The following is a 990,254-nucleotide window of genomic DNA, read 5'->3' on the forward strand; positions in this document are numbered from 1 at the left end:
ATAGGGGATAGTTTTTTTGCATTTTTATTTTTTTAATTTTTTTTACTAGTAATGGCGGCGATCAGCGATTTTTTTCGTGACTGCGACATTATGGCGGACACTTCGGACAATTTTGACACATTTTTGGGACCATTGTCATTTTCACAGCAAAAAATGCATTCTTTATTGTGAAAATGACAGTTGCAGTTTGGGAGTTAAACACAGGGGGCGCTGTAACATTTAGGGATCACCTAGTGTGTGTTTACTAGTGTAGGGGGGTGTGGCTGTAGGACTGACACCATCGATCGAGTCTTCCCTATATAAGGGATCACTCGATCGATGCGCCGCCACAGTGAAGCACGGGGAAGCCGTGTTTACACACGGCTCTCCCCGTTCTTCAGCTCCGGGGAGTGATCGCGACAGAGCGGCTAAAAACAAATAGCCGCGCCGTCGTCCCGGATCGCCCGGGGGGGTCCCGATCGGACCCCCCACCCACGTCTAGCAGAGGACGTACAGGTACGTGGATGTGCCTGTCCGTGCCATTCTGCTGACGTAAATGTACATGAGGAGGTCGGGAACTGGTTAAACTTAAATGGCTTAGCAGCAGCAAAAACAAAAGAAATAACAGTCTCACCGACTTGTACAGCTCAGATCTGCTATTGCAGTTAAACAGTCCTTCCAGGTAAGTCCTTCAGTAGCAGGTTTTAAGGCAGGACACTGCCAAGTCCTTTCACAGCTTTTCATAGCTTCCACAGCTTTCCTTTTCCACCAATGACCATGCATTGGACTCTCCTACACTCCTCCACTCTCACCTGCACTTCCTGTCTGCTTTAAACTACTTCCTTAGACAGGTGCATTAACCCTTTCCATTCCCTTAAAAGCACCACAGTCCAAACAGAGGGGAAATATAACGTCCTTCCAGGACCCAGCCATGGCGTCCTGTACATATCCCCCCCCCTGTGCCCCAACGCCAAGGAGGTGGAGGCAACAGTGGAGCTCAAACAATGGACTCGGGAGAGGGCATCTGCATTTTGATGCAATCTCCCGGGCCTATGCTCCACTATAAACTTAAACTCTTGGAGCGCCAGGAACCACCTGGTAATCCTGGCATTAGTCCCTTTACCTTGCCTCAGCCACGTTAAAGGGGCATGATCAGAAATTAACCTAAATTTCCTCCCCAAGAGGTAATATCTGAGGGACTCCAGAGCCCACTTAATGGCCAGACACTCTCTTTCAATAATAGCGTAGTTTTTCTCCGCTGGTGTCAACTTCCTACTGAGGAAGACTACTGGGTGCTCCTCACCATGAACAACCTGTGATAATACAGCTCCCAATCCTACATCGGAAGCATCAGTTTGGACAATGAACTCTTCAGAAAAATTGGGCGCTATCAAGACAGGGTGTTGGCACAGTGCTGACTTAAGCTCCAAAAAAGCCTTCTCAGCGTCTGCATTCCACTCCACCATGACCGATTTCCGTCCCTTAGTCAGATCGGTCAATGGAGCCGCCAATGTGGCAAAGTTGGGTACGAACCTCCTGTAGTATCCCACCATGCCCAGGAATGCACATACCTGCTTTTTTGTGAGGGGGCGGGGCCAACACTTTATAGCGTCTACCTTGCTGACTTGAGGTTTCACCACCCCTCTACCCACGATATAGCCCAGGTATTTCACCTCCTCCATTCCCAAAGAACATTTTTCAGGTTTTTTTGTAAACCCCTCCTTCCAGAGAGAGTCCAGTACTGCCTGGACTTTGGGCAAGTGTGACTCCCAGTCTCTGCTAAAAATGACTATGTCGTCCAAGTACACTGAGGCATACTCCTGATGAGGTCGTAAAATCCTATCCATTGCTCGCTGGAACGTGGCTGGAGCAGTTTGCAGTCCAAAAGGCATTCGTCTGTACTGAAAAACTCCCCTCTGGGGTAGAAAAAGCAGTTTTCTCTTTAGCAGCCTTAGTTAATGGGATTTGCCAATACCCCTTGGTAAGGTCTAACGTTGTGATATACCTGGCTGGACCTAGTCTCTCGATAAGTTCATCTACCCGGGGCATGGGGTAGGCATCAAACCGTGAAACCTCATTAAGTTTCCGGAAATCATTGCAGAATCGCAGAGTCCCGTTGGGCTTTGGTACCAACACAATCGGGCTCGACCACTCACTCTGCGACTCCTCAATGATCTCCAGGTCTAGCATCTTCTTTACTTCCTCTGAAACGGCCTTCCTTTGAGCCTCTGGGATGCGGTAGGGCCTGACAAAAACTTTGACTCCAGGTTCCGTGATAATATCATGCTTTATGATACTAGTTAGCCCCGGCAAGTCTGAAAACTTCTCTTTATTTCTCTGCAAGAACTCCGTTGCCTGCTGACTTTGGTATTTAGATAGGGTATTTGCTACTTGGACACTCTCCACCCCAACCTGAGGCTCAAGTCTTGCACTAGCCAGGGAGGTTACCGGTTCCCTGTCTGTCCAGGGCTTTAACAAGTTGACATGATATATCTGATACGATTTCCTCTTGCCTGGCTGGTGGACTCTATAATTGACCTCTCCCACTTTTTCCACAACTTCAAAGGGTCCTTGCCACCTGGCTAAGAACTTACTTTCCACAGTGGGAATTAGCACCGCTACTCGATCCCCAACTTGGAAGTGCCTTATTTTAGCAGCCCTGTTATAGACCCGTCGTTGAGCCTCCTGGGCCTTTTGCAAATGCTCTTTGACTAGCGGCATCACGGTTTGGATCCTTTTCTGCATTTGGGAGACATATTCCAGGACACAGTTATGCTGAACAGGTTCACTTTCCCACTCCTCTTTAACCACGTCAAGAAGTCCACGAGGTCTCCGCCCATATACCAACTCAAAGGGCGAAAACCCCGTGGAGGCCTGGGGCACTTCCCGGATAGCAAACAGGAGAGCTGGTAACAGGCAGTCCCAATCTTTCCCATCCCTTTGTACCACTTTCTTGAGCATAGACTTAAGGGTCTTATTAAAGCGTTCCACCAACCTGCCCGTTTGGGGATGGTAGACCGATGTGCATAGCTGTTTAATCCGGAACAGCTTGCACACATTGGCCATAACCCTTGACATAAACGGGGTACCCTGGTCTGTGAGTATTTCCTTGGGGAAACCAGTTCGTGTAAACATCTGGAATAATTCCCGGACAATGGCCTTTGAGGAGGTATTCCGCAGGGGTAGCGCCTCAGGATACCGGGTGGCATAGTCAAGAATCACCAATATGTAGGAGTGACCTTGAGCTGACTTTACCAAGGGACCCACTATATCCATGGCTATCCTCTCGAATGGGACCTCAATTATGGGCAGAGGGACCAAAGGGCTCCAAAAATGAGTCACCGGCACGGTCAACTGACAGGTGGGACAAGAGGTACAGTATCTCTTTACCTCTGCTTTCAGACCTGGCCAGTAAAACCGGTCGGTGATCCGTGACTCCGTTTTTTCAACTCCCAGGTGTCCCCCTAACACATCGTCATGGGCCAGGTCCAGAACCTTTTGTCTATATTGTTGGGGTACCAACAATTGCTCTACCACATTTTCTCTCTCCTTGGTAACCCGATACAGCAATTCATTATATATTGCAAAGTGTGGCCACCTCTCATTCGCACCTGGCTCTTGGGGAACCCCATTTACTACTACAACTTGTTCCCGTGCATGGGCCAAAGTGGGGTCCTGCATCTGAGCAGTCCCAAATGCCCTCTGGGGAACACCCAAATCCGGCAGCGCAGGGGTAGAGGCCACTTCCTCATCCTCTTCCCCCAGCATTACCTGAAGTGGGAAAGGCTCCTCCCCCTTAGTGTTTTGGTAGGTCTGTGGACCACATATCTTGACATCCTCAATAGTATCAACACTACTTTCATCACCATTAACCCAATCATTAGCATTTTCCTCATCTGGGTCCACATTAACGTTTGGCAGTTCAGGGTTATCCCTCTCAGCAGCAGGAACAGGGGGGCTAGTTTCTCCCCAGTCTCTGAACTGTTCTCCTTGTTCCCACAGTTTTGTAAACAATGGACAGTCTCGTCCTATTATAACATCATGCACCAAGTTCTTTACCACCCCCACCTCTTGAGTAACAGTGCCACATGCTGAGGAGATAGACAACGTGATGAGCGGGTACTCTCTAGTGTCCCCGTGAATGCATACCACCCGTAAAGTTTTTCTTACCGGACCGATCTTCCCAACCACTCTAGGATGAACCAGGGTTACCATGCTTCCAGAGTCCAACAAAGCCCGGGAAGGGAGGTGGTTCACTTGGACTTCACACTCAAACTTTTCCAGGTCGAGGTGTGTGGTGCACACTTTATGGGCACAAAAAGACCCCCTCCGAAGAACCCTGCATTCCATGGGCTCCTCTTGCAGTGGGCAGTGTGTCCGGGTATGACCCCAGGAATGACATTGTACATCCCCTCCTCTCCGAACAGAAACAGAACGCTGAGGAGGTACCGGGAGTGACTCTTGGCCTTCCAGGGTGTTTGTCCCAGGGCTCCTTGGAACATCCTTTCGAAGGGCAGCAGTTGGTCGAACAGGCCGTGGCAGACTAGGCCCTATGCGCTTGGTAGGTCCGAGCAGGTCCTCCACCACGGTATATCGTTCCACCATCTCAACAAGGAGGTTTGCGGTTTTGGGGTCTCCATGGCTGACCCACCGTTGAAGGTCATCTGGAAGGGACCTCAGGTATCGGTCCAGCATGACCCGCTCCACAATTTGGGGGCTGGACAACACCTCAGGCTGCAGCCATTTTTTTACTAGTTGCACCAGGTCATGCATTTGAGACCGGGGTGGCCGATCTGGACGATATTTCCATTGGTGTCCACGTTGGGCCCGAACGGCCGTAGTCACCCCCAGACGAGCCAGAATTTCTGCCTTTAGCTTTTGATAGTCTTTAGCATCATCTGGTGGCAGGTCAAAGTAGGCTTTTTGAGGATCTCCAGTGAGAAAAGGAGCAATGAGGCCAGCCCACTGGTCCTGAGACCATCCTTCTCTCTCCGCTGTCCTCTCAAACGTAGCAAGAAATGCCCCGACCTCATCGCTTAGGGACAATTTCTGTAAAAAATGGCTTGCCCTCACAGTCAGCTGGTTGCCAGGGGAAACAGCCGCTGGCTCCTGAACCTGAGGCAGCTGCTGCACCGCTTCATTTAAGGCAGTAACCTGAGCCTGCATAACCCCTTGCTGGGCTGCTTGTTGGGCTGCTAACAGGCGAGTATTTTCTTGCTGCAGAGCCAGCGCCTCTTTGTGGTGTTGATTAGCTTCCTCATGACGAGTCTGCACTTGCATGTTAGCCAAGGTCAGCTGTTTAATTAGCTCCTCCATTGCTTCAGCTTTCAACGTTTGTGCAGCTTTAACCCAGGACATAAATCCAATGTACTGTCCCTTTAAATGTCAGTTCAACATAAAGTCCAATGCAAAAAGAAAAAAACGTTTTTTTTTTGTTTTCTCTTCTTATGCCTGTTATTCAGTCCTGCCCGCATTCGAGCACCAGTGTAATGTTTGGGGGACAAGCTTGATCGCAGGACACAGGCTTCTTAAATCAAAACTGAGGTTTATTAAACTTAAATGGCTTAGCAGCAGCAAAAACAAAAGAAATAACAGTCTCACCGACTTGTACAGCTCAGAACTGCTATCGCAGTTAAACAGTCCTTCCAGGTAAGTCCTTCAGTAGCAGGTTTTTAGGCAGGACACTGCCAAGTCCTTTCACAGCTTTTCATAGCTTCCACAGCTTTCCTTGTCCACCATTCACCATGCATTGGACTCTCCTACACTCCTCCACTCTCACCTGCACTTCCTGTCTGCTTTAAACTACTTCCTTAGACAGGTGCATTAACCCTTTCCATTCCCTTAAAGGCACCACAGTCCAAACAGAGGGGAAATATAACGTCCTTCCAGGACCCAGCCATGGCGTCCTGTACAATATATATATATATATATATATATATATATATATATATATATGACAATTATCATGTATCAGTTACACAAAGTGGGTGATCCTCAGCATCCCTGCATACATAGATCAGAGAGTGATGTGGTCATGCTGTGTTCATGATCATAATAAGTGTCCCAGCTGCCCGGCACTCATGTGTAAACATCAGGTCAAAATCCACCTCACAACCACATCTCTCTTATCATATATTTATCTCAATACCTTATTGGAGGTATCTATGTCACATACTACGCATTGCTAATGAAGCAGTTTACGTCCAGTTTTATATTAAGACCCAATTATTAAATCTTTTGGTAAACACCACTACATACAAAACGTTATCATCAGACCCCACTGAACCATACAAATCATAACTTGACGCCTTGGTAGAATGGGGACATCGAACTGGAGCCTTGAATCTTAAGGAGAAAAAATATCTGGCACCTTCCGCTTGCAGGATACCGGTGATTTATACTTTGCCTAAAATTCATAAAAATGAAAGTGCTCCACCTGCTCGCCCGATTGTTAATGGGATCGGATCCATCTCTGCTAGACTAGGAGAATATCTTGACAAATTTCTCCAACCTAGTGTGCGTGCTACTAAGGCGTATCTGAAAGATACGGCCGACCTACTACAGTCTCTAGAAAAAGTGTGTATAAAACCAGAAACAGAAATCTTTTTGATAACGGCGGATGTGGCATCGTTGTACACCATCATACAACATGATGATGCCGCATTCGCATTGAACTGGGCACTTAGTAGGAGAGAAGATATTCCGCACATTCAGAAGAAATTTTTGGGGCAAGCACTAGAGTTCTGCATGTCACATAATTATTTCTGGTTCGATTGTTCTTTTTTCTCCCAGCAGGTTGGCGTGGCTATGGGGTCTACATTTGCCCCCAGTCTCGCCAACCTGTTCATGGCGGAGTGGGAGGACAGGCATGTTTTTTTGAACCGGAGACCACAATTATTATTTTACCGGAGGTTCATCGATGACATTTTGTTTATATGGGAAGGATCGAAAAATGGAGCACCAATAATATTAGGCTAGAGCACACTATCAGTAAGGCCTCGTACACACGACCGGATCTATCCGCTGGGATTGATCCGTGGATCAGTTCCAGCGGACAAATCCGGTCGTCTGTACGGCCTAGCGGATATTTATCCGCGGAGATTCGTCCGGCCGATCGATTTCAAGCGGATAGAAATGTCTTAGCATGCTAAGAAATCTATCCGCTTGAATCGTGTCCAGCAGATTGATCCGGTCGTCTGTACAGACTCACCGGATCAATCCGTCCGCTCCCCTCCCTCGCATGCGTCGTAATGATTCGACGCATGCGTGGAAGTACTTACCTTCCAGCGTCGCGCACGTCGGCGCAACACGTCACCGCGGATGTATTCCGCGTGGATTTTGATCTGATGGTGTGTACAAGCCATCGGATCAAAATCCGGAGGAGGAATCTCCGCTGGAAACGGTCCGGCGGACCGTTTCCAGCGGAGATCCCCTCGTCTGTACGAGGCCTAATTGTCTGGTGAACTTTTTGGATGTAACCATACAAAGAGAAACAGAGAGCTTGAAGACTAAAGTATTCTTCAAGCCTACTGATCGTAATAGCTACCTTTCTATCAATAGTGGGCACCACCCAGCTTGGATTAGAAATATCCCCAAGGGACAATTCCTGAGGGTTTGTCGGAACTGCACAGAAGACACTGAGTTTTTTTACACAGGCAGAGATGCTGAAAGCGAAATTTGTTCAAAAGGGATATGATGAGCCAGTAATGAATGCAACGATTCAAGAAGTTGCTGTTATTCCTAGAGAACAGTGCTTCAAGAAAAAGGATGAACAACCCAATAGTAATCAGCACCAATGGGGGTTCCTGACAGGATTTCATGCCCAATACAGGGAAATAGAGTCTTTTTTTAAAAATCATTGGCACATCTTGGGCAAAGATAGACATTTTGCTGATATACTACCCAGCCAACCACGTTTCATTTACAGGAGGGCACCTAATTTTGGTGACAAGGTGGTACGCAAGATTCTAGATCCTCCGGACCAGCAGGCCCTTAAAATAGACTTCAATGGATTCTACTTGTGCAGGAAATGCATTTGTTGTAGAACGGTACAGATAAACAATAGAGGGAAACAACAGGTTACGGCAAGTGATGGCAAGTGATGGGAACACGTTTGCTATAAAAGAATTCATCACCTGTAATTCCTCTTATGTGGTTTATTTGATTTGGTGCCCTTGCGGGTTACTGTATGTAGGGAGGACTAAAAGACTTTTGCGAATACGGGTGGCTGAACACTTGGCAAATATAAAGAAAGGCTTTGATTATCATAGTGTTTCAGTCCATTTTAAAGAAAAACACAACAAAGATCCCTTTCTTGCCCAATTTTGTGGCATAGATTGTGTTCACCATTCATGGAGGGGATCGAAACAGGGTGAGAGATTTGTCACAGCGTGAAACGCAGTGGATCTTCCTTTTAAAAAGCCAATTTCCTAGGGGTCTTAATATAGAACTGGACGTAAACTGCTTCATTAGCAATGCATAGTATGTGACATAGATACGTCCAATAAGGTATTGAGATAAATATATGATAAGAGAGATGTGGTTGTGAGGTGGATTTTGACATATGTTTACACATGAGTGCCGGGCAGCTGGGACACTTATCATGATCATGAACACAGCATGACCACATCACTCTCTGATCTATGTATGCAGGGATGCTGAGGATCACCCACTTTGTGTAACTGATACATGATAATTGTCATATATATATATATGTTATATACATAGTTCTTTCTCTCTTTTTTTTCAGTAGATTTTTACATTATTTTAATATCGGTCTAATTTTAAATAATTTTATATATAAGATTTATCTGATTTTATGGAGTATTATTTTTAGATATCAGAATGATATTATTCATTTTTAACCATTCATGTGCTCTTGAGATGAAAATAAGGGCATTCTGTTCTTTGTTTCCTAATCTGACGCTGTTATTAATTGTATTTATGTGCTAGAGGTGACTCGTGGTCATGGGGACACCCGATAAGCCGTCATACAGCTTCAGACCTGGTGTTTTCCTTCACTATGTAATATAAGCAGCCGGAATAGGTGTAGTTCACCAGCGTAACCACTGGGGACTTACGTCGCGGATACACGCACGGGGACGTTGCCAGCTGACGGACACGTGAGTCGGCGCGGCTCTGATTGGCCATTGCCAACTACACGCACGCCAGGATGGCTGAGGGAGACATCAGTCTACCCAGCTGTCGTGAGTAAACAACGGACGGCGCGCTTGAGCGTGTAAGGGATCGTAATCAATTGGCAACGTATTTAAGGTAGGACCTGGCACCTAGTGACCAACCCCATGACTAAGTCCACGTGACGAAACATGTCGGGGCGTGGTCACTAGGTCACTTCCGTAATCCAATCTGAACTGGCTGGACGTGGGACGGTTTGAGCTGACACAGGCATCTATCTCAGCAGCTGCTCCAGCATACCATCAAGGGCTGTGAGTACGTTTGGGCTGTTCGCTGATCCGCCGTGACCACTGGTTCACCTGTAGAAGTTTTATTGTTCTTGTGCAACACTTTGGTTTATTTGGAGTTATTCACTGCTTGATACAAAGAGAGTGTTTTGTGAGTGCATCTTTTGGAGGAATTTTATAGTGTTTTATTAAAGTTGCTTTGCAATATCACACTATTGTGCTTTTTCTCTTCATTACTCATGTGGCACCCCTCTTGGAGTTTATTACTTTGATACGGATTTCCATCTGTTGAGCTGAGTGATCCAGTTTAAGCTTATTTGCCTAAACACGAGAGTGTCGGGCCATTTGTTGCGGTGAGTGTGCATTTCTGAAGGGTGGTGGAATCACGCAAACACTGTGGTGTGGTGGAAGTACATCTGAAGACCCTGGAAGAAATTTTCACTTATGAACTTTATTTTCATGTCCACACATTTAGTTCACGGATTATAGATACTATTGCCATTTATTTTCTTTTGCTGTGTGATTACGGTTGCACTGGTTATTTTTAATCACGTATAGGGTGTTTATTCACGTATTCATTCATTTATTCTTTTAATTATATGTTGATTTATTTATTTATTTATTTATGTGAGCGCTGCTTTATACAACTACTGACACATTATCCTTAATTAGGTGACATTACACGTATATTTTTTCACTTCTATTTTACTAATAGCGGCAGCTACAGATCACTTTAGTAATATATATATATTTATATTATTTATTAAATCTCCAGTTGACCAACTTGCTCATGTATAGTATGATTGACTGAGTTTATGGGCAAAAACACAGCAAACTTATAGTAAGATCGACTGAGTTTATGGGCAAAAACACAGCAAACTTATAGTAAGATCGACTGAGTTTATGGGCAAAAAACACAGCAAACGTGCAGTATGATCCACTGAGTTTATGGGCAAAAAACACAGCAAACGTATAGTATGATCGACTGAGTTTATGGGCAAAAACACAGCAAACTTATAGTAAGATCGACTGAGTTTATGGGCAAAAAACACAGCAAACGTGCAGTATGATCAACTGAGTTTATGGGCAAAAACACAGCAAACGTATAGTATGATCGACTGAGTTTATGGGCAAAAACACAGCAAACTTATAGTAAGATCGACTGAGTTTATGGGCAAAAAACACAGCAAACGTGCAGTATAATCGACTGAGTTTATGGGAAAAAACACAGCAAACTTATAGTAAGATCGAATGAGTTTATGGGCAAAAAACACAGCAAACGTGTAGTATGATCGACTGAGTTTATGTGCAAAAACACAGCAAACTTATAGTAAGATCGACTGAGTTTATGGGCAAAATCACAGCACACGTGCAGTATGATCGACTGAGTTTATAGGCAAAAACACAGCAAACTTATAGTAAGATCGACTGAGTTTATGGGCAAAAAACACAGCAAACATGCAGTATGATCGACTGAGTTTATGTGCAAAAACACAGCAAACTTATAGTAAGATCGACTGAGTTTATGGGCAAAATCACAGCACACGTGCTGTATGATCGACTGAGTTTATGGGCAAAAACACAGCAAACTTATAGTAAGATAGACTGAGTTTTTGGGCAAAAAACACAGCAAACGTGCAGTATGATTGACTTAGTTTATGGGCAAAAACACAGCAAACGTATAGTATGATCGACTGAGTTTATGGGCAAAAAACACAGCAAACGCGCAGTGTGATCGACTGAGTTTATGGGCAAAAACACAGCAAACTTATAGTAAGATCGACTGAGTTTATGGGCAAAAACACAGCAAACTTATAGTAAGATCGACTGAGTTTATGGGCAAAATCACAGCACACGTGCAGTATGATCGACTGAGTTTATGGGCAAAAACACAGCAAACTTATAGTAAGATCGACTGAGTTTGTGGGCAAAAACACAGCAAACGTATAGTAAGATCGACTGAGTTTATGGCCAAAAACACAGCACACGTGCTTTAACAGCGACTGCGTTTATGTGCAAATAAATAACACACGTGCAGTAACAGCTAATGCGTATATATGCAATTATATAGCACACATGTCATGCAGTAACAGCAACTGCGTGTATGTGTGCAATTAAATAGCACACGTCCACTAACACTGAGTACTATGTTTCAGTTAAAACTAAACTGCTTGCAGGCAATTCAACACGTTAGAGCACTGCAGCTAGCACAAAGAAATTGCCTAACAATAGGAATAGATGATCTAGCTAAGCTATACAGTGTATAAATATATGTACAACGCTAGTAAGGATGTATATATATCCTCTACACACTGCAAATTGAACTATACTGACTAACCTTCCTGCTCTATCTATCTATCTATCTATCTATCTATCTATCTATCTATCTATCTATCTGGTAGAAAAGACACTGTGGGCCAGATTCACTTACCTCGGCGCATCTTTATGCCAGCGTAGCGCATCGAAGATGCACTACGCCGACGAAACTTCGAGAGGCAAGCAGCATATTCTGAAAGCAAATGCGCGCTGCGTTGCGCCGGCGTAACTTAAATTAGATGGCGTAAGCCGACGTAATTCAAAGTGGGAAGGAAGTGGGCGTGATCCATTTAAATGAAGCGTGACCCCATGCAAATGAAGGGCCAATCGAACGACGCATGCGCCGTCACGTGATAGCATGTCCCGCGTCCCTCTGCGCATGCGCACAAATACGCCTATCGTATCCCCCGAGATAATCCGGCCCACCGTTTACGCCCCAGGGTATAAATGCGCCCAGACATGCGCCCGTCGAGCGCAAAAGTACACCAGCAGCTTTTGGTTGGTTTGGTGTGGTTACTTTTTTCTTCTTATTTGAGAAACATGTCTGAAGCAGTGCCTAAACCTAAGGAAAGGAGGCTTAAAAATTTTACTAAAGAGGAGAAGGCGATAATTATTGATGCCATGGAGAGGCACAACAAGTACCTCCATGGTTCGGAAAGTGGCACGACCAGCAAGTTCCGGAAGGATCAGATCCTTGCTGAGATAGTAACGCAGGTCAGTGCCCTTGGCCATGAAAAACGGACCCCAGAAAAGATTGCTAAGAAAATCAACGACCTGCGGCATCTCGTGAAGGAGAAGATGGCCAAGATGAAGAGGCACAGAAGGGGCACCGGAGGTGGACCAGCCCTGAATATAACGCTGACACCTGATGAGCAGGTCATAGCCAGGTGCTTGGAGAGGGAGCAGGTGGAGGGCCTGGAGGGATTTGAGTCTGTTGATCAGCCCTTGAGGACAGGTGAGTGTGTTTTATCTCTTATCTGGTGTGTAGCATGTGTGGGGGGGAAGGGAACATGTGACAAGTGTGTGGGTCCTCCAACATGTGAATGTTTTGTGTCATCCACAGATGTGCAGGATGAAGCGGACCCATCCTCGGCTGCTGGGCAAACAACCCCATCCCATGAGGACAGTGTCCACACATCTCCTTTAGAGGAAGTAGAGGAGGAGCACAGGGACCTTGAGGAAGGAATTTACCTTGGGGACGAGACCACCATCCCAGGACCCTCCCATAACTCCACTTCCATAGGGGATAGCCCCCCAAGGGCCTCCAACATTTTGGGAAGCCCCCCAAGGGCCTCCAACATTTTGGGAAGCCCCCCAAGAGCCTCCACCATTTTGGGAAGCCCCCCAAGGGCCTCCACCATTTTGGGAAGCCCCTCCTCCTCCTCCATAAGGGAAGTACCCTCAAGGGCATCCCCAACCCAGGAAGGCTACTAGGAAGACGGGGGGTGATCCAGAGACCTTAGAAGCCACTTTGTCGAGGGACCAGGCCAGGCAGACCCACCATGTTGGTTCTGTTGTGTCTGACATGCGCCGGGTGGCAGACAGCCTGGCCTCCTTGGAGCAGACCCAGGCTGCCAGCACACTGGCAGTCCAGCAGGCCCTCAACCAGCAGGCTGCTTACACTACCACCATCACAGAAAGTGTGCAGGAGGTCAGTGTAAACAGCACTGCATTAGTGACCTGCCTGAGGGACCTGGATGCCACAAATGCAGGCCTTGTGCCAGAGGTGAGGAGCCTGGCAGTGGCCATACAGGCCATTGAGGCAGTGGGGACTCAAACAAATGCGGTCCTCACACGCATAGCCGTGGCTTTGGAGGGAAGCCAGGCAGCCAGGGAGAGACCGGGGGATGTTCCTCCTCCCAATGACCCAACCCCCCCCCCCACCCGCGGCTGCCCCCAGGCAACAGAGGGTCAGGAGCCTTGGCACTAGGCGTAGTCCATGTCAGGGCAGATGAGTGCCAGTTATATTATTTACTTATTATAATCGTTATGAGTCTTATTATTTTATTATTATACTCATGATATGAGTCTTATTATTTTATTATTATACTCATGATATGAGTCTTATTATTTTATTATTATACTCATGATATGAGTCTTATTATTTTATTATTATACTCATGATATGAGTCTTATTTTTTTTTTGTAGAATTAATATACAGCAACATAATTGGAGCCTTGATGTGGCATTGCTGCTCCCAAGTACCGTGCTGTATACTTTGGTCTAATCCAATTTAATGGGGATGTGGGGTGTGTGCTAGGGACAAAAGTGGTGTGCATGCGTGCATTCTCATTTTGCCATGATGAATGTGTGTTTAATGTGAAAAGATGCCTACTGTGTGGCATCTCCTGACTGCTGTTCCCTCAGCAGACCGGGTTCCCTCGGTTTAGGGGGGATTGTCTGGTTCAGGGGTCAGGTCCTCATGTAGGTCAATCTGCAGGCCCCTTCTCATGGCGAAGTTGTGTAGAATGCAACATGCACCGATGATCTGGCACACAAAGTTTGGGGAATACAACAGGGTACCCCCAGACTTATCCAGGCATCGGAAACGTGACTTCAGGAGGCCAAATGTGCGTTCCACCACGCCACGGGTACGTGCGTGTGCTTCATTGTATCTTCTCTCTCCTCTGGTTTCAGGATTCCGGAATGGAGTCATGAGATGGGGTCCAAGGGCATATGCAGAGTCACCTGGAAGGGAAAAGACAGGAGGATGTTAGTCGTGCATGTGCCCCTCGTGATGTCTGCATCATGGGGGGGGACAGTCATGCCTGACTCCCATGTCACTCACCAATCAGCCAGCTGTCCCCATACACGTTCTGTTCAAATTCTGTTGGGATGGTGCTTTGACGGTATATGAAGCTGTCATGGCTGAACCCTGGGTGTTTGGCACGGACGTGCCATATGAGGCATTGGGCATCGGCTATCACCTGTACGTTAATGGAATGCCAGTGCTTCCGATTGCGGTATATGTGCTCTGTCTCACGGGGGGGCTGTAGTGCCACATGTGTGCAATTAATGGCCCCGATGGTGCGTGGGAATCTGGCAATTCTGTAGAAATCTGTCATTGCCTTATTCCGCTGATGCTCCCGGGTGGGTCTGATGATGTGGTGGGACATGCGTCTGAGGATTGCGGAGACAACCTGGTGCACACATCTGCTCATGGTGGATTGTGACAAACCAGCCACAGCTCCACTTGTTCTTTGAAAAGATCCACTGGCCAGGAAATGCAGTGTTGCCAGTACCTTGACCAGTGGCTGCACTGCATGTGAGCGGTGTGTCTTGCTGGTGATGTCATCCTGCGGGGTTCTGGCTATTTCCAGGAAGGCATCAGTGTCGAATCTGAAGATGCGATACACCTCCGAATCCCCGATGCCAAAGATGTCCATGCGCGTTCGGTATATCCTCTCCTGTGCCCTCCTACTTGCCCTCCTACTTGCCCGTAGACGCAGTAGTGCTATGACCACGGCTGCCCCTGGCATGTTGGCACACAGATGTGTTGTCCTGCAAGTGTTGTTGCTCAGGTCATCTGTAACGCTGCTGCAGTTTGCTGCTCTCCAGCTGACCTGTGCAAGTCTGTTGCAAAGTTACCCCTGCTTTTATGAGGGGTAACTTTAGGCCGGGCGTACAGCTTACGCGCACCGCGCGTAGCCTGCGCCGGCCAAACGTACTCATGAGAATCGGCATATCTCCCTCATTTGCATAATTGAATAGGAAATCAATGGGAACGAAAGATGTGCCCAGCCTAAATATGCGCCTAAGTTCCGACGGCGGAGGACAGTTACGTAGGACGGGTGAAGCCTATGAAGGCGTATCTGCTTCTATGGGTACGGTGCATAGATACGATGGCGCACATTTACACTTACGCCGTGCATCTCGACATAAACCGTCGTATCTCTATGTGAATCTGGCCCTGTGTCTCTATCTATCTCTCTCTCTCTCTAACTGACTATCTGTCTGACTTGTCTTTATCAAAGCCTGAACACACTACACGAGGCCGCCTTGCAGACAGCCTTATATAGTGTGGGGCGTGTACTAAATCCCCTGAGCCATAATTGGACAAAGCCACCCTGTAGAATCCAGCTGTGCTATTGTAAGCATGAACCACTGCAGCAATAAGGTCTCCCCAATGTTGTTTCTTCTCCTAACATGTTCAACAAAGTGCGGTTGAATGGCTCAGGTTGTGGGTCTCCTTGTGGGTGGTAAGCAGTGGTCCTGCCCTTTTTGATACTCAAGAGTTCACACAATCTTCGGATTAGCTTACTCTCAAAATCCTGACCTTGATCTTAATGTAGATGCTAAGGCAGTCCATAATGAATGAAAAACTTCTCCACTAGGGTCTTCTCTACAGTACTGGCTTGTTGATCCCTAGTGGGGAAAGCCTTAGCATAATGAGTAAAGTGATTAGTCACAACCAGGACATTACTCTGCCCACTCAGGTCAGGTTCCAAGCACAAGAAATCAATGCACACCAACTCCATTGGTCCCTGACTCTGTAGATGACCCATTGGGGCTGCCCTGCCTGGTAAAGTATTTCTCTGAATACATGTGATGCAAGAGTGACAGTAGCTTTCCACTTCAGCCCTAATGGATGGCCAATAAAATCGGTCCCTGAATAACTTAAAAGGTCCTATCTGGACCTAGGTGGCTATGGTCATCATGGAGAGCGGTCAACACTGTCAATTAGTGTTTCTCAGGAAGGAACAGTTGACGAACACCTTCTAGTTCCTCAGATGGGCCTTTCCGTTATACAACTCCGTCTTCTAACTGCATACGCTCCCATTCTTTTAGACTACTTTAGCTCCCTCAATAGAACTGCTTAACAGCATTTGAGGATCCCGAGCTGACAAGAATTTCTTTATAAGACTACCCAATGGGTCTTCACGTTGGTCCCTCTGCATGTCCTCTCTAGGGATGAGCCGAACATACCCGCGTTCGGTTCGCACCAGAACGTTCGAACAGACTGACCGTTCGCACGAACATTTAGAACCCCATTGAAGTCTATGGGACTCGAACGTTCGAATTCAAAAGTGCTCATTTTATAGCCCAATATTCAAGTTATTGTTGGAAAACGTCTTTGAGAACCCGGGTCTTGCCCCAGGGAACCTGTATCAATGGAAAAAAAAGTTTTACAAACTGTATTTTTTTTCTGGAGCAGCGATTTTAATGATGCTTAAAGTGAAAAAAAAAATTCCTTTAAATATCGTACCTGCTGGGTGTCTATAGTAGTGGCACGTGTTTAGAAATGTCCCTGCACAACATGAGATTACTCTCTGAAAAAAGTAATTTAATACTGCTTGCGGCTTTAATGTAATGTTTGGTCCCTGCAATATGGATAAAAATCATTGAAAAAAATAGCATGAGTTTCCCCGCCACCACTCCCCCCAGGTCATTACAAGACCCAGTGCCGATCCTGGTCTTCCTGGGGCCCTAAGCAAAATGACATGGCACATTAAAAATGAGAATCTGGGGGGGCGCTGACGACAGTGACATGTCACATTAAAGAAAGTTGAGAAGCGGGGAGAGGGGGTGTTCTGCTGTCGTAAATGACTCAGGCCAGCCAGCGAGTTTAGAAGCGGGGTGAGGGTGCAAAAATGACTTCTCATCAGGCGGGGCCTCTAGTAATTTGGGGGGCCCTTTGCAGCTTTGCATGGCCCTAAGCGGCTTGCATAGTTCGCCTATAGGGAGGATCGGCCCTGACAAGACACTTTGGCCCTATATACTTTGAACAGCAGAATACAGGCGGTGCAAACAAGACAAGCACTGTAGGTTTGTTAAGTAGAATCTGAACCATGTCATACTTTGCTGCTGCATATTGCACAATTTCCTAAAGAGACCCTCAACAAACTACATGACACTTGTGCCTGGTGATGAGGCCATTGATGTTCCAGTGGTGGCCCGTGAGCCTGTGGCGATACAGGCTTGGCCCCCCAAAGCGCACGTGCTGAGTGGCAACAATATGTCGATTATTTTAGGGGTGGTGGGGGGCCATTACAATGCCAGATCTTGGCTCAATAAATAAATAATTCTGTGAAGAACTCCTGTTCTCTGAAGGCCTCCATTATTTCTGCAAGTCAAAATTTAACAAAAAAAAATAATGTCAGTCAAGCCTTAGCTTTCTCCCCATATCTAACCCACAAACTCATCCACTGATCATAAAGTCCAAAAATCAAGTTTCATATTGTCGTATTGCACAATCGTTTTTCAGACGTTTTCTACCGACTGTGAACGACGTTCTCATTCACGCAATATCCCTTTATACACTGCGCATGTGAGAAGCTCCGCATGTTTCCCCGCCCATGACGATCATTCTAGTGATTGCCACGCCCCTTTTTAGTCGGTCAATGCAAGACGGTGAAGAGTCTGAAGACATGATAGAGGAGAGACAGCAAGCTGCAACCAGGCAGGAGAGAGGCCAGGCACACACCAGGAGGAGCAGGAGGTACAAAGCCACCAACATGAGCTTCGACGAGATGGTGGCTATTCTTAAAAAGGAGGACTACAACGGCAAAAAAGGGCCTTACAAGAACCCCAATAAACTCAAGGCCCAGATCATGGTTAAGGTACGGAGGACTATCCATGCAAAATTCGGGGTGCAGAGGTCCAGGGAGCAGTTGCGCAAGAGATGGTCTGATTTGAAAATCCGAGAGCCAGAGCAGCTGGAGCGAATTCGAAGAGTCCTCAGAAGACATAAGTAATTTTCATGTGTACTCTGAATATTTGTTTTTATTTTTTTGTGGCATGTGCTTTTTATTTCAGGTTGTGTATATATACAGTTCAAGAATAAATGTATCAAGGTTCATGTTTGTGGGCATAATAATTGGTTGGTCATTCTATTTAAGATCTTTTTATGTGAGACCAATTTTTTATTTAATGTAGATGTTATGTACTGGAACGTACCTTGTAGCCAGAGCCTGGTGTGCAGGAGGAGGCCTCTCTTACAGCCCCGGCTCTGGAGCTGCTGGAGTTGGGACAGCAAGCTCGGGAGCGCGGCGAGGTAGGAGTGCCTGGTGATGATAGCAGCCCGGCACCGTTGGTGGACCTTCGGGACGGTGGTTGTAGGAGACAGCGTCTCTGAAGCTGGCACAGGCACTGGATAGCAGGAGCTGGTGAAGCAAACCGGGTTAGCAGATAATCAGGTGGGTTAAGCAAGCGTAGTCAGATTCAGGCACAGGGTCTGGTAACGATGGGCAGGAGAGCAGAGCGGAGTCAGAGCAAGCCAGGGGTCGGAGTGGAGAGGGTCGGATGGTCAGACGGAGCCGGGTCGGTTTGAGGTAACAAATTACAACAGGTCACAGGTTTCACTGATACAATGCTGCAGATCAGACAGCAAAGTGTCACTGCAGCTGCTTGCTTTTTAAAGGCTGAGTGGCGCCAATCGCGCATTAACGAGCACGCGCCAATCGCACATTTGGCGCACAGATGCGCGCATTTGGCACATATCCGTGTGCATGTGGGACGCGCCTGCGCACATGAATAGGTGATTGGTGCTGATTCTGACCATCAGTAAGTGTGCGCATGCGTGCACGCCGGAGCCTATTGGCAGGTCCCTGACAGTAGATGTGTTATTAACTAGATTTAAATAATCCAACTATATATAGTCAATATACAGTAAAAGGAGAGTATGCTCAGCACAGCAGTTGATTAGGCTCACTATGCAAGCCGCTTAGGGCCCCGCAAAGCTGCGAAGGGCCCCCCAAATAACTAGAGGCCCCGCCTGGTAAGAAGTAATTTCCGCCCCCTCACCCCGCTTCTCAACTCGCTGGCTGCATGGGAGAAGAGGCAAGAAGTCAGCACCCCTTGCTTCTCAATTTAATGTAAGATGTCATTTCCGACAGCAGAACACCGCCTCCCCCAACTTCTCAACTTTCTTTAATGTGACATGTCACTGTCCTCAGCGCCCCCCGCTTCTCATTTTTAATGTGCCATGTCATTTTGCTTTGGGCCCCACGGAGGTCAGGATCGGCACTGAGTGTTGGTCACAAGAACAACCTAGTTAGGGTGTCACACAGAGGTGATCCAGTGTATACTTGTTGTTGTTTTTCCATGTAGGAAACTTGGCCAAAGATAGAGAAATGCAGCAGCTTTGGTAATTGATAAAATCCTGTGTTAAGCTTAGAAGGATTGTAAAAACAGACAATTGTACCGCACTTTTTAAAAAGAATTTCCGAAAATCCGAAAAATGTAAATACGAAAAATCGGAAATTAAAAAAAAAACGGAAATTCGAAAATTCTGAAATACGAATTTTCGGAAATAAGAAAAATTGTAAATTCGAATTTTCGGAAATACGAAAATTCGTAAATTCGTAAATTCAAGATTTTCGGAAGTCCGAAAATTCGTAAATAAAAAATTGAAAAATTAGAAAATTGAAAAATTAGAAAATTGAAAAATTGAAAAATTTCAGAAAAATTCGAAATTGGAATTTTTCAATTTTCGAAATTTCGATTTTCGAATTTTTAAATTTTCAAATGTCGAATTTTTCAAATGTCGAATTTTTCAAATGTCGAATTTTTCAAATGTCGAATTTTCGTATTTCCGAATTTCGAAAATTGAAAAATCGAAAAATTTACAATTTTCGAATTTTTATTTTAAATAAAAAAAATCGTAAATACGATAATTCGAAATTCGGAAATTGAAAAATTCGAAATTTGAAACATTTTTCAATTTTCGAAATTTCGAATTTGAAAAAATCGAAATTTGAAAAATTCGAAATTAGAAAAATTCGACATTTTCAAAAAATTCCAAATCTGAAAAATTCGAAATTTGAAAAAATCTAAATTTGAAAAAATCGAAATTGGAAAAGTGAAGAATTCGAAAATTCGAAATATTAAAAAATTCGAAATTTGAAAAATTCGAAAATTCGAAAGTTGAAAAATTCGAAAATTCGAAAATTGAAAAATTCGAAAATGGAAAAATTCGAAAACGGAAAAATTCGAAAGTTTGGAATTTCGAAAATTCTAAAATCCGAAAATTTTTCGTATTTCCGAAAATCCGAAAATTGTAAATACGAAAATTCGGAAATTAAAAAAAACGGAAATTCGAAAATTCTGAAATACGAATTTTCGGAAATACGAAAATTTGTAAATTCGAATTTTCGGAAATACGAAAATTCGTAAATTCAGGATTTTCGGAAGTCCGAAAATTCGTAAATAAAAAATTTGTAAATACGAAAATTCGTAATTAACTAATTAACGAATTTTCGTAATAAAACGAATTAGAAACAAAACGAATTGCACATGTCTAATGCAAAGTATTGCATCAAAAATTGTTATTAGACGCCCCTGTTAAACAGGGGCATAAAAATTGGGCCTTAGGCACAACACAACACTGCAACTCTTCAGATAAAGGAAAATTTATTATCATACTTACCGTAATTTTCCTTTCCTGATGGACTCCATGGCAGCCTACGTGTGGGTTAATCCCGCCTCCTCTCCAATGTGATAGGACCCCATACCCATAAAAGTTAACTCACCAATAAACTCAGTGTTCCGTAACTATCCCGACTCCATAATTTCAGGGTGGGAACTCCGTCTGCCATGGAGTCCATCAGGAAAGGAAAATTACGGTAAGTATGATAATAAATTTTCCTTTTTTCTGACTGACTCCATGGCAGCCTACGTGTGGGAAATAACTAGCCAACACACGGGTGGGTATGCTGAACAGAAATATATTTAATTTGTCCCGTCAGCCGACAAGACTGATAAACCAAAATTTACAGAAGACAGTGCTGCAGGTTCAACACAGTAATGGGACATAAAGGTGTTTATAGAAGACCAAGAGGCCGCTCTACAAATAACGTCTGGCGCCACATGACGGGCTGCTGCCCAGGAAGCTGCCATCCCTCTCGTGGAGTGAGCTGTTACCGCCTGCGGAGGAGCCAAGCCCTTTGCACAATAAGCCTGTTGTATCGTTTGGACGATCCAGGATGCGATTGTTCTTGAAGATGCCTTCTTCCCTTTGTTCTTGCCTGAATGCAGGATGAACAGGTGATCAGAACGTCTGAATGTAGATGTAACTTGAAGATATTCAGTGAGTATCTTGCCCAAATCCAGAGGGTGAGTCTCATCAGAATCCGGGTTTTTAAAGGTAGGGAGAACTACTTCCTGATTCTCATGGAAAACCGACGAGACCTTCGGTTTGGAGCCCAGCATAGGTATCAGAACCACTCTGTCTGGAAAAAAGGTGAGAAATGGCTCCTTGTGACCCAAAAAAACGATCTCGGACACTCTCTTGGCCGAGGTGATAGCTACCAAAAAGGCTACTTTGGCTGAAAAGTTCTTCAACGAGGACGGGGAAGGTCCCGACATACTAAGTCCATTCAAAAAGTCAAGTACTAACGGGAGATCCCATTTGGGAAATCTTGGCTTCCTCAGAGGTCTCAATCTTGAGGCTCCACGAAAAAATTGTTTGATTAGTGGATGAGTTGCCCAAGGGATTCCAGAAAAGGCTGAAAGTGCTGAGATTTGAACTCTTAGAGAGCTTACAGACAGGGGTAGGTCTAGCCCTGATTGAAGAAAGCTCAGGATGTTTTGGATTTCAGGGTTCTTGAAGGAACTGCCCGCGGTTAAAGAAAATTCCACAAACTTAGACCATATTCTACCGTACACTTTATTTGTGCTTCCTTTCCTTGAGCTCATAAGGGTAGAGATCACCCGAGAGGCGCAGCCAAGGGATTCTAGCCTTTCCCTTTCAAGAACCAGACCGCTAGTTTCATTTGAGCCGGACAGGGATGGAGGAGTGTCCCCTGGGAGAGAAGGTCTGGTCTGCATGGTATTGGAATTGGGTCCTGAAGACTCAGCTGGACCAAAAGAGGGAACCAAGGCCTGTTCGGCCAGTATGGAGCCACCATTGTGATTTCCACTTCTTCCGCTAGAAGTCTCTTCAGGAATTTTAGGATTATTGGGATCGGGGGAAAGGCGTACGCCCTCTGAAACCACCACCGATCCGTTAGGGCATCTGTCCCGATTGCCTGGCTGTAGTAACCCCTCGTGTAGAAATTCTTCAATTTGGCATTGTTCGGGGAGGCAAAGAGATCCACTTGGGGATTGACTCCCAGGGATAATATCCAACGGAAAGACTGGTCGTGGAGAGACCATTCGTTGACGTCCACCTGAGTTCGTGACAGGAAATCCGCTTGGGAGTTCTGAATGCCTGGAATGAAAACAGCCGTCAGGTTGACCAGGTTCACTTGGGCCCATTTCATAATGGGCTCTACTTCCTGGAGAAGGGATGAGCTCCGAGTCCCGCCTTGTCTCTTGACATATGATACTGCTGTGGTGTTGTCCATCCTTAGAATTACTGACTTTCCCTTCAGCAGTTGTGAAAAGGACTGTAGGGCACACCAGGCCGCTCGAAGTTCCAGGGTGTTCGAGCCTGGATTGTGGAGGCGAGCGTCCCACCTGCCTTGCGCCATGCTTGTGCCGCATAAGGCCCCCCAACCGGAGCCACTGGCATCTGTCGTCACTGTGACCCAGGAAACTGGAGCGATGGAGTGACAATTCAGCAGATTCTTCGGTTGAAGCCACCAGAAGAGGCTGCCTCTCATTGACGTTGAAATGTGGATCCGCTGACTCATGCTCCCTGATTTCCACTGCCTGAGAAAGCCGGATTGGAAGGGACGTAGCCTCCAAAGCGCCCATTTCACCATTGGTGTTGTGGATACCATTGTCCCAATGATCTTCAAGCATTGATGAGCTCTTAGGTGGCGAGTACTCAAGGCCCGGGAAATCCTCTCCTGAATTACCGGAATCTTCTCTGCTGGTAGAGAGATGGTCTTCCTTACTGTGTCGAATTGAGCACCTAGATAGGTTAGACACTGAGTTGGCTCTAGATGGCTTTTTGCCAGGTTCAGGAGCCACCCGAATTCGGATAAGGTCGAGATGACCTGATCCCTCTGTGCCAAGAGAAGGGTCTTGTCTTGGGACAGGACCAGGAGGTCGTCCAGATAATGATACAGACGAATCTTCTTCAGCCTGATGAGAGCTACCAGTGCCAAAAGAACTTTGGTGAAGACCCGTGGGGATGTTGTTAGGCCGAAGGGTAGGCACACGAACTGGAGGTGTTCCTGGTTGACATAGAACCTGAGGTACTTGTGCAGCTCTGCTGCTACTGGGACGTGGAAATAGGCATCCTTTAGGTCCACGGAAATCATCCAGTCGCCTGGCTGTATTGCTTGTTGGATGGTTGATAGAGTTTCCATTTTGAACTTTTTGTGTGTTATAAATTTGTTCAAATATGTCAAGTCTATGACTGGGCGCCAGGTACCGTTCTTCTTTTGCACTAAGAAGAGAGGGGAGTACACCCCAAGAAACTGTTCGTCTTTTGGGACGTGTACCACTGCTCCTTGAATCTTCAGGAGGTGAATGTAGTCTAGAAGGACCTGTTTCTGCTCCAGTGACCCTGGAAGAAGGGTGGAGATGAACTTTGGACAGGGAGGACTGGAAAAGGACCATGCGTGTCCTGAGGTCACGGTCTTGATGACCCAAAAGTCCTTGATTGAGGCCGCCCAGACGTGCCGATAAAGGAGTAGACGAGCTCCCACACGATCCGCTTGGGCGGGCGTTGTCTCAAAAAGATTTCCCCTTGTCGCGTCCAGTTGACGCCTGAGTAGTTGGAGTAGGTCTCCGGTAGGAGCCTCTATCTCTGCTCCAATTTCTTCTGTAATTTCCACCAGGCCTGTAAGCGCGAGCTTCCCTAGCGCGGTCCGGGCTGTATCGCCGAAATTGAGGCATTTTCCTTCCCGTTTGGCGCTTGTCCTGAGGAAGGAAACCAGACTTGCCGCCCGTGACTTTGGAGATGGCATCATCTAGCTTGTTGCCAAACAGGGTTGATCCTTCAAAGGGAATCTTGCACCAGTTCTGCTTCGATGATGGGTCAGCAACCCAGGGGCGAAGCCAGAGGGCCCGTTTCGCGGTCACAGAAGAAAGCATAATCCTAGCTAACAGGCGGATTAAGTCAACGGAGGCTTCGCCCAGGAATGCGACCGCTAGTTTTAGCTCTGCCGTGGCTGAGTTCTTGGCTAGTTCTTCAGAGACGCCTTTGAGGAAAGAATCAACATTTTCCGTCCAGGCTTCCATGGCCTTTGATAATGCCGCTAAAGCTAGAGCCGGTTTGCACGCTGTGCCCGCAAGGCCATAAATTCTTCTGAGGTCCTGGTCCATTCTTCTGTCCAGGCCATCTTTGAACGAGACGGAGTCAGCAATAGGTAAAGTGACATGTTTAGCCAGTCTCGTTACTGCCGCATCTACCAGAGGAACATTTTCCAAATGTTTGACCTCCTCCTGCTTGAAGGGATAGAGCCTTGAGGCTTTGTTAGCCATGGAAGATTTCTTGTCCACCTTGCTCCATTCCTCTTCAAAGATACCCTTCAGTTCAGACAGGAACGGGAACGTAGGGCGTTCTTTTCCCAAGCGCTTAAAATATTTTTTCTGCTTGGCTGGAGAAGCAGGTTGTTCCTCCCATAAGAGAGCCTCCTTAATCGCTTTGACGAGTGGCGTCACCTGCGCGAAGTCAAATTCTAAGCCTTCTTCATCACTCTCTAGGTCACCCTCAGGAAAAGCCGGAGTGGAGGCTTGAGGCCGGGAAGGACCTGGATCCTCTAGGATCTCCAAGTTTGGAGAAGCAGACCCGTCAGTGTTGGTCTGAATCTGCGTGTGGGGCATGTTCTCTCTCAGAGTTCGTTGAACCACACGTTCCACCAGAGACTCGATGCGATGACCTTCAGTCTCTTTTTCCCTAACCGCATGGGCGTAGCATCGGTCGCACAATGATTTGCCCTCAGGGACACGAGTGTCACATCCCCAGCAGGCTCTGCGATCAGAGCGACTATCATGGCGGTGGGAGCGGTGTCTTGAGGAGGAGTGTGATCTTCTCCTCCGGTGGGAAGAAGTAGATGGAGATCTACGCTTGGACCTCGACTTTGAGGAAGAAGAAGTGCGTTGCGGACTGGCAAGGTCTTCCGGTTCTGGATTGGAAGGGCTAAATAAAAAACATTTAGGGAGGAAACTGTCAACACACGTGAAAATGTGACTAGCAGCCCCAAACCCGAACCCTTTCCCGCACATACCTTGTGCGTGAGGGCTGGCCGCCTGTGGACGGTGACTGGTCCATAATTACTCTGGACCTGCGTACAGTGGATGGCAATTTCAGGATCAACAAGAAACCTATGGTGCCGAATAAAAATATATTAAAGTGTGCTGTCCCCTTAAGAAGAAATTCTCTGCTCATTACTGCTGCTTTTTTTTTTTTTTTTTTTTAAATAAATAAATAAATATATAATCAACTAATATAAAACGAAAATTCATTAAGACAAATCAATTAAGTTTACATAGTGATTTAAATAATTAAATAATTAAATACATGCAGATAAACATAAGCAAAAAATAGGAGCATGGTAAAATCAATAAAAGCCAGAAGCAACACTCACTGACCTGGCAACCAGAAGGGAAACACCCAGACACTCAGCTGCTCGCCTGAAGGGAGACCCAATGAACATAGGCGAGCAGCTGATTTTAAATCACCCGCCGGTGACGTCATGCGTCCTCCACGAACGCGCCTGCGCAGTGGAACGCGATCCCACGGCGCCTGCGCGGCCGCCGCGGGAATCGACGGACTGCGCATGCGCGACCAAGCCTCGCTCTGAGGATGGATACGGCGCATGCGCGGGGCACTAGCGATGGGGAATCAGGAAGTCACAGGCGTGCTGGAACGCAGAGGCGCTCCAGCCGCCATACACACACAAAACAAACAACACAGAGGCACGAATAAGCGACTGCCATGGAGGAAATATATAGAAAGGGACCTTGCCAGCCGTCCTAGAAGTCTTCAGCACATGCCACAGCCACAACCAAGTGTGCTGGGAAGCTCACCACCCGCCCATGGCTGGGATCCGAGCTGCACCGCTTAAAGTGTGCTCTTTTCCATTCCTTGAAGAAAACGATTTTGATCCATGGAGGAGGAAAAAAAAGGAACACTGAGTTTATTGGTGAGTTAACTTTTATGGGTATGGGGTCCTATCACATTGGAGAGGAGGCGGGATTAACCCACACGTAGGCTGCCATGGAGTCAGTCAGGAAACTGTAATTGGAGCGCAGCAAAGAGCCACATGCAAAGTATTGCATCAAAAATTGTTATTAGACGCCCCTGTTTAACAGGGGCAGAAAATTGGGCCTTACACACTGGTGAAAAATTGGAAAATTAGAAAATTGAAAATTGAAAAATTCGAAAATTGAAAAATTAGAAAATTGAAAAATTAGAAAATTGAAAAATTAGAAAATTGAAAAATTAGAAAATTGAAAAAAATTCGAAATTTGAAAATTCGAAATTTGAAAAATTCGAAATTTGAAAAATTCGAAATTTTCAAAAAATTCCAAATCTGAAAAATTCGAAATTTGAAAAAATCTAAATTTGAAAAATTCGAAATTGGAAAAATTCGAAAATTTGAAAATTGAAAAATTCTAAAATGGAAAAATTCGAAAACGGAAAAATTAGAAAATTTGGAATTTCGAAAATTCTAAAATCCGAACATTTTTCGTATTTCCGAATTTCCGAAAATCCGAAAATTGTAAATACGAAAATTCGGAAATTTAAAAAAAAACGGAAATTCGAAAATTCTGAAATACGAATTTTCGGAAATACGAAAATTTGTAAATTCGAATTTTCGGAAATACGAAAATTCGTAAATTCAAGATTTTCGGAAGTCCGAAAATTCGTAAATAAAAAATTTGTAAATACGAAAATTCGTAATTAACGAATTTTCGTAATAAAACGAATTAGAAACAAAACGAATTGCACATGTCTAATGCAAAGTATTGCATCAAAAATTGTTATTAGACGCCCCTGTTAAACAGGGGCATAAAAATTGGGCCTTAGGCACAACACAACACTGCAACTCTTCAGATACTGTAATTGGAGCGCAGCAAAGAGCCACATGCAAAGTATTGCATCAAAAATTGTTATTAGACGCCCCTGTTTAACAGGGGCAGAAAATTGGGCCTTACGCACTGGTGAAAAATTAGAAAATTGAAAAATTAGAAAATTGAAAAATTAGAAAATTGAAAAATTAGAAAATTGAAAAATTAGAAAATTGAAAAAAATTCGAAATTTGAAAATTCGAAATTTGAAAAATTCGAAATTTGAAAAATTCGAAATTTTCAAAAAATTCCAAATCTGAAAAATTCGAAATTTGAAAAAATCTAAATTTGAAAAATTCGAAATTGGAAAAATTCGAAAATTCGAAAATTGAAAAATTCGAAAATGGAAAAATTCGAAAACGGAAAAATTCGAAAATTTGGAATTTCGAAAATTCTAAAATCCGAACATTTTTCGTATTTCCGAATTTCCGAAAATCCGAAAATTGTAAATACGAAAATTCGGAAATTTAAAAAAAAACGGAAATTCGAAAATTCTGAAATACGAATTTTCGGAAATACGAAAATTTGTAAATTCGAATTTTCGGAAATACGAAAATTCGTAAATTCAAGATTTTCGGAAGTCCGAAAATTCGTAAATAAAAAATTTGTAAATACGAAAATTCGTAATTAACGAATTTTCGTAATAAAACGAATTAGAAACAAAACGAATTGCACATGTCTAATGCAAAGTATTGCATCAAAAATTGTTATTAGACGCCCCTGTTAAACAGGGGCATAAAAATTGGGCCTTAGGCACAACACAACACTGCAACTCTTCAGATACTGTAATTGGAGCGCAGCAAAGAGCCACATGCAAAGTATTGCATCAAAAATTGTTATTAGACGCCCCTGTTTAACAGGGGCAGAAAATTGGGCCTTACGCACTGGTGAAAAATTAGAAAATTGAAAAATTAGAAAATTGAAAAAAAATCGAAATTTTAAAAATTCTAAATTTGAAAAATTCGAAATTTTCAAAAAATTCCAAATCTGAAAAATTCGAAATTTGAAAAAATCTAAATTTGAAAAATTCGAAATTGGAAAAGTGAAAAATTCGAAAATTCAAAATATTAAAAAATTCGAAATTTGAAAAATTCGAAAATTCGAAACTTGAAAACTTCGAAAATTCGAAAATTGAAAAATTCGAAAATGGAAAAATTCAAAAATGGAAAAATTCGAAATTTTGGAATTTCGAAAATCCGAAAAATTTTCATATTTTCGAATTTCCGAAAATCCGAAAATTGTAAATACGAAAATTCGGAAATTTAAAAAAAAAAACGGAAATTCGAAAATTCTGAAATACGAATTTTCGGAAATACGAAAATTTGTAAATTCGAATTTTCGGAAATACGAAAATTCGTAAATTCGTAAATTCAAGATTTTCGGAAGTCCGAAAATTCGTAAATAAAAAATTTGTAAATACAAAAATTTGTAATTAACGAATTTTCATAATAAAACGAATTAGAAACAAAACGAATTGCACATGTCTAATGCAAAGTATTGCATCAAAAATTGTTATTAGACACCCCTGTTAAACAGGGGCATAAAAATTGGGCCTTAGACACAACACAACACTGCAACTCCTCAGATACTGTAATTGGAGCGCAGCAAAGAGCCACATGCAAAGTATTGCATCAAAAATTCGAGATTTTCCTAGCTTGTGACGGAAAATATTGATTATATGAAGACAGGAGGCGAGTATCTTATGCATTATCTTTCTTTAATAATGCCCATAGCAGAAATACAGTAAACATTTATTGTAACTTAAAAGAAAAAATTCAAAGAACTACCCTTCCCAGCAGTCCCTGGGCCAGCGTAGCCCCTCCCAGACCGTAATCTATATAAGGGACTGTCTGAGGTAACCTATTCCTCTTTCTTCATGCGAATTAGTGTAAACAGGAACCGAAAGTCCAATTAGACATCTCTGCGGCTGCCGGGAACCTTCCGACCGGAACACAACATCTGAATCTGGAGGAAACGAAAGGACAAGGCCAACACGGACCAACTTCATCCGGACAAACTTCATCCCAACGGGGACTATAGGAAAACCAAAACCATTCGGAGCCGACCGGTCAGTCGTCTTCAGGAACATGGACCAACGCATTCAGTCAACGGCATCCCGACTCCGGATCTGGAACATCTGCGGTGAACTAAACCCATGGATCAAAACGGAACAGCAATCCCGACGGGGTTAGTGAAAACGAACTCCCGGGGCGTACCAGCCTCCGACTTGCAGGGTGTGTGGTTCAACAGTCTAGAACGAGAGAGAGACAACCTCGTGACAGGGTTGGGTCGGGAGGGAAGATACTCGCCTCCTGTCTTCATATAATCAATAGTTTCCGTCACAAGCTAGGAAAATCTCGAATTATACCTCAGACAGGAGGCTCATATCTTATGCAAGTTCAAAGCTATAACAATGCATATATAGATGATAACAAATGAAACAACTACAAAATTGATATAGATATGTGTTCCTCCGATCCAAGCAGAATTGGCGGAAAGCAATCGTGGTTACCAGTCCGCCGCTAGCCGTAAATCCTATAGGGAGCCGCCCGGGGTGATGACCTAGGAGCCACCGCTCCTCTGGAGGGGTGGGCGCCCAACGGGGTTACGTAAGACCCTGCCATTTCCATGATTGATCGTACCCCTCTGGCTAGCGTAGCTGAGGAAACCGGAAACTGAGGTTTAGCGTAGGAATGAGGAGTAGGAAGAGATGCGAAGATCGCAGTGGGATCGTGAAGGACTAAGAAATCCGTAGACAACAGAGTACGATGTGCGGGGAAGAACGGGTAGAAAAAAACGATGAAGTCCCGCCGCTGTCCTACGCACGACGGAAAAACCCAGACTCTCCGAGGCGGGATCCGACGCCTGGAATGGCCAACGTCGTGACACCCGATATGCGTCTGACGGAATCAGACACGAGGGGGCAGTAGCTCAAACGACAATAACCTCCGACAGAGTGAGATTGTCCCCCCAGTCCTGGCGCGTGGTCAGAACCACTGATCACCTCCCAAGAGCGTTGATACCCTGGGTGTGATGGGCGTTGAAACTTAACGCTTACTAAGTCGGTACACCATGGGTGTTATCCCACCGGTAGTTAGTCTACAAGGGAGCGGTAGTCCGAGTTCGCAGCGCGGAAGGCGCAGGGGAGCTATAGGACCTCCCGGACTCAAACGAGTCCACCAGGTAGTTGGTCATCTCAGACGAACGCCTTCATGAGGTTAACTTGTCGTTGATCACCAACTAACCCAGAGTCCTCCGGATGATCGAAATGTATATCTAGTCCCAAGGCCTAGATCAAGGCAAGTGGAACCCCCGTTATAAAAGAAAAGGTCGCTGTCCGTGACCGACACCCTGAAAACCCAACCATGCGAAGAGAAGTAGGACGTGCGTCGTGAATAGAGGGTGCAGATCCCCGTACAGACTGGGGAGAGAAAGGATCCCATAAGGGAGCAAGGGCCAGGAACACTGACCGGTGCAGTCGTCAGTCGATGGAATTGGGCGGGTAACGAGAATTCCAATCTAACACCATAGCGGAAGTGCCTGGGGTACATTTCGCAGCTGGAACGATGTCGCGTTCCAGGCAGAAATATCAGAGATCTTGCTAGATCCGTTAGGATTTTGGGTCAAGGACCCCCCAAGCGAAGGTCGTACTGGACCGCGGATACGGTGTCCATACGCAAGAACACACCGTAGGTGGACGTGTGTGGCATTAGAGTCCTGATGGCAAGACGGTCGTCAGGATTTCCACGTGTGAACGTGCAGCAGAGACTCCGCTGTGGGCCACGCCCCTCCTGTGGACGAGGGACCGCATCGAGTACCCCAACCGAGGTGGTTGGCAACCTATTCCAAGATGAATCCGTCGTGGAGTTGCAGGTGGACCTGCCGTGCCGTCTGTCGACCTGACGTAGCCACCACCGTAGTTCAATTATGTCTTCTGTGTCCAGAGTGACGATGTCTGCACAGTGAAGCCCCTGGCAAAGACGTAGGGACTAAGACTCTGAAGGTCTCGATAGTGAAAAGAAGCTGGACAAATGGCCTGGATTAACGCCGGAAACAGGCCGACCAGGCGAGCCAGTCCGCGTAAGGATACCCGTCGTTAGCCCAGCACAATACTGACCTCGTGCAGATGGCGGCCAAGTGGTCATGGGTAGCCGAAGGATCACTAGGTTGGTGTCCACCAAGAACCCTAAAACTCTACCTCCTGAGATGGGGAGAGGATAGATTCCCCGTGATCTATGGGGAACTGTCCCGGAGGCGTGTTCGTTCGCCAGGCGAGGGGTACGAGCCATTAAGAGTAGGTCGTCCAAGTAGATAATCAACCTCACCCTTTGTGTCGCAGAATGTCGTCACTGTATACAGTAATTACGAGAGATTTCTCAAGTTACTACCGGGCGATGACCGCCCTCCTTTCCTGACCAGGAAGACGTTATTGGGGAAACCCGGGGAGAGCGGGTCCGTCTCCACTATCGTTTGGGTGAACCAGAGGCCCTGCAATTCGTTGTCTATTAGGGCGGTGTTCAGGTCTGAAGACCGAGGAAAGAGGGACTAGGTCCATCTCCGGTCCTATAATCCTGATAGACCGGCACTGTACCGTGTTAGACTTTGATGACGTTTGGGCTCATCCGGGATGGAATAGAGCCCTACCGTCTTGGAATATCTTAATCAGCGTGATCCCGACTAGCCCGCCCTCAGTGGTCGGACCGGGGTCTGATTCGGCTAGGTGAGACAGCTGGGGAACAAGCCACGTTAAGATTCGAGCGGCGGTTTCCAGTCGGACCCGTAGTGTCCACGCATCCCAGGAGGCGACCGCCCGTTGGGCCCAGCCCCGATTTGGGACAGGTCAGTCGGCTGTTCAGCGGCGTGGCCTGCTCACTAAGGTGTGGGATGATGGTGATAGGTCCCAAAGATCCAAGGCCCTGGTCTGTATGATCCGAAGGACCTCTCTATTCCCAGCTTGGGGGATTTGCCGTGTATGGTGGGATACCCCCAGGGTATGGGGTTCACCTCGGGAGTGTGCACAGCCATAAATGGTAAAGGAAGGGGGTTACGCCCTGAAAATGATTCGGTGAGTTTTTCGACCGATCTCCGGGTCCATTATGTGATATATTGGATCACCTCAGGCGGAGGTGCCCAGTCATCGGAGTGTGGATGGCATATCGCCCCCGGATCTATAATGGCTCTCTACGAGAATCCATAGAGTGTCACCCTGGGAACAGGGTTGGCGTCGTCATAGAGCGACATGTGCCCACTGCCCTAACACTCATCATCATTCTCATCATCTACAACCTCAGACTCAAGGTGTTAGCCGCCTCAGACTCCGCGGACAACTCTGGAAGAGTCCACGAATGGGTCTGGCTTAGTCCGTCTAACGGATCGCTGCATCTGCATGTGCATCTCCCCGAGGCTCGGGGGTCGGTCGGAGTCTGGGAGGGCAGTGGGTCGGCAGTCCGGGTAGGGTACTGCCTGGGACATATTATTTACTTCCCCTGTCGGGGAGTCAAGGGCCACAGAAACGTGGCAGCGTTTTGGAACGCCCAGCCCTTCTCAGGGGCGGTAGACCGTTGCCGGATGGTCCAGGCATATGGTGTGCAGGCGGGGGTAACCGACGCCATGGTCGTAAAGATTGGTCTACCGATCAGTTTTGGCAACTGTGTAACACTGTTGAGATTTGGCCTCCTAGGACTGTGTCCACCCTATCCGGGGTACCGGCATGAACAATGCCATGATATTCATTAAATTGTAGAATCTTTGTACAATTCAATACCATTTTTTATACATATTTGTATAATTTATTCATATAATGAATATATAATTTGTATAATCCATCTATAATTTATTATTTGTAAAATTGAATAATGGATTTAGTTATATATTATAAGTAATAATATATATTAATAATAATATCATTAATAATAAATTTATTTATTCATTCAATCCTTAGATAGTTATTTAATACATTATTTATTAGGAGTATGTTGTAGGGAATAAATTCCCTGGAGATAAACATGCTATAATTTCTTTATTTAATTTATTGATTTATTGATCTATCTACATATTGATTATTTATTTATTAGGATAAATAAGGTATATGTTCTAGGGAATAAATTCCCCAGAAATATAATTTGAGTATATATTGAATTATTTATTGTAGATTCGGTTATTTAAATTATTTAATTTAATTTATTTATTTATTTATCTATTAGATATTGATTCATTGGAATGAAATATATATATTTATATATATATATCTGAAAAGATGTACTGCCATCTAGTGGTTGAAAGCATGGTGAAACAGCAGCAGGTTCCTGGCTACGACACCGCTGGGAAGGACATCCTGCGGTGTGAGGGGAGCCTGATGAGATTCTAACTCCAGAGGCGAAGTCTCGCGAGACTACGGCCTCTGGAGTTCTTATTGGCCCGAGGTTGTGAGGGACGGAATGGTCGATGAGAACCGTTCTCCCCCGTCTCGCTCTCGATACCGAGAGAGGCACCGAAAGAGAGGAGAGGAGGAGAGGAGCGGCCGCGGAGGAGACCCCGCCCCCCACCTGAGCGCGCGAAGGGGAGCGTGGGGAGGGAGGGGGGGGGACAGTTGCCCAGGCATGGCGCCCGCCGAGGGAGCGAATGAAAAACAGCGCGGATCCCGCACGGACGCCGCAGTGCTCCGGCGTCAAAGAAAGGGAAAAAACCCGAGCAAAGAATCAAAGAATTGGAAACAAACAAACGTGGCCTCTCAAACATATCTGCCTGACACCGCTCCGGTGTCAGGCAGACAGAAATAAAGCGCAGAAACGGGGGATAGCAGGGAGAACCCCCAGTATTCCACATCTTCCAAAAACTACAGAACAATCAATTTCGACAAAATACCTGACACCGGGGCATTCGGTATCAGGGAGGAATTCCAGGGAAACTCCCCCATGTTCCACAATACCTCAAACATATCAGTCAAGACTGAACAAAATCACCCGACACCGGGGCACTCGGTATCAGAGACCATATATACAATCAAACAATAAAGGTACATGAAACACCTATCTTGTAAATAATAAAGATACAAGAAGTACCTATCCTGTAAATAATAAAGGTACATGAAATACCTATCTTGTAAATAATAAAGGTACATGAAATACTTATCTTGTGTGCTCTGCCATGAGCAGAAAGAAAGAGGAATAGGTTACCTCAGACAGTCCCTTATATAGATTACGGTCTGGGAGGGGCTACGCTGGCCCAGGGACTGGGAAGGGTAGTTCTTTGAATTTTTTCTTTTAAGTTACAATAAATGTTTACTGTATTTCTGCTATGGGCATTATTAAAGAAAGATAATGCATAATATATGAGCCTCCTGTCTGAGGTATAATTGTTATTAGACGCCCCTGTTAAACAGGGGCAGAAAAATTGGGCCTTAGGCACTGGTGGCGGAGCCCAGAAACAAAAATGTTCTTATTAGCTATCAGCAAGATCAGTAAGGAGGAAAAGGATATTCCGTCAGCAGCATAACAGGACAGTCACTCAGCATCAGCATAGGCAGTCTCCAAGGGATCTGTCATTTCAAAAAAATTATTCAGTTACATCAGCATCAGGTGCTTGGTAGCTGGTGTTGATCCAAGCCTGATTCATTTTTATGAAGGTCAGTCGATCGACGGAGTCGGCGGAGAGGCGCACCCTGTGATCGGTCACAAAGCCTCCAGCAGCACTGAATGTGCGTTCTGAAAGAACGCTGGATGCAGGGCAAGCCAGTAGCTCAATTGAGTACTGTGCAAGCTGTGGCCAGTGATCCATCCTCAAGACCCAGTAAGCCAGAGGATTTTCGGTGGGGAAGGTGTCCAAGTCTGATCTTGCCCCTAGGTATTCAAGCACCATGTAAACCAAACGCTGGCGATGGTTGCTGGAACCGGTCATACCTTGTGGCTGTGGACTAAAAAATTGTCTGAATGCATCGGTCAGACGGCCACCTTCTCCACCGCTCCTTCTGTGACTCAGCGAAGCCTCAGCAACACGTTGTCCAGGAACAGGATTTGGTAATCCCCCAGGTTCTGGGAACGCGTTGCAAAGACCATTATGCAAGGCCTCCTGAAGATGTTTCATCTTCTGCTCCCTCTGCGATGGCAAGATAAGCTCCGCAACCTTACTCTTGTAATGTGGATAAAGGAGAGTTGCCAGCCAGTAATGATCCCTCTCCTTGATACCACGAACACGAGGATCCTTACACAGGCTTTCCAGGATCAGGGAGGCCATGCAGCGTAGGTTTGCCGAGGCATTCGGGGCACAGTCCTCTGGGTCACTGAGGGCAACAGGATCCGCAGCCACCTCATCCCAGCCACGTAAAAGTCCACGGGTTCCTTGGGATTCTAAGTGATCCCTTGAAGACTGCTGCTGCTGCTGCTGAGTGCTAGGCTCCACCTCCATGCTGCTGATACAATCATCCTCCTCCTCCTCCTCCATCTCGTCCTCTTCCTGTGTGCTAGGCCGGCATGCAGGACCACTGTCTGGATAAAGGGGGCCTTGAGAGGTAAGGAAGTCCTCCTCTTCCTCCCTCTGTTCTGCCTCAAGGGCCCTGTTCATTATTCCACATAGCGTGTGCTCCAACAGGTGAATAAGAGAGACAGTCTCACTGATGCATGCACTGTCACTGCTCACCATCCTCGTGGCCTCCTCAAATGGTGACAGGACAGTGATCCCTGATCAAGGCCCACTGGCGTGGGGAAAAAAAACAATCTCCCCTGACCCAGTTCTGCTGCCATATTGGCACAGGTACTGATTGATGGCCCTCTGCTGTGTGTGCAGCTGCTGCAGCATGGCCAATGTAGAGTTCCATCTGTTGGGCATGTTACAGATTAGGCGGTTCTTGGGCAGGTTGTATTCCCTTTGGAGGTCTGTCAGCCGAGCAGTGGCATTGTATGACCTTCGGAAATGCACACAGACTTTCCTGGCCTGCTTCAGGACATCCTGTAAGCTCGGGTACCTGCCCAAGAACCGCTGCACCACCAAATTGAGAACATGAGCAAAACAGGGCACATGGGTCAGTTTTCCCTGTCACAGGGCAGAGAGGAGGTTGGTGCCATTGTCGCTAACCACCATTCCTGGCTTAAGCTGGCTTAAGCTGGCGTGGCGTCAACCACCTCTGAGCCTGCCCCTGTAGAGCTGACAGAACCTCTGCCCCAGTGTGGCTCCTGTCTCCCAAGCTCACCAGCTCTAGCACCGCATGGCATCTCTTGGCCTGCATTCCTGCGTAGCCCCTCGTACCTCGGACTATTTTTTGAAACCAATCGTCTCTGGAACTAAGTCTTTTCTCAGGGATACTAAACAATGTATCCAAACTTTGGAGAAAATAACATGCACCCCTGAAAGTCTGCTTATTACAGCGGACGTAAGTTCGCTATATACTATTATTGACCACACTGATGCTGTTGCAGCAGTTAAGTGGGGCTTGGCACAGTCTGATCTGTCTTCTAAACATAGAAAGTTCCTCCTGCAGTGCCTTGAATTTTGCTTAACAAAGAATTATTTTTGGTACGACAGAAGTTTCTATTTACAAGCGAAAGGCGTCGCTATGGGCGCGAAGTTCGCCCCTAGCGTCGCCAATCTCTTCATGGCACTATGGGAGGATGAAATTATTTTCAAAGACCCCCCCATGCAACTCAAATGCTACAAACGCTATATCGATGATTTAGTCATGATATGGGAGGGAGATCTGTCCAGTTTGGAGACGTTTATGTCAAAACTAAACAGCAATACTCAAAATATTTCACTCACATGGAATATCAGCAGTGAAAAGATTGTGTTCCTGGACTTGGAAATTTTTAAAGGAGAAAAGTTTTTTAACACTCGTAATCATTTTAAACCCTCTGACAGAAACGGGTATATCCCTTTAGACAGCTGTCACCATAAAAACTGGCTTTGCAACATTCCCAGAGGCCAGTTCATACGCCTCAGAAGGAACTGCACCTCTGACACTGACTTTTTTACACAATCCAAAGTCTTGGTCAACAGGTTTCAACAAAAGGGTTATAACAAAGATGTCATTACAAATGAACTATCACGAGTGGGTTCCCTCAACAGGGCTGATTTAGTACAGGACTCCAACAAACAGGTGACGAAAGAGGGAAATTTTGAATTCAAAATTGTCCTGGATTATAACATCCAGTATCGGCAGTTTGAAAAGATTGTAAATAAACACTGGGAAGTCCTTAAGAAGGACAAGGTTTTGGGGACTGTCCTACCAGCCCACCCACGTTTTATTTATCGAAAAGCCCCCTCTTTAAGAGACGTTGTCGCCCCTGGAGTCATAGATCCTCCTCCCCCTTTTAAAGAGAATAGGATTTTTAATTTTTTATCAGGCTTTTATGCCTGTGGAAGATGCCAATCATGCAAACAATGTAAATTCAATATAAAAAAACGCAAAGAATTTACTTCTTTTTCCACTAAGAAGTCCTATACTATAAAAAATTTGATCACATGCAACACTGAGGGTGTCGTTTATATGTTAGAATGCGACTGCGGCCTACAATACATAGGCCGCACCTCAAGGTCATTGGCGGTGAGAGTAGGCGAGCATGTGAACAATATAAAAAATGGCTTTCGTTATCACAGTGTCTCAAGACATTTTAAGCAATACCATAACAAGAATCCCAAATGTCTAAAATTTTGGGGTCTGGAGAAGGTAAATAGACACTGGAGGGGAGGTAATTACACACGCCACATCAGCCAGAGAGAATCCTTTTGGATATTTGAGGCAAAGGTTCTCACCCCTGAAGGGTTAAATGTGGACTTCGATTTGAATTGTTTCATATCAAATAAATAGCAACTTTGTTTTTAAATATTAATATTAATTTTAACTGGGGATTTTATATTGATAATGTAATAATAAAATGGTTTATATGTTTTTAATTGAAAAGTTTTTAGATTATTATGCAGTATCATGTAAAGATTTATTATGTTACTATAGAAAAATATAGATTTTACAGCAATGTTTGTACATGGACAGCTTTGAGCGATTTGATTAATTTTATTATTATTTTAAAATTAACATTCGGATGCAATTTTCTAAATTGTCCACAAGATGGCGATATTCTAGTTCTATACCATGTGTGTGTGAACAATAAAGTTGCACACATTTGAACAGTATGCTGGATGGTCTGACGTTGTTTGCATCATTTCCTGAACAATCAGCTGTTCAGGATTCGTCGTCAGGCCCCACACACCATTCTGATGCTTGTCCCTATGACAATGAGCAGCTATTTAAAGACAGGAAAGCGACGCAACAGGCCCCGCCCCGCTGAGGAAGTTGATATAACGTAACGCGTCCGGTGGTTTAGGAGCCTGAAACATCACGTCGCTCATCTGCTGTTCATTCCTAAAGATTGTTACTTCATGCCGTTTTTTGTCTGGCCAAATGTGAGTAGCCTGACTTTTGCTTCTTTTAAAGAATAAATCCACACATTGCAACAGTGAGCACTTAGTATGTGATTATCTCTTTACATGCACCTGTCCTTTGCGGTTTGGTTGTCTTATGAGGATCTAATACATCAGCCTGGTTCCTGTTCATGACCTGCCTATTTGATTTGCTTTATTGACCATCTGTTAACTCAGTGGTCCATATATGAAGGTGAGAGTAGCCATCTACAACGGTGGAGGGATCACTTCAAAATTTTGGTGGATTGTCACGTGGTGGAGATTTATTTTCGTTTAATTCACTCATCTTCTGACACTTATGGACTTTTGGACTGTTTGTTTGAATTGTATTTAATTTTTTATATATATATATATATATATATATATATATATATATATATATATATATATTTTTTTTTTTTTTTTTTTTTTTTTTTTTTTTTTCTGCATATTTATATTCAAACTTATGGTATTGGTGTTTGAGTATACCAGTATCATTTATATATTTGAGTTTTGCGCTGCACTTTTTCTATTTTATTTTGTAGCCCCTCGTACGCCTACGGAGCACGGCTGGTTCAGAGGAAACATCAGCACATGAAGAGGCCACAGAGGAAGAAGAAGAGGAGGGGGTGGAGGAGAGAGGTGTGTCACAACCAGTAGTAGTGTTTTGGAGGCGTGGTGGCGGAAAAACAACCTCCAACACTACTGTACCTTGCCCTGCGTCCTTCCCAGCTGCCAGCAGAGTCACCCAATGTGCCGTGAAAGAGAGGTAACGTCCCTGTCCATGCCTGCTGGACCAAGAGTCAGCGGTAAGATGCACCTTACCACTGACCGCCCTGTCCAGCGAGGCATGGACATTGCCTTCCACATGCCGGTAGAGAGCGGGAATCACCTTCCGTGAGAAAAAGTGGCGTTTGGGTACTTGCTACTGAGGTACCGCACATTCCACAAACTCACGGAAGGGGCAGAATCTACCAACTGAAAAGGTAGCAGTTGAAGTGCTAGCAATTTCGCTAAGCTAGCATTCAACCGCTGGGCATGTGGATGGCTGGGAGAGTACTGCTTTTGGCGCTGCAGCAGCTGGGGCAGGGAAATTTGTCTGCTACCATCAGTAGATTTCCTGCATGTACTACTAGGTGGTGACACACCTATTTCTACACCTTCAGTCCTATCAGTGCAGGCTTCAGAGAGGTTTGAGGGTCTAGTGGGGTTGGAGCTCCCAGCTGATGAGGGGCAAGGGGAGGTCTGCTTTGTTCTTTGGTGTGGGTCTTTCAGGTATGCTTGCCAATGAACTGCGTGGCAGATCGACATATGTCTGGTCAAGCATGTGGTTCCCAAGCGGGTGATGTTTTGGCCACGCGAGATACGCTTGAGACATGTTGCAAATAGCAATGGTGCGATCTGATGCACATGTCTCAAAAAAGGCCCACACCAAAGAACTTTTGCAGTACCGTTGAGACACAGCAGCGCCCTGCACAGGTGTAGCTCTGCGATGTAATGCAGTTGGTGTGCTGCCCCTAAGCTGTCCCCTGGATGGCATCCTGCCTCTTTGGAGATGTGCCTGTGCCTCTTCCTCCTCATCCTCCTCTTCCTCCTCCTCTCTCCTATGAGGCACCCACGTAGAGTCCTCATCATCCCCTCCCTCCTCATCACTGTCGAAAACCTGGCAGTATGCTGCAGCTGGGGGAACATGACTGCCAGATTGCTGTCCCTCTCGGGCACCTGCTCTCTCTGGGCTCACATCAATGCCTTCCTCTATCTGTGTTCCGTCATCGGAGCCTTCAAAACGCTGCGCATCTTCATGCAGCATGTACCCAACACTGCGTTGAAACAGTTCAGGGGACTCCTCAGGAGGACATGTTGGGACTAGGGAAGGATTGTGTGATGCCATTGTACAGAGGGAAGAGGACTCCTTGGCAGCTGCTTTGCTAGACAAACTAAGCTCAGCCTGGGTGAGAGAGGATGAGGAGGATGAGGACGGCTTGGTCATCCACTCTACTAATTTCTCTGCATGTTGAGGCTCAACACGGCCAGCACCCGAAAAGAAGGACGAGCATGTCAGGCGGCCACATCCTGAAGAGGATGCACCGTGTCCACCACCAGCGTTGCCTCTAGATGCAGAGCCTGCTTGCCCTCATGACTCTCTGCCTCTCTTTGTTGTCCTTCCAGACATTTTAATAGCCTGCACAATACAAAATCAGAAATAAACAGCACACGTGCAGTAAGAGCGACTGCGTTTATGTGCAATTAAATAGCCCACGTGCAGTAACAGCAACTGCATTTATGTGCAAATAAATAGCACAGGTGCAGTAACAGCTAATGCGTTTATGTGCAAAAACACAGCAAACGTGCAGTAAGAGCGACAGCGTTTATGGGCAAAAACACAGCAAATGTGCAGTAAGAGCGACTGCGTTTATGGGAAAAACACAGCAAACTTGCAGTAAGAGCGACTGTGTTTATGGGCAAAAACACAGCAAACGTGCAGGAGGAGCGACTGCATTTATGGGCAAAAACACAGCAAACGTGCAGTAAGAGCGACTGCGTTTATGGGCAAAACCACAGAAAACGTGCAGTAAGAGCGACTGCGTTTATGGCCAAAAACACAACAAACGTGCAGTAAGAGCGACTGCGATTATGGGCAAAAGCACAGCAAACGTGCAGTAAGAGCGACTGAGTTTATGGGCAAAAACACAGCAAACGTGCAGTAAGAGCGACTGCGTTTATGGGCAAAAACACAGCAAACGTGCAGTAAGAGCGACTGAGTTTATGGGCAAAAACACAGCAAACTTGCAGTAAGAGCGACTGCGTTTATGGGCAAAAACAGAGCAAACGTGCAGTAAGAATGACTGCGTTTATGGGCAAAAACACAGCAACACAGGTTTTTTTTTTCTCTCTTAGCTCTTAATGTGAATTCCAGTGCGGCACTGCCCCTAACCCCCACCTGTATAGGTTTAAGAGAGGGGGGCACTGAGGGTGGGGATTTATTATGGGGGGAGGGGAGAAGGGAAGAGAAAGGGAAAGAAAGGGGAAAAGAAATTAAATATATATATATATTTTTTGGGGGGGTTTTATGAGGGTGGAATGGGGATCGGAGGAAGGGGGGGATATAAAAAGGGGGGTAAGTTATTAGTGGTTCTACGGCCTTTTAGAGGCCTCGGGATTTGAACACTTGGTAAAAGTGTTTGAAGGGGAAGGTGATGGGTCTATAAGGAATAATGAGTGATGAGTTGAGTTTTAGAGGGGTTAATGGCTTTTTAGAAGCCTCATATCTAAGGGGTCACCAAATAATTTTGTTTTGTTTATTATAGGGGGGGAGAGAGCAGCGGGAAATAAGTGAGGGTGGAGGGGGACGATTTTTCTCCTTTTTTTTTTTCTTTCTCTTTTCTCTTTTTCTCTTTCCTGTTTTCTTTCCTTTCCCCGGTGGGAGGGGAATGGGATACAGATATAAATGTTTATGGTATAATGGTGTGATACATTTTAATATATTGTAAAACGGAAAGTTTGGAAAATTAATAAAACATGTTGATAATAAAAACATGCAGTAAGAGCGACTGAGTTTATGGGCAAAAACACAGCAAACTTGCAGTAAGAGCGACTGCATTTATGGGCAAAAACACAGCAAACGTGCAGTAAGAGCAACTGCGTTCATGGGCAAAAACACAGCAAACGTGCAGTAAGAGTGATTGCGTTTATGGGCAAAAACACAGCAAACGTGCAATAAGAGCGACTGAGTTTATGGGCAAAAACACAGCAAACTTGCAGTAAGAGCGACTGCGTTTATGTGCAAAAACACAGCAAACGTGCAGTAAGAGCGACTGCGTTTATGGGCAAAAACACAGCAAACTTGCAGTAAGAGCGACTGCGTTTCTGGGCAAAAACACAGCAAACGTGCAGTAAGAGCGACTGCGTTTATGGGCAAAAACACAGCAAACGTGCAGTAAGAGCGACTGCGTTTATGGGCAAAAACACAGCAAACGTGCAGTAAGAGCGACTGAGTTTATGGGCAAAAACACAGCAAACTTGCAGTAAGAGCGACTGCATTTATGGGCAAAAACACAGCAAACGTGCAGTAAGAGCGACTGCGTTCATGGGCAAAAACACAGCAAACGTGCAGTAAGAGCGACTGCGTTTATGGGCAAAAACACAGCAAACGTGCAGTAAGAGCGACTGCGTTTATGGGCAAAAACACAGCAAATGTGCAGTAAGAGCGACTGAGTTTATGGGCAAAAACGCAGCAAACTTGCAGTAAGAGCGACTGAGTTTATGGGCAAAAACACAGCAAACTTGCAGTAAGAGCGACTGAGTTCATGGGCAAAAACACAGCAAACTTGCAGTAAGAGCGACTGCATTTATGGGCAAAAACACAGCAAACCTGCAGTAAGAGCGACTGCGTTTATGGGCAAAAACACAGCAAACGTGCAGTAAGAGCGACTGCGTTTATGGGCAAAAACACAGAAAACGTGCAGTAAGAGCGACTGCGTTTATGGGCAAAAACACAGCAAACGTGCAGTAAGAGCGACTGAGTTTATGGGCAAAAACACAGCAAACTTGCAGTAAGAGCGACTGCGTTTCTGGGCAAAAACACAGCAAACGTGCAGTAAGAGCGACTGCGTTTATGGGCAAAAACACAGCAAACGTGCAGTAAGAGCGACTGAGTTTATGGGCAAAAACACAGCAAACTTGCAGTAAGAGCGACTGCGTTTATGGGCAAAAACACAGCAAACATGCAGTAAGAGCGACTGCGTTTATGGGCAAAAACACAGCAAACATGCAGTAAGAGCGACTGAGTTTATGGGCAAAAACACAGAAAACGTGCAGTGAGAGAGACTGCGTTTCTGGGCAAAAACACAGCAAACGTGCAGTAAGAGCGACTGTGTTTTTTGGGCAAAAACACAGCAAACTTGCAGTAAGAGCGACTGTGTTTATGGGCAAAAACACAGCAAACGTGCAGTAAGAGCGACTGCGTTTTTGGCCAAAAACACAGCAAACGTGCAGTAAGAGCGACTGCGTTCATGTGCCAAAAACACAGCAAACGTGCAGTAAGAGCGACTGCGTTTTTGGCCAAAAACACAGCAAACGTGCAGTAAGAGCGACTGCGTTCATGTGCCAAAAACACAGCAAACGTGCAGTAAGAGCAACTGCGTTTATGGCCAAAAACACAGCAAACTTGCAGCAAGAGCGACTGCGTTTATGGGCAAAAACACAGCAAACGTGCAGTAAGAGCGACTGCGTTTATGGGCAAAAACACAGCAAACGTGCAGTAACAGCGACTGCGTTTATGGGCAAAAAACACAGCAAACGTGCAGTAAGAGCGACTGCGTTTATGGCCAAAAACACAGCAAACGTGAAGTAAGAGCGACTGCGTTTATGGGCAAAAACACAGAAAACGTGCAGTAAGAGCGACTGCGTTTATGGGCTAAAAAACAGCACACGTGCAGTAAGAGCGACTGCGTTTATGTGCAATTAAATAGACCATGTGCAGTGACAGCGACTGCGTTTATGTGCAAATAAATAGCACACGTGCAGTAACAGCAACTGCGTGTATGTGCAATTAAATAGCAAACGTCCACTAACACTGAGTACTATGTTTAGGTGTAAACTAAACACTATGCAGGCAATACAACACGTTAGAGCACTGCAGCTAGCACAATCTACTGCCTAACAATAGGAATAGCTGATCTAGCTAAGCTATACAGGGCCAGATCCACAAAAACCTGGCGTAACTTAAAAAATCCCATTTAAGTTACACTGCCTTAAAATTTCTACCTAAGTGCCTGATCTACAAAGCACTTATCTAGAAATTTCAGGCCGTGTAACTAAAATTCCGCCGGCGCAAGGCGTTCCTATTCAAATGGGGCGAGTCCCATTTAAATGAGGCGCGCTCCCGCGCCGGCCGTACTGCGCATGCGTGAAGTTACGTTACGCCGAGTTTTGAGGATCGCGACGGCTTAAAAAAGTTGCGTCGGGAAAAAAAAAAAATGACAGCGTCGCTCGGCATGCATTCCTGAGGGAGAACTCCATGCCAATTTTCAAAGAAAAAAACGGCATGGGTTCACCTCCCAGGAGCATACCAGGCCCTTAGGTCTGGTATGGGTTGTAAGGAGACCCCCCTACGCCGAAAAATCGACGTAGGGGGTCCCCCTACAATCCATACCAGACCCGTATCCAAAGCACGCTACCCGGCCGGTCAGGAAGGGAGTGGGGACGAGCGAGCGCCCCCCCCCCCCCCTCCTGAGCCGTGCCAGGCCGCATGCCCTCAACATGGGGGGGTTGGGTGCTCTGGGGCAGGGGGGCGCACTGCGGGCCCCCCCACCTCAGAGCACCCTGTCCCCATGTTGATGAGGACAGGACCTCTTCCCGACAACCCTTGCCGTTGGTTGTCGGGGTCTGCGGGCGGGGGCTTATAGGAATCTGGGAGTCCCTTCAAATAAGGAGGCCCCCAGATACCGGCCCCCCACCCTAAGTGAATGGATATGGGGTACATCGTACCCCTATCCATTCACCTGTAGGCAAAAAGTTAAAGTTAGTAAACACACAACACAAGGGTTTTTAAAATAATTTATTATTCTGCTCCGGATGCCCCCCCTGTCTTCTTTATTAGCTCTATTAGCAGGGGAGGCTTCTTCTTCCACTCTCCGGGGGTCTTCTCCGCTCTCCGGGGGGGGTTTCTTCTTCCGCTCTCCGGGGGGGGGCTTCTCCGGACTCCGGGGGTCTTCTTCCATCTTCTCCCCTCTTCCGCTGTTGACTCGGCGAACCCCGGTTCTTCTGCAGATGTCCGGTGCCTTCTTCTTCAGCGCTGGCTGCCTGCTATCTTTGTGTGTTAGCTCAATTTCTAACAGGCAGCCGGCGCGGTCTTCTGTGACGTCAGGGTCTTCTCTTCTGTTCTTCTCCCCTCTTCCGATGTTGACTCGTCGCATCTTGTCGCTGTAATGATGGAAGCGCGCCTTGCATCCCATTTATATAGGCATCACCGTCCCATCATGCTCCGGCAGGTACCCACGTGGTGGGTGCCTACCCACGTGCACCCACCACGTGGGTACCTACCGGAGCATGATGGGACGTCGATTTTTCGGCGTAGGGGGGTCTCCTTACAACCCATACCAGACCTAAGGGCCTGGTATGCTCCTGGGGGGGAACCCATGCCGGTTTTGTTTTCACAAATTGCCGTGGAGTTCTCCCTCGGGAATGCATACCAAATGCCGTCGCTGGAATGGGCTTTTACATGGTGTGACTAGTTTACACTTTGTAACATCAGCCCTAGTTTTACACTTGCAAACTAAAACTTACGGCGACAAAACGAAGCTGGAAAGCTTTGTGGATAGCCTTAAGTGCTAATTTGCATACTAGAAACGGCATTTCGACTCGAAATGCCCCCAGCGGCGGATGCGGTACTGCATCCTAAGATTCGGCAGTGTAATTCAATTACACATGCCGGATCTTCTGCCTAACTTTGGAAAACTGCTTCTGTGGATCAGTTCCAAAGTTAGGACAAGGGATACGATGGAGTAACAGCAGTTACTCCGCCGTATCTCTTTTGAGGATCTGGCCCACAGTGTATAAATATATATACAACGCTAGGATGTATATATATCCTCTACACACTGTAAATTTAACTAAACTGACTAGCCTGCCTGTTCTATCTATCTATCTATCTATCTGGTAGAAAATACACTGTGTCTCTATCTATCTCTCTCTCCCTAAGTGTCTGACTGACTTCTCTTTAACAAAGCCGGAACACACTACACGCGGCCACCTTGCAGGCGGCCTTATATAGTGTGGGGCGTGTGCTAAACCCCCTGAGCCATAATTGGCCAAAGCCACCCTGGCTTTGGCCAATTATGGTTCTTCATTTTTTGCGCGCTGTGATTGGCCAAGCATGCAGGGTCATGGTGCATGCTTGACCAATCATCAGCGCACAATACCGCAGTGAATTATGGGCCGACGCGCGTAACTTGAATTTGGCGCAACGACCCGTTTTGTTCGAAATTCGTCGAACGTATGAACAGACGATGTTCGAGTCGAACATACGTTCGAGTTGAACACCAAGCTCATCCCTAGTCCTCTCTGGTTAATTAAGGTAATTATTGTGTCAATGTGAGAAATGTACTACAGCGCTAACTATTAATTAAATTTAAAAGGAAAAAAACAAAAAAAATTCCCAAATGATATCGCTGCATACACACAGGTGTACAAAACCAGAATGATAAAAAAAAAAAGAAAAATAGTGATGCGCTGAAATCAACTTTTTCTGATAATATGTGTACAATATGTGCAGAATTGATACCAAATATACACACTCAGGAGGGTATCAATAAAAAAAACACAATAAAAAACAAATAAATTGTGAGATGATCCATAAGTGCAAAAAAAACAACAACCTCAAGTGTAGCAAATGTCCAGTTCAGAGTAGTAGTACTAATAATACAAAAGGGTTCCACACCCACTTGCTATCACAGGCTGACGTGTTGTTGAGCTTTCAAACAAAACACAGGCAGACACCTTGAAACTTCAGATTAATAAGTATGGACTGGTCCTTAAAGCAGAGTTCCGGCCACAATTTCACTTTTTATATATAAATACCCCTGTAATACACAAGCTTAATGTATTCTAGTAAAGTTAGTCTGTAAAATAAGGTCCGCTTTGTTAGGTTGTTACAGCATTTAGACACTTTATAAAATAGAAATTGACTGGGTCCATCTTAAGTGTGGGCATCATGAAGCCAGACTGTATGACTTCCTGGATTTCAGCCTTACAGATCTCGCACATGCTCAGTGCTGCACAAGCAGTGTAATAGGTTTCAGATCAGGTTTCAGCACCTGTACTGTCCAAGTCACATGATTCTTCGAGACTGGGGAGTGCACAGACTCCTGGAAAGTTACACCCACTACATTCCCAGGAGTCTGTGCGGTGTAGGTTAGGAAGCTTAAGCACCTAGGTGCAGGAAGTGGGAAGATTCTAACTATTCTGCCTAGCAACAACACTTTGAAGGCATCTAAAAAAAAAAAAATTTCTTAAAGGACTAATGAATTTTTTTAAAAAACTACTGATGTAATGTTATATTTATGGGTGGAACTCCACTTTAATTGCTTTCAAATGGCACAGCATATGAGGACGCCTTGCTGCTTCAGGGCGATATAACTCAAAAGGAAAGAAATATGGTGCATTACTGTGGATCACAGATTAAGCATGGACAACAGCAAAAACGCAGATGCACTCACGAATCCCCTCTTCAGATACAGCCTTTGAACATAGCCTTACAAGCCACTCAGTATAGTGATCTCCTCACTAGGGATGAGCCGAACACCCCCCCGTTCGGTTCGCACCAGAACCTTTGAAAGGACCGAACGTTCGCGCAAACATATCGAACCCCATTGACGTCTATGGGACTCGAACGTTCTAATTCAAAAGTGCTAATTTTAAAGCCTAATATGCAAGTTATTGTCGTAAAACGTCTTTGAGAACCCGGGTCTTGCCACAGGGAACATGTATCAATGGAAAAAATTGTTGGAAAAAACAGTCTTTTTTTTCTGGAGCAGCGATTTTAATGATCCTAGTAAAAAAAAATGAAAAATTACTTTAAATAACGTACCTGCTGGGTGTCTATAGTATGCCTGTGAGGTGGCACGTGTTTAGAACTGTCCCTGCACAAAATGAGATTACTATAAGAAAAAAGTAATTTAGAATTGCTTACGGCTTTAATGTAATGTTTGGTCCCTGCAATATGGATGGAAATCACTGAGAAAAATAGCATGGGTTTCCCTGCCCCCCTCCCCCCAGGTCATTACAAGCCACTTTGGCCATATATACTTTGAACAGCAGTATACAGGCGGTGCAAACAAGACAGGTTAAGTAGAATCTGTTTGTAATTTTCAACTGGTACTTCTTTAAAGTGTAGCTTCAGCCATAAAATCTTTTTTAAGCTTTTCTGAAAACATAGAGAAGGGTTATCACCCCTGTAACATTTGTTTTGCTGTCTGCATGCATCTGTTCAGAAGATTGCACCTCACTTTCTGTCCCAATGACAAATGTTTTTTTTTTTGTGAAACAAGGATTGGTGATAAAGCATCAGTGGACAGGAGACACCTTTTACAGAAGAGAATTTCCCTTCCTAGGGGTAGATTCCTCTCACTTCCTGTTGTCTCCTTCCGTTTGCAAGTAGGAGTCGTTTGTAGGTTGGATGTTTGAAAGTAGGGGCCTGCCGTATAAACTCTGCATAAATTTGGGACCTAGGTGTTGGTGTTGCCACAACACTGTAAGCCCTCACAGCTAGTCTTGGTGGGCGCTGGAACGGCCTGCTGTGAAATATTAGATCAAGAATTGTAATTACATGCCCCTGTTGAACAGGGGCAGAAAAATTGGGCCTTAGGCACTGGTGCTGGTGCCACAACACTGATGCTTTATCACCCTCACAGATACTCTAGTTGGAGTGCAGGAATGAGCCCGCTGAACACTGCAACCCCTCACAGATACTGTAATTGGAGCGCAGCAAAGAGCCACATGCAAAGTATTGCATCAAAAATGTTTATTACACGCCCCTGTTAAACAGGGGCAGAAAAATTGGGCCTTAGGCACTGCTGGCGGTGCCACAACACTGCAACCCCTCACAGATACTGTAATTGGACCGCAGCAAAGAGCCACATGCAAAGTATTGCATCAAAAAAAAATATTATAGGCCCCTGATAAATAGGGGCAGAAAAAATGGGCATTAGGCACTGGTGGCGTTGCCCAGAACCAACAATGTTCTTACAAGCTATCAGCAAGATCATTGAGGAGGAAAAGGATATTCAGTCAGCATAACAGGACAGTCACTCAGCATTAACATAGGCAGTCTCCAAGGGATCTGACATTTAAAAAAAATTATTCAGTTACATCAGCATCAGGTGCTTGGTAGCTGGTTGTGATCCAAGCCTGATTCATTTTTATGAAGGTCAGTCGATCGACCACCTGTGATCGGTCACAAAGCCTCCAGCAGCACTGAATGTGCGTTTTGAAAGAATGCTGGATGCAGGACAAGCCAGAAGCTCAATTGCGTACTGTGCAAGCTCTGGCCAGTGATCCATCCTCAAGACCCAGTAAGCCAGAGGATTTTCGGTGGGGGAAGGTGTCCAAGTCTGATCTTGCCCCTAGTTATTCCCGCACCATGTAAAACAGACGCTGGCGATGGTTGCTGGAACCGGTCATACTTTGGGGCTGCGGACTAAAAAATTGTCTGAATGCATCGGTCAGATGGCCACCTTCTCCACCGCTCCTTCTGTGACTCACCGAAGCCTCAGCAACACGTTGTCCAGGATTTGGTAACCCCACAGTCTCTGGGAACGCGTTGCACAGACCTTTCTGCAAAGCCTCCCGAAGATGTTTTAACTTCTGCTCCCTCTGCGATGACAAGATAAGGTCCGCAACCTTACCCTTGTAACGTTGATCAAGGAGAGTTGCCAGCCAGTAATGATCCCTCTCCTTGATACCACGAATACAAGGATCCTTACGCAGGCTTTGCAGGATCAGGGAGGCCATGCAGCGTAGGTTTGCTGAGGCATTCAGGGCAGTCCTCTGCTGCTGCTGATGCTGAGTGCTAGGCTCCACCTCCATGCTGCTTATACAATCCTCCTCATCCTCATCCTCTTCCTGTGTGCTAGGCGGGCAAACAGGACCACTGTCTGGATAAAGGGGGCCTTGAGAGGTAAGGAATTCCTCCTCTTCCTCCCTCTGTTCTGCCTCAAGGGCCCTGTCCATTATTCCACGTAGCATGTGCTCCAACATGTGAATAAGAGGGACAGTCTCACTGATGCATGCACTGTCACTGCTCACCATCCTCGTGGCCTCCTCAAATGGTGACAGGACAGTGCATGCATCCCTGATCAAGGCCCACTGGCGTGGGGAAAAAACCCAAGCTCTCATGACCCAGCTCTGCTGCCATATTGGCACAGATACTCATTGATGGCCCTCTGCTGCGTGTGCAGCCGCTGCAGCATGGCCAACGTAGAGTTCCACCTGGTGGGCATGTCACAGATTAGGCGGTTCTTGGGCAGGTTGTATTCCCTTTGGAGGTCTGTCAGCCGAGCACTGGAATTATATGACCTTTCGGAAATGCACACAGACTTTCCTGGCCTGCTTCAGGACATCCTGTAAGCCCGGGTACCTGCCCAAGAACCATTGCACCACCAAATTCAAAACATGAGCAAAACAAGGCACATGGGTCAGTTTTCCCTGTCGCAGGGCAGAGAGGAGGTTGGTGCCATTGTCGCTAACCACCATTCCTGCCTTAAGCTGGCATGGCGTCAACCACCTCTGAGCCTGCCCCTGCAGAGCTGACAGAACCTCTGCCCCAGTGTGGCTCCTGTCTCCCAAGCACACTAGCTCTAGCACCGCATGGCATCTCCTTGCCTGAATTCCTGCGTAGCCCCTCATACGCCTACGGAGCACCGCTGGTTCCAAAGACACATCAGCACAGGAAGAGGCCACAGAGGAAGAAGAAGAGGAGGGGGTGGAGGAGAGAGGTGTGTCACAACCAGTAGTAGTAGTTTGGAGGCGTGGTGGTGAAACAACCTCCAACACTACTGTACCTTGCCCTGCGTCCTTCCCAGCTGCCAGCAGAGTCACCCAATGCGCCGTGAAAGAGAGGTAATGTCCCTGTCCATGCCTGCTGGACCATGAGTCAGCGGTAATATGCACCTTACCACTGACCGCCCTGTCCAGCGAGGCATGGACATTGCCTTCCACATGGCGGTAGAGAGCCGGAATCGCCTTCCGTGAGAAAAAGTGGCGTTTGGGAACTTGCCACTGAGGTACCGCACATTCCACAAACTCACGGAAGGAGGCAGAATCTACCAACTGAAAAGGCAGCCGTTGAAGTGCTAGCAATTTCGCTAAGCTAGCATTCAACCGCTGGGCATGTGGATGGCTGGGAGAGTACTGCTTTCGGCGCTGCAGCAGCTGGGGCAGGGAAATTTGTCTGCAACCATCAGTAGATTTCCTGCATGTACTACTAGGTGGTGACACACCTAATTCTACACCTTCAGTCCTATCAGTGCAGGCTTCAGAGACACACCTAATTCTACACCTTCAGTCCTATCAGTGCAGGCTTCAGAGAGGACTGAGGGTATAGTGGGGTTGGAGATCCCAGCTGATGAGGGGCAAGGGGAGGTCCGCTTTGTTCTTTGGTGTGGGTCTTTCAGGTATGCTTGCCATGAACTGCATGGCAGGTCGGCATATGTCTGGTCAAGCCTGTGATGCCCAAGCGGGTGATGTTTTGGCCACGCAAGATACGCTTGAGACATATGTTGCAAATAGCAACGGTGCGATCTGATGCACATGTCTCAAAAAAGGCCCACACCAAATAACTTTTCCAGTAATGCTGAGACACAGCAGCACCCTGCACAGGCGTAGCTCTGCGATGTAATGCAGTTGGTGTGCTGCCCTTAAGCTGGCCCCTGGAGGGCATCCTGCCTCTTTGGAGATGTGCCTGTCGAAAACCTGGCAGTATGCTGAAGCTGGTGGAACATGACTGCCAGATTGCTGTCCTTCTTGGGCACCCCCTCTCTCTGGGCTCACATTACTGCCTTCCTCTATCTGTGTTCCATTGATAATGATTGATTTCCTGATACAATCTCAGGGCTAACCCCATTTCTGCCGTTTGACTCATATCATGGGAGCATGCAAAACCAGAGAGACTAAGAATTTCACATTCTCACCTTTCAGCATTCAGCCAGCAAAGAGGCCCAACCCTTTTTTTCCTATAGCTTTATAAACATCATGACATCATTCACATGAACACACTGAATGGGTAATTATATACAGTACAGTCCCATTTACACGCCCCCCTATGACTTCTGTTCTTTGTACACTGCACACATTCCACAGCACATGCAGTCCATGTGTACAGGGGTCCTCAAACCCAAGGTTTCAAGGACAAAGCCATATTTGGTATAAACAGTTCTCTTGTCACGAGACACAAAGTTCCTTCAGTAACACAAAGACAAGAGGGGGGAGAAGGAGGAGGAGGGGGTTTTAGAGCCATCTGTTTCCTATTATTAGTCCTTCGGTATCTCCATCCAAGTTGAAATGTACTTGTAACTTTAAAACATCATATCTGACAAATCTTTTCAAGGAAAATTAACACTATTGTGATATATACTTTTCACACATGCAAATATAGATAATGAATATAAAAACAATATAAGTATATAAAATAATATAAAAACAACATTTCCGAGGTTCTAATAAAATAATTAGCGTAACACAAAATAGCATAGAATAAAATATTCATTTTATTTCACTTCCATCACAGTGCCCCCATAAAATTACTATTTTATCAGTACTGTTCCCAGGTAACATTTTACATACACCTCCCTTTGTTAACTAAAATCATGTCTACAAAGTCATTTGTGAAGTGGCCTCTAGGTGTTCAGCTATACCCTGGAGTGCATCCCTGGTTACAGTTAACGAACCTCTGTTGATCATAGCAAATATAATTAATCCAATATACATTCCCATTGGAACCCTCTTTAATAGGGTTGAGCGAACCCCAACTGTAAAGTTCAGGTTCGGTACTGACTTTGTTTTTTTTTTGGACCCGAACCCGAATAATTGAAAAAAGTTCGGGTTCGGAGTTCGGGTATGTTTTGGCGCGCTGCACGGCAGCCAATCGCCATTTGTTTTACTACTGTGACTGGGAACTGATCACAGCCATGCCTACTTATGGCATGGCTTTGATTGGCCAGTGCAGCATGTGACCCAGCATGTGACCAGCCTCTATATCACATAGAGGCACACAGCGCAGATCGTCACTCTGCTTTAGTTATGATAGGGAGAGGCTGTGCTGCTGCTGCTTAGGGACAGTGTCAGATAGTTTTTTCCTGCTTCAAGTGTGCTCTAGCTATGTAATAGGGACAGTCTGCTGCTGCTTTAGGGACAGTGTCAGATAGTTTTTTCCTGCTTCAAGTGTGCTCTAGCTATGTAATAGGGACAGTCTGCTGCTGAATCAGGGACAGTGTCAGATAGTTTTTTCCTGCTTCACTAATCGAAAACAGCACTGTGTATTTCTGTGAGATCTGCATCTTATAGTTTAGGGACAGGTTCCAGCTTGTTTCTATAGGGACAGTAATATATAGGTGACTCTGCCTATTTCACCAGCACTGCAACTCTCTCCTGTGATCCACTGTGTGTGTCCAGTACATAGTTCAGGGACAGGTTCCAGCTTGTTTCTATAGGGACAGTAATATATAGGTGACTCTGCCTATTTCACCAGCACTGCAACTCTCTCCTGTGATCCACTGTGTGTGTCCAGTACATAGTTTAGGGACAGGTTCCAGATTGTTTCTATAGGGACAGTAATATATAGGTGACTGGAGGAATGGAGGAGCTCAGCTATGAGGAAAGATTAGAAGAACTAAATTTATTCACTCTTGAGAAGAGGAGAATAAGGGGGGATATGATCAACATGTACAAATATATAAGGGGTCCATATAGTGAACTTGGTGTTGAGTTATTCACTTTACGGTCAACCCTGAGGACAAGGGGGCACTCTCTACGTCTAGAGGAAAAGAGATTTCATCTCCAAATACGGAAAGGTTTCTTCACAGTAAGAGCTGTGAAAATGTGGAACAGACTCCCTCCAGACATGGTTCTGGCCTGCTCAGTAGACTGCTTTAAGAAAGGCCTGGATTCTTTCCTAAATGTACAGAATATAACTGAGTACTAACATTTATAAGTATAGTTGATCCAGGGTAAATCCGGTTGCCTCTCGGGGGATCAGGAAGGAATTTTTTCCCCTGCTGCAGCAAATTGGATCATGCTCTGCTAGGGTTTTTTGCCTTCCTCTGGATCAACTGTGGGTATGGAGTTGGGTGTATGGGATTGCATTGTGTTTTTTATTTTGTTTGTTTATTTATTTTGTTTTTTAATTTTTTTTGTGGTTGAACTGGATGGACTTGTGTCTTTTTTCAACCTGACTAACTATGTAACTATGACTCTGCCTATTTCACCAGCACTTCAACTATCTCCTGTGATCTACTGTGTGTGTCCAGTACATAGTTCAGGGACAGGTTCCAGCTTGTTTCTATAGGGACAGTAATATATAGGTGACTCTGCCTATTTCACCATCACTGCAACTCTCTCCTGTGATCTACTGTGTGTGTCCAGTACATAGTTCAGGGGCAGGTTCTAGCTTGTTTCTATAGGGACAGTAATATATAGGTGACTCTGCCTATTTCACCAGCACTGCAACTCTCTCCTGTGATCCACTGTGTGTGTCCAGTACATAGTTCAGGACCGGTTCCAGCTTGTTTCTATAGGGACAGTAATATATAGGTGACTCTGCCTATTTCACCAGCACTGCAACTCTCTCCTGTGATCCACTGTGTGTGTCCAGTACATAGTTCAGGGACAGGTTCCAGCTTGTTTCTATAGGGACAGTAATATATAGGTGACTCTGCCTATTTCACCAGCACTGCAACTCTCTCCTGTGATCTACTGTGTGTGTCCAGTTCATAGTTCAGGGACAGGTTCCAGCTTGTTTCTATAGGGACAGTAATATATAGGTGACTCTGCCTATTTCACCAGCACTTCAACTCTCTCCTGTGATCTACTGTGTGTGTCCAGTACATAGTTCAGGGACAGGTTCCAGCTTGTTTCTATAGGAACAGTAATATATAGGTGACTCTGCCTATTTCACCAGCACTTCAACTCTCTCCTGTGATCCACTGTGTGTGTCCAGTACATAGTTCAGGGACAGGTTCCAGCTTATTTCTATAGGGACAGTAATATATAGGTGACTCTGCCTATTTCACCAGCACTGCAACTCTCTCCTGTGATCCACTGTGTGTGTCCAGTACATAGTTCAGGGACAGGTTCCAGCTTGTTTCCATAGGGACAGTAATATATAGGTGACTCTGCCTATTTCACCAGCACTGCAACTCTCTCCTGTGATCCACTGTGTGTGTCCAGTACATAGTTCAGGGACAGGTTCCAGCTTGCTTCTATAGGGACAGTAATATATAGGTGACTCTGCCTATTTCACCAGCACTTCACCTCTTTCCTGTGATCTACTGTGTGTGTCCAGTACATGGTTCAGGGACAGGTTCCAGCTTGTTTCTATAGGGACAGTAATATATAGGTGACTCTGCCTATTTCACCAGCACTGCAACTCTCTCCTGTGATCTACTGTGTGTGTCCAGTACATAGTTCAGGGACAGGTTCCAGCTTGTTTCTATAGGGACAGTAATATATAGGTGACTCTGCCTACTTCACCAGCACTGCAACTGTCACCTGTGATCTAGTGTGTGTGTCCAGTACATTGTTCAGTTGTGAGATACTGTCTGTGCAGTACATTGTTTAGGGCTAGGTTCCTGCTTCTTGCTATAGAGAAAGAATTATATAGGTGAATCTCTGCATATTACACCACATTACACTATTGTTGTATTTAAAAAACACCCGTTTAGGGCAAGATCCTACATTTGAGAAATATGAGGAAAACGTCAAATAAGGGACGTGGCCGCGGTCGTGGTGCTGCTGATGGAGCTCCTGTTACAGGGAGAGGACGTGGTAGATCTGCGCCAGCTACAGGCACAAGTGAAACACCTTTCTCAGGTGTGAGTAGGCGACAGAGCCCGCAGCGGTATTTGGTCGGGCCTAATCCAGCTTTACAAATGTTGAGGCCAGGAGCAGAACAGGCTGTAGTAGATTGGGTTGCTGGCAGTGCCTCCAGTTCCTTCACATTGTCTCCCAACCAGTCTTGTGCTGAAAATTCAGAGTTGGCGCCTGCAGCCGATGTCCACCATCAGTCTTTCATCTCACCCCCTTGCAAATCAGCCAAGCAGTCTGAGCCCCAAATCATGCAGCAGCCTCTTCTTCTTTTTGATGAGTCTGTTAGCATGTGTTCCCAGGGCCATCCACCTAGCCCAGCCACAGAAGTGGAAGAGATTGAGTGCACCGATGCCCAACCACTTATATTTCAAGATGAGTACATGGGGGTACCATCACAGCACGTCTTGGATGATGATGAAACACAGTTGCCAACTGCTGGTGCTTTTGCAATTGTGCAGACCGACAAGGAGGGCAGTGGTGAAGACTGGGTGGAAGATGATGTGGAGGACGATGAGGTCCTCGACCCGACATGGAATCAACCTCATGCAGGTGACCCATGTAGTTCGGAGGAAGAGGCGGTGGTCGCACAGAGCCACCAGCACAGCAGAAGAGGGAGCAGGGTGCCAAAGCAGAGCGTCCGTCCCCTAGACAGTATGCCTGCTACTGCCCAACGCAGCATGGACCAAGCACACCAAAGCTAGGTCCAAGGAGTTCCCTAGCGTGGCAGTTCTACACACAATGTGCTGATGACAAGACACGAGTGGTTTGCACGTTGTGCAATCAGAGCCTGAAGCGAGCCATAAACGTTCTCAACCTGAGCACAACCTGCATGACCAGGCATCTAAGTGCAAAGCACGAGCTGCAGTGGAGTAGACACCTCAAAAACCAAGAAAGGTCTCTGGCTCCTCCTGCTTCCTCTTCTGCATCAGTCTCGGGCTCTCTGCCTCTTCATCCACCTCTGCAGTGACAGTGCCACCTGCCACCCCTCAATTAGAGGGCCGGCAAGCAACACTACCACCTGGGTCACCAAACATCTCCACAATGTCCCATGGAAGCATTCAGCTCTCTATCTCCCAAACACTGGAGCGGAAAAGGAAGTACCCCCCTACCCACCCGCGATCCCTGGCCCTGAATGCCAGCATTTCAAGATGACTGGCCTTTGAAATGCTGTCATTCCGTCTGGTGGAGACGCAGAGTTTTAAAAGCCTGATGGCATTGGCTGTCCCACAGTACGTCGTGCCAAGCCGCCACTACTTTTCCAGGCGAGCCATCCCTTTCCTGCACAACCAAGTGGGGGACAAAATCAGGTGTGCACTGCGCAATGCCATCTGTGCCAAGGTACACCTAACTATGGATACGTGGACCAGTAAGCATGGTCAGGGACGTTATATCTCCCTAACAGCGCACTGGTTAAATGCAGTGGCGGCTGGGCCTGAGGCGGATAGCAGTTTGGCGCATGTCCTTCCACCACCGAGGATTGCAGGGCGCTTCAGTTTGCCTCCTGTTCCTAACTCCTCCTACTCCGCTTCCTCATCCTCTACCGCCTCCTCATCCAGTCAGCGTAACAAATTCACCACCAACTTCAACACAGCCTTGGGTAAACGCCAGCACGCAGTTTTAAAACTTTCCTGTTTGGGGGAAAAACCACACACCGTGCAGGAGTTGTGGAGGGACATGGAACAACAGAACGATGAGTGTTTGGCGTCAGTGAGCCTCAAGCTGGGCCTGGTGGTGTGCGATAACGGGCGAAATCTCGTAGCAGCTCTGGGCCTAGCCGGTTTGACGCACATCCCTTGCCTGGCGCATGTGCTGAATTTGGTGGTGCAGAGTTTCCTGAAAACTTACCCCGATATGCCACAGCTGGTGCAGAAAGTGCGGGCCGTCTCTGCGCACTTTCATGGTTCTCACCCTGCTGCTGCTCGCCTGTCAGTGCTGCAGCGTAACTTCGGCCTTCCTGCTCACCGCCTCATATGTGATAGTTTAGAAGGGTTTCCTTGAAGCAGGAAGAGGTTGTGTGACTTTAATTGAAGCTTGATGGATGAATATTAAATATATCAGTATATACAGTATATAGGCCTGGTCAAACCTCAGTCATTAAAGTCATGTAGGACTTACGGTCTTGAATTCCCCCCTTATCCAGATGTACCATATTTCCTCTCCTCTAGATTTCCCTTCTCCTCTTAATTCTCTTCAAGCATTCTCTTCCCTTCGTCAGAGCCAATAAATAGGTTCCATCCTGACCAGGTTTCGTGGTACTGTATCCTCCTATTATGAGCGGAAACGACCAGATCTTCCATTGCTCCTACCTCCTGAATCCTATTAAACCAACCTGGGATAGAGGGAGGCTTCGGGTCTCTCCACCTCAGGGTGTTACTCCTCTCCTTGCCGCATTAATCAGATGACACACTACAGACTTCCTGTACCTCTGCACCGGGATCTGTGAGCAATGCAGCAAAAAGAAGGCGGGGTCGTCTGGGATCAAATATTCAGGAAATTTTTGGGATATTCTCCGTACCTCCTCCCAATAGTGTCTCATTTTTTCACAGGACCAAAAAAATGTGTAAAAGTGTTCCATGCTCTCTGCCGCATCTCCAACAGCTTTCCACGACTTCTTTATCAAATTTATGTAGCCTTTCTGGAGTGTAATACCATTGTGTAAGAAGTTTATAGTTGGCTTCTTGAGTCTTTGAACACACCGAGGAGTTAAGTGCCAAGAAGATTATTTGTTTATGTTGGATTGGGGTGAAAATTCTCCCCATATCCTTCTCCCATTTACTAATGCTTGGCATTACAAATTCTTCCGGAGGTGTGTTCAAAAACCCGTACATCTTGGATAGCACTCGTGAGAGTGGTTCCACCTCGCTACAACATCTCTCTAATACTGTCAGTTGCCTTTGGAATTCCATTGCCGGCCCTAGTGATCTTAAGTTCAAATGTGCCCCCAACTTCTGTTAGGTCCCCAATGGAAGGCCAAGCGCTTGACTTCAAAAAATCTGATACCTGACAGAGGCCCTTCTCTCTAAGCTTTTCAAATGTACCCATTTCCATACCTGGTGTAAAATTAGGGTTTCCTATTATGGGTAGCAATGGTGATTTACCTGGTGAGAATTTCTTGTTTCCACATATTTTTGCTGAAATTTGTAATGTAGGACCTATTATAGGGTGTCTCTTGAGATGGCTAGGGAGTGCCGCATAGCACCAGGGTGCTCTAGTTAATGGCATCGGGCTTCTCAGTAGGTCTCTTTTAATTCTAGGTCGTTTCCCTGCCCATATAAACTTCATAAACAAGGCATTCACTTGACGAAGAAAGACTGCTGGGATGGAGATTGGCAGAGCCTGGAACAAATACAGCACTTTTGGTAGAATGCACATTTTCACTATATTGCCTCTCCCAAACCATGAGTGCAGCCCATGGTGCCATTTATCTAAGAGTATTCGTATTGCATTCTACAGTGGGGGGAAATTCAACGCATAGATATTCTTTATATTGGATGAAATATTTGTACCCAGATATTTTAGGGCCTTCTCCCATTTAAACCTGAAATTCTGTCTTATTGTATCTCCCATAGGGCCAGGGACCGCCACATTCATTGCTTCAGATTTAGTGTTATTGATTTTCAAGTTAGATAATCTTCCGTAGGTCTCAATTTCTCTTACCAGGTTGGGAAGTGAGACATGGGGATTGGTCACGGAAAAGAGCAGGTACGCTGCCACCTTGTGTATCCGCTCTCCCATCTGTATTCCCTGAATATTCAGGTTTTGGCGGATTCTATTTAATAGTGGCTCTAATGAGAGAGCAAACAACAGGGGCGAGAGGGGACATCCCTGTCTCGTACCATTTGTGATCTTAAAAGGGCATGATAGTACTCCATTAACTCTTACTGAGGCACGTGGGTTCGTGTAGACCAGGGGTCTCAAACTCAAATTACCTGAGGGCCACAACACAAGTTTTCATATCCCATGGGGGGCCGCATGCAAACTTTCAAACTTCAAAAACAGTACTAGTGTCAGCAGATGCATTATTAACCCCTAGTATTGGTGTCAGCAAACACATTATTAACTCTGACCACTGCACTGCACACGGACCACTGCACATGGACCACTACACTGCACATGTACCACTACATATGGAACCACTATACACTGACCTCTACACTGCATACTGACCACTACACTGCCGACAGACCACTACACTGCCGACAGACCACTCACCATCAGGGCACAGCACATCAAGGCACAGAGCCCAGCAAATCAGGGCACAGCACATCAGGGCACAGCACATCAGGGCACAAGGCACAGCACATCAGGGCACAGCACATCAGTGCACAGGGCACAGCACATCAGGGTACAGGGCACAGCACATCAGGGTACAGGGCACAGCACATCAGGGTACAGGGCCCAGGACCTCAGAGCACAGCACATAGGGGTACAGCACAACAGGCCACATCAGGGTACAGGGCACGACACATCAGGACAGGGCATATCAGGACAAGGCACATCAGGGTACAGGACATGGCACATCAGGGCACAGCACATCAGGACAGGGCACATGGCACATCATGGTACAGGGCACATGAAACAGCACATCAGGGTACGTGGGGCACATGGCACATCAGGGTACATGGGTCACATCAGGGCACATGGGGCACAATCAGGGCACATGGGGCATATCAGGGCACATGGAGGGTACATGGGGCACATGAGGGTACATGGGGTACATGGGGCACATGAGGGTACATGGGGCACATGGCACATCAGGGCACATGGCACATCAGGGCACATGAGGGTACATGGGGCACATCAGGGTACATGGGGCACATGAGGGTACATGGGGCACATCAGGGTACATGGGGCACATGAAGGTACATGGGGCACATGAGGGTACATGGGGCACATGAGGGTACATCGGGGTACATGGGGCACATGGCACATCAGGGCACATGAGGGTACATGGGGCACATGGCACATCAGGGCACATGGCACATCAGGGCACATGGCACATCAGGGCACATGAGGGTACATGGGGCACATGGCACATCAGGGCACATGAGGGTACATGGGGCACATCAGGATACATATGGCACATCAGGGTACATAGGGCACATCAGGATACATGGGGCACATGGCACATCAGGGCACATCAGGGTACATGGGGCACATCTGGGTACATGGGGCACAATCAGAGTACATAAAAGCACATCAGGGCACATGAGAGCACAGGTCAGCGTTTACTTGTATTCTTCAAATGCAGAGAATCGCGGCAATGGCACATCAGGGTACAGGGCACATGAAACAGCACATCAGGGTACATGGGGCACATGGCACATCAGGGTACATGGGCCACATCAGGGCACATGGGGCACAATCAGGGCACATGGGGCATATCAGGGCACATGGAGGGTACATGGGGCACATGAGGGTACATGGGGCACATCAGGGTACATGGGGCACATCAGGGTACATGGCGCACATCAGGGTACATGGGGCACATGGCACATCAGGGCACATGGCACATCAGGGCACATGAGGGTACATGGGGCACATCAGGGTACATGGGGCACATCAGGGTACATGGGGCACATCAGGGTACATGGGGCACATGAAGGTACATGGGGCACATGAGGGTACATGGGGCACATGAGGGTACATGGGGCACATCAGGGTATATGGGGCACATTGCACATCAGGGCACATGAGGGTACATGGGGCACATGGCACATCAGGGCACATGGCACATCAGGGCACATCAGGGTACATGGGGCACATGGAACATCAGGGCACATGAGGGTACATGGGGCACATCAGGATACATATGGCACATCAGGGTACATGGGGCACATCAGGATACATGGGGCACATGGCACATCAGGGCACATCAGGGTACATGGGGCACATCAGGGTACATGGGGCACAATCAGAGCACATAAAAGCACATCAGGGCACATGAGAGCACAGGTCAGCGTTTACTTGTATTCTTCAAATGCAGAGAATCGCGGGAAGCGTCTGTCATAAGTTCACTTCTCTGTCATGTCACGCTGCTACTCCCCGGCGGCCACCCCTCTCTTCTCGTCCATCCCAGATGATGTCACAAATGGGGATGGACGAGAAGAGAGGGAACCTATGACAGACACTTCCCGCGATTCTCTGCATGCATCTCGATCTACACTTCCGCGGCCCCCCCTGCCCTGCCTGCGGGCCATTTATACCTGGTCCGCGGGCCGCAAATGACCCGCGGGCCGGTACTTTGAGACCGCTGGTGTAGACACTCATGATCCCACCTGTCTCATTAATTTCTCCAAGAAACGCCAATTCACCCTATCAAACGCCTTTTCTGCATCGGTATTCAGGAATACGCAGGGGATTTTTTTTTCTCCGGCAAAGTAAACCAGGTTAAGGATTTTAATCATATTATCCCTGGCCTCCCTGCCAGGGATAAATCCAACCTGATTTAGGTCTACTAACTATGCTAGCCATAGTTGAAGCCTGGACGCTATTATTTTTGAAAAAAGTTTTAAATCTGCGTTTAGTAGAGAAATTGGCCTATAACTGCCGCACTCCGCCGGATACTTCCCTTCTTTGGGAATCACTGTGATATGAGCAAGAAGTGCATCCGGAGGGAGTGCCGCAGTACTGCCTAGTGCATTGAAGAGTTTTGACATCTGTCCATTTAACAGCGTGGGAAATTCTTTATAATACCTTATAGAGAATCCATCTGGGCCAGGAGCTTTCCCGGACTTTACCTTTTTTACGGTTTCACCTACCTCCTCAGTGGAGATAGGACTCTCTAGACAATTTTGGGCTGGGGATGGCAACCTAGGTAATCCTGCAACAGATAAATAATCCTAACTGTGTATCCCCTACTGATGTTAAATTGTATAAGGAGGAATAATATTCCCCAAATGTCCGGGCTACCTCTCTTGGTTTTCTTAGCAGTTGTCCCTCTTTCCCCTTAATTTGCGGAACATATATTGACCGGTCCTTTTTTCTTGAGTTTCCCTGCAAGTAATTTTCTACATTTATCACCCAGCTCATAATTAACCTTCTTGCTGTAGTGATCTAATTTGTCCAATAAATGTAGTGATAAGGTATAGTGTCCAGTACTCCGGTCAGATAATTAATATCTTAGATGTTAGTACGATGACTATAAATTTGTTGTTCCGCAGCAACTCACACCAGGTTCTCCAGAGAACGCATTTAATGGATCTTCCAATAACATACAAAGTCCAAATTCCACAGATGATACAAGAATCCAACAAAGTAATGTAGTGTCAAAGTCTCATCTTAGAGAATACATGTTCTGATCCCTTCTAGATCTGTGCCTTCACATGTTCATGCAGAGAATACGTGGGGGTATATTCTCTAACTGATAACCAGAAATTCCCAACATTATATATTGTTTCCTTTGAATAGCTGAGAAATTTGATTGGTTGTCTCTTAATTGAAAGACAGCAGGACATATTTACCTGCCACTCTAAAAGACAGGATGTGACTTCAGCCGAAGTCACTAATTAGTATGCATCCTTGCATACTAATAAGCCCCCCTCTAATAAGAAATTAGATTGGTCATCTTTTATTTGAAAGGCAGGAAATCCTGCAGCAGGTAAATGATTCAGCCGAAGTCACTAATTAGTATGCATCCTTGCATACTAATAAGCCCCCCTCTAATAAGTAATTAGATTGCATGTGATCTGAAAGAGACTCTTCCTGTCTCTTTGAATCACAGGTTTGAAATCTGGCCTGCATATGTTAGACTCATACAATATAGATATATATATATATATATATATATACATATATATATATATATATATATACACACACATACATATCCATATATTACAACATATACTACTACATATTCCCCCACTTGGATCGGTTCTAACTACTAGAACTGATCCATAAATCAAGCATTATGGTTTGAGGTACTGGATGCTTTACAATGGCTCATATGAAATATTAAGTTGAGGAGTCAGGAGGCGGGGTCTAGCTGCACAGTCATGCTGCACTAGAGCTCCGCTCTGTGGGGACAGAAAACCGCAAATAATTGATTTTAATAGAGCTGCAAACGAACAGAAAACGACGGGTCGAGTTCCCAGGAGGTGAGGAGAACCATTTTATTGAAATATGGTGCTGGGGGGTGCCAGAAATAAGGGTAAATCCAACCCTAATAGCACGGCCCAGCAGATGAAGGGCTCTGTAAAAAAGGCGGCATTCTCCTCAGCCACCTCAGCTACCTCAGAGTCTAATACTGAGGGGAAAGGCAAGCAACGCTTGTTAAAGGGAATGAAATCCGCAGCTTCTCTGAGGAACATGGACACGGACAGTGAGGAGGAGGACTTGTCTAATACCCCACAAATAGCTACATTAAGTAAGACAGTCCCCTCAGAGCTCTTAAGTCAATTCGAGAAAATGCTGAATAAAGCGCTAAAGCGCACCTCAGAGCAAATCACCACTAGTCTAACTAAGGAAATAAGAGACTTGGGCTGCCGCACAGAGACTTTAGAGGCAAAAATGGACGAAATTGAAATTTATACTCAAGATTGCCAATCAGAACTAGATGCGCTTAAAGAGGAGAACTTGGTACTTCATAGCAAACTAGAAGATTTTGAGAACCGCGCCAGGAGATCGAATTTGAGATTCAGGGGAATTCCTGAGACGGTCCTGGACCTTTCAGGTACCATTCTAGCACTGTGTCAGGAGCTAGTGCCGGGACTGCCTGTAGAACGCCTGGAATTTGATAGAATACATAGGGCATTAGCCCCAAAAAAATCTGAGGGACCCCCCAGGGATATCATTGCAAAATTCCACTACTACAGAACAAAAGAGCAGGTTCTGGAAGCAGCCAGAGAGAAGAGCAGTTTAACATTCCAGGGAAACAATTTCCAGATATTCGCCGATCTATCGCAACTGACAATTACCAAACGGCGTGCAATGAAACCCCTTTTAGTGGAATTACAACAGCGAAACATAAAGTACCAATGGGGATTTCCCTTCTCCCTCAGATTTACATTCCAGGGCTCAAAGATAGTGTGCAGATCACCTGATCAATTACACCAAGCTTTAATTGATCTGAAGCTCATTGATCACAGTATCACACACAACTCCTCCCGCAGAAGATCAGCATCAACATCTTCCCGCAATGGCATCATTCAACCTGAAAAGAACAATGGAACTCATCACACAAACAAACGAGGAAGATTTGTGTCTCAACCCCAAGACCAAGAGGATACCATGGACTGACCACCTTCCAGAGGACCTCATGAATTTCTTCTTCCCCTGGTCACAAGAACACTTCACAAGAAAAGATGTACAGATTGCATGGATTGAGAACTTGATGTTTTTTATTTTTATTTTTATTTTATTTTTTTTATTTTTTTTACTCTTATTTTTAATTTCTACTTTTAAATTTTTCTCTTTTGACCCAATTTTATTCTCATTTTCACCGCTTATTGCAATTCTTATTTTTCATTTTTTACCTTGCACTCCTACCTTTATCACATTCTTACTTTTTATTTCCACTTTCCCCCCCACTTTTTATTTCCTCACCTCCTCCTCACCTCAGGGTGGGGAGGAGGGGGGGGGGGGAAACGACAAGGCCTGCCTCTTCATTCGCAGGGTCCCTCAGACTTATGACATCCCACACCATTTAATTACACCCCGGGTACCTAAGAGACACCTCTAAAACCCATTCTCTTATCCTCCTCTAGTTATAATATCCAAAGTTGCTTTACCACATTACACCACCTCGTGCACTAGTAGCCCAGTCAGCGTCCAGGCGCAAGGCAAGTTTTGGTGTGTAGAATCTGCATTGTTTTAATGGTCAATAGGTAGATACCCAATCTGACATATATCTGATCAATAGAAGCCTAATCTTACCCAAACTATTGGACCTACTTGAGGAATTTTTTCCTAAAATTCCAATGGAACACATGATCCAATTAAAACATCTTTGGTATAGGCTAATGAATTCTACAATCTCTTTATTTAATTAATTAAGGATAGTTAACCCCCTCTCATATCTCTCGCCTAAACAACAGAAGACGAGTAGTTAGTGTTATCCTGTTCGAAATGTTATTAACAGCTTAGTTGAGAAAAAACACCTCAGACGGTGTTTACTTGAACATATATACAGCGGTTTTCCACCGCACGGAACCAACCTGTGCTCCACCATGATCTCCTCAGTTCCCCGCAAGATTAAGCGGGGGATTGATGGGATCCCCTTTTCCCCTGGCGGGGGTAGTCCATCCCCGCCACGGGTAAACCTAACAAACTTTATTGGTTTATTGTTGACTGTTTATTTACAAATTTTTTCTGTGTTTCCCTTCCTTTTCAAGGTTGAATACCCCAGAGACCCCTTTTCCTTTTCTTTCCCCAAGTCTGCAGGGATTGGGCTGGCCAGATGTCCTCCGGTTTATCACGGTAAGATGGACAGAGAAGTAAAGCTACCATGGCACCATTGAATATATTGTCGTTAAATGTACAGGGATTGAATGTGCCACAGAAAAGAACCAAGGCCTTCAGAACATTTCAGGCCAAAAAAGCCCATATTGTTTGCCTACAGGAAACTCACTTTACTACGAACACGACTCCTAGATTTTTTAACCCCTCCTATCCACAAGTCTATTCAGCCTCTGCTTCAGTCAAAAAAAGGGGAACCCTTATCGCTTTTCATCGCACCACACCATTCACTCTAAAAACGGAAATCAAAGATCCAGAGGGCAGATACATACTATTAACAGGCCAAGTGTTAGATACGGAGATCACGATAGTATCTTATTATGCTCCTAATCTAAACCCGTTACCCTTCTTATCGCATCTTTTCCAAATAATTAATTCAAATAAAATAGGGACTCTCCTCATCTGCGGAGACTCCAACCAAGTCCTTCTTCCATTCTTAGATAAAACCCCCTATGTCACACCTAAACACCAAGCTAAATGGACCCTTCCCAACTTATTAGCCAAATACAATTTAGTAGACACGTGGAGAGAACACAATCCCACAAAACGGAACTACACATACTTCTCAAACCCACACCAATCCTTCAGCCGAATTGATCATATTTTTGTGACAATCGGTATGGTCCCTGAAATACTATATTCAAATATAATACCCATCCCTTGGTCAGATCACAATGCGGTGTAAACCACAATGGCATCAACCATTCCGAAAAACCATGATCCCACTTGGTATCTTCCTGAAATTATACTCAAACACCCTGCCCATTGCCAATTGATTGAACAAGCTCTAAAAGACTATCTAGAACTCAATGCAAGCCCTGAAATATCCCCACTTACATTATGGGAAGCACATAAGCCAGTCCTCAGAGGAGCATTCCAGCAGCAAATAGGGATCTTAAAAAAGGAGCGAGCACTGATGGCAAGAAAATTGGAAACAGAATTCAACTTAGCATTTCTGGCCCTACAAAACTGCCAAACTCAAACTAATAGAACTCGGCTGGACAAAGCACGTCTGGAATACGACTTGTTCTTAACCGATTTGGCGAATAGAACACTTAATAGGTCTAGACATGCTTTCTACAAGCAAGCTAATAAACCAGGGACATATTTAGCTAGAGCGCTAAACACACTCAATAAGACTTTTAAACCCATAAAGTTAAAAATTGCCAACAGGGTTCTCTCCAGCAACCCACTTAAAATAGTTCAAAAGTTTAGCTCACATCTAAAACAACTCTACTCAGAAACTACTGTATTTGACGAATCTAAAGCTGACTCCTTTTTTGCACAAATTAATCTTCCACAAATAAGTCAATCACAGAAAGAACAGTTGGAAGAACCAATTACGCAAGAGGATGTAGCTTTAGCTATTCGGGAACTCAAAATTAACAAAAGACCGGGACCTGACGGGTTCTCGGCAAACTACCTTAAAACTTTTACTGAGTTACTTTCACCCAGACTGGCAGAGGCATTTAACAACTTACTAGATTAAAAAAACCTTCAGACCTGAAACGTTGCTAGCAACGGTTTGTATGATTCCCAAACCACATTCAGATGACACACTTTGTAGCAATTATCGTCCCATATCTATGCTTAACATAGATATAAAACTATTAGGTAAAATACTAGCTACCCGCCTTAACAATTTTATCGGTACTCTAATCAATCGAGATCAAGTAGGTTTCATGCCATCCAGACAAGCGGGCGATAATATACGCAGGGCATGCCTCTTGGCCAACATAGCAAAGAAAAGGGGTATACCGGCGTGTTTTCTCTCTCTGGACATCAAACAAGCTTTTGATTCTGTTTCATGGGCGTATTTAAAATATACTCTACAGAAATGGGGCTTTGGCCCTAATTTCACTAATTGGATTATGGAACTTTATAATAACCCTAAAGCTTATGTTAAATACGCAGGATATAAGTCTGACACATTTGATATCAGAAGAGGAACACGTCAGGGCTGCCCGTTATCCCCGTTATTATTTGCCCTCCTTATCGAACCGCTTGCTCAGAAAATCAGATCAGACCCCACTATCCTAGGTATAGAATTAGGAGGTCATAAACATAAATTATGCCTATTTGCGGATGACATTCTTTTATTTCTTTCTTCCCCGCAAGTAACTGGCCCTAATCTCATCCCAATACTTGATAGATTCGCGACGTTCTCAGGTCTAGCCATTAATCCCAAGAAATGTGTAGCACTAAACATATCCCTCTCAAGACTAGAATTAAGTGCAGCCACAGTAGGTCTTCCATTTACATGGTCGGATAAGAGCATCCCGTACTTAGGAACACACGTAACGGCTGATACATCTGATTTATTCTCTTATAATTATCCCCCTCTTCTTAAACAGATAACAAACTTACTCAAATCCTGGTCCCAGCTCCCATTATCCTGGTTAGGTAGGATCAACGCAGTTAAGATGACAATATTACCAAAATTGTTGTATCTTTTTAGAGTGCTCCCGAGTCCAATACCGGCTTACTTTCTGAGGATAATACAAAACAGAATGACAACCTTTATATGGGGCACATCTAGGCCCAGAATAAAGGCGAAAATCTTGCATCTCCCCAAAACTCAAGGAGGGTTAGGATATCCGAATTTTACAAACTACTATAGGGCAGCGCAAATTTCAACCTTGGCCAAATATCATGCAAAAAAGGAAACACCTCTCTGGGTAGCGATTGAGGCAACCGAGTGTGATCCCATCCCTCCAGATAACTTACTATGGATTCTTCCCAAGCTACGCGGGAAAATCTGCAATCCAATTATTAAACATTCTCTCTCTCACTATGGGATAGCTATAAATCCAAGTATTCACTGGTGTCCCCTCTCAACCCACTGCTTTCATTTTATAAAAACCCAACATTTTATCCGGCATGGATCTTCCCTAACACATTCAAGGAATGGGTAAGGAAAGACTGTATATATGTCTATAAATTTTTGGATTCATCGGGTATCATGCCCTTCCCGACAGTATGTAAAAAATACGGTATACCTCAATCAGAATTGTTTCGATACCTCCAAATAAAAAATTTAGTGGAAACACATCTGACCTCTTCGGCTCTGAAAAACCAGATGTCACCTTTTGAAAGTATATGTAAAGATAATCCACATGTAAGAGGTACAATTTCGGTTCTGTACTTGCAGTCACTATCCCACAATAACACAACAAAGCTTCCTTATGTTCAGAAATGGGAGAGTGACCTGGGTATAGAACTTAATACCTCGGATTGGAATCAAATATGGCGAAACACTAAATCGGCTTCCTCGAATATAATAGCATTGGAAGCGGGCTATAAGGTATTAATGAGATGGTACCTGGTGCCAAGCAGAATAGCTAAATATGCACCAAACTGCACCGGACATTGCTATAGGGGTTGCATCACCGAAGGTACATATTTTCATACTTGGTGGACGTGTCCAATAGTACAGAAATTCTGGGATAAGATTTTCAAGATGGTAAATGCGGTGACTAAATTGAGAATACTTCCAGACCCTAAATTGGCACTACTGAATTTAAAGCCCATCAATCTAACACACACGCACTTCAAGCTACTAACACAACTCTTTACGGCAGCCAAACAAACCATAGCAAAAGCTTGGAAAACTCCAATTTTATCAACGACGGAAACAAAAAATAGAATGAATATTGCTATGACGCACGCCAAAATGGAAGCGTTAGAAACGGACACGATCGCCAACTTTGAAAAAATATGGAACCCTTGCATACAATATGCTATACCAGAAAATGTTAATAAAGGTGTAATGATGCCATGGTAGCTTTCCTATACAAAAATAACCGTTGTACATTTCATGCTTTGACGACGGATCCTAGCCCATCCCTGCAGACTTCCTTACCTGACCCCCCCCCCATTTTCCTTCCTTTTCTTCCCTTCTTCCTTTTCCTGATCTGATACTGCATAAGGTAGTACCCTCGTGTATCTACCGTTAACTTTGAAAAGGTAGCACATTTTAGACATTTAAAGTTGATAGGTAGTTAGGTTACATTAAATAAGGACGTATTATCTTTGATATATTATCCACTAGCCACTAGGACAAGTTGTAAGGATTACATATTTGGCTATGTTAACTACTTAAACTCTTCCTGCGATAGTACACAGAACATGGCTAAAATATTCCCGTTTATTGTTGTTTAAGAAAGATGATACTGTTAGTCAATCTTATGTTATAATAACCACCTGATTACTGTAACGAATGTATGCTTCATGTACAATTTATTCTTGAATTTAATAAAGATATTCTTGACAAGGAAATATTAAGTTGAGACTGGTTACATCTCTCTTCACCAACCTCTAAAATATCCCCATGAAACAGTTATTAGATAATATAACTTTAGACCATGACTGGAAAAGGATTCAGTAAGCATTCGTGGCCAGTATAGCTGTTAGGCCTTATTTCAAAGATTGCTCCTTGTTTTGTAAATCACATCACGATCTAGAATATTGTGCAAAAACGAGCTGATGTCACCGTCCATTCAGACTTCATCACATCTCTCACCATCTTACTGAAAGTAAAGCTTGGTATGTTTTGTGGAGGTCCAATCCACATAAGTCCAGGATTCTCTCATCTCCAGGCTCAAAGTTTTCATTTTTAAAGATGCTTTTACACAAACACCAGCAATTCCTGAAATTCTTCCATCTTCCATCTTTGTAGTAAGAAGAACCATTAATGTATCAGCAGTCCCTTTCAAGGTCAAAAAGGTTTGGACCCGGACCGGCAGTAACAATTCTGTGCTGCAAACTATTTTCTTGCACTTGACACCTTCAATCATTCAAACCTTCAATATTCTGAATTTGTTGATTGCCAGCAACAATTTGCTTTCGTATCGTGCTGTAGGCCGAACCCTTGTTGCCTTTAATAGAGCTGTTTTGTATCATTCAGTCCATAATTCTACCAAAATGGTATACCAACATATATATATATATTCCCTCATGCGACGGTATAGATATTATCAGCTTGACATTAGTGTTTATCAGATCTTCTGTGCAGACAAATCAGCAGTGGAAATTCTTGCCAGTATTTTTTTATGAAAGGTAGAAAGGTCTCTTTCATCCATATGTGTCACAGCCTTCAGCATATTATAAATAACTGATTCAACAATGTTTCAAATCATGATTAGAGTGACGAATTTCACTCATCCCTCTTATAAATTTAGGAAAACCACCCAACCTACTATAATGTATGCCCAGCCAATTGTGCAACATCACCTCAGATGTAAATATATTGATATCAATATGCATTATTTCATATGTACAGATGTTATAAAATTATTCTAGATTTAAATGCTTTGCTCTGGTTTTAAGATTAAGTTCAATGAATAAAACATGAATAAAAAAACAACATATATCGAGGAAAGGGAGAAAATGAAAAAAATAGGGCGTTGGGTAAGTCCATTGAAAATAAAATAAAAAAATGAAGAGAAAAATTTTTTTTTGAATGTTCAAAAAAATAAATCCATTGCTTGATGAAAATTGAGAGAGTGTCCATGAATTCTTTATAATTTTTTGTATAGTGATATTGTCCATTCAGTGTCTCTCCCCCACTAGTCAACAATTACTCCAGCTATTCACATGCAAATGCATATCTCCAGCAACGTACCTGAAAGACAAAAAACTCTCAGACAAAATCTCATTAGCAAGGACCTTAAACAAAGAACTATTTACATGTTTACACTTTAAAGCTAATTCACCCCCACTGCTATAGAAGTGTCATTTTCATTCAAAAACAGACCTGTACCATTCAACTGTTCTAATAATGTGTAATATTCTATTTTCATCTTATCATACTCTATCTTTAGGTGGTCATATTTCTGTTTTAACTGAGGAAATGGTATCCAGGTCCTTTTCTTATTATTATTTTGGTCAGCTCTGTTTTTCATGTTAATGTCACCCATGTTTGACCCAGAGTTTCCCCTTTTGATGTGATCATTAGATATTATCTTCTGATCTTTCTGTTCAGTGTTTGTCCTACACAATGTGGCTACATCAATTCTGACAGCTTGCTCATTTGACTTTCTCCATAAATGATCTGCTCTCAATAATACGTCTTTTAAATCATGAGGATTCGGGGTAACTAATAAAATATTTTGTTTGATATCTTCATGCAAAGCATCTAGAAACATACTGATATGTATCGAGCCTCCCCGCTCAAATGCAAGATTATTACCGACCAACAATTCCATAACCGTATATATCCTGTGCGACAATTCATAGGGAGATTCACCTTGCATCTGCTCAATCTTCCCATGAATCGTAACATCAGAACGCACACCATACAAAACACATAATAACTCCAGTAATATGTCCCTTGTCCTCAGAGGCTGAAGACAGATCTGTTTGATTCTCATCCAAAGACCATTCTCTATAGAATGTTGCAAAACTCTTTCTAAGTCAGATGGGTTGAGATTGTACAAATCTATGACATTCTGCAAGTCACAAAACCATTTTAAAAATCTGTTTAAATCATGGCAGGGAACCATTCCTATTTCTTTAAGAATTGCATCCAGTTCTTTTGGTTTCAAATGCTTCATTACAAGCTGAACTTCACCTGTATTGTTGTTATTATTGCTATAAACTGTGGTGGTCACAGTGGGTGCGGCTGGCAATGAATTATCAGATTTAATATGAGATTCTGTTTCATTTGATAGAAAGTTTGTATTTTGCTGCAGATTGCTTAATCCAAGATTTGATGCACATCTGCATTCCTGAGATCTCTTCTCTAATTCCATAATTCTTAATTTTAATCTCTCATTTTCCTCTGATAATTCATCACAACGTTTAGATTTCTCAAGCAAAGCTCCACCAATGGTAACTGCATGCAATTTTAAATTTACTGTTTCGGTTTCTGATTGGTTTTGTAACCTCTGGCCAACCTTATGGCCATTATCAACTGCACTCTGTAACTGCGCAATTTCCTCAACTTTATCATTCAAAGAACTTTCCATTTTTAAACAGCAAGACAACAAGCCCTGCACAATACAACCTTTTCTTTTACTCTCTGAAATTTTGCTATCAAAAGCACTTTCTTCTAAAAATTCCTTCATCATAGTCCACGTCTGCTTACATTTTTCTGGAATTTCATAAGGACCGCCATGACGCCTAATACATTTTAATACCCATCTATTAACTTTATCAGAACTGACACTAGCTTTACACTGAGTAAGCATTTCGACTAAAGTACTAATAATTTAAGATAAAGGAAATATTTTACTCATCGCATTTGAAGCTCCACCTTGCCAGTTCCGGTCTTCTAGTACACAGCAGTCTTTTCTTTCTTCAGTTTCCAGTCTCCAGAGAAAAATTCTGTGGTTCCAAACTTGTTTAGTCTTGTATATGAGACCCTCTTATGTCACAACCAGACATTAGAGTCACTTCACAGCTCTTGGGTCTCCATCAGACTTCTGTCCAACTCACAGGATTTTCCGTCATCACCGACTTCTGTTACTAAGTCCTGAAAATGCGCTTCTGGTCACTAGAACGGCACCAATGTAGTGATCAAATTTATAATGTCCAACACAGAATCATAAATTTGGTTGACTTCTAATAACATACAAAGTCCAAATTCCACAGATGATACAAGAATCCAACAAAGTAATGTAGTGTCAAAGTCTCATCTTAGAGAATACATGTTCTGATCCCTTCTAGATCTGTGCCTTCACATGTTCATGCAGAGAATACGTGGGGGTATATTCTCTAACTGATAACCAGAAATTCCCAACATTATATATTGTTTCCTTTGAATAGCTGAGCAATTTGATTGGCTGTCTCTTAATTGAAAGACAGCAGGACATATTTACCTGCCACTCTAAAAGACAGGATGTGACTTCAGCCGAAGTCACTAATTAGTATGCATCCTTGCATACTAATAAGCCCCCCTCTAATAAGTAATTAGATTGGTCATCTTTTATTTGAAAGGCAGGAAATCCTGCAGCAGGTAAATGATTCAGCCAAAGTCACTAATTAGTATGCATCCTTGCATACTAATAAGCCCCCCCTCTAATAAGTAATTAGATTGCATGTGATCTGAAAGAGACTCTTCCTGTCTCTTTGAATCACAGGTTTGAAATCCGGCCTGTATATGTTAGACTCATATATACATATATATTTATATTTATATATATATATATAAATATACACATACATATCCATATATTACAACATATACTACTACACTTGCCTCTCTGTATTGTTGCTTTAGCTTTGAAATGCATGATCTCTGAAATCTGCCTCCTTAATTGTCCTAACTCCCTCCCAATGGCGGGTAGTTGTATTTTTTTAGGCTGGAGTTACAATTTCTGAATATCCTCTAATATTTCCCTGATCTGTTTTTCACATTTTTTTTCAGGTATGATCCATGTTTTATCAGGATCCCCCTGATCACAGTCTTTTATGCCTCCCACACCATTCCTGGATCACTCCCCAGGCGTGTCATTGACCTGGAAGTATGCTGCAATCTCCTTAGCGACATCCTCTTTAACTTCTGAATTTTTCAGCAGACTCTCATTTAATGGCCAGCATCTATCTTGGGCAAATACCGCACTGGAGAGGGGCATGGTCCGACCACGTTACATTCCCGATTGTTACATAGTTACATAGTTAGTCAGGTTGAAAAAAGACACAAGTCCATCCAGTTCAACCACAAAAAATAAAAAAAACAAAATAAAAAACACAGTACAATCCTATACACCCAACTCCATACCCACAGTTGATCCAGAGGAAGGCAAAAAAAAAACAGCAGAGCATGATCCAATTTGCTACAGCAGGGGAAAAAATTCCTTCCTGATCCCCAGAGAGGCAATCGGATTTACCCTGGATCAACTTTACCTACAAATCTTAGTACTCAGTTATATTCTGTACATTTAGGAAAGAATCCAGGCCTTTCTTAAAGCAATCTACTAAGCTGGCCAGAACCACCTCTGGAGGGAGTCTGTTCCACATTTTCACAGCTCTTACTGTGAAAAAACCTTTCCGTATTTGGAGGTGAAATCTCTTTTCCTCCAGACGTAAAGAGTGCCCCCTTGTCCTCAGTGTTGACCGTAAAGTGAATAACTCAACACCAAGTTCACTGTATGGACCTCTTATATATTTGTACATGTTGATCATATCCCCCCTTATTCTCCTCTTCTCAAGAGTGAATAAATTTAGTTCTTCTAATCTTTCCTTATAGCTGAGCTCCTCCATTCCTCTTATCAGTTTGGTTGCCCTTCTCTGCACTTTCTCCAGTTCTCCGATATCCTTTTTGAGAACTGGTGCCCAAAACTGAACTGCATATTCCAGATGAGGTCTTACTAATGATTTGTACAGGGGCAAAATTATATCTCTGTCTCTGGAGTCCATACCTCTCTTAATACAAGAAAGGACTTTGCTCGCTTTGGAAACCGCAGCTTGGCATTGCATGCCATTATTGAGCTTATGATCAACTAAAACCCCCAGATCCTTCTCCACTACAGATCCCCCCAGTTGTACTCCCCCTAGTATGTATGATGCATGCATATTCTTAGCCCCCAAGTGCATAACTTTACATTTATCTACATTAAACCTCATCTGCCACTTAGTCGCCAAATTAGACAGAGCATTGAGGTCGGCTTGTAAATTGGAGACATCCTGCAAGGACGTTATTTCACTGCATAGCTTGGTGTCATCTGCAAAGACAGAAATGTTACTTTTGATCTCAGACCCAATATCATTTATAAATATATTGAAAAGTAAGGGTCCCAGCACTGAACCTTGGGGTACACCACTGATAACCTTGGACCATTCAGAGTAAGAATCATTAACCACGACTCTCTGAATCCTGTCTTTCAGCCAGTTTTCTATCCATTTACAAACTGATATATCCAATCCTGTAGACCTTACCTTACACATGAGCCGTGTGTGCGGAACTGTATCGAACGCTTTTGCAAAATCCAAATATATCACGTCCACAGCCACGCCTCTGTCCAGGGTTTTACTTACCTCTTCATAAAAGGAAATCAGGTTTGTCTGACAACTTCTGTCTTTCATGAATCCATGCTGTCTGCTGCTTAAACAGTTTTTTTCTAGCAAGAACTCATCCATGTGGTCTTTTATTAAACGTTCCAGTATCTTCCCAACTATAGAAGTTAAACTAACAGGTCTATAGTTACTTGGTAAAGACTTTGTTCCCTTTTTAAATATGGGCACCACATTGGCCCTGCGCCAATCCAGTGGTACTATTCCTGTCTTTAATGAGTCCCTAAATATTAGATACAGTGGCTTTGAAATGACAGAGCTCAACTCACCTAGGATCCGTGGATGGATGCCATCAGGTCCAGGTGCTTTATCCACCTTTATTCTGTCTAAATATTTTCTGGACCATATCACTTTTGAGCCATTGTGATTTGGGGCTGTGTCACTCCCACCCCCATTTTGGACATGAGCTCCCCCATGCTCCATTGTATACACAGAGCTGAAGAAAGCATTTAATACATTTGCCTTCTCTTTGTCCCCAGTCACCCACTCTAGATTATTTTGTAAGGGGCCTACATGCTCAGACTTCACCTTTTTACTATTAATATATTTAAAGAATTTTTGGGGGTTTGTCCTACTATCTTTTGCAATCTGTCGTTCGTTTTGATTTTTTGCATCCTTGATTTCCTATTTACATATCCTGTTATATTCTTTGTAACATTTAAACAACACTAGTGTTCCTTCATTTTTATATTTTTTAAAAGCTACTTTCTTATTGTTTATAGCTTTTATAACTTTGACCGTGAGCCACATAGGTTTTATTTTTAGCCTTGTAAACTTATTGCCCATGGGAACATACTTTGCAGTGAGGTTCCACACATTTTGAAGAATTCCCATTTCTGTTCTGTGTTCATCTGTGCCAATAGTCCCTCCCAGTCCAAGTCCTGGAGAGCAGCCCTCATCCTTGGAAAATGTGCTCTCTTAAAATTTAGTGTTTTAATATTTCCTGTATGTATTTCTTGCTTATAGTTAACATTAAATGAAATCATGTTATGATCACTGCTACCCAGGTGTTCCTTTATCTGAACATTAGTAATAAGCTCTTCATGGTTTGAGATTATCAGGTCCAACAGAGCATCATTCCTAGTTGGGGCCTCAATAAACTGCACCATAAAATTGTCCTGCAATAGGTTTTTAAATTTTGTCCTTTAACTGTCCCAGAAGTGCCATTAATCCAGTCAATTTCTGGGTAGTTAAAATCCCCCATTATTATCACCGTCCCAGCCCTTGCAGCCCTTTCCATCTGTGCAAGGAGCTGAGTCTCCACCTCCTCATTAACATTGGGTGGTTTATAACAAACTCCAATGATTAATTTTGAACTACGCACATCTGTATGCAGTTCCACCCATAATGCTTCAGCCTCATCACACTCTCCATCAACCAGGTTCTCTTTCACGCTTGCTTTGAGGTCACTTCTCACATAGAGACAGACCCCTCCACCTTTCCTTTTTACCCTGTCTTTCCGAAAGAGAGCATAGCCAGGAATATTAATAGCCCAGTCATGTGAGGATTGAAGCCAAGTTTCAGCAATACCGATTACATCATAGCTCTCCTCATGCACCAGAGCTTCCAGCTCACCTGTTTTGCTTGGCAGACTTCTGGCATTGGTGAACAAACACTTAAATGTATTGTTACATTTTTCTCTGGTGTTTTTTCATATAATTTATAGTAGTACAAATGGCACTATTATTTCCAATGGCTGTTTGCAACATGGGAACTTTCTTGTCACCTGCCATAACCCTCCCCCCATCTATCCCCATTCCACTCTCCATTAATGTCTGATCACTAACTGACCTGTCTGCTCGATGTAATTCTAATTCACCCTCCCCCTCAATCCTAGTTTAAATACTCCTCCAGCATTCCCATAAACCTCTCCCCCAGCACAGCAGACCCCCTTCCATTCAAGTGCAAACCGTCTTTAGCATATAGGCTGCACCCCAATGAAAAGTCAGCCCAGTGCTCTAGAAACCCAAATCCCTCCTTCCTACACCAGGTCTTTAGCCATGCATTCAGCTCTCTAATCTCCCCCTGCCTTTCATGTGTTGCGCATGGCACAGGCAATATTTCAGAGAATATCACCTTGGAGGTCCTTCCCTTCATCTTGCAGCCTAGTTCTTTAAATTGATTCTTAAGGAGCCTCCACCTTCCATGTATACTGTCATTGGTTCCAACGTGGACCAAGACAGCTGGGTCATGCCCAGCCCCTCCCAGTAATTTATCCACCCGGTCCACCACATGCCGAACCCTGGCAGCAGGGAGACAGCAAACCATTCGGTTGAAGCGATCCTGGCGACAAATTATTCTATCAGTCCTTCTGATTATAGAATCCCCTATTACCACCAACTGTCTAGGCCTACCTGCACTCCCCTCCCCACCTCTACTAGATGGGTTGCTCTCCCGGCTGTTAGGGGTAGCAGTAACATCTAGGGCTGCCACCTCTGTGTTTGCCACCTCCACATCATCACCCAACTTGGCAAATTTGTTTTGATGCACAAATACAGGACTGGCCTTCCCTTTCTTCACGCCCCTTCCACTCCCTCTAACTGCATTAACCCATCTCCCTATCTGATAATCCTGACTTTCCCCTCCACCCTCCACATCAACCTTACTGACCACTTGCTCAGCGAGCAGAGGACCCCTTTCAAGGTTGTCATTTCTACCCAGTGTCGCAACTTGCTCCTCCAGATCTCTAATACGAGCTTCCAGAAGGGCAACCTGCTCACATCTGTCACAGCGGTATCCATCTTGGAGCTGTTGCACCAATTTTGCATACATGTGACACACTGTGCACTGAGCAAAACCTTCAACCCTGCTAGCACTCATTTCCCAGTTACAATATAATTACTTGTATGAAGATTAAGATAATACTTACAGTTTTAGAAGACTCCTGGCTTAACTCTTGTTTTAAACTCCTGGTTTTTAACTCTTCCACTTGTAATCAAAAATTCCACTTCTGATCAGAAATTCCACACCAGATCTTAGCAAGGAGCCAGCTCTTATGGAGTTTTTACAGACACTTATATACTCACCTGTTAACAATTAGACACTCCCCTGTTAACAATTAAACACTCCCCTTAATTAGCAGAAAGGGAAAAAAAAGCTGTTTAAAACGTGTCAGAGAAAAAAAGACAAACAATTGAACACTTGCAGCAGAAACAGTTAAAAGCAGCTAAAAGCAAATCCTGGTTATTAACTCTTCCTCTTGTAATCAAAAATTCCACTTCTGATCAGAAATTCCACACCAGATCTTAGCAAGGAGCCAGCTCTTATGGAGTTTTTACAGACACTTATATACTCACCTGTTAACAATTAGACACTCCCCTGTTAACAATTAAACACTCCCCTTAATTAGCAGAAAGGGAAAAAAAAAGCTGTTTAAAACGTGTCAGAGAAAAAAAGACAAACAATTGAACACTTGCAGCAGAAACAGTTAAAAGCAGCTAAAAGCAAATCCTGGTTATTAACTCTTCCTCTTGTAATCAAAAATTCCACTTCTGATCAGAAATTCCACACCAGATCTTAGCAAGGAGCCAGCCAGGGTTAGAACGTATCCTACTAAGCAGAGGCTCCAGAGTGAGAGCAAAAATAAGAGGTGACAGCGGGCAGCCCTGTCTTGTCCCATTCCCAATAGGGAAAGAATCAGAGAGAGTACCATTGACCTTAACACGGGCCTCTGGACTACTATACAATGAGAAGACCCAAGAAAGCATTTTCGGGCCAGGTCCCAGTCTAGACAATACTGCCCAAAGATACATCCAATCCACCCTGTCAAATGCCTTTTCGGCATCAGTGGATAGGAGGAGACCGGGTGGATGGTCAGCCTGCATCTGTACCCACTGAATCAGCTGAATGGCCCGGTTCGAGTTATCGCCTTTCGTCCAGCAATGAACCCCGTTTGGTCAGAGTGAACGAGAAAGGGAAAAAGGGGTTGCAATCGATTCGCAAGTATTTTCGCTAGGATTTTAATATCGGTGTTTAAAAGCGAGATTGGTCTATAATTACCCGGAACCACACAATCCTTCCCCTCCTTGGGCAGCACCAATATATGGGCCAGCAGGCCTTCTTTAGGCATAGGGGTACCCGACGCCAGCGTGTTAAAATAGGTGCACATATGGCCCGAGATCAAGGGAAGGAAGGCACGGTAATAGGCATTCATGTAGCCATCAGGGTCAGGGCTCTTCCCTGTCGGCAGGCCTTTTACAACAATTTCCAGCTCCTCCGAAGTGATCGGAGTCTCAAGGGTTTTGCTAGTTTTGAGGGAAAGTTGGGGGGTTCGGGCGTCAGCTAGGTATTCTCAGATGCGGTCTTGCTTCTGAGCCTCTGTCAGACCCAGGAGTGTGGCAGGTAAGTGGCAGGTAAGTGGTATAGTTGGGCATAATAGTCTCTAAAAACGGCCGCAATTTTAGAGGGGTGAACCACCGGTGGACCTGTCCCTACCTGAAGCTTATGTACATGGCCCGAGACGTGCTGCCTCCTCAGAGCCCTGGCAAGGAGACGTCCACACTTGTTACCGTACTCATAAAATTTATATGGCACACAGCGCAAGCGGTCACGTATACGGGTGTCTAGCAAAGTAGCAAGCTCCAGGCGGAGGGCCTCAAGGCTGGCCGTCAACTCCGGCGTTAGGCGTCTCTTATGTTCGACTTCCGCGAGTTGTATTTTCCGCAACAGGGATTGAAGGTCTCCCTCCCACGCCTTTTTCAACCGCGCTCCCTGTGATATAAGCTCCCCCTCACTACCGCCTTATGCCCCTCCCAAATCGACGCATTTTCAGAGAAATAATGAGTGATAGTGTCGGAAACGCTTTTGAGGGCTACGTCATCGTCTAAGATATTCTCATTCAGGCGCCAAGTCCAAGACTTAGCACCAGAAATCAGTGGGTGTATAGAGAGGGACACCGGGGCATGATCTGACATGGTAATGGAACCAATCGACGCACCGGACAATGAGTCCAGGGTAAACTGGTCCATCAGCAGTAGATCTATCCGGGTGTAAACAGCGTGGGTTGCTGAATAGTAGCTAAAATCTTTCACCCTCAGGTGGAGCACTCTCCAGCAATCCACAAGGCGGTGAGCTTGTAAGGTCTTCCGAAAGTGGGCAGATCGTCCCGAAGGACGTATCCACTGCAGGATCAGGGCTAACATTAAAATCTCCCCCTAGAATCAGCTGACCCTCCCGGAAGTGGGAAAGGGAGTCCAGGAGGGAGTCCAGGAAGGTGAGCTGACCAGAATTCGGTGCGTACACGGTTGCAAAAGTGAACCTACGACCCATGATGTTCCCCTTAATAAAAAAACAAATCTACCATTTGGATCAGTTAACTTGTCGGACAAAATAAAAGGGCAGTTTTTGTGCAAGGCTATAGCGACCCCACTAGACTTAGAACGAGGTGAGTTGCTAAAGAACCATTGAGAATAGAGGTGCGTGGGCAGGTGGGGGACATGTGCCCCCAGGCGTTTAGTCTCGAGCCACAACTTACTGCGCTTGTTGGGGGATCGCAGCCCTCGAACGTTATAGAAAACCACCTTCAGGGAAGCCATAGGGTAGATGTTCGGAGAGCCCCCCCCCCCCAGCCAGGAGGGAAGAGAGACCTGCAGCAATCAGAACCGGAATGTAATGAGTACTAAAAAAAAACATTGATGACAAAAAAAAGGGAAAACATGAGAACAAGAACAAAACATAACACATAACAGCCTCCATAAGGGAGACATTTCAGAGCCCTCACCGAGGAATCCAAATCCGAGGGCCAGCGAGCAACCCGGAATCCCAAGCATGAGACATGACTCCGCGGAGTCGGCCTATGTGGGGGAAGAAGCGCAGCATGAGGTGCGAGCCCGCCTGTCATGAATATGCATCAAGTCTGTCTGCTTACCTGATCTTCATGTGTTCATTAGAGGCTGACCCTGTTCTGGTTTCCATTTTTATCACTTCCTCTTCCTGTATGGCTCCACCCTAGTCCATCCCAGGAAGCCTATATTAACCGTTGCTCTACAGGTCTGCAGTGCTGTTCTACAGTGTTCCTATGCTTAGTTCCTGTCTGCAGTGTAGTTTGCTAGTTCCTGTTTGCAGAGTGCTACGATCATCTTTCCGTGTACCGTTTTGGCTTGTCCCCGACTTCCTTGTCTGCCTGTGCCCCTGACTATTTGCATGTCCCACGGTTATCCTTGTCTGCCTGTTGCCCTGACCTCGGCCTGTCCATCACCACTGTTTGTCCTGCTGGCTGCTTCCCCTTTCTCCCTGCGGAGTGTGACTTAAGGAATCCCAGGAACGCGACCTGGACCCAGTTGCGGCCAAGACCATCCTTACCATCAAAGGCTCTGGTGAATACAAAACTGGGTCTTAGACTCCGCGCCCTGGGTGATCTTGGGTTACGCTTCCTCCCTGCCAGCAGTAGTCGGCTATAGGGTTCACTTCCCTGTGGTGCATCCCTGACCCCTACGGGGTGCATTTGTCACCTGGCCACAGGTGACCTGACAGTTTGAACAGCCATGAACCCGGCCGACGTGCTGCTTCCTGCAGATGATCCATTACAGAGCGTTGTTCACAGACTCGAGACGCATGAAGCTAATCAGGCTCAGGTGATGCGTTTCCTTCAGGATCTGGCTTCCCGCTTTGACCAGCTTCAGACCCCGTTGGGAACCCCGAATCTACAACCCCAAGTACAACCAGCGGCTGCGCCCGTTGCACCAGTCGCAGAGTCGCATTCGCTGAAGCTACCACCTCCAGTCCGTTTTTCTGGAGACTCCAAGGCCTGCAGGGGGTTTCTTAGCCATTGCACCTCGTCTATTGAAGAATTTTCATCTGAAGTTTCCCTCTAAACCCGGACCCAGGCGGGGAAGGGGGAGGCCTCGTAAGAGGGAGGGTACTGTCATGAATATGCATCAAGTCTGTCTGCTTACCTGATCTCCATGTGTTCATTAGAGGCTGACCCTGTTCTGGTTTCCCTTTTTATCACTTCCTCTTCCTGTATGGCTCCACCCTAGTCCATCCCAGGAAGCCTATATTAACCGTTGCTTTACAGGTCTGCAGTGCTGTTCAACAGTGTTCCTATGCTTAGTTCCTGTCTGCAGTGTAGTTTGCTAGTTCTGCCCTGACCTCGGCCTGTCCATCACCACTGTTTGTCCTGCTTCCCCTTTCTCCCTGCGGAGTGTGACTTAAGGAATCCCGGGAACGCGACCTGGACCCAGTTGCGGCCAAGACCATCCTTACCATCAAAGGCTCTGGTGAATACAAAACTGGGTCTTAGACTCCGCGCCCTGGGTGATCTTGGGTTACGCTTCCTCCCTGCCAGCAGTAGTCGGCTATAGGGTTCACTTCCCTGTGGTGCATCCCTGACCCCTACGGGGTGCATTTGTCACCTGGCCACAGGTGACCTGACACCGCCCATAAAGAGGGAGCCCGCCGCACATCATCAGAGGGGCATATCGACCACAAGGGCGCCTCTGCCCAGTACAGAAATACACCACAGCAGTATCAAAGTGCAAAAACCGAACATAATAAAATATTAATAACAGTGGCCCGGATTCAGGTACGACTTGCGCGTGCGCAATCGCGATATGCGCCGCGCAAGTACGGATTTGCGCCCAGGCAAATATGCAGATGACCCAGAAAAAAAGCTAAGCCTGAAATTAGGCTTTTTTCTATGGACGCAGTTTCTCTGCCCCGGCGCATTTAATGTGCATTTTTGCGCTGGGTGCAACTTGCGCTCTCATTGTTTTCCCTCAGTAAATATGCAAATGAGGAACTAACGCTGATTCCAAAACCTGCACGTGTGAGGCGCAGTTTGCGCACAAAGCACGCAAGCTGTTCGGCCCGGGCAAAATTGCTCCTCATAAAAGCAGGGGCAACTTGGCAACAGACGTCCACAGGTCAGCTGGAGAGCAACTACAGCAGCACCGTTACGGACGAGCTGAACAAGCAGAGCACCCACACTTTCTGGACCTCACATCTGTGTGCCAACATGCCAGGGACAGCTATGGTTCTAGCAATACTACTGAGTGAACCGACTCGTAGGAGGGCACGGGAGAGGGTATACCGAGTGCGCAGGAACATCTTTGACATGGGGGATTCGGAGGTGTATCGCATGTTTAGATTCAGCCCTGAAGTCATCCTGGAATTAGCCACAACCCTGCATGATGACATCACCAGCAAGACACATTGTGGACATGCAGTGGAGCCACTGGTCAAGGTAGTGGCAACCCTGCATTTCCTGGCCACTGGCTATTTTCAGCGTACAGGTGGAATTGTGGCTGGGATGTCACAATCCTCCATGAGCAGATGTGTGCACCAGGTTATTCCTGCAATCCTGAGACGCATGTCCAATCAATTCATCAAACCCACCCAGGAGGTCCAGCGGCAGAGGGCAGTGACAGATTTCTATCAAATTGCGAGATTTCCATGCACTGTGGGGGCCATTGATTGCACCCATGTGGCACTACAGCCCCCCCGTGAGACCGAGCACATATACTGCAATAGGAAGCATTGGCATTCCATCAATGTCCAGGTGATAGTGGATGCCCAAGGCCTCATATGGCACGTCCGTGCCAAACACCCAGGATCCTGTCATGACAGCTTTATATTCCGTCAGAGCAGCATTCCCACCGAATTTGAACAGAACATGTATGGGGACAGCTGGCTGGTTGGTGAGTGACATGGGTGTCAGGTATGACTGTCCCCCCCCATGATGCAGACATCACGAGGGGCACATGCATGACTAACATTCTCCTGTCTTTTCCCTTCCAGGTGATGCGGCATATGCACTGGGACCCCATCTTATGACTCCATTCCGGAACCCCCAAACCCCAGGAGAGGAAAGATATAATGAAGCTCACGCACGTACCCGTGCAGTGGTGGAACGTACATTTGGCATCCTGAAGTCCCGTTTCCGATGCCTGGATAAGTCTGGGGGTACCCTGTTGTATTCCCCAAACTTTGTGTGCCAGATCATCGGTGCATGTTGCATTCTGCACAACTTTGCCGAGAGAAAGGGCCTGCATACGTGATGACCTGACCCCCCAACCACACAATCCACCCCCAAGAAACTCTACCCGGTCTACTGAGGGAAGAGCAGTCAGGAGTGGTCTCGTGGAACGTCTCTTTGCACGTTAAACACACATTAATCATGTCACAAGTAGAATGCACGCCTGCACACCACTGTGGTCCCTAGCACACACACCCCACATGCACCCAAAATTGGATTAGACCCAAAATTGGATTAGACCCAAGGATACCCCATGGTATTAGGGAGCAGCAACGCGGCGCCAAGGCTCCAATTATGTTGCTGTCCATTCATACACCTTTCACATGGCAGAGGGTGACACCCCTTTTCCAGCAGGAGTGACACCCCCCCCCCCATTCACACACCAGTCACACTGTAGTATACACTCCTCACCGAGTGTAGGGACTACAAAATAAAATAAAAGCTCAAACTTTGAGCATAAAATAAAAATATAAAAGCTCATAATCTGAGCATAAAATAAAAATATAAAAGCTCATAATCTGAGCATAAAATAAATATCAAAAACAAATCATCATATGAGCATAATCCAACTAAATAGAAAAAGCTCATTATCTGAGCAACAAGCGATATGTTTAAACAAAAAAAGGCACAGGAAAATTATTTTTTTCTTTGGACATCCTGGTGCCAAGGGTGCCCCGGCTCTGGCTCCTCAGTCGGCGTGGTGGAGCCTGGGCTGAGGATGGAGCCTGGGGTGGGGATGGAGCATGGGGTGGGGATGGAGGGGGGGGAGGAGCATCATCCCCTACTTTCTCACTCCTGACAGGTGGTGCCTGCCTGCCCTCCATGGCGTTGGCCAGGCGGGTGAGCACACTGTTGGTTTGTGCCAACATCCGCAGCTGCCGGGTGGTAGTGGTCATCTGTTGCCGCCGGGTTCGTCTCCCCTCCTCCCGCACAGCAGCAGTGTTGGCCTCCACCGCCCCTGCCAACCTGCTCACCTCCGCTGTCAGCAAAGCGGTGGCGCCCTGCTGCTCTACCATGCAGGTGACCATGGCTAGACAGTTCGCGCTGACTTCCTCCAGGCTCTCGGTGTCTCTTTTCCCCAGGTCAGCATGCAGGGTGAGGGCCTGCTGCACTGAGGAGGAGGAGGCCAGGCTGTCCGCCACCCGCCTCAAATCACCCACCATGGCCCCTATATGGCGGGTCTGCCTGCCCTGTTCCTCCTGCAGCCCTTCTCAGAGGCCGGAGGGTACACCCCTCGTTTTGGAGAGAGCCTTAGTGGGAGGAGAGGCTGGGGCACGGACTGAGGGAGAAGAAGGGGAGGGGGCCACACTGGAGGGGGGGTCACTGGTGGTAGGGACACTGGAGGGGGCGACAATGGTGGGAGGGACACTGGAGGGGGATGACGTTATGGTCGGATCCGCCTGGAGGTATATAGAGTCCTCCTGGTGGAGGTCAATCGACTCCTCCACCACTTCCTCCTCCATAGATGGCCTATGGTCGCTCTCCTCCTCCACCAACATGCCCAGTACTTGCATGGGGGTTGACTGGACCCCATGATGATGTGGGGATGGCGTGGGTCGCCCTGCAGCCGACGACGGCCCAGCTTCATCCTCAACATCTGTGGATGACACAAAAAAACACATGTTGCTGGAGCCACACACTTCTCACATGTTCCCTTCTACACCCTCCCATGATACACAGCAAATATGAGATAAAACACACTTGTTACATGTTCCCTTCTACCCCCTCACATGTTCCCTTCTACCCCCTCCCATGATACACAGCAAATATGAGATAAAACACACTTGTTACATGTTCCCTTCTACCCCCTCACATGTTCCCTTCTACCCCCTCCTATGATACACAGCAAATATGAGCAAATATGAGATAAAACACACTTACCTGTCCCCAAGTCCCCAACAGTGGAATCATATCCTGGGACTCCCTCTACCTGCTCCAGCGAGAAACTTTGGGCGATCACCTCCTCCTCCGCATTCAAACGTAATGGGCAAGCTGGTCCTCCTCCTGTGCCCCTGGTATGTTTCCGGATTATCACCAGTTTATCCCGGACCCTACGCCGCATATCATTTAACTTTTTTTGGATCTCGTCCCAGGTTCTCTCCTCATTGCCCTCCTTTGGGCGATGGTGGTGTTTTTGCGCTGGGCACCATACAGGGCAGCAGTATGTCGAGTGAGTGCCGCCAGCATAATCTCCATCTCAGAGGAGTTAAAATAATTTTTCCTCTTTTTACCCTCTGAGGAGGTGCCATCGCAAATAAAGGGCAAAATTACCTTGCTCAGGGGGGGGGGGGGTGGAAAAAGCAGGATGTAATTTTGCACAGGACTTGCGCAGGTCTGCCCCTATTTATTTGCTCAGTGCAAGCAGGTGGGCCGGCGTAGCCCAGGAAGTAGGACAGGCGCAGTTGCACGCATGCGCACACGGGGGCGCTCGATCTGCGCATGCTCCGTCGAAAATGCGCCGGGCGCAAGCCACTGCTGTACGGACAGACCTTCATTTGCATAGGGGCACACCCACTTTCACTTACGCAGGCTTGCGCCATCAATTTTAGCTTACGCAGGCGCAAATTTACACACAAAAGGCATCCTGAATCAGGTGGCAATCTCGGCCAATTGCACCGGCGCAGAGCAATTGAGCTGCGCTGTGCATGTGTAATAAATGGGCAAATCTACCTGAATCTACCCCAGTGCTCTCAACTTGGGTGCAAAAAAGAAAAACCTGGCAAACAGTTCACAGCCAACCATGGCTCGAGGGGTTCTTCAGGTCCCCCTCTGGGAGGGAGATGGGGGCCGAGGAGCTGTAGCGTCTTGGGCAGAGTCCACCCGGGAGCGACGCCTGTTGCGACCCTTATGACGGGCAGTACGCCAAGGTTGCTATTGCATGGGCAGGGGAATCTCAGGAGCGGACTTCCAGTCCGGAACATCGATGGCTGGAAGGCCCAGTTTCTGTAGAAATTGTGCCAGTTCATCCACGGTGCGTAATATAACTTGGCTGCCATCTTTGGTCACTGAGAGCTGGAAAGGGAAGCCCCATCTGTAAGTTAGCTGAGCATCTTGTAGGGCAGCAAGTAACGGCTTCAGGGCACGGCGTTGCATCAGGGTACGTCTAGAGAGGTCCGGAAAAAAGGACAACTGCGCCCTATCAAAGTCCACATGGCGCACACCTCTGACATGAGCCATTATGCTCTCCTTCAGGGAGTATTTATGCAGTTTGCAGATAATGTCCCGTGGCTTATCAGGGTCATCAGACGGTGGGCGCAGCGCCCTATGTGCCCGATCAATCTCAATGCGATCAGGAGCGTCTCGGCTGAGAACCTGTTTAAAGAGGCCCTGTAGGGAGGGCACTATATCCCTGGGGCCTGTGGCTTCAGGCAAGCCCCTGATGCGGATATTGACCCTACGGCTTTTGTTCTCAAAGTCATCCATTTGGTCAATCAGGGCATCAATCCTGCGGTCCTGTCTCTTGCAGTGTTCATGGAGAGATTGTAGAGCCGGAGCAACCACATCCCACTGTGCTTCTAGGTCTTCTACTCTACCCCCAATATGAGCAGTGTCCGCCTGCAAGGCCTCAATGTCCTGTCTGAAGGCCTTCTCGACCCTGCCAGCAAACAGTTCTAGGTCAGCTTTTGTGGGGAGAGCCAGAAAATGGGCTCTAAGATCTGCATCTCCTACCATCTCACTCAGCGGTGCTGCTGGAGGCATGGAGCTGGCCGGGCTGGCAGGGGAGGTGGGGGGATGAAGCGAGGGAGAAGGAGAGGGTGGCTGCGGTGAAGGAATAGGGAAGACCGCGTGTGAAACCTTGTACCTGCTGGCCGGCGCCATCTTGGGAGTCCCGGGAGCGTGTCCCCGCTCCGTGAAATATAAGTCCAGCGAGCCGGATCGGTGCCGGGAGGATCGCTGTGGCTGTGGCGAAGGCTTCCGCTGCTTAGATGGCATGATTGCGGGCCGAAAAAACCCCGGAGAGAGCTGCTGTGGGTGCTGTAGATGCGGCGAGCAGACAGAGCTCCTCACAAACACGTCATCACACGTCCATGCCGCGGCCACGCCCCTTCCGCTCTATTTTTGTTTATAGCGCAAAGGGGCAAGTGGCACAAACCACTTACGCGCGGGAAAGTGCCTGATTTAAATAGTACACTCCCCCTAGCCGCGGAATTTGAATTCCACCGAGGGGTTTACGATACGCCGCCGCAAGTTTTGAGGTAAGTGTTTTGTGAATTACCTACTTGCCTCAAAAACTTGCGGCGGCGCATCTTAAATCACATAGGTTACTCGGATCTAAAGATCCGCTAACCTATGTGAATCTGGCCCCTAGTGTCACAATTTTAGTCATGGGGCCAGGGCTTAAACTTGAATGGGGGTGACTTTGCCACTGCTCCTCCTCTTCCAGACCTTCCCCTTATGCTGCCTATCCCACACTCACACACACACAAACAAACAAAAAAAGGAGGGGGAGGGGGGAAGGGCATATACCCTTAGTTCTTTTCACTTATAGTATTCTACTTATGAATATTTGTTTTCCTTTATTCAGGTGCTTTTCTTTTTTTCCCTTTTTGTAGTCCTTTTATAGTCTTGCGACCCACAATATATTCTAACTGAGTCTCCCAAGCGCAGTATTTCTGTAGCAGTGACTGTTGATCATGATGCATTTCATGAGAACTGGTAAGGCTGTATTTCATGCGTGCTAATCATGATGCATTTCTTGAGAACTGGTAAGGATGTATTTCATGGGCACTGATCAGGATGCATTTCATGGGCACTGATTTGGATGCATTTCATGGCCGCTGATTGCGATGCATTTCATGGTCGCTGATCGGGATGCATTTAATGGTCGCTGATCGGGATGCATTTCATGGGCACTGATCAGGATGCATTTCATGGGCACTGATCAGGATGCATTTCATGGGCACTGATTTGGATGAATTTCATGGGCACTCTGGTAAGGCTGCATTTCATGGGTACTGACTAGGATGTATTTCATGGGCGCTGATTTGGATGCATTTCATGGGCGCTGATCGGGATGCATTTCATGGGCACTCTGGTAAGGCTGCATTTCATGGGCGCTGATCATGATGCATTTCATGGGCGCTGATCGGGATGCATTTCATGGGCACTCTGGTAAGGCTGCATTTCATGGGCGCTGATCATGATGCATTTCATGAGAACTGGTAAGGATGCATTTCATGGGCACTGATCAGGATGCATTTCATGGGCACTGATTTGGATGCATTTCATGGGTGCTGATTTGGATGGATTTCATGGGCACTGTGGTAAGGCTGCATTGCATGGGTACTGATCAGGATGTATTTCATGGGCGCTGATTTGGATGCATTTCATTGGCACTCTGGTAAGGCTGCATTTCATGGGCGCTGATCATGATGCATTTCATGAGAACTGGTAAGGATGCATTTCATGGGCACTGATCAGGATAAATTTCATGGGCACTGATCAGGATGCATTTCATGGGCACTGATCAGGATGCATTTCATGGGCACTGATTTAGATGCATTTCATGGGCGCTGATCTAAAGATCCGCTAACCTATGTGAATCTGGCCCCTAGTGTCACAATTTTAGTCATGGGGCCAGGGCTTAAACTTGAATGGGGGTGACTTTGCCACTGCTCTTCCTCTTCCAGACCTTCCCCTTATGCTGCCTATCCCACACTCACACACACACAAACAAACAAAAAAAAGGAGGGGGAGGGGGGAAGGGCATATACCCTTAGTTCTTTTCACTTATAGTATTCTACTTATGAATATTTGTTTTCCTTTATTCAGGTGCTTTTCTTTTTTTCCCTTTTTGTAGTCCTTTTATAGTCTTGCGACCCACAATATATTCTAACTGAGTCTCCCAAGCGCAGTATTTCTGTAGCAGTGACTGTTGATCATGATGCATTTCATGAGAACTGGTAAGGCTGTATTTCATGCGTGCTAATCATGATGCATTTCTTGAGAACTGGTAAGGATGTATTTCATGGGCACTGATCAGGATGCATTTCATGGGCACTGATTTGGATGCATTTCATGGGCGCTGATTGCGATGCATTTCATGGTCGCTGATCGGGATGCATTTAATGGTCGCTGATCGGGATGCATTTCATGGGCACTGATCAGGATGCATTTCATGGGCACTGATCAGGATGCATTTCATGGGCACTGATTTGGATGAATTTCATGGGCACTCTGGTAAGGCTGCATTTCATGGGTACTGACTAGGATGTATTTCATGGGCGCTGATTTGGATGCATTTCATGGGCGCTGATCGGGATGCATTTCATGGGCACTCTGGTAAGGCTGCATTTCATGGGCGCTGATCATGATGCATTTCATGAGAACTGGTAATGATGCATTTCATGGGCACTGATCAGGATGCATTTCATGGGCACTGATTTGGATGCATTTCATGGGTGCTGATTTGGATGAATTTCATGGGCACTCTGGTAAGGCTGCATTTCATGGGTACTGACTAGGATGTATTTCATGGGCGCTGATCATGATGCATTTCATGGGCGCTGATCGGGATGCATTTCATGGGCACTCTGGTAAGGCTGCATTTCATGGGCGCTGATCATGATGCATTTCATGAGAACTGGTAATGATGCATTTCATGGGCACTGATCAGGATGCATTTCATGGGCACTGATTTGGATGCATTTCATGGGTGCTGATTTGGATGAATTTCATGGGCACTGTGGTAAGGCTGCATTGCATGGGTACTGATCAGGATGTATTTCATGGGCGCTGATTTGGATGCATTTCATTGGCACTCTGGTAAGGCTGCATTTCATGGGCGCTGATCATGATGCATTTCATGAGAACTGGTAAGGATGCATTTCATGGGCACTGATCAGGATAAATTTCATGGGCACTGATCAGGATGCATTTCATGGGCACTGATCAGGATGCATTTCATGGGCACTGATTTAGATGCATTTCATGGGCGCTGATTTGGATGAATTTCATGGGCACTCTGGTAAGGCTGCATTGCATGGGTACTGATCAGGATGTATTTCATGGGCGCTGATCGGGAGGCATTTCATGGGCACTCTGGTAAGGCTGCATTTAATGGGCGCTGATCATGATGCATTTCATGAGAACTGGTAAGGATGCATTTCATGGGCACTGATCAGGATGCATTTCATGGGTGCTGATCAGGATGCATTTCATGGGCGCTGATTTGGATGAATTTCATGGGCACTCTGGAAAGGCTGCATTGCATGGGTACTGATCAGGATGTATTTCATGGGCGCTGATTTGGATGCATTTCATGGGTGCTGATCGGAATTTGCATTTCATGGGCGCTGATGGGGATGGATTTTGTGGGCGCTGATCAGGATGCATTTCATGGGCACTCTAGTAAGGCTGCATTTCATGGGCGCTGATCATGATTCATTTCATGAGAACTGGCAAGGATGCATTTCATGGGCACTGATCAGGATGCATTTCATGGGCACTGATTTGAATGCATTTCATGGGCGCTGATCAGGATGCATTTCATGTGCGCTAATCAGGATCCATTTCATGGGCACTGACTTGGATGAATTTCATGGGCACTTTGGTAAGGCTGCATTTCATGGGGACTGACCAGGATGCATTTCATGGGCGCTGATCGGGATGTATTTCATGGGCGCTGATCGGGATGCATTTCATGTGCGCTAATCAGGATCCATTTCATGGGCACTGACTTGGATGAATTTCATGGGCACTTTGGTAAGGCTGCATTTCATGGGGACTGACCAGGATGCATTTCATGGGCGCTGATCGGGATGTATTTCATGGGCGCTGATCGGGATGCATTTCATGGGCGCTGATCGGGATGCATTTTATGGGCACTGATCATGATGCATTTCATGAGAACTTGTAAGGATGCATTTTATAGGCACTAAACAGGATACATTTAATGGGCGCTGATCAGGATGCATTTCATGGGCGCTGATTTGGATGAATTTCATGAGCACTCTGGTAAGGCTGCATTTCATGGGTACTGATCAGGATGTATTTCATGGGCGCTGAGTTGGATTCATTTCATGGGCGCTGATCGGGATGGATTTTGTGGGCGCTGATCAGGATGAATTTTATGGGCACTGATCATGATGCATTTCAGGAGAACTGGTAAGGATGCATTTCATGGGCACTGATCAGGATGCATTTCATGGGCGCTAATCATGATGCATTTCATGAGAACTGGTAAGGATGCATTTCATGGGCGCTGATCAGGATGCATTTCATGGGCGCTGATTTGGATGAATTTCATGGGCACTCTGGTAAAGGCTGTATTTCACGGGTACTAATCAGATTGCATTTAATGGGTGCTGATTTGAATGCATTTTATGGTCGCTGATCGGGATGCATTTCATGGGCACTCTGGTAGGGCTGTATTTCATGCGTGCTAATCATGATGCATTTCATGAGAACTGGTAAGGATGCATTTCATGGGCACTGATCAGGATGCATTTCATGGGCGCTGATCAGGATTCATTTCATGGGCGCTGATTTGGATGAATTTCATGGGCACTCTGGTAAGGCTGCATTTCATGGGTACTGATCAGGATGTATTTCATGGGCGCTGATTTGGATGCATTTCATGGGCACTCTGGTAAGGCTGTATTTCATGGGCGCTAATCATGATGCATTTCATGAGAACTGGTAAGGATGAATTTCATGGGCACTGATCAGGATACATTTCATGGGCACTGATCAGGATGCATTTCATGGGCACTAATCAGGATGCATGTCATGGGCGCTGATCAAGATGCATTTCATGGGCGCTGATTTGGATGAATTTCATGGGCACTCTGGTAAGGCTGCATTTAATGGGTACTGATCAGGATGCATTTCATGGGCGTTGATTTGGATGCATTTCATGGGCGCTGATCGGGATGTATTTCATGGGCATTGATCGGGATGCATTTCATGGTCGCTGATCAGGATGCATTTCATGGGCACTCTGGTAAGGCTGCATTTCATGGGCGATGATCATGATGCATTTTATGGGTACTGATCAGGATGTATTTAATGGGTGCTGATTTGGAAGCATTTAATGGGTGCTGATCAGGATGCATTTCATGGGCAATAATCAGGATACATTTCATGGGCGCTGAGCAGGATGCATTTTATGGGCGCTGATTTGGATGAATTTCATGGGCACACTGGTAAGGCTGCATTTCATGGGTACTGATCAGGATGTATTTAATGGCCGCTGATTTGGATGCATTTCATGGGCGCTGATCGGGATGCATTTTATGGGCACTGATCAGGATTAATTTCATGGGCACTCTGGTAAGGCTGTATTTCATAAGCGCTGATCATGATGCATTTCATGAGAACTGGTAAGGATGCATTTCATGGGCACTGATCAGGATGCATTTCATGAGTGCTGATCAGGATGCATTTCATGGGCGCTGATCAGGATGCATTTCATGGGCGCTGACTCTCATGAGAACCATGAGAACTGGTAAGGATGCATTTCATGGGCACTGATCAGGATGCATTTCATGGGCGCTGATCAGGATGCATTTCATGGGCGCTGATTTGGAAGAAATTTCATGGGCACTCTGGTAAGGCTGCATTTCATGGGCGCTGATTTGGAAGAAATTTCATGGGCACTCTGGTAAGGCTGCATTTCATGGGTACTGATCAGGATGTATTTCATGGGCGTTGATTTGGATGCATTTTATGGTCACTGATCAGGATGCATTTCATGGGCACTGATCAGGATACATTTCATGGGCACTAATCAGGATGCATGTCATGGGCGCTGATCAAGATGCATTTCATGGGCGCTGATTTGGATGAATTTCATGGGCACTCTGGTAAGGCTGCATTTAATGGGTACTGATCAGGATGCATTTCATGGGCGTTGATTTGGATGCATTTCATGGGCGCTGATCGGGATGTATTTCATGGGCATTGATCGGGATGCATTTCATGGTCGCTGATCAGGATGCATTTCATGGGCACTCTGGTAAGGCTGCATTTCATGGGCGATGATCATGATGCATTTTATGGGTACTGATCAGGATGTATTTAATGGGTGCTGATTTGGAAGCATTTAATGGGCGCTGATCAGGATGCATTTCATGGGCAATGATCAGGATACATTTCATGGGCGCTGAGCAGGATGCATTTTATGGGCGCTGATTTGGATGAATTTCATGGGCACACTGGTAAGGCTGCATTTCATGGGTACTGATCAGGATGTATTTAATGGCCGCTGATTTGGATGCATTTCATGGGCGCTGATCGGGATGCATTTTATGGGCACTGATCAGGATTAATTTCATGGGCACTCTGGTAAGGCTGTATTTCATAAGCGCTGATCATGATGCATTTCATGAGAACTGGTAAGGATGCATTTCATGGGCACTGATCAGGATGCATTTCATGAGTGCTGATCAGGATGCATTTCATGGGCGCTGATCAGGATGCATTTCATGGGCGCTGACTCTCATGAGAACCATGAGAACTGGTAAGGATGCATTTCATGGGCACTGATCAGGATGCATTTCATGGGCGCTGATCAGGATGCATTTCATGGGCGCTGATTTGGAAGAAATTTCATGGGCACTCTGGTAAGGCTGCATTTCATGGGCGCTGATTTGGAAGAAATTTCATGGGCACTCTGGTAAGGCTGCATTTCATGGGTACTGATCAGGATGTATTTCATGGGCGTTGATTTGGATGCATTTTATGGTCACTGATCAGGATGCATTTCATGGGCACTCTGGTAAGGCTGTATTTCATGGCCGCAGGTCATGATGCATTTCATGAGAACTAGTAAGGATGCATTTTATGGGCACTGATCAGGATACATTTCATGGGCGCTGATCAGGCTGCATTTCATGGGAACTGATCAGGATGCATGTCATGGGCGCTGATCAGGATGCATTTCATGGGCACTGATCAGGGTGTATTTCATGGGCGCTGATTTGGATGCATTTCATGGGCGCTGATTTGGATGCATTTCATGGGCGCTGATTGGGATGTATTTCATGGGCGCTGATTAGGATGCATTTCATGGGCGATGATCATGATTCATTTCATGGGTACTGATCTGGATGTATTTAATGGGTGCTGATTTGGATGCATTTAATGGGTGCTGATCAGGATGCATTTCATGGGCACTGATCAGGATACATTTCATGGGCGCTGAGCAGGATGCATTTTATGGGCGCTGATTTGGATGAATTTCATGGGCACTCTGGTAAGGCTGCATTTCATGGGTACTAATCAGGATGTATTTAATGGGCGCTGATTTGGATGCATTTCATGGGTGCTGATCGGGATGCATTTTATGGTCGCTGATCAGGATGCATTTCATGGGAACTCTGGTAATGCTGTATTTCATAAGCGCTGATCATGATGCATTTCATGAGAACTGGTAAGGATGCATTTCATGGGCACTGATCAGGATACATTTCATGGGCGCTGAGCAGGATGCATTTTATGGGCGCTGATTTGGATGAATTTTACAGACACTCTAGGAAGGTTGCATTTCATGGGTACTGATCAGGATGTATTTCATGGGCGCTGATTTGGATGCATTTCATGGGCACTGATCGGGATGCATTTCATGGGCGCTGATCGGGATGCATTTCATGGGCGCTGATCATGATGCATTTCATGAGAACTGGTAAGGATGCATTTCATGGGCACTGATCAGGATGCATTTCATGGGCACTGATTTGGATGCATTTCATGGGCGCTGATCGGGATGCATTTCATGGGCGCTGATCGGGATGCATTTCATGGGCGCTGATCGGGATGCTTTATGGTCGCTGATCGTGATGCATTTCATGGGCACTGATCAGGATGCATTTTATGGGCGCTGATCAGGATGCATTTCATGGGTGCTGATTTGGATGCATTTCATGGGCACTCTGGTAAGGCTGCATTTCATGGGTACTGAACAGGATGTATTTCATGGGCGCTGATTGGGATGCATTTCATGGGCACTCTGGTAAGGCTGCATTTCATGGGCGCTGATCATGATGTACTTCATGAGAACTGGTAAGGATGCATTTCATGGGCACTGACCAGGATGCATTTCATGGGCACTGATTTGGATGCATTTTATGGGCGCTGATCAGGATGCATTTCATGAGCGCTGATCAGGATGCATTTCATGGGCACTGATTTGAATGAATTTCATGGGCACGCTGGTAAGGCTGCATTTCATGGGTACTGATCAGGGTGTAATTCATGGGCGCTGATTTGGATGCATTTCATGGGCGCTGATCAGGATGTATTTCATGGACGCTAATCAGGATGCATTTCATGGGCACTCTAGTAAGGCTGCATTTCATGGGTGATGATCATGATGCATTTCATGGGCGCTGATCGGGATGTATTTCATGGACGCTAATCAGGATGCATTTCATGGGCACTCTAGTAAGGCTGCATTTCATGGGCGATGATCATGATGCATTTCATGGGTACTGATCAGGATACATTTCATGGGCGCTGAGCAGGATGCATTTTATGGGCGCTGATTTGGACGAATTTCATGGGCACTCTGGTAACGCTGCATTTCATGGGTACTGATCAGGATGTATTTATTGGTCGCTGATTTGGATGCATTTCATGGGCCCTGATCGGGATGCATTTCATGGGCGCTGATCGGGATGTATTTCATGGGCACTGATTAGGATGCATTTCATGGGCACTCTGGTAAGGCTGCATTTCATGGGCGATAATCATGATGCATTTCATGGGTACTGATCTGGATGTATTTAATGGGTGCTGATTTGGATGCATTTAATGGGCGCTGATCAGGATGCATTTCATGGGCACTGATCAGGATACATTTCATGGGCGCTGAGCAGGATGCATTTTATGGGCGCTGATTTGGATGAATTTCATGGGCACTCTGGTAAGGCTGCATTTCATGGGTACTGATCAGGATGTATTTAATGGGCGCTGATTTGGATGCATTTCATGGGTGCTGATCGGGATGCATTTTATGGTCGCAGATCAGGATGCATTTCATGGGAACTCTGGTAATGCTGTATTTCATAAGCGCTGATCATGATGCATTTCATGAGAACTGGTAAGGATGCATTTCATGGGCACTGATCAGGATACATTTCATGGGCGCTGATTTGGATGAATTTTACGGACACTCTAGGAAGGTTGCATTTCATGGGTACTGATCAGGATGTATTTCACGGGTGCTGATTTGGATGCATTTCATGGGCGCTGATCGGGATGCATTTCATGGGCGCTGATTGGGATGCATTTCATGGGCGCTGATCGGGATGCATTTCATGGGCACTCTGGTAGGGCTGCTTTTTTATGGGCGCTGATCATGATGCATTTCATGAGAACTGGTAAGGATGCATTTCATGGGCACTGATCAGGATGCATTTCATGGGCACTGATTTGGATGCATTTCATGGGCGCTGATCGGGACGCATTTCATGGGCGCTGATCGGGATGCTTTATGGTCGCTGATCGTGATGCATTTCATGGGCACTGATCAGGATGCATTTTATGGGCGCTGATCAGGATGCATTTCATGGGTGCTGATTTGGATGCATTTCATGGGCACTCTGGTAAGGCTGCATTTCATGGGCGCTGATTTGGATGCATTTCATGGGCGCTGATCGGGATGCATTTCATGGGTGCTCTGGTAAGGTTGCATTTCATGAGAACTGGTAAGGATGCATTTCGTGAGAACTGGTAAGGATGCATTTCATGGGCACTGATCAGGATGCATTTCATGGGCGCTGATCGGGATGCATTTCATGGGCACTCTGGTAAGGCTGCATTTCATGGGCGCTGATCGGATGCATTTCATGGTCGCTGATCAGGATGCATTTCATGGGCACTCTGGTAAGGCTGCATTTCATGGGCGCTCATCGGATGCATTTCATGGTCGCTGATCAGGATGCATTTCATGGGTACTGATCAGGATGTATTTCATGGGCGCTGATTTGGATGCATTTCATGGGCACTGATCGGGATGCATTTCATGGGCGCTGATTGGGATGCATTTCATGGGCACTCTGGTAGGGCTGCATTTCATGGGCGCTGATCATGATGCATTTCATGAGAACTGGTAAGGATGCATTTCATGGGCACTGATCAGGATGCATTTCATGGGCACTGATTTGGATGCATTTCATGGGCGCTGATCTGGATGCATTTCATGGGCGCTGATCGGGATTCATTTCATGGGCGCTGATAAGGATGCATTTCATGGGTGCTGATTTGGATGAATTTCATGGGCACTCTGGTAAGGCTGCATTTCATGGGTACTGAACAGGATGTATTTCATGGGCGCTGATCGGGATGCATTTCATGAGCACTCTGGTAAGGCTGCATTTCATGGGCACTGACCAGGATGCATTTCATGGGCACTGATTTGGATGCATTTCATGGGCGCTGATCAGGATGCATTTCATGAGCGCTGATCAGGATGCATTTCATGGGCACTGATTTGGATGAATTTCATGGGCACTCTGGTAAGGCTGCATTTCATGGGTACTGATCAAGGTGTAATTCATGGGCGCTGATTTGGATGCATTTCATGGGCGCTGATCGGGATGTATTTCATGGACGCTAATCAGGATGCATTTCATGGGCACTCTATTAAGGCTGCATTTCATCGGCGATGATCATGATGCATTTCATGGGTACTGATCAGGATGTATTTAATGAGTGCTGATCTGGATGCATTTAATGGGCGCTGATCAGGATGCATTTCATGGGCACTGATCAGGATACATTTCATGGGCGCTAAGCAGGATGCATTTTATGGGCGCTGATTTGGACGAATTTCATGGGCACTCTGGTAACGCTGCATTTCATGGGTACTGATCAGGATGTATTTATTGGCCGCTGATTTGGATGCATTTCATGGGCCCTGATCGGGATGCATTTCATGGGCGCTGATCGGGATGCATTTCATGGGCGCTGATCGGGATGCATTTTATGGTTGCTGATCAGGATGCATTTCATGGGCGCTGATTTGGATGCATTTCATGGGCGCTGATTTAGATGCATTTCATGGGCACTCTAGAAAGGTTGCATTTCATGGGTACTGATCAGGATGCATATCATGGGCGCTGATTTGGATGCATTTCATGGGCGCTGATTTAGATGCATTTCATGGGCACTCTGGTAAGGCTGCATTTCATGGGCACTCTGGTAAGGCTGCATTTCATGGGCGCTGATCATGATGCATTTCATGAGAACTGGTAAGGATGGGCACTGATCAGGATGCATTTCATGGGCGCTGATCGGGTTGCATTTCATGGGCACTCATCGGATGCATTTCATGGTCGCTGATCAGGATGCATTTCATGGGCACTCTGGTAAGGCTGCATTTCATGGGCGCTGATCATGATGCATTTCATGGGCACTCTGGTAAGGCTGCATTTCATGGGCGCTGATCGGGATGCATTGGGTGGGCACTGGTAAGGCTGCATTTGGTGGGTACTGATCAGCTGCATTTGGTGGACACTGGTAAGGCTGGATTTATGGGGCACTGGTGAGGCTGCGCTGATGGGCACAGGTATAATACACCCTTTGAATGTGCTTTAAAATGTATGGTTTCCCTTTTTTGAACAAGAAAATTATGACGTTGGAATAATAATGCTATGGGGTTGGTATGAAATTATTTCCAGGGCTGGTTTTTACTCTCAGTCTGGCCCTGATCATATGTAGCTTCAATAAAAGGATTTTTGGAAGTGCAGCCATCCGAAATCATTTCTTTGTTACACAACATAAGAGCTGGGCTAGCACCTGACTAGTGTGTGTGTGTGGGGATTAACCAGAGACTCACTCACCTGGAGCAGCATCAATCCGAGGAGTGCTAGGTTCCCAGGAGTTTTCTGTCTATTGATGGGTCTCCCCACTTCATGGTGTGCAGGCAGTGAGGAGATGATATACTGTGACCTTTAGCAACCAATCATAGAGAAGTAAGGATATACAGTAACCTCTAGCAACCAGTGAGCAGTAATAATGTACAGTAACCTTTAGCAAGTGGTAAGGATGTCTAGTAACCTCTAGCATCCAATCAGTGAGCAGTATTGATGTGCAATAATCTCTAGCGACGAATCAACAAGTAGAAATCATGTGCTGTAACCTCTAGCAAATAATCAGTGAGCAATAATGTGCGCTGTAGCCTCCTAGCAGCCATTCAGTGAGCGGTAATCATATGCTTAACCTCTGGCAACCGTTCGCAATCGCTGCTTGATCTGATTAGATAAACTGCCGTTTTGTGTATGAACGGCGCAGGTGTTGAACAAATTGCATGGGGGGGGGGGGGGATAAAATGTTAGCCCAGGGTCCAATCAATATTAAAGATGGCCCTGCACCACGATCACCGTGGGCAGCTCCTTGCAGGTACAATGTGAGGGCCAGATTCACGTAGATCAGTGGATCTATAGATCCGCTCGATCTACGTGATTTAAGATCCGCTCCCGCAAGTTTGAGAGGAAAGTGGCTAATTCACAAACCACTTACCTCCAAACTTGCGGCGGCGGATCCTAAATCCCCCGGCGGAATTCAAATTCCGCGGCTAGGGGGAGTGTACTATTTAAATCAGGCGCGTTCCCGCGCCGATTTAAATGCGCATGCGCTGTCCTCAAAATTTCCCGGCGTGCATTGCTCCCACTGACGTCGCTAGGACGTCAGTGGTTTCGACGCTTACGTAAACGACGTCCGTCCGTATTCGAGAACGACTTACGCAAACGACGTTAAAAAATTCAAATTCGACGCGGGAACGCCGGCTATACTTAACATTGGCTGCGCCTGATAAAAGAAGGGGTAAGTATACGCCGGGAAAGCCGCTATGGAAACGTCGTAAGAAGACTGCGTCGGGTCCGCGTACGTTCGTGAATTCGCGTATCTCGCTGATTTACATATTATTTATCGTAAATCAGCGGGAACGCCCCCGGCGCCATTTTTAAATGGAAAAAAAGATCCGACAGTGTAACACTGTCAGATCTTAGCCCTATCTATGCGTATCTGATTCTATGAATCAGGCGCATAGATAGGACCAGTGTAAGTCAGAGATACGATGGTGTATCTGTAGATACACCGTCGTATCTCTTTGTGAATCTGGCCCCTCATGTATAAAATGATGGGCCAGATTCACGTAGCGCAGCGGATCTAATAGATCCGCTCGTTCTACGTGAATTAAGATCCGCTCCCGCAAGTTTAGGAGGCAAGTGGCTAATTCACAAACCACTTACCTCCAAACTTGCGACGGCGGATCCTAAATCCCCCAGCGGAATTCAAATTCCGCGGCTAGGGGAGTGTCATATTTAAATCAGGCGCGCTCCCGCGCCGATTTAAATACGCATGCGTCGTCCGGGGAATTTCCCGGCGTGCATTGCTCCCACTGACGTCAATAGGACGTCAGTGGTTGCGACGGGAGCTAGACTTGCGACGCGCGTGTTCGTGAATCGGCGTACGCAAACGACGTAGGAAATTTCAAACTCGACGCGGGAACGACGGCTATACTTAACAATACTTACCCCTGCTTTTAGCAGGGGTAAGTATACGACGGGTACCGCGCTACGGAAACGACGTAAGAACACTGCGTCGGGTCCGCGTACGGTCGTGAATTTCGCGTATCTCGCTGATTTACATATTATTCAGTGTAAATCAGCGGGAACGCCCCCGGCGCCATTTTTAATTCAAAAAAAAAGATCCGACAGTGTAACACAGTGTAACACTGTCGGATCTCAGCCCTATCTATGCGTAACTGGTTCTATGAATCAGGCGCATAGATAGGACCTGAAAAAAGCTGAGATACGATGGTGTATCTGAGATACACCGTCGTATCTGCTTCGTGAATCTGGCCCGATGAGTCCAGTCCTGGGCAGGTGAATGGTCACCCAGCTCTTACACTCTATTATCACATAGAACACACATGAGCTCCCTATATGCAGAACTAAACACCACCATACAAAGCATAGTCGATGTTTTTCCTAGCAGGACTGTCCTAACAAGCTGCACTCGCACTGCCACCTGCGCCAACACCCTGTTGACATCCCCCACCCATCGATACACCTTCCCTTTAAACAACCTCACCACGCTCGGAATGACATCATCCCTTAAATTTCATCCCGCCTCACCCAGTTTCTGATTGGCAGATCTTCCTTTTTCCACATGTCCCTCGCTATAGGCTGCCGCTCACGCCACTCAATCCTCACAGCCACGCCTTCGTAGGTGTAGGGGAAGGCTCAGGTTTCTCTTTGTGCAGTGATAGGCTGAAGAGGGCGTATGTCTGTCGGAAAGAGGGTGGGTACAATGTGCCAGGGAGGTGCTGCCTCTGCTGAGCTGGGAATAGGGGTGATTTTGAGCACCCCGTTGTCCGAGCGGTGGGAGGAGCGGGGTATCAGGCAGGCATAGGAAGGGATGATGGAAGTGAGGAGGACCGGCTTTGGTATCCCGATCACCGGCTGCCACAGCTGCTTCGGTAGTATAGTTGCATCTTCGGGGTTTAAGCTACAGCTCTGACCGACACAGGACACATCAGAGAAGACAACAGTAGACCTTTCCAGGTGGCACAGGGACCATTGAAGAGGTGGGGGGTGATGCTCACCATTCCAGAGGTACAGTGTGGGGACCAGGGACAGGATGGCACTTATCATCCTCAGGTGATATAGACCAACTCTGGGGGATAAAAAATGAAATCCATTTGAACATATTATGCATTTCTTTATAATACAATCTTCAACAGGAGTTAAAGAGATCATTCCAATTACAGATGCCAATAGACCGCCAATCAAGGGGTAGTAAACGAAGTGCGTGGACTATCCAATTTTATATATAATAAGCGCAAGCAATCCGCCACTCTGTACATTAGAAGAGGGAAGCGTTAGAAAGCCCACCTAAAATCAGCCAACGGGAGGAGAAGAGGGCCCTGCCCAAGCAAGCTTCCATTCTAAGAGACATCAGGATTCCAGGAGAGACCGCACGCTCAGCTGGAGACGGCCTGTGAGAGGAAGAGATGGCCAGAGAGGCCCAGCTTGCTGAGATCAAGTAAGTTGGGGGAGGGGATGGATGATTGACAGCACCTCCTTGCACCTGTTCATGGATGGAGATGGGATTTGCAATCAGTATCCCTCTTATGCTGGGTACCACATCCTCGTCTGATCGATGGTAGCAGCACTGGAACAGTAGATTTACTGGGGGGCTGAGTATGTAATATCTGCCTCCTCTCAATCATGTCATTGTTAACCAACTCCTTACCAGTGGCATCCTCAAGGAGTTTGGTCCTACCCAGCCTACGTTGGCATCTATGGATCTATGCATCCTTTTCTGTTCTCTTATAAAATCTTCTGATCAACCCCCCCCCCCCCCATTCTTCACCTCATTCTGCACCTGCTGTTTTATCAGCCCACCCATTTGCAGTTTGCCTCTCCACATCCCCTGAGTGGTTTTCAGGCCCTTCCAGCAGTGAAGGGATTAATGGAGCATTATCAACTGCCCTCTTCCATGTCTGCATATCTTGCCTTGCTACTGCCTCATCACATCCTTCTCTGCTTTCCCTGACAACCAGTGTTGCAACCCTCCCCCATTTATGCCATTGTATCCCATCCTATTTATGTCCGCATCATTCTCATCTTCCTTTTTTTTTCTCTTTGCAACCATCGTTTGAATTTCTACAGTTTCCCTTTGATGTCTGGATGCTTAAACACTGGACAGGTCATAATACCTATCTGTCTGCATGCAGGCTTTGAGTATATATGGACATATATACTGCTTTATATGGACATATGTATTTTGCTATAAATATCTGCAAAAACATGTGCCCATGTATTATATATCTATCTATCGCTTGAACATATGATCCTGTAGTTTAACATTGTGTGTATGTGTGTGTGTGTGTGTGTGTGTGTGTGTGTGTATATATATATATATATATATATATATATATATATATATATATATATATATATATATATATATATATATGTGTGTGTGTGTGTAAAATAATGTATTTGCTATGTTTGTCTTGGCACACATGCCTTTTCCTCCCTATTTCCAGCAAATGGTAGTTTTGGTATTTTTGTATTATTGCTCTTCCTGGTTTATTATATGTGCCATGGGAATATTGTCGTCTTGGTCATTTTTCTTTATGTATCTTAATACGTCCCTCTAGCCTATATTCCATCTTTGCTGTCACTCTCATCCTCAGACCCCTCCCTTATCAGCTGGCAGCTCACTGCATTCATGGAACCTCTTATTCATATAGGTGTGCCTGGCTAGAGGGTTGTGTTGTCCTGATGGCTGAAATGCAGTTTGCTACCCCAATAGCTGCTATTATTCAGGATCACACCTGGTTTGTATCACAGTAACGCCCATTAATAAAAAAAAAGGACAAGGTTATGAAAAGATACAGCCCTATACTACTTTAGGTACTTTGTAAAGGAATATAAGCTAATATACAGTTCGGTATGCGACACCCTGGCAAATGTGTCAGTGCCAACATTAATCAGTCAATCTTAATAATTGGGAGCACAGTTACATTTCCCAAAATAGGGAAAGGCCAGGTAACCTCATAAGAGTGTATTTTTTTTCCCCTTGTTCAGACATTCTTGGATATGGCATTCTGAGGAGGGTTAGCCACACAGAGGGGCTTGTATTTTTTAGAGAAAGATGTTGCTTTTCTGAAATGTTGCTTTATGCAAATGGTTGGTTAGTTCAAGCTAAGGTCAAACAAACTTTTAGTTTAAATATATTTCTCAGTAGCCACAAATTATATAAATCCACTTTGTGTGTACTAAATGCCTTTGCAAGCCCAGTTGACAGTAGTAGTGAGTGTGACATCACTGTGCATAGAGCAGAGCTGTGGGAGGGACCCAGCAGGCCCTACCTGCTACAGGCTGTCTGTAGAAAACAGGAGGGGGCTGAGACAAGACTAGTCACCCTGCACAAGGAGAGAGGACAGCAGTGACCGGTCTTTATTTCAGGAAGGTCCTGCTCATAATATTTCACACTGGATTACTACACACATCTGAATAAAATACACCAAGAATCAAGTAAGAATACTGGGCCAGATTCACAGAAGAAATACGCCGGAGTATCTACTGATACTTCGGCATATTTTCAAATTTGCTGCGTCGTATCTTTAGTTTGAATCCTCAAACCAAGATACGGCGGCTTTTGGCTTCGATCTGACAGGCGTACGGCTTCGTACGCCTTCGGATCGTAGGTGTAATACTTCGGCGCCTGCCGGGTGGAGTTTGCGTCGTTTTCCGTGTCGGGTATGCTAATTAGCTGTTTATGGCAATTCACGAAGGTACGCGCGGCCGTCGCATTCTCTTACGTCGTCGCTAGTCGGCTTTTCCCGGCGTATAGTTAAAGCTGGTATTTCATGGCCTATCTTTAGACTTGCCATGTTAAAGTATGGCCGTCGTTCCCGCGTCGAATTTCAAATTTTTGTTTTTTTGCGTAAGTCGTCCGTGAATAGGAAAGGACGTAACTCACGTCGATGTTCAAAAAATGACATCGGTGCGACATCATTTCGCGCAAAGCACGGCGGGACATTTCAAAACGGAGCATGCGCAGTACGTTCGGCGCGGGAACGCGCCTAATTTAAATGATACACGCCCCATTTGAATTAGGCGGGCTTGCGCCAGACAGATTTACGCTACGCCGCCGCAAGTTTACAGGCAAGTGCTTTGTGAATCAAACACTTGCCCATAAAACTTGTGGCGGTGTAACGTAAATGCAATACGTTACGCCGCCGGAATTCTACGTGAATCTGGCCCATATATGCCTCTTGCATTTAAACAATATTTACTTATCCCAGAATTTAGCTTTATTTTATTGTAGGAGCTCACATCAATCAGTCCGAAGCCATCTTTCCTTGGAATTATTGCTTTAAAAAAACGAATAATGACATTTTGTTTCTGCACTGGGATCATTATTCTCACCATTCCTGCTGCTTTTTTAAATCCTGTATATCCTGTGTGCATAACATAAAAGAATCTGCTGCTGCTAGAAGTATTTAGCAGGCATCCACCTTCCAAAATCACAACCTTCTGCATGCAGTTACTTTAAGGAGAGTTCCATTCATATTATAATGTTTACATCAATCAGCAGCTTTCTGCATGAACAACATTTGCGCCATTTTTTTTCATGTTGTTTACTTACTCTGTCTGCATTGTTGTCATTGGGTCCCTTTTACTCTGCCATTTGCGGGCCGCTGCGATTTAAATGATATCCCATGGCGCCTGTGCTCCTGGGAGATGTGTGTCATAGTTTCCCAGGAGTCAGTGGGCAGCACCGAAGGATAGCATTGCATTCTTTCAGAACAGGAAAGGACGCAATCAAAGGCAGATCTACACACTGTCAGCGCTACGCCTGGCTTACAATGTGTGTGTATGAGATCCAGTGGTGCATGCTGGGTAGCCAGCATGCACCTAATCCCGGAAGAGAGTCCTAGTGGGCTTCATATGCTCACAATCAAAATGGAATTGATCAGGAAGACGAAAATAAGGTAAGTAAATTATAAAAAAAAAAATGTACTGGTAATGGGATTGAAATATATTTTTAAAAAGGTATTTTTTTTTTTTTTTTTTTTACGATATAAGATACAAAGAAAAAAAGATTAGATTACTGGCACATATGGCACTCGAGGGCATACAAAATCAGATATTAACTGATATTCATCAAATGGAAACCCTGTGCCAAAAACAAAGAAACCCCCAACCAAAATTCAAATTCATACCAGCACCACATATCAGCGTCACATTCACAGGGACCCCTTATTTGGCGGAAAGTTGGTGGCAAAACAATACCTGGCTAATTTTTTGCCGTCCGTTGGACCAGTGCTCCTAAGCTACTGTAGTGGAAAGAAACGTATTGAGTAAGCTGCGATGATGGGACATCCCCCTCCCAGTAAACCTCAGAGACATCCAACCATGGCTGACATATTTTGGTGAATTTCTTGGGGGATGCCCTGCTTTTATATATCAACTTGCATTTAGATAGAGCCCCATGAACAATACAAAAGAAAGCATGGGCCAAAAGGGGGCCCGAAACCCTCCAATGCAATAAGGGATTGAAATGTATACATGCGTTAATGTATATTATTGCATACCAGCAGAGGGAATGCCGAATATAAAAAAAAAATATATATTTTTTTTTTAAAGTACTCACCGATACACATTACCAATACCTATTGCCTAGGAAGACTGGGTAATAATACTTAAGTAAAAATAAAAGTATAAACAAATTCATTATTTATTGAATTAATAAATGCAAAAATCATACCTAACAACCAGTCCTTGAAGTGCAAAGTCCTTAAATTACAGACGTCTTTAATTGAGGCTGTAACGGAACGTCCCACACTCCGCTTGAGTGCTTCCGTCATATACTGCTCCCTATCAGTCTGGATATAGATATCGGATATTCCAGCTGCTCTCAACACACAACGAGACGAGACTTGTTTGTGTGCTAAACATGGAGTGTTAAATAGAACCAAGAATACAATCTTATATACAGTTTAAAGAGGAGGTAACCAGAACATAAATTAACATGAGCTAATTAACTTATTTACCCAGACGAGGTGACTCCGAGATATGACCTTTCAAGGTAGGCGTCCCGTCTCCTCTCACCTGCTATACAATACACATTATCATAAGTGTAAACACAGGACATATTCACACAATAGCAGGGTCAATTAGCACAGAGAATAGAGAGATGGCCGGAGGCGAGGACATTAGCATCTAACAGTATGAAGGAGTCACTCTTACAATTAACCCGTTGAGTTCAGAATCAAAATAGTTCTTTACAGATATCCTGGCTCAGGTAGTCCAATATATAATTTCTCAGTCATCCTATGCCCCTAGTGGACATAGGATGATTTTAGGCATACGAGGGTCCAGTGATGTCCCTGGTGAGTCTGTCACAGAGGCAATATAGTCTCTGCATAAAATACTGCCAAGCTTGTGTGTATCATACAAACATGGGACACACTGGGCAAAGGGAAAAAAAACAAAGTTCCAGCTCATAAAAATAGTTCACCTTATTGTGAAGTGGAATTAAGAGTGTCCACTTACATGCTGCTATGTGTGGATAGGATCCCAGATGCATGGCTCAACAACAAGCTCCTGGCCAGGGAGAAAGGGAGCAGATGTAACAGCTGGGTAAAACCAAGGGAGCAGCTAGATGAGGAGATCCGTCCGCAGCCGCTGTTGACAACCAGGAAGCTGTCGAACCAGACAGGATGACAGAGCCGCTAGCAGCTAGGAGAACACTGCAGCTGGCGGGAGAGAAAGGAGGAGGTGGTGGGGAAGCTACCCGTCAGAACTGGTGGGAGGGAAAGGAGAGGAGGCAAATGCTTAGTATCAGCACCGATGCCAGCATCGGTATCGGTCCATCCCTGCTTTTTGCACAGTTACGCTGGTCCAGTTTGGACCAATGTCAGCATACCTATGTCATACCTAGCCTATCTTTGTGGTAGAGGAGAATCACTGGGGAAGTCGCTGCTACTCCAGTGATCCTCGCTGTTCTCTGGGTCCTAAAGAAGCTGCAGGGACCAATAGAGCAGCCCAGAGGAAACGAGGGTGAGGAAGTTCAGGTGAGTAAAGCTGTTTTTTTTTTTTATGCCCCCCCCCCCCCCCCTAGACCAGGGCTAGGCAACCTGTGGCCTTCCCAGCTGTTGCAGAACTACAAGTCCCATCATGCCTCTGGGAGTAATTGTAACTGTCACTTTTGCAATGCCTCGGGACATGTAGAGTCATGCTTGTAACTGCCAGCCTTGCAATGCCTCATGAGAAATGTAGTTCCACAACAGCTGTAGGGTCACAGGTTGCCCACCTCTGCCCTAGACCCAAACAAGTGTTTTACCCTTACAGTAGTGGTGCAGCCCCACTGCAAGGGGACATTTTTATTTTTCCTGTAGTTCACCTAGATTTTTTGTAAATAGAAGTTCATGCATCCAACCAAAAAAGAGAGATTGCTGAGGTGGAAGGATGAACACAGGGATTGGGATCCAAATGAGAGAATGTCCCTCCCAATGAGGTACAGTTTTGGAGCTACAGTATATCAGCACTTCTAAAGGCATTAGGAAATGTCATCGAAGCATTTGAGACTGATCTAAAATGTGACAGAATGCAAATGCTAACCTACACAATCCCTAATGGAAACCTGGCTACAGGTAAGCCTTAATATAGGCTTAATTGTAGCATAAGGTTGTAAAATAGGGTTTACAACCACTTTAAACTCCTGATTAGCCTATTCATTCTGAGTCAGTGACCTAGAAAGTACTGAAGTAATTGGCTCAGCATGACAGCCATGAATATACTGTTTTCAGATGTCAGCAATGGCAGGCTTTGTACTCCGTTCCTATAGGTTTCCTTTAAATGTGACATCACTGCCCCTCCTCCCCACCTTGTATTCACTGAAAAAATGCAAGTCCTTCTGTGAATGGCTGCGGTGCCAAGCGAGTGACCCCGTGTCATTTGTTGGGCAGCTGTTTGGCACAGGACCTGTGAAGTAGCATCAACTACTACAGTGATTGTTGGCTTCCAAAGGAGCCCTTCAGGCATGAGATTTGCATACTTACATAGGTCCAAACAATGTAAAAATGCAATTAAGATCATATCTAGAGTTCAGCTTTAAAATGACCCTGGGTCTGTTGCTAGTTACCTTACAAAATTAGACTAGAAGGATGCCACATCCCCACATGCATGCTGTAGTTCCACTTGCTAGCCTCTATATTACCACTGTGCCCTGTAGTGACATAGAGGCCAGTGGATGGAACCACAGCATGCACTCAGAAATGTCAGATACTAATGGTGGCCATAGGTTTGCAAGAGAAAAGAGTTGGTGCCCCCGGAAGAATTGGCTGCCCAATGACCGAGCCATTTTTTGCATTTCGGCATTGCGTCGCTTTAACCACTTGCCGAACCGACGCACACAGATGTACGTTGACACAATGGCACGGGCAGGCAAATGGGCGTACCTGTACGTCCCTTTAAATTTGCCGTGCGCGTCCGCTGCGTAAGTGTGCTTGATGTTCCCGGGCGGCCCGCGATTGCGGTCGGCAAAGGCAGAACAGGGGGATGCCTTTGTAAACAAGGCATTCCCCTATTCTGCCTAGTGACATGTCACTGATGGCTGTTCCCCCGTGATCCGGAACAGTCATCAGTGACATGTCACTCGTAGCCACGCCCCCTAACAGTAAGAATCACTCCCTAGTACTGACTTAACCCCTTCAGCTCCACCTAGTGGTTAACCCCTTCACTGCCAGTGTCATTTTTACAGTAATCCGTGCATTTTTATAGCACTGATCACTGTAAAAATGACAATGGTCCCAAAAATGTGTCAAAAGAGTCCGATGTGTCTGCCATAAAGTCGCAATCACAATAATAAAATAAAAAAAATCGCAGATCGCCGCTATTACTAGTAAAAAAAAAAATATATATATATATATATATATATATATATATATATATATATATATATATATATATATATATATATATATATATATATATATATATATATATATTAATAAAAATACCCTATTTAGTAACTTTTGCGCAAACCAATCAATAAACGCTTATTGCGATTTTTTTTTTTTTTTTTTTTTACCAAAAATATGTAGAAGAATATGTATCGGCCTAAACTGAGGAAAAAAACGATTTTTATATATTTTTTTGGGGATATTTATTATAGCAAAATGTAAAAAATATTGCATTTCTTTCAAAATTGTCGCTCTATTTTTGTTTATAGTGCAAAAAATAAAAACCGCAAGGTGATCAAATACCACCAAATGAAAGCTCTATTTGTGGGGAAAAAGGACGTCAATTTTGTTTGGGAGCCACGTCGAAATACCACGCAATTGTCAGTTAAAGCGACGCAGTGCCGAATCGCAAAAAGTGGCCTGGTCTTTGGCCAGCGAAATGGTCCGGGGCTGAAGCGGTTAACTGAAAATTGCGCGGTCGTGCGACGTTGCACCCAAACAAAACTTACATCCTTTTTTCCCACAAATAGAGCTTTATTTTGGTGACCAAGAGACCCATCTAAGGACAATAGGTCTAGTTTCTGAGCGTCCTGGGGTCATTTGTCAGGTATCCAATCCATGGATCCCATACTTTATAAAACAACTTCATCTTGTCTTGTACTAGTGCTGTTAACCTTTCATTTAATATAAGCCACGACATTTTGTGTTTAACCACTTCCATATCAGGCACTTACGCACCTTCCTGCCCAAGCCAATTTTCAGCTTTCAGCACTGTCGCAATTCGAATGACAATTGCGTGGTCATGCTAGACTTTACCCAAATGAAATTTTTATCATGTTGTTCCCACAAATAGAGCTTTCTTTTGGTGGTATTTAATTACCTCTGCGATTTTTATTTTTTGCGCAACAACAAAAAAAAGACTGAAATCTTTGAAAAAAATTATGGCCCAGATTCACAAAGGAGATACGACAGAGTATCTCAGATACTCCGTCGTATCTCTGAGTATCTATGCGACTGATTCATAGAACCAGTTACGCATAGATATCCCTAAGATCCGACAGGTGTAATTGTTTTACACTGTCGGATCTTAGGATGCAGTACCGCGACCGCCGCTGGGGGGAGTTTGCGTCGTAAACCAGCGTCGGGTATGCAAATTAGGAGTTACCGCGATCCACAACGGTTTTTCACGTTCGCTACGTCGCCGCTAGTCTAGTTTCCTGTCGCAAAGTTAGTCGTCGTTTTGGGTGCCTTAACCTTAGACAGCAAACGTATTGCTGTCTAAAGTATGGCCGTCGTTCCTGCGTCGAAATTTTAAATTTCACGTCGTTTGCGTAACACGTCCGGGAATACGGAAGTACGCTACGCACGTCGTCGATCGCAAAAATGACGTCAGTTCGCGCAAAGCACGGCGGGAATTTCGAAACGAAGCATGCGCGCCTAATTTTTAATGGTACCCGCCCATTCGATTTGGACTGCCTTGCGCCGGACATATTTACGATACACCGCCGCAAGTTTCCAGGTAAGTGCTTTGTGGATCGGGCACTAAAACTGAAAACTTGCGGCGGTGTAACGTAAACTGCTTACATTACACGGGCGCAATTGTACCTGAATCTGGCCCTAAGTTTTTATTTTTTTCTGTTTAATTTTTTTTGTAAATAAGTAAGTTTTCTTCTTCAGTTATGGGCACCGATGAAGTGGCACCGATGAGGTGGCACTGATGGGTTGGACACGGCTGATCATGTGGTAAAGAGCCTCCGGCGTCAATAGACATCCAGTCAGGATTTCACAATCACTTCCCGGACGTCAATTGACTATTGACCGGGCGGGAAGTGGTTAAAGGAGTTGTAAATGAAAAAAAAAAATTCACCTTAATGCAATCTATGCATTAAGGTGAAAAAACATCTGATGTTGCCGCCCCCCCCCCCCCCCAAACCCCCGTTTTACTTACCTGACCCGTCGAAAGTCCCGCGTGGTCCCGAGTTCCTCTTTGCCGCTCAGCCTGGCCGCTGATTGGTTAGAGCGGATGGATTGAGAGCAGCGCAGCCATTGGAGAAGTAGATTGGGGGCCACTCTGTGCAAAACGAACTGCACAGTGGAGGTAAGTATAACATGTTTGTTATTTTAAAGGAAAAATCATTTTTCCTTTACATCCGCTTTAACCACTTAAGGACTGGACCAATATGCTGCTACATGACCCAAGGGGTTTTTACACTTCGGCACTGCGTCGCTTTAACAGACAATTGCGCGGTCGTGCGACGTGGCTCCCAAACAAAATTGGCGTCCTTTTTTTCCCACAAATAGAGCTTTCTTTTGGTGGTATTTGATCACCTCCTGCGGTTTTTATTTTTTGCGCTATAAACAAAAATAGAGCGACAATTTTGAAAAAAATTCAATATTTTTTACTTTTTGCTATCATAAATATCCCCCAAAAACATATAACATTTTTTTTCCTCAGTTTAGGCCGATACGTAGTCTTCTACCTATTTTTGGTAAAAAAAAATCGCAATAAGCGTTTATCGATTGGTTTGCGCAAAATTTATAGCGTTTACATAATAGGGGATAGTTTTATTGCATTTTTATAAAAAAAATTTTTTTTACTACTAATGGCGGCGAACGGCGATTTTTTTCGTGACTGCGACATTATGGCGGACACTTCTGACAATTTTTACACATTTTTGGGACCATTGTCATTTTCACAGCAAAAAATGCATTTAAATTGCATTGTTTATTGTGAAAATGACAGTTGCAGTTTGGGAGTTAAACACAGGGGGCGCTGTAGGATTTAGTGTTCACCTAGTGTGTGTTTACAACTGTAGGGGGGTGTGGCTGTAGGACTGACGTCATCGATCGAGTCTCCCTATAAAAGGGATGACTCGATCGATGCAGCGCCACAGTGAAGCACGGGGAAGCCGTGTTTACATACGGCTCTCCCCGTTCTTCAGCTCCGGGGAGCGATTGCGACGGAGCGACTATAAACGAATAGCCGCCCGTCGTCCCGGATCTCTCCCCGAGGGAATCCGACCGCCGCATGTAGCGGGGGGGGGGTCCCGATCGGACCCCCGACCCACGGAATGGCAGGGACGTACAGGTACGCCAATGTACCTGTACGTGCCATTCTGCCGACGTATATCTACATGCGGCGGTCGGGAAGCGGTTAAGGGTTTCCTGGAAATCTCGCTCCCATTGAATCATGTAGTTCAGTTTTGTTAAAATATACATCAAAATTGTATATATAGCAGATATGTGACTTCTGATTTTATCATATTGACTACATAAATGTTCCATGGGAGTCAACGTCACTAAATCACCCTTACGGGCTACAGTTTGTACATAATGGTGTATTTGAGTATATCTATAGCGTTCAGTGGGTGGTATTTGATATTTGTCTATCAGAGATCATTCGAATAGCATACCTTTGTGGTCGCAAAGATTGGCTATTTGTATTGGGCCCTTGTTGGTCCACCATTCGAACGTGAGGTGAGTGAGGCCCGGGGTGAACGCTCTATTTTTCAATAGAGGTGCTAGTGGATTGTGGGGTAACTTCAATTTATGAGTCCTTGAGAGTCTGTCCCAATTTTTCTAGCAAGAAGGAAAGGGTAGGACATAATATAAATCGGTCTCTCTTTCATTGGGAGCCCCATAATGTGAGAGATTGGTTCAGGACGACAGGAATAAAATTCCATAGTCATCCATATTGCTTGGGGTTTTTGGGAGTGAAACCTAGAGAGTTGGGCCAACTGGGTCGCGTAGAAATATTTCTGTAGATCAGGCAGGCCAAGTCCCCCTTTCCGTTTGGGAGTGCTCATTGTACCTTTGTTCACCCTAGGTCTCTTATCTCCCCAGGTAAACTGGAAAGTTATATTTTGAAATGTTTGGAGGTCATTTCGAGCCAATGTCACAGGTATGGTGTGAAATAAGTATAGTATTCTCTGTAACACGTTCATTTTTTTATTGAGTGTAATCTGCCAAACCACGATGGGGGGGGGGGGGTGAATCTGCCATCTAGCTAGATCCTCAGTCAACCGCTTGAACAGGGCAGGGAAATTCCGTTTATATAGCGTTTTGAATTGATGAGGTTAAATGTATTCCAAGATATGGAAGAGCCTCCGGTTCCCATAGAAATTGGTAGGACTGTTCTAGCGTTTTCTGGGTGGAACTCTGCAATGACAGATTCAATGCCCTAGATTTGCTATTGTTAATTTTTTAGCCCGGATATATCGGAAAATGGTTGTAAGATTGCATATAAATTAGGGAGGGAAGTGATCGGCAATGACAGAGTCAGTAGTAGGTTGTCAGCAAAGAGTAGCCATTTATGCTCATAGTCCCCGTAGGCGATCCCCTGGATATCAGCAAATTCTGATAGCCAGGGGCTCTATCGCTAGAGCAAATAACAGCGGGGACAATGGGCATCCCTGCCTAGTACCACTCCTAATAGCAAGGGGTTGGGAGGAGTACCCTCTAAGCATTAATGAAGCAGACAGCGTGTCATATAGTGTCTGAAGGAGGGCTAGAAAGCATTCGCCAAATCCAAAGCGACATAATACTTTAAACAAATAATCCCAGGAGAGAGAATCTTAACGCTTTCTGTATGTCGGAGAGCAGCATTCCCCCTCTAGGTCCCTTGCAGTCCCAGTCTGACTGGACCGCTGAAATTAGGTCTATTAACCTGCAGGTTTGATCTGATGCCCGTCGGTTCGGAACAAAACAGGCCTGGTCTGGGTGAATATAGTGTGGGAGGAAAGTGTTTAGTCTAAGGGCCAGTACTTTAGTTAACATTTTTAAGTCCATGTTGATTAAGGAAATTGGGTTGTAATTGGCACAGTCCCCATGATCTTTCCCTGGTTTCAGTATTACATTTAGGTAAGCCTCATTCTCATGACTGGTGATTTTATTACCCCGTCTCAGGTCATTAAAATAAGAACATAAGTGGGAGCAAGAATTTCTTGGTACTTTCTATAGTAATGGCTGGAGAAGCCATCTGGCCCTTGGGCCTTAGAGGGGTGGATAGTTTTGATAGCCATCTTAATCTCCGATTCTGTAAAATCTTTGTCCATCAGTTCCATGTGGGCTTGTGTCAGTTTGGGCAGTTGGATATCGCAAAAGAACATTTCTGCCTTAGGTGGCTCATATTTAATCGGTGGGCTATACAGTCTGGCATAAAATTTGTGAAATTCCTTGAGGATTAATTTGGGGTTTTGAGTGGGGTGCCCGGTGGCCAATCTTAATTTGGCTAAAGTCGGCGTTCATGGTCGGGGTACGGGCTTCCTGGCTAACGTTGTGGTTGGTTTGTCTCCCATGGTGTAAAACTTGTGCTTGGACCAGCTAATATGTTTCTCTGCTTGTGTAGTCAGACTCAGGTTGAGTGCCAGTCTCGCTTCGTCTATTTTATGCCTAATATCATTCTGAGGGATCCTATGCCTATGTACAAATATATAAGGGGTCCATATAGTGAACTTGGTGTTGAGTTATTCACTTTACGGTCAACACTGAGGACAAGCGGGCACTCTTTACATCTAGAGGAAAAGAGATTTCACCTTTCAGCTCAGTAAGAGCTGTGAAAATGTGGTTTAGACTCTGTGCAGAGGTGGTTCTGGCCAGCTCAGTAACGTGCTTTAAGAAAGGCCTGGATACTGTCCTAAATGTACATAATATAACTGGGTACTAACATTTATAGGTAAAGTTGATCCGGGGAATATCCGATTGCCTCCTGGGGGATCAGGGAGGATTTTTTCCCCTGCTGTTGCAAATTGGATTATGCTTTGCTGTTTTTTTTTCCCCTTCCTCCTGGATCAACTGTAGGTATAGAATTGGGTATATGTGATTGTACGATATTATTATAATTATTTTATTTCTTATGGTTGAACTTGATGGACTTGTCTTTTTTTCAACCTGACTAACTATGTAACTATGCTGTTCCTCCATTAACGAGTCTAGATTTGCCTCCAATTGTTTGTTCTCGGGTCCGTTTCGCTCTGGCTTTATGTGCCACCCAATTGATCGCGGTGGGGAATGATCAGACCAGGAAGTGGACATTTTAACCGACGTTCAATACGGAAGCAAGGGATGATCTATCCTGGAATAGGTGTGATGTAGAGCTGCAAGATTAATCGCGAAATGATCGCGATCTCGATTCACCCCCCGATCTCCAGGCTGGATGACCCGCGATTTTCGGGTGCGGCCATAGGAAAGTCCCCGGCTTCTGCCTAGCTCTGGAGCGGTGGTCGTCTTGGTACACCCGGCGGCGGCTGTCTCATCAGGAAGTGACGTTTCGTCGCCGCCATCTTGCTCCACCCCACACTTCTGCACAGTAATGTTAGTGAGAAGGGGGCAAGCGGACATCTTGTTACACCCAACAGAGTTTTACATTTCACAGTTATTTTCAACACAAAACGGAGCTCATGTGCTTAAATACAGTATATGTAAATCTGACAGACTGTTTACATGTTAAATTTTAAACGCAGCAGCAAACCTTACATGCTTGCTAATGTGACAGAACACCTCTGATTTTCACATTTAGTTAAATGTGAAAATCGTAGCTGTTCTTTCACATTAGCAAGCATGTAAGGTCAGCAGGTTTGCTGCGGCTTTTAAAATTTAACATGTAAACAGTTCGTCAGATTTGCATATACTGTATTTAAGCACATAAGCTCCGTTTTGTGTTGAAAATAACTTTAAATAATTTTTTTTTTGAGAATCGTGATCTTCATTTTATGCAAAAGAATCACGATTCTCATATTTCCCAGAATCGTGCAGCTCTAGTGTGATGTACCTGTGAAAAGTGCGTGTAGTACCTAGCTGTGGAGTTACTCTCCCACCAGGCATCAATCAGATCGTAGAAGTGAAATAGGCATGCTACCTTACTGGTCCCGGTTGGTGGTCGTTTAAGAATCGGTTTTGTAGGGTCTGATTTGTCCATAATCCTATCGAACAGGATGTTGCTGTCTCCCACCATGATCACCTGTCCCTGCACCTTGGGCATCCATATCCTGAGCATTTTACTAAAGAACTCTGTCTGTCCTGTGTTTGAGGAATAGTATGATATGAATGAGACCACCTGATCATGGAGACGTCCTACTGCCAAAAGATATCTGCCTCATTTGTCCTTCACTATCGTGATAGGCGTAAAGGGGGTCTGCTTGGAGAAGCAAACCGCCACTCTGCCCTTTTTGTCAGGACCACATGCAAAGTAAAATTGTGGATATTTAACATTCAGGTATCAGGGGGCCAGAGTTTTAGAGAAGTGGGTTTCCTGCAGCAGGAGGACTTCAGCTTTTTGTTTGTGATAAAATTGAAAGGCCTTGGTCCTCTTAGTTGGGGAATTTAAACCGTGGACATTATGGGTAATAACCGAGTAGTCAGTGGAGTATGACTTGGCCATCGTGGTAGAGAAGAGCACTCTTACCTTGTGTCACCGAAGAAGTGGGTGGGACTATTGGGGCGGATGTCGTCCGCTTCTGTACCTTCCAGGACCAGATAGTATGGGTGGGGCACGGAACCGGAACTCGTGAGGAAAGGAGGGAAGGGGGGAGAAAGAAGAGAGTAAGAAACAGACAATTAAAAAAAGAAAAATCGTTGGCCGCAGGCCTAAGTGTTCACTCTGAGTAAGTTAGCAACATTGTGGAGCATAACCCAGGGTTTGACAAATTTGCTTGGAATCTAGGAGCCAGCTAAAAAAGTTAGGAGCCAGAAAACGTGCCCCGTCCCGACGAGCTCGCACGCAGTAGCGCCCGCATATGTAAACGGTATTCAAACCACGCATGCAAGGTATCGCCGCGATCGTTAGAGCGAGAGCAATAATTCTAGCTCTAGACCTCCTCTGTAACTCAAAACATGCAACCTGTAGAATTTTTTAAACATCGCCTATGGAGATTTTAAAGGGTAAAAGTTTGTCGGCATTCCACGAGCGGACGCAATTTTGAAGCGTGACATGTTGGGTATCAATTTACTCGGCGTAACATTATCTTTCACAATATAAAAAAAAAATTGGGATAACTTTACTGTTGTCTTATTTTTTAATTAAAAAAAGTGTATTTTTCCCTCAAAAAAGTGCGCTTGTAAGGCAAATACGGCGTGACAGAAAGTATTGCAACGATCGTCATTTTATTCTCTAGGGTGTTAGAATAAAAAATATATATAATGTTTTGGGGTTCTAATTAGAGGGAAGGAGATGGCAGTGAAAACAGTGAGAAATTACACATTAGAACTGGTTTTACCTGTAATGCCTGCGGCCTCAATTACCGGCGGGCGCCAGGTCACAATTTCTTGTCGCAATTGCGACCTGGCGCCTGGATTTTGTCGAGCCCTGGCATAACCCCTACCTGATGCAATGTCCGGAACTGTGTGTGCAAGGGTACCGTCCTTCTCAGAGGAAAAGTAGTCTCGCAGGTGGGTGGCATGTATTGCCGCCTGACCCAAGGAACTATAACCCTAAGGCAGGTCAACCCGGGGTTGAACTTAGACTAATATAATCATATAACACTGTGTAGGCGATCCGCGCCAACCCCCACCCCCCTTCAAAGGCCGCAACACCAGGGCAGGCGGGTTCCCCATCGGTTACACCTGCCCCGGGATCGCCGCCCCAGGGGGACTGAATTATCCCCCATACTGAGGGGGCCGATGCAGAGCAGCACTATTAGTCTTTTTTTTTTTTTTTTCTTCTTCTATCAGCTAGAAACAAACTATAACACATACTAAACGATCAGATGATGTTAGATAAACAGGGAACTGTACTGTACTTGTGAAACCAGAGTGACTGGGTGAAAACCACAGTCATTTATGGACTCGAACTGGTCCTTCGTGATAGAACTTCAGCAATCCCTGTGCGGGGAAAGTAGCAACTTCCATGTTCAGGTCATCCAATGAGAACTTCTAGCCTGTGAGTGCTTTCGATCTTGCCACAGCGGGGAGAGGGGACAATCAGCTAGAATAAGAGAGGGAGGGGGCTGTAGAGTCCCGTGTGATGATTCCCAGGTCCAGCAGCAGGTCTTTACCATCTTGAAACATTGAAAAGGAGTGGGATCTTCCTTTGTATGTGAAAGATAACTTGAAGGGAAATGCCCATCTATATTTTATCTGTCTGTTCACAAGCTGTGGTAGCAGTGGCCTCAGGTATATATGTTTTTGCTCCATGGAAGGGGCTAGATCAGCAAAGAGTTGAATTGGTGCTCCAAATAATGACAAGTCCTGTCTGTTGCGGGCTGCAAACATCAACTTCTCCTTTATGTGATAATAGTGCGGCTTGACTATAATATAATGCGGCAGGCCATCCAACCTCTGGGCTGTTAGGGCCCGATGGATGCAGTCAATCTCCATTTGGTGTGTGTGTGTGTTAATGTCAGGAATCAGTTCTTTCATCAGCTCTCTCATGGCACCTTCCATGTCAGTGTGTGTTTCAGGGAGGCCACATATGCACACGTTATACCTGTGAGAGTGGTTCTCTAAATCTTCAATTTTAGTATAGGCCTCCTCCAGCCTATCCTGGAGGTCAGTAATCATACTAGAATTCTGATTGACCTTTTTAACAGTGCTGTCCCCCTTAGTTTCTATTAGCTCAAATCTCTCTCCTATGCTTTGAATGTCTGTCTTGACATCAGTGGTGATCATAGTGCATGCTTTGGAGAGCTCTTGCTGTAGCATGGTGGAAAAGCAAGCAAGCAATACCCCATCTCCTGAATAGTGTGCTGGCTGAGGCACAGTAATGGCTGGGCTGACTGAATATGGCCTCTGTCATTTCAGCCATATTCCTGTCCATGAAGGACATAGGGGAATCAACAGGCATGTCTCTATATGTGTGGGGTGGGGGCTGCGATAGGGACTCACCCTGCTGGTCAGCTTCCATGTCCCCAGATGATTGTGAGGAGCCAGGATCTCTAATTTGAGTCTTGTCTGCCCTGGATGCTGTGCTGCCTCATGTATCTGGTCGTCCTGGCGCCATCTTGGATTTTGACCTGTGTCCGGGGGAGGGCCCTCCTCCTCCGTTTGATTTGGGCTGCTTGTACTGTCCCCTTTTAGGCTGGCCTTGCGCCCTCCAGTTCATTACCGTCCCGGTGTGATCAATGTACTGTTCCCGATGTGTTGTCCCCGCTGTTTATTGTTTAGTTGGGTCGGAGCGTGCAGAGCCCATTCAGTGCACGTCTGCCTCCGGGATCCCACACATGCACACTTTACAGGGTCGTTTTTTAACCATTTTAATTTCCAAGGAGGAATTTAAAATATCAAGACTGACCCTCTCTTAGCTAACATCTAAAGGCAGCATTTTTAAGAATACTTGTCCTTAAAGTGTCACTAAAGGAAAAAAAAAATTCTGCTGAAATGACTGTTTACAGGGTATAGAGACATAATAGTTAACTGATTCCTATTAAAAATAGATAAAAAACAATCATATAATGTACCTACAGTTTAGTTTTGTTTTTGCTGTTGTTTCCTGGTTCTCTGATGTACAGAGACAAAGAGCCAATAGAGGGCAGTGAAGGTTTTGCAAAACAAAACTGGATTGGTGCTGAGGGGTTTTAGACACACCTCCTTGATTAGTCAGCACAGTGAGAAATCTCCCAGTACTGTGGTGATCATGAAACAGACAACCAGGAAGTGTCCAGAACAGAGAGGAATTACAGCAACATCAAAGCAAAAACTAACAATGAGGACATGAAACCAGGACTGCAGTAAGGTAAAGGAAGCTTTTTAACTAAAAAAAAAAAATTCCTTTAGTGACACTTACTATCGTTTTAAATAAGCCTATTACAGTATATATTGTAGAGGTATACAAAAATGTATTTGCTCCCCTGCTGATTTTGTATGTTTTGCCCACTAACAAATAAATAATCAGTCTATATTTTAATGGTATGTTTATTTTAACAGTGAGAGACAGAATAACAGCAAAAAAATCCAGAAAACAATTTTGAGTCAAATAAGTATTTGATCCCCCTTTCAATCAGTAAGACTTTTTTGGGCCCCCAGGTGTCTTCTATACAGGCAACAAGCTGAGATTAGGAGCACTCCCTTAATGAGAATGCTCCTAATCTCAGCTTGTTGCCTGTATAAAAGACACTTGTCCACAGAAGCAAACAATCTGATTCCAATCTCAATTCCAATTCCAATTCCAATCTCAATCTCAATGTGTCATTGCTGCCGTTTACCTGCTACCGTTTAATTTATAACATGGCTATTAAATGCTGATTTTCATAGAGCATTGTTGTTGAAAGTATATCAGGATGACCTACAACGACCCTGAATCACCTACAGTCACTAGCAGACTTGTTTTATTTAAAGGGTTGATTAACCCATCTATATATTAGAGGCTGGCATAGCACACTGTGTCACTATTATTACTTCTGTGGGAGGGGCCAAGATCTCCCTCTGGCGTCAAACTGGAAGATCACGTGGATGAGCGGCCACGTGATCTCCCCGTCTGACGTCAGAGGGAGATCACGGCCCCTCCCACAGAAGCAATACTAGTGACACAGTGTGCTTCACAGATGCCGTGTATTGTAGCTGTAAAGCGGTCGTGAGACACGTGACCAGCCTGAAGTGACAGCCGACATGACCGGACTAGTGACAGCCTCGAATAGAGGGGCTGTCGGTGAACATATTTTTTATTTACAGGAATAGCGGCAGGGGGGCAGGGGGGCAGGCCGGCTGGAGACACACAAAGGGGGGTGACAGGCCGGAAAGAGGGGGGGAGAGAGGAGAGCAGGCAATCACAGAGGAAAGCACTTTGTCCATGGTGATCATACAGGAAGTGCCAGGTTCAGTTGTGTTTTTTTTTTTTTTTTTTTTTACAGTTTAGAGGGGAGCAGATTACATAACACAAGTGCTGTGGTGTGTAATCTGCTTTAAGGGACCAGAATCTGCATATTATAATTTTTTGGGGTTAACAAACACTTTAATGTTCTAATTCAATTTCCCCCTGCAGTTTAGTGATTCAGAAACTTGACTTTTGCTATGAAGCTCCTATTCACCTGCATATTTCTGTGAATGTGTTAGATAAGTGTTTGGCACATTCTTTAGAATCCTCATTGATTTGGTGGCTAAATAACTATTTGACTCACAAGGGATGACCTACTCCTTATTTTAGGTACTTTGATGTGTTGCACACTGATTGCAAGGTACTTAAAGGGGTTGTAAAGGTTTGTTTTTTATTTTCTAAATAGGTTCTTTTAAGCTAGTGCATTGTTGGTTCACTTACCTTTTCCTTTGATTTCCCTTCTAAATGTTTTTTTTCTTTGTCTGAATTTCTCACTTCCTGTTTCTCCTCAGTAAGCTTGCCCCCATTATCCGAGGCGTTCTGGCTGGGGGTCAGTCAGCGTGCTCGCCCCTTCCCTTGGGACTACATCCCTGCGGAAAGAAGCTGTGTTCAGGGATGTAGTCCCAAATGAGGGGGCGAGCACACTGACTGACCCCCAACCAGAGCGGCTCGGTTGATAGGGGTAAGCTTACTGAGGAGGAACAGGAAGTGAGAAATTCAGACAAAGAAAAAAAACATTTTGAATGGGAATCGAAAGAAAAAGGTAAGTGAACCAACAATGCACTAGCTTAACCCCTTAACGCCCGCCGCACGACTATTTACGTCTGCAAAATGGCACGGACAGGCAGAAGGGCGTATATATACGTCCTTGCCTTCTAGCGGGTGGGGGGTCCGATCGGGACCCCTCCCCGCTGCGTGCGGCGGGCGGATTCCCGCGGGGAGCGATCCGGGACGACGGCGCGGCTATTCGTTTATAGCCGCTCCGTCGCGATCGCTCCCCGGAGCTGAAGAACGGGGAGAGCCGTGTGTAAACACGGCTTCCCCGTGCTTCACTGTGGCGGCGTATCGATCGAGTGATCCCTTTTATAGGGAGACTCTATCGATGACATCAGTCCTACAGCCACACCCCCCTACAGTTGTAAACACACACTAGGTGAACCCTAACTCCTACAGCGCCCCCTGTGGTTAACTCCCAAACTGCAACTGTCATTTTCACAATAAACAATGCAATTTAAATGCATTTTTTGCTGTGAAAATTACAATGGTCAAAATTGTCTGAAGTGTCCGCCATAATGTCGCAGTCACGAAAAAAATCGCTGATCGCCGCCATTAGTAGTAAAAAGAAAATAATTAATAAAAATGCAAAAAAACTATTTTATAAACGCTATAAATTTTGCCCAAACCAATCGATAAACACTTATTGCGATTTTTTTTTTTTTTTTTTTACCAAAAATAGGTAGAAGAATACGTATCGGCCTAAACTGAGGAAAAAAAATGTTTTTATATATGTTTTTGGGGGATATTTATTATAGCAAAAAGTAAAAAATATTGTTTTTTTTTCAAAATTGTCGCTCTATTTTTGTTTATAGCGCAAAAAATAAAAACCGCAGAGGTGATCAAATACCACCAAAAGAAAGCTCTATTTGTGGGGAAAAAAAGACGCCAATTTTGTTTGGGAGCCACGTCGCACGACCGCGCAATTGGCTGTTAAAGCGACGCAGTGCCGAATTGTAAAAATGCCTTTGGGCATTTAGCAGCATATTGGTCCGGGGCTTAAGTGGTTAAAGGAACCTATTTAGAAAATTAAAAAATGAACCTTTACAACCCTCCAAGCAAATATTTAAAGCAGAACCACACTTATTTTTGTTTTTGCAAGTTAAAAATAGTGCATATATGCCTACTAGCAAGATTATGTACCTTGTGGCAATTTGCAACAGCAGGACATTGGAACCTCCCAACCCCCCAACTTCTTGGCTTCATCTCTGCAAGCTGCAAAAACTCAGAGGTTATAGGCTTGCCACACCTTCCTTCCAAGCATGTCATTGTCCGTTTATCAATCAAAAGCAAGGTGAACCTGATCGGGATCTTTGGTCCATATTCACCCTCCCAACAGGCGTTGTAGCCATGGGGACTTGTTTTCCAACTAGTCTGCCTCCCTTGTGACTCAAGTCATTTCCCAAATATGGGCATTGCCATATTTTTGGTAATGACATCACCAGTATATCTGGACCCTTTTTTTACATTTAGCTTTTGGCCAGGTAATCTCCTGGCTGACAGTTGAATGGGGTTTAGTAAAGAACCTTGAGAGGGAAGCTGTCAGATTTCATGACAACTTCACAGCATAGACATGCCCCACTGGAGCTGGTATTAATTACCTCCTAGTTTAATAATCTGCCAACTGGTGGTAATATTATAGGAATCTGCCACTGCCATTGACACAGGTTCTTAATTGGCAGTAGTAAGAGCTACTTAAATTTGTTGCACGGTAATGTTACTAAAACTGGTGCAAACGATTGCCTAAAATAGGTCCTGATAGTTCTAAAGGTACCTGGCATTAGATAAGTCATTAATGCTTTATTAAATTCCCCAATGTGTATCTTGTGACATTGTTCCAGCAGCAGCAGGATCCTTAAAGTGTTACTTCACCCACAACAGTAAAATCAATCTGTATATGCAGTAAAGCATGCTTGTTATACTCACTCTGGAACCTAAGGAGTTAATCATGCGCATTGTGTAAAAAGACTGTTTGATCCTGTCTTCTCTGATCCGCCCCTTCTTCCACTGTCCCCAATCTATCTGCTGATAGAACAGAGCTTTGGGGGCAAGCTGCACATGCTGATTTTGGTGTGTATTGCTAGAGGTTTTTTTTTTTTTTCTTACGAGAGTGCATGAGATTAGCACAGAGCCAACCAGCATTGTCCAGACAGAAGGTTAGGGGTTATGCAGCCTCCTAGCACAATCAGGGGAGAATGAAAACTCCTCCTACAAGCTTTAACCAGACACTGATAGAAGTCTGCTATATACTGCGGATGAGAAAGGGTATTTAGCAGTTTATACAACATTTACTAGGGTTGCACTGATATCGATACCTCCCCGGCAGGAGGCCAGTACACCCGGCATCCTTAGTGTAGCAGGGGGGCCAGGCAGCCTCACAGATGATCAGTGTGGCGGTGGGGACAGTTACAAGCCCCAATCTCCTTGTATAGCTTTTCTGACAGCCACTTTTCCTCCTCTCCCTCCTGTGGCTGTCAGCTGCTTATTTAAAGCTATCCAGGGAGCTTGGAGTTTGTAACTGCCCCCACAGCCCCACCGATCAGCCCGACTGCCCCCTATGTCCTTCTCCAGTCCCCCCTCATCCTGGGTCTGTCAGGATGGAGAGCAGATGAAGGAACCGGCTCCTTCCCTTTTCTCTTTTTCTGAATGCACAGACTCGTGATCACTGACTGTCCATAACTGAGCATCCTAACCTGTGTTTACGATGCTTACGTTTATGAATGAACAGGAGCCTCTGTCTGTGAAAAGAACGCCCCACAGAGTCCATAGCAAAACCTTCAAAGCAAGCCTATATGGGAATATGCCCTTGAGGAAAGTTCCTCTGTACCGGAATCCTAATGCATAGGCTGTATGCGTAAATTGCAAATATATGGAGCATACAGGTGGATCGGCCAGGCAATATGTTACCACTCCTAGGGACTAAAAGTTCAAGTTGGCATATGGTCTTCCTTAACGGATGCAGCTGGAGGTAATCCAATTGTCCTTGCATATATCGATATCACATAGTGGGTAAACGCTAAGTTGCTTTGCGGCTCATGTCCTTTCAGATGCAGTAACTAGTACATATTCGTACAGGTCCGTTAAGGTCTGTGGGTCCCAAGCCTGGGAACTACCCACTAGATCTGTCACATAGACAAAACTCCCCGTTTCCTCTTCCTGGTATTCGCCAACACTATGGGGGATAGAGCCTTGGTGTGGCATCCGGGCGGAAGTGACGTCAATGTGTTTCACAATGCTATTGCGTAGCTTCGTCTAAGTGCAGTTCTTCCCTTCTTTAGTACTGGTGACCGACTGAGAAGTCGGCCCAGTCCTCCAGGAACCCAAACCCCTCCTTACTACACCAGCTCTTTAGCCACTTGTTTACTTCCCTAATCTCCTGCCTTTCTGGTGTGGCTCGAGCTACCAGTAGTATTCCTGAGAGTACTACCTTGGAGGTCCTTTTCCATAGTTTAGCTCCCAAGTCCCTAAAATCGTTCTTTAGGACACTCCGTCTGCCTTTGATGTCGTCATTGGTGCCAACGTGCACCATGACAGCCAGGTCTTCCCCAGCCCCTCCCAGAAAATTTATTTTGACCAAGAAGTTTTTTTTTCTGCTCCCATCACTTTGGTCGAAAACGAATGTGGATTTGACCCTACTAATGATTAGAAAATCAAACAAACTTATTAACCACTTCTATACAGGGCACTTATACACCTTCCCGCCCAGACCAATTTTTAGCTTTCAGTGCTGTTGCACTTTGAATGACAATTGCGCGGTCATGCTACACTGTACCCAAACTAAATTTTTATCATTTTGTACCCACAAATAGAGCTTTCTTTTGGTGGTATTTGATCACCTCTGGGATTTTTATTTTCTGCAAATTTTTTTTTGAAAAAATGACCGAAAATTTTGAAAAAAAAAACATTTTTTTTTGTTTCTGTTATAAAACATTGTAAATAAGTACGTTTTCTCCTTCACTGATGGGCACTGATGGTACTGCACTGACGGGCACTGATAAGGTGGCACTGATGGGCACCGATGAGGTGGCACTGATGTGGTGGCATTGATGGGCACTAAAATGCGGCACTGATGGGCGGGCACGGATAGGCGGCATGGATGGGCACGGATAGGCGGCATGGATGGGCACTGATAGGTGGCACGGATGGGCATAGATGGGCACTGATAGGTGGCACTATCGTATGTGTTGTACTAATGGATGCCAATCAGTGCCAAACAATGCCTGTCAATCAGTGATGCCCATTGTGGGCACTGATTGGCATCCATTGCGGGCACTGATTGGCATCCATTCTTTGTGTCATTGTCATCCCTGGTGGTCTAGGGTGGCATACCTTTGTTTTGGTTTTGCATCCCTGGTGGTCCAGAGGGCATCCCTGGTGGTCCAGTGGGCATCCTCGGGGGGGGGGGGCTATGCTGATAATCGATCAGCACAAACCCCCCCTTTAGAGGAGCAGCCGATCGACTCTCCTCTACTCGCGTCTGGCAGACGTGAGTGAGGAAAAGCCAATTACCGGCTTTTCCTGTTTACATCGTGATCAGCCGTGTCCAATTACATCCTGTTTACATCGTGATCAGCCGTGTCCAATTGGACACGGCTGATCACGTGGTAAAGAGTCTCCGTGAGAAACTCTTTACCTATATTGGTGTTGCGGGGTGTCAGACTGACACCCTGCAACAACGATCGCTGCGATGCGCGCCCCCGGGGGCGCGCATCGGCTCAATATCCTGAGGACGTCATATGACATCCACTCAGGATATTGAAACCACTTTGCCGACGTCAATCTGTCATTGGCGGGGGGCAAGTGGTTAAGAATGGATTTCATGGGAGAATACCACAGAGGAAGCCACTGCTGTCCAAAAAAAAACATTGCTGCACGTTTACAGTTTGCACAAGAGCACCTGGATGTTCACCAGCAGTACTGGCAAAATGTTCTGTGGATAGATGAAACCAAAGTTGAGTTGTTTGGAAGAAACACACAACACTATGTGTGGAGAAAAAGAGGCACAGCACACCAACATCAAAACCTCATCCGAACTGTGAAGTATGGTGGTGGGGGCATCATGGTTTGGGGCTGCTTTTCTGCGTCAGGGCCTGGACGGATTGCTATCATCAAAGGAAAAATCAATTCCCAAGTTTATCAAGACATTTTGCAGGAGAACTTAAAGGGTCACTAAAGGAAATGTTTTTTTTAGCTAAATAGCTTCCTTTACCTTATTGCAGTCCTGGTCCTCATTGTTAGTTTTTGCGCTGATGTTGCTGTAATTGTTCTCTGTTCTGGACACTTCCTGGTTGTCTGTTTCCTGAGGACCACAGTACTAGGAGATTCTAGTTTCATTTTCCAAACCATCACTGCTGTATATGGCTCTGTACATGCACACAGGCAGGATAACAGTAGATGCAAAAACTAAACTACAGGTACATTATATGATTGATTTTTATCATTTTTTAATCAATTTTAAAAGGAATCAGTTAACTATTATGTCTCTATACCCTGTAAACAGTCATTTCAGCAAAAACATTTTTTTCCTTTACAACTCCTTTAAGGCCATCTGTCCACCAGCTGAAGCACAACAGAAGATGGGTGTTGCAACAGGACAACGACCCAAAGCATAGAAGTAAATCAACAGAATGGCTTAAACAGAAGAACATACGCCTTCTGGAGTGGCCCAGCCAGAGTCCTGACCTCACCCCGATTGAGATGCTGTGGCATGACCTCAAGAAAGGGATTCACACCAGACATCCCAAGACTATTGCTGAACTGAAACAGGGGATGTTGTGGGCGTGTTTTATTCAAATTTAAGATGACCCCTCGTATTTTACGTTTTTTGTGATCGGCGCATGCGCCGTCCGTGAAATATCCCAGTGTGCATTGCTCCAAAGTACGCCGCAAGGACGTATTGGATTCGACGTGAACGTAAATGACGTCCAGCCCTATTCGTGAACGATGCTCAATAGGGTTTAGGTCTGGAGGACATGCTTGACCAGTCCATTACTTTTACCCTCAGCTTCTTTAGCAAGGCTGTGGTCCTCTTGGAGGTGTGTTTGGGGTTGTTATCATGTTGGAATACTGCCCTGCGGCCCAGTCTCTGAAGGGAGGAGGATCATGCTCTGCTTCAGTATATCACAGTACATGTTGGAATTCATGGTTCCCTCAATGAACTGTAGCTCCCCAGTGCTGGCAGCACTCATGCAGCCCCAGACCATGACACTCCCACCACCATGCTTGACTGTAGGCAAGACACGCTTATCTTTGTGGTTTCCGCCACACACGCTTGACACCATCTGAACCAAATAAGTTTATCTTGGTCTCATTAGACCACAGGACATGGTTCCAGTAATCCATGTCCGTAGCCTGCTTGTCTTCAGCAATCTGTTTGTGGTTTTCTTGTGCATCCTCTTTGGGAGAGGCTTCCTTCTGGGCCGACAGCCATGCAGACCAATTTGATGCAGTGTGTGGCGTATGGTCTGAGCACTAACAGGCTGACCCCCCAGCCCTTCAACCTCTGCACAAATACTGGCAGCGCTCATATGTCTATTTCCCAAAGACAACTTCTGGATATGATGCTGAGCACGTGCACTCAACTTCTTTGGTCGACCATGGTGAGGCCTGTTCTGAGTGGAACCTGTCCTGTTAAACTGCTGTATGGTCTTGCCTCCATGCTGCAGCTCAGTTTCAGGGTCGTGGCAATCTTCTTATAGCCTAGGCCAGGGGTCTCAAACTGGCGGCCCTCCAGCTGTTGCAAAACTACAAGTCCCATGAGGCATTGCAAGGCTGACAGTTACAAGCATTACTTCTACAGGCAGAGGCATGATGGGACTCGTAGTTTCACAGCAGCTGGAGGGTCACCAGCTTAAGACCCCTGGCCTATGCCATCTTTATGTAGAGCAACAATTTTTTTTTTTTCAGATCCTCAGAGTTCTTTGCCATGAGGTGCCATGTTGAACTCCCAAAGACCAGTATGAGAGAGTGAGAGCGATAACACCAAATTTAACACGCCTGCTCCCGCTTCACACCTGAGACCTTGTAACACTAGCGAGTCACAGTACATAGGGGAGGGAAAATGGCTAATTGGGCCCAATTTTAACATTTTCACTTAGGGGTGCATTCACTTTTGTTGCCAGTGGTTTAGATATTCGTGGCTGTGTGTTGAGTTATTTTGAGGGGACAGCACATTTTACACTGTTCTACAAGCTGTACTATCACTACTTTTACATTGTAGCAAAGTGTAATTTCTTCAGTGTTGTCACATGAGAATATATAATAAAATATTTTACAATTTGTTTTTGTGAGATACTTTGTTTGACCACTGGGCACTTAAACGCCCTTAATAACCAGACCAATTTTCAGCTTTCGGTGCTCTCACATTTTGAATGACAATAACCCAGTCATACAACACTGTAAGCAAATATTTGATCACCTCTGCGTTTTTGTTTTTTTTTTGCTATAAATGAAAAAAGAATGAAAATTTGGTAAAAAAAAGAAATTTTTCTTAATTTCTATCATAACATTTAGCAAAAAAGTAATTTTTCTTCATAAATTTGGGCTAACATGCATACTGCTACATATCTTTGGTAAAAAAAAAAAAGAATTTTGGATATTATTTAGTCTGGGTGAAAGTTATAGGGTCTACAAGCTATGGTACCAATTACTGAAAATTGATCAATTTGATCATACCTGATGTACTGACAGCCTCTCTCATTTCTCGAGACCCTAACAAGCCAGTAAAGTGCAAATACCCCTCAAATGATCCCTTTTTGGAAAGTAGACATTCCAAGGTAGTTAGTAAGAGGCATAGTTAGTTTTTTGAAGTTGTCATTTTTTCCCACAATTCTTTGCAAAATTAAGATTTTTTTTGTTCACACCATATTGTCAATATAACAGGTTATTTCTCTGACATGGCATGTATATTCCACAAATGATACCCCAAAATATATTCTGCTGCTCCTCCTGAGTATGGCGATACCACATGTGTGAGGCTTTTTACACAGCCTGGCCACATACAGAGGCCCAACACTGAAGTAGCAACTAGGAGCATAAATTACACATCTAATCTCTCAACCACCTATTACACTTTTGAAGGCCCTGGAGCACCAGGACAATGGAAACGCCCACAAAGTGACCCCATTTTGGAAAGCTAACACCCCAACGTATAATCTATGAGGCATAATGAGTCTTTTGAACAGTTCATTTTTTTGCAGATGTTTTTGGAAAATGTGGAAAAGAATGAAAACGCATTTCTTTTACACAAAATTGTCCATTTATAGGATATTTCCAACACATAGCATGTACATAGCAAAAATTACACCCCAAAATATATTCTGCTGCTCCTCTTAAGTATGGTGATACCACATGTGTGAGCTTTTTTAACAGCCTGGCCACATAGAGACCCAACATCCAAGAAGCACCGTCAATTCCAGAGCAGGCAGAAGTAGGTACAGTTGAGCGTTAGGCAGAAGCGTGGTCGTATAACAAGCCAGGGTCCGTTCCGGAGAAGGCAGAGGTATTTTTAGTGTTTGGCAAAAGCGTGGACGTATAACAGTCCAGGGTCGGTTCCGGAGAAGGCAGAGGTATGTACAGTGCAGTGGCATAAGGGGTGTGGAGGAAAATGACAGGAAAATTTGAATTTTGTTTACCATACTTCCCTAATAATTTTGAGTAGTATGGTAACGGTGGAAACATACACCTAAACAGAGGCCTGGTTGGGAAGGACAATCGGGACAATAAACTGTGGTGTCTCTTCTGACTCCTCCTCTGGCGCACACCCGGCATCTCTTCTGATGTTTGCGCCCATTTTGCGATTTTGTCAGGAAAGTGGCGTTCGTGGAGTCTGCTCACGCAATCAGAGAGAATATTTTCTGGTGGGCTTTCAGGGTACAAAAGGGCGGTGATGACTTCTTCTTGGTAGTGTAGATAGGGTACGGGATTCTGTGTTGATTTTTTGTAAATAATATGTGTTATAGAAGGCCAAACTGAAAAAATAAATGGACACTTTCTTATACCAGTGACAGGATTTTCTTGAGGGAATGTAGGGTTCAATCACCTGATCGTTGAAGTCCACTCCTCCCATAAACAAATTGTAATCATAAACATAAGATGGTTTTTGGATTGGGCCGTTTCTTTTGGGGATTTCCACGTAGGTGTCGTTGTGAATGGTGGTAAGCATGTGGACGTCTCGTCTGTCCCTCCACTTGACAGCCAATAGCTCCTGGTTCCGTAAAGATGTCGTCTCCCCTCGTCTTAGCTTTTGATTGTCCAATTTTTGTGGGAAGCCCTTTCTGTTGATTCTTACTGTGCCACATGCTGGGGTGTCCCTCCGGTGAAGATTGCAAAACAGGGGCAGGCTAGTATAAAAATTGTCCACATAAAGGTGGTATCCCTTTCCAAGGAGTAGATAGATAAGCTCCCAGACCACTTTTCCACTGGTTCCAATGTATTCTGGGAATTCAAGGGGATGCAGATGGGAGTCCTTCCCTTCGTACACCAGGAAGGAGTAGATGTACCCCGTGTCGCGGTCACACAGTTTGTACATTTTAACCCCATATCGGGCCCTTTTGCTGGGGATGAACTGTTTGATGCCCAGCCTGCCTGAGAACTTTACAAGGGACTCATCCACGGATATATTCTGTTGAGGGGTATATAACTGGGGGAATTTTTCAGAGAAAAAATTTTAGGAGTGGCCGAATTTTAAATAATTTGTCAAAAGCAGGGTCATTTCGGGGAGGGCACTGGGTGTTATCATTATAGTGGAGGAACCGCAGAATCATAAAGTATCAGGACCTGGGCATACGGGATGAGAAGACTGGCATGTGGTGGATGGCTTTGGTAGACCAATAGGAGTACGATTGTTTTTTTTTTTTTTTTTGAGAGACCCATATTGAAGGTTAGGCCTAAGAATATTTTGAACTCCTCTACGGTGAGTTCTCTCCACTCAAAGGGGCGGGCATAACTGGAACCAGGGTTGCTTACTACGAACTTCTGAGCGTAGAGGTTGCACTGGGCCACAATGGATAAGAGTAATTCTTCGGTAAAAATCAAATAAAAAAAATCAAGCATGGCAAAATTATCGGTGTTCAGCTGGACATCTGGCTGGGCGGTGAAAGGGGGGGATATTTGTTGCTCCGGAATTAGAAGGCAGCCACAGGGGGTTTTGAAGGCCATAGGGCCCCTATCCTTTTGGGGTGGAGAGGACACCCTACTGGTGCCTGGCCTCTGTGGCACTGCTCGCGAGGTGCTGCTCCACCCCAGAACGCCTTCTTTTAACGGGCACACGCTCCTCCTCTGATTCCGTATCAGACCCTGAAAGCCCACCCCAAATTGTAAGGTATAAAGTACTGACCCCTTGGTATGATGTCCTTTCCGGTACCGGGAGAATGAATTTAACCCTTGCAGTAATGAGACTGACACGGTAGTAGGTTAAAAATCATTCTGCTCTTTATGACGCGGGCTGTCCCTTTTTATAGGGCATTCACAACAAAAGGAAATGCATATACATGTCTTATTATAATTGGTCAGTAAACTGTTACTGGGCGGGCCCCCCCTTTCGGGTGATGCTGCCAGAATATCATTGGTCAATACAAAGTTACCGTTACTTGTTGTTTTAACTTAAAACTCGTCTCGTGATTAAGACTGGTGATATGTGTCAACCGCCACAAACTGGTTATAGAAACCACAAGACTTGGGTCACAAGACATTCAAACTGACTATTACTATATATGGATATCACAAGAATTACTCATGTCATTCTGATATACAGGCACCATTTATGCAATCTATGGAGAACTGTGTTAACCCTTAACATCCCCACAGACCCGCTGCTTGAAACGGGCTCATAGGCCGAATCTGATTTGGACAGAGACTCAGAGAGCTCCCCGCTGCTCTCATCAGTCATGGATAGACGCTGGTAGGCCTCCTCGGTGGTAAAATAATAATAAAAATGCCATAAATCTATCCCCTATTTTGTAGACGCTATAACTTTTGTGCAAACCAATCAATATACGCTAATTGCGATTATGGGGATATTTATTATAGCAAAAAGTACAAATTACTGTGTTTTTTTTTTTTTTCTAAATGTCGCACTTTTTTGTTTATAGTGCAAAAAATAAAAACTACAGAGATGATCAAATACCACCAAAAGAAAGCTCTATGTGTAGGAAACAAAAGGACGTCAATTTTGTTTGGGTGCAGCTTTGCATGACCGCGCAATTGTCAGTTAAATCGACACAGTGCCAAATCGCAAAAAATGGCCTGGCTATTCAGCAGCCAAATCTTCCATGGCTTAAGTGGTTAAACCCCAGCACTGGTGTCAGCAGACGCACTATTAAACCCCAGCACTGGTGTCAGCATACGCATTATTAACCCCCAGCAATGGTGACAGCGGACGCACTATTAACCCCCAGCACTGGTGTCAGTGTAGGCATTCTTTACCCCCAGTACAGTTGTCAGCGGATGCATTAATAACCCCCAGCACTCCTGTCAGCGGGCACATAATTAATCCCCAGCACTCGTGTCAGCGGATGCATTATTAACCCCCCAGCATGACCCCTCACACTCCATAAATAACTCCCCCCCCCCTCACACTCCACAAATACCCCCCTACACTCCACAAATACCCCCTCTTCACAAATTTTAACCCCAGTCACCCCACTAAGGACTTTGCTCAGTCTCAGTGTGATGGCTCACTTGCCTCTCCTCATGTCGTCTTCTGCTTCCCGAGTCCTCTCCTCCTGTTAGGTCCTGTTTTCAACACAGGCCTAGTGGCAGGGCATACTGAGAAAGCCATGATCTCCCGCCCTGAGATGGTAGCAGGACTCTGGATTCTGGGCTGGGCACAGCCTTTGAGGGAGCACACAATCCATGACTAGGTGGGCCGGGCGATGGGCGGATCCTCCCTCCACTCTGTTTTGTCTCTGCTGTCCTGCGCTGTGTCTGAGTTTCCTTAAATTTTTACATTGGGTGTGGTCTGGCTGCAGTAGATGATGTCTGTCTAGAGACCGAGGCACAACAGCGACTTACAAGGCCAGTATCAGCCGCCTATACCTCCGGGTCAGGGGCCACTGCTTCTGGGACATGCGCCCCCCCCAAAAAAAATAACAACCAGAGATCGCCCTGCCTGCAATAGTTTTTCATGAAGCCGGCTCGCTCCTCTCCACAAGATGGCGCCGAGCTTCACCGCTACCCGCACCGTCTTACACGGAGCCGGACAACCAGTGGGACATGGCGGAAACCGAGCAGACACTGCCCCTTCACTACCCCTTCTCAACCCCCGGACAGAGGTAAGAGCCACAAAATCCCCTGCAGGCTCACCGGCCAAATCTCCTGCTCTCAAGAAATAGCACTGGGCTGACACTGCGCACACAAAGAGGACAGCGCCACTAACTCCCTAGCAGCCTTCCCAGCCTCAGACAATCCAGTCTCAGAGAGCACCCTGAAGTCCATACTTCTCTCATTACAGGCTGACCTTTTAAAGAGATTTAAAGATCTGCCTTGACCATATCCAGTAGACCTCGAAGACTGCTCCAGACGGAAGAACTTAAAGTTCAGGGGAATACCAGAGTCGGTTAAACCAGGGGAACTAGTATCATATCTCTAACAACTGTTCCGCACGCTAGTAACCAACCTGTCTGCACACGACACGATCATTGACCGGGCACATAGAATACAGAAACCTAAACATCTTTCCGGATACTGTCCCTAGGGACACCTTGGCTCAGATTCAGTTCTTTTACACCAAAGAAAGACTGTTGCGGGCAACAAAATCCATGCGCACACTCCCAACCCCTTATGCTGCGATCTCCATATTCAGCGACATCTCAGCCACCACGGCCCAAGCACGTAAGCGGTTCACTCCAGTCATCTCAGTCCTGCAGGAAAAACATGTAACATATCATTGGGGCTTCCCTACAAAGTTCCCAGTTACCTTCCAAAACCAACTGGTTGCAATCTTGAAGCGCAAATATGGCCTAAACCAACTGGGGTCCCACATCTCCAAATTCCTACTGGCACTCCTCGACCCAAACAATCTACCAAGGTCCCTGATCCCTTGTCACAGGTAGACAGCACCTGATGGGAAATCTCAGGACCCTCCGCTCCGAGAACTCCAATATCTTTTGTGGCTCATACCAGAGTTACTCGTGCCTTCTGAAGGAGAAAAGGGGCTCTCTAGAGTTGATCTGATCACACCCGATACCTCTAGTGTGCTAAGCACATATATATCCCACCTGTTAGCTTCTTTTACTTGTTCACTAAGATTTACTGTCACATATTTCCTAGAAGCAGTCCTAGTAATCTGTAACCTAATGTTTTAAGCCATTCATTCAATTGTGTTACCTAGTTCATCTGTTTGTTGTTAATACTGCATTGTTAGCATTTTCTTTTGCTCCTATCAGTCCCTCAGCCAGAGACCACTCCCTGGTTTGATAAAGTAAGAGGTGTTGATCCCCTTCCATACCAACTTGTGCACTACATCCTTCCCCCATACAAAATGTTGTCAATCACTACCATTAAAGCTAAAGGTCTTAACCACCCTTTTAAACGCTCACTTCTCTGGAAGGAAGCCATGTCCCAACAGGCTGATATTCTTTGTGTGCAAGAGACACACTTTACCAAAAACAAAGCTCTGGCCTGTACTCATAAACAGTACCTACACTGCCTTTTTGCCAACTCAGATAAAAAAAACAGGAGGTGTAATGATAGCAGTACGCTCCTCCAACTTCAGGTTGAACAGGATCCTCTATGAAGATTCCTCATCCTTTCTGTGTCCTTTAATAATTGCCCACTTGTCATAGTCAACCTATACTCGCCTAACGTAGGAAAAAATCCTTTTACCAGAGTATACTAAACAAGCTATCTACCTATCCCAAACAACGTATCATTATCTGTGGGGACTTCAATGAGATAGTGGACCACTCCCTAGACTCCTCCAATTCTCGCAGGAAACGCTCATACGCATCGTCCTCACTTCTCAGGGAGGGCCTTTATGACATATGGAGGTGTTCTCATGGTACGGAATGGGATTATACTTATTTCTCATATACTCAAGGATCATATTCCAGACCTGATTTATTCCTCCCTTCTAAACTCCTACTACAACAAGTTACCTAAGCCCAAATTGGGCTCATCACATGGTCTGACCATGCCCAGTAACCATCTCTAAATACTGCACATGCCTCCAAAACTAACACAACATGGAAAATGAATGCCTCCCTACTGACTCATATGGTCTACAAATCACAGATCGGGGCTGGAATAGAGTCATACTTTTCTGTTAATACTGGGTTGGTAACCAATCCCACAACGGTATGGAATGCACATAAAACAGTAATTAGAGGGTTGTTTCTCGTATTTGGTGCCCATGAGAAAAGACAGTCAGAAATTACTACCCAGTACTTCAACCGTATCAGGGATCTCGAACGTAGTAACAAAACCTCTCATGCTGCACAACACTCCAATAAGCTCCCCCAACTTCGACTAGATTTAAGCTTTCACTTCCACAAAAACGTTAACTTCTTCATAAAATGTAATGTGTTCAAATCAATGTATTAAAACAATAAATAAATAAACAACATAAGTGCAAGTATCAATTCTTCATGAAGTCCAATATAAAGTGCAAGTGCTAATCGTGAATTACAGTGAGCTCATATTAAAGTTGAAATAAAGTCCATGCTCCAAACATGATGTAAATCAACCACCTTCAGGTATACGAATAATTGGATGGCAGCACACTCAATACTTGCAGGAAAACTGCTTTATTGTAGAACAAAGTAAAACAAACACAACTGATCAGGCAAGGGAGGGAAAAGGTAGGTAAACGTGTTTCACACAGAAGTTCGTGGTTCCTCAGTACCCAATGAGATACATCCGTGAGATTTTCAAAGCTTGGGATTTTTTTTATAACCAAACCCTGCTTTAAACCTCTCAACAACTTTATCCCTGCCCTGTCTGGTGTGTTACTTGGCCTTTTGTGATGCTGTTTGTTCACTAAGGTTCTCTAACAAACCTCTGAGGCCTTCACAAAACAGCTGTATTTATACTAAGAGTAAATTACCCACAGGTGGACTCTATTTACTAATTAGGTGACTTCTGAAGGCAATTGGTCCCACTAGATTTTTATTTAGGGGTATCAGAGTAAAGGAGGCTGAAGACAAATGCACGCCACACTTTTCAGATACCAGTATTTATTTGTAAAAAAAAATGAAAACCATTTTATCATTTTTTTTTTCCACTTCACAATTATGTGCCACTTTGTGTTGGTCTATCACATAAAATACAAATAAAATACATTTAAGTTTTTGGTTGTAACATGACAAAATTTGGAAAATGTCAAGGGGTATGAATACTTTTTCAAGGCACTGTAACTATATGCAGCCCAGTCTTGTTATAGACTGTGCCACATCCCAGAAATTGAGTAAATAAGAGAATAGCAAATATTAGAGATTTTAAGGGCACCAAGGAATATCAGACAAAATTAGAAAATAAAACATTTATTATTGTTCAAAATTAGAAAATAAAACATTTATTATTGTTAAAAAAAAAACCCACAACACTTTGCATATAAAAGTATGACAGAGACTGGTTGATATATAAAAACGAAATATTTGGTGGCTACCAAAATACAAAAATGAACAGGCAAAACATGTCCCCAGCTAAAAGGGAAAAACATTCTGTATGAGCACACTGAATGTGATATGACCAACCCACGGGATTCGATGTGCTCATATGTTTTTTCCTTGCGTTTGTGGAGAGGGGTGGGTGGGGATGCGTTGTGGAGAGGGATATATGGTGCTGGGTGGGGATGCGTTGTGGGGAGGGGTGGATGGATGGTGCTGGATGTGGGTGAGCTTGTCAGCCTCAGCCAGATTTCCCATTTAAAAGGAGATTAAATAAAGTCTGCAGGGGGCACAGCAGCACACAATAAATTTTTGACTTACCCTCCATCCATGCTGCTTTCTATCTGCATGCACCTGATAGGGCTAGATACATGCAGATAGACCAGCCAATAACATAACAAAATTGAATCAGTCAGCAGGCCTCGCCTCAGCAGGGAAGGAAGAGGAGCTAGCTAGTGCTGGCCACGATTACCTGCTGGGGGGAGTTACGAGTCAGGCGGGGGAGGCTCAGGCTTGTGATATGCTAATGATGTACTGTATTGTTCCTCTGCTACAGCTCGCCGGGGGAGGGGGCGGGGCAATGCGGTGCCAGTGAAACTTTCTTCTTTCCTTCTCTGCTATAGTGGCCGGCCGCCACACAGGCTATCGGCCGCGTCGGTGAAGGATTAATTGTACATGCTGCTGTAGCGGGGCCCTGGTCAGTACTGCTGGCGACCCTGCGTGCCAGGTATAATGTAGCAGCCGTGAATCGGCCTGGTTTCCACAATAATCGGCTGATGCCGATTACTTAAAAACGGGCAAATATCGGCCGATATATCGGTCGACCTCTACTCGGAAGCATTGAACTTTTTTTCCGGCTCGTCGTAGTGTTGTACGTCACCGCGTTTTGGCATGGTCGGATTTTTGACTGATGGTGTGTAGGCAAGACTGATGAAATTCAGCTTCATCGGATATCCGACGAGAAAATCCATCGGATTCGATTCCATCAGATATCCGATCGTGTGTACAGGGCTTTAGCCATTAAAAATCACCTACTGAAGCCAAGTGCTTCCATGAACAAAAGATAAATGGATGAAAAGTTGAATGGGTGAAATTGCATTGTACTGTGGCTAGATGCCATGGATAAGCTCAAAATACTTTACCCACCCCCCCTTCCCCCAAAACAAGGGTTCATTTATTAAATCCCCCGTTCCATTTTCTCTGTTGTGAGAGGGAGAGCTCTTCAATGTACACAGTAATACACTGTTTACATTGGTTATTGGTGTGATTGGCTCTGTGCTATGTGATCATTATAACAAACAATCTAATCCGCTCTCTCTCCTTAACTGGTGCTCTCAGAAGTCTAAAAAAAAAAGGGGCAGCAGCTATATGTGTGCTCACCAAGGTTAACAACAATTAGATACATGTGTACACTTACTCATCTTGGTAAAGGTGCTGTCCAGACTCTGTAGCTAAAAAAGGTGAAGGTATTTAAAGGTATTCTAAAATCAAACTTTTTACTTAAAAAAAAAAAAAAAAAAACTATTGCACAGAGCAGCCTGACCCTCCTCTTCTTGATTCCCCCACTAGTGCTCCTGGCTTCTTCCCTCTTCTGAGTGCCCCTATAGCAAGCCGCTTGCTATGGGGGCATTCATGCTTGCTAGCTCCCAAGCTGTCTATGTGTGTGTGTTCATAAGACACACACACAGCATGGCTCGGCCCTGCCGCAGCTCCCTACTGACTGCTTGTGGCTCCCATTGCTGTGTCTGAGACAATAAGGAGAGATAGAGGCCCGGATTCATGTAGAGCGGCGTATATTTGTGCGGGCGTAGCGCATCTCATATGCGCTACGCCGACGTAACATTGAGAGGCAAGAACAGTATTCACAAAGCACTCGCTCCCAACGTTGCGCCAGCGTAACGTAAATTGTCCGGCATAAGCCCGCCTAATTGAAAGTAGGAATGAAGTGGGCGTGATCCATTAAAATGAAGCTTGACCCCATGCAAATGATGGGCCGAACGAATGGCGCATGCGCGCGCATGCTCAGAATCACGTTGAATTTACTCCCGAAGATATGACGGCTTAATGCCTACGACGTGAACGTAACCTACACCCAGCCCCATTCACGTACGACTTACGTAAACAACATAAAATACGACGGCTGTTCCGTCGTCCATGGTATGCGCCTCCTATAGGTGGAATAACTTTACGCCTTACGTAAACGGCGTATACTACTGCGACGGGGGCAAGTACGTTCGTGAATTGGCGTATCTCGTCATTTGCATATTCAACGCGTAAATCAATGGAAGCGCCCCTTGCGGCCAGCGTAAATATGCGCCCAGGCTCCGACAGTGTAGGAAACTTACGTCGGTCGGATAAAGACACTTTTCAGGCGTATCTAGCATTAAGAATCAGGCGCATAGATACAACGGCGCATCAGTGCACTTATGCGGCGTATATAAAGATACGTCAACGTAAGTGCTTTAAGAATCCCGGCCAGAGAGCCCAGAGGACCTCTGCTCTTGTGCACATTGCTGGATCAAGATGGGGTTTAGGTAAGTATTTAGAGGGGGCTGGGGAGATGCTTGCAAAAGTTTTTTTCTTCAAGTATTTTATTGAGAATAATGCAGTACAAAATATCAGCAAGAACATTTTGTAAAAATACAATGTATGCATATATGGATAATAAAGCTTTTCAGTAGGTAAAGAAATGGCCTATGTTATTTTCTATTTAGTTATGTAATACAGAGTGCATCTTATGGGATACGTCTCCGACTTATAGCAAACATATGTTACAAACAAAAAATAATCAATACGTGAATTATGTAAAATACATTCAAAACTTTGGTCTAGAGGACACAAGGTATCCTATAGGTTGATAGGATGGTTATCTGGATAGTTGGGGGGAAGTATGAACCCCTTCCAGGGCCAGGATCCAACAATGTGGTCTAGCTATTCCTGGGAAGAATGGATGAACTTTCCCAACTGTCTCCATTGTATGTTTATCATTAAATTAAGTATAGATAACCTTTGATGTCTTAGGTTCCTAAGTACAGAGGGACCAATAGGTCACAAGTAGTATGAATTTAAAGAACAAAAGGGTATATCAGGTGGGTGAGAGAAAAAACAAAGGAAGGGGGGTTTAAAGGAAAGATAGAGGAAGAGGGGTGTCTCCAGAGGAGGTCGGCGGTAGGCGAACCTAGTATAGAAATATAAAGAATCAGCACAATCAAAATAACCCCTTCTAAAACTGCTGAACACTAAGGGTCAATCATTCAAATCCCAAACAGTAATTATAAAAGAGGATAGTGCAGTGCTAAAAATAAATCCATATGTCACAAATCCACCAATGTGTGATGTCTTCAATGGTGTTACAATATAGTAAATATGTAGGTGACTTTGTGGGAAAAACCTCCACCAATGGAAGAAATGGCTTCTCCCCTCACAGAATGGACCCTTTAAACCCTTCCCGACCGCCGCATGTACATATACGTCGGCAGAATGGCACGTACAGGCACATTGGCGTACCTGTACGTCCCTGCCTAGACGTGGGTCAGGGGTCCGATCGGGACCCCCCCCCGCGACTTGCGGCGGTCGGGTCCCCTCGGGGAGCGATCCGGGACGACGGCGCGGCTATTTGTTTATAGCCGCTCCGTCGCGATCGCTCCCCGGAGCTGAAGAACGGGGAGAGCCGTGTGTAAACACGGCTTCCCCGTGCTTCACTATGGCGCTGCATCGATCGAGTGATCCCTTATATAGGGAGACTCGATCGATGACGTCATTCCTACAGTTGTAAACACACACACAGTGTACACCAAATCCTACAGCGCCACCTGTGGTTAACTCCCAAACTGCAACTGTCATTTTCACAATAAAGAATGCAATTTAAATGCATTTTTTGCTGTGAAAATGACAAAAATCACAAAAATGTGTCAAAATTGTTCGAAGTGTCCGCCATAATGTCGCAGTCACGAAAAAAATCGATGATCGCCGCCATTAGTAGTAAAAAATTTTTTTTTATAAAAATGCAATAAAACTATCCCCTATTTTGTAAACGCTATAAATTTTGCGCAAACCAATCGATAAACGCTTATTGCGATTTTTTTTTTTACCAAAAATAGGTACAAGAATACGTATCGCCCTAAACTGAGGAAAAAAAAAATGTTATATATGTTTTTGGGGGATATTTATTATAGCAAAAAGTAAAAAATATTGCATTTTTTTCAAAATTGTCGCTCTATTTTTGTTTATAGCGCAAAAAATAAAAACCGCCAAGGTGATCAAATACCACCAAAAGAAAGCTCTATTTGTGAGGAAAAAAGGACGCCAATTTTGTTTGGGAGCCACGTCACACGACCGCGCAATTGTCTGTTAAAGCGACGCAGTCCCAAACTGTAAAAACATCTTGGGTCTTTAGGCAGCAATATGGTCCGGGGCTTAAGTGGTTAATTACAGAGGGTCGTATACACTTTTTCCCTCATAGGGTATAATGACGTGTCAATGGTAATCCGAATCTGACAATAAAGTCCTGAATCGTCCTTTCTTGGATAAACCAATTCCAATATACCAGGTGCAGGGAACCACAGCTCCAAAGCCACATTAATCATGTGAATAAAAAGAACATATATAGTGCTCTCCGCAAGACTAAAACTTTAATTGTCTTAAAAACAGAATAAAACTTACAAAACAAGCACTGTGACTCAGTTCCTGGTATTGCAATGTGCGTTTACAAAAAGTCAGCGATGGCCGCGGGTGACGTCGCGTGACTTCCGTTCGTATGCGTTACGTCCCAGTGGGCGGGACTTCATCAGCGGATGCGGAAGTGACGTGAACACTCAGTTTAAATAGCGTGAAAAGATTGCCATGATGCCCGAGAACCACATCACCTGATGCAGTGAAAGGCGGGACAACACCTTTCTGGACGAGATCCCGGAAGTGTCCCCATACATCTCATTACAGCTAAAAGGAACCTGCCACCATAACGGCAGGAGAAAAAAACTTTGCTTTGGCAAACTAATTTTAACATTTTAAATAGTGATAACCAGATTTCCTTACTTTCACAGAACAGGAAAGCAGGTTAATAAACAATTGATAAGGGGCGTGGCTACGGCATGCACGGGTGAAGACGTGCTCTTTCTGAGCTCCGTGAGACCCGCTCTGTTCACAGCCTAAATGGCAGCTTCCCAGGGGGGAAAATACCATAGAAAGCATGCCGCCGAAACGCAAACCATCCCCACAGCCACAGCGGACACCCCGGGGCCGGTCCGGATCACTGGGCAACTTTTTTGGGACTCGTGGCGGAACGGCAAGTACTTCCAAGGTGGCGCCTGGCACCCACGCTGCCAGGGCTGCCTCCCCCATCAGCTCCCCACACATACCTGTGCTAATTCTGCCTCCCCCTCCTCTCCCGGCTCTGAAAGCATTGATGGGCCTGCAAATGGAGGTGATCCCTGGGGGGACAAAGACATTCGTGCCCATATCTTATCCTTCCCCACTAAGGCTGACCTAGAGAGGTTCGCTGACAGGGTGGAGAAGGCCCTGAGGCATTGCAGGCTGACACTGCACATTTGGGGGATAGAGTTGAAACCCTGGAGGCAAGGTGGGATGAGACTAATCCTACCCTGCAGGCTCTCTCCGACCATTGCAAGTAAGAGGACCGCAAGCTTGAGGCCTTGCTGGATCAAATGGACGATTTTGAGAACAGGAGCCGCAGGGTTAATATCCGCATCAGAGGCCTACCCGAAGCCACTGGCCCCAGGGATATCATTCCTACTCTGCAAGGGGTCTTTAAGCAAATACTGGGCAGCAGGCACCTGAACATTTTGAAATAGACCGGGCCCACAGAGCTCCCCATCGGATGATCCTGACAAGCCCAGAGACATCATCTGCAAACTGTACAAATATTCACTTAAGGAACGCATCATGAATCGGGTCAGAGGAGTAAGATATGTGGACTTTGATGGAGCCAGGTTGACATTCTTCCCGGATCTCTCCAGGCGCACGTTGATGCAACGTCGGGCTCTCAAGCCATTGTTGGCGCCTTTGCAGTATGCTCAGCTGCCCTACCGGTGGGGTTTTCCGTTTTGGCCTGTCTGCTACCAAAGATGGCAGGCAGGTTACCTTACGAAGCAAGGATGACCTACCCCGATTCCTGGAGTCCCTGGAACTGCCTCAGGTGGACATTCCAGATTGGAGGGCATCCCCGGACATTCCTCTCCCTACACGCCCGGAAACCGTGGCAATCAGTCAGCCGCAGACGCCTCCGTGGATCCAGACGGGGGCCTCCTTTATGCTTCTCGCTCCCCTCAGGGGGAAGCCTAAGCAGCTGATTTGTTCTGCTTTTGGTTTCAGGAATGTTTGTGGACACTTTTTGATAAACCCCTCCTAGCTGCCGTATCACCTCTCTACCCCAGGTTCAGGGGTAGATTGCGCACCTACAACTGTCTGCAGGTCCCCATACGGTCTCGCTCTTGGTGCCTTACTACTTCCCTACAATAGGTCAACTACTTGGAGTTCTGATCCCCTTTTTAGGAATACCTCTGCTCGCTGGCCTCCGCTGTCTCCTTGTCTTGGGGGGGGGGGGAGCGGAGGCTTCCGACCAGTGGAGAAGATGCACTTTGTTGTGCCCTTTGGACCTTATGTTCATATTTTGTGTTTTTGTTTACTGAGTTTCCCCCCCCCTTTTTTTTCTTCTTCTTTTCTGCCTTTTTTTATTGCACCTGGCATAACCTTGGTTTGTTTTTTAGGCTCCTTCTGGTGCTCACCGTGCTCTGTGTGCCCTTGCTGCGGGCTGTCCTATCTCCTGCCGCCGACCTGGTGGTCCTTTGATCTCCCAACATGGCTGCCATGAAAGTCGTATCCTATAAAGTCCGTGGCCTGGGATTCCCGTTGAAACGCACTAAGTTGTGACTTACAGGAGACGCACTTCCGCACTGACTCGTCCCCCGCCTTCCCACTCACTTGTACAACTCCTGGTTTCTTAGCAATTCTCCTCGCTCTAAATCAGGGGAGGTCGCTATAGCGGTCCACAAGAACTGTAATTGTAATGACGGGTCTATTGCTCGACCCAGAGGGGCGGTTTGTGTTTGTAAAAGGCACCATTTATGCTCATAGGTTCACATTTGCAGCTGTGTACGTACCGAATAACAAACGGCTTACCTTCCTGGACTCTGTCCTGGAGTTCCTGTCCGCTTTTCGAGAAGGTCAACTCATCCTGGGAGGGGACTTTAATGTCAGCCCTGACCTGCAAATTGACATGTCCTTGGGTCGCTCGACTCACTCTTTTGCCTTAGAAGAAGGAAAATCACCGCTCAAGGTGGGTCTGCTATAGGGTCATACACAGGTGTAGGATTCCAAGGGTGCTGGCAGTGCACTAGGCAAGCATGGGCGTAAAATGAAGGATGGATGGCCGCACTCCAAACCAAACAGGTTGTCTTTATTTAAACGAACAGCAAAACATACCAGATCACAGCAACAGAAACAGGAGGATAACCGACGTTTCGCACTGACTTAGTGCTTATTCATGGCTTCATCCTTCATTTTACGCCCACTCTTTTGCCTTCCTGAAACACTTTAGGAAGTCCCTGCAGGCACACCATTTAGTTGACTGCTGGAGACTTCTCCACCCAACAGATGGGGACTATAGCTACTTTTCAGCCACGCATAGTCTCTATACCCGTATTGACCTTCTAGTGATGGATCAGTACTCCCTGGACTCCCTGGCTGGCGCTTCCATTGGCTCCATTACTATTTCAGACCATGTGCCGGTCTCCGTCTCCCTGCGTCCCCTGTCAATGGAGGCACGGACATGGAGCTGGCGTCTGAATGATGGCATCTTGGATGATGAGATTGCTCAAAAAACAAGTGTCAACAACCATCTCCCTGTATTTCGCTGAGAACAAGTCCAGCTAGGTTAGCATGGACTCTGTATGGGAGGGGCATAAAGCAGTGGTTAGAGAGGCGCTGATCTCCCAGGGGCAGAGACTGAAGAAAACCAGGGAAGGGGAACTGCAAGCCCTCCTGGCCAAAATAAGTGCGATGGAACTGCTACATAAGAAAAAAGTCACCCCTGAACTGACCTCGGAAATACATTCTCTTCAGCAGGAGTTAGCTACATTGTTAGACACCAATATTAAGGCTCGTATCCGTCACTTGGCACACAAATTCTAAGATTTTGGCAATAAATGCTGAAGGTTGCTGGCTAGAGCCCTTAAAAGCCAACGTACCTCGGGACACGTGCACAAACTCACCTCCGCGTCGGGGGCCTCGGTTATTCACTCATCGAAAATAGCTAGTTCCTTTGGGGATTATTATGCTCAATTGTATCATCTCCCTGATGCCTTGCCTGGCACGACGGAATCCTAACGGGTTGACAGAATTCTCCAGTACCTCACAGAAGCCAAGTCCCTGCAGTTGGAGGCCTTGGTAAGCGAACAGCTGGACTCTTCCATCTCCCATCTCCATAGCAGAAATTCAGGAAATAGTGAAGGACCTTCCCAATGGGAAAAGCCCTGGTCCGGACGGCTACACAAATGCCTACTACAAAAAAGTATTCTGAAGTGCTCCCTGGCCTCGTGTGCTTATTTCAAGGCCTTGGCTTCCGGCACAGGGATGCCCTCTGAAGCGCTGATGGCGCACATCACAGTCCTCCCGAAGGAGGGCAAAGACCATACTTTGCCGGGCAGATACAGGCCTATATCACTTCTCAATACCGACGTCAAGATTTTAGCCCAAATCTTGGCCAAAAGACTTAAGCCGATACTTCCAACAGTCATTCACCCTGACCAGACAGGGTTCATAATGGGCAGGGAGGCTAGGGATAATTCTAATAAAGCACTCCAGCTGATCCACTGGGTTGAGTCGCGAACGGAGTCTGGCCCCTGTCTCTTGCTTTCCAAGGATGCTAAGAAGGCATTTGACAGGGTTACTGGACCTACATGAAAACGGTACTGACCAGGCTTGGCTTGGGTCCAAATATGCTGGCATGGATTTCCTCCCTATAAAGCTCTCAGACTTCCAAGGTGAAGGTGAATGAACTGCTATCAGCGGCCTTCCCGATTAGTTATGGGACGCGTCAGGGATGCCCACTATCCCCTCTCATTTTCACCTTGACCCTCGAACCACTACTTGACCGGATCCGCCTTAATAATGATGTCAAGGGTTCTATTCTATGTTTCTGACCCCCTGATATCGCTGCCTAACATTATAGCAGAGCTAAAAGAATTTCACCTATTGTCCAACTTTAAGATAAACTATGACAAGTCAGAAATCCTGTCCCTGAACATCCCCACGGGTTTGCGTACACAGCTGCAATCGTCATTTTAATTTACATGGTGTCCAACTTCCCTGAAATACCTGGGGGTATACCTGCTCACGAGTTGTTCGCTGCTTTATGAATGCAACTGCATTCCACTGCTCTCCACAGTGAGGGTGGACTTGAAGCGATGGGACAGGGCCGCGTTTTCATGGATGGGCTGAGCCAGTGTGCTTAAGATGAACGTGCTACCTCGTATCCTGTTTTTACTGCAGATGGTGCAGATTGCATTGCCTAGGGCTTTCTTCTCAACCCTCAATAGCCTGTTTATACGGTATATATGGTGTGGGAGATGCCCCCAGTTAGCCCTTCGCACGAATCAGCACCCCAAGAGGAAGGGAGGTATGGGGGTTCCAGTGATCCGCAGGTATTACGAGGCTGTAGCTCTGCAACATATTCTGGATTGGTACCATAATATCCCATATAAACTATGGGTACCCCTAGACAAATATTTAGCGGGCCGTAGCCTATCACATGCCCCATGGGTTCCTCGGGAGGATAGGGGTTTTTCGGTGCTGGTCTCTCCATTTGCTGTCAATGCGCTAGAGACCTGGGACAGATTGAATAAACAGGGGATGCTCGCACCCCCGACCTCCCCTTTGGCACCCCTAGGGGGCTTCCCCTGGTTCGCTCCAGGGGAACACCCTTCCTTCTTTCGGACCTGGGTGGCGGGTGGAGAGTCCAGATGTGGCAGATTTATTCAGGACCAGGGCCTATTGCCCCTGACCACTCTTCGGAACCAATACGGCCCCTTTCCGATGGATGAGTGGCATTGGCCAGCTCCAGCATTTTATCATTAGTTTGCCACGGGGGGCTCGGTCTCCCACCTTGGCCTCTCCCTTTGAGCGTTTATGCATAGTCTACTTCCGCTATCCCCCATGCCATTTCAGTGATATATGATTTGTTGCAATCCTTACATACTGAGGAGAAGCCGGGATTCATTGGTGAGTGGGAAGGTGAGTGGGAAAGAGACCTTCAGCACGTGAGCCTCAATTGGATCATCTGTATAGCCTCACGTACTTGAGCACAGTTGATACAAAAATGCAGAAGAATAGTTATAAGGTTCTGACCAGGTGGCATAGAGTGCCCACCCAGCTTGCCAAGATATATCCTTCCCTTCCAGACGCTTGTTGGAGAGAATGTGCCCCAAGCTGAGGACCTTCTGGATGAATATCCACGCACAGATAAAACTAATTTTAGATCTGGAGCTCCCAGATTTACCGCTGGAATCCTTGTTGCATTTCCCCACCATTCCTCTTATCCAATATCGCAAATCCATCCTGCCCCATCTGCTTAACACAGCTTGGCTGTTGATACCAATGTATTGGAAGAAGCCTCAGGTTCTTTCCCGCATGGAGTGGATAGCTCTAGTTAATGATATCATGGTTGCTGAGGAGTGGATGGCAAGGTGTAAAGATAGCTATGAGAAGTTCTACTTCACATGGGCTCTTTGAAAAAACGATGCAACCCCAATTGGGTTATGTGCCCCTGATCACTCACCGGCTGCGGCTCCACTCATGTGATGGGGGGGGGGTGACGGGAGGCTGCAAGTCTCACAATAAAGAGACAGACGAGCTTCAACAAATCGAAAAAAACAAATGCAGCTGAAATGGGTGTATTACGCTGACTGGTGCTCCCTTACCTTCACCCCCTTTTATTTTTCTATTTTTTATTTTATTTTTTCTATTTATCTTTGTCTTTTTCGTTTTCTTCAATTTAATGTACGTTCGTTGGTACTCAAGTGTTTTTGGGCCCAGTAACCGTAGACCCTGTCTGATCTTTCTCTCTGCGTGAGGGATGGCACTCTCATCAGTGGTGTACCAGAAGGGGACAATCGGGGTGATCCATACATGTCTGAACTCATATCATGGTTGTAATATGTTGATATTTATTCTCCCAGATGCCGTCACCGAACTGTGTGCATTCCGATCTAACTTTTTTTGCTGACTGTGTGTACCCGGCTAAAGGCTCTCTTTGTCTTTATCGTCTTAAGCTTTTACGTTCTGTTCACTGTGTATTTGTTTGTTTTCTGAAAATCTCTTTTAAAAATAAAGATTACATAAAAAAAAAAAAAAAAAAAAACAATTGATAAAATATTTTTTAATATCCGAATAAGAAAAATTTCATAAACAAAATTAAAAAATAATAAGAACGTCCATATTTATGTTTATAAATATAAAAATCACACGTGACGTAATCCGCAGCCATCCTTTACAAATAAAATATTTCAAAAACATCAGTGATCAGAAATAAAACAATTGATATCAAAGTTCAATCCATTTGGAAATAAAACTTTTGGTGTCATGTGTCCAGTATGATTCCCTGCGACTCAGCTGGCGAATAAAATTCCCCCCTCCAATGCTTAGTGACCCTCTCAATCCTTCAAAATCTGAGGCCCTTGGGGTTCTTGTTGTGAAATAATTTAAAATGTCGAGATACATTATGGGCTTTTAGACCTTTTTTAATATTGACATGTTCCCCTATGTGGACATGTAAAGGCTTTGAAGTTCTTCCAATGTACATGTAAACGGAGAGGAGGGAGGACATGAGGTGGCTTCAGACACAGATCAGTGCAGGTGTGTGCGGACCGTGCGATGCCACTGCCCACAGGTGTCGTCCCTCTGGCGGGTGACACCCAGGTGCGGTCCGCAACCCCAGCCTCCACCCAGCAACGCCTATGCTTTGGCAATATGTAGTCGAATCGGTTTGGGGGTATAGTCTACCTTACATAGGGTCAGAGCCTAAAAATGTGTTTGGTTTGTTTGCTTTCATATAGAAAGTGTGTATGGATTTGCAGAGAACCTTTTTAGCCGAATCTGTCAGAAAGAGATTAAGTTCTAATCGTGCTTTATCATAGTTTTGTTTATTTAACTGAGTGGGCAAATTTGGGAAACTCTCCGATGCATTATAGAAGGCTTTGTTTAGTTGTTTTATGAAGTTTTCTTTTTTATTTTACGTTGGTAGGATGCTTGACTGATGCAAACCCCTCTGATGGAAGGTTTGAGGGCTTCCCATAGCGTAAGGGGGTTTGTATTAATGGGTGCATTGTTTGTAAGATAGTCCTTCTTTTTTTATAGCGTTTTCTATGTCTAGGAGAGGGTCGTCGTGACAGAATTATGATCTGACCAGGCACAAAGTATGATTAACGAGTCAAGTATAAGGGGTGAGGTACTAACGTTTACAAGAAGGTGATCTATACGAGAGAACTGCTTGTGAGGATGAGAGTAATGTGTGTATTGTCACCTGGTAGGGTTATGTTTACACCAAGAATCTAGGAGGGATTGTTGATTGAGGAGTTGTTGGTAGAAGAGTTGCTGGACATTTATGGGAGTTGGAGATTTATCTAAAATTTGATATATTACTTGATTTGAGTCGCCACATATCACGAGGGTACCATGTTTATGAGATTCCACTACAGAAAACAGGTGGGAGAGGAAAGATAGTGGTTTTTTATTAGGGGCATGATATGAAACAATCATAATTTCACTGTCCAGTAAAAGACCAGTGAGTAGAAAATATCTTCTTTCAGGATCTTTGATCTCATTATAGAGAGTGAATGGTGTGGTAAAAAGCAATTTAAAAACCACAATGTGTTTGGTGGAGGCCGAAGATGTATAAACCTGGGGGTATTGGCTAAAAACTTTAGGTGAGGATTGTGGTGTGTTACCTGTAGGCAAACCACATGTGCTGAGAATGTGGAGAAGGTGTGCAAAGCCTTAGTTCGTTTTGGGGGGGGAGTTAAGCTCCTGTACATTGAGTGTCAATATATTGAAAGATGTCATTATGTAATGTATATGGGCTTAGGGGGTCCTGTGGTTGGTCGTTTTGGGATTATTCTCTGAAGAAGTAGGTGAGGTAGGATTAAGGGAGTAAAGGGGATTGGGGATGGTATCAGGAAGGAGCTGGGGAGTGTATGTAGTACCTGTTAATATAAAGAGTGTGAAAAGCTCTTTAGTAGAAAAGAGAGAGGGTGGCTCCTATGTGGAGCGAGTATCCAGGGGGTGGTGAAAAATCACCAGCCAATGGATATCGTAGGTCCAAAGAGTCTCCAATCAACAATGCTCGGGCACTCGAGGATCAATTGGGAGGTGCAGTGTGCTGTTTCCAGGATTATGACAGCCTTTATTAATCTGTAACTTTAACAAACTAGTTAAAGGATCACTAAAGGAATTTTTTTTTTTAGCTAAATAGCTTCCTTTACCTTACTGCAGTCCTGGTTTCATGTCCTCAGTGCCCGTTTTTGCTCTGATGTTACTGTAATACTGCCCTGTTCTGGACACTTCCTGGTTGTCTGGCTTCTTATGAAAAAAGTCATGGGAGAATTTCGTTTCATTTTCCTAGCAATGACTCTCTATGGCACTGTCCAGCACAGAGGCATGAAATAACATGCAAAGACTAAACTAGTTTCAGTTTCGTTTTTGCATCTAGGAGGTACATTATATGATTGATTTTTATCTATTTTTAATCGTTTTTAAAAGGAATCAGTTAACTATTATGTCTCTATACCCTGTAAACAGTCATTTCAGCAAAAAAAATGTTTTCCTTTAGTGATCCTTTAACAAAACGAGTCACTAGCACAACAATAGACAGTAAAAAGAATCTGGCAAGTTTCTACGTCAATTAAATAACAAGGTATCACCAAGCTAGGGTGGTGGAACGGGTGTCCTGCAGATGAGTTGATGGCATGAGTCAGGTGATAAGTGGTCGTCAGAAGAGAGCACTGATCACCTAGATTGTAATGTGAAGAGGAGGTGCAATCAAACTCACTGCAGTATTGTCCATGTTGGAGAGATAAGGAGTAGAGCTGGTCTGTCTGCAGGAAACACACCTAACAAAACATACAATCCAACAACTAAAGAACAGGAAATATCAACTTCAGTACCATTCGGTATATTCCTCTTATTCTACAGGGGTAAGTGTTCTGGTGAGAGCAGGGGTGATTTTCTCCTGCAGACAGACCAGCATAGATGAAAATGTATATATTTTTCTGTACTGCTCAATTGAGAACAGAATGTATGTCGTGGCAAATATCTATATCCCCCCCACCCACCGTTCAAAATGGATGTTATGTTTAGACTAAATGAATTTATGCTGGATAAGGAAGATGTACCGGTTTATAGTAGTAGGAGACTTCAATGAGCTCTTAAATAAAAAGGTGGCTAGGTTTCCCGTTTTGATACACTCGGAGCTTACAGAGAAGAGCTGTTTGAGCCAATTCCTGGATGAAACAGGGCTAATAGAGTAATGTGGAGAGCGCGGCAACCGATCGTCCAGCAATATTCTTGCTACTCAAGCTCGTATTCCACGTTCTCCAGGATAGACATGGCTATGGGAAATGGCAGAGAATTTAATAAAGGCACGGTGGCTGCTGGGATGCTTTGGGATAACTTGAAGGCATATCTCAGAGGTATTTTGATTCAGCAGGTTGCTAAATTTAATAAAATATTTATGTAACAGATCCATCCCAGGGGAGGAAAAAAATATGGCTAGATGGCTAGATAAACAACAAAAATATAATATAGCAATTATACGGAAAGTTGAGGGTGGACAACTCTTCCTGGAGAGGGTGAAAACATAGGAAGAATGTTGGCGGGAACTAGTGAAGTCTAAGATGGTGGATACATTTAGTGTCTATTATTATAAAAAACTTTATACATCACAGAAGGCGGGGGAGGAGGGAGCAATGGAGAAATTCTTGGCTAAATTGGAGATACCGACCATTACGCAAGGGGAAATAGATGAATTGGAAACCCCAATAACTCTTGTAGAACACCAGCAGGCAGTAGCTGGTATGGCAAACCAAAAGTCTCCTGGCCCAGAGGGAGACGTATAAATACTATGAAGAAATATTACTCCCGGAGCTCCTAAAAGCACTGAGAGGAGCGGCTATGGAGGGAAGACTGCCTGCCTCGATGCTAGAAGCAACCAACATAGTGATACATAAAGAGGGGAAGGATCCGCTGGATACAGCCTCATATAGACTCATTTCCCTCCTATGCTCAGATGCCAAAATATTAGCAAAGGGCCAGATTCACGTAGAATCGCGGCTGACTAAAGTTAGGGCACCCAAAACGATGACTAACTTTGCGACGGGAAACTAGACTAGCGGCGACGTAGCGAACGCGAAAATCCATCGTGGATCACTGTAACTCCTAATTTGCATACCCGACACTGGTTTACGACGCAAACTCCCCCCAGCGGCGGCCGCGGTACTGCATCCTAAGATCCGACAGTGTAAAACAATTACACCTGTCAGATCTTATGGATATCTATTGCGTAACTGATTCTATGAATCAGTTGCATAGATAGAAACAGAGATACGCCGGCGTATCAGGAGATACGCCGTCGTATCCCTTTTGTGAATCTGGCCCTAAGGTCTTAGCAGCTAGGCTGAATAGGATTGTCTCAAAATTGATTCACTCAGATCAGACGGGATTTATCGCTAATAGATACACCAGTATGAATATTAGAAGGACATTCCTGAACCTACAGACCACAATGGAGAATGAGGGATCAAGAGCCGTGCTGTCACTGGATGTGACCACAGCTTTTAACAGTCTGGAGGGGGGATATATCTGGAGGGTTCTGGGGAGATTTGGGTTTGGCCCTTCTTTTATTGGTTGGATTAAAACTCTTTAAGATAACCCTAGTGCCAAGCTTAAAATTAATAATGAACTCTCGGATAAGATCCAGTTGGAAAGGGGGACGAGGCTCTTCGCCCTCGCGATTGAACCATTGGCCATTTCTATAAGATCTTGCCCTGAGATAACAGGATTTCAGAGAAAGACAGGAGAAGAAAGAATCACTTTATATGCGGACGACATCCTGCTCTTCCTGGGGGATACAGGGCAGTCGTTGGTAAAAGCAATGAGCATAGTGGAGGAATTCGGAAAATTTACAGGATTAGTAATAAATTGGGAGAAATCTGAGCTTTTACCGGTGGACCCTATCAGAGACTTAAGAATACAAGGAATGCCACAAGTGGCGGTAGCGGATACACTGACATATTTGGGGTTATTCCTGACGAAAGACCCTAATTAATATATAAGTAAACACTTATTACCATTACTGACCAAATTTAAACAAAATGTAATATCTGGAAGCGGTTTACTTTGTCGGTAGCAGGTAGATGCAGTTTGATTAAAATGATCTGAATACCAAAACTATTGTACCTACTACATAACTCTTCAGTCTGCAAATGCAAGAAATGGTTTAAAAAAAAATGTAAACCCTTTTCAGAGAGTTCTGAGGCTCTGACTCCAAACAATGCAGCTCCCGACAGGGAAAGGGGGCCTGGCAGTACCTCATCCCAAGAGTTATTACCTATCGGCACAGCTGCAACATCTAATGGGATGTGACATCCCGGGAGGTGGTACCCGTATTGGGAGAATAATGTTAACTGGAGCTTTGCACATTACAATTATTGATGCGTTGGAGGCGGATTTTTTCTGTTATGGGAATCCAACAACAAAAATAACAAAAATATGGAAAACAGTTAAAAAACAGATGGACTACACTGGATTAATTGAATATACCCCCCTTTGGAACAATAGGAATTTGCAGGAAGTCCTGTTGATAGAAAAGGTTAGAGAATGGGAAGTACAGGGCATTAATAGGTTGAGACAGTTGTGTGATGGTAATAGTTAGAATTTTTTTTGGGCTTGAGACGGGAATTTAATATACCACAATACTCATTTTACACTTACCGGTATTTACAGGTTGGGCATGCCCTTGAAGCTCAATTTAGGACACCAGCCTTAGATTGGAATAAAACTCCTCTCTTCCAAAACATCCTTTAGGCAGGTACAACTAATGCCTTGTACACACAATTGGATTTTCCATCGGGATAAACTCCAACCGGATTTTTCCGACTGAATTCCGTACAAGCTGTCTTGCATACACACTGTCACACCAAATGCCGACCGCCAAGAACGCGGTGACATACAACACTACGAAGAGACGAGAAAAATGTTTAATGCTTCCTAGCATGCGTCAACTTGATTCTGAGCATGCATGTTTTTTTCTCCGTCTGAGTTCCATACAGACGAACGGAATGCTGGATAAGGAATTTCTAAGTCCGTCAGAATTTCCAAAGGAAAAACTCAGATGGGGCACACGCACGGTCGGAATATCCTATGAAAAAATTCCGTCTGTCTTTTTTCATCGGAAATTCCAGTTGTGTGTACAAGGCATAAGAGACTTTTATCAGAATTATACGGACAAATACGTAAGAGTTAATACTGGATTGAACCTCCATAAGGATAAAGAGAGATGGCAAGAGGATATAGGAGAAATCTCACGGGAGCAGCAGAGGAGAATCCTGGAGATGGGACCGATGGTATCGGTCTCGCCCCCGCAGAAGGTATCTCATCTGATGCTGATATATAGAGCCTACTACACTCCTAAGAGACTGTTGAAGTATAGTAGAAGATCAGATGACAAATGCCACAGATTCAAAGAGACTGGAGATCTCATACATGGAGATGCCCAAATTTGTTTCGATATTGGGAGGGAGTGCTCAAAACTGTGGGTGAGGCATTTGGGATAACCTTGGAGATGGAGTTTGGACTATGTATACTGGGATACAGGAAGGAATTGGAGGAGAGGAAGAGTACCACAGTTGCAATTTAAAGATGCTTATTCTAAGCCAGAAAAATTAAAGCAGTGAGATGGCAGTCGACGACACCCCCGGTAGTGAGGGACTGGATTAGTGTAGTAAATAAGACCATCTGTAAAGAAAGATTCGTTTACATAAAAAGAGGAGATCTCAAAGAATTTGAGAGATTGTGGAGGCCCTGGCTGGAAAAAATGGGATCCCCTCTTTAGAGTGGAGAGTATATAGTAGGACTGGAGAACTACTAAAAGCAGTGTTGAGTGCGGAATCTGCATACTGGACAATTTAGTATAGGTAGGTTGCAACTTTTTAAGTTTAAGTGAAGTTATGTGAATTGAAAGAAATGGTTGAGTGAAACGATCTATGAATTTTCAATATATTGAGATTAACTGATTACTAAAAGGAGGGGGGAGGGAAAGAAGAGGGGGAAGGGGATAATGAGTATCGCCATTTTATAAAATATTGGAGCAAGGGAAAATATATGTGATAAATGTGTTTCTCTTTTTTTCCCCCCTTTTGCTGTTTTTTTTTGTCTTTATGGTGATGGTAATAATTATTTTGCTACTAAACTTTTTGTATCGGAAAAAATTGAATAAAGAATAAACGTAAAAAAAAATCTCACTGCAGGAAGTTTTAATTTAGGTTTTGAGTAGGGTCAGTGGATCTCTGTTTCCCTGTGCATATCAAGCAGGGAACTAACAACCTGGTCCATTAGCCCAGGGGAAGGTGGTGAGACACAATAACCCCCCTGGGTAAGACAGAATATCACTTTTTAGAATCGTGTGAGTGTTTTGACCCTATACTAGAGAACCACACAGCAGACAGAGTGTAAGATCCATCTGAGGGGTTCTCGAACACTAGGTCACAAAGTGTGGAGTGTCAAAAAATATGAGCCCCTAGGGCCTAATATCACCCATTAGAGATACATTGTTCCATTTGGTCTTCTGGTGCTGGTGGTGGTGAAGCAAAGCCACTCCTCTTGTGAGTACTGGAATGACCTGGATGGTCAGGAGTGTCCTGCGGATTCTTGGAGCTGGCTGTCGCTTGACATTTGGATCCCTCGGCAGTGTTTTCTGGTGTTGTCAGGTGAAGATCATGAATTACGGCAAGAAGGTCATCTGCAGATGTGCAAGTAGAGGAGGAACCTTTGTAGGAAAAGCAGATGGCAAAAGGGAAACTCCAATGATGGGAAATGTGGTAATGTTGAAGAATCTGCAGGTGTGGTTTCATCGCATTTCCTCTTAAGAGGGTCTGCTGTGAGAGGTCTTGAAAAATTTGGTAGCGATATCCCTGGAAGGTCAGTGAGTCCTTGTTGCGGACTGCTTCCATTAATTGCTCCTTGCTGTGGAAATAGTGTCATTTTTTAAACAATGTCCCTGGGGGGGGGGGGGGGGGCATTATCTTTTCTGGGGGCCAGAGTGCTGTGGATCCTGTCCATCTCTAGGCGTTCTATAGGGATCGATGGGGAAAGTTCCTGACAGAGCACTGTGATGGTAGATTTGAGATCCTCTATATCCTCAGGTATACCACGAACACGTAAAATGGACCTCCTGGCTCTATTCTCAATGTCCTCAAGGTAAGTATAGAGGGAAGAATTTCCCTCTCTAAGGGCTTCCAGTTAGTCATTGTGGTTAGTGGTGGTGATCTCTATTTCATCCATCCTCTTCTCCAGGACACATGTACGGCTACCCACCTCACGAATCTCCCGTGTAAGTTTTTCAGTGATGGTGTATGTAACAGGAGGGCCCGTGGGACCCGGAGGCTCTTAGAAAGTATGAGATACCCCTGTTTCAGCTTCACCGATGACTCTTGTGTCTAAAGTCATCCTATGTCCACTAGGGGCATAGGATGACTGAGAAACGATATCTTGGACTACATGAGATGAGGCACAGGGTGAATGAGAACCCCACTATGGTCTGTGCTAGTCACATTTAATGAGGTATAGATAGTGTGTGTGTGTGTGTGTGTATGTATGTATGTATGTATGTATGTATGTATATGTGTGTGTGTGTGTGTGTGTGTGTGTGTGTATATATATATATATATATATATATATATATATATATATATATATATATATATATATATATATATATATATATATATATATATATATATATATATATATATATATATATATATATCTTGTGTGTTGGCTGATGTGTACTATTGAGCTTGCTGTGGTAATTAAGTCTGCTACTGTGATGTAAATTAACCTTAGTATGGCTCCTAAAGACCTTTCATTGTGTTATGCTAATTGACACTGTATTGTGTGAATTTCTATTGATGATAGATGCGTGTTGTGAGTTGGCACAGTCTAAAGGTCAGATGTCTGACTTATGTCTACTAAAGGAATGTGTATTGTATAGCAGGTGAGAGAAGCCAGAGTCATGATGTCTGACTTGTCAGCTGTAGCTAATTAGCTCATGTAGATTATGTCAGAGCTGGTGCCAGAAAGTCTGACTAAAAGATGTGTATTGGAGGCTCGTTAGTAACCATTGTATGATGTTGTGGGTGGAGTGTGTCATTGTCCATTTGATTACTGCAAGTATTCTTTTTGGTGTATATAAGAGCCTGCCTTCTCAATAAAGATTGTCTATCCGTTTTGAACCAGAGAACAGAGCTGTGTGTCTCGTTTCTGGGGAATCCATATGGGCCGTGTTCGTCTGCTGGATTGTGGAGTGTTGATAAGCTGTTGTGGGTTGGTGGAATGGAATATCGTAAATGGCGTTAACCCCTGACCGTTACAATTGTTGGCAAGCAGTGGGATAATTCCATTGCCAGAAGAACAGCTACAAGAGGACACGGGACAATGTAGAAACAGTATAAACGGCTGAAGCCCTCTAGGACTTACTGGAGAGTCGGGGCAGACCGGCCAGCAACCGTAAGAAAGGGGACATTATCGCAGAACTTGTCGAAATGGATAGAGCTGAAAGACCCAACATAACGGAAGGCTCAGCGTAACAGACAGGACACAGGAGGCAAGTTTTGATCGGGCTGTTAAACTAAGACTGGCACAGTATGGTCCTAACCCTCCACTGGAGATCATATACCTAGTTATAGCTGCTGTGGATGCAACTTGGCTACATAAAAGAGGTGCTGCAGCAGCAGAAGTCACAGCGGCACCAACTGAAGAGAGAGGAGAGGTACAGATACCAGTCACCACGGAAGAGGAATTCAGAAGAAGGTTAAAAGAGATGCAGATACAGCACAGAGGACCAGTATCAGAGGAGGCCCTGCTAGGATGGTCTGATTTGATCCGTTGCCAACTCTGGAAGGAAGCGCTAGCTCTCGAGCAGCAACACCAGGGAAAGGTCCTCCCCTCCATCCATGTAAGGTACTGGCCACAGTATGACGTACGAATGCCGTTGTTGGGGGAACAACCGAAACAGGAGTGGACAGCCGAGTTAAGCAGGCTGATCCGGGCAGAGATGCGTTTGGACGAGAGCTACAGAGCCCTCCGGTGGTATGTAGCTCAAGACTTTGGGAGTGATTGGGAGTGGCGCTTGGAGGAAATAATGAAGCACAGAGAGAAAAAATTGAATGTCTCGGAAGGGCACTGGGCACAGGAAGATTTGGAGTTTCTGGCCGTTCAGGAATGGGAGCTGGAGATCGCCTACAGACAGCTGCTAGACTCTGCTCAACAGCAGGGTGGGGCTCCCGTTGCCTGGGACTATGAGGAAATATCTGCTGACAACTCTGAAATCCGGGCTGATGAATCGGCAGTGGAAAATCTGGAGATTGCCATCCCTAAAGCCGAAGCGGATGATGTGGAGTTCCAGGCAGCCGGGGCGGTTGGCCCCTCTCTCCAGCAACAAGCTGAGGTGGTAAAGCTTTTACTCCCAGCTGAATCACTGGCAGCAGGGCCGGATGCTACTGACCGATGCACATAACTGCAGCTTGAGCTGATATCGGGGGATGGGACTGTGGTCTCCACTCACAGCAACCCCGCAGAAGAGCTGGCAACAGAGCAGAGTGCCACGGGCCTCTGCTCTCAACTAACAGGAGAGGGAGTTCCTGTGGTAGTGGATGGGACTTCAATCTTCACTGACACAACCCCAGAAAATGGTGCAGCACTGCGACTGGAGGATGTCAGCCTTTCGTTGCAAGCACCGGGGGATTTTCACCTACCACAAGTGGATGGGACTTCAGTCTCCCCTTTATACCCCAGGGATGGGGGGGGTTGGACCAGATCCCCAACAGCATGATGAACTGAGCCCAGTCACCCTGTCTTCTCTCCAGCGGCTGAAAGGACTCCAGGGAGAATGGCCAGTCCAGGCCTCTCCCCAGCGGCAGGCATATTCTCTGAGAGAGGCAGAGGTTGGCTGGGTGAGTAATGCTCTGTTTGAAGCAATTTATTTGGGGTATTGTGGGGATACCAGCATTAAAGGAATGGAACTATGAACTAACTTCGGAGTCAACCCGTCTGGGGTCTCCTCCTGTGTTAGTCTCCTGCTGAAAGGGGAGACATGTAACGGGAGGGCCCGTGGGACCCGGAGCCTTTTAGAAAGTATGAGATACTCCTGTTTCAGCTTCACCGATGACTCTTGTGTCTAAAGTCATCCTATGTCCACTAGGGGCATAGGATGACTGAGAAACGATATCTTGGACTACATGAGGTGGGGAACAGGGTGAATAAGAACCCCACTTTGGTTTACACACACCTCTCCCTGTTCTTCAGCTCCTGTGACCCAATAGCGGGACACCGGCGGCAATCGGGTCCCGCGGTCACGGAGCTTCGGACCTACGGCTGCGCTCTTAAAGGCGACGTATCTGTACGTGCCTGTGTCATTCTGCGGACGTATATCGGCGTTAGGCGGTCCTTAAGTGGTTAAGGTAAAAACCTTCTGCTTTTAGAAACCACTTAATAATGGCAGTCTGCTTACAGGGCCAATCACTTGCATGTGATTGCTGCATGAGTGAGTGGGCTCGATTATCAGCAAGAATCAGCAGCCTCCCATTGTCATTGGGGCTGCCTACTCAAAGCTAATTGTGGGAACCCCCGCTGAGGTTCTCGCATCTAAACACAAGGCAGGGGGAATTTGCAGGTGTGAATGCACACTAAATGTCCAAACTCAAAAGGTTCTTGTATCCTGTTGTACAGAGGCCTTGTGAGGAATAGAAAAGTGCTCCCTACATTCAGTGATTATGACTGCTTTGAATATTTATTTGCCCATGGAAAATTAGAACACCAATGAAGTGTAGCACATTAACTCATAAAGCTAGGATCTGGCATCATCATCTGAGGGCGTATGATATCCTGCCCTCATTCCCTCCATGTGTGGTAAGAAAGAACTTTCAGCATCTCTAATTAACAATTACAGTAATTAGAATGGCTGCATTGGTGAGAACTTAATTATATTGGCGGAGGCTGCACCATTCCCCTTGTAAATAAACGGCTGCAAAAGCCGTTCTGTTAATTTATTTGTCTTCTGATATCACTAATCTAATCAGATTTTTTTTTTTAGGCAGAAGGGGCAAGTTTTTCAAATAATTGAGTTCTGAGCCTGATTTGTAGAGCATGCCCTGTGAGAAGGCAGTGGGATCATGTCGCATGCATACTATATGGCCTCATGCACACTGGACAATATAAAAACACCAGTAGCATTAGCTGTAGATGGAGTTTTTTGCAGCAGTGTTTTTCGTTTTTTAGCATTTTTTTTTATCAAAACTACCGTATTTTCCGGCGTATAAGACGACTTTTTGCATCTAAAATCATGCCCCCAAAGTCGGGGGTCGTCTTATAAGCTGGGTACCTGTCTGTCAGACGGCGGCCATCCATTATTCAAAAGCGGCGCCTCCTCCTCAGACTGTTCCGTAATAGGCGGAATACTAATTTTCCCAGCAGAGCCTCTGTTCAGTGTTCCGCCTATCACGGATGCCTTTTCATCCTCGGCCTCGGACGAGAGGACATCCGTGATAGGTGGAACACTGAACAGAGGCTCTGCTGGGAAAATAAGTGTTCCGCCTATCATGGAACAGCCTGAGGAGGAGGCACGGCTTTTGAATAATGGATGCCCGCAGCCTGAGAAACTCTGCAAACAGGAGAAGGTAGGAAGATCGTCGAGGCAGGCATACGGGCACAGTGAGGCAGGCATACGGGCACAGTGAGGCAGGTATAATGGCACAGTGAGGCAGGTATAATGGCACAGTGAGGCATGTATAATGGCACAGTGAGGCATGTATAATGGCACAGTGAGGCATGTATAATGGTACATTAAAGCATGTATAACGGCACAGTGAGTATATCCCAAAACCAGCATTTTAGCTGGAAAATTAGGGGGTCGTCTTATACGCCCAGTCATCTTATACGCTGGCAAATATGGTATACTCCCACAAAAGCTTATGGCTCCTTTCACACATGCGGACCATACGTTGATGGATGAAAAACTGACATTAATGTATCTCTATAGAAATATTGATAAACCTTCAGTTTACACCCGCTTCCGTCAACATCCATTTTTTGGAACGGATCAAGGCCCTATTTTTCTTTAACCACTTGCCGACCTCCTCATGTACATATACGTCAGCAGAATGGCACGGACAGGCACATGTACGTACCTGTACATGCTCTGCTTGACGTGGGTCGGGGGTCCGATCGGGACCCCCCCCCCCCCCGGTACATGCGGCAGTCGGGTTCCCTGTGGCGGCGCATCGATTGAGTGATCCCTTTTATTAGGGAGACTCGATCGATGATGTCAGTCCTACAGCCACACCCCCCTACAGTTGTAAACACACACTAGGTGAACCCTAAATGTTACAGCGCCCCCTGTGTTTAACTCCCAAACTGCAACTGTCATTTTCACAATAAAGAATGCAATTTAAATGCATTTTTTGCTGTGAAAATGACAATGGTCCCAAAAATGTGTCAAAATTGTCCGAAGTGTCCGCCATAATGTCGCAGTCACGAAAAAAATCGCTGATCGCCGCCATTAGTAGTAAAAAAAATAAAAAAAATAAAAATGCAATAAAACTATCCCCTATTTTGTAAACGCTATAAATTTTGCGCAAACCAACCGATAAACGATTATTGCGATTTTTTTTTTTTTTTTTTTTTTTTTTTTACCAAAAATAGGTAGAAGAATACGTATCGGCCTAAACTGAGGGAAAAAAAATGTATATATGTTTTTGGGTGGTATTTATATTAGCAAAAAGTAAAAAATATTGAATTTTTTTCAAAATTGTCGCTCTATTTTTGTTTATAGCGCAAAAACTTAAAACCGCAGATGTGATCAAATACCACCAAAAGAAAGCTCTATTTGTGGGGAAAAAAGGACGCCAATTTTGTTTGGGAGCCACGTCGCACGACTGCGCAATTGTCTGTTAAAGCGACGCAGTCCCGAACTGTAAAAACACCTTGGGTCTTTAGGCAGCATATTGGTCCGGGGCTTAAGTGGTTAAAAAAAACAGGTCGGACGAAAAAACAGATGTAAACGGACAAACAATCAGTTTTTGCATGAAAAAATGGCTCCAGGACTTAAGGGGTTAAGAACTCTAGCCGGCAGATGTAAAAACCGATGAAAAACTGATGTAAACTTCATCCATTTTTTTCTTTGAAAAAACATGACTGTACTGATCAAATGCATGTGTGAAACAGGCCTATGGCTCAAAAGCACTCAAATGCTGGAAAGCTGCCTTTTTCAGAGTTGGAGCATTTTTTACCCACTAATTCTGGGGTTATTTTCCAGCCGGAAAACACCCCTGCCAAAAAATGCTGATCACAGCCTATGTGTGCATGAACACATTTGAATGCATACTGGAGAGTTTACTGGCTGCAGTAAAAACACCCAAAGCCAAAAACAGCAGCTGTAAAAATGTCCAGTGTGCATGAGGCCTAAAACTCATGAGACTGTAGGCCACACACACACCAGCACCCATCAGCACCCAAAAATGGAACTTCCTCTTAACCCACTCCTCTCCCCCTTACAAGCCACATTTGGCATGTAATTTTTTTGGGGGGGGGGAGTGGGGGCTTCAGGAGAAGGGGACTTCCTGTCCCACTTCCTCCTTCCGCCGATGGGCTGCAAAGGCGATTAAGCTTAATCGCCTTTTGGCAGCCCCTCCCTGTAGGCGATCGCCTAGGACACGTCAGGTCCTAGGCGATCGCCTGTCCAATCAAACAGCGCATGCGCAGTGCCGCTCGCGCATGCGCAGTGGGTGCCCGGCCGTGAACCCGAAAGCTGTCACGGCCGGGTGCCCACAGTGACAATGAAGACGCCGGCCGGGGAGGGGGGGAGAGGAGCGGACCCCCGGCCGGCGCGTCGCTGGGACGCTGGAGCAGGTAAGTGTCAGTTTATTAAAAGCCAGCAGCTACACTTTTTGTAGCTGCTGACTTTTAATAAACTTAAAAAATGGGTGGAAAACCCCTTTAATAACCTATTATAACTGGTAAAAATAACAGAAACATACACCAATTAAATCTTTTGGCAAATATAATGGCCGCGGTACCTTTATTGGTTTTAAACATCATAACAAAAAACAACTTTATTTATTAAACTCCTCTTTCAATTTCAAAAACACCAGCATCCTACCCAGTTATCCAAAACTCGGGCAGACAGTAAACATCATTTTATTAACACAACAAATAGTCCCCCCCGGATACCGGGGTGACCCATACCATATAAGAGGTACACGTGACTGGGGAGGGGGGGAGGGAGCACTTCGCCTGTTGATCTGGTCCAGGGGGAAGAGGATGAGCCCCACAGCAGCTTGTTCTTTTATAGGCCTACCTGAGGGCTTCCAGTACCTTCCCTGGGTTCTTATTGGGTCAGAAACACCTGTAAGGTAAACTGTACATAATTAAGCAGCCTAACTATCGCTTAATAACTACAGGTGTGTGCTGGCCACACTCTCAAGCAGGAGGGCCCCAATTAGTGCCCTCCTTTTACATGAGACTGTAGGCCACACACACACCAGCACCCATCTTAATAACCTATTATAACTGGTAAAAATAACAGAAACATACACCAATTAAATCTTTTGGCAAATATAATGGCCGCGGTACCTTTATGAAACAAAAAACAACTTTATTTATTAAACTCATCTTTCAATTTCAAAAACACCAGCATCCTACCCAGTTATCCAAAACTCGGGCAGACAGTAAACATCATTTTATTAACACAACAAATAGTCCCCACCAGGCGGGCTTGCTTCAAGCCTGGCCCACCCCCACCACCGCAGCCATTTCAATACTGGATTGCAAACCAAGATTAAACAGGTCCAAACCTATTTCCGAAAAGTGAACCCCATCAGATCTGTAGAAACCGGGAACGCCACCTTCCAGGTCAATATGCCGGTAAGATAGCCCACCAATGGTGGGCATGTATTTCTCCATGGCCCTATTCACCCTTTTCCTCATCCGTTCCATTACCCTCCTCATATTAGAGGAGAGCCATGCCAGGCGAGGAACTATTTCCGAAAATATGATGACCGTATTTGGGGAAACAGCATGAAATCTACCAAGATCCCGTTTGATAAAACCTACAAGATCCACAGTTCTGAGATTCCCTAAATTGTTACCTCCTAAGTGCAGCACCAAGATAGAGGGAGGTGGCCAAACCTGCAATAAACGTGACAAATGAAAATATGATGCCATTGGAGGCCACGCACTCCTTTCCAAAGCAACCTGTAGGATTCTGGCTGAAGTGATAAATTTACCGTATATGGACGATGAGCCGCTCTCTTATGAGCCCAGTGTATGAACGAATGTCCCAGAATCCAAACAGTGCGATGTAAATCTGAAATTTAAACAAACAATTTAGGTCTTATGTACAATTTAAAAGAATCCGACCTCCACCTCCCCATTTCCCTAATAGCAGACTCTTCCATACCCCTCCTAGCCGCTTCCGAAGCTGCACCTATTCGGAAGGAATGTGAAGAAAATTTTAAACCTTGTAAACCCAACAAACCTAGGCATTTGTTGAAAACAAAATTTAAATTGATATCTGGATAAAGGCGCTGAATTATTGTGTATAAGCAATTGGCCATTACCTTGCGGTCTTACCTTTAGAAATTGATGAACCAAGGATACTGGACATACCACCTCATTGATCTGAGCCTGCAAGGTAATCCAAGCGCCTCTACCACATTGATCCGTCTTTGATCGTTGCAGCCAAATGCGCACCACAGAACCTTCCACCACCACATGCTCCGAGCGGATGCCCGAGCCACCAAATTTGGAATCCGGTACTAATTCTGAAATCGGGAACGCACCAAAAAATGCTAAAACAAAAGCGGTTTTGAAAAGCAATGCTTCATAATCTGAAAAACACACCATGTTAGTCCCGGCACACAAACCGGACAGTATTTCAAGTGAGATAGGCCTTCTGTCATCTGCTACAAAGGTTCTCCTTCTATACCCTTTAATTGTCTGCTTAATTGAAAAAAATGACATGCAAGATGGCAGACCTTTCAGCCGACAGAAGAATGAAATACCTGCTAATGATTTTACTAAATGACTGTAAGAAAAACCATCCTCCATGAGATAAGCTACAAAAGCCAGTAGCCCGCCTTCCGACGGCGTACTGCCATTGAAACCAGAATTATTAGCAAAAACCGTCCAATCCCTCCAGGAGGCCGAATAGCCTGCCCATGTCTTGGGCGCCACGGAACTCCTGATCGCCTCGGCCGCCAAGCTCATACTATCGACCATAAGTGGTCTGGGCACCTGGTGCCCACCTCGTGTGCCTCTGGCAGCAAACTCCGAAAGCGGTCCATCTGAAAATGCGACAGAGAGTCAGCGATTGTGTTAAGTACACCAGGGGTGTATTTGGCTTTTAGCCAAATGTTATACTTTAGACAAAGAAAAACTATTTGGCGTAAGGCTTTTACCACCCATAACGAACTAGATGACAGACAGTTTACAGCAAATAACACTCCTTTGTTGTCCGTTTCTACCAAAATACGCTGGTTTGCAAATGACTCGCCCCATAATTCTACTGCCACTAAAACCGGAAAAAGCTCAAGCAGAACTATATTTTTAGTAGCACCCAGTTGAATCCAGGAATCTGGCCAAGCTGCACAACACCAATGGGATCCCCAAATGGCTCCGAAACCCTTGGAACCTGCTGCATCTATAAATAACTTAAAATCAGGGGCAAAAACAAAATCCTTCTGAAAAACCGATCTCCCATTGTAAGATTCCAGAAATCTCAACCACACACGCAGGTCCTCCTGCAAAGAAACCGTTAATCGAATGTGAGCGAACGGGGATTTCAAACCTGACGTGGCCAATGAAAGCCTACGAGAAAAGATGCGCCCCATAGGCATTATCCTGCACGCAAAAGCCAACATGCCTAATAAGGACTGCAGTTCCTTTAACCACTTGAATACCGGCCGCATGTAAAATGACGGCTTCACAGTGCTCTGGAAACTCAACAGGACGTCAATTGACGTCCTGGATTCCTCCGGCCACTCGGCGCGTCCCCGAGATGCCGATGCGCGTGCCTGGCGGTCGCGATGTCCGCCAGGCACCCACGATCAGCAGTGACAGAGCAGGGACGTGGAGCTCTGTGTGTAAACACAGAGCTCCACGTCCTGTCAAGGGACAGAGGAGACCGATCTGTGTCTCTTGTACATAGGGACACAGATCGGTTACCTCCCCCAGTCACCCCCTCCCCCCACAGTTAGAACACACCCAGGCTACACATTTAACCCCTTCCTCACCCCCTAGTGTTAACCCCTTCAATGCCAGTCAAAATGTGTCAAAAGTATCCGATGTGTCCGCCATAATGTTGCAGTCCCAATAAAAAAATCGCAGATCGCCGCCATTACTAGTAAAAAAAAAAAAAAAAAAAAAATTATAATAATAATAATTCTGTCCCATATTTTGTAAGCGCTTATTGCGATTTTTTTTTTTTTTTTTTTTTACCAAAAATATGTAGAAGAATACGTATCGACCTAAACTGAGAAAATTTTTTTGGGAAAAAAAAAATTTGGCTATTTATTTATAGCAAGTAAGAAATATTGAATTTTTTTTCAAAGTTGTTGCTTTTTTTGTTTTATAGCGCAAAAAATAAAAACCGCAGAGGTGATCAAATACCACCAAAAGAAAGCACTATTTGTGGGGAAAAAAGGACGCCAATTTTGTTTGGGAGCCACGTCGCACGACCGCGCAATTGTCAGTTAAAGCGACGCAGTGCCGGAAGCTGAAATTTTACCTGGTCAGGAGGGGGGTATATGTGCCCGGTATGGAAGTGGTTAATAATACCTTTTTTCTTCTGCATAAAACGTGTCAACAAAAACCTCAATTTTTTTAATCTTCGCCTCAGGCAGGCTGAACTTCATCTTCACTGTGTCAATATGTATCCCTAAGAATTCTAAAGAAGAAACTGGTGCGCATGTTTTCTCCTCCGCCAGTGGGATGCCAAAAGTCTGCGCCAATGACTGAAAAGTACACAACAAATTCGCACAACGTGAATACTCCGCTGGCCCAATAAACAGGAAGTCATCCAAATAGTGCACCACACTGTGCGCCTCTGCTTTGGAACAAACTACCCACTGCAAAAATGTGGAAAAAACTTCAAAATAAGCACATGACAGTGAACAGCCCATTGGAAGACATTTATCAAAAAAGAAACAGTCATCAAACTGAAAACCTAAAGAGTTAAATGCCCCAGGGGAAATGGGCAACAGACGGAATGCTGACTTCATATCTGCCTTAGCTAGCAGAGCCCCTGGACCACAAGACCTGATTTTCTCAATTGCCTCCTCAAATGTAGCATAAGAAACTGAACATAAAGATGCGTCTATATCATCATTCAAAGACTGCCCTTTCGGGAAGGATAAGTGATGGATTGGGCGAAAAGAATTAGGTTCTCTTTTAGGGACTACCCCCAGCGGTGACAATCGGAAATTCTTGAAAGGGGGGGCCCAAAAGGACCTTCCACCCGCCCCTCACTAATTTCTTTCCAAATCTTAACCCTTGCCACCTGGGGATAGGTTGAAACTGATTTCAGGTTTCCCACCATCTCGCACCCCACTCCCTTAAAGGTAGGTATCTGAAAACCTTGGGAAAAACCTTCAATGAGAACATGGGCCTTCTCCCTGTCTGGATACTGTTCCAGCCATGGGCGCATTTTTTCCAGCCTCACTGGAGTGCAGGCCTTTGGGAAAAATATCTCTCTGTCCAGGTGTGGATACGGCAGCATTCTTTTTAAAACATTTTGCCACCGGATGCGCACCAGCACAAAAAACACTCGTGCCTATATTTGCAGGAGGCATTCCAACGACATTGCTGTTCGTTAAAAGCAAAACAGCAACCCTTCCTATAATTGGCTGCTGTTTGGGGAACGGCCATACCCTGCCTAGGGGTATGCTGTTTTTGGGACACCATTAAATTGAGCCATAGGCCTACGTACTTCATGCCCCACCTGAGAGAATGGTGGATAGCTAGTTTTTGACGAAATGCTTCGTCATAAAAGAACCATCCTAAACCCCCAAAATTTTTATAGGCTTCCAGTATGTGGTCTAAATGCTGGAACAACCCACCGCAAACACCTGGGTTTTTTTCAGCCATCACACCTGCATAAATGAAAAATGCCTGGAGCCAATTGTGAAAAGATCTGGGAGCCTGCCTGCGTCTATATTCCTCCTGCTTCTCCTCCCTCCTGTCAGTTTTAGAAAACGGCTCCTTTTGCATGGGGAGCAGGGACAGAATTTCTATGAAATCACCTTTCCAGATTTTCTCTTTTACCTGCCTACTCAGGTGGTAGCCTAAGGGAGAAAATTCACATGGCATAACATCTTTCATAAGAGTCTCCGGAAGCCTTTGCTCCATTACAACCATTGCATTGTTAATATTAGAAACAGTCTCGGGCTGATGTGACAGAGGATTAGAAAAGCCAGAGACATTTGCAAGAGAAGCAGATACTGCAGTGGTAGAGGGAGCAGCAGTGACAGGGTTAACAGGAGGAGAGAGAGATTTTACCAAGGAAGAAAGGGAATCCATAATAACCTGCAGTGCCTGTGCTTGATTACACTCACCAGCCACTGGGGGTCCTCCTGCTCCCTGCTGCGACGCTCTATCCAGCAACACGCTCTGCACTGTGTCCATGGAGTTCTGCAGCTTGTTAGCCTGGCCGACTGCCGGCTGCTGGTCCCCTTCAGCGCTGAGAGGCCTGGAGACTTTGAAAGGGGATGGTCCCCCTTTTCCTGACGAATTTGCGGGTTTCTTCGGTCCGCCCCGCCGTCCGCCGCTTGCTGGTGACCGCAAGCTGGTCCCCCTCTTTTCGCCTGCCCGGCCGCCCGACTGGCCGCCGCCGACCTCCGCTGCCATGTTCTCCTCCACCGCCGCGTCCTCCGTCCCTGCAGCAGCTGGGCTGGATCTCCTGGTCGCCATTCCGCACCTCGGATGGCGCTCCTCCGCCGGCTCGTCCACCCACTGACCGGCGCTTCTCCTCTGCGACGTGGAGCAGCTTGCTTCTTCTTCATCCTCGTTTGCGGTGGCAGGTTCAAGGAATCGACGCAGCCAGGCTTCACCTCCCTCTTCACTGGCCCTGTTCAGGAGCAGCTTCACCAGGGACTCCATTATTAAGGTAGGATGTTGAAAAATCCGGCAGCACTTCGCCTGTTGATCTGGTCCAGGGGGAAGAGGATGAGCCCCACAGCAGCTTGTTCTTTTATAGGCCTATCTTAGGGCTTCCAGTACCTTCCCTGGGTTCTTATTGGGTCAGAAACACCTGTAAGGTAAACTGTACATAATTAAGCAGCCTAGCTATCGCTTAATAACTACAGGTGTGTGCTGGCCACACTCTCAAGCAGTAGGGCCCCAATTAGTGCCCTCCTTTTACAAGGGCAGACATGTTGCACAAAAGCCCCTTTACACCTGTCCTGTTATTTTATAAGGCACAAATCACTGATGCCCAACCACATTTTATTTTGATCAGTAACCACTTTCTCTACCGGGGCAATTTTTTTATCTTTTGCACACATGTTAAAATCTGCAATTTTTAGTAGAAATTAATGTTAACCCATCCAAAAAAGTATATATATTCTGAAAGCAGAGACGCTGGAGAATAAAATGGTGGAGGATACAGTTTTTATGTTGCACGATATTTGCGCAGTTATTTATCAAATGCATACCTTTAGGGAAAAAATACACAAATTTTAGTCCAAACACACACATTATTATACCCAAATTTTTGGTAAAATATAAAAGATGGGGTTGTGTCGAGCAAATATATACCAAACATGTCAAGTCCTAAGATTGCGCATGCCCGTGAAATTGCAAAAAACTATGATACCCCAAATTCTTTAAAGAAGATGATTTTAAAGCCTTTTACACATCATCAGTGTAGAGTTAACCGTGAACTATGGCCCTAGAATTATTGCTCTCTCTCTGACGTTCACGAGGATGCCTGACGTGTGGCGCAATTGATGTTTACACAGGCTCGGCCTAAGCTGCACTTTTTATATAGGGTGTGTTCGGAGGTGACAGGGGTCTTTTGATTTTTTTTAATACAATTATTTCATTTTTTTTTACTCTATTGCTATCACAAGGGGGCTAACAAGCCGCCTATGTAATAGCATGGGCAGGTAACGGGTTCCTATTCTGCCCTCCTCCCCTGCAGGGGGGGGGGGGTCTGAGTGATACAATGGATCACATGGCATTGCTGAAATTGGAAGGCAGTAGCAGAATGAGGAAAATCAGGAGGGCAGCGGAGATAGAAATTGTACGAGATGGGAAAATACAGGTACACATGATATATACTGATGATGTTTGCAGATTAAATTTTTTTAAATGTTTAATGCCATTTTAAGCTTCTAGCAAAATATTAACACAAAATGGCTCTGTAACAGAATGACCTGTGACACCCAGAAACTTTTGAAGGATGGGGGGTACTCCTGTGCCAGCGTCACTAATGACTCTTGGGTCTAGGGTCATCCTGTGCCCCTTTTGGGCATAGGGTGACTGAGAAATATTAATTATAAATTACATGAGATGGGACATTACTGATAATTCATGTTTTGCAGGATATCTTGGAATATTACAAGTTGTTAAAGTCTGACTCCAAATGGAGTGTTTTCATTCAATGGGGGGACACATGCTTTTGAGGTGTTAATTGCATCTGCTCCTAGACATTCCATTGTGTGATGCTAATACTGTTTGTGCCCATTGTACTAATTAAGTCTGAAAGGTCAGATGTCTCCTTTAAGGGGTAGGGAATTAGCATGTCAATTATGTTTATTAAAGGAATGTGTTTTGTGTAACAGGTGAGGGGAACTTGTCGGAGACAGGACGTCTGGGGGATAATTAACTCACCTGAATGTCATTATCTAAAAGAATGTGATTGAAGCCCCATTGTGTGATGTGTGGGCGGAGTGTGTCTTTGTTCCTTTGATTACTGTAACATATTTGTACTGTATATAAGAAAGCTAAGGAACCATTAAAAGTGTTCATTCATACATTTTGAAACCGGAGAACAGAGCATATGTCTCGTTTATTCTGGGAATAGGAATGGATCGTGTCTGCTGGCTTGTCGGATAAGCTGGTTGATGGAATGGGAATATCGTAAACGGTGGTGACCGTTACAGGCTCAAACATAGCAGCCATAGAATTAGCTACTAACCAATGCACATGAAACAATATCTATACTAGACCCCATATTAACCTCCCTTATCTATTTTAAACACTGGATGGATTTGCCTACATCTTTTCAAATATGGTTCACAACAAATCTGTAGCAGTGAAACACTTTAAAAAAAAAATACTATTTTAACTTAAAAATAGACTAAAACTTATTAGAATACTTGTGTAGCGCCTGTGTACTTCCAAGTACCGGTGCTATTAAAAGTTAAGGGATAATCAGAGTGTAGTTGACTCTGATTCTGATTGCAATTTTACAAAGGGTCTCTGTTTCAGCTGGGCTGTGCTGTGGGTCCATTCTGTTGTTCCTGGGGTGTTATACCACCCCAGGGAGACAGGTGGCGCCAGTGGAGTCCAGGCTGGGGTGCCTCTTGCCAGCAGCCAATCAGGAGGCAGTTTCTCTTGCGGGGCATGCTGGGGCAGGGTACTTATGGAGCAGACGCCATTAAGGCGGGGTTCTTCTTTCCTGAGGTGGCACCCACCTTTAGGGTGACCACACATCACGGCCCGTGCCACGTGGTGTTCCTGGTTCCGGGACCATGTTGGCCCGGAACATTTAAAGCTGTGGCGGGGCCCCAGTATTCGACTGGGTCCCAAATTCTAAGAAGATCCCAAGCGAGATAGCTGTTCGGTGGGGAGTCCGCCTGAGGAGAGCCAAGAGAGGCTGGCGATCCAACAGGTCCCAGACAATCCATCGGGGATCAAGGTAACTGAACACTGGAAGGTTGGATGTCAGCAACCTGTCAGTCGGTAACCTGATTGAATATACTACCTGAAGGTGATTCTAATACAAATTCTACCAAGGAGGTTTGTCTCCATGATCTAAGTTCTAGGGAGGGTCTGGACAGAGATCTTTTCCCTCAAAGTTCTGAGTGATACTCTGGCTACCAGGTTGGTGTGAGAGGCCTGTCCAGGTACACTATACCCACTCCGGTTGGAGTGGCGACAATAGTAAAGTATCGTTGGAAGCAGGACTGTTTCCGTATCGTTAAGCCTGAATCTGCTATTTCTTCTCCTCATCCATCTTTGCTATCTACCTCAAGTTTTACTGTTTACCATGTTGGTTAAAATAAAAGCACAATAAAAGACACCTGCTGTGTGGACATTCCATTGCTTGGGCTCTCATCAACTACCCTAGACTGCGGAGTCACAGAGCTAACATGCCACCCAATCTATAACCAGCAGCTCCTTCGGGGGTGAGCGCTACATTACAAATGAAACTCGCACCCCAAAGCTCCTCCCTTTTCCCTGAAAACTATTACCCTATTCTTTTTGTTTACAAAAGTTTTATTTGGAAGATTAGAACAAGACAGAATAACAGTACATACAGAATAAACTATATAGGTTGAACGGGCAATGAGCAAGAGTTATACAGTTGAAAGAAAACAGACATGAGTTGAACAATATGGGGCAATGTTGGTAAGAGATATAAAATGCAATATCTAGGGATAATATATAAATCATACAAATGGAAGGAATAGCATAAGGCTACCGAGTTACATCTTCCAATACCAGCTTGAGATAGAATGTGGGAGAAACAAAAACTTCTGTTATCACATGTGTGGGAGTTACTGTTGGGGTAGAGTCCAGTAAATCCATTTATTATTAAAGGATTGCATACTGTCTGAAAGTGTGTGATGGATCCTCTCAGACAATCTGAGTGCGTCCATTCTGGACAAGACTTGGGACCAAGGTAGATTATGAGTTCTCCAGTTAAAAGCTATCATCCATTGGATAGAACCAATTAGTGAGTGGAGTAGTCTGTTACATGGTTGAGGTATGTTTGGTGCTTCAGCAAATAAAATACAGATCTGTGGTGATAGAATGATCCTGCAGTTAGATGAGTTTTCTAGCTTGTCTGTAGCAGCCTGCCATATGGGTTTTAGGAGTTCACAACTCCAGAAAATATGGAGGTACAGTTGTATTAAAAATTATTCAACCCCCACTGAAATTGATTGTTTTGCCAAGTTTGACATTGATTTTGATCATCCTGTCATCCTGCTTACAATTAAATCAAAGAGGCACGTGTAGGTCAGACAAATATAACATAACATTTATAATGAAATAACCACAAATGTCTTTTCTGTGCTCACATCATTATCAGTTTTATTCAACCCCCAATTGACATTCTACGGGTATCTTCGCCCATTCGTCATGGGCAAAAGCCTCCAGTTCAGTCACATTCTTAGGCTTGCGCACTGCAACTGCTTTCTTTAAGTCCCACCAGATGTTCTCAATCGGATTTAAGTCTGGTGACTGCGATGGCCACTCCAAAATGTATCAGCCTTTAATCTGCAACCATGCTCTAGTGGACTTGGAGGTATGCTTGGGATCATTGTCCTGTTGAAAGGTCCAACGTCTCCCAAGCCTCAGGTTTGTGACAGACTGCATCACATTGTTATCCACTATCTCCTGGTACTGAAGAGAATTCATGGTACCTTGCACACGCTGAAGCTTCCCTGTACCTGCAGAAGCAAAACAGCCCCAAAGCATGATTGACCCCCCCGCCATGCTTCACAGTAGGCAAGGTGTTCTTTTCATCATAGGCCTTGTTCTTCCTACTTCAAACATAGCGTTGATCCATGGGCCCAAACACTTCTAATTTTGTTTCATCAGTCCACAGAACACAATCCCAAAACTTCTGTGGTTTGTCCACATGATTTTTGCATACTGCAGTCGACTCTTCTTATTCTTTGGAGACAGCAATGGGGTGCGCCTGGGAGTTCTGGCATGGAGGCCTTCATTACACCGTGTGCGCCATATTGTCTGAGCAGAAACTTCAGTACCCACATCTGACAAATCTTTTGTCAGTTCCTCAGCAGTCACAAGGGGACTTTTCTCCACTCTACGCTTCAGGTAGCGCTCAGCAGTCAAAGTCAGCATCTTCTTTCTGCCACAACCAGGTAGCGTTTCAACAGTGCCCTTTGGCTTGAATTTGCGAATGATGCTTCCTATGGTGTCTCTTGGTATGTTTAACATCTTTGCAATCTTCTTATAGCCATTGCCCTTCCTGTGAAGAGTAATCACCTCTTCTCTTGTCTTCCCGGACCATTCTCTTGACTTCACCATGTTTGTAACCACACCAGTAAATGTCTAGAAGGAGCTGAGTATCACAGTCATTTTAAAGCTGCCTGATTGGTGCTTATTAGGCTTTATTGCTGCTCCCTGACATCCACAGGTGTTTTCAATACCTGATTGAAAACACTTCAATGAACCTCCTGTTCTTCAGAGTGGTAGTCTTTAAGGGGTTGAATAATTGTGTAAATGAAGAATTCACAAAATAAACATTTACTACTGTATTACAAAACCAATTGATGTCATTTTAGTTGCATATGGTTCTTTAAGAAGTCCTTGTAGGATTTCATTCTGAATACAATTACAAATGTACACTAAATTCCCTAAAACCCTTTACAGCATTGGGGGGTTGAATAATTTTGAACACAACTGTAAGTCCTTCATCAGGACATCCCCTAAAGCAGGCTGGGGAGGCAGAGGGGTAGAATGTATGAATTCTAGAGGGTGTCATATACCATCTGGTAAACGGTTTCAATGGGGATTCTCTAAAATTAGTGGCTATATTACTTTTACGTAAGTTATCTATCATTTTGTACCAGGATTCTATAGGAAAAGTGCAGTCTAAATCCGTTTCCCAACAGAGCACGGGGGCAGTTTTCACTGGTTGATGAAGATTATTCAAAAATGTATATATTCGTGAAATAAGTCCCTTGTTTCTTGGGGAGGAGATGCAGATGTGCTCAAAAAGAGTTCTAGGAGACGTGATATGGAGGGAGTAGTGTTTAGCGTAGAAGTAACAAATTAAATGATATTGAGTGAGTTCTGAAGAGGGGAGTTCAAATCTAGCCTGCAGCGAAGAGAAAGAGAGGATTTTTTTTTTTTTTATCTATCATCAAGGATCTGAGGGTTATCAATTTTTTTTAGTGTCCAATTATGAAATGGAGAGCCGTCAGAGTAGGCAGGAGGGAATCTAGGATCTCCTAGATATGAGGCCAATGGGGGGATTACTGATGAGAGGTTACAGGGCATATTCATTTTATTCCATAATTGTATGGAGTGGGCTACAATCACATTCTTTTTAAAAACAGTGTGGTGAGGTTTCGTATTGGACCACATCATGCTCTCCAGAAACATTGGAGAAATGGATGAGGATTCAAACTTGAGCCAGGGGATATTGGTTTTTGGAGGAATGCCATTGAGCCATGTGTGCGAGTCTAGCTGCCAGGAAATATTACCAGAGATGCGGGAGTCCCAGACCACCATTAATTTGTGTTTCATGCATAAGGGTATAGCTACATCTAGGTTTTTTATTACTCCAAATAAATTTGTTTATTTCCCTCTGGAGGGCATCAATACGAGTCTTAGGAACGTTAATAGGGAGAGCTCTAAAGTAAAAGAAAAGTTTGGGGAGGATAGTCATTTTGAAGGCACAAATCCTGCCTAAAAAGGAGATATGGTAAGGACCATGTTTTGAGTAATGATTTAATATGAGAGAAGAGGGGGAGATAGTTAGTTAGTATTGTATAATAGTTTATGGGAAGATGTAATATGAACACCCAGGTATTTGAATGAGGTAGAGGGCCATATAAAATTAAAGCTATTTTGTAGAGAGGATAATAAGTTTGGCGGACAGTTTATAGGTAAAGCCGAACATTTACTGGTATTTATAAATAGGCCGGAGAGTTTGTGGAAGGAAGTTAGCTCAGAGAGGAGATTTGGAAGTGAGATTAAAGGGTCAGTTAAAACAACAGGGCATCGTCTGCATAGAGACTTATTTTGAATTGGTCAGGGCCTTTTTGGTATCCTTTTATGTTAATATTTTGTCTAATAGCTTGTGCAAGAGGTTCAATAGCTAATGCAAATAAAAGAGGGGAGAGGGGGCAGCCCTGTCTAGTGCCTCTGCTAAGGGGGAAAAAATCTGAGTTATTGCCAGGAATTCTAATTCTAGTTTGAGGGGCGTGATACAGAGCATTAAAGCCATGGATACATTTATTAGATATACCAAATTTGGGGAGAAGGTGATTCAGGTATGTCCAGTTGACACTATCAAATGCCTTGTGTATGTCAAGGCTTAAAAGACAAACCGGGCAAAAATACAGATTTGCGTCTTGTACAATATTAGTAACCAGTCTAATATTATCTGTCAGTTGCCTACCAGGGATAAAACCCGATTGGTCAGCTTTTATAAGAGATGCGATTTATGGAGGCGAGCCTATTGGTCAAGAGTTTCCCAAACAATTTAAGATCGTTGTCAAGGACAGAGATAGGGCGAAAATTCTGAGGTAGGGAATGATCCTTTTGAGGTTTTGGTATCAGGGAGAGATTAGCCAGTAGCATCTCATCCGGAAAGTGGCCTCGCAGCAAAACGTGGTTGAATAATTTGGTGAGGCTGGGGATCAGGAGGGGGGCAAATTTTTTATAATAGGTCGAAGAGAATCCATCAGGGCCTGGGGCTGTTGAGGACTTAAGTGTTTTAATAATATCTGCGATTTCTAAGTCGGTGCATGGCTCGTTTAGGGAAGAAATTTGTTGTTCTGTAAGGGTGGGAAGATGAAGTTTGTTAAGCCAATCCAAAGACGAGGGGTGGGGGTGTGTTTGAGGACCCGAGAGGAGATCCTTGTGAAAAATTTTAGGACGTCATGGGGATGGGATACTAAGTTCCCATTTTGATTACGTCGTTTATAAACATGAGGGGGTTAAGAGTCTGAGTTCAATTTTCTAGCAAACATTGTTGAGGCTGAGTTCCCATGTAATAGAAATTTAGCTTTAGAAAATCTCAATGTTTTCTCTGTATCTTCTCGGTATCATCTGATAATATTGTGTCAAGAGCTTGGCGTTTTTTCTGAATGAGCTTAGTCAAATCAGGGAAGGTTGAGTGGCTTAGTTTGTTATACAGGTCGTGTAATTCCCTAGTGAGACATTTAATGTCGGCTAATTTAGTCCTTTTCTTAGCAGCAGCAGCAGCAATGTTAATGAAATGGCCTCTCAGAACAGCCTTATGGGCAACCCAAATTGAGGTGGGGGGCGATTCATCTGGCCTAATGTCTGTGAAGTACTCTTCAAGGTGTGTATGTATTTTTTTTTAAATGGACGGGTCAGACAGGAGGGAGTCATTCAGTCTCCAACTAAAGGTAGTTGGGGATAAACCTATATGGGAAGTTTCAAAAACAACCATGGTCAGACCATGGACATGGGTGGATTGAGGCTGAGGAGGAGTTTGCTAGTAGTATAGGAGTGCAAAATATATAATCAAGTCTAGCATAACAGTCATGGGGATGGGAATAGTGGGTGTAATCTTTAATACCTATATTGTGTGCCCTCCAAGAGTCAATTAGCTGAAATCTGCTGAGAGAATGGTAAATGGATTTGGTGAATGCTTTGGAGGAGGGAACAACCCTACTTCTGTCTAATGCAGGATGGGCCGCTAAATTAAAGTCCCCCCCCCCCGATTATTATATGAGGTGAGTTAAATTGGTCCAGGATGTCAAAAAATGTGTTGAAAAACGAGGATTGTGAGTCATTCGGAGCATACACTGAGGCCAAAGTAAGGGAACGTCTGTTTATATTGTCGGCATCTTTTTATGAATGTTTGATAGTTCAAAAACAATTGACAAGTATGGCAACTCCCCTGGATTTGTTAGCAAAGGTTGTGTAGTGAATTTGACTAAAGGTTTTATCAAAATATTGTGGGTGGTTTGCTGAAGAGAAATGAGTCTCTTGTAATAGAATAATGTCTGCACCTAATCTTTTATAGTGTTTGAATGCTTTTTTGCGTTTGTTAGGGGAATTGAAACCCTGCACGTTGTGAGAGAATATTTTAAGACCCATTGATGAAAAAGAAAAGTGAGCTGGGTGAGATATATAGGCTGGGAAGTAACCTTCTGGAGTTTATCAAATAGCAAGCAAGCTTAGTGTATAAAGTGGGATGTCTGTAAGTCTCAACCGCAAAGGAGCAAAGGGTGTGCAAAGCATCTGTTGCAAAGCAGTGCTGGGGAGAATTCAATTTGCAATAAAATGTCATCGCAACTGTCATAAGTGATCCAAAATGAAAAAAATTGAGGAAGTCTTCCATTTAGTGTTTCAACTAGAGCCAAAAGGGCTAGAATTAAAGTGAATACAAATTATAACAAAAGGGGGCTAGGGGACAAGGGGTCCCATAGCCACAAAAATTTTACCTGAGGACAATACAGTCCTGATTCCACCAACGGAACCCACCGCAACATCCCAAAGGGGGAAGGCGGTAGCTCACAAGGGTAGAATGGGGAACAAACCAACGCCGGCGGATATGCCTGGCAACTTATTAACATATGCATATAATGAAAAAATAACGTGCATGGTTATGAATATTAGCCTTGTAAAATAACAAGTTCTGATAGTATGATAGAGCGTACAAATATTAGGAACATCATATGAGTGACTTCAAACTAAACTTATGCTTAAGAACAATTGGGGAGAGAGAGAGAGGGGGGAAAAAAAGGGGGTGGGGGGAGGGTTGAGTGTTACACATGTAAATAAATGCAAGATGACCTCTAAGGGTGTAATCAGGGGAAGACTACAGACAACTGGATTCAGTCAGAGGAATAAACAATATGCTGAGATAAAGGTAGTCATCCTGAGGTGGTTGAAAAAAAATAAAAAAAACCCGGATTAATTCGAACAGTCAGATTGAGGGGTTGTAATCCGGTGACAGACTGGTTCAGTGTTATAGTATGGCAACCCAAGTATTGGATAAACATAGCCTGAGCAGAGAAAGGATTATTAGTAAAAACATAACATAAAAAATGGAGCAAACAGTGGTAAGGCTAAGAGCTGTTTGCGCAACAAATGTAATGAAAAAAGGGATCAAAAGCAAAATTAGTATGTTCCTTTAAGGATGATCAGGCAGCCTGATCTTGGAAAGGTTGGTTCCATCTCCTTTGTTCACGCTGAGAGCATCTGGATGAAGGGGTGGACCACACCGGCGATGATCTGGGAGTAGATGGGAAGCGTCGAGGTGGGGATTGTTCCAGCAGGCCCAGTATGGCAAGCAAATCTTTGCCCTTGATGTTGTTATACACTGTATAGATGGTACCATTGTGCATAATAGACAACTTAAATGGGAAGCCCCAGCGGTACTTGATTGATTCTTGCAGCTTGGAGCATATTAGTAACTTGCTTCATCCTGCGTCTCCTATCTAGGGTCGCAGGAGAGATATCAGGATAGATTTGTAGCCTGATCCCATCCAGCTCAATATTGGGCGTATTTCTGGAAGCTCTCATTATATCTTCTATAGTTAAAAGACCTTCATACACATTATTATGTCACGTGGGGGTTTGTCTGGAGCAGGTTTAGGCCACAGACCTCTATGCAGTCTGTCGCAGGCAAAGGCTGACAGAGGTTTATCAGGGACCAGGTTATGGAACAGTTTGGTAATAGCCCGATTTTAAATCTGTGATGGATTCAGTGACCCCCCGTACCCTAATATTGTTCTGTTCCTGTTGTCTAAATCTTCTATATGAGCCTGCATAAAGGAGAAACTGTCAGCTAGAGTCTCATAATCTTTCCCGAGGTCATTATGAGCTAAAGATAATTCTTCATGTTTAGTCTCCAGGATGTCAGTGCAGCCTCCTATGCTGGCAATCTCCTGTGATAAGACACTGGTTGATTTGTGCAGCTCTGATTCTAGTTTACCCACCAGTTTTTTATAAATGGCTGTCAGGCTGGCATCCAGATCCGTTTTAGTGAGGGGGAGAGCGTACTCACAGTTGTTTGTAGGCAGAACTGGAGCCTGCAAGGAGCCGTTAGAGGCCGCGTGTGTGCCGGTGCCATCTTGGGACATCTTCCCTGTATTGGTGGAGCGCTCCAGGCCCAGAAGAAAGTTCGTCAGCGTGTGTTGAGAGCGGCTATTACGCCCTTTTTTTTCCCCTGGCATGCACCGGAATGTTCCACGGGGGTGCTGATGTATTTTGGGTAAGGTTGAAGGCTGATTAGCCCCCGGATTTCTGCCTGGCAGATCCGGTCAGACGGAGCTCAGCTCAGAAGCGTCTGTCCAGTATCGTGCCCCCTACCCTATTCTTAAAGGGTTTGTAAAGGTTTGTTTTTTATTTTCTAAATAGGTTCCTTAGCTAGTGCATTGTTGGTTCACTTACCTTTTTTCTTTTGATTTCCCTTCTAAATGTTTTTTTTCTTTGTCTGAATTTCTAACTTCCTGTTCCTCCTCAGTAAGGTGTTCTGGCTGACTAACCACTGCTCGGATGATGGTGGCAAGTTTAGAGAAACAGGAAGTGAAAAATTCAGACAAAGGGAAAAATACAAATTTAGAAGGGAAACCGAAGGAAAAGGTAAGTGAACCAACAATGCACTAGCTTAAAGGAACCTAATTGGAAAATAAAAAACAAACCTTTACAACCCCTTTAAGCCACTATCAAATCTGCCCAATCTTACGGACACTCAGCAAGGGGGTGGAGCCAGGAGTGCTGACTGGGGACCATAGAAGAAGAGAACTGGGCTACTCTGTGCAATTCCATTGCACACAGCAGGTAAGTATAAGGCCCCTTTCACACTTGTACGACTTCAAAGTCGTGCGACTTTGCTGTGATTTTGCGGCCACGATTTTGGATCAGTACTACTTTGCCACAAGTTTGGCATTAACCAATGAAAATATACATGGTGTGAGGTAATTCCTTTTCCTGCCATAGTTGTTTCCAGTTCCTGTTTGCTTCCTGCTTGTTGTGGTGTGTTGTGACCAGTGGCGGCTGGTGCTCAAAATTTTTGGGGGGGCGCAAACGAAAAAAAACAAAAACAATTGCAGCCTCACTGTACCTATCAATTGTCACCACTGTGCCATGCCATCAAATGCAGTCACTGTGCCATCAAAACGCAACCACTGTGCCATGCCATCAAAATGCAGCCACCGTGCCATCAAAACGCAGCCACTGTGCCATGCCATCAAAACGCAGCCACTGTGCCATGCCATCAAAACGCAGCCACTGTGCCATGCCATCAAAACGCAGCCACTGTGCCATGCCATCAAAACGCAGCCACTGTGCCATGCCATCAAAACGCAGCCACTGTGCCATGCCATCAAAACGCAGCCACCGTGCCATGCCATTAAAACGCAGCCACTGTGCCATACCATCAAACGCAGCTACTGTGCCATCAATTGTCACTACACAGCCCCCAATTGTCGCCACTGTGCCCCCAATTGTCGCCACTGTGCCCCCAATTGTCGCCACTGTGCCCCAATTGTCGCCACTGTGCCCCCAATTGTCGCCACTGTGCCCCCAATTGTCACCACTGTGCCCCCAATTGTAGCCACTGTGCCCAGTACCCCCCGGCACTTACCTTTATGGCTTCTACGTCCCTCGATGTCCCTCGTCCCACCCTCGATGACGCTTCAGCCAATCAGGTTACCTGATTGGCTGAGACGCCTGTCAGTCTTATCCTCGGACGTACGGCCGGTACGCCCTGAGGATGAGCTTCAGGAAGCCGACTACAGCCTCAGGGCTGTACTCGGACAGCCTATCAGGGCCGCTGGCCCTGATAGGCACTTCCACACAGCCAGTCAGCTGCCGCTATTCAGCTGACCGGCGCTCAACTTCCGGCCAGCTGAATAGTGGACGGCAGCGGCGAAAATATACAGATTCATACAGTGTATGAATCTGTATATTTTACTGGCTGTGAGCGAGCCAGAGGGGGCGGCGCTCCTGCGTCCCTATGGACGCACCGCCACTGGTTGTGACAGAAAATGTTTGCTACTCAATATATTGCCACAGCAGTTGTCATTGCTGCTGCAGCAGTAGCAGTGCATGAGGAAGAAGAGGAGGAAAAGCGGAGGACAAGGACAAGGACATCTCTTTTTTTGAGCTGTTGTAAGCACATTGTTTGAGGGAATAGCCAGGAAGTGAATGCATGCTAAAAAAAATGTGTTTGGAAGGGGCTTCTATGTTGAAAGGATTGGGTGGGACAAGGGTCAAAAAGCTGCTTGTGCTTACAAAGTTGTAATGAAATCGTGTCTATATTATTCAGGTACGATTTGCATGCTACTTGAGGGTTTAACATTGAGGTCTATGGACATCAACTCGCATGGAAGTTGGACCAAAGTAGTGCAGGAACTACTTTGAAGTCGGCAGGGGACTTATCTGTTTGGTATTTAAAAAAAATACGTTTTACAATCACTTTATTATTCACTATCTGGAATTATTCATTTTTTTACTGTGTAATTCTGCTAAATCTAGCACTTTACCATTTTTCTGTGAAACCTCTCTCTGATAACCGGAAGAGGCGATCTCCCCACCCCTGTCCAAAAGGACAGTTTCTGGAAAGAGGAAACAACTTATTGACCTGGCCCCATCTGCAGTCTCTGCAGAGTCTTTTTTTAACTCTGTTGGTTAAGAATGAAGAGTTTCAAATATTTGTACTGATGGCAGGAAGTCTAGCTCCAAGAGCTTGACACAATTGTTATGGCTTTGTGGGAGGATGGAAATGCAAACTTTTGCTCAGTGATTGTCCTGAATGCTTTATCCACCCTATTTAACTGTTTCTTTACTTATAAAAAAAAGAAAGTTATAAAAATCCATACATAAATACAACTCCGTACAACTATGTGCATAAAAAGATAAACAATGTCCCAAAATGAGATCCTCTAAATATATGTGTAATAATCAATTCAAATTAATCCCAAAATCCAGTTATCTGCTGTGACTTTTAAGTTGGCCATACACCAGTAGAATTTTATTTAAAAATAGTTTTTGGAACGTTTATTTGATTTTCTATTGGAAATTATCTCATGCGATATCCAGTGGGATGGATGCAGTGGCGAAGAATTAGACCCCCTGTCAGTTTTTAATGCTAATAAAGAGGTGTAATGGTTTAACCCCTTCCAGCCGAGCATACGCAGATATGCGTCCTGGGCTTTCGGGGGCTATACCAGGATGATGCCTGCAGCTGCAGGCATCATCCCGGTATCATTTTGTAGAGCCGACGATTGGCTATCCAGGGATAACAACCGATGCGGCTTTTCAGAATCGCCATTTTCAGCGATATGAATACTTTGAAGTGCAAAGGAGGAATTGGGGGTCTTTTAGACCCCCGATCCCTCCATAAAGAGTACCTGTCACCACTTATTACTGTCACAAGGGATATTTACATTCCTTGTGACAGCAATAAAATAGAACAAAACATTTTTTTTTTGAAAAAACACAATTTTATAGTATAAAAAAAAATAAGAAAACATATTTTTTTTAAAGTGCCCCTGTTCCCACGAGCTCTCGCAGCACAGAATACGCATATGTAAACGGTGTTTAAATCACACATGTGAGGTATCGCCGCGATCGTCAGAGCGAGACCAATAATTCTAGCCAAAGACCTCCTCTGTAACTCTAACCTGTTAAAAAAAAATTTTAAAACGTTGCCTATTGAGATTTTTAGGTACCGTTTGTTGCCATTCCACGAAGGCGTGCAATTATAAAGCATGACATGTTTGGTATTTATTTACTCGGCATAGCATCATCTTTCACATTATGCAAAAAAATTGGGCTAACTTTACTTTTGAATTTTTTTAAAATTCATGAAAGTTAATTTTTCCAAACAAGTTGTGTTTAAAACACCGCTGCACAAATACCTTGTGACATAAAATATTGCAACAATCGCCATTTTATTCTCTAGATTCTCTGCTAAAAAAATATATATAATGTTTGGAGGTTCTAAGTATTTTTCTAGCAAAAAATATGTATTTTAACTTGTAAACACTAAATGTCAGAAATGGGCTTAGTCATGAAAGGGTTAAACTGTAGAAATATGCCAACTCATTAAGTCAGTGCGGTCCCTTCATATGTATTAATACAAAAGAAAAAAGGTGACTAAGAATACCAATCAAAGTGAAGCTGCTTTCACAGGACACACGTTATATAGCAAAAACAACTGTTCAATTGGGTAAATACGAAAAAGACATTAAAACATTTCAAATATTGAATGAAAATAGTATTAAAAATTACACACGTATGTAAATGCCCTTCTTCTACCAATTCAAATGCCAACGTCCTGCAAACGCACTGACCCAGTTTGAAAGTTCTCACACTGGGGCTGCAGGGGAGGCTTTTTTCAGGCGCTTTACAGGTGCTATTTTTATCCCAAAAGTGCCTGAAAAATGCCCCAGTGTGAAAGGGGTCTTAACTACTTCCTGCCCGGCGTATTGTAATATGACGTCTGCAGGAACATCTCGTCCCTCCGGGCGGACGTCATATGACTTCTGGGGATTCCGGCCGTCTAGGGGGGCGCGCGCATGCCCACCGCATTGCTCGGGACCCGGTGCACGTGCCCAGCGGCCGCGATGCCTGCCAGGCACCCGCGATTGCCCGCAATCACGGCAGGACCATGGATCTGTGTGTGTAAACACACAGATCCGTGTCCTGTCAGAGGTAAGGAGACTGATGTGTGTTCCCAGTACAGTCTCCTCCCCTTGTGAGTCCCCTCCCCCTACAGTTAGAATCACTCACTAGGAAACATATTTAACCCCTTCCTCGCCCCCTAGTGTTAACCCCTTCCCTGCCAGACACATTTACACAGTAATCAGTGCAATTTTATAATTGTATAAATGTGAATGATCCCAAAAACGTGTCAAAGGTGTCCTATATGTCCGTCGCAATGTCAGTCACAATAAAAATCGCAAATCGCTGCCATTACTAGTAAAAAAAAAAAATGCCATAATTCTATCCCCTATTTTTGTAGATGCTATAACTTTTGCGCATAGGATGCATCAAGGTGAAAAAACTTGAAGGTTTACAACACCTTTAAAGTAGAACTATATACATAACTTTTATTTTTATTTTGGACAGAGTAAGGCAAGCCATACACGATTCTAATCTCGTCCAGTTCCGAACCGTGTATGGGCAGGCTGAATGTACCAAGTTGATCGATTAACTAGGGTACCACCAGCATGCTTGCTATAGCCGCTAGCAATAATTACTGTTTTCTCCCAGCGGGGACAGCTTCCCCTGCCTCTCCGCCAGGAGAAGACAATGGCCTGGCAGGAGGGATTCCCACATCAACACTGTCTGTGTTGATGAAGGAGTCATGCAAATCTCTTTCCTGCAACTTGTGGTTATATATGGTGGGCCTAAGGTAGGGTTAGAACACCAGCACTGTGACCTGTTTACATCCCAGTACTGTGAACCCTCTACACCTCAGATATTCCCGCAGCACTTTTACCCCTCTACACCCCAACACTGTGACCCTTCTACACCCCAGATATCTCCCAGCACTGTGACCCCTCTACACCTCTGCACTGTTACTCCTCATAAGCCCCAGATACCCCCATCACTGTAACTCCAGTACACCCCAAGATGTCCAAGATGTCCCCCTAGCACTCCGATCCCTCTCTGCACCCTAGATATCCCCATATGCACTCCAGAAGATACCCATGGTACTGTGACCCCACTACATCTCCAATACCCCCTACAATGTGACCTTTCTACATCCCTGATGCCTCCTACACTGTGACCTCTCTACATCCCTGATACCCCTTTGCACTGTGACCTCTCTACGCCCCTGATACCTCCTGCACTGTGACCTCTCTATGCCCCTGATACCTCCTATACTGTGACCTCTCTACATCCCTGATACCCCCTACATTGTGACCTCTTTACATCCCTGATACCCCCTACACTATGACTATTGTACATCCCTGATACCCCCTACACTATGACTATTGTACATCCTCGATACCCCCAACACTCTGACTTCTCTACATCGCTGATACCCCTTGCACTGTGACCTCTCTCTATATCCCTGATACCTCCTACACTGTGACCTTTCTACATTCCTGATACCCCTTGCACTGTGACCTCTCTACATTCCTGATACCTCCTACACTGTGACCTTTCTACATTCCTGATACCCCTTGCACTGTGACCTCTCTACATCCCTGATACCTCCTACACGGTGCCCTTTCTACATTCCTGATACCCCTTGCACTGTGACCTCTCTACATTCCTGATACCTCCTACACTGTGACCTTTCTACATTCCTGATACCCCTTGCACTGTGACCTCTACATCCCTGATACCTCCTACACTGTGCCCTTTCTACATTCCTGATACCCCTTGCACTGTGACCTCTATACATCCCTGATGCCTCCTGCACTGTGACCTCTCTACATCCATGATACCTCCTGCACTATGACATCTCTAAATCCCTGATACCCCCTGCTCTGTGACCTCTCTACATCCCTGATACCCCTTGCACTGTGACCTCTCTATGCCCCTGATACCTCTTGCACTGTGACTTCTCTGCGCCCCTGATACCTCCTGCACTGTGACCTCTCTACGCCCCTGATACCTCCTGCACTGTGACCTCTCTGCGCCCCTGATACCTCCTGCACTGTGACCTCTCTACGCCCCTGATACCTCCTGCACTGTGACCTCTCTGCACCCCTGATACCTCCTGCACTGTGACCTCTCTATGCCCCTGATACCTCCTGCACTGTGACCTCTCTATGCTCCCCATTTACCTCCTATACTGTGACCTCTCTACTATTGTGATACCCCCTACACTGTAACCTCTCTACATCCCTGAAACCCCCTCTGTGACATCCCTGATACCCCCTACATTGTGACCTCTTTACATCCCTGATACCCCCCTACACTGTGACCTTTGTACATTCGTGAGACCTCCCTGCACTGTGACCTCTACATCCCTGATACCCCCAACACTCTGCCTTCTCTACATCGCTGATACCCCCTGCACTGTGACCTCTCTACATCCCTGATACCCCCTACATTGTGACCTCTTTACATCCCTGATAGCCCCTACACTATGACCTTTGTACATCCCTGATAACTTCCTGCACTGTGACCTCTACATCCCTGATACCCCCAACACTCTGACTTCTCTACATCCCCGATACCCCCAATACTCTAACTTCTCTACATCCCCGAAACCCCCAACACTCTGACTTCTCTACATCGCTGATACCCCCTGCACTGTGACCTCTCTACATCCCTGATACCCCCTACATGGGAGGGTCGGTAACCTCTCAACCGCTATCTACCTGCCGACCGCTGGCAGGTGACGGGTACATCATGAATATGTCCCTGTTTTGCAGACCCCAGCTTGCATGCTGCTCCTTCCCCTGCTGCTCTCATCCCCATGGCAGAGAGGAGAGCGGGAAGCAGCACAACTCAAAATGGTGGGCAGGAGGTGGCCAAGTTAACTTTTTAGGATAACGGGCAGGTCATTGGTTGCTAGGAGACAGGGTGGTCCTAGCAACCAATCACCCGCTTGTTAATATGGTGGGGCGTGTCCAAGATAGTGCTGGAGCCGGCCCTGTAGTTGACGAGCTTCGCTTCTGCCTGCATCTTCTCAGCATATTCTGCTCTCTAGTTACCCTTCCACAGGCTCCTGCAATCTCCTCTGACACTCCGGGTGCCTTAGGATGTTCCTCTGGTGTTGTCTCTGAGTAAGCAGAGGGGAGGGGCATGCACGTTTCTCCAGAGCACAACACAGAGCTGACACGACTGCTCTTTCCAATATATATCTGTTGCTCTACAGGTGCCCTGAGCTCTTCCTACTGCTGTTCCCCACCTAGCAATGTCCAAGAGCAGGCTTTCAGCACCACAAAAATGGGCTGAGGACGCTGCTGGGAGGGGGGGGGGAGAGGACACTGCTATTGGGGGGAAATAATATTGTAAAATAAAATGTTTTAAAGTAAAACAAAAAAAAAATACTGGCACTGTGCTTTGCCCTGCTGACACCGTCCACTGCCCTACCGATACCGTCCACTGCTCTCCTGACACCGTCCACTGCTCTGCGGACACCATCCACACACTATCCACTGCCCTATTGACTGACACAGATTTTTACAGTGACATTTTTATTTTATTTTATGGTTTTTATTATATTTTTCTAAGTTTTCCTTACTATTTAGTTATGCCGTGCTAGTTAAAGCGGGGTTCCACCCGCAATTTTTTTTTTTTAAAGTCAGCAGCTACAAACACGGTAGCTGCTGACTTTTAATGAGAACACTTACCCGTCCCAGTCGCCCATGATGTCGGCCCCCCGAGGCCGATCCCTCGATCGTTGCAGGTTCCGGCGCCACCATCCTCACTAAGGGAAACAGGCAGTGGAGCCTTGCATCTTTTTTTTTTCTATACATTTTTTTTCTATTATTTATCTACAATTTTGGTGTAATTTTTTTTAGGGTGGACCTCCATTCTAATGTCTAACAAAAAAACAACAAAGTGCACCAAAGCCTGTGATCTTTGATCTCTTTCATGCTGTTCAGGTAGCTCTCCACCTCTCAAATGTTGTCTACCCCTGCCCTGTGACTTCACTACTTACCTGCTACCACCCCCCCCCCCCCCACACTGTGACCCCTCTATGCCCCTGACACCTCTCTACATCCCTGATACCCCCTACACTGTGACCTCTCTATGTGCCTGATACCCCCTACACTGTAACCTCTCTACATTCCGGTTACCCCCTACACTGTGCCTCTCTACATCCCTTATACCGCCTACACTGTGACCTGTCTACATCCCTTATACCTCCTACACTGAGACCTCTCTACATCCAACATGCCCCCCTGCACTGTGACCTCTACATCCCTAATACCCTCTACACTGTGATCCCTCTATGCCCCTGGTACCCCCTACAATGTTACCCCTCTATGCCCCTGATACCTCCTACACCATGACCTTTCTACATCCTCACTCAGGGCCATCATGAGGCGCCCAATTTGTGGGCAGCATGGGCTCAAGGGGCAGCTGCTTTGGGCCCCACAATGACAGTGTCCGAAGCAGCTTCGCCTTTTGCCCCATGTTAAAGACAACCCTGCCCCAATGATTTCCATATTTAGTTTTATATGCATTACTGTTAAGAGACCTGATCCAAAAAGGCAGAGACTACCTAAAATTGCCTATTTTATATTTACATTTCTTAAATATCGCCTACCTGGATCTCTACTTAATTACCAAATGCAGTTCATTATTTATTTCCTTCTGTGAATTGACTTTTCATGCAGTATTTACCGTCAGTTTTGAGCGAGTTGCGGTAAATACCGCAAAACGGTATAGTGAATTGACAATTTCAGGATTGCGTGCAATATTTAGGGAAAATTTTTCCGGACACATAAATACAGCATGCAAGATGCTTTTGTGAATGGAGCCCATTGTGTGCATTTAGGAAAAAATCCAGGCCTTTTTAAAACAATCTACTGAGCTAGCCAGAACCAGCTATTGAGGGAGTCTATTCCGCATTTTCACAGACCCTACTGTGAAGAAGGTTTTCCGTATTTGGAGATCAAATCTCTTTTTTCTCCAGACGTAAAGAGTGCCGTTTTGTCCTCTGTGATGACCTTAAGGTGAATGACTCTGTCAAACTCACTATATGGGCCACTTATGTATTTAAACATGTTGATCATATCCCCCCTTTAATCTCCTCTTCCCGTGAGAGAATAAATTCAGTTTAGCCAATCTTTCCCCTCTTATTTGTCCTCCGCCACCCCTCTGTCCAAGGTTTTGTTCACCTCCTCATAAAAAGAAATCAGATTTGTCTTACAACTTCTGTGTTTAACGACTTCAGCCCCAGAAGATTTTTCTGCAGTATATCTGCCATTGTGCCGCAGTATATCTGAGACAGTCAGGAACCGGTTAATGAATCCATGCTGATTTTTGCTTAACATTTTTTTTTTTTTAGCAAAAACTCATCAATGTGGTTTTATTAAATGCTCAAATATCTTTTCTCAACTACAGAAGGTAAACTAACAGGCCTATAGTTGCTTGGTAAAAACTTTGTACACAAAAGGTGTACAGAACGCCAACAAGAAATGTTGTTTCCTGCCTGTGTGATTGGCTTACTGATTTTGCCAGACGTCTGCACTAAGATACCAATCAGATTTTTGGCATTCCCTGCAACAAAAATGTCATTTTTGGTGAGATACAAAGGGAAATCACATCTACAGGGATGCAGACCCTGCAACTTTCCCCATTAGAGCCCTGCAGGTGCAGCAGCTGGTTAATAACTATAAAACCACTCCCATTCACTCTACACATCGACACAGACAAATAACAGCTATTCCTTTTTGGGGCCCATTCACACCACATGCAGTGCATGCTTTTTTTCACACCAGTGCAGTTAATTTCTGTGTATTTCAGTTCCAGAAAAAAAGTACTGCTGCCTTTTTCCTGCACAGAACTGTACTGGAACGTGGAGAAAAGCATCAAAATGCATCAGAACGCACCCGACCTTAATACAGGAAAAAAACAGGGGGAAAAAGTAGAAAAAAAGCATCCAGAAACACATAAAAAATGCACCGGAATGTATCAAAAATGTGTTTAAAAATGTGCATGCAGAAACGCATCCAGAACAGATTTGGAGGATGTTTTTGTGGTGTGAATGAGCACTCAGAATAACAAAAGGTAGGAATCTGCAACAACGTTTGTTAAAATCCCTGCAATGTACATAAATTACCCAAAGGGAATCTTTTTTTTCTCAACAAAAGTGGAATTACTCTTTAAAATTGTATGTGCCTGTGAAACAGCAAAAAATATGGTACTCTATATTTTCTTAGGCAATGTTCATACTAAATGGACAACTGCTGGAGACCTCAGTGCTCTGTCCGACATTTGTTCATTCCCACTACCAGTAGGGGGAGGTGTGCTGCGCAATTCAGCACATCACACGGCTCTTTTTTTTTTTATTTACTGAACTTTACTTGACATGTACAAAAGTACACTTCATTCTTGCACTGATGTACAGTGACATGCACTTGATTACAGCGCATAATTGTATCACAGCTCATTGCAGCACAGCTGTTTTCTGTGTGTCCTTGTGATGATCGACATTTTACAATGTGGTAAAATGCCGGTCGCCACACATCATCGGACTAAAAGCCGCCACAGGTCATCCATTTCAAGTTAACCATGACTAAGGGCTTAGAATTGTTCCTCTCACTCTAGCATGTGCATACCTCCCAACTATCCCTGATTTGGAGGGACTGTCCCTGTTTTGGAGCAATGTCCCTCTGTCCTCCTCATTTGTCCCTCATTTTGGTCTGATCTATATAGTTGTATATAAAATGCACTTTTTATCTATCGAATGAATGACTTGTATAGCGCTACACATGCGAACTGAATCGCCTCTAGGCGATTTTTACAGCCAGTGTCTTCCTGGCTGGTGCGGTCATTTACCCCGTAGGATCTCGACACTCTTGGGACACAGTCGTACACACATATATACTGCGCCAATTTGGACAGGATCCAATTAACCTACCAGCATGTCTTTGGAGCGTGGGAGGAAACCAGAGTACCTGGAGGAAACCTACGCAGACACAGGGAGAACATGCAAACTCCAGGCAGATGGTGCCGTGGTCAGGATTTGAACCAGCGACCCCTTTGCTGCTACGTGAAAGTGCTAACCACTACACCACTGTGCTGCCCAATCAAAAAGTGTTTCCCAGTGCTAAACCTTTCATCTGACTTCTAAATTGTTGCATTTATAAATTCCAAAAGACAATATAAAGGAATATTGGTGGCAAAAACAGCACTTGTGGTTTTAATCAATCTTATTTGTTTTGTACAATTCTCGTTTAAGGGGGCATGGCAAGGGGTGTGTCCTATGCCTGCATACTTTTGGTGATAGGTGTCCCTCATTCCCATCTCAGAAAGTTGGGAGGTATGCATGTGTGGCTATATGTTACTTGTGTAGTGCAGTCGGCACATGCATTTATATTCCCATGTGTGTGGGTGGGGCTCTCAACTAAACATTTTTTTCTCTTATCGTCCATGGACGGACACAGCTCCTTAAATCTTGACAAGTGGGTTATGTTCCCTGTTTACAGGAGAGGACTAGGCAGAAACATGTTAAATAGTTAAATACATGTTACATTAACAGAGTCGAACAGCCCCGCCCAGGGGGCGGTCCCTCCAGACATAACCCTCCTCACTGCAGCTTGCAGCCTCAGTTTCGTTCTGCCTAGCAAAGGAGAAGGACGTATGGCTCCCTTTGGGCCCAGCGCCCTGAGGAGAAATTTTATTTTATTTTACTTTACTTTTTCTTGAAGAATCTTCTTTCAACTGTTGGCTGAGAGACAGGCTGGATAATATAGATCCTTGTAGTCTACTCAGTCCGACCAGCAAGCGTGGGCACACCTTTGCAAAGAGGCTTGGTCTGCCACGCCATACCTCATGACTCCTGAGGTGGCCGGTGAGCTTTGCTCCGGGGTCCACATATGACTGGGTAGTGGTGTTGTCTCACTCACAGTGGACCGGGCCGACAGCTATCTCCATTTCGGTTGTAGTTCTGTCAGGAATGCGTCAGCGAGTCCTCGCTTGGACGGGTAAGTACAGTCCCTCCTGCTTCGGTGGGTTGGTACGGCTGGGCATTCCTGGGGTTCGGGGGTCCCTTCCCCTTACTTCACTGCTCCTTTCCCTAGCTGCATTGCTAACAATGCCGCTGTCAGGGGGGAGGGGGCCTTCCTGAGGGGACTGTGTTATCTGGCCTGTGCTTTTTCTTTTTTGTATTGGGCTTTCCTGTGAGGTAAAAAGCCCTGTGATGAGCACAGATGTTTATGATTATACTTCAGCAGACGCTGACTGATTGGTGACACCTGTAATGGTTTTGCTTTTTATGCTGTATCTGTGTCTTATCCTTAAATAAAACAGCCCTAGGAGGCTTTTCCTGTTTAAACACAGGTCCCTGCAAAAGTTACCTCACGGTTCTTTTCCTCACAGGCAGCGCTGGGCAGTCTCCTCCTGAGGGAGTCCCCTGGTTACCCCTGGTCAGCGCAGCAAGTGGGTGAGAGGCCCTTAATAGGGCTCTAGGAGCTTTTGTCTATTTGTATGGACAGGTGTGCATATTATAATACACACTATGTAAATATTGGAGTCACCTACTGTCAGTTCTCCTAGGCGACACATGGATACCATGGGATGTATCTAACATGCCCCCAACAATTGCCACGTCTTTGCAGGCTTGGAGATTCCTCCTAACTAGCGACCTACCTGACAGCAGGGACATAGTACACGAATACCCCCTTAGTTGGATAGAAGCCCATATACCAATGCTTTCCCTGAAAGCTTTTATTGCCCATGGGATACATTCAGTGCAAGACCTGTTAGACAAGAAGGGACCTAAATCGGTTGACCGCATAATGCGGGAATTTAACCTACCAACCCACCAGTTCTTTACCTGTATAAGAGTAGTACATTTTCTAGGGAAACACCCCCTCCAGACAACTCGCCTACCAACAGCAATATGGCGACATTTGATAGGAGGACAAACACACACTAAAAGCATAGCCACCTATTACAATTTACTACAACTCAAAAAGGTTTTTCACAAATCACCAAAGCACGTTCGTTGGGAAACGGAATTAGGCTCAACACTCACGGAAGCCCAGTGGAAGTTTGCATTCCGCTCTGTCCAAACCGCATCTCATTGCACTGGTCATTGGGAATTAATGATCAGACTTATTAACCGTTGGCAGTACACCCCATGCAGACTTGCCCTTATGTACCCTTCTGTCTCACCTCTCTGCTGGAGGAACTGTGGGCATAAAGGCCACCTTCTCCACATGCTGTGGGACTGCCCTAGCGTAACAAGTTTTTGGAATCAAACCTTTAAACTTATATCATCAATCACAGGTCTACTCATTTCCCCCAATCCAACCCTAGCTATTCTCCATGTGGGGATGGAAAACATCCCGCAAACCATGAGACAGGTAGTATCACACATCCTATTAGCGGCTAGATCCCTAATACTCCACAACTGGAAATACGCCACAACACTTAATATCGCTGACCTGACTAGGAAAGTTCAACAAAACTATACATTTGAACGGCTTCTAACGTCCAATGCATTAAACTGCAGCTCGTTTGATAAGAGATGGGAAATTTGGACCAGTAGGTATAATATTGGATAATTACCTGTATGCTCTGGACAATGCTTCTTCTCCCTCCATTGTTTCAATGTGTTAACTGATCTCTCTTCATGTTACTATTTGTGGCATCGTTATTGTTCTTTTCTTTATGATTTTTGTATATGATAAAAATTAATAAAAATCTTATAATGAAAAAAAAAAAAAAAAATATTGGAGTCAGTATCTGGGTCCTTCCCCACATGCTGGTGGTGGCAGCAGGTGTTAGCACCTGGGATTCCCACAGAGTTTTTATTGTTAGTCCTGGACACAGTTTGTGCCAGGGTGGGGGTGGACTGCGGGCGGGCGGTAAAAGAGTGCCCCCTTCCCCCGTTATCCCCTGGGGAATGCTCTGTTATGGAGCCATGGACTAGGTACCTAGTTAAAAAAAAAAAAAAAGGCAGAATAAGGCATTTATGGGTGCGCTTTTTACTGCTGCAAGGGACTCTCCTAAGCTGCATAGTGCAGCTGGGTTTCCGCCGAGGGCTCGGTCTTTTTTGGATCACACAAATCAGACCGCTGTGTAGGTTTTTTCCTTCTGTGCCCTTCTTTGATAATTTCTGAGATGCGGAATGAGAAAAGCCACTGAGGGCTTTTGTAGTCCCTCACCGCCGGGCGGGAACCCCCGCTTGTATGGATCTGACTGATAGAAGATCCGAAGTACTGACCCGGTCCATGTTTACCATGCTGGGGTCTGGCTTGCGGCCTATTGTGGCCACTACACTGGGGTCTCAGTGGTCGCTGGCGCTATTTTTTGGGAGGTTTTTCAATTACATTGAAAACTCCCATTGGCGCCCATTTTGTCGTAGCCACGCTATGGCGCAGCTTACATTGTGCTGGCCATTTTCCTGTGGCCGCGTTCTGAATGCTCGGCGGCCATCTTGGAGTAGTCCTGACCCCTAGTGCTGTATACAACTCACAGAGTGAGCATTTTGCACCAGACAGTGGAGGAGCACCGACTCTCTCCTGAGGTTATTAGCCTAGCGGACCAGCTGGTCCAGGGCCTCATATAGGTCTGTGATGCTTCATTGAATGCTGCGTCCTTGTTATCCAGGGCGTCTGTTTCAGAATGGTTTTATGCACACGGTGGTGTAGTGCTTAACTCCATTACTTGGCAGCAAAAGAGTCATTGGTTCGAATCTGCACACTGACGCCAATCTGCACACTGACGCCAATCTGCCTGGAGCTTGCATTGTCGCTCCCTGTGTCTGCATGGGTTTCCTCCGGGTACTCCGGTTTCCTCCAAAGACATGTGTGCATACACCTACATAATATACATACACACTATGTGTGTGTATTATTTAGGGGCAACCCTCCCAGGCCGTCAAAGGCCCAGCTGGGGGACTAATCTGTCCCTGGGTGCATAAGCCGATCACGCCAGCACCCAAATCCTGCCAATGTATATAGCCTTCCCTCCCTGTCTCTAGGTGGGAGGGGCGGCTTGCAGGTTCACAATTCAGTGAAACCTCCCTGCTCTCCGACTAGTGGGTCTGCGAGGTGGTCTCTTCGGAGTACTAGATAGGGTTTCCTCCTATCCACAGAACAAAGTTCTGTCCTTGTGTCTTCCCCTCCCGGCCCGTCGGTCTGCCTTGGGCAGTGTGGGATTTGCTAAGCTGCAAGGTAATTTTACCTTTCCTGCAGGACGAGAGTTTTGGGGTTTTCTATGGGCCTCAGGCCCTAAATACCTTTTGTGAACGTCGGGTAGTTCCGCATGGAATCCATTTGTTCGGTGGTAGCTGCGCTTCATCCGGGGGATGTCCTGACGTCCTCGGACATCAGGGACGCATACATGCATGTCCCGTTTTGCACATGTCACAGTGTTTTTTTTCTGTGCTTCGTGATGAGAGAAGGGTCTCTGTCAGCCTGTGGCCCTCCCTTTTGATCTGGCGTCAGCACCATGGGTTTTCAGCTAGGAGCTCGCACTTATTTGAATTTTGTTGGGACAGCGAGGCTTTGCCTCATTGGCTACTTTGACAACTTTCTTCTGAGAGCAGCTTCTGTCTCCGACCTAGTGGATGGGTTATTCCCATTCAGACCCTCCGAAGATTCGGGTGGATGTTAAACGTTTAGGCCAGAAAGTGTAGCTCAGTGGCAGCAAGCCTGCCCTCCATGTGTGCGACCCAGGGTTCAAATTATGGGCATGCTAGGTTCCGACTCAGCGTTGGAGTATCTAGTGTTGATCCAGACTCCTCAGTGGCAAAGGTCCTTCTTCCCCTGGAGAAATTGCAGACTCTTCAGTCTGCGGAGAAGGTATTGGCATCACGCAATCGGTCTTCTCTCCGGGCGCCTGCTGGTTCGGGGTCTGTGGGTAGCCTCCTTCAAGGTGGTACTGTATGCCCAGTTCCACACCCTGGTTTTCCAGTGGAACTACTGTCCAGGTGGTAAAAATCTCTTGTCTCTGAAATCATTAGATTCCTGTGCGCCACCTAGTCAGAGTCTCTCTGAGTTGGTGACAGAGATTCCCGACTCTTCGGTCCGGGAAGTTGTTCGTTCCTTCCTTCCAGTGGTCGGTGTTTACGACGGATGCCAGCTCACGGGTTGTGAACCTGGAGGTTGACAAAACTGGGGGGTCCAGTCGGCCCTGAGTCGCTGGACTTGCGTGGACCTATGACCACACCTCCTTGAATGTGTCTGGTCTCGGTAGCTACCCAGGGTCGGGCCTGGCTAGTGCCTGGTGGGAGACCGCCTGGGAATACCAGGTGCTGTCTACTGTTCATTGTCCTACTATTTTAGGCGATCAGGCTATGCTTCTCCTTGTGGTCGACCGATCTGGTTTCAGCCGGACAACGCCACGGCCGTGGCTTCAGTCTACCATCAGGTATGCCGGCAGGCGGACTACTGGAGTCGCCAGATGCTGGACCAGGGCGACTGGTCTTTGTGCTTGGGGTGTAGCGGCTCCCTTGCAGGAGGTGAGCCTCACATGGCATGGATCTCCTGGCAGCTTGTCTCCACCGCAAGGGTGTCAGTTAGTGGCCAGGTCTAGTGATCTTGTACAGACGCGTCAGTCGCGCTGGTGGCCCTGTGTTGTCTGTATCGGTGATTTTTTGCCATTCCTCCATGGTAGTTGCTTCCTCGGCCGCTCCACAGAGTGGATGCTGAGGAGATCCCGATGATTCTAATCGCTCCAGATTAATCTCGGCGTCCTTGGTACGCTGATATCGGGCGCCTGGTAGCGGAGGCACCCTGGCGATTGCCAGGGCAGGAGGTTTCTGTCTCAAGGTCCCATACTTCCTCCTGTTGTACAGTCACTGACTTGCTTAACATGGTTATTGGAAGCCAGACTTTAGGTGACCAGGGTCTGTCTGACTCGGTCATCTCAACAGGGCACCGTAGTCTTCTTCCGGAGGATCTACCGTCGCACCTCTCTTGGTGCGAAGGGATGGAGTGACGTCCACGGGCGTACTCTCGGTGTCCAGGGTCCTGCTGTTTTTAAAGCTTGGATAGGATCTAAAAATTGCTTAAAGCACCGTTTGGGGGCAGATTTCAGCCTTGGCTGTGTTCTTTTAGTTGCCTTTTTGCGGCCCGTTTCCCTGGTGGGTCCCCTTTTTTTTTTTTTGTGTGCAAGGGGTTTGTCATACACTTTCCCCTCTTGGCCCATCTCTTCCCCCATGAGTTTTGACTCTGGTGCTCTCGGTTCTTCAGGAACCTTCCTTTTGGAAACATCAGAGAGATTTTCTCTTGACACTATCTCAGAAGGTGGCCCCTTTAGTGGCCTTTACCTCTGTTAGAGGGGTTTCTGAGTTGGCGGTCTTGTCTTGCAAGCCGCCATGCTTGATCCCCCATAAGGATTAGGTGATGGTGCGCCCGCGACCTTCCCTTCTTCCGAAGGAGGTTTCGGCCTTTCATACTTTAGGCGTGGTACGCGCTTTGCGGGTATACCAGCCTACTACGGCTACATTTTGGAGCTTCTGACTCTCTTTTGTGTCGGTGTCTGGTCCACAAAAGGGCCTGTCGGTCTCGTCGACCACCATTTCTCGGTGGAACGGGCAGGCCGTCATACAGGCCTATGCTCCTAAGGGCGGGCCCCCCTTTCCGGTCACGGCACTTTCGACCAGGGCAATTGGTGCTTCCTGGGTTTTTTTTTTTTTTTTTTTTCGACATCATGCGTCGGTCTCACAGGTGTGCGAGGCGGCGATTTGCTCGTCCGTTCACGCTTTTTCCAGAATTTACATGGTTGCTGTGAGTGCATCTTATGATGTTTTTTTCAGCCGCTAGTTTTTGCCGGCGGCTGTTTAAAGTTGCACCTCCTCCGTTGAGGAGCTCTGCTTGTTTTGGGGTGAAGTTAAAATTGTTTTTACTGATATATTTCCCACCCCTCGTTTTTTGACACTGCTTGGGGACGTCCCACTTGTCAAGATTTAAGGAGCTGTGTCCGTCCATGGACGATAAGAGAAAATAGGATTTTTTGTACTCACCGTAAAATCCTTTTCTCTGAAGTCCATGGACGGACACAGCTCCCACCCCTCCTTTTTAGGTTTGTACTGCTTGTTACGAACTGAGGCTGCAAGCTGCAGTGAGGAGGGTTATGTCTGGAGGGACCGCCCCCATGGACGGGGCTGTTCAACTCTGTTAATGTAACATGTATTTAACTATTTAACATGTTTCTGCCTAGTCCTCTCCTGTAAACAGGGAACATAACCCACTTGTCAAGATTTAAGGAGCTGTGTCCGTCCATGGACTTCAGAGAAAAGGATTTTACGGTGAGTACAAAAAATCCTATTTTTCCCATCATATATGTGATGCGTTTTTTGGTGACAGGTTCTCTTTAATGAGACATCAAGAGTCTCACCTGAGTTCAGATCGCACTTCTTCATTAGCTTCATCTCCAGTCATACTGACTGGAGAAAGTGACACCAGGACCTGGAATTGACGTTTCACAAGTAGTGACGTTTTACATCTCTGGCTGATGAAGAAGGCGAGGCTCTGCCTCTGAAACACGTTCCGATTGGCCAGTTCGACTCCAGACTAGACAGTGCTCTGACAGCTTCTGTCACCGAGAGGTTCTCCGGCGTCTTCATGACTCCCTATATTTCTCCCCATGGAGGAGGCTGTTTACAGCAGCCGCTGCTCAGACCTGGTTCCCTTGTGCTGACATTCAGCACTTTTTAAATGCTTGTCTTTCTGGACAATATGAGTGTATTACTTATGTTTTTACTATTGTTCTCATCCAATAAACACATTACAGCACCATAGCATGCTAGCACAATATGAAAGACTTACCTTATAATGAAGCTCTCCAACAGCACGCTGTCACCACTGACAGGGCTTTCATCTTCACCTGGTCTTCTGGGTTCACAGGCTCCAGCCATCTAAATGGCTAAGCCGTGATGATGTCCCTTCCATGCAGGCGCACGGGGGTTACAACTGCAGCACAGAGCGCTAAAGGGACGGCATGAGTATGCTGTCCCTTCAGAGCGCATGCGATGGTGATGTCCCGAGCTACAGAAAAAGTGAATATCTACTAAATGATGTACCTATAGGTAACTTTATTGTACGCTTTCAGAAATTGTGATTCCCATCTAGCTATAGGGCTGAAGCCCTCATTTTATAGGGTTTACCATCGCATATGGACAGCTTACTTTGCTTAGTGGGAACAGGGCCAATCCGCCCTATAGGCTCACTATGCAAGGCGCTTAGGGCACCCCAAATTACTAGAGGCCCCGCCTGGTGAGAAGTAATTTTCGCCCCCTCACCCCGCTTCTCAACTGGCTGGCTGCATGGGAGAAGAGGTAATAAGAAGTCAGCACCCCCTGCTTCTGAATTTAATGTAAGATGTCATTTCCGACAGCAGAACACTCCCTCCCCCCCGCTTCTCAACTTTCTTTAATGTGATATGTCACTGTCATCAGCGCCCCTGCTTCTTATTTTTAATGTGCCATGTCATTTTGCTTAGGGCCCCAGGGAGGTCAGGATCGGCACTGAGTGGGAAAAAGGGAAGCTTAATCCCTGGAAAGACAAAGACTCCATGTTCAAGATCTTGGCCCTATGAAGTATTAAGGGTCAATTTTCTGTCTTGGTGCTTTTTCAAAGATTGCTAACTTCCCATTCCTTGGTCAGAACCTTTGTACAAGGAGTGGCTCACATTTTCACATTGGTGGGTCTGTTATTTGTAATTTGCTGTTGCCCACCCCTTGTGATATTGCTTTTGAATGTTCCAGTGGTCTAAGGCTGGGTTCACACGGGGTGGATCCGTAGGACAGACTCTGCTAATCCCCGCTGAGCAGGCGGATGACAGGTCCGTCTCTGCTCACCTGTCAGAGCCCTGCTGTTCTCTATGGGAAGATCCACTGGACGGATGGTGAACGTGTCGCCATCCGTCTGTTTTGAGCGGATCTTGTCAGATCGGATGGCAGGCGGGTGTCCGTTGGTGGGGTTATGCAGGCCTGAGTCAAGCTTTGCTATTTACCAGTGTTCAATTACCTGGGGTTGATAAGAATATAACTTTCCCCTATCTTGTGATGTACACTTATGTTTTTAAAAACGTCGTTTAAAATGATTGTGTGTGGGCTTCACATCGTTTTTCGGCTTTTGAAAAATTCGAACATGCTGCTTTTTTTAACGTCGTTTTTTTTAAATGTCGTTTTTCGGATTGTAAAAAATTATCGTGTGTGGGCTAAAATGACGTTTTAAACCCGCTCATCAGTATTGCATGCAATTAAAGTCAATGTGGAACAAATTATTTTCGTTTCCATTGACTTCTATGGGTAAACTCACCTTTATATGCGAGTGCTTTGGATTACGAGAATTCTCCTGGAAAAGATTATGCTCGTAATCCAAAGTTCCACTGTATATGGGAAAGTATATCCAAAACTATTTTGGTTGTGGATAGAGTAGGGAGGGGTTTATACTCCTGCCAAGTTATTACTACTGTGAGGCCCCGTACACACGACCGAACATGTCCGATGAAACTGGTCCGTGGACCAGTTTCATCGGACATGTTCGGTCGTGTGTACGGCCTAGAGGACAGGTTTCCTGGCCTAGCGGACAGGTTTCCAGCGGACAAAAGTTTCTTAGCATGCTTAGAAACTTGTCCGCTGGAAACCTGTCCGTCGGACATGTCCGCTGGTTAGTACGTCTAACCAGCGGACCGAAATCCCACGCATGCTTCGAATTGATTCGACGCATGCGTGGAAGCATTGCACTTCCGTGTTTGAGAACGTCGGTGTCTTCTACGTCACCGCGTTCTCTGTCCGCGGGGATTTTGGTCTGATGGTGTGTACACACATCGGACCAAAAGCTCCCAGGAGACATGTCCAATGAAAACGGTCCGCGGACCGTTTTCATCGGACATGTCTCCTCGTGTGTACAGGGCCTGAGTGTAACACCAACGGACATTTCTCTTCACTTCCTGTCCCAGTGATGCAACAGGAAGAGTTGAAAGAAATCTTCCAAAGTGAGGTGAATTACCATCTTAGACAGTTGTTCTCAGAGAATAACAATCACCTCTTGTTCTAGGGAGATATCCAATACATGGTATTTTCCCTCACTTTCATCAGTTGTCATGGGATGTAGAATGCATTTGGAGGTAGGTTTCCTTGGTTGTTATAGATCAACTGATTTTAGTTTCAGTCTTCATTGCTTTTGCTCTATCAATAATGGGTATTGAAAGAGGGGAGCTGCTTAGGCCCCCCCTTTCCTCATGGGATCAGGGCATCAGCAGTAGTACAGGTATTAGAAAGAGGTGTGCGAGGGTTGGTTGAAAAAGGTCAGGTGGTGTAGGGATTATTAGTTTAGGAGGTTAGCTAAGGACAAAGAAAAGATGAGTTTCAGGTGAGCTTACAGCATTGGTCTTTCAAGTCAGGTGTGTTAGAGGGTTCTGGAAAGGTGTTCAAAGATTGCAGGGATTGATTAAAAGTGTCAGGTGACAGGGGTAGAAAATTCTGGAAGCCGGTACCGGCCTATTTAAAGGACAGAGAAAGTGTGGGTCAGCACCAGTTCCAGGACTGAAGGTTACAAGGCGACTGCCCGCGCCCCCCCCTATTTGTTTGCAGCCGATTTCGGTGGTGGCTCCCTCCGGTATTAACTGGAGGGGAGGTGTAAGTAAAGGTTAATTAGAATACTGAATCGGCCCAAGTCTCAGTGACTGGGCTGAATATGGTGGTTTGTGTGAATATTTGATTAGAGTTGGTGAATTATATGCAGAACTTGGAAGTATCAGTTATGGATTAAAAGAAAACCAATAAATCAGGTCGTGGCCAATACCATTCCAAACAATATAAAGTTAATAAAGTTTGTGATTGATGGGAACATGTGAAATTCTAATAAAATGTTTATGGTTAAAATTCAATGGTGAGGTGATTATTTCTCTATGCATGTTGGGTGTTTGAATGGTGCCTGTGATCCCATATGTGCCTTTAGGGTGCTCAATGTCCTGCAAAAATACACTCTTGCAAAGAGCTGGGACACATTCTTATGCCGCGTACACACGACCATTTTAAAACCTTTCATGCCTAAGCCTATTTATGACATTTGGTGTATACAAGTTGAAATTCGTATTTTTGGCTAGAAAATTACTTAGAACCCCCAAACATTATATATATATATATATATATATATATATATATATATATATATATATATATATATATATATATATATATATATATATATATAAATATTTTTTTTTTTAGCAAAGAATCTAGAGAATAAAATGGCGATTGTTGCAATATTTTATGTCACACGGTATTTGTGTGGCGGTGTTTTAAATGCAACTTTTTGGGAAAAATGAATTTTCATGAATTAAAAAAAAATGAAAAAGTAAAATTAGCCCAACTTTTTTGCATAATGTGAAAGATGATGTTACAACGAGTAAATAGATACCAAGCATGTCACGCTTTATAATTGCACACACTCGTGGAATGGCGACAAACTACGGTACCTAAAAATCTCCATAGGCGACGCTTTAAACTTTTTTTACAGTTAGAGTTACAGAGGAGGTCTAGTGGTAGAATTATTGCTCTCGCTCTGACGATCGCGGCGATACCTCACATGTGTGATTTGAACACCGTTTTCATATGCGGGCGCGACTTCCGTATGCGTTTTCTTTGTTGCGCAAGCTCGCGGGGAGGGGGCGCTTTAAAAAAAAATTCTTATTTATTTTTATAATATTAAATTGTGTTATTTTTTTTTTTTTACATTTTGATCACTTTTATTGCTGTCACAAGGAATGTAAACATCCCTTGTGACAGTAATAGGTGGTGACAGGTACTCTTTATGGAGGGAAAAAAGACCCCCGACCCCTCCTCCTTTGCACGTGCTTTTCAGTCTGTTACAGCGTGACGAATGTGCCATCTCCATTACGAACGCTAGTTTTACCAGAACGAGTGCTCCCGTCTCATAACTTGCTTCTGAGCATGCACGGTTTTTTCACGTTGTTAAAGCCCACACACGACCGTTTTTTTTACTATGTGAAAAATGACAATGTGAAAAACAACACGAAAAAATAGATCATGTACAAAATTTTTAATGCCCATTTTTCACGTCATGAAAAATGCTCTGGAGCCTACGCACAGTCGTTTTTAATGACATTTAAAAAAAATAATTTTTTCACGTCACGAAAAACGGTCGTGTGTACGCGGGATTAGTGTCCAGCTATCCCAGGAGGCAGCAATGTGGTGCTGAAACCACCTGTGCCTCCCGAAGAACATCCAAAGCTGGGCAGAGGTGAATTTGGACTTGCATGTAAAATAAAATTCTTATGCCGCGTACACACGGTCGTTTTTCGGCATGAAAACAAATGTCGTTTTTCAGCATGTCTAAAAAACAACATTTTTCCAACTTGCCCATACACCATCGTTTTTGAAAAATGATGAACAAAGCGCGGTGACGTACAACACATATACGACGGCACCATGAAGGGGAAGTTCTATTCGCCTTTGGGCTGCTTATACCGTAGTGGATTCCTTGTTATTAAAAGACGATTCACGCTTTTTTGTCTGTTACAGCGTGATGAATGTGCTTACTCCATTATGAATGGTAGTTTTACCAGAACGAGTGCTCCCGTCTCATAACTCGCTTCTGGCATGTGGCCAGAAGTGGGGGGCGCCGGGGGGGGGCTCGGGAATGATCGGGGACTGCTCGTCTGACCTCGAAAAGGCTCAGAAACACCTGGGAACTTTGTATTTCCAAACAACTCCGATCGGCTCTGCTCGGCTGCGGCGCCCCCGCACCTCAGGCCAAATGTGGTACTGCTCACCCCATTAGCTTGAATTCTGCTTGTATTGCGAGACAACACGTGCAAACCGAGTCAGAATTTAAAAAAAAAGTTGCTTGTCTTTCAAAATGCTAGTTAACCGCGTTACTCGTAAACCAAGGTTCTATTGTACAACCCCAATCTCACATTCTCTGAACCAGAATTTCTAGTCCAGGTGAAAAATAAAAAAGCCAGTGTCATAGTCTGTGCTGCAGCATCCTGCATTCTTCTGCTTCTCTCCTTTCCTGTGGTTGGCAAAAGTGCAAGCCACCAAACAACATATGCATATGCAAGAGCTGGTGTTAGGACAGAACAGCAATATATAGTATGTCACAAACCAGTCTAGTGGCTGCCTTTCCCAAAGAAGGATGGAGACTTGTATTAGTGATCTGTCAGATATGTTTATACTTGCAAAAGTTTGCACATTTCAGAACAGGTAAAAAAAAATTGGTATGTACTATGAACTTGCAACAAAGTATAATCCCTTTTTTTTCTTATTACATTATACTTACATGATCAATATCTTTCAGGATAAATAATATATGACAGATATAAATGTAAAAATCTGTATTTTGTTACCCATTTAGAAAAAAATCTCTATCTCTTCTAACAATATAGTATACCAAAAAAAAATGACATAAACATCTTAAACAATGTTTATAGGGGCTGTAAAGGTTCGTCTTTTATTTTCTAAATAGGTTCCTTTATGCTAGTGCATTGTTGGTTCACTTACCTTTTCCTTCCATTTCCCTTCTAAATGTTTTTTTTCTTTGTTTGAATTTCTCACTTCCTGTTTCTCCTCAGTAGGCTTTCCACCATCATCCGAGCGGTGGAAAGTCATTTAGAACAGCTTACTGAACACCTTACTGAGGAGGAACAGGAAGTGAGAAATTCAGACAAAGAAAACAAAGAAAAAACATTTAGAAGGGAAATTGAAGGAAAGGGTAAGTGAACCAACAATGTACTAGCTTAAAGTGGTTGTAAACCCTTTTTTTGTACTTTTACCTACAGGTAAGCCTATAATAAGGCTTACCTGTAGGTAAGGAGAATATCTCCTAAACCTGCACGGTTTAGGAGATATTCCCCTCGCAATGCGGCGCATGCGCAGGGGAGATCTACGGCGAAAGGACCGGCAGCCGCCGGACCTTGCCGAATTTAAATCTCCCGCGCGGGAGTGAAGTCATCGCCGCTCCAGCCAATCGCATCGCTGGAGCGGCGATAACCGGAAGACACGCCAGGCAAGAGGACATCTCGCTCGGCGTGGACCAGGTAAGTGCTACAAACCTCGTTCCGAGGTAAGTATTTCATAATGAGCTAATATGCTCATTATGACTTTTGCCTTGCAGCAGAAAAAAATAAAAAATTTTAGGCGGGTTTACAACCACTTTAAAGGAACCTATTTAGAAAATAAAAAACGAACCTTTACAACCCCTTTAAGAGTAGGTTTGTGTTTGCAACAAATATATTTAATATTACCAAGTCTGAAAGCAAGCACATTGTTGATTCACCATTGTTCCTATTTCATCTTCTCTCATTCATACGTATGGAGTTGATTACCTTCAAGCTGATTTAAAATGTATGAATAGGTTTGAAGATAAACTAAAGCTGTTCCTATTAATCAGAGCAAGTCAAATAAGGACACTAGTGATCCACCAGTGTACATACTTGACAGCAGTGTTAGGGCCCTTTCACACGGGCGGATCAGTAATGATCCGCTCCGTGTGTCCTCAAAAGCTCAGCGGGGATCCTCCGTAAAATCCCCGCTGAGCTGGCAGCTGACAGGGCGGTCCTCGCACACTGTGCAGGGACCGCCCTGTCTTTCCTCCGCTCTCCCCTATGGGGGATCGGATGAACACGGACCGTATGTCCGTGTTCATCCGATCTGGCAGACGGAAGAAAAATAGGGTTTTCTTCCGTCCGAAAATGCGGATCTTTGCGGAGGCGGACAATTACGGGTGTCAGCGGATGGTCATCCGCTGACACCCGTAATCACATAGGGACCCATGTATGTCCCGTTTTCATCCGCAAACGGATGAATGGATTTGTATACAAACACAAATCCATTCTTAGGTTTGGAAGGGAAACTGTTACAGCAATGGGGAGCGACATGGCTCCATTCGTTTTTAAAGCTATCCACTTGTCACTTTGGGACTTTCAAGCAGCAATGGGAGGGAGAGACTTTGGCACAGCCATAGGACGGGCGATGACTTTGCAGTGGTGATAGGAGAGGGCTTTGGGGTGGATATGGGGCAGCACGGTAAGGGCGACCTTGACCAGGGAACTTGAGGGGGAGGATGAGTGACAGACATGGAAGTAGGAATATAGGTGAATAGGCATGTTGGGTGCAGTGGTAAGGGGAGGCAAATAGAATCGAAGTGAAAAAAAAAAAGAAGCAAAGTGGGTTGGCAGGTGTAGTACTGAGGGGATGGGGGAAAGTACTGGCTGAGGTGATGATACACTGAAGTGTCAGAACTGGTGATGAAAGGGAAGGCGTGGTGGCACAAAGCAGGCTTTTTGGAAGAAGGTGGTGAGAGCAGTGATGGAGGTGAGAGCAATGTGTGGCAGGGAGGGGCTGCAAGGCAGATTAGGTGGCGAGAAAGTGGGTCTTCAGGCATAGTGAGGAGAATGTGGGAGGATTTCTGGCATGGTTGTGAAATTGGCAGGACAGTTGGTCCGGTGATTTAAAATGCCCCTGCCAGACTGGCACCTTAGACACATGGCTACTGTGAATAATAATAAATTGGGCCCTGTGCATTCTGAGGTTCTTTTTTTTTTTTTTGCCAGATTCAGGCCTGCCTGCAAATTTTAATCTGACTGCAGGAAACTGACCAGTCCACTCTGCATGTGAGGAGCTTGGTAGAAACTCTGACTGCAGGAAGCTGACCAGTCCACCCTGTATGTGAGGAGCTTGGTAGAGACTCTGACTGCAGGAAGCTGACCAGTCCACCCTGCATGTGAGGAGCTTGGTAGAAACTCTGACTGCAGGAAGCTGACCAGTCCACCCTGTATGTGAGGAGCTTGGTAGAGACTCTGACTGCAGGAAGCTGACCAGTCCACCCTGTATGTGAGGAGCTTGGTAGAGACTCTGACTGCAGGAAGCTGACCAGTCCACCCTGTATGTGAGGAGCTTGGTAGAGACTCTGACTGCAGGAAGCAGACCAGTCCACCCTGCATGTGAGGAGCTTGGTAGAGACTCTGACCGCAGGAAACAGACCAGTTCACCCTGCATGTGAGGAGCTTGGTGGAGACTCTGACCGCAGGAAGCAGACCAGTCCACCCTGCATGTGAGGAGCTTAGAGACTCTGACCGCAGGAAGCTGACCAGTCCACTCTGCATGTGAGGAGCTTGGTGGAGACTCTGACCGCAGGAAGCAGACCAGTCCACCCTGCATGTGAGGAGCTTAGAGACTCTGACCGCAGGAAGCAGACCAGTCCACCCTGCATGTGAGGAGCTTGGTGGAGACTCTGACCGCAGGAAGCAGACCAGTCCACCCTGCATGTGAGGAGCTTAGAGACTCTGACCGCAGGAAGCTGACCAGTCCACCCTGCATGTGAGGAGCTTGGTAGAAACTCTGACCGCAGGAAGCTGACCAGTCCACCCTGCATGTGAGGAGCTTGGTAGAAACTCTGACCGCAGGAAGCAGACCAGTCCATCCTGCATGTGAGGAGCTTGGTAGAAACTCTGACCGCAGGAAGCTGACCAGTCCACCCTGCATGTGAGGAGCTTGGTAGAAACTCTGACCGCAGGAAGCTGACCAGTCCACCCTGCATGTGAGGAGCTTGGTAGAAACTCTGACCGCAGGAAGCAGACCAGTCCACCCTGCATGTGAGGAGCTTGGTAGAAACTCTGACCGCAGGAAGCAGACCAGTCCACCCTGCATGTGAGGAGCTTGGTAGAAACTCTGACCGCAGGAAGCTGACCAGTCCACCCTGCATGTGAGGAGCTTGGTAGAAACTCTGACCGCAGGAAGCAGACCAGTCCACCCTGCATGTGAGGAGCTTGGTAGAAACTCTGACCGCAGGAAGCAGACCAGTCCACCCTGCATGTGAGGAGCTTGGTAGAAACTCTGACCGCAGGAAGCAGACCAGTCCACCCTGCATGTGAGGAGCTTGGTAGAAACTCTGACCGCAGGAAGCAGACCAGTCCACCCTGCATGTGAGGAGCTTGGTAGAAACTCTGACCGCAGGAAGCAGACCAGTCCACCCTGCATGTGAGGAGCTTGGTAGAGACTCTGACTGCAGTTGATTACAGAAAACTGGGAGATGGAAATCATTATTTCAACTTTTTACATTAAGCAGCATACAATAAAATATAAACTTTTGCCCCGCATCAACTGCTCACTCCTTTGAAAATATCAAAATACAGAGTTCATGTATAATTTAAAGTTTACTGAATGATAAATGCACTCAAATGAAACAGTAAATTAACAAAAAAATATATTTTCTAGACAAAGTTAATTTTGAAAATAATTTGTGTTCTGTACATCTTATCCTGTTTCTCCACTTTTCCTGCCAAGTAGAAATAAATACATACATTGTTGTTACAATATTACCTGCTCGATAGTATAAGGGGAGTATTGTGAAAGTTTGGCATTTTCACATGTAAAATGGGAGGAACTCTTGGTGAGGCAAGGAGTCGCTCCCTCATTTGCCTCTGCGTGAAATCAGGGTGAGGTTGTAATTGTTTTAATTCCCAGGACTGTCATTCTGGTGTGGAAATACAAGAAGCAAAATACATGTCTTAAAAAAAAAAAAGGTTTTCTCAAGGTAAAGGTACTTGGCTGTCATGCAGTAATCTCTAAACACAAGAACCAACAGGGCTTGGATTAAAATGTTCTAATTTCCACTGAAATTGGTGACTAGGAACACTGGCTTTTGTTCAGCAGCAAGCACTCTACAAAACGGGGCCGCACTCAAAAGGGTAAGGACCCAGAGTTGAGAATTCACACGCATACAATCCAATGGAAGCACCAAGCAAACTTCCAAGATAATTTAACACCTTCCTGCCCGGTCCATAGTAAAATTACACCTGGGTGGGATAGTCACCCTTCTGCGTAGATGTCAAATGACAGAATTCAGAAAAAATGGTTGCTTATAACAGGGAAATCATGGTGTGTAAAAAAATAAATAAAATCCTGATAACTCTCCAGAGTAGAACAGCGATGTTATGGTAACACTGTATTGTCCTGGTCACAGTATGTAAAAAAAACAATTGAAAACAAATATTATATTGTTTTTTTTGTTGTTTTTTTTACATACTGTCACGAGTCAGAGTCTCTGATCACTGACACACCAATTATATGATAATGCTGTACTGCACAACACATACTGTAACAGTATGTAAAAAGACATTTTTTTTATTTATTAATTTTCCACAAAACTGTGACAAAAAAAATTGCCATGCCTCTTACTAAATACCTTGGACTGTCTACTTTCTAAAAATGGGTCATTTGGGAGATATTTGTACTAGGGTTGTCCCAATACCGATGCTAATATCGGTACCGATGCTAATATCGGTACCGAAACCAAGCATTTCCCTGAGTAATGCTCCGATGCTTCACCTGATACCTGGACAGTCAGGGATGATCAGTGCGGGAGGGGGAGTTATAACACCAATCTCCCTGTATAGATTTCAATAAAGCCTGACAGCTTCTCCCCGGACCCCCCCCCCCTCTCTTTCAGCTGCTTTAGTGAAATCTATACAGCGGTTATCGGTGCTTGTAACTCCCCCCCAAAGCCGCACCGATCACCGCTGACTGTCCCTGTATCCTCCTCCAGTCCCCCCTCCATGCTGCTGCTCTCCCCCTCTGCGCTCCGTGTCCCCCCTCCATGCTGTTGCTCTCCCCCTCTGCGCTCCGTGTCCCCCCTCCATGCTGTTGCTCTCCCCCTCTGCACTCCGTGTCCCCCCTCCATGCTGTTGCTCTCCCCCTCTGCACTCCGTGTCCCCCCTCCGTGCTGCTGCTCTCCCCCTCTGCGCTCCGGGTCCCCCCTCAATGCTGCTGCTCTCCCCCTCCGCATCCCCCTCCGTTTTGCTGCTCTCCCCCTCCGCGCCCCCCTCCGTTCTGCTGCTCTCCTCCTCCGCACTCCGTGTCTCCCTCCCATATCCTCCCCCCCCTTGATTGATTGATTTTTGAGTTTAGTTAGGCGCCAAATGCCCACTGTGAAGTGAGCGTCTAAGCACCGCTGGTGGGTTTTAATTTGAATCAATCCTTTGTCCTCAATCTGTCAGGATGAAGAGCGGAGGTAGGAGCTGTTAAACCCGGCTCCTTCCTTTTCCAAATGAACAGAGTCAGTGATCACGGACTCTGCCCATTCATATAACTGAAACATCGTAACCTGTGTTTACGATGCTTCAGTTTATGAATGGATAGGGGCCTCTGTCTCCTCTCCATTCATTTTCAGTGCAGCTGAGGCTGCTGAGAAAGGGACTGGGGAATCTCTATATCCTCAGTCTCTTTCTCTGTCTCAAGGGGGAGATATCATTGTAAAAAAACATAACAAAAAATAGTAAAAAATAAAATACTGACACATGACATAAAAAAAAGTATCGGTACTTGTACTCGGTCTTAAAAAAGTGGTATCGGGTCAACCCTAATTTGTACTGTCCTGGCATTTTCTGGCCTCAAGATATTAGACCGTCAGTACATCAGGATTGATCACTCTTTAAGATATATATATGCAGGGCTCAAAATTTCAAGTCCTGAGATACGGGTTGCTTGCCACCAGTTTCCCCATCCAACCCCTACCCTGCCCTGCCCCGCCCCTAACTCCGACCCTAAACACGCCCTCATAAATTATGTCATGAAATGACACTTAAAGCGCTGTTTTTTCTAAGGGAAAAGGCATAATGAGCTAGTATGCACAGCATACTAGCTCATTATGAAATACTTACCTTAGAATGAGGCGTCGGTGTCCCTCCCGGTCCACGCAGACCGGGAGACATCTTTCCGGCAAGGTCCAGCAGCCTTAATCCGAGAATCCCCTGTGCGCATGCGCCGCTGCATTCAGTGGCTCATTGAGAGGGGAATATCTCCTAAACCGTAAAGGTTTAGGAGATATTTTTTTTACCTACAGGTAAGCCTTATTATAGGCTTACCTGTAGGTAAAAGTAAAATAAATAACTTTACTACCGCTTTAAATGATTTATGCAGAATTAAGTTATAAAATAAATAGTAACAACAACTTTATCCGTGCTCATTAGTGCAGCTCACCTGTATCCATCAATGCAGCCTCACCTGTGTCCACCATGCAGCCTACTTGTGTCCACCATGCTGCCCTCATTAAATAGTTTTTTCTGCCTCCTGCTGACGCGTCCCCCTGCAGTCTCTACCCTCAGCTCTCCAGCTCCCTTAGAACCTTTTCACATGTGCGGACCGTATGTCTGCTTTTTCATCCATCCGTTTGCGGATCAAATAGGGACATACATTGGTCCCTATGTGATTGCAGGTGTCAGCGGATGAACATGCGCTGACACCCGTTATCACCCGCCTCCGCAAAGATCCGATTTTGTGGACGGAAGAAAACCCAATTTTTTTTCTTCCGTCTGCGGATCGGATCGGATGAACACAGACACACGGTCCGTGTTCATCCGATCCCCCATTGGGGAGAGCGGAGAAAAGACAGGGCGGTCCCTGCACAGTGTGCGGGGACCGCCCTTTCAGCCGCCAGCTCAGCGGGGATATACGGAGCGATCCCCGCTGAGCTTACGGACACACAGAGGCAGAACATTACTAATCCACCCTGTGTGAAAGGGCCCTTATGCAGCTGAGAACAGAAGTTTTGCCTTTCATTTCTCTTTTAAATTAAATTGGTTGTCTTTTATAAGGTAAGGGTTTACATATACTGTACTTTAAAGAGGATCTGCAGTCTGCTCACATAATTTGTAATAAAATCATCTTTGCCATTCTGAAGCTTCCCTTCAACCACTGTGTATATATTTTTATAGATACTGTGATTCTGTACTCGCCAAATGTGCTGCAGAAATTTCCCTCCACTAAGTCTGGCTACAGCCACTTTAACTGTGGGCAGCAGAAGCTGCTGCCTGTTCACTTCCTGGATTTACACAGACACACAGAGGCACACCTCCAGCTCTGCAGCTTTCATTAGCCCTCTTATGACTCACCCCCTCCCTTCCTGGCAAGCTCTCACATGAGTGAGAGAGAGAGATGTGCATGATGTCAAAAGCCTAGGTTTTTGACCAGACAAGATATAGAAAGTGGGCTGTATTTTACTGGCAGAAAAAGTTTTACTATCCAAAGTTAAAACAACAAGGGCGGAGGATTTAATAGATGGAAAAATTAAAAAATTACGGAAGGTCCATGTGATACATTTGCCTATATGTCTCAGTTTACTGCTCCCTGCTAGCCAGGTTATTGATGTGCTAATGTCCCCTCACTATTTCTAAAGGTTAATTGATCTATTGTGTTGTGTGAAGGAGAGCTGGGTTTAAGTGGCTTGTGTTAATTATTCTGATTGCTTCATTGTGGTAATTATCTCTCTATATGCGGGGTCGAGCGGTCTGGTTGATGTATTCAGTACAGCTAGTGCTCAGCGTCATTGATGTCATTGTCTAAAGAAAATGTGTTTCAGCATCGGCCCCGTCGTGTCTACCTACTCATCTGTATGGAAGCCCCAGTGTGAGGGGGGCGGAGATTTGTCATTGTAACAGTTTTGGAAATGACATATAAGCTGTGTGTTATAACATTAAAGTCTGTGTTGTTCTAGCAGTAAGCCTGGACTAATGTGTGGCTTTCTGGGCGATTCCAGGGATATCCCTCCTCGTGGAATATTGGGGTGATTTTCGTTATGGGAAGAAGGGAACGTTGACGGGGATATCATACCGATACCGTCACAATTGGTTGGCAGCAGCGGGATCTTCCCTTCTATTCCCCTTCACACCCGGATTCCAAGCAGACACTGGAAGAACTACTGGAAGTTCGTGGAAGGATTGCTAGCAACAAAACCAAGCGGGTCATCATAGCAGAATCAATGGAGCTAGACCAGGAGGACGGGATTGCAGCAACGCCAGCAGTACAAGAGATGGAGACACCAGTGATTCAGGAGGAGGAATCGCCAGCCAACAAGCTAATGAGAGAGAAGCTAGCGTGGTTCGGCCCAAACCCAACGCCAGATGTGGTACTGAAAGTGATGGACCTGTTAGCGAAGGAGGCTAAAGAAATAAGGGACGCAGAACTACAGTTAAAACTGGCAGCAGTCCAACAAGCAGCCGCACATTCTCCAAACAGTGAGTACAGCACAGCAGACGCAAGGAAGATTCCGTTTAGCGCTTTTAAAGCTTTTGATGAAAAGGACTGTGAGATTGATAACTTCCTGGCGGATTTTGAGCGACAATGTAACCTGCACCGAATAGCTAGAGGAGAGTGGGTTGCAATATTGTCAGGCAAACTGTCAGGCAAAGCTTCTGATGCTTTCCGGACCGTGCCAGATCAGGATATTCATAGCTACGCCCGGGTTAAAGAAGTGCTCCTGGCTCGTTATGCAGTAACCCCAGAGTCCCACCGACAGAAGTTCAGGGACTCACGCAAAACCACGAAAGACTCTTATGCGGAATGGGCATGGCAATTGTCCCGGTCGGCCTCTAACTGGGCTAACAGCAGCCAGGCCACCACCGCAGAGGACATTTTGCAACTAATGCTCCTGGAGCAATTTTACAATCACATCCAGACGGACGTCAAAGATTGGGTGAGAGATCGCAGGCCCATGACTCTACCAGAGGCCGCGAAGTTGGCGGATGAATATGCAGATACTCGCAAGACGAACCAGGTCACACCACAGGAACAACCTCCACCACAAACGGTGCCCTCACACCCACCAACCGCTAGATACCAACCTCCTAACAGACCGGTGACATCTAGCCCTCGCTATCATCGCCAGGAGGGCAACGAACAACGCTGCTTCCGGTGCAAACAGCTGGGTCACTTCAAGCAGAATTGCCCCATGAATGACAACACCAGGTCAAATTGGTCTCAACCTGGGTACCGCCCACCAGCAGCAGCCCATTGTGTAGACTCGGCTTGGGATCCAAAGGAGCTGGGTCAGGAAGAACCATTGGGCACCCCTTACGAAGCCCTCATGGTAATATCTGTTATTACGGACAACAGGGAACACCATTGTCAGCTGGTCATGGGCGACAGCCCTGAGCCGGAGGGGCCCTGGAGGGAGCTGGGCAGAAAGAGGCACCGCCGGCCACCCTTCAAGAAGAAGAGGTCCTGGAAGCCGTATAACAAGCTGACCTGGGAGGAGAAGAAGCGACTGGAGGAGAGGGAGTCGCAGCGGGCGTCCCAGATGCGTGCCGAGATGTTCGCCAAGGGCCCACCGGTGGCCCCTTACACCACCACCCAGTTCCTGATGATGAAGGACCACGTGGAGAGCCTGCAGGACATGAGCAAGCAGGAGCTGATCCGTGAGTACATAGAGCTGGAGGAGTGCATAAGCCGCATGGAGGAGGAGGAGAACAACCACCTGAGGTCACAGCAGCATGAACTGGAGATGGAGCTGGAGAAGCTCCAAGAGGAGAACCGGCGGCTGCGGAGGGAGCAGGGGGTGGCTGACCTTATGGGGCTCTGATTCCCCTCCCCCCCCCCGGACTCTGAGCACCAGTGCTACAGCATTTCAACAAATATAACTTTTTCTTTTTATGAATCTCCTGGGATTGTCACTTCAGAGCCATAACCTGCCCCCTCCCATAGCGGGACACCTAGACGGCGGCGCACAGACCCATTCGCTGTCTTCACACTGACTTCTGGTGACTTTGCAGATCGCACAAAGACTTGGGGACTGACCGGCGTGTGATCTGACGACCCGGTGACATACCTGAGTCTGAAGCAGTTGCCAAGGGAGGTCAGTCATGCCAAACGGAGTTAACCTCTGACTAATAGCTCTGAACCCGTCAACCCTACTGGACCAGGGAAGGTCCAACCGGGTTTGCCGGAGCAGGGAGCAAAAGGGGGGCCATTGTGATACATTTGCCTATATGTCTCAGTTTACTGCTCCCTGCTAGCCAGGTTATTGATGTGCTAATGTCCCCTCACTATTTCTAAAGGTTAATTGATCTATTGTGTTGTGTGAAGGAGAGCTGGGTTTAAGTGGCTTGTGTTAATTATTCTGATTGCTTCATTGTGGTAATTATCTCTCTATATGCGGGGTCGAGCGGTCTGGTTGATGTATTCAGTACAGCTAGTGCTCAGCGTCATTGATGTCATTGTCTAAAGAAAATGTGTTTCAGCATCGGCCCCGTCGTGTCTACCTACTCATCTGTATGGAAGCCCCAGTGTGAGGGGGGCGGAGATTTGTCATTGTAACAGTTTTGGAAATGACATATAAGCTGTGTGTTATAACATTAAAGTCTGTGTTGTTCTAGCAGTAAGCCTGGACTAATGTGTGGCTTTCTGGGCGATTCCAGGGATATCCCTCCTCGTGGAATATTGGGGTGATTTTCGTTATGGGAAGAAGGGAACGTTGACGGGGATATCATACCGATACCGTCACAGTCCACTTTAAGGAGGTCACTGTGAGGAAGAGACGCTGTGAGGGATAGTACTCTTTTGCCCCAGAAAAAGAAGACAAAATCTCCTTCTGGGGGAAACACTACACATGAGGCTAATGCCACGTACACGACCGTTTTTCGCGATGTGAATAATATATATTTTTTAATGTCATTAAAGACGATCATGTGGGGGCTCCAGAGCATTTTTCGCAACGTTAAAAATGGGAAAAATTTAGAACATGCTCTAAATTTTCGCGTTGTTTTTAACGTCGTAAAAAATGGTCATGTGTAGGCTTTAACGACGTGAAACTAATGGAACTTCCCCTTTATAGTGCCGTTGTACGTGTTGTACGTCACTGCGCTTTGCTACAGCATTTTTTTTTAACGATCATGTGTAGGCAAGGCAGGCTTAACAATCGGGTTGAAAAAAAACTTGTTTTGTCTAGACCATTAAAAATGGTCGTGTGTACGCGGCATAAGAGTTGCTTTCATTTCTCCTAGGCCTTCAAGTCAAGAAAAGCCTGGAACTCAGTTCGTAAGTTCAAATCCAAGAGCAAGTTCTCACATTTGGGTCCAAAACATTGTGTCCAGAAGTTACAAGCTATAATGTCAGATAACCACTTGAGGACCGCCTAACGCCGATATACATCGGCAGAATGGCGCAGCTGGGCACAGGCACGTACCTGTACGTCGCCTTTAAGGGCCGAGCCATGGGTCGCGCGCAAGACAAGGTCCGAATCTTCGTGACCGCGGGACCCGTGGATCCGATTGCCGCCGGTGTCCCGCGATCGGGACACAGGAGCTGAAGAACGGGGAGAGGTGTGTGTAAAAAAACCTTCCCCGTTCTTCTGTGTGGCAGTGACACTGATCGTCTGTTCCCTGATATAGGGAACGACGATCAGTGATGCCACGCCCCCCTACAGTAAGCATTACTCCCTTAGGGCACACTTAACCCCTTAGCGCCACCTAGTGGTTAACCCCTTCACTGCCATTGTCATTTTTACAGTAATCAGTGCATTTTTATAGCACTTTTTCGCTGTGAAAAAGACAATGGTCCCAAAAATGTGTCAAAAGTGTCCGATGTGTCCACCATAATGTCGCAGTCATGAAAAAAATCGCTGATCGCCGCCATTACTAGTAAAAAAAAAAAAAATATATTAATAAAAATGCCATAAAACTATCCCATATTTTGCGCAAACCAATCAATAAACACTTATTGCGATTTTTTTTTTTAACAAAAATAAGTAGAAGAATACCTATCGGCCTAAACTGAGGAAAAAAAAATTTTTTTTTTATATATTTTTGGAGGATATTTATTATAGCAAAAAATAAAAAAATATTTTTTTCAAAATTGTCGCTCTATTTTCGTTTATAGCGCAAAAAATAAAATCTGCAGAGGTGATCAAATACCACCAAAAGAAAGCTCTATTTGTGGGAAATTTTGTTTGGGAGCCATGTCGCATGACCGCACAATTGTCAGTTAAAGCGACGCAGTGCGGAATTGCAAAAACGGGCAAGGTCCTTAACCTGCATAATGGTCCGGGTCTTAAGTGGATAAAGAATGAGCACTTCATACTGGGGGTCATTTACTAAGGGCAAATCGCACTGAAAGTGCACTTGGAAGTGCAGTCGCTGTAGATCCGAGGGGGACATACAAAACAGCATTTTAGCTTGCACATGATTGGATGATAAAATCAGCAGATCTACCCCTCAGATTTACAGTGACGGTACTTCCAAGTACACTTTCGGTGCAATTTCAAGTGCACTTTGCACTTGTAGTGCAAAGTGGATTTGCATTTCTTAATAACCCCCACTGTGTCCTTTTTTTTTTTTTTTTTTTTTTTTTTTTTTTTTAAGTGTATTTTTGTGCGTGTACTCGAGAGAGGAGCCGGACTGCAGGAGTTGGGAGTAGGCAGGCCTCCCCCAGAGGCAATCTGCCACCTTTCTCCATGCCCCGGGTGGCAATGGCGGGTGTGTGAGGGGGTCCTCCCACACAGCCCGCCCTACCTGCTCCGCTTTGAAGCCCAACGGGGCAGAGGGACTCCCTATAAGGGAGTGAGAGGATTAGCCCGCTCAACCAGCCCCATTAGTCCTTCGCCTCTCTTTTAGAGACCGCGTGGTCAATGTGAGTGTGTTAACCCAATTTAGAGTGCCTGTGTAGGTGTGGTGGTTTTTGTGGGAGGGGGGTGGGCGTACTAAGCACAGGCTTACCTTGCATAGCACACCCACCGGGAGCCGGGCTGAGACCACCAAACTCAATTCACATGAAGCCGAGACCGGGATCCGAACCTCTAGCTGCAGAGGTGAATGGCTTGTCAGCGCAGTGCCAATCGCGTTGAGCCACCACAGCTCCCACAGCTCACTGTGTCCTTTTTATTGTACGTGGAAAAAAAGATTTTAATATAAGTCAAAATCACAACTTTTTTTTTGCCTAAAGATCTGCTTAACCACCTCAATAACAGTCACTTTCGCCCCTTCCTGCCCAGGAGAATTTTCAGCTTTCAGCGCTGTCACATTTTGAATGACAATTGCGCAGTCATGTAACACTGTATCCAAACAACATTTTTATAATTTTCTTCCCACAAATATATTTTCCCTACTGCCTTTACAACCCCTTTAAAGCAGGCTTTATAAGGAGTCCTATGCCTCGTACACACACAGGTTTCCCGGCTGACTTTTTACCTCAGGGAAAGCCGAGAACCAGTTCGGCAGCTTTTTCCCCCTACACACAGCCAGTTTTCCTGGCAGGAAAGCTTTGGCCGGGGAACCCGGCTGTGTGTATGCTCCACCGCAGTGTTTCCCAAACGCCGGGAATCGCGACAGGAAAAAAGAGAACATGTTCTAATTCCCCCCCCCCCCCCCGGGTTTCCCGGCGGTTTTCCTGACGGGAAAATTGCCATGGAGCATACACACGGGGCCAGTTTTCCCGGCCAGAGGCTGTCATGGCAGTTTTCCCGACTGGAAAACTGGTCGTGCATCAGTTTATTAAGGCATCAGTTTAATAAAGTTTTACTATAGAATTGAATTCTGGAGTGTGGTTATCATTTCCTTATGTGGTGTATCACTTGAGACAAAGGGGAGAGCTGGAACCTGGGACTGGGAGAACTGCATATTCTGCAAAGCTTTGTGTTTGTAATGTGTTGAATTCAGCTAATTGATTGGTTGCCCTGGGCTCTGCTTTCTGCCTTATTGAATAAGCCCATTTGTCTTTAATAAATATTTTTGGGTCATGTGTTTAACATGTATCTGAACTATTTCTTTTTTTGTTTTTTTAGGTGCTGTTAATCTACACATGTTCTAGTTTAAATGAACTGTGACTGTTACAAGTGGAATCCTGATTTCTTGTCCTACGTCACCACCTATCACAGTGTGGCCTGCTTCAAAGGATCTTTCTGCCTGTAAAAGATGCCCAGACCTAGGCACTTCACTTAGCCTTCAGGTGAATGATGACCTCTACAACATCATCACTGAGATAAAATACGTGGATCTGCTCCTGCCACGTGTCCACGTCCCACCTGTCTGACTTGATTGGTTTTGTGCGTGTTATTACTGGCATTTCCCCCCCTTCCCTGGTGCCTTTTTATATATTTTTTTTTTCTGGTGTGTGTTTTTGTAACCTCAAACTTTCAAGATGATGTGTGAAGTTATGCCCACCATAAATGAGGACAACCGTCGGGGGTCCACTTACGGATCTGACGATGCTAACTTTGAACAACTTATGGTCAACATGTTAAATGAGAGGGAACGACTTCTGGAGACTCTCCGGGAGACACAGGAGAGCTTGGCCACAGCACAGCTGCGCTTACGGGAATTGGGTCATGAAAAAGAGTCACTTCAGAGACAACTTAACATCGCCCTTCCACAGGTAAGATACTTTTTAAAGAGACTCAGACACATGCCAATGTGGTTCAGGGTCCTAAGTGAGCAAAATGAATGTTTCTCCTTAATGCTAAACTCTAGACAAGGAACTAAATGCAAAGTTGAAATGCACATAGGATGACAGTTCTCTGCAAAATTAATTTTGTTCAGCCAATTATGTGTTCTATATATCCTGCTAGACAGATTAACCACTTGCTGACTAGACTTTTTCTGGCACTTTAAATCAGTATTTTGTGCTAGAAAATTACTTATAACTCCCAAACTTTTTTTTTTTTTAGCAGAAACCCTAGGGAATAAAATGGCGATCATTGCAATTTTTATGTCACATGGTATTTGTGCAGCGGTTTTGCAATTTTTTGGAAAAAACACACTTTAACCACTTAAGGACCGGACCAATATGCTGCTTAATGACCCAAGGGGGTTTTACAATTCGGCACTGCTTCGCTTTAACAGACAATTGCGCGGTCGTGCGATGTGTCTCCCAAACAAAGTTGGCGTTCTTTTTTCCCTACAAATAGAGTTTTCTTTTGGTGGTATTTGATCACCTCTGCAGTTTTTATTTTTTGCGCTATAAACAAAAATAGAGTGACAATTTTGAAAAAAATGCAATATTTTTTACTTTTTGCTATAATAAATATCCCCCAAAAACATATATAAAAAATGTTTTTTTCCTCAGTTTTGGCCGATACGTATTCTTCTACCTATTTTTGGTAAAAAAAATCGCAATAAGCGTTTATCGATTGGTTTGCGCAAAATTTATAGTGTTTACATAATAGGAGATAGTTTTATTATTTTATTTTTTTTACTACTAATGGCGGCGATCAGCGATTTTTTTTTCGTGACTATGGCGGACACTTCGGACAATTTTGACACATTTTTGGGACCATTGTCATTTTCACAGCAACAAATGCATTTAAATGGCATTGTTTATTGTGAAAATGACAGTTGCAGTTTGGGAGTTAACCACAGGGGGCGATGTAGGAGTTAGGGTTCACCTAGTGTGTGTTTACAACTGTAGGGGGGTGTGGCTGTAGGTCTGATGTCATCAATCGAGTCTCCCTATAAAAGGGATCACTCAATCGATGCAGCCGCCACAGTGAAGCACGGGGAAGCCGTGTTTACATACGGCTCTCCCCGTTCTTCAGCTCCGGGGAGCGATCGCGAGGGGGTGGCTAGAAACTAATAGCCGCGCCCTCATCCCTGATCGCTCCTGAAGCCACGGGAACCAGCCGCATGTACCGGGGGGGGGTCCCGATCGGACCCCCGACCCACATCAAGCAGAGCATGTACAGGTACGTACATGTGCCTGTCCGTGCCATTCTGCCGACGTATATGTACATGCGGCGGTCCGGAAGTGGTTAATAAATAATAAAAAAACACAATAGTTACCTACATTTTTTGGTATAATGTGAAAGATGATGTTACAGCGAGTAAATAGATACCTAACATGTCACACTTTAAAATTGCGCACGCTCCTGGAATAGCATCAAACTACGCTACTTAATCTCCATAGGCAGCGCTTTAAACACCTTATCAGGTTACCTGTTTAGAGTTACAGAGGAGGGCTAGCACTAGAATTATTGCTCTCACTCTAACATTTGCGCCGATACCTTATATGTGTGGTTCGAGTATGGTTTATATAAGCGTGCGCGACTTAGATATGCGTTCGCTTCTGCATGCGAGCACTGAGGAAAAAATGTTTTATTATTTATTTTACTTTTTATTTTTTATTTTTACACTGTCCTTTTAAAAAAAAATTTGGATCACTTTTACTGTAATGTAAACATCCCTTGTAATATAAATAAGAATGACGGGTTCTCCTTCTGGAGAGATCATGGGTCAAAAAGACATATATATATATATATATATATATATATATATATATATATATATATATATATATATATATATATATATATATATATATATATATATATATATATATATATATATTTTCTTCAAGCCTGAACCAGAAGTGATGTCATGACGTCCCCTCCAGGGCCATAGAGTCGATCAAAGAGTATTACCTGTTTGATCACCTATGGTAGCAGCCAGCAGCATCGTTGGACCATTTCTCGAAAGGAACCGGGCGGAAACGGTAAGCCAGAGAAACATCAGTGAGTGGCGGGAGGCGGGACGTCCTCTCCCCTCCCACTGCTTCAGAAACCGTTTCAGTGGCTCAACGGTATCGGGGTTATGGCTAATATCCTCAGCCATAATCCTGGTAAACCATTTGCAAATCGCATCGCATTATTATTATTCTTATACACGTATTGCGGTCTGCAAGTGGTTAAGATCACAGTGCTAACTGTTCTATCAGCATGTTCTCTACCTAGGTATTACATACCTTACAACTATTCCTTGGTTTGAGGCACATTGTCCCCAAATCAGTTTTCTAGCATTTTCTTTTAGGTTTAGAAAAGTAAAGAAAACAGGAAGTTATATTGGATTTAAAGGTTGGGTTCTATTCATTCTTTACTTTTATTTATTTTTAAGTGTTTATTACTTTTGTATTATCTATTTTTAACCCAAAATTTGGTTTTACAATATTTATCTTGTGGTTGGGTAAATTTGAAATAATGCTTGTAAATATTTAAATATTTTTTATCCAGCCAGCAGGTGGAGCCCAAGGAATTGTTTGATTGTTTTCAAAATGATTTGCAATGAATGGGCAGCGCTTTCGAAGCGCTTGAAAATCGCTTTGAAAGCGCTGCAACACAGGCGGTTTTAACCCCTTCTTCCATCCTAAAAGCGCTGTATAAACGGCACTAACGCGGCCATGGTCCCAGTGTGAAGGGGGTCTTACAGACCAAAGTTCATTCCTTTGATCTAAAAGAAGCAAAAGATACTTTGTTTATAGTTATCTCAGCGCTGAGGAATGTTGTGATAAACTTGGCAGGCTGTCTGTTTTTGGGAAAAATGGGTATGCTTTAGAAGGATATTAAATGAGGGTATTAACCAGTGCATCACAATGGGAAATACATTTTAAAGAGCTAATAAAAGTCCTGGGTGGCTTAAAGGGGTGGTTCACCCTAAAAACGACTTTTTTTATTACACTGCCCCCCTACATTACATTACGATTAAGGCTATTAATTTTTTTTTTATGCTGTACATACCTTTTGTACAGCATATTCACCCGTGGCATCCGGCTTGCGAGTCCCGCGGGAGTGGGCGTTCCTAACATGTCTGTGATTGACGTTTGACCAAAAACGAGCTCCCCCCGTCGCGTAAGCTGCGTCACGATTGGCGAAAGGAGCCGAACGGCGATGCGCATGCACAGTATAGCGCCGACTCGCCGTTCGGCTCCTTTCGCCAACCGTGACGCGGCTTACGCGACGGGGGGAGCTCGTAATTTTTAAATTTCCGAATTTTCGTATTTCCGAAATTCGGATTTTCGAAAAGTCGCAAATACGAATGTTTTTTTTTTTTTAATTTTAAAAATCCTGAATTTTCGAATTTTTTCATTTTTTATTTTCGAATTTTTCAATTTTAGAAATTTCGATTTTTTTTTCTTCGAAATATCAAATTTTCGTTTTTTTTTTTTTTCAAATTTTTCCATTTCTAATTTTCCAATTTCCGAATTTTCGTATTTCGGAAATTTCGTATTTTCGAATTTTCTAATGTTTTATTTTTCGAATCCACTAATTTTTAATTTTCGAATTCATGAATTTTCGAAATTTCTAATTTTCAAAATTCCAAATTTTTATAATTTTCTAATTTTTCATTTTCGAATTTTGGAATTTTTCATTTTCGAAATTTCGAAAATTAAAAATTTGAAAAATAAAAAATGTTAAAATTTGAAAAATAAAAAAATCAGAATTTTCGAATTTTCAAAATTTTGGAATTTTCTATTTTTATAATTTTAGAAATTCCGAAATCCTGAATTTTCGAATTAAAAACATTTTTTTCCCATTTTCGTTTCATTTTTTTTCCCGGAAATTTCTTTTTTTTTCGTTTTTATTCGTTTTTTGCTTTTTCGGAAATCCGAAAATTCGGAATTCCGAATTTTCAAATTTCCGAATTCCGAACTTTCGAATTTCCTGAATTTATGAATTTACGAAAAAAGCAAAAAAAACGAATAAAACGGAAAAAAAATGTGTTATTCCGATTTTCCCGAATTTACGAATTTCCGATTTAAAAAAACAACAACGAAAATAACATAAACGAAAAAAATGAATTTTTTTCGGCAGTGCACATGTCTATTTGCAGGTAAGTGTCACATAATGCAATGCATACTAGCACATTATGCTTTTACTTTGCAAGGGCAAAGGAAGGAAGAAAAAAACCCATCAGAGTTTACCTAATCTTTAAAACATAAAAGGCTAAAAGACCGAATTCAGAGAGTAGTGGTTAATGATTCTTACTCTGAATGGTCTAATGCCGCGTACACACGACCATTTTTAATGGTCTAGAAAAATATGTTTTTTTCAACCCGATTCTTGTCAAGCCTGCCTTGCCTACACACGATCGTGAAAAAAAATGCTCGAGCAAAGCGTGGTGACGTACAACAACACGTACGACGGCACTACCATTCGGATGGCGCCCCACCCTTGGGGCTGCTTTTACTAATTGTGTGTTAGTAAAAGTTTGCTGAGAGACGATTCGTGCTTTTCAGTCTGTTACAGCGTGATGAATGTGCTATCTCCATTACGAACGCTAGTTTTCCCGTCTCATAACTTGCTTCTGAGCAAGTTTCACGTTGTTAACGCCTACACACGATCATTTTGTACGACGTTAAAAACGACAACGTGAAAAATGACGCGAAAATTTAGAGCATGTTCTAAATTTTTAATGCCTATTTTTGCTCTGGAGCCTACACACGGTCGTTTTTAATGACAAAAAAAACAAAAACATTTTTCACATCGTGAAAAATGGTCGTGTGTGCGCGGCATAAGGTTATCAGTGGTGTACCCCAAGGTTCAGTGCTGGGACCCTTACTTTTTAATATCTATATAAATGATATTGGGTCTGAGATCAAAAGTAAAATTTCTGTCTTTACAGATGACACCAAGCTATGCAGTGGAATAACGTCCTTACAGAATGTCTCCAATTTACAAGCCGACCTCAATGCTCTGTCTAATTGGGCGACTAAGTGGCAGATGAGGTTTAGGCTTAATTTCCATGGACGTTTTTACAGCCACTTTTCTGAGCGTTTTTTGCAGCTTAAAAACAGCTCTCCATGTTAGTCTATGGCCTCATGCCCACCATGATGTTTTTGAGCTGTAGATGGCTGAGCCGTTTTTAAGCAGCAAAAAAAAAAACAGGACCAGTGCGTTCTGAAGCTCCAGAGTAGAGCTGACGTTAAACGCTCAAAAAGGCTACCGCTGCGTTTTTGAGCTCCAGCTCAAAATAAATAAATAAATAATAAATAAATAACATGGACAGGCGTTTTTAAGCTGTAAAAAAGGTTAAAGAAAGTGGCTGTAAAAACGTCCATGGAAATTAAGCCTTAATGTTGATAAATGTAAAGTTATGCATGCATCATACATACTAGGGGGGAGTACAACTGGGGGGATCTGTAGTGGAGAAGGATCTGGGGGTTTTAGATCATAAGCTCAATAATGGCATGCAATGCCAAGCTGCGGTTTCCAAAGCGAGCAAAGTCCTTTTTTGTATTAAGAGAGGTATGGACTTCAGAGAGAGAAATATAATGTTTCCCCTGTACAAATCATTAGTAAGACCTCATCTGGAATATGCAGTTCAGTTTTGGGCTCCAGTTCTCAAGAAGGATATCGGGGAACTGGAGAAAGTGCAGAGAAGGGCAACCAAACTGATAAGAGGCATGGAGGAGCTCAGCTATGAGGAAAGATTAGAGAAACTGAATTTATTCTCTCTTGAGAAGAGGAGAATTATGCCCTGTACACACGATCGGTTCGTCTGATGAAAACGGACCGATGGATTTTTTCGTCAGATATATGACTTTCATCAGTCTTGCCTACACACCATCGGTTAAAAATCCGGACGTAAAACACAACGTGCTGAGAAAAATGAAGTTCAATGCTTCTGAACATGCGTCGACTTGATTCTGAGCATGCGTCGACTTGATTCTGAGCATGCGTGGATTTTTGACCGATGGATTCCGCCACAGACGATCGTTTTTTTCTATCGGCTTTTTAACCACTTAGGCCCCGGACCTTTAGGCAGCTAAATGTCCAGGCCTGGTTTTGCCATTCGGCACTGCGTCGCTTTAACAGACAATTGCGCGGTCGTGCAACGTGGCTCCCAAACAAAATTGGCGTCCTTTTTTTCCCCACAAATAGAGCTTTCTTTTGGTGGTATTTGATCACCTCTGCGTTTTTATTTTTTGCGCTATAACCAAAAATAGAGCGACAATTTTGAAAAAAATGCAATATTTTTTACTTTTTGCTATAATAAATATCCCCCAAAAACACAAATAACATTTTTTTTCCCTCAGTTAAGACCGATACGTATTCTTCTACCTATTTTTGGTAAAAAAAATCGCAATAAGCGTTTATCCATTGGTTTGAGCAAAATTTATAGCGTTTACAAAATAGGGGATATTTTTATTGCATTTTTATAAAAAAAATTTTTTTACTACTAATGGCGGCGATCAGCGATTTTTTTCGTGACTGCGACATTATAGTAGACACTTCGGACAATTTTGACACATTTTTGGGATCATTGTCATTTTCACAGCAAAAAATGCATTTAAATTGCATTGTTTATTGTGAAAATGACAGTTGCAGTTTGGGAGTTAACCACAGGGGGCGCTGAAGGAGTTAGGCTTCACCTAGTGTGTGTTTACAACTGTAGGGGGGTGTGGCTGTAGGTCTGACGTCATCGATCGTGTCTCCCTATAAAAGGCATGACACGATCGATGCAGCCGCCACAGTGAAGCACGGGGAAGCCGTGTTTACATAGGGCTCTCCCCGTTCTTCAGCTCCGGGGAGCGATCGCGAGGGGGCGGCTAGAAACGAATAGCCGCGCCCTCATCCCGGATCGCTCCCCGCGGGTTTCCGACTGCCGCATGTACCAGGGGGGGGGGGGGGTCCCGATCAGACCCCCGACCCGCGGAAAGGCAGGGACGTACATGTACGCCCATATGCCTGTACGTGCCATTCTGTGGACGTACATATACATGCGGCGGGCGTTAACCGGTTAACCATAAGAAATTTTTAAAACAGGTTCTGTTTTTTTTCACCGATGGGGGAAAAAAAACGATGGGGCCCACACACGATCGGTTTGTCCGATGAAAACGGTATGGTACGGTACATCGGGACCGATCGTGTCTACAGGGCATAAGGGGGATATGTACAAATATATAAGGGGTCCATATAGTGAACTTGGTGTTGAGTTATTCACTTTACGGTCAACACTGAGGACAAGGGGAACTCTTTACGTCTAGAGGAAAAGAGATTTCATCTCCAAATACGGAAAGGTTTCTTCACAGTGAGGCCCCGTACACACGAGGAGACATGTCCGATGAAAACGGTCCACGGACCGTTTTCATCGGACATGTCTCCTGGGAGCTTTTGGTCTGATGTGTGTACACACCTTCAGACCAAAATCCCCGCGGACAGAGAACGCAGTGACGTAGAAGACACCGACGTTCTCAAACACGGAAGTGCAATGCTTCCACGCATGCGTCAAATCAATTCGACGCATGCGCGGGATTTTGGGACGCTGGTTACACGTCATAACCAGCGGACATGTCCGATTAGGTGTACTAACCATCGGACATGTCAGACGGACATGTCCGCTAGAAACCTGTCTGCTAGGCCGTACACACGGTCGGACATGTCCGCGGAAACTGGTCCGCGGACCAGTTTCAGCTAACATGTTCGACCGTGTGTACGCGGCCTAAGAGCTGTGAAAATGTGGAATAGACTCCCTGCAGAGGTGGTTCTGGCCAGCTCAGTAGATTGCTTTAAGAAATGCCTGGATACTTTCCTAAATGTACAGAATATAACTGAGTACTAACATCTATAGGTAAAGTTGATTCAGGGAAAATCCGATTGCCTCTCGGGGGATCAGGAAGGATTTTTTTCCCCTGATGTAGCAAATTGGATCATGTTTTGCTGGGGGTTTTTGCCTTCCTCTGGATCAACTGTGGGTAAAGAATTGGGTATATGGGATTGTACGATATTTTTATTTTATTTTTATGGTTGAACTGGATGGACTTGTTTCTTTTTTCAACAGACAGTCCTTAATAATCATCCAGGAACAAAGCAGAGACTTCCTCCAGGTTGTGTACACCAGTGTTTCTCAACCCGTGGTACGCGTACCCCTGGGGGTATGCGCACCAAGGGCATGAGGTATGCCTCCCCTCACTCCTTCTGCGGCTGCCTCCTTTCGCATGGCACAAGCCCATCCCTGTGATCCAGGCACTGGTTGCTGCATTAGGTGGGCACTACACTGATGAGACTGCATTTGGTGGGCACTGCACTGATGAAGCTGCATTTGGTGGGAACTGCATTGGTAGACTGCATTTGGTGGGCACTGCATTGGTAGACTGCATTTGGTGGGCACTGTACTGATAAGGCTGCACTTGGTTGGCACTGCATTGATGAGGCTGCACTTGGTTGGTTGGCACTGCTCGGATGAGGCTGCACTTGGTTGGCACTGCTCGGATGAGGCTGCACTTGGTTGGCACTGCTCGGATGAGGCTGCATTTGGTTGGCACTGCTCGGATGAGGCTGCATTTGGTGGGCACTGCACTGATGAGGCTACATTTGGTGGGCACTGCACTGATGAGGCTACATTTGGTGGGCACTGCACTGATGAGGCTGCATTTGGTGGGCACCGCACTGATGAAGCTGCATTTGGTGGGCACTGCACTGATAATTCTGCATTTGGGCACTGCACTGGTAGGCTTCATGTGCATGCATGTGTCTACCTGTGTGTTAATTTTAGATTATGTGTGTGTGTCTGCAAGTGTGTTAAATTGGAATTGTGTGTCTGCCAGTGTGTTAATTTGGAAATGTGTGTGTCTGACAGTCTGTTAATTTGGGATCTGGTGGGTATTTGTGTGTTTGCAAGTGAGTTTGGTATTGTGTGTGTGTGTCATTGTGTTCATTTGTGATTGTGTGTGTTTGTTTATCTATCTGTATGTGTGTCTATATCTGTCATTGCACACATACAATGATATTGTTCACAAACAAAAACCATCACAAACACACACACAGAAATCATTACAAACACATACTGACATTACATAGTAACATAGTAGGTGAGTTGAAAAAAGACACAAGTCCATCAAGTCCAACCTATGTGTGTGATTATATGTCAGTATTACCTTGTATATCCCTGAATGTTGTGGTGCTTATCTAATAGTTTTTTTAAATTATCGATGCCCCTGCTGAAACCACTGCCTGTGGTTAAACCTCTTTTCTTCTAATTTTAATGAGTGGCCACGTGTCTTATTAACCACTTAAGCCCCGGACCATATTGCTGGTCAAAGACCAGAGCACTTTTTGCGATTCGGCACAGCGTCGCTTTAATTGACAATTGCGCGGTCATGCGACGTGGTGTCCAAACAAAATTGGCGTCCTTTTTTTCCCCACAAACAGAGCTTTCTTTTGGTGGTATTTGATCACCTCTGCGGTTTTTAGTTTTTGCGCTATAAACAAAAATAGAGCGACAATTTTGAAAAAAAATTATATTTTTTACTCTTTACCATAATAAATATCCCCCAAAAATATATAGAATTTTTTTTTTTCTCAGTTTAGGCCGATAAAAAAAAAAAAAAAAAAAAAAGATGAGAGAAAATGTTGTCATTTCGTGACACATAGGTAGAGGGATGTATATGCGGGGATGTTTTGGAGGGATGGAGCTGGAGGGGGTGAACATGGGTGGGCAGGGTGCTCGATTTCTGTAATCCCTCAGAGCTCAACCTCGAGGCGGATGAGCTGGGGGCCGGGAAAAAGAAAGGAGGGCCACAGCCAAGGGCCTCAGAGAGGCCAGTATTTCCTCCAAGGGACAGGTGGGTGGGGAGGGAGGGCGGGGGGTAGGGGGGGTGGGAAGGAGGTAGAGGGGGGCAGGGAAGACAGGGAGGGGGAGGGACTAGTAGAAGGGAAGGGGGGACTCCAGAATGCCGCCAAAATATCTAGAAGAATATTTCCAAAAAAATGTCGGAGATAAACATAATATCTTATAATGTTAGGGGCCTAAATGCACCCATAAAGCGCGCAAATGTAATGAAGGAGCTCAGTTTATTGAAGGGTGATGTGATCATGTTACAGGAGACTCATCTCACCTTAGAAACAAATCGCAAAAATATGACACAATTTCACCCGGTATGGTATTTTGGAGATTCTCCAATTAGCCGAGCGAAAGGGGTCGCTATAGGTTTTGCCAAAGAGATCAGGTTCATAGTAGATGAGAGAAAGGCAGATCCAGAGGGCAGACACTTGTTCCTTAGAGGAAAACTGAATGGAACAGAAATTTCATTGGCAAATATATACTGCCCAAACAAAAATCCTATCTGCTATGTAATAAAAACGATAACAGAGTTCATGGAGTTTAAACGGGGAATAGCTATAATAGCAGGGGATTTTAATTTTCATATGGATCCAGATTTAGATAGTACGTCTCGTGCACAGGGGACTGGAATGGCCTGGAGAAACAAATTGAAAAAAAAAACTCCATCAGTCTCCATTAGTAGATGTATGGAGGATACAACATAACAAACAGCAGGATTATACATTCCGCTCCCCTGTACACGAGACCTACTCGAGGATTGATTTTTTTTTTGGTGGAGCATAGGAATTATAAGAATTATAAGTAATTCTAGCATAGGAATAGCAACCTTCTCTGACCACGCGCCAGTATCACTGCGACTAAAAATAGGGGAGAGACGGGAAAATAATAGGAAGTGGAGGCTTAATGAAGAACTCCTACAGGATAAAGATGTAGAAACCAGAATAAAAATAGAACTGGAGGAGTTTTTTGAAATAAATTCAACAGAGGATGTCTCGGAGGCTATAGTCTGGGAGACTCACAAGGCGTTTGTGCGCGGGGTACTAATTAAGATGGGGGCGAAAAAAAAAAGGAAGGATAAGGATATTAGAACAACACTCATAAAAGAAATTCATAAGCTAGAACAACAACATAAACAAGACAGAAATAAAGAAATGTTATTAAATTTAAATATCAAGAGAGAGGAGCTAAGAGAGCAAATAGAACAAGAAACCAGAAGTACGTTTAATCAAGTAAAGAAAGAGAGGTATTTATGGGATAATAAACCAGGGAAACATTTAGCAAATTTATTAAAAAAAAGCGTGAATTATATTGAGAAAATACAAACAGGTCGGGGTGAAGTAGTTCATAAAACTAGCGAAATAATGGAGAGTTTTAAATAATATTATGAAAAACTATACTCAATCAAGAAACAGGAGACAATGGAAGAACTAGGATTAAGGGGAAAAAAAATATATGAATTTCTAAAGAAAATAGAGTGGGAGGTAATATCCGAGGATAATCTCAATAAGCTTGAAGCCCCGATCTCAGAAGAGGAAATTAGAGAAATAGTCAAAAACGCACCAAACGGTAAAAGTCCAGGACCGGATGGCTTAACGGTTCTTTATTATAAAAAGTTTATTGATATTTTGGCCCCGAAAATGTGTTCGTATATGAATGGCTTAGGCGAAAAGTGGGACATGGGTAAAGAAGCTATTGAAGCTACTATTACTTTAATTTTGAAAGAGGGGAAGGATAGCACACTTTGCTCGAATTATAGACCGATCTCTCTATTGAATTGTGACACCAAGATTTTCTCCAAAATAATAGCAGAGAGGATGAAGGGAATAATGAAGGACCTGATCCACCCTGACCAGGTTGGCTTTGTACCAGGACGGGAGGGGAGAGATAATGGGATCAGAACACTGCTAGCCATTCAGAAAATTAGTGATAATGGAACCCCAGGTCTACTCTTATCAGTAGATGCGGAAAAAGCGTTTGATAGAGTAGACTGGGGCTTCATATATAAGACTTTAGAGAGAATTGGAATAGGTCAAAACATGTTAAACTGGATTAAGGTATTGTATAACAAACCTGGTGCAAGAGTAAAAATTAATGGGACCCTTTCAGGGGCCTTTGAACTTCACAACGGCACAAGACAGAGATGTCCCCTTTCTCCCCTATTGTTTGTCCTAGCCTTAGAACCATTATTAAGGAAAATAAGGAAGAATCCTGATATAAAGGGCATAGAAGTCGGACGGGAGGAACACAAACTCGCGGCTTACGCGGATGACATCCTGTTCTACTTAACATGTCCGATAACAACGTTACCAAACTTATTAAAACTTATGAAACAATATGGAGAGCTCTCTAACTTTAAAATGAATCCATCTAAATCCGAAACCCTAAGTATTAATATAGCTAAGAAAGACCAAAATACTTACCAAAAAGGAGTTCCCATTTGTGTGGGGGAAAAAGGAAATAAAATATTTAGGGGTAAAAATAGCAATCTCAAAAGAGAGGATCTATAAAGTAAATTTCGTTCCTATGTTGGAAGATATCAAAACAGAACTTAGTAGACTCACTGCAGGGCAGATATCCTGGGGGGGGGGAGAATGAATATTTTTAAGATGGTAATCTTGCCCAAAATCATGTATAAGATACAGATGCTACCGATTGCTCTACCCCAGAAGTACTTAAGACTCTACAAACAATTTTACTAAACTTTGTCTGGCAGGGTAAAAAAGCTTGTATCAGTTGGGCAACTTTAAAAAAAAATAAGACACAAGGGGGATGGGGAGCACCAGATATAAGAGGTTATTATGAAGCAGTAATTCTCACAAGAGTGATAGACTGGATTAGGGACACTAAGCAAAAAAGGTGGGTAAGTATGGAATACCAGATGAGCAACGTCCTATTAGGGAGCATTATCTGGACCCCAGACAAATATAGGGAGTTAGGTAAGCAATCACATAGCATTACTCGTCACGCTATCAAAATTTGGGACAAAGTTCACAAGAGGGAAAAATGTGATTTTAATTCACCACTCATGCCAATAAAAGACTCAAACTATTTTACACCGGGGGTAGAGAAGATATCTGGTAAATGGATAAAAAAAAAAATGCTCAGCTGAAGGATGTCATGACGCAAGATAAATTAAATACCTATGAGGAATTAAAGCACAAAGGGGAGGTAATAGAGATAAACGAATGGCGGTACGCCCAGTTAAAAAAAATTTTTGAGGCTCTTCCACAGCCGTGTAGATCAGCAGAAAACCTACGCCCACTTGAGAGAATTAGTCAAGGACAAACAGGGAGAGGAGTTATCTCTAAGATTTATAAAAATCTGATAGAATTTGATCAATTGGACATTCCATCATATATTAAAAAGTGGGAGGAGGAATTGGGATCCTCTCTGAGTATTTTAGAATTAAAACAAATATGGAGAAGAGTGCATACCTCATCAGCAAATGGTAAAATAATCGAGTTAAATTATAAATGTTTAATGCGGTGGTATATTACCCCAGACAAGGCTCATAAATATAAGAAAGAAGCCTCAGAGTTGTGCTGGCGCGGATGCGGGCAGATCGGAGATATGGCTCATATATGGTGGCAGTGTCCAAAAATGTTATTGTATTGGAGAAGGATTAGACAATTAATTACTGAAATAACGAACACAGAGATTCCAGATGATCCCTGGGGATGTTTGCATCAGAGGATAAGATTACCTATGAAACAATATCAGAAAAGTCTATTACCCCACCTGTTAACTGCTGCTAAAAGCCTGATAGCCAGTCACTGGCAAGAAAGGGAAAGCCCCTCCATTAAAGAATGGTGTAATAAAATGAATTCCATTCAAAATTTAGAATTCCTAAGGTTAATTGACTCAGACGGTTTAGAGGAATTTGAAAAGACCTGGTCTAAGTGGACAGAGTTTAAAAATTCCATGACATTTGCGGAGCTAATGGGTGCATGGGGCATAGTACTTGGTAAGACTTTTTCAGATTTTTAAGGAGGGATCCAATATAAGAAAGTATTAAAATTAAGATAGAAAAAAAGAATGATCAGAAGACACAGAAAGGCAACTGGAGTTCCACGGGGAGGGGCGGGGGGGGGAGGGAAGTGGTGGGGTAGAAGGGTTATAAGAATTAAAGTAGAAATGTTTAAAAATATGTAAAAGTAGATAAAATATATATTTGCTCTTTTTGGATACGAGAGGGGAAAAAAAACCCCCACACATAAAAACTTCCACATATGATGCGAAACCAGGAAGGACATATGGCGGGCAAATGAAAGGCGGGCAAGTCTCGCGACCTTCCTCTGCAAATGGTTAAGTCTGAGGTGGAAACAAAAAAAAAAAAATAGATAGACTTGTGTCTTTTCAACTTGATTAACTATGCACCTGTACTTGTTGCTTTTCAAGTACATTTATGGTTTCTTAACCACTTGAGCTCCAGAAGGTTTTACCCCCTTTATGACCAGGCCATTTTTTTCTATTTAGCACTGCGCTAATTTACCGCTTAAGGTTAAATTGGCGACAATATTAAGGCCAAAGAAAATTGTGAAGGATGTCTGGCGAGGCAATCCCTGTGGTAAAATAGTGTTAAAAAAAATGTGCATATACTGTGGCAGGGCGGCCCTTTAGCGCATAATCACGAACCTGTACGTCATTTATTGTTCCTGCTCTGGGGTGCGTGCGCGCCACCAGAACCCCGGTCCTACTGTAATTGGATATAGCGGTAGCCAATCCTGATTGTTCAGAAGAGAGGCAGAACGACGATCTGCCTATGTAAACATGGCAGATCGCCATTCTGCCAGAGAAGATCTCTAAGCAGAAACACAGATCTCTGTTTTCCTCCAGTGTCAGCATCCCCCCCAGTTAGAAATCATTCCCTAGGAGCACACTTAAACCTTTTACTGCCCTTGGTGTTAACCCCTTCCCTATTTTTTTTTTTTTCACACAAATTTAGCTTTCTTTCTTTTGGTGGCATTTGATTACCATTGGGTTTTTTATTTTTTATTGTACAAATGGAAAAAAAGACAGAAAATTGCGAGAGAAATTTTTTTTTTTACTTTCTGCTATAAAACATATCCACAAAAAAATAAATAAATGTAATTTCTTCATAAATTTAGGCCAAAATGTATTCTGCTACATGTCTTTGGTCCAAAAAATTCCCAATAAGTGTATATTGGTTGGTTTGTGTAAACGTTATAGCGTCTACAAACTATGATATACAGTGGGGCAAAAAAAGTTTTCTATGGGGTTAAGATCTGCAGACTGGCTAGGCCACTCCAGGACCTTGAAATGCTTCTTACAAAGCCACTCCTTTGTTGCCCCGGATGGTGTGTTTGGGATCATTGTCATGCTGAAAGACCCATTTCATCTTCAGTGCCCTTGCTGATGGGCGGAGGTTTGCACTCAAAATCTCACGATACATGGCCCCATTCATTCTTTCATGTACACAGATCAGTTGTCCTGTTCCCATTGCAGAGAAACAGCCCCAAACCATGCTTCACAGTAGGTATGGTTTTCTTTGGTTGCAACTCGGCATTCTCTCTCCTCCAAACACGACGAATTGTGTTTCTTCCAAACGGTTCTACTTTGGTTTCATCTGACCATATGACCATATGACATTCTCCCAATCCTCTTCTGGATCATCCAAATGCTCTCTAGCAAACCTCAGACGGGCCCGGACATGTACTGGCTTAAACAAGGGGACACGCCTGGCACTGCAGGATCTGAGTCTTTGTCGGCGTAGTGTGTTACTGATGGTAGCCTTTGTTGCGTCGGTCCCAGCTCTCCCAGGTCATTCACTAGGTCCCCCCGTGTGGTTCTGGGATTTTTGCTCACCATTCTTGTGATCGTTTTGACCCCATGGGGTGAGATCTTGCGTGGAGCCCCAGATCGAGGGAGATTATCAATGGTCTTGTATGTCTTCCATTTTCTAATTATTGCTCCCACAGTTGATTTCTTCACACCAAGCTGCTTGCCTATTGCAGATTCAGTCTTCCCAGCCTGGTGCAGGTCTACAATTTTGTTTCTGGTGTCCTTCGACAGCTCTTTGGTCTTCACCATAGTGGAGTTTGGAGTGTGACTGTTTGAGGTTATGGACAAGTGTCTTTTATACTGATAACAAGTTCAAACAGGTTCCATTAATACAAGTAATGAGTGGAGGACAGAGGAGCCTCTTAGGCCCCTTTCAGACTGGGGCGGGAGCCGCTGTGGCGGTATAACGCCGTTAAAAATAGTGGCGCTATACCGCCGCGATTGCTGCGGGAATCAGCCGCTAGCGGTGCTGTATTAACCCCTGCTAGCGGCCGATAAAGGTTTAATATCGCCCCCAATGTGCCTCTATAGAGGCGCATTGCGGGCGGTATTGCCGCGGTTTCCCATTGTTTTCAATGGGAAGGAGCGGTGAAGGAGCGGTATACATGTCGCTCCTCTCACCGCTCCAAAGATGCTGCTGACAGGAGATTTTTTGGTCTCCCACCAGCGCATCACCTCAGTGTGAAAGCCCTCGGGCTTTCACATTGAGTCTGCAGTGAAGGAGTTTTTCAGGCGGGATAGCAGCGCTATTTTTAGCGATGTACCGCGTGAAAAACTCCTCAATGTGAAAGGGGTCTTAAAGTAGAAGATACAGGTCTGTGAGAGACAGAAATCTTGCTTGTTTGTAGGTGACCAAATACTATTTTCCACCATAATTTGCAAATAAATTCTTTCCAAATCAGACGATATGATTGTCTGGATTTGTTTCCACATTTTGTCTCTCATAGTTGAGGTATACCTATGATGACAATTACACACGGTCGGACAAAACCGATGAGAATGGACCGAGGTTCAGTTTCATCGGACCAAACCGACCGTGTGTATAGCCCATCGGTCTGTTTTCCTTCGGTCCAAAATTTTAAAACATGCTTTAAAACCGAACCGATGGACCGCTGCCCGATTGGTCCAAACCGATGGTTAGTACAGAAAAGCATCGGTTCAAAACCCGCGCATGCTCAGAATCAAGTCGACACATGCTTGAAAGCATTGAACTTCGTTTTATTCAGCACGTCGTGTGTTTGACGTCACCGCGTTCTGACCTGATCGGTTTTTGGAACGATGGTGTGTACACACATCAGGCCACTTCAGCGGTGCACCGATGAAAACGGTCCGTCTGACCATTCTCATCGGTTTGGAACGACCGTGTGTACGGGGCCTTACAGGTCTCTCTCATCTTTTTAACTGGGAGAACTTGCACAATTGGTGGCTGACTAAATACTTTTTTGCCCCACTGTATATATAGCAATTAACAAAGGAATAGCCCTTGGAACTTCATGTGAAGTGTGCACAGTTGGCCAATGAGAATGACAAAGATAAATGCAATAAGAACATTTATTATGAAATTGTAATGCATACATGGCATAAACAATTGCTGAGCCGATACAATTTAGCGCATGGTTATACAGTGCCTTGCAAAAGTATTCACCCCCCTTGGCATTTTCGTGTTTTGTTGCCTCACAACTTGGAATTAACATTAATTGTTTGAGGATTTGCATCATTTAATTTACAGAACATGCCCACAATTTTGAAGATTTTTTTATTAAATTTTTTTATTGTGAAGCAAACAACAAATAGGACAAAATAATAGAAAAGTCAATTGGGTGGATTCAGGTAGGGGCGCGCAAAACTGCGGCGGCGTAACGTATGACATTTACGTTACACCGCCGCAAGTTTTACAGGCAAGTGCTTGATTCACAAAGCACTTGCCTGTAAAGTTGCGGCGGCGTAGCGTAAAAGGGGCCGGCGTAAGAGCGCGTAATTCAAATGATCCCGTAGGGGGCATGGATCATTTAAATTAGGCACGTTCCCGAGCCGAACATACTGCTCATGCGCCGTCCCTAAAAATTTCCCGACGTGCATTGCGGTAAATGACGTCGCAAGGACGTCATTGGTTTCGACGTGAACGTAAATGGCGTCCAGCGGCATTCACGGACGACTTACGCAAATAACGTTAAATTTTCAAATCATGACGCGGGAACGACAGCCATACTTAACATTGGCTGCGCCTCCTAATAGCAGGAGCAACGTTCCGACTAAACCGACTTACACAAACGACGTAAAAAACTACCACCGGGCGCACGTATGTTCGTGAATCGGCGTAAGTATGTAATTTGCATACTCTACGCTGACAACTACGGGAGCGCCACCTAGCGGCCAGCGTCAGAATGCACCTTAAGATACGACGGCGTAAGAGACTTATGCCAGTCGTATCTTAGGCTAAAGTCGGCGTATCTAGCTTTCTGAATACAGAAAGTGGATACGCCGGCGCAACTTAGCAATTATGCGGCGTATCTATGGATACGCCGGCGTAATTGCTCTCTGAATCTACCCCAATGTGCATAACTTTTCACCCCCCTAAAGTCAATACTTTGTAGCGCCACCTTTTGCGCCTATCACAGCTCCAAGTCACTTTGGATAAGTCTCTATGAGCTTGCCACATCTTACCACTGGGATTTTGCCCATTCTTCCTTGCAAAACTGCTCCATCTCCTTTAAGTTGGATGGTTTGTGCTTGTGAACAGCAATCTTTATGTCTGACCACAGATTTTCAATTGGATTGAGGTCTGGGCTTTGACTAGGCCATTCCAACACAATTGCATGTTTCCCCTTAAACCACTCAAGTGTTGCTTTAGCAGTGTGTTTGAGGTCACTGTCCTGCTGGAAGGTGAACCTCCGTTCTAGACTCAAATCACACAGAGTGGTACAGGTTTGGCTCAAGAATATCCCTGTATTTAGCACCATCCATCTTTCCCTCAACTTTGACCAGTGCTGCCACCACAATGTTTCACTGTGGGGATGGTGTTCTTTGGGTGATGTGATGTGTTGGGTTTGCGCCAGACATAAAGTTTTCTTTGATGGCCAAAAAGTTAAATTTTAGTCTAATCAGACCAGAGCACCTTCCTCCATTTATTTTGGGAGTCTCCCACATGCCTTTTCGCATTACTTTTGCTGAAAGTAATGGCTTTCTTCTGGCCACTCTGCCATAAAGCCAAACTCTATGGAGTATATGGCTTATTGTGGTCCTATGTACAGATACTCCAGTCTCTGCTTTGGAACTTTGCAACTCCTCCAGGGTTACCTTGCGTCTCTGTGCTGCCTCTCTGATTAATTCCCCACCTTGCTCTGTCCGTGAGTTTTGGTGTTCAGCCATCTCTTGTCAGCTTTTCTGTTGTGCCATGCTCTTTTTATTTGGTTATGATAGATTTGATGATCATCAAAGATTTGCCTCTTGCTTAGGTGTTGCAGCCTCTGGAGCCTTTCAAAAAGGTGTGTATATGTAATGACAGATCATGTGACACTTATGCCGCATACACACGATAACTGTGGATTTTTTTCCGACAGAATTTTGGCTCAAACTTGTGTTGCATACACACAGTCACACTATTCCAACCGTCAAGAACGCGGTGACGTACAACGCTACAACGAGCCAAGAAAAATGAAGTTCAATGATTCCGAGCATGCGTCTAATTGATTCCGAGCATGAGTGTTTTTTTGCTCGTCAGAATTGCATACAGACGATCGGAATTTCCGAAAATAACTTTTCCCGTTGGAAAATTTGAGGACCAGCTCTCAAATTTTTGCTGTCGGAAATCCCAACAGTAAAAGTCCGATGGGGCCCACACACGGTCAACATTTCTGACCAAAAGCTCACATCAAACTTTGCTTGTCGGAAATTCCGACCGTCATTAGATTGCACACAGGTGGACATCATTTCACGAATTATGTGACTTCTGAAGGTAATTGGTTGCACCAGAGCTTTTAATGGGGTTCATAACAAAGGGGGTGAATACATGCGCACATGCCAATTATTTTGTTTATTTCTGAAAAATAGATTTATGTATATATTTTTCTAATTTTACTTCACCAACTTAGACTATTGTGTTCTGATCCATCACATATAATTCAGATTAATGTAACAAAATAGGTAAAAAGCCAAGGGGGGTGAATACTTTTGCAAGGCACTGTAGGTTGCAATGGTACATAAAATAACATGGATATGCACAACATCTTGAATAACTGACATGTTTTGCGAGACATAGCTCACTCTTCAGGGGTGGACATACCTGAAAAGTAAACCATAAAAAATATTGGAATACATATAAAGAGTCGGAAAAAGTGGTGGGAGAGGCCTTAAAAAAAAAAGACTACATACTCACCAATTGGAAAATCCAGAATGCCTGAGGCTAAATTCACTGAAGGTGGTAGCGGCACATGCATGGCAGGGGAGCTGAGGGGAATGAACCAACCACAACCCCAACCAGGGAACAATCGGAGGGCGGACATGGCATGTATGATGATGTGTGACCTTAGAAGTGCTGTTTAGTCCATCCAGGTATAGGCTATGACATACTGTAAATGTATGTATTTAGACAAATACTCAGGTAGCAATAGGGTATATGCAATGATAAATGTAAATGAGTACATGAATGCATGAGAAAACCAACCTGTTAAAATGGTAGGACAATATTAAGGCCAAAGAAAATTGTGAGGAACTGCACAAATAAAAGAGGGGATGTCTGGCGAGGCAATCCCTGTGGTAAAATAGAGAGGGAAATAGTATTAAAAAAATTGATAAAATAAAAAGCATGTGTCAAGCACAATTGAGGGCTCAATGTGAACAATAGTTGCCTTGCAGCAGCAGAGTGTGTTGTCGTAAGTGCAGTGAGAGTGGTGAAGAGGAAGACAAGCATGTAAAACCTCCAACTTGTATTCCTGGAGGGGTCCAGCAGGCTCCGCCCCCAACATCATGTGAGGATGGCGTGGTACGCTGGCACAATTTTCTTTTGGCCTTAATATTGTCCTACCATTTTAACATGTTGGCTTTCTCATGCATTCATGCACTCAATTACGTTTATCATTGCATATGCTCTATTGCTAGCTGAGTATTTGTCTAAATACATACATTTATGTCATAGCCTATACCTGGATGGACTATACAGGACTTCTAAGGTCACACATCACCCATTCCATGTCTCCCCTCTGATTGTTCCCTGGTTGGTGTTGTGGTTGGTTTCATCCCCTCAGCTCCCCTGCCATGCATGTGCCGCTGCCGCCTTCTGTGAATTCAGCCTCAGGCACTCTGGCTTTGCCGATTGGTGAGTATGGGGTATTTTTTTAAAGGCCTCTCCCACCACTTGTTCCGACTCTTTATATGTGTTCCAATATTTTTTATGGTTTCTTTTTTAGATATGTTTTACATGCATCCACCCAAGAAGAGTGAGCTATGTATTTCAAAACGCGTCAGGTATTCATATCCATGTACCATTGTAACCATTAACCATGTGCTATATTGTATCGGCTCAGCAATTGTTTATGCCATGTGTCACTGGTGACGCCAGTCCTTTCTTTTAATTTCTTTTAATTGTACGATATATATATATATATTATATCTATTTAAACTTGGAAAAGTATTCATACCCCCTTGAAATGTTCCACATTTTGTCATGTTACAAACAAAAATGTAAATGTATTTTATTTTATGTGATAGACCAACACAAAGTGGCACATATTTGTGAAGTGGAAGGAAAATTATATATTTTTTTACAAATAAATGTGTGAAAAGTGTGGTGTGCATTTGTATTTAGCCCCCTTTACTCCGATACCCTTAAATAAAATCTAGTGGAACCAATTGCCTTCAGAAGTCACCTAATTGATAAATAGCGTCCCCCTGTGTGTAATTTAATCTTAGTTTAAATGCAGCTGTTCACACTGGTGCGACAAACCCTCCGACATTGGGAGCACATGTCGCATGACGTGTGAAAAATCAATGTTTCCCTATGGGAGCCGTCTTAACTGGTCCGACACAAGTCGTTCCGACTTTGAAAATACTCCCTGCACTACTTTGGACTGACTTTGATCCTACTTCAGCCCATTGAATATCACTGAAGTTGGATCGCTGTCTTGAATGGCATGCAACTTGTGCTCTGAGGATCTTGAGGGGGAATTCCACACCAAAATTTTTAATAAAAAATCGGCATGGGTCCCCCCTCTAAGAGCATACCAGGCCCCCAAAAAGTTGATGAGGACAAGGGCCTCTTCCCGACAACTGTGGCTGTTGGTCTTCGGGGTCCCCCAGATCCCGGCCCCCCACCCTATGTGAATGAGAATGGGGTACATCATACCCCTATCCATTCACCTGGAATAAAAAGTGTCAAAGATAAAACATACTATACAGGTTTTTAAAGTAATTTATTAGGCAGCTCCGGGGGTCTCTTCCGACTTTGGGGTTCTCTCTGGCCTCTTCTCTGCACTCTCCGGTTCTTCTCCCGGGTTCTTCTGCTCTTATGCCCGCTGTTTTGCTAGCTCTTGCCCAGTCTTCTTCGTTGTCTTCTTCCCTCTTCTCTTCTTTCGATGTTGACGCAACGTTCCCTCCCGCTGTAATGCCATGTGTGCGGTGCGCAATGACTTGTATAGTCATGGGGCGGGGTCACCGGGTGATGTCTTCCAGTGACCCCACCCCCTTATGATGCCACAGTCCCATCATGCCCCTGGCGTGAAGTATTTAGTTATACAAATAAAAAAAGACAGAAAACTTAATACTGATAGGTGGCACTGATAAGTGTCACTGGTGGGCACTCATAAGCGGCACTGGGCACTGATAGGTGGCACTGGTAGGCATTAATGGGCACTGATAGGTGGCACTGATCAGGAGGCACTGGTAGCCATCACTGATGGACACTGAGTGCCATCCCTAGTGAGCATCCCAGTGGTCCTGGGTGGGCATCCCTGGTGGCCCTGGGTGTGCATCCTTGGGGGGGCTGCACTGATAATCAATGAGTCAGGCCCCCCCCTGTCAGGAGAGCAGCCGATCGGCTCTCCTTTATTCACGTCCGTCAGTGCAATAAACGTCTCTTCCTATTTACACTGTGATCAGCTTTGATTAAACACAGCTGATCACGTGGTAAAGAGCCTACGTCAGAGGCTCTTTACCAGGATCAAAGATGCGGGATAACTGAACCACTTCCTGTCCGTCATTCTGCTATAGGCCGGGCGGGAAGTTGTTAATGTACAAACAGCATCATGAACGCCAAGGAACACACCAGACGTGTTAGGGATACAGTTGTGGAGAAGTTTAAAGCAGGTTTAGGTTATAAAAACGTATCCCAAACTTTGAATATCTCGCAGAGACTGTTCAATCCATTATCCAAAAATTGAAAAAGTATGGCACAACGGCAAACCCACCAAGACATTACCGTCCACCTAAACTGACAGGCCAGGCAAGGAGAGCGTTAAATAGAAAAGCATCCAAGAGGCCCATGGTAACTCTAGAGGAGATTCAAAGATCCACAGCTCAGGTGGGAGAATCTGTCCACAACACAACTATAATAAGCCCGAGGGCTTTCACACTGGAGCGGTGTGCTGGCAGGACGTTAAAAACTATCCTGCTATCAGCATCTTTAGAGCGGTCAAGAGCGGTGTGTATTAATTGAAATATACTATACCGCCGGCAAACCCTTTTTCGGCCGCTAGTGGGGGTTAAATGTGCCCCGCTAGCGGCCGAATGGCGCAGCGAAATTGACGGTAAAGCACCGCTAAAAAGGGCTTTACCGCCAACGCACCCACATCCCCAGTGTGAAAGGGGCCTAAGGTTAGTGGTTTATGTGCTCCCCATGGCAATGATGCTGCTTCACTTAGGAGAAATGTGATTTTTTTTTTTTTATCTGTAACAGTACTTTAATCTTGAATGAAAGAAGGCAGAAATAGGAGACAAGCTGAAGTTTTCACAGCTTTTATATCAGCTACTTAGAAAGATATTAAAATATCTTTCACAGTCTTATTCATGCGTCATTCCTAGCGTGCCGATAGAAGCAGGGGTTTATTAGAATGATTTGAAACTTCCTGGTCTACAGTGTTTTTTTTTTTTTTTTCCACTTATTTTTTATATCAGCAATAAAGATAACTAAAATTGACACGTTTTATAGGAAAATATTAGTGTACAGTGAGGAAAAAATGTACGATTGTCCCCTGATGAATGATCAGTCTATAATTTTAATTGTAGGTTTATTTTAGCAGTGAGAGACAGAATAAAAATAATAATATCCAGAAAAACGCATTTCAAAAAAGTTATAAATTGATTTGCATTTTGATAAGTGAAATAAGTATTTGACCCCTTCGCAAAATATGACTTGGTGGAAAAACCCTTGTTGGCAATTACAGAGGTCAGACGTTTCTTGTACTTGGCCACCAGGTTTGAACTCATCTCAGGGGGGATCCTATTTGCAGATCCTCTCCAAGTCATTAGGGTTTCGAAGCTGACGTTTGGTAACTCGAATCTTCAGCTCCCTCCACATATTTTCTATGGGATTAAGGTCTGGAGACTGGCTAGGCCACTTCAGGACCTTGGTGTACTTCTTCTTGAGCCACTCCTTTGTTGTCTTGGCCATGTGTTTTAGGTCATAGTCATGCTGGAATACCCATCCATGACCCCTTTTCAATGCCCCGGGTGAGGGAAGGAGGTTCTCACCCAAGATTTGACGGTACATGGCCCCAAATTTGGTCTCATCTGACCACAACACTTTCACCCAGTTCTCATTTGAATCATTCAGATGTGAATTTGCAAACTTTAGACAGACCTATACATGTTTTTTCTTGATCAGCGGGACCTTGGGGGTGCTGCAGGATTTCAGTCCTCCACAGCGTAGTGTGTTACCAATTGTTTTCTTGGTGACTATGATCCCAGCTGCCTTGAGATCACTGACAAGATTCTCAGATGTAGTTCTGGGCTGATTCCTCACTGTTCTCATGATCATTGAAACTCCACCTTTTTTGTGAAAAAATTGCACTTTTTTTAATAAAAAAATAAGACAACAATAAAGTTATCCCCATTTTTTTTTTATATTATGAAAGATAATGTTACGCCGAGTAAATTCACACCCAACATGTCACGCTTCAAAATTGCGTCCGCTCGTGGAATGCCGACAAACTTTTACCCTTTAAAATCTTCATAGGCGACGTTTAAAAAAATCTACAGGTTGCATGTTTTGAGTTACAGAGGAGGTCTAGGGCTAGAATTATTGCTCTCGCTCTACCAATCCCGGCGATACCTCACATGTGTGGTTTGAACACCGTTTACATATGCGGGCGCTGCTCACGTATGTGTTCTGCGTGCAAGCTCGTCGGGACGGGGCGCGTTTTCTGGCTCCTAACTTTTTTAGCTGGCTCCTTGGAATCTTCCAAGCAAATTTGTCAACCCCTGGCACCAATTATTATCTCTCACTAAGCTGCTTAGAAATGGTCTTGTAGCCCATTACAGCCTTGTGTAGGTCTACAAACTTGTCCCCGACATCCTTGGACAGCTCTTTGGTCTTGGCCATAGTGGAGATTAGAACCTGATTGCTTCTGTGGACAGGTGTCTTCTTTATACAGGTAACAAGCTGAGATTAGGAGCACTCCCTTTAAGAGAATGCTCCTAATCTCAATTTGTTACCTGTATAGATGACACCTGGGAGCCAGAAATCTGGATATTTTTGTTGTTGTTTTGTCTCTCATTGTTAAAATAAACCTACTATTAAAATTGTAGACTGATCATTTCTTTGTCAGTGGGCAAACAATCAAAATCAGTAGGGGATGAAATACTTTTTTCCCTCACTGTATTTTGAGGGAGCATACATTTTGAGCTATTGTAACATTTTCCTGAAATAACATTTTGCTGTGGGTTTTACATTTTAACTTGTTTGCTGGTTACTTGCTTTGATTAATGCAATTTGCATACAGATTTGTAAATGCGTTTTTCAGAATATTAAGAATGCATGGTTAGCACCACTGATGTGTTCAAGAGTTTTCATTTCGATCAGACCTAGCCCACACACTCTGAAAGACTGAATGAATATCATTGTGCAGTGCTACCAAGTTAAAGCGGAGTTCCATCCAAAAATGGAACTTCCGCTTTAAGTTAAGGTGACCATCTGACATGCCCCATTTGGCATGTCATTTTTTTTTGGGGGGGGGAGCAGATACCCTGTGTTTAGAGCAGTGGTTCTCAACCTGGGGTTGGGACCTCCCTGGGGGTCGAATTACAATTTGCCAGGGGTCACTGAATCCTGGGCTGTTTTTGAAGCCCGCACCGCTCTCCCAGCCTTTTCGCGGCCACCCAGCAGGGCTGTCCCTGGAGCCGGTGGCCACCCAGCTGGGCTATTCCTGGAGCCTGTGGCCACCCACTCTGCCTCTTCGCAGCCACCCAATAAGTTCATGGCATGGGTGGGGGGAGAGACTAGAGGTCAGCTGACTGGTGAGGAATGTGAAGTGTGAGGAGCCGGAGGAGACCCTATCTCCTGATTTTGGCATAGGTGTCACTGCTGCGAGACACCACATAGCTGGAGACACAGTGGGGCTGATTTACTATGCTCTGTGCGCTGCGCTGGTTCATGCCTTAATTAGTGCGCCGGGTGGAGGCTTAATTGGGCGCATGAACCAGCGTAGCAGCCGGCGCATTGAAAGTAATATGTAAAGCCGCGCCAAACTCCCTATAGAAGTCTATGGGAGAAATCAAAAGTGTTCATTTTAAAGGCTAATCTGCAAGTTTTGTCCTAAAAAGTGTTTGGGGACCTCAGTCCTGTCCCAGGGAACATGTATCAATGCTTTTTTTATTTTTTAAAACGGCCGTTTTTTCGGGAGCAGTGAAATTAATAATTCTTAAAGTGAAACAATAAAAGTGAAATATTCCTTTAAATTTCGTACCTAGGGGGGGTGTAATGTCAGCATGTGAAATAGCGCATTTTTCCCGCACTTAGAACTGCCCCTGCACAAAGTGACATTCAGAAGGAAAAAAGTCATTTAAAAATTCACACGCGGCTATAATGAATTGTCGGCTCTGACAATTCTAAAGGGATTCATTCATAAAACAAAAACAAAAAATGTGTAGGGGTTCCCCCAAATTAAATTACCAGGCCCTTCAGGTCTGGAATGGATATTAAGGGGAACCCCGCCGTAAAAAACAAAAAAAAAAAGACGTGCGGTTCCCGGCAAATATCCATTCCAGGCCCTTCAGGTCTGGTGTGGATTTTAAGGGGAACTCCACCCCAAATTAAAAAAAAAATGGCGTGGAGTCCCCCTAAAAATCCACACCAGACCCTTATCCGAGCACGTTGACCTGGCCGGCCGCAGAAAAGAGGGGGGGACAGAGTGCGGCCCCCCCCCCTCTCCTGAACTGCACCAGGCCACATGCCCTCAACATGGGGAGGATGTCCCCATGTTGATGGGGACAAGGGCCTCATCCCCACAACCCTTGTCCGGTGGTTGTGGGGGTCTGCGGGCGGGGGGCTTATAAGAATCTGGAAGACCCCTTTAACAAAGGGGACCCCCAGATCCTGGCCCCCCCCCATGTGAAATGGTAATGGGGTACATTGTACCTCTACCATTTCACCCCAAAAAAAATGTCAAAAGTGTTAAAAATGACAGTAGCCGGTTTTTGACAAATCTTTTAATAAAATCTTCTTTTCTTCTTTCCTTCGGGTTTCTTCCGCTGCTTCTTTCTTGGGTCTTCTCGTCCACATCTTGCCCGACGTGTTTTTCTATCTTCTCCGTCCGTCCTTCAGCCTCCTGGTCCCGCATCTTGCCCGTTGTCTTCTCCTGTCTTCTTCTCCGTCCGTCCGCCAGCCTTCTCGTCCACATCTTTTTCTTCCCCGGACCCAGCGTTTGAATTTGATTTGGCCGCCGTGTTCCCGCCCCTGGGACCCGCCCCCCTCTGACGCCACAAGTAAACTCCTTAGAAGGTCATGTGCGTCAGAGGGGGGCGGGGTCACAGAGCGTCACACAGCGGGGGCATTCAATTTCAATCACGCCGCCCGGAGAAGAAGATGCCGCCGCTTCCAATTGAAGTTCCCGCCGTGTCACACTCATGTGACCCCGCCCCCCTGTGACGCACATGACCTTCTAAATAGGCCAGGATACAGCGTGGCTAATATGTATGAATGTGTGTGTTAGAGCACCCCACCCAATGTTAACTAAAAAATTATTAATTTTCAAATAAGTATTATCTGCTCATTTTTTGGGGATGTCTGCACCCCTGATAGTGAGAACATTTGTGAGGTGTCTTCACCCTTTCTAATTCAAATTCATTCACTTCCTGTCACATAGCCAAACAGGAAGTAACGGTAAAACCTTACTAATATCTTTTCTTGGGGACACAGAGATCAATCTAAATAGTTTCCCATTATGTAAATTGCACTCTAGTATTTTGCTGTGTACACCCCAAATTATTAGGGATCTTGGACTTTGGGGTCCATTTACTAAAGGCAAATCCACTCCTACAAGTGCAAAACAAGGAAGAAAGAAAACAAAACAACTTTGCTTCTACAGGATTGGATGTTAAAACCATCAGTGCTTCCTCTCTGATTTTCAGCAACTATGCTTGTACTGCAGAGTGGCTTTGCCTTTACTAAACCCCAAACTAAATAATCATTTGGGGCAGGGATCCTCAAACTACGGCCCTCCAGCTGTTGTAGAACTACACATCCCATGAGGCCTTGTAATGCACTGACATTCACAGACATGACTAGGCATGATGGGAATTGTAGTTCCTGAACAACTGGAGGGCCGTAGTTTGAAGACCCATGATTTGGGGTGTACACAGCAGTGCTGGAGTGCAATTTGCTTAATGGGGACACTAGTTAGATTGACCTGTGTCCCCAAGAAAAGACACTGGTAGGGTTTTAACCTCACTTCCTGTTCAGCTGTGTGACAGGAAGTGAAGCCAATTTTAAGAAAAGGGACACAAAGCTCAACACAAAAAAAAAAAAAAAACACAAGCAGGGGTTCCAACACTCACTTGGCTTCCCTCAAACACCCACAATTAGAATAGGATTGCCTTGCCCTAGATTTAAGCACAGTGCTGTAAATCAGCACTTCAAGCCTGTCCACCAATAGCAACCCCCCCCCCAGGCCATGTTTGCAGGTTTTCCTTCATCTTGCACATGTGCTTTAAAAGACAGTCTGGACAGCAATTCTTGATGAGAGAAATCCACAAAACATGTCCTGTCGGGGGTACTTGAGGGCTGAGGACCACTACAGTTAAAAGAAAATACTTACCAGTTTTTGTCTTTAAAGTCATGGGGAATAAACATGGCAAACATTTCATGATTACACACCAGGAAAGAAGCTTAGACAAAAATCACACCTAATTTGTTAGGCCCTAACCTAGTTCAGCTGCAGCTGTCAAAATATGTTGCATGAAAAAGTAACAAAAAACAAACTTCAAAATATTAAAGTAATTTTTATTGGTCAACAAAACAAGGAAAGAAAAAAAACAAACAAACACACACAAACAAAAATACATTTCAAAACTCAAAATAAACAGATTTAAAGTCGCAACATCTTCACAATTTTTTCATAAAATAAGGCAGCAGAGACAAATACATCAAAGTGAACATCATTTAAAAATAAACAAAAACCATTGGCAAAATAAAAACCCATGCAACAAACCACATTTGTGTTCCACAACAGCATTTCTGCCTGCTCCTATGAGGGCAGCTGAGGACTGATCGATGCACGGTTTTTATAACATGTGCTAGTAATGAAGCAATTGAAATCACATGAACAAATTGCAGTCTCTAGTGTGGGTGAGCTTACACCTGGTTAATTAACCCAACCCACGCTCTATGACCATCCAAGAGATTTTCACCTTTTAAAAAGAAAGGATTTTTTCTAAGTGTTTGAGCAGACTCAGTTCATCACACATGTAGGAACCAAGCTGCAATGGCATGAGAGTTTTTTTTTTTTCCCCCTGATCTCATGCTTTCCAGCCTGGCCCGGTCATTGACCAGCAATATGGTCCAGGGCTCAAGTGGTTAAAAATTAACAAAACACAAAAGTTAGCCCAATTTTTGGGGATAATGTGAAAGATGATGTTACACCGAGTAAATAGATACCTTACATGTCACGCTTTACTATTGGAAACACTCCTGCAATGGGGCCAAAATTAATTCCGTGAATATCCCCATAGGCGACCTTTTTCTTTTTTGTCCAGGTTACCAGTTTATAGTTACAAAGAAGGTCTAGTGGTAAAAGTATTGCTCCCGCTCTAACGCACGCGTCAATACCTCACATGTGTGGTTTGAACAATGTTTATATATGTGGGCGGGACTTGCGTAAGTCCCGCCCACATATGTAAAAATTATTTTTACTTTTTGCTATAATAAATATCCCCAAAAATATATATTCTAAAAAATAAAAAACCCCTCAGTTTAGGCCGATACGTATTCTACATCTTTTTGGTTCCAAAAAATCGCAAATAGCGTTTAGTGTTTGGTTTTGGCAAAAGTTATAGCGTCTACAAAATATGGCTTTTTTTTGTTTTAACTAGTTATTGCGGCGATCAGCGATTTTTATCGGTACTGCGACATTATGGCGGACACATCGAACACTTTTTTGGAACCATTGGCATTTTTCTAGCGATCAGTGCTGTAAAAATGCATTGCTTACTATAAAAATGCCACTGGCAGGGAAGGGGTTAACACTAGGTGCGAGGGAGGGGTTAAATATGTTCCCTGGGTGTGTTCTAACTGTAGGGGGGGGTGGGACTGACATGTGTAAATGACAGATCGCTATTCATGAAGGGGAACTCCAGACCCCAAAAAAAATAAATAAGGTGGGTTCCCTCCAGGTGCATACCAGGCTCTTAGGCTTGGTCTGGAACATAAGGGGTTAAACCCGCGCAAAAAAAAAACAGCGTGGGGTCCCCCCCAAGATCCAAACCAAGCCCTTATCCCAGGCACGCAGTCTGGTCAGACAGGAATGGGGGTGGGGACGAGCGAGCGCCCCCCCCCCTCCTGAGCCGTACCAGACCACATGCCCTCAACATGGGGGAGTGTGTGCTGTGGGGGAGGGGGGCACTGCCCCCCCACCCCAAAGCACTCTTGTCCCCATGTCGATAGGGACAAGAGCCTCTTCCCGACAGCCCTGGCCGTTGGTTGTCGGGGTATGCGGGCGGAGGGCTTATCAGAATCTGAGAGGCCCCTTTAATAAAGGGGCCCCCAGATTCCGGCCCCCCACCCTATGTGAATGAGTATGGGGTACATTGTACCCCTACCCATTCACCTGGGGAAAAAAATGGAAAAAAATAATACACCACACACATTTAAAAATTAATTTATTAGTCAGCCGGGGGTCTTCTGCCGGGGCCCCCCACCACCACCCCATTAGGCCCCGGGCTTCGCCATCTTCTGCCGGAACCCCCTTCACCAGTGAGGCTCCTGCCTTTGGGGGAGGGTCCCGGGCTTCTACGACGGTTTCTGCGGGGGGGGGTGCACTGGCACCCCGCCCCCGTCTTCAGCGCCGTAATTCACGGGGGTCCCGGTGAATTACGCGGGCTTCTGCGATGCCTTCCGCTTCTGCCTGTCTCCTCCGCGGAGCACAGGGCTTGTCTCCGCTGTCTTCTCCCTTCTCTTCCATTCGATGTTGACACGACGAGGTCCGGCGCTGGAATGCCGTCTGAGCAGCGGGCATGGACTTATATAGGGCAATGCCACCATGTGACCTCAAACCATGTGACATCACATTCCCATCATGCCCAGGGAATGTGATGTCACATGGGTTGAGGTCACATGGTGGCACCAGTGAGGCTCCTGCCTTTGGGGGAGGGTCCCGGGCTTCTACGACAGTTTCTGCGGGGGGGTGCACTGGCACCCCGCCCCCGTCTTCAGCGCCGTAATTCACCGGGACCCCCTTCACCAGTGAGGCTCCTGCCTTTGGGGGAGGGTCCCGGGCTTCTACGACGGTTTCTGCGGGGGGGGGGGGTGCACTGGCACCCCACCCCCGTCTTCAGCGCCGTAATTCACCGGGACCCCCTTCACCAGTGAGGCGCCTGCCTTTGGGGGAGGGTCCCGGGCTTCTACGACGGTTTCTGCGGGGGGGTGCACTGGCACCCCACCCCCGTCTTCAGCGCCGTAATTCACCGGGACCCCCTTCACCAGTGAGGCTCCTGCCTTTGGGGGAGGGTCCCGGGCTTGTACGGTGTCTTCCGCCGGGGGGCGACACCCACGGGCTTCTGCGATGCCTTCCGCTTCTGCCTGTCTCCTCCGCGGAGCACAGGGCTTGTCTCCGCTGTCTTCTCCCTTCTCTTCCATTCGATGTTGACACGACGAGGTCCGGCGCTGGAATGCCGTCTGAGCAGCGGGCATGGACTTATATAGGGCAATGCCACCATGTGACCTCAACCCATGTGACATCACATTCCCATCATGCCCAGGGAATGTGATGTCACATGGGTTGAGGTCACATGGTGGCATTACCCTATATAAGTCCATGCCCGCCGCTGACACGGCATGTCAGCGCGGAACCTCGTCGTGCCAACATCCAATGGAAGAGAAGGAAGAAGACAGCGGAGACAAGCCCTGTGCTCCCGGAGGAGACAGGCAGAAGAAGGAAGAGAGAAGAAAGAAGACGGAAGAAAGCCCTGGCTCCGCGGGGGAGCCAGGCAGAAGAGGGAGCAGAGAAGACAGAAGAGAAAAGACCTGGGAGTTGGCGCACCCCCGGCAGAAGACCAGAACCCTGGCGGAAGGCACCGGAAAGACCGGGGGATAGGCGCCATCCCCCGGCAGAAGACCCCGAAGTCCGGATGCCCCTCCCTAATGTAAAAGAGCTTAAATGGGGTGGGGGCATCCGGCGGAAGGCTCCGGAGAGGACCGAGGGATGGCGCCCTCCCCCGGCAGAAATCACCGAAGCCCAGGGTCCCGGCAAGTTCGGGAGAGAAGAAACCCCCCCTTGTAAGAGAGCAAAAGAAGAAAGGGGGGGCTCCGGAGCTGATTAATAAAATAGTTTATTGTGTGGTGTTTTATTTTACTTTACACTTTCCCCCATGTGAATGGGTAGAGGTACGATGTACCCCATACTCATTCACATAGGGTGGGGGGCCGGCCTCTGGGGGCCCCCTTATTAAAGGGAGCTCGCAGATTCCGATTAGCCCCGCCCGCATACCCCGACAACCAATGGCAAGGGTTGTCGGGAAGAGGCTCTTGTCCCTATCGACATGGGGGCAAGAGTGCTGTGGGGTGGGGGGGCAGTGCCCCCCTCCCCCACAGCACACACTCCCCCATGTTGAGGGCATGCGGTCTGGTACGGCTCAGGAGGGGGGGGGGGCGCTCGCTCGTCCCCACCCCCATTCCTGTCCGTGCCAGACTGCGTGCTTGGGATGAGGGCTTGGTTTGGATCTGGGGGGGGGACCCCCGCGCCGAATCGGCGCGGGTTTAACCCCTCACGTTCCGGACCAAGCCTAAGAGCCTAATGTAGCCCTGAAGGGGGACCCGCGCCGATTTCAAGTTTGAAATTTGGCGCGGAGTTCCCCTTCATGGCTGAAAACAGCTCGGAGATTCCCGTGTGCCGCGTCACGCAGCGCATTCACGGGTACGCCACTTGGTATTTACCAAGATTTTCACGGCGTACTGACAAGGCGAACGAAATTTCTCTCTGCGCATGCCCAGTATGCAAATGAACCTCCCGAGGTTCAGGCGCACTGTGCAAGCGTACGGGGATCCGTTTTCAAAAAACACTTTCCCTTTCAATTCGGCCCGCCAAACACTTTCAAACACATGTCACTTCACTTCCCCTGCATCCCCCCACCTCCCCCCCTAATAAACTCCCGCCCAAACCCCCGCAATTTACATTTCAATGTGCCGTGCGCCAGGTCTGTACTGGTGCACAATGCACCCTCTCCTGGGCGCACGGAGCACATTAGTAACTAGGGAAATACACTGCACTAGCAGCGTATTTCTTTAGTAAATGGCAAAACGGCTGCTACTCCTGCTTTTACTCCATGAGTCATGGAGTAAAGGCTTGGTAAATCAGCCCCAGTGAGTAACACTACCAGGCTGTGATTAGAGTTGCTATTAAAAGTCCCCACTACAGTTCTCAGATAAGTAGATGACCTTGATCAAGAGCACCTAAGTTGACTGATCAGAACTCCCCCTGCCACTGGTCCCACCCCCCGCCAGCACTGCCACTCATCCCAACTCCCTGCCAGCACTGCCATTCATCCCAACTCCCTGCCAGCACTGCCATTCATCCCAACTCCCTGCCAGCACTGCCACTTATCCCAACTCCCCACCAGCACTTATGCTGAAAAAAGGGTTGAGTTTTTTCAGCATAACTGCTATACAGGGATGGAAAAATCGGACCTACAAGTCCCTTGCCTCATATAAAGTCCCAAATTCCTCTATTTTTTCCCCCCTTTTCCCTTTATTCTCCCTGCCAGCACTGACACTCATCCCAACTCCCCGCCAGCACTGACACTCATCCCAACTCCCCGCCAGCACTAACACTGATCCCATTACCCCCCCCCCCCCCACCAAGGAGTAAGAGAAGGAATACGAATAGAGAATACATGGAAGGTAGAAGAAAAGAGGGGGAGGAACAAAGAAAGATGGAGAGAAAGTATAAGAGAAAGAACAAGAAAGATGGCTAGAGAGAGGGATGGGGGGGAACAGCAATTAGGATAGATAAAAGGGAAAGAGAGGAGAACAAAGTGAGAGTGGTACATCCTAAAATGTACCATAAGGGGTTTTAATACTGTACGAGTGGAAGGGACTCAGGGAGCGCTAAATGTCCGTGGGTTAGGGGTGCAAATTACTTGCCTTGGGTACTGACAACCCACGCTACGAAAATAATTTTACTGTTAGGGGTCCCCACAACTTGGGAAATTTTATCAAGGGGTCACGGCAGTAAAAAGGTTGAGAATCAATGGTTTAGAGTGATCCAGCTGTCACTTCCTCCCAGGACACTGTGGCGCCAGAAGGAAGTTCACCTCTCCCTCTCTGCAATTATCTGGGACACGTCACAGGTCCCAGATGATTGCCCGGCCAGTCACAGTGCGCAGCATGGCTTGCGCATGCGCAGTGCGTGCCCAGCTATGAAGCCACAGCCGGACGCCCACAGTGACCATGCTGGCGCCGCAGAGAGGAGGGGGAGAGGAGCAGGGCTTTGTACACCCGCATTGCTGGACCGCGGGACAGGTTAGTGTCCGATTAATAAAAGTCAGCAGATACACTTTTTGTAGCTGCTGAATCTTATGTGGGTGGAACTCCGCTTTAAAAACAAAGTTACATAGTTAGTCATGTTAAAAAAAGACACAAGTCCATCCAGTTCAACCATAAAAAAAATACAATCCCATATACCCAATTCTATACCTACAGTTGATCCAGAGGAAGGCGAAAAACCCCAGCAGAGCATGATCCAATTTGTTACAACAGGGGGAAAAATTCCTTCCTGATTCCCCGAGAGGCAATCGGATTTTCTCCGGATCAACAGGCAAAAAATTACAATTACAAATACCAAAAAAAATAAAAACCACAACCCCACATACTACATTGGTCTTACAGGGTATCTATGCAATTCTTACAAAAGAAAAAAAGAAAGATTCCATTGAGGTCTAACGTAATGTTTTCAAGTTTGGAAGCTATGCAGTCCTAAAATATACACCAATATAAGATATTCAAGCAATCAAGGATATTTACCCAATAACAGGCGGGGAATGGGCGAAGAGTTACATTCGTCCAAGAGGCTTCAGAGGCTGTGGAAGGGTCCACCAGCCATTTCGACCAAACCTTCTCATATTTGAGGAGACAACCTCTATTAATATAGGTCTCCCTATATAATGGTAGGCTAGGTAGGTAAGTTGTTTCCACATAGACAGTGATGGGGGGTAGTTTTTTTTCCAACTAAGAGGAGCGGGGGTGCTCGCTTGTCCCCTCCCTTTCCTGACCTGCTGGGCTGCATGCTCTATAAGGGCCTGGTATAGATTGGGGGGGGGGGGGGGCATGCCTTTTTTTCCCCCAGATTTTTTTTATTGCCAATTTTTTTTTATTTTTACATTCAGCTGTCAGTTGACGACTTATCGGTTGTTAACCACTGGGCACTTAAACCCCCTTCCTAACCAGACCAATGTTCAGCTTTCGGTGCTCTCACAATTTGAATGACAATTGCTCAGTCATGTAACACTGTACCCATATGACATTTTTGTCCTTTTTTCCCCTCCACAAATAGAGCTTTCTTTTGGTGGTATTTCTTCACCAATGTTTTTTTTTTTTTTTTTTGCGCTGTAAAAGAAAAAAAAAAACTGAAAATTCTGTAAAAAAAAAAAAAAACATTTTCTTTGATTCTGTTATAAAATTTAGCAAATTAGTAATTTTTCTTCGTACATTTTGGCCAAAATTTATACGGCTACATATCTTTGGTAAAAATAACCCAAGTCGGTGTATATTATTTGGTCTTTGTTAAAGTTAGAGTCCACAAGCTATGGTGCCAATCTCTTAAAATTGATCACACCTGAAGTACAAATACCCCCCAAATGGCCCTTTTTTTGGAAAGTAGACATTCCAATGTATTTAGTAAGAGAGGCAAGGTGAGTTTTTCAAAGTTGTAATTTTTTCCCACAATTCTTTGCAAAATCAAGGTTGTTTTTTTTTTTTTTTCACAAAATTGTCATATTGGCAGGTTATTTCTCACACACAGCATATGTAGTGATACCACATGTGTGAGACTTTTACACAGCGTGGCCACATAGGATGCATTAAGGTGAAAAAACATCTTGCACTCTCGGGCCCCAGAGCCCCCCATTTCTCTTACCTGTGCCACGAAACTCTGTGGGCGCAATGCTTTCCCCCAACTTGAGGCGGCTCTTAATTGGAGATTGATAGCAGCGCAGACATTGGCTCCCACTGCTGTCAATCAAATCAATGATCGACCATCGGTCCGTTCTCATCGGATGGACTGATCGTGTGTACGCGGCATGGGAGGCTGACCCAAAAGTGACTTCATAGACATCACTTTCCGGGTCACAAAAAGAAGGGGAGGAGAGCAGATCTTCAGGCATATTCTTGAGCAATGATTGTGGAATGCCTAAATTCTAAAAAAATAAAGAGTGACAAGCCTATGATCCTTTCAGACTTTATTTGGAAAGTTGCCAAACTGATCTTTGTGAACCACCAAACACAAATGGCTGTAAATAGAGCTGGCCTTCGTGCTGCTGGCGTTGTTAACCCAGGACGCCCAGGACCATGAAGTGACGTCGTCACTTCATGGACTACATCCCAACAACTGAGAAAAAGTCAGCACCTACAAGGATGTGTGTTTGTTGCTCAAAGCGATGTGACAGTGGAAAGAAAATCTGAAAGGAAATCAGGTTCCATTGTCCCGATTGTGACATCGGACTTTGTGCAGTCCCACGTTTCAAAATGTTTCATACCAGGGATGTTTACTGAACCAATATGACTATTTTTTTTTTTTGTTTAATCACATTTTATTGGATATTTATTTTGTTTTTACACATAGGTTCCACTCAAAACATATAGAAATAACCTAAACAAGCATAGCCATTCTAAGTGCGGATTATTGCACGAGCATGACTCAGGGTCTTACTGTCTAATACATAACCGCTGGATATATATAGAGACAAGAATACTAAGCAACGAGAGACAACCGTTAGGAATAGCAAAATCCTAACTACTATGGATTTTTATCGCATAATTCCAAATTAATTGTTTGCTATTATCGAGTGTTCCTGATATACTTCTGCTCAAGCACAGCAGACACAGAGAAAGTAAGGCAAGAAAAATAAATAGAAAAAGAGCGACTACGAAAAACAAAGAACAAGAAAAAGAACAACTACACAAACCTAACCAGATCAACATATTCCTCTGGGACGCCCCCTCCCCACCCACACCATGCCATACCCCTCAGGCCCAGTCAATTCCATCTCAGTCTTATTTCACAAATAACATCCCAAGATCGATCCAGGGTAGTCATACTTCAGATAATATCCCTGGTTACTTGCCGTTATTTCCTCCATTCTTTTTATTTGGTTAATTTTGGCTACCCACTCTTGTATAGTGGGAGCCTCTGTTGTATTCCAATGCCTAGGTATAGTTAGATGCGGTACCAGTCCTTTTGTGACCTCTCGCAGTGACCCTGGGTATATGGAAATTAAGGCTATTTCTGGAGATTTATGATAGGATACACCCGTAACGCAGGAACAGATTTGGAATACAGAATCCCCAAATTCTTTTATCTGAGGACAAGTCCACCAGATGTGGATCATTGTACCACTATCTCCTCCACATCGCCAGCATTCCCCGGGATAGATCTGCGAAATTCTATGTAAACCTACCGGGCATCTATACCATCTAATATTTTATAATTATTTTCTTGTATGAAAGTCACAGAACTCGATTTAAAGGTTAACAAAAAAACGTTCTTTCACTCTTCTACAGAGATTGAATACCCCAGTCCTCTCTTCCAGTCTCTAATATAATACAGGTTAGATGGGGAAGCACAAGATAAGAGTATATCCAGGGCCGCCATCAGGAATTATGGGGCCCCTTACACAGCTTTAGGCATGGGCCCCCTGGAGCAGAGAACTGGGGGGGGGGGTGCTGCTGCCTCCTGAAATTGAGAAGCGGGTAGGCTGCCGCGAATTGAGAAACGGGGGGGGGGGGCTTTACAAAAAAAGAAGAAATAAAAAATATATATATAATAAAATAAAATAAAAAGTATATTTTTTTTTTAAAGGGGGGTTTGCCATGTGGGCCCTTTAATAATAAATATATATATATATATATATATATATATATATATATATATATATATATATATATATATATATATTAGGGCTGTTACTGATCAAAAATGTTCTGTTCGATTAATCATTTTTTTTTTTATCGATTAATCGACTAATTTCGATTAATTATAACGCACATACAGATCCAACTACTTTTAGCTGATCTCCTTGCAGGCTGATTCCCAGTGCAGCTACCAACCACTGGAAAATGGATAGCAGGATACAAAAAACACACAAAGGCAGCGCTCGATGGGAATAGCATTAAAACTTTTATAGTCTTCAAGTAGGTAACCAAATAAATATTGCACTGGAGATAAAATCGATGTAGCTACATAAACTGTAAAAATGGTGCGAGTAATACCAAACGGTACCAAAAGCAGTCATAAAAACATGTAGCTAAGTATGATACTGGTATATAAATGTGTACAACGATACCACTGCTGAATCCAGATGAGGAGAGGTTAACATCAGTCCGTCGGCATGTAGATGTCCCATGAAGGGAACTATCACAACTCCCAGTGGATGGTTGTAGAATCCCAGGTTGATAGAGGGAAGTGATAGAGGGAAGTGTAACAGCCCTTGCGTGTGGCAAATAGTAAGGTCCCGCCGGCATGCAGATATGAAGGCACAGCAATGGAGCCCTTCAGATGGACATGGCAACCCCGCCGTTGTCCGTGACGTTACTGGATCTCTGACGGAACTCCCTGAAGGCCCAGAAGCCGACGGAGAGGTGAGTACCAATCAAAAGAATTTTAATCGATCAAAAAGATTTTGATCGATCAAAAAAATTAAAGATTAATCGATTAATTAAAAGTTAATTTGCACAGCCCTAATATATATATTAGGGCTGTGCAAATTAACTTTTAATTAATCGATTAATCTTTAATTTTTTTGATCGATCAAAATCTTTTTGATCGATTAAAATTCTTTTGATTGGTACTCACCTCTCCGTCGGCTTCTGGGCCTTCATGGAGTTCCGTCGGAGATCCAGTAACGTCACGGACACTGGTGGGGCTTGCCGTGTGCATCTGAAGGGCTCTTTTGCTGTGCCTTTTTATCTGCCTGCTGGCGGGACCTTACTATCTGCCACACGCAAGGGCTGTTACACTTCCTTCTATCACTTCCCTCTATCAACCTGGGATTCTACAATCATCCACTGGGAGTTGTGATAGTTCCCTTCATGGGACATCTACATGCCGACGGACTGATGTTATCCTCTCCTCATCTGGATTCAGCAGTGGTATCGTTGTACACATTTTTATACCAGTATCATACTTAGCTACATGTTTTTATGACTGCTTTTGGTACCGTTTGATATTACTCGCACCATTTTTACAGTTTATGTAGCTACGTCGATTTTATCTCCAGTGCAATATTTATTTGGTTACCTACTTGAAAAATATAAAAGTTTTAATGCTATTCCCAAAGAGCGCTGCCTTTGTGTGTTTTTTGTATCCTGCTATCCATTTTCCAGTGGTTGGTAGCTACACTGGGAATCAGCCTGCAAGGAGATCAGCTAAAAGTAGTTGGATCTGTATGTGCGTTATGATTAATCGAAATTAGTCGACTAATCGATTAAAAAAAAAAAGATTAATTGATCAGAAAAATTTTGATCAGTAACAGCCCATTTTTATTAGAATTTTTATTAAAGGGCTAATTTTTTTTTTTTATAAATGTTTATTTAATTTTTTTATATATATTTTTTTTATTTATTTTTTATTAAAGGGCCCAGAGGTCCCGGATGGCAACCCCCCTTTTTTGTAATTTCTTTAAAAAAATTATTTGTGTGTGTATATATATTATATACACACACAAATAATTTTTTTAAAGAAATTACAAAAAAGGGGAGTTGCCATCCGGGACCTCTGGGCCCTTTAATAAAAAATAAATAAAAAATATATATATAAAAAAATAAAATAAACATTTATAAAAAAAAAAATTAGCCCTTTAATAAAAATTCTAATAAAAATATATTAAATATATATTTTTTATAAAAAATAAATAAAAAAAAGAGGGGGTTGCCATCCGGAGACCTTGGGGGCCTCCGGGCCCCTGGGGACCTCCGGATCTCTTAAAAAAAATAAAAATAAAAAATTGGCCCTTTAATAAAAAATAAAAATATACTTAAAAAAAATTATATATATTTTTTATAAAATAAAATAAAAGGGGGTTGCCATCTGGGGCCCTGTGGGCCTCCGGCCCCCTGGGGACCTCCGGACCACTTACAGGTGTACTGCCTGTACCCCCACTAATGGCAGCCCTGAGTATATCATCTATTGTAGAAATAGTACTAGAACATCCTGTAGCCCCACTGCACTGTCATGGAAGCATGAATCAGACGTACAAAACAGATAAATGAATAAGAGGATCTTTATTGGAAACCAAACAGCAAGGTCAAAGTCCACACTGATGATTGAAACAGCCAGAAGAGTCGTCCAACGGTGCCAGGGTCGATAGCCAGGAATGAGAGTCAGCCGAGCCGGGGTCTGTAGCCAGAGACGAGGAGAACAAGCCGGAATCAGGAACCAGAGGGAACGTCCGTAGCCGGGTCGATAACCAGGAGCAGACAGCACGATCACAGAAGGGTGTCAGACGAAAGGCCCAAGCAAGGTAATGCTGCAGCTGCCGTCATATATATATATATATATATGCAGAGCAGCCAGCTCCTCCCAGTGGGAAGGAGGAGCCGCAGAGTGAGGCAGGTTACAAGAACCCCATGAAGCAAGATGGCCGCCAGCACATATCAGTGATGAGAAGCCTGCAAAGAGGTAAGACCATGACAGTACCTCCCCCTCAAGGGCCCCTCCTCCGCGGCGCAAAATACGGTTTCTGGGGAAATCGCGCGTGGAAGGCTCGGAGGAGGGCAGGAGCATGGACATCTGCGGAAGGAACCCAGGAACGCTCCTCTGGACCATACCCACGCCAGTGTACCCAGAACTGCAACCGGCCACGGACCAAGCGTGAGTCCAGAATATTGCTCACCTCGTACTCTTCATCATCGCCCACCTGGACTGGACGAAGCCGAGGAACCGAGGTGGTGAAACGATTGCATATTGGTGGTTTCAACAGGGAAACGTGAAACACATTGGAAACCCGCATACCAGGTGGAAGCGCAAGAGCATAGGCAACTGGGTTCACCCTGCGGAGCACACAGAAGGGACCAACAAAGCGAGGAGCGAGCTTAGGAGTGGGCACTCGGAGTTTAAGATTGCGAGTGGACAACCATACACGATCTCTGACCTGGTAGGAAGGAGCATGCAACCGTCTGCGATCAGCCTGGAGCTTCTGGCGCTGCGCAGAGACCCAGAGGGACCTCTGGATCTGTACCCATGAAGCACGTAGGGCAGAAAGGTGGTTCTCCACAGCCGGAACATCTTGGGGAGAGAATGACTCCGGTAATACAGCAGGTTGGAACTCATAATTGGCCATGAAGGGAGACAACCCAGAGGAGGAGTTAACCGCCGTGTTCCTGGCAAACTCAGCCCATGGCAGAAGGTCAACCCAATTGTCCTGATGATCGGAGACATAGCAACGAAGAAATTGCTTCAGGGCTTGATTGGATCGCTCTGCGGCCCCATTGGACTGAGGGTGGTAAGCCGAAGTGAAGGAGAGTCGAATACCCAACTGGGAGCAAAAAGCACGCCAGAACCTGGACACAAAATGACTCCCTCGATCCGAGACTATCTCTTTAGGCAAACCGTGCAACCGGGAAAACAACTCCTGTGCAGTGGGTAACTTCTTGAATGAAACACAGTGGCACATTTTGGAGAACCGATCCACAATCATCTGAATGACCGTATGGCCTCGGGACACAGGAAGGTCCACAATGAAGTCCATCCCCAGGTGTGACCATGGGCGCTCCCCATTGGCAATGGGCTGTAGAAGTCCCAACGGAAGATGCCAGGGGGAATTATTCTGGGCACAAACAGAGCATGCCGCTACATATGCGGCAATGTCAGACCTTAGAGAAGGCCACCAGAACAAACGTGAGACAGCCCAGGACAGCTGATTCTTTCCAAGATGCCCCGCGGTCTTGGAGTTATGGTAGGTACGCAACAGCCAGGTATGCAACTCCTCAGGCACGAAGCACCTACCATTGGGTCTCCCAGAGGGAGCACTGGATTGGGCAACCAGAATCTGCTGTCCAAGGGGAGAGGTCAAGCTGGTGCGGATGGCGGCCAGGATCTTATTTGGAGGTATGACCGAAGTCGGAATCGAATCCTCCCTGGACAGCTCGAAAAATTGACGTGATAAGGCATCCGCCCTGACGTTCTTGGCCCCGGGTAAGTAGGAGACCACGTAATTAAAGCGTGACAGGAACAGAGCCCTTCTGGCCTGACGGGATGTCAATCTCTTGGCCTCCGAAAGGTACGTCAGATTCTTGTGGTCCGTCAGGATGAGAACCGAAACCACAGAACCCTCGAGCAAGTGCCTCCATTCTTTGAGAGCCTGCACGATAGCTAACAGCTCTCTGTCACCAATCTGGTAGTTGCATTCCGCGGAAGACAGTCTCCTGGAGTAGAACCCACAGGGAAGCAGGGGTCCCTCCCTCTGGTGTCCGACGCTGAGACAGAAGGGCGCCTACTCCCGTCTCAGACGCATCCACCTCAAGGACGAAGGGCAACCCAGGATTGGGATGAGACAGTATTGGAGCCGAAGCAAAGGCTGATTTTAGAGCCTCAAAAGCCAGGATGGCCTCGGCCGGCCAATCATGGGAATTACTGCCCTTCCTGGTCAGATCCGTGAGTGTAACGCCACTGGCGTTATTCAGTATAAAACGAGCGCAGCCTTACCTACTCCATCGGCTGCGCTCCTCTCTCTGCACTGGCCGCGTCACTTCCGCCGCGCCAGTGTTTGCGTTCCACGCTGGAACGCGGAAGCGCGCCCCAGCGTGCTCTGCTGATTCCCGCGCCCTGGCGGGTATTTAAATCGCCAGAGATGTCGGCAGGGTGTTCCACTATTCTGTCAGACCCCTGCCGTCCCCCGGGAACCGCTCTACAGACCCCAGAGAACCTGCTACAGTGAGGCTCAGTCCTCCCAGCCAGAAGACGCATCCGCACCTCTTCCAGTCTTCAGCTCACCCTTTACAGGCTCAACCCTCCAGGCATAGCAGCCCAGCATAGGAACTCACTACAGGGAGGATTCCTTTCAGCCTTGCACTCAGGAGACCTGGTTATACCTACCTGAACTGACAAACCAGCAGTACTGCAAGTATCTTTATAAGACATATTAATATTATCTAGCTATGCTGTAATCTCATGGAACTTTGCTTATCATATAGACATAGCTACTCGGTTTGAACTCTGCCTGAACATATACCTGTATAATCTGGGATTGCCTAATTACTGATTCACTATCACTGTTTGCTTCAGAGACTTTGTTTAGAACCATTACAACGCTCATCTTAAATATTAACCACTTCCATACAGGGCACTTACGTACCTTCCTGCCCAAGCCAATTTTCAGCTTTCAGCACTGTCGCACTTTGAATGACAATTGCGCGGTCATGCTACATTGTACCCAAACAAAATTGGCGTCCTTTTTTACCCACAAATAGAGCTTTCTTTTGGTGGTATTTGATCACATCTGCGATTTTTTTTTTTTTTTGCGCAACAACTAAAAAAAGACTGAAAATTTTGAAAAAAAATCAGTTTTTATTTTTTTCTGTAATTTTTTTGTAAATAAGTAAGTTTTCTCTTTCAATTATGGGCACTGATATGGTGGCACTGATGGGCACAGATGAGATGGCACTGATGGACATCGACGAGGTAGTACTGACGGGCACAGATGAGGTGGCACTGATTGGCGGCGCTGGTATGCGGCACTGATGGGCACACATAGGCGGCACACATAGTTGGCACTGATGGGCACTCATGGGCGGCACTGATGGGCATCACTGGGCACTCATGGGCGGCACTGATGGGCACCACTGGGCACTCATGGGCGGCACAGATGGGCACTGTGGGGTGGCACTGATGGGCACTGTGGGGTGGCACTGATGGGCACTGTGGGGTGGCACTGATGGGCACTGTGGGGTGGCACTGATGGGCACTGATGGACACTGTGGGGCGGCACTGATGGACACTGTGGGGCGGCACTGATTTACTTGTTGCCAATCAGTGCCCATTTGTGGGCACTGATTGGCATCTTTTTTTTTGCATCCTTTTTTTTTTTCCCCATACTTTTTTTTTTTCAACCTTTTTTTTTTTTTTTTCAAACTTTTTTTTTTTTCAAACTTTTTTTTTTCACTATTTTTTTTGTTTTGCCCTTCCCTGGTGGGCATCCCTGGTGGTCCATGTGGCGATCCGAGGGGGGGCTGCGCTGATAAACAATCAGCGCAGCCCCCCCTGTCAGGAGAGCCGCCGATCTGCTCTCCTCTACTCGCGTCTGTCAGACGCGAGTTGAGGAAGAGCCGTCGGCGGCTCTTCCTGTTTACACCGTGATCAGCCGTGGTTGGACACGGCTGATCACGTGGTAAAGAGTCTCCGTGAGAGACTCTTTACCGAGATCGGTGTTGCGGGGTGTCAGACTGACACCCCGCAACAACGATCGCCGCGATGCGCGCCCCCGGGGGCGCGCAGCGGCTAAGAATCCTGAGGACGTCATATGACGTCCGGTCAGGATTCTACAACCACTTTGCCGCCGTCAATCTGTCATTGGCGGGCGGCAAGTGGTTAAGGACTCATTCACATATGCTACTATATTCTTATGCTGCAGAATACATGCTTATGAAATAATAAGCTCATTGATTGTGTTGGTGCTCTGTTTGAGGTTGTGATGATATAAACCATTAACTCTTATCAAATATTAGAGTGACTAATTGGTTTACACCTGAGAAACCTCCGCAGCTGAGATCCAATTAATCAAATCACATATTTCCAGGCAGGATCGTCACAGTGAGAGGCTTGGCCAGCATGGAGAAGTCCTTGATGAACTTCCGATAATAATTGGCGAAGCCCAAAAAGCGCTGCAGGGAACGAAGACCAGTGGGCTGTGGCCACTGTAGGACTGTCGAAACCTTCTCAGGGTCCATGGAGAACCCCTCCGCGGAAATGATGTAACCTAAGAAGGTTACCTGGGACCGGTGAAATTCGCATTTCTCAAGCTTACAGAAAAGCTTGTTCTCTCGTAATCGTTGCAACACTCGCTTGACGTCCAGAATGTGGACCGCCATGGATTCAGAGTATACCAAGATATCATCCAAGTATACCACTACACAGTGCTGCAACAGGTCACGAAAAACATCATTGATAAATTCCTGAAAGACTGCGGGCGCATTGCACAACCCAAAGGGCATGGCCAGGGATTCGTAATGACCGGTCCTGGTGTTGAACGCGGTCTTCCACTCATCACCCTCCCTGATCCTTACAAGGTTATACGCAGCCCTCAGGTCGAGTTTGGTAAAGACCGTTGCCCCCTTGAGACGGTTGAACAACTCAGAAATCAATGGAATGGGGTATGCATTCTTAATCGTGATGCGATTTAGGCCCCTATAGTCGATGCAAGGCCTCAACTCTCCGCCCTTCTTTTTTACAAAGAAAAATCCAGCCCCCGCTGGGGAAGAGGATTTGCGAATGTGCCCCCGGGAAAGCGCCTCCCTCACGTACTCCTCCATGGCTTCATTCTCGGCAACCGAAAGTGGATATACCCTGCCACGAGGAGGAATGGCACCAGGTTGTAAATTTATGGCACAATCATATGGGCGGTGCGGAGGCAGGGCACCAGCGCGCACCTTATCGAATACATCTAGGTACTCCCTGTATTCGGAGGGCAACACGGAGTCCGAGGAGGCACACAACACCTTGACAGGCCCATGGATGCAACTAGCCCCACACTGTGGGGACCACGAGAGGATTTCGGACGATCTCCAATCGAAAGTCGGATTATGCCTCTGGAGCCAGGGGTACCCCAAGACCACCGAGTAGTGAGGAGACGAAATTACTTGAAGGCAGACCGATTCTCTGTGAACGGATCCAATGGCTATCTCCACCGGAAGGGTCTCATGAGTCACCTGTGGCGGCTGAAGGGGTCTGCCGTCAATCGCCTCAAGAACCAGCGGAGAAGCTCGAGCCTGCAGAGGAATGTAGTTTGCGGCAGCAAATCTACTGTCAATGAAAAGACCACCAGCACCAGAATCCACCAACGCCTGGGCCGCCACCAAGCCCCCGGCCCAGGAGAGGACAACGGTGAGCAGTGGTTTATCAGCACGGGAAACCGGGGACGAAGAAACTCCACCCAAGATCTGTCCCCGACAGGATCTCAGGTGCGAGCGTTTCCCGGACGGTTCGGACATGCCCACTGAGGCCGCAGTACATGCAACGACCCTCACGTCTCCGAAGTCCCCTCTCCCCCTCAGACAGGCGAGCAAACCCCAGCTGCATGGGCTCACCCCCAGACACGTCAACCCCAGGAGGCGTGAGAGGAGAGGGAGGCACGGGTGGGACAGCAAACGTAGGCGCCAATCTGTTGGGAGGCCTCCGCAGGCTCTCCTTAAAGGAAGGTCTCTTCCTGAGTCTGGTGTCAATTAATATCAGGAAAGAAATAAGAGCCTCGAGCTCTACGGGTAGGTCTTTAGCCGCAATCTCATCTTTCCAGGTGTCAGAGAGACTATGGGAGAGGGCAGCCACCAGAGCCTCATTATTCCAGCCCACCTCTGCTGCCAGGGTACGAAACTCAATGGCGTATTCGGCTACCAATCGTGAACCCTGTCTGATGGACAAGAGGAGCTTCGCAGCAGAGGCAGAGCAAGCCGGCACATCGAAAGCCCTCCGAAGGGAAGCAACAAAACCGGAAAACTCGGCAACCACCGGATTGTTGTTCTCCCATAAAGGACTTGCCCAGGCCAAGGCCTTGTCCGAGAGCAGCGAGATCAGGAAGCCCACCTTCGATCTCTCAGTGGGGAAAGCATGTGGCAGCAACTCAAAATAAATGCCCACTTGGTTAAGGAAGCCTCGGCACTGAGTTGGCTCGCCCCCAAAGCGCTGTGGGAAGGGGGCAGAACCGGTCATACCCAGAGACACCGCAGGCGCAACAACGGGTGCCGGGGTAGACTCTGGCGCAACAACCGGAGCAGCAGTAGGAGCGACAACCGACCTATCAGCAGCAGGAGCGAGGTGAGCAGTGCGTGCAAGCAGGGTTTACAACGCCTGAGCGAACTGACCCAGCAGGTGATCCTGCTGATCAAGTCTGGCAACCAGCATGGGTAATGAGGATGGCCCTGTACCGTCAGAATTCATGGCTTGGGCCTAATGTCATGGAAGCATGAATCAGACGTACAAAACAGATAAATGAATAAGAGGATCTTTATTGGAAACTAAACAGCAAGGTCAAAGTCCACACTGATGATTAAAACAGCCAGAAGAGTCGTCCAACGGTGCCAGGGTCGATAGCCAGGGATGAGAGTCAGCCGTGCCGGGGTCTGTAGCCAGAGACGGGGAGAACAAGCCGGAATCAGGAACCAGAGGGACCGTCCGTAGCCGGGTCGGTAACCAGGAGCAGACAGCACAATCACAGAAGGGTGTCAGACGAAAGGCCCAAGCAAGGAAATGCTGCAGCTGCCGTCATATATATATATATGCAGAGCAGCCAGCTCCTCCCAGTGGGAAGGAGGAGCCGCAGAGTGAGGCAGGTTACAAGAACCCCATGAAGCAAGATGGCCGCCAGCACATGTCAGTGATGAGAAGCCTGCAAAGAGGTAAGACCATGACATGCACAAGGACTCAAACGGTGTTAGGTCCCTATTTAATAGAGTCCTTTTAGAAAGATGTCTGTGATAGTGTTGGAGCTGAAGATAATGGAACCACTGACCAGCATATTTGCATTCATTGTTCATTATCATATTGAGTGGCAGGAGTCCTTTTTATGAAAGGGTTTGTATAAACAGAGGGAGTCTGCCTTATTCCTCTTAGAAACTTATCTGGTAACATACCCGGTGGAAATTCTGTGTTTCCCATTATTGGGGTGACTGGGCCTGGTATTGAGGGAACACTGCATCCTCTTACCGTCCTATCCCAAACTTTTAATAAGGCCTGGGTCAAAGGTGGGAGTGTTTGTCTCGATAAACGTAGTTTAGGTATGGTTCATGGAAGAGAGACCAGCAGATACTATTATTTGCTGTTCTATGGTTACCCATAGTTTTGTGCTCCCAGAGTGTATCCAGTCCAGTATTCTAGCCAATAGTGAAGCTATATAATATAGTTCCATCTGCGGTAATCCAGCTCCTTCTCAGTCTTCCGCTTTACCAAAATATCATATCGCAATCTTGCCGATGAATTCCGCTAAAGATAGCGAAGTAAACTTGATCTTAGTGTTCGAAAAAAGTAATAGGCAATGTTTGATATAGAAAACGTGGTAAAATATCTATCTTGTATATTGCCATTGTCCCTAACCATGAGTGCTTTCCTTTAGCCAACAACTGCAATCTGTTAATTGTGGAATTGAGTAAGGGGAGATAATTCAACTCATACAGTTTTTGCCCTTGTGAAGTAATATTCACTCCCAGATATTTAAGAGCTTGTGATTCCCATTGAAAGGGAAAGTATTTTCTAACATTTCTTTATCCGTTACTGATAATGTGATATTTAGGCAGCAAGATTTTGCGGCATTTACCTTTAAAGTTGCTATAAAGACCAAATTGTTCTAATTCATAGAGGATATTGCCCACCTCAACCCCCTGGATTGAGGAATTTGACCGGAGGGCAACCGCCAGATGTTCCATGGCCAGCATATATAAATATGGTGACAACGGGCAACCCTGGCGTGTCCCATTCGAGATTTTCACAGGTAAAGATAATGTCCCATTAACTTTTATTTTTGCTGACAGAGCTGAGTAAAGGGCCATTATTTTTTGTATAAACTCTCCTGGGAGTCCTATTTGATCCAATGATGCCTCCATAAACTTCCAATCTAAACCATCAAACACCGTCTCAGTGTCTAAGGCCGCGTACACACGATCGGTTATACCGATGAGAACGGTCTGATGGACCGTTTTCATCGGTCCAAACCGATAGTGTGTGGGCACCATCGGTTATTTATCCATCGGTTAAAAAAAAGCCAACTTGTTTTAAATTTAACCGATGGATGGAGGGCGTGGCCAGGCAGTGGATGTAGCCGGACGCAACTGAAGTGAGCTCCGCTGATAATCCGCTCTATTATCCTGAGGAAGAAGACTCCAATCCCCCTAACTTACTTTGAAGGGTGCCGGACAGTCCCAGGAACATTTACCTACCTTCCCCAGAGCATTTGTCCCGCAATGTCATCCACCAAGCGCCAGCTTGTGAACAAGCCTGCAGAACTCATGTCTCAAAATGGCGCCTAGGCAGGCCGCACGGCCAAGGAGAAACACAGAGAAGCTGCTGAAAAGCTGTTTTCCAAGCCGCTTACGAAGGAACCGGTGGCATCCTCCAGCACTCCAGAGGATTCGTCTGGTGGGGTGTCTGAAGCGGATGACACAGTGCCCCTGGAAGATACAGTACGTGCCGGCATACTGTGGGACGCAGTAAGTACTCCTACCCCCGTGTCTGATACGCCTCAAGCCCCAGTGAGTCCTAATGTAGAGGGGAAACCCACGCTGCGTGATATATTTGCAGCAGTGACATCCTGCAATATGTCAATTGCCGTCCTCACTACGGAAATAAAGGGGATGAAGTCTGAAATTTAATTTCTGAGGCAAGATGCCCAAAAGATGCGGGAAAGGACTTCTGCGCTGGAGGAAAGGGTGAGCACCATTGAAGATGATATAGAGCCTATGCAGAGGGATCTCACCTATAATAACCACTTAATTGATCAACCTGCATCTCGCTTGGAAGAGTTGGAAAATAGGATGAGAAGAAATAATGTGAGGGCGATAGGATTGTCGGAGAAAATGGAGGGAAAGAACCCTGTGGAGTTCATTGAGAAATGGCTAGTTGCTGCGTTTGGGCAGGAGGTGTTCTCCCCCATGTTTTCTGTTGAACGCGCACACAGGGTCCCAGCTAGGCCTCCGCAGCCAGGAGCACCTCCACGACCATTTTTGTTTAAACTTTTACATTATCGGGACAGAGATGCTATTTTGCATAATGCTAGAATCAAACCGGCTTCCCTAAAGATAGATAACGCTAAAGTATCCATGTTCCCAGATTTTTCTGCTGAATTACAGAAGAAAAGAGGCAAGTTCATGGATGTTAAACGTCGATTGCAAGATCTTGAACTGAAATATGCCATGCTGTATCCTGCCCGCCTTCGAGTAGAGGTGTTTGGCTCTGTGCATTTTTTTTTTATTCCCCTGCTGCTGCTGCACAATGGCTTGATCGAGAAGAACAGTCGATTCGAGAGGCCCGTGTCAGGCGTCCGGCTTACTGAAGATGTGCATAGCAACACTGTTGTGCGCTTCCACTGTTGCCCCCGGAAAGGTCTGTAACAGGCCCTGAAGTACCCTTTTGTTTAAGTTTATCTGGCCATGTTGGCCGGTCTACATTTGTTTTTGCTGAATGAAGATTTCACCGTGACCTGGAACTTTGTTGTTGCTTTTTGCTTTTTGCTGACTTTCTTGTTTTCTCTGTGCTGTATTGTGTTTGTATCTTTTGCCTGACGAAGAGGTCCTGCGCGACCTCGAAACGTTGCTTTTCTAGATCGCTAATATGCATTAAATTTTTGGACATTTTTGATCCTTGGTGTGCTGGCGAATTTGTGTATATGATTTGCTTTCCGGTTCCCAGCCGGTGATCGTTTCAGCACCCTTTTATTCATTGGCCATTTTTCCTGGAAGGTGTGCAGTTGTAATATTTTTGAAACTAAGTTAATCAGATGTCTTTCATGGAATGTCCGGGGCCTAAATAATCAGGTTAAACATCTGGCAGTGCTACGCACGATAAAGAGGTTGGGTGCTGATCTCCCCCCAGGGACTATTCCAAAAATTGCGGCCAAACAATTTTGCCACCAATATCATGCTACCCATTCGGTGTACTCGAGGGGGGTAAGTGTCCTGATTCGTCAGGGTACTCAATACTCTTTTATAGATGCTAAGATTGATCCTGAAGGTAGATACGTTTTCCTCTTTTGCTCCCTTTTTGGGACGAAGTGTGTATTGGCGGGAGCAGGGCTTTTTTTCTCAGACAATAGGTGCAGGAACTCCCCCTTTTCCAGTCACCCCTTTTCTCCGCCCCCTACCCACCTCCCAGTACCGCCCCTTTTAGACAATATAGAACCAAGTAACCAGGTGCTAAGTAATTTATATGGAATTTGGTAATGATATCAAGAAAAGCAGTAAAATAGATCCCCTGCAGCCAGCAACAATAGATCCCCCTAACAACAATGGACCACCCACAGCAAAATTTCCCCGCCAGCAACAATAGACTCACGGCAGCATCAACAGATCTCCGTACAGCCAGCATTAATAGACTCTCTGGCTGCCATCAACAATAGACTCCTCCCCCAACAGTAGATCTCTTTCAGCAACTGACCCCCCAGCAACATAAGACCCCCCTAGAAACAATAGGTCCCCCATCAGCAACAATAGACCCCCCTGCAAAAATAGTTCCACAGCAGTGAGCATCAATACCCTGCAGCACACCCCAGCAACATACAGTCAGTTCAGAAGGTGCCGGAACTGCGTTCCCCCGCGTTCCCGCTGAAAAAAAGCCCTGGGCGGGAGTCTATATCCCCCCCCCGTTCTCATCTAGTGTACTTAAAACGTTAGCTGAATTTATGTCACGTCTTCCTGGTATCCCTGTATTGGTCCTGGGGGACTTTAATAATTTTCTGGAATACGAGAAAGACAAATTTAAACCTACTGTGGGTGAGGATACACACGGGAGGAAGGGTTCCACACCTTTTGCTCGCCTCGTGGGGGAGTTGGGCCTAACAGATGTATGGAGAATGCATAACCCTGATGCCAAAGTATTTTCGTGCCAATCGGCCTCTGTAGGGGGTTTATCGAGGATTGATATGGGTTTGGGAAATGATCTCTTGTTAACCTTGGTGAAAATATCCCAATATCACCCGAGGCACACTTCAGACCATTCCCCGTTAACGGTAGACTTGAGGATGGGGGCGAAGGTAGGTTCTAGTCTCTGGAGGCTTAACCCGTTCTGGCTGTCTTTCATACCGGCCCCTGACCCGATCCCATTACTCCTTACTGAGTTCTTTAGAGACAATATAGGATCGACAGATTTACAGACGGTGTGGGATACAGCTAAGGCTTATATGCAAGGTCAATTTGTTAGAGTTATAACCCGTATTAAATCTAATACCAAGGAATGGGAATTGCAGGTCTTAGATGAGGCCCACCACTCAGAGGCAGATTATGTGGCAGACCCCACAGATGTCAATAAAAGGAGGTGGTTGGCATCTCAAACCATGCTCAAAGATCTATCCCTTCAACTAGCTGAAAACAAAAGGTTCTTTCTACAACAAAAGCACTTTGAGGAGGGAGAGAACACGGGCCATATGCTGGCACTCCTGGCTAGGTCACAGCAGCCCCCTTCCCATATTGTGGCTATGACAGATGCTGAGGGAGAGGTGTGTTACTCCACACAATCCATTATGGGCTGCTTCACCAAGTTTTTTTCAGGATGTCTACACGTCCAAACTTAGTCCCTCCTGAGGAGCTACACTCCTTCCTGGACAGGTATCCTATGCCGAGTCTACCCACCTCAGATGTGGCATTGCTTAACGCCCCCTTGACCAAGGAGGAACTCCTGGAAGCACTGGCGCAGGCTCAGAATGGGCGGGCGCCAGGGGCCGATGGTCTTCCATCCGAGGTCTGTAGTCGCTACTCTGAACAGCTTATCCCTATTCTTTTGAATGTCTACAATACGGCTTTTAAGACTAGTACGCTTCCCCCCTCTATGAATGAGGCCCTTATAGTGGTGCTGTTGAAGCCTGGGAAGGATCCTCTTTCCCCGGATTCGTACAGACCTATTTCCCTGTTGACGTTTGATGTGAAGCTCTTGGCCAGGGTTCTGGCCACTAGATTGTCTAGGTGCATCCATCATGTGGTGTACAGGGATAAATCCGGCTTTATACCAACCAGGTCCACCCCGCAAAACTTACGTAGATTGTTTCTTAATATGCAAGTACCAGTTGATAATCCAGGCAATAGGGCCATCTTCTCCTTAGATACGGCCAAGGTGTTTGATAGCGTTGAATGGCCATATCTGTGGGAGGTTTTGAGTAGATGTGGGGTGCGTCCATCTTTTTTGAAGTGGGTCCAGCTGCTCTATAGTTCACCACTAGCAAGAATGAGAATTAATGGGGAGGTTTCGAACTCCTTCCGGCTTTTCAGGGGTACACGGCAGGGGTGCTCGCTTTCACCCCTGTTGTTTGCTCTAGCTCTGGAACCTCTGGTGATTCTTATGAGAGCCTCGCCGGGTATTACTGATTTTACCAGGGGTGCCAGGCAAGACGTAATATCTTTATTTGCAGACGACACTTTAATCTATTTAGGGGACACCGATGCTTCTTTGAGGAATGCGATGACTTTAATCGCTGACTTTGGAGAATTATCAGGCTTCAGCATTAATTGGAACAAGTCGGTGCTCATGCCCTTGGATCCCCTGACGAACCCCTTAATTGACTGTGCCAAGGACATAGGACATATTAGTGGTAAACAAATTTAGATATTTGGGAATTCAGGTGACTCCAGATCCGACCCTATATCTCTCTTTGAATCTAGCTCCACTACTTCATAGATTCAGAGCAAAGTGTTTAAACTCCCTCTCTCGGTTACAGGGAGAGCTAATCTTATTAAGATGGTGTGGGCCCCACAGCTCCTCTATGTTTTTCACGACACTCCAATCTGGATACCACATAAATGGTTTGCGCAGATTGATGCGCAGTTCAGAGACCTGATTTGGGGCGGCCAGGTGGCGCAGATAAGCCTCTCTATGTTACAGTTAGCTAAGGATCAGGAGGGTATGGCAGTTCCACATGCCCGTTTACTATTTTGTGGCCTCACAAATCCAACATCTGGGTAATTGGGGGGTTGTAGATGAGGGTGATCCAATTAGGGCACTGCTGATCCCATCGGGGTCTGGGCTTCTGCTCATATCATATTTAGAGGCAGGGCTTACGCATTTATCACAGGCACTCCCGACTATTGTCTTATTAAACACCTTGTGGAAATACATTCGGTCTATCCTAAACATTAAAGGGGTGTGCTTCTTCACTCCTATTTGGAAGAATTCTTACTATAAAGAGCTTTCTAAACTTCGGGGCTTCCGTTCCTGTGAAGCGATGGGGATCCACTATATACCTCAGCTGTTTGTGGGGCCAGTCCTTAAGTCGTTCACTGACCTGGGTGATGAGTTTGCTCTTGACAGGAATCAATTCTACAAATACTTACAGTTGAGACATGCCATACAAAGTGAGAGTAGACTGTCCCCTATTTCGATGATAAGACACCCCTTCTACAATGGTGTTTTGATAGCTAAAGAAAAGAAGGGTATGGTCTCACGAATCTACGCCAGGCTGCTCAATGCCACCCATGATGTGTCCACCCTGGCATGTAGGAAAGGTTGGGAAAAAGATCTGGGCCCCATCGATGATGAAACTTGGGAACTATGCTTATCCTCTGCTCCATTGGTATCGGTCTCTGCGCAACATAGACTCACATTTATTCCTACTTCATAAGGTTTATAGGACCCCTGCCCGATTACATAAATGGGGATTGAGGGATTCTCCGTTATGCCCAAAATGCAGTGCACATGATGGTGATCTATTACATATGATGTGGAAATGTCCAAAGCTTTTTAGGTACTGGCAATTTGTTATTACCACTATATCCCAGGCTTATGGCTTTCCGGTGCCGCATGAACCTGTAGTATGCTTACTGGCTGCCCTCGAGGTGCCATCACTTTCGCCAAATGGCCACACTGCTGTTTTGTGGCTGTTGTATGTTGCCCATAAGGCTATAGCGAGATTATGGATTACGCCTAGAATACCAAAAGCGGGTCAATGGGTGGAGATGGTGAATAGCTTGTTAATACGGGAGAAACTCACATACCAACATAGAAATGCCCTCAAAAAGTTTCATTCCTTATGGCAGCCCTGGCTTGATACTCCTGGGCTGGGACCAGATCAATTGGTTATGGATAGGCTACTGCAATTGTAATGTCTCAATGTCTGGGGTGAGATGGAGAACGTAATATTACTCTGGGGTTTATATTTGTACAAGGTCAGCGAGAGTGGGGTCATGGTGGAATATTTTATCAAAATGAGTGAATTGTTTGCGTTTTTACGCTACATACAACCAACGAGTTTGAATATGCTGTATGCATTTTGGTAATAGTGTCTCTCTTATGTTTTGGTTGTTGATTCAGATTTTATAGTCATGATTGTAGCACTTGATTACCATTGCTTCACGTACGTTGCAATTTAGTACTGATCTCAGGGACTATACTGTTGCCATACAAGTGGGAGATGTCTAGTTTTTTGCACTAAGCTTGTTTGTGTATTGTTATAAGCATTATCTTTATATTCCTTGCTACATGTAAAATCGTGTTAAATATGTATCGTATATTTTTTCAATAAAACTTTTTTCTTGATTAAAAAAAAAAAATTAACCGATGGATTCCTAACCGATAGAAAAAAAACGATTGTTTGTAGGCACGTCCATCGGTTAAAAATCAACGCATGCTCGGAATCAAGTCAACGCATACTTGGAAGCATTGAACTTAGATTTTTTTCAGCACGTTGTTATGTTTTACGTCACCTCGTTCTGACACGATCGTTTTTTTAACCGATGGTGTGTAGGCACGACTGACCATCAGTCAGCTTCATCAGTTAACCCGATGAAAACGGTCCATCAGACCGTTTTCCTCGGATGGACCAACATGTGTACAGGGCTTTAGGCCAGAGCGAGCTCCTAGATCTCCGGGCATGGTGTATCAGAAGGCTGGTCTTCAGGATATTATCTTTGGTACAAATCCCATCTGATCCAGTCCTATTAAGGAGGGTATCACTGATTGTAAACGTAGAGTCAACATTTTAGCAAACATTTTTAGATCAACATTTATCAAGGAGATGGGCCTATAGCTAGAACACTGGGTAGGATCTTTTTCGGGGTTCGCTATAAGAGTAATATGTGCCTCCTGGGTCTGTTTAGTGAATGGGCACTCTGCTTTGATGTCATTAAACAAGTTACACAGGGCTGGGTTAAGAAGCTCTCCAAACTGTTTATAGAATATTCCTGGGAATCCATCAGGTCCCGGACTCTTACCTGGTTTCGATGATTTACTAGCCTGAGTGACTTCTGCCAGTGTAAATGGAATCAGAAGGCACTCTAAAACTCTGCTTCGACATCCTTGGCAGGCCAGTGCTCTGTATGTAGTCACAGAATTGCACTTGACTAAATCTATCTGGTATTGATAGACTTGAATCCTTTAAATTCTATAATGAGGAATAATACTCATTTATGACATGCGATTTGTTCTGTGGCGCATACCAAACCGCACTGATGGCACTGCACCTTTGGGATATAGGTTCTGGATTGTTTCTTGGAGATTGAACGAGCAAGTGCTTTACTACACTTGTTTCCATGTTTGTATGCCATATGTTGCATGGATTCTTTATGCTTCACATAGGTAGGTCTGATCGAGTAGTGTGTATAATTTGAGTCTCTTTTGTTGCAGGGACTGAAAGATACCAGTCTCTAGATGTTTTTTATGTTCCAATTCTGATTCATGGATCTCTTCCAACAGAGAGGCAAAAGGGGAAGCCCTTTCTTTCTTCAGTCTCGTGCCATGCGATATTAATATTCCCCTCAGCACACATTTTAAGGCCTCCCACTTTATAGGGGACGCTGTTGTATCATTTTTATGGTCATTAAGGAAAGCCGAAATTGTCTCCTCTATGGCCCCAACTGTCAGCGTATCATTTTAACAGGTTCTCATTCAATCTCCAAGTAAATTTAGGTTTTAAAGTGTTGGGGATGTTCACCTTAAAATACAAGGGAAAATGATCCGACCACTTTTGTACACCTATCTCGGACCACGGGTCCCAGTCCAGCAAGCAATGCAAAACCAGAAAATAATCTATTCTACTGTACGTGTTGTGGGTCGCCAAATAGCACGTGTAGTCTATATCCCGAGGGTGAAGAACACGCCAAGCATCTGCTTCTATTTAAGCGAACATTTGAGATATGTAAATTGCCAGTTGAGGTATCTATAACAGGATCTAAGGTTAAATTTAAGTCTCCTCCCATCACAAGGACTCCCTCCTCGAAATCTCTAAGTTTCCCCAGAACTGCAGACATCATAGTAGCTTGTCCCTGATTTGGTGCATAAATATTCACCAGTGTAAATAGTTGATCAAAAATGTTACATTTAATAAACAAATATCTGCCCTCCAGGTCAGTCCGCTCCTGTACATCAGAGACTGGGACAGAGGATATACCATTCGCCACCCCTCTTGATTTCCCTGATTGATTATGACTCATCTAGAATAGTACCTAGTGGGCATTATGGGAACCAATGGTTCTTTAAAATGAGTTTCCTGCAAGAAAATAATATTTACCTTTTTGTTTATGGATGTCGTATATTATTTGTGATCTTTTCTGTGGAATATTCAGACCCCTGACATTCAGGGATCCAAATTTAAGGCTCCTTATGGAGGATAGAGATAGGGCTCAGATATGCACGGCACATGATATGAGTCTATAGAGAGGGCCTCCCAGAGGAACACAACACTAACAAAATACATAAAAACAACATTAACAGACAAGACACAGCAGAAAAAGAAAAAATGAAAAAACATAGACTAAAAATAGACAACAACCCTCCCATCAGTAGCAGAGATACAGTGGATATCACCGCAGACTTATGAGCCGCGGTGAATCCAGGAAGGTTTATAACTCTGGTTTAGTACCAAATCTATTGGGTAAAAAATAATACAAAAAATGTATATATCCCACACCATACAACCACTTTGTTGTTGGTGCTCCCAATAGTAGGAAAACAAACAAGAAAAACAGAACAAAAAAAAAGAAAAGAAAAAGAGGGCAGTCCAGCAACCTGTCTGGGCTCCCATTGTCCCCAGTCCCATTCAATCACCCATATACACACACATTATATCTAAACCTCCATTATTTTTAATCTAATCCTCACGTGGACAGTTTATAAAAAATAAATAAATTCTTCTTCCACCCCTTCCTTTTCCTTCCTTTCCACGGCTCCCACACTGGGAATTCTGCGGCATGGGTGGATCAGGCCTAGTTCCACTTGTTGGATGCCCAGATTTTTAGAGAAGGTGGGAAGATCTTTTGGTGTTCGAAGATTATGAGCACGACCATTTTTCGCACGAATAGATGAAACGGGTGTCTCCAACTATAAGTGATGTCGGCATCAACCAACGATTTTGTCAATGGCCGTAGAGATTTCCGTTTAGCTAGAGAGTTTGTTGAGAAAGATCTGAGTAGAGCGTGATTTGTGCACTATTTAAGTCTATTTAAGTCTATTGGGGCCACACTCGTTCTTTGTTTAATAGCTCCTCCTTACATTTGAAGAAATGCCCTCTACAAATGCCCAAAGGCGTATTAAATACCTCTTTAACCAAGGGTAGAAGAGCTTCTTGGCCTATTGCCTCTGGCGAATGTTTCATCTCTGATAATCTTACATATCGTCCATATGTGACCAAATGTCCTGAAATTGAATATGGTGATTATTAATAGTTGTTTGCATCTCTGAGTATCCATTAATTAAAGATGGGATAACCTGTTCCACTGCGTCCACTCGTTCATGAAAGCTTCTGAGATTCTTATTTAATTCAGCTGTGTCCCTTTTGCGATTTTCTTCCGTCTTAAGAAGCATGGTCTCCATATCGCTCTTAGTGGGAAATTAACTTAAATATTTCTCCAAGCAAATGTCCATAGCGGGGAGTTCGTCTTCACTTCCTGATTCTGTACTGTCTCTGTCTTGTACCTGAAGTGGGTTGCTGGAGCTATGAGAGGAGTGTTCTGATTGTGATGTTGCAAGACCACTACTACTGCTCCTCCCTCCCACAATATTAGGGGACCTATTATTGGAACTATGCTTGTGCTTATGTGAGTGAGTGCTCCGAAAATAAGCCCCAATATCTGACCTCTCATCTGGCAAGTCAGAAGCTTCAGGTTTTCGGGGTTTCCTTTTAGTTGCTTTACTCATTTTAATATCAATGTATAGATGCACAAATTTATAGGCTCACGCAAACAAGAAACAGACCAAAAAAAAAAGTATGTAGACACCCGCCACCCTGTGCTAGAGACTCCAAAGCACATTACTCAAAAAAAGTGGGGAAAGATGAACCCTACATCCCCAACAACTGCAATATTTTGCAGCAATATGATGCTCACAGATATATTAGACGTTTATTTTTATTTTTTTGAAAAATTGGAAAACAATTACATTTTTATGAAGTTGTAGAGAGATAACGATGAGAATGGCGGTGTAGCAATTGACAAAGCATCAATATAGCAATATAGCTTAACTCAGTGTAGCAATGTAGCAATCTTGCCTCAGTATAACACTGTAGCAATATAGAGATATAGCATAGTAGCAAGTAACAAGCTTAGTTAATAGCTCAGATAATAATTCAGTTAATAGCTCAGTTTGGAGCTTGGCTAATAGCTTGGTTAATAGCTTGGTTACCAGCTCAGTAGTAAGTTAGTTAAATCCTGTCATATTTAGTAGTATTTAATAATATTCACTTTTCAATATTCAATAGAGCAGTTGGATATAGCAATGTAGCCATATAGCAGTGTGTGTGACAAATAGGTTTGTCATTACTTATCATTTTTGGAAGTTTGTTAGTTCCAATAGCGAATGAGAGTAGTAGTGTAGCAAGATGGCAATGTATCAATGTAGCTATCAGTGTAGCTGTGTAACAGTATAGCAATATAGCAAGTGACAAGTAGTATCACAGTTGGCTCAATTGAATGTTCTCCAGGGAGAGCTCCTGAAAACCTAATAACACTAAGGAAAGCCGAATCACCATCAAGCACTGTTCACTCTGGAATCCACTGGACCATAGGGATAGCAAACACCCTGCAGCTTACAAAAATCACCTGCAGCTTACAGCTTACTGAAGTCTCTGGGTACTCATGGATCCATGTAGCTTTCTAAGGTCACTTGCGACTCCAAGTTGCTCCAAGTGGCTCCGAGTTGACTACACACCCAGATTGACCCGATTGCTCCAATTGAGACTTAACAGTGATATACCCCACCGGGTGAATCCGTGGCAGTCGGCCAGCACCAAAGGGCTCCAGCAGCTCCCACTGCTACAATTACTGGGATGACTCTGGGAACCTGACCCGATCCTTAGGAGATTGCAGTACTACACAGCACACAGATGGCGCCAAACCGAGACGACCACATGTGCTGCAAACTGTCCCGGCCACTGCACCACTCCGGACGACTTCACGGAGAGCATCCACGCCGACAGTAAGAGATCCCGGTCCCAGACAGTCTCTCCTGATACGCAGCGGGGAGTGTGTGGCCTCAGCTCACTCTGGCTTCAGATCTACTTCAGCATTCAGCTAACAGCTGACCGGATTACTAATTACCGAGGATAGTGTTAGCGGCGCTCCATTAGCAATCCATCAGCAATCTCAGCTTATTCTCAGCATAGGAAACTGGAGACTGGGGGCAGCATGAGAGCCCAGACAGAAGACGTGCTCACACGTCCACACTCACACCCATAAAAAAATTACCAATATGACTAGTAATATTGTACCCTTGTTTGGACAAATTTCAGTGTTTTTGATTTATATTAAGTATAATTTATTATTATAAACTAATTATTTGTTATTTATTATATTTTATGATTTTGTTTCAAATTTTATCATACCCGGGATGACAGATTTAAGTGAGTTATTCCTAAGAATTACAATATAAAATAAATATAATATAAAACATAATATAAAACACCAAATTTCAAAAATCAGATTTGATCATGCCGCCAGAGAGGTTTCAGATGTGACTTGGGTTTCACAGATTCGCATGGCAACGGAAATCACATTGGGGGTTATTTACGAAAGGCAAATCCACTTTGCACTACAAGTGCAAAGTGCATTTGAAATTGCACTTGGAAGTGCAGTCGCTGTACATCTGAGGGGTAGATCTGAAATGAGGGGAAGCTCTGCTGATTATCATACAATCATGTACAAGCTAAAATGCTGTTTTTTATTTTCCTTGCATGTCCCCCTCGGATCTACAGTAACTGCACTTCCAAGTGCAATTTCAAGTGCAGTTTGCACTTGTAGTGCAAAGTGGATTTTCCTTTCATAAATAACCCCCATGGTGTAAGCCGGCCGTTAGAAAGAATACTCAGGCCTCGTACACACGACCGAGTTTCTCGGCAAAAACCAGCAAGAAACTTGCTGGGAGATATTCTTTTGCTGAGGAAACCGGTCGTGTGTATATTTTCGTCGAGGAAACTGTCGAGAAACTCGACGAGCCAAAAAGAGCGAAAGTTCTCTATTTCCTCGACGGGAATGGAGAAACTTGCCTTGTCGAGTTCCTCGACAGCCTAACAAGGGACTCGACGAGGAAAACTATGTGTTTCGCCCGTCGAGTTCCTCGGTCGTGTGTACGAGGCCATAGACATGCTAAGGCTGGCCATACAATAATCTTCTTTTTTTTTTTTTTTCAACCAGCGAGTTCACTTGATTCACCCATCCACGCACTCGATGTATGTGGATGGGGGAATCTTTCCTGCTGGGCTTCTGTGTTCTGACAGCAGGAAGGATCAGTATCTTTCCCCGGGATACTGATCAGTACTGTAGGCTGGCAGCACTAAGACTCCGTTCACAACTGAGCGATGCGGATCGTGGACAGAATTGTCCCGATTCTGCCTGCGATTTCTAATTGGGGCAAATTTGTGGGACGCTTGTGGGACCTATTATTTCTTAATCGTACCCCAATCACGTCGTGATTTTCTGCGATTGCCGCTTAATAAATTGCACTGCAATCACGGCAAATCAAAATGCTTGTCACTCAAAAGAAGCAGGAGCTTCTTTTGAGCGACAGCATTAATCATTGTGGTGATTTGCCACAAATACAGCATGATTTCGTGCGCGACAAATCGCAGCAAAATGGCTTCGTAATTGGGGTACCATTAGGAAGTAATGGCATTGCACAAGCGTTGCATGATTTGGAATCACAGGCAGAATCGCGGTGATTCCGCCTGTGATCCGGATTGCTCAGGTATGAACAGAGCCTAATTGATCAGGAGAAACCAGATAGGTTGGTTGTACAGAAGTCAACCTACCACTCGACTTCTGCACAACCAGCCTGTCCATACATGGATTGAAAATTCAGTCAGCCCCTGCTGAACCAGCCAAATTTCAATCCATGTATGACTGGCATTAGAAAGCAGTCTGCTGCAGTAGCAAATATGCATCTTTCTGTCATTGAGGTCTACTGCTCTCCTGTTTCTCAATATAGATGTCCACTCTGCTCTGCCATTATATATGCATGATTTATGAGTGCTGCAGACCTAGGGTTCTAGAGGAACACAGGGAAAGAAGGGGATGAGTCCCGCTCCCTGGATGTCTCCTTACATTGACGCCCGGCATTGGACCAGCGTTATGTCCATCATATGATCCGGGCCAAGGGACGGGACTGGGTGTGACGCCGAGCCGTGTAAACTTGAGATCCGGCTCTGTCTATTCCGGAAATGGCAAGGCTGCAGATGGACACTGATCAGGCTGCAGTGAGGAGCAAGGCTGCAGATGGGCAATGATCAGGCTGCAATGATGGGCAAGGCTGCAGATGTGCAATGATGGGCAAGGCTGCAGATGGGCACTGTTTAGGCTGCAATGGTGGACAAGAGTACAGATGTGCAATGATGGCCAAAGTTGCAGATGGGCACTGATCAGGCTGCAATGATGGGCAAGGCTGCAGATGGGCACTGATTAGGCTGCAATGATGAGCAATGGCAAGGCTGCAGATGGGCATTGATTAGACTGCAGTGATGGGCAATGGCGAAGCTGTAGATGGGCACCGATCAGGTGTCATTAATGGGCAATGGCGAGTCTGCAGATGGGCACTTATAAGGCTGCATTGATAGGCATTGACCCTTATTTTGCTTCAAATTCCTGAAACGTCACTCTTAAAAATTAAGGTACGTGTTATACGCCGATAAATACGTTATATCGTGTTAGGGGGTTTTATGTAATCTTCAGGCCTAAAATGATTTTTTAAATGTGTGCAAAAAAACTGCAAAACCGGCTCTGGCAGTGAAAGGGTTAAAGGATAAGTTCACCTTTAGGAACATGTTGCATCTTCTACCCATGAGATTTGGCTCCTACATCTAAAGCAAATTTGTAATCCCTGTCCTATGCAACGAGAGAAAACAAAAGTTAAGCATATAAAAAAACAATTACACCCAAACACAATAAATTACCTCCCCCTGCCCTTTCACACTGGAGAAACAGCAGCAGCTGTTTAGGGTCGGTTTGCAGGCGCTATTTTTAGCGCAATATCGCCTGCAACCCGCTCCAGTGTGAAAGGGGTCTTAGTGATACTTTTTGGGGACCAGTGACACCAATACAGTGATCAATGCTAAAAACATGCACTGTCACGGTTCTAATGACACTGGCAGGGAAGGGGTTAACATCAGGGGCGATCAAAGGGTTAAATGTGTTCCTTGGGAGTGCTTGCTAACTGTGTGGGGGATGCTTTGACTGGGGGAAGACTGCTTAACAGAAATACAGGATCTTCAGCTTCCCCTCTGACAGAACGGCGATCTGCCTTGCTTACATAGGCAGACCACTGTTCTTTCCCTTTTTTGGGAATGCCCCAGACCCGGAAAGCAAAATTATATACAAGTACGTGATTTTGCGCTGAAGGTCCGCCCTGCCGCAGTACATGTACGTGCGACAGTGCGGAAGCGGAGTAGGAGTATGGAGGTATCAGACTCAGCTAGGGTCAACATTATACCATGTTGGATTAATGTAGGAACTGTACCTTTATAGGCACCTTAATCATGGTGGCTTCCATACAGTATATGCTTGTAGACATATCTAAACTTTTTGTTTTGTGAATGTTCCAAATATCCACTTCTGTCTCTCTGCTATTCAGAAAGTATTACACATGAACACAAAGGGGTTGATTTACTAAAGGCAAAGAGCAGTTGCTCCAGAGCTTAGTAAATGAGCAAAAGCTCTGCCGACTTCCATCACGCAATTATGTGCAAGCAAAAAAAAAGCTGTTTTTCAATTTTCCTTGCATGCGATTCCTTATTCTTTGCAAAGTGAAGCTTTACCTCATTTAATAAGCTCTGGCGCAAGTGCACTTTTCGAAAAGCCTTTACCTTTAAACACTATGGCCCGGATTCATAAAGGACTTACGACGACGTATCTCCAGATAAGCCGTCGTAAGTCCAAATGTGCGCCGTCGTATCTATACGCTTATTCAGGAAAGCAGAATCTTGGGTGCATATTTACGCTGGCCGCTAGAGGCGCTTCCGTTAATTTACACGTTGAATATGTAAATGAGCTAGATACGCCGATTCACGAACGTACTTGCGCCCGTCGCAGTAAGCTACGGCGTTTACGTAAGGCGTACATCCGGCGTAAGTTTACCCCTCATAAAGCAGGCGTAAGTCATGTTAAGGTATGGGCGCGGGAACAGCGTTGTATTTTACGTTGTTTACGTAAGTCGTACATGAATGGAGCTGGGCGTAGGTTACGTTCACGTCGCATGAATGGACCCGGCGTATCTTAGGGAGTAAATTTGACGTGATTCTGAGCATGTGCGCGCATGCGCCGTTCATTCGGCCATGCATTTACATGGGGTCACGCTTCATTGTAATACAACACGCCCACTGCCTTGCTACTTTGAATTACACGGGCTTACGCTGGCCCATTTACGTTACGCCAGCGTACATATGGGAGCAAGTGGTTTGTGAATACTCCGTTTGCCTCTCAATGTTATGTCGGCGTAGCGCATATGAGATGCGATACGCCTATCTAAAGATGCGCCGATCTCTCTGAATCCGGGCCTATATATTTTTCCTCCTCTCTCCAGTAACACAATTAGAATTTCTTTTTTGAAAATAAATTGAACTGGATGTCTTTTTTTCTCCCGCCCCCCCCCCCCCCCCACCCCACCAGTCTTAAAACAGCATTTCCTGAACAAGTGCAGTGTTCTCTGCTCAATTCTGACAGCTGACAAAAAAATCCAGGCAGCCTGCCAAGTTTATCTCAACATCAGAGATAACTATAAACAAAGTAACATTTGTTCTTAGTTCAAAGTTACCCATCATAGATGACTTTGGGGCAATGTCTGCCACACTGTGCATGCAGGTCCAAGAACTTGGAAGGGGCAAATCTTGTGTACACAGTGCACGTGGGTCCAAGAACTTGGAAGGGGCGAATCTTGTGTATACAGTGCACGTGGATCCAAGAACTTGGAAGGGGGAAATCTTGTGTACACAGTGCACGTGGTCCAAGAACTTGGAAGGGGGAAATCTTGTGTACACAGTGCACGTGGATCCAAGAACTTGGAAGGGGCGAATCTTGTGTATACAGTGCACGTGGATCCAAGAACTTGGAAGGGGGAAATCTTGTGTACACAGTGCACGTGGTCCAAGAACTTGGAAGGGGGAAATCTTGTGTATACAGTGCATGTGGATCCAAGAACTTGGAAGGGGCGAATCTTGTGTATACAGTGCACGTGGATCCAAGAACTTGGAAGGGGGAAATCTTGTGTACACAGTGCACGTGGATCCAAGAACTTGGAAGGGGGAAATCTTGTGTACACAGTGCACGTGGTCCAAGAACTTGGAAGGGGGAAATCTTGCGTATACAGTGCACGTGGATCCAAGAACTTGGAAGGGGGAAATCTTGTGTATACAGTGCAGGTGGTCCAAGAACTTGGAAGGGGGAAATCTTGTGTACACAGTGCACGTGGATCCAATATCTTGGAAGGGACAAATCTTGTGTACACAGTGCACGTGGATCCAAGATCTTGGAAGGGACACATTTTGTGTACACAGTGCACGTGGTCCAAGAACTTGGAAGGGGCAAATCTTGTGTATACAGTGCATGTAGGTCCAAGAACTTGGGTGGGGAAAATCTTGTGTACATTGTGCACGTGGTCCAAGAACTTGGAAGGGACAGCCAGCTCTGCTGATGATATCAGTATAGAAGATGATAGCGTGGATTCTGGTGTTCAGCAGAAAGTTTCACCGGACAACACTGGATTTTCTAGGCAGGCGAGTATGGTTCTGAGAAGCAAGTTAAGGTAAAAGAGGAATAAAAAAATAGGGGAGGAGTGGAGGGGGTAGGAGAAGTTTCTCTTTAACAACTTCCATACCAGGCACTTACGCACCTTCCCGCCCAAGCCAATTTTCAGCTTTCAGCACAGTCGCAATTTGAATGACAATTACGCAGTCATGCTACACTGTACCCAAATTAAATTTTTATAATTGTGTTCCCACAAATAGAGCTTTCTTTTGGTGGTATTTGATCACCTCTGTGATTTTTTATTTTTTGCGCAACAACTAAAAAAAGACCGAAAATTTTGAAAAAAATTTATTTTTTATTTTTTTTCCTGTTAATTCTTTTTGTAAATAAGTAAGTTTTTTCTTCTTCAATTATAGGCACCGATGAGGTGGCACTGATGGGCACCGATGAGGTGGCACTGATGGGCACCGATGAGGTGGCACTGATGGGCACCGATAGGAGGCACTGATGGGCACTGATGTGCACTCATAGGCGGCACTGATGGGCAATCATAGGCAGCACTGATGGGCACTCAGGCGCACTGGGCACTCTTTGGCGGCACTGATGGGCACTCATGGGCGGCACTGATGGGTGGAACTGATGGGCACTTATGGGTGGCACAGATGGGCACTGATAGGTGGGCACTGGGCATAGATGGGCACTAAGAGGTGGCACTGATGGACACTGGGTGACAATGAGGGGTGGCACTAATGGCATTGCTGGGCATCATTAGTCAGTGCCCATGTTGCCAGTCAGTGCCCAATCTCAGAGGTGATCAAGTACCACCAAAATAAAGCTCTATTTCTAGATTGTAAGCTCTAATGAGCAGGGCCCTCTGATCCCTCCTGTATTGAATTGTATTGTAACTGTACTGTCTTCCCTGATGTTGTAAAGCGCTGTGCAAACTGTTGGCGCTATATAAATCCTGTATAATAATAATTTGTGGGGAAAAAAGGACGTCAATTTTGTTTGGGAGCCATGTCGTACGACTGCGCAATTGTCAGTTAAAGCAACGCAATGCTGAATCGCAAAAAGTGGCCCGGTCATTTGGCTGCATAATGGTCCGGGGCTTAAGTGGTTAAAGTTTATATGCATTGTTTATTGCTACCCTACCTGCTGAGTGTGTTCCATTCGGTTTAACTGTTACTTACACTATAATTTTAACGGCATGGGTTCCCCCTCCAAGAGCATACCAGGCCCTTCGGGCTAGTATGGATTTTAAGGAGAAACCCATACGCCGAAAAAACGGCGTGGTGATTCCTCCAAAGTTCATACCAGACCCTTATCCGAGCACGTAGCCCGGCTGGTCAGGAAAAGGGGTGTGGACGAGTGAGTGCCCCCCTCCCTGAACCATAGCAGGCTGCATGCCCTCAACATGGGGGGTTGGTGCTTTGGGGCAGGGGGGCCCCAACCCAAAGCACCTTGTCCCCATGTTGAGGACAAGAGCCTCTTCCTGAAAACCCTGGTCGTTGGTTGTCGGGGTCTGCGGGGGGGCTTATCGGAATCTGGGAGCCCCCCTTTAATAAGGAGTCCCCCAGATCCCGGCCCCCAACCTATGTGAATGAGTATGGGGTACATCATATCCCTACCCATTCACCTGGAATAAAAAGTGTCAAAAATAAGACCCACTACACAGGTTTTTAAAGTAATTTTATTAGGCAGCTCCGGTGGTCTCTTCCCACTTCACATTGGGTGGGGGGTCGGGATCTGGGGGCCCCCTTATTAAAGGGGCTCCCAGATTCTGATAAGTCCCCGCCCGCAGACCCCGACAACCAACGGCCAGGGTTGTTGGGAAGAGGCTGTTGTCCTCATCAACATGGGGACCTGGTGCTTTGGGGTGGGGCCCCCCCGCTCCAAAGCTCCCACCCCCCATGGTGAGGGGACTGCGGCCTGGTACGTTTCAGGAGGGGGACGCTCTCTCGTCCCCACCCCCTTTCCTAACCGGCTTGGCTACATGCTTGGATAAGGGTCTGGTATGGATTTTGGGAGGGACCCCCACAGCGTTTTTCCGGCGTTGGGGTTTCCCCTTAAAATCCATACCAGACCGAAGGGCCTGGTATGCTCTTGGAGGGGGAACCCATGCCGTATTTTTTTTTTTTATTTGGCATGGAGTTCCCCCTCAAGATCTTTAGAGCACAAGTCGCATGCCATCTTGCATGATCCAATTTTGATCCGACTTCAGTGACATTGAATGGGCTGAAGGAAAGGGTATTGGTAAGCTATGCCTCCAGAAGCATAAAAAAGATCAATTGTTGCTTAGAGCAAGGTAGGTTCTCAACTGGTTCATTCAACAGAGCAATAAGGGGTTGCTGGGAGACCGAGATCGCTGAAATTTTCCATAATAAGGCAAAAATCTTGTTCCAGAAACCCCGTAAATTCTGGGACTTCCACCATATGATATATAGTGCCAAGTGAGTGGCATCCTTGGAAGCACAGGGGGGAGAAAGCCTCGACAAGCAAAGAAGGACCATATACCATCAAGTCATTAACTTGACATTAGATTTCACTAGGGAAATATTCAAGATGCCTTTTGTAAGCTTGATGGAAAGACAAAATGCCAATGTTCAACATCACCCTCAGAGGCCAGATCAGAGCCCTTATAGGCCAGATCAGAGTCCCAATTCCTGCACTAGAGTGCAGGAAATGGTGAATTTATTTAGCGACCAACGAAAGGCCCTTGACCTTGTTTTCTCCCACCTGTGCAACCTCTCGAACAAAACTTGCTGTCCCTCTGATCACTACCTAGTGAGTTAGTTTCTTAGTTTCATTCTCTCACTCTCTTCGACTTCCTCTCCTTCCAACTGCCCAACAATTACCCGTAGAAACCCTTGTCATCTAAACCCTTCACTTCTCTACTCCGCTACTGACCACCTTGATTACAAAATTTCGCTCTTGCCCCAATCTAGCCACTTCTGTCTAAAACACTTCACTGCCATCCTCCCTGGATCCACTGGCCTCTCTCACTACACTTATAATCAGGCCCCAACTCTACAACCTTGGCAAATAGATGACACCAGAAGTCTCAAAAAATGTAGGCAAGGGGACGACCTTTTACATCTGTGACATAAGACTAAGTCTCAGAAAGATTTCAACCAATATGAATATGCCCTCCAAAAATACAACTCCTCACTGTCAAGCAGACCTATTTTTATTACTCTCATTAACAACTTATCATTCTGTCCCCATCAACTCCTCTCTACCGTTAACTCTCTACTTCATCCTCCACCCACTAACTCACTCACTGTCGACGTCCCCAGTGGAATAATCTAGCAGCCATGCGATAAGCTCTATGAATGATGAATTCATTGGGATAGCTTATGTGAGGCTGATATGGATACAACAGGGAGCGACTCCAGAGCCATATACCTCTGATCACCATCTTCAAAATCAGTAACCCAATGGGCTCTACATTTTAATGAGGCAGAATCCTGAATAAAAGATAATATAGAATAGATGTGTGATATCAGGCCCCTGTGAGTGGTAGCTTGCAGAACCTCTTGCAGCTAGATACAATTAAAGAAAATATATATATATACACATATGTATAGAGAAAGATACACATGTGCATAGGGTAGATAATGGACAATTAAATACAATTAAAGTAAGTGTTTATTTTTGAGTCTTCAGCACATGCTTGAGTTGGAGATATTGATAACATTGTCCATGGGATAATGAAAACTCTGCAAACAGATGTTCATAGGTCTTCAGGGTATTACCAGTGTATAATTGATGAAAGAAATCAATTTCTGCTTCCATGAGGAAAATCCCTGCAATTTGCATAACTCAGGATAATTAGGATTTTTCCGCAAGTGGGTAAACTCCAGAGGGCCAGTAAAATACAACTCTCCCAAGAAGACCCACCGTTGGAGAAGAAGGGTGAATACTCAGTAGATCCATCTCCAAATGGGATGCAATAATGTAGGGTTAGATAAAGACACCAACTGAGTTATAGGATCCATATTGTCCCCTTGCCCACATTCCGCAAATTGCTGCAATTAAGATGCCAAAAGACAAATTTTGGAGTGTGAAAGTTACCCTCATACTTAAAGGACCTGCCGCTCTAACTTATGGTGGCGTAGTGTATCTGAGATACGCTACGCCCGCCTATATATAGGCACATTTCTCTGAATCTAGCTAAAAATTTATTATTTCTTAATAAATCCACAACAAGCCCCCCTTGTGAATTGTTCAAATGATGGAAGTCGTTTGAAAGACTTCACCAATGCAAAATGTTGAGGAAATATGGCTTTATTCGATCCTTGTAAGTCTAGTTGTAAAGCTAGATCCGGATTGTGGATATATTTAGCTAGATTCAGAGAAATGTGCCTATCTATAGGCGGGCGTAGCGTATATCTCAGATACACTACGCCGCCGTAAGTTAGAGCGGCAGGTCCTGTATTCACAAAGAAGTTGCGCTCTAACTTACGGCGGCGTAGTGTAACTGGGCCGGCGTAAGGCCACCTAATTCCAAATAGGCTGGTTGGGGGCGTGTTCTATGCTAAATACTCGTGACCCCACGTATTTGACGTTTCTAACGAACGGCGCATGTGCCGTCCGTGGACGTATCCCAGTGCGCATGCTCCAAATTACGCCGCAAAGTCTCATTGGTTTCGACGTGAACGTAAATTACGCCCAGCCCCATTCACGGACGAATTACGCAAACGACGTAAAACGTGAAAAATTAGAAGCGGTTCCGACGTCCATACTTAACGTTTATCTTTACTCCTGAAAACGCTTTACGTAAACGGCGTATCTTTACTGCGGCGGCCGTGCGTGAATAGGCGTATCTCGCTGATTTACATATTCTAGGCGTAAATCGGCATACACGCCCCTAGCGGCCAGCATAAATAGGCAGCTAAGATACGACGGCGTAGGAGGTCGTATCTTGGCAACATTTAAGCGTATCTCAGTTTGAGCATACGATTAATGTTACGACCGTGCGGATTCGGAGTTACGACGGCGTATCTAATGAAACGCCGTCGTAACTGTACCTGAATCCGGCTGATAGTGTTAAAAAGGTGTACACACCTGCAAATGGGTGTAATTCCTTGAGAAAAAGATAGGTTTGTGATCGATGGGTTTGTGAGCAAAACGTGGCATTTTAATTTATGGGAAGGAGAAGTTTAATGATGGGTCTACTAGATATGTTGATATGACCGACATATACTTAAAAGTCATGATTGCAATAAATAAATGTCAGTGAAGTAAACAAAAAATTTAAAAAGACATAGAAATCTAAATATTAAATAGAGTGCACTGCAAAATCCCTGGCCACACAAAGCAAGCAGTGTATACATGGGAGTTTGAGCAAAGCTGAAACTCATTCCTCTGTGGGACTTGCAGAGACCTGGGTTACACAAAGTAATCAGTGTACTCTGTACTCTTGCTGCCAATCTAGCATCCCTTTCTCACCTTTCTGCCATTAGCAGAAAATAAACTTTTTGTTCCCCTTCATTGGTTTCTCCTTATGCATGCCGTTTTAATGTTTTTTTTTTTTTTTTTTTTTTACTGAACGTGGGCATTTCAACTTCAGCTTGGGGACTAACAGCATAGCAATTATTGTCCGCAAAGAGAGTGGAGCAAGGAACATTGTCTTTCGTTTAAGGAATGAGATGGGTGTCCCTGAGAGTGATACCTATGTAAGCCCTGGTATAAGAATTAATCGCTTTGCTTTGTTTTATGCTTTGTTGGGTTATTATATTTAGGCTGTGTGTTTTATTTTGCAGGAGTTTGCGGCACTCACTAAAGAGTTGAATCTATGTCGCGAGCAGCTTCTTGAGCGGGAGGAAGAGATTGCTGAACTTAAGGCAGAGAGGAACAACACTCGGGTAAGTGAGGAAATACAGAGTGGAGGTAGGGGTGTTGGTGGTGTCAGTCTCCCAAGAGGTCACATTTTGTCCTCTCTCCCATGCAATTACCTATTACCATCTGTAGTATGTAACTCCAAGCTTTAAAGCAGGGATCCTCAACCTACAGCCCTCCAGCTGTTGCGGAACTACACATCCCATGAGGCTTTGTAAAACTGACATTTACAGACATGACTAGGCATGATGGGAATTGTAGTTTCTGAACAACTGGAGTGCCATAGTTTGAAGACCCCTGCTTTAAAGCTTTAGCTACATGCTTTAAATCTCATTATTAGAAGTAAATTCACTTTAAGATGTATTTACAGAAACAGTAAAATTTTAATTTTTTTCCAAAATCATTGTGCTGTAAGGTTCTGCTGTTGAAGCAAAGGCTGGTGTAGAGGTGCTATGCACTTAATTTCTCATGAGTGAAAGTCTTATAACACATCCTCTGTGAATTCCTGAAGCTCTCCTTTTCTCTTTCACTTACATTTGTTTGGAGCAAGCAGTACACATTAGTTGGGGTCATGTGCACTGCTCTATACACACTTCAAATCCCATACTCTATAGTCCCTTGTCCATCTCGGGAGCGAGCAAGAGGGGGTGACTTTGTTTCTGCATACAATGGGACCATGCAAAAAAAACATAGTCAACCTATAAAACAGAAAGACAGATCACATCAGCAAAAAATAAAAACACAAAACAGGAATTTGTGGCTGGTAGCAATGCACGTGGAGCTTGTGAGTGTCATTCTGGTTCCTATATACCCCCCCCCCCCTTATCAGGATGTATGCCAATCAAGAGATGGAGCCTCAGACAGGAGCCAATCAGGAAGCACACATTTGCAGTCTACGTGTAGTATGGCTGGGCAAGCCTGGACAAGTTCTAACTAGCTAACTTTTGCCATGTTCCCTTTAAAGGTGGTCGCAGTAGGTGTAGCCTCACGTTGGGCACCAAAATGTAGAATAGATGGGGTGTGATTGGTCATCACGTCCTCCATGTTTCCCTCCTCGTTTGGCACAAAGCAAGGGTCACATAATAAATAATAAACTAAACTTATTTAATGTTGCTGCACATCACCACGGTCACTTGTGCATTTAGGAGGGACACACAGAGCTCTTTCCCTCTCCACCTGTCCAGCGTATTACTGCTACCTCTTTCCCAGTAACTGTATGGGTCTCCGCTGTGCACCTAGCACGGACTCCATGCGTGCACGTTTCTAAACTCTTCTTCTTCTGTATCTGTGAACAGGATGAAGGCCCAGGAGTGCAGATCGGCTTCCATTGTTATGGGAGACAGAACACTGCTGAAGGAGTGCTGTCAACATCTCCCTTGCTGCAAGAGGCTCTCTCACCTGTCACATGTACACGCTTATGACAGGCATCTAGAGAGACCTTTGTTACCCTTGATAACCATTATATCTTTACACTATATGTAGGGCTGCAATTAACCATTATTTTCATAATTGATTAGTTGGCCAATTATTGTTTCGATTAATCGGTTAATAACCTTAAATAAAGCGTGGTGTATAATTTAGTTAATATGTAAAGTTTAAAAACAAATGTTTTCTTAAATATTCCTATGCAGTGGTAAATATAAATAATAGAGTCACTGTTGGGGGAATATAGCATAAGATATTGGCTTATGCCGATGATTTGATGTTTACACTTACAAATTCCTCCAGCTCACTGCAAGCCCTCATGAAAGAGTTTGAGGTTTATGGCCAAATCTCAAATTTAAAGTTAAATTTTACTAAATCAGAGGCTTTGGGAGTGGGGATTTCCAGGGTCAAATTGGAGAGTCTTATGCCGCGTACACACCATCGTTTTCTGCGATGGAAAAATGCGACGCTTTATGTGCTTTAAAAAAACGTCATTTTTCAAACTTCAATTTGAACAACGACGTAGCATACACACCATCGCTTTTTCACAACGCTCTAGCACAGCGCAGTTCCGTCAATCACGCACGACGTCACTATAAAGGGTCGTTTCCAAGCGGAAGACGGCCTCTTTTGCTGATATCGTGTTGCTGCGTGTTAGTAAAAGTTTGGTGAGATACGATTCGTGATTTTCAGTGACTGTGCTTTAAATTTCGTTTTCTTGTCCATAAGCTGAAAAACACCTTAACGAATGTGCTGATTCCATTCTGAACAGTCGTTTTACATGAATGAGCGCTGCCGTCTCCTAACTTGCTTCTGAGCATGCGCGGGCTTAAATCGACGTTTTTACGTACACACGGTCAATGTTTAGAACACAGAAAACGACGTCGGCCAAAAACGACACATAAAATTGAAGCATGCTTCAATTTTTTTCTGTCGTTTTTTAGAAGACATAAAACGACGTTTTTGCCCACACACGGTCAATTAAATTGACGTTTTTGAAAATGACGTTTTTTTCCATCGCAGAAAACGATGGTGTGTACGCGGCATTAAGGCTAGCTTTAACCTGAAGTGGACTGATACGGCCTTAAAATATCTAGGCACGTTGATCCCGTTGTCCCTATCTCGACATTTTCAAAGAATTTTCCTCCGCTTTTGAAGGAGGTGCAGAAACTCCTGGATCGTTGGAATAGTGGCCTACATTCTTGGCTATGCCGAGGCAACATCCTGAAAATGTCAATCCTGCCAAAGTTTTTATATCTCATGCAGGCCCTTCCAATATGTATCCCCGGATCTTTTTTTAAACAGATAAACTCAGCCTTCACTCGTTTTCTTTGGGCAGGGAAACACCCACTTCTCAGTCGAAATATGCTTTCCAAACCAAAAACACACAGCGGTATAGCTTTACCGGAAATTCGTACCTATAAGGCCCCGTACACACGACTAAACATGTATGCTGAAACTGGTCCGCGGGCCAGTTTCAGCATACATGTTCGGTCGTGTGTAGGCGCGAGCGGGCCGAATTCCAGCAAAATTTGCCCGCCGGGCCTTTTCCCAGCAGACAAATATTCCTGGACGTGTTTTAAAACCGTCCGCTGGAATCCTGCCCGCTCGGACATGTACGGTCGTCAGTACAGACCTACCGTACATTTCCGAGCGCCCGCCGTCCCTCGCATGCGTCGAATGACTTTGACGCATGCGTGGAAGCCTTTAAATGGCAGGCCCGCCCACGTCGCCGCGTCATCGTCGCGGCGACGACGCGGACACGCCCCGCGTAGTGTTTACGCGCGGACTTCTGTACGATGGTTAGTACAACCATCATACAGAAGCCCTCTGGCAGGCATGTACGGTGAAAACGGTCCGACGGACCGCTTTCATCGTACATGTTTGCTCGTTAGTACCCGGCCTTATCGGGCCATTCATCTTAACAGATTTTGGATTGGTGTCGCCATGTAGACATTAAATTATGGACTCAGATAGAACTGGCCCAGAGTATGGTTCCTCTACGGAGGGCTCCCTGGTGTCTGGCGGACCTGCCCTCTGAAACGAGACGTCACCCCCTGATAGGCACGACCTTGAATATCTGCGCACAGTCACTGAGGGAGGCACAACTTTCGACCCAATGCTCACTTCTTAGACCAGTGATAGGACATCCTCGCTTCCCACCGGGTCTCAGTGATAAGACATTTTTAGAACTACGAGAGGCTGGGATATACCAGGCATTACATTTCTGTAGTGGGGGCAAATGGAAAGGACCCAAGGAATTTATGGACCCATCAGGCCCTTATGGCCTAGACCAGTGTTTCTCAACTCCAGTCCTCGGGGCGCACCAACAGGTCATGTTTTCAGGATTTCCCTCAGATCAAACTGCTGTGGTAATTACTAAGGCAGTGAAACTGATAAAATCACCTGTGCACAATAATGGAAAGCCTGAAAACAAGACCTGTTGGTGCGCCCCGAGGACTGGAGTTGAGAAACACTGGCCTAGACCATGGGTGCTCAACCTGTGGCTCTCCAGCTGTTGCAAAACTACAATTCCCATAATGCCTCAGCCTTTGGGAGACATGCTTGTACCTGTCAGCGGCTTGCAATGCCTCATGGGAATTGTAGTTCCGCAACAGCTGGAGAGCCACAGGTTGAGCACCCATGGCCTAGACTATCTGAGAGCGCTGCAACTCAGTCATTTTTTGAGTAGCCTGCAACCACCCGGCGAGCCACCTCCACCCCTAACGACGTTTGAGACGCTAAGTAGTGAATCAGGGATCCTCCCTCACGCTCTATCACTGACCTATAACATCTTGAACAATCCCCTGGCGAACGGACAGACCCCTTTTCTCAGTAAATGGGAGAGAGATTTCAACTGCTGTTTTACCAGCAGTATGAGACAACATATACTTTTTTTTACTCATAAATCGTCCGTGAGTATGCGCACGCAGGAGACTAATTATAAAATACTGACCCGGTGGTACAGGACGCCAGCACTTTTACACAAACTTTTCCGCACATCATCGGAATTATGCTGGCGGTGTGAAGTTGAGAGAGGAACTCTCATACATGTGTTCTGGTCCTGCGACAAACTACGGAGTTATTGGCAATAAGTCAGACGTATAACCCAGATGTTTTCGGACTACCCATTAGAGGATGACCCAGCGTTTTTCTTGCTCCATGCAACAGGTGCCTCAGTACGGGCCTATATGAAATCAGTGGTACGCCATTTATTGGACGCAGCTAAGGCCTGTATACCATTGTGTTGGAAATTCCAACATTAACCAACCATTGCCTAGTGGCTTAGGAAGGTAGACGACATTTGTCGTATGGAAGATTTGACTTCCACTAGCCAGCAAAAACATGAGATATATACAGAGACGTGGAGAAAATGGAATATCTTTAAATACTCGGATGAAGGAATGGTCCTAAGGGGTGTGTCACTAAATACTGCCCGGGATGACCCTTAAGAGATTAATTGGCCATTAGGCGAATAAGATATAAAAATATATACCGTAGTGAGGCATCATTGCAGTGCCTTATTTGGTCCATGCTCGCACCGCTTTCCACTTTCCCTTTTTTTTTTTTTTCTCTCCTCTTCTCTCTGTCTCTCCCCGGTATGTATTGTTCATTCCTTTTTCTACCTTGAATTGGGGAGGCATTAAAAATGCACTCCTTCTCCTTTTGGCTGCTTTTTCCCCAATTTGTCTTTTTCTTCTTTGCCTCTTTTTCTAAACTCTTTCTTTGAAAAACTGTGGGGTGAACTGGCCTTATTGGCCCTGGACATAAAGGGAAACCGAACAGAGATGCCTATGAAGCTATACTGAGAAAAGGGATAGTGAACCCCCAGCAACACCCCGTCAGGGCCGGTTGGGGACCATAGGCAACTTTACATATTTTTTTTTGTTTGTCTCTTTCCTTTTCACTTGAGATATTTAATGGAAATTGATATAAGTTCATGTATGCTTTATCCCTTATTGTATTATGCTGTCAGGGTCCATGTGGACCAGTTTTACCTGCCTTGAATAAAAAAAAAAAAAATATAAATAACCAACTATATGATTAGGGAGCAAAATCTCTAATCCACTCTGAGAATAACTGACAGATTAGATATACTGTATATACTATTATGCCTCGTACACACACAGCCGGATTTTCAGAGAAAAAAAGTCAGACGGGCTTTTTTTCTAAGAAAGTCCGGCAGTGTGTAGCCTCCATCTGACTTTTTTTCGGAAGTCCGACGGACCTTCGAAAGAGAATCTGTTCTCTTTCTTTCCGTCGGACTTCCGACGGACTCACGGCCGACTTTTGCACGGTCAAAAGTTTGACCGTGTGTACAAGGCATAAGAGGGTTAATCTGGTAAATATCATCAGACTTGGATAAAAAAAAATATTTTAAAGAAAAAAAATTGCATATTATATGCTGGCCATACAGCAACATCTTCCTAAAAAAAAAAAAAAATGATAATTTTAAGAATGTTCGTTCGATTTTCTAATTGTCAGTGGGGTCAAATCGATGTTCGTTTTCAACCACAGTGACGGTAAAGTTTAGAATCGGAAAACTTCTTGATTAAAAGGAATTTTCAGACCATTTATGTGGTTTTTCGTTCAGAAATTACATTCATTTTAAAACTGAATGTTAAAAGCAAGTGAAAATTTCAAACAACATTCTTTCATTGAGCGAATGTACAATGATTTTTCGTATTAATATAATATTAACAGTAGTGATTATTTGCCCTTTTTGTACTATAAAGGGCTAATTTTCGTTTTTTTTTTTTTTAAAACCCATTATAATACTGGCTGATTAATTGATTATGAAAATTGTAATCGATTAATTTCATGATCGATTAGTTGTTGATTAATCGATTAGTATTTCGGCCGTAACTGTATGAACACCTGTACTATGATGTTCATACCCCAATGTGTTTAGTGATTCGAGCTGTATACTTGCATTACACCCCTTGTGTAACTTCAGACCAGGAAAAGGCAAACTTTCAATTACTTTAATTGACTAAATTAACATGATGAAATATACAGACAATAGTCTGAAATAAAGTGCAGTCATTTCGCTAACATCCCAAGTCCCTAGCCCAGGCTTGTGGCTGCTCCAGCATATCAATCTTCCTAGGCAGAGGGAACTCTGATCTAGGCATTGCAGTGGGAATCCAGGCTCCAGCAACAGCAGTGAATGGGTCCAACCAGAAAGGACGGGTCAGAACTGAACAGGCAGAGCTGCAACAGGAGAGAACTCCCTGGTCAGACCCAGGAAAACCTACCAAGAAAAACATGGGAGACACAATTAACTCCAACCTTTCTGGCTGGAGCACCATTGACCACTACCTGCCTACACACCACCCCCCCAAAGGGCACTATCCCGGCTGCATAACACACCCCAACATTTTACATTGACAGGGCATCAAAACATTCGGCAGAACAGGGTAACAATAACTTTGGCAGTTGAACAGGACAATAGTGCAACAGTAAACTTGGCAGTAGCAACATCATAACCTTGCAGCTCCTAAACATAAAAGCCAGGATCCAGCAAAGACACAGGTTATCCATCAGGCTTGACAATCTAATAGGTCCATGTAAATGTGCCTTGCCATTTTGTAAAACTTGTACAAGTGGTGGAACTTTGTCTCAATATATTAATTGTGTTGCCTAAAAGTCCTCTGGTGCTCGGGAATATTAAGCTTCTTCCAAACAGCTTTGCTATATAACTTGGGCCTCTCATCCTGTAGGAACAACTGCTCAGTAACAAACGGAAACACGTGCCCATATATTTGCTAGACAAATTTTTGGTTGGAAAAAGTATACTCCCAACAGTCTGGTGTGTGCATTGCCACCATCCCCGGTATATTGAAGAAAGAAATCCCTCCAGAAATTAGGATTTTGTGGGCAATGAAAAAAGTAAAAAAATATATAAAAATATCAATTTAATGGAATAATTATACAAAGAAAAATCAAATGAACAGGATATGCATACAGATATACACCACATGGTGTATATCTGTATGCATATACTGTTCATTTGATTTTTCTTTGTATAATTATTCCATTAAATTTATATTTTTATATATTTTTTGACTTTTTTCATTGCCCACAAAATCCCAATTTCTGGAGGTATTTCTTTCCACAAATTTTTGGTTATTCTGAGATTTGGATACATCCGTTCCATGCATTTAAATTGGTTTAGTTTTGTTTATTTGTTTTTTTTAAAGAATTGCACATTTTGGGAACAATTCGAATTTGGATTGGATCGAAAAATTATTGCTCAATTTGAATTCTATGCGAAAAATAGCTGGTTGTTAAGGAGCAGGCAGGGAAGCTGCCCGCTGTGTCCTTAACAACCGATGACTCATTAGCTGTCAGCGGGTTTCGTCAGGCATCACACGCCTGACGAAGGGGCCTTGCGCGTCTCTGAAACTTTGCACTTATCTCTGTGATGTGATCTCTCTCAATAAAAGAAACCTCTGGACGGAAGTTGTTGATCCATGGTGTGCTGGCGAATATGTACACTTGTTTGATGTTTTTAGGACCCAACTGGTAATCGCAACAGCACCCATCATTTTAAGAGCCATACTTGCTAGGAACGTGTGCGATAGGAATATTAACAAGACAGTACAATATTGTCTTTCTGGTAGAGCCTGACGAGCAGAGGAAGGCCTCTCGTACAGCCCCAGTTCAGGGACCACTGAGTTTGCAACAGCAGCTGAGAGAGCGCGGTAAGGTAGGAATGCCTGTGGTGTTTTCCATAGCAGGGGGACACCAGTAGCAGCGGTAGTGGAGCTGTGGTTGGTGGCTGTGGATGCAGGTGTGCTGCAGGTAGGTTGCTGGTGCGGATGCAGGTACATGGAGGCTGTAGCAAAGGAAGGAGACTGGTGCAGAGTCAGACAAGCCAGGTCAGATATGGAGGAATCAGGTACATCAGAGATATCAAGAAGAATGGTCAAGTTCATGCAGAGGTTTGGCAGCAGAGAATCCAGAGAGTAAGACTGAAGAGAGGTCAAGCAAGCCAAGGTCAGGAATGGAGAGAATCAGAGGAGTCGGGAAAACTGGGTACAATCAGATTAAGGGCAGGTACTGGAAACAAGATACAGGGAGTCCCCGAGTTACGATCATCCGACTTGCGAACGGGAGGCTGTGTGGCCATTTTTGACAGCGGCACATTCGACTGAACCTTTTCGATGGCGGGCAGATTTGATGGGATCTATTCGACGAAACATTGGAAAACGACATATCTGCCGTTCTGCGCATGCCCTGGCACATTTTACAGAACTTCGGAAAACTACGTATCTGCCGCTCTGCGCATGCTGTTCCGACTTACGAACATATTTAACTTAAGAACAAACCTACAGTCCCTAACCCGTTCGTAACTTAAGGACTGCCTGTACAGCGGGAAGACTGCAGATCAGACAGCAACCCGGACTGGGTCTGGTACAAAAATCTGACTCTCCTGTCATCGTAACCCACCTCTGGCTGCCAAGGTCACCCCGGGAGACTACTGATATCAGTGGAGGCCTGTTAAATCTGTGACAGCAGATCAGATTGTAAAAGCAGAAAGTTACCTGCGGGTAAGATGGTATCTGGTACAACCAGTTCCATTGGGTTGTCCTACATCCTTGATAGTGCATCTGGCCTAATGTTCTTGGATCCGGGTCTGTATTTGATATGGAAGGTAAATCTTGGCCTCAGCCGTCGGGCAGATCGTAAATATTCTACGTTTTTGTGATCTGTGTAGATCAGTAAGGGGTGTGCTGCACCTTCGAGTAGGTATCTCCATTCTTCTAACACTGCTTCAATGGCGAGTCATTTTTTGGTCACCTGCATTGTAATCTCTCTCCACTGCGGAGAGTCAGCAGGAGAACAGAGAACAAATCTCTCTCTATATATAATGTATGTATGTGTGTGTGTGTGTATGTATATGTATGTATGTGTATATATATATATATATATATATATATATATATATATATATATATATATATATATATATATATATATATATATATATATATATATATATATATATATATATATATACACACACTATCTCACGAAAGTGAGTACACCCCTCACATTTTTGTAAACATTTTATTATATCTTTTCATGTGACAACACTGAAGAAAATTACACTTTGCTACAATGTAGTGAGTGTACAGCTTTTAGAACAGTGTAAATTTGCTGTCTCCTCAAAATAACACAACACACAAGCCATTAATGTCAACACCACTGGCAACAAAAGTGAGTACACCCCTAAGTGAAAATGTCTAAATTGGGACAAAGGTATCAATATGTTGTGTGGCAACCATTATTTTCCAGCACTGCCTTATCCCTCTTTTTTTTTTTTTTTTTTTTAAAGTGTATTTTGTGCGTGTACTCGAGAGAGGAGCTGGACTGCAGGAGTTGGGAGTAGGCAGGCCTCCCCCAGAGGCAATCTGCCACCTTTCTCCATGCCCCGGGTGGCAATGGCGGGTGTGTGAGGGGGTCCTCCCACATAGCCCGTCCTACCTGCTCCGCTTTGAAGCCCAACGGGGCAGAGGGACTCCCTATAAGGGAGTGAGAGGATTAGCCCGCTCAACCAGCCCCATTAGTCCTTCGCCTCTCTTTAGGGACCGCGTGGTCAATGTGCGTGTGTTAACCCAATTTAGAGTGCGTGTGTAGGTGTGGTGGTTTTTGTGGGAGGGGGGTGGGCGTACTAAGCACAGGCTTACCCCGCATAGCACACCCACCGGGAGCCGGGCTGAGACCACCAAACTCAATTCACATGAAGCCGAGACCGGGATCCGAACCTCTAGCTGCAGAGGTGAATGGCTTGTCAGCGCAGTGCCAATCGCGTTGAGCCACCGCAGCTCCCTGCCTTATCCCTCTTAAGCATGGAGTTCACCATAGCTTCCACTGGAGTCCTCTTCCACTCCTCTATGAGGACATCACAGAGCTGGTGGATGTTAATGATCTTGTGCTCCTCCACCTACCGTTTGAGGATGACCCACAGAAGCTCAATAGGGTTTAGGTCTGGAGACATGCTTTTCCAGTCCATCACCTTTACCCTCAGCTTCTTCAGCAAGGCAGTGGTCATCTTGGAGGTGTGTTTGGGGTCGTCATGTTGGAATACTGCCCTGTGGCCCAGTCTCCGAAGGGAGGGGATCATTTAAATTTTTGGCGATTGTAAATCCCCCTTAAATTGGTGGCCAGTTTAGAAATCCCCCTTTATTGCCTGTTGATGTAAAACCCTACATTACATTGGTTGTCAGTGTACATCACCCTTTACATTGGAGGTAAGTGCAGAATTTCCCTTACACTGGTGGTAAAAGTGTCACCTTACATTGGTGGCCAGTACATATCTCCTCGACAATGGTTATCAGTGTAAATTCCCCTTTACATGGAGGTCATTGTACACTGCTCAAAAAAATTAAAGGAACACTTTGAAAACATATCAGATCTCAACAGGCAAAAATCTCATGTTGGATATCTATACTGATATGGACTGGGTAATGTGTTAGGAATAAAAGGATGGCACATAATTTGATAGAAATGAAAATTATCCACCTACAGGGGGTTGAATTCAAAGACACCCTGAAAATCAAAGTGAAAAAATTATGCAGCAAGCTAGTCCATTTTGCTGAAATTTCATTGCAACAACTCAAAATGGTCCTCAGTAGATTGTATGGTCCCCAAGGGCTTGTATGCATGCCTGACGACATGAGGGCATGCTCCTAATGAGACGATGGATGATGTCCTGGGGTATTTCCTCCCAGATCTGGACCAGAGCATCACTGAGCTCCTGAACAGACTGAGGTGCAACCAGGCGGCACCGGATGGACCCAAACATCATTATGTTTGGGTCAGGTGTCAAACATCCCAGAGGTGTTCTTTTGGATTTAGGTCAGGTGAGCGTGAAGGCCATTCAATGGAATACATTTCTTCATCCTCCAGGAACTGGCTGCATGCTCTCGCCACATGAGGCCGGGCATTGTCGTGCACCAGGAGGAACCCAGGACCCACTGCATCAGCGTAGGGTCTGACAATGGGTCCAAGGATTTCATCCCGATACCTAATGGCAGTCAGGGTGCCATTGTGTAGCCTGTAGAGGTCTGTGCGCCCCTCCATGAATATTCCTTCCCAGACCGTCACTGACCCACCACCAAACTGGTCATGCTGAACGATGTTACAGGCAGCATAAAGTCTCCGTGGCTTCTCCAGACCCTTTTAGGTCTGTCACATATGCTCAGAGTGAACCTGCTCTCATCTGTGAAAAGCATTGGGCACCAGTGGCGGACTTGCCAATTCTGGTGTTCAATGGAAAATGCCAATTAAGCTCCACAGTGTCCGGCAGTGAGCACAGAGCACACTGGAGGACGTTGGGCCCTCAGGCCACCCCCATGAAGTCTGTTTCTGATTGGTCAGAGACATTCACACCAGTGGCCTGCTGGAGGTCATTTTGTAGGGCTCTGGCAGTGCTCATCCTGTTCCTCCTTGTACAAAGGAGCAGATACCAGTCCTGCTGATGGGTTAAGGACCCTCTACAGCTCTGTCCAGCTCTCCTAGAGTAACTGCCTGTCTCCTGGAATCTCCTCCATGCTCTTTCTAGCAATGAAATGTCTTGATGTGCCATCCTGGAGGAGTTGGACCCTTTATAGGGTCCAAGTATTACCTCGTGCTACCAGTAGTGACACTGACCCTAGCCAAATTCAAAACTAGTGAAAAACAGTCAGAAAAGATGAGTAGGGAAAAAATGTCAGACACCTAGACCTGAAAAAACATTCCTGTTTTGGAGGTTGTCTCATTGTTGCCCATCTACATCACACCTGTTGTTAATCAGTTTCAGCTGCTTTGCTGTTAATTGAAATTAACAACCCCCTCTGTATACAGCCCTCCCCCTCTGCTACTTAAATGACCAGATCAATATCCCAGGAGTTCTGATTCAAAAGTGTTCCTTAAATTTTTTTGAGCAGTGTATATTCCCCCTTAAACTGGTGGTTGGTGTAAATGCTCTTATTACATTGGTGTCAGTGTAGAAATCCATCTTTTCTATTGGTGGGTGGCATAAATCCCCCATTACATGGCGGTCAGTAAAAATTCCCCCTCACATTGGTTGTCAGCGTAAATTCCCCATTACATTGGTAGAATCCCCCACTATATACTTGCCAAAGATTTCCAGCTTTGCTCTATGTGATTCAGAATTTTCCACAGTGTACTGCCTCCTAACTAATCCCATCCCCCCACCACTGCCGCTGATCCCATAAACCCCCCAGCATTGCTACTAATCACACCCTCCCTCCCCCCAACATTGCCATTGATCCTAGGATTCCTAGGAGTATTCTGTCTATTGATGGGTCCCCCTCACCTCCCCAGTCCATGGTGTGCAGGACCTGAGGAGATGATGTGCTGTAACACGTAGCAACCAATCAATGAGCAGTGGACATGTGCAATTTGTTTCGTTTCTAATTTGTTTTTTAACGAAAATTCGGAAATTCGTTGTAACAGGAGTCACTTTTGGGCACAGATTGAGCCAGGAGATGGGGTACACATGTTGGATTGTTTTGGCGCGGACAGTGATTTACAGTATATTCCTTAATGCCTTGCATAGAATATTCTATGACTCATTGCCATGCTTAGCCCTGACTAGTGACATGCTAATTGAGTCAGGGCTTGGAAGACATTCCATTGTCCTTGTGTAAAGGTGTTAACCCAGGTCTGCTCCCAGAACTCTAACTCTAATTATGCATGCTAAATACTGTTTATGTGTGATAACACTGTCTACAGCCTGTTGATGCTCAGAGGTGTGAATAGGTGTCAAGCTGTATGCGGAGACGAAACGTCTGCTAGGGAACTCAGTGTGTGAAGGTGTTTTGTTGTTATGCTGTTAATTAAAGAATGTTTAGTAATTAGCCTTAGTGTGTGATTAGGGGGGTGGAGATCTCATTGTTGCTTTAATGCCTGGTACTGTATAAAAAGCTGAGAAGAAACCATTAAAGTATCATTACATTTGAAACCAGAAGCACAGAGCTGTGTGTCTCGTGTCTGGGGGGAATTCTTATGGATCGGGTCCTGTTGGTTGGAGTGTCGATAAGCTGTCGTGACTGGGATGGAAGGTCGTAAACGGTGGTGACCGTTACATTCGTTATTTTCGTATTAACAAATTTTTTTTTCCGAATTTTCGGACTTCCGAATTTTTACTTTCCGAATTTTCGCATTTCTGTTTTTTTCATTTCCGAATTTTCGTATTTCCAAATTTCGGAAATTCGGATTTTCGGAAATACGAACATTTTTCGTGTTTTTAATTCTAGAAATTCCGAATTTTCAAAATTTCGAATTTTTCTTTTTTATTTTCGAATTTTTCAATTTTAGAAATTTCAAATTTTTCATTTTTTTTTTCGAATTTTGAATTCGAATATTCAAAATTCGAAAAAAAATATGAAAAATTTGAAATTTCTAAAATTGAAAAATTCGAAAATAAAAATGAAAAATTCGAAATTTCGATTTTTTTTATTTTTCGAATTTTTCATTTTCGAATTTTCAAATTCCGAATTTTTCAATTTCGAATTTTCGAATGGTTCATTTTCTAATTTTCGAAATTTCGAATTTCTAATTTTCGAAATTTCGATTTTTTTATTTTTGAAATTTCGAATATACGAATTTTCGAATGTTTTATTTTTCGAATTTACGAATTTTCGAAAATGGAAAATTAGAAAAATCAAAAATTTAAAAAAATTTAAAATAAAAAAAAATTGAAAATTCGAAAATAGAAAAAAATCTAAATTTTCTATTTTTTTAATTTTCGAATTTTAGAAATTCCGAAATTCCGAATTTTAGAATTAAACATTTTTTGTACTTCCAAATTTTTTAATTTCCGAATTTTCCGTTTTTTTTTTTTAAATTTCCGGAAATTTGTTTTTTTAATTTTTGTTTCATTCGTTTTTTTCGGAAATTTTGTTTTTTCTTTTATTCGTTTTTTGCTTTTTCGGCAAAAAAACAAATACAACGGAAAAAAATGTTTTTTTCGATTTTTTTTTAATTTCCGAAAAAATTAAAAAAAACGAATGAAACAAAAACGATTTTTTTTTGAATTTCCCGAATTTCCGAAAAAATTAAAAAACCGAAAATAACAAACGGAAAAAAAAGAATTTTTTGGCAGTGCACATGTTGGTTGGAGTGTCGATAAGCTGTCGTGACTGGGATGGAAGGTCGTAAACGGTGGTGACCGTTACATTCGTTATTCCCGAATTTTCGTATTAACAAATTTTTTTTTCGGACTTCCGAAAATTTAGAGGTTCCGAATTTTCGTATTTCCGAAAATTCGAATTTTCGTATTTTCGGAATTTCGAATTTCCGAATTTATTAATTTCCGAATTTTTCATTTCCGAATTTTCGCAATCCGTGTTTTTTTAATTTCCGAATTTTCGTATTTCCAAATTTCGGAAATTCGGATTTTCGGAAATACGAAATATTTTCGTTTTTTTAATTCTAGAAATTCCGATTTTTTCGAAATTTCGAATTTTTCATTTTTATTTTCGAATTTTTCAATTTTAGAAATTTCAAATTTTAATTTTTTTTGCGAATTTTGAATATTCGAATTTTCGATTTTTTTTTTTCGAATTTTTCATTTTCGAATTTTCAAATTCCGAATTTTTCAATTTCGAATGGTTAATTTTCGAATTTTCAACTTTCGAATTATTCAACTTTCGAATTTTTAATTTTCGAATTTTTCATTTTCGAAATTTCGAATTTTTTATTTTTGAAATTTCGAATTTTTAATTTTTGAAATTTCGAATATACGAATTTTCTAATGTTTTATTTTTCGAATTTACGAATTTATTAATTTTCGAAAATGGAAAATTAGAAAAATCAAAAATTTTAAAAAATTGAAAATTAAAAAAAATTGAAAATTCGAAAATAAAAAAAATCTAAATTTTCGAAATTGTGGAATTTTCGAAATTGTGGAATTTTCGAAATTGTGGAATTTTCGATTTTTTTAATTTTCGAATTTTAGAAATTCCGAATTTTAGAATTAAACATTTTTTGTACTTCCAAATTTTTTAATTTCCGAATTTTCCGTTTTTTCTTTTTAATTTCCGGAAATTTGTTTTTTTAATTTTTGTTTCATTCGTTTTTTTCGGAAATTTCGTTTTTTCTTTTATTCGTTTTTTGCTTTTTAGGAAAAAAAGCAAAAAAACAAAACGGAAAAAAAACGAAACAAAAACGAAAATTTTTGAATTTCCTGAATTTCCGAAAAAATTAAAAAACCGAAAATAACAAACGAAAAAAAAATGCTGTGCACTAACCTCTTGCAAACCAATGATTGAGCGGTAAGGATATGCAGTAACTTCTAGGAACCAATCAGTGAGCAGTAATAATGTGGAGTAACCTCTAACAACCAATCAGTGAGCAGTACTGGTGTACAGTAATCTCTAGCAACCAATCAACAAGCAGAAGTCATGTGCTGTAACCTCTAGAAAATAAACAGTGAGCCATTATGTGTGCTGTAACCTCTAGCAGCCAGTCAGTGAGCAGTAATGTTACACTGTAACCTCTGGCAACCAATCGCAATTGCTGCCTGATCTGATTCGGTAAACTGATTTTGAGTCTAGCTGCTATTTATTGTATGTTTCAAAGCATGTGGAGAGTGGAATTACATGGAAGAGTGGGCCCAAGAAAATCTTTGCCCAGGGTCCAGTCAATAATAAAGACAGGAACATATGTGAAGATATATAAATGAGTATACCCCATTTAATCTGATGGTCCTAATGGATAGTGCTCCCAATACCTAATTCTGAACCAGAAAAATTATGTATTGACCTGTTTGGTATATCATATTGATTTAGTATTTAGTAGGTATTGAAAGCACTATCCGTAAGGACCCTCGCATTAAATAGGGTATACTCATTTATATATCTTCACATATGTTCTTGGCACGATAAGATATTATTTAAATTGGTATTGAAGTTAGCGCAATTCACAACTGGTCTTAATATAAATTATTCCACCCTAGGGTGGCATACATCTGATTGCAGCAAACTAAATCATTAGAGATATATGTGTGTTTTTGCGCCGGTAGCATTTTCTTTTACAATAATAAAGACAGCCCTACATTGACAGATCCCCAATCTGGCTGTCTGAGGAGCGATCGCGGGTTGCAGCCACGTGCATCGGCTCCAGCGTCAAGCCGCAGGCGTGCGCACGCCCCCTAAAGCTCTTAAGGTGGCCACCATACACCTACAGCGATTCGTGGAGCCATGCCAACCTGCCACAGTATAATGATGGCGGCTGGTCGGCAAGCAGTTAAACTGCTCCTCTAATATCTTTTTGTTGTTTTTTAGAAATGTTCATGCATAATGTGGTGCTGTCACTTTAAATACTCCAACTGCAGTTGGTCTGTTTGGCAATCATTGTCACTGTCAGTTTACTGCTTCAGTATTTTGTCTCTGCCTAACTCAGAGATGAATTGCTTAGTTGTCTGTGTGAATTGTGTAGCAGTCTCTATCTACCAGTTTATCCAGCATATCATTAACTATCTTCATGTAATGGTGGCAGGTTTTTCATTTTGACATACTCTATTCTGATGGTTTAATAAACTGACAGATTTCAGTCAGGTTACTGAGTGTCATTTGACTTAAAGATTGGTTCATTTCATCTTGAAAATTTCCCATATTTTTAATTTAAATGTAAAGCTTCTGGCAACAAAATTGTTAATTACACATTTATCCACCAAGAAAAACCTTGTGCCTGCTTTATTCCTTGTTTCTGTTCCCATCTGCAGACATAGGCCCGGATTCACAAAGCACTTACGCGTAAGTGTAAGTATGCACCGTCGTATCTATGCGCCGTGCCCATAAACTGAGATACGCCTGAAAATAGGCTTCATCCGACCGACGTAACTTTCCTACGCCGGCGCATTTGCCGCTCCCATTGATTTTCTATGCACATATGCAAATGAGGGAGATACGCCGATTCAAGAACGTGATCAAATTGGATATGCAAATACCCACTGTTCTAAGAAGTCTCTGCTGTGCTTTGCTTAGTGGGTGTAATGAGATGATTAACACTGTTCTACCCACTCTAATGAAATAATGAATACTCCTCTTATTGTTCTCTTCTTTTTTTTTTTTTTAAGAAGGCACTACTGTGCTGGGAACTGATAGTAAGTGTTGCACAGGGCAGAGGTCAGTAAAAAATGATGCACAGCTCAGAGGTCAGTAATAATTTAGGAGGTCAGTGATAAAAGTCCAGAGGTCAGTAATAAGTGACCCAAAATCCAGAGATCAGTAGCAAAGTGACCCAGATTTCACAGGTCATTAACAAAGTGATGCAGAATAAGTAAGTTACACAGAGGATATAGTTCAGAAGGTTAGTGGTAAAGTTCAGAGGTCAGTAGTAAGTGATGCAGAGGGCAAAGATCTGAGGTCAGTATTAAGTAATGCAGAGATCAAAGGTCAGTAGTAAGTGATGCAGAGCTGAGCTTAGTACTATGTGACGTAGAATTCAGAGGTCAGTAGTAAAGCAACGAAGAGTTCAGAGGTCAGTAGTAAATGACGCATGGTTCAGGGGTCAGTCGTAAAGGACACAAAGCTCAGTAGTAAGTGACCCAGAGTTCAGAGGTCAGTAGCAAAGTGACACAGATTTCAGGGGTCATTAGTTAGTGCCACAGAGTTCAGAGGTCATTATTAAAGTGATGTGGATTTCAAAGGTCAGTAGTAAGTGACGCAGAGTTCAAAGGTCAGGAGTAAGTGACACGGTGGGCAGAGATATTAGTACCATGTGATGCTGAGATCAGTAGTAATGTGGAACATTAGCAATATATGGCATTCAGCAATATGTAATGCAGAGCGCAGGAGTCAGTAGTAATTGATGCACAGTTTAGGGGTCAGCAGTAAGTAAAGCAAAGGGAGTGGTGAGACACTGAGGACAGTCTGCGCTTGCACTGAGAAATAGGGGAGCCAGCCGGTTATACAAAAGATATTCAACCCGGGTGCAAGGGGAATCTGCTGATCAGAGTTATTCAGCTCAAATGTGACTCCCCTCCCAACGCAGCTGTCTTCCTGTCTCTTACCACACTGTCAGGACTCAAGTACTCACCGAGACCAAAATGCTGAGGGCGGCTCACCTTTACGACCCAGCGTGCCCGCCCCCTGGAGTTGAGACAGGAGGCAGAAGCACGAGGAGGTACCGGTGCCAGGGGGATAGCAGAACTTGATGGGGGCTGTAGTAGGCAGCGGCAGATCCTGCAGGGCGGCAGCCGGAACCAGGAGACAGGTGGGAACAGGTTCGGAATGCAGGTATAGTTCAGGTTCAGGAAACAGACAGGGGCTGGTTTAAATAAGGCTGTCATGCCTCTGATTGGTCTCGCAAAGGTGCGCGCTCGTGCACGTGCCGGGCCGCCGCACCGCACACCCGCTCAAAGTGTCCAGGTAAGCGCCGGAGCGCAGATCCAACGCGTATGCGCGCCGTGCGGATGCCTGCAGAGCTGGGGCCCTGACACTCTCTCTCCCTCCATCCAACCTGCTGCCCTGGCCGCTATAATGCTTCCCCCTCCTTCTGCCACTGGCACATATTTCACCCCCAACACAAGCCACTCCCCCCTCACTCCGCTAGCACCGATCTCTGAGGCTGGATGCAATTTTTGGCTCCCCGCCGTTGCCTCTCCATTCCAGCCACAGTTCCCCAAATAAATTTCAAGAGCAACCCCCCCCACTGTAACCCCCCTCCCTGTGATTCCCCCTACCCCCCTCACTGTGTTAACCACTCCCCTTTCTTGAATGAACAGAACGGTCGCTTCTGTTCATTCATTACTGAAGTGTAATGTAAACACTGTTTACTATAGTTCAGTTTGTGAATGAACAGGAATCTCTATGCAAACTCCTATCTCATTAATTACAGTGCAGCTAAGGGCTGCAGAGAAAGAAACTGTCTTCAGTCCCTTCCTCTGTTTTAAAAAAGACATTAGTGGTCGGTTCAGACTCCTGATGTCTCTTCAAACCCAAACCCCCTCAGAAAAAAAAAAACAGTAAAAAAATATAGGAAAATAAAATTGTGCCTGTTAAAAAAAAAAAAAACAACAACATAGTAACGTCCCTTTAACATGGGTGGCAGGACCCCGATTGGGTCCTCCTGCCAGTTTTTTAAGCGCACCCTCCATTATCCTCTATGGAGCAGCGGATGTAAAGAAACTTATGTCTGTTTACACCCGCCAATCCGATCCGCTGAAAACAGATGGATGGGGATCCGTTCCCCATCCGTATAGCGGATCGGATTGTAGTTAAAGCGGGAGTTCACCCATTTCTAAAAATTTTTTTTTCTTCCCCTAGATTCCTGCTCGTTCGGTCTAGGGGAATCGGCTATTTGTATTAAAATATGAGCCGTACTTACCCGTTTTCGAGCTGCATCTTCTTCCGTCGCTTCCGGGTATGGGTCTTCGGGAGCGGGCGTTCCTTCTTGATTGACATTCTTCCGAGAGGCTTCCGACGGTCGCATCCATCACGTCACTCGTAGCCGAAAGAAGCCGAACGTCGGTGCGGCTCTATACTGCGCCTGCGCACCGACGTTAGGCTTCTTTCGGAAAATCGTGACGCGATGGATGCGACCGTCGGAAGCCTCTCGGAAGACTGTCAATCAAGAAGGAACGCCCATTCCCGAAGCCCATATACCCGGAAGCGACGGAAGAAGATGCAGCTCGAAAACGGGTAAGTACTGCACATATTTTAATACAAATAGCCGATTCCCCTAGAGAAAACGAGCAGGAATCTAAGGGGAAAAAGTGCCCTCTAAGGGTGAACCCCCGCTTTAAGTGTAAACGGACCGGAGATCTGTTTACACCCCACAACCTATAGAGGAGAGTGGGCTGTGTCTGTTCTGCATAAGTGGAGTGGACACGGACCAGCCATCCCCCTGCTCAATGGGGATCGGCGGACAGATTCACATTAAGTTCACGTTCCAGTGGCTACTGAGAGGCAGAGAGGAAGCCATCCACTGCTTCCTTACCCCCTGTTTTAATCCCATTTTTGCCAACAAATGCGCCGCAACCATGGTTGCGGCCATTTTTTGGGACTTCCCTATTGACTTGAATGAGTAACATTCGGCGGGTGCAAAGCAACTTTGCTGTGGGCGCAAAGCAATGCATTGCAGCTGCAGTATGTAAAAAACCCGATCTGCTGCCTATTGCACCTTAAGAGGGGAAGGTTGGCAGGTGGTAGAAATGCAGCTCAACAGCACATTTCTGCCACCCCCTCAACCGCAAGCCTAAAAAGGCCTAGGGTCTCATTCACATGTTGCATACTACAACAAAGGTGTGTTTAGTTGCATGGTGATGCACAAGTGTTCCGTGCATCCCTATGCAGGCAGTCGCATCGATGTCAATTGAGATACAGTGGCTGCAGGGGAATGCATAGGTGTTTTGTGCATTCCTGTGTAGGCAGTCCCATTCATGTCAATTGGGACACAGCGGATGTATGGACAAGTAATATGGAAGAAGTAATACAACTTTTAATAAATCTTTTTTACTCATTTAATGCGCTATGTGGAGCTGTTATTGTTTTTTACATGGTGGGCATCGATGTTGGTGAAGTTTAATCACTTGTGGATGAGACCCAATGTTAAGGATCGTATCTGTCTGAACTGCAAGACTGGGAGTGACTACCTATTATATGTGTCATGGATATGCAATAAAGTCTGGCAGTCTACCTGTCTCCCTGTGTTCATTAGAGGCCTGACCCTCTTTCTGGCTGTCTTTTATCACCTTCCTCCCTGTATGGCTCCACCTTAGGCCATCCCAGGAAGCCTATATTAACCACTGCACTGCTAATCTGCTTTGCTGTTCAACCTTTGTTTGTAGCTTGTTCCTGTCTGCAGTGTGCTACGTTTAGCTTCCTGTGTACCGACTTTGGCTCGTCTCTGACTTCTCCGATCATCCACTCCAGGTTACCGTTGTCTGTCCCTAAAACGCACAGCCAGGCTAACTTGTCTGCAAGTTCTGCAATCGCAACGCCTTGTGATGCGATTCGAGTAGTCACTACACCTGACTATGCTATTCAATCGGCCTCTGCATCAGCTATGCCAGGCCAGCCCATGTCCAGTGAGCCTCCTACCTTTTCTTGTTCAGGACCTTCTGCAACCTGTCTAAGGGGCTCGATCCATCCTTTGGGTAGATTGCCTCATTCGACCAAGTGGGGGTTTTCTACCTTGTTTTCAGGGCTCTCTGCATTCTGCTGGTTTTTCTGCTATCCAGCTTGACTCCTGCGTCATGTCACCTTCTAACCAACCTGACCTCAGGGTTCCTCTGACCTCTGCCCAGTCTGATGGTCCTGTGCTAGATGCCCAGTTCATCTTTAAGGGTCTGCTTGATCCTCCTCAGATTCCTGTTGATCCTCTCATGCCCTTACTTATTCCTTAAAGGCCTTTGGTCCTCAATAAATCCTCTCGTCCTCTCCCTACTTCGGTTCTGGTCAATGAGGATAATCTAAAGTTCTGGATTCTTGGCTCTGCAGAGGCATTCTTCAGTACCTTGTGCTTTGGAGAGGGTTTGGTCCTGAGGAGGTGTCTTGGATTTCTGCATCTGAGGTCTTTGCGCCCCATTTGTTGAGGAGGTTTCATCTGGGATTTCCCTTTAGGCCTGGACCCAGGCTGGGGAGGGGGAGGGGTCATAAGAGGGAGGGTACTTCATGGATATGCAATAAAGTCTGGCAGCCTACCTGTCTCCATGTGTTCATTAGAGGCCTGACCCTCTTTTATCACCTTCCTCCCTGTATGGCTCCACCTTAGGCCATCCAAGGAAGCCTATATTAACCACTGCACTGCTAGTCTGCTTTGCTGTTCAACCTTTGTAGCTTGTTCCTGTCTGCAGTGTGCTATGTTTACCTTCTTGTGTACCGACCTTGGCTCGTCTCTGACTTCTCCTGTTTGCCTGTTTCCCTGACCCTTGGCCTGTTCCTCGATTACTAAAAAAGGAAGGGAAAGGGGAATTCGGAGAAATTCGGCCAACAGGGGGGCCTAAAGGGGTTACTGTGAGCAACAATTAATGATCAGAAATTACCATGATACAAAAATATTTTAATAGTATCAAAAGTAAGGTATAAAAAAGTACAGCAGTTGATGAACTATTTAAAGATTAAGGTAATCTTAAGTGAGCAAGTGATTACCATGTACAAAATCACAGACAGGACTAACAAAAAAACAGACATAAAATGACAGCACGGTCCGGACGTGTGTGTGTTCAGCCTCTAAATTTATCAACACGAATACAATTAGTTAATTGGTGGCAGTTAAGTTGGGGTAATCAAAGCATCTGGGAGAAGATTCTATCCCTGATGATCCCCTCTGCATGAAGCCAATGGGTGTTGACTGGTAAACTGGCTGGAACAGAAAAAATGTTGCGCTATTAATAAAAATTAAACTAAACAAACAGTTGATATCAGAAAAATTGATGGAAATAATATGAATTTGCAAAGACCCCTAGTTTAAAGAGGAATAAAACAAATAACTGACAAAAGAGTCTTTGTGTCAATCAAACATCATTGCAAGCAAGTTCTTCAGTGTTGAATAAATTGTTGATAACATATGTGATGACCGACACCACTAAATAGAAAGGTGGAGGCTTACCGGATGGCAAGCAATGACAAGCTTGCGGCTGCAAACCCCAGCCAGGGCCTTTTGATGATCCTCGCAGGGGGATGACAAGGGGATGGATGTTGAAGCTTCCCGCTCCCAGAGCCACAAGATCACAGCGTGTCACACAAAAAAGAAGGGGACTAAATGGTGAAGTACAGCAGGACCAGCGCATATAAGGTATTCGTGACTCAAGGGACCACCACCACCAAATCACCCTATATTAGAGAGGCTTACCAGAACGTAAGGCAGTATGAGCATGTGGCTAAACCCCTAGCCAGGGCCTTTAGAATCCCACGCGGTGATATACCTTACGGGTCCTCCGGTATATTAAGGACAGTGGGTGCATAGAAAAAATGATGATAATGCCCACATGGTGAAGTATGTAAATTCAGAGGTTTAATAAAAAAAGTTATACACTTACAATTAAAAGCAGAAATAGATAGAAGCCGGCCGGCTCTAACAAACGCCCGTCCACACGGAACGAAGAAACGTCTTGCGTCAGCACGCTACCTTCCCGACGCACGTTTCGTCAAAAGTTGACGTCATCTGGGGCACGGGCGACGTGCTGACACTACACATATAAATAGGTAGTGTGTAGTGTCAGCACGTCGCCCGTGCCCCAGATGACGTCAACTTTTGACGAAACGTGCGTCGGGAAGGTAGCGTGCTGACGCAAGACGTTTCTTCGTTCCGTGTGGACGGGCGTTTGTTAGAGCCGGCCGGCTTCTATCTATTTCTGCTTTTAATTGTAAGTGTATAACTTTTTTTATTAAACCTCTGAATTTACATACTTCACCATGTGGGCATTATCATCATTTTTTCTATGCACCCACTGTCCTTAATATACCGGAGGACCCGTAAGGTATATCACCGCGTGGGATTCTAAAGGCCCTGGCTAGGGGTTTAGCCACATGCTCATACTGCCTTACGTTCTGGTAAGCCTCTCTAATATAGGGTGATTTGGTGGTGGTGGTCCCTTGAGTCACGAATACCTTATATGCGCTGGTCCTGCTGTACTTCACCATTTAGTCCCCTTCTTTTTTGTGTGACACGCTGTGATCTTGTGGCTCTGGGAGCGGGAAGCTTCAACATCCATCCCCTTGTCATCCCCCTGCGAGGATCATCAAAAGGCCCTGGCTGGGGTTTGCAGCCGCAAGCTTGTCATTGCTTGCCATCCGGTAAGCCTCCACCTTTCTATTTAGTGGTGTCGGTCATCACATATGTTATCAACAATTTATTCAACACTGAAGAACTTGCTTGCAATGATGTTTGATTGACACAAAGACTCTTTTGTCAGTTATTTGTTTTATTCCTCTTTAAACTAGGGGTCTTTGCAAATTCATATTATTTCCATCAATTTTTCTGATATCAACTGTTTGTTTAGTTTAATTTTTATTAATAGCGCAACATTTTTTCTGTTCCTTACTTGATTTGTGTTTGTATGACACTGCCGTGTTGCAGCTAAGTTAGTTATTTTAAGTGTGTAAGCGCGGTATCTTCTCTCTTTGGTAAACTGGCTGGACACAGTGCAAGTGGGGGGGATTAGGAAGGGAGGGGTGAGGGAAGGAGGTAGGGCGAGCAGTGATAAACTTTCTGCAGGACCGGTATTTTTGGACTTGTTCAAAAATTAAGGAACAAGGATTAAGAATCATATGAATACTCAAAAAAGGTTCATAAAGATGGCAATAGCATGGTATGCAGATGGTATGCAGATGTTTAGATAGTTATTCAATCAAGATGTAATCATGCGGCAAAGCAGGTTAGTAGTGTTAGTCAAGCCAATAGAACAAAGTTCTAGTGAATCCGTTAGTAAATATTAGGATCTAGGATTTAGTCAGCTTGAGAATCAGTAGCCATGCATAAGCAAATCGATTGATTGATATTAGGAAGCAGCGCTACATGAATAATGCAGGATTGGAACAAACTGTATGTCATATTTGAGAGTGGAGGCTAGGCACCATTAGTCACAGCCAGGGCTGTATCCTGGTCTAGGCCAACAAGGCCCAGGCCTAGGGCAGCATGGAAAGAGTCCCCACCGGCTTGCGCTACACTGTTAGTGTAGCGCCAGTCTTATGGGGTGTACTGGACAGAAAGGCAAATTAGTCTAGTGCCCCCTTAAAGCAGCCGCACTGTTTCAGGCCAGCATTCCGCAATTGTGGTGGGGCGGAGCTTCTAATTTTGACTGTCCTGTTATCTTGAACCACAAACCTCCCTCACTGTGCTATGTATTTTTTGCTGCACCATTGGCATGGTTATATCTTCTTAGTCCTCTCCATAAAATTTGCAGAATTTTGTGCCTAAAGTAGAACTATAGGCAACACTTTTTTTAAGGGAAGGGTGGGTCTTAAACAGAAATGGGTGTGGCCTTGACAGGAAGGGGTGGGTCATATTTAAATTAGGGTGTGCACAAGTTTAGTCAGGCCTAGGGCAGCACAAAACCTAAATACACCACTGGTCACAGCTGTTTGGTCATCAGTGGGTGGAATATCAATACATTCCCAAAATAGCAGTGTTTACGTTACCACTTAGTTGTCTGCTGCCATTCTGCCGAGTCTCCCAAACATGTGGATTATGGATAACATCTCTTGGTATGGTCCTTTGGGTAAGGAGGTATTTCCACTATGTCCGTATTTGGTAGGCATATAGCTGTGGATTCAGCGTTGGTAGCACGCAAAGCTGTGAGTGCCTGAATGGTAGCTCAGCCGTCCTGCTCGTTCATGCGCCTCAGATTCCAGCGTGTGTAGTCGCCGCTACAGTCTCCTCCGTCCACCGCACTTGCACAATGCGTCACGTGACCGCGCCGGGTGATGACGTCAACGCATTTCGCCTGGCTCAATGGCGTAGCTTCATCTCGGACGTGTTCCTCGATTACCCTGGTCTGCCTGTTGCCCCAACCTTGGCTTACCCATCACTATCTCTTGTCCTGGTTGCTGCTTCCCCTCTCTCCCTCTTGTGACCTTGGGGACCCCAGGGGTTGCGACCTGGATCCAACTGCGGCAAAGGCCAACCTCACCACCAGAGGCTCTGGTGAACACAAAGCTGGGTCTTAGACTCCGCGCCCTGGGGAATCTTGGGCTCACGCTTCCTCTCTGATCGCAGCAGTCGGCCATAGGGTTCACTACCCTGTGGTGCATCCCTGACCCCAACGGGGTGCACTTGTCACCTGGCCACAGGTGACCTGACAATATGCTGTTCATGATCCCCTGTCATAAGGGATCATGGTGATTTGGTAAGGAGCCAATCTATAGTTTGGTGGAGGATTCATCACTTTGCTTTGGACACGTTTTCAACTGATTTTGGAACTTGGCACAGAGCACGGGTGTCTGGCATTTCATGTGTTAAACATTTATGGACTTAATTGTTAGAAATATTTGTTATATTTAGATGTCTATATATATTTTTATTTGGTTAATATTTTTTGATTTAATGATATGATCCAAATTTTTTTGATGTTCATTATCAATATTATCACTGTTTCACTGTTATTGAGGGACTTGAGAGTGCTATATAGTGCCCTCTAGTGGCTATCAACCTCTCTTGTTTTTGGTATATTAGTGATTTATATACTGTATACTATCATATACCACATAGTTTATGTATGATTTATATCAATATATATCACATAGTTTTGTGTGTTTTGTGATTCAAACATTTGTTTCACAAGGTTTAGAGGTAGCGCGATTTATATTTTTCTCACTGTTTGTTTTTCATATCTATTGTTTACATGGTAATCGCAGCTCTCGGATTGAATAGACTGTGATTTCATTGCAGTTTTTCTTTCTTTCTTTCTTTCTTGTTTATTTAGTATTTAGCGCAGTTTCTTTCCAATTTTCCGGATGTATGGACACAGCCACTGCTCCCAACTTGACATCCGTGTGGGTGCATGTCCCAAAACTCACACTGTCTTTGCCTACACCCAGACAGATGTCAGATTTGTCCTTACAGCCGCTGCATCCCAATTGACATAAATGGGACTAACCGCGCAGGGATGCACACAAAGTACCTGTGTATTCCTGTGCGGGTAAACATGGCTCTCCACATGGTCATCCATTTTACAAACTCTGAACGCTGTAAGTGAAAAATTAAAACCTCAGGATTTTTATAGAAATATGCTTATTTACAATTATGCATACATTTGCATTTAACCATTTCTCAAAAAGGCGCAATTTCAAATTTACAAATATTTGTTATTTATTAACTTTTATATTTAGTAGGAGTTGAACTGGGATTTTGTAACATTTGCTGTGCTTGTATCTGCTAGTAATAATTTTAGTGTATTTTTAGAGAAAATTTTGTTTTGAGAAACATTTGCGCAAATGTCATGGGTCCCTTAAAATCCGTAGCACCTTTTATTTTTATTCTACTGGTCATGTGCTTTCAGAAAATATATGGTTGGGGGGGGGGGGGTCTTTTACAATGTCTGAAAGCTGTGAGTGAAAATTTAAAACCTTCCGATTTTTTTTTTTAATATTTACATCTTCATTTTTTTTTGTTACATTTTTACCATTTTGCAAAAAGGTGCAATTTCAAATTTTACAAATATTTGTTATTTTTTAACTCAATACAGGTTAAGTTTTTATATTTAGCAGGAATTTTGTAAAATGTGTTGTGTTTATCTGCTAATTATGACTTTAGTGTATTTTTTGCGAAAATATTCTTTTGATAAACTTTTGCGCAAATATCATATACCTAAAAATCAGTAGCACCTTCTCTTTATTCTACTGGTCATGTGCTTTCAGAAAATATATGGTTTAGGGAGGTCTTGTACAAACTCTGAAAGCTGTAAGGGGTTAAACATAAAGTAATAAAGTAATGGATACAATTTAAAAAATGGTCCGGCCAGCTGAGTTTAAAAGTGTTAAAAGTGGAGCACAGGGCCTGGTAGCGAAAAGGTTATTGGACCTGGTAACTGTATTTTTATAAGCACCTGTGTAAGAAGTATTTAAATGAGCCTGAGTACTTGCAAATTCTAGCATATATTAAGCATTTTTACACCAAAATCTGTGGCTAAAAGAAAAAATGTCAGGTCATCCATTCAACTAATTAAGAAACGGGAATAGCCGTAGGATAGGGTTGCTGTTCATGCAGGGGCTGAAAAGGGATATTACAACCCAGTTCAACCAGAGCGCTTGACTCTCAATTCTGATTATATCAGTAGGAGTCAAGGACCCGTGTGATACATGCTGTGCCCTTTTCTCTTAGGTTGGAAGGTTTATATAAATAAACATCATGCTTTTGCATGCCGTAAAGTAATGCTGCATCAAAATCGAGGACACGTAGGAAGACACTGTCACAGTAGATACAGATGACAGTGTGCCACAGGCAATACTAGATGTCTGGAAGGCACTGGGTGTGTTGTCATTGTAAAATTGTCTCTGTGAAAGCTTATCAAACAACCAGACAGAGAGATTACAACAGATAGATATTTGATGACACTGGCTTCTGATTAACACTCAATCTTTTGGTGTCTGTGTGCCATACTGAGGCTCTAAAGCAGTGGCGGTAATCTTTATTGATATGGGGCTTCAACTGCGGGCTCCCGACATCACCGAAGGGCTTCATATACAATTCAGTGTACACTCATTAGAAATGTGGAAGAGGGCGCTAGTGAGGTAAATCACCTATTGTGAATATTCCTAATAGGTGATTTACCTCACTAGCGCCCTCTTCCACATTTCTATTCCATTGCACAGTATTTTTATATTTATATTTTGTTTTCAGAGGAGCAGCTTGGTACTATAAGTATTTTTATTTCACGTAGTGATATAATAATTTTGCTTATCACATTGGCGCGGAAATACACTCCACTTTTATAGTGTACACTCATTAACAGTGAATAGACAGCAGATCAACCACATGTAGTCAAAGACTAGGGATATGATACAAGAGATGGTCTGAGACTGTAGATATAATACAATAGAGAGTCAGAGACTGCAGAGAAGATACAAGCGATGTTCAGAGACCGTGGATATAATACAGGAGATTGTCAGAGACTGCGAATATGGTACAGGAGATGTCAGAAGAGATGGTCAGAGACTGCAGACATGATACAAGAAATGGTCAAGGATTGCAGACGTTACACAGGAGATGGACAGAGACTGCAGATGTGATACAGGAGATGGACAGAGACTGGAGATGTGATACAGGAGATGGACAGAGACTGCAGGCATGATACAGGAGATGGACAGAGACTATATTCATTTTTCAGGAGCTGGACAGAGACTGCAGGCATGATACAGGAGATGGTTAGAGACTGAACATGCTATAGGAGTTGCTGTAGTCTGGGGAAATACCTTAGGAGACAGTCAGACTGGAGAAATATTACCTGACACTGCTATAACAGGGCAATAGGGGAAAAAATTGACTTATCTGTAAAGCGGATCCCTCCCATGCAGCGCTGTCACAGATCACCGTCGCTGCCATCTTCACCCGGTCGTCCTTCGACGTTATTTGCGCCATGCGCTGGTGACTGCCGAATCGCTTGTGAATATCTCCTAAAAAGTGCAAGTTTAGAAGAGATTTAACTGTACCTATAGGCAAGCCTTATTATAGACTTGCCTGTAGATGCAAGTTCAGAAGTGGAGTTTACCTCCATTTTAAGCCACTTGCACCAATGGGCTGTTTACTAAGTGGTCCTTAGGGCTTTTGCCCTGTGTCTAATATCTTCAATCTCACTGCTACCGAGGTTTGTAACTCCTTCAGTTGACATATATACAGTGGGTATAGAAAAGAATAACCCCCTTTAAAATAATCACATTTTGTGGCTTTGCAGCCTGACATAAAGACAGACGGTTTTTGTTTTATTCAGCTGTATTTACTAGTGCAACTTATAACATCCAAGTGAAAGGTATGCCAGGAAAATAAAATCAAAAACCAAATCGCTGCGTTGGAAAAAGGATCACCCCCGCCTTGTCAGTATTTTGTTTTAATTACAGCTTTTAGTCTGTTGGGATATGTCTCTACTAACTTTGCACATCTAGACTTTGCAATATTTGCCCACTCTTTATCGCAGAACTGCTCAAGTTCAGTGGAATTTGATGGTGACCATTTGTGGACTGCAGTCTTTAAGTCATTCCACAGATTTTCAATGTGGTTTAGGTCTGGGCTCTGATTAGGCCATGCAGGGACAGTCACCTTTTTCTCCTTCAACCACTGAGTGGTAATTATTGCTTGTGACGGTATTGGTATGATATCCCCGTCAAAGATTCCCTTCTTCCATAAGAACATCACCCAATATTCCACTAGGAGGAATATTCCTGAGATCGCCCATTAAGCCACACATGAGTCCAGGCTTACTGCTAGAACAAGACAGACTTTAATGTTATAACACAGAGCTTATATGTAATTTCCAAAACTGTTACAATGACAAATCTCCGCCCCCTCACACTGGGGCTTCCATACAGATGATTAGGCAGACACAACGGAGCCGATTCTGAAAACACATTTTCTTTAGATAATGACATCAGTGGAGTTAATTACTAGTTGTAAAGAATACAATATCTAGACAGCCCGGCCCCGCATGTAGAAGCCATAATTACCACAATGAAGCAATCAAAATAATTAACATGAGCCCCTTCTAATAACAGTAACCGTAACCACAGGGCTTCTTCACACAACACACTAGACCATTTACCCTTTGAACTAGGACTGGCTGAGGAAAGGTCATTACCATATCAACAGCCTGTTAGCCGAGGAATGAGTCACCTGAAATCCTCTAACACACACACAGCATAACGAGCAGGGAGAATTACTGAAGCATCCTTCACATTGCTGTTTGCTTTGGGTCATTACATACAAGGTTGAAAAAATATACAAATCAAGCCTCTATGTGTGATTTTATGTCAGTATTACATTATATATTCCTGTATGTTGTGGTCGTTCAGGTTCTTATCTGATAGTTTTTTTAAATTATCGATGCTCCCCGCTAAAACCACTGCTTGTGGAAGAGAATTCCACATCCTAACTGCTCTTACAGTAAAAAAACCCTCTATGCAGTTTAAGGTAAACCGATTTTCTTCTAATTTTAGTGAATGGCCACGCATCTTATAAAATTCCCTTTCGCGGAAAAGCTTTATCCCTATTGTGGGGTCACCAGTACGGTATTTGTACATTGAAATCATATCCCCTCTCAAGCGTCTCTTCTCCAGAGAGAATAAGTTCAGTGCTCGCAACCTTTCCTCGTAACTAAGGTTCTCCAGACCCTTTATTAGTTTTGTTGCCCTTCTCTGGACTCTCTCCAGTTCCAGCACGTCTTTCCTGGGGACTGGTGCCCAGAACTGGACAGCATACCCCAGGTGCGGCCGGACAAGAGTCCTGTAGAGTGGAAGAATTATTGTTTTATCTCTGGAGTTAATCCCCTTTTTAATGTATGCCAATATTTTGTTGGCTTTGCTTGCAGTAGCTTGGCATTGCATGCCATTTCTGAGCTTGTCATCTATTAGGACCATCAAGTCCCTTTCCATCCTAGATTCCCCCAGAGATTCTCTCCCTAATGAGTAGATTGAATATTTTTGCCACCCAAATGCATTATTTTACATTTTACTACATTAAACCTAATTTGCCATGTAGTTGCCCACCCCAATCATTTGTTCAGATCTTCTTGCAAGGTTTCCACATCCTGAAGAGAAGTTATTGCCCTGCTTAGCATGGTATCGTCTGCAAATACTGAGATTGAGACGTTTATCCAATTATCCAGATCGTACACCCCATTTATCACCAACCTCTGAACTCGCCCTTGTAGACAGTTTTCAATCCATGTACTCACCCTATGGTCCATGCCCACAGACCTTATTTTGTACAGTAAACATTTATGGGGAACTGTGTCAAATGCTTTTGCAAAATCCAGATACACCACGTCTACAGGCCTTCCTTTATCTGGATGGCAGCTCACCTCTTCATTTCATGAAGTGATCAGCTTTGATTAATCTATTCAGTGAAATGTAAAGATAGATCAGGTAAATGTCCCATTTTTAGATATCATGATGTTCAAGAAATGAGGTATGCTTTATACAGACATCTATACAAAACCAAGAGACTGGAATCATTGCACATCATTTGTGAGGATAAGGAGAGAGATTACAGGTCATGTAAACAAAATATTTAGCAAGAGGTTTCACTAGAGTAATTGTTGATTTAGAACAAGCAAGGTTTGAGAAAAAATGATATTGAAGGAGATGCAGTGCTTTAAGTGTGCCAAAAGAGGTACCGGTACTCTATTAGGCACCGGTGCTCCCCCCCCCCAATACTGAACATGGAAATACCCTTAGAAAGTACCCTGAAAAAGAGCTACTGTAGAAAGAGCTACTGAACATAAATAAAATGTGCAAAAGGGTATTGAACAAAATGTTGTACAAAATGTACATAAAATAAATTATAAAAATTATAATAACATACTAACCATAGAACAGTAAACAGTAAACCTGATTGGCTGAAGCTTCACTACGGCAGCAGAAGACATCGAGGGAGGACATGGAAGCTTCAGGTAAGTGCTTTTTACAGGGAAAGGGGCGACAATGGGCACAGTGGCATCATGGGGCACAGTGGTGACAAAGGGCACAGAGGTGACAATTGGCACAGTGGCATGGGGCACAATGGTGACAATAGGCACAGTGGCATCATGGGGCACAGTGGTGACAATGGGCACAGTGGCATCATGGGGCACAGTGGTGACAATTAAAGGGCGCACAGTGGTGACAATTGGCACAGTGGCAACAATTGAGGGGCACAGTGGCTGCATTTGATGGCATGGCACAGTGGTGACAATTGATGGAACAGTGGCTGCGTTTGATGGCATGGCACAGTGGTGACAATTGATGGCACAGTGGCTGCGTTTGATGGCACAGTAGCTGCGTTTGATGGCATGGCACAATGGTGACAATTGATGGGCACAGTGAGGCTTCAATTTTTTTTTTTTTTTTTTGCGCCCCCCACTGTTCCAGCCGCCACTGTTCCAGACATTTGTAATGTTTGTAGATCCTGGGACACACACATGTGTGAAGGTAAAGTGTCTGCAGGGAAAAGTCAGGGAAGGGAGGGGGAGAGATAACAACCATCTGAGAGGAGCAGTGTGACAGGCAAAGATGAATGGATCTGTGTGAGGACGACAGGGAGCAGGATGGCCGGCCAGATAGTGGCTGAGAAAGGGAGGAAGATGCCAGGGAGAGAGAGAGAGAGCATTGCAGACACAGCCAGAACTGACCTGTAAAGCCAACGTGAGGAGACCTGTTACCACTGCTGCCCGAACCTGCTGGGAGGAAACTTCAAAGGCCCCCCATGCACCTAGGACCCCTGGGCAGTTCACAGAAGTGCCTGTGCATTAAGACAGGAAAGCCCTCCCCCGCTCTCACAGTGTCCCCCAGCTTTTAGGGAGAGGAAAGCAGGCAGCGCTGGGGGGAGACCAGGCACCTATAGGAGGATCACATGTGGCTAGAACAGGGAGGCAGATCGGTGCGCTGTGACAGTTACAGAAATGATGCCGACAGGAGGGAGAGATACACAGCATCGGTTCTGTAACTGTCAAAGCGCACCGATCTGCCTCCCCATCAGCGGGCCCCACTCGGCTGCGGGCCCCATAGCGCCCGCGTGGGTCGCTATGGCAGTAGTTCCGCCACTGATCATCATATTCCTGGCCTGGGGCTGCGTTCCGGTACGGGAAACCCACGTACTGGGCGCACGGAGAGGTGCTGGTACTCTCCAGGGCCATTTTTGGAAGTGGCGGTACTGAGTACCGCCTCGTTCCGGCCCAGTTAAAGCACTGAGGAGATGACACAGAGAATATACTGAACAAAGTGAAATTCCTTCATCACACAATATTATGCATATGATACAATTTTTTTTTGGCCTTATCAGAAAGAGTTGGCAGATACTAAGGCTTGGTTCACACTGCTGTGATGTGATTTTGACATTATTTTTTGTGCAATTATGTAGTGCGACTTTACGTATTTAAATTGCACCACAGTAGCACAGGAACCTATTCCAAAGTTGCAACTTGCTGAGTCGCGTTGAGGATGGGCACTATTGAATATAATGTGTTTTCCTTTGTTATGCGACTCAAGTCACATTAGAAGTTGCACTAGTGTGAAACAGCAACAGATGGTCCTCCAAGCATTTGTGAATTCCAACAAATACCATGGGAAGCTGTTAAAAGGAAACATAACTTTCATAATATGGAGGGGAGTCTGATTTCTGACCACCATCTACATTACAGAAGCATACATTTTTATGCCCTAAAAGAGGGGTCCTTTCATGCTTATTCTCTCTGGAAAAGAGACACTTGAGAGGGGATATGATTTCAATTTACAAATACCGTACTGGTGACCCCACAATAGGGATACAACTTTTTTTGCGGAAGGGAGTTTAACAAGACACTTGGCCACTCATTAAAAGAAGAAAAGAGGTTTAACCTTAAACTACGTAGAGGGTTCTTCACTGTAAGAGTGGCAAGGATGTGGAATTCCCTTCCACAGGCGGTGGTCTCAGCGGGGAGCATCGATAATTTAAAAAAACTATTAGATAAGCACCTGAACGACCACAACATACAGGGATATACAATGTAATAGTGACATGAATCAAAAAAGTAGGACAGGAGGGGGAGCACTCACATTTGCCACATCCGTAAATTTGGAAAACAGAAAAAATTACTCGAAAAACGGTAATTAATGGTCGGACTTTAACCACCTGAGGCCCGCGCTATAGCCGAATGACGGCTACAGCGCTGACCTGAAAATCCAACAGGACGTCAATTGACGTCCGCCCATTTCCTCGTTCCCCTTGAGCGCTCCCGAGCGCGCATCGGGGGAAATTCTGTGCTGACCGTGTCCCTTGAAAACAGCCAATCACAGATCGCCGTGAACGGGCAATCGGAGTGGCCGTTTGGTAGGCGATCTGTGCGGCCAATGAGAGATGATCTCATATGTAAACATATGAGATAATTTCTCATTGCCGGCTCTCACAGAGACAGCGTCCTGTCAGGGAGAGAGGAGACCGATCTGTGTCTCTTGTACATAGGGACACAGATCGGTCACCACCCTTTCCCCACAGTTAGAACACTATACAGGGTACATATTTAACCCCTTCCTCACCCCCTAGTGTTAACCCCTTCAATGCCAGTCACATTTATACAGTAATTAGTGCATATTTATAGCACTGATCGCAGTATAAATGTGAATGGTGTCAAAAGTGTCCGATGTGTCCGCCATAATGTCGCAGTCCCAATAAAAATCGCAGATCGCCGCCATTACTAGTAAAAAAAATAATAATAATTCTGTCCCCTATTTTGTAGGCGCTATAACTTTTGGCTATAACAATCGCGTATCTGTCCGGCCCGCGTAACGTATCTCCGATACGTTACGCCGCTCTAACTTTGGGCGCAAGTTCTTTATTCAGAAAGAACTAGCGCCCTTAGTTACGGCGGCGGAACGTATGTGTTGCGGCGTAAGGCCGCGTAATTCAAATGGGGATGTTGGGGGCGTGTATTATTCAAATCTAACTTGACCCCGCGTTTTTTACGTATTATTTGAACGGCGCATGCGCCGTCCGTAAAATATCCCAGTGTGCATTGCTCTAAATAATGTCGCAAGGACGTCATTGCTTTCGACGTGAACGTAAATTACGTTCAGCCGTATTCGCGAACGACTTACGCAAACGATGTAAAATTTCAAAACTCGGTGCGGGAATGACGGCCATACTTAATATTAGCTACCCCTCATATAGCAGGTGTAACTATACGCCGGAAAAGCCGAACGCAAACGACGTAAAAAAAAAGCGCCGGGCGGTCGTTCGTTTCTGAATCGACGTAAATCCTCATTTGCATATTCCTTGCGTAAAAATACGGAAGCGTCACCTAGCAGCCAGCCTGGAATTGCAGCCTAAGATCCGACGGTGTAAGACACTTACACCTGTCGGATCTTAGGCATATCTATGCGTAACTGATTCTCTGAATCAGTCGCATAGATACGACCGGCAGAACTCAGAGATACGACGGCGTATCAGGAGATACGCCGTCGTATCTCTTTCTGAATCTGGCCCATCATGTTTAAATAAGACTATAACCTGTTTTTATTCTTGTAAATGCAATGACAGGGAAGTGTGACAGCATGCAGTGAGTTATTTAGGTTTTGGGCTGCCCTAGGCCTGATTAAACTCGTGCAACTCCTAATTTAAATATGACCCACCCCTTCCTGTCAAGGTCACACCCCTTCATATTTAAGACCTGCCCTGAAATTTTTCAGTGGGGACACTAGTTCTGAGGGCCTTCGAGGGGGGGGGGAATTCCCCTAATCTGCAGAGATTTCCTCTCACTTCCTGTTTGGATATGGGGCAGGAAATCAAGGGAAATGAACGGATGGCAAAAAAATAAATAAAATAACAGGGGCTATAACCCTCCCTTAGGCCCCTTTCACACTGAGGAGTTTTTCAGGCGTTACAGCAAGCTGCATCTTTGGAGCGGTGAGAGGAGCGGTGTGTATACCGCTCTTTCACCGCTCCTTCCCATTTAAAACAATAGGAAACCTTGGTAATACCGCCCGCAATGCGTCTCTACAGAGGCGCATTGCGGGCGGTATTAACCCTTTATCGGCCGCTAGCGGGGGTTAATACCGCACTGCTAGCGTCAATTCCGACGGTATAGCGCCGCTATTTTTAGCAGCGCTATACCGCCAACCGCGCCTCCCACCCCAGTGTGAAAGGGGCCTTACTCTATCCAAAATGGAAAAAAAAGTGTTGCCTATAGTTCTACTTTAAGCACAGATTTCTGCTAAACTTATGGAGAAGTAAGAGGATATAATCATGCCAGTGGTGCAGCAGAAAACATGTAGCACAGTGATGAAGGTATGTGGTCCAGGCAGTGAGCAAAGGAAGGATTGGGGGCAGGAACAAATAGATTTATCTGTTTATTTTTCTCGTCAGCAATCAAAAGAAATAAAATTAAGATCCCTTAATATGTACAACTGACACAAGCAAAGTATTGCAGGAGAGTCTTGCTACCTACCTGGCAGGTATAGGGGATCATGTCAGTGTCTGCGCCATCCCTATTAAACCAGCAGCAGTGCGGCCGCTTTATAGGGCCGCCAGACCGATTTGTCTTGCGGCCCAGTCCTCATAAGACTGGTGCTAAACCAAAAGTGTAGTGCAAGCCGGAGGGGACTCTTTTCATGCTGCCCCCCTGCAAATTGCTGCCCTAGGCCTGGGCCTTGTTGGCCTAGGCCAAGATACAGCGTTGACAGCATGTTATTTATTTTGTTACAGATAGAGAAAGATCATGTATTGTAATTTGAGAACATCGCTAATTCATTCACATGTGTTCCACAGTTTTTGGATTGAGATGGCTCAAAAGTATTGTTTTGCACTAGTTATTTTGAACCTAATGCCGCATACACACCATCACTTTATGTGATGAAAAAAAACGACACTTTCTGTGAAGTAAAAAATGACGTTTTTGAAACTTCAATTTTCAAAGACGAAGTTACCTACACACCATCGTTTTTCTCACAATGTTCTTGCAAAGTGATGTTACGTTCCACCACGTTTTACCATTGAAGCTTGCTTCATAAGTAGCTTCTGGGCATGCGTGGATGAAAAAACGTCTTAGAAAACGACGTTTTTTGCTACACACGGTCAATTTCTGTGAAGTAAAAGTTGACGTTTTGAAAAACGACACATAAAATTGAAGCATGCTTCAATTTTTTTTGGTCATTTTTTACAAGACATAAAACGACGTTTTCCCCCACATACGGTCAATTAAAGTGACGTTTTTAAAAACGTCATTTTTTTTCATCACATAAAGTGATGGTGTGTACGCGGCATAAGACTTATGGGTTTCCATTTTCCATTTTACTGTGCTTTAAACCAGTGTATGAGCGTGTTCGGAACACTTTTGACCTTGGGGTCGCCCAAAATAGTTCCATGTGTTCGATGAAATGACTTAAAAGGAAGCACAACTTATTTCTCTGCCTCATCCCTTCTTTTGAAATTACTTATATTGGCAGTGTAAGCAAGACTGCTGGATGGAAAAGCACAGACAAACCTTGAGGGAAATGTGGCTCACCAATACTTTTCTGTGTGCAGGTGTGTATATACACACACATACACTTTCACATACATGTGAGAGTTGGCTCCACTGTGCTTCATTAGCTTCAATAGAGGGCAGGTGAGACATCAGGGAACTACAAGACATTAAAAAATGTATCTACCACCGTTCTATTATCCAGGATCTCAGCTTTTAGAAAATATACAGGGCTAGATTCAGTAAGAGTTACTCCGGCGTATCAGTCGATATGCCTTCGTAACTCTGAATTTACACCGTTGTAAATTTAAGCGTATTCTGGAAACCAGATACGCTTAAATTAGGCTAAGATACGAGCGGCGTAAGTCTTTTACGCCGTCGTATCTTAGGGTGCATATTTACGCTGGCCGCTAGGTGGCGCTTCCGTCATTTTCGGCGTAGAATATGCAAATTACCTAGATATGCCGATTCACAAACGTACGTGCGCCCGGCAGTATTTTTTTACCTGGTTTGCGTAAGGCTTTTTCGGCGTAACGTTGCTCCTGCTTCTATGAGGCGCACACAATGTTAAGTATGGACGTCGTTCCCGCTTCTATTTTTTTATTTTTTACGTCGTTTGCGTAAGTCGTTCGCGAATAGGGCTGGACGTAATTTACGCTCACGTCGAAACCAATACGTCGTTGCGGCGTACTTGGGAGCAATGCACACTGGGATATGTACACGGACGGCGCATGCGCCGTTCGTAAAAAACGTCAGGTCATCATACATTAACATAAAACACGCCCCCCCTTCCACATTTGAATTAGGCGGGCTTACGCCGGCCCATTTATGCTACACTTACAACTTACGGAGCAAGTACTTTGTGAATAATGCACTTGCCCGTCTAAATTGCAGAGGCGTAGCGTAAATAACATACGCTACGCCCGCACAAAGATACGCTGCCCTTACTGAATCTAGCCCAAAGTGTTTTGGGTGTTTTAAGTAATCTTCACACCTAAAATATTTTTTAACCACTTCAATACCAGACACCTACCCCTCTTCCCGCCCAAGTAAATTTTCAGCTTTCTGCGCTGTTTAACCACTTCAGTCCCGGACCATTTTGCTGGTCAAAGACTAGGCCAATTTTTGCGATTCGGCACTGTGCCGCTTTAACTGACAATTGTGCAGTCGTTCGACGTGGCTCCCAAACAAAATTGACATCCTTTTTTCCCCACAAATACAGATTTCTTTTGGTGGTATTTGATCACCTTTGCGGTTTATATTTTTTGCGCTATAAACAAAAATAGAGCGTCAATTTTGAAAAAAATCAATATTTTTAACCTTTTGCTATAATAAATACCCCCCCAAAAAAATATATATAAAAAAAATGTTTTCCTCAGTTTAGGCCGATATGTATTCTTCTACATATTTTTGGTAAAAAAAAAAATCACAATAAGCGTTTATTGATTGGCATCAATATAGCATCTACAAAATAGGGGGTAGTTTTATGGCATTTTTGTTAATTTTTTTTTTACTAGTAATAGCGGCGATCAGCAATTTTTATTGTGACTGTGACTTTATAGCGGACACATCGGATACTTTTGACACATTTTTGAGACCATTGTCATTTTTACAGCGATCGGTGCTATAAAAATTGCACTGATTACTGTAAAAATTACACTGGCAGTGAAGGGGTTAACCACTAGGTGGCGCTGCAGGGGTTAAGCCAGTACTAGGGAGTGATTCTTACTGTAGGGGGCGTGGCTACATGTGACACATCACTGATGACCGTTCCCGATTACGGGGAACAGCCATCAGTGAGAGTGTCACTAGGCAGAATAGGGGAATGCATTGTTTACAAAGGCATCCCTCTGTTCTGCCTAAGTCGACCGCAATCGCGGGCGGCAGATTTAAAGGGACGTACAGGTACACCAATGTGCCTGCCCGTGCCATTGTGTCGACGTACATCTGCGTGTGGTGGTAGGCAATTAGTTAAATGACAATTGCGCGGTCATGCTACACTGTACCCAAACAGAATTTTTATAATTTTGTTCAGACAAATAGAGCTTTCTTTTGGTGGTATTTGATCACCTCTGTTTTTTTTATTTTTTGCTAAATTAAAAAAGACAGAAAAAAAAAAATGTTTTCTTTTGTTTCCGTTATAACATTTTCAAAATAAGTATGTTTTCTCCTTCAGTGATAATCGCGGATAAGGTGGCACTGACGGGCACTGATAAGGCGGCACCGATAAGGCGGCACTGACGATGGGCACTGATGGGCACTAAAAGGCGACACTGGGCACTAAAAGGCTGCACTGATGTGTACTTATGAGTGGCACTGATATGCATCACTGATTGGCATTCCTTGTGGCACTGACAGGCATTGTGGGTGGGCACTGACTGGCATTTCCCTGTTGGTCTAGGGCAGGGTGTCCAAACTTTTTTCAAAGAGGGCCAGATTTGATTAAGTGAACATGCGTGAGGGCCGACTATTTTGCCTGACATCTAAAATTAGATACAAGTGTGTTCGTCCGAGCACTAATACACTGCCCGACAAGAATTCTCTTGCCTTTGTGGCTGTGTGTGGTGAATAGATGAGCTTGGGCGTGTTATTTGGATATACTGTATACATTTCTATTGTGGCCCCAACGAATCCCAGAGGGCTGCTCAGGACTAAGGATGAGCTTGGGCGTGTTAATTGGATATACCGTATTTATCGGCGGATAACACGCACGGGCTTACCATTGCCATAAATGCAGCCTCACCATTGCCATGAATGCAGCTTCACCATTGTCATGAATGCAACCTTACCATTGTCATGAATGCAGCCTTACCATTGTAACCAATGCCTCACCATTGCCATGAATGCAGCTTCACCATTGTCATGAATGCAGCCTCACCATTGCCATGAATGCAGCCTCACCATTGTCATGAATGCAGCCTCACCATTGCCATGAATGCAGCCTTACCATTGTAACCAATGCAGCCTCACATGTGCCATAAATGCAGCCTCACATGTGCCATGAATGCAGCCTCACATGTGCCATGAATGCAGCCTTACCATTGTCATCGGTGCAGCCTGATCGATGCCCATCTGCAGCCTCGGAGGGCAGAGGGAGGGGGCGGGACGAGTGCCGACAGATTGCAAACAGGAGAATCTCTTGTTTACTCTGTGGCCTCTTTAATACAAATTCCCGCCTCCTATGATAGACAGAACAGTCGTCCAATGGCATCCCAGGAGACGGGACTTCCAATACAGACGCTGCTGAGTAAACAGGAGATTCTCTTAATGTAATCTGACGGCGCTCGTCCTGCCCCCTCCCTGTCCCCTCCAGGGCTGCACCGATAAATACGGTATATATCTTTTGTGGCCCTGGGAGCCACAAACAATATATATCCAAATCCCCAGGGGGGCCATATTAAATCAACAGGGGGGCCGCATTTGGCCCGCGGGCCGGACTTTGGACATGCCTGGTCTAGGGGAAATATCTGGTGGTCAAGTGTGGATGGTCATCCCTGGTGGTCTTGGTGGCATGCTGGTGGTCGAGGGAGGGCTGCGCTGATAATCTACGCGCGTCTGTCAGACGCGAGTGAGGAAAAGCCAATCAACGGCTCCTCTTGTTTACATCGTGATCAGCCGTGATTGGACACGGCTGATCACGTGGTAAAGAGCCTCTGACGGAGGCTCTTTACCGAGATCAGTGTGACGGTGTGTCAGACTGACATACCACACCACGATCGCCGCGATGCACGCCCCCCACTGGCGCTCAGTGGCTGTTATCCTGCTGAACATCATATGACGTCCAGTCAGGATAACACAGCCACCGCCCAGCCGTCATTTTGCTACAGGCCGGGCGGTAAGTGGTTAAACGTGTGTGCAAAAAATGCAAAAATGGCTATGTGAAAGAAAAGGATATGTAGTGAAAGAGTTCAAAAATATTTTGCCCTGAAGTTTATATGTGTCTACACACCATTCTCTGGCCTCCATTACACAGATAGTCTGGCTCCTCTTGATGCATTTTGTCATTATGACGAACCTCAGAACAATTTGCCGCAATAATGCGTTAGGGGAGGAGACAGATGATCTGTGTTCTATATATAAGATTCATAATCACATAGGTTTAGTGCAACCATATTTCTTTATCGTACACCACGGGACACAGAGCCATTCATTACATAATGTGTTAAGGGTCACCAGCGGTGATTGGACACTGGTACAACCAATTGAAGACAGTTCCCCTCCATATAACCCCTCCCATAAGGGAAGTACCTCAGTTTTTTCGCCAGTGTTTAAGGTGTTGGACGTGTGTAGGATGTGCTACGGAAAGCTCTGCCAAAGAGACCCTCTGGAGGTAAAAAGAGCTATGCTTTTGGATCCATCCAAGACGCCAAATAATTACGCTGAAACTGCATGTTATCCGGGCCTCATGCACGAGGCGTCGCCTGTAATGTCTCTCTTCAGAGGACTGGGCTCTAGGGTCAAGCACTTTCGCTCTATATGCTAAAAGTCATGGTAGCCGTCTTTTACAAGGCCCAGGGGAGAGGTCTCTCTCCTTTAACTAGGAATCCATATCCCTGAAGGTTGGCACACAAACCCGCCGTGATGGGTGAAGATTGGTGCTGTCTGAATTTCAGCAGAAAAACCTGCAGCGGGGATAAAGGTAAGAGGAAAAGGTATCCTAAGAACAATCTTAAGGACCTTTTCCAATTTTGAGTAAGGTGTCTTCTCGTTTTTTACCACTAGAGGTAGTAAAGAGCTGAGTTATATTCACTACGCTCTATACAGTTCCCATGGACTAGCACACTTCCTCCGCTGCAGAGCTCTGCATTAGACGGCCACCGCTTCTCTCCTCCAGACACTGGGCTAAAACCCCACAGCACGTGCAGTAGCAGGGGGCTCCCCCTCACCCCAGGACAACCGCTATTTGCCCTGGGTCAGGAGCGCACTTTATTGGCGGCAGGGGCAGAGGAGGCGGAGCGGGGTCGCAAGCGTGCACGGGCGTGGGTACGCTAATTGAAAGCATGGTGCTAAACACAGGAGCCATAAATGGGCTCAGAGGCCGGAAGCTCTTCCTTGGGACACAGCAGCATTTCGGGGGGCACGTAAGCTCTATGTCAGGGGTGTCCAAACTTTTTTCAAAGAGGGCCAGATTTGATTAAGTGAACATGCGTGAGGGCTGACTATTTTGCCTGACATTCTTTGAACCATTAAAATTCGGTCTAAGTGTGTTCGTCTGAGCACTAATATACGGCCCAACAAGAATTCTCTTGCCTTTGTAGCTGTGTGTGGTGAAGAGAAGAGCTTGGGCGTGTTATTTGGATATACTGTATATATATTTATTTTGTGGCCCCAACGAATCCCAGAGCACTTTTCAGGACTAAGGATGAGCTTGGGCGTGTTATTTGGATATACCGTATTTATCGGCGTATAACACGCACATGCTTACCATTGCCATGAATGCAGCCTCACCATTGCCTGAATGCAGCCTTACCATTGCAACCAATGCATCCTTACCATTGCAACCTCACCATTGCAACCAATGCAGCCTCATGCCGCGTACACAAGATAATTTTTCGGCATGAAAAAAAAAACTAAGTTTTTCGGCATGTAGAAAAAACAAAGTTTTTCCAACTTCATCATTAAAACGATGTTGCCCACACACTATCGTTTAAAAAAAATGCTCTAGCAAAGCGTGGTGACGTACAACACGTACGACGGCACTATAAAGGGGAAGTTCCATGCGGATGACGCCACCCTTGGGGCTGCTTTAGCTGATTCTGTGTTAATAAGACGATTCACGCTTTTCTGTCTGTTACAGCATGATGAATGTGCTTACTCCATTACGAATGGTAGTTTTACCAGAACGAACGCTCCCGTCTCATAAATTGCTTCTGAGCATGCGCGGGTTTTTTACGTCATTTTAGCCCACACACGATCATTTTCTACAACCCGAAAAACATTGTTTAAAACGTTGTTAAAAAATGCAGCATGTTTCGAAAAAATAAATTGTCGTTTTTCAGAACCCGATCATTTTAAATTACGTTTTTTAAAAACAATGTTTTTTTCATGCCGAAAAATGATTGTGTGTACGCGGCATCACATGTACCATGAATGCAGCCTCACATGTGCCATAAATGCAGCCTCACATGTGCCATGAATGCAGCCTTACCATTGCAACCGATGCAGCCCTACCATTGCAACCAATGCAGCCTTACCATTGCAACCAATGCAGCCTCACATGTGCCATAAATGCAGCCTCACATGTGCCATAAATGCAGCCTTACCATTGCCATCAGTTCAGCCTGAACGATGCCCATCTGCATCCTCGGAGGGGGGCGGGACGAGTGCCGACAGTTTACCCTGTGGCCTCTTTAATACAAAGTCCCAATGGCATCCCAGGAGACGGGACTTCCAAAAGAGATGCTGCTGAGTAAACAGGAGATTCTCTTTATGTAATCTAATGGCGCTCGTCTTGCCCCCTCCCTGTCCCCTCCAAGGCAGCGCCAATAAATACAGTATATATCTTTTGTGGCCCTGGGGGCCACAAACAATATATATATCCAAATTACTAGGGGGGGCCATTTTAAATCAACAGGGGGGCCGCATTTGGCCCCCGGGCCGGACTTTGGACATGCCTGCTCTATGTGGTTGGTGGGGCACTCCCAAGAGAGACACCTACTCCATTGCATGAAACTGTGTGTTTAAAGCGGTGGTTCACCCTAAAAACTACTTTTTCTTATTCCACTGCCCCCCCACATTACAATCCGATTAAGGCTCTTATTATTTTTTTCATGCTGTACATACCTTAGTACAGCATAATCACCCGTGCATCCGGGTTGCGAGTCCCGCGGGAGTGGGCTTTCCTCACATGTGTGTGATTGACGTTTTGCCCAAAAACGAGCTCCCCCCCCCTCGCGTAAGCCGCGTCACGATTGGCGAAAGGAGCCGAACGGCGATGCGCATGCGCAGTATAGCGCCGACTCGCCGTTTGGCTCCTTTCGCCAACCATGACGCGACTTACGCGACGGGGGGAGCTCGTTTTTGGGCAAAACGTCAATCACCAGCATGTGAGGAACGCCCACTCCCGCGGGACTCGCAACCCGGATGCACGGGTGAATATGCTGTACTCAGGGCCGGCGCTACCACTAGGCGAAGTAAGCAGCCGCTTGGAGCGCACTACCACCTAGGGCGCAAGCGCCAGCTGCGAGTGGGACAGATCAGCAGGGGGATCGGAGCACACTGAGAGCTCCAGAGAGAGAGATGAGCTGGGCGTATCACAGCCAGCTCTGACATCTATCCCCTCCCCTTGCTGCCCACACAGCCAGTTAGAGGAGAGGAGCTGCTTTTACCCCTCCCCTCCTCTCCTTGTGTCTGCCCCGCCCACTCTCCCCGGCATACAGGGGATGTGGGCGGGAATTTTTAAGCACAGCAAACAGAAGGGAAAGATGGAGGAGTGTGATATCCATCCAGTGAGTGAGTACACTGTACACTGATGTAGGGGTGGTCTTCATTCCCTTCTCTCTCTCTCTCTCTCTTCACCTTTCTTTCTTTCTCTCTACCTATTATCTATCTATCTGTCAGATTATCTATCTATCTATCTATCTATCTGATTATCTGTCTATCTGATTATCTATCTATCTGATTATCTGTCTATCTGATTATCTATCTATCTGATTATCTGTCTATCTGATTATCTATCTGATTATCTGTCTATCTGATTATCTATCTATCTGATTATCTGTCTATCTGATTATCTATCTATCTGATTATCTATCTATCTGATTATCTATCTATCTGATTATCTATCTATCTGATTATCTATCTATCTATCTATCTGATTATCTATCTATCTGATTATCTATCTATCTGATTATCTATCTATCTGATTATCTATCTATCTAATTATCTATCTATCTATCTATCTATCTATCTATCTATCTATCTCTCTCTCTCTCTCTCTCTCTATCTATCTATCTATCTATCTGATTATCTATCTATCTGATTATCTATCTATCTATCTATTGTAATGTTTGGGGGACCAGCTTGATCGCAGGACACAGGCTTTTTAAATCAAAACTAAGGTTTATTAAACTTAAATGGCTTAGCAGCAGCAAAAACAAAGGAAATAACAGTCTCACCGACTTGTACAGCTCAGAACTGCTATCGCAGTTAAATAGTCCTTGCAGGTAAGTCCTTCAGTAGCAGGCTTTCAGGCAACACACTGCCAAGTCCTTTCACAGCTTTTCATAGCTTCCACAGCTTTCCTTGTCCACCATTCACCGTGCATAGACTCTCCTACACTCCTTCCCTCTCACCTGCACTTCCTGTCTGCTTTAAACTACTTCCTTACACAGGTGCGTTAACCCTTTCCATTCCCTTAAAGGCACCACAGTCCAAACAGAGGGGAAATATAACGTCCTTCCAGGACCCAGCCATGGCGTCCTGTACATATCCCCCCCCCTGTGCCCCAACGCCAAGGAGGTGGAGGCAACAGTGGAGCTCAAACAATGGACTCGGGAGAGGGCATCTGCATTTTGATGCAGTCTCCCGGGCCTATGCTCCACTACAAACTTAAATTCTTGGAGCGCCAGGAACCAACGTGTAATCCTGGCATTAGTCCCTTTACCCTGCCTCATCCATGTTAAAGGGGCATGATCAGAAATGAGCCTAAACTTCCTCCCCAAGAGGTAATACCTGAGGGAATCCAGAGCCCACTTAATGGCCAGACACTCTCTTTCAATAATAGCGTAGTTTTTCTCCGCTGGTGTCAACTTTCTACTGAGGAAGACTACTGGGTGTTCCTCACCACAAACAACCTGTGACAACACAGCTCCCAATCCTACATCGGAAGCATCAGTTTGGACAACAAACTCTTCTGAAAAATTGGGCGCTATCAAGACAGGGTGTTGGCACAGTGCTGACTTGAGCACCAAATAAGCCTTCTCAGCGTCTGCATTCCACTCCACCATGACCGATTTCCGACCCTTAGTCAGATCGGTCAATGGAGCCGCCAATGTGGCAAAGTTGGGTACGAACCTCCTGTAGTATCCCACCATGCCCAGGAATGCACGTACCTGCTTTTTTGTGAGGGGGCGGGGCCAACTCTTTATAGCCTCTACCTTGCTGACCTGAGGTTTCACCACCCCTCTACCCACAATATAGCCCAGGTATTTCACCTCCTCCATTCCCAAAGCACATTTTTCCGGGTTTATTGTAAACCCCTCTTTCCAGAGAGAGTCCAGTACTGCCTGGACTTTGGGCAAGTGTGACTCCCAGTCTCTGCTAAAAATGACTATGTCGTCCAAGTACACTGAGGCATACTCCCGATGAGGTCGTAAAATCCTATCCATTGCTCGCTGGAACGTGGCTGGAGCAGTTTGCAGTCCAAAAGGCATTCTTTTGTACTGAAAACTCCCCTCTGGAGTAGAAAAAGCAGTTTTCTTTTTAGCAGCCTTAGTTAATGGGATTTGCCAATACCCCTTGGTAAGGTCTAATGTTGTGATATACCTAGCTGGACCTAGTCTCTCAATAAGTTCATCTACCCGGGGCATGGGGTAGGCATCAAACCGTGAAACTTCATTAAGCTTCCGGAAATCATTGCAGAATCGCAGAGTCCCGTTGGGCTTTGGTACCAACACAATCGGGCTCGACCACTCACTCTGCGATTCCTCAATGATCTCCAGGTCCAGCATCTTCTTTACTTCCTCTGAAACGGCCTTCCTTTGAGCCTCTGGGATGCGGTAGGGCCTGACAAAAACTTTGACTCCAGGTTCCGTGATAATATCATGCTCTATGATACTAGTTAGCCCCGGCAAGTCTGAAAACTTCTCTTTATTTCTCTGCAAGAACTCCTTTGCCTGCTGACTTTGGTATTTAGATAGGGTATTTGCTACTTGGACACTCTCCACCCCAACCTGAGGCTCAAGCCTTGCACTAGCCAGGGAGGTCACCGGTTCCCTGTCTGTCCAGGGCTTTAACAAGTTGACATGATATATTTGATACGGTTTCCTCTTGCCTGGCTGGTGGACTCTATAATTGACCTCTCCCACTTTTTCCACAACTTCAAAGGGTCCTTGCCACCTGGCTAAGAACTTACTTTCCACAGTGGGAATTAGCACCGCTACTCGATCCCCCACTTGGAAGTGCCTTATTTTAGCAGCCCTGTTATAGACCCGTCGTTGAGCCTCCTGGGCTTTTTGCAAATGCTCTTTGACTAGCGGCATCACGGTTTGGATCCTTTCCTGCATTTGGGAGACATATTCCAGGACACTCTTATGCTGAACAGGTTCACTTTCCCACTCCTCTTTAACCACGTCAAGAAGTCCGCGAGGTCTCCGCCCATATACCAACTCAAAGGGCGAAAAACCCGTGGAGGCCTGGGGCACTTCCCGGATAGCAAACAGGAGAGCTGGTAACAGGCAGTCCCAATCTTTCCCATCCCTTTGTACCACTTTCTTGAGCATAGATTTAAGGGTCTTATTAAAGCGTTCCACCAACCCGTCCGTTTGGGGATGGTAGACCGATGTGCGTAGCTGTTTAATCCGGAACAGCTTACACACATCGGCCATAACCCTTGACATAAACGGGGTACCCTGGTCTGTGAGTATTTCCTTGGGGAAACCAGTCCGTGTAAACATCTGGAATAATTCCCGGGCAATGGCCTTTGAGGAGGTATTCCGCAGGGGTAGCGCCTCAGGATATCGGGTGGCATAGTCAAGAATCACCAATATGTAGGAGTGACCTCGAGCTGACTTTACCAAGGGACCCACTATATCCATGGCTATCCTCTCGAATGGGACCTCAATTATGGGCAGAGGGACCAAAGGGCTCCGAAAATGAGTCACCGGAGCGGTCAACTGACAGGTCGGACAAGAGGTACAGTATCTCTTTACCTCTGCTTTCAGACCTGGCCAGTAAAACCGGTCGGTGATCCGTGCCTCCGTTTTTTCAACTCCCAGGTGTCCCCCTAACACATCGTTATGGGCCAGGTCCAGAACCTTTCGTCTATATTGTTGGGGTACCAACAATTGCTCTACCACATTTTCTCTCTCCTTGGTAACCCGATACAGCAACTCATTATATATTGCAAAGTGTGGCCACCTCTCATTCGCACCTGGCTCTTGGGGAACCCCATTTACTACTACCACTTGTTCCCGTGCATGGGCCAAAGTGGGGTCCTGCATCTGAGCAGTCCCAAATGCCCCATGGGGAACACCCAAATCCGGCAGCGCAGGGGTAGAGGCCACTTCCTCATCCTCTTCCCCCAGCATTACCTGAAGTGGGAAAGGCTCCTCCCCCTTAGTGTTTTGGTAGGTCTGTGGACCACATATCTTGACATCCTCAATAGTATCAACACTACTTTCATCACCATTAACCCAATCATTAGCATTTTCCCCATCTGGGTCCACATTAACGTTTGGCAGTTCAGGGTTATCCCTCTCAGCAGCAGGAACAGGGGGGCTAGTTTCTCCCCAGTCTCTGAACTGTTCTCCTTGTTCCCACAGTTTTGTAAACAATGGACAGTCTCGTCCTATTATAACATCATGCACCAAGTTCTTTATCACCCCCACCTCTTGAGTAACAGTGCCACATGCTGAGGAGATAGACAACGTGATGAGCGGGTACTCTCTAGTGTCCCCGTGAATGCATACCACCCGTAAAGTTTTTCTTACCGGACCGATCTTCCCAATCACTCTAGGATGAACCAGGGTTACCATGCTTCCAGAGTCCAACAAAGCCCGGGCAGGGAGGTGGTTCACTTGGACTTCACACTCAAACTTTTCCTCATCCAGGTCGAGGTGTGTGGTGCACACTTTGTGGGCACAAAAAGACCCCCTCCGAAGAACCCCGCATTCCATGGGCTCCTCTTGCAGTGGGCAGTGTGCCCGGGTATGACCCCAGGAATGACATCGCCAACATTGTACATCCCCTCCTCTCCGAACAGGAACAGAACGCTGCGAAGGTACCGGGAGTGTCTCTTGGCCTTCCGGGGTGTTTGTCCCAGGGCTCCTTGGAACATCCTTTCGAAGGGAAGCAGTTGGTCGAACAGGCCGTGGCAGACTAGGCCCTATGCGCTTGGTAGGTCCGAGCAGGTCCTCCACCACTGTATATCGTTCCACCATCTCAACAAGGAGGTTTGCTGTTTTGGGGTCTCCATGGCTGACCCACCGTTGGAGGTCATCTGGCAGGGACCTCAGGTATCGGTCCAGCACGACCCGCTCCACAATTTGGGGGCCAGACAACACCTCAGGCTGCAGCCATTTTTTTACTAGTTGCACCAGGTCATGCATTTGAGACCGGGGTGGCCGATCTGGACGATATTTCCATTGGTGTACACGTTGGGCCCGAACGGCCGTAGTCACCCCCAGACGAGCCAGAATTTCTGCCTTTAGCTTTTGATAATCTTTAGCATCATCTGGTGGCAGGTCAAAGTAGGCTTTTTGAGGATCTCCAGTGAGAAAAGGAGCAATGAGGCCGGCCCATTGGTCCTGAGACCATCCTTCTCTCTCCGCTGTCCTCTCAAACGTAGCAAGAAATGCCTCTACATCATCGCTCAGGGACAACTTCTGTAGAAAATGGCTTGCCCTCACAGTCACCTGGTTGCCAGGGGCAACAGCCGCTTGTTCCCGAACCTGAGACAGCTGCTGCACTGCTTCCTTTAAAGCAGTCACCTGAGCCTGCATAACCCCTTGCTGCGTCGCTTGCTGGGCCGCCAACAGGCGAGTATTTTCTTGCTGCAGAGCCAGCGCCTCTTTGTGGTAAGTTTGTTGTGCCTCCAGCTGGGCTGCTAAGTGCTGATTAGCTTCCTCATTGCGAGTCTGCGCTTGCATGTTAGCCAAGGTCAGCTGTTTAATTAGCTCCTCCATTGCTTCAACTTTCAATGTTTGTGCAGCTTTAACCCAGGACATAAATTCAATGTACTGTCTCTTTAAATGTCAGTTCAATATAAAGTCCAATGCAAAAAGAAAAAAAGTTTTTTTTTTTTTCTCTTCTTATGCCTGTTATTCTGTCCTGCCCGCATTCGAGCACCAGTGTAATGTTTGGGGGACCAGCTTGATCGCAGGACACAGGCTTTTTAAATCAAAACTAAGGTTTATTAAACTTAAATGGCTTAGCAGCAGCAAAAACAAAGGAAATAACAGTCTCACCGACTTGTACAGCTCAGAACTGCTATCGCAGTTAAATAGTCCTTGCAGGTAAGTCCTTCAGTAGCAGGCTTTCAGGCAACACACTGCCAAGTCCTTTCACAGCTTTTCATAGCTTCCACAGCTTTCCTTGTCCACCATTCACCGTGCATAGACTCTCCTACACTCCTTCCCTCTCACCTGCACTTCCTGTCTGCTTTAAACTACTTCCTTACACAGGTGCGTTAACCCTTTCCATTCCCTTAAAGGCACCACAGTCCAAACAGAGGGGAAATATAACGTCCTTCCAGGACCCAGCCATGGCGTCCTGTACACTATCTATCTATCTATCTATCTATCTATCTATCTATCTATCTATCTATCTATCTATCTATCTATCTATCTATCTATCTTTCTTTCTTTCTTTCTTTCTCCTCCCTTTTTCTCCTCCCTTTCTTTCTTTCTTTCTTTTCTTTCTTTCTCCTCCCTTTCTTTCTTTCTTTTCTTTCTTTCTCCTCCCTTTCTTTCTTATTTTCTTTCTTTCTTTTCTCTTTCTTTCTCATCCCTTTCTTTCTTTCTTTCTCCTCCCTTTCTTTCTTTCTTTCTTTCTTTCTTTCTTTCTTTCTTTCTTTCTTTCTCCTCCCTTTTTCTCCTCCCTTCTTTCTTATTTTCTTTCTTTCTTTCTCCTCCCTTTCTTTCTTTCTTTCTTTCTTTCTTTCTTTTCTCTTTCTTTATTTCCTCTTTCTTTCTTTCTTTTCTCTTTCTTTCTTTCTTTCTTTCTCCTCCCTTTCTTTCTTTCTTTCTTTCTTTCTTTCTTTCTTTCTTTCTTTCTTTCTTTCTTTCTCCTCCCTTCTTTCTTATTTTCTTTCTTTCTTTCTTTCTCCTCCCTTTCTTTCTTTTCTTTCTTTTCTCTTTCTTTCTTTCCTCTTTCCTTCTTTCTTTTCTCTTTCTTTCTTTCTCCTCTCTTTCTTTCTTTCTTTTCTTTCTTTCTTTCTCCTCCCTTTCTTTCTTTTCTTTCTTTTCTCTTTCTTTCTCCTCCCTTTCTTTCTTTCTTTCTTTCTTTCTTTCTTTCTTTCTCCTCCCTTTCTTTCTTTCTCCTCCCTTTCTTTCTATCTATCTTTCTTTCTTTCTTTCTCCTCCCTTTCTTTCTATCTATCTTTCTTTCTTTCTCTTTCTCTTTCTCCTTTTTCTTTCTTTCTTTCTTTCTTTCTTTCTCTTTCTCCTTTTTCTTTCTTTCTTTCTTTCTTTCTTTCTTTCTCCTCCCTTTCTTTCTCTTTCTTTCTTTCTTTTCTTTCTTTCTTTTCTTTCTTTCTTTCTCCTCCCTTTCTTTCTCCTCCCTTTCTTTCTTTCTTTCTCTTTCTTTCTTTTCTTTCTTTCTCCTCCCTTTCTTTCTTTCTTTCTTTCTTTCTTTCTCCTCCCTCCCTTTCTTTCTTTCTTTCTTTCTTTCTTTCTTTCTCCTCCCTTTCCTTTTTTCTTTCTTTCTTTTCTCTTTCTTTCTTTCTTTTCTCTTTCTTTCTTTTCTCTTTCTTTCTTTCTTTCTCCTCCCTTTCTTTCTTTCTTTCTTTCTTTCTCCTCTCTTTCTTTCTTTCTTTCTTTCTTTCTTTCTCCTTTCTTTCTTTCTTTCTTTCTCCTCCCTTTCTTTCTTTCTTTCTTTCTTTCTTTCTTTCTTTCTCCTCCCTTTCTTTCTTTCTCCTCCCTTTCTTTCTATCTATCTTTCTTTCTTTCTTTCTTTCTCCTCCCTTTCTTTCTATCTATCTTTCTTTCTTTCTCTTTCTCTTTCTCCTTTTTCTTTCTTTCTTTCTTTCTTTCTTTCTTTCTTTCTTTCTTTCTTTCTTTCTTTCTCTTTCTTTCTTTCTCCTCACTTTGTTTCTTTCTTTCTCCTCCCTTTCTTTCTTTCTCTTTCTTTCTCCTCCCTTTCTTTCTTTTCTTTCTTTCTCCTCCCTTTCTTTCTTTTCTTTCTTTCTCCTCCCTTTCTTTCTTTCTTTTCTTTCTTTCTCCTCCCTTTCTTTCTTATTTTCTTTCTTTCTTTCTCCTCCCTTTCTTTCTTTCTTTCTCCTCCCTTTCTTTCTTTTCTTTCTTTCTCCTCCCTTTCTTTCTTTCTTTCTTTCTTTCTTTCTTTCTTTCTTTCTCCTCCCTTTCTTTCTTTCTCCTCCCTTTCTTTCTTTCTTTCTTTCTTTCTTTCTTTCTTTCTTTCTTTCTTTCTTTCTTTCTTTCTTTCTTTCTTTCTTTCTTTCTTCTCCCTTTCTCTCTTTCTTTCTTTCTTTCTTTCTTTCTTTTTCTTTCTTTCTTTCTTTCTTTCTTTCTTCTCCCTTTCTCTCTTTCTTTCTTTCTTTCTTTCTTTCTTTCTTTCTTTCTTTCTTTCTCCTCCCTTTCTTTCTTTCTCCTCCCTTCCTTTCTTTCTTTCTCCTCCCTTTCTTTCTTTCTCCTCCCTTTCTTTCTTTCTCCTCCCTTTCTTTCTTTCTTTTTTTTTCAAAATTATCTATCTATCGGTGAAGATGGGGGGGGGGGCGCCACAGGCTTTGCTCGCACAGGGCGCCTGAACACCTAAGGCCAGCCCTGGCCACAACCACAGCCCCTGTTCTGTGTGAGCTCGGCTCTCCTCTCCTAATCGCTCGTTGTGCGCCGCCACCACTAATCCCTCATGTGTCCCGCTGAGCGCCCTGCTGCACTGTTACATCTTCTAGACCGGTCACACAGCGCTGCTCCGGGACTCCTTTGCTCTAGCCTGTCCCTCTGGTGTAGCGCTGTGTGTCTGTGTGTGCAGCGGAGGGGCGGGGCTCAATGGAGATGGGAGCCCAGAGCATTGAGAGGAGCAGCTGACCTCCGTGGAGCGGGAGGATGGCGCTGGCCTGGTCTCGGCGGGGACACTGTGGAGCGGGAGGATGGCGCTAGCCTGGCCCCTGAGCAGAGACTGGATGATGGTCGATGACGATGAAGCTAAAAAAAACAGCCGAGGTAGGAGGAGGACGGATCCCTTCTGAACTACATTACACTGTCTGTGGAGTGCCGAGTGGGGGTTCTGTCTGTGTGGTGTGTGTGAGAGTCAGGTGGGCCAGTCACAGTGTATGTGTCAGGTAAGGGGGGGTCAGTGTCAGGTAAGGGGGGTCAGTGTATGTGTCAGGTAAGGGGGGTCAGTGTGTCAGGTGAGGGGGGGTCAGTGTGTCAGGTGAGGGGGGGTCAGTGTATCAGGTGAGGGGGGTCAGTGTATGTGTCAGGTAAGGGGGGTGTCAGATAGGTCACATGTGTTGCAAGGGCAGAGTAAAGTGATGTCAGGGGCACAGCGGGGAGGGGGGGGGGGGCGCAAAATTAGGATTCGCCTAGGGTGTCAAAGATCCTTGCACCGGCCCTGGCTGTACTAAGGTATGTACAGCATGAAAAAAATAATAAGAGCCTTAATCGGATTGTAATGTGGGGGGGCAGTGGAATAAGAAAAAGTAGTTTTTAGGGTGAACCACCCCTTTAAGTTGCATACTTTATGTAGATTGCTAAACTAAGCACAGAAGTATATGCACTTTTGGTACCTCGGCCTGTTGCCTAGTAATATGTCTTCCCTTAGAAAGAATTCAGGGACTAAGAAAGACAAGAAAGCACCACAGCCTTTGACAGGGGGCTCTAGCCGTGCCTGCTCGGTACCTTCCTCTCCTGTAAATTTTGACATACCTATACAGGAGGAACCATTGCCACTATCAGGTGTAACAATTTCTCCGGTGGCACCTGGGCCTGCAATATGTCACTGAGGAATCTTTTACCGCAGCCCTGGAAAAATTTGAAGGAAAGATCGATACACTAATCGCAAAGTCCTCGCAAAAGGACAAAATTGAAGATCTCCTTCGGTGGTTGAAGGATGAGGATGAGGTAACACCTACAGAGGACAGGGATGAGAAGTTGGATGGCAGTGCATACTGCATTCAGGTTTCCCACCTTTGGAGTTAACTAAATCACCTGTCTCCTCCCTGGGTTCATTAAAATCCCTGTAGGGTGCATGCTCTTTTCCAGTTCATCCATTATTGAAAAAGTTAATCTACGCAGACTGGCTACATCCAGATAAGCGTTTCTGACCTCCTAAGAAGTTTGACATTCTTTATCCTATGGAGGAAGAGTTTTCCAAGAAGTGGAGTCTGCCTTCTGTAGATGCAGCCATTTCTTGTATAAATTAGAACCTGACTTGTCCAGTGGATAACGTACAGGTTTTTAAAGATCCTTCGGAAAATAAATTTGAATCTTTACTAAAATCTTCCTTCCTTCTGGCCGTTTCAGTTGCCCAACCTGTTGTAGCAGCAGTAGGCATGTGTCAGGTCCTCAAGGACCAGGTAAAACAGGGGCTGCAGGATCTGCCTCCAGAACTAGTCAAATTGTGGGAGAATTTGCCTAATTCCTTATGTTTTACAGTAGATGCTATGAGAGAGTCGATTCAGCAAGCATCTCGCCTCACACTCCAGCTGGTGCATATGCGCAGAATTCTTTGGCTGAAGCATTGGTCAGCAGAGAACTTTTGGCCAGTTTCCCCTTCCATGGTGAACGCCTCTTTGGGGAAGATTTGGAAAAATATATCCAAAAGATATCAAGTGGGAAGACCACACTATTACCAGAGAAGAAGAAAAGTTTTAAGCATTCTCTCTCCCCGACTCCTGGTAAATCTACCTCCAGCCAGTGGCGACCTCATTTTCAGCCAGCCACAAAGGCTAAAGAAGACCAGGCCCAGAAGAACAAGAAGCCATGGGGTTTAAAAGCGGCATGGCAGACGGAAATCCAGGACAAGTGGGTAGTATCCCTAGGGTACAAACTGGAATTTCAAGAGATCCCATCTTCTCAGTTCCGAAGCTCAAGGCTCTCCAAGGATCTAGTAAAAAGCGCGTCCTTCTTCAAAGGATTGGATCACTTTCTGTTTCAAGGGGTGATCACAAATGTACCCCTAACGGAGCAAGGTTCAGGTTTTTATTCAAACCTCTTTGTGATCCCAAAACCAAACGGAGACGTCAGACCCATCCTGGATCTAAGATCTCAAAATCTATTTCTGAACATTCGCCATTTCCGAATGGAAACTATTCGATCAGTGGTCGCCACCCTACAAGGCGGAGAATTCATGGCGTCAATAGACATCAAGGACGCATATTTACATGTGCCTATCCATCCCACTCACCAAAAGTTCTTAAGGTTTGCGGTGGAACATTGCCACTTCCAGTTTGTGGCTCTGCCATTTGGTGTGGCTACCGCGCCCCGGGTATTTACAAAGGTACTAGCCCCTCTGTTGGCAAATATAAGGGCACAGGGCATAGCGATAACACCCTATCTAGACGTTCTACTTGTGATAGATCAGTCAGAGGCAGGATTAGATCATGCTGTTCTCACCACTATAAGATACCTGGAGCATTTAGGATGAATTGTAAACTTACAAAAATCCTCTCTACAAGCCCAAAGAAGGGTAAAGTATTTGGGCATTATCATAGACACAGCCCAAAGCCGGGTATTCCTACCAGAGCCAAAGATCAAGTCGCTAAAGGACCTGATCTCCAAGGTCAAAGCAAAGAAAAGACCATCTATTCGCCTTTGCATGAGGCTATTAGGGAAGATGGTAGCCTCCTTCGAGGCTGTCCCTTACTACCAGTTTCATTCAAGACTACTCTAAGGCAGTATTTTAGCCGCCTGGAACAGGAAGATCCAAACTCTGGATTTACCCATGCACCTGTCTTCACAGGTGCGCCAAAGCTTCAGTTGCTGGTTAAAAACCAAGAACTTGAGGAAAGGAAGATCCTTTCTCCCAGTCACCTGGAAGGTGATGTCTACAGATGCCAGCCTAATGGACTGGGGAGCAGTGTTGGAAGAAGCTTCAGCCCAGGGAACCTGGGCCAAAACCGAAAGGAGCCTGCCCATCAACATACTGGAAATGCGGGCAGTATTCTTAGCCCTCAGAACCTGGGCACACAGGTTACAGGGCCACCCAGTTCAGATTCAATCCGACAATGCTACTACAGTAGCTTACATCAATCACCAAGGAGGCACCCGCAGTAAGGGTGCTCAGAAGGAGGTGAATCTGATTTTGACATGGGCAGAAGAACATGTTCCTTGTCTCTCTGCAATCTTCATTCCAGGGGTAGAAAACTGGCAAGCGGACTATCTGAGTCTCCAGCAGCTGTCACCAGGAGAGTGGTCTCTCCACCCCGATGTCTTTCAGGCCATATGCCAGAGATGGGGGACCCCGGATGTAGACCTGCTAGCTTCCAGGTTTAACAGGAAGTTGAACAGCTTTGTATCCAGGAGGAGAGATCCTCTAGCCTACGGATCGGATGCTCTAATAATTCCTTGGAATCAGTTCTCACTGATCTATGCATTTCCTCCGATCGCTCTCTTACAGAGGCTACTTTGATCAAGAAAGAATTCCGGTAGTCCTAGTGGCCCCAAATTGGCCACTCACGACCTGCTGTCGCAGGGTCCAGTGTTCCATTCTTTCATACAAAAGCTAAATTTGACAGTCTGGCTGCTGAGACCCACATTTTGAAGAAACGAGGGATCTCAGGTCCAGTTCTTTCTACACTCTTTAATGCTAGAAAGCCAGCCTCAGGCTTATCTACTATAGAGTCTGGAAGGCATATGTTTCCTGGTGTGAAACCAAGAAATGGAATCCTCGAAGGTATGACATAAGCAGGATTCTCGCCTTTTGCCAGCTAGGAGTGGATATGAAACTAGCCCTTAGTACCATTAAGGGTCAAATATCAGCTCTATCAGTCTTTTTTCAAAGACCGCTGGCATCTCTTTCCCTAGTTTGGGCTTTCATTCAGGGGGTACTGCGGATCAATCTGCCAGTCAAGTCTCCCTTGTGCCCATGGAATTTGAATTTGGTATTGTCAGTATTGCAAAAGCAACCCTTTGAACCTATTCACCAGATTCCGCTGATCCTTTTAAGCAGGAAATTGGCCTTTTTGATTGCTATCTCTTCTGCTAGAAGAGTATCTGAATTAGCAGCTCTTTCCTGCAAAGAGCCTAATTGAATTTGTCACAAAGATAAAATTGTACTATGACCCCATTCTATCTTTTTACCTAAGGTGGTTTCGGCTTTTCATTTGAATCAAGATATTGTTTCTGCCTTGTTTTTTTCCGGATATGTGGACAGCGGAGGAAAGGTTATTGCACTCTCTAGATGTAGTGAGAGCAGTAAAAATGTATCTGCAGGCAACCACTCAGATATGCAAAACAGATGTTTTGTTGATTTTGCCAGATGGTCCCAAGAAGGGACAAGCGGCATCAAAATCCACTATCTCCAGGTGGATTCGACAAACAATTATTCAAGCTTATGGTTTAAAGAACAGGACTCCTCCTTTTTCTGTTAAGGCGCACTCTACCAGGGCGATAAGTGCTTCATGGGCAGTGCATCACCAGGCTTCGTTGGCTTAGATCTGTAAAGCTGCAACTTGGTCTTCAATCCATACATTTTCCAAATTCTATCAAATAGATGTGAAAGGATATGAGGGTGCCGCCTTTGGGCGAAGTGTGCTGCAGGCAGCAATATAGGGCTTCTTGTCCGTATCGGCCTGTTTGAACCGTGTCTCCCATCCTTCATTGAGCATTGCTCTGGGACGTCCCATTATGTAATGAATGGCTCTGTGTCCCATGGTGTACGATAAAGAAAACAGGATTTTTAAAACAGCTTACCTGTAAAATCCTTTTTTTTTTTGGAGTACACCACGAGACACAGAGGTCCCCCCCCCTTCTTATGGGAACCTTATTGCTTGCTACAAAACTAAGGTACTTCCCTGATGGGAGGGGTTATATGGAGGGAAACTGTCAATTGGTTGTGCCAGTGTCCAATCACCACTGGTGACCCTTAACCCATTATGTAATGAATGGCTCTGTGTCCCGTGGTGTACTCCAAGAAAAGGATTTTACAGGTAAGCTGTTTTAAAAATCCTGTTTTTTTCCTTGCTTGGATTAGGGTCTGGTATGGATTTTGGGGTGGGAGGGGGGCTACACCATTTTTTTTTATTTGGCGTTGAGTTCCCCTTAAAATCCATATCAGACTAAAGGGGCCTGGTGAGGATTTTGGGGGAACCCCACACCATTTTTTTTGTAAACAATCATTTTTGGGGTATGTTTTTCTTAATTTGGTGCTTTGAGAGAATTCACATTTAGTTGACATATTTTGTGGCTTATCTAGTCCACAAAATAATTTAGTAGAGCCCTGAATTTTAGCTTTTGAGCAGGGTTTTTTCGTTTTTTGGGGGTTTTTTTCTTCCCCCTACTCCCATTCCACTTTCTATGCAAGGACTTGCACTCCCAAATACTTTTTTATGCAACTAGATTTAATACAGATTTGAAGGATATGAATTGTTTGCACTTCTAAAATATGTATTTCGAGTCTGAAATAAATCAAACTTAAAGCAAAAAAACTAACATTTTATTTCAACATTAGTATAAACATTTGGTATATGAATGTACTTGGGCCATAAAAAAAAGGCATAGAAATGATGCTCCAGCACAATTTAGTTAGAAGGGCCATGCTCAAATGAGCTTACAATCTACAAGGGTATGACACTAAAAATGTGACACATTAACCACTTATGGACCAGCCCTGTTATTCAGACTCTGTGGGCCAGATTCAGGTAGAAGCGCGTAAATCCGCGGCGGCGTAACGTATCACATTTACGTTACACCGCCGCAAGTTTTACGGGCAAGTGCTTGATTCACAAAGCACTTGCCTGTAAACTTGCGGCAGCGTAATGTAAATCCGTCCGGCGCAAGCCCGCCTAATTCAAATGGGGCGTGTATCATTTAAATTAGGTGCGTTCCCGCGCCGAACGTACTGCGCATGCTCCGTTTTGAAATTTCCCGCCGTGCTTTGCGCGAAATGACGTTGCACCGATGTAATCTGTTGAACGGCGACGTGCGTTACGTCCTTTCCTATTCACGGACGACTTACGCAAAAAAAAGAATAATTTGAAATTCGACGCCGGAACGACGGCCATACTTTAACATGGCTAGTCTAAATATAAGCCATTGAAATAGCATCTGTAACTTTACGCGGGGAAAAGCCGACTAGCGACGACGTAAGAGAATGCGACGACCGCGCGTACCTTCGTGGATCGTCGTAAACAGCTAATTAGCATACCCGACGCAGAAAACGACGCAAACTCCACCCAGCGGGCGCCGAAGTATTGCATCCTAAGATCCGAAGGCGTACAAAGCCGTACGCCTGTCAGATCTTACCCAATGGCCGTCGTATCTTGTTTTGAGGATTCAAACTAAAGATATGACGCGGAAATTTGAAAATACGCCGGCGTATCAGTAGATACGCCGGCATATTTCATCTGTGAATCTGGCCCTGTGTTTACAAGTTAAAATATTTTTTTTTTTGCTAGAAAATTATTTAGAACCCCCAAACATTATATCTTTTTTTCTAACACCCTAGTGAATAAAATGGCATTGCAATACTTTGTCACATCGTATTTGCACAGCGTTCTTACAAGCGCACTTTTTTGGAAAAAATACACTTTTTTTAAATAAACAATAAAAAAACAGCAAAGTTATCCCAATTTGTTTTATATTGTAAAAGATAATGTTACGGCGAGTAAATTGATACCCAACATGTCAATCTTCAAGATTGCACCCGCTCGTGGAATGGCGACAAACTTTTACCCTTAAAAATCTCCATAGGCTATGTTTAAAAATGTCTACAGGTTATCAGTTTTGAGTTGCAGTGGAGGTCTAGGGCTAGAATTATTGCTCTTGCTCTAACGATCGCAGCAAAACTTCACATGTGTGGTTTAAACACCTTTTTTCATATAAGGGTGCTACTCATGTATGTGTCGCTTCTGCACGTGAGCTCGTCGGGACAGGGCACTTAAAAAAAAAAAAAAAGCTTATTTATTTTACTTTTTATTTTTTATTTTGACACTGTCCTTTAAAAAAAAAAAAATATTGGATCACTTTTATTCCTAGTACAAGGAATGTAAACACCCCTTGTAATAGAAAAAAGCATGACAGGATATAAGATCTCAAAAAGACATCAGATCTCATATTTACACTAAAATGCAATGAAAAAAAAATGTAATAAAAAAAACAATTATTTTTTAAGAGCATTGGCTGGAAGTGACGTTTGACATTGCTTCTGCCCTCCAATGCTATGGAGCAGAGCGGGGACCATCTTCTCCCACTCGGCATTCAGGAAGTGAGAGGAGCGGACGTGATCGTCTCCGGTAAGTGGCAAAGACACCGTATCTGTACGCTTTAAGGTGTATAGGGCACGTGCACACGGCGAGACGTAGGAGCTTGTGCGCGTGGCAGATCTTCGTTTTTTCAGGGGTGAGGAGAGCGATCTGTTGTTCCTAATGCTTACAAACCAACTAATCGCTCTCCTCACCCAGGCAGTCCTACCCCCCCACAGTTATAATCATGCCCCTTGCTAAGTCCCGTTCTGGACCTCGACGCAACAATTACTGACCCGACTATTCGAGACACCCATACCCTAGACCCCAAAATTCTTCCTCTTAGGTCTCTCCCAGCCGAAGCTAGCTAAACCCTATAAAAAACTGCTTAGGCATGTTCTCACAGCGGCAAGGTGCTTGATAGCCCTCCACTGGAAGAGGACTGCGCCCCCCACTCAGGAAGACCTTTATGCCAGGGTAAAGGACGTTGAGATAATGGAAAAAATGACGGCCAGACTGCGAGATAGGCTAGACGACCACGACAGTGTCTGGGAGCGGTGGCGTTCTCGGGAGGATCTGCCTTGATCCGGCGGTCGAAACTAAGAGGTACTTCCCCTCCTTATTTGATTGCTCATTTGGTCCTCCTGGTCTCCCCCTTTCTCTTCTCTTTCTTTTCTGTTCTTCTTTCCCCCTTTCCCACTTTCTCCCCCTCTCACTTTTCTGAGTATTTTTAGAGTGTGTTATGGAAAGTTAAATGAGGCATCACTCTCACGGTACGGTACGCTACATGTCCTACTAGAGACCCTGTTGATACTACTGTTAGTCTATGTGATGCCGTAGTTCACAGAAGGACCCCCCGCTCGGGGTTCTAACATTTGCTAGCTAGACAACGCTCTTATTTTAAATCTACCAATGTCTGCTTGCCATAGTTGTACCAATGTTCTGTTGTTTTATTTTTCTACAGAATAATAAAAAACGTTATAAAAAAAAAAACATACTGAGATACTGAGAAGTGGGGGGGGGGGTGGGGATCATTAAAAAAAATACTTACTAATAACCGGGGGTGGGGGGGGGCATGGTGTCTGCCGCTGATCGCCGGACATATAAACATACTGAAATACTGGGGGGGGGGGCCGTGTGCCGCCGATCACGGCACACGAACATGAAAATATACTGACATACTGAGAAGTGGCAAGTGGGTAGTGGAGCTGTTGGTTTCCTACCACTTCTTGTGCGTCCTGCTCCATGGTAACAGGGAGAACATCAGCCGCCCCTCTAGGCATGACTGCCCAATAAAAAAAACTGGAGGGCGTGGCTTAGGAAAATCTGTGCCTAGCAAACCACTGCCTTCTGGGATTCATGCCAAACATCTCCCAGGAGGCATTGCGGACGGGGGATGACGCGCTCAGGGCTCGGGCCGCGGCTGGAGGAGATCTATATAACTAATAAAACTGTGAGTTTTAAAAAAATTCATAAAAAATATATGCCAAATGTATTTAAGGTGACTGAGCAGCAGGGGATGAAGAGGAGTTGGAAAAGAGGGTGGAGCTCCACTTTAAGGTTTTCAACTAAGGTGGTAAAGGGATGAGGAAAAAATCTTTGGGCGGGGATGTTGTCCAAGGAACAAAACTTTTGGTTGATTGAGTTTTGACTTTGTTCCCATAATCCTTGACTTATCCTTTTGCTGTCTCCATATCTACAGTTGCTTTTGGAGCATTTGGAGTGCTTGGTTTCACGTCATGAACGTTCTCTGAGGATGACCGTTGTAAAAAGACAGGCACAATCGCCAGCTGGGGTCTCCAGTGAAGTCGAGGTGTTAAAGGCTTTAAAGTCCCTGTTTGAGCATCACAAAGCCCTTGATGAAAAGGTAAGAAAACTCTGTCTTTAAACAACAGCAAGTGATGTCTAAATGCACATTTAATGCCTAGCAGCATTCCACCTCTTGCTTGATCTCTCCTAAGCAGGGTGTCTGGCTGAAGGATTAAAGCCAATGGGGTCGGCAGCTTCTAAGTGCACAGTCTCTGTTCACTTTAACAAAGGTGCTTTGCTGAGCTTCAGAGTTTACTGAGCTTTTTAACAACAGTACTCATTCTCCCTGTTTTTGAGGAATCTTTGCTTATAAGGCTTCAAGTGACTACGTATGTATCAGTTATGGTTGTAGCATTTTAGAACTAGTCTGCTGAGACCCAGACTCCCTTCCCCTGTCCCTGTGAGGAAAATCCTGCCGTCAGAAAGGATGGGACCCACCAGGCCTTTTATCATAAGTGTTTCTCCTATTCATATGTGATATATCTGGCCTATCACCAGAACAAGAGGTTCACAAATTACCCATAGGAAGAGTATTGTACTTCAGTAGGCAGCTCCACCTGAGACAGGAACATATCTCTGAAATTACAAAAAAAGGAAAGGGGCCACCAGCTAAGTGCAGCATCAATGGATGTATTACAATTAAAAAGCCAAATGCAAACTCACAGAAATAAAAATCAAAGAGCTTATCTGCAGCCGAGCCATATTGGATGGAAGCCATCCACCAGAAGAGCTGCTAGTTTAGTTCTGAATTAGTTTTTTAACGAATTTTAACAAATTTGTTAATTCCAAAATCTCTGAATTTCCGGATTTCCGAAACTTTGAATTTCCGAAATTTAGAATTCGGAAATTCGAAATTTCAGAAATTGGAAATTCTGAATATTTGAATTTCAAAAATTTGGAAATTCGAAATTAGGAAATTATACATTTCGAAAATTGGAAATTCCAGAATTCCAAAATCGGAGATTAGAATTTCTGAAATTCAAAAAATTCCAAATTCGAAAATCCAAAAATTACAAAATTCGAAAATTCGTATATTTAAAACTCGAAAATTCTGAATTTGAAAATGGGAAAATTTTTATTTTCGAATATCCGTAATTTCGAATTTCCGAAAAATGCAAAAAAATGAATGTAACGAAAACAAACAAATTTTTTCAGCAGTGCACATTTCTATTGGTTTCCTCACTGACTACATACTGTTTGCTGTCACAAACCGCTCTTCTGGTAGATCCACTGTGGCATGGCTGCAGATATGCTCTTTGATTTTTATTTCTATGAGTTTGCATCTGGCTTTTTATTTGTAATAAACCCATTGATGCTGCACTTAGCTGGCGCTCCCTTGTATTTCTTTTTCTTAACTATTTACAATGATTTTTCCACAGGTATGCCAACATGGGGGGGGGGTTAACGCTCTGCACTGGTGAAAAATTAGTTTGTTTTCATTTCATTCATTTTTGCTTTTTTTGTATTTTGGGTCATTCGTTATGATCAGAAATTAGAAAAAAATTGAAATTTGAAAATCCGAAATTTAAAAATCTGAAATTTAAAAATTTGAAAATCCGAAAATAAGAACAATAATCTGAAAGTCCGAAAATTTGGAAATTAGAAAATCCAAAAAATAAGAACGAAAATTCAGAGAATTCGAAAAGCCGAAAATTTGAAAATCTGAAATAATAACTAACTAACTAACTGATAATAACTAAATAATAAATTATAGGTAATAGAATTTCGTTTCAAATTTGGCTGTTGGTGAACGAATACAAATTTATCAGAAGTTACGAATTATCCGAAATACAAAAACTGCATCTAAACCAATGGAACGTAACATTAATAATAATGAATAAGAATAATAAAAGGTTTTTATTATTATTAATTATTATTTTTAATTTGTTTTGTTCCATTCGTTTAGATGCAACATTCATTATTTCGGATAATTTGTAACTTCGGAAAAATTTGTATTTGTTATGTTCACTAACAGCCAAATTTAAAAGGGAATTCCAATACCTATAATTTAATAGTTAGTAATAGTTATTATTATTAGTTATTATTTTGGATTTTAGAATTTTTGTGTTTTCAAACTTTCGGATTTTCGTTCTTATTCTCTGATTTTTGTTCTTTCGAATTTTCGGATTTTCATTCTCATTTTCAGGGTTTTGACTTTCGAACTTTCAAAATTGCAAATTTAGTTTTTCGGAAAAATTAAGTAAATGGGTCTACGTTAATTTGAATATTTCCGAATGAACAAATTTTGTCAAAAAACAAATTTGTAACAAAACTATTCGCACGTGTCTAATGCCTAATTACTTACAAGATAGATTTAACAAAGCAAAGCAGCCATCCCTTGCAGAGCACTTAAGTGGAGCTCCAGCCCCCCCCCCCCCCTCCAAAAATAAAAAGTCAGCAGCTATAAATACTGTAGCTACTGACTTTTAAAGGGGTTGTAAAGGTACAATTTATTTTTTCCTAAAGCTTCCTTTGCCTTAGTGCAGTCCTCCTTCTCTTACCTCATCCTTCAATTTTGCTTTTAAATGTCCTTATTTCTTCTGAGAAATCCTCACTTCCTGTTCTTCTGTCTGTAACTCCACACAGTAATGCAAGGCTTTCTCCCTGGTGTGGAGTGTCCCTCCCTTGGACTACAGGAGAGTCAGGACGCTCTCTACGTTGCAGATAGAGAAAGGAGTTATGTGTTAGTGGGTGTCCTGACTCTCCTGTAGTCCAAACAAAATTGTACCTTTACAATCCCTTTAATACAGTATTAGGACACTTACTTGTCCAGGTGTCCCGCAATGTCGGCACCCCATCTGATTTTTCAATCGGCTCTCGGGTGCTGTGACCGCCATTCATTGTAAGAGAAACCGTCAGAGAAGCCTCGTGGCTTCACAGCCAGCTCCCTACTGTGCATAGGTCTACCAGAGGTAGGGTTGGGTGTCGGGTCACCAGACAGTACCCTCCCTCTTACTAGTCCTCCTCCTCCTTTGCTTGGGCCCAGTTTTGGAGGGGAACCTTAAATGAATCCTCCTCATAGGACGAGGTGCAAATATATCAGGTGCAGGATCCAAAACCTTTCCAATGCACGATGTACTGAAGAATGCCTTTTACAGAGCCGAGAATACAGAATTTGATTAACCTCGTACTCCTGATTAACCCTCTCAGTCTGTCCATTGGATTGAGTTTGGTACGAAGAAGAAAAATCTAAGACAATATTGAGGGATTTGCAAAAGGCTCTCCAAAAACGAGATGTGAACTGAACACCCCTGTCAGAAGATCTCTAGAACCAGTAGTGGCGACTGATGAGGATGAAGGATCGGAGCAACCCAGCATGACCTGCCACTTTGGAATCATGTCCCCAACGAATGATTTTAGCTTTTAACTCAGTAGGGACGAAGGTCTTGCCAAGAGGAATTTTTGACACCATGGTGGTAGAATGGGCAAGAATGCATGAGGTAAGGATGATCGGCTCTGGTTCAGGTTTAGGCTCCTCCTCCTAAATGTCAAAAGACCTAGAGAGTGCATCAGCAGGAACCAGGTTTGTAAGCAACTGTGAAATTAAAACAGGAAAAGAAAAGACCCCACCTGACCTGTCTAGGATTCAATTGTTCGGCATTCTGTAAGTTTTTATGGTCAGTGAAAATTGTTATGGAATGTGGGGAACCACAAGAGATGACGCCACTTCTTCAACACCAATTTAATCGCAGGAAGTTCCCGATCACCAATAGCGTAATTCTTCTCTGCCTGAGAATTTTTTGGGGAGAAAAATGTACATGGTTGGAATTTTTCCTCAAAGGATTGAAGAAGCACAGCCCACCCCAGTCAAGGAAGTGTCTACTTCAATAAAAAATGGATCCCCAGGGTCAGTTCGCCTTAACAAAGGTCCAGAAACAAAGGTCTGTTTCAAATCATGAAACACTGAGACAGTTTCAGGGGACCACTCCTTGGCATTCGCACCCTTCTTGGTCAAGGCAATAATAGGAACACTTAAGGACCGAGCCTGTTTTTCAGACTCAGGGCCAGATCCACAAAGAAGTTACGCTGGCGTATCTATTGATACGCCGCGTAACTTCTAGTTTGCTCCGGCGTATCTTTGTTTTGCATCCACAAAACAAGATACGCCTGAAGCTGGGCTAGATCTGACTGGCCTACGTCTTAGTACGCCGTCAGATCTAAGGTGCATATTTACGCTGGCCGATAGGTGGCGTTTCCGTCGATTTCCGCGTCGAGTATGCAAATTAGCTAGATACAGCGATTCACGAACGTACGTTCGGCCGGCTAATTTTTTTACGTAGTTTCAGTAAGGCTTTTTTCGGCGTATAGTTACCCCTGCTATATGAGGCGTACTCAATGTTAAGTATGGACGTCGTTCCCGCGTCGAATTTTGAAAATTTTACGTTGTTTGCGTAAGTCGTTCGCGAATAGGGCTTTGCGTAGAATTACGTTCACGTCGAAAGCATTGGCGTGTTGCGGGTTAATTTGGAGCATGCGCACTGGGATACCCCCACGGACGGCGCATGCGCCGTTAAAAAAAAACGTCATTTACGTCGGGTCAAGACGTATTAACATAAAACACGCCCCCATCTCATCCATTTGAATTGCGCGCCCTTACACCGGCAGATTTACACTACGCCTCCGTAACTTTAGAGGCAAGTGCTTTGTGAATACAGCACTTGCCACTCAAAGTTGTGGCGGCGTAGTGTTAATACGATACGCTACGCCTGCCGAAAATTACGATCCGCTACGTGGATCTGGCCCTCAGTGTTTACAAGTTAAGAACAGTTATTTTTGCTAGAAAGTTACTTAGAACCCCCAAACATTATACATGTTTTTTTTTCTAACACCCTAGAGAATAAAAGAGAAAGAGGGGGGTGTAGGTGTGGCGCTGTTCTGATGAAAAGTCAGGGGAATCCAAATGGATTCAAAACAAATGTGGTGTTACCCCTACCTGAGTATTGACCCTGAGAAATGGGTAATATAATGAAGTGTGAAGCGTGAAAAATACAAAAATTGAAAAAATATTAGTAAATGTGTATATGTGTGTTGGACCCTCGGCCGGGTGTTTGCTGATGCAATATACCCTCGGCCGGGTGTTGGTAAGTGCTAGTCTGATGCTACTTGTGAGTGTGACAACAACAGTGAGCAAAGGATAACATCAAACACAATAAAATGAATAAATGAATATACCCCCTGCCGGGTGTTTGCTAGTTTGAACCCTAGGCCGGGTATTATAATTGGAAATTAGGTGAAAAAAATACATAAATAAATCCTTTTGGAATAAATATATATAGTCCAGGAAAAAACAGTCCAGAAAATCAAAAATAAGATTTGTGAAAACAAAAAAGTGATGAAGTGACTTTGTGCTTAAAAAGTTCAACGTTGCTAGGTGAACCCTTCAGATCTTGCTCTGTGCGTGACACACCGTGCTCTGTACAAAGTTGCACTCACCGGATACTTCTCCCCCTCCTGGGGTATAGCGCGGTCACAGTATAAGTGCCACTGTGTAGCAACCTGAGGATAACTGGGGCCGGCTCCAGGCATTGCTTGCGATCCTCCAAGGTGTTTTAAACGGGAGAAGAAAGGATGTCCATAGTGTAAATCCGTTTAAAAGTAAAGTTTAATGTGCAAAGCATTTAAATACTCACATTGTACGTAAACAAAAATAGGCAAAAAGGAATATTGCGAGATGACTCCCAAGCAAAATTTACGTTCTTTTTTCCCCACAAATAGAGCTTTCTTTTAGTGGTATTTGATCACTTCTGCGTTTTTTTTTTTTTTTGAGCTATAAACAAAAATAGAGCGACAATTTTGAAAAAAATTCAATATTTTTTTAAATATTCCCCAAAAATATATAAAAAAAAATGTCTTCAGTTTAGGCCAATACCTATTCTTCTACATATTTTTGTTAAAAAAAATGCAATAAGCGTTTGATTAGCTTGCGCAAAAGTTATAGCATCTACAAAATAGGGGATAGTTTTATGGCATTTTTATTAATATTTTTTTTACTAGTAATGGCGGCGATTTTTATTGTGACTGCAACTTTATGGCAGACACATCGGACAATTTTGTCACAATTTTGGGACCATTGTCATTTTTACAGTAAGCAGTGCTATAAAAATGCACTGAATACTGTAAAAAATGACACTTGCAGTGAAGGTGTTAACCACTAGGTGGTGCTGAAGGAGTTAAGTCAGTACTAGGAAGTGATTCTTACTGTTAGGGGGCGTGGCTACACGTGACACGTCACTGATGACTCTTCCCGATCACGGGGAACAGCCATCAGTGACATGTCACTAGGCAGATTAGGGGAATGCCTTGTTTAAAAAGACATCCCCCTGTTCTGCCTTTGCTGACCGCAATCACAGGCCGCGAACATGCTCATAAGGCATTCCACTCCCAGGTTTTTTCTTTAAACGACTCCAATCTATTATACGCACGTTTATTTGGAAGGGACAAAAACCTAGGATAAAGCTGGATTCGCTTACAAAACCTAAGGAAGAAGGGGGTATAGGTCTACCTGATTTTAAACTTTATCATTCCGGGATACATATAGCTAGAATTTTGGACTGGAATTGTCACAGGGGACAGAAAGATTGGGTCACACTGGAGGAAGCGTCCTCCACATTTCATCTTAGATTCCTACCCTGGATCCCATGGGCGAAGCTGCCGCAGAGCCTGCGGCAGCACCCTTTGGTGGGGACCACGCTTAGAGTTTTTCACACGATCATGAAGATTCATAAATTGTCCTCGTCTCCCGGCCCGCTTACCCCCATTATCCGAAACCCAGATTTTTTGCCTGGGATGGATCTGCACTTTTCTGCATCCACTGATCATTTAACACCCCTTCTAATGACACATTGTGTAGAAAATAATACACTAAAACATTTTGAGTCCTTAAAACGAGAATTGGACTCTCAGAATCCATTTTCATTTTGGACCTACCGCCAGCTGCATAATTACATACAGGTCTCCCAGACAAAAAAACAGTTCCTTAGATCGTTAACTCCTTTCGAACAAACCTGCCTGGCTGGAGCTCCGGTACCTAGAGCCACCTCACTGGCGTACTCATGGCTTCAACTAGACAGGGGGGGTATAGCATCTGGAATACGAGTACAATGGGAGAAGGCCCTGAAAATAAGAATTACTGAGAAGCAATGGAAACGTGCCTGCGTTTTCTCCCATAAGTGTTCCATTGGCATGAAGATACAGGAAACATCTTATAAGCTTTTAACACAATGGTATGCCACGCCGGATAAGATTAAAAAATGGTACCCGTTGACATCAGATCTTTGCTGGAGATGTGAGCAAGACCAGGGCACTACTATCGATATTTGGTGGGAGTGCCCTCGTCTGAGACCCTTTTGGGATAAGGTGGTCGAGTTGATCAGGGTCATTGCGGATACTACAATCTCTCTCACTTCTGCATGTTGCCTACTACATATTGCAGACTGCTCATGGCTGCAGTATAAAAAATCGCTCACTAGACATCTGCTGAATGCAGCAAAAGTTTTGATCCCCAGACATTGGAAATCGAGGGATACTCCTTCTATCCCCGAATGGCTCAGTGCCATAGAAAATATTTATCAAATGGAGGAAACTGTAGCTATTGCCAGGGAATCGACTAAAAATTTTAATCTGATGTGGTCACCTTGGGTGGCGTTTAGGCATTCGGACCAAAACTTGCAATTAGAGATGAGATGAGATTGCCGTTGTGACTCTGGTCCTTTCCTTTCCACTCTCCCTGGTAATTTAAGATGGGCCGTTTTGCACAGTGTCAGCTTTCCCCCCTACCCCCCCCCCCCCCTCCCTTTTTTTTTTTTTTTTTCTCTCTTTCTTTTTCTTTTTTCTCTTTTTTCTTTTCTTTTTTTTTTTTTTTTTTTTTTCTTTGCCTTTTCTCCATTTTCTTCTTAGTATTAGTTAGTAGCGGGCAATATCCAAGGTGTTATGTGCCCTGTGCTATCTTTTGTTATAAGATAAAAAGTTGCTTATTTTCAGAGTATGTATTGTCAGGTTTTGACTATGTGTTTGTGTGCGGTACTCATGTACCCTGGTTGTATTCTGTACTCTGACTCTTTTTTCTTTTATTTTATTTTTTTAAAATAAAACTCATTATCTATAAGGCACGCGGCGGGCGTGCGCATGCGCCCCAAGCAGCGTCCGAGCACCCGCTGGGCGGCAAATTTAAAGGGACGTACAGGTACGCCCATTTGCCTGTCCATGCCATTGTGTCGATATACATCTGCGTGCGGCGGTCAGGTCAGGTCAAGTGGTTAAATGTGAGATCTGGGGTCAAAAAGACCTCAGATCTCATATTTGGACTTAAATGCAATAAAAAAAAATTGTCGTTTGAAAAAAGTACAAAAATAAAATGTCCCTTTAAGAGGTATGGGCGGAAGTGACGTTTTGACGTCGCTTCCGCCCTCCTATGGTATGGAGACGGGTGGGGGCCATCTTGCCCTCACTCGTATCCGTACCAAGGAGGGAGAAGGATCCGATTGCCTTCCTGGCTACAGAAGAGTCACATATAGCTGAATTCAGGTAGATTGCCGCATCTTTCAGGCGGCGTAGCGTATCATATTTGCGCTACGCCGCCTTAAGTCAGAGAGGCAAGTGCTGTATTCACAAAGCACTTGCCTCCTAAGTTACGGCGGCGTAGCGTAAATGGGGCCGGCGTAAGCACGCCTAATTCAAATGAGGATGAGGGGTGTTTTATGTAAATGATTGGTGACCCGACGTGATTGACATTTTTTACGAACGGCGCATGCGCCGTCCGTGTACATACCCAGTGTGCATTGCTCCAAAATACGCCGCAAGGACGTATTGGTTTCGACGTGAACGTAAATTACGTCCAGCCCCATTCACGGACGACTTACGCAAACGATGTAACATTTTCAAATTTAGACGCGGTAACGACGGCCATACTTAACATTGACTAGGCCAGCTATTTGTTCGACTAACTTTACGCCAGAAAAAGCTGTACGTAAATGACGTAAAAGAAATGCGCCGGGCGCACTTGCGTTTCTGAATCAGCGTATCTAGTCATTTGCATATTCTACGCCAAACTCAACGGAAGCGCCACCTAGCGGCCAGCGTAAATATTGCACCCTAAGATACGACGGCGTAGATTCTGAGTTATGACGGCGTATCTACTGATACGCCGGCGTAACCCTACGTGAATCTAGCTAATAGTCAGGTTGAAAAAAGACACAAGTCCATCCGGTTCAACCATAAAAATAAAAAAAAATATATATATATATATATATATATAATACAATCCCATATACCCAATTCTATACCCACAGTTGATTCAGAAGAAGGCGAAAAACCCCAGAAGAGCATGATCTAAATTGCTACAGCAGGGGAAAAAATTCCCTTCTGATCCCCTGAGAGGCAATCGGATTTTCCCTGGATCAACTTTACCTATAGATGTTAGTACCCAGTTATATTATGTACAATTAAGAAAGAATCCAGGCCTTTCTAAAAGCAATCTACTGAGCTGGCCAGAACCACCTCTGCTGGGAGTCTATTCCACATTTTCACAGCTCTTATGCCGCGTACACACGATCATTTTTCGGGTTGTAAAAAACATAGTTTTTTAAAAATGTCATTTAAAATGATCGTGTGTGGGCTTCAGAGCATTTTCTGGGTTCTGAAAAACGAGAAAAAAAAAAATTCGAACATGCTCCATTTTTTTAACAACGTTTTAAACGATGTCGTTTTTCGGGTTGTAAAAAATTATGGTACAGTACCTGTTGCCGAGAATGTGTTTCCAGCACCACAGCATCGCGCTGATTCTCGGCGACAGGGTGCCGACATCTCGCACTCGCTGGAATAGACAAAGCACATTCCAGCAAACGCGTCATAGAAGCGACAGGAGATCCGACTTGGATTCCCGCCAATTCTAGCTGCGGCGTTTGGTATGAATCCTAAGAGGGAGAACTCCCACGCCAAATTTTAAATAAAAAACCGACATGGGTTCCCCCTCCAGGAGCATACCAGGCCCTTAGGTCTGGTATGGGTTGTAAGGAGACCCCCCTACGCCGAAAAACCAACGTGGGGGTCCCCCCACAATCCATACCAGACCCGTATCCAAAGCACGCTACCCGGCCGGCCGGGAAAGGAGTGGGGACGAGCGAGCGCCCCCCCCCCCTCCTCAGCCGTACCAGGCCGCATGCCCTCAACATGGGGGGGGGGGGTTGGGTGCTCTGGGGCAGGGCGCGCACTGCGGGGCCCCCCTACCCCAGAGCACCTGTCCCAATGTTGATAAGGACAGGGCCTCTTCCCGACAACCCTAGCCGTTGGTTGTCGGGGTCTGCGGCCGGGGGCTTATCGGAATCTGGGAGACCCCTTTAATAAGGGGGCCCCCAGATATCGGCCCCCCACCCTAGGTGAATGAATATGGGGTACATCGTACCCCTAACCCATTCACCTGGAGGCAAAGTGTAAAAGAAAAAAAAACACACAACACAGGGTTTTTAAAGTAATTTATTAGTCAGCTCCGGGGGCCCCCCTGTCTTCTTTAGCTCTTTTAGTAGGGAGGGCCTTCTTCTGCTCTCCGGGGGTCTTCTTCCGCTCACCAGGGGTCTTCTTCTGCTCACCGGGGGTCTTCTCCCATCTTCTCCGCTGTCATCTCGGCCCCGGTTCTTCTCCCCGGTGAGCGGAAGAAGATACCTAGGGTGGGGGGCCGGTATCTGGGGGCCCCCTTATTAAAGGGGTCTCCCAGATTCCGATAAGCCCCCGCCCGCAGACCCCGACAACCAACGACTAGGGTTGTCAGGAAGAGGCCCTGTCCTTATCAACATGGGGACAGGGTGCTCTGGGGTGGGGGGGCCCCGAAGTGCGCTCCTGTGCCCCAGAGCACCCAAACCCTCCATGTTGAGGGCATGTGGCCTGGTACGGCTCAGGAGGGGGGGGTGCTCGCTCGTCCCCACTCCTTTCCTGGCCGGCCGGGTAGCGTGCTTTGGATATGGGTCTGGTATGGATTGTGGGGGGACCCCATGTCAGTTTTTCGGCGTAGGGGGGTCTCCTTACAACCCATACCAGACCTAAGGGCCTGGTATGTTCCTGGAGGGGGAACCCATGTCGGTTTTTTATTTAAAATTTGGCGTGGGAGTTCTCCCTCTCAGGATTCAGCTAGAATTGGCAGGAATCCAAGTCGGATCTCCCGTCGCTTCTATGACGGCTTTGTCTTCATCGCGGCAAGCCAGCTCGGTGCTGGCTCCCGCGATGGGGCTCGTAGGTGGTCAATCTCGCCGAGAAAGGGAGCAGGATTGACACAATATCGCGGTCACCTACTGTATGTGGGCTTTAACGCCGTGAAAAACCCACGCATGCTCAGAAGCAAGTTATGAGACGGGAGCATTCGTTCTGGTAAAACTACAGTTCGTAATGGAGTAAGCACATTCATCACACTGTAATAGACAGAAAAGCGCAAATCGCCTTTTACAAACACAAAATCAGCAAAAGCAGCCCCAAGGGTGGTGTCATCCCCTTTATAGTGCCGTTGTACGAGTTGTACGTCACCGCGCTTTGCTTGTTTTTTTTCACGATCGTGTGTGGGCAATGTCGTTTTAATGATGAAGTTAGAAAAAACATTGTTTTTTCTAGAGGCTGAAAAACGTCGTTTTTTACAAGCCGAAAAATTAGCGTGTGTACGCGGCATTACTGTAAAGAAACCTTTCCGTATTTGGAGATGAAATCTCTTTTCCTCTAGACGTAAAGAGTGCCCCCTTGTCCTCAGTGTTGACCGTAAAGTGAATAATTCAACACCAAGTTCACTATATGGACCCCTTATATATTTGTACATGTTGATCATATCCCCCCTTAATCTCCTCTTCTCAAGAGTGAATTCAGTTCTTCTAATCTTTCCTCTTAGCTGAGCTCCTCCATGCCTCATATAAGTTTGGTTGCCCTTCTCTGCACTTTCTCCAGTTCCCCGATATCCTTTTTGAGAACTGGTGCCTAAAACTGAACTGCATATTCCAGATGAGGTCTTTCTAATGATTTGTACAGGGGCAAAATTATATCTCTCTCTCTCTCTCTGGAATCCATACCTCTCTTAACCACTTGACAACTGGGCACTTAAACCCACTTAATAACCAGACCAATTTTCAGCTTTCGGTGCTCTCACATTTTGAATGACAATAACTCAGCCATACAACACTGTAACCAAATGAAATTTGTGTCCTTTTTTTCCCCACAAATCGAGCTTTCTTTTGGTGGTATTTGATCACCTCTGCGTTTTTTTATTTTTTTTCGCTATAAATGAAAAAAGAACGAACATTTTGTAAAAAAATGAATTTTTCTTCTTTTCTATTATAACATTTTGCAAAAAAAAATGTTTTCTTCATAAATTTGGCCTAAAATGTATACTGCTACATATCTTTGGTAACAACAATAAAACATTTGGATATTATTTAGTCTGGGTGAAAGTTATAGGGTCCACAAGCTATGGTGCCAATATCTGAAAATTGATCAATTTGATCACATCTGATGTACTGATAGCCTATCTCATTTCTTGAGACCCTAACATGCCAGAAAAGTACAAATACCCCCTAAATGACCCATTTTTGGAAAGAAGACATTCCAAGGTATTTAGAAAGAGGCATGGTGAGTTTTTTGAAGTTGTCATTTTTTCCCACAATTCTTTGCAAAAATCAAGATTTTTTTTATTTTTATTTTTTTCCACAAAATGTTCATATTAGCGGGTTATTTCTCACACACAGCATATGCATACCACAAATTACACCCCAAAACACATTCTGCTATTCCTCCCGAGTATGGCGATACCACATGTGTGCGACTTTTACACAGCGTGGCCACATACAGAGGCCCAACATGCAGGGAGCACCATCAGGCGTTCTGGAACACCCAGACCAGTTCTGACATTCCTCTCCTACATGTAAAAATCACCATTTATTTGCTAGAAAATTACATAGAACCCCAAAACATTATATATGCTTTTTTAGCAAAGACCCTAGAGAATACAATGGCGGTCGTTGCAACTTTTTATCGCGCATGGTATTTGCCCAGCATTTTTTCGAATTTTGGGAAATAAAACAGTTTTGTGCTTTTAAAAAAAAAAAAACATTAAAGTTAGCCCAATGTTTTTGCATAATATGAAAGATAAAGTTACGCCGAGTCAATAGATACCCAACATGTCACACTTCAAAATTGCACACGCTTGTGGAATGGCGCCAAACTTCGCTACTTAAAAATCCCCATAGGTGACGCTTTAAATGTTTTTACTGGTTACATCTTTTTAGTTGGAGAAGAGGTCTAGGGCCAAAATTATTGCTCTCGCTCTAACGTTCGCAGCGATATCTCACATGTGTAGTTTGAACACCGTTTTCATATGTGGGCGGGACTTACGTGTGCGATCGCTTCTATATACGAGCAGGGAACAGGGGCGCTTTAAAACATTTTTTTTTTTTTTATTGTTAATTTTACTATATTTATTTTGGTTAGACATGTTTTTAACCAAAAATAAATGTTTTGATCACTTTTATTCCTATTAAAAGGAATGTAAACATCCCTTGTAATAGGAATATAGCATGACAGGTCCTCTTTACAGTGAGATATGGGGGGGTCAATAAGACCCCACATCTCACCTCTAGGCTGGGAAGCCTGAAAAAACAAAACAAAAAAAAAAACGATCCTGGCTTCGATCTTTGCGGTGAGTCGGAAGAAGCACCAGAGGGCGAAGGGAGGGGGGACATCCCCTTTCGCCTCCCGTAAGAACGATCAAGAGGTGGAACAGCCGTCATGATCGTTCTTATGGTGTAGGGAATCGCTGGCTGAAAAAGATGATATCTGAATGATGCCTGTAGCTGCAGGCATCATTCAGATATCTCTGCACAAAGTCAAGGACGTTATATGACGTCCGGCGGGCGGGAAGTGGTTAAAACGCATTTTTTTCCCCAGAGTATTTTCCGGGTATTGCAGAGCATTGGTGTGTGGGTATTGCAGAGTATTGGTGCGTGGGTATTGTAGAGTATTGGTGCGTGGGTATTGCAGAGTCTTGATGCGTGGGTATTGCAGAGTATTGGTGCGTGGGTATTGTAGAGTATTGGTGCGTGGGTATTGCAGAGTCTTGATGCGTGGGTATTGCAGAGTATTGGTGCGTGGGTATTGCAGAGTATTGGTGCGTGGGTATTGCAGAGTATTGGTGCGTGGGTATTGCAGAGTATTGGTGCGTGGGTATTGCAGAGTATTGGTGCGTGGGTATTGCAGAGTATTGGTGCGGGGGTATTGCAGAGTATTGGTGCGGGGGTATTGCAGAGTATTGGTGCGTGGGTATTGCAGAGTATTGGTGCGTGGGTATTGCAGAGTATTGTGCGGGGGTATTGCAGAGTATGGCAGGGTGTATTGCAGAGTATTGCTGGGTGTATTGCACAGTATTGGGGCGGGGGTTGCAGGGATGGCTGAGCAGGGATGGGTGGATCTGTGACGGCAATAGTCACAGATCCATCCACAGCGCTGCTGACACCCGCGCTCCCCCCTCTCACACTGTACCGATCGGTACAGAGAGAGGAGGGAGGAAGCGGCGTCATCAAATGACGCCGGTTTGTTTACATGTGATCGCTCCGTCATTGGACGGAGCGATCACGTGGTAAACGGCCGCTATCAGCGGCAATTTACCGCGATCCGTGTGGTCATGGATATTCCCGTGTGCGCGCCCCAGGGCGCGTGCGGGAGCGCAACTCCGGGAGGATGTTACATAACGTCCACCCCCAGTTAAGGAACCACCTTGCAGCCGTTATTTTACGGCTAGCGGTGGTTAAGTGGTTAATACAAGAAAGGACTTTGCATGCTTTGGAAACTGCAGCTTGGCATTGCATGTTATTATTGAGCTTATGATCTACCAAAACCCCCAGATTTTTCTCCACTACGGATCCCTCCAGTTGTACTCCCCCTAGTATGTATGATGCATGCATATTCTTAGCCCCCTAATGCATTACTTTACATTTATCAACATTAAAGGGTTTGTAAAGGAATTTTTTTTCTATGTTAATAGCTTCCTTTACCTTAATGCAGTGCTGTTTTCATGTCCTCATTGTTCGTTTTTGCTCTCAAGTTGCTGTAGTTCTTCTCTGATCTCCACACTTCCTGGTTGTCTGTTTCTTGATGACCACAGTACTGGGAGCTTTCTCTCTGTGGTCACTAACTTCAAGGAGGTGTGATTACTGTGTGTCTAAAACCCCTCAGCACCAATCAGTTTCGTTTTCCAAACCATCACTACCCTGTATTGGCTCTGTGGCTCTGTACATCACAGAAGCAGAAAACAACATGCAAAAACTAAACTAGAAACTGTAGGTACATTATATGATTGATTTTTATCTATTTTTAATCGTTTTTAAAAGGAATCAGTCAACTATTATGTCTCTATACCCTGTAAACAGTCATTTCAGCAAAAAAAAATGTTTTTCTTTACAACTCGTTTAAACCTTATCTGCCACATAGTCGCCCAATTAGACAGAGCATTGAGGTCGGCTTGTAAATTGGCGACATCCTGTAAGAACGTTATTCCACTGCATAGCTTGGTGTCATCTGCAAAGACAGAAATGTTACTTTTGATCCTAGACCCAATATCATTTATAAAGATATTAAAAAGTAAGTGTCCCAGTACTGAACCTTGGGGTACACCACTGATAACCTTAGACCATTCAGAGTATGAATCATTAACCACTACTCTCTGAATTCTGTCTTTTAGCCAGTTTTCTATCCATTTACAGACTGATATTTCCAATCCTGTAGACCTAACTTTACACATGAGCCGTGTGGGGGGAACTGTATCGAACGCTTTTGCAAAATCCAAATATATCACGTCCACAGCCACACCTCTGTCCAAGGTTTTACTTACCTCTTCATAAAAGGAAATCAGGTTTGTCTGACAACTTCTGTCTTTCATGAATCCATGCTGTCTGTTGCTTAAAATATTTTTTTTCCAGCAAGAACTCGTCTATGTGGTCTTTTATTAATCTCTCCAGTATCTTTCCAACTATAGAAGTTAAACTAACAGGTCTATATTGAATTCAGAATGAGAGAAGAAGGGGGATGTTTGTGGTGCAAGGGGTAAGGCAGTAATGATGAGAAAGAACATATTCTTAAGAAAATACAAAATAGTTTTATTCAATATAAATATGTAGCCATCCGGCTACACTGTTATGGGTTCACCTCCCATTGTCTATCCGTTCCTGTGTTTTCAACCTGGACGTGTGAGCATCACTGGCCGCCATGGTTACCTTTGGTTGACCAATGGCGGTGCAGCCGTCCCCTCCACCCACGCAATGCCTGATGGTCCTTGTGGTTTTGGTTGGATGCAGGGGCGGGCTTAGTCACCTGTGAGCACTGATTGGCCCGCTCCACGTCCGATGACGCCGGGTTTAGATACTATATAAACCCAGCTCTCTTGACACTTGTGTGCAGAGAGCGGGAAGCTGCTGCAGCGCTAGGATGAGAGTCTGTTAACTTGAAATCCTTTGGTAAGCACTTTTGTTGATGTGTGGACACTATCAATATTGCTGACTGTTTAAAAGAAACATATTCTTTATCATCTTTTTTTCTTCTTGTTTTTTCCTGGTTTTTGTTTCTCCTTTCTCTGTAAAATCAACGCTGAAATTATAGGTCTACTTTTCACTGTCTGGCTTATGTTGGACACAAAAGTCTTCTCTTCCCCTTTTTTATATTGTAAACATAGGAGACCTTTTGGTCCATTCCAAAACCTTTTTTTGAAAGAACTTTAAACATTAAACCCACTCTCTCCTAAGAGTTTAACATATCCACATTATTACTGTCTGCTTAACAAGTAACTATACATCTTTTATATTTCTCTTGAATCAGTTTGAGGGGCTATGTCCCATTCAAACTGATAATACATTTTTTCTATAAAAAAAACATTTTTTATATTTTTTCTGCCACTAGGGAGGAACATTGGCAGTCAACTAATTATGAATATTACTCAGATTCTTTTTTCTGTTTTTTGTTTTTTGGTCCATCGATATTTTTTATTTTTTACACTTATCTTATAATTTTATTCTTTACCCCAACTGGTAGTCCATATATTGTTTCCTTTTATTTCTGTACATCATATAGGATTTAGAGGATTAACTCCTGACACTGTGGTTTGCGTGTTTTTTCCATCTTCCTCAAACAACTTACTCTCATCTGTAAGTATTACTCAGAGAGATCCCTCCTCTTTTTTGGTTTAAAAATAATTGGCATGATCCCATTCAGAGGACCTCACTAATTTACTATGGGCTACTTGACCCCATTTTAAATTGAATTTTATTTCATCCTTTTAATTTTTTATTATTTTCTATGGTTATACACTATGTTTGTTTTTCTCGTCCAACAGTCGCTTCCAAGCTCATATAGCCTCTTTTTATGACCGTACTCGGAAATAATTGTGTTGACCCTATTCAGGGTCTATACATCCATCCATGTCCCTGGGGGAGGTATTGAGCGCCCGACTCTGTGGTGTGTGTGGTTTAGCATATTTAGTCTGCCCCCCCTCTGGAATATTCCTTGGCCATTAGCCACATGTTTATGTTATCTACATGTTTATGTACTGTTTTCCATACATTGTACATGGCTAATCTAATGTACTTTTGCTTAGCTATAAACATTTTTGTACAGATTTTGCCTTCCCCTGAAGAAGCGAGAATCGCAAAACATGTTGGGAACATGCGATCTCCGTGTGTTGTAAACTAAAATAATGTTTATCAATAATGTTTATAAATGACCACCATAAATTATAAATTTGATCGAATCTTGTTTTTACATATTTATATTGAATAAAACTATTTTGTATTTTCTTAAGAATATGTTTTCTCATTATTACTGCCTTACCCCTTGCACCGCAAAAATACCCCATCTTCTCTCGTTCTGAATTCAACATTTCTATTTGGGATTAGGTGCCTTACCTTATGGGTGAATCTACTAGTGCTTGGACAAATCATAAATTAACAGGTCTATAGTTACTTGGTAAAGACTTTGTTCCCCTTTTAAATATAGGCATCACATTGGCCCTGCGCCAATCTAGTGGTACTGTTCCTGTCATTAATGAGTCCCTAAAAATTAGATACAATGGCTTTGAAATTACAAAGTGCAATTCTTTTGGGATCAGTGAGTGGATGCCATCTGGTCCAGGTGCTTTATCCACCTTTTATTCTGTCTTAATATTTCTGGACTATATTCCTTTTGAGCCATTGTGGATCATTTGGGGCTGTGTCACTACCACCCCCATTATGGACATGAGCTCCCCCATGCTCCATTGTATACACAGAGCTGTAGAAAGTATTTAATAAATTAGCCTTCTCTTTGTCCCCAGTCACTCACTCTAGATTATTTTGTAAAGGGCCTACATGCTCAGACTTGACTGTTTTGCTCTTAATATATTTGAAGAAAAATGTTGCTCTCTTGAAATTAAGTGTTTTTATCTTTCACGTATGTGATTTTTGCTTACAGCTTACATCAAATTAAATCATATTATGGTCACTGCTACCCGGGTGTTCCTTTATCTGAACATTAGTAATAAGCTCCACATAGTTTGAGATAACCAGGTCCAACAGAGCATCATTCCTAGTTGGGGCCTCAATAAACTGCACCAAAAAAAAAAAATTGTCCTGTAATAGGTTTATCATTTTTTGCCCTTTATCTGTCCCAGTAGTGCGATTAATCCAGTCAATTTCTGGGTAGTTAAAAAAATCCCCCATTATTATTACCATCCCAGCCCTTGCAGCCATTTCCATCTGTGCAAGGAGCTGAGTCTCCACCTCCTCATTAACATTGGGTGGTCTATAACAAACTCCAATGATTAACTTTGAACTACGCACATCTGTATGCAGTTCCACCCATAATGCATCAGACTCATCACACTTTCCATCCAGGTCCTCTTTCACACTCGCTTTGAGATCACTTTTCACATAGAGACAGTCCCCTCTGCCTTTCCTTTTTACCCTGTCTTTCCGAAAGAGTGCATAGCCAGAAATATTAATAGCCCAGTCACATGAGGAATGAAGCCAAGTTTCAGCAATACCTATTACATCATAGCTCTCCTGACACAACCTGGTTCCTCAAAGATATTCCTAAAGAGTTTCAAGAAATTAGACAGGCTGGAAACCACTGGATCATTCTTCTCCCACAGAGGGGCAGCCTAGGCTAAAGCCTCGCTGGAAATAATATAGGCTAACTTTGTCTGATCAGATGGGAAGTTTTGGGGTTGGGGTTCAAAATGGTACACTGGCTTAGGAATCCCCTGCAGGCCTTGGCGTCCCCAGAGTAACAGGACGGAGCTGGCAAATGCAAAGTGTTAGTCCCTGCGACTGTGACTAGAACAGATACGGCAGCAGATTGCGGTTAAGGTTGACGATCCAGGGGACCTAAAGCTGTTCAAAGCAGGAAGCCAAATCCTGAATAAAGTGCATCACCTAGGTCTGGTTAGATTACTGGGTCTCGAGTCTGTGGACTATGCCCTGCAGCTGAACATCGACAGGTAGTGGCACAGGTACATGACCTGAGGCCAGGTGACAGATGCACACCGCTGGGGTCAGGAGCGTGGTCCCTAAGCTGATACACAGACCAGAGGTAAGCAGACAGACAGGGCATAAGACATTAATTCAGATTCATGACAACGGGTATCTTTCAAAAACAGGTACCTGCCCCCCCCCCCCCCCCGAAAGTTGCAAAAATAAGGCAGTGGAGGGGGGGAGGAAGTAAACAATTTTGGGTTTAGCTTCTCTTTAAAAAAAACTCAAAAAAACTCTCCAGGCTTTGTCCCTGCACTACTTCTGGTGTACATTGCACACAGAAGGGAGAGACTTTACCTTTTACTCATTACCATATGAAAAATATTTATCAACTATATCTTTTTTTCACAGCAGGATCTCTCAGTTCTGTCTAGAGCCAAGATATATGTACAGTCCATTTCAGATCACAGCTCCATTTCAATCAAACTATCTTAATCAAGTAAAGAACAATGTCAATAGGTCTAAAATAACACTTTATTTAGCAATCAGTTCAATTGTTTGTATCAGAACCAGTTTATGTAATTATTTCACCAAAAATACAACCCCAGACGTCTCCCCAATGAATATCTGTAAGACACATAAGTGTACCATGCACATATATTTTAATTAAAGTAGCCTTTCAGAACCCAGACATTTTGGGGATAAAGAGTGGGGAGAAGAGCCATAAGTGTGCTTTATTCGTAAATGATCTGATGATGTTCATCACCTCTCCCCACACTACTCTGCCAAACTTACTGTCTCTTCTGAACCACGTTGGAAAAATTTCAGGGCTCATAGTCAATCACAATAAATCGGAAACATTGAATGTTAATTTGCCAATCTCGACTCTACAGAGTATCCAGTTTCAATGCTCATTTCAGTGGCAGCAGACATCCTCTCCTATTTAGGAATCCAGCTGACCCCCAGTCTTTCCTCCCTTTACAAGGCCAACTACCCAACTCTATTTGCTAGGCTATTAGAAGACATACAGGCATGGTCAGACATGAGTTTGTCATGGATAGGTAGGATTGCCCCCGTGAAAATGACAGTTCTCCCCAGGCTACTATATTTTTTACGTACTTTGCTGATCCAGGTCCCTGTTATCGGCACTCGATGGTTCCAATACAAAATTATCTGTTTTATTTAGGGGACCAAAAGCCCCATAATAGTAAGGACCATGATGTAGGCTCCTATGGATATTGGCAGACTAGGTGTGCCTGACTTTAAGAAATACTATGTGGCAGCACTGCTTTCTTAACTAGGCAAACACTATCAACTAGACTGGGTTTCCATAGAGGCCCAGGCAAGTTTTCCCCTTGCAATGGATCTCATCCTTTGGGTTTCTTCGAAACATCGTAGAGCTATACCGAGCCCAATGCTCTTTAACTCACTTCAGGTGTGGGACACAAGCTGAAGGAGATGGTCTCTGCATTCGACACATACCCCAGTAGCTTCCCTTTTCGACAACCCCTTTTCCACCGTGTATGCAAACCGACAGGTATGGCTGGTGGTTGAATGAGGGAATGTACCGTATTGGTGACTATTTTGACCTCAGAGGCATATGTCCCCCCTCATATGTCACGTGAAGTCTGGAGATGCCCCCCACTGAGAGCTTCCACTGGCAACAAATTTACCACTTTTTCAAATCCCTACAGATAACTCAGTCCGTACTGTACTGTGTTTGAAAACAGGTGCATGCAGGATGCTACACTGTGTGGGGAAGGGGTGTCTCGTTATTATATAAATTGTTTATCAACAATAATAATAGATTATCCTACCAGGTGGTGTGGGAAAGGGATCTGTCCATAACCCCTGAGGTGGAGAACTGGCGTAAATGGAGCATGTGGATTTATAAAGGTATCTTAAATGTAGCCTTGATTATAGCAGGCTATAAAGCCCATGCCAAATGGTACTTGGTTTCAGAGCGTTTGTCAAAATTGTATCCAGGCACCTCAGCCGCATGCTTCAGGGGTTGTGGCCAAATAGGTACACCATTTCATGTCTGGTGGGTGTGTCCTGAAGTTTGCCGCTTTTGTATAAGGATCCAATCATACATTTTTTCAGTCACAATGGTCAATATCACTAAAGATGCGAGTATAGCCCTATTAAATAAGCCTGTTGAAAATGTCCCCCGACATACCCAGAACCCTAATTTACTTTATGTTCTTAGTGGCTAAAATCGCTATAGCAACAGTGTGGAAAAGCCCTGTTATGGATATTGCCTTAATGAAACGGAAACTTACATGGATCATGTTGAATGAAAAAGTAGTGAGTGTCTTACGAGATAAGCAATCCATCTTTGATAAAATATGGTCCCCTTGGCTGGCTTATTTGCAAGTTCCAGGAGAACAAAGCTGATAATGACTGGAGGATCCCTGGACAGACTCACTTCTTCTTTCCTCTCTCTTTCTTTACCTCTTCTGTTCCTCTGATTCCAGCCAACCTAGGCATCATGCTCTAACCACTCTTTCCCTTCCTTTCCCCCCTTTTTTTTTCTTCTCTCTCTCTCTCTTCCTACTCTAACAATTTTTGTTTATAGTTGGGGGATTGGAGCCCCCTATAGGGGAAACAGGAAAATTATAAGGGAGCCATAATCACTGGACTAAGACCCCTTTTTTTTTAGAGCCTACTCAGTGATTACATTTCAGTGAAGACTTGACCTCAGGATCTTTCTGACTTATTGGTCCATACTGTGACTTACAGGGCAATAGTCCTGACAGCTACCTCCCAGTGTTCACAATGTTCTTGTTTTAATATACAGGTGAAACTCGAAAAATTTGAATATCGTGCAAAAGTTAATTTATTTCACTAATGCAACTTAAAAGGTGAAACTAATATACTAGATAGACTCATTACATTTAAAGTAAGATAGTTCAAGCCGTAATTTGTCATAATTGTGATGATTATGGCTTACAGCTCATGAAAACCCCAAATCAACTATCTCAGAAAATTGTTATATTGTGAAAAGGTACAATATTCTAGGCTCAAAGTGTCCCACTCGTATCAGCTAATTAAGCCATAACACCTGCAAAGGGTTCCTGAGCCTTTAAATGGTCTCTCAGTCTTGGTCAGTAGGAATCGCAATCATGGGAAAGACTGCTGACCTGACAGTTGTGCAGAAAACCATCATTGACACCCTCAGATCCTGGACATGGGCTTCAAATGTCGTATTCCTCTTGTCAAGCCACTCCTGAACAACAAATAACATCAGAAGTGTCTTACCTGGGCTAAAGAAAAACAGACCTGGTCTGTTGCTCAGTGGTCCAAAGTCCTTTTTTTCTGATGAGAGCAAATTTTGCATCTCATTTGGAAACCAAGCACCCAGAGTATGGAGGAAGAATGGAGAGGCACACACTGCAAGATGCTTAACCACTTCCATACCAGCCACTGTCATATGACGTCCACAAAGTGTCTCTACCATCCAGAGTGGACGTCATATGACGTCCTGGACTTTGAAGGGGCATATCTGAATGATGCCTGCAGCGAGAGGCATCATCCAGATATCTATCTCTTGTGCCGGCGATTCTGCACAACGTAAGAACAATCATAGCGGCGGTTCCACCGCTAGATCGTTCTTACAGGCGGCGGGAGGGGACATCCCCCCCCTCCCGCCGCCATCCGGTGCTTCTCCGGGCTCTCCCGTGCCATCGGGGGCCCGGAGAAAGAATCGTCCGGCGCTGGCAGGAAGTATAGAGATGACCATCTCTATGACCGTCGGAGGACCCAGGCGCGATGTGATGACGTCACGCCCAGGTCCCGTAAGTAAACAAAGCCGCGATTGCGGCTATAAGCCACATTATTCATGAGATCAGTGAATTTTTTTCACCGATCTCATGGTTTCCAGCCTGGAGGAGAGATGTGGGGTCTTATTGACCCCCCCCATCTCTCCATAAAGAGGACCTGTCACACACATTCCTATTACAAGGGATGTTTACATTCCTTGTAATAGGAATAAAAGTAATAAAAAAATAAAAAATAAAATAAAAAAGTGTAAAAAAATAAATAAATATGTAAAATAAATAAATAATAAAAAAAAATTAAAACGCCCCTGTCCCCGGTAGCTCGCACGCAGAAGCGAACGCACACGCAAGTCCCGCCGACAGATGTAAACGACGTTTCCCATGTGGAAGTAAAATATATTTTAAATATATTTTAAAAAAACATTCTTAATATATTTTTCTCAAATATATTGCCATATATTTGAAATGCTACAATTTTGGCCAGATTCAATATATTTCAAAAATATATTTCAATATATTTGTGAATATATTATGGAATGCATTGGAAAATATATTGCAAATATATTCATAAATATATGTTAAATGTACTTCTGAATACATTTAGCAATATATTTATGCAACCATAAATATATTGCAATGTGCATTTTGGAATGCATTGTGAATATATTGCTAAATGCATTCAGAAGTACATTTCACATATATTTATGAATATATTCACAATGCATTCCAAAATGCACTTTGCAATATATTTATGGCTGCAAAAATATATTGCTAAATGCATTCAGAAGTACATTTAACATATATTTATGAATATATGTGCAACATATTTCACAATGCATTCCAAAATATATTCACAAATATATTGAAATATATTTTTGAAATATATTGAATCTGGCCAAAATTGTAGCATTTCAAATATATGGCAATATATTTGGGAAAAATATATTAAGAATGTTTTTTTTAAATATATTTTAAATATAAATGTAAATGTACTTCTGAATGCAAAATTTAAAAAAATACATTCCTATTACATTTTGAAATGCTGTGTATTTATATATTGTATTTTATATATTGTAGGCCTATAAAACTAGCAAACATTTGAAAAAAAAACAATAACACAGTACAATACACACAACTTTATTATCATGTAAATATACAAAAACTACAACACAGGGAATAGAAAGTGGTGTTAACTGTGGTAAATGACATTAATGACATAAAAGTTTGTGGTATTCTGCTGAGGTTCCTGATGTTTCCCTTCAGGTGATATTTCAACGCCGCAATTTTTCTCGTAACAGCGTCACTGATCACAGCTTATGAAGTCCCAGGAAACTTTGCCAAAGTAGCAGCTTTAAAAAGTAAATGGAAAATATTAGACTTCTTAGATTTTCCCTGTGAATCTAAAGCCATATAAGACCCTTTTCACACTGCAGCGCTGCTAAAGCTCCGGCGGTTTTGCAGTGTTTTTGTAGCACTTTTTCGTTTTTTTTTTTTTTTAAAGGGAAAAAGACCAGTTTTTAATGCGCTTTTAGGGTGCTTTGGAAGCACTGCCCATTAATTTCAATAGGCAGGTGCATTTTAGGAGCGCTATTTATAGCGCTCCCAACCCGCCCCAGATGCTGCTTGCAGGACTTTTTCTAATGTTGCGCAAGCGCACCGCCCCAGTGTGAAATTACTCATTGCACTGAAAGGGATGCAGTTTTATTAGCTTTTTAGAGGCTATTTCTAGCACTAAAACGCCTGAAAACTGCCTCAGTGTGAAAGGAGTCTAACAGATGCAGCTGAGTAAATAAAACTAACAGAATTAAGCATGTATAAAAACATCAAAATATTGTAGACTTTTCAAAAATCAGTATAAAAATCAACATCTTGCCTGCAACTTGCCTTATTAGTTCAGACTACTACCAGACTGAGCAAGATATCTCATTTTGACACAACAGTCAAATTGGCTTACAGTCTACATGTCAAAGCTGATGTTTTCATAGGGTCTAATTGTACCCGCTTCTCTCCATCTTTCAGCCGCTTGGAGGCACCGCCTTAAAAGATACTCTTTATTGAAGTGGTTGTAAAGACACAAGAGTTTTTACCTTCATGTATTCTATGCATGAAGGTAAAAAAAAAAACTTCTGTGTGCAGCAGCCCCCCTATACTTACATGAGCCCCCTCTCGATCCAGCGATGTCCACGAGAGCCTTGTCTCTTCAGGGACTTGCACTGCTGATTGGCTTTCTGTAGTGGTGGGAGCTATTGGCTCACGATTCTATCAATCACAGCCAGTGAGCTAATTAGGAGATGGGGCCAAGGCAAGGCTCAGTGTGTGATTGGACACACAGAGCTCTGGTTCAGGAGCACCGACATGGGACCTGAGAAGAGAAGGATCTGAGCTGCTCTGTACAAAAACCCTTACACAGAGCAGGTAAATAGGAGTAGGACATGTTTGATATTTTAAAAAAAAAAGACGTTTTAATGTTTCGGTACCAAAAGAAAACCTACCTGTTTAGGCCTTGAGTACGACACTTGACAAGGAGATGAGCTCAACTCTTCAGACGGGACAGAAGGTGATGCACACGATACACCCACACAGGATGAACTTCCACCATCATTCTTCAGTACTATTAGCTGCGCTCTTGTGGTTTTCAAAGTATCCATTACACCAGGCAAATCTATGGAAATGCATAAAAACTTTTTAAGTAACATAATGGCCTATTTTCTCACTATATCCATTCATTTCATTTGTTAGAAATTGATGACATGGAAAAATGTACTTTTACATGATTAGAGGGCTTCCTCCAGTCTGCTGCTGACCCCCCCCCACTAGATCAAAAATATTCCAGGAGGGTTTCTCCCAAGGTAAAAGTTCCACAAAACAAAAATCCTACTTGTGTATATAGTATGTAGTTACCTCACTGATACTATAATGAATGTAGTACAGTAAACTCCCAGTTACCCAACGAGCCCCATTGGTACTGTTGTTTCTGGTTGCTTGAGAGCTAATAGTAACTCTCAAGCATCCACCTCCTATGGCACCCTGACCCCCACTTAGAAGCTAAAGGGGGTAGGGATTGGGGGCAGGGTTTTACCACCCCCAAATTCACATGTGAATGAGCCTTAAAAGTGCTATTGCCAAATGCAACTAAGGGCTCATTCACAAGTGCGGTATGCAATGCTCCTCTGAGAAATTCTGCAAGGTGGTGAGGAGGCAAAATGTTAACACCCATAATTGCAGTGAATGGCACGTGATTGCAGCGCGGTAGTACGGCAATTATAGGTTTTAGTCAGGTGTGAGGAGGCAACATTGGAGGACACTGTGCCCAGTGATCTTTGACTTCTCCCATGTTGTTCAGGTAGATCTCCACCTCTCTAAGGCCAAGGGGGTCCGAGGGGGTCCGCCGGACCGTTTCCAGCGGAGATTCCTCCTCCGGATTTTAATCCGATGGCTTGTACACACCATCGGATCAAAATCCGCGCGGAATACATCCGCGGTGACGTGTCGCCGCGACGATGACGCGGCGACGCTGGAAGGTAAGTACTTCCACGCATGCGTCGAATCATTACAACGCATGCGAGGGAGGGGAGCGGACGGATTGATCCGGTGAGTCTGTACAGACAACCGGATCAATCCGCTGGACACGATTCAAGCGGATAGATTTCTTAGCATGCTAAGAAATTTCTATCCGCTTGAAATCGATCGGCCGGAGGAATCTCCGCGGATAAATATCCGCTAGGCCGTACAGACAACCGGATTTGTCCGCTGGAACTGATCCGCGGATCAATCCCAGTGGATAGATCCGGTCGTGTGTACGAGGCCTAAGGTTGCCTAACTCTGCCATAAAACACTGTAGAATGAAAGGGAAAATGATTGGTCAAACAGAAAATAAAGATAAAAAAAAATCAGTACTGGTGGAATAACACACAATAAATAGATAAAAAATGAAAAGACTGCGCCAATATAAAAAATTTGATTAAAATACAAAAATTTCACCAATACCAATTCACATTGATTAACCATTGATTAATGCACAATAATTAACCAAAACAAAAAATCAGAGTGCACGGAAAAATAAATTCACAAAATGAATGTCCAATTATATGTATAAACATTGAGAGGTTAATACGCCAAATTGGTGATCCCAAAATTGTATGCCAACAGCACACAATTGGCAAACCAAACCTCAAAAGTTCTTAATGATATCACCACAAAACTCAAACACTGATGACCAAATGAATAATGAAGGATGATGCAGATATGATGATCAGATACAGTGCCAGTTGAATGCGGTGATATAAAAAAATGGAAGGTGCCCACCATCGTAATTAAGTTGTCTGCTTACCAAAGGCAAGTTGTCTCAGTTGTTGGTTTCCTTCTTCCAAGTGCCTATTCCGGTTTTCCATTCACCAGCTGTCAGTCTTGGTCAGGTGCTTTGACAGCGGCTGGCGGCCCATCTGTCAGAATCCCCCAAAAAAATTAAAACATTTAGCTTTCCACCTTCACACCCCATCCACCCCCCCTCACACACACCCCATCCACCACCCCCCACACACACCGCTAACCTCTTTCTGCACACTTTATTTGATGGCAGCTGAATGTAAACAGCAGGTAGTGGGGGAACCATAGCCAGACTGCCATTGGCTGTTTAAATTTTAAAATTAGGCTGACTATTGCGCCCCCTTCCCACTGCCTGCTGTCAATCAGCAGAGGAAGACCTGAAGAAGAATGTTCTCCTTCAAATCCTCTCCTTTGCTGATTGACAACAGGCAGTGGGCAGGTGCAATAGCCCACTAGCTATTGGCTACTGCAATTTAAAATAGTCAATAGCAACCTGGTTATTGATTCCCCTGCTATCTGCTCCTTTTTCCTGTATTCTGACAGTGGCCAGTGGCTGTTAGAATACAAAAAAGGCCTAGGTGTCAACTGATATCAGGCTACTTCTGGGGCAGCTGGATGTAAACAGAATATCAGTACCTCATATTGTTATTGGCCTGAAAGGTGGCCCATAATTGGTATCTGTATGGAAAAATACATATCTGTTGGCACCTAGTAGCAGGGCAGATAATATGCAAAAGGGGAGGGAGACATAAAACATTGGTAGCACTGTGCCCTGACATTATAATGGGGTATATTTACTAAAGGCAAATCCACTTTGCACTACAAGTGCACTTGGAAGTGCAGTCGCTGTAGATCTGAAGGGGACATGGAAAAAAAAAAAGCATTTTTGCTTGTACATGATTGGATGATAAAATCAGCAGAGCTTCCCCTCATTTCAGATCGTCCCCTCCGATCTATAGCGACTGCATTTTCAAGTGCACTTGTAGTGCAAAATGGATTTGCCTTCAGTAAATCAACCCCTATGCTGCATGGTGAGTGGATATAGAATGGAAGCCGTATAATATTATATGCTGCAATGTGCACTGAAAGTATGCTACACAGTTACTGGATATAACATGGAAGCCACACATATTATATGAAGCAGAGTGACATGCTGTGGAAGAGGAGCTCTATAATATTACATTACTGTGCACATGCTGCATGGTAACTGGGAAGGTGAATGCACACAGAATGAGAACTATTCAGCAGGAAATAGACAAATACAACTTAACTCATGCACCAAACTGTCACAATTCTAATATTATTTGATAGAAGACATACCTTTAATCCAGGAGAATCCATCCAGGAGAATACAGAGTATCTCCACCATGCCACGCTTTCCTTTTCAGACTAGGCCTTACAGGAAGTGAGAGGTGGAAGTTCACCACCCCTCTGGTTCCCACCCAGCTCACTTCCTGTCTTCCTGTATTATGATAGAAGTCTGTCTGTTTGAAGAGTTTTTCCCAGGGCAGGATTTACATATTAGAAGATTGAAGGCACAGAAATCACAGACCCACATCCCAATAAAAGGAATGAAAAAAAAGAAATGAGAAACATATTTATACATGTAAGTAAGTGATGGGAGAGGCATTCTAGCTATATATATATATATACACACTGTATATTCATTCTGCTATGTGTGTGTATATATGTATGTGTATATATATATATATATATATATATATATATATATATATATTATATACACACACATATATACTGTGTATATACACACACAAGAATGCAGCTCTCATCACTTCCATATTTATCTTCCAGCCCAGCCTAGTATTGGCACATGACAACAGTGCAGCTTGGGCAGGGATATGACACTTAAAGCGAACTTCCACCCAAAAGTGGAAGCTCCACTTATTTGCCCCCCCCCCCTACTTTGCCACATTTGCCACCTTTCGGGGGAGGGGAGCAGGTTCCTGTTTTTGACAGGTACCTGTCCCCACTTCCGAGAGATCTCGCTGCGGCAGATGCGTTTCCGATGCTTTTCTGCATGCGTGTTTTTGATGCATTCCAGGGCATGTTTGGTGTGTTTTTAAAGCATTCCAGTGCATTTTCCTCCTTTTTTTCTTAACCTTAGATAAGGACATGTGCGTTCAGGTGCATTCTAGTGCGTTTTTGATGTGCTTTACAGTGTTCCATTACAGTCCAGTGCAGGAAAAATGCAGCATGCTCTACTTTTTTTCTGGAACTGCAAGCACTGGTGTGAATTATGCCATTAAAAACCATATATCCTACTTTCCATGCAGAAAAAAAACCGCACTGGACTGCATGTGGTGTGAATTGGCCCCTATAGGGAATGGCGGCAGCAGCAACCGAGAGCCAATGGAAACATTGGCTGGGGTACCAACATCGCCGGATTCCAGGACAGGTAAGTGTCCTAATATTAAGTCAGCAGCTGTAGTATGTGTACAGTATGGGGGTTATTTACTAAAGGCAAATTCACTTTGCACTACAAGTGCAAAGTGCACTTGAAATTGCACTGAAAGTGCACATGTAAGTGCAGGCGCTGTAAATCTGAGGGGTAGATCTGAAATGAGGGGAAGCTCTGCTGATTTTATCATCCAATCATGTGCAAGCTAAAATGCTGTTTTTTTTATTTTCCTTTCTCCCCTCGGATCTACAGCGACTGCACTTCCAAGTGCACTTTCCTTGCAATTTCAAGTGCACTTGTAGTGCAACGTGGATTTGCCTTTAGTAAATAACCCCCTTTGTGTAGCTGCTGAGTTTTAATTTTGTGCTGGGGAGAACTTTAATATCCCAATTCCTTTTATTTGGCTGCTGGAACTACCCTTCGGCAGGTACTAAGTCCAAACAATGGACTGGACTTAGTATAAAAAGAATATACAGTATATATACTATATATACTATATTGCCAAAAGTATTAGGACACCTGTCTTTACACACACATGAACTTTAATGGCATCCCAGTCTATAACAGATTCAATTCCTCTGGGAAGGCTGTCCTATGGGAATGTTTGACCAATCTTCCAGAAGCACATTCATCCCAAAGGTGTTCTATCAGGTTGAGGTCAGGACTCTGTGCAGGCCAGTCAAGTTCCTCCACCCCAAACTCGCTCATCCATGTCTTTATGGACCTTGCTTTGTGCACTGGTCCAAATCATTTGGTGGAGGTGGATTATGGGGGGGGGGGGGTTGTTTTTCAGGGGTTGGGCTTGGCTCCTTAGTTCCAGTGAAGGGAACTCTTAAAGCGTCAGCATACCAAGACATTTTGGACAATTTCATGCCCCCAACTTTGTGCGAACAGTTTGGGGACAGCCCCTTCCTGTTTCAACATGACTGCACACCAGTGTACCAAGCAAGGTCCATAAAGACACTAAAGAGGGAGTTTGGTAATAATAGTGTAACTACTGATTCATGGATTAAACAGAACATTGATGATTTATATCCAGAGTTTCTCTCGGTACCCTGTAAGCAGACAAGACCCTTGTACTGTGGAGGTGGATGTTTGTGAAGGTTCTCATTCATTCAGGTCAATCAATAAATCAAACTAACTGGACTTGCTGTATTTTAAGACATTTTGCTGGTCCGCCGACAAGCGTTCTCAATTCAGAATGACATTCTTTGGGAATGGAAAGTGGATGCAAGAGGTTTATCTGCTTTGTATTAAATGGATTATGTGCTTAAAATCGTATAAAAACAAACCATTTTAAAATGGGAGTGTCTCTCTTATAAATGTATTCAGAATGTTATCTATGTCATAGTTACAAAAATGTCAGAAAAAATATATGTTGAAATGTCTTTATTAGACATTAAAGGAGTTCTCCAAGCTAAAACTTTTAACCCCCGCTGTGCCCGGGCTGTAAAACTATGCAATTCTTCGGCGTCCGCTGGGTGGCGTTCAAGTCGTTTTCTGCGTCAAGTATGCAAATTAGCTATTTCCGACAATCCACGAACGTACGAGCGGCCATCGCATTCTTTTACGTCGTCTCTAGTCGGCTTTTTTCGGCGTATAGTTAAAGCTGCTATTTGGTGGCGTATAGTTAAACCTGCTATGTTAAGTATGGCCGTCGTTCCCGCGTTTAATTTGAATTTTTTTTTATGTTCGCGTAAGTCGTCCGTGAATCGGGATGGACGTAATTTACGTCCACGTCAAAACAATTACATCCTTGCGACGTCATTTAGCGCAATGCACGGCGGGAAATTTAGGAACGGAGCATGCGCAGTTCGTTTGGCATGGGGACGCGCTTCATTTAAATGAAACACGCCCCCTACTCGCCGCATTTGAATTCCACGCCGTTACGCCGCTTGAGATACACTACGCCGCCGTAACTTACGGCGCAAAATCTTTAAGGATTCGAACCAAAGCCAGGTAAGGTACGGCGGCTTAGCGTATCTCAGATACGATGCGCCGGGCAGATCTTTGTGGATCTGCCCCTTAAAGGAGTTCTCCAAGCTAAAACTTTTAACCCCCGCTGTGCCCGGGCTGTAAAACTATACAAAATAAACTTTCACTTACCTGCCTACGATCCCCCGTTGTTCCGATATCGCCGTCCCGTTCTCCGGTCCCGGTCTGTTCCACTTCCTGCGGGTCGGTGACTCACAGTGCGCTCGGCCTATCAGCGGCCGTGACGGGACACCGACCCGCAGGAAGTGGAACAGACCGGGACCGGAGAACGGGACGGCGATATCGGAACAACGGGGGATCATAGGCAGGTAAGTGAAAGTTTATTTTGTCGGAAATAGCTAATTTGCATACTTGACGCAGAAAACGACTTGAACGCCACCCAGCGGACGCCGAAGAATTGCACCTTAGATCCGAAGGCGTACGAAGACGTACTCCTGTCCGATCTAACCCAGATGCCGTCGTATCTTGTTTTGAGGATTCAAAACAAAGATACGACGCGGGAAATTTGAAAGTACGCCGGCGTATCAGTAGCTTGTGAATCTGCCCCTAAATATTTTCAGAAAAACATATTTTAAAAATATATTTTCTAATATATATCTTTGAAAAATAAATTCAAATTATATTTTTGGAATGCATTTACAAGTATATTTAAAGATATATGTTCAAATGCATTTTTTTATATGTTCAAAAATATCTGAAACATATATTTACAAACATATATTTTCACATATATGCCTTCGGAAAATATATTAAAATTATATTTTTGGAACACATTTACAAATATATGTAAAAATATATGTTGAAATTACTTTTTTTATGTGTTAAAAAAAATCTGAAGAATATATTTTAAAAATATATTTTCCAATATATGTCTTTGGAAAATGCATTTAAATTATATTTTGGAATGCCTTTACAAGTATATTTAAAAATATATGTTTAAATGCATTTTTTTAGATGCTCAAAAATATCTGGCAAATATATTAAAAAAAATATATTTTCAAATATATGCCTTTGGAAAATATATTTTAATTTACATTTTTGGAATAGATGTAAAAATATATTTGCGTACGCCAATATATTGTAAATATATTTAAAATATATAATTGTTTTTAATAAATATATTGGAAATATATTTTTCTTCCATATGGGTTAAACCACATATGTGAGGTATCGCCGCATGCGTTAGAGTGGCAGCAACAATTCTAGCACTAGATCTCCTCTGTAAATCTAAACTGGTAACCTGTAAAAAATTTCAAAGCCTTGCCTATGGAGATTTTTAAGTACCAAAGTTTGGCGCCATTCCATGAGTGTGCGCAATTTTAAAGCATGACATGTTAGGTATCTATTTACTCGGTGTAACCTAATCTTTCATATTTTAGAAAAGAATTGTGCTAACTTTACTGTTTTGTTATTTTTTTAATTCATGAAACAATTTTTTTCCCCAAAAAAGGCGTTTGAAAAATTATTGCGCAAATACCGTTCAAGATAAAATGTTGCAATGACCGTCGTTTTATTCCCTAGGGTGTCTGCTAAAAAAACATATATAATGTTTGGGGGTACTGCGTAATTTTCTAGCAAAAAAATGATGATTTGTACATGTAGGAGAGAAGTGCCAGAATAGGCCCGGTATGGAGGTGTGTATAAAAGCCCTGTATTGAAGTGGTTAAAGTCCAGTGTGAAGTTTCCACAGTCTGTGTTGATTTGGGGAGCCATGTCATCTGCTGGTGTTGGTCACAGTGGTGCTTCATTAAGTCTAGGGTCAACGCAGCCATCTACCATGAGATTTTGGAGCACTTCATGCTTCCTTCCACAGATGAGCTCTATGGGGATTCTGACTTCATTTTCCAGCAGGACTTGGTACCTGCCCACACTGCCAAAAGCACCACTGTGCTTGATTGGCCAGCAAACTCGCCTGACCTGATCCCCATAGAGAATCTATGGGGCATTGCCAAGAGAAAGATAGGATCATTAGACCAAACAATGCAGAAGAGCTGAAGGCTGCTTTTGAAGAATCCTGGTCTTCCATAACACCTCAGCAGTGCCACAGTCTGATAGATGCAATGCCACACCATATTAAGGTAGTAATTGCTGCAAAAGGGGCCCAAACCAAGTACTGATTACATATGCATGCTTCTACTTTTCTGAGGTCCGATATGTACAATCCTTGTTTTATTGATTGTGTGTACTATGCTAATTTTAATTGATCATGCACAGTCTTTCTTATCTGATTGTTCTTGTATGAAAAACGGTGCACATTAAATAAAAATTGTTCACATGCAAGAAATATTTTGGAGTTTGTCCCTTTGGAAATTTTCATTTTGATAGTCTGAATCGGATGTCGAAAGTTGTGTACACATTATACAAAAGTTGAGCGACCGTGCCTTGTATGGAATTTCTCTTACAATTTTCTTATAGTGTGTGCCCAGCTGTAGAGCTGTAGAAGGAGACCTACGGATTCTGCGGATGGCACCTAGCTAAGGGATCAATGTTACTCGATTGGTGGGATTGCAACTGCATCATACTCTTTTGGCCCACAGTTAAAGATTTTATTGCTCGATCACAAAGACAATTCCAGCCTTTAAACCCGCTCTGTTCTTATCACATATATCAAATACATCCCTTAAGAAATAAGGTACACTTACCATACATCTGTTTAACACAACAAGGACCCCGTATAATGGAAAGCAACTGCCACTCCCCCCAAACTGAATGGATCTACGGGATCAATGCCTACTATTCTATGGAAGAAGCCAGAGCTATGGATATGGGCATCATTACATGTTTACAACAAACCTTGACCCGCTGTTGATCAGTTCGTAGATTTTGATCACCACTGAAACCATGCAAAAGGAAATTCCAATAGTCAATAATTTTTTGAGTACGGGGGAGAGGCATGTCATGTGTGTGTTTTGAGGTAGGTGGCTGGGGAAGCTAAAAACGTGGATCATCTGGCTGTATTTACCTCCACACTGCCGCCCATGTGAACCTAGTCTATGTCTTTTGCTTTTGACATTTTTGGCAAAAGGTTGCAAAATATAGCTTGTAGTTAGTTTATGGCATCAACTAGGTTTCAACATTTTGCCTGTGTTTTAAACTTATTTTCTAATGGTTCTCCAAAGTGATCATAAATGACCCCAAGGGTAAATAGAAGTATCCAAAAGTTCAATAAAATGGGTGGGGTCAATAGGTTGTCGATAAATGATTGAAGGTTAATTGGGATCAGTTTATCTTTTGGGGTCTCTGGCTTCCAGACTCTGGTGTGGCCCAGAGTTGAATGGTCAAAAGTCAGCAAAAGGAGCTTAGAATTGTTGTTACTGGCCTTGCTTACCCAGTGTACTGTGACCTTCCTTCCCCAGGCTCCCAGAAAGGATATACGTTCATCTTCTGTACTAAATGTACTCTTCCACTTCACACTATGTTGCTGATCCAGTGTGTACACCCAGCTCAAATTCTGTTGGAGGGCCATTGAGTACAGCCATAGCAATAGCAGTGGTGCCAAAGAATTGATTGCTGTGCATTTACTAAAAAGTCAGATTTGTATAGGAAGGTAGTATTTAAAATAGTATTTAATACAATATGCTATATTTATGTTTAGGGGGGAGATCTTGTGCTTTACACCTGTCAGGTCAGCAATTTATGTTTTAAAGGAGTTGTAAAGGTTAGTTTATTTTCTAAATCGGTTCCTTTAAGCTAGTGCATTGTTGGTTCACTTACCTTTTCCTTCGATTTCACTTCTAAATGTTTTTTTTTCTTTGTCTGAATTTCTCACTTCCTGTTTCTCCTCAGTAAGCTTGCCCCCGTCATCCGAGCCGTTCTGTCTGGGGGTTAGTCAGCGTGCTTGCATCCTTCCTTAGGACTACATCCCTGCGAGGAGATGCACATGCATGGATCTTCTGATCAGGTCCATCTGAAAAACTGACAGGCTGACCTGATCCAATCACCCATGTGAAAGGGTCCTTATACTCAATTTTAAATACTTTATCTTTTCCAGGTACGAGAGCGCCTCCGTGTGGCACTCGAAAGAGTTGCAGTGTTAGAGGAGGAGTTGGATATGTCCAGTCAAGAGGTGGGCTTGCTCACATTTCTATGGAACTGACTTTTGACATAGTCAAGAAGTATTAATCTCTGTCCTATGTTTTAGTCACTATCCCTTCGAGAGCAACTTGCCAGGAGGAGATCGGGGATTGATGATGGCAATAAAGATGGAGACTCACAGAGCTCTGTAAGTACCATACTAACATAAATTGTATCAGAGGAAGAGTTGCATGCATATACAAACATTATACAAGGTAAAAATGTTGGGCACTCGTGCCTTGGAGATAGATGGCGATATGATTGGGCCGCTGCTGTCAATACTGTCCCCACTAGTGGGCCAAATGAAAATAGATGAATAATAGACAGCTCCTGCTCCACCTACTATGGTGCTAAATACCTGTGCTGTAATATTCTGTCTTTAACTGAACCATAAACCAACTTATACTAAACAAATCAATTAAATCAAAAATAATTAATACAGTCAATAAAAGATAAAGAATAGCATATGAAGTGCATACATTAGTGACTGAGTACCAAAGTCCAATCTTAATAGTGAATATCATCAAATCAATCAATAAAAAGTCAATAACATAATTATTGAAAAATTAAAGTGACATATGTAGTGCATAATGTGATGGCCGTGCAAATCAAAATCTATTCCTTGTGAAAAAGTACTTTCGTGCTCGGTATTCCTATGGTGTCTGCGCATTCACCTTGTGGGGGACTGGCAATACTCCACACTCACCAGATATGTTGGACTCCCTTACCATATAGCAAGAGGATTCTCCTGTGCTTGTAGGTCTTTAAGGGGACCTATCCCCCTGCGATATCTTCTGATTACTCCTGCTGGTGTGGGTTACCCCATTGGTGACTCCAGAGCTCCAGGGTCAATAAGTGCGGGTGTGCGATATATAGAAAGAAAAACGCCACATAGAGTAAAAATCCTCAGTTTATTGAATGTCAGCATCGTACAATAAAAAACATTTAAAACTGTGATGCTATAGAATATATGGTCAAATATGACCAAACTACAGTAGGTGTTTGTGATATTGTGTTTTTAGCACGACAGCATCGCGCTGATTCTCGGCGACATGGTGCCGAGATCTCGCCGACATCTCGCACTCACTGGAATAGTGACAGCACATTCCAACGTGCGCGTCATAGAAGCGACGGGAGATCCGACTTGGATTCCCGCCAATTCTACACGTGTGCGGCGTTTGTTATGAATCCTGAGGGGGAAGTCCCCGCCGGATTTTAAATAAAAATTCGGCATGGGTTCCCCCCTCAGGAGCATACCGGGCCCTTAGGTCTGTTATGGGTTGTAAGGAGAGCCCCCCTACGCCGAAAAAACGGCGTAGGGGGTCCCCCTACAATCCATACCAGACCCGTATCCAAAGCACGCTACCCGGCCGGTCAGGATAGGAGTGGGGACGAGCGAGCGCCCCCCCCCCCCCTCCTGAGCCGTACCAGGCTGCATGCCCTCAACATGGGGGGGTTGGGTGCTCTGGGGCAGGGGGGTGCACTGCGGGGCCCCCCCCACCCCAGAGCACCCTGTCCCCATGTTGATGAGGACAGGGCCCCTTCCCGACAACCCTGGCCGTTGGTTGTCGGGGTATGCGGGCGGGAGGCTTATCGGAATCTGGGAGCCCCCTTTAATAAGGGGGCCCCCAGATAACAGCCCCCCACCCTAAGTGAATGGATATGGGGTACATCGTACCCCTACCCATTCACCTGCAAGAAAAGTGGTAAAAACACAAATAAACCACACAGGGTATTAAAATATTTTATTAGTCTGCTCCAGAGGCTCCCCCTGTCTTCTTTAGCTCTTTTACCAGGGGGAGCTTCTTCTTCCGATTTCCGGGGGTCTTCTCCTGCTCTCCGGGGTCTTCACCGCTCTTCTGTGACGTCTTCTCCGCTCCGGGGGGTCTTCTTCTATGTTCGCCGCTCTCCGCTCTTGACTCGGCGCACCCCGGTTCTTCCTCCCGCTGTCCGGTGCCTTCTCCTTCTTCCGCTGTTCTGTGACGTCTTCTCCTCTTCTTCCGCTGTTCTGTGACGTCTTCTACTTCTCCCTTCAGGCCGCTGCGCTGTGCTGTGACGTCTTCTCTTCTTCTCCCGATGCTGACACGTCGCCTCTTCTCGCTGCAATGACTGTGCGTGGCTTGCATCGGATTTATATAGGCCTCACAGTCCCATCATGCTCTGGTACCTACCCATGTGATACCTACCCACGTGGTACCTACCGGAGCATGATGGGACTGTGAGGTCTATATAAGTCCGACGCAAGCCACGCACCTGTCTTTGCAGCGAGAAGAGGCGACGTGTCAACATCGGGAGAAGAGAAGAAGAGAAGACGTCACAGCACAGCGGCCTGAAGGGAGAAGTAGAAGACGTCACAGAACAGCGGGAGAAGACGTCACAGAACAGCGGAAGAAGGAGAAGGCACCGGACAGCGGGAGGAAGAACCGGGGTGCGCCGAGTCAAGAGCGGAGAGCGGCGAACATAGAAGAAGACCCCCCGGAGCGGAGAAGACGTCACAGAAGAGCGGTGAAGACCCCGGAGAGCAGGAGAAGACCCCCGGAAATCGGAAGAAGAAGCTCCCCCTGGTAAAAGAGCTAAAGAAGACAGGGGGAGCCTCCAGAGCAGACTAATAAAATATTTTAATACCCTGTGTGGTTTATTTGTGTTTTTACCACTTTTCTTGCAGGTGAATGGGTAGGGGTACGATGTACCCCATATCCATTCACTTAGGGTGGGGGGCCGTTATCTGGGGGCCCCCTTATTAAAGGGGGCTCCCAGATTCCGATAAGCCTCCCGCCCGCATACCCCGACAACCAACGGCCAGGGTTGTCGAAAGGGGCCCTGTCCTCATCAACATGGGGACAGGGTGCTCTGGGGTGGGGGGGCCCGCAGTGCACCCCCCTGCCCCAGAGCACCCAACCCCCCCATGTTGAGGGCATGCAGCCTGGTACGGCTCAGGAGGGGGGGGCCGCTCGCTCGTCCCCACTCCTTTCCTGACCGGCCGGGTAGCGTGCTTTGGATACGGGTCTGGTATGGATTGTAGGGGGGCCCCCTACGCCGTTTTATCGGCGTAGGGGGGCTCTCCTTACAACCCATAACAGACCTAAGGGCCCGGTATGCTCCTGAGGGGGGAACCCATGCCGAATTTTTATTTAAAATCCGGCGGGGACTTCCCCCTCAGGATTCATAACAAACGCCGCACACGTGTAGAATTGGCGGGAATCCAAGTCGGATCTCCCGTCGCTTCTATGACGGCTCTGTCTCCATCGCGGCAAGCCAGCTCGGCGCTGGCTCCCGCGATGGGGCTCGTAGGTGCTCAATCTCGCCGAGAAAGGGAGCGAGATTGACACAATATCGCGTGCACCTACTGTAGACGTCACCAAAGCAAAAATCCTGATCCTGCATGTGTGGGAATAGTGGGCGCTGACTAGAACATAACGTTCTTTTCCAACAATTTTTTATTGATTCATTTGTTGATATTCACTATTAAAATTGGACTTTGGTACTCAGTCACTAATGTGTATGCACTTTATATGCTATTATTTATCCCTTTATTGACTGTATTATTTATTTTTGATTTAATTGTTTTGTTTATGGTTTATGTTTTATGTTTCCGTTATAGACACAAAATATTACAGCACAGGTATTTAGCACCATAGGTGGAGCAGACGCTGCCTATTCTTCATCTATTATACAAAGTAAACATTCTAAATCATCTTGACATTCAGTGAAAACAGATTAGAATTGGACATTTGACTAAAAATACAATGTGAAGCATAGTGAGTTTGTCAAATTAAATCCTAATCCTTCTAAAACCTAAACCTGCTCCCACCCCCAGTTTAAGCATTATACTAACTGCCTTGTAGAGGAAAGATGTGTAAACTTACCTATTTTGAGGGCACTCCAGTCCAGTCACTTGATCTCCCCAGCAGCTGACTTCAGCGAGGAGGTAATATTGCCAACAATAGCTGCAATGCCTATGTGGTGACGTCACCTATAGACTTACAATGGGGCATCCATTGTCAGCTGTCCCTCCTCACCCCTGAAGTTGACGGTGGGAGTCGACCATGTGACTGGACCAGAAATAGGTAAGTGTGAAGAACTAGGAGGGCACGGAGGCAGGTCACGCAAAACTGACTGGCGAATGTATATTGGGAGGCTTGAGTGTACAGGGGTGGCTTTGGGACACGCCACGAATAATCAGTTTATGGAGTAGCAGAGAACATTCACGGGATAGCAATGGACACCGCACAGATAAACAGTCCTCATGGGGTAGCAAGGAGTGCAACACAGTTAAACAGTTCTTGGAGTAGCAATGGGCGTAACACAGCTAAACAGTTCTCAGATTATCAATAGGCATAGCATGGATAAACCGTTCATGGGGTAGAAATGGGCACAGCGCCGATAAACCGTTCACGGGTAGCTATATGGCACAGAAAGGGAGATGATCCTCAGGGCAGTAGCAAGGTGTAACAATCCATGGAGTGGGAATATGGCACAGCAAAATGGAAACAGTTTGCAGGACAACAATAGGCACAGTTAACGGAAATTATCCTCACAACCATAACAGCAGGGGAAATAACGAGCGTAAGAAGGTTCAAAGACTCATGCTGCAGAACTCTGTGCATACAGCAGAGAGGGCAGGCAGAGCAATCCAAGGAGGAATCTGGGCACACAGCAGGGAGGGCAGGCAGGGCAATCCGAGGAGGGCTCAGCAAACAGTCTGACCCATCAGACATAGCCGTTTTAAGCACCTTCCAGTAAGGCATGCAGCCATCAACTTCCCCACCCTAAAAGATTTCAGTTTGTTTTTCAATTGAGTTTTACAGTTTTATATGTCACATTAAAGGTGGAAAAAGTTCTGAAATTATTTATCTTTGTCTCATTTTTTTTACAGCACAGAAACCTGACATTTTAACAGGGGTGTGTAGACTTTTTATATCCACTGTAAGTCTTTGAATGGAGTTTAATAGGGTTTAGTGCAGGTTTAAGTTTAAATAGGATTTCACTGGACTTTTACTTTAACATAGAAAGGGATAGGCTATGGTGGACCTAATGTTTTTTGTGGAGTATCAAGCAATGCAAGCAGTATACATTATTAAAGTTTGTCAAAAACGTTTGTCTGATGTGTCTTCTTTGGTCTAATGCCATATTTTTGGTATGTTAAACTTTAAAGGTTAAACAAGCAATTGAGAGCAGCATTTGACTTATCGTATCAACTAGTCCAGATGTATAGAGAACGGGAAAGGGAAGAGAAGTAAGAAACACAGGCGAGGCAGGTTATTTGTATGTGTGGGAAGGAGAAAGGGGTGTGGGGCGTAAAAATAAAAAAGGGGGTATTAGGGAAATGGTAGAAAGCAGGATAACCTTGAGTTTGGCATGGCTGTTAAAAGCAAGGGTAGAGAACCTAAGCTTATGTATGGGTTATAAAATGGCTAATGTTCTCTAGTGGAGTTGGTTTTCAACTTTTAAACAAACCCAAGGACTCAAAATGATATGATTTATCTAGTGTATTGTTCATTCTTGCACATATTCATGATGTGTCCAAATGATAGCGATACATTCATTTCCCATGATCTTTACCCAACTTTGATATTTGTCTTATGGTATGGTGGTATGTTTTGGCCTGGCTCACAGTCGCTGCTTTAATTCATCCCAAAGGTGTTCTTTGGGTTGAGGTCAGGACTCTGTGCAGGACAGTCAATATGCACAAGTCCCCAAGACAGGTTTAAAGGAATCAGTTCAAACCTGTTTACAGTACCAAAGCCCAACAGGGGTATTCACCCTATTCTGGACCTAAAATCTCGAAACATATACATTTGCATTCCAAAATTTGGCATGGAATACACAGGACAATTCAGATGCAGCATGCATTTGGTTGGATGATCAATTTAGAAAAATATGCTCTTGGGCCTTTTCTTTGCCTGGAGTACTTGGGTCTGGTCCTGGACACATCCCAAGCAAAGGTATTCCTTCCAGCAAATATTTTTTTATTTGTGCACCATTCCACCAGATCAGTGGTAATTTCCTTGGCATTTTGGTACCAGCCCAGCTTTGTAAAGACGCACAGAGAGCCATTTACTCCTACTCCTACTTTATTTCTGCATGCATTGGGCCGGATTCGGATACAATGGCGTATCTGTCCGGCCCGCGTAACGTATCTCCGATACTTTACGCCGCTCTAACTTTCTGCGCGAGTCCTTTATTCACAAAGAACTTGCGCCCTTAGTTACGGCGGCGTAACGTATGTGTTGCGGCGTAAGGCCGCGTAATTCAAATGGGGATGTAGGGGGCGTGTTTTATTAAAATTTTGGTTGACCCCACGTTTTTTACGTTCTGTTTGAACGGCGCATGCGCCGTCCGTAAAATATCCCAGTGTGCATTGCTCTAAATGACGTCGCAAGGACGTCATTGGTTTTGACGTGAACGTAAATTACGTCCAGCCGTATTCGCGAACGACTTACGCAAACAACGTAAAATTTCAAAACTCGGCGTGGGAACGACGGCCATACTTAACATTAGCTACCCCTCATATAGCAGGGGTAACTATACGCCGGAAAAAGCCGAACGCAAACGACGTAAAAAAAAAGCGCCGGGCGGTCGTTCGTTTCTGAATCGGCGTAAATGCTAATTTCCATATTTGTCGCGTAAAAATACGGAAGCGCCACCTAGCGGCCAGCCCGGAATTGCAGCCTAAGATCCGACGGTGTAAGACACTTACACCTGACGGATCTTAGGGATATCTATGCGTAACCTGATTCTATAAATCAGGCGCATAGATACGACCGTCGAAACTCAGAGATACGACGACGTATCAGAAGATACGCCGTCGTATCTTTCTGAATCCGGCACAGTGTGTTTAAGCTTTAACAACAATGGTAAAGTCATCATTCTGATTGCTGTTCCTATTGGGGAGCTTGTAATAAAAAATCCAAAAGCCCTGCACGATGCAGTAGTGCCAACAAAGCTCACAGTGTTACCTAGTATGAGACTTTCTGTGTAGGCTATTACATGAAGCTAACAGGTACTGGCTGTATTACAAATGCATTTACTGTACATATACTGTATATTTTTAACAAATGCATAATTGGGTTAGCGTTGTTTTTTTTAATCTGCATTCAGCTTTAATGGTTAGGTATTAGGTTAGAGCGCTAGGAGTTAGAGATGAGCGTTAAACTGAGGTTTAGGGTAATTTCTTAGTTTTTTTAGCTATTCTTATCCAAAAGCATCAGTAAAATTGGTAGAGATGCATCTGAATCCCAAAAATTGTGGCAAGCTCTGAAAATCAATATATACCATACTATTCAAAACAACAAGTTTTAGTTTGCGATCAAAACATTCTGTGGACTTTTAATATTTGATTTAGACAAGGAATGCCAATGTTCACCGATTTATTAATTGATCCAATTAATAAGTGTGTATATATATATATATATATATATAGTTTGGTTCTAAACTCCCAGGACCTTTGGTTATTTCTGTGTGTTCTTTTTAGGCTGTCATCAATGGCTCTACTCACCTGGAACTGAGAGGTGGACGAGAGTCAGAACTGGAGGAGTTGGTAGAGAAGCAGAGGTTAGAGCTGTGTCAGCTCAAGGAGCGTTTAACCATGATGTGCCGCCAAATGTCCGAACTTGAGGAGGAGCTAAACACAGCACAAAAAGATCTTATAAAGTCTGAGGAGGTCTGTTCCAAACTGCAGCGTGATGTGAAAGAGGTAAGTCCACCCTTTCTGTGTTCTCTATCTTATACATATTAGTGAGATACTGACATAGGAAGAACTGCTGTAGATGGCTACTTTATAGGTTTTCTGCACCGCTCCCACTTTGCTTTGCTCAGCAGCGGGTGAAGTAGCCCTAACCTGCTGCCTAAAGTGTTCATTAAATCTTAGGCCCCTGTACACACGTCTGAGGAACTCGACGTGCCAAACACATCGAGTTCCTCGTCGAGTTCAGTGTGGAAGCCGCCGAGATCTCGGCGGGCCGACTTTCCTCATTGAACAACGAGGAAATAGAGAACATGTTCTCTTTTCGGCCCGACGAGTTCCTCGTCGGCTTCCTCGCTGAAAAGTGTGCACACGACCGAGTTTCTCGGCAGAATCCAGCTCCGACCGAGTTTCTGGCTGAATTCTGCCGAGAAACTCGGCCGTGTGTATGGGGCCTCAGAAGCAGCAGTCCTACCATGTGAATGTGTGCCTATCTTTCCAAGCACAATGCAAAGCTTGTTGAGCAGACCATTTCCCTATTGAGATTTTTTGCACTGCACTTGGCCAAACTGTCAGATGCAGTCTGATGCAGGTGAAGTTCAAGTAATATTTTAAGCTGTCGTCCACAGAGAACTTAATTTTAAATTTTTGGCACACAACTAGGAAACCTAAAACAATGGCTAATGTCTAAAAAGTTACATGATGTAGAATTTTGGTGCACAGCATAGCATAGGTAATTACCCTGCTGTATTTTTCAATAATCAGTAAAGCATATTAGAATGAGCCAAACTTTGGAGTACTTTTTTAAGCGAAAATGTACTGTATTTTTCAGCATTTACAAATTTGGTTTTAAATTATAATGTTTGCCTCTAAGTAATGATGTGATGTTACTTTCACAGTTTTACTTTTCCATTTATGGTTTCCATATTTTAATCTTGTGTTTCATGTACAGATATTTAGGTGCTGCCAATAGTAGTCATCTGTGTTTATCAGGGAATGTGATGATTGTTTTTATTATATAGAAATGCTAACAAAAATGTGTCAGTTTTTTGTTAAACAAGATTAATAGAGAAGTATGCATCTGTGAAGGGACATAGGTGATGTAAGGTAGCAGTGCCAAGAGCAAAAGTGTGATTCAGTGCACTACTGGAGAGTGGACTAGTACATTCAGTGTCAAGTGGAGTTATGCCTCGTACAGTAGGTGACCGTGATATTGTGTCAATCTCGCTCCCTTTCTCTGCGAGATTGACCACCTACGAGCCCTATCGAGGGAGCCAGCCCCAAGCTGGCTTGCCGCGATGGAGACAAAGCCGTCATAGAAGCGACGGGAATCCAACTTGGATTCCCGCCAATTCTAGCTGCGGCATTTTGGTATGAATCCTGAGAGGGAACTCCACGCCAAATTTTAAATAAAAAAACGGCATGGGTTCCCCCCCCAGGAGCATACCAGGCCCTTAGGTCTGGTATGGGTTGCAAGAAGACCCCCCCCCTATGGCGAAAAACCGGCGTGGGGGTCCCCCCACAATCCATACCAGACCCGTATCCAAAGCACGCTGCCTGGCCAGTCAGGAAAAGAGTGGGGACGAGCGAGCGCCCCCCTCCTGAGCCGTACCAGGCCGCATGCCCTCAACATGGGGGGTTGGGTGCTCTGGGGCAGGGGGGGCACACTGCGGCCCCCCCCACCCCAGAGCACCCTGTCCCCATGTTGATAAGGACACGGCCTCTTCCCGACAACCCTGGCCGTTGGTTGTCGGGGTCTGCGGGTGGGGGGGTTATCGGAATCTGGGAGCCCCCTTTAATAAGGGGGCCCCCAGATACCGGCCCCCCACCCTAGGTGAATGAATATGGGGTACATCGAAGAGGCCCTGTCCTTATCAACATGGGGACAGGGTGCTCTGGGGTGGGCGCAGTGCGTCCCCCCCTGTCCCAGAGCACCCAACCCCCCCCCCCCATGTTGAGGGCATGCGGTCTTGTACGGCTCAGGAGGGGGGGCGCTCGCTCGTCCCCACTCCTTTCCTGACCGGCCAGGCAGCATGCTTTGAATACGGGTCTGGTATGGATTGTGGGGGGACCCCCATGCCGGTTTTTTGGCGTAGGGGGGTCTCCTTACAACCCATACCAGACCTAAGAGCCTGGTATGCTCCTGGGGGGGGGGGACCAATGCCGTTTTTTTATTTAAAATTTGGCGTGGAGTTCCCTCTCAGGATTCATACCAAACGCCGCAGCTAAAAGTCGGATTCCCGTCGCTTCTATGACGCGCTCGCTGGAATGTGCTTTGTCTATTCCAGCGAGTGCGAGATGTCGGCGCGATGCTGTCATGCTGGAAACACATTCTAGGCAACAGGTACTGTACACACGATCGAGTTTCCTGGCGGTCAAAAGTCCACCGGGAAAACCGAGGGGAAAACCGGCCGTGTGTAGGGGGAAAGGCAACCGAGCAGGTTCTCGGTTTTCCCGACAGGAAAACTGCCATGAGAGCTTTGGTCGGGAAAACAGGCCGTGTGTATGCTCCACTGCAGTGTTTCCCATAGGAAAACTGCCAAGCATAAAAAACGCAGAGAATCACGGTGGGAAAAAAGAGAACAAGTTCTAATTTTTTTCTTGCAGTTTTCACTTTCAAGAAAACTGCTATGGAGCATACACATGGCTGGTTTTCCCGACCAAAAGCAAACATGACAGTTTTCCCGTTGGGAAAATCAATCATGTGTACGAGGCATTAGAGTCATGCGTGTTGTTTTAGTGTTGGAATTATTTGTCAGTGCAGCAGGTGGGTTCATGCACAACAGAGCAATGGTGGCAAGTGCTGAAGTGCACATTGGTTAGAGCAGTGGTTCTCAACCTGCTAGTGCCGTGACCCCTTGATAAAATTTCCCAAGCTGTGGGGACCCCTAACAGTAAAATTATTTCGTAGAGTGGGTTTTCGGCACCCAAGGCAAGACAAGTAATTTGTGCCCCTAAACCATGGACATTTAGCGCTCCTTGAGTCCCTTCCACTCATACGGTATTAAATCCATTATGCTACATTTTAGGATGTACCACTTTTTCACTTTGTTCTCCTTTCTTTCCCTTTTATCTCTCTATCCTAATTTAAAAAAAAATTCCCATCACTCTCTCTAGCCGTCTTTCTTGTTGTTTAATGGCAACTATAATCACAGGTAGTGTTACTCACGGTGTCTCTGACTTTGTGGTGTCTCGCAGCAGTGACACCTATGCCGAAATCAGGAGATGGGGTCTCCTCCAGCCCCTCCCACTTCATACTTTACCAGTCAGCTGACCTCTAGTCTCTGCCACCCAGCCATGCCATGAACTGAGTGGGCATGGCTGGGTGGCAGAGTGGGCGGTCGCAGGCTCCAGGGACAGCCCTGCTGGGTGGCTGCAAAAAGACTAGGAGAGCGGTGCGGGCTTCAGGAACAGCCCAGAATTCGGCGACCCCTGGCAAATCGTCATTTGACCCCCAGGTTGAGAACCACTGGTGTAGAGTGTGTTGACATGTGGGTGCAGTGGCAAAGGGTAGTGCGTGTGAGTGCAGTGATGACAAGCAGAGTAGTGTGCAGTGTAGAAAAATGGCATTCTATGATTGCAGAAGTTTGCATCAATGTTGTGGCAGCAAGTAAGGTAGTGTAATGGTAAATTTGCTTAAGGTAGGCCCAACTAAGGGCCTTATATCCGAAATATATGGGCAGATAAGCAAAAAGATCAATACAGGGTCTAACCTCCTTAAAGTAAGAGAGAGATGGGAAGAAGATATAGGGGAAATAACACAGGAGCAGTGGAGAAGAATTCTAGAGATGGGACCGAAAGTCTCCCAGCTGATGTTGATAAATAGAGCTTATTATACGCCCAAGCGTCTGGTCAAGTATGGAAGAAGACTAGGCAATAAATGTCCTAGATGCCAGGGGCTTTGAGACCTAATACACATGGTGTGGCATTGCCCAAAGTTGTTTCGGTATTGGAAGGGAGTGCTTAAAGGAGTTGTAAAGGAAAAAAATTGTTTGCCTAAAATTAATGTCTGCAAGGTAGACAGACAGAATAGTGTAATGATTCTGTTAAAAAACGAGTAAATACCTATTAATTTCCTTCATCTATATCACCTCCGGCATTCTAGTTTCTGTTCTCTCATTCACTTCCTGGTTTGCATCGCTCGTTCATGTAAGAACTACATTTCCCAGTATGAATTGCGGCACGCCCAGTAATTCACACCTCCTTGAAGTCTCTAACACGTAGAGAGCGTCCTGCCGCACAGATGTAGTTCCCATGAGGGGGTGAGCACGTTACTGACCACCGCAGTAAAGCCTCCCTTCACGGTGGTCAGTAAAATCAGACAAGCAGGAAGTGAACAGAACAGAGAAGAAATAGAGCAACTTCTGAGCAAAAACGAACAATGAGGAAGTGAAAAGAGGAATGTCTGCAGGTAAAGGATGCTTATGAAAAAAAAAAATCCTTTTACAACCCCTTTAATATCTTGAGTGACACATTTGGAATATCTGTGGAGATGAAGGGCACACTATATATGTATTGGGGTACAGGAAAGATGGGAGGAGAAGAAGAGCACTACAGTTGTAATATTGACATGTCTGTTTCAAGCCAGAAAATTAATAGCCATGATATGGCAAGCGACAAAGCCCCCGGCAGTAAGGGAATGGATTAGGGTAATAAATGAGACGATTTGTAAAGAAAGAGCAGTTTATATAAAAAGAGGTAACCTTAAGGACTTTGAGGAGATGTGGAAGCCATGGTTGGAGAAAAAGGGTGTCACTCTCTAGAGGGTAAGAATTATAGTAGGGGTGGAGAATAACTAAAATATAATATCTGATTGAAAAGGCATGTGATAAGTCAGTGGAGTTATGGTTGCTATAGCCCCGAGACCTAGCTGGGGTAGGGGAGACAACCGGGTGAGTGAAATTTCTCTACGAAACCAACAGTAAGAGATTAAGGGAGTAGTACTAAGTGGGGAGGAATACAGAGCTGGGAGCAATGAGAAATAGTATAATTATAATATCGAAATTGGGTAAAATAAAATATAGACTTCCTGGCCCGGCTGTTTCTTCTCCTCCAGTAAATGTTTCTTTTTCTCCTTTTTCCAGTATGCCAAATAAGGTGGTCTCACTTTTTGTATAACTACTAAGACTATGATGTACATAAGGAATCATTTTTTCCTGTTTTTAAAGAATTGTTAATATTTGAATGAGAAAAAAAGAATAAAGATTGAATAATAATAAAAAAAAAGGTAGTGTAATGGTGAAACAACATTAATTAATAGTGAGTCTTGGTACAGGGATGGCGGGTACAGTAGTCAGCATTGGTGCCATTTTGTGTAGTAGGGTGAGTGGGATTATGCATGTCAGTGTAGTGTTAGAAAGTGTGGGTTGTGCTGTATAATGCTTTCATCCTATTTTCCAGAACCTATTTCATATGATCCCTCCTGTATTGAATTGTTTTGTAACACTACTGTCTTCCCTGATATTGTAAAGTGCTGCACAAACTGTTGGCGCGATATAAATCTTGTATTATAATAATAATAACAAGGGAAAGGCCTGCCATGGTAGGGATGATTGGAGGTTATTGTTGTGAAGAAGATAAGGGGGAAGTGACGTAGCCACAATGCTAGAACGCTTTGGGAAGTGTCAGAAAATCACTCCACTGCACAATTGCTGTGGGACATGAGCTGCTGGCTGCCATGTCTGCCATTCAGCTTGGTGTCTATAGTAAAATTAAAGATGTAGGGCCAGATTCAGATAGGTTAGCGGATTTTTTGAGGCGAGTGCTTAATTCAGAAAGCACTTACCTCAAAACTTGCGGCGGCGTATCGTAAATCCCCCGGCGGAATTCAAATTCCGCGGCTAGGGGGAGTGTACTATTCAAATCAGGCGCGTCCCCGCGCCGATCGAACAGCGCATGCGCCGTCCGGAAATTTTCCCAGCGTGCATGGCTCCAAATGACGTCGCAAGGACGTCATTGGTTTCGACGTTTACGCAAATTACGTCCATCCGTATTCGCGAACGACTTACGCAAACAACATAAAAAATTCTAATTTTGTCGCGGGAACGACGGCCATACTTGGCTGTGCCTCATAGACCCAGGGGTAACTATACGCCGGAAAAAGCTGAACGCAAACAACGTAAAAAAAAAAAACGCCGGGCGGTCGTTCGTTTCTGAATCGGCGTAACTCCTCATTTGCATATTCCTCGTGTATACAAACGGAAGCGCCACCTAGCGGACAGCGTGAGATTGCAGCCTAAGATCCGATGGTGTAAGTCACTTACACCTGTCGGATCTTAGGGAGATCTATGCGGAACCTGATTCTATGAATCGGGCGCATAGATCCGACCGACGGAACTCAGTGATACGACGGTGTATCAGGAGAAGTTCAAATCGATTCTGAGCATGCGTAGGATTTTTGTGCATCAGAATTGGCTACAGACGATCGTAATTTTGTTGTTGGAAAAATTGAGAACCAGCTCTCAAACATTTGTTGTCGGAAATTCCGACAGCATATGTCCGATGGAGCCTACACATGGTCGGATTTTCCGACAACAAGCTTACATCGAACATTTGTTCTGACTGTGTGTACGCAGCATTAGGCTAGACTTTTACTGACAGTTCTGCTATAAACATATGCATTGCTCTACTGCAGGGGTGTCAAACTCAATTTCATCCTGGGCCGCATCAGCATTATGATTGTCCTCAAAAAGGCTGGTTGTATCTGTAAGATTAGATGTCTAGCGCATCCCCTCAACCTTACATTAGATGTCAAGAGCCACCCCACCATCAGAAGTTGAGTCCCCTACTCTCCCTTACATCACAGTGCTCCCCCCTTTCCTTATGCTGCTGCTGGGAAGAAGCTGGATGCATTGCTTGAAAGCAGAAAGTAAGGGTCTGGAGTAGGACCAGAGGAGGGCTGGAGCTCTCCTGCAGCTGCAGGAGAGGTGCGAGGGCCACATGAAATGGCCCAGAGGGCTGGATTCGGCCCGCGGGCCTTGTGTTTGACACCTGTGCTCTACTGGGAAAGTGAAATTACATTTAAATATTGTTTTTGCTGTTGGTTTTAAGATTCCATTCACTTTGCAAAGTTGTTTTTTTCCCTCAACTTCAGGCTCTAGCACAACGGGAGGATATGGAGGAGCGGATCACCACGTTGGAGAAACGCTATCTGAGCGCACAAAGAGAAGCCACATCACTTCACGATGTCAACGACAAGCTGGAAAATGAACTTGCCAGTAAAGATTCTCTCTACAGACAGGTAGGGTAACCAGTGACTCTGCACCCTATCCTATAGTGACAGAATGTACTGCCCATGCGACACAGTATATGTAGTACAGTCCTTTGTTGTGGTTATAAAGCTTAATATAAATAGTAGGCTTTTAAAATAATCAAGTAAACCTGTCTGCAAACCTTTGATTTGTATTTATCACAAGTGCTGTGACACAATTTCTGAAGCTATCTGAGGGACTGAAAACCTTGGGTGCTCTTTAACCACTTAACCCCCGGACCATATTGCTGGTCAAAGACCAGAGCACTTTTTGCGATTCAGCACTGCGTCGCTTCAACTAACAATTGCGCGCTCCCAAACAAAATCGGTGCCTTTTTTTCCCACAAATAGAGCTTTCTTTTGGTGGTATTTGATCACCTCTGAGGTTTTTAGTTTTTGCGGTATAAACAAAAATAGAGCGACAATTTTGAAAAAAATTAATATTTTTTACTTTTTACCATAATAAATATTCCCCAAAAATATAAAGAAACACATTTTTTTCCTCAGTTTAGGCCGATACGTATTCTTCTACATATTTTTCGTTAAAAAAAATCGCAATAAGCGTTTATTGATTGGTTTGCGCAAAAGTTATAGCGTTTACAAAATAGGGGGTAGTTTTATGGCATTTTTATTAATATTTTTTTTTTTTTTACTAGTAATGGCGGCGATCAGCGACTTTTTTTCGGTACTGCGACATTATGGCGGACACTTCGGACACCTTTGTCACATTTTTGGGATCATTGGCATTTTTATAGCGATCAGTGCTATAAAAATGCATTGATTACTATAAAAATGCCACTGGCAGGGAAGGGGTTAACACTAGGGGGCAGGGAAGGGGTTAAGTATGTTCCCTGGGTGTGTTCTAACTGTAGGGGGGGGTGGACTCACTAGGGGAAATGACTGATCGCTATTCATACATTGTATGAACAGACGGGCAGGCATTTCTCCCCTGACAGGACCGGGAGCTGTGTGTTTACTGAAGATATATCAATGTACAATCAAACAGTGAATTGAATGGTCCATAAAGTTCAATATGGAAATAAGTCTATGTGCCAATAATAATGAAAGCATATAATGGCCCCATTCCCCTCCCCCTTCTCCCCCCTACCACCCCCACCCTCCTATACTGCGCCCAGAGGCGATTTAGTTCGCATGTGCCGCGCTATATAAATTCTTCATTCATTCATTCATTCCTATACTCACTTGCACACTAGCTGGACTGTCAACCTTGGAACTACCCCTATTTACAAATAACATCCACCCTATGACATTTGCCACCCCGTAAACTCCACCACCTCACTACATTATTGAGCCTTACCTAACCAACCCCCTCCTGTCTCAAGAAGTCAGCTCAATTCACAACACAGTCGATATCATCGTGATTCTGATTTCGCTATAGATTCAGGTCGCATCGGCCTCTGCCATACAAAACTCATGCACACTTTGTAATCTATGCAACTTTTCGAGTATATACAAATTATCACCTGCTCAACATTTTCCTTATATTGGGTTAACACATTTAACCATTGTTATGGTTATGGTACTCAAGTATATATTTAGGCTGTTGGGCCCATGTCATTTTTGCATTCCTATTCTTATATTTCTGAACGCTCCTAATAAAATATTATGGAAATGAAAGCATATAGTGGAATGAAGGTGTATCTAATTCTTCTCAAGATAATGATATATCCCACTGGGTGGTAAATTGTTAACCACTTAAGACCCAGACCATTATGCAGGTTAAGGACCTTGCCCCTTTTTGCGATTCCGCACTGCGTCGCTTTAACTGACAATTGCGCGGTCGTGCGACGTGGCTCCCAAACAAAATTGCCGTCCTTTTTTTCCCAAAAATAGCTTTCTTTTGGTGATATTTGATCACCTTTGAGTTTTTTTTTTTTGCGCTTAAAACAAAAATAGAGCGTCAATTTTGAAAAAATTTAATGTTTTTTACTTTTTGCTATAATAAATATCCCCAAAAAATATATAGTTTAGGCCGATATGTATTCTTCTACTTATGTTTGGTTAAAAAAATCGCAATAAGCGTTTATTGATTGGTTTTACTAGTAATGGCGGCGATCAGCGTTTTTTTTTTTTTTCATGACTGCGACAATATGGCGGACCATTGTCATTTTCACAGCGAAAAGTGCTATAAAAATGCACTAATTACCGTGAAAATGACAATGGCAATGAAGGGGTTAACCACTAGGGGGCGCTAAGGGGTTAAGTGTGCCCTAAGGGAGTGATTCTTACTGTAGGGGGGCGTGGCTGTAGGTGTGATGTCACTGATCGTCGTTCCTTTTAACAGGGAAAAGACTATCCGTGTCACTGCCACACAGAAGAATGGGAAGGTGTGTTTACACACACCTCTCCCCGTTCTTCAGCTCTTCTGCCATTCTGCGGACGTATATCCTTAAGTGGTTAAGGAATTCCACCATACATACAGGCCCTCCATTGTAATCAAGCCTCTTACCAGATGGTTGTGATCCCCAATTACAGAGCTCAAACACACATGAGAAATAATGGACCCCTTCAGGTGTCTACAACTGGGATAAGTATGGTCCACTGGTTTTCAACATATGATATTCCCCAATACCAACGCCACAAGGAAAAGGAACATATACAATACTACTAGTACACAATTATTGTTAAAAACACCACAAGGTTCTCACGTGAGTCAGGGCAATGAAAAACATTCACGCTCTTGGAGGGTATGATAAGGGACTATATAAGGGTGCTGATAAATGGGGAGTACTCTGAATGATCTGGCGTGGAAAGTGGGGTCCCCCAGGGTTCTGTTCTAGGACCGATCCTATTTAATTCATTCATAAAGGATCTGGAGGATAGGATAAACAGCTCAATCTCAGTATTTGCGGACAATATTAAGCTAAGCAGGGCAATAACTTCTACGCAGGATGTGGAAACCTTGCAAGAAGATCTAAACAGATTAATGATGTAGGCAGCTACATGGCAAATGTGGTTTAACCCTTTCGCTGCCAGGCCCTGTGCTCCATTTTTACACTCAGGTGTCCAGGCCATTTTTGCAATTTTTCCCTTACAGCCCCTAAACCATGTATTTTCTGAAATCACATGACCAGTAGAATACAAATAAGATGTTACTGATTTTTAGGGCACAATGATATTTGCGCAAATGTTAATCAAAACATTGTTAGCAGATAAAAACACAGGGCCAGATTCACAAAGCAGATGCGCCGACTTAACTCGAGATGCGCGGCGTAATTAAAATTTGCGCCGCGCGTATTTTTGCGCCTGATCCTCAAAACGAGATACGCCTGAAATCCAGGTTTTTCCGTCCTACCTAAAATAATTACACCGGCGCTTCTTCGCACTCAAAATACGCTAGACACGCCGCTGTTTTGATAGGCAAAGATGCAAATGAGGGAGATAAGGCGATCCACAAAATTAAGTGTGTGCGGCGTAGATTACGCCCTGTGCGCTTCTGTTAGTTTCATGGTGTAAAATTACACTTTATAAAAGGTGCCCTAATTTTACACAAGCCGTGTAAAGGTCAGCTAAAGCAACACCATTAAGGAAGAGCTGAGCACACACACTTGCAAGACAACAATCTGTTTGCCAACATGCCAGGGGCATCCATGCTCACAACTATACTAGTGACTTTAGTAACCGAGGGTACCCCCTCTTCTGAGGGAACAGCAGTCAGGAGATGCCTCGCAGAATGCATCTTTGCACAGTAAACACACACATTAATCATGTCACAATGAGAATGCATGAATGCACACCCACTGTGGTCCCTAGCACAGACACATCACATGCACATCTAATTGGATTAGATCCAAGTACCCCCAATGGTACTTGGGAGCAGTAACACCACGCCACTGCTCCAATTATGTCACTGTGCATTCATACACCATTCACATGGACCTGGGATCACTTCTCCCTGGTCCTGGTGATCCCTACTCCACCAAAACTGAGGGTGACACCCTTATTTAATCAGGAATGCCACCCCCACATTCACACATCATTCACACACATTAAACAAATCATAAGTACAGTATACTAGAAAAAATAATAAAAATGCAAAATCAAAAGTACCCCCAAAAATTTACGGTGGCGGCGTAAGCTACGCCTGGGCCGCCCACGGCCACGGCCAACCAGAGGAGCCTCCTGGGAGGGGGGGTGAGCAGGGGAAGGAGGAGCCTCCTGGGGGGGGGTGAGCAGGGGAAGGGGGAGCCTCCCCTGGTGACTGTCCTCTTGCTGGCCTGCCCTCCAAGGCCACTGCTATCCTGGTCAGACTGAGAGTGAGGGCAGCAGTATTGGCCTGGACAGCCCGGGTGTTGTCCTGGACAGCCTGGGTCAGGGCACTCACCTCCTGGGCCACGCCTGTTGTGGCGGTCTGCAGGTCACAAAGGCATGTGATGACCGCCAAGGAGTTTGTGGCCACATCAGTGAGTGACTCCTTAATTGAACCCATACTGTCCTCCATCTGGGTCAGTCTGTTTGATCTGAGCCAGATGGCGGGTCTGCCGGGCATTGTCCCTCTGCAGACTGGCCGGCAGACGCTCGGCCACCCCCCTGGTCTCATGGGTCGCCATCCTGCCTGCAGCTGAGTCTTGTGGCCTGGGAGGAGGGAAGAGAGAGACCCTTGTGGGTGGAGCCCTGTTGGGGGAGGAGTGGGAGGGGCTACCCCTGATGGTGGCCTGACTGCTGCCAGCCTCAGGGGTAGCCTCAGGGGTCAACAAATCCGAGGCCAAAAGGACTTCCCTGGCAATGTCCATATCTTCATCCTCAGCCTCCACCCCCTCCCCCTCCTCCCCCTCAAACTCCTCATGAGGGGAGGTGTAGCCACTCCCCTCCCCTGGGGACTCCTGCCCTTCTTGGGACTCTTCTGCAGCCTGTTGTCCAGGGGATGGTGCAGCTAGGGTTGCCACCTCATCCCTTTAAAACAGAACACATATTAATTACACAGGTTCTGTGGCTGATTAAGGTGGTAATTAAACTCACTTGGTGCCTTATCTGCATTCAATTTGTCTCTGAACCCGTGTAATTCATATGTGTTCTGTTTTAAAGGGATGAGGTGGCAACTCTAGGTGCAGCAGCCTGGCCTGATGGCCCAGCAATCTCCTGGCCATCTGTGGAGGACACAAAACAATCACAGGTTGGAGGATCCACACACTTGGCACATCTTCCCTTCCCCCACCCACACATGCTAATCACCAGATGGAAAAGCCCAAAAATGACCTGTCCTCACAGGAGAATCAGATTGAAAGCCAAACAGGCCCACCACCTGCTGTGGGTGGAAACACCGGGCCACTGCCTATTCCTCCTCACTCAGCCTGACGGTGCAGGCTGGGCCTCCTCCAGTGCCTGTGGCATGGGCATTGATCTTGGCCCTCTTGTCACGGACCAGGCTCTTAAGATCGTTGATCTTCTTTTGTATCCCACTGGGGGTCCTCGTCTCCCCCCCCCCCCCCCCCCCGCCGCATTGATCTGATCTGTGATTTTCTGGATGATCTCCTTCCTCTTGGCCGGGGAGGTGTTCCGGCTCTCAGGGCCATGCAAATAACGCCCATATTGGGCGATGGCCCGAGCAAGTATCTGCTTCTCTGTGGTAGAAAAATTCAGCTTCCTGCGCTTCGGTGCCATAACACCCACCACTCAGCACCAACAAAAAACAAACACAACAAACTAACACAAATACTCACACAACAAACAAACAAAAATACTCACACAACAAACAAACACAAAAATCAAACCACACAAGCAGACAGCTAATACAAATTCAAAAACAAACTCCGAAAAACAAACAGAAAATACACTCAGAAAAAAAACAATCAGAAAAAACACACAACTACTACACTCTACTACTCCTCCAAATCTTTTAACTAACACTAAACTCACCAACACACACCAACAGACGACAAAGCAGAAGCAACTTGCTCTAGGAAGGGGAACACAGGGATGTACTTTTGCAAGGGAAGTGTGTTTGTCTGGGGCTATTTATACACAGGGCGATTCTCAAACTAAGTACGCTTGCCCTTTTTCCTATCTCACTGATTGCGCCTAGCCAAGTTCTGCACATGCCCAGTGAGGTGCAGATTCGTGCGCGCATGCGCAGTACGGCCGGCCCTTCATTTGCATGGGGTCACGGCTCATTACAATGGAGCACGCCCACTTCCTTCCCACTTGCAATAACCCCGCCTTACGCCTCGGGATTTAAGTTACGCTTGCGCAATTTGGGGCGCAAATGCACTGTGGATACGGCACTTACGACACGAAATTAAGGCGCCGTAACTTAAATGACATACGTTTTGAGTAACTTAATTTGCGCCGCTGTTTGTGAATCTGGCCCACAGTTTACACAATTCCTACTAAATATAAAAGCTAAATCTGTATTGAGTTAATAAATAACAAATATTTGTAATTTTTTAATTATGCCTTTTTGCAAAATGGTGAAAACTGAATGTACACAAAAATGTAAATAACCATGTTCCTCTAAAAATGTGAAGGTTTTCATTGTTCCCTTACAGCTTTCAGAGTTTTAGGACGAACCCAAACCATATATTTTCTGAAAGTATAGGACCAGTAAAGTAAAAAAAAATGTGCTACTGATTTTAAAGGCCCCACAAAATTTGTGCAAATGTTTATCAAAACAATATATTTATGAAATATTTTCTAAAATAATTTTCAGCAGATATAAACACAGCAATTTTTTCTAAATTCCTACGAAATATAAAAGCTTAACCTGTATTGAGTTAAAGCGGGGGTTCACCCAAAAACATTTTTTTAACATTACATTCAGCCGAGTTGTCAGAATGACAATCGGCTGTTTTTTTTTTTTTATTTTATCCCCGTACATACTGTATTTTCACCGCCGCTTCCGGGTATGTCTTCTGCGGGACTGGGCGTTCCTAATTGATTGACAGGCTTCCGATCGTTGCATACAGCGCGTCACGAGTTGCCGAAAGAAGCCGGACTGCGAGTCGGCTCTATACAGCGCCTGCGCACCAACGTTCGGCTTCTTTCGGCAACTCGTGACGCGCTGTATGCGACGGTCGGAAGCCTGTCAATCAATTAGGAATGCCCAGTCCCGCAGAAGACATACCCGGAAGCGGCGGTGAAAATACGGTAACGCGTAAGCCCTCTGTGATGCCATCTGGTTCCTCCAAACATCTGGTCCGGGTTTCAGGTGTCTAGAGATACTGCTCGTAATTGCTGGAGTACTGATACTGTAAGCCTGGTTTTAAAGCTTGTTTGTGAGTATTATTCTTGTTATATTTTATAAAGAAAAAATGTGTCTTTGGTAATGCACAAGGACGGTGCACCCTCCTTCTCTTTTTGGAGTGGTCCCTATATCTGGACGTGCTCTGTCCAATCTGCCTACCCTGGGGGACCCCAGATTTGGATATTCTGATATCTTGTCTCAACAGGAAGATATGTGGCAAGAATGAGGGATGCCCTGGTGGATGCAACAGATTTGCAGGTTTCTCCCTGATGGCTTCCCCTTCAAGAGGACCTCCTGACTCAAAGACTGATCTGCCACCCTGCTTTACTGCCTCTGGCTTTGATGGCATGGCTATTGATAGCCAGGTTTTAGAGATAAGAGGTTGTTGGGTTCAGTGATCCTTATGATGTTAAAGGCACGCAAGTGCCTCAGAAGATTTATCATCATACCAGAAATGATTATATTGTTTCATGTGAGGCCCATCCTTGCTCCTTCTTAGTGGTTTTGGCCTTTTTCCGATGGGACGTTGAACAAAAGCTTGTCTTGAGTACCGTTAAGGGCCAGATTTCTGCTTTTGCAATCTTTTTTCAATGACCTTTGGCCATGCACTCTTTGATTTGCACTTTCATCAAAGAGGTTCGCCATGTGGCGTTCCCTGTTGCCACCATGGGACCTGACCTTGGTCTCCCTTTGAGAGTATTCAAGATATTCCCCTTCTTAAGTTGTCTTCTTGGTTGTCATCATATCTGCATGGCAGATGTTAAAGCTGGTGGCCTTATGTTGTAAATCTCCCTATTTGGCCTTAAACGGTGATAAGGTGATTTGCCGTCTATGCCCCACCTTTCTTCCAAAGATGGATTTCAGATTTTCAACTGAATGAGGATGCTGTCCTGCCTTCATTGTGTCCACAGCCTTTGCACTCTAGGGAGGTTGCATTGCACTCCTTGAATGTGGTTAGGGCAGTTTGTGTCTGCTATGGCTTCCTTACGAACATTGGATTTTCTTTTTGTGCTCATGGATGACCCAAGGAAAGGCCAGGTGGCATCGACTGCCTCTATTTCCTGATGGATTCGGCAGACCGTTGTTCAGGCATATACCATGAAGGGTTGAGCTCTTCCATGGTATAGCACACTCCAGAGCGATTACTGCTTCTCTTGGGTGTTTTGTAGGGATTCGCACCAGAACCTTCGAATGGTCCAAACATTCGCGCGAACATTTAGAACCCCATTGACGTCAATGGGACTCTAACGTTCGAATTCAAAAGTGCTCATTTTAAAGCCTAATATGCAAGTTATTGTCAGAAAACGGGTTTGAGAACCCGGGTCTTGCCCCAGGGAACATGTATCAATGGAAAAAAAAGTTTTAAAAACAGTTGTTTTTTCTGGAGCAGTGATTTTAATGATGCTTAAAGTGAAAAAAAAATAATGAAAAATTCCTTTAACCACTTGACAACTGGGCACTTAAACCTATTTAATAACCAGACCAATTTTCAGCTTTCGGTGCTCTCACATTTTGAATGACAATAACTCAGTAATACAACACTGTAACCAAATGAAATTTTTGTCCTTTTTTTCCCACAAATAGAGCTTTCTTTTGGTGGTATTTGATCACCTCTGCGGTTTTTATTTTTTTCGCTATAAATGAAAAAAGAACGAAAATTTTGTAAAAAGAATTTTTCTTCATTTCTATTATAAAATTTAGTAAAAAAGTAATTTTTCTTCATAAATTTGGCCTAAAATGTATACTGCTACATATATTTGGTAATTTGGTAATAATAAAAAAAAAATGGGATATTATTTAGTCTGGGTGGGAGTTATAGGGTCTACAAGCTATGGTACCAATTACTGAAAATTGATCAATTTGATCATACCTGATGTACTGACAGCCTATCTAATTTCTTGAGACCCTAACAAGCCAGTAAAGTACAAATACCCCCCAAATGACCCCTTTTTGGAAAGTAGACATTTCAAGGTAGTTAGTAAGAGGCATAGTTAGTTTTTTGAAGTTGTCATTTTTTCCCACAATTCTTTGCAAAATGAAGATTTTTTTTTTTCACACCATATTGTCATTATAACACGTTATTTCTCTCACATGGCATGTATATTCCACAAATGACACCCCAAAATATGTTCTGCTGCTCCTCCTGAGTATGGCGATACCACATGTGTGAGACTTTTACACAACCTGGCCACATACAGACGCCCAACACCGAAGTAGCAACTTCTAGCATTCTAGAAGCATAAATTACACATCTAATCTCTCAACCACCTATTACACTTTTGAAGGCCCTGGAACACCAGGACAATGGAAATGCCCACAAAGTGACCCCATTTTGGAAAGCTAACACCCCAACGTATAATCTATGAGGCATAATGAGTCTTTTGAACGGTTCATGTTTTTCCAGATGTTTTTAGAAAATGTGGAAAAAAATAAAAACGCATTTTTTTTACAGAAAGTTGTCCATTTATAGGATATTTCCAACACATAGCATGTACATAGAAAAAATTACACCCCAAAATATATTCTGCTGCTCCTCCTGAGTATGGCGATACCACATGTGTGAGACTTTTATACAGCCTGGCCACATACAGAGGCCCAACATCCAAGAAGCACCATCAGGTGTTCTAGGGACATAAATTACACATCCAATTTCCTTACAATCTATCACATTTTTGAAGGGCCTTCATATTTCTAACACAGCATGTACATACCAAGAATTACACCCTAAAATACATTCTGCTGAGTAATGGGTAAAAAAAAAGATTACCTGTGGTTTTAGTAGTGCAATTGTCCACAGAAGGAGAACCCTGATCCAGGCAGCAGGCAGAGACGTGATCACTGGTCAGCGACAGTGAATGGAATTGTCCAGGCAGCAGGCAGGAATATTGTCCATAGTCAGTACAGTGCCAGTAGTGGCAAAATATTCGTCCTGGTAGGAACATGGTCCAAGTAGCGGGCCAGGAAAGAATGGGGACAGGGGTAGAGGCTTCTCCCACCCAAATCTCTTTGAAGCCTCCGGGCAACCAGACCCTAATCCGGGAATGAGAAAACTAAAAAATTAGTTTTTTCATCCAGAAAAACAATTCTGGAGCCCCTCACATATGTGAGACCCCTGTGTTCCCACTAGTATAGCAGGGTAAAAGATCAATCCAAGGGGCAGGCAAAAAACGTGGTCAAACAGTCCAGGGTCAGTTCCAGAGCAGGCAGAGGTAGGTACAGTTTAGGGTTAGGCAAAAGAGTGGTCGTATAACAAGCCAGGGTCAGTTCCAGAGAAGGCAGAGGTATGTTTAGGGTTAGGCAAAAGAGTGGTCGTATAACAGGCCATGGTCGATTCCGGAGAAGGCAGAAGTATGTTTAGGGTTAGGCAAAAGAGTGGTCGTATAACAGGCCATGGTCGGTTCCGGAGAAGGCAGAGGTATGTACAGTTCAGTGCAGTGGCATAAGGGGTGTGGGGGGAAATTACAGGAAATTAGAATTGCGTTTACCATACGTCCCTAATAATGTAGAAACGTATGGTAACGGCGGAAACATGTTCCAATACAGAGGCCTGGTTGGGAAGGACAATCGGGACAGTAATACACAGTGTCTTTTCGAATTCCTCTTCTGGAGCACACCCGGCACCTCTTCTGATTTCTGTGGCCTGTTTCACGGGAGGGGGTTTTCTCAGGAAAGTGACGCTCGTGGAGTCTGCTCACAGAATCGGAGCAAATATTTTCCGGTGGGTTTTCAGGGTACAAAAGGGCGGTGATGACTTCTTCTTGATAGTCCAGATATGATATGGGGTTCTCTGATGATTTTTTGTAGATTACATAGGAGTTATAAAAGGCCAAACTAAAAAAATAAATGGACACTTTCTTGTACCAGTGGCGGGATTTTCTTGTGGGCAGGTAGGGTTCTATCATCTGGTCATTGAAGTCCACTCCCCCCATGAAAAAATTATAGTCATAGATGCATTTTGGTTTTTGGATTGGGCCGGTTCTTTTGGGGACTTCCACGCAGGTGTCGTCGTGGATTGATGTGAGCATGTGGACGTTCCGTTTGTCCCTCCACCTGACAGCCAATATCTCCTGGTTCCTCAATGCTGCAGACTCCCCTCGTCTGAGCTTTTGATCCACCAGTTTTTGCGGGAAGCCTTTTCTATTGGGTCTTATTGTGCCACATGCTGGGGTATTTCTAAGGTAAAGACAGCGAAACAGGGGCAAGCTGGTGTAGAAATTATCTACATAAAGGTGGTATCCCTTTCCAAAGAGTGGATAGATCAGATCCCAGACCACTTTTCCGCTGACTCCCATATACTCTGGGCATTCAGGGGGATGCAGTTGGGAGTCCTTCCCTTCGTACACCATGAATGAGTAGAGGTACCCTGTGGCTCTGTCGCAAAGTTTGTACATTTTGACCCCATATCGGGCCCTTTTGCTGGGGATGAACTGCTTGATGCTCAGCCTGCCTGAGAATTTGACAAGGGACTCGTCCACAGATATGTTCTGTTCAGGGGTATATAATTGGGGAAATTGTTGAGCGAAAAAATTTAGAAGTGGCCGAATTTTATATAGCTTGTCAAAAGCAGGGTCATTTCGGGGAGGGCACTGGGCGTTGTCGTTAAAGTGGAGGAACCGCATAATTATTAAATATCTGGATCTTGGCATAAGGGAGGAGAAGAGTGGCATGTGGTGAATGGGTTTGGTGGACCAGTAGGAGTACAATTGTTTTTTTTTTTAAAGTGCCATAGTAAACGTTAGGCCTAAGAAAATGTTGAATTCCTCAACGGTTAGTTCTCTCCACTCAAAGGGGCGGGCATATCTGGAACCAGGGTTGCTTCTTATGTACTGTTGTGCGTAGAGATTACACTGGGCCACAATGAAGGATAGCAAATCTTCGGTGAAAAGTAAATTTAAAAAATTAAGCATGGAAAAGTTTTCGGTGTTCACCTGGACACCTGGCTGGGCAGTGAAAGGGGGGATATTTGCTGCTCCGGAATTAGGGGGAAGCCACAGGGGGTTTTGAAGGCCATAGGGAAGGCTGGCATGGCCCCTATCCCTTTGGGGCTGAGATGACACCCTACTGGTGCCTGGGCTTTGTTGCAGTGGCACAGCGCTTGAGGCGGACGGCACAGCGCTTGAGGCGGACGGCACAGCGCTTGAGGCGGACGGCACAGCGCTTGAGGCGGACGGCACAGCGCTTGCGGTGGACGGCCCTGCGTCTCTGGGAGTAGGCCGCTTCTCCACGCCAGCACCCCTTCTTTTCCTGGGCACACGTTCCTCTTCAGATTCTGAATCAGACCCACTGTCTATAACGGGTTCATAGGCCGAATCCGAATCGGACAGAGACTCCTCGCTGCTCTCATCGCTCATGGCTAGTAGACGCTGTAAGGCCTGCTCACCGGTAAATAATTTTTTTGCCATACTGGTGGCTGGTGAGGCTGTACTGCAGAGCACTGTGGTGGCACTGATGGACACAGGTGGGCACAGGCGGCACTTATGTGCACTGTAGTGGCACGGGTGTGGCTCTGGTGGGCACAGGCAGCACTGGTGGGCACAGGTGACTCTGGTGGGCACAGGTGGCTCTGGTGGGCACAGGTGGCTTTGGTGGGGCTCTGGTGTGCACTGATTAGCAGAACAGGCAGCACTGGTGGGCACAGGCAGCACTGGTGGGCACAGGCGGCACAGGTGGCACAGGTGGCCCTGGTGGCACAGGCGGTACTGGTGGCACTGGTGGCACAGGCGGCACTGGTGGGCGCAGGCGGCACTGGTGGGCGCAGGCGGCACTGGTACGGCACTGTTTTGGCACTGGTATAGGACTGTTGTGGCACTGGTGCGGCTCTGGTGACACTGGTGCGGCTCTGGTGACACTGGTGCGGCTCTGGTGACACTGGTGTGGCACAGGTGGCACAGATGTGGCACTACTGGGCACAGATGTGGCACTGTTGGGCACAGATGTGGCACTTTAGGCACAGATGTGGCACAGATGTGGCACAGATGTGGCACTATGGGCACAGATGTGGCACTGATGTGGCACTATGGGCACAGATTTGGCACTATGGGGCACTGGTAAGGTCAGCAACACTCACAGTTTATCTCCTCTTCTCTCCCGCTGATACTGTGTGAGGAGAGGAGAGGAGATAAACTTTCCCTGACCTCCTGTGTTTACATTGTGATCGCGCTGTCATTGGACGGCACGATCACATGGAAAAAGACCACTGTTACTGGTCAATTACCTTGATCTGTGTAGCGCCGGGTCTCATAGAATTTTCTGTGTGCGCGCCCGAGGCGGCGCGCATTACTGCTTCTGCTGGGCGCCGTTAAATAACGGCGACCCCCAGTTAAGCAACCACCTTGCCGCCGGCTGGTGGTTAACTGGTTAAATATCATACCTGCTGGGTTTCTATAGTATGCCTGTGAGGTGGCACATGTTTAGAGCTGTCCCTGCACAAAATTAGATTACTATAAGAAAAAAAATAATTTAAAACTGCTTGCAGCTTTAATGTAATGTCTGGTCCCTGCAATATGGATGAAAATCATTGCGAAAAATAGCATGGGTTTCCCCCCACTCCACCCAGGTCATTACAAGCCCTTTTGGCCCTATATACTTTGAACAGCATTATACAGGCGGTGCAAACAAGACAAGCGCTGTAGGTTTGTTGTTAAGTAGAATCTGTTTGTAATTTTGAACTTGAACATTTTTAAAGTGAAGCTCCAGCCATAAAATCTATTTTTAAGCTTTTCTGAAAACATGGAGAAGGGTTATTAGCCCTGTAAGGCCCCATGCACACGAGACGCTGGTAAACTCGAGTTCAGAGGCATTTGGGCATTTTTTTAAACTGCCCCTGAACACATTTATTGTTATCCTATGTGTCCATACACACATTCACGTTTTTTTGCGTTTTAAAGCAGTTGGTTTTAGGCTCGTTTTTTCAGACGCAAAATTTTGGGTTCAGACGCAAACGTTTTTGCGGTTTAAAGCTTTGGGAGGGTCTACAATGTCTTTGTTATGAACGCTGATAGCCGCAAACGCGGTAAAACGCTGCTAAACGCGTCAAAACGCAGCGAAATTCGCAGCAAAAACTGGCGTTTTAAACGCCGGTTTTTGCCTTTGAAAACTTGAGTTTACATGTGTTTGCATTTGCTTCTCGTGTGCATGGGGCCTAAACATTTGTTTTGCTGTCTGTGTGCATCTGTTCAGAAGATTGCAATTCACTTTCTGTCCCAATGACAAATAATGTTTTGAAAATGTGGGTTTTTTAGTGAAACAAGGATTGGTGATAAAGCATCAGTGGACAGGAGACACCTCTTGCAGAAGAGAATTTCCCTTCCTAGGGGTAGATTTCCTCTCACTTCCTGTTGTCCCTTTCCGTTTGCAAGTAGGAGTCGTTAGTAAGTTTGATGTTTGAAAGTAGGGGCCTGCCGTATATACTCTGCAGAAATTTGGGCCCTAGGTGTTGGTGTTGCCACAACACTGTAAGCCCTCACAGTTAGTCTTGGTGGGCGCTGGAACGCCCTGATGTGTGAACTATTATATCAAGAATTGTAATTACATGCCATTGTTGAGCAGTGGTAGAAAAATTGGGCTTTTGGTGCTGGCGCTGGTGCCACAACTCTGTAAGCCCTCACAGTTACTCTTGGTGGGCACAGGAATGGGCCCTGCTGTGAAATATTAGATCAAGAATTGTAATTACATGCCCCTGTTGAACAGGGGCTGAAAAATTGGGCCTTTGTTGGTGGTGGTGGTGGTGCTGGTGCCACAACACTGCAACCCCTCACAGATACTCTAGTTGGAGCGCAGGAATGAGCCCGCTGCAAAGTATTGCATCAAACATTGTAATTACATGCCCCTGTTAAACAGGGGCAGAAAAATTGGGCCTTAGGCACTGGTGCTGGTGCCACAACACTGCAACCCCTGACAGATACTCTAGTTGGAGCGCAGTAATGAGCCCGCTGCAAAGTATTGCATAAAATTTTTTAATTACACACCCCTGTTAAACAGGGGCAGAAAAAATGGGCCTTAGGCACTGGTGCTGGTGCCACAACACTGCAACCCCTCAGAGATACTCTAGTTGCAGCGCAGGAATGAGCCCGCTGCAAAGTATTGCATCAAAAATTGTAATTACACGTCCCTGTTAAACAAGGGCAGAAAAATTGGGCCTTAGCCACTGGTGGCGGTGCCCAGAACCAAAAATGTTCTTACAAGCTATCAGCATGATCATTGAGGAGGAAAAGGATAGTCACTCAGCATAACAGTATAGTCACTCAGCATCAGCATAGGCAGTCTTGAAGGGATCTGACTTTTAAAAAAAAAAATATTCAGTTACATCAGCATCAGGTGCTTGGTAGCTGGTGGTGATCCAAGCCTGATTCATTTTTATGAAGGTCAGTCGATCGACCGAGTCGGTGGAGAGGCGCACCATGTGATCGGTAACAAAGCCTCCAGCAGCACTGAATGTGCGTTCTGAAAAAACGCTGGATGCAGGACAAGCCAGTAGCTCAATTGCGTACTGTGCAAGCTCTGGCCAGTGATCCATCCTCAAGACCCAGTAAGCCAGAGGATTTTCGGTGGGAAAGGTGTCCAAGTCTGATCTTGCCCCTAGGTATTCACGCACCATGTAAAACAGACGCTGGCGATGGTTGCTGGAACCGGTCATACCTTGGGGCTGCGGACTAAAAAGAATTCTGAACGCATCAGTCAGACGGCCACCTTCTCCACCGCTCCTTCTGTGACTGACCGAAGCCTCAACAACACGTTGTCCAGGACCTGGATTTTGTAACCCCCCAGTCTCTGGGAACGCGTTGCACAGACCTTTCTGCAAGGCCTCCCGAAGATGTTTCATATTCTGCTCCCTCTGCGCCGGCAATATAAGGTCCACAACCTTATTCTTGTAACGTGGATCAAGGAGAGTTGCCAGCCAGTAATGATCCCTCTCCTTGATAGAGCGAATACGAGGATCCTTCCGCAGGCTTTGCAGGATCAGGGAGGCCATACAACGTAGGTTTGCTGAGGCATTCGGTGCGGAGTCCTCTGGGTAACTAAGGACGACATGATCCGCAGCCACCTCATCCCAGCCACGTACAAGTCCATGTGTTCCTTGGGACTGTAATTGATCCCTTGAAGACTGCTGCTGATGCTGAGTGCTAGGCTCCACCTCCATGCTGAAACAATCCTCCTCCTCGTCCTCTTCCTGTGTTATAGGCGGGCAAGCAGGAACACAGGAAAAGCAGGGGCCTTGAGAGGTAAGGAAGTCCTCCTCTTCCTCCCTCTGTTCTGCCTCAAGGGCCCTGTCCATTATTCCATGCAGCGTGTGCTCCAACATGTGAATAAGAGGGACAGTCTCAATGATGCATGCACTGTCACTGCTCACCATCCTCGTGGCCTCCTCAAATGGTGACAGGACAGTGCATGCATCCCGATCACTGGCGTGGGGAAAAAAAAACAAGCCCTGACCCTGTTCTGCTGCCATATTGGCACATATACTCATTGATGGCCCTCTGCTGTGTGTGCAGCCGCTGCAGCATGGCCAACGTAGAGTTCCACCTGGTGGGCATATCAAAGATTAGGCGGTTCTTGGGCAGGTTGTATTCCCTTTTGGAGGTCTGCCAGCCGAGCACTGGCATTATATGACCGTCGGAAATGCACACATACTTTCCTGACCTGCTTCAGGACATCCTGTAAGCCCGGGTACCTTCCCAAGAACCGCTGCGCCACCAAATTAAGGACATGAGCAAAACAGGGCACATGGGTCAGTTGTCCCTGTCGCAGGGCGGAGAGGAGGTCGGTGCCATTGTCGCAAACCACTATTCCTGGCTTAAGCTGGCGTGGCGTCAACCACCTCTGAGCCTGCCCCTGCAGAGCTGACAGAACCTCTGGCCCAGTGTGGCTCCTGTCCCCCAAGCACACCAGCTTAAGCACCGCATGGCATCTCTTTGCCTGCGTACCTGTGTAGCCCCTTGAACGCCTACAGAGCACCGCTGGTTCCGAGGACACATCAGCACAGGAAGAGGCCACAGAGGAAGAAGAAGAGGAGGGGGTGGAGGAGAGAGGTGTGTCACAACCAATAGTAGCATTTTGGAGGCGTGGCAGCGGAACAACCTCCAACACTACTGTACCTTGTCCTGCGTCCTTCCCAGCTGCCAGCAGAGTCACCCAATGCGCTGTGAAAGATAGGTAACGTCCCTGTTCATGCCTGCTGGGGACCACGAGTCAGCGGTATTATGCACCTTACCACTGACGGCCCTGTCCAGCGAGGCATGGACATTGCCTTCCACATGCCGGTAGAGAGCCGGAATCGCCTTCCGTGTGAAAAAGTGGCGTTTGGGAACTTGCCACTGAGGTACCGCACATTCCACAAACTCACGGAAGGGGGCAGAATATACCAACTGAAAAGGCAGCAGTTGAAGTGCTAGCAATTTTGCTAAGCTAGCATTCAACCGCTGGGCATGTGGATGGATGGGAGAGAACTTCTTTCGGCGCTGCAGCAGCTGGGGCAGGGAAATTTGCCTGGTACAATCTGCCATGGGTGTACCGATAGTAGATTGCCCGCATGTACTAGGCTGTGACACACCTAATTCTACACCTTCAGTCCTATCAGTGCAGGCTTCAGAGAGGACTGAGGGTATAGTGGGGTTGGAGATCCCAGCTGATGAGGGGCAAGGGGAGGTCCGCTTTGTTCTTTGGTGTGGGTCTTTGAGGTACGCTTGCCAACGAACTGCATGGATGGTTGACATATGTCTGGTCAAGCATGTGGTGCCCAAGCGGGTGATGTTTTGGCCACGCGAGATACGCTTGAGACATATGTTGCAAATAATAGCGGTGCGATCTGATGCACTCGTCTCAAAAAAGGCCCACACCAAAGAACTTTTGGAATAACGCTGAGACACAGCAGCGCCCTGCACGAGCGTAGCTCTGCATTGTGATGCAGTCAGTGTGCTGCCCTTAAGCTGGCCCCTGGAGGGCATTATGCCTCGTTGGAGATGTGCCTGTGCCTCCTCCTCCTCCCTCCTATCAGGCACCCATGTAGAGTCTGTGACCTCCTCATCCCCTCCCTCCTCATCACTGTAGAAAACCTGGCAGTATGCTGCAGCTGGGGGAACATGACTGCCAGATTGCTGTCCTTCTTGGGCACCCCCTCTCTCTGGGCTCAGGTAACTGCCTTCCTCTAGCTGTGTACCATCATCGGAGCCTTCAAAACGCTGGCAGCCTCATGCAGCATGTACCCAACACTGTGGTCAAACAGTTTGGGGGACTTCTCAGGAGGACATGGTGGGGCTAGGGAAGGAGTGACTGATGCAGTTGAGCAGAGGGAAGAGGCAGCTGCTTTGCCAGACAAAGTACCCTGAGCCTGGGTGAGAGAGGATGAGGACGGGTTGGTCATCCAATCTACCAAGTCTTCGGCATGTTGCGGCTCAACACGGCCAGCTGCTGAAAACAAGGACGAGCATGTCCAACGGCCACGTGCTGATGAGGATGCACCGTGTCCACGACCAGCACTGTTGCCTCTAGACGCAGAGCCTGCTTGCCCTCGTGACTCTCTGCCTCTCCTTGTTGTCCTTCCAGACATACTAATGGCCTGCAGAGGACAAAGGCAGTACACACACCTTGTAGCTTTAGGTGCAAACTGCAGAGGACATGGGCAGTACACACACCACGTAGCTTTAGGTGCAAACTGCAGAGTACACGGGCAGTACACACCAAGTAGCTTTAGGTGCAAACTGCAGAGGACAAAGGCAGTGCACACACTACAAAGCTTTAGGTGCAAACTGCAGAGGATACGGGCAGTACACACCAAGTTGCTTTATGGTGTACACTGCAGAGGACACAGGCAATACACCACGTGAGAATACTGCAGCTAGCACAATCACCTGCCTGCCAGTAAATTAGGAAGAGCTGATCTAGCTAAACTATACAATGTATACATATATGTACAACACCTGGGATGCATATATATCCTCTACACACTGTAACTTTAACTGACTAGCCTGCCTTCTCTGTCTACCTAGAAAAAATGACACTCTCTCTCTCTCTGTCTCCAACCACCGCCACAACACACTACACAAGGCCAACCTGCAGGTGGCCTTTTATAGTGTGGGGCGTGTACTAAACCCCCTAAGCCATAATTGACCAAAGCCACCCTGGCTTTGGCCAATTATGGCTCTCCGTTTTTTGCGCGCTGTGATTGGCCAAGCATGCGGGTCATAGTGCATGCTTGGCCAATCATCAGCCAGCAATGCACTGCGATGCCACAGTGAATTATGGGCCGTGACGCGCCACTCGAATTTGGCGCGAACGGCCCGTAACGTTCGTAATTCGACTAACTGTGTCAATCAATTAATTCAGAGAAAGGAATTTTATGATAACAAAAAATCTTATTTTACCCACTTACTTAAAATATCATGATATATATCTCTCTATATATCTATATATATATATATATCTATATATATCTATATATATATATATCTATATATATATATCTATATATATATATATATATATATATATATATATATATATATATATATATATATATATATATAAAAAACATGTCCCCTCAAAAATGCATGTATGTGCATAAACAAATATGTGTTCCTATTTTAACAATAAATAGCATATACAATATACATGTGGAGGAAATTTATAAAATCATTCAAAGATAGTTGTACACCATAAAAAAAAATATAGTATATGTTGTAAGCATTTCAACCATCATATATCTTAGGCAGAGATGATGTAATAAAATGTAATGACTGCATGCAATGCCAAGCTGCAGCATCAAATCTTGCAGACTATTAGCATGCATTAAAAAGGGTATCTACTCAAGAGCTAAAACTATAATTCTACCACTGTACAAAAGTGGTTCAGGCACATCTTGAGAATGCCATCCAGTTTTATCACCAAGCGTGTGGTGGAAAACGAACACTGCGCATCACCCTGAAGGCACCATCCCCACCATGAACCATGGTGGTGGCAGCATCATGTTGTGAGGATGCTTTACTTCAGCAGGAACAGGGAAGCTGATCAGAGTTGATGTGAAGATGGATGGAGCAAATACAGGGCAATCTTAGAAGGAAACCTGTTATGCCTCGTACACACGACCAGTTTTCCTGGCAGGAAAACTGCCATGAGAGCTTTTGGCCGGGAATCCCGGCCGTGTGTATGCTCCATCGCAGTTTTCCGGACAGGAAAACCGCCGGGAATCCCAGTGGGAAAAATTAGAACATGTTTTCTTTTTTCCTGACGGCGGTCTTTTTCCCGGCAGTTTTCCTATGGGAAACACTGCGATGGAGCATAGACACGGCCGGGATTCCCGGCCAAAGCTCTCATGGCAGTTTGCCTGCCAGGAAAACAGGCCATGCGTAGAGGGAAAAAGCTGTCAAGCTTTTAAATTTACTGATCGTGTGTACGAAGCATTAAATTTGCAAAAGACTTCAGACTGGGGCAGAGGTTCACCTTCCAGCAGGACAATGACCCTAAACATACAGTCAGAGCTACAATAGAATGGTTAAGAACAAAGCATATGCATGTGTTGGCCCAGTCAAAATCCAGACCTAAATCCAATTGAGAATCTGTGACAAGACTTGAGCTATTTTGCAGAGAAGAATGGGAACAAATTTCACTCTCTACATTTGCAAAGTTGGTAGGGACATACCCCAAAAGACTTGCAGCTGCAAATTCAGCTAAAGGTGGTTCTCAGGGGGGCTGAATACAAATGCATGCCATACTTTTCAGGTATTTATTTATAAAAAATGTTAAAACCTATTTATCATTTTCCTTCCACTTCACAATTATGTGACATTTTGTGTTGGTCTATCACATAAAATCCCAATAAAATACATTTACGTTTTTGGTTGTAACATGACAAAATGTGGAAAATTTCAAGGGGAAACAATACTTTTTTAAAGGCGTTGTAAATGCTACCAGGGAATATTGTGAAAAAGTTCAGCAACTAAAGCACACAACAAGCACACATCAAGCAGAGCAACCTAAAAATAGTTGCAGAACCCATTTTTAATTGTACTTCAAGATCATCCTTAGTATACCTTTAACCATCAAGAGTGTGTGATCCATATTTTTTTTTTCCATGGAGTGTCATATGTGAATTATTAAGAATAAATCATTCTCCAACCTCTAAGGCTTCTTTCACACTATGGATTGTATGTCCGTTTTATAATATCCGTATTACACCTATTAACGGACGTTTATTAACGGATTTAATAACGGATACATACGGATAAATATTTTACCATTCTTCCTTTATTGAAAACGGATAATGTTTATCCGTATATATCCGTATACATCCGTTATATCATTCCTTTCTAACGTCCGTTAATAAAAAACATTTCACCCTTTCTTGAAGTCCAGCTCCAGAAGTCGTATGGATATTCAGGGGAACCCCGCCGTCAATTTAAAACAAAAATGACGTGCGGTTCCCGGTAAATATCCATAACCAGACCCTTCAGGTCTGGTATGGATATTCAGGGGAACCCCGCCGTCAATTTAAAACAAAAATGACGTGCGGTTCCCCCTAAATATCCATAACCAGACCCATTATCCGAGCACGTTAACCTGGCCGGCCGCAGAAAAGAGGGGGGGACAGAGTGCGGCCCCCCCTCTCTCCTGAACCGCACCAGGCCACATGCCCTCAACATGGGGAGGATGTCCCCATGTTGATGGGGACAAGGGTCTCATCCCCACAACCCTTGCCCGGTGGTTGTGGGGGTATGCGGGCGGGAGGTTTATCAGAATCTGGAAGACCCCTTTAACAAAGGAGACCCCCAGATCCTGACCCCCCCCCTGTGTGAAATGGTAATGTGGTACACTGTACCTCTACCATTTCACGAAGGAAGTAAAAAGTATTGTAAAAAAACACACTGACACAAAAGAATAAAGTCCTTTATTTAAAAAAAAAAAAAAAAAAAACTCCAGCGCTGAAAAATCCACTCATTCCCGGCTTCCAGCGTTGTCCTGATCCTGCGACGGGTGCGGGTGATCTCCCACGATGAGAAGATCCAGCGTCGGGTGATCTCCGCTCCGGCGATGTGAAGATCCATCCAGCGCAGCATCCCGGACCTCCTCTCACCGCTGGGCACAGCCCAGCGAATGAGCGGCTGAAGCGGTGACATTTCTTATATAGAGGAGGCAGAGCCACCCGTCACGTGACCCTGCCCCCTCTGACGTACCCTCTGCTACGTCACTGGGGAAGACCATGAAGAGGAAAGACCTTTCCTCTTCATGGTCTTCCCCAGTGACGTAGCAGAGGTACGTCAGAGGGGGCAGGGTCACGTGACGGGTGGCTCTGCCTCCTCTATATAAGAAATGTCACCGCTTCAGCCGCTCATTCGCTGGGCTGTGCCCAGCGGTGAGAGGAGGTCCGGGATGCTGCTGCGCCGGATGGATGGATCTTCACATCGCCGGAGCGGAGATCACCCGACGCTGGATCTTCTCATCGCGGGAGATCACCCGTCGCAGGATCAGGACAACGCTGGAAGCCGGGAACGAGTGGATTTTTCAGCGCTGGAGTTTTTTTTTTTTTTTTTTAAATAAAGGACTTTATTCTTTTGTGTCAGTGTGTTTTTTTACAATACTTTTTACTTCCTTCGTGAAATGGTAGAGGTACAGTGTACCCCATTACCATTTCACACAGGGGGGGGGTCAGGATCTGGGGGTCCCCTTTGTTAAAGGGGTCTTCCAGATTCTGATAAACCTCCCGCCCGCATACCCCCACAACCACCGGGCAAGGGTTGTGGGGATGAGACCCTTGTCCCCATCAACATGGGGACATCCTCCCCATGTTGAGGGCATGTGGCCTGGTGCGGTTCAGGAGAGAGGGGGGGCCGCACTCTGTCCCCCCCTCTTTTCTGCGGCCGGCCAGGTCAACGTGCTCGGATAATGGGTCTGGTTATGGATATTTAGGGGGAACCGCACGTCATTTTTGTTTTAAATTGACGGCGGGGTTCCCCTGAATATCCATACCAGACCTGAAGGGTCTGGTTATGGATATTTACCGGGAACCGCACGTCATTTTTGTTTTAAATTGACAGCGGGGTTCCCCTGAATATCCATGCTCAGTAAAATTAACGTCCGTTAACATAACGGACATTTACGGAGACATTTACTAACGTCCATGTGCCATAGACTTCAATGTTAAAATATAACGGACGTTAATATATCCGTTACTTGCAACGGACAAATAATTTACAAAAAATAGTGCAAGACCCGTCACATATTCCGTTATAACTAACGTCCGTATGTTATAACGGACTATTACGGATCTTTACGGAACATAAAAAAATCCCATAGACTTTAATGATATTTTATAAAGGACGTATAACTTCCGTTTTTTAACATTATCTGACGGATTTTAAAACGGATTATTAAAACGGATTTATTTTGTAGTGTGAAAAGGGCCTAAGATAGCGATTAGAAAATAGTGTGGCTATCACACCCAAAAATGTGTCTGCCCGGTAATACTCCTAGCACATTACAAAGCAGTAATTCTGCAAAGCACCTCATAAGTCTGGCCACTGTAGAAATATGTATATTATATATATATTGGGAATATGAGGCCCCGTACTCACGACCAAACATGTCTGCTGAAACTGGTCCGCGGACCAGTTTCAGCAGACATGTTTGGCCGTGTGTAGGCCCGAGCGGACCATTTTGGGACGGATCGGACAGGTTTCCAGCGGACAACTGTTTCCCGGACTTGTTTTAAAACCGTCCGCTGGAAACCTGTCCCCCCGACATGTACGGTCGTCTGTACAGACCTACCGTACATGTCCTGCCGCCCGCATCCCTCGCATGCGTCGAATGACTTCGACGCATGCGTGGAAGCATTTTTAAGGCGGCCCGCCCACGTCGCCGCGTCATTGTCGCGGCGACACCGCGTCATCGACGCGGCGACACCGCGGACACGCCCCGCGTAATGTTTACGCGCGGGCTTCTGTTCGATGGTGTGTATAGCCATCGAACAGAAGTCCCCGGGCAGTCCCCGGCCAGACATGTCCGATGGAAACGGTCTGCAGACCGTTTTCATCGGACATGTCCTGCCGTGAGTACAAGGCCTTACAGACACACCCATACTGAGTGTCTGCCAAGTGATACTCCCATAGTTTCAAGCACAGAAGTATACAATAAGCTAACTTCCAAGCAAAGCAGAAAATATGTTATGCCACCTGTAGGACCCTGATATTTGTTTGCTTCAATGCAAGAAATCTTCAATTCTTAACCACTTCAGGCCCGGAAGGATTTACCCCCCTAATGACCAGGTAATTTTTTGCGATACGGCACTGTGTCGCTTTAACTGACAATTGCGCGGTTATGCAACGTTGTACCCAAACAAAATTTATGTCCTTTTTTTTCCCACACATAGAGCTATTTATTGGTGGTATTTGATCACCTCTGTGGATTTTATTAAAAAAAAAAAAAAAAGACCATCAATTTTGAAAAAAATATATATATATATATATTTTACTTTCTGCTATAATACATATCCCACAAAATCTATAAAAAAACAAATGACTGGGGACCAGTAATGATAGGTAGTGGTAGTCACTGCCAAGGGTCAATCGGAGAACTCCATGGATCCCGGACTGTTTACATGGACAGACCTCTGGGCCCTTTAATAAAAAAAAAAAAAATATATATAAAAAAAAAAAAATGTATTCATCAGTTTAGGCCAATATGTATTCTACATATTATTGGTAAAACAAAATTGACACTGGCAGGGAAGGGGTTAACATAGAGGCGATTAAAGGGTTAACATTTCCCTGGATGTGTTCTAACTGTGTGGGGAATGGGCTCACTGAGACTTTGTTGTCTCAGTGAGCCCATTCCTTACATAGTGGGGATGGGCTCACTGTTGCTTATCACTGATCACTGTTGTCTCCTGTTTACTCCCCGTTCTGCCTCTCTGTGGAGTGATCGCTCCTGTGGTGTGCAGCGTGCGCCAGTGTTGCCAACCTACCAGATTGAAATTTACTGGCACGACACCCAACATTTACTGACACAGCCAAATTTTTACTGGCATTTTACAAAATGACAGTTTTAAGTGCAAATTTTAGTATTTAAGCTACAAACAAGTACACTATCCAAATAGCAATGTGATTTTTCTGTTATTTTCAATATAAAAATAGTCCATCAGTTTTTGTTCACCATCACCCCCTTCTGCCTCCACCAGCTCCTGCCACCTCCTGCCCCCATCACCAGCTCCTGCCACCACCAGCCCCACTTGCCATCATCACCAGCTCCTTCTGCCACCATCACCAGCTCCTTCTGCCACCATCACCAGCTCCTTCTGCCACCGTCTTCCCCCACCAGCTCCTGCTACAAACTCCTCCTGCCACCATCACCTACTCCAGCTACCATCACCAGCTCCTTCTGCCACCATCACCAGCTCCTCCTGCCACAAGCTCCTCCTGCCGCCACCAGGCCAGCTCCTTCTGCCATCACCAGCTCCTGTCCCTACCAGCTCCTCCTGCCACCACCAGCTCTTGCCACCTCCTGCCACCACCAGCTCGTGCCACCATCACCTCCTGCCCCCACCAGCTCCTGCCACCTCCTGCCCCACCAGCTCCTGCCACCATCACCTCCTGCCACCATCACCAGCTCCTTCTGCCACCATCACCAGCTCCTCCTGCCACCACAAGCTCCTGCCCCCACCAGGCTCCTGCCACCATCACCAGCTCCTTCTGCCACCACCGTCACCTACTGCCACCATCACCAGCTCTTGCCAAAAGCTCCTCCTGCCCTCACCAGCTCCTGTCCTCCATAGCTCCTGCCTTCACCAGCTCCTCCTGCCACCACCACGTTACCTCCTGAGTCCTGCCACCACCACCAGCTCATGCCAAAAGCTCCTCCTGCCACCACCAGCTCCCACCACCTCCTGCCACCACCAGTTTCTCCTGCCCTTACCAGCTTATGTCCTCCATAGCTCCTGCCCTCACCAGCTCCTCCTGCTACCATCACCAGCTCCTTCTGCCACCACCACCGTCACCTCCTGAGTCCTGCCACCACCAGCTCCTCCTGCCCTCACCAGCTCCTGTCCTCCATAGCTCCTGCCCTCACCAGCTCCTCCTGCCACCATCACCAGCTCCTTCTGCCACCACCACCGTCACCTCCTGAGTCTTGCCACCACCACCAGCTCCTTTATTACCTTGAGGCAAGGAAGTTTGAGAATGCAGGCTTGGCTTGCCATGAGCTGGCCTGGTCCATTTGTGCTGTGAATGCCTGGCCACTGTGGGCAGCTGCTGGGCTGGGCTGTCACTGGGCTGTCTGGAGTCCAGACAGACCACCGCCTGGCGCCGGGACCAAGAAGGCAAGACTGCTCCGTCCGTCCATTCCCTCTCGTGACTGATTTTTAAAGGTTGGCGCGCCTGGCGGGATGCGCGATGACATCACTCGCATCGCCGCCAGTAGCCAGCACGCCACCTCTGTCAAATCCGGGGCCTGGGGGGGTGGCAGAATACAGGATCGGATCGGTGGCTCAGCTCGGGACTCGGCAACGCTGGAACTGCGCAATGCGCAGTTTAAAGCCGGCGCGGTCGCGGCTATTTTTTACGGTGAATTTTGTCCTATCACGGACAATAACTGACATGGAAAAAGTGCCTAATTTTTACTGACTGTCCGTAAAAATACGGACGGTTGGCAATACTGGCGCGCGCGCCCACGGTATCTATTACATGAGTCGATGTACAGGTACATCGTTTTGTGCAATAGAGCCACCCTGCCCCAGTATATGTGCGGTGGGCAGTCTTTAAGAGGTTAAAGACATGCAGGCAAAAGTACCTGTAACAAAGCTGTGGGAAGGCATGCAACTGCTGTTTTGCTTAAAATCTGTAAATAACCAAAACCATAAATACAGTAGCCCGGATTCAGATAGGTTACGCGGATCTAAAGATCCGCTAACCTATCTGATTTTCGTTACGCCGCCGCAAGTTTTTGAGGAAAGTGCTTTATTCAGAAAGCACTTGCCTGTAAAGTTGCGGCGGCGTAGCGTAAATCCCCCGGCCGAGTTCAAATTCGGCGGGTAGGGGGCGTGTAATATTTAAATCAGGCGCGTCCCCACGCCGAACAAACTGCGCATGCGCAGTCCGCAAAATTTCCCAGCGTGCATTGCTCCAAATGACGCAAGGACGTCATTGGTTTCGACGTTAACGTAAATTTCGTCCGGCCATATTCGCGAACGACTTACGCAACCGACGTAAAAATTTCAAAACTCGGCGCGGGAAGGACGGCCATACTTGACATATGATACACCGCACTTACCCCTCATATAGCAGGGGTAACTTTACGCCAGAAAAAGCCGAACGCAAACGTCGTAAAAAAAAAAGCGCCGGTCGTTCGTTTCTGAATCGGCGTAACTCCTCATTTGCATATTCGACGCGTAAAAGATACGGAAGTGCCACCTAGTGGCCGGCCTGGAATTGCAGCCTAAGATCCGATGGATCTTAGGGATATCTATGCGTAACTGATTCTATGAATCAGTCGCATAGATACGACCGGCCGGCCTTAGAGATACGACGGCGTATCAGGACATACGCCGTCGTATCTCCTATCTGAATCTGGCCCAGTGCCTTCATACCACTTGAAATTTTCTACATTTTGTCATGTTACAACCAAAAACGTAAATGTATTTTATTGGGATTGTATGTGATAGACCAACACAAAGTGGCACATATTTGTGAAGTGGAAGGAAAAATTATAAATGGGTTTCAATTTTGTTTACAAAAAAATATCTGAAAAGTGTGGCGTGCATTTGTATCAACCCCCTTTACTTTGATACCCCTAAGTAAAATCTAGTGGAACCAATTGCCTTCAGAAGTCACCAAATAGGTAAATAGAGTCCACATGTGTGTAATTTAATCTCAGTATAAATATAGCTGTTCTGTGAAGCCCTCAAATGCTTGTTAAAGAACATTAGTAAACAAACAGCACCATGAAGGCCATGGAATACAACAGACAGGTCAGAGATAACATTATGGAGAAGTTTAAAGCAGGGTTAGGTTATAAAAAATATCCCAAGCTTTGAACATCTCATGGAGCACTGTTCAATCCATCATCTGAAAATGGAAAGAGTATGGCACAACTGCAAACCGACATGGCCATCCACCTAAACTGACAGGCAAGGAGAGAATTATTTAGAGAAGCAGCCAAGAGGGCCATGGTAACTGGAGGAGTTGCAGAGATCCACAGCTTAGATGGCAGAATCTGTCCACGGGACACTCCACAAATCTGGCTTTTATGGAAGCGTGGCAAGAAGAAAGCCATTGTTGAAAGAAAGCCATAAGAAGTCTTAATTGCAGTTTGTGAGAAGCCATGTGGGGGACACCGCAAACATGTGGAAGAAGGTGCTGTAGTCAGATGGGGCCAAAATACAGCCACACAATCAAAAGAAAAAAATCAGTATACATTACATTCCACCTAGAATATGAAAAAAACAGAAAGCAAGAAGAAGACAAAAAGGAATAAAAACAAACAAACTTTTAGACTACCCCACTACCCTGGTTGCAGCCCCCCCCCCCCTCTTTAATGACTTCCAATAATCAGCGTTCCCTTCTATCTGTGCCCCTCTTTATACTTATTTAACACTAGGAGTTACCGCTGAGTTTAACCACTCATCCCAAATTCTATATTTCTGGGGTGTTCCTCTATGCTCAAAACAATAGTTTCTCATATAGATGTATTAGTTTTACCGCCCTAAGCCACTGTTCATTTGAAGGAGGCATTTGTTGCATCCATCCAAGTACAATTTGCTTACGGGCCATAAATAAGGTTTCTTGTAAACAAGTCCTGGCATATGCATTCCACCTCTGACTCTCGATTAGTGCCAATAAACATATCTCTGGAGTGAATGGGACACATCCTCCCATCACTTCTGACAGTATATCCAGGACCTGTCTCCAGTACCTACTGATGCCCGGACAAGACCACATTATGTGTTTGAAGTCAGCTCGTGATAGGTGACATCTTGCACACTCCGCATTTACTACTCGCCCCATCAGACTTACGTTTTAGGTTGTAACATGACAAAATGTGGAAAATGTCAAGACATATGAATACTTTTTCAAGACACTGTACATGCAACAAACAGAAACAGCCCCTGCAGTGCTTCTATTTGTTAGTGTATCTAAATATATATATATATACAGGCATACCCCACTTTTAAGTAAAGTGTGTGTGTGTGTGTGTATGTATATATATATATATATATATATATATATATATATATATATATATATATATATATCATATATAAATATAAATGTTTTAATATCACTTTAACACATAGGAAAAAATTGACTTTATAATTGTGGTAAAAATTTCATATTATAAATGTGGGTAAATGGTAAATATGGGAGTAAAATGGCAACAATATCCTAATGATAACAAAGTTTAGGTTGTTATGGCTATACAGAAACTTAATATACCAGTAGCATCTGGGAGATCAGTGACGACAAAGTGGAGACCCAGAACAGAATATACACACTGGTGTGGACACGACTTTTATCTTAGGGGTATATTTAAAAAGATGTAAATGTGACTTTAACCAAATATTTACTGGCGGTAATTCAATCATCGGTCATTTAAAAAAACATGCACCTGGAAGATTAACCTGCAGTGAATGTTTAGTGAAAGTCATATTAACTACTCTATTAATATACCCCTTATTGTATAAGGCTCAGATATGTTGTTCTTCATCCTTGCCATTTTCTTGCTTTCTTTATTTTAATTTTTTTGCTGATTCTCCCATGATGCTTTACTCTTTGGTTAAGAAGCGTTATCGGACTGCTTAAAGTGAAATTCTGTAATCGATCTAACTAATCCTGAAACTACTCCCACCACATTCTAACACCTACTGTATATTCACTACCCTTTGGAAGAAAGATATACAGCATTGTTTTTCAACCAGGGTTCCTCCAGAGGTCGCTAGAGGTTCTTTGATCAATGAGCAATTTCTGCCTCTCGGATAAGTGCCCATTAACACCACTGATATTTTTAGCTATCTGTAAGGGGCAAATTCTTTCCAATTACCACAAGTGCAATCTTCCCACTGACCATCACACTAGTGTATCATGATTTATAGATCAAATAATTTTTAGCAGCTGTTCCCTGAGACTGGAAAGTTATTTCAAGGGTTGAGAAAGGCCGATGTACAGTATATGCGTACCTATTTTCATTCTGCTCCTGTTCGGTCACGTGATTGGCTCCCCTCTCTCAGCTAACAGAGGCCTCAGACAATGGAAGGCCCATAGTAAGCCGATGTGTGACATCACCTCTCAGACTTTCCACATGTGCTCTCTCCTCTCCCCTGGAGTCAGAACCAGATATTAGATATAGATATATTAGATATATTCAGCAGGGTAGTTAGTATAGGTGTTATAGGGTGGGGAAGCAGTTGTAAAATGAGTTTGACCAATCCCCGAATTCTACTTTGAAGGCAGAAGATTGCCCACAGCCGATGTAGCCAGTAATTTTATAACTAGGAGATTGGACTGCAGCTATACATGAGATTTTGAATTCCTGGTTCCTGGTCATTGGCTGCTGTTTTTGGTCATTCCATTATGGGCCCTGAGTTGCTGGGCTAATAATCTAAATTGGCTTACTGAAAAAGTAAGTGGCAGAGATTGTACATTACAACAGATAACAAAGAGCATCTGGTAACCAGTGTGGTTTTTAAGGCTGGGTTGTGCCTTGGTTGCTATTGACTGATCATTTTTAACATTGTTGACTTGTACTTCCTGTCACAGAGTGAAGAGAAGAACCGGCAGCTGACGGAGTGGCTAGAGGACGCCAAACAGAAATTACAGCAGACCCTGCAGAAAGCAGAGACTCTCCCAGAGATTGAAGCTCAGTTGGCACAGCGAGTGGCAGCTCTCAGCAAGGTATCTATACTTACACACTGTCTAATCAGAGCACACAGTAGGAAAAAGCCAGCAAATCTTTCATAAAAAGTCCTTTTCTTTACAAGAGAAGCAAGAGTTAGAACAAATGCATAGAGTACCTTTTTTTTACATCTTTTTTGTATTAATGTTATTGATTAATAACTAAAGAAAAACATTTTGTTGGTTGATAATGAATATTGCACAATTACCACTTGTAGTCAGGAGAAGCTCCAAATATATAAACTAGCATTCCGGCACTTCAAAATTAGCCGTTTTGTAAAAAAGATTTGAAAAAGAAGAAAGATTAGATTATACTGTGTCATAGTTCCATTATACAAAATCTGGTCTTTCTTAGTGGAAAGCTTAGCATGCTTTTCAAACCAAGGTTCACTGATATATCTTGTATAAAGCCTAATTCTGTTATTTTTTAGTTTTGGGTGCCATTTTAAGGACAGCGGCTATATGTCCAGTTTTAAAATGGCACCAGGAATCGCTTGGCTGTGGTGCACATCCAGGTGCATTTGCAGGCTGGTGTTTCCGGGTATCGACATTTCTTCCCCACATTAATCCCCAGGTTGCAGCAATAACATCAGATGATTTAGATCAGCGGTGCCCAACCTTTTGGGCTCCAGGGACCAGTTTCATGGCAGCCAATTTTCCTAGGTACCAGGAGGAGGTGGGATTCATCGTGCTGGAGGAGGATAGTGGTTCTGGTGAAAGGGCCGTGGGGATGGGATATTCATGAAGTCTGTCCTCAGTCCCCTTTGCAGCACAGTCCCCCCTTTATATCAAAGTTCCCCCTTTAAAGCAGTCTTATGCCCTGTACACACGATCGGATATCTGATGGAATCTAATCAGATGGATTTTTTCATCGGATATCCGATGAAGCTGGCTTTCATCAGTCTTGCCTACACACCATCGGTCAAAAATCCGTTTGTGTCCGAACGCGGTGACGTACACCACGTATGATGGCACTGTAAAGGGGAAGGTCAAATCCAACCGCGCCACCCTTTGGGCTGCTTTTGCTGATTTCGTGTTACCATGTTGTAACGGCTACCCAGCTAGGGAGAGGGTCTCAGCCGTTGGAGAAGTCCTTTTCCCTGGCAAGCTGCGATATGCAGGTACCGCCGGTATATCCCATCGAATGCCCTTTCAAGAAACGAGACGGGCTACGTTTGCAGAGTCAAGCAGGACTGACTTTTATTGCACATTTCACCTCACTTTTTATATGGTTACAACAACTTACATGAACAATGACACTCTCCGCCCCCCCCCTTCACACACATACTTTGAAATAATGACATTCCCTTGAATCAATCAGTCTCTAGACCATTTGGCTCCAATCTTATTTAACATGACTTGATCAGACAATAGAATTCAATTAACCTTTAAAACAATTAAACACTCACAGATCATCCCATCAACATACACCTGACAGAAGACTGCTATCTTGAACAATACACAAAAGAGTCAATTAACTAAGAAGGGACATTAGAATTTTAGCAGTTAAAGAGTCATTCTACAATTAACCCTTTGTAGGCCTCACTGTAGGATTATCATCGATGTCCACACAGAATACATAGTTCCATAGTTCCGTTACACATGTGTTAGTAAAAGTTTGGTGAGAGCCGATTCACGCTTTTCAGTCTTCGTGCTTGTCAGTCTGTTACAGCGTGACGAATGTGCTATCTCCATTACGAATGCTAGTTTTACCAGAACGAGCGCTCTCGTCTCCTAATTCAGTCTGAGCCTGCGTGAATTTTTGACCGATGGACTTTTATCCATAAGAAAAATTTAAAACCGGTTCTATTTTTTTTCACCGATGGAAAACAAACCGATGGGGCCCACACACGGTCGGTTCGTCCGATGAAAACAGTCCATCGATCCAATCACAAACATCAAAAAAAAAAATATAATTCTATTTTTTTACTGCTTCTTCTAAAAAAAATAAAAAAAATAACTGTATTCAAATCTGCTTTTGAAATGAAAGCCATGTCTATCCCATGTACAATTATGTATAATGCATTAGAATAGATTACAAACAAAAACAATCATTTTGGCACTCTAGTGGATTTAGGGAGAAATGCCTATAGACTGGAGTGGTTAGGCAGACCAGTTGTTTAAGAAAAACATTAAGCTTTACCTGCAATGCTGCAATGAGTGTTTAAAGATTTGGCTAAATCAAATCCTATCTCTGCAAATTAAGTAATGCAACAACAGGCCTCCCCATCTCAACTTTCTAAGTTAATTTTTGTAAACTTGTATATATGCATAGCACTGCAGAGATATTGAATATGAAATTAATAAGCTGTTTTTTGATTGTCATAAAGAAAGCATTAATCTGACGAGACAGTGAGTGAATGTTGGCACTAAAGAGGGCAGTGCATGCCAGTCTGCTGAAGAGCAAAGTTTGCTGACTAGAAGTGTCAAGAGCAAGGTTAAGCGGTGGCATTGGGCATTAGCTTGTTCATGCTGTTTTCTGTTGTGCCCTCTATCTGGACTGGGGAATTTGGGGCACTTATGGCCTATTTGCCAGTGTGCTAATACATTTTCTAGGATCTGCGCTAGACAACAATTACTTTCACGTCACCATGCCTCCCACATCTTAGACTCTTTTTCTTCCCTTCCGTGGCACTCTCCTTTCTGTCTCCCTAATGCTTCTTCACATGCATCCATTTTACTTCATTGCCAGCTCTCTCTCCACTGAATGAAGAGGTCATGGTGGGTCCAAAGGTTTCTATTAATTGATTTTGGTAACTTTCATCTTTGGATTCGGTAAAAACTGTGCAAGTCATCAGTGAGTCACTAGTTCACTTTTGTAAATATGCTGGCTGCTACAGATAAAGAGAAGTCCCCAGACTCTAAAATCAGTTTAGATTAAAGCTATAAAGCTATAGTGGTTTATTTTAATATTTATGTTTTATTGAAGTATATGTAACAAAGGCAAATAGTTATATTAATACAAAAGGACTAGACAAAAAAAATTAAAGAACCTAGACTCATACCATACACTTTTTCCGTCATAGTATGAGGGATGGAAAAAAGAAAGGGGTAAAAGGGGAAAGTGAAAGGATTCAAGAGAGCAGAACTAATTAGGTGGTAGATAGTGTACTCTCAAATGAGACCATGAACAGTTAAGTATAAAGATAAGGATTGTGGGCCAAATCCACAGCCAGCGGCGCAAATTACGTTTTTTTAAACTTATGTCATTTAAGTTACGGCGCCCTAAGTTGGTGTCGTAAGTGCCGTATCCACAGCGCATTTGCGCACAAAATTGCACCAGCCGTAACCTAAATTCCGAGGCGTAAGGCGGGGTTATGGCAAGTGGGAAGGAAGTGGGCGTGCTTCATTGTAATGAGCCGTGACCCCATGCAAATGAAGGTCCGGCCGTACTGCGCATGCGCGCACGAATCTGCTGCTCACTGCGCATGTGCAGAACTTTGCTGGGCGCAATCAGTGAGATAGGTAAAAGGCCAAGTGTACTTAGTTTGAGGATCGCCCTGTGCTTAACTAGCCCCAGTCAAACACACTTCACTTGCAAAAGTATTTCCCTGTGTTCCCTTCCATGAGCAATTTGCTTCTGCTCTTAGTTTGTCAGTGTTTGTTGGTAAGTTGTGTGTGATAGAGAAGTGTTGGAGGAGTAGTAGATAGTAGTTGTTGTTTTTTTCTGATAAGTGTATTTTTTGTTTGATTGTTTCTGCTAAGTGTTTTTTTTTTTTTCTGCTTGGATTTTGTGTTTGGTTTTTGTGTGTTTGTTTTTGACTTTGTAGTAGCTGTCTGCTTGTGTGTGTATTTTTGTGTGTTTGTTTGGTGTGTATTTTTGTGTGTTTGTCCTGTTTGTTTTCTTGTTGCTGTGTGGTGTTTGTGATGGCTCCCAAACGCAGGAAGCTGAATTTTTCGCATGTTGAAAAGCAAATCCTTGCCAGGTATATCATCCAATATGGAAGATATTTACATGGGCCTGATAGCCGGAACACCTCCCCGTCCCAAAGGAAGAGGATCTATGCCAAAATTACAGATCACATAAATGCGGCGGGGGGAGGGGAGACGAGGACCCCCGCTGGCATTAAGAAAAAGATCAATGATCTGAGGAGCGTGGTCCGCAATAAGGTGGCCAAGCTCACTGCGCATAGGAGGGGCACTGGAGGAGGGGGACCATGCCCCATCCGGCTGACTGAGGAGGAATGGGCAGTGGCCCGGTGTTTCGAGCCAGAGCAGGTGGTGGGCCTGCCTGGTTATCAGTCTGATGTTCCTGTGAGGCCAGGTAAGGTTTTTGTTTTTCTATTTGGTGATTAGCATGTGTGGGTGGGGGAAGGGAAGATGTGCCAAGTGTGTGGATCCTCAAACCTGTGATTGTTTGGTGTCCTCCACAGATGACCAGGAGATTGCTGGGCCATCAGGCCAGGCTGCTGCACCACCCCAAAGACAGGAGGCTGCTGAGGAGTCCTCAGGGGAGGGGAGTGGCCAAACCTCCCCTCATGAGGAGGCTGAGGGGGAGGAGGATGAGGGGGAGGAGGAAGAAGATCTCCAGATTGGCCGGGAAATCATTATTGCCACTGATCTCATGACATTTGAGGATACCCTTGAGGCTCCCCCAGAGGCTACCCCAGAGGCTGGCACCAGTCAGGCCACCATCAGGGGTAGCCCCTCCCACTCCTCCCCCAACATGCCACAACCCACAAGGGTCACTCTATCCCCTCCTCCCAGGCCACAAGCCTCAGGGGCAGGCAGGATGGCGACCCAGGAGACCAGGGGGGGGTCTGAGCATATGCCGGCCAGTCTGCTGAGGGACAATGGCCAGCAGACCCACAGTCTGGGTGACATCAAAAAAACTATGGCCAAGATGGAGCACAGCCTGGATGTAATGAGGGAGTCACTCAGTGATGTGGCCACCAATTCATTGGGGGTCATCACCTGTTTGTGGTCCCTGCATACCGCCACAACAGGCGTGGCCCAGAAGGTGACTGCCCTCACCCGGGCTGTGCAGGACAACACCCGGGCTGTGCAGGACAACACCCGGGCTGGCCAGGCCAATACGGCTGCCATCACTGTCTGCCTGAACAGGATAGCAGTGGCCTTGGAGGGCAGGCCAGCCGGAGGTCAGACACCAGGGGAGGCTCCTCCCTCCCCTGCTCCCCCCCCCATGAAGATACTCCCTCCCCTGCTCCCCCCATGAAGATACTCCCTCCCCTGCTCCCCCCCCGTGAAGATCCTCCAGGTGGCCGTGCCCGTGCCCCTGCCCGTGGGCAGCCCAGACGGAGCACTCGCCGCCGGACTTAAATTGCAGGGGTACTTTTGGTTTTTTTTTTTTTTTATAATTTTGTTTATTATACTGTACTTATGATTTGGTTTATGTGTGTGAATGATGTGTGAATGTGGGGGGGGTGGCATTCCTGACAAAATAAGGGTGTCACCCTCAGTTTTGGTGGAGAAGGGATCCCCAGGACCAGGGAGAAGTGATCCCAGGTTCCTGAATGGTGTATCAATGCACAGTGACATAATTGGAGCCGTGGCGTGGCGTTACTGCTCCCAAGTACCAAAGGGGGGGGGGTACTTGGATCTAATCCAATTCGATGTGCATGTGATGTGTCTGTGCTAGGGACCACAGTGGTGTGCATTCATGCATTCTCATTGTGACATAATTCATGTGCGTTTCCAGAGAAAAAAACATTCTCAATGTGACATTATTCATGTGCGTTTACTGTGCAAAGCAACATTCTCATTGTGACATAATTCATGTGCGTTTCCAGTGAAAACAAATATTATCATTGTGACATTATTCATGTGCGTTTACTGTGAAAAGATGCCTTCTGCGAGGCGTCTCCTGGCTACTGTGCCCTCAGTAGACCGGGTAGAGTGGGCTAGGGGGGGATTGCCTGGGTGGGGGGTCAGGTCAGCACGTAAGTTAATCTCCAGTCCCCTTCTCATGGCAAAGTTGTGAAGAATACAACAAGCCCCGATTATTTGTCACACAAAGTCTGGGGAATACAACAGTGTACCCCCAGTCTTGTCCAGGCATCTGAAGCGGGACTTCAGCAGCCCAAATGTGCGTTCCACCACTGCCCGGGTGCGAATATGAGCCTCGTTGTAGCGTTGCTCTCCTGGGGTTTGGGGGTTCCTGAAGGGGGTCATCATGTGAGGTCCCAGGGCATATCCAGAGTCACCTGGAAGGGAAAAGACAGGAGGATATTAGTCATGCATGTGCCCCTTGTGATGTCTGCATCATGGGGGGGACAGTCATACCTGACACCCATGTCACTCACCAACCAGCCAGCTGTCTCCATACAGGTTCAGCTCTAAATCACGAGATATGTTGGTCTGCCGGAATATATAGCTGTCATGGCACGAACCCGGAAATTTGGCACAGACATGCCAGATGAGGCCATGGGCATCTACGATTACCTGGACATTTATGGAATGCCAGTTTTTGCGATTCCTGAACAGGTGCTCTGTATCATGGGGGGGCTGTAGTGCCACATGGGTACAGTCAATGGCCCCGATGGTTCGTGGGAATCAGGCAATCTGATAAAAGTCCGCCATGGTCTTCAATCGCTGGTCCTCCTGGGTGGGCTTTTGAAATTGACTGCCCATGCGTCTCAGTATTGCAGGGACAACCTGGTGCACACACCTGCTCATCGAGGACTGTACCATCCCAGCCAGACCTCCACATGTTCTTTGGAAAGACCCAGTGGCAAGAAAATGCAGGGTTGCCATTACTTTGATGTGAGGTGGCAGGGCATGGGATCGTTGGGTTGGGGTGTTGAGATCATCCTGCAGGATCCTGGTTAATTCCAGGATGGCTTCCTGGTTAAAGCGGAAGTTGCCATAGACCTCAGAAGCAGTCATGCCAAAGAGATCTTGGCGTGGGCAGTATACCCTCTCCTGTGCCCTCCTCCTCCTCCTCTGTGCCCTCCTCCTTCTCTGCGCCTGTAAAGTTGCGAGTGCCGTTATAATCATGGATGGGCCGTTCATTTTGGCAGTCAGATTGAAGTCCAACAAAGATGTGTTGTCAGCTCTTCCTCAATGGTGTTGCTTCAGCAGACCTTTACAGGGCAGGTGTAAAATTAGGGCTGCTTTTATAAAGTCTAATTTTGCTCCAGGAAACTAACAGGTGCGCATAGGGCGTAATCTACGGCGCACAGGGCGTAATCTACGGCGCACAGGGCGTAATCTACGGCGCACACACTTAATTTTGAGGATCGCCCTATCTCCCTCATTTGCATCTTTGCCTATCAAATAAAGCGGCGTGACTAGCGTAATTTGCGTCAGAGGATGCGCCGGAGTAATTATTTTAGGTAGGACGGAAAAAACGGATTTTTCGTTTTGAGGATCGGGCGCAAAGATACGCGCGGTGCAAAATTAGAAATCTCGAGTTAAGTCGACGCATCTGCTTTGTGGATTTGGCCCTTTGTCTTTTAGATTTGGTGACATTCTTTCATAAACATTCAGAGGTTTATCTGGGATTTAGATTATTGGTATATAATGGTATAGTGGGCTGTTTTCATGCCTGTGGTTTACTTGGCTTTTGTGAATACGTAATCGAAACTTGAGCATTAAAGTGGAGTTCCGGCCACAATTTCACTTTTTAAATATAAATACCCCTGTAATACACAAGCTTAATGTATTCTAGTAAAGTTAGTCTGTAAACTAAGGTCCGTTTTGTTAGGTTGTTACAGCATTTAGATACTTTATAAAATAGAAATTGACTGGGGCCATCTTAAGTGTGGGCATCATGAAGCCAGACTGTATGACTTCCTGGATTTCAGCCTTGCAGATCTCGCACATGCTCAGTGCTGCACAAGCAGTGTAATAGGTTTCAGATCAGGGGGGTAAATTCTCGCGCCAAATACAAATATTAATAAATAAATACAAATAAAAAAATTAATAAATAAAATAAAATAAATGCTGAGCTGCTCCCCACAATTACAGTGATATGTAACCATACAAGTGAGTGAGAGAAAGGGGGCGCTAGCAAGTGTTGACCTTCTATGTGTGAACAAATAGATATTTGTGTCAATAACAGTGATTCGTATTAAGTGATGAGTAAATCCAAATGTACATATTAAAAATGCCACAACAATACATAAATGTCCATGATTAGTGAAAGCTCCCAATTGGGAGGAAAATAATTAATAATTAATGTGCAGAAAAAAAGTCCATAAGTAGAAATAAATGAAAAACTTTCAGGATGATTCCACTTAGTTAATACAGGTTTTCACCTCCACCAGAAAAAGAGTAGATCACCGCAAAAGTGCACATGGATGGCACCTTACCGCAAGATGTTGACCACCTTAATTAAAAGGGAGGTCAAATAAGGCATAAAATCAACCATCATCGTCAGGAGGCTTCCTGACGACGTGGCAATCATGAAACGTACGTCGAGGCGCACTGGTCATGCACGATTAACGTACTTCAGGTCACGCTGGCTCTCCTTCCTTGAGAGCTGGAACGCACGCTGCACGCCGCTCTTCAGGCTTCCAGCAAGTGTAGACCGCCTCTCCATCTACACTCAACGCCATTCAACCTCAGTGCCAGGGACAGGCACTATCAAGTAAGAGGCCACTTGGCGTTGTTTTGTTCTTAATCCATTTTAATAAAAGGTATTATTCTATGGCGATCTTCCTCTTCTTTTTTTGACAAACTTCATGTGGTGTGGAGATTGGCAGTATCAAGACAACAAGAAGTTAGCCTGGAATCCATGGTTGATTTTATGCCTTATTTGACCTCCCTTTTAATTAAGGTGGTCAACATCTTGCGGTAAGGTGCCATCCATGTGCACTTTTGCGGTGATCTACTCTTTTTCTGGTGGAGGTGGAAACCTGTATTAACTAAGTGGAATCATCCTGAAAGTTTTTTGTTTATTTCTACTTATGGACTTTTTTTTTTCTGCACATTAATTATTAATTATTTTCCTCCCAATTGGGAGTTTTCACTAATCATGGACATTTATGTATTGTTGTGGCATTTTAATATGTACATTTGGATTTACTCATCACTTAATACGAATCACTGTTATTGACACAAATATCTATTTGTTCACACATAGAAGGTCAACACTTGCTAGTGCCCCCTTTCTCTCACTCACAGGTTTCAGATCAGGTTTCAATAGCAACGGGAGTGTCAGAGGAAGTTGCCGCCCCTTATCTATGCAAACCTCTCCTCCCCTCCTCCTTCCAGGAACCAGTAAATATACTAAATAATTTGTTCCTGTGCAGATATATCTACATAATAAGATTATATAAATATATATATATATATATATATATATATATATATATATATATATATATATATATATATATATATATATATATATATATATATATATATATATCTTGTTATATATGTAGTGTGTATACATGTACTAGACATGTGCACTGTCAATAAATTATTGTTTAGTTCCGTTTCGCATTAGCCTTTATTTCGTATTTTGTGCCCGAAACTCAATTCGGATTCGTACGAAATACGAATGTTCGTTAGATTCGTTCACTTTTCATAACAATTACCAACATTCGTTATGATGAATTTAAAAATCTGGACGCTTAAAGAGGACTAATAGTATCTGCTGTGCTGATTATGAGGGGTTCCCACCATCCCTGTGCTGTGCTGACTTCCTGTGGCTGTACCCCTGCTGTGCTCATTATGAGGGGTTCTCACCATCCCTGTGCTGTGCTGACTTCCTGGGGCTGTAGGGATGGTGGAAACCCCTCATAATGAGCACAGCACAGAGATGGTAGAAACCCCTCATAATGAGCACAGCACAGGGATGGTGGAAACCCCTCATAATGAGCACAGCCACAGGAACTCAGCACAGCACAGGGATGGTGGGAACCCCTCATAATGAGCACAGCAGAAGTACAGACCCAGGAAGTCAGAACAGCACAGGAATGATGGGAACCCCTCATAATGAGCACAGAACAGGGATGGTGGGAACCCCTCATAATGAGCACAGCACAGGGATGGTGGGAACCCCTCATAATGAGCACAGCACAGGGATGGTGGGAACCCCTCATAATGAGCACAGCACGGGGATGGTGGGAACCCCTCATAATGAGAACAGCAGAAGTACAGACCCAGGAAGTCAGCACAGGGATTAATGGAACCCCTCATAATGAGCACAGCACAGGGATGGTGGGAACCCCTCATAATGAGCACAGCAGGGGTACAGCCACAGGAAGTCAGCACAGGTACGGTGGGAACCCCTCATAATGAGCACAGCAGAAGTGCAGCCCCAGGAAGTCAGCACAACACAGGGATGGTGGGAACCCCTCATGAAGGGTTCCCAACATCCCTGTTCTGTGCTGAGTTCCTGGGTTTGTACTTCTGCTGTGCTCATTATGAGGGGTTACCACCATCCTTGTGCTGTGCTGACTTCCTCCTGCTTCCTCCTTCCCCCAGCACAGCACATTGCCACCATAACATCGCACACTGCATCGCCCAAGCACACCGCATCGGCCCCAGCACATCGCAACTGCATCGTCCCAGCACATCGCATCGTCCCAGCACACCGCATCGGTCCCCCGCCAAATCGCATAGCCCCCAGCACATTGCATCGCTCCCACCAAATCGCATCACCCCCAGCACATGGATGCGTTTTACGGGCACAGTGAGGCAGCGTTGGGCACAGTGGATGCATTTGATGGCACAGTGAGGCAGCCGTTTGATGGCACAGTGAGTCAGCCATTTGATGGCACAGTGGCTGTGTTTGCTGAGTGCAGTGGCAACGTATATGCTATGCTGGCAAGCTCCGCTCTCCCACCAACTCTCCCCCTCAGCCCCCCCCCCCCCCCGTTGAGTACATAATTAGTGTAGTGGGCGGGGCGGAGGCGGAGAGATGGTCCGCCCTCCCGCCCGCCCACTCGAGATTTTCAACTGCCCCGCCGAGTACATAATTAGTGCGGTGGGCAGGGCGGAGGCGGACAGATGGTCCGCCTCCGAACGCCCTCCTGCCCGCCCACTCGAGATTTTCAACTGCGATAGTTCAGCCCAGCCTCCTGGGATTCATGGTACACATCTCCCAGGAGGCATAGCAGCGCTAGATGAGACGGCGAGGCTGCTGCGCCGCGGCGGGAGAAAGAAACTCACAGGAATAAAACAGTGAGTTTTAAAAAAAAAAAAACAGGCCAAATATAGTTAAGGGGGCAGTGTTAAATAGAATGCTGTTAAGTTGAAAAATAGGGTGGAACTCCGCTTTAAGCAGGTTTTCTATTGAGCAAAGTTTCAAGTGGATTTTTCCTGATGGGAGGACCCACTATCCAAAAAAGCATTGTGGGAGGTAGCCTACCATAGAATACATTTATAATTGAAATTGACTGCTTGTGAGTTGATAGAGCATTTGAATATTGTGATCCATATCTATTGCCTGATGTCATCTGACAGGGTGGTAGCAAAATCTGTTTCTCATATAGAGGTATAAGGGAGAGGGGTGTTAAAATTGAATGTGATCCACAAAAAGAAGATGGTGGTGATGATACCTGGTACATGTAGGTAATTTTTGCAAATGGTTTCAAAGGATGCAAGATTAGGAGTGCAGTCGGGTTTTCAGTGATAATTGTAAGAAATATTTCATTTGTAGATGGTGGAAAATTTATACAGTTGAGATTTTGGGAAGGTCTTCAACCCCTACCGACTCCCTCTAAATACCATCCTTCGGACAAGTTTCTCATGCCGGGGGCATGTTAAAGTCCCTTGTTTTTAACTCGGCACCACGCAAAGATAACTCAGGGAAGGAGAGAGTTGCACCTAGACTACATCGGTAATCAGTCTTATGGTCTGTACACACAATCCGGCAATCGGACGAAAAATACCACTTTCAAAGCGATCGTACGATAATCGGATCGTTAGTACAGAGCTTTCGAGAGCCGATCACAACAGTTCATCCGATATTATCCGATCAGACAAGTACAAAAAAAATTCTTGTATAATACCAGATTGTAAGATTTTCATTTAATCAGGTTATTGTAGTCCGAGTATACACTACAACACATTACATCACTTCTGATCTTTTTATTCTGTCGTATGAGAACTTTCCTAACTTTAGTAACCTCTCCATTTTCGATATGCGACTTGCATGCAAAAAAGAAAAACAGACAATCTGTCGTCCGATTTTCGGATCGTGTGTATGGGCCATTAGGAGGAGATTTGCTAAAATTGGTGCACACAAAATCTGGTGCAGCTGTGCATAGTAATCAATCAGCTTCTAGGTTTCTTGTTCTTTTTTCAGGCTGGGTTCACACTGGTACGACACGACAGTCGTACTACTTTGGATCCGACTTTGCCCTGCGACTTGAAGTTAGAGACGATTCCAACTTCAATTAATGGGGACCCATTGGTTGTCGGGGTCTGCGGGGCGGGGGGCTTATCGGAATCCCCTCTCTCTGCATCTGGCAGCTCTGTTTTTTTTCTGCCTGCAGACCGAGGGGATTTCGATGATCCTAATTGCTCCAGATTGGCCGCAGCATCCCTGTCCTAGTGCGTCGTTCCGGCTTTCCATCTCAATTAGGACATTGTACTTCCGTCCTTGTGTCCTCGACCGTCGCACTCAAAGGAGGCTGCGTTACATTCCTTGGACGTTGTCCGAACTCTGTGGGTGTATATGTCTGCTACTACTCCGTTCCGGAGGTCAGACTCACTGTTTGTTTCGGTGGGGGGTCCTAAGAAGGGTCTGGCAGTCTCTTCGGTCACCATTTCTAGGTGGATCAGAGAGATCGTGATTCAGGCTTATGCCCTACGAGGGCGGGGCGCCTCCCTTTCCTGTCACGGCACATTCGACCAGGGCAATAGGTGCCTCTTGGGCTTTCCGACATCAAGCGTCTGTTTCCCAGATGTGTAAGGTGGCGACCTGGTCGTCCGTTCACACCTTCACTAAATTTTACAAGGTTGATGTGAGTGCATCTTCGGATTCTTGCTTCGGCCGCAAGGTTTTGCAGGCGGCTGTTTAAAGGAACACTAAGGCCGCGTACACACGGTCGGACAAAACCGATGAGAATGGACCGAGGTTCAGTTTCATCGGTCCAAACCGACCGTGTGTATAGCCCATCGGTCTGTTGTCCTTCGGTCCAAAATTTTAAAACATGCTTTAAAATCGAACCGATTGCCCGCTGCCTGATCGGTCCAAACTGATGGTTAGTACAGAAAACATCGGTTCAAAACCCGCGCATGCTCAGAATCAAGTTGACGTATGCTTGGAAGCATTGAACTTCGTTTTATTTAGCACGTCGTGTGTTTGACGTCACCGCGTTCTCACCCGATCGGTTTTTGAAACAATGGTGTGTACGCACATCAGACCAGCAGGCCACTTCAGCGGTGAACCGATGAAAATGGCCCGTCGGACCATTCTCATCGGTTTGGAACGACCGTGTGTACGCGGATTTAAGGTTCGTTTTTTATTAGATCAATTGATTGCTGTAAGCTAGAGCATTTAAATATCACTTACCTCATTTTTCCTTTTGACCTACAAAATACAGTAATCCAGGTTTGAAAATGCCATTTCCTGTCTCTCCTCTTCTTGCTTTCCACCAGCATCTGAGCCGTTTTGCATTGTGGAAAGCAGAACGTGCTCACCCCCTCCCTATGACTACAGTTCTGCGTGAAGATGCTCTCTTATCCCTCACAGGCATGGAGGCTAAGCCTAATGGGAACTGTAGTTCCCATTAGGCCGTGATGTAGCAAGAATGAATGCGCACCGCAAACCAGGAAGTCAGTGAGAATAATGATTCAGGAGTGACGGAGGTGAATAAAACTGTAACGCCACTGTCGTTATACCAAGCAGAACGAGCGCAGCTCTAACTTCCCTATACAGCTGCGCTCCATTCTGTTAACGGTCCGCGTCACTTCCGGTGCGCGGACGACTGCGTTCCACGCTGGAACGCGGAAGCGCGTCCCGGCGTGCCCTGGCTTCTGCTCCTCACTGGCAGGCTATTTAAACTCCCAGGTTCGGCGGCAGGGTGTTCCGTTATTCTTGTTGGACACCTGCCGCCACCTGGGACCCGAGAGCCTGCACCCTTGACCCTCTGACTCTTGCACCCTGTCTTTCCTGGAGATCACCTCTCACCATCGCTGCATTAGCCTGGACTCACATCCCTGTATTCACTGGCAGCCCTGGTAACATCCCTGCACCTCTGCATCCGCACCATAGCCTGGACCTTCAGCTCTCACCAGCTTCAGTGACTCCTGGATAAACATCTGATTGTATTTCTTCAACTCAACCTCCTCCTTACAACAGAACCGCAAGTATCATGTCAGCAGTATAGCAAGCTGTTAGTGTCTATTATCTGCTCTCACTCTTAGATGGGACTAGGATTACGTGCCTCACCACTTTACATGCAAAGTATATGCTAGTGTGATATGAACTCTGTCTGTTGGTAGCAACTTCTTGGCATACTGTTTCAATCCTATCATACTACCTATCTAACTAACCACCTATAGTACCACGTTACTTAACAGTACAGCTACAGCAAACCTATATTGTAACCATTTGCATGCTCAAGAGACTCCTTGTTTAATTTACTTCACACGTTAAGCTTATGAAATAATAAGCTGTCCCCAATTCATGTTTTGGTTCAATGGAGGATGTGATGACCTAACCCCAAATTCTCAGCACAAATATTGAGAGTTAATTGGTGGTTGAGACCTGAGAAGCCTCCGCAGCTGAGATCCAAAATTGTTATTGAATTCAGAGAGCAGGGTCTTTAAATAATAACGGAACCCCTTTTTAAAGATGGATCCAGCGGAGCTTGCTAATCACTTAGTGGGACTTTCACAAAGGGTAGATACCCTAACCACCTCCATGAACGAACTACGTTTAGAGAATGACGCCCTCCGTAACCAAAATTATGCGCAAGCCAGAGAGAGACCTGAGCCTAAGGTCTGTCCCCCAGAAAACTTTTCTGGAGATAGGAAACTCTTCCGCCAGTTTATTAGTTCATGCCGCCTGATGTTTGACCTACGCCCCCGCACCTATTACTCCCATAGGGTCAGAATCCTCACCCTAATTTCCTACCTTAAGGGCGAACCCAGAGTTTGGGCCGATGATTATGTGGAAGAGCGCGGGACCTCCTGGGCGCATTTGACACCTTCCTGGATGAGATGTCCTTGCTTTATGAGGACCCCAATAAGCAGCTGACTGCAGAGAACTCAATCAGGAATCTCAAACAGGGAAAAAGACATGTGGAAGACTACATATCTGAATTCAAATGTTGGAGCAGAGAGACCCAGTGGTCAGATATTGCACTCCGGAACCAATTTCGCTTAGGCTTATCGGAAGCAATAAAGGATGAAATTGCCCGTGTTGAACTTCCGCCATCTTTAGAGGATCTCATGCATCTCTCTGTTGCCATTGACCGTCGCCTTCGCAAAAGGAAGGCTGAACGAGTTAACACATATCTTCTTACACCTTTCAAGAGATCCAGATCACCTCCTAAAGATGTACCGATGGAACTTGGAGCTATTAAAGGACAATTATCCCCAGCAGAGAAACAACGTCGCAGAGTCAATAACCTATGTTTATACTGCTCAGCTCCAGACCACATTGTCTCCAGTTGTCCACTCCTCAAGAGGAACTCTGAAGGTAATTTCTCCCACATTAGTAAGCTCAATTCACATGGAACTACCACTAACCGTTATATCTTTATTACCCTTACCTTGCAGTGGGATCAAGAAAGGATTACCATTGATGCTATGGTCGACAGCGGAACCTGTGGCAACTTTATAGATTCAAGAATTGTAGAATCTAATAAAATCCCTTGTGTGTTTAAGCAAACTCCTTTGTCACTCACTTTTATTGATGGTTCTAGTTCCTCCTCTGGCCCAGTCTTTTCTCAAACTTCTCCCCTCTTGGTCACCTGTGGGATTGGCCATACTGAAACACTTGTGTTCGACGTTATTTCGTCACCTTTATTCCCAATAGTCCTTGGTTTACCTTGGCTGCTACTCCACCAGCCTAGCTTTCAATGGTCTAACAATTCCCTTTCTCTACAGTCTGCATATTGTAAGGAAACCTGTTATCCTATTTACACTACAGTGGGTGACCGCGATATGGAGATGGAGACAAAGCTGCCATAGAAGCGACGGGAGATCCGACTTGGATTCCCGCCAATTCTAGCTTCGGCATTTGGTATGCATTCCCGAGAGGGAGAACTCCCCGCGGGATTTTAAATAAAAATCCGGCATGGGTTCCCCCCTCAGGAGCATACCGGGCCCTTAGGTCTGGTATGGGTTGTAAGGAGACCCCCCCTACGCCGAAAAAACGGCGTAGGGGGTGCCCCTACAATCCATACCAGACCCGTATCCAAAGCACGTTACCCCGCCGGCCAGGAAAGGAGTGGGGACGAGCGAGCACCCCCCCTGAGCCGTACCAGGCTGCATGCCCTCAACATGGGGGGGTTGGGTGCTCTGGGGCAGGGGGGCGCACTGCGGCCCCCCCACCCCAGAGCACCCTGTCCCCATGTTGATGAGGACAGGGCCCTTTCCCGACAACCCTGGCCGTTGGTTGTCGGTGTATGCGGGCGGGAGGCTTATCGGAATCTGGGAGCCCCCTTTAATAAGGGGGCCCCCAGATACCGGCCCCCCACCCTAAGTGAATGGATATGGGGTACATCGTACCCCTACCCATTCACCTGGAGGAAAAATGTTAAAGTTAATAAACACGACAAAAGGGTTTTTAAAATAATTTATTAGTCTGCTCCGGAGGCACCCCCTGTCTTCTTTAGCTCTTTCAGCAGGGGGGCTTCTTCTTTGACGTCTTCGGGTGGGGGCCGCTCTTCTTCTTCGCCGTCTGGTTCTGTTCCACCGCCGGGGGGGGGGGGGTCGCTTTTATAAAAGCGCCCACCCCCCGGCGGGTTTCCTCCGACGTCTTCGGCGGGGGGTGGTGTGCTTCTCAGGGGGGGGCTTCTTCTTCCGCTATCCGGGGGGGTCCTCTCCGCTATCCGGGGGGGTCTCCTCCACTCTCCGGGGGTCTTCTTCTATGTTCGCCGCTCTCCGCTGTTGACTCGGCGCACCCCGGTTCTTCCTCCCGCTGTCCGGTGCCTTCTCCTTCAGGGCTGAACGTCTTCTTCTTCTGTGCTGTGACGTCTTCTTCTTCTTTTCTCTTCTTCAGCCTTCTCCCAATGTTGACACGTCGCCTCTTCTCGCTGCAATGACAGGTGCCCGGTTTGCATCTGACTTATATAGGCCTCACAGTCCCATCATGCTCCGGTACCTACCCACGTGGGTAGGTATCACATGGGTAGGTACCAGAGCATGATGGGACTGTGAGGCCTATATAAGTCAGATGCAAACCGCGCACCTGTCATTGCAGCGAGAAGAGGCGACGTGTCAACATCGGGAGAAGGCTGAAGAAGAGAAGAAGAAGACGTCACAGCACAGAAGAAGAAGACGTTCAGCCCTGAAGGAGAAGGCACCGGACAGCGGGAGGAAGAACCGGGGTGCGCCGAGTGAACAGCGGAGAGCTGCGAACATAGAAGAAGACCCCCGGAGAGTGGAGGAGACCCCCCCGGATAGCGGAGAGGACCCCCCGGATAGCGGAAGAAGAAGCCCCCCCCTGAGAAACACAACACCCCCCGCCAAAGACGTCGGAGGAAACCCGCCGGGGGGTGGGCGCTTTTATAAAAGCGACCCCCCCCGGCGGTGGAAGAGAACCAGACGGCGGCGAAGAAGAGCGGCCCCCACCCGAAGACGTCAAAGAAGAAGCCCCCCTGCTGAAAGAGCTAAAGAAGACAGGGGGTGCCTCCGGAGCAGACTAATAAATTATTTTAAAAACCCTTTTGTCGTGTTTATTAACTTTAACATTTTTCCTCCAGGTGAATGGGTAGGGGTACGATGTACCCCATATCCATTCACTTAGGGTGGGGGGCCGGTATCTCAGCGGCAGGTACTGTATCTCTTTCACAGAAGCTTATCTTACTGATCTCCCAGCTTATCTACATGACTTCGCAGATGTCTTCAGTAAGACCAACGCAGACTTACTCCCTCCGCATCGGATTTATGACTGTCCTATAGATCTTATTCCTGACAGTCCTATCCCTACCGCACGAATGTATCCGTTATCTCAACCAGAACTTGTACATCTCAAGGATTACCTTGATGAAAACCTCAAGAAAGGTTTCATTAGACCTTCCACTTCTCCTGCAAGTGCAGCAATGTTTTTTGTCAAAAATAAAGATGACTCACTCCGACCAATAATTGACTACCGATCTCTCAACAGCATCACTGTAAAGAATAGATATCCCTTACCGCTTATCCCAGAGCTCATCGAACGTCTCCAGACCTCTAAAATCTTTACAAAGTTAGATCTCAGATGAGCCTATAATTTGATAAGGATCCGTCCAGGTGATGAATGGAAGACCGCATTCAAGACTCGGTATGGCCTATACGAATATACTGTAATGCCATTTGGTTTATGTAACGCACCTGCAACTTTTCAGTGGTTCATTAACGACATCTTCCGCGATTTACTCGACATTTGTGTCGTAATTTACTTGGATGACATTTTGATTTATTCTGACACTCCTGAAGAACACACCAAACATGTACGTTGGGTCTTGGCCAGGCTCAGAACACACTCCTTATACGCTAAGCTTGAGAAGTGTGTTTTCAGCCAGTCAACTATTTCCTTCCTAGGATATCAAATTACTCCTAAAGGTATCCAGATGGATCGGTCCAAAGTGGAGTGCATCCTAGCTTGGCCGGTTCCCAATTCAAGGAAGGCTCTTCAGCATTTCCTTGGATTTTCAAACTATTACAGAAAGTTCATCAAGAATTTTTCAGCAATTGTGAAACCACTGACTAGTTTAACTAGTATAAAGACACCTTTCTCTTGGTCTAATGATGCACAAAACTCTTTTGAAACTCTCAAGCTCTGTTACACCTCTGCTCCCATCCTTCAACTGCCTAATCCACTATACCACTTTACACTTGAGGTTGATGCGTCACATTTCGCCTTGGGTGCTGTAATCTCCCAACGACCCACGTTATCTGAGCCTACGCACCCAGTAGCCTTCTACTCCAGGACTTTATTGCCAGCCGAAAAGAATTATCCCATTGGGGAAAAGGAACTCCTCGCAATAAAGGATGCATTAGGTAACTGGAGACATCTATTGGAGGGTACTACACACCCTATCACTATCCTTACAGATCATCGCAATTTACAACATCTGAAAGCCTGTAAGACCTTGTCCGCTCGCCAAGTTAGGTGGAGCTTATTCTTTGATAGATTTAATTTCTATATCTCTTACCGCCCGGGAACACAAAACATAAAGGCTGACTCCTTGTCCCGCATGTACGAAGATCAGACTACTGAGATTCCTCCTCTCTCCATTATTCCTACCAACCGATTCATTGGGGCAACTACCTCCTTTAGGCAGTTGCTTACTCAAACTCTTTGCAATGATGCCTCCCAATTACCCAAGGTTCTCACAAGACAACCTGATGGAGTATACACCTTTAACAATAAAATTTACGTTCCACCTAAGTTACAACTTTTTCTTCTCAAGCAACTCCATGACTCTCCACTGGCTGGTCATCTTGGAATCAGTAAAACCATTCACCTTGTTAAGAGAGACTACTGGTGGCCCCATTTGGCGAAGACAGTTTGTGACGGTATCGGTATGATATCCCCGTCAACGTTCCCTTCTTCCCATAACGAAAATCACCCCAATATTCCACGAGGAGGGATATCCCTGGAGTCGCCCAGAAAGCCACACATGAGACAAGCTTACTGCTTGAACAAGACAGACTTTAATGGTTTTTCTTCTCAGCTTTTTATACAGTCCAAGACATTGAAGCAACAATGAAATCTCCACCCAACCCAATCACACAGTAAGGCTAATTACTAAAACATTCCAGACAGGTCGGCACCGACCGACAATTATCATGTCTAATCACTGCACATTCCTTACACAACAAACCACCTTCACACACTTGAGTTTCCTAAGCAGACGTTTCGTCTGCTTCCAGTTTGACACCTATTAACACCTCTGAGAATCACTAGGTTGTAGACAGGGTTATCACACAATTAAAGGCCTTTCAAAAGCTAGCCTTATTTAACATATGAACAGTCCTTACAGAGAGAGATGAATCACACATAAAACACCTGTTACCTGTAACCAACAGCATTAAGTTAGCAGGGAGAGCATTAGACTGAAGCATATAGGCAATTGCATCACAATGGCCCCCCCTTTTCTCCCTGCTCCGGCAAACCCGGTTGGACCTTCCCTGGTCCAGTAGGGTTGACGGGTTCAGAGCTTTTAGTCCGAGGTTAACTCCGTTTGGCGTGACTGACCTCCCTTGGCAACTGCTTCAGACTCAGGTATGCCACCGGGTCTTCAGATCACACGTCGGTCAGTCCCCAAGTCTTTGTGCGATCTGCAAAGTCACCAGAAGTCAGTGTGAAGATGGCGAATGGGTCTGTGCGCCGCCATCTAGGTGTCCCGCTATGGGAGGGGCAGGTTATGGCTCTGAAGTGACAATCACAGGAGATTCATAAAAAGAAAAAGTTATATTTGTTGAAGTGCTGTAGCACTGGTGCTCAGAGTCCGGGGGGGGGGGGGGAGAGAGGGGACTCAGAGCCCCATAAGGTCAGCCACCCCCTGCTCCCTCCGCAGCCGCCGGTTCTCCTCTTTGAGCTTTTCCAGCTCCATCTCCAGTTCATGGAGCCTGGGGGGGTCAGCCCGCTGTGACCTCAGGTGGTTGTTCTCCTCCTCCATGCGGCTTATGCACTCCTCCAGCTCTATGTACTCACGGATCAGATCCTGCTTGCTCATGTCCTGCAGGCTTTCAACGTGGTCCTTCATCATCAGGAACTGGGTGGTGGTGTAAGGGGCCACCGGTGGGCCCTTGGCGAACATCTCGGCCCGCATCTGGGGCGCCCGCTGCGATTCCATCTCCTCCAGTCGCTTCTTCTCCTCCCAGGTCCGCTGGTTATATGACTTCCATGACCTCTTCTTCTTGGAGGGTAGCTGGCGGTGCCTCTTTCTGCCCAGCTCCCTCCAAGGCCCCTCCGGCTCATGGCTGTCGCCCATGACCAGCTGACAATGGTGTTCCCTGTTGTCCGTAATAACAGATTGTACCATGAGGGCTTCGTAAGGGGTGCCCAATGGTTCTTCCTGACCCAGCTCCTGGGGATCCCAAGCCGAGTCTACACAATGGGCTGCTGCTGGTGGGCGGTACCCAGGTTGAGACCAATTTGACCTGGTGTTGTCATTCATGGGGCAATTCTGCTTGAAGTGACCCAACTGTTTGCACCGGAAGCAGCGTTGTTCGTTGTCCTCCTGGCGTGGGTAGCGAGGGCTATATGTCATCGGTCTGTTAGGCGGTTGGTATCTAGCGGCTGGTGGGTGTGAGGGCGCCATTGGTTGTGGGGGTTGTACCCGTGGTGTGACCTGGTTTGTCTTGTGAGTATCCGCATATTCATCCGCCAACTTCGCGGCCTCTGGTAGAGTCATGGGCCTGCGATCTCTCACCCAATCCTTGACGTCCGTCTGGATGTGATTGTAAAATTGCTCCAGGAGCATTAGTTGCAAAATGTCCTCTGCGGTGGTGGCCTGGCTGCTGTTAGCCCAGTTAGAGGCCGACCGGGACAACTGGCATGCCCATTCCGCATAAGAGTCTTTCGTGGTTTTGCGTGAGTCCCTGAACTTCTGTCGGTGGGACTCTGGGGTTACTGCATAACGAGCCAGGAGCACTTCTTTAACCCGGGCGTAGCTATGGATATCCTGATCTGGCACGGTCCGGAAAGCATCAGAAGCTTTGCCTGACAGTTTGCCTGACAATATTGCAACCCACTCTCCTCTAGCTATTCGGTGCAGGTTACATTGTCGCTCAAAATCCGCCAGGAAGTTATCAATCTCACAGTCCTTTTCATCAAAAGCTTTAAAAGCGCTAAACGGAATCTTCCTTGCGTCTGCTGTGCTGTACTCACTGTTTGGAGAAGGTGCGGCTGCTTGTTGGACTGCTGCCAGTTTTAACTGTAGCTCTGCATCTCTTATTTGTTTATCCTTCTGTAGTTCTGCGTTTACTAACAGGTCCATCACTTTCAGCACCACATCTGGCGTTGGGTTCGGGCCGAACCACGCTAGCTTCTCTCTCATTAGCTTGTTGGCTGGCGATTCCTCCTCCTGAATCCCTGGTGTCTCCATCTCTTGTACTGCTGGCGTTGCTGCAATCCCGTCCTCCTGGTCTAGCTCCATTGATTCTGCTATGATGACCCGCTTGGTTTTGTTGCTAGCAATCCTTCCACGAACTTCCAGTAGTTCTTCCAGTGTCTGCTTGGAATCCGGGTGTAAAGGAGAGTAGAAGGGAAAATCCCACTGCTACCAACCAATTGTGACGGTATCGGTATGATATCCCCGTCAACGTTCCCTTCTTCCCATAACGAAAATCACCCCAATATTCCACGAGGAGGGATATCCCTGGAGTCGCCCAGAAAGCCACACATGAGACAAGCTTACTGCTTGAACAAGACAGACTTTAATGGTTTTTCTTCTCAGCTTTTTATACAGTCCAAGACATTGAAGCAACAATGAAATCTCCACCCAACCCAATCACACAGTAAGGCTAATTACTAAAACATTCCAGACAGGTCGGCACCGACCGACAATTATCATGTCTAATCACTGCACATTCCTTACACAACAAACCACCTTCACACACTTGAGTTTCCTAAGCAGACGTTTCGTCTGCTTCCAGTTTGACACCTATTAACACCTCTGAGAATCACTAGGTTGTAGACAGGGTTATCACACAATTAAAGGCCTTTCAAAAGCTAGCCTTATTTAACATATGAACAGTCCTTACAGAGAGAGATGAATCACACATAAAACACCTGTTACCTGTAACCAACAGCATTAAGTTAGCAGGGAGAGCATTAGACTGAAGCATATAGGCAATTGCATCACACAGTTCATGACTATGTTAACTCCTGTGAGATTTGTGCCACCAACAAACATTCAAGAATGCCTCCTTACGGTCTCCTAGCTTCCATCCCAATACCTAATAGACCCTGGGAAGTTATTTAGATGGATTTAATAGTTGATCTCCCCAGGTCACAGGGTGCTAACACCATCATGGTCACAGTAGACTTACTAACAAAGATGGCTAACTTCATTCCCTTAAAGAAATTGCCAACATCTTTAGAAACAGCGAAAGCTTTCAGTAGCCATGTTTTTAAGCTCCATGGTTTGCCCTCTCAAATCATTTCAGACCGTGGCTCTCAGTTCGTTTCTAGATTCTGGAGAGCCCTTTGTGAAGCTTTACAAATTGATCACCGTATGTCCACTGCTTACCACCCTCAAACAAATGGACAAACAGAACGTGTCAACCAGACACTCGAACAGTACCTGCGTTGTTATTGCACCCATCTACAGGACGACTGGTTCCATTTGCTTCCCCACGCTGAATTTGCGTATAATAATGCTACCAGCTCTTCTTCCCGATTCTCACCGTTCTACGCGAACTACGGGTTCCATCCCAACAGTCTGCCTTCTTCCTTTCTCCCAAATAATGTTCCCGCAGTTGAACACTATCTTTCAACTTTAAAGAAGACTCTGGGTATACTTCGTTCCAACCTCGAAACTGCCCAACAAAGACAAAAAATATATTATGACGCCCATAGAACAGTACCTCCTACATACAAAGTCGGCGACTTAGTCTGGCTATCCACCCGAAATTTACGCCTTAAGATACCTTCGAAAAAACTTGGTCGCCAATTCACTGGACCCTTCCCAATTTCACATGTGATCAACCCTAACGCTGTTCAATTACTTCTACCTCCGGATTGGAAGATACATCCCTCATTTCATGTTTCACTTATCAAACCTTTCATATCTAACCCGTTCCCTAACAGACTTCCACACCCCCTCCTCCAGTCGAGGTTCTCGGTGAAACTGAATATGAGGTTGAGAAGATTCTTGACTCCAGGAAGCTGGGTTCTTCTCTTCAGTATTTGATATGCTGGCAAGGCTATAGTCAAGTCGATGACTCCTGGGAGGATTCCTCACACATTCATGCTCCCCAACTCATCAGACAATTTCATCGCAGGTATCCCAATCGACCATCTCCTACTGGGAGCACTGTGGGTGCCCCCTTGAGGAGGGGAGTATGGAACGCCACTGTCGTTATACCAAGCAGAACGAGCGCAGCTCTAACTTCCCTATACAGCTGCGCTCCATTCTGTTAACCGTCCGCGACACTTCCGGTGCGCGGACGACTGCGCTCCACGCTGGAACGCGGAAGCGCGTCCCGGCGTGCCCTGGCTTATCCTCCTCACTGGCGGGCTATTTAAACTCCCAGGTTCGGCGGCAGGGTGTTCCGTTATTCTTGTTGGACACCTGCCGCCACCTGGGACCCGAGAGCCTGCACCCTTGACCCTCTGACTTTTGCACCCTGTCTTTCCTGGAGATCACCTCTCACCATGGCTGCATAAGCCTGGACTCGCATCCCTGTATTCACTGGCAGCCCTGGTAACATCCCTGCACCTCTGCATCCGCACCATAGCCTGGACCTTCAGCTCTCACCAGCTTCAGTGACTCCTGGATAAACATCTGATTGTATTTCTTCAACTCAACCTCCTCCTTACAACAGAACCGCAAGTATCATGTCAGCAGTATAGCAAGCTGTTATTGTCTATGATCTGCTCTCACTCTTAGATGGGACTAGGATTACGTGCCTCACCACTTTACATGCAAAGTATATGCTAGTGTGATATGAACTCTGTCTGTTGGTAGCAACTTCTTGGCATACTGTTTCAATCCTATCATACTACCTATCTAACTATCCACCTATAGTACCACGTTACTTAACAGTACAGCTACAGCAAACCTATATTGTAACCATTTGCATGCTCAAGAGACTCCTTGTTTAATTTACTTCACACGTTAAGCTTATGAAGTAATAAGCTGTCCCCAATTCATGTTTTGGTTCCATGGAGAATGTGATGACCTAACCCCAAATTCTCAGCACAAATATTGAGAGTTAATTGGTGGTTGAGACCTGAGAAGCCTCCGCAGCTGAGATCCAAAATTGTTATTGAATTCAGAGAGCAGGGTCTTTACAAAAACAGCTTGATTTCAACAGGTATCAAACTAGTTATAATGCAAAGCATTACTTTTTACTTTATCAGCTACTGTCAGACTTTAATTTAAGAGGAAAATATTTTTGTCTTTACAACCCCTTTAAGGTTGTAACTCCTCCGTTGAGGAGCTCTGGTTGTGTTTGAGGTGAAGTTTGTTTAATTGCTGTTCCCACCCCTTGTTTTTTTGACACTGCTTGGGGACATCCCTACTGTCAAGAATATGCTGCTGTGTCCGTCCATGAACACAAGAGAAAATAGGATTTTTGTACTCACCGTAAAATCCTTTTCTCTATAGTTCATGGATGGACACAGCACCCACCCCTCCTTGTTTTTATGTTTGTACTGCTTTTTGACGAACTGAGCTGCCAGATGCAGGGAGAGGGGTTGTACCCAGAGGGACCGCCCCCTGGGCGGTACTGTACAGTTTAATGTTGTTTTAACACTTTAACATGTTCCTGCCTGGTCCTCTCCTAAGAGAAGGCTAATACCCTACTGTCAAGAATATGCTGCTGTGTCCGTCCATGAACTACAGAGAAAAGGATTTTATGGCGAGTACAAAAATCCTATTTTTTCACACCGTATATATTTTTTGAGGGATTGTGGATATATTGGGCCGGATTCAGATACATCGGCGCATATTTCTGCCGGCGTAGCACATCTCATATGCGCTACGCCGACATAACACAGACAGGCAAGCACAGTATTCACAAAGCACTTGCTCCCAGCGTTGCGCCAGCGTAACGTAAATTCTTTGGCGTAAGCCGGCCTAATTCAAAGTAGGTGGAAGTGGGCGTGATCCATTTAAATGAAGCGTGACCCCATGCAAATGATGGGCCGAACGAACGACGCATGCGCCGTCCCGTGGACGTATCCCAGTGCGCATGCTCAGAATCACGTCGAATATACTCCCTAAGATACGACAGCTCAATGCCTATGACGTGAACGTAACCTACGCCCAGCCCTATTCACATACTACTACGTAAACAATGTAAAATACGACGGTACATGACTTACATAAGGCTTAACTTTACGCCGGACGTACGACTTACGTAAACCGCTTATATGAATGCGCCGGGCTCAAGTAAATTTGTGAATCGGCGTATCTCACTCATTTGCATATTTGCAATGAGGAGGCCAGCGTAAATATTTCCCCTAAGATACGCCGGCGTAGGATAGTTCTATGGGCACGGTGCATAGAAACGACGGCGCATATTTACACTTACGTGGCGTATCTGTAGATACGTCGGCGTAAGTGCTACGAGAATCTGGGCCATTATATATATTCTACCTTAGAACACTTCACTTTTATAATTTGAGTTTTATTCATTAATGGTGTGGTGTTTGCACTGAACGTAGTGGTAGCAGATATATATATATATATATTTATCACAGATACAAAATATTGTACATAATTAGCACAGGGATTGTTTAATAAATATTTGAAGCTTTTCTTTTAGCCACCATTTTAAGTTGTTTGGGATATTCAGTTTAAGATGAAAAATATAATTCCCTAAAATGGAGGTCAAGGGAAAGTCATGGAAAAGTAAGAGGTCAAGGGAATATTTGACATTATCCCAGAGTGGCCTATGATCGGGTAGAATACATTTTTAAAATTCTCATTAGATTGCCTACATAGATTGGGGCTATTGTGTAGGCTACAAGACTTCACCAAAGAGCATTTTACCAGCAATAAAGTTGGGGTTTCTAGAGCCTCCTTAAAGTAACTACAACCCCAATTTAAAAAAGTTGGGAAGCTGTGTAAAATCTACATAAAAACAGAATGCAATAATTTATAAATCTCATAAACCCATATTATTTTCCATACATCATGGGACACAGAGTCAGGCTAATATGTATTACCTGCTGGGTTATACGTCATCATCAGGTGAATGAACACTGGTAGACCAAAGGTCGTTAGACAGGTAGTGATCCCCTATATAACCCCTCCCATACAGGAAGCACATCATTTTTTTACCGGTGTCTGCAAGGTGGATGGCATGGTGTGTTGTGCTCTCTGAGCTCCAGGTCTCTATTCCCACAAACGGTTCCAAAAATGAATCAAGGGATTGACCGATCGGATCCATTTGACACAGTCTTTTATGCTTAGATAAATGGTACCTGAGCCTCGGAAAGAAGACTCAAAATCCTGCAAGGTTTTGCCTGTAATGTGGCCTCCGGCGCTGGACCCTAAACATGAAAAGTATACCCAGTCCTTGAAGCTCCAAGTGACAGGTATCCGCCGTGAAGGGTGAAGATTGGGCTCTTAGTTTCTAAGTGGCGGGTAAGTGAAACCCCTTCATTTATTATGTGGGGTGTCCAAGTGATTGTAACAATCAGTCAAGCTAGCTAAAAGCTGGACACCTGTGTGTGGTGACCATACGGGAGAGTTTTGGGCTAGCTGTGGGTGTTTGCAAAGTGTACCCTTTTTTGCCTGTGTCTGGCTGTTTTTTACCTGTATTATGGCGCACGATTATTTGTGACACATGTGCACTCGCAGTTTGTTTGGCGGCCATGGTGCACAAAGATTTGCGTCGTACACAAATACGTCACGCCAGTCCGGGACCACACACGTGCGTGCGCACAAACGTTCCTGCGCACACATAACTTATTTAGGTGCTTCCAGAAAGCAGCTGTGGGACACAGAGCAGGCTCTGAACCAGGCATTTTCAGCGACTAATTTCTCCTTACCCGGGTCACATGAGTCACCAGGTGTTGCGTGACAGGCTAAAGGTTCTTGGCATGATTGTTGCATAGGGGCTTGGTGAGCCCTATTAAAGGATCTCCCTTCTGAGGTGTGTTAAATCTACACCCAGGTACTCTTTTTGTGGCTAGTAAACATCTTAAAAAAAGAGGAGCGGGACCAACACTACAGGGAAGGATGCACCTATGTCATCAGTAGTTCCTGATGAACCTAATCGTATCCCTAGTGTTGTATCCACTGAAAGACCAGAGGCTTCCGAGCAATCTGAGCCGCTGCGCCTATCTGGTATTGTGCCTACAGTCAATGCTGCTGCTTCACCCTTTATCACCAAGGATAAACTGTCCTCAGCCCTAGCTGGGTTAGAGCACAGGATTTCTGGCATGATTGCCTCCATCCCGCAGGGTTGCAAGAAGCATGACAGATCCCCCTTCCCGGAGCGTCCTAGTCTGGATCAGGAATGGATTGAGGATTGAGAAGAGCTGAAAGCTCAGGAATCAGTTGATGGCCTTGCAGATGAGTCTGCTTCCGAACAATCTGGACTAATAGATATCCAGTTGGTATCTGCTTCTCAATCACAGAGGCTTTTGATCCTGACTCTTACCAAAATGGTTTATTCTGCCTTTAAGTTGCCTCTTGCAGGGGTGACTGACCCTGGTGCTCTTTGGAATCCCTGTGGCCTCTTCAGGCCACACAGGCTTTCCCCTTTCACCCCCTGTTGGAACAGGCAGTGTATGCTGATTGGGAACATCCTGAAAAGATTTTTGTTCCTCCTAAGAGGTTTTCCCTTTTATTTCCCATGGATGAAAAGTTCACTAAGAAATGGAGCATGCCAGCCATAGATGCAGCAGTCTCTTCCTTAAACAAGAACTTAACTTGTCCGTTATTAAAAGCCTCCTTTTCTCTGGCCAGTTCAGCTATTCAGCCAGTTGTTGCAGCAATTGGTATCTGCCAGTCCTTAACCACTTCCCGCCCTGCCTATGGCCGATTTACGTCCGGGAAGTGGTTATGAAATCCTGACAGGACGTTCTAGAACGTCCTGCAGGATTTCATGCCGCGCGCGCCCGTGGGGGCGCGCATCGCGGCGATCGGTGATGCGGGGTGTCAGTCTGACACCCTGCATCTCCGATCTCGGTAAAGAGCCTCCGGCGGAGACTCTTTACCACGTGATCAGCCGTGTCCAACCACGGCTGATCACGATGTAAACAGGAAGAGCCGCCGATGGCTCTTCCTCACTCGCGTCTGACAGACGCGAGTAGAGGATAGCCGATCGGCGGCTCTCCTGACAGGGGGGGTTCGCGCTGATTGTTTATCAGCGCAGCCCCCCCTCGGATCGCCACACTGGACCACCAGGGATGCCCACCCTGGAGCACCAGGGTGGGCAAAAAAAAAAAAAACACCAGAAAAAAAATAAAAAGTCTAAAAAATAAATAAAAAAAAAAAACATAAAGAAAAAAGATGCCAGTCAGTGCCCACAAATGGGCACTGACTGGCAACAATCAGTGCTGCCACCCCAGTGTCCATCAGCGCCACCCCAGTGTCCATCAGCGCCACCCCAGTGTCCATCAGTGCCACCCCACAGTGCCCATCCATGCCCAGTGCCCACCTAGCAGTGCCCATCTGTGCCACCCATAAGTATCCATCAGTGCCGCCCATGAGTGCCCATCTGTGCCGCCTATGAGTGCCCATCTGTGCCGCCTATGAGTGCCCATCAGTGCCGCCTATGTGTGCCCATCAGTGCCGCCTATGTGTGCCCATCAGTGCCGCCTATGTGTGCCCATCAGTGCCGCCTATGTGTGCCCATCAGTGTCGCATACCAGCACCGCCAATCAGTGCCACCTCATCTGTGCCCGTCAGTACTACCTCATCGATGTCCATCAGTGCCATCTCATCGGTGCCCATTAGTGCCGCCATATCAGTGCCCGTAATTGAAAGAGAAAACTTATTTACAAAAAAATTAACAGAAAAAAATAAAAACGTCATTTTTTTTCCAAATTTTCAGCCTTTTTTTAGTTGTTGCGCAAAAAGAAAAATCGCAGAGGTGATCAAATACCACCAAAAGAAAGCTCTATTTGTGGGGAAAAAAGGACGCCAATTTTGTTTGGGTACAGTGTAGCATGACCGCGCAATTGCCATTCAAAGTGCGACAGTGCTGAAAGCTGAAAATTGGCTTGGGCGGGAAGCTGCGTAAGTACCTGGTATGGAAGTGGTTAAAGGATCAGATAAGACGGCCTGACAGGCCTAACCAGGAGGATGATCTGCCTGAATGTAAGACAGATATTCCTCGAGCGCTGTGTTTTGCCGTTGATGCCTTTAAAGGATTCGGCCACAGAGATCCATCCCCCTTTTTTAAGGATTCAGTGCTTGCTACAAAATTAATGTGCTTCCTGTATGGGAGAGGTTATATAGGGGATCACTTCCTGTCTAACCTGATGATGAAGTATAACCCAGCAGGTAATGAATATTAGCCCGACTCTGTTTCCCATGATGTACTCAAAGAAAATGATTTTACAGGTAAGTATGACTTAAAAATCCTATTTTTATTCACAATAGAATAAATAGAAAACTGATCAAAAGTTTAAACTGAATAAATGTAGCATTTAAATAAAAAAATAAGGGCGTGGCTAGCCATCGAGCTGAATGGACGGCTGATTCCTCAGCTCCCGCACGGACCGGAGATTTGACCCGCTAACGGCACTGTCCCGAGCACAGAAATGCAACACCAAGACCCCCACACAGTGGGGAACCAGACCGGAACCTCCCGCAAGCGAAAGAAGTATCGGGCCCCTCGGAAACTGACCGACTTCTTCTCCTCAGCGCCCGGAGGCCATATCCAAGATGGCGCCCGCGACCGCTCCCCGTGCGGTGATCGAGCATACACTGACCTGCCTGATGAGGAGGACTTGTTCACCCAGCCGCAAATACCATCCCCGGATCCCTCCACTGCTCTTGGACCTCCGTCCACCTCCAACAGCCCGGCGAAGGCGCGGATGCGGCTCGACTCAGGCATACAGGCCTCTGAGGTAAGGCCTGCTCAGGACGCTCTCCCCTCACTACCTCCCGCACCATCCCCTATTGCAGCCTTCCCCACGTCAGGCCAGCCTGTCGTGGACACACAGCTGAAAGAGATGCTCACCTCACTGCATAGCTCACTACACAGTGACATTTCCTCTATGTTTGCTGCCTTTAAGCTGGAGGTGGGATACATAGGGAACAGGATGGGGCATTGAAAGCCAGATGAGCGCCATGACAGACACAGTAAATGACCTAGTGTACGCCCACGACCATGTTAGAGATGAACAACAGTGGGTACGGGCCAAAATGGCGGACCTCGAGGACAGGTCGAGACGTAATAACGTCAAGATTCGCGGTATACCCGAATCGATCATCCCAGCGGATCTCAATGCATATGCTAGAGAAATGATTTCCACCTTATTGCCTGATCTTCCTCCTGTGGAAACAATAATAGACCGCATACACCGCCTGCCAAAACCCCCCCACCTACAGGCAGAGGTCCCCGCGACACGCTAATGAAAATACATTTTTTCCACACCAAGGACATGCTCCTGTCCAAAAACAGACGCCTGGATCACCTACCACCACCATACTCCAAGCTGCAACTCTATGCGGACATTTCCCAATACACTAGGCAACAACGCCGGCAGCTGCAAACCATCACCAAGCCGCTCACCAATCATAAAATGCCCTACCAATGGGGGTTCCCGACCAAACTCCTAGTGACCAAAAATGGAGTGAAACATGCCATACACACAGTTGAGGAAGGAATACGCTTGCTTACAAAATGGAAGATCATCCCGGAGGGGGTGCCATTACCCCACACACCCACTGCAGGGAAACAGCTGCCTCCCATGAAAGGCCCTCACTCCGATGGGATCAAATGACCATGTTTCAGTGCTGCTCTGTCTTTACTTTCACTAAGCACTCCGGTCCGGTGCCTGCTCGTTGCAGCTAGTTTACAAACTTTTACCCTCCAGCTACGCTCAGTGGTTCTGCTGGTATACCACTGATCCTTGTTTGTGTTTATTGCTCCTTCCCCTCATTTCCTTACCTGATCCCATTGCATATCCGTTCTATTGCAATAACTGTTGTCCTCTTCTCACCTCCACCTATCCTGTTCCGGAGAGCACCTCTCTACCACTACACAGCCTCCACTGAAGAACCTACCTTCGTAACCCTCCAGAACCTCAGGACTTGCGAGATCCTACCAGGCCCTGATCCAGAGCCACACAAACTGTGAGTACTACCTCTTCCATTTACGCACCGCACCTTTTTGTTTCCACGATGCCGAAATTCCTGTCACTAAATGTAAAGGGCCTGAACCACCCGGCCAAAAGGGCATCTCTATGGAAAACAGCCCAAGACTCCAACTGTGATATCCTCTGTGTACAAGAAACGCATTTTCAACTCACTGCAGAACCCAAATGCACGAACAAGAACTTTCCTACCATACTCAAAGCCTCGGGACCTGACAAAAAAAATGGCATACTGATGGCCTTCAAGACCACGGTATCTCTAGTCATTCACAATACTCTCACTGATCCCAATGGCAGATTCTTAGCACTGGACAGCTCTCTGAATGGTGTCAGACACACCATTGTGTCGGTGTACGCACCAAACAAAGGCCAAATCCACTTCTTGACCAAACTGATGAAAAAAATAGACCGCTTTAAACAAGGCCGCCTGGTCATCTGCGGTGACTTCAACATTGTACCAGACAATTCAATCGATGCCTCTTCCAGGATCAACAGAACAGCATCGCCTATGGGCGCTTTCATACGCTCACATGACCTGTACGATGTATGGCGTTGCCACCACACCACCGAAAGAGACTATTCCTTTTTCTCTCCTTGCCATAACTCCTACACTCGAATTGACTACTTTTTGGTTGACAAGTGGACCCTGCCCACTGCCTCAGCATCTGAGATAGGTACCATCACGTGGTCAGACCACGCACCTATTACCCTAACTACAAGTGACTCTCCATCTGCCTCTGCTACAAGAATTTGGAGGGCTAATTCAGCTCTCATGAACTCTCCGCTTTATTCAGATTATATCAGGGCAAGTTTAGAGGAATTTTTTGAATTAAATACTGGTTCTGTTGGCGATAACTCTGTTTTATGGAATGCCCATAAGGCATTCGTACGAGGGATTCTCATCCAGATTGGGGCTAGAGAGAGGAGGAGGAGAACACAACGTCTAGACTCCCTGACGGCAGAAATCAAATCACTAGAAAACCTAAACCAAACTCCTCCTGACAGGGCCCTTAAGCATAAATTAGGTCTTCTTAGACAGGAGCTGAGGTCCCATCTTTTAGACTCCTACGAGAAAGCCCACACACGTTTTGGGGCTAAACATTACTCCACGGGCAACAAAGCCGGTAAAGCCATGGCTGCCAGGATCAAAGGGCATTATGCCAAAACCAAAATCGCCCATATATATCACCCTGCCTCCAAACAAAAACTAGTAGACCCCTCGGCCATCGCCGAAGCTTTCCGCCATTATTATAATACCCTCTATAACCTGAAAGACGACTCCTCTGTTCCGCAGCCCTCCCCCCAAGACATTTCAGCATTTCTAGAGCACATTAACCTTCCCAGACTGTCCGGCGACCAGCTCTTGACGTTGAACACCCCGTTTACTCCTCCAGAGATTCTGGAAATCATTTCGAAATTGCCCTCTAACAAGTCCCCGGGCCCAGATGGACTCACTAGTGAGTACTACAAACTCTTTGGACAAACACTAGCGCCCTTCCTCTCGAATGTCTGCAATGACGCTGCCTCGTCCTCCTCTCTCCCTCCTGAAATGCTGTCCGCCTTGATTATTACACTGCCGAAGCCAGGCAAGGAACCCACCCACGCGCAGAACTTTCGCCCTATATCCTTGCTCAATATAGATACCAAGATTTATGCCAAACTCATAGCCAACCGGCTGATTAACTTGATGCCCCTGCTCATTCACAAAGACCAGTCGGGCTTCACGAAGGGGAGGCAAACATATGACGCTACCCGCAGGATTCTCAACATCATACATAGTGCTGGATCCACCCAAACGCCTTCTCTGCTCCTTTCTCTGGATGCAGAGAAGGCGTTCGACAGAGTCCATTGGGACTATATGAAAGCGACTCTTATTAAATTCGGTTTCCAGGGCCACATACTGTCGGCCATATTGGCGCTATACTCCTCCCCCTCGGCACAAGTATATACCACGGAAATGCTGTCACGACCATTCTCCATAACCAATGGCATCCGCCAAGGCTGCCCTTTGTCCCCGCTCATATTCAACCTGGTCATGGAACCGCTCGCGGAACATGTCAGGTCTCACCCCGGTATAGCGGGCTTCCGCTTCGGCATCAAAGACCACAAAATTAATTTATTCGCGGACGACGTGATACTAATGATCACAGATCCAATATCCTCCCTGGCTTCGGTACAACTGCTGCTACAGAAATTTAGTGCTATTTCGTATTACAAGGTGAATGAACAAAAATCTCATATTCTAGACCTGGGCTTGGACGCAATTACTAGTAACATACTCAGAAACACTTATCCTTACTCCTGGGCAGACGATGGCATAACATACCTGGGTGTAACACTATATAAGTCGCTAAAAGATACCTCAAAGCATAACTACACTAGCATTAAGCAAATACTGATCAAAGAAACTAACAACCTCTCTAAACACGAATTCTCATGGGCGGGCCGCCTCGCGGCATTCAAAATGATGCTACTCCCCAGGCTGTTATACATCTTCCGCACGTTGCCCGTGCCTCTTTCACGCTCCTATCTCAAATCTCTACAGTCCATTTTAACACAATTTGTATGGCAAGGGAAAAAATCCAGATGTGGCCACTCTAAACTCATTAAACACAGGTCAGTGGGCGGGATGGGCCACGTAGACATCAGGGACTACTATTTAGCCTCGACCCTCTCCCAAATGAGGGACTGGTTCTCCTCTTCGCCATCTACACTATGGGGAGACATAGAAAACACCGCGACACCGGGACCTAACCTAGCCAGATGGCTGTTTAGCATGACCACAAAAAATGCACCATTGACACTCTATTCTCCTACCGTCCAAGCCTCTGTTAAGGCATGGAAAATCCTTCACAACACCCAATGGACGAACCGTCTGACCAAGCCAATACCGGTCCCGCTAGAAACATTGGAACTGCTATCACCCGACCTGACCATCCCGACTTGGCTTGCAGACCGAGTACACTCCACATCTGACTTACGCTCCCTTGTGTCTACTACTTCTTTTCTACAACTACAACAACAGTTCCTCGCTCCAACCAGGGATTATTTCACATACTATAGAATACAAAAGTGCCTAGCGGCAAACCCTTCTCTAGAAGGCTCTTTACCAATTCACATCTGGAACTACTTCCTAAATGATGTTAGTAAACCTAGGGGTACCTCCATAATATACTCCACTTTCCAAGACAAGACCTTATTCCATAAAACTAAACCCCTGGACGATTGGGAAACTGATGTCCAGACTCTCTTTACTGATGAGCAGTGGCAAACGGCAATTAAGTCTGTTTATAAATACACCTCTTGTACCTCCCTGTGGGAGCTAACCCAAAAAATACTAATGAGATGGTACATGACTCCCCACAAGATAGCCAAATGTTATACACATGCCTCTGACATGTGTTGGAGAGACTGTGGCCTGCCCAGTACACTCTTACACATCTTTTGGACATGTCCACTCGTACGACAACTTTGGTCGGCAGTTGAGACGACCTTGCGGGACATCTTTCGTTCCCCCATACTTCTATCTTCCCACCTAGCCGTTCTCAACCTAACTATCGAAGACCTACCACCGACCCATCGACTAGAGACCACACATGTTTTCTTAGCGACGAAACTACTGATTGCTAGGAAATGGAAAACAAAAGATACCCCCACACTCACGAAAGTCATTAACCTAGTACAGACCCACTACACATATGAAACAGTCTTAGCTCGGGGGAAACCCACTTACTCTAAATTGCTCGCCCTCTGGAAACCTTGGACTACTTGGTACACAAACACGTACGCCAAATAATACACTTTTGATCTATGTTGCAATCCTTACTGGTGCTCTCCCCCCCTCCCCCCCCTCCCCCCCTTCCTCCCCGCTCCCCTTGACATGACTTCACCCGCTCCCTATTTCCCCTGCCTCCCCTCCCTCTGTGTTATGCTCTTGAAGTTACGAACACTGTGTTAACACCATGACCCTCCCTCTTGGTATGGTTTTTGTTCTTTCCGATGTTACTATGGTACTATGGATATACCGAATCAAATCAGGTGCACCTTAGCACACTCATAGTACTTGCCTAATGTTCATCATAGGTACGCTGTCATTTTTTTTTGGCATATTTTACACTTTGTTATTGTACTTGCTATACTGTACTTTGAAAACCTCAATAAAAACTATTTGAAAAAAATAAAAAAATAAGTGTATTTTGAAATTGATGGGAGCAACATGTCTCAAAAAAGTTGGGACAGGACAAAGTTTACCGCGGTGTAGCATCCTCTCTTCTTTTTAAAACACTCTGTAAACATCTGGGAACTGAGAAGACCAGATGCTGGAGTCAGGGGCGAAGATAGACATTCCCTCACCGGGGCAAAGACTCAGTTTTGCGCACCCCCCTGGCCCACGGTTTGAGTAGAGCAGCGGACGGTGTCAGTCACTAGAGCAGTGGCCGGTGTCAATAGGACAGTGGCCGGTGTTAGTAGGGCAGTGACCTGTGTCAGTAGGGCAGTGGCCTGTGTCAGTAGGGCAGTGGCCTGTGTCAGTAGGGCAGTGGCCTGTGTCAGTAGGGCAGTGGCCTGTGTCAGTAGGGCAGTGGCCTGTGTCAGTAGGGCAGTGGCCTATGTCAGTAGGGAAGTGGCCTGTGTTACTAGGACAGTGGCTGACGTCAGTAGGGCAGTGGTCTATGTAAGAAGGGCAGTGGCTGATGTCAATAGGGCAGTAGACTGGGTCAGTAGCACAGTAGCTGGTGTCAGTAGGGCAGTGAATGGTGTCAGTAAGGGCAGTGGCTGGTGTCAGTAGGGCAGTGGCTGGTGTCAGTAGGGCAGTGGCTGGTGTCAGTAGGGCAATGGACTGTGTCAGTTGGGCAGTGGACTGTGTCAGTAGGGCAGTGGACTGTGTCAATAGGGCAGTGGCTGGTGCCAGTAAGGCAGCGGACGGTGTCAGTAGGGCAGCGGACAGTGTCAGTAGGGCAGTGGATAGCATCAGTATTAAAGCATAGGTTGCTATGGTGCTTTATAGGCAGGCAGGTGCAACAACATTGGAGCCATGTCCTTTTACAGACATCAAGTGCAGGTTGAGGAACACTGGACTGAAACATGAAGTGAAAAGTTGTTGAGATTTGAGTGAGTGGCACTTATGCCACGTACACACGATCGGTTCATCCGATGAAAACGGACCGATGGATTTTTTCATCAGATATCCGATAAAGCTGACTTTCATCAGTCTTGCCTACACACCATCAGTTAAAAATCAGTTTGTGTCAGAACGCGGTGACGTAAAACACTACGACGTGCTGAGAAAAATGAAGTTCAATGCTTCCGAGCATGCGTCGACTTGATTATGAGCATGCGTGGATTTTTAACCGATGGACTTGCCCACAGACGATCGTTTTTTTCTATCGTTTTTTTAACCATCAGATAATTTTAAAACCGGTTCTAAGTTTTTTTACCGATGGGGAAAAAAAACAATGGGGCCCACACACGATCCATCAGGCCGTTTTCATCAGACGAACCGATCGTGTGTACGCGGTATTACTTTTGCTATCCGCCTCCTCTCTTGATTCAGCCTACAGCACCTAACACAGACTCTTCTCTTGGGAACCATCCTTGTCCTCTAGTGCTCCTGCTATGTGGTGCTCTCATCCTCCTCACGCCGCCAGGACACTGATGAAGCAAGGTAACCAGGCAAACTTCCCTTCTCGTTGCCCACGTGACTCCACAGTGGCTAATGGCAATGCCACCCCGGGGTTCGCAGAGAGATATTCTTGAAGGGGCGGGGCTGGTGTTGCAAGGCAAAGTGTTGCAGGCTGGGGTCATGGCTCACAGCCCAGTGCATGTTCTATGATCTGCACTGGATGTCAGTGAAAGAAGAACATACTGCAGCTACAATGTCCCCCCGCTCCCAAACTCCTCATCATCACACTGCTACATTGATCATTGCTACATCTCTAGCAGAGACTGGTGGTACTCCTCCCCCTAGTTTCGGCCCTGGCGGGAGTTTTGGGAGAGAAATGTTGTCCCATTTTTACCCGAGATAGGAATGTAACTGCTCAACTGCCCTGGGTCTTTTTTGTCGCATTTTTAATTTCACTATGTGCCAAATATTTTCAATCGGTGAAAGGTCTGTACTGCAGGCAGGCTAATTAAGCTCTCAGACTCCTCTACTAGAAAGCCATGCTGTTGTCATAGATGCAGTTTAGCATTGTCCTGCTGAGATACTGTACATTAGACCTTCCCTGAAAAAGACATTGGATGGGCTCTAAAACCTGGATATATCTTTCCTCTTTACAAAGTTTGTGCAAACTGACCAATCCATATGGACAAAGAATAGACCACAAAGCAGTTTTTCACTTTGCAACAGACCATTTTAAATGAGCTTTGGCCCAGAGAAGACCTCAGAGATTCTGGGTTAAGGGTTTAACTGTATCCATATGGTAAAGCCATTATAGGATGAGATTATGGGGTTTACAGATTTATCTCTGGGATCCAGGAGATATGAAAGCTTTGGTCTGTTAACTGCTTGCCGACCAGCCGGTCCTGTCAGGGGGAGAAATGCCTGTCATTTCCCCTAGTCAGTCCACCCCCCCTTCAGTTAGAACACACCCAGGGAACATACTTAACCCCTTCCTCGCCCCCTAGTGTTAACCCCTTCCCTGCCAGTGGCATTTTTATAGTAATCAAGGCATTTTTATAGCACTGATCGCTATAAAAATGCCAATGGTCCCAAAAATGTGTCAAGTGTCCGCCATAATGTCGCAGTACTGATAAAAATCGCTGATCCCTGCCATTACTAGTAAAAAAAAAAAATTAATAAAAATGACATAAAACTATCCCATATTTTGTAAATGCTATAACTTTTGCGCAAACCAATCAATAAATGCTTATTGCGATTTTTTTTACGAAAAATATGTAGAAGAATACGTATCAGCCTAAACTGAGGGAAACAGTTTTATATATATATATATATATATATATATATATATATATATATATATATATATATGTGTATATTTTGGGGGGATATTTATTATAGCAAAAAGTAAAAAAAACTTTTATTTTTTTTCAAAATTGTCGCTCTATTTTTGTCTATAGCGCAAAAACTAAAAACCGCAGAGGTGATCAAATACCACCAAAAGAAATCTCTATTTGTGGGGAAAAAAGGACGCCAATTTTGTTTGGGAGCCACGTCGCACGACCGCGCAATTGTCAGTTAAAGCAACGCAGTGCCGAATCGCAAAAAGTGGCCTGGTCTTTGACCAGCAATATGGTCCGGGGCTGAAGTGGTTAAGCCAGCTGCTGTATGTGCAGATGTACTTGAGCCCTTTTACTACTGTTCTTAACAGTACTCCTTTATACTGCCTAAGCTATACTTATGTGGATGAAGCATTACCCATTCCCATGTGGTAGTGTCATCACAGCACAGCTTTATTCTATCCATTAGCATAAAATGTAACCTTTTTCTTGCCGCTAGTACCAGCATTTTAAATTTTAGGCTGATCTTTTGAACTTTCCACAGCTTTGTAATTTTAAATGTTTTCAGTACCTTTTTGATGTGCTGGGAATATCTGCTGTTCTTTTTTGTTGTTGTTGTTGTCGTATAATAATTTGTTGTGTCCTTTTCATATAAGGTTTCATATTAGGCTTTTTGCAAATGAGCATCTGAGCCTGTGCAAAATAATTCAAGCATAAGCCCAGATGCTGCATACAGTCTCCCATAGACCTGAATGGCTGTGTAAGGCTATACTCGGGTATACGCCGGTGCCTGTGTAAACATAAGTATAGCGTACAGGCGTATGCAAAAAATAGAACTTTTTCTTTACTTTATTTCTGTTTTGTTATGATTGGTATAAAGTATTTTAAGAATGTAAGTTGTTCCACGATACAGGATTTACAGGGTCTATACACTTTATAAAGAGAGAGCACAGCAGAAGGCATTTTCTTTCAGACCCTCTCTCCCTCTAATTAAAAACTTTCCTTTACACTGTCTGTACACAGAAAATGGGTTAAGGCACTTCTCTGACTCATTCACGTGTGTTTGTAAATTACAGCATGACCTACTAAGCTCTTTAAACAGACTTTTTTCAGCAAGAAAAAGAGAAGAGCATAAGGAACATGTGAAAAGCAGCCTGGCATCTAATATGCTGACACAAAATGAGAATGCAGAATATTTGTTTGCAATGTTTTACAACCACACTTACAGAAAAAATGGAAAACGGAAAATCAGAATGCAATGATTTGCAAATCTCGTGATCCCATATTTTATTTACAATAGAAAATGTAAAATATATCAAATGTTTAAATTGGGAAATTGTATCCTTTTAAGAAAAAAATAGGTCATTTTGAAATTGATGGCAGCCACTTGTCTCAACATTTTTAAGACAAGGCAACAAAAAGTTGGCAAAGTAAGTGGTACTAACAAGGAAGAGCTGGAAGAACATTTTTGAACTAATTAGGTTAATTGGCAACAGGTCAGTAACTTGATTGGGCATCTTAGAGAGTCAGAGTGTCTCAGAAGTAAAGATGTTTAGAGGTTCACCACTCTGTGAAAAACTGCATATAAAAAGTTTTGACTCATTTCATAATAATGTTCCTCAATGTAAAATTGCAAAGACTTCTCTGTGCGCAAGAGACAAGGCCTAAATGCAGTATTGGTCACCTGTGATCTTCAGGCCCTCAGACTGCACTGCATTAAAAACAGTAATGATTCTGTGATGAACATCACTGCATCACTCAGGAATACTTCCAAAAATCACTGTCTGTTAACACAGTTCACTGTGCCATCCAAAAATGCAAGTTATGTCTCTACAATGCAAAGAAGAAGCCATATCTGAACATTTTTTTTCTATTTCTTTATTAAGTATAAAGTACATACAAAATTTAATAAGCGGACAGAGAGCCTGTTCTGGCTCCAAAAAAAATATACAAAAATACAATTATACTTTATTTTCCAATTTTAAGAAAACCCCGCCCCAGCCCCCCCCCCCTCTTCTCCCCGACCCACCATCTCGTGTCATGTCTCCCTTTGCCTATTGCCCTTCCAGCTCTATACCATCCTGTCTGCAAATCTCTGTGACTTCTTATATTTTACCCAATCTTGCCATTTCTGTTTAAAAACCCCTTCTCCTTCCTCCCCCATAAACCTAAGCTGTTCTGTATAATAAATATAATTTATCTTGCATAGCCAGTTCCTCACCGTAGGACTCTGAGGCCTCGTACATACGAGGGGACATGTCCGATGAAAACGGTCCGCGGACCGTTTTCATCGGACATGTCCGCTCGAAGATTTCTGTCTGATGGTTGTACACACCATCAAACAGAAATCCGCGTGGACAGGATACGCGGTGACGTGGCCGCGCCGTCGCCGCGTCATTGTCGTGCGCGACCCTGGAAGGTCAATGCTTCCACGCATGCGTCGAATCACTTTGACGCATGCAAGGGCTTTCGGCCGAGTGGACATGTCCGGTGAGTCGTACAGACGACCGAACATGTCCGACGGACAGGCTTCCAGCGGACATGTTTCTTAGCATGCTAAGAAACATTTGTCCGCTGGAAACCTGTCCGATCCGCCGGAAAATTGTCCGGTCGGCCGTACACACGACCGAACATGTCCGCGTAAACTGGTCCGCCGGACCAGTTTCAGCGGACATGTTCCGTCGTGTGTACGAGGCCTGAGGATTCTTCCACTGTCTGGGAATCAAACTTTTCGCTGCGTTTAACAAATGGGGAAGTAAGGTTCTCATATACTGTTTGATAGGCATTTTTGTCCCGTGAAACAAGCATACCCACGACTCTGCTGGTATTTTAATTCCTGTAATTTCCTCTATTACTAATATCACTTTGTTCCAGTATGTTTTATTTTTGGACAAGTCCACCATAAGTGTGACATAGTTCCCAGTTCCAAACAGCCCCTCCAACAAAGTTTAGAGGTTTCCCTTTGATAATGGTGTGCTATGTCCGGGGTTATATACCAGCGTGCTAGGCATTTGAAGTTCATTTCTATCAAACCACAGTTGGTTGATGTGATATGCGTCATCTTTAATATTTTCCCAACATCTATCTCGGTTTCACCTGTTTCCAACACCTCTTCCCATTTTTTAATATAATAAGTTATGTCTCTACAATGCAAAGAAGAAGCCATATCTGAACATGATCCAGAGACACTGACGTCTTTTCTGGGCCAAAGAATGTTTGAAATGGTCTGTTGCAAAGTGAAAAACTGTTCTGCGATCAGACAAATCTAAATGTAACATTTTTTTGGGCAACCATGGGCTCTGTATCCATCAGACTAAAGAGGAGTCGGACCTTCTGGCTTATTATCAGCGCTTATTTCAAAAGCCTGCATCTCTGATGGTATGGTGGTGCACTAGTGCAGTGGACTCCAAACTTTGCCTGCCTTTATCCAGCCTTTGGGGCACTATTCCTCCCAATGGCACTATTTTACCAACTGACATTACCAACAATGGGGCGCCATTTCTTCCACGGATACGAACAATGGGGCACTATTCCTCCCAATAATACCAGTGATGGGGCACTATTCCTTCCCTTAATACCAATTGTGGTGATGCACACTCCTGCTGATGTCAGGAAAATTTCCACTCCCGCTGGCCACAGTCTGGCCCCTCCTAAAGACTGAAGAATAATAAACTGGCCCTTTGTTTAGAAAGTTTGGAGACCCCTGCATTCGTGCATATGGAATTAACAGCTTGCACATCTGGAAAGGCACCATTAATGCTAAAAGGTTTTAGAGCAGCGTAATCTCAGGCAATCTTTCAATATTTCAGCGACTGGACTCGGTTCCCAGATGTTTACGGAGTGTTGTTAAAGAGGGTATACTACACTGCAGTAAACATGGCCCTGTCGCAACATTTTTGGGAAATTGGGTTGTACTTTACAAGCTTTTTATTGCCCTGTTCCAAATTTTGTGAGACATGTTGCTGCCACCAATTTTAAAACGACCCTATTTTTTTTCTTAAAATGGTACATTTTCTCAGTTTAAACTTTTTATGTTTTCTATTGTGAATAAAACATGGGAGGTTTGCAAATCATTGCATTCTGTTTTTATGTAGATTTTACAAAGTGTCACAACTTTTATGGAATTCGGGTTGTATACTTCGGGTTGTATACTTACCTGTATTAAAAAAAAAAAAAAAAAAAAATGTACAGTAGTGTTTTTACTTTTGAACGTAATAACAACAAAAATATTTACAAAAGCACTATACATTAACTTTAGGAGTATGTAAATGTTTACTGGTGTATGTGATGCATAATCTGCTCTTGATGTCTTTAACACTTGTGTTTGTGTAAATTATTCTTTGCAATTTTAAGGTTTAATTAATTCCCAGCTTTCTGTTTCTTAAAGGCTGAAGAGCGGCATGGAAATTTTGAAGAGAGGCTCCGCCAGCTGGAAGCACAGCTGGAAGAAAAGAACCAGGAACTGCAAAGAGTGGGTAGCAAAGCAAGAGTTACCAGTTGAAATTCTAATTTCTCTATTTCAATTCTCTATTTTTAATAGGGACAGTTTCAGTCATTGGACGTGTAGGTTTTAATGGTCACCGGCAAAATTCTAGCCACATCAAAAATAAAGATTTGCAAATTTTTGCAAATGTACAAAACTAAAACCTAATTTTTTTTAAACTTTTAATGTAAATTGTTGGAAAAGTCCAGAATTTTTTTTTCTTCCTGTCGACTAGCTTGTGAGTGTGCTTTGATACTTTTGTTTGTTTTTCACTCCTTGAACTGCTAGCCATTAACTAACGCTCTCTAGCAAAAGTGAAGTTTAGCACCACCATCTCTAGCATTCTCTATTCTCCACCAAATCTAAAACAAAAATAGTTTGCCAGAGTTCATACATCAGACATTAAAAGGAATGTTGTGTTGTCCATCAGAACTCTAAACAATTAGCTTGATCCTCATCACATAATGGATCACGAAGACCATTGCTTTATGCATATGTGGCCAACTGAGCCCCAGAACTGCTTGTTTAGACATAGCCTAATGTTATAGATACCATTATTACAATTTTTATGGTCACTTTGGGTTTGTTGTATGCATGTCCACAGAGGCCAGAACATCTTCCTAAAGAAAGGAAAGCTATTACAGACCTGATTGATTCCATGCAGAAATGTCAAGACTAATTAAAAACATTCAATGCCATTAAATACAAGAAGGGGCAGATGCCCCCTTTGTGTTTGAAAACTATGAAAAGGTTGCCTTTGCACTGTAGGAACTAGAGTGACAACATCTTGATCCAAAAGATCTGCAAGTGCTGCATAGAAATCTGTTAAACTGTGCAGCAACACAGTCAGGTTGGAATGCATGAACCAGGCAGGGGACTTGGGGACCTTGCCAAAAATGATTTGTCACTAGGTTTTGTGGGATCCAAAAGCCCAAGGTTTGGCAGCTAGCTTGGGCTTTGTTTTAGAGGTTGAGGCCTGGGAGTAATAAAAGGAATTTTTGGCATCAGGTAGAGTGAATTTTTCCCATTTGATGTATAGGCTTCTTCTGCTGATACAGCTAAATGCTCCTACCCCCAGTGATATCCTTGATGTGGGTGTCCCAGGCAGTTTCAAAACGATGTTGTCCCTTAAAGAGCATGCAAAGCAAATGCTGTTTAATGCTTGTTCCACAGTCTAGCATTTTACCGCAGGAGTCTTCCACATGTTCACAGACAGGAGATTCATTCTAGAAATAAGGTGGTATCTACTAACCTTTTAACACAAAATCTTCTTGCTGTGGGCATCAAGACCTAATGTTCCAAAGAGATGATTCATTTGGAGGGAAACATATCTTGCATCATGGCCAAGGTGCATGTTGCTAGGCAGGACCAGCAGGTAAAAACAAGGTTTTAGAAAAATTCTCCAAATGTTTATATTTGGGAATCTCCGATATGAGGCACATCCTGTATAGGGATTATCAGTGCCTTATTGCAAAACATGTCCTCATTCTTGGGATTTTTAAGGAAATTCAAACGTTATTGTATATAGAAAATATATTTTATTAAAAGTAGGTTTAAAATTGTTATTTAATTGTAATTATAGTTTAAAATTATAATATAAAAACTACATAATTTTTCAAAAAATTACAAAATTATCATGGCATATGACAAAGTGCTTTCAACAAAACAGTATAGTTGAGATGCATGGAAGTATTATTCCCCAGCTATTTTCTTATGAATTCCACCATGGTGAGCTGGTGGAAATGTCCATTAGATGGGGGTATCCAACACGTTTTGAAATGTGAAAATAGATAGAAATTATTTTTTCTTCAGAGATTTTTTCCACTTCAATAATGGTAATATCACTTTAAGATTTGATATGTTGTCGACACATAAATAATGTCCATTATCATGCATTCAAAAATACTCTTTGGCTAGAGAACTCCCATATCCGAAAGGGGAACTCCCATATGTCAGCTATGTCACATTTTGTGTTGTACAAGACCGCTGGCGAATGTCCAAAAATTAGACCCCAATGCTTCAAAAGAAGGAAAAAAATAACTACACTGGGTATCAAAAATCTATTCATGGCCCTCCCCATGTGTTTAGCCCTCAAAGGAGCATTGTCTAAAGAGACCGAGCAAAAGTACTTATAGGTAAGTGGTGCTGTAGTATGTACAGTCCAATGCTGCCCCACAGAAAAATCACACTTCTTAATCCTCCCTAGATTGCAATTCTCCTATCCATACAAACCACAGCCAAAGTCCTGTCCTTAACCACAGATGTGGAAAGGATGAATGGCGTCTGGTACGATCCCCGGCGTTGCAATATAATGCGCATTCGCGTTGTGATGACGTAATGCATCACTGTGTCATATCTGCGATGACAACATTCAGAGACCAGTATGCAGCCGTATTGGAGACAACACGCCACTGACATGGCATATCTCCAGTGCTTGGGAGCCTAGAAATATCTCCCAGCTCTCCAAGCATACTGGAGAATTAGGAAAGTTCCCAAGAAACATTGCAGGGGCCTTTCTGTGCCGTGTACAAGCACAAATGCCATAGAGCTGGGGGATCCCAAATCTAAACTGTGGGAGTGCTCACACCAATAGAAAATAATGTTTATATGGAACATACAAGAAAACATGAAAAATCAAAATCCAACAAAAAATATAAATATATAACAGATATTAAGAAAACACCTTTTGGGTTCCATTTCTTAATCATACAGGTACAAATTAGGTAATCTACAGGTCAGAGAGGAGGTTTTGTCACTATCAAAATTGAGAATTATATGTCAGATGGTTAGTAGTTGAATGTCAGTAAGGGCTCTTTCACACGGAGCGGACCGTTTCTGGGTCCGCTCCGTGTGTCCGCCAGAGCTCAGCGGGGATCCCCGCTGAGCTGTCGGCGGATAGGGCGGTCCCCGCACACAGTGCAGGGACCGCCCTGTCTCTGCTCCGCTGTCCCCTATGGGGGACCGGATGCAGACGTACCGTCTGTCCGTCTGCATCCGGTCTGTCTCGCCGAACGGAAGAAAAATAGGGTTTCTTCCGTTCGGGAAAGCGGATCCCGACTGACGCGGACGCTAGCGGATGCTCCATCCGCTAACGGATGCAATCTCATAGGGATTCATTACAAGTCCGTTAACGGACTTGTAATGAGCGGACGAACGGTCCGCTAGTGTGAAAGGACCCTTAATCTGTTTTACCTAAATTAAAGCCCTCAAGAAAGGGTCTGTAACTTTTTGCTTCATTTAGGCCTGGGGGGGGGGGGGGGGGGTGGCATTCAGATACCTAATCCACTGCATTTTGCACTGGAGTAGGATCTTATTCCAATCCCCTCCTCTGGATGTAATATGAACCTGATCCAGCTCAGTGAAATTAAATTAACCTTTGGCATTCTATATTTATGCCTTCTGTGGCTCCATGTTGGCCCAGAGGCAGATATAGATTGCCAATTTTCATGCTATGCATATGTTTGCTAATACATTATCCTAATTCCTGTCCAGTGGTGCCTTGCTACTTTGAATTACACGGGCTTACGCCGGCCCATTTACGTTACGCTGGTGTACATATGGGAGCAAGTGCTTTGTGAGTACTGTACTTGCCTCTCTACGTTACGTCGGCGTAGCGCATATGAGATGCGCTACGCCCGCTCAAAGATACGCCAATGTATCTGAATCCCGGCCCTTGTGTTTTCCAAGGATCTTTTATAGACTCCTCTCTGTATTCACTTTGTACTAGTGATTGCCCAATTGATCCTTGTTTTTTTGTATGCAATTTGGGGGGGGGGGTTTGTCACAAATTTTTCAAGAACTGGTTCCTCAATGAGAATAGACCAGTATTTTGTAAGGATTGATTCTCCTGATTTGTTTCATGTTCATTTGAATATCGCAATATTATCCTTGTGGTATTGTTTTTCTCCTTGAAAATTTAGTGACAAAAATTCCTAAATTACATACAAAAAAGCAGGATCAATTGGGGAATCACTAGTGCAAAGTGAATACAGGGGGAGTCTGGAAAGGATCCTTGTGAAACATGAGGTGCTTTTCCCTGTGGGACATGAACATACTGCCCAGGTGTAAAGAGAATAATTCGCTTAATTCTACCAAATGGTGAACGATTTTCGGCCAAACATTTTGTGAATTGCAAAACTAAGGGGGGGTAGTCAATTTGATGCAATGTCAATGTGGCTCATTCTATGTAGGAAAGACCCAACAAGAATTAGGGCAACATATTAGCAAACATATGCATAGCATGAAAATTGGCAATCTATATCTGCCTCTGGGCTAAAATGTAGCCAGAAGGCATAAATATAGAATGCCAAAGGTCAATTTCACGGTACTGGATCGGGTTCATACTACATCCAGAGGAGGGGATTGGAATAAGATCCTACTCCAGCTGGAAATGCGGTAGACAAGTAGAAGCGGGAAAATTATACCTTACCCTTAATGGTGGTAACGAAAGCCTGAAGCTCACATGTGTGATACTCCCTTAACCTATTTGGTCCTTGTGACGGTATTGGTATGATATCCCCGTCAAAGATTCCCTTCTTCCATAAGAACGTCACCCAATATTCCACTAGGAGGAATATTCCTGAGATCACCCATTAAGCCACACATTAGTCCAGGCATACTGCTAGAACAAGACAGACTTTAATGTTATATCACACAGCTTATATGTCATTTCCAACTGTTACAATGACAAATCTCCGCCCCCCTCACACTGGGGCTTCCATACAGATGATTAGGCAGACACGACGGAGCCGAGTCTGAAAACACATTTTCTTTAGACAATGACATAAATGACGCTGAGTACTAGTTGTACTGAATACATTAACTAGACCGCTCGACCCCGCATATAGAGAGATAATTACCACAATGAAGCAATCAGAATAATTAACACAAGCCACTTAAACACAGATCTCCTTCACACAACACAATAGATCAATTAACCTTTAGAAATAGTGAGGGGACATTAGCACGTCAATAACCTGTTAGCCAGGACAGAATCACACAGGGCAAGCAGGGAGAATTACACTGAGACATATAGGCAAATGTATCACAATGGCCCCCCTTTTTCTCCCTGCTCCGGAAAACCCGGTTGGACCTTCCCTGGTCCAGTAGGGTTAACGGGTTCAGAGCTTTTAGTCCGAGGTTAACTCCGTTTGGCGTGACTGACCTCCCTTGGCAACTGCTTCAGACTCAGGTATGCCACCGGGTCGTCAGATCACACGCCGTTCAGTCCCCAAGTCTTTGTGCGATCTGCAGAGTCACCAGAAGTCAGTGTGAAGACGGCGAATGGGTCTGTGCGCCGCCATCTAGGTGTCCCGCTATGGGAGGGGGCAGGTTATGGCTCTGAAGTGACAATCACAGGAGATTCATAAAAAGAAAAAGTTATATTTGTTGAAATGCTGTAGCACCGGTGCTCAGAGTTCGGGGGGGGGGGGAATCAGGGCCCCATAGGGTCAGCCACCCTCTGCTCCCTCCGCAGCCGCCAGTTCTCCTCTTTGAGCTTCTCCAGCTCCATCTCCAGTTCATGGAGCCTGGGGGGGTCAGCCTGCTGTGACCTCAGGTGGTTGTTCTCCTCCATGCGGCTTATGCACTCCTCCAGCTCTATGTACTCACGGATCAGCTCCTGCTTGCTCATGTTCTGCAGGCTCTCCACGTGGTCCTTCATCATCAGGAACTGGGTGGTGGTGTAAGGGGCCACCGGTGGGCCCTTGGCGAACATCTCGGCCCGCATCTGGGACGCCCGCTGCGACTCCCTCTCCTCCAGTCGCTTCTTCTCCTCCCAGGTCAGCTTGTTATACGGCTTCCAGGACCTCTTCTTCTTGGGGGGTAGCCGGCGGTGCCTCTTTCTGCCCAGCTCCCTCCAGGGCCCCTCCGGCTCATGGCTGTCGCCCATGACCAGCTGACAATGGTGTTCCCTGTTGTCCGTAATACCAGATTGTACCGTGAGGACTTCGTAAATGGTGTCCAATGGTTCTTCCGGACCCAGCTCCTGGAGATCCCAAGCCGAGTCTACACAATGGGCTGCTGCTGGTGGGCGGTACCCCGGTTGAGACCAATTTGACCTGGTGTTGTCGTTTTTAATGGGGCAATTCTGCTTGAAGTGACCCAGCTGTTTGCACCGGAAGCAGCGTTGTTCGTTGTCCTCCTGGCGTGGATAGCGAGGGCTAGATGTCACCGGTCTGTTAGGAGGTTGGTATCTAGCGGCTGGTGGGTGTGAGGGCACCGTTGGTCGTGGAGGTTGTACCCGTGATGTGACCTGGTTTGTCTTGCGAGTATCCACCTATTCATCCGCCAACTTTGCGGCCTCTGGTAGAGTCATGGGCCTGCGATCTCTCACCCAATCTTTGACGTCCGTCTGGATGTGATTGTAAAATTGCTCCAGGAGCATTAGTTGCAAAATGTCCTCTGCGGTGGTGGCCTGGCTGCTGTTAACCCAGTTAGAGGCCGACAGGGACAACTGGCATGCCCATTCCGCGTAAGAGTCTTTCGTGGTTTTGCGTGAGTCCCTGAACTTCTGTCGGTGGGACTCTGGGGTTACTGCATAACGAGCCAGGAGCGCTTCTTTAACCCTGGCGTAGCTATGGATATCCTGATCTGGCACGGTCCGGAAAGCATCAGAAGCTTTGCCTGACAATATTGCAACCCAGTCTCTTCTAGCTATTCGGTGCAGGTTACATTGTCGCTCAAAGTCTGCCAGGTAGTTATCAATCTCACAGTCCTTTTCATCAAAAGCTTTAAAAGCGCTAAACGGAATCTTCCTTGCGTCTGCTGTGCTGTACTCACTGTTTGGAGAATGTGCGGCTGCTTGTTGGACTGCTGCCAGTTTTAACTGTAGCTCTGCGTCTCTTATTTGTTTATCCTTCTGTAGCTCTGCGTCTCTTATTTGTTTATCCTTCTGTAGCTCTGCGTTTACTAACAGGTCCATCACTTTCAGCACCACATCCGGCGTTGGGTTCGGGCCGAACCATGCTAGCTTCTCTCTCATTAGCTTGTTGGCTGGCGATTCCTCCTCCTGAATCACTGGTGTCTCCATCTCTTGTACTGCTGGCGTTGCTGCAATCCCGTCCTCCTGGTCTATCTCCATTGATTCTGCTATGATGACCCGTTTGGTTTTGTTGCTAGCAATCCTTCCACGAACTTCCAGTAGTTCTTCCAGTGTCTGCTTGGAATCCCGGGTGTAAAGGAGAGTAGAAGGGAAAATCCCGCTGCTGCCAACCAATTGTGACGGTATTGGTATGATATCCCCGTCAAAGATTCCCTTCTTCCATAAGAACGTCACCCAATATTCCACTAGGAGGAATATTCCTGAGATCGCCCATTAAGCCACACATTAGTCCAGGCTTACTGCTAGAACAAGACAGACTTTAATGTTATATCACACGGCTTATATGTCATTTCCAACTGTTACAATGACAAATCTCCGCCCCCCTCACACTGGGGCTTCCATACAGATGATTAGGCAGACACGACAGAGCCGAGTCTGAAAACACATTTTCTTTAGACAATGACATAAATGACGCTGAGTACTAGTTGTACTGAATACATTAACTAGACCGCTCGACCCCGCATATAGAGAGATAATTACCACAATGAAGCAATCAGAATAATTAACACAAGCCACTTAAACACAGATCTCCTTCACACAACACAATAGATCAATTAACCTTTAGAAATAGTGAGGGGACATTAGCACGTCAATAACCTGTTAGCCAGGACAGAATCACACAGGGCAAGCAGGGAGAATTACACTGAGACATATAGGCAAATGTATCACAGTCCTCATGCAGGCCCTCAGCATTAATGCTTTATTTGGTAAACTGACAGAAAATAGAACATTAATATAGCGCAACAGTCCTAACAGTGAGGTAGATCCCAGTGCTCAGTCCACAGGGCCTTATCACAAGTTTGTTTCAGAGACTAGGTCACACCAGAGGCTATGCCATGGTTCAAGACCCAGAAGCTACTCTGAGACTAAGTAGCACAGTATGATCGTGCAGAGCCTGGTGTCCAAAGGCCACATTCCAGACTAGCCCCACAATTGTGCAGTCCAACAGGGTCCAGGTAAGGCCTCCAAAGCTATTGCTGAGGATACACTAATCCAGATAGCTACATATAGAGACCAGCTCAAGTAGTGTGTGGAGAAATATTTATTGAAGAAAATTTTGATCTGAAAGAAAAAAAAAAAAGTAGCCAACTTATTTTCCCAGTAGAGAGAAAATACTCATCCTTTAAGGAGTGGGAGGGTCTATTTATGGGCCTGGTCACTGTTTATTTTGTTGTTGTTGTTGTTGTTTTTTGCTGGCTAGTGTTCAAATTCTGTTGTAGGTGGCAATATAATCCATTTGTCTCTGAATACTGTGTTCCTCAATGACCAAACAAAAATTACTATTTAGTCCAAATAGTTGCCCTGGTCAAAGCTTGTGAAGTGCTGTTATCAGCATTTATGTCTATAGTCCCTTTTGTTTCATTAGACAAAATGGCATATTTCCCTGTGTACAGATACCAGGTTTTCTTTCAACCAATTCATTCCAGCCCCAAAAAATTCTAGTCTTTGATATGGTGGGAAATGGTTAGACCCCCTTTCAAATATTTATAGTTTCTCATGTTCCTGTTGTGAGACTTCTCTTGTGTCCTGGAGGCACAGTGGTAAGTGAGACGGAATCTCTTCATTGGGAGGAATTTTAGGTTTGAACAGTTGCCATTGAAACTGGTGTCCTCATCAGGAGATTTTACCTTAATTTCTATACTGATGACAGCATCAACCAGGACAAAACATGAGGTAATTTCTGTAGCAGCGTCACAGGAAAACATAAAATACTCTCTATCCCAAACTCTCTACCCAAAACTAAAAAGCACGTTTTGGCTGGAGTACTACTTTAAGAGGACAGTTCCCATTCAGAATGTCTATTAGGAGTCATACTCTTTTTGTCTTTCACTTGTGCCTATTAAACACTTGCTGTCTTCTACAGGCTCGTCAAAGAGAAAGAATGAACGATGAGCACAACAAACGCCTGTCTGAGACAGTTGATAAACTCCTGTCTGAATCAAATGAGAGGTTGCAGCTGCATCTTAAGGAGAGAATGGGTGCCCTGGAAGAGAAGGTACGTGTTTGGTCAATGAAGTGACTGATCATTGTCTAAACTGTTTGTTTTCTAGGTCAGAACAGTTTGCAAATAACTTTGACAATGAGAGTTGAGTGATAGAAGCTGCCAAGTGTGTTAGCTTCTTAGAGATCAACTCTCGAAAATAGTTCTGCTAAATACAACTTCAATGGCCGCATTTATCCATAAATCATGAAATTATTGTTCAGTTAAACTATACTGGCTTGCTAAAGGCTTTTTTTTATACTGAGCTGCCGTGAATATGAAGATCGAGCTTGCAGCGGTATTGCCTGCACTCTTAGCTGATGCGTAGGATTAGGAGGTACTTCAGTGTGTTTATAGGAAGGAGAGACCTCAGGGTGATAATATTCTGCAGTACTCCAATTACCAGACAAAATGTTCTGGAAATGTTATAGATAGGCAACTCCTATTCTCATATTGATTAGTGGTTCCAAATTAAATAATAACTACTGCAGTAGAAAACAGACACAAAGATACACTCAGCATCTTTACAAATAACTGTTCTGTTTATTCAGTGCAATTGAAGTTTTTTATACACATGATTACGTAGGTATCACATTAATATTACAATTGTGCTTTTATGGTAACCAGGGGTGTAAGGCCCCATGCACACGAGACACTGGTAAACGCGTGTTCAGAGGCATTTGAACAGCTTTTTCAACTGCCCCTGAACACATTCAATGTTATCCTATGTGCCCATACATACAGTCACGTTTTCCGGCAGTTGCGTTTATGCTCGTTTTTTCAGAAGCAAAAAAATGGGTTCAGACGCAAACGTTTTCGTGTTTCAGATGCAAAATGCGGCGTATCGCGCTAAATGCGGCAAAACACGGTACCAACGTTTTGCCGCGATTTCGTTTATAGGCGTTTTTAAAGGTGACCTGTTTTTCTACATTAAAAATCTCAAAAATTATGGCAAATGATGAAAAAACATAAAAAAACATAAAAAAAATGTAAATGCTTGCATTGCATTGTGGACAATCCACAACTTGTGGCAGGTGACGTGGCCAGTGGACAATCCACAACTTGTGGCAGGTGACATGGCCAGGTGACGTGGCAAGTGGACAAACCACAACTTGTGGTAGGTGACGTGGCCAGGTGATGTGGCAGGTGACGTGGCCGGGTCATGTGGCAAGTGGACAATCCACAACTTGTGGCAGGTGATGTGGCCAGGTGACGTGACCAGGTGACATGGCCTGGTGACATGGCAAGTGGACAATCCACTACTTGTGGCAGGTGACTTGGCAAGTAACGTGGCCAGGTGATGTGGCAAGTAAACAATCCACACCTTGTGGAAGGTGACGTGGCCAGTGGACAATCCACAACTTGTGACCAGGTGACATGCCAGGTGATGTGAACAGGTGAAGTGGCAGGTGACATGGCAAGTGGACAATCTGCAACTTGTGGCAGGTGACGTGGCAAGTGGACAATCCACAACTTGTGGCCAGGTGACGTGGCAAGTGGACAATCCACAACTTGTGGCCAGGTGATGTGGCCAGGTGACGTGGCTAGGTGATGTGGCCAGTGGACAATCCACAACTTGTGGCAGGTGACATGGCCAGGTGACATAGGTGATGTGGCAAGTGGATAATCCACAACTTGTGGCAGGTTACGTGCCAGGTGATGTGGCAAGTGAACAATCCACAACTTGTGGCAGGTGACGTGCCAGGTGATGTGGCAGGTGACGTGGCAGGTGACGTGGCAAGTGGACAATCCGCAACTTGTGGCAGTTGACGTGTCAAGTGGACAATCCACAACTTGTGGCAGGTGACGTGGCCAGGTGATTTGGCAAGTGGATAATCCACAACTTGTGGCAGGTGACGTGGTCAGGTGACATGGCCAGGTGACGTGGCAAGTGGACAATCCACAACTTGTGGAAGGTGACGTGGCCAGGTGACATGGCAGGTGACGTGGCCAGTGGATAATCCACAACTTGTGGCAGGTGACATGGCCAGGTGATTTGGCAAATGGATAATCCACAACTTGTGGCAGGTGACGTGGCCAGGTGACATGGCCAGTGGACAATCCACAACTTGTGGCAGGTGACGTGGCCAGGTGACGTGGCCAGGTGACGTGGCCAGGTGACATGGCAGGTGACGTGGCCAGTGGAAAATCCACAACTTGTGGCAGGTGACATGGCCAGGTGATTTGGCAAGTGGATAATCCACTTGTGGCAGGTGACGTGGCAAGTGGACAATCCACAAATTGTGGCAGGTGTCGTGGTCAGGTGACGTGGCAAGTGGACAATCCACAACTTGTGGCAGGTGATGTGGCCACTTGACGTGGCAGGTGACGTGGCCAGTGGACAATCCACAACTTGTGGCAGGTGACGTGGCAGGTGACATGGCAGGTGACGTGGCCAGGTGACATGGCAAGTGGACAATCCACAACTTGTGGCCAGGTGACATGGCAGGTGACGTGGCCAGGTGACATGACCAGTGGACAATCCACAACTTGTGGCAGGTGGCGTAGCCAAGTGACGTGGCAGATGACGTGGCAAGTGAACAATTCACAACTTGTGGCAAGTGGACAATCCGCAGCTTGTGGCAGGTGATGTGGCAAGTGACACGCTAAATACAAGTACACTGCTGCTCTCTCAGCTGCTACTCGCCATGGTCTCACAAAATGGCTGAAATTGTTAAATAATACTGTTTTTTGAGCTTAGGGGGGTCTTATGATGTTTCTTATCTAAACGCTTATAAACGCAAACGTAGTAAAACGCAGTGAAATTCGCGGCAAAACAGGCGTTTTATACGCCGGTTTTTGCGTTTGAAAATGTGTGTTTAGATGAGTTTGCATCTGCGTCTCGTGTGCATGGGGCCTTACACACGCAGGCTAAATTCTAATTACGACTCAAAAGAATGCAACATGTATGTAATCAAAGCATTTTTAGTGCCATGTGTACAACGAGTGCAGAATCCAATACATAGGCACAGGTATTGAATACAGTTATATACAGAATTTACAATTTCCTTTAACACAAAAGGTGAGGTAGTGTGACAGACTACAGATTTGTAGATTTTGAAATATGTTGTAATCCTGCCAATGTTGTCACCTGCATGGGTAAGGTAAGTATGACAAGGGACTCTACACAACATTAGTGCTCTTTGGTAGATAAAACAGACCTAAGACAGAGATTTTATTTGTGTTTAATGCATCTTTGTAGGACCTGCTGGTGAACAGGGATCCCCACCCTGCACAGCCAAACACACCAAGTTTCCACAGGCTCACTTGAGACAGGAAAATAATCCAGCAACTTTGTTTTGTTTTTTTATTTATGGGTTAATAAACTTGGATGGGGATAGGGGCATTATGAGATGCCCACTTGACTGGAACAAAAGTCTCTTCAGGGACTCTAACTATATACACTCTCTGTATGCGCTCCAGCACATCACTTGCTTGCAGAATAACTCAGACCCAGATGCAACACTGTTTAACTACTTCAGCCCTAGAAGATTTTCCTCCTCAATGACCAGGCCATTTTTTGCGATACGGCACTGTGTAGCTTTTACTGACAATTGCGCGGTCATGCGACACTATACCCAAACAAAATTGACGTACTTTTTTCCCTCAAATACAGCTTTCTTTTGGTGGTATTTTATCACCTCTGCGCTTTTTATTTTTTGCAGTATAAACAAAAAAGACTACCAATTTTGAAAAAAATATATATTTTTTACTTTTTGCTATAATAAATACCCCACAAAAAATAAAAAAATAAATTTCTTCAGTAGTTTAGGCCAATATGTATTCTTCTACATATTTTTGGTAAAAAATTGCAATAAGCATATATTGATTGGTTTGCACAAACGTTTAAAAAAAATAGGGGATAGATTTATGCCATTTTGATTATAATTTTTTTTTTTACTAGTAATGGCGGTGATCAGCGATTTTTACCGGGACTGCGACATTGTGCCAGAGAGATCGGACACTTTTGACACTTTTTTGGGTTAAAACTGGGGGGCGATCAAGGGATTAATGTGTTCCCTGGGAGGTGTTTCTAACTGTGGGGGAGGGGACTGACTAGGAGTACAGAGAGATCGCTGTTCCTAATCACTAGGAACAGACGATCACTCTGTACTTTCCTGTCAGAACGGGGATCTGTTTGTTTACATTGACAGATCCCCGTACTGGCTCTCTGTGGAGCGCTCGTCAGCTCTCCTGCTGTGCAGCGAGCATGCGCGCCTGCTATTGCTGTTAAAGGGACCAACGTACAGTTACGGCGATTTGCGGGATCGAGCCGACCTGCCGCAGTATAATGATGGCTGGTCGGCAAGCGGTTAAGGGATCTGGCAAAGCACTCAGTCAGATCAAACAAAAGCCCTTTACAGGTAGTCCCAGTATCCAGATACATTCCTGTGGCTACTGATCCCAGCGCCATCACTTCAGGCACTGCCAGCCCACCTAGCTGTAGCTGCCCCTTTCACTAGCCCTACTCCCCACAGTCCTCCCAGACTGTCTCACTCACCAGCCATCCGGCTTTCTTTATCGTACATCACGGGACACAGAGCGGCATTCATTACTATATGGGTTATATGGAGTACCTTCAGGTGTAGACACTGGCAATCTCAAACAGGAAATGCCCCTCCCTATATAACCCCCTCCCATAGGAGGAGTACCTCAGTTTTTCCGCCAGTGTCTTAGGTGTTAGTCAGGGTTTAGCTTGCCTCCACATCCTTGGGATTAGGTGAGCTAACCGGTTCTGTCCAAAAAAGCCTCAGCGCTAAAGTGGTCAGTAACCGGACCCCAAACCCTTGGGGTATAGCCCATAATGCTTTTCTTTTTAGAGAGCTGGACCCTGGGCCCAGAACTTAGAAACCTTTGGGTGCCTAATGTTTCTGTTGCCAGAGTGCTATATGGGCCCAGGACAGTGGATCCTTCATAGGAACCCAGGGCCTGAAGGTCTAGACATCCCCACCGAGATGGGGGAAGATTGGGCCTCTTGCTTGGCAAAGTCCTGCGGCATGGAGCAGGTAAGTGAGGGGAAAACTTGCGGAACTTGGTTCTTAGCAGGTTTTTTCTGGGGGGTCACAGGGGACATGCCTAAAGTTATGCACTGCATCTGGCAAACTAGTCACATATCATAAAGATAGGATGGCTCTATATGTATTATTCCCCATAAGATGTGACCTCCCTTGTAGTGTTGGAAAAGCATTGAGTGGGGCCTGTGTGATATAAAAGTATATGTGTGTGTCAGAGAGCTGTGCTTACCTGCAAGCCTCCAGGCGATGCTCCATTCAGTCTTCCTCCTCACGGCCTGCAAAGCAGGCAAAACGCTGACCTCCTCATGGTTCCAGGCTGCAGGCTGCAGTTTGCTGGAGCAGAGAGGTCCCTTCCTCCCAACCCCACCCCCCCCCTGTCGGGAGGGGCATTTCCTGTTTGAGATTGCTGGGGGGGAAGGGCGGGTCAGTGGCTTAAGGAAGGGGCGGCCCTTCCTTGTTTGTTCCATATAGCTCATTCAATACTTTGGAACTGAGGAGGAAAGACCAGAACGGCAAGCACGGGGCGCCGAGGACACACAGTGGCCAGAAAGAATATTGCAGTCTTCAGAAAGACTGTTTTCAAGCCTAGGAATAGGCTGTTTCTTTTCCATCTCATAGTTTTTCTTGCAATACTACTCAGGGGGACAGAATGTTTTTTCTTTCCTAGATTTGAAAAAAAAAAAAAAAGATTTTTTTTTGAAAAAAAAAAAAAAAAAAAAAAGTGTCATCTAGGGGAGAGGAAGCATTTTTTTATCCCCCAAACAGGTGTTTGGGCATTTAACTATTTATAAGTCCCAGGTACCAATAAGTAGCAGGTGTACCTCGGTATTGTACCATGGCATCAAAAAACAAGGGTACAAGAGGTGGGGATTCCCCCAGAGAGTCTGAGGTCTCGGACAAAGCTATGCCGCTGCTTTCCCCACAGGGAGCCTTGGGGCCATCGGGATCTGGGGCTGGAGCTGACGCGGGTCAGTCCAACCCTAAGATGGTCACGGAGGAGGTATTACTCACCTCTTTAAAAGAGATGCAGAAAAGCATGGGTAAAATGATAGCCGCAGCTATGCGGGGCAGTAAGCGGAATAGATCTCCGTCGCCCGAGCGCGGACCCTCAGAAGAGGAGGTCCTTTCCTCAGGGGAATTGGACGACCTCTTGGACAAGGACCAAGTAGGTTCAGGGATCGAGGATCCGGATACAGAGGAGTCTGGGGCAGTCTCCCTGAGGGAGAGCTGGTGGATTCAAGGATTGTCGGACTTGGTCCATAGGGCATTCAACTTGCCAGTACCAGATCTCCAGGTATCGACGGTTTCAGCTTTGGGCTCACTGAGGGCGCCTCAAAGCAATGCTGTGTTTCCGATCCATCCTCTATTAGAGGGAGTTTTGTTCCAAGATTGGAACAAGCCAGATAAGATCTTCTTACCACCTAAGAAGTTCTCTGTCCTATATCCTATGGAAGAAAAATTTTCCAAAAGATGGGCTACTCCTGCAGTGGACGCAGCCATCTCATGTGTTAACAAATCGTTAACATGCCCTGTAGAAAACATACAGGTGTTCAAGGATCCAGTTGATAAGCGCTTGGAAGCACTACTTAAGAACTCCTTCACTACTGCAGGGGCAGTAGTACAGCCAGCTGTGGCTGCGATTGGGGTCGCTCAAGCATTATCGGATCAATTTAAGCAGATGCTTAAACTTATTCCTGCCCAGCAGGCAGAAGAATTTTCGGATGTCCCTAAGGCCATATGTTTTACGGTAGACGCAATCAAGGATTCTATCCAGCAAGCGTCACGTTTATCGTTATCCCTTATCCATATGAGAAGACTCTTATGGTTAAAAAGCTGGGAGGCTGAGCCCCCATGCAAGAAGCTCCTGGTAGGGTTCCCCTTCCATGGAGGACGACTCTTCGGAGAAGACCTAGATAAATACATTCAGACCATTTCAAACGGCAAGAGTACTCTCTTGCCAACTAAGAAGAAGGTTCAGGGGCCTGCGTTTAAACGACAGTATTCCCCTGGGCAGGGGCCCTCTAATGCCAAGCAGTATCGACGGCCTCCTGCAAAAGCAAACTTCGGCTTCAACAGCAAATCACAAGGACAGGCTGTTAGAGGCAAAAGGCAGTGGTTTCGCAAACCAGCAAAACCAGCCCCCAAGCCAACCTTATGAAGGGGCGCCCCCACCCACGAAGGTGGGGGGAAGGCTGCGACTCTTTTCAGAGATTTGGGAAGCCAGCATTCCCGACGAGTGGGTACGGTCTTCCGTGGCCACAGGCTACAAATTAGATTTCCTAAGGTTTCCTCCTCCTCATTTCCAGAAGTCGAGGATTCCAAACGATCCGGAAAAGGGAGCCGCATTAAGATCGGCATTAGATCATCTACTTTCCCAGGAAGTAATAGTAGAGGTACCAGTCCTGGAACAGGGGCTGGGTTTCTACTCCAACCTATTCATCATCCCAAAATCCAATGGAGATGTCAGGCCAATTTTGGACCTAAAGATGGTAAATGCATATCTAAAGATCCGCTCATTTCGGATGGAATCCGTGCGGTCAGCAGCTGCCACACTCCAGAAGGACGACTTCATGGCGTCCATAGACATAAAGGATGCCTACCTTCATGTTCCAATTTATCAGCCACATCAAAGATATCTACGCTTCATGGTGGCTTTGCGTCACTTCCAATTCGTGGCGCTTCCCTTCGGGTTGGCTACGGCCCCCCGGGTGTTCACGAAGGTCCTAGCTCCGATCCTAGCCAAGCTAAGGATCCAAGGGGTCACGATCCAGCATACCTGGACGACCTCCTAGTCATAGACCACTCGTCTCCCGGCTTGGAGCGAGCAGTGGCCCTCACGGTCCAATACCTCGAGAGGTTCGGCTGGGTCCTAAATCGAGAAAAGTCAGCTTTCCAGCCCACAAGGCAGTTGGAATATCTCGGCATGAGATTAGACACAGAACAACAAGGAGTGTTCCTACCTCTGAGGAAGGTAAAAGCCATCAAGGAATTAATCCTACTGGTTCTAAGCACTCGCATCCTACAGGCAGCCATCCTGTCAGCATGGAGCAGAAGGCCACAGGCCTTGGATATCCCGTTGCCGCTCTTATCAAGAGTCCGACAAAGTCTGTGTTGGTGGTTAGACCCTCAGAATCTACTGAAGGGGAAGTCTTTCAGCCCAGTGGCTTGGAAGATAGTGACCACAGATGCCAGCCTGACGGGCTGGGGAGCAATTTTGGATGGTTGCACTCGCCAAGGTACTTGGGCAAAGCCAGAGAAGCAGTTGCCCATCAACATCTTGGAGCTCAGAGCTGCTCGACTAGCCCTCAGGGCTTGGACGTCAAAATTGCAGGGGTTCCCGGTGAGAATTCAATCAGACAATGCCACGGCCGTGGCATACATAAATCACCAAGGGGGAACCAGGAGTCAAGCCGCTCAGAGAGAGGTGAGCTTGATTCTCCTATGGGCAGAGGCGCATGTGCCCTGCATATCGGCAATATTCATTCCAGGAGTGGACAACTTTCAGGCGGACTTCTTAAGCCGCCAGACTCTATGGCCGGGGGAATGGTCTCTGCATCCACAAGTCTTTCAAGCACTCTGCCAAAGATGGGGAGTGCCGGACGTGGATATCATGGCATCGAGACTCAACAAGAAACTAGACAGGTTCATATCCCGCTCAAGGGATCCGATGGCCTGCGGAACCGATGCGTTGGTTTGCCCTTGGCATCAGTTCAAACTTCTTTATGCGTTTCCCCCGCTCCAGTTACTACCCCGCCTGCTGCGCAGGATCCGGGTGGAACACATACCAGTCATCCTGGTAGCTCCAGCATGGCCCAGAAGGGCATGGTACTCACTCATCCTAAAGATGGTAGTGGGAGACCCTTGGACTCTTCCTCTACGGCCAGACCTGCTATCGCAAGGTCCAATCCTCCACCCTGCCTTACGGCATCTAAATTTGACGGCCTGGAAGCTGAATCCCTGATTCTCAGGGGTAGAGGTCTGTCTCAGAAAGTAGTCTCTACCCTAATCAGAGCCAGGAAACCGGTCTCTAGGGTGATTTATTACAGGGTCTGGAAGGCCTATGTAGGCTGGTGTGAGTCCAAGCGATGGCTTTCTCGCAAATTTACCATCGATAGAGTATTAAGTTTTCTCCAGCTAGGAGTGGATAAAGGATTGGCATTAAGCACAATCAAAGGACAGATTTCTGCTCTGTCAGTGTGGTTTCAGCGGCCGCTGGCCACCCACTCGCTGGTTAAGACCTTCCTTCAAGGGGTCTTACGTATTAGACCTCCAGTTAAATCCCCGCTTTGTCCGTGGGATTTAAATCTTGTTCTGTCAAGTTTACAGAAACAACCGTTTGAGCCGTTGGCTGAAATTCCTTTGGTTCTACTGACAAGGAAGTTAGTATTTTTGGTTGCCATAGTTTCCGCAAGAAGAGTTTCGGAGCTAGCGGCCTTATCCTGTAAGGAACCATATCTTGTTTTTCATAAGGACAGGGTCGTTCTCCGCCCTCATCCTTCCTTCCTACCGAAGGTCATATCCAGTTTTCATTTGAACCAGGATTTGGTATTACCATCCTTCTTCCCTAAACCTACTTCCAGAAAGGAAGGGTTGCTGCATACCTTGGATATTGTCAGGGCCATGAAGGCCTATCTTAAAGCTACAAAGAAGATCCGGAAAACAGATGTGCTGTTCATTCTACCGGATGGGCCCAAGAAGGGGCAGGCAGCTGCAAAGTCCACCATTTCTAGGTGGATTAAGCAATTAATCACTCAGGCCTACGGCTTGAAAGGGTTGCCTCCTCCAGTATCATTAAAGGCTCATTCTACTAGAGCCATGGGCGCCTCCTGGGCAGCACACCACCAGATCTCTATGGCTCAAGTTTGCAAGGCGGCAACCTGGTCTTCTGTCCACACGTTTACAAAATTCTACAAGTTGGACGTAAGAAGGAATACTGATACTGCCTTCGGGCAGGCAGTGCTGCAGGCTGCAGTTTGAGACCCTCGGATTCCGGGGGCTCCTCTTTTTTGAGTTAAATTTAAAATTTAAAATTATTTTTCTCAACTAAGTTGGATTTATTATGATTTGAGTATATCTCTAAATTAAATCCTTTTGTCTTGGAGATGTTCTCCCTCCCCTCATTGTAAGCATTGCTTTGGGACATCCCATATAGTAATGAATGCCGCTCTGTGTCCCGTGATGTACGATAAAGAAAAAGAGATTTTTAATACAGCTTACCTGTAAAATCTTTTTCTTGGAGTACATCACGGGACACAGAGCTCCCACCCCTCTTTTTTGAGGACCATTTTGGGAGGCATACTGCTTGCTACAAAACTGAGGTACTCCTCCTATGGGAGGGGGTTATATAGGGAGGGGCATTTCCTGTTTGAGATTGCCAGTGTCTACACCTGAAGGTACTCCATATAACCCATATAGTAATGAATGCCGCTCTGTGTCCCGTGATGTACTCCAAGAAAAAGATTTTACAGGTAAGCTGTATTAAAAATCTCTTTATTTTAGACCTGGTTGCTGGCTCCTGCTGTCCTCACTGTTGCTCCCGTGCTTCTGGACAGGACACCTCTGTGTGTTTCGAGAGGATACCTCCAGCATCCGAGCCCCTGGCCTGAAGTCACCCCCCCCCCCCCCCAGACTAGGAGGCTACCCTCAAGGGCCTCCGGCAGCCTCCTCAGCATTCCATCTCCAGCTTCCAAACAAACTCCACACTGCCCCTGCTGTCCTGATTGAGTATTTAAGAAGCGCCCACCCCCTGCCACTCCACTTTGCTGGGGATACATCTCCTACTATCCTCCCTCCCATTCTTCAGGAAACTTCTTCAAGGTTCCAGCAAGTAGGGGGAGGTACCAGAGGTGCTGCCTGATGAATCATCCAGCCTCCCTGGATCACTCACCCTGACCCAGATTCAAAAAAGGCTTGGCTGCCAGCCAAGCCAAACAATGTATCTACACAACAGAAAAACCTAGGTACAACCTAGCAATTTGGAAGAATGCAGCAAGTGAAGGATCAGTGTATTCAGAACCCCTAAACGCTATGCTTGTTACAGGTGTTTTAAATATTAACCTCTTAATAAACAACATATAAAGTTGGTAGTAGCATCATCCTGAAGATCAATTGGAATAGAAATAGGACTTAAGGGACCCCAAAGACCCAAAAGTCCAATAGCAAAAGCTAGAAAGAGGGGGGCAATAGGACTATAGCGGTACAAGGTGAGCAGATAGATTTAAAGGAGCAATTATATAAATTTATTAACATAATATCAAAAAAAGAATGATAAAAACATCAAAACATAAACAATACATCACAGTAAGCATTTGACGTTACCAGCCATAGAGATCACCGAGATTAGGTTGTCCCTGAGGGGAGGATCACGGTGAAGATGGGGGTCGCGTAGAAGGGGATCTCAACTAGTTTTGCGACTGAGTCGCTTCTTCAGGAGAGTTCTAAAATCAATATACAGTCATTGGCAGTGAAAAAGGTCGAATAGAATATGCAAGCACATATACAAATCAGCCAAATACTAAAGACACGTATTAAATCCAAATTACAAATATGGACAAATACGTACAATGTAGAGATTGGGGAACAAGCACTGTGTGGCTTACTTGTTAGAGGTGTGTGACGGTCATAAAAAAAAATTGTTCGTTATGACATTCTTTCTTTCTGATTGAGTCAACTAATGTAATTCTAAAGCATTTACAATTTCATCTAGACCTGCTATTTGAATGGAATACACTACAGAAAAACCTAGGTACAACCTAGCATTCCAGGAAGAATGCAGCAAGTGAAGGATCAGTGTAGTCAGAACACCTGATCTCTATGCTTGTTACATGTGTGTGATGGTCATAATTTTTTTTTTGTTATGACATTCTTTCTTTCTGATTAAGTCAACTAATTTAGTTTGAAAGCCTTTACAATTTCATCTAGACCTACTATTTGAATGGAATCCCAGCTGTAGTAAACACATAAATTACAATATGTGTGATTTTTCCCAAATGAAAACCACATTCACAGTTAAGCCTCGTACATACAATCGGATTTCCATCAGACAAAGTGTAGGACGTTTGTCCCAAGGGCATTGGCCGTGAACTTATATTGGATACAAACGGCAAAGACTTGTTGGCCAACAAACACAATACTATGTGGTTTTTCAGCTCTTTGGGCAACTTCTGCTATTGTTGTGTTATGGTGAGCATTGCTTCTGAGCATGCGTGTTTGTACTTTGGATTTTTTTTCCAACAAACTTGTGTACACACGATCGGAAATTTGACATCACACATTTGTGGTCAGAAAATTAAAAAGCATGCTATCCCACATTTGTTGTCGGAAAATCCGGCAACAATTGTTCGATGGAGAGTACAAACGGTCGGAATTTCCGACAACAGCCTGTCATCACACAATTCCCGTCTGAAAATCTGATCGTGTGTATGAGGCTTTAGAATTTTATCCATTGAAAAATTCCACCCTGCTCCTTCTAATGTTTTTGTCACAAGGATTGAAAACTAAAGTTGAGTTGACCCTACTAATCAGAAAGTCGAACAAATAAATACTTTTTGAACACAATTCTACTGGAGTATGGCCCGCTTTAAAGCCAAAGGGTCACTAGACAGACAGGCAACTACCAGTTTATGAGGCAGCTATAAGTTGATAACCTGATTTATTTTTCAGAAGGCTAACTATTTAAACGTAACAATACTTCTGTAAATGTCATAGTCTTTCACTGGTTTTTATTACTGCTTGCTGCTGAATTGTAGCCATCTGAGATTTCACTTAGATTTCCAGAGACATTATTGTCTCCCCATCTGATCTTTCTCTCTCATGCTTGCATCTAAACCTTTCTCTTTTCTTGCATTTGCTTGCTTCTTTTATGTCAGAACACGCTCTCGGAAGAGATAGCTAACATGAAGAAGCTTCAGGAGGAACTTCTTCTGAGCAAGGTTTGTATGAAAGAATACTTAGGTACAGCATATACCTGTAGCTAAACAAGTTGTCTTGAATGTGTTCCAGCAATGCCATTACTTCCAAAATGTATAAGATTGCCATCTACAGGCAGGTGTTTGATTTTCCATTAAGCACCCCTTTACTGGCATGAAGCATCTGTGTCTGAGATTTTTTGTAAGAGAAAAATTGCCTAGCGTGCAAAACAGATGGACTTGTATGATCACATGCAGTTTGGTGTATTGATTATTGTGTAATGAGAATTATGCAGTTGCTTTTTCCAGTAGAGGTCTCCAAGATAATAATGCCTTTTAATTAATGTACTTAGATAAGGACAGTAGAACCCGAACTACTTTAAAAATAAACTACCCAATGTAAGAGACCTTCTCCTGTCTAGAATTCTAAGAAAATTAAACTTAGAATTACCATGTTTTCTTGTGCGCTGCATTAATGACCCTCCAATTCATGGAGCCCCATAGCAGAACTTTAATAGTGTTCCCCAACAACTTCTCTTTGTGACACCTGGCAATGTCTGTACCAACAATATCGAAATTAAGAACAAGTAGGAGAGCGATTAATATAGTCAGTACACTAATAGGTATCAGTGTTGTGTATAGAAGTTAAATAACTTCATTAAATTAACTTGAACCAGTGGAACAATGCTTTTACAATACATGGCTAATCCCTCTGACAGCTGGAAAGTACTGTAGTAGACACCACTATTAGAGTGATCTCTCACTAGCTTCCAGTTTCCGTGCTGAGCCTGACAAGGTTCCGTGCTAGGGTTGCCACCTCATCCCTTCAAATCCAAACACATAATAATTACACAGGTTCTGTGGTTTATTAAGGTGGTAATTTAAACTCACTTGGTGCCTTATCAGCATTAAATTAGCCTCAGAACCTATTCGGTTTAAATAGATGAGGTAGCAACCCTATTCTGTGCTGAGCGGAACAGCTTCAATGCAGCTGCAGTGCATAGGCAGAGTATAGGCAGCATTTCTACCTCAATTTCTCTCTCTTACGCAGCTAGAGTTGTCCAGGCAAGATAAACCAAAAATACTGTGTGGGTGTCAGCAGGTAGGATGCAAGTGATTGGAGCAGCACAGGGTCATTACTGTATGCTGTAGTAGTAGTAATGGTAGTAATTACCATTGACTGTGACTCTGTGTAAAATAAGGCAGGCTTGGTTCAACTGTTTTTGTATGAAATTTTCTAGGCATTTTGCCAAGGTACCCCTGAAGAACCCAGGCAGCACCCTGTTTGAGATAGGCTGATCTAATGTCTACCGGTAGTGCATGACAGCACAAGCAAAGGAAGATATCAGAGATTTAAATGTGAAAGAAGAAGTTCTTGAACTAAGAGTAAAGTTTATTAATTCTTCCATACGCACTAAATGGCGTGGTTGAAGGAATCGCCCTTGTCAGCTATTGTATTCAGCAGCTGAATACCCAAGCAGTGATTGCATCTGATTTATTACAGTCACTGTTCTGATTGGCTGAACAGTGTTCGACAAAATACAAATTGGGCCACCAAGAGCTGCAAATTTGAGTCGTGTATTATGTGTTTACCTGACTGATTACTGTTGGTTTTGTTAGAAAGAATGATGTACCCTCTGTGAGATGTTTATTTCTTATTCAAAGAAAAAACATTGATAAGTAGTAACCAACTAACTTTCTTTAGAAATTCCTTTGTGGTAACACGTGATGACTGTTTTGCTGGAACTTTTATGTTGTAATCCCTGACTTTTTCTTTGCATCTTTACTGTACATATTTTAAAAACATATAAACTTTTCACATAACCTTTTTAGCCTTCATTTAAGGGGAGAAACTGTCACATAAAAAATAATTTTTATGTGACATGGTACGTCTGGCAGTTAATAAATGTCTGTGGCCAATATTAGACAGTGTTCTAGAGTTGTGAGTGCAACAGGGCAGTAGTTATATAAACCCTCAAGGTTTTTCACATTAATGCATTCTCTGTAGTGCAAGCTGTCTCCCAGAACCCGCCCTTTTACTTACCTGAACCCGATTGTTCCATCGGGGATGAGCACAGCAGCTTCAGTTGCTGTCTAGGGTCTTCATTGGATAGATTGATAGCAGCGCAGGCATTGGCTCCCACTGCTGTCAATCAAATCCAGTGACACATGAGACGGGGGCGGGGCTGAGTCCTGCTGTCTCTGTCAATGGTCGCAGCAACAGGACTCAGAAGCACGCCCGCATGGATGTCTCCTTGGAATGCGGGTCTCCGAGGGGCTTTTTGATGCGGGGAGGAGCCAGGAGCGCTGCTGGGGGACCCAAGAAGAGGAGTATTGGGACCACTCTGTGCAAAACCCTTGCAGAGAGGAGGTAGGTATAACATGTTTGTTATTAAAAAAAATAACCTTTACGGGGTTAATTTTATTTAAGGATTTTTGCCACCTTATGTAGAAGACATATGTATTTTAATTACATTGATAACCTTTCATAAATGTCTTATTTAAACATGTCTAAGGTGAACTGGTTTCCTTAGTCTAGAGTCTGACCTGTCTTTATCAAATTATGAATAGCTGCAGTAAACACTTTGTATTTCTTCTCTAGGAGCAACTAATGTCTGAGATTGAACGCATGCAGTTAGAGATAGACCAGCTACGGGGTCGACCCTCATCTACCTACTCAAGGTGAACTCCTAAGTCATTTGGAAATAGTGCTAAACTACACTTGAATCTATTAGTTAATTACAACTGTAGGAAGCATTTGTAAGGACCAGTAAACCAGTGTAAAAAAAGTTGGTAACTTGTTTTTAAGGGGTCTGTTCATGATTGTTTTCACCAAGATGTATACAACTTTGACCCAAGATTCACACAATTATCGAATTGACTCTTATGCCGCGTAGACACGACCGTTTTTTAATGTCCTAGAAAAAACAAAGTTTTTCTCGAAATGATAGTTGTCAAGCCTGCCTTGCATACACACTACGTACAACACATACGACGGCACTATAAAGGAGAAGTTCCATTCAGATGGTGCCACCCTTTGGGCGGCTTTTACTGATTTTGCGTTAGTAAAAGTTTGGTGAGAGACGATTCACGCTTTTCAGTCTTCGTGCTTTTCAGTCTGTTACAGCATGACGAATGTGCTATCTCCATCACAAACGCTAGTTTTACCAGAACGAGTGCTCCTGTCTCATAACTTGCTTCTGAGCATGTGCGTCTTTTCCCCGTCGGTAAAGCCTACACACGACCGTTTTTCACGACGTGAAGAACGACAAGAAAAATTAGAGCATGTTCTTAATTTATAATGGCCATTTTTCACATCGAGAAAAATGCTCTGGGACCAGATTCAGAAAGAGATACGACGGCGTATCTCCTGATACGCCGTCGTATCTCTGAGTTCCGACGGTCGTATCTTAGGCTGCAATTCCAGGCCGGCCGCTAAGTGGCGCTTCCGTATTATTACGCAAGGAATATGCAAATGAGGAGTTACGCCGATTCAGAAACGAACGACCGCCCGGCGCTTTTTTGTTTGCGTTCGACTTTTTCCGGCGTATAGTTACCCCTGGGTCTATGAGGCGCAGCCAATGTTAAGTATGGCCGTCGTTCCCGCGCCGAGTTTTGAAATTTTTACGTCGTTTGCATAAGTCGTTCGCGAATACGGCTGGACGTAATTTACGTTCACGTCGAAAGCATGACGAGTGCGCAGTTCGTTCGGCGCGGGGAAGCGCATCATTTAAATGATACACGCCACCTACCCGCCAAATTTGAATTTCGCCGGGTAATTTACGCAAAGCCTCCTCAACTTTACAGGCAAGTGCTTTGTGAATACAGCACTTGCCTGAAAAACTTGCGGCGGTGTAACGTAAATGCGATACGTTACGCCAGCAGAAAGATCCGCTGATCTTTCTGAATCTGGCCCCTGGAGCCTACACACGATCATTTTTAATGACTATTTAAAAAAATTGCATTTTTCACGTCATAAAAAACAGTCGTATGGACACAGCATTAGGTGAAAATGTGTAAATATTGGGTAAACATTGGTAAATAGACTCCTAAGTGTATTAATGCATTATTAATTGCATAATTAAATGCATAATATTGCATTAATGCTTGTATCTTTTTGCATGTGTGCCTAAACTAAATGAAGTTAAACATACCCAGAACATAAACATATAGGCCCGGATTCACAAAGCACTTACGCCGACATAGAACAAGATACGCCGACGTAAGTGCAAATGTGCGCCGTCGTATCTGTGCCCCGGACCCACAAACTAAGATGCGCCTAAATATAGGCTTCATCCCGCCGACGTAACTTGCCTACACCGGCGTAGCATGGGCGCACATTTAGGCTGGACGCATGTGGCGCTCCCATTGATTTGCAATTCAAATATGCAAATGAGGGAAATACGGCGATTCACGAACGTACGTGCGCCCGACGCAGGCTATGCGATGTGCGCGTAAGTTGAACGTCCGGCGTAAAGTTAAGCCCCATAATGGAGGTGTAACCCAGCAGCAGACATGCAAAGGTCTGCACCAGGGAACTCAAGCCGGCGTATTTTAGGTTGTTTACGTTGGACGTGTGTCTGGCTGGGCGTAGGTTACGTTCACGCCGTAGGCAGTGATCCGGCGTAGTTTAGGCAGTTGTTTTGACGTGGTTGTGAGCATGCGCAGAGGGATGCGTCCACGTCCCGGCGCATGCGCAGTTCGTGATACGTATCTGTCTGGCACTTGGCCCATCATTTCCATGGGGTCACGCCTCATTTGCATGGCTCACGCCCACTTCCACCTACGCCGGCGTACGCCTTCGAAACCCAGCGCAGTTTTGGGAGCACTGGCTTTGTGAATTCCATGCTTGCCTGTCTGCGCTGCGTTGGCATAGCGTATATGATTTGCGCTACGGCGGCATAATGTGCGCCCACTCTCTGTGAATCTGGGCCATAGTCTGTAACACATAAAAAACACTTTATAATGCACTTAGGCAGGTATGTTATTATGCCTGTATTTTTTAACTCAAATGGATCCTTGGGAAAAAAAATGAAAGTTGGACAGCGTGTCCTGGGTATTGGATTCTGGGAACAGACTGGTTCCAATTTGCCACTGCTATACCATTCCAATAAATCACCACACTCCCAAAAGTTTCTTGCTCAATAGTTACTTTATTTACATACATTTACAGTATTTATATACAGGAAAGGTATTTCTGTGGATATGACTATTAGATGAAGACACAACTTTTTGTGTGATTATCGGGTACTTGGCTAGCTAGTACTTAAGCAACGGGTTCCTCTCTCCCACACCCGAAGTCTTATCCTTCATTCACAGTGAATAAATAAACTGCATGTACCGTATTCCAGCATGGCAGATGGCCTATAGTTTTCAATTAACTGTGAGGGCGCAGATAAGCGCCCTCGTAGTCCATTCACACCTTCTCCAGCTTTCTAACAGAACGCCCATACGGAGGTTTGGCTAAGAAAACTGGAGGGACAGTGTGCAGGAGCCTAACATTGCACCTGCTATCCGCTGATCACGAGTGCAATGCTCTGCAGGCCCTTGTGAAAAAAATAATGAATGAACATTTTTTTAGCCTGCAAAAAAAAAAATTTGTTTTTTTATTAAATTTTTTTGTCAGAAAGGTGAACTTGGACTTTAATATATGGGCTTTTAAAGGTGTCTTTGTTTTTCCAATGTACATTAGTTTACAAGGACATCTACTTGTACACCATTTGGCCCTGTTCATTCCACTTCTTATGCCCTGTACACACGATCGGTTCATCCGATGAAAATGGACTGATGGATTTCTGATGAAGCTGACTTTCATCAGTTGTGCCTACACACCATCAGTTAAAAAAACAATTGTGTCAGAACGTGGTGACGTAAAACACAACAACGTGCTGAGAAAAATGAAGTTCAATGCTTCTGAGCATGCGTCGACCTGATTCTGAGCATGCGTTGATTTTTAACCGATGGATTTCCCCACAGACGATCATTTTTTTCTATTGTATAGTTAACCATCAGATAATTTTAAAACAAGTTCCTAGTTTTTTATTCGATAGATAAAAAACCGATGGGGCCCACACACGATCGGTTAGTCTGATGAAAACGGTCCATCAGACCGTTTTCATCAGACAAACCGATCGGGTGTACGCGGCATTATTGTTCTGTAGCTATAAACTGTTTAAGAATCTCACCTTAAATTTGTTTGCCTACTTTTTAAATTATTTTCCGTCTGGACAATGCATACGCAAAATATGGCTGATAAGAATGCCTCATATTGTGGTAGGAGGTTAACGGCTAGTTGCATGAAGGAGCATATTTCTTGCTGTCTGTTTTTGAAAAGTGGAAGTGGTCACCATTGACTCTCCTTTTCCATCATTAAACCCAAGAGCTTGATTTCTATTGTGTTCAATTTTATTTATCAGAAAGATATTGCATAGCTTTTCATGAACTGAAAAAAAAAAAGTTATTAGATTCCAGTTTGGTCATCTAGGTAGTCATTGGTTTTTACCACCTTTATATGACAATTATTCTATACATTACTGTGATTAAAATAAAGTGTTTTTCTTTTTTGCAAATTCAGTTAACAGTGGAATATGTTATTATCTTTCTTTCTGATATTACATCTAGATGCCTTGGCCTTTTGTCACATTGCTGGCAGAGGAGTTCACATAATTTTCTTTCTCTTGGAAGATATCTCAACCCTTTTATTGCTTATTTATCCAGCCTAGCAATATTGTTACCATTATTAACATTCAATCAGGTTTATTCTAAAGTACAATAAAGATTTATCGGAATTAGCTTTTTACAACTAAATGTCTCTGTTTTGAAGGTAAGGAATATTTATAGAGAATCTAGCTTTCAATTCCTGGGTATCGCTCTCGTTCCTGTATACTAGGCAGCCCCAAAGGCACAGCCCCATCTCATGGCTATACCTCTGCACAAGCCCATTTAGCTTAGTATCCTGAAGAAACAGGATTTTACTCTCTAGGTCTGCTGGATCCAGATTTTGAAGCTGAAAATCCCAGCTGACAAATCTTTTGTTCAGCATCATACTAGACCCCCAGATTTGGATACACACAAATCCTTTGCCATGGTTTATATTGCTGCCCATAAAGGGAAAAAAAAGCTAGACCAAATAAAATTTTAGGCTGCTCCAAGGGACTATAACTCTTTCCACCGCAAACGTGTTTCAGTTTTAGCTAGTTTCTTTAGTAGGATGGACATCTCTCAGCACATTTTCATCCATATTTCCTGAGATCTTTCCTCTTTAAAGTGGATGTAAACCCGAAAAAAAAAAAAAAAAAAAATCTTTGCTGTCACAATGTAAAGTATAAGATTTCCTATAATCTGTGCCCAGTCTTGAAATGACAAATAATTAAATAATTAAAATATATCCAATAACGCACAGCAACGTATAAAGTATGGTCAGGGTAACCATTAAAGGAGTTGTAAAGGTAAAAGTTTTTTTACCTTAATGCATCCTATGCATTAAGGTAAAAAAACATCTGACAGCACCGCCCCCCCCCCGAGCCCCCGTTTTACTTACCTCACCGTTCGAAAGTCCCGGGCGCGTGCTTGTCGTCCTGCTCGGTTCCCAGCCTGGCCGTTGATTGGCTAGGCTGGGCAGATTGATAGCAGCGCAGCCATTGGCTGGCGCTGCTGTCAATCACAGCGGATGACGCGGCGCGCCCGGGGGGGGGGGCCGAGTGATACAGTCGGCGGCTATGGCCGCTGCTGTATCACGGGAGCGCGCTCGCAAAAGCTTTCCACCATGCGAGGGAGCTCGCATGAACGTGGAAAGCTTTTGCGAGGAGGAGCCGAGACAGCCGCCGAGGGACCCCAGAAGACACGGATCCGGGTCACTCTGTGCAAAACGATCTGCACAGTGGAGGTAAGTATAACATGCATGTTATTTAAAAAAAATAATAATTGTACCTTTAGTGTTCCTTTAAAAACGTGTTCCACTCCAATTTCCTTTATAGTCCCTCATACATCAACAACCATGATGTGAGGCATGGAAAATGTGAAAATAATGAGATCCACAAGAATGACTAAAACACCAAATTGTAATCATCCGATAAAAATATGTGAAACAATTGATGCGTAATTAAATCCAGTGCAAACAATATATAAGATAAAAATTACAAATAATAAATAGTAGTGAAAAATACGTGATAAAATCCAGTGATCAATATGCAAATAATTAACATTGGTGAAAAAAATATAAAAATATATGATAAGACACCCTAAAAAATATATATGATTGAGAATAAAAAATATATAATATAAAAAAGTGCACCAAATGTGTGCAGGTGAAAGAATCAATAATAAGATGTTCAAACCATGAGTGTTCAAAAGAATATATATATATATAGCAGTGCTTAAAAAAAAATCCAAAGTGCACAGTGCTGTGAAAAATATATAATAAAGTCCAAAGAACAACCAAGTGCTTGATTGAATAATTTCCCCAAAGTGCTTGAATAAAAGATGATACTGCAGTCCACCAGTGTAGTTGAGCAGATCAAGAAAGGAAATTCTAGCCTCTCACCTCAAGTAAGGCTAAAACCAGCCTATATGATGTTAATAGAGCCCAGCAGGTACAGCTAAGGATAGGTAACTCCAGCACAGCTCAGCCTCTTCAGTCATCCGACCATAGATTTCCCAGAATGCTCTCAACAAAAGCACAATACAATCTCCATAGTGTAGTAAATACACATAGTGTAGTAAATAAAGATGCGTTTTAATCAAAAAAATGTTAGCCCATCTCTATAAATCTCTTCCCAATAAAATCAGCTTGTTTTAAAAAAGTATCATCTTTAGTGCAGTTTCTTCTGAGGCCCCATACACACGATAGAATCCATCCGCTGAAAAATCCCAGCGAATGGGTTTCAGCGGATAGATTCTATGGTGTGTACAATCCAGCGGATCTGTTTCCGCGGATTTTTCTCCCATGCGATGGATTTCCAGCAGATAAATATTTGAAGACATGTCTTCAAATCTATCCGCTGGAATCCATCCCAACGGATTGATCCGCTGGTCTGTACAGACTCACCGGATCAATCCCTCCAAAGGGATCCCCCGCATGCGTAGTAATGATTCGACGCATGCGTGGAATTCCTTATATGACTGCGTCCCGCACGTCGCCGCGTCATCATCGCGGCGACGGCGCGACACGTCATCGCCAGAGGATTTCGGCGCGGATTTCGATTCGATGGTGAGTACACTCCATCGCATCAAAATCCGCGCAAATCCTCGAGAGGATTTATCCGTGGAAACGGTCCGCTGGACCGTATCCGCGGATAAATCCTCCCGTGTGTACGGGGCCTTAGTCTTAAAAGCTGCCCCTTCGGTATGTTTTCCAGCCAAGGTGAGTGGTGACAACTGTCTAGAGGTAGGTAGCTGTTTCTGTCCACAGTTTTAAAATATGTCTGTGTTATTAGTTTTGTTCCCTCTTTGATGATTTCGAGGTCAAGGAAATTGATTTTCTCATCGCTTATTTCCCAGGAGAGTTTAATATTCTTCACATTTGTATTAAGATAAAAACCAAAGTCCATCAAACTTTCCCTGTCCCCTGACCAAATAATTAATAATTTCATGAATATCTTAATAGGATGTCACTGATACTCGATTGTTTTCATTATATGGGCTGGCGCATCGAATAATTAACAATATGTACCGATTCGCGCGCCAGCCGCAGCCCTATATAAAGTCACCTTTCACCCACGGCACTTCAACCTATGATTAAGTGGCGTCGATCTGCCACGCAACGCGTCAGGTGAAGGAGAAGTGCCGTCGGTGACGTCATCTCCGCTCGCGCCGAGAGTGGAGAACTGCTGCTATTACCTTGTTTCCTGTATTCATCTGCATGCTGACTACAGTGATTTTAAATGTGAGTGCTACATTTTTTTGATTAAAACGCATCTTTATTTACTACACTATGGAGATTGTATTGTGCTTTTGTTGAGAGCATTCTGGGAAATCTATGGTCGGATGACTGAAGAGGCTGAGCTGTGCTGGAGTTACCTATCCTTAGCTGTACCTGCTGGGCTCCATTAACATCATATAGGCTGGTTTTAGCCTTACTTGAGGTGAGAGGCTAGAATTTCCTTTCTTGATCTGCACAACTAGACTGGATGATCGTGCGGTGGACTGCAGTATCATCTTTTATTCAAGCACTTTTGCACTTTGGGGAAATTATTCATTCAAGCACTTGATTGTTCTTTGGACTTTATTATATATTTTTCACAGCACTTTGCACTTTGGAATTTTTTTAAGCACTGTTATATATATATATTCTTTTGAACACTCATGATATTATTGATTATTGATTCTTTCACCTGCACACATTTGGTGCACTTTTTTATATTATATATTTTTTATTCTCAATCATATATATTTTTTAGGGTGTCTTATCATATATTTTTATATTTTTTTTCACCAATATTAATTATTTGCATATTGATCACTGGATTTTATCACGTATTTTTCACTACTATTTATTATTTGTAATTTTTATCTTATATATTGTTTGCACTGGATTTAATTACGCATCAATTGTTTCACATATTTTTATCGGATGACTACAATTTGGTGTTTTAGTCATTCTTGTGGATCTCATTATTTTCACATTTTCCATGCCTCACATCATGGTTGTTGATGTATGAGGGACTATAAAGGAAATTGGAGTGGAACACGTTTTCATTGGTTACCCTGACCATACTTTATACGTTGCTGTGCGTTATTGGATATATTTTAATTATTTAATTATTTGTCATTTTAATTGGTAAGCGCCATTACACCCCCTATTATACATATGTCTATCCGTGCGTGAGCACCTTTTAGTAGTGGCTGCTGCATTTAGTACTATTTTAATATTTTATCAGATTAATTGTCAGTGTCCTTGGTTAGTTTGGTTTTGCGCAGTAGTTCCCCCCATTATACATTGTGCCCAGTCTTGCCACACAAAGTTAATCCAGCTCTGAGCAATCCTCTTTTATTGTTCAGTGAAATAAAACGGACTTACAGAGAAAAACTTTGGTCCGCTCCACCCCCTTGCTGTGAGTGACAGGTTATTTACATATCTCATGCACTAGCTTGGAGACAGTCATTATTTTTTAATTCCCACCCCCACTCCTTTTCTGAAATCATGTGGTTACTTTTCTGGATTTTGACTGGATGTTAGTGATCATAGCAGAATTTAGTGTAAGGGGAGTGTAGAGGAGGGCGAGGAGTCTACTGACATCACGACTCTGCCCATCGAGTTCCAGACAACAGATCCACCCACATAATCTGTCGTTTTTAAGTTCTTATAACAGACAGAGGGGAGACATTTGACAGGCAAGGATACATGCAGGAGGCATGTATATCCTTATAGATCAGTACTATGGCAGTAGTTTAGAAAGGATGAGAGTGGGTTTACATCCACTTTAATAAACAGCTGCAGGTAGATTGGGACCTGAGCCTTCTAATCCTGAGAGTCTCTCCAGTTCAGCTACCAAGCATAAGTTATCCTAGTCAGCCTGCCAGTTGATCCCACTGTGACAATCCTACAGGGCCATGTCTCTGCAGGGCACGCCTGGAGGTGCTTTCTGGGTACTGGATTCTATCTTCTGTCTCTCATCTCTAGATAGATCACATTACAGGATCATTTTCAGGTCTGCCGCTATTATAGTGCTTTGTCCTGAACATGTCTCTTAGCACCTAGGACAAGGTATTACCATCATCATTCCCTACCCCCTTCTTTTCTTGTTTATCCATAACTGAGCTCTATTTCTTCTGTAAAGGATTCTGAGGTTTAGGGGCAAGTGGGCAGATATTAGTTTTCTAGAATATTTTACAGCACTGCAAACTATTATGGAATAGGATAGAATTGGGTTGAGGAGGCATGTCCCGTGAGTTGGAGAGAGACAGAGATATAAATTATTAGTGTCCGTGACAATGAGTAGGCTTCCAGATTGACCCAGAAGGGATACATTTATGGTGACATGTACTATGGCTAAAGAAGAACTTTGCTCTCTCAATCAGCATTGACCATTTTTAATCCTTATGCTGCTAGTTAGTCAGGTTGGGAAAAAAACACAAGTTCATCCAGGTCAACCATAAAAAATAAAATAATTATAACAATAATATCAAGGAAAACGTAAGTGGATAGCCTGTGGGGGGGGGGTGGAGAATAACTTGTTTGTCTCTTTTTTTTTTTTTTTTCCGTATTTATTTATTTTTAGCTCTCAATATGAAATCCCGTGCGGCACTGCTCCTAACCCCCACCTGTACAGGTTTAAGAGAGGGTGGGATTGGGATATACTACATAAAAAGGGGTCCTTTTTTTTTTTTTTGTTATTATATACATTTACTTATTTTCTTTCGGGGTTGGTGTGTGGAATAGGGAAGGGAGAAAGGGTGAGATAAAAAAGCGGGGGTGGGGGTTAAGTCATTAGTGGCTTTATGGCCTGACAGAGGCCTCAGATTTCAAACACTTGGTAAAAGTGTTTTTAGGGGAGGGGGTAACAAGGAATAAGGAGCGATAAGCTATAGAATGGAATTTTAGAAGCCTCATATCTAAGGGATCACTATTTTTATTTATTTATTTATTTTATTTTCTGTTTGGTGTTTGGAGGGGGGGAGAGAGCCACAGGGAATAAGTGAGGGTGGGGGGGGGGATAATTTTTCTCCCCTTTTTATTTTTTTTTATTTTTTTTTTATTTTTCTCTTTTTTTTTTCCCTCTCTTTATTTCCCCCGGGGGGGGGGGGGGTATGGGATACAGATAAGGAGGTTTATTGTACAAGGGTGTGATATAATGTAATATATTGTTAAATGGAAATGTTGAAAAACTAATAAAAATTTTGATAATAAAAAAAAATAACAATTATATCATACAATCCCATATACCCAATTCTATACCCACAGTTGATCCATAGGAAGGCGAAAAACCCCAGCAGAGCACAATCCAATTTGCTACAGCAGGGAAAAAAATCCTTCCTGATCCCCCATGAGGCAATCGGATTTTCCCCGGATCAACTTTACCTACAAATCTTAGTACCCAGAAGGGGTGCAACGGATCGTCACCGATCCGTGATCCGAACGGGTCACCCCGTTCGGATCGGCACACCACGCGATCCGCGGAGCGCTCCGGAGCCTCGGCCGTAGGAAAGTCCCTGGCTTCGGCCTAGCTCCGGAGTGGCGGCCATCTTGCTTCACCCCTGTGTGCTTGTCAGAGCCCAGCGTGACACGCCTCCCCGCCTCAGCGTGCAAACGGTGTGGACTGAAGCAGACAGTGCGGGATCATCCACCGGCAGCTACAGGAAAGTTGAGGCTGAGAGAATCATTGAGGCGGGCGGTGTATAGTTACAATGCGCTCCTCTGTCCGGAAGTAGGTACGCTGGGTGTGTATTGAGGACGGTCACTCTTCACTCTATTTGTGTCCAGCGCTCCCATGTCATGTGGTGACTGAGCGGCGCAGCTGCACTATGTGGCGCCATACTCAGGCTCGTCTGAACCCCGTCTTTATGTGCTAGACGGAGGAGCTGTGATCAATCTGCTATGGGCAATGGTGACCTTCCCCAGTGTGCTGCGAGTGTCTCTTCTGAGAATAAGCCAGAGAGAGAGGACACTGCGATCACCCGCCAACCAAGGAGCTCAGAATGATAGGGGGGGGGCAGATCACCGGGAACTGTGTGTCCATCAACCCTGACATCTGGGAGCATCCCTGCAGAGGAGATCAATGTGTCATCTGTACGAGGATATACCCAACCCCCCCCCCCTTTCTATACAAGAAACCCCCCCTCCCTGTGCGATTGAGGATGGATATGCCCCCTGCTTTTTTTACCGTGTGCTCTGTACAAAGTCCCTTTTTTGCTGATCCGAAAATGATCCGATCCGTGACTCCTGATCCGAGGATCGATCCGATCCGTGAGTTTTTTGATCTGTTGCACCCCTAGTACCCAGTTATATAAGAAATAAACCAGGCCTTTCTTAAAGCAATCTACTGACCTGGCCAGAACCACCTCTGCAGAGAGTCTATTCCACATTTTCACAGCTCTTACTGTGAAGAAACCTTTCCGTATTTGGAGGTGAAATCTCTTTTCCTCTAGACGTAGAGAGTGCCCCTTCTTCTTTGTGTTGACCGTAAAGTGATTAACTCAACACCAAGTTCACTATATGGACCCCTTATATATTTGTACATGTTGATAATATCCCCCCTTAATCTCCTCTTCTCAAGAGTGAATACATTCAGTTCCTATAATCTTTCCTCATAGCTGAGCTCCTCCATGCCTCTTATCAGTTTGGTTGCCCTTCTCTGCACTTTCTCCAGTTCCCCAATATCCTTTTTGAGAACTGGGGCCCAAAACTGAACTGCTTATTCCAGATGAGGTCTTACTAATGATTTGTACAGGGGCAAAATTATATCTCTGTCTCTGGAGTCCATACCTCTCTTAATACAAGAAAGGACTTTGCTCGCTTTGGAAACCGCAGCTTGGAATTGCATGCTATTATTGAGCTTATGATCTACCAAGACCCCCAGATCCTTCTCCACTACGGATCACTCCAGTTGTACTCCCCCTAGTATGTATGATGCATGCATATTCTTAGTCCCTAAGTGCATAACCTCATCTGCCACATAGTCGCCCAATTAGACAGAGCATTGAGGTCGGCTTGTAAATTGGAGACATTCTGTAAGGACGTTATTCCACTGCATAGCTTGGTGTCATCTGCAAAGACAGAAATGTTACTTTTGATCCCAGAACCAATATCATTTATAAAGGTATTAAAAACTAAGGGTCCCAACACTGAACCTTGGGGTGCACCACTGATGATTTTAGACCATTCAGAGTAAGAATCATTAACCACGACTCTGAATTCTGGCCCAGATTCTCGTAGATGGGCGTAAAACTGCGGCGGCGTAACGTATGTCATTTACGTTACGCCGCCGCAAGTTTTACAGGCAAGTGCTTTATTCACAAAGCACTTGCCTGTAAAGTTGCGGCGGCGTATCGTAAATCACCCGGCGCAAGCCCGCCTAATTCAAATTAGGTGGATAGGGGGCGTATAGCATTTAAATTAAGCGCGTTCCCGCGCCGAACGTAATGCGCATGCGCCGTCCCTAAAATTTCCCGACGTGCATTGCGCTAAATGACATAGCAAGGACGTCATTGGTTTCAACGTGAACGGCGTCCAGCCCCATTCACGGACGACTTACGCAAACGACGTAAATTTTAAAATTTAGACGCGGGAACGACGCCCATACTTAACTATGGTTGCCCCCCATATAGCAGTGTTAACTTTACGTGTCGCAAATCTAATGTAAACGTCGTAACTGCACTGCGTCGACCGCACGTACGTTCGGGAATTCGCGTATTTTGCTAATTTGCATACTCGACGGGGAAAACGACGGAGGCAACACCTAGCGACAAAAAAAAATTGCATTTAAGATCAGACAGAGTAAGAGCCTTACGCCTGTCGGATCTAATGGATATCTATGCGTAACTGATTCTAAGAATCAGTCGCATAGATACGACGGCCCAGATTAGGACTTACGACGGCGTACATTGCGTTGCGCCGTCGTAAGCCCTTTGAGAATCTGGGCCTCTGTCTTTTAGCCAGATTTCTATCCATTTACAAACTGATATATCCAATCCTGTAGACCTTGCCTTACACATGAGCCGTGTGTGCGGAACTGTATCGAACGATTTTGCAAAATCCAAGTATACCACGTCCACATCCACTCCTCTGTCCAAGGTTTTACTTACCTCTTCAGAAAAAGAAATCAGGTTTGTCTGACAACTTCTGTCGTTCATGAATCCATGCTGTCTGTTGCTTAATTTTTTTTTTGCCAGCAAGAACTCATCTATGTGGTCTTTTATTAATCTCTCCAGTATCTTCCCAGCTATAGAAGTTAAATTAACAGGTCTATAGTTACTTGGTAATGACTTTGTTCCCTTTTTAAATATAGGCACCACATTGGCCCTGTGCCAATCCAGTGGTACTATTCCTGTCATTAATCAGTCCCTAAAAATTAGATATAATGGGGGTTATTTACTAAAGGCAAATCCACTTTGCAGTCCAAGTGCACTGCAAGTGCACTTGGACATAAAGTCGCTGTAGATCCAAGGGGGACATGCAAGGAAGATAAAAACACAACAGCATTTTAGCCTGCACATGATTGGATGATAACATCAGCAGAGCTTCCCCTCATTTCAGATCTACCATTAAGGCCGCATACACACGGTCGGACAAAACCGATGAGAATGGACCGAGGTTCAGTTTCATCGGTCCAAACCAACCCTGTGTATATAGCCCATCGGTCTGTTGTCCTTTGGTCCAAAATTTTAAAACATGCTTTAAAATCGAACCGATGGCCCGCTGCCCGATCGGTCCAAACCGATGGTTAGTACAGAAAGCATCGGTTCAAAACTCGCGCATGCTCAGAATCAAGTCGACGCATGCTTGGAAGCATTGAACTTCGTTTTATTCAGCACGTCGTGTGTTTGACATCACCGCGTTCTGACCCGATCGGTTTTTGGAACGATGGTGTGTACGCACATCAGACCATCGGGCCACTTCAGCGGTGAACCGATGGAAATGGCCCGTCGGACCATTCTCATCGGTTTGGAACGACCGTGTGTACGTGGCCTTAGATTTACAGCGACTGCATTTCCAAGTGCACTTTCAAGAGCAATTGCAGTGCAAAGTGGATTTGTCTTTCGTAAATAACCCCCAATGGCTTTGAAATTACAGAGCTCAATTATTTTTGGATCCATGGGTGGATGCCATCTGGTCCAGGTGCTTTATCCACTTTTATTCTGTTTAAATATTTCTGGACCATATCACTTTTGAGCCATTGTGAATCATTTGGGGCTGTGTCATTTTTAATAGATGGGAAGGTATATTATATATATATTTTTTTTCTTTTAGTTGCTTCCTGGTTTGCAGGCCTATGCAATTGGTGTCATACATCCCAGAAGTCTTCAGGAAGGGTTTTCTTAGCTAAGCATACCTTCCCACCTGCATTTCTGAGCTAAGGGCAGATGGATTCCAGGAAGTAAATGCTATATCGATCATCTGCCCTTACTCAAGGTGACCATGGCCAGAAATGCTAGCAAAATAAAGCATGAGACATGAATGGATAGGGAGTTTGCTTTGAATATTAAAAAATAAATTAAATTGAGTTTTTGGTTTGTGGTGCTCAGATGAAGTGTAGTTCCGCTTTAATTGGTAGATTTGGGACATGTGATAGTAACATGAAAGACGGAGGCCTCCTTGGAGTTTTGGCTTGTGGAAGGGTGAATGAATGAATGAAAAAATGAATGAATGAAAAACGTATAAAGCGCGGCGCATGCGAACTGAATCGCTTCTGGGCAGTAGTTGTTCGTGTCTCATGACATCCAAAGAGCAGAGTTTTGATCTGTCTTCTGAAAGTCAGGTGGTTTTCCTCCAACCGAATGCTGGTTGGTAAAGCGTTCCATAGTCTAGGACCCTGAAAAGCAAACCTTCTTTCTCCTTTGGACTTGTATTTGGTTTTTGGTACCCTGACCAGGGTGTATTGGGCAATCTTGTTGTCTTGGATGCCCCTATGAAGTAGGGATTTTTCTTTTGCAGGAGTCAGTATGTGGGAGAAGATTTGCACAGAGAAAATAATAAAGTACAGTAGTTTGGGCAAAAGGGTCAGTTGAATTGCAGCTATTTAAAAAAATTATTAAATTGGGTATGTTTCCTATTTGCTCACCCGGTTGGTGAATTTCTGAGTTGGTGATGGGTAAATTATTTAAGATTGGGAGTCCTAGGTGGTTAAAAATAATTTTTCCATAGGTAAGGAAGATGGTTGGGGGTCCAGGAGAACATAAACAATGCCTGAAGGGTCTTTTATTTTATATGGGATAGTGATATTTTGGTATAGCCTACAAATTCTTTAATTATATAAAGTAGGTTAGGTGTAAGGATAGTAGGATTCACAGTGACCGTTATTAGGCCTTTGACAATGAGATGCTGCTTGTGGTGGTAGCCAGCAATTTTGATTCCTGTGATATCGGGGTGTTTAATCAATATGCTTAGCAGTTCTATTGTCCGCATGAATAGAAGTGGGGAAAGTGGGCAACTCTGACACACGCCATAGAGGATAGGAAAGCGGGTAAATCACTGGAAGCCTTAGTAGTTTATGAATGGCAGTAAGTTATGATATAGAGCACAAAGGAAGATTATAAAGTTTTTTCCGATTTCTGTAAAATATGGAATAATTCCCATAAGCAGAGTAGAAGGCTTTTTTTTATATTGAGTGACATCCATTTTGAAACTTGTTTACAGGATTCAGATAGTTGTATGAGATATAACAATCTGCAGATACTATCATAAATATCCCCATTTTTTTTAAAAAGCTAATTTTTTCCGCAGTTTAGGCCAATATGTATTCTTCTATATATTTTTGGTAAAAAAAAATTGCAATAAGCGTGTATTGATTGGTTTGCGCAAAAAGTTATAGCATCTACAAAATAGGTGATAGATTTATGGCATTTTAATTATTATTATTTTTACTAACAATGGCAGCGATCTGCAATTTTTATCAGTACTGCGACATTATGGCAGACACATCAGACACTTTTGACACATTTTTGGGACCATTGGCATTTATACAGCGATTAGTGCTATAAAAATACACTGATTACTGTGTAAATGTCACTGGCAGGGAAGGGGTTAACACTAGGGGGCGATCAAGGGGGTTAACTGTGTTCCCTAGTGTGTGTTCTAACTGTGGGGGGATGGGACTCACTATAGGAGATGACAGATCGTGGTTCCCAGCTTGTAGGAACAAGCAATCTGCATCTCCTCTCCTCACAGAACAGGGATGTGTGTGTTTACACACACACACACACACACACGTCCCTGTTCTGCCTCTCGTGCATGCAGTTGCAGTGGTCGCGACTGCCAGTCACAAGTATCAACACCCCTGCAGTGCAGCATGCGCATGCTCACTATCTCACTTAATGGGCCCAACGTACAGCTACGGCGGTTCGCGGGATCGTGCCGACCTGCCACAGTATAATGACGGCAGCAGGTTGGCAAGTGGTTAAGTTTGAGTGATTTGATTGTATTTAGTCTCTCTTTAGCCTCTGCTTTTAATAGATTTTGAATTGTCTCTGGGATATTTGGTAATGTAATGTTAGAAAGGATTACATTTGCCTTGTGTAGATTGAGTGAGCGGATGCTGTGTGATATAGATGGCAGACATGTACTTCAGAAATATTTGGATAATTTGGGTTTGATTGCTGATTAAAACTTCATTAGGTTATTTTAAGTGGAGGAGCTTATGGTGGGCATACATATTGTCCAGAATATTACTTTTCAGGTAGTACTTTTTGTTTGGTCCACCCGATTTGTTTGTCTTGGGGGGGCACACAGTTTATTTTTATTTATTCATCTTGGCGTGGGGTTCCCTTTCAAGATCCATACCAGACTCACAGGTCCTGGTATAGTACTGGGGAAAAGCACATCATTTGACCATAAATCGGACACAACTAGGTGCTCCTCACAAGATTTCCAACAGAGGAATGAAAAGAATAATCAGAAGAGTTGTCCAAGAGCCAATGACCACTTGTGGAGAGCTTCAGAAAGACCTGGAATTAGCAGGTATAATTGTTTCAAAGAAAACAATAATTAATGCACTCAACTGCCATGGCTTGTATGCACGCTCACCATGCAAGACTCCATTGCTGAAGAGCATGTTAACCACTTACCCCCCGGACCATATTGCTGCCCAAAGACCAGAGTACTTTTTGCGATTCGGGACTGCGTCGCTTTAACAGACAATTGCGCGGTCGTGCGACGTGGCTCCCAAACAAAATTGGCGTCCTTTTTTTCCCACAAATAGAGCTTTCTTTTGGTGGTATTTGATCACCTCTGCGGTTTTTAGTTTTTGCGCTATAAACAAAAATAGAGCGACAATTTTGAAAAAAAATAATATTTTTTACATTTTGCTATAATAAATATCCCCCAAAAATATATAAAAAAACATTTTTTTTCCTCAGTTTAGGCCGATACGTTTTCTTCTACATATTTTTCGTAAAAAAAAATCGCAATAAGCGTTTATTGATTGGTTTGCGCAAAAGTTATAGCGTTTACAAAATAGGGGGTATTTTTATGTCATTTTTATTATATTTTTTTTACTAGTAATGGCGGCGATCAGCGATTTTTTTTTTCGGTACTGCGACATTATGGCGGACACTTCGGACACTTTTGACACATTTTTGGGACCATTGGCATTTTTATAGCGATCAGTGCTATAAAAATGCATTGGATTACTATAAAAATGCCACTGTGGCAGTGAAGGGGTTAACACTAGGGGGCGGGGAAGGGGTTAAGTATGCCTGGGTGTGTTCTTACTGTGGGGGGGGGGGTGGCCTCACTAGGGGAAACACTGATCCTCGGTTCATACATTGTATGAACCGAAGATCAGCATTTCCCCTGCTGACAGGACTGAGTGCTGTGTGTTTACACACACAGCTCCCGGTCCCCGCTCTGTACCGAGCGATCGCGTGTGCCCGGCGGCGATCGCGCCCGCCGGGCACACGCACGGGAGTCGGGGGCGAGCGGGGGGCGCGCGCGCGCGCCCCTAGTGGCGGCTGGGAGAGAGGACGTCATATTACGTGCTCTCGCCCAGCCGAGCCACCTTGTGGACGTATAACGACGGTGCGCGGTCGGCAAGTGGTTAAAGCTTGTTTAAAGTTTGCTGCACAACATTTAGACAAACCTGTGAAATACTGGGAGAATATAGTCTGGTCAGAGAAGACCAAATTTAAACTCTTTGGATGCTATAATACAATAGACATGTGCGGTTCGTTTCGTTCCGAAATAATATACAGACAAATCTTTAGTTTTACCCGAATTACAATATAAACAAATTTTACAGAATGCTTTGAATAACGTGACGAAATTCAGACTGAAAGTCTAATCAAATTTTACGTTGAACTTCAGTCAAATTCTAACTGTACACATATTGCTGAAATCAAATGTTATTAGAATGGCCCAGCCAATCAGCTGACTTGAATCCAATTGAAAATCTATGGGAATAACTGAAGATCAGAGTTTATAGAAGAGGCCCACAGAACTTTCAAGATTTGAAAACTGTGTGGAAGAATGGGCCAAAATCACACCCGGGCAACTTGTTTCTCCATACAGGAGGCATCTTGAAGCTGTCATTGCAACACAGGATTTTGTACAAAGTATTAACCACTTGCTTACTGGGCACTTAAACCCCCCTTTCGGTGGTATTTGATCACCTCTTTGGTTTTTATTTTTTGTAAAAAAAAAAACATTACTGAATTAATTTTTTTGGGGGGAAAACAGGCCATTTTTCTCCTTCATTGATGTACGCTAATGAGGCTGCACTGCTAGGCTGCACTGATGGGCTGCATTGATGGGCACCCATAAGGCGGCAATGCTAAGCACTGATAGGTGGCACTAGTGGGCACTGAGAGGTGGCACTGATGGGTGGCACTGAAAGGCATTGGTAGGTGACACTGGTGGGCACTGAAGTCGCACTAATAGGTGGCACTGATAGCTGTCAGTAATGGGCACTGATGGGTGGCAATGATGGGCACTGATAGGCAGCACTGCTAGGTGGCACTGATGAGGCACCGATTGGCACTACTGGTGGGCATTGATAGGTGGCACTCGTGGGCATTGATAGGTGGCACTGTTATGCACTGGTGGGCACTGATTCGTGGCATTGTGGGGAATGGCAGGCGGTACTGGTTGGCACAGATGAGGCGGCTGTGCCTCTTCCTCTTCGGGACCGATGTCCCTCGCACATAAGCCAGCTTTCGGCTTTTTTTTCTCCTCACACTGTTAGCGTGAGGAGAAAAAATAAAGATTACTGAGCTTCTGTTTACATCACATGATCAGCTGTCATTGGCTGACAGCTGATCACGTGATAAGGGGCCGGGACCGCACATGCAAAGGGGAGGATGAATTGACGGCTTCCCGGCAAAGTAGGTCCGCGCTGTAGCCATCATTCGGCTATAGCATGAATCTGAAGGAATTAAATAAATTTGTTGGCATGTTCAGTTCCTTTTTACCTGTGTCATTACATTTTATTACACATAACTTAATTTCTGAACTTATTTGTTTTGGTTTCTTTGTATGTATGGATTGCATTTGTTTTTTACCGACGTGTGGTCGAAATTTCATGTCAATAGCGTCTTTGGAAATATATTTACCTAGAAAAATTGTTACGTGTCCAATACTTCTTTTACCCACTGTATATCACCTTGTTCAGGAGATAGCAGAAAAGCCTTTCCAGACAAGGCAGTAACATGGGGCCCCATATCTATTTGTAATGGTCTTCTCAGGGATTGAAAGATTCAAAGGAGGTAGCATTCGGATGGTTAGGCAGTTTGTATCATGGCAGTAAAAGTAACACAGATTAGCTATCTGACTATCTCAAATGCTATTGAAGAGAGTGTACTAAAAACAGCTCATTAGAGGATTGACACCACAAGCAAGATTATAATCTTATATATTATAATCAGTATACAGTAGCAGAGAGCAAGTTAGTAAAAGCAGCAGTAGCAGTCTGGCGGTTTAAGACCAAACGCTTTCTGCTTACTTCCGCAAGGGATACAGACATAAGTTGTCAGTGAGTTTCGTATGCCTAAACAGGAATTTGCATATAGAAAAGATCTGACTCCTTCAAATTCAAATGGTCTTTTTTGCCATGCTAGTCTTGGTATTTTCGCTTTGATTCTGTGTAAAAAGATGCAACAAAGGATGTCTCCAGCATTGGCTTCTCTAGAGTCCCAGGAACCTGTGCACTCTGTCAAATTCGGCCTCCGCTGCAGGTGACTTGTCTAGGAGGGGGTTGAGGATTGCTGTGACTGTGATTGAGACCCGAGCCAGCAGTAGCTTAAAGGGGTTGTAAAGGTACAATTTATTTTTCCTAAATAGCTTCCTTTACCTTAGTGCAGTCCTCCTTCACTTACCTCATCCTTTGATTTTGCTTTTAAATGTCCTTATTTCTTCTGAGAAATCCTCACTTCCTGTTCTTCTGTCTGTAACTCCACACAGTAATGCAAGGCTTTCTCCCTGGTGTGGAGTGTCGTGCTCGCCCCCTCCCTTGGACTACAGGAGAGTCAGGACGTCCACTAACACACAGCTCCTTTCTCTATCTGCAACGTATAGAGAGCGTCCTGACTCTCCTGTAGTCCAAGGGAGGGGGCGAGCACAACACTCCACACCAGGGAGAAAGCCTTGCATTACTATGTGGAGTTACAGACAGAAGAACAGGATGTGAGGATTTCTACAGAAGAAATAAGGACATTTAAAACCAAAATGGAAGGATGAGGTAAGTGAAGGAGGACTGCACTAAGGTAAAGGAAGCTATTTAGGAAAAAGAAATTGTACCTTTACAACCCCTTTAAGGAATGCTTTAAAGCCATATTTTTTACTGTGGCAGTTGCAGTGTTCCATGTCTACCTGAGTCTCCTTTGCTGTGTTTTTTTGTGCTGCTTCCAGGCCCATGACAAGTGCATCTACAGAGGTGGCATTATTCTCCAGCGAGTGCTTTGGCATCAAGATTTGTCAGGTTTAGAATCTCTTCTATGTCTTTTTTGAGGGTCCCCTCTTTGAAGAGCCAGTGCCTTGAGCAGTGGCGGAACTACCGCCATAGCGACCCACGCGGCCGCTATGGGGCCCGCAGCCGAGGGGGGCCCGGCAGGGCCGGATTCCCGACAAGCTGCAGGAGCGGACTGACCATTCGGTCCGTCGGTCACTGCCCGAGGGGGGGCCCGGGTCGGCTCTGACTGCAGTCCCGGACAGAGTCTCTCTCTCACATCGGTATAATCAGCGGCGGTGAGAGAGAGACTCTGTCATTATGCCGCGCTGGAGGGAGGAGGTGGGTGGAGCTGCGCCGCTGGTTGCTAACGCCTGTGCCGCTTGGCGTGTAGCAACCAGTGACGTCAGTCACGTCGGAGGCTGGAGCCACTGCTGATGAGGAGGAGAGCCCCAGCAGAGCACCTGCAGAGCCACTTCATTCTCCGCCCCGAGTGTGAGTGTTGACTCCACCCACCTCCTGTCTCCACTGTCCACAGCATGGCATGAACACAGGAAGAAGCAGTGACTGTGTCACTGTCATCATACTGCCAGCTGCACTGCAGACAGTGATCTCCATTACTCCTGCATGGGAGCCCCCTCCCCCCACCAGAGCACCCCCCAAAAAAGTGAGTAAAAGGATTAATGATTGTGTAAAATTGCAAAATATTGTGTGCCATACTGCCATTATTTCTGAAAAACAAATGCTGCCTTTTGTTCAATCTAAACCCCTTCAGCTCCGGGAAGTTTTACCCCCGTGAACAGGCCATTTTTTGCGATACTGCGACTGACTGACAATTGCGTGGCCGTGCAACGCTGTACCCAAGTAAAATGTATGTCCTTTTTTCCCCTAATAGCACTTTACGTGATATTTTATTTTTTGCAATATAAACAAACTGATATTTTTTTTTTACTTTTTGCTATAAAAAAAAACGTCTTCCTCAATTTAGGCCAATATGTATTTTGCTACATATTTTTGGTAAAAAAAATCCCAATAAATGATGTATATTGATTGGTTTGCACAAAAGTTATTGCATCTACAAAATAGGGGATATATTTATGATATTTTTATTTATATTTTACTAGTAATGGCGGCCATCAGTAATTTTTTAGTGGGACTACAACATGATGGCGGACAGATCGGACACCTGACACTTTTTGGGGACCAGTTACACGAATACAGTGATCAGTGCTAACAAATATGCACTGTCACTTTACTGAAACTGGCTGGGAAGAGTTAACATCAAGGGTGATCAAAGAGTTAACTGTGTCCCTAGGGTGTGCTTGCTAACTGTGTGGGGATGGACTCACTAGATGAACAGAGTGATCCGTGTTCCAGGTTAGCAGGAACACAAGATCACTCTGTTCATCTCTGACAGAACAGCGATCTGCTTGTTTACATCAGCAGACCGCTGTTCTACCTCTGTGGGGAGAGATTGCAGGTGGCCGGCGGACATCACGTCTGCTGGACCCGCTTATTGGCTCCCCCTCTGGCCAATCAGCACGTGTGCCTTTGCTGGCTATTGCACAATATGGCGTACAGGTACACCTTATTTTCTGGCAGTGCCCCTCCCGAGACTAGACTCTGAAACCACCCCTGAATCCACATTGACCTGCCTTGTGTGCATTAGCAGGTCAGTGTGATAATGAAATCACTGCAGTTACTGTGTCTGTGCTGTTATAAGAGCCATGCTGAGTGTTACTGCCTGGTTCCTTCCTTCTTGCCCTGTGCTGTGTGCCTATTTACCAGGTGGCAGGACAGGGCAGGTGCTATTCACTAGTGCACACTGATATCTGGTACACTGAATGCCACTCAATGCACACAGTGTATAGATATCAGTGTTATATAGGGAATAGCACTTGGCCCTGGTTCACATTGGAGCAATTTGCCATGCGATTTGACATGTCAAATCGCATGGCAATGGCACTACCTGAATCCGTGCGATGCCCCATTTGTGGCACCGCACCGATTCCCAAAAGTAGTTTCTGTACAACTTTTAGTGACTTCTGGGTGCAATTTCCATAGACATCTGTGCAGCGACCCCCACAGATGTCTCCGAAATCGCCCGCCAAACTCGCACTGACATGCGGGCATGAAATTGTGTGAGTTTAGCTGAACTCATTTCATTCCCGCTGTCTGTGTGAACCTGGGCTAAGTGAGTGTTTATATATATATATATATATATATATATATATATAATGTATACACTGAGTGATTTTCCCCAAGTCCCCTTTCACACTGGGAAATTTTTCATGCGCTTTTGGGATAAAAATAGCGCCTGTAAAACGTCTCCCCTGTAGTGTAAATGTGAAAGCCTGAGTACTTTCACACTGAGGCGATGCACTGGCAGGACGTTAAAATTTTTCCTGCAAGCAGCATCTTTGGAGTGGTGCCCATTGAAATGCAGCGGCACTTTGCGGGTTGTTTTATCACTTTTTCGGACACTAGCGGGGGTTAAAAGCGCCCCACTATCGGCCGAATTCCTCCACAGAAATTACGGTAAAGCGCCTTACATTGGTGATCAGTGAGAAGAATGTCCCTTACATTGGTGATCAGTGGGAAGAATGTCCCTTACATTGGTGATCAGTGAGAAGAATGTCCCTTACATTGGTGATCAGTGAGAAGAATGTTCCTTACATTGGTGATCAGTGAGAAGAATGTCCCTTACATTGGTGATCAGTGAGAAGAATGTCCCTTACATTGGTGATCAGTGGGAAGAATGTCCCTTACATTGGTGATCAGTGAGAAGAATGTCCCTTACATTGGTGATCAATGGGAAGAATGTCCCTTACATTGGTGATCAGTGGGAAGAATGTCCCTTACATTGGTGATCAGTGAGAAGAATGTCCCTTACATTGGTGATCAGTGGGAAGAATGTTCCTTACATTGGTGATCAGTGAGAAGAATGTCCCTTACATTGGTGATCAGTGAGAAGAATGTCCCTTACATTGGTGATTAGTGAGAAGAATGTCCCTTACATTGGTGATCAGTGGGAAGAATGTCCCTTACATTGGTGATCAGTGAGAAGAATGTCCCTTACATTGGTGATCAGTGAGAAGAATGTCCCTTACATTGGTGATCAGTGAGAAGAATGTCCCTTACATTGGTGATCAGTGGGAAGAATGTCCCTTACATTGGTGATCAGTGGGAAGAATGTCCCTTACATTGGTGATCAGTGAGAAGAATGTCCCTTACATTGGTGATCAGTGGGAAGAATGTTCCTTACATTGTTGATCAGTGAGAAGAATGTCCCTTACATTGGTGATCAGTGAGAAGAATGTCCCTTACATTGGTGATTAGTGAGAAGAATGTCCCTTACATTGGTGATCAGTGGGAAGAATGATCCTTACATTGGTGATCAGTGGGAAGAAGGAGGAGGACACACCCAAGGAGCTCTCTGAGAGATCCAACCTTTTTCCAAGCCTGGGCCTTGCCTGCTAGCTTGGCCCAGGAATAATGCCTGATCCTGGGGGAGGCCCCGGGACGGATCCCCCTGATGATACGGGGCCTAGTGAGGAGGAGGTGGAGGATCTGTCTGTAGGTCCAGGCCCTGCTGTGGATGCAAATATCTTCAGTCAGAAGACCATTGATCGTTTTAGGGCGATTGGAAGAGCTGAAGAAAAACTTAAAATTTTAAAGGCTGAACACAAATCCTTCAAAATCAAGTATTTCCAGGCCTGGAGTAAAAATCGTTTGGCCATGAAGCCTGAGTTGCAGGAATTGGAGGAAAAGGTAAAGGAACAATCTTTATTATTGGAAAAGCTGAAAGATAAAAGTGGAGAAAAATTTGACAATGAGAGGAGATTTGCCAGCCAGACAGCAAGTTCCAGGGACCAGCAACAGATAATGGATGACCCGGGTCCATCTGCCTCTGCACCTCTCCCTCCATGTCAGGGCTTGGAATCGCCGACGGCAACCAGCCAGGGGCTTGAGAGTGAGCATGGCACCCTGAAATGTATCCAGGAGATGGAGTCACCCCTGAGAGCAAACAAGCCTGCTTTTACAGAAGTCCCTGAAGCCAAGCCAGTACAGGTGGAGAAATGTCAGCACACCTCACTGTCTTCCAACATGTCTGCCCAACCTGCTGTGGTTGACGGTGTCCTGACTAAGGAGCAGAAAGGGAAGGCCTTGTGCAAAGTGCTGCCTGGAGTTTCTGCTGGGACCTGTAGTTCCTCTAAGTTTGCAGCACAAGGTATGCCTGTTACCAGCAATGAGATTGCCTCACCTGAGCCTCCCTGTGGTGGGGGAGGGGATCAGCATATTGCACCATGTGCAGTGGAAGAAGCAATGGAGGTTTCACCTGTTGCATTGTCAGACCAGCCTGCACTATCCCCTGATGACAACCCTGTCCTGACAGAAGAGAACCGACCAGCTGAAGCTTCTACAAGCACAGCAGTGGGAACTGACACTGCTGGGAAGACTGCAGGGACTGTGAATATTCCAGCAAGTACTAAGAATGACAGTAATGATAAAACAATGGATGTGGTGGGTGGTGAAGGGGTTAATACTGCTGGGAAAAATAAAAATGACATTCCTCCCCCTGCTCAGCAGAGAAAAGACTCACCGATTGTTCAGACCAAATCTGTGCAATCGATATCTGCTGCAAATGTGTCAGATGGTTCAAAACAAACCAATGTTTTATTTGCTGCGACCTACGCGTCAGTTTTGGGGGGTCGCACCAAGGAGGGTGGGGGGAATGGTACAAATGTTGGTGGTCACAATTTGGGGGGGTTTAGTGGGGGGATGGTTGGTGGGTATAAGCGGAGAAACGTGGTCCAGTTGAAGTGGGAGGGGGAGGGGACCCCACCAGTAAGGGGGAGGGTGGCCGAGTTGATCCTGGAAATGGGGTTCAAAGTTGCAGACATTTTTGCTTTGATTTGTCCCGTTGGGAGTTGGGAATTTGATTTGTCCTTTGTAAAACCTGAGGGTCTGGATTTATTTTGGGAACGTTTTAGGGGGCGCAGGGACCTTCCGCAGTGGAATGGTTGGATGCCAAAGGTGGTTTCCAGGCAGCCTCTAATAAAATCAGTGACGATCCTTGTGCGTAACGAATCCATCCCAGAGGCTGATTTGGTAGTATGGTTACGCCGATATGGTGAAGTTCTCGCTCCACTGCGGAAGGTCCTTGATCAGCATGGGATATGGACAGGGGCCTGGACAGTGTCACTAAAATTGGGGGTGCAGGGAAATGTTGTTCAACATCTGCCCTGTTCAGCCTTTCTGGGGAGGGATAGGCTGACCATTTTTTACCAGGGTCAGCCTAAGGTGTGCAATAAATGTGGTGACAAGGGCCATTTTGCCTCCACCTGCACCCGCAAAAAATGTTCTTTGTGCCAGGAGCTTGGCCATTTGGCTAAAGACTGTACTGACATTCGGTGCAATTTGTGCCAGAAACTTGGTCACCCCTACAGTCAATGCCCGGAGGCATTACATAACCTGCCAGGGTTGGAGGCTGAGCTGCAGAGGCTGGATAAGGAGGATGTGGCCACTGAAACTGTTGTTGTCCCTCCTGTGTCTGTGACATCTGTTTCTGTTCCCCCTAGTGATGTGGTCCCTGAGTCTGTTCCTTCTGTGTCTGTGACACCTGTTTCTGTTCCCCCTAGTGATGTGGTCTCTGAGTCTGTCCCTTCTGTGTCTGTGGCATCTGTTTCTGTTCCCCCTAGAGATGTGGTCCCTAAATCTGTCCCTCCTGTCCCTAATCCATCTATTCGTAGATCCTCCAGACTGGCGGAGGCTGCTGGGGGGGCAGGTTTAGCGGATCTTCCCACTCAGCCTCCAGTCCCTGTCCCTCGGCAGCGCAAGCGTGGTCAGGGGAATGTGGGGGTGCTGGATGGGGCTGATGGAAGGGTGTCCGTACCCCATGTTTCACATTCCGTTGATGGGGATTCGGATGAGGAGGGGTGGGAGAAGATCAGGATGAAGAAAAAAAAGAAGAGAAAGACTAGAAAACCAGTCGTCTCTTCCTCAGAGTCGGATCCAAGAGGGGTTCCCCTTGGTAACACCTTTAATGTGTTGTCGGGTGATGAGATGTCTTTGTCGTCCTCTTTTTCATCTATGGATGAGTCACGTAGTTTGAAGAGAGCGGTTTCTGGTGATGAGAGTGTGGTGAAGGTCAAGAAACGACTACCCCAATCATCCTGATGGCAGTTCCCCCTCCGATAAAGGTGGCGACCATTAATGTCGCCAGCATTAAATCTGCAAGAGCTCGTGATATGGCCTTATTTTTGCTCAGTGAGTTTGATGCTGAGATTTTATTTTTGCAAGAGACCTGGCTCCATACTTTGGCCGATGTCCATCTGGCAAAAAGGAAGTGGAGATGCGGTCCCTCCTTTTGGTCTCTTGCGGCTGAGCCCTGCAGCGGAGTTGCGGTACTTTTTGAAACCGATATGGTAACGTGCCGGCGGGTAATTGAGGTAGAAATAGGTAGATGCATGGTGTTGGACGTTTCTTAGAAGGGCTGCATGCATAATGGGTGCGGGTTTGTTTCTTGACCTTGCAGGTTTGTCTGGTGTAGTGGTGTGAGTTGTATTAAGATTTATTTTCCCGGTGATTACATAATTTTTGCTTTGCTGTAAAGTGTTTTGTTTGAGAGCAGATTTGCTATATTTATTTTCATTTATGTAAATATGTGTATATTTATGTATATCTTATAGTGATTTTATGCTTTTTGTTTGCAAGACTTTTAATAAACAAAATTGGGAAGAATGTCCCTTACATTGGTGATCAGTGGGAAGAATGTCCCTTACATTGGTGATCAGTGAGAAGAATGTCCCTTACATTGGTGATCAGTGGGAAGAATGTTCCTTACATTGTTGATCAGTGAGAAGAATGTCCCTTACATTGGTGATCAGTGAGAAGAATGTCCCTTACATTGGTGATTAGTGAGAAGAATGTCCCTTACATTGGTGATCAGTGGGAAGAATGTTCCTTACATTGGTGATCAGTGAGAAGAATGTCCTTACATTGGTGGTCAGTGGGAAGAATGTTCCTTACATTGGTGATCAGTGGGAAGAATGTTCCTTACATTGGTGATCAGTGAGAAGAATGTCCCTTACATTGGTGATCAGTGAGAAGAATGTTCCTTACATTGGTGATCAGTGAGAAGAATGTTCCTTACATTGGTGATCAGTGAGAAGAATGTCCCTTACATTGGTGATCAGTGAGAAGAATGTTCCTTACATTGGTGATCAGTGAGAAGAATGTCCCTTACATTGGTGATCAGTGAGAAGAATGTCCCTTACATTGGTGATCAGTGGGAAGAATGTCCCTTACATTGGTGATCAGTGAGAAGAATGTCCCTTACATTGGTGATCAATGGGAAGAATGTCCCTTACATTGGTGATCAGTGGGAAGAATGTCCCTTACATTGGTGATCAGTGAGAAGAATGTCCCTTACATTGGTGATCAGTGGGAAGAATGTTCCTTACATTGGTGATCAGTGAGAAGAATGTCCCTTACATTGGTGATCAGTGAGAAGAATGTCCCTTACATTGGTGATTAGTGAGAAGAATGTCCCTTACATTGGTGATCAGTGGGAAGAATGTCCCTTACATTGGTGATCAGTGAGAAGAATGTCCCTTACATTGGTGATCAGTGAGAAGAATGTCCCTTACATTGGTGATCAGTGAGAAGAATGTCCCTTACATTGGTGATCAGTGAGAAGAATGTCCCTTACATTGGTGATCAGTGGGAAGAATGTCCCTTACATTGGTGATCAGTGGGAAGAATGTCCCTTACATTGGTGATCAGTGAGAAGAATGTCCCTTACATTGGTGATCAGTGGGAAGAATGTTCCTTACATTGGTGATCAGTGAGAAGAATGTCCCTTACATTGGTGATCAGTGAGAAGAATGTCCCTTACATTGGTGATTAGTGAGAAGAATGTCCCTTACATTGGTGATCAGTGGGAAGAATGTTCCTTACATTGGTGATCAGTGAGAAGAATGTCCTTACATTGGTGGTCAGTGGGAAGAATGTTCCTTACATTGGTGATCAGTGGGAAGAATGTTCCTTACATTGGTGATCAGTGAGAAGAATGTCCCTTACATTGGTGATCAGTGAGAAGAATGTTCCTTACATTGGTGATCAGTGAGAAGAATGTTCCTTACATTGGTGATCAGTGAGAAGAATGTCCCTTACATTGGTGATCAGTGAGAAGAATGTCCCTTACATTGGTGATCAGTGAGAAGAATGTCCCTTACATTGGTGATCAGTGAGAAGAATGTCCCTTACATTGGTGATCAGTGAGAAGAATGTCCCTTACATTGGTGATCAGTGAGAAGAATGTCCCTTACATTGGTGATCAGTGAGAAGAATGTCCCTTACATTGGTGATCAGTGGGAAGAATGTCCCTTACATTGGTGATCAGTGGGAAGAATGTCCCTTACATTGGTGATCAGTGAGAAGAATGTCCCTTACATTGGTGATCAGTGAGAAGAATGTCCCTTACATTGGTGATCAGTGAGAAGAATGTCCCTTACATTGGTGATCAGTGAGAAGAATGTCCCTTACATTGGTGATCAGTGAGAAGAATGTCCCTTACATTGGTGATCAGTGAGAAGAATGTCCCTTACATTGGTGATCAGTGAGAAGAATGTCCCTTACATTGGTGATCAGTGGGAAGAATGTCCCTTACATTGGTGATCAGTGAGAAGAATGTCCCTTACATTGGTGATCAGTGAGAAGAATGTCCCTTACATTGGTGATCAGTGAGAAGAATGTCCCTTACATTGGTGATCAGTGGGAAGAATGTCCCTTACATTGGTGATCAGTGAGAAGAATGTCCCTTACATTGGTGATCAGTGGGAAGAATGTCCCTTACATTGGTGATCAGTGAGAAGAATGTCCCTTACATTGGTGATCAGTGAGAAGAATGAAGATTTTAATGCCAAGTTAAAGTGCATAGATTAGAATGTAAAACCTAATTTATTCCTTCCCTTACAAGGTTGTCATATTGTTAATCTTCCTCTTAAACTGCCTTGTTTGCCTTGTTTGCCCTTTACAAATCGTGAGTATAAAAGAGTAAAAGTAGTGCAGACAATACTTTGAATTTTGCATTTTATTTATTATATGGTTATTTACATTTTTGTTTTTGCTGTTCAAAATTAATATAAGCTGTTGCTTGGGTACTGTGCCACATGAGTGTAGTAATGTGTTGTTCAATGGCATTAGTTAATTTTTTTTTTGGAGGGGGGGGGGGCCCATACAACATTTTGCTATGGGGCCCTGTGATTTCTAGTTACGCCCCTGGCCTTGAGGTCTGCTTTGGTAGGAATAGATTGCAGTAAGGTTCACAAAGAGTATTGCTGGTATGCATGAGTCATATGGTGAAGCAGAAACTGAAGTGGATAACTAGGGAGGTGGGATCAGGGTGGATGTCAGACTATGCTTCCAGGTGGAAAGTGAGGTGGCAGTGTATAGGGAGTAGAAGCGTACACTGCTCTCCTGCACGTGTCAGGGATATCAGAATACCTGCTCCCTGAGATGCAGATATAGGTTAGAGGTGCAGTAGAAGAGGGAGCAGCTCTGGCTTAAAAGCTTGACTGGAGGCAGGCATTCAAAAAGTCCTCGTTGGCTTTGTTTTTTGTGGGAGCCCATCTCTATAGTTTTGAGCCTCGGCTTGTTACGGAGAAATGCTTTGGGCGGGGCTTCACGTGATTTCAGTCCGGGTGGAAACTCAGAAAGATGCCTGTGTATAGAACTACATGCTGTTTGAATTCATATTTCTTGTAAGCGTGATTTTACTATTTTATTAAATGGCTTGCTGGAAATACCACACTATGTTGGCCTCCTTTGCACCTTAATTTCCTCGGTTGAGTGAACCGATTTAGGTCCGGAACAAAGAGTATTATCTCCTGGATCTGGGTTTATTTGGTTGCTGAAGGTGTTCTTTGATCTCTGAGGAGCTCATTAACTCTTTGTGGCGAAGAGGCTTCGTGCCATTTTGTTTTTTATTTTTTTTGGTGGTGTGGTCTGTTTGAGATATCCACATGGAATAGAAGAGTGTGAAGGACTGGACATTGGGCAATATTTTTGCACTTTGTTTGGACTTTTTCTCTTTTTTCATAATTCATGCACTATATATGAAATGTATATGTTTACTACATTATTAGTTTAGCACAGTATTTTAGAAGTATTCATATGAATTTAAATTATATTTATTACATTTAATAATATTTATTTAAAAGGGACAGCGCACTCTAATATGTTTTTTTATTGCTTTATTATATCTTACAGCCAGATAGGTGGTGGGTTGCGGCAGTCCCCTAATCTCGTTAATTTCATTTATTGGGTTAAATTTATATTTGCCGTATGAAGGGATTGATTGATTTTATATAATTTATTTAATTTTATTTGTTAGAGTACAATTATTTTTTGGGTTTATCTTTAGTATTTGGCTGGATGGGCCCATCAAGATCATCACTTATGATAAAAGTATCCACCTTCCTTAGGTGCAAAAAAGGTGAGGATCATTCACACATAACTGCTTCCCCCTTTTTGTCTCCTTCATGTTTCTTATGTCCCTCCAGATCCTAGCACACCAAGAATGCAAAGTCCTCTGAGGCCCCGTACACACGATAGAATCTATCCGCAGATAAATCCCAGCAAATGGGTTTCTGCGGATAGATCCTATGGTGTGTACACGCCAGCGGATCTGTTTCCGCGGAGAAATCTCCTCTGGGATGGATTCCAGCAGATCGAATATTTGTTGTGCTGCACAACATATCCATCTGCTGGAATCCATTCCAACGGATGGATCCGCTCGTCTGTACAGACTTACCGGATCCATTCGTCCAAAGGGATTCCCCGCACGCGTCGTAATGATTTGACGCATGCGTGGAATTCCTTATATGACAGCGTCGCGCCCGTCGCCGCGTCATAATCGCGGCGCGACACGTCATCGGCAGAGGATTTCCGCGCGGATTTCAATGGGATGGTGTGTACACTCCATCCCATCGAAATCAGCGGATATCTTTGAGAGGATTTATCCGTGGAAACGGTCCGCTGGACCGTATCTGCGGATAAATCCTCTCGTGTGTATGGGGCCTGAGAAATAAAAATCTGCAGCATAATGATTTGCCCACACCTTTCTTGTTTTGTGAGGGAAGCTTGGACTTTGTGGAAAAAACCCATCTCCAATGCCTGGGTTTAATGCCTCGTACACACAATCGGAATTTCCGATGGAAAAAGTCAGATGGAATTTTAGGTTGGGGTTGGGGTTAGGGTTAGAGTTAAGGGTTAGGGTTAGGGTTTCCCATTGAAGAATATGGCTAGGACTCAGGAATTGGAACAGGGACCTCCCCCAGAGGTCAAAGGTCAGAAGGCGGGTTCCCAGAGATCAAAGGTCACAGGGCGTGGCTGATCCACCCCCACCAAAGTGTACCGCTTACCCCAACTAAGTCAGGGAATGAACAAGTCAGGGAATGAACGAGTCGGGGTAAGCGTCTTGCGCCCGCATGGAATCGACCGCGTGTATGCCCCATCGGAAATTCCGTTTGTCTCTATGGAACTCAGATGGAGAAAAAAACATGCATGCTCGGACACAATTTGACGCATGCTCGAAAGCATTAAACTTCATTTTTCTATGCTCATCGTAGTGTTGTACCTCACCGCATTTTTGACGACCGGAATTTGGTGTGTCTGTGTGTATGCAAGACAGCTTGAACGGATTTCCATCAGAAAAACCCATCTGAGTTTATTCCGACGGAAACTCTGATCTTGTTTACACGGCATAAGAGGTAATTCTAAAGGTTCCAAAATAGAATCAATCAATTTCTGGCTTTAAAATGGACAGTTCCTGCAACATTGAAGGTTTTCACTAATCTCTTTAGGTTAAAAGAGCGGGGTGTTATCAATATGGTTCCCTGCTCAGAGAGGTTTTAGTTTTTTTTACTTAATTATCTTTACTCTTTCTAATCATAAAAGGGGCTTAAACAGGACTAATGCCGCGTACACACGACCATTTTTAATGGTCTAGGAAAAACAATTTTTTTTTCAAACCCGGTTCTTGTCATGCCTGCCTTGCCTAAACACGATCATGAAAAAAAAATGCTCTAGCAAAGCGCGGTGACGTACAACACGTACGACGGCACTATAAAGGGGAAGTTCCATTCGGATGGCGCCACCCTTGGGGCTGCTTTTGCTGATTTCGTGTTAGTAAAAGTTTGGTGAGAGACAATTTGCGCTTTTCAGTCTTTGTGCTTTTCAGTCTGTTACAGCGTGATGAATGTGCTATCTCCATTACAAACGCTAGTTTTACCAGCTCCCGTCTCATAACTTGCTTTACGACCATTTTTCACGACGTGAAAAATGACGTGAAAAAATAGAGCATGTTCTAAATTTTTAATGCCCATTTTTCACGTCATGAGGCTTGACAGCCCTGAACAGTTTTGTCCACTCTTAAATTATCAAAATGTAATCTGGTTGTTTGGTCTTAGCTTCCCTTTTCTAAAGGGACTCTGGTCTTGTGGGTGTCAAGGATGCAAATCTACACATCCCAATTGTTTCTCCTTCAATAGAGGACACAGGGAAGCTTAAACCATAGCATTATATTGCTGCCTTCAGGAGGACTGGACACTCGCAGGGTATAGCCCATCCTACTTCCAGCATATCTAGGAAGATGGACATATTTTTTAGCTCTGCTGTTTTGAAGGCTACGTTTTCTAAAGCTAGCTTTCAGTGAAGACTCTTCTGTGTGGACAGCTGCTGGTGTTTTTCCCATCAAATTGCAAATGTGGTGTGGTCCTCCTTATATCCCAGCATTTGGAGCAACCTAAACTTGAGTGTTATCAGATTCCTAAGCTTGCGAATAACTTCCTTTTGCACTTGCTTTTTCAGTTGTTTCTATATAAAGACTGGAAACACCCCCTAATAATCTATTTGCTTTACCTTAGTGCTTTCTAACTCTGTACTTGTTTAGTGAAAATTTTGTTCAATAGTCGTGTATTCCCACTGTGGATCTGTCCATTTCTCGCCTTAGCAGGGGGACTACCATACCTATAGGAAGACAATCCTGCATTTAGGGATCCAACCATTAAGCAGCTTGAGGTCCTTTCAGCAATATATTCTGTAATGTGGGCGCTGCAACATCATAATCATAGCCCCCCCCCCCCCCCCAAGGGTGGCTTCTCATCCATCTTCAAGGTTTGGCGCTGCCAAATTCATTGGCAAGCCCACTTTGGCATAGAGGTGCACCCACACTTTTCAGAGTGGGTGGACATCTGCACCCCCAATGCCTGTGTGCAAGAGGCTGTGTCGCAGGGCTACATATTCCAGTTTTTTCCCTGTCAACTCAGTTTCTAATCTTAAACCTCCTCTTAGTGACTTGTCAATAACCATCGGGCACTCTATGGCCTTCTGGACAAAGGGGTCATTACTCCAGTCCCTGCTGCAAAAAGGTTACAGGGGTTTTACTTCAAACTGTTCATTATCTAAAAACCCAAAGGGCATTAATCTTAATTTTATTAGCTTTGGTCGGCATAAAATATGTCTACACAAATCTTTACAGTTTAGTAGTGCTTCCTGCGTTTTGCTGTAGTGCCTCTGTACTACAAGTTTGTAGCCCTTACATTTGGCCTTTTTAATGCACTTCTGGTGTTTCCAAAGAACCTAGCTCCAGTGTTGTCCTTGTTGAACTTTTAGGGGATTCCCATTGTGGGATGTCTAGATCAGTGTTTCTCAACCTTTTTTCAGTTATGGCGCCCATGTAAAGTATTTTCAGTCTTGAGGCACCCTAGTCCAAGGCTTGGTTCATGGTACTGTGTACACACGCAAAATCGCGTTGCTTGCTGACACGCAGAAAAATGCTCTGCTCTTTAGGGGTGCCATTGATTCTTAATAATGCCCGCCTGCATTGGTAAACATAGGGTACGTGCAGCACAATAAAATAAAGGGCTGGGGACTTCTTTCCCTGCATTTCCGCCGGTAGGGCAGCTCATTAAAATGAATAGGGTGCCTTACACGCAGTATGCAGCCACACAGATGTGAAGCATGGGTTTGTTCACGTGCAAGGTTTGAGGGCTGTAAAACCATGTGGTTGATCTTTCCCTGGGATAGACTATACTCTCAGGTCTCAATTCTGTGTTCTTTAATGCAAAAGCTGTTAAACCCTCTGCTTCTGTATGAGGGTCTTGGGCTAAATATATCCTTCTTTAGGTGCAGTGCCCTGTGCCTAGTTCAACTCCTGACATTTGCAACATAACATTCTGTCATTGTTCTGTCTCTGGTCAAATTGATGAGGTTGACGCCAATGACCAGGCTCTTTCTGTCTTTGAAACTCCATATGTGATGCTGGAGTCAGGGAACTCCTTTCTTCTCCTGTAATAAAAGATCCTGATAATGAACAACAGCCTATTGATCTTGGGGACATCCTGGTCACCTTGTTGGTTCAGGGAACTGGGCTGTCAGAGGAATCTTGTCTCACGATCAGCATCTTGGAACTCCCTCTCTCCCATGATTGTCTGTCTGTCTTTGATTGACAGCAGTGGGAGCCAATGGTGCCGCTTTTCTGTCTCAGACAATCAGGAGGAGTGTACTGGATGGCTGAGGGGATCGTGGACATTGCTGAAGAGAGATAGAGCTCAGGTAGGCAGTTGGGGGGGCTGCTACCCACAGAAGGTTTTTTTATCTTCATGCATAATAAAGATAAAAAAAACCTTCTGCCTTTACAACTCCTTTAAGGCTAGGAAGTCCACTTCCCACAGGATCTCTCATCAGTGTGTGAGCCTCTTATTGGTGCGAGTCTCAAGGCTTTCACCCCAGGAGTTTCTGTGGATAGATCCTCTTTTTTTCTGCAGTTGAGTGTAAACCATGGATCGTCTCTGATCAAACATCAAGTGACAGATTTCTACCCTTTTTATTCTTTTTCAGACACCATTGGCTTCCCACTTTATGATTAGTACTTTTGTGCTGGAGATCTCCCATTGCCCCTTCTCCCATGGTATTTAAATCTGGTTTCTTATCCAGTTTATCAGAAGCCCCCATGTGAACCTATCAGTGACATTTGTCCCTCTACTCTGACCCGCAAGGCTGTTTTTCTCATAGAGAATACTTCAGCCAGGCAGGTGTCTAAGATCCCAAGGTAGTCTCCATTTTCCATCTTAATCAGAAACGTTGCCCTTCTGTCCCTCCCTCCCTGCTGCAGTTCAGCAAAAGAAAATCTCCTTTCATTGTTTTGATGTGATTCGGGTGGTTTGGACTGTTCAAATCTATCTTTCAGCCACTGCCTCTTTAAGACTAATTCTCTTGTTATCATCCCAAATTGGCCAAGGAAGGGTACCATGGCGTCTCAATCCACCATCTCTAACTTGCTCAAAATATACTTTTGTTCAGGCTTTTGGTCTTTTGGATCAGGTCCCTCCATTACAGTTAGGACGCACTTGATTAGAGCAGTGAGCATCTCTAGAGCTTTTAATCATTAGGCCTCTGTTTCCTAGATTTTCCAGAACTTTTTTTAAGTTCCACCTGGTGGACATTTCTGGTTCATCTGATACCAGCATTGGACGCAAGTCCTTCAGGCAGCTTTTTGTTTTCTAGGGTGCCCACTACTCAGTTGAACTTCTTTTGGTTGTCCCAAAGGTTTAAGATGTCCTGCAAATTTACTCCCCCAAATATCTTTACTGAATTGTATCTATTTGAGTTTACCGCGGTTCTTTTGCCAAGAATCTCGTCAGGAAAAATGTTTTTTTCCTGGCGAGATTCTGGCCCGTGTATACAGGGCTTTAGTCCTGAATTGCAACCGCCATGTCTGGAGGAAACCAGGCACCTCTCATCACCTGGCCAATCCCTACAGTGAAGCATGGTGGTGGCAGCATCATGTTGTAGGGATGTTTTTCAGTGGCAGGAACCGGGAGACTAGGAGAGATGAATGCAGCAACGTACAGAGACAAACCTGCTCCAGAGACTTTGGACCTCAGACTGGGGTGAAATTTCATCTTCCAACAGAACAACGACCCTAAGCATACAGCCAGGATAACAGAGGAGTAGCTACGGTACATCTCTGTGAATGTCCTTGAGTGGCCCGGCCAGAGCCCAGACTTGAACCCGATTGAACATCTCTGAATAGGTCTGAAAATGGATGTGCACCAACGCTCCTCATCCAATCTGATGGAGCTTGAGAGGTCCTGCAAAGGAGAATGGGAGAAACTGCCCAAAAATAGGTGTGCCAAGCTTGTAGCATCATATTAAAAAAAACTTGTAGGTTGTAATTGGTGCCAAAGGTGCGTCAACAAAGTATTAAGCAAAGGCTCTGAATACTAATGTACATGTGATTTTTTTTGTTTTTTATTTTTAATAAAATTACAAAGATTTCAAAACAAACCTCTTTTACAGTGTCATTATAGGGTATTGTTTGTAGAATGTTGATGAAAATAATGAATTTAATCCATTTTGGACTAAGGCTGTACCATAACAAAATGTGGAAAAAGTGATGCGCTGTGAATACTTTCCGGATGCACTGTGTATCTTGCTTACTCCACTATATAAAATGGGAGAGGGAGATGAGGATTCTTCGCATACCAACTAAGCCAGAAGACCCTAGTTTATAGACATCCTCACCCTTTTTACAGAAGACCCCCAGCCTCTTCTAACATGCCAGAGTAGGGGTTTATTAGGTCCATTTATTTCATACGGTTTCATTGGGGTTTATTTACTAAAATGAAAAAGACTGTGCAGGTGCAGTTGCTCCAGAGGTTAGTAAATGAGCAAAAACTCTGCTGACTTCTATTATCATCCAATCATGTGCAAGCAAAACTGCTGTTTTTTTCCTTGCACATGATTGGGTACTCATTGCAAAGTGAAGCCTTACCTCATTTACTAAGCTCTGGAGCAACTGCACCTGCAGAGGGCAACTTTGCAAAGTGCACAGTCTATTTGCCGTTAGGAAATCAACCCCATTGTCTCTAGCATTAACAGAAAAACTGTCTTAAAGGATACAGGGGTCCCTTAGTTTGTCATTTGCTACCTTGCCAAGTTCAAGTAAGGCCACTTCTAGGAAGATTTTCATTGTTCCCGAAAATCTTATTTTGCCTGCGGTGAAATCGCGCTGTTCAGTCCAAATGTTTGCTCTCTGCCCCATGTCTATCCCTCCTTCAAACAAGTCTGACCAGAATGTAGCTCTTATCAACCCATCCCCCGAATAGCCTGAGTTTTGGTCTTTTCTATTCCTTCAAAAAGCCTCAAGCTTCACCTTCTCTCACAGAAAACCTTTATCCAAGCCTTTTCTTGTATCCGCTCCCCCCTCCCTTGTAGCATACTGCACTCCCCTGGGACTGTAACCTAGTTCTTTCAGCCAGACAGAAACCACCCTTTAGCCATCAGGTATATTCCTTTAGAATCTCTTACCAGTATGGTAACCTTTTCTGTTATATGTCAGCAGATGTTCCTGCATGAGAGCTCTTCCTCATACTTTACAATCACTATTTTGTCATATGCCCTAGAAAAGTGATGGTGAACCTTAGTACCCCAGATGTTTTGGAACTACATTTCCATGATGCTCAACTACACTGCAGAGTGCATGAGCATCATGGGAAATGTAGTTCCCAAACATTTGGGGTGCCAAGATTTGCCACCACTGCCCTAGAGCATCCTTCATTCTAAGGTGGTTCAGCATTCCATCTCCAGCATTGCCTTTCATTCTTGTGCCCTGCTTCTAATATATTTAGGACGTCTCTCTACATGGTCTGCCATTAGAGCATACGTGATACATCTACTTCCTCCTTTAGACAAACAGAGTCCCTGTTTGATCTTCCCTCAAACCCTCACAGAGGGCACTACATGGCAAACCCACCATTTCTAGGTGGATAAAGTGCTTAATTGCTATAGATGACACTCCAAACCAAACACCTCTTCCCACGCTGTTATGCGCACACTCCAACACATTTTTGGGGGAATCCTTTTAGGCATCAAGTCTCTGATGCCCAATACTGTTAGACCACCACCTGGTCTTCTATTCATACTTTTTCCAAGTTAATGGGTACATGCCCTACCTTCTGCTGACGCAACTTCAGCCACAAGGTTCTTGCAGCGGGACTCTGAACCTAAGAAGTTTTTACCTCTGTTGTTGGGCCTCTTGTCACAGTTCTCCCCCCCCCCCCCCAGTTGTTGTCACCCTTGTATTCATTGCTTTTAGACATCCCATGATGTATGAATAAGATGCCTGTGTCCTGTACTGTACTATTACGATAAGAGAAATTTTAACTTACCAGTAAATTCAATATCTTGGAGTACAGTACAGGTCACAGGCCACCAAACTGGGGACTCGTGGAGTGTGGTAGGGTTATAGGGGAGATTTGCCAGGGAAGCTTGTCCTTAAAAGCTTGCCAGTGTCCAATTACCTGAAGGTGCGTGCTTATAAGCCCTGGTGTATGAACAAAAGACCCGCATTCTGTATTGTACTCAAAAATATGAAATTTACAGGTATGTGAATATTTCTCCTGTCTTGGAGAGGTTTGTCCTTAGTTTCACTGCTTGCTACTCCTGCATTTGTTCAATGCCTGCAGGGGTAGAGCCAAAAATGGGGCTGTACCTTTGTTTTTGCCTAGGGTCCAATTTCCTAGATGTTTAAGACTTTCCTCTAATAAGCTACTAGAGAGAAGGATTTAATGGTAAGTAAAAAAAACTCCTTTAAATGCACAGTACCAAGTTTTAACTGAACTTGGCACTGAACCCTAGCTGTGAGAGAGGTGTGCCAAATACACAGGAGATTGCAACTGAGTCTACAATTGTTTATTATTTCAGCAGAGTTTATCATACTCAAATAATAATATTTTTATCATGTGTTTAATTCCCATCTATTCATTGCTGCACACTTTCTTTTCCCTTGTACTCCCGCTATCCACAAGTTTCTACTTCAACTATTCACTTTGTAAGTGTGTACAGAGTATTTTCCAATGTTTGACTTGGCAGATGATTTTTACCACAGTTATGTAGACAACACAAACAAGTATCTTGTGTATTGAGACCAGAGTACAAATGTTTCAGTCTGTGGCTTGTTTGTCCTGATGTCTGTCATTTTTATGTAATGCACCTCACCACACACAGTAGGGCTGATTAATACAAACTGGAGCAGAAAAAGAGCTGTTGCTCATGGTAATCCGTTAGATTTCATCTCTCAAGCTAGGAAATTGTGGTCACTGATTGGTCAGTTTTTTTTTTAACCTTCATTGGCCCAGTTTTTAGAAATCAGTCCTAAGCTCTTGTCTCTGACAGAGTGTGAACCTCACATGAATTGTATGTGTCCGGAATGAAAACTGCATTTTTGTCTCATTAAATAGCACAGGTTGTTGATTATGATATAATTTGATAGCCTCAGTAAAATCTGCATCCTGTTGTCTTTCACTGTCTGCCATTTTGTTCCTGCAGTTTTATGCTTTTTTAGGTCAAAGTATGTTCTATTTTGATAAAGCTAAATTCACCACCCCCTTTCCAGTAAGTCCCATAGAAATTTGTATTTACAAATTGACATTACAACAACATTAGCCTGCAGGAATAATGGTCACAACCAGAGACCCAAAATGGTGTAGCTCTTATTTGTCATTTTAGCTGTTGTATTAGAATAGAGGGTTACAGATTAATGGAAGCATGTGCATTGTGATTTGCATGTATTGTAGATGTCTGTTAATAAAGAATGAGGAGAAATGTATGTATATAAAGCTTCATATTGCATTTGCTTAAATTGCTAATTATGTTTTTGGTATCTTCATTTTCAGGTCTCTCCCTGGCAGTGCACTAGAACTACGTTATTCCCAGGCCCCAACCCTGCCCATAGGGAGCCACATGGACCACTACAACAGCACATCTGTAATAAGGCGGCCCAAAAAAGGGCGCTGGACAGCTATGAAGGATGATCCAACCAAGGTACTGTATTTGATCCAGTGCTTTAATATAAGTATGTATTACAGAGACTATCTTTAAAACAAAAAATGTCTACAGATATAAAGTGCAGGCACCTATGGGTGTCTGTAGCAGATTAGTAAAGCCTAAGATTAGGGTCAAATGTTGGACTGTTTTGACACTTCCTCATAGTGCAGACTATGGGTCTTGATAATGTGTTGGCTGCGTGGAGTGGCACTTAAATTGAATACAATGGTTTATCTGAAAAATGTTGTTATCATTTGTGTAACATAATTTTAACATATAATCATAATTAAACTAAAATAGAATTTTTGTATTTGAAAATAAAAAATGAGGACTTGGTGATATGTACCTCAACATTTTGATAACATAGTGAAAAATTATAGGGAATACCTATAAGCCGCTCACCCTGGACCAATTGTCCGTGGACCACCACCAGAATCTTCTATCAGCATTTTTTTCAAAATTGTCCCTCTATTTTTGTTTATAGCGCAAAAAATAAAAACTGCAGAGGTGATCAAACACCACCAAAAGAAAGCTCTATTTGTGGGGAAAAAAAAGGATGACAATTTTGTTTGGGAGCCATGTCGCACGACCGGCAATTGTCAGTTAAAGCGACGCAATGCCAAATCGCAAAAACTGGCCAGGTCCTTTACCTGCATAATGGTCCGGGTCTTAGGTGGTTAAACAGCCTTTTTTTTCTTTCCTTACGTCAGACTACTAATTAAGGGGAGTGGTTAATTAGTCACAGGTGTTTGAGGTTCTATATAACTTTCTGTTGAACAAATTTTTGAGCCTGTTCCTCCTTGAGCTTGCCAACTTTTTGCTTGCGGGAACTCAGACCAAGTGGAACTGGACTAAGTGGTGAGTTAAAAACCAAAGTTGAAAACAGGTGGTTATAACAGGAGTCATCAAACCTGTAAGGCCCCTTTCACACTGGGGCGGTGTTGGTGGTAAAGTGCCGCTATTTTTAGCGGTGCTTTACCGTAAATTTCCCAGCGCTATTTAGACGCTAATTGGGCGGTTTTACCCCCGCTAGTGGCCGAGAAAGGGTTAAAAACCACTGCAAAGTGCCTCTGCAGAGGCGCTTTTCCGGTGGTATAGCCGAGGTGCCCCATTGATTTAAATGGGCGGGAGTGGTGGAGGAGCTCCTTCACCGCTCCAAAGGTTCTGCTAGCAGAACTTTTTTTACCGTCCTGCTAGCGCACCGCTCCAGTGTGAAAGCCCTCTGGACTTTTACACTGGAGAGACAGCAGCGGCTGTTTCAGGTTGCTTTGCAGGCGCTATTTTTTGCGTTATAGTGCCTGCAAAGCGACCCAGTGTGAAAGGGGTCTAAGTAACATCTGAAAATTCCTGTTAGTAATATTATTGTAACTGGGAAAATGGGGGTTAGTAAGCAGTGTGCCACATGTATACAACAATGGAGCAACAGCTCCAGGATGGATACCACTGTGACAGATGTAATCAGGTTGCCCTTCTGGAAGATCGCATTAGAGATCTGGAGGAGCAAATTGCAACACTGGGCAGAACTGACAACCTTGAAAGAGGTCCTCTGCTCATTGATCAGGTGGCTAGTGGGGGTTAATGGGGAAGGTGGAGGGGTAAGTAAGGATTATCAGGTAAGAAGGCCAGTCCTGGGTTTGAGAACCTTAACAGATTCGCCAAGGTGGGTAAAGATGTGAGGATATCAAGCTCAGAGGTGGCAGCCTTAGATGTCACTGCTCCCCCTAACAGCCGGGAGAGCAGCCCCATCTAGTAGGGGTGGTGAGGGGAGTGCAGGTAGGCCTAGACAGTTGGTGGTAATAGGGATTTTATAATCAGAAGGACTGACAGAATAATTTGTCACCAGGATCGCCTCAACCGAATGGTCTGCTGTCTCCTTGGTTCCAGGGTTGGGCATGTGGTGGACCGGGTTGATAAATTACTGGGAGGGGCTGTCTTGGTCCATGTTGGAACCAATGACAGAATATATGCAAGGTAGAGGCTCCTTAAGAACCAAGTTAATGTACTAGGCTGCAGGTTGAAGGAAAGGACCTTCATGGTGATATTCTCTGAAATATTGCCTGTCATGCGCAACACAGGGAAGGCAGGGGGTGACTAGAGAGCTTAATGCATGACTAAAGACCTGGTGTAAGGAGGAGAGATTTGTTTTTTTTTTAGCACTGGGCTGACTTTTCATTGGGATGCAACCGATATGCTTAAGATGGTTTGCACCTAAATGGAAGGGGGTCTACTGTGCTGGGGGAGAGGTTTATGGGAAGGTTCTAGGAGTATTTAAACTAGGATTGTGGGGGAGGGTGAATTAGATTATAATGGACCAGACAGGATTTGTACTGGGAGGAGGGAGAATTTATGCTTCGGGGGTAAGCATGCAGATTAGTGCTTAGTGTTTTTGTGGGAGGATTTTTGCTGACAAACATGCTCATACATCTGAGGGGTGCAGTTTGGCATGTCTGCCCTGGGCTCTAGATGACCTTGTCTCTGCACTGCCTGCAATTTAATATTTATTTGAAACATAGATCATTAAAGGTAGTTATTCTGGAACATATAAGAGATATAAAAAGCAGAAACTTAAAAATCCTATAGCATAGATATGTGGTAGTATCCTGAAGGATTTTGTAGGTTACATGTGTCATAGAGAAGAGGCAATAATGATAAATTGCTTCTACAAAAAGAAGCAGCATGATATATAAACTGCTGTCACTGTGAGACATGAATAGAAAAATTGAAAGAGGGAATTGTAACCAAACGTCCCACACTCCGCTTGAGTGCTTTCATCGTATACCGCTTCTTTCCAGTCTGAATATAAATATGACAATGCTCGTTTGGTTGCTCACTATGAACTCTTTATTAGAACAAGAATACAGTCTTATATACAGTTGAAGAGGAGGTTACTCCCTCCTTGACATATTACTCTAACAATACACATGTAACCAGAAACCTAATTAACATGAGCTAATTAACTAATCCCTTAAAGCAACCGATGTGACTCCTTGCCCATCTGGCCATTGTTGTGATTAATCAGGATTTCACTACAGGTCAGACTTGTCACAGAGCTTCACACAGTACATTATACATTATAAACACAGGACTCCTTCACACAATAGCAGGAGCTCCAGTAGGAGTCCGCCTGTCTCCTACATTGTACAGAGGGCAATGTGATAAGCTCTCTCAACTAACATGTTGAGTTCAGAATCAAATGTAGTGTTACCCCCATGAGGGCTGCTAGTAGACTCTATAACCCATTGGTTACCTCGACTCTGCAAATCCCCTCTTACCTCTGACACCTTGGGTTCCATCCTGTCACAGCTGTGATAGTAATTCGAGGCGCACACAGTATCAATGAACAACTCAGATATGTTTACTGGGATAAAATAAACACAAAGAATGGCATAAGTAAACACAGCTTAATTTAACAGTGAATAGGTCTCATTGATACTGCACAAAAATTATTGACATAAATCCACTGCAGGACATATGTGGACAGGTAGACAGATGAACACATACCCAATACTGGATTTTTTCCCTCTGTGTCCTCAACACACAGATCGGCAAACTGTAATAAACATATATGATAGACAGGGGGATGTAGTGGCGCTTGCAAATACTAAAAACCGACAATAATTTAAAACAATAAAATATTCTAAACAATGATTCCTAAAATATGAGAGTGAGTCCGTCCTCTACTGGGGTAAAAATGTGTTCCACTCGAGGTCTATGCCCAAAGAATACCATCCAACATCAATAATTAGATGTGGAAGGAACTGCGAGTGAATATATAATGAAATCCAGTGTATAAAAGTGCCTAACTGGCCGCACAGTGTACATGGGATAATAATCCTTTTTTTAAAAATATGTGTCATAAATCCTTAAAGTGCTTGATAAAACACAAGTGCAAAGTGCTAATAAATAAAACAATAATAGCAGTGAATGAAAGCTCCAGCTCTCCTGAAAAGTGGTTAATTACTAATTAGCAAACACATGCAGGAAAAAGCAACAACTGAAAAGAAGTCCAAAAATGCAAGTGTCCTAAAAACCTAAACGGTTCAATCATAAAACTGTTGTTTTTCTGTGCAATGAAAAAAATATAATAATATAATAATAAAAAAAATATAAAAATCATAAATAATAGTCCAAAAACAATATCACTGCAGGATTAGTGACAGTGAATAAAACTATATCCAGTGCACAATCAAGTGATGATGATAATATTAAAAATAAAGTCCAAAGTGCATCTGTGCTCCATTCAACAATTCAGATGATCAGTGGTTAATTCAGTGAAGACTTGTTACATTGTGCTCATTCAGTGAAGACTTGTTACATTGTGCTCATATGTCTGTGAATCAAACCAGCCCGATTTTCCTCAGTGTGGGGATTATTTTTACCAGCCTCTTACCTTCCTGAGGCTTTTACCAAGCCTGTAACAGGAGCTGCTCTGCAGTCACATAGATAAAATCCAGGATCCAAAAACGGCTCACACTCCTCCCCATTCAGGCTCTCAAAAAGAAACACAGGAATGCCTCCATAGCATAAAACCACAGGATATCAGTTTAATAAAGAAAAACGAATACACTCACAAACATTGCTGTGTTAAACAGCGTGTGTACAATCGAGTGTCACCGCTCTGCGGCCGCAAAGCAGGTGACTTCACCAGCAAGCCCTCTGTGTCCTCCTCACGCGTATCGCGACAGCCCTACGTCGCTTAATCATAGTGGACAGGTAGACAGAGGAACACATACCCAATACTGGATTTTTTCCCTCTGTGTCCTCAACACACAGATCGGCAAACTGTAATAAACATATATATCAACCACAATGTAACTTGAATAATATTCTATAGGGTGGCTCCCTGTATTAGTAGTTCAATGCAATTGGAAAAGGAATATAAGGAAGTTGTGCACAGCAGAGAAGAAATAAGAAGTGTTGCTTTAGTTTCAGTTATCGCATTACATTGCATTACTCTGGGTCATTCTCACAGGAGGAAAAAAAATATACAGAGTCCAGCATGCACTTGAGGGAGCCAAACCCATATAAAAAAAAACTGTCCCTTAATATTGAATACAGTAGCAAACCTTGGCTACACAAACCAAGAATAGTCTTTACATATGTCCTGGGATATAGTGTGGATATATATTACTGTCCCATTTCAAGTAATCCAAGCCATATTTTCCAAGAGATTCTGGGTTCCACGGGACCTCCCGTCACAGGAATTATCAACATTTTTTTGTCATTGAGTTCCTTATGAGACAAAGTACATGTCATACTTTGGTCCATCTTCCTAGGTGTCCTGTCATGCTATCTGTGATATTGGATAGAGTCCCCCTTGGTATGTGGCTGCCATACACCACTGCTAGCAAGGAGACAATTGTTTGATATCAAGCGCCTGTCTCTGGCTCCCAGTAGTTACCCGTACTTACTTACCAGTACTGAGCACAGACAAGAGGAGCCTCCTGTCCCTCTGCATTCCTCCAAAAAAATGTAGCATTCCTCCAGAGGCACTATTGGCACATATATCGGTCATACCGAAAGATGGCAAAGACCCCACTGCCCCACAGAATTACCGCCCCATATCCCTACTGAACACTGACGTGAAGATACTGGCAAAGATCTTAGCGAACCGACTGAAGCATCTATTACCCCTTATAACCCACCCTGACCCAACAGGATTAATCCCTGGACGTGAAGCTAGGGACAACTCTGTTAGGGCGATCAAGCTCATACACTGGGCTAGGCATAGGCAAACGCCGCCTTCTTACCTATTACTGTCTACTGATGCCAACAAGTCGTTCGACCGCATCGACTGGTCATACCTCCGTGAAGTCTTGGGGTTCGGTTTGAACATGTTAGCTTGGATACTAGCCCTTTACTCTGAACCTAGTGCACAAGTTAAAATAAATGGTATCTTCTCATCTAGGTTCTCGATCAGGAATGACACAAGACAGGGGTGCCCACCCTCGCCACTCCTTTTTGCACTAGCCCTTGAACCTTGGGGTGAGAGTGAAAAAAGACATCACGTGCCTGACGGTGGGCAACACAGGGCACAAACTCTCAGCTTACGCCGACGATGTGCTGTTCCACCTAACAAACCTGATGATCTCACTGACGGTCCTGATGAGAGAACTCCATCATTTCAGGATGCTCTTGAACTTTAAAATTAATCTTACAAAGTCCGAGAATCTGCCTATACAGTTATCCCCCGCCGTGACCAATAGCCTGAGAAGTGCATTCCCCTTCACATGGGATTTGACATCCCTGCACTACCTAGGCATTCAGTTGACAGACCGCTTTGACACATAGTACTCAACTAACTACCCTCAGTTGGTGACTGAGGTCAGACAAGACTTACTACACTAGACTAAAACCTCCTTCGTATGGCTAAGGAGGGTTAATATCATAAAAATAAATGTCCTCCCCAGGATACTGTTTTATATGCAAATGCTCCCTATCCTTCAACATTTTTTACCAAGCTGTCCAGCCTGCTCACCAACTTCATATGGAATTCGTGGAAACCGCGTATAGCTCTGAAGGTACTGAAATGCCCGAAACGCTCTGGTGGTTTGGGCGTTCCAGATATACAGAGGTATCACCAAGCCATAGTGCTTTCGAGGATTCTGAACTGACATTTTCACGCCCAGTCTAAACTCTGGGTATCTATGGATACATTTATGGCTGGGAGAAATTTAGCATATGCCCCGTGGCTTTCACGGGAGCACAGGGGATTGTTGGAGCACATGTCCCCCCTGATGACCCACACACTAAAGATGTGGGATGGAGTCAATCGGGCGCTGGACCTGGCCCCCCCTGTGTCCCCGCTGGAGCCATTGGGAGGTTTCCTCTGGTTTTCCCCAGGGGAACGCACAGCTTTTTTTGGAACTTGGGTGGACGATGGGAATGCCAGCTGTGGAAAGTTGTTGAGGGATGGCAAGTTGATACCCTTTGAGTCCCTGACGGATGGACCTGGGGGACCCCGGATGAATTTCCGGAGATACAGACAATTACACCACTTCTTCGAGGTGCACGGCAGCTCCATAAGAGACATAACATCCCTTACCCATATTGAAGGCTTATTTATAGCAGAGGAACCAATCCCATACATGGTCTCTGAACTTTATCAGCTACTGGGGTCCTCCGCTTCGGCCTTCAAAGCCCATATATATATACAAGAAGAGGGGTGCCTCTGAGTATGTATCATAAGAATAATTTAATAAACAACAACATCCACTCACATGGAGAACAGGTAAGTTGCATTCAAATCCGGTTGCTGGGCTGAAGAGATGAAAGTGGGACTGCAAGTCACAACAAGTCCTGTAAAGCTGGCACCACATCAGATCCGTGCAGGATGGAGTGGGATGGCTGAGCACAGCATGGTTTTCTTCAGTGATCCAGGTTTGGGCATATCCTAGTCTATCAGGAAAAATCCATCTGATAAGAATATGGGTTCCAGATAAAAAGTGTAGTGGAGAGTGACAAGAGTCAGTGGTTATGGCAAGCCGCACTGTGGCTTTGGTGTGCACTCTGTATATATATAAGTACTGTGGTGTTGGAGGGCTGTGCGCCAAAGGTGCGTGCACTGTCTAACATTGCAGGGCATACAGGGCATCTTGGAAGATGGGACAAAGTACTACATATACGTTATCCCATAGGGAAGTTAATAATTAAAGAAAAAAGATAGTAATAACTCTTTAAAGTGGAAGTCCAGCCTATTCCTAACTACCTTACACCTGCTCCCACCCCCTCCCTTCCCCCTTCAAAACCCTACTCTACAGTATCTACCCTGTGAAAGGAAGATGTGTATACTTATCTATTCTGAGAGCTATCCAGTCTGGTCACATGATCTCCCCAGAGGCCGGCTTCAGTGAAGAGATCGCTGACAGCTGCAGAGCCTATGTGATGACTGCATCCATAGGCTTAATATAGGAAATCCGTTGTCGGCTGTCCTTCCTCTATACTGAAGCCGCCACTAACAGCTGATCATGTGACTGGACCAGATCGCTCTCAGAATAGGTTAGTATAAGCATCTTCCTTTCACGGGGTAGATAGAATAGGGTTTAGAAGAGGGATGGGAGCAGGTTTAAGTTAAGTTAGGAATAGGCTAGACTTTACACGTTAGATTACAAATATTTATTTTAATGTGTGAATGCCAGATTGCCATTCTGCTTTTGAGCATATACAGTATGTTATTAGTAGCCAATTTTGTGTTAGATTTCGTTTTTACTGCTATTTTTAATAAAGTAAAAAGTCCAGTCTGCTTTAAGTAGGCAGCGCAATGCTGGACTCCTAGTTCCTTTTTATAGGTGGAATTTTGGATGAGAAGCCACGCCTGTGGAAGTCTCTGACTGAGACAAACGGGTCGGTGTTTGATCACATATCTAATCTTTATGTGACCATCTGTGCCTGGCAAAAGATTTTTTAATCGTTTTACAGCAGCAGAGCCTCATATACTGTAACAGAGGGATACATTAATTGCTTGCACAGTATGGGAATTATTCTCACTGCCCACTAGGGCACATAAGGAATGACAAAGGGAAATCTTCCACTGAAAAGAAATGCTGTTTCCCTTCATCTTATCTATTGAAATTTGCATATCCGCTGAAATTAATAACGTGCAAACAGTTGAATCAGTCAACTATATATGATCATTGACACAGTATTTGTAGAATTTAAATAAATCTTTATATGAGTATGCTGCAGTATTTGCTACATGTACGGTAAGGATTTTATAGATCACTATATGCATGAATGTCAGAGGCTGTCTTCCATTATCTAGGTTATAAATCATTTGTAGATTTGCACATTCAGATACATAGTAATTTAAAGTGGACTTTAGAAACCAAATGTTACATACTCCGTTTGCAAAGCAATGATGCTATATACTGGAAATATATATTAATAGAAACAATTTCTCTGCATTTTTTTAAATTAAAGATGAATCCTGACTCAATCTGAGAAAATAGTTTTTCCATTTGTAAAAATAATTGCATAAAAACTCGAACCCCTACAATTATGGTTAGAGTAATATAATGTATGTGGACGTTTGAAATCAACAAGAGATTGAGGTATTAAGTGGAGATTAAGAAAATATATATCCTCATATGTAATGTGGACACAAACATTTTATGTCTCTATTCTCTTTTGTAATTGTGTTACTATATATTACCGCCCACATCAGATCCATACTGTAGGTTCTGAGTTCAGTAATTGCTAGTAGAGAGAACTAATCGGTGAATAATAAGTAATATCACTAACCTATTAGCCTCCTTTGTTTTGAAAATGTTCTTGCACAATTAATTTTTTAATTATTATTCCTTTTGTGCTGTCCATCTGGACCCTACCTCATGTAAGTATCCAACAAATGTCTTTGTTCTGATTTGTTAATCATTGTTGTGTACTTCTACCATTGGTTACAGTCAGTTCCAAACTTATGTACTGTGTGTTATCTGCTGTCATAGACACCTAGCATCTACAGTATATATAAACTAGCCATATTGCTGCTGCAAGGTTACAATAGCTGTAGATTGCAGCAATCATTTTAAGATATGAAACTCCTAGGTTTCTTTGTACACTGTACTGTTGTAAAAAAAAGTTCCCACCACAAGTGACGTTATACAGAATGTAAGGATAAAGAGAAACAGTCTTAAAGCTAAACTTTTAGTAAACTGATACGTATTCAGAATAGATAAATATATGTGTACTGTTTTATTCTGTTCAGCCAATTTCGTGGTTCAGGCAAAACTTGAGACTCTTGCCAGGTCCTAGGTCTGTCTTCAGATTGCGCTGCACTTACCCAACACATCCTGGTCCCAAATCGACTCTAGCCTTTCACTGGACATTGAAGGAGAAGTGGATTACTGATTAGGTCATCTTTCCTCCCAAACTTAATTTAGGTGTGTGAGGTATTACAGGAGACTATGTCAGATACAGGTATTTATGGTAGCTCCTTTTTTTTTTTTTTTTTTGTTTCATAAAGTTTTTATTGATCAGGCAGATTATCAAGGTACAGAAACGTTGCAAGAAAAATGAATATGACTGGGGCACAATATGCAACATTACTCCCTGTTCCAAATTATTATGCCAATGATATTTTTCTCATTTACCTAAATAATTGATGTAAACAGTCAGCATCATTTTCATGTTATCAACTATTAAGAGTACAATTAAAAATGTATTGAACAAACCTCCTAATGATAACAGTCTTTTTTTTGTGGCAGCACTCATGCAGCCCCAGACCATGACACTCCCACCACAATGCATGGCTGTAGGCAAGACACACTTGTCTTTGTACGCCTCACCTGGTTGTCGCCCCACACGCTTGACACGATCTGAAGAAAATACGTTTATCTAGGTCTCATCAGACCACAGGACATGGTTTCAGTAATCCATGTCCTTAGTCTGCTTGTCTTCAGCAAACTGTTTGCAGGATTTTTTTGTGCATCATCTTTAGAAGAGGCTTCCTTCTGGGATGACAGCCATGCAGACCAATCTGATGCAGTGTGCAGCATATAGTCTGAGCACTGACAGGCTGATCCCCCACCCCTTCAACAATGCTGACAGCACTCATACGTCTACTTCCCAAAGACAACCTCTATTTATGATGCTGAGCATGTGCACTCAACTTCTTTGGTCCACCATGGCGAGGCCTGTTCTGAGTGGAACCTGTCCTTTTAAACCACTGTATGGTATTCATCACCATGCTGAAACTCAGTTTCAAGGTCTTGACAATCTTCTAATAGCCTATGCCATCTTTATGTAGAGCAACAATTATTTTTTTTCAGATCCTCAGAGAGTTCTTTGCTATGAGGTGCCATATTGAACTTCCAGTGACCAGTATGAGAGAGTGAGAGCGATAACACCAAATTTAACACACCTGCTCCCCATTAACACCTGAGACCTTGTAAAACTAATGAGTCACATGACACCAGGGAGGGAGAATGGCTAAATTTGGCCCCATTTGGGACATTTTCATTAGGGATGTACTTACTTTTGTTGGCAGCGTTTTAATGGCTGTGTGTTGAGTTATTTGGAGGGGACAGCAAATTTACACTGTTATACAGGCTATAACCTTGCTACTTTACATTGTAACAAAATGTAATTTCTTTAGTGTTGTCACATGAAAATATATAATAAAATATTTACATAAGTTTGAGGGGTGCACGCACAAAAAAGGTAATGTTAATGTTTCCCTTCCTTCATCTCACCCCCCCCCCCCCACTCTCTTCTCTCAATGTGGGGGGAGAAGTAGATGGAGTATAAAAGGGAGGCCAGGGAAAGGGGGAAGTGAGAAACAAAGAGAGGGATATTGTAGTATGTAGTTGGACTAAAAATGAGGTTCAGACCTGATTAGGAGAAATTATGTTTTCTAAACCCCTCTCCTGGATTAGGTTTGGAATGGAAGCTGCAAAGAGTTATTTTTCTTAGGCTTATATTCTATCTCCAGATGGGGTTTAGGGTTTGTTTAGAGCTGATTAATTTCTTATGTGTCAGTGTAGGCTTTGAAGGTTTTGTATTTTTGTCAACAAAACCACACTTTAGTAAATTTAGAAAGTCTTTCCTGAGAGATACTGACAAGTTCCTCTATTTCTTCCATTTTGTTAAGTCTATGAAACCATTCCATTATCATGGGTGTATTGATCGAACGCCAAAGAGTGGGAATATATTGCTTTGCTGCATTAATCATGAATATCGATAGAGACTTCATGTATCGTTTCTTTGGTATTTTGATATGGTGCAAGAGATATTGGGCCGGAGAGTAGGAGAGATTATCAGGGGTTATTTTTGTAATAGTTTCATGGACCGATTTCCAAAAGGGTTGAATCTTGGCACACATAAAGCATTGTTCCCTTTTCATTTTTCCACCTCCAACAGGTATCAGGGAGTAGCTCCTTTTTAATATACAAATACCATGATTTTTTTTTAATAAATGCATAGTTCAAATTGTGTTTTTCTATCCACTTCAGTTCCTTTTTTACTTAAGGCCCCTTTCACATTAGCGGACCGTTCGTCCGCTTTTTACAAGTCCGTTTACAGACTTGTAATGCATCCCTATGGGATCGCGTCCGTTAGCGGATGGAGCATCCGCTAACGTCCGCAACCATCCGCGTCCGCCAGGATCCAGTTTTTCGGACGGAAGAAAACCCTATTTTTCTTCCGTCCGTGGAACGGATCGGATGAAGACGGACAGACGGTCCGTCTTCATCCGATTCCCCATAGGGGGGAGCGGAGAAGAGACAGGGCGGTCTCTGCACAGTGTGCGGGGACCGCCCTATCCGCCGACAGCTCAGTGGGGATTACGGATGATCCCCGCTGAGCCGCCGGACACACACGGAGCGGACACAAAAATGGTCCACTCCGTGTGAAAGAGGCCAAAAGGAGAAGTATGGGCAAAGCTTTTTTGGCTCTACTTCACCTATGGATCACAGGAGTGCAGAAGCCTGTTGTAAGCTGACGTCCGGCCCAACTTTACAGTCACTATACACCCAAACATGGAACAGATGCTGTATCCACATAGCAGAGCATAATTTTTTTTTTAAAGAACCCCATGCTTCCCTTTTTAATTGTTTCTTTATTCATTGAGGGACACAGCACTGTAGATTTATAACCTGTCTGCCCCTCCTACAGCAAGATTGAATACTATGCAAAAGCAAAAACTAGCAAACTCAATCTAGTAGCTATACCCCTGTTCTTTCTGCACAGCCCAGTTTAGCTTAGTTTCCTGAGGAGGTAGGTTGTTTCTCTGCAATTCTACAGGAACAAGACTTCTTGAACTGTATTTTTCCAGTCAACCTGCTTTTGGTAGTTTCCTGCTGGATCCTCAATGTACTGGGTTGTCTCTCTAGGACAGGCATCACTAAATGGCGGACCGCGGTCCGGTTCCGGCCCCAGTAGCCATACTGCCCGGACCGCAGCCTCGGCAAATAGTTTGCCTGCATGTTTCAGTCCTCACCCCAGCTCGCCCGCCTGCTGCTATGTTTACAGCATGGCAGGCGTGCCGCGCGCGGGTTTGTCTCTCCCTCGGAACGCTGCACCCGCCCTCCACCTGTCTTATTTACATAAGATGAAAAGCGCGGCCACTCTGAACAAAGGGCGGGACTTTTTAAGTTAAGACGAGCGTGATTGGTTGCTACGCAGTGGGCGGTCCTAGCAATCAATCAATCACTCACCTTGAACTTGTCCCACCCATTGTCCAGAGCGGCCGCGCTGCACATCTTGTGTAAATAAGGTACGGTTCTGTGGGGAGGGGGAAATGCTGTGCTGCGCTGTGCTGCTATGAGGACAGGAGTCTACTATCTAGGGGGGTCTGTAAGGGGGGGGACCAGCCTATTGGAGGGGGACCCAGTTTGTAAGGGGGGACCCAGTCTGTAAGGGGGGGTAGTCTTATGGAGGGGGACCCAGTCTGTAAGGGGAGGGGGGGACCAGTCTGATTGAGGGGGACCCAGTCTGTAAGGGGGGACCCAGTCTGATGGAGGGGGACCCAGTCTGTTGGAGGGGAACCAGCCTGATGGAGGGGGACCAGTCTGTAAGGGGGGACCCAGACTCTGTTGGAGGGGGACCCATTCTGATGGAGGGGACCAGTCTGTGATGGGGGGAGGACCAGTCTGTGATGGAGGGGGACCAGTCTGTGATGGAGGGGGACCAGTCTGTGATGGGGGAGGACCAGTCTGTGATGGGGGAGGACCAGCCTGTGATGGCAGGGGACCAGTCTGTGATGGCAGGAGGACCAGTCTGTGATAGCAGGGGACCAGTCTGTGATGGCAGGAGGACCAGTCTGTGATGGCAGGAGGACCAGTCTGTGATGGCAGGGGACCAGTCTGTAATGGGGGGCAGTCTGATGGGGGGGACCAGTCTGTGATGGCGGACCCAGTCTGTAAGGGGGGACCAGTCTGTAAGGGGAGGGGGGACCAGTCTGATGGAGGGGGACCAGTCTGATGGAGGGGGACCAGTCTGTAAGGGGGGACCCAGTCTGATGGAGGGGGACCCAGTCTGTAAGGGGGGGACCAGTCTGATGGAGGGGGACCAGTCTGTAAGGGGGGGGACCCAGTCTCTGTTGGAGGGGAACCAGTCTGTGATGGGGGAGGACCAGTCTGCAATGGAGGGGGACCAGTCTGCAATGGAGGGGGACCAGTCTGTGATGGAGGGGGACCAGTCATGGGGGAGCACCAGTCTGTGATGGGGGGACCAGTCTGTGATGGGGGGGGGACCAGTCTGTGATGGGGGGGGGACCAGTCTGTGATGGGGGGGGGACCAGTCTGTGATGGGGGGGCAGTCTGTGATGGGGGGAGGATCAGTCTGGGATGGGGGGAGGACCAGTCTGTGGTGGGGGGAGGACCAGTCTGTGGTGGGGGGAGGACCAGTCTGTGGTGGGGGGGAGGACCAGTCTGTGGTGGGGGGAGGACCAGTCTGTGGTGGGGGGAGGACCAGTCTGTGGTGGGGGGAGGACCAGTCTGTGGTGGGGGGAGGACCAGTCTGTGGTGGGGGGAGGACCAGTCTGTGATGGGGGGAGGACCAGTCTGTGAGGAGGGGGGACAAATTTGTGATGGGGGGGACTAGTCTGTGACACTCGGACCTCCGCTAGAAGAAACATTTTCTGACCGGACCCCCGTGAATTTTAATTCACTACCCCTGCTCTAGGAGCTAGTGATTATGGTTACTTCTGATTAGCTAAAAATGGGGCATGTGTATTTGATTTATTCTTTTCAGAGGCATATATAGCTAGTGCCTGTACTGCATGAGCTTGCATTGTGTGTCCAACCTGATTCTGTGAATTCATCACAACAGCCCAGCTCAGGATCCCTGAGTTCCAGAGCGACAGTGAGTGGGCATTTTCCAGTGCTTTTTTTGCTGGTATATTTTGGGCTGTGGCCCCCTAGCATTTATTTTAGTTAAAGGGTATGCTTTTCTGACCCTTGCCGGTCATTTTCTCTGCTTCCCACTGCCACTTTTTTTAACAGCAATTGCCCTTACTACAGAAGTCATTATGTGATCTCAGGACCATAAATAAGTGTGTGAAGCCTGAAGATGTGCAGCATAGTGTTTCTTCTGTTGTCTTGTTTCGTTTGACCTTTGTCTTGCTGTTTCCTCTGCTGCATTTTGCTTCCTATGCCGAACTCTGCTGCTGTGGCTCAGAATACTATACAGTCTGACAGCCCCAATACCCCTAATAAGGTCAGCAGACAGGTATCTGTTGTGGGAATCACACTACCTACTTGTGCTAGGTAATGGGATACTCACATTCAGGGCCACCGATAGAAGGGGACTGCTGGTCCTCCTGTAAGCGGCTTGGGCACACAAGGGGACCTGGACAGGGAAGGGGATTGGGGTACAGGAACGAACATAATCTAGGCTTGTGGAACAATAATGCAGCGCTAAAATATAATGTGCACAATGGTTGTAGTGACACAGGATCAGAAATGATATAAAAGTGCAGGCTTAATATAAGTGAAAAGGTCCATATAAAGACCATGTATCACAATAAATGTGATGCTGGATCAATGAAACGATCACACAACCTGGTGTGTGAAATACTAGTCCATAAAATAAGTGATTTTTCAATCATTGACGTATACTGTTGAATATATAGTTGCCTGAAGGGATCACCAAGGCATTACAATGTAGATGTAGGTATAATAAGGTACTCTTACCAGAGGGTGTGGACTCAGCTGTTTTGCAACAGTAAGTCTCATACGCTTAGTGGTCTCAGCAGACCTGGATTACTGCATGAAGGATCTCCCCAGACGGTGGTGATTATTCCAATCAGATGGGATGAGTGCCACAAGCCACAGGAGCTGGATGGATAAGACTTCCAATGCAGGATGTAGATAGAGAACTCCAACGGACTCATAGAGCAATGGAAAAAAGATGAAATATAATTGCTCCAAATGGTGCAGGTCAAAAATAAACCGTGACAGGTTTTATTTTAAAAATTCATATGACAAAAAACACAAATAAAAAAGTGATCACGTAAACAATTATAAAAGCAGTATGGGATGCTGTAAAGTGGAACCCAAAACGTTTCGGCTTAGCGAGCCGTCACCAGGGGCATGTTACTGCACCCCCATACTGCTTGCTTTTATATATGTACTAAGCCAAAGCCGGCCCAAACAGGGGTGGGGACAGGAAATAAACCCCCTCCTGAACCATACCAGGCTACATGCCCTCAACATGGGGAGGATGTCCCCATGTTGATGGGGACAAGGGCCTCATCTCCAAAACCTTTGCCCGGTGGTTGTGGGGGTCTACGGGCGGGGGGGCTTATCGGAATCTGGAACCCCCCTTTAACAAAGGGGAACTCCAGATCCCACCCCCCTCCATGTGAATTGGTAAGGGGTACGATGTACGTGTGAACATGTTAAAAATGACAGGAGACGGCTTGGGACAAGTCCTTTTATTAAAAATAAAAAAAAATATTTCAGCGATGTAATCCAGTCTCGATGTCCAGCATTGTAATCCATTCTCGATGTCCAGCAATGATCCCTTCTCCAGCGAGGAACAACGCATGATCCTGCCTCGACCAGAGGCACCTGGCCGAATGACACGGGAATCCCTTGTTGCGTCAGAGGGGCGGGGTCACCCGTCCACCTCATGGGTGGCCCCCGCCCTTGGTTATAAAAGAGCTGTCAAAGAGCTTGTGCGTCATTCGGCCGGGTTCCTCCGGTCGAGGCAGGATCATGCGTCGTTCCTCTTTGGAGAGCATCGCTGGAGAATGGATTACATCGCTGGAATCTTTTCATTTTTAATAAAGGACTTGTCCCAAGCCGTCTCCTGTCGTTTTTACATTTTTCACACTTTTTTGTGAAATGGTAGGGGTACAATGTACCCCTTACCAATTCACATAAGGGGGGCCAGGATCTGGAGTTCTCCTTTGTTAAAGGGGGCTTCCAGATTCTGATAAACCCCCCACCCGCAGACCCCCACAACCACCGGGCAAGGGTTGTTGGGATGAGGCCCTTGTCCCCATCAATATGGGGACATCCTCTGTGTTATAAACACAGGAAACATGCGCTACTTTACATGCATACTATAGACACCCCCCAGGTACAAAATTTATTTAGGAATATTTCACTTTTATTGTTTCACTTTAAGCATTATTAAAATCAACCAGACTAACCATACAATTTAACAATATATTGATCACCCCCTTTCAGGGCATTTTGGAAACTGTGTTAAAACTACATGATTTCCACAGGTCTTGGCTGTTGACAATTGGGTTGATACTAATACTGGAAAAAATGTATTGTTTAGAAATGTGCATGACAAAATTTGCAAATTAAACATCTAAACAAAATGAGTGCTGGAATAGGAAACCATTTGTTTATCCAGCAAGGCAAGCTATACAGTACAAAAACCATACTCCAAGGTATAGTCGGCTGTAAAGCACCTTTTTTATAGGATAGCTGATGCTACTGGAATAATATAAATAATCTTGCTTGTTTCTTACCACAAAATTACTTTAAATTCTTTATCTCAACCCTCTCCACTCAGATTCAAACCCTGGATGAGAAGGACTGGGAGCGAGCTCAGCAGGCCAATGTGCTTGCCAATGTTGCACAAGCATTTGAAGGTGACTTGGATGGCTCTGATGAAGATGACAGAGAGACCATATTCAGCTCAGCGGACCTTCTGTCTCCAAGCGGCCAGACAGATGTGCAGACCCTTGCTATCATGTTACAGGAACAGTTGGAGGCAATCAACAAAGAAATCAAGTATGTAATGATCACTTGTTTAGAATGCTCAATTTCCTGAAATTTTTTATACAAAAAATTCTACTTTTTTATTTTACACATGGGGGAACTGTATTCATATTAGTGCACATTAACCACTTACCCCCCGGACCATATTGCTGCCCAAAGACCAGAGTACTTTTTGCAATTCGGGACTGCGTCGCTTTAACAGACAATTGCGCGGTCGTGCGACGTGGCTCCCAAACAAAATTGGCGTCCTTTTTTTCCCCCAAATAGAGCTTTCTTTTGGTGGTATTTGATCACCTCTGCGGTTTTTAGTTTTTGCGCTATAAACTGAATATTTTTTACATTTTGCTATAATAAATATCCCTCAAAAATATATAAAAAAACATTTTTTTTCCTCAGTTTAGGCCGATACGTTTTCTTCTACATATTTTTCGTAAAAAAAAATCGCAATAAGCGTTTATTGATTGGTTTGCGCAAAAGTTATAGCGTTTACAAAATAGGGGGTATTTTTATGTCATTTTTATTATTATTTTTTACTAGTAATGGCGGCGATCAGCGATTTTTTTTTCGTTATTGCGACATTATGGCGGACACTTCGGACACTTTTGACACATTTTTGGGACCATTGGCATTTTTATAGCGATCAGTGCTATAAAAATGCATTGGATTACTATAAAAATGCCACTGGCAGTGAAGGGGTTAACACTAGGGGGCGGGGAAGGGGTTAAGTATGCCTGGGTGTGTTCTTACTGTGGGGGGGGGGGGTGGCCTCACTAGGGGAAACACTGATCCTCGGTTCATACATTGTATGAACCGAAGATCAGCATTTCCCCTGCTGACAGGACCGAGAGCTGTGTGTTTACACACACAGCTCCCGGTCCCCGCTCTGTACCGAGCGATCGCGTGTGCCCGGCGGCGATCGCGCCCACCGGGCACACGCACGCGCCCCCTAGTGGCGGCTGGAAGAGAGGACGTCATATTACGTGCTCTCGCCCAGCAGAGCCACCTTGTGGACGTATAACTGCGGTGCGCGGTCGGCAAGTGGTTAAACACAAACAATAAAAAAGTGATACTTTTTTATTTTTATTTACGCTAATATTCAAATTTTCAAGGTATACCCCTTTTTTCTAGGGTCCAAGCAGTACTAATACACAAAGTTTTAGCAGACTGTTAAACCATCTCTGAGAAAAAATACACACACACAAACATACCCAGCATTGGTTATTAAACGATAATAGAAAAAAATACTGCGCATACTCTAAAAAAATATATAAATAAAGTGGAAGCTGCAACTTAAAAATGTTATACAACATAAACAGCAAAATATAAGAAAAGGGGAGTCGCGCTAATTGTGATAAACAATATGATGTGCTCAAATCAGTGAAACCAAATCAATCAAACCACCGATATAAATAGCTTTGATATGGTCAGATGAAATAGTGAATAAGTAACACCGTTATGAAGGAGCCATAATCAATGAGAGAAAAAGTCCAATCATAAACAGGTGATGACATTCGGTAATAACTCCAGTGAGATATTGATCCACAAACGGTCCAGAAACAGTGATGACAGAAGCACCTCCACCACGATCACACACTGACTCTTACCAGAAAGATTTGATCTCTAAATTAAAAGAGATCAAAAACAGCATAGACACATGGAATCCTTTAGATGGTATCGCCAACTCAAGCAGTTCTCACCGATAAGTTTTCCTCAAGCAGTGCCACAGTGGAAGATATATGCAGAGAGAAGAGGGGACTCGCATAGCATAAAATCTTTGGGTATTTTATTCAAATAAAAAGATGTACACTTACATCAACGATGATAATAAGAAGCGTTTAAAAATATCAAGCCGGCCGGTTCCAGAACGTGCAGCCCGTATCTTCCGGGTCCGATCACGTGATGCGGTGACGTCAGAACGTTGCCTCCCAACATTTCGTCTCGATGGGGACGTGGTCACGGGATACAGGCTGCGTTATGAGTCACCACGTTTATACACAAAGTGGGTTGGTACAGCCTCGATGTGAGTCCTAGAGAGCCGCAACAGCGCCAACTTAAGTGTTGGAAAAAAGGAACAGACTAGAGCTATTACCAACCAGACGTCCTGTGTGAACCAAGGGCAAAAAATTATACATATATGAATAACGAACGAACAGGAAAGAAAGAGCGGAGCACTCCGCGGATCCATCCCTTATTAAAAGTATGTATAAAGGTACAAACCTAAAATATATATCATCAACAATCCTGCATATAAAAGGTTATTTAAAGAATATGAGTTTCAATTGTGTATATAGATTCAATTAAACTATCAATCGAAGTGCCAATACACTTTAATTAAAATGAACTTAAAATCCTCGATCAATCGTTTGAATAAGTACTAGACAAACGAATCCAAAAAATAAATACAATACTACAAAGTGACCAGTTAAGCAGCTGAATAGGACTCACATCCAGTTCACAGGTTATAACCAGATAATCAACAGTCAAAGTTCTCTCCTTTGTCAGTGGGTGACACAGGAAGACCCAATTACGAGGGAACTATTAAATAGAATAAAATGCACGAAGAAAAGCACAAAAAAGAAAAAAGGAACAAAACTAGGAGTTATCGATAAAACAATTGACATCAACGTCTATGTTCAGGCCAAACGGTGCCTTTGAGTTTGTGCACCCATGACATTTATGATTTGGATATACTACGCACCAAATCACTCCCTCTCGCATGCGCACTGAACTTATCAATGCCCAGGAAGACGGTGTTGTTAGGATCCCTACCATGTGCTGTCAAATAATGCCTTGACACTGAGTGTTTAGTGTAACCACTTCGGATGTTACTAATGTGTTTGTTCGTTTAGACGAACCTGCAGAGGGCGTTTGGTCCTGCCCACATATTGCAGGCCGCACGGGCACTGGAGCATATAGACTACCCCAATGGTAGAACATGTAATGAACGGCTTAATGGAGTGACTCCTTAAAGTACAGCTAGAACTGAATGTAGTGGTTCTTTTGGTTTTACGTCATTTAGGGAACAAACTTGACATCTTCCACATTTAAAATACCCTGTCAAACCAGAAATGAACATGGAATCAATACTGGGAGGGTTCAAAATATTGGGGGCTAGTTTGTCCTTCAAAGAAGGCACTCCCCTAAAAACAACCTGAGGTTTGTCTGGTATTAAACATTAATCGTTATTAAACTATAGTTGATAAGATGGGGATTACTTTATGGGCATTAGTATGCTAAAGCATTCATGTCTTAAATACAGTGGTCTGGGTGTGAGAAATGAAATCCCACAGGTGTGCAGTAATCATTACCGATATGTTCTTTAACCACTAGTGGACCGACCAGCACCTATTTACTGTGGTAGGGCGAGCCCACTGTGCTGGATCACGTACATGTATGTGATCCAGCATTTCTGGGTAGGGGGTGCGCATGTGTGCTGCCCTGTCTGTGCTGTCATGGACTACAAGCATGTCAGTTACAAGGATTTATGGCCAAGACCTGCTGATTGGTGTTGGGGACTTTCAATACATGAGATGAGGTCAAAACATGTTTGGTTTATTAGAAATCCCAAACTTATATACAGTTAAAACTATAGGAGGTAGATCGTTTGAAACTGGTCTGAACAAGAGTTAAAGTCACACGATACATTCTAGCAGTGTTTACAAGTCAAGATGTTCTCAAAGGGAACTATATCTGCTGAAAACGTGCAAACACAATCCCATGGCTATGAGTCATGCATAGTTATATGAAAAACAGAGAAATATATACAGCATAAAAACACCATTAACCCTCCAATCCCCTCTTTTATCATTAATATGATAATTTCTTTCACATTATTTTGGTAATAAGTTTACGCAGGCTTTATCATCAGTCTTATTGATCATTTTGTTAATTTTCTTCTTTTTAGTTTATACCAAATAGCAATTATACAGGACAAAGACATGATTCAAACACTTGAGACGCATGTGTACAAATAAGGCAATTATCAGTTTTCTGGCAGTCATCTAAGCTATAAGTATTGTTTGAACCCACCGCTATGCAAAATCCATAATACTTTGGTTCCCACAATGCAACAGTATTAGCGATTACATCTGGCAAAGGGATAGGGAGAGTAAATAATTTGCACATAGTGACTCCATAATTTCTAGGGACAAACACCTTATAATGTCCTACGCAATAAAAACTAGATATCTTGGTAAATATCTTGTTTTGGCACACAGTGTCCTGAGGGAAAGACATCACCCAATAATCTACAGGAATCTTGAAAAGGGACCTCAGCTGTCTGGTACCTGGGGACGCGAGTCTGGTCTATAGCATATCTCTCTGTTGACTCATCCATAGAAACCTTACGGCAAACATGGTCCAATTTGAAAGACCCTTAGGCCCCGTACACACGAGAGGATCTATCCGCTGGAATTGATCTGCGGATCAGTTCCAGCGGATAGATCCGCTGGTGTGTACATCCCAGCGGATCTTTTTCCGCGGATTTTTTTCGGCCCGACCGATTTCCAGCAGATAAAAATTTCTTAGCATGCTAAGAAATCTATCCGCTGGAATCGGCTTCAGCGGATCAATCCGGTGGTCTGTACAGACTCACCGGATCGATCCGTCCGATTCCCTCCCTCGCATGCGTCGTAATGATTCGACGCATGCGCGGGTATCCTTATATGACAGCGTCGCGCACGTCGCCGCGTCATCATCGCGGCGACGGCGCGACACGTCATCACGATGGGATTTCGGCGCGGATTTCGATCCGATGGTGAGTACACTCCATCGGATCCAAATCCGCGGAAATCCTCGAGAGGATTTATCCGCGGATACGTTCCGGCGGACCGTATACGCGGATCAATCCTCTCGTCTGTACCCGGCATTAGTCAGGTCACCTGTTAGCACAGTCAAATCACCAAGCTGAGTCACCATTGATATTTGTCCAGGTTCAACTGTGCCAACTGGGGCATCAAGAGCGTAGGGCTCCAGTCACCCAATATGTGGAGATCATCCACACTATCCTTTCCAGCAGCTGCAAGTTTATTTCTGATAATTTCTAAATAATTACCATTCAGGACTCCAAGGGTAGTTCCTGTTCCTCCCAGGAGTGTGTCATATCAGGCTCTTTTTCTGTTATGTGAACTAGGATTACAGGTAAATACATTGGGTGTGGTATATACACATGGGTGTTATTGTTTACTTTAGGAGTTAAATTCCTAGCACATACGTATGCAACAACAAAATATGTGCTATTAGTAATTTCTGAATCATTGGTTATAAGTATACTGGAGTCTCTGGGCCATATCATGGAGGAACCGGTCCAGTTAGATTGGATTCTTGCCTCCTTTTTCCAGTGATAAGATGTTAGATTGCTGGTAACATTCATCACACATGTTGAAACATTAGTGAATAACATGATTACTTCCGGCTTTATACCCGTTTGCTACACTATCCAGTCAAGGGGTACCGTAGCATTTATAACTACACATGAGTGATTAGGAAACAAGTAAAATTGCCCTGTGTTTCGGGGGTAAACACTCTTCACTCATCCCAGTTCTGAAACCAGCGTTGTTGGGGACTTTCAGATCCGGACAGGTTGGGGTACAACCAACAGAGCTCCGGGAACACACAATGGCACCAAGCACAATATGAGGTCAAAACATGTTCAGTTTATTCAAGGGAAATCCTAAGCTTGTATACAGTTAAAACTATAGGAAGTAGACCGTTTGAAACTGGTCTGAACAAGAGTTAAATTCATACTATACATTCCAGAAGTGTTTACAAGTCAAGATGTTTTAGAAGGGAACTTTCTTTACAGTACATCACGGGACACAGAGACAGTAATTACTACATGGGTTATAGGTCACCTTCAGGTGATGGACACTGGCATAATCAAGACCAGAATTTCCCCTCTATATAACCCCTCCCACATGGGAAGTGCCTCAGTTTTTTTGCCAGTGTCTAAGGTGTTGGTCACGGTTAACATTATACTACCCAGAAGGGCCCTACCCAAGCCTTGATACCGAAGAATGAGGTTTTGCCTGTAATGCTTCTCTTTGGAGAGCTGGGCCCTGGGATCCAGCGCCTTGGTCACTTTGCTATACCACAGGTTGCTCTGGCAGGGTGCTGTACAGGTCCAAGGCCGTGGACCCTAATAAATTAAAGGGGATCTCATCCTTGAAGGTCTGGCATGACTCCAAGCCCACCGTGATGGGTGAAGATTGGGTAACTGTGCCAATTCCAGTAGTACCCTGCGGCCGGAATGGTGAGTTAAGAAGATCCCTTGTGGACCTTTTTATGAATAGTTGATGTCTTGCCTGTGTTTGTTCTCCTACCACTAGAGTGTGTGCAGCAGCATACCTGGTGTCAGCATCCCATGCCTGCCTGGTTTAAAGGTCTGTTACCAGCGCTTCTGCCTTTCCTCTCAGTTCATCAGCCATCTAAGAAGGGGGGAGAGTTCTGGGTTCCAGCAGTGAGACTTCTCCCCCTCCTACGCCCCAAGATTGCTGAGTGGATCGCTGCTTGCGCACGTGCGCAAAGAGAACTCTCTTATGAAAAAAGGGACGCCACAGGGGGGGAGCCGCGCCACCCGGCGTGCACGTGAACCAGGCGTGCGTGTTACCCTACGGAACATGCACAAACCGGCAATTGTTATAAATTCAAGCCTGGCGTTTACAGGTGCGCAACGGAGAGACACAGACACTTTTTCATGGGCATGCAAGCGCTGGGGACAGGCATTGTTTAAGACTCATCTGTTCAGCATCTGAGCTGTGGCATTTGATCGCGGCGTTTTAAGATTGCTAAGACTGAGCTCAGCAATAGATGCATAATAATTAGTACCTCTGCTTTGTGCCTAAGACTATGTATGCCCAAAGGAGAGGGGAAAAATCAGGGAGAAGCAGTGCAAAAGCACAGCGGTCAGGTCCCGGGAATCCTAGTCGCGCCTCCACGGCACCTGCTTCCCCTTTAAGGCCTGAAACGGTTAACCAAGCTGAACCCTTGTCAGGCATTGTAGCTACCTCCAACACTCCAGCCTCTGCATATGTCACTAAAGATGACTTGGCTACAGCTCTGGCCAGGGCCGGCCTTAGGCCTTTAGGCGCCCTGTGCGAGAAAGATTTACAGCACCCCCTAGTGACCACGCCCCTCCATAACCACACCCCTCCGTAACCACACCCCTCTGTAGCCACACCCCTCCGTAACCACGCCCTTTAGTGTCCACACCCATTTCTCCAATACTGGCTCCATTTAAAGCCTTCCATTCCGTTAAGTTTCCAAAAAAACAGATTACAAGCTATTATAAAAAAAATATATATAAAAATAATATTTATATAAAATAATAATAATAACACCGCCTATACTATAAATCACACAGTATAATAACGCCACATATAAAGTAAATCACACGGTATAATAACGCCACATATAAAGTAAATCACACGGTATAATAACGCCACATATAAAGTAAATCACACGGTGTAAAAACGCCACATATAAAGTAAATCACATGGTATAATACCACTACCTGTAAATTTACTATCAAATATCAAACATAATTACAATAAAGTATTTTTTAACTTTTGTATTTACTGTTAAGAAACACCCTATTTAAATAATAAAATACAAAACAGACATTAAGCAGTACACTGCATTTATAAAAAAAGGGCTAGATTCAGATAGGTTAGCGGATCTTTGGATCCGCGTAACCTATCTGAATTACGTTACGCCGCCGCAATTTTGTGAGGCAAGTGCTGTATTAAGCACTTACCTCAAAACTTGCGGCGGCGTATCGTAAATCCCCCGGCGGAATTCAAATTCCGCGGCTAGGGGGAGTGTAGTATTTAAATCAGGCGCGTCCCCGCGCCGATTTAAATGCGCATGCGCCGTCCGCGAATTTTCCCGGTGTGCATTGCTCCCAATGACGTCATTGGTTTCGGCGTGAGCGTAAATTGCATCCATCCGTATCCGCGAACGACTTGCGCAAATGACGAAAAAATTCAAAACTCAGCGCGGGAACGACGGCCATACTTAACATAGGATACGCCTCACATAGCAGAGATAAGTATACGCCGGAAAAAGCCGAACGCAATCGACGTAAAAAAAAAGCGGCAGGCATTCGTTTCTGAATCGGCGTAAATGCTCATTAGCATATTCGACTCGTAAAAGACACGGAAGCGCCACCTAGCGGCCGGCCTGGAATTGCAGCCTAAGATCCGACGGTGTAACACAGTTACACCTGGCGGATCTTAGGCATATCTATGCGTAACTGATTCTATGAATCGGTTGCATAGATACGACCGGCCGGCCTTAGAGATACGACGGCGTATCAGGAGATACGCCGTCGTATCTCCTATCTGAATCCGGGCCTAAGAATTTACTTACAGAAAAAAGTTTTTACATCTGCTGCCTGCTTCTGTGGATTTTTGCCCTCCTTTGTCTTCTTAGTGCGCATGGCATATGAGCTCCTGCTCCTGATCCCTGCTCCTCATAGCAAGGCAGGCCGCTCGGCGACAGTGCGGCGGCCATCATTAAAACTGGACAAAGTAGTGGCAGGCCTGTGGCCTGCCACTACTTTGTCCAGTTTTAATGATGGCCGCCGCACTGTCGCCGAGCGGCGGCAATCTTAATGTGTAACTCACAGACTGCCAGTGACACTGTCACTGCAGCCTGTGCTGCCTGGCTGAGCCGACAGCTGATCCATCCAGCGTCCGCACAGAAGAGCGCCGTGCCCGCGGGCAAACATTTAAAATGATCTCTGACTCCTAAAAAGGCAGGGACAGCCGCCCACTCGGTCTTTCCTGCAGAATCCGCCTGTGGCCTGGCCTGCCAGCAGGGGCGTACCTAGAGCATTTGGCACCCGGGGCGGATCCTATATTCCCCCCCCCCCCCCCACGGTAAAATTTAAAATCCCACTGTGCCCCCTGCATCCTTCAATATCTCTGTCACTACTGTGTACCCCTCTCCACAACTGACCCCTTTACATTATACAACACCCTGCATCACTTTACATTACACAGCCCCCCACAGCTCTAGACACCTATATGTTACACAGACACCCCCTAACCGTTGTGGACCCCCTGCATGTTACGCAGACCCCCCTACAGTGCAGGCCCCCCTTACAATACAGACCCACCCCTACAGTGCAGACCCCCCTCCCCTACAATACAGACCCCTCTACAATACAGAATTACCTCTACAGAGCAGACCCCCCCTACAATACAGAACCCGCCCTCCTATACAGATCCACCCCTACAGTGCAGAACCCCCTACAATACAGAACCCCCCCACAATACAGAACCCCCCTCCCCCTACAATACAGACCCCCCCACAATACAGGACTCCCCCCCACAATACAGAACCCCCCACAATGCAGAACCCCCCCTCCCCCTACAACACAGAAATCCCCCCTTTAGGCAAGCTGGTCATCTGAGCCACGTGCTGCACACACAGCACAGGACGGAAAAGGGGGAGGCGGCTGCACTGTGCTCGGCTGCGTGACTGTGTGACAGTCACAGGCAGCTGAGACTCATCAGACCCGCGGCGCTGCACAGGGAAGGGGGATCATTGTGGCCGGGTCCCGGGTGTGCCGACGGCTCACTCGGGTGCAGCTTGCACCCCCCTGCAAAGCCAGGCTTCAGCCTGCTGTGTGTCTGCCGCTGCCTCCCTGTCACAACGGCATGCCACCCGGCGCCCGCTAACGGCGCTAAGTCCTATCAGAATCTGTGCAGGTCGCCAGGCGCCCATGTTGCTATGGCGCCCTGTGCGACCGCACACCCCAAAGGCCGGCCCTGGCTCTGGCTGGTTTGGAGGGTAAGTTGGCTAGTTTGTTCGCGTCCACCCCCCAGTCTGGGAAAAAACGCCTCCTCAAAGAGATCTGGTTCACAAGATCAGGACAAGGGAAGAGTCTCCCGTCCGTCTTTATATGAGATTGTTAGGGAAGATGGTAGCTTCATTCGAAGCAGTTCCCTATGCTCAGTTCTATTCAAGACTGTCGCAAAATACTATTCTGTCTGCCTGGAGCAGGAAAAGCCAGGATTTGGATTGTCCAATGCGTTTGACTGCAAGCGTACGCCAAAGTCTCAATTGGTGGTTGCTAACTGAAAGTTTGCAGAAGGGGAAAACATTTGTACTGATCACTTGGAAGATAGTGCCGACTGATGCCAGCCTTTTAGGCTGCAGAGCATTACTAAGAAGAGAATGCTGTTCAGGGGCAATGGTCAGAGTCTGAGAAGACCTTGCCCAATGTTTTAGAATTTTGGGCAGCACGCCTGGCCCTTAAGGCCTGGACAGGCAGACTGCGGATATACAGACTGCGGATATACCCTGTCAGAATCTAGTCCGACAATGCCACGACGGTGGCCTATATCAATCGCCAGGGCGGCACCAAGAGTCGGGCAGCCCAGAAAGAGGTAAACCATATTGTGGTTTGGGCAGAAAAGCAGTCTTAAACCGCCAGCCGTTGCTCCCAAGGGAGTGGTCCCTACATCCAGATGGCTTTCTGGCCATTTGTCGGAGGTGGGGTACCCCAGACGTAGATCTTCTGAATGCAGGTTAAACATGAAACTAGTCAAGTTTGTGTCCAGAACAAGGGACCCGGTCGCTTACGGGACAGATACCTTGGTAACTCCTTGGAATTCTTTTTTTCTGATTTATCTAGTTCACTTGCATGACTGCTGCGCAGGATCAGAAGGGAACAAAAACTGGTGATCCTGGTTGCCCCGACATGGCCCAGGAGGTCCTGGTATGCAGAAATCATAAAGATGGCATGGACAGATCCTTGGCCCCTATCATAGCGCCAGGATTTGCTGTCACAAGGGCCAGTATACCATCCTGCCCTACAAATGCTGAATTTGACGGTTTGGCTGTTGATCCCTCACTCTGAAGGATTGGGGGCTTTCATGCTCAGTGATAACCACCCTGATCCCTGTGATTGGATGCCTGAAAGAGGACAGAAGAAGACATGGAGGATGTGCAGGACACCGCCGCTGACCCGCTCCAAGACAGGTAAGTGCAGCATTTGATGGGGAACAGTAGCGGCAATTGATGAGCACACTGGCAACATTTGATGGGGCACAGTAGCAGCAGTTGATTGGCACGTTGGCAACATTTGATGGGGCACAGTACCGCTACTGTGCCCCATCAAATTGAAGGGCACAGTGGCGGCAATTTATGGGTACAGTGGCTGCGTTTGATGGCACAGGGGCTGTGTTTGATGGCACAGTGATTGTTTTTAATGGGTACAGTGGCTGCACTTGATTCCCCCCCCCCCCTTCAAAAAAAAATATTTTTTGAGCACCAGCCGCCACTGGACATGTCAGTGTCGGTTACTCATTTCCCACCTGATATTTTTCTTGGTCTTCCAGATCTTGCTTTAACTTCCGCTGTTCCTGATTACTGCCATTTCTTAATTACATTCCGAACAGAGGATATTGACATCTGAAAACGCTTTGCTATCTTCTTATAGCCTTCTCCAGCTTTGTGAGCGTCAACTATTTTCAGTTTCAGTTTTCTAGACAACTGCTTAGAAGAACCCATGGTGCTGATTGTTGGGGCAAGGTCAGATGAGTCTGGGCATTTAAAACCTTTGAGATTGACATCACCTGGTCTTCCCAGACAATTGCAGCGCTATCAGCGTTAATTCAGTTACTACGAGCGCAGCTGTATCTCTCCCTAACAGCTGCGCTCCATTCAGTAAGACGTCCGCGTCACTTCCGGTGCGCGGGCGTCTGCGATTCATGCTGAAACGCGGAAGTGTGTTCCAGCGTACAGCGCTCGGCTCCTCTCACGAGCCCGGGCTATTTAAACCCCCAGGTTCGGCGGCAGGGTGTTCGAATATTGTAGTTGGACGCCTGCCGCCACCTGCGAATTGGAACCGCCTGCTGGTGCCTCTCCTCTTGGGACCTGACTGCCCAGCAGCCCTGCCTTCAGCCCTGCCTCTGGGAATCAGCTCCACGGCACCTTCTCTCTCCCTCTCAGCTCCAGCCTGCTTTCAACTTGAACCAGCACCTCTACCCTGATCCCTGCTACCTGGACATCAGTTTACCATCTTCCTGGAAACCTTCTCCTGTAGCTACAGCCAAAACCGCAAGTACCCTATCTAACAAATAGCAAATACTACTGTGTATAATCTTCACTGCTGTTAAAGGAACTGTGTTCTAATCCTCAGTAACTAGCTAATAACAGTAGTCTATTTGCCATGAACTATGTTTATCTGCTGCATACACCACCGGATGTGAACTGAGGCATTAGTAATACTATTTTCATTTAATCACAGTCATACTGCCTGTATTTAACGCTGACTAGCCAGTTATTATAAGAAGAGACTGTTTGAATGCTTGCTGGCTAATTTAAGCTTATGAGGTAATAAGCTTCCTTGATTATAAGTTCCTGTTTCTCACTGGAGGTTGTGATGAGTAAACCCCAAACTCTCTGTGTAAATTGAGAGTGAACCGGTGGTTGAACCCTGAGTAGCCTCCGCAGCTGAGATCCAAAACCATATTCTCCAAACCCAGAATAATTGCAGAGTCATAACAACAATGATTGAGAACAATCCATGACACTGGCAGGTCTCAGCTTTGCAAAGGGGGCAGTGCATGCTATAAATTCTGCAGGGTGCCGAAACGTTTGCAGACGCCATTTTTTTGTTTTCTGTAATTTTGAAAGTGTAAATGACATATTATAAGAATGTCTAATCTGTAATTTGATGCATTTTGGAAATTTTTCCATCTTTCCTTGGCTTCCTTATGCACATTAATACAAATTTTTACCTGGGGTGCCAAAACTTTCGATCCCTACTGTATCTTCATCTTTTTATACTGTTTAGAAAGTGCACATCGTGTTAGATCTTCTTTTACTGGTTAACCTTGCAGTGAAGCCAGGGAATACAGAAAAGACACACCCCCTCTCCTCATAGTTATAGACTTTCAGCTCTGTCCCTTGAATTGTTCAGGGCTGTTCTAATCTATTTATAGCATCCGCCCCAACACAAAACTCAGGCCGCTTTTATCATATGTGACATAAAACTTGTCAGGAGTTATCAGGCTGATAACAGAAGAATGGAGACAGCTATGGGACATAGTGCTTTAAAGAGAGATAAGAAAACACAGCAGATATTGTCCAGCTCAAATTTCATGAATCAAGTAGAACATTTTTCAAAAGCTGCACCCAAAGCCCCTCCTTGAATACATTTACCTGAGCCCAATCTTGATCCAGTGCTGTGCCCATCTGCAGCAGCTCTTCTACCCTCTCGCTCTTCTCACAGGAGACTCAGCGACAGTGGTAGCCATTGGCTTCTGCTGCTGTCAGTCAAAGCCTGTGTGTCTATGAATGCACACAGCCCAGCTTGGGATTGAGCCAGAGCGGCTTGCAATGGGGCACTCGAAGAAGAGGAGGGGCCAAGATCGCTGGCAGGGTAACCCAGAAAAGAAGGTGTGGACCACTCTCTGTGCAAACCATTGCACAGAGCAGGAAAGTATACCATGTCTATTATTTAAAGCGGTTGTAAACTGCGGTTGTTTAAAAAAAAAATACTCACCTTGGAACTAAGCCCTCCAGCGCTGTGCTGTCACCGCTGAGAGGGCTAACATGTTTCCCCGGTCTTTCTTCCAGGTTCACATGCTCCGGCTATGTGATTGGCCAGAGATGTGATGATGTCACTTCCTTCGGTGAGCCCACCGGTTCCAGCACGAAGCTCTGAAGGTCCCGCCGGACCTTCAGAGTGCAAGTGCCGGTGACATAACTGGCTGCATTCAGGGTTGACTATCTCTTAAATGGTACACATACTTAATTTTACCTACGGGTAAGCCTTATTATAATCTTACCTGTAGGTAAAAATTACCAGGCGGGGTTTACTTCCTTTTTTAATAAAAAAAAACAATCACTTGAAGTTTCCTTTAGTCTAGGTTCACATTGCAGCGATTTGGCATGCGATTTGACATATCCGAATCGGTGCGACGCCGACTTTGTGGTGCCGTACTGATTCCCAGAAGTAGTTTCTGTATTACTTTTGGTGAATTTGGGGTACGATTTGTGTAGACATCTGTGCAGCAACCCACACAGATGTCTCTGAAATCACCCCCGAAGTCGGGACTGACATGCGGAAATGAAATCGTTCAGATGAACTCGCACGATTTCAATCCCGCTGTCAATGTGAACCTGGGCTAAATCTGAATTTCAGCAGGCAATGTCACTGAGCACCTTTATGCTCACAGACTTGCCTAATTTGAATTATTGCACAAATTTCTGTTTGTATGAACCCAATTTATTTTATCTTGGGTTAGTCATTTACATAAAAAAAAAAATTGGAATGTAAAATTGTGTAATATAATGTAAGGTCTGGCAAGCTAAACCAGTAAGGCCTCGTACACAAGACCGAGAATCTCGTCAGGAAAAACCCGTAGTTTTCCCTGACGAGATTCTTGGCAAGAAACTCTTGCCGCCCGAGTGTAGTGTCTTTCATTTCAAAAGAACCGCAGTTCTCTTGAAAGGAAAGAACGCTGTGACGTTATCGCGTACGACGAGCATGCGCTCATCACATTCGATCCCGTCGCCGCCATCTTGCTTCACCCTACCTATGCCGTGGAAGCTACCACGCATGCGTCAAAGTCATTTTGAGCATGCGCAGGTTTCCACGGTGACAGGTAAGTATACACACTCTCGGGTTTCTCATATGGAAACAGGCAAACGAGAATCTCGACGAGAAAAAAGAGAGCAGGTTCTCTTTTTTTCTCGTCAAGATTCTTGCCTGATTTCCAGACGAGAAACCTGAACGCCTTGTACACACGAATAGCTTTCTCGGCAAGAAGCAGTTTTCTTGCTTGTTTTTGCCGAGGAAAATGGTTGTGTGTACGAGGCCTAAGTTATTGTAAGGGACAAGGAGATTGACACACCAAAATTTGGGTTCTGCAGAAGATTTCAAAGGAGCATTTATTTTGGTTGGAGTAGCAATCAGTAGTGGGGGGCAGCAACAGCGGTAGGTGTATTCTTCTTTCTTTTTAGGTAGAGCATTAGTGGACATGGTTTAGTGTTGACAGGGTACTCTTATAATTTACCTGTTGCCTTTAATGACGAGACCCTGCCTAATTCATATGGCTATGTTTATATTATCATCTACGGTAGTTAAATACTCTCTTTTTCATGGCTATGTGTATATTGGCATGTGTGAGTTAATACACACTGCAAGATTGCTCTCCTCAACGTCCTGTACAAATTCCAATACAGTTACCTGCAGCTAGTAAAGAAGTGTTTTTTTGTTTTTTTTATTTCTAGTTGTTTGTGCATTCCACTTTGAGAAGTCCCAGTCATAAGGCAGCTGTCTATGAACTATCCATTTATCACATTTGGCTAAGGCTGCTAAATTAAGGTGACCAGATTTTTAAAATGAAATCCGGGGACATCTTTTTTTTTTTTACTAGTAATGGTGGCAATCAGCGACTCTATGCCCGTCGCCCACCTCACAACCTGACGAGTCTTACTCTCTGGGCCCCCGGCTACTACTGGGTGGGGAGCGGAGAAAGATCACTCTGCCAGGGAAGCAGGCAGGAGGCTGGCTGGGACTTGAGCCAAGGCAGAAGAACATGCGAGTGGAGCTGGATGGGCATGCACCCGAAACTGATGGAATATTCCCTCCACTCCGACCGACACATGATCATCAGAAAGGGGCACAAATAATGGAAAAAATACCCCCCTAAACTAGTAGGAGTAGCGGAGGTGGGGAGGTGCAATTTAGAATTTTTTTTTTATTTCTGCACTGACTGTCTTTGAAATTGCCCCAGCCCCTGTTCAAATCCAATCCGGGGACAGACTTGGCCAGGGGACAGTGTCCTCAAACCGGGGACTGTCCCCGTAACCGGGGATGTCTGATCACCCTATGCTAAATGCATGCGAATTGAAACTAACAAATGTAAAATTTCTCCTGAACACACAACCTGCATTTTCATTAAAGTTAAAAACCCAGAATAAAACTGAACAAGTATGACTGCAGCCTTGGTTGCACCTAAACCACAATGAGTACTGAAAGCATACTACTGATATATAAAGTAAAAATAAATTCCACCATGATTTTCCTTTATACTAACATTTCAAAATAACCAATGCTGTGCTTTTCACAATGTGGACATGAAGGTTTTGCATAACAAAAATTATATTAGCAATATAGCATGTTTAGTTGTATAGTTTTCCGTTTCAGACGTAAAAGAGGGATGGTTTGGGAGGCAAGAAGGATAGGGGGATTGGTTTCCAAATATTGACTGTCCCTCCAAAAGAGGGACTGTTGGGAGCCATTACTGTGCAGTCTGTTGCTCTCTGTAAGTAGCTATTGAAGGCAACAATTTATTCTTATTATACAGGATTTATGTAGCCAACAGTTTGCACAGCAATTTACAACATTTGGGCAGACATTACAGCTACAATAAAATTCAGTACAGGAAGAATTTGAGGGCCCTGAATGCTAGAGCTTACAATCTAGGAGGGAGGGTCAAGTGATACTAATGCCTCGTACAAATGGCTGGACTTTACGAGGAAAAAAGTCAGAGGGGCTTTTATTCTCGGAAAGTCTAGCCGTGTGGAGCCTCCATCTGACTTTTTTTGTCGGAAGTCCGACGGACCTTAGATAGAAAACAGTGGCTTTCTTCTGCAGAATAAATAAGCAGGATTTAAACTGTGTTTTGAAAAATAGTGGTGTCTATGATGTCATCTGGGTTTTAAATAACATGTTTGTATTTACTGTCAATTCTTTTTCTTACATGATGTAACATTACTGCACAACACTACCCCTTTACGTTATGTCTAGCTTTTATTGGTTCATGTGTTATAACAATACTACTTTAAATGCTGCATCCAATACTGTTACTCCCTCAAAAATGCAATTATCATGTAGATGTAGTAGCGTGTACTGTATATAGTCCACAGTATTAGGCAGTTCAAACAAAACGATGCATCGCTTAAAGCAGTGGAGTTTAGGTAAAAACTGGAAGTCGCAATCTGGGTGCCTAAGCTGTGGAGTCCTCCCATCCACCAAAAGTCAAGACAGTCATCGAGAAAGGACAGCTGGCAACTCCATAGTCCTCAAGTATTTTATTATGCTATACCAGTAAGTACACCTGTGCTGTATATATGAAAGACACAAGGGCTTCTCCACATCCTAAACCAACAAAGGAAGGAGAACAAAGTACACTGAAGAAGAGCATACATCTGGATATGTCAGCATATAAAGGCGTATCTGACTCTCATGCATTATGTATGGGGTTTGCCACAGAATGCTCTGTGGCTAACTGACATAGCATTAAGAAGTCTGGAAAGTGCCACAGTGTAGGGCCCAGTGTGTGAAGGCCACAGGCAATCTGCAGTTTACCAGTTCAGTAAGGTGAGGTTTGGGCATCCAAAGCTAGGCTGAAAAAATACCATTATGCTTCAGTCCAAAGGCTTTACTCACAAAGAGAATCTTCAGAGGCTGGGTCATACCAGAGGTCATGCCACAGCTCTGGACCTGGAAAGCTACACAGTACACAAAAGTTTGGAAAGTGCCGATAGCAAAGCCCTGAAAGTCACATTTGAGACTAGTACCCCAATCTTTAGTTGGAATTAGAGTTGAGCGGACACCTGGATGTTCGGGTTTGGGTCCAAACCCGAACTTTAAAAAAAAAGTTCGGATTCGGGAACCCGAACCTGAACCCGAACTCCGAACCCCATTGTAGTCAATAGGACATGGACTTTTTGAAAAAAAAATGCGCGGAGGCCCCCAGCAAATTCAATAACCAGACCCTTTAGGTCTGGTATGGATATTAAGGGGAACCCCGCCGTCAATTTAAAAAAAAATCACGTGCGGTTCCCCCTAAATATCCATAACCAGACCCGTTATCCGAGCACGTTGACCTGGCCGGCCGCAGAAAAGAGGGGGGGACAGAGTGCGCCCCCCCTCTCCTGAACCGCGCCAGGCCACATGCCCTCAACATTGAGAGGGTGCTTTGGGGTGCCCCCCAAAGCACCTTGTCCCCATGTTGATGGGGACAAGGGTCTCATCCCACAACCCTTGCCCGGTGGTTGTGGGGGTATGCGGGCGGGAGGCTTATCAGAATCTAGAAGACCCCTTTAACAAAGGGGACCCCCAGATCCTGACCCCCCCTGTGTGAAATGGTAATGGGGTACATTGTACCCCTACCATTTCACAAAGGAAGTGTAAATTCTTGTAAAAAAAAAAAACACCGTAGAATAAAGTCCTTTATTAATAAAAAATAAATAAAAAAACTCCAGCGGTGATAATCCACTCGTTCCCGGCTTCCTGCTCCAACGTTGTCCTAAAACAGCGACGGGTGCGGGTGATCTCCAGCGATGAGAAGATCCACCTATCCAGAGCGCAGCATCGCCGACCTCCTCTCACCGCTGGACACAGCCCAGCGAATGACGCGCTGAAGCTGTGACATTACTTATATAGGGGAGGCAGGGCCACCCGTCACGTGACCCTGCACCCTCTGACGTACCCTCTGCTACGTCACTGGGTAAGCCCAGTCTTCCCTCTACCGAACTCGAACTTTACAGTTCGGTGTGAAGGACTTTTATGCAATTGCCTATATGCTTCAGTTTAATTCTCTCCCTGCTATTTTAATGTCTGTGTGTTATGTGTAGAAGGTGATTTCATGTGGACCCGAGTGACTCATTCCTCTGCATAACAGACTGTTGAAATGCTATTGTTCCATCACCAGCCAGCTCTCTATTCTAAAGGGTAATTGATCTATTGTGTGTGTGAAGAAGACCTGTGTTTACCCTTAAGAGATGTGTATTGTATCGTCAGGCGAAATGATTAGATAATTGGCTCATGTTAATTATTCTGATTGCTTCGTTGTAGTAATTAACTTCACTGATGTCATTATCTAAAGAAATGTGTCTTGTTCCAGCATTAAGCTTTGGCTCATGTATGGATTATTCAGCGATTCCAGGGATATTCCTACTCGTGGAATATTGGGTGATTTTCTTTTATGGGAAGAAGGGAATGCTTGACGGGGATATTTTCTACTACCGTCACAACTGGTTGGCAGCAGCGGGATTTTCCCTTCTACTTTCCTTTACACCAGGATTCCAAGCAGACACTGGGAACAGTGAATGGAAGGCTGGTACACCCGGCTTAAAAGAAATACACTGAAAGAACTACTGGAAGTTCGTGGAAGGATTGCTAGCAACAAAACCAAGCGGGTCATCATAGCAGAATTAATGGAGCTAGACCAGGAGAACTTGGTTGCAGCAACACCAGCAGTACAAGAGATGGAGACACCAGTGATTCAGGAGGAGGAATCACCAGCCAACAAGGTAATGAGAGAGAAGCTAGCATGGTTCGGTCCGAACCCAACGGCGGATGTGGTGCTGAAAGTGATGGACCTGTTAGCGAAGGAGGCTAAACAAATAAGAGACGCAGAGCTACAGTTAAAACTGGCAGCAGTCCAACAAGCAGCCGCACATTCTCCAAACAGTGAGTACAGCACAGCAGACACAAGGAAGATTCCGTTTAGCGCTTTTAAAGCTTTTGATGAAAAAGACTGTGAAATTGATAACTACCTGGCAGATTTTGAGCGACAATGTAACCTGCACCGAATAGCTAGAGGAGAGTGGGTTTCAATATTGTCAGGCAAACTGTCAGGCAAAGCTTCTGGTGCTTTCCGGGCCGTGCCAGAGCAGGAGATCCATAGCTACGCCAGGGTTAAAGAAGTGCTCCTGGCTCGTTATGCAGTAACCCCAGAGTCCTACCGACAGAAGTTCAGGGACTCACGCAAAACCACGAAAGACTTACGTGGAATGGGCATGCCAGTTATCCCTGTCGGCCTCTAACTGGGTTAACAGCAGCCAGGCCACCACCGCAGAGGACATTTTGCAACTAATGCTCCTGGAGCAATTTTACAATCACATCCAGACGGATGTCAAAGACTGGGTGAGAGATCGCAGGCCCATGACTCTACCAGAGGCCGCTAAGTTGGCGGATGAATATGCGGATACTTGCAAGACGAACCAGGTCACACCACGGGTACAACCTCCACGACCAACGGTGCCCTCACACCCACCAGCCGCTAGATACCAACCTCCTAACAGACCGGTGACATCTAGCCCTCGCTATCCACGCCAGGAGGACAACGAACAACGCTGCTTCCGGTGCAAACAGCTGGGTCACTTCAAGCAGAATTGCCCCATGGACGATAACACCAGGTCAAATTGGTCTCGACCTGGGTACCGCCCACCAGCAGCAGCCCATTGTGTAGACTCGGCTTGGGATCCCCAGGAGCTGGGTCAGGAAGAACCATTGGGCACCCTTTACGAAGCCCTCATGGTACAATCTGTTATTACGGACAACAGGAAACACCATTGTCAGCTGGTCATGGGTAACGGAAAAACCGCCCGGGGATTAAGAGACAGCCGGGTGGGCGACAGCCATGAGCCGGAGGGGCCCTGGAGGGAGCTGGGCAGAAAGAGGCACCGCCGGCTACTCTCCAAGAAGAAGAGGTCCTGGAAGCCGTATAACAAGCTGACCTGGGAGGAGAAGAAGCGACTGGAGGAGAGGGAGTCGCAGCCGGCGTCCAAGATGCGGGCCGAGATGTTCGCCAAGGGCCAACCGGTGGCCCCTTACAACACCACCAAGTTCCTGCAGAAGGACTTTTCCGAGACCTACGAGAAGTACCACGTGGAAAGCCTGCAGGACATGAGCAAGCAGGAGCTGATCCGTAAGTACATGGAGCTGAAGAAGTGCATGAGCCGCATGGAGGAGGAGAACAACCGCCTGAGGTCACAGCAGGCCGACCCCCCCAGGCTCCATGAACTGGAGATGGAGCTGGAGAAGCTCAGAGGAGAACCGGCGGCTGCGGAGGGGGCAGGTGGTGGCTGACCTTATGGGGCACTGATCCAACCCCCCCTCCCCCCGGGCTCTGAGCACCAGTGCAACAGCATTTCAACACATATCAATTTTTATTTTTATGAATCTCCTGTGATTGTCACTTCAGAGTCATAACCTGCCCCCTCCCATAGCGGGACACCTAGATGGCGGCGCACAGACCCATCCGCCGTCTTCACACTGACTTCTGGTGACTCTGCAGATCGCACAAAGACTTGGGGACTGACCGGCGTGTGATCTGACCACCCGGTGGCATACCTGAGTCGGAAGCTGTTGCCAAGGGAGGTCAGTTACGCCACCATTGAAAAAGAGTGTTTGGCCTCAGTGGCATCTTAAGAGCATTATAGGCCCCCGGGCAATACAGTGCACTGGGGCCCTGTCTACACAATCGTGCACGAAAATTTACTGACAAAAATAATGAAATTTACTGGCAGAACCACTTTTTTTTACTGGCACTGCAAAAAAAGTACCTAAAATTACAGTTTTAGAAATTTCTTCATTGACATGAAGGTTAGGTTACTATAACCCAGCCTGCTCAGAGTTTCCTCTTACATCAGAGTCTGCAGGATTCCCCCTTACAGTGAAAGGGAACTCTTGTGCAAAGGGGAACGCTGCAGATCATGATGTAAGGGGGATTCTAGTGACCAGAGACCACCTTATATCAGAGTTCACTGCTTTCTCTTTACATCAGAGTTCCCACTTACATCAGGGTCCTTGCACTGTAAGGGGGAATCCTGCAGACTCTGATGTAAAGGGGAACACCAGGAACTCTGATGTGTGGGGCACTCTGGTTACCAGAGACCACCTTCCGTAGTAAAATACACTAAGGTAAGGGGGGGGTCACTAATATTTTTGTATTCACTCCCCCCTTACATCAGCAACCACCCGCCCCTTAGACTGGCCTGGCGGCGCTATCACTGACCTCCTCTCAGGTGAAACATGCACGGCTCAGTCAGATGGCTCCAGCATGGCTGCTCTGGTTTTATCCTACTGTCTCCTCATGTCTGACTTCTCCCGTGACCCCCATCCCGGCGGCGCTCCCACTCTTGACTCCTCTTCAGACTCTTCCTCAGAGACTGTAGACACGATACAGTTCTACAGTTCTGACCTGATGCTCTCCACAATTTTTTACTGGGGTCGCTGGGCTGGCGATGGGGGCCCCCCAGGCAAGTGGGGTCCCCGGGCAACTGCCCAGCGTGCCCAATGGAAAAGACAGCCCTGTTTGGCCTTGGTATGGGCACTCAAAAAGCTCACACCTTACCTTTATGGCCGGGCTTTCACTCTCATCACCGATCACAACCCCTTGGTGTGGCTTAACTGGGTTTCAGAGGACAACGCCTGTTTGCTACGCTGGAGCTTGGCCTTACAGCCCTATGACTTTACGATTCATTATCCCCCAGGCAAGCAAAACGGGAATGCCGATGGATTGTCACACCAAACGGAGTTAACCTCGGACTAAATGCTCTGAACCCGTCAACCCTACTGGACCAGGAAAAGTCCAACCGAGTTGCCGGAGCAGGGAGAAAAAGGGGGGCCATTGTGAAGGACTTTTATGCAATTGCCTATATGATTCAGTTTAATTCTCTCCCTGCTATTTTAATGTCCGTGTGTTATGTGTAGAAGGTGATTTCATGTGGGCCCGAATGACTCATTCCTCTGCATAACAGACTGTTGAAATGCTAACGTCCCATCACTAGCCAGCTCTCTATTCTAAGGGGTAATTGATCTATTGTGTGTGTGAAGAAGACCTGTGTTTACCCTTAAGAGATGTGTATTGTATCGTCAGGCTAAATGATTAGATAATTGGCTCATGTTAATTATTCTGATTGCTTTGTTGTAGTAATTAACTTCACTGATGTCATTATCTAAAGAAATGTGTCTTGTTCCAGCATTAAGCTTTGGCTCATGTATGGATTATTCGGCGATTCCAGGGATATTCCTACTCGTGGAATATTGGGTGATTTTCTTTTATGGGAAGAAGGGAATGCTTGACGGGGATATTTTCTACTACCGTCACATTCGGGTTCGCTCAACTCTAGTTGGAATGTTTAAAAAAGTTACTAACAAAGAAAAAATATATCCAGCTGAAACATTAAGTCTTTTTTTTATTTTTATTAAAGAATAGGCTCTTTTCCAGGTATATCAGTTACAGAGACAAGACAAACCATTTACCACTGACAGGAGCGCTTACAATGATCACCTTTTATTTATGTAAAACCTTCATCTCAAAAGGAAAATTTGGAGTTCAGATTCTTAGGCCTCGTACACACGATCAGTCCATCCGATGAGAACGGACTGAAGAACCGTTTCATCGGTTAATTGATGAAGCTGACTAATGGTCTGATGTGCCTACACACCATCAGTTAAAAAAAAACATTGAGTCCAACGCGGTGACGTAAAACACAACGACGTGCTGAGAAAAATTAAGTTCAATGCTTCCAAGCATGCGTCGACTTGATTCTGAGCATGCACGGGTTTTTAACCGATGCTTTTGCATACTAACCGTCGGTTTTGACCTATCGGTTAGGCGTCCATCGGTTCAATTTTAAAGCAAGTTCTATTTTTTGGACCGAAGGATAACTGACCGATGGGGCCCACACACGATCGGTTTGGACAGATGAAACGGTCCTTCAGTCCGTTTTCATTGGTTTTGACTGATCGTGTGTACAGGGCTTTAGTGGTCTAGTGATCTAAATATGCTAGAAAGTCCAACATTCCCCTCCTCCCCAGACTGAAAATGCTGATGTCCAAAAGGTGCCCCCTGTTTTTCATCCAGAGAATTGCAGACAAAATGCATTTTTCAAGGTACTACTTAGGTATGATTAACATTTTTATATGCTCCCTATAACATAGTATCTGTACCCTTTGAGTTCAGATGCACTTTATTATGTATCTATAAATATAATTTAATTTTTTTTGCATTATCAGTGTATAAAAATCATGTACTTAACATACAGTATTGTACAGTGGAATTAATCAAAAACTTGCACGGGACCAAAACCGTGCAAGCATAAAAAACATAACCATGGTTTCTGTTTCAAGCAGTTGTAAACAATAAACATGTTTTACTTAGCTGCTTCGTTCAATGGTATTGCACAGAGGTGTCCCAAACTTCCTCTTTTGCGGTCCCCTGCAGGTGCTCTCTGCTACTTTGCTTCTCCATGCGCCCCCATAGGAAGCCGCTTCATACAGTGGTATACCTGAGGGCTTGCTCCCATACCAGGCTGTGTGTGACCATAGACACACATAGCGTGGCTAAGCCCCGCCCCCACTCCCTCCTCACAGGATTTGATTGACAGCAGCGAAAAGGAGAGCACCGCTGCAGACGGGCACAGTGTTGGATCGAAAATAGGACTCAGTTAAGTATAATGGGCATGAGGGGGCAATACAATTGCTGGGATATTTAGCAGGAAATGCATTAGGGTAAATGCTTTTACAACCAGTTATTTTAAAAAAAAGTCTGCTTTAAAACACATTTTAAGGGTGATTATAATCATAAAACATCTATTTGACCTAGATGCCTCAGTTATATTCAGCCCCTTGCCAGCCAATACATTTTGCTTTCTCCACTACTTGTTTACCTCATTTATTACCATTATTGTTGTATTCCCCCATTTAATAGCACCTGCTGTCAATTGTGTTATTCCAGAAAACCTTGTTAGGCGATTATGTTAGATCTGGATGATATAAAGTTTAGGTGGAGATCTCTTACCATTATGTTAATCCTTTTTTTATTTATTTTGTATTTTTCTTATGATTGTGAAGTACAACAAAATGTGTCAGTGCTAAAAACATAAAATAGTAAATGGTATATATTTTTTTTTTACATTGTCTTTTTGCCAGGCTTATACAGGAAGAGAAGGAGACTACTGAGTTGCGCGCAGAGGAGATAGAGAGCAGGGTTACTAGTGGCACTCTTGATGGATCTCTGGGACGTTACCGCTCAGCTAGTTCTATTCCAACTTCTGTCACCACTTCTACTCTGGCCAGCCCCTCTCCACCCAGTAGTGGACACTCCACCCCACGCATTACCCCCCATAGTCCAGCTCGAGAGGGCGAGAAATTTGTGAGTATTGTTTTCCTCCTAAATTTTCTATTCTAGTAAATGTTTTAAATCAGTTTTTTTATGTTTTCTCAAATTTCATCACTAACCTAGTGTTGGCTAAAAGAAAAGGAGACTTGGCCCTTTTCCAAAAGACCCAGGTCCTTTCCCACCCTAACATTTGCAGGGCACAAGGCCCATCTAGTGTTGTCAGTCATGATCCCACACCTCCTAATTATGTTTTCCCCAAACCATTGAGGACTTTAACTAAAGCCCTCAATGGTCTAAAGATCTAAAGCTTTCCATTACTTTAAAAACGCACAAAAACGAATATTGTAAATCTTTAGGAACCAGGTTTCCTTCCGCTTTCTGCCCAACATTTCTTAGAAAGCTTTAGCCTATATTTTATATGGCTATCTCTCAAAACAAAGTTGAATGTGCCCTTATAGCCTTCTGGTGCAACCTTCCCTTTATGTGCACCCTGGCGATAGGTAACACTATTGACAGACACCCCCTCCTTCAGAGTAAACTATATGATGCACCAGACAGATTCCAAATCAGGTTCCCACATGTACAATTATATATTCATTTTCACATTGCATTTCGGTTAATTCTACACCTTTAAATCTAAATGATCTTTTCAACGTTTGTAAACGTACTTAGTAAAGATCCCTGCACATTTACTTCCTTGAATTCTGTGATGCGTATTCACTATACCATGTGAGTAGGCACTGTTGTGTCACACATTTCATAGAGCCTGTCTTCTGAACTACAGCGGTCCTGAGAGGAGGTCTTTCAGGAGGCAAAGTCTGTACAGGATTTACTGCTTGCAGACAGCAAGGCAGTAAGCTGAAAAGCAGGCAGAGAATTCAGAAAATCATTGACAGAGATGGCCAGCAGACAGCCAGCACTTACAACATGAAAGTATTATTTATTTATTTTTACTAACGGTATTGTTTGTATTGCTATTACAAAGTTGATGAAACCTGTGATCATAGAATTTCTCAATTACCACTCAGGATATTTCCCTTCAAATTCAAACTCATATACAGAATAGTTTCTCTGTAAACTTACACTCCTTCTCTTTCCCAGTGATTCAATGTGATGCCTAAAATGCAACCTTATAAAATCATCTTATTCAAATAGCTACTTGCCAAAATCAATTGCACAAAAGCAGAATAAAATAATTACATAATCTATCAACCCTTGCAGAGAGTGAATGGAAATTCCAGCTTGCTAACAGACATGTGACAAATATGCTAGATTACTAGATCACTTATACACAGTGAAGGCTGAAACATTTTCCGCTGGTCTAAGCCTAGATATTACTCTTGTGCCAACAAACCAGCCTCTAAGTTGACAAACAGATCTTAAGTGGATGTAAACCTGAAAAAATGTTTTTTTAATTAAAGTTTGCACCTTGTACAGTATAGGATTGTGCTGCAGTCTTGCCATGAAGAGTTAATACAGCTCTAAGCAGTCCTATTCTCTTTTTTCCGTAAGATAAAAACTGACACATAGAGAAATAGGAGTCAGTTCTTCCTCCTTGCTGTGAGTGACAGTTGATTACATATCAGATCCCCTCCTACTTTTTTCTCCATCTCTCCCAGGATTGGCTGCTCCACACCTCAGCATGATTGGGTATGCTGAAGTCATTTGGTGACTTTTCTGGGTTTTGTTAGTGATCATAGCAGAAGTTCAGTGTAAGAAATACACAAGAGAAAATGCATGTTGACAAGGAGAGTGTAGAGGTGGGTTGGGAGTCTACTGACATAACGACTCCACCCACAGAGCTCCGGACAAGAGACCCACCCACAGAATCTGCAGTTTTTCAGTTCTTATAACAGACAGAGGGTTAACATTTGACAGGTAGGGATACATGCAGGAGGCATGTATATCCTTATAGATCAGCACTATGGCAGTAGTTTAGAAAGGATGAGAGTGGGTTTACATCCACTTTAAGTCTACTGCAAAGACCCTTTCCTCAAACAGACTTACATTGGCAATCTCGCCTCTGATCCATTCAAAATAGTTTCTGTATTTGCAGTCTCACTACCCACTATAACCATGAACCTTTTCCAGGAAATAGGAAAACCATTTTTAAAACTTCACTTTTCCCACTATCTCAGTGGAGATAAGAAGTACTCAAGACATTTACAGACTCTCATACATAGGGATAAGGGAGGGTTTGTCCTTGGGCACCAGGCTAGAAATGAAGTTAGGAAAGTAGTCCATCTTATCCATCTGCTACAACAACGCAAGGTTCCTTTCACCATTCCCCCCCCCCCCTCAACATTTGACTATAATAGGTTTACTTAAAATATATTCTCTGTAAATGGGGTTTCAGGGGATCTATTTTTTTGTGGGGTCACTTTTGGATACATTGGGGCATGAGGAAGGCTGCCCGCTTTCTCTTTATTTTTTTTATCATCTTGGCCTTGAACCTTTGGTGATTGCCATCAGGGAGATTTGGAATGTCTTGGGGTCACTAATGCAGTATATAAATACAAAATCAGCCCTTTTACAGATATGCCTTCATGACTCTTACTAATCCCCACATATCCCTCCCCAACCTTTGCTGTGCTCGCAATCAATTTGCCCAGTTCTCTGGTCTCAAAATATTTCGACCAAATCCACAGCTCTGAATGTTTTCCTTTCACTTCAGCATCTTACATGTGCTCTCATTTTCTTACACTTGAATGTATTCCCCTTGTGGGACTTATTGGAAGTCCCCCACTGTGCCTATATTGAGATCACTGCCTTTCTCTGGCTTCCATGTGCTGCTCAGCCACCCTCTCTTAACCCCAGATGCTTCCTAGGTAAAAAGGTATGGGACTCTGTTATTCTGGTAAATGAATGTCTCTTTTGCTACCCGTATTACTGATAGCTAATAATCCCCCTTTTATCTGAAAATTGGAGAAATACAGTGGGGATTGAAAGTTTGGGCACCCCAGGTAAAAATTTGTATTAATGTGCATAACGAAGCCAATGAAAGATGAAAAAATCTCCAAAAGGCATCAAATTACAGATTAGACATTGTTATAATATGTCAAAAAAAGTTAGATTTTATTTCCATCATTTACACTTTCAAAATTACATAAAATAAAAAAATGGCGTCTGCAAAAGTTTGGGCACCCTGCAGAGTTAATATCTTGTACTGCCCCCTTTGGCAAGTATCACAGCTTGTAAACGCTTTTTGTAGCCAGCCAAGAGTCTTTCAATTCTTGTTTGAGGTATATTTGCCCATTTTTTGCCCATTCTTCACTGTATCTGCACTTGGATAGCCAAATGTTCTTTTTATTTTTTTCACACGGCTCTATTGTAATTGGCTTTTTAGGTGCTACTGGTTATCTTTTGTATCTACACCTGTTTAACATCACTATCCCAAAACACCCCTTAATAGCCCTGTTATATCATAGTTACATAGCTAGTCTGGATTGAAAAAAGTCCATCTAGTTTAACCAATAAAAGGGAAACTAAAACCCATTCAATTTGCACCAGCAGTGGAAAAAAATCCTTCTTGATCCCCCCAAGAGGCAATCGGCTATTCCTTGGATCAACTTTACCTATACATGTTAGTATCCATATTATATACAGTACATTTAGGAAAGAATCCAGGCCTTTTTAAAACAATCTACTGAGCTGGACAGAACCAGCTCTTGAGGAAATCTATTCCACATTTCCACCGCTCTAACTGTAAAGAAACTTTTATATATTTAGAGATTCGTTTTTTTTTCTTCCAAACATAAAGAGTGCCCCCTGGCCCTCTGTGATGACCTTAAAGTGAATAACGCAACACCAAGTTCACTATATGGATCACTTATCTATTTATACATGTTAATCATATCCTCCCTTAAAGAATAGGTCCACCTTTGTAAAAAAAATAAAATAAATGCACATCTTTTTAAAGGTAAAAAATGTGCATTTATAATTTTTTTGCATTAAGAGCATGTAAAGCATTGCACAAGTAATCAGCGACTCGCTGATGCCTTGCAGATCTCCTGCACACTGTCAGTGCATCTGCTTACCCATACATACCGTATGGATAAGCCGATACTTGCTGACAGGAAGACGCAATGAACTACCACAGCACTCTACAGTGCTGTGGTAGTTCATTAAGAACTACAAGTCGGCAGCCGGCTGTGTCAAAAACTGACAGCTAATGTGGTGGTGGGGGGGGGGGGTTCAGCGGGAGGCGGCTGCACCACTGGGAACTATGCAACATGTTTTGCCCAAAACTGAACTGCATATTCCAGATATCTCTCTATCATACCATTCCAGGCCATACCATTTCCCAGCAAAGCTTGCCATTTTGTTTCTATATTTTCTGCCGTATATTTTTTTTTATTACTTCCTGTGGAAATTTTTAGTTTTTAGCCTTTGAAGTCTATGGATTAAAAACAAAGTAGTAGTTCTGGGAGTGAAGATGGCCCTAAAGTTAGAGGGGCTTTTAAACTAGGCAACGGGGGGGTCCAGAGGTAGATATAGTCACAGCGGAACATATTCCAGAGGGTAGTATTGGGGGCATTAGTGGTAGGTTGACTAAAGCACCTAAACCCGAGGTAAGTATAGTAACAAGTCCTATTTGCAACCCCAGCTCACCCAATATAGTATGCAGGGATAGAGAGGGTAAAAAAGGGGGGGTATGCCTGTATATCAAAAATTATGTACAAGTGAAGGTGAGAGATGACCTCACTAAGGGAGCAAGGGAGGAGGTGGAATCCTTATGAGTAGAGCTACAAAAGGAGGAGGAGAAAGTAATACTGGGAGTATGCTATAGGCCTCCTAACCATAGGAAGGAGGCAGAGGTGGACCTCCTATCACATTTTGGATTAGCGGCAAGGAATGGGAAAGGAATTGTCATTATATTGGGGGATTTTTATTATCCAGACAGACTGGGTGGAAGAAACCACGCAATGGGAAATAAATTTAAAAGAGCTAAAAGTCCTGGGTGGCTTAACTCCAATGTAAAAATGCATATAAAAGCAAAAGGAGAAGGCCTTCAAAAAATACAAGACTGAGGGATCATCATCAGCATTCTAACTTCACAAAGAATGCAATAAAAAAATGTAAGGGTGCAATCAGGGTGGCTACGATAGAACACAAAAGGCACATAGAGGAGGAGAGTAAAAAAAAAAAATCCCAAGAAACTCTTGTTATAGAAAAATTAATAGTACATAATTAATAATCAATAATCTTTTTTTTCCGGGGGTGTGGCTTGACGCTCGGCGTGAATGGCCGCATAGAGAGTGAGCTCCGCTCTCACCCACAGCATGCACGCTGTACACTGATTGACCCGTGTAAACCTAGCAGACTTCTTTTCTCTTTTGATGCTGCTCCGAGTTTAGCCTGATTCAGCCTCACTAAGACACTCGCTTTGACCCGCTGGGACACCCCACAAGCTGCCTGCTCGCTGCCATCAGGTGTCTTTACGGACCCATCAGCTGCTACTCTGGCTTAGATATCCTCTGACACCCGCTGTGAAATCCTCTGGGACCTGCTGGACACCCGGGACATCTGCTCTGTTTTGTCCTTCTGACCCATGCCTCTGACCCATGCTGACCCATGATGAGACATACCTGAACGCTGTCATCAGCTACACAGCCATTCACTGACCCTCTGATCCCGGCTAGATGCTGAGCAGACCTCCGTGTGAAACATCGCTCTGACACTGCTTTGATCCTGCATGAGTGAGTAAAGACGCTGGATTCGATTCTGTCTTGGCATTCACTGTGACACAGGCTGAGGTTTGCTGACCCCTGCTGGAACCGGGACATAGCTGCACGCTGGTACATGCTGCTCACACAGCTGCATATTACAGCCACAGCTCTGCTAGTAAAGCATAGCATATTAGTATTACAGTTATAACTTTATAAAGCACAGTAAAGTGTCACATAAAGAGCCATACAAGAGCCATACATGCCATATATTCCAGTATCCAGTATAACCCATTATATATAATTATATATAATCCATCGATACCAGTAAAACCATATATACTATAGACTATAGTATATAGTACTTATACGGATCTGGCCCAGAGATACGGACGAGATACGGTGCAGGCTCGGATTCAGTGCAGACCCCATGCAGACTATTGTCTAGATATCACTCAGACTCTGCTGTGACTCAGATATATTCCCATCTAAATTATTTATTTCTAGAACATGGTCAAAATTAACCCACCGCCTCCTTGCTTACCTGCTACTCGCTCTTCTTCAGTGCCGCGATCACAAAGCATCCCGGACCTGTTTAGGTCCCGTACAGTTGCCCGCAACATAGACGTCCTTGGCACCGCAAGTAGCTCAGGCAGCACAGATACCCTTACAGATACTTCAGGAATTTCAAGCATCCAGGGCACGTCAGATATTTCTAAGATGGCCTCTGGCGACAAGGTTCGGGAGGACACAGAGGATTCGCATACAACGCTGGAGGATACGGTGAGGCATACCCCCTCCTCTGATCATGTGTTGACTTATGCTGATATGACTGTGTTTGTGGATGATATTAAGCGTACTTTTGCGTCTGCTATTACCGAACTCAAAACTGATATGTTAGTGTTAAATGAGAGGGCTCGTACGGCCGAATGCCTGGGTCAAAAAAGAGACACTGCAATCTCTCGATTGGAGTCGGTTTCAAATGTCCATACCGCCCAATTAATTGCTGTAAACCGACACCTGGAAGATTTGGAAAATAGGGCCAGGAGGCATAACATCAGGGTTAGGGGGGGTACCAGAATCAGTCATACCTGAGCAAATCGCACCCACCTTGTCCTCCATTTTTAACAAATTATTGAAGAAACCAGCGGATAACCTAATTGATTTTGATAGAGCCCATCGGGCACTTCGTGTGCGCCCAAATGAATCAGCGCCTCCTAGGGACATTATCTGCTGCATTCAGAATTACAAGCTTAAGGAGGACATTATGGCACATGCGCGTCAAAACGAGTCGATTTTTTTCAATGAGCAGAAGATTTCTTTATTTCAGGATCTTTCACCCATTACATTGGGAAATCGTAGAGCCTTGCGCCCTATATTGGAAATACTTAGAGAGCATAATCTCACCTATAGATGGAAGCTCCCTTTTGCTCTCTCGGTTAATGTGGAAGGGGTATCCCACACCCTTAAGTCCCCGGATGACCTATCGCAATTTTGTGAAGCCCTTCACTTACCACCGGTGGACTTACCAGATTGGTACAGGGAATTTAGGTTCCCGCTAGACTCCCCTAGCCTACCTGTCACACAACAATTAACTTTGACTACACAAGTACCAAAGAAGGGGAATTATCAAAAGCATCAGGGTGTGGACCCCGAAAAACAAGTCCAGGTGACCAGAAGCACGAGGGCAAGAGAATATACTTGAGATGTAATTTTCTTGCTTCAAGGACTCTAGATCTGTAAGGGAAAAGAGAAAGAAAAAGAGCAAAAAAATTTTTTTTTTTTTGTATTATGTATTTTTTATGTATTTTTTGTATTTATTTATATTTTTTTTTTTTTTTTTTTTTTTTTGAAAGTGGAGGAAAAGAGAAAAAAAAAAAAAAAGAGAAAAAGAGCAAGAGAATATATCTAAGATGTTACTTTTTCTGCTTCAATTACTCTAGTTTTGTAAAGAGGGAAAAGTAGAGAAAAAGGACTTTTTTTTTTTTTTTTTTTTTTTTTTTTTGTTTACTATATTTCTGAGCTTGCCCATTTGTGGGCCCCAGAGATAAATATAGTTCCCTGTTGGGACCATTTTCCGCCTACTGTGCAGGACCTGAGGGCATCTAATATGTGTATAATGGTTAATGTGGTACGAGTGCTCTCTGCACTTTTGGGATGCGGAAATTTAGTTTTTCTTTTTTTTTTTTTTTTTTTTTTTTTATTAATGCATGTTTTGATAAATTTACGGGTCATAGCTTTATAAAATAGGCTTTCTCTAGGCTGCGGGTGGGAGCAGTTGCTTTTCTGTTATTTTGACGTATTAAACAAATTTGGCTTTCTTTGACCATTTCACGGGTCTCTCCCACGTACCCCACACTGTGTCTACCCCGGGGGTTCACAGGGTTATCTATCTTCGGGCCTTGTACCCCGGGTTAGACACAATTGGAGGAGCCCCTCTTCAGTGGTAGAGGAGTGCTCGATTGGTTAATTGTATATATCTACCCTGTTCCTTCAGGAGACTTTTTCTTTGTTTTTTTTGTTTTTTTGTTTTTTTTTTGTTTTTTCTCCCTCTGTTGTAGGTTGGGGGTCTATTGACATTGTGCTGAAATGGCCTATTCCTCATTAGGAGAACACCCTACCCTGATCTCCCACAACCTAAGGGGCCTTAATATTCCGGAAAAGAGGGTATCACTTTTAAGAGAATTAAAAAAGGCTCAACCGGCTTTTGTGTTAATACAGGAGACCCACTTTCTATCCTCCTCTGTCCCTAGATTATTTGATAGACACTTTCCTGAGGTATACCATGCGCCAAACCCTAACTCTAAGTGCAAAGGTGTATCAATTCTGTTGCATAAACATGCAAACTTTAAAGTGTCCCAGCAATACAAGGACCCTAAGGGGCGATTTTTGTTCCTCAAGGGAATGTGGCATAATAAAGAGATTACCCTGGCCAATGCTTATTTCCCTAATTCAGGCCATCTTGCATTTTGTCGTCACTTAATAGACGAATTAAAGGGCTTTGCCACTGGCTGTATTATTTTGGGTGGGGATTTTAATATCCCACTGGTACCCCTACAGGATACTTCTAATGGCAAGTCTAGCATCTCATATTCTATTATTCAGAAAATTAAATCACAGCTGAACTCTTTGACTTTGGTGGATGCTTGGCGCCTGGTATACCCGACGGGCAGAGACTATACATATTATTCTCCGTTACACAAAAAGCACTCCCGTATCGATTATGTGTTTATTTCACAACGTGATTTACCTTTGCTCCAGGCAGCCAACATAGGCATACAATCCCTTTCGGATCACTGCCCGGTTTCGATCTCTCTTTCACAACAAGATAGGCCTTCTAGACCATGCAGCTGGCGGTTGAATTCCACTCTATTGACGGATCCCTTTACCAGCCAACAAATTCACGAGGCGATCAAATTATACTTCCAGCTTAATACTACAGAGGATATGTCACCTCTGACGATCTGGGAGGCTCATAAGTGTGTCCTACGTGGCGAACTTATGCGCCTAGGTTCGATTAAGAAAAGAGAAGCTGAAAAAGCTATCTCGGCATTGGCGGAAAAAATTGCCTGTCTGGAAAGCCAACATAAGCAATCACATTTAGAGGCGCTCATGTCAGAAGTTTCAAAGACGCGGGAAAAACTTAACTCCTTACTTAATCTCAAAGCAAAACGTATTCTCTATCTCAAGAAGGGCTTTCATTATGAACATGGGGATAAGTGCGGCAAATTCCTTGCAAAAACCCTCAAAACAATTTCTTATGCACATTCTATCCTTTCTATTAAGACCCCTAAGGGCCAACTTATACAAAAAACGGACCAGATTGCGGCACAATTTCATGCTTTTTATACTAAGCTTTATAATCTCCCTGTGATACATAAACCTGCAGAGCTTCAAGGAAATAGAGAATCCATTTTGCGAGAATATATCGTGGAGAGTGGCATGCCTACTTTATCCTCGGATGAGAGCGATTCCTTGGAAACGCCGATTTCAGAAGAAGAACTTATGGCGGCAATTAAGACTCTAAAACCGGGTAAGAGCCCAGGCCCGGATGGGTTCACGGCTCATTATTATAAAATTTTTATAGACACCCTGAAAGCCCCCCTCCTCCGTGCTTTGGATTATATCCGAACTTCTTCACCAAGCTCGAGCACTTTTACAACGGCATTTGTAACATTGATCCCTAAACCAGCGAAGGACCCTACTGACTGTACAAGTTACAGGCCGATTTCTTTGTTGAACTTGGACTTAAAAATACTAGCGAAATTAATGGCTTCCAGGCTGACACCTTTCCTTTCCAAACTTATAGGCCCAGAACAGGTGGGATTCATGCCAGGAAGGGAAGCACGGGATAATGTTATAAAAGCCCTTAATTTGGTTCATTATGCACATACCCGGGGAATTGAGGGCCTTCTCCTCTCAACCGATGCGGAGAAGGCCTTCGACCGTGTCGCCTGGGACTATATGTTTGCTACCTGCAGGCATATTGGGTTGGGATCGCACATGATGGCGTGGATTTCGGCTTTATATCATAAACCTCGGGCACAGCTTAAAATCAATGGCACCCTTTCAGAAGCAGTGGATATAAACAATGGCACAAGGCAGGGATGCCCTCTTTCCCCTCTCTTATTTATTTTATCTTTAGAACCTTTTATCCGCACAGTTAATGCAAACCCGGAGGTACAAGGCTTCCAGATAGGCCAGCGTGACTTTAAAATAGCAGCATATGCGGATGATCTTTTATTTTTTTTGACACGGCCTCACGACTCCATCCCGAATCTTTCTAAAGCTTTTAACATTTTCAGTTATATCTCCAATATGAAAATTAATGATTCTAAATCGGAAGCCCTTAATCTCACACTGTCATCTGATTCCTTAGCGAGGGCACGCTCTTCCTGCTCGTTTAAGTGGGTAACCTCATCTATAACCTATCTAGGAATCAAATTGGCGGCTAACTTTGGGGATATCTATAACATCAATTTTCTATCCTTGCTAAAAAAAATCCAAGTAGATCTTAAAAGTTGGACCTCTAGACCCTTTTCTTGGTTTGGAAGAGCTGCCATACTGAAGATGGTAATTCTACCTAGAATTTTGTACCATTTCCATACTCTACCTATTCCACTCCCAGGTTCTTTTTTTAAACGACTTCAGGCTATTGTACGCACCTTTATTTGGAAGGGGCTAAAACCTCGGATAAAGTTGGAAACGCTTTCAAAATTTAAGGAAGAAGGGGGTATAGGCCTGCCTGATTTTAAACTCTATCATTCTGGGATACATTTAGCTAGAATCTTGGATTGGAACTGTCATAGGGGGCAGAAGGATTGGGTTACATTGGAGGAAGCTTCCTCTACATTGCATCTTAGATTCCTACCTTGGACTCCTTGGGGGAAACTCCCGCAGAGCTTGCGGCAGCATCCCTTGGTGGGGTCCACGCTCAGAGTGTTTCACATGATGATGAAACATCATAAATTGTCCTCATGTCCCGGTCCGCTCACCCCTATTACTCGCAATCCGGATTTCCTGCCTGGGATGGACCTGCACTTTTCTGCACCCACGGACCAAACAATGCCCCTCTTAATGATACATTGTGTTGAGGCTAATACCTTAAAATCCTTTGACTCCCTAAAAAGAGATGTAAATCCCCAGAGCACTCTTTCATTTTGGACTTACCGTCAGCTGCATAACTATATACAGGTTTCCCAGTTTAAAAAACAATTCTTTAGATCAATAACTCCGCTTGAACAAACTTGCCTGACTGGAGCCCCGGTTCCGAGATCTACTTCTCTCACATACTCATGGCTCCAATTAGACAGGGGGGGGATAGCGTCGGGATTACAAGTACAATGGGAAAAGGCGCTCAAAATAAGTTTTACAGATAAGCAATGGAAACGTGCCTGCATTTTTGCCCATAAGTGTGCGATTGGCACGAGAATGCAGGAAATGTCGTATAAGCTTTTAACACAATGGTATACCACTCCGGATAAAATTAAAAAATGGTACCCGTTGACATCGGATTCTTGCTGGAGATGCGAGCAAGACTCGGGCACCATTGTTCATATTTGGTGGGAGTGTCCGTGTCTGAGACCCTTCTGGGACAAGGTGTGCGAACTGATCAAAGCCATTACAGATACCACAATCTCTCTTACACCTGCTTGTTGCTTACTCCACATTGCGGACTGCTCCATGCAACATTATAAAAAATCATTGACTAGACACCTGCTGAATGCAGCGAAAGTTTTGATTCCCAGGCACTGGAAATCGAAGGATATTCCTTCCATTCCGGAATGGTTTAGCTCCATAGAGAACATCCACCAATTGGAGGAAACGGTAGCAATTGCCAGGGAATCGTCGGAAAAATTCAATCAGACGTGGTCACCTTGGGTGGCGTTCAGGTATTCTGATCAATACTTACAACTCGATATGGGATGAGACTGCTGTTTTGGCTTTGACCATTTCCTGCTCACTCCTTTTAGTACGTAGAGACCTTAGAAGATCCGTTCATTACGGTGTCTTCAGCCCCCCTTATTTATTATTGTTTTTTCTTTTTTATTGTTTTTTTTTTTTTGTCTTTAGTATTAGCTAGTAGCGGGTAAATCATAGATAGTGATGTTTTTTTCTCTGCTTTCTTTTGATATAGGATATAAAAATTGCCTATATTCAGAGTATGTATTGACATTTTGTGATTATGTGCTACTGTGCGGTACTTAGGTACCTTGGCTGTATTTGGTACTCTGATTTTTCCTTTCTCTAATAAAAAAAAAAAATTATTATTTCAATAATCAATAATCAGTGAAATATTAATATCGCACGTAAATAATTAAAATAAGCTATAAAAACCCTTTTGTCTATATAAAAATTAAAGCAAAGAATAGCGCTGCGAAAAAGAGAAAAATATTACATTTATTGATACAGAGAAGAAACTTGTATTACTCCGATATATACAACCATAACATAACCGATAACACCTTTAAAACCAAGATGATATCCAAGGCACACAATTATACAAACAGTAAGACGGCTAAAATGGATACATCAGTAAGCAATACCAAGTTGTAGAGAGAGAGGGAGAGAGACAGAGAGGGAGAGAGACAGAGAGGGAGAGAGACAGAGAGGGAGAGAGACAGAGAGGGAGAGAGACAGAGAGGGAGAGAGACAGAGAGGGAGAGAGACAGAGAGGGAGAGAGACAGAGAGGGAGAGAGAGTGAGAGAGGTATAGAGATAGATAGAGAGAGAAAGGGGGGGAGAGAAGGGGAGAAGGGGTTATATCACCACGCCTGGGTCAGCTCATCCATCATCCTTCAGTCTGCCCTCTACTCCAGCTAGGACATCATACACTGATTTTATACCCCTCAGGCCTCGTACACACGACAGAGATTCTCGGCAGAATTCGCAGAGAAACTCGGTCAAAACCCGGATTCTGCCGAGAATCTCTGTCGTCTGTACAGTTTTGGCTCGATGGAGCCGCCGAGGAACTCGACGAGAAAATAGAGAACATGTTCTCTATTTTCTCGTTGTCCTCGTTCTTCTATGGGAGAAGCCGGCCCGCCGAGCTCCTCGGCGGCTTCATCCCAAAACTCGACGAGGAACTCGACGTGCCAAGCACGTCGAGTTCCTCTGTCGTGTGTACGGGGCCTGAGACTACACATTTTCCCTCCAAATAACTCAAGTTTCCCGTTGATACGATTGGATGACTTATGTTTCTTTTCAGAATGACACATAAGGACCCCCCAGTGTGCATCCCCCTGTTATCACATCCTCTTGACATAGGAACTGTCTTGGAGTTTGCATATTTATCAACAACAAAACTTCTCGTGTGAGCACTACCTCATCCAGTTCCCACACTTTGCATATTACAGGACCCCTGGCTTATGGAGACACCGTGTCTGTCCGAGCTCTATACACACACACCTGGTATACACAGGCAATCTAACTGTGTGTTTTTTAATCAGATAGGAGATGACAGGAACTTCTTTTAATACAATGAGGGGGCATTTCCTATCACATCCCCCCCCATTGAGGTAACATCCATATGCTGACATATGGTCAAAAAGATGCTCCTCAGCTCATAGAGTAATCTAAAGACAGACCCAAATCACATTAATAATAAAGCCTTTTAAAAGAAAGACATATACATCTTCAAAAAAACCTTATAAATATGGATATGAAAAATCTCTACCACAGTTCCCCCTGAAGTTCATTATTGAACTTATATCCTCCTTCAATGATCCGGTACCCACCCACAACGGCCCAGAAGCCCCGACCCTTCCCCCACCACCACTGCGGCCTCTTCCTTTCTTGAACTCGCCGTAACTCATCAAGGTAGACTTGAGACAGTCCTGGTGCCTTTGAGACTTCAGATCCGAGCCCTGAGTGTCTGTACTGCAATGTTTCATCGCCCCTCTGCATTGGAGGAGTGGAATTCCAACATTGATGGCGGGATCTTTATATATTTAGTCCTGTATCTTGGAAAGATGGTGTTCTGATTGTCACCATTGGATCGGACCGCGAGACAGCACTTTTTCAGCATGATGAAGGAAAGTTTAGGAGAGTCTTATTCATGGCACGCTTGTCTTCAAAAAATGACTTGGTTGTCGTTGCTTCTTCAGGTGGTGGTTGGGTGGGCCTCCGGACAGTCATAGAAATATTACAAAAAGGGAAAGGAGAACGTCAGTGTACGGTTATTGGAGGAATCTCAGACAGGAGCAGTGGGGTGGCTTTTATGACTATAAAGCCGTAGGTAGACTAGGGGAGGTAGAATTACTTTAAGACATGAAAACCTGGATGTCCAGGGATACAATATGGCACTGGCGGGCAGGAATGCTCACGCGCCTTAAAAACAAAATGATATGACTGATGTCCTAGTTACATTATCCTGAGAAGATGTATGATAGAAGCCAAAAATAAAAACTTAGAGAGCATAATATTAAAGGAGGAAAGGAAGAGAGGTGAGTAATGAAAAAGAATAAGGAAAAGAGGAAAAAAATAAATAAAAAAATAATAGACATACAAAATAAAAACTACAGATTCAATGCTGCTCCAACCAAGATCTCCAGTTTACATTCCACTTTAGATTGTTAAAGAGCACCGAATCGGTATCCAAAAAAAAACTAATACCTAGTTGCCCTGCCAACTTTAGCTGACAGCGAGAAAAAAAAATAATTAAATATTGTTCCGTTAAAAACGACTCCTCTCTCATCCTGGTAATCAACAGGTGAACATGACCATGGTCACTTTAAAAATTTACAAGTCGGGTTGAAAACATAAAAAATAAAAATATTAAAAGGAGCGACTAAAAAATGGTTGCCAACAAACTTTTTAGAATTTAGTCAAACCCGACTGTACTTCTTACTAAAAAAAATTTAGAGGCCCTTCCCCAAACCAAAGAATAATAACAAAAACAATATATAGTTCTCCAACAAAAGGGCAATTAAAAAAAACAATGCATTATTTATTTATTTTTTCTTCCAGGTCTATGCACTACTCCCCCCTTCAGGTGGAAAAAGTTCAAACCTTTTGGAACTTTTCTCACCTGAATGGAATGAGAGAGAAAATGAAAAAAACTTCAAAAAAATTAAAAGTAAAAAAATTATAACCATAACACTTCAGGGCGAAAAATGAGAGAAAAAAAAAATAAAAAAAAATATATAAAAAATAAAAAAAATTAAAAAAATAAAACTGATAAAAATGAGAAATGAGAAAAATTTATTAAAAATTACTAAAAATTGAAATAAAACTGAGAGAGAAAAAAATGAATAAAAAAAATAACTTTTACAAAAATTAAAAAAATGTATAAAAATGAAAAGTAAAAAATTGTAATGGATAAAAATGAATAAAAAATAAAAAATAGAAATAAAAATTACTAAAAAAATTACATGAACATGATAAAAATTTAAACTAGGAGTATTAAACAAACGGTACATTTGTACTGGTCTGGATTGGAACAGGCTTCCTCAGAAATTTGTTTCTGAGTTAGTGGCTTTTCTGTTCCTTGAGAGAAGATACCTCATTGAGGTGCACATTCTCATAGTTTTGGCGTTCATTCTCCCGATAGTAATGCACATCATTACTTGCATCAGGGAGTGCAATAACGCTACACAGATTAGGACAACAACAGGGTGGAGCAAAATGTTTAGGAAAGCTGAAGTGTTAGGACTATATCCAAATATACTCTCCCACCAGGAAATCTTAGCGTCTGCCTCTAAAGCGTGGGATACTTGGATCAACTTATTTTGATCATGGGTGAGTCGTATAGTGGTTTGTTCCTCAGCATCTCTTAGCACATTTAATATTTCATCCTGTTGTTCAAACTCTACCAGCCAAGCCTTTAACTCAGCCCCCAAATCCCCGAGGAAGTTTCTGTAGATGTATGGGGGTGTCAGGTTTGATATCAAGCCTTTTCTCTGGGGTAACAGGGGTACGTCCTTGTGTCCCGGCTATATCTATTCCCAGGACCGGGGAAGATGTACAGTAAACTCCCTGAGGTAATGTACCCCGTTGAGTACAGTTCAACCCGTAGGCAGAATATAGGGCATCATTGGACCTTTGATACCAGCACCAATACCCTTGCCCCAAGTATTTTACATAAGGTTGGGACAATTCCTCGGCATCCAGGAGACACGACCCTCCCTTGTGCCAGCATTGTTCTCATGATCCTATCCTGTTTCCCTTGTGTTTAGGCTACTCAGGACAACACCTCCTGCTCCTAAGGCAGTATCTATTAGGTCTCTCTTTGCTCTAATGGGGGAATATTCTAGCCCCCCCCCCATATGTCCAGCCAGGCGCTACCCTTTCCAGGAAGCCTACCCCACCTCCACCTAAAATGTTCTCTCAGCCAGCTCCATGTCCGATAATTCCCAGCAGTTATTACATTTGTTCCGCCCCCTCCCCTTAGCTTACAAACCCCTTGAGACGGGCCTTTTTATTCACGCCTTTCACAAACTGTTGGCACCATTTAAATCCTGTTGCCCAAAGTTTAACTACCTATCTTTGACTTCCTCCCCGAATCCCAACGGAAGTTTCAGTAAGTGCAATGGGGATGTCAGGTTTGCTTATAAACCTTTCTTCAGGGCAACTCGGGGTGTAACCCGGGGTTCCGTCTATATCCATCACAAGGACAAGAGAATAGGTACAATAGACTCCCCGAGGTAGCGTGCCCAGCTTGGTACAATTCAACCTAGTGCTGATAACCGTGCATCATTAGACATGTGATACCATCATTCGGTATTGAGTCCAACAGCACATATACCATTGAAACAATGACAAAACCCACAAAAACTCCATCCCTGTGACTTGATTTCAGTGACCATGCCCCACTACCACCAGGTAGGTCCAAGGAACACCCTAGTTCCATGACTAACACCCCATCGGTATCCTCTAGGACAAAGAAACAAAACTCGCCTAGGTGTTTCCTCACCCGTAATGATCTCCCCATCCAGAACCCACCGTGAAATACCTTCCCAACATTCCTCCTTCACCACCGGGTATTGACCTGGAATGCAAAAGACAACGTGGTCACACTTCTGACAGGGGGAAATATCAACCTGCTCTCAGCTTCCGTACCCTCTGATCACATGTGGGTCACTTAGCCCCAAATGCACCAAGATAGAATCCCCAGTCAGTAAGCTCATTGATGCCAACATATCTACAGACCGAGTCTGCACTTCCGTATATGGGATCATACAGCACCTCATCTCTCACAATCCAAACCAGTACAGCCCATCCCGGCATTTGACTACCATTTTGGATTAGTGTACGCGACGAGTTTTGTCAAAGTCTTACTGAGTGGTGATGCTAACTCCTCAGGCTACCGCCCATCATACAGAGCTTTGTACAATCAGCCTGATACTGGTCAATAACTCCACCTGCCCCTGCAAGTACGCCAGAGCCAATGACATGTTTTTGTCCTATACCCTATCACACTCTCTTCCAACCTCTTAACATGGTCGATAAAATCGTGAGCCATATTAAACTGGGTATTTATGTAACTCTGTTGCATGTTGTCACAACTGTCACCAATCTCTCAGAGCAACAAAGCCGTGCTTATTGTCTGAAGCCATGGCTGCGGGTCTGTTCCTCAGGAGACCGCTGTCCACTCTATTACTAACACCCATCCCAGCTCCTATTCCCCCTATATAGTGCTGAATACACCCCTCCTCTGTTGGGTTACTCCTCAGAAATAAGCGTCCTGCGTGAACCTTATGCTGTGTCTGCTCATCTCTGGGAGAAAGCCACTGGTCACTTAACAATCACTGGATTCCGTGTATACTCAGCACATACAGGGTAATAGTCTTATCAACCACTCTGTACCCTGTTAGCCCGCGTGTATTCCCTTTATTTAACAGGGCATGTTCCTGTATGTAGTTACTGTCATTACTTGTGCAGGGATTCAACTTCTCAGGTGAGACATCAACTAGGTGTACCTCTCCCATGTCCAGTAACCGAAAGCTTCTTTCTAGGACTGTTAAGCTTGAGACACTGCCTCTACGAGGAAGTTTTCACCCCATTGATGTATCACCTGGCACCCTCTAGTTTGGCCAACAGACACCCTATTATGCATAGGTGCCAGTCTCCTGGGTACCTGCACCACATACATTTATATCATACTAGTCACCCATTCCAACATTTCTTTCAATTCCAGTCTGGACTCACAACCCTCAGAACAGGATGGACTCCAGGGTGTAACCCAGTAGAGTCTGATAGGATAGTACCCAAATTAACTGTGGTATATGCACAGAGTTCAGTCCATGCCCAAATTTCCTTCCCTGCCCTTAGGGATGAGAATAGAATGAGTTAGATTTTTCTAACCCTTCCCTGATATGTAGCCCAGGGCCTCCCAATGTGTTCTTGATTATCTCCAGCTCTATAGTGATTACTGTATACAATTACCCACCTCCCGCTCCAAAGACAGTCGCCATTGAGCCTCTTTTAAGTATGGGAAATAGTCTGGATACCCGGATTGAAAACCACCTGCCACCAGGTACACCCGATCCCTCATAGAGGCTGCACACTTTCTCCCTCCTCTATCAATTCAGTAATTAGACTATGTTATCCTTAACCCCTACAAAACAAACTGCCTTCACCATTCAGACAGGACTCCCATGAAAGACAGGAGTCTACTGCCACCCTGGGGCACTGATCTTCTTGGCATGCAAGTCACAGACCACCAGTTAAGGTACACAAGTAATCTAGGATAGAAAGGACACCTATGGATATTAACCGAGGAGAATACTGCATGCCCACATATATATCGGAAGTGAGGGCCCCTGGAACAGCCAAGAGCTGGTATCACCCCATACAATCTTCCTGCACGCCTTTTCTCCAGACTCAACCCTAAAACTATACAATACGAGGCCATACCTATGCACTTTCAACTCGTATGCCACCAGGCAGGCCCTCGTACTACATGTCTGCCGGTAAATCTAAAAGAAACTGGAAAACAAGAATTGCATAATGTGTATCCAGCTCAAGGCAACGGGTGCTGACCAATAGACTAAGAAAATTCCCTTGTAGCACTGAGGCGCCGGGATCACTGAACAGTAGGGGATACACGAGCCGACCAGTGTGCCTGGACACACACAGCTATTCATTAGGCAATTGGTAACAACTAGCCACCACAACTGACAAAAATAAAAACTCTAGGAGAGAAAAAAAAAATAAGTGTTGCATGGTGACACGAAAGGAAACTGTGAACTTCATTTGGGGACATACAGATAGCTAGGGACATTAGCATAGCTTAGCCTGAGGCAATGCAACCTTGTACAGCCAGGCTTAACAGCGGGGGGGGAGTTTAAGCAGTCCTAAAACACAAGTCTAGCCAAAGTAGCATCAGGCTTTTACCTATTAGATCTATGGAACTACATGTGTCAGCATGGCTAATCTTCGGTAATAAGAAAACAGATATGCCACGGATCTATGGCCGATCCATTTCAACCTCTGGAGACTACCCCAAAACCCTTTTACCACTAAGTGTGGTACCCCTGAACGCTACTTAGCCTAATATATGTGTTAGAGTGCCAACTATCCCTCAATTTTTCATAAAAATCTAATACGCGGACCTCAGTTAGTTGGTTCTGCTACTCAGTGGATCAGCACATGTAACCCCCACTAGGTGGTCCAAAAACATAGCCAAATGGACTGACCACTAGACGTTCCAACTAGATAATGGTCATGAAAACCTAAACCTTGTGAAACCCGACCGACTGACCAACATAAAGATTTCCTCTTATTCTGAAATCCTGAAAATCCAGTTATCGATTCTGAGGAATTAAACACAAAATAAAAGTTAGTAATAAACATTCAATTTTTTCTTAACCTGGAAACAAAAAAACAATGGTTATATATCTGTAACAAGACATTGGCATATAAAACACAAATATTCATTACTATATATTACATAAACCGTGCACTTTCTTTTAAAATACCAAAAATTGTTGAGCTCAACGTTTCATTAATATGTATTACTATAATACATATTAATGCCATATGGATTTTCGTTCTATGGTATACCAATAATTCCCCCCCAAAAAAATTCACCATGGTAGGAGGAAAAGGAATTAGCAACTCGTAATAAACCTTTTAACGGTTCCATTTATTAACCAATCATAATACTTCATCACAACGTTTTCGCAGAACCTTCTGTAAAGAAAAACAAACAACTTTTAGTAAATGCCCTTTTCAATTCACCATTACAGAATGCAGGCTCAGGTCGTTTGCAAGTCAATAAGATCTTTTTTCCACTCTCACAGACCTAGAAAAAAAAAGAGGGGGGGTAATTTGGGCTGTTAGCACTGAGTCAGCAGCTGAGAACACACGTCACACACAACCTCGCAATCCATGGATCTCACGCATTTCCGCACAACACATTTAGCTAGGTCAACTATGACCTCAAGACCTTACACAGATCCATATGTTCTATACCCTACTTAAACCCATAACCTCTGTTCACTTCTCTGGGGATGTGGATTCCCTTTTAAAAATACTCACCTCATCAGTTCTGTTATCCTACCATCCCTGCCCTCCAAGCATCTCGCATTTCTCTTAAAAATACAGTTTCCAGTCTGGCGATTCCCATCATTTATATATTTCACAACCCAAGGTCCATATTTATCTATCATTTCTTCCCTCGGAGTCAAGTGGTAAGGTTCCCCACAGTTCGACTTCCTTTCCAAAGCGATTTGATTTCCCATCTTTTTACGGACGAAGGACTTTGAGCTGATCCCGCAACCCTTTTAGGGCGCTTATTCCAAAGCTAGCTACACTTTGACATGATTGGGTCGGCGGGTACCTCCCCCGTCCACCTTTACCGATTTTTTTTCACTACTTGCCAGAACAATCCATGTACTGATTATAGTCCTTCAAAAAATTAGCCCAGAGATTTTCCAAACCAAACGGTTCAACCTCCCCGCAGACTTTCCAAAGTATTCTAAAAGAAATGCTTACTATACCACAGGGTTAAGCCTGATTAGACCCTATGATGGCTTGTACTAAAGGAGGCAATCTTAACTGACGAACACCTAATTACATTATGATTTTTTTTTTTTTAGCAGTTACCATATAGCCAGTGTTTCCAGATTCAATTACACCGCTTACAATCCCCAGTTATTTGTTTAAACAGAGGAATAGATTCACACACATCCAGATAATTCAGTGTGATTTTAGTCTCCATTTCCACTGATGCAATTTGCCATGCGACTTTGGACCCAAAGTCGCATTACAACTCGCAGCCCATTGATTTCAATAGCACCCATTCCAATCTATGTGGCTCAATGCTGCAGCGACCGATAAAGGTACCTGCACCATTTTGATGCGACCTCTGGATCAAACAAACGCATTCAAAGCCACACCACAGTTGCATTAAAGCTGCATTTCCAAATCGCACTCTGAATCAGGCGACATTGGAGTTGCACCAGTGGAAACGCAGCCCAAAAGCATAGGTGCTGACGAAACTGAAAATTAACTTTTGTGAGATGGATAGGGAAGCTTTGCTCAACAAGAAAAATCTTCATTAAGCACCTACCATGGATCTGGACTTTATCACAGTATACAGCAACCAATACCAACAATTGGAAAAGATCTTCAAATAGTATTGGCCCATTTTGAAAGAGCACAGAACTTTAGCAGTGGTATTGCCATCACGACCCATACTCACCCACCGCAGAGCACCAACACCACGAACACACCCCGTCCACAATGCACTCGATCCCCCCAGGGAAGCGAACACCCATCCAGAACCTGAAGGACTCCACAGACGCCAGAGATGCCCACTGTGCAAAACAAATAAACCCCAGCCCTGGAGACAAACCACCCCCAAGTCCCATGTCCACAACAGAGAACCCCAGACAAAACAACTCACCACCTGCAATAGCACCCATGTGACCTACGTCATAGAGTGCCCCTGCCGACTCCAGTACGTGGGCCGTACCACCAGACCCTGACGTGTAAGAACACGTGAGCACATCAAAAACATACATAATGGATTCCCAAAACATAGTCTCTCTAGACATTTTGTGGAAAAACATCATAAGGATCCATCCTGCCTCACGTTCTATGGGGTTGACCTTATTAAAGACCACTGGCGGGGGGGGGCAACAAAAATATGCAGGTCTCACAAAATGAGACCTGTTGGATACACAGGTTGGGGTCTCTAGCCCCCTAGAGGCCTCAACCTGGATATTCATTTGAACTGCTTTATTTCTAAAAAAAAAAAAAAAATTTATCACAAGTCACTTCTCTCTGCTGGCCTGCACAGGGTCCTGACTTTATTCATTCATCTATTTCTCCTACTAACGTGGAGGTTTCTTGGACACCAACTATTGGTGGAGGTTCACCAACTGAGTCACATAGGTTTAATAACCACTACACCCACACCTTATTGAATATTAATCATTATAGCGGCGCCATCGCCCCACTGTTTATTTACAAAAGCATAGGTGTGTTTCACTCACAAAGATTGGCCTAATCTCATTCAAAGGGTCAACTGCATAGAGGCACACTGGGCCAGATTCACAGTCAGCGGGGTAAATTTGTGCGGGTGTAACGTATCCGCTCTACGTTACGCCTCTGCAACCCAGACGGGCAAGCGCTGTATTCTCAAAGCACTAGCTCCATAAGTTGCGGCAGCTTAGCGCGAATCAGCAGGCGCAAGCCCGCCTAATAAAAATTTGGATCAGGGGGGCGTGTTTTTTTTTTTGTAAATCTACTGTGACCCGATGTGATTGACGTTTTTGCCGAACGGCGCATGCGCAGTCTGTGGAATTTCCCAGTGTGCATTGCTCCAAAGTACGCCGCAAGGACACCATTGGTTTCGACGTGAACGTAAATGACGTCCAGCCCCATTCACGGACGACCCACGTAAACCACGCAACTTTCTCTAACTTCGCCGCGGGAACGACAGCCATACTTAACATTGGTACGCCGCACTTTCATTCTATATATATCTACATTATTCAAAATCAGTCTCATAAACACATTCGCATAGACAAAAAAGAAAAGGTTAAGTTCTGAAAAGTTAACTCTCCTTTCACACGGGGGACCATTTGTTATAGAAAAATTAATAGTACATAATTAATAATCAATAATGAGTGAAATATTAATATCGCACGTAAATAATTAAAATAAGCTATAAAAACCTTTTTGTCTATATAAAAATTAAAGCAAAGAATAGCGCTGCGAAAAAGAGAAAAATATTACATTTATTGATACAGAGAAGAAACTTGTATTACTCCGATATATACAACCATAACATAACCGATAACACCTTTAAAACCAAGATGATATCCAAGGCACACAATTATACAAACAGTAAGACGGCTAAAATGGATACATCAGTAAGCAATACCAAGTTGTAGACAGAGAGGGAGAGAGACAGAGAGGGAGAGAGACAGAGAGGGAGAGAGACAGAGAGGGAGAGAGACAGAGAGGGAGAGAGACAGAGAGGGAGAGAGAGTGAGAGAGGTATAGAGATAGATAGAGAGAGAAAGGGGGGGAGAGAAGGGGAGAAGGGGTTATATCACCACGCCTGGGTCAGCTCATCCATCATCCTTCAGTCTGCCCTCTACTCCAGCTAGGACATCATACACTGATTTTATACCCCTCAGACTACACATTTTCCTCCAAAAAACTCAAGTTTCCCGTTGATACGATTGGATGACTTATGTTTCTTTTCAGAATGACACATAAGGACCCCCCAGTGTGCATCCCCCTGTTATCACATCCTCTTGACATAGGAACTGTCTTGGAGTTTGCATATTTATCAACAACAAAACTTCTCGTGTGAGCACTACCTCATCCAGTTCCCACACTTTGCATATTACAGGACCCCTGGCTTATGGAGACGCCTTGTCTGTCCGAGCTTTATACACACACACCTGGTATACACAGGCAATATAACTGTGTGTTTTTTAATCAGATAGGAGATGACAGGAACTTCTTTTAATACAATGAGGGGGCATTTCCTATCACATCCCCCCCCATTGAGGTAACATCCATATGCTGACATATGGTCAAAAACATGCTCCTCAGCTCACAGAGTAATCTAAAGACAGATCCAAATCACATTAATAATAAAGCCTTTTAAAAGAAAGACATATACATCTTCAAAAAAACCTTATAAATATGGATATGAAAAATCTCTACCACACTCTTTAAGTACATACATAGTAAGAAAGGGAGGTCAGATCTTATTGGTCCCATAAACAATGATGAAGTGGATCTGGTTACTAAGGATGGATAGATGGTATAGGAAGATGATTTACATTCATAGAGGGCGCCCACAGAAGTTCTCCAGTGTTTGGGACAGGTGGCTGGAGGATGGGAAACTTGCACGGTATGAGTCTCTGGCAGGTGGTGGGGATATGTGGAAGGTGGGTGACGCGGGTGGTTTGGCACATGTGTTAGATATCTGTTGTGTGTAGGGTTTCTTATTGTGAAACGCGTGGCTTGAAACGATATGCGAGCCTGAATTGTACACTGTATATCTGTAAAAGTGTGTCAGATACTGATCAATGTCGATCAAATGCCTAACATGTATGTACCTCTGCTCCAATCTCTAATTTTCTGCATCTCAATAAACTTGGTTTTGAAGTTAAAAAAAAAAGGATGGATAGATGGCGAAGATTTCGAATTTATTCTTCTCCTCAGTCTTCACAAGGGAATCGGGGGGGGGGGGGGGGGGGGGCTTTAGTAACCAAAACTGTAATATTTATCCTCATGACATGTCACAGAAAGCACCCTCATGCCTAACAAAGGACAGAATTAGAAATAGACTTGAAAAACTTAACATTAATAAGTACCAGATGGCTTGCACCCGAGGGACCTTAAGGAACTCAGTTAAGTAATTGCCAGACTATTGCTCCTAATTTTTTTACGAACAGTCTACTGACTGAAATGGTGCCAGCTGATTGAAGAAAAGCCAATGTAGCGCCAACATTTAAAAAAGGGCCAAGATGCATTCCTGGGAATTACAGACCAGTTAGCTTAACATCAATTGTATGCAAGCTCTTGGAGGGGATGATAAGGGACTATATACAAGATTTTAGTAATGACAGCATTATCATTAGCAGTAATCATGAAGAATCATTCTTACCAATCTATTAACCTTCAATAAAGAGGTGAGCTGCCAGATAGGTAAAGGAAGGCCCATAGACGTGGTGTACCTGGATTTTGCAAAAGCATTTGATACAGTTCCCCATAAATGTTTACTGTACAAAGTAAGGTCCGTTGGCATGGACCATAGGGTGAGTACATGGATTGAAAAGAGTGTAGTGATAAATGGGAAGTACTCGGAATGGTCCAGGATGGAAAGTAGGGTCTATTGCCTTTTATTTAATCTGCACCTGCCTGTGTCCCTTCTCCCCCCCTCCCCCCCACTTTGAGCTTGGGGTGTTTGCAAAACAGCTTGTTATGTTGATTTGCTGGTGTTTTTTCACTGCTTCATTTGTCAGTGTAAGAATAGGGGAGGTGCTGCAATGTCTTTGGTCTAGCCTTAGTGGGAACTTGGGAGCTCTATCCCCATGGGTTGGACAAGCAGAGATTTAAGGGCGGGGTTAGCTGTTCGGTGGTCACCTGAGCTTGAATCCCCTGTGCACATGTGTACATATATATTTGGGAGCGCACGCGAGAGAGGCACCACAGACCACCTAGGCTCTGAAGAAAGGGGTGCGCCCCAGAAACGCGTCAGCCGTTTAAGGGGCGTCCGATCCTCTCGTCATCAAGTCCCACCTGTAGGAGCCAGGAGAGCCAGTTTGTTTGTCAGAAAAGCATGTATCTATGCTTGTTTTGTGAGTAGGACCATTGCTTTTATTCTATTTTAATTAATAAACATTTTTATTACAGTATTGCACTAGGTCAGTGCACCCTCCTTTCTTTCTTTTTCTCTGTAGCCATACAAACACCCATTGTTCTGAGAAGGGCTGCAAGACTATAGACCTTGCCTTAAAGATTGGACTACACTACCCGTGTTTAGCAAAACACCAGAGCGCAGGAGATTTCTGTAAAAGTAGAGTCCCCCATGGTTCTGCCCTGGGACCAATCCTATTTAATTTATTCATAAATGACCTGGAGGATTGGATAAACATCTCAATCTCTGTATTTGTGGACCATACTAAGCTAAACAGGGCAATAACTTCTCTGCAGGATGTGAAAACTTTGCAAGAAGATCTAAACAAATTAATGGGGTGGGCAACTAATCTGCGTAGTAAACTGCGTAGAGGGTTCTTTACTGTAAGAGCAGTTAGGATGTGGAATTATTTTCCACAGGCAGTGGTTTCAGTGGGGAGCATCGATAATTTCAAAATCTATTAGCTAGGCACCTGAACGACCACGGTATACAGGGATATACAATGTAATACTGACATAAGATCACACACATAGTTTGGACTTGATGGATTTGGGCATTTTTTCAACCTTGACTACTATGCATCTATGTAGATTGTAATATACTGTCTTTGTGCACAGAATCATGTTCCTAAAGAAGAAAGCAGGGATGAGAAAGCTTTGATGCAGAGCGAGACCACACCTCCTTTAACACCACGGGCTGTACGACTAGAAAGGATGACACAGGCTCTTGCTCTTCAGGCTAACTCTTTAGAAGATGGAAGAGAATCTCGGGCAAGGTAGGAATTTTCTTTTCAATGCTGGAATGCTTGCCCTGATGCCAAGGCCAGAAACTAAAACTGGCATGTGTTGCATTACCTATAGCTGCCCCATTACCTTAATCCAGAGACAGTCTGAAGTCAGGCCAGGCAGCAATTCAGAGATTAATATTTTTTCCAAAAAAATCATCAGTAACAGGGGTATTTGAAAGGTAAAGCTTGGCAGGCAGGAACAGCAAGGTAAGGCAAAAGATAGGGAGCCAGGCAGCAAAATGCTGTACAGCAGAGAGCAGCAGGGTGGTGGGCTGCAGAGCAGTAGCCTGAGTATTTCTCACTGTCTTAACATTCCCCCCCTCCCCTTGGGTGCAGACTTCTCAAGACTGTGGGCCAGATTCTCGTAGATCGGTGTATCTTTGTTCCGGCGTAGCGTATTCTATTTACGCTACGCCTCCGCAACTTAGACGGGCAAGTGCTGTATTCTCAAAGCACTTGCTCCGTAAGTTGCGGCAGCGTAGCGTAAATAGCCCGGTTGTAACCCCACCTAATTCAAATTTGGACCGGGGGGGGGGGGGGAGTGTTTTATGTAAATGTTATGTGACTCGACGTGATTGACGTTTTTCACGAATGCGCCGTCTGTGGAATATCCCAGTGTGCATTGCTCCAAAGTACCCCGCAAGGACGTATTGGTTTCGACGTGAACGTAAATGACGTATAGCCCCATTCACGGACGACTTACGCAAACAACGTAAAATTTTCAAATTTCGACGTGGGAACGACGGCCATACTTAACATTGGTACGCCGCATGTACGCCACCATATAGCAGAGGTAACTTTACGCCGGGAAAAGCCTAACGTAAACGGCGTATCTGTACTGCGTTGGCCGGGCGTACGTTTGTGAATTTGCGTATCTAGCTGATTTACATATTTCTAGGCGTAAATCAGCGTTAGCGGCCAGCGTAAATATGCAGTTAAGATCCGACGGCGTAAGAGACTTACGCCGGTCGGATCTAATAGAAATCTATGCGTAACTGATTCTATGAATCAGGCGCATAGATACGACCACCCAACTCAGAGTTACAACGGCGTATGCGGAGATACGCCGTCGTAACTTCGTTGTGAATCCAGGCCTATACATGCAGACTTGTAAGCAATTTGCATAGACAGAGAAGGCAGGAACCCAGGGGTTTTTCCAGGAAGCCTTTCAAATTGACAAGACACTGGTTCATATTGCTGATTCTTCTGGAGTCCAAGATGTGCTCCAGTTCATACGCCCCTTGACTGTTGCCAATCATTGGCCATTGAGAAGAAACAATGGCATCTTGCTGAACCAGCTTTAGATGTAAGACATATAAAAACGTTAGGGATTCACATGGAAGTTGTCATACCAAAAGAAATAACGCTATAACAACCGATGAATCTGGCGGACAGTTTTTAAATAGGAATCTTGACTGTTTAATTCTTTGTGAAGAGCAAGGCCTGATAATTGACCCTAATCTGAGGGGCATGGGAGCGAAGGTGATATGTGGAGTGTTTCTGGGAAGCAGAACTGCACAAAAAGCTAACCTGAATTTTGCTACAAAATTTGAGAAAATGTTTGAATGCCACTTTTGGTATCAAAAAGATCTTGTGTCAGAAATGTCAGAAAAGCAACAGGATTTAGGATACACAAAAGACACAGTAGAGAGGAGAAACTCCAGTAGAGGAATTAAACCAGTTTTATAAGCAAACTCAGCCAGAAGAAGAGGAGATCAGTCTCTGATCATTATCATTAGTTTGGAGGTGATAAACAGAAGAGAAATATGGGTTGATGCCAATAAGTACAGAAAGTTTTCCAAAACAAACTGTGTGCCCCTATCCGAGTCTACGTATCTCATGAACAAATAAGAAAGCCAGCAACTTGGAGGAAGGAAGTTTGGTCATTAAAACAAAGTGGACCATTTTACTGAAGCTATCCACCATTATCTAGATAAACATATGCCCATCTGAGCAAGGTAAATCCACAATAAAGTTCATAGCCAGATGATTCCAGGGACACTAAGTGACTTGCAGGGGAAGAAGAAGATTGGAAGGTATAGCCCCCAAGGACTTGAAACAAAGTGGATAATTTTACTGAAGAAATCCATCATGACCCAGATAAGCTTATACTCGTCTGGGGAAGGTAGATCCAGAATAAAGGGAGGTATGCTTAGTGACTGGCAGGGGAAAAAGCAATTTGGAATGTATGGACCCAAAAGACTTGGAATCAGCACAGGTCCCACAGACTTTGACATAGAAAGTGGAAAGTGTCTAAGCAATAGCAGAATGCAAGCCATCTTGGTTTCATGTGCTTCTGATGGAAATTCCAGCCTGAGGTGAAGAGTAACAAATAGCTTTCCCAAATTTAAGTCTGTAGGGACATCAGACTGTGCATCTGTTTGGAGACAGATAGATCAGGGAAGAAAATAGTGATTAGGGATGAGCCGGAGACCCCCCGGTTCAGTTTGCAGCAGAACATGCGAACAGGCAAAAAATGTGTTAGAACACGCGAACACTGTTATGCCGCGTACACACCATCACTTTATGTGATGAAAAAAAAAACATTTTCTGTGAAGTAAAAAACGACGTTTTTGAAACTTCAATTTTCAAAAACGATGTTGCCTACACACCATTGTTTTTTCACAATGCTCTAGCAAAGCGAGGTTACGTTCACCACGTTTTTCCATTGAAGCTCGCTTCATAACTAGCTTCTGGGCATGCGCGGGTGTAAAAACGTTGTTTTAAATGTCGTTTTTTGCTACACACGGTCAATTTCTGTGAAGTAAAAAACAAAGTTTTGAAAAACGACACATAAAATTGAAGCATGCTTCAATTTTTTTTTTTGTCGTTTTTCACAAGACATAAAACGACGTTTTCCCCCACACATGGTCATTTAAAGTGACGTTTTTAAAAACGTCGTTTTTTTTCATCACATAAAGTGATGGTGTGTACGCGGCATTAGGCCCCGTACACATGGTCGGACCAAACCGATGAGAATGGACCGAGGTTCAGTTTCATCAGTCCAAACCGACCGTGTGTATAGCCCATCGGTCCAAATTTTTAAAACATGCTTCAAAACCGAACCGATGAACCGCTGCCCGATTGGTCCAAACCGATGGTTAGTACAGAAAAGCATCGGTTCAAAACCTGCGTATGCTCAGAATCAAGTCGACACATGCTTGGAAGCATTGAACTTTGTTTTATTCAGCGCGTCATGTGTTTGCTGTCACTGCGTTCTGACCTGATCGGTTTTTGGAACAATTTTGTGTACGCACATCAGACCATCAGGCCACTTCAGCGGTGAACTGATGAAAACGGTCCGTCGGACCATTCTCATCGGTTTGGAACAACCGTGTGTACAAGGCCTCAAAGTATATGGGACACGAACATGATCATTTTAAAGGTTAATATGCAAGTTATGGTCATAAAAAGTGTTTGGGGACCTGGGTCCTGCCCCAGGGGACATGTATCAATGCAAAAAAACTTTTTAAAAACTGCAGTTTTTTCGGGAGCAGTGATTTTAATAATGCTTAAAGTGAAAAAATAAAAGTAAAATAAGAAAAACAAGTAAGAAATATTCCTTTAAATTTCATCCCTCATTGGTGTCTATAGTATGCCTGTAAAGTAGCGCATGTTTCCCGTGTTTATAACAGTCCCTGCACAAAATGACATTTCTAAAGGAAAAAAGTCATTTAAAACTGCTCGCAATACAGATAAGTCATTTAAAAAAAAGGCATGGGTTCCAAACCAAAATTAAGAAAAAATAAATAAAAAATGCATGGGGGTCCCCCAAAATTTCATACCAGGCCCTTCAGGTCTGGTATGGATATTAAAGAGGAAGTAACCACCCACCCCCCCCCCCCAAAAAAACCTGCACAAGAAAGGCATAATGAGCTAGTATGGGCCTGGTATGGAATTTAGGGGGAGCCCCACGCATTTTTTTTTATTTTGGTTCGGGGTTCCCCTTAATATTCATACCAGACTCAAAGGGCCTGGTAATGGACTGGGGTTTTTTTTTCAATTACTTGTATCTATTGTCGGGACCCGACAATTCATTAAAGCCGCGAGTAGTCTTAAAGAAATGATCCTTTAGAAATTTCATTTTGTGTAGGGACTGTTATAAACACGGGAAACATGCGCTATTTTACAGGCATACTATAGACATCCCCCAGGTACGAAATTTTAATATTTCACTTTTATTGTTTCCCTTAAAGCATTATTAAAATCACTGCCCCCCCCCCCCCAAAAAAAAAACTAAACCTATTTAAAACTTTTTTTGCATTAATACATGTCTCCTGGGGCAGGATCCAGGTCCCCAAACACTTTTTATGACAATAACTTGCTTATTAATCTTTAAAATTAGCACTTTTGATTTCTCCCATAGACTTTTAAAGGGTGTTCCGCGGCTTTCGAATTTGCTGCGAACACCCCAAATTGTTCGGCGAACAGGAGAACAGCCAATGTTTGAGTCCAACTCATGTTCGGCCTGAGCATAACGCTCATCCCTAATAGTGATATGCTGTAGATCTCTAATTAATCTTAAAAAAAAATAAAAATAAAAGTACCAGTGAGCCTGTCAAGAGTTAAGGTTTTTGACTGTCTTGATGTACTCTACATTCTTGTATTCCGACACAAATAGATGGCAAGCCCCCTCCACCCAATGACACCACTCCTTCAAAGCCCACCTGATGGCTAAATGTTTGCTGTTTTCAATGTCATATTTATTTTCCCGTAACACAATTTTGCTTTTAGGGTGCAGTCAAAATAAATATTAAATTACCTAGGAGGCCTACCTAAAAGTGTAATTTCACTTTTGTTGAGAAAAATAAATAAATAAATCCCCAGGTGATATATGCACATTCCAAGGATTTAAACAAAATTTGTAGCAGAATACTACCCCTGTCTGCCCTGAAGAAAACAGTTTGTTCATCTATGTCCTTGCAAGACTGTTTTATAAATAGAAGGGTCAGCCTTCAATACAATCACCTGGTGTTTCAATGAGAAGTGACAATGCCTGCATCACTTTACAAGTATTTAACCCTTAGGTAGTATTTCCCTAAAAAAAAAAACAATTACTATTGCAGAGGATACCTAAAATTTGACTTGTATTTTAGTGCAGACACCTGAGCATTACTGGGGGCGTTCTGTATACCAATAGAGTACAGAACACCCTGGTTGCCATACTGCATTACATTTTTGTTTAAGAAAAGCACAGCAGCTTTAGATTGAAATGGAAAGGATTTTTTTTTAATAATATTGAATTATGAAATGCAAGTGGAATTCTCCTTAAATGCAATTTGGTTAGACTTCCCTTGTTCAGTGCATACTGACTGTCCTCTCACACACCTAATTTTCTTCTGGTACCACCATACAGTTGTTTTGGCGTTACCACTTGTTTATATTTTTTTTAACGCAGCTTGGGAGCTGAAGGTCTGGGTGGCACCAACAGTACAAGCCAGGACTCCCTTCATAAAGCTGCTAAAAAAAAGAGCATAAAGTCCTCCATTGGGCGCCTGTTTGGAAAGAAAGAGAAGGGGCGCATGGGACAGATGGGACGAGAATCCTCTTCTTTAGGTAAGTGACAGTACAAATTCAAATTGACATGCAAAACATTTTCAACTGTTCGCGCAACAAAAAAAATATATTTCACTTCTAGGAAAATGCTGGTTGGTTAAAACTGCTCTTATCTTTTAAGATTTTATTTACTCTATGTAATGTTCCCATCCTTCAGCTAATGCCAACACAAGTATGGTAACAGGTAGCTTACTGGGTAAGATACAAACTGAAAATATGTAAGTTTAAAAATCTAAGTGAACCTAATACAAAAATATACTAAATAAGCACAAAGGGACATTAATTACTTTCAACATGATGTCCCTTCTGTGCTTCTGTCTTGTAGTTCAGTAGAAATCAGTAGAACATTTGCGCAAGGTAAATGCTGAAGTATATGCATTTTGCCTGTGCAAAAAACTAAAGCCAAAAAGCCACTGTTGGCAAAAAATACACATTGGGGTTGATTTACTAAAGGCAAAAGAGACTGTTGCTCCAAAGCTTAGTAAATGAGGTAAAGCTTAACTTTGCAAAGAATACCCAATCACATGCAAGGAAGAAATAAAATCATTTGTTTTGCTTGCACATGATTGGATGGAAGTCAGCAGCTCATTTACTAAGATCTAGAGCAACTGCTCTTGCAGTGTGCAACTGCACTTTGCAAAGTACACAGTTTATTTGCCTTTAGTAAATAAACCCCACTCTTTTCTAGCTTTCACACTCGGGCAGTGTGTTGAGGTTAGACAGCTTTTACTCTTCAGATGAGATTTGAATGCAAGAATCAGGCTCGAGTATTAAAAGTTACATAAGGAGTTAAATATAATTCTAATAATTTAAGACTAAATATTCAGATTCTTGCATAAGCCCAGTCATGAATGTTTTTTCATAGGGTCAGGATTTTATTTTGTGTACATGAGAACTAAGAAAATAAGGTTTATTGACACAATAAGCTAAATAAATATATATATGTATGTATGTATGTATGTATGTATATATATATATATATATATATATATATATATATATATATATATATATATATATATATATATATATATATATATATATATATATATGTATGTGTATATATATATATATATATATATATATATATGTGTATATATATATATATATATATATATATATATATATATACATGTGTATATATATATATGTGTATATATATATATATATATATATATATACATGTGTATATATATATATATATATATATGTGTATATATATATATATATATATATATATATATATATATATATATATAATCGTTTTTAAAATTAATCCATAGATAATAATTATTAATAAATCCTTATTATGCTAAAATGTACTAATTACAGTGCTGTATTTTGGCCTAGGCCGACAGGGCCCAGGCCTATGGTGGCACTTGGCAGGGGGGCGGCGCCACCCCCAGCCTGATTGCACATTTATACAGCACAGCAGAGCACGGTGACAGGCAGCGCGGCTGGGACTATGGCATGCGGACCAGAAGCTCTGGGTCGAAATAATTAACTGGAAAAGGGGGGGCGTGGGTAAAGTTCGGTGTACAGGCGGCCCGGGGTTAAAGTAATGGGGAACTAGGGGGTGAGGAGAGTCAGTACTGTGGGGACTAAGGGTGTGAGCGCTCTGTGTAATGGGGGGGGGACTAGGGGCTGAGGTGATTAGTACTGGGCGCTCTGTGTAATGGGGGGGACTAGGGGGTGGGAGGATTCAGTACTGGGGACTGGGAACTCTGTGAAATGGGGGGACTAGGTGTTGAGGGGAGTCAGTACTGGGGGGTGGGAGGAGAGGGGAGCTCTGCAATAAGGGGAGAATGAGGGGCAGTGGTGTACCTAAGGAGTGCGGAGGGGGGGGGTCTCACCAGGTACTACAGCTCTAAGGTTGCTAATGCAGCTCAAGTTTAATGTCACACCCTGTTGTCTGCCTGTCTGGTTACTCACAGTGGTGCCAGCACCTCACAAAGCACCATTGCTAAATAACTCTCACTTTAATAGCTAAGCAACAGTAGTTGCAGTGCCACTAAGAATGCTTTTCTATGGGGTGGGCAGGAGGAGCGGAGTGATTTAGCAGTAGTGCCCTGTGAGGTCACACTCCCCCCGCATTGGTTCTGCCCACATAGCATCATGCTGCCATACGCATTCTCTGGCAGAAAGTGTGACACCCCAGCCGCAGCACAAATATAAAGGTTAGAACCTGCCTGAAACTGTAAGACCTATATTAAAGTGGAACTTTAGTACTGTTTTTTTTTTTAACTGAGCGGAATTTTAATGCAGAATAGACATGCTTTGTCAAGTTACTTACCTGCCTGTCAGTTGCTGTACAGTGCACCATGCACACCCTCTGCTGAACCCACTCTGCTCTATGGGTGGTCAGATGTAAACAAATTCTGCTGTCCATTAACACCTGACTGCAATCTGATCGGATCCGCCCAGACGGAGGGGAACAGATCCACTTCCGTTTGTTTTTAGCAGACTGGATTGGATTGGAGATTGCACCTGCTGCTCCATAGAGGAGAATGGAGGGTCCAATTGGGTCCGCCTGAAAAACAGACAGGCAGATCCAATTGGACTGCTCATGTGAAAGGAACAAATGGTGGGACAAATCTAAATGAGTGGGGCGTCCAATGGAAGGGGGGGGCATCCGATTTTAGTCTTGCCTAGGGCAGCACAAAATTAAAATACACCACTGACTATATGTCTGGAACTATCTTTACCTTCCAAAATAAAAGCATTATACAGACCCAACTACACCTAAGGACTGAAGTGGAAAATAGATATAAATGGATAAAAAATGGCTGCTTTGAAATTACCTCTTATTCGTTATAAATTAACTATATAATTTTGTGAAGGCGCCGATTACAGGATCTCTATAGATATCATATATGAAGACCTAAAATGTCTCATATCTTTACAATGTTTTTATATCATGGTTTAATTGGTGTCAGAGATGGTTCTATGTGCAAATCAAGGACTTTTTTCTATTAGACTTACTTTCCAGCAGACATACAGTATAACCAGTCTAGATATTTCTAAATATTTCCCTTGTTGTCACAGCCATTAATACCACTCCAGAAAAGAGGTTTAAAATCGTTAACAGGAAAATATATAACTGTTGTTCTCCTGACCCTCAGATTAAACACAGAGGTTTTTGAATATGCATGTTAAGGGGCCTGAATGTCCAATACATCTATGACCAATGCACTCACTTCAGTTCTTGAGAGTGGTAACTTTTATGCATATTGCAGGATGTCAGTCGATCTAAGAAAACTAAATGTTCATTATGAATAGTCCAATAAACTAAAATGTCTAGCTAAGCAAGGACAATTTATATAATAATGACGTATATTATTTAACAAGCTGAACAGAGCCACCAATCCACTCCATTAGTGATTCCATAAAAATGATCACCCAATAAGTAAAGCACAGTTCATAAACCCTGGAAGTAGGAGGTTGAAGCCATCATGGTGATAATCCACACAGAATGTTCAACAAGACATAGTTTAAAAATCTTCCACATGCAATTCAACCAGAAATGTATCTAATTATAGCCTTGAGCCTAGGTTCACACTGACGGCGGGAATGAAATTGTTCGAGTTCAGCTGAACTCGCACGATTTATTTCCCGCATGTCAGTCCTGACTTCGGGGCAAGACTTCAGAAACATCTGTTTCTGCACAGATGTCTATTGAAAAAAAAAAAAAAATCGCACCCCGAAGGCGCCAAAAGTAGTACAGAACCTACTTTTTGGAATCAGTGTGGTGTCGCAAATGCAGCGTAGTAACCGTTCGGATGGAGCCATTGCCGGAAGTTGCCGCCGATTTGGCATGCGATTTGTCAAATCGCATGCCAAATCAATGCAGTGTAAACCAGGGTTTAAAAACTCTGTTGATCAATGTGACTCATTCTTATACATTGTGAAGAGTTGGTAAAATTTTCAATATAAACTATGCATAAAACTGTCACTAAATAATATGACTCAATGCTAAATTGCTATGAAAAAATCAATTCTACCGTGGATATAAAAAGTCTATACACCCCTGTTAAAATGTCAGGTTTCTGTGATGTAAAAGCATGAGAAAAAGATAAATCATTTCAGAACTTTTTCCACCTTTAATGTGATCTATAAACTATACAACTCGGTTGAGAAGCAAACTGAAATCTTTTAGGGGGAGGAAAAAAAAATAAAAAATATGTGGTTGCATAAGTGTGCACACCCTCTTATAACTGGGGATGTAGCTGTGTTCAGAATTAAGCAATCACAACCAAACTCATGTTAAATAGGAATCAGTACTCACCTGCCATTATTTAAAGTGCCTCTGATTAACCCCAATTAAAGTTCAGCTGTACTAGTAGGTCTTTCCTGACATTTTCTTAGTAGCATCCTACAGCAAAAGCCATGGTCCGCAGAGAACTACCAAAGCATCCGAGGGATCTCGTTGTTAAAATGTATCAGTCAGGAGAAGTGTACAAAAGAATGGAACACAGTGAAGACAGTCATCAAGTAAAGAGAATATGGCACAACAGTGATATTACCAAGAACTGGACTTCCCTTTAAAATGTATGAAAAGATGAGAAGAAAACTGGTCAGGGAGGCTGCCAAGGGACCTACAGCAACATTAAAAGAGCTACAGAAATATCTGGCAAGTACTGGCTGTGTGGTACATGTGACAGCAATCTCCCGTATTCTTCATATGTCTGGGCTATGGGGTAGAATGGCAAAACTGAAGCCTTTTCTTACCAAAAACATCCAAGCCCATTAAAATTTTGCAAAAACACATCTGAAGTCTCCCAAAAGCATGTGGGAAAATGTGTTTTGGTCTGATGAAACCTATGTGGAACTTTTTGGCCACAATTTCAAAAGAAGTCTTTGGGGCAAAAACACTGCACATCACCAAAAAGAACACCATACCCAGAAAGAAGCATGGTGGTGGCAGCATCATGTTTTGGGGCTGTTTTTCTTCAGCTGGAACATGGGACCTTAGTCAAAGTAGAGGGGATTATGAACAGTTCCAAATACCAGTCAATATTGGCACAAAACCTTCAGGCTTCTACTAGAAAGCTGAGCATGAAGAGGAACTTCATCTTTCAGCATGACAACGACCCAAAGCATACATCCAAATCAACAAAGGAAGGGCTTCACCAGAAGAAGATTAAAGTTTTGGAATCGTCCAGCCAAAGCCCAGACCTGAACCCCATTGAAAATCTGTGGGGTAATCTTAAGAGGGCAGTGCACAGATCTCCTCGCAATCTGACTGATTTGGAGTGTTTTTGCAAAGAAGAGTGATCAAATATTGGCAAGTCAAGATGTGCCATGCTGAAAGACTCATATTCAAAAAGACTGAGCGATGTAAAAAAAAAATCAAAAGGTGCTTCAGCAAATATTATTCAACCATATTCTTTTATTTCTTTATCGTACATCACGGGACACAGAGCTGCATAGCCATTACATGTGGGTTATAGAGTCTACCTTCAGGTGATGGACACTGGTGTAATCAATTAAACAGGAAGTTCCCTCCCTATATAACCCCTCCCCTACTGGGAGTTCCTCAGTTTTTTCATCAGTGTCTAAGGTGTTGGTCACGAGTTAACATGTGCTCTTAGGAGCTCCACTGGAGGGATCCATGCTGGATGTAAAAAGCCTCCATAAATCCGGATCTGTCCAAGGTGCTTCATAGCCAAAGTGGACGGTACCCGGGCCTCGGTACGAAGAACGAGGTTTAGCCTATAATGCCTCTCTGCGGAGGGCTGGATCCTGGGTTCCAGAACTTTGTGCCTTCTAAGGACCAAATGTTTTTTCTGCTGCCAGGGTGCTATATAGGTCCAGGGGTGTGGTGTTCCTGCCATGGACCCCGGTCCCTGAAGGTCTAGGACTATACCCACGGTGAAGGGGGAAGATTGGGCCTCTTGCTTGGCAATACCCTGCAGCGTGGAAAGGTAAGAGAGGGACCTACGGGACTTGGTTCGACAGTAGGTCTTCTGTAGGGGACTATGGGTCTCGCCTATATTATGTTTTTATGCATGGGCAATGTAAACCACAATGTCTTTTGAGACGGGATGGCTCAGGGCACCCATATACCTCCCCTAGCCGGCATGTAGCCTGGGCCACTATGTCTGTTCAGACAGGATGGCTGTAGTACCCATATATCCCCCCTTGAAGGGGCTGGTACATAAAAAAAAAAAAATGCCCTTAATCCTATGCAAAGCATTGTCTTCATGAGTAGCTGCAAGTCTTATCTGTTTTTCCACTACTATGGGCAGTAAAAGACATGCCTGATGTTTTCGCTTACCATGCTTTCCTAAGACGGAAGCTTAAGTGTTAGCTGGTCTATTGTGCGTCCCACTTCCTCAGCTTCAGGCTCTACCATGTCGCACGTGCTCACCGGCTCAGTGCAGTCGCAGAGAGGGCTCTTCAAAAAGGCCCAGACGTCAGAGCTCTGTAAAGCTAGGGGGACACAAACGCAAGCACCTTGTGTGAGTTGGATACAGATTCATCTAAGACGCCTACTCCGCATCTAGCTGTGCAGATTAGCAGGCATTGTTGCTGCCAGACTATGTTCAGCTGTTGATGCACCTGGGTTAAACTCCTCTGCTTTTAGCTTAGGACTTTGGTCTCCCCATTGAATAAGGTCAGGGGTAGGAATATAAAAAGGAATCGCCACCTGAACCTGGTGGCCCCTTATTCTCCCCTGTAGAGACAGCTCACAGATTGAGCCATCAGACCTGTCAGGCAATCAATGCAGCCTCCCCCAACATTGCAGCCACTCTGCATGTGTTTTGTTTTTTGCATCACATTTGTTGTTCTACAAGAGGTTAACTGCTATGTTCGCAGCATCCTCACAAGAAGCAAAAAAAAAAAAAAAAGCAGGGTGTGTCCCTTTTCCTGCTTTAATCCTTAAACAAAGGGATTAGAAGAGCTGGGGATGAAGGTTCACTGTCAGAGGACAGGAGACAGGAGCTGCAGCCTAAGGAGGAGAAGCTATCAATAGCCCTACAGGTTCTGATTGCACCTGCAGTCTTTTCAGAGATTCATGCTGCATATAATTTCCCTCTGCCTACTCGGCCAAAGCCTCTATCTTCTCCTTAGAGTGTAAAGAGAGGTTTTCCTATAGGTGGCTAGTAAGACCTCCATATGGTCCTCAGCCTGGTGTCGGCTTCAGGCTAACCAAATGCACATCTGAGGGATGCACAGTTGCTGGTACACATTGCTAACGTCTCTTAATTGAGGAAACGCACATCTACAGAGGATAACTTCCTTTTTACCAGTCCGCATGTTGCATAAGATACATGAGTTTGGAATGCATGTGGGATAAAAACAAGTAACAAAGCATGTTTTATTGTGGATCGCATAAGGATACATGTTTCTGTCTGTATGGTGTTGCATGTTTGTTAGAGTTGCATAGAAATGCTTGAGTGCATAAAGATGCTAGTTACCTGATCACTCAAGTCCTGGATTACCCAAGGATATTTGGTCACACAGAGAGACTTGTTTCCACAGAAAGGCCTAAAATCGCATAAAGACGTTTTTATGTATAAAAATGCTGGATCACACACACATGGTTACCTGATCACCCAAATCCTTGATTACCCAAGGATGTTTGGTCACACAGAAGTGGTTTGTTTCCACAGAAATGCCTAAAATCGCATAAAGTTGCTTGGATGCAAAAAAGATGCTGCATCACACATGGTTACCTGATCATCTGCGTCCTGGATTACCCAAGGATATTTGGTCACACAGAGAGGCTTGTTTCCACAGAAGTGCCTAAGTTCGCATAAAGATGCTTGTATGCATAAAAATGCTGGAATCACACATGATTACTTGATCACCCAAGTCCTTGATTCCCCAAGGATATTTGGTCACACAAAGAGGCTTGTTTCCACAGAAATGCCTAGAATCGCATAAAGAGGCTTGAAGGCATAAAAATGCTGAATCACACATGATTACCCGATCACCCAAGTCCTTGATTACTCGAGGATATTTTGGTCGCACAGAGAGGCTTGTTTCTACAAGAATGCCTAAAGATCGCTTAAAGATGCTTGAATGCAAAAAGAAGCTGGATCACACATGGTTGTCGGATCAACAGCGTCCTGGATTACCCAAGGATACTTGATCACATAGAGAGGCTTGTTTCACAGAAATGCCTAAAGTCGCATTAAGATGCTTGAGTGCATAAGGATGCTGGATCGCACAGGGGTGCTTGGTCACACAAGAGTCCTTGGTCACACAAGGGTTCTTGTCCGCACAGTAGTGCTTAAAATGCATAAGATGTTGATCGCATGGAAGATGCTAAATCGCAAAAGGATGCATGATTACTTTAAAGTTGCACATGGCGGCCTAATTAAGCAATACAGAATTCCTTGTGTTTGCATAGAAATACGTGTCTGCATGGGTTCATGTTGCACATTGTTGCATAACACGTTTATATCGCATGCTTGCTTGCAAGATGCTTGTTCCAGAGCACACATGCTATATGCATGTTTTTCTTAAAACATATTTATATGAATTCATGCTTCCAGGAACACACGCTGCCATGTACACACACTTCCATTGAGGCATATGGCTTTAACACTTGCCACATACACACATGGGGAGCCAGTTGCATATGTGTTTATTTACTTGGGTCTGCAGAGGTTGTCTGCGTTTCGCAGGGGAACAGCACTATCTCCAGTTGGTGGTCTTGCCCTTTTGGGTTAGCCTCCGTGCCTGGGTTGTCAGGGTGCTAGGGCCCGCCTCTAGCAGGTCTGTAGGCCCAGGGTATAGCAGTAATGGCATACCGAAGCAAACTCCTGCTGATGGGTCAGTCAGTAGCATGGCTGGACCTAAGGGTGTCCAGCATGGTCAAGTATCTGGAACTCTAAAGATACATTCTTTCATTTGACAAGAAGCTGGGTATGTTTGGCAGTCCAAAAAGGAGAGTTTTTTTTTTGGCCTCAGACAAGACCATCGCTATAAGAAAACTGGTCTTTGTGGTCACGGCAAGGAACAGTTCCTTACTTTTGGCCTTTTGATTAAGGCACTAGGGAAGATGCTGGCTTCTTTCAAGACAGTTCCCTATACTAACTTTTATTCAGGGCTGTTATAAACAGTATTTTGTCGGCCTAGAAACAGTGGATCTTGACCTAGCATTATCCAAAGAACCAGGTCCCAGAGATATGCTGGAATTCCTCTTGGTGATTCTTAACTAAAAGGGTTGGCCAGGTCAGGAAGAGACCATGGCCCAGGGGAAGTAGTCAAGCTCCAAGGGAGCCTTATCTGTCAGCTAGAGCTACCGATGGAGCATCTGGCTTAGGGGCCTGAACGTTCAGGTGGCAGGTTGGTTCTGTCAGAGTACAATCAGACTATGCCATACTAGTGATTTACTTAATTTACCAAGGAGGAGCTTGTGCCTTGCCTATTGACATTCGTCATTTCATGAAATGCAGAATTGGCAGGCGATTCGCTGGAGCCGTCAACAAGTGTCTCCGGGAGAATGACCTCTACACCCCGACTGTTTTCCTGACCAAATGTCACAGAAATAGTACCCTGTACATAAGATGTATTGGCGTCCAGGCTCAACAAGAGATTGAACAGCTTGGGGTCAAGGATAAAGGATCCACCCGCATGCGGGGCAGATGTGTTTGTAATCCGAGGGGGGGGACCAGTTGTCACTGGTTGTGTCTCTCCCCCCAGTGCCGCGACTTTTGTGGCTTCTATGCAACATTTAGAGGAGAACGGAAGCTGGCCTGATTACTCCGGCATAACCCTGACGACCTCTCGGTGCAGGAACAGTAAGGGTGGTAGTAGAGGACCCACAGTCCCTTACATCTTGTCCAGGCCTACTTTGCAGGGGGTATTACATTCTGCCTTGCAACAGGTGAATTAATGGTCTGGCTATTATAGACCACATTCTCGAGGATCGGGGCTTTCAGAATCAGCGGCAATTCCCTTGATTCATACAAGAGAGCTGGCCTCCAGGACCAGATATACTACGGTCTGGAAGGCCCATGTTCCTGGTGTGAAACCAGATGGTGGCATCCGTGGAAGTTTGTCAAAGGTAAAATTCCTGCCTTCCTACATTTGGAAAGGAGACGGAGCTAGCCTTAAGTTATATCAAGGATCCGATCTCGGCCTTGCTTCCAAAGGTCGATTACTTCACACTCTTTGGTCCGGGCTGTTATGCACGTCACTCCTTGTATAAGTCCACCAGTTGGGTCGCCCTTGTGCTCGGAGGATTGGCTCTAGTTTTGTCGGCTTACAGGGTCAGCTCCTTGGGCCGATGCACCATATTTCTCTTCATCCTTTAACAAGGAATTGGTGTTCTTGGTTGTGGTAGCCTCCAAGAGAGTTTCAGTATTGGCAACTTTCTTGGTATAGAGCCATACTCAATTATTCTTACAAGTAGAGTGATTTTCATCCTCACCCAACCTTATTTACTAGAAGGATCTAGTATTCATTTGAATCTAGATATTCTTACCTTCCCTTTTTTCAAAACCTTGTTTCACGGAAGGAAAGGTTATTGCTTTTCTCTCAATTGAGATGAGAGCAGTTAAATACCTATCTGAAGGTTTCAGATATAGAAAGCTGACGTTTTTATTGGGCTGCCAGAAGACCCTAGATGGGCAGGCAGTGTTCAGGTCAGCTATTAAAATGGTTACACTCTCTCTCTCGTTGGAGTAAGAAGGGTCTAGGCCTATCTGAAGCGGCTGCTCGGATACGGAAAACTGATGTTGTTGCGCTACCAGGAGGCCCCAGGAAAGGGCAGGCAGCGTCTAAAATCAACTGTTTTTAAGGTTGATTCATCAGGTTATTATTCAGGCTTGTGGTTAGAGTAGGATTCCCCCTGTTTTTTTTTTTAGTGGGGGTGCTCCCTACCAGGATGGTAAGCACTTTATGCGCAATGCATTTCCAAGCCTTTATGACGCAGATTTTCAAGGCCGCAACTTGGTCATCTGTGCTTACGTTCACTAACTCCTATCAGGTGAACATAAGACGGCAAGAGGATGCAGCTTTTTGGCGCAGTATGCTGCAGGCAGCATTATAGGTCCTCACGTCTGATGGCGGTCTGCGTTGTTGGTGTCTCCCTCCCCTCAGTAAGCATTGCTTTGGGACATCCCACATGTAATGGCTATGCAGCTCTGTGTCCCGTGATGTACGATAAAGAAAATAGGATTTTTATAACAGCTTACCTGTAAAATCCTTTTCTTGGAGTACATCACGGGACACAGAGCTCCCACCCCTCTTGTCTGGGGATATTGGGACACTTATTGCTTTGCTACAAAAACTGAGGAACTCCCAGTAGGGGAGGGGTTATATAGGGAGGGAACTTCCTGTTTAATTGATTACACCAGTGTCCATCACCTGAAGGTAGACTCTATAACCCACATGTAATGGCTATGCAGCTCTGTGTCCCGTGATGTACTCCAAGAAAAGGATTTTACAGGTAAGCTGTTATAAAAATCCTATTTTTTACTTCCCTCCATTTAAAAGATGTCAGTTTGTTATTCACCTGTGTCGTACAGTTTATAGGTCACATCAAAAGGTGGAAAAAGTTTAGAAATTATTTCTTTGTCTCATTTTTTTTACGTCACAGAAACCTGACATTTTAAACAGGGGTGTGTAGACTTTTTATATCCACTGTACATCACCCTGCTAGGAACATGTAGAGACTGGCCAAAAATTCATATTAACTATGCAAGGATCATCCACTGGTTAATATACAGGTAGTTTATAATTGGAAGACAGAACATTGTGGACAATGGTCAGTGCATGTTCACAAGGAGCAATGGCATGGCGGAGCATTTAATCTCTGAAGAACCACACTGCTTGAGATTAGCCAATTGCCTGGCTGCACGGCTTGTTGGATGGTAGACAAAGTCTCAATTTTTAATCTTTCATATTTTATAAACTTGTTTAGATAAGTTAGGTCTATCACGGGGTACAGTGAACTGTTTTTCTTCTGCACAAGGAAGAGAGGCGAAGAGTTCCAGGAGGGTATACTCCCATCAGGACAGCACCATGGCTCCCTGTACTATCAGCGAATCCACGTAGGATAGTAACACCTGTGTCTTTTCTTCTGAACGTGGTATCAGAGAAAAAAATAAATCTGGGGGGGAGGAGTACTGTGAAGGACCATGTATGGCCTGTGGAGACAGTCTTGATGGTCCAGTGGTCCGAGATTGATGCCACCCAGATGTGTCGGAAGAGAAGCAGATGCGCCCCCACCCGACCCACCTGGGCGGGCCCAATCAAAACTTAGCCAGCTCGCGTCCATTGGACACCTGGCTTTTAGCAGGTTTTTGCAAGGATGTCAAACCTCTGCTCCAATTCCTTTGAAATCTCAGCCGAACCTATAAGAGCGTCCCTCCCTTGAACGCTCAGTACTAAGTTTTCTGCGCCGGTGGACCAAACAGACACCTATCCTGAGGCAGGAAGCCCTGACTTCCCATCTGTGGCCCAGGCTATGGTGCTGTTCAGCTTGTTGCAGAACAACGAGGGCCCCTCAAAGGGGATCCTACACCAGGCTTGTCTGGATGCTGGTTCGATGGGCCAAGGGCGCAACCATAAGGCCCGCTTAGCATTGTCCGAGCCAACAGGCGAATAAGGTCGACCAAAGCCTCCCCCAGCTTCAATTCCTGGACTGTTGCATTGCCTTGGAAATGGCCGCAAGGTTTTGATCTATTTTCTTCTCAACCCCATCCTTAAAGGATACAGCGTCCTCTAAGGAAGAGTGACGTGTTTGGCTAATCGCATCAATGCTGAATCTACCAGGGGAGCGTTTTCCAGATGCTCCACTTCGTCTGCCTAAGAGGGGTATAATCTATAGGTTTTGCTTGACAAATACGTTTTTTCTTGTCTAATTTGCTCAATTTTTCAATGGCATCATTCAACTCCGACAGGAGAGGAGAATTGGAGCGCTCCTTCCCCAGAAGCTTAAAAAAATGTCTTTGTTTAGCCGGGGATTGGAAGAATCTTCCCACTTAAGGGCCTTCGACTGCTTTAATTAGTGGTGAAACTGGGGTGACCCCCGATCCATCTCTCTCTATTTCGGAGCCTGATAAATGGTGACATAAATAAACATATAAATATATAAATAAACATATAAATCAATCATGTGTATAATGTCCCAATAAGTAATAAATCTCGTTGGTGTCAACATCTGAGACAAACCGCACCACAGTGAACGTTATAACGTGAGAACCGCCACCACATGGAAAGCCTCTTACCAGAGTGACAAGTATAAACAGCCTTAAAGAGGTATGGTCTCCGTCCGTGGGTTAAAACACAGGATCCAGAAGCCCCAGGAATGAATCATCCAAACGTGGGATCGCTACCTCCTTCACAAAAGTGGTCCGTGGATCATAGATAAAAAACGGACCATAGCATAATACCGTTTTTAAACGTTTATTTAAAAAAAAAAAGTTGTACTTACAAACATCAATTCGTAAAAGCGTATAAAAAAATGCAGACCGGAACTATAGGAGCCCTTCCTCCTTCACATCGAACACGGTGGCGTCACTGTACACTGTCCCAGATGCATTTCATCATAAGTTGGCGTTTTCAATGGGGATGGGCAATACACTGACACACCGCAATAAATAGCCAGACCTCGTTCTGACGTGCAAGGAAATGGCAAGAGAGAAACGCCATCTTAACTATGGGAAAGACAGAAAATATGCCCACAATGGCTCTGGAACGACTACCCACTTGGAGATAGCTATGCGCCATGCAACCAAAGAGCGTATTAGTCACCAGAAAAAATATAAAAATAGAAATAAAATTACATTATATAAATAGACAATAACCACTGAATTGAAATGGAAAAGAAACGGATCTCAGGGAGAAACCTATTTATAATCCTATACGACCAAAAATATTTACCCAGGTAAGATGTCCTAATACCGTACAAATTACCTAGCGACCCCTAGTTGGAAAAATACTAATTGCGCCTATTGCATAGCAATTATTAAGTAAAGCACAAACCGTAGGTTAAACTAAGTATTTATACTATAACACCAACAGCGTATGTGTGATCATACAGTGAGTTGGGCAACTAATAATACTAATAATAATAATGAATAATACCAATATGTATATTAAACTATTAGCGACTAGATACCAATACCGTGTATTAAACTATTAGTGACTAAATACCAATACCCTAACCCGTGAAGAGTTAGGAATTGTATGAATATAATAATTGGACCCCTCAAGCCCGGAAAAAAGGGGAATATTGAAAATATATGTGTAAGTAAGAGGGGGGCGCCCAATCACCTCCCCGACTTACAACACCCAATATGTGAATATTAGATCAATAGAACATACATCATGTAACTAAATACACGATAGTATGTTGCAAAATACATTGGGAAAAGGAAAAACAAAATTAAATAATTTTATATGAAAATGCTCAAAAAATCTAAGGAAAAAAGAAAAAACCCATCCTTGCATGTCCCAACCAGGTTCAAAAAATACATTGTATAGCATCACGCATTGTTTATAAATGCATTTACATCAGTGTCTATATTTAAACCATGAGGTATATAAGACTTTAATCGGTATATCCAAGCCATTTCTGACTTTGATATCTCCCTCACTAGAGAGCTTTCTCTCCAATTGGGTTTAAACTTGTCGATCCCCAAAAACAAGGTACCAAATGGATCCCGATTATGTACTAAAAGATAGTGCTTAGACACTGAGTGATTTTTGAAACCAGTAATAATATTAGTAATGTGCTCATTCAAGCGTACCCAAAGAGGACTTTTAGTCCGGCCCCCATACTGCAGGCCACACGGGCACTGCAGCATGTAGACTACCCCCACGGTGGCGCAGGTAATAAAGGGCTTTATACTATACATTTTCTGAGTAACAGTACACCACGTGAAGGCAGTGAACTGCTGAAATTAGATGATGACATCAAACTCATCAAGGACAAACTGAGCCCTCTCAGGGACAGTGAGGAGTACAAGGAGAAATCTCAAAGCCCTTGAAAAGGAGGATAAAGATCAAAGAGCTAAGAAAAATAAAAAATACAACAGGGATTTGGGGGACTACCATGGCAACATTGTATTAAGCTGGCAAAAGAAATTGTTGGAGGAATTAGCCAAAGCAGCTTCCAGTGAAATGGAAGTTTCTGCTCCTCCACTGGGAGGAGTGGGTGTTTTGGGCTACTCACAGTCTCAATTTGCAGCCCCAAAGCGGGGTCCACCTAACCCTAGAATGGGGAACCACCCTCCCTACCAGTCCCCCAGAAGGGGATCTGGCGGACATAGGGGCGGCCCTCCATATGGTTCTGGCCGCCTCCCGGTGGTTAATGGAGCTGGCCACAGTCAGGATTCTGGGCCTCAATATTATGGTTCCCCCATCTAGACCTATAGGTCAGCCCCCTCAGGAAAAAGGATGGGGACAAGGTACCCAAAGGGGGAGGGGATCTCACATTGATCATTTAGAGGGTTGGAGACATGGTCCGGAGTCGGATTGGGACTCCCAGTCACCCTCCTATTATCAACCTGGGGGGATGTCGGGATGGGATTACAATGTCCCAGTACAGAACTCTTTTTTTCCCTTGGGGGATAGAGATTGCCCCGATGATGATTGGAGGAATGGCAGCACTCAGTACTCCCAACCCCAATACCAAGGTGAAATGAATGGTACATACTCTCAACAAGGTCATAATAGGCCCCCTAACTCCCGGGCCCCCGTAGCGCACAACGGTTCCACTAGTTGGGGTTTTCACAAACCCACGCAGGGCAAAAAAAGACAGGGAGAAAGAGGAGAGGAACCAGAGGGGGGAGGCGGGCTAGAGCAGCTCAAACGACCAAAAATATAGGAACAGGACAAGGTATTTTTAATTTAGGTTCTAAAGTGTTAACAATGTCTGAATAGCAAATTTTGAATCAAGGCCTTAAGTTTGCGCCACCTAAAAGTCTTGCATACATATATGGACATCCATAAGTTTAGATTTAGATTTTACAGTCACGTCTGGACCTGGATCAGGAAGGCTGGCGCTGCGGCCTGGCAAGGTCCCTGTCGTCTCGTACAGAGAACTGGCAATCCAGTCTGGATTAGCTAAAATGAAGAGAAGGGTAGGAAAAAGGCATGATATTAGGGCATGTGTCCATCCAAAAGCGAACCTGGCCCCCCTCTTCACACCCCCACGACAATAAGCGAAAATCCTGCAGTCTGTAAGAACACTCCACGTCCCAAAAGAAAAAAGTAAGGTGACAGCACCAAGGAATGCACTTCCCCTTTAAGAGCCATCTCACTCCCCCTCCTGCACCCTGGTTCCAGGATGGTGCTTACCGTTATCCTGGGTGCCAGTCTGTCTGCAGATAATCCTAAAGTTACAGGTGCTAGCAGGGATTTAAAATCCCTGCCATAGTGACGTCACCGATGTTCCCCCGAGCACTGTGCCGCGCCGATTTGCCGTAAAGCGATTGCGTGGCCGAGCTGCGCATGCGCAAACCAAGCTTCGGTTTCATCTAAGGCATTGCGTATGTGTGATCCAGGTTCCATGAGGGTACCAAACACAGGAAGAACGGTGTGAGGCGGAGAAAAATAACAAAAACAAAAATTTCAGTCGTGGAAAAATAATTCTTGAAAGCTTCAAGGCCCTGCCAGCCGATCCCTTGAAGACGTCTCAGTCCTGGGCATACGCAGGCCATCCCCACCACTGGACATGTATGCCTGAAGCCACACAACCACCCATGGCTGGGCCCTGGGCTATCTTGACACCGATCATCTTATGCCCGACACCCACCCGCTCTGAACTTTAATAGTGCAAGTCTTTGGATGTCAGGAAATGTAAGTGCAACGCTGTAGGTCCAATGAGGACAACAAAAAAGGAACGCAGTCTCTAGCGGTGAGCTCAAATTAATGGGAGTGGGGTCCTAAAGCATTGGAGAGGAGGCAGGGTTAACCCACACGTAGTCTGTCATATATATATATTTATTTTTAAAAAACAGCTTCCTTCCCATCAGCAGTTATTAAGGAAGTAGCAGATGCTGGCACTCACCATGTCCCTGGCAACCAGTAATGTTGTCTGGCCCATTGATTTGCTGGCCAGAAATTCCCAGCTATGTAAACAATGCCTGGTATGGATTTTATTTTCTTTACAGCAAAAGTGACAAAGAAAAAACTTTTACTGGTAATTTACTATTCACAGTACTGACAGGGTTAATTATGGAAAATAAATTGCCCAGACCCCGCATAACAAAAGAGAAAGAAAGAGAACTAGTAGGATTTTATAGTACTAGAAATGTTTTACAAATAAAATGTAAAGCTGATTATTGTAAGCACCTCTGTCAGTGTTAAATTGTTTACCTCATCCCTGTAACTGATACAATCTGCAAGAGAGCTTGTTCTTTTGAAAAAACAACAGACTTTATGGCTGGATTACTAGGTAAAGATAAAGAAAGCCTAAAAAAAGAAAACTAATACAGTCATCACATCTAATAATTAGTATCTGCAATATAATAAATGTTTGCTTTTAAAGTGTTACTAAACCCACAACAGTAAAATCTGTATATGCAACATAGCATGCTTGTTATACTCACTGTGGAACTTAAGGGGTTAATCCTCTGTATTGTGTAAAAAGGCAGGTTTATCCTGTATGCACAAATCCTCCCCCTCCTGCACTGTCTATCTGGGAAAGGCCAGCTAACAGGCAAAGTAGCCAACCTGCACATGCTCAGTTGTGTCTTTTACGCTGGAGAGCTGTCAGGAAAGGTTTCACCTGCTGGTGGCACGGTCTCTCCCATATCTATGGGCGGCAGTTCCGGTGACCAGTAGCGGGTGCCTCTGGGCTGTCTGGAGCCGACATCTCCTGCAATCAGGCATCACCTGAGACTGATTGCAGGAGGTGTGTGTATATATATATATATTTTATACCCGGTAGATGCTTGCACACATTGCCTTGGTATTGTTTCCTTGTGCCCTGACCTGCGTTTGAAACCTGTATTCCTGTATCCTGTAACCTGTATCCTGTGTTCCTGAACTCCGCATCCATCCCTTGACTCCTATCTTGCTCCTGTTGTCCTCTCCCTGTCCCGTCCTGCTCCCTGTTCTAGCTGATTGATCTACCGTGCATGACCCTGGCTTGTTTACGATTATGATTGTATCTTACACCTGTATATACGTTTGGTTTGGGTAGTTATTGTTGTGTGTCACCGTGGTTGGTTGCTGGTTTATTTGATTGTTTATTATTTATCCTTTTAATAAATCATTTATAATGTACTTGCATTTTGGTTCACTCCATCATAGTCCACACATTTCTGGTCGCACTGGTCCCTGACAAGAGCACATTTACTTGTTGATAAGAGCTAGCCAGGTCACGTGATATTGACATAACACATGTGGACGTGTATACAGGCTGCAGTGGAAATCTCCTCCTTCCTGAACTTTCAGCACTGGAGAAACTGCAGTTTACCATGTAACATGGTATACAGATCATCCAAAAGGGTATAAAGTGACAATTTTTTTATGTTAAAAAACTGATTTATAAACTGTGGGGGGGCGCTGAACTATTTTCATATTGCTGGGTTTAGTAACGCTTTAGCTATACATTTGTTAGCTTGTTGTCAATAAGCCTTTTTACTCATGTGCACATATTATTTTTGAAAGGTAAGACTGCACATTATCAGATTATTGTTTTTTAATTCTATGCTCTAATTTGGGTAAATGTATACTTCCAATAATCGTCATTTTTTTATTACCTCACTTATTACTGTTTCCCAAAGGTGATGATTATTGTTTGGGCTCACGTATGATTTGACACAGCCATGTACAGCCTAATTCCACTCAAATTGCTGATTGATAGTGCTGTATGCTTCTTCACTAAGACCCCTTTCACACTGGGGCGTATTTCAGGCGCTTTGGCGTTAAAAAAAACCTGTAAAGCACCTGAAAGAAGCCTCACCTGCAATCCCAATGTGAAAGACAGGGTGCTTTCAGAGCCCTTTCACACTTGCAGCACCGGAAAAACGCTGGTAAAGCACCGATAAGACCCTGACATTTTAGGGCGTTTTTGCAGTGCCTCAGTGTGAAAGGGCAAGGCATTTTTACAGCGCTTTCAATTCATTTCAATGGAGAGGGGCGTTTTTGAAGCGTTTTTTTTTTTCAGTGCCCAAAAGCTGCTCCAAAGATGCTGCTTGCAGGACTCAGTGTGAAAGGGTCCATTGAGATGCATGGAGAGCGTTTTATGAGCGTTTTAATAGCGCTATTTTTAACGCTAAAACGCTGTAAAAACGCTTCTGTGTGAAAGGGGGTCTAAGGGGCGTTAAAGCATATTTAAACCTGAAAACAGCTGGTAAGCTGTAATCTATTACATTTTGGGGTTCATATACGCTTTAACAAGTGCCTCTGACTACTGTTATCTAAACACCAAGATTCTTTCAAAACATCTGTACAATAAGACAGATTTTTTAAACGTACAAAAGACAAATGGAAGTACTTTTAGGCCAGGTTGACACCTATGCGAATTGGTTGCGGCTTAAACCGCATCCAATTCACATAACATTATAAAATACATTGATTTTAATGAGGCTGGTTCTCATATGTGCGATGCATTCGCACTGCGCATTGCCAAAAAATCGTGTGCATTTTCTAGGCATTGCGGTGCGGTTCAGGTGCGAATTCGGCCCATTATCTTCTATGGGCACGCATCTGATTCGAACATGTGTTGTGTTCTGAACAGGGATCACGAGGGGAAACTCCACTCCAAATAAAATAAAAAAAAACGGCATGGGTTCCCCTCCATGAGCATACCAGGCCCTTAGGTCCATGAGTCCATGAGCATACCAGACCCTTATCCGAGCACGCAGCTTGGCCGATCAGAAAAGGGGGTGGGGACGAGCGAGCGCCCCCCTCCTGAACCGTACCAGCCCGCATGCCCTCAACATGGGGGGGTGGGTGCTTTGGGGCAGGGGGAGCGCCCTGCGGCCCTCCCACCCCAAAGCACCCTGTCCCCATGTTGATGAGGACAGGGCCTCTTCCCGACAACCCTGACTGTTGGTTGTTGGGGTCTGCGGGCAGGGGGCTTATCAGAATCCAGGAGCCCCCTTTAATAAGGGGGCCCCCAGGTCCCAGCCCCCCACCCTATGTGAATGAGTATGGGGTCTTCTTGCGACTTCGGGGGTCTCTTCCGACTCTCCAGTGCCTTCTCCCGATCTCCGGTGCTTTCTTCCTTCTGCCGGGCACCACCACTTTCTTCTTGCAGCTCTTTTACTATCGGGGGCCCGGTCTTCCTCGTCGCCTTCTTCCCTCTTCTCTTCTTGAGATGTTGACTCGACGCTCTGTCATGCTGTAATGCCCGTTTATATAGGCATGGGGCGTGGTCACCGGGTGATGCCACCCGGTGACTACGCCCCTGTATGACCTCAGAGCGGGACTGTAGAGGGGAGAAGGCGACGAGGAAGACCGGGCCCCCGCTAGTAAAAGAGCTGCAAGAAGAAAGCGGTGGTGCCCGACAGAAGGAAGAACGCATCGGAGAGCAGGAGAAGGCACCCCATACTCATTCACATAGGGTGGGGAGCCGGGATCTGGGGGCCCCCTTATTAAAGGGGGCTCCCAGATTCTGATAAGCCCCCCGCCCGCAGACCCCGACATCCAACGGCCAGGGTTGTCGGGAAAAGGCCCTGTCCTCATAAACATGGGGACAGGGTGATTTGGGGTGGGGGGCCGCAGGGCGGAGTGCATGTGGCCAGGTACGGTTCAGGAGGGGGGGCGCGCTCGCTCGTCCCCACCCCCTTTCCTGATCGGCCAGACTGCATGCTCGGATAAGGGTCTGGTAGGGATTTGGGGGGGACCCCACGCCGTTTTTTCGGCGTAGGGGGTTCCCGTTAAAATCCATACAAGACCTAAGGACCTGGTATGATCATGGAGGGGAACCCATGCCGTTTTTTTATTTGGCGTGGAGTTCCCCCCTCATAATAACAGCGGCGAGACTTCCCTCCCCTCTCCAAGGTCAGCCAATCCGCAGCTAAAACGCAGTGGATCCGCTGAACAGCTGATTGAGAACTTGGCAGAGAGAACAGAACTCAAAAACGCAACGTACAAGGTGTGAATCCAGCCTTAGTGTATTTAGCCAGCTCACCTTTCATTCTCCAAGTTATGAGTTACACAGGTTTGAGGACAGATAGATGTCTTATGTATCTTAGTGAGGCTTCTGCCCATCCAGGTCTAATTTTAAAGCTGCCCAAGTTCTTCTGTTATTCAATCTGTGGATATGTATAGAAGAAATATATGAATATGTAGGTCTGTAGAAGGTTTCATCACAAACACCTCTACTGGATGGAGTTGTTACACATTGTCTTGCATGTTCATTGCCTTGTACTGTATTTCAGCCGGTACCCCCTCTGAAGAGACATCCCCAGCTGATCCTATGGGCCTGTCTAAATTAGCTGGACCTGTGGACAAAGACCGCAGGAACAAGAAAAAGTAAGTTCCATAATTTTTCCGCACTACCCGGAGCTTGCATGTTCTCCCTGTGCGGGTTTCCTATAAACACCTCAAAGACATGCTGGTAGGTTAATTGGCTCCCGTCTAAATTGTCCCTAGTATGTATGTGCGTATATGAATACAAAATTAGGGACTTTAGATTGTAAGCTCCTTTAGGACAGTGAATGTACAATAAATACATATGTAAAGCACTGCATAGTTGTTGGCACTATATAAATACCTGTAATAAATAAAAAAAAATCTCTTTTGTCTGCAAATGTTTACTTTAACCACTTTCCTACCCACCCATTGTCATATGACGTCTGCAGATGGGATATCATATCCTGTGCGTGCGTTATATGACGTCCTCATTTTCCCGGCGGTATAGGGGACGCATATGCCACGTCACCGAGGAGCCGATGCACGTGCCTGTCGGTCGCGATGTCCGCCGTGTAATCGCTCGTTACAGAGCAGGACCGTGGATCTGTGTGTGTTTGTAAGCACACAGATCCACGTCCTGTCAGGGGAGAGGAGACAGATTGTGTGTTCCTAGTATATAGGAACACTGATTGGTCTCCTCCCCTAGTCAGTCCCCTCCCCCTACAGTTAGAATCACTCCCTAGATAACACATTTAACACCTTGATCGCCCCCTAGTGTTAACTCCTTCCCTGCCAGTGACATTTATACAGTAATCGGTGCATTTTTATAGTACTGATCGCTGTATAAATGTGAATGGTCCCAAAATAGTGTCAAACGTGTCCGATATGTCTGTCACAGTCTTGATAAGAATCGCAGATCTCCGCCTTTACTAGTAAAAAAAATAATAATAATAAAAATGCCATAAATCTATCCCCTAATTTGTAGGCACTATGGGCCAGATTCACGTAGAATCGCGGCGGCGTAACGTATCGTAGATACGTTACACCGCCGCAAGTTTTCATCGCAAGTGCCTGATTCACAAAGCACTTGCGATGAAAACTACGCCGGCGGCCTCCGGCGCAAGTTTCGCAATTCCCGTCGTGCTTTGCGCGCCGTGACGTAATTTTTTCGAACGGCGCGTAGCGTACTTCCGTATTCCCGGACGTGTTACGCAAACGACGTTAAATTTTAAATTTCGACGCAGGAACGACGGCCATACTTTAGACAGCAATACGATTGCTGACTAAAGTTAGGGCAGCCAAAACGACGACTAAATTTGCGACGGGAAACTAGACTAGCAGCGACGTAGCGAACGCGAAAATCCATCGTGGATTGCCGTTACTCCTAATTTGCATACCCGACGCTGGTTTACGACGCGAACTCCCCCCAGCGGCGGCCGCGGTACTGCATCCTAAGATCCGACAGTGTAAAACAATTACACCTGTCGGATATTATGGATATCTATGCGTAACTTATTCTATGAATCAGTCGCATAGATAGAAACAGAGATACGACGTTGTATCCCCTTTGTGAATCTGGCCCTATAACTTTTGCGCAAACCAATCAATATACACTTATTGCGATTTTTTTGTTACCAAAAGTATGTAGAAGAATACATAATCGACCTAAAAACTGAGAAAAACATTTGTTTTTGTTTTTTTAAATTTGGGATATTTATTATAGCAAAAAGTAAAAAATATATTGTGTTTTTTTTAAACTTGTCGTTTTTCTTTTGTTTATATCGCAAAAAATTAAAACTGCATAGGTGATCAAATACCACCAAAAGAAAGCTCTATTTGTGGGGGATTCAAAATGTTACAGCGCTAAAAACTGAAAATTGGCCTGGGCAGGAAGGGGGTGTAAATGCCCTGTATTAAAGTGGTTAAAGAAGTGGAAAAAAAAAGTTACCATACAAAATTGTTACACCCAGGGTGGTTTCAGCAGAATCTGGGACCTAAAGCAAAATAACTGACCTTTGAGGCCAGTAAATTTGAAATACCTCTTAAGAAGAGGAAAAAAGTCTGTTAGGCCCCATACACACGAGAGGATTTATCCGCGGATACGGTCCAGCGGGGACCGTATCTGCGGATAAATCCTCTCGAGGATTTCAGCAGATTTCTATGCGATGGCGTGTACACACCATCGCATTGAAATCCGCGCGGAAATCCTCTGGCGATGACGCGTCGCGCCGTCGCCGCGATTATGACGCGGCGACGGGCGCGACGCTGTCATATAAGGAATTCCACGCATGCGTCAAATCATTACGACGCGTGCGGGGAATCCCTTTGGACGGATGGATCCGGTGAGTCTGTACAGACGAGCGGATCCATCCGTTGGGATGGATTCCAGCAGATGGATTTGTTGAGCATGTCAGCAAATATCCATCTGCTGGAAATCCATCCCAGGGGAGATTTATCCACGGATAAATATCCGACGGAGTGTACACACCACAGAATCTATCCGCAGAAACCCATTTGATGGGATTTATCTGCGGATAGATTCTATGGTGTGTATGGGGCCTCAGTTGTTTCACACATGAAACACAGAAGAGGGGCAGATGTCTTCACCAGCCATGATTATGGAGTGGACTCTCATCTTTGACTAACTTATGTGTCCTTGCCCATAACCAGTTTTGCGCTCGCAACTGTATAACCCCTAGGGACGAGAGCAATTTAGTCTTTTCAGCTTTGGGGCTGTTAATACACATTATTGCTTTATTTACTTAAAAACGAACTGCAGTCTGCTCTCATAATCTGTAATAAAAGCATATTTACCATTCTGAAGCTTCCCTCCAACCACTTTACATATTTTATATATACTGCCATTCTGTACTTGCCAAATATGCTGCAGAAATCTCCCTCCGCTGAGTCTGGCTGTAACCATTTTAAAGTGATTATTTAAAAAACAAAAGGGAACCTTTACAAACATGTCACACTTACCTCCACTTTGCAGTTAGTTTTTCACAGAGTGGTCCCGATCCTCTTGTTCTGGGGTCCCCACGGCAGCTCTCGTGGCTCCTCCATGCATTAGATAACCCCCTCTGGGAAGCTCTCTTCCAAGGGGGATACCTTGTGGGCGCGCACCTGTGTCATCCATAGACGCTGAGTGTATGACTCGGCCCCACCGCCCGCGTCATTGGATTTGCTTGACAGCAGCGGGAGCCAATGGCTGCGCTGCTATCAATCTATCCAATGAAGAGCCGAGAACCCCTGGAGAGAGCGATGCGGGATCATGCCCACGGACATTCGGGGCTCAGGTAAGTAAAACGTGGTGGCTGGGGGGCCGGACATTGCAAGGTGTTTTTTCACCTTAATGCATAGGATGCATTAAGGTGAAAAAACACATATGTTTACAACCCCTTTAACTGTGGACAGCTTAAAGCGACGTTCCAACCAAAAAATTGAACTTCCTCTTAAAGTGCTGGTGACCACCTGACATGCTAGATTTGGCATTTTTTTGGGGGAGGTAGTCAGTACCCAGCTCCCACTTCCTCCCCTGGTGCTGCGGCGCTGGGAGGAATATCACCTCTCCCTGCAATCTTCTGGGACACATCATGCCGCACACCGCGGTTCGTGCATGTGCAGTGCGTGCTTGGCTGTGAAGCCACAGCCGAGCGCCCACAGTTAGAACACTGGCGCCACAGAAATGAGGAGGAGCGAGGCTTTATTCGCCCGCATCGCTGGACCATGGGACAGGTGAATGTCTGATTATTAAAAGTCAGCAGTTACACTTTTTGTAGCTGCTGACTTTTAAATGGGTTGAACTCTGTTTTTCGCCCATTTGTTCACTTCCTGGATTTACACAGGCACACCTCCAGCTCTGCAGCTCTCATTGACCCTCTCATGACTGACCCCCCCCCCCCCCCCCCCGGAAAACTATCACGAGAGTGTGAGAGAGAGCTGTGCATGATGTCATAAGCCTAGGCTTTTTATCACACAAGAAACAGGAAGGGGCTATATAAAGGTATTTACTGGCAAAAAAAATATGTTTTACTATCCAATTACTTAAGAAAATAAAGTAGTACACAGAATATTTTATTTTATTTTTTCAGTAGAAGAAACACTTTTCCTTGGCAATATTATCTTGAAAAAGTATTTTTTTTATGCAATCTATAAACCATGTAACAAAATAAGAAGCTTTTTTTTTTCGTTTGACCAGTGTTATTTTATTTTAAAAAAAATGTGACAAAAAACTTCAAAAAACTAACCATTACTCTTACTAATTGCCTAGTTTCCAAAAAGCGGTCATTTGGGGGAAATTTTTACTGTCCTAGCATTTTAGGGCCTCAAGATAGACTGTCAGTACATCAGAACTAATCAATTTTCAAATGTACAGTGGGTAAAATAAGTATTGAACACATCACCATTTTCTAGATTAATATATTTCTAAAGGTGCTATTGACATCAAATTTTCACCACATGTCGGTAACAACCCATGCAATCCATACATACAAAACCAAAACAAGTAAGTCCAGAAATTAAGTTACAGTGCCTTGCGAAAGTATTCGGCCCCCTTGAACTTTGCGACCTTTTGCCACATTTCAGGCTTCAAACATAAAGATATAAAACTGTAATTTTTTTTGAAGAATCAACAAGTGGGACACAATCATGAAGTGGAACGAAATTTATTGGATATTTCAAACTTTTTTAACAAATAAAAAACTGAAAAATTGGGCGTGCAAAATTATTCAGCCCCTTTACTTTTAGTGCAGCAAACTCTCTCCAGAAGTTCAGTGAGGATCTCTGAATGATCCAATGTTGACCTAAATGACTAATGATGATAAATAGAATCCACCTGTGTGTAATCAAGTCTCCGTATAAATGCACCTGCACTGTAATAGTCATAGAGGTCCGTTTAAAGCGCAGAGAGCATCATGAAGAACAAGGAACACACCAGGCAGGTCCAAGATACTGATGTGGAGAAGTTTAAAGCCGGATTTGGATACAAAAAGATTTCCCAAGGAGCACTGTGCAAGCGATAATATTGAAATGGAAGGAGTATCAGATCACTGCAAATTTACGAAGACCTGGTCGTCCCTCTATACTTTCAGCTCATACAAGGAGAAGACTGATCAGAGATGCAGCCAAGAGGCCCATGATCACTCTGAATGAACTGCAGAGATCTAGAGCTGAGGTAGGAGACTCTGTCCATAGGACAGCAATCAGTCGTATACTGCACAAATCTGGCCTTTATGGAAGAGTGGCAAGAAGAAAGCCATTTCTTAAAGATATCCATAAAAAGTGTCGTTTAAAGTTTGCCACAAGCCACCTGGGAGACACACCAAACATGTGGAAGAAGGTGCTCTGGTCAGATGAAACCAAAATCAAACTTTTTGTCAACCATGCAAAACGTTATGTTTGGCGTAAAAGCAACACAGCTCATCACCCTGAACACACCATCCCCACTGTCAAACATGGTGGTGGCAGCATTATGGTTTGGGTCTGCTTTTCTTCAGTAGGGACAGGGAAGATGGTTAAAATTGATGGGAAGATGGATGGAGCCAAATACAGGACCATTCTGGAAGAAAACCTGATGGAGTTTGCAAAAGACCTGAGACTGGGATGGAGATTTGTCTTCCAACAAGACAATGATCCAAAACATAAAGTAAAATCTACAATGGAATGGTTCACAAATAAACATATCCAGGTGTTAGAATGGCCAATTCAAAGTCCAGACCTGAATCCAATCGAGAATCTGTGGAAAGAACTGAAAACTACTGTTCACAAACGCTCTCCATCCAACCTCACTGAGCTCGAGCGGTTTTGCAAGGAGGAATGGGCAAAAATGTCAGTCTCTCGATGTGCAAAACTGATAGAGACATATCCCAAGGAACTTACAGCTGTAATCACAGCAAAAGGTGGCGCTACAAAGTATTAACTTAAGGCCCCGTACACACGATAGAATCCATCCGCTGAAAAATCTCAGCGGATCGGTTTCAACGGATAGATTCTATGGTGTGTACATTCCTGCGGATATTTATCCGCGGAAATTTCCCAATTCCAGCAGATAAAAATTTGTAGACATCTCTACAAATCTATCCGCTTGAATTGGCTCCCGCGGATCGATCCGGTGGTCTGTACAGACTCACCGGATCGATCCGTCCGAAGGGATCCCCCGCATGCATCGTAATGATTCGACGCATGCGTGGAATTCCTTTTATGACAGCATCGCGCACGTCGCCACGTCATCATCGCGGCGACGGCGCGACACGTCATCGCGAGGGGATTTTGGCGCGGATTTCGATCCGATGGTGAGTACACTCCATCGGATCCAAATCCGTGGAAATCCTCGAGAGGATTTATCCGCGGATATGGTCCGGTGGACTGTATCCACGGATAAATCCTCTCGTGTGTACTAGGCCTTAAGGGGGATGAATAATTTTGCACGCCCAATTTTTCAGTTTTTTATTTGTTAAAAAAGTTTGAAATATCCAATACATTTCGTTCCACTTCATAATTTTGTCCCACTTGTTGCTGATTCTTCAAAAAAAAATTACAGTTTTATATCTTTATGTTTGAAGCCTGAAATGTGGCAAAAGATCGCAAAGTTCAAGAGGGCCGAATACTTTCGCAAGGCACTGTATATATATATTAGGGCTGTTACTGACTAAAACTTTTGTGTTCGATTAATAGATTTTTTTTTATCGATTAATCTACTAATTTTGATTAATTATAACGCACATATGGATCGAACTGCTTTTAGCTGATCTCCTTGCAGGCTGATTCCCAGTGCAGCTACCAACCACTGGAAAAATGGATAGCAGTATACCAAAAACACAAAGGCAGCGCTCGATGGAAATAGCATTAAAACTTTTATAGTCTTCAAGTAGGTAGCAAAATAAATATTGCACTGGAGATAAAATCGATGTAGCTACATAAACGGTAAAAATGGTGCGAGTAATACCAAACGGTAGCAAAAGCAGTCATAAAAACATGTAGCTAAGTATGATACTGGTATAAAAATGTGTACAACGATACCAGTGCAGAATCCAGATGAGGAGGGGTTAACATCAGTCCATCGGCATGTAGATGTCCTGTGAAGGGAACTATCAGAACTCCCAGTGGATGGCTGTAGAATCCCAGGTTGATAGAGGGAAGTGATAGAGGGAGGTGTAACAGCCCTTGCATGTGGCAGATAGTAAGGTCCCTCCGGCATGCAGATATGAAAGCACAGCAAAAGAGCCCTTCAGATGGACACGGCAAGCCCCGCCGGTGTCCGTGATGTCACCGGATCTCTGACGGAACTCCCTGAAGGCCTGGAAGCCGGCGGAGAGGTGAGTGCCATTCAACAGAATTTTGATCGATCAAAAAAATGTAAGATTAATCGAGGAATTAATAGTTAATTTCCACAGCCCTAATATATATATATATATATAGAGAGAGAGATAGATAGATAGATAGTGACAGCAGGCAGGTAAAAATCACCTGGTTGCATCCAAGATGGAAAATATATATATCCCAGATTCAGGCTTTATAACCGATTTATGGTTGAATATGTTTTTATTTATCAGATAAAACAGTTGGGGTACAAAATAAAGAAAAATAAGGGAGTGGGGGGGAAATGCTGGCTATACAGCAACATGGTAATGTTACATATAGGTAGGTCAGATAAATGCTACCATCTGTTATGTATGGGAACGTACCTTGTAGTCAGAGCCTAGTTTGCAGGAGGAGGCCTCTCTTACAGCCCTGGCTCAGGAGCTGCTCGAGTGGAGACAGCAAGCTCGGGAGCACAGCGAGGTAGGAGTGCCTGGTGATGGCAGCAGTCCGGCACGGTCGGTGGTCTTTCAGGAAGGGCTGATGCAGGAGACAGCATCTGCAGACGTGGAGGATCAGCGACTCTGGAGCAGGCACAGGTACTAGAATAGTGGCAGCAGGAGCTGGTAAGGCAAGCCAGGTTAGGTGCAGAACAACAGCTGGTATCAGGGTCAGACAAGCCGGGTTATGCAGGTAATCAGATGGTTACTCTTTTAAGCTATAAGCTTGGTCAGATTCAGGCACAGGGTCTGGTAACGGTGGGCAGGAGAGCAGAGCAGAGTCAGAGTAAGCCAAGGGTCGGATTGGAGAGGTTCGGGCGGTCAGACAGAGCCGGGTCGGTTTAGGTAACAGGTCTCAACAGGTCACAGGTTTACAGGTACAAAGCTGCAGATCAGACAGCAAAGTGTCACTGCAGCTGCTGGCTTTTAAAGGCAGAAATGGCGCCAATCGCGCGCTAACGAGCATGCACATGCTCCCACCGCGCACGCACGCTCCCGCCACGCACGTGCATTTAGCGCATGCGCGTGTGCATTTGGCGCGCGCCAGCGCATAGGAACAGACAGCTGCTGATGCTGGTTCTGGGCATTGGTATGCGTGCGCATGCGTGCGTGCCGGAGCCTATTGGCAGGTCCCTGACATTGCCCCCCCCCCCAAGGGGCAGCCTCCGGATGCCAAGTCAGGCTCTTTTCTCAGGGTGAGCAGAAAAAAAGGCACGGATCAGTCTTTGTGCATGAATGTTGCTTTCAGGTTCCCAAGAATTGTCCTCTGGACCGTACCCCTTCCATTTGACTAGAAATTGAGTTTGCCCTTGCCGTTTCCTACAGTCAAGGATGGCCTCCACCACGTATTCCTCGTAACCGTCAACCAAAATAGGTTCAGGAGGACTGGCCCCTCTGTCAGGAAAGGGAATCGGGAACTGCAGGCTTCAACAACGAAACATGAAATACCGGATGAACTTTAAGGGAATCGGGTAAAGACAGTTCATAAGATACCTCATTGATCCTTCTCCTTATTGTAAAGGGCCCCATGAACTTCGGTGCCAACTTTCTGGAAGGACAGGCCAACCTGAGGTTAGTTGAAGATAGCCATACCTGGTCACCTGGTTGAAGATCCAGCTCTCCTCTCTTCTCCTGTCGAAGAATTTCTTGCTGTCGGCTTGGGCTTTGGTCACTGCTTCCTGAAACACCTGATTGTTGTGGCTGAGAAAATCCACTGTACTCTGCACTGCCGGGACTGGAGATTCTGGAAGAAAGTCAGGTAGAAATGTTAGGTTAAAGCCGTAGTTGGCAAAGAAAGGGGACTGCCCAGTGGCTGAATGGTTGGCATTATTATAGGCAAACTCTGCTAAAGGCAGCAAGGAAACCCAATCTTGAGAGAAGGACATGAAGCACCTAATGTACTGCTCAAGAGTTTGGTTAGTTCTCTCAGTTTGCCCGTTGGTTTGGGGGTGGTAGGCTGAGGAAAAGGCAAGTTCAATCTTCAAAGTCTCACATAGGGCTCTCCAAAAACGTGACGTGAACTGAACCCCCCTATCAGACACGATGTTAGAAGGAACTCTATGTAGTCTGTTAATCTCCTTGATGAAGATACGAGCAGGCCTAGCAGCCGACGGGGTGCTCTTTAATGGAAGGAAATGGGCCATCTTAGATAGACGGTCTACGACCACAAAGATTGCTGTATACCCTTCAGAACATGGAAGCTCTACAATAAAGTCCATGGCAATCATCTTCCAGGGTCTATCAGGTACGGGTAGGGGTTTTAGTAGTCCCTAGGCTAGGTTCCTTGTAGTCTTGTTCTGATTGCAGATGGGACACGTATTGACATACAATTTGCAGAATTCCTCCAAGCCTGGCCACCAGAAGGTACGACGTACCAGTTCGAGGGTCAGAGATACTGTTGTGGAGAAGTTTAAAGCCGGATTTGGATACAAAAAGATTTCCCAAGCTTTAACCTCTTCCATACCGGGCAGTTATACACACTTCCATACCAGGCCTATTCTGGCACTTCTTTCCTACATGTACAAATCATAATTTTTTTGCTAAAAAATTACGCAGAACCCCCAAACATTATATATGTTTTTTTAGCAGACACCCTAGGGAATAAAACGACGGTCATTGAAACCTTTTATCTTGCACGGTATTTGCGCAATAATTTTTCAAACGCCTTTTTTTGGGAAAAAAATTGTTTCATGAATTAAAAAAATTTAAAAACAGTAAAGTTAGCCCAATTTTTTTGTAAAATATGAAATATGATGTTACACCGAGTAAATAGATACCTAACATGTCACGCTTTAAAATTGCGCACACTCATGGAATGGCGCCAAACTTCGGTACTTAAAAATCTCCATAGGCAACGATTTGAAATTTTTTACAGGTTACCAGTTTAGATTTACAGAGGAGATCTAGTGCTAGAATTGTTGCTGGCACTCTAACGCACGCGGCGATACCTCACATATGTGGTTTAAACGGCGTTTACATATGTCGGCGGGACTTGCGTGTGCGTTCGCTTCTGCGCGCAAGCTACCGGGGACAGGGGCGTTAAATAAATTAATTTTTATTTCTTTTTTTTTTTATATATATTTATTTCTTTTTTTACACTTTTTTTTTTAATTTTTTTTTTTTTTTTATCACTTTTATTCCTATTACAAGGAATGTAAACATCCCTTGTAATAGGAATGTGTGTGACAGGTACTCTTTATGGAGAGATGCGGGGTCAATAAGACCCCACATCTCTCCTCCAGGCTGGAAAGCATGAAATCGGTGAAAAAAAATTCACCGAACTCATGCTTGTGGTTGCTTAGCAGCCGCAATCGCGGCTTTGTTTACTTACGGGGACCCGGGCGTGACGTCATCACATCGCGCCCGGGTCCTCCGACGGTCATAGAGATGACTGGTGACCATCTGGTCACCAGTCATCTCTATGCTTCCTGCGAGCGCCGGACGATTCGTTCTCCGGGCCCCCGATGGCACGGGAGAGCCCGGAGAAGCACCGGATGGTGGCGGGAGGGGGGGGATGTCCCCTCCCGCCGCCTGTAAGAACGATCTAGCGGCGGAACCGCCGCTATGATCGTTCTTACGTTGTGCAGAATCGCCGGCAGTTTAGAAGGATATCTGAATGATGCCTCTAGCTGCAGGCATCATTCAGATAACCACCCGGAAAGCCCAGGACGTCACATGACGTCCACTCTGAACGGCAGAAGTTCTTTGTGGACGTCATTTTACTATGGGCCGGTAGGGAAGTGGTTAAACATCCCAAGGAGCACTGTGCAAGCGATAATATTGAAATGGAAGGAGTATCAGACCACTGAAAATCTACGAAGACCTGGCCGTCCCTCTAAACGTTCAGCTCATACAAGGAGAAGACTGATCAGAGATGCAGCCAAGAGGCCCATGATCACTCTGGATGAACTGCAGAGATCTACAGCTGAGGTGGGAGACTCTGTCCGCAGGACAACAATCAGTTGTATACTGTACAAATCTGGCCTTTATGGAAGAGTGGCAAGAAGAAAGCCATTTCTTAAAGATATCCATAAAAAGTGTTGTTTAAAGTTTGCCACAAGCCACCTGGGAGACACACCAAACATGTGAAAGAAGGTGCTCTGGTGGGATGAAACCAAAATCGAACTTTTTGGCAACAATGCAAAACTTTATGTTTGGCGTAAAAGCAACACAGCTCATCACCCTGAACACACCATCCCCACTGTCAAACATGGTGGTGGCAGCATCATGGTTTGGGCCTGCTTTTCTTCAGCAGGGACAGGGAAGATGGTTAAAATTGATGGGAAGATGGATGGAGCCTGCCGAGATTTCAATCTTTTAGCGGATCTCAGGTATTCCAGGTTTTTGTGATCGGTATAGATTAATACTGGATGTGCTGCGCCTTCTAACAGATACCTCCATTCTTCCAAGGCGGTCTTTATGGCAAGTAATTCACGGTCACCCACATCATAATTTCTCTCCGCAGGGGAGAGCTTCCGGGAAAAGAACCCGACAGGATGCATTAGCTCTTTATTCCCTTGCAACTTCAGATGCATCTACTTCGAGGAGATAAGGCAGTGCTGGGTCAGGATGGCTGAGGATAGGGGCTGGAGTAAAAAGTCCTTTAAGTTTGTCAAAGGCTTTTTGGGCTTCTGGGTTCCAGCGGAAACGTAGATTCTGTTTGGTCAGTTGTGTGATGGGTGAGATTATTGCAGAAAATCCCCTGATGAGCCTTCTATAGAAGTTTGCAAATCCCACAAAGCGTTGCACTCCTTTCTTATCCAGGGGTAACGGCCAGTCTAGTATAGCGGACACCTTTTGGGGATTTATTTTAATTCCTGTAGGGGAGATTACCAGGCCCAGGAACTGGATGGTTTGCTGCTCGAACTCGCATTTCTCCGCCTTGGCATACAGTCCGTGTAAACGGAGACGGCTTAGGACTTTATGGACGTGTTCCCGATGTCTATCGAGTGACCCGGAAAAGACTAGGATGTCATCTAGATAGACAATCGCAAAGATGTCAAGGAAGTCTCTGAACACATCGTTGATGAAATGCTGGAAGGTGGCGGGTGCGTTGCACAGACCGAAGGGCATGACCAGATATTCATAGTGACCGAATCGGGTGCAAAAAGCTGTTTTCCACTCATCCCCATCCCGGATACAGACCAGGTTGTAGGCTCCTCTCAGGTCCAATTTGGTGAAGATGATGGCAGATCTTAGTTTTTGGAAGAGCTCGGGTATCAGGGGTAGCGGATAACGGTTCTTGACCGTGATGTTATTTAGTTCGCGATAGTCCACACACGGACGAAGAGACTGGTCCTTCTTGGTAACAAAGAATATTCCAGCGCCTGCTGGAGAGGTAGAGGGATGAATAAACCCCATTGTTCAAATTTTCGTCTATGTATATTTTTAGGGACTCTTGCTCCTTTTCCGGTAATGGGAAGATGCGCCCAAAAGGAATCTCGGCCCCCGGAATGAGCTTGATCGGACAGTCATAGGGGCGATGAGGCGGAAGGGAGTCGGCTCCCCGTTTACTGAAAATGTCAATGAACTTGTGATAGGGCTCTGGAACAGACTGAAGCAGGTTTGGGTCAGAGTCCATACATAGCAGGGTAGTAGATGAGCAAGAGGGCCCAGGAATACAGTGTTTCTGACAGTAGGGAGACGGAAACAACACTTCTCCGGATACCCAGTTAATCAGAGGGTTATGGGCTTGGAGCCAGGGTAGGCCTAGGATCACAGGAAACAGGGGAGAGGAGATGACGTCCAGGATCAGCAGTTCCTTGTGTTGGGGGGCGATTATAGCAGGTAGAGGAAGGGTCTCCTGAGTCACCTGCCCTGAACTTATGCCGGATCCATCGGACAGAAAAACAGAGAGTCCATGAGTCTTTCTTTGTAGGGGGATATTGTGCAAGTTGACAAAGGCAGAGTCGATGAAGCAGCTACATGCGCCAGAGTCAATGATGACGTTGACTAGAACTGTCCTTTCCTGGAACTGCAAAGAGAGAGGGAGAGCGAGGTGAGTTGCGTTGGCATACAGGGCAGAAAGGTCAACAGGAACAGAAGAAAGGCACTTACGCATATTGGCAGGACAGTTGCGTACATAGTGACCAGCATCCCCACAGTAGAGGCACCGGTTCAGTTGGCGGCTTGTCCGTTCTTCGGGTGGTAGTGTTGGTCGCATGAGACCGAGTTGCATGGGTTCGGCGGTGTCTAGAGTGGCGCTGGGAGGATTTAAGCAGGTGGGAGGCAGGCAGCGGGAAGTAGGCATTGGTGCCCTTGCGGTCATCCAAGCTGGGCGACTTGGCTGGGAAGAACGCTCGGCCCCAGCATTCGCGGAGCCTGCGATCAATTTGAATGGCTTTGGTGATCAAATCTTCGAGGGTCTCGGGTACCTCAACTCGGGCAAGCTCGTCTTTTAGGCTCTGAGAGGCCCAGGCGAAACTGATGCCGCAGAGCTGCGTTGTTCCAATGGGTGTCTGTGCTCCAGCGTCTAAAGTCCGTGACATAGTCCTCGGCCGCTCTGCGACCTTGCTGGAGCGCGAGCAGGGCAGACTCAGCGGTAGCAGCTCGTTGGAGATCATCATAAAGCTGGGCCATGGCCTCAAAGAAGGCTAACAGGGTCTGCGTTTGGTCACCGTTCTCTTCTTATAGCCGATGGGCCCAGGTCTGAGGTTCACCTTGAAGTAGGGAGATCACAAATCCCACCTTTGTGGCCTCTAAAGAAAAAGTCCATGGTTGCAAGGCAAAGTAGAGCTGGCAGGCATTACGGAAGGCCCGGAATTTAAGGTGGAAGCATTACTACGGAGGAAGCAGAGGCAGCAGATGCGGTCCTGGCAGTAGATGTAGGAGCTGTATCGCCGGAAGCAGACAGATTTTGCACTTGTCCCTCTAGTCTCATGTAACCTTCCTGTAGGTTCTTTACTGCTTGTGTGAAGGCTGCCAGGTGTTTGCAGATCTCCTCTACGGCGGGGGCTACTCCTGCAGGCTCTGTCATGGCTGTCTGATACTGTTATGTACGGGAACGTAACTTGTAGTCGGAGCCTAGTTTGCAGGAGGAAGCCTCTCTTACAGCCCTGGCTCAGGAGCTGCTGGAGTGGAGACAGCAAGCTCGGGAGCACAGCGAGGTAGGAGTGCCTGGTGATGGCAGCAGTCCGGCATGGTCGGTGGTCTTTCAGGAAGGGCTGATGCAGGAGACAGCATCTGCAGACGTGGAGGATCAGCGACTCTGGAACAGGCACAGGTACTAGAATAGCGGCAGCAGGAGCTGGTAAAGCAAGCCAGGTTAGGTGCAGAACAACAGCTGGTATCAGGGTCAGACAAGCCAGGTTATGCAGGTAATTAGATGGTTACTCTTGTAAGCTGTAAGCGTGGTCAGATTCAGGCACAGGGTCTGGTAAAGGTGGGCAGGAGAGCAGAGCGGAGTCAGAGTAAGCCAAGGGTCCGATTGGAGAGGTTCGGGTGGTCAGACAGAGCCAGGTCGGTTTAGGTAACAGGTCTCAACAGGTCACAGGTTTACAGGTACAAAGCTGCAGATCAGACAGCAAAGTGTCACTGCAGCTACTGGCTTTTAAAGGCAGAAATGGCGGCAATCGCGCGCTCCCGCATTTGGCGCGCGCCGGCTCATAGGAACAGACAGCTGCTGGTTCTGGGCATTGGTATGCGTGCGCATGCATGCGCGCCGGAGCCTATTGGCAGGTCCCTGACACCATCATAACACGAGGGCTGTATTTATTTATTTTTTCCTCCTTTTCCCTTATGCTGGGTTATACACTATTTAGAGGTTTTTCTTTTCTGTATCTAATTGACTGAGCATGCTGTTTGTTTGAGTAAACAAACAGCATGCTCAGTCAATTAGATACAGAAAAGTAAAACCTCTAAATAGTGTATAACCCAGCATAAGGGGAAAGGAGGAAAAAATAAATAAAATAAAACGAAAAGATTGAAATAAAGAGAGAGGGACAGGTATGGGGGGGGGGAGGGGGGTATAGATATACATATAATATGAAGGTTATCTCTCGTACTCAGTATGGCTGAGGGTGAATGTTTAGAGGGCTGGTCACCAGGGTGTGATCATCTATTTTCCTGGACCATGTGCCTCCAGTGATGTTCCAGCTGTTAGCCCCAAGGCCATCCCTTCACTCACCTGTGAAGGGTGGTAGCTTCAGATTTCCAGTATTGTGCAATCATCTGCCGGGCCGTCAACAGAAAAAACCTAAGGTGATTGGATTTCTGGGATTTAAATTATCCCGGGAGGTCAGATAACAGAGCCACTTTTGGGTAGAGGGCAAGGGAGTCATCATACATTTAACCACTTGCCGACCGCCTCACGTATTTTAACGGCGGCACTTTAAAGATGGATATCTCGGTAACGGCAGCAGCTGCTGCCACAACCGAGGTATCCATCTTTAGTGCCAACGGTCCTGTAAACGATAACGGCGGACTCCGCGGTGGATTCGACGCAAGATCGCCGTTATCGGTGGTGGGAGAGGGCCCCCCCCCCTCCCGCCGCTCTCCTGCGCCCTCCGCCGCTTACCGGAGCCGTCGGTAGCGGCGGAGGCGATCGGGTCCGTTTGGCACCTGTGTGGGGATGTGACTGAGGGAAAAATTGCCCCCACCCGTCCCCATATCTCTGCTGGGCGGAAGTGACGTCAAAACGTCAGTCCCGCCCAGCGTCTTAAAGCAACATTTTTTTTTTCTGGCATTTGAAAATATGACAGTTTAATTTTTTTTTTTCTTTTTTTGCATTTAAGCCTAAATATGAGATCTGAGGTCTTTTTGACCCCAGATCTCATATTTAAGAGGACCTGTCATGCTTTTTTCTATTACAAGGGATGTTTACATTCCTTGTAATAGGATTAAAAGTGATATTTTTTTTATTTTTTTATTTCAGTGTAAAAAATTATACAAATAAATAAAAATAAATAAGAAAACAAAAAAAAAATTTTAAAAACGCCCCGTCCCGACGAGCTCGCGCACAGAAGTGAACGCATACGCGAGTAGCGCCCGCATATGAAACCGGTGTTTAAACCACACAAGTGAGGTATCGCCGCGATCGTTAGAGCGAGAGCAATAATTCTAGCCCTAGACCTACTCTGTAGCTCAAAAAATGCAACCTGTAGAATTTTTTAAACGTCGCCTATCGAGATTTTTAAGGGTAAAAGTTTGACGCCATGCCACGAGTGGGCGCAATTTTTAAGCGTATCATGTTGGGTATCATTTTACTCGGCGTAACATTATCTTTCACAATATATAAAAAAATTGGGCAAAAATTATTGTTGTCTTATTTTTTAATTAAAAAAAATGAATTTTTCACAAAAAAAGTGCGCTTGTAAGACCGCTGCGCAAATACGGTGTGACAAAAAGTATTGCAATGACTGCCATTTTATTCCCTAGGATGTCTGCTAAAAAAAATATATAATGTTTGGGGGTTCTGATTAATTTTCTAGCAAAAAAAATTGGATTTTTACATGAAGGAGAGAAGTGCCAAAATAGGCCTGGTGATTAAGTGGTTAATCATAGATCTCAAATATACATTTCCAGAAAGGGCGAATTTTGCCGCATTCCCGCCAAATATGGGAGGTACGTACCTTTTTCTCTGTGACAGCGCCAGCATGCATCCGAAGCTTTGGGAAACATACCATGGACCGAGACTGGATCCCTGTACCAGTTTGTAGTTTTTCTCCTGCGTGTAGCTGGAGATTGAAGATTTGTGGGTAAATGTGAAAGAAGTCTGCCAATCGTCCAGGGTAATTTCTTCACCCAGGTCTCTGGACCATTTGTGTGTAAATGCAGGGGGGGGGGGTTATGCGTGTGAGAAGGCCTTGTATATACCATTGTATATTAGGGATAGTGTGTGTCTGGGTACCTGGGAGAGACTACACATCTCCTCGAATGACATTAGGGTCCCGTTTATACGACCTGAGAAATGTAAGGATGAGCAGAAGTTCCTCAAGGAGAGCATGGATAACCAGTTAGGAGTGGAGGATACAGTGTTCTCGCCTGGCATGAATTTGCCAGTTATCGCTTGAATAAAAGAGTGTACTGTCGGCCAAGTAGCCCTCTCATAGCCAGCTATTCGTCCTGAGGCTTCATAGTCAGGAAGTGTTGGGTTGTCAAATAAGGAAGTCAGGGGACTTGGGTCTGTGGATAGTGCATAAGTCACCTTTCTGCGGTAACACAGAGCTTGGGCCGACTCTGTCAGGGGGGAAAGCGCAGTCATGGAGCGGTATTTGTGTTGGTATCCCCAGAGCAAAGCTCAGAGATCCACCTGCGCCATATCCTGTTCTATCAGTGTTGCAAGTTTGGTCAATGGGCATGGGAACCATTCCAGTAATCTGGAGAATAGTATAGTTCAAAATCAGGGAGGCCTATGCCACCATTTTGTTTGTGGAAGCATAATAGTTTATGTTTCAGTCAGGAGGGGTGTTGGCATATGAATTTAATTGCTAACGAAGGGCATTGGGAGGGTTATTGGAAGAGCCTGGAAGAGGTAGAGTAGTTTGGGGAGGATATCCATTTTAGGTACATTGACGCGTCCGAGCCATGGTAGTTTGAGGTGGTGCCAGGAGCCATAGAGGGCTGTAGTTCAAGGGGTAGATGTCGCGAAGATCCCGTGGAATCTTCGCATCAAGGTATTTGATCGATTTAGCTTGCCAGTGAAAGGGAAAATATTGTTGGACCAATGCGACAGTATGGGGCGGCAACCATATGTTCAGGGCCTCTGTTTTGTTTATGTTCAGTTTAAAGTTACTGTGAGCACCGAATCGATCTAGCTCATGAAGAAAGGAGGGAATGCTATTATTCCCGTCCCTATAAGTGGACAGACCTAACAGTGGAGGAGTTACATTTTTTGGGACTCACCAAAAAAAATTAATTGGGTTCCTATTGGTCAACCCACCCCATCCACCACATGCCGATCTTCTCTGCGGTAATGCCCAGAACCAGCTATCTCATGATTATGAGGTTCCTACATTTCAACGACAATACCCAGTGCCCTCCTCGAAATGACCCAAATTATGATAAGCTTTACAATTTTTCTAAAAAGTTCCTCCAGTTGTTTACCCCGGACCAACACAAATGTGTCACTTGTAAAATTTAGTGGCAGGCTCAGGCTTGGAATCAAGCAATTTTTACCCAGAAAAAGGGCCCGCTATGGGGGGAAAGTGTACAAATTATGTAACCGAGCCAGAGGGTACACATGTGCTTTCAGAGAGTACGAAGGGAAGGACACCAAGCTGCATCCCCCTAATTGTGCAGACTACGTAGGATCAAGCGGGAAAGTTGTTTGGGACCTTGTATACCCACTACTGGAGAAAGGCTACCACCTGTATGTAGACAACTACACAAGTCTGCCCCTGTTCCACAACCTTCATCGGATGAAGACGCCAGCATGTGGCACCGTGAGAAAGAACAGGAAGGGCTTTCCTCAAAAGGAAATTCTTGCAGTGAAGTGGAGGGACAGAAGGGACATTCTGTCTTCGATTCACAATAACACCTACGTGGAAATCCCCAGAAGGAATGGCTCCATCCAAAAGCCAACACGTGTTCACGAATACAACCAAATGTTCAAACCCTAACTTGCCACAAGGCGAACATACCATTGGTATAAAAAAGTATCAATTTATTATTTTCATTTGGCCATATACAACTCCTAAATAATTTACCACAACTCCATCAAAACCCCAAACCCTTCCTTGGCTACCAGGAGGAAATTATCACTGCCCTTATATTCTCGAACAGCCCACCAGAAAACATTTGATCCCATGTTCTTAGTAGACTCTGTACATACCTCTGCCTGATCTGGAACTTACCCTGGACTATTTGACCATGTTTGTTGCCTGCCTCTTGGACTGATCTTGTACCCTACCACTGGATTAGTGGGATTCATAACACAGGGATCTCAAATATGTGAGGGGTTCCAGAATTATTTGCTGGATGAAGATTTTTTTTGGGGGGGTTTTGTCATTCCCAGATTAGGGTCTAGAGACCAGAGGCTTCAAATAGATTTTGGGTGGAGAAGCCTCTACCCTGTCCTTTTTCTGTCCTGAACATGGCCCTACTTCTGCCTGTCGCATTAACTGACCACACCACATGGACCATGGACCTGTCTACTACCAGGACCAATATTTTGGCACTGCTGACAATATCTCTGCCTGCACTGACCCTGACTCTGGACTGTATATGGACAGTATCCCAGCCTGCTGCCTGTACTGACTATGGACAGTATTCCTGCCTGCTGCCTGGACAATTGTGTTCACTGTTGCTGACCAAGTCCCTGCCTGCTGCCTGGACCAGTGCTATCCTCCTATGGACACGTGAGCTACTAGAACCACATGTAATCTTTTGTTTACCCTTTGCTCAGCAGAATGTAATGAGGTGTAATTCTTGGTATGTGCATGCTATGTGTCCCTAAAACACTTGAAGGGGTTCCTTGCATATCGGGTCTCTGTATGTGGCCAGGCTGTGTAAAAGTCTCACACATGTGGTATAGCCATACTCAGGAGGAGTAGCATTTTGGCATGTCATTTTTGCTATGTACATGATATGTGTATGAAATATCTTATAAATTGACAATTTTGTGTAAAAAAAAATGCGTTTACATTTTTTTCCACATTTTCCAAGAACTTGTGGAAAAAAATAAACGATTCAAAAGACTCATTATGCCTCATAGAATATACGTTGTGGTGTTAGATTTCCAAAATAGGGTAATTTTGTGGGTGTTTTCATTGTCCTGGTGCTCCAGAGTCTTCAAAAGTGTAATAGGTGGTTGAGAAATTAGATGTGTAATTTATGCTACTAGAATTCCTGAAGGTGCTACTTCAATGTTGGGCCTCTGTATGTCGCCAGGCTGTATAAAAGTCTCACACATGTGATATTTCCATACACAGGAGGAGTAGCAGAATGTATTTTGGGGTGTCATTTTTGCTATGTACATTCTATGTGCTGGAAAAATCGTATAAATGGACAACTTTGTGTAAAATAAAGAGCGTTTTTATTTTTTTTTCCAAAAACTTCTGAAAAAAAATTAACCATTCAAAAGACTCATAATGCCTCATAGAATATATTTTGGGGTGTTGGCTTTCCAAAATGGGGTAAATTTGTGGGCATTTCCATTGTCCTGGTGCTCCAGGGTCTTCAAAGTGTAATAGGTGGTTGAGAAATGAGATATGTCATTTATACTCCTAGAATGCCTGAAGGTGCTGCTTCAATGTTGGGCCTCTGTATGTGGCCAGGCTGTGAAAAATTCCTACACGTGTGGTATCGCCATACTCAGGAGGAGTAGCAGAATGTATTTTGGGGTGACATTTGTGGTATGCACATGCCATTTGAGAGAAATAACCTATTACTGTACAATGACAATTTTGTGAAAAAAAATGTAATCTTAATTTTGCAAAGAATTGTGGGAAAAAATGTAAACTTTAAAAAACTCACCATGCCTCTTACTTAATACATTGGCATGTCTACTCTCTAAAAAGGGGTCATTTGGGGGTCATTTGTACTTTCCTGGCTTGTTAGGGTCTCAAGAAATGACATGGCCGCCAGTACATCAGGTTTGATAATTTTTTTGTGATTTGCACCATAGCTTTTAGACTCTCTAACCTTTACACAGACAATAATATCCACTAATTTGGGTTATTTTTACCAAAGATATGTAGCAGTATAAATTGTGGCCAAAATTTATGAAGAAAAATTAATAATTTGTAAAATGTTATCACAGAAATTAAGAATTTTTATTTATTTTTTCATAATTTTAGAATTTGTTCATTTATAAAAAAAATCAAAAGAAAGCTCTTTTTATATATAAAAAAAAGTAATTTTGGTACAGTGTTGCATGACTGAGTAATTGTCATTCAAAGTGTGAGAGGTATGAAAGCTGAAAATTAGTCTGGGCAGGAGGGGGGTTTAATTGCCCAACAGGCAAGTGGTTAAAATTAAGGAAGGAACAAAAACAATCAATGTCTGATGCAGGGTGTGTGCTAATGAGGTCAGCTGGTCAACTCCTTCCTGTGTCATGACCTGTAGTCTGCCCAGGATGTACGGCAGAAGTAAAGTAATAGACACGTTTGGGAAACATCCATGAATACAGTGTAAGTGCAAAAGAAGTACACTAATGCTATATTGGTACATAGGGGAGCCGGAATTTACAAATTGTCCTGAAGCTGGAATGTAGAAATTGTCCTGAAGCTGGCCAATTTCTACTAAACACATACCTGAAATCTACTGTATATTTAAATATTTTGGGAGTAGTTGGTAATACTGAGATAGGAAGGGGTTCAGGGAATATTCGTAAGGTTGTGGTTTTGGAGTTTTTTTGCGCTTGTTTTTATTTTTTAAGAGGAAACACTCCTAAAGCTCCTAGGCCTCTTGTGGCTATTACTTACAGATCAGATTGGCCTAACCTGGGTAGGTTCACTAATATCTAGTCAGGAGCAAATGACACACAGCCAGATTCACAGAGACTTACGCCGACGTATCTACTGATACGCCGTCGTAAGTCTGAATGTGCGCCGTCGTATCTATACGCTGATTCTTAAAATCAGATACGCCTGAATTTTGCCAAGATATGACCGACGGAAGTCTCCTACGCCGTCGTATCTTGAGTGCATATTTACGCTGGCCGCTAGGGGCGCTTACGTTGATTTACACGTTGAATGTGTAAATTAGCAAGATACGCCGATTCACGAACGTATGTGCGCCCGTCGCAGTAAGCTACGCCGTTTACATAAGGTGTACGTCCGGCGTATAGTTATTCCACCAAAAAGGAGGCGCAGCCCATGCAAAGGTATGGACGTCGGAACAGCCGTCGTTTTTTACGTTGTTTGCGTAAGTCGTACGTGAATGGGGCTGTGCGTAGGTTACGTTCACGTCGAAAGCATTGAGCCAACGTATCTTAGGGCGTAAATTCAACGTGATTCTGAGCATGCGCGCATTTACATGGGGTCACGGCTAATTTAAATACAACACGCCCACTACCTTCATAATTTGAATTAGGCGGGCTAGGGAGCAAGTGCTTTGTGAATACTGTACTTGCCTCTCTATGTTACGTTGGCATAGCGCATATGAGATGCGCTACGCCCGCACAGAGATACGCCGCTCTCTGTGAATCTGGCTAACAGAGTTTAAGAGTCAGGAGTAAATAACACTGATTTTCAGAAACGTGAAGGACACCCTCTTTTGCACAAACTGCCTGCCGTCATATCCTTCACACTCCTTCCATACTACATGCTGTCATACCCTCCATATTCTGTAGCAAATATTGCCTATTGTCATACCCTTCACACACTCCTCCTGAATGTACTGCCAGCTAAGACAGTCCTTTAGCATTGATTGTCATTCAAAGGTTTTCATTGAAAGATCATATGATAACAAGTATAATGTATCAAAGGTATTTTAGTAGTTACGTGTAAAATACAAAAACAGGTTATGGCATTGTATTACTATAGCATACAGATGGTAAAATTAATGTTAGATAAGTTCCCTATTTATCAAAATTATACAGTTTTCGATATTGGCTTACATCAATATTTAGAGGATCATTATCAGTCAATAAAAGAAAATTAGGTCTATTTGAGTTCTCATGTGTGTTGAACATTTGAATAAAGTAAGCATTGATTGTAATATTTCTAACCATCCAGAACAGCCATACTTAATAGTACACTAGAGGACCACCACAGGACATTTCATGATCCAATAGTAAGAAAACTAGCCATTTACTTTCAGGGTTAAATTTCATAGGATGCCTTAACTTCTTTAAATTAGCTTTAGGATGAAGAAATGCAGAGCTAAAAGAAAATACTGCAATGTGTTCATGAACAAAAGCCCTGTCTATCCAAAACAGGAGATTGTAATGATTTGAATGAAACAAATGTATCTGAAAATGCAAAAAATGCTCTGTTCTGGCTGTGTTGGCATTGCGTCCAGTCTTTTTTATGTCACAATGTAGAGTATAAGATTTCCTATCATCTATGCCCAGTCTTGCCACACAGACTTCATACAGCTCTGAGCAATCCTCTTTTATTGTTCAGTAAAAATGAACAGACTTCCAGATAAAAACCTGTCTAAATAAAAAGTCCTTTCCGTCCCCTTGCTTCGAGTGACAGATTATTTACATATCTCATGCACTAGCTTGGACACATGTACATTCCTGGATGTTTATCATAATATGAGGTGATCCACAGTTCATTGTGAGAAATGTATGGTGCAGTGAACAGCCAGCAGAATATACATAGACAAGTGATTAGGGGAGATGTATTTAGTCAGAGCTTGAGTGGTGCGGTGTGTCTGAGGTCACCTGATCACATATGCAACATTTCTTTATATCACCAGGATGTGTTATTTGGGGGAGGGGTGGATTTTCCCCAAATAACTATTTGGGGGAGGCTGAATGAACTTAGGGCTGGTTCACATTAGTGCGCTGTGCGAGATCGCAAGTGATTTGCACCGCACTGCTGTTCAGATCACATGCGATGTCTGTGCGATGCGATTTCATCCATACAAACTGTATGGCTGAAATCGCATCTCATTCGGACCAAACACACACAGGACCCTTTTTTTGGTCCACACCAGAATCGCAGGGGTATTCACACCTATACGATCCGATTCATGTCCAAACTGTCAGTTCGCAGTGCAATATGCGAGCTGAAATGGGGGTGACATTACCATTGTATGACACTCCCCAGCAGTTCACATATGGCAGTGTGAACTGCCGTGCAAGTCAGGTGCGATGTGGGAACCTGCAGTGGATTCGCAGGTTTCTCGAATCGCACCAGTGTGAACCAAGCCTCCAAGCATACAGCCTACAAATGTCACCTGACTGCTCCCACCAAGGCTCGCTTCACACTGCTGCGATTAGGGAACCCTGCAAATCCACTGCAGGTTCCCACATCGCACCCGACTCGCATGGCAGTTCACACTGCCATATGCAAACTGCTGGGGACTGTCATACAATGGTAATGTCACCCCCATTTCAGCTCGTATGACAGCATGTAGTATGGAAGGAGTGTGAAGGATATGACGGCAGGCAGTGTGTGCAAAAGAGGGTGTCCTTCACGTTTCTGAAAATCAGTGTTATTTACTCCTGACTCTTAAACTATGTGTGTTATTTGCTCCTAAATAGTCATTGGTGAACCTACCCAGGTTAGACAAATCTGATCTGAAGTAATAGCCACAAGAGGCCTAGGAGCTTTAGGAGTGTTTCCTCTTAAAGAATAAAAACAAGCGCAAAAAAAACTCCAAAACCACAACCTTACAATCCCTGAACCCCTTCCTATCTCAGTATTACCAACTACTCCCAAAATTTTGGGGTTTACATCCACTTTAAGGCTCACAGCCCCTTCTGTCATAAATAGTTTGGGAAGCGTGTAGTGAAAAACTGATGTTTAAAGATGAAAACCTAGCTCTTGCTGTTTCTGTTGTAGACATGAACTCTTGGAAGAAGCCTGTCGACAAGGCCTTCCGTTTGCTGCTTGGGATGGACCTACTGTTGTTTCTTGGCTGGAGGTAATGTTTAAATTGCATTTCATTTTATTTTCTTGGCTCCTTGCCTTCAAAGACCACAATATGAGCACTGCTATCAGCACTTAACTATCAGTTAATACAGAGGAAGAGAACTGACACAGACAGTATTATACTCAGTGTTTCTGTATTTTTTCTCTATTTCATCTGTCATAATACCTAAAAAAGGAGTTTTAGAGCCCTGTGCTTTTTAATGTTTTTACATAGCCAATAAAAGGTATCGTTTTGACAACTTTTTTGATTTATAGACTTTAGTAACTGTGTGCTTTACTTGTCTTTGCTATGTTTTATATGGAGCCATACAAAACTACTTCAGTATATACTCAGACTTGTTTATTTTAATAAAATCACTGATCTGATGCTTTCTCTCAGCTCTGGGTAGGTATGCCAGCCTGGTATGTTGCTGCTTGTCGTGCTAATGTGAAAAGTGGCGCTATCATGGCCAACTTGTCTGATACAGAAATTCAGCGTGAGATTGGTATAAGCAACCCTCTCCACCGACTGAAACTGCGCCTTGCCATCCAGGAAATGGTTTCTCTTACAAGTCCATCTGCTCCAGCCACGTCACGCACGGTAAGACCTCATGATATGGTTAGTATATGCAGTTACCTTGGAATAAAGAGTACTGGAAGTACAACTCCAGCTAAAAAAAAAATCGTTTTAGTTTTAGATAGCATGAAAGTGTCTGTCTGGATGGATTCATGTTGATGTTTGTTTTCTAGTTAGAGATTTTGCCCTCATCCCCTGTTCCAGTTCTCCTATCACACAGGGTGGCACTGGGACAGAATATGAACAGAAATGTCATCAATGGGGACTTAAAGTGTTACTAAACCCAGGAATCTGCATTCATTATATCTGGTCTGCAATTTTAGTAAATATAAACTGCCAAATACTTTTTCTTATCAGCAGTATATAGCAATCTTGTGACTTCAGTCACTTGTGACTATCAGTGTCCGACCGAGCACTGGTTAAAGCTTCTAGGAGTAATTTTTATTCTGATCTGACTGTCCTATGAGGCTTAACCCCTGACTTCCTCTCTGGACAGTGCTGATTGGCCTTGTGCTGATTAAATGAACCCCCCCCCCCCCCAAAAAAAAAACTCTCTAGCAATACACACCAGACTGAGCATATGCCTCCAGTCCTCCAAGGCTCTGTACAAACAGCTGATGGATTTGAGAGTGATGATGCCCCCTACAAAATAAAATTTGAAAAGAAAACAAAATAGAGACAGTAAAAGAAGGATCAGAGAAGACAGGATCAAACAGCCTTTTTTACACAATGTGGAGGAACCCTTAAATTCCACAGTGAGTATAACAAGCATGCTTTACTGCATATACAGACTGATTTTACCGTTGTGCGTTTATTAACACTTTAAGCAGCAATAATATCTGACAAAAGTTTTAACTTTTCCCTGCCCAAATGCTAAACACACATTCCTGTCTGAAAAGTGGCTTATCAGTGTTAGTCTCTTCTGTAATAGCAAAAAATCATTTTAGCTTGAACTATATTTTTCTGTCCTTCAGATCCTGTATAGACCATTGAGTGTTTTTAGATGCATGTATGTATAAATGTAAGACCGGCTTTTTAAATAAATATTATTGATACTATCTATTTAAATAATTATATAATTTTATCAATATGAGTTAGGCTGTATTCATACCTGAGCGTTTTGTTTTTCAGGCAGAAAGTCGCGCGTTTTTACCGCGCTTTTGCCGCAATTCTGTACAGGTCAGAAGGTCACCAATGTGAAAAGCAGAAAAACGCCTGTAATCTGCCCAAAAAGAAGCTCATGTACTTTTCTTGAGCTTCAGGCGTTTTGCTTCTGGTGACAAAACGCTCAGATGTGAACAGGTGCCATTGAAATGTTTGCTTGTTGGGCTTTTTTTTGGGGCATTTTTTGAGCGTTTTACAGGCTGAAAACGCTCAGGTGTGAATGCAGCCTTAGGCCTCGTACACGCGAACGGACTGTCCGATGAAAACGGTCTGCCGGACCGTTTTCATCGGACATGTCCGCTCAGAGATTTCTGTCTGATGGTTGTACACACTATCAAACAGAAATCCGCGCAAACACGATACGCGGTGACGTGGCCGCGCCATCGCCGCGATGATGACGCGGCGACGTGCGCGGCCCTGGAAGATCAATGCTTCCACGCATGCGTCGAATCACTTTGACGAATGCAAGGGCTTTCGGCCGAGCGGACATGTCCGGTGAGTCTGTACAGACGACCGAACATGTCCGACGGACAGGCTTCCAGCGGACATGTTTCTTAGCATGCTAAGAAACATTTGTCTGCTGGAAACCTGTCCGATCCGCCGGAAAATTGTCCGGTCGGACGTACAGACGACCGAACATGTCCGCTGAAACTGGTCTGCGGACCAGTTTCAGCAGACATGTTCGGTCGTGTGTACGGGGCCTTAGAGAGGATGTAAAGTCACAGCACACTTTTTCATTTTATAACATCAGCATTGTAATGTCAATACAAACAATAGTTATTTTCGACAATCCAATGTAAGCTTTTTTTACAAAATCTCTTTTTATGTTGTGAGTGCCCATCTGGTCTGCAACTTCTTTTAAAATTCAATGTGGAAATGAATATATGATTTTAACCTTTAACCATATATACAATTTAAAGTGGATGTCCAGTTAAAAAAAAATATATATATATTTTTGGATAGAGTGGGGAGTGACTAAAACACCTGTTGGTCTTTTTTTGATATCCAGGGCTTGGTTAGAAAGATTTCCTATTACTGACTGTCCTAGCAACAACACTTTTACCAGGAAGTGAGGAAAAATCTCGAGACAGTAGTAAAAGGGATTGTTGTTCTTACTGTAAAAATCTCTTTCTTGAAGTTGAGGAATACAGAATTATTTTCAGACCATAGATTTTACTGCCACCTACTGGATGAGTGGACAGTAGACACAAAACCACATAGACCAGCCCCTACAAAATATTTATCCCCTACAAAATAAAATTAGAACAGAAAACAAAATAGAGACTGTCCCTGGCCATTTGCTGGTGACCATACACCACATTATGCATAATCAGCAGCACAAATTGTAATTAATAAGGTTCAGAGGAAAAGTGGGGTTGTCATAGTGTTAAGAACAATCTAAGAAAATTACTTAAATATTGTATAAAAAATTCAGAATTTTTATTGAGATAACATATATATACACATTATACAAAGAGGGAAAGGTTCAATAAAACCAATATTGTGGCAGACATTGAAGTACATGGGTCGCTGGAGTTCCCAAATTGTAAGAGGTGGTGGTCACTTGAGATGTCGAATCCCTATATATTTCGCCAGTTAGGCTTCCTCAGGGGAATAGCTTGGGACCACCAATTCACAAGCCAGCTCTAACATAAAAATGCAAAAGAACAAAATATAAATACGATACAATGAAAGAGCACATACATTGCAAAGATACATAGGTGAGTACTGCCTTGCCAGCGATCACAATGGGGAACCAACCTTATCCCAGTCAGGACAAAGGACATTCACATGTGGAGCCCCACATGGAGCGTGTAAAACCCTCCAGAAGAGGGGTCAAGTGACAAGAGAGCCATGTTCAGTCACAGGGGATACAAAAAGACCCAGCTTTAGGGAACGAAAGACATAATAATTGCTAAGTTCCAAAAATGTAGTTACATTGAAATTAAAAAATTGCAGGCCAAAAAGCTCAAAAATAATGACTTACTCTGCTTAGTGTACAAGAGGTAGATTATATGGGGCGGCCAGGGAAGTGTCCTCAAAAAGGGCAGGGCCAAAATTGATCAAAGAAATGATCTATCGGGGGAGAAAAGGTCACTGAAAAAAATGCAAGGACAAATAATGAAAAAAGGGGAATATGGTTACCGATATATCCAGACTAAATAAGAAATATAGAGAAACAAGCTAACAAAAGATAGGGATCCTACAAGGAATGGAAGTTGGCATTGTACAAATTTAGCTCCAAAAATTGAAATAAACCTCTAGAGAGAGTGGAGTTAATCAAGGATAGAGAAAAAAAATGGATAGAAATTACTTATAACCGAGGAGAAAATGTAGGTGAGCATACCAGCGTCAAAGAAAGATAAAAGAGGCGGTGTCAGTAGAGTCCACACCTCATCAGTGTCCATCAGTAAAATTGTAAAAATAATAAAAGATAAAATGACACTGTCATTGCAAAAATAACAACAACAAAATATATAAATTGTGAGTATACAATTCAATTTTTTTGTAATGTCATGTGACAGTAGCACCAATGGCAACTGATGAGGTGTGGACTGTGTCAGTATTTTTTTAGAAAAAAAGAATAATATATATATATATATATATATATATATATATATATATATATATATATATATATATATATATATATATATATATATATATATATATATATATATATATATATATATATATATATAAAATTATTTTTTTCTTTTTTTATGAAAAATAAAAAATTTAATAAAAAAAAAAAAAATACTGACACAGTCCACACCTCATCAGTGGCCATTGGTGCTACTGTAACATGACATTACAAAAAAACTGAATTGTATACTCACCTTTCCGTAATTTTCCTTTCCTGTTGCATCTTCATGGAAGCATACACCTTTGGGTTGTGGCTCCGCCTCCGATGGGACCGCATTGCTATTAAACCCAGAGAGGGCCCCCGCCCAGGTATTCTCAGTATATATATTCCTCACCTCAGATGGGTGGGCATCTCTATGCTGCCATGAAGATGCAACAGGAAAGGAAAATTACGGAAAGGTGAAGTATACAATTTTCCGTTTTCCTGTCGCATCATGGCAGCATACACCTTTGGGGAATAACTCGCAAACTGGGTGGGTCTGAGCATAAAGTCAATTTTTTTTTTTTTTTTTACATGGAATAGAGGCGTTGGACTGAATAATTGCTTGTCCAAACTCTAGAGTGAACAGTCGGGCAGAGTCCACCTTGTAATGAGATATAAAGGTGTTTCTAGATGACCAAGTCGCAGGTATTTGTGTTTGACTCCGTGAGTAAGCCTTTTAATGGTCTTCACCAACCATGCTGCGATGGTGCGAGAGGTTGCCGATTGCCCTCTCCTAAAGCCGTGTGGGATAACCAGGAGGTTTTCAGACTTCCTAAGGTCATTGGTTGCCGAGAGGTATGCCAGGATGTTGGTTCTCACATCCAGTGGATGTGGTTTCTCTTGTTCTGTGGAGAGAGCAGGAACGTTAATCTCCTGATTAAAGTAGAAGGAGAATGAAACCTTCGGAATGAAGCGATCAGATGGTCTTAAGACTACTTTGTCTGGGTAGAAGATTAGGTTTGGCTCCTTCACCAATAGAGCTTGCATCTCTGGTACTCCCTTGGCCGATGTTATCGCTATTAGGAAGGTGACCTTGAGCATTAGGTCCCACAATGAGATGTTTTCCAATGGATGGTTCATGGTATAGAACTTTTAGTACAACTGAAAGATCCCAGGTCGGGAAGGAAGGCTTTCTGGGGGCCTTATCTTTAGACAGGCCCTCTGGAACTGAATGACGAGAGGCTCTTGCGCCCATTTGACTCCTATCATGGCAGATAAGGCCGATACGTGGACTTTCAGGGTACTTGACCCAAGGCCTTTATCTAAGCCTAACTGGAGAAACTCAAGGATTTGAGCAACTGTTGGAGATGACGGGTTCCAGGCTTGTTGCTGTGCGACTGAAAGAAACTTCTCCCAGATTCTGGCTTGAAGAAGAGTCTCTACCACTTTTTGAGAGCAACCTTGGTCTAGGAACCTAGCCCTTTCAATCTCCAGGCTGTCAGGTGCATTCTTTTCGGGGATGGATGAAGAAGTTGCCCCTGAGAGAGTAGATCCGCGGCTGGTGGAAGTGGTAATGGCATTGCTGTATTCAGCTGAAGAAGAGTTGTGAATCATGGCCGCCTCGCCCAAAAAGGAAGGACTGCTATAATTGTAGATGCTGACCTCTTGAACCTGAGAAGAAATCTTGGTATGAGAGGTGTCTGGGGAAAAATGTAACCCAGACGAAGGTTCCAGTCATGCTGTAGGCAGTCCGTCCCCTCCGCTAATGGGCAAGGGGTTCTTGTCAGATACCTCTGGCACTTTGCTTTGTCTGGTGTTGCTGCTAAATCTATATCCGGCATGCCCCAAGTTTGGTTATGAGGGAGAATGCTTGGTGGCTCAGAGTCCATTCGTTGTTGGAAAACAAAGCTTCTGCTTAGCATTTCGGGTAGCTGGTTCTGGGCTCCTGGGACATACATTGCCCTTAGCCACGAGAGGTTCAACTGCGCCTACTCGAAGACTGGGCGAACTTCCTGCATCATGGAGCAACTTCTGGTGCCACCTTGCCTGTTGATATAGGCAACTGCTACCCTGTTGTCCATCTTCAACAGGACTTCTTTCCCCTTCAGAAGAAGACTGAAGGCCAGGAGGACTTGGAATGCTGCTTTCATTTCTAGGATGTTCGATACCACCACCACCTCCTGTGTCTCGGATGGCCAACGGCTTTGGACTGCAAAGTGCTGGTAGTGTGCTCCCCAGCCCTCCCTGCTGGCGTCCGAAGGGATCACCTCCCGGGGAGGGGAGGGGATAGGGAGGGACTCAAACTGGTAGAGGAATTGAGGATGAATTGGGACAAGTAGGTGTCTGATAAACCTACAGAGCATCCAGTCTCCCAGGTTTATGAATAATGTAATTGATTGAAGGTCTTTCATCTTGCACAACTCCAACTTCCTTTGCTTGTCAAGTTTTTTTTTTTAAAACTGGGCACACAGATTACCTTTTTTATTTATTAATAATTTATTAAATGTTTTTGCTAGGAACAGAGGGGAACCGAATCCTCTCCTCTGGGTAACTAGAACCTTCGTGATTGCTCGTTTTTTTTTTTTTTTTTTTTTTTTAAACAGCTAAAACTGGACCAGAATGTTTTACTTTTCCATCAAAGCTGGTAGCCTGGCTGACTGGAAGAGATTGAAAGGTGAACTTTTTATCTCTCAAAGTTATATGTTTGTTATGCTCATTGAATTATGCCCCTGCATGGGTGAGTTTGTCATGATATTATACTTTTCCAATAAAAATTATTGTACTAGAAAGGCTAACCTCCCTTAAACTTCCACCAGTGTTACACCAATATAGCTGATATGGCCCACTGATCCTGAAGGTTTTCCATCTGGGTATGTGTGTGAAGCTTCACACGCACTAATCCCTCTGGATTAGTGCGCCTCTAAAGGGACTTCCGCCATTCTTTAAAGACAGGAGCCTTATGCCGCGTACAGACGGTCGTTTTTTGTGATGAAAAAAAAACGACGTTTAAAATCATGAAATAAAACAACGTTTTTGAAACTTCATTTTCAAAAACGACGTTGCCTACACACCATCGTTTTTCCAAAATGCTCTAGCAAAGCGAGGTTACGTTCACCACTCTTTTCTATTGAAGGTCGCTTCATAACTAGCTTCTGAGCATGCGCGGGTTTAAAAACTTTGTTTTAAACGTCGTTTTGCCCACACACGGTCATTTTTTGTGAAACAAAAAACGACACAAAAAATTCAAGCATGTTTGAATTTTTTTTTTTCGTTTTTCAGAAGACATAAAACGACGTTTTCCCCACACACGGTCATTTTAAAAGACGTTTTTAAAAATAACGTTTTTTTTCATCACAAAAAACGACCGTCTGTACGCGGCATTAGACCTTTAAGGCTTCAATAATGAAGATTTGATACTTCTCCAGTTCATTACTAATCTTTTCCCCAGTCTGTAGGATTTTTCATCCGTGTATCCACTTGGAGGTCGCCACCTGTATGCTGGAATTTTCAGTATTTTTTTTTTTTTTTCAGATGATATTCACCCTGACCTGCTAATAGTCACCCCTGAGATGGCTGTATCCTGTCTACTCCCAAATAGATTGAATCGGTGTTCTGGTGTCTTGCACCATTTTTTTTTTTTTAAACAGGATTCACCAACCATGGCTTCAGCCATAATGCACTCCTTGCCATGACCTCGGGGAACACCGCTTTTGAAAAAAACATTGATTGATGTCTGACACGTCCACCACAAAGTATGCCGCCAATTTCAGCTCTTACAAAGCTGTTACCACCTTGTCTCTTCACTTCTTCCAGACAGGCTTATTAAAAGGATTACTCCACTTTTGCAGAGCTGCAATTTCCTGTAAAAAGCAATGAATCATCATTTCCTGCTTGTATGACTGGCTCACTGATTTTCCCAGAAGTCTGCACCAAGATAAAAGACAGATTTTGTCATATACTGCGATAATTTTTATTTTTAATAAGATACTCCCAAAAGGGAATCATGCAGGGATGCAGACCCTGCCACTTTCCAGAGTACTGCAGGTGCAGCAGCTGGTTGATAATTATGAACCATTCCCACTAGACTCACTCAGCACATGGGCTGGTTACTGCTGGTGTGCTGGCACCTGCAGATGCTACAGTATGTAGAAGCACTTCAGATCCAGATCAAATCTTTGGACTAGAGCCTCCTTGAATGTGACAGTAAAGTAGCATGTCTTGCGAGCTACATTAATAATGCATCCACCATTGGAGGAGACTGCAGCAGGTTGACCTTTAGCCTTTTCAGGGTATACAGTTTTGACAGCCTGTTTATAAGGGCATTTTACTTTGACCCCTTAAGTCTTCCTGGATTAACTCCTCCAGTTGTTCAGTGAAGGAAATTAGTGTTCTAACCTTGTGGAGAGTTTACTCCACTTCACCCCAGGTAATTGCGTCCTTAACTTCCCTTGCAGAAAAAGGGTCTCTATTGAGCAAGCTTTAAAGCTTGTGGCCCCTATAATGCTTTCTTCCCATGGCAAACTTTCCAATTTGAACACCATCTACTGGCTCTGGTTGGAAGTGCTAGGCAATTCATGCACTGTAGCTTGTCAAGCAATAACTTTCCACCACAAATGCAGCAACTATTATGGCTGGTAACCTGTGGTGTTTGTAAGTGGGGAGCAAACATAATCAGAGGTGAGATAATGACATTGATCAATTGCCTGTATGACTGCTCTTGAACGGTGACTGTTCTGGATTTTAGCAGACTCTCTTCATCTTGAGATCCTTGCAGGACTGTATAGTGCTAGCTTGGCAGGCAATGACTTTCCACCACAAATGCAGCAACTATTAAGGCTGGTAATTTGTGATGTTTGTAAACGGAGAGCAGTGACAATGAGGGGCGAGTTGATGAGCTTAATCAACATTGCCTGGATGTCTTTTTTTAGATGGTAACTTGTCTTGACCTTCAGAAGGCTCCCTTTATCTTGTGGTCCTTACAGGACTATAGATATTGGCTCTCTTTTTCTAAATCTTCACTACTTACCTAATTCCTATACCTTAAAGCAATGGGTGGTCTGACTGGACAGTGTTTCCCTAGAAACAGTGCAAAGCAGCAGACCGAAATGAAAAACAGCATAACGCTAAGTCTCCACTATTGCGACCAGAAAGTTGCATGATTTGCTGCAAATTTAATGCAACTTGGAGCAATGCATGTGTATTCTTGGGGTCTATGGACACAGATATGAACGTTACTCATTGGAAATCATGGGGTATGGCTTGTAATGCGATTTTGCAGTGACAAGTAGCACTAGTGGAAACTGAGCCCAACACAGTGATCCCAGAGCAAGCATTGAGAAGGAGATAGGAAGAGTTCAGGTGAATGCCATAAAGAGCACAATGATCATAGAGCAACACTGAGAAAGACATAAGAAAAACCCAGGTAAATGCCATAAAAGGTAAAACATACCTGTAACAATGACCACATAAGCATCCAGCATGCATGAGTAGAGATCTCCACCATTTGTTGCCAAAAATGCAGTGAAACCATTTAGAACTCACATTTTCCATTCGTGATGATATCAGCCTGAGCATGATCAGATCACCATGCTGAAAAGCTCTAGCCAGGAAACACAGAGGCCGCATCACTTTCTGCCTCTCAAGCTCAGTGTACTTGCACTGCTGCAGCCATCTTGGTAATGGCAAACGCCCATAACACAGAGAAAGGAAGTAAAAGCATATGGAAAGCAAAAGAAAACGCTGTCACTTACATCAAAGCTTGTTTAACCACTCCCATACAGGGCACTTACGCACCTTCCCGCCCAAGCCAATTTTCAGCTTTCAGCACTGTCGCAATTTGAATGGCAATTGCGCGGTCATGCTACACTGTACCCAAACAAAATAGTCCTCCTTTTTTCCCCACAAATAGAGCTTTCTTTTGGTGGTATTTGATCACCTCTGCGATTTTTTTTTTTTGCGCAACAACTAAAAAAAGACTGAAAATTTTGAAAAAAATTACGTTTTTATTTTTTTCTGTAATTTTTTTTGTAAATAAGTAAGTTTTCTCTTTCAATTACGGGCACTTATATGGCGGCACAGATGAGATGGCACTGATGGACATCGATGAGGTAGTACTGACGGGCACAGATGAGGTGGCACTGATTGGCGGCGCTGGTATGCGGCACTGATGGGCACTCATAGGCGGCACTAATGGGCACACATAGGTGGCACTGATGGGCACACATGGGCGGCACTGATGGGCACTCATGGGCGGCACTGATGGGCACTCATGGGCGGCACAGGGCACTCATAGGCGGCACAGATGGGCACTCATGGGCGGCACTTATGGGTGGCACAGATGGGCACTGTGGGGTGGCACTGATGGACACTGGGGTGGCACTGATGGACACTGTGGGGCGGCACTGATGGACACTGTGGGGCGGCACTGATTTACTTATGTTGCCAGTCAGTGCCCATTTGTGGGCACTGATTGGCATCTTTTTTTTCCAGACTTTTTTTTGCCCCCCTTTTTTTTTGCCCTTCCCTGGTGGTCCAGGGTGGGCTTCCCTGGTGGTCCATGTGGCGATCCGAGGGGGGGCTGCGCTGATAAACAATCAGCCCGAACCCCCCCTGTCAGGAGAGCCGCCGATCGGCTCTCCTCTACTCGCGTCTGTCAGACGCGAGTGAGGAAGAGCCATCAACGGCTCTTCCTGTTTACATCGTGATCAGCCGTGGTTGGACACGGCTGATCACGTGGTAAAGAGTCTCCGTGAGAGACTCTTTACCGAGATCGGTGTTGCGGGGTGTCAGACTGACACCCTGCAACAACGATCACCGCGATGCGCGCCCCCGGGGGCGCGCAGCGATTTAGAATCCTGAGGACGTCATATGACGTCCAGTCAGGATTCTACAACCACTTTGCCGACGTCAATATGTCATTGGCGGGCGGCAAGTGGTTAAAGCTTTCTTTGAGAAGCACCTGCACCACCAGAATGGGGCTCCAACCATGTAGCTCATTTAGAGGCTGTACAGGAAGGACTTCCACCCAGGAGAGGCTAAAATATGCCCCCCAGACCACCAGAATGGGGCTCCAACCATATAGCTCATTTAGAGGCTGTACAGGAAAGACTTCCATCCAGGAGAGGCTGAACCTGGCTGGGGCGACAAACGATAAGGGATACCTCGCGATTCCAGTCCTGATTAGGTGAGGGAAAAAAGGAGAATACCTGGGCAGGGGCCCTCTCTGGGTTTAATAGCTATGCGGTCCTATCAGGTTGTGGAGGCGGAGCCACAACCCAAAGGTGTATGCTGCCATGATGCGACAGGAAATTTGTATCGGCGAGTACTTGAAAAAAGTATCGGTACTTGTAAAAGTGGTATCGGTGCAACTCTATTAATTATATTGAGTAATTTTCACCAATCAAATTTCTTTAACCTGTTCCCTTTCACCTTATCCCTGTTCTGTCTTGCTCCTTGCCCCCATCTGCTGGATGCCCCGTGTATGACCCTGGCTCGGCTACGATTAAGATTTTGGTATTCCCTTCCTGCTGTATATATTTAGTTTAGACACTTGTTCTTTGTTGGTCACTATTTGGTTGTTTGATTTGTTTTACATGATACATAAAAGCAATAACTACTGTAAAAAAAATATTTCTCCTAGGTATAAATTAATAATATTTAAGTGCTGCTACTGTATTAAAACCAAGCAATAAAGTAACAGTAAAATAATCTATTATACATGCAAACTATTTAATGTCAGATATTGTTGTCACTGATTTTGTCCATGAGAATCTTACTGTTCCCTAAGGCCCCGTACACACGATAGAATCCATCCGCAGATAAATCCCAGCAAATGGGTTTCTGCGGATAGATCCTATGGTGTGTACACGCCAGCGGATCTGTTTCCGCGGAGAAATCTCCTCTGGGATGGATTCCAGCAGATCGGATATTTGCTGTGCTGCACAACAAATCCATCTGCTGGAAAACCATTCCAACGGATGGATCCGCTCGTCTGTACAGACTTACCGGATCCATTCGTCCAAAGGGATTCCCCGCACGCGTCGTAATGATTTGACGCATGCGTGGAATTCCTTATATGACAGCGTCGCGCCCGTCGCCGCGTCATAATCGCGGCGACGGCGCGACACGTCATCGGCAGAGGATTTCCACGCGGATTTCAATGCGATGGTGTGTACACTCCATCCCATCGAAATCAGCGGAAATCTTTGAGAGGATTTATCCGTGGAAACGGTCCGCTGGACCGTATCTGCGGATAAATCCTCTCGTGTGTACGGGGCCTAACACTGCATACAACTTAAAGGCATTTCCTAAAAATTCGATTTGAATGTTTTTTTTTTTTTTCATGTTGCTGTTAAAGACACAATAAAGTAGAAGGCCTTCTATCTGTTGAATGGTATTTTGTAAAATTGTATGCGTTGATGCAACTCGTTTTATAAACATTGGATAGATGTTATGTATAAATATGGTGTAGTTATATGTAACCCATTCTTTTTACTGTGTATTGTATTTTTTGATAATTAATGTTTTTCTACTTTTTGTAAACTAATCGAATTAAACTTTGAATCTTAATGCAAACAATTGTTACTCTCTTATGCCTTTAAAGTCCCATTACAAAGGGGGAAACTGTGTTTTTTCGGAATTTTGTAAAATTACTTTTTGGCTTGCTGCTTGTTCCCTATGGCAGTGGCAAGCTCCGCTTCCTTCCTCCTTCACTTACCTCATCCTTCGATTTTGCTTTTAAATGTCTTTATTTCTTCTGAGAAATCCTCACTTCCTGTTCTTCTGTCTGTAACTCCACACAGTAATGCAAGGCTTTCTCCCTGGTGTGGAGTGTCATGCTCGCCCCCTCCCTTGGACTACAGGAGAGTCAGGACACCCACTAACACACAGCTACTTTCTCTATCTGCAACATAGAGAGCGTCCTGACTCTATAGTAGTCCAAGGGAGGGGGCGAGCACGACACTCCACGCCAGGGCCGCTATCAGGGGGGTACAGGCAGTACACCTGTAAGGGGCCCGGATGACAACCCCCCTTTTTTTTTATTAAAAAAAAACTTTTTATATTTTTTTTTATTTCTTTTATTTTATATTTATATATATATATTTATTATTATTATTATTATTATTAAAGGGCCCAGAGGGCCCCGGATGGCAACCCCCCCCCCTTTTTTTATATTATTTTATTACTTTTTATTTTATTTTTTTATTTATATATATATATATTTTATTAAAGGGCTCAGAGGTCCCCAGGGCCCCATGTTGCAAACCCCTCTTTTTTTTATTTTCTTTTTTTATAAATGTTTATTTTTTTTATTTTTGTTTATATATATATTTTTATTAAAGGGCCCAGAGGTCCCCAGATGGCAACCCCTCTTTTTAAAAATAAATAAATATATATTTCTTATATATATTTTTCTTTCTTTTTAAAGGGCCCAGAGGTCCCCAGGGCCCCGGATGGCTACCCCCCTTTTTTTATATATATATTTTTCTTTATTTCTTCTTTTTTTTGTAAAGGGCCCCCCGCTTCTCAATTCGCGGCATCACCCCCCCCCCCCCCCCCGCTTCTCTGCTCCAGGGGGCCCATGCCTGAAGCTGTGTAAGGGGCCCCATAATTCCTGATGGCGGCCCTGCTCCTCGCCAGGGAGAAAGCCTTGCATTACTGTGTGGAGTTACAGAACAGGAAGTGAGGATTTCTCAGAAGAAATAAGGACATTTAAAAGCAAAATGGAAGAATAGCTGCCTCAAATATGTAGCTGTATTATATTATAAGGGTATTGTAACGACTTGTCCACCACAGATATGTCACCTAAGGACTAGAAAACCAGTTAGGCATGTGTTTTTATTTGATCTGTGCACTAACCTCCTCATTCCTATTTTCCATCTAGTCAACAGGCAATGTCTGGATGACTCATGAAGAGATGGAAACATTAACGGCAACAACCAAACCTGTAAGCTGTCAACCTTTTTTTACTCTGTTCATCATCATTATTTAATTTTCAGTATCCATTTTTGTTTGTTAATGATGGTTGTTGGATAAAGCAAACCATACCTCTCTTGTGTGACTTTTGCATTTTTGGGGTATTCCAAGGCATTTTAAGGCAAACAGGGAGATATACAGGCAGTCCCCTAGTTACAAACATCCGACTTACAAACGACTCTTACTTACAAGTGGAGGGAGACAACAGGAAGTGAGAGGAAATCTCCCCCTAGGAAGGTTTTTATGGGAACAAGGTGTCTCCACTGATGCTTTATCACAAAGGCTTGTTTCCACAACAACCTAAAATTTTGAAAATCCAATTGTCATTGGGACAGGAGGTGAAATCTTCAGAACAGGGGCACAGACAGCAAAGCAAATGTTACAGGGGTGAAAACCCTTCCCTATGCTATCCAAAATGCTTAAAAATAGTTATTTTGGCTGGAGCTACACTTAAAAGATGTGTCTGTTCCGACTTACAAACAGATTCAACTTAAGAACAAACCTACAGTCCCTATCTTGTTTGTAACCCGGGGACCACCTGTAATACAATGCTCTGGGTCTGCCTTTGCAATCAATTTGTTATATGGAGACAGGTATCAGTGACCCTACATAGGAAGTCTCATTTGTGCCATTTATACCTCTGAACCTACATGAAAATGAAACATAGTTAAAACTCTCTTGAAGGTGCATACTCTGCTCCCCTCTGCATCTATTCTTTCTTCTCACTCACTGCATGTGCTTTAAATGCTTCTAATATATGTGTATGTTAATGTTGGCCTATATGTCTGCTGAACTAGTTCTTTTATTGCTGCTTGCTCACCACTTGACTTTCTGATTTGTTCTTTTTAACAACCTAACCACTGTCAGGAGACTAAGGAAATCAGCTGGGAACAGGTAGGTAGGTTTGTTATAAGGTTATCTCAAAAAGAAAATGAATTATTCTCGTCTAAATTGTTATTATAACTGCTCCTGATTGAGCGGATGGTAGGTGAAAGTATTTAGCAGTGTCACAGAACACCACCTACTGTTGTATGTGCATACTTTTACATGTAGTTGTGTTAAAAAACATGCTATATTTTGTGGGTTTACTTGTGGCCTTCAGTGTATCCAAAGGATTACAGACATACACAATAAATAAAATATAATGACTAAGAAAGGCGGAAGATACACACAATATGCCAGCCACATTGCTCACTAATATGCGTTGCAGTCATAGCAGTAGCACTGTACAAACATGTTGATCATATTGAGCTATAAATAATCATAGGAATGGCAATACATGTGAAATAATTTTCCATATACCCTTGTTGAATAAGGAAAGTGAAAATATCTATTAGAAAATAATTTTGAACCCACCATGTGGCTTTCTAACCAGAGATAATTGCGCCTTAGGAAGAAAATGTATATTACCTGTGCCAAGTTTCATTATGGTTTGCCATGTCTTGCATATAAAAACACTCAAAATAATGGTGACTGGGGTATAAATATACAGACCTCACAGAAATGTTTACAGTTTAACGCTTGGCAAGTATAAGCAAAGTACTTTAATCCAGTTATGTACATATTAAAACCATATACACAAATATTTTTTCATAATGGCATTTAGTGCACAGCAGCAGAGAGAGGTAGACCACAGTGAGCTAATCAGGCGCTGTTAATTTGTGGAGTGCAGTTGGTCGCAAATATAGCACTGAGATGACAGCATTAGACCCCTTTCAGACTGAGGCGTCTTTTTGTTGTTTTGTTTTTTGCGCTTTAGCGCTAGAAATAGCTGATAAAAAGCGCCTCCCATTCATTGCAGTGTGCCTTTTCACACATGGGTGATGCACTTGCGGGATGTTTTGCAAGCAGCATCTTTGGGGCGTGTTGGGAGCGCTGTTTCCCTGTGGTGTCAGAGGGGGCGGGGTCACCGATGTACGTCACCTGGTGGCCCTGCCCTCAGCTATATAAGAGCTGTCCTGGTGGGAGGCGCATCAGTAGCGCCTTTTTTTTTCTCTGTATCATGGATCTACAGATGGATGGATCGAGATGGATCTACATCGCTGGACTTGTCCCAAGCTGGCTCTTGGTTTATTTTTTTATTTTTGACACTTATTTGGGTGAAATGGTAGGGGTACAATGTGACCCATTACCAATTCACATAAGGGGGGGGGGGATCTGGGGGTCCCCTTGTTGAACTTACGTTCGACTCGAACATCGGGCTCATCCCTACTAACCACCTTATATACCAAACATAACTATGAACACCTAACCAATATAGTGCCAACATATAAAGCTAATATACTGTAAGTGTAATAACTGCTGGCATAAGAAAAGAGAAAACGATTGGAAAACTAGTTAGATCCTGGGAAGCCCATACCCATATATTGCTGCAAAAGGGTATTTAGGGTATTTACCGATCAGCTATTGTGGTATGTAATCACTCCAGATAATTTGCTAATTGTATGAAATGCTTTGTAAAGGTAGTGTGCAATCATGCACATGGCAAACAGGTTCACGAAAAATGATCAGGAAGTGTGCTTGGAATATTTTGGTGTGGGATCATTTTAATCGTTTTTAGGGGTTGGGATGCCATGTCTCTTTAATATTGCTGTAATATATAAATAAATAAATAAATAAATAAATGTTACATGTTTTACACAAGCAATCAAACTGATTGCCTTTTTTGAAGAGCTTGCGGTAGTTTCATATCTACGTTTATCTACGGTATCTATGTTTACCAGAACACAAGGTGGTGTGGTTCTAGATTTGTTTAATTCTGGAGCTTAACTGGGTAATAATTTGAGGAATATTTTCTCTTTTTGTTGATGAGGCTTACCTATCTTACTTTTTTTGATGAACAGATCCTGGCATACGGTGACATGAATCATGAATGGGTGGGTAATGACTGGCTACCTAGTCTCGGATTACCCCAGTATCGCAGCTACTTTATGGAGTCCTTAGTGGATGCCAGAATGTTAGACCACTTGAACAAAAAAGAGCTTCGAGGACAACTTAAAATGGTAGATAGCTTTCACAGGTCAGTACTATAACAGCCTGCTTTTGTTAAAGTGGAACTTTACTGAGAAAAGTAAGTCCTGATAGATCACATGCTGGCTCCTTTTGCAGGTATAGCTAAGTAAAACATTAAAAATAAGTACCTGTACTATTTAAAATTCAGTAATACACTGTCTCACCCTGCTCAGAACATGCTCAGTTGCTCTCTATTTTTTGGCACTGTGCTTAAAATGTATAAGCCTTTATGCTGAAAGCCTAAAGATTTTATTGGCAGCCTCCGGCAAGTAGAAACGGCAACAATGCTGGAGGCAATTTTATAGCACACACTCATTTTGGTAGCATAATTATTCATGTAGAATATATGTTCCTTGCTATAGAACAATATTTTCTATCAAGTTGTGGGTACAGTTTTGCTTTAACTTTATGTGTCTTTCCTATACTGAACTGAGAAAATACCATGCTTTGGGCAACACATAGTTTTTATTCATGCAGCCTTATAAATAAGGCCTAGATCTATTGCATACTAATGTATCCATATATAACACTATATAAAAAAAAAAATTTCAGGGGCATTTCTGTATTATTTTGGTATCATACTTTTAGGACAACAGCGACCATAATTTAAGAAGGGCACAGAAGGTGAGGTGGGGAGGTGAAGGTGGGGAGGTGAAAAAAACTCCTGCAAGCAGCATCTTTTGAGCATGTTTGAAGCACTAAGGCTACTTTCACACTGGGGCATTGGGGGGCGTCGGCTGTACATTTTTAGCAGCGATTTACCGTTCTTTTTGCATTGCTTTTCAACCGCTAGCGGGGCGCTTTTAACCCCCGCAAATGCCCAAAAAGGGTTAAAAGCACCTGCAAAGTGCCGCTGCAGCGACGCTTTGCTGGCACTTCAGCGGCACTGCCCATTGATTTCAATGAGCAGGGGTGCTGTAGGAGCGGTGTATACATCGCTCCTACAGTGCTTTAAAGATGCAGCTTGCAGGACTTTTTTTGGTGTCCTGCCAGCGCACTGCTCCAGTGTGAAAGTCTGATCGCTTTCACACTGGAGCAGTGCACTGGCAGGAGAGGAGAGGCTCTTTAAAGACGCTATGCAGGCGCTGTTTTAAGCGCTGTAGCACCTGTAAAGCACCTCAGTGTGAAAGGGTACTTTCACACTGGGGCGAGGGGGGGGGGCGTCGGCGGCAAAGCGCTGCTATTTCTAGCGGCGCTTTATCGTCATTTTTAGTGTCGCTTTTTGGGCCGCTAGTGGGGTGCTTTTAACCCCGCTAGTGGCCGATGAAGGGGTTAATAGCACCTGCAAAGCGCCGCTACTGAATCGCTTTGCAATCGATTCGGCTGCGCTGCCCATTGATTTTAATGGGCAGGGGCGCTTTAGGAGCAGCGTATACACCACTCCTAAAGTGCCTAACGTCCTGCAAGTGCACCGCTCCAGTGTGAAAGCATTCGGGCTTTCACACTTGAGTGACAGGAGAGGCACTTTACAGATGGTATTGTATGTAAAGCGCCTCATTGTGAAAGTGGCCTAAAAAAAGCGCCCCTTCCCTAAAAAGCGCTTCAAAAGTGCCTCAAAATGCCTCTTGCAGCAGTTTTTTGAGTCACCTGACCTTTGAACTCCTCAAAAGCGCTTGAAAACCACTGCAAAAGTGCTCAGCATTTTATAGGCAGTTTTTAAGCGCTTCAGTGTGAAAGGGGTCTTAAAGATGCCAATATTTTTTCCTGGACAGCCCTAATATATTTATACCATTAGAATATTATTCAATAAATACAGTTTTACTAAATTGGTAAAATTCTTTGATGTACACTTTACACTTTTAACTTTGCTGTTGGTGTTTAGGGTTAGCCTTCATTATGGTATAATGTGCCTGAAAAGACTGAACTATGACAGGAAGGATCTGGAGAGTAGGAGAGAGGAAAGCCAAAATCAAATTAAAGGTAAGAGAAACACAAAAAGTTCTTATCAAAGGCTTTTGCAGTATTTTATTAGATTTTTTTGATCTTTTAAACTTTATACCCAAAAACCCTTCTTCAAATAGAGGTCTTCCAGGTCTTGTAGAGTATTGTAGAGCATTAACTATTTGACCCCCAGGCTAATTCTGACATTTCTCTCATACATATAAAAATCTGAATTTTTTTTGCAGGAGAATTACTTAGAACCCCCAAACATTATATATTTTTAAGCAGGGACCCTAGAGAATAAAATGGTGGGCGTTGCAATTTTTTATGTCACATGATATTTGTACATTTTGGAAAAAATACACTTTAACCACTTCCTGTCCGGCCTATAGCAGAATGACCGCAGGGCTGTGGTCCTGTTATCCTTACTGGACGTCATATGACGTCTTTCAGGATAACATGCCTGCGTGCCCACAGGGCACGCAGCGTGGCAGTCGATGGTGCTGTGTGTCACTCTGACACACCTCATCAAAGTGCCAATCAGTGCCCATAAATGTGCCAATCAGTGCCCATAAATATGCCTATCAGTGCCCCATCAGTAATGCCTGTCAGTGCCCTTCAGATGGCAATCAGTAATGCCTGTCAGTAGTTCCTCGTCAGTGCTGCCTATCCAGTGTCATCAATCAGTGCCTCCTATCGGTGCCCATCAGTGCCACCAATCAGTGCCCATCAGTACCACCCATCAGTCTCCATCAGTGCCTCCTCATTAGTGCCCATCATTGCAGCCTATCAGTGCCCATTAGTGCTGCCTATCAGTGCACATCAGTGAAAGAAAAAAAATTACCTGTTTCAAAAATTTATAACAAAAAATTAAAAACCTAGTGGTGATTAAATGCCGCTGTCCCTCCCTCATCTCAATTGGCGGAAGGGGAGAGCCCGGGAAAGCGAGGGAAGGGGGAGAGAACCACTTTAAATCACAGATAAAACCGATACAGCGGCTATTTAGCTGCTCGGATTGCTTTTACATAATTCAGTTTTGCTGGCTGAAGTATTTCATTTTTGCAGCTCTTATTATTGGGTAAGTTTAAATGAAATGTATTACAAAGAACTACAAAAAATAACTACATAAAAAGTCTGTCTAATGGGAGTGGTGGTGTTTTAAATGTGACCAGGGATTTTTTTCAGGGGGAACTTGGGGGAACTCAGTTCCACCACCTCTGGCTCAGACCCTTTGGTGCCTGCTCACCACAATCACTTGTAAACACCGAAGTCTGCTTTCTATGTTTACAAGTGACAGCTCTGCACTTTGTGTGTAACCCCCTGAACTCTACACTCTATATGTAATGCAATCCTGGTATTTTATGCCCCTTTAAGACCCTTCTACTGTTTGTGAAATTTGAATGGGGTTGTGGTTGGGTTCCTGGACCTATTTTTTGAGGAAAAAAAGCTCTGAATGTGACACATACTAGTTCTGGGACAGTAAAGCTATTCGCAAGTCACTGTCCTGGAAATATGTAGTAGTATGAATTCCTTGAATTAGGAAAAGCCATTTGCAATAATATCTTCTGTATTCTCCTGCAGATGTCATGGTCTGGTCCAATGAACGGGTAATGTGCTGGGTTCAGTCTATAGGACTGAAGGAATATGCTAATAACTTGCATGAGAGTGGAGTACATGGAGCCCTTATTGCGTTAGATGACACATTTGACTTTAATGATCTAGGGTTGCTGCTACAGATCCCAACGCAGAACACACAGGTTAGTGTATTGGACTTGCCGCTTTTGATTGGTGTGTGTAAAGCAGAGCATTCATTAAAAAATGTATGGAGGCTTTATAGCATCACTGGAAAGATCATACCAGATTTAAATTTAAATGGTTGGTAATGGGTAGTAAATACAATACATAGTATTAGGCACCCGTTATGTTCTTGACAGTATAAATGCTGATGATACACGTTACAGGGGGCCTGCATAAAGTATATGTAAATCCAATCGCTTCAATCTCAAATAAGCATGGTAATGTGATTTCAAAAGTAATTTTTTAATCATTTTAAAATATGCAGCATTCTTTAAAATAATGCTGGTGACCCAGCTTTAAAGGTTATTTTTCGAACACATTCTGAGCTTAAGAAAGGACCCAGCCTCCATGTTGTGCTTTTTCGATGACAATTTGTCACATGGGCTTCCAGTGGAGATTACAAGTAGTCACTTCAACACACATTATTCAGGCAGGGGTTTCTGATAAAATTGATCATGAATGCTTGGAGCCTATGTACACCTGGTATAAATACCTTGAACCAGCTTTTCCGATTGGAGCTACGTCACTCCCACTGTCTGCCTACAGTGCAATATATGTGCCTCTCTACAGATTGCTATGTTACACGCAGTGCCCTGTGAGATGCCAGAGTGGCAGAGAATAGCAATAGCATCCTCAATCATTTTTATCAAGGACAAAATGTGTGGGCAGGTTCCTTGTGGCATCTGCTATTTGTAAGCTTGAGTCATTTTGAATTTGAAACATTGACAGGCTACCTTTAAAGACACAAATAGGTTAGCATATGAATTCCAATTCATTATTTATGACATACAGTATATACATTGGAGTATATCAAAGGTTGGTTGAGTTCAGGATGTACAGTGTTGTCTGCATGAATCTCCAATCTGTAACAGGTTGAATCTTTAACTTCCTCTGGATTGTTTGATAATGATGTTTCTTTTGATCTTTTGTTGACAGGCTCGACAAGTGTTGGAAAAGGAGTTCAGTAGTATCATTTCGATGGGGACAGAGCGACGACTGGATGAGGTCAGCAATGCACACAATCTCTACATATGTAAATGAGTATGGTTATTAAATGAGTATGGTTGTCAAATGAACAAACAGTGAGGGTTATTTACTAAGGCTAGAGAGTGCACAATCAGGCTCACTTCTGCATAGAAACCAATCAGCTTCCAGGTTTTATTGCCAAAGCTTAACTGAACAACCTGAGGTTAGAAGCTAATTTTTTTTTTTTTTGCAGAAGTGAGCCTGATTTTGCACTCTTTGCAAACCCTATTGCCTTACCCTTTCTAGAACTACAAGTTGTAGTCAAAATTGTCATTTTATTTATTTATTTGTAATTCCCTTGAAGACTCCATCTTGAAGTCCATCCTTTTCTTACTTCGTGCACCCTCAACCCCACCACAAAGTAAGTTTTACAAATTACAATATTGCATTGCATTGCAACTATAAAAAAAAATCATTTGCAGGTACGTTTGATGTTTAAGCCATGCTAGTGAAAATAGTTGGGACTTAGGTCTTCCTACTTATGTTGAGGTTGTTCCCTCTACTCCTGTTTTCCTAATCATAAATTAAGGGACACATGATTAAGTATATAAGTACATTGTGTTATGCTGCTGCATTCAGGAAACTGGAAAAACAAAGCTGTAAGGACAGCCCAGTATAACTCCTACTCCCAGCCTGTCTGTTTTTTGCTAGTGGTTCAGTCCTTTGAGACTCCTTCCTTGCTTACTCCCCAAGACTAATCCAAAAATAGTCATATAAATGGGACTTTATAGGTGCCAAACAGCAACAACAAATTAAAATCTCCCTCTTTAGTTTCTACCAGAGAAGGGAGATTGTAGCTTGCAATATTTACTGCACATCCAGTTGTAAGGTAGCAAATATTTCCTCTGTTCTGACAAAGCTGACAGCGAAACACGTTGAATTGCAATACACTTACTCTGTTTTGGCAAAGCCTTATGTAGTAAATGCAATATTAAAGTTGTGTTTGTATGAGGACTACTATCTCCAGCAGGGACGGATCCAGAGTCTAGTCTTGGAAGGGGCACTGCCAGAAAATATGTTTTTTGGGAGGCAATTTATCAGGAAAATGTCTGGTGTTGGCGCTTCATCCCGGCACCATGGTTGATATGGTGTCAGGATGATTGAAGCGCATTTTCTTTATTGTACACTACAGGACACAGAGCCATATTCATTACATAATGGGTTGTATGGTCACCAGAGGTGATTGGACACTGGCACAATCAATCAGAGACTGTTCCCCTCCATATAGCCCCTCCCATCAGGGGAGTACCTCAGTTTTTTCGCCAGTGTCTAAGGATTGGACGCGTGGAGATGTGCTAAGGGAAGCTCGACTAAGGAGCCCTCTGGGGGCTAAAGGAGCTAGACCATCGGGTCCATCCAGGATGCTAGAGTTTTACCCCTGAAAATGGATGAGATCCGGGCCTCACGCATGAGGCATCACCTGTAATGTCTCTCTCTGGAGGACTGGGCTCTGAGGTTCCAGCACTTTCGCTATTGCAGCTAAAAGTGTATGGGAAAAAGGTGGAAATAAGGGCCGTCTAATTGAGCCACCCCCACTGCGCGTAACTGGAGAATATAAGTGAAAATATAGTGATATTGATAATATAAATAAATAAATTAATAAATAAATATATGTGAGCTGCTGCTCTAAAAGTTAAACAATCAAAATGTAATATGCAAATACAGTGCTACCTGATGTGAAAAAAGGTATCAAATGTGATATTAAGCAGCGCTCAAGAGAATAAAAAAAAAAAAAAAAACACACATATAATATTGCTAGACTATTAAGTGAAAAATAATGAGTGGTCCACCCTCTATGTGAAACAATATATCAGTGTCAAAAAATAGGTGTCAATAATACACCCAAAATAACAGGTTGGCAAAAAAAATCCATAAACTGATTGTGTGAACGTAAATGAAGTTCATAGATGGAGAACAGAAGAAGTCCCTTCACGATCTTCAGACAGTGCTTTCACCACACCACAGTGACTGCGTGATTTCACCACCCATCAGAATGCAAACTCACCACAATAAATAGCCTGACACTCTCGTGTTAAGGCACACAGGCTTTTTAACTGAACCACTCAGTTTAATTGATGGAACTCCCTCTTTGGAAACTGGAGCACTCAGTTAAATAAATGGAGATCCGTTGGAAAAAGGAAAAACTCCAAGATGACAGCCACATGTATAATGAAGAGAGAGAGCACAATAGTGTGATATTGCAACACAACTTTTAATAAAAACACTAAAAATCTCCCAATAGATGCACTCACAAAAATGACTCTTGTCATAAGCAGTGATTAAATCCAAACATCACACGGTGTAAACACAAACGAAAATTTTCCTCCAGGTGAACCAGTGGTCACGGCGGACCAACAAATAGCCCAGGTTTACTCACAGCCCTATGAAGGTGTACTGGAGTCGCTCTTCAGATGACTATATTGGTGACAGATGGACCGTTCCACGCCCGACCAGTTCAGTTTAAGGTATGCGGTTGTAACTTAGTACCCACGCCCCGACATGTTTCATCATACTGATTTAATCATGGGGATGCTTACCAGATGTCACATGCCGCTATATGTAGCTGCCAAGTTCCCCCCCTCACTTGCACATTGGTGCACGGCTTCCGTTCATTACAAGCATCAGCTGTGTGGACAAACGTCCCACTCAGCTGTGCTGGCATGCAAGTGTGCAGCTCTGACCAAACAGAGCAGCATAATCATGTGTGCGAGGTGGAGGCCCCCAGTGGTGACGTCGGTGTACTACACCTAATCACACTGCCTGTATTCAATGAGGTGTCCATCACCAGTGGTCAAACTGGTGTATGACACCCATTCCCACTGCCTATATTCGATACAGTGTCTAACCCCAGTGGTGAAACTGGTGTATGACACCCATTCCCACTGCCTATATTCGATACAGTGTCTAACCCCAGTGGTGAAACTGGTGTATGACACCCATCAAGCATAGAGTGTACTGCAAACTGAAAGAAGGGGGATATCCCTCTAAGAAATAACTAACAGCCATTCGGGTGTCCCCATGACCACGAGTCACCTCCAGGTCTATACAAACACGATCTAACAGTGTAAAGTCAGAAACACAAAGTACAATTTCTCTCATTAATCTAAAGTGAGAGCATACTACATGGTTATATGAATCTAAAAAAGAATATATATTATTCCATAATCTAAAAACACATAATCAACCATAAATATATATAAAACTGAATTAAATACATATAGTATAGGCGGTATTCCTAAAATTATATTGAAGAGTTGCATATATTATTATCCATCATAAAATTTCAATAAAATGGTGGTAATCAAAATGAATTTTATTTTTATTTTATCTTTTTTATTTTTTATATATATATATATATATATATATATATATATATATATATATATATATATATATATATATATATATATATATATATATATATATATATATATATATAAAAATTATTATTTTTAAAAAAGATTTTATAAACTGGAAAACGATTTTACACTGGGGCATGTACTTTGAACGAGATATACATAAATATGGGCAAATTTAGACATGCAATGGTTCAAATTAAAGTGGGTGAACTTCATCATCTCCATATGCATGGCATAACAAAAATTTAATTATATAGTCATACAGAGCCCATGATCATAGTGGGTGGCCCAGTTGTCTGGCCCCCTTGTAACAACATAATTCATGACCATACTATATATATGTACACCTTAAAACCTGCTCCTAGTCTAAACATTACTGATGAAGCAGTTCACGTCCAACTCTATGTTAAGGCCCCTCGGAAATTGACTTTTTAAAAGAAAGATCCATTGAGTTTCTCGCTGCGATAAATCTCTCACCCTGTTTGAACCTCTCCATGAAGGGTGTACGCAGTCAATGCCACAGAACTGAGCTAACGAAGGATCTTGGTTATGTTTTTCCTTAAAGTGGACTGACACACTGTGGTAATCAAAGCCCTTCTTTATGTTTGCCAGGTGTTCAGCCACTCGTATCCGCAATAACCTCTTAGTTCTTCCTACATAAAGTAGTCCACATGGGCACCAAATCAAATATACTACATGAGAAGAGTTGCAGGTGATAAATTCTTTAATAGAGAAAATCTTCCCATCACTGCTCGTGACCTGTTGTTTTCCTCTATTGCTTATCTGCACAGTTCTGCAACAAATGCATTTCCTGCACGAGTAGAACCCCTTGAAATCTATTCTGAGGGCCTGCTGATCTGGGGGATCTAGAATCTTGCGGACCACCTTGTCGCCGAAATTAGGAGCCCTCCTATAGATGAATCGTGGTTGACTCGGAAGTATTTCGGCAAAGTGTCTGTCCTTCCCCAGGATGTGCCAGTGATTCTTGATGATAGCCTCTACCTCCCTGTATTGGGCATGAAACCCAGACAGGAAGCCCCATTGGTGTTGGTTATTATTTGGCTGTTCTACCTTCTTCTCTAAGCATTTTTCTCTAGGGATAGCAGCAATTTCTTCAATCATTGTGTTCAGAGCTGGCTCATCATATCCCTTCTGAACAAATTTATTCTTCAGTGTTTGTGCTTGTGAGAGATAATCGTTGGCATCTGAGCAATTGCGACGAACTCTTAAAAATTGCCCCTTAGGGATATTTTTAATCCATGCTGGGTGGTGTCCACTATTAATGGACAAATAACTGTTACGATCAGTTGGCTTGAAAAAGACTTTAGTCTTTAGTTTATTTGCTTCTCTTTGAATAGTGACATCCAAAAAGTTGACCATATTTCCGCTAATTGTATATTCCAATTTAATGTTGTTGGGATTACTATTGAGGAGGAGGAACTCACAGACCAGGAACAACAAAGGAGGAGACAAGCATGTCGTTCCGAAATTTCCGCAAAGAGGACCAGAAACATATCAAAGAGAAGACGTGGATGCAGGGCAGGCCGAAGGAAACAATCCCAAAAAAAGAATGAGGGAGGTGGAACCACAGGAATATACAACCTGAGTAAGGTGACGTTGAGCCCGAAAGAGCTCAATATCCTCAACACGGGTTTAAAGTGTGCTCCTAGAAGAACAATGAATAAATTTGACGTCTATATAGACACACACAAATTTGTCAGGACTCTGAATTTGAAAAAATACTTCTTGAGCCACCCTGTCACGTCTTCTATGAAAAGTACCATTGTGGCAACGAAAGTTGACAGTGGACTCAAGAATAAATCCTTATTTAATCCTCAGATTTCCAATAATCATTTTATAGAGGTTTTTAAACAGTTGGTACTCAAAGACATTGAGGAATTACCTGTGAAGAAGGGTGTGAATCCCCGCTATATTAAAGAAGGTATTGAATCTTTGGAGGATAAGAAGAATGTTGTGATCCGACCAGCGGACAAAGGGGGAGGGGTGGTGGTCCTGGATAAGGAGTTCTACTGCACCCAGTTGTCCAATATGCTGAGCGATACTTCTACATATAGAAAACTAGCATCAGACCCTACCGAACCATACAAGGTACAACTTGATGCGTTGGTAGATTGGGGCTATCATACTGGGGCTTTGAATCTGAAAGAGAAAAAGTACTTAGCTCCCTCAGCGTGTAGGATACCGGTGATCTACACTTTGCCTAAGATCCACAAAAATGAAATTATCCCACCTGCCCGACCAATAGTTAACGGGATTGGATCAGTCACAGCCAGATTGGGAGAATACCTTGACAGATTTCTCCAACTGAGTGTTTGCACAACCAAGGCGTATCTGAAAGACACCACCGACCTGCTACAGTCCCTAGACAAAGTGAGCATCAGACCTGAAACAGACATCTTTTTGGTAACAGCTGACGTGGCATCACTGTATACCATTATTCAGCATGATGATGCGGCACTGGCGTTGAACTGGGCACTTAGCAGGAGGGATGATATACCGCATACTCAGAAGAAATTTATGGGACATGTATTAGAGTTCTGCATGTCCCATAATTATTTCTGGTTCGATGGCTCCTTCTTCTCCCAGCAGGTTGGCGTGGCTATGGGGGCAAAGTTTGCCCCCAGCCTCGCCAACCTGTTCATGGCTGAGTGGGAGGACAGGCATGTTTTTCATAACCGGAGACCCCAATTATTATTTTATCGGAGATTTATAGATGATATTTTATTTATATGGGAAGGATCGCAGCAAGATGCACTAAAGTTTCTGGAAGACCTCAATAGTAATCCCAACAACATTAAATTGGAATATACAATTAGCGGAAATATGGTCAACTTTTTGGATGTCACTATTCAAAGAGAAGCAAATAAACTAAAGACTAAAGTCTTTTTCAAGCCAACTGATCGTAACAGTTATTTGTCCATTAATAGTGGACACCACCCAGCATGGATTAAAAATATCCCTAAGGGGCAATTTTTAAGAGTTCGTCGCAATTGCTCAGATGCCAACGATTATCTCTCACAAGCACAAACACTGAAGAATAAATTTGTTCAGAAGGGATATGATGAGCCAGCTCTGAACACAATGATTGAAGAAATTGCTGCTATCCCTAGAGAAAAATGCTTAGAGAAGAAGGTAGAACAGCCAAATAATAACCAACACCAATGGGGCTTCCTGTCTGGGTTTCATGCCCAATACAGGGAGGTAGAGGCTATCATCAAGAATCACTGGCACATCCTGGGGAAGGACAGACACTTTGCCGAAATACTTCAGAGTCAACCACGATTCATCTATAGGAGGGCTCCTAATTTCGGCGACAAGGTGGTCCGCAAGATTCTAGATCCCCCAGATCAGCAGGCCCTCAGAATAGATTTCAAGGGGTTCTACTCGTGCAGGAAATGCATTTGTTGCAGAACTGTGCAGATAAGCAATAGAGGAAAACAACAGGTCACGAGCAGTGATGGGGAGATTTTCTCTATTAAAGAATTTATCACCTGCAACTCTTCTCATGTAGTATATTTGATTTGGTGCCCATGTGGACTACTTTATGTAGGAAGAACTAAGAGGTTATTGCGGATACGAGTGGCTGAACACCTGGCAAACATAAAGAAGGGCTTTGATTACCACAGTGTGTCAGTCCACTTTAAGGAAAAACATAACCAAGATCCTTCGTTAGCTCAGTTCTGTGGCATTGACTGCGTACACCCTTCATGGAGAGGTTCAAACAGGGTGAGAGATTTATCGCAGCGAGAAACTCAATGGATCTTTCTTTTAAAAAGTCAATTTCCGAGGGGCCTTAACATAGAGTTGGACGTGAACTGCTTCATCAGTAATGTTTAGACTAGGAGCAGGTTTTAAGGTGTACATATATATAGTATGGTCATGAATTATGTTGTTACAAGGGGGCCAGACAACTGGGCCACCCACTATGATCATGGGCTCTGTATGACTATATAATTAAATTTTTGTTATGCCATGCATATGGAGATGATGAAGTTCACCCACTTTAATTTGAACCATTGCATGTCTAAATTTGCCCATATTTATGTATATCTCGTTCAAAGTACATGCCCCAGTGTAAAATCGTTTTCCAGTTTATAAAATCTTTTTTAAAAATAATAATTTTTATATATATATATATATATATATATATATATATATATATATATATATATATATATATATATATAAAAAAGATAAAATAAAAATAAAATTCATTTTGATTACCACCATTTTATTGAAATTTTATGATGGATAATAATATATGCAACTCTTCAATATAATTTTAGGAATACCGCCTATACTATATGTATTTAATTCAGTTTTATATATATTTATGGTTGATTATGTGTTTTTAGATTATGGAATAATATATATTCTTTTTTAGATTCATATAACCATGTAGTATGCTCTCACTTTAGATTAATGAGAGAAATTGTACTTTGTGTTTCTGACTTTACACTGTTAGATCGTGTTTGTATAGACCTGGAGGTGACTCGTGGTCATGGGGACACCCGAATGGCTGTTAGTTATTTCTTAGAGGGATATCCCCCTTCTTTCAGTTTGCAGTACACTCTATGCTTGATGGGTGTCATACACCAGTTTCACCACTGGAGTTAGACACTATCGAATATAGGCAGTGGGAATGGGTGTCATACACCAGTTTCACCACTGGTGATGGACACCTCATTGAATACAGGCAGTGTGATTAGGTGTAGTACACCGACGTCACCACTGGGGGCCTCCACCTCGCACACATGATTATGCTGCTCTGTTTGGTCAGAGCTGCACACTTGCATGCCAGCACAGCTGAGTGGGACGTTTGTCCACACAGCTGATGCTTGTAATGAACGGAAGGCGTGCACCAATGTGCAAGTGAGGGGGGGAACTTGGCAGCTACATATAGCGGCATGTGACATCTGGTAAGCATCCCCATGATTAAATCAGTATGATGAAACATGTCGGGGCGTGGGTACTAAGTTACAACCGCATACCTTAAACTGAACTGGTCGGGCGTGGAACGGTCCATCTGTCACCAATATAGTCATCTGAAGAGCGACTCCAGTACACCTTCATAGGGCTGTGAGTAAACCTGGGCTATTTGTTGGTCCGCCGTGACCACTGGTTCACCTGGAGGAAAATTTTCGTTTGTGTTTACACCGTGTGATGTTTGGATTTAATCACTGCTTATGACAAGAGTCATTTTTGTGAGTGCATCTATTGGGAGATTTTTAGTGTTTTTATTAAAAGTTGTGTTGCAATATCACACTATTGTGCTCTCTCTCTTCATTATACATGTGGCTGTCATCTTGGAGTTTTTCCTTTTTCCAACGGATCTCCATTTATTTAACTGAGTGCTCCAGTTTCCAAAGAGGGAGTTCCATCAATTAAACTGAGTGGTTCAGTTAAAAAGCCTGTGTGCCTTAACACGAGAGTGTCAGGCTATTTATTGTGGTGAGTTTGCATTCTGATGGGTGGTGGAATCACGCAGTCACTGTGGTGTGGTGAAAGCACTGTCTGAAGATCGTGAAGGGACTTCTTCTGTTCTCCATCTATGAACTTCATTTACGTTCACACAATCAGTTTATGGATTTTTTTTGCCAACCTGTTATTTTGGGTGTATTATTGACACCTATTTTTTGACACTGATATATTGTTTCACATAGAGGGTGGACCACTCATTATTTTTCACTTAATAGTCTAGCAATATTATATGTGTGTTTTTTTTTTTTTTTTTATTCTCTTGAGCGCTGCTTAATATCACATTTGATACCTTTTTTCACATCAGGTAGCACTGTATTTGCATATTACATTTTGATTGCAGCTAAAAGGCCTGGTCTTTTACAAGGCCCAAGGAAGAGGTCTCCTTTAAATAGGAACCCATACCCCTGAAAGTTGGCACACAAAACCCACCGAGATGGGGGAAGATTGGTACTGTCTGTAAAATCAGCAGGAACTTTTTCAAGAATTTTAGAGGGGTGCCTTCTCAAATTTGGCCACTAGAGGGAGTAAAGAGCTGAGTTTACTCACCTCACTCCATAGACGTGTCAGACCCACAGGCACGCTTTCTGTTACAGAGCTCTGCTGACATGGCGCCGTTCCTCTCTTTCCAGCGACCTGATAAGAGGTCTGTAAAGCATGGAGAAGCTCTCCATGCTTCCAGGCATGCCGCCTCAACAAAATTAGGTCACGCGCGCACGGAGGCACGCTTTATCTGGAGAGGGCGGAAGTAGCCGGGAGCGCGCATGGGCGCGCGCGCCGAGATTTAAAAGATGGAGCCCAGATAGGGGCCATAAAGCAGCCAGAAAGCCAGCAGCCCTCCCTTGGGACACAGCAGCAGTTTTTCGTGGGACACGTAAGCTCTATGTGGTTGGTGGGCATTACCAAAGAGAGACACCTACTCTTTGCATGAAACTGTGTGTTTAAGTTGCATACTTGATGTAAATTGCTAAACTGAGCACAGTAATATATGCATCTTGGTACCTTGGCTTGTTGCTTTGGAAATTTGCCTATACAGGAGGAACCATTACCACTATCAGGAGTTTCTCCAGTGGCACCTGGGCCTGTATATGTCACTTTTGCGCCAGCCATGGAGAGATTAGAGGAAAAGATTGCGACTTTAATCGCTAAGTCCTCACAAAAGGACAAGAAGCGAAGCAGATCTCCTTCCTCGGCTTTAGATCCTCTGTCAGAAAGATCTGAGGAGGAGAAGGAGGAGGATGAAGCAATATCTGCAGAGGACAGGGATGAGGAGTCGCATGGCTCAGGGGTATCGGAAGAACCCTTTTCTGTTTCCCAGATGCTATGATCGCAGGTGCAATGTTATGCTAAGGCGGTGCAAACTACATTCAGGCTGCCCTCCTCTGAATTATCTGAATCACCTGTCTCCTCCCTGGGCTCATTAAAATCTCTGCAGAGTTCTTGCTCTTTTCCAGTTCATCCGTTGTTAAAGAAGCTAATTTACGCAGACTGGTTACATCCAGACAAGCGTTTCTCTCCTCCAAAGAAATTTGAAATTCTTTATCCCATGGAGGAGGAATTCACCAAGAAGTGGAGTTTACCTGCGTTAGATGCAGCTATATCTTGCGTGAACAAAAACCAGACTTGTCCAGTGGATGACGTACAAGTGTTTAAGGACCTCTCAGAAAAGAGATTGGAATCCTTATTAAAATCTTCCTTCCTTCTGGCAGGCGCAGTTACACAACCCACTGTAGCTGCAGTGGGTATGTGTCAGGTCCTCAAGGACCAGCTAAAAGATGGGCTAAAGGAATTATCTCCAGAGCAGTCCAAGTTGTTGGAAAATTTGCCTTATGTTTTACAATAGATGCTATGAGAGATTCGATCCAGCAAGCGTCTCGCCTTACACTCCAGTTGGTTCATATGCGCAGAGTCCTTCGGGTAAAACATTGGTCTGCAGAAGTGCCATGCAAAAAGCTTCTAGCGAGTTTTCCTTTTCATGGTGAACGCCTCTTCGGGGAAGACTTGGAGAAATATATCCAAAAGATTTCCAGCGGAAAGTCTACGCTGTTACCAGAGAAGAGAAAAAACAAGCGACCTTGTTTTAAACGTTCTCTGTCCCCGGCTCCTGGTAAATCTACCTCCAGCCAGTGGCAACGGCATTTTCAGCCAGCCACAAAAGCCAAGGAAGACCAGCCCTGGAGAAGTAAGAAACAGTGGGGTTCTAAGGCCAATAAACAAAACCCCAAAACCTCTGCATGAAGAGTCGCCCCCGCTCGGCCAAGTGGGGGGACAGCTTTGCCAGTTTTCAGCGGTATGGCAGACAGAGATCCAGGACAGATGGGTGGTATCTAGGGTACAATCTGGAATTTTGAGAAATCCCATCTTCTCAGTTCCGAAGCTCAAGGCTCTCCAAAGATCCTCTAAAAAGAGCACCCTTCTTCAAGGGATTGGATCACTTGCTGTGCCAAGGGGTGATCACAGAAGTACCCTTAAGGGAGCAAGGTTCAGGTTTTCATTCGAACCTCTTTGTGATCCCAAAACCAAACGGAGACGTCAGACGCATTCTGGATCTGAGATCACTAAATCAGTTTTTAAACATTCGCCATTTCCAAATGGAAACTATTCGTTCAGTAGTCGCCACTCTACTAGGCGGAGAATTCATGTCATCGATAGACATCAGGGACGCCTATTTACATGTGCCTATCCATCCCGCTCACCAAAGGTTCTTAAGGTTTGCGGTGGAGCATCGCCAGTTCCAATTTGTGGCTCTGCCCTTCGATGTGGCCACTGCACCCCGGGTATTTACAAAAGTACTAGCCCCTTTGCTTGCAAATCTCAGAGCACAGGGCATAGTGATAACAGCCTATCTGGACGATCTACTTGTGATAGATCAATCAGTAGCAGGATTAGATCACGATGTATCCACTACGATAAGATACCTGGAGAAGTTAGGATGGATGGTAAACCTACAAAAATCCTCACTACAAGCCCAAAGAAGGGTAGAGTATCTGGGCATGATCATAGATACAGCTCAAAGCTGAGTATTTCTACCAGAGTCAAAGATCAAATCACTAAGGGATCTGATCCACAAGGTCAAAGCAAAGAAGAGACCATCCATTCGCCTTTGCATGAGGCTTATTAGGGAAGATGGTAGCCTCCTTCGAGGCTCCCTTACGCCCAGTTTCATTCGAGACTACTTCAAGGCGCGATTTTGGCTACCTGGAACAGGAAGATCCAAGCTCTGGATTTACCCATGCGCCTGTCTGCCTGTCTTCACAGGTGCGCCAAGACTTCAGTTGGTGGTTAAGGACCAAAAACTTACAAAAGGGAAGATCCTTTCTCCCAATCACCTGGAAGGTGGTGTCTACAGATGCCAGCCTAACGGGCGAGGGAGCAGTATTGGAAAAAGCTTCAGCCCAGGGAACCTGGACCAAAGCCAAGAGAGACCTACCCATCAACTTAATGGAGTTACAGGCAGTATACTTGGCCCTCAGAACCTGGACAAGCAGGTTACAGGGCCACCCGGTTCGGATTCAGTCCGACAATGCTACAGCAGTGGCTTACATCAATCACCAAGGAGGCACCCGCAGCCAGGGCGCCCAGAAGTAGGTGAATTGCATTTTGAGATGGGCAGAAGAACATATCCCTTGCCTTTTTGCAATTTTCATTCCAGGTGTAGAGAATTGGCAAGCAGACTATTAGAGTCGTCAGCAGCTATCACCAGGAGAGTGGTCGCTTTCCCCCCGAAATCTTTCAGGCCATTTGCCAGAGATGGGTGGACCCCGGATGTTGATCTACTAGCTTCCAGGTTTAACAGGAAGTTGGACAACTTTGTGTCCAGGACAAGAGATCTTCTGGCCTACGGATCAGATAGACTGATTTGAAGGATCAAGAGGGAAGGAATTCCGGTAATCTTAGTGGCCCCAGATTGGCCCAGAAGACCTTTGGTACGCCAAGATCATAATAATGGCAGTGGGAACACCGTGGAAGCTTCCGCTTCGTCACAATCTGTTGTCACAAGGTCCAGTGTTCCATCCTTCCTTACAAGGGCTAAATTTGACGGTTTGGCTGCTGAGGCCCACATTCTGAAGAAGAGTGGGCTCTCAGGTCCGGTACTTTTTACGCTTATTAATACCAGAAAGCCAGCTTCTAGACAAATTTACTATAGAGTATGGAAAACATACGTTTCATGGTGTGAAACTAACAAATGGAATCCTCAGAGATATGACATAAGTAGGATTCTTGCTTGTTGCCAGCTAGGAGTGGATATGAAATTAGCCCTTAGTACCATTAAGGGTCAAATATCAGCTCTATCGGTCTTCTTTCAAAGACCACTGGCATCTCATTCCCTAGTGCAGGCTTTCATTCAGGGGGTACTGCGGATCAATCCGCCAGTCAAGCCTCCCTTGTGCCTAATGGCATCTGAATTTAGTTTTGTCAGTGTTGCAGAAGCAACCATTTGAACAGATTCGCCAGATTCCGCTGATTCTTTTAAGCAGGAAATCGCCATTTTTGATTGCTATCTCTTTGGCTAGAAGAGTATCTGAATTAGCAGCTCTTTCCTGTAAAGAGCCTTATTTAGTTTGTCATAAAGACAAAATTGTACTACGACCGCATCCTGCCTTTTTACCTAAGGTGGTGTAGGCTTTTCATTTAAATCAGGACATTGTCCTGACTTCTTTTTTTCCAAATCCGCAGACAGCGGAGGAAAAATTATTACACTCTCTAGATCCAGTGAGAGCTGTAAAGGGGTATCTGCAGGCAACCGCTCAGATACGCAAAACAGATGTTTTGTTTATTTTGCCAGATGGTCCTAAGAAGGGACAAGCGGCATCAAAATCCACTATCTCCAGGTGGATTCGACAAACCATTATTCTAGCCTATGGTTTAAGGAACAGAACCCCTCTTTTTTTTGTTAGGGCGCACTCTACCAGGGCGATAAGTGCTTCATGGGCAGTGCACCACCAGGCTTCGGTGACTCAGATCTGTAAGGCTGCAACTTGGTCTTCAGTCCACACATTTTCCAAATTTTATCAGATCGATGTGAGGGGATATGAGGATGCCGCCTTTGGGCGAAGTGTGCTGCAGGCGGCAGTATAGAGCTTCTTGTCCATGGCGGTCTGCTTGATCTGTATCTCCCCCCCCCTCCCTTCATATAGGGCATTGCTTTGGGACATCCCATTATGTAATGAATATGGCTCTGTGTCCCGTGGTGTACGATAAAGAAAACAGGATTTTTATAACAGCTTACCTGTAAAATACTTTTCTTGGAGTACACCACAGGACACAGGTCCCCCCCCTTCTTAAGGGAACCTTATTGCTTTGCTACAAATATGAGATACTCCCCTGATGGCAGGGGCTATATGGAGGGGAACTGTCTCTGATTGGTTGTGCCAGTGTCCAATCACCTCTGGTGACCATACAACCCATTATGTAATGAATATGGCTCTGTGTCCCATGATGTACTCCAAGAAAAGGATTTTAGAGGTAAGCTGTTATAAAAAATCCTGTTATTTCTATTATTACATTGTTATGAAAAATGAAAGTTCAACTCACTGTAATACAGAATCAGTGGGAGCCTTGAGTGTGTCACTTGCCACTGTCGCCTGCCACCAGATGCAGCTTGTCACTTTCCACATCACCTGCCACACGTTGTGGATTGTCACTTGCCACGTCGCCTGCCACCACATGCGGATTGTCACTTGCCATGTCACCAGATGCAGATTGTCACTTGCCATGTCACCTGCCACACGTTGCGGATTGTCACTTGCCACGTCGCCTGTCACCAGATGCAGATTGTCACTTGCCATGTCAACTGCCACACGTTGCAGATTGTCACTTGCCACGTCACCTGCCACCAGATGCGGATTGTCACTTGCCACATCTCCTGTCACCAGATACAGATTGCCACTTGCCATGTCACTTGCCACACGTTGTGGATTGTCACTTGAAATGTAACCTGCCACACATTACAGATTGTCACTTGCCACGTCACCTGCCACACATTGCGTATTGTCACTTGCCATGTCACGCACCCGCCATGTTACCTGCCACACATTGCAAATTTTTACTTGCCACGTCATCCTACCACACATTGCGGATTTTTACTTGCCACGTCACCTGCCACACTTTGCAGATTGTCACATGCCATGTCACTTGCAACACATTGCGGATTGTCACTTGCCACACGTTGCGGATTGTCAATTGTCACGTCACTTTCCTGCTAAGGTGGTCTCTTACTGTGTCCGAGAGTCAGGCAGCAGAATATCAGTTAGGCAGCAGAGAGATGATGTCATCTCTCTGCTTTCCATGGCTGCCTGCACAGAGAGGACAGGTCTACACTGCAGGGATGCAGGACGTGCGCCGGGTGGTAGGAGATGATGTCATCTCTCTGCTCCCCAGCCCGCCGGCTCCCTGATTGGCCAGTTGTCCACTCACCCATGAGCCACCCAGCTGCTCGTCTGCTCTCTCACCCGCCCGTTCACTAACCGAGCTGCCCGACAGCCTGGCCCACCCGCGGAGCTGCCCGCTCTCTCACCTGCGGAGCCGCCCGCTCTCTCACCCACGGAGCAGCTGCCCGCCCACTCTCTCATCTGCATTCTCAGAAGGGGCAATTGCCACATTGCCCCCACCCCCCCCCCTTGATCCGCCCCTGATCTCCAGTGGCATGTAAACATAAAGGGTAAAAGATGTCTATACGTATAATCAGGGGGTGGATTCAGAGGTGTTTTCATACTGTGTAATATAATGTATTTACTACAAGCAATTATATGTACTGTATGTAAAATAAATTACTTTTATTGAGTTAACTATTTTTAGGCAGAGTATTGGTACACCATGGATTAAAGGTGTGTACTTTTAGGTTATTGGACACTTGCCAAGGTTTAGAGAACACACCTCCCTTGTAACTTTACCCCACTCCATGAGTCTTCAGTTTTGTGCTAGTGTCTGAATGTGATGAACCGAATTCACAAAGAAAGGCACCCTTAGCATAACTATTTTTTGTATTATTCTTTATTGTTTTACCTTCTGATTCATTAGTCAAACCCACTGTCTTCTAATGAAAACATAGATGCAGTGTATCCAGATCAGCGCAACCTCAGTAAAACCTTGTGAGCTGCACCTGTATCCCACGCTGTAGGGGTGGTCTGTAATGTTTCTTCGGGAATTGGATCCTGTATGGGGGTGCACCTTGGCACTTGGTGCAACACATTGAGTTAGCTACAGTGTGCTATACAGGTCCAGGCCATGGCCCATCTCTATGGATAGCAGTCCCTGAAGACCACTTTGGGAGTATTCCCAATGTGCAAAACCTAGATTTTATTTTCAGCCCAGCATCATGGACAGGTAGGGCAGAGTCACCCTGGATCTCTGATTGTTAATGTAAATACAGGGCTGGATGTTTGGATTGTGGAAAGGTGCATCTCTCATGGGACTTTTTTGCAGCCAAGAAATGTTAATCCAAACAATCTTTAAAAGAAGCAATGTTTATTAAACAAAACAGATTACAATTCTTCTATACATAAAATGCTATATACATATAATGGTATACAATGCCATCTGCTTTTCTCCCAACAGGGAATAATAATAACATACGCCATGCATCAACAGATAGTTGGCTTGCCACCAAGTTTTCCCAATGCATGTCAATCTTCCTCAGGGATTGTCATATGGAGCATGCTTAAATGGGTTGTAAACCTTTGTGTTTTTTTCACCTCAATGCATCCTATGGATTAAGGTGAAAAAACACCTTGCAGTTACCCCCCCCCCCTCCGAGCCCCCATTTTACTTACCTGACCCCCGAATCTCCATGGGCGCGATCCCGCGTTGCTTTCCCCCAGCTCTTGTTGGCTCTTCTTTGGATGATTGATAGCAGCGCAGCCATTGGCTCCCACTGCTATCAATCAAATTAATGACGCAGTGAGCCAGGGGGCGGGGCCGAGTCATACACTTGGCGGCTATGGCCGCCGAGTGTATCACACGGGAGCGCGCCCGCAAGGTAACCCCCTCAGGAGAGAGCTTCCCAGAGGGGGTTAGAGAAGAGGACAGTCGGGGCCACGCTGTGCAAAACGAACTGCACAGTGGAGGTTAGTATGACATGTTTGTTTTTTATGTTTTTTTTAAACCGAGCCTTTAGTATCCCTTTAAATGTACAAAATAATGAAGGGGTGTTTCACGGGAATGACGTGCTGCAGCTGAACTCTGCTCTTTACTAATCCTTTTGGCTATCCTGGCATTGTGGACTGGACTTATACCTGCATATACTTAAAGGCTAACTGGTTCCTCCATCGGCTGGTACAGCTCTTGATCCTTTGGATGGCCCCTGGCAAAATAAAATTGAGTAAGAAAGAGCTGCCACAGGCCCGCACTTCTTGACCACGTGGTCAGCCACCTCATACTTCTCCAGTGTTATGGCGGGCACTTAGACGGCACTTGCAAACATGGGAGGCACAGAGCCCTCCTCTGCCAACCTGATGGCTGCCCTTACATTGCTTAAGGGGACTCTGACTTCCAAAATAGACACTGTCACCACGGAGGTGTCAGGGCTGGGCTCAGCCCTTCCATCTCTGTGCTGGCAGCTCAGCTATCAGATCATTTCCAGCTCCCATCTCTCAACAGTGATCCACCTGTTGATGATCCTGTTCATCAGCTCTGCTAACTTAAAGCCTTCCAGTTCATTTTCTCTTCGCCTTCGCCTGTGTTAACATCACAAGAGACTTTCTCCTGCGTTCCTGTTGAAGACCTGCTTGACTATGTTCCCTCTGGCTACAGATCCTGCTTACTGAACTATGGCTACGTTTTGACTATGCTTGCTCTGTTTACCTTTTTATTTTTATTATTAAACAAGTGTGATTTAACTGTACTTCTGTCTCAGTCTGATTCATGGTTCCTGACAGGAGGTCAGCCTCATAAGACATGACATGGGCAAATTTTGTTCCTTGCTGTCTGAGGCTCCGTTCTGCATCTCTCAGGTGGAAGACACTGTCCACACTGACTCCAGGGAGCTGCGGATCCTGCAGAAACAGGTACAGTCCCTGCACAAAAAGACCGTGGACATGGAGAACAGGCTCCGTGGCAATAATCTGCGGGTGGTGGGGCTCCCTGAACGGGCTGAGGGCGCCAAACCTGTGGAATTCGCTGAGACATTCACTACTTGGCTAGGCCTCACCAACCTCCCTCCTACCTTTGCAGTGTAAGGGCTCAAACAGAAAATTATTTCTCTTATTGTTATAAATGCAGTGTATGGGCTTGTCAAGGTTCTGCTGGCCACAGGTGTTTGGCTACTAGCTGGTGCAGTGACTCTATCCTGACTGGCATTCCACCATGACTGCTAACATTAAAGATGCTTTGACCTAAAGGGTGTCTCTAATCTTGCCGGCCCAGCACTGCAACCAGGTCTTTCTACAATTTCTGTATGTCAAACTGCAGCTAATACGACTCGGATAATGAACAAACATTATCCTAAATTTCAGGATTGTGCTGTTACACAGCAATTACAGCAATTGCCCTCTGCTCTGCTTATGTCTGTAGATCCCTAGAACATGTCATGAGCAGGGGTCAAGTCCTGGGGAAAAAGTGTGGGAACTCCCACCCAAGATCCACTCCCCCACCCAAAAAAATAAATGATACGCTCATATGCATAATTACTAAACCGCATGTTTTTTTTTTTTTCGATCCACTGTACCTTAGTAATCCTTTGTTACTGGCCGCGTCCTGTACATGGATTCATCGGGTAGTGTGCGGGTATTCCATCACTTCCTCGATGCCGCAATGTCTCCTGGGAGCTTTTGTCATTGTTCCCAGGAGACATTGCGGAGGTCTGCCGCAAATTAACGCGGGATTTAGAAAGAACTTTAAGCAAGTGACTCGAGCTGGTCATCGCCGCTTAGTGAAGAATTGGCTCAGGCGGCTCGGCTGCTCTAGTCCTGCAAAGGGAACTGCGTTCCTGCTGTGAAAAAAGTGCAGGAACTCCGTTCCCACGCGTTCCCGCACGACTTGAGCCCTGGTCATGAGACAAATTTCCAGAATGCCTCCAATCTCCACTCGCATGTGCAGAATTGTATGGCTAAAAGCTTTGATAGCTGAAGCTGCCTGCAAAAGGCGTCTCACATGTATCTCCTTCCAAAGAAGACATCTGTTCAGTGAGGCACTTGCTCAATTCATCAAAAGTGTCACAGGTCTGAAGGCTTTATTTCCACAGCAGAAGGTCCCAAAACCTCCCTTCCTAGGGAGCCCCTAGCTCCTCTAAATGCAGGGCACCTGGTGTCTCTAACCAGGCTTCACCTTCCAAACCTACTTTCAGCCCATTCTTTTGGCGCAAAGCTTGGCCCACCAAGGCCACCAAGCCTTCCCCAAAGCCTGTTTCACAATGAAGGGGCACACTCATTTCTTAGAGTGGAGGCCATCTGTTACTATTTGCTTCTCTCTGGCTCACAGATGTCCCAGACCTGTTGGTTCAATTGGTGATTTCAAAGGGGTACAAAATAGAGTTCAAAACTCTCTTCTTCCTTCAAATCAACCAACAACTGCCCAGGGATAGTTTGTTTTGCAGAATGGTCAATATGGAAAAAAAACATCTCCTGCGCATAAGTGTGATGGCCTGATATAGAAGATAACATCACGTCTTAAGCCTTGCTGCCTTCTAGGACTGGTGATATCCTGAATCCACTAGAAAAAACAAACAAAAGAGGGTGCACCAGCCTAGTGCATTTTCCCACAGCAGTTTATTAAATTTGAAATCTGCATTTTACTCATCAAGCTATCAGTAGCACTGTGGTCCTTGACTCGGTACACTCCAGAGACCTGGGTGACTTCACTAGGATCTTAAACGGCTGATGCGTTTCAAAGGCAACCCCTTCCTTATCAACTCTTTTGTTTGTTTTTTGTAGTACAAGACTGGTTCAAATAATTCTTCTTGGTACCAAAACCAAAACGGAGGTTTTTGTCCTATACTAAATTTAGTTCCAAACTTTTGCATGGGATTTTAAAGGTCGGTGCTTGGCTCTCTGAGGTGAATACATGGCATCTGTGGACTTCTAAGATTCTTGTTTCCATGCTCCCATTTAGCCAATTCATAAGCACTTTCTGCATTTCATATCGGCAAACAATCACTTCCAGTTTTTCACACTGTCCTTGGCCTATCCTCTGCTCCCATGTTTTTGAACAAGAATTAAAAAAAAAGTTGCCTGCCTCATTGCCAAGTGAGGAGATGCCTCAAGACATTTCTAATACTAGGTCACAAAGATTAATAGAATATTTTTTACCATGAGGGTCTTGTCCAACTTTTGAAAGATTACAAGATTATTATTTACTGTATTTGCTGGCGTATAAGACTACCTTTTACACTTCTTTTTTCTTATTCCTTCTGGATCCATATTCTTCTTCATTCTTGCTGAAGCTGGAGCCATATTCTTCTTCCTTCTTGCTGGAGCTGGAGCCAATCACAGCGAGCAATGTATTTTAATGAATACAGAGCCTGCTTGGATTGGCAGAGGCTGTAACATCATCAGCCCATGCCTCTCTGACTCTCAAAGCCAATCTGAGCAGGCTACTGTACGTAGCCTGCTCAGATTTGCAGAGGTTGTTACTCCAATCTGAGCAGGCTCTGTATTCATTTGAATATGTCGCTCAACGGGATTGGCTAAGCGGTATATACTATATGTAGCCAAAGCTACATACAGTATTACCGCACATCCAGCAGGCATCCAAGCAGCTGACCCGGCGTATAAGACGACCCCTGCTTTTTGGCTATTTTTTTTAAGTGTAAAAGGTAGTCTTATACGCCAGCAAATACAGTGGGTTCCTTTAAGCTAGTCTATTGTTGGTTCACTTACCTTTTCCTTCGTTTTTTTTTTTCTTTGTCTGAATTTCTCAAGCTTACTGAGGAGAAACAGGAAGGGAGAAATTCAGACAAAAAAAAAACATTTAGAAGGGAAATCGAAGGAAAAGGTAAGTGAACCAACAATGCACTAGCTTAAAGGAACCTATTTAGAAAATAAAAAATGAATCTTTACAACCCCTTTAACCTGCATACTTATTCTACAGTATGTATGCAGTAATGCCTTGTACACACAACCAATTTTTCGCGACGAGAAAACTGCCATTTTTTATATTGGTCGTGAAAACCGATCGTGTGTATGCTCCCTAGCAGTTTTCTCAACGAAAAAAAATGGAAAAAAATTTGAAACCAGCTCTCTTTTTTCTTGTCGTGTTTCCCGTCAGTCTTTTTCTTGTCGCAAAAAAACGGTTGTGTGTATGCTTTTCCGAGGGGGAAAAAAACGTGCATGCTCAGAATCAAGTATGAGACGGGAGCGCTAGTTCTGGTAAAACTAGCGTTTGGAATGGAGAAATCACATTCGTCACGCTGTAACGGATTGAAAAGCACGAAAACTGAAAAGCGCAAATCGTCTCTCACCAAACTTTTACTAACACAGCCCAAAGGGTGGCAGCATTTGAAAAGAACCCCCCTTTATAGTCCCGTCGTAGGTGTTGTACGTCACTGCGCTTTGGTCGGACGTTTTTTTTCATGAACGTGTGTATGCATGTCAGTCTGGAGAGGAATCACGTCAGGAAAAACAGTGTTTTTTTTCCTGCCGAGAAAAATGGTCGTGTGTACGAGGCATAAGGCTCAGTTCACACTGCTGCACTGTGAATTTGTTCAGTTTTTTTGTCCTGTGTGAGGTGCGAATTTACTGTGAATTTACAGCGATTTTACCACAAATTTCAGGAGTTGGACATAGCTGCAATTGATGTTCTAGCCAAAGGAATCATAATGTAAAAAAAAAAAAAGTGTTAACTTCCTGTGTACTTCCTGGTTTTTGTGGCGAGTAATGTGGTGGAATTTGCATATATGTGAACCATCAATGCGATTCCAGAACGATTTACATTAATGTCTATGGAGACTAAATTCGCAACGCAACGCTGTAAACTCGCACAAGAGACTTTTTTTGATCGCATTGCATTCGTAGAGGAATCACAGCATATGTATGTGAACGACCTTCATTGAAAACAATGGGCCGGATTCAGATAGAAATGACTATCTTTAGGCGGGCGTAGCGTATCCCAGATACATTACACAGCCGTAACTTAGAGCGGCAGGTCCCGTATTCAGAAACAACTTGCTCTTCAAGTTACGGCGGCGTAGTGTAAATGGGCCAGCGTAAGCCTGCCTAATTCAAACTAGGCTGGTAGGGGGCGTGTTGTATGTAAATGATTCGTGACCCCACGTAAATGACGCGCTTAACGAACGGCGTAAATTACGCCCGCTCAATGCTTAGTCGACGTGAACGTAACCTACGCCCAGCCCTATTTACGGACGACTTACGCAAACGACGCAAAATTCTACGCTGTCCTAACGTCCATACTTAACATTGGCTACGCCTCATATAGCAGGGGTAACTTTACTCCGAAAAAAGCCTTACGTAAACGACTTAAATCAATGCGCCGGGCGCACGTACATTTCTGAATCGGCGTATCTAGCTCATTTGCATATTCTACGCGTAAATCTACGGAGACGCCCCCTAGCGGCCAGCATAAATATGCACCCCAATATACGACGGCATAGGAGAATTACGCCGCTCGTATCTAGGCAACAGTGAGACGTATCTGATTCTATGAATCAGGCGCAGAGATGCGACGCCTCACACTCAGAGTTACGACGGCATATCTGGAGATACGCCGTCGTAACTCCTTTCTGAATCTGGCCCGATGACTTTAGGGGTGACAAGCGAATTTGGAATGTTTTTGACGCATCACATTCGTTATGAACTTGCATCAGTGTGAACCGGGCCTAATGCCGCGTACAGACGGTCATTTTTTGTGATGAAATAAAATGACATTTTTAAAAATGTCAATTAAAATGATCGTGTGTGGGCAAAATGTCATTTTATGTCTTCTGAAAAATGACAAAAAAAAAAATTCGAACATGCTCGAATTTTTTGTGTCGTTTTTCAAAATGTCATTTTTTGTGTCAATGAAAATGATAGTGTGTGGGCAAAACAACGTTTTTAAACCCGCACATGCCCAGAAGCAAGTTTTGAGACGGGAGGTAAAACTACCATTCATAATGGAGTAAGCACATTCATCACGCTGTAACAGACAAAAAAGCATGAATCATCTTTTACTAACAAGTAACCAGCTAAAAGCAGCCTCAAGGCGAATAGAACTTCCCCTTTAGAGTGCCGTCACTTTGTTCATCATTTTTCAAAATGATGGTGTGTATGCTACATCGTTTTTGAAAATGAAGTTTCAAAAATGTTGTTTTTTTTCATCACTTCAAACGTCATTTTTTTTTCATCACAAAAAATGACCGTCTGTATGGGGCATTAAGCTAAGAAAGGGATACTACCCTTCTTAGAAGCAAGCTCCTGTATTTCAGTCATGACGGTTCACCTGTGCCTAGATGAAGGACTGTAAAGTAAAGACCATAAACTCAGACTGAAATCTGTTTCTAATAGGTTAAAAACATTGGGTGTTTGTTTACATTAAAGGGCTTTCAGGCTGCCAATATAGTGTTTCTCATAGAAAAATTCAGTACTTTCTGTGAAGTGAATTCTGTTGTGAACTCTGAAGATGATTCTTTCCACAGTGCTGTATCTAGAGAGATTAGTCAGCACTTGTTTTAAAGTGCTTTTTACTACTTGCAATTGATTCTTGCTAGTTATTGTGCATGGTTTGGGCGCAGGTTCACTCAAAATTTTGGAGGCTATATTCTGATGTTGCCTGTCTGTGTTTCTGTACAATAGGATAGTGCCAAGACATTCAGTCGCTCTCCTTCTTGGAGGAAGATGTTCCGTGAGAAGGACCTTAGAGGAGTGAGTCCAGACTCTGCTGAAATGTTACCAGCAAACTTCCGGACTGCCGCTGTCTCCTCTATTACCTCACCTGCTGTGCAACTACGCAAGATGCAGTCTGAAGGTACTGAAAATTCCCTTTAAATGGGGATTATAGAGTTTTTCATGTTTTTTTTTAGGTGTGTATGTGAGAGAGATGAGCAAAATGTGAATAACCTTACAGTTTGGTAATATTTAATATATATTCACTGACTACCTTTTTATGAACACCTGTCTAATACCCCTAAAGTGACGCAAAAGATCAGCATAATACTAAGGTATGCTGTAGAATTTAAACGATGCTCTCAACTTCCAAAAAAAAAACAAATAAAAATGTAACCTCTTGACCATGTCTGCATAAGTTTTTTAAGGGAAATTTTATGTCTGCATAATTTAAATGTTTACTGGAAGCTATTCGATCTGATGTTTGGCTTAATAAGAAGGTGTTCCTTATAAAGCAGTCACAGAGTATATATGGAGCACGAATATATCACGTATATGTATGTATGTGTGTGTGTGTGTGTGTATATATATAATATGAGGGAAGCCATATCTGATCACTACTTACTGTACACGCTTTATTTAGTACAGTAGCCTTGTTAATCCTTTTACCTCACTACAAGACTACCAGAGATTTTTATTTAAAACAGTTAATTTTCTCAAGCCACCAATGGCATAAAGTGCATCTGATCCTGAAAAAAATAAAATTAAATATACTGCAGTTTTACAGTTCTTAAAGTGGAGGTTCACCCGAAAAGTAAATTTTTAACCTTAGATTGATGCTCATTTTGTCAAGGGGAATCGGGTAGTTTTTTTAAAATCAAAGCCGTACTTACCGTTTTAGAGAGCGATCTTCTCCGCCGCTTCCGGGTATGGGCTGCGGGACTGGGCGTTCCTATTTGATTGACAGGCTTCCGACAGGCTTCCGACGGTCGCATCTATCGCGTCACGATTTTCCGAAAGTAGCCGAACGTCGGTGCGCAGGCGCCGTATAGAGCCGCACCGACGTTCGGCTTCTTTCGGCTACTCGTGACGCGATGTATGCGACCGTCGGAAGCCTGTCAATCAAATAGGAACGCCCAGTCCCGAAGACTATACCCGGAAGCGGCAGAGAAGATCGCTCTCTAAAACGGTAAGTACGGCTTCGATTTAAAAAAAACTACCCGATTCCCCTTGACAAAATGAGCATCAATCTAAGGTTAAAAAAAATTTTTCGGGTGAACTCCCGCTTTAAGAGAGGTGGCTGCAGTAGTGTATTTTTTCAGGCTTTTTCCTCCTTGTCTCTAATAATCCTGCTAATAACACACTTCCTGTCCCTAGGTAGCTAATCACAATAATCCACTGTATCTATGGAGGGAGCCATGATTGCTACCCAGGCTGGACTACAGAAATCTCTGCCATTCATTTTATCTTCATTTTATGGGAGGGGGAGGATAAATCTATTGTTTACAGAACAAAGAACATTTTTTAGTTTAGATCAACAGTTACAAGGACACTGCCTTTTCTAACAAGATCAACAGATGTTTTCTGTACTTGCTGAAAATGTGTTTAGCTTAGAAGTTTAGTTTTGTTACCCCCCTTCTCTGTTGGTCACTGCAGCTTTTATAAAATTAGGGAAACCTATGCTGTGCCCATGAAGTGTGAAGCAAAAGGTTTGTTTTTGTTGCCCCCTTTTCCACCGTACTTTCATTGTCTTCCTCACTGATCCATTCAGCTAGCGATGGTAAAGAAAATACATTTTACTACCCTTCATATAGTATAACAGTGCTGGAGATTGGGGATTGGCCCAGTGCTCCCACATGGGGTTGGGGAAGGAATCCTCAGCCCTGTTTAGGCTTCTACGAGAGTGACTCAAATCTCACACACATTTTTTTCTCACTCTCTGCAACTGAATGGATCAGCAGGTTAGCAAAGAAAAGGTCAGTGAGTATGTGCTGCAGGAGAGCAGGTCATTGAAGTATAACTAATGGCAAAACTCTTTTTTTTTTCCTTTTTGATAGAGTGGAGAGGGCCTAGAATGCTTGTCCATTTTAATTGCAGTCTGTGCCACCATTTAGGAGATACACCCTCTCTGTTTGTCCTGTTTACCATTATCATTGAAAGAAAAAGTATAAGAAAATCACAAATTTTGGGTTGTCCCCAGAAAAGTAATAGTGAGAAAATCTTCCAATTGGGACGCTAGATCTGGTGACATGGGGGTCCCCAAGGCATTCCCCTAATTTAACGGAATTTCATATCACTTCCTGTTTAGCTATGGGATAGGAAGTAAAGGGAAATCTCCACAAAGGGACACTGATGGTGGAAAAAATCTGACAGGGGTTATAACACTCCCTTGCTCTATCCAAAAAAAAAGTTTTGCCTATAGTTCTACTGTAAAACAAACATTTTGCTTGCCCTATTTTGCAAAGTACATGTTTGCTTTAAGGAAGCAAAAATTATGGGTGGCAAGAGCTGTACTGACTTGCAAGTTGAACTTTCCATGTTTTGTGCCTACTGGGGCACTCTAGAAGATAAATAAAGTAATTGCTGGCACCTCTAGATAAGTGACGTACCATTTATAATGTGGTGTATTAAAATAACTTAAATTTGCATTTTCAGGAAGTCCCTCCAGCAGCCAGCGAGCAGACAATGTCTCAGTGAGAACCTATTCCTGTTAATACCGTAATAATGCGGTGAGTGGATGGTGTTTCCAGAGATGTAAAGAAAGAATCTTAACTTATAACTGTGATGGAGAGTTCATTACCCATGAATTATAATTTCCCAGTCTGGGTTTCAATTTTTTCCAATATGATTTTCCTGAATTTGTTGTACCTGTAGGACAGAGCTATTCGGAGAGAATTTTTACTCTTTAGCGTTTTGTAGACGTATAAACAGTTTTTTTATTCAGGGGGAACTTGGGGGAACTCAGTTCCACGACCTCTGGCTCAGACCCTTTGATGCCTGCTCACCACAATCACTTGTAAACACAGAAGTCTGTTTCTGTGTTTACAAGTGACAGCTCTGCTCTCTGTGTGTAACCCCCTGAACTCTGCACTCTGTATGTAATGCAATCCTGGTATTTAATGCCCCTTTAAGACCCTTCTACTGTTTTTGAAATCTGAACGGGTTCGTGGTTGAGTTCCTGCACCTATTTTCTGAGAAGAAAAGCTCTGCGTATAAATGAATGTCATCAGCTTATTATGTACAGCTAAAGTTGGCTTGGTAAATACAAAAAAGAGCCTAGAGCTGCATCTGATGGCTGTATATATAAAATAATCATACGCAGTCAGTATTTTATGTTTAAAGAACTAAAAAAATATTAAAGGATTACTGTATATACTCGAGTATAAGCCAAGTTTTTCAGCCCTTTATATTTGGGCTGAAAATGACCCCCTCGGCTTATACTCAAGTCAGCGTGTCAGAGTCCATTACCTATCACGGAACAGCACAAGCAGGAGCGCACGTTTTTAACACTGCACGGACTCGGGTACACAGATCGGATTCTGCAATGGGCACGGTGAGGTCAGATGGCACTCTTTTGAGGAATTGTTTGCTGTGTTTTGATGAGTATGTTTTATTTTTCCAAGCACATTTCAGTGTCAGTGCATATGTGTGCTTGTACATTATACAGGCAAGTAGGAAAACTCAATGAACTACCACAGTAGTTTATTGAAAACTACAAGCCTCTTGCCGCAAAGGCTGTCAGGACTTGCAGTTTTACATTCACACGCAGCCAGGCATTTTTTTTTTAATTGTGACAAGTAGCAGGGGGGAAAATATCCCCCGATAACTGTCACAATGCAGGATCTGGGGGTGCGGAGGCCGGTCCGTTCATAACATGTTACACCCTGAATATGGATGTAAAGTATTATGTTATGAACTTAACCTTTAAAACACTTTTTTTTTGTTTTAGTTTTTAATTTCAATACTTTTTTTATTGTTGTTTGCATACAAAAAGATACAAGAAATGTTACATCATCGTGCATAGTATAAAAAAAACACAACCATACATTTGTTTTAGTTTTGAATGTACAGTGAGGGAAAAAAGTATTTAATACCCTGCTGATTTTGTACGTTTGCCCACTGACAAAGAAATTATCAGTCTATAATGTTAATGGTAGGATTATTTTAACAGTAAGAGATAGAATAATAACATAAATATCCAGAAAAAAAAGTGAAATAAGTATTTGATGCCCTATCAATCAGCAAGATTTCTGGCTCCCAGGTGTCTTCTATACAGGTAATGAACTGAGATTAGGAGTGTTCCTAATCTCAACTTGTTACCTGTATAAAAGACACCTGTCCACAGAAGCAATCAATCAATCAAATTCCAATCTCTCCACCATGGCCAAGACCAAAGAGCTGTCCAAAGATGCAGGGACAAGATTGTAGACCTACACAAGGCTGGAATGGGCTACAATACCATAGCCAAGCAGCTTGGTGAGAGGGTGACAAAATAACTGTCACTCTCCCTCGGTCTGGGGCTCCATGCAAGTTCGCATCCCGTGGAGTTTCAATGATCATGAGAATGGTGAGGAATCAGCCCAGAACTACACAGGAGACTCTTGTCAATGATCTCAAGGCAGCTGGGACCATAGTCACCAAGAAAACAATTGGTAACACACTACGCCATGAAAGACTGAAATCCTGCAGTGCCCAGCAAGGTCCCCCTGCTCAAGAAAGCACATGTACAGGCCTATCTGTAGTTTGCTAATGAAATTTTGAATGATTCAGAGGAGAACTGTGTGAAAGTGTTGTGGTCAGATGAGACCAAAATCAAGCTCTTTGGCATCAACTCAACTCGCCGTGTTTGGAGGAGGAGGAATGCTGCCTATGACCCCAAGAACACCATCCCCACCATCAAACATGGAAGTGGAAACATTATGCTTTGGGGGTATTTTTCTGCTAAGGGGACAGGACAACTTCAATGCATCAAAGGGACGATGGATGGGGCCAATCTTGGGTGAGAACCTCCTTCCCCCAGGCAGGGCATTGAAAATGGGTCGTGGATGTGTATTCCAACATGACAATGACCCAAAACACACGGTCAAAGCAACAAAAGAGTGGCTCAAGATGAAGCAAATTAAGGTCCTGGAGTGGCCTAGCCATAGAAATTATGTGGCTGAAGGTTCAAATTACCAAACATCAGCCCTGAAACTTTAATGACTTGGAGAGGATCTGCAAAGATGAGTGGGACAAAATCCCTCCTGAGATGTCTGCAAACCTGCTGGCCAACTACAAGAAAGGTCTGACCTTTGTGATTGCCAAAAAGGGTTTAGCCACTAAGTACTAAGTCATGTTTTGCGAAGGGGTCAAATACTTATTTCACACATTAAAATGCAAATCAATTTATAATTTTTTTGAAATGTGTTTTTCTGGATATTTTTGTTTTTGTTCTGTCTCTCATTGTTAAAGGGGAGGTTCACCCTAAAAAACACTTTCTCTAATTACACTGGCCCCCCACATTACAATACGATTATGCCTGTTATGTTTTTTTTTATGCTGTACATACCTTGGTACAGCTATTCACCCGTGGCTTCAGGGTTGCGAGTCCTTGCGGGAGTGGGCATTCCTCACATGCTGGTGATTGACGTTTTGACAAAAAAACAGCTCCCCCCGTCGCGTAAGCTGCGTCATGACTGGCGAAAGGAGCCGAACGGCGAGTCGGCGCTATACTGCGCCTGCGCATCGCCGTTCAGCTCCTTTCGCCAATCGTGACGCGGCTTACGCGACGGGGGGAGCTGTTTTTTTGTCAAAATGTCAATCACCAGCATGAGAGGAACGCCCACTCCCGCGGGACTCGCAACCCCGAAGCCACGGGTGAATAGCTGTACGAAGGTATGTACCGCAACAAAAAAAACATAACAGGCATAATCGTATTGTAATGTGGGGGGCCAATGTAATAAGAGAAAGTGGTTTTTAGGGTGAACCTCCCCTTTAACATAAAACATTAAAATTATAGACTGATAATTTCTTTGTCAGTGGGCAAATGTACAAAATCAGCAGGGAATCAAATACTTTTTTACCTCACTGTACATATACTAAAACACTATATATTCCCTTTTAAAGGACTTTTTCCATATTTACACTATATTACCAATAGTATTGTGATGCCTGCCTTTACACGGACATGGATAGAAGACAATCCGCAAACCCATACATGCTCTTCAATAAGTCCAAATTTATTGTAGCTCCATAAACAATAAATATGTACAGCAGATGTTAATGGCCTTGTTCACAATAGTTATGTACAAAAACATCACATAAACAGAACATATATAGTGTAAAAACACCCCCCTCCTGTGTGTGTGTGTGTATATATATATATATATATATATATATATATATATATATATATATATATATATATATATATATATATATATATATATATATTCCAAAATAATTATAATTGATTAGTATAACAAAATAGAAAAAAAACTGAATGATCATGGGGAAAGGGGAAATCAAAAATAGAGACAACAGAATATGAGAATTGGTGGAAAAGGGAAAAAAGAAAAATTATATAAATACAGTAAATGTAGGTTCAGGTCCCTTCTGAGGTTTAACCCCTGGGTTAAGCCTAAATCCACCCAGCTTCCCTATCCAAAATTTGCCTAAATTTGTCCCCACCCCTGGGCATTGCAACGGCGGATCCAGGGAGGGGCAACAGGGAAATTGCCCCCCCCCCCCCTCTCATTCACCAGGCAATGCCTGATGCTATTGGCTACATTTAGAGCCAATGGCTGGTAAAACACAACCAAGAGGATTATGGGACATGTAGTACCAGCAGGCCCTAGGATGATACCCTGAGAGGACTGCAGCCCCCAACATGCCGAGCAGGAGGGGGGGAAGAGAGAAGAAGAGAGACCATGAGGCTGTAGGGTGGAGGAAGCCAGTGATTCCATTATTATCATCCAAGGTAAGAACTTATCTCCCTTCCACCTGGCTGCAACCCCCCTGTCCTCCCCACCACCTGGCTGCAAACCCCCTGTCCTCCCCTTCACCTGGCTGCAACCCCCCTGTCCTCCCCTTCACCTGGCTGCAACCCCCCTGTCCTCCCCTTCACCTGGCTGCAACCCCCCTGTCCTCCCCTTCACCTGGCTGCAACACCCCTGTCCTCCCTTCCACCTGGCTGCAACCCCTCTGTCCCCCCTTCACCTGGCTGCAACCCCCCTGTCCTCCCTTCCACCTGGCTTCAACCCCTCTGTCCTCCCCTTCACCTGGCTGCAACCCCCCGTCCTCCCCTTCACCTGGCTGCAAGCCCCTGTCCTCCCCACCACCTGGCTGCAACCCCCTGTCCTCCCCACCACCTGGCTGCAACCCCCCTGTCCTCCCCTTCACCTGGCTGCAACCCCCCTGTCCTCCCCTTCACCTGGCTGCAACCCCCCTGTCCTCCCCTTCACCTGGCTGCAACCCCCCCGTCCTCCCCTTCACCTGGCTGCAACCCCCCTGTCCTCCCTTCCACCTGGCTGCAACCCCTCTGTCCTCCCTTCCACCTGGCTGCAACCCCCCCGTCCTCCCTTCCACCTGGCTGCAACCCCCCCCCGTCCTCCCTTCCACCTGGCTGCAACCCCCCCGTCCTCCCTTCCACCTGGCTGCAACCCCCGTCCTCCCCTTCACCTGGCTGCAACCCCCCCGTCCTCCCCTTCACCTGGCTGCAACCCCCCCGTCCCCCCCTTCACCTGGCTTCAACCCCCCCCCCGTCCTCCCCTTCACCCGGCTCCAACCCCCCTGTCCTCCCTGCCACCTGGCTGCAACCCCTCTGTCCTCCCTTCCACCTGGCTGCAACCCCTCTGTCCTCCCTTCCTCCTGGCTGCAACCCCCCTGTCCTCCCTTCCACCTGGCTGCAACCACCCTGTCCTCACCTCCACCTGGCTGCAACCACCCTGTCCTCACCTCCACCTGGCTGCAACCATCTTTTCCTTCCCTCCACCTGACTGCAACCACCTTTTCCTTCCCTCCACCTGGCTCCAACCCCCCCTGCCCCCCCTTCACCTGGCTGCTCCCACACAGTAATAATTGAAATTATGTGCTTCAATCATCCTGACACCATATTAACCACGGTGCCGTGATGATTGAAGCGCCAACACCAGCCATTGCCCCTACAAATTGCCTGCAGAAATTTTGGCAGTGCCCCTCCCGAGATTAGACTCTGGATCCGCCCCTGGGGCATTGGGGTTATTCTTTCTATGCCAGTAAGCCTAAAAAGGAACATATCCCCAGAATGACATTCTCTGAAATTACGTGAAACATTAGAAATGTGTTTGACATTGGGATCAACAGTGTCGCAATAATATTTACCTATTTTATAGTGATAGGTGCGTGTAGTGCATCCCACGTATTGAAAGTTTCAAGCAACACAGTAAATCGGGTACACTACATACCGAGTCACACAATTTATATATAATTTAATTTCAATACTTTCACCTGAATTATATGAACTAAATGACTTAGTAGGAGAATTCAAGTACATGGAAAACTTCCAGGGTAAAACAGCCAGTTAGGTTGGCATTTATGTGGTGTAAATAAACTGGGGGACAGAAGGGAACTCAAAGCTCTCAATACCTTATGGAGACTTTTATCTGAATAAAGGATGGGTAAATTATTTTCTTTATCGTACACCACGGGACACAGAGCCATATTCATTACATAATGGGTTGTATGGTCACCAGAGGTGATTGGACACTGGCACAACCTATCAGAGACAGTTCCCCTCCATATAGCCCCTCCCATCAGGGGAGTACCTCAGTTTTTTCGCCAGTGTCTAAGAATTGGACGCGTGGAGATGTGCTAAGGGAAGCTCGACTAAAGAGTCCTCTGGGGGCTAAAGGAGCTAGACCGTCGGGTCCATCCAGGATGCTAGAGTATTATGCCGAAAATGTATGAGATCGCCTATAATGTCTCTCTTGAGAGGACTGGGCTCTGAGGTTCCAGCACTTTCGCTATTGCAGCTAAAAGGCCTGGTCAGAGTCTTTTACAAGGCCCAGGGAAGAGGTCTCCTTTAAATAGGAACTCATACCCCTGAAGGTTGGCACACAAACCCAGCCGAGATGGGGGAAGATTGGCACTGTCTGTAAAATCAGCAGTTAAACCTGCGGCAGGGATAAAGGTAAGGTAAAAAGGAGCCTGAGATTTTTCTTAAGGACCTTTTTCAAGAAATTTAGAGGGGTGCCTTCTTAAATTTGGCCACTAGAGGGAGTAAAGAGCTGAGTTTACTCACCTCACTCCAGAGAAGTGTCAGATCCACAGGCACGCTTTCTGCTGCAGAGCTCTGCTCACCTGGCACTGTTTCTTTCCCTTCAGAGACCTGATAAGAGGTCTGTTAAAGCAGGAAGAATCCCTCCATGCTTCCAGGCATGCTGCCCCAATAAAATTAGGCACGCGCATGGGGGTGCGCTTTATCGATAAGGGACAGGAAGTAGCTGGGCGCGTGCACGTCGAAATTCGAAAGGTGGCGCTCAGACAGAAGCCATAAAGCAGCCAGAAAGCCAGCAGCTCTCCCTTGGGACACAGCAGCAGTTTTCGTGGGACACGTAAGCTCTATGTGGTTGGTGGGCATTTCCAAAGAGAGACACCTACTCTTTGCATGAAACTGTGTGTTTAAGTTGCTTACTTTATGTAAATTGCTAAACTGAGCATAGTAGTATATGCATCTTGGTACCTCAGCTGGTTGCTTTGGATCATGTCTTCCCTTAGAAAGGGTTCAGGGGCCAAGAGCAAAAAGGCAACACCGCCGGAGACAGGGGGTTCTACCTGTGCCTGCTCGGTACCTTCCTCCCAGTAAGCCTTGATTTACCTATACAGGAGGAACCATTGCCACTATCAGTAGTTTCTCCAGTGGCACCTGGGCCTGTATATGTCACTGAGGACACTTTTGCAGCAGCCATGGGGAAATTAGAAGAAAAGATTGCGACTTTAATCGCTAAGTCCTCACAAAAGGACAAAAAGTGAAGCAGATCTCCTTCGTCAGCTTTAGATCCTCTATCAGAAAGATCTGAGGAGGAGAAGGAGGAGGATGAATCAATATCTGTAGAGGACAGGGATGAGGAGTCGGATGGCTCAGGGGTATCACAGAAGAACCCTTTTCTGCTTCTCAGATGCTAAGATCGCAGGTGCAATGTTATGCTGAGGCAGTGCGAACTGCATTCAGGCTGTCCTCCTCTGAGTTATCTGAATCACCTGTCTCCTCCCTGTTCTCATTAAAATCTCTGAAAAACATATTCTAAAACCCAAAAATTTGTGTAATAAAATATAAGCAGCGCTGTAAACAATGTAAGATGAAATATCCATTTTCACAGGTATTCAAAAATAATGCTAATGTCCATAAACATCACCATGTGACAAAAGTAAATATGTGCACAAATTTAAAAAAATATATAAATGTCTTAAAATATTAATTAAATATAAGTCCATATAACACATCAAGTAGGTTTGTGAAAAAATAATGATAATAGCTTCCAATCTTCCACCACACCCGGTGTCAGTGTATCCTCTCCCTTCAGATGCAAAACTCACCAACTCAAATTGCCTTACACTCTCGTGTTTGGCGTGTAAACGTGTACAAAAAGACCTCACTGGTAGGTATAGCAGATAATCCCAGTTCCAACCAATTCACTGCCAGAAAGCTCTGCATGTAAATAAAAGAAGTGCTCAAAATAACGTGATACCGTAAAATCAGTTTAATACCACACTTAAATCTTCAAATATAGCACTCACCTGAATCTCAAAAAATAGAGCAATACACTGCACAGCAAACACTCGTTCAGAAATGAACTGAAAACCGAGAATATTGGTCACAGCAGACCCAAGGTGTCAACTGATCGCTCACCACCTCCCCTCTGTTCCTTCCTGGATCTCTGCTTCCTTGATCGGCCTTGATACGTCACACGTTCACTTCAGATGGTTGCCGCACAGCCACGTCCTGACATGGGATTGCCTCTGTGTTTTGAGAAGCTGTTGTGAAAATGGTAATAGCTGCAGAGGGAGATGGAGTAAAAGACGAATGGTAGGATGTGGGTAGTGAACTCATATGCTCTCTTCCAGAAACTTTTAAGGACACTAGTGTCACTCAGGGCTGGACTGGGACAGAAATTTGGCCCTGGACTTCATCCAGACTGGCCCACTTTGACAGGTCTCTCCCATGGCGGCCGGACAACTCCCCCCCGCCACCCAAGCCCCCTCTCCCCCTTCACTAGCCGTTCTACTTTATTAGAGTAGAACGGCTGGTACTGGTACTCTTATAGGCAGTACCAGTGGGGAAGCTAGACATTATTTCACCCGGGGCAAAGAATCACTTTGGTGCCCCCCCTTATGGGACAAGATTAGGCAGAAATGAGAAACTCCCAGGCCATAGCTGTTGAGTCAGCTGTCTGTCCCCTCCCCCATGCTCCTCTGTCATCCCCCCCTGGTCCTCCCCCTGCTTCTTTGTTCCCCCCAGGTGAGTGCTGCGGGGAGGGAGAGGAGGTGAGCGCTGCGGGAAGGGAGAGACAGAGGAGCAGAGGGGGGCGGCGTTCCGCTGTTACTGAAGCCGGCCCACTGAGCCATCGGCCCACCGGGAAACTCCCTGTAGTCCCAATGGCCAGTCCATGCCTGGTGTCACTCCTACAACGGAACCTGCAAGCATCACAGTAGTAACCTACATATCAGACAGCAATGAAATCCTGACAAATGTTCTAAGTTTCCTCTATTCTATACAAAGCTAAAGAAAAAGTGTTACTGGAGTTTTACTTAAATAACCTGTGCAGGGCTAAGGCTATCGTATTCTGTTTCAGTATTCTGAAACCATGATCAGTTTGAAACACTATGCTGTTGGAATGTGTCCTTTATATAAAATAGGGGAAGCCACTTTGTGTTCATGTAAACCACATGTATTATTTAACAAAGCAAATAACAAGTTGCAGTTATAAACAGCAACCAGTCAAAATGTATCTTATCAGAATCTGCTGTTAAATTGTTTGCTATGGGCTACTTCAATTCACAGATCATACTAATTTCTCTCTTTGTCTTTCTCTCTCATATACATATTTTTGTGGTTGGAATGACTATTGTTTTTCTCTATAATTTTTTTTGCAGGCAACATTATTGGGGCAATAAGTTTACTGAGGGCACTTTTTGACATTTTGACGCCAAATGGGCTTGATGAATATGATTTTAGTCAAGGGCACTTCTTGCTCACCATGATGCTGCTGCCTGTGCCATGTTGTGGAATAGTGAAAAGACACATGGAGACTTTATAAAGAGCGGAAAAAAAAATCATAAGGCCAATAACAACCTCAACTTCCACATATTGGATCAAAACAAGTGGAACCAAGACATGCGCAGAAGAGCCACCTTCATCTTTTCTCCATTTCAGTTAACGATTTAAGGGCCTTGTAGACCCTTTCAGAGACTAGAATCGAGAAGGAGCTTTGAAAATATTGTTTAGGTCAAAAAAGGAGAAGAGTAGATTGTTACTAGACTTGGGCAATGTGTGTTGTCTGTTCAGTTCATTTTGAGCTATGCAGAGGCACCCATCATTCCACTCGAAGGTCCTCGAAGAGCGTTGACCCTTGAATTCAGTACAAAAGCCATGTTTTAGCTGGTATATTGAATATGAAAGTGAACTTTATGATTAGTCTGTTAAAGCATCTAATTGGTCAGTGCCCCTTTTGCTGTGGATGGTACCTGGTGCCAAAGGACTTTGTGCTTCAAAAACCACCAGGCTGCTTAGTGCTTTTATTGATTAGCAAACTCAAAAATGCCAGAAAGCATGGCAGGGAAATTACCTTACCATCAAATGTTTTATTTATTATTATTATTATTATTATTTATTATTCTACTTTAACTGCTGGTCAACACTGCACTGCACAAATCCAAACAATTCACGCACAATGATTACCCATTCTCAAGAGCTTTTCCTTTTATTAATTAATTTGGTACTCACCATGCAAGTTGTAAAACACTTTCTGCAGATCAAGCCACAAATTCCAGTCCCACAAATTGGCTGGAAGTTTGTATCCTAACCAGTTTTACAACATTTTTTGTAGGGTTTACAGTACCTTGTTTACAAGTGAAGAAAGGAGTCAGTTACATTAAGTGTTTTTTGTCTTGTATGCTGTTACGTGCGTTTGTGGGTGCTTGATATACAGTGAGGTTGTATTTCTCATGCAGTTTTTTGTGAAATCGTTGTACTCATTGTGCTCTGTGCCATTCCATTAGGAGGGTCAACACAAAGGCATTGGCTGATTCAGAGTTATGGTTTTCTAATCTTTGCCCTTAGTTTTCTTTTTATGTAATATCAACAAATCAACATTTCTCCAGGTTTCTCACTCTCAAAATAGATAAATGCCTAATGCCGCGTACACACGATCATTTTTCGGGTTGTAAACAATTACTTTTTTTTTTATGTCGTTAAAAACGATTGTGTGTGGGCTTCAGAGCATTTTTCGGGTTCTGAAAAACGGGCAAAAAAAAAATTCGAACATGCTCTATTTTTTAACGACGTTTTTAATGTTGTCGTTTTTCCGGTTGTAAAAAATGGTCGTGTGTGGACTTTAACGACATGAAAAATCCATGCATGCTCAGAAGCAAGTTATGAGACGGGAGCGCTCGTTCTGGTAAAACTACCGTTCGTAATGGAGTAAGCACATTCATCACGCTGTAACAGACAGAAAAGCGCAAATCGTCTTTTACTAACACAATCAGCTAAAGGGTGACGTCATCCGAATGGAACTTCCCCTTTATAGTGCCGTCGTACATGTTGTATGTCACCGCGCTTTTCTAGAGCATTTTTTTTTCACGATCGTGTGTAGGAAAGGCCATTATAATGATCAAGTTGAAAAAAAAACATTTTTTCTAGAGCCTGAAAAACGTTGTTTTTTACAACCCGAAAAATGATCGTGTGTATGCGGCATAAGACCGGGTTCACATATGTGTGGTTCGAATTTGACAGCGAATTTCTGCCCCCTTTGGTTCAGGTGTGATTCAGGTGCGAATTGTCAAAGTGTACGACAATGGAAAATATACCTAAACCATGCTCAAAATTGTACCAGGCTTTTTTTTTAAAAGCGTTGCGGTCGGCCCGCACATATGAGAACCGGCTCCATTGAAAAGGCTGCAGGTTCACATGGCAGTTTGAAACACATCCAATTTGTAGCCACTGACTTTTAAAAAACAGGCACTGTCCTGTCCCATGATCCAATGGTGTGCTCACCCCAGTCTGTCCCCGGTGCTGGCATCTTCACTATGGGCACCCGACTTTGACAGCTTGTGGCTTCACAGCCGGGTGCCCTCTGCGTATGCCCGAGTCGCTCTGTGCATTGTTAATGTTGGATGCAGTCTTCTGAGACCTGTCAGCATCCCAGAAGACTGCAGGGGAGAGGGAGGGAGCAGGACTTCTGTTTCAGAGTGCCACAGCGCTCAGAACGGAAGTGGGTACCTGTCAAAATCAGGTACCTGCTTCCTCCCTGCTCCTCAAAAGTGCCAATTGATAAGCAGTGAACTTACCCTTTTGGGTGGAGCTCTGCTTTAAGTAATTAAACACATCTTTGCTATAAGAGTCTAAAGCCTCGTACACACGATCGGACTTCCATCAGACAAATCTGTGGATTTTTGTCCAAAGGGCGTTGGCCGTGAACTTGTTCTGCATACAGACGGCAGAACTTTTTCATCCAACATTCACAAAACTACGTGGTTTTCCTGCTCTTTAGCGCCCCCCTTTGGGCAACTTCTGCTAATGTTGTCTGATGGTTAACATTGGTTCAGAGCATGCGTGTTTGTACTTTGGATTTTATCCCGACGGACATTTGTTGTCTTTAGTTCCACCAACAATTATCTGATGGAGCATACATACAGTCGGATTATCCAGCACAATACGTCCATCAGACATTTATTGTCATAAAATCCAATCGTGAGTAGGGGCCTCAATAGAAAAGTGTACCGCGCATTGTTTTTTTTTTTGTTTTGTTTTTTTATTGTTAAGAACGCATGCTCTCTGACAAATTCTGTTTCGTAATTAGTGTTTCTCAACTGCAGTCCACAAATCCCACAAAAGGCCATGTTTTTGTATCTCTTTGACATTGCACAAGTGTTTGAATCTGTGTCATTGCATCTGAGCTGCCACCGATGGATATTAAACATGACCTGTTGGCAGTACCTGTTTGCCAAAACCCATTTTAATTGAAAATTGTTACAACCTGATCTGTAAGGAGTTTTACAAGAAAGCTGTCTGTCATCTTTTAATTTTAATTTATGCCTATGATTTTATAGTGTGTTTTTGTTATAGCTGTGCCAAATTGTTCTGAGATTATGGTGATGGATTTAACATTGTTGTTCAAACACACATACTCTACACAACTTAATTGTTCATTGTTGATGTGTAATCTGGGAATCTCTATGTACCATGCAGCCCTGTTAGATTATACATAGTCCACCAAACATTTTTATTATATTAGTTTGGTTTATAAGTGCCCTGGTGGAGGACCCTATTGAAGACTTCTGTAAAAGTTACTAACTTTACACATATTCCACAACCATTATGAAGGTCTTATTCCCATTACCAATCTAGTTTTTTTTACATTATGGATAATCGATCAGTTGGCTAGAGTTCAAGCTGAAAATAGGAAGATTAATGGTAACAATGTAATTCTGTGAAATATAAGAAGCCAGTGAGTGATAAACCCCAGCAGGTTTGTCCATAATTAAACTCTCATTTTTGGGTGGTCACATTTTTGTTTTTTGTTTTGTTTTTTCTTCTTTCCTTTGCCTTGAGATAGAGACTGTGTCTTATGTGCTAATAAATGTGAAATCCTTCATCTTCTAATCTTCTAGAAGAAAATACCGTCTGGAATATGATTGGTTGCTGATAGCTACACACAAACGTGTCTTCTTTTTTTTTTTTTTTTTACTATTGTATATAACCTTACACAGCGCAGCTCTCAAAACTGCTTAAACACATATCTTATAAAGTGTGCAGTACAAATCCATTTGATGGAAGATCAGTGCATAAGATAAAATTAAATCAACCAATCAGTGCAAAGGGTACATATCTCAATATGTGCATCAAAAATCATTCACAGATATCTTCAATAAAAATGACTATGAGATATTTGATTTTAAAAATGTTCATGCATAAAGTTGTGTTGGATTATTTAAATGTAGACTAGTGACAAAATCAGTTCTGCCAGCTCCATAAGGTGCTCCACCCATCAGTTAATCTTTTCTTTTGGAATCACACTTACGCTTTTGTAACAACACATCGAGTATGAAAGGGGTTAAAGTCGTTTAGGACATTCCATTCCCGAACACAAAGGCAGCTACCGAACCCTCCAACCAGCCGAACAAGAAACCCATACGAATAATTATCCCCCAAATACGAGGCAAAGCTCTGTCTTGAGGGTCAAGCAGGAATGAATCTTTATTGAAAGTAATACAAGTCTTATACAGTAAAAAAGAGTAGGCTAATACCTGCTCATATTACTATGGTAAACACCTGTGACCAGAAACCTAATTAACATGAGCTAAGTAACTAATCCTTTTAGACAGCCTAGGCATGACCTTTGAGTTCCTAGCCTGGCTGTCTCTTAAACTACAATACACATTATCATACATATCAACACAGAACTCCTTCATACAATTGCACGGTTAATTAGCCCAGACAACAATGGCTGAAAGAGAATATACTAGACTCATTTACATTATAACAGACAGACATGTGCCTGGAGTTAATATCAGCACCTCCTAACAGTATGAATCTGTCAGTCTTTCTAATATGGCATATACAGGGTTCCATTTTAAGTAACCTAAGCCACATTCTTAATGTCCATTATTTTCTTGCTCACCCTGTGTCCCTAATAGACACAGGGTAATTTAGACATAAGAGGTGCATTGGGGGGGGGGGGGGGTTAAACAAGTGTATCCCTTACTTTCCCAGGGATTCTGGGTTCCACGGGCCCTCCCGTCACACCTTTATGTAGTAACTTAACAACATGAAAGGTCTTACGTGTGTTTATCATTTTGTCCAAATAAGCCATTTCATACAAAGAGTCTGTTCAAAACATGTCATAACTACATAAATACAATCTTCCTTTCCTAACTCATTTTCTAACTCATAACATTTATATACAAATCACTACTTCTTAGTTCAACCTAATTTCATTCTTATAAGTTTGCTGCTCAGTATGTTGTACAACCATATGGAATGATGACAGCTCAATATTGGCACACAGCTATACCTGTCTTTAGGTTCCAAAAATGTTTTAGTATTTATCATGTTGTTGTGTACATAAATCCCTAAATCAAGAAAATGATTGCTGTTTTACTAGTTTGGTTGGACAAAGCAATATTTTTTTTGTTAATCCCTTTTCAGAAATTCCCCAAATCCTCTCAAAGAACTTCACCTGTCAAACTATTAAAAGGGTCATCTTTAAACCTCCTGTATACACCTTCTTATGTAGGTCTATTGGGAATAGCGATCTCTTCTTCCCAAAAGGTCATGAAAACATTCTACATTTGAATAAGCCATCAGTTTTATGCACAAATATTTTTGGAAACAAATATGTAATAGTAATCTTTATTTAGTGAATGCTTTTTGATGCACATACAAATATGATTGACTACTGTGTGTGATACTTTTTTTAGTTTGCATTAACATCCCAAATTTCAGGACAAACTTTCGGGGTGTACTCCCTTCTTCAAGGTTCAAGCAGCACTAATCCAGAGTAGAGTCCTGAAAATGTGGATGTTAATGCAAATAAAATAGTATCACAAACAGTACTCAATTGTTTTTGTAATAACTGCACCAATACACTCACCTACAACTACAATCACCTCAAGCATGATGCACATACAGTACCGGGTTATGTAATATTTGCACTCTTTGCTGAATGAATGGTTATTTTATTTTATTCTGACGCATTATTTTTATATCAAATAGATTTTCTTTTTTCACTTTATAACATATGTACTTGAACATGTTTGAACGCTTGAGTGTTTAAGTGTTTATTATTTGTTAATGAGTATACTTAATGCTGGCAGCTAGACGTTCAAACATTTATGCCGCGTACACACGATCGGTTCAACCGATGAGAATGGTCTGATGGACCGTTTTCATCGGTCAAAACCGATCGTGTGTGGGTGCCATCGGTTATTTAACCATCGATTAAAAAAAAGGCAACTTGTTTTAAATTTTACCGATGGATTCCTAACTGATAGGACAAAACCGATCGTTAGTAGGCACAACCATCAGTTAAAAATCCACGCATGCTCAGAATCAAGTCGACGCATGCTTGGAAGCATTGAACTTCGTTTTTTTCAGCACATCGTGTGTTTTACGTCACTGCGTTCTGACACGATCGTTTTTTTAACTGATGGTGTGTAGGCACGACGGACCATCAGTCAGCATCACCGGTTAACCAATGAAAACGGTCCATCGGTCCGTTCTCATCGGATTGACTGATCGTGTGTACGCAGCATTAGTCACCTATAAAGAAGCGTTGAACGCGGATTGCACATACTCTATTTTTTATGCTTAGAATACAAAATGTTCATATTTATATATACTTTTTGAAGTAGACCGGAAAATCTAAAACTTCGTAGAAGCCACCCAACAGCCACCGTGCATAACTAATCTGCAGTTTAGCTGTTTTTTCAAGGCCAGAGAAAGGAGTTTTGTATTAATCTACTGCTGTAATGCCAGAGATGTTTTCCAAGTCTTCTAGATTGTCTAGCTAGAAATAAAAAATATATATATATATATATATTGTTGGAAGTGCCTTGTTGACCTAAATAATGTATGTAAAGGTAACTGCTTGTGGGTTTTATTTGGGGACTTTCCTTTTTTTTCTCTGAAACTAGAAACTAGAACTATTATGACTTTGCACAGTTTATGAAACAGAAAACAAGTGCATTACATTCTTCAATAACTGTCATTGCTCCATCTCTCCAAGAAATACTTTAAGGGCTAGGTTACACTTGCTTCAAAACAAGGCTTCAGACAGGCTTTATTAAAGCTCTCTGAATGCCAGTCAAAACCCCTATCACTAAATAAAATGTCCAGTTTATATTCCTTTGCTTTGCTGTGGCTTCATTTCAAAAATGATTCCTTATGTTGCTTTAGTGGTGCTTCAAAGCGTCTTCAAAGCCTCCATAGAAGTCTAGGGCAAAGTTCACTTGAAGCACCTGCAACTTTTAAGATGCTTTAATTCATCTTTAGATTTGTTTCGTTTTGGAGAAATTGTAGGTATGAGATATCCACACAAACACAGGGCCAAACTTTAACATAGCTTCAAAAGAGCATCGCTGAAGTATCACTAAAGCTTCACCGAAGCATCACCAAAGCTTAATCAAAGCACCACCAAAGCTTCATCAAAGTACCACCAAAGCATGAAAAACACATCATGAAAGCATATTGCAGCGGTAGGTTCTTTAATGTGTGTTGAAGCCAAAGCAAGTGTAAATGAGCCCTTAGGTGAAGCATCGGTGATGCTTCCTTGAAGCTTTGTTGAAGCTTGACAGATGCCATGTGTGTGTGTGTGTGTGTGTGTGTGTGGCATCTCATACCTGCAATCTCTCCCAAACAAAGCGAAGCTAAAGCTGAATTAAAGCCTCTCAAAAGCCGCAGGTTCTTCAAGCACGCTTCAAGCAAGCTTTGTCATAGAGTTCTATGGAGGCTTTGAAGACACTTTGAAGCACCACTAAAGTGACATGGGGAATAATTTTTGAAGTGAAGCCAAAGCAAACGCAAGGTGTAAGCTAACTATTTTATTTAGTGTCAGGAGCTTTGACTGGCATTCAGAGAGCTTTAGCAAAGCATGTCCGAAGCCTTGTTTTGAAGCAAGTGTAAACTAGGCCTAAGGCAGGAGAGTGAAACAATAAACTTATTGGTTTAAAATTACCAACATTATTCTAGCATTCTTATGCAGGTTTCAGAAGTAATCATTTTGCCCCTCAAACAATGTTAAAATATTGCTTGTTGCCACAGGGTTTGTCAGCCGTTATATGAAGCTTAGTATGAAATATAGCCATATCCACATTATTTCATTAGATTCATTTTGTCACAATCTTAACATTTCATGCTGGTGACAATGTATACTTTGGGAGATTGTGCAAACTATAATGGCTTTGAGACCATTTTATGTGTTAAGTTTGTTTTTGAACAAAAAAGTTTTTTTTACAGTTTATATACACTATTTGTTTTGCAAATACACATTTACAAATTACATTTACTAAGAGTACTTTGAAGTTTCTAAAGGGGAAAGCACAGCAAGAGTTGTTTGCCTTAGATTTCTTATTGAAACTTTGTAGGAAGCAGCCTGTACATAGCATCCAGTCAGGAAAAGCATGGGGGACTTGACACTGCTCTGACCCATTCACTTGTGTATACAAATTCCAGCTTCTGTTATTGAACTATATAAATATATATATAGAAATAATAGATTGTCAGCATAGCAGATAAGAAAACATTTGAAAATGCGTTACATTTTTCTTTCTTTTGTTTTTATATTCAACCAGCTTCAGCAACTGGTTAAATATAAAATGACTAAGTATTCATATGCAATATTTCATTTTTTCCGGACCACACTTAATAAAATATTTGCAAAAACGCTATACTTTACCCTTAGGTAAACATTTATTGTCTTGTAGTATCAGATGGACAAAACTTAAAAATATTTCAAAATGAATATATTGGTGAGGCAATGATGCACTTTTCTGAATCTAATAGAGTATGTGGTTCATTTGGATAATTTGAAATACTAAAAAAAAAAAAAATTCTAGAAAGCCATATATATATTTTTCTTGAATGTGGATATACTGTTCAAGATACTAGCAATGTAGGTTTATTTTATATTATTGTATTTCATGTGTGTTATATTGAAGACTGGAATAAGAGTTAGTGGGTGACGTCAGAAAAGAGTTAAGCAATTTCCACCTACCGAGGGTGTTACAAAAAACAATTATGATAAATTTTGTCCATATTGCTTTGTGAACAACCATCTCAGGGTTTTTCCATTTCTGTGGATTGCGACATGAGGGAAAAAAATGACATGAGGGAAAAAAAAGGCCCGGATTCAGAAACTAGTTACGACGGCGTATCTCCAGATACATCGTCGTAACTCTGAGTGTGCGGGGTCGTATCTATGCGCCTGATTCTTAGAATCAGTTACGCATAGATTTCCCTAAGATCCGACCGGCGTAAGTCTCTTACGCCGTCGTATCTTAGTTGCATATTTACGCTGGACGCTAGGTGGCGCTTCCGTATATTTACACGTAGAATATGTAAATTAGATAGATACGCCGATTCAGAAACGTACGTGCGCCCGGCGCATTTTTTTATGTCGTTTACGTAAGGCTTTTTCCGGGGTATAGTTACCCCTGCTATATGAGGCGTATGCAATGTTAAGTATGGCCGTCGGGCCAGCGTTAAATTTTTTACGTTTTACGTCGTTTGCGTAAGTCGTTCGTGAATAGGGTTTTGCGTAAGTTACGTTCACGACGAAAGCATTGACTATTTGCGGCGTAATTTGGAGCATGCTCACTGGGATACGTTCACAGACGGCGCATGCGCCGTTCGTTAAAAACGTAATTTACGTGGGGTCACACTGAATTTACCTAAAACACGCCCACATCTTCCAATTTTTAATTAAGCGGGCTTACGCCGGCCCTTATACGCTACGCCGCCGTAACTTCGGGCGCATAATCTTTCTGAATACCATACTCGCCTCACAAAGTTACGGCGGTGTAGCGTATAGGAGATACGCTACGCCCGCCTAAAGATACACATTTGTATCTGAATCTGGCCCTCAGTGTCCATTTTGCTATACCACCACATTCTACTAAGTGGGTAGCCAAATTTACAACCATAAACTTTATCCCTGATATGTGTTTGATGTGAGAAGAGGTATGAGAAGAGGTATTGCCATAACTATTAAAATAATTGAATAGATATCTTTCCCATCATCTAAGCTTTGGGGATTTTTAATATCAAACTTCAAACTGCCCCCTTAGCACTCCTAAAAAAGTTAATAAGCAGAGAGTTGAGAATCACTAAACAGTGATTTTTACATTGCAGAAACCATTTTAGATAGCATATTTAGGTATTAGACATGTTTATTATGCACTATTTGCCTTGAAATATACTTCCCATATTTGTGCAATTATGGTCTTCTGAAGAATATAGTAAGCATTTCTCAGCCCAACTACAACAGCTCTTACTTTCTGCCTGAACTCCAATCAGTTTATACAGTTTATAAAAATCACATTTCATTTCACATGCTCAATTAGTCTACAAGCCTTTTTTCAACCAGTTTTCCATAGGGTCTGCATTTAAAAATATTCTTTAGTCCTGTATCTAAAACTTTCCACAACTTGCTGACCACACTAGTATACAATAAGTTGTGGCATAGTAATTTTTTGCAGGGGTTCCCCAAGACCTGAAAATTATTTTATGGGTTCCTCCAGAGTAAAAAAAAAGGTTAAAGCCCTGTACACTTGGGTCGAATGTTGGGTGGCATCAGCCGGTTCAATGAAAACTTGCCGCTATTACAGTAAAGAACCCTCTATGCAGTTTAAGGTTAAACCTCTTTTCTTCTAATTTAAATAAATGGCCACGTGTCTTATTAAACTCCCTTCTGCAAAAAAGTAAAATTAAAATCATATCCCCTCTCAAGCGTCTCTTCTCCAGAGAGAATAAGTTCAGTGCTCGCAACTTTTCTTTATAACTAATATCCTCCAGACCCTTTATTAGCTTTGTTGCCCTTCTTTGTACTCCATTTCCAGTACATCCTTCCTGAGGACTGGTACCCAGAACTAGACAGCACACTCCATGTGCGGCCGGACCAAAGTCTTGTAGAGTGGGAGAATTATCAATCTCTGGAGTTGATCCCCCTTTTAATATTCTGTTTGCTTTGTGAGTAGCAGCTTGGCATTGCATGCCATTGCTGAACCTATTATCTACTAGGACCCCCAGGTCCTTTTCCATCCTAGATTCCCCCAGAGGTTCACCCCCTAGTGAGTAGATTGCATTCAAATGTTTGCCACCTAAATGCATTATTTTAAAATTTTCTACATTAAACCTCATTTGCCGTGTTGTTGCCCACCCCACTAATTTATTAGTTCAGATCTTCTTGCAAGGTTTACACATCTTGCAGGGAAGTTATTTCCCTGCTTAGCTTAGTATGATCTGCAAATATAGAGATTGAGCTGTTTATCCCATCCTCCAGGTCGTTTATGAACAAATTAAATAGTATTGGTCCAAGGACAGAACCCTGGGGGACCCCACTTCCCACCCCTGACCATTCAGATGTATTACCCATTTAACACCACCCTCTAAACTTGCCCTTGTAGCCAGTTTAAAATATACCTTACAAAGTTTGTTTAGGAGATTAAGATGCAGGGATTTCAAATCTCTGGACCAGTGAATCAGTGACCGAATGTGTCACAGCGGTTGATTGCCAGACTTCTGTATAGCAGGACTGGGGGGATGGGAAGGGGGCACAGTATAAGTTCACCTTACAGATTTTCTGTAAGGGTTAACTTACTTTTTAAGTTACACAAGTAGTATGCAGGAGCAGTTAACATACTATTGTAGCATTGTGTGGTGATAAACGTTACGACTACTTGTTTACCTTATACCATTTGTTTCATCAACCAATTGCTATGCCTAATGAATAATCACTAGCAATTTAATAGTGTAACCGAGCTACCTAAAATATCCCATGTAGCTCTACCCTAGGGAGGCCACTTCCAGCAAACTGTTGAATTTCTCAGTGGCAAAAGATTAAAATCATCTGAGTATCTTGGAAATTGGGTTACTAAATGATGCTAAAATTGGTAACATGACAAGTTATATATATATATATTAACTTTGTTTACTCATTAATAGAGCAACAGCATATTCCACATTGTTGTATAAACAATGTTGAACCATTCACTACACACAAAGCAGATAATAGTCATACATGTATAATGTAGGAGTAATTTTGGGTGGAAGCCTTTTTTTAACTGAACTTTAAGGTAGCATATCCACACTTGCCAGTAGATTTTGCCATCTCTGTGACAGAGGCATTATGTGATGTTCATAAGCATAAAATAGCTATCTCAGCTAGGTAGAAATTACAGAGGTACTGTGTGTTACCACAATGCACATTAATGCATGGGTGCTTCTATTTATTTTGAATGGCACTGCAACATGCATACTGTATAGAGTAACATGTTTACAATTGTGCAGTAGCACACCAAACAAATACAAGTTTGTATCAACAATTATCATTCCTGTATGATTTGTTTACTCATCTGAGAATAGCTGTAGGGTTGGAGCAATTTGAAGGGGTGGGTGCATGGTGTTTCCCCTAGCAGCCCCTTCTCTTTACGTTTTGAATGAGATGAATCCCTGGGACTTTTTTGTGCAAATGCTGAGCAGTGCCAAGCAAAGTATCGTAATCCAGAGTAGGTTAAAGGTAGGGATTGGGGTACGGTATGTTATTTGCAATAAGAGGGTGAGGGCAACCTTTAAAATTGTACTTTAAACTCTATTTGGCAATGCAACCTTCATTGACTTGTATGGTAACAAAGTGATGGCAGAAATAATTTCCTTTAAATCTGACTGTATCCCCACAATTACCGGTAAGTATTGAAATGCCTTACATTGGTTAGATGTGTATACGTGTGCATTATTATCTTGTGCAATATGTGTTTTATATAAATATGGCAGTGCTAAATAGACAATGACCTGAATATGTTTAAAGGGCAGTCTGCTCAAAACTGATATTTCAACTTTGGCAATGTGGCTTACTCTTCACACATATTTTAAAATTCTGGCCAAAAGATCACCATGTGTAAGTTTTGGCAGCACTTCCTTACAGCTGCAGCTTTTACATGGGAAGTCCCACTAACCTAGTAAGGATTTTCTCCACTGGAATCTTTAGGAGAAGTAGTGCTGTTAGTCTGACTCTGTATAATTTTAGCACAAACACTGTGAGGATTCAAACTGAGGCTCTTTTTGTAGGAACAACATTGTTGGCATGATTAAATATAGTTAGTGTTAAAGACTAGTTATTAGCTGAGGTTAGTGATTTGTTCATGAATTAGGGAGTTTCCTTTTTAGTGCTGCTTATCACAGTGGTCCTAAAAAAACAAGAAACTGTAGCTGCATCTGTTGATGCACCATTTGTAACTTTTTTAGTTTATTCCAACTCCTGTCAAGGTCTCTTTTTGTTGAACTGCTTGGTCTGCATGTAAATGCAGAGAAAATATAAATATGTGCAAAATATAAAAGGAATAAATGTACTTAGTGTTTGTAACCCTAAAAAATCATGGCTGCTGAGCCCTGACACTGTGGTCAGCTTGCATGCCTCCGTCATCCGCAGCTCCCCCCCCCCCCCCCACCTGTCAGCTAGTGTAAGTGCCACTCTGCTCCCTGCCCCTTCCCTTCCTGCTGCTATAATAACTTTTTTATATTCATACCATCCCATTAGTTAAATTACATTATCCCAGTGTTTGTGCTGTATAAAAAAGATGCAAATCTACTGCTCGTCTCTCCTCCCCTCCTTTTGGCTGACTTCAGCACGGGAGACGCTCTGATATAACGTTCTGCATCTTTTTTATACAGCACAGACACTGGGACACATATCGTTTATTTTACAACCACTTTAATGCTATCAGTACATGCATTAGCATCATACAGTTTGTAACAGTACAGTATTTTTCACAATGGTGTTAAATTTAAGGGGTGTGATTAATAGCTCATTTAAAAGTTGGCTCAAAGATAAAAAATAAAATTAATAAATACCCCGGCAATAGTAAACATAATAAAAACAAAAACCCTGCTTTTGCTGCAATACACATCTTCATTCCAGAGCTACCCCCTGCAGTATTTGTTGATGTCCTCAGTCTTTCAGATTAAATAAAAGCCAGCTTAATTTAGCCCACTTCCCCAAGAGCCCTTGTGATGGCATCTGCAGCCTGGGCTCAGTGATGAACAGTGGTCAGTGCAGCAGTAAAAACAGCCCACCACTGTCACAGGGGATTAGAAAAGCACCCATTATGTCATTAGACCACACAAAAGACCCTTGGGAGAAAAGGCATATACTATTAAAGTGTAAGGGAAGGAGGGCAACTTCCACTTCAAGTGTTTAGATAAGAGGAATTTTAGAGGGTAATTTAGTTTGTGCAACACTGAAGTTTAGTGGAATGTATGGATTTTTACTTGTTTTCAGTGCCAAAAACATTAAGATTAACAGTGCCAACCACCCGATGCTTTTAATAATGCACTGTTTAAGATATTAGCTAGCAAGTAATTTGTTCCACCAGCACATGTAAAATATCAGTTTTGAGTAGACTCATCCTGTAAGTTATAATTGTGCTCCTTTTATGAATGTTACACGAAGTAAAGCTTTCACCCTACCAGCCCTAAGCAAAACAATGAGGAAGGCCCTTCTGTCCCTCAGTTAAAGCAGTAGTTACCTCCACTATATCATTTTTTTTTTCGGGCTCCAGGTGGGTTATGCCACAATGTGCTAGTATGCACAGCATATTAGTACATTATGGTAGTCTAGCCTGTCAAATGATGCCCTCCAGCGCTGCGGTGGGATAGATCCAACGGGTCCCTGTCGCTTCCATCTTGGCCTGGTCTTCCTTCTGGGTTCTGTGCCTTTGTCCAATTGACAGGCCGGGCTGCAATGACGTCACTCCCAGGCAGTCGCATCGCTGTGGCACAGATCGGGCCGTAAATGTTCACTCAGCTGCGCATGCTTGGCTCAGTGTACAAGACGACTGGCAGGCAGGCAGGAGGAAGCATTTATGGCAGAAGAGACCAATAGGGTCTCTCAGTCATAAATACCCTGATTGTTAGCAAATTGTTTAAAACTTATGTTTACCTCCTCTTTAATAGCAGATCTACTGTTTAGTCATGTGCTTCAACATATTCACTGATCTTGAAAATGAGTGTAGAAGATATTTCCTAATATTTCTTAATTGAATATTACAGAACATAGGATAAGTATGCAGGTACATAGGGTTTTTTGATAGTGTCCTCTGAGAGAGACATTTCTTTTTTTCTCTCTTTCTTTTATTTTATCAAGATATTTTTGTACTACCAAGACTCTTCAGCACCTGCATAGCCATTGCTCATAGTTGCAGGGTAATCCTACAAGTGCAGGGCCATGGTCCACCCATCTGGGGGGTGCTCCCTTTAACTGAAGACATCCTAGGGGTTATACCCATCGAGGGAGTGAAGACTGTATAGAGGGAGCATGTTCTTCAGATCCTGCCTGGCACTCATCAGCCTGTGTGTATTTGGGGGCTACAGGGCATGCTCCAGAACACTGCTGCAGTAAGGCCCCTGCCCTTTAAAGGAGCCTGGTATGTGCTACTACTAGTTGCTCAGGTCATAGCCCCACATGGTTTAATACCAGAGCTTTTATGGTCACGGTCCAGTGGCAGTAACAATTCTATATAGAATTTGTCCAGTTAGTGATTGCTTCCCGCCATCCAGGACACTTTCTGGCCTCTGTGGACACCTAGGATACTTACTTGCATGTCCCTATCTTCATGGTGCATCAACGCTATCTGTGTTTTCTATGGGCACACGACTTTACTAATTGTTTCCCTTCTTCTTGTTCTGTCCACTACACCTCAGGTCTGACTATGGCGATAGCCCCTGTTCTTTTCTCTCGGAGTATCCTTATAGTAGGATATCTGGATTACCTTCTTCTTAAGAGACAGTTGACTCAAAGTCTATCAGTCGATGTCCAATGGACTGTGCAGACCCTACAGACATTTAGGTGTATCCTAACTCCCCTGAAATTAGCCTCAAGGCTTGGATTATCTGAGCCTGATCCTAGATATTGCCCTGTCCTAGGTTTTCTTTACCCTAGACAAACTCTGATCTCTTCTACCATGGTTAGATGTTACAGTCTAGGAGCTAACTCGCCTTGCATTTTTGCATAAGGGTCTTGGGCCTAATGGTGTCCACCTTTTGAAGTTTTCACTCTAGACCACTGCAATTGTTCTGGCATGATGAGTCGAGAGTTTAGCTCTAACATCTGGAAATTCTCCCAGTGGTTTGAAAGGTTGTCACAATGAATGCCGGCCTTGGGCTGGGGAGAAGTCCAGGATACTCTTTCAGTTTAAAGGGACTTGGTTGGTGGTGAAAGCTAGTCTCCTAATCAATATTCCGGAATTTAGGGATTATCCCTTCAACACTGGACCTCTCTACTTCAAAGTCATCTCTCTGGGATTGAGTCAGACAGTGCTGCTGCAGTGGCTTACATTATCCATCAGAGAAGAATCAGAAGTTATGAGGTTCAAGGGATCTATTAGATTCAGTCATCCCTACACTCCTGAAAGCTTAAAAATCGACTTCTTACAAAGTCTATCTATCACCTTCTGTCACACTTGAAAGTGTATTTCTGTTGGTGCTAGACAAGAATATTCCATCTAAGTTCTCTGTTGACAAATTTCATCTTTTATCCAGTCTGTCCTGGATCTGCGTTTGGCCTTGAGTACCATCAAGGGTCAAATCTTGGACATGGTGGTTCTTTTCAGAGATTGCTATCCTCTCACTTGTTCCTCCTGTATGTTCCCCTGTGGCTCTGTAAGATCTCAACCTGGTTTTGTCATCTCTTCAAAGACTGCCCTTTGAACGTTTTGGGGTTATTCTTCTATACACCCTTAAATGCAAGGCTGTCTTTCTCATCACCATCACTTCTGCAAGGTTGGCTTCTAAGCTGGCAATTTTATTCTTTAAAGAGCCCTTATTGTGATACACAAAGACAAGGGTGTTTTGAGGCCCAGGACCTTTTTCAAGACATTGTTCTACCATCTTCATGTCCTGCTCCTAAACACCCTAAGGGAATTCCCTACATTGTGGATAGTTGTGGTACACACTGTTCAAGTTTATTAGCAACAGCCTCCCTGAGTCAGGCCGACTCTCAATTTTTTGTTCCTGAAGGCTCCCATAGAGTACAACCTGCTTCCCATACCACTATCACTAGGTAGGTTTAACAGCTCATCTTTCAAGCTTATGATCAAGAGCAAGGTTCTCCTTTACAAGGTCGAAGCATAATCTACTAGTTCAGTTAGTGCTTCCTGAGCCTTTCAACTTCAGGCATCTGTTTCTCAGATTTGCATAGCTGCCATCTGGTCTAGACTTTGTTGGGCCACCTCTGTTAACCTTTTTTAAAGAGAGAATAGTCTAGTTCTCTCACAACAGCATACCTCCCAACTTTGGGAACTTAGGAAAGAAGGAAATGGTGGAGAAGATGACACCTGATGAACCGTGTACATGTCCTGTATTAGTTTAATGAAAAATGTTTGTAACCGCCCCCCCCCCCCCCAAACCACCAGGCACCATTCTGGCTTTACATTCTGATAATCCGGTCTTCAAACCATGTATTCATGCTGCTCTGCTGTGAACTTGATGCTTCCCTGAAAACAGCAGTCTTTTAGTGCAATGGAGAACAGGTCTATTGTTACTAGTAGCCTGTAAAGGTGTTTGGGAGCTGTTCATAGCTAAGCAAGAAGTAAATATAGCTTTGGAAACAGCAGACTATGCTATTGAAAACAGGGTTTCTTAGGGTAAATCCTCATAACCTCATACATTTTTTTGGCAGCTGTAGGGACACTATGCAAAATGTAGTGAAATTGTGAAAGTGCACTTATTTAAATATTGCATAGTTCAACAGTGATTGTGATAGTAGTATTTATAAATTTTTTGCTCAAGATCAATGAAGCAATCTCTCTGTCTAAGGCCTCATGCACACTGAGCATTTAACGCTGGTGTATGAGGCTCTGGTAAACACATGCCGCAGCACGGGGCTGGCCTGTGCACTCAGCAGTACTTACATTTAGGGCAGTATGTGTCCAAGGATGAATGTCTGGAACACATACTGTTTGTGTTCCATGCATTTATGCCTGGATGCACACTTCCCTAAACGTACATACCGCTAGGTGCCCCCTCTGGCTGTAGCAGCTGTCAGTACAGCTAAACACTAGAGCCTTATGCATTGGGGCTAAATCTCCAGTGTGCATGAGGTCTAACAAGGCTTTGCAAACCTTCTGGTTCTACTGATATTGCTGTGGTGTGAGGCACATAGTGAATGCAGGCACGTTAAAAATATTAGTTCAGCCTAGGTATTACACTCCTGAGAATAAATAACATTCACATTGTTCTGTTTTATAACAGTTTAACAAATTACATTGTCTTCCAGGGAAAAGTCACTGAGGTGCACACACACCATGCATCAACAATAACCTAGCTAACACTAAATATGAAATAAATCCCACAATCTATCTTTCACTTTGTAGTATTCTGCCTTTTTTCTTAAAAGCATTGACATCCAGTAACAAAAACAAGTGCATAACAAGAACATGCATGCTTCCAACCAATCACAGAAGTAGCTGGCATTGTGCAATTTCCTGCAATGACTTTATTTTGGAGAGTAAAGTGTATATAAACCCTAACAATGAGCTTCTCTTATCTGCTCCCTTTTGGTCTGTTAAGTATATCTTTGAAAGTGTTGTGTTATAAATGCTCGATAAGTGCAAATAAATACCTGTTGATCCTCTTGCTTGTAAGTTCCTGTGCACTCTGCAATGTTCCTGTGCACTCTGCTATGTTATCTCCTGCTGTGTTATCAAGCCTTACCAGTTAGCCTCTCTGAACTACAGAACATGTCCATCTGGTATAGAAATAATGAGAAGGGGAGTTTCTCTTTACTGGAGTAACCATGCTGATCCTCCATAAATAAAGTGTTAAAGTGTGTTGTCAACCTACGACAGGAATTTTGTTGCTGGCAGGATCACTAGGTATAAATGGGGGGTTGGGGGCCTAAAAAGAAGAAAGCTAATGCAGCCACTACATGGTTAACTGCAACACAAACATTTTGTTAAAGGATTTAGATACATTTTATATCTTTTATAAATATTCAAATCATGACATAGCTTATTTGAATACCATTGCTTTGCTGACATCTGCATGTAGGAGTTATATTTGTTGAGATTTATATGAATATCTGTCTAATCTGCTGATGTTCCTATGATGTTCCAACCCCTTCATTTCTTGACTCCCCATGGGCAGGGAAAGCTAATAATGGTTGGAACTGGGTGGGGAGAGGGCCGAAGAGGTAATCGTAATTGCTATTATCTCTAAGCAGCTTACCCTTTCTCCTAAACCTAGTCATGTCACTTTGCATTTATTGAACGAAAAGGCATTCTGTTTGATTTGTCTGAAGATGTTTACCAAGGAAAATAATAAGTATTATGCCTGGCATCCTTGCAAATACAAATGACATTGGATTGGTATTGGAATACATAGCCTTTATTATTGCTTTGCCTTCTGTTTACTGCCACCAGAGTTCACTCAGTGAAATTGTAAGTACCACGATGCTCTGAAATGCTGTTGTATAGGTGCTGACTTTTAACGTCTCCTTTAGATCTTAACATCAATTCTGAAATCTTATATTGTAAAAATATTTAGAATGAATTGTGTCTCCTGATTTGAAAGATTTGTTTGTTTTACTGACCTGGACAATATTAGCAGGGTGGTGGTGCTTTGGGGGATTCTGTATATTTGCAGTCAAAATAGTCTTGTAGAATGTTGTCCCTTATCGCAGGACCTGGGGGTGCCACCAAATGTAAAATAAATGATGTATTTATTTGTATATTTATGTTGTGTTGATATGTGTAAATGATCTTGGAATGTTTTTTTTTTTTTTTTTGTGCATGAATAAAATATTTCTAAAAAATATAAAAAAATGTTGCAAGGCAAAATTGTGACAGAAATGTAATTATTTTATTTTGTGGGGATGATGAGGGTTTTTATTTTTTTATTTTTATTTGTAATTTTCATTTTAATAATGTATTGCAGCAACAAAATATCAAACTGTATGAATGATGTGCTGAAAAAAATGTTTTAAAAAATTGTGACAAATTTATTATGGTCTTGACTATTTTTTTGGTTTATAATTATAATTTGAGTTGCAATAAAACATTCACAGTGGAATCAGCTTTATTAAACTTTAATATCTATCAAACGTCCCTCGGAGGTTTGGCCCCCTCCGCCTTCCTCCGTCATTAGGCGAGTTAGAAAGCACTGTGCGCTTCGTGCATACACAGTTTCCTTAGTGGAGATGGCGGTGGCAGCACCTGACAGCTGATCCAAAAATAGGCTGGGGTGCCAACTTTACAGGCTCTGTGTACAGGTACATGTCCCTATATTCAAAGTCAGCAGCTACAGTATTAGTTGCTGACTTTAAAAAAAATCCCCAGGCGGAACACCTCTTGAAGAATGAAAATGTTATATATTGCAGCTTACCAGGGCCTTAGATGTGGGGACTGCATTAGTTATATTTAACAGATCAAAAAAGAGGAAACTGGAGAAGTTTATTGTTAGAAATTACATACATTTTAACTACTTCAGCTCTCATGCCTGTACATCCATCAATTTTTAAATTTCTGTTATTGGCTTGCTATTTCTGCAATAACTTTGTTTAGAACAAACAAAGCTTTAGTGATATTGGGGGGGAAATAGGAAATACATCAGTTTTGTGGTGCAAATGTTGGCAGATATTCCATGCACCAAATTAACAATATTTATGAGTTGAGTTCTAACAGCATGCCAAATCACATGCCATGTGACAGTCTTTATAAATGCCTAATCATGTAATCACGTGTGCCAAAATAATGACCAGAGATAAAATACTGTAGTGTGGAGGGGCGCACAACAATGATCAGCACTACAGCAAGGAGATGAGAGGGGATGTGTATCGATGGACAGCAGGGTGCATAAATGATGGGAGAAAATTTAGGATGATCTCAATGGATGATTACCTCAGCTAAAGTTTTGGCATGTAACAGAAAAAGTGCGCTCAGATCTCAAGCACCACCATGTGACAAGTTAACAAATTGTCCACTTTTATTAATTTGATGCAGGAAGAGCTAATTAACCAAGCATATAGAAATTGGTGCACCAGCGTTTGTTAATTCCCCCACCCCCATTGTCTTGCAACAAAAAAATGATATATATGCAATATAATTTGTCTAGTTTAAAATTACACTAAAATTATGATTCTGGTTCAAAATCTTGAAAGGTTATTTACAAATGAAATAAAGCCTTTTTTTTAATGTTTTGCTTATTTACTGCAACAAACAAAAAAAAAGCAACAAAAAAATAATAAGGGCTGTAGATACAGGTGCCACATCTTTTCCTGGTGCTTTTGGTGCCCAGGCTGCTTCCACCTGCCATGTTCACTTCCTTGTAGGTTAGACAAACCTTGTGGCAGATCTGCTGAGCAGCTCTCACTGTGCAGACAGGAAGCAGTGACATGTACACACATGGAGAAGCCTGTTGCCACTCTCTGGAAGTTAAAGGAGTTGTAAAGGAAACATTTTGTTTTGCTCAAATGACTGTTTACAGGGTATAGAGACATAATAGTTAACTGATTCCTTTTAAAAACGATTAAAAATAGATCAAAATCAATCATAATGTACCTGTAGTTTATAGTTTTGTTTTTGCATCTAGTTTCGTTTTTGCATGTTATTTCCTGCCTCTGTGCTATACAGAGCCATGGAGCAGTGATGGTTTGGAAAACGAAACTAGACACACAGTAATCACACCTCATTGAAGTTAGTGACCACAGAGAGAAAGCTCCCAGTACTGTGCTCATCAGGACGGTCATCAGGAAACAGACAACCAGGAAGTTTGGAGATCAGAGAAGAATTACAGCAACTTGAGAACAAAAATTAACAATGAGGACATGAAAATAGCACTGCATTAAGGTAAAGGAAGCTATTAAGATAAAAAAAAATCCTTTACAAACCCTTTAAGAGCCAGTCCAGCTGCTGCAAAGGAGGAAGCTGGGGAGAGCAAAGAGTACAGGGCTGCAGAGGTAAGCTGAGGCAGAGCGGTGAGCATTGGACAGAGTGGGGAAAATGCAGAGATGAGCTTTGAAAGTTGAGCTGTTGATATAGGTGCATAGGTGAACGAGGGAGAGGGGTCGGAAGCATCCAGCATTGGAAGAGGGGTGCAGAGGCAGAGGAGTGTAGAAGTGAGCTGTGATTAGATGGCAGTGAAGGGGATTGCAGAGGTGGACTGTGAAATTGGGGGGTGCAGACATAAGGTGTGAACAGGGTGTACAGAAATGAGCAATGGATGGAGGTGTAGAGGTGAGCTGTAGAGAAGGGGTTCAGAGGTAAACTGTGTACTGGAGTGCAAAGGTGAGATGTAGATGGAGGGTGCAGATCTGAGTTGTGAATAGGGTGCAGAAGTGAGTTGTTAATTGAGAGTTAAAAATTGAGCAAGGTGTTGCAGAAGTAAGCTGTGAACAGGGGTGTGTATATGAACTGCAGACAGGGAGGGTGCAGAAGTGAGCTGTGGATAGGGGTTCAGAAATAAGCTGTGGACAGAGGAGTGAAGAAGTGAGCTGTGGATGGGGGATGCAGAGGCGAGTTTAAAGGTGGGGGGGAGAAGTAAACTGTGAACGGGGGATGAAGAGGTGAGCTTTGGACAGGGGTGAACAACTGATTTATATATAGGGGCTGCAGAGGTGAACTATTAAAACAATTCTATGGACATAGCATACACTTTTTTTTATATATATACAACATCAGCATTTTAACCACTTCAGCCCCTGAAGGATTTTCCAACTACATAACCAGGCCATTTTTTGTGATACTGCACTGTCACTTTAACTGACAATTGCGTGGTCATGCGACATTGTACACAAGCAAATTTATGTCCTTTTTTCCCAACAGATAGAGCTTTCTTTTCTTGGTAGGTAAGTGAAATATAGGTAAAGTGAACTCCTGCGCTGTCTAGAATGAGGGGAGCAAGGAAAGGGGACAAAAAACGGGGGTACTGCTGCAAATATAAAGAAGGTCTACCTCAATAGACAAGAAGTGATATATATAAAACAAGTAAAAATATTGCGCTGTACAGTGATATACAAAATGGATATAGATATATATAAATATACATACATACACACAAATATGTATGGGTGAATGAAAGAAACAACGTGAAAGTGACACTTAAATGACAGTGAGTAACAATGTTGAACAGTCCCTGTTCAGGGACACAACGCAAAAGGTCCAGAAAAACAAAGATCCAGCCATATAAAGATACAGTTCATCAACACTTGATCCGATCAATGCAGTGATGTAAACTTAAAAAATATTAAAAATAAAAATAGTTCAGAGAAGAGAGGCCTCGTATCCGGAAATGGGTGAGAGACAGAAGGTAAGCCGTAACCAAGATCTCATATATACACCTCTAGTGGTCCCAACAGCTCACCTCGGATCTGGCAAGTCGGACTGAGTCGGCCTAGTCCTAGTGAATGTAGTCCGGAACTAAGTATCAGATGCGAGTCTCCGTATAGTTCGATGCATGAAAAACATAGAAGGCAAATACCGAATGGTGTAATAACGTCACAGAGGGGGGGGGGAAACCTTGATCCTAACCAGTGGAGATGCACTCACATATAGGAAAAAGCTAAGGGCTTATCTCCACGAGCGCCGAGCTCGTCAGTCCCTCCTTCCTCTCCTTATCCAGTTCTCCAATATGTCAAGCTAGGAGTCCTGTGTCTCAATTGGCTCACAGCATCTACAAAATACAAAATTGGTTAAAGCATCTACAAAATAGGGGATATATTTATGGCATTTTTATTATACATTTTTTTTCTTACTAGTAATGGCGGTGATCAGCGATTTTTAGCGGGATTGAGGCAGACATATCTAACACTTTTGAAACTTTTTTGATACCATTGACATTTATACAGCGATCGGTGCTATAAAAATTCACTGGCGGGGAAGGGATTAACACTAGGGGGCGATCAAGAGGTTAAATGTGTTCCCTGGGAGCAGTGCCGGGACAAGGTCATCCGGTGCCCAAGGCGAAGATGAACATATTACCAATACCATTGCTAATTAAAGGGGTTGTAAAGACAAAAATATTTTCCTCCTTAAATTAAAGTCTGATAGTAGCTGATAAAGTAAAAAGTAATGTTTTGCATTATAACTAGCTTGATACCTGTTGAAATCGAGCTGTTTTATTCACCTCCAGCGCTCCTGAATCGTTATTCTCACTGACTTCCTGGTTTGCGGTGCGCATTTATTCTTGCTACATCACGGCCTAATGGTAACTACAGTTGCCATTAGGCTTAGCCTCCATGCCTGTGAGGGATAAGAGAGCATCTTCACGCAGGGCTGTAGTCATAGGGAGGGGGTGAGCACCTTCTGCTTTCCACCATGCAAAACAGCTCAGATGCTGGTGGAAAGCAAGAAGAGGAGTGACAGGAAATGGCATTTTCAAACCTGGATTACTGAATTTTGGAGGTCAAAAGGAAAAATGAGGTAAGTGATATTTAAATGCTCTAGCTTACAGCAATCAATTGATCTAATAAAAAACTAACCTTTAGTGTTCCTTTAAGCAAACAGCTCACCTCTGTATCCCCTGTCCACCTCTGTAACCCCAATCCACAGCTCACCGCTGTATCCCCCATCCACCTCTGTACCCCCCAATCCACAGCTCACCTCTGTATCCTCTGTCCACCTCTGTACCCCCCATCCACATTCACCTTTGTACCCCCCTCCTGTCCACCTCTGTACCCCATCCACATTTACCTCTGTAGCCCCTGTCCACTTTGGTAAAGCCTGCAGCTGTCCCGCTCTAATATGGCCACTGCTTGGGAGCGCGCGCAGGGGGGGGGATCAGCTGCTCTCGCTACCCCGGGAAAACTGCAGGCAAAGCAGGGTTTAGGTAGCATCTGCTTTGGGCCCCACAGTGATGACAGAGCCCAGGGCAGCTGCTCTTTTTGCCCTGCATTAAAGACGGCCCTGACTGCACCCCCCTTCCTACAGTAAATGGTCCAGCCCAGGGCATCTGTCCCTTCTGCCAACCCCTTGTACTGTCCCTGCCTGGGAGGCGTTTCTAACTGTGGGGGGATGGACTGCCTGGATGAGGAGAGAGATCGCTGCTCCTAATCACTAGGAACAGCAGACCTCCCTCTCCTTCCCGGTCAGAACGGGGATCTCTGTTTACATTGACAGTTCCCTGTTCTGGCTCTCTGTGAAGCGATGGCAGGTAGTCGGCCGAAATAGCGTGCGATGGCCACGCGGATTGGCTTCTGCATCGCGCCGTGGGTGCGCTTCCCACAGCTCTTAAAGCAGCCGACGTATACCTACGGCGGTTTGCACAGCTGTGCCAACCTGTCGCTGTATAATAACGGCGGCTGGTCAAGCAACAGATTAATGGCAATATTTATATTTGACAATCCAATATAAGCTTACTTGACAAATCTACTTTTTATGTAGTGATTGCTGCCTTCAATTTCTATGGGCTACAAATCCTATGGTACCTTGCTACCTGCTATCAGTTTCTGTCAGATTTCTGTACTGACTGTGCCTCCTTAAACTCCTCCTATCAGTTGCTCTGCAATTCAGAAGACGTGCTGAAAGAATTATATGACATGACAGTGCCTATTTACAGGGCATAGTGAATATGTGTCACAGAATTCAAGGATGAAAATGTGTGGGGACCTCCACAATGTTTACAAACATCAAGATCATTCAGGATAGGGGGGCGTGGCCGGCCGGAGACAGTGATGGACGCCTGAGCTCACAGCGCTGCAGACAGGGGACATAATCTAGCGATTGGGGCCGCCATCGTATCGGAGAACAAGATGAGCTCATCCCGGAAGCGATTGACGGACCACAAGCCCCAGAAACTCACTGAGTTTGCTTACAAGCCGGCGGGGACTTGCGACGAGATCCAAGATGGAGCCGACCCGCCCGCGCCGCGGGACTCTTACACGGATCTCCCGGACGAATTCCCGGAGTCATCGCCTGACACAGGTACCCCAGAGCACTCTGCCTATCCCCCAGGCACTGACACCCTCCCTAGCAGCCCAGCTAAGGCTAAAATGCGGCTGGATACGCCGCTGCAGCGGCCGCTGTACCCACAAATTGAGGCCCCGGCTTTCAATCCCCTCATGGCTAACCAGGCCCCAAACTCATCCGTGGCGTCCTTCCCCACATCAGGCCAACCTGTTATGGACACAACATTAAAGGACATGTTACTCTCTCTACAAGCATCCCTCATGTCAGATCTGTCCTCCCTATTTGCTAAGGTCACCTCAGACATACAATCTCTTGATGGCAGAGTATCTAATGTGGAAACAGGCCTGAATGAGTGTACCTCCACTGTTAATGATATTATTGACTGCTTTGAGGATATTAAGGAGGACCACGCATGGATGCGCGCTAATCTGGCCGATTTAGAGGACAGGTCTCGCAGAAATAACATTAAACTGCGTGGAGTCCCTGAGACTGTTCTGCCTGCGGACCTGGCCAGCTATGCCAAAGAGCTGATGCACGTTGTCATCCCTGACGCATCACCACGAGATCTCATAATTGACAGGATCCATAGGATCGCAAAACCGTCTCACCTGGCCGCGTCAATCCCTAGAGACGTGCTGCTGAGAATCCATTTCTTCCACACTAAGGAAAATCTTTTAAGGGGGGCCAGAGTGAAAGCACCCCTCCCAGCACCGTTCACGGGAGTCCAATTTTTTCTTGATCTCTCTAAGTACACCCTCCAGCAACGTCTCCAATTGAGCCCTGTTACCAAGGGGTTACAAAACCACAAAATACCTTACAAGTGGCGCTACCCAGTCACCCTCCTCATCACGAGGAATGGCCAATCTCATGTTATAAACGACCTGGAGAAAGGCCTGCGCCTCCTTCATGCCTGGGGTATCATCCTGGAACCGCCCAAGCCTGCACCTCTTGACAGACGACCTACTCCGCCCCGCAGGTCTACAGACCGCAACCGCACCTGAAGGATGCCCACACCTACACTTCATAAGGCCATTCACCACGTTGCCTTCTAAGTTCCCGTGAGCTCTGCATTGTATGTTCTTCTTACTCGACATCTCCCTGTGCCGATTAACTTTTTTTCCCCACTTAGAGTATTACACGGTGCTTGTCACCCCCTCTCCTTCCTATCCGCCCTGTTGGAAACACAGCACTACTACACTATCCCGCTAACGAATACCTCACGGATCTCTCTTACACTTATTGTTATTCCGTTTTCTTGTTTTTTTTTCTCTCTTTTTTTTTTATACCTGACGTATTGCTCTATTCGCAGCCTAACAACCCAACTAGCCACCAAGACCCTGGCTTGCCGCCAACCTAACGCACAGCCTCGCTATCGGATCCTGTCAACTGCGATCTACAACGCCTAACTGTAAGTTCTTCTCCACCCTCACCTTGCCTCTACTCCCTCAAGATGCCATTCACTATTTTATCCCTAAATACCAATGGTTTGAACCACCCTGCCAAACGGCACTCACTGTAGAAAACCGCCACAGCTCTCCACAGTGACATCCTCTGCGTGCAGGAAACTCATTTGCTGACTACAGCCACTTCCCTTTGTAAGAACACTAAGTTCCCTCACATCTTCCATGCTTCCCATTCTACTAAGACAAGGGGAGTTATGATCGCCATTCGAGACACAGTAGACTTTCAGCTCCTTGATCTCATTGCAGACCCGGATGGTCGCTTTCTAATTCTTGTCTCCACCATCAACCAGACTCCCTACACCATCATCAATTTATAAGCTCCGAATTCCCACCAGATGCAATTTCTACGCATGGTTCTGCGCAAAGTAAGTTCGATCCGGAAAGGTCATCTAGTGCTATGTGGGGACTTTAACTTGGTCCCCGATATCTCTATGGACTCCACATCTGTTGCGAAAAGGCGTGAATCGCCCTTGAAACAATTCCTCCCCACTCACGATCTATATGATGTGTGGAGATGCCACCATTGATCCGAAAGGGACTTCACGTTTTTCTCAGCCAGACATGCTGCGTATTCCAGAATAGACTTATTCTTAACAGACAAATGGACTTTGCAAAAAATTTGTAACTCTGAAATCCACACCACGACATGGTCGGATCACACCCCAATATCCATCACTTTCGAAGACTCCTGTCCACAGCGCACCACGTTTCTGTGGCGGGCGAACAACTACATTATTCAGCATGCCACCTACTCCTCAGAAATTTCTGACCATATCACTGATTATTTTACTGTGAACAAGGGCTCTGTACCTGACCCTGCCGTGGTGTGGAGCGCTCACAAAGCGTTTGTGAGAGGTGTACTGATCAAGCTAAGTTCCTACCACAAGAAAAAGAGGACGCAACATCTAGACGACCTAACGGCCCGTATAGCTGACCTAGAATCTAGACATAAGACCAACCCTAGACACCCCCAGACGATACTATTGTTGTCCCTCAGACAAGAACTCAGGACTCTGTTGCTACACTCCTATGAATTCCTGCATAGGAAACTGAAAGCCTCTACTTATTCCACATCCAACAAAGCCGGGAAACACTTGGCCCACCACCTTAAAGGCAGACGGGTAAAATCTAAAATCTCAAGACTATTTCACCCCCACACGCAACGACCCCTGACCAACCCCCAAGACATCGCTGACGCCTTCAGCGCCTACTATGGGGACCTGTACAATCTGAAACAGGATCCCCATACCCCACAGCCCACACAGGAAGATATTGATCGATTCCTCTGCGACCTTAATATGCCTAAGCTGACAACTTCCTAACTTGACAAACTCAATATCCCATTCACGGACCTAGAAATTAAGAATGCCATTAATTCTCTCCCAACTGGTAAAGCACCCGGCCCCGACGGTCTGACTGGAGAATATTATAAGCAATTCTCTGACATATTAGCTCCATCCCTAACTGAGGTTTTTAACCACGCTGCCTCCTCTTCTTCCTTTCCTGATGAATATTTGAAAGCGTTGGTTATAACAATACCGAAACCAGGCAAGAAGTCGGATCTCCCCCAAAACTTTTGCCCGATATCCCTTCTAAACCTTGATCTGAAAATATACGCAAAAACGATTGCAACACGCCTGATAGATATCATGCCCACCCTAATCCATAGTGACCAAACTGGCTTCACGAAGGGCAGGCAAACTTCTGATGCCACCAGACGGATGATTGACCTCATTCATCATGCCGAGACCAGCGGAACGCTTTCTCTGCTCCTGTCTTTGGATGCAGAGAAGGCGTTCGACAGAGTCCACTGGGCATACCTCGAAGCAGTACTCAGGAAATTTGGATTCCAAGGACACATATTGACTGCCATTATGGCACTATACTCCAACCCCCTTGCCCAGGTGTTCTCTGAAGGTATGCTTTCGCGCCCCTTCGTCATCACCAACGACACACGCCAGGGCTGTCCGCTGTCCCCTCTAATCTTCAACATGGTTATGGAACCCCTAGCGGAGCATGTCCGCTCCCATCCAAACATCTCGGGCATGCAAGTAGGCTCGACTACTCATAAAATCAGCTTATTCGCTGACGATGTCATTTTAATTCTTACCCACCCCGACTTCTTCCCTGGCGAAAGTGCAAAAACTGCTTACCTGGTTCAGCACAGTCTCGTACTATAGGGTGAATGCGACTAAATCCTTCATACTGGACATTAATATAGACGCTACCACGAGAAATCTACTCCAATTACAATACCCATTTACATGGGCAGACACAGACATATCCTACCTAGGCATTCAACTACCTAAATCACTTAAAAACCTTTATTCCCATAATTTCCTCCCTCTCCTCAGCGACATCCAGAAGATCACCTCCCAATTAACAATACATGAACTATCTTGGTCAGGCAGACTGGCAGCCTTTAAAATGATTTGCCTCCCACAAATATTATATGTTTTCAGGACCCTTCCAATTCCCCTACCGGCGTCCTTTTTCAGAGCCCTGCAAACGATGTTAAATAGATATCTATGGAGAGGTAAGCGTCCTAGATGTGCCCATCTACTACTGATCAAACACAAATTGGCGGGAGGCTCGGTATCCATAGATTTTGAGGACTACCATCTAGCAGCAATACTTGCACAACTCCCTGCTTGGTTTCAGAGTCAACCAAACACGTCCTGGGGCCACATAGAAAAGCATACACTGTCGTTCTCGAGTCCCAACTTAAAAAACTGGCTATTAAGTGCTCCTCTCGAAGCCGCCATCCCATCGACCATAACCCCAACTATGAGGGCTTCAGCCCTCGCCTGGAAGAAGATGACCAAACTCCTGGACTACATTCCAGATACTCCACAGTATAATATACCTCGAAGTCCTCCACTACTCAACTTACCACTAGCTAACTGGAAACTTAAAGGGATTCATTCGCTCCAACATATACTTCAGGACACCCGCATTAAGCCCTTCTCGGTCTTGCAATCCGAGTTTAACCTATCCACTGCTGACTACTTTACATTCCTTCGCATACAACATTGTCTGGACAATATGCCGATCCCCCCGTATAGTATCCATCCAAAAACGTGGAAATACCTCACTGATCCCGCATCAGGGATCAAGGGTATATCCCACTTCTATACCACCTTGCGCCAAAAACGCGTTTTTACTAAAACACACCCACATCAACGTTGGGAAGCCGATCTGGCGCTTACCTTTGATGACACCCAATGGCAGCACGCACTCCAGGCCATCTACAAATCCACCAAGTGCTCGAGCCTCTGGGAACTCACACAGAAGATTTCATTACGATGGTACATGACCCTGTCCAGAATAGCCTCCTTTGGCCCCGGTGTCTCCAGCTCTTGCTGGAGATGCGGAACCGACCTAGGAGATATGAAACATATCTTCTGGACCTGCCCTGCCATTCAAATGTATTGAAATGAAGTCTTTAGATTCATATCACAAGTTATACAAATTCCTACCCCTCCATCACCTGCACTTGCAATTCTAAACCTAACCATTGAAGATCTACCCTACCCGGTTAGGCATGTTACTACCCATATACTACTTGCAGCCAGGCTCAGTATAACGAGACTCTGGAGATCTAATGTCGCTCCGACTCTAGCCCAGACTAGGGAACTAGTAGCCCTGCACTACAGCTACGAGACGATAACTGCTTCCAATGGGAGACAGGCTGAGAAAAACAGGACTGACTGGCGACCGTGGACCGACTGGATTGCTGCTGCGACTGGTACCTGACTGAGTGATTCATACTCAGAGTAGACTACCTTATTCTTGACCGAGCAATACTTTAGACCCGTGCATTGTTAATTGCTTTGTACCTTGTTACATTAGTTTCCATACGGAATGTTATTGAAGGTTGGACACCAGAAGCAGGCCCCCTCCGCTTAAGTGGCACTAAAGTTCCCATTCGGGGTGCCGCTCTAGTGGAAGGGACCGAGTCAGCCCCAAAACTACTGTGGTTATTATCCAACCTACCTGTTGTTGTGTTACTATTATTGTATTACATATGATATGTCGTTAGTGCCCCTGCCTACTTGTTCCATGTCATTGCGAACAACGTCGTTGCACGACGTACAATGTTTAATTGTACACTGTATTCCATTTATAAACCAATAAAATATTTGAAGGAAAAAAGATCATTCAGGATAATAGAAGTAGGCTAGAAATAATTGACATAGAATACACAAGTAAATACTGCTCCACAATACGGATCGAGGACCGCACACTCTGAAGGGGCCCCTAAAAAAGTTGACCCCAGAATTTTAGGGGTGTTAAAGAAAGACCTCCCCTACCTCTGTGCTAAATTAAGGTCCCTGGACTTTTTTGGGGAACAATCTGTCGTAGATAACAAGGGCCAACCTACCATAAATTTAGGGCCCTGCGGTACCTGAACCAAGGGAGTTAGGGGCACCAAACTTGGCACAGGAACAGTACACCCAGGGGCCACAGGCCTCAGGGGGCTGATGCTTAATTTTTACGAAGACTGGCATGGGGGTACATTTTGGATGAATACTGTAGAACATAGGTAAAAGTGAGCCCCACACTGCAGGTACCATTGACTAGCTAAGACTATGGAGAAATAATATGGCACCCAGCACTCCCTGCTTCGCGATACCGCTCAAGAGCCACACAATCCCCTGAACAAGTTGACCAGAAAATGTCAGGCTTGCAAGCCCAACATTTTAGGGGGGGTTTAATAAAGACCTAAAGACCATAGATTAACATAGCGGGCCAACATACCATACATTTAGGGCCCTTTGGTACCTGAACCACAGGGGTTAGGGGCACTAAACTTGGCACAGGAATAGTAGAGGACACCCAGGAGCCACACAATTTTTTGGGGGCTGATGCTTAATTTTCACAAGAACTGGCATAGGGGTTCAATTTGCTCAAATACTGTGGAATATAGGTACCAGGGAGCTCTATCCTGCTGGTACCATTGGATAGCTAAGATTATGGAGATTAATATAGCACCCAGCACTCCTTCCTCCGCAATACAACTCGAAGGCCACACACTTCAGAGCGGCCCCTGAAAAAGTTGACCAGAAAATTTTAGACTTGCAAGCCCAACATTTTAGGGGTGTTAAAAGAAAGACCTCCCCTACCTCTGTGCTAAATTTGGTTTCCTGGAATCATTCGAGGCCCAATCTGTGGCCCCTCAAATTCCTGACCGTGGCCGAGCCATAGAATAACATAGGAGGCTAACCTACCATAAATGTAGGGTCCTGCAGTACACAAACCACAGGGATTAGGTGCACCAACCTTGTCACAGGAATAGTAGAGGACATTCTTGGATAACACAATTTTTTTGGGGCTGATGCTTATTTTTCTACGAGGACTGGACTGGGGGTCAATTTTGCCTGAATACTACGGAACAAAGGGACCAGTGAGCCCCACTCTGCTGGTACCATTGGATAGTTAAAACTATGAAGATTAATATGGCTCCCTGCTCCACGATACCGCTTGAAGGCCACACACTCCCAAGGGCCTCTGATAAAGCTGACCAGAAAATTTCAGGCTAGCATCTCCAAAATGTTAGGGGTGTTAGAGGAAGAAGTCCCCTATCTCTGCTAATTTTTTGGGGGGCTGGTGCTTAATTTTCACAAGGACTTGCATGGTGATCAATTTTGGATGAATACTGCGGAACATAGGTACCAGTGAGCTCCACTCTGCTGGTACCATTGGATAGCTGAGACTATGGAGATTAATATGGCACCCAGCACTCCCTCCACTGCAATACCACTCAAGGCCACATGCTCCAGAGGTGCCCCTGAAATGTTGACCAGAACATTTCGGGCTAACGGCTCCAAAATTTTAGGGGTGTTAAAGGAAGACCTTGCCTGCCTCTGTGCCAAATTTGGGTCCCTAGACTAATTTGGGGCTCTGTCTGTGGCCCCTCAGACTACTGACTGCGACCAAGGCATAGATTGATATAGCAGTCCAACCTACCATAAATTTAGGGCCCTTTTTTTAGGCTGATGCTTAATTTTTACGAAGACTGGCATGGCGTCATTTTTGGATGAATACTGTGGAACATAGGTACCAGTGAGCCCCACTCTGTAGGTACCAATGGATAGCTAAGACTATGGAGATTAATATGGCACCCTGCACTCCCTGCTCCATGATACCATTCAAGGACTATCCATGAACGAAAGAGAAATTTAGATTCCTGCGGTAAGTGAACCACAGGGGTTAGGTGCCAACCTTGTCACAGGAATAGTAGAGGATGCCCAGGGGTAACACAATTTTTTGGGGGCTGATGCTTAATTTTCATGAGGACTGGCATGGGGTCAATTTTGCCTGAATACTGTGGAACCCCACTCGCTACTTCATGATACAAATCGAGGGCCACACACTCCCAAGGGGCCCCTGAAAAAGTTTAACATAACATTTTGGGTTAGTGACCCCAAAATGTTAGGAGTGTTAAAGACTACCCTACCTCTGACACAAATTTGGGTCCCTGGACTCATTCAGGACCCGATCTGTGGCCCCTCAAATTCCTGACTGCGACCAAGCCATAGATTAACATAGCGGGCCAACCTACCATAAAATAGGATTTTATACTCACCGTAAAATCCTTTTCTCTGAGTTCATGGATGGACACAGCCTTAATCTTGACAAAGTGGGTATTAGCCTTCCTTTAGGAGTGACTAGGCAGAAAGTGTTAACAACTCCAAATCTGAACAGCCCCGCCCAGGGGGCGGTCCTACTGGCTATATCCCCTCAGCCTGCACCAAGCAGCTATGTTCGTAGCAAGCAGTACAAACTTAAAAAAAGAGGGGTGGGTGCTGTGTCCGTCCATGAACTCAGAGAAAAGGATTTTACGGTGAGTATAAAATCCTATTTTCTCTTTCGTTCATTGACAGACACAGCCTTAATCTTGACAAAGTGGGACGTCCCAAAGCAGTGTCAAAATGAGGGGTGGGAACAGCATAAAATTACACGTCACCCCAAAACAAAACAGAGCTCCTCAACTGAGGAGTTGTAACTCTAAACAGCCGCATGCAAAACATTGCGGCCGAAGAAGCATCCGAAGATGCACTCACATAAACTTGTAAAGTTTCGCCGCCTTACACACCTGGGAAACAGACGCTTGTAAGGTCGCCGCCTTACACACCTGGGAAACAGACGCTTGATGTCAGAAAGCCCAAGAGGCACCATTGCCCTAGTCGAATGCATCGTGACGGGGAGGCGCCCGACCCTTTATGGCATAAGCCTGATCACTATCTGTCGGATCCACCTCGAAATGGTGGCCTATGAGACTGCTGGGCCCTTCTTGTGAGTCTGAACTCCGGAACGGAGCAGTAACAGACAAGTATACTCTCGGAGCTCGAACAACGTCCAAGGAATGCCACGTCGTCTCCTTAGGATTCGACAGATGAGGACACAAGGATTGCAGTACAATGTCTTCCTTGAGATGGAAGGTCGAAATGACCTTAGGAAGAAAAGAAGGCTGCGGATGCAGCACCACCTTATCCTTGTGGAAGATCAGATAGGGAGTCTTTCATGACAAGGCTGCCAGCTCAGAACCCATCTTAACTGACCTAACAGCCACCAAAAGGACCACTTTCTGAGAAAGTGTCAACAAGGGAACTTCCCTAATGTTCTCAAACGGTGGTTTCTGAGGTACCTAGAGGTCATGCCGTTGAGGCCCTGTACACACGATCAGTCCAACTGATGAAAACGGACTGAAGGTCCGTTTCATCGGTCCAAACTGACCGTGTGTGGGCGCCATCGGTCAGATATCCTTCGGTCAAAAAAAATAGAACGTGCTTTAAAATTTGACCGATGGACGCCTAACCGATCGGTCAAAAGCGATGGTTAGTACGCAAAAGCATCGGTTCCAAACCCGCGCATGCTCAGAATCAAGTCGACGCATGCTTGGAAGCATTGAACTTCATTTTTCTCTGCACGTTGTTGTGTTTTACGTCACCGCGTTGCACACGGTTTTTGAACTGATGGTGTGTAGGCACATCAGACCATCAGTCAGCTTCATCGGTTAACCGATGAAACGGACCTTCAGTCCGTTTTCATCAGTTTGGACTGATCGTGTGTACAGGGCTTAAGGCTATTGACTGTAAAGCAGGATGACGTATGGGACCTTGCAACAGCAGGTACTCTCGTAGCGGTAGACTCCAAGGGAGGTCTGCTATTCAAATCCCCACGGAGGTAGTGGAGGACGGACCAGAGGGGCTGCATGCCGAACCCCCTGTACAAACATTCTTACTAGAGAGTGAGCCACCAGGGATCGTTGAAAAAAGACAGCCAGGGCAGATATTTGGCCCTAATTGTACTTAAAGAAAATTTTTGGTCCGCCCCACGCTGTAAGAACAGCAGGACTCTGGGAACCAAATAGGCACATGATGTCACCTCATTTCCTCACAAATGGATATGTAGGTCTTCCAAGTGCGATGGTAAATCTTCCTGGAGGATGATTTTCTAGCGCTCCTCATGGTAGAGATCACTGAGTCTGACAGGCCCCGGTCTCTTAGCACCTGGCTCTCAATAGCCCTGCCGTTAAAGCCAGCGACTGTAAAACAGGATGGCGTATGGGACCTTGAGACAGCAGGTCCTTTCCTAGTGGGAGACGCCAAGTGACGTCTGCTACTAGATGCACTAGGTCGGCGTACCAAGGATGAGGAGGCCAATCCAGAGCAATTAGGATCATTGGAATCCCCTCTGTCTCCACTCTGCAAAACAGATGAGGAAGGAGCTTTAGAGGAGGGGGGCATAGGTTAGCCGGTACTGACTCCACAGTGCCACTAATGCATCTGTCTGCCCATGGGTCTCTTGACCTGGCCACAAACCTCAATACCTTCCAATTGAGTCGAGACGCCAGATGATCTACGTCTGGCCTGCCACATCTTGGGCAAAGGAGCTGAAACACATCCGGGTGCAGAGACCATTCTCCTTGGTCCAGCATCTGGCGACCTGCCAGTTTTCCACGCCCGGAATGTATATAGCCAACAGGGCCGGTACGCTCCTTTCCTCCCACCTTAGGATGTGAGCGACCTGTGACGCTGCAGCTTCTTGTTCCTCCTTGATGGTTGACATATGCCACTGCCATGGCGTTGTCTGACTGGATCCTGACTAGACGCCCCTGTAGCCTCTTAGACCATGTGGAGAGGCACAGCCTGATCGCCCGAAGTTCCAGGACATTGATCGGCAAGTGGGAATCCTCCGGAGACCAGCGACCCTGGGTCGACTGAACCTCCCAGACTCCCCCCAACCGGTAAGGCTGGCGTCCGTCGTGATGGCTATCCAGTGAAGGGGAAGGAACGTCTTCTCGGACAGATGTGCCGGTGAGGTCAGCCACCAAACAAGGGAGGTCCTGACCAGGTGACTCACCCGGATTTGATAATCCAGGGATAATGGGCACTTGTCCCATCTGGACAGAATTTCCTTCTGTAGCACTCGCGTGTGAGATTGCGCATATGGTACCACCTCAAAGGAGGCCACCATGAGTCCCATGACTCATGCCTGCAAAAGCGGAGTGACGACCATTTCTGGGATGTCAACTGCCGCACCGCAGCCCGAAGGGTCTGCAACTTTTCCACAGGGAAAAAACCCTTGCCTCTGAGGAGTCCAGAATCAACCAGATATACTAGGCGTTGAGTCGGTACCATTACTGACTTCTGAATGTTCAGTACCCAACCAAAGTGTTGTAGGGTTTGACAGGTTATAGACACGCTCACCTCTAATTCTGAGGCTGAAGCGGCCCTCAGAAGCAGGTCGTCCAAGTAGCCCACGATAGCGATGCCACATTGACTTAGTAGGGCGAGAATTGGTGCAAGCACCTTGGTGAACACCCTTGGTGCCGATGCCAGGCCAAAGGGGAGAGCCACAAATTGATAGTGGTCTTCCCCGACCGCAAAGCGCAGATATCTCTGATGCTGCGTGCATATGGGGACATGTAAATAGGCATCCCTGATGTCCAAGGATGCCAGAAAGTGTCCCGGCTGGAGGGCAGTGACGACAGAGTGAACCGATTCCATACGGAATCTTTGTACCTTCACAAAGCAATTGAGGGCCCTGAGGTCCAGAATTGGGCAAACGCCCTCCTTCTTTGGTACTATGAACAGATTGGAGTAAAACCCCTGAAACCGTTCCTGTACTGGGACAGGAATAACCACCCCGCGTTTCAGCAGGTCTAAAAACGGCCCCAAATAAGGTTGTCGGTTGTAGCTGGAGGTTGGAGGGAAAAAATCTGTTTGGTAGGAAAGATAGAAATTCTATCTTGTACCCTGAAGACACTACTTCGCAAACCCACCGGTCGGGGACCTGAGATGTTCACCGGGTCGCGGATTGACGAAGACGTCCCCCCACCAGAGAGAGCTTTGTCTACAGGTTTGTTGGGTTTGCGAAACCAGGGACGTCTCTGTCCTTGAGCAGGCGATTTATCGGCCTGCGGTCTTTTACCTGCCGCACTGGGCGTACGAAAAAAAATGCTTGCCTACGGCGTGGCTCCTTCCCCTTTTTGGACTGTGGTAGCAGTGTGCTCTTACCTCCTGTGGCATCTTTAATTATGTCATCCAGGGAGGCTCCAAAAAGTCTGTCGCCCTTAAAGGGCAAGTCCATCAGGGCCTTCTTGGAAGATTGGTCGGCGGACCAAATCTTTAACCAAAGTAGACGGCGTAACACCAACACCTGACTTGAAGCCCTGGCCAGCAGAGGAATAGTGTCCAAGGCTGATTCGCAAACAAATTTTAGGCCTTGTACTAGTTGGTCAGCTAGGGCTACCTCGTTCGCGGAAGCCTGACGTGCTTGTAACCCATTGAGCAGCATCTTTGCCCATTCCGTGAGTGTCTGAGAAACCAGGGCCCCAACTATGTTTGGGCGTACCGCCGAACCCACTACCGTGTACAGGTGATCGCCTCAGCCTTCTTGTCCGCAGGGTCTTTAAAGGCGGGACCCCCCTCCACCAGTATGGTGGTTAGCTTGTTTAATCTGAACACAGGAGGGCCCACTATCGGGGGCGAGGTCCATTTTTTCAAGAAACTCTCTTCAAGAGGGTAGCGCACCTGCCAGATTTTTAGGGACTGAAAAAACCTTCTGTATAAATAAGACACACAAGGAAATACTTTAGCAGTGCGGGTTGCCTTATGGAACCCAAAGGGGACCGACGCGTATGCAGTGGCGTCACTAGGGTTGGTGTCACCTGGTGCGGTAAAATATGGTGTCACCCCCCCCCCCCCCCCCCCCATAAAAATTTTCAAATATTTTTTACCCTACTGTTTGCTCTCTGTTCTCCTTTCTTCCCCTTTTCTCTCTCTCCCTATCCATCTTTCTTGTGCGTTCTATCCCTTCTTCTTTCTCTCCATTTTTCTTTGTCCCCTCCCCCCACCTCTCTTTCTCCAGAACCGGAATTCACATCTCAGGAGCCTATAGGCCAGGGGCGTACCTAGAGCATTTGGCACCCGGGGCGGATCCAATATCTGGCACCACCCCCCACACGTTAAAATGTAAAAACACCCCACTGTGCCCCCTGCATACCTCTGCATCCTTCAATATCTTTTTGTTACTACTGTGTACCCCTCTCCACAACTGCACCTCTGGACCACTTTACATTGCACAGTACCCTGCACCCCTTTACATTACACAGCCCCCTGCATCACTGGACCCCTTTACATTACACAGCCCCCTGCATCACTGGATCCCTTTAAAATTACACAGTACTCTGCATCACTGGACCCCTTTAAAATTACACAGCACCCTGTATCACTGGACCCCTTTACATCTCACAGCCCCCTTCACCTCTGGACCCTTTTACATAACACAGCCCCCTGCACCACTGGACCCCTTTACATTACACAGCCGCCTGCACCCCTTTACATCACATAGCCCCCTGCACCTCTGGACCCTTTTACACTACACAGCCCTCTGCACCCCTTTACATTACACAGCACCCTGCACCTCTGGACCATTTTACATTACACAGCACCCTGCATCACTGCACCCCTTTTACATTACACAGCCGCCTGCACCTCTGCACCCCTTTACATCACATAGCCCCCTGCACCTCTGGACCCTTTTACACTACACAGCCCTCTGCACCCCTTTACATTACACAGCACCCTGTACCTCTAGACCCTTTTACATTACACAGCCACCTGCACCTCTGGACCCCTTTACATTACACAGCACCCTGCATCACTGCACCCCTTTTACATTACACAGCACCCTGCATCACTGGACCCCTTTACATTACACAGCACCCTGCATCACTGCACCCCTTTTACATTACACAGCCGCCTGCACCTCTGCACCCCTTTACATCACACAGCACCCTGCACCTCTGGACCCCTTTACATTACACAGCACCCTGCATCACTGGCCCCCTTTACATCTCATAGCCCCCTGCACCTCTGGACCCTTTTACATTACACAACACCCTGCATCACTGCACCCTTTTACATTACACAGCACCCTGCATCACTGGACCCCTTTACATTACACAGCACCCTGCATCACTGCACCCCTTTTACATTACACAGCCGCCTGCACCTCTGCACCCCTTTACATCACATAGCCCCCTGCACCTCTGGACCCTTTTACACTACACAGCCCTCTGCACCCCTTTACATTACACAGCACCCTGCACCTCTGGACCCTTTTACATTACACAGCCACCTGCACCTCTGGACCCCTTTACATTACACAGCACCCTGCATCACTGCACCCCTTTTACATTACACAGCACCCTGCATCACTGGACCCCTTTTACATTACACAGCACCCTGCATCACTGGACCCCTTTACATTACACAGCACCCTGCATCACTGCACCCCTTTTACATTACACAGCCTCCTGCACCTCTGCACCCCTTTACATCATATAGCCCCCTGCACCTCTGGACCCTTTTACACTACACAGCCCTCTGCACCCCTTTACATTACACAGCACCCTGCACCTCTGGACCCCTTTACATTACACAGCACCCTGCATCACTGGCCCCCTTTACTTCTCATAGCCCCCTGCACCTCTGGACCCTTTTACGTTACACAACACCCTGCATCACTGCACCCCTTTTACATTACACAGCCACCGGGATGGTGTCACCCCTCTAGTGGGTGTCACCCGGTGCGGCCCGCACCCCCCTAGCAACGCCACTGCGCGTATGCTGCTTCTGCAGACCCCTCTATCTTTTGAGTATCTCGCACTGCAGTGATAAGGTCACTTACTAGAGCCCTATCGCAGGCTGACCTGGGTCCGAAGTCATCCTCACTGTCTGGGCGATCTTGGTCCGCATCCTCAGATAACTCAGAGCCAGGGTTATGAGCGCTGCTTCCATCTTGGCAACAAAGGCATCTAGGAATGCTGACATAGCGTCCACCGATACATCGGGTGCAGGGGCATCAATTGCTAGCTCAGGTGTCTCGGGGGAAAAAACTTCTGCTTCTGACACCATGCTGTCCACACACCTGACACAGGGGACTCCCAAGTAAGTAACCCACCCTTCTAGCTGCAGCAGAGACGAGGGGTTCTCCCCCCCCAGGGGACTCACCACCCAGGAACAGTAGTAAGATGGTTTGCTAGCAGAGCTGCTTCCTCTAGCAGAGTGTGTCTGTCGATTTGTGCTGATTCAAATCTACGATCGAAGGCTGCTTGTGGGGCTGCTACTTTTGTCAGTTTTTTCAGACTGATCAGTCAGCAGCGTGTATCTGTTCGTCTGGCCGTTTTTAAATGGTCTGATCGATGGTAAAATGGCCACCTGATCTGAAGCTAGAGGCCAACAGCGCCTGGGCCACAAAAGCATGGCCGCCATCATAGATGAGTGAGGGATCTACAGGAAAATGGCTGCCGAGGGGCGGCTAGAGGCCTACCCAGTGCGGCCACAGGAAACAATGATCATTCAAAGCGCTGCCGTATCTGGGAGCCTAGAGCAAACATGCGGAGGCCGCTTAGCAGAAAAACCACAGTGCAGCAGAGTAATACAGCAGTCAGTACACCAAGAACTTGGCTGCCGAGCGTCACTAGAGGCCAATACAATGCGGCCACCAGAACATGGCTGCCAGTGCAAGTAAAGCAATACAGCATGCAACACAGAAAAAATGGCCTCCGACAGCATGGAGCAGGACACGCAGGTAAGCAGAATCTCTTATGCAGCTTTATACACTGATTTAGTGACTTATGGTTCCCCAGGTGAAGGTCCCCAGAGGAACCCCTGCCCAGCAGCTAGCTCAGAGAGCACGGGATTACTACTTACCCTTCCTGAGGGTTGTGCTAGAAGCATCCTAGACAGATCATCTCCCGCATGGTAACAGAGGTGACTGTCTCACCGCCCACCCGTAGAGCGACAGTCATGTCGTGGACGACCCAGTGCATAACTATGGTCGGCACACGCTTAACTGCTTGCTGACCGCGCACCGCCGTTCTACGTCGGCAAGCTGGCTCTCCTGGGCGAGAGCACGTCATTCTACGTCGGCTCTTTCAGCCGCCACTAGGGGCGCGCGCGCCGCCCGCTCGCCCCCGACTCCCGTGTGTGTGCCCGGCGGGTGCGCGCGATCGCTCGTTACAGAGCGGGGACCGGGAGCTGTGTGTGTAAACACACAGCTCCCGGTCCTGTCAGCGGGGGGGAAACGCTGATCTTCTGTTCATACAATGTATGAACAGAGGATCAGTGTTTCCCCTAGTGAGGCCACCCCCCCCCCCCACAGTAAGAAGTAAGAACACACCCAGGCATACTTATCCCCTTCCCCGCCCCCTAGTGTTAACCACTTCACTGCCAGTGGCATTTTTATAGTAATCCAATGCATTTTTATAGCACTGATCGCTATAAAAATGCCAATGGTCCCAAAAATGTGTCAAAAGTGTCCGAAGTGTCCGCCATAATGTCGCAATACCGAAAAAAATCGCCGCCATTACTAGTAAAAAAAAAATATTAATAAAAATGACATAAAAATACCCCCTATTTTGTAAACGCTATAACTTTTGCGCAAACCAATCATAAACGCTTATTGCGATTTTTTTTTTACGAAAAATAGGTAGAAGAATACGTATCGGCCTAAACTGAGAAAAAAAAATGTTTTTTTATATATTTTTGGGGGATATTTATTATGGCAAAAAGTTAAAAATATTAATTTTTTTCAAAATTGTCGCTCTATTTTTGTTTATAGCGCAAAAAAGGTGATCAAATACCACCAAAATAAATCTTTATTTGTGGGAAAAAAAGGACGCCAATTTTGTTTGGGAGCCACGTCGCACGACCGCGCAATTGTCTGTTAAAGCAACGCAGTCCCGAATCGCAAAAAGTACTCTGGTCTTTGGGCAGCAATATGGTCCGGGGGTGAAGTGGTTAATGGTCGAAACTGGGGGGACTACAAGGATCTGGGATCCAGCCTGTCGCCCAGTCCGTCAGTTGATCGAAGATCACAGGAAGAAAATTTAAACCAAAAAAAAATCCAAAACTGAATTTGAAATAAAGCCTCAGGCCTATGGGCCCGAAGGGAGCCTTGTCTTCTCCTAGGCAGAAAAAAACTGAGCTGCTTGGTGCAGGCTGAGGGGATATAGCTACTAGGACCGCCCCCTGGGCGGGGCTGTTCAGCTTTGACAAAAAACAAAAAGTACAGCGCACAGTGGTCAAGTAAATGTCACTTTATAGTCTGTGAATGTAAAAGCACGAAAAAACTGAACATGAACAAGAAAATAGCAGCAGTATAGCAGCGGAGTTAAAAATGATTAAAAACTGATGGCAGTCCTCAATGCATACACAGCAATGGTATAGAGATGGTAAGGTTGAAACCAAAGATAACTGTGGGGAGATGGCAGATATTTCTACCAAACAGTGGGCACACTATAGTGTGAGGAGATGGTACAGTACCTCAGTGATGACTCTCATATCTCCATGCAGGGAGATGGTACAGGCAGTGGAAGGACGTTGTCCACGCCAGGGGCAGTCGATGAGATGGTTCTGGTGCAGGGGGAAGTTCATCCAAGTCGCCCGGATGTAAGAGCGAGGCCCGCGGAAGCAGGGTCCTCCTCACAGCTGTGGTGTAAGACAGCGGGGGGAGCCTGGAACAAACGTAGCTACACTGAGCCCATAACGCCGCCGCGTTGATCAGAGCATGGAAGGGGCGGGATCTTCGCTGTATCGTAGAGGACGAGGAAGGAAGTGGTGTCCGGACGCCGTCCCTCAGCGGTCATGTGATACCTGCAGCCAATCAGGAGAGCAGAGCCCAGGCAATGGAAAGGCTATGGGGAGGCAAGTACTAACGTCATTGCAGGGATCCCCAAGTGTCAGTGTGCATGAAGACAGCACCTAAGAGCTTCTTAGAGCGTCAGAGGACTTCAGAAAACATGGGGGTGAGCCGTGACTGACATGTTTCGCGTCACTGACGCTTTGTCAAAGTCACGGAACGGCATCAACACCAAGCTTATAAAGGCATGATAGCCTTATGATTGGACTATGGAAGGCAAAGGGAGGGATTTTTGTTTTTTGTTTTTAACCCTACCTTCACTAGTGCCTTAACAATAAAACCATGCAATAAGGGATGTATCTGAAAAACACCAACAGAACATATAGCAAAAAAACATATAGCAGAAAAATATAACAAGAAACATATATAGCGAAAAATAAAAATAAAAATAAATATAAAAATAAAAATATATAATAATACAAACAGAGGGACACAAATGGTTACTGGCACAAATAAATAGACTCGTAGCAAAAAACTTTAGTGTGCAGACCCTAACGCACCATGTGCGTGTGCTGACATATAAATACAGCCATATGGAATAGACTCCTAGAAGCATAGTAAATAAAGCTATGGTAACGGAAGACCTCTCCCATCTCTGTGGTAAATTTGATTTCCTGGAATCATTCAGGGCCTGATTTATGGCCCTTTAAATTCCTGACCGTGGCCAAGCCATAGATTTACATAGCAGACCAACCTACCATATATTTACGCCCCTGCAATAACACAATTTTTTTGGGGCTGATGCTTCATTTTCACGAAGACTGGCATGGGGGTTAATTTTGCTTGAATAGTGCGACACGTACCAGTGATCGCTCTGTAGGCACCATTGGATAGCTAAGACTATGGAGATTATTATAGCACCCAGCACTCCTTGCTCCGAGATAATGCTCGAGGGCCACACACTCCCAAGGGGCCCCTGAAAAAGTTGACCATAAAAACCCGGGCTAGCAACCTCAACATTTTAGGGGTGGTACAGGAAGACCTTCCCTACCTCTGTAAAAAAAATATGGGTCACTAGACTCGATCAGGGGCCCGATCTGTGGGCCCTCAAATTACTGACTGCGACTGAGCCATAGATTAACATAGCGGGCCAACCTACCGTAAATTTAGGGCCCTCCTGTACCTGAACCACAGGGCACCAAAAAAATTTGGGTGCTGATGCTTAATTTTCCCGAGGACTGGCAGGGGGGGGGGGGGGGGTTATTTTGTTTCAATACTGCAGAACATAGGTACCAGTGAGCTCTGCTCTACAGGCACCTGCAGGTCACAGGTCACAGAAGCTTGCCCAGCCATTCGCATCGCAGCTCGCCCACAGTAAAAATGTCGGTGCTGTGGAGAGGGAGAGGAGCTGGGCTTTGTACGCCCTCATTGCTGAACCGTTAGACAGGTGAGTGTCTGATTATTAAAAGTCAGCATCTACACTTTTTGTAGCTGCTGACTTTTAATTAAAAAAAATTGGTGGAACTCCGCTTTAACATAGCGGCCCAACCTACCATAAATGTAGGGCCCTGTGGTACCTGAACCACAGGGGTTAGGGGCACCAAACCTGGCACAGGAATAGTAGAGGACACCTAGAGGACTGTAATGGGGTACATTTTGGCTGAATACTGCTGAACATAGGTAGCAGTGAGCCCGTACTGAAGATACTTTTGGATAGCTAAAACTCCACGATACCACTCGACGACCACACACTCCCAAATGGCCCCTGAAAAGTTGACCATAAAAATTCAGACTAGCAATCCCAACATTTTATGGATTTTAAAGGAAGGCCTCCCCTACCTGTGTGCTAAATTTGGTTCTCTGGACTCATTCGGGTCCTAATCTGTGGTCCCTCAAATTCCTGCCCCCAACCAAGCCATAGATTAACAGCTGGCCAACCTACCACAAATTTACAGCCCTGTGGTATCTGAACCACAGGGGTTAGGGGCACCAGACTTGGCACAGGAATAGTAGAGGACACCAGGAGCCACTCTCATTTTTTGGGGGGATAATGCTTAATTTTTGCGAGGACTCGCATTGGGATAAATAGTAGAAGACACAGAGGGGCCACAATTCTTTTTATTAGAAGTTTTTCACTTAAAAGTTACAAACATAAAAAAACGTATTAAACATTCAGCACTACCATTCAACAGCACCAGTGTACAATGTATCTACCAGATAAATGAAAGCAGCAATCTTCCCAGAGAAAATAATGAAGAAAGAAGAATAAATAAATATATATATAAAAGGTACATACAGCATACAAGTACAGTAACCAACACTATATCACCTTGCGATAACAAGAGATATCAAAGCGCCCATCAAGAGGGATAAAATACCTTGCATTGGTTGCCCGTCCGTGAGTGGGTTCTGTTTAAGATTGGCTATTTTATGCATAGGATAGTCTATGGAGGTGGACCAGGGTACATCCGGAAAAGATTCACACGATATGCTCCTAGTAGAGTACTACGTTCAGCGGGACAAACGAATGTCGTTGTCCCTAGGGTGAAGAAACAGAGACGAGGAGGACGTGCTTTCTCGGTGCAGGGGGGGTAAGGTATGGAACGATTTACCGTTGGTCCTAAAAAACACCACCAATTTGCTAAGCTTCAGGAAGAGTTTGAAGACCTTGCTCTTCCAGAAGTGTTATGGGGGCTTATAAGGTCACTGCATCCTGGCCAGTAAGAGAGCTAGATTAATAAGATCAGAATCTCCCTGCTTATTATAGTCATACGCATCGAGGCCCATGGGTAAGACTGCGTTTATAAGCATTTTTTAATAACAATAATAATAATCAAGACCCACAAAGACCCAGCATCTCGCCACAAAAAAAGGACCCCTAACCAGGGGGCAATTAATCAGACGCTGTGGAGTTTTTTTCTATCCAACCACCCCATACCTTTTTAAACTTATCAGGTACCCTTCTGTTTAGATATGTGGCTTCAAACAATCACAAAGCCTTATTTATCAATGTATTTCAGGCCAATATAGTGGGGATCGTCTGCTTCTTCCAGGACAAAATAATCATTTTGCATGCATAATACAGGAGCAAGGTGAGCAAAGTACAAATTACCTGCTTGTGTACCAACGTATCTACCAGGCCTAACAGACAGACCTCTATAGACGGTCTTATAATGATCGTCGTGACCGACCCAACACAGTCCACCACCTCCACCCAGAACTGCCGGATGTGCGAGCAATGCCAAATGCCAAAAAATTTGCAGAAACACCTCCAACAGTTCGAAGGATGAGCAGGGAAAAGCCTCGCTAGTTTAGCAGGAGTGTAGTATATCCTATGAAGAAACAAACTATATAAAGTGATCACGTGCCAACATCAATCCAGCAAACAAGGTGCTCCATACATCATCACAATCATCATTGTCCAGCTGCTGGAAATCCGACAAACAAGCAGCGCGACAGAAGGCCAAAACCATTGTAGTATCTGTAAATAATTCCTTATATATAATAGACAGGGCTTTAGGTAGATCTTTAGCTCTGAGCAGCGACTCCAGGTCCCCAACCCGCACCTCCAGATTGGAAGACCCAAATTGGGAAAAAACTGGAGAAAAAAGAAACAAGTGTGAGTTGGGGAGCCCGTATTTACTTTTAAGCTCATTGAATGTCAACAACATCCCATTTCCGACCACTTTGCCTACTGTTTTATTTCCCATATCTGGTCCAAGTGACAGGATCCGAATAAGAGAAAAAATGAGACAGCTGAGGATTACGCCAGAGGTGAGTATGTGGAGACACCACACCGCTCTGGAGTTCAGCTCCTCCAGCCAAATCCCATGCTCGGATGACTGACCGTAAGGGGATAGGGAGCCCCCTCCCTCAGTATAGCAAAGAATACAATGTTTCGTAAGATCCTACCACTGCAGCTTCTAGAGTTACTATGGCATCATCATCTGGTTGAGACAACCTCCTTTGTGCCACTAGGAAATACCGCCAATCCCCCTTATTTCCAGGGCTGTTTCAACACTTGTAATCTAACACGCAATGTGCCCCCACCCCAGAGGAAATACAAAATTATTCTATCAATGGTCTGGAAAATATGCTTGGGTATCCAAACTGCAGAATCGCTGCAAATATACAGAAATAAAGGGAGAAATTTCATTTTCAACAGATTAATTCTACAGATCGGGGATAACGGTAAGTTGTGGCAGGCTTGAGTAACATTAAGAGGGATAAAATCTGAAACTGACTGTGAGATAATTAAGCCCAAATATTTTACCTTATCAACCCACTGCAGTGGGCAGCCTGTGGCAGGCGCAACACTATAAAGTGCCTCATGCGCTGTGGCATTAGAAGAATTGTGATATCTCTGACTTTTCAGTCCAACAAGACTGTCTATTACTCTGAAAATTCCTCTATTGCCGTTCTATGGAAGCAGTAAGGTTTAAAGAGCACACCAAATGCTTAAAATAACTTCTTTATTAACTTCACTTTTCTTCATAGATAACACTGCTTTGCAGCAGACAGTCCATGTACAAACATGTGTTGAATAAGTATAACAGAAAATGGCAGTTCAAATATTCAATCTTGTCATTCAACATAAATTGGTGGATATATTTATTCTTCAGTATTTATACTCTCTCTCTCTCTGTGAGTTATCAAAGCATTTCTCGGATTTCTCTGAAAGTTATAACTGTGGTTTGCAACTTGGTTTGCAGGGTTGCTTTAGTTCGGTTAGCTTGTTAAAGTGGATGAATGGATGTGACTTAGTTCGGTGGAACTACAGTTAGGGCGGTTAGATGACTTTGTTTGGTGGAACTTCAAGTGAACACACAACTAGATCAGTATTCAGTTCTGATCACACTATGTACAATAAGAATATATATATATATATATATATATATATATATATATATATATATATAAACACTTGTGTAACGTACCTATTTAGGCCCTTGATTCCATAAAACTGAACTCTGTATGTCTGCTCTGCTCTCTGTCTTCATGTGGAATGAATTTGCAGCACATGTACAGTATTAGGAACCTCCCAGACAGAATGGATGCAGAGGTAGCTGTGATAGGTCAAGACTCTGCTCCATGTGAGATTAGCTGTGATTGGCCAAGGCTACTGATGATTCACAAAAGCTTAACTCTATGCTTTCTGGTATGAATTCTACTGTGTAATTTGAGCTTACCTTCACTCTCATATAAATAAACGACTCTTAGGCCCCGTACACACGACCAAACATGTATGCTGAAACTGGTCCGCGGGCCAGTTTCAGCATACATGTTCGGTCGTGTGTAGGCGCGAGCGGGCCGAATTCCAGCAAACATTTGCCCGCCGGGCCTTTTCCCAGCAGACAAATATTCCTGGACGTGTTTTAAAACCGTCCGCTGGAATCCTGCCCGCTCGGACATGTACGGTCGTCAGTACAGACCTACCGTACATGTCCGAGCGCCCGCCGTCCCTCGCATGCGTCGAATGACTTCGACGCATGCGTGGAAGCCTTTAAATGGCAGGCCCGCCCGCGTCGCCGCGTCATCGCCGCGTCATCGCCGCGGCGACGACGCGGACACGCCCCGCATAGTGTTTACGCGCAAACTTCTGTACGATGGTTAGTACAACCATCGTACAGAAGCCCTCTGGCAGGCATGTACGGTGAAAACGGTCCGACGGACCGGTTTCATCGTACATGTTTGCTCGTGTGTACCGGGCCTAAAAGGCATATTTTTTCTTTTGCCTCTGTGAACACAACATACAACTGTTATATGACATTCAAGCATAAAATCACAGTGAATAACTTTGCTTTTGTCTCTCACATATAAACAGGGCCGGACTGGCCTACCGGGATAGCGGGAAAATTCCTGGTAGGCCGCCTGCTGTCTGTAAAAAATCAACCAGTGTAGCTGCCTGTGTGGCCGGGCAACGGGCGGCGGCGGCCGCCATCGCGGCCGCACTTTTCAATTTAGCCCTCTCCAGTGGCTGTCCTCTCACCTCACTCACATGTGACATAATCATTTTATGTTTAAAAGCAGCGGCGGCCGGCCGCCGGCGATTTGCGGCCGCCATGCTCGCCGAGTCGCCGCTGCACTTTCGCGGCTGTGTCTGTCATGACTCTGGAGCGATCGTGTGTGTCACGTGTCTGAGGGAGGGGAGGAGCCGAGCAGGAGAAGAAACAAACGTCAGACGTTCTCCCTTCTTCCCGTGCGGCGCCAGCACCGCCCACTCGCCCAGTGCAGAGTCACGTGTCGCAGAGGAGAAGAAGGTAACGCGCGGCCCAGCCACCCTTGGAGCAGGTGAGGAAAAAAAGGCTAGAAATCCTGCTGTATCTCTCTCGACTCTCTCACCATATAACGGTGCACCCCCCCCCCCTCCTCTCTCTGCCACCTACCTACCTTTGCTGCCCCTGGAAAATCTAAATTTTCTGTCTAATAATCTCAGAGAGGGGAGGGGGGTGGGGGTGGTGAGAGAGATTATACAGTCCACATTACAATTTGCAGGGGCAGAAAAGGTAGGTGCAGAGAGGGGGGGGGGGGGGTTTGACCATGCAATGGTGAGAGAGATTATACAGTCCAGATTACAATTTGCAGGGACAGAAAAGGTGACAGAGAAAGGGGGGGGGGTTGCATGGTGCACCCCCCCTTTCTCTGTCACCTTTTCTGTCCCTGCAAATTGTAATCTGGACTGTATAATCTCTCTCTCTCTCACCATTCCATGGTCAACCCCCCCCCCCCTCTACCTTTTAACCACTTGAGATCCATCGACGTCCTCAGCTTTGTGCGGTGATATCTGAATGATGCCTGCAGCTAGAGGCATAATTCAGATATCACCATCTTCAGCCGCCGATTCTGTGCAACATAAGAATGATCATAGCGGCGGTTCCGCCGCTTGATCGTTCTTATAGGCGGCGGGAGGGGACGTCCCCCCCTCCCGCCGCCATCCGGTGCTTCTCCGGGCTCTCCCGTGCCATCCAGGGCCCGGAGAGCGAATCGGCCGGCGTTCATTGGGAAAGCACAGAGATGACTGGTGACCAGATGATCACCAGTCATCTCTATGACAGTCAGAGGTCCGGGCGTGACATCATACACTGTCGGCATTAGATCGGTGAATTTTTTTCACCGATATCATGCTTGTAAGCCTGGAGGAGAGATGTGGGGGGAGGGAGAGGTCTTATTGACCCCACATCTCTCCATAAAGAGGACCTGTCACAGTGATTCCTATTACAAGGGATGTTTACATTCCTTGTAATAGGAAATAAAAGTGATCAAAAAAAAAATATGTATGTAAAATAAAGTGTTAAAGTTAAAAAATGAAGTAAAATAAAAACACCCCTGTCCCCGGTAGCTCGCTCTTAGGCCCCATACTCACGAGCAAACATGTCTGCTGAAACTGGCCCGCAGGCCAGTTTCAGCAGACATGTTTGGTCGTGTGTGGGCGCGAGCGGGCCGAATTCCAGCAAACATTTGCCCGCCGGGCCTTTTCCCAGCAGACAAATATTCCTGGACTTGTTTTAAAACAGTCCGCTGGAATTCAGCCCGCTCGGACATGTACGGTCGTCAGTACAGACCTACCGTACATGTCCAGGCGCCCGCCGTCCCTCGCATGCGTCGAATGACTTCGACGCATGCGTGGAAGCATTTTAAAGGCGGGCCGCCCACGTCGCCGCGTCATTGTCGCGGCGACACCGCGTCATCGACGCGGCGACACCGCGTCATCGACGCGGCGACACCGCGGACACGCCCCGCGTATTGTTTACGCGCGGACTTCTGTACGATGGTGTGTACAACCATCGTACAGAAGCCCTCTGGCAGACATGTATGGTGGAAACGGTCCGACGGACCGCTTTCACCATACATGTTTGTCCGTGTGTACCCGGCCTTAGAAGTGAACTTGCATGCAAGTCCCACCCACATATGTAAACGCCCTTCAAACCCCACATGTGAGGTATCGTCGCGTGCATTAGAGCGTGTGCAACAATACTAGCACTAGACCTCCTCTGTAACTCGAAAATAGTAACCTGTAAAAAAAATTAAAGCGTCGCCTATAGAGATTTTTAAGTACTGAAGTTTGGCGCCATTCCATGAGTGCGTGCAATATTAAAGTGTGACATGTTAGGTATCTATTTACTCGGCGTAACATCTTTCACATTATACAAAAAAATTGGGCTAACTGTATTGTTTTGTTATTTTTTAATCCATGAAACCGTTTTTTTTCCCAAAAAAAGGCATTTGAACAATTATTGCGCAAATACCTTGCGAGAAAAAAAGTTGCAATGTCCGCCATTTTATTCCCTAGGGTGTCTGCTAAAATATATATAATGTTTGGGGGTTCTGATAAATTTTCTAGGGAAAAATTTAGATTTTTACATGAAGGAGAAAAGTGCCAAAATAGGCCCGGATGTCAAGTGGTTAAATGCAAAAAAATAAAAAACAATAATCTGCCTGCGCTTAGGACCGTGAATTGGGCTGCTGCCCCCCCCCCTGGAAACCAATCCCCTAAAAGGGGTAGGTGAACGTGATAGAAAGTATATAGTCCAATTGCAGCCTCAGGTCTAAGGCTATCTGGCGCCTGCAGAGGACTCCTTGATCGCGTGACCATGTAAACCTTGAGGGGAGGAGCCGAGCAGGAGAACGTCAGAACGCCGTGGTTCTTCTGCTCTATTTCGCCCTTCCAAGTTTCATCTGCCTGTGCGGCGCCAGCTCCGCCCACAATGTCTGTCTGCAGGGAGGTAACAAGTGAGAGCACAGGAGGAGTGAATGACATCGGCCGTCCTCGGAGTCGGAGCTCAAGAATTCAGGTCAGGTCACAGTATAATGAACCATTGCACGGTGCAGCCCGCCCCCCCCCCCCTCCTCCTCTCTCTGTCAGTGTCACCTACCTTTGCTTGCCCTGCATATTGTGATTTTATAACAATCTTTCTCTCACCAGGCATTGCATGGTGCCCCCCTCCCCCTCTCTGCATGGTGCCCCCCCCTCTCTGTCGTTTTTGCTACCCCTGCAAATTGTAATCTGTACACTAATCTCGGGGGGGGGGGGGTGTGCACCATGCTATGGTGAGAGAGAGATTATTATACAGATTACAATTTGCAGGGGCAGAAAAGGTGACAGGGGGGGGGGTGCACCATGCAATGGTGAGAGTCTCTCAGACTTTCACCATTGCATGGTGCACCCCCCCCCCTCTCTCTCTCTGTCACCTTTGCTGCCCCTGCAAATTGTAATCTGTATAATAATCTCGCTCTCACCATAGCATGGTTCACCCCCCCCCTCTCTCTGTCACCTTTGATACCCCCTCTCTCGCCGTTGCACACTCTCTCTCTCACCGTTGCACTCTCTCTCTCGCCGTTGCACACTCTCTCTCTCACCGTTGCACTCTCTCTCTCTCTCACCGTTGCACTCTCTCTCTCTCACCGTTGCACTCTCTCTCTCTCACCGTTGCACTCTCTCTCTCTCTCTCTCACCGGTGCACTCTCTCACCGGTGCACTCTCTCACCGGTGCACTCTCTCTCTCTCTCACCGGTGCACTCTCTCTCACCGGTGCACTCTCTCTCTCTCTCTCACCGTTGCACTCTCACCGTTGCACTCTCTCTCTCTTTCTCACCGTTGCACTCTCTCTCTCTCTCACCGTTGCACTCTCTCTCTCTCTCTCACCGTTGCACTCTCTCTCTCTCACCGTTGCACTATCTCTCTCTCACACCGGTGCACTCTCTCTCTCTCTCTCTCACCGTTGCACTCTCTCTCTCTCACCGTTGCACTCTCACCGTTGCACTCTCTCTCTCTCTCTCACCGTTGCACTCTCTCTCTCTCTCTCACCGTTGCACTCTCTCACCATTGCACCCTCTCTCTCTCACTGTTGCACCCTCTCTCGCCGTTGCACACTCTCTCTCAGTTGCACACCCTCTCTCACCGTTGCACACCCTCTCTCACCGTTGCACTCTCTCTCTCTCACCGTTGCACTCTCTCTCACTGTTGCACTCTCTCTCTCTCACCGTTGCACCCTCTCTCTCTCACCATTGCACCCTCCCCCTCACTGTTGCACCCTCTCTCGCCGTTGCACACTCTCTCACCGTTGCACACTCTCTCTCAGTTGCACACCCTCTCTCACCGTTGCACTCTCCCTCTCTCACCGTTGCACTCTCTCTCACCGTTGCACTCTCTCTCACCGTTGCACTCTCTCTCTCTCTCACCGTTGCACTCTCTCTCTCACCGTTGCACTCTCTCTCTCACTGTTGCACTCTCTCTCTCTCTCACCGTTGTACTCTCTCTCTCCCCCTCTCACTGTTGCACTCTCTCTCTCTCTCACCGTTGCACTCTCTCTCTCTCTCTCACACTGTTGCACTCTCTCTCTCTCACCGTTGCACTCTCACTCACCGTTGCACCCTCCCACTTACCGTTGCACCCTCCCACTTACCATTGCACCCTCCCACTCACCGCTGCACCCTCTCTCTCTCACCGTTGCACCCTCTCTCTCACCGTTGCACCCTCTCTCTCACCGTTGCACCCCTCTCTCTCAATGTTGCACCCCCCCTCTCTCTCTCACCATGGCACCCCTCTCTCTCACCATTGCACCCCGGCCCCTCTCTTGCTCTCTCATGAATTTATTTTAATTTTTTTAAAGCAGGTAAAAATAAATGTGCATTTATAGTTGTTTTGGCCTGCAGAGCATTGCATCTCTCTCTCATATTGTTGCACCCCCCCCCCCCTCTCTCTCTGACGTTATGCTGTGGGGCTGGTATAATACTGTTATGGGGCTGGTATGAAATTATTTCCAGGGCTGGTTTTCAGTCCCAGTCCGGCCCTGCATATAAACATGTGCATTACATTTAGGTTCTTAGCAGGTTTAGCTGTATATACATGTAGGTTATATTAGCTACCTAGGACAGGTTTTAGCTGGCCAGCTACACTCCCACCAAAATTACTTATAATTCTTGTACTCTGTAGTAGGATGTGAACATGAATTTGGGGAATTTTCCACCAGGTTCTCAACTTCCAAGTGTCTTTTATCACTCTCAACTAACTTCTGTATAGAACGTTCCAACTTGAGTGGAGTAGTGAGACGTTTTCCCTTTTTGTCAAGTTTTGAGTCTCCTATTTGTAACAACGCTCTTCTTACTAGTTTGTCTTCATCCTTTTGAACTTCTAGAACTTTGGCCAATTTCCATTGACTTCTAGGTAAATCTTCTTCTTTCACTAATACTATGTCACCAACTTGGACATTTCTCCTGGGTGTTTGCCATTTACTTCTCAGCGTAAGATTGGCTAAGTACTCTTTCCTCCATCTATTCCAAAACTGTTCTGATAGATATTGAACTCTTCGCCATCTCTTTTTGGCATATAAATCCTCTTTGGTGAATTTGCCAGGCGGTAGTTGTGTGCAATCAGACTTAAGGTGAAGTAGATGGTAAGGAGTTAAAGGTTCCAAACTTGTTGGATCATTGATGTTGTCAACTGTAAGCGGACGACTGTTTTCAACCTTGAACTTAACACATTTCTTACAGTTCTGATTTGTCTTTCCCAAACTCCTCCTGTGTGGCTTGCATGTGGAGCAGTCATATGAAAGTCACATTGATTCTGTAACAAGTACTCAGTTACCTTTTCTTTATTGATCTCTTTAGAGCTTTCTTCAATTCATTTTTTGCTCCGACAAAATTAGATCCTTGGTCAGATCTAAGCTCTCTGAGGCCCCATACACACGACCGACATGTCCGCTGAAACTGGTCCGCGGACCAGTTTCAGAGGACAGATCCGATCGTGTGTACAGGCTAGCGGACAGATTTCCAGCGGACAAAAGTTTCTTAGCATGCTAAGAAACTTGTCCGATGGAGAGCTGTCCGTCGGACATTTCTGCTGGTTAGTACGTCTAACCAGCGGACAGAAATCCTGCGCATGCGTCGAATTGATTTGACGCATGCGTGGAAGCATTGAACTTTCGCGATAGAGAACGTCGGTGTCGTCTACGTCACCGCGTTCTCTGTCCGCGGGGATTTCGGTTTGATGGTGTGTACAGCCATCAGACCGAAATCTCCGAGCAGATATGTCCGATGAAAACGGTCCGCGGACCGTTTTCATCGGACATGTCCTGTGGTGTGTACGAGGCCTGACAGTACCTCTAATGGCTATGAAACATTTTAAGGCGTTGATGAATGCGCCAGTTGACATATCTTCTAACATTTCAAGGTGAATTGCTCTGGAGCTCAGACATGTGAATATTAGTCCATATCTCTTGTATTCCTTGTGGTTTTGCTTGGTGATGAATGGGCCGAAGCAATCCATTTCACTATAAAGAAATGGTGCTGATGGATTCACACGATCTACTGGTAAATCTGCCATTCTTTGTTCTTCGGTAGGTCTACGTGCCTTTCTACAGGTTACGCATTTATTTATATACTTTGCTATAACTTTGCTTCCTTTCACTATCCAGTAACCACCTTCTCTCAAACAGTTCTGGGTAAAGCTTCTTCCTTGATGCAAATATTTGTTTTGGTAATGATCAATAATCAATCTTGTGAAAGTGGAATTTTTGGGTAGTATTGCTGGATGCTTCACTCTGCTGGGTAACGATGCATTTTCCAGTCTCCCTCCCACCTTCAGTATACCATCCTGTAGAACAAGATTGAGCTTGTAGGTTGTTGGGAATCCTTTTAGGTTCTCGACTGAGTCTCTTGTACTCTTCACTATAGAATCTCTGTTGAATGAGTCTTACGACTGTTTCTTCAGCTTTCATTCTTTCCTCTACATTCAATGATTCCTTCTTTTTGATTCCCCTTGCCAAACGTTGAATTTGAGCTGCTACGTTTATGACTATTCCATTTTCTGACTAGTCTTTCAAGTATGTCATCTTGACACTTGGCAGCAGTGCTCAATGTTTGTACAACCTTTACTTCTGGATCACCCATAGACAATTCTGTGTAACCTTCACTGGGTATGATCTCCTTTTCCCAAATGAACTCGGTAAACCAATTTGATTTTTTCAATTCTGTTACATTCAGACCTCTTAAAGCATGATCTGCCGGGTTATGCTTTGTATCAACATGATGCCAATGTTCCGGATTTGTAATTTCCCAAATTTTCTGAACTCTGTTGGCGACAAAGATATGGAATCTTCGAGCTTTGTTGTTTATGTATCCTAGGACAACTTGTGAGTCAGTCCAGAAATATTCTTCATCTATTTTTAACTCTAATTCTTATCTTAGAAACTTGCTTACTGATGCTGAAACAACAGCTGCTGTCAGTTCAAGTCTTGGTATTGTCTGAATACTGGTAGGTGCAACTCTGGTTTTTCCCATAACCAGGGCACAATGTATTTTTCCTTCTCCTATCACTCTGATATAGGAGCACTGACCATAGCCATAACTACTGGCGTCTGAGAAGTGATGAAGTTCTATTCTCTTGTACTCTCCGAAGTCATGAGGTACAAAACATCTGGGTATCCGAACTTCTTTCAAATTTTGCAAGTCTCTTATCCAAGTCTCCCACCTTGGCCTCAAATCTTCAGGTATGGGTTCATCCCATCCCAACATCCGTCTGCATAATTCTTGCAGTAATTCTTTTGCTTTGAGGATTACTGGGGCCAAGAATCCCAGTTGATCAAAGAAGAACTTGTCGTTCTCTACATTCCATCCCAAGCCAAGTACATTCTAAACTGGAAGATGATCATAATTGAGATCTACATTCTTCATTGTTGATGCATGTTCAGAGTCACTGATAGATTCGAGTACTTCTCTGTTGTTTGAGATGAATTTGTGAAGGCACAGGTTTGCTCTTGCGCATAATTCTTGGCTTTCCTTTACTAATTTTGTTTTTTCTCAAAAAAGGATGTTTATTGAATAATATGGCAAAAATACATGATTACACACATTTTGTCCGTTTTGTTTTTGTCCATCCTTATATAACAACACAAAAAGAAAAAAACACAAAAAACTTTTAGCATGCTACAATCTCACCATACTAAACCACCACATTCCGCACTAGTACAAGTAAAGAATAAAAACAATCTCTCACCCCCCTCAACCCGCTCCAGTGTAAACAATGATCCAATCCCCTGGCCCACCCTTCCTCCCCCCAACATGGGACGCCATTGATCCGGTTGTTTTACTCTACGTCCAACTTTTTATATGAGCAGTCTGTCCAGTACCAGCTCAAGTGGGGCCAGCCCCGGGGTATTTAACCATGGGGCCCATAACAACTCAAACCTTCCCCGCCGTTTCCTGTGTTGGTAGATATATTTCTCTGCCCGAAGAGTGAATCCCATCTGAGCTATCCATTCTCCTAACCTAAGGGGTTCCGCATCCTTCCAGTGACTAAGTATAAGTTTGCGGGCCTGGAAGAGGGCCCTACCAACGGCTTTTTTCGGATTGTCCTCAAGTGGCAGATCATCTATAATACCCAAAATACACACTTTAGGGATCTGTGGTACCTGAGTCATAAACACCTCATTCAGAGTTTTGAGAACCCCCGCCCAGTATATGTGCAGCTTGGGGCACCGCCACATCAGATGGATGAGGTCTCCATGGTCTCTGGCACATCTAGGGCCGTTATCATCATCCACCAGACCCATCCTGTGCAGTCTGGCTGGCGTAAAATGTACCCGCAGAACAATGTATAGTTGTGACAGGCGTTGTGCTACATTGAGCGAGGATCCCTGTATAGCAAGTAATGCCTCTTCCCACTGTTCCTCCTCAAAAACGCCCACATCTCTTTCCCAGGAGGTCACCACCCTAGAGGGGATGCCCGGCAGAAATGCCGACAGCAGCATGGCGTAGGAGCTTGAGATAAAGCCCCTGAAACTAGTTATCCCAGTCATAAAGTGGAAAATCGGGGCAGGGGACAATACCCAAGGGTTGCTCCCAGCCTGGGCCTTAATGGCGTGACTCAACTGTAAATAGTAGAAGTGCATCGAATGAGGCAGCTCAAACTTCTCCCGGAGTTCCGCAAAAGAAAGCAGACGGCCCCCGGAGCAGACATGCACCAAGTGAGTGACCCCATATCTCCTCCAGTGCTCGCCACATGTCAAAGACATCAGCTCCTCATAGTAGCGATTGTTCCAAATTGGGCTGTGTCCTGTAAAACCCTCTATGTTCTGCAATTGACGGGTTTTATTCCAAATTTTCTGCATTAATGCATATGTGGGGAAGAGTTTATTCGACTTGGCGCATTATAAAGATTCGAGACCAGTCACCATATTGTCCATGCCCGTCATGTGATGCCCACGACCGGATCACCCAGTCCCTTACTCATAGCTCGAGCAATATGTTGTAATTGAGCTGCCAGGTAGTACAACCAGGGATTTGGGAGAGCAAGCCCTCCCACCTCCTTCGGTTTTTGTAGCTGTTCCAGTTTAATCCTGGGAGGCTTATTAAGCCAGAGAAATGCACGGAATAGGGAATTCATAATTCTAAAGACCCTGAGGGGGACAACCATGGGAGTGTTATGCAAAATATACAATAACTGAGGCATAAACACCATTTTTGTGAGGTTTACTCTACCAACTAGGGACATTTTCAATTTTGACCATATTTTAATTTTGTCTCTAATTCTGCCTACTAAGGGAGTGAGATTAATAGTGACATAATCGAGTGGTTGAGGGGTAACCCAGACACCCAAATATTTGAATTTAGTTCTGGAGCGTGAGATCCTGCGGGGTCGCCGAATCCAGAAGCATAATTGCGGACTTAGTCCAATTAATCAGTAGAAATACAAAAGATGGGGGTAGTGGCGCTGTCTGTGTGTTCCCTGTGTGACCAGGGTGTGAGCTGGCTAATAAGCCTGTGAGCAGTCCTAACGCTAAATAGCGAGGATCATCAAATAAATAAATAAATAAAATAAAATAAAGGTGGATAACCAAAACGATATATTATAGATGGTGTAGTAATATTACTAGGTATCCACTAGATGGCGGTATTAGAAATACCTGTATTTAACTGTGATACCAGAAAGTTAGTGCAAGTGCACTGAAAGGTGTGGCCAGCTAACTAGTAGCAAGACATAAACAATAATAAATTAGATATATTCATATACCATTAAGTGGGGTGAGAAAATATTATAAACAATGTGAAAATACATCTGCCATCCACAACTGGCAGCAAAAATGTGATATACTTAGTATATGTGAACAATCAAATGTGAAAATCATCTATGACAGTTAAATCAAAAATAGTCCTTCCAACTTGTGGCAGTAAAATAAATGACAACAGATAATCAGTTAATTCGATGGGTGTCATCTTAGTGACTTGCTAGGTGAACAAACAAAATACTTCAGGTGCAGTCGCTGTGGCTCCGGTGCTCCCCCTTATGCGTCCCCACTCACCAGAGTTGAACACCCCTACAGGGGTAACAAGCGTGGGTAAGGATCTCCACCAGGCGTTCCACAGCTCGGATCTCCAGGCACTCGATTTTCCCAACGTTCCCTTTAAATTCCACAGCGGGGCAAAAATAGACTGCTGTCTTTATATACCTCCGGAAATAAAAAGGACAGGGACTCCCATAGCGTAGTATGTTTGAAAATAGCACTTAAGCTAGGATTTATTGGCTGTGCCAGCAAAAAAGATTTAAAAGTACAGATAACAAAAATAACAGAGACTCGAATATAATGATAGGGAAAATAAAATAAAATAAAATATTTAAAAAGGGGTCCAGGCTGGTGAGATATACCAGCCGTTAGGGGTAAAAACAAAAAGACTGCTGATCCAGCAGTGTTCCCACTAAGCACTTGGTGTCCGGTGCTCGTGACAGAGCTGTCGAGCGGCGTGCGCTCCAGGTGCGTTCCAGCTCGTCTCCCGGAAGTGCGTGGGGGTATGCGTGTATCCGCTTGACGATCGTTTCGTCCAATCACGTCTTCTGAAGCGGGTACACGCCTACCTCTACTTCTGATTTATATAGGAGACGTCAGCGTGTAACCACCCTCCCATTTAAAGGCATTGACCAATCGGGATTTTGTGCAGGGCTCCCTCCGAATTGATGGATTGGCTAGCAAAGACTTAGAATGAATAAATTCCCTTGGGATATTTAAGGTTACCGCGGACTAGACAGTATAATACAGTGGGATCATGCAAACCCTTCATTAATATGGCTTTGTCACCTCATGCAGTCGTTCAAAACAGTGCATAAATGGGAAAAGACATATATATGTAAAAAACACATATAAATAAGAGTTTATAGTGCAAGTGTGCATAAAGTAATATGACTACAATTAAATGGATATTTATCTCTCATATATAGATGAACGCCACTATATACTTCAAAAGCCCCCACATACAAATGTACAAGAGTTCCACTGTCCCAGTGTAGAAAGAGGCACTGTAGGGAATGGGATAGCTCGGAAATACCACACTATGGGTGATATAGCTAACATAGCATGTAAATATGGGAAAGTAATAAATAACCACTCCGAGGAATGTAAAAAGCTCAGGGGGTGTTAGAGAAAGTACTAATCACTAAGAAGTGGTAACTATAGAATAGATGGATCCAGAGCCTAGGCTCATGAATGGTGAAAGGCATATCCGGTAGTGTTACCCAATGGGTATAGTAGTGAGAAAATATAAGTATAGTAATGAGAAAATATAGAAAGTATGGTAGGCTAATAAGGCTGGTGTATGATACTCCCATACCGGATGTAAACATATGTCCTAAAGGGGAGGGCATAGCACAGGTGACACCGTGTGAAAAGTACCCCGTGTCACATATATTTCAAGGGCTTTAGTACTCCAAGCAATGAGTGTTACACATCCTACCACTCCCTAATTGAGAGAAAGATACCGTGGAGGCTGGGGCCCTTGGTAAGAACTATATATAGTGATATACCCTCATACATGGAAAACTGAAAAATGTGAAGCATAGCCTGACTAAGGCCCCGTACACACGATAGAATCCATCCGCAGATAAATCCCAGCAAATGGGTTTCTGCGGATAGATCCTATGGTGTGTACACGCCAGCGGATCTGTTTCCGCGGAGAAATCTCCTCTGGGATGGATTCCAGCAGATCGAATATTTGTTGTGCTGCACAACATATCCATCTGCTGGAATCCATTCCAACGGATGGATCCGCTCGTCTGTACAGACTTACCGGATCCATTCGTCCAAAGGGATTCCCCGCACGCGTCGTAATGATTTGACGCATGCGTGGAATTCCTTATATGACAGCGTCGCGCCCGTCGCCGCGTCATAATCGCGGCGACGGCGCGACACGTCATCGGCAGAGGATTTCCGCGCGGATTTCAATGGGATGGTGTGTACACTCCATCCCATCGAAATCAGCGGATATCTTTGAGAGGATTTATCCGTGGAAACGGTCCGCTGGACCGTATCTGCGGATAAATCCTCTCGTGTGTATGGGGCCTTAGAGATGTAAACTAATATGTATAGATGACATATAGCCCATATTTCACTGTAGGCTAAATAAGAAATAAGAAACCATAATAGCAGTAGAGAGCGTATCATTCAGTATTGAGTAGGCCCCCAGTATCATGGATTGGCCAGGAAACAGTTCAGATCTATATCTTTGTTAAGGCCATGGGGCACTAAAGTACCTAATCGATAGATCCAGCTTGTCTCGTTCTGCGAGATCGCAACTGTCTTATTGCCCCCCTCCAGTTGTCCTTGACAAGATCGATGCCATAGAAGATGAGCCCAGATGGGTCCTTCTGATGGTACTCTTCGAAGTGCCGTGACAGGTTATGTTTAGGGTAGGCACTTTTTATTCTGCTGATATGTTCCTGAATCCTGACCTTCAGGGGTCGGGTAGTTCTACCGACGTATTGCAAATGACACGGACACTCAATGACGTGTGTGTAGTATTGCAAGTTATTAACTCTTTAATTTTGTATTCTTTGAAGTCGAAACGTGATTTAAAACTGGTTTTTCTTCTTGGCTGCTTCTTACTAACCCGGCATGCCAGACATTTTTGGCATTTGTAAAAGCCTTTCAGCTCTGGGCATAATCTGACAGGTTGCGGTGGGTCAATAACATTGTGTACCAGATGTTGTCGTAAAGATGGAGCTCGTCTATAAATGAATGTTTGTTTCTTTCCTAATATGCTGGTCAAGATTTGATCTTCTTGTAAGATGGGCCAGTATTTTTTGATGATATGTTCAAAATCTCTGTACTGAGAATTGAACCCTGTGATGAAAGCCACATCTGTCATCTTCTGCCTCTTCTTTACCTTGGGTTCCAGCATTAGGTTCCTATTCGTATTCCGAACTTCTTCCTTTTGTCTGGTCAGCTGTTCTGTGTTGTATCCTTTTTCTTCAAACCTTTTTATTATCACGTCCGCTTGAGTTTCAAAGTCTGAGATTAAGTTGCAATTTCTACGGAGTCGCATCATCTGTCCTTTTGGAATATTGGCTTTCCATCTTGGGTGGTGACAGCTGGTAGATGGTATATAACCATTGCGGTCGGTAGATTTGAAGAACGTTTTTGTGTGTAATTTGGAGCCATACTTGAAGATTTGTATATCTAGATATTCAATGCAATCTTGGTCACATTTACCAGTGAATGTGAGTCCATATCTATTGTTGTTGAGGTCTGATAGGAATTTATTAAAAGTGTCTGTTGTTCCGTCCCATAAGATGATGAGATCATCAATGTATCTTTTATACATTTTGATTTGGGGAATGTTTTGTCCATACACATATTCCTCTTCCCAGCAGTCCATTAGTAGGTTGGCGACACTGGGGGCATAACGAGCCCCCATTGCAACCCCTTTTGTTTGCACATAGTAGTTCTTCTGATACCAAAAATAATTGCACTCCATTGCCATTTGGAGGCATTCAATGATAAAATTGATTTGTTCTTGCTTGAGTGCAGTTTTTTCGTGTAGGGCTTTTTCTACCCCCATCACTCCATCTGCTTGTGAGATGCTGGTGTAGAGTGAATTTACATCAATGGTGGCCAGTAGCAAACTTTCTGCCCCATCGATATGCTGTAGTTCGTTAATTAATTGACAGCTATCACGGAGGTATGATTTACCCTTCTTAACAATGGGATTAAGAAAGGTGTCCAAGTACTCCCCTAGTCTAGAAAAAATGGAGTTGATTCCACTAATTATGGGTCTCCCAGGTGGTTTCTCTAGCCTTTTGTGTATTTTTGGGGTGTAGTACAGTACCGGTGTTTTTGTCGATTTGGACACTAGGTATTCAGCCTCACTCTTATTTAATATCCCTATAGTGGTTCCTTTGTTAACAAACTTCTCAAGTCTCTTAGTGAACTGTGCTTTGGGGTTGCTTTTGAGTTTTTTGTATGTACCCTCAACATTGAGTAGGTTTTTCATCTCTTCTTCGTAATCGGCTTTGTTGAGGATGACCAACCCCCCCCCCTTTGTCCGCTGGTCTAATAATCACCTCATTTCTCTCTCCAATGGCTTTGATGTTCTCCCACACTTTTTTGTTTTTGGTTTTAGATTTCTTCTGAAGTTTCCTAAGGTCGCTTTCTACCATTTTCTTAAACGCCCCTATGCACTGATTGCCTGGTATAATAGGGTTGAATATTGAATCGTTCCTTAGATTGGTTTGGACATATTCTGATTGTATGGCTCTCTCTTCTTCAGTACTATTATGGAAATGTTTTCGTAGATTAAGTTTTCTCAGAAATTTTTGCAGGTCAATATAAGCTTCAAATTGGTCAATAGTTTTCTCTGGCGCGTACTTCAAGCCCAAGTCTAATATTTGCATTTCTTCTCTAGATAGCTGGACATCGCTAAGGTTGAATATGCCTTTACCTATTGGTGTCTTGGGCGTTTTCTTCTGCCCCCCTCGGCAGCCTCTCCTAGTCCTTCTCTTTGATTTGGTTCTACTTCCCTGTCCTGATAGTGGGATCTGTTCCATGGATTGGGGTATGTTCCATGATCTTGGTAGCCTTGATTTGCTTGATGTTCTCCTCTTCCTGATGGTCTTCCATGGGTATCCCCTCGGTTGCCATTCCTCCCCCTCCAGTTGGGATTCCCGTATCCTGTTCGTGGTCTCCAGCGTCCCGGTGGTCTGGTGTTTGGGCCACCCCTGTGAAAACCCCTATTTTCCCTTGTTCCTCTCCCTTGGGGAAAGTGGTCATCACAGGGGTAATAGTCTCCTGAATGGTTTCTGTTTCGACTATGTGACCTCCACCTAGGTGGATTGGGGCTTCTATAATTCTCAGTTTCCTGATAACGTACCCTTCGATTATCCGATCTTCCCTGCTGTCTTCTTGGAGTATGTGTCCTTGCCTGTATCGGTTCCCTTAAATTGGAGGGTGGTTCTTGGCTATTGTGGTAACTAGATATGGCACCATCATTGCCAGTTAGCAATGTTAGTTCACCTTCATCCATAAGGGTATCATCTAATCCTTCTATTGGTTCTTCCATTGAGGCCTGCCATTTATACACTTGCATGTTTTTATAGTGAAATACGTCTCTTTTGTATTTCTTTTGTTTCTTAATTTGAATATCACTATCATATTTCTTAATTAAGTCCTGCAATTCTCTTGTTTTATCAATGTAGTCCTGCTGACTGGAGAATGGTGTTAGCAAGGATTGTATTTCTGTAATACATTTCTCAATTCCTTTGAGTTTGAATTTGCGTCTTTTCACTATCCTATGCAAGAGTTCATTCTCACTTGTATTAAAGAAGCTATACCACTCATTCATGAGTGCTGCATCTTCTATATTATCATTTGGGTGTACATCCCAACGTAGCCTCCTAGGTGTCATTTTTTCTTTTATATAGGTCTCTAACGTTGCAATATCCCACCACACTCGTAATTGTTTTTCCATCGTGTGCCTTAATTGCTTCATCAATCCTTGCATGTCCTGCCTATTAATAACTTCTTCCTGACTAAAAATACCACCAACATCTATATTTCTGCTACTCATGTAGTCAAATAGTGCCATAGCAGCAGGTAAAAAATCCCACACCGGGGTGTGGACAATAAAGAAAAAGAAGAGTGAAACCTGCACATATGTAAAGTAGGTAAAGGAAGGTGAAAGTGGACAACAAACTGCTGCCCCCCCCCCTAAAACATGTTTTCCAAGGAAAACATAAATAATACAAATACAAAAGATGGGGGTAGTGGCGCTGTCTGTGTGTTCCCTGTGTGACCAGGGTGTGAGCTGGCTAATAAGCCTGTGAGCAGTCCTAACGCTAAATAGTGAGGATCATCAAATAAATAAATAAAATAAAATAAAGGTGGATAACCAAAACGATATATTATAGATGGTGTAGTAATATTACTAGGTATCCACTAGATGGCGGTATTAGAAATACCTGTATTTAACTGTGATACCAGAAAGTTAGTGCAAGTGCACTGAAAGGTGTGGCCAGCTAACTAGTAGCAAGACATAAACAATAATAAATTAGATATATTCATATACCATTAAGTGGGGTGAGAAAATATTATAAACAATGTGAAAATACATCTGCCATCCACAACTGGCAGCAAAGATGTGATATACTTAGTATATGTGAACAATCAAATGTGAAAATCATCTATGACAGTTAAATCAAAAATAGTCCTTCCAACTTGTGGCAGTAAAATAAATGACAACAGATAATCAGTTCATTCGATGGGTGTCATCTTAGTGACTTGCTAGGTGAACAAACAAAATACTTCAGGTGCAGTCGCTGTGGCTCCGGTGCTCCCCCTTATGCGTCCCCACTCACCAGAGTTGAACACCCCTACAGGGGTAACAAGCGTGGGTAAGGATCTCCACCAGGCGTTCCACAGCTCGGATCTCCAGGCACTCGATTTTCCCAACGTTCCCTTTAAATTCCACAGCGGGGCAAAAATAGACTGCTGTCTTTATATACCTCCGGAAATAAAAAGGACAGGGACTCCCATAGCGTAGTATGTTTGACAATAGCACTTAAGCTAGGATTTATTGGCTGTGCCAGCAAAAAAGATTTAAAAGTACAGATAACAAAAATAACAGAGACTCGAATATAATGATAGGGAAAATAAAATAAAATAAAATATTTAAAAAGGGTTCCAGGCTGGTGAGATATACCAGCCGTTAGGGGTAAAAACAAAAAGACTGCTGATCCAGCAGTGTTCCCACTAAGCACTTGGTGTCCGGTGCTCGTGACAGAGCTGTCGAGCGGCGTGCGCTCCAGGTGCGTTCCAGCTCGTCTCCCGGAAGTGCGTGGGGGTATGCGTGTATCCGCTTGACGATCGTTTCGTCCAATCACGTCTTCTGAAGCGGGTACACGCCTACCTCTACTTCTGATTTATATAGGAGACGTCAGCGTGTAACCACCCTCCCATTTAAAGGCATTGACCAATCGGGATTTTGTGCAGGGCTCCCTCCGAATTGATGGATTGGCTAGCAAAGACTTAGAATGAATAAATTCCCTTGGGATATTTAAGGTTACCGCGGACTAGACAGTATAATACAGTGGGATCATGCAAACCCTTCATTAATATGGCTTTGTCACCTCATGCAGTCGTTCAAAACAGTGCATAAATGGGAAAAGACATATATATGTAAAAAACACATATAAATAAGAGTTTATAGCGCAAGTGTGCATAAAGTAATATGACTACGATTAAATGGATATTTATCTCTCATATATAGATGAACGCCACTATATACTTCAAAAGCCCCCACATACAAATGTACAAGAGTTCCACTGTCCCAGTGTAGAAAGAGGCACTGTAGGGAATGGGATAGCTCGGAAATACCACACTATGGGTGATATAGCTAACATAGCATGTAAATATGGGAAAGTAATAAATAACCACTCCAAGGAATGTAAAAAGCTCAGGGGGTGTTAGAGAAAGTACTAATCACTAAGAAGTGGTAACTATAGAATAGATGGATCCAGAGCCTAGGCTCATGAATGGTGAAAGGCATATCCGGTAGTGTTACCCAATGGGTATAGTAGTGAGAAAATATAGAAAGTATGGTAGGCTAATAAGGCTGGTGTATGATACTCCCATACCGGATGTAAACATATGTCCTAAAGGGGAGGGCATAGCACAGGTGACACCGTGTGAAAAGTACCCCGTGTCACATATATTTCAAGGGCTTTAGTACTCCAAGCAATGAGTGTTACACATCCTACCACTCCCTAATTGAAGATACCGTGGAGGCTGGGGCCCTTGGTAAGAACTATATATAGTGATATACCCTCATACATGGAAAACTGAAAAATGTGAAGCATAGCCTGACTAAGAGATGTAAACTAATATGTATAGATGACATATAGCCCATATTTCACTGTAGGCTAAATAAGAAATAAGAAACCATAATAGTAGTAGAGAGCGTATCATTCAGTATTGAGTAGGCCCCCAGTATCATGGATTGGCCAGGAAACAGTTCAGATCTATATCTTTGTTAAGGCCATGGGGCACTAAAGTACCTAATCGATAGATATAGATATAGATATAGATCTGAACTGTTTCTGGCCAATCCATGATACTGGGGGCCTACTCAATACTGAATGATACGCTCTCTACTACTATTATGGTTTCTTATTTCTTATTTAGCCTACAGTGAAATATGGGCTATATGTCATCTATACATATTAGTTTACATCTCTTAGTCAGGCTATGCTTCAAATTTTTCAGTTTTCCATGTATGAGGGTATATCACTATATATAGTTCTTACCAAGGGCCCCAGCCTCCACGGTATCTTCAATTAGGGAGTGGTAGGATGTGTAACACTCATTGCTTGGAGTACTAAAGCCCTTGAAATATATGTGACACGGGGTACTTTTCACACGGTGTCACCTGTGCTATGCCCTCCCCTTTAGGACATATGTTTACATCCGGTATGGGAGTATCATACACCAGCCTTATTAGCCTACCATACTTTCTATATTTTCTCATTACTATACTTATATTTTCTCACTACTATACCCATTGGGTAACACTACCGGATATGCCTTTCACCATTCATGAGCCTAGGCTCTGGATCCATCTATTCTATAGTTACCACTTCTTAGTGATTAGTACTTTCTCTAACACCCCCTGAGCTTTTTACATTCCTCGGAGTGGTTATTTATTACTTTCCCATATTTACATGCTATGTTAGCTATATCACCCATAGTGTGGTATTTCCGAGCTATCCCATTCCCTACAGTGCCTCTTTCTACACTGGGACAGTGGAACTCTTGTACATTTGTATGTGGGGGCTTTTGAAGTATATAGTGGCGTTCATCTATATATGAGAGATAAATATCCATTTAATTGTAGTCATATTACTTTATGCACACTTGCACTATAAACTCTTATTTATATGTGTTTTTTACATATATATGTCTTTTCCCATTTATGCACTGTTTTGAACGACTGCATGAGGTGACAAAGCCATATTAATGAAGGGTTTGCATGATCCCACTGTATTATACTGTCTAGTCCGCGGTAACCTTAAATATCCCAAGGGAATTTATTCATTCTAAGTCTTTGCTAGCCAATCCATCAATTCGGAGGGAGCCCTGCACAAAATCCCGATTGGTCAATGCCTTTAAATGGGAGGGTGGTTACACGCTGACGTCTCCTATATAAATCAGAAGTAGAGGTAGGCGTGTACCCGCTTCAGAAGACGTGATTGGACGAAACGATCGTCAAGCGGATACACGCATACCCCCACGCACTTCCGGGAGACGAGCTGGAACGCACCTGGAGCGCACGCCGCTCGACAGCTCTGTCACGAGCACCGGACACCAAGTGCTTAGTGGGAACACTGCTGGATCAGCAGTCTTTTTGTTTTTACCCCTAACGGCTGGTATATCTCACCAGCCTGGACCCCTTTTTAAATATTTTATTTTATTTTATTTTCCCTATCATTATATTCGAGTCTCTGTTATTTTTGTTATCTGTACTTTTAAATCTTTTTTGCTGGCACAGCCAATAAATCCTAGCTTAAGTGCTATTTTCAAACATACTACGCTATGGGAGTCCCTTTTCTTTTTTATTTCCGGAGGTATATAAAGACAGCAGTCTATTTTTGCCCCGCTGTGGAATTTAAAGGGAACGTTGGGAAAATCGAGTGCCTGGAGATCCGAGCTGTGGAACGCCTGGTGGAGATCCTTACCCACGCTTGTTACCCCTGTAGGGGTGTTCAACTCTGGTGAGTGGGGACGCATAAGGGGGAGCACCGGAGCCACAGCGACTGCACCTGAAGTATTTTGTTTGTTCACCTAGCAAGTCACTAAGATGACACCCATCGAATGAACTGATTATCTGTTGTCATTTATTTTACTGCCACAAGTTGGAAGGACTATTTTTGATTTAACTGTCATAGATGATTTTCACATTTGATTGTTCACATATACTAAGTATATCACATCTTTGCTGCCAGTTGTGGATGGCAGATGTATTTTCACATTGTTTATAATATTTTCTCACCCCACTTAATGGTATATGAATATATCTAATTTATTATTGTTTATGTCTTGCTACTAGTTAGCTGGCCACACCTTTCAGTGCACTTGCACTATCTTTCTGGTATCACAGTTAAATACAGGTATTTCTAATACCGCCATCTAGTGGATACCTAGTAATATTACTACACCATCTATAATATATAGTTTTGGTTATCCACCTTTATTTTATTTTATTTATTTATTTGATGATCCTCGCTATTTAGCGTTAGGACTGCTCACAGGCTTATTAGCCAGCTCACACCCTGGTCACACAGGGAACACACAGACAGCGCCACTACCCCCATCTTTTGTATTTGTATTATTTATGTTTTCCTTGGAAAACATGTTTTAGGGGGGGCAGCAGTTTGATGTCCACTTTCACCTTCCTTTACCTACGTTACATATGCGCAGGTTTCACTCTTCTTTTTCTCAATTAATCAGTAGGCCAGAAAAGGATCCGAAGGTCTGAACCACCGACATCGCCTCCTGAAGGGAGCCCGACGTATCACCCAATAACAGCATGGTGTCATCCGCGTAGAGCATAATCTTTTCATGCGTCAGTCCGTACTGAAATCCTGTAATTAGGGGGTTGGAACGCACCAGAGCTGCTAACGGTTCTATGGCAACCGCGAACAACAAAGGTGACAGGGGGCACCCCTGCCGGGTCCCCCTATGCAGCGGGAAGGGAGAAGACACTCTGCCCTCCTCCCTCATGACCGCCAAGGGGGAGTCGTACAGGAGCTGCACCCAAGACTGGAACACAGGCCCAAACCCAAATCTGGTCAGTGTCGCCCACAGGTACTGCCATTCAATGCTATCGAAGGCTTTATGGGCATCTAGAGACAGCAATGCTCTATCTCCCATGTTATCCGCTGATGACTGTATATTTACAAACAATCTCCTGAGGTTAATAGCTGTAGATCTCTCCGGTATGAAACCTGATTGATCTGTGTGTATAATTGCCGCTATCACCCTATTCAACCTTATTGCCAAGACCTTTGCTAGTATTTTTATATCGCTTTGAAGAAGCGAGATTGGCCTATAGGAACCAGGATCTAGTGGGTCCTTTCCGGGCTTAAGTAGTAGGACTATGCTTGCTTGTCTCATGGAATCCGGGAGCCGCTGTGACTCCCTGGCCGCGTTCAGAGTGTGAAGCAGTTTCGGGAGCACAACATTCCCATACTGTTTGTATACTTCGATCGGGATGCCATCATCCCCTGGTGCCTTTGCGTTGGGAAAGAGTTGGCAGCCTCTATCATCTCCTCAATGGAAATGGGAGCCTCAAGGGACTCTGCCTGGAACTCCGTTAAACACGGTAGCTCTATCCCTTGCAGAAAATACTGAGTCTCCTCCCCAGTATGTGTTTGCTTCGATTCGTACAGGCCAGAGTAGAATCTGACCAGTTCCCTCATCACCAGATCAGGAGTGTTTACTAGTTTTCCTCCCTCTGCCCTAAGAGCTCCAATGGATGGGGACGTCTGTTGTGATTGGACTATTTTAGCTAGGAGTTTGCCTGTCTGTTCCCCCTCTTCATAAAAAGCCATTTTAGAAAAGAAACGCTTTCTGTCAGCCCTAGAGGCCTCGAGTCTAGTCAATGTGTCCTGAGATGCTATCCATGCCTCCCGAGAGCCCTCCCCCGAGTTGGCTATGTACTCTGCCTCTAAGCGCTTTACCATCTGTGCTATCTGATCCCTCTGTTCAGTCGTGTTGTGTTTAATGGCGTTCACCTCGGCAATGAAGATTCCTCTCAAAAAGGCTTTAAAAGCATTCCAGGCAGTGTCTGTACCAGGATGATCTGCATGTCTCTGCCAGTAGGCCACAATATCCTTCTCAATTTTTTCATGTGAGGGGAAGAGGTTAAGCCAAAAGGCATTAAGCTTCCACGGTGTTCGCGGCAGGGTAGTAAGAGGCCTAACCCTCAAGGAGAATAAGATGGGGGAGTGATCTGAGACACACCGGGGGAGATACGGTATATCCTCGACATACTGAGTTGCCGAGGCTGAGCACAGACACAGATCTATCCTGGATAAAGACATATGCATCTTGGAAAAGCAGGAAAATTGTTTCTCTAGGGGGTTTCTCAGTCTCCAGTGGTCCACCCATCCCACCTCCTCTGTAAACTTTGCTATGGCTGATCTTGTCATCCCCGGGCCCCCCCCCCCCCGGGAAGGGGTGTCTATCCAAGTATGGGTTCATAATCCCATTGAAATCCCCCACTACAACCAATGGGACACCAGGATTACACAGCTGAAAGGCCAGGAGGGTACGCAATATTTGAGGACTGAATGGAGGAGGAACATATACTGCAGCCAGAATGAGCATCAATTGGTATACTTTGCATACTAAGAACACAAATCTCCCCTCCTGGTCAATCCTAGAGTCTATTAACTGAAAGTCCAGGGATCTATGTATCAGTACACTCACACCCCTTGAATATGAGGTGTGAGTGGAGTGATATGTCCAGCCTGCCCAAGCAAACCCCATCCATGACTTAGTGTCTGGAGTCAAATGAGTCTCCTGCAAGACACATATAGCTGCAAAATGCTTCCTGAGGGAGGTGGACACCATAGTTCGTTTAAGTGGATCTCCCAAACCCCGTACATTCCATGAAATTACAGCAATCCCCGTCATCATGTCCCATTTAGAACGGCATCACATGTCATATCAAACCTCCACCAGCCAATAAAAACACCATTTCCCACCACCCTATCCAGCGGTAGCACATCATATAGCACTGCTAATGCGGAATAGGCATCCTCCTGGGTGATCAAAAATAATAATGCAAAACAGGCAAAAAAAAGAAATAGCAAAACATGGGCCGACAGCTTCAAACAGTCAGATATACCCCAATATGGAGTGGTTATCCAGACCTCACCGCTTAGATTGTGCACAGTCAGGGGAGACTCAGTCCTGCGGTAGGGAAAGTGGATCTGAAGTAACAGTCCTTCTGGGTGTGAGAGAAAGAGGGTAGCATCCAAAAAACAAAAAGAAATCAATAGAACCAAAAAAAAACACATCAACTTTGCAGCACACAGCTGCTGGGCACAACCTGTACCCCTATCCTGCCACAAACGCAACAGGCAATCTGTGGCCTCAACACTGTGCCTCCTCGGGCACTCCGTATGTGATCCAAGTCGCATGAAGAACTAGGAAAGTCAGAAAAAAACAGTTCGCTCATTTCCTGAGTAGAAAAGACTACATATATTGTTCTATATGTGGACGATGGCCAAGGAAAACCAACAGTCTTTGGCAAGAAAAAGAAAAATCAACCGTCTTACCATCAATCTTCTCAGACCATCAGATCAGAATAAATCAGTCCGCGTCCGCCGCCGGGCCCTCCGCCTGGCGAATCAGGTGTTCATTCATATCCAGCCACGATGAGGCCTCTGCTGCCGACTCAAAAAATTGGGCCCTACCTCCTGCAATGATCCGGAGCTTAGCAGGGTAGAGCATTGCATAGTTAGCTCGCAGGCGTTGTAATCTTCTCTTTACTTCTCCAAATTTGGCCCTGCGCCTCTGCACATCTGCCGAGAAGTCGGGGTAGAAGGACACCCTCACTCCATTAAATTGAATGTTGCGACGTTCTCTGGCCAGTCTCAGAATAATTTCCTTGTCCTTGAAGTTAAGTAGTTTAGAAAGCATGGTGCGTGGCGGGTTGCCAGGGGGGAGAGGCCTAGGTGGTACTCTATGCGCCCTCTCCACGGAATAGAAGGGTGTGAAGGCATCTTTGCCAAAAACTTCTTGCAGCCAGGCTTCTACTAATGCGGTGGGATCCCGGCCTTCCGTTTTTTCAGGGAGGCCCACTATGCGGACATTGCTCCTCCTCAAACGGTTCTCAATGTCTTCATTACAGTTCTCATTAGCTGTCACAGTTCTGGCCATGACCTGCAGTTCCCTAATGAGGGGGGCCATTCTATCTTCCACCTTACTAACAGGGCTCTCCACAGCCGTGGTACGCTCCCTGATTTTCTGGAAGTCGTAGCGGATCAACCCCACCTCCTCCTTCAATCCCCCAAAATGTTGCTGCAAAGTCTGCACCGAAGCTGTACACTTATTCACTGCTTTTAAAATCTGAGCTAGCGTGGGTTGCTCAGCGCCCTCATCCTCCTCCACCTCCCCTGTATTCACTTCAGGTGTAATCTGAGCTGAAGCCTGTTGTGAGGCCTGGGCAGAGAAAGGCCCCGGCATCAGTGCATTGAAAATGTCCGGTGTGGCATCCAGCTCCTCATCCGAGGGACGATCTGCTAGGTTATTTAGCTTTTGCGCATAGTACACCATATCCTTAGGGACCTCCCTCCCCTGGGCTTTAGGTGTCTTGGGGGGGTTCTTACCCGTGTCCTTCTTGTCCACTCGTGCCTTCCAGGCTGCCGCGGCGCCATTTTGCAAATCCGGCAGCTCAACTCCTTTGAGCTGTTTGCGGGTCATCATGCCGGTGATCGGGTGGACAAACGGAATGGTGCGTGCCCCGAGTGGGGCAGTACAGCCAGGTGATGTTCGGTACCGAAATCAAGTAGTATATCGGCCGGGAGAGGGATCACTGTAGTATGCTTCCAGGGAGCTCTGTGAGACACGTCCGCTCACATGCCGCTCTTGGCCACGCCCCCCTTCCTTTACTAATTTGATAGCAGATTCTGTGGACCCTAGACTTATAAGACCATCATCTACATAGAAGTTTTTCTTAAGAAAATTTGCTGCTGATGGACAATCCTTTTCATTTTTATCAGCCAAGTTCTTCATACCATAATTGGCGCAACCTGGAGACAATGCTGCTCCAAATAAATGTACTTTCACTCTGTATTCTGCTGGCTCTGTATCTGTATCTCTGTCCTCCCACCATAGGAACCTCAGGAAGTCTCTATCCTCATTCTTCACATGGAACTGGTGGAACATTTTTTCAACGTCACACATGACCGCTATGGGATACTTTCTGAATCTACAGAGTACTCCAGGCAGAGTGTTTGTAAGATCTGGTCCTTTTAGTAGATGATAGTTCAATGCAACACCATCATACTTTGCTGAGCAATCAAATACTACTCTAATATTATCTGGTTTCTTTGGGTGATAAACACCTTGATGTGGGATGTACCACACTTCTCCTTCTTTAGGTTGGTTATTCACCTTCTCTGCATGTTCTTCTTCAAGGATGCCTTCCATGAATTTCAAATAATCCTGCATTTGGGATCTCTTCCCATCTTTTTCTTCAAGCATTTCAATCTTGCTAGGGCAAGATTTCTGTTATTTGGCAGACGAGGTCGTTCTCTGAAGGCTAAGGGCATTTCAAGATAACCTTGTTGATTCTGCTGAATATTCTTTTCTAGAGTGTGTACTAACTTTATGTCTTCCTGGGATACACTCTTTTCTTCAGAACTTATGTCTGCAAAGTTAGATTCAAGGATCTTAATTACCTTTGCTGAACTTACAGTTGGTAGCTCTTGGACAGATATTCGATGACACTATCCTGTCACCTGTCTTGAGTTTGCAATCTGCTGTTTTCCTCCAACAACGCCCCATCCTAGATCAGTTCGAACAGCGTAGGGTTCACCCTTTCCTCCTGTGATTACCTCTCATGGTACCAAAGCTTCGGGACAACGTAGCCTATCAACAGTCCGACACCAAATTCCTTCAGCAGGGACATCTCATGAGATATGATAGATAGGTGCTCCCATTTATTGGCTGTTTCACAGGTAGGTATGCAATCTCGATCTAGAGGTATGTCGTCTTTCGTATAAGATGGAGGTAGATTTAATGTGAGGTTTGAATGAAGTCCTCTAACTCTCAGTCCTTTAACCTTTTGACTGTTCACTAATGTGTCTCTCCCCATCATTGTGGTGAGCTTGAGCTTCACTGGTTCTGTAGCCACTTGTAATTTCTTGCAGATTTCTTGATCAATGAAGGTGACGTCGCTTTGGGCATCCAGTAGTGAATAGGCGTATACCTTCTTGTTCCTACTTTTAGGATTTGAAATGCACACTGGTACAACCATTGATGTGCCGTTGCTTTCTCCTTCCCTTACTCTGCAAGAGAATACTGATACTTTCTTTTCTTCCTCGGCATCAGTGGCGGAACTACCGCCATAGCGACCCACGCGTGCAATATGGGGCCCGCAGCCGAGTGGGGCCCGCAGCCGAGTGGGGCCCGGTGAGGATGAAGAGCCCCGCCATGCCGTTCCGCCCGCTCCACTCCCCCTGCATTTAATGTGTTTGTGACATAAATAATTGTAATCCTTGCCGCCGCGCAGTCCTGTGGAGGAAGAGGAGGCGGCGCTGGGAGGTTGTCACAACCTCGATCATCCAATTGTTTTGTCAGTAGGTGGTGTGCTCCCCTCCCCTGGCTCCTCTCCTTCTCCCGCGCTCTGCGAATCTCCTACCAACTGTACCATGTGCAGAGCGCGGGTAATGCTGAGCAGCTCCTTGACCTCATCCAGGATGGATGCTGGCCATAGTGTAGAAGACGGACCTGCCAGAGCAGCGCGATCATCGGCGAGGTACTGTGCATGATGGTCCGCTGCCTGACACTGACAGCATACGATTTCACTCCCTGAACAAGGGCGCCCGAACATCCCTGCTACCAGCTGCTTGTGATGTCCTTACACACAGCCCTAATGCTGTGATGCCACCTACTGTCTCCTGTCATCATCATGCTTCTCGTCATCCCAGTGGGATGCCAGGAACAGGGGGATGACGAAGAGCACGATGATCCCACCATCCTACTTCTGAGGCCTGTCATACATATTATCACCCCCTGTCATCTCCATCCTCCCTGTCAGCTTCCTGCACCCACCCCTGTCATCTCCATCCTCCCTGTCAGCTTCCTGCACCCACCCCTGTCATCTCCATCCTCCCTGTCAGCTTCCTGCACCCACCCATGTCATCTCCATCCTCCCTGTCAGCTTCCTACCACCCACCCCTGTCATCTCCATCCTCCCTGTCAGCTTCCTACCACCTACCCCTGTCATCTCCATCCTCCCTGTCAGCTTCCTACCACCCACCCCTGTCATCCCCATCCTCCCTGTCAGCTTCCTACCACCCACCCCTGTCATCTCCATCCTCCCTGTCACCTCCCTACCACCCACCCCTGTCATCTCCATCCTCCCTGTCATCTTCCTACCACCCACCCCTGTCATCTCCATCCTCCCTGTCAGCTTCCTGCCACCCACCCCTGTCAGCTTCCTACCACCCACCCCTGTCAGCTTCCTACCACCCACCCCTGTCATCTCCATCCTCCCTGTCAGCTTCCTACCACCCGCCCCTGTCAGCTTCCTACCACCCACTACTGTCAGCTTCCTACCACCCACCCCTGTCAGCTTCCTACCACCCACCCCTGTCATCTCCATCCTCCCTGTCTTCTTCCTGCCACCCACCCTTGTCAGCTTCCTACCACCCACACTTGTCAGCTCCCTACCAGCCACCCCTGTCAGCTCCCTACCACCCACCCCTGTCATCTTCCTACCACCCCCTGTAATCTTCATACCACCCCACCCCCTTAAATTTACTGGTGCACATCACATATGATGGACGCAGGGACATTTTTTTGGGGGGGGACGCACGTAGCTGGTCTTGCCTAGGGCGCCAAATTGCCTAGCACCGGCCCTGCCTGCACTGAGGGGCAAATTTCCGCCAGCCCGCTCCACTCCCCGCTGCACTGTGAGACAAATTGTTGCCAACCCGTTCTGCCCGCTCTGCGCTGCACTGTGAGGCAAATTGACGCCCACCCGCCAGCCAGCCCGCTCCACCTGTTCTGCCAGCACGCTCCATTCACCTGGGTGTTGCGGGCAGAACAGGAGTACAGTCAGAGGGCAGGACAGTAAGCAGGTGAGCGGGCTTGCTTGCCAATCAGCGGGCGGGGGAGCAGAGAGATGACATCATCTGCATCATTGCAGTTCCGTCCCCACTGTGCGGGCAGCAGAGAGATTACATTATCTCTCTGCTGCCTGCCTTTACTCTGGGACACAGCAAGTGGCAATCCGCAATGTGTGGCAGGTGATGTGGCAAGTGACAATCTGCTATGTGTGGCAGGCGACGTTGTGCCAAGTGACAATGTGTGACAGGTGGCGTCGTGGCAAGTGACAATCTGCATTGTGTGGCAGGTGGCAAGTGACAATCCTCAATGTGTGACATTGTGGTAAGTAACAATCTGCAATGTGTGGCAGGTGACAACCCACATCTGGTGACGCGGCAAGTGACATCCCGCATCTGAAGGCAGGTGACGTTGGCAAGTGACACGCTCGGGGCTCCTACTGATTCTGCAATATGGTGAGTTGAACTATTTTATATAACAATGTAATAATAGAAATTATGCACTTCAAGCATTTTTATTATTATTATTATTATTATTAGTTTTACTAGTAATGGCAGTGATCTGTTTTTTTTTTTTTTGTGAGACTGCGACATTGCGGTGGACAGGTCAGAAACTTTTGACACATTTTTGGGACCATTCACATTTATACAGCGATCTGTGCTATTAAAATGCACTGATTAATGTGTAAATGTCACTGTCAGGGAAGGGGTTAAATGTGTTCCCTGGGAGGTGTTTCTAACTGGGGGGTGGGACTGACTGGAGGAGGAGAGAGATCTCTGTTCATAATCACTAGGATAGAGCCATGACAGGTCCTTTTTATACTCCTAGGCTGTATTGATTGTATTGTGACTGTACTGTCTTCCCTGATGTAAAGCGCTGCGCAAACTGTTGGCGCTATATAAATCCTGTATAATAATAATAATAATAATAATAATACATACATGTATAGAGCCATGATAGGTCCTCATTATACTTCTATATACACGTATAATGCCATGACAGGTCCTCTTTATACTCCTATACATGTATAGAGCCATGACAGGTCCTCTTTAGTTATGATATCAAATAAAAGATGTGGGGCATTTTGGTGGGCGTGATTTTTTTTCTGGGGGGGGGGGGGGGCATACAACATTTTGCTATGGGGCCCTGTGATTTCTAGTTACGCCCCTGCTCAGCATCTTTAGGTATTGAGGATTCATCCTTCTTTGGACATCCTTTGTGTATTGGTGTAGGATGGCGTCCTTTGCAGATGCTGCATGTAGCCTTTTTCTTACACTCCTTAGTAACATGGCATTTTCTTAAGCATCCAAAACACAGTTGGTTATCAAGTACAAATTTTTTCTTTTCACTTGAGGACTTCTCTTTCAATTGTTGGCACGTGTGTATGGAGTGGTTCTCTCCACAGAACATACACTTAAAGGTAGTCTGAGGATTTGTCAGTTCTGTCTCTTTACTCAACCCAGTAGTGACTTTAAACTTGCTTTCGCAGGTATCTAGACCTTTAGCTGCTGAGTTGATTGCAAAGCTAGTTGCTCTTGCACGTCTTGTATCTCTTGCAGGCCTTTCTTCTAATGCCGCGTACACACCATCGCTTTCTGCGATGGAAAAAAACGACATTTTGAAAAACGTCAATTTAATTGACTGTGTGTGGGCAAAAACGTCGTTTTATGTCTTCTAAAAAACGACAGAAAAAAATTGAAGCATGTCGTTTTTGGCCGACGTCGTTTTCTGTGTTCTAAACATTGACCGTGTGTACGTAAAAACGTCGATTTAAGCCCGCGCATGCTCAGAAGCAAGTTAGGAGACGGCAGCGCTCATTCGTGTAAAACGACTGTTCAGAATGGAATCAGCACATTCGTTAAGGTGTTTTTCAGCTTATAGACAAGAAAAGAAAGCGCTTCTTTAACCCCTGCTTTTAACTGCTACCCAGAAATGGACGTTTGTTGCGGCTGATCTTGTTACATAGTTATGACAAGCTTTTAATTAGTTTAGAAATTAGTCTTTCTTGTTTGATAATGTTTATGTTTGTGTTCTGTTATTTAGTTGTATCTTCCATCTTAAACATTTTAAATATATATATTGGTCCACCTTTTTTTTTTATTTTTATATTTTTGTCACCAATTTTATTTGTAATCTCTATTTTGTGTTGATTTAGGAGTGTGTGAAGTGTCTGCAACAACCTAATTTTTTCTTTAACTCACCCACAAGCATGTTTTTTTACCTTGTTAATGTTTGCAATATTTATTTTGTAATGGGTCTGCCCACTCAATAATGATCTCTCAAATCTACAATAAAGAAACATGGTGAAATTTGGCTGAAAAATTAACATTTATTTTAGTCTTCATAAAAATTCCAAAAAAAAAAGGTGGCAACCCAAAAACACAACATAATAAAAACAAAGATGCCAAGGAAGGCAGCACTTTAGAGCATGCTTGAATATTTCTGAAAACAAGGGTCCCGAAGCCACAAATACAGCCTGTGAGTCCACATTAAAATTCCATCAGGGGCACCGTATTATTTCTTGGGCTTTTTCTTCCCAGCAGCCTTCCCTGCAGTCTTCCCTGCAGCCTTCCCTGTAGCCCGAGTCCTTGGGGGCTGGGTTCCTGGAGGAGATGAGGTGGCAGGAGCCAGAGCAGCCTCATGAAGTGGAGGAGCAGGAGCAGGTGCAGGAGCAGGAGCAGGAAGAGCAGCAAGGACAGGAGGAGCAATCCGCACAATGTGGGTGTCGTCATCGAGCTGCCCCAGGGATGCCATGCTTATGGCTTGGAAGATGAGGAGTTCGCAGCGCACACGCTGGCTCTGCTCCAGATTGTAGAGCCTGGCTGCAATGAGCGCTGCGAACCCCTCAACTTCACTGGGTGGCTCTCGGATGGCTGCAGTAGCTTGGCGAAGAGGCCCTGGGTCTCCTCCTCCATTTGTCGCATACTCCTGAGCCGTTTATTGGGATTGCGGAATGGAGGGATCCGGGAGATGGTATGCCGCCGGCGTGCCTCCTGGGTCCCACTGGGGCCTGCCACCTCCTGGCTCCCAGTGGGCTCTGCCACCTCCTGCCTTGCAGTTGGCCCTGGCTCCTCCTGGCTTCCTGTGGGCCCTGTCTCTTCCTGGCTCCCTGTGGGCCCTGGCTCTTCCTGGCTTGGGTCTGCCTGTGTATCAAAAAAAGGAACATATTTTATTTGTGTTTGTCATTAATCACACACATTTTTAAAATCATGAGTGATGCAAATTGAATGTCAATATATATTACACACAGGGTCGCCATCCCTAATTATGTGGCCCCTTAAACACCTTCAGACATGGTCCCCCTGGAATTATGTGGGTTGTTGCATGCCTAATTTAGCAAATAAGTGGCCTTTTCCCCCAAAAATTAAATATTAAATTTAGTGTCAACTAGATAGTACTCAAAAAGGGTGTCTTCCATCTGGGACCCCTTGCAGGTGTATTGCGTTACTCCCCCCTACTGGCCTATCTGAAAATGCCACCCACTCCTTCATAAACATTATTAATTGGCCAATTTTGTCCCCATCATGTTTTGCCACTACTGACTATTGATCTTATCCCTAAACTTAGGAGATTCACATAGAATTTAGAACAATAGTAACATACATTTAACATTATTACTATACTTGTCATATACTAACTAAATTCATACAAAAAACACATACCATTCTCCATGGCTCACAATTGGGGTCCTCCAGGAACTCTTGCTCTTCCTCCGAGCTTGCCTGCTCTTGTCTGCAGGGAACACTGGAGGATTGGCTGCTGGGAAGCTGGGAGCTACCTCTTGGGGGAAGGGTAGACATGGATGCCCTGGTCTCAATGTGGTCATCCAGGAACTGCAGCTGACTGTAGTACCACAGGGTTGGTTTGTATATGGAGTCAGCTGCAGCCCCAGACCTCATTGAGGCCAGGACTTGGACCCGTTGGGCCCTGTAGGTGCCCCTGATGGAATTGATTTTGCTTTTCACTGTGTCTGTTGTGGCGTTGGGGACCCTTGTTTTCAGAAAAACAAGCATGCTCTCTTTAGCTTTTTCCCTGGCATCTTTGTTTTTATTTATTGTGTTTTTGGTTTGCCACAGAACAGGATGTTCCTTCCATTTTTGAATGAATTCTGTGAGGAAATCAGCATCCTTGAAGGGATCCATTCTTTCTGCACATGAAACAGAAGCCAAAACATAATGTAATTAAAGCCACTAGCTTACTTCCCCTAACTAGCCCACAAACTCATTCCCTCTTCACTATAATAAAGTCGGAAAAAAAAACTTACGTATCGTCGTTATGAAAGATCGTGATTTACGCCTTCTTCCACAGACTATGCACGCCGTTTACAAACACGTCCCATCCCTTTTACACTCCGCACGACACCCCGCCCCTGACGTTCGGTATCGTCCTTTCCACGCCCCTTCTCTGTCGTTTGGTGAGTGAGAAAAGATGGACAACATGGAGGTGTATTCCAGCTCAAGCCAGGAGGCAGGCCAGGCCCAACCACGCCGCAGATTCCGCTGCAGAGCCTCCAACATGAGTTTTAATGAAATGGTGGAGATGGTCACCATATTGAGGAGGGAGGACTATGATGCCAAGCATGGCCCCTACATGCATCCCAATAAAGTCAAAGCAAAAATTATGGAGAAGGTCATCCGTAGGCTCCAGCGGAAGTTTGGGAAAACCAGGAGAAGAGAGCACCTGCGCAAAAGGTGGTCGGATTTAAAAAAAAGGGAACGCCACCAACTTGCCAAAATTAATAGGGTGATTCGAAGAAGAAGTAAGTTTTTTCCATGTGTATTAATTATTTGGGTGTGTTCTTTGTGCCATGTTTTTTATTTTTGCAGGTTGACCATAATAAATATCATGAATGTGGACGCATGATGCAGTCGTCGTAGTCGTCGTTCATTCGCTGACTTTCAATAATCCAATACCATATTAATGAGAAATGGCATCATGCCTAGTTTGCATGTGCAAAGGGGAGTTGAAGCACTGTATCTGAACTAAAATCGTAAATTTAGGAATTGTGGGCGAATGAACGACGACTCCTATGACCAATTAGTCGACACAAATATGAAAGTTGTGACATTTTTGGGGCTTAAAAAAAAGGTGTATTCAATTCTGGTATTGATGTAAATGTGTTTCAGCTTATTTTATAAGAAACGTAAATACCTTGAGATTCCCAAAAAGGAGCTTTTGCTACTCCTTTTTTTATTGAACATGTGTACTCAGTAGCACAATTGTTTGTCACAATCACAACCTATGTTGGGTCACACACAGGGGTGAGCAGATCCAGGGGAGACTTGGTTAGCTTACATATATAATAAAAAATATTTGGTCACCAGATTTGACATTACTTTGTGAATGGATTAAATACTGGTCTATTTTATTGCTAATTGTATAAAAATCAACAATATTGCCCTTTTGTTTATAATTTCGGAATATTTTTGGGTCATTTCAGGCCGCTCGTAATGTTTTAACCTCATGTTTTCCCTTTCTTCAATCTTGTAGGGCACAATGAAGCAGAAAGGCAGGAGGCACAAGCCAATCAAGCCACACCCCCGAGGGATGTAGATGAAGAGGAACCTGCCACAACATCCGGTAAAGTAACATATACCACATTTTCAGTGAATATAGATATAGGCATACAATCTTTTAACACATGTTTTGGTTCCACATTTCAGGAGGAAATCGGGCTGGTCAGGGACTGGACACGTATAGTGCCCAGCTCCTCATCGGCGAGGTTCTCACCTGCAGGGCCCAAGTCGAGGACATACGTCTGGCCTGCCGGGAAATTCGCCACAAAGCGAAGACGCTGGAACTGCAGCTTAAAAATTTTATTAATGTTTTGGGGAGGGTTTAATTGTTTGTGTTCTTTTTATTTCCCAAGAATTTTAAAAACACCAAAAAAAAAATAAAAAAAGATATTTTGTACTAATCAAAAAAAAGATAAAAAAAATAAAAAATAATATTTTGTACTAATCAAAAAAAAGACAAAAAAAAGAAAAAATAATATTTTGTACTAATCAAAAAAAAGACAAAAAAAAGAAAAAATACTATTTTGTACTAATAAAAAAAAAGACAAAAAAAAGAAAAAATAATATTTTGTACTAATCAAAAAAAAGACAAAAAAATACAAAAATAATATTTTGTACTAATCAAAAAAAAGACAAAAAAAAGAACAAAATATATTTTGTACTAATAAAAAAAAAGACAAAAAAAAAAAAATGATTCTATTTTGTAATAATCAAAAAAAAAACAGTAAAAAATAAATAAAATTTTGGACTCCAAACAATTTGTGTGTAGTTATTGGTATCAATGCAGACTCATTCAATTACTCAGGCATATTTGTAGAGTTATTAAGATTTAACACTCATGGGAATTTATGACATCCCAAACACATGGCTGGATGAGAACCTAGGAAAAAGAAACATTACCCCCCAAAAATTACAAATAAAGAAAATCCAAAAAATAAACACTGTTTAATCAAACAAAAAGTAAATTTTATTATTTAGTCAAGATCGGGCATTTCAATGGCCCCCCTCCCCATAAAATAGTCCACATATGATTGACGCACTGCACATGCGGTTTGGGGGGCCAAGCCTCTATGGCTAGCCTGATGTCCCGGCTCCGGAGCCACAACATCAGCCTCATCAGGCAATACCGTCAGATAAGTTTGTGAATTTCTCTTTAAAAAATTGTGTAGAATGCAACAACATAGGATGATGTAATTCCATTTGTATTCCGCAAGGTTTATTGCTGTTAAAAACAATCGGAATCGGCTGGCCATGATTCCAAAGGCATTCTCTACCACACGTCTTGCTCTGGCCAGCCGATAATTAAAAACCCTCCTCTCATGGGTGAGGGTGCGTACGGGAAATGGCCTCATGAGGTGGGGACCCAAACCAAAAGCCTCATCTGCAACAAACACGAAGGGCAGACCCTCTTCGTTCTCCTCCGCAGGTGGCAATCCTAGGTCCTCCGACCGAAGCCGTTGGGCGAACTCCGTCTCCGCAAAGACACCGCCGTCCGACATCCGGCCATTTTTCCCAACATCCACGTACATGAACCCATAATTGGCAGAGACCACCGCCATCAAAACAACGCCGTGGAACCCCTTGTAATTGAAGAAATGGGATCCACTATGGGGTGGGGGCACAATGCGGATGTGCTTGCCATCAATGGCTCCTCCGCAGTTCGGAAAGTTCCAACGCTGGGAGAAGTCCGCTGCCACAGTCTGCCATTCCTGTGGCGTGGTGGGGAACTGGATAGAAAGAAAATAAAAAATCCATTCAAACAAACATTTTGAACAGAATATAGCTAAAATTTCAAGGGATCCCACCAACAATTCCACAAAAAAGGTTAGTATTAAAAAATAACATGTGAACACTAAGCATATTAATCACCCCCTCTGATGTTCAAAAAATATATTTAGGGGGAGTGGGGGCCCAAGATGAGTTTCTCACCTGAGAAACAACCCCACAAAAAAGATAAAATAATAATAAAAATAATTATTAGTATGTAGTTCAAAAATCTAGGGGGGGGGGGTTTGGACAATGGAGGCCACAAATAAACGGGGATATAGGGACACACAAAATGCAGCACTACAATGGAGGCCACAAATAAACGGGGATATAGGGACTATGCTAGGTGGGTTTGGCCACAACATAGAATGATGGACAGGTTGGCTAAATTAAATAAACATGTAGGGCTTTACAAATTGTGTAGAACAGCATACATAGAGACAAAGTGAGCATTCTGAGCATATTAGAAACATTTTTTTTTTACTTTTTTTGGGCCATAGTTTGACCATTGAAAGAACACCACTTACCTTAACATAGTCCTCCTGAAGAACCTGAATGATGGCCGAACAGGTCTCCGGGATTATGAGGCCCAGAGCCTGGGGGGAGATGCCCGTCGAGAACTTCAAGTCCTGCAGACTTCTCCCTGTTGCAAGGTAGCGCAACGTAGCAACTAGCCTCTGCTCAGCAGTGATGGCTTCCCGCATAACGGTGTCCTGCCTGGTGATATATGGCGACACCGAAGCCAAAAGCTGCTGAAATACGGGGTCAGACATCCTAAGAAAATTCCTGAAATCATCAGGGTTATTTTCTCGGATCTCCCGCAGCAGAGGCATATGAGAGAACTGGTCCCTGCGTAGCAACCAGTTCTTGGTCCACAACCTCCTCCTCACCCTGTTCATGGACCGTCGCTGGGATGCAGCACACATCCTAACAACAAGCACAGCACGATCTCGGCGACGAGTTCGTACCCGCAACATGGCTAGAAAACAGTCGTCAAATCAGATCAGACTAAAAATTACGCCCTGAAGTACAGAATGGCCTTTGAAGAACGACCTGCTAAACAGCACCGTGCACACAAAACGTAATGCCAAAACAAATACGTCCTTAGTACAAGCACTGTATCACAGATCCGACAACAAATAGACAAACTGTACGACAGAAAACGAAATTTAAAGCACAGTCACTGAAAATCACGAATCGTATCTCACCAAACTTTTACTAACACGCAGCAACACGATATCAGCAAAAGAGGCCGTCTTCCGCATGGAAACGACCCTTTATAGTGACGTCGTGCGTGATTGACGGAACTGCGCTGTGCTAGAGCGTTGTGAAAAAGTGAAGGTGTGTATGCTACGTCGTTGTTCAAATTGAAGTTTGAAGCACATAAAGCGTCACATTTTTCCATCGCAGAAAGCGATGGTGTGTACGCGGCATAATGCCCCATACACACCATCACTTTATGTGATGAAAAAAACGACGTTTTTAAAAACGTCACTTTAATTGACCGTGTGTGGGGGAAAACGTCATTTTGTGTCTTGTAAAAAACGACCAAAAAAAATTGAAGCATGCTTTAATTTTATGTGTCGTTTTTCAAAACGTCATTTTTTACTTCACAGAAATTGACCATGTGTAGTAAAAAACGTCGTTTAAAACTACGTTTTTTCACCCACGCATGCCCAGAAGCTACTTATGAAGCAAGCTTCAATGGAAAAAGTGGTGAGAACGTAACCTCGCTTTGCTAGAACATTGTGAGAAAAACGATGGTGTGTAGGCAACTTCGTCTTTGAAAATTGAAGTTTCAAAAACGTCATTTTTTACTTCACAGAAAATGTCGTTTTTTTTCATCACATAAAGTGATGGTGTGTACGGGGCATTAGGATGTTAAGGCATAAGATGCTGTTACTGGATTACATGCTATTCGTGATTCCCTATTAACGAACTCAGAGAACTTTTCAAAACTTGGGAAGTCCTTATTTAGATCCAACTGTTCAGTCACATAGCGATTCCATCTAGAAGCCACTTCTTCAGGTAGCTTAGCTAGCATCCTGTTATTTTCTAGATAGTCGTTCAGTACTTCTAGTCCTCGTACATGTGGGATGGCATTGCTGCATGCTTGCAGGAAATCACCATACTCTTGGAGTTTGAAGTGTTCCTTGGGACCTATTTTAGGCCAGTTGTTCAATTTCTCCCTAAAGGCTCTTTGCACTAAGAAAGAATGACCATATCTCGCATTTAACTTTTCCCAAGCTTGCTTGTAGGCTTCTTCATCTGTTCTAAAGAAGTTACCTTCAAGGGCTTTCTTTGCTTCTCCACCAACATATCTCTGAAGGTAGAATAACTTGTCAACTGATCTGGAACAATGATGCTCAATGATGATTTCAAAACTTGCCTTCCACTCTATGAACTTCAGTATGTCCCCTGAAAATACAGTAGGTTCTGGAATGGGAGGTCTTGCTGGGACTGTTCTCTGCCGTCCTGCCGGGACAATAGTCGCAACATTCTCCTGGTCATTGCAGTGACATCTAGTATAATTGTCCTGTTTTATTTTCTCACTTAGTTCTAAATTAACCACTTAAGCCCCGGACCAATATGCTGCTAAATGCCCAAAGGCGTTTTTACAATTCGGCACTGCGTCGCTCGTGCGACGTGGCTCCCAAACAAAATTGGCGTCCTTTTTTCCCCACAAATAGAGCTTTCTTTTGGTGGTATTTGATCACCTCTGCGGTTTTTATTTTTTTCGCTATAAACAAAAATAGAGTGACAATTTTGAAAAAAATGCAATATTTTTTACTTTTTGCTGTAATAAATATCCCCCAAAAACATATATATATAAAAAAATAATTTTCCTCAGTTTAGGCCGATACGTATTCTTCTACCTATTTTTGGTAAAAAAAATCGCAATAAGCGTTTATCGATTGGTTTGCGCAAAATTTATAGCGTTTACAAAATAGGGGATAGTTTTATTATTTTTTTTTTTTTACTACTAATGGCGGCGATCAGCGATTTTTTTTTTTGACTGCGGCATTATGGCGGACACTTCAGACAATTTTGACACATTTTTGGGACCATAGGTGTAGATATGCGCCAGCGCGCATTTGTTCGGTACCCACAGAACACGATAGGCCTGAAATTAGGCTTTTTTCGACCGATGCTTTTTTTTTAGGCCAGGCGCATATTTAGGCGCGACGCAACTTCCGCTTGCATTGATTTCCCATTTCAATATGCAAATTGCGGAGATAAGTCGATTCACGAAGGAAAGTGCGCCAGACTTAAGCTAAGCCCGGTGCAATCAAGTGTTACATCAGGCCTAAAGTTATTCCACCAAAAAGGTGGACTAACTTTGCACCAGGACACAGGTCAGCTGGAGAGCAGCTCCAGCAGCAGCGTTACGGACGAGCTGAGCAAGCCGAGCACCCACACTTGCAGGACAACACAGATCTGTGTGCCAACATGCCAGGGGCAGGCGTGCTCCTTGCACTACTAATGGGTCCACGGACTCGTAGGAGGGAAGGGGAGCGGATCTACCGAACGCGCCTGAACGTCTTTGCCATGGGGGAAGCAGAGGTTACATAGTTACATAGTTACATAGTTACATAGTTAGTCAGGTTGAAAAAAGACACAAGTCCATCCAGTTCAACCACAAAAAACAAAAAAACTAAATAAAAAACACAGTAAAATCCTATACACCCAACTCCATACCCACAGTTGATCCAGAGGAAGGCAAAAAACCCCAGCAGAGCATGATCCAATTTGCTACAGCAGGGGAAAAAATTCCTTCATGATCCCCCGAGAGGCAATCGGATTTACCCTGGATCAACTTTACCTACAAATCTTAGTACTCAGTTATATTCTGTACATTTAGGAAAGAATCCAGGCCTTTCTTAAAGCAATCTACTGAGCTGGCCAGAACCACCTCTGGAGTCTGTTCCACATTTTCACAGCTCTTACTGTGAAAAAACCTTTCCGTATTTGGAGGTGAAATCTCTTTTCCTCTAGATGTAAAGAGTGCCCCCTTGTCCTCAGTGTTGACCGTAAAGTGAATAACTCAACACCAAGTTCACTGTATGGACCTCTTATATATTTGTACATGTTGATCATATCCCCCCTTATTCTCCTCTTCTCAAGAGTGAATAAATTCAGTTCCTCTAATCTTTCCTCATAGCTGAGCTCCTCCATGCCTCTTATCAGTTTGGTTGCCCTTCTCTGCACTTTCTCCAGTTCTCCGATGTCCTTTTTGAGAACTGGTGCCCAAAACTGAACTGCATATTCCAGATGAGGTCTTACTAATGATTTGTACAGGGGCAAAATGATCTCTCTGTCTCTGGAGTCCATACCTCTCTTAATACAAGAAAGGACTTTGCTCGCTTTGGAAACCGCAGCTTGGCATTGCATGCTATTATTGAGCTTATGATCAACTAAAACCCCCAGATCCTTCTCCACTACAGATCCCCCCAGTTGTACTCCCCCTGTATGATGCATGCATGCATATTCTTAGCCCCCAAGTGCATAACTTTACATTTATCTACATTAAACCTCATCTGCCACTTAGTCGCCCAATTAGACAGAGCATTGAGGTCGGCTTGCAAATTGGAGACATCCTGCAAGGACGTTATTCCACTGCATAGCTTGGTGTCATCTGCAAAGACAGAAATTTTACTTTTGATCTCAGACCTAATATCATTTATAAATATATTGAAAAGTAAGGGTCCCAGCACTGAACCTTGGTGTACACCACTGATAACCTTGGACCATTCAGAGTAAGAATCATTAACCACGACTCTCTGAATTCTGTCTTTCAGCCAGTTTTCTATCCATTTACAAACTGATACATCCAATCCTGTAGACCTTACCTTACACATGAGCCGTGTGTGCGGAACTGTATCGAACGCTTTTGCAAAATCCAAATATATCACGTCCACAGCCACGCCTCTGTCCAGGGTTTTACTTACCTCTTCATAAAAGGAAATCAAGTTTGTCTGACAACTTCTGTCTTTCATGAATCCATGTTGTCTGCTGCTTAAATAGTTTTTTTCCAGCAAGAACTCATCCATGTGGTCTTTTATTAAACGTTCCAGTATCTTCCCAACTATAGAAGTTAAACTAACAGGTCTATAGTTACTTGGTAAAGACTTTGTTCCCTTTTTAAATATGGGCACCACATTGGCCCTGCGCCAATCCAGTGGTACTATTCCTGTCTTTAATGAGTCTCTAAATATTAGATACAGTGGCTTTGAAATGACAGAGCTCAACTCACCTAGGATCCGTGGATGGATGCCATCAGGTCCAGGTGCTTTATCCACATTTATTCTGTCTAAATATTTCTGGACCATATCACTTTTGAGCCATTGTGGATTTGAGGCTGTGTCACTCCCACCCCCATTTTGGACATGAGCTCCCCCATGCTCCATTGTATACACAGAGCTGAAGAAAACATTTAATAAATTTGCCTTCTCTTTGTCCCCAGTCACCCACTCTAGATTATTTTGTAAGGGGCCTACATGCTCAGACTTCACCTTTTTACTATTAATATATTTAAAGAATTTTTTGGGGTTTGTCCTACTATCTTTTGCAATCTGTCGTTCGTTTTGAATTTTTGCATCCTTGAAATTCTTTTTTGCATATCCTGTTATATTCTTTGTAACATTTCAACAACACTAGTGTTCCTTCATTTTTATATTTTTTAAAAGCTACTTTCTTATTGTTTATAGCTTTTTTAACTTTGACCGTGAGCCACATAGGTTTTATTTTTAGCCTTTTAAACTTATTGCCCATGGGAACATACTTTGCAGTGAGGCTCCACACAGTCTTTTTGAAGAATTCCCATTTCTGTTCTGTGTTCAGCTGTGCCAATAGTCCCTCCCAGTCCAAGTCCTGGAGAGCAGCCCTCATCCTTGGAAAATTTGCTCTCTTAAAATTTAGTGTTTTAATATTTCCTGTATGTATTTCTTGCTTATAGTTAACATTAAATGAAATCATGTTATGATCACTGCTACCCAGGTGTTCCTTTATCTGAACATTAGTAATAAGCTCTGCATGGTTTGAGATTATCAGGTCCAACAGGGCATCATTCCTAGTTGGGGCCTCAATAAACTGCACCATAAAATTGTCCTGCAATAGGTTTTTAAATTTTTGTCCTTTAACTGTCCCAGAAGTGCCATTAATCCAGTCAATTTCTGGGTAGTTAAAATCCCCCATTATTATCACCGTCCCAGACCTTGCAGCCCTTTCCATCTGTGCAAGGAGCTGAGTCTCCACCTCCTCATTAACATTGGGTGGTTAATAACAAACTCTAATGATTAGTTTTGAACTACGCACATCTGTATGCAGTTCCACCCATAATGCTTCAGCCTCATCACACTCTCCATCAACCAGGTTCTCTTTCACGCTTGCTTTGAGGTCACTTCTCACATAGAGACAGACCCCTCCACCTTTCCTTTTTACCCTGTCTTTCCGAAAGAGAGCATAGCCAGGAATATTAATAGCCCAGTCATGTGAGGATTGAAGCCAAGTTTCAGCAATACCGATTACATCATAGCTCTCCTCATGCACCAGAGCTTCCAGCTCACCTGTTTTGCTTGGCAGACTTCTGGCATTGGTGAACAAACACTTAAATGTATTGTTAAATTTTTCTCTGGTGTTTTTCATATAATTTATAGTAGTACAAATGGCACTATTATTTCCAATGGCTGTTTGCCACATGGGAACTTTCTTGTCACCTGCCATAACCCTTCCCCCATCTATCCCCATTCCACTCTCCATTAATGTCTGACCACTAACTGACCTGTCTGCTCGATGTAATTCTAATTCACCCTCCCCCCTCAATCCTAGTTTAAATACTCCTCCAGCATTCCCATAAACCTCTCCCCCAGCACAGCAGACCCCCTTCCAGTCAAGTGCAAACCGTCTTTAGCATATAGGTTGCACCCCAATGAAAAGTCAGCCCAGTGCTCTAGAAACCCAAATCCCTCCTTCCTACACCAGGTCCTTAGCCATGCATTCAGCTCTCTAATCTCCTCCTGCCTTTCCTGTGTTGCGCATGGCACAGGCAATATTTCAGAGAATATCACCTTGGAGGTCCTTCCCTTCATCTTGCAGCCTAGTTCTTTAAATTGATTCTTAAGGAGCCTCCACCTTCCATGTATACTGTCATTGATTCCAACGTGGTCATGCCCAGCCCCTCCCAGTAATTTATCCACCCGGTCCACCACAGGTGTATCGCATCTACAGATTCAGCCGTGAAGCCATCCTGGATTTAACCACAATCCTGCAGGATGACCTCACCAGCTGTCAGGGACCTGCCAATAGGCTCCGGCGTGCACGCATGCGCACACTTACTGATGGTCAGAATCAGCACCAATCGCCTATTCATGTGCGCAGGCGCGTCCCACATGCACACGGATATGAGCCAAATGCGCGCATCTGTGCGCGCTCGTATGCACGCGCATGCGCCTAATACACGCGCACGTGCACGATGGCGGGAACGCGCGCGTGCGCATTAATGCGCGATTGGCGCCACTCAGCCTTTAAAAAGCAAGCAGCTGCAGTGACACTTTGCTGTCTGATCTGCAGCATTGTATCTGTGAAACTTGTGACCTGTTGTAACCTGTTACCTCAAACCGACCCGGCTCCGTCTAACCATCCGACCCTCTCCACTCCGACCCCTGGCTTGCTCTGACTCCGCTCTGCTCTCCTGCCCATCGTTACCAGACCCTGTGCCTGAATCTGACTACGCTTGCCTAACCCACCTGATTATCTGCTAACCCGGTTTTGCTTTACCAGCTCCTGCTATCCAGTGCCTGTGCCAGCTCCAGAGACGCTGTCTCCTACAACCACCGTCCCGAAGGACCACCACTGGTGCCGAGCTGCTATCATCACCAGGCACTCCTACCTCGCCGTGCTCCCGAGCTTGCTGTCCCAACTCCAGCAGCTCCAGAGCCGGGGCTGTAAGAGAGGCCTCCTCCTGCACACTAGGCTCTGGCTACAAGGTACGTTCCAGTACATAACACCAGCCCTACACAACGCTCACAAGCAGTGCAGCCACTGGTCAAGGTCCTGGCAACCCTGTATTTCCTGGCCAGTGGCTCTTTTCAGCGGACAAGTGGATCTGTGGCTGGGATGTCACAAACCAGCATGAGCAGATGTGTGCACCAGGTTGTCCCCGCAATCCTCAGACGCATGTCCCACCACTTCATCAGACCCACCCAGCAGCATCTGCAATGGAGGATTTTTACAGAATTGCCGCATTCCCACGCATCGTGGGGGCCATTGATTGCACACATGTGGCACTACGCCCCCCCCCCCCCCGTGAGACAGAACACATATACTGGTAGATTGGGAGATTGGGAGGTGGGATATGGGGTGGGGGGGGTTGTGGGAGATCGGGAGGTGGCACACTCATGCCAGGTGACGGCTGCCTGGCCTCCAAGGCAGCGGCAATACGGGTGAGGACCACATTAGTTTGGGCCTGCATCCGCAGCTGGCAGGTGAGGTTGGCCCTCTCACTCCGCAGCCTCCGTCTCCCCTCCTCCTGCACCGCGGCGGTGTTGGCATTAACTGCCTCACAAAGGCTATCCACCTTGGTGCCAAGGTCCACCATACAGGTGGCCACTGCAGAGCTGTTGCAGCTTAACTCCTCTACAGCCTCCCTCAGATGGCCAGCATCCTGGGCAATTTTTTTAATCCCCCCAGCTAGATCCCCCATATGCCGAGTCTGGAGGGTTTGGTCCAGGGCGATCTGCTCCTGCACGTCGGGCACAACACCCCTGGTCTTCTTAGTCGCCTTCCTGGGGCCAGAGGAGGCAACAGAGCGGGTGTAGGGTGAGCCCCTGGTGGTGGTGGGTGAGGGAGAGGGGCTTCTTATAATAGGGGTGGAGGTGGTGGAGGACCTAACCATTACAAGACACTCCTCAATAATATGCCATATCTGGCCTAGGTCCATTGAGTCGTCCAAGACCACCTCAATCGCCCTGGTGTGGACTGTCCCCTCCTCCACAACATCTTCGGGGGCATCATGTTGCACCTCAGAAGAGGTGGTGGGACGGCCAACAAGCCCAGATGGGCCCGCCTCATCCTGCACATCTGTGGATGACATAAAGCAGTCACATGTTGGGGGACCCACACACTTGTCACATGTTCCCTTCCCCACCCACACATGTTACACACCAGATAGGAAATCTAAAACACACTTACCTGTCCTCAAGACATCTTCCCGGGGATCAAAGCCCTCAATCCCCTCAACCTGCTCCCTGTGCAGACACCGGGCTATCCTCTCCTCCTCCGGGGTCAGCACCCCCAGTGCCAGTCCGGTGCTTTCGGATTGTGGCCACCTTCTCCTGCACCCGAAGCCGCAGGTCATTCATCTTTTTTAAAATATGCTGCCCAAGGCGGGGGACATTGCCAAGGGCATTGACCCTGGTGGCAATGGTGTCATAAATTTCTTGACGCCTGGCACGTGTCGTATTGTGGCTGGACTCCTCCATCCCATCAATGATAATGGCCCTCTCCTGTGGGGTAAAGTTTTTTTTTCTTTGGGTCACAGGAGCTGTCACAGGAGCTGTCACAGGAGCTGACATAGACAAAATTTTGCAAAGACAGGATGCATGTCTGGCCGTACTTGTACACTTGAGCCTAGCCAATAGGCCGGCCTACAACAGGAAGTTCGGCCGACCTAGATGCGCGCATGCGCACAAGAAATCGCTCCGGGTAAAACATCACTGCGCATGCTCCGTTGAAGTTAGGCCGGGCCTAAGCCACTGCACCACGCTCAGACAATCATTAACATAAGTTGCCACCCACTTCCACTTGCACCGGCTTAAGCCTCCAACTTAAGTTTTGGCTGGCGCACATCGGCGCGCAAATGCTTGGTGAATCATCAACTTTGCCCTACAGATTAGGCCGGTGTAGCCTAAACAGGCTAGGCTAGGCCAACCTAAAGTTAAGCCAATCTACGTGAATCTACCTATTAGTCTGGCTTCTATAATCCTAGATCACTCAGGTTTTCTTTTATACTATCTTGCTTTAGCTTTCTACGAACATCTTTAATGTATGATTTCCACTTATCATACATTCTGGTGAACCTTTTTCCCTTTAATGCTGCTTCATGCTTCAAATTTTCCTGCATTTTTTGGGTCGGTTTTCTGATATGCTCTGAGCATCTTAGCTCATTTGTTTGGGGCAAGTCTAATGCTGCATCAGACTCTTCTACCTCAGACAGGTTCACTTGCTCTTCACCCTCTATCCTATCTATCTTTGTATCCTCTAACAGTGGCATGGTAATGCTAGGCTCAGACATTTTACTTTAAATGCTATAACAATAGATGCAGGCAATAAATGACTTTCACTGTAAATGCAATAGCAATAGATGCAGGCAATAAATGACGTTCACTTTAAATACTTTAGAGTCCGTGTACTACAAACCGTCCTTTGTTTTACTTTACAGTCTTTTATTCCTGAACACGAAAATGTTTTTTTTTATGCCAAAGCCTATGTGCAATGATAAGTAATAAAAGGGTAGCTCTGACCTTATTCTGAAGAGCAGGATACTGTGATCTGTAGGTTGCTGGAGCAAATGTCAGTCTTAGGGGAGACTTGTCTTTTCTTGATGCGAAGCTTGCGCTGACTTGCGATGCTTTGCAATGTCTTGCGATGCTCTGTGATGAGTTGCGATGCTCTGTGATGAGTTGCGATGCTCTGCGATGACTTGCGATGCTCTGTGATGAGTCGCGATGCTCTGTGATGACTTGCGATGCTCTGCTGCAGGCTTTGGGCCTGGTGGCTGGAAAACTAGCTGGCTGCAGTACTTGGCCTCTTCGTGGGTGGCGGTGCAGGCACTCTAGGTCTGGACTTTGGTCTCCCACCATGCGTCTTTTTCTCTCTCTAGGGGTTGCAGGAGGGTTGGCGCTTTTTCTGTGACTCTCTTGCCTTTGCCGTTCTGCCACTTTAAGAGTCGGCTGCAGTTTGATTAAACTCGCTTCTATGGCTTCTATGGTAGCTCCGCTGAGGTGTCTTTACTTGCTCACTCAGGGATCGGTTGCTGCGCGGCGGTATATGCTGGCGCTCCGCTGCTCAAATGCGCTCTTTACTGTGCAAGTTGAGGAGCGCTATCACTTTTCCCTCAAAGGGAATAATAGTTCCACTGTGGCAGGCGCAACACTATAAAGTGCCTCATGCGCTCTGGCATTAGAAGAATTGTGATATCTTTGACTTTTCAGTCCAACAAGACTGTCTATTACTCTGAAAATTCCTCTCTTGCCGTTCTATGGAAGCAGTAAGGTTTAAAGAGCACACCAAATGCTTAAAAAAACTTCTTTATTAACTTCACTGTTCTTCATAGATAAGACTGCTGCTTTGCAGCAGACAGTCCATGTACAAACACGTGTTGAATAAGTATAACAGAAAATAGCGGTTCAAATATTCAATCTTGTCATTCAACATAAAATGGTGGATATATTTCTTCTTCAGTATTTATACTCTCTCTCTCTCTCTCTCTGTAAGTTATCAAAGCATTCTCGGATTTCTCTGAAAGGTATAACTGTGGTTTGCAACTTGGTTTGCAGGGTTGCTTTAGTTCGGTTAGCTTGTTAAAGTGGATGGATGGATGGATGTGACTTAGTTCGGTGGAACTACAGTTAGGGCGGTTAGATGACTTTGTTTGGTGGAACTACAAGTGAACACACAACTAGATCAGTATTCAGTTCTGATCACACTATGTACAATAAGAACATATTGTGACAGGAAGTCAGGTAAATCTGTGGGTGTTGTCACTGATGGGACATACATTTCTGCCTTGTTTAACCACTTCCAGACCGCTGTACGCATATATGCGTCCACACTTTAAAGATGGATATCTCGGTAACGGCAGCAGCTGCTGCCACAACCGAGGTATCCATCTTTAGTGTGAGCGGTCCTGTTAACGATAACGGCAGTCTCCGCGGCGGATTCACCGCGAGATCGCCGTTATCGGCGGCGGGAGAGGGGCCCCCCTCCCGCCGCTCTCCCGCGCCCTCCGCCGTTTACCGTTGCCGTCGGTAGCGGCGGAGGCGATCGGGACTGTTCGGCAAGTGACTGGGGATGCGAGTGAGGGAAAAATCGCCCCCACCCGTCCCCATAGCTCTGCTGGGCGGAAGTGACGTCAAAACGTCAGTCCCGCCCAGCGTCTTAAAGAAACATTTTTTTTTTGTCATTTGAAAAAATGACAGTTTCGATTTTTTTTTTTTTTTTTTCATTTTAGTCTAAATATGAGATGTGAGGTCTTTTTGACCCCAGATCTCATATTTAAGAGGACCTGTCATGCTTTTTTCTATTACAAGGGATGTTTACATTTCTTGTAATAGGAATAAAAGTGATCATTTATTATTTTATTTTTTTTCAGTGTAAAAAATAATAAAATAAATAAAAATAAATAAGAAAAAAAAAATGTATTAAAGAAAGGCTAAAGGCCGTTGAAAAACTTCAGCTGTTCAGAATGAGGCAATTAAAGGCCTCTATAAGAAGTCCAGAGGGTTACCACTAATTGCTGCATCACTCCTAAGGCTGTGTGAGTAGGAGAGCAGTGCCAGAAGGTCTTCTGTGGAGGTGAGGAGAGGATTGATTTTTTCTGTGTGAAACAAAATCAAAAGACTATTGTTTAGTGCTGTATGACCAGCACTGTCTACCCAGCAGTAGGCTGTGTTAGACTTCATAGATAGGTTCCTGTGTGGAAGGTAGACGCCCAAAGTGGCTAGGAGTTATTTTATGTTTGATTTTGTTTATGCTGTTTGGATGCTTGCAATTGTTTTCCAGCAAGATGGAAAAATAAACCCCAAACTTTGTTTTCAACCGTCTTCGACTGCCAGTCTTTATAAATTCAGTGTGTGGTGAACCCATCCAAGGGGTCACACACCCCGCTACTGAGCTAACCCCTCACAATATATATATATATATATATATATATATATATATATATATATATATATCTTGTGTAACATACCTATTTAGGCCCTTGCTTCCATAAAACTGAACTCTGTATGTCTGCTCTGCTCTCTGTCTTCATGTGGAATGAATTTGAAGCACATGTACAGTATTAGGAACCTCCCAGACAGAATTAATGCAAAGGTAGCTGTGATAGGTCAAGACTCTGCTCCATGTGAGATTAGCTGTGATTGGCCAAGGCTACTGATGAGTCACAAAAGCTTAACTCTATGCTTTCTGGTATGAATTCTACTGTGTAATTTGAGCTTACCTTCACTCTCATATAAATTCTAGACTCTTAAAGGCATATTTTTTCTTTTGCCTCTGTGAACACAACATACAACTGTTATATGACATTCAAGCATAAAATCACAGTGAATAACTTTGCTTTTGTCTCTCACATATAAACATGTGCATTATATTTAGGTTCTTAGCAGGTTTAGCTGTATATACATGTAGGTTATATTAGCTACCTAGGACAGGTTCTAGCTGGCCAGCTACACAGCCTATCAGGGCCCTCAGGGTTGGAGATGGGACCTGCAATGATAAGATTTGTGACTTACCCCAGTTTACCTTACCAGAAAACTGAGAGACGTTATCTAAGATGGATAAAGCTGAGGCTAATGAGTGGCCCTGATCTCCCAGGAATAGTACTATGTCATCAACATATAGCAAAGTTTTTTCCACCAATACTCCCACCTGGATCCCCTTCACCCCAGGGGATGTTCTATAAAAACAATATGTGCTTCGTACAGTGAGGGAGGCAGTTGACCTGTCTTCAAACACTCCTGATAAAGGGTTAACAAACGTGATAAGAGTAAATCTAAATATTGTTGGTACCACTCAGCCGGCAGCCCATCTTGTCCCGTGCCTTACGGTTGGGAAAAGAGCCCACCGGTGCAGCAAGTTCCTCCACCTTGAATGGGGTATACAGTAGCTCAGATATCTCCAAAGGTAAAGTGGGAAGGTATAGTGGTTCCAAGAGTGCCACCAGATCCTTCCTCAAGTAAGATGGAATAAGAGAATACAGTGCTGTGTAAAAAGAGACAAAAGCGTTAAGAATTTCCTCCAGAGAAGACACTGATTAATCCAGAGGGCAAATACATATTCCACAGTACGGGTCCTAGCTTTTTTTGTCATGTCTTTGTAGTGTAAATAAAGATCCCTTCTAGCCTGCCAGTGAGTGTCAACATATATCTGAGCGCATGCCTGTTCTTTCTCCTGCAAAACCTCTGTGTCGTGGCTATGTTGGGTTCTAGCAGCCTTAATGGTTGAAATATACTCCCCTGTAACAGTCACTTTAAAGGCATCCCAGATCAATTGTGTAGTGGATGAACCCTCGTTAATTTGCCAATAAGATTGTAGTGACGACTGTATTACACCATCTACCAACGGATCACATACCCACTCCGGAGATAACAGCCAAGAACCTGAGAAGGGGGAATCTGACAGGCGCAGCACAACCTGGAGTGGGAAGTGATCTGATAAGCCCCCTGGAAGATAGGAGGACTCCATTATCAATGGCAGTAAATCCGAGGAAGAGATTGTAAGATCAATTCTTGAGGAGGAAGCATGTACCAGAGACAAGTGAGAATAACTCCTAAGTCGCGTATTCTTCCACCTCCATAATTCCGTCAGTCCAGCAGAAGCAGTCCAGTCAACCAGCTCCATGATTATGTGCACGCTAGGGGTTAAAAGTATCTAATGCGTAATCAAGAATATTATTGAAAACCCCAGCCATTAGAATTTTCACAGGGGCAGATGAGGCCAGTTTATCCAGCAGTTTGTACAGAAGTGTGCTGGAGAAAAGGGACAGGATATACACATTCACTAATGCTATACAGTGTGCATGAATTTCCAATATCACTATAACATATCTTCCACCTGGATCCGTGATGACCCCCTCAATAGAACATGGCAAAGATTTATACAGGAGAATCGTCACTCCCCTGGCATAGGATGAGTAAGTGGAACGCTTGGCTCGCTGAATCCACGGACGTTTGAGAGCCAAGATTTTATTTCCCAAGAGATGGGTCATTTGAAGAAACATAATGGGGATGATGGGTTCAGGGCCGCCATCAGGGGGGTACAGGCAGTACACCTGTAAGGGACCCGGAGGTCCCCAGGGGCCCGGATGGCAACCCCCTTAAAAAAAAATATATATATATTTTTTTTTAGGGGTCCGGAGGTTCCCAGGGGCCCGGAGGCCCACAGGGCCCCAGATGGCAACCCCCCCCTTTTTTATTTATTTTTTATTAAAAAATATTTTTTTTTTTAACCACTTAAGGACAGAAGGTGTTTTTCAGATTTGGTGTTTATAAGACTAAAACAGTTTTTTTTGCTAGAAAATTACTTAAAACCTCCAAACATTATATATTTTTTTTCTAACACCCTAGAGTAATGGTGGTCATTGCAATACTTTTTGTCACACCGTATTTGCGCAGCGGTCTTACAAGCACACTTTTTTTGGAAAAAATTCACCTTTTTGAATTAAAAAATAAGACAACAATAAATTTGGCCCAATTTTTTTATATATTGTGAAAGATAATGTTACGCAGAGTAAAATGATACCCGCTCGTGGCATGGCGTCAAACTTTTCCCCTTAAAAATTTCCATAGGCGATGTTTAAAAAATTCTATAGGTTACATTTTTTGAGCTACAGAGGAGGTCTAGGGCTAGAATTATTGCTCTTGCTCTTGCTCTAACGATCGCGGCGATACCTCACTTGTGTGGTTTAAACACCGTTTTCATATGCGGGCGCTACTCGCGTATGCATTCGCTTCTGCACGCGAGCTGTTTTCTTATTTATTTTTATTTATTTTATAATTTTTTACACTGAAATAAAAAATAAAAAAAAGAAATGTATCACTTTTAAACATCCCTTGTAATAGAAAAAAGCATGACAGGTCCTCTTAAATATGAGATCTGGGGTCAAAAAGACCTCAGATCTCATATTTAAATGCAAAAAAAAAAAGAAAATTTTGTCATTTGAAAAAATGACAACAAAAAAATGTCTCTTTAACCACTTAAGCCCTCGGACCAATATGTAGCTTAATGCCCAGAGGTGTTTTTACAATTTGGCACTGCGCTAATTTAACTGGTAATTGCGCGGTCATGCAATGTTGTACCGAAACAAAATTTGCGTCCTTTTCTTCCCACAAATAGAGCTTTCTTTTGATGGTATTTGATTGCCTCTGCGATTTTTATTTTTTTGCGATATAAACGGAAAAAGACCGTAAATTTTGATTTTTCTTAAAACAAAAAGTTAAAAATATCGAATAAACTAAATTTTAGTCAAACATTTAGGCCAAAATGTATTCAGCCACATGTCTTTAGTAAAAAAAATCGCAATAAGCGTATATTTATTGTTTTTTTCACAAAAGTTATAGCGTCTACAAACTAGGGTACATTTTCTGGAATTTACACAGCTTTTATATTATATATTATATTTATTTTATGACTGCCTATCTCATTTCTTAAGGTGCTAAAATGGCAGGGCAGTACAAAACCCCCCCCCAAATGACCCCATTTTGGAAAGTAGACACCCCAAGGAAACTGCTGAGAGGCATGTCGAGTCCATTGAATATTTTTTTTTTGTCCCAAGTGATTGAATAATGACAAAAAAAAAAATGTTTTTTACAAAAAGTTGTCACTAAATGATCTATTGCTCACACATGCCATGGTTATATGTGAAATTGCACCCCAAAATACATTCTGCTGCTTCTCCTGAGTACGGGGATACCACATGTTTGGGACTTTTTGGGAGTCTAGCTGCGTATGGGGCCCCAAAACCAAGCACCGCCTTCAGCATTTCTAAGGGCACAAATTTTTGATTTCACTCCTCACTACCTATCAAGGTTTCGAAGGCCATAAAATGCCAAAATAGCACAAAACCCCCCCAAATGACCCCATTTTGGAAAGTAGACACCCCAAGCTATTTGCTGAGAGGCATGTCGAGTCCATGGAATATTTAATATTTTGACACAAGTTGCGGGAATATGACAAACTGATTTTTTTTGCACAAAGTTGTCACTAAATGATATATTGCTCACACATGCCATGGTTATATGTGGAATTGCACCCCAAAATACATTCTGCTGCTTCTCCTGAGTACGGGGATACCACATGTGTGGGACTTTTTGGAGCCTAGCCACGTACGGGGCCCCGAAAACCAAGCACCGCCTTCAAGATTTCTAAGGGCATACATTTTTGATTTCACTCCTCACTACCTATCACAGTTTTGAAGGCCATAAAATGCCAAGATGGCACACAACCCCCCCCCAAATGACCCCATTTTGGAAAGAAGACACCCCAAGCTATTTGCTGAGAGGCATGTTAAGTCCATGGAATATTTAATTTTTTTGCCCTAAGTGATTGAATAATGACCAAAAAACTAAATTTACAAAACGTTGTCACTAAATGATAAATTGCTCAAACATGCCATGGGCATATGTGGAATTACACCCCAAAATCATTCTGCTGCTTCTCCTGAGTACGGGGATACCACATGTGTGGGACTTTTTGGGAGCCTAGCCGCGTACGGGACCCCGAAACCAATCACCGCCTTCAAGATTTGTGTGAGTGAAATCAAAGATTTATGTCCTTAGAAATCTTGAAGGTGGTGATTGGTTTTCGGGGTCCCGTACTCGGGTAGGCTCCCAAAAAGTCCCACACATGTGGTATTCCCGTACTCAGGAGAAGCAGCGGAATGTATTTTGGGGTGTAATTCCACATATGCCCATGGCATGTGTGAGAAATATATCATTTAGTGACAACGTTTTGTAAATTTCTTTTTTTTTGGTCATTATTCAATCACTTGGGGCCAAAAAATTAAATATTCCATGGACTCAACATGCCTCTCAGCAAATAGCTTGGGGTGTCTTCTTTCCAAAACAGGGTCATTTGGGGGGGTTGTGTGCCATCTTGGCATTTTATGGCCTTCAAAACTGTGATATGTAGTGATAGGTAGTGAAATCAAAAATGTATGCACTTAGAAATCTTGAAGGCGGTGCTTGGTTTTCGGGGCCCTGTACGCGGCTAGGCTCACAAAAAGTCCCACACATGTGGTATTCCCGTACTCAGGAGAAGCAGCAGAATGTATTTTGGGGGTGCAATTCCACATATAACCATGGCATGTGTGAGCAATATATCATTTAGTGACAACTTTGTGCAAAAAAAAATCAGTTTGTCATATTCCCGCAACTTGTGTCAAAATATAAAATATTCCATGGACTCAACATGCCTCTCAGCAAATAGCTTGGGGTGTCTACTTTCCAAAATGGGGTCATTTGGTTTTTTTTTGTGCTATTTTGGCATTTTATGGCCTTCAAAACTGTGATAGGTAGTGAGGAGTGAAATCAAAAATGTACACCCTTAGAAAGCCTGAAGGCAGTGATTGGTTTTTGGGGTCCCGTACGCGGCTAGGCTCCCAAAAAGTCTCACACATGTGGTATCCCCGTACTCAGGAGAAGCAGAAGAATGTATTTTGGGGTGTAATTCCACATATGCCCATGGCATGTTTGAGCAATATATCATTTAGTGACAACTTTGCACACAAAAAAAAAATTATTTTTCCCGCGACTTGAGATGCCTCTCAGCAAATAGCTTGGGGTGTCTACTTTCCAAAATGGGGTCATTTGGGGGGGGGGTTTAAATTGTCCTGGCATTTTATGCACAACATTTAGAAGCTTATGTCACACATCACCTACTCTTCTAACCACTTGAAGAAAAAGCCCTTTCTGACACTGTTTGTTTACATAAAAACATATTTTTTGTTTGCAAGAAAGTTAAGTTGAACCCCCAAACATTATATATATTTTTTAAAGCAAAGGCCCTACAGATTTAAATGGTGGGTGTTGCATTTTTTTTTCCACACAGTATTTGCGCTAAAACACACTATATTGCCCAAATTATCGATGAAATAAAAATGATGATCTTAGGCCGAGTACATAGATACCAAACACGACATACTTTAAAATTGCGCACAAACGCGCAGTGGCGACAAACTACATACATTTTTAAAGCCTTTAAAAGCCTTTACAGGTTACCACATTAGATTTACAGAGGATGTCTACTGTTAAAATGACTGCCCTCGATCTGCCCTTCGCGGTGATACCTCACATGCATGGTGCAATTGCTTATTACATTTGACTCTAGACCGACGTTTGCGTTCGCCTTTGCGCAAGAGCAGGGGGGGACAGGGATACTTTTTTTTTTTTTTTCTTTTTTTATATATTTATTTCGCTTTTTTTATTTTATTTGTAAACTGTTCCTTCCATTTTATTTATTTTTTACCATTTTTATTGTTATCTCAGGGAATGTAAATATCCCTTATGATAGCAATAGTTAGTGACAGGTACTCTTTTTTTAAAAAAATTGGGTCTATTAGACCCTAGATCTTTCCTCTGCCCTCAAAGCATCTGACCACACCAAGATCGGTGTGATAAAATGTTTTCCCAATTTCCCAATGGTGCTGTTTATATCCGGGGGGGGACATTCCCTCCCACTGAATGTAAAAGCAGTCTAGAGGCTAATTAGCCACTAGGACTACTTTTACATGAAAGCCGACCGCTGGCTGAAAAGAATGATACCAAGATGATGCCTAAACCCGCAGGCATCATTCTGGTATAACCATTCAAAGTCCAGCAACATACCAACATGGTTTTTGTTGGACATGTATTGTAATCTTTTTTTTTTTTTCATGCAGCCTGTTGGCCGAACGAAAAAAAAATTGATCGGTGGGTATGCCCACCATTAGAATACCTCCCTTCATCCACCCACTTCTAAGGATGGGCATACATGCACCATTTATATATGCCGAAGCATGGGGGCATCCTCCCGCAAAAAAGTTATGCCGCGTACATACGGTCGGACTTTTCTATGCCGCGTACACACGGTCGGACTTTTCTATGCCGTGTACACATGTTCAGACTTTTCCACGGGAAAGCCTCCGTAGGAATGTCAACCGTATGTACGCGGCATTAGGAGCAAAATCGCTCCCCCGCCCCTAATGCCTCCATGCTTCGGCATATATGCTCTTTTTTTAACTGTGGTGGTGAAATCACCTCCTACAGCGTTGGAGTCGCGGCTTTCTATATCGTGGGAGCAAACGCTGTTGCTGTCACGCTAAATAAATCTGCGCTGCAACTGAATGGCGTACCTGCTAAGCAAATTATGGTTAACATTAAAATAAAGTAACATTACAGTATAACAGTAAGATCATACCATACCTGTAAAGCAAATACCAAAAAAAAAACATAGTAAAAAATAAAACATTTAACGCAACCTGTGCCTAAAATATATATATGTCGAAGCATGGGGGCATCCTCCCGCAAAAAAGTAATGCCGTGTACACATGGTCAGACTTTTCCACGGGCAAGCCTCCGTAGGAATGTCGACCGTATATACGCGGCATTAGGAGCAAAATCTCTCCTCCGCCCCTAATGCCCCCATGCTTTGGCATATATGCTCTTTTTTTAACTGTGGTGGTGAAATCACCTCCTACAGCACTGGAGTCATGGCTTTATATATCGTGGGAGCAAACGCTGTTGCTGTCAAGATAAATAAGTCCACGCAACAGCTGAATGGCGTACCTGAAAACAGTAAAGTAAATTACATACCTGAAAAGCAAGCAGGAAAAAACATAACAACAATAAAACTTTGCAGAATAGAATACAGTAAAAAAGAGCAGAACAATAGAGAGAGAATAGAGAGGGAGAGAGCAATAAAACGACAACTATTTTTATTTTTATTTTTTTATATTTTTATTGTGTTTTTATTTAAAAAAAAAAATTTAACACTTTTTTTTGTAACTGTAACTGTTCAACTTTTCGGTTCCAGGTTTGGGTCTCTCAAAATGCGATGGCATCTTGGGAGACCATGTGTAAGTGTGCCAAGCCTGTGAAATGTTTTACCCTACGCTAATACTTCACTCGTGTGTGGAAGCGTTCAAAACATTCACCAATACAAAGACCAGGATCGGCAGGACATTGGGGACAAAAATAACGGGTGTCACGCCTAAATCCGCGCTTGGTACAGACACAACATTTTCTTTGGGGGGCTCGTTGGGTAGGGGTACTCTCGAGGGCATATGAAAAATGCCTCTCATGCAGTTGGCTTACTGCATTTGGTAGGGGATGGTGAGGTGTAGAACCGCCTGGATACAGGAGTTCTGAGATTATATCCTCCTGGAATTCAAGGAAGGATCCATTCCGTCCTGAAGCTTTGTATAAGCAAGTCAATTGGAATAAATATAGAGACACTTTTTTGTACCAGCGTCTCGCCTTACGGGCAATATGATACAGCGCCATCAACTGGTCGTTGAGGTCCACCCCTCCCATATTTTGGTTATATTTGTGGACACAGAGGGGTTTCTCCACAACACCAGTCGCCATACAAATTTGTACTGTCGTGTCTGCGTGAAGGTTGGTAAGAACGAAAACATTCTTATTGTCCCGCCACTTCACAGAGAGCAAATTATTACACTTGCAGCAGGCTCTCGCCCCCAGCCTAAGACGAGAATCTACAAGCCTCTGGGGAAAGCCCGGGCGATTAAGTCGCACGGTGCCACATGCTCCAATCTGATGATCAAACAAGAGACTAAAAAGTGGCACACTGCAGTAATAATTGTCCACATACAAGTGGTACCCCTTTTCCGAATAAGGGTGACACCAAGTCCCACACGATCTTGCACCTAGCCCTATCATGTGCATGCAGATTGGCTGGTCAGCTCATCAGCGTCCATCACAAAAAAAAATTACAAGCAGCCAGCACGCTCCCTTCAGCAGGGAAGGAAGAGAAGCTTAGCTAGTGCTGGCCACGATCTCCTGCTGGGTCGAGTTACTAGTCAGGCAGCAGAGACTCGGGTTTGTCACATGCTAATGATGTTATTGTATAAATACCAGGAAGCAGCATGGATGGAGGGTAAGTCACAGAAATTGTGTGTGTTACTGTGCCCCCCCCCCCCCCCTGCAGACTTTATTTAAACTCCTGTTTAAAGGGAAACCTGGCTGAGGTTGACAGGCTGGCATTGAGAAAATGGATGAGGATGACTCTGGGTGGATATGAGAGTTACATTGTGGAGATCCTCTTCACAATGTAACTCTCATCCCCACAGAGTCATCCTCATCCATCTTCACAATGCAACACAATCATCTTCATCCCCACCCAGCACCATCCATCCCTCTCTAACGCATCCCCTGCACGATCTATCCCTTTCCACAACACATCCCCACCCACACCCAGCACCATCCATCCCTCTCCACAACGCATCACCACAACGCATCACCACCCACGCCAAGCACCATCCATCCCACTCCACAATGCATCCCCACCCACCCCTCTCCACAACGCATCCCCACCCACGCCTAGCACCATCCACCCTCTCCACAACACATGGCTGTGGAGGAGGCGGGTACAGAGAGAGGTGGCTGTGGAGGAGGCGGGTTCCACCCACCCCTCTCCACAACGCATCACCACAACGCATCACCACCCACGCCAAGCACCATCCATCCCACTCCACAATGCATCCCCACCCACCCCTCTCCACAACGCATCCCCACCCACCCATCTCCACAACGCATCCCCACCCACGCCTAGCACCATCCACCCTCTCCACAACACATGGCTGTGGAGGAGGCGGGTACAGAGAGAGGTGGCTGTGGAGGAGGGGGGTACAGAGAGGTGGCTGTGGAGGAGGGGGGGTACAGAGAGGTGGCTGTGGAGGAGGGGGGTACAGAGAGGTGGCTGTAGAGGAGGGGGGTACAGAGAGGTGGCTGTAGAGGAGGGGGGTACAGAGAGGTGGCTGTAGAGGAGGGGGGTACAGAGAGGTGGCTGTAGAGGAGGGGGTACAGAGAGGTGGCGGTAGAGGAGGGGGCACAGAGAAGTAGCTTTACAGCCCTCTCTGTACCCCCCCTCCTCCACAACCACCTCTCTGTACCCCCCTCCTCCACAACCACCTCTCTGTACCCCCCTCCTTAAAATGACTAAGATTGTATTTTTTTTTTCTTTTTTAATAATTATGAGGTGGCACTGGTGGGCAGTAATGAGGTGGCACTGATGGACACTAATGGGCTGAACTGGTAGGCAGTGATGAGGTTGCACTGACAGGCTGAACTGGTGGACACTAATGAGGTGGCACTGTTTGACACTGATAGGCTGCACTTTACCTCTCCACCCTAAACAATAACCTCCTCCCCAACCTAGATTTTGTAAAAAAAATGAAAAAAAAATATATATATATATCGGCCGCAAAAATCGGCCTAAAATATCGGCCTAAAATATCGGCCATCGGCCGCCCCAATTTTGAAATATCGGTATCGGCCAGAGAAAAACCCATATCGGTCTACCTCTAGTCTGCACTGTAGGGGTGTCTGCATTGTAGGGGTGGGAGTCTGCACTATAGGGGTGTCTGTACTGTGGGGGTCTGCACTGTAGGGGTGTCTGTACTGTGGGAGTCTGCACTATAGGGGGGTCTGTACTGTAGGGGTGTCTGTACTGTGGGGGTCTGCACTATAGGGGTGGGGGTCTGCACTGTAGGGGTGTCTGTACTGTGTCGGGTTGGGGTCTGCACTGTAAGGGTTTCTGTACTGTGGGGGGCTGCACTATAGGGGTGTCTGTACTGTGGGGTATGGGGGTCTGCACTGTAGGGGTGTCTGTACTGTGGGGGTCTGCACTATAGGGGTGGGGGTCTGCACTGTAGGGGTGTCTGTACTGTGTCGGGTGGGGGTCTGCACTGTAAGGGTGTCTGTACTGTGGGGGTCTGCACTATAGGGGTGTCTGTACTGTGGGAGTCTGCACTGTTGGGGGGTCTGAACTGTTGGGGGGTGTCTGTGTAATGGGGTCCAGAGGTGCAGGATGCTATGTAATGTAAAGGGGTCCAGTGGTGTATGGTGCTGTGTAATGTAAAGGGGTCCAGTATGTTTTACATTTAGTAGTATGGTGTATATTATACTAAGAATTTCTGGTGTGGCGTGGTTACAAAAGCACAAATTAGTGTGTTTTTTTATATAAAAAAATTATTGAAAGAAACATTTTTGCAAGGGAGGTGGGTGGCCGTTGGGGGGGGGGGGGGCGCCAAAATGGAGCTTCGCTTGTGTAGGCAGAAATCCTTGCACCGGCCCTGCTGGGAAGGAACTGTTTGAAAGACAAGCGGCCAGAAAATGTAATGAGGGACTCATCAACGCATACAACTTGCTGGGGATTAAACAAGGCTGCATAACGTTCGTTGAAATGGTTTATGAGGGGCCGAATTTTGTAGAGCCGGTCAAATTCAGGGTCTGCACGCGGACGACAAAGTGCATTGTCACTGAAATGCAGGAACCGCAGGATCGCCTCGTATCGATTCCTGGCCATGTGAGCAGAGAATATGGGCATATTGTGAATTGGGTGTATGGACCAATACATCCGCAACTTCGGAAATTTGTGTATGCCCATGTTGAGGGTAAGGCCCAGAAAGGTCTTAAATTCGGAAACCGTAATTGGTTTCCATTCTTTGGCAAGGAGAGACTGGGGATTAGCGGCGATGTAGGTACCAGCATAAACTGCTGGGTACGCTAGTATAGATCTGATCAGATCAGGTATCGATCCGTTCAGATACTATACCACTAAGGGGGGTGTATGCTTTGCGCGTGGGTGTAAGCGTTACTGGCACTAACCTTACGCTGCCTGGGGCGACGCAGACCATGACTGACGCTAAAATTTAATTTATATCACCCGCCGGGCGATCAGGGGGTTAAACCTTTATTGGGTTATATACGGCGGGTGCCCTGATGCTATAAACAGCAAACTAACCAACCAGCGTCAACCGTAACACTTATACGGTGATCACTGGTGAAAGGGTTAACTAGGGGGCAATCAGGGGATTAAAACCTTTATTAGGTAATATATGGGGGTACCTGACGCTTTCTAAAAACCTGGCGGCGAACCTAAAATAACTAAATAACTAACTGGCGAACCCGCGTCACCAGTGACATTTATACGGTGATCACTGGTGAAAGGGTTAACTCTAGGGGCAATCAGGGGTTAAAACCTTTTATTTATGGGGGTACCTAACGCTATAGAAACCTGGCGGCGAACCTCAAAAAAAACTAGCTACCTAGCGGCAACAGTGACACTAATACAGCGATCAGAAAACCGATCACTTAGTGACACTGGCAATAGGGGGGGAAAGGGTTAACTAGGGCGGTGATCAAGGGGTTAAACCTTTATTAGGGGGGGTAGGGGGCTACCCTGGACCTAAAGGGGCCTAAAGCTAACTGCCCTAACACTTTTTTCTGTCACAAATTACACTAAATGCAGTGATCAGAAAATAAATGAACACTGCAATCAGTGACACTGTGACAGGGGGGTGATCGGGGGGTGATCGGGGGGGTGATCGGGGGGTTATGTGCCTATGTGTGCTGTGTCAGTGTGGTGCTTGGTGCAACTCACTGTACTGATGTCTTCTCTCCTCTGGATCCGGACGAAAAAGACCGCCAGAGGAGAGATGACATCACTTCCTCCCTGCCTGTGTTTACAGTTACACAGGCAGGGCGGGCACAGGAGGAAGCGGATTCGCTGGGAGCGATCGCGAGGGGGTGGCTAGAAACCAATAGCCGCCCCCTCATCCCGGATCGCTCCCACACGGTTAACGGCCGCCGTATGTACCAGAGGGGGTCCCGATCGGACCCCCGACCCTGGGAAAGGCGGGGACGTACATGTACGCCCATATGCCTGTACGTGCCATTCTGTGGACGTACATATACATGCGGCGGGCGTTAACCGGTTAAGACGCATGGGCGGGACTGACGTTTTGACATCACTTCTGCCCAGCAATGCTATGGGGATGGGTGGGGGCCATCTTGCCCTCACTCACATCCCCACACAGCAGCTGAAAGGACCCGATTGCCTCCGCCGCTACCGATGGCTCCGGTAAGCGGCGGAGGGTGCGGGAGAGCGGAGGGAGGGGGGACCTCTCCCGCCACCGATAACGGCGATCTTGCGGTGAATCCGCTGCAGAGATCACCGTTATCGTTGACAGGACCGCTCACTGAAGAGATGGATATCTCGGTTGTGGCAGCAGCTGCTGCCGTTATTGAGATATCCATCTTTAAAAACAGGACGTATATATACAGTGGGCGGTCGTTAAGTGTTTATATTTTTATTTTATTTTTTATTAAAGGAACAACTATTTTTTTTTTAGGGGTCCGGAGGTCCCCAGGGGCCCGGAGATCCCCAGGGCCCTGGATGTCATCCCCCCTTTTTTATAAAAAAATAAAAAATTATATATTTTTTTTATTTCTTTTAATTTTATATATAGATATATATATATTATTATTAAAGGGCCCAGATGGCAACCCCTTTTTTTTATATATTTCTTTAATTTATTTTTTATATTATTTTATTTCTTTTATATATATATATATATATATATATATATATATATATATATATATATATATATATATTATTAAAGGGCTCAGAGGTCCCCAGGGCCCCATGTGGCAAACCCCCTTTTTTTTATTTATTTTTTATTAAAGGGCCCAGAGGTCCCCAGGGCCCTGGATGGCATCGCCCCCCTTTTTTTTTATAAATGTTTATTTTTTATATTTTTTTTTTTTTTTATTAAAGGGCCCAGAGGTTTCTTTTTTTTATTAAAGGGCCCAGAGGTCCCGGATGGCAACCCCCCTTTTTTTGTAATTTCTTTTTCTAAAAAAGAAAATTGTGTGTATATATATATATATATTTTATTAAAGGGCCCAGAGGTCCCCAGGGCCCCAGATGGCAACCCCCTTTTTAAAAATAAATACATTTAAATATATATTTTTTATATATATTTTTTTTTATTTTTAGTCCCCAGGGCCCCGGATGGCTACCCCCCTTTTTTATATATATTTTTCTTTATTTCTTATTTTTTTGTAAAGGCCCCCCCCGCTTCTCAATTCGTGGCAGCCTCCCCTCTTCTCAATTTCAGGCGGCAGCACCCCCCTCCCTGGTTCTCTTCTCCAGGGGGCCCATGCATGAAGCTGTGTAAGGGGCCCCATAATTCCTGATGGCGGCCCTGGATGGGTGTGTAGATATTTAAGTACTATGGCCCTTTTAATTTTGGAATTCAAACCCCTGACATTCCAGGAGATGAGCTTAAGCCACCCATGGGTGCAGTACCAAAAAGAGTCACAAGATGGGGGCCTGACCACAGTAAATAAGTCAGGAGTCATATATTGCTACTTATGTCGCATACACACGGTTGGAATTTCCGACAACAAATGTTCGATGTGAGCTTGTTGTCGGACCGTGTGCATGCTCTATCGGACATTTGCTGTTGGAATTTACGACAACAAAAATTTAAGAGCTGGTTCTCAAATTTTGCGACAACACAAGTTTTTGTCGGAAAAACGCACAAAAATTCTACGCATGCTTGGAATCAATTTGACGCATGCTCTGAATCATTGAACATTATTTTTCTCAGCTCGTCGTAGTGTTGTATGTCACCACATTTTTGAGGTTTGAAATTTCCAACAACAATTGTGTGACCGTGTGTATGCAAGACAAGTTTGAGCCAACATCCATCGGAAATGTATCCACGGTTTTGTTGCCGGAATGTAGGCGGCATTACAGTTCTGTGCTACAGATAACCATTTAATTTCAACCCATATACAGAGATAGAGAAAAGGGGCTGGAAAAACATCCCCCCCCCCCCTCTTTCTCTATGAGGGTTGCTGTAGTGCATAAAAAAAAAAAACAGTAAAAAGGGAAAAACAAGCCCCCCCCAATAAATCAGTGTGCAATAAACATAGTTCCTTGTCCCTGTAGCTTGAACAAACCAAAAACAGTGCCAAGTAGATTTGCCAAATGTCCAGGATCACCCGGACAGTCCGGGTTTCTAATCTTGTGTCAACAAGTTTATCAACTGATGAATAACAAAGTGTCTGCCTGTATTTGATGTATTGGAATAGGTACACAAGGAATGGCCTGCAGTGAGATGTAGCTGCACAAATCTGGGATGTATATATATATATATACTGATTATACTGCAGCTAACTGAATCAACTGCCTGTAGTATTATTAGGAAGAGAATAACAGGAACTGTCTGCAGTGAGTTTTAGCTGCACACTGTGCCCAGGATACAGTACACTGACTGAATATACTTCAGCTAGCTGAATCAACTGCCTGCCTGTAGTATTATTGTGAAGAGAATAACAGGAACGCTCTGCAGTGAGGTTTAGCTGCACACTGTGCCCAGGATACAGTACACTGACTGAATATACTGCAGCTAGCTGAATCAACTGCCTGCCTGCAGGATAATTAGGAAGAGAATAACAGGAACGCTCTGCAGTGAGGTTTAGCTGCACAATGTCCCCAGGATACAGTACACTGACTAAATATACTGCAGCTAGCTGAATCAACTGCCTGCATGTAGTAGTAGTATTATTAAGAAGAGAATTACAGGAACGCTCTGCAGTGAGATTTATCTGCACACTGTGCCCAGGATACAGTACGCTGACTGAATATACTGCAGCTAGCTGAATCAACTGCCTGCCTGTAGTATTATTAGGAAGAGAATAACAGGAATTGTCTGCAGAGAGTTTTAGCTGCACACTGTGCCCAGGATACAATACACTGACTGAATATACTGCAGCTAGCTGAATCAACTGCCTGCCTGCAGCATTATTAGGAAGAGAATAACAGGAACGCTCTGCAGTGAGGTTTAGCTGCACACTGTGCCCAGGATACAGTACACTGACTGAATATACTGCAGCTAGCTGAATCAACTGCCTGCCTGTAGTATTATTAGGAAGAGAATAACAGAAATGCTCTGCAGTGAGGTTTAGCTGCACACTGTGCCCAGGGTACAGTACACTAACGGAATATACTGCAGCTACCTGAATCAACTGACGGCCTGTAGTATTATTAGGAAGAGAATAACAGGAATTGTCTGCAGTGAATTTTAGCTGCATACTGTGCCCAGTATACAGTGCACTGACTTAATATACTGCAGCTAGCTGAATCAACTGCCTGTAGTATTATTAGGTAGAGGATAACAGGAATGCTCTGCAGTGAGGTTTAGCTGCACACTGTGCCCAGGATACAGTACGCCAACTGAATATACTGCAGCTAGCTGAATCAACTGCCTGCCTGTAGTATTATTAGGAAGAGAATAACAGAAATGCTCTGCAGTGAGGTTTAGCTGCACACTGTGGACAGGGTACAGTACACTAACTGAATATACTGCAGCTACCTGAATCAACTGACTGCCGCATCTGCCTGTATTATTATTAGGAATAGAATAACAGGAATTGTCTGCAGTGAGGTTTAGCTGCACACTGTGCCCAGGATACAGTATGCCGACTGAATATACTGCAGCTAGCTGAATCAACTGTCTGCCTATAGTATTATTAGGAAGAGAATAACAGGAACACTCTGCAGTGAGGTTTAGCTGCACACTGTGCCCAGGATACAGTACACTGACTGAATATACTGCAGCTACCTGAATCAACTGCGTGCCTTTAGTATTATTAGGAAGAGAATAACAGGAATTGTGTGCAGTGAGATCTAGCTAAACGGTATACAGTGTGTGTGTGTATATATATATATATACACACATACAAAGTGTGCAATGCATATATACTAAATATACTGGAATACTGGATCTAACTAGCTGAATTAATTGCCTGCTCAATCTAGCCAACTGAAATAAAACAACAATCTCTCTCTCTCTTTGAGAGCCGCTGGAACACACTACACAAGGCTGATGCGCAGGTGGCCTTATATAGTGTGGGGCGTGTACCTAATCCCCTGAGCCATGATTGGCCAAACGCACCCTGCCTTTGGCCAATTATGTCTCTCTGTGCTGACGGCGCTGTGATTGGCCAAAGCATGCGGGTCATAGGGAATGCTTGGCCAATCAACAGCCAGCATTGCACTGCAATGACGCAGTGCATTATGGGCCGTGGTGCGCAACTCAAATTTGGCGTGAACGGCCCATAAAGTTTGATCTTCGTCGAACGATCGAACAGCCCATGTTCGACTCGATCTCGAAGCTCATCCCTAATGCAGAGGAGACTTGTGTGAGGTACAGACTTTGTTTGACGAAATCCTCTCCAAAGGTGGCTTCAGCCTCTTCAGGCAGGCCAACCACCCGAATGTTGTTCCGGAGGAGTCTGTTCTCAGCATCCTCCGATTGTTCTGTGAGCATCCTCACCGTGCATTGCAGGTCAGCAACTGTGCAGGAAGTGGTAGTCGAGAAGTCCTCCGCCACAGAAATTCTGAATTCTGCCTCCGAAATCCACTCCCTAAATTTGTCCAGGTCAATGCGCCACATTTCGGGGCCAGGGAATCTATGCGTCCCATGAGAGAGGATCTGCTGGCCCCGATGGCTGCAGGATGGTAGCTGTGGATGATTTATCAGGATCAGCGGGCGGATCCATCCCGAGGACCTGGCCAGGTGTCCCCGAAGTGTGCACTTCCTCCCTCTGCCTTTCTTTGAGTGCCCTCCCGGTTTACCGTTTGTCATTTCCTAGCCAAGTTGTAGCAATAACCAATAGTTACTTATGAGAGACAGTATAGCTCAGGTAATTTAAGAGTACATGTAGTAATACATAAGTTGTAGTGGTAACTAATAGTTACTTATGTGAGGTGGATAAAGCTCAGGGTAATTGAGTATAGATGTCCCTTTAAGATATTCCTTTGGAGACAGTCCTTTAACACAACAGTATCCTAAATATGTTGATAGTCAGAAGGTATGATAAACAATAATGCCCTGTACACATGATCAGTCCATCCGATGAAAACGGTCTGATGGATTTTTCCATCAGTTATCCGATGAAGCTGACTGATGATCAGTCGTGCCTACACACCATTGGTTAAAAAAACAATCGTGTCAGAACGTTGTCACGTAAAACACATACGACAGCACTATAAAGGGGAAGTTCAAATCCAATGACACATAACTGCAGCGTTCGCAGTCAGGCCTGATCTCTGCGATCGCTAACAGTTTTTTGGTAGCGTTTGACTCAGTCGCTGACAGGTTAGGTGATTTTTTACCTGTGAATCTTACCACTGTACCCCTACATTTAGAGCCCAAAATGGCAAATCGAAGGTACAGTGGTGAAGAGGCCTACTTGTTTCTGAGCTTGACAGATAGTGAGGAGGAGGTCACGCATCTGTCAAATTCTAGCTCAGAATATGATCCTGTAGACGACAGTGGCTCCCTGACAGATAGCTCTGACGACGGAGTTGTGGTCCCTGCTAGGGTCATGCGTACCAGACCCCGATCTTCTGCTGTCGCTGAGGTGCAAGAACCGCAGGGCTCTCGTATGGAGCAGAGAAGTGCTAGCGCCGCTATTCCTTCTGATTAACTGGCAAGCACCAGCGGCCTAGTACATCCTGGTCATATATCCAGCACTGCAGTATCACGTGGTGACGTGGCGAGTCCCATAAGTGCAGTTCAAGCTGGCGAGGTGGCAAGCACAAGTAGTGTCCCGCTGCCACCAAGAAGAAGAAGACAAAGACAGGCCCGTCCCCATAGTGCCCTTCCTGCTGCAATCGCCAATCCTGATTGGGTACCCACCACTTCTGCAGCACCCGTACTTCCCCCATTCACTGGCCAACCCGGAATTCAGGTGGAAACAGTTGATTTTACATCACTGGATTTTTATTTGCTGTTTTTCCCAGAAGATCTCTATAGATCTATTGTGGACCAAAGCAATTTCTATGCTGGTCAATACATCACTGCTAATCCCCAGCTGTCCCTTGCCAGAGATTGGAAACCAATTACGGTTTCCGAATTTAAGATCTTTCTGGGCCTTTCCCTCATCATGGGCATGACTAAAAAGAGTGAGCTGCGGATGTATTGGTCCACTCACCCAGTTCACTAAATTGCCCATTTTCTCTGCCTCCATGGCCAGGACATGATACGAGCAGATCTTGCATTTTAGTGACAATGAAGTCTGTCGTCCTCGGGGAGACCCTGGATTCGATCGGCTCTACAAACTTCGGCCCCTCGTAAACCACTTCAACCAATGTTTTGCAGCCTTGTATAATCCCCATCAAGTTGTCTGCGTTGATGAGTCCCTGATTACGTTTTCTGGCCGCTTGTCTTTCAAGCAGTACCTTCCCAGCAAGCGTTCCAGATACCGGGTCAAGATGTATAAGCTCTGTGACAGGCAACAGGCTATACATCTAGCTTTATGGTTTACGAGGGAAAAGACAGTCACGTAGAGCCAGAGAACTCCCCTGATTACATAGGGAGCGCTGGTAGGATAGTGTGGGAATTGGTGTCACCCTTATTCGGAAAGGGGTACCACTTGTACATGGACAATTATTACACAAGTGTGCCACTTTTTAGTCACCTTTTTGATTATGGAATTGGCGCATGTGGCACCGTGCGACCTAATCGCCGGGGCTTCCCCCAACGGCTTGTAGAATCCCGTCTTAGTCGGGGGGAGAGAGCCTGCTTACAGTGTAATAATTTGTTAGCAGCGAAGTGGAGGGATTCACGGAATGTTTTCGTTCTGTCCACACTTCACGCAGACACGGCAGTCCAAATTCCTACGGCGACTAGTGTTGTGGAGAAACCCTCTGTATCCACGAGTACAACCTTAACATGGGAGGGGTGGACCTCAATGACCAGTTGTTGGCGCCATACCTAATTGCCCGTAAGGCCAGACGCTGGTACAAAAAAGTGTCTGTTTATTTGTTTCAATTGGCTTTGCTGAACGCTCATGTGCTATACAGAGCTTCAGGACGGACTGGATCCTTCCTAAAATTCCAGGAAGAGATCGTCGCAGCCCTTCTGTTTCCAGACGGTGCTGTGCCCCACCTTCCCAACGCAAATGCAGTGAGCCAGCTGTATGAGAGGCATTTTCCTTTTGTCCTCCCTGGTACCCCTACCAAAAAAAACTGCCAAAGAAGATGTCGTGTCTGCAGCAAATGCGGATTTAGGCGTGACACCCGCTTTTATTGTCCCTCCTGTCCTGACCAACCTGGTCTCTGCATTGGTGAATGTTTCAAACACTACCACACACTAGTTGAGTTTTAGCGTAGGGTACAGCACCACACAGTCCTAGGCACACTAACACAGGGTCTTGGAAGATGTGATGGCCATCACATTTTGAGAGACCATAATCTGCAACGTTCAGTTTACAGTTTTTTTACAGTTTTTATAAAAGTGAAAAAAGTGGAAAAATAAATAAAAAAAACTCACACAAAAACACACAAAAAAAAATCCCAAAATAGTTGTGGTTGTATTTTTCTCCTCTCTCTTTATTGTTCTCTCTTATGTTCACTCTCTACTGTCCACTCACTATTGTTCTATATCTATTGTTTTCTCTATTTTATACCCCCATGCTTTGGCATATATAAATGGTGCATGTATGCCCATCATTAGAAGTGGGTGGATGAAGGGAGGTATTCTAATGGTGGGCATACCCACCGATCAATCTCTTTTTTTTGTTCAGCCAACAGACTGCATGAAAAAAAAAAAGATTACAATACATGTCCAACAAGAACCATCAACGTATGGTATGTTGATGGACTTTGAATGGTTATACCAGAATGATGCCTGCAGGTTTAGGTATTATCTTGGTATCATTCTTTTCAGCCAGCGGTCGGCTTTCAAGTAAAAGCAATCCTAGCAGCTAATTAGCCTCTAGACTGCTTTTACAAGCAGTAGGAGGGAATGTCCCCCCCCCCCCCCGGATATAAACCGTGCCATTGGGAAAGTGGGAAAACATTTTATCACACCGATCTTGGTGTGGTCAGATGCTTTAAGGGCAGAGGAGAGATCTAGGTTCTGATAGACCCCAATTTTTTCAAAAAAGAGTACCTGTCACTAACGATTGCTATCATAGGGGATATTTACATGCCCTAAGATAACAATAAAAATTATAAAAAAAATAAAAAAAAGGAAGGAACAGTTTAAAATAAAATTAAAAAAGCAAACTATATAATAATAAAAAAAAAAAAACCCTGTCCCCCCCTGCTCTCGCGCAAAGGCAAACGGAAGCGTCAGTCTGGCGTCATATGTAAACAGCAATTGTACCATGCATGTGAGGTATCACCGCGAAGGTCAGATCGAGGGCAGTAATTTTAGCAGTAGACCTAGGGGCAGATCCACATACATACACTGCGCCCGGCGCAGATGTAAGATACGCTACGCCGCTGTAACTTACCTGGCTTTGGTTTGAATCCTCAACGAATTTGCGCCGTAAGTTACGGCGGCGTAGTGTATCTCGCGGCGGAATTCAAATTGGGTGGGTAGGGGGCGTGTTTCATTTAAATGAAGCGCGTCCCCGCTCCGAACGAACTGCGCAAAACTCCGTAAAAACTCCCAGGGTGCATTGCTCCAAATGACGTTGCAAGGACGTCATTGTTTTCAACGTGAACGTAAATGGCGTCCAGCCCCATTTACGGACGACTTACGCAAACAACATAACATTTTTAAAATTAGACGCGGGAACGACGGCCATACTTAACATTGAGTACGCCACCATATAGCAGCTTTAATTATACGCCGGAAAAAGCCGAACGGAAACGACGTAAAAAAATGCGACGGCCGGCCGTATGTTCGGGGATCGTCGGAAATAGCTAATTTGCATACTCGACGCGGATTACGACGTGAACGCCACCTAGCGGACGCCGAAAAATTGCATCTAAGATCCGACGGCGCACGAAGACATACGCCTGTCGGATCTAACACAGATGCCGTCGTATCTTGTTTTGTGGAAACCAAAACAAAGATACGACGCGCAAAATTCGAAATTACGCGGCGTATCAAGAGATACGCCGCGAAATTTCTTTGAGGATCTGCCCCCTACTCTATAAATCTAATGTGGTAACCTGTAGAGGCTTTTAAAAATGTATGTGGTTTGTCGCCACTGCACATTTGTGCGCAATTTTAAAGCATGTCGTGTTTGGTATCTATGTACTCGGCCTAAGATCATCTTTTTTATTGCATCAAACATGTGGGCAATATATTGTGTTTTAGTGCATTAAAATAAAAAAAAATATTTTTGCCCAAAAAAATGCGTTCGAAAAATCGCTGCGCAAATACTGCATGAAAAAAAAAATGCAACACCCACCATTTTAATCTGTAGGGCCTTTGCTTTAAAATAATATATAATGTTTGGGGGTTCAACGCAATTTTCTTGCAAAAAAAAAATATGTCTTCATGTAAACAAAAAGTGTCAGAAAGGGCTTTGTCTTCAAGTGGTTAGAAGAGTGGGTGATGTATGACATAAGCTTCTAAATGTTGTGCATGAAATGCCAAGACAATTCAAAACCCCCCCCAAATGACCCCATTTTGAAAAATGGACACCCCAAGCTATTTGCTGAGAGGCATGTCGAGTCCATGAAATATTTTATATTTTGACACAAGTTGCGGGAAAGCGAATTATTTTATTTATTTATTATTTTTTTTTGCACAAAGTTGTCACTAAATGATATATTGCTCAAACATTCCATGGGTATAAGTGGAATTACACCCCATAATACATTCTGCTGCTTCTCCTGAGTACGGGGATACCACATGTGTGAGACTTTTTGGGAGCCTAGCCACGTACAGGACCCCAAAATCCAAGCACCGCCTTCAGGCTTTCTAAGGGTGTACCTTTTTGAATTCACTCCTCACTGCCTAGCACAGTTTCGGAGGCCATGGAATGCCCAGATGGCACAACCCCCCCCCCCCCAAATGACCCCATTTTGGAAAGTAGACACCCCAACCTATTTGCTGAGAGGTATGGTGAGTATTTTGCAGATCTTGCTTTTTGTCAGAAAAGTTTAAAGTTTGAAAAAAGAAAAAAAAAGAAAAAAAATTCTTTCTTCATTTTCAAAAATAAATGAGCGCTGTAAAATACTCACCATGCCTCTCAGCAAATAGCTTGGGGTGTCTACTTTCCAAAATGGGGTCATTTGGGGGGGTTTTGTGCCATCTGGGCATTCCATGGCCTCCGAAACTGTGATAGGCAGTGAGGAGTGAAATCAAATATTTACACCCTTAGAAAGCCTGAAGGCGGTGCTTGGTTTTCTGGGTCCCGTATGTGGCTAGGCTCCAAAAAAGTCTCACACATGTGGTATCCCCGTACACAGGAGAAGCAACAGAATGTATTTTGGGGTGTAATTCCACATATGCCCATGGTATGTGTGAGCAATATATGATTTAGTGACAACTTTGTGCAAAAAAAAGAAAGAAATTGTCATATTCCCGCAACTTGTGGCAAAATATAAAATATTCCATGGACTCAACATGCCTCTCAGAAAATAGCTTGGGGTGTTTACTTTCCAAAATGGGGTCATTTGGGGGGGTTTTGTGCTATTTGGGCATTTTATGGCCTTCAAAACTGTCATAGGTAGTGAGGAGTGAAATCAAAAATTTACGCCCTTAGAAATCCTGAAGGCAGTGTTTGGTTTTCGGGGCCCCGTACACGCCTAGGCTCCCAAAAAGTCCCACACATGTGGTATCCCCCAGGGGCGGACTGACCATTCGGTCAGTCGGGCACTGCCCTAGGGCACCGTGGTGGGGGGGGCCCGGGTCGGCTCAGTCTGCCCCTGGAGGTGCCCGCAGCAGCAGATTATTATCCACTGAATTAAAAGAAAAACTGTACCCCCGAGGAAACAGTGCCATTGAACTATTAAATGTCACCCTGTTGATGTGGCTGTGTGAGCGGTTTGGAGGTGTGAGCTGGCCGGGGTGGATAGCTCATCAGAGCTGTGAGCCGTGCAGGGATGTTCAGACAGTGACAGGCGCTCCGGTGACTTGTCCTCAATGTTCCCCTATGGGGGAAGTTCCTCCACTGACTGCGCAGGCGCAAACTTCCCGACGGAAATCCCCGAACCTCGCCCGGCATCCAGGCTCATTCTTTAACATCCCCGTGGATTGGAGGATGTTAAAAAAAGAGCCAGGAGGCCGAGCGAGCGAAGCGAGCCGTCCGAGCGCAGCGAGGACGTGAGGCCGACTGGCCACTTTCCTCTAAGTCCACGTCGCCCTGGATGCCGGCCGCCGTTCGGGGATTTCCGTCAGCAAGTTTGCACCTGCGCAGTGCTTGAAGGAACTTACCCGATAGCTGGAACCATCTCTGCGCATCACTTCGCGCATGCGCTGGAACTTCCATGATACATGGAACCAGCACGGCAGATCACCGGCCACCTCTCCCCCTTCTCTCCCCCTGGGGAATTCAGCTGAGGGGGCGGGGCCATAAGTCACTGCCGTGGGGTCCAGTCTGTGAAGGAGCTAAAGGGAGAGTGCACTGCACAGCACACAGAGCGGAGGGGACTGAGACAGCTTCAACTTTCCAAACGGCATCCACACTGACCTGCCTTGTGTGCAGCAGGTCAGTGTGATAATGAAATCACTGCAGTTACTGTGTCTGTGTTGTTAGAAGAGCCATGCTGAGTGTTACTTCCTGGTTCCCTTTTTCTTGCCCTGTGCTGTGTGCCTATTTACCAGGTGGCAGGCCAGGTGCTATTCACTAGTACACACTGATATCTGGTACACTGAATGCCACTCAGTGTATAGATATCAGTGTTATATAGGGATTAGCACTTAGCCCTGGTTCACATCGGAGCAATTTGCCAAATTCGCATGGCAATGGCACTACCCGAATCGGTGCGATGCCCCATTTGTGGCACCGCACTGATTCCCAAAAGTAGTTTCTGTACAACTTTTAGTGACTTCTGGGTGCAATTTCCATAGACATCTGTGCAGCAACCCGCACAGATGTCTCTTGAAATCGCCCGCCAAACTCGCACTGACATGTGGGTATGAAATCGTGCGAGTTTAGCTGAACTTGCAGGATTTCATTCCCGCTGTCAGTGTGAACCTGGGCTAAGTGAGTGTTATTCTCTCTCTATATATATATATATATATATATATATATATATAATTATTGAAATGTATACACTGAGTGCTTTTCCCTAAGGCCCCTTTCACACGTGCGGACCGTATGTCCTCTTTTTCATCCATCGGTTTGCGGATGAAAAAGGGACATACACCCATTGCGGGTGTCAGTGGATAAACATCCGCTGACACCCGATCTTGTCCACCTCCACAAAGATCCAATTTTGCAGACGGAAGAAAACACTATTTTTTCTTCTGTCTGCGGATCGGATCGGATGAACGCGGACATACAGTCCGTGTGCATCCGATCCCCCCATAGGGGAGAGCGGAGAAAAGACAGGGCGGTCCCTGCACAGTGTGTGAGGACCGCCCTGTCATCCGCCGGCTCAGCGGGGATCAACAGAGCAAGCGGAGCATACGGAGGTGGATCATCAATGATCCGCCCCGTGTGAAAGGGAAGTTTTTCATGCGCTTTTGGGCTAAAATAGCGCCTGTAAAACGTCTCCTCTGCAGTGTAAATGTGAAAGCCTAAGTACTTTCACACTGGGGTGATGCGCTGACAGGACGTTAAAAAATTTCCTGCAAGCAGCATCTTTGGAGTGGTGAAGGAGCGGTGAATACACCGCTCCTGCCCATTGAAATGCAGCAGTGCTTTGCGGGTTGTTTTATCCCTTTTTCGGACACTAACGGGGGTTAAAAGCGCTAGCACTAGCGGCCTAATACCTCCACAAAAATTACAGTAAAGCGCCGCTAAAAATAGCGGCACTTTACCACCGCCACTGCCCCAGTGTAAAAGCGGCCTAATACTGTCATCTGTACACGAAGAATGCGCCTTACATTAGTGGTCAGTGAGAAGAATGCTCCTTACATTGGTGATCAGTGAGAAGAATGTTCTCCACGTGGGTACCTACCGGAGCATGATGGGACGGTGAGGCCTATATAAATGGGATGCAAGGCGCGCTTCCATCATTGCAGTGACAAGAGGCGACGTGTCAACATCGGAAGAGGGGAGAAGAAGAAGGTGACGTCACAGAAGACCGCGCTGGCTGCCTGTTAGTAATTGAGCTAACACACGAAGATAGCAGGCAGCCAGCGCTGAAGGAGAAGGCACCGGACAGCTGCAGAAGAACCGGGGTTCGCCGAGTCAACAGCGGAGAGCGGCGAAGATAGAAGAAGACCCCCGGAGAGCGGAGAAGACCCCCCCCCCGGAGAGCGGAAGAAGAAACCCCCCCCCGGAGAGCGGAGAAGACCCCGGAGAGTGGAAGAAGAAGCCCCCCTGGTATTAGAGCTAATAAAGAAGACAGGGGGGGCCTCCGGAGCAGACTAATAAATTAATTTAAAAACCCTTGTGTTGTGTGTTTAATAACTTTAACTTTTTGCCTCCAGGTGAATGGGTAGGGGTACGATGTACCCCATATTCATTCACTTAGGGTGGGGGGCCGGTATCTGGGGGCCCCCTTATTTGAGGGGACTCCCAGATTCCGATAAGCCCCCGCCCGCAGACCCCGACAACCAACGGCAAGGGTTGTTGGGAAGAGGTCCTGTCCTCATCAACATGGGGACAGGGTGCTCTGGGGTGGGGGGGCCCGCAGTGCGCCCCCCTGCCCCAGAGCACCCAACCCCCCCATGTTGAGGGCATGTGGCCTGGCACGGCTCAGGAGGGGGGGGGGCGCTCGCTCGTCCCCACTCCCTTTCCTGACCGGCCGGGTAGCGTGCTTTGGATACGGGTCTGGTATGGATTGTAGGGGGACCCCCTACGTCGATTTTTCGGCGTAGGGGGGTCTCCTTACAACCCATACCAGACCTAAGGGCCTGGTATGCTCCTGGGGGGGAACCCATGCCGGGTTTTTTTTTACAAATTGCCGTGGAGTTCTCCCTCGGGAATGCATACCAAATGCCATCGCTTGAATGTGCTTTTACATGGTGTTACGAACTTTACACCATGTAAAAGCAGCCCTAGTTTTACACTTGCAAACTAAAACTTACGGCGAAAAAAACGAATCAGAAAAGCTTTGTGGATCGCCCTAAGTGCTAATTTGCATACCAGAAGCGGCATTTCGACTCGAAATGCCCCCAGCGGCGGATGCGGTACTGCATCCTAAGATATGGCAGTGTAAGTCCCTTACAGATGTCGGATCTTCTGCCTAACTTTGGAAAACTGATTCTGTGGATCAGTTCCAAAGTTAGAACCAGGGATACGACGGCTTACTCAGTCGTATCTCTTTTGAGGATTTGGCCCAATGTTCCTTACATTGGTGATCAGTGGGAAGAATGTCCCTTACATTGGTGATCAGTGAGAAGAATGTCCCTTACATTGGTGATCAGTGAGAAGAATGCTCCTTACATTGGTGATCAGTGAGAAGAATGTCCCTTACATTGGTGATCAGTGAGAAGAATGTTCCTTACATTGGTGATCAGTGGGAAGAATGTCCCTTACATTGGTGATCAGTGAGAAGAATGCTCCTTACATTGGTGGTCAGTGAGAAGAATGCTCCTTACATTGGTGATCAGTGAGAAGAATGCTCCTTACATTGGTGGTCAGTGAGAAGAATGTCCCTTACATTGGTGATCAGTGGGAAGAATGTCCCTTACATCGGTGATCAGTGGGAAGAATGTCCCTTACATTGGTGATCAGTGAGAAGAATGCTCCTTACATTGGTGATCAGTGAGAAGAATGTCCCTTACATTGGTGATCAGTGAGAAGAATGTCCCTTACATTGGTGATCAGTGAGAAGAATGCTCCTTACATTGGTGATCAGTGAGAAGAATGTCCCTTACATTGGTGATCAGTGGGAAGAATGTTTCTTAGATTGGTGATCAGTGAGAAGAATGTTCCTTACATTGGTGATCAGTGGGAAGAATGTCCCTTACATTGGTGATCAGTGAGAAGAATGTCCCTTACATTGGTGATGAGTGGGAAGAATGTTCCTTACATTGGTGATCAGTGAGAAGAATGTCCCTTACATTGGTGATCAGTGAGAAGAATGTCCCTTACATTGGTGATCAGTGGGAAGAATGTCCCTTACATTGGTGATCAGTGAGAAGAATGCTCCTTACATTGGTGATCAGTGAGAAGAATGTCCCTTACATTGGTGATCAGTGGGAAGAATGTCCCTTACATTGGTGATCAGTGAGAAGAATGCTCCTTACATTGGTGATCAGTGAGAAGAATGTCCCTGTAACGGACACAGGCATGCTGCCGAGACAGTTATAATCTTCGTGCAGGGGGACTACAAGGAACTGCATGGCTTGTCACAAGTGAAGGTACCAGATTGTATTCTGAGCTCAAAGGGTTAACTGGACAAGTCTCTTTCATTGCTGGAATGCTAATGAACCCTCTTTTGTGTGCAGGTAAACAGCCCCCCTGTGAGGTGTATGCTGATGGGGATTATGTGTGAGTGATAATTGTTTTAAAGGTTAATTGAATTCTATGTGCCTGGCCAGGAAATGTTAAGTGGGGTGAGGTGCCGAAGAGTCTAGAAACTGGCCAAGTGATTAATTCAAGGAGATGTCATTGTTTCAGGGGGTCTGTGTTGAAGCCCCCTACTGGGAAAAGGGGAGGGCGGAAACTGTCATTGTTCTTGTAACAGTTGTAACCAGATATAAGCAGGTGAAATATGCCAAATAAAGTCAGTCTGCTTGACCCTCCAAACGTAGCACGTCTCGTTTCTTGGAAGGGCGTTCCATGGGATATACCGGCGGTACCTGCATATCGCAGCTTGCCAGGGAAAAGGACGTCTCCAACGGCCGATACCCCTCACTACCAGTGGGTAGCCGTTACATTGGTTGGTAGCAGTGGGATGGTCCTTTTATCCAAAGAGCAAGTGCTGAATGGAGTCGCAGTACGCCAGGCTGAAAAGATCCACACTGAAAGATCTATTGGAGATTCGTGGTAGGAGCGCCAGCAACAGACCACGGAGGGAGCTGATAGCTGACCTGCTGGAGCTGGACGAAATGGATGGATCCATGGAAGGAACGGAGCCCCTTGCACCGGTCAGCAAAGAAGATGTAATTACTGGGATTGTACAGCGGAGATTATCCTTGTATCCAGAAACGTCCGTGGAACTAATCAACCAGCTGTTCCGGGAAGCAAGGGAAGAAATACAAACGAAGAGGGGACAAGAACTGGAACTGGTAAGAGCGAGACAGCCCATTACACCTGCAGTTCCTACCCCCCCACCTGCTGCTACAGGAAAGAAAATACCGTTCACTGCATTCAAAGCTTTTGTAGAAAGTGAGGAGGAAATCGATGGATATTTGGCGGACTTTGAGAGGCAGTGCTCACTACACCAGGTCCCACCAGACCAATGGGTCACTATTTTGTCGGGGAAATTGTCGGGCAAAGCCAATGAAGCCTTTCGGGCTCTCACTCCAGAGGATATTTTACAATACCAGCAAGTTAAAAAGGCGCTGCTAACCCGATATGCCGTAACGCCAGAAGCCTACCGCCGGCGCTTCCGGGAGTCCAAGAAGATGGCTGTGGACTCCCACATGGAATGGGCCAACCAGTTACAAAGGGTGGCATCGCTTTGGGTCCAAGGGTGCAAGGCCAACACCGGGGAGGAAGTATTGCAGCTGTTCCTAATGGAACATTTCTTCCAAGACCTGGCCGCAGACATACAAGACTGGGTACGAGATCGCCGGCCCGCTAACTTAAACGAGGCGGCTCGGCTAGCAGATGAGTACGCGGAAACAAGGAAAGTAAGCCAGGGTACTACACGGCTGGCTCATAAGGTAGAACCGCGTACTCCAACCATCACCCCACGCCCAGAGTTTCGGGCTCCAGTCCCACCACGTCCTCAGGGGCCTAGCAACTACCCCCGGGATTCGCCTAGGGTGACGTGCCATCACTGCAGCGACACGGGACATATTGCTCGTTATTGCCCTTTGAGAGCTACAAATAACAATTGGAGACGCACAGAACCTAACACAGAGGTCACTCCATCACGTCCCTCTGCGGCCCACTGCCTGGAGACCGAGGGGGGCCCTGAGGAATGTCTGGGAATTTGGTATGAGGCAGACCCAATACAAGCGGCCTCTCCGGATAACCGTCAGCATCACCGTCAGGAGGTACGAGTGAATGGACAAGTAGCACAAGGCTTAAGAGATTCCGGGACTACTATCACTCTGATTCAAAAACATCTGGTAAAGCCAGAGAACGTGTCCACTCGCACAGTTGCCGTCCGGGTCGCAGGGGGTGCTGTATTTCACGTACCCACCACCCGGGTGCACTTAGACTGGGGAGCCGGGTCAGGAAAGACCACAGTTGGTATCATGGACAACCTACCTGCCGAGGTGGTGCTGGGCAACGACATTGGCCCTCTGACTTCGGCTTATTTACCTACACCTGCTGCTGCTTGTCCCGTGACCACCCGCGTTGCTGGAATCAACCCGCTTGCTGCTGAGAACCGGGTAAGACTACCTTTCCCGACCTGTACTGTAGATCCGGCACAATATCACAGTCTAAAATGGGAATGTGACAAGTTGGCCAGTGAGAAATCAGAGATGCAACGACACTATGTCACGTATTATGAGATGTCCCGTGGCTTGAACATTGAAATGCACAAACAGGCGGAAATTGTCAAAAGATTAAATGGGATTTGCATCCAGGTGGTGCCGTATCTGTCCCAAGAGCATCAGCAACAGGTTTTGGGAGCCATTGAGAGAGCAAAGCAAGTGACTGTTCCAGAATTGAATTCTATTCTTCACCGTCACCATCAGCTACCGACATGGTAAGCCAATGGGAAGGCCGACGGACTGTCCAGGCAAACGGAACTTTTACCCTAACAGCAGACCGGACATCCCCAAGTTGATCCGAAAAGGATCAATCCGGGTCTGCCGGAGTGTTCCACAAAGGGGGAGTAGTGTAACGGACACAGGCATGCTGCCGAGACAGTTATAATCTTCGTGCAGGGGGACTACAAGGAACTGCATGGCTTGTCACAAGTGAAGGTACCAGATTGTATTCTGAGCTCAAAGGGTTAACTGGACAAGTCTCTTTCATTGCTGGAATGCTAATGAACCCTCTTTTGTGTGCAGGTAAACAGCCCCCCTGTGAGGTGTATGCTGATGGGGATTATGTGTGAGTGATAATTGTTTTAAAGGTTAATTGAATTCTATGTGCCTGGCCAGGAAATGTTAAGTGGGGTGAGGTGCCGAAGAGTCTAGAAACTGGCCAAGTGATTAATTCAAGGAGATGTCATTGTTTCAGGGGGTCTGTGTTGAAGCCCCCTACTGGGAAAAGGGGAGGGCGGAAACTGTCATTGTTCTTGTAACAGTTGTAACCAGATATAAGCAGGTGAAATATGCCAAATAAAGTCAGTCTGCTTGACCCTCCAAACGTAGCACGTCTCGTTTCTTGGAAGGGCGTTCCATGGGATATACCGGCGGTACCTGCATATCGCAGCTTGCCAGGGAAAAGGACGTCTCCAACGGCCGATACCCCTCACTACCAGTGGGTAGCCGTTACAGTCCCTTACATTGGTGATCAGTGAGAAGAATGTTCCTTACATTGGTGATCAGTGAGAAGAATGTCCCTTACATTGGTGATCAGTGAGAAGAATGTTCCTTACATTGGTGATCAGTGGGAAGAATGTCCCTTACATTGGTGATCAGTGAGAAGAATGCTACTTACATTGGTGGTCAGTGAGAAGAATGCTCCTTACATTGGTGATCAGTGAGAAGAATGCTCCTTACATTGGTGGTCAGTGAGAAGAATGTCCCTTACATTGGTGATCAGTGGGAAGAATGTCCCTTACATCGGTGATCAGTGGGAGGAATGTCCCTTACATTGGTGATCAGTGGGAAGAATGTCCCTTACATTGGTGATCAGTGGGAAGAATGTCCCTTACATTGGTGATCAGTGAGAAGAATGCTCCTTACATTGGTGATCAGTGAGAAGAATGTCCCTTACATTGGTGATCAGTGAGAAGAATGTCCCTTACATTGGTGATCAGTGAGAAGAATGCTCCTTACATTGGTGATCAGTGAGAAGAATGTCCCTTACATTGGTGATCAGTGGGAAGAATGTTTCTTAGATTGGTGATCAGTGAGAAGAATGTTCCTTACATTGGTGATCAGTGGGAAGAATGTCCCTTACATTGGTGATCAGTGAGAAGAATGTCCCTTACATTGGTGATTAGTGAGAAGAATGTCCCTTACATTGGTGATCAGTGAGAAGAAGGAGGAGGACACACCCTAGGAGCTCTCTGAGAGATCCAACCCTTTTCAAGCCTGGGCCTTGCCTGCTAGCTTGGCCCAGGAATAATGCCTGATCCTGGGGGAGGCCCCGGGACGGATCCCCCTGATGATACGGGGCCTAGTGAGGAGGAGGTGGAGGATCTGTCTGTAGATCCAGGCCCTGCTGTGGATGCAAATGTCTTCAGTCAGAAGAGCATTGATCGTTTTAGGGCGATTGGAAGAGCTGAAGAAAAACTTAAAATTTTGAAGGCTGAACACAAATCCTTCAAAATCAAGTACTTCCAGGCCTGGAGTAAAAATCGTTTGGCCATGAAGCCTGAGTTGCAGGAATTGGAGGAAAAGGTAAAGGAACAATCTTTATTATTGGAAAAGCTGAAAGATAAAAGTGGAGCGTTTAAAGAAAAGTTTGATAATGAGAGGAGATTTGCCAGCCAGACAGCAAGTTCCAGGGACCAGCAACAGCCTCAGATAATGGATGACGCGGGTCCATCTGCCTCTGCACCTCTCCCTCCATGTCAGGGCATGGAATCGCCAATGGCAACCAGCCAGGGGGTTGAGAGTGGGCATGGCACCCTGAAATGTATCCAGGAGATGGAGTCACCCCTGAGAGCAAACAAGCCTGCTTTTACAGAAGTCCCTGAAGCCAAGCCAGTACAGGTGGAGAAATCTCAGCACACCTCACTGTCTTCCAACATGTCTGCCCAACCTGCTGTGGTGGACGGTGTCCTGACTAAGGAGCAGAAAGGGAAGGCCTTGTGCAAAGTGCTGCCTGAAGTTTCTGCTGGGACCTGTAGTTCCTCTGTACAAGGTATGCCTGTTACCAGCAATGAGATTGCCTCACCTGAGCCTCCCTGTGGTGGGGGAGGGGATCAGCATATTGCACCATGTGCAGTGGAAGAAGCAATGGAGGTTTCACCTGTTGCAGTGTCAGAACAGCCTGCACTATCCCCTGATGACAACCCTGTCCTGACAGAAGAGAACCGACCAGCTGGAGCTTCTACAAGCACAGCAGTGGGAACTGACACTGCTGGGAAGACTGCAGGAACTGTGAATATTCCAGCAAGTACTAAGAATGACAGTAATGATAAAACAATGGATGTGGTGGGTGGTGAAGGGGTTAATACTGCTGGGAAAAATAAAAATTACATTCCTCCCCCTGCTCAGCAGAGAAAAGACTCACCGATTGTTCAGACCAAATCTGTGCAATCGATATCTGCTGCAAATGTGTCAGATGGTTCAAAACAAACCAATGTTTTATCTGCTGGGAGTTACGCGTCGGTTTTGGGGAATCGCACCAAGGAGGGTGGGGGGAATGGTGCAAATGTTGGTGGTCACAATTTGGGGGGGTTTAGTGGGGGGATGGTTGGTGGGTACAAGCGGAGAAACGTGGTCCAGTTGAAGTGGGAGGGGGAGGGGACCCCACCAGTAAGGGGGAGGGTGGCAGAGTTGATCCTGGAAATGGGGTTCAAAGTCGCAGACATTTTTGCTTTGATTTGTCCCGTCGGGAGTTGGGAATTTGATTTATCCTTTGTAAAACCTGAGGGTCTGGATTTATTTTGGGAACGTTTTAGGGGGCGCAGGGACCTTCCGCAGTGGAATGGTTGGATGCCAAAGGTGGTTTCCAGGCAGCCTCTAATAAAATCAGTGACGATCCTTGTGCGTAACGAATCCATCCCAGAGGCTGATTTGGTAGTATGGTTACGCCGCTATGGTGAAGTCCTCGCTCCACTGCGGAAGGTCCTTGATCAGCATGGGATATGGACAGGGGCCTGGACAGTGTCACTAAAATTGGGGGTGCAGGGAAATGTTGTTCAACATCTGCCCTGTTCAGCCTTTCTGGGGAGGGATAGGCTGACCATTTTTTACCAGGGTCAGCCTAAGGTGTGCAATAAATGTGGTGACAAGGGCCATTTTGCCTCCACCTGCACCCGCAAGAAATGTTCTTTGTGCCAGGAGCTGGGCCATTTGGCTAAAGACTGTACCGACATTCGGTGCAATTTGTGCCAAAAGCTTGGTCACCCCTACAGTCAATGCCCGGAGGCATTACATAACCTGCCAGGGTTGGAGGCTGAGCTGCAGAGGCTGGATAAGGAGGATGAGGCCACTGAAACTCTTGTTGTCCCTCCTGTGTCTGTGACACCTGTTTCTGTTCCCCCTAGTGATGTGGTCCCTGAGTCTGTCCCTTCTGTGTCTGTGGCATCTGTTTCTGTCCCCCCTAGTGATGTGGTCCCTGAGTCTGTTCCTTCTGTGTCTGTGACATCTGTTTCTGTTCCCCCTAGTGATGTGGTCCCTAAATCTGTCCCTCCTGTCCCTAATCCATCTATTCGTAGATCCTCCAGACTGGCGGAGGCTGCTGGGGGGGCAGGTTTAGCGGATCTTCCCACTCAGCCTCCAGTCCCTGCCCCTCGGCAGCGCAAGCGTGGTCAGGGGAATGTGGGGGTGCTGGATGGGGGTGGGGCTGATGGAGGGGTGTCCATACCCCATGTCTCACATTCCATTGATGGGGATTCGGATGAGGAGGGGTGGGAGAAGATTAGGAGGAGGAAAAAAATGAAGAGAAAGACAAGAAAACCAGTCGTCTCTTCCTCAGAGTCGGATCCAAGAGGGGTTCCCCTTGGTAACACCTTTAATGTGTTGTCAGGTGAAAAGATGTCTTTGTCTTCCTCTTTTTCATCTATGGATGAGTCACGTTGTTTGAAGAGAGCGGTTTCTGGTGATGAGAGTGTGGTGAAGGTCAAGAAACGACTACCCCAATCATCCTGATGGCAGTTCCCCCTCCGATAAAGGTGGCGACCATTAATGTCGCCAGCATTAAATCTGCAAGAGCTCATGATATGGCCTTATTTTTGCTCAGCGAGTTTGATGCTGAGATTTTATTTTTGCAAGAGACCTGGCTTCATACTTTGGCCGATGTCCATCTGGCAAAAAGGGAGTGGCGATGCGGTCCCTCCTTTTGGTCTCTTGCGGCTGAGCCCTGCAGCGGAGTTGCGGTACTTTTTGAAACCGATATGGTAACGCGCCGGCGGGTAATTGAGGTAGAAATAGGTGGATGCATGGTGTTGGACGTTTCTTAGAAGGGCTGCATGCATAATGGGTGCGGGTTTGTTTCTTGACCTTGCAGGTTTGTCTGGTGTAGTGGTGTGAGTTTGTATTAAGATTTATTTTCCTGGTGATTACATGATTTTTGCTTTGCTGTAAAGTCTTTTGTTTGAGAGCAGATTTGCTATATTTATTTTCATTTATGTAAATATGTGTATATTTATGTATATCTTATAGTGATTTTATGCTTTTTGTTTGCAAGACTTTTAATAAACAAAATTGGGAAGAATGTCCCTTACATTGGTGATCAGTGGGAAGAATGTTCCTTACATTGGTGATCAGTGAGAAGAATGTCCCTTACATTGGTGATCAGTGAGAAGAATGTCCCTTACATTGGTGATCAGTGGGAAGAATGTCCCTTACATTGGTGATCAGTGAGAAGAATGCTCCTTACATTGGTGATCAGTGAGAAGAATGTCCCTTACATTGGTGATCAGTGGGAAGAATGTCCCTTACATTGGTGATCAGTGAGAAGAACGCTCCTTACATTGGTGATCAGTGAGAAGAATGTCCCTTACATTGGTGATCAGTGAGAAGAATGTTCCTTACATTGGTGATCAGTGAGAAGAATGTTCCTTACATTGGTGATCAGTGAGAAGAATGTTCCTTACATTGGTGATCAGTGAGAAGAATGTTCCTTACATTGGTGATCAGTGGGAAGAATGTTCCTTACATTGGTGATCAGTGAGAAGAATGTTCCTTACATCGGTGATCAGTGGGAGGAATGTCCCTTACATTGGTGATCAGTGGGAAGAATGTCCCTTACATTGGTGATCAGTGGGAAGAATGTCCCTTACATTGGTGATCAGTGAGAAGAATGCTCCTTACATTGGTGATCAGTGAGAAGAATGTCCCTTACATTGGTGATCAGTGAGAAGAATGTCCCTTACATTGGTGATCAGTGAGAAGAATGCTCCTTACATTGGTGATCAGTGAGAAGAATGTCCCTTACATTGGTGATCAGTGGGAAGAATGTTTCTTAGATTGGTGATCAGTGAGAAGAATGTTCCTTACATTGGTGATCAGTGGGAAGAATGTCCCTTACATTGGTGATCAGTGAGAAGAATGTCCCTTACATTGGTGGTCAGTGGGAAGAAGGAGGAGGACACACCCTAGGAGCTCTCTGAGAGAACCAACCCTTTTCAAGCCTGGGCCTTGCCTGCTAGCTTGGCCCAGGAATAATGCCTGATCCTGGGGGAGGCCCCGGGACGGATCCCCCTGATGATACGGGGCCTAGTGAGGAGGAGGTGGAGGATCTGTCTGTAGGTCCAGGCCCTGCTGTGGATGCAAATGTCTTCAGTCAGAAGAGCATTGATCGTTTTAGGGCGATTGGAAGAGCTGAAGAAAAACTTAAAATTTTGAAGGCTGAACACAAATCTTTCAAAATCAAGTACTTCCAGGCCTGGAGTAAAAATCGTTTGGCCATGAAGCCTGAGTTGCAGGAATTGGAGGAAAAGTTAAAGGAACAATCTTTATTATTGGAAAAGCTGAAAGATAAAAGTGGAGAAAAGTTTGATAATGAGAGGAGATTTGCCAGCCAGACAGCAAGTTCCAGGGACCAGCCTCAGATAATGGATGACCCGGGTCCATCTGCCTCTGCACCTCTCCCTCCATGTCAGGGCTTGGAATCGCCGATGGCAACCAGCCAGGGGGTTGAGAGTGGGTATGGCACCCTGAAATGTATCCAGGAGATGGAGTCACCCCTGAGAGAAAACAAGCCTGCTAATACAGAAGTCCCTGAAGCCAAGCCAGTACAGGTGGAGAAATGTCAGCACACCTCACTGTCTTCCAACATGTCTGCCCAACCTGCTGTGGTGGACGGTGTCCTGACTAAGGAGCAGAAAGTGAAGGCCTTGTGCAGAGCGCTGCCTGGAGTTTCTGCTGGGACCTGTAGTTCCTCTGTACAAGGTATGCCTGTTACTAGCAATGAGATTGCCTCACCTGAGCCTCCCTGTGGTGGGGGAGGGGATCAGCATATTGCACCATGTGCAGTGGAAGAAGCAATGGAGGTTTCACCTGTTGCAGTGTCAGACCAGCCTGCACTATCCCCTGATGACAACCCTGTTTTGACAGAAGAGAACCGACCAGCTGAAGCTTCTACAAGCACAGCAGTGGGAACTGACACTGCTAGGAAGACTGCAGGAACTGTGAATATTCCAGCAAGTTCTAAGAATGACAGTAATGATAAAACAATGGATGTGGTGGGTGGTGAAGGGGTTAATACTGCTGGGAAAAATCAAAATGACATTCCTCCCCCTGCTCAGCAGAGGAAAGACTCACCGATTGTTCAGACCAAATCTGTGCAATCGATATCTGCTGCAAATGTGTCAGATGGTTCAAAACAAACCAATGGTTTATCTGCTGGGAGTTACGCGTCGGTTTTGGGGAATCGCACCAGGGAGGGTGGGGGGAATGGTGCAAATGTTGGTGGTCACAATTTGGGGGGGTTTAGTGGTGGGATGGTTGGTGGGTACAAGAGAAGAAATGTGGTCCAGTTGAAGTGGGAGGGGGAGGGGACCCCACCAGTAAGGGGGAGGGTGGCAGAGTTGATCCTGGAAATGGGGTTCAAAGTCGCAGACATTTTTGCTTTGATTTGTCCCGTTGGGAGTTTGATTTGTCCTTTGTAAAGCCTGAGGGTCTGGATTTATTTTGGGAACGTTTTAGGGGGCGCAGGGACCTTCCGCAGTGGAATGGTTGGATGCCAAAGGTGGTTTCCAGGCAGCCTCTAATAAAATCAGTGACGATCCTTGTGCGTAACGAATCCATCCCAGAGGCTGATTTGGTAGTATGGTTACGCCGCTATGGTGAAGTCCTCGCTCCACTGCGGAAGGTCCTTGATCAGCATGGGATATGGACAGGGGCCTGGACAGTGTCACTAAAATTGGGGGTGCAGGGAAATGTTGTTCAACATCTGCCCTGTTCAGCCTTTCTGGGGAGGGACAGGCTGACCATTTTTTACCAGGGTCAGCCTAAGGTGTGCAATAAATGTGGTGACAAGGGCCATTTTGCCTCCACCTGCACCCGCAAGAAATGTTCTTTGTGCCAGGAGCTTGGCCATTTGGCTAAAGACTGTACTGACATTCGGTGCAATTTGTGCCAAAAACTTGGTCACCCGTACAGTCAATGCCCGGAGGCATTACATAACCTGCCAGGGTTGGAGGCTGAGCTGCAGAGGCTGGATAAGGAGGATGAGGCCATTGAAACTGTTGTTGTCCCTCCTGTGTCTGTGACATCTGTTTCTGTTCCCCCTAGTGATGTGGTCCCTGAGTCTGTCCCTCCTGTGTCTGTGACATCTGTTTCTGTTCCCCTTAGTGATGTGGTCCCTGAGTCTGTCCCTTCTGTGTCTGTGACATCTGTTTCTGTTCCCCCTAGAGATGTGGTCCCTAAATCTGTCCCTCCTGTCCCTAATCCATCTATTCGTAGATCCTCCAGACTGGCGGAGGCTGCTGGGGGGGCAGGTTTAGCGGATCTTCCCACTCAGCCTCCAGTCCCTGCCCCTCGGCAGCGCAAGCGTGGTCAGGGGAATGTGGGGGTGCTGGATGAGGGTGGGGCTGATGGAAGGGTGTCCGTACCCCATGTTTCACATTCCATTGATGGGGATTCGGATGAGGAGGGGTGGGAGAAGATTAGGAGGAGGAAAAAAATGAAGAGAAAGACAAGAAAACCGGTCGTCTCTTCCTCAGAGTCGGATCCAGGAGGGGTTCCCCTTGGTAACACCTTTAATGTGTTGTCAGGTGAAAAGATGTCTTTGTCTTCTTCTTTTTCATCTATGGATGAGTCACGTTGTTTGAAGAGAGCGGTTTCTGGTGATGAGAGTGTGGTGAAGGTCAAGAAACGACTACCCCAATCATCCTGATGGCAGTTCCCCCTCCGATAAAGGTGGCGACCATTAATGTCGCCAGCATTAAATCTGCAAGAGCTCGTGATATGGCCTTATTTTTGCTCAGCGAGTTTGATGCCGAGATTTTATTTTTGCAAGAGACCTGGCTCCATACTTTGGCCGATGTCCACCTGGCAAAAAGGGAGTGGAGAGGCGGTCCCTCCTTTTGGTCTCTTGCGGCTGAGCCCTGCAGCGGAGTTGCGGTACTTTTTGAAACCGATATGGTAACGCGCCGGCGGGTAATTGAGGTAGAAATAGGTGGATGCATGGCGTTGAACGTTTCTTAGAAGGGCTGCATGCATAATGGGTGTGGGTTTGTTTCTTGACCTTGCAGGTTTGTCTGGTGTAGTGGTGTGAGTTTGTATTAAGATTTATTTTCCCGGTGATTACATGATTTTTGTTTTGCTATAAAGTCTTTTGTTTGAGAGCAGATTTGCTATATTTATTTTCATTTATGTAAATATGTGTATATTTATGTATATCTTATAGTGATTTTATGCTTTTTGTTTGCAAGACTTTTAATAAACAAAATTGGGAAGAATGTCCCTTACATTGGTGATCAGTGAGAAGAATGTCCCTTACATTGGTGATGAGTGGGAAGAATGTTCCTTACATTGGTGATCAGTGAGAAGAATGTCCCTTACATTGGTGATCAGTGGGAAGAATGTCCCTTACATTGGTGATCAGTGAGAAGAATGCTCCTTACATTGGTGATCAGTGAGAAGAATGTCCCTTACATTGGTGATCAGTGGGAAGCATGTCCCTTACATTGGTGATCAGTGAGAAGAATGCTCCTTACATTGGTGATCAGTGAGAAGAATGTCCCTTACATTGGTGATCAGTGAGAAGAATGTTCCTTACATTGGTGATCAGTGAGAAGAATGTTCCTTACATTGGTGATCAGTGAGAAGAATGTTCCTTACATTGGTGATCAGTGAGAAGAATGTTCCTTACATTGGTGATCAGTGGGAAGAATGTTCCTTACATTGGTGATCAGTGAGAAGAATGTTCCTTACATTGGTGATCAGTGAGAAGAATGTTCCTTACATTGGTGATCAGTGGGAAGAATATTCCTTACATTGGTGATCAGTGGGAAGAATGTTCCTTACATTGGTGATCAGTGGGAAGAATGTTCCTTACATTGGTGATCAGCAGGGCCGGATTAACAATGGGGCTGATGGAGCTGCAGCTCCAGGCCCCTTTCTCAAGATAGGCCCATTTGCCCAAAAAAAAAAAAAAAAAAAAAAAATTTTTTTTTTAAGATTTTTTTTTTTCTAAGATCGAATTTGGGGGGTTGTAGCTCGATGACCAGAGGTCACAGAAACCCCACATTTGGGGGTAGGCATGGGAAGAGCTACCCCACAACTGGTTAAAATATGGGACAGCTATAATTTATGGTTCCGGAGATACAGGCCTGCTTGCACAGCCTGTCAGGCCTCGTACACACGACAGAGTTTCTCGGCAGAATTCACCGAGAAACTCGGTCAAAACCCGGATTCTGCCGAGAATCTCTGTCGTGTGTACACTTTTGGCTCGATGGAGCCGCCGAGGAGCTCGTCGAGAAAATAGAGAACATGTTCTCTATTTTCTCGTTGTTCTATGGGAGAAGGCGGCCCGCCGAGCTCCTCGGCGGCTTCATCCCAAAACTCGACGAGGAACTCGACGTGCCAAGCACGTCGAGTTTCTCTGTCGTGTGTACGAGGCCTCAGAAGCTACATTCAGAGCGGCCAATATAAATACAAGCTGACACACTACAGCAGACTGATAGGATCACAGGGCTTATAATAATTATTTGTATATTACTCATGGTAATTAACCCCTTGCCACCCAGGCCAATTCTGACACTTCTCTATTACATGTAAAAATCATCATTTGTTTTTTGCTAGAAAATGACTCTATGGTGGTCTTTGCACTTTTTATGTTGCAGGGTACAGAGCTGCACGATTCTGGCTAAAATGAGAATTGCAATTTTTTTGCTTAGAAGATAGATCACGATTCTCTCACGATTTTTGCGGCGTAACATCATCTTTCACATAAAAAAAAAAAAATGGGCTAACTTCACTGTTTTGTTTTTATGGTTTTTATTATTCATTGAAGTGGGAAAATGCAGTGTGACATAACATATTGCAGCAATAGCCCTTGTATTCCCCGGGGTCTCTGCTAAAATATATATAATGTTTGGCGGTTCCAAGTAATTTTCTAGCAAATAATATTGCTTTCTAACTTAAGAAACAAGTGTTGGACTTTAAGTGGTTAAATTTAGTTACAATGTTAGTTAGTTACAATGTTTCATTTTGTTTACAAACTTCGCAGACTGCCCAGATTTGTTCTTTACACACAGAAGTGTATCCCTTTGATCTAAGAAGGAAGTGTTAGTTACAATGTTTCCTGTTAAAAACTTGGCAGACTGCCCAGATATTTTCTTTTGACAGCTGAAAGTCTCTCCACTTGTTATATGAAAGAATCAGCAAACTCTACATTGGAGATCGTCAGGGGGGTTGAATCGACATCACGATTTATTTAACGATTAATTGTGCAGCTCTAGCACGGTATTTGCGCAGCAATTTTTCAAACATGTTTTTTTTGGAAAAAAATGTTTCATTCATTAAAAAAACAGTTAGTTAAGTTAGCACAATTTTTTTTGGTATCCTAAGCGATGCTTTACATTTTTTTAGGTTACATGTTTAGAGTTTGTGACGCTATGCGAGGTGCGATACATGATCATAGGTACATTTCACCTCGCATACGTTCTATCATGAGAGACTGAACCGGAATCCATTCCGGGTTTTACAGCCTCTGTGCCTGGCTAGGATTCCGGTCCGGATGTTTGGGTCCACAGGAGTCCACAATCAGCTGGACTTTAAATGTCCAGGAAGAGAGCACAACAGGGCTCTGGCTTGAAACTCAGGAAGGGACCTGAGTGAGGGGAGCGCTGAGTGCTGGACTGAAAAGGTTTGCTTTACTACATGTTTTGTGGGTGTCAGGGACTAGCCCCACACTGTATAGAGAGGAGATCCTGTTTGTTTAGTTAAGCGCCGGACGGCAAGGATTTAATTTATTGTTTTGTTTATTTTAATCTGCAAACCGTTTATAAATAAAATCTGGCATCCGCCAGACTTAAAAGAAAGTGCCTGCTTACAGACTGTGATTTCAGAAAAGGTGATCCCCACAAGCTAATCCCTCACACGTGGTGGAGAATGCGGGCATTTTTCTGAAAATGGAAGAAATGTTAAAGGCCCTGCTACAGGCCAATGCAGCCCAGCGGGAAACCAACCGCCAAGTCGCAGAGGCCGCTGCAGCACAACGAGAGGCCGCTGCAGCACAACAGGCTGCCCAGCAGGAGATGAACCGACAGTTCGCCGAAGCTCTGGTGGAACTGAAAAAGGGGTCCGCACCTCCGGTGTTAGCGGAACCAAAGATTGTACGTGCTTCCTACCACCTGCAAAAGATGACACCGGCGGATGATGTTGAGGCGTACATGGCGACTTTCGAGAGAGTCGCTGACCGCGAAGGATGGCCAAAAGAGCAGTGGGCGGGACTATTGGCCCCATTCCTAACAGGAGAACCCCAAAAGGCCTATTTTGACCTAGAACCAGATAAGGCCCAGGACTATGAGACTCTAAAGACAGAAATACTTGCACGCTTGGGTGTCACCATGGCAGTCCGGGCCCAGCGCGTGCATCAGTGGTCCTATTCCAGCAACAAGCCACCCCGGTCACAAATGTTTGACCTGGTCCACCTCACCAGGAAGTGGTTGCAGCCAGAGACTCTGACCAGCCCTCAGATTGTGGAGCGTGTGGTAATGGACCGGTACCTGCGTGCGCTCCCTGCTACCCTGAGAAAGTGGGTCGGACAGGGGGACCCCAACACTGCAGCCCAAATGGTGGACCTAGTGGAGAGGTACAGTGCTACCGAGGACTTAACCCCCCTGGCGGTATTCCCGAGTCTGACTCGGGGTGAGATTTTTTGGCTACGATCGGTAACCCCGAGTCAGACTCGGGCTCGCCTCGCTGAATCCACAGGCAGGGTTTACTTACCTTGTCCCTGGATCCAGCGATGCCACCGCGCTGTGTGAGCGAGCGGGACCTCGCTCGATTCACACAGTGTCCTCCTGTGCCGCCGATTTCCGTTCCCTGCGACGTTACGACGCACGGGAGCGGAGAACTGCGCCAAATTCAAAAAGGTAAACAAACACAATACATACAGTATACTGTAATCTTATAGATTACAGTACTGTATGTAAAAAATACACACCCCCCTTGTCCCTAGTGGTCTGCCCAGTGCCCTACATGTTCTTTTATATAATAAAAACTGTTCTTTTTGCCTGCAAACTGTAGATTGTCCATAGCAACCAAAAGTGTCCCTTTATGTCAAAAATGGTTTTAGAGCAGCTAGAAAACAGCGATAATAAATTATAATCACTTGCAAAATTGAGCGATAGCGATTTGTGGGGAAATTCGTCATAAAAAAATAAAAGTAATGACAGCGACAATTCTGCAACTGAGCAAATTTCAGTGATTTTGATTTGATTACATTATTGAATAATTTTTATTATAAATTATATTATTTTTTGTTATAATTATTTATAATTATTTATTATATTATAATTTATAATTTTGTTTTTAAAAAAATGTCATACCTGGGATGCCTACTAGACTCTTGTTTGGTCAGATTTAAATTCCTAAGAATTACAGGCCTACAGTATAAAACGCCAAATTTCCTTGCAAATAATGGTACCGCTTTCAGCACCTTTTTTCTGAAATAATCATACCGCCAGGGAGGTTAATAAACCCACCCACGCCCCACTTCGGAGTGTCTCGGGGTGCAAGATCTCCCAACGGTTCGGGTAAGACTGTTCCGGGGTTCAAGAGTTTGGGGAGAGTGGATAAGACTGTTGTTACAGCAGATGAGACTGTAGGTCCTAGACCTGGAGACTGGCCAAAGAAGCCAGGAAGGTTTTTGGGACCGGTAAGAGGACTGGGGGTAGGGCAAATACGGTGTTTTCGTTGCCATGCATTAGGCCATATTGCTGCAGACTGCCCTCTAAATCAGTGTTTCTCAACCTTTTTCCAGTCGGGGCGCCCTTAAAAAGTATTTTCAGTCTTGAGGCACCCCAGTCCAAGACTTGGTTCACATTACTGTGTGTCACGGAGCACACGCAAAATTGCACTTATTCCTGACACACAGACAAATGCTTTGCTCTTTAGGGGTACTGTGAATTCTTAATGGTACCCAACACATTTGAAAACGAGGGGTGCTATTGGTGCAGTGAATTTTTTTTTTTTTTAAAGGTCGGAAACTTCTTTCCCTGCATTTTTGTGGGTAGGGAAGCCCATTAAAAAGGAATGGACTGCCCTGCACGCAACCACACAGATGTGAACCAAGGGCTTGTTCACATGTCAGGTTGGAGGGGCGGTAAAACCACATGGTTGAGCTGTTTTTACCACCCCCAACTTCTCCCCCTTTAGCTGCAGATGTAGCAGCTGGGGGTGTACACATGCTGTGGATGCAGCTGGAGGTATACCCAGGGTGAATGGTGCTGCACTGCAACTACCTGTGTGCATTGCACGGTTGCGGTGTAGTGATGCTGCATTTACGGGCTTAAAGCAGGTGGTGAGGAGGCAATATAATGCCTCTTTACCGCCTGTCAAATGCCTCTGAAAAACAATCTGTGCATGGATTTCTTTTCAGAGGAGCAGCAGTCCTGGCTTCTTTTACAAACTAGCCCTACAAAAGCAGTTCTGATGGTACAGGAATGGGGGGGTCAGGATTAAAAGTAACATATTCACACACACAGACACATGCAATCATACAGATAGACAGACAGACACATGCATACACACACACAAGCAGACACATGTACACATACATACAGGCACATGCACACACACATACAGGCACATACACACATACAGGCACATGCACACACACATGTATAAAACAAATCTAGCTTCTAGCAGGACAGTACCTTCCAGTTTCCTCATTCAGCTGGGTACTGCACTGTATTGGGAAGCAGAGAGCACAGCACACTCCCCTGAACTTTACTTTCACTTTTGAGACTGATGGAGCTTCTCACAGTGCCAATGTATAGTTCGGCAGAGGATCGGGAGATAGGGCTCATCTGATAGTCCTTCTCTCTCCTGATCCCGCGGCACACCTGAGAACCTCTGACGGCACACCAGTGTGCCGCGGCACACTGGTTGAGAAAGGCTGCTCTAAATGATGAACCTATGCAATGTGATTATGTTGATAGGGTAAGACGCCTTTCTCTGTTTGCACAGGTCGCATGTGTTGCGACAGGTCAGCGTCGCCTGGAAAAACAAATGTGCGTTATTTCAGTAGATGGCAAGCCTCTTACAGCCCTGCTAGACTCTGGTAGTGTGGTGACCTTAGTCAGGAGTGTGTGTAGACCCCGCAAAACTACACCCCAGTTGTATTGGGGTAATATGCATCCATGGGGACACTCGGGACTACCAGACAGCGGTGGTTGAGGTTGATACCCCCTGGGGCTGTGTAACACATTCAGTGGGGGTGGTACCTTCACTGCTCCATGAAGCCTTAGTGGGGAGGGACTTTCCTCATTTTTGGAAGTTATGGGAGAGTGAAGGGAGGCCCGTAGATAGCGCTCCCCTACTGGGGAAACTCGAGAACTCTCACCAGACCCGTTTTGCCAAAGGGAAGGGCATGCTGTTGGTGGAATCGAGGAGGCCGGAGATCCTCCACCATTCCCTGCCATGGCTGGGGAACCGGAGGACTTAGGAGCTAGCACCCAGCCTGAGGGTAACGAACAGGAAACCTCGCCTGACCCTGACATGGAGAGTAGCCAAAATGTGGTACCCGACTTGGAGGTCAGGAGGGAGGATTTCTGTACCGAGCAGCTGCGAGAGCCCACCCTCATGAATGCCAGGGAAAATGTTAAGGTGTTGGATGGGGAACCGGTGGATCCTAATTGGGTGGTGTCCTTTCCCTACATGGCAATTAAAAACAATTTGTTATATCGAGTGGTAAAACATGGAGAGGAAGAGGTAGAACAGCTACTGGTTCCCAAACCCTTTCGCAGGGTGGTGCTAGACCTGGCTCATGGTCACGTAATGGGGGGACATCTCGGGGTCGAAAAAAACAGGGAGAGAATCACCCAAAGATTCTTCTGGCCCGGTTTGCAGGCAGAGGTCAAGGAGTACTGCGAATCGTGCCCCGAGTGCCAAATGTCAGCACCATCGCCCCATTTTCGCAGCCCCCTTGTTCCTCTACCAATAATTGAGGTCCCCTTTGAAAGGATTGGCATGGACCTGGTGGGGCCGGTCGTGAAATCTGCCCGAGGTCACCAGCATATTCTGGTGATCCTGGACTATGCGACTCGCTATCCTGAGGCCATACCCTTGCGTAACACCTCCGCCAAGGTTATTGCCAAGGAATTAGTCCAGGTGTTTAGTCGAGTGGGGATCCCAAAAGAGATCTTGACCGATCAAGGCACCCCTTTTATGTCAAGGGTTACCAAGGAATTGTGTAGATTGTACAAAATCTCCCATCTCCGTACTTCTGTCTACCACCCCCAGACAGATGGTCTGGTCGAAAGGTTTAATAAAACATTGAAGAGTATGTTGAAAAAGGTGGTCGACAAGGATGGGAGAGACTGGGATTTTTTGCTACCATATCTCATGTTTGCCATACGAGAGGTTCCACAGGCCTCCACAGGCTATTCCCCCTTTGAGCTCTTGTATGGTAGGCATCCCAGGGGCCTGCTAGATATTGCTAAAGAAACGTGGGAAGGAGAGGTCAGCCCATATAGGAGCATCATAGAGCATGTCTCCTTGATGCAGGACCGAATCGCAGCCGTTCTGCCCCTAGTACGGGAACATATGGAGTGAGCCCAGGAGGCCCAAAGGAGGGTCTATAACCGGGGTGCCAAGGTCCGTACTTTCAACCCGGGGGACAGAGTGTTGGTACTGGTTCCCACGGTAGAAAGTAAGTTTTTAGCCAAGTGGCAGGGTCCCTTTGAGGTTGTCCAAAGGGTGGGGGAGGTAAACTACAAAGTCTACCAGCCAGGGAAAAGGAAACCACACCAAATTTACCATGTAAATCTCTTAAAGCCCTGGAAGGACCGAGAGACTTTACTGGCCACGTCCCCACTTCCAACAGACCGGATACCCATGATACCTGACGTTCCCATCACGGATTCCCTGTCCGTAGCACAGCAAAGTGACGTTAGGGCATTCGTGCAGAAAAATAGAGACTTTTTCTCCCCCTTACCCGGACTGACCAACACGATCCAACATGACATAGTGACGGAACCAGGGGTTCGGGTAAATGTAAAACCATATAGAATTCCAGAGGCCCGGCGAGAGGCAGTTGCGGAAGAAATAAAAAATATGTTAGAGTTGGATGTGATCGAGGAGTCTCACAGTGAGTGTTCAAGTCCCATAGTGCTGGTCCCAAAACCTGATGGCAGTATTAGGTTTTGTAATGATTTTAGAAAACTTAACAGTGTGTCCAAATTTGACGCCTACCCGATGCCCCGGGTCAACGAACTTGTGGACCGGTTGGGACAGGCTCGCTACATAACGACCCTAGACCTAACGAAAGGTTATTGGCAGATACCGCTTACTGAATCGGCCAAGGAGAAGACTGCCTTTTCCACTCCTGAGGGCTCGTTTCAGTATAAGCGGATGCCGTTTGGTCTGCACGGAGCCCCTGCATCATTCCAGCGAATGATGGACAAAATTTTGAGACCACATCACTCGTATGCAGCGGCGTACTTGGACGATGTGGTCATCCACAGCCCAGATTGGGAATCGCACCTGCTCCGTGTACAAGCGGTCGTAGATTCCCTTAGGGAAGCATGTCTCACGGCCAATCCAAAGAAATGTGCCATAGGCCTGGAGGAGGCCAAATACCTGGGGTACATTATTGGCCGGGGGATGGTCAAGCCGCAGACCAATAAGATTGAGGCAATTCAAAAATGGCCCCAACCAGTCAATAAAAAACAAGTGAGGGCCTTCCTGGGCATTACAGGCGTTTTACACCCAATTTTGCCACCATTGCCTCCCCCTTGACCGATCTAACGAAGGGTAAGGGGTCGGTCATGGTCAAATGGAACCCCGAAGCCGAGGGGGCATTTCAGAAGTTAAAACAGGCTCTTTGTATGGTACCCGTACTAGTAACCCCGGATTTTAGCCAGGAGTTTGTTATACAGACGGATGCCTCTGAGGTGGGACTAGGGGCCGTACTGTCACAGATCAGGGATGGTGAGGAGCACCCAGTGGTATACCTGAGCAGGAAGCTGAACAAGCACGAGAAAAATTATGCCATCGTAGAAAAGGAGTGTCTCGCCATTAAGTGGGCCTTAGACTCCCTGAGGTATTACCTACTGGGGAGGTCATTTAAGCTGGTCACAGACCATGCTCCCCTGAAGTGGATGTGTGATAACAGGGAGAAAAATGCTCGTGTGACAAGGTGGTTCCTGGCTCTACAGCCTTTTCAATTTACGGTGGAGCACAGGCCAGGGAAGCTCCAAAATAATGCAGATGCCCTCTCCCGTGTGCACTGTATGGTTGGGTCAAGTGCTCAGCCGCAGGGGCTTGAGCAGAGGGGGAGGATATGTGACGCTATGCGAGGTGCGATACATGATCATAGGTACATTTCACCTCGCATACGTTCTATCATGAGAGACTGAACCGGAATCCATTCCGGGTTTTACAGCCTCTGTGCCTGGCTAGGATTCCGGTCCGGATGTTTGGGTCCACTGGAGTCCACAATCAGCTGGACTTTAAATGTCCAGGAAGAGAGCACAACAGGGCTCTGGCTTGAAACTCAGGAAGGGACCTGAGTGAGGGGAGCGCTGAGTGCTGGACTGAAAAGGTTTGCTTTACTACATGTTTTGTGGGTGTCAGAGACTAGCCCCACACTGTATAGAGAGGAGATCCTGTTTGTTTAGTTTAACGCCGGACGGCAAGGATTTAATTTATTGTTTTGTTTATTTTAATCTGCAAACCGTTTATAAATAAAATCTGGCATCCGCCAGACTTAAAAGAAAGTGCCTGCTTACAGACTGTGATTTCAGAAAAGGTGATCCCCACGAGCTAATCCCTCACACGTTACAGAGGAGGTCTAGTACTAGAATTATTGTTCTCGCTCTAACGATCGTGGCGTATGTAACCTGTGTGTATCTGGCTCTGATACTACCAGTGCCTACCCAGCCACTGACTAGTATCTCTCCCCAGCCTGTCCCCACACACCCTCTCCTGTCCCCACACCCCCTCACCTGTCCCCACACACCCTCTCACCTGTCCCCACACACCCTCTCACCTGTCCCCACACACCCTCTCACCTGTCTCCACACACCCTCTCACCTGTCCCCACACACCCCCTCACCTGTCCCCACACACCCTCTCACCTGTCCCCACACACCCTCTCACCTGTCCCCACACACCCTCTCACCTGTCCACACACCCTCTCACCTGTCCCCACACACCCCCTCACCTGTCCCCACACACCCCCTCACCTGTCCCCACACACCCTCTCACCTGTCCCCACACACCCTCTCACCTGTCCCCACACACCCTCTCACCTGTCCACACACCCTCTCACCTGTCCACACACCCTCTCACCTGCTGACCTGTGGATGGGGGAATCACTCCTGCAGTGTTATTGTGTTCTGCCAGTGCGTACAATGATCAGTGTTGCTAACTTTAGCTGGCAGCACTGATTGTTTTAAGAAAAAACAAACAGGCTGGTTGTACTCAAGTTGATTAATAGATTGACTTGTGAAAAAACCAGCTAGCCCATACATAGATTGACTATGGCTGGTCTCTGCATAATTGGCGTAATTTCAATCCATGTATGACCCACTTAACCACTACTCAGTCCCTAAATATCCTTCCACTCCTGTACATAGTGCTCACTGTCATACTCTCCACACTCCTCTCCTATACATAGTGCCCACTGTCATACTCTCCACACTTCTCTCCTGTACATACCGCCCACTGTCATACCATCCACACTCCTCTCCTATACATAGCGCCCACTGTCATACCCTTCACACTCCTCTCCTGTACATAGTGCCTGCTGTCATACACTTCTCTCCTGTACTTAGTGCCCACTGTCGCACCCTCCACACTCCTCTCCTGTACATACTGCTCACTGTCATACCCTCCACACTCCTCTCCTATGCATAGTGCCCACTGTCATACCCTCCACACTTCTCTCCTATACATAGCGTTCACTGTCATACCCTCCACACTCCTCTCCTATACATAGTGCCCACTGTCATACCCTCCACACTCCTCTCCTATACATAGTGTTCACTGTCATACCCTCCACACTCCTCTCCTATACATAGTGCCCACTATCATACCGTCTACATACCTCTCCTGTACACACTGCCCCATCATACCCTCCACACTTTTCTCTGGTACGTACTACCCTCTGTCATACCCCCTCACTCTTCCTGTACATACTGCCCATTGTCATACCCTAAAATTATACTGAATATCCTCAATGTTACCAGCTCTAGAATGGACACACTTTTGTTAGTTCAACTAAAGGAAATCTCAGTTCTCATATTTGTTCTGCCCCATTATTAGTACTCATTTAATTTTGTGATTACTACTATGATGTATAGAGGAACATCGGGGATCTCAGCTACTCTAAATATAGCACTTATATAAATAAGTGGCCCTGAAAATATTTTTTAAAAGGGCCACCGTCCACCGGGTCATGAGAGGCTCCTGGGATCCTGTGATAATAAAGCGGTAGTAAACTTTCCTGACATTACTACTTTTTAGAGGCCCTGGGGTAGGTTATGCCACAACGTACAAGTATGCACAGCATATTAGCACATTAGTGTACACTTCAATTTTCAGACTGAGCCCTCCAGTACTGCAATGAATCAGGCGGGGCCCGGGCACTTCCATCTTCACCAGGTCTTCCTTCTGGGTTCTGTGCCTTTGGTCACTTGCCTTGGCTGGGCTGCGTTCATGTCATTCCCACGCATTTATTTATTATTTATTACACCCCATTCACACCTCCGCGACAAAACGCCCGACGCCGGCCGCTTGTGCCGCTGGAGGGGAGAATTCCCATTGCTGTCTATGAGATGGTTCACATCTCATAGACGCCGTACACCTGCGGCATGAAAAAAAGTCCCGGAACCCTTTTTTTCAGGCGGCATTGGCGTTCGGCCATACAAAGCAATAGGAAGGATTTGTAAAAAAAAAGTTACACTATTCGCGGCAAAATACGCCGCGTACGCGGCGTTACTTGTCGCGGAGGTGTGAATGCAGCCTAAAAGGCCCCACTAAAATCCTCAGCACCAGGCCCATGATGTTCTTAATCTGGCCCTGGTGATCAGTGAGAAGAATGTCCCTTACATTGGTGATCAGTGAGAAGAATGTTTCTTACATTGGTGGTCAGTGGCAAGAATTTTTTAATTCCTATAATAAACATGTATTTTGAACATTGTGTAGAGAAATTCTTTGAACGCATGCAATGTGGGCAGTGCAATATGTAGGTGGGACTTTGTGTGGATGTAGCTTGAACGTGGGCGGGGACACATGGGCGGAGACACAGGGGGCCCCATGATCTCCTTTTGCCCTGGGGCCCCATGAGCTGTCAGTCCACCCCTGCTATCCCCGTACTCAGGAGAAGCTTCAAAATGTATTTTGGGGTGTAATTCCACATATAACCATGGCATGTGTGAGCAATATATCATTTAGTTACAACTTTTTGTAATTTTTTTTTTGTCAATATTCAATCACTTGGTACAAAAAAATTAAATATCCAGTGGGCTCAACATGCCCCTCAGCAATTTCCTTGGGGTGCCTACTTTCCAAAATGGGGTCATTTGGGGGGTTTGTACTGCCCTGCCATTTTAGCACCTCAAGAAATTAGATAGGCAGTCTTAAACTAAAAGCTGTGTAAATTCCAGAAAATGTACCCTAGTTTGTAGACACAGTGGGCCAAATTCCCCAAAACGTAGCCTAACTTAAATTTCAGCAGTTAAGTTACACTGACTTAAAATTTCTACCTAAGTGCCCGATCCACAAAGCACTTACCTAGAAATTACACGCCGTGTAACTTAAGTGCCTCTGTCGCAAGGCGGTCCTCCTCTCCGGGGGGCGATTACTATTTAAATGAGGCGCACTCCCGCGCCGGCCGTACTGCGCATGCGTGTGACGTAATTTTCCCGACGTGCAGCACGCGAACGTAATTTACGACGGGCTTTGTGGATTGCGACGGAACAATAAAGTTGAGACGGGTGAAATAAAAAATACGCGCCGGGAAAAAAAAAAAAAAAAAAATTGACAGCGTCGCTCGGCATGCATTCCTGAGAGGGAGAACTCCATGCCAATTTTCAAAGAAAAAACCGGCATGGGTTCCCCCCCCAGGAGCATACCAGGCCCTTAGGTCTGGTATGGGTTGTAAGGAGACCCCCCCTACGCCGAAAATTCGACGTAGGGGATCCCCCTACAATCCATACCAGACCCGTTTCCAAAGCACGCTACCCGGCCGGTCAGGAAAGGGAGTGGGGACGAGCGAGCGCCCCCCCCTCCTGAGCCGTGCCAGGCCGCATGCCCTCAACATGGGGGGGTTGGGTGCTCTGGGGCAGGGGGGCTCACTGCGGGCCCCCCCACCCCAGAGCACCCTGTCCCCATGTTGATGAGGACAGGACCTCTTCCCGACAACCCTTGCCATTGGTTGTCGGGGTCTGCGGGCGGGGGCTTATCGGAATCTGGGAGTCCCCTCAAATAAGGGGGCCCCCAGATACCGGCCCCCCACCCTAAGTGAATGGATATGGGGTACATCGTACCCCTACCCATTCACCTGGAGGCAAAGTGATAGTTATTAAACACACAACACAAGGGTTTTTAAAATCATTTATTAGTCTGCTCCGGAGGCCCCCCTGTCTTCTTTGGCTCTAATACCAGGGAGGGCTTCTTCTTCCGCTCACCACGTGGGTACCTACCAGAGCATGATGGGACGGTGATGCCTATATAAATGGGATGCAAGGCGCGCTTCCATCATTGCAGTGAGAAGAGGCGACGTGTCAACATCGGAAGAAGGGAGAAGAAGAACATGACGTCACAGAAGACCGCGCTGGCTGCCTGCTAGTAATTGAGCTAACACACGAAGATAGCAGGCAGCCAGCACTGAAGAAGAAGGCACCGGACAGCTGAAGAAGAACCGGGGTGCGCCGAGTCAACAGCGGAGAGCGGCGAAGATAGAAGAAGACCCCCGGAGAGCGGAGAAGACCCCCCCCCCCGGAGAGTGGAAGAAGAAGCCCCCCCCGGAGAGCGGAGAAGACCCCCGGAGAGCGGAAGAAGAAGCCCTCCCTGGTATTGGAGCTAAAGAAGACAGGGGGGGCCTCCGGAGCAGACTAATAAATGATTTTAAAAACCCTTGTGTTGTGTGTTTAATAACTATCACTTTGCCTCCAGGTGAATGGGTAGGGGTACGATGTACCCCATATCCATTCACTTAGGGTGGGGGGCCGGTATCTGGGGGCCCCCTTATTTGAGGGGACTCCCAGATTCCGATAAGCCCCCGCCCGCAGACCCCGACAACCAACGGCAAGGGTTGTCGGGAAGAGGTCCTGTCCTCATCAACATGGGGACAGGGTGCTCTGGGGTGGGGGGGCCCGCAGTGCGCCCCCCTGCCCCAGAGCACCCAACCCCCCCATGTTGAGGGCATGCGGCCTGGCACGGCTCAGGAGGGGGGGCGCTCGCTCGTCCCCACTCCCTTTCCTGACCGGCCGGGTAGCGTGCTTTGGATACGGGTCTGGTATGGATTGTAGGGGGACCCCCTACGTCGAATTTTCGGCGTTGGGGGGGGTCTCCTTACAACCCATACCAGACCTAAGGGCCTGGTATGCTCCTGGGGGGGGGAACCCATGCCGGTTTTGATTTTACAAATTGCCGTGGAGTTCTCCCTCGGGAATGCATACCAAATGCCGTCGCTTGAATGGGCTTTTACATGGTGTGACTAACTTTCCACATTGTAAAACCAGCCCTAGTTTTGCGCAAGCAAATCGGAACTTACGCAGAAATCACAATGCTGAAATGCTTTGTGTGATCTGCTTAAGTCCTCATTTGCATACTCAAAGTGGCATTTCAATGAGAAATGCCCCCAGCGGCGGATGCGGTACTGCATCCTAAGATCTGACCGTGTAAGTGTCTTACACATGTCAGATCTTCTGCCTAACTTTGGAAAAAGCCTTTTGAGGATCGTTTCCAAAGTTAGGCACAGAGATAAGCAGGCTGAACAGCAGTTCCGCCTGCGTATCTCTTTTGGGAATTTGGCCCTATAACTTTTGCGCAAACCAATAAAAATATGCTTATTTAATTTTGTTTTTACTAAAGACATGTGACTGAATACATTTTGGTCTAAATGTTTGACTAAAATTGAGTTTGTTCGATTTTTCTTATAACAAAAATTAGAAAATATTGTTTTTTTAAAAAAAAAATCGGTCTTTTTCCGTTTATAGCGCAAAAATTAAAAATCGCAAAGGCACTCAAATACCATCAAAAGAAAGCTCTATTTGTGGGGAAAAAAAGACGCAAATTTTGTTTGGGTACATCATTGAATGACCACGCAATTACCAGTTAAAGCAGCGCAGTGCCAAATTGTAAAAACACCTCTGGTCTTTAGGCTGACAAATGGTCCGGGGCTAAAGTGGTTAAAGGCCTTGCTGTTCCTGGGTGTGTTCTGTTTTAAGTGCGTTCTGACCAGCCGACCGGTTTGAAGCCATGTTGGAAGTGCGTTCTCATTCTCGAGTTCGTGCTGCGTATGGGCTGTCTTCTGCAGTATATATATGTTGGTTCTATGAGCGCATCGAGGCCTTCGGGTAATGACTGCGCTCTCAATAAGCATTTCTATAAATAAATAAATAAATAATGTTACCCGATCAGTGGCCGGGAACAGGGCGAGGAGGAGTTCATGGGCCAAGAATTGGTTGCGCAATTTCTCATATGCCTCTGCTTAGGAAAATCCAGGAGAATAACCCTGATGATTTCAGGAACTTTCTCCGTATGACGGACCCTGTTTTTCACCGGCAGGACACTGTGATGCGCCAAGCCATCGCGGCCGAGCAGAGGCTCATTGCCACGTTGAGGTACCTGGCGACTGGGAGAAGCCTGCAGGACCTCAAGTTCTCGACAGGCATCTCCCCCCAGGCGCTTGGGATCATCATCCCGGAGACGTGTTCTGCCATCATACAAGTGATGCAGAAGGACTATATTAAGGTAAGTTTTCTCCTTTAACCTCACAATCTATGGCCCAGATTCACATACCTCGTTGCATCTTTAGGCGGGCGTAGCGTATCAAATATACGCTACGCCGACATTGCGCAGAGCGGCGAGCACAGTATTCACAATGGAAATGCTCCCAACGTTCCGCCGGCGTAACGTAATTTCGTGGGTGGGTGTGACCTTATGCAAATGATTGTCCGAGCGTGGAGCAGTGTTTTACGCCCGGCGTATCATGAACAGGGCATGCACAGTGACGTGGACGTATGATCGTTCCCCTGTGCGCATGCTCACAACTACGCCGGCGCAACTTCCTGGGATACGCCGGGCCAACGGCTTGCGCCGAGCGCATAAATACGCCCAGCCATACGCCCGTCCGGCGCAAAAGTACATCCTGCTTGTTTCCCCCCCTGAAGCAAGGTACTTTTGCTGAGCGATGGCGGCAGCTGTAAATGGAGGCAAGGACAGGAGGAAGAAGAACTTTTCTATGGAGGAGAGGGCTATTATTATTTCGGCAATAGCCAAATTTGATCAGTTCCTCCATGGTGCCCACAGTGCCCGGACCAGCAGGGCACGTAAGAGGGAGATCCTGGAGGAGATCACCCTGGAGGTCAATGCTGTCGGTAATGAGACCAGGACCCCACGCCAGGGGCACGGGAGGAGGACCAGCCTCTGCTCTGTGGTTGACCGATGAGGAGGAGGTCATTGCCCAATGTCTGCAGGTGGAGGGCATGGAGGGATTTGACTCCAGTGACCAGGCCTTGAGGACAGGTAAGTGTGTTTTATCCCCTATCCGGTGTGTAGCTTGTGAGGGGTGGAAGGGAATATGTGACAAGTGTGTGGGTCCATGCTTTGTGTCATCCACAGATGTGCTGGAGGGAGCGGGCCCGTCGTCATCTGCTGGACGACCCACGCCATCCCCGGATGAGTGTGCCCACACCTCTCCTCTAGAGAAAGTTGTGGAGGAGCATGGGGACCTGGAGGAAGTTGTCTACCTCGTTGAGGAGGATCCCATCATCCCTGGACCCTCCCAAACCTCCTCCCTCATCAGGGGAAGACCCTCACCCTCCTCCACCACCAGGGAAAGCCCCTCAAGGGCCTCCCCATACACACGGCCCCAAGCCTCTCCTGCCCCCAGGAAGGCGACACGCAAGACCAGGGGTGTTCCTGAGTCCCTCCAGGAAAATCTTGCGAGGGATCAGGCCCGCCAGACCCGCCATATGGGTGCTGTAGCCAGGGACCTGCAACGTGTGACAGACAGCCTGGCCTCCTCGGCACAGATAAATGACAGCCTGCAGGATGTCAGTGGGAACTGTGCTGCGATTGTCACCTGCGTTGGGGAGCTGTAGGCCACAACATCAAGCCTCGTGGAAGAGGTAAAGAGCCTGGCAGTGGCTGTAAAGGCCAATACTGCTGCCATCAAGGCGGAGGGGAGGCAGACAAGGCGCCACCAGCAGCACAACACCACCCGCCAGTTGCGGATGCAGGCGCAGACTAATGCAGTCCTCACCCGCATTGCCGTGGCATTGGAGGGCAGGCAGCTAGCCAGCACCTGCCAGGAGTGGCAGACCTGTGGATGAGCCTCCTCCTGATGCCCCACCACCCCCACCTGAGGCTTGCCCCAGACAACTAAGGAGCCGGAGCCGTGGCACCAGGTTATGAGCGTTTTATTTTTGTTTATGCTCAGGTTATGAGCGTTTTATTTTTGTTTATGCTCAGGTTATGAGCGTTTTATTTTTGTTTATGCTCAGGTTATGAGCGTTTTATTTTTGTTTATGCTCAGGCTATGAGCGTTTTATTTTTGTTTATGCTCAGGTTATGAGCGTTTTTGTTTTTGTAGTGAATGCACACGGTGAGGAGTGGAGGCTACAGTGTGACTGGTGTGTGAATGTGGGGGTGACATACCTGCCAGCAAGGTGTGTCACCCTGGGTCGTCAGGGAGAGGTTATCCCTACGACCGTGTGAATGTGGTATGAATGGACAGCAACACCATTGGGGCCTTGGCGCGGCGTTGCTGCTCCAAAGTCCTGCATGGTGGACTTGGCCTAATCCAATGTGAGGTGGATGTGGTGTGTGTGAGCTAGAGACCACAGTGGTGTGCATGCGTGCATTCTCCTTGTGCCATGATGAATGTGTGTGTTTAACGTGCAAAGATACGTTCCACGAGGCAACTCCTGACTGCTGTTCCTTCAGCAGACGGGGTAGCCTCGTTCAGGGGGAGGCTGTGTGGTTGGGGGGTCAAGTCATCACATATGTCAATCTCCAAGCCCTTTCTCATGGCGTAGTTGTGCAGCACGCAACATGCACCGATGATCTGGCACACAAAGTTTGGGGAATACAACAGGGTCCCCCCGGACTTATGCAGGCATCGGAAACGGGACTTGAGGCGGCCAAATGTGCGTTCCACCACTGCACCGGTACGTATGTGTGCAGCATTGTATCTTCTCTCTCCTCTGGTTTGGGGATTCCGGTATGGAGTCATGAGATGGGGCCCAAGTGCATATGCAGTCACCTGGAAGGGAAAAGACAGGAGGATGTTAGCCATGCATGTGCCCCTCGTGATGTCTGCATCATGGGGTCGGACAGTCATGCCTGACACCCATGTCACTCGCCCACCAACCAGCCAGCTGTCCCTGTACACCAGGGGTCTCAAACTCAAATTACCTGAGGGCCACAAGACAAGTTTTCATATGCCATGGGGGGCCGCATGCAAACTTTCAAACTTCAAAAACAACAGTACTGGTGTCAGCGAACACATTATTAACCCCCAGCACTGGTGTCAGCGAACACATTATTAACCCCCAGCACTGGTGTCAGCGAGCGCATTATTACCACCAGCACTGGTGTAAGTCAGGGTTTGACAAATTTGCTTGGAATCTCGGAGCCAGCTAAAAAAGTTAGGAGCCAGAAAACGCACCCTGTCCCGACGAGCTTGCACGCAGAAGTGAACACATACGTGAGCAGCGCCCGCATATGTAAACGGTGTTCAAACCACACATGTGAGGTATCGCCGTGATTGGTAGAGTGAGAGCAATAATTCTAGCTCCTCTGTAACTTAAAACATGCAACCTGTAGATTTTTTTAAACGTCGCCTATGAAGATTTTAAAGGGTAAAAAAAGTTTGTCGGCATTCCACAAGCGGACACAATTTTGAAGCGTGACATGTTGGGTATGAATTTACTCGGCGTAACATTATCTTTCATAATATTAAAAAAATGGGGAAAACTTTACTGTTGTCTTATTTTTTAATTAAAAAAAGTGTAATTTTTTCCCAAAAAAGTGCGCTTGTAAGACCGCTGCGCAAATACGGCGAAACAGAAAGTATTGCAACGATCGCTATTTTATTCTCTAGGGTGTTAGGATAAAAAATATATATAATGTTTGGGGGTTCTAATTAGAGGGAAGAATATGGCAGTGAAAATAGTGTAAAATGACATTAGAATTGCTGTTTAACTTGTAATGCTTAACTTGTAATACCAACGGCCACCACCAGATGGCGCCAGCTCACATCTGGTGGTAATAACTTGTAATACCAACGGCTCACCACCAGATGGGGCCAGCTCAAAAAAAAAAAAAAAAAAAAATTTTTTTTTTTTTTTTTTTTTTTGCTCCCCTCACTTCCACCCTGCCTGGGGGCCATTTATAACTGGTCCGCGGGCCGCAAATGGCCCGCGGGCCGGTACTTTGAGACCACTGCTGTACACGTTCTGTTCGAATTCTGTTGGGATGTTGCTTTGACAGAATATGTAGCTGTCGTGGCTGGCCCCTGGGTGTTTGGCACGGACGTGCCATACGAGGCATTGGGCATCGGCTATCACCTGTACGTTAATAGAATGCCAATGCTTACGATTGCGGTATATGTGCTCTGTGGCACAGGGGGGCCGTAGTGCCACATGTGTGCAATCAATGGCCCCCACGGTGCGTGGCAATCCATCAATTCTGTAGAAATCCTACATTGCCTTCTGCCGCAGATGCTCATGGGTGGGTTTGATGATGTGGTGGTACATGCGTGTGAGGATTGCGGGGACAACCTGGTGCACGCATCTGCTCATGGTGGATTGTGACATCCCAGACACGACTCCACTTGTACGTTGAAAAGATCCACTGGCGAGGAAACGGAGTGTTGCCAGTACCTTGACCAGTGGCTGCACTGCATGTGAGCGTTGTGTCTTGCTGGTGATGTCATGATGCAGGGCTGTGGCTAATTCCAGGATGGCATCAGGGCTGAATCTGAAGATGCGATACACCTCCGATTCCCCCATGCCAAAGATGTTCATGCGCGTTCGGTATATCCTCTTCCGTGCCCTCCTACGTGCCTGTGGACACAGTAGTAGTGCTATGACCATGGCTGCCCCTGGCATGTTGGCATACAGATGTGTTGTCCTGCAAGTGTGGTTGCTCAGCTCGTCTGTAACGGTGCTGCTGCAGCTGCTCTCCAGCTGACCTGTGCCCGTCTGTTGCTGAGTTACACCTGCTTTATGAGGGATAACTTTAGGCCGGACGTACAACTTACGTAGCCTGTGTCGGGCGCACGTACGTTCGTGAATCGCCGTATCTCCCTCATTTGCATATTTGAATAGGAAATCAATGGGAGCGCCAGATGCGTCCAGCGTAAATATGCGCCCACGATACGCCAGCGTAGGAAAGTTACATCGGTCGGAGGAAGCCTATTTTCAGGCGTATCTAGTTCTGAGGGTACTGCGCACAGGTACGACGGCGCAAATTTACACTTACGCTGCGTATCTCGAGATACGTCGGTGTAAGTGTTACGTGAATCCGGGCCTATGTCTTTAATGTATGCTAATGTCTTGTATTTCTTGCATCATTCCCTAATTACCATGATTGTATTATGCTGTGAATGTCCCCTTTGTCCCCATGCATGCTGTAAGCTTTGAAGGCTCCTTTTTTGGCCTATATGCATATTTCCCTTCACTAACCTCTCCAGCATGCTATCCTAGGCCCAAACACACCTAGCCTAGTCTTTTTCAAACTTGTTTTTTTGTCTGCCCCCCCCCCCCCTTAAAACGTGTCCCAATGTCTTGTTTCTCATTCCATTTTGGCAGAGTGCTAGAGGGATTTTTTTCTGGGCCCAAACTCAGCTAGAACCCCCCCTTAAAGTGTTTAATGGGCCATCAGAGGAGCGAGGAGTCTGATAAGTGGGTCTATTTATTTTTGGGCTTGAAATACTCCCTCAAATAAATGTTATACTGATGTTGGACAAGGATGTCTTTTTGTAATGTGATTGCAATATTTATGTGCCAAAGTACTAATTTTTCTTTTTGTTTGACTCCACAGTTTCCTTCCACGCCACAGGAATGGCAGACTGTGGCATCCCAATTTGCCCAGTGGTGGGACTTCCCTAACTGCGGAGGGGCAATAGATGGGAAACACGTCCGCATAGTGCCGCCACCCCATTCGGGGTCATACTTTTTTAACTATAAAGGTTTTCATAGTATAGTGTTGATGGCGGTGGTGTCGGCACAGTACGAGTTTTTGTATGTGGACGTGGGAAAGAACGGCCGGATGTCCGACGGCAGAGTATTCGCACAAACGAGTTTGCCCAACGTCTCCATACTGGTGGCCTGGCACTGCCACTGGATGAAGATAATGTAGAGGGATTCCCTTTTGTGTTTGTCGCGGATGAAGCTTTCGGGCTTGGACCACACCTCATGAGGCCGTTTCCCCAGAGGACCCTCACCCCGGAGAGGAGGGTTTTTAATTACCAGCTGGCCAGAGCCCGGATGGTTGTTGAGAATGCCTTTGGGATAATGGCCAGCCGGTTCCGCCTGTTCCTGACAGCCATCCACATGGCGGAATACAAACTGAACACTATCATCTTATCCTGCTGCATACTACATAATTGTTTGCGCAGGCATTCAGAGACCTACCTTACAAACCTTGGGCCTGAGGCCAGACATTCAGAAAACCTTACTGGCCTGGACACTGGTCGTACTGGCTTGGCCCCCCGAACTGCTCGAGATGCCCGAGAAAGATACGTGGAGAACTTCACGGGTAGGGGGGCCATCGCTATGCCAGAGCATATTTCTTTAAAAATAAAAATAAAATAAACAACAATTTTGATCTTTGAAAATCCAGTTTTGTCATTCTTGCTTGTGTTTCTTTTATCTGTCTCCCTGGTTCTCCAAGTGCACTTGTAGTGCCAAATGTATTTCTCTGTTTTAGTAAATACCGTATTTATCGGCATATACCGCGCACTTTTTCCCCCTAAAAATAGGGGGAAAATCACGGGTGCGTGCTATACGCCGATAGTGTACCTTGGGCGCCGAGGGGAAGGAGGACGAGTGCTGCCGAGCGCCGCCGGAATTCATGAGCCGTCTCTCCTGTTAACTCGGCTCTAACGTCACACACACAGTCCCGCTTCCGCCATCGGCATTGGACCAGTGTTCTATCAATCACAGGAGCTGGTCCAATGCCGATGGCGGAGGCAGGACTGTGTATGTGACTGCCGCCGAATGGACTGGAGACGGCGGCTCAGTGATTCCCGATGGCTCGGTGATTCCCTTTGCTGTATTTTGTACATTCTTCTTGACAAGGTTCTCATTTACACACATATAGAGGAAGTTCCGTACTAGGGCATAGGATGTCGAGAGAACTCGACAATGGCTGACAATGCCTGAGCAGTCACATAACCCATAGGCTCCTATGGCCTGTTGTCGCCTCTCCCTCCTTCCCCCTGCAGTCCCACTGGATGACACAAGGGAGCTGAATCATGTGACAGGAATGGAGGCATTTAAGCTGGAGATTTGTCACATAGGCTGCATTTAGGCACAGATTAGGCTGCATTGAGGCTGCAGATGGACACTGACCACAAAATTTAAAAAAAACATTTTTTTCCTGAAACTTCCCTCTGAAATTGGGGTGCGCTTTATACGCTGATAAAGACGGTAACCACAATTGTCACCGTAATCACTCACTTTTTAAGTGTACAAACTGGTATTGAGCATAGAAAGAAGAAGCCATACACATTTTTCTTTTTTTTCGGTTTTATTCTGTGCACAACTTGTGCGATCTTCAAATTTTCAGGTCGCAAACTCCATTTTTTTTTTTTTTGGGCGGGGGGGGGGTTTTATTCTGTGCACAACTTGTGCGATTTTTACATTTTCAGGTATAAAAATATATATATATTTTTATTTTTATTCCTAAAACCAGGCTTTTTTAAAACAAGCAAATATCTACAAACAATGGAACTTACAAAGTCCAACCTTATTAGAAACACATGTGATGGGGTGATGTCACCCCGAAACAAGCTAAAATTTGAAGATGCACAAATTTTGTGTGGCAAAATGGGGATTTCTATCCAGATCCCATGCCAAATTTCAACATGTGCTATCTGCCATCATGGGGGATCAATGGATGTGTTTTGGGGGTGCAAACCCTTCCTCTCACCTACTTGAGTAGCGAGGAAGGGGTTGCACCCACAAAGCACAGACATAGATATCCTGTGATGGCAGATAGCACATGTCGACACACTGTGTGCATCTTCAAATTTTGGCTTGTGGATTATCCAATGCAAATGTGGGCGCAGAACACAACATACAGTGGGGATCGAAAGTTTGGGCACCCCAGGTAAAAAATGTTATTAATGTGCATAACGAAGCCAAGGAAAGATGGAAAAATCTCCAAAAGGCATCAAATTACAGATTAGACATTCTTATAATATGTCAAAAAAAGTTAGGTTTTATTTCCATCATTTACACTTTCAAAATTACTGAAAAACAAAAAAATGGCGTCTGCAAAAGATTGGGCACCCTGCAGAATTTATAGCATGCACTGCCCCCTTTGCAAAGCTGAGACCTGCCAGTGTGATGGATTGTTCTCAATCATCGTCTGGGAAGACCAGGTGATGTTAATCTCAAAGGTTTTAAATGCCCAGACTCATCTGACCTTGCCCCAACAATCAGCACCATGGGTTCTTCTAAGCAGTTGTCTAGAAAACTGAAACTGAAAATAGTTGACGCTCACAAAGCTGGAGAAGGCTTTAAGAAGATAGCAAAGCGTTTTCAGATGTCAATATCCTCTGTTCGGAATGTAATTAAGAAATGGCAGTCATCAGGAACAGTGGAAGTTAAAGCAAGATCTGGAAGACCAAGAAAAATATCAGACAGAACAGCTCGCAGGATTGTGAGAAAAGCAATTTAAAACCCACGTTTGACTGCACGATCCCTCCAGAAAGATCTGGCAGACACTGGAGTTGTGGTACACTATTCCACTATAAAGAGATACTTGTACAAATATGGTCTTCATGGAAGAGTCATCAGAAGAAAACCTCTTCTGTGTCCTCACCACAAAAATCAGCGTTTGAACTTTGCAAATGAACATATAGACAAGCCTGATGCATTTTGGAAACAAGTTCTGTGGACCGATGAGGTTAAAATAGAACTTTTTGGCCGGAATGCGCAAAGGTACATTTGGAGAAGAAAGGGCACAGAATTTCATGAAAAGAACCTCTGTCCAACTGTTAAGCATGGGGGTGGATCAATCATGCTTTGGGGGTTTTATTGCAGCCAGTGGCACAGGGAACATTTCACGAGTAGAAGGAAAAATTGATTCAATAAAATTTCAGCAAATTTTTGCCATCTGTGAAAAAGCTGAAGTTAAAGAGGGGATGGCTTCTACAAATGAAAAATGTTCCTAAACACACCTCAAAATCCACAGGGGATTACATCAAGAGGCGTAAACTGAAGGTTTTGCCATGGCCTTCACAATCTCCTGACCTCAACATAATTGAAAATCTATGGATAGACCTTAAAAGAGCAGTGCGTGACAGACAGCCCAGAAATCTCAAAGAACTGGAAGACTTTTGTAAGGAAGAATGGGCAAAGATACCTCAAACAAGAATTGAAAGACTCTTGGCTGGCTACAAAAAGCGTTTACAAGCTGTGATACTTGCCAAAGGGGGCCGTACAAGATATTAACTCTGCAGGGTGCCCAAACTTTTGCAGACTCCATTTTTTTGTTTTCTGTAATTTTGAAAGTATAAATGATGGAAATAAAATCGAACTTTTTTTGACATATTATAAGAATGTCTAATCTGTAATTTGATGCCTTTGAGATTTTTCCATCTTTCCTTGGCTTCGTTATGCACATTAATACAATTTTTTACCTGGGGTGCCCAAACTTTCAATCCCCACTGTATAAAAATGGTGGGGGGGGGGGTCAGTCTACTATTCGCCCCTTCATGTCAATGATGTTTTTATATTTTTGTTCAATGACATTCATCCTATTCCTCATAATGTCCATTTCACTACTGCATTCCATTATTTCTTGTATCACGATTTTTGCACTAGCACTGGAGAAAGGTGTACTAGTAGATGCTGTGACACCACCATGTTCGTCCCCTAAAAAAAAAAAAAGGGTTAATTAGAAATATGCAGGCCTACATCTCTTTACCTGAAGCTGTGGTGACAGACACTGACCTGTAGTGCTGATAATCTCCACCTCCCCTTCTTCCACCTCTCCTTCTTCCACCTCTCCTTTCTTCCACACCTCCTTCTTGTACCTCTCCTTCTTCCACATCTACCTCCTCCACATGCTGAGGTTGGTGGTGTTTTACATGTCTGTGCTTCCTTACCTCCTCCGAATGGTGTCCTCCCATTCTTCTATCCCCTAATAAAATTAAACCAAAGGTATACTCAGCACACAGATATTGTAGGGCAGAAATAGAAAACATTGCTTGGACAATTGTCTGTTTGTGATCATTCCTAAAATCATCACCTTTTTTTTTTTCGGAGTTTCCCCAAGCTGGAATACTGATGCTTTTTGTCAAAGTGACACACATGTAGGCACCCCAAAGTATCCTTTGTGCGAGACCCTAATAAAAAGGTTCTTTTTGGGGGACACACAGGTGCTCCTGAGTCCAGATGTGTAACCAGCTGCTTATTATCCTCTCCTTTACACTGTGAATGAATCCGGTTTGCATTTCCCATTCTAGTAAGTTCAAACACATCATCTTGACAACAATGGCCCAGATTCATAAAGACTTACGACGGCGTATCTCCAGATACACCGTCGTAATTCCGAATGGCCGCCGTCGTATCTATGCGCCTGATTCATAGAATCAGTTACGCATAGATTTGGCCAAGATACGAGCGGCGTAAGTCTCCTACGTCGTCGTATCTTGGGGTGCATATTTACGCTGGCCGCTTGGTGGCCCTTTCCGTTGATTTCCGCATCGAATATGTAAATGAGCAAGATACGCCAATTCACGAACGTACGTACGTACGTACGTACGTACGTACGTACGTACGCCCTGTCGCAATTAGTTACGCCGTTTACGTAAGACATACGCCGGTGTAAAGATAAAGCAGGTCTCTAGGTGGCGCAGCCCATGCAAAGTATGGACGTCGGAACAAGCGTATCTTTTTACGTCGTAAGTCGTACGCAAATAGGGCTGTGCGTAAGTTACGTTCATGTCGTATGCAGTATTCGACGTATCTTAGGCATTCCACCTGACGCATGCGCACTGGGATACGTCCACGGACGGCGCATGCGCCGTTCGTTCAAAACGTCATTTACGTGGGGTCATGCTTTATTTACATAATACACGCCCACCTCTTCACAATTTGAATTAGACGCGCTTACGCCGGCACATTTACGCTTTGTGAATACAGCACTTGCCTCTCTAATTTACGGCGGCGTAGCGTATATGAGATGCGCTAAGCCCGCCTAAAGTTAGGCACATCTACGTGAATCCCGCTAAATGTTTATAAACATTGGTTTACGCCAAACAGGCATGACCACGTGTGGTTTTCTTGGATCTGCAGAAAACATCGAATTTTGGATGAATGATGTTTACTACGAACGTCAAAATACTACACTTTGGCCACTAACCTGAAAGTTGACATGTTCAAAAGTACAACTAGGCCAAACAAGCACATGGATAAAAACATGCAAATATATAATAAAGATAATTGCAACAAACACATGAACAATAAGTACTTTTGTCAATTATTTTCTTGATCTTCCTATACTGCTCTGGCTCCTGCAATTTCAGGTCAGACCACCTTTTACGAAGCTGCTCCTTGGACCTCCTGACCCCAAATTTATCGTAAAGACTCCTCGACACTTTGTCCATTATTTGGGCCTTCCTCCGTTTAGGGGTGTGGTATGGGCCATGATCGCCATCGTAATCTTTCCTCCGCAGTATGTCCACCATCTCTTCAAGTGACATATTTGTGGCTTTGTATCGTCTGGGCCTGGATCGGGACGTTCCCGCCTCCGGGCTTTCCTCGTCAGTACGGGATATACCACGCTCATGTGACACCGCCATATTGTCGTTTCACACTGAGAAGGGGCGTGGAATAGAGGAAAAGGTCCGTCATGGGCGGGCGAAGAGGGCGGCGTTTCATGCATGCGCTGGATATATATAAGGAGAACGACGTGACTACGTTGGTTACGCGGAGTAAGGACGAGCGGAAGTGACGACCAACTGAAAAGAAGGTAAAAATGAAAATGGGGCCAGCAGAGGTCATGATATCAAGGCAGAGATGGGGGGGTTTATGTTGATTGGACCCTTGACCAATTTAATCTTGGGGCCCCCCATGCAATTTTGCTCTCCATCTGCTCCGAGACATCTACAATATATATATGCGAGACTCCAAAAAAAGATTATTTTACTGTGTATCAGATCATCAATGCAGAGGGGCATGATATATACACATGAATGGCGCCTTGATGAATAATCTCATTACTTTAGCATATTAATGCCACTTATTATTTATTTAGATGTAAACATAGGGGGCCGGATTCAGATACCTGAGCGTATCTGTTCGGCCGGCGTAACGTATCCTAGATACGTTACGCCGCTGTAACTTTGGGCGCAAGTTCCGTATTAAGAAATAACGCGCCCTAAGTTACGGCGGCGTAACGTATGTGGGCCGGCGTAAGCCCGCCTAATTCAAATGGGGATGTTGGGGGCGTGTTTTATTTAAATTTGGCTTGACCCCGCGTATTTTATGTTTTTTTTAACGGCGCATGCGCCGTTCGTGAAAACATCCCAGTGCGCATGCTCAAATTCCGCCGCAAAACGTCATTGCTTTCGACGTGAACGTAAATTACGTCCAGCCGTATTCGCGAACGACTTACGCAAACGACGTAAAATTTCAAAACTCGGCGCGGGAACGACGGCCATACTTAACATTAGCTACGCCTCATATAGCAGGGGTAACTATACGCCGGAAAAAGCCGAACGCAAAAGACGTAAAAAAAACACCGGGCGGTCGTTCATTTCTGAATCGGCGTAAATACTAATTTGCATATTCCTTGCGTAAAAATACGGAAGCGCCACCTAGCGGCCAGCCTGAAATTGCAGCCTAAGATACGACGGTGTAAGACACTTACACCTGTCAGATCTTAGGGATATCTATGCGTAACTGATTTTCTGAATCAGGCGCATAAATACGACCGAGCGCACTCAGAGATACGACGGCGTATCAGGAGATACGCCGTCGTATCTCTTTCTGAATCTGGCCCAGGGTCTGCAGTTAAATCAACATTACACAACAATGGGGCAGAGCTGGGCAGCATTTAGTGGCAGCAGTAGACACTATGGCCCAGATTCTGAAAGGACTTACAACGGCACAGCGCCATGTATGCCGTCGTAAGTCCTAATCCGACCCGTCGTATCTATGCGACTGATTCTTAAAATCAGTTACGCATAGATATCCATTAGATCCGACAGGCGTAAGTCTCTTACGCCGTCGGATCTTAACTGCATTTTTTTTTTGACTGCTAGGTGGCGCTTCCGTCTAATTCCGCGTCGAGTATGCAAATTAGCTAGATGCGCGAATTCCCAAATGTACACGCGGCCGACGCAGTAAAGTTACGACGTTTACGTTAGGCTTTTCCCAGCATAAAGTTGCCCCTGCTATATGAGGCGCAGCCAATGTTAAGTATGGGCGTCGTTCCCGCGTCGAACTTTGAAAAAGTTTTGTTGTTTGCGTAAGTCGTCCGTGAATGGGGCAAGTGCTTTGAGAATACAGCACTTGCCCGTCTAAGTTGCGTAGGCGTAACGTAAAGAGGATACGTTACGCCCGCACAAAATTACCCTGCTGGACGAGAATCTGGGCCTGTGTTTAACCACCCGGCCCATAGTAAAATGACGTCCACAAAGAACCTCTGCCGTTCAGAGTGGACGTCATATGACGTCCTGGGCTTTGTGGGGGGGATATCTGAATGATGCCTGCAGCTAGAGGCATCATTCAGATATCCTTCTCTTGTGCCGGCGATTCTGCACAACGTAAGAATGATCATAGCGGCGGTTCCGCCGCTAGATCGTTCTTACAGGCGGCGGGAGGGGACATCCCCCCCCTCCCGCCGCCATCCGGTGCTTCTCCGGGCTCTCCCGTGCCATCGGGGGCCCGGAGAACGAATCGTCCGGCGCTCGCAGGAAGCATAGAGATGACTGGTGACCAGATGCTCACCAGTCATCTCTATGACCGTCGGAGGACCCGGGCGCGATGTGATGACGTCACGCCCGGGTCCCCGTAAGTAAAAAAAGCCGCGATTGCGGCTGCTAAGCAACAGTAAACATGAGATCGGTGAATTTTTTTTCACCGATTTCATGCTTTCCAGCCTGGAGGAGAGATGTGGGGTCTTATTGACCCCGCATCTCTCCAGAAAGAGTACCTGTCACACACATTCCTATTACAAGGGATGTTTACATTCCTTGTAATAGGAATAAATGTGATAATAAAATAAAAAAATAAAATAAAAAAAAAAAGTGTAAAAAAAGAAATAAATATGTAAAAAAAAAAAAAGAAATAAAAAATTTTTTTTTAACGCCCCTGTCCCCAGTAGCTTGCGCGCAGAAGCGAACGCACACGCAAGTCCCGCCGACATATGTAAACGCCGTTTAAACCACATATGTGAGGTATCGCCACGTGCGCTAGAGTGCCAGCAACAATTCTAGCACTAGATCTCCTCTGTGAATCTAAACTGGTAACCTGTAAAAATTTTCAAAGCGTCGCCTATGGAGATTTTTAAGTACCGAAGTTTGGCGCCATTCCATGAGTGTGCGCAATTTTAAAGCGTGACATGTTAGGTATCTATTTACTCTGTGTAACATAATCTTTCATATTTTACAAAAAAATTGGGCTAACTTTACTGTTTTGTTATTTTTTTAATTCATGAAAAAAAAAAATCCAAAAAAAAAGGCGTTTGAAAAATTATTGCGCAAATACCGTGCAAAATAAAAGGTTTCAATGACCGTCGTTTTATTCCCTAGGGTGTCTGCTAAAAAAACATATATAATGTTTGGGGGTTCTGCGTAATTTTCTAGCAAAAAAATGATGATTTGTACATGTAGGAGAGAAGTGCCAGAATAGGCCCGGTATGGAGGTGGGTATAAAAGCCCTGTATGGAAGAGGTTAAAGGTTTAGATTGTGATAAGATTATGACAATTTAAGCTGACCTAGTGTTTATATGTTTTTGGTTTTATCTTCTAGAAATTTATTGAATATGGATAAGTTACGCGAGCCAGAAATGATGATGAGGTTCATCGAGAAATACCGTGAACTCAGAAACCTCTGGGAGATTAAAAACAAACATTATTATAACAACAATGTTAGAAGGGCAACAATTAAGCAATTGGCCGTTTATATGCAGATATGGATCCCAGAGATAGATTCCACCATGATAAGCAACAAAATCAATAACATCAGGAATGCTTACAAGAAGCGATTTAAAGAGATCCGTGCTTCTTGGAGGTCAGGAGCAGCAGCAGACGAAGTACAGGAGCCAAAGCTGTGGTACTATAAACACCTTTGTTTTCTGGACGATCAGATCGAGGCCAGAGAATCACTTTCCACTCTTCCTCCAGCGTTCCTTCCACGGCTCCACCCACCCCTGCAGAGGGTGCCGAGGAGCAGGCTGAGCTCGAAGAGCCAGATCTGAACATCTTCAGTCAGGTATAATAGTTTACAACATATTTCTTGGCCTCAAATTATTGTTGGTTTAACGAGATGTTTTGGGAAACAAAATGAAAGCTTGAAACAAAAAAAACAAAAAAAGTGGGCAAAAATTTGTGTGACTAGATGTCAACTGCAGGGGTCAGAATGAGAGTCTGTTCAATTTACAAAAAAAAATTCTAATTGCAACAGTCATGAGCTTTAAAATGTGTGCGATTGATGAAGCAAAAAATAAAACCATGTCCCTTTTTTATACACAGGAAGAGATCAGCCAAGAGGAGGAGGATCCGGAATGTGGCAGCCAGGAGGAGGAAGGGGTGAGTGGCAGCCAAGAGGAGGCTGGGCCAAGTGGCAGTCAGCAGGTGCCCATGCCCAGTGGCAGCACTGAATCACAGGTGCCTCCCCTCCAGATGCGACCAAAATGCATGTCACAGCTGGAGGAGGAGTCTCTGCAGGTCATTAGGGAGGCAGCTGCAATAATGAAAGCACCGCTTAACCCTGCAGAGGGCTACAGCTGCTACCTCACAGACCAGCTGCAAAGAATGGAGGAGGGACAATGGGCACTGGCAGAAGATTTATTTGCCACTGTGATTCAGAGGGGAAACAGGAGCCTGCTGACTGAGGCCACACACCTCAGTGACCTGGCCCAGCCTTCTCCTCCTGCTGCCACATTCTCACCACCAGTGCCTGCAAGGGGCCATGGAGGGAGACGTGGAAGGAAAGCTGCAGGGAAGCGTGGAGGGAAGGCTTTAAGGAAGACCAGAAAGTGATTCCCTGGCTTCAAGCTGATCTGCCAGAAAACTGAGGTTGTTGTTGGAGTACCACAGCTTGGAGTCATGTATGATATCTGCTGCTGCTTCTGATTTCTGTGATTTGGGGACCAGATTGAGATCCCAATTAGAGGGACTCCTCATGTTATTGATTTTGTTGTTTATCATGGTGAAATCTGACTTTGGGATCCAAAGTCTGCATATATTTGGCTGATTGCTCAATTGTTGCCCTTCATCTTTTATTTTTTGGTCCAGAATAAATGGAGATTTAATTTAAGTTAAATACTTGTCTATGTGTTTTTCTGGTGAATAGCCATAAAACATTCCAGAAATACAATGTGTAATTAACAAAGGACACAACCTCCTTGAGGGGGGGGGGACAAAAAAAATAAACTGTTGTTGTGATAACTTGATAAAAAGAAAAAAAAACACCTGAATAAAAATAAGGAGATGTGGTGTCATGGATCTGCCACTTAAGGGTTAATGGTGCAGACTGATTTCAGTAATTAACAGCAGGCTGCCCTATTTAAACACCTCAGCAGCACAGTGTCTTCGCTGCCTGATCTGCAGTATTGACCAGATCATACCTGAGACCTGTTACCTGTTTATCCTGCTTGAATACCTGTTTGAAACCTGAACCTGGCTTGCCTGACTACCCGAACCTCTCCAATCCAGACCCGGCTCCGTTTGACCATCCGCTTGCTTGACTTCACTGTTGCCAGATCCACCTGCTTGTTTTACCGACTATTCTTCAGCCATCTTCCTGCACGCTCACCTGTTATGACCCGGCTTGTCTGACTCTGCTATATCTGAACTGTTTCCTGCTTGTGCCGCTGTAGTCGCAGATCCCGTGCGGGTCGCTGACCCATCCTCCGCTTCTGTGTTCAGCATCTACTCACCAGAGGTATTCGTCCTTCTGCAACTACCCATCATCACCTCGGCACTCCTACCCCTCTGTGCTCCGAGTCCGCTGTTCCCACATTCAGTGGCTCGTGAACCAGAGTCGTAAGAGAGGCTACCCTGCATCAGACTCTACACACCAGGTACGTTACAGTATCAGGCAGCCATGACAGAGTCTGCAGGTGTAGTTCCGGCCATGGAAGAGGTGTGTAAACATCTAGCTTCCCTTACCCAAGCCGTGAAAAATCTGCAAGATGGCTATATAAGGTTGGAGGGACAAGTTCAGAACTTAACAGCATCTGGGGACGCAACTTCAGCATCTGCTGCTAGACCATCTGCATCTTCATCCGCTTCTGGTCCGTCAGTAGTGATGTTACCGCCCGAACCCAGGGTTCCCATGCCCGAACGATTTTCTGGAGATCGAACCAAATTCCGGGACTTTCGCAACTCCTGTCAGTTGTATTTCGCCTTGCAACCTCGCACATTTTCTTTGGAAGCTACCAAAGTAGGATTTGTTGTTTTGTCTATGGAGACGGGTGGGGGCCATCTTGCCCTCACTCGTATCCCAGCCGAGCAGGACACAGGACCCGATCGCCTCCGCCACTGCCGACAGCTCTGGTAACCAGCGCGGGAGAGCGGTGGGAGACCACCATTATCATTTACAGGACCGCTCACAGGAAAGATGGATATCTCGGTTGTGGCAGCGGCTGCTGCTGTTACCGAGATATCCAACTTTAAAGTGCAGACGTATATATACGTGAGCGGGTCCTTAAGTGGTTAATATTATGTGAGTTGTGAGTTCCCCTGGTTCCTAGAGAACATGGGGGAACTTTGGGAATAACAAAGGTGTTGGCGCTAGTTCTCGCCGTTGGACTTACACCGGCAATATCGGAGGTTGCCACAGCCGGAGTGTTTGAAACGGCGGGGAAACGTGCATGTTGTTTAGGTGGATGTTTTTAGTGGTGAATGGTAGAGGAATTGTCATAGTCACGGCCTTTATTAAAATGTCTTGTGCGTTTTGATTTAAAAGATACAAGTGACATGTTTGACGACACAAAAAAGGTGTCAGACATATCAGATTGTGCTGGGTATTGGTATATCCTTCGTGAAAATCTAGAGTTGGTATTTTGAGACCACTTGTAGCCTCTCCCCTCCTCAAAGGCCTGTTTATCTCGCAGGTATTTAAATTATTTTTTGGCTAGAATAGATTTGTTAAATTCTTCAATAGAGATGTCCAGAACTATTCGCTGGCAAATAGTTCCCAGCAAACATAGCTTGTTCGCGTTTGCCGCGGTGGTCGAACATATGCGATGTTCGGTCCGCCCCCTATTCGTCATCATTGAGCAAACTTTGACCCTGTACCTCACAGTCAGCAGACACATTCCAGCCAATCAGCAGCATACCCTCCCTCCCACCTCCCAGACAGCATCCATTTTAGATTCATTCGGAAGCTGCAGTCTTAGTGAGAGGAGGGACAGTGTAGCTGCTGCTGATTTAATAGGGAAATCGATAGCTAGGCTAGTGTTTTCAGTGTCCACTCCAGTCCTGAAAGACTCATCTGATCTGTGCTGTTGGGACAGCGTCCTGACAGCACCTCAAAAAGCCCTTTTTAGGTCTAGTACATCAGTCTGCTTTTTTTTCCTCTGTAATCTAATTGCAGTTGCCTGCCAGCGTGTGTCTCAGGCTCACAGCGTATACTGTGCCCACTTGCCCAGTGCCACCACTCATATCTGGTGTCACAGTAGATTACATTTAAAAAAAAAAAACGTTTTGACTGTAATAGAATAGTGAGTCCAAATATAAATATATATATATACTCAAATAGTGAATAGTGAGTCCAAAATATATAATACTCATAAGGCGAATGTGCAAAAATATATAAAGAATATTGTGCAAAAAAACCGGAATGGAAGTTCAATCCCAATAGTAAACACAAATCAGCTGTCAGGGCAGATATTCTGAATGCACTGGATGAAGGTGAGCACCAGCTCTATGGTGTGAGTGCACGGCCGTGCGATAGAAGATAAACCAGATCCCTGGCTGAGCTCCCGGGACTCTTACCTCTCAGCCCTCCTAAATGGGCATTGATGTACAGGTCACTCGCAGCCTTCTATGGGTGGTCCCTGATGTTTCCTCTCTTGATCTGATGGATCCTTCCTTAATTGGGACAGATGCTCCTCGAAACCAGATGGATGATGTGGGTTATAAGAGAGAGAGAGAGGGGACTCCCATAGTGAGGTAACGTTTGGTGCAGGTAAAATATGTTTAATGAGGAAAAACCTGCACTTACATTAAAAGAAAAATAAAAGTGCAACGAGGAAACAAACAGGCGGCGTTTGAATCGCCAGCTTTCGTCACTCCGGGTGTACGTCCTCCAATTCCTACGCGTTACGACACCACGTGTCTTCGTCTGGGCACGTGGTGTCGTAACGCGTAGGAATTGGAGGACGTACACCCGGAGTGACGTAAGCTGGCGATTCAAACGCCGCCTGTTTGTTTCCTCGTTGCACTTTTATTTTTCTTTTAATGTAAGTGCAGGTTTTTCCTCATTAAACATATTTTACCTGCACCAAACGTTACCTCACTATGGGAGTCCCCTCTCTCTCTTATAACCCACATCATCCATCTGGTTTCGAGGAGCATCTGTCCCAATTAAGGAAGGATCCATCAGATCAAGAGAGGAAACATCAGGGACCACCCATAGAAGGCTGCGAGTGACCTGTACATCAATGCCCATTTAGGAGGGCTGAGAGGTAAGAGTCCCGGGAGCTCAGCCAGGGATCTGGTTTATCTTCTATCGCACGGCCGTGCACTCACACCATAGAGCTGGTGCTCACCTTCATCCAGTGCATTCAGAATATCTGCCCTGACAGCTGATTTGTGTTTACTATTGGGATTGAACTTCCATTCCGGTTTTTTTGCACAATATTCTTTATATATTTTTGCACATTCGCCTTATGAGTATTATATATTTTGGACTCACTATTCACTATTTGAGTATATATATATTTATATTTGGACTCACTATTCTCTTTGCATTTAATACTATATGCTGATTATTTGTCAGCTCTTACATTTATCTTGTTTATGTGATATCACTATTCCATTAGTGTGATATGTTGCGCAGAATCACCATTTATTTATATTCCTGTTTTATGTCATGTAAACATAATTAGGTTTTGCTGCACTATATATTTTTGGTGGATTCACCCATTTAGGATCCATTTTAGTGCAAAAGCACTTTTCATTTTAGCTTGCACACATAGTACAACTAAACTAATCTAAAAAAATGACAGGCAGAGGCAGGCCACCCCGCAGGGGCCGTCGTGGTCGTGGTGCTGTGATTCCCTTTGGCCCTAGAATAATGCCCAGTGTTCAGAGGCCACGTACCCTGAACTCGAAAAGTTCTGAGGACATAGTTGACTGGCTAACACAGGACACCCAATCTTCTACAGCTTCCGCTCGGAAACTTGAAGCCCCATCCTCCTCCAGCTCAGCTTCGGGACCTCTCAAGTTACCACTCGCCCGCCTGCTGCCACCACCAACACTAGCACCACAGCTGCTTCACTTGATCTGTCAGAGGAGTTTTTTACACATCAGTTGGAAGAAATGAGTGATGCGCAACCATTATTGCCAGAGGATGTAGATAAATGGGATATGTCTCAGTCAGGCAGCATTACACACATGGACGTACGGCGTGAGGATGATGATGTTGTACCCACTGTTGCTTCCTTTGCTGAGTTGTCAGATACAAGTGAAGCGATTGATGAGGACGATGTGTCCGTAGATGTCACGTGGGTGCCCGCTCGAAGAGAAGAACAGGGGGAAAGTTCAGATGGGGAGACAGAGAGGAGGAGGAGACGAGTTGGAAGCAGGGGGAGGTCGTCGCAAGGAGCTAGTGGCACAGTCAGACAGCATGTATCGGCACCCGGGGTCAGCCAGACAGCACGCCAATCAACGCATGCTGTTGCCACCACCAGAATGCCGTCATTACAAAGCTCAGCAGTGTGGCATTTTTTTTGTGTGTCTGCCTCTGATAACAGCGATGCCATTTGCAACCTGTGCCAAAAGAAACTGAGTCGTGGGAAATCCAACACCCACCTAGGTCTGTGTGTCCAGCACATTGCTGCCTGATCTGCAGTTTTGAAGTGAACTTGCATCTGAAACCTGATCCTGAATTTCTGATTGAACCTTTGACCCGGCTCCCGTATCTCTCTAATCCCTGACTCCGGCTTGTTTGACTTACCCTTCTGATTTGATCCACCGCTGCCAGACCTACCTGCTTGCACCACGACTACGCTCCAGTTATCCGCATCTGAACCATCTGATTATCCGTTGTGACCCGGCTTGTCTGATCCTGCTGTCTCTTGCTACTTATTAACCTGCTTACTTCGTCAGCTTGTTGCCGTTGTAGCCGTACCTCCAGTTAGGGTCGCTGACCCCCTCCTTTGCTTCAGTGCCGTCAGCACCTCCATGCCAGAGAGACTCAGCTACCAACTTCTACTCATCACTACACCAGCACTCCTACCCCCCTGTGCTCGGAGTCCGCTGTTCCCACTCCAGCAGCAGGTGAGCCAGAGCCGTAAAAGAGGCCTCCTGCAACCAGACTCTAATACATCAGGTACGTAACAGTATCAGGCAGCCATGACAGAGTCTGCAGGAGTAGCCCTGGCTATGGAGGAGATATGTAAACATCTGGCATCCCTCACCCAAGCTGTAAAAAATCTGCAAGATGGTTATTTGAGGTTGGAAGGACAGGTTCAGAACGTATCCGTTCCTGGGGATGCAGTACCAGCACCTGCTGCCAGACCATCATCATCCGCTGCTGCTCCGTCTGTAGTGATGTTACCACCTGAGCCCAGGGTCCCTATGCCTGAACTATTCACAGGGGATCGAACTAAGTTCCGGGACTTCCGCAACGCATGTCAATTATACTTTGCTTTACAACCCCGAACCTTCCCCTTAGAAGCTACGAAAGTGGGGTTTGTCGTCTCTCTGCTCCAAGGGGAACCCCAAAATTGGGCACACAGATTGTTGGAGGAGAATGGCCCTCAGACAGAGACTTTGCTGACTTTTTTACAGACCATGGCCCAACTTTATGACGACCCCCAAAGCACTGCTACAGCGGAGGCTGCGTTTCTTTCTCTGCAGCAAGGCCGCAGAGCGGTGGAGGACTATGTAACTGATTTTCACCGCTGGAGTGCGGATACCCAATGGAACAGCGCAGCCCTGCGCCATCAATTCCGTTTAGGCCTGTCAGAGGCCCTGAAAGACTAGCTGGCCCGCATCGGGGTACCAGACACCTTAGATGATCTCATTACCAAAGCCGTGCAGATTGACCGACGATTGCGCGAGCGGAGCGATCCTCTTAACAGAGTCGCCCAGTCTGGGTCACTGCCCGGGCTCCCTTGCCTGCCTCTCGTTACCAACCACCTGTTCCTCTGAATTCTGCTTGTTCACCCCCAGACACTTCTGAGCCTATGCAACTAGGTGTGATGCGACCTACCTTACCTCCTGAAGAACGCACACGCCGTCGTCAGCTGAACCTATGCCTCTATTGCGGTGAAGCCGGCCATTACGTTCACAACTGCCCCGTCAAGATACGCAAGTCCCAATCTTCAGTTCATGTTAATATCTCAGCTATCACAGCCAACACCACCCATCTTGCTCTCTCCCTCTCTTTACAGCTTCCGGGAAAGATGGTGTCGGTCAACGCTATCGTTGACTCAGGTGCATGCAGTTGTTTCATTGACACCACCTTTGCTTATTTGCATAACATACCTGTACGTGAAAAAGACTTTAAACTTTCCGTTTTCCTGGCCGATGGCTCACACATTAAGTCAGGTCAAGTAACCCGGGAGACCCTTCCTCTGCCTGCCACGACCTCTTCCAACCACAAGGAACTGTTAATTCTGGACATCATTTCATCCCCGTTGTTTCCAGTGATCCTAGGTATACCTTGGCTCCGGGTGCATAACCCACAGGTTAACTGGATATCCAGAGATATCACATTCCCATCTCATTACTGTCAGGAACACTGTCTACCCAGACTTCCTAATCCATCTCCTGCTCTGCTGTGCCTGAATGCCGATCCCAGTCTGCTCCAATCCATTCCAAAACCGTACCATGGATTCCTTGACGTGTTTAGTAAAAAAGGGGCCGACTCCCTTCCACCTCATCGGCCATATGATTGCCTGATCAAACTCCTTCCTGGGGCCGAGATCCCTTTTGGGCGTATCTTCCCGCTTTCCGAAAAGGAACAGTACGCTTTAAAAATGTATTTCGATGAGAATCTAGATAAGGGATTCATCCGCCCATCCACCTCGCCAGCCGGCGCTGGAATCTTTTTTGTTTCTAAGAAAGACCAGACTTTTCATCCGTGTGTTGATTATCAGGAACTTAACAACATTACAGTGAAAAAACGCTATCCTTTGCCCCTAATACCTGAACTTTTCCAGAAATTAAGGTCTGCCGTTATTTTCACCAAACTGGACAACTTGATACGCATCAGAGACGGCGATGAATGGAAGACAGCTTTCCAGACCCGATACGGCCATTACGAGTATTTGGTCATGCCGTTCGGGCTATGTAATGCCCCTGCTACATTTCAGCACTTCGTCAATGACGTATTTAGAGATTTCTTGGACATCTTCGTTATCGTCTATTTGGATGATATCCTGTTTTTTTCCTGTTCCCTAGAAATACACCGAGAACATGTCTGTAAGGTTCTAAACCGCCTCCGCCTGCACAGTTCATACGCAAAAGCAGAAAAATGCGAGTTTGAGTGACAAACCATTCAGTTTTTGGGCCTAGTGATTTCTCCAACAGGAATTGAGATGGATCCAAAGAAAGTATCTGCAATCTTAGACTGGCCAACACCTTTGGATAAAAAAGGGGTACAACGCTTTATAGGGTTCGCAAATTTTTATAGAAGATTTATTAAAGTTTCTCTGCAATTGTGGCCCCCATTACACAACTCACTAAACAAAACCTTTGTTTTCGTTGGAACCCTGAAGCTCAGAAAGCCTTTGATACCTTGAAGGGACTTGTCACGTCAGCTCCAATCCTCAGTCACCCCAATCCAGTGTTGCCCTTTCTCCTCGAGGTGGATGCCTCTGAAGTTGCTGTGGGGGCCGTTCTCTCTCAACGTCTAAGGGACAAGAATTTAATGCACCCAGTAGGGTTTTTCTCCCGGAAACTCTCTCCTGCAGAAAAGAATTAGGACGTGGGTGACCGAGAATTGCTAGCCATTAAGACTGCCTTAGAGGAGTGGAGGTACTTGCTCGAGGGTGCTGCTCATCCTGTGTTGATCTATACAGATCACAAGAATTTGGAATACCTAAGGTCAGCCAAGCGTCTAAAACCCAGACAGGCCCGTTGGGCTCTTTTCTTTTCTCGTTTTTGTTTTCACATTACTTACCGCCCAGGATCCAAGAATATTAAGCCAGACGCATTGTCCCGAATGCATGAAAATCCGAAGGATACATCCATTCCTGAAACCATTCTCCCAGATGGCAACTTCCTGCTCCTGCATACTGATCTACTCTCCATGACCCGAGAAGCATCCTCCGATTCGTCCAAACCTTCTAACATCTCGCTAAGTTCCAAAGACGGTTTACTTTGGAGAGGAAGCCAGATCTTTGTACCGGAAAACATCCGAGTAGAGGTTTTAAAGCTTCTTCATGATCATCCACTAGCAGGGCACTTCGGAATTCGTAAGACTCTCGAGTTGGTGCGACGCACATTCTGGTGGCCGGGTTTGGAAGACTTTTGCAGGACATAAATAAATACTTGTCCTATCTGTAACCGGAATAAAACATCCAGAAAACAAACCTGGGGTCTACTGAAGCCTCTACCAGTACCTGACAGACCGTGGGAAATGATAGCCATGGACTTTATTGTAGAACTTCCTTGTTCTGAGGGATGCACGGCAATTTTCGTTATTGTAGACAGATTAACCAAGATGGCTAATTTTCTTCCCTTAAAAAATATGCCATCTGCTGCTGAAACTGCCCGTGTTTTTTGTTAAAGAAATCGTCAGGCTACATGGGGTACCCTCCAAAATCGTGTCAGACAGGGGGGTCCAATTCACCTCTCGGTTCTGGAGAGCCCTCTGTGAAACATTGCAAATTAAACTCTCTCTGTCTTCTGCCTACCATCCCCAGACCAATGGGCAAACAAAGAACGAACCAGACGTTGGAACAATATATTAGATATTTCACTACATTTTGCCAAGACGATTGGGTTTCCCTGCTACCCTTAGCAGAATTCGCATACAATAATGCCAATCACTCGGCTACTGGTCAATCTCCTTTCTTTGCTAATTATGGTTTCAACCTAACATTTTTGCCAGATTTCTTTTCAGAGTCTCCAGTCCCAGCAGTACAAAGTACCATGGAGTTCCTCAAACACAACAACCAGCTATTGCGTGAAGCGGTGACCAAGGCTCAAGCTGACAGCAAAAGATTTTTCGACAAGAAAAGGAGGGGAGAATTCGATCTTAAACCAGACGATCAGGTATGGCTGTCAACAAACAATCTTAGAATAACTTGTCCATCCAAGAAATTGGCACCTACATTTATGGGACCCTTTCCAGTTCAAAGAAAGATTAATTTAGTTTCATACGAACTGTCTTTGCCTGATTCTCTGAAAATACATCCTGTGTTTCATGTCTCTCTACTCAAGCCTGCAGTTCCTGATCCCTTTCCCAACAGGGGAACCAGACCTCCCGAACCTGTCCATATTGATGGCTGTGAAGAATATGTGGTGGAAGCTATATTGGACTGTAGGAAGCGACAGGGTCAAAACCAATTCCTGGTCAAATGGAAAGGGTACGGACCAGAAGATAATTCCTGGGAACCTGAAGGTAATTTACACGCCAAGAAGTTATTACGTGCCTTTTTCCTTGCCCATCCTGACAAAGTAGCCCAACTGGGCATCCGGAGGCTGCCCCTTGGGGGGGGGCAATGTCAGGGACTCACCTCCCGATCCCGCCGATCCACCATTCAGGGGAGACAGCGGCGTTCTACTGTAACTGCGCGCTGTCACAATGCTTGTGTTCATGCGTCAACGGCGCGGGCACAACAGGCGCGCGCGTGTGCACAACGGGCAGGCACGCGGCGGGAGCACACGCGTGCACAATTTGCGCCAAATGCCCTTTAAAAACCTTCCTGTGTGTCCAGCACATTGCTGCCTGATCTGCAGTTTTGAAGTGAACTTGCATCTGAAACCTGATCCTGAATTTCTGATTGAAACTTTGACCCGGCTTGCTGACTATCCGTATCTCTCTAATCCCTGACTCCGGCTTGTTTGACTTACCCTTCTGATTTGATCCACCGCTGTCAGACCTACCTGCTTGCACCACGACTACGCTCCAGTTATCCGCATCTGAACCATCTGATTATCCGTTGTGACCCGGCTTGTCTGATCCTGCTGTCTCTTGCTACTTATTAACCTGCTTACTTCATCAGCTTGTTGCCGTTGTAGCCAAACCTCCAGTTAGGGTCGCTGACCCCTCCTCTGCTTCAGTGCCGTCAGCACCTCCACGCCAGAGAGACTCAGCTACCTACTTCTACTCATCACTCCTACCCCACTGTGCTACGAGTCCGCTGTTCCCACTCCAGCAGCTCGCGAGCCAGAGCCAAAAGAGAGGTCTCCTGCAACCAGACTCTAATACACCAGGTACATAACATGATGCTAGCTCATTGCGTTCTGAAGTATGTTCCTGTACTAGCTTGCTAATGCAATCACTACAAATGGCTTTCCTCCATGAATCCCTAAGTGTAACTTTGCAGGATGGGCACTTCCTCTTTGAGCTGTGAGCAGGCCTATCTTTGTCAGTTTTCTGAAAGGCATAAGGGAAGAAAAACACCCCCACAGTTAGTACCGTAACCACCTTCTGCCCACGGCAGGTGCGCAGTGCTTTCATGTGGGCTTGCCTCACTAGGGGCCCCATGAACCATCCTCTGACACTAAGGATTTTGACTCACCCCCCTCCTTTTTTCCCTGGGGCGGGGGGAGGGGTGGTGGTTTTAGGATAGGGGAGATCCACCCTAGGTTTCCCTTACCTTTAGGATGGCTGGAGCTGGTCTCTGCTGGAGCAGTTTCCCTTCCCTCTGCATCCGACATGTCTGTGTCACCAGCGCTATTTCTGCTGTCTCTACAGCAATTGTAGCTCCCTCCAGCCTCTGCCTGGCTCTGTTTTTGAAATTTGCAGCCGGAAGCCGCGAACCCGGAAAGTGCACACCCCCATCTGCCGGACATGACGTCACCCGCCGACTGCTCCGTGCAGTCCCGATACACGCGTGGTTGCGCTTTGGAATCCCTATTCCTGCTTACACATGCTACTTCAGGTATGGGACGCTGGCTGAGCACTCCTCTCCACCGCGCTCGGTGCTACAAAACAGAGCCCCCCCCCCCCCCGACCCGCACCTGCACTCAGGGATGTGAGGGCGGCAATCTTACCCAGGTTAGTGTAAAGAAAATTATACAAACAGTATAAATATCACCGCGCTACCTAAATAAACATACAAATGGCAGCCAACACAACAGAAATAGATCAATTCTGTAAAAACAAACAAATAGACAAAAAAGTGTAGCGCTAAATATATGTAAAAATTAGAAATGACTGGAGTAAATCTAATACAGTGTGACCAAAAAATTATAAAGAATTAATAAATAATCGTGAGTCCACAAATAAAGTTAGAAAAAGGCTTGATGATAAAGTCTCTTAAATAATATGTAAAAATATAAAACACTCCAAAGATTGGTGAATCAATCAGCGATAAAGTGACTTGTCTTCACAGGCATATAGTGAAAATCTGAAGTGAATCCACCACCAAAAATAAATGGAGGCTTACCAGAATCAGTGGACCCAAATAGGCTTATACCTAATGGGTCATACAGGCTTGTAAATGATGGTATCCTACTTCTAGAGGTATCTTAGATGGCAGGCAGGAGGGAGAAATCCAGTGTGATGTATTGAACGTACCAGGAGAAGGATTAACTCAATAACAGCCTTTGATGTTTAAGGATTTGGACCCATATGAGTGGCTCAAAATCTCAGCTCATGGAGAGGAAAAGAGAAGGCAAAGATGCACATAGTGTAATTCTGTATATGAAGTTTACTTGGCAGTAAAACAAGAAAATTACACTCACATTTCAGCAGTAAAATCAGGCATAAAATCAAACAGCAGTAGGGTCAGCGGGCTCCCGGCGCGTTTCGATCAATTAGATCATCATCTGGGGTGCTGACCTACTGCACAAAAGACCCATATATATAGGAAAGTACCCCATACCGTAATAATGGCTCCACGTGAATCCAAATTGTCATAACACTCATTTCCGGGTGTATGGGGAAAATGGCGATGGCGTGCGCTCCAAGCCTCACTTTGTGACTAAAAGGGCTGGGATGCTACGTTCAGCGTGCATGTGGCCAATGAGGTGCTCGATAGCGCATCCCTCCAATGATAGCCGACGGGTGCATGCATCACGTCGGCGTGCGCTCCAACCATGCGCTCCAAGCCTCTGTCATGATCACTTCCGAGTAAGTGAAAAATGCCAGCGTGCGTTCCAAGGTAATTAAACCGAGGTACACCACGCAAATGTCAACATGACACGTGACCTGCATCATAGCAAGTCCATCACATGTCCAAACAGGACATAAGAGTTAGATTGGCGTGCGCTCCAGACCTTAATTAGAAATGACACTGGAGCGCAACGACAAAACTGAGAGGCACGCAGCACCCAATCAAACACAGGAAATAGATCAAAGCTTGTAAAACGATTTAACGCTTTAAACAGCAAGCTGACAAAAAAATATCATGACAATCCAGGGTGAATTAAATTTAATATAAAACGGAGTCCAACGGTAAACATTACTAAACATGTGGCCCTCCATATACAACCTGAATAAGTAGAGAACCACTATGGAAAAATCGTCTTATTAATAAAAAGAAGACAATAAAGGGCATGGGGGTAGACAAAAAGTCTGAATTAAGTAAAAACATATGTTAAAATTTTAATTTTAAACAATAATAGAATGCCACTGAAGGTGGTCACTCATATTATAAAAAGAACAAGAATTAAAAAACAAGAATTACAAAAATCATGACCAACCATATATGGACATCTACCTAATGGAGGATGATTAAAAAACCTCCAAAGCAAAAATGCCATTGTAATTAAACCAATGGAAAAATTGGATAAAATACTAAATATTAAGGATGAAAAAATAAGAAATTTGGAGGGGGGGATTTAAGCAAAATTGATTGTATACAGAGCCATTATTGGATATGAAAGTACATTACATCAATGAATCAAGATTGATTGATAAACGCATTTATGTCCCACTCAACATTGAGGCCGTGTGGGACATACGTGCGTAACTCGTAAATCCAATAGTCTTCAAGACGAGACACCCCTCTTGTCTTGGCTCCTCTCCTCCAAGGTGCTACATATTTATCAATGATTAAAAACTGAGAACCTTTTGGGTTACGATCATGGCATTCCCTATAGTGCCTAGGGACTGTGGGCCAGATCCACAAAAGGGATACGACGGCGTATCTACTGATACGCCGTCGTATCCCTGTTTCTATCTTTGGAACTGATCCACAGAATCAGTTTCCAATAGATAGGCAGAAGATCCGACATGTGTAAGGGACTTACACTGTCGGATCTTAGGATGCAGTACCGCATCCGCCGCTGGGGGCATTTTGAGTCGAAATGCCGCTTCGGGTATGCAAATTAGCACTTACGGAGATCCACAAAGCTTTTCAGCTTCGTTTTTTCTCCGTAAGTATTAGTTTGCAATCGTAAAATTAGGGCTGCTTTTACAAGGCCTAAACTGTTTAGGCCTTGTAAAAGTAGACCCTTCTATCCCGCGTTGCCGTCTTTTTTTTTTTTCAAATTTTTTTTTTTTCCACGCCGCAACTCGTATTTTTTTTACGCCCGTCGCGATTCTCAAAACCCGGCGCAACGTAAAACCGCGCAAAGCACGTCGGGAAAATGACGTCGTGAGCATGCGCAGCACGGCCGGCGGCCGGCGCGGGAGTGCGCCTAATTTAAATGGGACTCGCCCCATTTGAATAGGAACGCCTTGCGCCGGCCAGATTTAAGTTAAACAGCCGAAAATTTCAAGGTAAGTGCTTTGTGGATCGGGCACTTAGGTAGAAATTTTCCGGCAGTGTAACTTAAATGGGAATATTTAAGTTACGGCGGCTGGCTGTGGATCTGGCCCAGTGTGTTTAATACATCCGCCAAGAATTTTCGTAACATGCTCACCTACCCGTACGGAAAAAGCACGTATGGTACGACCAACGTACTGTTTCCCGCACGGGCAGGTGACAAGATATACGATGTGCGTGGTTGCACACGTACAAAAGGATTTAATAGGGTATTGACGACCTGTGCTCGTAGATCTGAATTCCACCGTTTTAGATCTCCCATTGATGTTACACAAGCAAACACTGCATTTCTTACAAGGGTAATAACCCTTCATATCCTGAAAGAAAACTGGACGATTTGGGGGGTCCACCACATTGGGCGCAATACTGTTTCTCAATGTGGGTGCGCCTTTAAAGATGACTTTAGCCCGTTCGGGCAAGTTAGGACCCAAAACATTGTCGTTTTTAAGTATGTCCCAGTGCTTATCAATAATGTTTTTAACATCCCTATGCTGGTTTGAATAGGAGGTCACCATAGAAAACTTATAGGATTCATCACGTGGGCGTGGTTCTCTATTTTTCAGAAGAGTTTCACGTTCTATTAATGACACCCTCTGTAACTCCAGGTCGACGGAAGATGTATCATAGCCCTTCTCAATGAATCTTTCTTTAAGCATTGCTGCCTGTGAGAAGTACATATCGTCATTGGTACAGTTTCTGCGTATACGCAAAAACTGGCTCCGGGGGACCGAGTTTAGCCACGATCTGTGGTGGCAGCTATCGGTAGGAATGAAACTGTTCCTGTCAGTACCCTTGAAGTGGGTCTTGAACTTAAACTTTCTGGACTCAAGCTCAATTTCCAAATCAAGGAAGGTGACCTTGCTGGGACTACAATCGTGGGTAAATGAAATACCCCGATCGTTGTTGTTCAAAACCAGAAAGAAATCATCCAAAGATTCCTGTGGGCCATCCCATAGGAGGAGGACATTGTCTATGTACCTAGCCCATAGAACATGGGAGGAAGATCTCTCATGATAGACTACGTCCTCCTCCCACTTGGCCATGAAAAGGTTGGCGAGGCTGGGGGCAAATTTAGCCCCCATAGCCACGCCATGCCTTTGGAGGAAGAATCTCTGGTCAAACCAGAAATAATTGTGAGTTGTTGCGAACTCAAGCAGCTCGATAATGAAAGACTTCTGCTCCTCCGTGATTGAATGTTCAGAATTCAAAAAATATTTAACTGCTTCAACCCCGAGGTGTTGAGGGATGCAGGTATATAAAGACGCCACGTCGGCAGTCGCAAGAAGATAATCACCTTTTATCACAATACTCTCCAGGAGTTTAATGGTGGAGGTTGTGTCCTTAAGATAAGAAGGGGTAGATTTAACTAAAGGTTGCAGATAAAAGTCGATGTAACGACCTATGCGTGACGTGATCGAGTCGATACCACTCACAATAGGTCTACCGGGTGGATTCAATGGATCTTTGTGGATCTTGGGTAGATGGTATATGGTTGGGATCCTCGGAGCAGTGGGTACCAAAAAGGCTTTCTCTTTTTTATTTAAAATAAAATAATTAAACCCTCTAGATACTAAATTGGTTAGTTCCTTTTTAAAATTATTGGTCGGATCATTGGGTAAAACCTGATAGGTTTCTGCATCACCTAATATACGGTTCATCTCTGCAACGTAATCAGTTTTGTTCATAACAACTATACCGCCTCCTTTGTCGGCTGGACGCACGACAACATCTTTGCGATTACACAAAGAGAGGAAACCTTCTTTGGGTATAGGTTGTGTATACACTTTTTTGACAGATAAAGCTTCCAAGTCCTTGAGAACCAAGTCTTTGAATACGTTGACAGAGGAAGAGACTGGAACAGCAGGGTTGAACAGTGAAGGGTTCGAAAGACCCGAATGCACCGTCCCTGATGTCGCAGCTCGCTCCATATAGGGTGTTGTATCTGAAATAAAATGTTGCTGGATATTGCGTTTCCGGACAAATTTGTTGACATCTATAAAGGTGTCAAACTTGCTCAATTTGTGTGGGGGAGCAAATTTGAGACCCTTATCTTGGACTGCTAATTCATTAGTTGTGAGTTCTTTACCATTAAGATTAAACAGTCCTAGTCCTAATGTACCTTTCTCTTTTTTCCTTTTGTGTCTTTTACCTCCCCTGTTGCCTCTTTTGGGTCCGAAGGTCTTTTGTGACCCTTCCCTACCCAATGAAAATCCTTATTAGAATGACCTTCAGGACCATAGTATTCACGACTAGACGGTGGTCGCTGATATCCCCTAGAATTATCCTGGATGTCCTGTAAAGGTAAAAACCTATTGTTGAGATATACTGGGGGATATTGGTAAGGATAAGGGGCAGTCTCATAGGGGGCAACAAAATCGCCTAACCTTCTAGGTGAGTCATTGTAGTGTTGATAACTCTCGTTAGGGTAAACAGGGGTTCTATAATCAGGTATATTACCTCTAGAACGGTCTCTTCCCCCTTTCCTGTTTGAATTGTTAGTATGATTTCTAACAGGGGTATCAAAACTGGAATGTCTTCCCCTTGGAGGAGGACCCCTCAAGGGGGGTTGGGGTTTGGGTTGTACATGACTACGACGATGAGTGTTGGTGGACTGATCACCCGACTGGTAGTCATTAGTATCCATCTCAAGAGGGGACTCAGAGTTAACTGTGGTTGTCAGTGACTTTTGCCAGTTAAAAACAGTCCTAGATTTGTAGTCCCCAACGTCCCTAGAGTACTTTTTATGCTTTTTATTTTTGTGATCCCTATCTTCCTTCTCCAGATGGGATTGGAGATTGGAGGAAAGGGAGTTATATTCAGTAGAATTCTTAAAGTTAGAAAGTTTTTCTTTCAACTCCTTGATTTCTCTGTCAAGCACTGAAAGTCTGGCCTGTTTCCGAGTTATAAGAAACTCCAGAAATTTAGTGCCCGCCTCGTTGAAGTAGCGGTACCAGGAGTCCAAGTCAAGGAATTTTTAAACTTTACTGTAGAAATTGGAAAGTCATATAATAAATAGGAGGCTGGGTTGTCACCCAACTCCATCTCTGTAATTTCTTTTACCGTGTCCTCAATCATTTTCCAAAATTCTTTCAATTTTTCACATTCCCAAAATATGTGTAGCATTGTACCCTCCTCTTCTCCACAACGCCAACACTGATCTGAAACTTCTGGAAAAAAACGTTTTAATACGGCAGGGGTCTTGTACCATCTGGTTAAGATCTTATAGCCTCCTTCCGGATATCTAGTGGCTAAAGAGGCCTTATGTGTGAAGGAGAAAATTTTTGTTTTCTGGGTCTCTGAGAATTTAATCCCCAGATCTCTTTCCCATGCTTGTACAAATGGTAATTCTTTCGGGGCTTCTAAGTCTACCAGCAAGCTATACATTATCGACAGACCATGTCTCAGCGGTTCCCCCTTCAGGCATAGTTCCTCAAACCCTGAGAGCTTTCTAGACAGAGTGCCTTGTGGGTTCAATGCTCTAATCGCTGCTCTCATTTGGATTTGTCTCAATGGGTCCAATTCACTTCTGAAGGCCTCGTCCATGTCCCCCCTACTTGTCCTTTGATTTTCCATCTCAAAATGTATTAATCTGCTCATTCCTGAGCATCTTAGATTGTTAAAATGTAAATCTGAGACCTAATTGAAATCTAGGGTTTCCCAAGACCGGTACAAGTGGGCTTACATGTTCCGAAATTTTAGTTTTCCTAAACTTTCTTTTTATAACTCGTATTGTGGCACCTATTGTAGGATGTTTTTTAACCTCTTGTGGAATATCTACCTCTTGAATCCACGCCAATCCCTCCAACGGGATCTTCGTAAAATTTTTGTTCCATGAGAATCCAAGGTTTTGTCCTCTGGAGGGCACACCATTCTACCACCCTTGCTAGGTGGGCTGCATCGTAGTAACTCAATGGGTCTGGTAGTCCCACCCCTCCCCTTTCCTTTGGTAACATCAAGATATCTCGTCATAGTCTAGACGATTTTCCTGCCCAGATAAACTTAGCAAATCTGGACCTTAAATCCCTCAGAAATCCTAAGGGAATCTTTAAAGGTAGGGTCTGAAATAAATAAAGTAATCTTGGCATAATGTTCATTTTTATGATATTGATTCTACCAAACCATGTAAAGGTTTCCTTATCCCATCTTTGAAAATCTGCCTTGAGCTGTCTCACCAGGGGTACAAAATTTAACTCAAAAATTATATTCAAATTCTTGGGTATTTTTGTCCCCAGATAAGGTATATGGGAGTCTGTCCACCTAAAGGGAAAGTTTGCCGCTAATTGTTGCTGTGTCTGCCTATTTATTTCTACTCCCATCACCTCCGATTTACTGTAGTTCACTTTAAAATTGGACAGAGTTCCATATTCCCCTATCTCCTTCAATAAAGCTGGTAAGGACAGCTCTGGGGCCGTTATTGAGAATAAAAGATCATCTGCAAATGCGGCTACTTTGTACTCAGTTCCTTTTATCCGAAACCCTCTTATGTCTGTATTTGCCCGTATAGTTCTCAAAAACGGTTCTAGAATGAGAATAAAAATTATTGGGGAGAGTGGACATTGTTGTCTCAATCCATTCTTTATTGGGAAGGGTTCAGATATTACCTAATTTACCTTCACCCTGGCCGTCGGGCAGGAATATAGGCTAGCTATCCAATTTAGCATCCCTTCCCCCAACCCAATATGTTGTAATGTAGCTCTTAGAAATCCCTAGTCCACTCTATCAAACGCTTTCTCTGCGTCTGTTGATATTATTACTGTTGGCCTTTGATAGAGTTGTGACATATAGATAGTACTTAACACTCTCTGTGTGTTCTCCCTCCCTTCTCGCCCCGGGGTAAAACCCACCTGATCTGGATGTATTAGGGGCGATATATATGACAATAATCTATTGGCAATTATTTTTGAAAATATCTTCAGATCTACATTCAATAGAGATATTGGTCGATAACTAGGACATAAAGTAGGATCTTTTCCTTCCTTAGGTATAATAGCTATATGTGCCCCTAATGTTTCACTAGGCATCGGCTGTCCCTCTTTTAACGAGTTAAAGGCCTCTAAAAATTTAGGTGCCAATTTTTCATGGAAAGTTTTGTAATATAATAAAGTGTATCCGTCTGGGCCTGGGGATTTACCTGGTTTCATTTCTTTGATTGCTTTCATAAGTTCCTCTAATGTAATCAGCCCCTCCATATTGGCAATAATTTCTTCTGGGATTTTGGGCAAGCATGACTCCTTAAGGTATTCCTTTACTCTCTCCTCTCTTCTCTGAATCTTTGCTAATGTGGTTTGGGTTTCTAATTGATACAAACCACTATAATATTCTTTAAAAGCTTTCGCTATTTGTTGCGATGAGCTGACTAACTTATCTCTTTGTGTTTTTATTTTTTCAATATGTTTTTTCGCTCTTGTTTCTCTCAATGCGTTCGCCAGCATCCTGCTTGGTTTGTTCCCATATTCATAGTATGCCCTCCTGCATCTACTTAATTTGGCCTTCGCCTTCTCCGTGAGTAATACATTTAATTTATCTCGGAGGGACGTTAATCTCTCTTCAATATGTGCCTTTTGCGATATTTTATGTTCATTTTCAGCTATTCGGATCTCCCCAAGCAGGCGGTCTAACTTTGCATTGAGAGAACTCTTTCGATGCGCACCAAATGAGATAAGGATTCCTCTCAGATAGCACTTATGTGCTTGCCATTTACATAGTGGCAATGTTTCATCATCTTTATTTATTTCAAAGAACTTTTCTATTTCCTGGTTTATCTTACTCTCATATTCTGGATCTTTAATTAGTGATTCATTAATCTTCCAAATCCACTCTCTGGGACCCGTTACCCCCCAATCAATGGTACAGTGAACTGAGGCATGGTCTGAGATCGTAAATGAGCCAATAGAGGTTTCTCTTAGGCCCCATACACACGAGAGGATTTATCCGCAGATACGGTCCAGCGGACCGTATCCGCAGATAAATCCTCTCAAAGATTTCAGAGGATTTCTATGCGATGGCGTGTACACACCATCGCATTGAAATCCCCGCTGAAATCCTCTGCCGATGACGTGTCGCGCCGTCGCCGCTATTATGACGCGGCGATGGGCGCGACGCTGTCATATAAGGAATTCCACGCATGCGTCAAATCATTACGACGCGTGCGGGGAATCCCTTTGGACGGATGGATCCGGTAAGTCTGTACAGACGAGCGGATCCATCCGTTGGAATGGATTCCAGCAGATGGATTTGTTGAGCATGTCAGCAAATATCCATTTGCTGGAAATCCATCCCAGGGGAGATTTATCTGCGGATAGATATCCGACGGAGTGTACACACCATAGGATCTATCCGCAGAAACCCATTTGATGGGATTTATCTGCGGATAGATTCTATGGTGTGTATGGGGCCTCAAATTTGACAATATGTTTTGGTCCAGAAATATGTAGTCAATTCTTGTATATGTTTTATGTTTTGGTGAATAAAAACTATAATCTCTCTCGTGAACATGCAAGGTCCTCCAACTATCTACTACCTGTAAGTCTTGTAAAATTTTCCTTGCTTTTCTCAATTTGGTATTAGATATATTATAGGACCCCTTGGAAGAATCTAATCTAGGATCTAGTACCATGTTCATGTCCCCTCCCAAAATCAGAATCCCCTCCCTGTCCCGGGTCACCACCTCCGCAAATCTTTCCAAAGCAGAGATCGGGTCACAATTTGGGAGATAGACATTCACTAGAGTAACCTTTTGCTCGTTTAATGTCCCCTTCACCATGAGGAATCTCCCTTCCTCATCCGTAATTACTTTAGATTCTTTCCATATTATACTTTTAGCCAACAAAATTGCTACTCCATTGGCTTTTGAGGTCTGAGAAGCCCCCATGTATGCTACTGGGAATCTTTGACACTTTATCTTGGGTATCTTATCTTTTCTAAAATGCGTTTCTTGTAAAAAAACAATTTGTGATTTTAATCTCCCCAATTCCGTTAGTAATTTGGATCTTTTTTCTGGGATGTTTAGCCCTTTTACATTATAAGTAGAAATATTTATTCTACTCATCCTGAATACCTTTCTCCTCCTTTCTCGTATTTTCTCTTAGAGACTCCTAAGTCAGCAGGAGCCTCGGGACCCCCAGGAGGTAAAAGGAGAGGAAGAGAGAGACACGGAGAAAAGAAGAGAGGGAAAAAAAACCACCACCCCCTCCCCCCCTTTGTATCTCGGACTCTAGTCCTCTGTCCAAGTGTCCGAGTATTTTAATTGGCCCTGTGCCGTGGAGTACTCTAATCTAGTACTACCCCACGGTTGCTGTAAGGCACAAAAAACAAAAACACACAGGAGAAAAAAATAAATAAAACCCACAAGCGTCTCCGACTTCCCTCCACTTGGAGGAGAGGCGCTCTAATGGGGAAAAGTGTATAAGCATTGCGGAGAGTCCGCACTTCTGCCCGAGAAGCATGTGTCCCATCTATTTTTATTAAACCCGTCGTCGTCCCCTTGAGTCTACCCCTCCTCCCAAAAAAAAACAGGAGGATGGGAGGCTGGGGAGAGTCATTCCCCCCCCAAACGTCTAAACCACCCAAAGTAGATCAGATCAGAACAGATAAGATCCTTTACCAATATATCAATTACAAAGTCATGAAATCAGAAAACACTGAGTTACACATAAAAATTAATCGGAAAGATACCTCCTCCCTAAATACAACATAAACCTCCCTAAATACAACATAAACCAATCAAACACTCCCAAGGGAGGCTATAGGGATCCTCCCTTATTACGAAACCTTGCTTTCCTCTATAATAATCTTATGGCGTTTCCTACTTTTATAACAGAGATATATTTGATCTCCCTTTTATTCCTTCTTATATCTCAGTCCTCTTCCCTCCCCCACCACTCAAATCCCCTCTCATTCTCATTCCCTCCATTCCCTCCCCTCTCATCACCTCACACTCTGCGCATTCATCTTCCCACCATTTCGACCCAAACTTTTTTTTCTTCCTTTCTCCTCTCTCCCTTCCTCCTAAGTCCACCTCCCCCTTTCCTATACCCTCCCCCCCTCCCCTTATCTACCTCAAAACGCACACTGAACCAGAAAAAAAAAGTGAATAATCCTTAGAGACCTCTAAACGGTCACGGATATTGTGTATTATTATTACTATAAATTGTTATATATATTACTATTCAAAATCAAAAATCATGTATGATGTGTTCTATAATATGTGCTATATTTAACTTCAATATTTATTAATATTATTAAAGTGACTGTGTATGTGTGCGTTTGTGAACTCTTACCTATCTATATGAAATTATAAAATTTTATTATGTGTCATTCTATGGGAGAAAAAAAAAATTAACTATTACCACCCCCTAGCTATCTAACTCCCACTTAACTACCCCCCATTCCACACATCTCACTTCACACAAATCTCCCTAAAAAAAAAAAAAACCCTCCCTCCCTGACCCCCCCACCCCCACCCCCACCCCCAGGAATTAGGAGAAATACATCTATCTTGGGTCATCTTATACCACTAAACATATTACAGCTCATACTTATTATACAACTAAACATATTACTTTATACTGTATGTTGCTTTATGCTGCATTATGCTACCCCAAGTGTCAATCCTGCTATTTATACGATATATACGATTAGGGAAAGAAAAAGAGAGAGAGGGAAAAAGAAGAGAAAAAAAAAAAGGGGGGGAGAGAAGAGATCCGAGAGAGTCAGAGAGATTAAAAAAAAAAAGAGAAATTTAAATTTTACAGTTTCCCTAATCCCTGCACAACTTTCTATAGACAAATCCACATATCCACATTTTTTTTTTCAGAAAACAGATATCTAATCACTAAATGTCCCTAAGTGCCAGTGGTGGAAAAAAAAACCCCAAAAAGGATCACAGCTATCCAATCTTATCCATGGAGAAAATCCTTAAGAAAAAAACACAAAACAAAGGGTTGCTCCATAGAGGTCTATATTAAGTAATATCCATCCGATCTGCGTCCCTTCTCTATCAGTCAGTAATTTTGTAGCATCTGATTCACTTAGGGGGTCTCTCCATTACTACCGATATGTCCAGCCAGTTGGGGACCTCTATTGGCTCTGCGCCCAAGAACTCAAAAAATGTTAGGAGCTGCGAGGGGTCCCTCAGATAATAGCTCTTCCCTTCCTTTTTCACGTTTAAAGCCAGTGGGAACCCCCATCGATATACGGCTCCATTATTACGTATATAATCCAACAGAGGTTTTAAGATGCGTCGTCTGGATTTAGTTTGCCAACACAGGTCTGGGAATATCTGTATATCAGCGCCCTCCCATACCCCTGTTGTGCCTTCCTTCCAAGCTGTCCTCAGTATTTCCTCCTTCATTCTATAAAAGTGAACCCTACATAGCACATCTCGGGGGTTACTCTGGTCATGATACCGTATTGTAGGGACTTTATGTATTCTGTCCAGTTCAAGCATTGTGTCAGGGTTTTTTTTAAAGATTTTATTGAAGATGGTAATAACCACTTCCCTTAGCGCTTGGCCCTCAAAGTTCTCTGGAATGCCCTTGATACGTAGGTTGTTCCTCCTATTTCTATCGGCAGCTTCTTCTGACTGTAATTGCAGCCTAACCATATGCTGCTGCTGATAGAACAGCTTTTCCTCCAAAGCCGATAGTCTGGTGTCTGTGGTATTTTGTTGTTTCTCCAGACCCCCCGCCTTTTGGTCAACCTCCCCCACTTTGATACGTATTTCTTCAATCTCGGCCCTGATTGTACCTGTGATATTTGTTAATATATCCTGAATATCTTCTTTGGTTGGAAGAGCCTGAATAAGCTTGCTGAGTTGCCTAATATCTGGAGACACTTCTTGTACCCCAGTGCATGACTCTTGGGTATTTTGCTTATATGGACTTTGTTTTTCCAGGGAACCCTGAGCTAGGCACTTCTTTATTCTGCTCGTGATTCATTGTCTCTGTGTCTGGGATAATATGTTGAGATATTACCACCTGTGGAATCTGTAACTGATCACAAAATAAATGCTGTGCTCCTAGTGGAGAAATAGGGGTTAACGTGCTCGGTACCTTTATTGTGGGCTGATCGAATGTTATCTCCGAGACCCCCGTCAGCTTTGAGTTCTCCTGTACCAAGCCTCCAACCTGTTGTATACTGTCCTCTGCAAAGTTATCTGGAGGTATGCTAGGTATGCAGATTGTAGTGGCGGTTATTGCGGGCGCCGAAAAAATACTCTCTGTGAGCGATTCCCTCCTTATCTCCCCAAGGTCTCCAGGATCTGTCTGCAGTACTTGAGCCTTGTCCCTTCTTACCGTCATGTACCGTGTGATGTATGAGTGGACGGGCTGGCTGGACACTCCTCTGCAGCTTTTTGCGGCGCTACGTCCTCGCCGCGACATCAGCTGGAACAGGCCGCTCTCCTCCAGATCGCGGGGGGGGAGATGGAGGGGGGACCTAGGCTTGTCTTTCACCGCTCTCCTAGACACACGCAACCCGGGCTCCGCTAGACTCCCCTAGCGTGCGTGCTTGCTTACTCCGCCATGCTTCCGACACTCCCCCGAAAAACAGAAGTCCGCCTGCACCTACATTCAGACGACCACCTTCTCAATGTGGGGAAACATGCTTGCTTCGGCCACCAGGGTGCAATCAGAATAAGGTATCCTTTTGACCTGGATAGCTTCTGTAGTACCCGGGGGATGAGTGCCAGAGGAAGGAATGCATAAGCTAGGGTGAACTCCCATTTCTGTGCTAGGGCATCTATCCTGTAGGTGTCCTGCTCTCTGGTGAGAGAGAAGTACTTGTGGACTTTCCTGTTCTTCCAGGCAAATAAATCTATTTCTGGTCTGCCAAAGTGTTGGCTTACCAGAGAGAAAACCTTGTTGTTTAACTCCCACTCTTATGGTAGAAAGATCCTTTGGTTCACTGAGTCCACCCGGTACCCTAGAAACACCTTGGATTGTGCGGGATCTAGGAAGGATTTCTCTTCAGCCGGAATTTTCCAGATGGTTTTGGTACCACAAATATGTGGGAATAAAACCCCTGGCCGATTTGATCTACTGGAACAGGAATGATGACCTGCTGTTCCACTAGTTCCCGGACACTCTCCATTAGGCCCCCTGCTTTTAATGGGTCTTTGGGGAGATGGGTCAGGATAAAGTTTGGTGGAGGGGGAGACAAGAATTCCAACTTGTATCTTTCCTTTATCAAATTTAGGACTCAGTGATATTTTCCCACTGAGGGAGGAACCACGAGAGCCTTCCGCCAACTTTTATGCTGGCGTCATTTGGATTCTTTGTTGGAAGTAGTATCTCCGGAAAAAAGGATCCCTTTGGCTCCTTCTTACCCTTGAAATGTTTTTTTGAAGAGGGGGCCTCGAAAAAATTTCTTCCCTTTATCTTTTTTGCACTTCGCAAGGAACTTTTTTCCTTTCTCTGTGGAACGAGACAGTACCTGTTTCAAATCAGAACCAAAGAGCAGGGATCCCTCAAAGGGAATCCCGCAAAGGCGAGACTTGGATGTGAAATCTCCATCCCATTTCTTTACCCAAACGGCTCTTCTAGCAGAATTCAGAAGAGCTGCTGACTTGGCAGTAGTTCTGACTGTTTCCACTGCGGCATCTGCTAAATAGGCCACTGCTTTCCCCACCACTTCCAGGGAGTCTAGCACTTCTTTGGATTTACTGTCCTGCGCTACGTGGTCCAATAGTCTGTGGACCCAAGCGTCCACATTTCTAGCGACACATGCAGAGGCCAATGCAGGGCCCATAACAGCTGCATTGGCATCCCATGCCCTGCGCAGCAGAGTTTCAGACTTTTTATCCATTGGATCCCAAATGTTGCCGGAATCTTCCGGATAGATCCGAGTGTTTGGATACTTGAGCTAATGAAGCATCCAGACACGGAACTTTGAGGAATCTGTCTTTTTCCTCGGCTTTGAAGGGGCATTTACGCTTCCAGGTTTTAAGTCTTAACACCCTGCACTCAGGTTCCTTCCATTCTCTTAAAATAATATCTTTAAGAGAATGGTGTACAGGAAAGGACTTGGTTTGTGCTTTACAAGTCCCCTGTTCAGTTTATCTTGTAATGAGACCTGCGTGGGCGGCAGCTGGATGTCCTCAGAAGTATAAATTGCTTTGAGGAGATCCTCCATATCCTCTGCAGAAAAGAGGTGGCAGCCAGGTCTAGTATTCCCCAGGCTACTCTGATCAGAATCCTCCCCTTCTTCCCGAGACATTTTACCCAAGGATTCTAACTCTTCATCTGAGTAGGTCCAAGACGGCAGCTGAGACCCTTCCGTAACACTAGTCTGGGTCTCAACCAAGGAGGGGGAATCTTCTGTACCTAGGGGGGACTAAATCCCTGTTTGCCACCGTGGCTTTGAAGGACAGAAGAGTAGCGAGCATCTCAGTCTGTAGAGCTCTGCACTCTCAGCCTGCGCTGCCTCCCTGCCTGCTAATTAGTAAATACATTTAAAACAGAAGGGTTTCGTATGGTCATGTGGGAGTTTATCACCACAGTTCCCACAGCGCTTTGATTTACTAGATGATTTGCCCCTAGACCTACTGGTCTCCTGGGCAGGGCATTCGGTCTCTGAAAAATAGACAACAAAAAACCCCTGTTACCCATGGGCTATCCCTGGGCACCCCCTGTGGTGACTTGCGTTGCTGGAATCGATCCGTCCTCCATTCTGCTCTTGGGCAGCCTCACCGTAGGCAAAGAATCACCGCCTGTAGTATAGGCTGGAGGGAGATGTAGGACCGTGGGCCCCCGCTCCGAGGCATGCAGCACACCGATTGCCGTCATTTTGGCGTAGCCTGGGCGCGCGGAAGTGACATCATCCAGGCACGCCGCTTGTTTTGCTTTCGGACATGCGCAGTAGGACCCCAGGGACGCCGGCGTCCGCACTGTGGTCAGAGAAGTTTCTCTGTGCTTGGCCCCATTGAGGAAGGCATCAGCAGCCAGTGAGACTCCTTCCCAGCAAGATGGGACATCCGAGCGGCTCCTCACCATCCACCACTGTCAGGTAGGAGGATAGAGTGGGATAGATGGTCCCTGGAGACATGGACACCCTCACCGTGACCAAATGCCACCAGTATTCTCAGGGAGCATTCTAGTAGCCCAGCATACCTTGCTTCCTGAGAATAGATAGAAGGGGCGATCCCCCTTGGAATAAAGCTAAAACTTTTATCTGTTCATGCAGCCCCCACTGACTGCTCTTTTGTCAGAAAATCCAAGAAGGGAAGACCTTGGTCCCAGACCTTAGTCTATTTTGCTAAAAATAATAAACGGTTTCGCTGCCATCCTGTGGTAAACACAATCAATAACTAAGGGACAGAGGGAAGGGTGGAACCTCTTAAACTCTGTTGATTGTGTTTACTGTCAGGTGGGACCCGTCATCTCAGGTGTGCCGTCCTGGAAGATGACTGGAGAAATCTTTTCAGTCCACCTGAAAAGAAGGGCTTTTATCAGGTTCCTCCCATTCCCTGAGCACCAAATCTGACATCAGCTTGTGTACTGGGAATACTTTTGGTTTTCTTTTGTTTAAACCCTGGTACATTTTATCATGTCGTGAGAGTGAGGTTTTTTCTTCCTTCAACTCTAACGTTTTATGAATAGCCCCTACCAATTCGTCTACTTCCTCTTGGGAGAGTTTAAAATCGGGTGGAGGTGCGGGAATCATCCTGACCTTTCTCCTGCCCAGAATTTGACTGGGAAGAATCCGGGTCAGTATTTTTAAGGGAAATCTTTTCATTCTCCACAGGTTCACCTGATCCTGATGCTACCGGAGTGGGAGAGGTGGGCACCTCTTGCTGCCTGGCAAGCCTGGGATTTGCATATCAGCAATAAATTTCCTGAAGAATTGGAAGGTGGACTGCATTTCATCTTTGAATGATCCAAGGAATTTGGTAAGAGGGGAATCCCCCTTGTTGTTTAGTACCACTGTAATACAGGGGGCACATAGGTTTTTAGTATAACTGGATGAAAGCCTTGCGTTGCATGTGGGGCACTTTCTCTTGTCTTTAGAAGGGGTCCTTCTGGGCAGGGAACAAAAAAGGGAGAGGGGGAGCTTTTTAAGTGACATAAATGCCATGTCCTAAGGTGCCCACTGAGCTCTGAATAGGTACTCTGGCCTTTCTAGCTCCCCTTCTATGCAGGTGAATAACAGGAAAAAGAGGCTCTGGCCAGGCCAGCCTACCTGTCAAGAGCCGGCGTTAGACTCCCCTGGAGAGTGGGATGCCTCCATGTTTCTCCAGTATTGCAAGTGATGTACGGCCCATGCTTGTCGCCTTATGAAAGCCGATTAGGCCTTCCCTCGTTCTCTGCGTCGAAAACCGGAATCAGCGTTTCCGGCGCACAGTGATGATGCGCATCCTGGCCGGAGGTTACGCTCGGCGAGTTCCGGGTCATGGCGCCTACCGCGAGAAGAATAAGCTCTCCTGCTGCCGACGCCACCGTCCTGCTAGCCATCACTGCCCACTCCCTCGCCGGGCTCCGGAGAGAAGAGGGAACAGGCAACTCCATACCCAAGCGGAGGGAACCCGTGGCCGCACAGAGAGCTTTTAAGGTGAGGGGGAAACAAAGCTTCAGCTGTGTCTTCCTCCAGCCCTTGTGATGGATACTCTCCCGGATCCATCTCCCCTTTTTAAAAGACGGTTCCTTCAGGTAACATGTCTCCTCCATCTGAGGAAACAAAAAACTGACCAGGTGCCTGAGGGACCGTTTTTTTAAGAGCTGGAGGTGATGTGTTTCCTGTCCAGGGAGGAGCTCCATCTCTCAAGGGCTGTCCTGGAAGACGACTTGGGAAAATTTCTTCCCTTTATCCCTTTTGGGTTTAGTCACAAATTTTTTGCCCTTTTCGGTTGATCGGGATAGGACCTGATCCAGGCCCAACCCGAATAGCACCGAACCCCCAAAAGGTATGCCACAAAGACGACATTTAGAGGTAAAATCCCCATCCCATGTCTTTACCCAAATGGCCCTCCTAGCGGAATTTAGAAGAGCCGCCGACTTGGCAGTTGTCCTAACGGTTTCCACCGCAGCATCTGCCAGATAGGCTACCGCCTTGCCAATTACCTCCAGAGTCCAAAACCTCTTTGAAATGGTGCCACATGAGACATGGGCTGTCAACCTGTTGACCCATGCATCTGCGTTCCGGCCCATGCAGGCCGAGGCCAACGCTGGACCCATGACTGCAGCATTGGCTTCCCAGGCCCTGCGTAGCAGAGTTTCAGATCTCCTATCCATCTGATCCCCTTTGTTACCGGAATCCTCAAAAGGAGAGGTCCGAACGTTTGGATACTTGAGAAATTAGTAGAGTGGATGACCAAGCCGTCCTCATCCTCTCACACAGACTGATCTTAGTTTGTATGGCAAAGCAGCTGCCAAGGCGTCCTCTTCCCTCTGCACAATGGCATCACACAATCCTTACCTAGTCCCACCATGTCCTCCTGAGGAGTCCCCCGAACTGTTTCAACACAGTGTTGGGTACATGCTGCATGAAGATGCGCAGTGTTTTGAAGGCTCCGATGATGGAACACAGATAGAGGAAGGCATTGATGTGAGCCCAGGGAGAGGGGGTGGCCGAGAGGGACAGCAATCTGGCAGGGATGTTCCCCCAGCTGGAGCATACTGCCAGGTTTTCGACAGTGATGAGGAGGGAGGGGATGATGAGGTCACTGACTCTACGTGGGTGCCTGATAGGAGAAAGGAGGAGGAAGAGGAGGAGGATGAGGCACATCTCCAAAGAGGCAGGATGCCCTCCAGGGGTCAGCTTAAGGGCAGCACACCAACTGCATTACGTGGCACATCTTCGCTTGTGCATGGCGCTGCTGTGTCTCAACGGTACAGCAAAAGTTCTTTGGTGTGGGCCTTTTCTGAAACATGTCCATCAGATCGTACCTTTGCTATTTGCAACATATGTCTCAAGCGTATCTCGCGTGGCCAAAACATCACCCGCTTGGGCACCACATGCTTGTCCAGACATATGTCGACCTGCCATGCAGCTCGTTGGCAAGCATACCAGAAATACCCACACCAAAGCGGACCTCCCCTTGCCCTTCTGTGACCTCCAACCCCACTAGACCCCCAGTCCTCTCTGAAGCCTGCACTGAAGGTGTAGAAATAGGTGTGTCACAACCTAGTAGTGGTAGTACATGCGGGCAATCTACTGATAATACCAGACAAATTTCCCTGCCCCAGCTGCTGCAGCGCCGAAAGAAGTACGCTCCCAGCCATCCACATGCCCAGTGGTTGAATGGTAGCTTAGCAAAATTGCTAGCACTTCAACTGCTACCTTTTCAGTTGGTAGATTCTGCCCCCTTCTGGAAGTTTGTGGAATGTGCAGTACCTCAGTGGCAAGTACCCAAACGCCACTTTTTCTCACGGAAGGCGATTCCGGCTCTTTACCGGCATGTGGACAGGGCGGTCAGTGGTAAGGTGCATCTTACCGCTGACTCATGGTCCAGCAGGCATGGACAGGGATGGACAGGGATGTTACCTGTCTTTTACGGCCCATTGGGTGACTCTGCTGGCAGCTGGGAAGGACGCAGGGCAAGGTACAGTAGTTTTGGAGGTTGTTCCGCCACCACGCCTCCAAAACACTACTACTGGTTGTGACACACCTCTCTCCTCCACCCCCTCCTCTTCTTCCTCTGTGGCCTCTTCCTGTGGTGATGTTTCCTCAGAACCAGCTGTGCTCCGTAGGCGTACGAGGGGCTACGGAGGAATGCAGGTCAAGAGATGCCATGCGGTGCTAGAGCTGGTGTGCTTGGGAGACAGGAGCCACACTGGGGAAGAGGTTCTTTCAGCTCTGCAGGGGCAGGCTCAGAGGTGGTTGACGCCACGCCAGCTGAAGCCTGGAATGGTGGTCAGCGATAATGGCACCAACCTCCTCTCTGCCCTGCGACAGGGAAAACTCACCCATGTGCCCTGTTTTGCGCATGTTCTCAATTTGGTGGTGCAGCGGTTCTTGGGCAGGTACCCGGGCTTACAGGATGTCCTGAAGCAGGCCAGGAAAGTCTGTGTGCATTTCCGGAGGTCATATAATGCCACGGCTCGGCTCACAGACCTCCAAAGGGAATACAACCTGCCCAAGAACCGACTAATCTGTGACATGCCCACCAGATGGAACTCTACGTTGGCCATGCTGCAGCGGCTGCACACGCAGCAGAGGGCCATCAATGAGTACCTGTGCCAATATGGCAGCAGAACTGGGTCAGGGGAGCTTGGTTTTTTTTCACCACGCCAGTGGGCCTTGATCAGGGATGCATGCACTGTCCTGTCACCATTTGAGGAGGCCACGAGGATGGTGAGCAGTGACAGTGCATGCATCAGTGAGACTGTCCCTCTTATTCACATGTTGGAGCACACGCTACGTGAAATAATGGACAGGGCCCTTGAGGCAGAAAGAGGAGGACTTCCTTACCTCTCAAGGCCTCCTTTATCCAGACACTGTTCCTGCTTGCCCACCTAGCACACAGGAAGAGGATGAGGATGAGGAAGATGATTGTATCAGCAGCATGGAGGTGGAGCCTAGCACTCAGCATCAACAGCAGCAGTCTTCAAGGGATCATTAACAGTCCCAAGGAACACGTGGACTTTTATGTGGCTGGGATGAGATGGCTGCGGATCCTGTCGTCCTCAGTGACCCAGAGGACTGTGCCCCGAATGCCTCTGCAAACCTACGCTGCATGGCCTCCCTGATCCTGCAAAGCCTGCGTAAGGATCCTCGTATACGTGCTATCAAGGAGAGGGATCATTACTGGCTGGCAACTCTCCTTGATTCACGTTACAAGAGTAAGGTAGCGTACCTTATGTTGCCATCGCAGAGGGAGCAGAAGATTAAACTTCTGTGGGAGGCCTTGCAGAAGGGTCTGTGCAATGCGTTCCCAGAACCGGGGGGATTACCAAAACCTGGCCCTGGACAACGTCTTGCTGAGGCTTCGGTGAGTCAGAGAAGGAGCGGTGGAGAAGGTGGCCGTCTGAGCGATGCGTTGACAATTTTTTAGTCCGCAGCCCCAAGGTCTGACCGGTTCCAGCAACCATCGCCAGCGTCTGTTTACATGGTCCGGGAATACCTAGGGGCAAGATCCAACTTTGAGACCTTCCCCACCGAAAATCCTCTGGCTTACTGGGTCTTGAGGATGGATCACTGGCCAGAGCTTGCACAGTACGCAATTGAGCTACTGGCTTGCCCTGCATCCAGTGTTCTTTCAGAACGCACATTCAGTGCTGCTGGAGGCTTTGTGACCGATCACAGGGTGCGCCTCTCCACCGACTGTTGATCGACTGACCTTCATCAAAATGAATCAGGCTTGGATCAACACCAGCTACCAAGCACCTGATGCTGATGTTACTGAATAATAATTTTTTGTTGAAATGTCAGATCCCTTTGAGACTGCGTATGCTGATGCTGAGTGACTGTCCTGTTATGCTGCTGATGGAATATCCTTCTCCTCCTCACTTTTCTTGCTGATAGCTAGTAAGAAATGTTGTGTTTCTGGGCTCCGCCACCAGTGCCTAAGGCCTAATTTTTCTGCCCCTGTTTAAACAGGGGCGCCTAATATCAATTCTTGATGCAATACTTTGCACGTGGCTCTTTGTTGCGCTCCAATTACAGTATGTTTGAGGGGTGCCCTTTTTTCTACAATTTTGCTTTCACAAAAAAATAATGGCCCCCCACCACCCCTAAAATAATCGAGATATTGTTGCCACACAGCACGTGCGCAAGCAGTATTAAATTACTTTTTTCTTATAATAATTTCATGTTGTGCAGGGACATTTATAAACACGTGCCACTACTATAGACACACAGCAGGTGTGATATTTAAAGGAATTTTTCATTTTTTTTTCACTTTAAGCATCATTAAAATCGCTGCTCCGGAAAAAACTGCCGTTTTTAAAACTTTTTTTTTCCATTGATACATGTTCCCTGGGGCAAGACCCGGGTTCTGAAAGATGTTTTCCAACATTAAATTGAATATTGGTCTTTAAAATGAGCGTTTTTGAATTCGAACGAGTCCCATAGACTTCAATGGGGTTCTAAATGTTGGCGCGAACCCGCGGTCTGTTCGAACGTTCTGGTGCGAACCGAACGTGGGTATGTTCGGCTCATCCCTACTTGAGAGATTGGTGTACCAGAAAGGATTTAGCTTGCGGTCTGCCTAAAGCCCTGTTTACTCTATCCTGAGCCGAAACCTGCGCGGGCGGCATCTGGATGTCCTCAAATGCGTAGATTGCCTTGAGGAGACCCTCCATATCTTTGGCAGTGAAGAGATGGCCCCCAGGTCTAGTCTCAACCTGGCTATCCTGGTCAGAGCTCCTCCATCCTCCAGAGAGCTCTGCTCTGTGGTCACTGCTTCCCTACTCATCTGAATAACAGGGAGCCGGCTCCTGCGACCCCCCCCCGCATTACTCAACTCCTGTTCCTTCTTGAGAGGGTGAGCTTTCCCTACTGTCTCCTCTTGGCCGTAGTCCTAAAGGACTGGAGGGTTGCTAGCATTTCAGATTGCAGTTGGCAGCACTCTTATGGCTTGTGCCATTTCCCTGCCCGCTAACTTATAGATGCACTTAAAACAAAAAGGTTTTCTGTGGTCCTGCGGGAATTTATCGTTGCAGTACCCACAATGCCTAGATTTAGAGGTGGCTTTGGACTTTGACCTACTGGCCGTCCACTGGGCAGGGCATTCGGTCTCTGCAAAAAAAAACACCAAAAGAGAGAAAAATCCCTGTTAGCCAATATCCCTTAAGATATGCTGCGGGGGAGAGGGATCAGGGCCACCCCTAATATCACCTCCACATCAGCTGGGTAGACTCACCCCCTGTGGCCTCCTCAGAAGCTGCTACTGTGGGTCCATCCTCCTTCTCCATCTTGCCAAACGATCCAGCCGTCGGGAGGGATCGCGTCAGATACAGGGAAAAACAAAACATCAGACCCGGGACCCCCTCTGCGCCGCCGCGATCACCGCCATTTTGCCATGGCCCAAGCTCTAGGCTGCGGAAGTGACCACATCGGCGTGCTCCGTGCCGACTTCCGGACATGCGCAGTAGGACTCGGCCCAGGAAGGAGATCCCCCTCAAACCCAGTCAAACCAGACGCCGGGAATAAGAGCTTCAGGGATCCACTCCCACAATGCGAATGCATCGAGCGGCTCCTCCGATCCATCAGCCCCCATCAGGTAGGAGGAAGGCGTGGGTTGAATGGTCCCTGGAGTTCCGAATACCCTCCACCATATTCAGGAGTCTCCAACAAAACAATTGGTTTCGTTGCCACCTGTGGGAAACACAATCAATAACTGAGGGACAGAGGGAAGGGTGGGGCCTTTTAAACTCTGTTGTTGATTGTGTTTCCGGTCACGCAAGACACGTCATCTCAGGTGTGCCGTCCTGGAAGATGACTGGAAAAAAAGCAAGTTAGGCTTACCGGTAACTTGTTTTCCAGAAGTCTTTCAGGACAGCACCTCGAGAGATAGCGACTCCTCCCTTTCCAACAGGAAACACCTTCTTCACAAACTTTAAAGGGAGGCTCCTCCCAGCACACGTCAGTTGTTACCGAGAAACCTCCGGCCCCGGCTGGAACATATAAACACATAGGTTAGTCACAGCATAGCACATTAACAAGTACAATAAACGGGCGGGTTGTTGCTGTCCTGAAAGACTTCTGGAAAACAAGTTACCGGTAAGCCTAACTTGCTTTTTCCAAGGGCGTCTTTCAGGACAGCACCCCGAGAGGATACCAGAGACTTACCACCTTAGGGCGGGACAACAGCTTGTAGGACCTTTCTGCCAAATGCTTGGTCCCTGGCAGAAATAAGATCCAACCTATAATGCCGTACAAACGTGCTAAAACTTGACCACGTCGCGGCCTTGCAGATTTGTTGCGGGGTGGCACCAGCTCTCTGCCCATGAGGTTGCAAGCGCTCGTGTAGAATGAGCACAGATCCCTTCTGGCGGGACTACTTCTGCATGTAAATAGGCCTCCCTGATAGCTAATTTTAACAATCTGGCTATGGTACCCCTTGAGGCCGGGTGGCCTTTCCTTTTGCCCCCAAACAAAACAAATAAAGAGTCTGTGCGGGCGTGGCTTGGCGCGCGACGGAGATGGCAGCTTGCTGAGACGGCTCTCCGGCACACACGGCCCGCTAGCATCTTTTACCCGACCGTAAGCTCCCAGATGCCTACCAAAAAGCTCCACTCTACGCCCTCATCCCGCACGAGGCGGACTTCGGGGTCTTCCTCTTCCAAAAACATTGCTGATCTCTTTAAACAAACGGGCCGCGGTGCTGCTGCGAACACCAAGATGGCGCCGATCCATCATGAAGAAGACTACAGCGATGACTCGCAGTCAGCCCCTGAAGGCACAACGCACAGTAAGTCTGCTCCTGATCACCCACTAACCCTTGCAGATATGTCAGTGATTGCAGCTGACATTAAAGCTACCTTCTCAGCGGCCCTTACAGACTTAAAAACGAGCATGATTGTGCTCAATGAGAAAATGGCGGCCACAGAGTCAGCGGGGAAACGCAGGGACAGAGCAATTCACAAGATAGAGAAGATTACTATGGTCCATGCCCAGCACCTGATAGATATGAACCGACAAATAGAGGACCTTGACAACAGGGGACGGAGGTGCAACGTACGTGTGAGGGGCATCCCTGAGTCAGTAGATCCGGACCAAATCATTACCACACTGAGAAGTGTTTTTAACAGCCTGCTAGAACGTCAGGAGGACGCTGACATTGGCTTTGTGAGGGCACACAGAGCGCTGCGACCTAAGGGCCCTGATACAGCACCACCGAGAGACATAATATGTTGTTTGGAGAGCTATGTCCTGAAAGAAGACATTATGCGCAAAGCTAGAAGGAGTGATAACATCATCTTTAATGGCTCCACCATCATGTTATTTCAGGATTTGTCTCAGATAACACTGCGCAACAGGAGAGCTCTCCGCCCCCTGCTGGAGAAACTGAGGGAGAAGGAGCTCAGATACACGTGGCGCTTCCCTTTCGCTCTTAATGTTACGTGCAGTGGACGACAGTTTACACTCCGCACCCCGGCTGATCTCCCCGAATTCTGCGAAGCTCTCGACCTTGGCCAGGTTGAACTGCCCGACTGGTACGCGGAATTCCTGCTACCGCCGCAGACACGTAGCCCACCTGATTCGCCACTCTCTACTCCAGACAAACGGCTGGCGAAGAGACCCAAACAAGGACGTGGCGGAGGCACGAGGAACGACACCCCGAACCGCTCTGCTGACGCACCCAGGAACAGAGCTGACGACTAACCGTGAGTAAAGACTTCTTCTCCCAGTTGAACCATGTCCACCGAAGCGATACCTCATGCAGCAGAGACCCCCCTGCACCTCTCTCTTTTGCCCAGAACTGACCCTATTATCAGACCTTCTATCGCCCTCAGCTGTAACCCTGTGTACCTGTCCCCCTCCACTGAACTGCAGTCAGACACGCCAGTTACTCCGAAGCTCTCATGGACGCCGTCGCTACTCGCAGCATACACGCGATGAGAACTTCAGGCCTAAACATGTACCCTGCCCTGGACGTGGCTCTCTGTTGGGTACGAGACTGTGTCTGCACGATAAACTTCAATCACCACAGGCCCATAAGAAGGGGATTACACCTGAACAATCTGATACTCCTTATACAGCAACTAGGGTCTGATAGCCTGATCGCTTATTCTCCTTCTTGTCCTTTTAGTTAACAGGATAATCAACAACTTCAAAAACGCACTAGTTTACTCTCCAGGGTCAGCCAACACTGGCATGCAGGAGGACAGAGGTCCCTTTCTAAGGGCACTGCTACTGTCTGTTTGGGGTTAGAGGACTTGAAATAGTTCTCCACAGTTAAATGTTCACGCCAATTTACCAGGTTTGTTTACAAGTAGGTTGGGTAATAGTTAAATATATCAATGTTTGATCATTAGATCTAATTTCATAGGGCTGTGTGTGCCGCCCGCTGTTTGACAGTATCTGTCTGAGACTTTCTTTTTCTTTTTTTTTAATTATTATTTCCTGTTTTTGCTACTGCTCGGATAGTAGATTGTCTGGGGTACTGACGTCACGCCGTCGCTGCCTCCCTAACGCCCCACGAGGTGTCCTGACCTCCTGACAGGGAGACAGGGCACACTGCTCACCATAGGCGGACTCCCCCTGGTGGGACCGATTTCGGCCTCGCGGGGGAGACCTCCTGACAGGTGACCTTCTCCTAACTTTCTCCTCGTTCTACTCTTCTCTGATCTCTCTTTCTACTCTAACTGCACCAACCCTTGGTCCTTCCCTCACCTACCCCTCCTAACCTGTGCTGACAAGGTGCATTAGTCCACCTATTGTATTGTGATGTCGATAGGCTTTAAGGTATTGTTACTGATTTGTCTACTGCAGCTGTACTATTTCAGATTGTCCTGCCAACCGACTCTGTCATACGAGACTCTCGACATGGCCTACTCCTCCTTGGGGACTCGTCCACTGGTGATCTCACACAACGTCAGGGGTTTAAATATTCCGGAACGTCGTTCCTCCCTACTAAGAGAGCTAAAAAAAGGTAGGCCCCACTTTGTTTTCCTCCAAGAAACCCACTTCAGAACCAATCATGTCCCTAGACTCTCCAATGCTCACTTTCCAGTTGCACTTCACGCGACCAACAATGACTCAAAATCGAAGGGCGTGTCGATACTGATCAGTAGAGACGCGCCCTTTCAGGTCACAGACCAACTGAGCGACCCTGGGGGTAGATTTCTATTCATCAGGGGCACATACGAGGGATCACCGCTGACCTTGGCGAACGTGTATTTCCCGAACAAGGCCCACGGCACCTTTTGCCGGAGAATTGTTGGGGAACTTGCTGGGTTTGCCAACGGATGCATTATCCTAGGAGGGGACTTTAATGTGCCCCTGAACCCCATCGAGGATACCTCGAACGGAAAGTCATGTATCACATATAGACTCCTAAAGAGGCTTAAGGTGATGCTACAATCTCTCCACTTGATCGACACCTGGCGCTTCTCGCACCCAGAGGGGCGTGACTACACTCATTTTTCAATCCCACACGCGAGATACGCCAGGTTAGACTACCTATTTGTCACGCAACGCGACCTGACGAGATTGACGGGCGCACATATAGGCATTCAGACATTCTCGGACCATGCCCCGATATCACTGTCCATGGCGGCGGTTACCCCCTCACGACATTCGCCGTCTTGGAGACTTAACGCTTCCCTCCTGACCGATTCGACGACGCTTTCCTCTTTAACCGATTCCCTGAAAGAGTTTTTCACACTCAATGCCATCCCGGGCTCGGACCCGCTTACGGTCTGGGAAGCCCACAAGTGTACAGTTAGAGGGATCTTGATTGGTCTTGGCTCCAAACGTAAAAAGGAAAGAGAGGCCTTAATACTTAAGCTGACCACTCAAATCAACAAACTAGAAACCCTGCACAAACAATCACTTTCCATCGACTCAGCCAAACAATTGCTCGAATTGAGGCGAGAATTACAGCAGCTTCTGGACACAACAGCCAGACGCATGCTGTTCTTCAAAAAACGATTGTACTACGAATCAGGAGACAAGACTGGCAGATTCCTGGCGAGGGCGCTCCGAGAGTGCTCTTCTGCCAATAATATTGCTGGTATAAAGCGAGAGGACGGAGGACTAGACGTAGAGACTGAAAAGATTGCAAACCACTTCCACAGTTTCTACACGAAACTCTATAACCTCCCCCCCCAGCATAGACAACCACACATGACGGACGATAGATCACAGCTTATAAGAGAATACCTGGTCAAAAGTGGTATCCCAAAACTCTCAGACCCTGACATTGCTTTATTGGAAAAACCAATCACAGCAGAAGAGATAGGAACAGCGATAGGGCAGCTGAAAACCAATAAAAGTCCGGGACCGGACGGTTATTCAGCTATTTACTATAAGACCTTTGCTGAACGCCTGATAGAGCCCCTTAAAAAAGCTTTGAACTCGCTGTCTACACCCAGAAAGGTGACCCCGGACTTCCTCTCAGCCCACATAGCGGTCATACCAAAGCCTGGAAAGGATCCCACTTCATGCTCGAGCTACCGGCCCATCTCACTCCTCAATTTAGACGTGAAGTTGTTTGCTAAAATCCTTGCCTCTAGGCTTAGCCCATTGCTCCCCGGATTAATTGGTCTCGAGCAGGCGGGCTTCATGCCAAATCGAGAAGCCAAGGACAATGTAACCAAGGCCCTGTTACTGACACACGCGGCGAGGATGCGGAAGATCGAGGGCCTTCTCCTTTCTACGGATGCGGAGAAGGCCTTCGATCGCGTGGCTTGGGACTTTATGACGGCGGTGTGCGACCGTGTGGGATTTGGCTCGCACATGATGGCGTGGGTCGCGGCGCTCTACCAAAAACCATCGGCCCGCTTGAAGGTCAATGGTAGCCTCTCGGATAGTGTGGGAATCACCAATGGGACAAGACAGGGTTGCCCCCTGTCGCCCTTACTTTTTATATTGACGCTCGAACCTTTTATCAGAACGGTCAAGTTAAACACGGCTGTGAATGGTTTCCATGTGGGAGACAGCGAGTTCAAAGTTGCGGCCTACGCCGACGACCTCCTTTTCTTCCTATCTGACCCTCACATATCACTCCCCAATTTGATGAAGGAATTTGCCCAATATGGCTTCATGTCAAATTTAAAAATCAACTACACGAAATCGGAAGCACTCAATATATCGCTACCAGACAGATTGTTATCACTAACTAAAGCAAACTCACCCTTCCGTTGGGAAGGAAAGGCCCTCAGATATCTTGGAGTGTGGCTAACCCCTCACCTCCAGGATACATTTGAACGGAACTTTCCGCCACTCCTTAAGAGTTGTGGAGAGGAACTTAATCATTGGGGCCTACGGCACTTCTCTTGGTTTGGACGCGCTGCCATAGTTAAAATGGTTATATTACCTAGATTTCTATACCTGATACGCACCCTGCCGGTTGCGGTCCCGCGTCGGTTTTTCACATCCCTGAACTCCATGCTACTCCGCTTTCTTTGGAGCGCAAAGAAACCTAGAATCAAACTTCTTAACCTAACGCAACCTAAGGAAAAAGGAGGGTTGAGCTTCCCGGATTTCAAACAATATTATCAAGCAGCACATTTAGCCAGGATCATTGATTGGCACTGCCATGGCCACGCAAAAGATTGGGTGGCATTAGAGAATGAACTTAGCCCCATTGACCTAAAATACTCACCGTGGACTTCGTGGCCCAATTGCCCCATGACCCTCCGTAGAAACCCCATCACAGGAACTACCCTGGGTTTATTCCACTCACTTTCCAGACTTAAGAAACTTTCCACCTTTCCCAGTCCGCTCACCCCTCTAGCTGACAACCCTGACTTCGCACCCGGTCTGAACACACTGACGTTTAGATCGCCACGCACCGACGACCCACTGCTGGTTAGAGATTGCTATAGGGGGAACAAACTTAAAGATTGGTCCACCCTTAAATTAGACAATGACCTCACTAATCTGAAACAATGGTCGTTCTTTCAATTACGCAGCTATTTGAACGGATTCAGGAACTCGTCTGACCTACATAGACCACAGACGGTTCTGGAATCCGCCTGTCATGCGCAGAAGCCGGTGACTAGGGCCACTTCGGTAGCTTATTCATGGCTGACTTCCACAAATGAGGAGGGCCTGGACAAGCAGAGACGGGATTGGGCGGAGGACCTTGACCTCGCCATAACGGACAAACAATGGCAAAAAGCCTGTATACTGGCACACAAGTGCTCCATTAGCACAAAACTGCAGGAGACAAGTTATAAACTGTTAACCAGGTGGTACAACACGCCAGCGAGACTCCACAGATGGGACCCCACAAAGCCAGACACCTGCTGGAGGTGTCAGTCCGCAGTGGGTTCGCTGATCCATATTTGGTGGACCTGCCCACTGATCACCGTTTTCTGGAACGTGGTTTGTGATACAATCAAACGGATCACAGAAACGTCCATGGAACTGAATGCTGCATGCTGCCTGCTTCACCTGTCCTCCTTCTCGCTCACCCGTTACAAAAATTCCTTAACTAAACACATGCTAAATGCAGCCAAATACCTAATTCCCCTCCACTGGAACACCACCAGAGTACCCTCAGCTCAAGAGTGGCTCCGTAGGGTGGCGGAGGTGTGCGAGATGGAGGACACGTTGGCCCAAGACAGAGGGACAGCTGAGAAATTCCTTGACACCTGGCGACCATGGTCTGCTTTTAGATTTTCACAAGATTATGAAGCTATGATGAACTGAGGCGACACTTGAGACCTCACAGAGCCCTTGTGGCTCCAAAACTTTACCACTGTTATATACACCAAAGAGTGGCTGATAGATAGAACATACAACCACAAGAAACACTGCCGACTCACAGTACCCCTCCCATACCCCTCTCCCCTTCTTCTTCATGCTCTCCTACACTTTCTTCCTCTAAGACATCACCATTGATTTTCTTGAACACCTATGGCTCTCCAAGCTTTCTGAAGAGTTTCTTCCTGGAACTGATACGTTAACCGTACGAATGCTTAGTTACCAACTAGTACACCTGTTAAAGCATTTATCTTCATCCTACTGTTGACTCCATGATTAGACCAACATTCTTAGCTTTACACAGTTTAATATGCCAGTCTGTGGAGCTGTATATCTATATCTGTACCAGGCATGATCTTCTACACAGTTGCAACTGTGTCGAGCCTACATTTGTAATTGTCTTGTTTCTTTTGACTTTCAATAAAAATACCTTTGAATGAGAAAAAAAAAGAGTCTGTGCATCTGAAGCACTCTGTTATTTTAAGGTAGCATAACAAAGCCCTTCTCACATCCAACATGTGAAAAAACGATTCCGTTTCCCCCGAGGGGTTTGAACAAAAGGTGGGTAGCACAATCTCCTGAGAGCGATTGACCGCTGAGGCTACCTTTGGTAAAAATTTTGGGTCTGTTCTAAGCACAACCCTATCTGGAAATAAAGAAAAATACGGTTTCCTTATTGACAGGACCTGTAGTTCGCTAGCCCTACGAGCTGAGGTTATAGCGACAAGGAATAGAACCTTCAAGGTAGCATCCCTAAGAGAAGCGTCATTCAAAGGTTCAAAAGGCTTTCCAGCTAAAGCCTTCAACACCACTGATAGGTCCCACTTCGGGAAGCCCTTAACCTGTGGCGGCCTAGCCCTTGAGAGGGCTCTAAAAAACCTGGATACCAATGGTTCTGAGGCTATAGATCTTTCTAAAAAGACTGCCAAGGCGGACACCTGCACCTTTAGCGTGCTGACCGCTAACCCCTTATCTGCTCCGTCCTGTAAAAACTCTAGAATGGCATTAAGGCTGCTTGGCTCCATGGCCGAAGAGTTACACCAGGACGTATACACTCTCCAAACCTTAGCGTAGATGGCTCTTGTAACTTTCTTCCTGCTATTTAACAGGGTAGAGACCAAACGATCGGAAAAACCTTAATCTTTTAAGATCCTCCTTTCAGAAACCAAGCTGAAAGGGAGAGCATTGATACGTCCGGATGAAACACTAGACCCTGCCTCAGAAGGTCTGACCTGGGAGGTAGATGCCAACATGGTTTTGTAGCCATCCCTAGGATTGTTGAGAACCATGCTCTCTTGGGCCAGTACGGAGCGATCAGAATTACTGGGACTCTTTCCTTCTGAATCTTTCTCAGGACTAACGGGATCAGCTGGAACGGGGGGAAAGCGAAGCAGAGGCGAAATCTCCAGGAATGTGCCAGAGCATCTATCCCCAGGGACCCGTCCAGTCTGTCTAGGGAGAAAAATAGAGGCACCTGGGAGTTTTCTCTCGAGGCAAACAGGTCCACCTCTGGTTGACCCAACCTGCTGGAGATCTCTAAAAAGACCTCGGGATTTAGCGACCACTCCGACTCCCGAATCTGATGTCTGCTCAGAAAATCTGCCACTCCGTTCAGGTATCCCCTCAGGTGCACTGCTGAAAGGGATCGCAAGTTCTTTTCTGCCCACAACAGGGTGCTTTCGGCCAACATCAGCAGAGGTCTGCTTCTGGTGCCCCCCTGTCTGTTCATATATGCTACAGCCGTAACATTGTCCGTCAACACCTGAACGTGGTGGTTTAGAAGATCTGGAGCAAACCTCTCTAGAGCTAATGTGATCGCTCTTAACTCTCTCCAATTTGAGGACCGAACTGACTCCTCTTTTGTCCAGCAGCCCTGAATGAAGTCCTTCCCCAAGTGGGCTCCCCATCCCCACGCACTGGCATCTGTTGTTAATCTTTTCCCCACTGGAAAAGACCACTCCAGACCCTTTGAGAGGACCTGCTGATCCTTCCACCAATATAGGGACCTTTTTACCCGAGATCGAATCTTTACGAGCTTGTCCAGGGAGTTGAGGTTGTGATCCCACGACCTTAAAAGGAAACTCTGTAGGCACCGGAAATGCAGTCCCACCCACTGGATTGCCGGCATAGTTGAAGTTAACACCCCTAACGCCGACATCACTTATCTTATAGTTATGGGCTGGTTGGACTGGAGCCGAGAGATGGTCTCCTGGACCTTGGTCTTTTTTTCTAGGGGCAGAAACATTCTTTGGCTCAGAGAGTTCACCTGATAACCTAGAAAAAGAATCTCCTGAGCAGGTACTAGTGATGATTTCTGAAGATTCAGAATCCACCCCAGGGATTCCAGGTGAGTCTGAGCCTTGGACAAGTATATCAGCAACCTTTCCCTTGAAGGGGCAAAAAACAACAGGTCGTCTAGATAGGGGATCACCGCCACCCCCTGCAGACGAAGCGGGGCCAAGGCCTCCGCCATCACCTTGGTAAAAATCCAGGGTGAGGACGAGAGCCCGAAAGGAAGAGCCCTGTACTGTAGGTGCTGAACCACCCCTCCTCTCCTTACCGCTAGTCTGAGATACCTCTGGGACTGTGGAGAGATCGGGATGTGCAGATAGGCATCCCTCAAATCTATTGACGCCATGAAGCAACCTGGCGTCAATAGATTCCTGACCGAAAAAATAGAGTCCATTTTGAACTTCCTGTACTTGACTGATTTGTTCAAGGGTTTCAGGTTTAGGATCATCCTGAACTTTCCTGTGGGTTTTTTTTACCAAAAAAACATGGGAATAGAAACCCAGCCCCTGTTCTGCCTGGGGCACCTGTACTATTACCCCCTGCTGTATCAGCTCTTTTAAAGAGGATTTCATGGCCAGGGATTTTACTGGATCCTTGGGAAATTTGTTACCAGAAATCTTTGTGGCGGGGTCTCTGAGAATTCTATATCGTAACCCAGGGATAGGGTGGTCAGAATGTAACGATTGGTGGTTATCTCTGACCACCGCGGAAGAAACTTCTGTTTTCCGCCGACCCGGGTCGCCGACTCATTGCGATTTCTGGGACTGCACAGGAGGATTGAAAAGGATTCCCTTTTTTTCTTTGGCTTTCTGTGCTGCCCAACCTCTCCTATCCCCTTTGGGGCTTGTTGCCCTTGTCTTGCACCCTTTGCTGACGAAAAAAAACGTCTGGGGGGCTGCCTCTTTCTCTTAACCGGGAAAGACCTTTTCCTATCTGCGGTCCTATCTAGGATACTATCCAACTCTGGACCAAACAGGAGGTCTCCTAAAAAAGGGATACCGCAAAGCTTGTTCTTTGAGGCCGCATCCCCTGGCCAGGTTTTTAGCCATAGCGCCTAAGACCTGCAGTGGTTATGGTACTGCGGCCTTCTTTCCGTCCCTCAATCGCCGAGCATAGGGGATTATCGCTACCATAGGAGGTAGAGGAATAGTGGAGATGAATGCAGTTTCCAAGATGATTCTTCCGAATTGTTATAATTTCCCCCCCCCAAACATGAGCCAAGACTTCATGAAGGGTGTCCAGATATAGAATAGCTTTATTGAGACTGGAGGTTACTTATATACAGCAAAAGGAATACTTGACGTAATCAGATGAACAATGATAATCTCCTCACACATCATCATACAATGGTTTTACTAACGAGCCCCCCCCTACAATAGACCTCTTAGGAGACAGACATGTAATCCACATGTGTTAATTACTGGTCAGTTACCCAGACGAGGCGAGATCTTCTCACCTGCTAAACTATAGAAATTCACACAATGAACGCTTCTTGAGAGACAGACCAAAGTTCATTTACATGACACTGCAGACGATATTATCACAGCAAGCTCTGCCTGGGAGATATTGAAATCAGTTAAGGAATAAACCAATTATCTCCAGGCAGAGAGCACCCCAAGTTTCCCAAAAGTTGGAACACCCCTTTCCACACAAGGTATCCCTACAATTACATATGCCCTGATAGCTCCGATCTGGGGGACCAACATATCCAAATTTCACCCAGATCGGTCCAGGGGTTCTTAAAAAACAAACAGAACCTATGAGAAAATCCAGAATAAAGTCTATTTTCTTCACAGCGCCCTCCTGGCAGAATTAGCCAGGGCCGCGGACATTGCTGTCATCTTAATGGCCTCCACTGAGGCATCCGCAATGTAGGCTACTGCTGCGGTCAAAGTAGAGAAAGAGTCCAGAATCTCTTCTTTCGACGAATCAGCTAAAATATGAGCTTTCAACTGATTTGTCCAGAACTCCAGATTCCGAGCAACACAAGTTGTAGCCATGGCGGGCTTCAAACCATTCATGATAGACTGCCATGACCTTTTGAGGAGAAGATCCATGCGCTTGTCCATAGGGTCCTTGAGAACACCCATGTCCTCAAAGGCCAGGTCCGTAGACCTGGACACCTGAGAAAAGGCCGCATCAAGTTTAGGGACCTTGTTCCAAACTGCCGCTGGATCTTCCTCAAAAGGAAAGCGCCTCTTATGTGCTTTAGGGAAAAAGGGCTTCTTCTTTGGATCCTGCCATTCTCTAACTATGGTCTCAGAAATTACTGAATGGACCAGAATGACCCGCCCTTTTGATTCACCCAGACCCGCATACATGCGGTCATGCAAGGTTAGATCCCTTTTTTCCCCTCGCTCAGGACTAAAGTTACATGTATGGCCCTGATTAAGCCATCCACCTCCTCCAGGGACAGTTTAAACTTTGAGGGGTGCCCTACCGTTTCCCCCTCGGACTCCACACTACCGAGTACCTGGGAGCACCCTTCCCTGGGTCCCGAATCGTCCGTTACCATAACCAACTCTGGTACAATCACTGAATCCTGGGAGGATTGAGAAGTGGAGGCTTGAGGGGTGGAAGGCAAAACTAATGAATCATGCAGAGACTGAATCGTGGTCAGTAGTTCTTTCTTTGCTGAGAAGATCAGATCACCCCGCATGGCGGCTGATTCCTCCTGAATCAAAGAATCAATACATGATTTACAAAGTGCGTTCTTCCAGCTCTCGCTCATCTTTGATCTACATGATGGGCATTTTCTTTTAGTGTCAGACTTGGCCTGCAAAAAAACACAGAAGAAAGCAGGGGGACCCTAGTGAGAACCCTGTTCCCATTTGTGGACCCCTAAAAAGGTGCACTAGGAAGAAAGTAAACAAACCAGTGCCCAGACAGGCCCCCAAGCCACTAGGGGGGAAAAAATGTATTGAGACCGACCCTCCACCTGAAAGAAAGAGGCAGAAACTCATAAGGAAGGACACTTACTGCGCTGCTTCCCGCCGAGGTCTTGCTGGTGCCTGTCCCCACCACTGGACTCTCTGCTGTCTCCATCGCAGAACGCCAGTGCCTCACCTTGTGGCTTCTCACACCTGCTCCCGGAGACCTATAGTGCCGCTGCACCGGCACCAGCTCCCGCCCCTTCCTCTAACCGAAGCGCTGCAAATGTTGCGCAAACTCAGCGACCACGCTGAAAGAAAAAATGGCTCGAATCGCGGCCACCATCCCCAGCTATTCGTGCCCCCCACTGAGCACACTAGCCGCGGAAGGGGAGCCCGGGTACTACCGCCGCCGAACGGGTAGCACGGGGAGCGGATGTCTCACAGGCAGATGCCTGAAAAAGGTAAGAGGGAAGCAATCCAGGGCCCCCTGGACTTAACATGAACTCCCCTCTGGAAGATGTTCCCTCCGGGTCGGAGGAAACACAAAAACGGACGTGTGCTGGGAGGAGCCTCCCTTTAAAGTTTGTGAAGAGGGTGTTTCCTGTTGGAGAGGGAGGTCCTATAAGACGCCCTGGGAAATTAACCTTGTTTTGGAAGTTGCGAAAAGGCCTCTTATCTGGGGCTTATTTCTTTGGGAAGAAGGGAACAGTTTACTCTTCTCAGAGGAACGAGCTAGGACCTCCACTAAGAGCTTGCCTTCAAAGGGTACAGAGGTAAGATCCCCTTCCCAAGATTTAAGCCAGATAGCTCACCTAGCTGAATTAATGAGAGCAGAAGACCTTTACATTACACAGCACCCTGCCCCACTGGACCCCTTTACATCACATAGCCCCCTGCACCTCTGCACCCTTTACATTACACAGCACCCTGCATCACTGGACCCCTTTACATTACACAGCACCCTGCATCACTGGACCCCTTTACATTACACAGCACCCTGCATCACTGGCCCCCTTTACATCTCATAGCCCCCTGCACCCCTTTACATTACACAGCACCCTGCATCACTGGACCCCTTTACATTACACAGCACCCTGCATCACTGGCCCACTTTACATCTCATAGCCCCCTGCACCTCTGGACCCCTTTACATTACACAGAACCCTGCATCACTGGACCCCTTTACATTACACAGCACCCTGCATCACTGGCCCCCTTTACATCTCATAGCCCCCTGCACCTCTGGACCCTTTTACATTACACAACACCCTGCATCACTGCACCCTTTTACATTACACAGCACCCTGCATCACTGGACCCCTTTACATTACACAGCACCCTGCATCACTGGCCCCCTTTACATCTCATAGCCCCCTGCACCTCTGGACCCTTTTACATTACACAACACCCTGCATCACTGCACCCTTTTACATTACACAGCACCCTGCATCACTGGACCCCTTTACATTACACAGCACCCTGCATCACTGGCCCCCTTTACATCTCATAGCCCCCTGCACCTCTGGACCCTTTTACATTACACAGCACCCTGCATCCCTTTTACATTACACAGCCACCTGCACCTCTGGATCCCTGCATGTTACACACCCCCCCTTAGTGCAAATCCCCCCTCAGTGCAAACCCCCTCGGTGCAACCCCCCAGTGCAAACACCCTCAGTACAACCCCCCCAGTGAAAACCCCCTAGTGCAAACACCTCCTTAGTACAACCCCCCCCCCCCTCAGTGCAAACACGCCCCCCTTCAGTGAAATCCCCCCAGGTGCAAACACCCCCCCTTCCCATTCAGTACCTCAGATCATGGCAGGCAGCGCCACAGCACATGGACAGAAGGTCCCCTCCCCCTCTGTACACACAAACAGAGAGGAGGGGGCTGTGCCTGTGTGCCGAGCACCGCTAACAGCCCGTGGCTGTGAGAGGAGGGGATGGATGGTGCTGCGGTGTCACCCCGCAACCCCCCCTCCTCTTGTACCGCGGCGCTCCGATTCCACGGCGCTCATCGCTGCAGTTGCGGGGGGGGGCGCCCCCCACATGTCAGCTAAAAAATTTTTTTTTTTTTTTTAATCGGGATGGTGTCACCCCTCTAGTGGGTGTCACCCGGTGCGGGCCGCACCCCCTAGCAACGCCTCTGGCAAAAGGAAACCTTTTGTGTCCTCTGGACTGAAACAACCTTTTTTTCAGGTTCTTTCCACAGAATCATGTCCTTAAAGCGGATGTGCCACTAAAAAAATATATTAAAAGCCAGCAGCTACAAATACTGCAGCTGCTGACTTTTAATATAAGGACACTTACCTGTCCTGGAGTCCAGCGGTGATCGCAGCAGATGACGAGCCGATCGCTCGTCACCCTGCTGCTCCCCCCTCCATCCACGGTGAGGGAACCAGGAAGTGAAGCGCTCCGGCTTCACTGCCCGGTTCCCTACGGCGCATGCGCGAGTCGCGCTGCGCCCGCCGATTGGCTCCCGCTGTGTGCTGGGAGCCGAGTGTTCCCAGCATACAACGGGGGACGGACGGAAGGTAAGGAAAAAACCCGTCCTTTGCCCGTATTGTAGGGCCGGAAGTGGGTGCAGATACCTGTCTGTAGACAGGTATCTGCACCCCCCTCCCCCCTGAAAGGTGTCAAATGTGACACCGGAGGGGGGGAGGGTGCCGATCAGCGGGACTCCACTTTAGAGTGGAGATCCGCTTTAAGTGACTGTAGACCCCTATACATTCTATCCTGTACAGATTTGGCTTGCTGTGGCACCACAATCTGCTCTGAGGTATATATTGACTTTAGTAGTTTGTCAATATCTCTGACTGGAAAAAGATACTTAGTTGAGCTAACCGTATCTTCCTCTGATGCAGACTCCTCATCAGATAAAGAAACTGGATTCCCACCTTCTTCCAGATCAGAAGCATTGTGTGAACTAATGGTCTCAGATACTAACAAACGAAGGGATCTAGCCGAGGGTGAATGCTCTTGAGCTATGGATCTAGACGAAGAAGGTCCTAGTCCAGCCTGTCATTAAAGGATCGAAAGGTGGCCACTACATCCTTCATAGAAGACATTAACTCCATAAAAGAGGAAGTCTCTGAACTAGCTCTGGATGGAATACAAACCTTTACAAAATATTTTTCTTTAGAACTATCAGAAAGCCTATCCTTACAGTTCCCACATTTCTTCTTCACCGGTTTGGCCTAGAAAAAAGCAGAAACAAGAACCATAAACAAAAGGTCCATACAAAAAAGTCCCCTGCTGTAGAAGCTATCCACAGACAATGGCTTACCTTGGGGGCAGTATGGGACCTGGATGCGGTCGCTGGTTCAATCCGTGCAAGTGCTCCATCCTCAGACCTGTCCTCAAGCTCCATGAGGCAAGCGGAGATCGGCCGGAGAAATTGGCGGCTGCTGTACCGCTAAATGTGCCTGTCCAGCATTCAGCAGACTGTTCCTAAAGCAGCATATCCACGCCGTGCTTCCTTACGGAAAAAAAACGGTGCCCGGACGCGCGTCATGTGACCTCCGGTTCCGGGACCATCTTGTCGCATCACTGGAAATCCTCCGACGCCATCTTGGTACATCGCGGTGAAGCACAAAGAGGACACCGTTCCACACAGCCAGAGCTGGGGGAAAAAATGGAAGGGAGTTGCCACCACTCACACCACCAGGTGAGCTAATTACCTTAAAAATAGGGAATCCTTCTGGATAGAAAGTGCAGGACTATCACCCAGGACTTGGCCACAACTAGTCCTGGATGATACCAGAGAAGGGGGGTCCACCAACCACAGTTACCAGACCTAAGAAAACAAAAACACATGTCGGTGCTCCTGGAGGGTCTGAAAAGAAAACTACTGAGTGTCAGAGGAAAGGGAGGGGCCTTTTAAAAATTGTATCTGATTTGTGTTTCCTGTGGAGGGTGGAGCCAATCATCTCTCAAGTAGCTGCCCTGGAAGGTGAGAGGGGAAAAATACACTTCAGGCTTACCTGTGAGGTGCTGGTGTTAGGCTTGCTTCCGCTGCCTGTGCAGGTATCGCAAGGGAGTCTGTCCCCACCCCTGTAGTGGTCCGCAGCCTCTGTCAGGTTTTACCCTTTCAAAAACCAGCTTCCCTGTTTGCGCCATTTAGAGACAGGAACTAGTGTCTCTGGCTCCGGCTTATGTCACACGCCCCGGAAGTGACCCCGCTGGGTACTTCCTGTGGGCCAGCTTGGAGCGCATAAGTTTCGCCCCTTCACACACACACGGCTTCCTCTGCACATTCCAGCCACGCTGTTTACAGGGAGAGGACCGTCCGTTCGCGCGAACATTTAGAACCCCATTGACGTCTATGGACTCGTTCAAATTCAAAAGTGCTCATTTTAAAGCCTAATATGCAAGTTATTGTTGTAAAACGTGTTTGAGAACCCGGATCTTGCCCCAGTGAACATGCATCAATGGAAAAAAAAGTTTTAAAAAACGGTCGTTTTTTCTGGAGCAGTGATTTTAACCACTTCCATACTGGGCACTTACGCACCTTCCCGCCCAAGCCAATTTGCAGCTTTCAGCCATGTCGCACTGAATGACAATTGCGCGGTCATGCTACACTGTACCCAAACAAAATTGCCGTCCTTTTTCCCCCACAAATAGAGCTTTCTTTTAGTGGTATTTGATCACCTCTGCGATTTTTTTTTTTTTTTGCGCAACAACTAAAAAAATAGTTTTTATTTTTTTCTGTTAATTTTTTTGTAAATAAGTAAGTTTTCTCTTTCAATTACGGGCACCGATATGGCGGCACTGATGGGCGCTGGTATGCGGCACTGATGGGCACTCATAGGCGGCACTGAAGGGCACTCATAGGCGGCACTGAAGGGCACTCATAGGCGGCACTGAAGGGTACTTATGGGTGGCACAGATGGGCACTGATAGGTGGGCACGGATTGGCACTGTGGGGTGGCACTGATGGATCCATGTTGCCAATCAGCGCCCATTTGTGGGCACTGATTGGCATCTTTTTTTTTTCATTTATATTTTTTTTACCATTTTTTTATTTTTTATTCCCTGGTGGTCCAGTTTGGCGATCCGAGGGGGGGCTGCGCTGATAAACAATCAGCGCGATCCCCCAATCGGCTCTCCTCTACTCGCGTCTGTCAGACGCAAGTGAAGAAGAGCCATCAACGGCTCTTCCTGTTTACATCGTGATCAGCCGTGATTGGACACGGCTGATCACATGGTAAAGTGTCCCCGTGAGAGACACTTTACCTAGATCGGTGTTGCGGGGTGTCAGACTGACACCCCGCAACAACGATCACCGCGATGCGCGCCCCCGGGGGTGCACAGCGGCTCAATATCCTGAGGACGTCATATGAAGTCCAGTCAGGATTAGACAACCACTTTGCCGCCGTCAATCTGTCATTGGCGGGCGGCAAGTGGTTAATGATGCTTAAAGTGAAAAAAAAAAATGAAAAATTCCTTTAAATAATCGTATCTGCTGGGTGTTTATAGTATGCCTGTGAAGTGGCACGTGTTTAGAACTGTCCCTGCACAAAATAAGATTACTATAAGAAAAAAGTTATTTAAAACTGCTTGCGGCTTTAATGTAATGTCTGGTCCCTGCAATATGGATGAAAATCATTGAGAAAAATAGCACAGATACAGACAGTACACACACCACGTAGCTTCTTTAGGTGCACACTGCAGAGGACAATGGCAGTACACCCACCACGTAGCTTTAGGTGCAGACTGCAGAGGACAATGGCAGTACACACACCACATAGCTTTAGGTGCACACTGCAGAGGACACAGGCAGTACACCACGTGAGAATACTGCAGCTAACACAATCACCTGCCTGCCTGTCCGTAAATTAGGAAGAGTGGATCTAGCTAAACTATAGAGTGTATAAATATATACACACACACACACACACACACACACACACACACACACACACACACACAAACACCTGGGATGCATATATATCCTCTACACACTGGGCCGGATTCAGAAAGAGATACGACGGCGTATCTCCTGATACGCCGTCGTATCTCTGAGTTCCGCCAGTCGTATCTATGCGTCTAAGTGTCTTACACCGTCGGATCTTAGGCTGCAATTCCAGGCTGGCCGCTAGGTGGTGCTTCTGTATTTTTATGCGAGGAATATGCAAATGAGGATTTACGCCGATTCAGGAACGAACGACCGCACAGCGTTTTTTTTTTACGTCGTTTGCGTTTGGCTTTTTCCCGGCGTATAGTTACCCCTGCTATATTAGGGGTAGCTAATGTTAAGTATGGCCGTCGTTCCTGCTTCGAGTTTTTAAATTTTACGTTGTTTGCGTAAGTCGTTCGCGAATACGGCTGGACGTAATTTACGTTCACGTCGAAAGCAATGACGTCCTTGCGACGTCATTTAGAGCAATGCACACTGGGATATTTTACGGACGGCGCATTCGCCGCTCAAATAAAACGTAAAAAACGCGGGGTCAAGACACATTTACATAAAACGCCCCCTACATCCCCATTTGAATTACGCGGCCTTACGCCGCAACACATACGTTACGCTGCAACTAAGGGCGCAAGTTCTTTCTGAATAAAGAACTCGCACCCAAAGTTAGAGCGGCGTAACGTATCGGAGATACGTTGCGCGGGCCGGACAGATACGCTCAGGTATCTGAATCCGGCCCACTAACTTTAACTGACTAGCCTGCCTGCCTCACTCTCTGTCTTCTCTCTCTTAACCACCGCAACACACGACACAAGGCCGACCTGCAGGCGTCCTTTTATAGTGTGGGGCGTGTACTAAACCCCCTGAGCCATAATTGGCCAAAGCCACCCTGGCTTTGGCCAATTATGGCTCTCTGTTTTTTGCAGCCCCCCCCCCCAATATTTACCTGAGCCCCCTCTCAATCCAGCGATGTTCGAGTGTCTCAGCCATCTGGAATTGGTCTCCTGATTGGCTGAGACAACGCAGTGGAGAAAGAGGTGGCCAGGCCGAACTGCGGCTTTGTGTCTGATGGATACGAGGAGTTGCGGCTCGGGTGCCCTCATAGCAAGCTGCTTGCTGTGGGGGTACTCAACAGAAGGGAGGGGCCAGGAGCACCGACGAGGGACTTAAGAAAAGGAGGATCTGGGCTGCGATGTGCAAAACCGCCACACAGCGCAGGTAAGTTAACATGCTATTTATATTAGTGCTGTCAAACGATTAAAAACCATTTTTGACATAAAGGGACACTTTTGGACAATCTACAGTTTTTCAGGCAGAAAGAATAGTTTTTATTTTATAAAAGTACATGTAGGACACTGGGCAGATCACTAGGGACAAGGGGGGTGTGTATTTTTTTACATACAGTACTGTAATCTATAAGATTACAGTATACTGTGTGTATTGTGTTTGTTTACTTTTTTAAATTTGGCGCCGTTCTCCGCTCCCGTGCGTCGTAACGTCGCAGGGAACGGAGCTCGGCGGCACTGTGAATCGAGCGAGGAGGACCCGCCAAGCAAGGAGGACCCGCTCGATCACACAGCGGGGTGGCATCGCTGGATCCAGGGACAAGGTGAGTAACTTGCCTGTGAATCCAGCGAGAAGGTAAGCCGCGCCGCTGCACACTCTGCATGTCCACCCCGAGGGCTCCTGCGTTAATCGCGCGATAAAAATATTGACGGCGTTAACATGGGTTTGCGTTAACGCCGTTAATATCGCGTTTAACGCACAGCCCTAATTTATATATATATATATATATATATATATATATATGACTTTAAAGTCAAATTTCAGGCTAAACCCAACTAGTCTTAAAAGTATTCTCTTATAAAACTATCCTGTGTAAGAAAGATTTATAGACTTGCCTTTTTTCAGCTTTCTCCAGTTATGTGATCCTGTTTGTCTGCAGCAGCTGCAGGGGAGAGGAAGGAGTGCCAATAACATATGGGCCATGGGAACCCAAGTGGGAGGAGCATATTTAAGACCATTTAGGTCTAGCCTGGAATTGGCTCAGTCAGAGGCAGACCTATGATGTCACCACCTCTCACTCAGCCTAAGAAGGCTTTGTATTCATTGCTAGAATACGTTAAAGCAGAGATCCACCCAAAAGTGGAACTTCCACTGTAAGCACACCTCGCCCCCTGACATGTCACATTTGGGGGGGGGGGGGGGTGCAACCTCCTCTTAGTGGGACTTCCTGTCCTTGGGCCGCCTAGGCAACTCCTCCTCCTCTCACCCTAGGCGGCCCTTTCCTGCCATCGATCTTCTGGGACACAACACAGGTCCCAGAAGATTATCTGGCCAATGGCAGAGCGCGGCGTGACTCAAGCATGCGCAGTGCACGCCCGGCCGTGATGGCTTCAGTAGATGCCCACAGTAGATATGATGGCGCCAAGGAGAGGAGCAGGGCTCCGTGCGTCCACATTGCTGGACCTTGGGGCAGGCAAGTGTCTGTTTATTAAAAGTCAGCAGCTATACTTTTGTATCTGATGATGTTTAATAAACGAAAAAACGGGTGGAACTCCGCTTTGAGAGAAGTATGTTTTTCCCCCCAATCAGACTTACCTAGGTGGCTGCAGAATCGGTCTGATGCTGCAATTGTCCCCCGACACCTCTACACTGAGAATCGAGTTATCAAACATCGCTGATGGTTCAGTTCTCTCAGCTCCTGGAGCAGAGAGCTGCTGACTGTCAATCAGCATCTCTCTGCTTCTCCAGGCTCACTGTAGCACTGAGCTGTGGAGGGGCGACCGTCTCAGGTTCCCAACGGCTTGCTGAGACGGGCATCAGTCCAGGCACCTGAGGGATCCAGACTTCCATGGTCGGGATGGCCCGATGCTTGGACTAATCTTGGTGACGTCAGCAGAGAGCAGACTTCAGACCGCATTCTGCTGAAAACGGTTCACAGGAGTGCAAAGTGAATTGCACTCCTGTGACCCATAGGAGAAGCCAAGCAAGCTTAGGCTGGACTTCTCCTTTAATTGCTCTGAGCAGCTGAATGCCACTGCAGTAGACTCTTCTGCGTTTTGGGTATGACAGGAAGTCTCTCACACCTGGAACAGAGCAGTATGCAGTATATAGCAGCAACCACATACAGTCTATACCGCATAGCTAATAGACTAGCAGGTTAGTTAGTTTACTTTGTAAAGAAAGTGTGTGGAAACATGGGCGTTTTTCCTTTAAATTGAAGGTCCACCCAAAAAAAAAAAAAATGTTTTTACTTACCAGAAATTCCAGTTGCTATGTGGATATTCCTAATCTGCCTCTTCCTAGAACGCGGCAGGTCTTCATCGTCACATTGTCTTCTGGTCAATGGGGCGCGCTGCCTTCTGGGAACTGTGTGTATACCAGAGAGCAGCCGCCCATTCACAAAGTGCCGCGAGACTCACACATGCGCAGTAGGAAACAGGCAGTGAAGCTGCAAGGCTCCACTGCCCGTTTCCCTTATTGAGGATGGCGGTGCCGAGACCTGCCGCGATCGAGGGATCGGCCTCGGGTGGGTCGACATCGCGGGCGCCTAGGACAGGTAAGCGTCCTTATTAAAAGTCAGTGTTTGTAGCTGATGACTTAAAAAAATAAAAAAAAGTGCAGGTGGAACCCCGCAAGAACAAGATAAACTGATAGGTTGCCGTGCACAGCTGCTCCAGGTTTGATACATTTTACCTAACCTATTTAATCACCACATGCTGCCGTGTAAATTGCAGTGGCACCACTAGGGTTGGTGTCACCTGGTGTGAAAAAAAAATGGTGTCACCCCCCCCCCCCAGTACAGACCCCACTCCCTCAGTACAGACCGGTCATAAAGTACAGACACCCCCTCAGTGCAGACCCCCTTCCATCAGTACAGACACCCCACCTCAGTGCAGAACCCCCTCCATCAGTACAGAAACCCCACCTCAGTGCAGAACCCCCTCCATCAGTACAGACACCCCACCTCAGTGCAGAACCCCCTCCATCAGTACAGACAACCCCCCCTGAGGCCCCATACACACGAGAGGATTTATCTGCAGATACGGTCCAGCGGACCGTATCCGCGGATAAATCCTCTCGAGGATTTCAGAAGATTTCAATGCGATGGCGTGTACACACAATCGCATTGAAATCCGCGCTGAAATCCTCTGCCGATGACGTGTCGCGCCGTCGCCGCTATTATGACGCGGCGACGGGCGCGACGCTGTCATATAAGGAATTCCACGCATGCGTCAAATCATTACGACGCGTGCGGGGAATCCCTTTGGACGGATGGATCCGGTAAGTCTGTACAGACGAGCGGATCCATCCGTTGGAATGGATTCCAGCAGATGGATTTGTTGAGCATGTCAGCAAATATCCATCTGCTGGAAATCCATCCCAGGGGAGATTTATCTGCGGATAAATATCCGACGGAGTGTACACACCATAGGATCTATCCGCAGAAACCCATTTGATGGGATTTATCTGCGGATAGATTCTATGTGTGTATAGTTTACATAGTTAGTCAGGTTGAAAAAAGACACAAGTCCATCCAGTTCAACCACAAAAAACAAAATAAAAAATGTGTATGGGGCCTCACAGACCTCAGAACAGTAGTATGTGTCCCTTGAGCGCGGGCTCCTGCTCCGCTTCACTGAGGGACACAGCAGTGGTGCGAGGCACAGGGCAGCATTAGTAATGCCGCTACCCACAGGTGTCACCTTGGTGCGGCCTGCACCCGCCTAGCAACGCCACTGCATGTGTGCCCAAAATAAAGAAATCACCTAAAACAAATGCCTGCAGAGCCTAGATTACAGGTTCAGCAGCCATCCAAATACTCTCATTCTGAATTTTAACAACCTTCGTGCTATACCATAAGGTACTATATGACATAATGCTCATAATTCACCATACAACTATATGGACCAGAGAAATCATAAACAAGGCAATGTTCTCGCCACAGTAATCCGAATTTCTGCAGTCTAAGGCCAAGAAAACGGTCCCACAAGTGACATCGGTCCTGGAAATTCTTCAGCCCTACACTAGCCTCTGTCAGCTGAGTATTGCGCTTGTGCTGTGCCTTCTTGTTATCGTCAACGCCGCGTCTTCCAGGATACTAAGAAACTCTATTACCACGCAACACCTCTCTCTCCTAGTACCCAACCGAATTGTATAGCTCCGCCCACCTTCCCGCTCGCCTAACTATCAAGATTGATGTCGTATCTTCCAACAGAATTTTTCCCCGCCCCATATTCTCGAGCGTTAACCCAATCGTACGAAGACTTAGCTGGATTTTTTTTTTTAACAGCGAGACCAATAATATAGTCGGATTCATGTAATTGGCAAGCCGTTTGTCCAATAGGCTTTGAGAACACGTGTGGAGGGGTTGTGTTTCGGTCACCCAGTGGACGCGAGTAAAAGACTGGGAAAGAGAGCGAACGAGAGAGATAGAGACAGGGGGAGGTTGAGCTTGTCTCCATTTTGGATTTCTCTGAGCTGTGGACGGAGAGCGAAAGAGGCAATAAAGAAGCCGTTAGCGCCTATGTAATCCCAGAGGCTGTTGTTCTGCGTTGTCGTGACATTAGAATATTGAGAGAAACGCACAAGTCGGGAATATAGACCCAAAAACAAGCTCCTAAACCGGAAGCGGGTTCCTACACCTTTCTGCATTCTCCTGGGGGCGGTGAGAGCTTCTCATTCAGCATTTTGTCGTTATGTCTCCTTTATTCGCTCAGGAATATGTGCTGGGGGTTGTGCAGGTTATTGGCACCTCATGAGTTCTGCTCCTCTAATGATAGGCCCTTGGCAGCTGGATTCCTGTTGTTAGCATTGAGTAGGCCTGAAGCACTACTTTAAGTGTCCATCTATAAATGTGATTGGGTGGGTGGGCATTGGGGCTTTCTAAATGTTCTGATAACTTGGGCAAAGATTAAAGGCGATGTCACCATTAGTAACCAGTTCGGTGTCGGCTTTCATTCATAACAGCGATCGAATGTAATCTCATGAGATCTGCCGACCCAGAAAGTTGTGTGCTGTCTGGTGTTTACATTCAATGGAATGGCTTTTTATTGTGACTGCAGATCTTTTCTTTCATGGTAGAGAATGAGTTTGCTAGTCCCTGCTCTGCCTCCTCTTAGTAATGCAACCTCTGTTTTAAAGTTTAAAAAATGCTGTTTCCTAAAGCAACCATTCATGCCTCAACTTTATTGTCAGTGGCTAGCTTTTCAGGGTGCATTTGGAGAGCGACTGGGTCTGTCACGTGCTGTATAGTTCACCCCAGCCATGCGGAGAGCCTGGGAGTCCGAATATTTGAAAGTGCTACACTGATGTCTAAGGCCTTGCTGGATGTTAACCATGTTTACCTCTGATCAGAAGCACTGTGCACTATACATTGTCATGGACGTATAAAATGTGAATATAGTAAATTTACAGCCCAAATGTCTGTTAATTAATGTTAATTTTTAGTGAGAGACCCCCCCCCCCCTATTCCTATTCTCACTACAACTTTTTCTATCATCCTATTTGCCTTTTCTTATTGGACTTCTGCTTGATTGTTTTATGTTTTGATTGCTCCCCATTTACTTACAGTAACATGTAACGCAATATTTAAACTTTCCTCAACTGAGTATTTTGTCATTTACTTGATTACTTGTTTGTGCTTCAAATGTTGCTGCTTATTCTCAGATTAGTTGTAGAACAGAGGTGCCCAACCTTTTGAAGGCAGAGGGCCACTTAATGCGACTTGGTAACCTGTGGCGGGCCACAATGAGTGGAGTGGGCAGATGACAGGTCTGTGTCCAGTCTGCATATGCCAATCAGACACAGCTCAATCTACTCTATGGGCCCTCTGAGCCAATCAGATGGCAGGGAACAGATCCACTTCTTCCCCCTTTTTATTTTTTAGCAGTTCAGATTGGAGGTAGGCAGGTTTAAACGGACAAAAGTCTGTTTACTTCTGCCGATCCATAGAGGTGAATGGAGGGTCCAATTGTGTTGGACTGATTCCTGGAAAGGGGCTTAAAGGGTCACTAAAGGAAACATTTTTTTTTGCTGAAATGACTGTTTACAGGGTATAGAGACACATATAAGTTAACCAAATTCTTTTAAAAATGATTACACCTAGATAAAAATCAATCCTATAATGTGCCTGCAGGTTAGTTTCACTTTTAAACTGGTTTCATGTTCCTGTGAACTAGAGAGGCACACAGAACAAAAACAAACAAATCCAGGGCAGTGTTTTGTTTTTAAAACGAATCTGATTGGTTCTGTTAAGTTTTAGACACACAGTAATGACAGCTTAGACCACCGTGAAAATAAGGAAACGGGCAAGCAGGAAGTGTGGAGATCACAGCAGAATTACAGCAACTTCAAAGCAAAAACGAACAATAAGGACATGAAACCAGTACTGCAGTAAGGTAAAGGAAGCCATTTGGCTAATTTTTTTTTTTACTTTAGTGATCCTTTAAGGCTGCTTTTATACTGATGGTCTTTGGTCTATTGCGGTACAGTGTACCTGTGGTTTTCCCGCCGGTTAGCTGCACTTTGCCATAGATGTCTATTGTATCTTGCAGGTGTGGTATGCTTTCTGAAAAGCCGCTTGCTTCCTCCCTCTACCGCCGGCTTTATTTACAACACTGATGCTCTCAGATGGCAGGTCGGCAGCCTGCAATCTGGGCTTGCCAACCAGCCATCCCAGAGCAGGAGGTCACGGGCCATATCAGAGGGCTCCGCGGGCCACTGGTTGGGCACACCTGCTGTAGGACAATCTGACTGTAAATTGGAAAGTGAGCTCCCTTGGTTGCTGTGGGTAATAGCTCAGTTTTATGCATCCGTTTTCAGTAAATTTGCCTTTATTGCGTAAAACGTTTTCCATCCATGTCAATGCAGAAGGATGAGTTAACTTTTTTTTTTTTTTTTTTTTTTTTTATTACCGGTTAGATGCACCAGCCAACCCCCATCCCCCGTTTTGACAGTGAGGCGGGTAACATCTCCCCATGCTCACTGTCGCAATAAAAAAAGTTCTGCGAGTATGAAAACTACAAGTACCGACAGCCTTTACGACTGTTAATTTGTAGTTCTCCGTAAACTGACAGGGAGCTGTTACACACTGACAGGAAGACTGAGTGCTTATCTGTCTACTTGTACGAGAGAACCACTGACAGACTGTCTGGAAAAGCCCTGCTTTGCAGGCTCATAGTAAAAAAAAAAATGCAAAATTATTTTTATTTTTACCTGCAAAAAATGTGCATTTTATTATGAAAAAAGTAAACTTTATCCTTTTAGTGCCAATCCAAATCTATGAGTCCTCAAAGTCACGTGACTTTGACAGCCAACATTCTGCCATTAACAGAAGTCAATGTAGGTTGTGATGAAGTCTCCCAAAAGTAGTGCAGGAACTTTTTTCTAAGTCTCTGTGATTTGAATGGTTCCATTGCCGTTAATGGGGGTGTGACTTGTCATACAATTTTTTGAACTCTTAAATCGCGTTCAGTGCGCCAGTGTTAATCGGCTCTTAATGTCTCCTGTTTATAGTGCAGATGTAGAAGTAATGTTGTGCAGCTAGAGTTTTTAAGATGGCTATATATTTAATTTTGTTTTCAAAATATTTTTCTTGAATCAGTTGTTGTAAACCCGCATATACACTTTATTTTTTATTTATTTTTAACCCTGCAAGGCAAAAGCCATAATGAGCTAGTATGCACTGCATATTGGCTCATTATGAAATACTTACCTCGGGACGAGGTAGGGAACTTACCTGCTCCACGCCGAGCGTGTCTTCCGGGTATCGCCGCTCCAGCGCTGTGATTGGCTGGAGCGGCGATGACGTCATGCGCACGGGAGATTTCAATCCGGCATTGGTCGGCGGGGCCGGCCCTTCAGCCGAGGATCCCCCCCTGCGCATGCGCTGCTGCAATCAGCGGCACATTGCGAGGAGAATATCTCCTAAACCGTACAGGTTTAGGAGATATTCTTTATACCTACAGGTAAGCCTTATTATAGGCTTACCTGTAGGAAAAAGTAAAGTGATTGTAAAGGTAAATTTAACCACCTTTTAATACTGGGCATTTTCTTCCCTTTCCCACCCAGACCAATTTTCAGCTTTCAGTGCTCATACTTTGAATGACACTCAGTCATCCAAATGAAAATGTTAGCATTACGTTTCGCACAAATAGAGCTTTTAATTTAGGCCAACATGTATTCTGCTACATGTCTTTGGTTAAAAAAAAATCCTGAGAAGTGTATGATAATTGGGTTTGTGTGAAGTTATAGTGTTTACAAGCTATGCTATGTATCACTGAAAATTGATCAATCATGATGTACTGACTGCTCCATGTCTTGAGGCCCTAAAATGTCAGGACAGTACAAATACCCCCCCCCCCCCCTCAATTACCCCTTTTTTGTAATGATAGTCCAAGGTATTTAGTAAGAGACATAGTGAGTTTTTTGAAGTTGCAATTTTTTTGCCCACAATTGTTTGGAAAATTAAGATTCCCCCTCCTCCACAAAATTGTCATTAACAAGTTATTTCTCACATATGGCATAGGCATACTTGCAGTTACACCCCAAAATATAGTCTTCTACTCCTGAGTATGGTGTTGCCACATGTGTGAGACTTTTCCACAGCCTGGTCATATACAGAGGCCCAACATCCAGCATTGTCAGGCGTTCTAAAGGCAAACATTGCACATTTTATTTCCTGACTACCTATTACATTTTTTTTGAAGGCCCTGTAGCACCAAGACAATGGAATTGCCCACAAAATGACCACGTTTTGGAAAGCGCACGCCCCAATGTATATCCTATGAGGCATAATGAGGCTTGAACATGTCCCCCCTTTTTTGTCCCACAAGTTTTTAGAAAATGTGGAAATAAAATAACTTTTTTTTTTCTCAAAGTTGTGCATTTATAAGATATTTCTAACCTATAGCATTTACATGCCAAGAATTACACCCTAAAAATGCATTCTGCTGAGCAAAGAGTAAAAAAAGGATTACCTGTGGTTTTAGCAGGCAGGAATACTGTCCCAGCACAGACAAAGCATTGGTCCAGACAGCAGGAAGAGATGTGGTTGGCAACCGCCAAAAGAATTGTGCAGGCAGAATTATGCCAAAGTATTGGTCCTGGCAGTAGGCAAAAACATGGTCCATAAGCAGGCAGTTGAGGTGAAAGCGGACAGAACTATAAGGCTTAGGGCAGTGTTTCTTAACCACTTCAGACCCGCGCTATTGACAAAAGACGTCAACAGCGCGGCTCAAGTGCCAAGTGGACGTCTTTTTAAAAGCATTACCCGCGCATCGCTAAAGAGCCGATGCGTGTACCTGGCAGCCGCAATGTCCGCCGGGTACATGCGATCGGCGGTGACACAGCAGGTGACAGCAGGGACATGGAGCTCTGTGTGTAAACACAGAGCTCCACGTGCTGTCAGAGGAGAGGAGACCGATGCTGTGTCCCTTGTACATAGGGACACCGCATCGGTCACCTCCCCCAGCCACCCCCCTCCCCCCACACAGTTAGAACACACCCAGGGAATACATTTAACCCCTTCCTCACCCCCTAGTGTTAACCCCTTCTCTGCCAGTCACATTTATACTCTAATTAGTGCATTTTTATAGCACTGATCGCTGTATAAATGTGAATGGTCCCAAATTTGTGTCAAAAGTGTCCGATATGTCTGCCGCAATATCGCAGTCCCAATAAAAATCACTGATTGCCGCCATTACTAGTAAAAAAATAATAATAAAAAAAGTCATAATTCTGTCCCCTATTTTGTAGGCGTTATAACTTTTGCGCAAACCAGTCGCTTATTGCCATTTTCTTTTTTTTTTTTTTTTACAAAAATACGTAGAAAAATACGTATCGGCCTTAAAAAAATATAAAAAAAAAAAAAAAAAATGGTATATTTATTATCAGGGCTGTGGAGTCGGTAGATAAATGTTCCGACTCCTCAGTTTTATGTACTTCCGACTCCGACTCCCCGACTCCTCTGTATTAATATGCAAATGTATTTTATACATTCCTTGAGGGAAAGAAACGCAACCTACCACAGGACTAATGGCTGGGAAGCCAACAGTCTACTGTATTGCACAGTTTAAGCAAAAGACAAACACAATGAAAACAATCAAGTGACTGGATAGTAGCAGCAGGCATAAACATCAGGAACAGGATCTTTACCAGTTCAAAAATACAAACCACATTATTTGGTTATGGAATAAAGAGAAAAATTGCGCCAACCCAATACGTGCAATAAAGTCCTTTTGTGTGTCCACAAAAAATTATTCAAATTATCAAGGAAAAAATCGCACAAAAATAAGTGCAAAAAGTAAGTACAAATAAGTCCTTAATACGTGCACATATGCAATATTAAAGTCCAAAAATGGTGAAATCCAGGACAAACGACACCCAGTGTGTAAATAATAACATAAACGTGATCCGCCACCACATGGACTGAGGCTTACCACAAGGCAACCAAATAACAGCGTTATTTATGGTTAACACCAGGATACTCCAGAGTATGGGGAACAGCTTTAAGTTGGACCCGGGATGTAAACAGACCACAATTCATAGGAATCCTTGGCGGGATATGCGAAATCTATTGTGAAGTTCTCCTCCTCAAACCGTCTCTTATGGCCCAGTCGATAATAAACATGTACAGTATGCCAAATTCTGGTTGCTGTGGGTTTAGGGCAGTGGTCATCAACCTTGTCCTGCAAACACATTATTTGGTTGTTTTAGAACAAAAACAAAGCTTATCTATAATGAACCAAAAACAAAATCTGTAAAACCTAGAAATGGTTTTATATTAATCTTGAAATGTAGTTATAGGCTTAGCAAATGCAAATCAATTCAATGTAGAGTTCTAAGGACGAGAATTGCCTCTGCCAGATCCTCTTTCATAGAGGCTCTTAAGTCAGACTTTATTATTTTTAGGGCTGAAAATAATCTTTCGACACTGACTTGGGTGGGTGGCATTGCAGTAACTATTCTGGCCACATCACTAACGATCTCTGGATAAACAAGGATGGCTTCTTCAACAGTAAGTTTTGATGAGCGATCATACTTTTCAACTTCTTTTAGTGCTTTATAAAACATTTTTTTATTTGGACACTTACTGGTTCTCTAACATGCGTTCCCTGTAAAAGCAGAACACAACACTATGGAAAGTATAAGTATTGCAGCTCCTAATTGTGCGTTGCGTGCCATATAGTGAAGCACATGAAAAGCATGCTTCTTCACGGTCACTTAACGTGATCGTTTTGCGGTTACGTGAGGCACTGCATGCATTGGTCTTTATTCTTACAGTAGAGAAGTCATTAATTATAACTTTTTGTGAATTGGGACATTTAAACTTGCTTTTTTTTTTTATTTTTTTTTATTCCAATCTAAATTTAGTAGGAGTCGGTGCATTGTTTGCCGACTCCGACTCCAGGTACCCAAAATTTCCCCCGACTCTGACTCCGACTCCACAGCCCTGTTTATTATAGCAACAAGTAAAAAATTATATATATATATTCTTTTTAAATTGTCACTCTTTTTTTGTTTATAGCGCAAAAAATAAAAACCGCAGAGGTGATCAAATACCACCAAAATAAAGCTCTATTTGTGGGGGGAAAAAAGGACGTCAATTTTGTTTGGGAGCCACGTCGCACGACCGCACAAATGTCAGTTAAAGTGACGCAGTGCCGGAAGCTGAAATTTCGCCTGGGCACGAAGGGGGTTTATGTGCCCAGTAAGCAAGTGGTTAAGGCACCCCAACAGGTCCTATTTTCAGGCTTGCCATTGGGTTTCACAGGTGATTTAATCTGTTTCACTGCCTTGGTAATTACCCCAGCCATTTCATCTGAGGAAAATCTTGAAAACATGAGCTGTTGGGGTGCCTTGAGGACTGGAGTTGAGAAACACTGGCTTAGGGCCTCAGTCAGGTAAGACCTGAGGACAGGGGGAAAGGCTTCTTCCCACCAAATCTCTTTGAAGTCTCCAGACCCCAATCCAGTGTTTCTCAACTCCAGTCCTCAAGGTGCCCCAACAGATCATGTTTTCAGGCTTTCCATTATTTTGCACAGGTGATTTAATCAATTTTACTGCCTTGGTAATTACCACCATGGACAAAAATGTTCTCCACTCAAAAAATCTATTCTGGAGCCCCTCACATGTGAGACCCCTGTGTTGTCTTAAATACCACTAATACAGTGGCAGGACAAAATTTCAGTTTAGGAGGCAGGCAAAAAGCATGGTCATTTAACAGGCCAAGGTCAATTTTACATGGAAGGCAGAAACGTGGTTGATGAAGCCAACAAGCAGAGGCATGATGGAAACCGGGGGGAAAAATATCTTTTACTTCAGTCTAGGGTTGTCCCGATACCACTTTTTTAGGACTGAGTACAAGTACCGATACTTTTCATGTACTCGCCGATACCGAATACCGATACTTTTTTTTAAATGCAGCATTGTGTCCCTAAATGCAGCATTGTGTCCCTAATGCAGCCATGTCCCTAATGCAGCCATGTCCCTAATGCAGCCTTGTGTCCCTTAAGACAAAGCCAAGTCAATCCCCCCCCTCCCCCCGCTGCTGCCGACATCTAGTTACTATGCGCTAGGGCAGGGGTATCCAAACGTTTTACTTCGAGGGCCGCATTATAAATTTCACAGATATTCACGGGCTGAATTATTTCGAAATTAATCCTCCGCCAAGAAATAGAATAGAATTTGAAAGGCTGCTCTCAGAGCCCTGAGCCTTGTGCACTAGGGCTAAACACTTAGAATTTCCTCATACAGTACATCTGTGTCCCCATCAGAGAATCCCTGCCCATTTCTGTCCCCAGCAGAGTCTCTCCATACATCTGTGTCCCCAGCAGAGTCTCCTTACACAATTGTGTCCTCATCAGACTCTGCCTGCACATTTGTGTCTCTATTTAAAGCCACCCCCACACATTTGTGTCCACATCAGAGACCGTCGCACACTATTCTCAAAGCCACCTCCCCACACCCATTAAATACCTTCCTGCCCATTTGTGTCCCCATTAGAGCCCCCACACGTGTATCCTAATCCGAACCCCCCCCCCTGCACACTTATGTCGCCCATCAGAGCCCCCCATCCTTGTGTCCCCTATCAGAGTCCCCCTCCCACATTTGTGTCCCCACCAGAGACTCCCTGAAAAACTGTGTCCCCATCTTAATCCCCCCAAATATGTGTCCCCATCTTAATCCCCCCAAATATGTGCCCCCATCTTAATCCCCCCCACACTTGTGCCCCCATCTTAATCCCCCCACACTTGTGCCCCCATCAGAGTACCCCCACACTTGTGCCCCCATCAGAGTCCCCCTCCCCAAACACTTGTGCCCCCATTAGAGTCCCCCTCCCCAAACACTTGTGCCCCCATCAGTCCCCCTGAATATGTGCCCCCATCCTTGTGTCCCCTACCAGAGTTCCCCTCCCACATTTGTGTCCCCACCCGAGACTCTGTGAACAACTGTGTCCCCATCATAACCCCCCCTGAATATGTGTCCCCATCAGAGTCCCCCCACATATGTGTCCTCTATCAGAGTCCCCCCACACTTGTGCCCCCATCAGAGCCCCCCTTCATTACAGCTCCCCCCCTCCACATTTTTGTCCCCCATCACAGTCCCCCCTTCTCTTGCATCCCCACCAGAGCACATTTATTTTTCCTTCAGTCTCTCTGCGACATCCTATACTTGCCGTGTAGATCTGTGTATGTTACCGCTGATGCTCCTCTGAAGGGCTGGCTGTACTGCAGATTTACTGCACTTCCCGACTCCCACTCGGCTCTTACACGTGCATGATGTATGTGACATGACAGCGTTAAGTGCACTGAATTTACGTGCTGGTGTGAGGGAGGAGGAGCCGCTGGTCTGCACTGAATGAATCTGAACTTTGTCGGGTCACTGGAGTTGCGGGACTTGCGCTGCACAGCCATCACTGCCTGTCAGTATACAGAGAAAGCCCTGCAACCCGAGCAGAGACCGTCCCTGAAGTGAGTCTGATGCCGGATGTGGCCCGTACTTTGGAAACCCCTGCGCTAGGGGAACACAACAGCTGTCATTTGCATTTGAATAGCTGGGTGTTCCCCCCGCCGCGCTGTCATGTATAGCCCCTCCCCCTTGCCCAGAAACTTTGATAAACAGGTCACCCGTCGTATCAAAGTTTCTGGGCAAGGGGGAGGCGCTATACATGACGGCGCGGCGGGGGAACACCCAGCTATGCAAATGACAGCTGTTGTGTTCCCCCAGCGCATAGTAACTAGATGTCGGCAGCGGCGGGGAGAGAGGGGGGGGGGTTGACTTGGCTTTCTAAGGCGGCAGCAGCAGCAGCTCTCCTCTCCCCCATACGAGGACTGCTCTGCTCCGCTCTCCGCCCCCTCTCCACCCGCACTAAAAAAAAAAAAAAAAAAAAAGTATTCTATTCAGGTATCGGGAGTATTTGCGCGAGTACAAGTACTAGCGCAAATACTCGGTATCGGTCGCGATACCGATACTAGTATCGGTATCGGGACAACCCTACTTCAGTCGATAAACAGTCTGAGTCCTTCACAGAAATAGCAGATAGTTGAAACTGGAAAAAATATCTTCTTCACTAATGGTGTATTGATAAAAATTACTGTGCTAATGTCATTCTCCATAGATGGCTGCAACCTGACAGGACATTGTGTATAAACTATTTCTATAAAACAAGTGCTGCTGCGCTAAAAGTGAAATTAACCTTAAATATATCAACAAAGATATATGTATGTGCAAAAAAGATGACGTGATAAATGTGCGAATATATATGTGCAAAAAAAGTCCACATGCAATATGAATGAAACAACAAAAGTGCAAACTGAGTCCAAGTCAGGAGAGCTGGAGACTGTCCATTCCAATTGGGAGCATAAAGAACCACCGATGTCCATTAACCACTTTACCTCCTTTCTGACCAGGCCATTTTTTTGCGATACAGCACTGTGAGTCTGCACTCAAAATTGACCCCCCCCCCCCCACAAATAGAGCTTTCTTTTGTGGTATTTGTTTCTAGCGCAAAAAAAAAAAAGACCCACAATTTTGAAACAAAACTTTTTTTTTTTATCTATAAAGCATTTAAAAAAAATAATCGAATTTCTTAACCACTTCCCGCCCGGTCAATAGACAATTGACATCCGGGAAGTGGTTGTAAAATCCTGACTAGACGTCTATTGACGTCCTGCAGGATTTTATGTCCGACACCCTGCATCTCCAATCTCGGTAAAGAGCCTCCGGCGGAGGCTCTTTACATTGTGATTGGACACGGCTGATCACATGGTAAACAGGAAGAGCCGATCGGCTGACAGACGCGAGCCGATCGGCGGCTCTCCCGACCCCCCGTCAGGATTGTTTATCAGTGCAGCCCCCTCTCGGATGCCCACACTGGACCACCAGGGAAGGGGGCAGTAAAAAAAGATGCCAATCAGTGCCCACAAATGGGCACTGACCTGCAACATGGGCACTGGGATAAACAAGTGACGCCCATTAGTGTCGCCTATGAGTGCCCACCAGCGGCACATATCAGTGCTGCCATATCAGTGTCCGTAGTCAAAGGAGAAAATGTACTTATTCACAAAAAAATTTGCAAAAAATAAAAATCGCAGAGGTGATCAAATACCACCAAAAGAAAGCTCTATTTGTGGGAACAAAATGATAAAAAAATTATTTGGGTACAGTGTAGCATGGCCGCGCAATTGTCATTCAAATTGCGGCCGCGCTGAAAGCTGAAAATTGGCTTGGGCAGGAAGGTGCGTCAGTGCCTGGTATGGAAGTGGTTAATCAATTTAGGCCAATTAGTATTCTGCTACACATTTTTAGTAACAGAAATCCTAATACGTGTATATTGATTGGTTTGCACAAGTTATAGCGTCTACAAACTATGGGATAGATTCATGGACATTTTTTATTTTTTTGCGGGACTATGACATTGAGGCGGACAAATCTGACACTTTTGAGAACCAGTGACACCAATACAGTGATCGGTGCTAAAAAAAAAAAAAATGCACTGGACACTGTATCGATGGCAGGGAAGGAGTTCATCAGGGACGATCAAAGGTTTAAATGTGGTCCCTGCAGGTGTTTTCTAATTGTGAGGGACGGATACACTGGAGGAAAAGAGACATCTGTGTTTCCATGGAGTAGGAATCGCAGATGTCTCTTCCTCCCTGACAAGACGGTCTGCCTTGTTTACATATATCTCCACGAGAGATTGTGGGTGGCTGGTGGCGATCGCGGCCTCCCGACCTGCTGATTGGCTTCCTCCTGTATCGAACCACAGCGGGGGCGTGGCACTGCCGGCCCACTCCCCAGAGTTGTTCACAAGGATTGTGTACAGGCACGCAGGAGAGAGAATAAATTCTCTTACCAAATGAATTGGACCCAGATGCCAGCAGCACCGAGTCAGAGGCATAGCGCTAAAATATTTCCAGGGTGATGGTCACGGGATTAATCCTCAAGAATCTCTGTGTCTCTCTCTCTCTCTCTCTCTCTCTCTCTCTCTCTCTCTCTCTCTCTCTCTCTCTCTCTCTCTCTCTCTCTCTCTCTCTCTCTCTCTCTCTCTCTCTCTCTCTCTCTCTCTCTCTCTCTCTCTCTCTCTCTCTCTCTCTCTCTCTCTCTCGATACTCGTAGAAACGAAAGACCTCCGCTTTTTCACCTTTTTGAAAATGTTATTTATATGCCAGCATTTATTCTCTATCCTGGGTGGTGGATGCACGTGTGACGGTGATCTGTGATTCTTTATGATCCTAATTGGAATGGACTGTCTCCAGCTTTCCTTTTTGCTGTTTTATATTTTCAGTTACATTTGTGCCATTTTTGCACATATGTTTACAATTGATTATTTAACCACTTCAGCCCAGGAAGAATTTACCCCCTTCCTGACCAGAACACTTTTTGTGATTCGGCACTGCGTCGCCTTAACTGACAATTGCGCGGTGGTACCCAAACAAATATATGTTTGCACTATAAACAAAACATTTTTTTTTTCTTTTTATAAAAGGAATATTTTTTTACTTTTTGCTATAATACCCCCCCCCCCCCAAAAAAAAAGTGTGTAATAAAAAAAAAAAAAGTGTGTGTGTGTGTTCTAATTAGAGGGAAGGAGATGGGAGTGAAAAAACACATTAGAACTGCTGTTTTACTTGTAATGCCAACAGCCACCACCAGATGGCGCAAGGTCACAGAAGGAAGGCCTCAATTACCGGCATGGCGTGGGAGGTGGGGGCGCTTGGAGACACAGAATCCTGTGCCTCCCCGTGCGATCGCGGTGGGCCCGCGACGACTGGTAATTGAGGCCACTGGTTTGCGGCCTTGTAGACCGCAAAGCCGTGGCTTTAATTACCGGCGGGCGCCAGGTCACAATTTCTTGTCGCAATTGCGACCGGGCGCCCGTATTTTGTCGAGCCCTGATAGATCTATCTCTATCTCTGATTATGAAATTAATCGGGCAGTAACATAATGGGGTTAAAACTAATATTAGCCCTTTATAGTACGAAAAAGCAAATCGCTACTGTAAATATTACTCTCACTGTCCCACAGTAAAAAAAAAAAAACTTACAGTAGCAATTCTTTTTGTACTTTTTTTTTTTTTTCCCCCCCATTATGTTACCAGACATCACAGGCCTGGGTTCACACCTGTTTTTTGGTGCTTTTTGCAGAAACACACTACAGTTCATTTACATGTTTTCCTATGGGACACGTTCACATCCATGATTTTTTTTCCAGCTGCTGCGTATTTGGAAAAGGCAAGGACTTTTTAACGCAAAACGGTGCTATTTTGTTTTTTTGGTTCAATATACTTCAATGGAGCAGCTGCCGAAACGCATGTAATGTGTTTTTGCGGCAATTTGTGTTTTGTAATCTGTCCAACAACTAGTGTGTCCCGCATTGCCCAGGACAGTCCCACATTCTGCAGGTCTGTCTCGGGCACCTTCACTCTTGACACAATACAGTGCCCCGGAATGAAACTGTTTTAATTTTGTAAATAGGTTCCTTTTAAAGCGGTGGTTCACCCTCCCTCCATAGCAACATTTGAGCATTAAATTAGGCATAGTAGCGCGAGCTACAGTATGCCTGTCTTGATTTTTTTTGGCCCGGTACTCACAGTGCAATCCTCTATAGAAGATTCCGACTCCCCGCGGGGAATGGGCGTTCCTATCCAGACGGAGGATGATTGACGGCAGGCTCTGGCACGTCACGCTCCCCGAAGACAGCCGGAGTAGGTCTCGGCTCTTCACGGCGCTATACGGCGCCTGCGCACAGACTATGCGCAGGCGCCGTGAAGAGCCAAGCCTATTTCGGCTATTTCCGGAGAAGCGTGACATGCCAGAGACGGCCGTCAATCATCCTCCGTCTGGATAGGAACGCCAATTCACCGCGGGGAGTCGGTATCTTCAATGTACGATTGCACTGTGAGTACCGGGCTATAAAAATCAAGACCGGCATACTGTAGCTCACGCTACTATGCCTAATTTTATGCTAGAAGGAAAAAAATATATATATATTTTTTTGTTTATAGGGTGAACCCCCGCTTTAAGCTCGTGCATTGTTGGTTCACTTACATTTTCCTTCTAAATGTTTTTTTTCTTTGTTTTCTTTGTCTGAATTTCTCACTTCCTGTTCCTCCTCAGTAAGGTGTTCAGTAAGCTGTTCTGAATGACTTTCCACCACTTGGATGATGGTGGAAAGCTTACTGAGGAGAAACAGGAAGTGAGAAATTCAGACAAAGAAAAAAAACATTTAGAAGGGAAATGGAAGGAAAAGGTAAGTGAACCAACAACGCACTAGCTTAAAGGAACCTATTTAGAAAATAAAAGGCGAACCTTTACAACCCTTTTAAGATGTGACACCCCCCCCCCCCAAATACTGAAGATCTACAAGTCCCATCATAGATCTGTGAAATCTATGGGATCACACCCCTAGATCTCACGGGTTCATGCTGGGAGTTTCAAATTTGGGGGGGGGGGGGGGGGGTCACATCTTTAGATGTCAGGGGTTTATGCTGAGACTGGTAGTCCTTTACTTTGGGGGGGGGGGGGGGGGTGTGACCTTCCCAAAGTTAAGGACTACAGGTCCCAGCGTGACCCCCCCCCCTCCCAGAGCTGAAGATGTGAGACCCCCCCCCGCCCCCCAAATAGTGAAGAACTACAGGTCCCAACATAAACCTGTGAAATCTATGGGATCACACCCTTAGATCTCAGGGTTTCATGCTGGGTCCTTCAAATTTGGGGGGGGGGGTCACATCTTTAGATATTAGGAGTTCATGTTGTGACCCCCAAAACGGAAGGACTACAGGTCCCACCATGAACTCCTCAGAGCTGAAGATGTGCGCCCCCCAACGAGTGAAGAACTACAGGTCCTAGGATGAACCAGTGAAATCTATGGGGTGACAAAAAAGGGGGGTGTCCCTGAATGGCAGTTTGGAAATGTGGTCATCCTACCAACAACAAATTGGCCCAAAAAAATGTAAAAATGCAATTTATTTTTTATTTTTAATTTTTAAAGCTATTATCCGATTAATCGTAACCATAATCGATTATGAAAATAATCGTTAGTTGCAGCCCTAATATTATATTAAAAGGCTTTCTCCGTTTAGGCCGCTATGTATTCTTCTACATATTTTTGGTGAAAAAAATCGCAATAATGCACTGATTACTGTAAAAATGACACTAACAGGGAAGGGGTTAAACACTAGGGGACGATGGAGTTAAGTGTGTCTAGAGAGTGATTCTAACTGTGTGGGGGCTGGGCTACAAGTGACACAGGGAGCAGTAGATCACTGTCCTGTCACTAGGCAGAACAGGGAAATGCCTTGTTTACATCTCACCGTTCTGCAGCTCCGTGACACGATCTGTGGACATCAAGTCGGGTCCTGTGGGCATGGTCACGGAGCACGCGGCAGGGGCGCGCGCACACAGTGGTAAATTCAAAGCAACATTGAGATACATTGCTTTGCGCAGCCGTGCCATTCTGCAGATGTATATGTACAGGCGGTGGTCAGCAAGCGGATAATGAAATCTTTTCACTTATTAATTTATCAACACAGATGTATGTAAGATTTAAGGTTATTTCACATTTTAGCGCAGCACTTGTTTTATAGAAATAATAGTGTAATGATGTGTGATGGCTCCGATGTCCTTCCCAACCAGGCCTCTGTATTTAGAGTGCTATTGTGGACAGTATTATGGGTGTCACGGCAAATTCATTTAGACCCCTTTCACACTGGGTCGGTTTGCAGGCACTATAACGCTAAAAATAGCGCCTGCAAACTGACCTGAAGCAGCCGCTGCTGTCTCTCCAGTGTGAAAGCCCAGAGGGCTTTCACACTGGAGCGATGCACTAGCAGGACAGTAAAAAACGTGTGTATACCGCTCCTGTCCATTGAAATCAATGGGGCACCGCGGCTATACCACCGGCAAAGCGCCTCTGCAGAGGCGCTTTGCGGTGGTTTTTAATCCTTTCTCGGCCGCTAGCGGGGGTAAAACCACCCCGTTAGCGGCTGCGAAATTGACTGTAAAGCCCTGCTAAAAACCGCACCAGTGTGAAAGGGGCCTTACTTAAACATTCACAACTTCTCTTTTTTTTTTTCTTTGGTGGTTTGCAGCCCCCGAAGTGCCTTTTACTAAGGCCCCTTTTACACTGGGGCGGTATAGCGGCGCTATACCGTCGGATTTGCTGTGGGATTCGGCCGCTAGCGGTGCGGTATTAACCCCCCGCTAGCGGCCGATAAAGGGTTAATGGACGGACAGACAGACAGACAGCTCCAAAGATGCTGCTAGCAGATTTTTTTCTCTCCTGCCAGCGCATCGCCTCAGTGTGAAAGCTCTCGGGCTTTCACATTGAGGTTGCTGGGCAGGAGTTTTTCAGGCGGTATAGCAGCGCTATTTTTAGCGCTGTACCGCCTGAAAAACTCCTCAGTGTGAAAGGGGTCAAACTCTTTACAATGAATCGTAGCAAATTTCTTCAGGGACATGGCCATGCATGTAGAGCAGGGCTGTAATGTCCTCTTGAAATTTTAGATGGGTTGGGGATCTTTGTGTCCAATTGGAAATGTTAACATATGAATTGTACAGGGCTAGCTGAAACAATGAAACAAGTAAATGGTGACTTTTTTTTTTTTTTTTATACCAAAACCGTGATCTCCTAGGGCTGCATCATCTAGTCATTCATATTTGCCGCCATGAGTAGGTTATTTTCCTAGACAGGACCTTGCCTTGTCTGAAGTTCTACCGTGGTGTCATCGTGTATTGGGGAAACACGTCTTTTATCGCTCCACCTCAGGGCTAGTACCTCTTTGTTCTGCAAACTTTTCCCCCCGTTTCAGTTTTGTGGTGACCAATCTCTGTGGAAAGCCCTTGCAGTTGGTCCGTGTTGTCCCACAGGCCATGGTCGTCTTCAGATGGATATGGCTGAATAGTGGGAGACTTGTGTAGAAATGGTCTACAGGTGGTAACCCTTCCCAAACAGTGGTTCTCCTTCCCAAACAGTGGTTCTATCAGTTGCCATACAATTTTGCCGCTTGTCCCCAGGGTGCTTTGGATATAAATCAAGTGGATTTTAAATCATGATTTCTATCACTAGTAAAAAGGCTTGATTTAAATCATAATTTTGAACCTCTTGCTGACAGGCTCACGCCGATATACAGCGGCAAAGTGGTTTTGTTCCTGCGATTTGCCATATGGGTACATCCGCAAGACAAGTGTGCAGATGATCATTAGTACGGTCCTTGGAGCATCATAGCGCAGCAGTTCTCAAATCTGCACGCTTCCTGGGGTCCCTCATAATAAGGAGCCACCGGGTTCTGGTAAGCAGATCTGTGTGCTTTATTGGTGGAGGATGTCACTGAATCGGTTGCAATTTTCACTGTTGACCCAATCGAATCATACCATTTAAGGATCTTCACATTGGTGGTGGAACACCCTTTTGTGGCCAGCGATAAGAACTTATTCACTTGTTTGTTTTTCTATGGACTTTCAATTCATCCTTTGAATCGGAATTAATGATTCCATCACAGAATTTCTTCACACCTATTATTTAAAGGGATTGTAAAGGTAATTTTTTTAATGGCTAAATAGCTTGCTATAAGTTGGTGCATTGCTATTTCACTTACCTGTTCCTTCGATTTCCCCTGAAAATGTCATTAATCCTTCTTTAACCACTAGCTGACGGCCGTACGACTTTGTACGGCCGCAGCACGGCTCCCAATCTCTAACAGGCCGTCTTTTTACGGCCGCCCCTTTGCTCGTTCCCCGCGCGCGCTCCCGAGCGCGCAGCGGGGAACTGCTGTGCTGGCCGTGTCCCTTGGACACAGCCAAACACAGATCGCGGTAAATAGCCAATCGTAGCGACTATTTACAGTGCGATCTGTGCGGCCAATGAGAGATGATCTCATATGTAAACATATGAGATCATCTCTCATTGCCGGCTCTCCCCTCCTCACACAGACACCGCGTGTGAGGAGGGGAGAGAAATCTAGTAACCAGCGATTAAAAAAAAAAGACTAACCAGTGCCACCACCTGTGCCCCCCACAGTACTACAGTGCCCCACACAGTACCCCCCAGTACTACAGTGCCCACCACAGTGCCTGCCACAGTGCCCCCCCAGTGCCACCGTGTGCCGCCTCAGTGCCATCTGTGCCACCTCATCGGTGCCATCTGTGGGCATTCCTGGCTTGTTAGGGTCTCAAGAAATGAGATAGGCCTTCAGTACATCAGGTGTGATCAGATGTGATAATTTTTTATGATTTGCACTATAGCTTGTAGACTCAAACTTTCACACAGACCAAATAATTTCCAAAAACTTTGGGTTATTTTTATCAAAGACATGTATCAGTATAAATTGTGGGCAAAATTTAAGAAGAAAAATTAATAATTTGCAAAATGTTATCACAGAAACTAAGAAAAAATAATTTTTTCCCAAATTTTTGGTCTTTTTTCATTAATAGCGCAAAAAATAAAAACCGCAGAGGTGATCAAATACCACCAAAAGAAAGCTCTATTTGTTGGAAAAAAAGGACAAAAAAATCATTTGGGTACAGTGTTGCATAACTGAGTAATTGTCATTCAAAGTGTAAGAGCACCGAAAGCTGAAAATTGGTCTGGTCAGGAGGGTGTTTAAGTGCCCAGTATGGAAGTGGTTAAAGTAATTTCCTGTTTCTCTTCCTTGAGTTTTCCACCAGCATCCGAGCCGTTATGCCTGGTGGAAAGTGATTGTGCTCGCCCCCTCCCTTGGACTACAGCCCTGCATAAACACGCTGTGTACGTTTCACAGGCTAGGAGGCAGGGGATAAGTGGGCGTGTCTACGATGCTGTAGCTCCGCCTCCTGTGCATTGGTTTTCTTTTGCACCAAGCTTTACTGCCCCGCCTTAACTCTGCCCCCTTGCTGCCTTCAGAGTCTAAGTAGAAAAACAATATAAATTTGTTCACATTTAAGTTGGTGCTGCGTAGGCTGGGGAGGCGGGAATGGGCGTTTACTAGTGGGCGGCGTGTGGACGAGAACGTTGCCGTGACGTCGATATAATGCACCGCAAACCTGGAAATACAGCATAGAAATGATAGAGGAAAGCAGGAGGACGATAAACGCCTACTATTGTAAATTTTTTAATGGAAGTGATAAAATTTTTCGATATCTGTGTATAACAGAGATCAATTATAGGTTAAAACATTTTTACCTTTACAACCCCTTTAACCACTTGCCCACCAGGCACGTAAACCCACTTAATAACCAGACCAATTTTCAGCTTTCGGTGCTCACAGTTTGAATGACAATAACTCAGTCATACAACACTGTAACCATATAAAAAATGTTGTCCTTTTTTTTTTTCCCCCACAAATGGAGCTTTCTTTTGGTGGTATTTGATCACCTCTGCGATTTATTTTTTTTATTTTTTTTTCTGCTATAAATGAAAAAAGAACGAAAATTTGGTAAAAACATTAATTTTTCTTAATTTCTATCCTAAAATTTTGCAAAAAAGTAATTTTTCTTCATAAATTTGGCCTAAAATGTATACTGCTACATATCTTTGGTAAAAAATAAATAAAAAATGTGGATATTATTTAGTCTGGGTGAAAGTTATAGGGTCTACAAGCTACGGTACCAATTACTGAAAATTGATCAATTTGATCACATCTGATGTACTGACAGCCTCTCATTTCTTGAGACCCTAACAAGCCAGTGAAGTACAAATACCCACCAAATGATCCATTTTTGGAAAGTAGACATTCCAAGGTAGTTAGTAAGAGGTATAGTTTAGTTTTTTGAAGTTGTCATTTTTTCCCACAATTCTTTGCAAATTTTTTTTCCACCATATTGTCATAACAGGTTATTTCTCTCACATGGCATGTATATTCCACAAATGACACCCCAAAATATATTCTCCTGCTCCTCCTGAGTATGGCGATACCACATGTGTGAGACTTTTACACAGTCTGGCCACATACAGAGGCCCAACACCAAAGTAGCAACTTCAAGCGTTCTAGGAGCATAAATTACACATCTAATCTCTCAACCACCTATTACAGTTTTGAAGGCCCTGGAGCACCAGGACAATGGAAACGCCCACAAAGTGACCCCATTTTGGAAAGCTAACACCCCAACGTATAACCTATGAGGCATAATGAGTCTTTTGAACGGTTCATTTTTTCCAGATGTTTTTGGAAAATGTGGAAAAAAAATACTTATTTTTTTTTTTTTTTTTTTACACAAAGTTGTCCATTTATAGGATATTTCCAACACTTAGCATGTACATAGCAAAAATTACACCCCAAAATATATTCTGCTGCTCCTCCTGAGTATTTCAATACCACATGTGTGAGCTTTTTTAACAGCCTGGCCACATTAGAGACCCAACATCCAAGAAGCACCATCAGGTGTTCTAGGGACACAAATTACACATCCAATTTCCTTACAATCTATCACATTTTTGAAGGCCCTTCATATTTCTAACACAGCATGTACATACCAAGAATTGCACCCTAAAATACATTCTGCTGAGTAATGGGTAAAAAAAAAAAAAAAGATTACCTGTGTTTTTAGTAGTGCAATTGTCCACAGGAGGAGAGCCCCGATCCAGGCAGCAGGCAGGGACGTGGTCAGCGACAGTGAATGGAATTGTCCAGGCAGCAGGCAGGAATATTGTCCATAGTCAGTGCAGGCAGGGATACTGTCCATATACAGTCCAGGGCCAGTGCAAGTAGAAACATTACCAGCAGTGCCAAAATATTGGTCCTGGTAGTAAGCAGGAACATGGTCCAGGTAGCAGGCCAGGAAAGAATGGGGACAGGGGTAGAGGCTTCTCCCACCCAAATCTCTTTGAAGCCTCCGGGCAACCAGACCCTAATCCGAGAATGAGAAAACGAAAAAAATTGTTTTTTCATCCAGAAAAACAATTCTGGAGCCCTTCACATATGTGAGATCCCTGTGTTCCCACTAGCATAGCAGGGTAAAAGATCAATCCAAGAGGCAGGCAGAAAACGTGGTCAAACAGTCCAGGGTCAGTTCCAGAGCAGGCAGAGGTAGGTACAGTTAAGCGTTAGGCAGAAGCGTGGTCGTAAAAAAACAAGCCAGGGTCAGTTCTGGAGAAGGCAGAGGTATTTTTAGCGTTAGGCAAAGCGTGGTCGTATAACAGTCCAGGGTCGGTTCCGGAGAAGGCAGAGGTATGTACAGTGCAGTGGCATCAGGGGTGTGGAGGAAAATGACAGGAAATCTGAATTTTTTTACCTAATAATCTGGAGCAGTATGGTAACGGCGGAAACATACACCTAAACAGAGGCCTGGTTGGGAAGGACAATCGGGACAATAAACTGTGGTGTCTCTTCTGACTCCTCCTCTGGAGCACACCCGGCATCTCTTCTGGCATTTGCGCCCATTTTCACGGGGGGGGGGGGGGTAATTTTGTCAGGAAAGTGGCGTTCGTGGAGTCTGCTCACGCAATCGGTGCGAAGAATTTCTGGTGGGATTTCAGGGAACAAAAGGGCGGTGATGACTTCTTGAAAGTAAAGATAGGGTGCGGGATTCTGTGTTGATATTTTGTAAATAACGTGTTATAGAAGGCCAAACTGAAAAAATAAATGGACACTTTTTTTGTACCAGTAACAGGATTTTCTTGAGGGAAGGTAGGGTTCAATCATCTGATCGTTGAAGTCCACTCCTCCCATAAACAAATTGTAATCATAGACACAATATGGTTTCTGGACTGGGCCTTTTCTTTTGGGGACTTCCACGTAGGTGTCGTCGTGGATCGTGGTAAGCATGTGGACGTCTCGTCTGTCCCTCCACTTGACAGCCAATAGCTCCTGGTTCCGCAAAGATGTTGCGTCTCCTCGTTTTAGCTTCTGATTGACCAATTTTTGTGGGAAGCCCTTTCTGTTGGTTCTTACTGTGCCACATGCTGGGGTGGCTCTCCGGTGTAGATTGCGAAACAGGGGCAAGCTGGTATAAAAATTGTCCACATAAAGGTGGTATCCTTTTCCAAGTAGTGGATAAGCAAGCTCCCAGACCACTTTTCCACTGGTTCCAATATACTCTGGGCATTCGGGGGGATGCAGTTGGGAGTCCTTCCCCCTCATACACAAGGAAGGAGTAGATGTACCCCGTGTTTCGGTCGCACAGTTTGTACATTTTCACCCCATATCGGGCCCTTTTGCTGGGGATGAACTGTTTGATGCCCAGCCTGCCGGAGAATTTAACAAGGGACTCGTCTATGGATATATTCTGTTCAGGGGTATATAACTGGGGGAATTTTTCAGAGAAAAAATTTAGGAGTGGCCGAATTTTAAATAATTTGTCAAAAGGGTCATTTCGGGGAGGGCACTGGGTGTTATTATAGTGGAGAAACCGTAGAATCATAAAGTATCGCGATCTGGGCATACGGGATGAGAAGACTGGCATGTGTTGGATGGCTTTGGTAGACCAATAGGAGTAGGATTGATTTTTTTTTTTTTTGAGAGACCCATATTGAAGGTTAGGCCTAAAAATATTTTGAACTCCTCTACGGTCAGTTCTCTCCACTGAAAGGGGCGGGCATAACTGGAATCATGGTTGCTTACTACGAACTGCTGAGCGTAGAGGTTGCACTGGGCCACAATGGATGATAATAATTCGGTAAAAAGCAAATAAAAAAAATCTATCATGGCAAAATTATCGGTGTTCACCTGGACACCTGGCTGGGCGGTGAAAGGGGGGATATTTGTTGCTCCAGAATTAGAAGGCAGCCACAGGGGGTTTTGAAGGCCATAGGGAAGGATGGCATTGCCCCTATTCCTTTTGGGGCGGAGAGGACATCCTACTGGGGCCCGGCCTTTGTTGCACTGCCCGCGGGGTGGACGGCACTGTGCTGCTAGTAGTAGGCTGCTGCTGCTCCACGCCAGAACGCCTTCTTTTAGTGGGCACACATTCCTCCTCTAATTCCATATCAGACCCGCTGCTTGTTACGGGCTCATAGGCCGAATCAGAATCGGACAGAGACTCGGAGAGCTCCCCGCAGCTCTCATCAGTCGCGCATAGTTGCTGGAAGGCCTCCTCGGTGGTAAAATATTTTTTTTGCCATACTGGTGGCTAGTGAGGCTGCACTGGTGGCGCTGCAGTGGTGCAGGTGGAACTGATGGGCAAAGGTGGCACTGGTGTGAACTGCTGTGGCTCTGGTTGCACTGCTGTGGCTCTAGGGTCGCTGATTAGGCGGCACTGGTGAGCACAGATGGCACTGGTGAGGCAGATGGGGCACTGCTGGGCACTCACTTTTTGTCCTGTATCTCTCTCCTCTTCTCTCACGCTGCAACGGTGTGAGGAGAGAGATGACCTGGAAACGACCTGTTTGCCAGGTTTGTTTACATTTGTGATCGCGCCGTCATTGGAGGGCGCGATTACGTGGTAAAGAGCCGATTTCATTGGCCCTTTACCGTGATCCTTGTTGCTGCGGGTACCGTGGACCCGGCGAGCAACATTGATCGCGTGTGCGTGCCCGCTCGGGCGCGCGGGAACGATTCTCTGGGAGGACGTCCATGGACGTCCTCCTGGAGTTAAGCAACCGCCTTGTAGCCGTATTTCGGCTATAGGGCGGTGATTAACTGGTTAAGGATTGATATTTTCTTTGAATTGTTTTTTAAATATGCACATGTTTTGTTTCAAATAATTTACTTAAGCTTTTAGCGCGACTTTATTTTTTCCTATTTTTGACCACTGTTTGATGTTGCACAGCAAGTCGCAGCTTTATATTGGCTTTACCAGCATTTCTGTCACCCCGTGGCCACACAGGTTTGTTTTTTGTCTTTGTTTATTAGCGCAATTGAATTTTTCTCCCCCCCCTTTTTTTTTTTTTTCCCTCTCTACCTCTAGTGACTTGACAAATGTCAAATCGCTGCAATATTAACCTTGGCTAAATGAGTTTATTTCATACTGAATAAACTAAATCAAACTATCTTTAGATTTTTACTCCAAAAGCATTTTATTAAAATGAATTTGATAAAAATAAATATAAAATTGGATTTAAAGTAAAATCAGATTTTTTCTTTTTGATTAAAAAAGGAAATACATTGCTTTTGTATCCACCCTGCTTGTCATATAGGTAGGGCATCCAGGGGGTTTAGCTGTCTGTCCTTTCCCTCATAAATTTGGAAATTGTAGGTATAACCTGTGGCCCAGTTGCACGCTTTGTAGAATTTGACCCGTTTACTAGAGAGGAATTGTTTGATGCCAAGTCTTTTGGGGAAGTGGACTAGGGATTCAGCCACACAAATATTTATATCCGGAGTAAAAATGTACTTGAAGCTAGAATTTTGAATAGTTTGTCATAATCGGGATGATTTTGAGGGAGGCTCTGGGCATTATTGGAATGTAAAAATCTCGTAACGGGTTCTGGGAATCGAAGAAGAGTAGACTGGCATATGATGTATAGGTTGGGTAGAACAGTAGGCATGGACTTCATTTTTATTTTTTTGTCCATTCCATGTTTACTGTTGGTCCAAGAAATCTCCTAAATTCCTCCCACAATGAGTGGTTTCCACACAAATGGGCTGGGCATAGGAAGAATCAGGATTGCTGGCAATATATTGACTGGCGTACAGATTGCACTGCTCCACAATGTTATTTCGTTTTTAGTAGATCATCCATGGAAAAAATAAAAATAAATTGGAGTAACATTTTCTGTTTGTATCTGAGAGGGCTACACCATAAAAGGGGGGGGGGGAATTACAGGTTCTGCCGAAGTAGCAGGCAGCTGTGGGATATAATATGTCTTGGCGGCTAATATGTCTTGGCGGCTAATATGTCTTGGCGGCTAGCCCTGCCTCGTCCTATCATTTGGAAATGTTGTCCTGCTTGTGATTGCCGTTGCACCAGGACTTGCAGCATTACTGGTGGATGCCTGCCTATTATCTGGAAGTGCTGCGCTGCTTGTAATTGCCGCAGGATTTATTGTGCTGCTGGTGGATGCCTGTGCCTCCTCGGATCTCCCAAGCCTCTTTGCATTCTGTCCTCCTCAGAATCCATTTTAGAGCCGATGCTTTCTACTGGCTCATACTCCCTCTCTGAGTCTGATGGAGAGCTTTCCCTGCTACTCTAGTCTGACTTACTCTGGACTATCTGGAAAGCCTCCTCGCTGCTGAATAATTGTTTTTAGCCATGTTGATGCTGCACTGCTGAAATTGCAGATTTGCTCAGCTGATCACTGGGACAGATGTGCGCCGTGTGATCCTTGGGACAGATGTTGATCACTGTGTGGGGACACTTTGACAGAACACTGGTTGGGGGCACTAGCTGGGTGATCAGTGTAAAGCTATGAAAAAAAACCCACTATAAACTCACTGATCATTGGCTGGCAGCACAGATCATCTGTGAACCTTCTTTCTGGGTCCCCCACTACCACTCCTGACCCCCTCCACCTCTGTCCAATGCCCTGCACCGGAGTCCCACTGCTGTGGAAGTGAGGGGAGAGAAGAGTTGCAGACCTTCACAGGGCTGGATCAGATGATGGCTCGGGGTGGTGAGGGCGGATGCTGACACCTAAATATTTTTTACCTTAATGCAGAGTTTGACAAATTTGCTTGGAATCTAGGAGCTAGCTAAAAAAGTTAGTAGCCAGAAAACGCACCACGTCCCGCCGAGCTTGCGCGCAGAAGCGAACACATTCGTAGCGCCTGCATATGTAAACGGTATTCAAACCACACACGTGAGGTATCACCGCAAGCGAGAGCAATAATTCTAGCCCTAGACCTCCTCTGTAATTCAAAACATGCAACCTGTAGAATTTTTTTTTAAACGTCGCCTATGGAGATTTTAAAGGGTAAAAGTTTGTCGCCATTCCACGAGCGGATGCAATTTTGAAGCGTGACATTTTGGGTATCAATTTACTCGGCGTAACATTATCTTTCACAATATAAAAAAAATTGGGCTGACTTTACAGGTGTCTCATTTTTAATTAAAAAAAGTGTTTTTTCCCTAGGTCGTCTTTCAGGACAGCACCTTAGAGATCCTGGCTCCTCCCCTTCTAGGAAACACCGCCTTCTTTCAGTCTTTAAAGCCTCATCCTCCCACTGGCCCTTCGTTATGGTGTTTCCTCTGGTGGGGAGACACCACTGGGGAACCAGGGCTGTTAGCTGGGGAGGCTAAGGCAGTTTTTTCAGAGAAGGGCAGGATCCAGGAGGTGCCTGGTATTTGTGCTCTTTTCTTTTTCAGATTTTGGCGCCAGGTAGAAACAAGGGTGTTTGCTTACCTGTAGCAGGCGCCTTGTATCCCAAGCGCACTTTCGGGAAAGATGGCAGCTGGGAGGTCCGCTCTTTCGCCTGCCTAGGGTGGCGATGTGTGTTGGATCCACTCCCCCTCCATTCTCAGCCTGGAGCTCAGTGGCTGCGTTGGACGGCGGGTGACCTCAGTTCCGGTGGAAGGGGCGGGTCCGACACACGAGGCCATATCTTCCGGTTCCGGACGCGGCCTAGAAAGGCGGACCTAGCACTTGGCTGGTGCGGTCACCTATTCGGCTGTAGGGGCAGCGCTTCTGAGACCGGAGTCCACCGTTCTACTGTGCGGGAGGATGTCGGAGGCAGAGGCTTCTAAAAACGCTCCTGGAGAAAAGGACACCAGCCAAGCTAAGGTCAGTGGAACCCTGGGGTGGTGTTCCCTGATTCACAAAACCCCTGTTGGCTCCACAGAGGTGTTTTTCCCTGCCTGGTGGTCGGTGGGACATGAGTGGGTCCCTGGTGGTGGTCGGTCCTGGGGATTAGGAACTCCTGGTGTTCACTGTTTATTTAGCTGGGCGCTTCTGGCTAACGCTGCTGCTCGCGTTTTTTTTATTTTTTTTTTTCTGGTTTCAGAAATGCACCAGCAAATCGATCCATGGCTCTAAGAGAAAGTGCCCTGTCTGCAGAACCACATTAGGGGAGACTTGGGACAAAACTCTCTGTAGGGGGTGTATGGATACAGTAGTGAGAGAGCAGGCAGCAAAACAGGGGGTAGATCTGGCGGTCTCAGTTAAGGAGCTTTCAATCCTTCAAAACTCTGTTTACTAATTTTCAATTGCCCCAGAGCACCCCTCCCCCAGTGCAACAGGCGGTTTTTACCTGATCCACTATTAGTGCGGAGAAACCGGTAGGGTCTGCAGAGGAAATTGAGGAAGAAGCAGGCAGCGCTCCTTCTGATTCTCAAGAAGAGTCGGATGGAGAGGGGATAGACGGGGAGTCCACAAAACCCTCTTGTTACAAGCTATCTCTAGAGGAGGTGGAGGATCTTTTTGTCATGGTCTTACCTCTTTGCAGGCTTCTCATCACTGACATGTGCTGGCAGCCATCTTGCTTCTTGGGGTTCTTGTAACCTGCCTCACACTGCGGCTCCTCCTTCCCACTGGGAGGAGCTGGCTGCTCAGCATATATATAGGACGGCAGCTGCAGCAGTTCCTTGCTTGGGCCTCTCGTCTGATACCCCTTTTGTGATCGTGCTGTTTGCTCCTGGTTACCGACCCGGCTATGGATGTTTCTTCTGGTTCCTGATCCTCGGCTTTGTTCCACCCCGTCTCTGGCTACAGACTCCGGCTTGGCTGACTTCCATACCTGGTTATCGACCCTGGCACTGTTGGATGACTCTTCTGGCGGTTTCGATCGTCAGCGTGGACTTTGACCTTGCTGTTTGGTTTTCAATAAAGTCTTCTTATTCATTTATCTGTTTTGTACGTCTGATTCATGCTTCCGTGACACTTTTAGGAGCTATCCACACCACTCTGGGTATTCAGGAGGAAAATAAATCGCTGTCCCTGCACGATCAAATGTACAGGGGCTTGGGGGAACAAAAAAGAAAGGTGTTCCCAGTCCATGACGTTCTGGTCGACGCCATCAAGAGGGAATGGCAGGACCCGGAAAGGAAACCTTTTTTTCTCAAAGGTTCCAAAAAGATTTCCTTTTGAGGAGGGAGAAACCCTGATTTGGAACAAGTCGCCTAAGCTTGATGCGGCTTTTTCCCAGGTCTCTAGACATACCGACCTGGCCTTTGAGGATATGGGGGTACTCTCTGATCCCATGGATAAGACAGAGGATGGATTCCCTTTTAAAGAAGACCTGGGATTCTTAGGGTAACCTTAAGCCCGCTATGGCGGCTACAGTGGTAGCCCGCAATTTAGAATATTGGCTTACTCAGATTAAGTTGCATATCGAGGCGGGTACAGCAAAGGAGACAATTCTTTCCTCTTTCCCTATGATTCTAAAGGGGGTGGCTTATTTGGCAGACGCCTCGGCGGAGTCTATACATATGTCTGCAAGGTCTGCAGCACTGTGCAACTCGGCTAGAAGAGCCTTGTGGCTCAAATTGGCAGGCAGACAGTGCTTCCAAAGTTAAACTTTGTGGTATCCCCCTTACAGGGGATTTGTTGTTTGGGCCTGGCCTGGAGGCTGTCCTAGACCGGACCGCCGACAAAAAGAAGGCGTTTCCTGTTGAGAAGTTTGGGGAACAACCAAAAAAGATGTTTCGATTTCGAGGAAAATCAGAAACTCCTAGGTCAGCTTTCCAGAAGAAAGGTTGGGGTCAGAAGGGGAAGGGCCGAGGAGGGGCAATTTTTCACCCTCCTGAACCCCCCAAAAAGACCCAGTGACAGTCCAAAAGTGGGAGGAAGATTGGGGGTCTTCCTCTCACAATGGGAGATGATTTCCTCCAATCAGTACATCTTGGGAATCATCCGAAGGGGTTACAGGCTAGAATTCTCAACCCCACCCCCCCCGCCGCTCAGACTGTTAACCACTTACCCCCCGGAACATATTGCTGCCTAAAGACCAGAGTACTTTTTGCGATTCGGGACTGCGTCGCTTTAACAGACAATTGCGCGGTCGTGCGACGTGGCTCCCAAACAAAATTGGCGTCCTTTTTTTCCCACAAATAGAGCTTTCTTTTGGTGGTATTTGATCACCTCTGCGTTTTTTATTTTTTGCGCTATAAACAAAAATAGAGCGACAATTTTGAAAAAAATGAATATTTTTTACTTTTTGCTGTAATAAATATCCCCCAAAAATATATAAAAAAACATTTTTTTTCCTCAGTTTAGGCCGATACGTATTCTTCTACATATTTTTCGTAAAAAAAATCGCAATAAGCGTTTATTGATTGGTTTGCGCAAAAGTTATAGCGTTTACAAAATAGGGGGTATTTTTATGGCATTTTTATTAATATTTTTTTTACTAGTAATGGCGGCGATCAGCGAATTTTTTTTCGGTATTGCGACATTATGGCGGACACTTCGGACATTTTTGACACATTTTTGGGACCATTGGCATTTTTATAGCGATCAGTGCTATAAAAATGCATTAGATTACTATAAAAATGCCACTGGCAGTGAAGGGGTTAACACTAGGGGGCGGGGAAGGGGTTAAGTATGCCTGGGTGTGTTCTTACTGTGGGGGGGGGGGGGTGGCCTCACTAGGGGAAACACTGATTTTCTGTTCATACATTGTATGAACAGAAAATCAGCATTTCCCCTGCTGACAGGAACGAGAGCTGTGTGTTTACACACACAGCTCCCGTTCCCCGCTCTGTACCGAGCGATCGCGTGTGCCCGGCGGCGATCGCGCCCGCCGGGCACACGCACGGGGCCTGAAATGGATTCCACCAATTTCCAAAATTGTCAAAACCGATGCCAGCAGCACAGGTTGGGGAGCACACCTGGGTTCCCGCTGGATGCAAGGCACCTGGGAGACAGTGGACGCAGTGAAGTCCTCCAATTGGAGAGAGTTGAGGGCAGTTTCCCTGGCCCTTGTCTCGTTCCAGAAAGAACTTCAGGGTCACGTCTGTACGAATTCGTACAGACAACTCGGCAGTGGCCTACATCAACAGGCAGGGGGGTACAAGGTGCTGCTCCCTTTGGCTATTGGCGGAAACCATTCTCAAGTGGGCCGAGATCAATGTCCTGTCCCTGACAGCCTTGCATCTGAAGGGGGATCAAAATCTGTTGGCGGACTTCCTCAGCAGAACAACGCTGAGGGAGGGCGATTTGGTTCCTGAATCAGGAGGTTTTCAGTATGATAGTCCAGAGGTGGGGGTTACTATGCGTGGACCTATTCGCCTCCAAACAGAATGCCAAGGTGGACCTCTTCTTTTCTCTAGGCAGGTACGATGGAGCTTTACGGATAGATGCACTAACTCAGAAATTGACATTTTCCAGGTGTTATGCTTTCCTCCCTCTGGTTCTGATCCCTGCTGTGTTGAGGAAGTTTCAACAGGAGAACGCAACCTTAATTCTAATTGCCCCACATTGGCCCAGGAGACTGTGGTTTTCAATTCTAAAGAACTTGGCTGTAGAACCCCCCTGGCTTCTACCAGTTCGGGACAACCTTCTCACTCAAGGTCTAGTCTGCTGCCCTCACGTAGACAGGTGGAACCTTGCGGCCTGGTTTCTGAGGAGGAACTGCTAAGGGGCAAGGGGTTTTCAGATCGCCTTGTTGCGACTCTCCTAAATTGTAGGAAAAAAACGCAAACCATCTACCGTAAGGTGTGGAGACGGTTCAACTCCTGGTGCTCAGAAAGCTCCTTTAGTATACACAGTTCTGTAGTGGTACTAGAATTCCTACAGGCAGGGGCTGATATGGGATTAGCTCTCAGCACCTTGAAGGGACAAGTGTCGGCCCTGAGTGTGTATTTGTAGAACAATCTAGCAGCGGATCCCTGGATAGTGAGATTTTTTTAAGGCTTTGAGTAGGCAGAGGCCAGTTGGGGTCGCCTCTTTTCCCGTGTGGGATCTCTCTTTAGTTTTGCAGGCCCTTACAGGAGATTCTTTTGAACCATTGGGGTTCTGCACTTTGAAGTTAATCACTCTCAAGACGGCATTTTTAGTAGCAATTACGACAGCACGACGAGTAAGTGAATTCGAGGCCCTCTCAATTTGAACTCCTTTTTTTCAAGTTTTTCCGGATCGTATTGTTTTTAGGACAGATCCGACCTTTTTGCCAAAGGTGGCCTCGAAATTTCAGAGGTCAGGAGATTATTCTACCTACATTTTGTTCAAACCCGGTGAGGGGAAAAATAACTTTATTTTTCATAATTTAGATGTAAGGAGGTGCGTCCTTCAATATTTGGAGTGCACCAGACAGTTTAGAAAGTCGGACTCCCTTTTTTGTTTTATTTTCAGGGGCTAGAAAGGGTTCTAGAGCCTCCAGGCGTACTATAGCAGGTTGGATTAGAGCAGCTATTCTTCAGGCTTATGTCATAGGGGGATTAGAGCCTCCAGTGGGAGTCAGGGCACATTCTACCAGAGCAGTAGCGACTTCGCAAGCAGAATGGGCTGGTGCTTCTCCGGAGCAGATCTGCAGAGCAGCAACATGGTCAAGTTTTTTGCTACATTCGTAAAGCACTACAGACTAGACCTGCTGTCAGCACAGGACCAAGCCTTTGGTCGTAAAGTGTTACAGGCAGTAGTCCCACCCAAAGGTAAGGTGCTCGCTTATCCTCTCTAAAGTGCTGTCCTGAAAGACGACCTAGGGAAAAACGGAGTTACTTACCGGTAACATCCTTTTCCAGGAGTCTTTCAGGACAGCACCGTTCTCCAATCTCCAAACCCTGGGTGGGTGACTTATCACATAAGGACGTCAGGTAAGATGAGAAATTGTTTTATGACGTTGTCTTGTGTCTCCCCAGTTGGCCGGAGGTACTCTTGAAGAACTGAAGGGCCAGTGGGAGGATGAGGCTTTAAAGACTGAAAAAATGGCGGTGTTTCCTAGAAGGGGAGGAGCCAGGATCTCTCTAAGGTGCTGTCCTGAAAGACTCCTGGAAAAGGAAGTTACCGGCAAAAAAAAGTGCGCTTGTAAGGCCACTGCGCAAATACGGTGTGACAAAGTATTGCAGAGACCGCCATTTTATTTTCTAGGGTGTTCGAATAAAATATATATATAATGTTTGGGGGCTCTAATTGGAGGGAAGGAGATGGCAGTGAAAAACACATTAGAATTGCTGGATTGCTGTTTTACTTGTAATGCCAACGGCCACCACAAGATGGCGTACCACAAGATCACAGAAGGAAGCTTAGGCCTGCAGAAGGGCGCAAAGCCGCGCCCTCAATTACCGGCTGGCGCGGGCCCGCTGCGATCGCGCTGCGGGGAGGTGGGGGTGCACGGAGACACAGGATCCTGTGTCTCCGTGCTCCCCCGCCGCGCCGGATGGTAATTGAGGCCTAAGCTTCCCCAAGCGCCAGGTCACTATTTCTTGTCGCAATTGCGACCGGGCGCCCGGATTTTGTCGAGCCCTGCCTTAATGCAAGGAATGCATTAAAGTGGATGTAAATCCAATTCGTAAAATTTGAGCTGGGCACATATATCTGTAGTGTTTTCTTATTTCTTCTAAGCACGGAGTCCCGTAGCTGTGTTGTGGGAAGTTGCTATAAATTGGCAGACAGCTTGCCATCCCACAGCAAAGCTCTGCACATTTCTTCCTTCGCCAATGTGGAGTGGGGTGTATACCTTTCCTCCAATCGGCTGTATGCCAATAATCCACTCTCAGTGCTGACCAGGAAGAGAAAATCTGTAACCTCTAAAGCAGGGATATGCAATTAGCGGACCTCCAGCTGTTGCAGAACTATAAGTCCCATGAGGCATAGCAAGACTCTGACAGCCACAAGCATGACTCCCAGACGCATGATTGGACTTGTAGTTTTGCAACAACTGGAGGTCCGCTATTTGCATATCCCTGCTCTAAAGGATATGTACAGCTGAAGACGGCCGATATGCACGTAAAACTTATGTAAGGAAATCTGTTTCATCTCTGTATAATCCAGGGCTGTGGAGTCGGTAGATAAATATTCCGACTCTGACTCCTCAGTTTTATGTACCTCCGACTCCGACTCCTCTGTATTAATATGCGAATGTATTTTATACAGTCCTTGAGGGAAAGAAACGCAACCTACCACAGGACTACTGGCTGGGAAGCCAACAGTCTACTGTATTGCACAGTTTAAGCAAAAGACAAACACAATGAAAACAACGTTTTTTTATTATTATTTTTTTTTTTTTATTAAAGTGGGGGTTCACCCGTACATAACACTTTTTATCCTTAGATGGATGCTCGTTTTGTCTAGGGGAATCGGCTAGTTGTTTTAAAATATGAGCTGTACTTACCGTTTACGAGATGCATCTTCTCCGCCGCTTCCGAGAGGCTTCCGACGGTCGCATCCATCGCGTCACGATTTTCCGAAAGAAGCCGAACGTCGGTGCGCAGGCGCAGTATAGAGCCGCACCGACGTTCGGCTTCTTTCGGCTACTAGTGACGCGATGAATGCGACCGTCGGAAGCCTCTCGGAAGACTGTCAATCAAGAAGGAACGCCCGCTCCCGAAGACCCATACCCGGAAGCGACGGAAGAAGATGCATCTCGAAAACGGTAAGTACGGCTCATATTTTAAAACAACTAGCCGATTCCCCTAGACAAAACGAGCATCCATCTAAGGGGAAAAATTGTTTTATGGGCGAACTCCCGCTTTAATCAATCAAGTGGCTGGATAGTAGCAGCAGGCATAAACATCAGGAACAGGATCTTTACCAGTTCAAAAATACAAACCACATTATTTGGTTGTTTTAGAACAAAACATAGGGCAGTGGGAGGATCCAGGAAGGGGCATTTATTCTAAAACATGATTTTCCTAGGAGAATCCCATAGTCATGTTTAAAGTTTAAGCTAACAATCGGAGTTTACAAGTTTTTATAGCCTTAGCTAAATGACAGCAGTTTTTCCATTGGTTTACAGCTTTAGTCTTGAACTATTGGCCCTCCATTCCCTTCACTTATACAAGTGTCTCACTCTCTAGTCCTGCAAAAAAACATATTTATTTAATCCCTTATCAGTGAGAGGCTAGGTTACACATGGACGCTGCGTTCCCTGTAAAAGCAGAACACAACACTATGGAAAGTATAAGTATTGCAGCTCCTAATTGTGCGTTGCGTGCCATATAGTGAAGCACATGAAAAGCATGCTTCTTCACGGTCACTTAACGTGTTCGTTTTGCGGTTACGTGAGGCACTGCATGCATTGGTCTTTATTCTTACAGTAGAGAAGTCATTAATTATAACTTTTTGTGAATTGGGACATTTAAACTTGCTTTTTTTTTTTTTTATTTCAATCTAAATTGAGTAGGAGTCGGTGCATTGTTTGCCGACTCCGACTCCAGGTACCCAAAATTTCCCCCGACTCCGACTCCTCGACTCCGACTCCACAGCCCTGGTATAATCTGAGGCTATTCACTTCACTGGGTATATGTGAGGGTTTATATCCACTTTAGTAAAAAAAATGTTTAGGCTTTATAACCACTTTAAGTCACGAGTGTTAAATGCTGCTGTGTATTTTTCGTCGTTTACCGGTTGAAAGATACGAGCGTCGCACTTGACAGTGTGTCTGCAGAATGTTAAACCAGAACTAAACTCTCAATCAACGGTAACCATTTTTACCCTTTTTATAATGCTAGTATTAGTAGATGGGAATGTATATTTTATTTACATGTTTTTTTCAAATTTTTTTCTCTCCTATTTCTTCAGTTGGTTTCTGCTCTGGCCAGGGTGGATCTGATTTAAAATCAAGTAGATTTTTTAAAATCATGATTTAAATCGCTAGCAAAAAAAGCTTGATTTAAATCGACCCAATTTAAATCATAATTTTTAAAGAGGAACGGTCATCTCTGTCCTGCAGCAGCTCCTCCTCTGACCCACTGTTGACTCAGACAGTCCCATTCACTTTAATGGGACGGCTGGGGATGCGGCAGTGACACAACAAGGTGAGGGACGTGGCGGCAGTAGGTGAGTGGATGCCCGCCAACAGGTGCTGCCATGATGGATCTGATATGACAGGTGCTTTTTAAATGTAAGGACTTATTCTTGCTGGTAGTTAGAATCTTTAACCACTTAAGACCCAGACCAAAATGCAGGTAAAGGACCCGGACAGTTTTTGCGATTCGGCACTGCGCCG

At 44.9% G+C, this 990,254-nt stretch overlaps 2 protein-coding genes and 1 long non-coding RNA gene across 6 annotated transcripts in view; 2 read left to right on the forward strand and 1 right to left on the reverse strand.

The window, feature by feature from the left end:
* The first annotated feature begins 104,277 nt into the window (after window positions 1-104,277).
* Window positions 104,278-728,911, forward strand: PPFIA3 (PTPRF interacting protein alpha 3). 4 transcript variants are annotated; one of them, XM_040327613.1, is made up of 31 exons: window positions 104,278-104,604; window positions 104,760-105,034; window positions 222,968-223,557; window positions 295,983-296,084; window positions 359,008-359,172; window positions 395,082-395,156; window positions 395,232-395,312; window positions 402,639-402,860; window positions 409,942-410,088; window positions 441,031-441,165; window positions 484,548-484,631; window positions 493,610-493,741; window positions 506,610-506,672; window positions 509,251-509,330; window positions 549,925-550,072; window positions 567,545-567,765; window positions 592,448-592,670; window positions 619,256-619,413; window positions 624,824-624,981; window positions 646,287-646,380; window positions 670,955-671,036; window positions 671,424-671,624; window positions 685,217-685,279; window positions 686,176-686,202; window positions 688,152-688,327; window positions 690,143-690,240; window positions 691,783-691,958; window positions 692,935-693,003; window positions 716,606-716,777; window positions 719,291-719,364; window positions 728,747-728,911. In XM_040327613.1, the coding sequence occupies exons 3-30, from the start codon at window positions 223,324-223,326 to the stop codon at window positions 719,347-719,349; spliced, it is 3,645 nt and encodes a 1,214-aa protein (XP_040183547.1). In that variant the 5' UTR covers window positions 104,278-104,604; window positions 104,760-105,034; window positions 222,968-223,323; the 3' UTR covers window positions 719,350-719,364; window positions 728,747-728,911. The 4 variants fall into 4 exon arrangements, with proteins under 4 accessions (XP_040183547.1, XP_040183546.1, XP_040183548.1 ...); XM_040327612.1 differs by having other exon boundaries at window positions 104,279-105,034; XM_040327614.1 differs by having other exon boundaries at window positions 104,279-105,034; window positions 567,566-567,765.
* LOC120916566 lies at window positions 384,970-388,157 on the reverse strand. Its single transcript, XR_005744011.1, has 3 exons — window positions 387,994-388,157; window positions 386,678-386,789; window positions 384,970-385,009 (listed from the first exon to the last, which is right to left on the reverse strand). It is a non-coding gene; the product is annotated as an uncharacterized LOC120916566 (long non-coding RNA).
* A 226,294-nt stretch (window positions 728,912-955,205) lies between the features above and the next one.
* Window positions 955,206-990,254, forward strand: part of CNOT3 (CCR4-NOT transcription complex subunit 3) — a 425,129-nt gene continuing 390,080 nt past the window's right edge. The window contains 1 exon segment of the mRNA XM_040327617.1: window positions 955,206-955,526. The gene's annotated coding sequence lies outside the window, so the exon portion shown is untranslated.

Source organism: Rana temporaria, chromosome 10 (genome assembly GCF_905171775.1).
Source record: "Rana temporaria chromosome 10, aRanTem1.1, whole genome shotgun sequence".
Taxonomy (NCBI): domain Eukaryota; kingdom Metazoa; phylum Chordata; class Amphibia; order Anura; family Ranidae; genus Rana; species Rana temporaria.

Excerpts from the sequence above, each read along its gene's own strand:
- PPFIA3 (XM_040327613.1), top strand. The coding sequence starts at position 223,324 with ATGATGTGTGAAGTTATGCCCACCATAAATGAGGACAACCGTCGGGGG. Across the intron at positions 567,766-592,447 it reads GCAATCAACAAAGAAATCAA|GCTTATACAGGAAGAGAAGG; the intron begins GTATGTAATGAT and ends TCTTTTTGCCAG. Across the intron at positions 671,625-685,216 it reads CTCCAGCCACGTCACGCACG|TCAACAGGCAATGTCTGGAT; the intron begins GTAAGACCTCAT and ends TTTTCCATCTAG.